Source organism: Maniola jurtina, chromosome 13, assembly GCF_905333055.1.
Source record: "Maniola jurtina chromosome 13, ilManJurt1.1, whole genome shotgun sequence".
In the NCBI taxonomy this organism is placed as follows: domain Eukaryota; kingdom Metazoa; phylum Arthropoda; class Insecta; order Lepidoptera; family Nymphalidae; genus Maniola; species Maniola jurtina.
Window position 1 is genome coordinate 6901689 of NC_060041.1, and position 1103451 is coordinate 8005139.

General features: G+C 36.2%; 70 protein-coding genes, 6 long non-coding RNA genes, 1 other non-coding gene and 1 pseudogene across 125 annotated transcripts; 32 read left to right on the top strand and 46 right to left on the bottom strand.

The window, feature by feature from the left end:
* Window positions 1-234: 234 nt before the first annotated feature.
* On the bottom strand, window positions 235-7650 carry LOC123871446. The gene is made up of 6 exons (XM_045915276.1): window positions 7496-7650; window positions 6621-6655; window positions 5033-5317; window positions 2719-2890; window positions 2001-2181; window positions 235-655 (listed from the first exon to the last, which is right to left on the bottom strand). The coding sequence occupies exons 1-6, from the start codon at window positions 7547-7549 to the stop codon at window positions 396-398; spliced, it is 987 nt and encodes a 328-aa protein (XP_045771232.1). The 5' UTR covers window positions 7550-7650; the 3' UTR covers window positions 235-395.
* A 103-nt stretch (window positions 7651-7753) lies between these two features.
* On the top strand, window positions 7754-14487 carry LOC123871445. Of its 4 annotated transcripts, none has more exons than XM_045915272.1 (6): window positions 7754-7998; window positions 8658-8778; window positions 11876-12082; window positions 12594-12830; window positions 13103-13392; window positions 13895-14487. In XM_045915272.1, exons 2-6 carry the CDS (start codon window positions 8738-8740, stop codon window positions 14296-14298), a joined length of 1179 nt encoding a protein of 392 aa, XP_045771228.1. In that variant the 5' UTR covers window positions 7754-7998; window positions 8658-8737; the 3' UTR covers window positions 14299-14487. The 4 variants fall into 4 exon arrangements, with proteins under 4 accessions (XP_045771228.1, XP_045771229.1, XP_045771230.1 ...); XM_045915273.1 differs by having other exon boundaries at window positions 7754-7977; XM_045915274.1 differs by lacking the exon at window positions 7754-7998 and adding an exon at window positions 8004-8063.
* Window positions 14488-14884: 397 nt separating this feature from the next.
* LOC123871461 lies at window positions 14885-16870 on the top strand. Of its 2 annotated transcripts, none has more exons than XM_045915302.1 (3): window positions 14885-14898; window positions 15731-15845; window positions 16603-16870. In XM_045915302.1, the coding sequence occupies exons 1-3, from the start codon at window positions 14886-14888 to the stop codon at window positions 16811-16813; spliced, it is 339 nt and encodes a 112-aa protein (XP_045771258.1). In that variant the 5' UTR covers window position 14885; the 3' UTR covers window positions 16814-16870. The 2 variants fall into 2 exon arrangements, 1 of the variants encoding a protein (XP_045771258.1); XR_006797268.1 differs by lacking the exon at window positions 14885-14898 and adding an exon at window positions 14932-15157.
* Window positions 16355-16528, top strand: LOC123871469. The gene is made up of 2 exons (XR_006797273.1): window positions 16355-16405; window positions 16436-16528. It is a non-coding gene; the product is annotated as an uncharacterized LOC123871469 (long non-coding RNA).
* Window positions 16871-17490: 620 nt separating the features above from the next.
* On the bottom strand, window positions 17491-21055 carry LOC123870989. The gene is made up of 6 exons (XM_045914506.1): window positions 20929-21055; window positions 19950-20094; window positions 19376-19519; window positions 18874-19053; window positions 18548-18657; window positions 17491-18018 (listed from the first exon to the last, which is right to left on the bottom strand). The coding sequence occupies exons 1-6, from the start codon at window positions 21007-21009 to the stop codon at window positions 17764-17766; spliced, it is 915 nt and encodes a 304-aa protein (XP_045770462.1). The 5' UTR covers window positions 21010-21055; the 3' UTR covers window positions 17491-17763.
* Window positions 21056-28521: 7466 nt separating this feature from the next.
* LOC123870990 lies at window positions 28522-30828 on the bottom strand. Its single transcript, XM_045914507.1, has 3 exons — window positions 30823-30828; window positions 30102-30186; window positions 28522-28911 (listed from the first exon to the last, which is right to left on the bottom strand). Exons 1-3 carry the CDS (start codon window positions 30826-30828, stop codon window positions 28565-28567), a joined length of 438 nt encoding a protein of 145 aa, XP_045770463.1. The 3' UTR covers window positions 28522-28564.
* A 930-nt stretch (window positions 30829-31758) lies between these two features.
* Window positions 31759-34061, top strand: LOC123871459 (general odorant-binding protein 84a). The gene is made up of 4 exons (XM_045915299.1): window positions 31759-32023; window positions 32425-32486; window positions 32949-33096; window positions 33855-34061. The coding sequence occupies exons 1-4, from the start codon at window positions 31801-31803 to the stop codon at window positions 33938-33940; spliced, it is 519 nt and encodes a 172-aa protein (XP_045771255.1). The 5' UTR covers window positions 31759-31800; the 3' UTR covers window positions 33941-34061.
* A 478-nt stretch (window positions 34062-34539) lies between these two features.
* Window positions 34540-38079, bottom strand: LOC123871448 (zinc metalloproteinase nas-14-like). Its single transcript, XM_045915278.1, has 7 exons — window positions 37857-38079; window positions 37103-37270; window positions 36876-37022; window positions 36089-36244; window positions 35328-35461; window positions 34887-34972; window positions 34540-34708 (listed from the first exon to the last, which is right to left on the bottom strand). The coding sequence occupies exons 1-7, from the start codon at window positions 38044-38046 to the stop codon at window positions 34618-34620; spliced, it is 972 nt and encodes a 323-aa protein (XP_045771234.1). The 5' UTR covers window positions 38047-38079; the 3' UTR covers window positions 34540-34617.
* Window positions 38080-44438: 6359 nt separating this feature from the next.
* LOC123871436 (max-binding protein MNT-like) lies at window positions 44439-91217 on the bottom strand. Of its 5 annotated transcripts, XM_045915245.1 has the most exons (13): window positions 84730-84836; window positions 74907-75457; window positions 63039-63258; window positions 61514-61751; window positions 60910-61045; window positions 60156-60223; window positions 59240-59356; window positions 58446-58517; window positions 57728-57805; window positions 57025-57127; window positions 56766-56834; window positions 48264-48352; window positions 44439-47961 (listed from the first exon to the last, which is right to left on the bottom strand). In XM_045915245.1, the coding sequence occupies exons 2-13, from the start codon at window positions 75304-75306 to the stop codon at window positions 47806-47808; spliced, it is 1746 nt and encodes a 581-aa protein (XP_045771201.1). In that variant the 5' UTR covers window positions 75307-75457; window positions 84730-84836; the 3' UTR covers window positions 44439-47805. The 5 variants fall into 5 exon arrangements, with proteins under 5 accessions (XP_045771201.1, XP_045771204.1, XP_045771202.1 ...); XM_045915248.1 differs by lacking the exons at window positions 74907-75457; window positions 84730-84836 and adding an exon at window positions 90749-91217; XM_045915246.1 differs by lacking the exon at window positions 84730-84836 and having other exon boundaries at window positions 48264-48349; window positions 74907-76657.
* A 2186-nt stretch (window positions 91218-93403) lies between these two features.
* On the bottom strand, window positions 93404-111314 carry LOC123871442 (phosphorylase b kinase gamma catalytic chain, skeletal muscle/heart isoform). Of its 2 annotated transcripts, XM_045915262.1 has the most exons (12): window positions 110909-111313; window positions 109842-110017; window positions 108575-108707; window positions 104003-104154; window positions 102055-102145; window positions 101189-101218; window positions 100401-100507; window positions 99660-99757; window positions 98061-98144; window positions 95994-96155; window positions 95122-95312; window positions 93404-94491 (listed from the first exon to the last, which is right to left on the bottom strand). In XM_045915262.1, exons 1-11 carry the CDS (start codon window positions 110998-111000, stop codon window positions 95178-95180), a joined length of 1260 nt encoding a protein of 419 aa, XP_045771218.1. In that variant the 5' UTR covers window positions 111001-111313; the 3' UTR covers window positions 93404-94491; window positions 95122-95177. The 2 variants fall into 2 exon arrangements, with proteins under 2 accessions (XP_045771218.1, XP_045771219.1); XM_045915263.1 differs by lacking the exon at window positions 98061-98144 and having other exon boundaries at window positions 110909-111314.
* A 5305-nt stretch (window positions 111315-116619) lies between these two features.
* On the top strand, window positions 116620-183379 carry LOC123870800 (myotubularin-related protein 3). Of its 6 annotated transcripts, none has more exons than XM_045914246.1 (21): window positions 124691-124952; window positions 138235-138590; window positions 149150-149323; window positions 151689-151864; window positions 169260-169455; window positions 170583-170722; window positions 171623-171800; window positions 172243-172439; window positions 172821-173013; window positions 173524-173709; window positions 174119-174289; window positions 174495-174624; window positions 174892-174994; window positions 175263-175410; window positions 176111-176386; window positions 176766-177072; window positions 177579-177746; window positions 178096-178316; window positions 178480-178575; window positions 179033-179247; window positions 179701-183379. In XM_045914246.1, the coding sequence occupies exons 2-21, from the start codon at window positions 138447-138449 to the stop codon at window positions 179798-179800; spliced, it is 3519 nt and encodes a 1172-aa protein (XP_045770202.1). In that variant the 5' UTR covers window positions 124691-124952; window positions 138235-138446; the 3' UTR covers window positions 179801-183379. The 6 variants fall into 6 exon arrangements, with proteins under 6 accessions (XP_045770204.1, XP_045770202.1, XP_045770201.1 ...); XM_045914245.1 differs by having other exon boundaries at window positions 124691-124914; XM_045914243.1 differs by having other exon boundaries at window positions 124691-124895.
* Window positions 183380-187430: 4051 nt separating this feature from the next.
* Window positions 187431-194828, bottom strand: LOC123870818 (WSCD family member AAEL009094). Its single transcript, XM_045914272.1, has 5 exons — window positions 194460-194828; window positions 193617-193792; window positions 192030-192117; window positions 191295-191464; window positions 187431-189807 (listed from the first exon to the last, which is right to left on the bottom strand). The coding sequence occupies exons 1-5, from the start codon at window positions 194731-194733 to the stop codon at window positions 189616-189618; spliced, it is 900 nt and encodes a 299-aa protein (XP_045770228.1). The 5' UTR covers window positions 194734-194828; the 3' UTR covers window positions 187431-189615.
* Window positions 194829-198926: 4098 nt separating this feature from the next.
* LOC123870804 (CCR4-NOT transcription complex subunit 10) lies at window positions 198927-202902 on the bottom strand. Its single transcript, XM_045914257.1, has 3 exons — window positions 202898-202902; window positions 202709-202716; window positions 198927-200675 (listed from the first exon to the last, which is right to left on the bottom strand). Exon 3 carries the CDS (start codon window positions 200647-200649, stop codon window positions 198943-198945), a length of 1707 nt encoding a protein of 568 aa, XP_045770213.1. The 5' UTR covers window positions 200650-200675; window positions 202709-202716; window positions 202898-202902; the 3' UTR covers window positions 198927-198942.
* Window positions 201831-225444, bottom strand: LOC123870991. The gene is made up of 15 exons (XM_045914508.1): window positions 225302-225444; window positions 224258-224502; window positions 218597-222173; window positions 212027-212105; window positions 211114-211241; window positions 209055-209100; window positions 208345-208483; window positions 207890-208046; window positions 207120-207280; window positions 205952-206075; window positions 204594-204707; window positions 204119-204266; window positions 203656-203735; window positions 203006-203295; window positions 201831-202044 (listed from the first exon to the last, which is right to left on the bottom strand). Exons 1-15 carry the CDS (start codon window positions 225404-225406, stop codon window positions 201936-201938), a joined length of 5502 nt encoding a protein of 1833 aa, XP_045770464.1. The 5' UTR covers window positions 225407-225444; the 3' UTR covers window positions 201831-201935.
* Window positions 225445-229782: 4338 nt separating this feature from the next.
* LOC123870817 (cyclin-dependent kinase 1) lies at window positions 229783-236261 on the top strand. Of its 2 annotated transcripts, XM_045914271.1 has the most exons (8): window positions 229785-229900; window positions 229991-230214; window positions 231022-231166; window positions 231983-232120; window positions 232958-233067; window positions 233404-233517; window positions 234248-234350; window positions 234804-236261. In XM_045914271.1, the coding sequence occupies exons 2-8, from the start codon at window positions 230066-230068 to the stop codon at window positions 234951-234953; spliced, it is 909 nt and encodes a 302-aa protein (XP_045770227.1). In that variant the 5' UTR covers window positions 229785-229900; window positions 229991-230065; the 3' UTR covers window positions 234954-236261. The 2 variants fall into 2 exon arrangements, with proteins under 2 accessions (XP_045770226.1, XP_045770227.1); XM_045914270.1 differs by having other exon boundaries at window positions 229783-230214.
* A 330-nt stretch (window positions 236262-236591) lies between these two features.
* LOC123870803 (zinc finger protein 852-like) lies at window positions 236592-250155 on the bottom strand. Of its 5 annotated transcripts, none has more exons than XM_045914256.1 (14): window positions 250086-250155; window positions 246946-247098; window positions 246289-246456; window positions 245480-245731; window positions 244755-245030; window positions 242878-243067; window positions 241893-242070; window positions 241130-241323; window positions 240084-240433; window positions 239535-239750; window positions 239032-239103; window positions 238508-238573; window positions 238128-238211; window positions 236592-237427 (listed from the first exon to the last, which is right to left on the bottom strand). In XM_045914256.1, the coding sequence occupies exons 1-14, from the start codon at window positions 250119-250121 to the stop codon at window positions 237305-237307; spliced, it is 2358 nt and encodes a 785-aa protein (XP_045770212.1). In that variant the 5' UTR covers window positions 250122-250155; the 3' UTR covers window positions 236592-237304. The 5 variants fall into 5 exon arrangements, with proteins under 5 accessions (XP_045770212.1, XP_045770211.1, XP_045770209.1 ...); XM_045914255.1 differs by lacking the exon at window positions 250086-250155 and adding an exon at window positions 248863-249269 and having other exon boundaries at window positions 239535-239729; XM_045914253.1 differs by lacking the exon at window positions 250086-250155 and adding an exon at window positions 248863-249269 and having other exon boundaries at window positions 239535-239747.
* Window positions 243120-244563, top strand: LOC123870813 (dnaJ homolog subfamily B member 13-like). Its single transcript, XM_045914267.1, has one exon. The coding sequence runs from the start codon at window positions 243481-243483 to the stop codon at window positions 244495-244497; it is 1017 nt and encodes a 338-aa protein (XP_045770223.1). The 5' UTR covers window positions 243120-243480; the 3' UTR covers window positions 244498-244563.
* A 402-nt stretch (window positions 250156-250557) lies between the features above and the next one.
* Window positions 250558-253321, top strand: LOC123870812 (solute carrier family 35 member G1). Its single transcript, XM_045914266.1, has 2 exons — window positions 250558-250741; window positions 250858-253321. The coding sequence occupies exon 2, from the start codon at window positions 250864-250866 to the stop codon at window positions 251902-251904; it is 1041 nt and encodes a 346-aa protein (XP_045770222.1). The 5' UTR covers window positions 250558-250741; window positions 250858-250863; the 3' UTR covers window positions 251905-253321.
* Window positions 253322-254422: 1101 nt separating this feature from the next.
* On the top strand, window positions 254423-256767 carry LOC123870827 (mediator of RNA polymerase II transcription subunit 21). Its single transcript, XM_045914289.1, has 3 exons — window positions 254423-254631; window positions 255264-255542; window positions 256158-256767. Exons 1-3 carry the CDS (start codon window positions 254590-254592, stop codon window positions 256281-256283), a joined length of 447 nt encoding a protein of 148 aa, XP_045770245.1. The 5' UTR covers window positions 254423-254589; the 3' UTR covers window positions 256284-256767.
* A 3990-nt stretch (window positions 256768-260757) lies between these two features.
* LOC123870808 lies at window positions 260758-333705 on the top strand. Its single transcript, XM_045914260.1, has 3 exons — window positions 260758-261058; window positions 316684-317639; window positions 332220-333705. The coding sequence occupies exons 2-3, from the start codon at window positions 316691-316693 to the stop codon at window positions 332813-332815; spliced, it is 1545 nt and encodes a 514-aa protein (XP_045770216.1). The 5' UTR covers window positions 260758-261058; window positions 316684-316690; the 3' UTR covers window positions 332816-333705.
* On the bottom strand, window positions 326375-328938 carry LOC123870807 (UDP-glycosyltransferase UGT5-like). Its single transcript, XM_045914259.1, has 4 exons — window positions 327898-328938; window positions 327362-327584; window positions 326984-327203; window positions 326375-326819 (listed from the first exon to the last, which is right to left on the bottom strand). Exons 1-4 carry the CDS (start codon window positions 328729-328731, stop codon window positions 326534-326536), a joined length of 1563 nt encoding a protein of 520 aa, XP_045770215.1. The 5' UTR covers window positions 328732-328938; the 3' UTR covers window positions 326375-326533.
* LOC123870829 lies at window positions 331507-356558 on the bottom strand. Its single transcript, XR_006797155.1, has 3 exons — window positions 356507-356558; window positions 351098-351115; window positions 331507-331683 (listed from the first exon to the last, which is right to left on the bottom strand). It is a non-coding gene; the product is annotated as an uncharacterized LOC123870829 (long non-coding RNA).
* On the top strand, window positions 338871-342334 carry LOC123870825 (protein D3-like). Its single transcript, XM_045914286.1, has 5 exons — window positions 338871-338954; window positions 339718-339800; window positions 340865-340988; window positions 341466-341679; window positions 342185-342334. Exons 2-5 carry the CDS (start codon window positions 339723-339725, stop codon window positions 342321-342323), a joined length of 555 nt encoding a protein of 184 aa, XP_045770242.1. The 5' UTR covers window positions 338871-338954; window positions 339718-339722; the 3' UTR covers window positions 342324-342334.
* Window positions 343111-347689, bottom strand: LOC123870820 (protein D1-like). Of its 2 annotated transcripts, none has more exons than XM_045914278.1 (6): window positions 347595-347689; window positions 346724-346873; window positions 345920-346040; window positions 345125-345329; window positions 344152-344266; window positions 343111-343358 (listed from the first exon to the last, which is right to left on the bottom strand). In XM_045914278.1, the coding sequence occupies exons 2-6, from the start codon at window positions 346865-346867 to the stop codon at window positions 343293-343295; spliced, it is 651 nt and encodes a 216-aa protein (XP_045770234.1). In that variant the 5' UTR covers window positions 346868-346873; window positions 347595-347689; the 3' UTR covers window positions 343111-343292. The 2 variants fall into 2 exon arrangements, with proteins under 2 accessions (XP_045770234.1, XP_045770233.1); XM_045914277.1 differs by having other exon boundaries at window positions 347591-347654.
* Window positions 352071-356095, bottom strand: LOC123870824 (phosphatidylethanolamine-binding protein homolog F40A3.3-like). The gene is made up of 5 exons (XM_045914285.1): window positions 355946-356095; window positions 354219-354311; window positions 353408-353531; window positions 352931-353144; window positions 352071-352276 (listed from the first exon to the last, which is right to left on the bottom strand). The coding sequence occupies exons 2-5, from the start codon at window positions 354297-354299 to the stop codon at window positions 352138-352140; spliced, it is 558 nt and encodes a 185-aa protein (XP_045770241.1). The 5' UTR covers window positions 354300-354311; window positions 355946-356095; the 3' UTR covers window positions 352071-352137.
* Window positions 356559-356672: 114 nt separating the features above from the next.
* On the bottom strand, window positions 356673-369569 carry LOC123870821 (phosphatidylethanolamine-binding protein homolog F40A3.3-like). 5 transcript variants are annotated; one of them, XM_045914282.1, is made up of 5 exons: window positions 369433-369569; window positions 360896-360992; window positions 359205-359328; window positions 358586-358799; window positions 356673-357636 (listed from the first exon to the last, which is right to left on the bottom strand). In XM_045914282.1, the coding sequence occupies exons 2-5, from the start codon at window positions 360974-360976 to the stop codon at window positions 357498-357500; spliced, it is 558 nt and encodes a 185-aa protein (XP_045770238.1). In that variant the 5' UTR covers window positions 360977-360992; window positions 369433-369569; the 3' UTR covers window positions 356673-357497. The 5 variants fall into 5 exon arrangements, with proteins under 5 accessions (XP_045770238.1, XP_045770236.1, XP_045770237.1 ...); XM_045914280.1 differs by having other exon boundaries at window positions 360896-361010; XM_045914281.1 differs by lacking the exon at window positions 369433-369569 and adding an exon at window positions 367690-367712 and having other exon boundaries at window positions 360896-361010.
* A 1118-nt stretch (window positions 369570-370687) lies between these two features.
* On the top strand, window positions 370688-377006 carry LOC123870810 (histone deacetylase 3). Its single transcript, XM_045914263.1, has 7 exons — window positions 370688-371182; window positions 371627-371815; window positions 372245-372519; window positions 372710-372897; window positions 373612-373752; window positions 374129-374238; window positions 374611-377006. The coding sequence occupies exons 1-7, from the start codon at window positions 370942-370944 to the stop codon at window positions 374769-374771; spliced, it is 1305 nt and encodes a 434-aa protein (XP_045770219.1). The 5' UTR covers window positions 370688-370941; the 3' UTR covers window positions 374772-377006.
* Window positions 377007-378176: 1170 nt separating this feature from the next.
* LOC123870809 lies at window positions 378177-380256 on the bottom strand. The gene is made up of 2 exons (XM_045914261.1): window positions 379781-380256; window positions 378177-379544 (listed from the first exon to the last, which is right to left on the bottom strand). Exons 1-2 carry the CDS (start codon window positions 379957-379959, stop codon window positions 378272-378274), a joined length of 1452 nt encoding a protein of 483 aa, XP_045770217.1. The 5' UTR covers window positions 379960-380256; the 3' UTR covers window positions 378177-378271.
* A 4349-nt stretch (window positions 380257-384605) lies between these two features.
* On the bottom strand, window positions 384606-635378 carry LOC123870799. 2 transcript variants are annotated; one of them, XM_045914241.1, is made up of 29 exons: window positions 635035-635378; window positions 483077-483416; window positions 429727-429887; window positions 422843-422893; window positions 419682-419823; window positions 418932-419129; window positions 413056-413163; window positions 412261-412401; window positions 410185-410337; window positions 408862-408992; window positions 407057-407131; window positions 395836-395989; window positions 395077-395238; window positions 394357-394456; window positions 393709-393847; window positions 392525-392703; window positions 392083-392159; window positions 391630-391776; window positions 391386-391490; window positions 389420-391292; window positions 389241-389340; window positions 388910-389141; window positions 388434-388831; window positions 388164-388354; window positions 387915-388050; window positions 387296-387423; window positions 386931-387061; window positions 386470-386643; window positions 384606-385665 (listed from the first exon to the last, which is right to left on the bottom strand). In XM_045914241.1, the coding sequence occupies exons 2-29, from the start codon at window positions 483212-483214 to the stop codon at window positions 385519-385521; spliced, it is 5871 nt and encodes a 1956-aa protein (XP_045770197.1). In that variant the 5' UTR covers window positions 483215-483416; window positions 635035-635378; the 3' UTR covers window positions 384606-385518. The 2 variants fall into 2 exon arrangements, with proteins under 2 accessions (XP_045770197.1, XP_045770198.1); XM_045914242.1 differs by lacking the exons at window positions 407057-407131; window positions 422843-422893.
* Window positions 502932-507458, top strand: LOC123870819. Of its 3 annotated transcripts, XM_045914273.1 has the most exons (7): window positions 502932-502946; window positions 505147-505181; window positions 505273-505450; window positions 505611-505739; window positions 506229-506396; window positions 506495-506595; window positions 506896-507458. In XM_045914273.1, the coding sequence occupies exons 2-7, from the start codon at window positions 505150-505152 to the stop codon at window positions 506969-506971; spliced, it is 684 nt and encodes a 227-aa protein (XP_045770229.1). In that variant the 5' UTR covers window positions 502932-502946; window positions 505147-505149; the 3' UTR covers window positions 506972-507458. The 3 variants fall into 3 exon arrangements, with proteins under 3 accessions (XP_045770229.1, XP_045770231.1, XP_045770232.1); XM_045914275.1 differs by lacking the exon at window positions 502932-502946 and having other exon boundaries at window positions 505082-505181; window positions 506229-506375; XM_045914276.1 differs by lacking the exons at window positions 502932-502946; window positions 506229-506396 and having other exon boundaries at window positions 505082-505181.
* Window positions 635379-637720: 2342 nt separating the features above from the next.
* LOC123870811 (SWI/SNF-related matrix-associated actin-dependent regulator of chromatin subfamily B member 1-A) lies at window positions 637721-643474 on the bottom strand. 2 transcript variants are annotated; one of them, XM_045914265.1, is made up of 9 exons: window positions 643305-643472; window positions 643069-643214; window positions 642323-642513; window positions 641454-641616; window positions 640475-640622; window positions 639899-640110; window positions 639253-639429; window positions 638990-639128; window positions 637721-638197 (listed from the first exon to the last, which is right to left on the bottom strand). In XM_045914265.1, the coding sequence occupies exons 2-9, from the start codon at window positions 643147-643149 to the stop codon at window positions 638106-638108; spliced, it is 1203 nt and encodes a 400-aa protein (XP_045770221.1). In that variant the 5' UTR covers window positions 643150-643214; window positions 643305-643472; the 3' UTR covers window positions 637721-638105. The 2 variants fall into 2 exon arrangements, with proteins under 2 accessions (XP_045770221.1, XP_045770220.1); XM_045914264.1 differs by having other exon boundaries at window positions 643069-643474.
* Window positions 641743-642142, bottom strand: LOC123870831. Its single transcript, XR_006797157.1, has 2 exons — window positions 641975-642142; window positions 641743-641908 (listed from the first exon to the last, which is right to left on the bottom strand). It is a non-coding gene; the product is annotated as an uncharacterized LOC123870831 (long non-coding RNA).
* A 1099-nt stretch (window positions 643475-644573) lies between the features above and the next one.
* Window positions 644574-654707, top strand: LOC123870814 (putative tricarboxylate transport protein, mitochondrial). The gene is made up of 5 exons (XM_045914268.1): window positions 644574-644871; window positions 648936-649062; window positions 652321-652544; window positions 652982-653146; window positions 654257-654707. The coding sequence occupies exons 1-5, from the start codon at window positions 644673-644675 to the stop codon at window positions 654493-654495; spliced, it is 954 nt and encodes a 317-aa protein (XP_045770224.1). The 5' UTR covers window positions 644574-644672; the 3' UTR covers window positions 654496-654707.
* Window positions 654708-658465: 3758 nt separating this feature from the next.
* LOC123870830 lies at window positions 658466-664077 on the top strand. The gene is made up of 3 exons (XR_006797156.1): window positions 658466-658595; window positions 661941-661943; window positions 664066-664077. It is a non-coding gene; the product is annotated as an uncharacterized LOC123870830 (long non-coding RNA).
* On the bottom strand, window positions 658595-663249 carry LOC123870815 (aldo-keto reductase AKR2E4-like). Its single transcript, XM_045914269.1, has 8 exons — window positions 663025-663249; window positions 662336-662519; window positions 661503-661676; window positions 660597-660713; window positions 660115-660282; window positions 659600-659803; window positions 659103-659333; window positions 658595-658759 (listed from the first exon to the last, which is right to left on the bottom strand). The coding sequence occupies exons 2-7, from the start codon at window positions 662408-662410 to the stop codon at window positions 659154-659156; spliced, it is 918 nt and encodes a 305-aa protein (XP_045770225.1). The 5' UTR covers window positions 662411-662519; window positions 663025-663249; the 3' UTR covers window positions 658595-658759; window positions 659103-659153.
* Window positions 664078-664456: 379 nt separating the features above from the next.
* On the top strand, window positions 664457-665272 carry LOC123870823 (ribonuclease P protein subunit p29). Its single transcript, XM_045914284.1, has one exon. The coding sequence runs from the start codon at window positions 664571-664573 to the stop codon at window positions 665201-665203; it is 633 nt and encodes a 210-aa protein (XP_045770240.1). The 5' UTR covers window positions 664457-664570; the 3' UTR covers window positions 665204-665272.
* Window positions 665273-665947: 675 nt separating this feature from the next.
* Window positions 665948-673008, bottom strand: LOC123870805 (asparagine--tRNA ligase, cytoplasmic). Its single transcript, XM_045914258.1, has 10 exons — window positions 672821-673008; window positions 671709-672056; window positions 670889-671109; window positions 670286-670404; window positions 669440-669613; window positions 668810-668938; window positions 668197-668341; window positions 667741-667845; window positions 667047-667257; window positions 665948-666216 (listed from the first exon to the last, which is right to left on the bottom strand). The coding sequence occupies exons 1-10, from the start codon at window positions 672846-672848 to the stop codon at window positions 666032-666034; spliced, it is 1665 nt and encodes a 554-aa protein (XP_045770214.1). The 5' UTR covers window positions 672849-673008; the 3' UTR covers window positions 665948-666031.
* Window positions 673009-674173: 1165 nt separating this feature from the next.
* Window positions 674174-676227, bottom strand: LOC123870826 (peritrophin-1-like). Its single transcript, XM_045914288.1, has 2 exons — window positions 676097-676227; window positions 674174-674751 (listed from the first exon to the last, which is right to left on the bottom strand). Exons 1-2 carry the CDS (start codon window positions 676104-676106, stop codon window positions 674219-674221), a joined length of 543 nt encoding a protein of 180 aa, XP_045770244.1. The 5' UTR covers window positions 676107-676227; the 3' UTR covers window positions 674174-674218.
* Window positions 676228-680340: 4113 nt separating this feature from the next.
* On the top strand, window positions 680341-684107 carry LOC123870828. Its single transcript, XM_045914290.1, has 6 exons — window positions 680341-680487; window positions 681194-681292; window positions 682004-682198; window positions 682522-682622; window positions 683067-683231; window positions 683977-684107. Exons 1-6 carry the CDS (start codon window positions 680349-680351, stop codon window positions 684022-684024), a joined length of 747 nt encoding a protein of 248 aa, XP_045770246.1. The 5' UTR covers window positions 680341-680348; the 3' UTR covers window positions 684025-684107.
* A 462-nt stretch (window positions 684108-684569) lies between these two features.
* LOC123870802 (glutamate receptor ionotropic, kainate 2-like) lies at window positions 684570-692915 on the bottom strand. Its single transcript, XM_045914249.1, has 16 exons — window positions 692727-692915; window positions 692346-692441; window positions 691976-692119; window positions 691168-691277; window positions 690438-690594; window positions 690094-690302; window positions 689743-689928; window positions 689321-689473; window positions 688781-689218; window positions 688425-688648; window positions 688007-688144; window positions 687582-687780; window positions 686305-686536; window positions 685937-686049; window positions 685264-685422; window positions 684570-684759 (listed from the first exon to the last, which is right to left on the bottom strand). The coding sequence occupies exons 1-16, from the start codon at window positions 692731-692733 to the stop codon at window positions 684577-684579; spliced, it is 2748 nt and encodes a 915-aa protein (XP_045770205.1). The 5' UTR covers window positions 692734-692915; the 3' UTR covers window positions 684570-684576.
* Window positions 692916-693416: 501 nt separating this feature from the next.
* On the bottom strand, window positions 693417-697383 carry LOC123871122 (apolipoprotein D-like). Its single transcript, XM_045914724.1, has 6 exons — window positions 697176-697383; window positions 696222-696376; window positions 695890-695957; window positions 695279-695433; window positions 694481-694655; window positions 693417-693872 (listed from the first exon to the last, which is right to left on the bottom strand). The coding sequence occupies exons 1-6, from the start codon at window positions 697290-697292 to the stop codon at window positions 693739-693741; spliced, it is 804 nt and encodes a 267-aa protein (XP_045770680.1). The 5' UTR covers window positions 697293-697383; the 3' UTR covers window positions 693417-693738.
* A 3977-nt stretch (window positions 697384-701360) lies between these two features.
* On the top strand, window positions 701361-707617 carry LOC123871123 (farnesol dehydrogenase-like). 4 transcript variants are annotated; one of them, XM_045914727.1, is made up of 7 exons: window positions 701361-701576; window positions 703092-703225; window positions 704468-704633; window positions 705383-705524; window positions 705900-706029; window positions 706703-706828; window positions 707425-707617. In XM_045914727.1, the coding sequence occupies exons 2-7, from the start codon at window positions 703094-703096 to the stop codon at window positions 707467-707469; spliced, it is 741 nt and encodes a 246-aa protein (XP_045770683.1). In that variant the 5' UTR covers window positions 701361-701576; window positions 703092-703093; the 3' UTR covers window positions 707470-707617. The 4 variants fall into 4 exon arrangements, with proteins under 4 accessions (XP_045770683.1, XP_045770685.1, XP_045770682.1 ...); XM_045914729.1 differs by having other exon boundaries at window positions 701372-701576; window positions 703077-703225; XM_045914726.1 differs by having other exon boundaries at window positions 701373-701576; window positions 703089-703225.
* A 398-nt stretch (window positions 707618-708015) lies between these two features.
* Window positions 708016-716858, bottom strand: LOC123871117. Of its 4 annotated transcripts, XM_045914717.1 has the most exons (10): window positions 716532-716858; window positions 715157-715255; window positions 714311-714436; window positions 710985-711200; window positions 709605-709970; window positions 709376-709441; window positions 709223-709285; window positions 708988-709068; window positions 708840-708899; window positions 708016-708407 (listed from the first exon to the last, which is right to left on the bottom strand). In XM_045914717.1, the coding sequence occupies exons 3-10, from the start codon at window positions 714419-714421 to the stop codon at window positions 708246-708248; spliced, it is 1125 nt and encodes a 374-aa protein (XP_045770673.1). In that variant the 5' UTR covers window positions 714422-714436; window positions 715157-715255; window positions 716532-716858; the 3' UTR covers window positions 708016-708245. The 4 variants fall into 4 exon arrangements, with proteins under 4 accessions (XP_045770673.1, XP_045770671.1, XP_045770672.1 ...); XM_045914715.1 differs by lacking the exons at window positions 715157-715255; window positions 716532-716858 and adding an exon at window positions 714647-714692; XM_045914716.1 differs by lacking the exon at window positions 715157-715255 and having other exon boundaries at window positions 708017-708407.
* Window positions 713702-728573, bottom strand: LOC123871120 (zinc finger protein 568-like). Of its 3 annotated transcripts, XR_006797216.1 has the most exons (11): window positions 728410-728573; window positions 727635-727760; window positions 726972-727104; window positions 726059-726153; window positions 725535-725624; window positions 724811-724929; window positions 724254-724399; window positions 723394-723551; window positions 722832-722879; window positions 720996-722419; window positions 713702-713712 (listed from the first exon to the last, which is right to left on the bottom strand). XR_006797216.1 is itself a non-coding variant. In XM_045914722.1 (10 exons), exons 1-10 carry the CDS (start codon window positions 728443-728445, stop codon window positions 722354-722356), a joined length of 1008 nt encoding a protein of 335 aa, XP_045770678.1. In that variant the 5' UTR covers window positions 728446-728573; the 3' UTR covers window positions 720035-722353. The 3 variants fall into 3 exon arrangements, 2 of the variants coding, with proteins under 2 accessions (XP_045770678.1, XP_045770677.1); XM_045914722.1 differs by lacking the exon at window positions 713702-713712 and having other exon boundaries at window positions 720035-722419; window positions 726972-727095; XM_045914721.1 differs by lacking the exon at window positions 713702-713712 and having other exon boundaries at window positions 720035-722419.
* Window positions 728574-730202: 1629 nt separating this feature from the next.
* LOC123871127 (5'-AMP-activated protein kinase catalytic subunit alpha-2) lies at window positions 730203-738810 on the top strand. Its single transcript, XM_045914733.1, has 7 exons — window positions 730203-730710; window positions 731120-731425; window positions 731886-732185; window positions 733977-734179; window positions 735607-735729; window positions 736352-736471; window positions 736823-738810. Exons 1-7 carry the CDS (start codon window positions 730456-730458, stop codon window positions 737082-737084), a joined length of 1569 nt encoding a protein of 522 aa, XP_045770689.1. The 5' UTR covers window positions 730203-730455; the 3' UTR covers window positions 737085-738810.
* Window positions 738811-741845: 3035 nt separating this feature from the next.
* Window positions 741846-746722, bottom strand: LOC123871119 (polymerase delta-interacting protein 2). Of its 2 annotated transcripts, XM_045914719.1 has the most exons (7): window positions 746545-746722; window positions 746192-746471; window positions 745452-745496; window positions 744227-744404; window positions 743213-743376; window positions 742662-742867; window positions 741846-742143 (listed from the first exon to the last, which is right to left on the bottom strand). In XM_045914719.1, the coding sequence occupies exons 1-7, from the start codon at window positions 746631-746633 to the stop codon at window positions 742026-742028; spliced, it is 1080 nt and encodes a 359-aa protein (XP_045770675.1). In that variant the 5' UTR covers window positions 746634-746722; the 3' UTR covers window positions 741846-742025. The 2 variants fall into 2 exon arrangements, with proteins under 2 accessions (XP_045770675.1, XP_045770676.1); XM_045914720.1 differs by lacking the exon at window positions 745452-745496.
* A 385-nt stretch (window positions 746723-747107) lies between these two features.
* Window positions 747108-749638, top strand: LOC123871116 (short-chain specific acyl-CoA dehydrogenase, mitochondrial). The gene is made up of 5 exons (XM_045914714.1): window positions 747108-747251; window positions 747559-747939; window positions 748015-748430; window positions 748560-748802; window positions 749268-749638. Exons 1-5 carry the CDS (start codon window positions 747215-747217, stop codon window positions 749409-749411), a joined length of 1221 nt encoding a protein of 406 aa, XP_045770670.1. The 5' UTR covers window positions 747108-747214; the 3' UTR covers window positions 749412-749638.
* A 55-nt stretch (window positions 749639-749693) lies between these two features.
* LOC123871125 (actin-related protein 2/3 complex subunit 3) lies at window positions 749694-751918 on the bottom strand. The gene is made up of 5 exons (XM_045914731.1): window positions 751747-751918; window positions 751420-751593; window positions 750636-750828; window positions 750349-750410; window positions 749694-749954 (listed from the first exon to the last, which is right to left on the bottom strand). Exons 1-5 carry the CDS (start codon window positions 751750-751752, stop codon window positions 749859-749861), a joined length of 531 nt encoding a protein of 176 aa, XP_045770687.1. The 5' UTR covers window positions 751753-751918; the 3' UTR covers window positions 749694-749858.
* Window positions 751919-752317: 399 nt separating this feature from the next.
* Window positions 752318-753175, top strand: LOC123871126 (coiled-coil domain-containing protein 86). The gene is made up of 2 exons (XM_045914732.1): window positions 752318-752619; window positions 752859-753175. The coding sequence occupies exons 1-2, from the start codon at window positions 752459-752461 to the stop codon at window positions 753157-753159; spliced, it is 462 nt and encodes a 153-aa protein (XP_045770688.1). The 5' UTR covers window positions 752318-752458; the 3' UTR covers window positions 753160-753175.
* A 1455-nt stretch (window positions 753176-754630) lies between these two features.
* On the bottom strand, window positions 754631-767054 carry LOC123871115 (signal peptide peptidase-like 3). 2 transcript variants are annotated; one of them, XM_045914713.1, is made up of 10 exons: window positions 766857-767054; window positions 765008-765137; window positions 762968-763122; window positions 762570-762689; window positions 762304-762486; window positions 762011-762173; window positions 761387-761523; window positions 760865-760980; window positions 760263-760421; window positions 754631-759201 (listed from the first exon to the last, which is right to left on the bottom strand). In XM_045914713.1, the coding sequence occupies exons 2-10, from the start codon at window positions 765076-765078 to the stop codon at window positions 759127-759129; spliced, it is 1179 nt and encodes a 392-aa protein (XP_045770669.1). In that variant the 5' UTR covers window positions 765079-765137; window positions 766857-767054; the 3' UTR covers window positions 754631-759126. The 2 variants fall into 2 exon arrangements, 1 of the variants encoding a protein (XP_045770669.1); XR_006797214.1 differs by having other exon boundaries at window positions 759120-759201; window positions 759789-760421.
* A 1029-nt stretch (window positions 767055-768083) lies between these two features.
* LOC123871121 lies at window positions 768084-775623 on the bottom strand. The gene is made up of 7 exons (XM_045914723.1): window positions 775499-775623; window positions 772943-773081; window positions 771604-771757; window positions 771222-771329; window positions 770302-770449; window positions 769379-769595; window positions 768084-768822 (listed from the first exon to the last, which is right to left on the bottom strand). Exons 2-7 carry the CDS (start codon window positions 773061-773063, stop codon window positions 768668-768670), a joined length of 903 nt encoding a protein of 300 aa, XP_045770679.1. The 5' UTR covers window positions 773064-773081; window positions 775499-775623; the 3' UTR covers window positions 768084-768667.
* A 924-nt stretch (window positions 775624-776547) lies between these two features.
* LOC123871124 (cuticle protein 16.8) lies at window positions 776548-793092 on the top strand. Its single transcript, XM_045914730.1, has 4 exons — window positions 776548-776723; window positions 790113-790302; window positions 790836-791036; window positions 791727-793092. The coding sequence occupies exons 2-4, from the start codon at window positions 790113-790115 to the stop codon at window positions 791903-791905; spliced, it is 570 nt and encodes a 189-aa protein (XP_045770686.1). The 5' UTR covers window positions 776548-776723; the 3' UTR covers window positions 791906-793092.
* Window positions 793093-794025: 933 nt separating this feature from the next.
* On the bottom strand, window positions 794026-796079 carry LOC123870711. Its single transcript, XR_006797130.1, has 3 exons — window positions 795690-796079; window positions 794818-794920; window positions 794026-794122 (listed from the first exon to the last, which is right to left on the bottom strand). It is a non-coding gene; the product is annotated as an uncharacterized LOC123870711 (long non-coding RNA).
* Window positions 796080-796990: 911 nt separating this feature from the next.
* On the bottom strand, window positions 796991-807771 carry LOC123870958 (clavesin-1-like). Of its 4 annotated transcripts, none has more exons than XM_045914474.1 (8): window positions 807716-807771; window positions 807389-807479; window positions 805362-805500; window positions 803398-803551; window positions 802033-802191; window positions 801382-801475; window positions 798339-798555; window positions 796991-797741 (listed from the first exon to the last, which is right to left on the bottom strand). In XM_045914474.1, the coding sequence occupies exons 3-8, from the start codon at window positions 805492-805494 to the stop codon at window positions 797587-797589; spliced, it is 912 nt and encodes a 303-aa protein (XP_045770430.1). In that variant the 5' UTR covers window positions 805495-805500; window positions 807389-807479; window positions 807716-807771; the 3' UTR covers window positions 796991-797586. The 4 variants fall into 4 exon arrangements, with proteins under 4 accessions (XP_045770430.1, XP_045770429.1, XP_045770432.1 ...); XM_045914473.1 differs by having other exon boundaries at window positions 807389-807440; window positions 807696-807757; XM_045914476.1 differs by having other exon boundaries at window positions 807699-807735.
* Window positions 807772-810811: 3040 nt separating this feature from the next.
* Window positions 810812-810884, bottom strand: Trnav-cac. The gene has a single exon. It is a non-coding gene; the product is annotated as a tRNA-Val (tRNA).
* Window positions 810885-821190: 10306 nt separating this feature from the next.
* LOC123871100 (glucose dehydrogenase [FAD, quinone]) lies at window positions 821191-874747 on the top strand. The gene is made up of 11 exons (XM_045914673.1): window positions 821191-821312; window positions 867966-868115; window positions 870273-870393; window positions 870635-870780; window positions 871174-871432; window positions 871635-871896; window positions 872375-872610; window positions 872860-873103; window positions 873595-873859; window positions 873988-874128; window positions 874548-874747. Exons 2-11 carry the CDS (start codon window positions 867966-867968, stop codon window positions 874635-874637), a joined length of 1914 nt encoding a protein of 637 aa, XP_045770629.1. The 5' UTR covers window positions 821191-821312; the 3' UTR covers window positions 874638-874747.
* Window positions 824821-827715, top strand: LOC123871103 (protein ALP1-like). Of its 2 annotated transcripts, XM_045914678.1 has the most exons (3): window positions 824821-825276; window positions 826603-826817; window positions 827082-827715. In XM_045914678.1, exons 1-3 carry the CDS (start codon window positions 824978-824980, stop codon window positions 827489-827491), a joined length of 924 nt encoding a protein of 307 aa, XP_045770634.1. In that variant the 5' UTR covers window positions 824821-824977; the 3' UTR covers window positions 827492-827715. The 2 variants fall into 2 exon arrangements, with proteins under 2 accessions (XP_045770634.1, XP_045770633.1); XM_045914677.1 differs by having other exon boundaries at window positions 826603-827715.
* On the bottom strand, window positions 825473-828362 carry LOC123871104. The gene is made up of 2 exons (XM_045914679.1): window positions 828027-828362; window positions 825473-826231 (listed from the first exon to the last, which is right to left on the bottom strand). Exons 1-2 carry the CDS (start codon window positions 828292-828294, stop codon window positions 825552-825554), a joined length of 948 nt encoding a protein of 315 aa, XP_045770635.1. The 5' UTR covers window positions 828295-828362; the 3' UTR covers window positions 825473-825551.
* LOC123871494 lies at window positions 841488-841608 on the bottom strand (annotated as a pseudogene).
* Window positions 874748-875369: 622 nt separating the features above from the next.
* On the bottom strand, window positions 875370-884631 carry LOC123871099 (microprocessor complex subunit DGCR8-like). Of its 2 annotated transcripts, none has more exons than XM_045914671.1 (11): window positions 884377-884631; window positions 882293-882554; window positions 882013-882141; window positions 881630-881772; window positions 880426-881186; window positions 879845-879960; window positions 879332-879454; window positions 878808-878992; window positions 876892-877029; window positions 876265-876384; window positions 875370-876006 (listed from the first exon to the last, which is right to left on the bottom strand). In XM_045914671.1, exons 2-11 carry the CDS (start codon window positions 882540-882542, stop codon window positions 875725-875727), a joined length of 2247 nt encoding a protein of 748 aa, XP_045770627.1. In that variant the 5' UTR covers window positions 882543-882554; window positions 884377-884631; the 3' UTR covers window positions 875370-875724. The 2 variants fall into 2 exon arrangements, with proteins under 2 accessions (XP_045770627.1, XP_045770626.1); XM_045914670.1 differs by having other exon boundaries at window positions 884347-884631.
* Window positions 884632-886496: 1865 nt separating this feature from the next.
* LOC123871102 (BRCA1-associated protein) lies at window positions 886497-892611 on the bottom strand. Its single transcript, XM_045914676.1, has 11 exons — window positions 892129-892611; window positions 891593-891830; window positions 891181-891345; window positions 890811-890986; window positions 890395-890565; window positions 889983-890085; window positions 889498-889589; window positions 889163-889349; window positions 888421-888570; window positions 887774-887891; window positions 886497-887178 (listed from the first exon to the last, which is right to left on the bottom strand). The coding sequence occupies exons 1-11, from the start codon at window positions 892205-892207 to the stop codon at window positions 887026-887028; spliced, it is 1632 nt and encodes a 543-aa protein (XP_045770632.1). The 5' UTR covers window positions 892208-892611; the 3' UTR covers window positions 886497-887025.
* A 935-nt stretch (window positions 892612-893546) lies between these two features.
* On the top strand, window positions 893547-903237 carry LOC123870992 (protein unc-45 homolog B). Its single transcript, XM_045914509.1, has 2 exons — window positions 893547-896529; window positions 899730-903237. The coding sequence occupies exons 1-2, from the start codon at window positions 893730-893732 to the stop codon at window positions 902366-902368; spliced, it is 5439 nt and encodes a 1812-aa protein (XP_045770465.1). The 5' UTR covers window positions 893547-893729; the 3' UTR covers window positions 902369-903237.
* Window positions 903238-907102: 3865 nt separating this feature from the next.
* On the bottom strand, window positions 907103-913321 carry LOC123871101 (apoptosis-inducing factor 3). 2 transcript variants are annotated; one of them, XM_045914674.1, is made up of 5 exons: window positions 913310-913321; window positions 912825-912861; window positions 912505-912597; window positions 911480-911814; window positions 907103-909339 (listed from the first exon to the last, which is right to left on the bottom strand). In XM_045914674.1, the coding sequence occupies exons 3-5, from the start codon at window positions 912569-912571 to the stop codon at window positions 908041-908043; spliced, it is 1701 nt and encodes a 566-aa protein (XP_045770630.1). In that variant the 5' UTR covers window positions 912572-912597; window positions 912825-912861; window positions 913310-913321; the 3' UTR covers window positions 907103-908040. The 2 variants fall into 2 exon arrangements, with proteins under 2 accessions (XP_045770630.1, XP_045770631.1); XM_045914675.1 differs by lacking the exons at window positions 912825-912861; window positions 913310-913321 and adding an exon at window positions 912666-912813.
* Window positions 913322-913348: 27 nt separating this feature from the next.
* On the top strand, window positions 913349-928101 carry LOC123871098 (oxysterol-binding protein 1). Its single transcript, XM_045914669.1, has 14 exons — window positions 913349-913644; window positions 914484-914672; window positions 914882-915155; window positions 915668-915836; window positions 918640-918761; window positions 919729-919806; window positions 920150-920260; window positions 920921-921032; window positions 922113-922299; window positions 923311-923398; window positions 924724-924897; window positions 925584-925772; window positions 926206-926348; window positions 926750-928101. Exons 1-14 carry the CDS (start codon window positions 913502-913504, stop codon window positions 927099-927101), a joined length of 2331 nt encoding a protein of 776 aa, XP_045770625.1. The 5' UTR covers window positions 913349-913501; the 3' UTR covers window positions 927102-928101.
* Window positions 928102-947227: 19126 nt separating this feature from the next.
* On the bottom strand, window positions 947228-969451 carry LOC123871405 (serine/arginine repetitive matrix protein 1-like). 3 transcript variants are annotated; one of them, XM_045915184.1, is made up of 11 exons: window positions 969038-969451; window positions 956567-956677; window positions 955870-955986; window positions 955300-955438; window positions 954766-954934; window positions 954264-954375; window positions 952528-952632; window positions 950983-951120; window positions 949409-949477; window positions 948112-949231; window positions 947228-947698 (listed from the first exon to the last, which is right to left on the bottom strand). In XM_045915184.1, exons 1-11 carry the CDS (start codon window positions 969197-969199, stop codon window positions 947628-947630), a joined length of 2313 nt encoding a protein of 770 aa, XP_045771140.1. In that variant the 5' UTR covers window positions 969200-969451; the 3' UTR covers window positions 947228-947627. The 3 variants fall into 3 exon arrangements, with proteins under 3 accessions (XP_045771140.1, XP_045771142.1, XP_045771143.1); XM_045915186.1 differs by lacking the exon at window positions 950983-951120; XM_045915187.1 differs by lacking the exons at window positions 949409-949477; window positions 950983-951120 and having other exon boundaries at window positions 948112-949198.
* Window positions 969452-972581: 3130 nt separating this feature from the next.
* LOC123871407 (cell cycle checkpoint protein RAD1) lies at window positions 972582-977486 on the top strand. 2 transcript variants are annotated; one of them, XM_045915189.1, is made up of 8 exons: window positions 972582-972906; window positions 972993-973130; window positions 973691-973861; window positions 974413-974550; window positions 975289-975392; window positions 975659-975890; window positions 976462-976593; window positions 977286-977486. In XM_045915189.1, exons 3-8 carry the CDS (start codon window positions 973769-973771, stop codon window positions 977397-977399), a joined length of 813 nt encoding a protein of 270 aa, XP_045771145.1. In that variant the 5' UTR covers window positions 972582-972906; window positions 972993-973130; window positions 973691-973768; the 3' UTR covers window positions 977400-977486. The 2 variants fall into 2 exon arrangements, with proteins under 2 accessions (XP_045771145.1, XP_045771146.1); XM_045915190.1 differs by lacking the exons at window positions 972582-972906; window positions 972993-973130 and adding an exon at window positions 973134-973268.
* A 2788-nt stretch (window positions 977487-980274) lies between these two features.
* Window positions 980275-989592, top strand: LOC123871408. The gene is made up of 3 exons (XR_006797267.1): window positions 980275-980340; window positions 983158-983161; window positions 989581-989592. It is a non-coding gene; the product is annotated as an uncharacterized LOC123871408 (long non-coding RNA).
* LOC123871406 (SH2B adapter protein 2) lies at window positions 980998-995248 on the bottom strand. Its single transcript, XM_045915188.1, has 5 exons — window positions 994387-995248; window positions 993233-993464; window positions 992586-992779; window positions 991894-992082; window positions 980998-981226 (listed from the first exon to the last, which is right to left on the bottom strand). The coding sequence occupies exons 1-5, from the start codon at window positions 995116-995118 to the stop codon at window positions 981074-981076; spliced, it is 1500 nt and encodes a 499-aa protein (XP_045771144.1). The 5' UTR covers window positions 995119-995248; the 3' UTR covers window positions 980998-981073.
* A 28-nt stretch (window positions 995249-995276) lies between these two features.
* Window positions 995277-1001141, bottom strand: LOC123870993. The gene is made up of 2 exons (XM_045914510.1): window positions 999495-1001141; window positions 995277-995282 (listed from the first exon to the last, which is right to left on the bottom strand). The coding sequence occupies exons 1-2, from the start codon at window positions 1000368-1000370 to the stop codon at window positions 995277-995279; spliced, it is 882 nt and encodes a 293-aa protein (XP_045770466.1). The 5' UTR covers window positions 1000371-1001141.
* Window positions 1001142-1011557: 10416 nt separating this feature from the next.
* LOC123870642 (T-box transcription factor TBX1-like) lies at window positions 1011558-1038823 on the top strand. The gene is made up of 9 exons (XM_045913986.1): window positions 1011558-1011719; window positions 1032393-1032511; window positions 1032662-1032778; window positions 1033222-1033463; window positions 1033966-1034122; window positions 1034395-1034550; window positions 1035480-1035547; window positions 1037797-1037937; window positions 1038292-1038823. Exons 1-9 carry the CDS (start codon window positions 1011668-1011670, stop codon window positions 1038347-1038349), a joined length of 1110 nt encoding a protein of 369 aa, XP_045769942.1. The 5' UTR covers window positions 1011558-1011667; the 3' UTR covers window positions 1038350-1038823.
* Window positions 1038824-1038845: 22 nt separating this feature from the next.
* Window positions 1038846-1043159, bottom strand: LOC123870638 (uncharacterized protein K02A2.6-like). Its single transcript, XM_045913983.1, has one exon. It carries the CDS (start codon window positions 1043001-1043003, stop codon window positions 1038978-1038980), a length of 4026 nt encoding a protein of 1341 aa, XP_045769939.1. The 5' UTR covers window positions 1043004-1043159; the 3' UTR covers window positions 1038846-1038977.
* Window positions 1043160-1044160: 1001 nt separating this feature from the next.
* On the bottom strand, window positions 1044161-1045839 carry LOC123870640. Its single transcript, XM_045913985.1, has 2 exons — window positions 1045695-1045839; window positions 1044161-1045616 (listed from the first exon to the last, which is right to left on the bottom strand). Exons 1-2 carry the CDS (start codon window positions 1045731-1045733, stop codon window positions 1044447-1044449), a joined length of 1209 nt encoding a protein of 402 aa, XP_045769941.1. The 5' UTR covers window positions 1045734-1045839; the 3' UTR covers window positions 1044161-1044446.
* Window positions 1045840-1046390: 551 nt separating this feature from the next.
* Window positions 1046391-1049470, bottom strand: LOC123870645 (extensin-like). The gene is made up of 3 exons (XM_045913990.1): window positions 1049312-1049470; window positions 1048837-1048888; window positions 1046391-1047066 (listed from the first exon to the last, which is right to left on the bottom strand). The coding sequence occupies exons 1-3, from the start codon at window positions 1049393-1049395 to the stop codon at window positions 1046528-1046530; spliced, it is 675 nt and encodes a 224-aa protein (XP_045769946.1). The 5' UTR covers window positions 1049396-1049470; the 3' UTR covers window positions 1046391-1046527.
* Window positions 1049471-1050723: 1253 nt separating this feature from the next.
* LOC123870639 lies at window positions 1050724-1057874 on the bottom strand. Its single transcript, XM_045913984.1, has 8 exons — window positions 1057571-1057874; window positions 1055344-1055546; window positions 1054449-1054585; window positions 1054008-1054169; window positions 1053082-1053272; window positions 1052165-1052379; window positions 1051656-1051859; window positions 1050724-1051042 (listed from the first exon to the last, which is right to left on the bottom strand). The coding sequence occupies exons 1-8, from the start codon at window positions 1057653-1057655 to the stop codon at window positions 1050764-1050766; spliced, it is 1476 nt and encodes a 491-aa protein (XP_045769940.1). The 5' UTR covers window positions 1057656-1057874; the 3' UTR covers window positions 1050724-1050763.
* Window positions 1055447-1061951, top strand: LOC123870643 (protein PELPK1-like). Its single transcript, XM_045913987.1, has 3 exons — window positions 1055447-1055475; window positions 1060439-1060586; window positions 1061258-1061951. Exons 1-3 carry the CDS (start codon window positions 1055462-1055464, stop codon window positions 1061915-1061917), a joined length of 822 nt encoding a protein of 273 aa, XP_045769943.1. The 5' UTR covers window positions 1055447-1055461; the 3' UTR covers window positions 1061918-1061951.
* Window positions 1058027-1059193, bottom strand: LOC123870644 (leucine-rich repeat extensin-like protein 3). Its single transcript, XM_045913988.1, has 4 exons — window positions 1059035-1059193; window positions 1058899-1058948; window positions 1058779-1058810; window positions 1058027-1058696 (listed from the first exon to the last, which is right to left on the bottom strand). The coding sequence occupies exons 1-4, from the start codon at window positions 1059125-1059127 to the stop codon at window positions 1058074-1058076; spliced, it is 798 nt and encodes a 265-aa protein (XP_045769944.1). The 5' UTR covers window positions 1059128-1059193; the 3' UTR covers window positions 1058027-1058073.
* A 4293-nt stretch (window positions 1061952-1066244) lies between the features above and the next one.
* Window positions 1066245-1067920, top strand: LOC123870646. Its single transcript, XM_045913991.1, has 3 exons — window positions 1066245-1066378; window positions 1067122-1067184; window positions 1067337-1067920. The coding sequence occupies exons 1-3, from the start codon at window positions 1066343-1066345 to the stop codon at window positions 1067832-1067834; spliced, it is 597 nt and encodes a 198-aa protein (XP_045769947.1). The 5' UTR covers window positions 1066245-1066342; the 3' UTR covers window positions 1067835-1067920.
* A 2131-nt stretch (window positions 1067921-1070051) lies between these two features.
* On the top strand, window positions 1070052-1099925 carry LOC123871198 (fatty acid synthase-like). 2 transcript variants are annotated; one of them, XM_045914838.1, is made up of 40 exons: window positions 1070052-1070126; window positions 1070657-1070808; window positions 1072476-1072668; window positions 1073522-1073642; window positions 1075374-1075577; window positions 1076389-1076505; window positions 1076812-1076990; window positions 1078977-1079119; window positions 1079658-1079861; window positions 1080188-1080374; window positions 1080831-1080993; window positions 1082162-1082331; window positions 1082615-1082766; window positions 1083410-1083593; window positions 1084985-1085133; window positions 1085556-1085740; window positions 1087124-1087243; window positions 1087579-1087688; window positions 1087927-1088117; window positions 1088891-1089048; window positions 1089208-1089465; window positions 1089543-1089660; window positions 1089821-1090072; window positions 1090162-1090593; window positions 1091086-1091241; window positions 1091353-1091471; window positions 1092245-1092395; window positions 1093315-1093486; window positions 1093561-1093673; window positions 1094526-1094690; window positions 1095398-1095573; window positions 1095872-1096021; window positions 1096393-1096596; window positions 1096745-1096847; window positions 1096956-1097112; window positions 1097429-1097579; window positions 1097836-1097983; window positions 1098093-1098269; window positions 1098681-1098783; window positions 1099226-1099925. In XM_045914838.1, the coding sequence occupies exons 2-40, from the start codon at window positions 1070662-1070664 to the stop codon at window positions 1099801-1099803; spliced, it is 6960 nt and encodes a 2319-aa protein (XP_045770794.1). In that variant the 5' UTR covers window positions 1070052-1070126; window positions 1070657-1070661; the 3' UTR covers window positions 1099804-1099925. The 2 variants fall into 2 exon arrangements, with proteins under 2 accessions (XP_045770794.1, XP_045770795.1); XM_045914839.1 differs by having other exon boundaries at window positions 1096956-1097106.
* Window positions 1099926-1103451: the final 3526 nt, after the last annotated feature.

Genomic DNA, 1103451 nt, shown 5'->3' on the forward strand with positions numbered 1-1103451 from the left:
AGGCGCGTGCAGGTGAGGTTGACGTTTGGATCGGTTAAGATGTTGGTTACCGTTCATCCCTTGCCCCCCAACGGGAAGTACCCTATAGGTTTCTTGACAGACACGACGGACAGACAGACAGACAACAAAGTGATCCTATAAGGGTTCCGTTTTTCCTTTTAAGGTACGGAACCCTAATAAATCAGGAAATAATTACCTATTATATTATATAAGGTAGGTAACAAAAAATCATAACTTCGAAGTGTATTGATTTATTGCCCAAGGTTAGAAAACAACAATTAGCGTTCATAGTTTATATCTACTTAATAGAGAATTTTATTGGCTTTGTGGCATTAGTAGGTTTGCGCCTAAAAAGTAACTTTTACAAAAAGTTGATAAGAATGTTAGCTCAATTTTTATATAAAAGGCTCTATGTAAGAGTCAGAATTCATGAAGAATTTCTTAAAATTTTGATCAGTTTTTAGAAATTCAAAGTTTTCGATAGTTTTATTAGAAAGATGCCATGCTACAATGAGTTTACAAGAGCCGTCTTTTTCCGTGCAATATTCGAGGGGTAGTAGGATCGATTTATTGTCCTTTGGAGGATAGTATGTATACTCAGATAGAACCCTCACTCCGCAATCCAGAACGTTGTCAGTCAGACTTCTTGTGACTCCTGAGGAAAAAATATCAATTAATTAGGTTTCACCTAAAGAATATGGAATACTAGAGGATGCCCGCGACTTCGTCCGCTTGGGTTTAGGTTTTTAAAGATCCCTTGGGAACTGTTTGATTTTCCGGGATAAAAAGTTGCCTATGTCAATTACAGGGACGCAAGCTACCTCGGTACCAAATTTTTGGGAATCCCGTGGGAACTTTTTGATTTTCAGCGATAAAAGTAGCCTATGTCCGTCCTCGGGATATACTATAAGCTAACTGTGTACCTTTCGTCAGAATCGGTTAAACTGTAGGGCCGTGAAAAGGTAGCAGAAAGACAGACACACTTTCGCATTTAAAATATTAGTATGGATAACCTTGGCGTCTGCCAAGCTGCACTTGGCCAGCGTGGTAGACTATGGTCAAAACCCTTCTCGCTCTGAGAGGAGACCCGAGCTCTGTAGCGAGCCGACGATGGGCGATGATGAACCTTTAAGAGCACGGGGAAAAAGTTCTCATTGACGCCACTTCCGAAACTAATTTCCATCGATTGTAATTACTAGGTAATTACTTATTATAAAAAATATCATGAACAAACTTAATACTTATATAATATAATATTAGAGGATCAATTTATAAATTACAACCGTCTGCTTCTGATGCTGATCAAGCTTAACTGTTCTTCCAGACGAGTGCGTCTTGAAATGAACATAGACAAAATACAAGTCATATTTACCGAACAGGTTTATCTCAAGACCCGTCAGATCACCGTCGGACATGCCAGCATTGAAGTTCTTCAAGAATATGATTACCACGGCCAGATAATTAGATTCGGTAGAAACAACTTTGATAAGGAAACTGTCAGGACTGGGCTGGGCAGCATTTCCAAAGCTAAGTCAGATAAACTTGGTTGTGAGACGGCCCTAAGTATGTTTTACCTGGCGTTAAAGCGGAAACGTGGACACTGATAGTTGGGCTCGTACACAAATTAAAAGTCACTCATTATGGAGTATGAAGCAAACTATATTGGGTATCTCTCTCAAGGATATAATCTGGAACGAGAAAAATTCGCTGAAGAACAAAAGCGACCGACATAGTTAGTTCAAAGGAAGTTAGCGAGCTGAAGTGTCAATGGGCAGGTCATGTCTGTCACAGAACCGGGGCAGACGCGTTCTGAAGTGGAGACCTCGCACCGCTAAGTGTATGATGACCTCCAGCCCGCTGGACCGATGACCTGAAGAAGGTGGTCGGAAGAGGTTGTACGAGGAAGACGGAGAACCGTGTTTGGTGGCGCGCTCTTAAAAAAACCTACACATAGCTGTGGACGCATACCTACAGGTTTATAGATTGAAGGGCGCACCTACCATTTTTACAAGTTTCATCAACGACTTTTTTCGTTACAGACATAAAATTCTCTAAAGTGTTGTTGAAAGATTCTCTCAAGCAAAGGTAGTCGTCTTCATGATACGTTGATCGCCGGGTCGTAGGTATAGTCTGGTATTTGATGATGGAGTTAAAAACGCAAGGATCTCGTCTTGATGTAATCTGTAAAGACCGGTTTAAATCGTTTTATCATGTAGGTAAGTATTTAAGTAGGTATGAGTAGAGCTTATGAAATGATAGGTATCTACAGTTATCTATTATGATAAGTTAACTACCTACTATATTAATAATGTGATTATAGGAGTGCGAAACTTGTATTATGGTGCTAACTAGTATTACCTGTTAGTTACAAATGTCGTCACGTCACCTTCTTCAGCATCTTCCACAAAACCTAGTTGTACCTACCTTCCTAATATGAATCAATTTCTAGAAATAAAATGTAGACGTATTCAAAGTATTTTTTTAAATATAATATAATATAGTAGAATATAGCATCTAATTTTTAGAAGATTTAATTTTTAAAAGACTTTTTAGGAGTCAAAAGATCGCTTAGTGTTGTATTGACCACACTAAGCAATCTTTGACTCCTCACGTTGTTTACGACAATTCTGCTATTGAGCAGAATTATCGTAAACAATTTTATTATATAGAAGGGGTAGGTACTTTTACTTTTTCTGTAACTGTTACCACAGCTGTTACCTCCTGTCCAATACACCTCGGGGCGGAGAATAGTTCCGTGAAGATGTTGTATGAGGTCTGACTAGCTGGGTATTGTACCAAGCCGTTACAGAGAGTCCAAAATCCGTCACGTATAAGATAGGTTCGAGAAGGATGCCCCAGAGTTAAAACTGTTAATGTTGTTACTCCAGACCTAAAAAATAAGTGTTCGACTTTACACGCAGAGGCAGAAAATAAATTACAGTTATTATGTATTTAATTATTGAAGATAAACATGAAGTTACAACTACCTGTAACCTGTTTTAAATTGGCCTAGGCGCCATCTCCACGGACGAGAGAATCGCAACGAGTAACTAGGTACTTCCTACTAATAATATTTATACTTAATTATTATTATAATTTAATCCTAATAATAATATTTATTCTATAATAAATAATTAATAATCGGATAATCTCCACAGTACAACAATCAATCCGCCACGAAACCGCCACGGATCGCCGCGTGACGTGACCGCAACGCCTCGTTGCGCCTCTCAACTGTGCTGGAAGAGTCGCGTAACGGGGCGATTACGAGTCCGTGATGTTATAATCGTCTCGTCTACTAGTCACTCGTATCGTAGTCGTATCGCCGCGATGGTCTATTTACAAACCTCATACAAAGCCGGGCACATGCCTCAACGTTGTCAAATAAATACTTACCTACTAAATATTGTAAGAAGAATCCAACTTCAGATGCTTGACCGGCCCCAGCCCAACATCATTGTAATAGATTTCAACATCGAAGATACGGTCGGGGATCGAGACGGTGGAATGGAAAGACAATAATCGTGACGACACCACGTGTATTCGTAAGACACACTCGACGACAATCGAGCTCCTAACCACCGTTCCACGCAGTGGAAGCAACAAGCGCGTCCTACACAAGTGTCTCCAGATGGAAAACCCACGCTGAATCACTGTAGACTCGCATGTAATATTATGTCGAGCAAATCGTAAGATTGATAATAAAATCGTTGGCTATGGCTGCATCTTCAGGATTGAACCAACCCTACAATTTGCCAAAAAGTTAGCGCTAAGTATCTAATTTTTTTTGTTCGAATAATATCGTTATAGTGTTATTTTAATGTTTTTTCAGACATATTTTACCTAGTAGAATAAGAATTTGTGATTTACAGCTTTAGTTCGACTGTTTTGTTTTTCGAATGGCTTTTTTGGGTTTAAAATCATCATTGCATAAAGGCTATCGTACCAACACAATGGTGCAAATCAAATATAACATTACTGTAGAAGCAAGGGAATCCTCTGGACATAGGCAACTATAGGCCCATCAACCTACTATTTACAATTTATAATCTCTTCTCATCAATCCTTTTGAGTAGATAAGTTAGAGACAAGGAGAAGAGTTCACAATTGAAAAAGGCGTAAGACAAGGAGACCCGCTTTCTTCCAAGCTATTCATAGCTGTTCTTGAGGACATCTTCAAGGACCTTGATTGTAAAACTAAAGGAATATGGGTGTTACATAAAAGGCTAACACATTTGAGGTTTGCGGACGACATAGCTATTATAGACCTGGAGGAAATGATAGAGAGCTTAGACTCAGAAAGTCAAAAAGTTGGTCTACAGATGAATAGGTACTTCCAAAACTACAAACTTCAAACAGTCACAAGAAAACAATCATTAAAAAAAAATTAGAAGAAAAGTCGATAGAGGATGTGGACAGCTATGTGTACTTAAGTATACTGGCCTCTTTTGAAGCAAACACTAACGAAAATGAAGTGGACAGAAGAATTAACATTTATTGTAGAAGTACTGGGCACAAAAAGAAATTCTAAAAGAACAAAAATGGGAATAGGCAGGACTTACTTAACAACAAAATGACATGGCCCGATAGGCAAAAGGAGAGTGGGAAGACAGAGAAAATGGGAGGATGACATCATCAACATAGCCGGAAAGAAATGGATGGATGTTGATAACAGAGAAACATCGAAAAGATGGAGGAAGTTGTTACCCGCAGAGGCCACACTAAACGAATTAAAACACATTGTAAAAAATAAATAAATAAACTAGCAGTGTGTGGAAAATAAAGCTTTAATAAATACTATAGAGAAAGGGCCTATGAAGACCAGAGCCTCGTTAATTTATAAAAGCTGAAAGTTTATCTGCGCATTGTCCCCAACTCAGGGAGGAACGATCAGCGACTATGAAGCTTGGATAGTGGCTTTGGCAGATATCAGGTAACAAAGACGTAACGTATAAAGTCTGAAAGACTGTAGGTAAGTACTTCGTATCGATAGTAATTTTTCTTTGCTATGAAATATAAATATTTACATTACCTTCCGTTCGTTATAGCTTCCTTCAGTAAACGTTCCTGAGTTTCTATTTCCTTGATTTGCTTCTTTAAAGTTTCAGTTAGCGCTTCGGCAATTTTTAAAGTTTCATCTAGCTTTATTTTTAGACCTTTAGAACCTGCATCTCCACTTGATGGCTCAAAGATATTATTTTTAGTATATACGTCATGTGAATCTAGATACGGATTTAAAGGCACGACTTCAGAATCATGGTCTTCTGGGACAAATTTTGAAGTTCGGTTCCTAGTATTCTGTCTCAATATGTCCGTGCTGAAAGTTGAATTTAAAATTCGAAATTTCATACTTACGAAATATGGATCCGCAATAAATTCTTACTATCCATACTAATAAATTATGCGAAATAGAATATAATAGAATTATGTGAAAGTGTGTCTGTCTGTCTGGTACCTAAAGTTCACGGCTCATCCGCTTAACATATTTGGACGGTAGGCAGAGGTACATAGATATTATTGATTCCGTCCCAGAGGATGCTTTTTATCCCGGAAAATCAAAGAATTAAAACGAGATTTTTTAAAAACTTAAATCCGCACAGACAAGTCGTGGGCATCCTACAATTATGAACTGTTCAGGGAATTTTTATAAAACCTTAGGTAATCCACGCGTACGATGTAGGTACGCGTACCTACATCGTACGCGTGGCTACATATGTATATAATATATTTCATTTTATTATTTCAACGATATAAACGGAAATAAGAATAAAGTCGTTTAGAAATTCTACCTAGTTATTTTTGTATTTATAAGGATGTAAAAATATTGGTAAAGAAATCAGAAGTAATCAAGTAAGTAGGTAACAGGTAGGCACTAGGTATTGTTGTGTCATATTGTGTGCAGTTAAATATTAAACCTTAATGTTCAGAAATCAGAAAATTTAGGCCTCATTCGTACAAGAGCTTTTTAACGTCCGTTAAAAAAGCGTTTCAAATAGAACAAATGCATTCCCAAGTATCTGTTCACACGTCAACGCTTTTTTAACGCGCACTTTGTACGTTCAGCGCAACGCCGGGTTTTAACGTAACGCTTTTTTAACGCTGTGCGAATTAGGGCTTAAAAATACCTACGTGCCTGGGACAAAGATCAAAAATTAGTATAGTAGTGAACCGTCCCCAAACCCATCCTTGATGTCAAAAAATTTCCCATTCACTCTATAATACTGGTCATTGATAATAATATATAAGGTCATAATTGGACTAGTGATAGACATTTTTGACCACCCTGTATACTGGATCATTAGGAAGTAAGCAAAGCAAAGTATCGTAAAAGTCCTCTACTCTGAAAGGCCTTTTTGGACATTTTTGGTTTTTCGCTAAGACGGTACCTAAGTATAACTTGGAAACTATTGGCTCTACACGTATCATTTTTATACCAAAAAGTTTCATTTTCGACTGTTCTTGACAAGGCTTATAATTATTTTTATAGGTGATGAGTACGACACGGTGATGGTAATTTAATTGGACATATACAATTAGGTACCTACCTACATAGAAAAGAAAAGTTCAATAAGATAATCAATATTTTAAAAGATACTTGATGTAATAAAATAATCACTTACTATTGATATTCTAACGGAGCCAGCCATTCGGAAACCTAAAAAAACCCCGTATTTAAGTAATTTTAAATAAATTAAATGTAAAATATATTTTTTCCAAAAGTAATGATTGGCTAAACAGCGCAGGTCCTTTTTTCCTTCGGAAGTACGGAGCTCTAAAAAGAAATGTCAATAATTTTTAGAGTTCCGTACCTCAAAAAGAAAAAAGGGACCCGTAGTCTGTTTTGTTGTCTGTCTGTCGTGTCTGTCAAAAAAACCTATAGGGTAGGTAGGTATGTACTTCCCGTTGAATCACGAAAGGCAGTAGCACAAGTTAAGGAACAAGTGTAAATTAAAAATTTATAACACCCCCGACAAGTGAAGGTTACAGTAACTGGAAAAGAGCTGATAACTTTCAAACGGCTGAACCGTTTTTTTTGGATTATAGCTAAGAACACTCTCGATCAAGCCACCTTTCAAACAAAAAAACTAAATTAAAATCGGTTCATTAGTTTAGGCGCTACGATGCCACAGACAGATACACAGATACACACGTCAAACTTATAACACCCCTCTTTTTGGGTCGAGGGTTAAAAAATCCGAAAACCGTGAATTTGTGGTAACATCACAAAAAAAAATTATATGTGTTCATAAACAAATACTTAATTACTTATTTCAATTTTCAAACGAAGATAACTAACTAGGTACATTACCAAGTGGGGTATCATAATGAAAGGGCTTTAAAAGCAGGGGTTGACTTGAGTCAACAAAAAAAGTTTTAAAAATAGGTGGGTAGGTAAATAGATAGCCTACTCAGGAGTTAATTTAGGTTCATTCCATTGAAAAAGTAATTATAAGTCATTCATATTATAGTTCATTCATATTTTGTAAGTACTTACCCAATCACAGAGAATACCCTTTATTAAAACTCCCACTAAAAATATAAAATTCATATTCAAAACTCTAATATTAAAGGTCGAGCAACTAATTACCGTTTGAACTTTGAATTCATTCAATTTGCGAGTTAACAATGAACAGATTAGTAAACCTTTAAACCAATTGTTTACAATCCATTGATAAGTAGCCATTTAATAGGTTTTCGTTCCTATTGTTTTACGTTTTTCGGCTTTTTTTTTTAAATTTTAAATGCAGCAGGCCACTGTCGACTATATGATATTATAGCAGGCGCAATTATTTATTTAATCCTAAGAAATTAGTTCCCAAAGCTCTTTTACCGCTGCTTTGGAAGTCATCTTTAAGGTTTTGGATTGGAGCGGACTTGGAACGGCGAGTACAGAACATTCGATTAGTCGATGACATACTTAATCGTTATCAAGGCCTTAATATAATACTCAATAACCTGAGCAGAGCTTGTTAACAGGTAAAAAAGCCTAAAATGAAGGTGAGTAAAGGAGGAAATTAACTATTGAACGCGGCTGGCGAACGCGGATGACAGCTGCGTACATGGTAGGAACATTGAACTGTGCTAATTAGGTATTATTGCACATATTAAGTCGCAGACGTAACCTTGAGCATTCGCACATCCGAGAGATATCTCACAAGCCGTGTCCCAAACGACTGTGCACTACTATGACTATATCTGTCGCGGCTGTCAGCCGCGGCCTACGGACCACAGATTATTATGGGTATTCGGACGCGCCCTAGTGTTTGTTTCCGTCTTCATGTGTAATGCTTATCCCGCCCTACCCAGTAATCGTTGGGAGCTCTGCAAGCCCCCTGGACATCGTCTTAGTCTAAAGTGCTTGTCAATACATATATAACATGCCCAAACACAATTGAGTTACGTTCAATGCAAAGAAGTTGACGAGTTCCTACTTATGGCCATCTCCTGACTCCATCATAATACTATCTCCGTGGTACCATATTTATTGCATTGCCATCAAAGTTACTGAGTATTCTAAATTTCAGCTCAATCGATTGTGAGTGAGGTCTGGTCTAAAATTCTGATGTATGATTTGACCACGTATTTGACATGACAAGTTATTTAAGTTTGTAGTAAAACGAAAAAAATGGTAAATGTAGTCGTTTCGTTTGTTGCAGCCGAAAAGTTTGTCGAGAATTTGTTAAGCGGAGACGCCCACCGACTACCTTCAGACCCCGTAAAAGTTGAAGATTTAGAGATGAAATTACCAGAATGGTTCGACGAAAAGAAGTACAATCAGTAAGTTTTAATATAAATAACTCCTAAATCTTCAATTATTGTTTAGATACTATATGATGGCTGATGGGAAATGGGCTTCGTCCGCGTAGTTTTCTAAGGCTTTTAACAATCCCGTGAGAATTTTTGATTTTCCAAGATATAAAGTTGCCTATCCCTCGTAGCCCGTCCCCGAGATGCAAGGTATCCCTGTACCAAATTTCGTAAAAACATTTAAACGGATAATTCTTTGAAAATTCCATGGGATCACGACGATTTAGGAATGCAATTTCTTACATCATCAGGGTTGAGGGTTTGAGTCCTCGAGTTGAACGATCAAGTCTTTACTTGGTAGCAGAGGCGGCCTCAGCCATTGCGAGGCTCCGGGCGGCAGGTCTTGCGAGGCCCTAGTTTGTTCTTCGTGAAAAGTATGTGATGCGAAAGTAGGTCTGTTTGTTTGTTTAGGTATTTTTCATGTTTGAGGAGAAATGCTAAAGTTATACAAATAAATAGAGTTTAAAAATATTTTACATTAAAAGATTTACAAAATTAACAAATACAGAGATGATAAATTTTAAAATTGATATAAGTGGCTTTTCCGAAGACTAAAATCTAAATTAAAGCGCAATAATCTAACGAATGATAAGACGAAAGACCCACGTAGATTTACCTGCTTTCTTTTGATACCTCGTTTCCTTTTTGAACTACCTGACTCAATTTTTCTGCCGGCATCACGATCACGCGAACTCATTTCGTGAATCTTGTTTTGTTTCGCACAAACAGTCAGAAATAATTTTTAAGTATCACACAGTTTTTCTTACTTTTACCTTACTCAATACTTCATATACTTTAATTTACACATTTCCAGCTCACTCAATACTAGAACGTAATCTTGGATACTTAGAATAAAACTGTAACTTGACGATTTCTGTACATTTGATATATTTTGAAAATTTTAATCGCAGAAAGTATTATTATCGATATAGATCCCAAAACAATTTTTTTTAGAATTTTTGTCTGTCTGTCTATCTGTCAGTCTATCTGTCTGTACGCGCATCATGCGAAAACTACTGAACGGATTTAAATGAAAGGTGCACTGAAAGTGCTCCGGGTTAATATATAGGGTAGTTTTCATTCCAAAAAAATTAAGGATTCTTCGAGATACAGGATCAAACTTTTTATCGATTTTACTCAATAACTCCGTCAAATTTAAACCAATTTTCACAATTCTTTTTTTTACAAAGGTATAGTACTGTCAGGTTGGTACCATGTAAGGTTGGTGAAGATCTGATGAACAGTTTCGGAAATAGAGGCTGGAACTCCTCAACGGGTAACAGCATAACGATCGCGATCAGTATAATAGCTTAGTAGAAAGTAGACTCTTAGTCATAACTAGTAGACCTGCCCCGGCTTCGCACGGGGAGTCTACCTGTTCCATAATACCACCCATATTTTGTCTATGGAATAGATAGGCTCCCTGTGCGAAGCTGGGGCCGGTCAACTAGTATTCAATAAAATTGAAAGATATGTAGCGAGCGCAACTTTTTTGTTTAATACAGATAAAAAAGAGAAATATAAACGAGCTCAGCCATAACAAAATTTTATGTTTCAAAGCACCTCACTCTACTTTTCTCATGTTTTTTATCCCGGAAAGACAGAGTTCCTAGGGGGATTTTCAAAAACTTACCATGTGGATTAAGTTCCGGGTATCAAATAATATACAATAAAAGCGCGAGCGAAGCGAGCGCGAAATTTTTGATATATTATTTACAAAAAAACCATATTAATATTAGCCAAAGTCCTTTTCAGGGCCCATCTTCTTAGCTAAAATTTGGTATAATTCAGAGATAGCTTGCGCACAGATACTTTATCCCGAATTTCCACGACGTTTTTTAAAACCCGAATCGATGGGAACGAAGTTTCGGGCATCAACTAATACAATACAAAAGCGCGAGCGAAGCGAGCGCAAAATTTTCGATATATTTAAATAAGAGAATGGTAAATTCGAGCCTTCAGGTCCAAAATGTTGAATTCCTAAAATGTTGAATTCTTAAAATGTTGAATTTGTTGTGTGAATGTTGAAATATTTGATTTATCGTGCAAAATGTCAGAAAAAAATACCCGAGTATGGAACCCTCGCCTCGGTGCGCGAGTCCGACTCACAATTGGCCGGTTTTTTTTTTTGTGAATTACGTATAAGCCTATGCGAATTAAAAGCTTACTTTTAAGATTCAACATTTAATTTTGGGAATTCAAATTCAACATTTTGCGAATCCAACATTTTGGGATTTAACATTTAGCAACTCCGAAATTCAACATTTTGCAAATTCAACATTTTAAGCCTGAAGGAATTCGAGAATTAGTCTATTTTAAGCTTTCTTTGTCTGGGAGTTTGAACCCCCAAAACCTTACCAGTAACAATTTTGTAACTCATACTACAAGCAAAATAATTCTAAGGTGACAAGAACTGACGAACGAAATAAAATACGGGGATTGCCCGAGCGATGAATTAGTTAACTAACTTTATTTTAACTTACCGTTATTTAATAACCTTAATAAGTAATTAAAGATCAGAATCAAAAGTTTTAATTAAAAAATATGTTTAAAAATGTATATTTTTTATAATTTGCTGGGGTTGTTGCGCGAGGCCCCTTCAAGAGCGAGGCCCCGGGCGATTGCCCCGTTCGCCACCCCCTAAGACCGCCACTGCTTGGTAGATACCTCGAATATCAAATTATTACCGACAGTTTCTAAATCCCATCAGTTTTGGGATCAGGTCGCCTACAGCATCAGAATTGAGAAGTTTGAATCCAAATTTTATGGGACAATGTTGCAAAGTTTCTCTATCGATTAAAAAATACGCTTGAAAGTCGGTTAAAAAAGTAGCCTATTTTACTCTCTCCACTTGTAGGTTAATTCTTTACAGGTTTGGAACCCTCGTAGCTTATTAATAATCACCTTTAAGTAGGTAGATATTACTATATTATAAAAATGAAATATTAAGTTTAAAAGACGCATTCGAAGAATTCAATTTTTTATTACAATTAACTTTACTTATAATGTTAATACCTATAGTAGTTAGGTGTATTCGTTAAGCGACTAAATTAATTGAATTTTTCAGGGGTCGTCGTTTCTACCGAGATTTTTTTTTCATGATGTCAGCTTCAATGATTGTTGGGGTGCTAGCAGTGTTCTCTATTCCGTCAATACTGAACGTTCTCGTTGGCAGTCGCCGCTCCAGCTCCGCTTACACAGCGTATAAGCGATACTTCTCCACACACCAACACGTGAATACCTGGTTTGACCATGAGCTGAAGCCTGATTCAGTGTAAGAATACCTAACATGTCAATAACATTTGACATGTTAGGTGTAATATCGCCGTTCCTACTCTTGAGATTTTAAGAATTAAAAAATTTCGTGGGTTCCGACTTCCGGATAAAAGTAGCCTATGTCACTCTCATACATATACACACTCAGGTCTAAAACTACATGAAAAAAATGACGCCGATCCATCAAAAGCTCAAAGCTTTTAGTAAAAGTTTCCCCAAATAGCATCAAGCTGTTGTGCGTTTTTAACTGATTCCAAAAAAGGAGGAGGTTTTCAATTCGTCGGAATCTTTTTTTTTATGTAACTATGTTCCCCGATTATTCAAAGACCCCTGGACCGATTTGGAAATTTTTTCATTCTTAACAGACTAGTGCCGATTTTATAATGACCCGTGTAAAACATTTTTTAATGAGAAAGTTCCGTGTGAGTTAACTCCCTTTCGGTCGGTCCGCTTGCTTGTATTCAGATTCGACTGTAATTATACTTACCTATAAAAACTATAATTCCCAGAGCCTGGCGATCACTCTACGTGGTCAGGACTCGCCACATTCAAGCAGGACGCGTTGCCAGATTAAAGGGAACAGGCATTATTTCCCAACGCGATGTGGCTCTTACCCTTTTTGGTTTTATAGGATTTGCCTTTCTTAAACCAGACAAGTTCAGTATTAGACAACTGAAAGAAGGCGATTGGGACGCGTACAACCATTGTTGGAAAGTTATTGGACACATGATTGGATTGGAGGACAGGTGGGTTACTACATTTAACTAGCTGATGCCCGCAACTTTGTCCACGTGGATTCAGGTTTTAAAAATCACGTGCGAACTCTTTGATGTTTCGGAATAAAACTTATGAGCCTTTAGTCATGAACATAGTCTTTCTCCAAATCTTTAACTGTATACATGCAAAAAATCTCACTGACCCGTTGCTCCGTTGCGAATGATTAGAAGATAAACAAACAAACACGCTTTCGCATTTACAATAGTTAGAATGATACAACAAACGTTATTGTTTTTTTTAGATATAACATTTGCCGAGACACCTACGAAGAAACTCGCCAAGTGTGTCAAATACTTCAGGACAGAGTATTCACGCCCTGTTTAGAGAACGTTCCAGAATATTTTGAGCATATGTCTCGTGTTATGTTAGAAGGTGTTAGTATTGTCTTGACGGACTTGGAGACTTCGTCCATGATGTATGCATTGATGTGTATAGCTGAGGTGCCTGGATATATCAATTCGGAACGAGATAGAATAGATTTCCAAACCAAGTTAAGGAAGCATCAAGTAAATGGACAACACCGCGATGACGGTAATTTCGGCAAAATTTTAATTAAGTAGGTATAAAAAGTACATAGGGTATCTATACTAGATGATGCCCGCAATTTCATTCGGGTGGATTTAGGTTTTTGAAAATCCCTCTTTGATTTTCTGGAATATATTATAATAATAGCCTATATCGAGATGCAAGCTATTTCTGTTATGTACCAAGAAGATAATGGCCGCTAGTTCGTTCACGCGGATTTAACTCTGTAATTTTCCGAGACAAAAAGCATGACTTCTTTGCACCTTTCGGGTTTATACAGTTCGGCCATGAAAAGCTAGCAGACAGATAGACAAACACAAATTTTCGCGTTTATAATATTAGTGTGGATGTTAGTATAGATATAGTATGAATCTAACTCAGTGCAAGCACTATAGCAGCATCGAATATATTAATCTTAGGAGTTCTTCTGCACAGAATGTAGTCCTCATAATAAATCCATGTGTAACGTAGGTAGTAGGTATTGAATATAATAATCTCTTTCTTTCAGGCGTGATGTCAACTATATTAGTACAAGAATGCGCAATAGAAGGAGTACTGAAAAAGCCACCACGTATGCTTTATATTCGCGACTACGAATGCATGGACGATATCCCAGCATATAGACAGCTACCTTTACTTGGAAAATATAAATTGGCATTCAACGAAATGGCAGTTGCATTTTACGCAACTAATATAGGAAGAAATATCTTTAACTGGCATTTAAAATGGGCAGTATTTGTCGCGTCTTACATACCGTATCGTGCTTTATGGCACTTTGGTTTGAAGAATGTTTTTGTAAATATTTTCAAAGAAAGCCCAACCGACAGGTCTACTCCTAAGCCAAATTCAGAGTATTATAAGCCACAGCTACCTCAGCCTTTTTATAAAGTGATATTATCTTTTTTGTGGTGAAAGGCTTAATTATTATTAAGTAGGTATAGTGTACCTAAATGAGATTCTTTACACATATTCTTGTGCTTCAATTAGGTATGTTTTATGTGTTATAGTGTACACTTCTGTAGACTTACTTAGCTTATAGCTACTAAATTAATATCTGTAGGTATTATACGTAATTAATAAAGGTTTAGCGTGAAATTCTGTTTTGTATTGTTTTATTGATTTCTGCTCCGCGTTCATTTTGCGAAACTCAAACATCTGGACAAAGTTTCAAAAAATATGGCACCAATTTACAATTTTATATTACAATTTTTGACTGGTTACTACTAAAATAGAGTCTTTAAAAAATCAACACGATAAATTATATTATTAATCACCGCGTATAATTGCGCTGATAGAGTTGATCCGATTATTTTTATTTTTGTCAGTTATTATCAGTGATAATTGATATTTCTACTTATGTGGGTGATATGTTTTATTAAAGACTGACCTATTTAATTGAGTAATGTTTGGTGCCCACCGAGAAGGTAATGGACTATGCTTGTATGTCGATCTGCTTAGTAAATAATTTCCTATTAGAATAAAATTCCTAAAATATTACAATGAATTTAAATGGTAAGTATCTTCCTGATGTTATAAGGTAGGTACGTAAAGTACTAGAGTGTTTAATTCTAAGTAGATATTATTTATCTTATCATTTATATTCTTAAAATACTAATTATCTCTCATGTACTGAAAGACTGACTATAAACGTGTTGTGAACCTACCCTATCCCTACTTCAAATTTCTCAATTTTAACTGAGTTTCTCAATTTAAAGATGTGAATTTGGATGGTATTGTACCTATCTATTTTCCTGATATTAAACTCGTTAAGGTAGTATTTGTATCTTGGTCTGATTAATCGTATATACCTATAGTTTATCTACCCTATTATATCCCCCCTTCACATAATAGGTACCCATTAATGTTGTGACTACCTGAGGTCTAGTTCTTTCTCAATTTGATAAATAGGTACAAAATTGGTCAAGTGCGAGTCGAACTCGCACACGAACTGTTCCGTACCATCGCACAAGAAATAACACTTTTTAAATCTTTTAAATGTTCACGGTGGCTATTTAAAAATTTTTTATTCTTTGTTGTTACAGTGTCAATAAAATATACATTCTGTGAAAATTTCAACTCCCTGCCTATTTACGGTTTACGAGATACAGCCTGCTGAGTGCTGACAGGCAAACAAACCCACGGAGGGACGGACGGACGGACAGAGTACCAAATAGGGTCCCGTTGGCCTTCGGGTACGGAACCCTAAAATTACCACCCAAATACAATTCTCCGAACACTTAGTTGAACATTTTGAATGAAAATTAAGTACTGACCTATTAAGTAGCATGTTAAAGTGTCTACCTAATTTTTGTGTTACATTATAATAATTACTTATTAATTTCAGTGGACGAATACATAAATGGCCTGTTTTCAAAAGAAGCCCTTGAACAGCCTTGTGATGAAAAATTACCTGAGGGAATGAGAATGCCTGCATGGTTTGACGAGAAACAATATAATAAGTAAAGGTGGTCTGTGGTATAGGCACATTATACTTACCTACTCACAGAGACATTTGTTTGGTCCGAGTCATTCTTATCATGACATAATCAGGACTAGAAATATACCTAACTTACATAAATTAAATGATTATTATTTACGGTATCGCGCAAAGTCAAAGGTTATCGTTTATTGAGACCCAGTTACAAGATTCATTGCTATCATCGTAAGTACCCACTACCTACTATCAACTAATTCTAAGTCTATGACGCTATCTATGCAAATAGCCATCCAATTTTCGGTCAAGGGCTTCGCTTTATTTTATTATATAAACTAGATGATGCCCGCGACTTCGTCCGCGTGGATTTAGGTTTTTAAAAATCCCGTAGGAACTTTTTGATTTTCCGGGATAAAAAGTGGCCTATGTCCTCCCCTGAGATGTAAGCTCTATACCCATCAAAATCGGTTAAACTGTTGGGCCGTGAAAAGCTAGCAGACAGACAGACAACTTCGCTTAGTATGCAAGTATGGATATAGATGATTCCAGCTATACTCACGTGTTTAGTCGACGTAAGTTCGACTAGTTTTGAACCCATCCGGGGAGAGGGTTGAGACTCAACCGCGACGTGTTGCGAGCTGAGTCCCTGTGAAAAAGGCTCCCGGATGGGTTCGAATATAGTCAGGCTTACGTCGCCTAAACAAGTGAGTATAAAGCCGGATTCATCTATATTTATAATGGAAATCACTCACGAGAGTTTAATGATGTTTTACGCATTTCAGAGCACGTCGCTTCTACTGGGAACAATGTTTTCAGTTCACCTTGTCCATGATACTGGGTCTCGTAGCAGTCTTCGCCGTGCCTTCGATCCTGCAAGTGCTCATTAGCTCCCGTCCCTCAAACTCTACTTTCACAGCGTACAGAAGATACGTATCCACGCTACTGCACACTGTTTCTTGGTTCGAACATGATTTGGAACCTGGGAGTGTGTAAGTTATCGGGGAAAATTTGTCAATCACAGATTACCGGAATAACAGGCTTTCAATAACATGACTGTATTTTTAATTTAATCTTGATCTAAATAGCTGAAATGTCTACGTAATTAATTTAATACCCATAGAAAAGTAGTTTGTAAATAAAGAAAGAAATGTTTCTAATAAAAGACCAATATCTATATTTTTATCAAAAATATTATTTATTCTATAATATTATACATATTACACAAAACTATCATAGTAACTATTTTCATCGTCATTTATTTAGCTTTAAAATTAAATTGTGTTACTATTAAAAAAAATGTAGTAACTGCACCAGCTATCTGGAATTATAAAGGATTATAATAATAAAATTTCAAAAAAAAAACAATATCCTAGGTAAGTAATCTAGCTACTGATTGAAGTGATTTGCTCACAGAGTGACCAAAAAATATCTAACTTAAGTTTCAGTCAAAACAGAACATCAAAATTTTGGATGGTTTATAGTATTAAGGTTGGTAATACCTACTTGATCACTTCTCATTCTGAGAGAGAAGTCGTGATCAGTAGGTTAGTAATGAACCGGCGATGGGTTGAAAAGATGATGGTAATTGATCATACTGGGGGTCGTGTGGCCCAGTTGTAACAGCGCATATCAAATGATCATGCTGGTTAAACAAGGTGATCCCTCTTGGAAACTGGATTTGCAACCGACGGTGCAGGTCCAACCTTTCAACTTCGCCTCGGAGAACATGTAGCTGTCGGTCTCTGTTATTATCACTGACAGTTGATAATAATAACTGTTAAACCTTTTAAAATCTCGTCCTCTGTATGCGGAAGGATATATGGGAACCCACTATCTACTATCCTGAGAAAAGACCAACCACTATGTGATTATTGAACAATGTATATAATATGATATTGAATATTGAATAATGAATAATCAAAATTGTAAAGCAGGCACGACTCTCAGCGATGAGAAATAGGTGCAGAGAAATTCTTGATCATGTTTGTTTTTGATTTAAAAAAATTAATGTTACACACCGTAGCCAATAAAGGTCTGCCAAACGTGACTATTCCAATGGGAGTAAAGGAAGGTATTTCTAACGAGAGAGTATTGCTGGAAAGTTCCCTTCGTACAGGACTCAGGAAAGACTGCTGCTCTACTCTTTCTCTTCTGCTGCGGCAAAGCAGTCGACTCAGCAGATATTTAGTGTTTTTCATCTGAAATAGGTAATGCTAAAGTTTATCATCAACATGCCACAAAATAATTTTGTTTCTTCCAAGTCATATTGAATTATATTATCGATGCAAATTAATTTTGGGTGCAGGAGAGTCCTCAGTCTGCCTGTGTTGGGGATAATACGCACTACGCAGAGATACTGTCAGCTTAAAATACTGAAGGTCTGGCCCTTGCGGGCTCTCTCTCTATTATGTTAAATGCCTGGTTAAAAAACCTTCTGTTTATTAAGCTATTACACTGATCGCGAGAACTTTACTCACTTTAAGGAGTACGTTCTCTATCTTCGAAGATATTTATCAAACCATCACCAAATTTTTATGGGACTACCTCTATAAGTATGACCTACCAACAAAAAATAATCATAAAAATCGATTCATAATTGGCGGAGTAACCACGTAACAAACATACAAGAAAAACGACAAGAATCCGTCTACACTGCTATAGATTATACCTAGGTGGGTTATGAGTAGGTATGTTTTTCATCATATCGTCACCCGATACGGAACTTACCTCTTCATGCAACTGATGACAAGGTTCAATCATCACTATCAGTTTAGAACTGTGCCATATCAGCCATAATGCCTGACTGATCACTTGTAAAACTGATTCAAGTGAAATATCTGGAAGGCAAGAAATAATATTTATTTCAGGATTTTACGAAAAATATTTTTTACTCCTAGTTCTAAGATTTTAAAACATCTTTGACGAGAGGTCTGTGGGGTGTATAGGAATATACCTACATGTAATTTTTCCGGTTCAGTCAAAAATCAAAACACGCTTATATTCGGAAAAAAATATGAAATAGATTCAGATCAGATCAGATTAAAAAGTCTTACCTGAGAACAGCAAATTTAATAGTAAATAGTACACTGTCACGAAAATGTACAAGACCAGTCCACAGATCAGCAGGAATAATAAAATGCCTTCAGATTGATTTACAAGATCCAGTATATTACAAATCGATAAGAAATACTTGACTATCTCTAATTCCTTGTTGATCAGATTCGATTGTTGCTCTAAATAATGTGATTAAAAAAGAAATATTATAATACCTAATCATTGAAATGCGTAAAATACATATAATTCTCTCACAGCATCGTATTCTTTTACTTAGCTTAGGGTTGTGAGCCTTTTTATAAACCACATAATAAGTTTTCCGGGTACAGTTACTTAGTAGGTAGTGACCCAAAATTTTTCAACATTGCAGTCTCTAGGGCCTGACTCCGAGCGACTGATTTACTACCGAGGGAGTAGGAACAACCTTTATTAGCTTGCTGCTTACTACAGTCTACATCAAATGATAAGTCATTATACGAATAACTAGGAACGGTAACTTACTCTTTTTCAATTGTCGGCCTATGTTATAATTGATGGCTTTCGTCGCTGAATATACAGTGATAAACAGAATAGCATCCTGCGTTATTAAAAATATCACTAAAGTGGTTTCAAAGTAATAGGCGTACATACGAATTAATGCCATTGCTGAAACATAAGCAGAGAAAGATGAAAAGTTCTGCCTGACAATGAACGACTGCGAGTTTCAGTAAAAAGATGATTTTTGAATTTGAAAGACTTCAACACGTCCAGCGTTTCTGCAACATCAATATCTCTCCCGGAAGTGAGATTCTGGAAGACTATAAAAATATTCATCTATCTCAACGTCTTTATTTTGCAAAGTGCCTCTCACTGCAAGTTTGAGAATAGATGGAAGTCTGAGGGTGTTAAAGTCAGTAGAATAGAGGGGATGCCTTAGTAAATCGTAACCCAAATCCCGCAGTTTCACCTGGTTTCCCCATCGCCAACGCACCCATGTGGGTGCGTTGTCTTTGTGAATAACTGAATATGCACCTTTACAATTAGGTACTTGAAGCGGTTTTAAATAAAAGTAGTTAATAAATTATAAAGTTCTTACATTTTTTCCCACAATTTCTTACAATGAATATAACCGAGTTAAACAGCAACAGTGCATAGCCATTAAAAATAGCGCCCAGCAAGCCAACCCTAACTTTCCAAGGTCTGGGCTCGAAATGTCCATCATATTCCGTTTTCGCATTTACCTTAAAAGGGAAAATATATTAGGTATTTTAACTTTTTAAGGCTTCGCACGGGTGGGTTACCGCATTCTGTGAACATTTGAAATATTCTGAATGATATTAATTTCAAACTGGCTCTAAGTAGATATACCTATGTAGTTCGTAAATAAGGACTTCTTACGCGCCATTTTAAGTCTATGGGTCAACTGTATGAACTGAAATGTCATAAAATCATAACCCTTCCTTTCGGCTTTGCCGTAGTCGGGTAAAAAGTAGGTACCATAGAGATAGTACCTATTGTACGGTTCATGGTACGGTTTACCTTTAAAATAAGGACCAAGCTCGTACTTTTGACATGACAAGTTGTGAGTTGACACATAATAATAGTTAAAATGGCGCGTGAGAACTCATTTTTTACGCATTATATATCGATAGCAAGACTTCCTTCAATTAAAATACCTATACTTATTTCATGTGCAATGCCGCGATTACACTTGTAAGTTTTACTCACGTAAGTAATTTTTGACGTGACAACGTCTTATAATTCGATAGAGCCGGCTGCACGCATGAAAAAACATGACTCATGCGGCGTTACCTCGCTCTGAGGCGTTCCATGTAAGGCTTGAAGTGCAAGCGAGAGCGCGAAACGAGCGACAAAGAAGCACAATCGGCCTTTGTTGTCACGTTCAATTATCGTCAGTAAACCGACTTTACAGACAACCAATTTTTTTTTTAAATGTTATCAGTCTATACTCCTAGAAACTATTTATGAGTGACGTAATTGGTAAAGTCGTAAGTTAATAACGTAAGCTACTTATGTGAGAAAAACTATACTGATATGATCTATACTCCTCTAACCTCTTGTACTAGTGTCAGTATCCGAAAGAAGCGCCTCATCCTGCGCTGTCCAGCATACACTCCTAGACTTGTTACGCTCATTGTCAAAACAACATCGGTGAAAAACAAGACAATCGATGACTTCGAATCCAACGATAGTGATTTTGTGATTTGTACGAATGTGAGATCCGACAAAAATATTGAAAATAAAGAAAGACCTAAAAAAAATTAAGTTATAATATTAATAATAATTAAGTTATAATATTAATAATAATAAACTAGATGATGCCCGCGACAAAACCTCGTGGGAACTCTTTGCTTTTCCGGGGTAAAAAGTTACCTACTTTATGTCAATTTCTCAGACGCAAGCTACCTCTGTTTTTTTCGGTATAAAAAGTAGCCTAGGTATGTCCGTGCCTGGCATGTAAGCTAACTCTGTAGTCTGTACCCCTTGAAATCGGCTAAACTATTGAGCAGTAGAAAGCTAGCAATTAGTAGCAGTTTCAATGAGGTTTGGGTGAGGTTTTGGTTTCGCTTAGGTTTGGGTAAGATTTTGGTGAGAATTAGGTGAGGTTTCGATGAGGTTTCGGTAAGGTTTCAGTGAGGTTTAGGTTTGGGAGAGGTTTTAGTGAGGTTTTAGTGCGGTTTGGGTAAGGGTTCAGTGCGCTTTCGGTGAGGTGTGGGTTAGGTTTTGGTTTAGTTTCGGTCAGGTTTCGGTGAGATTTTATAAGGTTTCGGTTAGGTTAGGGTAGGTTTTGGTTTGGTATGGATTTAGCAAGTAATAATGCTTATTATTACAGATGTGGATTTCGGTCAAGATTTCGGTGAATGCGTTGCAAGTACCTACTGCTTGACAACTTTATAAATAAGTCAGAAATATTTTTGGTGCCCATAAAAAATGAGTTCTCACGCGCCATTTTAACTTTATATGTAATATTATATCATGTCAAAAGTACGATTTTAGTCCTTATTTTAAAGGTGAATCGTACTTTTGACATGATAGTTGAGTCATAGAATTAAAATGGCACGTGAGAAATCATTTTGTATGGACTATAATATGTGTGACAGTTTTTCTAATGGTCAAGGATGAGCATTTGATTGAGATGAAGCTAGTAGTAATATTAAATCGCGCTTCAGTTTCACATATTTTGAGAGCATATTAAGTGTCCATGCTATTGGGTCAGCTTTTACGCCTTATTACTGGTATAGATTAGTATGGAAAAACAGTAGGTAAGTACATGAACTGCGTTTTCCTAATTCTTATAAGGTTTACTGGATATATGTTAATTAAAACCTTAAGATAATCTGGTAGAAGTACTTCAAATACGACTTACGCAATAAAGTAAGTGCTACACCACTAATGATCGCAGCTGTACGGGATATGGTGACTCTAAAAGTACCGCTGCGGATCCGCTCGAAGTGAAGCGGCGCGAAGCCGGCAAAGCGCGACACACGCAGAGCAATCGCAATGGCACCGCTGACGACGCATTCGTCTTCCTTCCTTGCTTTCCGATCCATTATATCTATCCTATTCCATAAATATATACAGGATGGTGAATGAAGCCCTGATAGCCCTGTGGTTAAGATGTCCGTTTCCTACTCGGGAGGTCGGAGGTTCGATCCCGGGTACGCGCCTCTAACTTTTCTGAATTATATGCGTTTCAAGCAATTAAATATCATTTGATTTAACGGTGAAGGAAAACATCGTGGGTCTGAGAGTTCTCCAAAATCATTTCAAAGGTGTGTGAAGTGTGTCAATCCGCACTCGGCCAGCGTGCCGGGTTATGGCCTAAGCCAAAAAACAGAGCTTTTATCAAGATTAAATACTTAGACAAATTAAGAATAAAAGATATAATTAAAGTTTAGGAGCCCTAAATGGAAAATATTTAAAGATTATTTTTACTTTAGTGCTTTTAAATACGTAATTAGGTAGTTAGGTACTAAAAATGTAAAAATTATGTCTTAAATTACTAAGCAGGTGCAACAAATTAACGTTTTTTCTGCTCGATGCAAAACTCAAAAATTTGTCCTTTTTTGTTCGAGGTTTTTTTAGCCCATTTGATAGCGTTTTTCCTCCGCTGCAAGAGACGTTTTATCGATCGTTGTCTCCTTATATTATTAAAAAATAGACTTACTACTTAGAAGATATTATGAAGTTCTGTATATTCAGTACCTATTGTCCAAGATTGTTTGATTTCCCAGTCCAGCTTGTTCTTAACCTATTCGAAATCGTACAGGACTTGTATTGATATTTGGACACCTACATGCATTAGGAACGGTAATCGACAAATAAATGGTATTTATGTAAATACCATAGATATCTATGGTAAATACAGTAGGTAAATATTAAGCATACATTTATGAAATATCAGATTAAAACATTATTAACATTAGAATAATATACAGACGTACAACTTTGTAATTTCAACTGCGTGTTCAATATTATAACAATGCGCCTCTCGTGCCTCTGCAGCAGTGCGTCGTCAATGTTTGCGGACGCCCGTGTGGATAATTCTACGCAATCAGCGATGCGCAGGCTGATAAGTAGTACTAACACTCTCCTCAGCGCATTGGCCATGAAGCTGAACAGTCCCCTCTGGAAGTGCTGGGGTGGTGCGCACATGCCAGGAGACTCCCTCGGGCATTGTAGTATTAGGATTAGTTTTAATTTAATAGGATTAGTGTTAAGTTAAGCTACAAATAATTAGTATAAACATAGGTTAAGTAGGTAATTGTTGTTGAACTAACACATAATAATATAAAAGTTTATTTATTGTTTTATTTTGTTTTGAAGATAATAAAATATTCTGTAATTTTTTTTATTTCTACTAAGGAAAAGACTACAACTGTACAAATCGGAAAACCTGTGCAGGTGGTTCAATCATAACTGAGAATTAATCAGGGCCCTCCCTTGAAATTACGCCATTAAGAGTGTTGAACCGGTATGAGCTATTTTTAAGCTATTTTGCCCCCCTATATTTTATTAAACACTGCATTTATGTAAAACATTTATATACTACTTTGTAGAATATTTCCTGTTTTATTGAATTGACAGACAACATTTTGCAATTTATTCATAGTTTATCTTTTATTGCCTAAAATACCAAAAGACTATTACTGAATTTTGGATTTCGTGTCATCTTTGACGTTCACTACATCAAAAGTTACTTGGTAGATTCTCACAAAGAATTATATTTACCAAAGAAAAGGTCCTGAACTAATAAGATGACAGAACCAAATCTTTCGTTTGGCATTTTTTACATTATAAAAATTCAAACAAAAAAGTCATAATTTCGTAAAACTACAGACACATAAAACTGTCATTTAGGTGGGTTATTTATCTTCATTTATAAATAAAACTAAGTACTCATTAAAGAAGAACATATTGGCAATATATACAGAAAAAAAATCTAAATTTAATTAATATTTTTTTCCAAAAAATAATCTTGAAACACACTACAAAACCGTGCAACGAGCAATAGTAAATTGAACTAGGAAATCAGTACCGGCCGAGGCCTCTCCGAGAACGGACGTAACGCTTGTTTGCTTAGCAATTGTTATCGGATTATTTATGATTTACCTGAAATTGTAGTGCGACTATCACTTCTCAATACTAGGTATTTTTAATACTCGCTATTTTTTCTTAAAGATAGATAAAAACTTTTTGTATGTTTTTAAATTGTGTTTATATGATGCTGTAAGGAATTGCATTCCTAAATCTTGGTGATCCCTCGGGATTTTTAAAGGATCATCCGTTTAGATGTTTTTACGTGGTACAAAAATGCGTTGCATCCCGGGGACGTGCTATTACGGATAGGCTACTTTTGTCCTGGAAAATCAAAAGTTCCCACGGGATTTTTAGAAACCTAAATCCACGCGGGCGAAGCTGCGGGCATCAGCTAGTTAATAAATAAGTATTGCTTCGAGCAAATAGCTGCATTGGTATTTATTGTTCCCTTTCATTGAAAGGGAACAATTTAATTTTCAAAATTTGAAAAGATTGTAAAACGCGATTTCGGTAGAGAATAGATTAATGCCTATCAGAGCAGTGGCATTGATCTATATTTTTAATAATTTCTAAAAATTAAATTTTTAACTGTTTAAATTTTACATGGGTTTCACATTTATTTCAAAAGCTTTCATAAATTTGTAAAACTCAATACTCAAGGTTTCATTATACTGTTTGTGATAAGGAAAACCATGTTTTTTAAATAAACAGAAAGTTGAAATTTGTAAAATTAGTTATTGACTAGAATTATAACTTTTCAGAATTAAATATTCTTAAAGGCTTATAGTTTTACAGTTATTACCGGCTGACAATGCTATATGCCAATACCCTTGCTATTTGTCCTAGTTGCTAAATAAAATTTTGATGATTCATCGTCCTTTTATGGCATTAGCGCGGTTTCTTGTATTCCATTATGATTTCTTTTTTTTGCATTTGCATAATAGCATTAGTTTATTGTCTTTTACAGCATTAGTACGGTATTTTGTATTTAGATTTTGGTTGTATACATTGTACACTCTAGCATAACACCTGAAACAATAGGATAATTACTATCATTTGCACGTGGTCATCCCTCGTGGATCTTTATGATGGTTTTATTTTTGAATAAAACAATTCTTTATCCAACTAAGGGAGAACTGAGTTTTCGGCAGCTATGTATAGTACGTGACAGGTCGAGATGGCAATCGAGGTATGAGGCGGGGGACGTTCTGCACACCCGCACGTCACCCGGGCTATCCCGCACCGGATTAGCCCAGGGATTGTGTGGGTGTGCGGGGCGTCCCTACCTTGATTGCCATCACAACCTGTCACGTGTTGTGTTGCGTGTTTGTTTGTTTATCGACTCATCAATTCACTTATTACTGCCAAACTGCACATTAAATTTTGATAAATGAGATCTCTCTTTGGCTTAGCTTTACCATTCCGTATGTTAGAGGCTATATTGTCATATGTCATAAAAATTTCCGATATGTCATAAAAGAACTTATCATAATCAAAACGAATGTAAGAGATATAACCTACAAAACCCAAAAAGTATATCGAAATTGGTATTACCTACACAAGACATGAAAAAGAAATGTATATCAAGAAAAAATAAACTTGAAATAGATGGATCGAGTTCGATATCAAATCATAGCAGTTACTATGAAAATTTCGAATACATGTATATAATGATTTATACATATTCAAATACTAGCCGATGCCCGCGACTTCGCCCGCGTGGATTTAGGTTTTTTGAAATCCCGTGGGAACTCTTTGATTTTCCGGGATAAAAAGTAGCCTATGTGCTAATCCAGGATATTATCTATCTCCATTCTAAATTTCAGCCAAATCCGTCCAGTAGTTTTTGCGTGAAGGAGTTACAAACATACACACACACACACACACACACACACACACATACAAACTTTCGTGTGATAAATCAATCATCTGCGGTGAAGTCTTTAAAAGTAGTTGGTGGGTTTTTGTACTTTCAGTTTTGAACTTTATCTTATTTTGTTTTTGTATCCCTAGCTGACTCGCGTAGCAGTGCACTTATTTTTGATGAATAAATACCTACTCAAGTGTAACATCTGCATTTTTGTACCTGTTAATCCCTTTCATTGTACTGTCCATTGTTTTGCGCTTACGGTAAGTACGATTTAGTACTAACAATAAAATTTGAAAAGATTGTAAAGGACCATAAATAAGAAAAATTGCTCAATGTCTTTACCTATGAGTATTAGTAGCATTGCATTATATTTTCGATAATATTGCAAATTAAATATTTAAGACTGTTTAAATTTTAGACGGATTTCACATTTATTTTACCAGCCTTTATAAATATATATGTGAAAATTAATATAGTAGGTGTAATTATTTATACTGTGCATGATAAGGGAACCATATTTTCGTAAATATGTATAAGGAAAGTTGAATTTTGTATAATTTCTTGACTCTCTTATACTTACACAAGTATATAAAAGATTAGTATTAAGTACTGACTACAATTATAAGTTTTATTCACTCGTACTTAATCTATAAAGACAATACACTGTTTTAAAAAACATCACTGTTTTAAAAAAAAACAACAAACTAACACCACATACTTAAAAATATTGAAAAAATAATCCGTTTGAAAATCGTCTAGGATCAAAACGGTTTGTTATAAACTAAACTGAACTCGGTACGTCCGTTCACGGAAACAAACAAAGAACCTCGGGTAAATACCTAAACTTGCCAAGCAGGCTCATGCGTTAACGCTCTTAAACGATAGTAGTGTACTCGTACCTACGAGAAGTATTATAATAACGATCGCTAAATTTAACAAAACCTTGCATTGCAAACGTTTTCTACGCCATACAATCGCAATATCAAAAATCATCGTGCAAAACAAACGTTTTGCTATGTATGTTCTTAAATTAGTAGTTTGTCAAATTAATTATTGTCAAAGAAGTTACCTACCTTTAGACAATTTTAACTTCATTAAGTTACCTACGGTTCCAAACAGTTGAGAAAACAACAGAATACATTTTAAACTTTACTGTTATAGGTACATCGTAACACAGCAGTCAAAACAGACATTTTCCTACTTAGGCACTACGAATTGTTAGTACCATTCTGGGGCTCATCTGCCCCGTCATGATTTTTAGCAGTCATCGGCCGTATTATAGCTTGGAATGTTCCTATCATCATGTGAGCATCCTGCGATTCAGAAGTGTCTCTCTTTATTTTCTTGAAGCCGTCTCTATCTAATTGGGAAGCCACGAGATCCGTGTTGGTTCCCCTTTCAGGTTCAATATTAAACGCAGCTGAATATTCAAGATCCTTGACGCCAAAACTGGCTTTGTTATTATTTGTTCCTTCATTCAAAACATCGCTAACATAGTTATTTTTGTTATAAAGATGAGATGAGCCTTCCATAAATTTGGAGTTTAGAGTCGGTAGATTTATTTCCTCATATTTTGCTTGAAGTCGATATTCAGGATTAACATTTAAGCCGTACAATTTACTACAAAGACAAATTAGCAGGAAAATGAACAATAAATAAGACATCTTTCTTTGAAACTACGATGGTGAATGTAGCACCATTTCAAACATAAACATGCCAACACTAATGTCGATTTTATCACTTTAGTCTTTGCCTACCTTTGTTATCAGTTGTATTGAATTTTAATAAATTATGTTTTTTTCACAGAAATAATGTACTGTAACCCTTTTTCATAAAGATACGTAAAATATTTATGAAGTATAAGTTAGTATAAGATATAATTTTTAATTTTATCTTAAAACAAAATTCATACGTTCTTACATTTTTCTTAACATTCTTTTTGAAAAGCTCACCACCAATACGGTCAACTACTTTTACAAATAATAATAAAAAATATGCATAACAAATAAATGTTATAGGTATAGGTACCTACCCAAATCCTAGATTTTGTAAAAAAGTGATTGTCTAGTTACAATACTAGGCTATATTTATACTGTTAAAGATAGAAAAAGTAATATCTTTCACATGGAAAAAATTTAAGTACCTAACCAATATTTTTTAATCCGTAACTTAAAAGGAAAAAGGTACATCGGGACATTCTCAAATTGAAATACAAAATTATTTTGCAGTAGTTTTCTTAAGCAGTTTATGAGCAGTTTACGTTAATTATTATATTATGTTCATATTTGTTTTCTCTTAGCGTTGAGCTCTTCTAATTTTTTTTGAACTTTTATTACTTGCTTCATTACATCTTCTGCTGTAACTCTAGCGACTGGTGCGATGCGCACGTAAATGTCTCTTGCTTTCACGTGGCTTTTAATTCTGTCTTCATTATTTTCTTTATCGGCATGGTGAGAAGATTCAATGTGATCTACATCATCTTTTGTAATTGAAACGTCATTTTTTTCTGAATTGTCAAGTCTGTACTCCGTTATATTTATCAGGTATTCTAGAATACTTGGTACTTTTTTAAGAACATCAATGTATTCACGACCTATTTCCTTTAGTTCAACTGCGTCTTCGCCATCTGTAAAAGATAACATATTAGAACATGTATCAATTTATTTCCTATTATAATAGGCTTCTCAGGCTCTACCAAGGAAAAACAATTTTATTGAAGTAACTTATCTACAACAAAAAGATGCCTAGCTAAACTCGGTCGTGCTCAGGTATTGTGAAGAAGTAGGTACAATTATAATATACCAAAAAATGCAAATATGCTCTTTCCCACCTTGACAATAAATGTGGACTAAACTTAGCAAAATTGGAAATAGTACTGTTTTCTTCATCATTTTGAAGAATTATAACTAGGCACAATTTACTAACTCAATAAGTCTAACAAATTGGCTCTAAGTCGGTTTCACTAAAATTCCTGCTTAAGTAGATAAGATTACCTACTTAGTAATTATAGTGCTAGTTAAGTAGGTAGTACTTAGTAGGTGGTATGTTCGTTCCATAACCCTTTAATACTATGCGTTTAACAATGTTAGGTTAGTGTTCATGACGCAAAATACGTATAGGTGTTAACTGTTAAGGACGAGGGGAACAACATGGTCAGTGGTCACAAAATGTTTACAAAGATTTAATATCGTAAATACCATTTATTTGAGGTTTCTCTGTAAATGTCTATTACTCGTTGTAATGTTACACTTGACATATTAGGTATCCGCAAAAATTTAAACTCATCAAAATCAGATGAACTTAGGTGGGTAACCAGGATTCTTTGCTGATTTATGTATAAAATAATTTCGTTATACATACTTCTAAAGTTCATTAAAAAAATGTAATTATTATCACACTATCACACTAATATTATAAAGGCGAAAGTTTATATGTGTGTGTGTGTGTGTGTGTGTGTGTGTGTATGTTTGTTACTCCTTCACGCAAAAACTAGTGGACGGATTTGGCTGAAATTTGGAATGGAGATAGATAATATCCTGGATTAGCACATAGGCTACTTTTTATCCCGGAAAATCAAAGAGTTCCCACGGGATTTCAAAAAACCTAAATCCACGCGGGCGAAGTCGCGGGCATCGGCTAGTATTTACATATACGGACCTTCTAGTATCTCGGACATATATCTATGCTTAGTACTTTATAACTTCAGATACCTATCAAAAAAATAACCAAAGAATAAGCTGAAAAGAAAGGATTAAAAAACGGAAATAACGTTATCGTAGAAGCCATAGGAAATAATGCTACGGTATCGCTAATTACCTCGCTTATCTTTTGCCTCAAATGCTTCAGGTTTTATGTTCCTTGTCACGTTTTTGCCTAACCTTAGATATAGGTACCTAGGTACCTATTTATTGGGAAATAATATTATGTGTGGGTAAGCAGGTTTCGGATCATAATTCATTGTTAATCAACCACCACCTTCACAAACATCTTCAACAATGTAGATCGATCGTCTAAAAGCTACGAGGGTTCCGAACGTGCCGTGACTGTGAGAAGAAGCCCACACTAAATTCAGCCGGATCTTTCTTGAAAAATGGAAAGGGAATAATAAACTGTAAAAAAATATATATACTTAGGTACAGTTAAAAATGATGATGATCTAGAAATTAATCAGGTAATAAGTTTCTATAAAGAACTAGGGATCACACTTCACACTAATATTATAAAGGGGAAAGTTAGTGTGTATGTGTGTATGTTTGTGTGTGCGTATGTTTGTTACTCTTTCATGCAAAAACTACGGAACAGTTGGGCTGAAATTTAGAATGGAGATAGATTATACCCTGGATTAGCACATAGGCACATCCACGCGAAAGAAGTCGCGGGCATCAGCTAGTTAGTAATAATAGTATAATTTGATAATCATGAAAGAGTCTGATTGTTATCATGCACAAGGGAGCTCAACTACATAATCATTCATCATACATGCACTATTTATCTTCTGTATAATGGCTAACTGTAAGTTAATAACTATCAAGTTTGCCTTCATCATTCAAATAATTTTCGTTAAATGGTTAATGCCGTAGGGGTTTTCAACATTTACATATTAGTGATGGAAAATGTCTATGGTAGAATGTGGGTAATGAGTAGGTACCTATAATTAACTTAATAAAATTACCCTAGGGCAGTAGGTAAGTTAGTAATTAAAAGAAAATAAAGAATCAAAAGAACTCTCAGAACTGCATTCATTAACGAAAATAGTACCTACCCGTAGTGTGTATTATTGTTCTAGCTACCTACTAGGTAGCGTAAAACTAACTAGGTAGATGTACCTAAGCAAAAGTCTATATAAGTATCTATCTATTTGTTTGTAATCGATAAACTCTATAACTACAGGACTGATTTTAATTATTATTATTTTACCATTTGTACTTTGTCCAGAACTAATATAGGCTATATAATATAGAGTGCAGTTAGAATGCTAATAAAAAACCGGCCAAGTGCGAGTCAGACTCGCGCACTGAGGGTTACGTACTCGGGTATTTTTTCCAACATTTTGCACGATAAATCAAAAACTATTGTGCATAAAAATCAATAAAAATCTGTTTTAGAATGTACAGGTATAGCCCTTTCATATGATACCCCACTTGGTATTATCTTACTTTGAAAATTGAACCATTTTTTTTTTTTAAATGATGTGACCTCAAATTCACGGTTTTCAGATTTATTCCCGTACTTGTGCTATAAGACCTACCTACCTGCCAAATTTCATGGTTCTAGGTCAACGGGAAGAACCCTATAGGTTTCTTGAAGGACGGACGGACGGACGGACGGACGGTACCCTGGTTTTTTCGTTCTGTATGGTACGAATACCTATTGATTTACTTTGTACTTTGATGTACTTTAAGCTAATAAATGGTTTCAAAACACAATGCATTGAAAAGTAGAATGCTACACATCTGCCAATTCAAGCAGCCAATATAAAAACCGACGTAGTTGCAAGATTTAATAGATTTCAAGAATGAATCAGATAATGAATTTGTTTTACGCCATAGCTTTCGCGTTTATAACTTTTTCAGTAACGGAATGTACGGAGGCAAAAGATAAATCAAACAGCAAAGACATGGCTTTAGGGCTAGAGACGACAACGGTATCTACGTCAATAGAAGAAAGGGATAATATTGAGGAATTTAATCTAATAGAAGTTATGGTGGAATGCAATGATTCATTTCGTGTTGAAATGTGTAAGTACATTGTTTATCGAATATATGATATTTTTTAGTATAATTTGTTTGCCTAACTTTCTCCAGTGGTCACTATTACTATATTAACGAATAGTTGAAAATAAAGTGCAAATCACAGAGGCTTGATAGCACTACTTACCCTTACGTTGTGGAAATTGTGATATTGTGAAAGGGTGATAATAAAAAGAATACCTGATTGAGTTTCTTGTGGAACCTTCACAGATCAGGGTGAGAGAGTGGAACCCAAGTTTTAAGTTTACATTATTAATTTATTATTAGTATTTTTATCGATTATTATCTTACATAAAATTCAATAATTGACAGTCAAAAAATGAACAATGGTAGCTTGTGTTGTGTACCTCAAAATACCAGCAGTTATGTAAAGAAATTGTTTTTTACAGCATATCTTGAGAGCTTTAATAAAAGTGGAAGCCTACCAGATGAAACTGACAAAACACCCAAGGTAGGTATGATTTTTTTTTAATTATCGTCTCACACAATGGATATCTAAGAAGTTCTGATCCTTGGTGAAAAACTCAAAAAAGAAAATGCTTGAAATAAAAAATTATTAGTTAGAAAAAAAAACTGATGACGTGCGATTCAGATTCGCATATAAAAGGTTCCGTATAGGTTTTCACGCGGTCCTTGATAGACAGACAGACATACAAGTGATCCTATTAGGGTTCCTTTTTCTCTGGAGATAAGGAAGTCTAAAAAAACCCGAGTGTTCAGAAGCCTCTACTACTCTACTCTCTACTCTATTTCATGCGCTACTAAAGAGTGCTGCAGGTGTTGACATGTTTAACAATCAACATTTTGTAGTTTTGGTTAATTGAGTTAGTTAATTAACTCTCCTGGATTTTTCTGCGCAGTCTGGTTTCTATTTATTTCATAATTATTATTTTTATATCCTACAAAATATTAGTGTTATATGCGCTGCGTTTTGGAGAAAGCTGGCATTGCCTCACCTGCGAGCCAGTTCAATGTGAAGCGCACTGCAGAAATATTTCCGCAGCTCAGGGATGTACCCGAAGAGGATATTATCAAAATGGCGACCGAATGTACTGATAGACGTAAGTTTTTGATGATAATAAGTATAATTTGTAAATATTAGTTGATGTTTTTTCACTATCATGCAATTCTACTACTAACACCGACAAATTAATTTCTATATTATGCACGGGTGCGCTTACCTCTTCTACCATTCGGAATAGAAAGTAAATTCTACTGAGAGTATAGAAACTTGAGTAGTCATAAAATATTCGAAGCCTGAATATAAGGTCGGTGGTTTGAGGGGCAGAATAAAATCTAAAATACAAACCACTACTACCATTAGGTTTGGACTATTTTATAGGTAGGTCAAAACTATTGTTACCTGGAATTGGAATAAGATGGTATGAATTTGTAGTTGATGCTTTTATTGCCATCGTAAAGGTCATCTTTGTACTATGGTGGTCACTCGCGGCGGCTTGCACTGAACGCGCTTGTTCACACTCCGCACTTCTCACTATGCCACTTTCTTCTTCTTCTCTTCTTTTCTTCTTGTTCTGTTCTTTTGCTTCGCTCTGCCAAAACTGTGATCTTGGCCGCGTATGATCCGGCGCACTTATATAACCATAGAAGACCGAAACCCGAAAGACTGCTTAGAATCGAAATAGCATGTTCAATTTTTTATTTCGCTTGTCAATACCTAATTATAGGTATACAGTTTGAAAAATTGAGATTCACATGACAACATTGATATAGAATTAGTAGGTACTTAGATAAAGTTTGTACTAATACTACTAATACAATTATATTGAATGTAGTTAATGTTGTTTCTCTTTTTCAGCTGAAACTTGTAAATGTGAAAGATCGTACCAATATCTGAAGTGTTTGATGGAGGCGGTCATTGAAAAATATGATCTTGAAAGATAAAATGCGTGTTTACTACATCTTCTGTACCGTATACAACAAACTGACCAATTGTGCTGCTCATAGGAAAAACATTTTGTTTATTAATAGAAATAATATTCTATTAATAATATATATAATTATGTTTTGTTTAATAATAGAAGTCTATTTATAGAAATAATAAAGCAATTTTTGAAAATCTCCAATTTTTTTCTTCCTTACTCAGAGTTCAGACAAGCCGTAGGTGAAGTCCTAGATCATGAGGAAATTAATTTTCCCATAGTATTTTTTTTTTGTGATCCATATATACTTACTTACTAATATTTTATATGCGAATGTCTATTCTGTTCTATCTGTTACTTACCGTTTCACTGCTCATCCGTTTATCCTATTATGATGAAACGTACAGAGATAGCTTGCATTTCAGATATACTACTACTTTGTTACGGAAAATTAAAGTGTCTCCAGGGGGGTTTTTAAGGAATCTAAGTATATCCATGCAGACGAAGTTGCGGGCATTATCTTATTTAGATACAATTAAATTAAAACACAATGTACTTTAAAAAACTTATTTAATTAACTATGTCATGTTTAATTTATATACTGACTAATAGTAAAAGTAAACTACCTACTTAATATAATTATATTATACAGACTAGGTTACAGAGCAAAGACATCAATGTAAAAAATATAAGAGGTTTTTAAACCATGATCGATCTTCGTGACTTAGATCCGAAAAAATTATGCCATATTTGGCCAACCCATCCAGATGAAGTTGTAGATGTAGGCTCTCTGAAAATATCAAAATTCATATTTAATTAAATAAGGTAAATTTCAAATTCTATTATTGTTATGTTTGCCAGGGTTATTGTGTTGTTTAATTGATGTTTTTTTCTAAAATTTGAATTGGTCTGTATATTTTTATACTTTTACGACTTAGCCAACTCCTACAAATTAGTGTACAACTTACTCTTTTTTACAATTATACATGTTGTTAAGTTTTTTTACGTCCCCACGGCTGAGTCCCTCTCGCTGACCAAGTTTTACGTCTTTAATCTGCAACAAAAGAGTGTAATTTGACTTAGGTACGTAACTAGCACGTATTACTACTGTGTAATATTAGATACTTAGATACTGATTAATTTGTGTTAAAGTGGCAACCATAATAATTATCAAGCTTATAATAATTTAGTGCGCGTGGAAACTAAGGGGTAGTATGGGTTTAATAACCCGAAAGGAGATGTATCTATTCGTACTCCTTTAAAAAGGTTGAAGGTAATTTGGTATTGATAATAATAATAAGAGGCATTCTACAAAACCATAGAACAAAACTCTAAGGTATTTTCACAAATCTAGGAAGTTATCAACTGACAAGCGACATGACTAAGCCAAAGATTCGTCGATAAATTACCTTGGGAACAATGGTCTTCTGCGAATTTTTAGAGAAAGCATACTCAGAATAATGCATTACGCTGTTGTAATCATAGGATACCCCGTAGTCATCTGTGCGCTTAGAATCTGCCTTCTTGAAATTATTTTCTGCACCTGAAAAGGTTTTTTAACAATTTTATATTGGCTGTTGATATTGACAGTCAAAGCTCCGCGGGAATAAAATAGATAATAGTACTTATGTTTCCATTGCTGCAGCTTTGACTGTAATTGGTTCTTAGGCAAACTTTTATGGGGCAGAGCAATCTTCTATCGTGCGCGCGTGTACATCGATCCGAGCTAATACGCTAACAAAGAGTGCGTGAAAGAGAACACAGTTCGCATCGTTGCGTGGTAGAAAGACAAATACGAGCAAACAATTCCATTCTATTCCATCAGCCTGTATGCGTCCACAGCTGGACATAGGCCTTTCCAAGATCGCGCCACCAAACACGGTCCTCCGCCTTCCTCATCCACCCGCTCCCCGCCACCTTCTTCAGGTCATCGGTCAAAACAATATTGTGCAAAAATTCACTCTTCATGTACGGAAAGGTACGAAGCTATCTGTATATAATATCAGCGCTATTGATCTTGATCTTATATTCCTAACTAAACTAATGTCGATCGATAGACTGCACTGCTAGACGGAGGACAGGACTGCTATTCAGGAGTCATTTGTCCTTCCTTCTTAACGGGATCGTGAGGTTCTAATATTTGTAAATTATTACAGTGACAAAAATTTACCGGATTTGATGTTGCCATATTGTATGGTGACAAAGTCGTCCCTCTCCGGTCGACTTTGCTCGTGCAAAAATCCGACAGCATGCAGAAACTCATGCAGTACAGTGCCCTTCTTACTCACACAGCCTGGCGCTTGCAGGTTTAACTCTTGACGCCCACCTAAAGTGTAGTTAGTACAGTTTATTGGTTTCCAAAAATGAAATCAGTTGACTAATGTTACATGGAAGCCGGGTTTGCATTCAGCTGATCACAAGTTAATTTTTTACATTGATTGGTTGTAACCTAACACGTTGGTTGTAACCTATTTTTTGATTGAGTTTCTTGCCCACTCTTCTAGAGTCTGTTCCGAAACGTTGGCGTTGCGTTGGTAGGTAGATTTTTTACCGATCATAAACGCCTAAGTGAAGTAACTACAATGAGTTTAGATTTATACAACTGCCTACTTAATAAGTTACGGTAATATCGAAACATATTACCTAACTGTATATCTTTACCAACCTAGAGTTTCCTTTAATTATGTGTGTACATGTAAAATATAGTTAACCATTCTAATCTGCAGTATTCCCACAATGCTAAAAATGGATATTCAAGTATATTCAAGGCGTAGATTGTGTGGCGTGGACACATTGCCTCACTCATTTGGCGGTTTTCCTGATGAGTGATGCAGCAATGTCCATGGGCAGACAAATATAACATAAGATATAAAAAGCAAGAATTGATGGAGCGACTAGCGAACTGACTGTTTCAGATTTAGTATTTTCTTTAAACACTTTCTTTAGTACACACTTACCAAGCCGCCCTACACTGGACCAACAGCCCGTGTTAGTGTTCGTTACGTAAATGTAATCTGTTTGCCCGCTGTAAGGCACGAAGCGGAGACAGGTAAGCCGATGGTAGTCCGCTATGGCTTTCATGATCATGTCACGCTGGTCTTTGCCTGGAAACAAGATCATTCTTGTTTAACGTCATACATGAAAACATACTAATGTACTTATGTACACTAAGTGTTCAACTTACTGAATGATCCTGCAATTTTGTATGGTACAATGCCATCTGGCCATCTTGATGTTTGTTCACGAACACCGTTCTTCGCAAATTGCGGCATTAGAATATCACCTTCCGCATATCCTCCCATTTCCTCGGGATTCATGAGCGACGACTCTGTCCATTGCGCAACCGTGTCACCTAAAAGACAAGTCGTAATAAAAAAAACACGACTACCCTACCAAAAACGAACTAAAAAGTTAAAAAAAACACATTTGAAAATGTCGCCACTCGCCATACAGATTTTTAGGGTTCCGTACCTCAAAAGGAAAAACGGAACCCTTAAAGGATCACTTTGTTGACTGTCTGTCTGTATGACCGTCGTGTCTGTCAAGAAACCTATAGGGTACTTCCCGTTGACCTAGAATCATTTTGGCAGGTAGGTAAGTCTTATAGCACAAGTACAGGAATTAATCTGAAAACCGCGAATTTGTAGTCACATCATCTAAAAAAAAAAATGTTTCAATTTTCAAAGTAAGATAACTATACCAAGTGGGGTATCATATGAAAGGACTTTACCTGTACATTCAAAAACAGATTTTTATTTATTTTTATGCATAATAGTTTATGCAAAATGTTGGAAAAAATACTCGAGTATGGAACCCTCAGTGCGCGAGTCTGACTGGTACTTGGCCGTTTTTTTTGCAACAAACATTGTTTTACAGAAAAGGAAGTAGGCATTTTTTCAGACCATGATACAGAACTAAAAAAGGAAATTGAATCTCACCACTTTCATTTTTCGGAGTTCCGAATGCCTCTGGTCCCAAACTAGATATATCTATAACAGAATCATCACCATCGATGCTGTTTTCTAAGAGAGCATCCACAATTATTACGTCCGAATCATCATCGTTTACTGGAAGTGTATTGAATCCAGAAAACAAGACTAAGTTTATTAATAGAAACAACATTTCCATCTTATGTTTTTAAACTCCCAATTTTCTTGAAAGGCTGCTAAGACTATCAAAGTTGGAAAAGGTATGGTGAAAATTCGTAGTTCACCGAATATATACAAAAGCATAGTGTACACAGACCATCTACAGTTCGTTACTCCTTTGTGATAAAGGATTTAAGTACGAAGGAAATAAAATAAAAACACCACGATAAGGAGTGTGTTAAAGTTTGTTTTATTAATGACAATACAAGCTAATTAGGATTATTTAACTATGTAGTTTTCCGGATGTTAACTTTATCACAGTTTCCGTATTTTATATAAATTACGTCTTGCATGTCAAATCCACTCTAATATACGTAACGTGTTTTTCAACAGATATGTATAAGCTACACGCCTTTACTAGTTTACCCTTCTTTCTTTCCCTTTAGATTAAGCCGCCTGTTCCGAATAGTATCACTAACATATGAATCTATATAAAGTAACTAATCTTTAAACCTAAAAGAAAATTCATACCTACTTATAGGATACTTATATATATAGGAAGATGAGTACTTACGTACCTACTAGGTACGTTGGCAGTTGGCAAGTCCAAATTGCCCGACGACACATCACAAGCACGGGAAATTGGGGAACATTTCCCAGAGGCGTAGCTACCGGCTACGAGTGTGGAATGTAGCTGCGTAGCATTTTACTACTTTCAGGGTTCCGTACCTCAAAAGGAAAAAGGAACCCTTATAGGATTATTACTTTTACCCTTATTTGCTTTTAAACTTTGTTGTCTGTCTGTCCGTATTTTTGTCTGAGTGTTCGCGCATTAAGCTGTAAACTTAGTTACAACGGGATTTTTAAAAACAGTAAATCCACATGAAGTCGCGGCCTCATACACTAGGTACACTCTGGTAATAGTTTTAATGCGGAAGTATCTGTTTTACAGTTACCTTTTCAAGGCTCAACCGCCTTGAAGAAAGGCACAGTGGCAGGCTTGTCAAAAAGTACCCGAGGGGTTTTTATCAGATTCTAAGTAGTTGATTTCGATCCCTTTTGCAGATAAATGATGTTAACCTGGAATTTAGGATGTGTCGCTTTATACCCCATATCCCTAATCGGTTTCTAGTTTCTACACAGCATCGTACTATGATGCTGAATCGCTTGCCGGTGCGGCTTTACTGGTAGGATCTAAACCATAGCTCGTGCTAGAGAATCATAGCCATGGTCGAAGTCCCCCACCAGATCAGACCAGAGACAAGCCCCAGGACTTTCCACTTATACTATAAAGCGACAGAGTTCATCACGCAATTAGGGAGGTTGTCATCCTTGACAACCTCCCTAATTGCGTGATGAACTCTGTCGTGCGTGATGAAGGTGGGCATCAGTAACGAGTAAGCTGTTAACATTTTTTTGACTTTAATAAAATTAGTAACAGATATGTAGGTACCTAAATGGTTTAATTGCAGGTTCGTATTTTGCCTAATACCTACGCTGCTAGCCAGGAAGAACCCTTTGGCTATAATGCTAGGCTAAGTAGGTACTTTTTGTCTCGGGAAAGAGGTTCTACGACTTTTACGCGATTTAAAAACCTACATTCACGTTAGCGAAATCGCTAAAGTTACAGAAATAAAAGCAGCTCATCTCCCCTTTAATTAGGTTTCTATCGAAATATCTACTCGGTATTAATCCATTATATCTAAGAGTAAGTAAATAAGGAAAAATATTGCATCACGTTCGGAAATGTTTTTAATTTTTATCGTAATATCATGTCGACCTAAATGTTACCGGATGCTGTCGCTACCGGTGTACATAACCTTCAGACTTCAACGTAAATCATTTTATTTATTTGTCTTATGCATGAACGCAGAACAGACAATACTTACTTAATAGTGGCAGGTTAGTAGTAGGTACATACTTAATTGCTTGTTTATAGCTAGGTGCCTATCTCATGGACGGCCTATCTACATATATGTACCTAAATACCATTTAGACGCACAATGCCAAGAACAAAAAATCCCAAAATTGAAGTCATCATGTTCAACTCATCGCAGACCCACTACTAAGCACAGGTGTCCTCTAATATAATGTGAAGGGGCTAGAGTTAGACCAATGAAAAACTACTTACGCATAATATCTAACAAGCTTAGTGCCAAAATCGAAATGCTTGAATACCTAGTATAGGTAGTACCCTACCAGCCAGCTAGGTCTGTTGCTATGTGCCTAATTCATTGAAATAAATTAATGTCCCTAGAGTAGAGATCGTTGACCTAATTCGATTAATAGTTTCCATTTTCAAGTAGTGAGGGTGGTGTAGAACATTATTGCTGTTCTTTCGTATAATCGTAAATAATTGATCTATCATTAGATAAACAGAAATAGGGGACCCGTATTTTTGGAATATTTAATAGAATCTTCTTACTGTAGATATTTAGGTAATGCTAGGTTTAAGTCGAGTGATTAAGAAAAACGTCCAAATTAAATATATAACTTCGTGTATTTCTAACACATTAGAACTTTATACACTACAATATTTACATGAGCATTCGCTTCACAATATTACAATTAAAATAGATTTCTCTCTTACTTTAAAATATTTATACAATTTTCATACCTACACTATTAATATTAGGCAAAGTGACAAATCACTTCCACAGCTAAGATAAATCGTATATTGTTATAAATTATTTTTACAAATATATATTATGCCGCGTACAGACTAAATGCAAGCGTAGGCGAATTGTGGGCGTGCCGATTGATACCGAACGTTCGCTCGCCCCGCTGTTGTAGAATCAGCGAACGTGAACGAATTTTAGGGGAGACCGAGGAGGTTTGTGACAGTTGTTACGTATAACAATTTTTTGAAGTATTTAGTTTTGTAATGATGAGCTTTAGTGCGCGATACGTATTGATTTCATCATCATCATCATTATCATCATCAACCCATCGCCAACATACTGTAAAGCACTGGTCTCCTCCACTGGTGAATAAGAAGGGTTAGGCCCAAGTCTGCCACGCTGGCCCAGTGCGGATTGGTAGACTACATTGATTGATTTACAGGATATCAAAGTACCTATTGATCAAAAACTTTCTGCGATTTTTTGACACAAACTTAAAATTACAATATTTAAAAAAAAAGCATTTGCTCTCCTCGCTGATTCTACAACAGCGAACGCGAGCGGGCGTTCGGTTTCCATCGGCCACGTCTACAATTCGGCTTCGCTTATCTTCACTGTTCGATCTGTACATGGCTTTAAACTGAATACTGGAGCGAATTCAGAGAACTTATTGATATTTAATGGGTTAACTTTTAAGAATGGAAATACCCAATTGGAAATGATACGATTCGGGGCGATGAGATTTAGTTCTGCGTTACATTCGACCAATCTAAGTAGAATAATTTGTTTTTGTATCTTCGTACATATAATGTGATTTTGGCTGGGCAGTGGGCAATAAACATACACATTGTGATTTTTACAAAAAATAAACTTTGACAGTTGACAAGGATTAAGAGTAATTTGGGGTGCTATTGAAGTTCAATTTAAAAAAAAATTACATGGAATTAAAAAAAAATTAGACTGAGTGTATAAACGAATAGCATTTTGTCGACGACGGCAGCAGTCACCTGTTGTCAACAAAGTATCGCTCGTTTGTGAGCCATTTATTATAGTGCGCGACAGGTTGAGATGGCAATCGGGGTATGAGGCGTGGGGACACCGGGCACACTCGCACGTCACCCGCAGCGGGTTAGCGCGGGGCTGTGCGGGTGTACGGGGCGTCCCCACCCCGGTTGCCATCTCAACCTGTCACGCATAGACCTGTTTGACGAATCTAGGAGCGACGAAGCTTCAGTTATTGTAAAAATTTTAATAAGATATGGACTTTTTTCACAGTACCAATGATTGTATTCAAGCATTTATAAATACAGCTTTTTTAATACAATTGCTCAAAAAGTGGCGTATTGCAGGGACGTAAAGCGTTCGGGATGTGGGCTATTACATACTCGTGCTTTTTCTTTACCTTTCCCGCACTCGTGCTTTTTCTTTCCCAACTGTCAAAATATTAAAAAGAAAAACCAACCATGAAGTTTTTACTAAAAAAATTCATAGAAGTTTTTATGATTCATGCAAATACGTATTTCTAATAAGAAGCTACTAATTTGTTTCAATATCAGATTTAATGATTTGATTGAATGAGTTTGGTTAGGTTTCATTTCATTTCATCTCATTAAATTTCATTTTCATTTCATATCAATAAAAAACTTCTACTGAAGACTTGGCTGTATGGGCATAGTTCCCTTTGAAGAAAAAAAAAAACTCTGCTTTCTACGGTTGGCGCCATTTTTCAGAAATTTTCTTTGCTAGTTTAGTTGTTGGTTGCCTAAAATGAGTAATTTCGACCCTAGTTTTTTTATATCTATTAACAATAAAGTTGTTTTAAATTAAATTAAATAAGTTAGTTGAGTTTATTGTGTTTTTACTATTTTATTAAATTGCTTCATTTTTTCGCAACTGTATTAAAAATAGTCGTTCAGTACACGTGCGGAACCGTCATTGCAACTCGTTCCGACTGTCAACCCTCGCCTTCAGCTACGCCTCGGCTCGGGTAGACATTTGTCGGAACTCTTTGCAATGACAGCCTTTCCGCACTTGTAATGAAATATACTATTCTGCAATGGAAGCCATGAGAATTCCTTTTTGTAAAAAAACGTTTTTTCACTGTTTACAATAATATCGGTTCTGGGAAAATTTGAATTATAATTTTGCTGTGAGATTTCGCTCGAATGTTCTAATTCAATTTAAAACAAGTATTCATCTGCAATGAATCACAATCACGAGGAAGGATAAGACCAGTCGGATCTTATCAGAAATTGATAGAAAAAAATTCTGACTAGTGCCGTAAAGGCTGATCTACACTTGCGCATGCCCATGAACTGTATATGCAACGCGTATCGTAAAAACATAATATGGGCGTGTCCACGAGTCGTTTGCGAGTCGCATGCTTCACGCACAAGTCACGGGATGCATTCGTGTTTTTGGGAGTGAGACAGATTTTTTTTCTAGCGGACATTAACTGATAATGCGGGCGGCTTAAAATTCTATCCATTCAAAATTATAGGCATGCTATAAGGACAACTCGCGGCTAGATTCAACGCAGACAAAATTTAAAGCTGCCTAGCTCCATACCGAACATTCGAATAGCAAGTCTAGTACTTAGTCGTGTCAGCGCTTACGATGAGCGTGAAAAGAAAACCAGCTAAAGATCATAATAAGTTTCTCAGTTCTTATTCTTAGCGAGAATAATTCCCTTGCACGGGTTTCGTAACTCCCGAGTAAAGAATATGCTCGCTTGAGCCGCATTTTCACTAGTCGATCTAGGTACGTTCTACCTTGACTTGAGCAGTTTAACGAAGACGTAATAGAAAACTTATTTGCACGTTTTGTTGAAATCGCAATCGAAATCAGCATAGACAAAAACATAGCCGAATAAATGAGTCAACAGGAATTAAATTAATTTGTGAATTAATTATAATTGATGCAAGAAATTATGCAAATTCTAAAAAGGCGAAAAGCTTTTCAACTTTAGTCGATTAAAACTAAAGTCAATCGACTTGGTCGAAGTATAGGTGATACACAGACGATTAGTTATCAGTTGAACGATCAATCGTTCTATACCCAGGTCGATCCGTGAAAACGCGGCTTTAGCAATACACGGAAATCTGATACCTATTCAATTTATTATCCTAATGAATGCTGTCAGCTGCTTTTTTCCACTTTCTAAGACCTACTTATCACAAAAAATATTCCTTCACACATAGATAAGCCACATTTTCATTATTAAAATAAGAATCCATTATACGCTCTATTTATCTATAAACACGCGATTATTAGAAATTGACAACACCTAAAGACGTTTTTTGTACAGAGTTTCGAGTTCTACAGTATCTAACTTCACACATCACAGATATTATATAGAAAAAATAAACTTTATCTTGTTAATCTATACATAACAAGTACCGATTCAGCTTAATTCTAAATATTCACAATTACAAATGTTAACCCATTCCATTTTGTGTTTATCTGTTGTAAAACGGTATGAAACATAATCTTCCGCGGTTCTTGATACAAAGCTAAAAAGGTGACTAATACTATAATATAAAACATGTCCTTGATAATAGAAAATTTTTTTTACAAATTAAAATATTGTGTAATAAATAATATTAAACATATTTTATAGTCTTACTAATAAATGTATACACTTTTATATACCTGATTTAAATAAAAATTCGTTTCTGTAAATTTTACGCTTCTGCGCAACGAGTGAAGGAGTAGCTTTTTTTTAACTTAAGCATATAAACCGCGAGTAGGTACACTTTTATTAGTAAGGGTCTTAATAAATTTATTTTAGGAATCAAACGATTTCGGAAAAGATATTTACTCAGGCTTTTACTCAAAAAAAATTACACACTGCTTATACACAGGCATGCCTTATAAACATCTAATGTATGACAGAAAGATGTTGAAGCGTTCAGTGTGTAAATTACTATTAGTAAAGGCCTAAATGTAATATACACCTTCGAATCCGCTCCAAACTATATTAATTAAGCTTTGCAGTTAGGTATATAAATTTTGCTTATTTTACTGGCTCTAAATAAATAAATATAATTTAAATAATATTTTTTTACATTCGTATCATTACAGTTCTGTACAAATCACATGGAATTAATTTGTTTGTAGAAAAATATAAAGTAAATTTTACCTACGCTAGCGTAACAGATTGGCCGGACGATATAAACAGACACCCCATTTGTCACTTTGCTATCACTGTCTTTGTTTTATCTACCACAATGAAACATTTGCACGTAAGCAGGGCACTCACCTAGCCGTGTAGCATTTAAGGTATCTGTTACTGTATCAACTTAGCCTCGACAGCTGAACGGTTGAGGAGCGGACTGAATTCCGAAAGGTCAGCGGTTCAAACCCCACCCGTTGCCCTATTGTCGTACCCACTCCTGGCACAAACATTACGCTTAATTGGAGGGGAAAGGGGGAGTATTAGTCATGATGAGCATGGCTAATATTCTTTTTTTTAAACTATCAAGTTAGTACGTAGACACGAGCCCGCTTCGAGCCGCTCGCACGTGGTGCGCAGTAAGTTCGCAATGACCCGTCGAGTTGCAGTATCAGTGCGAACCCACTTGCAGGTTGATACAGTATCAGATACGTTACTTGCTACACGGCTAGGTGAGTACCCTGCTTAAATAGCAAGCGCCTGCTTCTCACACCCCCCGGCATTTTGTTACCATGATCCTTTGAGAGACTAGATCAGGAGCCTAATACACGTTTGGACAAAATGTTGGACCATTTGAGTCTTCTCCATACACACGTACTTTACTGATGTTTACTTAAACTAAGCCATTAAGATAAGATATATCTTTTTATCATCTAAGCCCGAAAACAATAAATGAATTTATTTTAAATATGACCCTTGAAACATCACTTGGACACATTGTCCCATTGCACTAGTCCATCGTGTACTAGACCCTTCAGGTTTTTTGGCTGTCCAAAACTCATATATCCGAGAAATATGATTAGGGCGTTTGTTACATTTTGTGCAATACTTTTAGAACATAGAAGTTTCTCATATATGCGCGTTCTTACTTTACAACACTTGTGAATCTCATATTTGATTTTATTGCTAAAGCTCATACGAGTAAAACGGACGAGAATTTAACAATAGAAAACTGTTCTAAAAGCGTTTCTGCGTGGTGAAGCCACATTTACATTTAACTTTTGGGTGACTACAAAAATCTTTAAAGTCAGTGGCATATTAAAATGTGGCTGATTCTCTTGTACAAAATCTCTAAATTTAACTAAAATGATAGGATAGCACTATAGATTTAGGTCTGTCAATTTAGTTTAGTTGAGATTTGTGTACAAGAGAATTTGACATATTGTCTGTCAAAAAAGATTGTGACGCGCACTGAAAGGCACTCTGTACTCTACTCATACATTTTGTACTAGACCTTCCCAGATTCAGAATTTTGCCAGATCAGACGTACGCTGCTGATGTTCGCAAAGCGAATGCCCCAGAAAATTTCCAAACAGACAATTTCTAATACTAATAATATGCGGCCGGCCTAAGACTTGATTTTTAATTTTGGTGATTGGCTGAATTTATAGTATTCTTGATGCATCTGTACATTTTAGCTAATATTGTGAGAGCGACTAATCAGAAGTTATCACTTTGTAGCAAAACCAATCATAACTTTGTAGATCAAATCAATTACAATACCGTCGTCCAAAACCTATATGCAAATGGCTCTAGGTGTCATAAACACGTAGTTCGTGTCACGACAGCAACATGGTAGAGAGGTGTTAATGTAGCCACAAAAATACATTAAAGACGACATTTGCGCATAGCTCAAAACTTCCCTTAAGATAAATTCAACATCGAATTATTGCTTGTTAAATTGGGCAGTGAACATAGGTTACCAACAGGCGACAACCGTTTCAGAACATACGAGCAAGTGACCGCGCACTGACGCAAATGCATTTCTCTCCTCTTTCAAACACGTATAATGTATACACGTGTTTATTTAAAACAAACAACATAAATTAAAATATAATGTGTCATAAATAATAAATAGTCTTTAGATCAAATAAAATATTTGTGTACAAAAAGTCTAACTGACCAAGATTTTGGGTGTTATTAACAATTAGTTTGCCTAAGGTTCAGCGCTAACAAAACCGCACATGACGCCCGCATGGTCGAGCACTTTACCGACGAATAAATAATTAAATATCGTCTTTATCCACTTCAAATAGACTCTAATTTTGAATTCCGTGGAGTTGTTTCTTGGTGTTGCCAGAGATTCCCTCAAAGGTATGGTAAAGGGTAAGTTTATACTAAACTGTTACTTAAAAGTACACTATTTTTTACAAGATTGCACAACACGAAGGACTGTTATGTGTTTTGATTAAATACAAAAAAAAAACAAAGAATGCTCCTGTTATTTTCTGTTGGTGACAGTTTTCCACTTTTGGGTATTTCGTCCTATTTTAGAGCGAAACAACTAATACTAGGCACGGCTTAGGACTTTTTTTTAATGATGACAGGGATTGGGTTTGGGGTAAAAATAAACTTCAGCTGGTAACCCTGTTTTTTTATACCAATCAACCCACCCAATGTATAAAATAAAAACTGTCAGAATTCCACGAAATTAAAAATCAGGCTTTAGTTAATACTATGAAATATAGGGTTACTCGAGCATGCTCGCGGATAACCGGAAGATATGGTGCTCGAGTACGGCCAGGTACTAATCTAGCAGTAATTGTTAAAAGTAAAATAAATCAGCTCAAATATATCATATACACCACGTTAACATCAAAGTCTAAAATATGTATTGCATTATGTAGTATGTAATATCGCCAGTTTTGTGATAATATCAAAAACAAGCTGTGACAGTTGTATACAAAACTTATAAAAGACTTCTCGGCTTGTCTCTATATTTTGTTATCAAAAGAAAGAGACAATATGTCTTAAAGAATACGTAAGTTAATCATTTAACATGTTTTTCCAAGTTTCATCAAAATACAGGTATCAAAACTTATTTGTTGGTGTAAACATGACGTTAGTTATTAAAACCGCAAGATTTGTCTCCTGGCCTTGTGTTTTGTCTAGACTTGTCCCTGGCCACAGGCTCCTAGTAACTTCGAGTTGTTTATAACACCATTGTATGTGTGGACAGTTAGTCTGAGTCCATTTATAGTCTCGCTCACAGCACGGGCTCCGGTCACGTGTGTTCGTGCGGGTGGGGCTGGTGCGGCTGGTGCGGCTCGTGCGCGCTGGACACCACGACTACGGGCTTGACGATGGTGGTCGCGCTGAGGTACTGCGCGCTCACCGTCAGCGGCGCCACGGTGCCTTTCACCATCTGCGTCTCCACCATCTGACAAAGCCATTCAAACAATCATTTTGCTAGAATAATGGAGTAACGTATCGTTATCGCTAGCCGTACCCGGCACGCGGGTACAGCTAACGATAACTAAAACTAAAAAAAAAAAACTAAAATGGACAAACAGTTAATTAGTATTTTCGATTAAAAGTAAGATAACTATACCAAGTGGGGTATCATATGAAAGGGCGTACACATTCCAAAACAGATTTTTTTTCAGACTTTTTGCAGTCATACGCCTCGTGAACAGTACTCCAGTACTGTTTTGCGCGCACTATACAGAAAAATAATAATACCTTATGTGTGAGTGTGTGCGTTTGCAACAAGTGCGCCGCCGGCTGCGACACCACGATCGGCGTCAGTCCACTGACTACCACGCTGCCTTCTGAAACAACACACATCTATATACTATGGCTGCAACTATTTTGCTCAGTCTGTAACTCTGTCTCTACCCTATCCGCGAAGGTTTTTTTAAAACTTCAGATACAAGTTATCTCTTGACTGCAATCTCACCTGGTAGTAAGTGATGATGCAGTCTAAGATGGAAGCGGGCTAACTTGGAAGAGATATGGCAGTTTTTATTAAACTCATAGCCCTTTGGTTTCTACACGGCATCGTACTGGAACGCTAAATCGCTGGGCGCCACGGCTTTGCCAGTAGGGTGGTAACTAGCCACGGCCAAAGCCTCCTACCAGACGAAACGTTATGTACTTGTACAAAGCAACGCCTATTCTATACAACATAGTTTGCCTACTACCAACATAGCCGCTGGGATAGCTTAGCTAAATTCTTTCCGCGGATAGAGTATAGGCCTATCTATTCACTATCTCAGTGGCTATATTAGTAGTTTACTATGGAAAGTGTTGACACTATGTGGCATGACAATATGTGGTTCCTTAAGAGGAAAACCATCTCGAATGACTTAGACGATTTCACCTTCAAACTAGCAATTTTGACATGTCATGACCCTCTATTGACAATTAATCAAGCAGACATTTCAATCTGCGAAATTTACGCGGACTTTTAGTATTTTGACGTAGGAGGGTAAAAGATCCAGTACATGAACGAATAAGGATTACCCTGACTTTCACCTAAAATTAAGATATATGAGAATTGTTCTATATATAATTTTTATTTTTTGTGTATCTGTACACAGTATATCAAAAAATCAAATAAAATGCGTGGTATTAATTATTATAAATTATTTTATTTAACAAAAGGATAAATTGCCAGTAAATGAACTGGAAATTTCAGTGAATGAACGAACTCTATCTAGTGCATAAACTCTCGATTCCTATTAATAAATTCTTAAGTATATTTTCGGCTTGGAATTTAAAAAAAAATGTCAGATTTTCAGTTTTTGACTTATTATATATTTTTTTCTACATTTTGCGCGATAAATCAAAAACTCTTTTACATAATAATAATAAATAAAACCTGTTTTAGAATGTATAATAGAGCCCTTTCATATGATATTATCCCCTTTGGTATAGTTATCTTAGTTTGAAAGTCACCTAAATTTTCTGGAAAACAGTCCAAATGACTACAGAGAAAATGAAACTTAACGCCCTTGTTGCATCCAAGTCGCTGGAAGTGCAACATCAGCTACTGAATGTGTTAAGAGTAGTGAGAATAATATACCGTAACACAAGTGTCTGATGTTATCAGATTTGTTCCTTTGAGCCGAGAAGCCACATGTTCTGATGCTTTTTAGACAATCTAAGATCTCTCATTAAGTGATCCAAATAATTTTGATTGAATAGTCTAAGTTGAGATGTAAAAAAGTCACTACATCGTCACTACCTTCTGAAAGTTCTTGAAATGGTAGATTAGAGGTACTGGGTTGGGGCTGAGGTACAGATTTATCACCAGAAGTCAGAATCGTTCAAATTGCAGACTGCAAGTTACAATAGAGCCGCTTGGAACAATTTTTTTGCTGTTTCTTCTGGTAATATTCACAACGCAGAAATAATAATCATCATGGTGTTTAGATGGTTCGCGCCAAATAATAAATTTTTTTTTAGTAAAAGTAGTTAACTATTCTTATTTGCTCATAAACGCAACGAGGAAATACAGCTTCCACATATCAAAATTGGAGTCCAGGCCTTGCTGTTAGCTGCTAATGGGTTCTCAAAGTAGCCCGAGTATGCTTGTTTTACTGGGCACAAAAGGAAAGAATGAAAGGAGCTTACCCAGTACATCTTAAAAGATCCGTTATAGATACATGCATCCTGCCATGCCTTACCTATGCCAGCCAAACATGGGTCCAGACAAAGAATATAAAAAGAAATAGTAACTTGCTAAAGGGCGATGGCAAGTTGCATAAATTAAGCAAAAAATATTCAAAGTGAGAATTGAAGACATAAGAAAAAAGACAAAGCCTACAGACACCTTGAGACATGCCCTAAAACTGCAATGCAAATGGTCATATTGTATCGATTTTTACAGATGAAAGAAGGACAGGTAGGTAGACCGAAGACGCGTTGGTCTAATGCTATTGTGCAAATCGCGAGAGAAAATTAGCTTGATAGTACCAAAGACAGAGAGAAATGGGGATACCCAAGAGGGATCCATATCCATACCATATCCAATCCATATCCATATAGTCGGTTTTATTTTTCTTTTGAAAATTTTTTATTTCAAAATTTTTAGTGGCCCCACTGTACTATAATAATATGCCATGCCCAGCTAAAACCCTACTGTTTACTAAGCAATTACACTGCTCGCGAGCAATTTGCTCTTATCCATTGAGGAGTTCTGTTCTCCATCTCAGAAGATATTCATCAGAACTTCATCAAATTTATATGGGACCACCTGCAAAGTATACCTAGCTTTTCAAAAAAAAATAATTTCCAAATCGGTCCAGGCGTCTTTGAGCAATCGGTGAACATACATTAAAAAAAAATTGAATTTGCTCTTATCCATTGAGGAGTTCTGTTCTCCATCTTCAAAGATATTCATCAGATCTTTACCAAATTTATATGGGACCACTTGCAAAGTATACCCTATCAAACAAAAAAAAAAATCCAAATCAGTCCAGGCGTCTTTGAGTAATCGGGGAACATACATAAAAAAAAAGATACCGACGAATTCAGAACCTCTTCCTTTTTTTAAAGTCGGTTAAAAATATACTAAGATTTACTAACATGGTGTTATACCACAGAGTAGCAAACAGAGGCAAAGCTTCTAAGAAGCGAGCAAATTTTATAACTATTTTGGTAGGGTTGGCACTGGAGGATACAATTTAATTAACAATAGTTATTTGTTCAACAAGATGGTAAAGTTTGTTTTTGTTGTGATTGCCTAGTTTAAATATCGATCAATAGATCTAAATATCGATTTTAACGAAATCAGTCAATTTAGAAAGAATTATAAATGGTGCCAACTTTTTTAAATTTTGGTTACAGTTTCCTATTTTGTGATCCCAGGGAGCTCTAAATATCGATTTTGAACGAAATCGGTCAATTAACAAAGAATTTCAAAATGGCGTCGACTTTTTTAAATTTTGGTAACAGTTTCTTATTTTGTGATCCCAGGGAGCTCTAAATATCGATTTTGAACGAAATCGGTCAATTAACAAAGCATTTCAAAATGGCGTCGACTTTTTTAAATTTTGGTAACAGTTTCTTATTTCGTGATCCCAGGGAGCTCTAAATATCGATTTTGAACGAAATCGGTCAATTAACAAAGAATTTCAAAATGGCGTCGACTTTTTTAAATTTTGGTAACAGTTTCTTATTTTGTGATCCCAGGGAGCTCTAAATATCGATTTTGAACGAAATCGGTCAATTAACAAATAATTTCAAAATGGCGTCGACTTTTTAAATTTTGGTAACAGTTTCTTATTTCGTGATCCCAGGGAGCTCTAAATATCGATTTTGAACGAAATCGGTCAATTAACAAAGAATTTCAAAATGGCGTCGACTTTTTTAAATTTTGGTAACAGTTTCTTATTTTGTGATCCCAGGGAGCTCTAAATATCGATTTTGAACGAAATCGGTCAATTAACAAAGAATTTCAAAATGGCCTCAACTTTTTTAAATTTTGGTAACAGTTTCTTATTTTGTGATTGCAGGGAGCTCTAAATATCGATTTTGAACGAAATCGGTCAATTAACAAAGAATTTCAAAATGGCGTCGACTTTTTTAAATTTTGGTAACAGTTTCTTATTTCGTGATCCCAGGGAGCTCTAAATATCGATTTTGAACGAAATCGGTCAAATAACAAAGAATTTCAAAATGGCGTCGACTTTTTAAATTTTGGTAACAGTTTCTTATTTTGTGATTGCAGGGAGCTCTAAATATCGATTTTGAACGAAATCGGTCAATTAACAAAGAATTTCAAAATGGCGTCGACTTTTTTAAATTTTGGTAACAGTTTCTTATTTCGTGATCCCAGGGAGCTCTAAATATCGATTATGAACGAAATCGGTCAAATAACAAAGAATTTCAAAATGGCGTCGACTTTTTAAATTTTGGTAACAGTTTCTTATTTTGTGATCCCAGGGAGCTCTAAATATCGATTTTGAACGAAATCGGTCAATTAACAAAGAATTTCAAAATGGCGTCGACTTTTTTAAATTTAAGTAACAGTTTCTTATTTTGTGATTGCAGGGAGCTCTAAATATCGATTTTGAACGAAATCGGTCAATTAACAAAGAATTTCAAAATGGCGTCGACTTTTTTAAATTTTGGTAACAGTTTCTTATTTCGTGATCCCAGGGAGCTCTAAATATCGATTTTGAACGAAATCGGTCAATTAACAAAGAATTTCAAAATGGCGTCGACTTTTTTAAATTTTGGTAACAGTTTCTTATTTCGTGATCCCAGGGAGCTATAAATATCGATTTTGAACGAAATCGGTCAATTAACAAAGAATTTCAAAATGGCGTCGACTTTTTTAAATTTTGGTAACAGTTTCTTATTTTGTGATCCCAGGGAGCTCTAAATATCGATTTTGAACGAAATCGGTCAATTAACAAAGAATTTCAAAATGGCGTCGATTTTTTTAAATTTTGGTAACAATTTCCTGTTTTGTGATCCTAGGGATCCTCAGATATTGATTTTGAACAAAATCTATGACAGTTCAAGAAAATAGATTTTAAACACTATTTAAATTATTATCATTAACATTAAATTAAATGAAAACACGACGCGCGACGTGTACTGCAGCCCCTGAACTTGAGCACAGGCCGAGCCGGTATAAACCGATTTCTCTCCGTACGCGACGTAGCGCCTGTGCTCACGCACACACGCGCCTCAAGCTTGTAGTAGTGTACCTATCGTAGCGCGCTTGTATGAAGCTTTGACTCTGTTCGCTACTCATGTGGTTATACAACGAAATACCACACTCACAAACACTCGTACAAACATACATCACACTAACACACACACATGGACGCACACACACTTTTGAACGGTTTGAACGGAACACGGTTTTGAAATTGAAATTGAAAAAAGTGTAAGAATTTGTAAGAAAATATTTAAAAAAGGTATATCAGCCGGTTTTTTATTCCAGCTCTTAATACATGTAAAAACGTCCAATCTGTTCATTTACTCGAGCCTTTACCCTAGTACCTAATTATATCGACCGCCCCATATCAAAACAAAGTAAATGTCATTTTTCCGAAAATCGTTTTATGTCATAAGCCTAACTTTCATAGTATGTCCCGTTGTATTGTAAGGACACCCACATTAAAGTAAAATTAAAAGCTAGTAAGTCGCTTTGACCATTTTAAAACATAGTAAGTCTTTGAACTGGCTAGGTTTTTATAGATTAATGCGCCTTACTAAGTTTTTAAAAGGAATTAGATTAAATAAAATAAATATCACCCATTATCTAAATACCATGTCAAAACAGTAAATACTTAATAATGCATTAAAACTTAAAAGTAAGATAGGAAAAGTCAATGACCTCTACATGTCAACTGTTAAAATATGGTTTGCAAGGGAAATACTTTGCATACTTGCATAATGTTTTTAGGGTTCCATATCTCAAAAGGAAACACGGGACCCTTATAGGATCACTTTGTTGTCTGTCTTTCTGTCCGTCTGTCCGTCTGTCGTGTCTGTCAAGAAAACCGATAGTGTATTTCCCGTTAACCTAGAATTATGGGCAGGTAGATAGGTCTCAACTCTCATAGCCCAAGTAAAGGAATAAATCCGAGAACAAATTTCGTGATTCTAGATCAACGGGAAGTACTGTATAGGTTTTCTTGACGGACGGACGGACAAATGGACAGACAACAAAGTGATCCTTTAAGAGCTCCGTTTTTCATTTTGAGGTACGGAACCCTAAAAAAGAAAGTGATGCACATCTAATGAATAAATGTGTAGGCCAGTCTTCACACTAAAATATTTAAACCCCTTTAATTTAAAAACTGTCATAGCCTAGTGGTTAGAACGTCCGCCTCCTAATCGAAGGTCGGGGGTTCGATCCTGGAATCACGCACTACTAACTTTTCAGTTATGTGCGTTTTAAGCAATTTAATATTGTATATCAAATCTTTGAAAAGAGCAACCGCCGAGTTTCTTGTTGAAGACTACGGCCTAAACTTCTCTTGAATTTAAACCACTTACTAGGTTTTGATCTGAGAAAGAAATTTGACATTAATTGACAAAATTGAGAGACCTAAGCTTGTATAAGAACACAGAAGTGTCATAATTCGTGTTCACTTTGCCTAACGTCTCTCAGAGAGCAGAGAGAGATTTAAACTGTTTCTTATAATCACTGGCCATATTTCAAATGCGAAAGTGTGTTTGTTGGTTTAATATTCAATCACGCTGCAACGGAGCAACCAGTCGACGTGGTTTTTTGCATGGATACATTTAAAGACCTTGAGAGTGACATCTCTCTCCGCATCGTATTCTTTATTGCTGAGGGTTGTGACCTCTTTCCATTATTCCTACATCTAATGGTAGGTTTTCTTGGGATAATAATGCAGTGGGTTCAAAGAGCCTACGGAACTCGACTAGAAAAACGAGATTTTGACACTTAGGTTTAACGGTTATGAATTAGTTATTAATATCAGTGATAAAATTGATTAGGGCTGTCAGGTAAAATGACATTTATCTCGGAAAATCAAAGAGTGTCCACGAGATTTTTTTCCAAGTTTGCGCTACTAACTACATATATTATGAAGAGGAAAGGTTTGTTTGTTTGTTATCGATAAACTCTGAAACTACTGAACTACTTGCACTAAAGACATAATCATCAACATCAACCGACAGACGTCCACAGTGAACATAAGTCTTTAATAGGGTCTTCCACATGCTACGGGTTTGCGCCGCCTGAATCTTTGCGCTTGCGCTTGACGACAATCATGCTTTAAAGAAAGCAATGATGAGGTCAAAGTTGGAGCACGCTTACCTAGAAGATGCCTATTCACTCTTGGCTTGCAGGTATCTAAGGTATATATGGCAGGAAACACGGCCGCCGAAATGGCGTTCCAACCTTTAGGCTCTCCCCATTGCCCGCAGCATGAATCTGAGCTTTCTTATGAGACCCATGGTTATATTATGTACATATAATATCTCATAAGAAAGCTCTAACACACAATCCAGCTAAGTAAGTCCAATTTCGAAAAAAGCTAGCTAGCCGACAAATCTAACTCAGGCAGCCTTCGGGAACCTTCGAGATGTCTCTGTCCAAAATTCCTCAATGCTTGAAGAACAGTCTTTGAATAGTGCATATTGTCAGTGATGAAATATGGATCCGAAATATAGGTCTTTTTTTGTACACAGGAAATGCCTGACGCATACCCCTCCGTCATGTGGGGCTTGCACCAAACTTGCACTACTACGAAATCCATTTCGGAACACGGCACCCGGAACGAGGCGCGCTATCTCCTAACATAGGTATAATACCTATTTAGAACACTTACTATCTGTCATCATAATCTATGACAACCTCCGAGTATTTACCTGGTAAAACCGTAACTTTAGAATAAAATTTAGTATATAAGCAGGCTTCATTTAGAAATGAAAAAATCCCTATTTTATTTTTCAACGATTATAAACACAACTTTCATTCAAAAATAATAAGCTTAAATTCATTTTAAATAATATTTTGCGACGAAATGACGCGCACAGTCCTTCCGCCATGACAGTCCAGTGGACACTGAATTCCATAGAGCGCCTGCAAGAAAATAAATAGCACAGGAAGTTTTTTGGTTAGTTTTAGATTATTTAAGAAACGAAAAACATTTAGTATAAAACTAACAGTTAAAATTGATTGCTAAACCTAAACATATCATTTTCTGGAGGTTGGCTTCAAAGTATCAAGATGTTAAAGAAAACTTTTACAGAACAAGTTGCGAACAGCAATGTTTTCAACTTGGTTTTTTTTTTTATTGGGATAATGTATACTAAATAAAAAGAGGCCCTTATAATCTTCACAAACTGAAGTTTTTAATTGCATGTATTTAATAGCTGTTAATGCTTTAGAAAAATAAACAATTTACTTCAAAGTACAGCATTTTTGCGATTTGTCAAATAGCAATTACCTTAACCATAAGCTTTTGCTATAATCCATTAGAACAGTCAAATCTGTATGGTGCAACATGCGATATGAACCGCCCATATCGTATGTTGCACGTTGCACCATACAGGTTTTTTGTGTCTAACCCAAAAAAAGGTTCAAGCGCAATTCATAGACGTTTACTGGAAGCTAAGTTATTGGGAATAATCTCTCGTAAAGTCTGTGATACTATTTCACACACTTGTGTTTTAATAATCTCTATTATTCAACAGTTTCATAAACTACCGTTTGAAAATTTACTCAAAAGCGATCGAACGAACCTGTGGATACCGGCGGAGGCGTCACCACGCCATTTTCTTTCACTATCCTATTACTATCTGTAGTTACACCTGCAAGAAGAATGATATTTATACAAAATACTATATTAATGTGTTTTATTCCTATTAGGTATTTTATATATGTAATGTAGGTATCAATATTTGTTTGTCGGTTTGTTCTTCAATAACGCCGCAACGGAGCAACGAATGATCGTAATCTTTTTGTATTGGTATAGTTAAAGAGCTAAAGTATGCTACTCACCATTGGTGTGAATGGATGGCGCTTGCAGCACGCGCAGCCCCGCGCCCGTCGACAGCAGCTGCAGCGCCGCGCCGCCCACCACCAGCCCGCCGCTACTCACTACCTGGAGACAACATAATACGGAATGTTCACTATCGTGATTAACACTCACAGCCCCAATAGGAAGTGTATAATATGTCGCAGCGAAATGCATAAGCCGTTAGTTAGCCAACTCCCTTAGTGATATGGCTAACGCCCTGGAGATGTTAAAACGACAACTCAATAAGACTATTTCAATAAACAAATCTGCTGCGACATACTTATAGACATAATATTATGGTAATTAAGAAAAGAAAATATCTTGCCTCTAGTGAAATTATTAGCTTTTAAAATGTGCACTTCACGCGCCTCTGATACTACACATGCAGGAATAGTAAGCAATACGAATACGCATCACTGCCATGCAAAACCACACAGACCGTCTCTCTACACACGTCTCACGCCGACACCGGAGCACTCTCAGAATTTTGGGTTGAGTTGAAAATGATTCAAAATCACTTTTAAATTGATGACATCCCGACTAGCTCTCATAATTAAGGGCCCCGATTGAGTTTGAACCAAAACTAGTCGGGCTTACATCGATTTAAATGAGAACCCTAAAATCAAGGGCAGAATAATAAAATTATAGTGTATACCAAAGATACAATCTGTTACATTTACTCACTTGTGACAAAGGAAGATGAATTTGCGCAGGGTGTACCAGGTTATTTAATGTAGTAGTTACTCCATTTTCTTGCCCATTCTGGAATCAATCAAAATATATTTTTCGGAGTTTTAATTAAATTGTTTTTTGTTTTTAACCGACTTCAAAAACAAGAGAAGGTTCTCAATTCTGTTTTGGTAGTATGTTTGTTATGCGATTTCTCCGCTTATCATGAACCAATTTTGATAATTCTTTTTTTTGTTTGGTAGGTGATACTTCAGACCATTTTAGTTTGTTGAAGATCAGATTAATATATTCAAGGATGTAGGATGAACTCCTCAATGGATAAGTAAATTGCTCGCGATCAGTTTAGTAAACAGGGGGGTTTTAACCAGGTATAGCATATTTTAATACAGTGGGGCCACTAAAAATTGCAAAAAATTTCAAACAAAACCGACTTCAATAACCACAAACAATAATAAATGAAAAATAATTTAATTTATTACCGAATATATTATTGTGTATACAAGAGTTAATATAGTTCTATAATAACATTTTTTGGAGTCGGTGCCAATGTGAAGTCACCAACAATATGAAGTAACGGTTCATGCGGTTCATTTTTCGATGCGTGCCTTTTGCTTTGGCTAAAGCTTCGGCCTATTTTGGTCGAAGCCGCTTTAGCTGAAGGTGGCCGAAGCCGAAATTCGGTTTTACACTATTTGATTTTAATTAGATTTACCTGAGCTTCGGCCGGCGCTATAGTTGTGAGGGTGAGCGTGTTATGCCTCGTGCCGTATGATGTCCTTACGACCTATGATGTAAATACATAAGTACTAAATATTTTGTTTATGAAAATTTTCGAATCAAGAAAATACGTTCCAATTTGTCACGTTTCTTTATCACAGTCAATTTTATTTACAAACAATTATTTACTTTATTATAAGGTAGAGGCTATCACATTAAAAAGAAAAATCCTATTGGGCCTAAAAAGCTGAAATGTTGCTGAGAGGTTCCCTTATATATTACCGTAAAATTGTAAATATCGTTAGATTATTTATAAATCTATCTCGCGTTATTGTAAACGTCGAAAGATTGTGAACCACAACATAAGTTCTGCATATAATTTAACGCATTATTTTCCATTAGATATTACCCAATAGAATCTTTCTGCGGCCGGGCACAAGAATATTTTTGTTCTAACCTAATCTAGCTTTAGATCTTGGCAAACAAAGTATTGATTTGTAAACAGTATGTTACAGTCACAATCTTTCGACAATTTACAATCTCGCGAGATCGATTATAATCTAACGGTTTACAATTTTATGGACACATTGACACGGAACAGTAAGGCCGGATTGTCCTAAATTCCCACAGGATAGGGAATAATAAGGATGTATACTTTCACCAAGTGAAGCTGCGGGTGTTCACTAGTACTTTATATCGGGTTTACAGGACCCCGGTATAAACCATGTAGAGGTTAAACCCAAGATTAACCTGAGATCTAATTTGTGCCGTGTTACTAGGCGTCCATACCTGCGAGGTGGTGGGTGTGATCTGTATCGGCAGTGTACGCAACTTCGTGCTGAGGTTGATGGTTCGGGGCGGTGATGACTCCATTTGAGCTGCGGAGCGCGGCGGCGATGAGATAATCTGTAGCCGGACAAATTATAAAATGGCGTTACATAAATATTACATGGTAATTTTAGATAATATTTAAGTATCCACAATATCTGTTTCCAGCCCATCAAAATAAGGGCGCAAATATTCATATACAATCCTATTCATTCTTGTCTTAATACCCATACCCAATACCCATAATGCACAAGTATGTTTGTTTTTTCGGTTTGTAAGTTTCATTCAATCAAGCCACAACAAAGCAACGGATTGACATGATTTTTTGCCTGGATATAGGTAACTATAGTCTATTTTTTAATCCCAGTGACTAAACTTTTTTGTTTCATATACACATTTGACAAGAATTCCTACAAATATTTATCGGTAAGTTTCAATTAGCACCACATCACTATTGAAGATTCGTAAAAAATAGACAAGACACGAAATGTCATTTTAGTCTCCGGGATTAAAAAATAGACTATAAACTAAACTATAACTTTTTATCCCGGTAAACCAAAGAGTTCCATCGGAATCTTCAAACCCACGCAAATGACATCGCGGGCATCATTTAGTTGAATACTTCAGTGCAATCAACGAACTTCCGTACAATCAACGAAATAAATAAATTACTATTAAATAAATATATTACATAAATATACATTATGTGTTACGATAGTTAATTTTTCAAAAGTGACTGTTAAAATTATTTGAGGGAAGAGACTCCTGTGTAACACAGTTTTTATTTCCTAAAGAGGCAGGGCCCAACATTTGTAAAATTGGTAAAGATTATTTTATTATTTATTATTACTAATAAAAAATACCTAAAATAACTTACACTTATGGGCAGTCCTAAAATCTGTCCATTCACATTTTCATCTCGATCCTTATCCTCAGAAGCAGCGTCTAGAAAGATGAAAATATACTTATTTTTACCATCTCAAGTGAATCAGCTCCAATAGTAACAAAAATCCAAATTAAAAAAGCATAATCTTCGTTTCGATAGTTAGTTTGCTAAGTACATATTATAATAATATGGTTTGGAAAGAATTTTTAGATTGGTGTAATTACAGACATTTTTTTAAAACACGTCTATCAAATCGAAGCTACCTAACAATTATTTTTTATCTATTGATGAATTTCAAGTTGCGTTGGAGCAACCGACCGAGCTTTCAGTTGTTCACAAGATATGTAGTGTGTATTTAACTTCGTATGATTTTTTAAGAGCGACTGCTGAGTTTCTTGCGGGCTCTTCAATATCAGTGTAGAGTCACAGACTAGCATAAAGAGAGCTACTTCTTCTTCCTCGTAACACTCTTGGCAAAGCGGTCGTGGTCATTACGAAATGACGTTTTTGTGGTCAGATGCTATACGCCTCACGAGCATTCGCCACTATATTCGCACACGACACACTTCGCCCTGCTGGCCGACAGTCTGGTACACTCAGCGGTTGTTTCAACTGTTTGTTGACTAGAGCTACAATGAAAACAAATTTTGATTTTTTTGAACATTCTTCTTTGTGCAAGTATCGAATTAACTCTCAGCAAGTACTAGGATGATATAGTGTGTGAAGAGTCACACGAATTACGCACCGATGCTGCGGGGACGGATCGTGGTACGCACGGACACTTCTCTCTTCAACGCGGCCAGCCGTTGTTGCGCCGCGATCTTCTCTCGCGCCAACCGCTCCATTTCGTGCTCGCATTCACGCTCCTTTCGACGAAGTACCTAGACAAAGTACACACACGTTAAGTACGCCTTTTGTGTTCGTAGATGGTACACACTGAGAACGTCATCGATTGCGGGTCGGTCCATTTGACATGCTGCAATCGATGATAACTCAAGTAAGGTTCCGAACCCAAACGGTACCAACGAGACCTTATGACTAAGCTTCCGTTGTCCGGTGTCCGCCCGTGTCTGTCAGCGGGTTGTATCTTATGAACTGTAATAGGTAAGTAGAGTTGAAATATTCACAGATTATGTATTTCTATTGCCGCTAACAATGCCTTACCTTTTAACATTTCACTTATTTCTTCTACGATGGTTCATGGTATGGAACCCTTTATGTGCGAGTGTAACACGCATTTGACCGGTTTTATTTTCAATGTTCAGGCGCTTTTTTCCGCTTCCGGCTAACGTCATTAACAACTTGGTTATGTTTCCAACATTGTTATACACATTTTTCAGAAGACTTACCTGTATATACCGGATGGCCGAGCCGAGTATGGACAGGTTGGAGGTCTTCTTGTCGTCGGGCGTGGCGGGCAGCTGCCGCTTGAGCAGTTCGAAGCACTCCTTGAGGTGCGCTCGCCGGTTCTTCTCCAGCTTGTTGTGCACCTCGCGCGTGCCGGCGCGCGGCGCACTGCCGCTGCCGTTGCTGCTGCTACCGCTGCCATTGCTGCTCACTGACGGCGGTGATGGGATTTGCGGAAGCCTGCGTGCGAAACATTCACATCTACATAACTGCTCGAATAGAGACGAAGAGAGAAAAAAATACGCACGCACGCAAGCACGCACTCACGCACACACACGCACACACGCACACACACACAGGCTAGCATACTTATGGTCATCATTAAAAACATCTGATTAAAAAATAACGTAATTAAATCAGAGGGTCCGCATAAAATAAAGATGAATGACAAAGTCGGCGGGCTAGACCGTGATCAGTTAAAGTATAAACTAACAAATGCTTTTGAATCGTCACTGACTCTCCCAATGTGGACAGGTTTGAAATGTCCTAAGAATAATAATGGAACATGAGTCATGACAAAAAGGAAAAATATTATTTATATTTATCGTACAATTTTCACATTTCGTACAGTAGTGTAAGTAAAAATATACCGTGTTACGCTTTAGGTGTGAGGTCGCCCTTATAATTCAGACTAGGTAGGTACTAGGTACATTTGTGAATTTTATAGTAGTGTCCAGGTCACTACTCAGGATTAACAAGTATGGCCACCAAAATATTTATTTATTTGAATAATTATTAAAAAAATATATAACGCGAATGGGACGACCTACAAGGACAAAATTACTGATTCAATTTGTGCCCCGCTTACATTTAATTTCGCGCACCTATCTCATATCTGATTCGAAAATGCAGAATCAGAAAACGAGAAATTGTGTCACCAAGATGCAGAGTCGGTAACTAATAAATTATGTAGGTATGTAGGTTACGGTTGCATACGATGGTTGACTGACAAAAAACACTGACGTTGTGAATAAGACAGGCTAACTTGCACAAGGGCTGTTAAACCAATTAAAAGTTATAAACTGTGTTCAATGAGTCAAACTAACATACGGTGGTACAGACGGAAACGTTTAAGTGCGGAAACCAGCCCAGAGAGAAGAAGAAGAAGAACATACGGTGGTCTCTCTAAACTTTATCAAAATGAGGCTGACCATTAATTCTGACTCAAGTTAGGTAAAAAACCGGTCAAGTACGAATGGAGCCACACTCTTCTATCTAGACTTCCTTAAAAGAGTTTTGCCAATTTTCAAAACTAGCGGCGGTCATCTTGAAAATAATTCGGTTTTGGTAGGTAGTTTTGTTTTGCCTCTGAAATAACTAAAAGCCACCTTTCATTAGACCTTTTGCTAGTTGTATTTTGTGAGTTGTGGTAGACAGTGCCACAGTGAGCAAGAAAAATACGTTGAATCGTTCTCGCCGATCCCCAGCTGTTTCAAGCCTCCAATGTACCAGGAGTGCATAACTCACCCGTGACTAATATTTGTATTACGCGGCCTGGAATGTTCTTGTACGAAGTCGGAGGAGGGGGCGATGGGGGTGACGGAGGCGACGGAGGCGAGGACTGGTTCGAGCGGCGCGGCTGCAGAAGGCGTCACCGACACCGGCGAGGTCGGCCGCACCACGCCGTTGCTGCGCGTCACTGACACTCCTGTCAGCCGCACCGACACCGGCGACTTCGGTTCCTCCTCTGTAAATAAAGGGCCACGTCAGAGACTAATCTCAAAAACAGCCAGTGGACGAGGGTCAGTCAGCTTGTCAAATCTGTGTCAATTACTCGTCGGCGCTTGCAGTATGTGGCGGTAAAGTACCAGGCGAGCATGTCGAAGTAGGAGCTCAATTTGAGAAGCGAGAGGTCATTACAAAAGTGAACGTGACAAAGATACGGTCGTGGTCTGGCCTTTTGATATCTTTTGAATAAAATGAACCTTATACCTGACACGTAAAGAATGCTTTTCTTTGCAACCGCTATAAAGTTCGTGGCATTGATGTGGAAAGCAATGTTCGAGGAGTGGATGTAAAGAACGAGATAGAAAATAAGGGGCGTGGCTTATACAACTGCGTCAAAACAAAGTGTGATCTGGCACGTGGGTCGAGTGTTTTTCACATCAACGGCTGCCGGTTAGCTGCGCCAAAAATCAGCTGCTTGTTTAACTGGCTATAATAGTTCTAGTGAAGATACGGTTCCACAAGCGCTCGATTTGTTACGAGATTACACGTTACGCGCTAATCTGAAACTACTTATGCAAAAGAGTCATTGACACTGTGAAGTGCAAATAATATAATACATAAGGGTAGGTAAAGGTTAGGTAGATAAGTTTGCGAGTGTTACTAATTAACCAGTAATTTTAAGAGAAATTAAAAATTATTTATTACTAGAGGATATCCGCGACTTCGTCCGCGTGGAATTAGGTTTTCAAAGATCCCATGGGAACTGTTTGATTTTACGGGACAAAAAGTTGCCTATGTCAATTACATGGACGCAAGCTACCTTTGTACCAAATTTCATACAAATCGGTCAAGCGGATGAGTCTTTAGGAATCCTGTGGAAACTCCTTGATTTTCCGGAATAAAAAGTAGGTAGCCTATGTCCGTCCCCGGGATATAAGCTAACTCGACCTAATTTCGACAGAATCGGTTTAACTGTTGGGCCGTGAAAAGGTAGCAGACAGACAGACAGACAGACAGACACACTTTCGCATTTATAATATTAAGTATGGATAAATAAATAAAGTCAAATGCTGGATACAAGAGCCGAAAAAGTGTGAACAGGTGGACGGCTCAGTAGAAAAGACCAAATGGCAGACCGAAAAAGCTTTGGGTGGAATGCGTAGAAGAAGACCTGCGGAGAATGGTTAGTGGTCAAACGAGAAGGCAGACGATACTTTATTGGGAGAAGACTGTGAAGGAGACCAGGACCCACAAAAGTTGGTAGTGACGCGGGATGACGATGATGAATACATGCAGTCACTTGTACATTTAAATAACAACGTGATATTAATTTCTTATTAAACAGTTTTTAGGTGTCTATGCTTTGAGAGGGGTCTCTCTAAAGCACTCTCTGGTGACGTTTGACAATGGCGATAACTATGTAATAATTGAGAAATTAAATAAAAGCATAATAAATCGTTTAAACTGAGTTTACATTTAACAGTATGTAGTTAATCATTACACACAGTTCATAAAAATTTACAGGCATCTTATTTTTGGTGTAAAACCACAAGAAATTACTTTTACCATGACAGTACGCGCAACGGCAGTGACGCGTGACGTAAAATCCAACGCAACTTGGTCCGCGCCTTTAGTCTCTAGAGTGAAAGAAACAAACACTACAGACACAATATCTACAGATGATACAAAATCAAGAGTATCTGGTTCACAAGCTTAAGATACTATTATGTCTTCATACGTGTAGATGTAGAGACAACTAGGGAATCCCCAGATGTAGAGACAACTGGGGAATCCCCGAAAGGACAGATTCATAGTTTATAGGTAGGTACAATGTTTGGAGTTCAATGATGATATAATAACTATAATATGATCTACAGTTCATGAAAGATCATAGGCCACGGCCTAAGAATACAGTATCCCTGTTGCATTAGGAATAAAGAGTTAGGACTAGCTGTGGAACCAGATATTTATACGGGCCATATCGCTAACTTCCTCTATCGAGTGAAAAAATCATTCATTACGAGTCCAGAAATCAAGAAGAAATCGGTGCACATGTTAGGCTCAAAGAACGAAAACGTTTATTGAGCGAAAAAACTGCTCACCACGATGCGTTCAAATTCAAAATATTTTAATCCAATTAGACTTTTACAAGTAGGTACTTTTGAATCTACCACTGGTTCGGAATGCCTTTTCTACCGAGAAGAACCAGCAAGAAATTCGGCAATTGCTCTTTTCAAAGATTTGGTATAACAATATAATTAATTAATTGTAATTTCCTCAAAACATTCACATCGCAAAAATTCGTCGACGCCTAAAACGCGTTGTGGCAATCGCAGAACGGCCAAATAGCGTGGCTATTATTATTTTGTACAAGAAAATTCAGTGCTGCTAGCCATGCTAGCTGTCTGTCTCAGGCACCAGGCTTACCAGGCTAGCATGTCTATTGAGGTGGAAACAAAACGGGGGTTAACTCGTGCGTCATTCTTTTCTCTTCGAGCATTTGCAATTTGAGTGCTATTGGCATTTCTGGAACTACTTGGGACGAAACTTATAAATGTACAATAAGTAACTGACATTTTTAAAGAAAACGGGGGTCTTTGTTTGCTTTAATCCTGCAACATGCCAGCAATTTATTAGAAGGTTATATCTACCTATTGACGCAATTGCAGAAAAATCATGAAATCATGAAAACTATTGAGACTTGTCGCTTGCTGTCATTGCGGTCTTACTATCTACAGCTTGCGGTTTGCAGTCTGCGGTCGTCTTCGGAATCGTACTTTAATACAATTAGTACTGGCCTCAAAAGTCGACAATGCGGTAGCATATTACAGAGTTCTCCTCTTTCTAATAATTGCATAAGGCTGCATTCTCCGAAAAACCATCTTCCAGAATTTTCCTTTTATACGATTACAATATAATTTAGCGCTTGACTGCGATCTCAGTTCTCACTTAGTTGCTAAGTAATGCTAATGATGCAGTCTAAGATGGAAAGAGTTAATCTGGGGTATAGTAGGATCTTACCGGGCACGGCATCGTACCGGAACGCTAAGTCACTTGGCGGCACGACTTTGCAATTTAGAAATTGTAAATTACCAAACTGCCCCTGCCGAGAATCAAGCATGGGACCTCGCACAAGATACAGATCGTTAGCAGACATACAAAAATTAAAATAACTACTGTTAAATTTCACGCAGAAGGTTTTATAATATAAACACAATGAAGTAAGTAAGCCCGGCCGGGCGAAGCCGGGGCGGGTCATCCAGTTATCTATATATCTGTTTACGTCACTACGTCGTAATGGACTCGAGTAAAAGAGAGCGACAGAATTTCCTCCTCCGCCGAGAGGGGCTACGAGTTACCTACGAGCTACGGAGTAACGGAGGCAGTCTCGGCGACCTAGTGCGACAGCATGCGCAAATAGTACTAGGCAATTATAAGTGTGAAGAAGTTAATAAATTAACTAAGCATTATCTTTTGTAGATAGTAGTCGGGCGGTTACAAGTAACAACGCCGATCTGCACAGATATTCCACTGTTTTCAGTTTTCGTTCTCGTACCTAGTCATCACATGTGTTACATATAACATTATCTACTTAGCATCTTTACTTCATAAAAAATAAGGTACCTACCTACCTATATTTTGAAGTAAAGCCTCATTATCTGGTAAGGATTGATTACCTACCATATGAAAACTTTATGAAAAAAATATCTATGTGACGGAAGCAACTGTAACGGAAATGACGTCACGCCTCCGCGCCGGTTTAGACGGTTGCTTTTACTTTAACACTTTTCAATGAATTTTGATTTTAAATGGTTTAATCCACGACGGAACGGAGACCATAATCCTTACTTACGTATCAACTCTGTTGTAAATTATGTTCTTCAGTAGGTACTAGGTAGGTACCTACCTACCTATGCAAAGTAACTAAGTTAAAAAATAAATTGAAAAGTTTATTTCAAATAGGTACCTACTTAATAACTAGTTAATTGATAACTGAAAACTGACAAAACTGTTCCTGTTTTCTACTCTAAGAGTGGGTAAGTATTTAAATCTTGTATCAATAAGGGTGTTTGTCTTGGAAAATCCAATTTCCATAAGTCGTTAAATGAATCCGATGAAGAAGAAATAGGTAAATAGTCTGCTATAATATCATAAGCAGCTGGATACCGGATAGGTACCTACCTACCTAACTACATAGTTCAAAACAAATAAAATCATCCACGCACAAGAAGCTAATGCGGCGGCGAGGGAGGCAGGTCAGACAGGCCGTACCGTACACAAAATCATTAGTGGAGGGGGAGATTGGCACGTGACATACAGACAGTTGTACGCGTTCGACCACGTTCACTAGTATTGAGTTGAAATCTCGCACTGGGTTAGGTATTAAATATCTAATATTCCTATCCTATCTTCGGAGAATATTAACGCTTTTTCGTCAATTGATTAATTATATCTTCTATGAAGGTGAATACATTTTTTCCAAAACATCTTTGAAGAACAAAACGATCTCTTTTGGACATGAAAATGAAACTATATAACTTTAATTAGCTGTTATCAGATTTATCGCACAAATTAATTCAACGACCGATTAATAATTAAATGGTGGCCTTGTTGTCACATTTATCAATTACTTATTCCTAATTCATTATCAAATAATACCTATAAGAAAACACAAACTTTATAATACTATACAGTTATAATAATATAATCGTACTTATAGATTAACTTGCCAATAATATTTTTATCGCAATGTCAACAACCTCGCGTTTTGCGCTTTACATTCTATGACGTAACTCCAAGCAACACGTGTAAGCATTATCTTCAATATTTTACGTTTGTGTTGGAGAATAGCTGCTAACTCGCTACTGACCTAACTATGGCACCTGTAGTCGATTTTTTTATCCCAGAGACCAAAATGACAACTAGAAATGTCTAACTTGAATATAATGGCCATACAGCATGGCTATTCTGTATCTTTGAAAGTTTTCGTTAGACACTGAGTCCAGTTAGAAATCCATGAAATTTAGGTCACGTGTTTTTCTATTCCGTATCGAATGCGTGGCTAACTAATTACGAGTATCTAACACTTGGCAGTTGGCCAACATTAACATAGTAGCGTATTTTATCGACTTTATATGGCCAAATTAAATATCTCTGCCTGACAGGTAGCGTAGTAGAAATGTAAGACTTTTTAAATTGTACGACTTCGACTAGTTTTTAATTATTATCTATGGACATTTGACATTGACATTACATCAGTTTGAACTTTGACTTGAATTTAAACGGTTTTGTGTTTTGCATAGATTAGTGTTTTGTAGTACCTAACTTTGAATTATGACTATAGAATGACTATAGAATTACAGTATTCTTGAGTGCTTTTATTGTGTACCTACCTAATTATTCCTTCAGCACACAATTTGAACGAAATCATGAAGCATATTTTGTCTATTTAGATGCCTCCAAGAAGAAAAGTCTCTGTGCGCCAATTCGAACTCTTGGTCGAGTTTGCAGAGTCCCATCGCGATATTGCGATGGGTCATCTCATTGGATCAAACATGGTTGGGACATCGTATTGAAGATAGATGTCCCCATTGGGCGCTGATATGTACCCGTGGCATAAAAATGCAGAGCTGCTAGGATCTGCAATAAATATAAAATCCAATTTTTGTGTTAAATTAATCTCAATATTTTCTTCCTCAATATAAATATCAGAATTTTATTTTTATTTGTTATTTTATTTTGTACCAGAAAGTTGTAACAATTAAGAGACAAAGAAAGTAAAAGTGGACAGGGAAGCACTCTATAAGAGATCTCTACCAGTGACCCTTGGCAGTGCGAGAGGTTGTAAAGGGAGTAGAATAGGTACAAAGATAAAAATAGGTACTTTAGTACCTATATGAGACACCTTTAGTTCAATGCGAATAGCTGTCCTTCGTCGAGCGGCTTGGAGGTGAGGCCTGAGTTCCTCTAACACCAGCTGGTAGCCAGCCTTGCTCAAACGAAAGTTCGCAATGAACTCTGTTTCTGGCAGCTCCATTGGGTTATACATATCGCGCAGCCTGCGCCTGTGGACCCGTATCGCCTTTTGTTGGCGCTGCTCTTCAGCATGCCCCATCAATACGGCACGAGCCATATTTTTTTAAAATTATTATCTACTAGATGATGCCCGCGACTTCATCCGCGTGGATTTAAGTTTTTTGAAATCCCGTGGGAACTCTTTGATTATCCGGGATAAAAAGTAGCCCATGTGCTAATCCTGGATATTATCTATCTCCATTCCAAATTTCAGCCAAATCCGGCCAGTAGTTTTTGCGTGAAGGAGTAGTTTTTGCGTGAAGGAGTAGTTTTTGCGTGAAGGAGTAACAAACACACACACACACACACACGCACACACACACACACACACGCACACACACGCACACACATACAAACTTTCACCTTTATAATATTAGTGTGACAACATTAACATAACCACAAAATATAGTACCTACTTGCTTACAAAATAACAATAATTTAACTCCGACGAACCAACCTTACTTTATATTACTTACCTTTTTACAACTAATAGGTAAGTACCTAGGTACTAGGTATCAATTTTTTATTATAATGTATTTTTCTGAAAAACCGAGCGGAATTCAGCCGATTTGTAATTAATAAAAATCCTTCGAAATTAAAACATCTCTACATTCGTTGAGATTGCTAAAAAATTATTACCTCTATAAAACGGACGGATAATAGTGGCGAGTCGCAAAACACTGGTCCCGACTAGTTGTTAAAACGATCGTAGCCACCTAATAAAGTTTTTAACTACAAACTGTCATTTTTGCTTAGTGAATAGAGTTTTAAAAACTATCGATACGAAAACATACGTGAAAAAGCATTTCCGGTTTCTATTCCATCCCATTAATAGCTATGATCGAGAGTCACTGTCTATGACGTCATCTTGGTTAAAAACTGACGTTAGCGAATAGAAAATTTGAGTTTGACATTTAATTATTAGAAATTTTCACGAAATTAGTGTGCCACTGAGATACAGCATAACCCTGCTGAACAAAAATAGTGTTGGCCTCATGGTAAATAATGAGTAAAATAAGCCACGAAATGTGTAAATCTTCGAGATAAAAAGTAGCAATAATCACATATTATTTGAAAGACTTAAAGAATAAAGTAAATAACAAAAACCACAAAAAATAATTCACCTAAGAAATTTTTCAATAGTATGTAAAACTCATAAATTGAGAATCAGCCCATACTTAATTCATTTGAATCGGAATTATTTTCAACACATTTTGTTGTCTCATACATATATTATCGATATCGGTTAATATTTATTCGTAAGTATCGATTGCACCACATCACTATCAAAGAGCCGTAAAAAACAGGCAACACACAAAACGTCATTTTTGTCCCCGGGATTAATAATAATTAATAGATATAGATACCCGGTACCTACAGCAAAATGAAAAAGTCTACTACACAAAAAAGAGACTTCAAAGGCATTAAATAATTTTCAAATTGATATCAAGTTTCAAACCAATTTACTCTAAACCGATAATTAATTAATAAAAAATCTTAGCTTGTACAGATAGATTTTGAAGTCAGTACCAATTCCCTATCCATACTAACAAAACAAGTGCAAAGTCGAGGGCAGACTGCAGAGGGTAAAGGCAGGAAGGAGCTTGCGAAAAAAAATTTGTGAGGATCAGTGACTACAGATACTAATCCCTACATCGCTTGCTGTTAGCTGGAATGTGGCTGGTGATTGTTCAGGATACTGAATTCGGGCACGCATTGCCTTGAATGAAGCATGTTCACACGCATCGAGCGTTTACGTCGATAAAGCTAGGCTACCTACCTAAATAAACATAAAAATAGGTAAAACAAAAGTCACCTCAAAGTCGTTTTTAAAATGGCTGATATAATTATTATGGAAATGTAATGACGTCAATGCTATTCTTATTTCGATCTGGGATTAAACTACCTACAAGTTTTTATGTCTCGATAAAATAATGTAATCAATTTGCTGTCGCATTGCAAAATGTTTAACAGTTTTATACTCAACTTCGTAGACTTTGCACAAATTAGTTTTCTAAATAATATATGCAAGGGGTTGTGCAAGATGCAGGTCACCTAAAAATTGAAATTTTTGAGCAATTTGACATGTACTACTGTAGTTTACTGTTTACCAGTACAAAGGCAGAAATGGCTCGGATTTCGTCATTCTGCTAGGTAGGTATATGTAGGTAGTCGAATCACGATGTCCTGTTCGCCCTCAATGCATTTAGTTTGGTAAATGAAATTATATGGTTCGTTTGTTTGAATATGGGTTGACAAGGTGTGTACAATACAGAGTTGAGTCAACACATCCAGTCAGGAAACCCTGACATACAAGTTTTTGACAATTTAGGTAGTTAAGTAATAATAATAATTAGTAATTAGTCATGATTTATAAGTACCGACAATAATAAAAGTATTGTCTTAGCTAAATGCTAACTTGAAGAGATCAGGTTATGACAGTATCAAGATCAGGCATTGCAGGCATCGGAAAAAAACGCTAGATGCATGTTTGTCATATTACCTAGTACCTACAGTACAACGAAACCGGCGCACCATGTATTTTAAAATGATGCCATTTATTTTTGCAAAATGAGAAATAGAGATATAAGATTGGTAGCATATGATGTGTAAGAAACGCAGTGCTTAAAATAGTTGAAAAGGCAGAGAATTGGATGGTAGTCGAAAGCGGCATAAAATATTATGTACCTAATCAAGGAAAAGGAGGAAAACGAAAAAGACAAAAAGTCGTGAAGAAAGACAATAGTGTTCCCGTGTTGTAGACCAAAAAGCAGATACACGACCAAAGGGTGGTGGACCATTTCGCTGGTAAGAGTCCAGCACTGCCTCTTTGTGTCCATGAAGATTTCCCCTACTATCTATACTAATAAATAAAATTGGAGTGTCTGTCTGTAATTTCGAAATAACTACCTCATATTAAGCTCATATGGTTATTTGAACGATACCAACACTGAATCACACGTTTTTAAAATTTTTGTCTGTCTGTCTGTCTGTCTGTCTGTCTGTCTGTCTGTCTGTTTGAAAAGGCTAATCTTCGGAACGGCTGGACCGATTTTGACGGGGTTTTCACAGACAAGTAGAGGATTGATCAAGGAGTAAAATAGGCTACTTTTTTAACCGACTTTCAAAAAGGGAGTTGTGTTTTTCTTCCTATGTACACCGAAATCTCCGAGATTTCTGAACCGATTTGCGTAATTTTTTTTTTAATCGATAGAGGAACTTTGTGACAACTTTCCCACGGGATTTCAGACCCTAAATCCACGCGGGCGAAGCTGCGGGCATCAGCTAGTATAAAATATTTACTGCGTAAACATAAGGATCAAACCATGGAAGATCATGATTCATAATATGATGTATTCGAACAATCAACATATGTCGCAGTCAAAACTTGTTTACAATAGCAGAGTGAACTAAAGATGAACTATTAGAATAGTATACCTTTTGCCTGTGATATAGAAGTCAGCAAAAAACGAATTCTAGAAACAAAATTGATGCCTAATTTTTGTCTTGCATATGAGACTACCTATTTATTTACCTACGCATGACTGCACAATAATTACATTACCTACATGTTAGTTCTGTATTCAACACATTCGTCATTATAGCTGTTAAATTAAAGTCTCATATTAAATGTAAAATGAACATGACTGTGTGACGCTACACAAATGTAAAACTGATAAGATAACGGCTATGAAAACAAACGTGATTTTTAGGAATAAGCTAACCTGATAGCTTGTTACTGAGTGTGCAGGATTTATCAAATCAGTCTGCGAATATAATATTTAAAGGCAAAATGCTAACGATCCTGATTAATTAACAAAAAAGGTGATGTACAAAAAAGGGTAGGTAATGCCATGATAATGTGGAATTGCTATCCCTGACATAATGCTCCTTGTGAAGAAAGCAAGAACTAAAGTTTTGTTTTAGTTTATAATTAAGAGATTGTGCACTACATTTGCACAACAGAATTAACCACATTGTACCAGTTATGTACATTGAAGAAACTCGAATAAATGAAATTACCTTTCCAAATTACATTAATGAAGACGAAAGTAATGGGTCTGTTGATATTAAAAGAACTAAGTTCACTGACGTAATTGAAACCTAAGAACGATAAAGATTAAGTGGTCGTGGGTGCATGTCTTGGGAGCAATGACCTTCGGAGCTGAATAGACCCAGAGTGGTATAAAATAAGAATAGAGGAATACAAGTGAACGCAGTCTACGGTACTTCCAGAACGACAGATCAAGAAAATAAAGACACCCGCGAATGTGTTTGTAATGTAACTAGATTCGGCCTCTGCATGCCCATAAGAGCAAGTTAAGCTTTATTATCACTAACATCTGATAATAACGATAAAACCTATTAGAGTCATGAGCAATGAAGAATACAATGCAACCGATGCTGATTACAAGTTGCCACAGAGATTCAATTTGGTTATAAATCTCGAATGTCAGCAAAAACTGTTGAATAAAATTGATAGGCAGATTACCTACGACACAAAAGTAATAAAATAAATTCGCTGGAACATTGCAAATAAAAGGTTTATAATGATGTAACCAACATACATAGTACATACTTTTGAATACCATAAATCTAATAAAGATGTGACGCATTTGCGTTTGATCGTAGGTAGGCATAGGCATTGCGTAACGCTTGCAAGTGCTAAGTACTTATTATAATTTGTAATAGGCAAACTGCGTAAGTCTTCATCCACCTGGCCACATGAATGACGGCACATTAGCACTGATTACTGATTAATAATACAATAACTTCGGGTAGGTGGTTCATCACGCCATGTGTGTGGGTTCCACACGCATCCTCGCACATCATATTTTGTGATAGGTAAAATCAATTTTTAAAGATTTAGAATGGAGATAGATTATACCCTGGATTAGCACATAGGCTACTCTTTATCCCGGAAAATCAAAGAGTCCCCACAGGATTTTTAAAAAACCTACATCCACGCGAACGAAGTCGTGTGCATCAGCTAGTACTGAATATTATAAATTCGGAGTTGTCAGTCTGTCCATCTGTTTGCTACGTTTTTGCGGCCAATCGAGGTACAGAGGTTTTTTGCATTCCAGGGACGGACATAGGTTACTTTTTATTCCGGAAAAGATTTTCCACAGGGTTTTTAAAACCTAACTCCACGTGGAGTCCCGGGCAATACATATTTCGTACAGCGAAGTTATCGCTGGATTTTATCCTCAATTACTTTGGCTTTGTGGTGCTCTACTCATTGTGAGAGGAGAATCATGCCCAGTATAGTGAACCGGCGATGGGTGACATGATAATGAAGTGATACTTCATATTTACTACTATAATTACGGAAGAAATGAAGGTTACTTTGAGTAAATAAGCAGGAAGTAATTATGTATAAATTAATTGTAGTTGATTGAACAACATGAATTATTAAAGATTGATTTGAGTCTGACGGTCTATTCATAACAATTTACCGTAACACTGTAGATTATAAATCTAGCATAAAAAATAACATTTAACCTTAGTTACGACAAAAACACTTACAAATTGCTATCTCCTCACGTATACTTGATAGAATAGAAATATAGCTAATTCGTAACAACTCACCCAAGTACTCTTTGATCCACTTCTTTTTTGGAGGCCGCGCAACCTTTTGAGTGTCCTCTTCCTTGATAGGGCTTCGAGTATTCGAAGTAGAGGGTTCTTCAACCTCGGGGACACAAGGCGCAGAGGATACAGAAGCTACCAACGACTGAGGGTACCCATAGCCATTTATAGAGTAGCAGTTGGGCTGAAACTGTTGGTATGTCTTGAGCACGATCGGAATTGGCTCCACTATGCTGCCGTATTCTGTCTCCCTGGTATTAATCGCAATGGTGTGGAGCGTGTCCGAGTAGAAAGCGTCGCCAGGCGCACTCATCGCTCCAAAAATTTCCGGTTTTGCACCACGTTGTTGATAATTTGTAGTGACCAAATTCACCTCGGTGGATTCCATGAGTATACCCATTCTATGTTCAGTCACAGATTTTGTTAAAGTCTTACTTCACTAGTCCTTATTAACATAGTTATGTTTGACATATTTTATTCTTTAAAAGTTAACTTCACTTTTAACTAACTCACTTTAGAACTTACAACTTTATTTAATTTGTAGACACTACCTAAGAAAGATAAATATAATTTTAATTGGGTGCGTTTGCCACGGTGTATTCATTTTTTCCCCCTAACAATACAGAGCGTTATTGTTTAAAAACTTCTTGATTTGGTATTCATGCACTTATGGCTTCCATAATGAAATGACTTACTTACTTTACGTAGTTTTTACGTAACGGCTTGCCAAGAAAACCGTACAAAAAGTTGGCAAAATTCTAAACAAAGTTTTTCTCGTTTTTTTGTGTCAGACTGACGTAGTTATTGTTTTTATGGCTTTTGGAACAATGTTACAAATCTATACAATTCACAGAGATCGATTGTTCGAGAAAATGTAAAAAAAAATACAACTTTTTAAAGAAGCTCATATTTTTTTACTTTTCGTCTGTTATCATAAAACAGCAGTAAAATAAAATGTTAGGCAGGTCTTCTTGGGGCAGAACTAACTTAACTACCAATATACTACCTAGAAGACGTGCACACTGTGCATGTAGGTATCTGTCTACTTTTCATCTAGAATGATACAGCCGGAACTACTAAATGTAAAAAGGTGCGAGTGAGAAAGCAGAACACATACTACAGAAAATGTGTAGTTCGATAACGTCACGACCGCGATGTGCTCAACAAGTGAGGAGGGCGGCCTACACGGCAGCATGGCTACGGGCACGTGTACTATCCCCTCTCTTCACTCATTGCCAACGCGCAGCGTATCAACTTTCAACCTCTTCCATTGCCGTGTAACTCTGGTACGCGGGGCAACTAAATTGGCAGACATTATTACTTACCACAAACACCCAGCCAGACCTTTTTACCCCACAAAAACTCATTAATTCGATACCGCTTTTTACCCCTGTAAGTTTCTTGTGATAAATAATAATATTATGACCTTAATAATGTTTTAATAGATATAGTTAGGTACACAGATTAAGAGCTCAAATAAATAAAATGATAATTATGCTACAAGTAAAACGTATTTACTTTTAGCATTGTATAATGTAAGTACCCAGTTACTACTAGATCTGCCCGGCATCGCTCAGATGGAACTTGAGAAAAAAAAGGGTTTAAAAAGCCTAACGTCGATCCTAGCCTAACGAAATTACAACATTTTTACAACCTCTGAAGTCTGAACCACTAAAAACTAGAAATGAATAAAGTTACTTACAGAATTTCATTTCAAAGCTAGTGCAGTGAAAATAACCCACTTCTGGCTGTCCGAATTTGATAACCTTTTTTTTGTCAACGTGTGGCGAGTTACGTTTTTGTTATTATTAGGTATTCTAAAGGTCAGCTACTTGAGGTTAATACCTATAGCTTTGTTGTCAATTAAGAAAACTCATTAATTTTATCAAATAAAAACCAATAGCTCAAGTCATACGAATATTCTTTGAAACATGAATGGATATTGGATGATGAACTGATGATAAATACAATCCTAATATCAAAGTCAATGGTAGTGGGGAGTACCTAATAGAATAGAATTATAATATACGGGAACTACGGGAACCGGATAAACCCACACACGCACACACTTATCCGCACGCACATACCAAATCCAGTAGGTAAAAAAATGACTTAAGTAATTCACTCGTTGACGTACAGTTATGTACCATGTATGTACCTATTTATTAGTCAGAGCAATAGTAGATAGGTACACGTGCCAGTACAAGGCAACAATATGCGAAACGTTCAACAAACAATACGCCTGCTATCCGCGTGGGTCACTCGTACAACGATGACAATCTTATCTTTGTTTGTGTAAGTAGATTGTATGTAAAAAAAGGCAATATAAGTATCGTTTGCGACAGGTCGAGATGGCAATCGGGGTATGAGGTGAGTCGTGCAGGGGGGGACGTCCAGCACACCCGCGCTGTCATAGGTTTAGTGTTACACGAGTACGTATCGACCGCATTAATCGATTTCGTCGATGCTTGTATTTTTATGTATTGAAAATATATGACTTCAGTTGGCTGTTCGTCACATGTAAAAGTAAAATAATAAAATCAATCATCTATTCTCAAACACGTGAACTAACCTGGAAAGTATTTGAATATTATGACATTGAATGGAAAATATATTTTTTTTTATAAATACACTGAATATGGCTATGTTTTCACTGGCATGGCATATCGAAAAGAAGTCTACATATTATGTCCAGACTAAAAAGATTCAAAACAGCTGTAGTCCACATGAACCGTTAAAATCACTTACACAATTCAAATCAAGTGTTTGTAACGGCCGGTTCACACATGTCTCCGTTTTACTGTTCCGTTTTATCGTGTACGTTTTTTTCTACGATGGCGTATGTAGTTGTATGAGCGACTTCACACATGGCACAGGATTCTGTATACAGTAAAAAATATCGTTCCGTAAAAAAATGACATTCCGTTTTGTCATCGAATACTGGACGGACGGAACGGAAATATACAGATACGTAGAATTTTAACGGATAGATACTATGTGCGTGGCGGGCGGTATGTGCGGGGTGTAGGCGGTGGTATACTGCGAGTTTTCTGTTCACACATCGCATCCAGTAATGACGGATCCGTTGAACGTTATACGGTGCCTATGTGTGAACAGAGCATAAATTTATGACGTATCCGTTAAAAACGTACCAGTAAAACGGACTCCCATGTGTGAACGGGCCGTTACGATGTCAGTACAAGTTCATTTGATTTTAATTGTGATGAATAAAATATTTCTTTAAAAAAGTTGATAATAATAATTTAACTCGCATTTTGTTGCGTGCCAAATAAATTATTGATACCGAATACTCAGTATGTGATATCAGTCACTATAAAATTGCTGTCTCGACCTGTCGCGAACAATAGGTACATTAATTGTCTACTCTGATGGTGGTGTATGGACTTTATTAGCGCCGCTGCGGTAGCTCAACCACCAGCCAATGCGTAGAACACCGTGGGATTCTAGTACACAACCTGTGACAATCCTATGAGGATTATTTCCCTACGAAAAATAAAAGTGGTCTAGTGAAAACTGAAACATAATATTATTATGTTTTATTATCACATCTTTATGTTTGTTACATTAAATTGCCGATGCTTGACCATGCAAAGTGTTTGATTTTATCTGGGACGTTGCTGTGAATGCATTTTTAAACAGGTAGTTACTAGTTAGGTATTGTGTTACATATCAGACATGTACTTAGGTACAGCTCTACTTACCTATTGATTTATCGATTGAATTGAATTACATCGCTAATTATTACGTAAATTAAAATATTTTAGAAATTAATATAAGAATTGTAGACATTTATGAACTTTTTTTTTTATTCACTATAAGTAAGCGCTTTACCACAATCACACCTGATGGAAAGTGATGATGTGGTCTAAGATGGGACGCGTTTACCTAGAAGATGCCTATTCATTCTTGTTTTAAAGATACCCGGATTGTAATTTATCTCGTGAAACAATTATATTAATTTTGTGGTGCTGTACCGTATTTCGAAAAGGTCCTTACGGGATTTAAAAAAAGAAACCAAATCCACGTGGACTATAATTCGCGAAAATTGTTAGATAAGGACTATAATTTTAAAATATGAATAGAATAATATCCTCTTAGGTAAGTTATAGGTAGGTACTTATAACGCGCAGAACGGCATTACGTAACATATGGGTATACGATACGACACATGTGCTTGTAACTTTGTGTTATGTAACAGATTCCTCTCGATTATGATTTTACCCACTCGATATGTTGGTAATATGTATAAGTTATTTATGTTACATATTCGCATGGCTACTGTAACCCCCCGTCCACACACTGCTCTACTCGCGCAATTAATCGCGTCGCATCGCCGCCGCGCCGCACTAGATAGTATAGTGCGTTTCATCGGATAGTACCTATGGCGTTATTTTGGCTCCCCTGTCTGTTGGGTGGTCATTAGCACCATATTGGCATGAGAAGACGCAGATTTTGTTTATTTTCATTTGATTTTCATTTCATTCATTCAGGAAAATCAAATGAAAATAAACAAAATCTGCGTCTTCTTATGCAAATATGGTGCCAATGACTTGGACAGACAGGGGAGCCAACATAACGCCATAGGTACTATTCGATGAAACGCACTATAGGTCGCTACTCGCTTGCCTTTCCAACGCGATGAACGTCGAAACTGTGGCAGCGTGCGCGCTTTTGCATACTTACCGACAAAATAGGGAGCGATGGACGGGGGTTAATTTAACGGCCAAATAGAATAAAGACGGCAGTGTGACGCATTTATACAGCATTGGATTACGGATAATACCTACATAACATAAGGGATAAAGGTAGCACCGGTGCTAAGAAAATTTATGAAAAGGTGTTGAATGTTGATGAGGTCTGGGATGGAAAGCCTTCGTCCGTTTCCGGGATACAAAGTATCAAATCAAATCAAATCATTTTTATTCAAGTAAACTTTTACAAGTGCTTTCGAATCGTCAAAATAATCTACCACTGGTTCGGAATGCTGCTCCTACCGAGAAGAACCAGCAAGAAACTCGGCGGTTGCTCTTTTCAAATGTACAATTTACATTAATATGCCATACTGTATACAAGCAATTGCAGCGCCGTGTATTGCTATCTATGAGGTCTGAATAGTAACAAAGATTTAAAAAGATGGGCCGTGAAATAGTTACAGATAGATAGACAGACATTGTCTCGCAATTATAATATAGGTAGGTACGTAAAGTAGAAATATATATAGATTTTTTTGTAAAATTTTGTAAGGTAAAGTATTTTCTCATGAGAGGGTTCGGTTAGGGGCTCATCAATGAACCGAAGGTTCCGTACCTTGGAAGGATACTGCAAGAACTCTTCTACAGTTTACAACTATGAATTACCGAGTTCCAGATATGTCTTACCAACGAATACAACTTACGAACTCATCAAAATGTGTTCTGTATAGAAGTCATCTTGACGAGCTCTAATACAGAAATTGAGTCTACGAGTTCATAATTTGTTGAAAAATGTACCTACTTGATAATTTTTTTTTTTCAATTCGGTGAGTTCTGAGAGAGTGAGGTTAAAAATATCTATATCTACCTACCTACCTACTAGCCTAGTGGTTAAGACGTCCGCCTCCTATTCGGGAGGTTGGGGGTTCAATCCCGGGCACGCACCTCTAACTTTTCAGTCATGTGCATTTTATGCAATTAAATATCACTTGATTTTAACGGTGAAGGAAAACATCGTGAGGAAACATGCATGCTTGAGAGTTCTTCGTAATGTTCTCAAAGGTGTGTGAAGTCTGCCAAGTCCCAATCCGCACTTGGCCTGCATAGTGGACTACGGCAAAACCCTTAGACCCGTGCTCAGTAGTGAGCCGGAAATGGGTTGATCATGACACCTACCTACTACTCATATAACATTGCTTTATAAGCATAAACAACATGATTAATACCAGGAACGATTATTCCATTATATAAGAGTAAAATGTGGTTGCAATACGTCGCTATTGTAACAAAACTAATTAAAATGACAATTATACAACGTTTTCTCGCACGGCCATTATCCAGTAGAATATTCGAAATTATCTCTACATACTACATAGTATAAAACAAAGTCGCTTCCCCCGTCTGTCCCTCTGTACATTTAGAAATTTTAAACCACGCAACGGATTTTAATGCGGTTTTCATCAATAGATAAGAGTGACTCAAGAGGAAGGTTTATAGGTACGTTACGTAGGTATAGTTTAATATTGTTTTTAACCCCCGACCCGAAAAGAGGGGTGGTATAAGTTTGAGGTGTGTATCTGTGTATCTGTCTGTGGCATCGTAGCTCCTAAACTAATGAACCGATTTTTAGTTTTTTTTTGTTTGAAAGGTGGCTTGTTCGAGAGTGTTCTTAGCTATAATCCACGAAAATCGGTTCAGCCGTTTGAAAGTTATCAGCTCTTTTCTAGTTACGGTAACCTTCACTTGTCGAGGGTGTTATACCTAAATTTTTAACTGATGTGTTAATTTATACAAGGAACCAAATGTTCAATTTACTATAATCCGCCTAACCAGTCAAATCTGTATGGTGCAACATGCAGCATGCGATATGCACCGCCCGCCCTCCCACTGCTAAACATGCAGGAAAAGTCAGCCACCAAGCAAGTAATACGTACCACCATGCAGCATCACACAAATTGCTTACTTGGTGATGGTTTTTCCTGCATGTTTAGCAGTGGGAGGGCGGGCGGTGCATATCGCATGCTGCATGTTGCATCATACAGATTTGTCTGGTATAGCGAATTACAGAAAATTGAGCTTTTAATTCCTTGTAGGTATATTATAATGGACTTCAAAGTAACGCCTGCTTCTAAACAACAACATTTGAATTAATTTATTGAAATATAACGACAATTGCTCAAGATGTCGGAAGAAATGATTGATAGACTACAGGCCCATGTTTAAAAATGGGTGGGTCATATGAACCACCAGGTGACGTATACAGGACGATATAAGAGCATAAAATAATAAGTTTCAGCACTATGCCGTCACTTGTAAGCTGTCCAACAGAGTGCTGGTGAGAATTGAAAAGTGCAGGTAGAGTGAGTACATTTTGGTCATATATTTTTGTACGGCATTTTTACCATCGATAGATCCATGAAAAATAATAAGAAAGCGCGAAGTGCCGTAAAAAAATGGTGCGCCACAAAGTCAGTAAATGTTTTGATTTTCTGACAATTTCCGGGGTAAATTTGGTCATTTAATTCTGTACGGCACTAGTTTCATACTGTTTCAATACAGCCTCTAATCCATTATTCCGCAACGCCGTACAAAAATCATGCGACAAGGGGAAAAAATTGAGGGTAGCAACCCCCTCTCTTTCCGTGGTCCGGGGGGTGATTTGACAAAGTACGGCTTTGGTTCCAAAACATTATCTAGCACTCAAAAGTACTATTAAAAATAATGCCGTAAAAAAATTAGTGTTCATTTGAATGTGTATCAATAATTATCTTAATTTCATGGTATACTTAATTTTTAAAGCTGTAAAATCATTTGACTCTGTACGGCAACTTTTTTTTTAACATGATAGTGTAAAATACTATTGTTATATAGTATTGCCGTTCAAAAGAAACTGTTCTAAAAAAAATTATAGATAAATACAAAAACTGAAATTTTTCAAATTATTGCAAAAGTTTAAATATTCATAGATTAATAAAATATACCAATTTTCTACGCTTTTCCCTTGTTTTAAATAGTATTAAGATAAATAAATTAGGAAAAAATTATGCCGTACATTTTAATGCAGACCATATCTTTTAGGCTGATGAAAATGACGCTACCATTTTAAGGGTGTAGTACTTTATGGCCATCTGATACTGTACGGCATTAACATATTTTTGAAGAGAACAATTGATAATATGATAAAATCACTATGCCGTCTAACTGAAGTGAACGGGTGTGTATATAATATCCACATCCCCTACAAACCTTTGGACCAACGAAAATGTACGGCATGTAAAAAAATATTATCTATGCATAAAACACTTTCAAAATAAATTAATTTTATGTTGTTTCAAATCACCCCCCGGACCACGGAAAGAGAGGGGGTTGCTACCCTCAATTTTTTCCCCTTGTCGCATGATTTTTGTACGGCGTTGCGGAATAATGGATTAGAGGCTGTATTGAAACAGTATGAAACTAGTGCCGTACAGAATTAAATGACCAAATTTACCCCGGAAATTGTCAGAAAATCAAAACATTTACTGACTTTGTGGCGCACCATGTTTTTACGGCACTGCGCGCTTTCTTATTATTTTTCATGGATCTATCGATGGTAAAAATGCCGTACAAAAATATATGACCAAAATGTACTCACTCTACCTGCACTTTTCAATTCTCACCAGCACTCTGTTGGACAGCTTACAAGTGACGGCATAGTGCTGAAACTTATTATTTTATGCTCTTATATCGTCCTGTATACGTCACCTGGTGGTTCATATGACCCACCCATTTTTAAACATGGGCCTGTAGTCTATGATTGATTGATTGAGAAATTTAAATCATGCTCAACACGCCAATAGTGATCGATTTAAGGCCAATTCACACCAAGCACGTACACGTGACACGTGCGTAGTTACGCGCGTAAACCCCTAACGCATCGGGGGTTACGCATACGTCCACGCTTTACGCAAGCGGTGTGCCATGTTTCATTCAGTTCCATTAATTACAACGCAATGGTATGCGCTACGTTTACGCTTACGCAGCCTATGTGAACGAGCTATTATTGACGACTTTAGCTGGACTATCCTCCTTAATGTGTAATCACCGTGATTTAAAAATCAAAACCAGTTGCGAATACCTACCGCACGTGAAAATTGATATTCTACGAACATAGGCTGTTACTTGATATGAATGGTCCATCGGAAAATCTGAATTACATAAATGTTGTTACGCTCAAAACATTGCACAATATCTAACAATCAATTACGTAATCCCTTGTTCAGGAACCCTATGCAGGATTAATTGACGTTCATGAACCAAGTTTCATAATTTTTTGGGTTCTGTTCCTCAAAAACAAAAACGGAACCCTTATAGGATCACTTTGTAGTCTGTCTGTCTCGACGTTAAGTATCTTAAGTTGAAGAATAGATGAGAGTAATTATTAGGTAGGTAGTGTACGCGTGGAGTATTTTTATAGGCTCAATATCAGCTGATCTGCGGGACCTATTCGTCCTTGGACTGCTCAATATAAATTCACTGTATGGAATCATTGAAATACTCGTAGGTACTTATTAAGTAGGTGGATATGAACGTGAAGATCACTGAATGTTGAAGATAAAATTCTATAGTTAATATACAGTATAATAATAAAATAAAATAATTATTGTCCATAGCACTTCAAATTCCTTTATAGGTACAGGTTTTAACATTAAGTATTGAGAAAACTGAGAATAAAGTCTACTTCAAGAAAATAAAATTTGTTAGGACGCCAAAAACAGATAAATTCAGGGGATAGGTGGGTATGTAAACAATGCCCCCTCAAGGAATCAGTATTGATGATGAATGACAAAACCACAACGATAAAGAAATACAATATTGTATGCCCAGCACTACAGTCTAGAGTCTAGACGCCTAAGAACAATCGAGACAACCGTCCGACTTTCGCGAATTCAAGTAAGATTAATAACATTGTTCCGAAAGAAAGCATGATAATTTAAGTAATGCTTCATGTTACGTTTAATTACAAAGTTATCCAATCTACCAATAGTGAGGTTGAAGTGATTGAAGCATTAACGCTTTTTAATGTGCAATTTAAAGTAAAATATTCGCACAGACAAATAAAAATGTATTACCTGAATGATAAAATTGATAGTAATGATGCCTACAAATTATACATATTATTAGGATGGATCTTAAAATCCAGTATTGTCAAATGCGTATAGTTATTCTGGAATGTGTGAAGTCCAGACAATGCTAGCGCCGTAGGGGAGAGGGGGGGAGGGCTCCAGCGATTGCCACTTGCTAATTGTCGGCTGCAGCGGACGCGCACGTGGGGCGCGGCGCGCAGGTGCCGCCGACCTCGCGCTATCTCGTCTCGCCGCGCGCCGAGGTCGCGATGATAACGAACGCTATTTTCGTCCGCAACCGCCGGCCCGTGTTCGTGACCGTCGCAAACGCACCCGCGGAACCACCACAAACTCCCGAAATGGCAAAGCGCAAGCGAGCGACCGGAGCCGCGAGGACCACTGTATCGGAGCGAGTGATCAGGGAAAGCCGTGGCCCGGAGCCGACGAACTCTGTTCGACGACTAAACGGACCGATCGCGGAGTGCCAGAGCGCGACGCGTCTCGGAGGTACGAAGCGGGAGGAGTGCGACCTCCGAGCCCCGCGCCCCCCAGCCGCACTGGACGAAATCGCGAGGGGGAGGGCTGCGGCTGAGGGGCGAGAGGCGCGCACGCGGTCGAGCGCAACGCTCGCCGCTGCACTGTCTCAGCATTTTACATAACGCTGCACGGTCGGCGTCGAGCACGACACGCGGCGCGCCGTATTCGCTCGCCTCGAAACGAGGTCGCAACGACGGCGGCGGCCGCGCTACACCTACAGAATTCAAAGACGGCGGTCGATGATGAAACGGCATTAGTACTCCGATGACGCGTACGAAGAGTTAGTCGGTCACCGCCGGAGTCACTGAACCTCGACGGCGCAGCGGCGAATAAGGTGAATGGAACGTTGCAACCGAAACGGGCGACACGGTGCGAACGTACGAGTCCGCGGCCGCACGTCGCTTCCACTTGCGCGGCGCCGCTCGACTTTCTAAATAAAACACGCCAGGTTAGAAGAAAATATTATTATCGTGTAAACTGTAACACCACGAATTCAAACAACAATTTATCAAATATACAGAGCCAGATGATTTTTTATGAAATATACAGAATACCCACAACATGGTCCGTGTGGATTTAGGTTCTCTAAAAATCCAGTGTAAACTCTTCGCTTTTCCAGAATAAAACGTAGCTTATGGCCGCTTTGGGCCTATCTCTGTTATAAATGAATGAGCCCTGAGATGATAACAGAATAGAGACAAACAATTAATTGACATCACGTATTGCGACCGCAAGGTCCAACCACAAAGCAACACGAGTCACAATTAGAAATGATCTAATTTACCTTAATGTTACACGCTCTAATCTGACTAACAGGAGTTGTGTACCTTCTATCGAGTCTTAACGGCATGAGTAGGTACCTATACAAAAACATTTTCCTCTAAGAATACGATCACAATTCACACCCATATGTTAGTATCCAATACCCATAGTGGATACGCACAATACACGGAAATCAGCCCAGAGAGAAGAATGAAGACCCATAGTTGATGATAGTGATTTTCATCATCAACTCATCGTGAATTCTGAACGAGGTTATTCTCCCAGAGTGAGAAGGGTTTGGCCATAGTCCACCACGCTGGCCAAGTGTGGATTGGCAGACTTCACACACCTTTGAGAACATTATAGAAAACTCAACTCTTAGGCAAATGCAGATTTCCTCAGGATGTTTTCCTTCAAAGCAAATAACTTTTTCTCAAGAATAAAGATGTTTTTGATTGTTTGAGAGATTTTCTATAAGTATATAAAAACTGTCAAAGCTTCAAATTTATTTCTCAGATAAAAAGTATTGGACGATTGAGAAATCGGCTCTAAAACGCATAAAACTCGGAAAACTCGAGGTGCGTGCCTAATAGGAAACCTACTCATACGTGTCAACTATTAGGCTACCACTGATTCTTAATACTGATTTTGAGGAAGCAGATACAATCATAACAACGATCGATGATGAAGATAATCTTTGTTACCAAACCTAGTGGAGAAAAACTGCCCGAAGCTGAAGAAGACAAACGGTAAGCTTTGTGTGAAAAAGGAGACAAGGACTATGATTCGCAGTGCAAGTATGTAATAGGAACACATGAATAAGTGGGTGCAGGTACGGGTAAGGTCGCGCGGGGTGCGGGCGGAGGCGGTGCGAGGTGCGCGCATGCGTGCGACGTCTGACCTTGGCGCGGTGCATCGTGCCCTCCCCCCGAACAAACACCTCTCCCCTCTTCATACGCCTCTCGTAACCACACCTGCCGGTTAAGCAGGTTGGGATCCGACCTAGCATCATTCCTAGATTCTATTTTCGGACATGAACTTGGAAATCAGTCCTTCGGTTTGATCCGGATAGTAACAACAAAGATTATCAATATAATCAAAGACTTAACAGTTATTTCTTTCAAAACTATCAACTAGCCGCCCAAATCAAGCATAATATAACGAGAAAGTTGAACTGAGGATCGTTGAACTGAAGTACTTATAGGTACGAGTAGGTACATGTGAATAATACATACGAACGCAAGTCTCGATTCGATAGTCGTAAATTGTCACATCTACAATTTTAATAACTAGTATTCATGCGAGGCGATGGAAGCCACGACCGTGATCATTATTTGTTGATGAATTTTTTTTTTAAATCTTGTGGAAACTCTTTGATGTTCAGGAATAAAAAGTTGCCATGTCCGTCTCTGGGATGCAAGCTATTATCTGTACGAAAGATCAAAATCAGTGAAACACAGTTACATCCACAAAAGTGATATCTCCGTTAAAAGGCATTAGAAGATCATAATATTGTAATAGAAAAAAATAGGTTTAGGGCGAAAATATTAAAATTTCGGGCATTCATAGAATCAGCCGAAGCGCATTTTTGAGATTCGTGAGACTACTTTGTTTTTTGCAACCCTAAGCATACAGCAGCAAGTTTATATGAATCATCTTGTCCATTGAATTAAATGTACAGGACGGCTTTGCACAAAACTCGTGTTAATATGACACTGACACTGGTCATTGGCAAGTTATTAGTAAGCAATACCGAGTTGCATTGCAATCTCATCTAGGTACCTACTTTTGTTTGTAATGGCCAATGCAGCAGTGCGTGGTACAGAGAAATCGTTAATCTTGATAGACTTTACATGTATAAAATATGTGTTTGATTATTTATTGGTCAACATGGACTCACGTATAAAAGCCAGTTTTGAGGAATTACCAAACAGGGCGGACAACAGTGATCGGTTGATTCAAAACGTGTTCGTCACCCTGTCAGTCTGTCAATCAGCTGACAAAAAGTATCCGAACTCTTGGCACGCAGCATTGAGCATTAGATTAATACATTTAAATGGCGATCATACTTGCGATGTTCCTTTTAATTTGAAAATTACAACAAAGTACTTAATCTACTTTATCCCTTTATTTGTATTTCATTATGCATAATCCATTTCCAAAGAGGATCTCGGCCTTTGTACTTAGAACTTTAACGTATGCCTGTACAAGGACAGGAATATCTACTGAAAAGTACTGAGTGCATGAAAATTTTACAATTTCGGTATTGCAGCGGTACCTGAAATAGAACATTCAACTTAACGTTTTCCAATGGTAATTTGTATTCATGATCTGGTTACGAGTCAGGATCCATTAGAATGACACAATTATAGTGTTACAAGCGTTATTCGCGATATTTATATATTATGCGATACTGTGCGATATTTTAATATTGTTTTGATACTTACAAAGTTACCGTTAACAAAACTAACAAAATAAACCAAGACCTCAGAATACATAATAGTACAGACCTGAATTGTAATCAAATGCGAAACAAGGATGAACATATCAACATTGTAACAAAGCATGAATAAATCACTGGGTACAGATTGGGTACATTTCGGAAAGTAGGTACTCGCGGCGCATAGTCGGATGGCGAGGTCGCCCGATCCCTTTCACCATTCTGATCGGCCGGTACTAGTGACGACCTTACTCGAGCCTTGGTGATAAGATTCACGGAGCCTCCGTTGGGCCGTCGCGTCGTGTATTGCATTTTTAATTACCATATGGTCAAATCATTTATTGTTCTGGTAATACCTTTGTCATCATGTTCAATTAAGTGGCTTGAAAAGGCACAGCACAGACAAAGGAGTAGTAGAGAAATTGAAGAGAGGCATTTGATGTTAACTTTCGTTCAGTACAGTCTAGATTAGATTAGACACAAGAGCGGGCAGTTCCTTTAAGTTTAGAGGATTTGCTGGAAAGGATTGCTGGCCTATTGAAAATTAGTTTGCCCACGTGGAAGAAGTACTACCGTGAATTATACGACATTTTATCAGATCTATGGCCGCTACATACTTAAAATCAGGACATGTTTCAAAGTAACCTTCCAAAATAAATGAAAAAAATCTTTTAAACAGGCAATCACGAACTGAGTGAGAGAAAACAAGACACTTTATTCTTTGGAACAAGAGAGACCAGGGCATAGGTGATAGAGTACCGTTGTTTGGAAATTAAAATGGGCGATTTCTTATTACACCTAATTATAGAATTTTGTGCCATTCTATGAGTTCTTTACATTTCTTATCCCGAAAAGTAATAGTTTCTTCTAATAGTTTCTTCGGGATACGGAATAAAAATTATTTTTGTCAATGTTACTCCCTAACTCCGTCGCAGATCTTGTTTTTTATTGTATGTTTTTTTTTATTCAGATATAAGTTAGCCCTTGACTGCAATCTCACCTGGGGGTAAGTTCATTAAATCCATAAGAAAATCATAGTATTTTGGTTTCTACACGGCATCGTATCGGGACGCCTACATCGCTTGGCGGCACGGCTGTGGCGGTAGGGTGATACTCTCCTTCTTCAATTCATCAGACTCCCAATGAGTCCCATTGGGAAATCTCCAGATCCCCAGCTTGCCTCATTTCAATTAGTATTTTTTTATATTGTAGGAATTGAATTATTGTATGGTCTATATTTTAATTCTGATATTATATGAATAAAACATTCACCGAAATAAGTTTTTAAAGCTCTATTATTATAAAACACAAAGGACGCTTTGTTCACATGATAAAAAATACCAGGCGCATTATACTATTTGTGCCTTTATCAGCTGCGATAATGCATCTAGAACATGAGTTCATCGCCTATGTAATGTAGGTAGGTAGGTTTACATATTGTACGAGAACGTGCAAAGATTGCGTAAGTACCTTAATAGAAAAGTGGAAATTCAAGGTAAATAACATCAATTAGGAATAAGAAAGAAATAGCATTTGTGTGAAGAAGGCAGTCACAGGATGCGTGTGCACATCGCGAGCCGGTCCGCCGCGCCCCTGCCGCGTTGCATCGCCCCTCCCCCGCGACACGCGTCGATCAGCTGACCGCTGGCAGCCGCGCCGCGTTCCCGCTGCGACGCCGCGCTCCACTGCCCGTCGCGTTCCTCTTTCGCGCGCTCTGCGCCTAATGCGTGCAGCAGTGTATGCATAGTGCATACAAGCGCTCAACAGATGAGTTTCAACTCGACAAACTATCACTTGACGCAAATATAGTGTAGGTGTTCTTGTCGGAGACTGACGATTTACACGCGCAATATATTTTCTCGTGCGAGTTACTGTCGTCATCTTAAATTCTTCGCTAAGGACGGGGGAGCACTAGTAAAAGGCGAAGTGAAACATACAAAATGCAGTTCATAGCGGTAGAGGCGAGAATCGCACGCGCACGCTACTCGACGAGTGTCAAGTTAGCCACGCAACGGGGCGATTGTCACTCGCGCCGGGATAATCTAAGCACAATCGCGAGTCGCCGAAAAGGTAACCCGAGCGGGGTCAACGGCTCCGTCGCCACACCATATCACCGTATGGCATAATTCTAGTTTCGGGCGAACGGCTGTAGTAATCGGCGAATTTCGGGCTTCCTTTGTTTACGTGGGGCGGGGCGGACCGCGGCTGCGTGGCGCTCAAGGTCAAGAGCGGCGGGCGTCGGCTCGCCGCGGGGCGCCGCCACGGCCCGGGCGCGTCGCCACTTACCGGCCTGGAGGCGCCGCTCCTGCAGCTCGATGAAGCGCGCCGCCTCGAGCAGCGTGTCGAGGAGGCTCATGTCGGGAGCGGCACGGCCGCGCGCGGTACGAGCGCGCCCGCTGTCACGCCGCGACTGCCACGCGCTCGCGGCGCTCACGTGGCCGAGCGCCGCCGCGCCAATGGCGGAGCGGCGCGCGCATCACGTGGCCGGGCCGGCGCGCCAATGGCCGCGCGGCGATCGATGCCAGTGCAGCCGGTGGCGCGGCGGCGGGCGGCGGCCGAGGCTGGGGCGCCAAGGGAGCGGTGACGCGGCGCTTTGTTTATTGGCGGCGGCGCGGGGCGCGGGCGCGCAGCACGTGCGGATCGTTCCGCCGACTTTCACTTCATCGGCGATGGTGCGCGCAGAATAAAAAGTTGACATTTTTTATTTTCACTTAACATCCTCGCCGATGCGTAACTGTAAACGTATAAGTATGCATAGCTATAATGAAATATCTTTTACTAAAAATTACTATATATTATTTTTAATACTGACAGCTATGCTTGCCCGAAGGAAAGCTTATTTAATATGGAAAGAATGAGTATTTAAAAAAGAGAAAAATAGGAGATAAATGGAACGGCAACAAGGGGATTGTACAGTTTATTGCAACAGCGTATCTACAATTCCCGCCCGATTATCAAAATAACAAGGAAACTTTTCCACTATTTCGTAAAAAAGGGAAGTCTGCAAATACCTACTGACTTTTCCTCTTAGTAAGTAGGTACCTACTGCTGACAACAGAATCGCTTTGTCTTTGTAAAATCGTCTTCTCATCTGTAAATCATCTTTGTTCGATCCGTATTTGATGAATTTTTTGACGTAAAAAACGGATTATTACGAAAAGTAATATGAATGACTGCACAAACGCCCTTACGGTGAAGGAAAACATTGTGAGGAAACCTAAATGCCCGAGTTCTCCATAACGTTCTTAAAGATGTGCGACATCTGCCAATTCCCATTTAGCCAGCATGGTAGACTAGGTCTAAGAGAAACCATTCTCATTTTGAGAGATCTGTACTCAGTAGTGAGCGGGCGATTGGTTGATGATTATAATAATGAAATCTATATCCTACTAATATTACAAACCTTATCGGTTTTTTTGATGATTGAGTGATTAATGCTTCAAACGGTGAAAGAAACCATCGTGAAGAAACCAGCATGCCTGACAGCTCTCCACAATGTTTTCATAGGTGTGTACATTCTGCCAATTCATACGAAGCCAGCGTTTTTATTCAGAGAGACTTGTTCTCAGTAGTGAGCCAGCCATGATAATTATGGAATATATGTAGGTAGGTACATATATATGCGATTTAGATGTGATACTATATAATATTATTTTACTCATTTTGTACTTACCTACTGATACAACTAGTCTACGTAATGCAAAAAAATACGACTTACCAGTACATCGTCAATATCCTATTTTTCTACTAACAAAATAGGTTCTTTATTTTGTACTTACGTAGTATATAATTCATGAGTCCAGACATCCTACAACAAGACTAATCACTTCACTATTAATCTTTGCGATCATTTTTCGTAGGATTTTCTCTTCACAATATGTATTCTTTTTTCAGCGTTTCAAGAGTAGAAAATCATCGCCGACCTGTGAAATGTGTGGGTCTATATTTGATAAAACGAATATTATTATAGCTAGCCAGTCAGGAAAAGGCTAGGTACCAACTTATTTTATTTTTAAGTTTCCATAGTTCCCACGCTTGTGTACAATAATCTATTTTTTAACCGACTTCCTTATTTATACTTATGCATTTTTTTCTTTTTTTTTAGAATATTAGACATGCTAAATCGTGATTAATATTCCCTTTTCCCCTCCAACTAAATGTAAAACTTGTGCTAGGAGTCGGTGCGACAATAGTTCATTGGGTGGGGTTGGAACCGCGCGACCTTTAGGAATTCAGTCCGCTCCTCAACCGTTGTGCTATTGAGGCTCTATTTATGTTCTATTATTATATCTGTTCTTAGGGTTCCGTATCTCCCATAGAAAAAGACGAACCCTTGTCTGTCCATCTGTCTAGGCCCATCAAGCAAATCAAAACCGAGGTTACTAGGAAAGTTGGTCAACGGAAAGTAACCTAAGGTTACTACTACTAAGGTTACCAAGAATCATGAACCGTAAATTTGTAGTTAGGCATATCACAAAAAAGTGGTTTTTCATATACGACTGGTACAGAACTCTTTGTGTGCGAGGCCGACGAGGCTGGTACACTTCCTACCTTGCTGCTCCATCATCAACATCCATTGTTATTTGTCAAAATTGATTGGTATCTTTTGACAAATAGCGGGGGGGGGGGGGGGGGGGGGTAGAGTGGGTGAGGGCAGGGGTTGGTTGATCTGGCGATTGACAAATCAGTAAATTGTTTAAATCAAAACAAGTGTAAATTAAAAATTTATAACACCCCCGACAAGTGAAGATTACAGTTACTAGAAAAGAGCTGATAACTTTCAAACGGCTGAACCGATTTTCTTGGATTATAGCTAAGAACACTCTCGATCAAGCCACCTTTCAAACAAAAAAAAACTAAATTAAAATCGGTTCATTAGTTTAGGAGCTACGATGCCACAGACAGATACACACGTCAAACTTTATTAGAAAACGACACAACTTTAAAAACATATGTTTTTTATTAAATAAATAAATATTTAATATATTACATATTAGTACAAATTTCGCTATTATTGTAAGGTTCAATTAATTCTTTTCAATGTTAATATTGACAATGTTTAAAGAAATATTGTTGAAAAGCTATGCATCTTTCCTGAAACATTGAATAAATATATCCTTTGTTAACTAAGCAGTATCATAACATTTTAAGTGTAAACTCCTGTCTTTTTAATTAAATTACCTACTTTTTTATGTTTGCTTTCACTTTTTACCCGACTACGGCAAAGCCGAAAGGAAGGGTTATGATTTTATTCATCATAATACAATGAAATACAATGATGAATATGTATATTCAGTTAAGCAGTATTTTTAACAGATAGAATTGTAATACAGATTGTATATGTTAAACATTATATTAACAGACCCTTTGTTTATTTATTTGTATATTTAATTTTACAAAATTACTTTTGAGTTCAAATAGATCTCTCCACTTTACATTTTACAACCTACAACCTAAATATTTTCAAGGCAAGAGTGAATAGGCATCTACTAGACAACCGGGCTCCATGAGGTCTACGTAGACTACATTGCTTTTTATTAAGCATGATTGTGAAGCAAGCATATCTCGCGATAAAAAAACTGCGTAGAATATCGGTGAGATGATTTCACCTGAATATTTGGTGGTGTTCATTTAAAAATAGGTACGTTTAATTCAATAATACTAAAGAATATACATATTTTTATATTATAATTAATCTAAATTTAAAAATAAAACAATATACAAAACTACCGATACAACTACATAAAAATCTTTGTTCAGAACAACAATACAATAGTAAAGTTATTGCATTCTTGCATTTATTGCTAATTAGGAGATTGCTAACTACAATAATACTTACGTTATTAGATAAACGTAAGGCGTCCTCTCAGAGTAACACAATACATAATAATTATACAATAAGAGAGGACGCGATTAAATTAACTAGTACGGATACTATAAAATTTGCCTTTAGACTAACCTACGTCACACACACTTGCTCGGGCCGTCTGTATTGGCTCGTGTCTTCTATGATGCTGCCACCCAGACACCTAAAAAAAAAAACAGGATAAAGAAAAACAGCACTAAAACCCGACTACTACCCGCGAACTGTTGATAGTTAGCGATAGATATAGTAAAATTGATTTTCTGTCACTCGGTGTATTTTAACATTGTACTATATTTATGTTTATGAACTCATGAATTGTTTCCTCTTTCATTTGATATCCCATTCGATACAATAGCAAAATTAAAAAAAAAATGGAGATTTTTTGGATGTAACATCCGTTAGGTCAATTTTTGTCGTATAAAATGTAGCCTATGTCACCCTGATCTTCCTTTTGGCTTTGCCGTAATCGGGTAAAAAAGGAACGTTCATTTCTTGTTGCTTATTTAATAAGCAACAAATAATGATATAATGAAATGAAAACTTTAGGGGGGTTGGGCGCATTTGGTAAAAAATAAACCACTGTTATTTCATAGTTTTGAGCTATCTCTTCTGGCGGCAGTCCTCAGATCGAGAAAGAGAGGAGTTCATAAAATTTTAGGCCACAGCGCTGTGCGAATTGAATTGCACTTTAATACGTCGTCAGAAGAGTTGCTATTTATTTTAAACGACCTTCCGGAATGGGCCTTCTGTAACTGTAATAAATATGATGTGGTATATATAAGGCAGTAGTTACCGAGTGACTAGGAGAACAGAAGCAGCAAGAGATCGCCTGTAGTGCGGACACGTTGGCTATCGGCTCAGGTTGCTGACATAGAGACTCTTCAGCTCCGTCTTGGGCGTGTTCTCGAAAAGAGCCGCGCGGTTTTGTCCCTCGCCCTTTTTGACCCAGTGCCCATACACGCGGAATGCGCAACCATCGATGACCTGGAACGTACACGAGTTCATGCATATGAAATGGTCTCTTCATCATGATCAACCCATCGAGCCGACTCACTACCGAGCATGGGTCTCCTCTCAGAATAAGAAGAGTTTGGCTATAGTCCACCACGCTGGCCATGAGCGGATTTGCAAACTTCACACATATTGGAGAGCATTATGGAGAACTCTCAGGTATGCAGGTTTCCTCGCGATGTTTTTCTTTACCGTTAAAGCAAGTGTTATATTTTAATTTCTGAAAACGCACATAACTTGAAAAGTTAGCGCGTGCCCGGGATCGAAACGCCCGGTCTCCCGTATAGGAAGCGGACTTCTCAACCGCTAGGCTATCACGGCTTCTAGAAATGGACTCTTACAAGGAGTTTATTGGAAAACGCGGTAACGTGGTTTGACTCGCATTTGAATCAACCAATCGGGTTGATTGATGGGACGGAAATCTGTCAAAATTGGAGAGATCAGGTGACGGTTTTACGTGTTCTCTGAGACACGGGTTTGAAACAGCCCTAATTCCGGGCTAGTACTGAGAATTTTACTGACAGAAAAATCAAATACCTATTTCTTAGCTCGACCCGTAATCTAATCCAGGTCCTCGTCATCCCCAGTCAAACATGCCAACCAATAGACCAACGTGAATAATAAATAAGACCACAAACAAAATAATTTTCTCACCTTACGCAGCGCTCGCATAGCGTACGGATCCCGCAGTGCGTCGCACAGCGGTATGGCGCGCGCGGACGTGTGCGGCAGGTGACGCAGCCGCACCGCCGCGCGAACCGTCACCATGGCTAGCCTCAACTTGGCGCGCGCATTGAAGCCGCTTGCCTTTATTGCCTGCCAGTTAACGTTTCATTTATATCATCTATAGCAAAGCGAGTCTATCCCGAAATCCCAAACACAGATAAAACAGATAACTACGCATACAGTACTACCACTTTTATAAGTTACGCCGATGTGCGCAGAAATCTTATTTTTGAGTTGGAAAACGTCTCAGCCAATCATATCGCGCGTCCGTCCACTATTGGTTGTTAACTGCACGCCATGTTGTGTACGCGCTAGATAGCACGAATTTCTGTTGTTCTTATTTTACTAATTTGTTTGGTTTTAGCCGGCGTTAGGTTCCGCTTTTCTGCGCAAACGAAATTTCTGATGCGACTTTTAAAAGTAGTAAGTACTGTAACTCGTGCCAAAAAAGAAACCAATCGAAAACAGGTGGCATTTACACACTATACTTGTGTATAACTTTTCAACCCATCGCCGATCCGCTAGTCTCCTTTCAGAATGAGAAAGTTTTAAACTTTAGTCCACCACGCTGGCCAAGTGAGTATTGGCAGAATATGCACATTTTTGATAACATTATGGAGAACTCTCAGTCATGTATGTTTCCTCATAATATTTTCCTTCGCAGTTAAAGCATGTTATATATAATACCTTAAAACGCGCAAAATAATGCGTGCCCTTCCGGAAGTTCGGCGCAGTGGGCTATCAATCATCGCAACTAGGATATCGTCGTTGGACCTGTGTATAGTGTGCCGCCATTTCCAATTTATTTCTTCTTTAGCGAGAGTGCTTAGGTAATATAATTATCATAAAAATCACCGATAGATAGTTGATTAGTTGTTCCCAGAAACAAATTAATAACCAAGTACCCAAATAAAAAAGTTAATTTATTATGCACATTGAAAGGTTGTACCGATTATTTTAGGCGTGAACCTATTGAGAAACTAATTCCGCAATTTATTTTATTAGTAGAGATTTAGCAGATTGTGATGTAAACCAACTCAAATACAAGTTATCACAGAATCTTGCTCATAATATCAGCAATGACCTAAAAATTCAAAGTCAAATCATCGTAGCTCATTTTGATCTTCGACGATAGAAAGGAAGGACGTTAAAAAAAATTATTGCACCAAATTATATATTAAACACTCAAAAGAAATTTCGATATCAAGAAAACATGCACATGCTAGAAACATGCAGCTTAAAAGTCCCTAATGCAAGTGATATTTTAAATTGTAATGAGTAAGAAGTAATTTCAAAGGATATTTATGAGCATATAGAGCAATGCTCGCTTATGCTACTGAAATTATTGTAATACTAAAGTGGAAGTCATAGTCATAGTCATAGTCTAGCGCTGTTGAAAAACTGGTAGCTTTTATCTATGTATTGAAACTACAAAATAGCTGCACGAAATTATCTTTTACCGGTAAATAAAAATGTAATCCTGTTTATTTGGCCTTTAATCATCTAATTCCCACTTTCTTAAAAAATTACTTCAAGAAGTGGGAGGTTATTTATTTTCATAGCTGGCGAACAAAGCGGTGTTTTTAAAAGCCCACTTTTGACCAATTTTTTTTTTTCTTTTTAATCCGTACGTTTTTAAATACAAGTCATAACTCAGTTCCAAGCAACACGGCCTAAAACCGTGTTAAAGTGGAGTCCAAAGTTCGTGATTTCGATCGCTGAATACAATCTGGATTCATTTCCAAGCAAGACGGCCTAAAACTCTGATAAAATTCAGCCCGAACTTTGTGATTTCGCCTAAGAGGGTACAATAGAGTTTCAACAGCTTTCATTTAGTTTTTGCATTACCTGTAAAATATTTCACGCAATTACATACACCGTTTTATTCGTCAGCTCCTTTTGTTCTACTGGGTTCTTTGTAACAGAAAAGTGTGCTGTGTAACAATTGAATGCTGTGTGTGTTAGTATAAAAGGCACAAACTCCTAAATCATTACCATAGCCAACTCGTCGATCCTGGACATTTTGCGGCTGGCGCAGGAGTAAGACTTCTTCAGCGGTGTCATGTCCTGGTCCCATAGCTACCAGGGAACAATAATGTAGAAACATGCCATCAAAGCGAAAATTCGCAGTTACTTTTGAAATCTCATATTATAACCCCGCCAACTTGACAACATATAATACAGGGAGAGACGTCATAAAGTACACATACGAAATAGGGTGAAAGCAGATTTTATCGATGGAAAACACCATAACATATTATTCAAAAAAATGTTTTTAAATAGTACGAAAAAATTAAATTGTAATACATCGTCATTGTCTTACTTTATTTACAATCATTATTGTTTTTATTTTAACACAATACACCACTTGCTTAAAAAAAAAATCTTGCTGATAAAAAAATGTTAAATTCTGTGCAAAAAAGTATTTTTTATTAAGTTTTCCGTTTATGGAATTGGAGCTTACCCTGTTTTTATAATAAAATGTGCACTTTATGAACACTCACCCTGTATTTACATGTGCCTCTGCTAAACCACAAAAAATTTGCTATTTCATTTGTATACACCCGAATTAACACATTAAATACGAAATTATGGCAACACGGGTTTTATTAATCGTCAACAAGAACAGTTTCTTATCAAAAATAGCAACATTTGCTTGTACGAATAGTTCGCTTTGATGAAATGCTACATGCTAAACAAATCAATAGATCTTTACAAGTGTGATTCCTTTTTATTTGTTCATACGTTTTTTTCATTCAACTCGAAAAATTTAAAACAAAATTTTTATTCTAATATATAAAAACGCATAAATAAATAAAATTTCAAGCAAGTGCAAAAAGCTGTACCTACTAACGTGTCTTACACTATTTTGTAGTGTACGTAAATTATTTACTATCTAAGCATTATTCAGTTTCGCTGAAAATTAGATACAGCCATATTAAAGACGAAAAATATTAATAAGAAAACAAATGCTTTAAGATTTTTAAAGCCATATTAATGCAAAAGAAGTCACTATGAACCACTAATATTTAAGAATTTGAAAATTGAAACTCATTTTAATTTGTTTTTAATGATGTAACCACAAATTTGCGGTTTTCAGATTTATTCCTGAACTGGTGCTATCATGATTTTAGGTCAACGGGAAGTACCCTTTAGGGTTTCTTGACAGACACGACAGTCGGATGGACAGATGGACAGACAGACAGACAACAAAGTGATCCTATAAGTGTTCCGTTTTTCCTTTTGAGGTACGGTTGCTTGCGTGGTTAAAAATAATGACTTTTTAACTGTAGAGGCTTGCGCTTGACTGCAATCATACCAAACAGTGGTGATGATGCTGCCTAAGGAGCAGGCCTGCATAAAGACGTCTATTCACTCTGCTTTACATAATTGGCGGGGAAAACAGAAGCCGGAAGGGCATTCTATATTTTAGCAGTGCATATTAAAACGAAAAAGCGAACTACAGAAAATTTTACGCAAACAGCAAAGTGAAAGAATAATTATTTAAATAAAGTGAATAAATATAAGAGAGAAAAAATCTAATCAGCATATAGAAATTTACTAGGGCAGCACAAAAATGAAATAAAATCTCACCACTGTATTGAAGAAAGGATGCATCAATGCGTCATCGATTTCGATCCTTTCACTCGGATCGACGACAAGAAATCGTCTGATCAAGTTCTTAGGATCTTCTGCAAGTAAAAGGATTAGATAAATTTTATTATGAAAATATTACTATTTGTTTTTATAGCGGCAATACAAATACACAATCTGTAAACATTTGTACTCTCTACCTAATAAGATACAGCCCGCGGACAGACAGACAGCAGAGACTTAGTAAAAGAGTCCCTTTGGTTTACTTGCATCTGAATTTATTTATTTTAAACCGGTCAAGTGCGAGTCGGACTCGCGCTCCGAGGGTTCCGTACTCGGGTATTTTTTCCAACATTTAGCACGATAAATCAAAAACTATTATGCATAAAAATAAATAAAAATCTGTTTTAGAATGCACAGGTAAAGCCTTTTCATATGATACCCCACTTGGTATAGTTATCTTACTTTGAAAATTTATACACATTTTAAATTTTTTTAATGATGTAACCACAAATTCACGGCTTTTCGATTTATACCTTTAAATGTGCTACAAGACCTACCTACCTCCCAAATTTCATGATTCTAGGTCAACGGAAGTACACTATAGGTTTCATGACAGACACGACCGACCGACGGACGGACGGACGGACGGACGGACAGACAGACAGGCAGCAAAGTGATCCTATAAGAGTTCCATTTTTCCTTTTGAGGAACGTAACCCTAAAAATTTTAAAAACTAACCTGAAATATCGGCCCACTCGGGGCTGGTGAAAGAGTATTTTCCCTCCATAATGTTCCGCAGCATCACCATCTGCTTCCGATGCCAGAACGGTGGACAACCCACTAATCTGCACAACACGATTTTTTTTAACCCCCACGCATAAGAAGGGTTGTTTTAAGGTTTGCCCGCTTTCTCTGGCTGACTGTAGCATGGCAGTCAAAAAGATGGATCGATTTGAAGGTGGCTTATTCAAAGATATAGTATAGCCATACATTCTAATTTCTAAGGCCGAGATCTATAGAGTGTACTTTGACTTTGCGCAGACTTAAGCTTCAGTTAAAACGAGACAGTTTTATGTCAGCAGTATAACGCTCTCTCTTTTCTTCTTTCTGTCTTGAGTCAAAGCAAAATCACTTTGATTTCTCAGACAGCCTATAGATCTCAACCTAAATATTGGGAGAGATTTCCTTCATTTTTGATTAACACTTCTATCTATACTAATAATATTAATTGTTTGTGTGTTAACACAAAATATAAAGATGAAATCAAAGTTCGGAACCATTACATCAGAAGATACATATCCAACTTTAATTAAATCAGTTCTACAATTCTTTACAAATACTACAATTACCAAATATACCCAAGGCTATAAAAAAGCATACAATCGATTGTTTTGGTTTAAATACAAAACTCATTATAGTTTATCGACCAGGAAATTAGCATAACCGATAAGTCATAAGTGTTGTGTAATATGATGCTAATGCTATTAACTTATTTTAATACAGTCTAATGTATAAGTGGTACTTACAATGTGAACATAATAACTCCACATGCCCATCTGAAAAAAGAGATTTAATACTTTTTTGACTGATAGAAATAAACAAAATCGATTTTAAACCCATTTTTTTATTTTTATTTATGTAATACTAGATGATGCCCGCGACTTCATCTACGTGGATATAGATTTTTAAAAAAATCCCATGGGAACTCTTTGCTTTTCCGCGATAAAAAGTTGCCCATGTCAATTTGTGGGACGCTACCTCTGTACCTAATTTCATAAAAATCGGTTAAACAGATAGACCTTTAAGAATCTCGTGAGGATTCTTTGATTTTGCGGGATAAAAAGTAGCCTATGTCCTTCCCCAGGATGCAAGCTAATTCTGCACCAATTTTTAAGAAAATCGGTAACACTGTTGGGCCATGAAAAGCTAGCAGATAGATAGACAGACACACTTTCGCATTAATAATATTAGTATGGATGTTATGGATAGCTGTGCTGTCCATAAAAAAATTTCAAAAGAAAAATTAAACTGACTTATTTTTAATTTCACAATTTTTAGTGGTCCCACTGTACTTATAATATGATATGCCTAGTTACAACCCTACTGTTTACTAAGCTGTTACACTGATCGCGAGCAATTTACTCTTATCCATTGAGGAGTTCTGTTCTGCATCTCCAAAGATATTCATCAGATCTTCACCAAATTTATATGGGACTACTTGCAAACCCTTTCAAACGGGTAATCTGGTCTTTGAGTAATCTGGGAACATACATAAAAAATAATAAAATGGAAAAAAGATTCCGACGAATTGAGAACCTACTCCTTTTTTCAAACGCCTCGTGAATCAACCCTGCCTCTACTATTTAGTTAGAAATAAAAATAGAAAGCTTACACATCGACTTCCTTGCCATAACCAGGCGCATCTTCAAACATATTAGCTTTCAATGTTTCAGGTGCCAAGTATCCAGGAGTGCCACACAACTCTGAAATATCAAATGATCCTAACTTACAAATAAATAAATAAATAAATAACGGTTTATACTTCATTCGCTGGAATGTAAGTATAAATAGGGCTGTCATAAATTGAGTCACCTTACACATTCTACCAGGTCCTGATGTGCATAATGGTAGTGAATTTAATATTAAAATTATCATAAGTATAGATTATTCTGGTTCATTACATAACGAACTTATTCATGTTATTACTCCTTCCTATTACTAATGACCTCACAGTCAAGTATATCGTCCAATTTGTATGTTGGCTTTAAAGTTGAGGCTTCATGCAATCAACAGTTCAGGTGGTTAAGGTGGCTACAAACGTACTCGTAAGCTAGTAACTCGTAATAGTAACTGTAAGCATGACAAGTATGAACAATCATTTTGTGCAAGCATGCTTGAGCGTCTGAAAAATAACTTGTACAAGCAGCATGAAGAGTGATAGACTTTTCACTATACGGCATGAACACATTACGGCATTGTATTGCACAAGTTTGGTAAAATATGCCACACTTGTGCAAGTATGATTGTACGTGTGAATGCACAGTACACATTCACACGTACAATGTGTGTACAGGTTACAGGCTTGCGTAATCATACGCACGCACATTTGCACGTACGCATGAACTTTGCATGCATGCTCTCATTTTAACGAATAATATTTTCGTAATCTCCCTCTAGCATGATCGAACGCAAATGTGCAAAATAGAACTGAAAGCATATAGCCGGATTTCTCTATCCAAATTAGGTAAACCTTGAGACATTCCTCGTGGTATAATATCATCATTTTTAAGATTTATTATCACGATTTAATTAAAATATAATAATGTAGAGTTGTACGCTCTTTATAAAATGAATAATGTAAGGTATTAAATATAAACGGGTTGTGAATGAATGCAACAAGCCCGCAGTTGCGAGCAGCGGAGCATAGCGAGAGGTTTCACATTGTATGTTTATATAGGTACACTTCTCATTATTTCTTTAATCAAAAAATTACACTATTGCATTCAAATCTAAAATTACAGTCGGACCCTTGAACGTAGCTTGTAACTCAAATACATAAACGCGTCAATGCAGCAGTTTGGGCTACTTTATAAACCTATCACTTTATAAAGTAGCCCAAATGAGTTTTCGTAATCCTCTCTGTCTTTTCATACGTGTTCGCACGACCGAATTTCGTACAAAGACATGACAACCCCTAAAAATATTTCTTCGTACGAAATTCGGTCGTGCGAACACGAATGAAAAGACACAGATTACTCAATCTATCAAGTCCTAATAGAACCGCTCATACTAGAGTCAGTTAATCGTACGTACAACTAACTTGCATAAAGTGTGAGCGACTCCATAGTAATTGAAGAATCGGGATTGTACGTGTCTTTTCATAAATGATCGCACGACTGAATTTCATATGAAAATGTATTGAAAGTAAGCGTGGCTTTACGGTGACGTTCTCTTCACCTTCTATGGCGAGTTTGTTTACTAAGAAAAGACTGAGACTCTATTCAGCCAATGCCGATAAAATAAGGCCCACCTTAAAAAACCGGCCAAGCGAGTCAGACTCGCGCACCGAGGGTTTCGTACTTGGATATTTTTTCGACATTTTAGACGATAAATCAAAAACCATTAAGTATAAAAATAAATAAAATCGGTTTTTGACGAAAGTTAGTACAGAGATAGCTTGCATCCCATTTAAGTGCAGAAACCTGCCCAGGTAGAAGATAGAAAAAGCTTGCAACCCCGGAAAAAACATAGGCTTCTTTTTGAAGGGTTCCCACGGAATTTTTAAAAACTAAATTCACGCGGACTAAAGTCACGAGTATCATCTAGTAAAAATATCTTACCAAATAATTTCTCCCCTTCTTTGAGCATCTTGGCAAAACCGAAGTCCGTGATCTTCACATTGAGCTGATCATCTAACAAAATGTTCTCAGGCTTCAAATCACGATGTACTATGTTCTTGCGGTGTATGAACCGAACTCCCTCCAAAACTTGCCTGTAAACATACAATACGATTTTCAAACACACCTTACTGTTTTTAAAACTATTGTTTCTGTGTTTATTAATATCAAAGTAACAAAACTTTTTTTATTTAGCTAATTTTATTTAACTTTTTACAAATAAAATTCAAAACTAACTTTAGCCATTTATAAATATCAGATTTGCTTTTAGTTTTGCCAGAATTTTGTTTATCTTGATTTTTTTGATAGAAGGAAACACTGTGAGCCATTTTTAGTGAAAAATAAATTCTAATTCCAAGCTAACACTAGGATAGCATATCCATACAAGAGATAATCTGCAACTGATCCCTACAATGGTGTTCACATAATAGGTCTAAGAGGGCGTGAAGCTATGTTAACTGTAAGGAATTGTAACGTTCTTGTGAGGACATAAAAACAAGTTTACAACAATAAAAAACAGGAATTATTAAATTTTATCACTAACATTGGCAATTAAGAAGATTAGGGTCTCATCATATAATTAATTTAATAACAACCGACCTTCATTGCATTACACATTATTAAAACAAATATTATCAAATATCATCAAATATAGGCACACATAAAAAACAAGGAAATATTTTTTCCTGTAGGTATATATATATTATATATATTATCTATAACTAATAATATTACAAACTAGATGATGGCCGCGACGTTGTTCGCGTAAATTGCGGTTTCTTTTCTCAAATTCCGTGGGAATTCCTTGATTTTCCTGCATAAAAAGTAGCCTATCTATAAACTATATCTGTACCAAATAGATGATCCCTGGGATTTCATGAGAGTAGATTAAGGTTTTTAGAGATCCTGTGGTAACTCTTTAATTTTCCAGGACAAAAAGTCTATGTCCCACCCTGGGATGCAAAACTATCTCTGTGCCGAATTTCGGCAAAATCAGTTGAATGGGCAGTGAAAAGCTAGCAAACAGATAGACAGACATAATTTCGCATTTATAGTACCTATTAGTATTGATTCTTTTGATGGTTTGATGAGTGTAGGTAATCTCTGGAACTAATAATCCGATTAATAAACCGAACCATAGTAATGATTATTATCACAAATAGTAATAACACTTCTGTAATTGCCTCCCTGCATGCAGTTTATCATTGGTATACTTTTGACAGAGTGAACTACTTTTGGTGCAATGTAAATTACTTACATCAAAACCTACTTAAGTCTTTGATAAATAATTAATTACCCAAGATAATTGCACCCACATCGCGCGTATGTTAGTCATTCTCAGTCTTATGCCTCACTGAGCATTGGCTCAATAGTTATCAATTAATAGTAAATTTAAAACATTATCAATTGTCAAGTGCGTTCTCTAGAAAGAAAGCTATACGCGGAGGGTCTTTAATATTAACCCGCAACAATATCAATTATAAAGAACGGAAAGACATTGTTAATCTTTCATTGGAACGCACTATTGAGCTGTCCTGTGTTGAGCTGGAGCGCTATATTGTCGTCTGCGTGTACCGACCCCCCTCAGGTGACTTTGTTCTGTTTGAGGACGTTATGGAAGAGGCCTTGAGGCGGATATGTAGGTCATCAAAAAAGATATTAGTTTGTGGAGACTTCAATATTGATATTTTGCTTCACACTTCTTTTACTGACAGATTACTCAATTTATTTAAAAGCTTTAATTTACAGAAAATTTTCAATGAACCAACACGGATAACTGCAAATTCAGCCACTTGTATAGATAACATTTTCTGTGACTGTAAGATTGTCGCAAAATCGATCATGACGAATCTAAGATCCGATCACTGTGGACAAATGATATCTGTTCCCAGTGATAATCAAGACATAACAAAGTTAATAAAGTATAGGCCAGTAACCACTAAAAAGGTAGAGCAGTTCAAACTAAAGGTTTTAACTGCTTTACCTAAACTTGACTTTACTCAGGGTGGTCCGGATGAACACTATAATGCTTTTTTTGATCTCATAAACTCTCAATTTAATTCTACCTTTAAAATTGTAGAAAAAAAACTGTTTAAAAATCTTAAATTTAGTGACTGGGCTACTGTTGGCATCTATAAAAGTAGAAATAAGTTGTTCGACTTGTATGCAGAAAAACAATATAACTACACTCCCACATTTGTTGAATATGTAAAAAATTATTCAAAATTATTCAAAAAGGTTTGCATACAAGCAAAGTCACTCTGCATAAAGCAAAAAATTATTAATTCTGATAATAAAATTAAAGCAGCTTGGGATATCATCACGGATGAAACTGGGAAACAAAAAGTGCATAACAATAAATTGGAGCTAAAAATTAATAACCGTATTATTGACTCCAATATTGAAATTGCAAATACATTTGAGAATTTTTTCCAGAACATTCCAGTCATCACTACTAGTTCCCTTAGCTCTTCACCAACAGAAGCCTATGATCTTCTCAGGGCCAATGTCACTGAATGCGGTGTGTTGTTTAGGTTTGAATACGTTACTCCATATGACATTGTTAAAGTGTTCAAATCTTTACAAAGCAAAAAAACCGGAGATCTGTGGGGAATATCAGTAAAAATAATTAACAATATTATTGATATTATTGCGCCATATCTAGCCTTAATTTTTAATGAGTCTGTGGATACAGGCGCTTTTCCAGATCTCATGAAATGTAGTAAATTGATACCTCTTTTTAAATCGGGTAGCAAAAGTGACCCAAACAATTACAGGCCAATTTCAATTTTGCCAACACTGAGCAAGATATTTGAGAAAATCATGCTCAACCAACTGCTTCAGCATTTCAATTTTAATAAGCTACTCCATTCTGAACAGTATGGCTTCACTAAAGGTCGATCAACAACCGACGCGGCCGCAATGCTGTTAAAGCATATATTCAATGCGTGGGAGGGGTCACAGAATGCCATTGGTATTTTCTGTGATTTATCCAAGGCATTTGATTGCGTTGAGCACGAGACTCTTTTAGTTAAATTGAGCCACTATGGAATCAAAGACACTGCGCTTGGTCTCATTGCGTCCTATCTTAGTGATCGTATTCAAACAGTATGTGTGAATGATGTGAAGTCATCCGGATCAGCCTCACTAATGGGTGTTCCTCAAGGCTCTATTCTAGGTCCTTTCATGTTCTTAGTATACATAAACGATTTACCATATGTAGTCCAAAATATTTGCGATATCGTACTATTTGCTGACGATACGTCTTTGATTTTTAAAGTCGATAGAAATAAGGACAATTTTGACGATATAAATGGTGCCATATCTCAGGTAACTCACTGGTTTACTGTAAATAATCTACTTTTAAATGCAAAAAAAACTAAGTGTATTGAATTCGCACTGCCCAATACCAAGAACACAAGTAACATTAATTTAAGGATAAATAATGATATTTTGAAAATAGAAGAGACTACTACATTTTTGGGGATAACCTTAGATGCGAAGCTGCAATGGGGCACCCATATATCAACTCTTGCTGGCAAACTAAGCTCTGCTGCTTACGCGGTTAGAAAGATTCGACAATTAACTGACGTGGAGACCGCAAAGATAGTATATTTTGCTTATTTTCATAGTATTATGTCTTATGGAATCTTAATATGGGGTAGAGCGGCAGATATTGGGAGAATTTTTGTATTACAAAAAAGGGCAATACGCGCAATTTATAACTTAAAACCACGCGATTCACTTCGAGAAAAATTTAAGGAAATAGGTATCCTTACCGTAGCCTCTCAATATATTTACAACAACATAATTTTTGTAAGACAAAATATTCTTAGTTACAAGAAGGTTGGCGATCTACACAACAGGCTGACTAGACACCGTAACAGGCTTGCGACTCCTACGCTCCGTCTCAGGAAGGTCCAAAAGTCATTTGTGGGAATGGGTATAATCTTCTATAACAAAATTCCTCAGTCAATTTTGGACTTGCCTTTACACAGGTTCAAAAAATCTATTAAAAATATGCTCTTGAGAAAAGCATATTATACTATCGAAGATTATGTAAATGATAAAAAAGCGTGGATTTAAACTTCGATTCGCTCCAGCAATGCGCAGGACTTCAATTGCTTTTATACATGGCATAATATTGTATATCAAATCTTTGAAAAGAGCAACCGCCGAGTTTCTTGCTGGTTCTTCTCGGTAGGAAAGGCATTCCGAACCAGTGGTAGATGCTTTTGACGATTCGAAAGAACTTGTAAAAGTCTAATTGAATAAAAACATTTTGAATTTGAATTTGAATTTGAATTTAATTGACTTATACTTTAACTTTATCTGAATAAAGAAGTGTTTCAATACAACAGTTTAAAATATTTACATATTACTAGATCATGCCTATGTAGATAGGTGAATGAAAATGAATGAAATATGCTTTATTGTACACCATCATAAAAAAAAGCAAAAAAGTATAACAAAATTATTGTATTCAATATTAAACTACAAACTTAGTATTTTTACCTCATGATGTATCTTGTCTTTTTTTCTGAGAGTGTCACCACTGATGTCAGATAGTCAAACAGTTCACCATTTTTGCAAAGCTCAAACACCAAGAATATGAATGTTTCAGATTCAAAAACATCCTGTAGTTCAACTGAAAAAAAAAATCAAGTACCTATTTAAAAAAAATTACAGTATCAAGGAATTAATTTGTTGTTTTTTAGCATCATCTGAAGCTTTACCACCAAAACAACTGCTGTTGTCTCACTTACAATATTGTTTTTTTTGTTTAGATAGGCTTGCGCTTGAAGACAATCACGCCTGAGAAACACAGCAATTACGAGGTCTATATTAGAGCATGCTTGCCGAGAAGATGTCTATCACTCTTGCCTTAACAGTATTTGAGTTTTATTTGGCAGGAAATAAGTTGGTATGACACAATTTCATAATGAATTTAATTAGAGCAGGCTGTTTTTTGCACTGAGCCGTTTCAAATGATCTGGACGTATGTTTAATCCCAGATTACTTTCATTCAAATGACTTGTGAAAATGTTATGTAAAATGCATGAAAAACATCATCATTTTGTGTTTGCCATTTTTGTCATTATATCTATCTAATGAAGTCATGCTTTCACGACTTACCAACTAGTTAGCTTGTTGAGAGAAGAGTATAGATAACATAATGTTTGCATTGAAGTCTTATGTTTAAAAACATTAAAGCCTCAAGCTACTCGAGACTGGCGAAGTGCATTGTGCTGGCTTGGCACTACAAAAAGCCACCAAACAAGAAAAGAAGAAGAAGAAAAGCATTAAATGTCTCTTTACAATTTTTCTTATTGTGTTTTTACACACAGTTAAAGCAGACTGAAATCTGTATCTTTATCTCAATTTATTATTTCAGAATATTTAAACTTGTACTTTTCAAGTATTGAACACATTTAAATAAAAAGAAACTCTTATTATAGCAAAATAAAGTGAAATTAAGCTTGCAGTGGTGCAGTCTAAAAGTTAAACATAACTCTTTCCATCACATAATCTCTTATAATCTCTCTCTCTCTCATAAGAGACACAAGAGCCATCGAAGGGCCAGAGGTATAGTTCTCGGGTCATGTGACTAAGTGAACCACATACCTAATCAAACATGTGTAAAGACTGTCAATCTGAACTTGGCTAGCTGGTGTGACCTTGGCCAGCTGGTGGACTTGCCTGATCATTCCGAGAGGAGACCCATGATCAGTAGTGAGCTGGCAATGGGTTGAGATGATGAATGTTATAGCAACTCACTCACTAATATATGGATGTCCGGCCACCATTCTCAGTATATTTATTTCTTGTTTAGTTGCCTCCCGCATTGTGTGTGTGTCCACACCATCTTGTGACTCCTGGCTGAGATCAATAATTTTTGCAGCATATTCCTTTCCTGTTTCTTTTTCTACACACCTTCTGACAGTGGAGCTTATGCCCCTAAAATTAAAACAATATTGATTTTCTTTGGCTCTTTTTAATTTTTTTTATGTTTGTCTGGTGGTTTGTTGGTTTATCCTTCAATCACATTGCAATGGAGCAACAGATTGATATGATTTTCTGCACAGGTATAGTTAAAGACCTCAAGAGTGAGATATGCTACGTCTTATCCTGGATAATCAGAGTTATCACTGGATTTTTAAAAACCTACAAATGATGTCACAGGCCTCCACATGTATAATATAATTATTTAGTAGATGCTCGAGACTTCCACAATGTGGATTTAATTTCTTTAAACCTTGTTAGAGCTCCTTGATTTCGCAGAATAAAGAGGCAGATGTTACTTTCCAGATGATTTATATTAAATCCATGCAAAAAATCATGTCAATCAGTTGTAGGGTAATTGGAGGACAAAACGATTGGAGGACTTAAAAAAAGTGAAATGTTATGGCTGGTTCCTAGCCCGACCAGCTTAAAGCTGAATCAGCTGAATAGTGGTACATTGTTAAAGGCACAGATTTAAAGTAAATATTTACTGAGAAATACACAACAATGTAAGATGTGAGATAGAATTGAAATTATATCATCAATGTAAATAAATATAATTTTCTTTAATTTTAGAATTATAGATTGTGATTAACTGAATTACTACCTATTCTGTTGACTAAATCAAGGTTACTGAAACTTTACAAGGCAAGTATCTATATTAAGTAAGTAGTAAATTTTAAGAAACAAAATATGCTATGCAAATAAATTATGCTCTAATTACTTCGCAAAGGAAGCAGTTTTGGCAACAGCGCAAATCACAGATCCACTTTTTGTAGGTACCCAATTATTATCGTTCTGTACGAAGCTTTTGATGACACAAATAAAACCTGATGAGTTACGTACCTTCCGATTATTTCTTTTGGCTCATACTTAGCGTAGAATTCCTTTGCTGCGTCTTTATCAGGCAAATTGTCGTCTTCCTCTTCCTTTGCCATAATTATTTCGTTGGCGTTTATTTTATTTTTATAAACTTTAGTTTAGTAGGTATCAATTATTCGTTATATTCACAATGACGAAAGGTTAATAATGGTTACAAACATCTGTCAAATTAACTGCAGAGTTCTAACAAATATTTTTAATATGTACTAATTCTAAATCATATATTATATTTTTACTTTTATTTCAATTTTGAAGGATTAGTGATTACATACTCTTTGGATTAAATAAGTAATATTCCACAATAATTATAAGTAAGAATTTAGGTCACAAAACTCACTATCTCACTATACACTATACTATTTTCACATCATTAAATAACAAAGTTTTTTTTACTGGTTTTACGGCTCTGGATTCCAGCCCATTAAAAAAGTTCCCAATCTGTGCCACAGATTAGTTCTTAGGGATGCTGCTGTAAGCAATCATAATATACCTACTCTGTGTCGGACTTCGTCTGTGGTGGCGTTTGCTGGCGCGCGTGTTATGCCTTTTTGGAGTGTTTTTTTGTTAGAAGTGGCCGGTTTTTGTGTTCTGCTGGTGTTTATTGGTGGTGGAACTGACTGGGAAGCGCTCTAAACATTGGCTAATCAGTGTAAAGCCAGACGAGAGAGAGAGTACTCTGTGTCTCTGCGCCAGTTTGCCACAGGCCATGAAGCGGCTTTCACTTCCAATACTTCCTTCACAGATTAGGTACTAGACTTACTTGAAACAAATAACTATCGCTATTCCATTTCGCCTAACCGAATAAAGCGAGAGATCGGATCCCTAGTGTCGTGCAGTCTCTTACTCTTGTTCTACGGTCGAAGCGGCATTGCGACTTGTTGTAGCTGTATGGCTAGTATAAGATTTCACAGTTTTTAAAATACTAAACTCGAAAACGAGTTTTTTCATACATCTACAGCCAGCGACACAGGCGGAAACATTACGAACTAAAGTTGATCGAGCAAATGCGAGTATATCTTTTACTTTACCATACCAAATACCACATTAATACGTCACCATCGAGAATGGCAGCCGTTTTCGTCGACACGAATACCAATACCACATGAATACCAGCAAATCCGAAGCACGAGTTCATCGTTTGACACCAATTTGACACGCTAAAACTAGTAAATGACGTCATTTTCGCGTAAGTTTACGAGTCGGTGGTCGAATTGTAACTCACCAAAAAATACTCAGTGAGAGAAGCTTGAGAGCAGTGATAAATAAACAAAATGATGAAATTTTATAAGTCCCTGGGCCTTAATTTGCCCACGGGAGGCGAGGAGAATGATCAAGCAGACTGTGAAAGCTAACCGTCGTGGTTGTGTAACTAAATTTGACTCAGCGGCGTTATTTGTGATGTACATAGTGCATCCGTCAAAGTAAGGTTCTAACATAGCCCAAACCACCAGCAAGTTGAAGTGGCAATGAACAATCCATGCCTGTCGTATTGGGCGGAGATTGGGTACAAGCACAGCGTACCTCAGGAACCTACCTAAGTGTAGTGTGGGATACCGTGTCATTGACTGGCGATATTACAGAGTAACGTTAAGTGACTGGATGAGGGCACAGGAAGCCTCAAGGCTGGGTGTGGTGAACCTCTTTGAAAAACCCTACATTTAGAAGTACCTAGACGACAGACGTCCGTAGACTGAAATGATAAAAGTGCATCTCGAACGATCCATTTTGGGCAGCGATAGCCATCGGCTCGCAGAATGCATTTAATAATGCTAAATGATAAATGCTAATGGTAGAATAATTGTAATGTTAGAAGATCGACCACAAAGAGTACCTACCATATCACCCTCACCATTGAGGCTAAGTTAAGAAAGTCTATGCACAATAGGTAGGTACGCTACCTACCTATATCTACATAATATTATTATTCTAAGCCTTATAGTAGGTACATAATACGTGTGACTCCAAGTATAAGCAGGTAGGTACTTAGGTGTTACTCTGTTTTTTCAATTCCTGAGTGATAGATTCATTAGTACTTGTCTCTTTATCAGAATATTTAGTTCTATTCTATTTAAATTTCTTCATTGCAGCTGTTTTTACCATCATTTACTTACCTGGAACATTTTGCCATGATTGGATTCACTTATAGAAAGTAGGTACTACCTATCATAAAATTAATCTATTAAAATTCCACCAGAATAGTTACCTAGGTAGGTACTTGTGCAAAGCCATAGTGAGTTGGCTTGTTGCACAGCTGGGTAGTTGTTTAAAAGTATTCACCTAGGTAGGTACCTAAACACTCAGTACATGTTCTTCAAACTTATTACCTCACAGAGGTGAAGTAGGTAGGTATACTTATACAATTGCAAACAGTACCTATAACACCTACCATTCCTTGCATTCATTGATGATGAGCCACGCCAGCTTGCATCCACTCAGACAAGCAAGTACCTACCTACCTAACATGGCATAAGCGTAGCATAAGTTAGTGAAATGTTGTGTTAAATGAACCTCCCTATGTAATTTTATGTAGCTTATATTAAATATTTTCTGAATCAATTTTTTTTTCAGGTTGCAGATCACCAGTATTATTACCAGATTATGATGCCTGCCTCCCTGATCCCAAGTACCTACCTAACTCAATTCAAGACTAACCCGAGGTCATCAATCTTGTAGAATACCTATACATATATTAAGAACTGTTTATGTAGGTGCTGAAATACATCTTATGTAATTTAATTATACAGGTGTATGGTACCTACTTATTTATGCACCTATTGGTACCTAATACCTAGGTATCTAAAAGTATCTAGGTATTAATATTATTTCAGGTGTGAGGTATAGATCTTTAAGTAATAGTCATTAAATCTTTATTGTTTTAATTTGTTTTATTTCATTTTAAAAATAAAAGTTCTTAGGGTTTAGATAAGTAACCATTTGCATAGTTAAAAGGTATCCTGGAATTTGCCTGCCTGGATAGCCTGAAATCTATGTTCAAAACTAAATTAAAGCGACAGGTTTCAATGCTAGGTATTCCTTTTGTAATGCTCCCTGCACTACGGAAAAGGACAGCACTAGATTTAGAACCTGTCATTCTAGTTTAAAGATTGCGTCTCACCCCAAGTCCCAACTGCTTGTGAAAGTCTCATCTAAATTGGTTCTATCAATTCAAAGATTAGCACACCAAATTGATTACTTATAGCTTAACGATTACTACAGTAACATAGACTTAAATTTTGTTTATTTGTATGGCTCAATATTTTGAAACATGCCGCCTCGATAGGACGTAAGTGGGGGTGGGATGGGCAAGAGGGAGGGGAGGGTAAGTCAATCCCTCTCCTTCCCAGATGGATTATTTTATTGAATTTTTTAATTTTGATAAAATTGATATTGGTAAAACTTTTACCCTCGATAGGGTGAGGAGAAAAGGGGTAGGGGGTATTCAAGAAGTGGTTATAAAAAAATAACAATGAAGACTGGCATGCCTGCCACAGCTCTCTAACCTAACCAATTACTCATTCAATATATCAAATCTTTGAAATGAGCAACCGTCGAGTTTCTTGCTGGTTCTAGCTATAAAAAACAATTTATTTAATTTTAAATTTTTATATTATTACAAAATTGTACAGGAGTGTTACTGCACTGACAGCTTATGGGAGCTTATTCTGTAGAGTGTAGTCTTAATGCAGGAACACCACAATGCAGTCTTCTAGCAAAGTGGATTAGGCACTAATCCACAGGCTTTCAAGCTCGGGTTTCACTGAAAAAGGAATTATTGATCTTTAATTTTCTAAATTGCTAATTAGACAATTAGGTAATATTCTTCTTATTTTACTATTTATCTACTAAGATAGATAGTAGTCTTAGTGTTATTTATAATATTTAATAACTACATGATGCCCTTTTAAGTTTTAAAAATCCAGTGCTAACTCTTTGATTTCCAGGATACCTAGTCTATGTAGTCCAGTATGACACCAAATACTCCATACCAAATAAATGATAATAATGACAACTTAATTTGCACGGATTTATCCCATAGGAACTGTTTTATTTTCTGTAATAAAACATCAGCAATGTCCATCTCCACGAAGAAGATCCGCCATACAAGAACTTTGTACCTTTCGTCAAAATTGGTTGAACAGGTGGGCTGTAAAAAGCTAGCAGACAGACAAACAGATACACTTTATTCTGACATACAGCTTAAACTCAATGTCCTGATTCTGCATATTTGTAAGTTACTAAGCATAAATATTTAAAAATTTATAACAGCCCTGACAAGTGAAGGTTACAAGTAACTAGAAAAGAGCTAATAAGTTTCAATTGGCTGAATATAACTAGATATTTAAGTAGGTACAAAATAATAATGAAGTTATGATTTCACTATAGGTGGCTAGATACTCTTGAAACCTGACCACTTGCTTGCCTAATTCAAATCTAGGTATGTAGATAGTTATATCTCTAGTCTTTTCCAGTTACTGTAACCTTTACTTGTCGGGGGTGTTATAAATTTTTAATTTGCACTTGTGATTTCTCTATAGGTTGGGTCACTACTCACTTCCCTTATCCAAAACAAGAGATTGGTATGTATTGATATTATGTACCTATTAAGTACATACTAATCTAGTTACTAAGTGCTATTATTCTAAAAAAAACCTATGTAGACGTGATATCAAGAGAGTAAACGTACATATAAAGCTGACATACGATATTATTACTCATTGCATTTTATTTAAATAGTGCCTACACACCTAAATACAATATATATTATAATCACTAGTTCTTGAATAACTATTTAAATGAACTTCTGTATATTAAAATCCTTTCATTCAGTTTGCTTTTATTTATTTTCACTTTAACAGACAACAGAACGGTAACTTTTTTTAATCTGACGAAAATTTGGCTTTGGATACCAGTGTTTTAGTGATTTCAGAGTGAATATAGATGAATTACCATAGACAAACATACCATAGAGTGTGGCGGTGGGTGTCGCTTGACTGTCACTGTCACGCTGTTAATCATCTGTCAATAGCGTCAAAAAACGAAATAATATATGCCAAATTAGACAAAATGGCAGCGTATATCTGTCCCACTTTTTTGTGAATGTGTAAGTGAGACAAAAGTTGGACCTACGTTTCCACATGTTAGTATCGTCGTTCTGTCGAAAACGGACAGTTAGGACTAGCTCGTACTACGAAATAATACGTTAACCTTGGCAGTCAGGAGTAGTCGATACTATTAACCATGTATGCGGTGTTCAATGTTGTACTAACGGTACTGATCGCGAGTATTCAGTAACATAATGTACTCTGGGCTGTGGATTTCGCCATAATGTGTTCAGTGTCCTTTTTTTCCTCTCTCTTCTGGCTTTACAAAGATTAGCCAATGTCAAGTTTATAGTTATTTGTAACAAGTTAGTTAAACTATACAAGTATGGACCCCGTCTGTGCCGGCACTCACCGACATACGCACGCAGTTTTAACAAAAAAAAAAAAAACACTCCAAAAAGGCAGAGCACGCCCGCCAGCTAACACCGACACAGACGAAATCCGTTCAGTGTCAAAAACACTAAATAATCAAAATCCATAGAGATAGTCAAAATCACTGTCATTGCACATTGGATTATACTCTATGCTACAACAGCTGTTTTTGTCTATGCGTTTCTGTCATTACTCATTAGTTTTCTCTTTCGCTCTTAGAGAATTGATAACTCTTTTTTCAAGTCTAATTTGTGCTATGTTTTCTCCTTGTTCCGTCCGTTTGTGTTGCTTTTATGGTGATAAGAAATTACTTTTATCAAGTTTCAGTGTTTATTCCACATCAGACTGAATCTAGGTGTCTGGATTTCGGTGTTGAGAGCAAGTTTCAGGGGATTAAAAGCAGGTAAGTGCCTATTGCGTATGATAACTTGACCTCACTATGTGACAGGACTGTGCTCCAATAAAAACATCTTTATCAACCTTGAGCTACGAAAAATATAATAAAACATATTGTTTTATAATTTCGTTGTATTGTTTCATGAGTTAGCGAGTTAATATTGATTAATTTCAAAAATAGACAACAAGCAATTTTGGGTGGGTTTAGTTCCAAGTCCAATATGTTCTTGTTAATTGCCCAATATGTCTGGTCTTTCAAACTCAAAGTTCAAGTACAAAACAAAGCGTCTCACGATATGGAAATAATTATGTTAAAAACACTAAACGATATACACACGTTCATTGGTGGGGATGCAAGACAGCAACTGGTTGCCTATTCAATACACTATAAATACAGTGTTTACTTAAATATAACTTTTGTAAGTTTCAATCAAAGTTTTAATATGATTATTTGTCTAATAATACTTATAAGAACTATTGACAGACTGATTCAACAGATTGATTGTTGTTAAGAGGGCTCTCTCCATCACTCATTTCATACAATCGTAGTTCCAATTTCATTTGAATATTAAGCAACCAAAGTCCATGAAATTTTGCAGACATACTCTAGAGACTAATATCTGTGTCTGTGGTTTTCCAGATTTCTGTTAAAATGTTCGGTTTCAAAGTTACGCACTCTTAAAAAATTTCATACAAATCTTTGAGCCCCTGTAATTTTAAAACTACATATTTTTAGAAAATCTAAAACACCACAGACACAGATATTAGTTTCTAGAATATGTCTGCAAAATTTCATGGAACTTGGTTGCTTAATATTCAAATGAAATTGGAACTACGATTGTATGAAACGAGTGACGGAGAGAGCCCTGTTAAAGGGAAATAGAGGGGTCACATTAGTCCATTTCAGTTGCTTTAGTCTTTCATAGTTAGAAGGCTACTTGTTAGTGGATTGGGTTTTTTTAACAAACATTTGTAATGTTTAAACTTAAATTTTATTTGTTTACATGGTGACTAGGCATTTAAGTATTGTTGTATTTCAGTATTGCTTGTAAACCAGGGATCTGGTTGAAAAGATTATCTCCCAAAGCTTAGATTACACTCACCGAAGACTTATCAAGTGTATTCTCCTGCCTGACGCAGGTTTGCCTGGCTTGGGAATTATATTACTTTTGATACCTTACATTTCATTATGACAGCTTACCTTGGCCTGAATGATGGCTGAAAAGTTGCTCACAAGTCACTTTGCAATGATATATTTTATGTCACTGACATATTTTACATACCTGTTTCCTTATTGTACTTACTTACAGGAACCAAAAAACGAAAAAGAATAATCTAAAATCAAAACAATTGTCAATTTAGGACAAAGTGAGCAAGCTTGTACAATTGAATATTTTTTTATATAAATACTGTGTCTCCTTCAAAATAATGGTATACTTCATAAGAAGTTAGTCATAAGTTTTACAGAAAAAGAAAATTAAAATAATCTACACCTGTGTATTATCTACTATGATATGCACAGCCAATAAATTCGAAATGGTGTCTTGGTAAATTTAAACAATTGATTAAAACCAGACTTTTTGTTATGCTTCATTAAAGTGAGGATAAGTGGAAACTACTCTATAGCTATACCTATTGTTTAGTTCGGTAAACTATAGGTATAGCATATAATGTGGCTAATTCCTTTGTACACATTCACACATTCTCAAAACTAAAGTGACATGTCTAAAAGTATTGCTATCCTGTTCATATTGCTCACTGCAGAAAAAGTTAGCACTAAGCATTTTTTTCGTCAACTTTCTCTACTTTAACTAAGTACTTATCTACTTAATTGCATACGGAATCCATCTTGTACAAATATACCTACATAATATAGTTTCCACTTCTCTTATGATTGAGAGGATGCATAATATTGGCAGCAGACCCAACACAAAAAGGCAGCTACAGTAGGTACAGTATGATGAACCAAACCAAATCTCTAACTATTGATTGCCTAGTTACAGCTATAGCTACACATGATAATTCTACATCTAGACACCCCCTGATGGGCCTGTATTTAGTACCCGCCAGGAAATATTGCACTTCATACTTTAGAAAGAGATTTCGGCTTTGTAGAGGGTTGTCTCTGTCACTCATTCCTGTGTGCCATTTCGTCTCGGTCTCAACAATAGAGACAACGCGCCATGTACTGTCTTAAGAACTAATTCCGTTTCCCAGTGGTGTTTTGGCGCACTGGTTTCAATCATTTTATTTATAGTGTATGCCTCGATAATAAAGCTGCAACTACCTATTCAATCACTGCTTACTGTATCGGAAAATCTAAGAGTTTCCATAGGATTTTTAAAAACCTAAATCCACACCGTAAAAATCGCGGGCATCACTTATTTGTTACAAACATCGACAAAAAAACTAGGTTTGCGTCCACCAGTGTAAGCGACTATGGATGGGTGCATTCCTAGCTTCCTCGCTGACTCTACATGGATAGCTTTGCATATGTATGTATGTATGTGTGTATGTTTGTATCCAGATTCTGTGTGTTCTACCGTAGCGCTTATGAATGAGGTGTCAATCGATTTGTCGTAAAGGTCCGGGTGACGTAGGCTATATTTTATACGAAAAAAATTGACCCAATGGATATTACATGAAAAAGTGGGAGGTCTCCAAATTTTTTTTTGCTATTGCATCGAGTGGGGTGTCAAATGAAAGAGAAGAAAATTCTGAGTTCATAAATATAAATGTACTACAACATTAAAATATACCAAGCAACAGAAAAACAATTTTACTATAAAATTTCAGCGGAGGACGGACAGACAGACAGATAGCAGAGTGACATTAATAGGGTTCTGTTTTTACCCTTCGGGTACGGAACCCTGAAAGCCGCAACTTCTAGGAACTAATTCGTGAGCATTATCAACCTACCTAGCTAGAAATAATGTTATGTAATTTAGTCATTTGGGCCTTGAACTGAACAAAAACCGTTCATTCAATATTTATTCACGCAACATTTTTTATGTTATCTTGTGTCCAGACGACTTTCAGATAGACAATTCTTTATTGGCTATTAAGCGCGACGAAGCCGACTTCGTCCTTGTCAAGGACGAAAAGGCGCTATCGTGGGGTATCTGCGAGAATAATATGTATAAAGCATTACAATTACACAATCAGGGCAGGGATAGGTATCTAGATCTTAGTGTAAATATTAAAACATCCATATTTAATATTATAAATGCCAAAGTAAGCCAGTATATCTGTCTGCTATCTTTTCACGGCCCCTCACGATATTTTGGCAAGGACATAACCTACTTTCGGCCCCGGAAAATCAGAGTTCCCATGGCTTTTTTAAAGGGAATATTTTATTTGATCCTCTAAAATACTAATTGGTCTATTACAAATGAGGGAAAAATTTCAAAGAAAGAAACTCAATCTATACTTACTAATAAATAAAATTGGAGTGTCTGTCTGTAATTTCGAAATAACTACCTCATATTAAGCTCATATGGTTATTTGAACGATACCATAACTGAATCACACGTTTTTAAAATTTTTGTCTGTCTGTCTGTCTGACTGTCTGTCTGTCTGTCTGTCTGTCTGTCTGTCTGTTTGAAAAGGCTAATCTTTGGAACGGCTGATCCGATTTTGACGGGACTTTCACAGGCAAGTAGAGGATTGACCAGGGCGTAAAATAGGCTACTTTTTTAACCGACTTTTAAAAAGGGAGTTGTGTTTTTCTACCTATGTACACCGAAATCTCCGAGATTTCTGAACCGATTTGCGTCATTTCTTTTTTAATCGATAGAGGAACTTTGCGACATTGTTTCATAAAAAATTTGGAGTCCAACTCCTCAATCCTGATGCTGCAGGGGATCTGACCAATCCACGCGGGCGAAGCTGCGGGCATCAGCTAGTCATTAATAAAAACCGGCCAAGTGCGAGTTAAACTCGCGCATCGAGTGCTCCTTACTATAGAAGAAGTAAATCGGTAAGAATGCCTTTTGTTGACGTCAGGTTTATTATTAACAGGGCTCTCTCCGTCACTTACTCCATACAATCGTAGTCCCAATTTCATTTGAATATTAAGCAACCAAAGTTCATGAAATGCAGACATATTTTAGAAACTAATATCTGTGCCTGTGCTGTTTTACATTTTTCTAAAAATATGTAGTTAAAATTACAGGGGCTCAAAGGTTTGAATGTGAATTTTTGAAACCGAATATTTTAACGGAAATCTGGAAAACCACAGGCATAGATATTAGTTCCCGGAACGTTTCTACAAAATTCCATTGAGTACGTATGATTGGTTAATATTCCAATGAGAGACGAACTACGTTTGTATGGTGCGAGTGACGGAGAGACCCCTCTTAAGTATTGTACCTACTGCGTGTTTCCATAAAATAAATAAATAAAATTATTTAGGTATGTATATCAAACAACAAACACCCAAGCAGATCAGCTAGTATTTAATAAATAATAATGTAAAGTGTAATCTTTATAATTATTATTATTTCGTCTTTGATCATGCGATACGTGAAGTAACCACACGGGGAAAACCGCGGGCAAGACCTTGGTGTGCCTTGGTCGCTATTTTCAGACCGCTTATCACAATTATAAAGGTCAACGACATTGCTGCTGCTGTATCGATGTTCATGTTTAGTTGAAAATTCAAATTACAATGAAAATATTCAATACAATAAACAGAATATACCTCTCTGAGTGCACATACTTAACCTAGTTCATGGCAAATGCACAAAACAACTTGTTTGACATTTTTTGACCATTAATTATTATTATTATTTATTAATATTAAAATACTATTTAACACTAGTTGACCTTTGCACAGGTGGGAAAAATATATGTAAATATACAATTTGCTATAAGTATATCAAACCTTCCTCCTGAAAGGATAACCCAAATCGAATTGCACTAAGGAGATGCCTTGCAAATCAACCATCGCTAAGATTTTGGAATAGAATAGGACCATAAAACAACTTTTTGTCTCATTTTGCTTTCCAGATGTGTCTTCCTTGCGTCTGTTTTTGGATCTAAAAATCTAAATGAAAAAAAAATCTAGATAACTAAGTATTTATTTTATTTTCATCGGAGATGATAATGTTTATTGTTGATAAAGGCGCCACTATATATTAGTCGGCGTATGTTACATACGTACCTTGTATGTCTGCGGTATTGTTGATAATAAATCATATTTGGCCTTGATAAAAACACTCGTAGGTACTTGTGGCGCCACAGCCACCGATATCTTTTACAGTAATATAATATCTATATAGGAACATTTATTTATTTATCTATTGCATTATACTTTTACCGTACCGTCCTTCCAAGATAGACTTGACAACTCTGGCTTATTATTTATAGTATTATTATAGTCACAAATTCATTATATTACCAACATTATTATCTTTAGTGAGGATAATAGTTGAGTTTAGGAGCTGTCAAGATCATCTTCATCAGCAATATCGCGTCCAAAATCCAAACTAAGAAACGGAATTCGTGTCCGCCATATTGTGAGGTCCTACCTACCTAGAAATATGTTTTGAGTCAATATATATTTAATAATATATTTTTAGTATATTTTCAATGGATTTTGTAGGACAAATCGATGGATTTTGATACAAAATCTACTGTTATTGAAAATAATATATATTACATAGGTACCTACTTACTTTCTTTAAAAAAAATTATAATATCTAACTAGGATGTTACAATTTGGCAGAAAAGATTTCATAACTATGTATTTATTAATTGGGGTTTTTTTTTTCCTAATTCACTTCTGTTTTAAAAAAAGGTAGGAGGCATGAAAATCAGCAATATCTATTGTTAGGTTCTTTGAAGTTTCCCTTGGTCTTTGTACTCGTAACTCTCCGTCTATCAATTATTAAGTATTTATTATTAGGCAAAGAACTACAAGTGCTCTGAACGGTGGCGTCTAGGCGGCATTCCGTGTGGAAGCCATACAATTCAGCTGGAATACAATCCTCAGAACCATATTGCTTTAAGTCTTGAATATTTCGTGACCATGACTCGGTTTTAAGTTTTAACATGTTTTAGTTCCTCGATTGCCCGTTATACCTGACCATTTCTGCCATCATCATTTTGAAGAATAAAGCTTCATTTCTTCCTTATTAATTAGTGACAAATTCGATTTCGTTTTAAGGACAAAATGTGTGGTAGACCTTAAGCCAGTAATAGTTTATTGCTATAAACTACTATTGGCTTAAGGTACCAAATATGTATTTTGTCCTAAAAACGAAATCGAATCGTGTTATTTCAATATTCTTTTAATTATGAAGATATCAGGAAATGTTAAACATTATGCATTATATTGTAACTTTGTAAGTTGTTGACATCGGACGTACTCACCTAAATGCTTAATATTATTATAATTTAGTGAAATTAAAGAAATATTATCAGATGATGATATTTTAAGTACCATTTACTATATACAACACCTACATGGAATAATAATATTCAAAGCAATATTTTTTCTTTATCGGAATGCAGTTAAACTTTTCTCTGATATGCGTAGGAGTAGGTACAACGCTCTCTAGCACAGCAATTATTATACTGAACCCTGTCTTGCATTACTACTTAATTGTAATTAATTGTACCAGTATTTCTGGTTCTTTTTAATGTGAGAAGGTAACCAAGTTTTAGCTTCTACGTGGTTTAACACTAAATGTTCAAAGAATAATCAAATAAGTATCTTTTAGGATTGTTTAAGAGCTAGGTCTTATATATTTTTGCAATCCTCAAAGATTTTGAAACTTTACAGAGTTTAGAATTTATAGATCGAAAAAAGACGATTTTTTTAAAATCTTCGATTAAAGATTTCGAGTAGAAAATTGAATTTTCGTATAGAAAATTCGTGTTTATCCGTGAAATACCTACTTATGCGTTCGCTCATCGTTCATCCGATTGAATAAGTACTTTGTACAGTATTTGTTGGCTCTTGCGGGAAGATTTTTGATAAAATAGATGGAGCCGGGCATTAACTAGTAAGGGCTAATTCGCACGAGAGCTTTTTTTAATTTTAAATTTTAGTTAAAAAAGCGTTCAAATAGAACAAATGCATTCCCAAGTATCTGTTCACACGACAACGCTTTTTTAACGCGTACAACGTTACTCGTAATATCCGCAAACACCGGGTTTTAACGCAACGCGCGGTTTAAAACGCTCGTGCGAATTAGGGCTAATTTAGATGATACATGATACGTACCCACTATTTATAATTTTTTGTAATCCTTTTATCTATTAAGGTTAGTTTGTAGTTTGTACACATCTGTTTATCTTGGCTAATCTATTGCTATCGTTTTGTTGTGCCTATAGGTATATATAAACTTTAATTACCTATGTATTTTATTATTTACAATCGATTAACTTCAAATTTGGTTTTTTAATGTATATCTAATAGATTATTATTTATTAATCATTTAAATATAGTAAGTACCTAATAATATTTTGATATTATAAGATAAGTACCTAATTAAAATAAATCATTTATTCATTTGAATAACACAAATTGAAAGATGTAGGCATTTCATACAATTTATTGTTAATGTCATGAGAAAATAATAATGTTAATTATTATTATTAATGCCAGTTAGTTTTTTTGTGATAAAGAAATATAAGATATTACTTAGATACATTCATTTATGTAATGTAATGAGTACAATGAGTACGTACGCACGCGCTTACGTTGCATAAATTCACGATGGGTTGCCCCTAGAGTTCTACGTGGTTCTACTCTATAGTAAGTGAAGACTGCTGTGCTGCATGAAGCGCGGCCGGCGGCATAGACGCCTCGGGCTCCCCGGCCCCCGCTCGCCGCCATGCCCCCCCTCCCCCCATACACATTCGTCTTTCGTGCTTCCAGTTGCTTCGCAGCTGCCGCGAGCGTTTGTCGCATTATCCATGCGACACCGCTTTTTATCTGTTATAATATGGATATACATCACATCCGCGCTCTTGTCCATATTCAGTTTACATATTTGTGGTTTTGCGAAGTGTTCGACAAGTATAAATGGATTATATTATAAAGTGCCGCAGGAAACGTTTAAATCTGTAAGGTCCGCATTGGAATTTATCGTACGGCTAGCCGAGCGTTCCGACGTGTTTGGCACATGGTTTCATAAAATTGTGGTGGCAGAAATAATGGAATTAATTTGCAATTACTCTTTTGTGATTTATGAATAGAGATACATGATTATTTCTTACTTGATCCCAAGTATTTTGTGCAACTAGTAAATCGTCGTGAACAGTATAGGGTACTCGTGGCGTCCACGTTACATTGTGGCGCGCTTTCATTTTAGAAGCCTTATCTACCTACCTGTAGTAGTTAAAATAATAACCGATGTTATGAAATTAATTTCCAATAATGAAGATGGAACTAAAAAGCGTATACGGCAGATAATTATGTTTATAAATAAAACGAAACTCAAACATTTGATTTTGCCTGTTAAGTTGGGTGATGTAGTCCGTGCAAGTTTAGTTGTAATTTAGTATGATAAAGCGTGAACATTGCTTTGTTCAAAGTACAATTTGGTCCGAGGTCACCGGCTCCACAAAACGTTGCCTAATCACTCAATGAATCGTTTTTTCTTAACAGCTGTTTACAACATGGCATGTCATTCTACATTTAAGACAGCATCAAACGAATTTAAATTTCTACAGTTGTACCTATTAATTTGATGAAGCTTATCTCCAGTCCATACCGGCAAATCATACTGCCATCCGGCAGTGCTCGCGTCAGTGTGTGTGAAATGTTTGACAGTGTGCTGAATCAGCAACGTGGCTACAATCTACATTATACCTACTAATACTATAATAGTAGGTACTTACTACCAAAGGGTCCGTAGGCGTGGCCAGACACATTCTCTCTGCGTTTACTTCCTAGAACTTAACCATTGAGAGAAATCAGGTTTCTTATACCACTTGTACTATTGAGGAAATAGCTTTACTAAAACGTGGTATATTTGCAAGTCTTTAATTAAATGCCAAATCATTTGGACACATTATTATTATTGTATAATTTTAAATGTGCTCACCTTTATCATACACGTTAGAATTAATTAAATCATTAGTGACTGAATTCTATACATATATCGCATATTTTAATTTTTTTGAGACATACCCATACATTATTTCCGATGGTATATCGGATATTTCATTATATTAAGTACCTACCTTTTGTATATAAAAATTACAGTGTTTGAGATTAAAAATAATAAATAATAACCAGTCTTAAATCGTCTCAATGAAATTAAAATAATGATTAATCCCCAAAACTTAAACAAAGCCATTTGGACAAAAGAAATCTAAATTGTAGTTTTTGTCGTGTAGCGTGGCGTGTAAACGCCGTTTCTAAATATCATCAATGAATAATATGAATATAATACCTGTCATATCCACATAAATATCATTAATTCTTATTATATCATTATTTAATTATTATTTTATAATTATATCATTAATATTGATATATATGTATATCTTGATAAATATCATGGTATATTATATTCGCAGATAACATATTATATTAGCGAACCCAGACTAATAGCAAAATAAATACCTAAGTAGATATGTAACTTATCACAATTAAGTTATATTTATTTTTAGATTATATAGTAGGTAATTAATAGAAAATAGAAAATTCTTTCTTTCCACTTAAGCTGAGACGAGTGGAGTAGGACAGAGACGTGTGGCTTCGACCAAACTCGAAGTTTTAATTTACGATTTTGACACATTAGAACCTCCAAATTTTTTCATACACATGATGTTATATACAATATTATATCATATATCGGATACATATTATGTTGATATTTATTATAAGCTAGCTGATGCCCACGACTTCGCATAAATAGGTACAGGTTTTTAAAAATCCCGTGGGAACTCATTGGTTGTCCTGTTTTAAAAAGTACCAATGTGTTAATCCAGGGTATAATCTACCTCTATTCCGAATTTCAGCCAAAACCGTCCAGTATTTTTTGCGTAAAAAAGTAACAAACATACACACAAACACACAAACTTTTGCCTTTATAATACTAATATTAGTAATAATACCTAATATTAGTGTGACACCGAATTTTTACGAGCTTTGTTTATTGTAATATAAAGCATATATATCCCTAGCAGATAATTGATGTCGCATTAGGGAAAGGTTATGCAACGGGAGAAAGCCACGTGGCGCAATCGAGTGCAGCGCGCATGTCCATACGACGCGACGGATTCATTTCCATATAGATTCATTAGACTGCCCTAAAAATTATAGTATCACTCACACATTCACTTAATAGTCAAGATAAAGACAATTAAAAACTGTACTTATAAAAAAATTAAGTTTCAAGTCAGTTAAGTCTCATTTCAATGTACTACGGATGAAAATCTCTTCATAATATTATCGAATTTATTAATAGTCAAATCAAATATGTTTCTTTTCAATTGCTAAAGTGCATACTTATTAAGTTTTTTTGCTGTAAGGTACCATGTTATTAGAGGGCTTGTCTGCCACGTGGTGAAACTTCACTTGTGCGCAAGTCCACGCGTCACAGCTGTGAACTTGGAAAATCGTTACCACCTATCACGTCACGTGGTCAGCTTTTAATTTCACTACTTATTATATTTACTACTATTTACAATATTATTAAAGGCACATATCACACTTCACATCACACTACCACACTTCACATCACCACACTTCACATCACACTCACACTTCACACTATAAAAAGTGTGTATGTTTGTTACGCTTTCACGCGAAAACTACTGAACGGATTTGGGGAATGGAGATAGATAATATCCTGGATTAGCATAAAGGCTACTTTTTATCCCGGAAAATCAAAGAGTTCCCACGGGATTTCGAAAAACCTAAATCCACGCGGACGAATTCACGGGCATCAGCTAGTGATAAATATAAAACAACGCGTACAGACTTTTGTATGACCAAATAAGGAAGATAACATAACTTATCTAATCATAGCTACAGAGACCCGGTGAGGTAGGTACTAGTACTTATTACACATATTAAAAGAGTCTTGATATCAAATCAAAAATGCTGCATATAATAAATAAATGAAATAAAATAGTTTTATTTCGAGCAGCGAGTCATATGAAATAAATAATCACAAATGAACTTAAGAGGATCATTGTCAACGATCCCCCGTCGATTTCCTACGTATGATATTATTGTTCTCATCTCTATCTGCCCTGGTTCGTGTATTCTCGGTTCCTAGATCGGTGCATTTGTGATAACCAATTCTAATTGCTGTGATTGGCTGAATTTACCATGTTCTTGCTGCGACAGTGAGTTTGAGCCACTAGCGGAACAATGTTAGCCGGTCAGAAATGATTGCAATTAGTCAACCTGTATGACGTCCGTGTTCTGTTTTTGATTACAAAAAAGAAAAAATTGTTGTTGCAATCATCAATTTTAGCAAATAGTGAAAGAGAGTCGACCAATCAGAGGTCACAACTACCGTCACACTTTCTGTGAAACTATGGCAGTAGGCTTACCGAGTAATGAAAACAATTTTTCATTCTGTAATGTCATGTGGCAAGTAGGGTTGCCACCTGCCTCTTTTTGATTTACAGGCTACCACCATCAAAAATACGGGGTTTAAATTTGAAGAAATTTAAAAATTTGAAGTATTTGAAGAAATAGGCGGTGGTTCTCTCTGAAATGCATGGAAAGCCTATTTAGATATTTCAGTTTATTTGTAAGTTTTGTATTTTTTCTCTGTATGTTGCCGTGTCTTGATTGGTGAACTGTGTTTGCAATGTGATTTTAAATAAAAGATTTATTTATTTAAATAGCTTTTAAAAACTCTAGTTTTGTAAAGCAAAATGTTATACATTTCATGCATACAATCTTTGCATTTTAACTTAAATTTACATTTAACTTGTAATTCCACCTTCACAGTATCAATACTATGGCCGTAGCCAGGAATCGATTTCGGGAGAGGTTTTATCAGGGCCGGAACTGAATCCTGTCATGAGGAAAAAAACATTCGCTCAACTTTATGGGCTAATTACCTGGTTAGTGGAATTTCGCCTTTCAATTTGACAGTGAGATAAAATACAACAATAAAAAAGCGCGAGCGCAGTGAGCGTAAGTGTTTTTGGTTCAATTACAGAAAGAATTAAAGTGAAAGGGAAACGAGTTTAGCCATAGCAAGATTTTATTTTTAAAGCTCCCTATCCATACTAATATTACAAATACGACAGTATATCTATTTGCCTATCTATTTGTTACCCTTTCACGGCCCATCTTCTTTACCAAAATTTTGGTACTTACTATTCAGAGGTAACTTGCATCCCAGACATAAACTTTTTAGCCCGGAAAATCCCCCACGGAATTTTTAAAACTCTAAATTCATGCAAACGAAATTGCGGGGCTTACACCAAGTAATACAAATTCAAAGCGCGAGTGAAGTGAGCGCGAAATGTTTGATATATTTCCAAAAAAAAATTGGTAAGCAAATGCAAGAAATAGTGTAAGTATTATTTTAGGCTTAGGTTTTTGACGGCTTCCCAGGCGCAGTCGCCATTTCTAAATTTCTGGTCTGGTGGGAGGCTTCGGTCATGGCTAGTTATATGGTTAGTATGGCCCTAACGGCCAAGAAATTAGACTGCATCATCACTTACCACTAGAAAAGATTAAAGTCACGGGCTAACTTGTATAAAAAAAGGCTAACATCCTCAAACCAAGCCCCGCCGCCTTGGCTACGACCATGATCAATATCGAGTGGGTTTCGGCTACGCATTGCCGCAAAAGGAAAATATTCTTTCTACTGGACATAACGTCAGTGTTCGGTTTCGCCAGCCAAGTGCGAGTCAGACTCACGCACCGAGGGTTCCGATTCGGGTATTTTTTTCGACATTTTACACGAGAAATCAAAAACTGTTATGCATTAAAAAAAATATGCATAAAAATAAATAAAAATCTGTTTTAGAATGAACAGGTAAAGCCCTTTCATATGATAACCCACTTGATATATGTAGTTATCTTACTTTGAAAATTGAAAATACTAATATTTGTTCATGAACACATGACAGACGGAAAGACAGACAGACTGATAGACAACGAAGTGATCCTATAGGAGTTTTTTTTGCTTTTGAGTTACGGAACCCTAAAAATATTTAGTTTTATTTGCCCCGTATTTTATTTTCATAATTACCGGTTTCTCTATCCTGACATACGGGGTAACCAGTAAAATACGGGGCCTCTGGCAACCCTATTCGGAAAACACTGTCACATTCAAGTTAATGTCAAATATTTTGTTTTCAATTACAGAAAGCTGCATCAATCATTATTACAATATTTTCTTTGTTGTTATTGGCTGAATTTTTGAGTTTCAGCCAATAAACAGACTGTTTGCCAATTAAACGTCATAACAATATAAATGCCAGAAAGTTTAACCAAATAAAACAAACTTAATGAGAACCTAGTGAGAATGCAAACGGCACACAATTTATAATACATATTATGTTAGTCGTATATAATAGATATTATAGTAGTCGTTCACTTTGGTAATAGTCAGATTGTCATCAGTAAAATTGATATTGGTCGATGTATCGTAAATTATTGTTTCGGTGACAAATATTTTTATTATCTATTTATCTTTGAACAGAATGGAATAGAATGAAATGGAATGGAATACAATGATAAATTTTTATTCCTGTAAACTTTTAGGTAAACTTCAAAGTGTTTTTGGATGGTCAGAAAAATTTACCACTGGTTCGGAATGCCGTTCCTACGTTTTCTAGGGTTTCGTACCTCAAAATGAAAAACGGAACTCTTATAGGATCACTTTGTTGTCTATCTCTCTGTCTGTCGTGTGTGTCAAGAAAACCTCTAGGGTACTTCCCGTTGACTCAAAACCATGAAATTTGGCAGGTAACCTAACTGCGTAATTTTGGGTAGTTTTTTTAATCGATAAAGAAAGTTTGCGACATTGTTCAATAAAAAATTTGGATTCCAACTCCTCAATCCTGATGTTGCAGGGGACCTGACTACTAAAGCTAATGGGATTTAAAAAGTGTCGATTATTAATTGATATTGAAGGTATCTATACCAAGTAAACACTTTGTCGTTGACCTCAACATTGCATTCCTAAATCCTGGTGATCCCTCGGGATTTGAAAAGGATAATCCGTTTAAATATTCTTACGTGATACAGAAACAAGTTGCATCCCGGGGACGGGCTATTACGGAGAGGCAACTTTTGTTCTGGGAAATGAAAGGATCGGGATTTTTAAAAACCTAAATCCACGCGAGCGAAGCTGCGGGCATTAGCTAGTTGTAAATATGTTTAGAAGCTACTATAAGATAATAGATAAGGTACTTATTTCCTTATATTTTTAATGTATGGCAGCGCGCGGTTTTAAATTATAAATTGCACGTCCTGTCCTTTTCTGTAATACATTTTTTTCTCAATATCTACCGCTTTATCTCATAGCAAGAGTCTGTAAGACATAATACAGTGAAAATAGTCAAAATATACAATTTTTGCAGTTTCCACGTCAGTACCTGTCGAATTTTTCTAACAGTGTAAGCAGCAGAGCTGAGTTTACCATCAAGTGTTGATATGTGGGTGTTCCATAGAAGCTTTGCATCTAACATTATACCGAGAAACACGGGGTTCTCCTTTATTTTCAACATATGATTATTTATCAATGAATTTATGTCATTTAAGGTCCTGGTATTGGGCAGTGTGAATTCAACACACTTAGATTTCTTTGCATTTGGAAGTAAATTGTTAGCAATAAATCAGAGAGTGACCTGTGATATGGCATTACATATAGTATACATTGTCAAAAATTATAATATTAAAGCTGTGCGTATTGCGTGAGGAATAGGTTGCAAGAGAGTTGCAACTTGCAGGGTTTGATGCATACGCTATTGCCAGCAAACATGAGACATATTTTTATCTACAGGCAACGTCTGAGTAGGTAACGCATACGTCTAACGCAAGTTGAAATGTATTTAGTTAGACCTATCGACAAGTTTGGAGTCGGGTGCAGTCTAAATGTGGCCCGTGTGTTTAGACTGTCCGTTTCTGTCAGTTTCACGTGTCGTCCCCCGCACTTCACCACCCCGCTTGCACAAATCGAGACAGCACGAAATTTTCAAGATTTCTGGGTGTAATTTCTGGTTTTCGTAGTTCCCACATAATTATAACAATATAAAATATATAACGATAATTTTTTTACTACATAATATTCATTAAATTTTCTAGGTCTGTGGTTTTTCCAAATTTCATTAAATTGCTTCGTTGTCTAGAAAAACGAGCACAAAGTTGGGCCTTTTTTTAAAGAAAAATACAAATCTTTGAGCCCCTGTAATTTTAAAACTACATATTTTTAGAAAAATCTAAAACACCACAGACACAGATATTAGTTTCTAGACTATGTCTGCAAAATTTCATGGACTTTGGTTGCTTAATATTCAAATGAAATGGGAACTACGATTGTATGGAGTAAGTGACGGAGAGAGCTCTGTTAATAGAGTATAATCAAAGCTAAAAACAATATGGGTTGTCAAATTAAGGCTATCTGTATAAAGTTACAAATATGTACCGCCAATATGTAACGTAAAACTCACACTCAGGGTCTAGACAGCGTCTGACGTGTTTTACACTTTGTAACGCCTCTTATTTAGTATCCAATGATAGACTTTTTGCTATATCGGTCATCAAGGAATTTCCTCGTGTATTGCGAATCTATGCCAAGGCGACTTTCACTGCCAAAGCATTTGATTTAGTCGTTGAGTCAAGATTAAACTAATGCCCTTGTACTAAAGATAAAACAACGTTTAAAAATTACAATAAAAACCTCCGTTGATATGAACTAATGTTGCAAAAGTATGCTCAGAGAAACGGTTACATCCATAACACTAAAGAAAACACAATTACCTAGTATGGTGATTATGATTTTATACTGTCTTGCTAAGTCATACCTTGACGACCTTGTATGAATCTGCATGGAATGCGTTTTGTATGCTTATCGATATTGAACTGTTATGTTCCAGCACTTCCAGCCTTCTTGTTCTTTCCATAAAAAAATCACTTTTGAATTATTTCTTTTCTTCTTCAACTATTCATAATAGCTGAGATTATTGATATTGGGCTTTCATATAGATTTTTATGGACCAAGAAGTTACGGAGTAAAGTTCTCATGTTTTCCATTCAACTTACAGTAAAGTTAATTTGTCATAGTGCCAAATATAAAATGAGAAATAGATATATTTCGCGTGTTTTCCAATGTTAGTTTACCATGTGTACGCCTTGCATTTATAAGTGGTCGTTGTTTTCATATTGTTTGACCAATACCACAGCCAATACTATACAAAAAACCCTACAACTCACAAGGTTGAAGGTTATACTCATGAGTATTGACACCTGTTCACGGGAATAGCTCGCATAACTTGTTTATCAAGACTGACGAAGCATTGTATCGCTATTGGCCGTTGGTAATCGATGGATTACAATGCGAAAATTGCACTTAACCGTGACAGCACAGCACATACCAACTATAACTATTTCCACCTATTCTTGTTTTTCTTATCCGTTTACGTGGGTTGCTATAATCATATAATTAGCAAAGTATCTTGCAAGCTACGTATATAGCTTTTTGTGATCCTTCGTTGTGGTTACATGGCTTTATAACACAGATTATTTTACTCACTTTCCCTAACCTACTAAGATATGATTCTAAAAGGAATATCTGAGGGTTTAATATAGTTAATGTGGCAAGTTTGTTGAATACAATCTTTAAATTAAAAGGACATCATCCCTCCTGATCAGCCTATAGAAAAGTATAGCATTAGACCTGTCAATTTCCTTTAGAGATCGTGTGCAACAGATCACATCAACTTGTTTTCGATGACGAAAACAAAAAGGCCACACACATAATATTAAGCGCTTTATCGATAGCAAGGTCGTACGCCTTCCACGCGGAAATCCGGTCTCATTCCATTATAAATATTTTATTGTTTCTCCTGTTTAGTCTCTGTAAATTCAGTGAAAGTATATTTAACTTGATGAATTTTATACTGTTATATATTTTAGTAACAAAATAAATATCTCTTAACAATGCTATGTTGTAAGTTGTAATAATGTACTATATCAACCTGGTTTTCATTTAGTCCAGTTTCTGTTTATTTACTAATTGATCCTATAAAGTTCATTCGAAATCATGTTACAACTTTCAAATCAAGCGATATCATCAGTTATTGACAAAGTGCGCATTTCACACGTCGATTACACTAACCCTAAACGATTGATCAAAGGTTCAATCAATTTGTTCACTAGAGAAACATACATAAGGTCGCTTAGCAAGGAATCGTGCAGGGATTCATTGCATCATCAGTCTCTAATAGCACAAAATTTAGTTTGATTGGCATTGAATTGCATCGCATCGTGTTTTTCAACACGTTTGTGGTATCACAAAAAATAAACCTTGGCTTACTCTCTATCATCCTTATTTTTAAGCTCCGCTCTCGGTCAATTATAATTGCTTGCATGATAAACTTCTCGAAACGGCCTTCCTTAGATGACATGTACTATGTAAATTCAAACTTGAATGTCCGCTTCCTAGTTATCTCAATGCATGTAAATAGTAAATACTCAGCTTTTAAATCGACACAGTAAATTATATGTTCTTTTAGATGTGTCATTATTAAACTAAACGTTACAGTTTTCTCGGTGTAGTTAGCATTGCAATTTTATACTTGTGAAAGATATTAGATGTCGACCCGGAAACTGTCGAGCGAACTGGAATAACTATGTAGTTCGACCAGTTTACTAACAAAACTAACCGCAACAGATACACTGCATTTTGACTAACAATTTCTAAAACAGACTCAATTGTTTTCCTAACGTAGGTATGACATTCATTCGTGTGTATGAGCTGGTGTGAAGGAATGTTCGTTGACAGTAGTTGGTAACATGAGATTGGTGAATGGCGACGTTGACTGGACCGTTCACAACTTGCGGTCCGTGTGAAACGCGAGCCCTTTGCTGTCTAGTTTCTCAGTTTCATTTTGATTCATATATTACTAATACTACTCGTAAGAAGCTGACCTGTCCGGCTTCGCTCAAATTGAATTTTTGAAAATCGGTGACGGGAGGAATTTCTTCAGTTTCGATCGAAAACCCAAATATCAATTTTTAATGGATATAACTTGAATTTACCTACCTACTTTCCTGTTAGCCTTAGAGGTAGAATTTCTAGCCTTAGAGGTAGAATTTCCAAAAATCCTTTCTTGGTAAGCGCTTACGTTGTCATAAATTCCGAACCTCAGCGGTTTAGGCTGCGCGATGGCCGTGCGTTGTTAAATCAGTCAGTCACAAGTGTAAATTAAAAATTTATAACACCCCCGACAAAGTATTTGAGTTTTCCAAAACATCATTTTCAAATAAATAATTATGTATCTAGGCAACGTCTATCTTGACAGCTTGACATTTGTCAATTGACATAATATTATGAACCTAACGGATATCTAACCTTCTTTTCTACAAGAAAACTAGAAAAGAGCTGATAACTCTTAAACGGCTGAACCATTTTTTTTGGATTATAGCTAAGAACACTCTCGATCAAGCCACCTTTCAAACAAAAAAAAGTAAATTAAAATCGGTTCATTCGTTTAGGCGCTACGATGCCACAGACAGATACACAGATACACAGATACACAGACACACAGATACACAGATACACAGATACACACGTCAAACTTATAACTCCCCTCTTTTTGGGTCGGGGGTTAAAAATAAGACGTTTTATAGGTAAATGTAGAATAGTATTCTGTTGTTTCTGTAAGTATTAATACAAGAAAGGTTTTTCAACGAAGTAATTTTATTCAAGTTCGATAACCTCTCAATTATCAACTCAAATAATAATTACGAACAAGTTGCAGTCATCTAACACTGTGATATAACAAAGGATTTGCATTCGCATATCATCATGCTTGATATAATATATAATCATCTGCAGCGTTACTAGTTACTAGTTTTATCGTAAATGAGTTTTTTACACTTATTTTTATAAGCTTTCTCTATTAATACATAATTTACCGTGCACTTAGTGATATCTTACATTATTAGATAACATTAACTAGGAATATATTTAAATAAATTATACTGAGCTATAAGTTATAACTGAGTGATAATAGCAATTGCGATTACGAGGGTATTGTAAAAGAAGGTTTACGTAAATGTTACTGTAAACTGTACAAGCTTGCGTGTACATCTAAAGGACGTGTGTATTGTATTTACTGTTGCAAAACACGTCAATAGTGGTTGTGCAAATGATACTTCATACAAGAACTGCACAAACCTAGAGAACACAAAAAACTGACCAAGTGCGAGTCAGACTTGCGCATCGAGGGTTCCGTACTCGGGTATTTTTTCCGACATTTTGCACGATAAATAAAAGACAAATACGACAAAACAAAGAAATGCATAAAAATAAATAAAAATTGTTCTAGAATATTAGCCCTTTCATATGATACCCCACTTGTTATACTTATTTTATTTTGAAAATTGAAAATTATTTAAATGTGTTCATGAACAAGTAATTATTTATTTGTTCATGAACACATTTAATTTTTTTGTGATATAACCACAAATTCACTGTTTTCGGTTTTTTTTTCTTTACTTGTGCTATAAGACCTACCTTCCTGCTAAATTTCATTATTCTAGGTCAACGGGAAGTACCCTATAGGTTTTCTTGACAAACACGACAGGCGGACAGACAGACAACAAAGTGATCCTATAAGGGTTCCGTTTTTCTTTTTGAGGTATAGAACCCTAAAAACTGGCTTGAAGGACCAAAGTTCTTGTGGAAAATGCCGAAACTTGATCATATAAAAATAACAAGTTTTTCTATTCGTACAAAATTGTAATTTCGTTGTTTTGCGAAGCGTCGGGCGTTGTTGACCGCATTCCTAGTTGTCGTCAGACGTTGAATGTGGAGCGAGTATCCGTTGAACACCTACTAGAATCGCGATATTATATTATCTCTTCCTGCATATTGCTTTCCTAGTACTACTACTCCCTGTACTGGCAGAGTGAGCTGGAGTGAGAAAACTCTCGGTTTGATCCTGCGTCGATTAGGCAATGGCGACGTGAAATCAAAGAAAAATAGAGCTACCTGCGTCAAATGTGTACTGACTTTGACGCTTGCCAGAGACGGCGCAGTCTCGACTTTTTGCTAGAAGTTACCTAAATATTGTGAACTGTGGTACTGCCTGCTCTATGTCCGACGACTGCCACTCCACTTTCTTTGTGTTTTTACTATGCTATTTCTTCAACCTAATAAAAAGAAATGCGCACTGAACGCAATCAAATTGAACTTATCAAATTGATCATTAAGTACCTATCACACTAATATTTATTATAATTATAAAAATTATAAAAATTAATAATATTAAAATTATTGATATTAAAATTATTATAAGCTGATTCATTCATATCAAGTTAACTTTTTGCTTAAATTTAAACAATAATATAATTTATGAGTGCTATTTATAAAGTCGCTAACTTGATTCAAATGCTTCGGAATTGAACAACTTAAAAAGTAATTTTTAACATTATCATATTATTATCAGTTACATGAATCATTGTTCTGTTTGAATTGAAAAGGCCGAAACATTTAATATTATCATAAATTCAAAAATTTCAAATGAATATTTAATGAAGTATATTATTTAAAATTTAATACTCACAAATTTTTCTTCAATACACAGCATGCCTAACTGTAAACAAAGAAGGGCTTTTGACCTTGTGAATTTCTGGCCAGTATTAGAATAATTATAATTGTAATCGATCAAACACAGTCAAAATTAGTTTGGCGTCTACTTGTAAACTTAGATTATAGTTTGAATTTTCGTCAATACACAGCATGCCTAACAGTAGGAAGAAAGGCTTTTGACCTTGGGAATTCCTTGCTAGTATACTATATTAATTGTAATTAATCAAACACGGTCAAAATTAGTTTGGAGTCTACTAATGAACTTAGACTAGTTTGGTATCCACTTTTATAGTTTGTTTTCGAACATCCCAATCCCATTTGTTGTAAATAAATTAATCACTTTGATGTGTCTGTTTCGGATCATCCACTCCTGCATTACACTGAGGGCCCGATCCGACATCCGGAGGTGAACGACCTGTTTTGTTGGATGTATTATGTTCTTGATAACAATAACATAATGTGGGCATTAATTGTTATTTGATAGATTATCCGTTATATACAGATTATATGAATAAATTGTATAGATTATAATATTATGATTTGCGTGAAATTTCTGCCACCACCAATTTGGAAACCAAAAAAAGATTGAAACCCCCGAACACGTCAGAGCTCTGCATTTATAATATCAATTACAACAATTATTCCTACCTACTTTTAGAAGTCAACAGTGTGATCAAATTGCGGTGCAAATGTGATAATATTCTAGTGTAGTGACTACTTATTTATATAAATTATATACAGTTATCCATTGAAAGATGGAACGTTACAGAACGGGCATGTTTCGATTGTGTGCTTTCTGGTTTAGTAAGTTGAACTAGTGAGTAGTGATATAGGTCGGGTTCGGTTAGACGCTAGTTTCATTGACGGAGTATGCTGATCAATACGTACCTGGACACGGAGGATTTCGTGCACCTGTACTATCCAGAAGATGAGCCGCCGGCTGCACAAGGATGCGGCGCGGGCGCACGCCTCGCTTCCAAGTACCCACGACCACCGTCGCCTGAATTTCAACAGGTAATTTCATTGATATATCATGACTGCAAGGACCTGTGAAATTGCAGAGACCAGATCACAAATAAAAAAAATCGGTCAAGGACGAGTCGGACTCGCACAGAAGGGGTTCTTATCTTACCACTGTAAAAGATACAGCACTGTTTAATTTTTAATTTTCATGGCGGAAAATTTCTGATAAGATGTTTATCATATAGTACCTACCTAGTGTATAGAAAGTAAATAATAATACTTTTTATCTAGGTATGACCTTGATAAAAGATGGCAGCCTTAAAACGGCAGGTCTCTTTTGCGGCCATTATCGGCGGAAGTGATGTACGAAAGTTAACTTCCGTCCGAAAAGAAGTTTTACCTCAAAAATTTTAAATTAAATGTAAAGCATAAATTATATTTTGCCAGTCAGAGTGGAAACGGCGAAACCAGTTTTGCATATCAAACAAAAAAGTGTTTACGGATGGATACTCAAGACAAAAAAAAATCTTGTACCGATGCTATTTACGTACATACCTATTGAATTAAACATCACATAACGCGGCAACTTCTACACCACAATATATTTATTCCTGAACACCTTAGAATGTTTTGTGGCTAAAGATAAATACTGATAAACAGATTAAAATCAATTATTATTATCATAAATGTTTCTATTATTAGCGACTATCAATAATCACTACTAGCTGATGCCCGCGACTTCGTTCGCATGTATAAATCCACGCGGTTTTTTTAGGGTGCCGTGCCTCAAAAGGAAAAACTTCGGAAGTCTTTGTTTGGGACCTGCAATATAAATTCATCAGTTTCTGAATTAACGAACTAACGAATTAACTTTTTTGGAAATCTGTTGAGATTCCCGCGGAAACTCTGATTTTTCAGGAGTGGCTTACGTTCGTTCAAAGGATACAGCCTTTGTCCATCTTCGAACGTAAGCTGGTGCTGTGCCAAATTTTGCCAAGATCCAGTATTTTGCCAGTGATTGAGTCGTGAAAACGAAATTTCGCATTTATAATATTAGTCTGGATAAGTAATAACGTAATTAATTTAGATTATTAGGTAACATGGTTAGGCCGTCCGCCTCCTAATCGAAGGTCGGGGGTTCAATCCTGGGCACGCACCTCTAACTTTTCGGAGTTATGTGCGTTTTAATAAATATATCACTTGCTTTAACGGTGAAGAAAAACATGTAAGGAAACCTGCATACCTGAGAGTTCTCTATCATGTTTTCAAAGGTGTCTGCCTATCCGCACTTGGTCACCGTCCAAAACCCTTCTCACTTTGAGAGGGGACCCGTGCTCTATAGTGAGCCGGCAATAGGTTGATAACGATCATGATGAATGAGGGCAAGGTCTATCACAGATCATACAAGAAAAATATTCCAATAATTCCATACAGATGAGATATAACAAAAAGAGAAAGCGTATAATCCCTGTACATGAACAGGAGCTATAAATTTTTATTTACCCCTGACGCATTCATTTCACTTCATTATTGTTAATTTTGAAACAATTGAGACTAATGGGGGAGCTTGGGTTACAGCACAAAGTAATCTCAGGGACATGACTCAGTCATTTCTGTTGGATACAAATCATCGAATAGGTAGGTACTCTTTTCGTGGCAAATTAAGAATATCCTGAGGCCTAGTAAATCTAAATTTAAACTAACCTGACAAACAAAGACGACTCTATTCCTTGGCAAATAATTAATATATAATCCAGCGTCATATTTTTAGAATTCCATACCAAAATGACAAAACGGACCACAACCTGCCCGTTTTAAATAGAAATCTTACATTCAAGGTTCTGTCAACAACACGTAACAATTTTTGTATCTATAAAAGGTACTTCCCTAGTAAACTATACCTTGCATTAATTATAACAATTTTTTTTTCTTTAGATTTTATTGATTAGGATTTAGATTGTCATTGGTTAGGATGTATGTATTTAAAATGCCGCGGGAACTCTTTGATTTTCCGGGTTAAAATGTCCGTCGTCAAAATCGTTTTAGCAGATGTGCGTGAAAAAGTAAAAAGATAGACACTTGCGTTTATAATATTTGTAGACAGATAACCAATTTTTTGCAGAGCCAGAATGTTTAATTTTATCAAACAAGAACTTGCTAGATCTAACTTAAAACATCGTTTATATAAGCAAGTAATTCCCATTCATATAATTTGGAGCTGTCGTCGAGGTATTGTGGCAGTTGGCATAGAAAATATTTAGTTTAATTTCTCATTGTAGCCAGTTTCACTACGAATGACGCGGACGTTACGAAAGCAGCGAGGCTTCGTTGCAATATCGTTTCCGTGTTTGGGCAACCTCTTACTTAAACCCCGTGACCGTCCTTGCTTAGCATCATAGATGCTGAACATCACAGCTGGTTGTTTGCAAGATTTCCTATGCGATATGTTTTTTACCCGACTACGGCAAATCCAAAAAGAAGGGTTATGATTTTAACAGTCTATGTATGTATGTATGTATGTATTTTGACTATATAGGCGTGCGCTTGACTGCAAGCATATAAAATACCTTCAAACTTCAAGGCAAGAGTGGAATAAGCGTTTAGGAAAACGCACTCTAACCTAGTCCTCTTCAATGCTTTTTAATAGGCATGATTGTCATCAATCGGAAGCCTATCTCAGAGTATAAAAAAATAATTAATTAGTGATGACGCAGCCTAAAGTGGAGCGCGGCCTGCCTACAAGATGCGTATTCACTGTTCCTTTGAAAGTACATACTTGCCAATATTATAGCTATCGGGAAAACGGAACCCGGAAGGGTACTCCATATTCCACCAGGGCGTATTAGAAACGAGGAAGCAAATCATACGCAGGTTCCTTACTATTTTATTGTTACACTAAGTAGGTAAGTACTATGTACTTGACCATAATCAATATCGAATTCGAAAAAGTATTGTTTCAAGAAACTGGCTAGATAAAAATATTGTGTAAATACTGGCAACTAGATACCTATTATTTCATCATGAATTTTAAAATGAATAGAGAATTGAAAATTTTATTTATTTCGTTATAATGAATAGAATAGAAACAATAGAATTTTGAATATATTAAGTAACGCTAAGTAGAAACATCATGCTGCATAGATCATTAACACCATTATTTATTTAAATTGGATCATGCTATTGTAAGTAAGTACAAGGCACAAGCCAATACTGTAATAAAATTGTGCTCTTTATAATATTGAGTGATGATGCCGGGCGACATCGTCAGCGTGGATTGCGGTTTTGAAAAACCCCTCGGGAATAACGTGTCAGTCAGTCAGCTCTTCCTTTTGAGTATAGAGACTATTGATGAAGTGAACTTATGCTATTGATATTATCAACACGCACCAATTGCATCATAACTAATAAATAATTACATATTAGATTCAATGAAGAAACTCAATGAATTAATTTTTGACGTCCGTACGATTCAAAACAACTAAAAACGGTGTAGTTACTTACTACTTTTTACTTACAAATTATTTTTATTCATTTAGACTTTTACAAGTACTTTTGAATCGTCAAAAGCATCTAGCACTGGTTCGGAATGTCCGTCCTACCGAGAAGAACCAGCAAGAAACTCGGTGGTTGCTCTTTTCATAGATGTGATATACAATATTATGCCACGTATAAAAGTAATTGAAATCCCGCGCATTGCTGGAGCGAGCTACAGGTCAAATCCACGCTCTTTTATCATTTACATAATCTTCGATTGTATAATATTATGCTTTTCTCAGGAGCATAATTTTAATAGATTTTTTAAACTTGTGTGAAGGCAAATCCAAAATTGATTGCGAAATTTTGTTATACAAAAGATTAACCCATTCCCACAAATGACTTTCGGACCTTTCTGAAGCGGAATGTAGGAGTCGCAAGCCTGTTACGTGTCTAGTTAATCTATCTTTATCGAAACTTGCATCAAAATCTATATCTATAGATATACCGGTCAAGCGCGAGTCAGGCCTCGCTCGTTTCGGGTTCCGTACATAATTATGAACATCTTATTGTGGGTGTATGAAATAATAATTGTTTTCCGGGCTAGAATGTCGCAATAAACAGTGAAACTCATCAACAGAGATAGGTACTCATCTTAATATTAAAGGAGGCATAACCAATCAAACCATCATCGGTAGTCATAACATTTTAGTTGGAGCATGTTTTCATAACTTTAAATTCCAGTAGCGTGTGAGTCAATTTGTAATTAATGGCAGCGCCTCGGAAGCTTCTTTGGTAACTAGTTGACTTTTTAACGCCACCAATAACAGTTGAGGTGGAATGAACCGTAGGAATTTTAATAGTAACTGTTCAGAGTAATATGATATGCTTTAAATGTTACAGTTCGCAGTTGGTATCATTATAATGTTGTGTTCTTATTTCGTCAATTTGTGAATTATTGTGACCGGCCGCGGCGCCTTAATGGCGCTTAGCTCTGGTTTTCTACGAGTAGGATAGCGATGCCGTCATTTAGCGGCATGTGTGATATGACGTAATCGCTAGAGAAAGCATTTTTTGACATTGAACATTACGGAGTCAAAATTAGCACTCTATGAAACCACGCCATCAAGTTTCAAATTGATAGACGTTGTAGTGACGTCATTCGCCGCTAGCAGCGGCTGTGTGGGGCGGCATGCACCGATATCCTAGGATTGTTTGAAATTAAATTAGATACTGGTGGGCCAGTTTGTCGGCAAGCTGGCGCTCCTCAATAATTAACTTCTTAACAAGTAATAACTTTTGTCGTTGGAAAGAATTAGGTACCTACTTGATGTAAATTATGGTAAGTTAAACTAGATAAAGCTCGCGACGACGTCGCGCTTCGTCCGCATGGTTTTGTTTTTTTGTAAATCTCAAGGGAACTCTTCGGTTTACTTTGATAAAAAGTAGCCTATACATATTCCTATACAAATTCCAGTGGGAGCTCTTTGATTTTCTGGTACATAAGGTAGCCTATTTCCATCTCTGGGATGAAAGCTATCTCTGTACCTTTCGTCAAAATCGGTAAAATAGAAAAGCTAGACATACAACAAACAGTCAGACACGCACTTACGCAATTAAAATGTTAATATGAATGTCTTACGAGTAGGAAGGAATTGAGTTATTAACTATTTCCGACTGAGATTTCTATGTTTGGTCATACGATTTACTGATGCAATGAAAGCGTGCCTCACCTTTTGCTTCTTTCCATGTTTGGTGCGCAAGCGCAGTCCTGCTCTGCTTGGTGTGAGTAGGTGTAACGAGTAACGACTTTCGGTTCATGCTATACAATCTGGTTTTTGTTATTATTGATGATCATCTACACGGAAATAAATGATTCTGATGATGATCCTGCAGAAGTATAAACTTTGTTGCAACTTGCATTGCAGACTGCAACACAGATCGGATCTAGGCAGAATCGCCATGCATTATTGCACCTAATTTAATTTATTGAAAATAATTCTTGTTGCTCATTAAAAAGATATCCTACTTTACTTACTAAAATATTGTAGGTGAGTCTCATTAATATAATACCTACTTAATTTTTTTAAGTATTCTATCTACAGTAGGTAATAGCAGTAGCTAAAACCAATAATTAAAATTTAATAAAGGGAGTAAGTATTCATTTTATAATAAATGTAGGTAGTTAAATAAAAATAACATTTTGAATCAAAATATGCACGATATTCAAAGACCTTGAAGTTTAAACATTATGGGATTGTCTGAAGAAATAAAGTGGATATAAGACATTAAGATGCAGTCTAAAATCTGGCACAATATACATTCCAATGCAACGATATTACAAGACAAAGTGAAAATTGAAAGCTTGGTCCCATAGTTGAAATTGTTGTACTTTTAACACATTAATATATTTTATTCGGATTCCCCATCTTAATAGCTGTTCGAAGTTCTTAAGTATGGGTTGCCTGAAAGAGATCATCACTGTTGTGATAAGGTTGCCCATTGTTTTAAAATGTCTCTCGTATTTTTATTCTTTGTACTATTATGGTTAGCAATAAAGATGTTCAAATAAATGAACAAATAAATATTTTCACTACGACTCTATAAGAAACACCAAAGCCCATGAGTTCGTGACTCACCGCCACGTAACTATAAGTTCGATAGCACGGCCAGTCGGAGGCGCCTTGTGTTACTTACGTCATTATTATGGAATGATACGTCTATTAAACTGATGTTAGTAGGTAGGTATAGGTACACAGAAAAGATATGGGGGCCTCCTCATAAACGTGTGATAAGGTATAAAGATATATGTATTTGGAGTGCTCAATTTACCTGTTAGAGTTAATAATGAAGTAGAATTCCAAATAATGTGGCTAAATCTGTTAGGTACACATTCTTTAAACTAAACTGATAGGTCCTAAATCTAGTGCTGTCCTTTTCCACAGAGAGCATTATGAAAAAATAGCTATAGATTTAGAGCTGTCAAACAGAGAATTATTATTGGCCACATTATTGTATTTCGGGTGGTTATTCTAAGATTGAATTATAGTATGTAGTTACTTCGCGTTTCATAAAATCGACCTATTCAGTATTCTACCACTTCGAATGTTTTGATACATTTCGGTTATAATTACTGAATGTGAACACACTGTTTAGGTATCTTTAACCAAAGGTAAACATACTGTAGTACGAGTAACATGAGTATCACTACTCAAGGTGTTTTTGCGGTTTTGTACACAGCAATTTTATTTTTGTTATGGTATGAAGTTTTGCGGAATTATAATTTATCATCATCAAATACTTAAATGCTAATAAAGATAATTTGTCTTAAAAAATTGTTTTTAGGGTTCCGTACCTCAAAGGGTCTGTCTGTCCGTCTGTCGTGTCTGTCAAGAAAACCTTCAGGTACCTACTTCCCGTTGATCTAGAATCATGTTTATCATTTCATATCATATGAAAGGGCTTTGCCTGTACATTCTAAAACATATCGTAATAGTTTTTGGTTTGCATCGTGGAAAATGTCGGACAAAATACCCGATTACGGTACCCTCGGTGCGCGAGTCTGACTCGCACTTGGCTGGTTTTTAGGTTTTTGTAAGGATTTTTTCGCGCTTGTTGTTGAATTTAAATGAACTCTTCCGTAATCCTGCTCTTTGTTATGCATTTCCTTTATCTCACCGGCGGCGCGGCAATGATATGCAGATTTTGAGCCTTGCCTGATGAGTAAACATTTTATTTATAGTATTTTGGTTAGATATATCTTTCGACTGCCCTTGCATATAAAGACGAGGCTTTTTCTGGACAATGTCAAGAGTCCAACTGCATGCATGACAAACTAATTTTCACCTTCTAAAATATTCATCATTCCTTTGTTTGCTATTTATTCAAATAATGATAAATGATAAAGTAATAGTGAAACTAGTCGGGCTTACGTCGACTAAATACGTGAGTGTAGCCGTAACAATCTATACTTATTATAGTGAATACTGAATCTTTGCATATTATTATACGTGGATTTTATTTATTTAAAAGAATGAATACCTTTTTTCCGCTTGTAAAAATGAAGTAACGCATCCCGCATAAAAGCGGGTTTGTGGGACTCACTGGCAATGCTACCTTCTACAGCATACCCACTGAAAACCCAGCAGTACCGTCCGCGTCAAGTACCTACGTCTTATCAGACGTCTCAGGATCCCGAGTATCGTACCTAATTAAAGATTTGTAAGACAAAAGTAGCAAGCGTGTTAGAAATGAGCATTCGTTACCCCCGCGTCTGTCAAAAATAGACTGAGACAACTTCAGATTGTATAAAAGGGAGAGTGTGATGCAAAAGGATTATTTTATTAGAATTACTGCTAATATTATATTCGTAACTGTTCAATGAATAGATAACCTAGGTACAATACACCTGCAAGTATTTTATCATTAGGTGTGGGAACGGAACCATTTGACCATTTTATAACTGCCGTACAAGAAGTTTGAGCTTCTTCTAGATGCTACGACTGTAAGAGATCGATGGTAACTACTACTGCATATTGGATATAAATGCTCAGGCAATTATAGCCAGTGTGCGCTTACGTCTAATGTCGGTCACTGTTGTACTAAACTATTAAATTTGAACTACATGACCTTCCTTATCTATACTCATCATAACACCAGTACCTATAGTATTGCTATAAATACGACTAACATATAATTTAAACAATGTTTTCCAACCAAAACATTGCTAGTTCGCAAACCTTGCCATGACCTTTATCGTTTATCATCTCTTTATCGTACTTAACATTCTTGTTTTTCCTTTACGCTGCATCTGCGAGGTTGTCTTCATTATAAAGCGTGACTGGCTTATTAAACTAGTGTTCATAGCTCCCTTGAACTATAAAAAAAAATTGAAAATAAGAAAATGCCTTCTAACTGTCAATTTTTTTTAATTACATAAACAAAAAAGATTTTTTTTTCAGAATTAAAAATGTTTACATTAATCATTTCATATATTTTTATCATTTTTAATTTAAAATCTTTAATAGCCAAGTAAAGTAGCAAAGTGTAAGTAGACTGCAGACATAGTTATTGTTAATGATAAAACTATGAAATAATAATCACAAATATTTATACCCACTACATAATATTATCTATTTTATCTACAATCAATAATTACTGTTTATGTGTAATAGTCGAATGGACTTTACCTCGTTAAAGCTATTTATACACAATGCTTACAGCTGTTATGAGTTGAGCTGTTATGACTAAAGGAATGTACTACATGAACCTTTGAAACAGTCTTCCTGGTTATGTTTTCTTGTATAAAATCGTCTGAATACTAAAAAAAAAAACCATTCATTCAAGTTGAAAATTCATATAAATTAATCCGCTTATCGTGAGCTTATGAGACGTTTATTCGTCGTGCGCTCCAATTTGAATATGAATTTGGCTCTCATTTGAATAGCAACCAAACAAACTTCATTAAATATTGTAGATAGTAAATTCGTTCTAGGAGCTATGTATACTATAATAATATCTGTAAGTTGATTTGCAAACTTATAAAGGACTAGGGTTCCAAATGCGCCTTTGTAAAGAGCGCACAGACACACGGAGAGACCGATACACAAAAATTAGAACACAATGTACGTTGCAAAGTTAATACTACTACGTTGGCACCTTGAGAGTTAACCTAGCCATAGATAGTAGTTGACAGGCATAGACCTGTCAGAACGAGAGCGGTGAAGTGACGCGACGACGTTCCAGTTTACGTTACATATCTATATAATAATAAAATAATGTTTAAAATAAAATAATTAAGATTTATTTATTGTCCCTGGTTTTCCTGATTTCCATTAAAATACATACCGTTACAATCCCTCTCAAGAATTTAGATACAAATCTTTAAACCCGTGAAGGTAATTTTAGAAAGAGTTATTTTTACGGAAAACCACAGACTTACGTTTACTAGTTTCTAGGACGTGTCTACAAAATTACTTCGACTCTCATTAGTTAATATTCATATGAGAACCAGACAACATTTGTATGGAACGAGTGACGGAAAGTCCTCTGTTAATGTACCTACCTACTCGTACAATCCAATTGATAGTTATCGGAACGTACTCAACCAAATGCTTGTAACTGCTACTGATATTATGTAGATATTTATACATAGTTCACATCCTTTCTTTTTAGATAACTTTAAAATCCTTTAAGGAATTGGGTCCCCAAATATTTGGTTGAGAATGGACTTAAGTAAGTGAGACAGCAGTAGTTAATTATAGATCTCTGCGTTCTCTGTCTATTTGTATTTGAGCCCTTTATCAGACAAATATGGGTAATGGTTCAATGAACAGTTTTAGTTGCACATTTCCTTGTTTGAGGATCAAACGTGTTCCGTGCAAGGATAGATTTAAAAATTTTGGCCTGCCTCGACGCCATCTGCGGATGGACTGTGATTTTCATTTTTATCTTTTTTGAGTTTAGTGTTGTTTGAAGTTTACAAAATGTAAGAATGAGGAAAGTGACTGGCATCAATAGATCCCAATTTCTTTTTGGAGTTTATTTTTCAATATCAAAAATTTTTCATTGGCAAATTATTTTGACGATTCAAAAGCACTTGTAAAAGTCTACTTGAATAAAAGTCTATTCTATTTATTTATTGTTTAATGTAAACTCGTTAGTCAATGAACACTTTAAACTTTGGTTCCAGCTATTATGTGATTTCACTTTTTTTACTTTATCTTTTCTTGTCGGAGCGGTTGTGACTTGTCACAGTTAATTAATTAATGTAGCAATTGTACACAACCTCTAAATTAAAAAGGAACCAAATGTATAGATAGCTATCCTTTTTATAATGCATCCTGCATAAAAGAATAGTACTAGATTTAGACCTAACAATTCCATTTAGTTCAGAGATTGTGTTTTACAGAATTACCCACAATGTACCTACCTATCTTTTTATTGGGAGTAAGTTATCATACCTACCTCATTATTAAAAGTAGATATATATACTTGTATAACTGTTTCAGTTACGTTATTCATACCCATTCTACCATGTCTATCAGTCGTAAGAATATGATCTCAGTTGTCTACCGAACTTCGCCAATAATAAATGAAGGAATAAAGTAATATTACCATTTGTTGTTTGGCTACAGGTGGCAGTGACGTCGAGCGACATGAGCGAGCGCGAGCGGTACCGCACGCCGCCGCAGCCCGAGCCTCCACCGCATCGCGTGCGCGCCTCCGACCTCTACCCGCGCCTGCGCACGCACTACGATGAACCTGGACTCGATGCCGGGTTCTCGCCTATATGCGGTGAATTTATACAGGTGAGCCATGCCAGGCCATTCTCGAACCCTATGCATATCCAAACTAAGAGAGAGAAATCCTGTCCGCAATGTTGTGACGACCTAGCTTTTTTTTTCCTTAATATAAAGCTCCATTATAATATAATGGTAGCTTTATTGTTACTACGATCTAGCTAGAAATATATTTTGATTCGATTTCATCCCACATTTATTGAAAATTTATGAAAAATAATTTTTATCGATATTTATTGACACAATTTCGCTTTCGTTTGGATGCGTTAAATTCGCAATTCCAGCATCGAAGGCGTTCTTATAGGCGGCCTTCTCTGTATGCTTACATGCATATGCATTATGCTGTATGCTTAAATGCATATATTTTCTGTATGCGTCGTATTCCTCATTTGTAATACATTTTAATTATAATGATAGAATTTTCTTGGGGTAGTTTTTTTAAAGCAAAATTTACACATTTTAATTCATTGCCTAAAACAGGTAGGTAGGTACTTTACAGACTTGGTTTATAACTAATATATTCGGACACTTTAAATGATTAAATAAAATAACCCTGCTATTGATTAGCGAATTATTCAATCGTAATCACTAGTTAAAGCTATTAAATATCGTACAGATATCGCGTCGTGTGATGCTAAAGGTCTCAGGTTCGAATGCAGCAGGTTGAACGAACCCTTAGGTTTTAATCGTTTGTACGTTCAAATGCTATTGAAATTGCAAGTTCATTGAAAGCGTCACACCCTTTATCTCTATTCAGTAGAATACAGCCGCCTTTACGGTAACCTTTGATGCAGTTGTAAGCGTGAGTAGCATTCCTTTTATTGGTTGGAATTTAAGGTTTTATTTTTATGCATAAAAGAACAGTTAGAGTACTACTACTAACTACAAGAATAGTTAGTAGCGAATTTCGCAACGGGTAGTATTTTATAGCAATGGCTCTAAAAGACATTATTTATTTTTATTATTATATATTCTATATTTGTATGTTTATAATTTGTATCCTGGAGACAAAGACTACCTTTTATCCCGGAAAATCAAAGAGCTCCACAAGGAATTTTAAAAACCTAAAACCACACAGACGAAACTTAAAACTCAAACTCAAATCATTTATTTAAAGTAGTTGTACTCATTTTGATGGACAGAATTGTTAGTATTGAAAGATGATATAGTGGTGATTCATCATCATCATCATCATCAGCCTGTGGACGTCCACTGTTGGACATAGGCCTTCCCTATAGAGCGCCACCACACCCGGTCCTCAGCCTTCCTCATCCAGCCACTTCCCGCCAGCCGCTTTATATCGTCGGTCCATCGTGCTGGAGGGCGTCCTACACTACGCTTGCTTAAGCGCGGTCTCCACTCAAGGACTTTCCGGCTCCAACGGCCATCGCCTCTACGACAGGCATGGCCTGCCCACTGCCACTTCAGCTTGCTAATAGTTTGGGCTATGTCAGTGACCTTGGTTCTCTCCTTGGATCTCCTCATTTCGGATCTTATCCCTCAGTGAAACTCCTAACATAGCCCTCTCCATAGCTCGCTGAGCGACTTTGAATTTGTGAACAAGGCCATTTGTAGTGGTGATTAATAAATATTAATTAATTACGTAAACTTAAAACTAAAGCTACGAGGGTTCCAAACGCGCCCTGGTCTGAGATGAAGTCACAAGCATCATCTAGTAATTAATAATACCTTCTTACATTTAATTGGAAAAAGGAGATTTGTGTGTCATTATCGCGTTGCCATACAATGCACAATTTCAATAAAATATTAAATCATTGACCAATTAAGATATTAAAACTATTAGCTCAACTATTTCAGATAATAAACTGGATTTTATTGTTGGCATGTAGTTATGTATCTAAAATCTAAATTATACATAGTGAATATACCTACATACTAAATGTTACAATAATTTCAGTGCTAGGCTCGCATTTATTCCTTATAGCTAATGCTAGAGTCGATTTAGAATTCGGCATAGCGAACTTTAAAGACTAGTTTAAAACAACTATAATTTAAAATATTCTCGTAGCCACTCTAAATACATATTTTATTTTTAAATTTGACGATTCAAAAGTACTTGTAAAAGTCTAATTGAATCAAATAATTTGAATTTGAAATAAAATTTATTTTTGACGGATGCTTTTCAGGTACTTTGTTAAGACCAACTAAGAATTTGGTTGTAGATATCTTCAGAAGGTCTTTTATCTCACTCTGAGAAGAGATCCGTTCTCAGTAGTGGGCCGGCAAAGGGTTGATCATAAATCTTCATAAACCGGCCCTTTTTCAACTTTCATAGTTATAAATATTGTTTTCTAAATCTTTCTGAAACTATATACATACCAAGTTTCATAACAATAAGGCGCTCTTTCCACAGTGGGTGGGCCGAACGGCCGATGGCGGCACAATCGCGATGTCCAACTACAGGCTTCACTTGCAACCCCGTCGGAGAAGCGGCCCCGGCGCTTCAGTACCCCTGCGGCTGATAGACGCCCCGGAGATCCGCGACCTACTCTGCCTTATCATATTATGTAAACACGGCCGTCAACTCAAGTAAGTTCCTGCATCATTGCTGAAAAATGTCTTAAGCCTTGATTAGACAATGCGAGACGCAACGTATTTAATGAGGCTCCTATAGTAGAATTTCCAAATTAAACAAAGCCAACTGACGTTTTCTAAATTGCCAGTTTTTTCACGCGACTAATTTCTAGTTTATTCATAGTGAGCTTAAGCTATCTTAGCTTAGTTTCGTCATATCTTAGCTGTTGGTCTGCAACCGGCTTGCAAGATGCGTAACTAAATTAGTGTTGCATTCTAGGACAGTTATATTTGGGCTATTAACAATGTTATTATTCGGTGTTCGTATGTTTCTAGCTGGTTTCTGGCATTATTAGGTAGAGTCGGTAGCGATTGTAGCTAAAGCGCATATTTACCAAAGTAGCAGGTACAAGTTGGTTAATTAAATGTATCTGGTTCTTATATTGGCAACAGAAACCCTGTATCTTAAATTAAATTGGGACCATTGACTGATAAATATAAAAAGTCGCAGAGTCGCAGAATAAAGAAAGTAGGTACTTTACATATACGTAGGTAAATTTTCCTTCGGCGATAACATTATGATAAGTTGACTTTGAACTGCTTTCATTACATATTTTTGTTGCTATCGTAGATAATTAGGTTTTTTTCTATTGTTATTAAGGAGAGCAATTATTGTAATAGGCCACTTTTGTCAGTTGTCAAGAATATTAAGTATATTCTAGGAAAAATTACTATCGGCGGGCATAATCTTCAAACCTTGGTTCAGTTTCTAAAAACAACTTTCTAGCAGTCAGAGACTGCCCGGAAAAATGTTTTAATACGGGATATCAATTCAAGCGGATGAAGCAGCGAGCAAAAGTTAGTCATTAATAACATAATTAATTATTATGAATTTATTAATATGCATTAAGTTATTTTTATAACAGTATAATATTTAATTAGCATTGGACAAACAATATACAAGTAGGTAAAGTTGTATGCGATTACAAAGCTGTTACACAAGAGAAGAAAACGGTCTGTCCACATCTATACTAATAAATAAAATTGGAGTGTCTGTCTGTAATTTCGAAATAACTACCTCATATTAAGCTCATATGGTTATTTGAACGATACCATAACTGAATCACACGTTTTTAAAATTTTTGTCTGTCTGTCTGTCTGTCTGTCTGTCTGTCTGTCTGTCTGTCTGTTTGAAAAGGCTAATCTTTGGAACGGCTGAACCGATTTTGACGGGACTTTCACAGGCAAGTAGAGGATTGACCAGGGCGTAAAATAGGCTACTTTTTTAACCGACTTTTAAAAAGGGAGTTGTGTTTTTCTACCTATGTACACCGAAATCTCCGAGATTTCTGAACCGATTTGCGTCATTTCTTTTTTAATCGATAGAGGAACTTTGCGACATTGTTTCATAAAAAATTTGGATTCCAACTCCTCAATCCTGATGCTGCAGGGGATCTGACCAATCCACGCGGGCGAAGCTGCGGGCATCAGCTAGTATTGAAATAAAAATTAAATAAACAGGCGTTGCAATGCCTTGTTTAAACTTTAAGCAAGTTGTTTCCAAGTCTCTCTTTTCTGTTTACTTTCAATGTTTTATGAGCATAATATGTGTTTATCATGACTCATCGTCAACTATTATTATCAATATTTATTTTTGTTAATAACTGTAAAGATTATATAATTTTTATTCCTTTGAAGACTAAGGGGAAGTGTTATGTATTTCATCACTAATGTGACGAAAGAAGCAATCGTCTTGAGCTTTGTATTTTTTTTTTCGATCAACCATGGGTCAACCTGGTAAGGAAAAGATAGGCTCTTTTCTTGGCTCCGTGAACTTGGCACCCGACTTCAAAAATTGTAAAATTTTTTTATGCGTATCGATAGCCTTTCGTATGTAGTTGATTGTAGTGACACGTTTTTCGTTTGTAGTAATTTCAAAAAAAAATTATAACGAAAAAAAAAATGGTCATCCCCCGAAATTTGAAATTCAAGATTTTTCCAATTGATTCTCATAGATAAACGTTAGTAGTGGATTGTAGTGGAATTCTTTTCTCAAAAAGTTAAATAGAAAAAAAATAAAAAAAAAAAACATTTTTTTGTTTTCTTCTGGGCATAAGTCCCGTTTTAAGGGTTCTACGGTTACTACAAACGAAAGGATAGATAGAGGAAGGTTGCTAGAGGTTTGTAGTGAACGAATTTTTGTTTGTAGTTACAAAAAAACCTGTCTTCCATAGGTTTATTTGCAAAATCTGGTTTTTTCGTTCCCTTCTGGGCATAAGTCCCGTTTTAAGGCTTCTATGGTTACTACAAACGAATGGATAGACAGAGCAAGGTTGCTAGAGGTTTGTAGTGAACGAATTTTTGTTTGTAGTTACAAAAAAACCTGTCTTCCATAGGTTTATTTGCAAAATCTGGTTTTTTCGTTCCCTTCTGGGCATAAGTCCCATTTTAAGGCTTCTATGGTTACTACAAACGAAAGGATAGATAGAGGAAGGTTGCTAGAGGTTTGTAGTGAACGAATTTTTCTTTGTAGTTACAAAAAAACCTGTCTTCCATAGGTTTATTTGCAAAATCTGGTTTTTTCGTTCCCTTCTGGGCATAAGTCCCGTTTTAAGGCTTCTATGGTTACTACAAACGAAAGGATAGATAGAAGAAGGTTGCTAGAGGTTTGTAGTGAAAGAATTTTTGTTTGTAGTTACAAAAAAACCTGCTTTCCAGAGGTTTATTTGCAAAATCTGGTTTTTTCAATCTTTTTTGTCCACAAGTCCCGTGTTAAGGCTTCTATGGTTACTACAAACGGAAGGATACACAGAGCAAGGTTACTAGAGGTTTGTAGTGAACGAATTTTTGTTTGTAGTTACAAAAAAACCTGTCTTCCAGAGGTTTGTTTACAAAATCTGGTTTTTTCGTTCCCTTCTGGGCATAAGTCCTGTTTCGAGGGTTCTATGGTTACTACAAACGAATAGATAGACAGAGCAAGGTTGCTAGAGGTTTGTAGTGAACGAATTTTTGTTTGTAGTTACAAAAAAACCTGTCTTCCATAGGTTTATTTGCAAAAATCTGGTTTTTTCGTTCCCTTCTGGGCATAAGTCCCGTTTTAAGGCTTCTACGGTTACTACAAACGAAAGGATAGATAGAAGAAGGTTGCTAGAGGTTTGTAGTGAAAGAATTTTTGTTTGTAGTTACAAAAAAACCTGCTTTCCAGAGGTTTATTTGCAAAATCTGGTTTTTTCAATCTTTTTTGTCCACAAGTCCCGTGTTCAGGCTTCTATGGTTACTACAAACGGAAGGATAGACAGAGCAAGGTTACTAGAGGTTTGTAGTGAACGAATTTTTGTTTGTAGTTACAAAAAAACCTGTCTTCCAGCGGTTTGTTTACAAAATCTGGTTTTTTCATTCCCTTCTGGGCAAAAGTCCGGCTTCTATGGTTACTACAAACGAATGGATAGACAGAGCAAGGTTGCTAGAGGTTTGTAGTGAACGAATTCTTGTTTGTAGTTACAAATAAACCTGTCTTCCATAGGTTTATTTGCAAAATCTGGTTTTTTCGTTCCCTTCTGGGCATAAGTCCCGTTTTAGGGCTTCCATGGTTACTACAAACGAAAGAATAGATAGAAGAAGGTTGCTAGAGGTTTGTAGTGAAAGAATTTTTGTTTGTAGTTACAAAAAAACCTGCTTTCCAGAGGTTTATTTGCAAAATCTGGTTTTTTCAATCTTTTTTGTCCACAAGTCCCGTGTTAAGGCTTCTATGGTTACTACAAACGGAAGGATAGACAGAACAAGGTTACTAGAGGTTTGTAGTGAACTAATTTTTGTTTGTAGTTACAAAAAAACCTGTCTTCCAGAGGTTTGTTTACAAAATCTGGTTTTTTCGTTCCCTTCTGGGCATAAGTCCTGTTTCGAGGGTTCTATGGTTACTACAAACGAATGGATAGACAGAGCAAGGTTGCTAGAGGTTTGTAGTGAACGAACTTTTGTTTGTAGTTGCAAAAAAAACTGTCTTCCATAGGTTTATTTGCAAAATCTGGTTTTTTCGTTCCCTTCTGGGCATAAGTCCCGTTTTAAGGCTTCTATGGTTACTACAAACGAAAGGATAGATAGAAGAAGGTTGCTAGAGGTTTGTAGTGAAAGAATTTTTGTTTGTAGTTACAAAAAAACCTGCTTTCCAGAGGTTTATTTGCAAAATCTGGTTTTTTCAATCTTTTTTGTCCACAAGTCCCGTGTTAAGGCTTCTATGGTTACTACAAACGGAAGGATAGACAGAGCAAGGTTACTAGAGGTTTGTAGTGAACGAATTTTTGTTTGTAGTTACAAAAAAACCTATCTTCCAGAGGTTTGTTTACAAAATCTGGTTTTTTCGTTCCCTTCTGGGCATAAGTCCTGTTTCGAGGGTTCCATGGTTACTACAAACGAATGGATTGACAGAGCAAGGTTGCTAGTGGTTTGTAGTGAACGAATTTTTGTTTGTAGTTACAAAAAAACCTGTCTTCCAGAGGTTTGTTTACAAAATCTGGTTTTTTCGTTCCCTTCTGGGCATAAGTCCTGTTTCGAGGGTTCTATGGTTACTACAAACGAATGGATAGACAGAGCAAGGTTGCTAGAGGTTTGTAGTGAACGAACTTTTGTTTGTAGTTGCAAAAAAAACTGTCTTCCATAGGTTTATTTGCAAAATCTGGTTTTTTCGTTCCCTTCTGGGCATAAGTCCTGTTTCAAGGGTTCTATGGTTACTACAAACGAATGGCTAGACAGAGCAAGGTTGCTAGAGGTTTGTAGTGAACGAATTTTTGTTTGTAGTTACAAAAAAACCTGTCTTCCATAGGTTTATTTGCAAAATCTGGTTTTTTCGTTCCCTTCTGGGCATAAGTCCCGTTTTAAGGCTTCTATGGTTACTACAAACGAAAGGATAGATAGAAGAAGGTTGCTAGAGGTTTGTAGTGAAAGAATTTTTGTTTGTAGTTACAAAAAAACCTGCTTTCCAGAGGTTTATTTGCAAAATCTGGTTTTTTCAATCTTTTTTGTCCACAAGTCCCGTGTTAAGGCTTCTATGGTTACTACAAACGGAAGGATAGACAGAGCAAGGTTACTAGAGGTTTGTAGTGAACGAATTTTTGTTTGTAGTTACAAAAAAACCTGTCTTCCATAGGTTTATTTGCAAAATCTGGTTTTTTCGTTCCCTTCTGGGCATAAGTCCTGTTTCGAGGGTTCTATGGTTACTACAAACGAATGGATAGACAGAGCAAGGTTGCTAGAGGTTTGTAGTGAACGAATTTTTGTTTGTAGTTACAAAAAAACCTGTCTTCCATAGGTTTATTTGCAAAATCTGGTTTTTTCGTTCCCTTCTGGGCATAAGTCCCATTTTAAGGCTTCTATGGTTACTACAAACGAAAGGATAGATAGAGGAAGGTTGCTAGAGGTTTGTAGTGAACGAATTTTTCTTTGTAGTTACAAAAAAACCTGTCTTCCATAGGTTTATTTGCAAAATCTGGTTTTTTCGTTCCCTTCTGGGCATAAGTCCTGTTTCGAGGGTTCTATGGTTACTACAAACGAAAGGATAGACAGAGCAAGGTTACTAGAGGTTTGTAGTGAACGAATTTTTGTTTGTAGTTACAAAAAAACCTGTCTTCCAGCGGTTTGTTTACAAAATCTGGTTTTTTCATTCCCTTCTGGGCAAAAGTCCCGTTTTAAGGCTTCTATGGTTACTACAAACGAATGGATAGACAGAGCAAGGTTGCTAGAGGTTTGTAGTGAACGAATTCTTGTTTGTAGTTACAAATAAACCTGTCTTCCATAGGTTTATTTGCAAAATCTGGTTTTTTCGTTCCCTTCTGGGCATAAGTCCCGTTTTAGGGCTTCCATGGTTACTACAAACGAAAGAATAGATAGAAGAAGGTTGCTAGAGGTATGTAGTGAAAGAATTTTTGTTTGTAGTTACAAAAAAACCTGCTTTCCAGAGGTTTATTTGCAAAATCTGGTTTTTTCAATCTTTTTTGTCCACAAGTCCCGTGTTAAGGCTTCTATGGTTACTACAAACGGAAGGATAGACAGAACAAGGTTACTAGAGGTTTGTAGTGAACTAATTTTTGTTTGTAGTTACAAAAAAACCTGTCTTCCAGAGGTTTGTTTACAAAATCTGGTTTTTTCGTTCCCTTCTGGGCATAAGTCCTGTTTCGAGGGTTCTATCGTTACTACAAACGAATGGATAGACAGAGCAAGGTTGCTAGAGGTTTGTAGTGAACGAATTCTTGTTTGTAGTTACAAATAAACCTGTCTTCCATAGGTTTATTTGCAAAATCTGGTTTTTTCGTTCCCTTCTGGGCATAAGTCCCGTTTTAGGGCTTCTATGGTTACTACAAACGAAAGAATAGATAGAAGAAGGTTGCTAGAGGTTTGTAGTGAAAGAATTTTTGTTTTTAGTTACAAAAAAACCTGCTTTCCAGAGGTTTATTTGCAAAATCTGGTTTTTTCAATCTTTTTTGTCCACAAGTCCCGTGTTAAGGCTTCTATGGTTACTACAAACGGAAGGATAGACAGAGCAAGATTACTAGAGGTTTGTAGTGAACGAATTTTTGTTTGTAGTTACAAAAAAACCTGTCTTCCAGAGGTTTGTTTACAAAATCTGGTTTTTTCGTTCCCTTCTGGGCATAAGTCCTGTTTCGAGGGTTCTATGGTTACTACAAACGAATAGATAGACAGAGCAAGGTTGCTAGAGGTTTGTAGTGAACGAATTTTTGTTTGTAGTTACAAAAAAACCTGTCTTCCATAGGTTTATTTGCAAAATCTGGTTTTTTCGTTCCCTTCTGGGCAAAAGTCCCGTTTTAAGGCTTCTACGGTTACTACAAACGAAAGGATAGATAGAAGAAGGTTGCTAGAGGTTTGTAGTGAAAGAATTTTTGTTTGTAGTTACAAAAAAACCTGCTTTCCAGAGGTATATTTGCAAAATCTGGGTTTTTCAATCTTTTTTGTCCACAAGTCCCGTGTTAAGGCTTCTATGGTTACTACAAACGGAAGGATAAACAGAGCAAGGTTACTAGAGGTTTGTAGTGAAAGAATTTTTGTTTGTAGTTACAAAAAAACCTGCTTTCCAGAGGTTTATTTGCAAAATCTGGTTTTTTCAATCTTTTTTGTCCACAAGTCCCATGTTAAGGCTTCTATGGTTACTACAAACGGAAGGATAAACAGAGCAAGGTTACTAGAGGTTTGTAGTGAACGAATTTTTGTTTGTAGTTACAAAAAAACCTGTCTTCCATAGGTTTATTTGCAAAATCTGGTTTTTTCGTTCCCTTCTGGGCATAAGTCCCGTTTTAGGGCTTCCATGGTTACTACAAACGAAAGAATAGATAGAAGAAGGTTGCTAGAGGTTTGTAGTGAAAGAATTTTTGTTTGTAGTTACAAAAAAACCTGCTTTCCAGAGGTTTATTTGCAAAATCTGGTTTTTTCAATCTTTTTTGTCCACAAGTCCCGTGTTAAGGCTTCTATGGTTACTACAAACGGAAGGATAGACAGAACAAGGTTACTAGAGGTTTGTAGTGAACGAATTTTTGTTTGTAGTTGCAAAAAAAACTGTCTTCCATAGGTTTATTTGCAAAATCTGGTTTTTTCGTTCCCTTCTGGGCATAAGTCCCGTTTTAAGGCTTCTATGGTTACTACAAACGGAAGGATAGACAGAACAAGGTTACTAGAGGTTTGTAGTGAACTAATTTTTGTTTGTAGTTACAAAAAAACCTGTCTTCCAGAGGTTTGTTTACAAAATCTGGTTTTTTCGTTCCCTTCTGGGCATAAGTCCTGTTTCGAGGGTTCTATGGTTACTACAAACGAATGGATAGACAGAGCAAGGTTGCTAGAGGTTTGTAGTGAACGAACTTTTGTTTGTAGTTGCAAAAAAAACTGTCTTCCATAGGTTTATTTGCAAAATCTGGTTTTTTCGTTCCCTTCTGGGCATAAGTCCCGTTTTAAGGCTTCTATGGTTACTACAAACGAAAGGATAGATAGAAGAAGGTTGCTAGAGGTTTGTAGTGAAAGAATTTTTGTTTGTAGTTACAAAAAAACCTGCTTTCCAGAGGTTTATTTGCAAAATCTGGTTTTTTCAATCTTTTTTGTCCACAAGTCCCGTGTTAAGGCTTCTATGGTTACTACAAACGGAAGGATAGACAGAGCAAGGTTACTAGAGGTTTGTAGTGAACGAATTTTTGTTTGTAGTTACAAAAAAACCTATCTTCCAGAGGTTTGTTTACAAAATCTGGTTTTTTCGTTCCCTTCTGGGCATAAGTCCTGTTTCGAGGGTTCCATGGTTACTACAAACGAATGGATTGACAGAGCAAGGTTGCTAGTGGTTTGTAGTGAACGAATTTTTGTTTGTAGTTACAAAAAAACCTGTCTTCCAGAGGTTTGTTTACAAAATCTGGTTTTTTCGTTCCCTTCTGGGCATAAGTCCTGTTTCGAGGGTTCTATGGTTACTACAAACGAATGGATAGACAGAGCAAGGTTGCTAGAGGTTTGTAGTGAACGAACTTTTGTTTGTAGTTGCAAAAAAAACTGTCTTCCATAGGTTTATTTGCAAAATCTGGTTTTTTCGTTCCCTTCTGGGCATAAGTCCTGTTTCAAGGGTTCTATGGTTACTACAAACGAATGGCTAGACAGAGCAAGGTTGCTAGAGGTTTGTAGTGAACGAATTTTTGTTTGTAGTTACAAAAAAACCTGTCTTCCATAGGTTTATTTGCAAAATCTGGTTTTTTCGTTCCCTTCTGGGCATAAGTCCCGTTTTAAGGCTTCTATGGTTACTACAAACGAAAGGATAGATAGAAGAAGGTTGCTAGAGGTTTGTAGTGAAAGAATTTTTGTTTGTAGTTACAAAAAAACCTGCTTTCCAGAGGTTTATTTGCAAAATCTGGTTTTTTCAATCTTTTTTGTCCACAAGTCCCGTGTTAAGGCTTCTATGGTTACTACAAACGGAAGGATAGACAGAGCAAGGTTACTAGAGGTTTGTAGTGAACGAATTTTTGTTTGTAGTTACAAAAAAACCTGTCTTCCATAGGTTTATTTGCAAAATCTGGTTTTTTCGTTCCCTTCTGGGCATAAGTCCTGTTTCGAGGGTTCTATGGTTACTACAAACGAATGGATAGACAGAGCAAGGTTGCTAGAGGTTTGTAGTGAACGAATTTTTGTTTGTAGTTACAAAAAAACCTGTCTTCCATAGGTTTATTTGCAAAATCTGGTTTTTTCGTTCCCTTCTGGGCATAAGTCCCATTTTAAGGCTTCTATGGTTACTACAAACGAAAGGATAGATAGAGGAAGGTTGCTAGAGGTTTGTAGTGAACGAATTTTTCTTTGTAGTTACAAAAAAACCTGTCTTCCATAGGTTTATTTGCAAAATCTGGTTTTTTCGTTCCCTTCTGGGCATAAGTCCTGTTTCGAGGGTTCTATGGTTACTACAAACGAAAGGATAGACAGAGCAAGGTTACTAGAGGTTTGTAGTGAACGAATTTTTGTTTGTAGTTACAAAAAAACCTGTCTTCCAGCGGTTTGTTTACAAAATCTGGTTTTTTCATTCCCTTCTGGGCAAAAGTCCCGTTTTAAGGCTTCTATGGTTACTACAAACGAATGGATAGACAGAGCAAGGTTGCTAGAGGTTTGTAGTGAACGAATTCTTGTTTGTAGTTACAAATAAACCTGTCTTCCATAGGTTTATTTGCAAAATCTGGTTTTTTCGTTCCCTTCTGGGCATAAGTCCTGTTTCGAGGGTTCTATGGTTACTACAAACGAAAGGATAGACAGAGCAAGGTTACTAGAGGTTTGTAGTGAACGAATTTTTGTTTGTAGTTACAAAAAAACCTGTCTTCCAGCGGTTTGTTTACAAAATCTGGTTTTTTCATTCCCTTCTGGGCAAAAGTCCCGTTTTAAGGCTTCTATGGTTACTACAAACGGAAGGATAGACAGAACAAGGTTACTAGAGGTTTGTAGTGAACTAATTTTTGTTTGTAGTTACAAAAAAACCTGTCTTCCAGAGGTTTGTTTACAAAATCTGGTTTTTTCGTTCCCTTCTGGGCATAAGTCCTGTTTCGAGGGTTCTATCGTTACTACAAACGAATGGATAGACAGAGCAAGGTTGCTAGAGGTTTGTAGTGAACGAATTCTTGTTTGTAGTTACAAATAAACCTGTCTTCCATAGGTTTATTTGCAAAATCTGGTTTTTTCGTTCCCTTCTGGGCATAAGTCCCGTTTTAGGGCTTCTATGGTTACTACAAACGAAAGAATAGATAGAAGAAGGTTGCTAGAGGTTTGTAGTGAAAGAATTTTTGTTTTTAGTTACAAAAAAACCTGCTTTCCAGAGGTTTATTTGCAAAATCTGGTTTTTTCAATCTTTTTTGTCCACAAGTCCCGTGTTAAGGCTTCTATGGTTACTACAAACGGAAGGATAGACAGAGCAAGATTACTAGAGGTTTGTAGTGAACGAATTTTTGTTTGTAGTTACAAAAAAACCTGTCTTCCAGAGGTTTGTTTACAAAATCTGGTTTTTTCGTTCCCTTCTGGGCATAAGTCCTGTTTCGAGGGTTCTATGGTTACTACAAACGAATAGATAGACAGAGCAAGGTTGCTAGAGGTTTGTAGTGAACGAATTTTTGTTTGTAGTTACAAAAAAACCTGTCTTCCATAGGTTTATTTGCAAAATCTGGTTTTTTCGTTCCCTTCTGGGCAAAAGTCCCGTTTTAAGGCTTCTACGGTTACTACAAACGAAAGGATAGATAGAAGAAGGTTGCTAGAGGTTTGTAGTGAAAGAATTTTTGTTTGTAGTTACAAAAAAACCTGCTTTCCAGAGGTTTATTTGCAAAATCTGGGTTTTTCAATCTTTTTTGTCCACAAGTCCCGTGTTAAGGCTTCTATGGTTACTACAAACGGAAGGATAAACAGAGCAAGGTTACTAGAGGTTTGTAGTGAAAGAATTTTTGTTTGTAGTTACAAAAAAACCTGCTTTCCAGAGGTTTATTTGCAAAATCTGGTTTTTTCAATCTTTTTTGTCCACAAGTCCCGTGTTAAGGCTTCTATGGTTACTACAAACGGAAGGATAAACAGAGCAAGGTTACTAGAGGTTTGTAGTGAACGAATTTTTGTTTGTAGTTACAAAAAAACCTGTCTTCCATAGGTTTATTTGCAAAATCTGGTTTTTTCGTTCCCTTCTGGGCATAAGTCCCGTTTTAGGGCTTCCATGGTTACTACAAACGAAAGAATAGATAGAAGAAGGTTGCTAGAGGTTTGTAGTGAAAGAATTTTTGTTTGTAGTTACAAAAAAACCTGCTTTCCAGAGGTTTATTTGCAAAATCTGGTTTTTTCAATCTTTTTTGTCCACAAGTCCCGTGTTAAGGCTTCTATGGTTACTACAAACGGAAGGATAGACAGAACAAGGTTACTAGAGGTTTGTAGTGAACGAATTTTTGTTTGTAGTTGCAAAAAAAACTGTCTTCCATAGGTTTATTTGCAAAATCTGGTTTTTTCGTTCCCTTCTGGGCATAAGTCCCGTTTTAAGGCTTCTATGGTTACTACAAACGAAAGGATAGATAGAAGAAGGTTGCTAGAGGTTTGTAGTGAAAGAATTTTTGTTTGTAGTTACAAAAAAACCTGCTTTCCAGAGGTTTATTTGCAAAATCTGGTTTTTTCAATCTTTTTTGTCCACAAGTCCCGTGTTAAGGCTTCTATGGTTACTACAAACGGAAGGATAGACAGAGCAAGGTAACTACTAGAGGTTTGTAGTGAACGAATTTTTGTTTGTAGTTACAAAAAAACCTATCTTCCAGAGGTTTGTTTACAAAATCTGGTTTTTTCGTTCCCTTCTGGGCATAAGTCCTGTTTCGAGGGTTCTATGGTTACTACAAACGAATGGATAGACAGAGCAAGGTTGCTAGTGGTTTGTAGTGAACGAATTTTTGTTTGTAGTTACAAAAAAACCTGTCTTCCAGAGGTTTGTTTACAAAATCTGGTTTTTTCGTTCCCTTCTGGGCATAAGTCCTGTTTCGAGGGTTCTATGGTTACTACAAACGAATGGATAGACAGAGCAAGGTTGCTAGAGGTTTGTAGTGAACGAACTATTGTTTGTAGTTACAAAAAAACCTGTCTTCCAAAGGTTTATTTGCAAAATCTGGTTTTTTCGTTCCCTTCTGGGCATAAGTCTCGTTTTAAGGCTTCTATGGTTACTACAAACGAAAGGATAGATAGAAGAAGGTTGCTAGAGGTTTGTAGTGAAAGAATTTTTGTTTGTAATTACAAAAAAACCTGCTTTCCAGAGGTTTATTTGCAAAATCTGGTTTTTTCAATCTTTTTTGTCCACAAGTCCCGTGTTAAGGTTTCTATGGTTACTACAAACGGAAGGATAGACAGAGCAAGGTTACTAGAGGTTTGTAGTGAACGAATTTTTGTTTGTAGTTACAAAAAAACCTGTCTTCCAGAGGTTTGTTTACACAATCTGGTTTTTTCGTTCCCTTCTGGGCATAAGTTCTGTTTCGAGGGTTCTATGGTTACTACAAACGAATGGATACACTTTGACTACATACCTCTAGCAACCTTGCTCTGTCTATCCATTCGTTTGTTGTAACCAAAGAACCCTCGAAACAGGACTTATGCCCAGAAGGGAACGAAAAAACCAGATTTTGCAAATAAACCTATGGAAGACAGGTTTTTTTGAAACTACAAACAAAAATGCGTTCACTACAAACCTCTAGCAACCTTGCTCTGTCTATCCATTCGTTTGTAGTAACGATAGAACCCTCGAAACAGGACTTATGCCCAGAAGGGAACGAAAAAACCAGATTTTGTAAACAAACCTCTGGAAGACAGGTTTTTTTGTAACTACAAACAAAAATTCGTTCACTACAAACCTCTAGTAACCTTGCTCTGTCTATCCTTCCGTTTGTAGTAACCATAGAAGCCTTAACACGGGACTTGTGGACAAAAAAGTTTAAAAAAACCAGATTTTGCAAATAAACCTCTGGAAAGCAGGTTTTTTTGTAACTACAAACAAAAATTCTTTCACTACAAACCTCTAGCAACCTTCTTCTATCTATCCTTTGGTTTGTAGTAACCATAGAAGCCTTAAAACGGGACTTATGCCCACAAGAGAACGAAAAAACCAGATTTTGCAAATAAACCTTTGGAAGACAGGTTTTTTTGTAACTACAAACAAAAATTCGTTCACTACAAACCTCTAGCAACCTTGCTCTGTCTATCTATTCGTTTGTAGTAACCGTAGAACCCTCGAAACAGGACTTATGCCCAGAAGGGAACGAAAAATCAGATTTTGTAAACAAACCTCTGGAAGACAGGTTTTTTTGTAACTACAAACAAAAATTCATTCACTACAAACCTCTAGTAACCTTGCTCTGTGTATCCTTCCGTTTGTAGTAACCATAGAAGCCTTAACACGGGACTTGTGGACAAAAAAGATTGAAAAAACCAGATTTTGCAAATAAACCTCTGGAAAGCAGGTTTTTTTGTAACTACAAACAAAAATTCTTTCACTACAAACCTCTAGCAACCTTCTTCTATCTATCCTTTCGTTTGTAGTAACCATAGAAGCCTTAAAACGGGACTTATGCCCAGAAGGGAACGAAAAAACCAGATTTTGCAAATAAACCTATGGAAGACAGGTTTTTTTAAAACTACAAACAAAAATTCGTTCACTACAAACCTCTAGCAACCTTGCTCTGTCTATCCATTCGTTTGTAGTAACCGTAGAACCCTTGAAACAGGACTTATGCCCAGAAGGGAACGAAAAAACCAGATTTTGTAAACAAACCTCTGGAAGACAGGTTTTTTTGTAACTACAAACAAAAATTCGTTCACTACAAACCTCTAGTAACCTTGCTCTGTCTATCCTTCCGTTTGTAGTAACCATAGAAGCCTTAACACGGGACTTGTGGACAAAAAAGATTGAAAAAACCAGATTTTGCAAATAAACCTCTGAAAAGCAGGTTTTTTTGTAACTACAAACAAAAATTATTTCACTACAAACCTCTAGCAATCTTCTTCTATCTATTCTTGCGTTTGTAGTAACCATAGAAGCCTTAAAACGGGACTTATGCCCAGAAGGGAATGAAAAAACCAGATTTTGCAAATAAACCTCTGGAAGACAGGTTTTTTTGTAACTACAAACAAAAATTCGTTCACTACAAACCTCTAGTAACCTTGCTCTGTCTATCCTTCCGTTTGTAGTAACCATAGAAGCCTTAACACGGGACTTGTGGACAAAAAAGATTGAAAAAACCAGATTTTGCAAATAAACCTCTGGAAAGCAGGTTTTTTTGTAACTACAAACAAAAATTCTTTCACTACAAACTTCTAGCAACCTTCTTCTATCTATCCTTTGGTTTGTAGTAACCATAGAAGCCTTAAAACGGGACTTATGCCCAGAAGAGAACGAAAAAACCAGATTTTGCAAATAAACCTTTGGAAGACAGGTTTTTTTGTAACTACAAACAAAAATTCGTTCACTACAAACCTCTAGCAACCTTGCTCTGTCTATCTATTCGTTTGTAGTAACCATAGAACCCTCGAAACAGGACTTATGCCCAGAAGGGAACGAAAAATCAGATTTTGTAAACAAACCTCTGGAAGACAGGTTTTTTTGTAACTACAAACAAAAATTCGTTCACTACAAACCTCTAGTAACCTTGCTCTGTGTATCCTTCCGTTTGTAGTAACCATAGAAGCCTTAACACGGGACTTGTGGACAAAATGATTGAAAAAACCAGATTTTGCAAATAAACCTCTGGAAAGCAGGTTTTTTTGTAACTACAAACAAAAATTCTTTCACTACAAACCTCTAGCAACCTTCTTCTATCTATCCTTTCGTTTGTAGTAACCATAGAAGCCTTAAAACGGGACTTATGCCCAGAAGGGAACGAAAAAACCAGATTTTGCAAATAAACCTATGGAAGACAGGTTTTTTTAAAACTACAAACAAAAATTCGTTCACTACAAACCTCTAGCAACCTTGCTCTGTCTATCCATTCGTTTGTAGTAACCGTAGAACCCTTGAAACAGGACTTATGCCCAGAAGGGAACGAAAAAACCAGATTTTGTAAACAAACCTCTGGAAGACAGGTTTTTTTGTAACTACAAACAAAAATTTGTTCACTACAAACCTCTAGTAACCTTGCTCTGTCTATTCTTCCGTTTGTGTAGTAACCATAGAAGCCTTAACACGGGACTTGTGGACAAAAAAGATTGAAAAAACCAGATTTTGCAAATAAACCTCTGGAAAGCAGGTTTTTTTGTAACTACAAACAAAAATTATTTCACTACAAACCTCTAGCAACCTTCTTCTATCTATTCTTTCGTTTGTAGTAACCATAGAAGCCTTAAAACGGGACTTATGCCCAGAAGGGAATGAAAAAACCAGATTTTGCAAATAAACCTCTGGAAGACAGGTTTTTTTGTAACTACAAACAAAAATTCGTTCACTACAAACCTCTAGTAACCTTGCTCTGTCTATCCTTCCGTTTGTAGTAACCATAGAAGCCTTAACACGGGACTTGTGGACAAAAAAGATTGAAAAAACCAGATTTTGCAAATAAACCTCTGGAAAGCAGGTTTTTTTGTAACTACAAACAAAAATTCTTTCACTACAAACCTCTAGCAACCTTCTTCTATCTATCCTTTGGTTTGTAGTAACCATAGAAGCCTTAAAACGGGACTTATGCCCAGAAGAGAACGAAAAAACCAGATTTTGCAAATAAACCTTTATAAGACAGGTTTTTTTGTAACTACAAACAAAAATTCGTTCACTACAAACCTCTAGCAACCTTGCTCTGTCTATCTATTCGTTTGTAGTAACCATAGAACCCTCGAAACAGGACTTATGCCCAGAAGGGAACGAAAAAACCAGATTTTGTAAACAAACCTCTGGAGGACAGGTTTTTTTGTAACTACAAACAAAAATTCGTTCACTACAAACCTCTAGTAACCTTGCTCTGTCTATCCTTCCGTTTATAGTAACCATAGAAGCCTTAACACGGGACTTGTGGACAAAAAAGATTGAAAAAACCAGATTTTGCAAATAAACCTCTGGAAAGCAGGTTTTTTTGTAACTACAAACAAAAATTCTTTCACTACAAACCTCTAGCAACCTTCTTCTATCTATCCTTTCGTTTGTAGTAACCATAGAAGCCTTAAAACGGGACTTATGCCCAGAAGGGAACGAAAAAACCAGATTTTGCAAATAAACCTATGGAAGACAGGTTTTTTTGTAACTACAAACAAAAATTCGTTCACTACAAACCTCTAGCAACCTTGCTCTGTCTATCCATTCGTTTGTAGTAACCATAGAAGCCTTAAAACGGGACTTATGCCCAGAAGGGAACGAAAAAACCAGATTTTGCAAATAAACCTATGGAAGACAGGTTTTTTTGTAACTACAAACAAAAATTCGTTCACTACAAACCTCTAGCAACCTTCCTCTATCTATCCTTTCGTTTGTAGTAACCGTAGAACCCTTAAAACGGGACTTATTGCCCAGAAGAAAACAAAAAAATGTTTTTTATTTTTTTTCTATTTAACTTTTTGAGAAAAGAATTCCACTACAATCCACTACTAACGTTTATCTATGAGAATCAATTGGAAAAATCTTGAATTTCAAATTTCGGGGGATGACCATTTTTTTTTTCATTATAATTTTTTTTTGAAATTACTACAAACGAAAAACGTTTCACTACAATCAACTACATACGAAAGGCTATCGATACGCAAAAAAAAATTTTACAATTTTTGAAGTCGGGTGCCAAGTTCACGGAGCCTCTTTTCTTACCAGGTTGTGCCATAATACCCAAAGCGACGAAATAGAAATGCGAAACAAAATGAATCACAATTGCTGACACAAAATATGCAGTGACGCGATAAAATGTATACGATACGTATTTGTAAAAAGTATTCAGTTTTAGCAATTCAGCATTCAAGTGAGCATTTTCAATGCTTGTTGTGTCGCCAAAGTTTATTGACCGTGCTTACAAATCGCAAATCAAGACAATAAAATCTTTGCTGCTGTAGACAGTATTTTTGTTTGAATTTAAGTAAATAAAATCCATACTAAAAGGATCATCAGATGGTGAGATACACATTCACCACCAGAGGATCATTTTTGCACATGGTTGTTAATACAGTGTGTATCAAAAATGATACACATTGGCCACATTGCCCATTGAGTTCAAGGTGTTGTGTTCAGTGTATTCACTGTTCTTTCTTTTTATGTGGTCAATTTTTTTTAAATGTATTTGCTTGAAGTAAGTATTAGGAGTACTCATTCCAATTTTATCTATACATTCATGGTTCTCGGTTATTCCTTAATAAATAACAACAATAGAACAGTAAGATCCTCAATAAAGAAATAAAGAACAGTTCACAATCTTGTAACTTGATGTATTTTTTCCAGATGTACATTTAACACAGGCGAGCAATGCATAGAATGGTGGAGAAGACTGAACATGGCCTTAGTACCTATCAGCTCCCTGCAAGAGACCTTCGCCGCGGCGTACGCAGCCTGGGCCAAGGAGCAGCCCCCGACGTCCGTCCACAGAGCACTCATGCGGGCATCGCACGCGCCGCAACGAAGTTGGTTCGGACCTGAGGTGATTTTTAAAAAAATATATTCCTCTTTTCCTTCCAATCAAGCTTGTGCTAGGAGTAGTCCGATTTTGAACCGTTTGACGCTTAAGACTCAAAAGAAAGATAAAAAACCGAGCTTTTAAACTTATTAGCCAGAAATGAAATCAATTTAAGTTTTTGAAGAGTTCCTTATGACCTCCATACGGCTCCATAATGAGACACTTCCATCTAATTATAATATTGCATTGCCGTTGAAGTTAAATAATGTTCCCGATTTCAGCTTCATCTTCATAATACTTTTATGTAATAACTCGCGATACTTGTTTAAAAATAATACCAATGTATCACAAACTTACTCACACTTATCACCAAAGTAATGACATTATCATTAGGTCAAAGGTGCATCGCAACAAAGCACTGCCCGCTATGAATATATTTTATTTTTTATACTTAAGAATTATGTATTTATCTTAGTTTACTACACTTACATATTACAGATAAAATAATAGAATTTCACTTAATATTATAAATGTGAAAATGTGGCTGTTTGAAAGAATTTTTGTTACTTCTTTATGCCACAATCAGCGAACCGATTTGGCTGAAAGGAATGGAGATAGTAGCATATCTTATACCCTGAATTAACACATAGGCTTCAGTTTCCATCCATCCATCCATCCATCAGCCTGTATGCGTCCACTGCTGGACATAGGCCTTTCCAAGATCGCGCCACCAAACACGGTCCTCCGCCTTCCTCATCCACCCGCTCCCCGCCACCTTCTTCAGGTCATCGGTCCAGCGGGCAGGAGGTCGTCCCACACTGCGCTTACCGGTACGCGGTCTCCACTCCAGAACACGTCTGCCCCATCGGCCGTCGGTTCTGCGACAGACATGACCTGCCCATTGCCACTTCAGCTTGCTAATCCTTTGAGCTATGTCGGTCGCTTTTGTTCTTCTGCGAATTTCCTCGTTCCGGATTTTATCCCTGAGAGTAATACCCAACATAGCTCGCTCCATAGCGCGCTGAGCGACCTTTAGTTTGTGGACGAGGCCAACTGTCAGTGTCCACGTTTCTGCTCCATACGTCATCACAGGCTTCAGTTTATCCCAGAAAAATCAAATGAAAAACTAAATAAAACTTCTTTTCTTCCAGTTGGAGAGGCTCGGTTTCACCACTAAAGGCGCGTGGCGTGTGACGGCCGTAAATTCGGAGTACAAGTTATGTCCCTCCTACCCACCGCTGCTTATCGTGCCTGCTTCCATCTGCGACGAGGATCTAGACTCCGTCGCGAGGTAAGATATTTATATACTCCCCTAAGTACCACACTCGTGCCGATAGTGAAACTAATCGAAAAAGGTTATGTTAATCATTCATTCCCTCTCACTTATACATTATATGTATCTGAGTGAGATGGAATGATTAGCGTCGTAGGTTGCTTAATTTCGATTGGTTTTTTTTTGCTGGCACGAGTAATAACCTCACAGCAAGAGCTGGGTAATCTTATAGCCTGTCTCTGTGTATTGCTAATTGCTGAGAATAATCAGATTTTTAGTAAAATAAAGGTTATGTTGTGATAGTAATGCCATGGACTCCCAGATCCTCCCTGGCGCAGTGGTACGCGCTGTGGTCTTATTAGTGGGAGGTCCCGGGTTTGATTCCTGGCAGGGGTTCGGAATTTTATAATTTCTACTGGTCTATTCTGGTGGGAGGCTTCGGCCGTGGATAGTTACCACCCTACCGGTAAAGCCGTGCCGCCAAAAGATTTAGCGTTCCAACACAATGCCGTGCAGAACCAAAGGAGTATGGGTTTAATAAAAAACTGCCTAAAAAACTGATTGGGTTCAGGGGGCTAATTTGTATCAGATACAAATTATCTGAATAAAAGAATTTTAAAAAATCCTTCTGCATACAATTAATGCTTTAGATTAATAATATAATTAATCAATCTATATGGTGATCTGTCGCAAAGTTATTTAGCTATATTGTTATTTATCTATATTGTTATTTATCTATATTGTTATTTATCAAAAAATATATTATTCTCGGAGACGGACATAGTCTGTTATTTCTGCCGATGAAAAAAGAGAGAATCAAAGAGTTCCCACAGGATTTAAGAAAACCTATAACTACGCAAAAAATCATCTAGTAGTAAAGTAAAGGCTAGTTAATGTGAATAATTTGGTATGTGGCAGGTTCCGCGCAATGCGTCGCATCCCCGCCGTTGTGTGGCGGCACCGCGGCTCGGGCGCGGTGATCGCGCGCTCGTCGCAGCCCGAGGTGGGCTGGTTCGGCTGGCGCTCCGGCGAGGACGAGCGCCTGCTGGCCGCCTTCGTCTCCGCCTGCAACCAGGACCGACCCACTCCTAACAAAGTGAGATACACATTTACAGTCCCCGTAAAATCTTCTTGGCGGTTACGTGAAGTTCACTTTGTGGCTGAAGTCAAAAGAGAGCTATGCGCGAAATGTGGTGAGGTTTCATTATTTGCAAATGATATGTACCCATGTTCACTTAACCGCGAAAAAGATCGCGAATTCTATCACATCCCGCTATAGAGCGTTTTATAGGCATCAGCACAGCGATAGTGACTCCTTTTTTAACTCTCTTAATAAATATAGGCTTCAATTTAAAATCCAGTTTTTTTCACTTCAAAATTGTAAATATTCATATCATTGCATATGTCTGGCTACTTGAAGTGATCAAAAATCGAATTTTCTCAAAAGTATGTTTTATTTTCTTAAAATATGTTTTAGTCACTTTCATCATTTTTTGCCTGTAATATTCATATGATATAATTATTCTGTTTGATTGCAGCAACTCAAGCTGCTGATAGTAGACGCGCGCTCGTACGCATCGGCGGTGACGAACCGCGCGCGCGGCGGCGGCTGTGAGTGCGCGCAGTACTACCCGGCCGCGGACATCCAGTTCATGAGCCTGCCCAACATCCACCACGTGCGCAAGAGCTTCCAGCAGATGCGGGACCTCGCCGCCGAGCCGCCGGAGCAGCCCAAGTCAGTCCTGTGTTACTCTTTCCGGTCGCATTCAAGTTAGCCCTTGATTGCGATCTCACCTGGTGTTAACTGGTTAGTGATGATGCAATCTAAGATGCAAGCGAGCTAACTTAGAAGGTGTATGGTAGGTTCATTAAACTCATACCCCTGATCGGTTTGTACGCGGCATCGTACCGGAACGCTAAATCGCTTGGCGGCACGGCTTGTCGGTAGGATGGTAACTAGCCATGGCCGGAGCCTCCCACCAGACCAGACCAGATACCATCAGCTTTTATACAATTGTGTAAGAGAGCGCACTACGTTCGCTCGACTCCCTGAACAAAGTAGTGTTTATCACGGCTTTTATACAAATTAGTCCGTTCATTGAAGATTTTTGTCCAGCTGGCACAGCAACCTGGAGCGCACGTTGTGGCCGCAGTACGTGTGCGGCGTTTTACGCGCGGCGGTGGCGGTGGCGCGCGCGGCGCACGCGGGCCGGCCCGTGCTCGTGCACTGCTCGGACGGCTGGGACCGCACGCCGCAGCTCGTGGCCGCCGCGCAGCTCATCCTCGACCCCTACTACCGCACGCTGCAGGTAACCCTCAAACGTTTCTGATATGAACCGCTAAGGTGTGGAATGCCCTTCCCGCGTCCGTATTTCCTGCTACGTATGGCTTCAAGGCAAGTGTGAATAGGCATCTTCTAGGCAAGCGCGCTCCAACCTAGACCTCATCATTGCTCTTTATGAAGCATGATTGTTGCCAAGCGCAAGCCATCTCGCAATTTAAAAAAAGGCTGACATCTACTAGGTTCGCCGAGACGAGTCCAATCGAAACACAACAATTCATCACTTTATATATTATTTATTCAGTTGGCGGTCCAAACCTACCAACGTACTCCTAGCACAAGCTCTACACTTAGTCGTGGGAATATTAGTCTTGGTAAACATTCTTCAAAAATTTAAGTCTTGATTTCATGTACTTAGATTATAATGGGACATGTATTTAGATATAAAAATCCCTAAATAGATAAAGAAAAAAGTCTATGCGGATGAAGTCACAAGCAATCGTCTATCTATGAGTTTATAATATTTTATTTGTTCCAGGGTTTCCGCATACTCGTCGAAAGGGAGTGGCTCGACTTTGGGCACAAGTTTGCAGACCGGTGTGGCCACCAGTTCGGCGCGGAGGACCCCAACGAGCGCTCGCCCATCTTCCTGCAGTGGCTGCACGTCGTATACCAGATGATGGTGCAGTACCCGTGGAGCTTCGAGTTCAACGAGGCCTATCTGGTGAGGCTATTCACTATTTACTACAACCTAGGTATGAATATTGTAACTGAAGTTAAGTGAAATAATAATATAACCAAAAAAAAATGCTTAAAACACAATCATACCGGGCTTCAGCTAAACCCCTAAGTTATCCAGAACCTAAAAATTTAACGATAACTATTCGAAACTGAATATGGGCGAACCCATCCTGAACTCTAACGAGGCATACTTTATCAGGCTATTCACTACTAGTAATAAAAGTGTGAAGTGAAATTCAGATTTTTTGCTTAGCAACACCACATATTATAAGGGGACAGCGTGACATATCACAAGATGGCGGCGTTAGTTCCGATTTTTGCCACGCGCCAAAAGATCCATATCGCACTGTATTATCCTTTATAACTCACGTTGCGTAAATTTGTTGTTTTAGATAAAGCTGGCTACACACGTACACTCGTGCATGTTCGGCACGTTCCTGTGCAACACGAGCCGCGAGCGCGCCGAGTGCCGCGCGGCCGACACCACGGCGCAGGTGTGGCATCTGCTGCAGGCGCCCGCCTACCGGAACCACCTCTACTCGCCGCACTTGCAGCATGACCAGGTACAGTCAAAGGCTATAAGTCGTGTAGCACCTTAATGATCATATTCGCGTGGCACGGTTACGCACATGCGTTAGGTATGTGTGGCGTGCTTATAGAAAAAGGTCATAATCATAAGTGCGATAGGTTTTTGATGCAATAGTTACGCGGAATCGCTACTCGAATCCTGAGGCCGACCGTACACGCAACAATTTTTGTTTGCCGCAGGTGATATGGCCGGAGTGCAGCGTGCGCACGATGCAGGTGTGGTGGGGGCTGACGCGCGGCGAGCGCGAGCCCGCCGCGCGCGAACCGGCCGCCGCGCCGCCCGCGCCTGCGCCTTCGCCTCACCACAATGGTAAGTTAACTTGCTGTAACGTGTGTATTTCTATTAATTAGAGAGATACGCTTCATCTTTGTCCATTTCTAGCTTCCTTTCATGTTCGTGTTGCGCGGCTTTTTGGAAGTCAGTTAAAATATAACATTTATGAATTTATTTTTGTATTTATTTATTTTATGATTTATTACTTATCTACTGTTCAAATCTTTAAGTCAACAACAAAAAACGCACCAAATTAAGAACCTCCCCGTTTTGTAAGTCGATTAAAATATATATTTTTTTTAGGTTTAATGACGAAAACTAGATCCTGTGATAATCTGTTAGCTGAGGGAGAGAAACGCACAGCACAAAGACGATGTAGCGATCCCAGCCTGGCGCCTGATGTCATGTAAGTTTTATTCCTATAATAGTGATTCTCAATTTGTATCTTATAAATGGCAAATGATGATAGTATTAGATAGACAACTGTCCGCATAGATTTAGGTTTTAAAAATCTCGTGGGAACTATTTAATTTTCCGGGATAAACAGCAGCCTATGTCCGTCCCTGGAATGCAAGCAATTTCATCGAAATCGGTTAAGTGTATGGGCCATAAAACGATGATAGACAAACAGTCAGACATGCTAAAGAATTTCATGATATGTATGGATTACACAGGAAGCTGTCGCTGGCAGTGAATGGCACAAGCGCCGTGGACAGCGAGCGCGAGAGCGAGGCGAGCGTGCGCACAGAACCGCTGCGCTCCGCACTCACAGACAGCGGCGTGGACCAGCTACGTGCTGATACCGACACTGACACGGACCAGGTGTGTGTTGTGTGTGTGTGTGGGGCTACGTGTGTGTTGTGTGTGTATAGAATAGGAGGTTGGGCTCATTTGATCATGTGACTGGGAAAAATATACCTCCGACGGCACTCGCGTAATTCTTATCTTTTATCAGAGAGATAAAGAGATAAGAGTTAACACAAAGAAATAAGGGGTTTATTAAATTTTAGGTGCGTGTGTTTGCGTACGTGCGTGTATGTACGTGTGTGAGAAAACTCGATGACTTAAAGGAAGGATCTTTTCAAGGAAGTCCCACTCAATGATATTTTATACATATTCAGGAGATTTTTTTTTTTTCAAAATTTGAAGATACAATATAATTATGTAGTAGCGGTTACATGTTTCTTAATCTGTACCAAATCAATACATAGATTGACTGCACGGAACTAAAAAGGGTTTCTGGTTGTAGTATGGTACCCTACAAATAGAGGGTATATTTGAATACTACCTATCAATGCTAAGCTCAAAAACTAAACAACATTGCGCGACGGGGCTGCAATTGCTTGTATAGTATGGCATATTATTATAAATTTAACACTTGAAAAGAGCAACCGCCGAGTTTATCATTGGTTCACCGAACGGCATTCCGAACCAGTGGTAAATTATTTTGACGATTCAAAAGCACATGTAAAAGTTTACTTGAATTAAAATATATTCTATTAACACTATACACCGTTTTAAGGTCGACGGCCTACATCCTGACCACTTCGAGAACAATCGATTGCGGGACATCACCAGCAACTCGTCATCACTAGAACGCGAAATAGTGGCCGAGCCCACGGCCACGCTGGAAGAGGATAAGCCTGAAATTACTCCCATCGCTATGGGATCGAACCACGTGATAGTGAATGGGGAAGCCGATATCGCGGACAGTGTTCGAGTGGCGGACGTGGATACGCCTGAGGAACCGCCGGTTTTCGTATGCGACACTTACACTGATGTTATAGGCATGGCCGAGGTAAGTGTATGAAATTTTTGAGAAATTCAGCACAGATTTTCTTTTTTTATTTGTTCATGTTTACGTTTCCCATGTATCTAGTATCTACACAAATAACATTAGGTACAGATTGAGACCCTGTCCTCTAAAGCGACCTTAGGTCGATTCACTGAAATGCTAATGATAATACATAGTATATGTGTTGCAATAAGTATGATATGCATGTTCGAAAAATACCTCTATAATTTTTTATCAAAAAATTATATACAATAGTTTTGAAAATATAAAAAAAAAAACCACTGATACTTCATAGTTTTAGATATTCTCTTCTCTTGGCCATCCCTAGTGACTGCCAATTTTTATAATTGATAAACATTATAAATGTAAGCTAATCCCACAGGCAGCAAGAGAATCCGCAAGGACGCGAAACATAAGCATAACGTGGCGATCCATATCGGAGTCCAGTAACCAATCGTCCACGGGCTTCGACATCCCGGAGAACTCTCCCCAGAACCGCCTCGAACCTGCGACCCTTCGGCTGCAGGAGATCCCCGTAGACAACCACAACTCCACGGAGGGTGATGTGGTCAACCACAACGTTGTGAACGAACTGACGAACCACAACAGGGAAGTGAACCAAGTGAGCAATGGTGCTGTCAACGGCTTGGAAGATGTTGCTACCAAGTTCTTGGCAGTTGATTTGAATGGTGAGTTAGCCTTTATTTAACCTTGTAAAATATTCATCTAATATTGTCATGCAATTTATTATTATCATAAGTTCTATACACACGCTTGGTGTAGCAGATCTAAATATCTCGGAAGTATCTCGGGATATTACAAAAGTTTCAGTATGGTCAAGGTGCACCTGCATATGACAAATAATAATATACCCCAATCGCGGGTTGCAATGGTATTTAGCAGAGGGTAAAACTGTTCTGTTTTTATAATTTCTAAATATTACGGCATGTTTCGTAGTTTATAAACGTAAATGCCAAATAAGAATTTAGACACGAAACTGAACTGCCACTTCAACTGGCTAATTCGCTGAGCTATGTCGGTCACTCTGGTTCGTCTACGGAATTCCTTGTTACGAATTTTGTCCCTTGGAGAGATCCCCAACATAGCCCACTCCATAGCACGCTGAGAGACTGAACTTGTGGATAAGGCTCTGTTCTTACTTGATAATGTTACATTATAAATATTATTAACATAGGTGGTGCGTCGTCAAGCGGCGCCAGCTCAGAGAGCGAGGGTGAAGGCGCGGCGAGCTGCAGCACGCGCGTGGCGAGCCAGCTCACGCTGTGCCCCGCGTCGCCGCGCCGCGCGCCCTGCCAGGCGTGCCCGCACTGCACCTGCGTCTGCGCCAACGGGAACGGAAGCGGTAAGCCGTACTTTACACCAGAACAACATGTGCATAAGCAGTGAGTGAGGAAAACACTCTTGATAACCCTGGTATAGAGCTCAAAGGCGTGATCTCACCAGGCCCTGATCGCCCTCTTTGTAGGTAACTGTGTTGTTGTGTAGTTGATTATGACTGAGTGTCATTTCCAAGGTTTTCGGCATTCAGATAATAACATCCATTCTAAAATCTAAGATGGCTGTCGGATTTATTATTTTATTTTTTGAAGAATTCAATAAGAATCCGAACTCCCGACCCTCCCAATAAGAAGCCGACGTCCTATCGACTAGGGCCTAGGCGGTCACCACTTAATGAATCATATATTATTTAGGAGGTAGTGCAACGGAGCCGTCATCGTCCAGCAGCGCGTGCTGGTGTGGCGCGTGCGGCGCGGGCGCGCGGGGCGGCGAGGGCGGTGGCGAGGCGGGCGCGACGCGTGTGCGCTGCGTGTGCGGCGCGGGCGCGCGCACGCACGCCGACTCGCTGGACGGCCTGCCGCCCGCCGCCGACCCGCTGCAGGCACGCCTGCACCAGATCATACTCTACCAGAAGGTGAGTCCACACCAATAATACTCCACCACACGATACGTCGCGCTAGAGATTTTTTTAATAATTAAGTATTTCGATAAAAATAAGCGATGTACTCAAATGGAAACTTACTGCTCCTTTCAGAATAATTTTCTAAAGGTCTAATAAGTGTAAACTTATCCCATAGAAAGTGGTAGAAGATTTACGAGGACAGTTGCGTGAAGCACGCGAGGCGCTGCGCCGCGCGTCGCCCGCCCCGCCGCCGCTGCCCCCGCACGCACAGGTACGACTCGTGTGTAATCTTATGTTTGCCTGGTATAAATGTTACTTTTCTCCCACTTACTCGAAAATTGCTTTATTATTGAAAAAAACATTCTGCCCTTTTCCATCTATCAGAATCCATGTACCTATAGAACATTTATTTATCACGAGAGTCGCACCACAAGATATCACTTAGCACTCGCGCTTAGTAACTTCCCACCTGCTTCTCATCCATCAATACACTGCAGTAGCATGTGGCAGTGACGGTACTTAACTGCACGTAGCTTGCGTCTCGGCTCACTCCTATCCACACCAAATGACATATAGAATGTACAGTCATAGTAAGTCCTTTAGCACCTAATCAACGTACACAATGTGTGTGGCGTGTTTATAGAAAAACGTCATAAGTGCGACTGGTTTTTGATGCAATAGTTGCGCGAAATTGCTACTCGAATTCTGAGGTCGACCGTACGTTGCAGGCGGCGGGCAACACCAACGGGAACGGCACCGCTCGGCGCAGCCTGCGCAGCGGCAGCAGCAGCGGCGCGGCGAGCGGCAGCAGCAGTGGCAGCGCGTCCGAGGTGGAGGTGGGCGAGGAGGCGCGCGGCGTGCTGTGGCTGCCCGACAGCGCCGCGCCTCGCTGCCAGCACTGCCGCAATCAATTCTGGCTGGCGCGGCGCCGCCACCACTGCCGGTGAGACTCGTTACCCTTAGAGCCAATCAGCGACGGCGGCGCCTGATTCACCCCTACTTGGCTCGAATAGAATTTCTGAAAAGCGTTTCTTAATAAATTAGGGTCTACGTTGTATAGAAAACTTACTCAAGTTTCTAGACGGAGCGGTTTGATCTGTATGTTGCTTAGTCAGTTTCTCCTTTTGTATCACACTTCACACTAATATACTAATTATTATTATTATAAAGGTGAAAGTTTGTGTGTATGTTTGTTACTCTTTCACGCAAAAACTACTGAACGGATTTGCCTGAAATTCGGAATGGAGATAGATTATACCCTGGATTAACACATAGGCTACTATTTATTCCGGAAAATCAAAGAGTTCCTACGGTATTTTGAAAAACCTAAATCCACGCGGACGAAGTCGCGGGCTTCAGCGAGATAAAAATATACTCAATTGTATGTGTTTGGCAGGCGCTGCGGCGGCATCTTCTGCGGCTCGTGCTCGGAGATGAGCCCGTGGGGCGACATGGGCGCCGTGCGCGTGTGCCGCCGCTGCCGCGCGCTGCGGTGACCGCGCCTCGCGCCCTAGGCCCCTCGCACCTCTCGACTGCCCCGCTACACTTGCTACTACCGACCTTGCTCTCATTTTTTCACTTTCCTGTACGCAGATATCGCGCCAAACTTCTAGCACGTTCTGAGCCCCAATTGGAACTAAGCTAAGGTGTAGAATGCCCTTCGGCTTAGATATAACCTAAATATGTACCTTCAAGGCTCCAACATAGACCTCATCTTTGCTTTTTATTAAGCATGATTGCCGCTAAGCGCAAGCCAACCTTGCAATAAATTCGATTCAACGTGCTAGAAGTTTTGCGAGGCCTGTGAGTGTCCATTAATTGCGTCACACGATAAAATAACAGAGCGTTTCATACCCACTCCTAATTCACAACATAATACAACACCCGGCAGGAAAGAGATAATAATAATCGATAGCTGTCGACGACCACGGTGTCGTAGTGTTGTCTCTGGCCATATCTCTGTTGTGAGACTGACGAGTCATCAACAAAACACAATTTGTACTTAGATATGAGTGACAGAGACGACGCTCTACTAGCCGCCGATTGGTTTTTCGTAAAGGTCGTTTTGTTTTGTAATTATTCCTGCCGGGTTCTGCAATGTGTCTGTGGCGGGAAATAGAATTACAAAAATTAGAAATATGGCGTAATTAATGGATCATCTATGTTGATAATACTGACGATTGAGTTATATAAAGTGCAAAGTAAAAACTTATTAGGACTGTACTTGGTTAGTACTGGTGATAAATTTTTACTGGATATTAATTGTGCTGAATTGATTGATTAATTATTTATATTCAATATTCTTACTTGTCTCTAAAATAAAATTGACTTCATTGTTCTGGAAATAAAATTTAAGATCAAGGTTGTACAGAGATGTAAAATATTATTCCTTATAGAAAGTCCGTCAGCTATTTGAACTGTGTGTATAAGTTGCTATTTATTAAAAGTGTCTCAGCTTGAACTGTTAGGAAGCTATTCTAATGTTACAATTTAGCGCTAATACAAATAACTGTTAACTTAAAATGTCGGATTAAGCCAAGTGCGTACACTTTCGCCCTATTTTTCACTTTATACCTTTATTTTTCATCTAAAGTCATCTCCCATCATTGACTGAATTTTATTTTTCTTTAATTATTATTAATTATTTTGTATGAAAAAATTTTTTTAAACTAGAACAAAAGCTGTTTTTAAATTAACTCTAATTTAATCTTGCGCCTAAAAAAAGAAGCATATTTCATTATTGAAAAAGGTATGGCTTTAGTACACATTGTCTAAATGCCAATTTCATTCTTTAAAAATGGCGAATTGCGCCAAATGTTTATATAGAAAAGGCAAACGGAAAATATTCGAAAGGTGGTCGTTGAACTTTCACTAAGTTTACTGGCCCATTGTGGTAATTCAGCTGTACAAAACAAAATTGACAGGTCTTATCCTTTACGGTAGAGAGCATTGTGAAAGGGATAGCATTAGGCCTGTCATTTCAGTTTAGAGATTGTGTATAACAGAATTAGTCACATATGTACCTACTAGGCTCATCACAGTTTCCTATATTAAATGACTCTATTGACTACTAAAATTTGCGCACTTGGCTTTTGCTCTGCCAAAATTATACAGTGTAAGTTGATGAAAAATATTGTAAGATATTTTGAACCTGTTTTACATTCAATAAATAGAAACAATAAGTGTGGACTGACTTGGTGCCGCGAAGAGTGAATTAATTTTAACCAAATAACTTGCCAATTCTGTTGTACAAAATCTAAACTAAACTAAATTGACTTATCTAAATCTACTGCTATCCTTTTCCAAGAGGAGCATTATAAAGGGATGACAATACATTTAGACATGTCATATTAGTTTAGGGATTGTGTACAACACAGTTGGTTACACTGAAAAGTCCATTTGAATTCTAGCTCGTGTGTACTAGCAACAAAAAGTCCACATTTACAAGACATCAATTTAATTATACTAGTCAGCCTGCTTTGTTAAACGTGGCTTTTAATATTGTTTTGTTATTTTTTTTAAGAATGCGAATGTTTGATCAGATTTTTTTTCATAATATCATCACAGGTTACTCCAACTTTATAACTTACATATTCATATTTATCTATGTTATGTATTGAGAAATATATGATATAGTAATATAGGCAGCGGATAGCGGAATCTTGGAACGTAGTCTAGAAGGTTATGTGTGAAATTTTCATCCCTTATAATATAAAAAAATTGAGAAAGCTTTGACGATAATATGCATCTTATTTTCTTCTCAAATAAGGTCCATATTAAATCGCAATACATCTCTATTTCGATATGTTGGATCGGATGTTTATTTGAAACAAATGATAAAACAAAAATGAGACTGGTGTTGATATCGGTGAGTTTGTGATAGAAAAGGATAGAGAATGTTGTTAGGAAATGTCCATAGTGTGAAGTCTGATATTTTTTTTTTGTTCTAATGTCTTCGTTTACAGCACTACCATTTTTATAAGTCGTATCGGTAAAATTCGTTTGCGCAGAAAAATGCAACCTAACGCCGACTAAAACCGAATGTACACCAATGAAATACAGACCTTATTGCTTCACGTTAAGATTTTAAACACAAGAACAATAGACTCGCGCTATTTCGCTCCTAATTCGCGCGTACAAAACATGGCGCCGTAGGCAACAACCACGTCGCCGCTATGTATGGCTGAGATATTTTCGCGCCATCCAAAAATAAGATTTCTGCGCAGGTATATCGGCGTTACTTAAAAAAGTGGTAGTATTGTACTTAGTTTTTGAACGGCAGCCGTACTGTCGTAGCCACTATAGACTGAACTGTTAGATAATTCGTGGCTAGATACAATGACGGTACTCGCTGATAGAACTTTTACTCACGGTATCATTTTATTAATCGTATAACTACTACCATTATTTACTTGAAAATATATAAATCAAAAGTTTCGAAATACTACTAGCTTTACCGTGTGTAATCCGTCTGTACATTGTAAATTACTTTATTGATTCGACATCGAACTTGAAATGCAGCATTAAAAAGAAAATAGTAGGTAAGTATTTACACAGGAAATGGTACTACAAATGACGTATAAACTTTTTATTTGTTTCCTCGCACATTGTGTAAAAGATGTATGCCGCTGTAGAATCAAACCTGTTGACTATTTTCTAGTTAAAAAGTTCGCTGCTTAAAGTTTAGGAAGTGTCTAAATGTCGACAAGCGGTTGTTCTATAATAAAAAATATCCGGCCACAAGTTTTTTATTAGCTTTTAAAATTCGTTCATGACGCAACAATTAAGGTTCAATTTTTAATGGAAGTGTCCTATCCCCTAGAGTGTTTATGTAAAGCTCGAAACCAGAAGCTCGCAAAGAAGGTCCTGAATGAAGGGAGCCTACGAGGCCGAGCGGACTAGCGAAGCGAAGGTGGGCTGATTGAAGAGGCGACAGAGCGAGTCTTCTGGTGTAGCCGATCTAAAAAACCGGCCAAGTGCGAGTCAGACTCGCGGACCGAGGGTTCCGTATTCGGGTATTTTTTCCGACATTTTGCACGATAAATCAAAAACTATTATGCTTAAAAATAAATAAAAATCAGTTAGAATGTACAAGTAAAGCCCTTTTTATATGATACACCACTTGGTATAGTTATCTTATTTTGAAAATTAAAACACATTTTAATTTTTTTTTTTCTGTGATGTAACTACAAATTCACGATTTTCAGATTTATTCTTTTACTTGTTCTATAAGTCCTACCTACCTGCTAAATTTCATGATTCTAGGTCAACGGGAAGTACCCTATAGGTTTTCTTGACAGACACGATGGATGGACGGACAGACAGACAACAAAGTGATCCTATAAGGGTTCCGTTTTTCCTTTTGAGATACGGAGCCCTCAAAAACAGTCAACTTTCATTAAACTAGTAGCTTCTCTTGGGGCCTTATGATTTAATCAAACGTCGGTTTATGGTTGTCTAGACACTTCCTAAAGTTTATCGAATGCTCGACTTTATTAAGTCTATATTATTTGTATATTGAAGTTTGTGTTTCTATATACCTATTACCTACTTGCTTTGTATATTTAAACGCTAATGCCGTATTGTTAATATAAAATAAGACTATATCGAAATTAAATTCGAAAGGTTTCAATAATATAATATCACAAATTTTTGAGCTGTAGATTTTAGACATTAAGCATCGTTAAATTGCTATATGTATAACCGAATATCCGATTTACCCACGAATTAGTAATTACTACGAGTTTTATATTTTATTTGTGATATTGATGATAATTTTTATATGATAATAATATAAGAGTTTAAAACATGTTAATACACAATAAATTTATGGTGATTTAACAGTCGCGGTGCGTACTCGTTGATTTTATTTGATTATTGTTGATAACAATAATTTTGATAGGTGTATGCGAATAACATGGGATACTTGTAATAGCCTTTTGTAATATGATAAGCAATAAAATAAAATCCATGGCAATTTAAAAATAAACTGTGTCAAAATTCACTGTGAACTTAATTAAATGTGGTATAATCAGTAATAGTTTGAAATAATTGGTCTTTATCGGAAATCGTGCAACATGCAGCAGTCCTTTTATCTGAAAAGAATTAAGATTTCCTAACGTCTGTAATTAAGGGTTCGAATGTGTTAATCGTTTTGACATCAATCTGTGAATTTATTTTCTTTTTGCACAAAATAAACTTCATATTCTTCACTTTATGTATCTTATACTTACATTGTTTTAATTCGATTTTTTGTTGATTTATTATATCATAAATTGATGTCTAGACGATTTTTTTGTAAAGTGGACTGATGATGAGTCAGGAGTGTTTTGTTTGTCAGCAGGAATTGTTATAATTGCATATATTTTATACAGAATGAAGCTCGGAGTAACTTTAATTTCTTTGTCAAAGTGCAAACTTGTTTGTGACCAATGGATGACATAATGTGAAATAAAGCATATTTAGTTTTGGGACGTATTTTATTTGATTTCCTTTTGTTCATTACTCACTTATCTTGTATCTTCAAAGCACACATAATATGGAGCCTTTAGCATCAGCAATTGGCGATTTGGTCGCTTTTCGGATAGGACTAGAAGTTACATTTGAACTTCAAATCAAATAAGTTCATGAGACCCAGAGCGACTGCAATTCTTTTTTTCGAAAGTTATCATTAACATCCATAGAAATAGAGCGACTACATATTGTTAGCTTCGCACATATTCAAATGCCACGCAACTGTGATTCCAAGCTCAAACTCTGTTGAGGCCGCTTCAATACTTGGACATACTTTTTGCAATGAAATCACGATACGACGAATAAAACCTAACACCAGAAGGCCTAAGACGCTGGGTAAATCGCATCGCTTACGCGTTTCTTTCAGAAAATGTCTGCGGCTAACTAAGGAAAACTAAAGTACTCTACTACCACACAAAATACTAGAATTTGACTACACGTGCTGTCCAGTGGAGGCCTACAAGTGTATTACCGGTATTGAGTATCTATACTAATAAATAAAATTGGTGTCTGTCTGTAATTTCGAAATAACTACCTCATATTAAGCTCATGGTTATTTGAACGATACCATAACGGAATCACGTTTTTAAAATTTTTGTCTGTCCTTTTGAAAAAGCTAATCTTTGGAACGGCCGAACCGATTTTGACGGGATTTTCACAGACAAGTAAAGAATTGGCCAGGGAGTAACATAGGCTACTTTATAAACCGACTTTCAAAAAGGGAGTTGTGTTTTTCTACCTATGTACACCAGTTCTCCGAGATTTCTGAACCGATTCGCGTAATTTTTTTTTTAATCGATAGAGGAACTTTGTGACATTGTTTCATAAAAAAATTGGATTCCAACTCCTCAATCCTGATGCTGCGGGGGATCTCACCATCAATACTGATGGGATTTAGAAACTGTCGGTTATAAATTGATTGATATTGAAGGTATCTGTACCAAGTAAAGACTTTGTCGTTGACCTCGAGGACCCAACTCCTCAACTCTGATGCTGTAAGGAATTGCATTCCTAAATCCTGGTGATCCCTCGGGATTTTTAAAGGATCATCCGTTTAAATGTTTTTACGTGGTACAGAAATACGTTGCATCCCGGGGATGGGCTATTACGGACAGGCTACTTTTGTCCTGGGAAATCAAAAGTTCCCACTGGATTTCAGATCCTAAATCCATGCGGGCGAAGCTGCGGGCATTATAAATAAATAACTAATATTACAAAGAAAACAAAAACACTTAGTTTTATTAACATTAATTTTTAATTTTCTTGGATAATAGTAAATAGTATCCAGTAAAAATATTTTATACATAGAATAGGAACACGTAAATAAGGATATACCTATTTCAGTTCTAGCGAAGTGTCCACTAGCAATGAGGTACCATCTCGACGGACGAGAGAATCGCCGAGCCACCAAATTCCATACAACGCTTATAGGCCAATCTCCACAGGGCGTTACTATCGCCGACGATAGATAGTTGGTCGGACTCGTCGAGATTCCCTCGCCTGTGGAGATGCGCCTAAAATATTATAGCTCTGACAAGGCACTTACAATGTTGTGTCAAAACCAGAGCTGAAACTGTTTTATTAAAAAATAGCTAATAAACATTAAAAAAAAATACATTTTTAAACTTTTTTCCAACCCCTAGTTAAAACTAGGTTAACTATTAAAAAACTTCTATGTTGTGTAGCTATAGCAGACTTTAGCAAGTTTTATTGTTTGTGGACACTGCTGCTGAAATTGCATGTATAAATTCTCTTAGGCCCTGTGCAAAAGAGGGACAATCCTCACAAGTATTTTTTTGGCCAGAGTGGAAATTAAGACTGGGAGTATAACTATGAAAGTACTATAAAAGTTGTAAAGTAGGTACCTGTTAGTTATTTCGGTAGTCACAATGATTACCTTATGTTTATACAATACCTATAGTATTTTTGTTCTGTTCTTGATTTTTATTCATATGATCCAAACTAATATTATAAATGCGAAAGTATGTCTGGCTTTCTGTATGTCTTTAACCGGCTTTGATGAAATTTGGTACAGAATTAGCTTACATCCCAGAGACGGAAAGGCTGCTTTTTATCCCAGAAAATTTCACGGGATTCTTAAAGGCCCACCCGTCAGATCCATTGAATCAATTTTAATGAAATTTGTTAAGAAATAGTTGCATACCAGAGTCTGGCATAAGCTCCTTTTTATCCCGGATAATCGAAGAGTTCCCACGGGATTCTAAAAACCTAATACCACGCGGACGAATTCACGTGTATCTTCTAGTGTAACTAAGTATAAACAACAATTAATACTTAATAATTGCTCAATTATTGCATTAACAAATAACAAACAACTGTATCGCATTAACTAATAATAAAGTTTCAGTCGTTGCATACATTTGATAAGATTGACTAGTAGGTAACTAATTAAAAGCGTAACAAAGTTATAAAATAAAAAGTGTACAAATTTTTAAATTTTAACAATTAGGAACTTACTTATAATAAATAAATAACCAATATGCTCTCAAATAAACTATGTACATAATATATTAATACTGCTTTTATAAATAAACAGTCGACATTAAAATATTATTAGGTACTTATAACATTTGTACATTCTTTTATGAATAAAATGATATTTTGTGAGATAAGTACTTAAAGAAGTAATAAATAAATAAGTTCATGGCTTACACATAATAATTTTTTTTAAATAATTCGCACATAGCACAAACCTTAAGTCTATGTCCAGAAAGGGTGAAACCTCTCGCCTTGTTAATATTATGTGCCTACCTATAGTGCATAAGTAATCAAATCTGAAGTTGTGACATGGCGATTTGTGCAGATCATAGACTAAGGCTGAGATCTATAGAGCACACTTTGACTTTGCTCAGACTTAAGACACTGTTAGAACGAGACAGCGTTATACCGCTGGCATAAATCTGTCTCGTTTTAACTGAAACTCAAGTCGAAGTAAAGTCTAAATGCGCTCTATAGATTTCAACCTTAGTATTAAAAACACAAGCCCAGCTGAGGTCTTTTTTTGTAAATGCGCAATCGTACAACTCGTGTTCATATTGAAATTGCAGGATTCACGCGTCCTTTCTGAACATAGCCTTACAAAAAATAAAAGAATTGTACATAAATAAAATTAGTTCATATTTTAATGCTATAATCACAGTATAAAATAGGCATGTTTTAGAGTTAATGATAAATCTTAGAAGACTATAAAATAATAATTTGAATAATAGGTATGAAATCAGGCAGGTATTTAGGTACACCCCCATTAATGTTAAAAATACAAAAGAAACTCTGTTTGCCTGTTTGCAACCTTTTTCATGGCGCAACTGCTGAACACATCTTGAAGATATTTGGTACAAAGATAGCTTGCATCTTATAGAGGAACATATCATACTTTTTATTACAGAAAATCATAGAGTTCTCCTGGATTTTTAACTGACTTCCAAAAAGGCGAAGAGTCTCAACTTAAGTTTTTTTTCTGAGATTTCTGGACTGAATTGCGTGATTTTATTACTCGATACGAGGAAGTTTTCGAGATGGTTCCGTTAAAAATTCCGGTTCCAATTCTTCAAATCTGATACTAAAGGGGTACTGCCCGTTGTGGGGATTCACTGAACTTTACGCTTTAACTCCTCAGTTCTGAGGATATAGCACTAAGCTTTGGGGATTCCAGAACTGTCTATGGTGAGTTGATGTTGTGAGTATAATATCATAGACCTCCAGGTGCCAAATTTTCAATCCGGATGCTGCAGGCTTTAGACACCACACCAAACAATTCATTTTTACCATGCATTCATTTCTAAGTTTGTTCAACAAATAGCGATTAAAATTATGTTTACGACCTAGGACATTGTATAGTAACTTCGAGTAGTAGGTAAATTCGGTTTTAATATTTTCGTTCAAATAAATCGTAAAGAATAAATTTGAAGCAGAACTTGAACAGAAGTTCTTTAAATGTTGCAACTCAAGTACTTTGAAATATATTTTCAATAAAATATGTACAGTACAGTATAGTATATTTCATTACATATACAATATAACTGTACATGTACATATAATGGTGTCTATTTGGTTGTATACAAACTATAAAATGACAGCTCTTAGAGTAATTTATCCTTTTACGAAATGTGCACGGGATAGCACTACATTTAGACTGTCACTTTTATTTTATTTGGTTCATTTACGGTCACTTACACTAATACAAAAATAACACTTATTCTAAAAAAATATTGCTTGGTAAATGAATTGACCACTTACAAGCAAACACACTACCAAGATTTCTTAAGAAATTTACTATTATTTAGGAATTGCGTACAACCAAATAAGCACCAATGTTCACAGGTATCCATTTATTTTGTGACTAGAAACATATTATTATTATAGTACAAGTCGATCGGCAAACAGCACATTCTTACAATACTTATTTTTATGTTTACGTAAAAAGTGAGCCATTTGGTTCAGAAGAGACATTTTTTTAAAACGCACGCGTACGTTGATTATGTCAAAAATCTTCCCGCAAGTACTCACAACAACTGCACAAATTTTCATAACATAATCGAGTACTAAAGGAACGCATAATGGACAAGAATCTAAAGATTTCATGGCAGGGCTCAAACTAAGTTATCATTTTTAGTTTTAAAAAAATCCCAGCAAAAAAATTGCAGTATTTCTAGACCCGTTAATAATAATAGACTAGGTAAGGTACAACAATGTAACATTTAAAAAATAACTCTTCCGAACAAGATATTATCTTACGTAGAGCACTTCACAACCTATACACATTAACATAACTAAATAACTAAGGTATTCGTCGGTAGTGTGAAGTGTAATTTTTATGTTTGTTTTTATATTCTGTAATCAGTTGTAGTATTCTATATCGTACTTTGTTAATAACCGTGTACATTTCGGGCGAGAACGGTTCAAAGTTTTTATATTTCTTTTTACGCTTATAAATGCCTTCCCGGTTGGCCACCGCGCAACTCATGTCCTCCTGTCAATGTGAAAAATATTTTAAGATAAATATGTATATACATACACCTGATACAATAGAAAACATATTTTAGTAGTAATCGCTAAGGATACTTTTGGCATCGGCGATCAGCGATTTTGCGACTGCATCGATGCTGCATCGCGTTGACGACTTGCTGAATTCAATTGATTGGAATTGCGCATTTTCGCGTTCCAAATTGCGGATTGCTGAAGCTAAAAGTATGGTATAAGGCCTTACAAAAAGGAAGAGATGACATTTCTTCTGCCTGCAGAATCTTCATCATCATGATCAACCCATCGCCAGCCCACCATAGGCCATAGTCTGCCATGCTGGCCCAGTGCGGATTGGCAGACAATGTTTTACAATTTTTTACAAATGTGCATATTTGTAAAAAATAACCCTGATCTCTTCACCAGACATGGAGATGCACTTGGAAAAGCAACGAGACACAAAGACAGATTGATATACCCTGATATAAAATTATGCTTATTCCAAAATAATTCGTATTGCATGGCAATAAGCATATTTAATCAGCTTCCTTCCAACGTCAAAGTTATGCCATTAACTACATTAAAATCATTTTTAAATAAGTGGCTATTAGAGAAATGCTTCTATTCGATTAAGGAATACTTGAATCCTTATAAATAATAGCACCTATGATTTTTCGATATCTCTAGTTTTTATTTTTATTTTGTTTGTTTAATTATTTTTAAAATATGTGTAAAAAACAAAATATATTCTGACATTAAGCACTACCTAACAGACAAGCATATTTTGAGTTGTTAATAATAATTGATATGTTTTTTATGGTTTTTATAATGTTGACATTTTTTGATCTTTATTTAACTATTATTTTATACTTTGCTTGTGTAAAGTCTATGTATGTCTTTCTTTACTTAATATTTTAGTCTTGACTTTATTTGTATTTAATTTAATTGAATTTAAGATAATATTCAAACACCAGTTATAGTGGTAAAATGTATAAGGCTCATCAGACATTATTCCAACATATTGTACCTACATTTTATTGAATAAATCATTGAATTTGAATTTGAATTTGAATGTTATTATCTATACTAATCCACACTAATATAATAAATGCGAAAGTGTGTCTGTCTGCTAGCTTTTCACGGCCCAACAGCTGAACCGATTTTAATTATTTGGTAGTTAGCTTACATCCCAAGAAAGGACATAGGCTACTTTTTATCCCAGAAAATCATAGAATTCTCACGGGATTCTTAAAGACCCATCCGTTTAAACGATTTACATGAAATTTGGCACAGAGATAGCTTGCATCCCGGAAATTTACATAGACAACCTTTTATCCCCGAAAATCACAGAGTTCCCACAGGATTTCTAAAAACCTAAATCCAGGCAAACTAAGTCGCGGGCATCAACTAGACTTATACATTATGAATCGTATCTCATTTTTTTTTTAGTATTGTGATAAATTAGAAAAACTAAAAAAAATGAATATTCTTACAAACCTCAGAGACAGTATGGTTCAGGAAACTCAGAATCCCTAGCAGCGTGTTTCTAGTGTCGCGAACGAGCAGTTCATAGAACACCACGTGTATGGGTCCCAGGAACTTGGAGAGCCACTGGTGGTGCAACGACTCCCACACTGATAACTGGCTGAACACATACGTCGACCATTCTGGAAACAAATCACACTTACATACTGTCAACAGATCTTCTGAATCCTGCAATTGTATTACTGAAATTCTTTATTCATACAATATTTCTTTTTCTTGTATATTTTGCTAGAAAACTAGCATCCAAAATTTTAGGCAGGCAACATATACAATATACCCACCCAATATACCCGCTGGACCAATGACTTGAACAAGGTGACGGGGATATTATTATTAATTATCACGCACAACAGACGGAAACGTTTAAGTGCGGAAACCAGCCCAGAGAGAAGAAGAAGAAGAAGAAGGTGACGGGGAGAGGGTGGATGAGGAAGGCAGAGGACCGTGTTTGGTGGCACGCTCTTGGAAAGGCCTATGTCCAGCTGTGTTTACAAACTTCATATGATTACTTTTTACTTTTTAGTTAATCAATTTTAGTAAATAGCTTTCATCTAGGCCTGGTGCCACTGAGCCAATTTTAGTAAATTTGAAATTGAAGTGCTGTTGGATTTTGTAGCATGTTAAACTGATTCTAAATGACGTGGTCTTGCGTTTAGAATTGTGCTGTAAATTAATTAAAATACACACCAGATTTTTTCTGCTCATGTGACTTTCGTTTGAAGGCAGATTTTGGAGCGGTGCCAATGTGGCCTTTATGTAGTCTATTGAAGTCTGCCTGAAATACAATATTCAGGCAAATTAATAGTGTTTTACACTGTTTTTATTTTGGTAATTGTTGTTGGTAAAATTGACATTTTGCATGCTTAGTATCAAAGTGACCCTAGAATTCAAAATGAGTCTTAGGCTGAGATCTACAGACTTGCTCAGATTTAACAGGGCACCTTCTAGGTAAACGCGTCCCATCTTAGACCACATCATCACTTTCCATCAGGTGTGTTTGTGGTCAAGCGCTTACCTATAGTGAATAAAAAAAAAAGCTTAAGTCGGAGCAAAGGCATAATACGCTCTATACATCTCAGCCCAGCTAAGATCTGTTTTTATACAGTCCACACTCATATGCCTCATGTTCTGGTTGGAATGCTTGTTTTGCATACTCTATGTATAGTTGTATACAACTAACATCTTGGGGCATATATGTTCAAACTAGCTGACGCCTGCGAATTCCTCCGCGTGGATTTCGGGTTTCTCGAAATCCTGTGGGAACTCTTTGATTTTCCGGGATAAAAAGTAGCCTATGTGCTAATCCAGGTTATTATCTATCTCCATTCTGAATTCCAGCCGAATCCGTCCAGTAGTTTTTGCGTGAAGGAGTAACAAACATACACACAAACTTTCGTCTTTATAATATTAAGTGTGATAACCAGTGAAGCCATATTTTACAAAACGTTTTCTCTGATTGGGTAAAATACATTTTTTTTAATTCGGTCACTATATTACTGGGCATGTGATTTATTTAATAGAGTAAGGTAAGTAACGTAAGTACATAACTATGTATTCAACAAAACTTTCTGACAATCAATATTGGACATCAAAATAAAACCAAACATTGTGCAAACACTTATTATAAATAAAAAAAAAACAAAAACAATAATTACCATCACATAGTCAGTGAGCGTAGAAGCATTATTACATTGTTAAAGCGTCAACACAGAACAGTGAATCCTTGATGCTAATGACTAGAATTGAACAAAAATTGTCATATATTAACAACATAAAAGGTAACTTGTAAATAAGCAAAATATATAAACAACAAATTACAAAATGCATAAATGATGATACTGTAAGTACCACTTCACATGAATGATAAAAAAATTATAAAAATAAACAAGCACTATAAACATTAAGAATGGCAATAGCCTAGTATAGTTGAGACGTCAGCTTTCTGGAGGTATGGGGGTTCGATTCCGCGCACGCATCTCTAACTTTCCGGACTTATGTGCGTTTTTAGCAATTAAATATCACTTTCTTGAACAGTGAAGGAAAACATCGTGAGGAAACCTGCATGTCTGAGAGCTCTACATAGTGTTCTCAAAGGTGTGTGGAGTTTGCCGATCCGCACTCGGCCAGCACGGCAGACTACAGCCTAAACCTGTGCTCAGTAGTGGGCCAGTCTGCTAAGTACCACCAATATATAATAAATTGGCGTGTGAGACGTAAATAATTGAAAGAGGCATTGAAATGCATGCTGTACATTATAGAAATAAAACAACTTACCAAAATAGCATCTCTAGGGTTTCTGATAAGAAGAATAGCAGATTTGAACTTATCAGGTTCCAATGGAGGGGCTTCATGAGTTTTGACAACAAGTACTGAGCCATCTGTCACATTTTCAGCTGGAAAACCATGCATGCGGAGACCATAATCCATATAAATAGATCCAGTCATTATCCCTGAAAGTATTGTCTCAAATAATAAATTGAAGTAACCTCTTTAGACATGAAATATGTTGAGAGGATGCTAAATGTTTAATTTACTTAACTTATGTATCTTATTAATTTACTTAAAATATGCCAGTGAGATTGCCTTCATGGATATAGGATTTTTAAAATCCCGAGAGGGAAAAAAAGAAAAGTGCTATTGTCTCTGGTGCCCACAGGTTTGACAAAGAAATATGAAGTGGAGGCGATCACAATGGATCGGAGACAGTTGAAGTGATACAGGGAATTTTTGAACCTGCATGCCCCAAAGCAGAAGGAGAAGAAGGGATAAAAGCAGCCTACGTGTTAATTCAGGGTATAAGTTATTTCCAGCAAATTGGTTTAGTCATTGTGGCGTGAAGGAGTATCAAACATCATAACTTTCACATTTGTAATATTAGTAAAAAAAATACTATAAAGAAGTTGCTACAATAGTGTAGGTGGAAACCATTAAAATTCTTTTAATGGTTTCGTATTAATAGTCTTGCATAGCTGGTACATCTCAAACAAACTTTTGAAAATAGTATTATAATATATTTTTAAAGTAGTATTATTTCTAGTGTTTATCCATTACCTTGGCCTCAAAAAGAGACCTAATCAGTTCTGTATAACTTGAGTTAACTGAACAGTTCTACTGTACCTGTAACCTGCTGTAGAAGGTACCGGAGCCAAGTGTTTCCACTCCCTGGATATGACACAAGGGCTACTACGTGGGAGGAGGGTGGATGCCGCAATCTCAAGTCTTTACACCAGTTTACCCTCGGTATCTCACGTAAACCCAAATGACTGTAGCCCATATTGCTACCATAATAACTCCTACCGCCATGTAAGGGGCGTAACATAAAAATAATTAACGAAAAATAAACCATTACTACAATCACAGCGAGCAGAAATGTTGATCGTCTATTCATCATTTGAGAACAATTATTTCACACTTTTCCTATTCTAAAATAAAAGTTATTAAACAGAAGTTTCTATCTTTTATTCATAACCTACTTATTTTGTTTTGGTTTCGTTTACAAAGAGTTTTTTTTTTTCTTTAAATCTGGCTTTACTCTGATTAGCCAATGTCAAGTTTGTGATATTTTCAAGTTATTGAATTTATACAAGTATGGACTCCGTCTATGCCGGCGCCCACCGACATACGCGCGGCGCCCAGTGTTGCCAGTGGTAGATAGTCAATTGTAACACGAGACATCTCAAAATGTAACATTTTCACGAGAAAAGTAACATTTCCTTATTTTTCGTGGAAAATAAAAGTAATAAGGTACACAGGTTAATATGGCACTTTATTATACAAAAATTTAAACAGTTTTCTTGTCCCATTAGTTAAACTTAAAAAGAATCATAATAATAATTGTTGATTGAATAAATTGACTGCTGATCCTGAAAAAGAAAAACAAATCAATATGTAAAATAATAATATACCAACGGATTTAGAAATGTCTTTGAATAGCTATAACTTATTTTGTTAATCAATTTATAATACAAGTGTAAATTAAAAATTTTATATCACCCCAACAAGTGAAGGTTACATTAACTAGAAAAGAGCTGATAACTTTCAAACGGCTGAACCGATTTTCTTTGATTATAGCTAAGAACACTCTCCATCAAGCCACCTTTCAAACAAAAAAACTTAATCAAAATCGGTTCATTAGTTTGAGAGCTACGATGCCATACACAGATACACACGTCAAACTTATAACACTCCTCTTTTTGGATCGGGGGTTAAAAAGATTAAAATCGTCTTATATTGGGCGATCTGGCAACACAGGACTGTTTGAGTTTGAGAGGCTACGCACTAGGTGGACTTTGTCTGTGTAGCGTTTGATGGCGCGCGTGTGGTGCCTTTTTGGAGCGTTTTTTTTTTGTTAAAAGTGGCTGGTTTTGTGTTTCACTGGCGTTTTTGGTGCTAGAACCATGCTGGAACTAACTTGGAAGCGCTCTAAAGGGGCGCCGTGCGTATGTCGGCGAGCGCCGGCACAGACGAAGTCCTTACTTATATAGTTTTCCTAACTTGAAAATATCTACAAACTTGACATTGGCTAATCTTTGTAAAGCCAGACGAGAGAATAAAAAAAAAACGCGCGTAATTTTCTTCACTGCGTACCTACCTAGTGCGTTTTTTTTATTCTCTCGTCTGGCTTTACACTGATTAGCCAATGTCAAGTTTGTAGTTATTTACAAGTTAGGAAAACTATATGTATAAGAATGGACTTCGTCTGTACCGGCGCCCGCCAACATACACGCGGCGCCCCTTTAGAGTGCTTCCCAGTCAGTTCCTTGGTCAGTTCCACCACCAATAAACACTAGCAGAACACAAAAACCGGCCACTTCTAACAAAAAAACACTCCAAAAAGTCACAACACGCGCGCCAGCAAACGCCACCACAGACGAAGTCCACGAATAACTTTATTAGCCAAAACAAGGTTGAGTCACAGAGAAAAACAAACAAAACACTTTTTTAATCACAGAGTAATTACAAAACAAAATGAACTTAGGCCAATAACTTAGAGAAAGTGAAATAAACTAACAAATGGGCCAATTACGACAAACGATAACTGTTTTGGATGCGTTCCGTTTCACGATTATTTTTGGTTTGCTGGGAAAAATTTGAATATTTTTATGAAGTCCTAAAAGTAACGTAAAGTAACATTTTGAGTCGTGTAACATGGAGGAAACATGAGGGGGTCAAAAGTAACGTAAAATGTTACAAAAGTAACATTCTGGCAACGCTCGGCGCCCCTTTAGAGCGCTTCACAGTCAATTCCACCCAGAGATGTGCTACCTAAACATGATTGTGCACTTCAGATTTAATTCCCTGCAAAAATAAACTCTGTTGCATTAGCATAAAGTCCAATTTCTAATACAATTATGCTAAGCGGAAAAACGAGCCGAGCGAGAGGTCTATAAATTGGATTGTGTCACTGTCTAATGGATTGCAAGCATAAAAAAATATTTTCTATGGTACGAATTATGATGTAGCTCACAAAGTTCTTATTCATTGTTTATTTAATTTCAAACAACAAGATTACTTTCTTTTGTTTTCGCAGTAATCTTCATACCGCTATCTTTATTTTATAATGTCATTAAAATATCATTTAGTTTAAAAAGTATTATAAATATTTTTTTAAATTAATAGGATGACAACACTTGATGTCAAGCAAAACAATATGGCGAACATTCTGTCCTATACTATACAGAAGTAGTAAGGTAACCATAATTTGATTGTTTAATGGAAGTGTTTTTTTCTGTTTATCGATAGATTTCTCAAAAATGAAGACTTAAGGCAAAAATGGATCGCTGTCGTTCCAGGAAATATCACCAAATATTCGGCAGTTTGCGGAATGCATTTTAAAGCGGAAGATTTTGCTACGGCTTCGTGTGCACTGAATTTTTTTTAAAAAGAAACGCTGTACCATCAATTTTCCCAAAAGTATGCCTTGCTTACGAACTTCCTAAAACTGTTTAGGACCTAAACACATGTACCAGATTATACAAAATAATTTTACTTACCTATATTATAGGTACCCATACTTAACATGACTGGTACTTTTTCGCAGAACAAAAAAAAATTGAATTTCTCTACTTTTATAACTACAGCGCGGCAGACTATGGCCTAAACCTTTATCATTCTGAGAAGAGACCCGTGCTCAGTAGTGGGCGGCGATGGGTTATCATGATGATTTATCCTCTCCTATTCTCATATAATCCGTCAAATGTCTTACATTATCAAATCGTGTTGTCACCCTAATAGAAAGGGACACACTCCAATTTAGCGCTATCTCAATAGGCTCGTTTTTGGTGTCTCAGTGCACAATCTAGTTTAGGTAGCATGTCTCTGGTTCCACCACAAAAAACACCAACTAATACAAAAACCAGCCACTCTTAACAAAAAAAAACACTCCAAACAAGCACAGCACGCGCGCCAGCAAACGCCATCACAGACGAAGTCCTTACAAAGAGTATGTAATCACTATTTCTTTATTTGTTTTTTTTTTAATTACTAGGCTTTTGCTCTATGCTTTGTGGCTCTGGATTATGCCCCTCGTGAATCTATTTATATAGAGCAGTCGTAAATTATTATCATAAAGTAAATTATTATGATCCACATAAGAAGCAAATCCTATTCTATAACCATACATAATACTCTAATCCTATAACTCGGTCAAGCTAAGTTTGCACCAGTTTGCACCTCGTTGGAATGCGGCGCCTCTCCCTCCACCTCCTCGCGGTCGTCTTGTCACGTCGTAGTTACAGTTCGCAATTCGCATACCGTACAATATAATAAAGAGTATATTGTCATCACTACAATATAATGTAGGTAGGTCAAAACTTAGCTTGAACGAGTAGTAAAGTAAATAATATGTTCCTTGATCCTAGTGGTGTGGGCTGTGGCTAAAACATGCATGCCTCCTATGTGGGAGGTCGGGGGTTAGATCTATATTGACAGATATACACTAACATTTAGTTCCGAGTAGGTACGCTTACATCTGCTATCAGCGCTAAAACCCGAGGCGATTATCAAGTTACTTCCAAAATAGTCGGCAATAGCAATTCACAGACTAGGTACTTTTTACATTAGCAAGTCCAGCGTACTTATATTAGTAGATAAAGATCAGTGCTTGGGTTCTTGCAACTTGCACAATATGCTTGCAACTACCCCTCGCCGTTTATTTTTGCTAAAGTCCTATAACTAGGTACTCGTAGGTTCATTAAATATATGTATATCCTGTGCCTATAACTAAAAAGCCGTTAAATGTGAAAAGCATTTTTAAATTATCGACAAAAACATAGGCATTCTCCAAAAGTATTGTAGGTAACTATTTCTAAAAAATAATACTACGCAGGACCAATATTTTTAGGTACCTACCTAGTTTGGTCACAGTTTTCATAGATCGTAAAACTGTGATTTGGTCCTACATAGCTCTTTTTTAGGAACATCGTTTTTGAAAATTCCCGTATTTTTTGTTGATAACTCAAAAAATTTAACGTCAATTTTATATGATGGTAATATAAAATTATATTTTTTTTCTCTTCTATGTAAATAGGTATGGGTTTTAAATAAATTAAAATGAAGTAATGATACATATTATTCAAAACTATGTAAATCAATATTTTATTTAAATTGTGGTGTTATTAGATGTACGTATTTTCCGTAAAATTGTGTGGCAATTTTCAATGTTCCCTGTACAAATCTCTAAGTACATTTGAAGAGGCAAAACCCGTGGTGAATTGATTTGCAGCAAAATTTTTCTTGCTGTTAGTAAATCTCCTCTCAATATATGGCATACAGCTGCCTTTGCCCAAACAGAAACAGCAATCATATCTCTCATTTGATAAGGCAGAACTGACACCAAATCATGAATCATAGGCGGATGCAAGTGGTCCACTGCATCAGAAATTTTGTCAAGGTTTATTAATGCTTCTGCAGCATAAATATGAGCCCATGCTTTTTGACCATTTGTTGAATCAGACTGAGCCAACAGCTCATTAGCACTCATAAGAGCTGATAGTGGGTCTTGTAATTGCAAGAATATATAACTCTGAAGAACTAGGATTGAATTCTTCAAATCACATCTCTGTTTCCAATTGATGGGTGGACCAGGTGGAGATTGTATGAAACTTGTGGACGTACTTGATGATGGTTCTTGATCAGGAAGCAATGTTATTGCATTTTTCAAGCAGAGTGCTGCAAATTCTAATGACAGTGAGGGTATTGCAAATGAGTCACCAGATACAGGATATTTTTCCTTATTTTCTTTTGTCAGCAATATTTTTGTATGTGGCCCACTTCCTAACTTTTTGACTGTAAATGGCTGTGCTTCTTCACGACAACATTTCTTTACACAGCATTCAGCAAGCCTTAGCCAAATCCGGGGATTATTAGGGTAGTGCCGAGCAGCTTCCACTAAGCACTCAAATGCACCTTCAGAATTATTGGCAGCAAGTAAGGCCAGTCCCAAATTATAAACATAGAGTGGCCTATCCTTACACACTATTAACATGTCACTATCATCATTGTCCATAGCTTTAAAATGTTCTTTTACAGCATGCTGAAAATATTTAGATGCCAAATATGGTTTCTTTATAGATAGATATATAACGCCAAGATTGTTATTAATAGCTGCCCATATGTCTTCTCCTTGAGTTTTTAGATCATAGTTATACTTCATTGTCCTGTACTCGCCGAGTGTGTTAGCAGCATCTATGATTTCTCCATTAAGGTACTTCTGTTGAGCTACAATAAACACATTTTCAATCGAGTCTGGTTTTAACTTGATCTTAAATCCCAAATAAAGTTGTGCCCTTGAAATAAGTCTTTCATATAAGCCACTAACCTCAGTATCCGATTTCAACGAATCACCATAAGTTTTAGCTATTTCAAGTGTTTTTTCATATGTGCGCCTACATAATGTAGCTTCTAGTAGCAGCAGTATAATTTGGTTATGCAATTTTACATCTTTTATATTCTTACAAGTCAATAGTTTTTCTAGAATAACTGTACATTGATAGTAATACCTGGAGTGATATAGTACCACTGCATAGTTGTATAACAAACATGGCATGCTCAGATCTTTGGTGTCGACGTCTGTAAAGTTAACATTTGATATATGAGCGATGGCTTTTTTGAATTGATCTATATTCTTGAGATCACTAGCCGCAAATTCCACTACAGCCTTGTTGTGCTGAACTCTTCTCAGTAACGTGTTGTTGTTGCATATAATACTTTCTAAATCGCTAAGATTTTGCAATGCCGATGTGAAGTCTTTCTTTAAATAGTTTTGAAAAGCCAGAACTGCTAATTCTTCTTTAGAATTCGCCATCATTAATTTATTTAATTGTTTGTTATAAAACTTTATTTTACACTTATTATTTTACTATTATTCCTCCGTGATCTCCACCGACCAGAAACAAAAGGTGATCTCCGTGATTATTTTTTTTAAACTGGTTTTACGTCTCTGGGTTCTAGCCTTTTTAAGCCTTTAGGCTCCAAATACACCGTCCGGTTTTTCTCTCCGGCTTGCCAGCAATGTTGCCAACTTAGGGCGTTTTTCCCTCAAAAGGGGGTGGGATTTTTTCAGGGGTGATATTTTGTTTTTATTTTTGAAATAAGAAAAATGAAGGTATAAAAATTTGAGCTTGGAGTATATTTAATTTAGCCAATCGTATTTTTTGTTGACGTAGCTGCTTAGCGACATCTATGCATATTATTATTGTTTTACTTCATATAGGGTTTCTGTTTTTTAATTTTGAATTTTAATTTAATTTTAATAAATTTAATTTTAATTTCAATTTCATGCTTTTCAAACTTTATGTTTATCTAGTAGGTAGCACTTGTGTTGAGCAGTCGTTTACGTATCTAAACAGCTAATTTCATGTTTGATTCTGAGTGTTCATATGCTTCAAAAACGATTTATTAGATATGCGAAATTGTACGTGTTTAGGTTCAACAGTTTCTGAGATAGCAGGGGGTCAAAATAGCTTAAAATGGTTCGTGTACACTAATTCTCTGTGAATAGTGAATACATTACGCACTAGTGTGCCAGGGCGTCGCGTCGTCACTTTATTCGAATTTGGCTTTATGTACTTATTAGAATTTGTCTGGATATTAATGTAGGTATGCATTGGTCAGATAGTGATGACCGGTCTTATTATTCTAAGAGGAAAACTAGAAAAGAGCTGATAATCTTCAAACAGTTGAACCGAGTTTCTTGGATTATACCTAGCTAAGAACACTCTCGATCAAGCCACTTTTCAAACAAAAAAAATATCTAAATGAGTTCGTTCGTTTAGGAGCTACGATGCCACGGACAGATATACAAGTATTTAAACATACAGCTATACACGGATACACACATCAAACTTATAACACCCCTTTTTTTGTCGTGGATTAAAAATAGAATTTTGTTCCCGCTAGCCACTAGTTACTGCCAATGTTCATTTTTCGAATTGGTATGATGAAAAAATAATAATTGGTTTTTAGAAACCACAATGAAACACATTATACAATTCCAATAGAATATTTTTATTACTTACTAACATAAACTATTCATTTAGGTACTCGTAGCTTCACTTTCACTATAAAAATAACTACTACAAACATCAATAAAAATTATTTAGTCTGCGTATGAGGAAATTCCACAGTGGTAATAGAGTGGGCTTCCAAAAGTAAGATCGCGTGCTGCTTTCCATTTTGCAAGCTGATTGTTTGTTCACTGCCGCTGTAAATAAATGAAATGAATAGAATTTTATATATAGTCTCCTATAAAGCTGCAATCGATTCGCTGATGAAAACTATGCATCCAGATGTTAACGATAAATCTCAGAATATTCTACAGTAGGTATCTAGTATCTACTTAGTAGGTACCTACCTACTTACAAAAAAACTGAATTTAAATTTAAGCCCGTAAAGCCACACATTTTATTTATCTGACCCCTAGTAAGAGTTTCCAGTTTTCGAATTCGAATCGTAACGGATTCGAATCGATAATTATTATCATACGTCATGCTATCGTTATCACAACCAGTATTTCTAGCAAAAACGAACCTACTATACGTACGCATGTAAACGCGACAGGTCGAGATAGCAATCGGGGTAGCGACACCCCCCCGCCCCCGCGCTAATCCGGTGCGGGATACCGCGGGTGACGTTTTTTTTTTATTCACGGGTGCGGGTTTGTGGGGCGTCCCCCCGTCTCATACCCCGATTTCCGTCACTACATAGGAGTCGTGTCGTCGTCTAAAGTGAGATCGAGTGATTAACGCTGGTATTTTCTTTTAATTTCTTTATTGATATAATATACCCTTGCCCTTTATTGGTAACCTAGGTACTCGATATAAAAATAAAGGATGATTTTATCGAAACTGACGGAAACTAACAAAGTTTTGGTAAACTCAATTGTAAACAGGGACAAAGTCAACAAGTTAGATTCGAAACAAAACTTGTCAACGGTAAAGTTGATGACAGACATATTAATATTATGTAAAATTGTTTCTTATCGTAATACCTATTCACGGCTTCTGCTACGCCGTACGCGGAACTTGCTCGCAGCGAACGGCTCAGCTCACTTGTACTACTTACTAAATAGGTACGAATTCTAACATTGTACATAACATATTAAGTACATTACGTTTAAATAATATTATAATTTATAAGTCATTCGCCAATTTTGTTGTACTCACCCGTTGTAAATAATAGCGACAATAGTATTCCTCGGCGTTAGAAAGGCGATTTTGTGTAAGCTCAACGAAAGAAAAGGATGCTTTTCTGTTATTCCAATTCTCACGGAATCGCGAGGAACGAATTTTGAGAAATGCGCCATCGCATAGAACATCGGCTGCTTGACGAACTCCTGGCGGTCTTTGTCCACAATGACTGGGGAATCGACGTAGTTACCTGCCCAGTTCGGTCCCCCTTTCTTGTCTAAACACAGGTTCCAGTCAATCCAACCCACTAAATTGAAATTTAAGTCCTAAAATAAAAGAAAATATTTCAAAAATAAAATGTGCAATGCTATTTACAATGTTTACAGCTGCCACTCCTTTTTAACACTGACAATTATTTATAGAGATAGGAGAATACATTTTCATCCCTTTAGAAGCTTTGATTCCGGTAAAAGAATTGGTTTGCACCTTTTCTCTGTGCAATTCAATATGGATTTCATTGTACTCAGAACAATTACGTGGAATATTTATAAGTAACTAACTAGGTACTTTGTAACTACATATTTTGTCTATGGAATAGGTAAACTCCCCGTGCGAAACTGGAGCGGGTCAAATTCGACCAATACTTTCGGTACCCTAAATACCCATTACCCCTCTCATGAACTTACCTGAAGTATATCTATTATGTACGATTTTGCTCTATCCCATGATCCTAATAAAACTTTCTGTGTCTCCCAAGGAAAACTACCTGTAAATTGTAAAGCAATAAATTATATTTACCTACTTTTTACGTAAGTAACTAGGTACTTTATTGTTACTTATACCTACTACGTATAACAGAATTCAATCTAAGATGTACCTACTCGTACATAGTCAAGGTAATAATTAAAAGGTCTCTTACGAGTAGGTACTTGGTATTCTAGGACCCTTTTATTATGTCCAATGCTATCCAAACCTATGACGATTTAAAGAGATCGATTATAACAATATTTAATGTTATAGTCACATTTAATTTGCGAAAGGATAAAAGAGGAGAGGACGACCAACGGGTGGATGGATTGCGTGAAAGAGGATATATTGATAGGTACATATAATTTTTATGATTTCGTTTGATATATTTTACCCCTATACCTTCACAAGCTTCAGTTGCCAAAATGAATTTTTCTGGATGTGTTAAAGTCACCGTATCAAATATTTCAGGGCCAATAAATTTGTCTGTATAATAATGCACTGCAAGGCCATCTATATACTCCAAAGCCTTAGGATGGTAAGTGTACAGCTGAAACAGGTGAATATTTTAATTTTACCACAAAACATATAAGTGTTCAACATTATTAATATTATACTCGTACTTAAATACATATGTAGGTACCTATCTAATGTATAATACATTTTATAACATTTAAAATTTTATAGGGACTAGTTATAAAATTTCTTGTACCGACAAACAATTTTTAATATACCTACTTTTTGCTATGGAATAAATACTTAAATATTTTATATAGCAAATGTACTTACTTAGTAACATTTCGTAATACATGTTATATTAAATCTGCCTGTATGTTATCTTTTACGAGTTTTGATTAGAAAAAAAGTTTTTACTTACTAAATTAAACCAATAGGGTATTGTTAGTCTTTGGTCGTCGCCAGTAATTATTTTAACATTTTTAAACGTAGAGTTGCGTATTGTTGGACCTAGGTTTTGCTCAATCCATTTTCCCTGTAATTGTTCATGTACATTTAAAAAATCATGCATGCATAGAGTGGAAAGTACAGATTACATAATAGTACAGAGTAAAGTAGGTACCTACCTACTCGAGTCTTACTTGGACTTCTGTAGCTTGGAAAGAAACAAAATTTGCCTACCTATAAGTAGGTAAGTCTCAAAAACAAATCTCCCTTTTTTGGGACCGCAAAACTGAGTTTGTTTTAAAGATTTACTGTTGATTTCTAAACAAAATTATTTAGAGACTTTATTTTACATTTATTTTTAGTTTCATTTCTCTTGTACCGAATAATGAATAAGGTAATTCTTTTCGTAAACTACGGAGAGCAAACTCGTCCTAGGAAATTTATGTAATTCATTCACATTTTGAACAGTGCATTGAAAAATAAGAAAGTTCAAAAATAAAACTCGGCTACTACCCAGGTCTGTACTCTTTGAAATACCCCCAAGGAGAAACGGTTTATAAATACATATTGAACGGTAGGTACTGTAATTTTAGAACTATACAGGTGTAACCAGAACGCTAGCAAAAACAAAGACAGATGATAGTACTGATGATTACTGATAAGATACCATAAAAGAAACTACGATTATTTTTTAAATAGAGGTCAACGAACTTTCCGTAAATAGGTCACTCGAAGTCAATGCTGCGTCGTACAAAACTACAACATAAAGGCAAAGTTTACACGAGTTTACAAGTTTTTACGAACTTTCCGTAAATAGGTCACTCGAAGTCAATGCTGCGTCGTAGGTGGGGCATGGAGTTTTGCACACTATACAATGCGCGTTTGAAAAATACTAAATCACTAAAACTACAACATAAAGGTTATCGGCATTGGATTGTGTTAAGGTAGTATAATAATAACGCTAAGTTTTTCCTAGCGTTCTGGTTACACCCTGTATAATGTGACCTTTCATGTGATACCAAATTATCCTAATCCCAATAATATTATGAATGTGAAAGTATGGATGTTTGTATGTTTGTTACTCAATCACGCAAAAACTACTGGAGGGATTTGGCTGAAATTTCAAATAGAGATAGATTATACCCTGGATTAATACCTACATAGGCTACTTTTTTCCCGGAAAATTAAAGAGTTCTCGCGGGATTTTGAAAAATGTAAATCCACGCAGACTAAGTCGCGGGCATCAGCTAGTATAGGTATAATGTAGATTTTTCGTGATGTAGTTTCGTTTATTTTTTTGTTTGGCGTGCGATATCACAGTAAGTTAGGTACCATTTCTTGCACAGTCCACCCAAGAGAGTTGAAGTTTGCAAGGCCAAAGATACCATTAATAGGTTCATTGGTTGTTGTGATCCCCCAGATGGGCACACCTGCCGCATTGTACATCTCCAAAAATCTGAAAATGAAATATTGAAAATGTTTACAAGGTGTAACCAGAACGCTGGCAAAAACTTAGGGTTATTATTATACTACCTTACACAATCCAATGTCAATAACCATTTGCCTTATCTTGTAGTTTTTCTGATTCGATATTTTCCAAACCCGCAATGCATAGCGTGCCAAAACTCGGGTCTATTTCCCACTTATGACTCGGCATTGACTCCGAGTGGCCTATTTACGTAATATTCGTTGACCTCTAGCATCATTAAAAAAAATTACTTTTAAAAAAGAAAGAACTTTTATTTATTTATTTATTCGCATTTTTTGTGGCACCTTATCGGTAATCAACAGTATTATCACCTGTCTTCATTTTTGCTAGCGTTCTGGTATATAATCATATTGTATATTATGATTCGGTAACTGAAGGGTTAATTTTTAGTATTTTTGTCTTTATTTGAAATATTCATAACTTGATTATATTTATTTTTTGTTCCAGAGATTACCCCCTACAAACAAACTAACTACCATTCCTCTTTATGTAATAGAGTAGAGTGTAGATGTAGATTTATCAGACACTAATATTTTTTTTGTTTTTTTTTTTTTTTAAAAAAAGAACATTAGCCATTTGAATCATGACTAACATTCCCCTTTCCCCTCCAACTAAGCGTAAAACTTGTGCTAGGAGTGGGTACGACAATAACGCAACAGGTGGGGTTTGAACCGCCGACCTTTCGGATTTCAGTCCGCTCCTATAACCCTTGAGCTATTGAGGCTTCAATTATATTATATGATATTATATTATATTAATAATATTGGAAGTGGGAACTAAATAAAAACTAAATAAATGTTGGGCCCACCGGCCCAGCTACATCCCTACAATGTTTCTTGCGATAACGGACATTAGTCGTAACAGACGACTTTACTTAGCATAAAAACATATCGCTTCCTATTTTTGACACTTTTCTACTTAACTAATAAGTATACAGTTGTTGCAAGATATTTACAACATAATTACTTTGGTGCTAAACCTACGAATTAGTATTTCAGATTAAATTCTTACTTTAAATGGTAATCAGCGTAGGTTTGGTAGTATTCCGGCTTGAGTTGACTGAAACCGCTATAGTTATGGTTGGTTTTCATCCACGGTGGAGGGGACCAGGTCGTAGCAACAATGTGTACAGGTGTCTTTGCCACTTTGAAGATTGATTTGAACAAGGGAATCTGCAATTAGTATAATTTACTTAAATATTATTGGCACAGATTTTATTGATTTCTAAAGTTGATCGCACTGCAATAAGAACATGTTGGAGTGCATATTTCAATACTGAAAATTGGAACGAGGTGAGGAACGCGATCTTTTATGACTCGCGCGGACGCAATTAGGTTATTTCCTATCTTTTCTTTTTAAAATATTTAATGTTCTATTTAATATTGATCATATTTATTAAAGCATTCCCCTTTTCCCTCCAACTAAGCTTTGTGTATGGCTAATAAAAGCAAATGGGTACATTAGAATGATTAGATCTTGGTCAATATATTAAGTCTGTATGTGCGTGTTATTTAACGGATTAACACGTAATGTATTGATTAACTTTGTTATAAAAGCTGCCGGCACGAATCCGTGTCGGTAATAAATAAATAATCATTTATTGTTTCAATAAATACATCCAATTTGGTTGTGCCACTGATGCCCGTGGTACAAGGCCACTAACATGCAAGTGAGCAGCTATATCTACTGAGATTGTAAAACAAAGAATATAATAAAATAGCTCAACTAAGCTCTGCTACTGCACTTCATAAGGGTCCGTGGAGTAGTAGGAGTTTGCTTACTTTGTAATGTATATCCTCTGGTGAGAATGTGAAATTAGTGAGCCATACGTCATCCAAGGGCAGTTCATTGTAGGCATAGGGGCGGACCGAAAAGTCAGAGCCCCCAATAGGCGTCCGCACCATGTTGTATTCCAAACCATTCTCGCTGAAGTAGGACCTACGACAATAACATTGCCCGTAAAGCAAAAAATTAATCAAAAACATTAATATTAAATCTTCAGTGTGCAAATTCAAAACAAAGACGAAATTAAAATTTTTAATCACAGCCCCGACACTCCATACAAGCTACCCGATTAAATTATCATATTATCTATCACTACTGCCGGAACGACGGCCTATATCCGCACATGCCTTGCGTGTGTTAAAGCTCATGGGCCTGAGGCATAGGCTGAGGTCTGAGCAAATAGTTATTATTCTGGGATTTAAAGAGATGTAAAAGTGTAAAATAATGTTACTTGACTAGGTAATCCTGCAGCTCTGGAGAGAGGCTTCTCCAATTTATAGCAGCTGAATCAGTTACAGAACCACCGAAGCCCTCAATACGCTGATATTGTTTTGATGGATCCAAATATAGAGTTCTTTTTGAAGACGTCACTGCAATAGTGAAAATATATCACAGGAATTCACAATAATGCATTATAATTGTGAAAAAAGTGTGTTTGTCTGTCTGTTATCTTTTCATGTTGAAGAAATCTTGACAAAAACTGCAACAAGGTACCTACCTAGCTTGTAACCTGGAGATGGGTATATTATTATGATACTTTTTTGAAAAATCAAAGAGTTGCCGCGGAGAAAACCGAAATCTACGTAGACGAAGTTGCGGATATTTACGTATAGGTTACTCGTACCTACTGTTTGTTTGTTGGTGTACTAGTGAAGTGCTTTGATATGTTACCTCACTCGGTATAGTTATCTTACTTTGAAATTTCATATCCCCGATTTCCCCCTCTTTTTAATTAAACTAAAAATAATTTACATACTTTTTTTAATGATGTTGGTCCATTATTATACCTATATAATTACTTCAAATTTAATGTCGATAGCTTTAATAGTTACTGAAATAATCGACTGTGACAGACAGACGGACGGAGAATGTACCTATAGGCTATTTCCATTTTTACTGAACTCTACAAAAGATTTAAGTTGCGACTTTTTAAATACGTACGGTTGCCACCCCAACGCCCAACACTTTTTTTAAAACGTAGTCCACTCTGAAAAAGATAAAGTTTAAACTAATAGTTGGTTTAAGGGTGCTAGCATAAAGAACAGTTTCTGGTACCGACAGGTTGGTGCGGGCACTCACTACCGATAGGTGCGGGTAAAATAGCCCCATATTGTCTTTGATATCATGAGCTCTTACATAAAGAGACACGTAACTAGTTTATGTTTTTTTTTAATTTACAGACTAGCGCTTGGCTGCAATCAGACCTGCTAGCAAGTGATGATACGAACTAAGAGGCAGCGCGCTTGCCTAGAAGTTGCCTATTCACTCTTGATTTGAAGGTACCCATATTAAAAGTGGAAGGGAAAACAATATAAGGCTATTTTACCCGCACCGAGCGGTAGGTATCTACTGACCCGGACCGACCTGTCGGTACCGGACACCTGCTTCTTTATGCTAGCACCATGCCACATGCTCTACTCATGTGCTAGCACCGTTATGTGGTACGGACCACGGTGGATAAACCGGTTATATATAACTTAATTACCAGCTACAGTTACAGTTAATCGCTTCCCCATATTATAAGTGCGAAGGTGTGTTTGTTTGTTGGTTTGTCTTTCAATCACGTCGCAACGGACAGATTGACGTGATTTTTGCATGGGTATAGTTAAAAGCCTGGAGAGTGACATTAGCCACTTTTTTCCGGATTTTTAAAAACATAAATCCACGCGAACAAAGTCATGGGCATCAGCTATTAATTAGTATTTCACTTCAATATTTATAACATTCATAAGTTAAAACACTTAACCTGAACAAAGCGCAATTTTAATTAAACAATTAGATGAGCAATTGGGCTTAGTTCGTGAACGATTGATGATATTGAAAGCAATTACCTATTATGAGTATCTATAGACCGTGAAATCCATGTTAAGGTAAAATTGTTGAGTGAATTTTCCTGTAAGTGTATTCTAAATTCAATATATTTAGGTAGTAACTTCTTACGGACCTAGTAACTATCTAAAATTACACGAATATTTTGCGATTGAATGAAGATCCCCTTATTGCATTAGGAGCATAATAATAAGCCTATGATTATGAAATAGTAAATACCTATAGCAGTAGGTACTTACCTAAGTTTTTTAAAAGCTCAACCACCTGCCTACTTAGTTTTTATTGCTTTCGAAATTCGCCATCGAAATACAGTACCTATATTCTAGCTCATATTTTACTCCGAAATATGCATAGAATATACATAGGTAGTATCGAAAATTCGAGACTCACTCTAGATGTGCAAACTCATACTGGAGGTACAGTTGGGTCTACCCCTAGAAAGAGTTAGCACGTTTCGAAATCTTTGATATCGCTGTCTCAATAATTTGCGGTGTGGACCGAAAAGTATGAGAAGACATAAGTAGCGAAACGTTCGTTTTGCTTCGATCGCAATGTGGCCCTTTACCCGTTTCCGCTACGAACTGAGACATCGAATTTCGTTTTCAAAAACTATGAAAACTTGTACCAACGATCAAAATGGGCAATGTTGTAAGAGGATATAGGCTAATTTATTTAGGTACCTAACTACTACCTACTTATACTACAAAAATCTGTCCTTTTGGGAAAAAACCGGCCAAGTGCGAGTTAGACTCGCGCACTGAGGGTTCCGTACTCGGATATTTTTTCCAACATTTTGCACGATAAATCAAAAACTAAATTATGCATAAAAATAAATAAAAATCTGTTTTAGAATGTAGGTAAGGCCTTTTTATATTATACCCCACTTGGTATAGTTATCTTACTTTGAAAATTGAAACACATTTTAATTTTTTTTTACATGATATAACCACAAATTTGCGCTTTTCAGATTTATTCCTCTATTTGTACTATAAAACCTACCTACCTGTCAAATTTCATGATTCTAGGTCAACAGGAAGTATCCTATAGGTTTCTTGACAGACACGACGGACAGACAGACAGACAACAAAGTGATCCTATAAGGGTTCCGTTTTTCCTTTTGAGGTACGGAACCCTAAAAATTGAATCATCATCATAGGATTTAAAAACCAACCTGAGACGAAGTGTAGACATTGAACGTGCCGTACGCAGGATGAGTTCTGATGACGTCATCGCAATAGGTTGAATTGCACACACACACCACCGATTGATTTTCTATAGGCCTTATCGCACATGGCTTGTCTATGAGGAAAAGGTTAGTAATAACATAAACATGGGTGCTTAAGCTCATAAGAAGCAAGTATAGTACGCGACAGGTCGAGGTGGCAATAGGAGTGAGTACACCCCGCACACCCGACTGAGCTGGCCCGGTGCGGGATGCGCGGGTGACGTGCGGTGCGGGTGTGCGGAGCATCCGCCGCCCCATAATCTGATTACCATCTCGATCTGTCGCGTACTATAGGTAGGAGGTATTTATTTATTTATCTAAGTAGAGTCTGCACAGGCATGTAAGTAAAATATTTTCACTATTGAAAAGAGTTTATAAAGAATTACTAGGTAACTACTAATATGAGAATTGACAATTTGGGGTACTTTGGTCAGAGCTCTAACAACGTACAAAATCTCAAAAACCGGACAAGTGCGAGTCGGGTCTCACTCTTTTAGAGGTCCGTAGTTACTTGTGAAAAAATATTTTGGGTGTATGAAAGATTTAATTTCTGAGTCCATCGCTACAAACCTTAAAAGAAATAATCCATACATATACCGAAATTTCATGTTCTGAACTAGATCTGTTTTTGAGATAGACCACGTAATAAAATGGTCTAAATATGAATAGAAATATGTACCTACATAATAATAATAGAGAAAGGTTAACAACTAGCAATAATATTATTAAGGGTCTACTTAATAAAAAATCATAACTCTTTATAGTTGGTGTAAGGTGGTAAAGCACATAAAAAAGTCGATATTCCTACATAACTTACCTACTTACTGACTGCTAAAAACATTTAGTATGACCTACTTACCCGCACAAAGGAATTTAGTATGCGTAAATAATGTAAAAAATAACGCAAAAATCTTCATGACTGATACAATATGTATCATCTAAATGAACTTAACCCGTCAACTGAGCATCGTAATTTGTAGGCATCGACCAATAAGAGCCGTGAAACCGTAGCTGTGTTTACACTCAATTGAAGCTTATCGCGACTCAGAAATCTCTATTTTTAGGGTTCCGTACCAAAAAGACCTTATTAATGCTTATTACTAAGTTTCCGCTGCTCGTCCGCCCTTCCGTCCGTCCATCCATGTGTCTGTCATCGAGATGCATCTCGTGAACCGTAATAATTAGAGAGTTAAAACTTTCACAGTGTATATTTCTAAATTGCCGTTATAACAAAAATTATAAAAAATCGAAATTGGCCGTCATGAAATAAAAAAATATTTAAAAAATTGGTTGTCTGTAAAGTCGGTTTACTGACGATAGTTGAACGTGACAACAAAGCTTACATGGAACGCCTCAGAGCGAGGTAACGCCGCATGAGTCATGTTTTTTCGTGCGTGCAGCCGGCTCTATCGATTTATAAGACGTTGTCACGTCAAAAGTATTATTTTCTTATAAGTACAATGCTACGGAATCCTTCGCGTGCCAATTCGATTAGCATTTGACCGATTCTTATCAGATATTTTACTTATGGTCCAGTGAAAAAAATTTAATAAACAAGTTAGAACATAGCGCCCAATCAGGTGATTCAGGACAATTTTATAACGTTAGAGTTACCTATCTTGAGTAGATAAGTACCTACGTGCCTACCTTTAAGGACGTATTTGCACACTTGTATAGATTTTCGGTACGCTTTGTGGCTAAAATATACTAAGTAAATTGGAACTACAGATTGCTAAAAATAGATTGGTCCTTTATCTCCAGAGATCGAGTAATTTTTTGATAAAATCATTAATTTTGACACTATAAGAACGATTTTCCTTCACCTCTTCCACGCAGAATTAACGATTTAGGGTCAAGTTTAGGTACATTTTTCTCAGTTTACGTACGGATTTTATTCTTCTAATAAATATTTTCCGTTAGCACATAATGTGCACCTCAAAATATAGGATTATTATATTAATAATAGTATAAAAATAAATAAAAACATCGTGTATAAATTTTTCACGTATTTTGCTTCAACCGCAAACCTTAATACAGTGCACTAAGGGTTATTTTGATATTGGGCAGGCAATGGTATGATTTCAACATTATATCAGTCAGCGGCCAGCCGCCTTCGTGGGTGGTCTCTGCGTCGGTTGCTATAATTTTTTGATGTGGAAAAGATCGCTGTACGAACACAAAATAGTTCGACAAAACCCTAACTGATATTTATAGGTACTTATTCCGTGATTGTGCTGATATTTTGGCAAGGTAAGATAATAATGATAATATTATGTACCTATTATCACATTTTATCGTTAGCTGGATTTTTTTCTTGAGCATGATAGTGATCTGATAGTGAACTTCGAAGGCTGCGACAGGAACTTGAAGACTAGAAGAACTAGATGTGTCCAGTTTGGGCTCGTTTTCTTAGTCATGACGAGATCTTACCTCCGGATTTGTGGAGTGACCTGATGGTATACCTCGAAAGTTACTATTGGAACTCGGAGACGAATAGAGCTAGGTGTTTCGAGTTTGGGCTCATTTTCTTAGTCATGATGAGATCTTACCTCCGGATTTGTGGAGTGACCTGATGGTATACCTCGGAAGTCACTATTGGAACTCGGAGACGAATAGAGCTAGGTGTTTCGAGTTTGGGCTCATTTTCTTAGACATGATGAGATCTTACCTCCGGATTTGTGGAGTGACCTGATGGTATACCTCGGAAGTCACTATTGGAACTCGGAGACGAATAGAGCTAGGTGTTTCGAGTTTGGGCTCATTTTCTTAGTCATGATGAGATCTTACCTCCGGATTTGTGGAGTGACCTGATGGTATACCTCGGAAGTCACTATTGGAACTCGGAGACGAATAGAGCTAGGTGTTTCGAGTTTGGGCTCATTTTCTTAGTCATGATGAGATCTTACCTCCGGATTTGTGGAGTGACCTGATGGTATACTTTGGAAGTCACTATTGGAACTCTGAGACGAATAGAGCTAGGTGTTTCGAGTTTGGGCTCATTTTCTTAGTCATGATGAGATCTTACCTCCGGATTTGTGAAGTGACCTGATGGTATACCTCGGAAGTCACTATTGGAACTCGGAGACGAATAGAGCTAGCTGTTTCGAGTTCGGGCTCATTTTCTTAGTCATGATGAGATCTTACCTCCAGATTTGTGGAGTGACCTGATGGTATACCTCTGAAATCACTATTGGAAGTCGGAGACGAATAGAGCTAGGTGTTTCGAGTTTGGGCTCATTTTCTTAGTCATGATGAGATCTTACCTCCGGATTTGTGGAGTGACCTGATGGTATACCTCGGAAGTCACTATTGGAACTCGGAGACGAATAGAGCTAGGTGTTTCGAGTTTGGGCTCATTTTCTTAGTAATGATGAGATCTTACCTCCGGATTTGTGGAGTGACCTGATGGTATACCTCGGAAGTCACTATTGGAACTCGGAGACGAATAGAGCTAGGTGTTTCGAGTTTGGGCTCATTTTCTTAGTCATGAAGAGATCTTACCTCCGGATTTGTGGAGTGACCTGATGGTACACCTCGGAAGTCACTATTGGAACTCGGAGACGAATAGAGCTAGGTGTTTCGAGTTTGGGCTCATTTTCTTAGTCATGATGAGATGTTACCTCCGGATTCGTGAAGTGACCTGATGGTATACCTCGGATGTCACTATTGGAACTAGGAGACGAATAAAGCTAGCTGTTTCGAGTTCGGGCTCATTTTCTTAGTCATGATGAGATCTTACCTCCGGATTTGTGGAGTGACCTGATGGTATACCTCGGAAGTCACTATTGAAACTTACAAAACGAGCTCAAACTCATAACATCTAACTCTACTCGACTCGAAAGTCCAATAGTGGCTTTTGAAGTATACCTTCAGAGTACTCCAACAAGTTTCAAGGTATAATCTCGTCATAACTAACAAAACGAGCCCAAACTCGAAACACCTAGCTCTATTCGTCTCCGAGTTCCAATAGTGACTTCCGAGGTATACCATCAGGTCACTCCACAAATCCGGAGGTAAGATCTCATCATGACTAAGAAAATGAGCTCAAACTCGAAAAACCTAGCTCTATTCGTCTCCGAGTTCCAATAGTGGCTTCCGAGGTATACCATCAGGTCACTCCACAAATCCGGAGGTAAGATCTCATAATGACTAAGAAAATGAGCCCAAACTCGAAACACCTAGCTCTATTCGTCTCCGAGTTCCAATAGTGACTTCCGATGATACCATCAGGTCACTCCACAAATCCGGAGGTAAGATCTCATCATGACTAAGAAAATGAGTCCAAACTCGAAACACCTAGCTCTATTCGTCTTCGAGTTCCAATAGTGACTTCCAAAGTATACCATCAGGTCACTCCACAAATCCGGAGGTAAGATCTCATCATGACTAAGAAAATGAGCCCAAACTCGAAACACCTAGCTCTATTCATCTCCGAGTTCCAATAGTGACTTCCGAGGTATACCATCAGGTCACTCCACAAATCCGGAGGTAAGATCTCATCATGACTAATAAAATGAGCCCAAACTCGAAACACCTAGCTCTATTCGTCTCCGAGTTCCAATAGTGACTTTCGAGGTATACCATCAGGTCACTCCACAAATCCGGAGGTAAGATCTCATCATGACTAAGAAAATGAGCCCAAACTCGAAACACCTAGCTCTATTCGTCTCCGAGTTCCAATAGTGACTTCCGAGGTATACCATCAGGTCACTCCACAAATCCGGAGGTAAGATCTCATCATGACTAAGAAAATGAGCCCAAACTCGAAACACCTAGCTCTATTCGTCTCCGAGTTCCAATAGTGACTTCCGAGGTATACCATCAGGTCACTCCACAAATCCGGAGGTAAGATCTCTTCATGACTAAGAAAATGAGCCCAAACTCGAAACACCTAGCTCTATTCGTCTCCGAGTTCCAATAGTGACTTCCGATGATACCATCAGGTCACTCCACAAATCCGGAGGTAAGATCTCATCATGACTAAGAAAATGAGTCCAAACTCGAAACACCTAGCTCTATTCGTCTCCGAGTTCCAATAGTGACTTCCAAAGTATACCATCAGGTCACTCCACAAATCCGGAGGTAAGGTCTCATCATGACTAAGAAAATGAGCCCAAACTCGAAACACCTAGCTCTATTCGTCTCCGAGTTCCAATAGTGACTTCCGAGGTATACCATCAGGTCACTCCAGAAATCCGGAGGTAAGATCTCATCATGACTAAGAAAATGAGCCCAAACTCGAAACACCTAGCTCTATTCGTCTCCGAGTTCCAATAGTGACTTCCGAGGTATACCATCAGGTCACTCCACAAATCCGGAGGTAAGATCTCATCATGACTAAGAAAATGAGCCCAAACTCGAAACACCTAGCTCTATTCGTCTCCGAGTTCCAATAGTGACTTCCGAGGTATACCATCAGGTCACTCCACAAATCCGGAGGTAAGATCTCATCATGACTAAGAAAATGAGCCCAAACTCGAAACACCTAGCTCTATTCGTCTCTGAGTTCCAGTAGTAGGTTCCAAAGTATGCAATTTCATCAAGTCGGGAGGTAATGTAATGCTATCCTTCTCAGATTATTTTAGTCATAGTAGGAGCTCATAATTTCATAAGCATGGAAATGTTGTTCATTGCCAAGAAGTCATGGTGAAATATTTCATCATCAGACCCTTAGTCTGTAGGCACTGTTCTACTTACTGTATTATTGTCAAGATACATATTTAAAAAAAAAACTGTTAAAAAAATAGATGACCAAATATAAAATAAAATAAAAATATCAAAGTATCAAAATCAAGTCGATTCACTCATTTTGACGCAGCTGTGTGCGTGTGGGCAGTGTACTTATGTAGTAGTGCAATTTTGATACCTATTCATTTTGCAAAGACGTCCTTAATGCAAGAGGGAACTGTGAAATAGGCATCTTCTAGAATCTAGACAAGTGAACTCCAGCCTAGATCTCATCATTGCTTTCCAATTGTCTAGTCCGAGCCGATTTAGTTTAATAACAAAAGAAAGTACTAGCATGTGGGTAGTACAATAATTGTGAGTAAATAAATATGTAGTTATAATTACAGCCAATAATTCTACTATACTATATTGATTATTGGTTTTACTTAGATATAAATTACAAATACTTGCATGTGTGATGGACGGTCTTATCCATTTGAATCATTATAATAGTTTAGATATTCATAGTATTATTATCATAGTCTTCATAATTTATTATTATGAAAAGTAATTTAAAAACACAATCGTGAGTACAACTGCAAAATTAAATTTAACGACATTTCAGTCGACACTCGACGCTGACTCAATTACTTTAAATCGATTTACTCGATTGCTCGTGTCGTATATTGTCGCATCTAAATAGTATATTTCATTACAAGTGCGGAAAGGCTGTCATTGCAAAGAGTTCCGACAAATGTCTACCCGAGCCGAGGCGTAGCTGAAGGCGAGGGTTGACAGTTGGAACGAGTTGCAATGACGGTTCCGCACGTGTACTGAACGACTATTTTTAATACAGTTGCGAAAAAATGAAGCAATTTAATAAAATAATAAAAACACAATAAACTCAACTAACTTAATTTAATTTAATTTAAAACAACTTTATTGTTAATAGATATAAAAAACTAGGGTCGAAATTACTCATTTTAGGCAACCAACAACTAAACTCGCAAAGAAAATTTCTGAAAAATGGCGCCAACCGTAGAATATAAGCAGAGTTTTTTTTTTCTTCACCCATTCTGGTAGGCAAAGGGAACTATGCCCATACAGCCAAGTCTTCAGTAGAAGTTTTTTATTGATATGAAATGAAAATGACATTTAATGAGATGAAATGAAATGAAACCTAACCAAACTCATTCAATCAAATCATTAAATCTGATATTGAAACAAATTAGTAGCTCCTTTTTAGAAATATACGTATTTGCATGAATCATAAAAACTTCTATGAATTTTTTTAGTAAAAACTTCATGGTTGGTTTTTCTTTTTAATATTTTGACAGTTGGGAAAGAAAAAGCACGAGTGCGGGAAAGGTAAAAAAAAAGCACGATTATGTAATAGCCCACATCCCGAACGCTATACGTCCCTGCAATACGCCACTTTTTGAGCAACTGTATTAAAAAAATACTTTCTTTATATATCTGGATATTGTAATAAAACAACTAGCTATATTTTTGATTCTCATTGGTAAAAGTATTAAGGATAACAAGTAAGAATGACGCAATAAAATTACTTAAACAAGAACAAAATAATTCTTTATTTATTTAAACTTATGCATTATGCATACAAGACAGTCTCATTTAATTATTATTTACAACTCAATAACTTATTATGTTTATAAACTAGACGTAACTATATTATGTACAAATAAATCTACATTCTCTCGCAATAGAACTCCTATTGGGTTTCCTTCCCACTTAAGTTTTATAAGTATGCACCTGTTGAATCTAAAATATCTTGCATACAAACCATTTTGCATTTGAATGATTGATTATTATTTTTTGATCTTTCTTCTACAAAAGCAGTTGCAGATATACTTGTATCAATATTATTAGAAGCGGATTGAGTTGCATCATTTTCGTTTTGTCTAGATGATAGCACTTTATTATTCCTCGTCGTACCGTCACTTGTGATTCCAGTTGCAAGAGGTCTTCTTAATTTTGAGAATAACATAGCCTTTCTTTTATTTGCTTCTGATACATCTACGGGGCGTCTATCGTCATAATTTATACTCTCGTCATACAATCTTTCTGATTCTTCGAGAGAAGGGACCTCTTGTGATATTGTTTCAGGAATTACTGCTCTCGACAGAGAAATTTCGCTTGCTAAAACCTTTGGCTCATTGGATTTTAATTCCGAACGCAAAGTTGGTTTCTTATTATCTTCCAAACTTTTCGAGAATTTGGGAAATTTTGCTAAATCAACTACAGAACTAGACCTAGGAGAATCCATTTGAAGTGTGGGCTTAAACCTTGATTTTAATAGGTCGGGACGTATTGATGTCGTAGCAAAAGATATTGTTACTTTATTTTCCTTCAGTGGTTTTAATTTCATATGACTTTTTAGTGGCTGTTTTGCAGTTAAAATACTTTTAGGAGGGTTAATAGCGATATGCGCTTTTTTAGAACTCAAATCGTTTTGATGTGGTAAAATACCTAATTTTTCCTTAATGTTAGATCTAAGGATATTAGCTTTATTTGATCTGGATGCTAAATCAGTAGATTCCTTTTTGTTCGTTTCAGTGCTTGGTATATTTTTTGATAGTAGTGTATTTTTCATAGTGGGCGATTTCGTTTTGACAGGCATTGCTGCAGTATTCTTACTTGATATGTCGTGAGATTCAGCTCTATTTTTCAACCTGCTTGGAGTCCATAATAATCGAGACCCGTCAGTTGATGTTCGTGAAGATAATGAACTAAGTCTTCTATTGAGGTCAGAGTGAAAAGCTTGTACTTTATCATTAAAATCATCATGAGTTTTTCGAAAATTTCCAAATAAATGATCAGGATTTATTAGGGACTTGCCCAACAAATTATTCTTATTGATATTAAATGGTTCTCCACGGGCCATATCTAAGGTATTTCGAAAAGTTTTTAAAGCGTTATTTGTGTGAGATTTAAAACTCTCAGCAAGACTTGGAGTTATAGAAGAAAATGTGTCTTGGAGCACCTTTGGTGTTTCTATAGTTTTTAACACAGGATTTAATCCATTTTCAAAATTATTCCTAACTATGTTTCTTAAATTAGTAGTTTGAGGTATTTTTTGCGATGCGAAGCCCAATACATCTGCTTCATCACTTGAATATGGAAAAGTTGGCAGCAATGAGTTGAAATCTAAAGATTTTGGACTTGCTACTTTAGCTATGTTTGAACTTAAATTAGAATCTGAGTTAAATTTAGGTCCATTACCTCTGAAAATTTTTTTTGACTCTTCCATATTCTTACCAATACTAGATCTAAATAATGGTTGAGTATCAAAAAATGCCGATTCACTATCATCGTTTGTAAATCGGTCTGCACCTAGAGCCCTAAAACTATTCAAAAAATCTTTAATACCCTCAATGGGCTTGACACTATCTTCAGGTTGTACAATAAAGTCCCTTTGTAACAATCCCGATCTGGGTGGATCCGCATCTTGCTGATATATGCGATTCAAAACTGAATTACTAGGTTGAGCAGACATTTCACTATCCTCATTTTTCGTGATACTAGAATCAGAGTTCTTTGGTATAATATTGTTACTACATATATTTCCTTCAATTTCATTACTTTTACCATTTAAATTATGGCCTTTCAGCCTTAAATTTGATTTCTCATTTTTTAAGTTTATTATATTGTTATTATCGTTCAAAGAAGTCGGTGCAGTGATCATATCATCAATATAAGCCACTTTTTCAACTTCTGCAGGTTTATTTTCCAATTCTTCAACTAACTTTTCCTTGATATTAGGCGTCGTCGAAGTTTTAGAGTTATCCTTTAAGGAGCTGAGTTCAAGTAATGAATCTGACATCTCTTGCAAATCTTGGGTACTCAAACTTTTTTCGTCACCTGTATTTATTACAGTGTTTGCATTATCTTGTGGTTGTTCTACAGAAGAAGCGCGTATTTTACTTAGAGGTTCAGTGCCTGTTTGAAATGGTGAGTTTAAGGGTTCATTAGCAATAACTAGCTGTAAAGCATCTTGTACATTGTATCTTAATTTTTCCTGAATTTTTTCATTTGCTTTTTTAAAACTTTCTAGCGTTCTAAACATGTCTGCTTTAATATTTGGCAAAGCATGAATTGTTGATTCAACCATATCTTTTTCTGCAGAAGTTGAAGCTAAAGATTCTTGATCTTTTACACCTTTTGAAGTCATGGGATAAGCATTCCTTATTTTGCTCTCATCTTCAGTGGTAGATATAAATTCTGTACTGGCAACTGTATCTGGTAAATTTGTGACTATATTTCTATTGATACTTGGTTCAGATTTCATATCGTTTATATTTTCTGTATGTTCTGTAGTATTCTCAGTTTCAGAGTCATTAGTTTGTACATCTTCAACGTTAGAGTCTTCTGTTATTACTTCTGAGACATCTTCCACATTCTTGGGAAAGCTATTTTGTTTGGTTTCAGATTCTAAGGCACTAGGAATGAAATTGTTAGTGTCAGGATCAATTTCTTGCATAACAACATTCGGGTTTTCTATAATTCCTAGGCTTTCAACTTCAATTACTTTCGAAGAACTTGGAACTATATCAAAATCTTCCGAACCCTCTTTACTGGCGGATAAATTTGGCTCACTAAAAGTTTCTGTACAGTCAGTGTTTTGAAGTATGTCTCCAGCTAACATTTTCTGTTTCTTTGCGCTATCACCAAATGATGCTGTAGGATTATTCTTAAAATCAGGCACCTCATCCGGTTCCATATCTATTTTTTTTATGCCTGCAGCATTTCTTGCAAAAGGTTCATTAAGATTATTTGGCGACTCCGATTTTTCATCTATTAATGGCCTATTTTCGGATAAGACACGATCTCTAATATTATTTTTTAAATAATATTTTTGCAGAATACTTGGTGAAGTTAGAAAATCTCTGTTATCAGTGTTCGAAAATGGTTTTAAATTTAACAAATTTAATCTAGTTTTCATATTTTCCAAAATATTATTTCGTGGAGTCAAAATGTGCTTCAGTAAATTCGTTGAAGGCTGTAGTCGTAAATGTTCATCGTTGTTATTTGTACTTAAAGGAGGGAGGACATAAGTGCTTGTTTGCATTTCTGTAGCCTCTGATATAATGTCACCGTTGTTATCGTCATTAGGGCTTACAATAATGTTGACTACATCTTTTGGTTCAGTTTTTGGCAGTTCTGGGTCCATAAATTGTAATGCGCTTCTTGCAGCATCCCTGACCAATGCTTCCTGATACTCTTGATCTGTAACTTCTCGTAAAGTTTCTAAAACTGATGATGCAAGGTCTACCTCTGGATTCAAAAGAGGTTTTGGCTCTTCTTTTCTCGACACTGGTCTGTAAGAATTGATACTTAATTAATAGGTAGGTATACAAGTATATTTTAAACAGAGGGATGGATAAGGATATTTTAAAGATAGGGAGGTACCTGATATGAACCTAAGTAGACCTAAGTGTAGTAACCGTATTAGCTTTGTTTAATGGTGACTAAAGGTTAAACTGAGTGATTTTATAATTTTTAGTGCACCAAAACCAAATATGTAACACCAAGGTATTTACGAAAAAAATATGAAGTAGATCAAAAGTCATTAAATACCTATAATAACCACCAAATAAACTTTGAAACTCCATAAGAACATACCTATTTTATCCAAAAATATAATCGTAAATATAAAAACCAAAACATTATCCCTATATTAATTTTAATTGTATCGGTAGACAACCTATGACCAAAAATTACCGCTTTTATTAGTACTACTACCTAACCTACCTAAACAAACCACTATGTTTAGCAATAATTTAGGTAGTTTGTTTAGTAATAATAGGTACGGCCGCCTTTGCACCCCTTTGTATGGTTTTTTTTCTGTTTCTTGTATTGTTTTCCTTTATATAATATACGTGTGTATAATAAAGATTACTACAACTAGTATTACTTCTTGATGTTTGCCATAAAATAACGGCAATTCTTGGTAAAATACTAAAATACAATGTAATAAGGTGCCCTTGGCACCCTTGGGGCACAGAACCCGAATAACATCATTCTAATTTCTTAAAAAATAAAATAGGTAGTCAAAAAAATAACTACCTACTTAGTTAAAAAGAATTTAAACAATTTAGGTATATGTACTATCCACGCAATTACTCATGGAAGCTATTAATAAAAAATACATTGTGATCATCGCAAACATTTTAGTAGCGGCGCGCTAAGGACAAAGTAACCATAAACTAATTTAGATAATTTGCAAACAAACATATGTCACCGGTATGCACAAGCAAAAAACTATTGTAAATCTTCGCAGTATAGTTCAAAATTCAATTAACTATGTCACTAAAAAATTGCAAACAATCGAAATATGTTACGAAACCGACAGGAAGGCAACAACGAATTCCTGACCAGTGTTATTTATGTACTTAGTACGAAATGCATAGAGCTCACCAACGTTGATAAAATTCGAGAGCCGAAACGAAATAATGTCGAAGAAAAATGTAGCTAGTTACAGTCCTTGGTTCAAAGTAAAAGAAAGTACCTACCACCGATTTTAAATTCATTTCCGCTTGCAGTGCTGACATTGAAACAAGGCGGTTGTAGTCTATTTTAGTTAAACGCTGAATATTATCAACATCGGTGAAATCTTATATAAGCCTATAGTCATTGTTTTATTATTTACCTAACATTTAGAGTTAGATTTATTCATTTATTGCATGATTGTAAGTATAGGAAAGATGTTACATAAATTATTAAGTAGGTAGGTTTTGGTACCTTACAAAAAAAAATGCGAGAAAATATTGTTTAAGTAGGTATATGTACTCTCAAAATTATTTCTGACTGAGATAAGTAGGTAGGTATTTTTGTAAGGTAGGTAGGTATCAGATCTTTGACAAGAGTAACTGCCGAGGTTCTTCTAAGTAAGAAAGGTATTCAGTAACATTGTAGCGGAAAAAAGATGCTAAGCGCCAGAACTTTTAGGGTTCCGTACCTCAAAAGTAAAAACGGAACCCTTATAGGATCACTTTGTTGTCTGTCTGTCCGTCGTGTCTATCAACCTATAGGGTTACTTCGCGTTGACCTAGAATCATGAAATTTGGTTGGTAGGTAGGTCTTATAGCACAAGTACAGGAATAAATCTGAAAACCTCGAATTTGTGGTTACATCATTTAAAAAAAATTAAAATGTGTTTCAATTTTTAAAATAAGATAAATTACCTATACCAAGTGGGGTATCATATGAAAGGGCTTTACCTGTACATCCTAAAACAGATTTTTATTTATTTTTATGTATAATAGTTTTTGATTTATCGTGCAAAATGTTGGAAAAAATATCCGATTACGGAACCCTCAGTGCGCGAGTCTGACTCGCACTTGACCGGTTTTTTTAGATTAGCCGTATTCAGAATCGCGAAGGTATGGGAGTAAGTTTTTACCTTATATTTGGTTGAGCTGCTCTGAATACAGGACGGAAGATGGATGAAGCGCCTTCAGAGTCCGAGGTCATCTTGCATGGACAGCTGGTATCATCTGTTGCTGATATTGAATTTATAAGAGGACCCGCAGAGCTCTGATCTTGAAATGCATCTTGCCCTGGACACGGACAGCATTCGCCAAAATTCAACTGCCTGGTTGCACGTGTATTTTCAGTTTTTTCATTCACCTCTGGTTCTGATGATATCTGTAAAAAATATGGTTCAAAATCATATTTGGTAGGTTGCCAAGTTGTATTTTAATTTTTACTTCTCAAAACTCAAAATAAAATAATTGTCTGTTTGAGTTTTGAAATAATAGCCTTGCTATAATAATAACCTTGGGCGACCAAACTGCTCTAGACTCAAGAAGTACTAACTCTGACTAATTTCACTCAGAAGTCAGAACTAATTTATTTTATTTGTGACTGAAGTTAGCTACACTGCCAGCGGTCTCTCCGTCTTTAATTTATCCAAGCGTGAAGCGTCACTCGCTCCCTATTTGAAAGTTGAAACCATGTTGAAACATAGTTTGGTTCTCATTAAGAAGGGTCTCTCCGTCACTCGCTTCATACAAACGTAGTTCCAATTTCATTTGAATATTAAGCAACCAAAGTCCATGAAATTTTGCAGACATTTCTAGAAACTAATATCTATGTCTGTGGTTTTCCAGATTTCTGTTAAAATATTCGGTTTCAAAGTTACGCGGTCTTATAAATTTACATACAAATCTTTGAGCCCCTGTAATTTGAATACTACATATTTTTAGAAAAATCTAAAACACCATAGACACATATTAGTTTCTAGAATATGTCTACAAAATTTCATGGACTTTGGTTGCTTAATATTCAAATGAAATTGGAACTACGATTGAATGAAGCGAGTGACGGAGAGAGCCCTTTTAAGGTTCCACTATTTAGCATTCATTGGCCGGCAATGTAATTTTTATATAATAAATAATATCAAGTTACTACATAATATATCACAGGTATTTCTAAAAATCCTTACCAAATTCCGTTGCGTCAACAACGACAACACAAGAAAGCGAGTCAACATTTTACTAGTTTCATTTCCACCGGCAAGAACTCTAAATGAACCCAAGTAGTTCACCATCACGCTTATTAATATACAAGTTAGTACTTAATCTCCTCTTGATCTGCATATCTACTCATACTGATAGTGGACACTGGTTCAGTGCACGCATTGCACACCGTAACAATAAGTACGTGACCTAAAGACGTGCTGATCTCTGTATTTGAATATTATAATCTATCAACTAGACTTGGTATCAAACGATTATTATCACACAAATCCACCAGAACAAACTCGACGCACGTTTCGCTCCGACACCGGAGCATCCGGAGGAGATGTAGACCTTACAGTGCTTGGTGGCTGGCTTTTCCTGCATGCTTAGCAGTGGGAGGGCGGGTGGTGCATATGGCCTGCTGTTGTACCACAGATTTGCTTCTTTTAGTGGATTATAACAATATAAACTTTTGATTCTTTGTATATCATGGACTTCCGCAAAGTAACGCCTGCTTCTAAACAATGATTAGGTAATTATATTATCATTTATTTTTTTACGGGTTTCAAAAAGGTTATCTAGTATGTATATTGAAACTATGCTCCTTATCGCTCGTTGCGTGCTTGACCGCCAGGGAGTCATCATCTCCGGCTCACTACTGAGCACGGGTCTCTTCTCAGGATGAGAAGGGTTTGGGATATCTGTCGGTTTGGCCATAGTTCACCTCGCTGGCCAAGTGCGGATTGGCAGATTTCACACACCTTGAAAAACTCACTTTGGAGGACCCTTATGGTGTGCAGGTTACCTCGCGATGTTTTGCTTCACCGTTAAAGCAAGTGATATTTAATTGCTTAAAACTTTATTTTTTATTTTTATTCAGATACAAGTTAGCTCTTGACTGCAATCTCACCTGATGGTAAGTGATGAACGAAGATGCAGTCTAGGATAGAAGCGGGCTAACAGAAGGGGTATGGTAGTTTTCATTAAGCCCATAGTGCTTTGGTTTCTACACGGCATCGGACCGGAACGCTTAATCGCTTGGCGGCACAGCTTTGCTAGTACGGTGATAACTAGCCACGGCCGAAGCATCTCATCTTTATAAATTATAAAATTCAAAACCCCTACCGGGAATCGAACCCGGGACCTCTCACCATTTTCGTTAACGAAAATGGTGAGAGGTCCCGGGTTCGATTCGTGTCGCGTGCACCGTTTCGTGCACGATGCGATATATTCACTACCTCACTACCACGGTAATATTACAGATAATATTACCGTGTCACTACCCTTATAATAAAGGCGAAAGCGTTTATGTTAGTTGGTTTGTCCTTCAATCACGTCACAACAGAGCAACGGACGACGTGATTTTTCGCAAGTGTGTAGTTAAGATCTGGAGATGAGATAGGCTACATTTTATCTCGGAAAATCAAAAAGTTCCCACGGGATTTTAAAAATATCCAGACAGACGAATTCGCAGGCTTCAGCTAATTTGAAAATAACTGTAGAAAAATCGAAATCTCAATCAAATGCAAAATTTCAGCTAGAAAGACATTGATGAGTCTTAGTTATAATTATTATTTATAATGTTTAATTTTATTACATTTTAATCCATATAAAGTTACCGTACTTTTGAAATGACAGTTGACCCATAAAGTTAAAAAGGCGCGTGAGAAGTCATTTCATTTTGTACGAACTATCTTCACTTTTGAATAGGTAGGTACGTCTCGTAGAGATTTTACAAGGTACATCCATACATTTACTCTTTGTACATGTTCACAAAATCTAACCCTTAGATGAAGGATTATATGGATAGGCACTAAGTTCGAAATGCGTGTCAATTATTTATGTGTGCGCACGTCATTTTGTCACTGTGTGCACCATCTAGAGTTGGGACGGCGAATTTGGGTATATCGATATTACATCAAAATTAATTTTCTATGTTACTACGACTGACCACGTGCAATATATACTCCATACTAATATTATAAATACGAAAGTGTATCTCAGTCTGTCTGTTAGCTTTTCACGGCCCAGCAGCTTAACCGATTTTAATGAAAGGTACAGAGTTACCTTGGGAGCGGACATAGGCTACTTTTATCAAAGAGTTCCCATGGGATTCTTAAGGCCCATCCGTTATACCGATTTATATGAAATTTGATACATAAGTAGCTTACGTCCTGGAAATTGACGTAAGCAACTTTTTACCCCAGAAAATTAAAGATTTCCCATGGGATTTTTAAAACCCTATAAATTCACGCGGACGGTTATTATATATTCAGTAAAAACAAGAGTAAAATGAAACACTTTTCAAATAATTCAAATCAATTTATTAGTATTATTACTATAATAAAACGTAGGCATGTTTTATATTATGTTACTTTTTGTGGGGAAAGTTTCTGACAGTATTGAATATTAATTATTCACAATCTTCTGTAAAACATACTTACTTATAATGTTATATCTACACTCAGACTTTAAGAAAAGTGAGTAATGTTATACATATGTAGTACCTTTAGCAGGCAGCAGCTGATACTTATAAATTGGCCGTTTCTCAGAAAATAAGTACATAAATACAGTCTGGCGCTTCCGGGATCTTGCTCTATTATAAAATAAAAAGCCAAGTAAAAGTCAAGAATTCTAGGTCAACAAAATTATAGAGAGCTGGACGTAGAAAACTGACCGAGGAAAATGCTCAAAACCTTCGTTTTTGTTTCATTATTAGCCAGCTCTCGAAGTTTGTTTCATTCGTCCTTTATAACCTGAAATTAAATGAATTAATGTATGTCTTGCTGTTACCTAGTCAAAAATGCATAATTCTTTATGATGATAGTAAAATTTAAAAAAATATCAGTAAAACAATTAGGTAATTTTTAATTTTAGAAATTATTTAAACTCACTTGTACCTCAAACCTTAAAATTAAGTATATATTATAACATAATATCTACTAAGTTTTTTTTTTCCATAATAATTACTGTCTCTCTTTGCTGTACCTATTCTACTCCCTTTACAACCTCTCGCACTGCCAAGGGTCACTGGTAGAGATCTCTTATAGACATAAGTGCTTCCCTGTCCACTTTATACAAATATACTTGTACAAATAAAAAAATTAATACATTAATTAATTGTTGGTGTCTTTTTTGTTTAACTATTGTCAAATAAAGAAAAGTGTAACATTACTACATATTTATTTGTAGATAAGTACCTACATACAATTTGAAAGAGCTTAGTGCTTACTGGTTGATGGTACTATTGAGGATATCTTTCAAATATAGTTGGTATTGCATCTGATTTCAATTTATTTATTTTTAAACCAGAAACATGACAAGACTCTTCCAAATGTTTGGAGCATAGACGAGAATATACCTTTCACTTCCAGATTTTCGTTTTATTGTCCAAATCCACGCAGTTCTAATTTCAGGACATTTTGGAAATCTACAAAAGTAAGCAAATGTTATTTATACGATAAAAGACAAATTTGATTTTATCGATAAAGTGTGTACACATCACTACAAATGATGCCTAAAATAATTCATAAATTAAAATTAAATTGCGCTGTAAAACGTGATTTTTGTCAGTATTACACGAGATAATTACACTTATAACATGTAAATCTTTAATTTTTAGCGATTTTCGGAATAAAAGTCGCGGTTGGTATCGATGAAATGGTTATTAAAGACTTATTTATGAAAAGGCAATTCAGGAACTTGGACGCCTTCTTTCTTATATCTGGAGGCACAAAACACAGCGTCACACATTTGGTTTTTAGTTTTTAACTTAATTTTAACCCAGACTTTTGTGATTTTTTAAATTTTATAAAAACGCTGCATCAAATCCCAATGTTTTGTCTCCAAATGCTGACAACTACTGTCACCAGTTACACATACAGTGCGTTGTTGCCAGACTTATATGAGCTATCGCTTTTACCCGAACGGAGGTTCCGTGAAATAGACCGAGATAACAATATCTAGTTGACAAATGGATGTACAAGAGCGGCAACAACCTATGACTACCTCTATTGTTTATATACTATCTCTATGATCTAACCGTAATCACCGTAAGTACGTACCTAGGTCTGTATTGTATCACCGTTATGTGCATCCATGGTGCATCCCGTACTCATAACATCATAAATAATATTATTCATTCAATATAAGTGCTCTGTGGTGCCCCACATGTGAACTTTGAAGCAGTGCTGCCACTTTTAACAATTTCACCCTATTTTAGGGTGAATCTATTAATAGTAGGTACGGCTTGGGACGTTTTTTAAGTTGACATATTGAAATATTATGTACTAATATCTCCTCAAAGTGCCAATAGATTTATTTTTACTATTAGTGCTGTATTATTATATGTACGCAATTGATTTAGGGCATGAATCTTCATTTTTAAAACAAAAATTGGGTAATTTCTGAAGAAACTAGGGTAAAAAGGTAAAAATGTAAGTAGTAACACTGCTTTGAAGTTGTCAGATAGCAATTTTTTTGAGCTTTGAGCAATTTGAAAAAGTCGGTTGAATTCGTTGCTAATTATTGCACTGTAATTGCATTATAAATCGCTAATTTGTAAATTGTATTGCATTTTGGGTGTATCTGAAAAACTCGTGATATTCTGCTCTGGTTTATCTTAAGTTAACCTTGAATACAGTTAAAATAATCAAGGTTTTTCCGATTAACAGCAAACCCCGTATGCGTGGTAATCCGAAGTTTATTTAAAAACGTCTGCCAAATCAAGCAAAATTCCGCCCTACACGATGGACGACTTCGTCAAAATTGAAAAAATTGGGGAAGGGACGTATGGAGTGGTGTACAAGGGTAAAAACAAACAAACTGGGCAGTTTGTTGCCATGAAAAAAATCAGGTTGGATTCTGAAGACGAAGGAATACCGTCAACTGCTATACGGTACGTAAATTCTGCATCACCACAATCTTATTGTTATTGTTGATATTATGCTTTTGTAAACCACATAAACTTGATGTATTCTATGCATAACCTCACTTATAAGTTAGGTAGTATGGTTAGAATTAAATGATAGATCCATTGTTACGAGTCTTCGCCCTTTTACTTTAATTACATAGTAGTAGGAGGTTTCTTGGACACTGTTTGATTAAAAGAGCTTAACCTAAATTTTTTCAACTAAGAAAGTGGCTTGCAGGGTAATAATAACTTGTGTATTTAATCTTTAGTCTGCACAAACAACCAGGTTGCAACTTCAGATTGGTCTACACACTTTTAACTTATATGTGTGTGAGTGATCATATTATATACAAGAGTAAATGTTGAAGGAATACATCGTGAAGAAACCTGCATGTCTGGGAGATCTCCATAATTCACACTTGGTCAGAGTGTTAGACTACTGCTAAACCCTCATTGTTAGAGAGACCTGTTTTAAGCAATCATATTATATATTTTGTAAATGGTGAAGGAATACATCATGAGGAAACCTGCGTGTCTGGGAGATCTCCATAATTCACACTTGGACAGAGTGGTGGACTACCTTTCTTATTCTTAGAGGAGACCTGTGCTCAGTAGTGAGGGCGATGTGTTGACCATGATCATGATTGGTACTTATTGCTTAAAACGCACATAACTCCAAAAATTCTCCCGAATAGGAGGCCAATGCCTTAACTACTAGGCTATCACTGCTGTTTTCAGCTATGTGTTTAAGCTCTTATATCATCATCATAGTTTGGAATTCTGTGTTTGCAGCGAGATCTCATTGCTGAAAGAATTGGATCACCCAAACATTGTAAAATTAGAAGATGTGTTGATGGAAGAGGCTCGTCTTTACCTCATTTTTGAATTCCTTTCTATGGATTTGAAGAAATACATGGACTCTCTTGGTTCAGGCAAGGTATGAATTTGTTTATTTAGCACCTCAGTATATCGACTGTGAACTGACAACTGGTACTATCTCAATTTAAAAAAATCTATCTATTTAAAAAAAAGGATGAAGGAAAAACTTTTGATTGTATATACCTGTCAGTGTAGGTGTAGCTAGCTTGCTTCTGAATGTGGTTTTTAAATTTTGAGTCACAGCTAGGTAACTCTTTAACTGTGATATTGCAGAGTATGAAATTTTACTAAGTATTTGTCAAAAGTTTGAGATAAACATGTTGCCAGTTATGATGTACACACTGGTACAGGATGAACAATCAATATGCACTGGTATAGGACATGAGAACACATAGAATGTACCCACACTAACTTTAATTTTTAGGGTTCTGTACCTCAAAAGAAAAAACGGAACCCTTATAAGATCACTTTTTTCTGTCTGTCTGTCTGTCTCTACGTCCGTCCATCAAGTCGGTCAAGAAAACCTATAGGGTACTTCCCGTTGACCTAGAATCATGAAATTTGGCAAGTAGGTAGGTCTTATAGCACAAGTAAAGGAATAAATCTGAAACCTGTGAATTCATGGTTACATGAATAGAAAAAAAATAAGAAGAAAAATAATAAATCAAAGTAAGATAACTATACCAAGTGGGGTATCATATGAAAGGGCTATACTTGTGTATTCTAAAACAGATTTTTATTTATTTTTAAGCATAATAGTTTTTGATTTATAGTGCAAAATGTCAGAAAAAATACCAGAGTACGCAACCCTCAGTGCGCGAGTCTGACTCTGCCTTGGCCGGTTTTTCACATAAGAAGATTGTAATATTTTCAGTTCATGGAGCCCAGCTTAGTGAAGAGCTACCTGTATCAGATTAACAGCGCCATCTTGTACTGCCACAAGCGCCGCATCCTGCACCGCGACTTGAAACCACAGAACTTACTCATTGATAAGTCTTCTGGAATTATTAAGGTGAACACACACTTTTATTTGCTACTAGCTGATACCTGTGACTTCGTTCGCGTGGATGTAGGTTTTTTAAAATTCCCGTGGGAACTCTTTGATTTTCCGGGATAAAAAGTAGCCTATGTGCTAATCCAGGGTATATAATCTATCTCCATTCTAAATTTCAGCCCAATCCGTCTGGTAGTTTTTGCGTGAAGGAGTAACAAACACACACACGCACGCACGCACGCACGCACGCACGCACGCACGCACGCACGCACGCACGCACGCACGCACGCACGCACACACACACACACACACACACATACAAACTTTCTCCTTTATAATATTAGTGTGATATTAACAACCATTATACTCACTCTATTTGACACATTCTTCTCGTCTTGCTGATTTGGCAAATATGCAGGGCTCTTCAGACGCTGTATCTATTGTGATCGCCACTGTTTTCAGTAAGAACTGTAAAACAGTAGCAGTAGTGGGATCAGGATTGGGCAAGAGTCCAATACTGATTGACACCAGGAACAGAAGCAGCTCCAGCTTATTTGACACATTATGGAGTAAACTATTTATAAAAGTTTTAGAGAGAGCATAATAGAAAATTTGTGTAAAGGTAAGTGAAGTGATAGGGACTGCAGACAAGTTTGTTAATCATAGGAAATACTATAAACACATCATATTGTGCATGTTATAATTAGTATGTTTCTATTGTTGATTATTGTTAATTGAAGATTGTTTTGCCAAATATCCTTATTAGAAAAATATTTTCTTTTAATGATTTTTACTATGCCAGTTTGAAATCTGTACATAGATAAGTCTGTTTATTTATTAATAATTTGTACTCAGGTGGCAGACTTTGGCCTTGGCCGTGCATTTGGTGTGCCAGTGAGGGTCTACACCCATGAAGTGGTTACACTTTGGTATCGGGCCCCAGAAGTCCTTCTAGGGAGTCAACGGTAAATTCTTACATGACATTTACACAATTTTAAGAATTGAATTTTGTATTATATAATAGAAGATTATATTGCAATCACAATACATATTGTTACTATGTAGATGATGCCTGCGAATGAATCTTTCTGAAAATTCCATGGGAACTCTTTGATTTTCTGAGATAAAAAGTAGCTTAAGTCACTCTCCAAGTGCAAGTTATCTCTGTACCAAATTTTCTCATAATTAATCGGCTAAAGACACACTTTCGCATTTATAATATTAGTATGGATGTTAAATATTAAAATCAAAATCGCTATTTTTTTATTACATAAATTACATAGGTATAAAAATTATTACAGCTACTCCTGTCCAGTTGACATCTGGGCGATTGGGTGCATATTCGCTGAGATGTCTTCTAAGAAGCCACTATTCCAAGGAGATTCAGAAATTGATCAACTGTTTCGCATATTCAGGTAGATATTTAATGTCTGAAGTTTAAACATTCTGGCAATTTCTTCAGTGAGTAGTGTTACAGGATCTGGTTTTTTAAAACAGCTAGGCTGGTTTTCGTCAAACCACTACCATTCTAATCTTGATGGGAATTTAGCAATTGCATAGGTGTCACCAAAAGAGCAGCTTCTTAAGCGCAATGCTCACCGACAGAAGTGGAGCAGTGGCGTGGATTCTTGATAACAAATCTTAAGCTTTATTTACTTACTAGCTGATGCCTGCGACTTAATCTGCGTAGATTTTCAAAAATCATCCTTGATTTTCCGGGACAAACAGTAGCCTATGTCACTCTGGAGGTCTCTAACTATATCCATGTATAAAATGAGATCAATCCGTTGCTCCGTTGCGGCGTGATTGAAAGGACAAACAAACACACTTTCTTATTTATTATATGGGTAGTGATAACGGCGGTAGCGTACGGGCGCTTCATGCGTCTTCTCGAGTCCCTGTTTTATTTTCAGTATACCCTACACTTTCTAAAAGGAGAACCGTGCACAGTAGTAGGCCGGCGAAGGGATGATGATCAATTATATGATGATGACCAATTACATTTTACAATCATAATATATCAAAGTACATAAAGCTTAAGTTGTTATTAAAAATACTTGACTTCACACCATTTACGTTTTCTAGTGTTAGGGTTAGTTGTAGTTGTGAATTCAAAAAGTTTTAATATGTCATTTGTCGTTCCAGGATGCTGAGAACCCCTACTGAAGAGATCTGGCCGGGAGTCTCCTCTCTTCCCGACTACAAGCCCACATTCCCTAACTGGACCACTTTAAATTTGCATAATCATGTAAGTTATAGTGCGCAGAAACTAAATAATACAACCGTGAACGCGAGGCGTATGACTGTGCATTGTACAAAAATAGATCTCAACTGGGCTTGTGTATTTAATCCTTAGGCTGCGATCTATACGCACTCTGACTTTGCTCAGACTTAACATACTGTTAAAACGAGACAGCGTTATACCGCTGGCATAAATCTGTCTCGTTTTAACTGAAACACAAGTCAAAGCGCGCCCTATAAATTTCAATCTTAGTCTATGACTTGCGCAAACCTCCATGTTGCAACTTTAGATTGGATTTTTTGTTTTGCGATTAAAATGTAGGTCAAATTAAAAGCTGACTAACAACAGTAATTTCATCACTGCTGCTGGTGAGATTGCAGTTAAGGGCTAACTTTTATCTGAATAAAAAAAAGCATTTTGTACCTGAAAGGTAATATCAAGTATTCATATGTGTTATAGGTGCAAAATCTGGAAGAGAGGGGCGTGGACCTTCTGCAGAAGATGCTGGTGTACGACCCCATGTGCCGCATCAGCGCGCGCGACGTGCCCCAGCACGGTTACTTCGCCGACGTCAAGCTGCCGCCCGGCCTCGGCTCGCACTCGCACTGACTGCGATGAGGCGCCCACCGTGCCAAGACTGCCTCGTGCTGTGCCCTTACAACCAATGCTAGTTACAACTAAAATGATCATACTTTCCGAGTGTAGTGTGCTGTTATTGTGTTATGTGTCCACCGCAGTGCTGTGGTCGAGACGCCTCGTCGACACTTTGGGTAGTCAGCTTCACACTGTGCCAAGACTGCCTTACACTGTGAAGGCTGTCTCACACTGTGTAAAAGCTGTCTCACACTGTGTAAAGGCTGTCTCACACTGATAAGGCTGTCTCACACTGTAACACTGTGCCAAAACTGCTTTAAGGTCACTGCATACGTAACGTGTTTATCTCGTCCCGGACGGGACGGGAGGGTTTCTCAAACTACTATTAGATAACTAGAAAACGAAAAGGACGGGACGTTCCAGTTGTCCAATAGTAGTACAAAAAATCCTCCCATCCCGTCCGGGACGAGAAAAATCACGTTACGTATGCAGTTACCTTTACACTGTGCCACACACTGTGATAAGGCTGTCTCACACTGTGCCAAGACTGCCCCACACTGTGCCCTTATAACTAATGCTAGTTCCAAAAAAATACTTCAAAAAATTATTAGATCTCAGCTCATATCTTACAAAGAGTGCAGTGTAGTGTGTTTGAGAAATAAAAGCGTGCAGGTTAATTACAAAGACAAAACTACCTCATTTCACACTATGTCAAGACTGCTACACACTGTGCTTTTACGACTCAGGCTCAAAGTAGCGCGAGTCCTTTGAGTCTCCATATGTTTTCACTATTATAATACTAGTTTCAACCATATTTAAGTAAATAAAACTGAATGTTATTATTAAAAAGTTTTCAACAACCTGACTGCAGATTGCACTGCATCAGATCTGGTATTTATAAAAGTGAAACAAGGATGGCTCTTTTTAAATAAATTATAATTGAATAATTTTATCATAATATGTGTACTCTGTCATTTTAAAAATCTTTCACCATATGCGAACAAAGGAAAAAATAATGGTCATTTTGTATGGCACTTTGGTTTGTATCTTCCAGTGTCCTTGATGTTCATTTTGGTGATAAAATAATTATTGATTATTTTAATTAATTAATGTGTAAAATAAAATGTGATCTTAATCAATTGAGACATTTTTACCCGACTGCAGCAAAGCCAAAAGGAAGGGTTATGATTTTAACAGTCTATGTTTGTGTGTATCCAGAGTCTGTGTGTTCCACCGTAGCGCCTAAACTACTGGGTCGATTTTGGTGAATGATGTGTCAATTGATTCGTCGCAAAGGTCCGGGCGACAGGCTATATTTTACACTACTATATTTAAGACGATTGTAGTCAGGCTTTAGTTTTCAACTTTATCTTGTATTTACTCGAATAGTGTCCTCATATTTAAACACAACATAAAAAGAAAAGTTGAAAGAGGATATAAAACACTATGTTAGAGCAAGACTTAAAAAACTAGACTGAAAAGATTCTCTTATTTGTATTATTGTTTCAGCATGACTATTACAATTGACATTTAGTTTAATTTTAATTTGATTTATTCCATTAATTGATTATGTTTTTCGTAATATTATAAGTAATTAATTAAAAAGAATACATAATTAAGAGTAGTTTTATTCTCGTGAATGAAACAAACCAGTATAAAAGATATTTATTTCATCATAGTAAAGTTGATGAACAAGGATTTCTTGTATTTAAACTTTTTACAACAGTGCAAATGTCTACCAATTCCAGTTTAAGAAATTAGCTCTAGTATCGACTAATGTGTCAGAATAAGTCGATACTACAGCTAATTTCTTAACCTGGATCCTTTCAAGTAAAGATTTTTATATAAACATGTGAGGATGATACTGCCACTGTCGCTATTGAAAATGCCATAAGCCTACGTTGTCGTATTAGTTTAAAAATGCGAAAAACCAACATAAATTTGAATTTCGCGGGCAGGCCCGTCTCATGCCCCTTAAGAAAGTATTAGAAATGGTTTCAAAAATGAATACCTACCCAATATTTCCAATGTGACTAATTCTGTTGAACATAATCTCTAAACTAGAATTTGTTCATACACTCGGGAAATAAATCCACTTTTGTAATAAATTAATTATAATTAAATACATATACTAATTAATTTATTACAAATATTATAATTAAATTTAATTAATTTATTACAAAAGTGGGTCAATTGCAGGAACAAACTTTTTTAACTTTTGCCCTGTAGGTTACAATACATAATATTTCATTTCACACTTAATAAAATAATAGTCAAAGATAATAACGAATTTTTTAATTACGAGCATCTCATAAGAACCTTTTGCTGAATAGTTACAGTTAGGAGATGTGTGCAGTTCCTAGGAGCTAGTGGTGTATGGTGTAGAGCGCGGGGTGGGTCGCCGTGGGCTGCTGCAGGATGATGCGGTGCACGCCGCCCAGCTCCGTGCCCACCTGCCCCAGCCCCGACACCACTGCGCCCGGCTGCAACTGTAACACAAGTTTTGTTACTTTACATAGGCGCCAGTGCTTATTTATTACAATCTCCATTGTGATTGGCTGAATGTATATTTCTTGTAGCAACAATGCATTGCCCGGAGTACAGCGGCTCGATTGCGGTAGAATAACAGCTACAATAACGATCGCAATCGTCTCGGATTGGTTGGCACTCGCTCACTATTGGCTATTGGCAGCAGGGGTGGACAAAATCAATTCTTTGTTTAAAACAAGGCTAACCCTGGTCAGGAGTCTGCCAAGACACGCATACTATCTGCAACTAAACGACAAGTATAGGGGAAGAAATGTAAGAAAGAAGTTATTTTTTGAAAAAATGTTAATGTTGATGTTGTTAAAAGAGATTGATACTTGTATTATACTCTTTCCACGGAGAGAAGTTAGTATAGGGCCCTCTATAACTTAATCCCATACCAATGACAAAGACGGACCAACAACTAACGAAAGACAATGACACAAACGGACCTATGTTTTCCGTCTATTAGAAAGCCTATGTTTTGAAAAAACATTCGAAATTCAATTCAATCGAAAACAGATTCATTTGTGATTGGCTGCTCACTCAAAATGGTAAACGCCTACTGATTTTATTGTCTTTGTCATTTGTATGGGTTACGTAACAGAGAGAGCCCTATTCTAACTTCTCTCCGTGGATAGGGTATACTTTGTAGAAAGGTACCTGCAGTATGTTGGGCAACATGGTCTGGCAAGACGACGTAGCCACATGGAGCTGTTCCTGTTGAACTTGCTGCATCCCCACCGCCTGAGAAACACAGTTTTATTATACAGATCCCCACCGCGCTGAGTTCGTGTTTGTTCTGGCTAATCTCAGAAACGATTGTCCGAATTTTCATACGGTTTTCGACAATAGAAGCGAAAGGTGACGGCAAAGCCATGTCGCCAAGAGTTCTAGTGTTGCGTAGGTTCAATAAAAAACTGGGATACCCCTTCCAGGTTAGCCCGCTTCCATCTTAGACTGCATCATCACTTACCATCGAGTGCGATAGCAGTCAAGGGTCAACTTGTATCTGAATAAAAAAAAAGAGTCTAAATACTTACATGTATTTGTATGGGCTGGTGCTGAGGGTGTATCTGTATCGTCTGCACCTGCAGTTGCGGCTGCTGCTGATCACAATATAGGAAGTTAGACATGTTGCAACGAGGTATAAAAGCAGCAAATGTGGACGACTTATTTATTGAGCCTAGCTTACGACCACAACTTGGCCCGCGTAGATTTAGTTTTTTTTTTAAATCCCATGTGAACTCTGCTTTTTCGGGATAGAAACTTTCCGAAACGCAAGCTATCTCTGTACCGAATTTCATATAAATCAATTAAACGGATGTGCATTTAAGAATACCGTGGGAACTCTTTGATTTTCCGGATAAAAAGTAGCCTATAGTCCCCGGGATGTAAGCTAAGTCTGTACCCTGTATCAAAACCGGCTGTTGGGCGGTGAAAAGCTAGCAGACAGACAGACAGACGTTCCCATTTATAATATCAGTATGGAAATATGGATAGGTAGAGATGGTTTTCAAATATTAAGATCTTGATTCTTTCCTTGCTAACTTATAATATCAATTACCGTATTGATGTGTTGATGCGTCTGTTGTAGCTGCAGCGATTGTATTGATGATACTGATGGATATTGTTGTCCCTGAAATTAAAAAAAAAAAAACTTTGTACCTACATTTTTAAGGGTAGCTAAAAATTAAGTGTACCTACTTATGGATAAAATTCCATTTATAATAATATGTATTACTGCATTATGTCTTCATTATATCTATCTATGTAAATGAAGCAAGCAAGAAGCAAGGTCGAGATAGAAAGAGTTTTAATGGTGATTCAATAGTTTGAGCTTATCGATTCTCTCTCTCTAGTCGTTCCTTCATTTCCTAAGATCGTGGTCCTGATGTTATTGCAACCTCGTGCGGATTAATTGCTTCCATCGGCTTCTATCGGAGACTAGTCTTGCAACAGTGTGGCACTTGGAGTCCCTCAGCTTACAAAGAATACAATTACAAAGAAACAAATCTTCTATCTTTATAATGTTACTTAAGTATAGATGTATAGGTAGAATGTTGGTACCTGTACTCCTGAAACAGTGATGCCATGCTGCGCGTGTATGGGCACGGCGAGCTGCTGCATGCTGCCCACCTGCAGCACCTGCTGCTGCAGTTGCTGCACCTGCGGCTGCACTTGCAATTGCTGCTGCTGTTGTTGCTGCTGCTGCTGCTGCTGCTGTTGTTGTTGTTGCTGCTGCTGCTGCTGCTGTTGTTGTTGCTGAAGCTCTTGTTGTTGTTGCTAAAAATATGTTTCATTGTAGTAAATGCAGATTGTACTTAGTAGCAGGTATGTATTGTGATTTGAAGTAAAAACTTCTTTAGGCGCGCTTTAATTATGTGGTGCGCGTTTGATATGCGCATTCGATATTATATATTCGTATCTATTGTTTTTATGTTTTTAAATTTTTGGTACAATTAATTTGAAAATATAAAAAAACCCCCTTCTGTTATTTCATAGTTTCAAGTTTTCACTTCAGTCGGCATTCTAACTTCCAATCTTTTTACAGATATAGGTAGAGAAAGAGATAGAAAAAAGAGGAGATTATAGTCACCCGATGTGTGCTCTACTCACTTTAAAAGCGTACAACTTCTCCGAGCCGTCGGGACTGAACACACACATCTGCACGTGGCTCAGCATGTGTTTCTTCAGGCTGTGCAAGTATGTGTAACTCTTCACACAGAGACCGCATTTGAACTTCTTTTGCCCACTTTCCTGTACTTGTACAGCTGTATTATCTTTTTCGTCTTCTGCGTCCTGACTTTCGTCGTTTTTATCCGCTTTTGGATCGTTCTTTTCTAGCATCTGTGTCGCTTCGCTGTCGAAGTTAGCCTCCGTGTTGTCGTTTGTTGAATCGTCGTTATCTTTTTTGTCTGATGCGTGCGTCTTTAAGTGTTTCTTGTATGCGCTGCTTTCTATAAAGCCTGTTAATGAAATTAAGTCAAAGTCAAAACCGGTTTTTATACAAAATAAGTAGATAGGTAGATTTTTTAACTGTGTTAAAAATGTGTAGATTTAAATTTGTCCGTGACCGAGACTTCGTCCGCGTGGTTTTAGTTTTTTAAACTCCCGTTGAAACTCTTTCATTTTTCGGGATAAAAATAGCTTATACTACCACTCTCCATCTCTATAATTACATCCATGCAAAAAAATCGCGTCGATGCGTTGCTCCGTTGCAGCTTGATTGAAAGACAAACCAGCTAACAAACACACTTTCCCATTTATGATATGCGTAGTGAGGTAGTGATTGATGTAATGGTGATAATAATGTAACAAAAGCCACGGGGGTTCTAAACGCGCCCTGGTTTAAGAAGAAGCCCACAACAAACTTGAGTGTTCGGTGACTGTCAAATTGTCAACCTTTTGAAGGATCTTGATTTTTGTCATTTTGGCGCTGATAGCAGCAGTGAACGTACTTGGAATTAAATGTTAATACTGAAACACAGCCAACATAGAGTGAACGCGAAGATAATTTGATACAAAATGTAAATTTTAATACGAAATACGCCCGACGGGGAGCGTTGAATCGGCACAAAAATAACTGACATTTTGTGCGGCACTTGTCTTCTAGCGTACTTGTTTATATTCATTTCAGTGGTACTCAGAAAAGTACTACTCACCCTTCCCACAAACGTCACACATGTACTTCTTTTCTCCGGTATGAGAGCGCCTGTGCACTGCAAGGTACGATGCCGAGCTGAACCGTTGCGGGCATAGTTCACAACCAAACAGTTTCTCGCCCGTGTGTTTGCTTGAATGCACGCGCAGTTCCGCGCGGGATGTGCAACCTTTGAAGCAAATTGGGCACATGAATCTGCAAGAAAATAGCCACGGTTAGCGGTTAGTCTTTTGTGGCAATAGTACCTATAATAAATTATGTTACGCCACATGATTGGTCTATCCAGTCTCCGTTAATTGAGTGCATGAAGTATTTCTTTTGGCTTTAATTGCAGGGCCGTAGGAATTGTCAGACAAACTCACGCATAAAATATCCTGGGTTTCGGCACCGATGACGACCTATGAGTTATCAGCAAAAAGTCGGCCATGCAGTTTCACAGCGCCGACTACTGGACGAAATGAGTCAATTGGATGGTTACTGTTGTGCTATTCAGTTGACCATCACGTCTCTACACTCTTGTATTCTGCCAAGTACTCACTTCTTTTATTTTTAATATTTTTATGGTGTTTTTACCTACACTTCAAGACATTACACTACTAGGCGGCATTAACAGTCGCTTCAGTACTGAGTGAACGTACATTTCACTCACTAGCAGTAAGCGATACTGTGGCTTAGTGGTCAGAGCGTTGGGCGCGAACCCAGAAGACGCAGGTTCAAATCCTGCCGGTTTTGCAATTTTTGATATGTATTTAATAATTACTCACTTCTTGTGTCCGGTGTGGGTGAGCATATGGTTGTTCCTGGCGGAGGAGGTGGTGAAGCGCGCAGTGCACGCCTTGCACGCGTACGGCTTCTCGCCCGTGTGCGTGCGCCGGTGGTAGATCAGCGCGGACTGCTGCGCGAACTTGCGCTCGCAGAACTGGCACTCAAACGGACGTTCGCCTGACACAAACGGGGATTATTTTTAGTACTTATAAAATTGGCTTAAAGTATCAGTTCAAAGCTGCATTTATATTTTATCTCCTAATAGAAGATGCCCGCGGCTTCGCCCGCGTGGATTTCGGTTTGTTAAAATACCATAGGAACTCTTTGATTTTCCGGGATAAAAAGTAGCCTATGTGCTAATCCAGGATATTATCTATCTCCATTCCAAATTTCAGCCAAATCCATTCAGTAGTTATTGCGTGAAAGAGTAACAGAGTACAGTAGTAAGAGTTTGTATGTGTGTGTGTGTGTGCGTGTAACATACACACATACAAACTTTCGCTTTTATAATATTAGTGTGATGTTTACCCACCTAGGTAACACAATAAATAGTGCACGCGTATCGACAAACCCACTGCTTATCAGAAGTGTTTAGATTATTTTATTTATTTATTATATAGGCGCACGCTTCATCACCATCACACCTAATAGGAAGTGATGAAGTGGCCTATGATAGGACGCGAAGATCTCCACTATTGGAGCGGTTGCAGTAGCTATGTGCTATGCACATAGTTTCTGATTAGTCCATAATGTGCCAGGTTGAGCAGATTGGATACAATTGGTTTTGAATAAGTTATAAAAGACTCAAGATAAGTTTAGTTAGTTATATAAGACGGCCTGATTGATTCCCGTTGCGGTGGGTCAGTGAGTCAAGATTGAGTTTGAGCCCTAAAATACTATTTGTTATGAATTACTTATTAATTTAGGAATAGAAAGCATGATAACTTTCAATTGGCGGTAGAAAGGAAAAATTATAATTTATACCTGTATGAACTCTCATATGAGCATTCAGCTTGGAAACTTCATAAAATGCCTTGTTGCACATGTTGCAAACGTGGTTCTTTATGCCGCGGTGTTTCTTCATATGCTGGCACAGTGTCGAGTGGCGGCGGAAGGTTTTGTTACATTCAGAACATTTTAGCGGTTTTTCTCCAGTGTGCAAACGAAAATGAACCTAAAATATTAGAATTTTAATTGATTACAAAACAAGTTGGAACATAGTAGGCAATAAAGTAACTATGTGTTTTTGCGGGTGTGTATGTGTAGGTATGTGTCTGCCTGCTGGAACCCTGCTAAAGCTCAATCATTCTTTGAGCCATAAATAAGCCAGAATAATTACCTATGGTGTATTCCATGAATTCTCAAGACTAGGTAATTATGAGTTCAATCGATCAATAAAACCTACTTTATCATAACAAGACAAGTTGGCTGAAAATTTTGTGAGACCGTAATTTACATGGTTAGGTACCTATGTCAGAATTTAGAAATGAAAGGATTTGACAGTTATTTGACAGAACATCAATATCTTGCTTGCATCTCATCAATTCAAAATTATTATTTAAAGACCATTAAAGACAAAGTAAAAAAATGGGGTTTGATTATTATGGAATATTAGGTGTCAAACGTTCTTGCGACCAGATTGAAATAAAAAAGGCATACCGTCGACTCGCACTCAAGTACAACCCTGAAAGATTCAACGATGATGAGGCTATGAAAAGAATTTTCGCCCTGATCGCTGAAGCCTACGAAGTTCTAGTCGACAACAAGAACCGAGCAGTATACGACCAGTATGGCGAAGAAGGACTAAAACGTGGGGTTCCGGGACCTCAAGAATATATTCAGCCCTATACATATCACGGTGATCCATTGAGAACTTATCACGAGTTTTTTGGAACCAAAAACCCATACGCCGATCTATTGGATTACTACGAGAACCCACTACCGATGTTCGAATCCCCTCTAGGAAAAGGCTACAAAGAAAAGGATCCAACGATTATTCGACCTCTTGCCTTAACGCTCGAAGAAGTTTACAAAGGATGTTTGAAGAAGATGAAAATTCAGCGTTTAGTTTTTACCGACGAGACTTGTTCGGAGCTAAAGCTACGAGAGAAAGTGCTGTCTATACCTATCAAACCTGGGATTTATCAGAACACCGAAATCAAGTTTAAAGAAGAAGGTGACCAAGGCCCTACCAGAATACCGGCCGATGTTATATTTATAACTGAGGACAGACCACACGAAAACTTTGTGAGGTCAGGATTTAGCGATCTCGTAATGATTCGAACTGTTACCTTGCAAGAGGCTTTATGTGGTATAACAGTAGCATTCACAACTATAGATGGTAGAACTATGCGAATTAAAATAACTGATGTAATCACGCCGACTTATGAACATGTGGTTGAAGATGAAGGCCTCCCGGTACCAGCGTGTCCGAAAAGGGCAAAAGGGAACCTCATTATAAGGTTCAATATAACCTTTCCAATATATTTATCGAAACGAACCAAAAAAGCTTTTGAATCAGCCTTTAGGGTAAAAGATGAAGAAGATGAAAGGTTTGAAAAGTTACCTTGCGGAACTTTGTCGACGTCTTCTATTTATAACTGAATGAAAAATCACCCCATAATTTGTGATTCTTTTTAGCGCCATATTAAATATATTATTTCAGATAAACTTTTTTTAACCATGCTAATCATGACTAATAATCCCCTTTCCCCTCCAACTAAGCGTAAAGCTAGGAGTAGGTACGACAATAATGAACGGGTGGGGTTTGAACTGCCGACCTTTCGGAATTCAGTTTGCTCCTCAACCGTTGAGCTATTGAGGCTCCAAATGATTATGATGATGATGATATACCAACTCACCTTTAAGTCAGTGGGGTTGTAGAAGCTCTTGGAGCAAATAGCGCACACATACGGTCTTTCGCCCCTGTGTCGCGCCATGTGCGATCTCAGCGCGTATCCGCTAAAGAACCTTTTCTCGCACACCGTACACTGGTGGGTCTTTTGTTCGAAATGTGTCTGCCGGTGTCGGTAGAGCAGGGTTTTTGTCGGAAACGTGCGTTGGCATACTGAGCACGTAGGTTGTTTCGGTGGACGCTGTTCGTGGGTACGCATATGCATCTTCAGCATACCGGGTCCCTAAAATTACAAATGTATTCTCAAGCAGATCTTGAAAGATTAACATTTGAAGGCATTTTATCAACATTTTTTCACTATTATACCTGTTAGATGTCATTACAACTAATCTCCACGATTTATTCTCACCTTGAAGTCTTTAGTGCCCCCGTAGATCGTAAAATTGTGCTAGTGCAACCGAAATCGATTTCTAATCATAGCCGAGCGACGGTTTATTAACACTAAGAGATTCAGTTCAAGATTGGCTAAAACGCTCTACGCTGCGTCTCTTCTATAGCGTTTTCGCGCTTTCGTTATCTTATTCACGTTCAGCCGTTCAATTTCAGCGCTTACTATCCTAACTAGTAATTTGTGACTTCGGCCAATATTTCGGCCCATTTTGGCCGAATCCGAAGGTTTGGAAGAATAGGTATTCTAATTTGCTAAAATTGAAAATTTTAAAAGAAACGTACCTTAAAAGTTCTTTCGCAAATCGGACATTTAGGTGGTTTCTTGCAGTTCGCCTTAATCCAGTTGGAATGGGAGCGCATATGCAGTTTCAGCCACCTTGCATGCTTGAATTCCTTATGGCAAAGGTTGCACACGTGGCGTCCGGGCGACACGGATGACGTCGCTTGAAAGACCACCATTTGTAGCAGATTCTCGTCATCCGAGTTGAGTCCTCCTTCATCGGTCTTTCGTGCGTTTTCTGTGTTGGGATTCATCTAAAATTAAAATTTGATTTTCAAGCGGATTTGGTTCGGAAAGCCACGAAAATATAAGAGACGAGTGTACAAAATAATATTGAAATGAAGATACAATTTGTTATACACCTACCTACTACACAGTAATTTAAAAAAAAACATAAAAGTGAGAAAACTGTACAGACGGCTAAGAAGCGATCTTTTGCAGCAATGGCAAAATGTCAACATTTCTGGGGCAAAATTGAATTCAGGAGTGGTCCCAACTCTCAACCCTACTTTAGGAATGAAGAAAATAATTTTCTTTATCTTCGATTTCTAGTGTTTAGCTAAGTGTGATGAATTGATAGTTCTGCTTGCCCACCTAAATACCTAAGGGTGTGATAGAGCACTGTGTCTTGAACATGGTCTTAAACAGAGTCTGAACCAAATTTGAAAAAATACGGTTAATATTTAATACTCGTACAACGAGTACGAGTTTAGAAGTTTTTTTTTGGATTCGGATCGGTAAGGACCGTAAGTTTTAATTAACATTAATGGATTCTTTTGTGTTCATGTACCTCTAAAATTATATACATTACCTTATCAACATCAAAATCATCTTTCTGCAGTATTTCTTGCGTGAGAGGTTGATCCGATGTGTTATCCGTGAAGAATCCATCTAGGAGTTGGCTTGTACTGTTACTGCTCAAAGTGGGAACCTCAATAAATTGGATTGCTCTGTACACTGAATGTAAGTTTTTGTCTTTCTGAGAAAAATGAAAACAAAACTGTAAGTAGGTAAGTTCAATTAAAATGTTAGTACCCCCAAGGCCCATGTTAATAGCCTAGTGGTTAAGATGTCGGCCTTCTATTCGGGGGGTCGGGGGTTCGGTTCGGCTCACACTTAACTTTTTGGAGTTAAATTTTAAACATCATTTGCTTTAACAGTGAAGGAAAAACATCTCTAGGAAACATGCATGTCTTAGAGTTTCCCATAATGTCCTCAAAGGAGTGTGAAGTTTGCCAATCCGCACTCGGCCAGCGTGGTGGACTATAGCCAAACCTTTGTCTTCTAAACCCGTGCTCAGTAATGAGCCGCTGACTCACGACTGAGCACGACACCTTGCTCAAAGTTACAAAACATAGAAGACAAATAATTGCTACGGCTACGCCAATAGAGGACGGCCGCGCGTTATAACTGGCTGATCGCGCAGGTCACATGGTGTAACTTATAAAAGTGTCAGTAAGTACTTTACCTCCATATTCAAGGCCTCTTCGGCCATTGCCTTCGCCTGTTCGCGAAGTGTGGCATCATTTCTCTCCACTAATGTCTTGAAAGCGTGGCAGCGAGAGATCTGGTGCACGCATTGCAGGCACAGCTGGGACGGCAAACCATCGCCGACTGCTACCTAGAAGAGAAACGAAAACAAAGAGTACATATTATAGTGCCCGGCGAACAAGTTGGACCTGAATAGGTGTAATGGGAGAAAGTTGGTGAATCTGGCAAGCGGAACTCGACGTATCAACCAATCGCGTTCACCCGCGCCGACTGGTCGACCAATCACGTGCACCCGCCACTCGCCAACCAATCGCGTTAAAGCTCAAGTTGTTTACCGGTCACTGTACGAACCTATGTCATGTCGTAGAAGTACAACTTATGAGTTAATAATATGCACAATATTGAGAGAAGCATCAGGATTTGAAGAGTTGGGACTAGGTATTCGATAATGAAGCCTATGCTCGGTATTTACAATATTATGTCACCATGAACAGTTTCTGAATCTGTACGGTATAGGAGTGACCACTATCCACGGCTTAGTTCAGTATCTTGCAGCATCAGGATTGAGGAGTTGGGACCCTAAGTCAAAGATGTACCTAGTCTATGCTTGGTAGCCTGAATCACTATAGTTTAGGAGTGCTGTATCATGCATCATCAGAGTGTAGAAGTTGAAACATGGAGTGCAATCATGAAGTCATTTGAAACTCTTTGACCTTGGTCCCTTCAGACCTTGAATCCCTTTGATGTTGTCCCTCCTTACCTTGAATATCTCTGACCTTGGTCCCTCAGACTTTGAACCCGTTTGACCTTGAATATTACTGACCTTGGTCCCCACTAACCTTGTTCCCATCTGACCTTAGTCAACTCTGATCTTGAGCCTCTATCACCTCGGTCCACTCAGACCTTGAACCCCTCTGACGTTGGTCCCCTTTGAATTACGAGCAAGCGAAGAATAGTATTTAAAAGTTGTGACCAAAACAGACGAACATTTTTGAAATTTTCCTACATTGTTTATTGAGATGTTCTAGCTTGGAAAAGAAATACATATTTCATACACCCAAAAGATGATGTTCATTATTATGTGCGGAACCTTAAACGAGCGAGGCCGGACTCGACCTTGACCGGTTTTTAGGGTTACGTACCTCAAAAGGAAAAAACTGAACCCTTATAGGATCACTTTGTTGTCTGTCTGTCTGTCTGTCTGTCTGTCTGTCTGTCCGCCCGTCCCTCCGTCCGTCGTGTGACGTGTCTGTCAAGAAAACCATAGGGTACTTCTCGGTGACTCATGTCAATCATGAAATTGGGCAGGTAGGCAGGTCTTATAGCACAAGTAAAGGAATAAATCTGAAAACCGTGAATTTGTAGTTACATCACAGAAAAAAAATATTAAAATGTGTTACCAAGTGGGGTATCATATGAAAGGGCTTTACTTGTACGTTCTAAAACAGGTTTTTATTTATTTTTAAGCAAAGTAGTTTTTGATTTATCGTGCAAAATGTTGGAAAAATACCCGAGTACGGAACCCTCGTTGCGTGAGTCTGACTCGCACTTGGCCAGTTTTTTATTGTATGACATTTAACCACTTTCCTGCATTCTAAAATGTTACTTTTCAGACCATCTCATTTACTCATACGTTAAACAACCTTGATAAAAAAAAGGATAGCTAGATATTAGACAACCTTGATACAGAAAAGGATGGCAAGATATTTCACAATGAAATTCCTAGAATACGCAGCCCCCGAAATCTTTTTAATGACTATCCCATGACGTCTTCTAAACAAAGATGACTCGATGGGTCGACGGATGCCATCACTTCTGCCTTATGGTCATAGTTATGAGTGAGAAAGAGACCACATCACTATCCAAAAATAATTTTATCAACATGTCATCTCACCTGCACTTTTGATATTCCCATTAACATCGTCGCAGTGAGCTGCTCAAATAAAGGTCGCATGTCCTTCTTTATTTGCAAACAAGCGCGACATATTTTCTCAAAATTATATTTCTGCGTTTTAGTTACGGCAGCCATTTTGAAGGGCAGCTATCGAGCTGTTTTTGTCCTTGTTATGCAGCAATCATTAAAATAATATTTTAAAACTAATCTTATGTTATTAAAAACACATATTTAGCATATTATGTTTGTTAATTTTAAGTCGAGGCTCAAAATTACCATTTGTGAACGCACAATTTAACAAACAACTTCATTTTCCGCGAAACCACGTAAAACACACGTACGCAAGAAAGACAGACATAGCTTTATACGAAATCGTCAGTCGTCACTTCTGCTGGCGAACAGGCGACGGGCGTATTGGGAAGGGGAATTCAATTCACATAAGTAAGAGCGAGACAGATATAACTACCTAAACATAACATTTTGAGTAAAAATACAAACTTTATCAAATTCAAAATAAAATCGGCAGAGATCCAATAATACCAGCGATATGTAACATTACCATAAATATTACGCATTTCAGCGAATTAGATTTAATGGAGTAGGTATTAAACATTGATTTTATTTATCGTTTCATTTTCCGCGTCGTCTATAATAAGTTAGGTGAAATGCAAAATATTTGAAAGAGTGCAGTTTTTTGAGGAAAAGGGACATCTACATACGTATTTATCAGTTTTCTAAATTAAGCTATATTTTATTTGTAAGTAGTAAAATTTTATCTGTACAATAGGAACTTTTTTTATTTTTATTCAAGTAGGTACCTAGGTATTAAACTTTTGTGCACTTCGTAAGTCGTAACAGGCATAGATTCTGTGTGGTAGTCATGGTGGTAGAAGGAAAGTGTGCATTATTTTTTGTATGAAAATATTGTGCAATCGATATTCATAAAGTCCACTATCGTCCATCTCTTTTCTTCTACGCTTGCGAGGAGGTGAGATAAAAGAGATAGCTGGTTGTTTGAACTTTGACAAATGATGAAAAAAGTTCTTTCAAAAAAGGAAGGATGACATTTCTTTCTTTCTTTCGGCTAGATAGTATTCTATTTACTTATGTTACTGTAGGTACATGTTAGTTACTACATATATCATGAATGATGAAATAGTTATTTTCTAAATAGGAGCCGATTGGAGCTGCCAAATTGAAAACTGAAATACCTGTCTACTTACCGCTGAATTAGCTGAATGATTGACGAACGACTGCATGTATGAAGTCAAGCAACAAGTAAAAGTATGAAATATCAAAATAGTTATATCGGGTGTGAATAACTCATACGAAAGTTGACTTATAGCATAAAATATGTTAAGTCAATATAAATTATTTTTTTCCAAAATTGCGGCCACGTATAAAATCTGCACTAATCAATAGCTGGCATTGTATGAGACAACCCCCCTTTTTTTACTAAGAATTATTATTTCCAACGGATCCATAGTAAAATCTTAGTGATAAAAAAGTACTCTGTGATTGTCTTTGTCTGTGACAACTGTCAAAATAAGTATAAAAGAGCTAGAATCCAGAGCCGTAATTTGTAAAGTTACATAGAATCTGTTAACTTGGTGATGACTGATAACATAGTCTTTGGCGAAAAAAAAACTGTCAAAATCTTAATAACTACGAAATACTGACGAATAAATACTCGTCAAAATATGAAAATAATTCTTGAAAGCAAAGTATTTTGATAAATTTTTCGAAAGTACATTAAATTAGTAGGTACCTAACCCTGTAAATAAAATGAAGCCATGAAATCTTAATAACAATATCACATTCGGGCCTAACAATCTAATATTATTATCTACATTAATTGATTGTCAATATATTATTCACGGTACGAGTTTTATACTAATAATTTGAGTTAATTAGTGAAGTACAATTATTTATTTTGAATACAGCAGTTTAAATTTGAATTCCTTTATAAATGCTATATGCTGGGTGTCATTTCAGTGAGCTATGTCCGAGCTTTTAGAACTGCAACATCTTGTAGCTGATCTCTCTGTTGGAAGTGGTGATGAAACAATTCCTAACCTGCTGGAGAACAAGAGGCCGCTTATCAAAAGATGTCCTTACCTCGGGTTACTACTAGCTACACTTTCATCACTATTTTTCTCACTATGCTCTGTTATTGTCAAGAGTCTGGTAAATATAGACCCAATGCAATTAGCAATGTTTCGCTTTATAGGAGTCTTATTGCCTACTTTACCAATTGTTATATACACAGAGCAACCTATATTCCCTGAAGGCAAACGTATTCTACTAGTATTACGATCAATTGTAGGAACAGTGGGGCTAATGTTAAGTTTTTATGCCTTCCGAAATATGCCTCTAGCTGACGCCTCTGTAATTGTATTTTCAGTGCCAGTATTTGTGGCTCTCTTTGCTAGGGTTTTCTTGAAAGAACCTTGTGGAATTTGGAATACAGTTTCAATTGTATTAACTTTAGTTGGTGTAATATTAATCACACATCCACCTTTTATATTTGGTGAAAGTGAATCTGTCGGCAATCCAAACTATAATAGTTTGAGAGGTGCTATTGCTGCATTTGTGTCAACAATATTTGGAGCAAATGCTTATGTATTGCTTAGAGTCCTCAAAGGTTTACATTTTTCTGTAATCATGACAAACTTTGGTGCTATAGCCATTGTGCAAACATTGTTTTATTCTTTTGTTTTTGGTGTTCTTTGTATGCCAAACTGTGGAACTGAGAGATTTTTAGTTGTATGTTTAGCTATATTTAGTTATTTGGGACAAATTCTGTTGACAATGTCTCTACAAATGGAACAGGCAGGACCTGTAGCAATAGCTCGTTCCGCAGATATAGTATTTGCCTTCCTATGGCAAGTAATGTTCTTTGATGAAATACCAAGTAAGTATTCAGTATGTGGGGCTGTGTTAGTACTGAGTTCTGTGTTACTTGTAGGCTTACGAAAATGGGCATTAGCTTTGCCAGAAGATTCACAGTTGAGGGGTAAGCTTGGAGTGCTAGCACAGTAATTGATGATTTTTTCTGGTAAATTTTTACTGTTATAATCTGTGATCACTGTTTCTACTTACCAAGATTACTTATATTTGCCACCTTTCTAGTGTATTGCAAAAATATATGTAATGTTGGAACCACAAAGCTTTGTAACCTATAGTTCCAGTGTGCAGAATACTAGTTTCCTAATAATATTTTGGTGGGCCACTAGAATTTATTGCTATGTATTTATATTTTTGTATTATTGAAAGTAATATTTATTGTAAATTATAGAAAGCTAATAACTTGAAGATAATATGTAATTATGTATTTACAAACTCTGAAAGAGTTGAATAGTTATTTTCTGCATACAATAGAAACAGTTTCTAGCTGACCTTGCACTACAATTAGCAATAATATTTTAACTGACTAAAATAAGCCATCACTCATCAGCAATAGTCAACAAGTAAAACCATTTTTATTTTTGTTATTTAATCATGTTCTACTCTCGCTAGTTACACTTGACTGCAGATAGTTGAAGATGTAAATTTTTAAAATGTAAATAATTTTAAGCATTATGTACTTATCTTCAAAGACTGTCCTAACTCCTATGAATCTGCTGCACCTAATGTTAACTGTTGTATTGTACTTGTTTGCTGTGTTATGTTATGTTCCCATTAACCTAAGATTATATTTTTGTTGACTAATTGCTATTCTATTCTAGATTTAGGTAAGGTAATTATGATGTTATTCACATATTATCTTTGTAAGTTTGTATTACTATTGTAAACTATTCTAGTCAAAAGTATTTTAAAGTTAATATGTAAATTAAAGTCAGCCCATAATCATTCAAATTTAATATCTTTATTTAGATCATAATTTATTACAAAAATGTTCTGTCATTTTTGTGTGTTTATGTAGTGCAATATTTATAGCTTATATTATAGTCATAAACTCTGTAACATTCTGTGTAGATTATAAAGTTGTTAATGTAGCTTATGCTTATGCATAGAGGATAACTTGTAGTGTCCAATGTCCGATTAAACCTTTTTGTTTTGGCTGAAGTCGAAGGTTTCTAGCTATCTAAATTCAATCAACTGCTTTTAAAATTACTTTTAATTAAGTATTATAACTGACATTATTTTAAAATACTAACTGCTCCCTATATTTATGATAAGTTTAACATGACAAATAGTCAACATAAACTAAAAAAAAACCATTGACTTTTAGCCAAGCTTGAACTGAATTTCTTAGAGTTATTAAACTTTCGGCTTCACCCAAAGATTGTGGCAATAGCTGATTAATTGGCTTCGGCTTTGGATCTACAGTCGGACACTATTGCTTCGATACAAAAAATAATATTATCATGTTTGGCTTTGTATCAGATACGGATTGGCCACTCAACAGTATATTTTTTTCGATTTTAAGTCAAAACCAGAAACTAAGCACTTAAGTTGCTAAAATGACCAGAAAGATAATTTTATGTAATAATTAAGTCTTATGGGTTGAAAATACCTAGTCAATATAAATAAGGCAGAAATTTAATGAGCGCCAAATACCTCCTTAGTTATTTCTGTAACAGTTGGTGTCACGTAAAAATGCGACGGGTCTGCCCGCAGAATTCAAATTTTATTTGGTTTTTCGCAATTTGTGAACTAATACGACAAAGTACGCTTATGGCATTCTATTTGCGACAATAACAGTATCATCCCCACCTATTTATATAAAAATCTTTACTTGAAAGGGTCCAGTTTAAGAAATTAGCTCTAGTATCGACTGTAACTCACAAATTAGTCGATACTAGAGCTAATTTCTTAAACTGGACCTTATCAAGTAAAGATTTTTATATAAAAACGTGGAAATGATACTGCCATTGTTGCAATTAGAATGCCTACTAAAATCTACAAAACTGGTTGACTGTGAAAGCTAGCAGACAGAAAGACACCACTTTCGCATTTAATACCTGAACTGAGTGTGATCTAGTCAAAGGTGATACCTAAATAGTAATGTGAAACTTGAAATTTTTATTTCTCAAACAATTTTATTGGTCACTGAAAGAATATTTTAGTTTTTACAACTGGAATATTATGTATTTATCTAAGTAGGTAGGTACCTATACCTAGGTAGTATAAAACAACATTATGATTATATTACATTTAAATACCTAGTGTTTTGATTTTATTCTTAACATATTTTAAATATTATAGACTACGAAATATCTGCCCCTGGCGTGCCCTGGCTATCATATTGTGTTATGTCTAACTGATCCACCCGGCCTCCTCAGGTTATACCTGTAGTATGTAATGCACAATATATAGCCTATTAAAATTGGTTTAGTAGTTTCAAAGTTTATCGATTATAAACTATGTTGGATCAAATTATTTTTATACTTAAAATTTAAATCTCGCGGGTTTTGAGCCATAGAAATCAATAGATCTATAGAGCACTCCCTGTCAGCCAGCATTACAGTTATATACTCTTTGTTACAGTGATTACATACTCTTTGGTTGTTGGTTACATTCTCTTTTGGCAGCCATAAATAGTGATCTGTATTCTGTGGCCAGCTGTTTGTCAGTTGTCTTTGTTTTGTTTATGCTGTCGATTGTAGAATGTTACACTTTTTACTACTTTAATTATTATTATTAAGAATCACAGATCATTAAACAAATTCAGAATTTATAAATTACATTACATCGGCTTCTCAAAGAACTATCAATTTAACAATGGCGGATAGGCTAACGCAGTTACAGGATACCATTAATCAGGTATGTACAGAAGATTAGGTACCCGATTTGCATGGGCACTACAAGGGGCACTATTTCAATTTTCATTTGATGTTAGTAATATTACCGGGATCGACGGCGTAACATGCTCTCATAGGACGAAAAAGTAACTGATTGATCCGACTGGTCCGAATTCAGCGGACCAGTCAGACCATTCAGTTAGGTACTGATTTGGCTTAATGCTACTGACTCAGAGTAATCGACTTACATGCACTTTTACAACTAGACCAACATGGCTCATGGATAACTTGAGTTCCAGTTGGACGTGCAAAACATGCGGCAGACAGCGGGCGCCAGCTGATCACCTTATACACCATATACCATGATAATCTTGTTTTGCAAATGATCCAACAAACATTCTAACTCATTCAACTCTCGGGCACGCACCTCTAACTTTACAGAGTTATATGCAGTTTAAACAAATTAATATCAGAGCTTTAACAGTGAAGGAAAACATTGCTAGGAAACCTACACGTCTGAGGGTCCCCCCATAATGTTTCCAAACAGTTGTGTGAAGTTTGTCAATCTGCACTAGGCCTGAGTGACAATGAGTGAGGCTTAACTCTTGTTGCTCAGGCTGGCAATGACCTGATCATGATTATTTGCTTTTTCAGCAAGCCGAGCATTTCTGCAACAGCATAGGTATTTTACAACAATTTTCAATACCTAGTAAGTTCCCTGGGTTTGAGAGAAGCGGGTCGCAGACACCACAGCAACAGCAGAACCAGGAGGACTATGCTTTGCTATTCGCTACATTGATTTCCCGCTGTGCCAAGGACATTGACACACTTATAGAGTCGTTGCCTAGTGAAGAAAGTTCTACTGAACTTCAGGTGCAGAGTTTGAGACGATTGGAGGCTGAGAATAAGGAAGCTGCTGAGCAATTAGAGGAAGTGAGTGTGTACCCGTTTTACTAAAACACTTTCAGTACAAAATCAACATAATTTCTTTGTGTAGGCTTGATAGCTCTAAGTATTAAGCTCTATCAGTTAGAACTAAATACTATTGATTGACGATTATTATTCCATCAAAGTTTATCCAATTTTGATGGAATTCTATACAGAGATAGTCATCCCGGGGATATCAATCATGGGTTTTCACAAGATTTTTAAAAAGGTCAGTTCAAAAATCAAAGTTCCCATGGGAATAAAATAAAATATAAACCCATGAATTCGAACAGACTAAATTACAATCACTATCTGAATAACTTCGTAAAGTTAGATGTATGTGCCCAGGATCGAACCCCTGACCTCCGATTAGGAGGCAGACGTCCTAACTCTTAAGCACTAGGCTATTACAGCTTACTAGTTTATAACACACCTTGTGAATACTTGAACAGCCCTAACTCTGCAAAGGAAGCATGCTTGCCTGGGATTAAATCCTGGACCCCTAAGCTATTACTGCTCTTTTCTGTCATCATCTAGTTTGTGTTAAATAAATTACGCTTGGATGGTAGATTTTGGTGGAGATTAGTTTCTGCAAAGTAAAATTTGCTTTTTGACTTTTAGGTTGTGCGTCAAGGAGAAATACTCTTGGAGAAGATACAAGGAGCCCTTAGTGATATTGCACAGAGTCAGCTTGATATGCAGAATCCTGCCCTAATTCTAAATAAGGATGTGAAACCTCAGTTATAGGATATGAGAAGATCCAGTATGTGGGGCAATGGCAGACATGATGCTTTTAGCATCAGCGATCGGCGTTTTAGTTGCTTTTCGGAAGCTCGATTCCGCGTTTGAATGCTCTACTCCAAGACACATACAATCCCAAGTTCTAGCGATCAAGTCGATTTTTGGAAGGTCGATGCTATGCTACGCCCGAACACTAAAACGCGCGATTTAGTGTAAATTCAGTGATCGCAACAAGTCGTTAAAAGCAGCATTTAAACAATCGCTAAAACTCGCGAATTTAATACACTGATCAAATGCAGAAAGTCGTTAAAACGTTGCAAAATGACGCAAAATCGCCGATCCTTTATTCTAATAGTATCTTGTCTGCTGTGGCCCTTATCGCTTGTGATACACTTATATTATTAACTAGCTGACGCCCGCGACTTCGTCCGCGTGGATTTAGGTTTTTCGAAATCCCGTGGGAACTCTTTGGTTTTCCGGGATAAAAAGTAGCCTATGTGCTAATCCAGGATATTATCTGTCTCCATTTCGAATTTCAGCCAAATCCGTCCAGTAGTTTTTGCGTGAAGGAGTAACAAACACACACACACACACATACAAACTTTCGCCTTTATAATATTAGTGTGATAAGTAATATTAATGTAATAATTAAGTTATACTTGCAGCGAATTGCATTTTGTGGACATAAAACTTTAAAACTTTACTTTAACAATTTAATAGTAATATATCTGATCACTTTAAATTTTGTTTATTTTAGTTGAGGTTGAGGTATGTTGATTCTGCAACCATTGCAATTTCGTCATATTACAAACAACAGTAAGTACTTATTACAAAAAAATAACAAAACCGAAGATCCTCACGCACAATTACACAACTTTCAGATTGTGTAATGTGAGTTGTGACAGATGACTTTATAATAATGTATTTATAATAATAATAGGCTACCTACACTTATAGTATAAAGGTACTAACGCATTTTGTACCTTTGTACCCAGTAAGGTCTTTGTTTATACCCTGTTGCCTGTGGCGTCACTCAAGAGCGCTTTGCTCCAAACAAACTGATATAAACTACTATGATGCCCGCGACGTCGCGTAGATTTAGGTTTTTTTAAATCCCGTAGGAACTCTTTGATTCTCCGGGATAAAAAGTAGACTATGTCAATTTTCGGGACGCATGCTTTATTTTTCCACATTTTACACTGACCGGTAAAACGGATGGGTCTTTAAGAATCCGGAGGGAATTTTTTGATTTTCCGGTATAATAAGTAGGTAACCTATGGCCCCTCCCCAGGATGTAATCTAACTCTGTACCAAACAAAATCGGCTAAACATTTGGTTCGTGAAAAGCTAGCAGACAAACAGACAGACAGACACACTTTCGCATTTATAATATTAAGTATGGAAAGTATTACCACGCCGCGTTGCGCAGTGCCGCGTTTATGATAGATGTGCGAAGAACATAGCTCATTGAATCTTTTTACATGAGCTAACTAATTTTACAAAATACGGATAGTTTAAGTGTTAAGTTATTTATAAAATTATCAGTTTGGTATTACTCATGGATTAAAGTTTTTTTTTTGTAATTTGATTGTTTTTTTTTTTAATTTCAACCCTGGGAAAATTTCCGAATCGTTCCACCAGACCAGCCCCCCGATTGTCTAAGAAAAACGTATTCATCGTAATCGTAATGGGTAGCAAATTGTGCCTCTTGATTGGCTGTGAAAAAATGAGAACAAGGAGTTCAACCAATCAAGGAGCAGAATTTGCTGTTGATTACGATTATGAATACGTTTTTCTTACACAATCGGGGGGCAGATCACAAGTGACTAAGCTGTCCGAGCTTGGAATCGAACTCAGGACCTATGTTATGCTACAGCGCATAATATAAGAGGTCGTCATTTAACTGTGGAAAGAGTTAAATTAAAAGTTACCCTCCTTGAATGACCCAATGCCTTAATTACTATTAATAGATAATACATTGTAATGAATGCGATGCTGACGACCGACATGGCGACGTCCTGCTCAGTTATCATGGATATCTATTTATTTAGGGCTTGGATGAACAATGCGCGACTCTAAAGAAAATCTCCATTGCTCGTAGATGAACTCATTAGGTACCTAGCCACTAAAGTCCACCCAGCGCGGCGTTAGGATTATAAAGTTTTTTTAAAATTCAGATACAAGTTAGCCCTTGATTGCAATCTCACCTGCTGGTAAGTGATGATGTAGTTGGTTTATACTCGGCATCGTACAAGAACGCTAAATCGCGTTGCGGCATGGCTTACGGTATAAGTTGGTAACTTGGTTGGTAACTAGCTACGGCCGAATCTTCCCACCAGACCAGACCATGTGGCACATAAATTAACCGTTTGTTGTAACTTTGTCATAAATAAAGTCATTGATTTTGACTAACTAAGATAACATAAATTGTTATAAAATTGTAACTGAACGGTTTTTGTGATCAACTCTAAGTATCTATTACGGTTCACGAGATACAGCCCTTTGACAGACAGACAGACGGACAGCGTAGTAATAGGATCCCATTGGCAATCTTTGGAACCCTAAAAACGGATTATACTACCGTGTTCAGGAGTGGACACCATACCTATACCGATAAGCGCAGTGTAGGACGACCTCCAGCCCGCTAGACCGATGACCCGAAGAAAGTGGCGGGGAGCGGGTGAATGAGGAAGGATCATGTTTGGTGGCGCGCTCTTAAAAAGACATATGTCCAGCTGTGGACGCATACAGGCTGATGGATTGGCTTGGATAATGGATTACTATGCAGTTTCCATCGCGCTTTGTGTATCCAAGGCCTTAAGATGCGGCACACCTGCATTCAGCAATTCCGGGTCATCCGGAAAACCGGCTACTATGACATTACCTGCGACTCTGTGGATATTCGATTTGAGACCTTTAAATGGTCACCTTAAGGTTGCAATGAAAGAAAGGTACCTTAGTTGTGGTACTACATTCACGTTCCTTTGAAAATATAGAATTGTTTGCGCGATATGTACCTAACATTTAAAAACCTTTTTGTAACAAACTAGATATACCCTGCCTGCGACTTCGCCCGTGTAATTTAGCGAGTGGGAACTTTTTGTCTTTTCGGGATAAAAAGCCTTCGGGATGGAAACTCTATCTGTATTCTCTATCCATAAAAATCTGTTAAATGAACAGAATATCCCTAATAAGCATCCCGTGGAAACTCTTTCATTTTCCGGGATAAAAACCCGGAAAATTCCAATGTCCATCCCCGGGATGTAAACTCTGTACCGAACATCAAAATCGGTTACAAGGATGGGCTGTGAAAAGCTAGCAGACAGACATAATATTAATATGGATATAGACTTTGGTGTAGAGTAAATATGAGAGTCGATAAATAGTAATAGGGTAAGATCATTAATATTACGAGTTAGTTTTCCCTAAAGCTTACATACTTTTAACAATAAATAGCTGGATCTTTAACTGGTTTTCTTACACAACAGTTTTTTTTAAAGCAGCGGAACAGTCCCGAATCGTGATAGTTAATTGGTTAAAACTTAAAATGCAAAGATATTATGACTTCTAGACTTCTCATGGAAAAGTATCTATCCACTTAAGTAGCACCTATTCGTTTGAAAAATTATTTCCTTAGGTACGCGTTTTCTGTAACAGATCAATATCGTAAGGAAAACAGGTAGCCTGTGAATGCCTAACTCAGGAGAAAATCTTCGGTCAGTATATTACCATCGAAGATTTTCTCCTGAGTTGACCTAAGTATATAGTCGCTATGGTGCAAAATTGAGGGCTTTAACATGATTTTTAGGGTTCCGTACCTCAAAAGGAAAAACGGAACCCTTATAGGATCACTTTGTTGTCTGTCTGTCCGTTCGTATCTGTCAGGAAAACCTATAGGTAGGGTACTTCCCTGACCTAGAATCATGAAATTTGACAGGTAGGTAGGTCGTATAGCACAAGTAAAGGAATGAATCCGAAAACCGTGAATTTGTGGTTACATCACAGAAAAAAATAATTAAAATGTGTTTCAATTTTCACAGTAAGATAACTATGCCAAGTGGGGTATCATATGAAAGGGCTTTACTTGTACATTCTAAAACAGATTTTCATTTATTTTTAAGCACAATAGTTTTTGATTTATCGTGCAAAATGTTGGAAAAAATACCTGAGTACGGAACCCTCGGTGCGCGGAAAACCGGCCAAGTGCGAGTCTGACTCGCACTTGGCCGATTTTCTTTTTAATTACAGGTGCCTATGGAATAAATTAATATTTTCTTATTAACTAAAGTAAAGACATGTTTTACTTTTAAGTCAATATTTCTCAAGTAGAATAGGACCAAATCCACTGCACTTTTCTCACTTTTCTAACAGTCTTATCAAAGACGAAGTTTCGCAAACCATGCTTTAATGCTTAGATCTATGCAACCCAGCCTCTCGCCGGCTCGCCGCGCCTTCATACATACCTGTAGTTGATAACCAACCTTCTTACCGTGAACACGCAGCGCCGAAAGCGAAACCGCAGTCCGCATCGAAAAGACTTGTTTACGTCAGAGACTCGAAATTGTTTACAAAAGTATACAACTTCTATTCCATCGTTTCAATAATTAACTTTATTAACAGTGGACTGTGTACAGACTGGAGATTGTGTTTGTGATTGATTTGAGACGATTAATTTCACGATCGAGTGTAATTTTCTTGATTGAAGCGGAGAAGTGAATGTGAAAACTTGAAAACGCCCGGAAGGACGGGTCTGCTCTCCCTCGCCCGTATTTCCGCAACAGGTATGCAGTTGACCAGATTAGAAATGTTACATAGTAACTTATTATAATAAAATACATAATTTATGTAAGTGTATAATATAACACGAATTAATATTTTACATTATTAGGTAGATATAAGTAGTAAAACTTTTTCTGAACTCGAAATGAATTTACTTGCGAAAACTTCCTAAGGAAACACGGTACCTACTTGAAGTCAAGTAATAATATCTAGGCGATATATTATTATTTCTCACTAGAGGATGCCCGCGACTTCGTCCGTGTGGATTTAGGTTTTTAAAGATCCCTTTACTTAACTTTTATCCCGGAAATTCAAACAGTTCCCTGTTTGATTTTCCGGGATAAAAGTTGCCTATGTCAATTACAGGGACGCAAGCTACCTCGGAAGTAAACATACAAATCGGTTAAGTGGATGGGTCTTTAGGAATCCCGCGGGAACTCTTTGATATTCCGGGATAAAAAGTAGTCTATATCCATCCCCGGGATATAAGCTAACTTTGTACCAAATTTCGTCAGAATCGGTTAAATTGTTGGGCCGTGAAAAGGTAGCAGACAGACAGACAGACAGACACACTTTCGCAATTATAATATTAGTATGGATTTATCTATGTAAGTAGGTAGGTACGTCTAGAATATCGTGATAAAGACTTAATTCCTATAAATTATATATCATACCCATTTGCATATTTGAGACTTGAGAGCAAGTAAAAGTAACATTAATTAACGTAATTAGGTAGATGCAATTATGAACTTACACACTTGTATAAATTAATTAGTTGTACTACTTAAACATAGTACGTGTGTACCTACTTACCTACTGTACATACGTGAAAAGATCTTAGACAATTAGTCAGAGTTCAAACATAAACCTACATAGGTACTAGGTAGGTACAGTTTAATATCTTTGCAATTAACACAATTTACTTCGACGTGCAACGTGAAAGTCCCATCAAAATCTATACTAATAAATAAAATTGAAGTGACTATTTGTTTCAACGGGCTAATCTTGGGAATGGCTGAACCTATTTTGACGGGACTTTTACAGACAAGTGGAGGATTAACCAAAGAGTAACATATGCTACTTTTAACCGTCTTAAAAAATGGACGAGTTGTGTTTTTCTACCTATGCACTGATATCTCCGAGATTTCTGAACCGATTTGCGTATTTTATTTTCTTAATCGATAGAGGAACTGTTGACATTGTTCCATAAAAAATTTGGATTCCAACTCCTCAATCCTGATGCTGCAGGGGATCTGACCAATCCACGCGGGCGAAACTGCGGGCATCATCTAGTCTTTAATACAGATCAACTATTGGTTTGCACTTTGCACTATTCTCTAAAAAAGATTTTTCTCAAAGAGAGAAAAGATCTTTGGATTTTTTAATCAAAAACTTTTTCAATGCCATTAACCTGGCTTTAGTTTAAAATGTACCTGCGTAAGATGACGAAAATAATTGTTTATCACACAAAACAATTTTATTTCAATAAAATTAAGCTTTTTTAAGTTAAATAATTAAAGGATATGTTGTGGTCTGTGAGATCCTGATTGAATAAATAATAGGTATAATTTTCGAGTTTGACTTGTCAATACATATCTAATTTACGACTTCACCTATTCAATAAGATTTCTTTAGTATCTAGATAGTAGGTACCTAGGTACTCATATAGGCGATAATGATATTAGCTTGGTATAGAATGCCTAGGTATATTAAAATAACAGCTATCTACTTCAGCTATTTATCAAGTTTAAGTTTCTATTAAGTCGATAGAAATCAGTTTCGAAGAAAGTTGATTTATCCATGGAGTCAGCAGGTTGCGAGATGTTTGCGACATTCCTTTTATACGTTATGTTTAGTAAAATATACTCTACGACATCTGCGGTACCTAATTCTTCGGTCTCCTATTCGGGAAGTCCAGCGTTCGATTCCGGGCACGCATCTCTATCTTGTCGAAGTTATATTATGTGCGTTTAAAAAAATTAAATATCGCTAGCTTTAACGGTGAAGGAAAACATCGTGAGGAAACCTACATTGCCTGAGAGTTCTCCATGATGTTCTCAAAAAGTGTGTGAAGCCTGATATCCGCACTTGGCCAGCGTGGTAGTCTATGGCCTAAACCTTTCTCAGTCTGAGGAGAGACCCGTGCTCAGTAGTGGGCCGCTGATGGGTTGATGATGATGAACCATTTCAGGCTGCTATGAAATGCTCAAATGTTTGGTACAGAGGTCCAAGCGTCTCGAATGACGCTGAGTGTTGAAAAGAAGTGTTCGCTCCGAGAAGACGATACTCATATGGGTACTAATAATATGAATGCGAAAGCGTGTCTGTCTGTTTGTTTGTCTCCTAGATTTTCACGCGCGCGGCCCATCCATTTAACCGATTTTACGAGGCATAGAAGTAGCTTGCATCCCTGAGAAAAACAGGCTACTTTACATAACCGATAAAAAAGCCGTGTCGGCCTGTCATTCCGAAGGTCAGGTGTTCGATTCTGGGCACGCACCTCTTGCTTTTAGGAGTTATGTGCGTTTTAGGCATTTAAATATCACTTGCTTTAACGGTAAAAGAAAACATTGCAAAGAAACCTGCATGCATGAGAGTTCTCCATATTGTTCTCAAATGTATGTGAAGTCTGCGAAGTCTGCCAATCCGCCCTTATAGCCAGCGTGGTGAACTAGGGCCAAACCCTTCTCCTTCTGAGAGGAGATCCGTTCTCAGTAGTGAGCCGGCAATGGGTTGATGATAATAATGATCATAAACCACAAATAGATCGTAAAATTGAAATATTAATTACTTACAATTTATTTAATACGATATTAAATAACCGGCAGAATATTGTGTTTGCCCTAAACAGTTAAATGCGGTCAATGATAATAAAATGCAGTTTATTAGAAGCCAATTGCCATTTTCATATCTATTAGTGGTGCAGTAGGTACAGGTATTGTAATTATGAATTTAGTCTTAATAAAGTTAAACAGCACTAAAACCCAACTACTACCCGCGAACTGCCGATAGATAGCGATAGATATAGTAAAATTGATTTTCGGAATATGTTTTGGAATATTGAATTCGGAATTGTTTTGTTCGGAATAGTACTTACGTGTATAATAAATGGACACTGTACGGCTCTATAGGTATAATATTCCCTTTGGACGCTGTGACGAAAGCTCTGAATTTCGATTTCGACATATTATTATTCTACTTACTTTAAATTATTTATATACTTATGTCTGAGGTTAGCTGGAAAAGTCAAAAGAGTGGCACCCAGAGCCGGTTTCGACAAATCATCACTTTCTCGAAGCCAATGACGGGTTTTTTTTAGTTTGCTTATGCATAACCTTTGCAAACTTTATGGATTTCATTTTGATGTTGCATTGCATTAGTTTGCAGATTTTAAGTTTACTATTCTAAAGTAAATATCTACGTAAGTATACTTAATATAATGATAATGTAATATAATGAGTAGTTAAAGACCACCGAATTAAAAATAATGTAAAGAGAAGCTAGTTATTGTACTTATAAAAAAATCAAATGTTACTTCACACTTTAGTAGCTCTTTCACGCGACTTCGTCTTTTTTAAATATTTATCTGTTTATCAAAATCCAGAATTTATCCTTTGACCGCTACGCAAATAGCCTACGCCGCTAGGCCACGGATTTTTCTTATGTGCCACGGCTTCCCTGTCTTCATAATATTATATCACTGGTATAAACAGTGCCGAGATATTACAGTCGCATAGACCGACTGAGTAGATAAGTACATGCAATTTCAGCCGGGAAAAGTCTCACTTAATTAAATAGTACTCGTTTTAAAAAGTAATTGCGATGTTCTAGCTCGGAAAAGAAATATTTCATACACTCAAAATATTATGATGTCATAATTATGTACGGAACTCTAAAAGGGTACCACTCGTTCTTGACCGAAAATTTTTAATGTCCTGTTTATGTTTGCTAAATACACATGCTATAACTGAAACTACAAATCTAAAAAACCGGTCAAGTGCGAGTCACGCCTCACTCTTCTTCATTGTTGTTGAAATATAGTACATGGTACATAATATACCGAAATTTCATATTCCTAACCAGGTTCTCTTCACAAAAATGGTCTAAAATTGACAACCTTGACGCTCCCCCCCATTTCCTTTTTTTTTAAGATAAAAAATCATATTTAATAAATACATTATCATAATCTGAGCTCAATGAGCTCTTAACTTATGCTACCCAACATGCTAGGATAAGAATTTTTTTTCCTAGCTCCCTTGAAAAATAATTAAATTGAATTTCTAATTCAATATTTGGTTTTGGTCAACTTTCTCCACCAAATACCAAAATTTCAGATTTGTAACTCATTAATTCGTCAACGAGCTATATAAGAGACCTGTGACACGCGTACAGACACTGACAGACAGACAGACAGCAGAGTGACATGAACAGGGCTCCGTTTTTACTCTTTGAGCACGTAACCCTAAGAATCTGTTTCTGCATTCAAATCCCATGAGCTTTTTAAAGATTTTTGAGAAAGATTTTTATTCCTAATCATACACAAGATCATTAAAAGTCAGTGGACGTGAGGTTTGTGTTCTGTATATTGCCTTCATTATCATATTTTAAAGGCCGTTATGTTTTTTTATGAATTAATTTGGTCTTTACTTAAATTCGAATTAAAGAACGTGCATGTACCTACCTACCATAATTAAGAATAGGTATAATACGAGTTTATGATCATTATTATTTTGTGTAGTTATTTAACTGTATACAAACAAGGAAAATAATGTAAGCGAATAGATGGAGTCAAGCACATGCAGTAAGGAAACGCAATAAGCTTTTAGGTAGGTTTTTGAGTTGGAATAATATTTTTGATGCTTCTTATTAGCTTACACAACACAAAATACAAAACAAGTTGCTCCGCCTCGACTTTTCTCGGATAGAATTTCTGAAATATTTTCTTAGTGGGTCAACAACAATAATATCATACGTAGGTAATCGACGGGGGATTGTCAAATCGTCTTCTCTTAACCCAGGCAACGATTTTTTAAGCACGCTCGAAGGTGTCAAAAAATTTTCAAAAGAAAAATAAAACCGACTTCAAAAACCACAAACACTAAAAAGTAAAAAATAACTTTTATTTAGCTACACATGTAATGTACCTAGGTATGAAGTCGAGCGAGCATATTAAAACAAAATTAGAAATCCAAGAGTGAAGCTCGCCCGACTTCATACCTAGGTACATTACATGTGTAGCTAAATAAAAGTTATTTTTTACTTTTTAGTGTTTGTGGTTTTTGAAGTCGGTTTTATTTTTCTTTTGAAAATTTTTTATTTCACAATTTTTAGTGGCCCCACTGTACTATAATATGCTATGCCCAGTTAAAACCCTACTGTTTACTAAGCTATTGCACTGATCGCGAGCAATTTGCTCCTATCTATTGAGGAGTTCTGTTCTCCATCTCCGAAGATATTCATCAGATCTTCACCAAATTTATATGGGACCACCTGCACAGTATACCCTTTCAAACAAAAAAAAAATTTTCCAAATCGGTCCAGGGGTCTTTGAGTAATCGGGAAACATACATAAAAAAAAATAAATAAAAAAAAAAAAAGATTCCGACGAATTGAGAACCTCCTCCTTTTTTGGAAGTCGGTTAAAGATGCGTAAACCCCACGCTAATATCTAGTACGTAGTTTCGCATCGTGAAGAGTAGATATAACGTAGTGATTACATACTCTTTGGTGAAGAGTATAATAATATTATGTCACACATAAGCCTACGAATTTGTCTTCTTTTTTTAAAAATACATATAATAAAATGGTGTAGCTACTACAAAATCGTAAATTTTTAAATGTAGGGGTTTATGCTTGCGAGTTGCGACATACTCGTAAAATACTTTTGCGACTCCGCCGCTCCGCCTCAAGAAAGTCCAGAAGTCGTTTGTGAGGATGAGTTGTTTTTATTATAATAAAATTCGAGCAACCGCCGAGTTTCTTGCTGATTTTGCATCCTGAACCACTGCAGTGGAAGAAGTTTATTTGAATAATAATAATAAAATTATCTATTCCCATCTAGATTTACCTACATATTTTCTACTACTAGCATAATGTTAAAACTAGACCACATTATATGAACAAAAAAATATTATGGGTGTTGGTTACCAGTTAATATCTGGCCATGTACGCTAGTCAAGTTAATAATGAACTTAGATTTCTTACAGGACCTCGACCTAGTCGAATAATTTTTCCATGTAAGCTTATTTTCATTCGCGTACCTATAGCAATTTTTTTATACTTAGTTATACTTTATGAAGCTGTGTATTTTAAAACTAGCTGACCTGCCCCGGTTTTGCTATTGAAATTGCTTACAGTGCTTTAACCGTGTGGTTCACGTTATATAATGTAGGTGGGTACATGCAATGCAAAAAAGGTTTTTGAAATTTCGAAGTGAGGTCTACTTTGAACTATGTAAGCTACGTATCTACATGTAAATTCTCAAGTTTAAAGACCCAGGGGTTTGCTGTGCGTTGAATATGATTTTGTCAGTTTTTACTTTTGCTAGTACTTACCTACCTGTCTATTAGATTTGTTACAATCAGTTTTTTAATGAAAATGTCTGGTTATAATAATATATTTTTATTTAGGTATTATAAATTGTAAAACTTATCTCGTTTAATCACCTTTTTTGGTAACTTGACAATTTTTTATTCGCGTGATCTTGAATATCAAGAGGTTTTAGAGACCACATAGGTATTTAAAAGCTCGCTTATCACATTATTTGCTGTTATTTGAAGGCCTCTGTTTATATGATGATGTCATAATTATTATTCATAAGTAGGTATACATCAGTCACATGTACCGTAACGATATATTACTGGTTTTACGATTAAGCATCTACTTACTTAAATATCTACAATAACATAGCAATTAAGTAAGAAAAAAAAAACTAATCAACAACGAGAATTTTAATGCTCATAATATTATAATTTTTGAATCGCGTATAATATGCGAAATAAATCCAATTGAGACTTAAGTAGGTATCAAACAATAAGTGACATGATGATTTATTACCTAACTAGAGGATGCCCGCGGCTTCGCCCGCATGGATTTCGTTTTTTTTTTTAATCCCGTAGGATCCTCTTTGATTTCTGGGATAAAAAGTAGGCTATGTCCTTCCCCGTGATGTATCCCAAGTCTGTACCAAATTTCATTGAAATCGGTTCGGCGGTTGGGCCGTGAAAACGTAGCAGACAGACAGACAGACAGACTTTCGCATTTATAATATTAGTATGGATTAGTATGGATGGATAGATAGATGGATAGTATGGATAGGTACCTATTCACCAAATGTATTATAGAACCGTAAGCAATTTCACCCTCACCACCTGGGTGCTTGGTTCGACCACCCGTTGTGCCAGATCCTTTTTTTCCACGCACATGCAAACTGTGGAATCAACTCCCTTCTGCGGTGTTTCCATTAGATTGCAACATAGGGTTACTCAAGAGCCGCTAACGAATTCCTGAAAGGCCTGCAACGCATTGGCGTTTCCTCTGGTACTGCAAATGTGCATGGGCGGCGGTAATCACTTAACATCAGGTGACGTTTGCTCGCTGTTTTTATTAAAAAAAAACTCCGGATAAGCAAACCTTATATCATTGCATTTAAGGGCCGATGCGTACCTACCATCGGAGTAGAGTAGAGCCGAGTACCTAGGTATTATGATAAAAATTAAACTCAGCTTATTTGCCATAATATGATGAATTGGAATAATGACAATAAAAAAAACCAGGTGGTTGAAAAGTCATCCTGTAGGTATCTAAGTATAATAATATTAAAAGTCATCTAAATTATATTTATTAGCACGTTTTCTCTTAGATTAACTTTTTCTTATTTTGTACCTATTAGCATAACTAGCCGGTCTAGCCACATTGGTTAGTAAAATTAATATTCACAGGAACAAATGATCAAAATTTTCGATTCGAGAGTCTTCCAACGTCTCTTTCGCGAATTTTAACCAACGCAACGCAACGACCTGCCAGCTGGTCGGTTAGGATATTTGCATAATTGACATTCTTTGGGTCGATTTCGATTAATTTATATTTGGAGATGTTATTTTATTACGTCAGATATTTGATTTTTCTGACACGGCCATAGTAATATGTGGTATGGTTCGCCCTGTAAGATAGCCGTAGGTACTACCTAATACCTATTCGTACGGAAATGCAAACTCTATCTATCGCTGTATTGTATTGTAATAGCTGTATTGTGGCATCTATTTTACACAATCTCCAAACTAAACGACAATTTCAAAACTAAATGATTTTTACACAAACTATCAGCCCCTGATAAACTCCCTCGGGCGTACCGCACGTAATTTCCAAAAATCGTGAAGGCTACACGCACCTACCTTTTTCTTTATTTTTAACCCAAATTCTAAATAACAATTTTCATACCTACTTATCTTGAAAAATTACCGACATATTACATACAAACTTTTACCCCCTACTAAACCTCACCTGGGGTAGAATATCCATAAAGTGGGTGCCTATGTCAGAAAAGAAACTTAGTTACAAGTTTATAACCCCAGTGCGTTGGATAGATCGCAGTCACCAGTCAGTCAGGCCAGTTATTTTTGCTCGACTTCCCAATAAATTAGTGTAATGTTTTCAGTGTTCATGTATGTATGAATATGTATGTATGTGAGTTTCTTGATTTCATCATAACTTTTAAATGATTGAAGAGTTACGGATGTACGGGGTATCGTTAGAATCCTTACCTCATCTCAAGTGACTGACTATAAATTTTTTGAAAAAAATTCAATATGGCGACTGTTGGCACCATTTTCTAACGTAAAAAAAAACTAAGTAGGTACTATTTAGTTCGTTTTTTGGCAAGGCAGTCATGTTTATTCTATACTTTTTTTGATTACGACTTGTTATATGCACCTACTTATAGAAAAAGATTATACCTACTATGTACCTATAGAAAAATATATACTTAGATCACAAAAAAAGATAAACACAAACCGGCTAATGTAAAAGATGTTGAAAATGCCATTTCGTATTGCTCCTTTCTTGATACTGCACACCAACAATTTTTAAATTCATATTTTTTCGTTAATTTGATCTTGCGGTTTGCCTTGACATTTAACTCGTGTCCGATATGGGCGTGGATCTTCTTAAATATATATACTTGCAAAAGCCAATATTAAAATGTCGATAATTCCTTCGCACAGGTAGAAATAATCTACCTAACTTAGTACATTTTGGCGTCTCAATGTTTGTACGATTAGATGATGGCTGCGACTTCGTCTGCGTGGAATTAGTTTTTCAAAAATCTCTACGGAACTCTTTGATTTTTTTGGATAAAAAGTAACCCTTCTCTATATCCGGGATACAAACTGTCTCTGTACAAATTTCGTCAAAATCGGTTAAGCAAATGGGCCGTTCTACGGACACAGGATAAAGGAATAATTAGTATGACACAATAACTACCTACTTAGGTAAAGGTAGGTATTTGACAAAAAAGCTTGGATTTGACTCGCTCCAGCAATACACGGCGCTGCAATTGCTTGTATACAGTATGGCATATTATTGTAAATTGAATATGTACTTGAAAAGAGCAACCGCCGAGTTTTTTGCTAGTTCTTCTCGGTAGGAACGGCATTCCGAACCAGTGGTAGATTTTTTTGACGATTCAAAAGCACTTATAAAAGTTTAATTGAATAAAAACATTTTGAATTTTTTTTTTTAATTTACGCATTTTTATTCATTTATTTATTTATTTATTTATTTATTTCATTGCTGTCATGTACTAATAACTATATAACTTAAAGCTAGATAAGTATAGTTACATGACGCCCTGTCAGGGCATCGCAATTTACAATATATTAATTACATTTATTATACACAATCATTATTCAATCATTATAAATTAAGATTAATTTAATGTTACATAATTATTAAATTAGTAACGCTAAATAAATTAAATAAATAGTTTCTATTTGTAGGTATGTCATGTAGTGAGTAATAGGTATGTCAAATTAAAACTAAGTTTACAGATTCAAGAACAAACAGTACATAATTTATCGTGGAATTGAGGTCATTTTTAATATTACAAGTAAATTAATAAGTAGGCATCGATGTAAGTAGGTAAAGCACTATACAGAAACGATAAAAACAAGCCAAGTTTGGGATCGATTAAAGTAGGTACTTGAAACATTGAATTCAAGTTAAAATAAGCAGGAAAGTTCAAGGTGCGTTTACCAAATGGGGCAATAAAAAATAATAATTCGCGCGAATGTTTCTTTCCAGCACATGTTCAATTTTCTAGATAGGGTTGCTTTGTGTGAAATGGCTGCTATCATGAAAACAGTCGATATAATAACGAACGCAAAGGTATATTTTAGGCTTGATTGCGCTGCAGTAACAGCTATAATATCACGATCGCAATCACCTTTGATTGGTTGACGCTTGCTCACTATTGGCTACAATGCACTGTTGCAACGAGAATACCACAAATTCAAGCAATCACAACAATTTTTTTGAGATTGTATACATTATGATTGATCTATGAGTACCTATTATATCTGAATTTGTTTGATGATATCACATTTATCACATTAATAATTATTTTCATGGTAGATAATTATTTTGTTATGCTAAGATATTTTTATATGTGCTAATACATAATAAGTACGTATTATATTTTAGTAAATAACTAAGGAGCATCATTGGAAATAATAAATAAACGCGTATAAAAAGGCGTTGCAATGGATCTTTACTATTTATTCAAATTTTTGTACATTAATTTTTCTAGATTAAGATTTCTAGACTTGATAAAAAAATTGTTGTCCCTGTATGGCCGTGGAAAGTACTTAGGTACTTATTTTTAGAATCTACAGAAATGCGTGCGAATTCACAATATCTACTAGTCTTGAAACAAATGCTAGAATAGAAGCTCTTGCGTGCTACAAACTATTTCGTGCTTGAGCTATAAACGATAGGTAGTTTGCTAAAGTGTTATCCGTGCCTTCAAACTTTGCTTAGTATCGTCGAAGAAATCGGTGCCAAATAGGCAATCATATAAACAAATTTAAATGAAACTCACAACTTTTCGACTTCCATTTTATTGTTATTATAACAATTTGTTTCTAGACACAATATAAATTAGTATTTTATAATTGTTGCTATATTATTCATATTTTGACCTGTATACCTATTTATTCTTAATTTTAATTATAAATATTGTGTACATTCATATTATATTTTACGTATAGTTATTAATTTTATATACACTTTGCTTAGTCTTTTTGCTTTATATCTATAGCTACGCCTCATAATCATGAAGTTTTTTGATTGAAAAATAGGTATGCTCCTGAAAAAAGCATAATAATCGGAGATTATGAAGATGATAAAAGAGAGCGATGAGATAAGATCTACTATTATTAGGTACATGGCTTATGTACCTACTCGTAATACTGCAACTTGAACATTTGGAAGGAGCAACCGCCGAGTTTCTTGCTGTTTTTTTCGGTAGGTAGGACATTCCAAACCAGTGGTAGATTCAATAACGATTCAAAAACAAGTTTATAAATGTTTATCTCAATAAAAAATCTTTCTATTTCTATTAAATCACAACTCTAATTATTAACGTTTTTCGAAGCAAAATATGTGCTTATTTATTTTACTTAGGCACAGTAGATACTGGACAAATTAAAGCGCTTTTTAAATGGCATATTTGAAGCCAAATGGGAAATAGGTAGACGCATACCGCCACATTTAAAATCTAGCCAATATCCGTTTCGTTTAAATAGTAACTTTACTAGTTTTTGTTTCGATCAGGTTTCGATAATTGTAAAAACAACTGACTGAATAGGTGATAAACGAAGTTATGATAACTTACAGTAATGTTATGAATAGCTTGGTAATATGTGTTAGCTTGACAAACAGTAAATAATAAGCAATTGAAGATAATAAACTATTAGATACACTTACATAAGATATTAGTTTATATCCTCATGTTTCACTTAGGTATATTACTGTTACATAATAAGCAGCTATTCGTTACAATATTAAACCATACCTATATGACTGATTCGACTAACTAAATAATAATTGTATGTTATTGTAATATTGCTGTATAGAACATAGGTATACCTTATATACCTGCAATATGCGATCGCCATCTCGGTATGTGGTAAGCTTTTAACACAGTAAGAAGTAGGTGATGATGACTTTCCGTATAGTTGCAAACTGGTATACATAAAGATAAGCATTGCATATGGTCCATGCTGTGAATACTAAGTACAATTTGTCATTTAAATTATTTCAACATATTTAATTGGGTGCGTAAACATGTGCGGAAAAGTCTAAATTCTAAACGATTGCTAAACTGTGTACAGATTGGCGCGATGCTTTGCCGAATAAGTAAGCAGTTTGAGCAACTTACTGACATTTTAGAATCGATGTCAAATAAATATACTTGTCGAGCGATGTCGAAATAGGGTACCTACTCGTACATACTAAATTAATTTTGTTTAAAGTGTAATTAAAGTTAAAGCGTGGACTTCGTCTGTGGTGGCGTTTGCTGGCGCGCGTGTTGTGACTTTTTGGAGTGTTTTTTTTTGTTAAAACTGACTGGAAAGCGCTCTAAGGGGGTGCCGTGTGTATGTCGGCGAGCGCCGGCACAGACGGGGTCCATACTTGTATAGTTTAGCTAACTAGTTACAAATAACTACAAACTTGACATTGGCTAATCATTGTAAAAGCCTGACGAGAGAGAAAAAAAAGTTAAAGCGTTTAAGTGTAACAAATAAAATAGATACCTTATAGGTATTACTTACATCAAAAGAGTTATTAAATTAATTGAACATTTGAAATAAAATCATTAAGTAAATAATAATTATATTATAGCTAGATTTTTATATTATGTAACCCCAATTAAAACCATTGTAATATTAACATAGGAACATGTTAAGACTAATTCTAGTAGCGTCGTAAAAGTTCACTTCTTGAGATATTTGGCAATCATTTATATTATAACAGGATAGTATTCTCGCTTATATAAACGTTAATTGTGTTACGCATTAAAACCGGACAAATATAATTATTTTTCCGGTTAATAAATCTGGAAATTAAGATCATTTGCGGAATAGATGATATTTTTATTTATATTTCTGCTTTCACTTTTTCGGTTGGGCTCCAAGACCACGCCTATTTAATACTATGATCTAATTAAATAACTTATATCTCTAACCGACTTCCAAAAAGGAGATGGATCCGGTCCGTATTTTTTTTATTATAGGCTTACTTTCAATCTATTAGGGTGAGTCCACACCTAATCCATTCACCGATCCTAGCCTCTCTGTTCACACTGCACTGTATGGTAATTTGCAAAACTTGTGCCATATCTGGTGATCACATTGGCTTATGTGTGGATCACATTACAAGTTTAAGTAATCACGAGTAATTAAGAACCAAGTTCGCGGCAAAGATAGCGAAGGAAATTGGGTCGGGAAATATATGGATGCGGCCCGATTCTTATATCTTTCGATCTCGAAATAGTACGCACGGGATTCGTTTCTGCGGTTTGTCAAAAATCACAGGATTCAAGGAATGGTAAAGAAATATCATATTTTCTCGTTCCCATTATAATAAAATTAAGTACATAGGTTATATCGCATACTCAAGTTAATGGACTATAAAAGGGACAATAAAATGACTGATATTATCTATATCACGGCGAAGAACCACGAAGCAAATAAAAAGTTATATAGGTAGGTAGAATACAAGTAACAGACTATATAGGGTGGAAACGATTTAAACTGTGCGTGCAGGAAATTATTTTTTAGATAGGTACTTACCCAAAAATTTTAATTGAAAATACGTAGACTTTGCACAAAACATATGATTTTTTAATTTTTGGCTGAAAATCACCAAGGTTGCAATTGACAAGTTCCAGTTTGGTTTTTACGATAAAACTTCTTAGATGCTATGATTATGAAAATTAGCTAAAATTCTCGCTAAGCTTATGTATGATCTAAATTATTTTATATGAACTTAGTTACAAACACAAATATTTTTGTACTGTTTTTAAAGAAATTCACGCTGAAAATAGTCATTTCAGGAACGTTTTTTATATTACACACTTATGTAGTTCTAATACATGGCGTTGTCACTAGAGCGATTGTTACTTTTGGACGCGTTCTCGAAATGACATTGAAATTTTCTCTTAATAAATGCTTTTGAAATATATTTACTTCTTACCATTTATTTGGTGGTGAAGCGAATCCACCTTGGTGATTGTGAATCTTCTACGCTACCATACTTTCACTATAGATTCTGTGTATTATTTTTTTGATTATTTGTTTTCCTATTAACACTTGTAGATTTGTTCATTCATTATAAATAGTAAAAAAATATATATACTGAAACACGGATTGTTTTAACTCGTTCCTAGAAAATGTATATTCCCCTTGGAATAATAGTTAAAAAGAAACAGAACAGGAAAACACGTGCTTGAAATTATAACGTGATTGTGTTCGACAGATCTCGTAGATTGCGTAATTTCAATACTCTGTCTAGTATACACTAGAATCAAGTGTTATTTTATTTCAGTTATCTTTTATACCTATTAAAAAAACATTTATTTATTTATTTATTTGTACCAGAAAGTTGTAACAATAAAAATAAAAAGAAAGAAAAAGTGGACAAGGCAAGCACTTATCTCTACAAGAGATCTCTACCAGTGACCTTTGGCAGATCTAAAGGTTGTAAAGGAGTAGAATAGGTACAGCAAAGATAGACATTATTTATGAAAAAAAAGCTTAGTAGTAACGTCTTGGTTTATTAATAATTTAAACTAAATTAATATTGCATTATTAAGTTTTTGTATTCTCGAGACACCGTTGTTTCTACAACTAGGTAGATTTTGATTAGCTTTTTGTATATTATTGAGTGAAAATAATCACTTGCGTTACCACCCTGTATAATTTTATACTATCCACACATGATTATGAAGGTCGAAATAAACTAGTAATGTCATAAACATCACCCGTTCATAGCCGTGAAATTTGGGGCGAAAATCTAGTTTTTTTTCATGGAACGTGCTCGGTCACCGTTATTTACCCTACAATGGGGGAATTAGCGTTGCTTGTTATGATTTGTCACGGCTGTGAACTAATAGCTGATAGGTAATTTTTGTTTTATTGGCTATTGTTTTTTTGTTCTTATCTATCTGAGAACAGATTTCTTTGTGAAAAATCAGGAAAAATGAAGTTGACTCTATTGTACCTAGACGAAGATTTTTTATATGTAATTATTTTTTATATAAAAATTGGGTCACCTGATGTTAAGCGATTACCACAACCCATGGCACCAGACAAACTGCCAATGCGTTGCCGGCTTTTCAGGAAATTAGATTCACATTCCTTTAGTCCCACTCCTTACGTTTACTTATATTTGAAACATTCTTCTCATCAGAATTTTTATGGAGGACTAGAGTTTTTAAAGATCCCGTGGGAACTGTTTGATTTTCCGGGATAAAAAGTAGCCTACGTCCGTCCCCGGGATATAAGCTAACCGTGTACCAAACGTCAGAATCGGTTACCTAAATTGTTGGGCCGTGAAAAGGTAGCAGACAGACAGACACACTTTCGGATTTATAATATTAGTATGGATTTACTTATATGTACTTTGTAATACCTGACGTAATTCAAGATGCAGTATTAAAGTACCTATAACTTTGACGTAATTGGTATTCGATACTAAATGATTGTCGTCATAATAATATTAAACTTAGTTGTTATTTTCATTGAAAAACACTTGTTTTTTATGTTACTTTTATGTGTTATTAATATTATGAGTAGGCAAGAAGTTACTGCAAAACCTATTTTGAAAAATTATAAGTACTTAGGTACTTACTGTACATTTTGTAACCTATCTAAGAGTGCAGTGGGGCTTTGGCGTGCTAATTATGTATAAGTTTGCCGCTTCCATGAATTAACGAAATAAACTTGGCCAGTCGGTTATTATTGGAGTGCACAGACATATTACTTACCTATAATATACTCGTACCTTATCTATATCGATCTTGAAATGAAAACTTCTATAGACGCGTTTTGGCGATTTTGGGTTGGGTGGGATGAAATTTTCATTTTTGATGCTACTAAACAGTTAACTGAAAATCCATAGAAAAAACTACTTACTGTTATTTTATAGCTTTTAGTTTTCACTTCCACTTTCCATACTGACTGACAATTTTTTTATTGAAAACGGGTTCGCGCTTCTGTCTTCACTTTTTTTCAGTGAACGAAAATTACAAAATGCTTTAATTTAATATACCTTAGTGAACCTACCTTGTTATTTTATTAACGCATTCCATAGGTACCGAGTCGCATTGCACTATGTAAGGTCAACTGCAGGCGAATGAATTATTTAACGAGACGTTCTAATTCTTAACCAAACACAATCAGACAGCACTTAACAGTTAACATGTTAACGTTTTGTGAGTGCGTTAGAAACTATATACTTACCTACTCTACCTACAACCTAGGTATTTATTTCCCAAATAGAATAGAAATAATCTTTAACAAGTGCTTTATTATTCATTGGTCAAAAAAAATTACCACTCATTTTAATTCAGAATGTCGTTCCTACCGAGAAGAATCAGCAAGAAACTCGGTGAATGCTCGTTTCAAATATTCAATTTCCAATAATAATAAGTAAGTTACCTATTATTAATTATTATGCCATGACGTTGCATATATGCAATTGCAGCCCCGTGCATTGCTGGAGCGAGTTAAATCCACGCTTAGATGCTTAGATATTACAATTTACAATAGACATAAACAAGATGTTCTTACGAGTAATCTCAACACTCTTGGAATATATAGCCCAATCAAGTTAGCTCAAAAAATAGGACAAGTTCTATTTTTTGGTAGTCAAGGTTACAATAATTCGCATAGACCTAAATATTGGTACTTACAAATGCACACCATTTAAATAAATCAATTGTGAAAAACTACATTTGCAAAAAAATTTTTTTTTTTTTTTGCATTTTCCAGCTAAACGGTAATTTATCATAAAATAGATCAGATAAGAATTGTAGATCATGCAATTATATAATTATATATTGGCAAAAAATATGTGCTTATATTTTTACACATAGAGAAGATACCAAGCAAGAATGTACGTTTTACGTGTACCTAGGTACTTTTATATCTAAGTAGCGTTACGCACGAAACGAATGATTAGCCGGAATAATTATGTCTAAATAGACATTATTAATGAATTAGACACGAATATACATGAAGGAACAATGGCCGATGAGAATCTTAATAAGGAATTCCTTCGATATTCCCATGCTTTTCCAACTATACAGTACACATTACACTTATGTAGTTTCTTAAATACTTTTACGCTAAACTCGCCTTTATTTCTTTCTCTTATTGAGCTAAAAAGGCTAGGTATTAATTTTATGTTGTTGATTGTACAAAAGAGTCAATTATTAAGGCAAAAATTTACATAAACATGGATTTATTATGCATTTTTTTGTTGTTGTAATAACAGTTATTACATGCGCGGAGGCGGCATGTTCTAAAAAACCGGCCAAGTGCGAGTCAGACTCGTGCGCCGAGGGTTCCGTACTCGGGTATTTTTCCGACATTTTGTACGATAAATCAAAAAGTGTTATGCATAAAAATAGATAAAAATCTGTTCTAGAATGTACAGGTAAAACCCTTTCATAATATGATACCCCATTTGGTATAGTTATCGTTCTTTGAAAATTGAAAATAATTTATTATTTATTCATGAACACATTTTATTATTTTTGTGATGTAAGCACAAATTCACGGTTTTCGAATTTTTTCCTTTACTTGTGTTATTAGACCTACCTCCCTGCCAAATTTCATGATTCTAGGTCAACGGGAAGTACCCTATAGGTTTTCTTGACAGACACGACAGACGGACAGACAGACAATAAACAAAGTGATCATAAGGGTTCCGTTTTTTCTTTTGAGGTACAGAACCCTATACAGGAGACTTTTTGCTATCAGTACAGGAAGTGGCTTCTGTGAATCGCCTGCTGTAATAAGATCCATATTTTTATTTTTTTCCGAGTATCTATTTTTAAATCAGATTAGATAAATGATTGACTTTTTAGCGCTACATTAATGTTAAAGGTGTTAAGAAAAGTATTTTTTTTTCATTTATAAACGGCGAATCACTAAGTTTAGAAATTAATGAACGATCTATGTATTAAGTATAGACAAATGCGCATTGCTATTTTGTTATTAAAACAAAAATTTTGTTATTAAAACAAAATAGCAATAGAGAAGAGAAAAGATGAAGAGAATATTTTGTCTACATAAAACTACTACTACTTACCTACTAGTAACACTAGTAGTACTAATTCACTTAAATGTTATATTTGCAAACTTTTTCAACATTACAATATTATAAGAATCTGAGCGTGATTATTGTGTGAATAAAATATTGGCCACTAATTAATCTTATTAATAAGAAGACTTTCGCCGCCCCTGTTACGCGCTGTTGTTATTATGCAACAGTCTGTGCGTCTGTGTGAAGCGACTCGGAACATGTGGCTGCTATATCTAGGTACATCACATCTCACTGATGTAAAACACGACTACTACCCGCAAACTGCCGATAGACAGCGATAGACATAGTATACAAATATAAATTAAAAATTTATGACACGCCCGACAAAACGTGAAGGTTACAGAAACTAGAAAAGACCTGATAACTTTCAAACGGCTGAACTGATTTTCTTGGATTATAGCTAAGAACACTTTCCATCAAGCCACCTCTCAAACAAAAAAAACTAAATTAAAATCCGTTCATTAGTTTAGGAGCTACAATGCCACAGACAGATACACAGATACACACGTCAAACTTATTTACACGACCCTCTTTTTGGGTCATTGTTCATGGAACATTATACTATATTTATATTTCTTATGAAATCAGAATTCTTTCCTCTTTCATTTGATATTCCACTCGATACAATAGCAAAAAAAAATTTTTGGAGACCTCTCCTTTTTTGGATGTAAGTATACCACCCGTCAGATCGATTTTTTTCGTAAAAAGCCTATGTCACCAGGACGATAATAACGAATCGATTGACATCTCATCAAAATCGGCTGAGTATTTTAGGCGCTTCCGTGGAGCACACAAATAAAAACCTACATACATACATAGACTGCTAAAATCATAACCCTTCCTTTTGGTTTTGCCGTAGTCGAGTACCAACTGATGCAGTTTCATAGGTGAATCGTTTGACATGATACGTCTACGTTTAGAAAATATCCAAAATTTTCTTTTTCCGTTTCATATAATATAGGCTAAATACATGTAAGTTAGTTTTCCTTAACTGACTTAAATAAAAACATATTCTATTCTGTTCTAATAAAATATGTTTATCTTTTAAGCTAAGCGCAAGGGTCATCGCATATTTAATTAAAGATCCAAAAATTCAAAGGCGTGCCATCCGATTCCCATGAAGGATTGCGCAGTAAAATCCGCTTGACCAAACATCATCAATAAATTGGGCAGCTATTGAGATTCGGCTATTCAGTTTGTCCATAGTGAATTTGCATAAATAAAATCAACCTTTGAATAACGTTTGAATCTGATGACAACCTCGTAACAAAAGCGACCTAACCCATTCTTTTATCAAAATAGTTCTACGTTTTCATTTAGGTTTCAAAGCCTTTCAGATATCGTATACCTACCTTTTTTTTTTTTCTCTCTCGTCTGGCTTTACAAAGATTAGCTAATGTCAAGTTTGTAGTTACTTGTAACAAGTTAGTTAAATTAGACAAGTATGGACCCCGTCTGTGCCGGCGCTCGTTCCAGTCAGTTTTAACAAAAAAAAAAAAAACACTCCAAAAAGACAGAGCACGCCCGCCAGCCAACACCAACACAGACGAAGTCCTATACCTACCTACTTGCTTTGTTTAAATTCTGATTTTGATTTTAAATTCACGGAGCCAGTCAGTGTTACAAATTCTTTTTTGAGCCATTGCGTTAATTTTATTCAAAGTTTTTTGTCATTTTTTTATTCAACAAGTTAGCTCTTGACAACGATTTCACTTGGTGGTATTAAAAAGTCTAAGATGGAATTGGACTAACCTGTGATATTATTAGCCTGGTAAGGGTAAAAACTATCTAGGTGACGAAGTTTTAAAACCAGCATTAATTGTTTGAATATCTGTTATTTTGACAAAAAAACAGTGTTTTCATCCTGTATAGCTACTTACATACCTAAAATTAAAATGTACCTATGAAGTATTAGGTATTAAGTACATCTTTAAAAAATAAGATTGTTAGTTACGTTCAACTGGTAGAATTGCCCATATAAGTCCCTACCTAAGTATATGCTTGTCTAATTATGTATAGGACTGCGGTAGTCATAAAATCTCGTCGGTCTACAGTCGTCTAGAGTCTTTGCAACCTTTAACTAAGAATAAACATGTCGCATACGTGACGTTCTTAGCAATTAGGCTCAAATAAACGTTGGGTAGGTATATGAGTAAATAAATGCTAACTGGGCTAATAGTGTTTACCATGCATGGTTGAAAACGAAATCTACGATATTTGCTTGCGCTTCACCACAATCCGTAAGCTATTGGTTCCAGTGGCGTACACAGAGTTTGAAGCCAGGATATGCCATAGGATAGGTGCCTATAATCTTTATTTTGATAAAAAATTCAAGGTACCTAACCTATCTTCATAAAAAAAAAGACAAAAAATATATAAAGTAAATCATGGCATTGTCAAGCAAAGTTCCTGGCCCTCAAAAACTCAAGACTCAAGTGCTAGACGGATTTTCACATGAAGGGTTCCGCACCTTCATAGAAGAAATAATACTTTTTATTTTATTTTTAAATTTCATGGAGGCTATTTTGAAATTTTTAAGAAATAGTACACTCTGTTACTGACTTGACTGCCGCTAATTTCACGTCAGCGTCGTGTGCTCGATGCTGCTGAAATCGCTGGCATTTTCTGTAAGTATGTAGCAAAGCTGTGTAGTATCGATAACAAGTAATAACCTTAACAAATTTTTAACTAAAACATTTCTATCTGTCTGTCTGTCTGTCTATCTGTGTGTTTGTCCGCCTGCTATTTAAAAAAACTAGTTATACCTACCTCTACATATTCTAAAAAATCTTTTGAAAACCTCATGAATATGAAATTAATTTTTGAATACCTAACTCCTCAAGTGGGATATCGTTAAATAGTACCTATTATTTGAAAAATCATAATGAGGTTTCTTGAACATTTTTTCAAGAGTCTTATCTACTCGTATGCTCGTATGTTGCGATGTCGAAATAATATTCTAACAACTTGAAACTTTCAAACTTATTTACCAAATGTCACGTAGTCTACGATTATTATGTATGCCCACAGATTGTAGTATTTCCATCCATTGTATTTACATGTACCTATCTACTGCGGGCTACGAGGTACATGTACAATGGTTTCGAATTATTCAGCCTTCGAAGATAAGTTTTGTTTCCAAAGTAGGTGAACGATGTTTCACGTCGTTTTACGACGGGTCAACAGGTTTTAGTGTTTTCATACGATGTATTGTATGTTAGCTTCTGGACAGACGGGTACAGAATGGTACATTATACCTATCAATCCAACAGTTGTATAATTTACATCATTTATTGTAATAACTCATAGTTCATTATGAAAGTTTAAAGTTGGCATCCATGACATCGATAACAATAATTAATTATTATAGGCTTAATGGAATTTAGGTGACCGGTCATTTTAATGAAAGTGACATTAAAATTGGCAGTTCTTGCATGAAGAGTTTATACAAGAAACTTCTAGGGAAGGTCCTGATGTTAAGACCTTAAGGTTAAAATATGCGTGCGCAGCTCTTACGCCTTTTAAAGCTCAGTTCCAATGTGCGATCAACTTAATAAAATAATCCCTATTCGTAAATAACAATGGTGAAATTTGATTACTGGCTGATAGACACTGTACGGTCTGCCTTACTAGCACATAGTAAGTACATGAATTACAGTTCGCACATACTGTTACATCACTTTGTCCAGTCTGTTTGTTTTTGTTTGTTAATAACATCATTTCGACAATCTAACATTAACTTAAAGGTAATCTTCCGAATCAAATAAATTTAAAGAAAAAATATCAGTTAAAATCAGTAACTTACATAAATATTTGAGTGTTTTTCTTCCAAATCAGTAACTTACATAAATATTTGAGTGTTTTTCTTCCTTTCTATGTCAAGTATTCAATAAACTAATGTTCTAAACTAGTTTGAGTCTTATTAGGTCTAAGTAAGTAAATCTGCATATTACTCAGAGACGTAGTAAATGAAGTAAAGACACAGTGTGAATACGAAGACTTTTTTTTTCAAAGTTTTTCAATCAGTTAGAATATAGGAAATACTCTTAAAGGCAAAAGTATGTTAACGTGTTAAAACGGGCGCAGATTGCAGAAACGGCACGACTTGATAGTCTGGACTAGGTACCTACCTACTGACAAGTCTGTTGTGCATCCGCTTGCAGGTTTTTTTGGATTTATCTACAAGAAATCCAATAGGTACTCTTTTATGAAACAAGACACTACTAAATAAATACATAGTATTGGCGTCACTCAGAAAAGCAGGTATTATTTAAATATTTTTATCGAATTATTGGAATGTCCTCTCCAAAACCAACACAAAAAAAACACAAGTTTAATGTGCAAGGTTATCCGAGAGTTTTAATCTAAACAAACTAATGCCAAAATAAATAATTTAATTAGAGCGTGATTGCTATCACAACATCTAATTATCCAGTTCACAACCCAAATACCGAAAATATGCGATATCGCTCCGAATCTCAGAAGGAGACTGAACTAAAACCTTCGAAACACCCGTATTTATGCAAGTTCAATCTTGTTGGCCTCCTAGCAACAGATTGTATGACATCGAATGAGCAAAATATCGATTTTATCAAACTACCTGCATTAGGTAAATTAATAATTTTATATTATTTTTGACAACTCAAATCAATTTTTAAAAATAACCTTACAGTTCGGCCGTCCTGAATTTAACACGTCCTCGTGTTTCTAATCAATCTTGTCATGTCAGTCGCGGGCTTCCTTGCCCTAAGTCAAATCCAAATCATGGGCTATCCTGCCCTCCGTCAAATCATTAAAACCTACCCTTGAACTGCCGAACTCTCAGTTTTAATATCAAGTCAACAATAAATCCAAACGACTAACTTCTCATTCGATGTATACAAAATCTGAACCACTTATTGCAAATTACTTTCCACTTCACAAAAGACTAAATTCTTAAAAAAACTAAAAATTTTAATCACCAAATCAAACTCAATAAAAATTTTAATCAAATGTGGGTTGTTTACAAAAAGATACCAAAACGAAATTAAGACAACGTGAGACACATCCCACTTCTGAATTATTGGCGTCACTCAGAAAAGCAGGTATTATTTAAATATTTTTATCGAATTATTGGAATGTCCTCTCCAAAACCAACACAAAAAAAACACAAGTTTAATGTGCAAGGTTATCCGAGAGTTTTAATCTAAACAAACTAATGCCAAAATAAATAATTTAATTAGAGCGTGATTGCTATCACAACATCTAATTATCCAGTTCACAACCCAAATACCGAAAATATGCGATATCGCTCCGAATCTCAGAAGGAGACTGAACTAAAACCTTCGAAACACCCGTATTTATGCAAGTTCAATCTTGTTGGCCTCCTAGCAACAGATTGTATGACATCGAATGAGCAAAATATCGATTTTATCAAACTACCTGCATTAGGTAAATTAATAATTTTATATTATTTTTGACAACTCAAATCAATTTTTAAAAATAACCTTACAATAGTCAAAGACGTAGGCAAAACTAAAACGGTCTCCAATATTTACATCCAAATCTTTGAGCTGGTGTAACTTTTAAAATGCTTTTATAAATTTTTACAGAAATTTCACAAACCGCAGACACTGATATTTATTTCTAGAACATATTTACTTTAATTGAGTTTGATTGGCTACTTACTATTCAAATGAGAATCAAACTACGCTTGTATGAAAAGCGCTATGGGGAGCGCGCATTGATTAGGGTATGTTTGTCAAACATGTTCGATGACGAGTTTCGAGTTCGACGAAGATGTTATCTATTGGGTCTGTTGAATTGGACCAGAAAGTTTTAATAAGGTATAAACTGCAAATTCTATAGGTAGGTACTTAATTTATAGAAATCCGGTCAATTATCGAGTTACCAAGTAGTCTCATAACCGTGTGGGAGAGGCGTTAATGCCAGTGAATTAATGACGTTTTCACATCTGTTTAAACATATTTTTAACTCATTGTAAAATCATCCGTCTGCGTTAAAAATAACTGCTGTATAAATAGACGTCAATTTGCGTACTTAATTCATACTTATTGTACTACAAGTGTAAATTAAAAATTTATAACACCCCCGACAATTGTAGGTTACAGTAACTACAAAAGAGCTGATAATTTTCAAACGGCTGAACCGATTTTCTTGGATTATAGATATTGTAGGGAGTTCCACACGCCACGGTCTTGCGCCGCCTGAATCCAGCGGCTTCGTGCGACTCGCCTGATGTCGTCCGTCCACCTACTTAGTGAAGGTTCTTCCAACGCTGCGCTTTCCGGTGCAAGGTCGCCATTCCAGCACCTTGGGACCGCAACGACAATCGGTTTTTCGAAGTATGTGTCCTGCCTATTTAGTTTGGTTATAAGAGGTTATCTTCAAATAGATAAAACCGATTTCAAAACTTTTTTCACTGATATATACAGTATAGCTCTCACTATTCCCTAGTGCAGCTATACTCTAAGTGTGTTCCGCGGAACCCGAGGGTTCCGCGTTACCTCTGTAGGGGTTCCGCAAGAATTTAGAAAAAAAATCAAAACACCTCTCTCTGGTCGAACGTTTTGACTCCGCGGCCGCACGTAGGTATATTTATTTAGGTATTTATTTATTTGTATTTGTAGAAACATGTGTTACCTAGAATAGCTGGTACAATATCTCATAAGTTTGGTATCAACATTTACAATTTACAACCAATTGATGAAAAATAAAAAACAGTTTCATACCTCCCATTAGTTAGATTTTTTCTTTTTTAATAGAATATATTCTATTATTGTATTTGCCATGTGGTTAAAGTAAGTAATAATTAGTACCTAACGTTTACATTGTACTTTTATTATGCTTGTTAAAAAAGAATACACTTTTAAAAACTATTGTTTTATTGTAGGGTTCCATCAAGTAGTTTGCTTCCCAAAAGGGTTCCGTCACCAAAAAAGTTTGAGAACCACTGCCCTAGTGCTATATAGGCAATACAATAAAAGACAAAGTCGCAGGCAAAACCTAGTGTTAAATATATATGTAGATAAGTATTTAAAGAGGTTCATAACAACCACTACCAGCAACCACATAACACTTGGTTAATATCAGATACACGACGCTGCGATCATGTAATACCTATCTACATGTAGGTACCTAGTACCTACTGACAATTACGATATATCTACCTATTGTGAAAATATGTGAAAGATCATTTCTGATAGCTAATAGAGTCGTTTTTTTTACATAATTTTCTGTGTTTGCGTAATTCGCGTTGCGTGTTGTAGGTACATAATTGCTTGTTTAATTAGTTATATTGCATATTGGCATCTTTACATATTGCATGCGATAATTTTCTCTTCAACTTTTAGTTTTGTTTGAGTTATTTCGTTACTGGTCTTTAATTTAATCCGCAATCTGCACTAAGTATTATAAACTAGAGACGATGCCCGGGAATTCAAATGCGTGGATTTAGTTTTTTAAAATCGCATGGGAGCTCATTGATTTTCCGGGAAAATAAAATCGAGTGGAAGTCGGTCTTATTCACCTTTTAATTTCCAATTCCCGGTTTTGGGATTTTTCCTTTTCGATACTTGTGCTATAAGATATTGCTACCTGCTTTTCATGATTATAGGTCAACAAAAATTAGGTACGTACAGAACGTAGCCTTTGAACAGAAAGTGCAGAAAGGTTTAGTTTCCCTTGACGGAGCTTGATCTCAGTTGACTGGTTTTTAGAAAATTCCCACGTTTTTTGGCGATAACTCCAAAACTACTTTTTGTAGTTGACTGTTTTTGATAAATAGGACGGCAGTATTATAATGTTTCACACTTTGACGACCGATTAATAGGTGTTACATGCGTGTAACGACACCTGCACAGCTATAACAGCCTGCAAGTGTTCGGTGTGTGGCCTCAGCAAGGTAAAAGGGAGCGCGCGCAACCACGGACTAACCATTTGTCTGGAATGCGGTCAGCTGGTGCAAACATGTTTTTAGTAACCCATACAGATACACTTTATCCTACCTGATAGACGAATAAATTGCCTATAGCACGCATTAGGATTAATCTCTGAGCTCTGGAAGTGCATAAAACTTTGGAATATAAACTTTTTCATTCCACTAAACTTTTAGTGCTAGGTAGTCATTTATTGCCATCTTCTAAACGGAATGTAAAGTATTGCATGAAAGATAGGAGAAGGGAAGAAGGGTTTTAGTTCAGTTTAGTGTTGGTTTGATATAATGAATAGAATGTTTCATAGTTGATTGTGTCAATGACGACGAGTACCTACCTATACTTTACAGAATAACAAATAGTGATATTCGTCGCGTGCCAGTAATTAATTGCGTATTATTTCCACGGCTCCAGTTTTCATCATTGTGTTGTGTTCTCATGCGGAGAAAGCTGGTGCATTGGTGATTCGCAGAAACATAGGACAAACCCATAGTGTTGTACAACTAGAAAATTATTGTCGATAAAAACGATCATCATCAGTCAGTCAGTCATGATCGTTTTTCATTGACCTTACTTAAGAGGAGTTTATTTGTAGTACGTTCCAAACAAACATAGTTTGGTTCTCATTTGAATATACCTATCTACCAATCAAACTCAGTGTTTTGTAGACACCATTTAGAAATTAATGTAGGTACGTATCTGTATCCTTTGTAATTATGATAGGTACGTATCTGAACTGTGCTTTTCAAGATTTCTGTAAAAATGTGTAGCTTAAAAGTTACATGTAAATCGAAACCCACCAAAAACATTTCATGTAAAAAGTTAGCCAAGACTCACAAGTTCATAATGTTTTCACTGTTAAAAAGTTATGAGATCTCTAGTAGAGCCAAGCCCCTAGCTGAGCTTAGATTTGTGCTGGCCATGGGACCTATCCCAAGTCCAAAGTAATATAGCTCTTAAATGTTCTTGACTATATCACATTTATAACAATAAATAACAAATCACTCTACTTACAAGCTCTGATTCTACAAACCCTACATCTTGGTAAAAAAAAAGACGGCTTGGCCGTTTAATAACTTTTAACGTTTAATATGTTATGTCATGTAATAGTTTTACGAACATTAAACGGCCAAGCCGTACTTTTTTACCAAGATATAGGGTTTGTAGAATCAGTGCTTGTAAGTAGAGTGATTTGTTATTTATTGTTATAAATGTGATATAGTCAAGAACATTTAAGAGCTATATTACTTTGGACTTGGGATAGGTCCCATGGCCAGCACAAATCTAAGCTCAGCTAGGGGCTTGGCTCTACTAGAGATCTCATAACTTTTTAACAGTGAAAACATTATGAACTTGTGAGTCTTGGCTAACTTTTTACATGAAATGTTTTTGGTGGGATTTCATTTCTTTTTGGCAGGTGCCCTAAATTTTTTTTGGATCTATTTCTTGTAGGTACATCATTTTCATGGCCCACTCTCTATCGTTACCTCTTTTTTTAAAAGCTTTTATTCAACTTGCAATGTACTCGTATGTAAGTATATTTGTTCGGGTGGAATCTTGCAACTCAATTTTGAAGCAGATATACCAAATTTCAGTCTTTTAGGACTTCAGGAAACACAGAGATACTTGGTACGTTTGATAAATCTGCCACGGACATCTTATCCTGTAAACTTTAGTATTCGAGCAACAGATTTTACAGATATGCATCTCATATACGAGGGGATGAAGGGGGACCCGATTTCTTAATTTATCTGTTGTTCATAATTCTTGAAATACCTACTTAATGCCAAATTTCAGTCTTCTAGGACTTCAGAAAGTACCCTAGAATTTGTGACTAGAGGTTTTGAATGTCGATAAATCTGAAACTATAAAAGCTAGACAATTGATACTCAGTACGTTTAATAAATCTGCCAAGGACATCTTATCCTGAAAATATCAGCATTCTACCGACAGAATTTACAGATTTGCTTTTCCCATAAGAGTCGTAGAGGGGGGGCATTGCCAATTTCTTAATTTTCCTGTAGTTTGTATGCAATTTCTAGTCTACATACCAAATTTCAGCCTTCTAGGACTTAGGACTTCTGGAAGTACCCTAGAATTACAGACTAGAAGTTTTGACTGCCAATAAATCTGAAACTATATAAGCTAGACAATTGATACTCAGTGCATTTAATAAATCTGCCAAGGACATCTTATCCTGAAAATATCAGCATTCTAGCGATAGAATTTACAGATTTGCTTTTCTCATAAGAGGCGTAGAAGGGGGGCATTGCCAATTTCTTAATTTTCCTGTAGTTTGTATGCAATTTCTAGTCTACATACCAAATTTCAGCCTTCTAGGACTTCGGGAAGTACCCTAGAATTACAGACTAGAAGTTTTGACTGTCAATAAATCTGAAACTATAAAAGCTAGACAATTGATACTCAATGCGTTTAATCAATTTGCCAAGGACATCTTATCCTGAAAATATCAGCATTCTACCGACAGAATTTACAGATTTGCTTTTCCCATAAGAGTCGTAGAGGGGGGGCATTGCCAATTTCTTAATTTTCCTGTAGTTTGTATGCAATTTCTAGTCTACATACCAAATTTCAGTCTTCTAGGACTTCTGGAAGTACCCTAGAATTACAGACTATGAATAGTGATGATCATCAGTGAGGGACGAAAACGGCGTATTTTAGGTATCAATAAATCTGTAACCATAAAAGCTAGATATTTGATACTTAGTATATTTGGTACATTTGCTGAGGACACCTTATACTGAAATTTTCAGCTTTCTAGCGTCATCCAGACCGAAGTTATGACGGGTCGAAAATACGGCGAAACACTTCGAGAAAAAGGTACTACGTAGCGCCCCGGCCGCCGTTTGGCTCGTCTTGGCGGGGGCACTGCCGTGCCCCCTGATACGTTAAGGTACTACGTAGCGCCCCGGCCGCCGTTTGGCTCGTCTTGGCGGGGGCACTGCCGTGTCCCCTGATACGTTTGATTGGAGAGTGTTAGTGAAACTTTTCTTCTTAACTTTTGAATATATACAAAGGATATTTCTAAAATTATAATTTTTTTTTGAAGATCTACTGTCACTAAACTAGGTAGAAAACCTGTGTCTTAGGCGATAGTGCTCACCTTTAATAATTGAAACATTTGAAACATTGAACTTATCTTTCTTTGTTTGTTTTCAGGTAAGACGCTTGACGCTTTTTGTGGTCGCTCATAAGACTAAAGAATAGATTTCATAATAGGTAAGATAAAACGACGACCTTAAGAAGAAGATAGCGGAAAGTGGGTGGATGAGGAAAGCGGAGGATCGTGTGTGGTGGCGCGCCCTTGGGAAGTCCTATGCCCCGCTGTGGACGCAAACAGGCTAATTGATTGAAGACAAAACTACTCTGATCATTATTAGAGCCTACTTGTACAGTTGTGCGTCTATCTAAGTCATCAAATGAGATCTTGATGCACCTGCTAAGCTCTTTTACTAATAGTAAAAAAATAGTAAGTAGTTTACAAAGAACAGGGGGTAGCAGGGAGTAGAAGAATTCCTATGCAGTTAGTTATCATTACTAAAATAACCGAACAAAAAATTAAATAGTAAGTTGACAAACAAGTAGGTATTTGTATACTTACCCATGTATTATCGGTATATGTGTATGATATTCTACGAGAAATATAATAGGAGTGGCTATGTTCGTTATTAGTTTAGTGCATTACTTATACGTAATGGACAAATGACAATAATTTTTGTATGGGCTAAATTGTAGAAAATTTCACTTTTAAATGAAAAATATTTTTAAATAATTAGGTATAATAGGTATAATATAAAAGTGATGAAAAACGCATGTGACGTAGACCATTGTAGTATGCGTGTGTAATTAGTTAACCTAAGCAAACCCCTGTTGACTATAGAAAGCCGATTCAGCATTTTCCTTTGATAAACAAAATGTAATCATGATATTGTTGGATTTATGTTTGTAATTGTGTAAATAACTAATGGTATAGGTAAGCCAATAAGTTATTACGAGATACCATAGAACTACACTACTCTATGAAACAGTACTTAGTTTAAATCTTATCTTCACCCGTGTGAAGCCGAGGCGGGTGTCAGTGTGATTATTTTGTTATGTTTAGTGGATAATAAATCTCAAAAACAAAATCGTCCAGACCCAAGAGTTGATCGTGGAACACATGGCACTCGTCTAATAAACAAATAAAAAGTCTAACAGCTTTCTCTCGTATAGACGAAACCTGTTCACGACAGGTTTATAGCGATTCCTATATATTCGTAAATGTATATGTGACATACGTTTAGATAATCATCAAAGATCAGCTTTGTTACTTTAGATTTTTAAGTGAACACGCTTTGTGTTATCTAACCTAAATTTTTTAAGATAGATTTAAGCTTGTCTTACCTGATTGTGATGTTAGCGACTGCTTAGGCATTGATTCTACTACTAGATGTCTAGAGTTCTGCGTCGTTCACTGTAGGTACTAAATGCAGTCTTAGATGAGCAATCCGTAGGTATAGGTGTCCGTAATACCTAGGTATCCGTAATCGCCTTCTTCGCGGCATCTACCAGAAACTATTCGCTTGGTAGCATGGCTTTGCTAGAAGGGTAGTTCGAGTATGTGGTAACAAGCCACGGCCGAAGCCTCTTACCAGACCAGACAAGAATCAATTTAGAAAATACAACTTCCCAAATTGACCCTGCCGGAAACTGCATTCGAAATCTTCCATTCATAACACCACCAGTCACAGAATATAAATAATGTTGCTACAGAATTTACCGCTATACGATAGGGTGTTTATAGAAACTGTTAAACGAATTAACTGTCATATCTTTCATCAAATCGGCTCAGTAGTTTAGGGTGGTTTAGGCGCTACGGTGGAACACACATACTTACAAAGATAGGTACATACATAGATTATATTTTATAGATAGACTGCTAATATTACCCTTCCTTTTGGCTTTGTCGTAGCTACAAACAAGCGTAGGTAGGTACTTAGTTTGTTTCGCATTAATTGAAAATTCAGTGAAATTTTATCTTTTGCTAAAAGTAGTTTTCCAGATTTCTGTAAGAATGTGTAATTTTAAAGTTTCGAGATTCAAAGATTTGCATACAAATGTAACTAAACTAGCCCGCGAAACTAAAAGGAGGACAGTGCATTATAAAATATTTTCAACAATAATTAAAGAGACAAAGTAAATGTAAAAGTAATCTTACATAATCAATGTGTCCGTTATCGCGAAACGCTATTTTGCCTCTTAGAGAGAGAGCCAGTGCGTGCGAGACCTTCGTTATTTTATAATTAGCTGAAAGTTTCTCTGCGTACTATCCCCAACACAGGGAGGAACGATCAGCGATTATGAAGTTTGGATCAGGGTGACTTTGAGAGATCACATGTTTAACACCTTATGAAAAGCCTTATGTCGTAAAGTTTAAATGTTTAAGGGTGTCTGGCAGGGGGTTGCCACGATACTAAAGTGTCTGGCAATGCATGACGTGATTTCTTATACTATTTCGAAGAACATGTAAATAAATTACACTTTATACTTTGACGTAAGATTTTTTACACCTTCTTTTACCTGTTATCCCCCAAAGCCATCGTGATCCAAAATTCATAGTCGCTGATCGTTTTTCCCTGTACTGGGGACAATTATACGCAGATTTTTTTTTAGCTTTTATAAAATAGTAAAGATCTTGTCCTCGCGGGCTCTTAGTCCATGTCGTTGTTTGATTTTTTACTTTCATTTGATAATTAAGTTTGACCAGACGTAACTAGTCTCGGAGCACTAGATCAATACATGTTATAAGTTTACTAGTTATAGAGATAAGCAATGTTATTATATAACTTGATGTAAACAAAATGGACCGTTCATGAAAGCTATTCGAAGGCCCGCGGAAGCTTAGTAGGAAATTATTTCTATGATAGAGTCACAATTTTAACGGGTGCACCGTGGTGCTAAAAAGCAGTGATTGTGTATTTTTATTAGTGACCACTTAGCTGTAGCTTTCAAACTACTGTGAGTATGGCGACTACTAGGATAGAGAGAGTACTACAGAAGTAGAAGTAGTTACAATATGTTGGCATTCTTCTTCACTCAACTTTTTGACTCAACATGGTCAAGACGTCCGCCTCCTATTCGGGAAGTCGGGGGTTCGATCCCGGGCACGCACTTTTCGGAGTTATGGTTATGGAGTTAAATGTCACTTGTGACGGTGAAGGAAAACATCGTAAGGAAACCTGCATGCCTGAGAGTTCTCCATAATATTCTCAAAAGTCTGTGAAATCCGCCAATCCGCAATTGGTCAGCCTTTTCATTCTTAGAGGAGACCTGTGCACCAGTAGTGACATGTAGTGAGCAGGCGATGGGTTGATCATTATGAATGGTGCTAAATCGTTTATATTCGTTCGAACATCTCATGAAAGATATAGCTATAGTATGTATTGTTATAGATATTTAAAAAAATGCATGCGTGACAAACCACTATAACGAAAGTCGTAGAATGTGTTTACACAAAGAGTTTGTAAGGCCCATCTTTACCTTGAAAATGTAGCTTTTGTATAAATCGAACACCACATAAAGTTACTTAGTAAGGTAGTACTACTATACCTAGTAGGTGGGTTATTTTGCTAGCATTTCGATTTTAAAATATTACGTTATTAATTTTGAACTTTATCAGATTCATTCACAGTTTTTCGCTAAGTCGGTTATCGCCTATATCTAATGCAAATGTAACTCAACAAATACAACTCAAAATGTAACTCAATCAAAGAGCAACACTAAATTAATCATTTTTTCAGTAACAATATCGAATCCTCTTATTAGAAGGCACGAGGAAGGTACTTACTTGATTATAGTAAAACTAGCTTATGTGCACGATTTCATCCGCGTAAATTACGCAAATTTTAAAGCTCTATTTTACCCCCTTAGGGGTTGAATTTTCAAAAATCCTTTATTAGCGATGTCTACGTCATAAGGGCTATCTGCATAACCATCCCGCTCCGGCCAGTAGTTTGAGCTGTGCGTTGGTAGATCAGTTAGTCAGTCGCGATTTTCCTTTTATACCTACTTATAGGTATTTAAGAACTAGGTACTTCATTTTTAATAGGTAGGTAGTTAGGTGCTAGATAGGTATCAAATATTTGTTGGCTAGTCCATACTTAGTACGTTCAAATAGCTAGAGCTTTACTGAAAATAGGTTTTAATGTGTTGACGGCTTTGAAATTAGCTTTTAGCGGAAATTTCCCATACACCGACCTTTCGCACGCGATTTCAAACTGCACTGTTGTATAACGTTAGACGTGAAGTAACTAAATAACTATGGATAAGTTCTTAGAAATTTATTTCCAAAGGCTTTGGCTGGGTTATCTGAATTACACTAGGTAACATACCAGCTTTTGAATTTCGCGAAATTGATTATCGCGCGTGACTGCGATTTTTACTGTCTCGCATTGTTTCGGTCACGATTTATGAGCTCCTGTTGTAAGTATATTATACTAGATTATACCCGCGAATTCGTTCATGTGGATATAGGCTTTTAAAAATCCCGTGAGATCTTTTTGATTTTCTGGGATAAAAATTAGCCTATGCCCTGTCCCGGGATACAAGCTGTCTCTTTACCAAACATCAAAATTGATTAAACAGATGGGCTATGAACAGCTAGCAGACGAACAGACAGATAAACACACTTTCGTATTCATAATATTATAATAATATCGAAGTATGGATTATACTATTAGTTTTTTTATTTATTTACAAAGTTGCCTAAAGAAAGAAGTTTTTGTAAACAATAAAAATTATTAGCATTCATCACTGTTGCATCAGTTTGGAGTAGGTCGGGAATCTCGATATTTATTATGATCACGTGGTGCGTGTGCAAAAGCTACAGTTACTATCCAAGTTTATGGTACATACATAAGGCATTTAATTGAGTTATGGAGCAGCATCTGGCTTGAGATCTAATAAACATACTCACTTTGACCTTTCTAGTTTGAGTTATTTACAAGTGTAAATTAAAAATGTATTACACCCCCGACAAGTGACGGTTACAGTAACTAGAAAAGAGCTGATAACTTTCAAACGGCTGAACCGATTTTCTTGGATTATGTATAGCTAAGAACACTCTCGATCTTACCTTTCAAAACAAAAAAAAAAACTAAATTAAAATCGGTTCATTAGTTTAAGAGCTGCGATGCCACAGACAGATACACACGTCAAACTTATAACACCCCTCTTTTTGGGTCGGGGTTAAAAACTGAGACACTAGCAGCTAGCTGTACTGGATTGCGGTAGCCGAGCAATCTTAAGATAGAGTAGTGATCATTTTGTTCTATAGGTGGTACGTATTTTGACTGCATTGTTAAATGTAAAAGTTCTATTAAAAGTAACTTTAGTGGAATGTTTAACTGCAGTGCGGTTGTAATAAATAAAAGTGCCTAGCTATTTACAGTTAAATACAATTAATATTGGCATTTACTTGTGCAGTTGGTTTAATGTAATTTTATAGGCTTTTCGAAGACCTTTATAATATTTCGATATTATTTCAGCATAGAAGAAGAGACCACCAATTTTTTTTGCTAAATTAATATATTCTTTCACTATGGTAATTACGTTAATTACTATAGTGAAAGACTTAATTTACTTACAAATAACAATCTATTAGTAGACACTCTGTCATATATGTTTATATTTTTGACTTTAAAGGGTTCCCCGGAATTTAATTTATATTATAAAATTTCTATGTAACTTCCATTAGAATCGGAAAATGTAGCTAAATATGAAATAAATAAAGTTTAAAAGCTCATTTTTATTACTGAGCTTTTGTAAACAAGAGTAAAGTTACATGTTTACACGACTCAAGCATTACCTCGTAAGACAAACGATCAAAGGTGGCTGAAGATTCGCGTCCTTTCACTTTCCAGCTGCTACTGCAGTTCCATTATACTCCGACTTTTTACTTTTCCTGATATAGCTAGGCATTTTACGCATATGCGAAACTTCTAGATCCGAAGTCATGCGATCGAGAAGTTCGCTAGTGTCGAAAATCGATAGCGCACTTCTCGATAAGAAATCGATCTAGTGCGTAATTCCTCATAGAATTAGTACCTATAGTACTATGGCTCCTTTGGATTCAGTATTTTCCGGTTCAAATCGGATGCAGTGCGTAAAGAGCCTTAGGAGATAGCAGGTAGGTACTTTTTTCAACACATAAGATCTTCAGAGTTTCATGATTACAGTCTATTTAGAACGAACTTAGTTTATCGGCTCCGGTTCCGCTCGGTTGTAATTTTTGGGAATTCTTCATTGGCGGGGGGCCAAATTATAGTGATAATAGATATAGGTACTTAAGTACATGCAAAATTTAAAATTTCTAGGCCCAACAGTTTTTTGTTTCGCTTTTTACATAGATATACATAGGTATAGAAGATTTCCATTAGCACAAAGAGAACCTACAATAGATCCAATTAGATCGGTGGTTATCATTCACCGTTAGACACTAAGTTAGCGAATCAGCATGCTGATTGCTGGCATAAACAATCGTCTGTCAATGGAGACACCCGCAGTCGATGGTTGCAGGCTGACCCGCATGGTAGTTCCGCAACTTTTTGCCGGCGGCTTCGTTGAAATGAAAGCTGTTGCGAGTCGCTTGTATTTACCACGCGTAAATTACTTCCTCACTTTATACGGAACTTTAGTGCACTTCATTTTGAGTTTTATGACGTCAGTCGCGCCCATATTACGAAATTTTGATGGTTTGCAATAATAGCTCCTCAATTATGTATTTTTATGGTTAAAATTCATGGAAGGTAGGTAAGTAAAATATTATGTACTTAATCCTTGTAGCTGAGTTAGCAAGAGGGATAAAATAACGATGTTATCGTTAGAATACTTATCAGAAAGGATATCTTTTTTATGCTTAAGATGGGGGATTTCCTCTTAAGATATCCGATGTACTAGGAAAAACATCGGGTTAAATGTAGGATTTTTACTGGATAGGATATTGGAATGTAAACAAATATCGTCTCATCCTAGACTGAACTTCTGTGTTTAGCAATAACAATAAGTAGCAGAAGTCGATGTCTGTGTTTGCAACTTTGAAACACTGTCGAACAAAACATCGTACCTACACGTGATTTAAACAAATATTGGTTTCTTTTTATATTGATTTTGTTTTTGAATCTTTTACTATTTTGTACAGTGTTTGTGACAACCCTGCTGCCAATCTGCACTTGGGCAGCGTGGTTGGCTAAAGCCTGCCCATTCTGAGAGGCTCCTCACGTTTATTAGTGGGCCGGAGATCGGTTGAGATGGTAATGATGATGAATGTACCTACTTGAATATTGTGACATCTGCCCTGTGCTAGTTTACTTGTACAAACACAGTCGAAGTCGGTACAGTGACGTTGTCTTGTTGCGATACGCCCATCGCATGTCACGACGGTCATTCAACGCGAATCGTGGTTACGTGCCTTCGATTTATTCACGTAACTATTGATGTATTACGATCGGTTAAATGTCATTCTTATACCTACCTCAATACTTCGACGAAATAAGGAGTGCGATCTAAGTGCGACTGAATCTAAAAGGCCATAGATTCAAACCTCGAAAGTTGCCCTTAAGTAGGTATTTACTAATACTTTAATATTTCTTCATCTTCATCATTATGATCAAATCGCCAGTCCACTACTGAGCACGGGTCTCGTCTCAGAATGAGAAGGGATTAGGCCGTAGTCTGCCACAATGGCCCAGTTTTCAAAGGTACATGAAGTCCGTCAATGCGGATTGGCAGACTTCACACACCTTTGAAAACATTATGGAGAACTCTCAGGCATGCAGGCTTCCTTACGATGTTTTCCTTCACCGATAAAGCAAGTGATATTTAAGTAATTGCTTAAAACGCAAATAACTCAGAAAAGTTTAAATTAAGTTAAATAAAATCTAAAACCTCATCGAGAGAGACCAGCGCGGCAAGTTATTGTAAAGTCCGGTCCGATAGAATTGATCCAAAACATAAACAAATACACGTAGGTAACTTCCTTAACACTTTTCCCGATTTATTTTTATACCTGTTGTTGCTGGAAGCATTGCCCCTTTGAATGGCCAAACTAATTACTTGTCCAAGGTAGCTGCCAGCTTTTGGGTCCTTTGGCCGACTCGGTATTCGATAATCCTTTTCGAAATTTCCTCAAAGTGAGCTCGAGCCCCCGGGCCCCATGGCCTCGAAGCAGGAGTCTCCACGCCAAAAGGCACAAAGGATTTTATTCTACAATGTATTATCAAGGTCCCTTGACAATAGGACAAAATATGGTAACTCCACGCACACCTGCCGTCTGTTAACCGAGACCGGACTGACATGGGAATATAACTTTCATTGTGAAAGTAATCGATTATTTACTAATTAAGTTATGTAAGCTCTCGTGTGGTCAATCACTCATGGGAACTTATTAAAACGTAATGCTATTAACCAAAGGTATTTATAGAGGAGACGTATTTTTTTTTATAACAAGCTAAAGTTCAAAACAAGATGAGTGTCTTAAAAACGCTTACATATAATCATTTATTATATTAAATGTAATAATTATTTATTTTTCTGCCGCTTGGTATATTTTAATTTGATTTTAATAATTTCATATTTATGTACTCTGAATTTTCTTAGTTTTCATTTGGAATCCTATATCAACAGTAAAAAAATATTTAGCCCCTCTTTGTTGAATGTTACCATCCGTCATATTGATTAACCCCCCAACCCAAAAGAGGGGTGTTATAAGTTTGACGTGTGTATGTATGTAGATTTTAATTTAGTTTTTTTTGTTTGAAAGGTGGCTTGATCGAGGGTGTTCTTAGCTATAATCGAAGAAAATCGGTTCAGCCGTTTGAAAGTTATCAGCTCTTTTCTAGTTTTTCTATAGAGGTTTTGCGTCGGGGGTTTTAAAGTTTGAGTTATAGTATACCTATGCTACTTACACACTTAAAATTAAATCTCTAAGTATTTATTTTAATATACCTATAGACTTTTTTATATTTTGTCCGTTTGGATTTTCAATAGGTACCAGTACAAGTAGGTACATCGTTCTAACTCAACGATAATAATAATTTGGGATTAGGCAATGTCTTATAGTAATCATTTATTATATAAATAGGTACTCATGTAATAAAAATTAATTTTCAGTCGTTAGCAAATGTTTATCTTACAAAATAATTATTTAAACCAAGCCAACTGGCCTTTCATTTTTTATTCAACCGTATGGGAAATCAGGCAACTATGAAATATACGGAAAATGATAATTAGAAAGATCGTAATTAAAATAGTAGAGTTGAGATGAGATCATTGTAATTGTAATTCAATGTAGGCCGAAGAATAGGACTGCCGTGGTTATGCAAGATCTCATTTAAAAAAAACTTAGTCTGTCTGTCTGTTTGTGAGCTACTTATTACGAATTCACCCATTCGTTCACGATTGAACTAAAACTTTGTATATTTGCTTTACTAGAATATGAACAAGATAAAGATATAGATAACACTATACCTATTTCTCTTTTCAAAATACCACTGGAAGAACAGGTAGGTACCTACCTAATCGTTTTTTGTGTGAGTTTTTATATGTACCTATTATAGATATATTTTTGGAATCTATTTCATTTCATAAAAACTTTATTAGGAACATAAAATACGATAGGTAGTTACTACAGCTTATTTTGCTGTCTTATTTTTTTTTAGTCTAGTGTTGAAGATTAGAAATATAGGTACCTACTGTAAAAACCAAAATTTGTGTACGCAATCAAATTCTCAACCCACTTATTGATTTCCGATAAATCAATTACAATATAAAACAAAATTATACTATTTTATTTTATTATTATATATAAACGCAAAGTTTTTGAAATAATGGTGTTACTAGTCTCTTGCAAAATATTATATCAACACAACATTGCGTTGGCTTACATCTACCGGTCGTTACTATCTATTACGGCTAAATAATATACAATTAAATAAAAGATCTCCAATAATATTGTCGATTATCGTCAAGTCTCGATCGTTATGCGTGATTTATCTAATGTCTGGCTATCGTCACGTATATGATTGTTGTGTTGTGACATCCGATTCGAGATTTTAGTACGCACGTCCCCATGTATAATTTTTTTTCATCTGTTGCATTGTTTACAATACAAACAACAATTTAATACTCTTTTGAAGGGTTCTAGATAATTTGTGGTATTCGTATTTTTCGGCTGCAGTTACAATCGTCGGTAATATTTTTGGATTCTGGTAAGTCACATGACAACCTGTGTATAATGTACCTACTGCTACAACCGATGATATACGAAACTTCCAGATAGGCAAAGCTTATAGCAAAGTATTTTAAAAAGTGAAAAATTCATAAGTGAAAAGTTGTGTTAGTGATTCAAACGTGTAGTGACACAGACTATAATTATAGATATCCATAATGACGCGGGTTTTATGCACCTTTTGACACCTACGAGCGTGTTTCAAAAATGGCGACCAGTTACCAGGGGTGCCTACAACCAACAACACACCACCAAGGGTCCTAAAAGCCAGCCATACCTACTGTGCTTACCTATTTCTTGACTCGCCAGCTCGCCAGTGATTGTTGAAGACACATAAACGTAAAAGTCGAAGTCGCGGGCATCAGCTAGTATGAAAAAAAAGAACAAGTTTTTTTAATTTTTAATTTGGCTTCAGAGTTTTGCAAGCCTGTGTAGGTATCTACCTAATTGTGTAGTTTTGGATCAGAGATGTAACCCTGAAAAGTCACTGAAAATATACAAAGGTACAGAGACACTTTCGCGTACCTAACCAAAGTCTTAGGCACTTGACGTAATTTGCGATGGTCTTAAAATATAATGCGATTTTAAACAATAGGAAGTTCACACGTTTGTATGCTTTAATATTTTTGCAATTAAAATATTTAAAAAAAATTCGAAAGCGCTTTCATTATTATATAAGAAGTTACTCAAACAGAGTAACAGAGAAGTTTCACATAGACATGATATTTCTGGCTTTATCTCTGCAATTAAAACATCAAGAACTCCTAATCCATACTTCCATACACATATTAAAAATGCGAAAGTATGTCCTCCTATGTACTAGCTTTTCACGGCCCATCCGTTTAACTGATTTTTATGTTAGTACAGACTATAGAGCAGAGTTAGGCAGCTTAGGTACATATTGGCGAATGACATATATTTGTCTTGGAAAATGACACCTCGCAAAGTTATATTCCTCAGACTTTATCTATAAGCTAATTCCACGTGGACAGAACCGCCGGTATCATTTATTTGGGATAGCTTACGTCCCGTACTAATCCCGGAAAAACGACGAAGTGTTCCCTTGGGATTAAATAAAACCTAAATCCACGCGAACAAAATAAAGGGCATCATTAAAGCGACTTTCTGCAGAATATAGTAGAAAATAATGTGTTTCTTTATTTGTGCAGTCCGATGAGATATTATCGTTTATTTTTAAAACACAATCAACCTTTATTTGACCTTAATGACAAATTATGATGTATACGCTAAGGCAAAATGATTGGCTGTTGTCATTTTAACCTTGAGCATTGACGCATTGAGCATCACCAATACAATAAGATATTAATTAGCATCTGCCTAACAGCATGCATGCTAGAGGCATGAAAGCACTGTCTCCGTAAAACTCCTTATAAAACCTAGACGCACTTAAGTATATGGGTATATCCTGTGCAATTTTGGTCTACTGATAAATTCGCCCAACTTCGATTTATCTTTTGTAGTTATCATTGCATCTACATTTGGCATAGTCTTTGTTTCAATTATTGTTTTGCAAACCATAATAACGTCTTATCCGATTGGTCTTTGAGTGACAATAAGACACCCCTTAGATGGCTTGCTTGGTAGGTATGTTCAGTCTGCCTAGAATATAAAATAAGTTTAATAATGATAATGGTTATATTATCTACATCAAACGAAATCACAAGATAACATCAAACGAAAGTGAACTATAGTAAAAAGTAATCAAACTTTCGTTTTCGTTAATTGTGCTTATAACCGGCAGGTATCTGGTTACCAGGCGATAAGTTTAATGTGTTATTCTCTAGTTGGTTGGTAGCTAAAGAAGTAATTTACTGTGATAATGAACATGGGGATAAAGAAAAAGCATTTTAAAAATATGTTTTTATACTAGTATCCTAGTACTATCTACTTGATGAAGCCCGCGTATTTGTCGATGTGGGTTTAGGTTTTTTTGGAAACTTTCTGCTCTTCCAAAATAAAAAGTAGCCTAAGTATATCCGTTTCCGGGATGCAGCTATCTCTGTACTAAATAAATGATGCTCCCGGATTCGTCCACGTGGATTTAGGTTTTGTAAAAATCCCGTGGGAATTCGTTGACTTATCGCGGCAAAAATTGTTCCATGTCCCTTTCCGGGATGCAAGCTATCTCTGTATAATCCCAAATAATTCTTGCAGACCCCTAATTATTATAATGAATAACATCATTACCTTGACCAATTTGCTGGTCTTGGGAGGCAAACAATCAATCACACTGCAAGTACAAATCCTAAACAATGCAGATTTTTTGTTACGTATCATCTCTATTGTTCTGTTGTCTTGGGGATCATCAAGAAAATTAGTTTTCTAAATTATTGAAAGGTGAAATTAATAAGCCTTTCAACTCGAAGGTACCTAATCAACATTATTGTTATCAACAATTGGTATTTTTTCTTGTCCAACATAAATGAAATGAAAAAAATGAAAATCATGTGATGTTAATCCAAGGTATAACCTATTTCCATTCTAAATTTCAGCCAAATCTGTCCAGGTTTCTGCGTGAAAGAGTAATAAACATATCTACACACAAACTTTCCCTTTAGAATAAGTGTGATGTGATGAAGATTGGCTGCAGTTTTTCATTAAAATACATCTAAGAACCTATTTTTCATAAAATATCAAAAATGCACGTAAATAAATAATCCCACTATAGACTTTTTTATGAGCATAGTGCTCATAAAAAAATCTATAGTGGGATCTAACGCCTAATAGGTACCTTCAGACTTCAGTATTATATAGACAAGCCACGAATGTCTCACGAAACTGTTAAAGGTCAATGACTTACTCGTATTACGCGTGAAATATTAACAGAGGCATTACATAACGTAATGTGCTATCCAAAGCTAACAAAAACCCCACAGGTGTAGAGTGTAGACCGTACGCACCGGTGGGAACGGACCACACAGGTGATATGCATACATCAATTTGCGCATGCTTTGACATTTCCTGTATTCTTGACGCTGATTTTCCGTTAGATGTCCCTGGAAAACGATTTAGGCGGAAAAGGCGTTTCTTCACCCGTTTGCGGACCGTAATATCGGTGTACAATATGCCATTAGGGGACGGGATAATATCATAAATTCTGAGATAATGCGGTAGCCATTTGCTTGTGGCTTATTCAGGATACCTACTGTAGCGATTTACCTATACGTTTTGATCTCAGAAAAAAAACTTTGAAAAAAGAAAATACAGTTCACAGGATAGACGTAGAATAAACTGCCCGATAGTGGTCCGATGGATAGTTTTTTTATTATTAGTAGGTACCTACCTACCGCAACTGAGCATTACTAGGCGTTTTTCTATTCCTTCCTGTGGGAACTCAGGGATGACACCTATCCAATTTTTAAAGAATAAGATAGTATCGAAATACTATAAATAAATTTCACCCAAATCATTAGAGCGGTATTGAGAAATCAATTACAAGTAAGTTTATTATATAGCACACCAATTTACACTTTCTCCGTTTAGGATTTTTAGTATATAAAGTAAAATAGTAGGTATAAAAATAATTTTAACGGATGCCGGTTGCTGAGTAGAGAAAACTTACCAACTATAGATAAGTACCTACTTACCTTTCAAAAGATGAAGCTTTTTTGGACTTCATTAGAGCTTCAATACAATTGATCGAGCTGGAAACTATGGGAGAGAATTTAGAAGATGGAAGAATCATGCAGAACAGCTAGACATAAATTGCAGCGTTGGCAGGCCCCCATAGAATTGAATAGACTACATCCAAAGAGTCACAGGGTACCGCTGGGAACAAGACCTGCCGGTCTGGAGTGTACAATTTCTTTCTATATGTCACATTTTTTTTGTGTGATAGCCCTTCAATCGTGCCGCAAAGGAGCAACGGATTGATGTGGTATTTGTATGGATAAAGTTAAAGACCTGGAGGGTGACATATGGGTCTCTGTTGCCTTAATAAAGAACTCATTTGTGTATTTAAGTATTTATTTATAGGCGTAAAGTGTTCCCACGGGATTTCTAAAGACCTAAATACATGCGGACGAAATCACGGGCATCAGTAATTAGTGATGACTGATGAATAAAGTATAGAGACCTATCAAGGCATTAGAGATAGCTTCAAGTTGGAGTTTCAACACGGGTTACATGTAGGTAACAGAATATACCTAACATTTAAGCAGCGTGGGAGAGTATCTCGTACGACGATGAAACATGTTGCTCCCAGACTTTCCCGATTATCTAGGAGTTAACATGGAAGTAACACGATATTACGGAACTTGACTTGGTTTCAGCTGACCTTTCTTGTTTGTAAAGTAGAATCCAATAAATTCTGTGTCGGATTTTTAAGCTACATATTTCGTGTAACTTTATTTTTAACCCCTGACCCAAAAAGAGGGGTGTTATAAGTTTGACGTGTGTATCTGTGTATCTATCTGTGGCATCGTAGCGTCTAAACGAATGAACCGATTTTAATTTAGTTTTTTTTGTTTGAACGGTGGCTTGATCAAGAGTGTTCTTAGCTATAATCCAAGAAAATCCATTCAGTTATCAGCTCTTTTCTAGTTACTGTAACCTTCACTTGTCGGGGGTGTTATAAATTTTTAATTTACACTTGTGAGAATATTTTTATGTTTTTTTAAAAAGATATATAATTATTTCCATCGAATATTTATTTAAATACTTTATACTTATTTTCAAGATTTCTTTCAGTCAGTTTCTTTCTATCAGTTGGCAGATAATAATTGGATCGATTATTTCTTCAAAAATGCCATCCTTTTCTGTTTAAAATATTGCGGATATAATGTCCTAATTTAGTCCTATTGATTTATCTACAAAAAGCCGATATTATTTACTTTGTGTCAGTATATCGGAAGTCAGAACAAGGAATGTTGATATCAGCTTAATAAGATGATTTGTATGTACCCGTATAATTGATATGCTAAGTAGATGTCAAGGTGAAAGGATTTTGTTTAGCGGCGAGCTGGTTCAGATTGGCATCGCTCCAGTCAGAAGCATGTTAAAGGGTCAAGTTCATTCATTGCCTTGCAAAGCCTCTTTGCCTAGAAACTACATTAAAATATCAATGTTCTGTTTAAACCTACAAGCAGCGTAAGATCTTACGCTTTATCTTCAGCGTAAGTACCGCGGCCATATTTTGCGACATGATAGGTACCGCCTGTTGCAGATAATTATAATGGGTACAAGTGTAAATTAAAAATTTATAACACCCCCGACAAGTGAAGGTTACAGTAACTAGAAAAGAGCTGATAACTGAATGGATCTTCTTGGATTATAGCTAAGAATACTCTCGATCAAGCCACCTTTCAAACAAAAAAAAAACTAAATTAAAATCGGTTCATTAGTTTAGGAGCTACGACGCCACAGACAGATACACACGTCAAACTTATAACATCCCTCGTTTTGGGTTGGGGGTTAAAAACAGCTGCAAAAAGAGAGGTGAGAAGAAATAAGAAGCAATGGCTTCGTATAACATAAGGGAGTGGATTGGCATAAAAACGGTCGGGGAACTATTCCGCCTAGCCATGGACAAGGAGAAGCTTAAACAACTGACTACTGACCTTCAGTAATGGAGAGGCACGTAAAGAAGAAGATGTTTAAACCTTCCTATATTTATTTATTCTTCCTCTTATCTAGCTTCCTCTTATCTTCCTCCTGTATCTAAGCTCTGCCACTCTATCATAAACCGAAAGACGTCCACTTCTGGACTTAGGTCTCTTGTAGAGGCTTTCACATGCCACGGTCTTGCGACACCTGAATCCAGTGGCTCCTTGCGACCCGTTTGATATTGTCTCTCTTATCATATCATGAGGTTGACATTCCAACACCTTGAGACCCCAACGATTATCAGTTCTTTGAACTACGTGCCTCGCTCATTGCCATTTCAGCTTCGCAACTCTTTAAGCTAGGACTGTTATTATGTTTCTATTACGGATCTCCTAATTTCTCTCTACTTTTATTTATATCTCGCTATTCCCTCATACTCCCTTTCATAGAGCGAATACTCTACTTTTATTAGATGACCGGATGAAAGAATTCAAAATCTTTAAATCTTGATATCCAGACAACATGTAAGAACAATTCATACTAATATTATAAATGCTAAAGCGTGTCTTTCTGTCAGTCTGTCTGCTAGTTTTCACGGGTCAACAGTTTGACCGATTTTGGTGGGTATAGGCTAACTGCCTACATTCCGGGGACGGACATAGGCTACTTGTTATCACGGAAAATTATACAGTTCCCACGGGATTCAAAAAACACTAAATCCACGCGGACAAAGTCGCGGGCATCGTCTAGTAAACAATAAGTATTCAATTTCTGAGAACAAAATTTCTTCAAAAATGATGCCTGCTTCAAAAACTTACCTTATCATAATGAGGATATGCTCAATAAATTGCTCACGTCGCGTCTGTAGATTATAATCCGTGGAGTTTATGTAAACGTTGCTCATTGTAGCGACACATGGATACTTTTACTTCTTCGGTTTTGAGAAAGTAATGGGTGATAACTGATAACTGTATGGACATGCACGACAGTCGCTACGTGATCTTGATAAATACGTTAGAATAGATAAACATTGTGTATGTTGCAGACAATTTAGAGCCTCGATAGCTCAACGGTTGAGGAGCGGATCGAATTCCGAAAGGTCAGCGGTTCAAACCCCACCCGTTGCACTATTGTCGTACCTACTCCTAGCACAAGCTTTACGCTTAATTGGAGGGGAAAGGAGAGTATTAGTCTCGATTATCATGGCTAATATTCTTTATTTGAAAAAAAAAAAACAAAAACAAAAGCAATGGCTTAAAATCTGCATTAAATAAAATGTCAGTAATCTTAATGAATAATGATTAAGCAAAACCGGCAAAATACAGGAGTCTATCACATGGAACGCACGGATACTGGAGATGTTTTAGTTAAAACAATTTAACTCCGTCTACCTACAAAAATGCACGGACCAAATTTTGTAACTTTGATTATTTTCGCGGAAATCTGGCAAACCACAGATGCAGATATTATTAATTTGTATAATATTATTTGATTGCTTTGGATATATTCAAATTGGAATCAAACTCCATTTGTATAGAAAGCAGGCCGGATACACTTCGGTCTACAAGAAATTATGAAATCATTTTTCAGAATCTAGAAATTATAATTATCTACCTAATACGTTCATCGTGAGAATGAGGCATTCTATAATGTTTTCAATATCACATAGCATGCGACATAATATGTTAGGTACCTATACCTTCACAAATGGTGGGCAGTTGGGTAGACAGTTTCTAAATTAGCACGTTGAAAAACATGTTCGAACGTTATTATTTGCTATTTACTATCAATATTGTAACATATCCGTGAACGTGAACTGTGGAATGGCACCTACCTAACTGAGGTGGCTTTAAGTGCATATAAACTGCTGTCTGTGCTGTTGTGTCGTGGTGTGCCGATTAATATTAATTGTAGCTTATCTTGATTACCATCGCACCAGAGCCCATCTACCAGTTAAAATAACAGCAGTGCATTGTAAGCAATTTTTCATATAAAATTGTACTCCGTCGCATCACGATTTATGAATGATGAAGAATCCATTAGATTTGTATTTAATAAGGAGCATTTGGCTCGGTACAACCGACTTTTCAATATTCTTGGCATATTCGTGGCACAATTTTACACGAGTATCTGACTGTTGGGTACTCTACCTTAGTAATTTTAACTGATGTTGGGTATATTTTTAAAAACAACGATTTTAACTGTACCGATCTACAATTTTCGGTCAAAAATAGAAGCTAAGTAATTTCAAAACAGTTTTCACGGATAAAGATATAAATGTCTTACCAGGATGTGTATTTCTAATTAACATTTCAAAAGTCGACAAATAAATATTTTTGCATTAGAATGCATGTCATTGACCTTGATCTTCGTGATGTATGACAATCACTTAGAAATCACATAAATATTCATAAAATAGTATTATAAACGGTAAAATATCGTGTCTGCAAAAATACGACGTCACGAAATTTTGCCTGATAGAGCAAAGGTGAAAACGCTCGCATAAAGTCATTCTGCCACCTATCTGCCTACATAATATTATTATATTATGTTCGCATAAACTTCGCAAAATGTAAATAATACAATATCACTATTATTTTGCTGCTTTAAATTAAATATTAATTAACAATTAATAGAATATTATCATCCAAAAATATCTAAGTAACTAGGTATATCTTCAGCTGACAGTGCTTCAATGCAATAGAAATAGAAATCTCAACAAAGTTATGATTATTATGTTATAACCATCGATGGTTATAACTTTATACGCATAGGTTGGTACTATTCTGCCATTTTGAAATTCAAATTGAATAAGTTTTTATCTCAAGTAAACACATAATTTCTCTTGCTAGCCATCGCATATTATTTCTCAACGACGAATATTATTCATGAAAATAGATCTCCACAATTATCTTATGTGTAAGAAAATAGAGTTTATTACAGTTTCGTCTAGCGGCAAACGTATGTTTGCGGTTACACAATGTGTATTGTGTGTATATTCACATATTATGGCCAAAGTCCCAGAGATAGTCGTGAAAGTTAAGATTCAAGATTCACCCATTAGAGTCTGAGAGCAATTAGTTTGTTTAACTTGGTAAAAATAAAATGTCCTATGTTGTTGGTTTTTCCTATAGACCAACGTTAAAGATAAATTTCAAACCCCTATTTTGCTCCCTCAGGGGTTGAATTTTCAAAAATTCTTTCTTAGCAGATGTCTATGTCATAATAGTTAGTCAGTCAATCAGTCATTTTTTCTTTTATATATTTAGTTTTTGTCACTAAAATGAAAGTAAGGTGCACATAGGTAACAAGTGTAAATCAAAAATTTATGACACCCCCGACGATCCAAAGTATTTGAGTTTTCCAAAACATCATTTGCAAATAAATAATTATGTATTTAGGCAACGTCCATCTTGACAGCTTGACATTTGTCTATTGACATAATATTATGAACCTAACGGTTATCTAACCTTCTTTTTTACAAGAAAACTAGAAAAGAGCTGATAACTCTTAAACGGCTGAACCAATTTTTTTAGATTATAGCTAAGAACACTCTCGATCAAGCCACCTTTTAAACAAAAAAAACTAAATTAAAATCGGTTCATTCGTTTAGGCGCTACGATGCCACAGACAGATACACAGATACACAGATACACAGATACACAGATACACAGATACACAGATACACAGACACACAGATACACAGATACACATGTCAAACTTATAACACCCCTCTTTTTGGGTCGGGGGTTAAAAAGAAAGATGAAAGACTAAATTAATACTAAATCAATAAATCTATCTAATACTTACCTACCTAATATTTTGATTTAGAATATTCTACATTCTAATAAAGTCTTGATGTGTGGCGGTCACTAATTATGTACCTTGTAATCATGGGCGACAGCCTTTATTACCGGATTATGATAATTAATAAGATAATCATTTAATATTATTTTTATTTATACGTAGCAGGCGTAAGATTGAAAATTTTTATTTGATTTGTTACAGCTTTTCTTTTTAGAATTACAATTTTTCTTAGTAAGCTAGCATTGTAAGCAACAATAGTGCAACAACGCTTTCTTGCAGCTTTTCACACGACATCGAGATATGTCGCACTGATTGTGCTCGGACTCTGCGAGTTCTTCATCATTTATCAGTCTGCGGACTTTTATTTGTTGAACATGGCCTTCCTGGTGAACGCCATCCCACCTTGTCCTTTCTCATCCATCCGCTTTCCTCCATTTTCCCCCTCTCTGTACATACGTCGTCCTGGAGGCCCAAGGCTACGCATAAACGAAGCTGAAATACGAAGTCCTAGAATGAAGACCGCGGACGTTCTGGATCTTATCCTTCAGGGAAACAGCCTAGCTCGCTGAGCGAGCTTTTAAGTTCTGTCAATTTATACGGAATCTTGACACCTATCCGTCCCTTGTTAGTTTGTCATGAATCATCTTTTCGTATGACATGAGTCTGAGATCATATCAAGATCATATCACAGTTAATAAATAAAACATAATATACTCAAGGTGGACCTACAGTGTCCATATAAAGACTTATGTGTGACAGATGCCAAGGCGATTCGGCGTATATGTACATGTAGCCTTTATACACAAACTCGGAAGTGATCTATAAGAACAAAAACAACTTCCACTTTCGTTTCGCCATTGACCTAGTAATTATTTATTTCTCAGTTTATACAGGTTTTTTGCAGCCGTTTCCTTTCAAAAGTGAATAAAATATATCATTATCAACCGATAGACGTTGCTGTCTCTTTTAGGGACTTTCACACGCCACGGTCTTGCGCCGCCTGAATGCAGCGGCTCCCTGCTCGTTTGATGTCGTCTCTTCCCATAGTGAGCTGCCTTCCAATGCTGCGCTTTTCGATGTGAGGCCACCTTCTTAGCATCTCTGGACCCCGACATCTATCGGTTTACGAACTATGTGCCCTGCCCATTGCCACTACAGCTTTGCAACCCGTTGAGCTACTCGTATGTCGGGTACTCTGGTGCTCCTACGGATCTCCTAAATTCTGTTTAAATCACTTAGAGAAACTCCAAGCATATAGCTCACTCTCCATCACCCAATGAGAACTCTAAGCGTTCTTATGAGGACCTTATCTTATTACAATAAAATATAATCATTTTTATAATTAAGTAGGTACCTACGTTAATGAAAGGAGAAGTTGATAACTAATTAAAATAAGTTCTACGAATTGAATCGGATGTGATGTACAACCTACTTGTTATCTTATTAAGATATGAAATTCTCTACACGTCTACTTAAGTTTAGTCGTGTGTTAGTCATGTAGCACCTAGTTACAAGGTATACTTAAGTATTATTTATTTCATTAATTAAATTACGTCAAGGCCAAGGAAGAAAACGAGATATTTGCGAGACCGAGAAAAGAGTTGCAAAAACTAACTAAACATAATAAAAGATGTGATCAATTATCATTATTTTATAAAATATAAGAAAATTCTGTTGTCCTGATTGAACGAAACGAAAATAGATTTTTAGGTAGGTAAGTAGTTTTACCGAGGCGAACTTTTTAAAGTTGCTTTTTCAAGTACGGCGTAGGTAAGTTGTAGGTATAAATCTTTTAGACTTGTCACATATGTAATTATCGTGATGCCCCCTTTCTATTTAAAGATTTAAGAGAGCACAAACTAGAGTATAATTATGTGAAAAACTATTGTGGTGTCGACTAAATGTCTTTGAGAACTAGTGATTGTACTGATGATAAGTCGTTGAGACAATTGTTTTTACGTATCTTTGAATGCAGTTAGTGGTTAAAGCATTTCTTTCTCTGTGATTTTGCTGTAGCTGTTAGTTTAACCATACCGATAATCCATATTACTTATATTATACTCGTAAATGCGGAAAAGTGTCTGTTTGTCCGCTAGCTTTCCACGGTCCATCTGTTTAACAGTTTTTGACGAAAGGTGCATCCCAGGGAGAAATATAAGGGCTAATTTGTATCCCGGAAAATCTAAGAGTAAAAAAAGAACCAGCGACTTTATATTAATCATTTGAGTTCTTAAATGATTAATATAAAGTTGCTGGCATCATAAAGCCACTGATAATTAAATAAATAAATAAATAAACATTAACCCGAATATACGTTATAAAATCGCATCTTCAACGTTTCACTCTGGGGTATTTAATATTATACTAATAGACAAAATCCATTTTCCGTTTACGCTAATAGCAAAGTTTTACGATGTCTAATAATATTAAAATCAGCTTTCAAATCAAATTGTATGGAAAAGACGCTTGCTCAAGAAATCCTACTTACGTATTATGTACAATCTAATCTTGATGCTCTCTTTGTCTAAGCGGAAAACCGATTTGGTCTAAATACCTAATGGTCACTAAAAGTTAAAAATATGAATACTAGTTTTGTACACCTATGAATATAAATACCTACTGATAACCCATCACACTAATATTATAAAGGTGAAAGTTTGTATGTGTGTGTGTGTGTGTGTGTGTGTGTGTGTGTATGTTTGTTACTCCTTCACGCAAAAACTACTGGACGGATTTGGCTGAAATTTGGAATGGAGATAGATAATATCCTGGATTAGCACATAGGCTACTTTTTATCCCGGAAAATCAAAGAGTTCCCACGGGATTTCAAAAAACCTAAATCCACCCGGGCGAAGTCGCGGGCATCGGCTAGTTAGGAATATTATCTTCATGCAGCATTCGTAAGCGTCCATTAGTAAAGTTTATAGCCTTGTTCTTCCCCAGGTTCAAGCTATATCTCTGTACCAAACGTCAAAATCGGTCAAACGGGTTGACCGTGAAAAGTTAGCAGACAGACAGATCATACACTTTCGCATTTATAATATCAGCATGGATATAATAGATATGCAGTCAGATGGAACAAACTACATATTTGAGAACCTAATTCTTTAGCTTTCTTTCATGCAGACATTGCGGTTTGTTTAATTATGTAATATTTGTGTGAGGCTGATGGTTATTACACACTGAAGATTCATGCAAGACTTAGGTGAAAGTTGTTAGCACATAACTACACTATTAATAAAGAAAAGAGTACCTAAGGCGGTTCAAGCTCACTGTGTAATGTGACTCAGTAAGTTGCCACACGTTTTCGTATTTCCGGATATGTCCTCAATTTTTAATTTTTCAACATACATAGGTACACCTAAGCATCATTGGTAGGCAGATATATTGAGATTTGAAGAAATTCATTATCATCATCGTCCCCTCACCGGCCCACTACTGAACACGGGTCTTCTATCAAAATGAATAGGGTTTCGGTCACAGTCCACCACGCTCGCCATGTGTGGATTGGCAGTTTCACACACCTTTGAGAACATAACGGAAAACTCTCAGGCATACAGGTTTCCTCACGATTTTTTCCTTCACCGTTAAAGTAAGTTACATTTTTAATTGCTAAAAGCACACATAAGACCGCGATTACAACTGTAAATTTTACTCACGTAATAGCTTGCGTAATTAATTGACGATAAATTTACTATCGTAAGTGTTTACATTAGTGAATTTGCTAACCATGCAAGCTACTTACGTTAGTAAAACTTATAGATGTATCCGCGGCCTTATGTGCGTTTCTAGCAATTAAAAATTTAACTTACTTTAACGGTGAAGGAAAAGGCCTAACTCTGAAAGTTAGTGGTGCGTGCCCGGGATCGAACCATGTCTGAAATAAATGCTTGCTTATTTAACGGATTAATCCTAATTAACGTACTCAATATGGATACCCTAAATTCACCTCACCCAGTTTACGCATTCGGAAACGAACTAGATATTATGTTGAATGTTTTTATTAATCGAATAATCACATCCGGAACTGTCCATATCAAAGACGGAGGGCGGAAATCGAATAAATCATGATTTCTAGTTTCTTTTTGCTATAAATACAATATTTACGTGTTATTATTTATATGTCATAACTTGTTGGAATACTATGTAACATGCTTACAAGTTCGTTGCTGTTAACTGTTTTCTAATTTTCTTATTTATTGTTACAACAAGCATTATACAAGTGTAATAACTAAAGACATCTTTATTTCACTGGTAATTACGATACTTTTCAACCTGCTCATCGCTAGACGTTTACGTAAAAGATTTTTGTATTGATCATGACACAAAATTGCATAATAAACTTACTATTTTAGCAATTAAAGTATCGAGAGTGATATAAATTAAAAGTCTTTCATAATAAGGATTTAATTCCTAAAAATCAAACATGGCACTAATTCCATTTAAGATGGATTGAAGACTTTCTTTTTGATTATGTTCGTTTTAAATAAATTATTACACCGCTGCTACTTATCACTTAAACTAGCGCATATAAAAAGTAGTTGATGATAACAAACCAATGCTGGGAAACTCATTCTTTCTTCTCACGCCTGACAATCTATTGTTCATCCATAGTATAGAGCTGCATGCTTTCTAACTTATACTCTGCAGCTACCTCGAATGCTACCATATTCGCATGCGATATCTAGACTGTGCTTTGACTTGAAAACGAGACAGAATTATGCCGTGACATAACTTTGTCTCGTTATAGACTCAGGCTGAGATCTATATAGCGCACTTTGACTGTGCTCAGACTTAAGACACGGTTAAAACGAGACAGCGTTATACCGCTGGCATATAAATCTGTCTCGTTTTAACTGAAACTTAATTCTAAGCAGAGTCAAAGTGCGCTCTTGGTAAAAGGGCGGGAAAGTGCTTACTTAGCTTTCGCTAACTTATTAATAACTACAAACCTGACATTGGCTAATCTGTGTAAAGTCAGAAGAGAAGAAAAAAAAAGTGCGGTCTATTGATCTCAGCCTCTCACTCACTCTTCTTCGTCATTATTAATCGTCGCCCGCTCCATAATGGCTCAGCTATTGGCACTGCCGCTGGCGTCACACGGTTCTCATTTGTTATGAGAGCAAGAAGTATTCATGTTGCTTACGTACGCCGTTGTCCTTGTCCCGCTCAATTGCCTTCGTTCATACTTCATACCTCGATCCTACCGTTACCATCACCACACACAAATCATGAGCGGACAGACCGGTGTGCCCCTCACCGGTAGTAGTAATAGGTAGGTAATTAAATCAGTTCACTTGTAATGAGTGTCGGAGATGTGCTATGATGTCAGCCTAAAGCATTCTACTTACGACACTGCAGCAGGGCCGATTTAGGAGGCAACAAGTGTAAATTAAAAATTTATCACACCCCGACAAGTGAAGGTTACAGTAACTAGAAAAGAACTGATAATTTTCAAACGGCTGAACCAATTTTCTTGGATTATAGCTAAGAACACTCTCGGTCAAGCCACCTTTGAAACAAAAAAAAAAAACTAAATTAAAATTGGTTCATTAGTTTAGGAGCTACGATGCCACAGACAGATACACAGATACACACGTCTAGCTTATAACACCCTTCTTTTTGGGTCGGGGGTTAATTAGATTGAAGCAATCTAGGGGGGTCCCTTACTCCCTACACATGGGTCTGCCGCTCAGTGCGTGATATCGGATGCATATCTGCTCCTGCCAGCCGATCTAGGAGGCAATCTAGGATCCGACCTAGAATGATCCTACACACTACATGTTAAGGAGGCAATCCAGGATCCTCCCCACTTTTTTACCCTAAATCGGACCTGCCGCAGTGTCGTTTGTAGACTGCTTAGGTGAATCTCGATTAGTTTCAAATCGATCATTAAAATTAACTAAGTTAGGACGAATTATTATTATTAATGGACCAATAATACCTATTCTAAAGTTAACCGACTTGTAAGTTACCTATATCAGCTAAAATGTATACAAATATTGTAAAATGAATACCCAACATAATACTTATACGTACCTACATGCGGTTAGAGTGTTCATTACTAAGAAAAGAAAGTTTATCTTTAACTAAATACATCCGATATGCAGTAAAATTGTATTTATTGATGTCTTTAACCCTGATACTAGATTAGCCAACTCTAAAACAAATCATCCACAAGCCAATAAACATTAAATTTCAAACACGTCTGCTTATGTCTTCTTTGACCTGTTGTTATCTTCATCTACTAAATCAACCAAGAAATCTGTTGTTTGGAATATCGTATACATATTAAAAATATTCGTGATATTATAATCTTAATACGTTTGCATTTAATTGCCAATCGGTAGTATGGTCGTAAGCATTAGGCAGATAGGGGAAAGCGAGAGTCTCATGAATGCAGTCGATTATAAATTATTATTAACAAGTTACCGTTGAGAATCGATAAAATAGAAATTTATGAAGTTAAGCGTACAAACTCAGGTCATTTAAATAATTTTAATAGATACCTCGAGAAATGCCCATTCTAACAATTATTATTTAGTATTTGAGATAAATATTATACATTAAACTTCTCACCTTAATTTATTTTAAACAATGGTAATATTAAAATACAATTTAAATACTTATATTTTTTCTTTTACAGGTATATAATGACTGTGAAGAAAGGAAGTCGAAGCGGAGGTTTAGCATCAATAATTATCCGACAAAAGCTCCACAATCCTAACCAGCAGTTAGATATAGGAAGCGTGAGCAAGCCTTCTGTACACAATTACAACATCGTCGTCGGATTCAACGAGAAAGACCAACTACAATTAATAACAAAAGATGAAAGTAATGAAGATGATACACAAAAACTCATCAAAGATACAAAGACTGGCAAGCACGAAAACATCTACATAGACGATATTGCCGACTGTGCTAATATTGATAACTATCCAAATTGTGAAAACACACTAGTCTTTTACATAAATAAAAGTCCAAACAAAGAAGCGATCGCTCTGAGGTTTAAAAACGAGCAAGATTTCAAGAGAATATATTTTACGTACAAATATTTCAAAATGCGAAATAGATTAACGAGAAATTCGACTGCTTACTCTAGCAACGATACATTATTTTCTAAAAAGAAAAATGCCGACCCGTACAGAATAAACAGTATCGATGATTATAACCAATATGATAAGCCACGTCCTGATTTCGACTTGATGCAAACTACTGATAACGATGGGGTAACTCATTTATCAGTACATCAAAAAAGTGCGCGTTTCGACCAACCGTTGAGTCTGATAGGGCTACGAAATGAAAGGGAGGCGGGTGAAATAGACAGTGTGATTTACACTGATATTGAAATACCAAGTAAACCTGAAAAGAAGCGGCTGTTCCATAAAAAAGCTAAAGCCCCGCCACCACCTCTATTACCAATTAATAAAGAAACTCCAAAAGTACTTAAAGGAGAGTTTGTAAGGGTAAACGTAGAAAGATCGCCGGATGTAATACCGAAGGAAAATAAGCAAAACAAAGTACCCGATATACTAATGTTTAAAGATAATAAATCAAAAAAGTCAAGTCCGAACAGCAACTTGTGGGCGGTCAGCAATAAAGGTAAGGAAATTTTCTTTATTTTTGTTAAGTCAGTTTCCTGGATGCAAGCTACCTTTGTACCACATTTCAAATAAAATCGGTTAAACGGGTGGGTCTTTAAGAATCCCGTGGAAACTCTTTGATTTTCCGGGATAAAAAGTAGCCTGTCCTTTCCCGGGGTGTAAGCTAACTCTGTATCTTTCATCAAAATCGGTCAAACTGTTGGGTCGTGAAAAGGTAACAGACAGACAGGCAGATTGTAGGGCGATATCGGTAATAAGGAAACAATTTACTAGCAAAGTTAGTTATATAATGCAAGGCGATGAATTACATGCAATTTGTGAAACTATCATCCGGCATATTTTACCTAACTATAATAATATTTTTAGGGTTCCGTACCTTAAAAGGAAAAAGGAACCATCATAGGATCACTTCGTTGTCTGTCTGCCTGCTTGTCTGTCAAGAAACCTATAGGGTACTTCCCATTGACGCAGGTAGGTATTCGAAGATCTTATAGCACATGTAAGGGAAAAAATCCTAACACCGTGAATTTTTAGCTACATCACAAAAAAAAAAATGTGTTCATGAACAAATAGGTAATTAGTAGACTTGCAACGAATAGTATATTCGGCCGTATACCGAATACCGAATATTCGGCGAGGCCCCTGACCGAATAGCCGAATATTAGGCAAAAGTATTTGGCCGGATTTTAGCGCCAAAAACTTGTACAGACGTGATTGTTTCGCGCTCCTTTGTTTTGTTCTAATGTACTCATCGCTCTGAAGTTGGGATGGTCTACGAGAAAAAAAGAAGTGAACTACTTCCTAAAAATGCAGAAAAGTTAGTCTTTCTGCACCATAACCTTCCCCTTCTAAATTTTGATTATGAAAATAATTCAAATGCATAGAAAAATTCTTAATTTGTTTAATACAGAAAATGATTAAATTATGTACCTGTTTTATGTACCAATGACTACTTAATAAATGATTATAAAAGAAATGAGAACCTTACCCTTCTAAATTTTGATTACCACAATAATTCAAATACATAGAATCCTCCATTTTTCCAATTCAGAAGATGATTATGTACCTGTGTTATGCACCAATGACTACTTAAATGATTATAACAGAAATGAAAATATGAATTTATACTTTATATATTTTTCATTTTACCAATTATTTCTCTACGACAAAATATATTATTTAAGTATTCGGTATTCGGCCGAATAATATGTAGATATTCGGTATTCGGCCGAATATAATAAAAGCAGCCGAATAGGCCGAATACCGAATAGTAACCGAATATTCGTTCCAAGTCTAGTAATTAGTATTTTCAACTTTTAACGTACGATTACTATACCCAGTGGGGTTATCATATGAAAGGGCTTTACATTCTAAAGCAGATTTTTTATTTTTTTCTATGCATGTTATTGATTTATCGTGAAAAATGTCGAAAAAATACAACTGTAGAACCCTAGGTGCGCGAGTCTACCCTCGCACTTGGCCTGTTTTTAGCTAATTATTATTATTAAAGTTAACCTTGACATCATTTGATTACTTATCAAAACACTTTACAAGAAAAATATTCAAAGAGGCAATTCTATTGTACACTTATCTCTAAACTGAAATAAATTGACTGTCCTAAATCTATTGCTATCTTTCTCGATAGGGAGCATTATGAAATAAACAGCAATACATTTATTATTTTAGTTTACAGATTGTAAACAACAATTACTATCTTATCAAAAAACTTCTTAGATGCAATGAAAAGAAAATTTACCTTACACAGGAAACAATAAACTAATGATTGTTTTCCTAAGAGAGCAGTTGAAATGAATATCGCATAATTGATGATAATCTAAGTAATCATGGGTTTGCCGCAACTAAGCGGAAGAAAACTATAAACTTAACCACAACAGGGGTTTGCTGACGATCACATAATAAATACATGCAACTTGTTTTGGTCCAATGTTACAACGTGGGGACCAAGGGGCGGACCAACAAATTCCTGAAAGGCCGGCAACGCATCGGGGGTACCTCTGGTGCTGCAAATGTTCATGGGCGGCGGTAATCACTGATCCGACTGCTTGCTATTGTATTGTAAAAAAAAGCTAATTTAATCTCCTTAATATATGGGTAGAAATTTGAATTGGAATTATATTATTAAACGGATAACCAATGATCGGTAATGGATCGAAATAGGTAGAGTATGAGTACCTAAAGTTGGATAGAAGACATCAAAGTTGAAACGACCTAAGTACTCGTAATACCTATACTAGTAGGTATGATTTTTTTTATGTTGAAACGCGCAATCTTGAAAACTGTGTAACTGCCTATCTAATATGAGTTATCGAAGTGAGTAGAGAAATTTTAGGGTCAATGATCTACATATTCAAGTAAGTCGTTACAATAGTGCAAAACTTCTGTAACGCCACACCGCCTCAGCCAATCGCAACGCGCCAACGCCAACCAGACTATCCGAGTCAAGCCGAGCCAAACGCCGGCCAATCATAGCCTAGCGGCCATTGAACGCCAACGCCAGCGCCATTGACAGCCGAACGCCACTCAGCAACAACTGCCGAATGCCTTCGGTGGGGATAACGCCATATAAAGCCATGCGAGCTCATTTTTAGGATTATTATTGTATCGTACGCATTATAAGCTGAAATACTGCCGGTTTGTGTAAATAAATGTAATAAGTGTGTAATAAATGTGTAATAAGTAAATAAGTGTATTAGTAACAAATATATGAGAGTAATTATTAGTGTGTTGAGTGAAGTGATAAAATAAATTAGTGCGATTATACTGATTTGCTCTTTTTATTTAAACCCACTGTTTCATCTCAGAAGTGGGATTAATAAAGAAAGTTATGATGCATAATCGCGCCAATTAACGATTCGGCAAATACATGCCGGCTACTTTGTTCCTCCGCAAGAGGGAAACGAATCACCGTGTAAAAATCAAGCGACAATGAAGATCGTCCACTTCTGGGGCCCGGAAGGTCCTTAGAAGAGTTTTGAACCGGAGGTACATTCATCTGCAGCGTGCATGGTTTCTACGCCCGATGGCAACCTACCCTCAACTTCTACGCGTAATAACTGAGGTATGATCCATCCATTATTCCATTTCAAATTTTAATCCCGTTTTTAATGATATTGATGCATAGTGTAATGGGGTTGATCGTGTTTGTAACCTCTACTGATGAGATGACCGTGAAAGGTTAATATTGCTAACACCCGGTTTGAGGTTATGAAAGTAGTATTAGGGCACGCGGGTTATGATAGGTGGTCATTATACGCTCGCGGATAGAGTGAATGGTTTGAGTGATAGCTGAAGCTAAAAATATAACTATAATTTGTGGCATATCTGACCGTCAAATAAAGATTTAGGTTTAAAGACGTATTCTCATAAAAAAAGGTCATTTACATGAGAAAATAAAGTTTACAATATTCGCCATTTAATGAATTACTCATTCAGCGCATTTGCTGAAGTAATTCGCATTACTCATAATGTGAGCAGCTAATTATTCAGTTTTAAATGGATTGAATGAGTGTACATTTTTTTTAAATTGTTCTAGTTTTGGGTAAGGCAAGGTAGCTAGCTCGACGAGTTTTAGTTTTAATTTTTGTGAATGTGATATTCGTGTGTATTGTTTTATTTACAGTTTTCCTAACAAAAATACACGTGCTGTATATATATAACTGATGAAATAAAGGCGGTAAATACTAATGCTAAAATTTCAACCAATTTATTTAGTCAACTTTTTATCGAATTAGGTAAAAACCCGCTCAACCATCCACTTTTCACGTTGCATCTCGCCGAGATACCCGCAATTTGAATTCGCAGTTTAATTCTAGAGTGCTACCGGTACGAAAAAGTTAACAAGTAATTCAATAAGTTAAATAGTAAAAAAATAAAAACTCCCGACTGCTGTTTGCGCTGCATATTTTTTCGGCTCTTACATTAAATCGTATGCAATCCACCACATTGATTGTTTAAAGAATTTTATGTATCCATTGACACACACGCCATCAAGACGAATGACGTATCATTTATCAAAATCGGTTAAAGTTGTTGAGAGGTTATAAACTGACACAAATACATACTGATTAAACACCTAATCCCTACTTTTGCAGCAATTAATTAAAAAAAAAAATCTAGTATATCGGATGGTAACAATAGTTCTCAGACTACCCGCAAATTTCAACCAGAAGTTTTTAAGAAACAAGCTTTGACGCTATTAGTGTTTTTATTTGCACAAGGCTCAGTCATAGTATAAGGTTCTATAAACCTTTAAGGTTATTTTTTTTCGCGTCGTCAGTGATATTCCCGCTGCAGTCATACAGACAACACGGGGTACGTGTGGGGTACCTATAAATTATTTTTGAGGGTACAATAATATCATTTACGTCAGAATCGGTTGATGAACACTTTCAGTGTGCTCAAACTCAGTTTTGCATATAGCATGGCGATCGCAATTTGAATGTAAAATCGAATTATTTTATGATGTTCACTTTTGAGTTTCTTGTGAAATTGATTTTCATGTGGTTATATGATTGTTATGTAATATGAATATAGATCTTCATAATTGGGGCAGACGTACTTTATGAATCGACTGGGAGCTACTTGTAGTCAAACAATAATATTGTGCTTATCTTTCTTTTCTCGGAATTTTTGGTGAGTTCGTGAAGTGCAAACGTCATCGCCTACGATGGTCACCACTGATGCTTTGCTGTGCGCTGTGTGCCTGATGCCGAGCGCGTCACTGCGAGGCACCTCATCGTGGCGCGCTAACGATGCAGGGTTGCAGCCAATGGGTATCTATAAGCCGCCGCATTGTCGCCTATTTGGGGTCACATAAGCGCTGTTAAGCGTTTATGCTGTATGGTATGACTGTTCTTTTATTTTTACTAAAAGTTAGTGTTTATGAAGTCTGTACGTGTTGTAACTTGTAGTTTAAATCACATTCTTTGAATGATTGAGAGCATAGTAAGTAGATCTTACTCACGGCTTTGGGACTGTCTCGTATAATATACAAGCCAGTGGCACAGCGTATGAGTAAATACAAATAGGTAGTGTAATGTAGGCAGAATCGGGCACTTGGAGGAAACGTAATAATAATTATTACCAGTTAGACATCCTTATGATTTTGATAATGCTTTTGTCATTTTAGAAAAAAAGTAGTGCTTGTAGGCAGCATGTACGTTACGTACTTTTGCCAACAAGCTTTCAATCGAGTCAATTTTATCATTCTACCTTTAGATTGTCGGTCCAATCATAATGTAAGTAGAAAGTTCAAGTGGCACTTTTAATTATAGCCATGATTTAGCTTTGTGCCGTTCATTGTTAGTCAGGTGGACCGGACGTACCGTAAGAATTTTCACTAAGCCGACTAGACTGACATTTTACATAATATCTTGAGTTCAGTTGGTGTTAGTATGCCTGCCTGGTTATGTAGCTTACATAGTAGGGAATAGGAATGGAATAGAAAACTGTTATTTAACTGATGATCCTGTATTACCTAAATTCAATCGTGAACTGTTTTCGGAATTACATAGATGCCGAAGTGAAGACAGTAGCCAAGTCTTACTTTCTGCAGCCAAGTCTTACTTTCTGCAGCCAAGTCTTACTTTCTGCAGCCAAGTCTTACTTTCTGCAGCCAAGTCTTACTTTCTGCAGCCAAGTCTTACTTTCTGCCGCCAAGTCTTACTTTCTGCCGCCAAGTCTTACTTTCTGCCGCCAAGTCTTACTTTCTGCCGCCAAGTCTTAGGTACTTTCTGCCGCCAAGTCTTACTTTCTGCCGCCAAATCTTACTTTCTGCCGCCAAGTCTTACTTTCTGCAGCCAGGTCTTACTTTCTGCAGCCAAGTCTTACTTTATGCAGCCAGGTCTTAATTTCTGTAGTGAGGTCTTACTTTCTAGAGCCAGGTCTTACTTTCGGTAGCCAAGTTTTACTTTCGGTAGCCAAGTTTTACTTTCGGTAGCCAAGTTTTACTTTCGGTAGCCAAGTTTTACTTTCGGTAGCCAAGTTTTACTTTCGGTAGCCAAGTTTTATTTTCGGTAGCCAAGTTTTACTTTCGATAGCCAAGTTTTACTTTCGGTAGCCAATTTTTACTTTCGAAAGCCAAGTTTTACTTTCGATAGGAGTACTTTCATCTCGTTGCTCGTTGAGAGATCTCCCTGCAAGGATTTAAGTGAGATTCCTTTTCAAGTCAGAGTAATAGCATTCACAGCTTCACGAGAAGCTATTCACTTCCTTTCTACAAGCCAGTCTGTTGACGGTTTTTCTTTCAAAAATGTCTCTAAAGTAAAACGTGGAAAAATAGTACAACTGAAAAACGATAATAATTTATAAATTAAATAATGTTCTTTTGTTTCGTCTTGGTTTTAAAGTAGATAAGATTGCAGTTTAGATCACAGACCAATAGCATTGGATTAGAATTTTGTAGAATTCATACTGACCACATTTTGTAAAACCATTTTGTAAGACAGCGAAAGGATATCGCTCATCAGTAGTATAGGTACAATTTGATTATTACAGATGCTTTTGCAAAATCTGTTACTAGCCGAAAACGATCAGTTTCGTAGAATATTATACATAATTTGGCTTATTTAAACATCCTAGCAAACTTATAAAGTGACTATAAGAATGCTTTTACTAGTAGACATTTTAGAGTTTTCGAGTGTCGACTGATTAATAGTTAGGTATGTTTTGACCTCCATGATACTACCACGAGCCAAGTGCCTAGTCAAGCCAAGCCAAGCACTAACCAAACCATGTTAAACGCGTTGTGCCACAGGCCCTAGTGAGACTGCGAATAAAATGATTGGACAAACTGCTTACTTGATATTATTTGGACTACTGACAATACTCTCAAAGAATGTGCTATCCATAATTTGGTATTTACCTAGGTCACGATGCCATGTTGCTATTAATTTAAATTAGTAAACTCGGGGAGGTTATGGGTAACAAGGCAAATGCTTGGTAAAGGATAGCAAGCGATAGGATAAAGCTAACTAGATAATGTAACTGACAAAATTAATATTTCATTTAATTATAACAAAGGAATTTAGTTATTTAGTGGCAAGTTCCCACAAGCATTGCGACAAAAGTAAACACTGATAGCATTTACTCAGGTTCATTTTCGTAACCAAGCTGGTAGGCATTAAGAGAACCCGCAGTGTTAAGGGATTTCGAGGCTACAAAGCTTGTACATGCCTGAGCAGACTCTTTAAAGCCATATCACAGCACCTACGGTTCTTATATCCAACAGTGCTAACTGTTCCGATAAATAACTTGAAACCGAAGACCTTATTGAGCTATTGCCTACCAGAAAGCTAACCAAGCATTTTCCCATTGCGGGAGCAATTCATTGTTTCAGGACGGCCGAATGTAACGCCACACCGCCTCAGCCAATCGCAACGCGCCAACGCCAACCAGACTATCCGAGTCAAGCCGAGCCAAACGCCGGCCAATCATAGCCTAGCGGCCATTGAACGCCAACGCCAGCGCCATTGACAGCCGAACGCCACTCAGCAACAACTGCCGAATGCCTTCGGTGGGGATAACGCCATATAAAGCCATGCGAGCTCATTTTTAGGATTATTATTGTATCGTACGCATTATAAGCTGAAATACTGCCGGTTTGTGTAAATAAATGTAATAAGTGTGTAATAAATGTGTAATAAGTAAATAAGTGTATTAGTAACAAATATATGAGAGTAATTATTAGTGTGTTGAGTGAAGTGATAAAATAAATTAGTGCGATTATACTGATTTGCTCTTTTTATTTAAACCCACTGTTTCACTTCATTTATATTCTTAGTTTGACTCATTATATTATAGCTACCTACTCAAATTTTGAAAAAAAAAATTGCGTGCCTCTCGATTTTCAAAAGTGTACGATTTTAGTACGACCACGTTGACTTACAGAAATTAAATTTTAAAATGCCTAATTTTTACAAGTACCTACCTCCTTAATTTAAAAAGTTTAAAAAAACCGACTGCGGTTTGCACTGCATCTGTTTCAGTACGCACATCAAAAGTGAACGCATACTTTGCCGGCATATTATTGTAAATTGAATATGTACTTGAAAAAAGCAACCGCCGAGTTTCTTGCTGTTTCTTCTCGGTAGGAACGGCATTCCGAACCAATGGTAGATTATTTTGACGATTCAAAAGCACTTGTAAAAGTTTAATTGAATAAAAATATTTGAATTTTGATTTTATGTGACAATCGCACCATAAAGATGAATTTAATTATTACCTATCATATTTTATCAAAATCGGTCGAGGAGCCCTTCTTTTGGGATTCATCGTAACTGGGTAAAACCGACTTTTCGAAAACAATATACCTACTTAACCATTAAAAGCTAGTTCTAATGTTGCTATGTTATTCACAACTACTGCTTTTAAAGTAATTAAGATAAGAAAAAGGAAATAATAATAAAACACCAAGGTGGGGTAAGCAATTATACAACATTTTTTTGCAAGTCAAGATATGATGAATTGATTTATTTCCACTTAAATCATAATCATTTAAAGATCAATATCACATAATCTAATCTAAGGAATATTGCCTACTTATTTAGTATCCATAATTGTAATACAAAAAAATTATTCTAATTAATGACATCAAAAATGTGAATGAGAAATGAAGAAACCATGTAAAAAATAATGTAACATTGACAATTATAACTACCTACCTAAAATTTCAACACACAAAATATATATTTTACATATAATAATATACAGCTTCAAGTTTCATTTTCACAGACAGACAGATAAATAATTTTTGCAACAGTAAACTTTTATGAACTATAGTGCACATAGAAGAGTTAATTGCTGACGCCCGACATACGAGTATTTCCAAAGCATGCACTATTACTACCATAATGCAAGTTTGATCACAGAGTTCTAATGTTCCTTTAATTTGATGTTAATTTTATACAAATTGAATATGAATTTAAAAACTGATTTCACGGTCCAAAACAGTGCTGTTATGATTGTTATTAGAATGCTCATCACTATTAGTACCAGTTTAACTTCATAGTATTCGAACCAGGACATGTGAGCCGCTGGTGCCCTTAGGTGACTTCCACCATACTTAATGATATGCTCCGTCCACCACACTGCATGGTCCAAAGGTTTTATCGGGCGTTCTCTCATGACTGCCCTTAGTCTTATCATGTTGTTCTTGAAACTGAAATAGAATATTGTTCTTTTATTAATTGAACTTTTGGATCGTAATGAGAAGAAATAGGAAGCTTTTACTTTACGATATCAAATGTGATAAAACATTTTTGTCACTTAAAAAGAACTTATGTAAAGCCAACTCAAATAAAACTTAATTTGAATATGCATTACCTCTTATCCAGAATTACTCTGTTGACCGTTTCCTTGAATTCTTTCTCGGTCAGTGTCATTATATCTAGTTGCAAGCCTATCCCGTGATGGACATACTTCTGGATATTATACCATTGGTCACCTGACATTGGAATACCAATTACAGGTACAGCAGCATTAATAGCTTCGTCCGTTGATTGCAAACCTCCTTGGGTTATAAATAATTTGACTTTGGGATGTTCTGAAACAAATAGCAAAACAGCATGGGTTTAACTTGATGAAATATGTAAGTGTTAAGCTAAGTAAAATTTTTAAGTTATTGGCAACTTGCCTTGGATGAAAAACCAGCAAAGGCAAAATGAAAATTGAAAAATCAATCATAAGTAAATAATAACTTACTTAGAAGATCTGATTGAGGCAACCAATTAGATAATTTTATGTTCTTTGACTGGCCTGGGAGAAAATCTTTATCATATTTCCATAAAATATCATAAGGCAGTTGAGAGAAAACTTTTGTCATAATTTCAATTTTTTCTGGAGGAAGCTGAGATGGCAAAACATTGGTGCCGAAGCTAACATATATAACGCCGTGCTTCGAAGAATTTAAATAGTCCTCAAGGTCCTGTAAAAACATACAACATGAATAAATAAGAGGTGAACAATTAAAACTTTATCACATATTTCTTTTGATCTTATGGTCAAAAGAAATGGTTTTTATGGCAATACATATTCAACTCGTAAAGACGTCAAAACTCAAAACATATGCAAAGGAAATCGCAAAGTACTTGATATTTTAGAAAAACATAATATTGCTTTATCACTCTTAAAACATAGTGTTCTTATTTTCTTATTATAAAATTTTATTCTTTGTTTGAGAAAAATGAGAAACAATACGTAGGTATTACGTAGGCATATAAACAAAAACACTCTTTTACCTTGGGAAGATCTTTTTCCTGTGGTTGATGTATGCCGCCGATATAAATAATGTTTGGAGGAACGGGACGATTATCTGCCCAAATCGGATGTTCATTAAGAAACATCATGACAATTCTCTTAGCTAATATTTCAAAACCGGGAACATTGTCACCAAAATTCTTCCTAATTATACTTAGATCAAAATCTTCAGCACTTGAAATCAAGTAATCTAACACGACATTGTTAAAAATCTCTATCCCCTTTTCAAGTAGAGATAAATTATATAATTTTTGTCGTCCGGGTGATGGATACAACAGCGGATGCACAGGTGCACCTAACGCAGCATATTGAGCTGGAACTGCTCCCAGAGAGCTAATTAATATAACCGGTGCCTCAAATTTTTCAACTAGCCCCAGGAGCGGGCGATTACAGGATTCGAGCAGCATTACATCGAAATAGCTTTTGTCTTTGCTTAAAATCTCCTGTACACCGGGTGTTGCTAGTTGTGCATCGAAGATAAGTGCAAATTTTTTGAACATCAATATCACTTCCTGCACGAAATCTTCTTTGACCCCTCTGTGGTAGATAAATATTTCTTCCCAATTTTGGTATGATACGTCATGGACATCGATTTCTGTCAGATTTGCTGGAGCGTTAAATTTTGAAAATGCTGGATTAGGAGTGACAACGGTGACTTCATGGCCGCGTGCAGCCAATGCTTGTGTAAGGGGACGAAAAACCACTTGGTGGCTTATTGATGGTGTAGCCACGTATACTAATATCCGTGCACATCTGAATACAGGGAACGCTAACACGAATAACGTAAAAATAATAGCCCTATTAGTTATTGTCATGTTGATACTGAATGCGTATACCAATGTACTCAGTGCTGAATGCACAACTGGTGATATTAGGTGATACTGATAGGTGGTGATAGTGTATCAGGTATACATACACTAATCAATAGTGCATTATCTATTCAACAGGCCGATTCAGAACACTTCGATAACATAATTGTCGATCGATTCGGTAAGATTTATCGTGCATAATGTCGGGAAAAATACCCGAGTACGGAACTCTCGGTGCGCGAGTCTGACTAGCACTTGGCCGGTTTTTTTCATCGTCACGTATCAAGTCCCAGAATCCTCAGAGGGCCTCCTAGTTGGGTAATACTTGCACGAACCACACACTAATCATTTGAATAAACACAAATTGTTTGACTCGCCGGGTCACGTGTGTTTGTGATGCGATCTGAAATCAATGTGGTCTCGAGAACCTGACAAACTAATTAGCATAGCGAGGTACCTACCTACTGTTTGCTAGATTGCTCTATCGTAAATTTGTTTTAACACTAAATACTACCACCTTTTGACATGTAGATGTAAAGCTACTAGATACTCGAGTATGAATTATTATGATCAGTCCTTCTCTACCCATCACACTAATATCAATGTCGAACCGCATGTCCCGGGTTCAATTCTTGGCAGGGGTTTGGATATTTATAATTTCTAAATTTCTGGTCTGGTGGGAGGCTTCGGCCTTATCAGCCTAACGGCAAAGCCGTGTCGCCAAGTGGTTTTAATAAAAACTGCTTGACCTTCCAGATTAGCCCGCTTCCATCTTAGACTGCATCATCACTTACCACCAGGTGAGAAACCAGTCAAGGACTGTATCTGAATAAAAAAATAAAAAAATTATGAAGACGAAAATTTGTTTGTATGTTTGTTATTCTTTACGTTGGACGGATTTGGCTGTTTGTAATGGAGATAGATTATAACCCTGGATTAACTCATAGGCTACGTAAATCAAATAATGCCTAAGAAATTTTTGAAAAACCTACATCCACGCGAACGAAGTCGCGGGTATAAGCTAATAATGTGTACTTATTATAAATAAATATATTATAAATGTGAAAATGTGTTTGTTTGTTAGTAACTTTGTCCCGCAACACGGCTCGGCGGTTGATTAATGTAACCTACCTACATTTAACTTAAAATAACTCAGTTAATTTAATTTAAATAAATACCGCTACAAACACATGGTAGTGGCCCCTATTTTGTTTCGTGTAGGTATATAAGTATAACTTTTCTTCTCAGTGGATTTCAGTGCAGTTTTACTCATTGTTTCGGACAAAATAATTTACTGAATAGCCTAACCCTGTAACCTGTACAAAGTCGGGGCAGGTAGCTAGTTTACTTAGGTATTAAAGTGTATGTTATGTTAACCGGTTGGTGCCTTAAGCATATCATTACTGTAACATTACCCCACATGACCTCAGTGGGTAACAAGATATCTGTGACACAATCCAACCATGAAGGGCGGGTTCGATTCCCGCGCAGTTCACTTTGCAGTTGCACCTATCGGTACTCGTATATTTGCTTCCTGTTGTAATTCAATGAGCAATATCTGTGTCAATGAACATTACAATATTGTTAGGTGTACTTGTAATTAGGTAACAAAACGGAACCTAAAATTCCTATTAGTAGGCAATAAATAGATACATATACTAACTGATCTGCCCCGGCTTCGCTCGGGTGGAATTTTTGAAAATCGGCGATGGGGTTGAATTTAAAAAATTCTGAAACACGCACCTCTTCATTGTTGCCCAAAAACTCACATACCTAATTTCATCATAGATATAACTGGAAAAAGTACGGGGAATTTCTAAAAACTCCGAAATACGTATGTCTCAGTTTTAACTAAAAGCTCAAATACTCTTGGAGCTTAAAAAAATCTTATCTCTAAGTCAACGCCGCAGACATGGATTTACATTTACATCGCTCTGGTCAGTAGGTATAGGGTAATTTTTGTTGACCTAGAATCATGAAATTAGGCAAGAAGCCAAATGTTATAGTTTAAAGGAAAATCCGATAATCGTTATTCTGTAGTTACCTACTTATCAGATTTGTTCACAAATCAATTACACGTATCCTTCCAAGCAACGGAACACTCGGTACGCGAGTACGATTCGCACTTGGCTGGCTTTTTAAACAGGTAACCTAGGTATTAAGAAAAGATACTTAAATCATAAAATACATGCTACGGTGACCCCGAATATAGCGCCATCGCATCGCCTGCACACGAAGAATTACGATATGAACTTAGCCTCGCCATTTCGCCGAAAGGTCCAAGTCTTGCATGAATTAAGAAATAATTTTATAAATTGTCGAGTAGGTAATTCTAATATTCTGCATGACGTCTCTGTAATTTAAGACGTTAGAGACCCACAATAGTGCAGGTATAGTGCATAGGTACATTTTGAGATCTCACTCGGCATTTTGGCTCTATTTGACAACTGTCATGTTAAAAGTATGATTCTAGTCCTTATTATTTAAAAAAAAGATTCCGACGAATTGAGAACTTCCTCCTTTTTTCGAAGTCGGTTAAAAAGGTGAATGACACTTGTCCACATAGACCCAAAATGGCGAATGAGATCTAAAAATGTACACATATAGGTACACACCAGAGAGAATTTAGACTCCGAGGCTCTAGGTGTAACATTTAGTTACTAACTGTACGAAAATAAGTCACGTTAGATTGAAAACTTACATTCATAGCTCAATAGGTACCTGCGAGTAAATATGTCAGTTTACTATTTTTTTTATTTTTTTTTATTTTTTACAATTTTTAGTGGTCCCACTGTATTAATATATGCTTTGCCTGATTAAAAACACACTGTTTACTAAGCTATTACACTGATCGCGAGCAATTAAGTCTTATTCATTGAGGAATTCTGTTCTCCATCTCCGAAGATATTCACCAGATCTTCATCAAACTAAAATGGGCCACCTCTGAAGTATGATCTACTAAAAAAAAGAATTATCAAAATCGGTTCACACTTTTCGAATTGAGAACCTCCTCCTTTTTTTGAAGTCGGTTAATAACAAAACAATATTGACCTGTATTGAAGGTTTTGACATTTTCCTGCAATTGTAGCCTTGCACAAACTTCTAGGTCAGATAAATACTTAGATGCTAAATTGTCGATTTGTATGGATAGGAGCACGGAAGACATCGTGGACCGACTTAACAAGATGGGTTGACATCTGATGTAACTTGGTAGGTACGTGTATTTAATTTCGGTTAAGTTTTGATAAACAAATAATTATTACGTACCTACACCATAAAAACCGGCCAAGTGCGTCAGTTTTGCCCACACAGGGTTCCGTAGCTTGGACATTAAATAGGTTATTTGCTTAAATATACAATTTCAAAAACAGCAATGTACTTTACAGACAAACTTAGCTAAGCGATCACAAATAAAAGGCGTTTGCTTTTTGTTTTCATAATTTGTGTGGTGTGTATATTTTGTTATCTCTAAACCCATATTTTTTTATTTTCAGTGAACAGCGGCTATGAATCGGATAGAGAAGAATGGGGTAGCAGTCGGTCACAATTCTCCACGAGAGCCTTCGACAGCCTCGCGCGTCCTACCAAAATAGCGATGGCACTCACACTCAAAAAACCCCAAAGACTTGAACCAGCGCCGCAATATTTTCGCCTGACGAGTGAAACCAAGCCAAAACTCACCCCGCTGCCCTTCAGACCAAACAACTTCCTCCAAAGACCACCAAGATTACCTCGTCCCAATACAGATATCACGAGAAACCTAAGCACAGACCACAGAAAGTATGCATCGCTACAACATCTAGAAATCCCAATGAAACTTAGTGAACCCAAAAAGCAAAACGAGAAGAAAACTAATTATACAAATATCTCGAATAGAATAACAGGTTTGACGAATAAATTAAGAGATTTAGGTAATGGCAACACTATTGGCAGGTTCAAAGCACAATCTCACGGGGACGTAGCGAATTTAAAACCAGTATTGAAGGTGAATATGCATGACGGATCTAAACGATCTGTTGTAAGGACTTGCAGTGCTGAACCACCAAAGAAAGTTACGTTTAGTGCCTTCGCTACGGTCCAAGTAGTTTAGGATTAAAAGGTGGCATTTTTTTACTTCATACATTATTAGCTTGTGGATGGCCACTGTTGGATATAGGTCTTCCCTAATGAGAACCACCACAGCCGTTCCATCCAACTACCTCCCGCCAACCTTTTTATATTCTTCCTTTTTTGCCTTCTACGCGCTCTCCACTCTGGGACTTTTTGGCTCCAACAGCCAAGCATGGCCTGCCCACTGCCACTTCAACTTGGTAACGGATTGGGCTATGTGAATGATGTTGGTTCTCTCTCATTGCGGATCTTATTCCTCAGGGAGACTCCTAACATAGCCCTCGCCATAACTGAGCGACTTAGAATTTTTGGACGAGGCCGTTTGTCACTACACCCACATTTCAGCACCATACTTGAGCACGCGATGGGCCTTGATACACTGCCTAGTTACTTTCATATATATTTTCTAAATATGGATTTATTTACAAGATTACTCTATTCTTTGGCTGATTTTATTACCACTATTATACATAATTAGCTATAATTAGTGTCCGCGATAAGATTTTACATATCTAAGGATTTATTATCTGCAAAGTTCCATTGATCTTCCATAGTTCATTGCAAACAAGAAAGATTAATGCGAAAGAAAAAAGGAAGAGGAATCGCATTTTATTTATTTTATTTCCTAACGATTTTAAATTTTAAGTGAAGAAACGGGCCGGGATTTTGTTAATATTGTATTTAAAAAATATATGGCATTGGAAAAGTGTGATTACATTCTAAATATTAGTTCAAAGCAGAGGTTTGTCTACAGATTACTTAACTTTAACTATTAAGTTAAGGTTAAGTAGGTAATATTGTGTCTGTGTATAATTACTACGGAAATTAACTTTCGGGATAACGCGTCATAATTTGATACCTATCTCTAATTAAAAAAAATTCGAAAGAAAAATAAAACCGGCTTCAAAAACCACAAACACTAAAAAGTAAAACTTATTTTTTACTTTTTAGTGTTTGTGGTTTTTGAAGTCGGTTTAATTTTTCTTTTGAAAATTTTTACATAATATTATCATAATCGACTCTAATCTCTATGTCTTAATATCCACAGTGTACAAATTACAGACAACGTTTATTACTTTATTAATGTTGATAATAATTTGCAGGCATTTCTTTCAGGTATTAGTAGATACTAAATATAATGATAAGAATTTAATTTTATATTAGAGATTCTGATGATTAAAGAATTATTATTCATAATATTTTGTTGTACTTTCGCGAGACAAAGCCCGGATCTTAGCTTCCCATCGACGGCCCACTACTAAGAACAGGTCTCCTCTCAGAATAAGTAGAGTTTAGGTCATAGTTCACCACGCTGGCAAAGTGCGGATTGAAAAATTTCACACGCCTTGAGAAAATTGAAGAGAACTTTCAGGCATGGCGATTTTTCCTTCATCGTAAAAGTAAGTGATATTTAATTGCTCAACACGCACAAAGCTCCAAAAAATTAAGGTGCGTGTCCAGGATAAAACTCCCGAACAGTCAACCTCTTACCAACTAGGCTATCACCACTACACTTAGGTAAATTATGAGATTATTACAACAAATATTATTTACTAGCTGTGCCCGCGAATTCGTTCGCGTGGAATACTCTGTACGTTAAAAATGTTCGCCGTGATTCTTTAAATTGACATAACTTTTTTATTTATGAACCGATTGACATGAAATAAACACTAAATGTTAAGTAAAGCTTACTACAATATATTAGTGAAAACCGTATCTAAATCGAATAAGCCGTTTCTGATATTAGCGTGCACAAACACACAGAGAAACACAAAAAAAAAAAATACAATTTCGGGTTCGGCATCGATATAATAACAACCCCTGCTACTTTTTTTTATATATTTCCATTGTACAGACACCACTTTTCTACAATTTTATTATATGTATATAGATTATCATTCGTGTCATTGATAACACGAATGATAATAAATAATTTGTAATGAATATATTATTTGGGCTGCATATCAAATTGCATACCGAGAAGTGTGAGACCCACTCACGAAGTTTAAAGTTAATTTATAATTTAAAACTTCTGGGTCCACCACTAATAGGATCGATCGCTTTTTTTCATAGCTCATCTTAACTGTAGTAGAAAAGAGTTCAACGAGCTAAAGTCGCAAAATCAAGTGAATGATTTTCGCCCACATTCCTAGACTTGGCGATATACACACTACGGCATATTATTGTTAATTATTTTGTACCATTGATTTTAGAAGCACCCTGTTATTCTGAGTTATGTACCTATCCGTGGTGGAAAGGCAGTCTTTTGTTCATAATACCTATGTATATTTAGCCCTAATTCGCACGAGTGTTAAAAAAGCGTTGCGTTAAAACACGGTGTTGCGCTGAAAATACAAAGTGCGCGTTAAAAAAGCGTTGACGTGTGAACAGATACTTGGCAATGCATTTGTTCTACTTGAACACTTTTTTAACGGACGTTAAAAAAGCTCTCGTGCGAATGAGGCCTTAGCTAAATTTTTAGGTACAATAATATTATAGAATGCATTTGTAGTTTGCAGGAAAATTTTATTGTTTTAAATGTGCAATCGGTTTTTTTAAAATATTAATAAATGTGTGGACACACTATACTACGCTACAATTAATAACAAAAGTTCGTCAACGCCATGCCAATATCATGTATTGTTATGCAATGTATTTACGTCAATATTGTGACCAATTATTATTATTTTTCATGGGTATTTTTTTATTTATGTATTGTACTCTGACTAAACAATTTTTTAATGATAATTAAAAACTACTTAGGTGTGTATAATATTATTTGAAGTTTTCTAAATTCTGAGCTTAAATAATGGGTAGGCACTGGCAGATATTCTTTTAAAATCACACAATGGCATAACATACAACAAAGGTCAATAGGTATTTATATCTCAGATGATTGTTATCTTATATAAATTATTATATTATATTTAAATTATTATTAGATGCCCCAAAGACTGGAATGGAAGTTGAAATGCCACCAATCTTTTATAGATTGTTGTCGGTCAGTTTCGGATATATATAACCTAAATAAAATAATACTTAAATATTTATTTTATTACACAAAAATAAAAAATATATTTAATTCATATAAATCTGGCTAATAATTTACTAAATACTTACGTATTTCATTAACAATGATATCTAAATATTTAAAATCTATCGGAAGAAATTAATAATAAATTTATCCGTAAATTGTCGATAAGTTACTTAGCAACATTGTTATTTGTCAAAAATTTTATGGTACTTACTTGAAAGATACTTGATCCTTGTCCTTTTCGATAAAATATACAGCTACGTTGCTTAAGTAACTTATCAAGAGATTACAGATTATTATCAATTTTGGCCATAATATTTATGTACAATCGATTTATTAAATAAATGATTTATTATATAAAAAAATAAGTTATGGGTCATTAATAATTGTACCTATCTATCTGGAATAAAGGTTATTTTTAAGGTAAGCTGCGAAAATACAAGTGGAGCAATATTCATGTGAATCGTATCTCACTAATAAATTAATAATATTCAATCTAAACTTTAATTATAATAAAATTGCCGCAATAAAGTTCTGAAAGGTTACCTTAATATTGTAGTCTGTTGTTGTTGTAATATTTAACTAAGTAATATTTAGCAAGAAACAGTTAAAAATTATTTTGCTATAATCCGCCAACAGCAAATTAATTATAGCAAAATAATTTTTAACTGTTTCTTGCTAAACATGAACTTCCGCAAAGTAACGCCTGATTCTATCCAATAAGTTATATTTTGTTATATTATTTATTTATTATTTATATAATATATTATTATTTACCTACCTACTTCTTGTTTCATTTATTCTTTTCGAATAAGTATTATGTATTGCAGGAAGTTTCAAATAAAATATAATGCATAAATGTCATATGTCTAGGGGCCCTTTATAGAGTTAGATGTAATATTTTAGAAATTTTGTATTTTCTAAAATAATTGAGTTTTTATTTCATAAGCTTTGTATGATTAAACTCTCGGTTCCTAGTCGTACTATTCTTTAAATATTTAAATCCAATAGTAATATATAAATATCACTTTTTTGATTATAATAAGTACACAAATATTATATTTTGTATTAAATGGGATATTATGTCCACAATGGTGGCAATTTTATTTTGTCTCGACCTTGTACATATAGAATTCTCACATTACATCAAAGTATTATCCATAAATGTACTTCCATGTAAATGTACCCATTAATTGTGTAAAATGTACCCATGGGTGCGTTTTACACAAGAACAAGACCGTTACATTTGGTCTTGGTTAGACCTTGATTCATCAAAAATAATTAATTTGTACCTAAAAATAAATTTTTCTTCTTTATTTTTTAAAATACTTAGTTGTATATTCTATTTACAGACAAGTAACATAAGTGAGTGAATAAAGATTGTACCAAACATAACTTTACCACACGACAGACCAGGGGGTACCGGTCTCAGTTTTCATAAGTATATTTCATCTTGTACAATAATATCCATGTATCTAATGTAAGTATATAGTTATGTTAGATTCCAAAATACCTATGTATATTAAAAGTTAAAACGTAAAATTAAGGAAGGCCATACCATAAAATGACGAATATTTACTCCATTATGGCCATACTAATATCGCTCGTGGGTGAAATTAATTGTAAAACCTTGATAATAAAAATTTTGATGTGTAAATTAAATTTGATAATAAGCCTAGTTCTGAGACTTGTTAGCTGTTGTAAAAATGAATAGGAAGATATTTTAAATGTACCTACTTAATTTATAGTGTAGATCTTCTAGCATAGGTGTATAATATTTACCTAGTGTTATTTTGTTGTTGTTTTCTATATTCTTGTTTTTAAAATCAATAAAATTGTTTGTCTTGAAATATTTACTTACAATTATTTATATCTCCTAGTATACCTACCCATAACCAAAATTAATATTCGATTAGATGCGAAAGTTTAAATAGTAGGTAGGTACCACCCATATCTACCACCTACCAGGTTTAGGTTACATAATAATTACAATAAAACATTTTTAGGTTTCTTGCTGGTTCTTCTCGGTGGGACCGGCATTCCGAACCAGTGGTAGATTTTTTTGATTCCAAACGCACTTGTAAAAGTCTAATTGAATAAAAACACTTTGAAATTGAATTTGAATTTGAATTTAAGGGCGAATAGATACCTACAGCAAAAGTTTTTTTTTAATAGATGTGACCAAATATTGCTATTTTTATGGATATTTTAGGGTCTCGAATTCTAATAAAGCAGATTTTTTAAATGGCACCTATCTACTTGATGGTATTCATGTAGATTTACAAATGTAGGAATGAATATCTTTTTTATCCCGTTACAAGTTCACGCTTGACTATGGTCTCACCTGATTAATGATGATGCAGTCTAAGATGGAAATAGGTTAACTTGGAAAAGTTGGAAAGTATATTAAACTCGTACCTCTTATTGGTCTATCTGTCTGTCTGTCTGTCCGTCCGTCGTGTCTGTCAAGAAAACCTATAGGGTACTTGACCTAGAATTATAAAAATTAGCAGGTAGTTAGGTCTTATAGCATAAGTAAAGGAATAAATCCGAAAACCGTAAATTTGTGGTTACACCATTAAAAAAAATTAAAATGTGTTTTCAAAGTAAGATAACTATACCAAGTGAGGTATCATAAATGAAAGGGCTTTTACCTGTACATTCTAAAACAGATTTTATTTATATTTATGCATAATAGTTTTTGATTTACCGTGCAAAATGTCGAAAAATTACCCGAGTACGTAACCCTCGGTGCGCGAGTCCGACTCGCACTTGGCCGGTTTAGGTTTATTATATAGGTATTCAGTAATGAAATCTGATTGCGATCGCATAATATAGATGCACCTATTTAATATTATGTAGGTAGGTACGTAAGATATATATTTTATCACAAAATGCAGTATTATATAACGAGTTATCTTAGCAAAACAATGTACTCGTAAATGAAAATCGTTATCGACGTAGGAATAATATAAGCAAAATAAGTAGGTATTGTTTTTTATCGTTGCAGTTTTGCGAATGGTCAGTACATAGGCTAGTCATACGTAGCTGTTAACAATTTGAGTACAGTCGTCTCATTGCCAAGGTAAGTTTTTATCTTGTTTATTATTATTAGATATTTAGGTAGGTCCTAGGTATTATTTTTGGATTATATTATTAAAAAATCCGTCAGATAATAAAATAAATTTACGAATAAAAGGTCTATAACTATTTGAACATACTTATCTACTACATGACTTAGTAAGTAAGTCTATTTATAGTTAACAAAAAATAAATTTTAATTTTTTTTATATGGAAAGTTGCTAGTTAAATTTTTGATAAAACATCATAAAAGAACATACACACACACACACCCAAACATTGCACTTCCATAGTCGTGTAGAAAACTAATTATAAAATTGAGACCAACGAATAAAATCTACCATCACAAGTGTAAATTAAAAATTTATTACACCCCCGACAAGTGAAGGTTACAGTAACTAGAAAAGAGCTGAAAACTTTCAAACGGCTGAACCGATTTTCTTGGATTATAGCCTAAGAACACTCTCCATCAAGCCACCTTTCAAAAAAAAAAAAAACTAAATTAAAATCGGTTCATTAGTTTAGGAGCTACGATGCCACAGACAAATACACAGATACACACGTCAAACTTATAACACCTCTCTTTTTGGGTCGGGGGTTAAAAACCGTGAGTGAAAGCAGTGGGTAGTTGTAGACAGTAACTGTCTACGAACAGACCCTTGTTTTTTTTTTTTTGGTATATTGGTGGGAACAATAACCAGAATCTTAGAGTCAGAAAGCTTATTACCTACTTTTTATAGCTTTCTTACCAACTCAAATTGTTACAGTCACCATGTCGACGTCAAGTGCCTTCAAGTCCAGTAAAATTGTACCCGATGTAGTAGATTCACCACCCAAAGACATCATAGAGGTAACGTAACTTTACACGATTTATGGAATGCTACATAATATAAGAAAATGACTTTCTTGACCTATCCTAACCGTATTTGAAAGCGGTGGAAAAATTGATAAGATTGATAAATTAGTGTGCCTCTAGCGAATTGCACATCAATGGCGCTTTTCTACCCGAGATGAGTCCTGCATCCATATAATGCCGGAACGAGTTACCTATACATAAATCCTTTTTAATAATCCCTACGAATTTGCATCTTTCTGACTCAAAAAATATTTAAATAGATATAAATTGGTATAAGTGGTACCTAATTGTTATAAATTGGTAGGTTCTGACGCATTGTCTAAGGGTCGATTTCACCAATGTAAAATAAGTCTTATCTGAGAATAAATTTAATATTTAGCAGGGTTTCAATACAAAAACTGTCAATACGCCCAATTTATTCCTCGGTTAAACGTCACTCGACGTTGGTGAAATCGGCACTAAGCATAATAATATTAAGTTAACAATCGCATATCTATATTACTTTAACTTGGCTAAGAATTAACACTCATATGATGAAATTATGCTTACTTCGATGTATTGCCAAAAAATTTGCATGGCTAGGCAAATTGTGTCTAGTCCTGAGCGTATTAAAAATATCAATATCAACTCATCGCCAACTCACTACGGAAAACGGGTCTCCTCTTAGAATGAGAAGGGTTTGGCCATAGGTAGTTAGTTTACTACGCTGGCCAAGTGTTGGCAGACTTCATACATTTTTGAGAACATCATTGCATGTGCATTTTAATAAGAAAGTTAATATCACTTGTTTTAACGGTGAAGGAAAACATCGTGAGGAAACCTGCATACCTGCGAGTTCTCCATAATGTTCTCAAAGGTATGTGAAGTCTGCCAAATCCCACTGGGCCAACGCGGTAAACTATGGTCTAAACCGAGACCCGTTCTCAGTAGTGGGCCGGTAATGGGTTGATTATGATATATATGAACGTAAATTGACAAATTCATACCCAACCTTGGTCGTGAGACCAACATAGGCACTAAGCCCCGAAGCTCATTCAAATAGATTTCCATAATTTCAGCTTAGTTATCCAAGTGGAGCGAAAGTCGAACTTGGCAACGAGCTCACGCCGACCCAAGTCAAAGATCAACCCACAGTATCTTACACTGCTGACCCCGACTCATTCTATACACTTATCTTTACTGGTGAGTAAAAGACTTAAAACACATTTACGCTTGAATTTTTTATTATAAGAGGACGATTTAGACAACATTTAGGTATCATATTCAATCCTTTTGCAAGATGACACAATAATATGTTGTCTGAATGACCCTCGAGCCCTTATTTTGAACACGGCCGATGATTTTCAAACCTTTCATGACTTTCAAATCATACAGAACAGCATTTTCGCATAAATTAATATTATGAGGAATTAGGAATGCCTTGGAGCAGGTTTGTAGATTTTTCTTAAAAAATTATGGACGGCTGCCCTTTCGGAATTCAGTTCGTTAACTATTTAGGCATTAATTTAATTATTTATGCTAACTACGATTGCTTGTGATGTGCTTCTTGCGGTGGATAAGTACATAAAATTATTATCTCTGAGCAATTTATAACACAGCGTGTTTTACATAGACTAGCAGGAGCTGTCATAGCTTTTTTCAAAATTTCCTCTTGTTTAGATCCGGACAATTATGACGGTCCCGAGCTCGTGTACCGCGAGTGGCACCACTGGCTCGTGGCCAACATTCCCGGGAACAACGTGACGAAGGGCGAGGTTCTGTCCGGGTACATCGGCTCCGGCCCCCCAGAGGGCACGGGCATCCACCGCTATGTCTACATACTGTTCAAGCAGCCGAAGAAACTGAGTTTCGATGAAAAGAAGCTTGATAATAAGTAAGTTTTTTACACGACTTGAAAGAAGCCTCAACAGATTTTTTGAAGCTACTAAACGAGACGTTTGGGATGAGGACTTAAATGGAAATCGAACGGACGTGACTTCCCACTGGCTGGGTAGCGCGCATTGTTGCTCACGCGAGTGAGTTCAATCCAGTTCGCTTCTGTCGGGGCCCTGACGATAATATCTCACGGTTAAAAACAAAATAGACATGGTCTTGGCTGTAGCCTGCAACTCTTTTTTGTTGATTTGTCCTTCAATCACGTCGAAACAGATCATTATTACACATCGGTATTTTTTGCGTGGACCTGGAGAGTGACCTTAGAGCTACTTTCAACCTTGGAATATCAAGGCGTTCTCACGGGTTTCTAAAAACTAAGTAAAACAGGTTGCAAATTTTATAAAATGCCATTTTCTCTGTGGTATTAAACTATCAAACTGTAAATCGTCAATAAATAAAGACTTTATTTATTTAATACTAATGCAGTATTGGATTTTGTTCAGGTCGATCGACGGCCGCGCCGCCTTCTCCACAAAGAAGTTCGCCGAGAAATACAACTTGGGGGCACCGGTTGCTGGCAACTTCTACCGCGCACAATTCGACGACTATGTACCACAATTGTATAAGAGCTTGGGAGCCTAAATCATATATTACTTAAATAAAAATTAATAAAATATAATAAAGTGTTTTCATCCCATCTATTCGAAAAGGACGACTTGGTTTCCCTTTAAGTGCACCCAAAGGTGGTGTTTTAAATAGTTGAAAATATTCAACTACCAGCAATAAAGGCTATAATAAAAAACGGATGAGCGCTTGGATAAAAACTTCACTACCGAACCAGTGGTAGATGCTTTTCACGATTCAAAAGAACTTGTAAAAGTCTAATTGAATAAAAATATTTTGAAATTTGAATTTTGACTATTTATTTATAGGCCCATACCTACATATTTTTTTTTTTTTACTTTTTAGAGGTTTTGTGTCGAGGGTTAGAATTTGGCTGGATACTAATACATAAAGGTGCCCACGCACTCGAACTGAACTGCAGCGGAACTGCGCGTCGCGGCAGCGCCCCGCACGATATTCTCTCCAGCCACGACGCGCGGCAGTAACGCGCTACGCGCGCTACGCTTTAATGTTGTATTGGCCGGATAATAACGACCGATATAATAAGAAAAAAAAGCTGATAATCGTCAGACGGCTGAATAGATTTTCTTGCACTATAGCTAAGAACACTCTCGATCAAGCCACCTTTATAAGTTATAACTAGAAAAAAAAAACTAAATCAAAATTGGTTCATTCGTTAAGGAGCTACGATGCTACGGACAGATACACAAACACATAGATACACAGACACACAGAAACACAGATACACACGTCAAACTTATAACACCAAACTTTTTGGGTCGGGGGTTAATAAAACAATGTATAAAACGCTTCTTTATATACTTATTATATTCTTTAATAAAAATGCAATTAACAAATAATTAAATAAAAGAACAGTTACAGGAGGTACATTTAACAGTTTGAAAAAGTAAACCCTCATACCTCAACAGAATTCTGTTAGGTACCTAGTACTGCAGTAGTCTGGTATGTAGTATAATAAGTACCTACTTATTTAAATATACTAGGCTTCTTAGCCAAAATCGTGGCCTGAAGTTCATATAGCTCTTGAAGTGCCTGGAAAAATATAAACATTATTGAGTAGGTACTAGATAATGCCCGCGACTTCGTCTGCGTGGATTTAGGTTTCTTAAAAATCCTGTGGGAACTCTTTGATTTACCGCTATAAAAAGTAGCCTATGTTCATCGTCCGTCCCTAGGGTTTAACTTGTAAGCTTGTAGTTACTCTGTAATTTTCATCAAAATCGCTTAAGTGGATGGCCGGAAGCTAGCAGAGATTGCTATAAGCAATGAGGCCGCCTTTGCACACAATTCTATATTGTGTTCCTTTACATGTGTTTTTGTGTGCAATAAAGTCTTCTATCTATCTATCTAGCAGATATTATGGGCAGATACATTTTCGAATGTATATTAAGCATTAAGTAGGTATAAGTATAATAAGTATTATGCATAATTAGTACTTATTATAATAGAACGAGGGAATAGAAAGTCAGCGATCGATTCTCTTTCATCGTCAAGGAATTTTATCTCAGGTACACGTTTCTTAAGCGAGAAAATAGTCGATAGCTAGTCGCTTCTTCCTCGGCGGCAGCACAACTGCCGTTACTATACTCTATCCACGGAAAGGAGTTAGTATAAGACTTTCTCTGTTACGTTATCCCATACAAACGACAGAGACAGCACTATACTAACTTCTATTAAGAGCAAAGTGTGAGCCAATTGGCTCACACTTTAATTTACACTTTAATTTGGTTGGTAATGATTGCAATTCTACGATATACGAAATATTACGACCACTACGACTTTGTAGCTGTCAGTTTTCGGTTGTCAAAATAGATTAGGCACTTACCTCGGGAATAATCTGTAAATAGGATTCGCGCATAAAGTTTCCAGCTATTGGATCGCCTAGATTAAACTTCGCGGCAAATTTGGTGTAAGAGAATTGCGGCCGACTGAGAATAGGACTGAAACAAGCAAAGTTAAACTTGAAACACACATGAGAACGAGTGCAAGGGGCTTCACCAGTTGCTTTAAAAGTTTCCCTAACCAGCGCTCAACCTACAGAATATATCTAAACCTATTGATATATATCCAATACATGCTAGGACTTCGTCTGTGGTGGCGTTTGCTGGCGCGCGTGTTGTGACTTTTTGGAGTGTTTTTTTTGTTAAAACTGACTGGAAAGCGCTCTAAGGGGGTGCCGTGCGTATGTCGGCGAGCGCCGGCACAGACGGGGTCCATACTTGTATAGTTTAGCTAACTTGTTACAAATAACTACAAACTTGACATTGGCTAATCATTGTAAAAGCCAGACGATAGAGAAAAAAAAATACATGCTAATTAAGTTAACAGCTTCAAAATATAGTACCTATGCAGTTAAGTAAATAGTTTAGGAATTACGTGCGGGGAATTCAATATGTGAAGCATTTTGGGGCTCGTTAAATCGTAAACTACAGTTTTTAATGGTTACAGAATACGCAATGATTTTAAACATTTTTTTTCAAAATTAAAATACACCTACCTACTACGTCTACGTCTGTGTTGCGGTAACAAGTTTCAACTTTACATCTATAAAAGTTTATTTTTAAAATGGCTCTGAGTATGAACGAACAGACAGACGCACATACAGTTACACGAAACTACTATGGGTTTCTCGTATTCAAATTAAATTGGAACTACGTTTGTATGGAGCGAGTGACGGAGAGACCCCTCTTAATGGAACTCTAAAAAGGATGCGTAATAAATTGCAATCCTACGGTAGGATTGCAATTTATCATAAGATAAAAATACAATAGCATAAAATTTGTGCATAACGTACGAACCTCAGATTTGGAAGTTGACTTGGATCTATTGGTCCATTTTGCTTGAAGAGAAGGAAAATGTATGGAAACCCATCAGGGTAGGGTACTGGAGGGAAGTATGTTGAAAACGCTACCCCCTTGCTGATGTCTTGACCGGGAATGTTCGCAACACCCCAATGGATCAATTGTGTTAAAGGTGGCACAAAGGAAGGTGGTAAGTCTGGCCCTGTAGAATGTAAAACACATCTCTTAATTCACATCATCTGACCCGCCTAGCTTTCCTCGTGTAACAAGATAAAGTTCCAAACTAAAACCGACAAAGCGCTGATTTTTTTAAATTCAGGTACAAGTTAGCCCTTGACTGCAATTTCAAGTGGTAAATGATGATAAGATGGAAGCGGGCTAATCCGGAAGGGGTATGGCAATTAACAATGTATAATTTCATTAAAATCACAATTATTTTTCGCTTGATATATTTTAATATTATACTACTATCTAATATACGCGTGGATTACACAAATTTCAAACTCTCTTATGGGTTGAATTTTTAAATTTCCTTGCACGTCATAATAGTTATCTGCATGCCATTTTTAATCCGAATCCTCCAGTACTTTGAGTTGGGCGTTGATAGATCAGTCAGTCAATCATTCAGCTTTATATAATGTTTAGATGAATGAGGAAAAACTAAATCATTAGTGTTTCCGAACCATCCACTGCTATACTTGCTCTCTACCAAAAGTACTATTTACCTATCTACTCTGTAGCCAACCTACAGGATATAAATTGGTTTGAAAATAATTGTAGAGTTAAGTTTACCGAAAAATAAAAGCGTGTAAAGATCGGCATCATTTGCTTCGTAGGACACCTCCGGTTGGTTCAACGTCGTCAGTGGTTCTACCGTAGTTCCTAGATATATCGATCTGTCTAAGTACTTCACCTGCGAAGCCATACCAAATACATTATTAAGTCTTGCTCACTGAACTGCGTGCGTCTGTGCGCCTGCACGGGTCTGCAATCTGCATCGAGCATTCACTCGACTATATGAGTAGGTATACGAGTACAGTGATCTAAGTTCAAATGTTATGTAATTATATGATATTTTATTAACCCCCGACTCAAAAAGAGGGGTGTTATAAGTTTGACGTGTGTATCTGTGTGTCTGTGTATCTGTGTATCTGTCTGTGGCATCGTAGCGCCTAAACGAATGAACCGATTTTAATTTACTTTTTTTTGTTTGAAAGGTGGCTTGATCGAGAGTGTTCTTAGCTATAATCCAAAAAAATTGGTTCAGCCGTTTAAAAGTTATCAGCTCTTTTCTAGTTTTCTTGTAGAAAAGAAGGTTAGATAACCCTTAGGTTCATATTATGTCTATTGACAAATGTCAAGCTGTCGAGATGGACGTTGCCTAGATACATAATTATTTATTTGAAAATGATGTTTTGGAAAACTTAGATACTTTGGATCGTAGGCGTGGAATAGTCCAAAGAGTATGTAATCACTATGGAATAGTCTAAGAAAATAGGTTCAGCCGTTTGAAAGTTATCAGCTCTTTTCTAGTTACTGTAACCTTCACTTGTCGGGGGTGTTTTAAATTTTTAATTTACACTTGTAGATACTCACTGTAATAAGATCGGTCGGTGGCTTAACTACAATGTTACGCACTATTTTGTCATTCATAAAAGCCTGAGCAACTGCGGATTCTGCGGAAACCGCAAATAAACCAGCCTCTACTAGCAAAATCGTCAAGCAAATGACAAAATACATGGTGAACTGTAACAAAAAAAAACCTGGTCAAATGCAAGTCGAACTTGTGCACTAGGGTTTATCCGTACCTACCATCGTTCAAGATATAACATTTTTTTTTTAATTTTTACTGCTGCCACTTTGAATTTTTTTATTATTTGTTGTTATGGCGGAAATAAACATTCTGTGAATATTTCAACTCTCACCTATTTGGTACGAACTGTACCTAATAGACAGAGGGTTGAGATCAACCTGCTGACAGACAGACGGACGCAAGGACTGGCGGAAAGTGGAATCTTAGTAATCTAATAGAGTCCTGTTGACACCCCTTCGGGTAGGTACGACACCGTAAGAAGTTGATACCAAATAAATCACTGGACCTCACCTCTTATTACAAGGGCAGGACCCAAAAATTTAACCATACGAAATTGTGTGCCATATGGCACCGCTAGGCTATAATGGATTAAAACACACGGCTTTCCACTCATTTCAACTGAGAAAACCACTTAAAAGTGCCGTAGTTATTCTCTGCCCGTTAGTAATGTCCGTCTCGGATGCAAGCTACCTACTCTCCGTACTCTGTAGACATGTTACGTACCCGTCGAAATGTGGATAGTCCGTGAAAACGCAAAAGACGGATGAAATTGAAAGCAGACGCACTTTCGTATTTACAATATTAAGCACTTAGGTACCTATGAAGTATGGATTATAATTAATAATAATAATTATTATTAAAATAGATACCTACCTAATTTTCCACCGTTCCAACAACCACGTCTAAGATATGCCGAAAAGCGAAAACGAGTGCTTAGTGCATTAACTCCATTTCAGAGCATCGTGTTTTACTGTATAGTAATTAAAGCGGTTATCAGTAATCGTGACAAGGGAGAAATTAATGGCTCACAACTATTATTATCTTTTGACTATGGCTTCTAGTAGGTACCTTTTTTTTTTTTTTTTTTAAATTATATAGACTAGCGCTTAGCTGTAATCAGACCTGCTAGCAAGTGATGATGCAGCCTAAGATGGAGCGCGCTTGCCTAGAAGTTGCCTATTCACTCTTGACTTGAAAGTACCCATATTATAGGTGGAAGGGAAAACTGACGCCGGAAGGGCGTTCCATATCCTAGCGGTTCGATTAGGAAAGAGGAAGCAAATCGTTTCGTACGTATTCGAGGAATTTCGACTACGTACGGATGCAGACCTTGACGATGCCTGGCAGTATCATCCTCACAGGTTTATATAAAAATCTTTACTTGAAAGGGTCCAGTTTAAGAAATTAGCTCTAGTATCGACTAATATGTCAGAATTAGTCGATACTACATACGATAGAGCTAGTTTCTTAAACTGGACCCTTTCAAGTAAAGATTTTTATATAAACCTGTGAGGATGATACTGCCATTGTCGCAATTAAAATACCACAAGCCTACGTTGTTGTATTAGTTTACAAATTAAATTTGAATTTTGCGGGTTGGCCCGTCGCTTGCACCTTCTGTTTGAAGTTTCAGTTAAAACGAGACAGATTTAATGGTATAACGCTGTCTCGTTTCAACAGTGTCTTAAGTCGAGCAAGGATAAAGCGCACTCTATAGGTACTTACCTGAGCAGACGTTCGCCTTTCCTGTTATAAAGTTACCGATTATTTTAAATGTAGGCTTACTTTACCATATTAATATACTTAGATTGTTTGTACAGGTGCCCATTTATACACTACTAGCTGACGCCCGCGACTTCGTCCGCGTGGATTTATGTTTTTCGAAATCCCGTGGGAACTCTTTGATTTTCTGGGAAAAAAGTAGCCTATGTGCTAATCCATCTCAATCCGAATCTATCTCCATTCCGAATTTCAGCCAAAAACTTTCGCTTTTATAATATTAGTGTGATGTAGTACGTAGCTACCTAACTAAAGAACTCGCGTCTCGCCCCGACTTCGTACAGGCTACGGAAGGTAATGTGTTATACTAATCTATTAGAATCTTTACTAATAAATAAAATTGGAGTGTCTGTCTGTAATTTCGAAATAACTACCTCATATTAAGCTCATATGGTTATTTGAAGGATACCAACACTGAATCACATGTTTTTAAAATTTTTGTCTGTCTGTCTGTTTGAAAAGGCTAATCTTCGGAACGGCTTTTTTTGAACCGATTTTGACGGGGTTTTCGCAGACAAGTAGAGGATTGACCAGGGAGTAACATAGGGTACTTTTTTAACCGATTTTCAAAAAGGGAGTTGTGTTTTTCTACCTATGTACAGCGAAATCACCGAGATTTCTGAACCGATTTGCGTAATTTTTTTTTAATCGATAGAGGAACTTGGCGACATTGTTTCATAAAAAATTTGGAGTCCAACTCCTCAATCCTGATGCTGCAGGGGATCTGACCAATCCACGCGGGCGAAGCTGCGGGCATCAGCTAGTACATAATATAAACCTTTCTTCCTAGTAAAAAAGATAATAATGAAACCCGTACTTACCAGATACAAAAAACTGTTTTTAATTTCTAGATAAGTTAAGTAGGTTATAATATCGAGCTTGCTCGCATTAAATTTTTCCAAGGAAGGTAGATATTTATTCTACAGAAATCTCCTATTACATTTTTTTAAATAATTAGTTAGGTATAATGTATGGAAAATTTGTTTGATTATTATTATTATCAAATAATGCTGAAACAGTTTTATGTAGGTAGATATGTCTCATGCAAACATCGTTAATTTTCCACGGTAGGTCATTGCTAATTCTATAGTTTACCTAAGTATTTACTTACCTACTTAATAACATACCTATCTATCATACGTATTATGGTAATAATTCATAGTCAAATACTTTTTGTAAAGTAGACACCTATACATATATTTATTTTCAGGGTTCCGTACCAAAATGGTACAAAGGATTCCTTAAGTAGGTACCTAAGTAGTAACTAAGTAAACCCGTCTGCCCGTCCGTTCGGCACACATGCTTATTTCCGTAACTATACTAATGCAATCAATATAAGAATTGGTACCAAGTCTAAATATAGGTATACAGGTGATTGGCTGATTTATCAACGTACAGCTCAAACTACACTGGCATGCAGCTGATAGGTAAACATGCGTTTAAAGGTTGTTAGAAAATTCACTGCTACCTTTTCACGGCCCAACAGTTTAACCGATTCAGACGACATTTGGCAATCCCTGTAATTGACATAGGCAACTTTTTATCCCGAAAAATCAAATAGTTCCCACGGGATCCTTAAAAACCTAAATCCACGCGGACAAAGTCGCGGGCATCCTCTAGTCAAATATATACCTATATTTCCCAACTACGGAACCCACAGTGAGCGAATCTGATCTATCAGTCGGTTATTTATCTTCCGTTCATGTGTTGAAGGCCATACTTTTATCATGGTTTGATGTTCAACCTAGATTCCCATGGTTAGTATGGATTAAAAAAAGGCAACCTAATATGGTTGGATTGGAAATAAAAAAATCATTTGATACAAAATTCGAATAAATGACAGATGAGGATATACTTGTTCATACCTGGCAACCACATACCTAGTTGCGCATAGGAGATAGTAGGCACCATTTTTTTTTTAAATCCTTGAGGTATATTATTCTCTCGGGTTGATGCTCCCCTTTCATAAATAACTAATCAGGGAAATTGTTTTTGACCCCTGACCCAAAAAGAGAGGTGTTATAAGTTTAACGTGTGTATATGTGTGTTTGTGTGTCTGTCTGTGGCATCGCAGCTCCTAAATGAATGAACCGATTTTGATTTTTGTTTGAAAGCTGGCTTGATCGAGTGTTCTTAGCTATAATCCGTTCGGATTATCAGATCTTGTCTAGTTTTCTTAATAAACCGCTTATTATTATCATCCGACCAATACATATTAGTATCCAGCCAAATTCTAATATCGGGGACGAGTTAGCATGGTACTGCGTAATCTGCTTAGGTAGGTATATATAACACGATATGTTTTTTTTTCTCTCTCGTCTGGCTTTACAATTAGCCAATGTCAAGTTTGCAGTTATTTGCAACAAGTTAGTTAATAAACTATACAAGTGTGGACCCCGTCTGTGCCGGCGCTCGCCGACACACGCACGACACCCCCATAGAGCGCTTCCCAGTCAGTTTTAACAAAAAAAAAAAAAAACACTCCGAAAAAGGCAGAGCACGCCTGCCAGCTAACACAAACACAGACGAAGTCCACGATATGTATATATTACACGATCTATTTCAAGCTATTTTCGACCTCCTGATAAGGCAGAAACCTTAGACTAATAAAGAAACTATTGAACCAAAACACGTACAATTTGCATATCTAATAGACCATTTTTGAACACTTAGGTACTTATAATCTAAAATTTCATGAAATTAGGTAAACGGCTGTTCAACTCAAGTGTTTACTGACTAGTTACACCTACTATAATTAAAGTAAAATTTAAAAAACCTCTAAAAAGTTAAAAATAATAGGTATGTATTGGCCCTTTAAGTTTAACATAATTAATTATTTATTAATTAACATAACTAAATAGTAAAACTTTACATTATTATGTCGCGTCGGGGGACCGCTAAGTAAATAAGTAAAATACTAGAATGCCTAAAAATGATAAAGTAGTTACAAGTATTTATGATGTTGTAAAAAGAATCATGATCAACCCATTTCCGCCCCACTATTGAGTACAGGTCTCCTTATCAGAATGAGAAGGGTTTAGGCCATAGTCTGCCACGCTGGCCCAATGCGGATTGGCAAACTTCACATACCACTGACAACATGGAGAACTCTCAGGCATGCAGGTTTCCTCACGATGTTTTCCTTCACCGTTAAAGCAAGTGATATTTAATTGCTTAAAACGCACATAACTGAAGAGTTAGTGGTGCGTGCCGGGGATCGAACCCCGACCTCCGATTAGGAGGCGGACGTTCTAACCACTAAGCTATCACAGCTTACAGCTGTAAAAAGAATAGTCGCGGTCTAATTACCAATAAGTATATTAAACTACCATGACTTCTTTTACACCAAAAACCGCGGATTTTCAACGGATTTATAGCAACTTAAGGTTTTTATTCCTTGGATCCTCGAATGAAATTTTTATTTTTGTGAGAGGGAGCACTTTAAAACAACCAATTTTTTATGTAAGTAATTTTATTCAACTTAAGTATAATAACAATAATCTAACAAGTTTTTAACAACATTTCTTAATTCACTACACATATTTTAAAAATTATAATAAATGCGAAAGTGTGTTTGTTTATTGATTTGTACACGCTGCAACGCAGCAACACAACGCAATTTTTTGCCTGAATATATTTACATCCCAACCTGCTTGTATAGGATGGGCACGTAGTCATCGTACTCAGCCTGGTAGAAGTTCCCGGCGATGGGGTCGCCCAGGTTGTACTTCTTGGCGAACTTTGCAATGGAGAACCCTCCGCGTTTTTCGGCAGAGCTGAAAGAATTAGTATCGGCATATAAAATACATAAGCGATTATCCTCGAACGCACAGTGTAGGTTCCATCAATCAGATCACGTCAATTTACAATGCGTTCGAGCGCATTGTGAGACCTCATAATAATATGATTGTGAATACGGCCGTCAGTTAGCGGATGGAGCGCAAGCCCAGCACCTGCGGGGCATCGCGCCATACCATCGGCGTTCGCCGGACAAGATAGGTCTGCCACGTGGCCTGACTACCTGACTTGACACCATTGCTTCCCCGCCGCTGGCTGACGGGCGCTCGCCGGAACATCGTCGGTGGGTTCGACCTCGCCGAGCGGCGGGCGTTAGCCTCATGGACATACCACGCCGCCGCAGTAGCCGATCGCTCGCGAACACCGCGGGCTCGATCGCACTGCCGTGCGGTCATCACCGGACATGACAATCCGGATTTGACACCCCGACCAGTGGTACAACCCCATGCCCCGCCCGCCGTCGCAGGCGGCGTAGCCACCACTGAAGAGGGCCATTGCCCTGAACAATCACCCCGGGACCCCACAGGGTCCGCGTGGACGACCTCGAGACGAGTTAGTCAACTTTCCGTCATAAAGCTCATTGCTAAAGGTCGGGAAATTTTCCTTTCCACTGGCTCAGCTGTAATACATACTTGTTGGGGAGGCGTGGCTCGTCGAAGTCAATCTTCCCGGGCTGCTTGTAGACCAGGTACACGTAGCGGTGCAGGCCGGTGCCGGGCGGCGGGCCGGAGCCGATGTAGGCGGAGAGCGTGTCGCCCACCTCTACTTCGTTCCCGAGGATGTTACAGACCAGCCAGTGGTGGGATTCTCGGAAGGTTGGCTCCTTGCGGGATGGCGCATCCGGGTCTGGAAAAAAAACAGCCAACGCCTTGTTTTTGTAAGTCGGTTAAAAATATAAGGTAAGGTAGGCATATTCAGTGGTGGAGACGAAACGGTATTCTTCAAAGAGTTTCAACATGGCGATCCCTCGTGGAGCTACCTATATTAGGTATAACTAGCGCCATACCTTTATTTATGGAACCTAGAAATTATACTCATACTTTCGAATCTATTATGCTGTAGGTAGGCCTACCTAGTACCTACCTAGTGTTATAAATTACTTAGCTTACCAGTCATCACCAATGTGTAAAAGGTGTTGGGGTCTGCTAGCCAACTAACTCTTGGGGCATCCTTCACTTGAGTTGGCGTAAGCACGTTTCCATTATTGACTTCCGCGCCGTTATTAAATTTCACCTGCAACAATCAACAAGTTTCGGCACTTCTTAGGTAGACTCCAGGCTGTACCGTTTGGAAATACTATATGCGATTTACTAATGTGATAGGTATGACCGAAAAAGTGCAGCCCGAAAAAATCCTACGATATCCTGCCTGTCACCAAAAGAAATGAATGCGCAAAATTTTACGCAGCGTACTGACTCAAGAAGTTTTAAGTATTTTAGCTTTACTTACCTAATTTAAATTTTTTTAAACACCACTTTTTTAAAACATACTTTTTTCGACAAAGAGATCAACAAGAAAGACTGACAAACAGGAACGCAAGTTAATGTTGCATTTACCATCCAGTTCTAATCTACTTATTTTTAAAATTTCAACTTTCAAGCCTCTAGCTCATCGGGAAGTTAGTTCAGATTCAGATAGATACAAGTTAGCCCTTTACTGCAATCTCACCTGGTGGTAAGTGATATGCAGTTTAAGATGGAATCGGGCTAACTCCGAGGGGGTAGCTATGGCAGTTTTTATTAAACCCATACATACCCCTTTGGTTTCTACACGGCATCGTACCGAAACGCTTAATCGCTTGGCGGCACGGATTTGCCGGTAGGGTGGTAACTAGCGACGGCTAAAGTCTCCCACCAGACATATTGCAAGACTTGCGCCGAACAGACGAACAGATCAACAAGAAAAAGATGTTCATCTCACCGTGACTGAAGCCTGTGGCGCCCTCGGGATGACATCAGGAACCACACCGTTCGCCTCGAAGGATTTCGCAACCGACGACATGGCTCAAGCACACTAAAATTTAATTCAATTTATTTTCACGAAAAGCTTACAATTTGAAAACTTCTCAAATGCTAGACAAAAATTTGATTATTTAAACACTCGTAACTACTATGGTAGCTAAGTATCTTGTGTTACGTGTGTCGTCATCTTCCTCCGAACCAATATACGATGTTTCTAGCTTATTATAATATACAGTGAAAACCTTATATAACAACATAATGACGTCATTCATAACGCTTATAATGGCCAAAGTGTGTGTCCCAGCTATTTGTTACAGCTACTGCATTTTTAACCGACTGCGGCAAAACCAAAAGGAAGGGTTATGATTTTTTCGACCTTTCAATGTTGTTATAACAGATTTTGACTGTAGATCATAATTACCTTCAATTTATTTACTTACTACCTAGTAGGTATCTAGTTAATAATAATAATTCATTAATAGCAATTTTGTACATTATTATTAAAACCTGACGAGAAATATAAAAAAAACTTGCTCGGAGTGCGCCACTATTATGGTCTATGATCACTAAGATGGTTATTTATAAGTAGGTATTTAGGTAAATAATTAGTTCCACGGGTTTTCCTCAATATGGCGAGGTATTTTATTTTTCTGGTCAGGCGCTGTTAATTTGTTAATAGTTCATCATCATGATCAACCCATCATCGCCGGCCCACTACTGAGTACGGATCTCCTCTCAGAATGAGAAGGATTTAGGCCGTAATCCATCACGCTAGTCAAGTGCGCATTGCCAAACTTCACACACCTTTCAGAACATTATGGAAAACTCTCAGGCATGCCGGTTTCCTCACGATGCTTTCCTTCACCGTTTAAGCAAGTGATATTTTAATTTTTTTAAACGCACATAGCCCGTAAAAGTTACGAGGCAAGTGTATTATCTATGGTAAGAGGTGCGTGCCTGGGATCGAGCCCCCGACCTCCTGAATAAGAGGCGGACGTCTTAACCACTAGGCTGTCCCGGCTCATTTTAGTTATCCATTCCTAATATTATAATTGCGAACGTGTGTCTGTCTGTCTGGTAGCTTTTTCCAGCCCAACAGTTTAACTGATTTTGATGATATTTGGTACAGAGTTAGCTTACACCCCTGGGGAAGGACATAGGCTACATTTTATCCCGGAAAATCAAAGAGTTCCCGCGGATATCCGTTCAACCAATTTATATGGGCACTAGACGTAGTTAAGATGCGTTCCGGAAATTGCCACAGGCAACTTTTTATTCCGGAAAAGCAGAGTTCCCACGGGATTTTTATAAAAACATAAATCCACGTAGACGAAGTCGCGGGCATCCGCTAGTTAGATATATAAGTATAATTTTTTCCATTATAAAATAATCAAGATGCATGTTAAAAGGTAATTACTATGTTGTATTAAACTATGTTACTATGTTGTATTAAACTATGTTACTATGTTGTCGGAACAGCGTGTTTAGGTGGCTTGTGATGTGTAATATTTAGTGTGTTTGTTATTGCAGTTATGTGACTTTTTATTACAAACAAATAACAGTGATGGATGATACGAATATCACCATTACGTAACGTGTTGATTATTGTTGAAATCTACATCTAAAACCCATTCTACAGTTCAAAATTGTTAATTTTAAGTTCTCTTACAAAAATAAAGAACTTACCTCACTTTCGGCTACTGAAAACTGGAACTTTTATTGGAACGCTTACCTAGGTAGGTATCTATAACATTAGTACCCAATTCTACAGCTAAATAAAGATACCTAATCACTTATCAGTTGCATACCTACCTACACTCACTGTACTGAGGCCCGTGGCAGATTCATCGGATAGCACCAGATAGGGCTGAAGGTCAAATAACTTTGTTTATTTTTAATAAATCAGTACAGTAATCACGGGTAACATTGTAAACGTGTCAATTATTGTGAGTTGATGGCTGGGAAAAAGAAATTTAAAAAAACCGCCTTCAATAACCACAAACACTAAAACTTTGTGGTTATTGAAGTCAAGGTTTTCTTGATTTTTTTTAAATTCATAATTTCTAGCGGCCCCATTGTATTAAAATATGCTATACCTTAAAAACCTACTGTTTACCAAGGTATCAAGGTACTCGCACCGATCGCGAGCAATTTACTCCTATCCATTGAGGAGTTCTGTTCTTCTTGGTGAAGATATTCATCAGATCTTCACCAAACTAAAATGACCTATGAAACAAAAAAAAAAACTATCAAAATCGGTTCATATTTGGCGGAGTAATCGCGTAACAAATATACAAAACATAGTCGAATAGAGGACCTCCTCCTTTTTTATGAAGTCGGTTAGTTAGTAATAATGGTATTGTAATCTCAAATGAAGTTTTTGTTTGTATGGGATCAATAAAATCAAAGCCTGGATTTTTCAAAATGTAATTTTATTCACCGTAGATACTGTTAATACCAGTAACAAGTTTTCAATAACATTTCTTAAATCACTAATCATAATAACTAATATAATAAATGTGTTTGTTTGTTGATTTGTCCTTAAATTATACCGCAACACAGCAACGTGACGTCATTTTTTGTATGTATACAGTTGAAGACCGGGATACTAATAATATTTCGGAAAATCAAAAGTTCTCAGTGCATTTTATAAAATTTAAATGCACACGGACGAAGTCGCGAATTTATTTTCATTGCAATCTTTCATTGTTGTTATAATCTCTAATCTCTCTAATGGGTATAATAAATCTTTTATAACAAAATTCCACAATTTTGTGCTTGCCTTTACAAAAGTTCAAAAAATCTATGAAAATGGTCCTGTAAAAAGCATATTATACAATTGAAGATTATATAAATGATAAAAGAGCGTGGATTTGACCTGCAGCTCGCTCCAGCAACGCGCGGGACATCAATTACTTTTATACATGTTATAATATTGTATAGGTATCAAATCTTTTAAAAGAGTTGCTAGTTTGCGCTGAGTTTCTTGCTGGTTCTTCTCGGTAGGAAAGGCATTCCGAACCAGTGGTAGATGCATTTGACGATTCAAAAGTACTTGTAAAAGTCTAATCGAATAAAAAATATATTTAAAAAAAACCAATGATTAAGTCTGTGTTGGAGCACGCTTGCCTAGAAGATGCCTATTCACTATTGCGTTGAACGTACCTATATAGGTTATACGTGGCAGAAAGCACGAACTAAATGGGAATATAATCGCCTGAACTGTATAATATTATGTTTAGGCTCCAAGCTGCTTGTAGAGTGTGGGCACGTAGTCATCGTACTCAGCCTGGTAGAAGTTCCCGGCGATGGGGTCGCCCAGGTTGTACTTCTTGGCGAATTTTGCAATGGAGAACCCTCCGCGCTTGTCACCGGAACTGAAAGAATCATGAAAAAAAAATCATTTAGGACAACTAGTGTCTCTTATGCTACGTCTAAAACATTATCACTGGTTCGGAATGCAGCTTCTACTGAGAAGAGCCAGTAAGAAACTAACAGTTTGCTCTTTTCAAATCGTTATAAGTTATAATATGTAACAAAACAACTATGACACAATTTGTAGAAAGAACAATTTTAAGAACAAATAAATTATTTAGTAATGCCGTCCTGTGGGCAACTGACAACTCAGTCAGTTTTTTCATGCAACTTTGTCACTTCAACAACGGTATATAATATACATTGGCAACTATTCATACTACCCATACCAATTGTTCAGGATAGGTGTCGAACAAGCTCGAATAACAACTAATGATGTTTAAAGCATTTCATTACTACTGTACAGAATTGAGAATAAGTAACATGGTGGACGCACACACGGCTGCGCGTAGCTGTCTATCTGGCCGCATTTTGAATGTTGGGGTTCTCATTTTAACACTTTATACGCGTCACGTCACTCGACACATATATCTAGGTATACACACATCCTAGCGGCGCGAACACCAATATTATGCGAGAGTGTATCAGTCTGTCACCTTTTTCACGGCCTTCCCAATTTTGATGTTTGGCACAGAGATACCTAGCTTGCATCACAGATACTACTTACTTTTTGTACTAGAAAAATAAAATGTTCAAAGTAATGACTTTGACAAATAGAGAAAGAGAGAGAGGGGTTTTTTCGCTTGATGAGGATATACATATGTTCATATAACAAATATTATCAAAACATTAAGCAATGTTTACGAATTTGTCCAACTCCCTCCACATAGGTACATAGGCGTTTGTAGTTCGCGCGGCTAAATGAGCATATATTAAGTGAGCCATCTTTCCGACGTATATTCATTGCTGAGGATCGTGATCCCTTTCCACTATCTCAGCTATAACACATACTTGTTGGGGAGGCGTGGCTCGTCGAAGTCAATCTTCCCGGGCTGCTTGTAGACCAGGTACACGTAGCGGTGCAGGCCGGTGCCGGGCGGCGGGCCGGAGCCGATGTAGGCGGAGAGCGTGTCGCCCACCTCTACTTCGTTCCCGAGGATGTTGCAGACCAGCCAGTGGTGCCATTCGCGGAAGGTTGGCTCCTTGCGGGACGGCGCATCCGGGTCTATAAAAAAAAAAAAAAATACGCGCCGAATTGAGAACTCCTCTTGTTTGGAAGTTGGTTAGAAATATAAGGTTATTTTAGGCACATTCAGTGGTGGAGACGAAACATTCAAATAATTTCGTAGACTTCGTTTTAAATTGACTTTGCAACTAGGCATTGTAAGGTCTACATCTCCTGAGGATGCTCCGGTGTCGGGGCGAAACGTGCGTGAGTGGTTTTCGGATTTGTGCGGTGCTGCGTGTGGCTTGCTTGGTGGCTGGCTTTTCCTGCATGTTTATCAGTGGAAGGGCGGGCGATGCTTGTCGCATGCTTTATGTTGCACCATACAGATTTCTTTGGTTTAGCGGATTATTGCAAATTAAGCTTTTGGTTCCTTGTAAATTATGTAGTCATAAATTAGCTTACCAGTCATCGCCAATGTGTAAAAGGTGTTGGGGTCTGCGAGCCAGCTAACTCTTGGGACATCCTTCACTTGAGTTGGTGTAAGCACGTTTCCATTATTAACTTCAGCACCGCTCTTAAATTTAACCTGCAAAAATTTTGAATTGTCACAATCCTGTTTTTAAACATACTGTAAGCAAAAATCTTTACTACCATTTGGAAATTCTTTATGCGATTCTCTAATGGGATATGACTACTGACATCTACTAATAAAAGTACAGTGGATGTGCGATTGTTGAGCTGTTTTGGAAGCAACTTAATTTTAGCCATTTTGCCAACTAAATAACTATGATGCGACATTTTTCAACATAGTGTCAACACAAAGATGATTACATCCGTGAGTTACCTACCTAATAATAATAAAATTGAGGAAGGTGACTGCATAATACTTCATGGTCGTCATTTTCCAATTAATGAGCATGACATTGTACTCATAGTAGGATCAAAATAAGACAGACTGTTGGTTTCTATTATGAAGTTACACAAAAGAATAATAGAGGAAGAGAATAAAATATACGTGTTGGCTTAAATTGGTATGTCTACATTACAAAAAGAAACACTAATTAAGATAACACAGGATAGGATTAGGGTTCTGTGTTTTTAACTAATTTAACATTTAAAACTTCAAATAATAAAAAATTAACATTTAAATTAAAATACATTTTTTACAGTTCAGGAGGGCCATGATTTCAATAGCTACTAGAACACAAAGCCGTGAAGCCAGGCTGCAATGTATAGACTTCAACTAGACAAAAAACGGAGATAAGATTTGTGTATTCATGTGTGTATTTAACTAGTCTATGATCTATGCAAACCGCCATGTTACTACTTCAGATTGAACTATTTCTTTTGTGTAGGTACACTATTACTACCCGACTGCGGCAAAGCCAAAAGGAAGGGTTATGATTTTAGTAGTCTATGTATGTATGTGTGTATGTTTGTATCCAGATTCTGTGTGTTCCACCCTAGCGCCTAAACTACTGGGCCGATTTTGATGAATGAGATGTCAATCGATTCATCGTAAAGGTCCGGGTGACATAGGCTACATTTTATACGAAAAAAATGACCCGGATATTACACGAAAAAATGAAGGTATCCAAATTTTTTTTTGCTATTGTATCGAGTGGGGTGTCAAATGAAAGAGGAGAAAATTCTGATTTCATAAATATAAATGTACTACAACATTAAAATATACCAAGCGACAGAAAAACGACGATCGCAGTCGGGTTTAAGTTTCAACTTTATCTTGTACTTCAATGGAAAAAAATATTTAAGGCATTATTGATTATTTTGCTATTTTTTATATGACGTTGCGCGTGAATAAAATGTGTTATAGACTAAATAATTATGTAATTTTTCAATTATGAAATCAGGATTAAAAGATGGTTAGATAAAATAGTTACATAAATGGAAATATTTGGCTATCACCAGATAAAGCCTAAATGTAGTAGGAATTGATTAAATTAAAGGTATAAAGATACATGAAATTAAGTTAAAAGAAGGTTATTATTAAACCCAGATTGTCATTTCAGATGCCGTAGGGTAGGTGTACAAACATATTTTATGTAAGTACATCAAAAAACTGTTATTTATTCATTTTATTTAATTTCACCATAAGTTTTTAAGTTAAAGATTAAAAAATATGTTCATCTCACCGTGACAGAAGCCTGTGGCGCTTTCGAGACGACGTCGGGTACCACGCCGTTGGCTTCGAAGGATCTCGCAACCGACGACATGGCTCGAGCAAGCACCCTAAAATTGACCATAGCGCTGTGGGACAGTAACAAAACAATTGCAAATCTAAAAATATACCCCATTTTTATTATCTAAATAATCTTAAATATTAATACAATAAAACAAGCTGAAAAACTACTGCAGTTTGCGTAGAGAATGGCCAGTCGGCGAATGAAAACAGAATTATTGTAACAAGTACAAGGTAGGTTTCGCTTTGTTGAATAATTGCATCCCCTACACTATTGCTAACAAGTCGACCGTACAATCATACAGTTAAAATGAAATCAATACTATTTTTATCATTGAAGGGTATAATCTCGATTTTAGTTGAGATAAACATGCATGGTATCTATGTTTATAAACATAATAAACACTAGAAATATGACATAGCTAACTCAGGTGTAATATATGGGAGAAATGTGCAAGTCACCAAATGCCTGCCATGACTTACACCATAAACATACTATTCCTATCAAGCACAGAGCGAATGTCTACATAAATTGGTACTAATTATGTAATTAGACATGACTTAGGGTAACTGACATCTGTTCAACACATCTTCGAGAAGTTTTAACATAAGGAACTGTATGGAGGCTGGATGAGTATGTAGTCTCCATATAGCTGCATATTAAGCATGATTGTCGTCAAGCGCATGCCTATCTAGCAATGAAAAAAAAAATACTGCAGACCGCGCTGCTTCCGGCGCGAGTTATTGCGTCGCTCTATGAAGTTCATATTATAGTTCTTTGTAGATGCTATATATTGTTCAGTGTGTAACCTGATGTGCTGCTCTAGACGTTTGTTGTCTGCCACCCTTTAGCGGCTTTAGTCATTGATATATATGTAGATCTGTTTGTCTAGGGCTTTAGTAGAACATAAGTGTGGCATAACACAAGCTGAGCCTACTAATTATGTAAAGTGACATGATACAGCAAAATACAAAGTAAAAACTTGCTGCTAGTTATATCGCACAGCTCCACGTATAGCGCTGACTCATGATGCAGCTTCAAGACACGAGCGGTGGAGTCAGCGATTTCGCAACCGCGACCCAAATTCTAGTTTTCTTTAAAAACGGCAATAAAATAAATTTCATTCTATCACCTACATCGCGTAGCGATAGTTTCCAAATTCTGTTAGTTACATCGCGTAGCTATAGAATAAGTTCTAATTGTAAATTAGTTTTAATTTTTATAATTTAATTAAAAGTAATAAAGCAAATAGTTTTTTTTGGGCCCCTCGGCTGTGACTTCCTTCACTGGCGCAGTCTTAAAGGGGTAGGATATTCAAGAAGAAGCACGTCGTGTCGTGACCACTTCCTCAAGATCCTACAGAAGAACCTACAAGCACGAGCCGAGGAGAATCCGAAAATCGATTCAAGCCCAGAGGAAATGTTTATGTAAGTACATAGAACTGCCTGTGTCCTTACTCCCCCTATTTCATAATTTCCCACGATTTTCCATCCTAGGAAATCGAACCCAGGAGGGCCTGCATCGAGTAGGACCTCCCGTAGATTTAATTTAGATATAAATAGGTTAGAGTCGATAAGGGAAGCGACCATGGCGAGTCACGACCCCGACACTATACTTAAGGCCGTACGCGTAGTTCCCGAATTCGACGGGAACCCGCACGTTCTACCTAGATTTATAAGTATTTGTGATCAGTTAGTGAGTCACTACATAGGAACCGAACCCGGGTCCGAACTCACTAACCTAAGTCTAATCAATTGTATCCTCAACAAGGTCACCGGTCCGGCGGCGAGGTTCATAAATTCAAATGGTATCTCAGACAACTGGATAGGAATTAGGACAGCCCTAATTAATAACTTCTCCGATCAACGCGACGAGACCGCGCTTTACAATGATTTAGCTTTAGCGACACAAGGGAATAGTACTCCACAAGAGTACTATGAACGATGCCAGACATTATTTAGTACCATTATGACCTACGTAGTACTTCATGAGACACTTCCCTCAACGGTAGAGGCGAAACGCGCTCTTTATAAAAAGTTAACTATGCAGGCTTACGTACGCGGATTAAAAGAGCCTCTCGGCTCCCGGATTCGCTGCATGCGTCCTGACAGTATCGAAAAAGCCCTAGAATTCGTACAAGAAGAATTGAATGCTACCTATATGCAAAGTAGGAATGAATCATTTAACGACAGAAAACACGCGACACCGAAGCCGCTTACCGCGAACCCTATGGTGTTCCCATCACCAATACCAAAAGCATTCCATTCTTCTCCATTTGTGCCTCCAATGCAGAAGCAGGTTCCCCTGCAGCCACAACAGCAGCAACCGCTGCCTTGGAGACAAAACCAGGTAGGTCAGCCGAATCAACATCATCCGACTCGCACGCAACAAATGTTCCGTGCGCCGCCACCTAATTATAACCCTAAGAGTAATTTATTTAGACTTCCCCCTAGGAACCAAAATCAGTTCCAAAAGCCCATGAGTGGAGTTGTTAATTATACACCTAAACAACTACCACCCACGAACTTTTATAACCGTGGATTTACGCCACAGTTAAACAACTATCCCCGGGAAACGAACGTCCATGAGTTTAATTTCCATGAAAACTACTACGACGACTACCCTGACTATTATTTCGACCCAGAACCATACGACAATTACGCTACATACACCGACGATCCCGACAATTACGGTGACGTTGACCCCGATAATAACCCATACTATGACGCAACCAACGAGATTCCACATCCAGAATCTGACGAAAAACCTTCGACGAGTAAATCCCAGTCGGATTTTCAAAAAGCCCCCAAATTAAAAAGACCAAAATAGAGCTCAACATGCAAACGCAAAGACAGCTTCCATATATTCAAATTAACAACCCCCCTATTAAATTACTCATCGATACAGGTGCTAACCAGTCCTTTATAAGCCCGGAAGCTGTGGAGCTATATTTTCCCCATATTTCGCCAAATTATGACCCATTTGAAGTAACTAATGTGCATGCGACGACCCGTAGCGACTATTCGATTACAATACCGACCTTCACAGAGTTCAACGACATGACCGATATGAAATTCTTTATATACAGATTTCATAATTACTTTGACGGACTCATAGGGTTAGATCTACTTGAACAGTGGGCAGCTAAAATAGACCTTAAAGACAGACTACTATACACAGAAAATGCCGTAAACCCTATTCAAATGTATAATTCGCGTAATGTGAATTATTATGAAGACGTGATACCTGCGAACTCATCAAAACTACTCCGATTACCTATTAATAGTCAAGACGGCGATGTTTTAATTTCCGAGCAGGTAATATCAAATTGCGTTATACCTAGTTGCTTAACAGCTGTTAGAAACAATCGAGGAATATTAGAGGTCTTTAACCCAACTCCGCATGACGTTATTTTCTCCATGGATAGGACGATTACTACCGAAATTTATAATTTAGAGACGTTCCAAAAAGTTAATCTATCATCCCGCGCGAAAGAAGTTCTATCGCGACTTCGTACCGAGCACTTGAATCCGGAAGAACGTGCTAATTTAGAGATCTTATGTTCTAGGTATGCCGATATATTCTATATCGAAGGCGAAGCGTTAACGTTCACCAACAAGATTAAGCATCGCATTAGAACTAGTGACGAAATCCCAGTACATGGCAAAAACTATCGTTATCCCTTTGTTCATAGACAGGAGGTTAGGGACCAGATTAAAAAGATGTTAGATCAAGGAATAATACGACCCTCGGAATCCGCATGGAGCTCACCTATTTGGGTCGTTCCCAAAAAGGCAGACGCCTCTGGTAAAACAAAATGGCGGTTAGTCGTAGACTTTAGGAAATTAAATGAAAAAACCTTAGACGATAAATACCCCATCCCGAACATTACGGACGTACTCGACAAACTTGGTAACTGCCAATACTTCACTACTTTAGACCTTGCTAGTGGGTTTTATCAGGTAGAGATGCACCCCGAGGATATCCCTAAAACCGCGTTCAATGTCGAACACGGACACTACGAATTTTTACGAATGCCGATGGGATTAAAAAACTCACCATCGACTTTCCAGCGCGTAATGGATAACGTCCTTAAGGAATTACAAAATACCGTGTGCTTAGTCTATCTAGATGACATAATTGTTTTTAGTACATCCCTGCAGGAACACCTAGTTAACCTAGAAAAAGTATTTAAAAAATTAAGGGAATCAAACTTTAAGATCCAGATGGATAAATCGGAATTTTTAAAATTAGAGACAGCTTACTTAGGCCACATTATCTCTAGGGAAGGTATCAAGCCTAACCCCGACAAAATTCGAGTTATAGAAAACTACCCAATTCCAAAAACGACCAAGGAAATAAAACAGTTTTTAGGTCTATTAGGTTACTATAGAAAATTTATCCCTGACTTTGCTCGACTGACTAAGCCCCTCACACAATGTTTGAAAAAGGGAAATAAAATCACTATGAACTCTGAGTACGTAAATTGTTTTGAAAAATGTAAAAATCTTTTAACCAATGACCCCATATTGCAGTACCCAGACTTTAGTAAAGACTTCATTCTCACGACTGACGCGTCTAACGTCGCTATCGGTGCAATACTTTCCCAAGGCCCCGTAGGGTCCGACAAGCCTATTTGTTATGCCTCGAGAACTTTAAATGATTCCGAATTAAATTATAGTACCATCGAGAAGGAATTGTTAGCTATCGTATGGGCAACAAAATATTTCCGCCCCTATTTATTTGGTCGAAAATTCAAAATTATAACCGACCATAAACCCTTACAGTGGGTTATGAGCATGAAGGAACCCAACTCACGACTAATTCGTTGGAAACTCAGACTAAGCGAGTACAATTTTACTGTAGTATATAAAAAGGGTAAAGCAAATACCAACGCCGACGCCCTGTCGCGAATACAAGTCCATAACGAGGAGACTAGCTCCATTATAGCAAATCCATCGGTAGACCATATTTCAATAGGTTCATCCACAGAAACTGCTCATACCAGTAGGGAAAACCCGATCCTGGAAGTACCTATGACTGACGAACCACCCAACAAGTTTCACAGACAATTACATTTGACAGTCATAAGAAACCCTTCTACAATCCAGCAGAAATTAGGTCCACGATACATCCAGGACAAAGTCCTAGCCGACCTTCCGATCCACATCTATATATCTAAAAAAATAAAACATAGAATTAAACGAATTCCTAAATTATTACAGTATACTTTTCATCCGAACGACCCTCCTAACGTTCAAATGACAGTGACTCAGACAGTAAAACCTGAGACCGTGTAAAATGACACCCACGTTTTATGTGAACAATTTCAAATCGATTAAAACATCTTTACGGCAAGTTGGACAACATGTTGATCCAGCTGACAATTCTAGAGTCAAATCGTTCAAAAAAGAGGTCTCATAGACGGAGTAGGATCCTTAATAAGGAGCATTTCGGGTTTTAACCTTTAGATTAGAATAGTTATAGGGAATTATAAAGGCAGTTAGTATTACTGTGGTAAATGAATAGTTATAGTTTTAAAATGCCTATATAGTATCGGTAGAGTCCTTTGATTTATATAAGCTAGCTGTATTCCCAAATAGAAACATGCAGGCTCTCTTTCCGCCCTCTCCTTACATCCTATCCAACAGGCATATGTTCTTGTACATAGAGGCTGAATGCCCGAAGTACAATCACCAATTACCTCTGCGAAAAGAAGAGTCATCAGCTTCGAACATCATCGGACTGCACCCAGAATCAATTTCAAAATCAAACTTTGGACCACACCGGCGGTATTGCGACTACAACCCCCTCCTAAGAAACCATGGAAGAATTGAAGAAGATGAACAACACTATATCCTATCATTGTCACACCCTACGCAAATTCACACCTTATGTAATGGAGAAGATAAAGCTGCGGGTCAACCCCTTAAAATCGTGAACATCAACTTCGAGAAGAAACTACAACAGACAAGCCTTGATCACAGAAGTATGAAGTCGATCGACCTAAGAAACCTACATTCTATTCAGACTAAAGTCATGCTCCAGCCAACATTGCACTTGGAACAAGAATCTACAACGATTTATCATACGACGATACCATTCTACGTCATACTATCAAGTACACTTGCACTCATCTGTGGTATCATATTATTTCGACGATATAAAAGCAGCTCCGCAATCAAGTCTGGAATAAATATCAATCCGAAAAAGGATCACCAAGAAGATGAAGACCCCAGCCGACTTCGAGAGCAGCTCCCAGCAACATTTTGTCACAGCGTTCTCAAATAGTTGCTGATCTCAGGGTGGAGGAGTTATATCGCACAGCTCCACGTATAGCGCTGACTCATGATGCAGCTTCAAGACACGAGCGGTGGAGTCAGCGATTTCGCAACCGCGACCCAAATTCTAGTTTTCTTTAAAAACGGCAATAAAATAAATTTCATTCTATCACCTACATCGCGTAGCGATAGTTTCCAAATTCTGTTAGTTACATCGCGTAGCTATAGAATAAGTTCTAATTGTAAATTAGTTTTAATTTTTATAATTTAATTAAAAGTAATAAAGCAAATAGTTTTTTTTGGGCCCCTCGGCTGTGACTTCCTTCACTTGCTGGTAAACATTTCTAAATAACCTACCTAAAGCCATAATACATTTGAGCGTGCAGTTAGTGTTTAAGCAGTAGGTATGACTTAAGTCAGTGACAACCATAATACAATAAAATACACACACACACACACACTCACACCCTTTGCTGCCAACTCGACGCTAGACGACAGGGAAGAACACCGCCTACCAGCTTGCGGTGTCAAAGTTTGCTGTGTGACATATACTTCACACAGAGCATTGCTGTGTGCACTTAATAATTTCTTTCGTGATACCAATAAAGCTAGTGGGTCGGACGATATTCCTGTGATTGTGCTCAAAACATGTTCTCCAGAGATAACACCGGCCTTAACACATCTATTTCGGCAGTCTAACTTCTCCAGCACTGTTGCATCTTTGTGTAAGACTGCCCTAGTTCACCCTATTTCAAAGAAAGGCAACTAACCCGCAGGCCTATCGCGATTACCTCTGCACTGTCCAAAGTTATGGAGCAAATTTTATCAACACCCAGCTGCTGGGATATTTTGAAGAGTATCAGCTAGGGTTTCCGATTTCTCGAGGTTTTTTAGTTCTCGGGTGTCAAGACTTCTCGAGCCTGATTTCTCGGGTCTTCTCGGGTTGTCGAGAAAAAATAAAATACGTCTAAATTTTTGTTTAATTAATAAAAAGAGTCTTTAATTTAACTGTGTTTATTTTACATGAAAAAAATCAACATAATTTTTAACAAAAAAAACAAGTTCTCAATAAAAAATCAGCTCAAAACAAAATTGCTAACTAAAAACAATCATACTTCTTCTCCTTATCATAAGTAATCTCATCTCACTAATCTGTAATAAAAAACAAAATCTCTGTTAACAATCAGCTTAAAACAAACATCTTAACTAAAAACAATCATACTTCTTCTTATTATAACTAATCTCACTAATCTTTAATAAAAAAAAACAAAATCTCTGTTAACAATCAGCTTAAAACAAACATCTTAACTAAAAACAATCATAATTTTTCTCATCATAACTAAAGATCACTCACTAATCTCACTATGTGGGTGGTATGGTATCACAATTTTTGGCAGTTTTAATGTAATTAAATAAGAGATTAAGGCAAAAACAAAGGATACCGACAGACACGAGCCGTGCTGTCAAAGGATGCCGCTGCCGCCTCGCATTTACAAAGAAAGCTAAGCGTAAAAATGTTTATTTAAACTTCTCGATGTCTCGACTTTTCTCGAGCTGAATTTCCCGGGTACGAGACCGACCGATTTCCCGGGAATTCCCGGGACGAGAATTCCCGGGAACAAACCCTAGTATCAGCTGATCAGTGATAAATACGGGTTTCACCACGACCGATCTGGTAGTGATTTTCTTGTAAACCTCACGCACCGCTGGGCAATGATTGACGGCAAGGAGGGCGGTAAGCCTTGATTTCGGAAAAGCCTTTTATCGGGTTTTACATGGGGAATTGTTATCAAAACTACCATTCTATTTATCTGTTAATTGGATCAATATAAGTGCTGTAAAATTTTAACAAGGGTTTCAAGACCACTCGCCCCTGCTCCCTTCATGAACCCTTAAATCAATTTGATGTTCAATCTTTCTATAGCAACCCTCATTTAGTATTAAGTATATCTGAATATTGTCTTGAATATTGTATGATAATTTGATAAATAGCAAGCTATTAGAGCGAGAATCAAATATTATTTAGAAACATCTGGAATCATCGAGCCTACGGACTATAGTGCTGTAGTATAATTCGGTACTACGAATTTACCATTACGTAATGTGTTGATTGCAGTAGTTGAAATCTACATCAAGCCTTTTCATAGGTCCGGTTTGTTTTCTAGGTTATGTTACAAAAATAATAAAATATTTTAAAAAGGAACTTACCTCGCGTTTGGCTACTGAAAACTGGAACTCTAATTGGAACGCTTAAATATTAATACGCAATACCACTAGATAAAGTTAATTTAATCTTCTATTGAATCATTTGATTTCAATTCAATAAAAAAAATTAAAATATGCCAAATGCCGGTTTAGAAACGTCAGCTGAAGGTTCTGTGTATACTGTATACAAAGACTACAATATTATACTAGACTGTATAGATAGAGTTGCCACAAGGTTGCCACAATCTCAATAATTGTTGTGATTGGCTGAATTTAAAGGTATTCATGTTGCAACCATGCATTGTAACCAATAGTGAGTAAGCATCGCATCAACAGTCATCGACCAATCAAAGGTAAAGGCAGTCAAACTACCATGGATACAATGTTACCACTGTAACACAACGTACGACAAGGATCTTTTGGCACGTGGCCAAAATCGGAACTAACGCCGCCATCTTGTCAAGTGTCATGCTGTCCCTTGTATGTAGGTAGTGTTGCTAAGTAAAAAATTTAAAATTCACTTTTTTTTTTAAATATTAGGGCCATTTCATATTCATTATCATCATGATAATATACTCTGAATAGATATCTACAGTATAAATGTGTCTGCATCTCATAACTATATTTCGCACTACATGAATATAATATTTGAGCAGATAAGCATGATATATTGCAAGTCCATGGCTGATCAATAGTTTTTCTAGTTTTTTCTCGCTGTGGAAACAGGGATGGCTTTCCCAATTTTCCATTCAGTTTAAAGTAGATAAAACTTGGTCGGTTTTCAACATTGACATTTTTAACATATTCTCTAAAATTGAGGAGATTTTTACTTGCTGGCATCCTTTGCTCTACAACTACGCGCCCTTGTCCAATGCCTTTCAAGTGCCAAAGATCCTTGTTCTATGGTGCCTATGCTTTGGTTTGAGTTTTGTTTTAGACGAGATGGAAAAAAAAAGTTATGTTTTCTTTTTTTTTTTTCTCTCGTCTGGTTTTACAAAGATAAGCCAATGTTAAGTTTGTAGTTATTTGTAACAACTTAGTTAAACTATACAAGTATGGACCCTGTCTGTGCCGGCGCTCGCCGACATACGCACGGCACCCCCAGCGCTTTCCAGTCAGTTTTAACAAAAAAAAAACACTCCAAAAAGGCAGAACATGCCGGCCAGCTAACACCAACACAGACGAAGTCCAAAAGTTTTGTTTGACACTTGACAGTTGTGAGTCACATTCCGGATTCGTGGGCTGTGGTCACAACTGTCAAGTGTCAAACTTGTGACTTATCTAGGTTGACCGAAATAAAATGCAAAAAATTAAATTTGTTATTGTTCAAATTAGTTTTAAATCAAGTTATAAATTAAATTAATAATTATGAGTTTACTATTGAATAACTAAATGTTCTGATTCATTACAAGACATGTTAGGTGACATACAATTAACAAAACGTTTAATAGTTATCGCTTTAATTCTTGGCATTATTTTGGTTTTGAAAGAGTACGTGTTTGTTTTGCCGCAATGACTCAACACAGGGTTGCATATTTTTACAACCCGGACGTGGGTAACTTTCACTATGGTCCTGGGCACCCAATGAAACCGCACAGGTTGTCTGTTACCCATAGCTTGGTGCTAAACTATGGACTTCACAAGAAGATGCAGATATACAGGCCTTACAGAGCAAGCGCGCATGATATGTGCAGATTTCACAGTGAAGATTATATAGAGTTCCTTCAAAATGTCACTCCTCAGAATATACAGAGTAAGTGCAGATGCTATCAGCTAAAATGTTATTGGATTTGCGAATAGTACCTACTGTGCTTTCCTACAGAACAGGAAGTCCAGGTTGAAGAATCAAAAGTGCAGTAGCCCCCGCCAAGCCAATCACCCACTATTCAGGTTAAAGGACAGTATTCTTTTTTCTTTGGCAAAGCCAAAGGAAGGGTTATGATTTTAGCAGTCTATGTATGTATGTATGTGAGATGTACTGAGTACAAGTTATACCAAGTACTGAGTTTTACTCGGTTTTACTTGCACCAAACAGACTACTCGGCTGAGTTACTCTTACTTGAACTATGTTATTTCACAGTAAAACTAAAACTTTAAATTGTATCCGTGCGAAGCTGGGGCAAGTCACTAATCTTCAATATACCTGTTAAAAGTTTTTTCTAACCAATTTTGTAATACTCATTTGTGTTTGTTTTAGCCTATTCAAAAGATCTACTCCACTACAATGTAGGGGATGATTGCCCTGTTTTCGAAGGCCTATTTGACTTTTGTTCAATGTACACAGGGGCTTCCTTAGAGGGTGCTATGAAATTGAATAATAATGCATGTGACATTGCCATCAATTGGTCTGGAGGGTTACATCATGCTAAGAAGTTTGAACCATCAGGTTTGTTTTATTTTTAAACCAGCTGATGCCCACAGGTTTGTCCGCGTGGATTTAGGTTTTCAATAATCCTGTGGAACTCTTTGATTTTCCTCGTTGCCTATATCACTCTCCAGATTTTTATACCCTTGCAAAAAATCATGTCTATCCGTTGCTTTGTTGCAATGTAATTGAAGCACAAACCAACACACAAACTCACTTTCGCATTTGGCTAGTGATTACTTTTATAATATTTTACTTCTAAGTTTTAAGTTTATAGGAAGCGATTAGAAATTTAGTTTCTTAACTATGGACAAAAATTTTACACAGGATTTTTAAAAACCTATATCCACGTAAACAAATTCACGGGCATCAGCTAGTATTGTAATATAATTATTAATTACTTAACCACAAAAAACTAGAAAATGTATCAAATAAAATTTTAATTTTCAGGGTTTTGTTACGTAAATGACATAGTGATTGCAATATTGGAACTTTTAAAATACCATCCGAGAGTGTTATACATAGATATCGATGTGCATCACGGGGATGGTGTTCAGGAAGCGTTCTATTTGACGGATAGAGTAATGACTGTGAGCTTCCACAAGTATGGAAATTACTTTTTCCCTGGCACTGGAGATATGTATGAGATTGGTGCTGAAAGTGGGAGGTACTTTTCTGTTAATGTACCACTGAAAGAGGGGATCGATGATCAGAGTTACGTGCAGGTAAGGGCCCATTTACATTCATCAGTTTACAGTTAAATTATGACTTGAATGAAATTGTATTTTTCTAAAAAATTATATGAAATGTGCATAAATACTCGTATCATACCCTGTAGATTGGTTCGAAAGTTAAAGTTCCCATACAGTATTACAAAAATTTTAAAACATTCCCAATACTCTTTTTTCCGTGTAGGTATTCAAACCGGTGATATCAAATGTCATGGAGTTCTACAGACCGACAGCTATTGTCCTGCAGTGTGGTGCTGACTCCTTGGCGGGTGATAGGCTGGGATGCTTTTCACTATCGACGCGTGGTCACGGAGAATGCGTGAAGTTTGTGAAGAATCTTAATGTACCTACACTTGTGGTTGGAGGAGGAGGGTGAGAATATAATCTTTTTGAATAGCTGTAAATTGTTATCTTTAGGCCTTCTCACTGTAAACAAACTATCATCTACCAAAACTTATAGCCTCAATAGCTCAACGGTTGAGGAGCGGACTGAATTCCGAAAGGTTGGCGGTTCAAACCCCACTGCACTATGGTCCTTCCCACTCCTGGCACAAGCTTTACGCTTAATTGGAGGGCAAACAAGAGTATAAGTCATGATTAGCAGGGCTAATATTCTTTTCAAATTTAAAAAAAACTTAGTACCTAGTCCTAGTACTTAGTAGTAGACCTAGTAGTCCAATCTTGACTTTTCATTCAAAAATAGATCTCAGTCAGGCTTGTGTATTTATTCCTTACCTTCCTCCGCTCCGCTCCTTCCTTCCTTCGCTCCGGCTACACGCATCGTCTTGCCTGCACAGTTAAAAATGCACAGACAAGACCAAGAACTGCGCAGTCCAATTTTTAGCAAGTCTACGATTGCCATGATTTATCATGCCACGCTTTTGAAACTGCGCGGGATACCGTGCCGTACGCACGCATTGAACTGCGCAAACTGGCTTGTGCAGATAAGCTCATAGGTAAAACGGAGCGTGTAGCCGGAGCTTTAGTCCTATGTCTTGCGCAAACAACCATGTTGCAACTTCAGATTGGTCTACTTATTTTATGTGCACTATACCAATTTTATAACTCTAATATTCCTGCTTTAAGATACACGCTGCGGAATGTCGCTCGATGCTGGACATTTGAGACATCGCTTTTGGTGGATGAGAACATTTCAAATGAGCTGCCTTATACAGAATATCTTGAATTTTTCGCTCCCGACTTCCAGTTACATCCAGAAATTAGCAGGTATTGTATTATTATTTTTATTTTAGAGATAAGATAAGGAGACATGGAAAACAACCGCTGCAGCCCTAAGTTCAAGTTGTTTGCTGGGCAATGTACATGAAATATATAATTCAAAATATTTTTATTCAATTATACTTTTACAAGTTCTTTTGAATCGTCAAAAGCATCTACCACTGGTTCGGAATGCCTTTCCTACCGAGAAAAACCAGCAAGAAACTCGGCGGTTGCTCTTTTCAAAGATTTGATTGACAATATTATGCCATGTATAATAATAATAATTATGCCATGTATAATTAATAAAAATATATAGCAGAATAAAATCTGTATAGTTATGCTTGATTTATAAATTATACATAATTACTGGTTTACATTTCAGTACATCAAACGCTAACAGCAAACAGTACTTAGAGGCTATAACGAAACATGTATACGACAATCTGAAGATGTGTCAACATTCGCCTGCTGTTCAAATGACACATATACCAGGTACATTTATTTTCTTTCTATCACATTCTAGTGTTTCGTAAAGATAGGTTTGCAATTTCTTCACTTGCTAAAATAACGCGTTAGAACTTGCTTTATGGGCCATAAGATTGCCCCACTGGCTGAAAGTGTTAAATATAAAGTGTTATATAACATATCAAACATCGTTACCGTTTTACACCATAAAACGTTGTGCAGAACGAAAGTCTGTGTGGGAGTGAATATAACATATAAACGATTGCGGCAAAAAGTAACACGTGAGAAAAGTTTATCATGTTATATTACATTATATGTTGTTACATTGTATGTTATATTATGTGTTGTGACTTGTGAGCGTGATTAAATGCTTTACAATAATATCTTTTCTCTATACAGGTGACTTTTTACCTGAAGAATACAGAATAAAGGAGGAACAAGATCCTGATATCCGCATAAGCCAAGAAGAAGCAGACAAAATGGTAGACGCTAAGAACGAATTCTATGATGATGAAAAAGATAATGATAAGGAAACAGTGATAGAGGCCAAGGAGCCATAGCATACGGAGGATGCGGCTCAGAAGACAGCCACTTGACATGAACTTGCTTATAAAAAATATAAGAAAAAGTTTGTATTTTGAACACAGTGAATCTTTGCATTGATGTGAAAATGACAGTGACTGAAACAATGCTTTTAGATGCAAAAGTGGCTCCAGACTATATGGTATAACATGTTATAAAACATTGTTTACATGCTTTTGTATGTAGTTGTGGGTACTTAAGTTATGTCACATTGTTATTGTGTCCTCATGTGAACTGAACTGAACAAGGTTAGTCGTAGACAAGTTATATAACATTGTTATGTAACATGTCTGTCCCGGTATTGAAGAAAATATAGATAGATATTACTTTAAAAATTATTAATAGCTCAAGCAAGCATCGAAATCAAACATGGCATCAAACTCCATCTGTTGCACTATTGTTGCGAATGAATTTAACAATCTATAGTTTTGCTCAGTGTGCCTCCTTGAAAGAGGTTTTTACGTCCTATTACTTATTCAATAGCATTTTAGATTGGATCACCACTTGAGTGAGATACCATCAAATGGGGTTGTGTTCAAGTTAAAAACTGAAATTGTCAAAGAAAATAATGATTTCAATAAATAAAAAAACAAAAACTCTATATAGATCTCAGAAGTCATACTTATGAATTAAGATAATTTTATTGATCATGTATCTATCCAGCCGTCATTCTAAGTGAGTTTGATTAATTATGGTTAGACCTCCACTAAAGACCTCTCACAGGTTCGAAACTACGTCGGATATACGCCGACGCAAGGCACCACTCACGATCTTAAAAATCCCAAAAAGGCAAAATATTGATTGTGAATTTTGACTTTCCTGACTGCTTTTCTCTTTTCCTTTTCGAGGAAGATTTGAATATGAAAATAATGTACAAATAGAATTACTTATTATTATTAGTTTAAAATATATAAAACTGAGTAAGTATACTTATAATTAAAAAATTCAAATCAGTTTTGACTAAATATTTTAAACACGTAAAAATCATTATTTATTATGCCTATGGTTTCATCCCATATAGGTACATCTATACATATTTAAGGATGAAATCTAAAGTTCCTAACAATGCTTGTTTAAAGTTTAAATTATGTAATAAATCTGTTCTCAATTTATCTTTTGAAATTTGAAACATAGGTGAAATTTTACTATAGACACTTATTATAACTGCGAAAGTACACCGAGTGCGTTAAAATGCATGCATGGGTCTGCCCGTGTCATGCACCTTAACGGCAAGTTGTTCTATGTTGTGCATAGTCTTCTCAGAAAACTAAATTTCAATGAAGTAGTCACAATATTGTGTTGAAGAACACTTGTTTTGTAAATAGATATGGTCATGAAATACTGATTTTATTTTTGTAATTTTATAATTTAAGCCTGTGAATAGTAGGTAATAATTTTATTATTTGTATTACTATAAGAGTCATCATGTCAATCAATGTCTAAATCTAAATAATATAATATGACGAGCAACTGTTTAGTCTATGGACATATTCCTACGTCAGCCATTCGCCAGTTTTTGATCTTCACTTCACTTCACTTTATATCGAACTGCACTACTTTGGATTCCGATTACCCTTGCAATGAAGATCTGGTTAGACACCTGGATGAAGAAATAAAAACGAAAACGAAAAACTGGCGAATGGCTGACGTAGGAATATGTCCTTTGTCCATAGACAAAACAGTTATTCCTCATATCATATCATTAATTGACATGACCTAAGAAAAAGAATCTAAAGCCTTCTGCCTTTCGCGGCGAGCTATGCATTCAGAGACATCTATGATAATTTTATGGAACATTCGCTGGAAAGTTCCTCATTTATTTATAAGGAAGTCGCCGTGTCCATGCGCACTGAGTCGCCGCAAGTCTGCGCGTATCATAGGTGCGTATAGAACTATGACAGATTCTAACGGTCGCCGTCGACAGAGTTGCCGGGCAACCAGTCGACCGTGTGTAATGGGTCTAAGTAGGTAATAGATATCTAGATGAAGTTATTTTTTATCTTGAATACATTATGCAAGATAAAAGAAACAAGTGATCGTTTGGCAAGCATAAAGGCACAAACCATTGTCCAGCCTAGTTTCGGCGTTAGTTTATTAGACTGTAAGCAATGTTATGAACCTATTGATCCCCATTTGAAAATCTACTTGGCAAAATCATGAAATAATATTATTACTTAATAGTTATTATTTAATAAAAAATAATAATTATAATTTTTAGTGTTTTTATTTGTAAGCTGGAACCATAATGCTAAATAATTAAGTATAACGTAGAATAATATAGTTAGAAATATTTTGACTCTATGCATGGTTTTACAGGTGACGTTATGATAAAAAAAGCTGGTAAAGCGCGCGTCGGGCTCGCACACGAAGGGTTCCGTAACATCGTACAAGATATATCTAACACCTTTATCTATAGTTCGTTCGCGAATGCAGTGAGTCATCAGTGCAACTACAGCGTAAAGGTGTATTCACAGTGATGTTACTATTCAAACAAATTACATTTTTAAAGATTAAGTTTAATGAATTTAACAAAACACTTAAAGTTAAAAATCAAAATTAAGTCATTAATATTTTAATAACTATCACTAGTATCCTCGTTAGTATTTATGATAAAAGAATTTTCTTGCTATGCCTTCAACTGGTCACTGTGAACTTGACCTTGTAATTTGAAAAGATTTGATTGGTTAGGGGGCGGGGCTAGGCTGGCGAACAATGATGAATCACTGCATTCTTAACGCGAACGAACTATAGAACTCTACAAGATAATAACGGTAATTTTTTTCGTGAGCACATTTAAATTTTTTTTGTATGATATAACCACAAAATCACGGTTTTCGGATTCATTCCTTTACTTGTGCTAGAAGACCTGCCTTTCATAATTCTAGGTCAACGGGAAGTACCTACCCTATAGGTTTTCTTGACAGACAGCAAAGTGATCCTTTATGGGTTCCTTTTTAGGTACGTTACCCTAAAAACTGGTCAAGTGCGAGTCGGACTCGCACCAAAGGGTTCCGTATCAGCGCACGATATAACTTTTATGTGTAACTAGCAAGTTAATGACGGACAGCGGCGCCATCTACATGTGATTGAAGCTATCTAATTATTATTATTTGTTCATGAACACAATTTTTTTTTTTTGTGATGTAACCACACTTTTCCTTTACTTGTGCTATAAGACCTACCTACCTGCTGCCTTTCATCTAGGTCAATGGGAAGTACCCTATAGGTTTTGATTCCCTTTTCATGACAGATATTACGGACAGACAGACAACGAAGTGATGCTATAAGGGTTCCTTTTTTCCTAATGAATAAAGTTGAATACTCAACATGATTGGTGGTAAAAAAATTGCTGTGGGGGTAGTGCATGTAAAATAAAAGTACAATTAATTATATATTAAGTATTACTTTATTAAAAATAATAATAATATCACTGTTATTAAAATTAGGTAGTACAAGAGTTACATAATCAGGAAGTAACTTAATAACCACCAAATCTTAAATCAAGATTGTTCTGATGGATATACTGTAGAATTTGTATTACGTCATTAGCCACTAGGTCTACCGTTAAATTCGTTAGCTTATCGCACGAATGTATAATTTCTGTTACCACATCCTTGGAAACCTCTAGAGTGATATCCAACCATAAGTTGCTGATGTTACTCAAATAACCCTTCTTTAATACGTGTAGTAATAATTCATCCACAACCAATTTGGTCTGGTATTTTAAAACAAGTTTTGACAATTTTTTTGTAGATTCCAGGAAAAATAACACAATGTCTTCTAGTTTAAAATTTTCATTGCCTAATGTTAAACTCTGTAATTCAGAGAAAATGCTATCTGGTCTCCTGAAGAAACGTGGAATATACAAATTATTAGACTGTGTCATGAGACAGAGACTGACGAGGTTAGGGCAGCAAAGGCCTATGTGCACAACAGCATCAATGTTAACAGATTGGTCTATATCCCAAAGCGAAAAATGAGTCAAATATTTACCTTGAACTTGTAAAAGTCTTTGCAATGATTCAGTATACGAGAAAAATGACATGTTTAACACACTTAACCTAAGATCGCTAGCTGTGATTTCTTCTATGATTGACTCTTTATCATTAGTCGACAAATGTGTGACAGATAGTTCCTTCAAACGGGGGCAAATTTTAATCAACTTCCGAATACCTTCTGCTGAAGCAAAATGGCAATTGGCTTTCCTGAGGCTCAGAGGGCCGATACCTACTTCTGCACCTATCAATGTGGAACCGATGTCGCAAGACTCAATATTTAGTTCTTCAAGATAAGGAAGCTCTCGTAGTAACATAATGATACCAGATTGTGTGACACATCTACCAACTCGATTAGCTTTTTCATTTCTCGGTGGATCCATGGACAGTATGCGCAACTGCTTAAGATTTCTTAAACAGCATAAACCAACATCAGAAACATTCCTGATTAATACAGAAGCATTTATTGCTGACTTACAAACATCCACCCTAGAAACAATATTGAGCTCTTCAAGCAGAAGACACTGACTGGCAATTATTTGAAGGATTTCATCAGTACAAATAAATTTCAAGTCGAGGACAACTAAACTACTAAACCAAGGGACTGTTTTGATCCAGAAGTGTTGTGATATGCAATTATCAACATAAACTTTGCGAAAGATAGTCATCTTGGGATGTATCAGGACATGGAGTTGAATACGAGGGTCACCACGGTATCTGCAATATATTCTTTCTAAACAGAGTGCATCAAATATCCTGAAACAAAAATATTACAGTTAATCAATAAAACTTGTAAACTTTCAATAATTGTTAATGATGTTTGTCAATATCAATCGACATCTATAATGAAAACAATGTAACAATTTTTGATAAGAAACAATTTAACAATTTTTGATTGAGAATTGGTGCAGAGAAAAATTGGTGTTGTTATATGGTATAGTAAGTATGTGCAATATGAGCGTCTATTTCTATTTCGAGTCTTTGTTACATACCTGGCTGGTAATGTAGCCATCAAGAAACATTTCAAGTCATATATTTTTTGCTTCTTACACTCTTTAAATTCAACCTCTGGATACATTTTTTCGATCGCATAACAACTTTCATTTATCAAGCTAAGGGAATTTTTTATACATAATTGATACAAACTAATAGGCTGTTTACGAGGCGACATTATTGATTATTCAAAGTAAAAGCTAAAACAGCTAGGTAATTAAGAAAATAGGTAATTAGGTATTTTATTAATTTAAGTGATAATAAATGGGAAAAATATTAAAAACGAGCTACAAACAAGTAAGTTTTTATGAAGTAGATTGTAAGAATTTATCAAATATTGACTTCAATTTTTAAACTAAAACTGACTATTGAGCGAATAGTGAATACATTTTCTCTTTTTTTGTGTTTTTTACAACAAATGAAACAAAGTGAAAATATAAAAATCGTTTCGTTTCGTTTGACAGCTGTTTGACAAAACAAAAGTCAACACTAACAGTCAGCTATATGACCATCGCAAAAATAGAAAATCTACCATAACATTTCAGTAGAGATGGGTAACATTAGTGGAATAGCGGGGTTTTATGTTACAATTTAAATAATAATTTTGCGTAAACATGGTACTCGTATGTTTTGATGAATTAAATGTTCTTGGAGTTTATTTATAAAACCAAATTAATAAGAAAAGTTAGATACATGTATTATACGTGGATTTATTAAATCGGAGTGCCTCACTGCGATGCTAATTTTCTGAATAGAGTTTTTATGTGGTTTTTCCTATAACTTCGAAGGCGATAGAATGCCTTGTTCTAGTCCCTTGTTGTACAATCTGCTATTTTTACTCCTCATGCTCGTAAATTACTTTATGCCTACTGGATGTTAGCGGATACAACTGCATTTTTATGCTCTAGTGCAACTTATAGTGCCTGAGTCTGGTGTCAACTGTGTCTCTTGTTATTCTAGTTCTAGGCTACTTATACTTTCTGCAAAGGGTACGTAATCAACCTTGAATCTGTAGCAGCAGGCAATTATCGATTAATTTGGTGGCAAAAAATGTAACTAGTAGTTAGTCGTCCTACTTTGCTTCGCGTAGTAGATAAGCTTTCGGATAAAAATATGGTTTGTTTTATGCCCCTGTTGTACAATCTACTATTGGTAGTTATTACATTAATTGATCCTAAATATCACAGTTCACAATAATCTAATATTATAAAGGCGAAAAATTGTATGTATGTATGTGTGTATGTATGTTTGTTACTTGTTCACGCAAAAACTACTGGACGGATTTGGCTGAAATTTGAAATGGAGATAGATTATACCCTGGATTAACACATAGGCTACTTTTTATCCCGGAAAAACTATCACGTAAACGAAGTCGCGGGCATCAGCTAGTAAATAATATAAATATCGAACTTTGACCTTCTTTGCGTGGTTCATTGTGATTTAAAAACATGGTAAAATATAATAATACATCTTTACAATGGATGTAGTCTTTAATAATTGGTATTATAATATCTTTATCATTAACAAGAATAATTACATCTAATAAATACATAAATAACATGGTAATAAATTTATATACATCGATAGATTTTACACAATAAGGTAGGTATTAATATTATTATACTATTTAGCTATTTAATATGCTTCATAATATAAAGCTTTCTCACTGAATTAGATTATTAATAATAATAATTAAAAGATTAATTTAATAACTAAATTTAGGTTTTAACTTATTAATCTACCTACACTAAAATAAAGAATAGGTACTTAGCCATATTATATTACAATTATTTTGCGCTAGTAATAATATAATACCAACCTATATAGTAAAACTCGTAAAACTACAGTCAGCACTCGTTCAACTCATATAGGTAACACAGACTTTTTGGTGTTCGCCAGTCCGTCCAATTTTGTCAAGGCCCTTTTTCTGAAAAACGGCTTGAGGTATCAAGTTAAAGTTTGATTTAAACTGAATACAAGATAATTAGTGTAGGTAAATATAAACAAGTTTAATTCAATACAAAGTTATACCAGGTTATACAGCTAAAAATTGTATTTTGATACAAAATGCGTCATCAAAACCACCAGAGAATTACTTCCCATGGAGCTAGGGCGCGTGAAAGTAAAGGTCTCGGCACACATATGGGATCGGAAAGGGATCGTTACCGTATCGCCTCGAGCCGTTCAGAATGATTTGTATTAAACTCCCTACTGCAACGCACACTAATCGGAATCAATATAACGTAATCGCCTCGCCTCGGAACAGGCTCCGAACTTGCAATTCCCGCGCTTACGGCTCATCGTCCCCGCGCTTACGTCTCTCCGTACCCGAGCTCACATCTCTTCGTTTTTTCTTGCTATTTTCTTTTTTCTCTTCATCAAGTGCTATGGCTATCATAGCCAACTCACGTATTGTAAACCAAGACATAACCGTGCGCTACACTTAACGTTTGGATTCAAACTGATCTGGTGCCAACCAGTCGGGCGATTCAGAACACTCGATTCTGTAAGTTACCGTTCGATAAGATGTACTTTGCATTGAAAAATACACCTTATCGAACGACAACTTACCGAATCGAGTGTTCTGAATCGCCCGGCAGGTCAGCCAGCGGGCGGCGAGGCGTAAGCGCGGTGTCTTACGCTTTCGTTACGTGCATACGGTAGGTTGACGCCTGGTTGACAGCGAGGCGAAAGGCGTTACGGTTACGATCCCTTTCCGATCCCATATGTGTGCCGAGACCTTTAATCTTGTTCCACAATGAAAGAACAAAACCGGTCAAGTGCAAGTTGGACCTCGCTCTTTTAGGGTTCCGTATATGATTATAAGTAAAGTATAGCTACGTAATTACGTAGCTATAATTTCGTATGTAATTTCATAATAATGTAGGTATGTATGAAGATGAAATATTTCGTTACCGAGCTAGAACATCGCAATAAACCGTGAAAGAAAAACTCAAAAAATGTTCGTTTTGTTCAGAGCTTACCTACTATGTATTTAAAAAATCGCATTTCCCAACGGAAAAAAAGGTAACGTGATAGATTTCGCTAGATTTCAGAAGTGTATCGTAGCGTATTTAGTACCTAATATAAACTGGTTAGGTACGGTACATGGTTCAAATCGCACTAACCAATTGAATTTTGCTTTTTCTTTAAAAAAAAGATTAAGTATTAATTATGTACGTCACTCAATATTTCATACAGTAAAGAAGATTTTAAAACACCAACGAAAATTACAAATCAATGATATTTATGGATTTTAATTGTGTTTTAATTTTCAAGTTATGCATATGCAACCTACCTATGCATCCCTTCAATCCTACGAGAATGTTGATAGTGGTGGATAGTAGAGGCAAGTGGTTAGGTTAGGACTTCAGCCTTCTATTCGTGTGGGGCTGAAGCTCGAACACGCATCACTTTTTAAATTAAGACGTAGGTATGTGCGTTTCAAACAATTAATTTTATCATTTGCTTTGACGGTGAAACATCGTGAAAAAACCAGCAGGCTTGAGAGCTCCATATTGTTTTCAAAGGTGTGTGTAGCCTGCTAGTTCGCACTTGGCCTCAGTTAAATAATAGCAAATGATCAATATTTTGATGGCGTCCTTATTCGAGCTATGCGTTTGTCTGAGAAAAATAATTTTTGGGAAAAGTAAAGTACTGACCCGATTTTGATGAATGAGGTGTCATTAAAAGGCGCCTACCTACCAAGCGACGAAAAATAAATTTTATTAAATTTTAGCGTTCGTCTTGCGTGTTTAGTCGGGATTCAGTTAAACTTTGTCTTGTTAGTAATTCGAATGAGCTCTATTTTACAGCTGTTGGTTTTATTGTAAACTATGTGCCGTGTTAAGAAGCTATACTTACCTAAGCTAAGCTGCTATGTTCGAATGGAAGGATAGGGATAATCGTTTAGGTTCTGATTTCAACAGACACGCGGCAGGTTGAAATGTTAAAGGGTACGTCCCGCACACCCGCACAACCCCCGCGCTAACCCGATGCGGGCAAGCGCGGTTGACGTGTGGGTATGCGGGGCGTCCCCCCAACTCACACCCCGATTGCTATCTCAACCTGTCGCAGACTGTACCTAGGTAGGTACAGTTAGCAACAAAGCGAGGTTTGCAGCCGCCAGTACAAGCGACTATGGACGGGTGCAAACGTAGGTTTGTGTGCTGACTGTGCATTATTATTACAATACTTAATTAAAATGGCACCACTAATTATGTATCTACCTAGATCTGTACAAAAATGTTTTACAATTCTGTGGAGATAGGCCATACCAAATGAATAACAAATGAATGAAATTCTGGTACGATAATTTCTGTTCGTGTATCGTACCTACCTACTTCATTGCAACTTGCAACTGACAATAGACTAAAATATATCTATTTTATTAATAAGTAGATACCTACCTATTTATCTACTACATATAATAATTAATTTCTCTCTAGGTACAATCTAAGAATAACTTTATCAAGTCTAAATCTCTAGTAGGTACTTACGTACGTACCTACTCTATTTTTATATATATCTATGTATAATTTAAATTTTTTTCTTTATACCTAATAGGTATCTGATCGCTAAATACAATAGTATTTTTGGCACTAGGTTGTTTTTTAGATATTAATTCAATTTTATACCTACTTAACAATAAATAATATAAACTACCTATTATATTATTAAGGTAATATTTCTTTAATTACTTAATTATTCTTAGCTATATTATAGAATGGACATTACTATTTATCACATCTAACTATTTATTTAAATCGTATTGTAATTTGTAATACTTTATTATTCTGATTTATCTAATAATACCTACTATTCAAATCATTGTGCTTCATTTTATGAAAGTTTAGACTACCTACCTTTAATCAAAAATTAAAAATAATGATTAAGTAGTTAATAAAGTACCTAGCTACGTATAGGTAAATAATATATTTTGATGTTTCTACAAAATTGTATATTATGTATAAAGTACCTAATCTTTGATCTGTTATTTCTTACATTTTATATAATAAATAGATAATAGGTAGGTATATTAATTTATCAACTATTGTTAAGGACTAAATTCAGTTTTATATTAGGTATCACTGGCCCACTTTGACACTAAGTTTATTCAAATATTTGACAAATAAATAAACATAGTATAAATATCTTTCATTATCCGCCATTTATAAGCAATATTATACTTTCAGTTATTATTTTTTCGAAGCAAAGTAGAGAAAAAATGTTTACACTAAACTTAAGTTTACCTTACTTATGTAAGGTGTTTGTGCATTTTAAATACTTATTACGATAAAACATTTTTTATTCAGATGACTACCTAGGTAGGTAGGTATGCTATAGATAAGTTATAATAATTATAATAAGTATGATAAGTTACAATAATACAGAGACATTACAATGAGAAATAAATTACTACTAAATGAATATTATCATTCACAATGACAATAATTATGACTAATTGACCGCCAACATCAAGTCTTCTTACAATATCATCTTCAACTACCGACCCACTAGGTTTACAATGCTTATCTAATCCATTCCTTGGATCGGAATCCACATTAAAATGTCTAAAATCAACTTTTTGTCTTCTATTACAAATACTAACGCTTGGACCAGATTTTTTATTTTCTACGTTTACATTTTCATGATTATTTACAATGTCATTTTTACAGTGCATTTTGGTGTCTTCTTTTGTAATTTCAGTCCATAGTGGGTCTTGCATCGAAGCGGATCAGAGCTTTTTATGAGAATCGCTACTTGAACTCTTAAGAGAGCCATATCGCCTATTACCGGAGATTGTAGATGGAGTATCACGGTCCAAACTCGCTGCTCGCAAAATGAGGCCTCTTGATGGTAGTAAAGATGAACCAGGTATTGTCTAGAAAAATACGACATGATTATAGACAATATATTATACCACATAACATAGCATGCACCTATTGTTATCGAGCTCACTATATTCTTTTGGTAATTAGTACATAGAATTTGCACAATATTTAGAGGTTTTATTGGAATATTTAGAAGTAGAATGTGAAAATGTAAAGAGTTTGGTAAAAATATAATTAGACTCTGTTTCAACTATTTCAAACAAAGACACTCAATTATAAATTGTTAGTAGAATACGTTCTGTAAAAAGTGTGGTAGATGCCATCACACTTTACTTCATAATAAAAATAGCCTATAATATTATGTCCGTCTCCAGGGTGCAAGCTATTTCTGAACCTTTCGGTAAAAACCTTTCGGTTCGCGAATGGGTTACGATTAGAAATAGTAATAAACAGAGAGATTGCGACTGATGATGCCCGCTATTTCGTCCGCGTGGATTTAGGGTTTTTTTTAAATCCCGTTGGAGCTCTTTGATTTTACGGGATAAAAAGTTGCTTTTGATAGTTTCCGGGATACAAGCTACCTCTGTAGGTATCAAGTGTCATATAAATTGGTTGAACGGATGGGCCTTTACGAATCCCGTCGGTACTCTTTGATTTTCCGGGACAAAAGTAGCCTATGTCCTTTCCCGGGATGTAAGCTAACTCTGTACCAAACATCAAAATCTGTTAAACTGTTGGGTAGTGAAAAGCTAGCAGACAGACAACAGATAGAGACACTTTCGCATTTATGAGTATGGATTAGTAGATTTGGATATGAGTTGCCTCAAAAGCCCAAGAAAGTTGAGTAAATGAACCTGTTCTCCAACGGATCCACCGCGATGACCCCGTCTCCCGGTGTCCGTGAAGGAGGTCTCGAGCGATCGGTGTGAGGTGTCGCTCGCCTGTGATAGTAGCTGAGTAGTAGAACTCGAATCCTCCATATTGGAGAGGTCGTCAGGACTGTCTTCACGCTGTGGGGTATCGGATTCCTGAACACCAAGCATTTTTGAAGACTATTGAAAACAGCTAAAGCTTAATTAGCACTTTGTTGCATCCATCTTTTAGCAGACTTGTTTCTCTACACATTTAAAAGGAACAAAATAGATTTTTTTTATGTGCGATTCCAGTGGGTAGCTAAGTAGCAAAAACTGCGTAGAAATTTCTAAAACTACCTGTCATATCTATCTACCTAATTGCTAAGTAATACACCGATGCACCTAGTTATGTAAGAAGACGTTTTATGGATTTGCTGTTCAATTAAATTTAATTTCTATACCTCCTCTAAGTCTCTCAGGGTTGAAGGGTAATGATGTCTTCTGCTGTCCTCTCTTTCCTTCTCTCGCTCTCTCTTTTCTAATTCATCGGCCAGCATCATGACTTCCCAATCACTTCCACTGCCAGCAAACGCTAAAAATTTGTTAAATCATTATGAAAGAATTTCCTAAAAATAATTTTTAAGGTAGGTATATTTTTAGGCACTCAACGTAAGCTGGCTAGTTTTCTGATGTCAGAAGAGATGTGCATTCCTGGTTCGTTGGATGCAGGCTAGCATCCACAGATTCCTGGGCATGATACTATCAAGACTATGATGATAATGATAGTAATTATGTAAACCACTTACGATTAATCTTATATACATACCTCTGATGGGCGATTCATACCCATAGCTAGAGAAACTTCGCCTCTGTTTGGAGTTGTTGTCGATAAACTCTTCGAACACTGGCGTACGCGGTACGCACTCAGAGTCGCTACTTGACGAAGTTGATGTACTAGAAATAGTCAAAAAATTGCGTGTAATATACAATTATGATAAGGCGAGTCAGCATCAGTAGGCAGATAAAGAGGAAAAAAAATTATGAGTATCCAAAGTAGTACTTACAGAAAAGCGATAATGATAAAGTAACAAAAAAGAATAAGGTTGGCTGCGTATCGATAAATACCATTCCTATGGCGATGAAATTCATGTATATGTAACTAGCTGACGCCCGCGACTTCGTCTGCGTGGATTTAGGTTTTTGGAATCCCGTGGGAACTCTTTGATTTTCCGGGATAAAAAGTACTCTATGTGCTAATCCAGGATATTATCTATCTCCATTCTGAATTTCAACCAAATCCGTCTAGTGGTTTTTGCGTGAAGGAGTAACAAACATACACACACACACACACACACACACACACACACACACACACACACACACACACACACACACACACACACACACACATACAAACTTTCACCTTTATAATATTAGTGTGATACCTTTCACTCCAACTGAGATCACTGCCCATATCTAGCACCACATCATTGCAATTTGTAGTCTTCGGAGTAGCACCACGGTTGTAACCGAAGAAAGATCCTAAACTAAACTTGCGTTGTTGTCTGTGTGATTTTTGTTCTGTAATCAGTCAGTATTAATTAGTTCATGGATTACTAGATATAACTATATTAGCAGGCTCGAGGCAGGTTGGTGTAAAATAATGCATTTAGTAGGCGTTTCATTGTACTAACTTATGTCTTTTCTTCCCGTATGATGCATCCCTGTGTCTACAGACAAAGTCTTCTTTATTTTACTCCTAGTGCTATCAAGATGTGTGCCAAAGAAATGAAAGGGATGTATTCCTCGTCTACTTGTACGGAGACTTGACTGTTCTGGGCTTAGGAGCGAACGGTCTTCGGAAGTAGTATGCGGCGATAACGGCCTGAAATAGAAATATAATTTGTGAAAATAACGAAAAGCAAGTTTTCAGCAGGATTTATTTCGGATACGTATTTTTTTACCTTGTCAAATCTTGCAATTCTAATGTCTCTTGGTTACTTTGATCATCCCATGATTTTCTAAGTTTCAATTTTTCGGCTCGTTTTCTCGAATACGTTCCAGCTTTCCCGTCTAAATTCAAATCTAATCGTTTTGATTTGCTTACACTCCAGTCTTCTTTACTAGATGTTTTACTTGCTCTGTTTGATAAAGAATCAGCTAAACTCTGCAGTTCTGAATAGGAAAGTTTAGACAGTTCTATTCCTTCAGTAATTTCTGTAAGTGTTTCTTCTGTCAATTCTTCGCCAGCGGCTGATTCCTCGGGTACTTTTGGTGAAATTTCTTGTTCTACCGATTTAGGATCTTCATCAGTTCCTTCTGGCGGCGATGTCGTAAACACAGTATCTAGAGAGTCTCCTCTCTAAAACATAGCACAATGTTAAACGTAACCTCATAATTTTTTTAGAATAAATTATTACCTAAAAATCAAAGTTTTTACCATAAATCCTTCATCAACGCCAGACATATTATCATCACTTCCTGAGCTAGTATTTATTGACTGCTGTTGCTTTATTATTTTACTCCCATTTAACTGTTGCACATCTGATTCTAATATTTCTGTACTCGATGGTACAGTTCGAAGACCGAGTCGTTCAAGTTCTTGTATACGCTTTTGAAGCTGACTAATTATTTCATCACGTTTGCGAACTTCATTTTCTAAACTGTTAAACCTACAGAGGAATTATTCTTGTTATTTCTATGTCAAAATTTATTACATTATTTAAGTACCTACTGTAATATATAATAAGTGTGAATCGTTTGCAATCTACCTTTCCTGAAATTTTCCTTGAACTTCGTGCAAATGCCCCTGTATTACTTGTTTGATTCCAAGAAGCACTTCTCCGAAATATTCTTGCTCTTCTATTGAACCTGGAAAAATAAATTGATCTATTTATACATAAATATACATTTGTTTAAATAAATTATTAAACATAAAAACATCATTTACCTCTTAATAATTTTCTTTGGTTAGCTACCGCTGATATTATTGTTATTTTGGATTTTTCCGATGGTACTCGAATATCTTCTGGTCGCAATGATTTATAGTCATAAGATGGTTCGACGTTTTCTTGTCGAAGAATTTCCGTGTTTGAAAGTGGGTTCGTATTACTAAGTTGATTTTGAAGAGTTGGAGGAGTTTCTTTAGTATCTGATATAGTTATTTCAGGAGGCGATGGTTGTGGTAATGAAGAAATTAAAGGACTAGTGATAGTAAATACTTCATCAGTATCATCTATCGGTATACTGGAAGGTGGCGAAGGTAACGTATGCCGGTGAAATGTGACACTTTTCGCAAATTTCGAGTGTCTTGCAGCATATCCTTCTAAGGTTGGCGCACGAATTAATTTTCTTAGTTCATTACTTTTTTCGGGACTCTCCGTGGGAGTAACATCTTCAGACAATTTTTTTAAAATTGATTTCAGTGTGCGTCTCTCAAGGGTTTCATTCGACTCGTGACTTTCTATTGAATCCGTAGATTTCCGTTTGAATTTTCTTTTATCCATTGTACTACCTTCGGAATGACTTCTCGTAAGCGTATCAGATAGTAAATCTTCTGAAGAACCAGCACAGTCAAGACTTGAACTTCTGATTTTGATAACTTTTTCAAGTTCTGCTAACTTTTGCCTTTCATTTAGAATTTTCAGCTTTTTTACAAATGGCAATCCACCATACTCTGGCGATAGATCATCTATAGATCTATATTTTTTATCTTTTGATAGTAACTCAGTACCTATAGTAGAAGCTATTCGATCAACTGACCTAGTAACACAACTTGCCTTCGGTGACATCGTCAATAAATCTAAAGATTTCTGTTGGACGGATTCCACATGGCAAACCGGAGATTTGTCCTCCTTGTCATTATCACTTTGAACCACTGTGTTATTATTGTCTATCTTAACAAGTTCTCCTGTATTAATTATAGGCACACAAATGTTTACGTTTGATTCTAAACTAGGAAGTTCGATGACAGCCGACGGAGGTTCGACTGCATTTTCTAATTCAACTTTTTCCTCAATAGATTTGCTATGACTTTTTGATTCCCCTAATATTGCAGCTTTTTTAAGTTTATTCCAAGGTTTTTTGTTTTTTGATTCCTCTTGAGATTCTTTGGTTTGCAGAGGAGTTATTTCAATGGCACTTTTTTCGAATGCTAACGGTTTACATTTATCTGTTGCAGAAGTGTCATTTTCTATTGCAGAAGTTCCACTTTGCAGTAGTTTTAATTTATCTCGAAAAGTTGATCCCATAGATTTGGCAGGTGATTTGATTTTACTTACGACAGAGTGGGGTATTGATATTGTATTTCCTTCAGTTTTTGGAGTTGGCTCAACAAAAGCGGCAGGTTTTTCGCTGATATCCTTGTTAAGGGGCTGGCACACTGCTGTGCCATCACTTTGCACTTGTAGAATTTTGTCTCTAAAACTAACTTTAGGCTTAGATGCTCCATCGCTCGATCCCGATGAATTTTTCCTAGACATTTTTGTGGTTGGACTTTGAAGTTTACCGGGTGAACTAGATTCTGATCCTTTTCGTAACGGACTTAAATTTTTTACAGTTGGACTCAAAGGGCTTTTTATTGAGCTAGGACTGATTGTTTCTGAGCTGGATGGTTGGTTACTGGTAGTAGGTGTTAATTGATTCTTATCTCTTTCCTCTTTCGCTTTGAGGAGCAGTAATCTTTGCAACAAAGGAAGACCTGCACCAATAATCTCTGGTTCTATGTCTGGTGCAGAACTTGTAGAAGGAGTTGGATGCGACGGTGGAGGGGAAATTACTGATGATGTCGAGTGTCTTTGTTTCGCTACTTTTTCTTCACGATCCTGAAATGTTTTAAAGTTTTTATTAATTTACAAGTTTAGTGAGGGTGTTCAAATAATCTATGACTAATCTACATTATAATATTGTATATGCACCTGTTTCTCTTTAAGTAACTTTAGACGAGATAGTAATGGCAGTCCAGCTCCTATCGGGGAAATAATTTTTTCAGGTTCTTTGATTCCTGTTGTTTCACCATTATCCTAAATTGAAATGACAGTGAATAAGTTACAACAATTTTTAATGTCTTTTATACTGAAAATATCTAACTGACTAACTAGTTTGGTCTTAGATGGTTCTCAAGTTAACTAGAATCAAACGATCAATATAGCAAATACTCACATCCGCATTTTGATGTTGTGAATCGTCGCTTTCTACTCTCGGCATACGCCGTAATTTGTGTTCGCTGCTTGTTAGTGAATGCAGTTCTAACGATTCTCCTGATCGACGCCCTACTCGCGATCTACTGCGTATTGCGTTTCGGATACCCTGTTTGAAAATAATTTTATGTAAAAATTTTGTACAAATTTTTAAAACTCGAAAAATATTCATTTTTTGAATTTTTCCACTATTGATGTTATAAGTGCGAAAATGTGTCTTCTCCTCTGTATTTCCGTCTTATGTTACCTTTTCATAGTGCATCTGCTTAGACAAAATTTTGTTAAAAGGTAGTTTTATCTACCTAAGCTACATTTGATTCCAGAAAATCAGTTCCCACGGAATTTTTAAAAACGTGATTCCACGGGGACAACGTCGCAAGCATTATAATTAGTATAGTATTTAAAAAAAACTAGCCTTCACATCAGTCTTAAGCTTGTGGACTATTCGTTTGGAAGTGCTGTCTTCACCACCTTTATCAGGACTTCCTTCGCCTATAAAAAAGAAACAATGTTATGATACCAGACCAAAGAAATTTGTTGAGAGTGGTTTATCATCTTATTTTTTCTGTATCTTTGATAATTAAAAAGGCAACCATGATATTATTATCTATTAGGGCATTCCACGAAGACTGTGTTGGACCTACTCAAGGTATAAAATTTCTAAATCGTGTGCGAACTGAGGAAGCACTTCTCGTAAAATAAGAAAATTGGGGGGAAAAAATGAAAAAAAAACGGCCAGAAAGACAGACAGACAACAAAGTAAGGGTTCCGTTTTTCTTTTTGAGGTACGGAACCCTAAAAATGGAATAAAATTCATTTGCAGGAAACATTTTGTATAGGTATTGAAGTGCACTCACCCGTCGCTTTACTCTTGACTTTTTGCCTGGACATACTCTTCGCCTCCTGCAATCGTTTTCTGCCTAGTGTTTGTAATATGTCTTGAGCTTCAGGATAGTCCTTCATAGCAGCTAAAACGTCTTCTCTCGAAAGTGAGAAGAGTTCGGAATAACCAACTGACCTTACATCTGCTGTGCGTCTAAGAGAAGGAATAAATTATTACTGGTACATGTTTCAAATATTTTTACAACCGATTCGGGTAAAGTTATTATGGAAATATTATGGGCACTGATAGATGTTTAGTCCGTATTAGATATGTTACCATCAAGAACTTAATAACCGTGATATTTTCGATCTTGTAATCTAAAGCTATGGGATTTATAGCAAAATACCACATAACATAAAAAACTACGTGAAGGTATGTCGATAACCATAAAATCTTTACGCGCAAAGTAAAATAATAAATGTGTATAGTGCGCGACAAGTCGAGATGGCAACCGGAGCGTTGTGGGAACGCCCCACACACCCCCCGCGCGTCATATCCCGATTGCCATCTCAACCAGTCGCGTACTATGGCTACTTCAATATACATATCTTTTAATTTTTTTACAATTAATTTGTTTTTTAAACTCTAATAAAAGTTTTTTATGGTCAATATTTGCCAACCTTTTGAATAAATATCTTAAGATTAACCGGGGTTAAAACTGGTTCAAATATATTTTTTCAAAAGGTGCGATTTTTGTGACGCCGAGTGTATTATTATTTATGTTGATTCCGATACAAGTAACGTATAGATCGTAGATACCTCCCACGTATTTGTTGTATCTACAAAACTAATTTTTCAATAAAGCGTTCTAAAATGACGAAGCGATGTTATACGTCGGCGTCGTCCTATTTAAAAAAAAATACAATTCAGTACTTTGAAAAAGTGTATAGCATTTTTTTTTAATTTTACCGGCATAAAATAAATGAAAATAAGTATGTTCATACTACGTAGTTATTTTAAAACCGTCCCTGTGGCTTACCACAACTTACGTGGCAGATATATGTAGATTGTATTATTAATAATATTAATCTGCAATGATTTCACGGTGTACATTTCTTATCCTGCTATAAATGTCGGTATTTAATTATTATTAGTATAGTATTTACACATACTTATACGTACACATAAGGTGCGTAGATAACTAGTTATAAAACTCACTTGTTTAGGCCATCGAGGTTCAGTATGCCAATTTCACCAAAAAAATCACCCGCTTTCATTGTAGTTAAAACCCGGCCGGTCTCTGATATGACCTCCAAAATACCATCGGCTATTATAAACATCTCTCGGGCTACTTCACCTGAAAGCAATGACAAAATTCCATCAACTATGTGTTTATTTAACATCAGGTGACTCGCCTGCTCGTTTGCTCGCAATTTTTAGATTGTAATAATAATTTACCTTTATTAATAAAAAAATATTTACACTTATTCAAAATTAATATTAAATCGTCCTGCTAGATACTCGTAGGTACTCGTTGGTACCTACTTACATCACATTCGCCTTATATTTTAAACGTGGAATCACAATTTGTTCATGTGCCACAAGATCACACTCCCTACACTCTATACAAGCGAACCTATTACATACTACTACCGAAACACCGGCCTGCTCGCCCAATTTGTGTGTGCGTGGGTAACGGCAGGGCTGAGGTCCTAGTGAATCGAGCGGGACAAAGACTACTACTATACGAGTTCTCACATGCGTACATGTTTACATTTCTACAACCGTGATCACACGTATGAAGATCAGTCTAGAAGAAGTGGCTCCTATTACCCACCACAATATTTTTCGTATTTTTATTATTACCTTTTCTGCATATCGAATCTCCCGGCGTAAAAATGTAGGCTTTCATTTTCAGAACCAAGTCGTGAAGAAACTCGGGTTGACACTCTTGGAAAATTGTTACCTAAAACATAAGATAAATCCATACTAATAACATTATAAATGTAAAAGTGAGTCTGTCTGTCTGTCTATCTGTCTGTCTGCTACCGTTTCACGGCCCAGCTGTTGAACCGATTCTGACGAAATTTATATCCCGGGGACGGACATAGGCTACTTTTATCCCGGAAAATCAAAAAGTTCCCACGGGATTCCGAAAGACCCATTCGCTCAACCGATTTGTATGAAATTTGGTACCGAGGTATAGCTTGCGTCCATGTTATTGACATAGACAACCAAACAGTTCCCACGGAATTTTCAAAAACCTAAATACACGCGGACGAAGTCGCGGGCATCCTCTAGTTTTTATATAACTAGGTGGAGTCCGCTTTCCTACATTTTGCCGCCCACTTTGCCCGGCCTTGAGCATCCAATTGATTGATTGGCTCTCAGATCTGCGCCCACGACGTCCAACCAGCGCTTTCTTGGGCGGCTTCGGAAACTTTGTGGTTTCCCTGCTATATACCCGTATCTACCATTTCAAACGGAACTCTTGCAACTTACCACCATATAATTTAGATTTGATAAATGATCCGCATTACTTAAAAATAATAAGCAAGTTAAACTTGTTACTTTTAAATAACACACCTTTTTCAATACACTCAGGTTGACATGCAGAGCAAGTTCAGTCTTGAGTTTATCAGGCAAGAGACCAAGGGCAGTATTGATGTCACCGCCGCCTTGGATTCTTCCTCGAGACCATGAATAATCGTACCATCGAAGGACGCGCCTCTTCATACCACCTGGAACCTGCATAATTTTTTGTAGAAATAAATTTAGTATGTTGAATATCTTAATGTATTTATTTCTCCATCATAATATTATAGTCGATCACGTTCTTTGTACTTGTTGTAACGTGGTTAGTTACATCATTACATGTTTCTGGTAGTGATTGCCAATTCAACTAACTAATTAGTAGATGCTATAATTGCAATAGCTGTACTTTCTGTATAGATTGTACCTATATCAAATCATTCATTCATTTGAGTCTTCTTGTAATAAGTAGTGTCTTATGTTTATATAATAAAACTTTACCAGACGGTAAAGTCAAGTGAAGCTGCTACTCTCCTTTGTGAAGTGAAAAATACAGAAAAGATGCCTATAAGTAGATACTTGGAACATAAAGACATTTCGTATTTCTTTCAAGAATTTTCCTCGAAGCTACAGATCTTATACACTGCGCTCAAGTAACTTAGAATGTAATTTGTATTAACTTACTCGTAGAATGTAATTTTTATTTGCATCTAGAAAGAGAAAAATACAAAAAAAGAAACAAAAAGATAGATTTGCCGTAATTTCGTAAATTATAAACATTGGGAATCTCCGGGAGTAGGGGAGCGGATTTACCTTATGATGTCTCATGTATGTTTTCGCGCCGTCCAAAAGCCTTTCAAACTCAAGCCTGTTTGCGTTTCTATTGGTGATGACATTGCCAACTTGCCCCACTATAGTAGCAAAGATGAACACCCCAATTAAGTAACTAACGATTGTGAATATATACCTGTAAAAGAAATTCAAAGTCAATCACAAGGATCGAACTCCACTCATGTTTTATCCGAGTAAATGTGTAGGCATAAGTACAGTTATAATATCTATTAGGTATCAAAACATAGGTATTTAAATGGATCAATATATATACAAGAATGGATGAATCTCAGTAAAAAAGTAAAAAAAAAAAACAAAAAGTGCAAAGTTTTCGAACAGTTGCAGCAAAAACATGTCAAAAGTAATAAAGAAAAAAAAGCAGCAAATATTACCGAATGGCGGTTTCAAACAATGAAGGCTGTTCGAAAACTTTCAAATAATCCCCGTAAACTATCAATCGATGGAAAAAAAACGCAAAAGGAACAAATAATTAAAAAACAATCTCATGACAAAGGAAAAGTTTTACTCATAACAATTGTTGTTAGGTACCGGAAGTTTTGTCGCTGCGAAGCGAACAGCCCCCAAATTTTCGCCGCCGCCATTTTAAGTTTAATAGATAACACGTCAAAATGGCTGTTTTCCTCCAAAGAGTTTTCACAAACAATAGCCGTATTAGCAGTGCTTGTGTTGTTTGAAGATTAAATTATTCCTACTGCGATAAAAATATTAAGGTAAGTAGTAAATTGAAGAGTTCACGACAAGATTGCGTTAGCGCGGTGCAAGAAATCTTTGTCTTCACGCATTTACTTACTTGCCATTTTGAAAGCCAGAGCCTGTGCACAGACGTTTATACTAATAAATATATTCACAGATTTAGCAAGCTTAATATTTGTGAAGGTGCAATAAAGAGTAGCTAGGTATGTATTTTTATAAATAAACTTACCTTAGAGCTGCCTTTATAATAAGTTCTGTATTAAAGTAAAATTCTACAAATGACAATAATTATTCCGTTTGTTCTGCTTATCAAAGTATGTATGTTTTTCTGCTATTCTTTCACGGGCCATCCGTTTAACCGATTTTGACAAAATTTGGTACAGAGAGATAGCTTGCACCCCAGAGACAGACGTGGGCTTTTTATCCCGGGAAATCAAAAGTTCCCACGGGATAAAAAACCGATATCCATGTCGTTGTGGGCATTACCTGTTTAGTACCGACTACAGAGATAGCTTGCATCCTGGAGATGGACATAGACTAGTCTTTATCCCGGAAAATTAAAGAATTTCCACGGGATTTTCAAAAACACGTGAACGTCTCGAAAATCATCAAGTAATAAATAAACAACACAAGCACTGCTATAGATCTTTAAAACAAATTTTAAAATTCAAAAATTGTTCGGTCAAGTTAAGAGCAAATAATCACAAACCTACTTGTAATTTAAACCGAAAACAATTGGTCAAATAATGTTATTAATTTCAAGTCTTGTAATTTTTTGGTAGATACAAATTTAAAATTGACAAATTTAAGAGCAGAAAATAACCTAAAATCTTAGAAGATATTGTGTTCCTCTTTTTAACCATCGAACCACAGGTTATCATGAAACAGGAGAATAATAACTCCACAGGGGAATACAATAACAAGGGAATCCTGAATTCACATCTTCACGCGGGCATAATTTGTACCTACCTACAGCAATTAGATATGGCTAGCCTTAAGTTTTTAATGGTACATTTGCAAAAAAAGTATCTTAAATAACTTTTTGATTTTATTTTTCCCAAGAGGGCCAGCGATTTCTGGAAATAGCTACGCAAATTAAATATTTATTCTAAAAAAATTTATGAGGTATCAAAAAATTTTGTGAGTTTGTGTATGAGTACCTACTAGTTAAATATTTAGGTATTTCATTTAGTTGTAACTCAGTCTAGCACTTATAGGTTTGTACAACTCCGTGGAATAGAGCCACTATGGCATTTGTGGCTGTTTTTCATAAAAGCTTTACGACCGCATTTTCCGATCAAAACGGACGTAACTGCACTTAATATGTTATATTGCCCCGATAGAAACGATTCAGTTCCGTGGAATAAAGTCCTGAGGGACAATTTTAATGCTTGCAATTGAAGCCCAATAAACTCATTTATTAATAACCCAATCTAACCTAGTAGTTTATCTAATTAGATTATAATCTATACTTTATAAGTAGTTGTAGAAAATATCTGTAATAATGTAATATTTATCTCATGTTAAAATAATGTTAATCCTTATCGTATGTTTTTGAAAATAAAGGCTATTTTTATCTTATTTTATACTATTTTATTTTATAATAACCCAAAACCCTTTACCAACATTGTAAACTACATAACATAATATGTTCAAGTATTAAAATAAAATACAAAAATGCTCTTCCTGAAAAGTAGATAGGACTTTTGTAACAGTGTCGTTATTCGTAGGATACGACCATTGATTTTGAAAGAGCCACCCTTACGACGATATGTAGGTATCAAATTAATATCGATAATAATTTAATTGTTCAACCGGAGTGAAGTCGGGGCAGGTAGCTAGTAATGTATAAAAATCGCCACCTAAACGAAGCACACGACCAGCTAGGTGATATTAGCCACCGAGGTTGGTTGGTTCTACATTGCTGCAACACTGGGTGATATCAAAATATTTTTTCATAGAAAACCTTCAGTGGATTCAAAAATGAGCTCAGTGGCTATCAATCAGTGTCAGAAACTGAGTTAGTGAATCACTTGGGTTGGAAAAAAAAACAATTGGAAAAATATGTTAATTTTCTTTAAAACCAACAAGCTTAAAACTTTTAATATATAAAAACATGTTTAAAATATATGTTACGGAATTATTAGTTTAAGTTATTATTAGTTTAGTTTATTTTATTTATTTATTTATTATTAAGTGGAAAAGCGAAATGTAATTCCACACAGTCCATCTAATACGTTCACAATATTCCTTGTAGACCTACAACTTTATTATCCTCATTCTTTTAGACCATCACGACTTTATTTGGTACAGAATGATCCCTATATGGCTGCACTACTAGCAGATTTCATCACCCCAGAAGGTTTTTTATGTCGAGGATAGCTTTGGCCTTGCCCGCGCTCTCACTTTATTTAAGAGGAGTGTATTCGGAGTGCGTTTCATACCAATGAGTTTATTTCCCAATCAAAAATCATACAACTTTGGCAAATTTATAGATAGTTATAGACTTTAGTTAACTTTAAAAGTTACTAGATGATGCCCGCGACTTCGTCCGCGTGGATTTAGGTTTTTCAAAATCCCGTGGGAACTCTTTGATTTTCCGGGATAAAAAGTAGCCTATGTGCTAATCCTGGATATTATCAATCTCCATTCTGAATTTCAGCCAAATTCGTCCAGTAGTTTTTGCGTGAGTAACAAACATACAAACATACACACACACATACACACAAACTTTCGCCATTATGATATTAGTGTGAAGTGTGAAGTGTGATCTAGAGATTCAGGGCTCAGAATGTGATAATAGAAGAGGAACCGTTGTTACCTACAATAAATGGAAAAAGCCATAATATGGGAATAGGTGTAGCTTCGAGCAATCATGAGAGAAGAGCTCGACGATGCACGTACGTTGTCGTTATTGCAAATATTTGCGCTAGTACCTTGACTTGGATATCATATTGACTTTCTCAGGAATACGACTCGCTAGCTCCGTTAACAGTATTATAATTATTATGGTACCTACGAATAGGACTTTTACTAAAAATATTCTAGAGAATACAATCCATACTTCCATACTAATATTATAAATGCAAAAGTGTGTCTGTCTGTCTAGCTGTCTGTCTGTCTGTCTGCTACCTTTACACGGCCCAACAGTTTAACCGATTTTGACGAAATTTGGTACAGAGTTAGCTTATATCCCGGGGACGGACATTTTATCCCGGAAAATCAAAGAGTTCCCACCGGATTCGTAAAGACCCATCCGCTCAACCGATTTGTATGAAAGGTACCGAGGTAGCTTGCGTCCATGTTATTGATATAGAAAACTTTTTATACCGGAAAACCAAACAGTTCCCACTGGATCTTCAAAAACCTAAATCCACAAGGACGAAGTCGCGGGCATTCTCTAGTGACAAATAAAGTATATTATGTAATTTGAAAAAGATTCTCGGGCAGCCTTATATTACGATTTTTAAGGCTTTTTCTTCCAGATTTCGTTCCATTTTCGTAAAAGTAATACGGATAATGGAATCTGAGGTCTCTATCATTACTCTTCCAGAATAAACAGTTAATAAAGCGTCACTTTTATAAAAGCTTCAATTCAATATCCTTTTAAAAGAGATAAGCTCAAACACATTATAGAACCGCATTTGTAGATTTTGCTTTTAACAGCTTGTTTGATATCCGGATACCATAAAAATAGTATGTTATTATCTCATAAACATTTATCTTATTACCTACGTGAATTATTCGTGGAAGTATCTATTTTCATTCAAGAGAAGTATCTACTGCGCGCTTCTAGGTGTTTTTCATACTTTACAGTTTCGATGTCATTTGAATACTAAGAAATCAAACTCAATGTAATTTTGTAGACAGCGGCGTGAGCATCTTGAAACAAAATCGTTGGCTAAAAGATTAAGTACGTATATTTTTGAACCCAAGTAACTTTGAAACTACCTGCACATTTTACGGAAATCTGACAAACCACAGACCTGATTTGATTCTAGAGCCTCTACAGAATTTTATTGAGTTTGATTGGTTAGTATTCAAATGAGAACAAGACTACCTTTGTATGGAAAGTGCTGGGGAGTGCGAAGGAACCCTAGTTCCTTCTCTTAAGTAGATTCTAAAATTCAAAATTCAAAACTCAAAATACAAAATATTTTTATTCAATAAAAGTTCAATAAAATTCTAAGTAGGTTATCCGAATCATGATCCCGTATTGAGAAAATATTTATGGTATTGACAGTGTCGCAAAAATTTGTATCTTTATAGCGTTAGTAGCTTGCAATGGAAGGCTGACTTAACGTTGTACCTAGAGAAAATTAAATAAACCGATCACTTTGTAGTCGACGCAGCTTCAAAGTAAACTTAATATAGAAACAATTTAATTTCCTTTGCTCAATAATCGGAAATTAGAAGATTGAAAATCAAATCCATATTAAAAAGGGTAATTTTTTATTCCAACAGGTAAAAAAATCTTATCAGGCTGAAATGGGCTGAATTATAATTGTCACAATCGAAATTTGGAAATGGAACCATTCAATAACTTGCTCCCTCTGCGACGTAATTTTATTGAAGGTAATCCTACCCTTAATTACATGATCAATTAAGTCAAGGTAAACAATTAACGAATATCTTGACAAGTTGCATTGAAATAATTGGTTTGCATTCATCATAAAAGTTACATTACTTGAGCATTGTATTATAATATTATTTTGGTTTAAATATGTACTTTGCGTTTTGAAAAGTGTAACTACTGAGTTTCTGACCGGCATTCCTCAGTAAAATCTGCTTTTCCAACTGGTGGAATACTCCTGACTTATCATAAGTGGCACAAATTGTGCAACTTGAAATGACATTTCATTTCATGTCTTAATGGTGGGAGTTTTCTTGGAAATATTAGGTATTATTAAATAGATTGGGGCTCAGAAATCCTCTCACATCTAATTTCTTTGCAATCGTCTCGTAATGTAGGTCTGTGATATTGATAGCTAACGAACTCCATGTATTATTTTACTGGTATTCATTTTCTCATAGCTTACCTACTACTTTATTTAGTTAGCAAAAAGAATGGCAATTTTTGCGTCCTATTTAAGTTGCGCCAATGATAACGATAATGTCAAAATTTACATAATGACAAAACACAAATCAGTATTTACGAGTACCTAAACATTCGTAGAATGCCCAATTGAGCTGAGTAGGTACCATTAAGAGAAGTTTCCCTAGCCAGCTCCCCAGCGCTCTATTCAAGTTAAATCTTTGATCTCGTGTTTTTAGAAAAATCTGAAACACATAGGTAGGTATATTAATTTCTAGAACGTGTCTACAAAACCTTATTGAGCTTGATTGGCCAATATTCAAATGAGAAACAAATAACATTTCCTCATTTCACCAAAGGTTGCCTGGAGGAGATTGCTCTGAGCAATAAGCCCGCCTTTGCATACAATTGTTTTTAGTTTTAGTTTCTTTGTTTTGTCTTGGTTATTTCATGTTTTGTGTGCAATAAAATTTTCTATCTATCTATCTACGTTTGTTTGGAGCGCGCAGTGAATAAACTCCTCTTAAAGTGCTATCAAATCAAAACATGGTTGCCCAGTGGCTTAATCATTATTAATTTTACTGAGGCTATAAAGTAAAAGTGGATTTCTTATAGCTTTTACCGAGACGATATTTTATAGGTGTCGAGAGGAGCATCCTGGCCGTAACTTACAGATATAAGACCGGACAATTTTTACACTTTCACCCACGTTATTTATAGTAGCCTTTTACAGGGGCGTATTATATTATAGTACACCTTGCGAACATGGTCACTTCCAAAATGCATGCACTGTGTACCTATACTGTATACCTATTGTGTTATCAGTTATCACGTAAAAACTTCGCTCCAATCGGCTGAAAACTTGAAACATCAACGACCGCACGATGACTAGGCCGTGGGGTGGACTCTATTGTTTTGTGAAAATATGCGAACACAACTTTAAGAGGAGTCTCTCCATCACTCGCTTCATACAAACGTAGTTCCAATTTCATTTGAAGCTCGGTTTCAAAGTTACGCGGTCTTAAAAATTTACATACAGCCCCTGTAATTTTAAAACTACATATTTTTAGAAAAATCTAAAACACCACAGACACAGATATTAGTTTCTAGATTATGTCTGCAAACATGGACTTTGGTTGCTTAATATTCAAATGAAATTGGAACTACGATTGTATGAAGCGAGTGACGGAGAGAGCCCTGTTAAATAATCTCTGAATATCTTCTAAAATAATGCGTCACCCAAAATTTTTCATTCCTTAGATATCCTCACGATATTTTGTTTTCGCGCTATAACAATAAATGGTATCCCTAATTTTACAAGTACTTCCCTACAATTTTGCAAAAAATGGCCATACGATTTAGTACAGATTTTGATAAAATATTTTGAAAAAAAGACCCGTGGTATTTTGACCTAAGACTGAGTTTATTTAGTTGTAATGTTTTATGGATGTGGTGTGGTACACAGTCGACGAAAATGATATTAATAATAATGTGACTCTCCGACTGACTGGCGCGCGCTACCGTCCAGACAGTTATATTATTTTGTTTACAAAACTTAGAATTTGTCTCATATAAAATTCTTTTTATATGAGATAAATTCTAAGTTTCGTACAAGAAGATTTATTAATGTTCAATGCAATATCTTGATACACTCGCACCTTACTTTTACACTTTAGCGACTTACTGGCCATAGAAGATTTTTATTCATAAGTATCTACCTAGCGATTTTATTTTCTACAGAACTAGTTTTTGAGTTTAAAAAAAATCGTCCCAGCTTCCATGGCATGCGTTGCATACATACTTTTTTTTGTTGACTCCCCCCCGGAAGCCAGGCAGCCAGCCAGCTGAAGGAGGGTATGCGGGATTCGCCGGCCGAGAGGCGACCGGAATACCCACTAAACCCCAGCGGCGCTACTGCGCGTCGCCTGGCGACTGGGTCACGGGAACGCCGAAGCAAACAACCGCGACCCAGCCAGCGACGTCTGCCGAGGCAGACCCTCCACCGGGGACCTGCTCGGTCCCCACCACCGCACCTCCGGGACGCACCTACGAAGTGCGTCCCCCGACCCTGGGACGCGCGCGTCGCCCGCGTCCCATCCTACGCTTCGTCCACTGTGCCCTCTGCTAGTCAGAGGGACACGCGGAGAAACCTCCCCCCCTGCCAGGTCTTTAGCCATAGCCAACAAAATCTCCGAAGAGAAAGTTGCATACATACTTAGTTAAAGTTATAAAAATAAAAAGTTACTTACTTCCTAAAGTGAAATAGTTCCATCCAAAGTTTGTTAGCAGGTTAATTATTCCACAAACTGATCAACTTAATAATTATATTTCTAGATTACGTAGGTACTCATATTACCTAAAATAAATATATTTTTAATGATATGAATTGATGCATTCAGAGCATTTATCTAAATAGTAATTTTATTGAATTAGGTAAGTGCTTGTGAATATATAAATCCAACGCGTGCCTAAACATTTCTTTCATGCTAGAACGTTTCGTAATAATATAATTAGTTCTATCATTTCTATCATTATAAATCAATGATTTCTATTAATTATTATAGCGGAATTGCTTTATGATCCGTGCATAAAGTCTGTGGGAAAAAGAGAACAACATTTAAGATTTATGGAACCTCTATATAAAAGGGTTGCGTGTTACACAGTATTTTGCGCTAGGAGAGATATTTTCCTTTATTTATTCCATATTTTTTAAATAATGTCAGTAGTTCCTGTATCGTAATTCGTAACACAGATTATTTCGCGCTTAATTGCCCGTAAAGGTTTTGTTAAGGAATATTCTATATAATGTAGATATCCACGTGCATATTATATCTCGTGGAACACAGAATTAATAAATAATACTTGTATCAATTTTTCTATAAAACGGAGTTGATCAGATAACATTTTAGCTTGTAACTTTTGGTTTATAGATGAGCATTGTTGTTTTAGATTACTTGGTGGTTGTCTTTATATAAGTAAATCTTTTAAAGGAAAATAATATACTTGCTCTTCATAAAGGTGCGTACTTATTGGCTCAGAGTATTCGCTTGTAAATAATGGGACAGCAGATTCGAGCGTTACGTCATAATATCAGTGAGTATACAATATACATACTTAGTTACGTCACATGCCAAGCATTACATAGGATGTTATGATATAACTTCGAACATTGCTGTAGTGAGTGCTACAAAAGGGAATGTTCCTCCGGTCAGTCGACACCGCATTATTGCATTGTCGCAATGCACTCGAAACCGAATTCAAAATTGTTACATTACCATCTAAATGCTCCTGGTAAGTACCTACGCATCTTTAAAAAGGGAAATATTATAGGTATCTATATTCATATACTTACTTTTATAATTTTATTTTAACTAATGCACAAAACGTAAATATACGAGCATACCGATACGGCTCAAGTCACTAAGGCGACCTTAGATTTAGTTCAACGAATCAAAATGCGGCTTAGAAAGGCTTATCGGGAAATGTGAAAAGGAAAATCCATGATCAAGCCAAGTCGGGACTTTCCGTTCTGATATGATCAATTCAATCTCCCCGAATACAAATTACGACTGAAAATGGAATTTGAATATTAATTAAAACGCTCTACAAATTTTGTAAATCTGGAACTGTGATTCTATTTCTAAGTTTAGATCCGACTACGTTTGTGGTGGCGTATGCTGGCGCGTGTGTTGGGACTTTTTGGAGTGTTTTTTTGTGAGAAGTGGCCGGTTTTTGTGTTCTGCTGGTGTTTTTTGGTGGTGGAACTGACTGGGAAGCGCTCTAAAGGGGCGCCGCGCGTATGTCGGCGGGCGCCGGCACAGACGAAGTCTATACTTATAGGTACATATAGTTTCCCTAACTTGTAAATAACTACAAACTTGACATTGGCTAATCAGTGTAAAGCCTTGGACGAATAAATACTCTGTAAAGCCAGACGAGAGAAAAAAAAAAGTTTAGATCCAGGTAACAACCAGAATCATCGTAATTTTGTAAATCTATACTGGTTGGTTTAACGAATAAACAAATGCAACTGTTATTAATTTATTATTCTAAATATATAAAAGGAAAAGCTGACTGACTGATCTATGGATCATGTGGACGGGGCATGGCACAGTTGAAAGTTATCGCAAATGAGCAAAACCACCCTTCGACCAAATATAAGCGCTTATAACATATTGTGTGGTTTCGCTGAGTTAGTAAATACCTTTGGGATAAATACGGTATGAGTGCTGTCTACAAAATAGACTGCTTATTGTACTAGTATTAACGTCCATTGTTAGTCGAATTAAGCCTTTGTAAATGTGAATGGGCTTTCTAGTGATGTGACCTATATGAAAAAAATATAATGGGTACCAATCTCAATACCTACCTTTTTCACCTTTTGAGGTATTATAATGTCAATTGTCAGTACCTTCCTATTAAATATTTATATTAAAGTGATTCCCTCATTATCTTGGTTTATTCCGCATAAAATTATTAGATACCTATGCTTACTTTGGTAGGCCTTTATAAAAATTACACTAGATTTCTCAGATTTTTTGAAATAGAGACCACTGAGCGTATTTTCTGAAAAATGTTTCCACAATCAGTCAAAATTATATTTGCATGAATTAAACTTGATTATTATTGTTTAATTCATCCAAGAAATTGTATTATGAATAAACTAATAATTACGAACTGGGCGATACGGTAATATGACATGTCACATTGCAAAATAAATATTCTAGAATATGTAGAATATCCTTAATTTTTTTTGCGATGCGACATGTCATTCATACATTATTATATCAATTTTGACTTGGTTGTGGAATGAAACCATGGACTTAGAGTAGCTAAATACCACACCTGTCGATCTAGGCGTTGCCGAATTTTGGTCTACGAGTAAATACCTAAGAGAGGTACAGCGAAGGGCGAATTACGACTTTCTTACATAGTATTTAGCGAATAGATATAACTACCATAAGGTTGACACTCGCAAAAATTGTTCGTTGCGATCCATGGTTACAGCACTAGTTAGCAAGTTAGTTATACCATCTATTGTTGGTTAAATTAAGCCTTTATAAGCACTTAATAGTTATTTCTGAATTAAGTAGGTACCTATTTAGGAATATTGTAGCTTAGGAAACTGTCCTATGAATATTTATTCCATTGTTAATATTGGAAGTAAGCTTAGTTTAGGTTGAGTTATATAAACGTTAGTTATTTCCAAGAACATGCTTGAGGTTAATGAATTAGTTGCTAGCAATATAAGCTGTCGTCTATCGGTATTTAGTGGTCCGATGGTAAAATTGTAAAAGAGAAATAACGTTTCAATAAGGTTTCTTAAATACACTTTGTTTTAAAAAACGTATGTAAATCAGAATTTACCAACTGAATTTCAGATAGTTTACACCTAAGCTATTGTTTATTTATCTAAGACATGATCTGACCAATTGCAAGCTGTTTCTAACATACCCCCGGTTTGATCTGAACTGAAGAAGTCGCGACTTGAGTCCCCGACGCGGCAAAAATTTGGGACCTCCATGAGTGCTAGTAAATATAATACATAATTATATATACACGACGGTTAGTGATACCACATACACTCCTTATAATATTAGTTATACTTAAGTATTATTTTATTAGTTAATATTTTATTTCGAATATTAGTTTTTCTATTATTAAATTAGCAACTGGTTATAGTTAAAAGTAACAGTACTAAAGTATGGTTAATAATGCTAAATCGATTGTTTACAAATCTTAAAACATGATTGATTAGTCTTAAAATAATGCTATCTAGTTTTTAATCTTTTAGTTTAATTTGGAGTCTGAATTAAACCACCTAATTAATCTCCAGACCACTGTCTATCTACAATAAAAACAGGTAAGTATCAAAATAAACAGTAAAAATTCAACAAATTTGTTCAGAATATATGATAAAACAAGTATATTTCAGAAAGTTCTATAAGAGAGCTCTGTCAATTTCCAACTAACAACTTTCGAGTAAAAATACTTATTAAGTTTTTTAGAGAATCAATTCGATAAATATTCTTTATTAGAAGTAGCTAGATATAAGTCGGCTTGGTAAACAAGATATTACCATTCCCCGAAAAGCTTAGTTCGCAAAGATAATATATTATTTATGTAGGCATTCTTATATTAGCAGAATAAATCTTGCAGAGCCGTATTTCGTGTAAGCTTCATGTTGATTAGCATATTTGTTACTCTTACTTGAGCAAGCTTTGAATTTAATTCATAATGAAAACCTTATTACAAATTCAATGTACGAACACGTCAAATGTGTGCAAAGTTTCAGAATAATACATTTTATTTCGAACGAGTAATGACTTTCTAACTTTTTAGATTACTGTCGGAAATGGATGTCTACAATGTTGATTAGTCTGATATATTATTCTCGTACGTAAAGCAATAATAGTAATATTTCCTAGCTTCAATGTTTTATTGTTTTTATACTTTTTTTTCTAATTTCTAATCACCTAAATCATTAGTTTCAGTTCGATCAAGGCTTAAATTTTATTTTATAAATTTTTATTTAATTGTTTTTAAGAATGATGAAGTTTACATTTGTTTTAGCGAGTCATTAATCTACTTTTAACAGCTTTATAGAGTTACTTGAATTAAAACTTCTAGGAATTACGTAAGATACGTTTCCGTCGCACGTTTGTGTATCCAAGCGTTTAATTTAATTTTCTCAACTTTCTCGTTCTACAAACTCAACAGTCAACACATAAGACTAATTTCACACGGCATTAACATCGCATGTTTTTTTCAATCTTAGCGGAAACGATGTGGCACATAGGTAGGTACACTGTGTATAGAACCAATAAAAAAGTTTTATTTCTATTTTGTTTTGGTTACAATAACACATCTTTCTTTCTGTCGTTTCCTTGATAAGCTTTTTTATCGTCATAGGTTAAACCTACTTACGGAACGGTTCTACCAATGTTTCCACTTTTAAGGATTTCGCCGTTCTTTAGGTTGAAACGGCTATTAGGTAGATAGGCACGGCTTAGGACATCTTTTATTTTGTCAGGTTTTTAGGGTAGGTAAAATCGAACTTCAGTTTGTAATTTAGGGCCAAATTCTTTAGAAACTAGAGTAAAACCAAAATTGTAAGCGAAAACGCTTAGTTTTACACTCCATGTATGCGCTACTACGTATTCCGTTAGATTTATCCTGCACAAAAACGTGCGGTGTTAATGCCGTGTGAACGCAGTCTAACTTTTCAAGACATTAAATTGATTCATGCAACTACTTACTCAGCGTTCGTTTCAGGCGTCGGTAAATCCCCGATTGTGGTTAGCGTTAATGTTGACCAATAGAGGGATCCGAGATACTTCCGGGTCAGAGTTGCGTAGTCACCCGGCCGGTGGGGATATGCCCAGTCACCCTGAATTAATTGTGATATTAGTAATGAAAGTATATACAACTTTAGTACATAATACATACCTACCTATAGTATAATATAGTAAAGCAGTCTTTCAATGAGGGGTGTGCGTCGTTGATACCTATTTAATAATGTGTAATGAATGCAAACTTCATACTATCTACGGTCTATTGATTTGCTACCGTAAATTATTGTCGAGTAAATAAAATAAAATAAAATAAAATAAGAAACATGAAATCGCGGTAAGTAATAGAAAAATGTTTTTTTACTTTGTAGTGGCTTTGTAAGTCAGTTTTTTGAAAAGAATTTTTCTGATTTTAACTATCTTTACTAAGGTTGTTAGTTAGAGGTAAGAATACCAAGCCAAGCTAGTAATTTTCTCAAACATTGTACCTACATCTTTCCATAAAAACAAAGTGTGAAGTGTGAACCAAAGTTTACTCAATGACTTTTGTTGACGCGCCAATCTCTTGTTTTACGTCGCGCGTCGTTTTGATGTGGCAATTTATAAGTACAAACCTTGGCTTGTTATTTCTTTGGCTTTTCAGAAAATTAACTAGCTACCACCTTTGGTGTTTAGTTCCAAATAAAATATCATAAGAGTCCTTTTGAGTATTTATGGAACATTAACAGCTACCCACGATTTCGTCTGTGCAAAGCCAGGCTTCAAAGGTAGGTGTGTTTTAAAACCACAAACACCCAATTCATTCAACTTCATTCACTTTTATTACTCGTAGATATAATAAGGACAAAAGCTAATATTATTATTAAACTCCAGATAGTTAAAGCTCCTAAATTAGTTTTTAAATAAAAAGTGAAGATAAATTCATGCGCTTATGTGTGTCACACATAATAATATTATGCACGATCGTAGCAGCATCGACTATATTGGCGTGGTGTTTACCTTTGGATAAAATGAAACCTACGAGCATGCTTCAAAACATATGATAATATCCATAACATTTTTTAATTTTTATTTTTTTATTTTTATATACGTGACATTTTATTTATGTATATGTAATCACTTTGCAGCGCCCTGACGGGGCTTCATGTTGTAATATTATAATTATTTTTTTCTATTATGATGTAAAACATGAATGCAAATAAATAAAGAATAAAGAATAACATGGCGGCCCATTAGATACAAGCTTAAAGTTGTCGTTAGGATAAGGAAGTTAATGAAATTCTCACTTACCTGAAATCCTTCAGCTTCAGATAGCAGGAAGTAAAAGCAACCAAACCAATGTGCTAATATCAGTAGAATGTGAATGAGATTGATCACCCGCCAGAAGTTGGGGTACACCGTCCTGGATTCCACCATGTAGTAACAGCTGACTGCTCTGTAAACCTGTGGACGTAATAATTATTGGTTTCGTAGATAGAGCAGTTTCAGATAGAGTTTTTTTTCGTGAAAGCAAGTGATATTTCTTTATTTTTTTTATTTTTTTATCAATATAACTCTTATAGATATTTACATAGATTCTTAACACCCTTAAGTCTTGTCGACTTGTCTAGGTCGAGCATAATAGAAGAAACTAAAATCCAAGTGTGAAGCTCGCCTGACTTAATACATACATTACACGTGTAGAAACAAACATTATTTTTTACTTTTTAGTGTTTGTGGTTTTTGAAGTCGGTTTTATTTTTCTTTTGAAATTTTTTTATTTCAAAATTTTTAGTGGCCCACTGTACTATAATATGTTATGCCAAGTTAAAACGCTACTGTTTACTAAGCTATTACACTGATCGCGAGCAATTTGCTCTTATCCATTGAGGAGTTCTGTTCTCCATCTCCGAAGATATTCATCAAATCTTCACCAAATTTATATAGGACCACCTGCAATGTAATACCCTTTTACACAATATACCCTTTTACACAAAACCTTTTAAACAAAAAAATACCCTTTTAAACAAAAAAAATCCAAATCGGTCCAGGCGTTTTTGAGTAAACATAAATAAAAAATAAAATTAAAAAATAAAAGATTCCGACGAACTGAGAGCCTCCTCCTTTTTTGAAGTCGGTTAACAAAGACAAAGTGCGCTCATAAGTATAGATTTCAACCTCAGAGCAACCTTGCCTACACTGCAATGATTATTACGGATTTTTACACGACATAATATGTACACCTGTAGACGTTGAAGTGCGAGAACCCAACGTAATTACTCATATGAATATTCATGACAAGCTCAAGATATTTAGAGCTCTGAAGCAGCATCACATGAATTAATTGATGTAAATTTAGTACATTAATTGATATGGGCGTGGAATTTGGTTTATTGTCTTCGTCGTTATTGCTAAAATGTACAACTACGTCTTAATAAAATAATAATTATAATATATTCCCAAGAAATGTATTTATCTGTCTGTTTGCTAAAAGATGGCAGGTACAAATAATTTAAATTGCCATTTTCTAAACAATCAAACGAATCATATATCACAATTTCCGAAAGTGCCAACTACTTTGAAAGCTTTCAAATCATAATCAAGCCAACTGAGCTTTCATCGAAAATTCAATATTAGAAACAGAAAAGATTTGATTATTTGTTTGTTAACTCAAAAACTACTGAACCGATTTTAAAAATTATTTAACCTTAGAGATCCAAATTAGAGATCTCTACGAAAATTTTACTGTCTCATAATAAGACTTTTGAAAAAAACTTATAAATGAACAAAATACCAAAACCAAATTTATTGAAAGCATTTAATATCTTCATTTGCTAGATATACCTATTAAAATTACAACTCATCAAGGAAGGCTTAACTTTACGAGCTAAAATTTTATACGATACTTGAACGAATAAAAACTTTGACTATAAATATCACGAAGCGTTTTTGTTATAGAAATTGCTGCAAAGAAACTAATGGTAAACTGAGGAGCTGGCAAACAGAACGGTGTAAGTAGTTAGGTACACTTCTGATCAATTTTTTTTTAATATTTGATCTGAACGTTTTTGGTCCACTAAATACAAATCTAAACTTATTTCCAAGCAAAAGAGCCTAAACCTGTACTGAAATTGAGTTCAAAGTTCATGATTTTGTTCATTGAATACAAATTCGCACTCATTTCCAAGCAAAACGGCTTAAAACTATGCTAAAGTTGCGTGATTTTGATCAATAACGCTATAATTACAGTAAGGTTTCAATAGCTTTCATTCAGTTTTCGTTCTTACTGTAAAATTTTATCTCATGCAATTAAAACGTTTTGTTTACCAGTTCCTTAAATATAAAAAGAAAAAGTATTCCTTAATTATATTAAAGTGGTTTAGTTACCTTAAGAAATCTTGGGAAACGTATGATAGGGTTGGTTCCAATCTTCAGCTGCAGGAGGTCCAGAGGTGTTAACGATGCAATGTCCAGGAGAAAAGCTCTTGACCTTAGGTAATGTTTGGCAAGTTTCTTGGAATCATAAACCTGAGGATATAAAAACATTGAAAAAAATTGGTTGTGTGTAAAGTCGGTTTACTGACGATAGTTGAACGTGACAACAAAGGCCGATTGTGCTTCTTTGTCGCTCGTTCCGCGCTCTCGCTTGTACTTCAAGCCTTACATGAAACGCCTCAGAGCGAGGTAACGCCGCATGAGTCATGTTTTTTCGTGCGTGCAGCCGGCTCTATCGAATTATAAGACGTTGTCACGTCAAAAGGGACGAATCATAAGATTCATGATACATGTTTGTGTGAACACGGTTTTACAGTGGCAAGCGCCTAAAACTGCCCCAAAGGCCAGTGCCAGGTATTATTAAGTGTTCTATTCTAGATTCTAGTGGTTATACCGAGAATTCAAAAATCATGAAACTACTCAAGTAGTTCTACATTGCCATATTTAGGGGAGGTAGAGGAGTTAATTACAAACATTCAGCTTTTTTAAAATATCACCTATTTTGAGTGGTGAATGAATAAGCATAATATTATGGCAAAACCCATGTTTTTTATCGGAGTTAGCTCGAGTCGTTTTGAAACAGCTTAGTTTCATTAGTTAGTGAGCATTTTCAAATACCTCAAATGTTTCCACGCCCGTTCGGATCACGTATTTTTTTATGGTAATAAACTCTTCAGATCAGCTTACCATGAGCCCTTGTTCTAAGTATCCAGTCCGAAGTTGTACTACGAGATCCAATGCAAACACCACATCTCCAATACCATCACAAGTCAACCAGAAGTAGTGGCACATGATCTGTGGATAGGACAAATAATATTGGTTTATCTCCATAGAGGCAAAGAACGAACATTTTAAATAGACAAAATATAAAACAAAAATATTTAATATATTTATTAAAACAAAAAATATATATTATTTAAAGATCATAAAATACCGGGCATTTCGGGAAATAAAATCAACTAAAAGTTAAATTTGATTTTGTTTTTTTGAAGAACTTAATGCTACGTACCCACTAGCAATAACTTGCAGAAATCTGATCTTGCAAGTGACTTGCACTGTGTAAATATCTACGACAAGTCAATTTCTGCAAGTTTTTCCATTGGAAATCAAATTCCGCAAATTATTGCAGAATGACATATACTTATAGAAGTTTTATCCCTAGTGGATATATGTAGTTAATTTTAAAGATTTAACTTTGACTTATAAAAATGTCTAGATTTAACTATTTGTAATAAGGTGACGTAAATATAAAAACATGTTGGTATTTGATATAAAAACGCGATAGATATATCTCGTGAAAACGGAAAGCTTTGGTTTTTGTGGTTAGTGGAAATTCCTTTGATAAAGTCCTGACCGGAAACCTGTCATCGATAAAAAATAGGTAGAACGAAGATCGCTTGGAAGATAAAAGAATCTTTTTGTACGCGGGTAAAGAAAATGAACATGGGGTAACTTTTTATCTAATCCTCAGGGCATTTCTGTACATATTTTTGTTGTTTATGATCTTTCACTGCCAAAGAGTTCTTGTAGAGTTCAGCGTTCAGTTTTATATAAATGACTTATGTTTGACCTCATCTAGGTTGGGCAACTATGATTGTATGTATGTAATTGCAAGTGTATGCAGAATGCGAATTCTGTTGACGGTTCGATCGATATCTATGTAATTTTACTGCTAAGTAGAATGTAATTTATATCCGTTTATTATATTATAGGTACTTCTTTTTTTCTTCACTACACCAACCTCTTGGCATGCAATCTACCTATCTCCTTCCTATAGGTTAACTTGGAAGGATCATTAGTAGTGATAAAACCGCCTTGATCATAACTTTATAAATATTCTGTGATGAATTTGAGTATTTTATATTTTATTGTGGGATAAACTGTCATAGCCTAGTTGCTAAAACCTCGGCCTCCTATTCAGCAGGTCAGGGGTTCGATCCCGGGCACGCACTTTTAACTTTTCGGAGTTATGTGCGTTTAAAGCAATGCAAGCGAAGGAAAACATCGTGAGAAAACCTGCATGCCTGAATTTTCCATAGTGTTTTCAAAGGTGAGTGAAGTTTGCCTATACGCACTTGGATAGCATTAGTAGACTATGGTAAAACCCTTCATATTCGGAGAGGAGACCCGTGCTTAGTAGTGAGCCTGCATGGGTTGATCATGATGATGATAATATTCAACTGTGTGTGATAAGTCGTTTTAATTTTAACTCACTTATTAAACTTGGTGTGTTCTTTCTAGTATTGGTTTGTTAAAAGATTACGTGAGCACATTCGCAAAGTGTTAGACAGCTTCTAGTAAGTGAATATAAGTGTAAGGAAGTTTATGTGATAAAAGAGGATATCCAAACATCCTTTTGACCCACGAAAAGTTACTCAATTGGATATATACGAGAAATTGGTAAATTCAATTACTAAATACTGCGTAGCGCCGCTACAAATGTGTTAACGCTACGAGGGTCTACGTTTCTTCGTAACCGGCTACATAAAGTCCACGTTTTATATTTTCCTTTCTCGTGTCATAAAACGTTGTTTTACTTTTTTTTTGATAAATTTTTGGGTGGTTTCGATCGACAATATTAATAAAGTAAACATGAAATGTTAAAATATTGGGAATTTATTTTATTAGATCAGACATTTGTAATTTTATTTTATCACTGAACGATGAAATTAGTATGTGAGTGTTAACGTGTCTGTTGAACTTGGTTTTATCTTTTCAACTTTGTTGAAATTCTATGCAAAAATTGACCCCACGACTACAGAGTACCTTTATTTATTTTTAAAGCTTTTTCTATTTAAAGTTGCTATAATATCGCATCTGGTTTTTTTAAAACCTGAATTTCTTTTGTTCGCAACGTTACATACTTTTCTTTAAAATAATAATGATTATTAGTAATAATATTATGAACAAACGCAATTCACGCTTTTCTTTAATAATTCAGCATTATATTTTCTTTGTTATTTAATTAATTTTGTGCAATTATAGTTCCAGGCGTGAGTAGTTATAATGTAAGTTAGTTTAATTGTGATATTCTCAGCGTTCATTTGTGGGAATACAGAACAATTAAGAGTACCTATATTGTTGTTCACGTCTACATGAAATGTGAACTTTGCCTCATTATTTTTAATAATAATTTACGTAAAACCTCAAAGGTGTTGAGGGCGATAAAGTAACATTTTTTTTGTCCGTGTAAAATATTCAAAATAATTCATATCTACACAAGTATGGTATACCTATCATATATCACCTATAATATTTTCTTAAATGGTCTTATTAAGTTATCATAATAATTCAGGTTAAAGTAACAATTATGATTTTTATAATATTAGGTAAAATTACCATCCATAAAATAAAAACATTTTTATTCAATGAAACTTTTACAAGTACTTTTGAATCGTCAAATGCATCTTTATATAATCACTTAGATTTTTTAACCCCTGACCCAAAAAGAGGGGTGGTATAAGTTTGACGTGTGTATGTGTGTATCTGTGTATCTGTCTGTGGCATCGTAACTCCTAAACTAATGAACGGATTTTAATTTAGTTTTTTTTTTGTTTGAAAGGTGACTTGATCGAGAGTGTTCTTAGCTATAATCCAAGAAAATCGGCTCAGCCGTTTGAAAGTTATCAGCTCTTTTCTAGTTGCTGTAAGCTTCACTTTTCGGGAGTGTTATAAATTTTTAATTTACACTTGTCGGATAAACAGTACCCTGTCACTCTTCAAGTCTTTAACTACATGCTAAAATTATGTCGATCCATTGCTACGTTGCGGCATAGACGGATAAACCAACAAATAAACACACTTTTGCATTTACAAGGGTAGTGATTATTTACTTTGTGGACCACTGCGGGGGTCAATACCACAAAAAAAAAAAACAGGGAACGGATGCCTCACTTAATGATACAGTCTCGGGTTCCCAACGAGGTCACTCCACCGCCAGAGTTTATTCATTTTTTATTCACCCCAATATCTATTTGAAAACACATTTTAGACCCGAAAAGGCCTCCAAACTCTGAGTACCTACCTAAGGAGTGTTACGGAAGTTGTTAAATCGGAGCCGAATTCGGAAACGTAGATATTAGACAATACGAGGTACCTATTACCTAACATAGCCTAAGATCTTCTCAGTGATAATTAATAGTCTACGATCAATCTACCTTAGTTTGTGTATCAACAAACCCATCACAGCAGTGTAAATAGAGCCATTGCCTTTGCGGTTTCTCAATCTGTGGTTATCGAGTCGTATGAAGCCTTCGAGCATCGTGGAGCAGAACTTACTTTGAATGTAGTTTGACGGCAAAATGTTATCCTATATCTGGAATGAGAATCCTGTTAAATGCTTTAGTTATTTAAACTATATAACTTTCACAGTAGGTACTGGTCTATACTTCACACTAATAGGTATTATAAAGGCGAAAGTCTGTGTGTATGTATACTATGTGTGTACGAGTATGTGAGTGTGTATGTTTGTTACTCCTTCACGCAAAAACTATTGAATAGATTTGGCTGAAATTTATAATGGAGATAGATAATATCCTAGATTAGCACATAGGCTACTTTTTATCCAGGAAAATCAAAGAGTTAAAAGTATAAAGAGGTAAAAGTTTAAGTTTGTTTATAGGAAGTACACTCTGGAACTACTGAACCGATTTTGAAAGTTCTTTAACCAGTTTCTACTGGTTAAAGAATTTTCAAAATCGGTTTCTGCTTTGGTTGTGGCTTTCTAGCCACATTACACCTGAGTGACATAGGCTATATTTTATTTTCAAAAAAATTAGAGATCCCTACGAAAATTGTCTGCAAATATCTCTTTAAAGTTTGTTGGGATATTCGGTTTTTTCAAAGATTAGTCCAGACCAACAAACTGACAAACAGTTAAACAAATATACTTTATTCAATTTCTTTTAAGCTTTTTAATTTGTTTAAAAAAAATATATTTATTTATTTAGATCTAACAGACATGCGCGATGTATTCTTTACAGATATTGTGGTTTAGTGCTTCCGAAGTTCTAGTAGTAACGAACTCTTTATTAAGCTGTAACAGCCAGATCCTTGAGTCATTATTTGCAGTGAACTGTTGTTAAATGTTGTTTACTATTAGAGTTCATTGACAAATTCTGTTCAAGAATGGTTCAGGATAATTAGATTAGTCGGAGCGTACAAATAGAACCATAAAATAACTACGATAAACTCACATTGATCAATACTTTATTAAGGTTTTCCCATACCATTATTTTATAGTAACAAACTGACTAGTTTTAGCTTGGTTCAGATTGGCAATGGACTTAGGTACTTATTGGGACATCAAACCTTCCTCCAAATAATTTTATTTATATTCACAATCTATTAAACCTATTATATTCAAAAATATCGAAATGTGATCGAAAATCACATTTGAATGGTCTAAAAGTTTTTTAAATGTATATGTACAGTATGTGTACCTAATATACTCAATGTTCCGGTTTGCAACTTTTTTATAGCTGCTATTTTTAAACGACTTTTATAGGTGACCGATAATGCGAATGTCGAATAAAATATAACAATTTGAGAGGATCACAAACAAAATTCATACACTATCATTGCCACAACGCTCAAAGGTTTATTGCGACTTTGAAAAAGAAACTTTCTAGACAAACAAATACCCATAAGTACATCCGAATACCTACCTCCTACATACCTAGTTTCGTAGTAAACATAATATTGGATCAATAAAAGCAGAGTAATACGTTTCTTTCTTTTCAATTAATTATTTCATTCACCTGTAGACGGCGTTTGATCAGTTTATTCAGCAAGTCTTTATTTTCTCTTTTGTCGAACTGCGGACATAAATCGTTCCACAATATATCTATACCTAATACGTACTACTTAAAAATTTACGTAGAAAAATGTATAGAAGAGAATACACGTTTTAGAAAGTAAAACGTATATTCTCTGTGAACTTACAGATGGTACTCAGAAGAAAAATGAAAGTAAAAAGTAATAGGCAGTATAATGAAGGTCTCAGTAGGGAAAACTTTCTTTTGATGAAATTGTTGATCCATGGGAAATGCCAAGTGTTTGAGTCTTAGAATTCCTTTTATATTTTTTCTAGAAACCTTTCTAGCCTTTTCTATTTTTTTGATACAGATTACATAACACGTCAAAGAAGAATAGAAATAAATCGGATATCTTTATTGTTTTCATATTCACTAATTTTTCGTATTCAAATATCGCGCTTAGTATTTAAAAAGAAGTCGTTATCATCAACAGCCAACATGTATCCACTGTTGGACGTAGTAGCGTCAACGTTGCCTATACTTCCATATCTTTCGCATCCAATCAATGCCTGCCAATTTCTGGATATCATACTATACTGTACTCCGTATGCCGAGACGGGGCCCAATTAGAAATCCTTTTACCAATCAATAAAAATATACTTAAAATACTGCTTAATAAAAATATGTAGGTACTAAATTGTTTCCCCTTTTGATCGAGTGTTTTACTTTATTCTTTGTGATATAAATTGGTAGATTTCGATTTAAATTTTGTATGATAAAATTGTAGCAATAAGAAATGTAAATTACCTGTAATTCGGGGAAGCTTTGTCTCACGATGAGGGTCCAAAGGTTGTACAGAACGCAAATGGTGATAACCCAGAGCCAGTAGAAGTAGAAATTCTCATCTGGGTTGACAACAGTACGAGGCACTCGAACTTTCCGTCGCCTCTGACGGTTGCTTGCTCTATGCTCCCCTGTTGCCCCTTCTGAACCGGTATCTTCTACCTGAAGAAAAAATATATTGAGTTACCTATCTGAGTATTTTTAAAAGTAACTTTGATTTCAATATGATGCAATTTTTATTATTTTATGTTTTTTATCCCCCAACCCAAAAAGTAGGGTGTTATAAGTTTGACGTGTGTATCTGTCTGTGGCATCATAGCTCCTAAACTTATGAACCGATTTTAATTTAGTTTTTTTGCTTGAAAGGTGGCTTGATCGAGAATGTTCTTAGAGCTATAATCCAAGAAAATCGGTTCAGCCGTTTGAAAGTTATAAGCTCTTTTCTAGTTTTCTTATTAGACCGGTTATTACTATCCGACCAATACAAATAATTAGTGTCCAGCCAAATTCTAATAAAAATGTGTCGGGGATCACAATTCGTTAATAGTGAAAAATTTGAAGCGAGCTTTATATGTTTAAGTTTTGTTTTTACTATTATTGCAATTAAGCTTTAGGATCTTTTACATTCTATAATTTTAATTAATATAATTTGAAAAATGGGGGATGTCTAAATACGTAATTAGGTAATTGCTTATAATTTGTATTGGTTCTCACTGTTTCCTGAGTCTCTGGTATTTGTCGCGTGGAAAACCGTTTAAGGAAGGAATCTTCTCTCTTCAAGGGCGGCTTCTTTTGGATCGCAGAACTCAACTGCACCGTCGTCCGTAGCTTCATCCATCGTTGGTTCGACTTTGTTCTGAATAAGGTCACCGCAACAAAATTAATCAAAACTATACTCACGAAACAGAAAGTCTAAACTTTTTCAATGTTATCGTAACTTGGCTACCTTATAAATCATTTGAAGAACTTTACTCATTGTTTGGAAAAGGGTTCACAGAAAAAGTTACAATATAAATTAAGAATTAACTTTTTGAAGAAGCCACAAATAAAAATCTTTATTCATCAATGTCTTAACAGACACCACGTCTGTGTGAGAGTAATGGATGAATAAAGTTTGTTATTCAGATTTATATCCGTTTGGTGATATATTGCATGCACCAAGCTCGATATGCTTTCAAGATTTTTCATTGCTTCATAAAATATTATTCAAAACGGTAGTTTATAAAAGTGGTAATAGATGATGTGGCTTGCAAGTAAATAAAGGTTTTATCGATACTGTCAATTATCTGTATGAAATATGAATAATCCAAAAGTATTATTTGGTCTCGCCTTGAGAATGCTTCACCAAACAGAGTATAAAGTATAGGTATAAGATTAGCAAGTGTCAGTTTGTTTTCATATTTGTTTAAGTGTAATTTATCTTTGTTTATTTTGCGTGCACAAAAATAAACACATAATATTCTACCTTTATTAACATGCGGCATTGCAGTAGTAAAACAAAATTTAAGTCCACGCAGAAAAGTATTAGTCTGTACAGTGAAATCATTGAGCTCCTAAAACGAGAGATCTAAAACTAAATACTAAATTGATTCTAAAATCAGGATCTCTAAGACTTACAAATCTATTATTAATATATACTAAATATAATAAATATGAAACGACCAGGATGCATGAAATTAAACAAACAGTAAATTAGACTTAGATTAATTTCCCAAGAGACAGTGTGAGTAGAGAAAGTAGAATTATTCATAGTAAAACTAGTTTATAGACACAATAATCACAATAAGAACACAATAACCAGTCATAAAGTACCATTCTCGAAATCCTAAACACAGAGGAAATAGCACATTAGTTTGAAATGATAAACAAACACTCAATAAATACAGTTGGACAACGATGCGGGTTACCGTTGTCTTCAATCTCATCGAACCTCTTAATTTTCCTGAGTGCCTGGTAGTATGCCATGACAGCTTGGACGTGTCTCCATTTATGGCCTGGTTTGTCTGACTTAGATCCTGGTCTCTCTGAGTCCTGGACGGACTTGTGAGAGCTTGACGAGCTCGATGCAATGATCGGTCGCCTATAAAGGGATGTCTGTGTTACACGGAGGCAGTTGTGTGGTGTCGGTGGGCAGTGGTCGCGTTGTAATGAGCTTCACACCACGAAATATCGAGAAAATTCAAAAAATACACCACAAGTTTTTAATTACCATAAAAAATTTAAGGGTGAATACAGGAAAAGTTTATTGTTTTTTATATTAAAGTCTGTTTTGTTTTTAAATGTTATGAACTAGATGATTCCCGCGATTTCGTTCGCGTGGATTTAGGTTTTTCATAATCCCGTGGGTACTTCTTGATTTTTCAGGATAAAAAGCGTATGTCCTTCCCAGGGATGAAAGCTATCTCAGTACCAAATTTCGTTAAGATGGGTTAAGCGCATGAGCCGTGAAAATTTAGCAGACAGACAAACAGACAGATAGGCCGACAGATAAACGACAGACAGACACACAATAATATATCAATAATAATAAATGTGTGGACACACTATACTTATTCTACGAATAACGAAATATCATGTCAGCGCCACGCGTCATAATATGATAATCATTTTTTTACGGTATGAAATTAAAAACTTGTGGTGTACAAATAAATAAAAAAATTGTGACGAAATCACAATTCTTAAATCGAATCTGATTTCATGTAAACTCGTTTTGATGGTATAAGTAAATTTTAACTGGACTATAATATTAATTAAAATAAAAAAAACGTGACGTGAAATTTTACTCGATAAAATACCTAGGTGCGAAACTCAACTTTTCAACTTGGTTTCAATGTAAGACGTCACGGAAATAAAAATGATCATGCAGAATATAATAATACAAAATATCAGCCTTACTAATTTAACCTTTGGGACTATTTCTATCGTACGTGATGCGCTGTAGCATAGTGTTATCCACATGAGCTGTGCAGGTCGTGTTCTAATTAATTAAAATAAATGACTATGCATAACGCACATTGACTCTTGTGAGCACCAATTACGTAACTGTTGTTCGAGAAACATTGGTACAGTTATCAAATTGTAATCGTAAAATTGTCATTTAAGCAACGATCTCCAATAACTCTTAGAAGTAGACTTTGTTGCGACTGCGACGTAAGGCTGAGATCTATAGAGCGGACTTTGACTTTGCTCGTGACTTAAGATTCAGTTAAAACGAGACAAATATATGAGTTTCACATAAATCTGTCTCGTTTTAACTCAAACTAAAGTCTGAGCAAAGTCAAAGTACGCTCTATAGATCTAAGACCGTAAAACGCTGCACTTTGTAGGCGACAGCTATGCACAGCTTTAGTAGTATAGAGTATTTGAGGTGAGCGACTACGCGCAACACTTGCTTATACGATGTTGCAACACATAGGCTGAGATTTATAGAGCATACTTTGGCTGTGCTCAGACTTACCTAAACAGTTAAAAGGAGACAGGTTTATGCCAACGATATAACGCTGTCTCGTTTTAACAATGTCTTAAGTCAACCTTAGGCTGAGATCTATAGAGCGTTCTTTGACTTTGCTCAGGCTTAAGACATTGTTAAAACGAGACAGCGTTAAACTCCTGGTATAAATCTGTCTCGTTTTAACTGAAACCAAGTCAAGTGCGCTCTATGGATTTCAACCCTAGTGTCATAAGACGCCGTCACGATTCGCGGTCGCATACTACAAAGTCTATCTTAATAGGGTATTTCATCGAGATCAAAGCTTATTGGCTACTTGAGACCTTGAAAGCTATACCAATAAAATCACGTACGTAATCGACGTTTACGTGCTTCGCTATCGATAAGCATTTGTAAAGCGATTGATGCCTTTTCCTTGGGCACTTACATATCTTCAGGGGCCTCATTAGCAGAGAATGGTGACAACTTGTTCAACAACCTATATCGGGAAAACGGACTGTTTAATTGTGCTGTATATACAGATGCTATATTGCCATAGTTTGCTCAGAATATTATCTATAAAATACAATAAACATTTTGCCTCAGATATTCTCGTATTATATTTCCCTGATATTGAATAATCGAAGGTTAGACGCACGCCTAACCTTCGATTATTCGATGTCGATGGCGGAAATTTTGCTGAATCAGTTTTATTTTTAAGAATAGGTAATGATTTTATTCAATTAATCATGTTTTATTCAACCTTATACCGGTGACTTCATCCGCGTAGACTACACAAATTTCAAACCCCTATTTTACCCTCTTAGGGGTTGAATTTCAAAAAATGCTTTCTTAATGTATGTCAATGTCAAATAAGCCTTTCAGCCAATCCGTCCTGTGCTGGATTAAGTCAGTTAGCTTTCCTTTTATATTATATTTAAATTAAATAAGAATTCGATGTGACAGAAATATAATATTTTTAAATCTTAAATAAGTATTTTATAAAAAGAACCTTACTGACTGACTGATCTATCAACGCACAGCTCAAGCCTCAAGCTACTGAACGGCATGTAGCTATGCTTTTATGATGTAGACATTCGCAAAGAAACGAAAATTCAATCCCTATGGGGGTAAAATAGGGGTTTGAAATTAGTGTAATCCACGCGGTACGTAAACTAGTCAAATTAAATAGGATTTTTTTTATTACAAGTTTAAAAACACAAATCATAATAGGTAGAGTAGAACATCCTTTGATACGATGATATACCACCATGTAATAACAATTGCACACCGATCGATCCTATTTAACTGCTTGGCCGAAAGCGATTTGCAATTCTGACGTAGCGTAACGGGGACGATGCTGACTCAGCGGGATTTTCTGAGAAATAGGAGTCTGCTAATGACAAACGTAGGGAGAGGGTACATAATATTATTATGATAAATCACTTATTTAAATTTGATAATTATAGATCATAAAATAATCTACAAAAATTATCTTATACTTTTTTTTCTAAGAATCATCATTCATGAGATATCGCGATTCTAAAGGTTGAAGGAGTTACAAGCCTGTCAGGTGGACGCTAAGCTTTAACAGGGCTCTCTCATACAATCGTAGTTCCAATTTCATTTGAAAATTAAGCAACCAAAGTCCATGAAATTTTGCAGACATATTCTAGAAACTAATATCTGTGTCTGTGGTGTTTTAGATTTTTCTAAAAATATGTCGTTTTAAAATTACAGGGGCTCCAAGATTTGTATGAAAATTTTTAAGACCGCGTAACTTTGAAACCGAATATTTTAACAGAAATCTGGAAAACCACAGACACAGATATTAGTTTCTAGAATATGTCTGCAAAATTTCATGGACTTGGGTTGCTTAGTATTCAAATGAAATTGGAACTACGATTGTATGAAACGAGTGGAAACGTGTGACGGAGAGAGCCCTCTTAATGCCCATTCAAATTGATTATGAATCGAAGCGAATATTTAAAATTTTAGTCGTAGCATAATAACATCTCCGCAACGTGGCACATGTCCTTCCCATCCTCACCTATGGTGCTGAAACGTGGTCACTGACAAATGTCTTGTTCACAAATTCAAACTTGCTCAGCGAGCTATGGAGAGGGCTATGTTAGGAGTTTCCCTGAGAGATAAAATCCGAAATGAGGAGATTCGCAGAAGAACCAAGGTGGACACTGACATAGCCCAAACTATTAGCAAGCTGAAGTGGCAGTGGGCAGGCCATGCCTGTCGTAGAGGCGATGGCCGTTGGAGCCGGAAAGTCCTTGAGTGGAGACCGCGCTTAAGCAAGCGTAGTGTGGGAGCCCTCCAGCACGATGGACCGACGATATAAAGCGGCTGGCGGGAAGTGGCTGGATGAGGAAGGCTGAGGACCGGGTGTGGTGGCGCTCTATAGGGAAGGCCTATGTCCAACAGTGAACGTCCACAGGCTGATGATGATGATGATGATGAACGTGGCACAAACAACCGCGAAAAAAAGATGCGTGTTTTATTTTGTTAGTAATTTTAAATCGATCTTTCGTGCTGTAAGTATAGTGTTACTGCACCTGATTTTCTTCTACGGTAACTAGTAGTAATTAGGCAATTAAGTCACACACCGCTCACACACGGGGGATGGTCATTATATAAATTTCCCTTCCGAGTCCAAAATGTACGGCAGGATCGTGTTCGTAATACTAATTTGGTAAGTTCTTTCTTGAGTTTTTACAGATTCCTCTTACAGCTTTGCTTTATTTTTATAACGAATCCAGTCCAAAATTACAAATTAGAACCTTGAACTCCTTTTATAGTTCAACTCATGTCTGATTTGATTGACTTATCGACATATTTGAGGTTATGATTAATCCATGGTTAATCGGTTACAGTATTAACAGAATAGGCTTCGCCGTAAATATCTCTCGTGTCAATGTCAGTAGCTGCCCTTATTACTAGAATAAAATAAATCGATAGACTGAATGGGGTTGTTCTGTAAAATATTATGTCTCAAAGCGAAAATTTTACTTCATATTACTTCTAGTGTTTGATTTATTCGTATGTTATACCTAGTACTATATGTACGTAATAATAATTCTAGGGACAGTTGAATTCGAAACAGTAGTTATGGAAAGAAATAACGACTCTGCAGTTACGGCTAACCAATTGAAATAATTTAATTTCACGATAAAACAGATGACAAAATTCACGATTAAAGAGATCATAATTTAAAATAAATAACTATGCTGGATAGAAGCAGGAATTACTTTGCGGAAATCCATATCCATAATACGCAAGGAACCACAAGCTTAACCAAAGGTTGCCTGGTGGAGATTGCTCTGAACAATAAGGCTGCCTTTGCATACAATTAATTTTAGATTTTAGTTTATTTGTTTTGTCTTGGTTATTTCATGTATTGTATACAATAAAGTTTTCTATCTATCTAACTATTTGTTTTAATTCGCTATAATCCTCTAAAACAGACAAATCTGTATGGTAGAGCGTATAGGATGCGATATGCATCACCCGGCCTTCCACTACTAAAGAAGCAAGAAAAGCAACGAATTGGAAATACACGAACTCCATAACTATTGCAGACATTAACCCGCAATTGGTGGTCTACATCTCCTGAGGGTGCTGCGGTATCAGAGCGAAACGTACATTAAGTGTTCTACAAGATTCGTGTGGTGTTGTGTTGGTGGTTGGTTGGTTGTATTGCTTGATTTTCCTGCTTCTTTAGTAGTGGGAGGGTGGGCGGTGCACATCGCATCCTGCACGTTGTACCTCACCAACAGATTTGCCTGTGTGATTAATGTAACTACTGTTTATGCACCAGTAAAACAAAGCTAATTACGTTGCCACACCTGGCTGAAATTCGAATTCTAATTCTAGATTCAATTTTGCTAAAAGCTTGTTTGATTCCTGTATTCAAAGTCTATACAGACTATTGTTTGTTTTGCTTCTGTATTGACCATACAAATACTGGTAGGTTCAGATATTCGGAACATACACGGTATATTCTAGGATATTGGCTACAATACCTTCCTACACTTCCATTTGGTCAACCAGTTTGCACCTTTTAACAGGGCTCTCTCCGTCACTCGCTTCATACAGACGCGAGACCCCTCTTAATGAATTGAACATGATAAGTTTGACAGGTAACGGAGTTACCTGTCAAACTTATCGTGTGCAACTTATCGGCGGAGTGGCCGATGTTGTTTTTTTAGGGTTTCGTGTCCAAAGGGTAAAAACGGAGCCCTTTTAATATAATTTCTGCTGTCTGTCTATATACGTATCTGTCTATCTGTCTGTTTGTCTGTCTGCCTGTCTGTCTGTCTGTCTGCATCTATGTCTGTCTGTCCATCCGTCCGTCCGTCCGTCGCTCCCCCCGTCCGTCCGTACGTCCGTCCGTCCGCCTGTCTGTCTGAAATTTTGGTAGTTGGTGTACAACTTTGATCCAAACCGAATATCGAACTAGAAATTTAATTAAATTATTTGTCAGAATTTGAAAACACTCCTATTGATCTTTTTGTGATATTTATGGCTAAAGACGTGAATGAACCGGCACCGTGAATTAAAGAAACCTTACAAATGGCATTTTTCCCCTCTATTGAACTATGTAGTAGGTATATACGTTATGTAAGCATAATACTGATTGGAAAAAGGTAATATGTTACTGTTTCTGCTCGTTCAATAAACAATATCTTTCCTGAAAGTTTCCTTCTAGGAATAATAGGTACTTTGAAGGTTAAATTGTTTCACTTGATCTTACCTACAGGCTGTTTTACTTTTGTATGATACAAATTGGTCGATCTGTTAGAATTTATCATTTTATTTCAATTATATTAAAGCTAATTGCAAATCTCATAGAAATTAGTAAAGATCAATTTAGTATCTCTTCCAACAAGGCTATGCGGTAAACTTATTTCAAGTTAAACAACGTTATAACTTTAAGCACCGCTCCTATTAAATTAACGAGCACTCCGCGAATTTCCATTACCCTTTTGATCTCTTCCAAATCTCGTTTGCATAGTGATGCTTAAATAAAACAAATCATGGTGTTCTAATTTTAGAAACAAAAACTTTGTATCTTGTAAATTATTTTTATATAATTTGTCGCCCTTTTACTTTATTGAGGGCTAGGTGTGCTCTGAAAAGCTGTGTTGAACGTCAATCGTCTATGTGTCGATGAATGATTTGCTTTTTTATTTTTAACCCCCACACCCAAAAAGCGGGATTGTTATAAGTTTGACGTGTATATCTGTATATCTATCTGTCTGTGGCATCGTAGCTCCTAAACTAATGAACCGATTTTAATTTAGTTTTTTTTTTGTTTGAAAGGTGGCTTGAACGAGAGTGTTCTTAGCTATAATTCAAGAAAATCGGTTCAGCCGTTTGAAAGTTATCAGCTCTTTTCTAGTTACTGTAACCTTCACTCTTCGGGGGTGTTATAAATTTTTAATTTACACTTGTTTTAATACATCTCTTCATTCTTCAGCTATATTTCGATTATTTCTATAATATTAAACAATGCACCTACTAGCTCTTGTTGAGATTTTCGTTCATTGGTTTAGGAACAAGCCTATTTTTTACCTACATTATGGGTTTATTTTGTAATTTTCATTTGTTTGTGTGTATAAAGAAGTAAACTCGTTTAAAATAATTGTTACTGGAGGCGAATGCGAAGGCGAATGCGAAAATTATCGTCTGCCGAGAGCACAAGCTTGTTTGTCACAGCGCTCAATTCGTCCATATGTTACACCCGGTTTCCTCTCGCATTTCGGCTAAACAACATGTGACGCGGAACGATAGGCGTTAATAAAATTGTAATGGAAGCATTGAGTTACCAGAGAGTTCTGAGTATCAAATAGGAAGTTAAATTCGATCGCAATAGTTCCAATTCGCAAATTCTGCACAGTTGCGAAAATTACCACTGACAGGGAATGATAGAAATAGCTGATGCATGAGAAACTGAAACTTTGCCTGGACCACAATCGTTAGCGATGAAGAAACGACCAGAGAGACAGAAAGAGCAAAAAAGCATTGATAGTTTCATTGCTAGAACCAAACACGCTTTGTAATTATGTAGGTTTAAGTTGAGTTAATTGTGATCAATATGGCAATATGGAACCAGTTTTAGAAGAGGCATTATAAAATGTCATATCGGCCCATCCCAAATCGATTAGATAATCGATTTAGATGATTGTTAGTCAGATATACACCTATATGTTTACATCTAATACACAAGACTTTGCAGAAACTTGAAGAAATTGTGTAGGTGCCTAAATGTGTATATTAAAAAGTGTTTTAATACAACCTATGTCCACAAAACTGTAACTATGTGTAGACGTATACAAAAAATATTATGACTTTGAGTTTTGAAAGCATTAGGTATATTTCGATGTTCGAAAGTATACAATCCAAGCTTTGCTAACTTGAATTTTATTTTATATCTGGTATTAGACTAGGTAGGTAGTTCTAGTGTGCATGATTTTTATTAGATCAGAAAATATAGCTAAGAGTGAGCTATTCAAACCCTATTTCAGAGTTTTATGCACTGTATTATCTTATGTGCGCCAATACCTACAAAATACGTTGGAGACTCATCAAATCCTATAAAAATAAGCAGGAAAGTAGGTACAAGCATCTCATTGTTCCTTGAAGAAGATCAGCGAAGTGCATAATATTATACATATACACTATGTATATTCGCATCTATTGTTCAGTTTTAGGGAGAGGGTACTATAATCACATAAAATTATAATACTTACCTTCAACAAAGAAAATGATTTCCGTAAATTCAGTTCTTTCAAATGCAAAACTGTAGTTGGAATATTCATTGCTCTTAACATGCAAATTATCTCTTTTTAGAACCACAGAAATACCGAAAACAGAAATTATCTCTTACTTTTTAAAATCTTTACAAATCTAGATCATTTACAATTATTTAATTATCATCTTAGTTATATTATAAAACATCTTGATATTGAAAATGATAGGTCGTACTATAAATACTTGGTGTAATTCTATGTACCTTCTAAAAATAATAGTAAGTATAGTATTATAATTCATGATTTTAATTTTTGCTTATCTTTCAATTAGACCGCGATTACACCTGTAAGTTTTACTCACGTAAGTAGCTTACGTAATTAAATTACAACTTTACAAATGTAAACACTTTTTAAGGAAATTTTCGTTAAGAAATTTGTTGTAAATGAATTACGTAAGCTATTTACGCGAGTAAAACTTATCGGTGTAATCGCGGGCCTAGGTATGACGATTAGGAGTAAGTTGAAAGTTCTATTAGGTTAGGTACTTGTTTTATTTACAAGAGCTTACCTTTGTCCAGGGCTTTTGCTTTCATTGCTTGTTGCATTGTTACTAGAGTCATCGTCTTCTTCCCTGGAGGTAGCCGCCGACAAACCTCTTGAGGATCCTGCGTTGGGATCACTGCCATCGTTTTCATCCCCGTCTGGTGTTCTAGTAGTGCCTTCTTCTGCCTGAAACAAATAAGGAAATCTTTATCGTAGTCGTATAACTTAAAATGTACTGGTAGATTTTACGACTGCTTACGATATTACGTTACGTTGTACGTTTTTGTCTATCATCTTCTCTTAACAGGGCTCTCTCCGTCACTTACTCCATACAATCGTAGTTCGAATATTATGCAACCAAAGTCTATTGCAGACATATTATTCTAGAAACTAATATCTGTGCCTGAGGTGTTTTAGATTTTTCTAAAAATATGTAGTTTTAAAATTACAGGGGCTCAAAGATTTGTATGTGAATTTTTGAGACCGCGTAACTTTAAAACCGAATATTTTAACAGAAATCTGGAAAACCACAGGCATAGATATTAGTTTCTAGAATATGTCTGCAAAATTTCATGGACTTTGGTTGCTTAGTATTCAAATGAAATTGGAACTAAGTTTGTATGGAGCGAGTGACGGAGAGACCCCTCTTAAAAATAGTACATAGAGAAATTAACAAAATGATTGAGAACCTACTCTTGTAAACTTTCTTTTGAAATGCAAAAGGTATTCAAATTATTCTGTTTACAAATCACAAAAATATAAAAAGCATGACTGCCTTGACCAAAACGAATTAAAAGGTAAAAAAATTCTATATATACAGGGTGTTTGGTGATAAGCATATGATGTCGACACGTACCCATGCTACTTTGATCTGATAAATACAATGCTGAAGTACAATGACGAAATAAAATTATAAAAATTTCCATACAAAATTTTAAAAAAAAATTATGTCAAAATTTTCATGACTATAACGTGCCCTACCTCACTGAGATCGTTGGTCATCTTTAGATAGGCCAAGGCCAACGATCTCAGTGAGTTAGGGCACGTTAGGGCCATGAAAACTTGGACATAAAAAAATTAAAATTTTGAATGGAAATTTTTATAATTTTATTTCGTCATTTTACTTCAGCACTGTATTTATCAGATCAAAGTAGCATGGGTACGTGTCGTCAGTATACTAATTACCTACCAAACACCCTGTATAATGACTCTAACGATATGTTCTCATACATATCCAAATCTCTTCAGGCATCATCATCATTATTTACAAAGTTATGGTGGGTTAAAACAACTCAGATACATCCATTGCGTTAATAAGTAAACATATACACTCCTTTTGTGATACTTGTTGGCGTGACTTGCTTACCTGTATTCTTATAAGTGGGATTCGTTCTTCCATGTTACAAGAAAACATTGCGTGTTTAATATATTATGTAGTTAATGGGAACGGTCGTAATTCTTTCTCGTTTATTTTGTTTTTACACTTTACAGGACTTTACAGTATCATATGAATGACATTAAAAATTGAGCTGATGTTAGATATGATCGAAAGGGTTATAAGTAGGCTGTAGCGTTAATACGGCTCGGAAAATATCAATTTTAGTAATTATTATGAATATAATCCTAGATATAATACCTACACCTAAATACCTATCTAAATAGGGTAAGCAATAAAATTATACCTACTTGTCTTCAATACAGGGACCGATTCGACTTCGAACCGGGGACTCAATCGAGACCGATTTTTAACAACAAAAAAAGACCACTGTTATTTCATAGTTTTAACTTCTGTTGGTATTCCCCACTGACTGTAATTTTTTTAAAGTTTTTTTAAATACCAGCTTTAAGGAAACGCTGGATCTCTTCAAATAATTTACGCGTAGGCAACTATTTTCATTAAAAATTCTCTCAAGTTTTGTTTCATTTCATATTCATCACAATTCCCAGTAAAACTGTCACAACGGAAATATTGCAATATTTTTTGCCTCCACCGGGACGGGAAGCTGGGATTCCACGTAATCCAATTCGATATCTCGTTTGAAGTTAAATGGCCTTTGCTATGTTCCGACGTGTTGACAGATTTCAAACCGTCATTCATTTCGGTTAAAACACGTGCATTTTATGGATTTTTCGTATTATTTTAACAAGCTCCGATGCAGCAGCCCAAACACAATCAGTGCGGCAGCAATTTCTCGCGGTTTATTAACCGACTTGAAAAAGAGGTTAGTATTCGACCCGTATGTATGTATTTATTTATGTCCACGATTATCTCAAAGACGTCTGTCTGATGAACAAATTTTGATTATTTATTCACTATGTAGTTTACATATTAATTTAAGGAAAGTTTAAGTCTATCATTCTTATAAACGAAATAATACGCATAAATGTACACTTAATAATATGCCACCAATTTTTTTTTTTTTTTAATAAAAATAGCGAGCAATTTTTCAAACCTAGTGCCTGACTTTGGAAAAATGTTTTTTAGCTCCGTGCACTACGGTTTAGAAATTAGAAATTCTCATGCCAGGAAAAAGAAGGCTATAATTTTCTTCTAGAGCTCTTTGTAAGATTTCTCACTCTGCCTCGTTTCATACTAAATGTCGTCAGTCATGTCATATTAGCTAGTTTGAAAAACTACAAAACCTCTGGATGCTTTGTACAATCGCTGCAAAACGGCAGAACATTTTTAAAGACGACGTTGAGACTTTGAGACATGAGAAGCAATTGTTTTGTTTGACGATAAGTACCTATTAGGTACACAAAACCAGTAATTTGTTAAAGTTTTACAAGTATTATATTTGTATCTTTAATTTTAGAAAACTGCCTTCAAAGGAAATTATTAGTACTACTTGTAAGAAGGGTACATTTTTTTATTATATTAAAGATCGAGTGAGCAAGATCCGAGTCGAGCTCGGTGGTATCTTTTTGGGGAATTCTAAGCTTTATTTAATACTCAAAGGATTTTGTACGCACTTATGGTCTAAGTAGCTCAGGTTACGTTTTATCTTCGACTTATCTAACGTTAACGGGGCTCTCTCCGTCACTTACTCCATACAATCATAGTCCCAATTTCATTTGAATATTAAGCAACCAAAGTCCATAAAATTTTGTAGACATATTCTAGAAACTATTATCTGTGCCTGTGGTGTTTTAGATTTTTCTAAAAATATGTAGTTTTAAAATTACACGGGCTCAAAGATTTGTATGTGAATTTTTAAGACCGCTTGACTTTGAAACCGAATATTGTAACTGAAATCTGGAAAACCACAGGCATACTGATATTACTTTCCGGAACGTTTCTACAAAATTCCATTCAGTATGATTGGTTAGTATTCCAATGAGAGACGAACTACGTTTGTATGGAGCGAGTGACGGAGAGACCCCTCTTAAATTTTTATATTTATTTTCTCTATGTATAATGCCAGTTGGCAGGCATTTTATGTGTTGTGTGTGTAGAACTGTCTGAGGGATTTCGGGATTGTCTTGTATTATTTTTAACCCCCGACCCAAAAAGAGGGGTGTTATAAGTTTGACGTGTGTATCTGTGTATCTGTGTGTCTGTGTATCTGTGTGTCTGTGTATCTGTGTATCTGTGTATCTGTGTATCTGTGTATCTGTGTATCTGTCTGTGGCACCGTAGCGCCTAAACTAATGAACCGATTTTAATTTAGTTTTTTTTGTTTGAAAGGTGGCTTGATCGAGAGTGTTCTTAGCTATAATCCAAGAAAATTGGTTCAGCCGTTTGAAAGTTATCAGCTCTTTTCTAGTTACTGTAACCTTCACTTGTCGGGGGTGTTATAAATTTTTAATTTACACTTGTTAGAAAAAACATCTCGTAACTAAAGCAAATTGAAAGGTTAGCATTGTGTTTGACATGATATCAATTACCACGTCTGTTCAATATGTTTTGTTCAGTACGTAATATACTATGCTGCTATATAAGTAGTAGGTAGTTACTATTTTTATTTTTATTTTACTACTTTCAAAACTACTTTTTTAATACATTATAAGATAGCTAAATTATTTTTCAAATCAAATCAAACTTTTCTTAATTTAACGCGCTTAGAATTTTTGGATATTCTACCCGAATTTCCAAAAAAATATTTCTAAGTGAGAGCTTAGTACGGTATAAAATGAACCTTCTGACACAATTTCAAGTTTTTAATTCCAGCGGTGTAAGCTGTGACAAGTATTTTTACGTAAAACTTGAATCTAGAATTCTCTTCAATGTAACTATTTTCGATCTTTTAATGATACTTTCTGACGTAGGTATATTCTAAGACAAGATGTTACAAGAAAAGACCTCATTTTCTCAAACAACGAACCTAGTTGACGCTGCGAAAGTGCAAGAAGCGGAAAATAAATCTGCCCTTGTTTCAAAGCACTCAAACATCATCAACATTTCTGAAGAAGAAACGTATTTTGAACTAGAGTTGTTTCTAATATCTTATACGTAGTATGATTGATATAAGTTGTGCCAAAGTCATTTAAGTGCCTGCATATTATATTTTACATACTATGTTATACTAGTTTATGCCCTCGACTTCGTCCGAGTGGACTAGACACAATTCAAACCCCTAATTAGAGGTGTTTTCAAAAATACTTTCTTGGCGGATGTCTACGTCATATTAGTTATCTGCATGCCAAATAGCAGGCTCCGTCCAGTAAGTAGTTTGAGTAGATAAGTAAGTTGATAGATCACTCAGTCAGTCACCTTTTCCTTTTATATATTTTATTAACCCCCGACCCAAAAAGAGGGGTGTTATAAGTTTGACGTGTGTATCTGTGTATCTCTCTCTCTGTGGCATCGTAGCTCCTCGACGAATGAACCGATTTTAATTTAGTTTTTTTTTTGTTTGAAAGCTGCCTTGATCGAGAGTGTTCTTTGATATAATCAAAGAAAATCGGTTCAGCCGTTTGAAAGTTATCAGCTCTTTTCAAGTTTTCTTATAGAGGTTTTTGTGTCAGGGATTTTTTAAATTTTAAGTTATAGATTGTAGATTTAGAGTTTAAGAGTTCTCTATATTTTTCTCAAAGGTGAATGAAGTCTGTCAATCCTCACTTAGCTGCGTGATAGACTTTAGCTAAGCTCTTTTCATTCTGTGAGGAGACCAGTTCTCAGTAGTGAGCCGGCGATGGGTTGATTAGGAAAACGATGTGATTATACTAGTACAGATAAACATCCCAACATATCTATTGTTTGTTGTTTGTTTTTTGGAATGGAAAAAGACGATATTACATTTTCAAGTGACGGATTTCTTTCAATATTAAAGCGCATTTTCGTGGACGGATTTTCGTGTATCTAAGAAACAACAATATACATATTCAGCAGCACATTGCTCTAAGGAAAGGGTAGGTATACCTACCCTAAAAGGAAAAAGGTAAAGGACAGAAAATTCAGGACAAGAAATAAACATTCCAACTACCTACATGCCCTCATTCAACCCATATGAAATCTTGCCATCAATTCCTGTCAATTTCATTTCGACATGTTAAGCCAAGCCAAGATTAGACGTTAATATAATTTACACCATTAAACCGTTTACCTAAAGTTCAAAGTTGCCTGCTTAGTGACATTTGACTCGATCTAATATCGACCGTGTCAATCCGTGATAAATTTAGAATACGTTTAGAAGTCGGGGAGAAGTATAATAAAATTATGTAGATAGCGATAGTGCAGTGGTTTGTATATTGATCTATCTTAGAAGAAAATCAAATAGATACTTTAGGAGAACTTTACTTTAGGAAAACAAGAGATGACTATCCTCATAGCTTGACAAGAAGTTAACAAAGGGTGCAATTCTCGTGACATAAGTAATATCTAACAGTACCTAAAGCAACCTCTGTTAAAAAAAGTTTACCGAAATCTCGTTCAAGATTTAACGGAGTTTATAAAAAAAAATCATTCCCTATCCCCAACTATACTTATTGTTTTACAGGATTTTTCTATAACGTAGGCTTCAAAACTTCATTGAATTTGAGTGGTGAGGTTAATATTTAAATGATAACCTTAGTATGCATTTCCATGGAAAGCGCTGGGAAGCGCTAGGGTTAGTTTTATGCTTGCCTTTGCGTTACGAAAAAAGTTTAGCCACGTCAAAATAGCGTAGATGGGAATTTAATGCACAGGATTCTCATGCATAGCAAAATATTATGAAGTATGCCTTAATTTAATATTAATCACTTTCGTAATTAATATGTAGTTGCAAACTTTTCCCACATGACTTGCAAGTTTGCTATTACTTGAGTAATGGGAAAGAGCGGTTTTCGAGTAGACGTTGACAGGCGTTTGTTTTCTTGTACATAGTTTACAAGAAACAAAGTAAAGAACACACTAAACTTTGTAAAAATCTACTTTGTAACAAAAAAACGTGTAAATCCACCGTCACACGTGGCTTGGTATACGCTTACTTACGATTATGGACCTATTCCTTAGCCCTTACGATATGTGGGGCACGGGTATTCGATTATATTGAGCGTAGATACTTATGTGCAAAGTTTTTATTAAGCCATCTTATCTTTTAAACTGCCACATCCCTTCCAGGTTAGCCCTTTCATCTTAGACTGCATCATCACTTACCACCACGTAAGATTACAGGCAAGGGCTAACTTGTATCTGAGTAACAAAAAAATAAGAATAAAAAAACATTTAAGAGAATTTAAAAAAACAAAGCTTCAAGCGGAAGAAGTCGCAAGCGAAATCTAGTGGTTAATACATAATACAATAGGCCCTTTTAAAACCATTAAGCATCCGTAAGCATTGAAATGTCTGCAGCAGACGCTAAAATATAATCGATAGGCTCAGAATCCCGTTTTAAATCCGACCCAGTTTTGCCGGCAGCAGACCTACCCACTTCCTAAAGCGGTCAGATAGAGAAAAGTCGCTGAAAAACGTTTGCGATTTCAAGTTCAGTTCAAGTATAGAAATAGAAGAATAACAAGTGTAAATTAAAAATTTATAACACCCCCGACGATCCAAAGTTTTTGAGTTTTCCAAAACATCATTTTCAAATAAATAATTATGTATTTAGGCAACGTCCATCTTGACAGCTTGACATAATATTAAGAACCTAACTGTTATCTAACCTTCTTTTCAACAAGAAAACTAGAAAAGAGCTGATAACTCTTAAACGGCTGAACCAATTTTTTGGATTATAGCTAAGAACACTCGATCAAGCCACCTTTCAAACAAAAAAAACTAAATTAAAATCGGTTCATTCGTTTAGGCGCTACGATGCCACAGACAGATACACAGATACACAGATACACAGATACACAGACACACAGATACACAGATACACACGTCAAACTTATAACACCCCTCTTTTTGGGTCGGGGGTTAAAAATGAATAATATTGACTAGGTACACAGCTGTGGACTCTAGCCGTGCGTACTTGCGAAGCTACAAATCATGGTTGAGAGTACTTATCTCACATTCGAGGGATGAATATTTCGGTACTGGAGTGTTCTGAATATGGAATCTAAATTGGTTACACTTGTAGGGAACTGGCCTATTTTTGTAGATTTTTAAAAATATATTAATGTTAAGGTTAATAGAGTAAAATTTTTTTGAGGGGCCATGATTATGAGAGATTGCAAAATGTTATATTTTGAGTCTACCATCTATTTAAAAGTAAAATGTTTTTTCTATTTACGAGGATTCTTCTTCGGTTGAATAAGTTCTTACTATCTGTACATACCAGTTCGGCTAAGTGATAATAAATCGGTTTTTGTATGAAAATGAACATTATGAAGTTCAAAAACTGAAACCGGACTACTATTCTTAAAATACCATCACAGTTATTTAAGAGTGATTTATGAGAGAAATGATGAACCAAGAAACATAAATTGCTAAGCTTATTACCCTCACGTAGTCGGGTAAAAAGTAGTTTTGTATTACGTGTTCGTGTGTTCACGCATCTTTCATCCGATTGAGTTGAAACTTTGTACAATTGTCGGCACTTGAGTAAAGGTTTCTGTCATAGTATGTGGCGTGTTACTTGCGTGTCGCATTGCAATTTGCAATCCATGTTGAGCTGAAGCTAACCTGAAATAAATTGCTCCCTCACAAACCAGATAAAATATTAAGATATACAGATTAAAATAATAAATAACGAACATATCACATCCTGTCACCTGAGCCGAGAATCTCATCAGAATATTATCTGTTATTCAAGACACATTTTGAGAAAATCTTCCAATTTCGAATACCTAAGCAATGCGCAATGTAGGCGTCAAAGAAATTGCGTTTTTATTATACCACAATAAGGGTTATTTTTCCGTTCCGCGTTTCCTTAATAACAGACACCTTTATAGCCTTTAGGCGTGAATGAGTAATAAGTGTTATTCATTTTTGTAGCTGTTGGGTACCTTTATTTCTCTTCAACGAGTGAGTAAGTACGTCTTGAGAACAAAAATTTCATGCCCTGTACCTACCTATAGGTACGAGTTGATACCTACCTAGGTGCAAAGGATGTTTTATATTCTTGTTAAGTACCTATATCATCAAATCTCAGGGGGTTGCCGCTATACTGTCTGGCATGTCAATGCATGACGTGATTTCTAATACTATTTTGAAGACAAGTGTAAATTAAAAATTTATAACACCCCCGACAAGTGAAGGTTACAGTAACTAGAAAAGAACTGATAACTTTCAAACGGCTCAATCGATTTTCTTGGATTATAGTAGGGATATTATGGATATATAATTTCGGATCCGGATATGGATATGGATATTGGTAAAAAATAATATCGGTTTCGGTTACGGTTATGGATATTAAATTATTTCGGATTATCCGATAGTTTCGGTTACGGATATTAATTTTTTAAGGAACTGTAAAATGTGAAATGATGAAGGTGTCGCATTCCAGCGGAGTGCACAGTTAATCCGTACGAGTGTAGTATTTAGTTAGACTCCGCCCTATCCGAAACTATCTAAAACTTTTATTACGGATTCAGTTTCGGTTACGGATATTTTTTTATTTCGGATATCCGATAGTTTCGGTTACGGATATTGATATCCATAACAACACTAGATTATAGCTAAGAACACTCTCGATCAAGCCACCTTTCAAACAAAAAAAACTAAATTAAAATCGGTTCATTAGTTTAGGCGCTACGGTGCCACAGACAGATACACAGATACACACATCAAACTTATAACACCCCTCTTTTTGGGTCGGGGGTTAAAAAAAATTAGACTTTATACTGTGACGTAAGATTGTTAACAACATTGTAACGTGTTATCAAACTTCAGATAAACTTTCAGCTTTTATAAAATAACTAAGGTCTGGCCCACGCGGGCTCTCTGTATATATGAGCTTTGCATCTACAAGTTTTCCGTGATTTGATAGTATTATTATTCTAGGTACACTTTATTTGTGTCACCACAAGAAGGATTACAGTAAAAGAGCAAAAAACACAGACAGAAGGAGGATACAAATCTATTTTATACTTATGTAGATCTTTTAAAACTCTACGTGGGTAGGTAATACTTGAACACGGTAATAATACCATTACCGTGACTTGAAGTTTTAGTAGATACCTAAATATTCTACTTTGAATATATTATGCATGTTGAAGTATTCTATTTCAATCAAACTGTGTCGCTTACGATCGAATACTAGGATATGAGAACGTTAAAACTACATAAACTTTATCCATTTAAGTGAGAAAGTTTATAGGTCCCGTAAAGTTAGTAAGTAGGTACCTAACTGAGAGTTTATTAAGTACCTATTATACTTTTAAAATGTCTCTATATTGGATTTTAGTAACGAACTTCAGCAGGAAAAAGAATTTTTTCTTAACATATTATTATATTTGACTAATAAAATTATCTTCAATGGACGTACGTACTCAGAAGTGCCTGATGTCGAATCGCGAACGCGATCCATTGATTAAAAGAAGAAAGAATATAATAATTATTATGAGAAGGTTTAAAATACATCTTTCTATAGTAAGAGACAGTCATATTTAGATACTAGCTGACGCCCGCGACTTCGTCCGTGTGGATTTAGGTTTTTCGAAATCCCGTGGGAACTCTTTGGTTTTCCGGGATAAAAAGTAGCCTATGTGCTAATCCAGGATATTATCTATCTCCATTCCGAATTTCAGCCAAATCCGTCCAGTAGTTTTTGCATGAAGGAGTAACAAACATACACACACACACACACACACACACTCACACACACACACTCACACACACACACTCACACACATACAAACTTTCGCTTTATAATATTAGTGTGATATCTACCTACGTTTGTTAAGGTTTCTTAGATGTATTATTTATAGTTGAGTTATGTTAAGCTGATTGCACATCTAACAGTAGGTTCGCGTAACGCGAGTGCTTAAAAGTGACGTACTTATACCAGTGTTTCTTCAAATGATATGCTTACCTACTTGCTTAGGTCAGTACTTAGTTATGACGACTGTAATCCAATTCAGTTGTTTTAAGGTTTCAAGACATTGTCCGACGACTATGACATAAATAAAAAAATATACTATGTTATTGTTACGCTAACATCTGCACAGTTTTTATAACGAAAGAAATGCAAATGTAATTAAAAATTTAAATCACCCCCGACAGACGAAGGTTACGATAACATTTCATGGTAAAATCGAGGAATAAGACAAGTGGATAATATGTCATGGTAAAGATCGAGGCATAAGACAAGTGCAAATGATATAAATAACAGCTGGATGACTGATCCCCACACTGGCTAAGAAAATAGCTGATAATCCTCAAACGGTTGAATGGATTTTCATCAAACATATAATATAAATTTTATTTATTAGTATAGATAACAACAAAATAATCATCTCGATTAAACGTGTGAAATTCGAATAAAAGAAACCGCATTCAAATCCGATTAAGTGCTACCACACAACAGACAGACATACAGTCACACATATACACAGGTCATAGACACTCATAATATTATACTATGTATGTTGCATACTGGTATAGCTACCCGTAACGTATTCGAAAAGTAATAACAACAACTGTCAGCAACAAGAGACCCCAAAATAGATTTTTTTACGGATATTTTACAAAACTCAATGTTCGAGAACTGTTTGGAACTTAGAATAGAAAATATTTGTGCCACATAATCACAGGCAGTTTTCGTACCTACTCTTCGAACACAGCTTCGAGCGTAAACTAGGAGCTTGTAGGTACAGTTTTTCGATCTTTCGTATGAGGAAATAAACAACTTTTATTCAGAGTTTTATGTTCCAGATAATATATATGATATAATACCTTATAATAATAAATAAATAAATAAATATATTGTAGAGCTGGCTCATTTTCGACACTGACATACCAGAGGAGGGTGGAATCGGTAGAATGTAGAGTGCTTTCGACAACCTTTTGATCTCAGATGTTTTTGACATAATAATTGAGAAAAATAAAGAAAACCGGACAGTTTTGTGATTAGGATTTTGAATCGTAAAATGAATACTTATGTTCAATTTCTCCATACATTATATGTAGTATGTACATATATTATGTAAATACACCACTGATTTTTAATTACCATGAAAACTGGTTCGGTCAGAATTCGATACTTAACACGCTTATAAATTCAAAAGTTTAATCACAATAAGAGTAGAAACTAGAAGCTCATCGGGAAGTTAATTTAAAATCGATTTCAATATTTGTACCAAACAGACAAACCGAGAAGGAAGTGAGTTAATAAAAACGTGTTTTAAAAAAAGAATAATCTTTAGTAACATTATCAAATTAAATTAAAAGAAAAATATAAATGCACATTTAATACAATAAGCTTTTCTTGTATTCGCCCTTAAATGTTCAAGGTAGCTAATTAAAAAGTAGAGATATATTTAAAACACCAAGACAAAAAAAATTACTTCCAAATAATACAGTGCAGCAAATCTAGCAAATGCTAAAACATCGAATATCGAGCCTTTTATGTAAACTTTAAAGTAAAATTAAAGTTTTGAAGAACATGCTCTATTATAAAACTTGTCCTGTTAGCGGTTGGCAGTTGGTTGCGTAATTATGGATAACACAGTGAAAGAAAACTTTTGCTTTCGTACTCGGACACCACCATCAACATTATGATCAACCCATTGCAAGCCCACTTCTAAGCACGGGTCTCCTTTTAGAATGAGAAGAGTTTATGCCATAGTCCGCCACGTTGGCCCAACCTAGTGCGGATTAGCAGACGTAGCTCACTTTTGAGAGCATTACAGAGAACTCTCAAGCATGTAGGTTTCCTCACGATGTTTTCCTTTAGCATTAAAGTCCCAAAAAGTTAGAGGTGCGTGCTACCACCGTGCGTGCTAACCCCCAACTACTCGAACGGGGTGGTAACCAATCATAAACATCAAAAAACATTCGAAATTCAATTAGAAAACAAATGTAAATTAAAAATTTATAACACCCCCGACGATCCAAAGTATTTGAGTTTTCCAAAACATCATTTTCAAATAAATAATTATGTATTTAGGCAACGTCCATCTTGACAGCTTGACATTTGTCTATTGACATAATATTATGAACCTAACGGTTATCTAACCTTCTTTTCTACAAGAAAACTAGAAAAGAGCTGATAACTCTTAAACGGCTGAACCAATTTTTTTAGATTATAGCTAAGAACACTCTCGATCAAGCCACCTTTCAAACAAAAAAAACTAAATTAAAATCGGTTCATTCGTTTAGGCGCTACGATGCCACAGACAGATACACAGATACACAGATACACAGACACACAGATACACAGATACACAGACACACAGATACACAGATACACACGTCAAACTTATAACACCCCTCTTTTTGGGTCGGGGGTTAACAATTGTGATTGCTTGGTACCTCAAAATGATTAGCACCCACTGAGATTTTTGTCTCTATCATTTGTATGGGATTACGTTATAGAAAGAGCACTATTTACTACTTCTTTCCGCTGAAAGGGTATACCTAGTCGGAGATCTGGCAACGTCGCGTGCGCTGATTGGTTTTTGGAACCGAATTCAGCGATAATAGAGGGTAGCTTTAAAAAACAAATCTATGAGTAAATTAACAATAAAATAAATCGAATGCTCATCCAATTGCAATTTACCCTCCAGTAATTGTCTAAAAGCATCTAAACATTGGCCCCAAACTCAATTAGTGCCGAACGGTGCCAACGTAAACATGTCTACGAAAGAAATTACTTCTAAAGCTTTTGTTGTATCTACAGTCTACACAGTAAGACGTGTTTGAGATATAAGACTTTTCTCTAAGAAATAATCACCAAGACGTACTGCGTACTGCTATTGCTTGAAATAATAATATTTTTTCACTTTTCTTCCATGTCACTACACTAATTGAACCTTTTTCTCAGTCTTAGGCAAGACCAGAAAACATCATCAAATATTGCTGTCAAAAATTGGTCCTAGAGAATGTTGTTTTCATACTTTTCGTAGTAGGTATGTACTTGAAATTAATTGGCAACCCCGTCTTTTCATTAAGCTTCTATCGCAAAAAAACAATGTCAATGGCAATTATGTATTTCGGCGGAGAACTTCGTTCCGTTTCCCTGAAAATTCTGTTATGATACCTCGAAACTGTTTTGCTAGGCATAATGTTAATACAAAGGTCAATTCAAATTAGGTATAGACTTTACACAACTAACAACTAGGTTTCGTTGTTTTAAACTTTCAAATCCGATTTGAATAACGTGACTTACATACATACCTACTGTTTAATCACTCGCTCTACCTATTTTCTAGCTTATAATGAGCTTTCAATAAAATTTTCAGTATCCGCAGGGGTGACTCTTTCAAAATCAATGGTATCTGCTGTCTTAGCGAGCAATCCTTGGTTAATAATAATAATTAATCTAAATTTATTTATTAAAGAAAGATTTAACACAACGCGATTAAAAAACGATCAAATGTGAGTCGGACTTGCACACGAAGGGTTCCGCACCATCATACAAAAAATCTCAAACGCAAATTAATACCGGATTACGCTTTTAGTACAGGCTACCTTACTAATCTATCATTCGGATATTATATTTTCTGCCAGCAATGTTTTTCTTTAAATACCAGGTTATTAATGATGCTGGGGAGTTTTCGTCTTGATGGCTTGCAATAAACATGATTAAATGGTTAAGTACAATTGCTTAATGTTCACAATTAATTAATTTTATTACTCTTCAAGTATTAAAAACAGAAAAAATGACAAATTCTCGATTTCTGTAAGAACAGCTTCTAAATATATAAAAGGAAAGGTAACTGACTGACTGATCTATCAACACACAGCATCGGGCCGTTTATAATTTATTATGACGTAGACATCGGCTAAGAAAGGTTTTTGAAAATTCAACCCCTAGGGTAAAATAGGGGTTTAGTTAGTAGTCAGTTAGGAACTGGGCGGTCCCAAGAATTTGTAAGGCGCAATTCTGCTTCTGAGAGAATAATGACCTTAAAAATCTCTTCTATGAAGACTTGATTGTATTTTATAATACGAATAGATCATCAAAATCAAACGAGAGGCCTTATTTTATATGTCATCCATGATATATTTATTTTAAATGTATTCAATAGTTATTTATTTTACGGAATTTGTTTATTATAAATTACAACTTACGATTTTAACGAACCTACGATCATGTACGGTCGTACAATGCACGACCGTACATGATTGCGTATTGCATTAGGTAGTTGGTAGATACTTACCTATACTTTTTATTATATATAAAACGTAACTAACTTGATATGACTCATATTGAGGGTTTCCAGTTTATAGTCTGTTTTCTCCAGGACAGTTGAATTTGTTCGTAGCTTTTTAATTAAAGTTTAAAATGTGTTATTACTTATTAGTCTACGAATAACAAGTTATTCTATTTTTGACGTGACAACCAAGGTGACAACGTCTTATAATTCGATAGAGCCGGCTGCACGCACGAAAAAACATGACTCATGCGGCGTTACCTCGCTCTGAGGCGTTCCATGTGAGGCTTGAAGTGCAAGCGAGAGCGCGGAACGAGCGACAAAGAAGCACAATCAGCCTTTGTTGTCACGTTCAACTATCGTCAGCAAACCGACTTTACAGACAACCAATTTTTTTTTTGTTGAAATATATTAGAATAAAACTTATAAAACTTAAAACTAGCCTTATCTAATTACTGTACAAGTCATGCCCGCGTGGAATGGTGCCAAGAATTATTTATTATTACTTAAACCTAGTTATTCGTAGGTTAAAAAAGTCATGCAATTTTCCTTCTAAGTGGACTCCTCTGCAAATTAATGATTTTTAAAGTCCCAAAATCAAATTTTAGAGCATTTAAAACTTGATGAATTAAACCAAACTTACTGACGATATTTTAAATATTTATTATGCTAAGGTAATCCTAAGATTAGCTCTAAAATTTGATTTTGGGACTTTAAAAATTATTAATTTGCAGAGGAGACCACTTAGAAGGACAATTGTATGACTGTAATCTTAGGATTACCTTATTTATAAATGTTTGTTCCGGTTCGCAGCAATCATTTCAAGTTCCCATTAATTTAAAATCTGATTTTCGGTCTTATCACGGACACCAGAGATATTTTTCCTACAATTTTATCTTTATCCATTTTGCTATTCGATTGTTTGGTCACACTATGAAAAATTATTAATTGCTGATCTTATAAGGCCGTGACCAAAATACTCCTTTCACCTACAAACGGTAGTATCTGACAGTTCAGCTTATTTGGTGATGTCGGACCGTTATGGATATGACAAGGTCATGTGGCATTTGACCGCTTTTTAAACGCATTTTAATTACCTTGTAGGGCCTAAGCACTATATCAAGCGTCGACTTAGCGTTATCTAGCGTTGCATTACCTATAACAAGAACTTGTTTTTAAATTGATCTTCTTTTTTCTAAACGCGTGTATAAAAATGCATACTTACACCAACGGATGAAGCGTTTCTTTCTCCTAACGCGGCTTTAAACGTATACTTGATTCAAAGCTTGCGACAGATTTTTTAATTGTTTCTATTGAATCGTAGAGAATGTGAAGCAACGGATTGATGACCACATGTTGCACAGGTAAATTTAAAGACCTGAAGATAGGCATAAGCTAGTTTTTGTCTCGGAAAAATCAAAGAGTTCCGTTTAAAAACATAAATCCATGCGACTAACGGCCAAAATTAATGCTCAATCTATCTTTAACTTGTCGATAAGTTACTTAGCAACGCTGTTATTTGTCAAAAAGACTTTTGACGAATATAAATAACGAAACAACTTATCGAAAGATTACAGATAGATTGATTAATTATCTATTGCGGCCGTAAGTCATGAGCATCAGCTAAGTAGTCACACTATATATATATAATATTATAAAGGAGAAAGTTTGTATGTGTGTGTGTGTGTGTGTGTGTGTGTGTTTGTGTGTGTGTGTGTGTGTGTGTGTTTGTTACTCCTTCACGCAAAAACTACTGGACGGATTGGGCTGAAATTTAGAATGGCAATAGATTATACCCTGGATTAGCACATAGGCTACTTTTTATCCAGGAAAATCAAAGAGTTCCCACGGGAATTTTAAAAAACCTACATCCACGCGAACGAAGTCGCGGGTATCAGCTAGTAGATAATAATAGAAACATTGTAGCTTCACTCTTCTTATATTTGATGACCCTATTAGAAATATGAATGCTCTCCATTTATCGGTATTCGATACAAATACATATAAATTAAGTAGTTGAGAGAGAGAGGAAAAACAGAAAAGAATTCGTGCGGAAGTTTCAAGGCTGGTCGTAAACAGTGTAGGGAAACCTTATAATAAACAATCTTTGGAGTACCTACCCACTTGCAACTAGTTGAACAAGATGTATTCCTACTTAGATTGATTTCAAATGGAAAAGAGGCAGTAGGCTTATTTACATGGCTTCTGACTAGAGATGGACCATTTGATATTTCACAATGTGAAAAACAACGTGAAAAGCCTTTTTAACCCCCGACCCAAAAAGAGGGGTGTTATAAGTTTGACGTGTGTATCTGTATATCTGTGTATCTGTCTGTGGCATCGTAGACTAGCTCCTAAGCTGATGAACCGATTTTAGTTTAGTTTTTTTTGTTTAAAAGGTGGCTTGATCGAGAGTGCTTTTAGCTATAATTCAAGAAAATCGGTTCAGCCGTTTGAAAGTTATCAGCTCTTTTCTAGTTACTGTTACCTTCACTTGAAGGGTGTTATTTTTAAATTTACACTTTTTAGCACGTCTTGCTATGTTACTTAAAATAATTTGTAAATATTCACGCAGCAAAATCGCACTAAGTTTGAAATTATTACATATTTTATTTATAACTTATTATTAAATTTACGTGAGCTAAGGAGCGCGCGAGCGAGATTACTCGCATCCCTGCATGTTAGAAAGGGAAAAACATGTAGTTCAATTATTATTATTGTAGCATGCAAACATTTGCTACGTTTCACGAAAAGACTTTCTTAGACCACATCATCATTTTCCATCAGACGTGATTGTGGTCAAGCGCTTGCCTATAGTGAAAAAAAGCAAATTTTTTATCTTACAACCATGAGTGCGAAAACTAACTTTGTGTGGAAACCAACTTGCGTAATCAGCGCTATTGATCTTGATAATTCCTACGATTGTGCGAAAATTGAAAATCACTTTCCGTGAAAAATCGCATGTGAAATCATTGGGAAGAAAAAGAATAGTTTCACCTAATGAAAATTAATGCCCATCACTACTTCTGATTTCTGTAGCGTAATCACTATGATTAGAGATTTTCTTGCCTTGAGTGTAAGTTTCTTAACCTTCCTCATAAAGGCGAGGCTAGGTATTCATTCGGTTAAACATATTATTTTTAACCCCCGACCCAAAAAGAGGGGTGTTATAAGTTTGACGTGTGTATCTGTGTATCTGTCTGTGGTATCGTAGCTCCTAAACGAATAGACCGATTTTAATTTAGTTTTTTTTTGTTTGAAATGTGGCTTGATCGAGAGTGTTCTTAGCTATAATCGAAGAAAATCGGTTCTGCCGTTTGAAAGTTATCAGCTTTTTTCTAGTTTTCTTATAGAGGTTTTAGTGGCGGGGATTTTTTTTAAGTTATTTTATTGTACGTATGTAACTGTGATGTAGAGTGTTTAATGTCGTTTATTTTATGCATGTTATTGGATATACCTGTAGAGCGCGACAGGTTGAGATGGCAACCGGGGTGGGGATGCCCCGCCGCAGAGCCCCCGCGCTAACCCGCTGCGGGTGAGCGCGGGTAACGTGCGGGTGTGCGGGGCGTCCCCACCCCGGTTGCCATCTCAACCTGTCGCGTATTATAGGTATCTTTTAAGTAGCACTGATAAATAAAAGAATCGAAAGCTATAGTCGCTTCCTCTTCGGCGGTGGGACAAGTGCCTTAAGTACTTAGACATTATACCTATGAATATGTAATACGGTCTATATTATAATGAAGTACCCCGTATTCGGGTTCACTATCTGTGAACCTTTAAACTTTAAAGGTTCAACAACGAATTTATAAAGCGAGTAGGTACCTACTGTAAAGTTTAAAGGGATACAGAGAGATAGTAAAAGCCAAAACAAATATTAGAGAAAGAGTTGGTGAGTTTGGTAATAGGAAAGATATTTATTATATATTATTTGTGATTCTGTGTTATAAAATCGAAAATTATGTAAATGATAAAAAAGCATGGATTTGACTCGCTCCAGTAATGCGCGGGGCTGCAATTGCTTGTAAAGTATATTTTTGTAAATTGAAGAATTAAAAAGAGCAACCGTCGAGTTTCTTGCTGGTTCTTCTCGGTAGGAACGGCATTCCGAACCAGCAGTAAATTATTTTGACGATTCAAAAGCACTTCAAAAGTCTACTTGAATAAAAATCTATTCTATTCTATACCTACCTGCCAAAAATGTAAATAAAAAATATAGTGAATATGTTTTAGTCAAACATAGCTAACATCTAGATTAAACAGGCTAACAAATAAAAAAGAACCATATTTAAATTGGTCCACACTTTAAGCTCTACAATAAATTGTTGATCGTAGGCTACGATGCCACAGACAGACAAAGCAATTTCACTTAAATATTACACTCCTCTTTTTGTGTCGAAGCGCGAAAGAGATAATTTGATGTAATTAAAATTAGTACAGTACTGATTTGATGAAATTTAGCCCGCATCAATAGAAAAGCAATATTAAGTAAAAAGAAGTTGAGAGAAATACGTTAGAGAAGCACTCTAGAAAAAAGCAATTTTTTGCATGAAAAGGGTTTCAGTTGAGTGCAGCGTTTTTCTTTGAATAGACATCTTTATTCCCATTTCTGAATAATTCACAAGTTTTAGTCGAGAAAAAGGGTTGTGAAAAGCCAAGCGAAGCCAAGATTATTTCACACCACACGAAGTGAATTTATACTGCATAAAAGTTCGACTGTTTTCTTTATATTTGAAATGAGTGTAAATGAATGAAATAAATAAAATGACTATTATTATTTATCCATGGCGAAATTTTTACGGTCATCTAGCAAGAATAAAAGAGATAGGCAGATATATTTTAACATTAAGGGTCAGTTGCACCATGGGCTGTTATCGTTAAAGTTAAAGTTTGGCTATCAAGAATAACCATATTGTGTACCAGAAATCAAGGTTCTTTAATTTTTTACCAAACTTTAGAACGAAAGAAAAAAATCTTTAGGTTCTTGAGGCATGCAGCATGTTATAGTGCAGTACTAGAATAAACAAAATTTACAATGATTCAAGATTTTCCAACCTAATAAACATTGTACAATCTTGAAGACTTCTTACTCGGATTGTGTTAGGACATCAAATCCCTCAGGCATTTATACCTCTATGGCGCACATATTCTGAGATACAAGGTGATATTTCACATAATAATATAACCTTGTTTATGGAGATAAGAAAAATTTAAGATAGTAATCTTTATTAGTAAATTTTTGGTGATCAAACTTAATAACGTTAACGCATAGATATAGTATAAAGTTAACGGAAACCGCTCATCGTACAACTGGCACTTAAAGTTACTCGTACCAAAGTAACGATAGTAGACAATCCATTGCTTAGTTTTGGTCTCCTCAATCCTATGTGAAATAGACTAATATCTACCTAGATAAAATAGGCTACATACCTATAGGTACAATCAGAACATGCTCATTGCTCTACGCATGCTCTTAATACAGGTTTAAACTATTAAACCGTTAACAGTTAAACTCGTGTTTCCAATTTGCAGGGAAGGTATTTTTATGATAATCTAATAAAAGTAAGTGTTAAATGCTGGATGTAATAGTTATGGGTGATATGATGAGCAATGACGAAAATCATTTTTGAATTAAAAGCTAGGAGTTTTTGCTCGTGTAAACATGCTTCAATACCGAATACACAGTAGCTATTATAAAACTAATAAGACAAGAAAATAGAATGAATAAAAAGGTGTTTTGTTATTAATTCATGCGATGCTTGCAATATGTAAAAACCTGTAAACATGCTCATCCCAATTTGCGTTTTACACATCAAATCTTACCACGGACGGCAACCGAATAACTTTTTTTTTGGTTGCCATTAAAATAATTGGCAACTTATAAAAATTTCATCATTCCCTTTTTGAATCACTGTCACTTTGGCACATCGATCGACATTTACTTTAGGAAAGGTTGGCACACATGTGATTTTTTGCGCGAAATTTGGCGGTACAGTTTGAAGGTGAAGGGACGGTATGCCTCGTGCGAAGGAAATACTGCCTCCCTTCGCGACTGACGAAGTACTGAAAGGTTGGAACAGACGCGACGTCTAGCGTCGTAAATTATTGGAACTGGAAGCCTTAGTTTTCGTTGGAAAACATTTGTTTTTATGTACATAAGTTCATATATTTCTTTGGTTTTTATGTACTTATTTAATTTTCAGTTATAGGTTACTGCCTAGGTAAAAGTGTATTTTGTTTTGTGGATAAAACTTATTTCAGTATTCAGAGAATTAACGATAATTATAGAGGCCATTTAGAACTTCTCTTTATAGCTTTACTCCTAATACAGTATTCTGTAAATTAATTATTTATTCTATTCAATGAAAAAATTGAAAGAGAAACCTTAGAGAAACACTAAAAGATTTCTTTGAACTTCTGGCTGTTCCAAATTGCACATTGAGGCTTCAATAAATTATGTTGAAACTTGAAGTGTAGGTGTGTGAATATTTTGTACTTAGGGTCCTAATAGCAGAAAAATTAGTAATTATATTTGTCATCATCATCATCATTGCCAACCGATGGTTGTCCACACTCCACAGCATGTCTTTTGTAGGGACTTCCATGTTCATGCGCCTGTTTAATTAGTACTACTAGGTACATAATATATTAATCCTACGTATTATAATATTCCATACTATACTTACAGTATTATAATAGCTCAACGATCAAGGAACGGACTGAAATCCGAAAGGTCAATGGCTCCCCCATCCGTTCTACATAACATTAATATTGTCATACCTACACCTAGCACAAGCTCGCGTAGTAGGGCGGGAAGATATGAAAAAGAGGAATTGTTATATAATGTGGTTTATGCTCGTATTTGTTTTTTTAAGGCACAGAGCGTTCCCAGTTTCCACCTACCATAGAGCCAGCCGCTGTGTTACATAGTTTACTGCTTACACATACCTATTCAACTTTTCGTTCACATTGGAACCAGCAATACTAGGTTATACTATATAGGCTACAATAATTAGGTCACACGTAGTATCTCTTGGGCATCTGCGGCCGATATTTATTACTAGCTGTTGCCCATGAATTCGCCAGCTTCAATTTAGGTTTTTAAAAATCCCAAGGGAACTCTTTAATTTTTCCGTATAAAAAGAGGCCTTTTAACCTAGAGGTTACTCTCCAGGTCTTTAAGTATTTTTTTAAAAAAGAAAAACAATCTTAATTTTCAATAATAATGTTCACAAAAACTTTGACCACTAGCTACCAAAAAAGCTGTGTCATGGGAACCATTGCCTTCCCTAATGCTTATCACACACTGGCTTTTATAATATGGGTACTAATATTACACAACTATGCGTCACAAACGCAGACCGGTTACGCAGCGTGTTGTCAGTATAGTGTGAAGGAAAAATACAATCTGACTTCACGTTCAGACTGGGGTCATAGCGAACCGTTGCCGGCTGACACTACGTTAGGTATGGAACTCTCTAGGCTTTACTTGTATAACAAAAACTTTTGATAACAATAATATGGTGCTAAGATCCGCGTAGTATAAGTACATCTTTATCTCTGGCAGTTACTAATAGCCAGCCATGATGATGCAAATTATGCAGGACACGAAATCTAGTTTACTCGCTGAAGCATTTCTCGTTCAAAGCTCTAAAGCTCATTCTCCTTTAGACATACTGAGTACTTAAAGCTAAATACTTAACTAAAATTAATAACCAAGAAATCAAACTTGAATGTACACTAACCGCATTTATCCAAATAGTAGGTCCTGGCTCCGGGTAGGAAACGGCTAAATGATTTTTCGTAACCAAATGACCCGTAATTTTCTAATATCAAGCGATTTTGAAAATAGTTACTTTTATTTTTATTTTTAAAGGACGGTTTTTCAAAATAATTGGATCCTACTCTTTGCCAGGAAAGGCATATTGGGGCATAAAATTTTAAATAGCGTGCGATTAAAAAGAGTAGTAGTAAGATTTCTCCAGCTGCATTCATTTCGAAGACAATGGAGCTGCTTTAGCAGGAAGTAGGCAGGAAGGGAAACTTGCTCTTGAAACGTTGTCAACCCCGCTTTTGTTCAACAACTCCAATTTCCACTTCCAATCGGTTTGCCGATAGAGATGACAATGATAGTTACCCGTTATACCATTGTGCAACTGACAGATGTCGATGAAGAATCGTGTTAGGGCCAGCGCAGACCGAGCGCGCCAAGTGACGCCGAATGGACCGAAGTGTGGCTAGTGAAAGCGAGTAAAGTAGAATCGCAGCTAGCATGACGGGAAAGAGGCGATAATACACGGCTAATTCCCATAATATTATGGGCGAGAATCAGTCAGTTTCTCGCGCGATGCGCTACTACGTCTTGAGAGCGGTCAGTTCAACTATATTATGTCAAAACAAATTAGCTAATTTTAAGTAAGCCACTACTTCTCATCTGTGCCGTCTGTGAGCGTTGAGCTTTATAATCGCTGTAGCACGAAAGCTGATAGCTTGTAAGAACCTGCACTCTTTTGCGGTAGGTTGAGTCCATGGTAGGCTCATAACTTTTGCCTTTTTTCTGGAGTTGCTTGGTAACTCGGTTCGTTATAATCGGCTAACATTTATAATCTAAGTTAACTCATTAAATTAATACTGGTGATTTTAATGCTAGAAGAAATTCTCTAAGGTCTCTCTATTGTTCTCTACAATTTATTTTGAATCTCATTAAAGTCTCATTTTCTTATGCATATACCCACTTACTTATAATGTTTATTATTACTAGCTGACCCGCCTGACCTGACAAACGTTGTAATGTCCAAATTTCAATGAAATCGCGATAACCTTGTTTTGTTTACGTAATGGCGGAGTGGCGCCCTCTTGAATTAGTTTTACGTAATGGTCCCTACTCTCCCGATTTATTTTTCCTGATAATTTTCCCATGACCATAAACAAACAAAAAAAGATTTCGCATATCCATCGTTTCAATCGTGAGCTATGGATCTTGAGCTCATACAAAAGTCCCATAGAAAAAAGGGCGTTCAGTTTTTCCAGACTTTAAAAAAATTCCGGGAAACTTTTCCAATTTATCTTTCCTTAAAACCTAATTCGGACTATCATGAACATTTTGAAATAAAAAAAAGCCAATTCGGTCTACATTACTCGAGTGATAGGCATTTTTAGGGTTACGTAACAAAATGGTAAAAATGGAACCCTTATGGTGTGACTTTCTCCGTCCGTCCGTCCGTCTGTTACAGCTGATTTTATTCATATAGGTAGATTAACATAAAATGTTAAAGCGTTCAATTAATTAATTAATAAAAACAAAACGTGTTTATTTCACTCTCCCATCGAATAAATCAATCCCATTGATATTTTAATTAACAATTAATCAATGTCGGTTTCTGTTTGCACATCCCCCTTTCAACGCCTCTTTGTTCCCCTTCACCACTCTGAGCCACCGCAAACACCCATAACAAACAGAATAATAAAGAAAAATAATGCTTTCTGTTCCCGCGTAGTAAACGCCAATAGTCCAATATATCCTTACTAAAATATGTTCGAGAACAATGATAATGATAGTCCAGTCAATAAGGCTTTAGCCTTACCATTTTGAGTTGATAAGATTAAGTTTTTATAATTCTTGCTACCTTTTGCAAACTTTTCTGATGGCTGACAGCTCTGACTTTTTAAACCGTTATTGTGGAGATACCTAGCTACGAAATTTTTCGCGTTGGTTTCATCTTATCAACTTAAAAAGATAAGGTAAAAGCTTCATTGACTGGACTAAAATTAACATTTCCTATCCTTTTATCACCTCTATTCTATATTTCTATATTTTTTATTTCTTCTTTTACTAAATGTGTAGATTTAGAAAAGAAGAAATAGGATAATGCTACCTGCCTTTCATGATTCTTGGTCAACGGGAAGTTCCTTATAGGTTTTGATTTCCTTGATGGGTCTTGATAGACACGACAAACAGGCAGACAGACAGACAGAGATCGAAGTGATTCTATAAGGGTTCCTTTTTTCTCTAGAGATCGGTACCCTAAAAATGATTAATCTATTTGGCTATTAATTATAATAAAAAGGATATAAAAAATTAAGCAATCTATTTCGATCGTTCGAAAACTATTTTTTTAAATACAGATTAAAGTGTTTACTTACGAGTACGTGAGTACTTTTGCTACACTTCGTTTCAATTTTATGGAGAGAAGCTGGGATATCAATAAAAATATACCTAAAAATATTCTTACTGGAATACAAATAATATGAGGGAGAGATGAATAGTCCCAAGAATTTTACAAGATGATAAGAAAATAGTTGAAGTGGATAGGTAGTCATGATATTGGGTGATATTGGTTGAAAATTGGAATCAACAAACAAAAATAGCTGTAGATGCCCTTTACTATTTACAAGTACCTACTTATTCTATCCAATAGGGCGAAGTAAATTATCCCAAATTGGCTTACCTACCTGAGTCAGGTACTTTTTGAATTGAACGAAGTTATATGAGTATGAGTAGGTACGTACACGTAAGGACAATGAATCGATATTCAAATCATCATTCTAAACTGCCGGCAGCAAAAAAAATAAAATTATCGGAGTGTATTCATTGCTCCTCTCCATAATGTTTTCTAAGTTATTTGAAGTTTGCTAATCCGCACTGGGCCAGCATGGTAGACTAAGCACTCTAAACGCTTGTTATTCTGAGAGGAGACCAGTGCTTAGTAGTGGGCCAGCGATCATGATGATAATGATTATGATTCAGTGCTATTCAGTACTGTAGGCGCGGAAAATTACTGATACAAACAAAATCGACCGTGTCACGTCAGTTGAAAAGCTCTCTAGTATGAGTGGAAGGTAATTGAATCTGTATAACAAGCTTGTCCAGTTGACGCACGACGTCACAACACAGTCGGAATTAATCCTTTCCAAAACGAATCGAATTGCTAAATCGGTGGAGATGGCCAAATTGTTGTGACAGTCGAAGTACTGAATCCGTATAATACAATAAGTGGCAAAACCGTGACTAGGGTGACTGTACCCTCTGATAAGAGGCTATATTGTAGCATGACTGAAAGTTTCTGACCTATTCTATGTAGGTGGGCTGTGGTATATTTAAGGACTAGAAGCTAGAGCCAGGAAACAGTAAAAAAGACTCATCCCGGAATCAGAGATGGGCATTAATGCTACTTTGAAATCATTTTTATTTGGTGAAATCGGTGAAATATAATTTTTCTTCACAGCCTATTTTTCGCTTGTGATTTTTCAATTTTCTAACTTTAACAGCTAATGATCAGTGTCAATAGCGCTGATATTTTATTGTAAAACTTCTTCTATCCTCTACTCAAAATCAAGTCAGGTGGACTCGCGGCCACGCTGCTTAGTCTACCTGGACTGGATTAGAGCTAACTATTCGTTGTTGGTCTTCACTGAACTCTGACCAGAGGCTTTAGTGCTGCAGTGTGACTTTTCAAGTTAACGTTAATTTATTTTGCTAATGTGACATTATGACATGAGTGTGACTCACTGACTAACACTGTTGAGGCACACCTGGCATAATATTATAATAGTGGAGTCAATAAAGCAGTAAAATAGCCAATCTTAGGAAGTCCTCAGAAACAGCTCCGATTTTGATGATTTTTTTTTTAAATTATAGTTTTATCAGAAACGTTTCTGATTTTAAATAATATATATAAAATTATAATTAAAAAAAAAAAAACATCAAAATCGGAGCTGTTTCTGAGGACTTCCGACGAAAATGCTTCGTTTACTCCACTATAATGGCGTGGTTTTCGCACACACACGCATAGCGCCGCGCAGTAAGTAGTCAGTGCGAAAAAGCGACAGCGAAAAAAATGTAGACGAAACCACGGACCAATTCACTTGTTTGAAAACTCTCCCCGGAGAGATTCTCAAGAGGTTCCAGCACCTCCCGTTAGGTGGCGTTGAAATATTATTGCGATCTTATCTCATACTGCCATTATCCAAGGAGCTCTCTAGAGAAAAAGGTTTTATTTCTATTTCCGTATCGGTCGAGCATTTCCCAATAAACATGTTTCGAACGTGTTATTCAAGCCCATTCCTTGGAGGATTCTTTTGTAGAAGCAGTATTCACTTTATCTAAAAATGCTTGACAAAGAAAATAATAAAATAGGTAGGCAAGTATATTATCTACTTTACTACGATGAAGATTTTATTATAGCTTTTTGAACTAGGAGGATGAAATTCTTTAATATGTAGTAAGGCTCTGTGGTAAGGCTACTCCCTAAGGTACAATACTATATCTGATCTAATGAACAATATTTAAATTAGGATATGCACGCGACTTCGACCAATAAATTAGGGTTATTTAATATTCCACGGGACAAACGCAGAATCTCTTTGATTTTCTGAGATAAAAAATCCATATCCGGGATGCAAGCTACCTATCTCTATGCCATCAAAATCTAATAAACGGATGGACAGTGAAAAAGTTACAGACAGATAGGTTTACAGATATAGACAGACAGGCAGACAGATACACTTTCGCATTATAATTTTAGTATGAATTAATACTAGAACTATTTTCAGTTATTTGGCTCAATGAGGCATGCGAAAAAGCGAGTTGTGAAGAAACTGAAATATTTTTTCCTGGAGGAATCGTGGACAAGGTTGAGCTAGTTTGGTTAGAATAAATAGGCAGTACAACTAATTAGCTATATGGTAGGTACAAACCTAGGTATTTCTAGACTAAACTAAGTTGAAAAACAGCAAGGAGTACGTAAGTATATTATATACTTAGTAGGCGCAATCTCCATAGACGAGGGAATCGAGGTGATAGTCTCACCGAGCCACCGAATTCGATACAACTCTTACAGGCCAATCTCCACAGTTCGATACTATCGCCGACGATAGTTGGCCGGACCTGTTGCGATTTCCTCGCCCGTGGAGATGGCGCCTTAGTAATAAGTAATAAGTCTCGGATTAAAACGCGGCTATAGTCTCGCCGTGCCACCAAAATCTAATAGGCAAAATCTCTAATAGGTCAATCTCTACAGGGCGATACTATCGCCGACGATAATAGGTCGGACTCGTTGCGATTTCTTCGCTCGTGGAGATGGTGCCTTATAGTAAACTACAGGAAATATTTTATGATTCATAAAACCATGCATAAATTTTGATACGAGAACCTATAGAGGCTATAAGCAGGTTTTTAGGCTGTTTAAAATATCAGGGGGCACGGCAGTGCCCCCGCCAAGACGAGCCAAACGGCGGCCGGGGCGCTACGTACCTTTTTCTCGAAGTGTTTCGCCGTATTTTCGACCCGTCATAACTTCGGTCTGGATGACGCTAGAAAGCTGAAATTTTCAGTATAAGGTGTCCTCAGCAAATTTACCAAATATACCAAGTATCAAATATCTAGCTTTTATGGTTACAGATTTATTGATACCTAAAATACGCCGATTTCGTCCCTCACTGATGATCATCAAAACCTCTAAGGTACTTCCCGAAGTCCTAGAAGACTGAAATTTGGTATGTAGACTAGAAATTGACTACAAACTACAGGAAAATTAAGAAATTGGAAATGCCCCCCCTCTACGCCTCTTATGGGTGAAGCAAATCTGTAAATTCTGTCGCTAGAATGCTGATATTTTCAGGATAAGATGTCCTTGGCAGATTTATTAAACGCATTGAGTATCAATTGTCTAGCTTTTATAGTTTCAGATTTATTGACAGTCAAAACTTCTAGTCTGTAATTCTAGGGTACTTCCCGAAGTCCTAGGAGACTGAAATTTGGTATGTACACTAGAAATTGCATACAAACTACAGGAAAATTAAGAAATTCAAAATTTTCCCCCTCCACTCCCACGTAGGGGGGAAGCAAATTATTTGTAAAGTCTATCGCTAGAATGCTGATATTTTCAGGATAATATGTCCTTGACAGACTTATCAAACGTACCAAGTATCAATTGTCTACCTGTTATGGTTTCAGATTTATTGCCATTCAAAACCCCTCTAGTCAAAAGTTCTAAAGTACTTCCCTAAGTCCTAGAAGACTCAAATTTGGTATGTAGGCTAGGGATTTCATTCAAACAACAGAAAAATAAACTTTTCCCAGTCTGTACATTTAAAAAATGTGTTTCCTGAAGTCCTAAAAGACTGAAATTTGATATGTCTGCTTTAAAATTGAGTTGCAAGATTCCACCCAAACCAACATAGTTACATACATTGCAAGTGGAATAAAAGCTTTTAAAAAAAGAGGTAACGATAGAGACCGGGCCATGAAAATGATGTAGGTACCTACAAAAAATAGATCCAAAAAAAAATCTAGGGCACCTGCCAAAAAGAAATGAAATCCCACCAAAAACATTTCATGTAAAATGTTGCCAAGACTCACAAGTTCATAATGCTTTCAATGTTAAAAAGTTATGAGATCTCTAGTAGAGCCAAGCCCCTAGCTGAGCTTAGAATTGCGCTGCCCATGGGACCTATCCCAAGTCCAAAGTATATAGCTCTTAAATGCTCTTGAGTATATCACATTTATAACAATAAAAAACAAATAACTCTACTTACAAGCTCTGATTTTACAAACCCAAAATCTTGGTTAAAAAAGTACGGCTTGGCCGTTTAATGTTCGTAAAACTATTACATGACATAACATATTATATTAAGGTCATAAGGAATAGTTTGTTCGACAATTACTAATTTGTATTATACTTCATGATTGTCGCACAAGCTATTCCGGGCTTAAATGTCATATCAGATAAAAGTACCACGAACATTAAACGGCCAAGCCGTCCTTTTTTAACCAAGATTTAGGGTTTGTAAAATCAGAGCTTGTAAGTAGAGTTATTTGTTCTTTATTGTTATAAATGTGATATACTCAAGAGCATTTAAGAGCTATATACTTTGGACTTGGGATAGGTCCCATGGGCAGCGCAATTCTAAGCTCAGCTAGGGGCTTGGCTCTACTAGAGATCTCATAACTTTTTAACAGTGAAAGCATTATGAACTTGTGAGTCTTGGCAACATTTTACATGAAATGTTTTTGGTGGGTAGGTATTTTTAGCGCGAATAAAAAAGCTTTTATGACAACATTTGAAGCAACACCATTTCATAAAGATTATTTTTACTCGCACCATTCTAGTGAATATTAAAATTGTAGTAGGCAAAGAAATATGAAAGACTAGCCGATGCCCGCGACTTCGCCCGCGTGGATTTAGATTTTTCGAAATCCCGTGGGAACTCTTTGATTTTCCGGGATAAAAAGTAGCCTATGTGCTAATCCAGGATATTATCTATCTCCTTTCTAAATTTCAGCCAAATCCGTCCCGTATTAGTGTGATTTAACTTGCCTTTATTATGTATGTATTTATTATGTACTAAGTCATCGCATGTACAATAACAAAAGTTTGTTTACAAACAGTCTAAGGTCTATGAATAATACATTATTTTACCTCACCCTACATAAATAATATAGATCAGAATAGGTAGGTACACTGTATCCTATTGCTGGGCAAAAATATATTTAAATTTATCTTTATATATGACGAAGAATCTCACAATGAGAACTGTACGTCCTGGTTAAAATGTAAACACAACCCTTCATAAAACATAGTTCTATATTATCATTAATTTAAAGTAAATAAAGCTTAGTTTCAATTGTTATTGTTATTAACATAGCCACCGCAGCTCGGCTCTGACAGTGTGCGTTGCGCCTAATTATTATTTCACATAGATCGTAGGTTAAAAATATATTCGTACTAAAAAGAAGTATTTTAAATGAGCAAAAACTCTTTCTTCAGGAAATCACTTAAATGTGTTACACTTTAATGAATCCAGAAGGATTGAAGTAAATTAACATGACCATAAGTAACATCCTTGGTGGATCCCTTGTTTATTCACTTTGTGGAAACCAATAAATTTTCATTATGATATTTAAAAGCTTTATAGAAATATCTATGATACCCAATATGTAGGTACGTATCACACTTATATAATATTATAAAGGCGAAAGTTTGTATGTGTGTGTGTGTGTGTGTGTGTGTGTGTGTGTGTGTGTGTGTGTGTGTGTGTATGTTTGTTACTCCTTCACGCCAAAACTACTGGGCGGATTGGGCTGAAATTTAGAATGGAGATAGATTATACTCTGGATTAGCACATAGGCTACTTTCTATCCCGGAAAATCAAAGAGTTCCCACGGGATTTTTAAAAAACTACATCCAAGCGAACGAAGTCGCGGGCATGAGCTAGTTAGTTATATAGATCATCTTACATCAGTATATAACTCAAAATTTAAAAAAAAAACCCCCGACACAAAAACCTCTATAAGAAAACTATAAAAGAGCTGATAACTTTCAAAAGGCTGAACCGATTTTCTTGGATTATAGCTAAGAACATTCTCGATCGAGCCACCTTACAAACAAAAAATAAAACTAAATTAAAATCGGTTTATTCGTTTAGGAGCTACGATGCCACAGACAGATACACAGACACAGAGATACAGAGATACACACGTCAAACGTATAACACCCTTTTAGGTTGGGGGTTAAAAACTGACGTAAGCTCGATGAAGGTATTGATGTTTTTTTCCCCCAAAGAGAATGTTAAATATTAAATTTTGGATTTAGGCTGAATATGTTTAACATTCTGAGAGCGTTGAAGCTGGCCTTCCAACCCTGTCAAAGGGATTCGTTAAACCATGTTATGGTAAAATATCCTGTGTGCGTACAATTTAATATGAAAAGTTTTTATGTTCACTTTTCTCCAAAAATAAATTGAAGTGCATTATACCATGTTATGACCGTATATATAGCATGTAACATCATAATATAATGGTACATCATACAAGTGTAAATTAAAAATTTATAACACCCCCGACAAGTGAAGCTTACAGTAAAAGAGCTGATAACTTTCAAACGGCTGAACCGATTTTCTTGGATTATAGCTAAGAACACTCTCGATCAAGCCACCTTTAAAAAAAAACTAAATTGAAATCGGTTCATTAGTTTACGAGCTACGATGCCACAGACAGATACACACGTTAAACTTATAACACCCTTCTTTCTGGGTCGGGGGTTAATAAAAGATTTGTCCTGACTGACTGACGAGCGACTGACTGACGACTGTCTGATCTACATAATATATCAACGCACAGCAAATAAGAACATATTACCTGTACCGCTAGTGAATTTGAATAGGGGATGAAGATTTATAGGTATGAAAGTTCAACGTTTTTCAAGTTTAAACATCAATTATACTGCTGTCGGTTTGAAACAAAGAAATATTATGTATTTCATGATTTTGGAAAATTCCATTCCTTCACCGACTTTCAAAAATTACACTCGAGCGAAACAGGAGTGGGCCAGTTAGTTTTTAGTGTAAAGTCAAAAGTTGTATTTCTACGAAGCCGCTTGAAGAAAAAACTTATTACGACTAAAATAACTTACTTTGAAATCACACTAATATTATAAAAGAGAAAGTTTGTATGTGTGTGTGTGTGTGTGTATGTTTGTTACTCCTTCACGCAAAAACTACTGGATGGATCTGGCTGAAATTTGGAATGGAGATAGATAATATCCAGGATTAGCACATAGGCATAGACTTTTTATCCGGGAAAATCAAAGAGTCCCCATGGGATTTCGAAAAACCTAAATCCACGCGGACGAAGTCGCGGGCATCATCTAGTTGTGTATAAAGACGAATGCACCCATAGGCATTGTACTTTATTGCCTATTTAATAGAATTAAAATTAATGGTTCATTATTTTTAATTAATGATAATTTGATTGATTGAATAATTAAAACGTAGAGTTGGTTATAGCACGCGGCGAAAGGCTTTTTATTTTCATACGAACCTTTTTACCTGCCTAGTAATGGAACCAATATTTCCGACTGAAATGAAACAAGTCGAATGGAAAATTCCATACATTTTTAGAAGCCTTACGTCATTTAAGATGCTTTATATTTTTAATTAATAATTCTATTACTTACTTGAATAATTAAACGTAGTTGTTTATAACATGTGGCGAAAAGCTATTTATTTTCATACGAACCTTTTACCTGCCTAGTAGGTAATTAAACCAATATTTCCTATGTGAAATGAAACACGTTGGATATAAAATTTCATTTATTTTTAGAAGCGTTCCCTGTTATTCTCATGGAAATTTGTTGAGTTCCGGAATAAATTGGTCCCAATTTTTTAAACACCTTTATTGCGACGCCGCTAATATACCATTTACGAACATATACCAAACAGACGCGTCTCTTATTTAAGGAACATAGCGACTGCCTTCGGCTTCGCTCCCGTTAGAATTTCAAAAAATTAAAATTTGGCCTTATTCCTTGTATACATTATAAAGGGAACTGCTGTGACAAATTTCAGTTTTCTAGGTCTAAGAATATGGTCTGGGTGTTGTTGAGTCAGTCAATAAGTGAGTCATCTTTCTCGACTTTTCTTTTTATGTATTTAGAAGTACGATATTTAGGAATTTCAATGGGCTTTTAGATTTCTTATTTATAATGCTTATATAGCTGATTACAATACAAATTGATGTATCCGACATCAATGAGCTTAGTTATTGACTGAGGATGAGTGAACTTAGGTTATAACTGAGAATCAGCACCAAAAGGGGTTGAAAGAGCGCACTTAGCTTTGCTTAGACCTAAGTTTCAGTCAAAACGAGACAGATTTATGCCAGCGGTATAACTCTGTCTCGTTTTAACAAGACAAAATGCGCTCTACCTTTAGATCTCAGCCTGAAGTTGCCTCCAAAATACGGAAATATAATATTACATCTAACAGTGTGAACAGTGACATTTAAAAGTAGGTTGAGCGATATTTATATTATATTATTTATATTCCGTAGTTTGAAAGCTACTTTAGACTTGAATATCTACGGCTACAAATTGATAAATATTGTCGTCTTTAAATCACAAATTACAATCAATCACACGAGCTAAACTTTATTAATTAAATTAGTTGAAAATTTCGTCAATCTGCTATACCAACTTAGTTAATGGATAGTTGAAAGATCAAAGTGTGGTTTTAGTGTGAAATTAATGGTTTCTCACTTCACGTCGGCATCCCGCATCATGCTTAGGGTGTGGATCTTGCGGCGTTGAGTTCGTAAATTAATTAACAAGTTGGGAATTATTGTTTGCGATCGTGTTTTGTGTAGTTGACATAAGCTGTGAGACATAATGCTTGACAATAGCGACTCGAAAAGGCAACAGAAAAACTGACGCAACCGGCGCGGCGGACTAAGGTCACATTTTACTTTGCTACTTGCCGTTGATGCTTGGGGCAACATAAAACTAAACAAGGCCCCCGTTATCTTTTATATTTTTTGCGGAATTGACTCCTAGAGGGAGCCATGGAGTCAGTCAAAATCTTTTATTCAAAATGGGTACACTGTAGCTACAATTTTTTAATGTCAATAGTTAAGGAAGAAAATGAAAATTTAATAATAAATTGTAATGATTTAATCAAGCAATATAAACACGAGCGAAGAGAGCGTGAAAATTTTCCCTTTAATTATATAGAAAGAGTCATATTGTAATTATAACTTTCACTCTGTGGTCGTTAATTTAGTATGGGCCTCCAAGCTCATAGCATGGGGAGGTCCAAACTTACTCTTATTTTTCTTAACATATTTGGAATTTCAATAAAGGACTTCTCAAGGTTTGGAGGTCTCCTAGAGTTAGACGCGAAGCTCGCGGTGGACACCCTCCGCCCCATCCTTAGTCCGCCACTGGGCTGACAAGACACTGATCGCGTGATTGCAACGATAGCACATGAGTAGATTTGCTAATGGTTCACGGATGCAGCTCCTAAAAAATTTTTGTAAGAAGGATCTGTACGAAGTACGTCACATTTCAGTGCGGCATGGCAGCAATGCGGCCCCGTAGTACGAACTACGAACACCATCACTATAGTTTGTGAGCCGCTTTGAATTCAATGTAGTCGCGAGTCACTGCCATGGCTTTATACCTGATAGGGCTTTATACTTGAATGGCGTACTTCGTCGGTTATAAAGAAACGATACAAACTGCAGTGCTAATTGCTATTCCCTAAACGCACAGCCTCGATTTTAACGCCAATGCAGAGTCAAAGTGAAACAGATAAAATAAAATGTTTCTTTATGTCAGTACTATATTAGTTGCAAATATAAAAGAAAAAAAAGAAAATATGACGCACAACTTTTAGCTAATTTAAATCTAAATGAAGAAAAGTCTTGACTTATAGCCCAAACACTTGAACCTAGAAAGCTGAAATTTTCCGAAGGTTACCTTAACAAAACGATTAAAAGACTACCAGTTTACCTAGGAAATCCCTACAGCAGTCCTTTGGCCTGTCTATCGGTAGTCGATTAATTAAATATATCAAGTTTATCCAAAGCTTATTGGGGGAGAATGATTACGAGGTATGAAAATACTTACTTATAAGAAAAACACATCGTATTACAGTGGGGAGGCCTAAATAGTAAATATATGCTACACTTGGCACGTAGCTACTGAGTCGATCACATGGAAGTATTGGCAATGAAAGGCTGTTTAACGCCTAGTAGATTCCAAACACATGATGGGGGAATACAAAAAAATGTTTGTTTCATTACATTAGGTACTAAGTTTAGAATACCGTCTATTCAGAACAAAGTCTTACATAAGCAACATATAAATTCAATTATATTAACAAAACATTATTTTATTAATATAAAATGTCTCACGGCTGAACTCCCATGGTACCTACTCGGAGTAGGTAAACCTGAGTATGTAAGTAGTTTCAAACCATCAGAGGCTCCATTGGCACCGCGTCACCGGATTTTTTTTTCAATAAAAAGGACCCCAGGTGAATTCGTAACTAGTCGGGTAGGTCTACTTCGACTTCAGCTGTCAGACATGCATAATATGGGTATACCTCACAATAGTTTAAATGCTAATTTTTTGTTTAATTAAAGGTTTTGACGAACAATTATCTATATCCTTTATTCTTAGGATGAGTAATGCACTCTTCACGTTCTGTTGTGAACATAAAAAAAAATTACAGTAAAAACACCTATTAGATTAGATATTTTGGGAAAAAAGTACCTATAGTAGAGAAATACTCGTAAGGCCAATTTATACTTCAAATTGTGTTTACAAATTCGTCACAGTATCTTCGTCTTACGTAATCACATTCGCTCTTTCGACGACTGTGTCTCATTCTGATGATTCGACTCTCAACTCTTATGTAGTAATAATAAAATCCAAATTCCTTTAATCCTTTTCATAAATTGCATCATGGCACGAAATCCAATTGCGAATTTAATAATGAGCCACAAATGCGGCCGATGGCAGCTGCTACGAAAAACGTAGAACCTAAATAACTTCTCTTTAGCTACAAGTGTAAATTAAAAATTTATAACACCCCCGACAAGTGGAGGTTACAGTAACTAGAAAAGAGCTGATAACTTTCAAACGGCTGAACCGATTTTCCTGAATTATAGCTAAGATCACTCTCAACTAAGCCACCCTTCAAACAAAAAAAACAGTTCATTATTTTAGGAGCTACGATGCCACAGACAGATACACAGATACACAGACACACAGATACACATGTCAAACTTATAACAATCCTCTTTTTGGGTCGGGGGTAAATAAAATGGACCACTAAAATAGAGTCTCCGTTCTAGAGATACAGATGGCTCTTTGCTTTTAATAGAAATAGAAAGATGCTTTATTCGAATAAACTTTTACAAGTTCTAATCTAATTAAAATAAGTTCCTCTACACTTAAACTTCCAAACGATAATAATATACCTACCTATTATTGCTTTGTTACAAGTTTTGAATATTACCTCCTTGGTGCTGCTGTGGTAATACCTAAAGGTACTGAGTTCGATTCCGAGCAGCGCCAGTTTGAAAATACGTAAAAGTACCCGTTAAAATCAGTTAAGTCTTTTAGAAGAAGAAACAATTTAGTTTGAAGAATACCCAGGCCAGGAAACGATTGTTTAATTTTTGATAACAAGCAATAATATTGTGACAAATATGTTTAGTAGGTAACTGTAATACTGTACTGTTTTGAGTTTAAAAAGCTGCTATTTCAAAATCACAGACTCACACTCGCAACACTTTTTGTTTGAGTAGACATTTTCATGTATAAATATTTACTTAGGAAGTATCTAGGTAGTAGATACTGCCGGTCTAAGATTAAGCGCAGCTGCCTAGAAAATACCCATTCAGTTTCGCCTTAAAGATATTTTGTGAATAGACTTTGAAAATTGTAGCTGAACGAAGCACTGCATTAAAGACTGAATGCAAGCTCAACTGTACCTCAATACACTGTAGATTATCTCTATAGACTCACAGAGTAATCAAGTAGATACTAAGATGTATTTTTGTAACTCCCCGTCTGCGCCAGAAGGAGGTCTTCTTAACTTCTTTAGAAATACCTACTTATAATCACACTTCACATCACACTATATAATATTATAAAGGAGAAAGTTTGTATGTGTGTGTGTGTGTGTGTGTATGTTTGTTACTCCTTCACGCAAAAACTACTGGACGGATTGGGCTGAAATTTAGAATGGAGATAGATTATACCCTGGATTAGCACATAGGCTACTTTTTATCCCGTAAAATCAAAGAGTTCCACACGGGAATTTTAAAAACCTACATCCACGCGAACGAAGTCGCGGGTATCAGCTAGTATTAGATAAAGAAATCATTTTAGGTCAATAACCTTTTACAAGTGCTTTTGCATCGTCAAGACATCTACCACTGGTTCGAACTATCCTACTGCGAAGAACCAGCAAGAAACTCGGAGGTTGCTCTGGAATGCTTTGCTTGAAATTCTCAAAAATCTGGGTAGTTATACCGTATACCACGTATATTGCGGTCCCGCGCATTGCTGGAGCAAGCTGTAGACTCCACGCTTTTTTAAACAAGTTTTTAAATGTGATCTTAGACTGCTTTTAATAGAAAGATGCAAACTGTGGAATCAACTCCCATCGGTGGTGTTCCAACACACACATATCCTGAAATGCCAGCAACGGATCGGCGGTACCTCTGGTGCTGCAAATGTTTATGGGCGGCGGTAATCACTTAACATCATGTGACCCGCCTGCTCGTTTGCTGGCTATTTTATTATAAAAGAAAAGAAGTGTTTTAAACTTGTGTTAAAGCAAGTCTTAAATTGATTATAGAATTTTATTCAAATAGATTGCACTCATTCCGATTTTTTTGAGGTGGCACAGAAGTCGCGAACATATTACAATATTACAATTTCTCGTTTGCGTATCGGGTACTTCGCCGATTTTTTTGTAACTGAAAATGTTTTGTCGTACAAAAAATTTATTGTTGTAAATATATTGAGAAGCTACTGTAAGAATGCCTATTTCCTTCTCTCGAAAGGAATTTAATCATAAATGTACATTGATCTGGTTGTTAACTTCGGATCTCTGCATATCTGATTTGATCTCGTGAGATAATCCGAGCATAGCTCTCTCTTTTGATTGCCTCTGAGCTCTCTTATCAATCCCATAGCTATAGTTATGTATACCGTTTTGTTCACGCGCTCCTCATTTCTCAATCCTATTTGAAGAAAACAGACTCGACTGGTTGGAAAAATAATTGGATATAGTTCTGTCAGATACTTAATATAGTGCATCAGTATTCTTGGCACCATTCCACGCGGGCATGATTTGTATAGTAATTAGATAAGGCTAGCTTTAAGTTTTATGGTAATATTTTCAATAATATTATAAAGGAGAAAGTTTGTATGTGTGTGTATGTGTGTGTGTGTGTGTGTGTGTATGTTTGTTACTCCTTCACGCAAAAACTACTGGACGGATTGGGTTAAGAATGGAGATAGATTATACCCTGGATTAGCACATAGGCTACTTTTGATCCCGGAAAATCAAAGAGTTCCCACGGGAATTTTAAAAAACCTACATCCACGGCATCAGTTAGTAATTATATAAAATAAAAAAAATAGTACATTACTTCAGCAATCAGAATAATAATATCTTATTAAATCAGTATGGACAGTACCTATCTCCCGCCTATGCGTAGGTACTTTACCTATAATCTAATGACGGCAACGCACGGAATGTTACGTGCTAGACTGGAATTATATCCCTTATTGATTTGTCAATTGTCACTATAACAATAAACACTTATCACCACTCCCCTGTATGCTATTTTGAAGTGATTTCAATTAGGAGGAGGTTAGTAATAATTCAACTCATATATGTAATATGTATGTATTCGTATGAAGATATGTATTAGTATTTCACCAATGTTCACGCATAACTTTTTATTGGGAGAACCAATTAGAACAATTCTTTTTTTAGGGTTTCGTTCCAAAACGGTAAAAAGGAAACCCTATCATGCGACCTATAATTTCCGTCACTCTGTTTATTTTCTAATTACTAATGCTATCGGCAGGAAATTTTGAACAGTTTTGAATAATGCCCAATTGAAAATGATAGAATTTAAAGATATTATTTTTATTGTGAAATGGGCCGAAACAGAGGGATTGAAATTTCAAGTAGAGGTTACTATGTATAAATCAAGTGGGACATCATAACTTCATAATATAAAAGGACAGCCTCACAATTTTTGACATGTTTACGGCAAAAAATATGTAAATTAATATGTAGGTTATGCTTTCAAGGTTTCAAGGGCCATATAAATTCGTTGAAAGTTTGTTGAAAATCTTTGGAGTTGGAGATTGAAACTTTTAACATATTATCTACAGCGAAACATTGCTTTTAAATGAGTAGGCAATTCATTTTTCATGCATAGTTTTCTCTCCAAAACCTATAAGACTTATAGAACGCAAATTACTAAACATGTCTGAAAATCTAAAATGTACAAAATGGATACTTCCCTATAAAGTGTGCTTGATGATTTCTTTGTACCCTACTACATAATTATTATATTTCTCTACGATATCTTAAATAATTACACTTAAATAATATAATAAATTATGAACCAATTACGAGGATAATAACCTGTATGAAATGGCTTTTTCATAAACGCAAAATTGTGTCCCTACCCTAAAAACCTTTATAATAAAACGCCTATAACATAAAAAGTGAGAGAGTAGGTACCAACAAAACAAATATATGGTCCTTCAAAAGGTTTTTACAGACTAATAATTCATAACTAATTTATTACATACTTATAATGTAACAAGTGTAAGTTAAAAATTTATAACACCCCCGACAAGTGAAGGTTACAGTAACTAGAAAAGAGCCTGATATCTTTCAAACGGCTGAACCGATTTTCTTGGACTATAGCTAAAAACACTCTTGATCAAGCCACCTTTCAAACAAAAAAAAACTAAATTGAAATAAGTTCATTAGTTTAGGAGCTACGATGCCACAGACAGATACACAGATACACACTTCAAACTTATAACACCCCTCTTTGTGGGTCGGGGGTTAAAAAGCAAATATGCGTTAACAGTACTATAATTATTATTAATTTAAATTGATTATTTATTATTAGTTGTGGTTTAATACAGAATAAAGAATTTAAAAGAAAAGCAAAAGTTGATAAAGGTACAGGACATGGAAAATAATATTATTATGAAAAGGATTAATTTTGAGCGCAAAATCGGATTATAAGATTAAAATAATTATCTCTGCGGCGTATTTCAAAAGCGATAGCAAATTCAGACCTGTGGAATCCTCGCTAACATAATATTTTATTTAAAGAGAAACATTCACTACATAATATTATTTTACTTTATAAGACGCATTGAGAGTCAAACGTCTGTGGCGTTTGCAATGCGTGCTACGTGATATTGAATTGTTTCTTTATTATGTTGATAGTAAATTTAAAAAAACTTAGTGTTATAATTAGTCAAATTACATCATCATCATCATCATGATCAGCTCATCGCTGGCCCATAACTGAGTACGGGTCTTTTCTCAAATGAGAAGGGTTTAGGATCTAGTCCGCCACGGTGCGCGCTGGCCAAGAGCGGATTGGCAGACTTCACCCACTTTTGAGAATATTATGGAGAACTCTCTGGCGTGCAGGTTTCTTCACGATTTTATCCTTCACCGTTAAAGCAAGTGATATTTACATGCTTAAAGCCTGATTAAAACTCACATAACTCCGAAAAGTTAGAAGTGAGTACCCGGAATCGAGCCCCCGACCTCTCAAGTAGGAGGCATCCGTCTTTACCACTAAGCTACCACGGCTCGGCTAGACAATTTAAAGGCACTGATATTCCTTATTTTTACAAAAAAAAAAAACATCAATCGAACTCGTCAGTTTTAGTTTTTAGTTAGTTTTAAGAAGATTCCAGTTTCCTATCATTGATGGTATTTTCAAGAAAAATTGGTTACGAAACGTTATACTCCCAAAAAACAAGATTATCATAATATATATTCAATCGATTTCATCTTGGATGTTTCTGCAAGCAATTGTAATTTTAATAAAACTTGTCGCTTATAACTTCGACCAAAAGTGTTCGACACATTAGCACAGGGTTATAACATTAAGGATCATTTCCTCATGAAGTTTTCGTTTACCCTTATAGCAAGTTTAATTGCTTAAAACGGCACATCATTCCGAAAAGTTTAAGGTGCGTGCCCGGAATTGAATTACGGACCAACCGAGTAGTACGCCGACCTCTTAACCACTGGGCTAACACCATTTTCGTATTAATTATGTATTTCTTTTGGATATTTATAAACTACAAACACGCATTTAAATGATGCTCCCATTAAATACATTCTATTATGCCTCGCTTCTGTGTAAAATTAGAAGTAGTTATGTAGGCATTCAAATCCTTTGCTATGAGAGATCCAATTTTTGTACGTTTAAGAGGGGTCTCTCCGTCACTCGCTTCATACAAACGTAGTTCCAATTTCATTTGAATATTAAGCAACGAAAGTCCATGAAATGCAGACATATTCTAGAAACTTATATCTATGTTTGTGGTTTTCCAGATTTCTGTTAAAGTATTCAATTTCAAAGTTACGCGGTCTTAAAAATTTACATACAAATTTTTGAGCCCCTGTAATTTTAAAACTACATATTTTTAGAAAAATCTAAAACACCACAGACACTGATATTAGTTTCTAGAATATGTCTGCAAAATTTCATGGACTTTGGTTGCTTAATATTCAAATGAAATTGGAACTACGATTGTATGAAGCGAGTGACGGAGAGAGCCCTGTTAAAGGCAGGTGGCTCAGATTTGCATTTAGAATCCTCGCAAGACCAATTTCGCCGGCATTGAAGTGGTAATTTTAATAAATTACATTGAAGATCGCCGAGTCCTTCGACACCTTTTTTTTCGCTATTGAATAGAATTATCAAATGAAAAAACGTAGATTTTTCAAGCGTTTCACAGGAACTCTTTTATATTTTAATGATTTCTACTTCAGAGTTTGTCTGGATTCAAGGTAATGTTACAAAATAAATTTTTAAGTAAGCAAATAGATGATAATAACGTATGGGTATGTGATGCTACTTTATCCTGCTTTTCCCTAAGCCATCGGCTGATCTTTAGATTACCCAAGCCTGTAAGTGGTTTAGTTTAGATGCATTTGACGATTCAAAAGTATCTGTAAAAGTTTAATTGAATAAAAATATTTTGATTTTGAATATTTATACAGTGGTATACTTAATTCAGAGCAGAATCTGCTTTCCCAACCCGTTGTAGAGTTATAGATGTAGGTAGGCTATAATATGAGACACTAGTCATACATCAATTATTATTATTAGTCATAGTCACTTGAAGAAATTAAATTTTGATTTTTTTTTGACTTTTGCCGCCAGGGGACTGCTAATGTAAACGCTCGGATTACAGTAAATTCTAAAATTTTTCACTAAAATCTAAGATAAAGTTAGTCTAAATGGTGAAAATCCAAACTTTTCTGCTGAGCTTTCAGTTGCCAACAAGATACTAACAGTTGTCCTGGGATTTATTGTAGTTGGAGCTTTTACAATAACAAACAACAATTGGGTTTCTTATTTATTAAATAATTTCTCAATATTCACTTTTTTCGGAAGGGCACTCAACGAAAGACAAGTAGGTACTCTTCCTTTATAAAGGGACGAAACACTTTATGAGTTATGACACTCAAACCACTTTATAGACACCAATATTTTGTTTCAACTTCCGAGTACAAAGTACCAAATAGGTACGAATTATACCTATTATGTGCCATACAATGTGAATACGTAAGTATAATATCACGTATATTGTTATTGATCATAGCTCAAAGTTGTAAATTCTACGATATAATTATAAGGGCATGGACACTCCGGAACTGACAGCTATTTAACTATACCTACTATTGCTATAAACTTGCTAAGTCCTTAAGTTGCTCCGATAATATAGAAGCATGTTGCAGTGAAGACACTGTGTTTATTATGCACATAATAGTGTGATATCTACTAACTGCAGAACGTTCAGTTAAAGCTTAGGGTAAAATATAGGTTAAACCTGAAACATACACAGCGCTGCAATATAATATTGTAGTGGCAGTAATAGCCTAGTACCGGTAAGCGCAGTGTAGGACGACCTCCAGCCCGCTGGACCGATGACCTGAAGAAGGTGGCGGGGAGCGGGTGGATGAGGAAGGCGGAGGACCGTGTTTGCTGGCGCGCTCTTGGAAAGGCTTATGTCCAGCAGTGGACGCTTACAGGCTGATGGATGGATGGATGAATAGCCTATAGTGTTTAAGATATCCGCCTCCTATTCAAGTCAGGGGTTCGATCCCGGGCAAGCACTCTAACTTTTCCGAGTTATGTGCGTTTTAAGTAATCCAATATTACTAGCTATAACGGTGAAGGAAAAACCTCGGGAGGAAACCTGCATGCCTGAGAGTTCTCCATAATGCTCTCAAAGGTGTGTGAAGTCTGCTAATCCATACATGGGGTACTTTTTTATGTCGGAAAATCAAAGAGCGAGATTAAAAAACCTCTATCCATACGGACGAAGTCGCGAGCATTATTTAATAGTAAATTATGTATATAACTAACTAAATATTTCTAATATATTATATATTATAATCTCGAGATAGTCTGACTTTAACGTTAGACAGTAAAACTATAATTTATGCTCACAAAGGATACCTATCTGAGGTTTCCATCCCTCAAATCAGGCTTGAAATACTCTATAAACTCTTGATAATATCATAAATAGGCACCTACCTTCATGAATATTCGATGAGAAGATATTTATTAGTCCTCGGGCTATATTAAAAATTCAATAACTTAGAGCCATTCTCAGAACATCTCGTGTGAATATAAAAAGAAACAATAAGGCGGGTTACGAGTATTATTGATGTATAGGCTATGCTTTATATTTACATTTTTGAGACATAAAGGAGTTTTAGGATGTAGGTAACTTGGATAGTAAGCCTAAGTCCTTAGTATCAGTTTTACAGTAAAGACTCATATCATCACGTTAGTCCTTTGCTATGGGAAATATTATAGTCGCAAAATCAAAACTGGAATCTGAACGCAAGGCGTATAACTACGCCTTTTACAAAAACAGATCAATAAACCCATATAATATGTATAACTTATCCATAACCATACTAATTCCATATATGCGAACAAACTAAGTCTGTGTTTGTCTGTTGCCTTTTCACGGCCAATCTACATAACCGATTTTGATATGGTACAGAGATAGCTTGCATCCCAGAGATAGACAGATGCGGAGATTTATTGCAGAAAATCAATGGGATTCAAAAAAACTTAAAACCACGCGGAATAATCTCGGGCATGCAGTAAATAATATTTATTATTATTATTTATATAACTTACTCTCACGCCCGGTTACAAAATAGATATATATACAAGCCAAAGAGAATATAATATACTTACATACATAAAAATAAATAAACCTACATATACATTTACATAAATACATAATATTTGTACCGGGCGGAGGATTACACCCCGGCAGAGGAGACCAAACGGCCGGGGGTCAGGGCAGCGGCGGACTATCCTAGCCGAGTCTAGCAAGACCGCTTTTTGCATCCTGGCTGCGAGCGAACTGCCACGGAACCCCAGTCGCCTCAGATGGTGAGCGAGGCTGACTGGGATCAACCCGTTTGCAGATATGATGATTGGGATGATTTCGGTGGACTCCACATGCCACATGTCGGAAACCTCGTGAGCCAGATCAAGATACTTGCGTTTTTTCTCCGTCTCAGCTCTCACGAGGTTCTCGTCATATGGAATGGTGATGTCCACCAAAAACACCCTTATTATTATTTAATATTATTATTATTTACAACCGATAGTATTGAATCTTACTGGTAAAGTATTTGGACAAACAATTACCATTACATTTGGGTCGAAAATAAAATGTTTGACCTCAGCACAAGTGTCAGCCATTTTAGTCATTAAAATGTCATGAACAGCGTCCACTTCGTCCCATCTCGAGTTGATAATAACAGAAGGGTTTACGATCGGAACATATGTGCCAGATGCTTTATGAGTCGTTATGTGAAGGATCGAAAGTGATATTGGTTTAGACAGCCAGACAGGACAGAAAATAATAAATATTTTCCCATTATTTCTGTTTAGTATCGTCTTTGGATCAACCAATAGATGTCCTCCTTTACAAGTTTACAGTCTCTACTCTCTTGCGAGGATCAGCAGAATAGAGTATCGGTCTTGTTCAGCAGTTCATCGGCTACCAGCGACTCCCTTGAGATGTTCCGTCCATCTTTTGTGGAGTTTCCCAACCGTGACTTTGCGGTACGGATTCAAGCACCTATCCCTAAGTTTATGTTTATAGAACTATGATAATGATAATGATGATACGGATTATACTAAAATAGAAATAACTCAAAATTTAAAAAAAACCCCGACACAAAAACCTCTATAAGAAAACTAGAAAAGAGCTGATAACTTTAAAAGGGCTGAACAGATTTTCTTTGATTATTATAGCTAAGAAAACTCTCGATCAAGCCACCTTTCAAACAAAAAAAAATTAAGTAAATTAAAAAAGGTTCATTCATTTAGGAGATACGATGCCACAGACAGATACACACACGTCAAACTTATAACCCCCCTCTTTTTGGGTCGAGGGTAAAAAAAGTATACAATAGGATAGAGCAATAGGATTGAAATAACAAATTTAAATAAAATCACCTTTTGTATTCTACTTTTTCTTCTTTTCTTTAGGTCTTTCTTCATGCTTTGCTGTGTGTTGTCACTGTGATGTACTTGAAATAAGGAGTAATTGTATTTCAGTCGATTAATAATACAGTCCTTACCCTGAAAGGCTATGCACTAATGAAAAATGCAGACATGTCCTATTTATTTACCTAATTGCATTGCATGCACACGTACCTACCTACCTAAAATCACGTAAGTAATAATCGCTAGCATAAATTAAACGAAACATTTTGAAGTCAATCAATCTGAAAATGCACATATTTATTACTAGAAAATTCACGCGACTTCGTCCGCGTGGATTTAGGTTTTTTAAGGTCCCGTGGGATCTGTTTGATTTCCCGGGATAAAAAGTTGCCTATATCAATTACAGGAACGCAAGCTAATTTCATACAAATCGGTTAAACGGATGGGTTTTTCGGAATCCCATTGGAACTCTTTGATTTTCCGGGATAATAAATAGCCTATGTTTGTCCCCGAGATATAAGCTAACCCTGTACCAAATTTCATCAAAATCAGTTTAACTTTTGGGCCGTGAAAAGGTAGCAGAGAGTCAGACAGACACAGTTTCGCATTTATAATATTAGTATAATATTACGTGCTAAAAAAACATTTTCTTTTCCACTCTTGACACATTGACTCCACTCTTGTTTCTTCCTCCACTGATGTAATTGCCCAATTCTTCAGGTCATGGAGGCGAGAGAGTACACGGATAGCTGCACATATTCCTTCGCCTACATAACCCGAAGAGCTGAGCACTGGTATCCCGCAGTTCTTCTTAATACAGCTCGGCAGCTTTGCTTCTTAATTCCTAAGTAGACGTTCATAATCACAAACATAATCATTTATTATTGTTCTGATAAAGTTACAGCAGGATAATAATCATTAGATTGAGCCTCTGGTGCTTAAATATCCTCTTACAAACTTTCTACAGTAGGTACATGAGATGAAAAAAATGAATAAAATGATAATAAATACTATATAAAATGATAATACATGTAATAAAATGATAATACATTTAATCTTTTTGCATCTTTTCCATCTTTATGATACCCATATATAGCAATACCATAAAGATTAAAGTTGTATCGCGTTTAGGACCACGACAGCATAAGAACTACAATTTGGTTTGGCATTTAGCCAAGCTGGATAACCGGACAGGAATAACAGTCCAGTTTTGTAGAACTATATAACCGCTTATTTTGTTTAACTCAATTTATGTAACAGATTCGTCTGAAATAGCACAATTTGTACTTTTAAATAGCATGTAACAACTTATTTTTTGTTAAATCTATTAATACTATAAATGTGAAAGTGTGTCTGTCTGTTAGCTTACGCCCCTACGGTTTAACTAATTTTGATGAAATTTGGTACAGAGTTAGCTTACTTCCCGGAGACGAACATAGGCTACTTTTTAACCTGGAAAATTAAAAAGTCCCCACGGAATTTTTAAAAACCTGAAACTACGCAGACGATGTCGCAGTCATCATCTAGTGTTGTTATAATCCTTTCTAAAACAACCTTGTGACTTGATAGTCACTCTTTTGATCACTCTGCTTTTGACTATAAACAGATCGGGTTTCAAATAAACAAGGTGCTCAAATCAATCTTAAGATATCTACTGGAATCAATTTACTGAAATCAATAGGCAGAGAACATCTTCTTTAAGCGCAATTGGGTAATTAGGCTGAACGCACATTGACTACTATTGCCTGAGCGTTAGCCGATCCAGCAGCCATAGCGTCTAACAAGTTATTTAAAAATCAGTTTTCACAAATCCTCAGATCTGCTGTTTATTAAATGAAATGGAAACTTGGATACATACTTAAAACCTGAAAACATTACACTCTTTTTTGGACAGCCGTGTAAAAAACAAACAGAAACTTGTCAGGGCAGCTATGAAATGTGTGAATGCGGAAGCCTACGCTTCTAAAAATCAACCATTACTGTTGCTAAAAGTAGAGATTGCCAATGTACGCCTGGCCATAATGAAAAATAAATAAAGGGCGATTTTACGATGGGACGGGGAAAATTCTGAAAATAACTTTATTTATATTGCATTATCTTTGAAAATCGTCTGGCAATAAATTATAGAAAATCTTCAAACTTTGACGCCTTCAGCACTTGAACTTAAGAAATCCCATCTTAAATTTAATGAATCTCCATCTCACAAGAGGCGCTTGTTGAAATAAATTTTTACATCTTATTTTACTTGATCAATGATTTGCAAACTTCATTTATTAAGGTAATAAGGGGTGCGTATAAATGTAGCAATAACTCCGTAATAACGCCGTACTATTCGGAAAATATATTGATACCAAGTTATTGAAATTATACGAATCAGTAGTGAAGCGTCGCTCGGAGACACGGCTGCTTGCCGTCGGTGTCCACACAAAATCTAACTGGAGATTAAATTAATTTAAATCACAAGAACCCCTTGGAGTCTCGTGATGAAATAGTTTAATTTCCATTTTTATTTAATTTCCTTCGAATAATCCAGCCCAAACATTAAAAATTTATAACACCCCCGACAAGTGAAGGTTACAGTAACAAGAAAAGAGCTGATAACTTTCAAACGGCTGAACCGATTTTCTTGGATTATTATAGCTAAGAACACGCTCGATAAAGCCACCTTTCAAACAAAAAAACTAAATTAAAATCGGTTCATTAGTTTAGGAGCTACGATGCCACAGACAGATACACAGATACACATGTCAAACTTATAACACCCTTCTTTTTGGGTCAGGGGTTAAAAACTAGTTGACACACCCCGGCTTCGCTCAAACGGAAGTTTTGAAAATCGTTCTTAGTGAAGGCGTATGACTTCGTTCGCCTGTCATTATAATTTATAACGCATATAGCATCGGGGTAATGTAGCTGTCTGTCAGTGAAAGAATTTTCAGAATCGTATAGTTAGTTCCGGAGATTACCCCCTACATCCAAACTTACAAACTTTAGGTACCTATTTATGATATTAATATACCTACCTAGATCTAGATTATACAAACCTATGCTTTTACACGCACAAATGTGATTGAACACTTCAGTAGAAAATGATCACTCTGAAACATCGATATAGAGTCTCCCTGAAATGAATTTTTCCTTTCGATTTCAATTCAGCGATCTCTCGTTTATAGGTTCAACTAGATGAGATAGCTTGGATAAGAGATTTGCGTAAATAATTTAACCTTTACGCCTGAGCGCCTGGAGCCTTTGGGATTCTTGCCTTTCTAAACAAATCGTTTAAACAGCATAATTTTGTTTACTGAAACCTTAACACCAGTGGACAATTGAAAGACAGTGATAACTTTAATAGAATTACTCGTAATACTTGGGAAAATAATATCTATGATAAGTAGATATAATAAGTAGATACTAGATAGGTATATCTAGTTATTATATGTTTATAAGAGATATAACTCGTAGTTCGAACTTGTACTATTGCACTAAATTGTCTATAAATATCACTACTCCATCATGTATTTACCTACCTAGTATATGAATACTGAATGAATTTCATATGAATGAAAAATAATTAAATATATAAAAACAACCCACTCCAAGGGTGATAAATGAGTGTGTTATACTTACTCGTCTGCTAGGTATTCATGTAGTATTAATATATTAAGTCTTTACGTTTTAGAAGTCTATTTTTTGCTTACCTATTACGATTTACAATCAATTAAATGTTGCTGTTTCTCGCTTATGTATATTATAATTCATTTAAAAAAGGATCTAATCCCCTTAGGGCATAGAGAAGGAAAAATAACAGGAAATAATTATAACCTACTCTCATCTACGGCATAATTAAAATTCCACATAATAAGTTTAACAAGAATCCGTGGGGAACCGTTTTCTATTATCTTGTTTGCCCCCTCGTTAGTACTCGTTATAGTAACTAGACTAAGCGATGAGCAGAAAGTTCAAGCGAGATTGCCGCAGCGTTAAAATATTATAGTAGATGGTCTACTGGTGCGAGTCACACTCGCGCACCGAGGGTTCCGTACTCGGGTAATTTTTCCGACATTTTGCACGATGAATCCAAAACTATTATACATAAAAATAAATGAAAATCTGTTTTAGAATATACAAGTAAAGCCCTTTCATATTATGATACCCCACTTAGTAGTTATCTTACTTTGAAAATTGAAAAACATTTTAATTTTTAGGGTTCCGTACCTCAAAAGGAAAAACGGAACCCTTATAGGATCACTTTCTTGTCTGTCTGTTTATCTGTCCGTGTGTCTGTCCGTCCGTTGTGTCTGTCAAGAAAATCTGTAGGGTACATCCCGTTGACCTAGAGTTATGAGGCAGGTAGGTAGCTCTTATAGCACAAGTAAAGGAATAAATCTGAAAACCGTGAATTTGTGATTACAACACAGAAAAAAAAATTAAAACGTGTTTCAATTTTCAAAGTAAGATAACTATACCGTATGAAAGGTTGTTCATTCTAAAACAGATTTTTATTTATTTTTAACCAAAATAGTTTTTGATTTATCGTGCAAAATGTTGAAAAAAAATACCCGAGTACGGAACCCTCGGTGCGCGAGTCTGACTCGTACTTGGCCGGTTTATTTGTACGAAATGAAATTATTAACGATTTAAATTCAGTGATTTTGCTTTGTTCTTAGGTATCAGCAAGTGCATTCCAATCCAACTTAGACCTCATCATTACTTTTCACCACGCGTCAATAATTTGTTGAAGGTATAGTTAATTTGTCTACAAATTGATGACATAAAACATGATATGATATGATATATATGATGATATATAAAGCGAATGACGAAAACAGTAGTGATTTAGAAATTTCTTAACAATTGTTATCTAGTGTTTTAGATTTTTCTAAAAATATGTAGAGTAATATATGTAGAGTATGTAAATTTTTAAGACCGCGTAACTTTGAAACCGAATACTTTAACAGAAATCTGGAAAACCACAGACATAGATATTAGTTTCTAGAATATGTCTGCAAAATTTCATGAACTTTGGTCGCTTAATATTCAAATGAAATTGGAACTACGTTTGTATGAAGCGAGTGACGGAGAGACCCCTCTTAAATCCACATAAGTAGTAGGTAATGCTTTCTACACTACATAAATTGAAATAAATTATTCATTTTTTTACATTTACATTACACCTTCATAATCGTAAACTTTCTTTCTCAGAATTACTTAGGTGTATATTATACATATAAAATAGAGCCTGTACTAGTCTGTAAGGTAAAAAAGCGATTTCCCTTGGCTCCAACTCTGTAGCTATATGTAAATAAGCTTTATGCTTTAACAATTTCCAGTCCAAAGTTATATTTAAAAACGGGATCAAAAACAAAAAAAAATCCAAACAGCAGGGGATGAGATAAACTTTTCTACTAAATGGGTAATTTAGGTTATTTGAAACGAACACTGTATGAGAAAATTCAATAAGGTCAACGAATACGTACCTAGAAAATAAATGGAGACCTAAATTCGGAGTAGTGTTTCATAAATCTCGATGGACAGCGACCTATCGGAGTCGTGAAAGGATGAAAGCTCAAGATATTGCACGGTATATTGGACATGGAATTGCGCAGCCGATTGGAACAGCGTTCATAATATAAGTTATTACTTTTACGGAAGATAATGTGGCTAATGTAACAAATAGCGGAGAGAACGTTTTTCATCTTCGAACGAACTTTACCTTTAAGACAGGTATGTATACGTAATAGATGTGATAGCTTAGTGGTTAGAACCTCCTAATCGCACGTCAGAGGTTCGATCCAGAACACGCACCTCTAATTTTTCTGAGCTATGTGCGTTTTAAGCAATTAAATATTACTTGCTTTAACGGTGAAGGAAAACATCGTCAGGAACATGCATGCCTGAGAGTTCTCCATAGTGTTCTCAAAGGTGTGTGAAGTCTGCCAATCGCACTCGACGGGCGTGGTAGACTATGGCCAAAAACCTTCTCATTCTGAGAGGAGACCCGTGCTCTGTAATGAGCTGGCGATGAATTGATCATGGTGATGATGAATACCAAAATTAAAATATTATAACACAACTAAGTGTAACCCATTATTCTAATAATGTAATCTCTAGGTTATATAAAAAAACACCTCACTACCATTCCAAAATAGCTGAATGTTAAATGAAACTGAAAAGAAAATTCTACAGACAAACTGTAGTAATCAGTTTTGTAGGTAATAAAATAGTTCAAGAATACAAAAGGAGACTTGTTATTACTTTTGTCAAAAGTCCGATAGACTCGTATCAACGTCCAGAATTGCAATATAGCAGTAAATTCAATACAACGACCGGATAAGTATACTCGTATTATATCTTAAAACAAACGGCGTGCAAAACTCGGGGGTTACATAAAACCCACTAGACGGCGATCTATTGAATAGTGGAAGTTGGAAAATCTCAAGACACTGCTCGGTATATTGGGCAAGGCCATCGGATCGGAACGCGGCGTGCACAACTTATGCCTTTAGTATGGAAATTATATTGAAGTACGACTGAAGGAGCGGCATTTTGCCTGCTGAATTTTCTTCCATACCTACCTATCCTATTACCTATAAAGTGGTGATAGTATTTCATAAGTTTTGCTGACTCCAAACAGATTTAGATGCTTACGTTCGTTTTTCTATTAATTATATATTTTGAATTAGGTACGACTAAAGGAGAGTCATATTGCCTGCAAAATTTTCTTTCATACCTAACTATTTTTTTATTTCTGAGAGATAATCAGATTGCATAAGTTTTGTTGATTCCCAACAAATCTAAATACTTCTAAGCTCTTCTATTAATTATTATGTTTAAAATTATCATTACACATAATATCACATTTCATTGTCAAGTAAAAGAAAACGCAAAGCTTATATAAGCTATTTTCGTTTATTATTACAAGCACAAAACATAATCTTTTCTAATTGGGTATATTTTTTGAACAATTTTTTGTGATTATAATAATAAGAAAAACAGTCGTCCCGCCGCAACTTTCCATGTCTATGATTTATGTGCTTGGTATGAATTAAATAAAGAATACGTACCTAAGTTTTCTGTTCCCTATAACTAACATAATAGACCTGTGGTCTTTTAATGAAGGAAATACACCATTTTGTACCACTAATGATCAAAAAAAATCTGCTTGATTTAAAAACAGTTTTATTTTTAAGAAACAAACAAAAAAGGGTGAATCACGAAAAAAATATAACAATATCGAAATCTCAAATTATTGTAGAATTAAATTAATGTATATTAAAAATTATTATATATTATTAAAACTAGCTTTACTTAATAATGTATCATGATCGCGTGAAACAGTGCTAAGAATGAGTGACATCTTCGCGAAAAAAAAAGTATGACATTGACATTTCTGACATTCCAAATATAGACGTGCCCTTCTTAGTTAAAATGCATAGTAGGTACATACTTATTTCTAAGGCTCCGGCTCCGTCTAGCCTACACAAGCCAGTTTGTGCAGTTAAGTGCGAGTGGATGGCAAGACAGTATCCCGCGCAGTTCCAAATGCTACTAAGGATTAGACTGCACCTGTGCAGTTTTAACTACGCTGGCAAGACGGAGCGTGTAGCCGGACCTTAAGACATACCTGTGGTGTAAATGCCGTCGGGTGTAGAGGATTACTGGAGGGTGCTGCTGTGCTTCCATAGTGCTGCTGGTACGACGAAGTGAGGATCTTCTTGTGCGCCGCCGCGTGGGCGCGGTACGCACTCACACTAAGTTTCATCACTAAAGTACACTAAAAACACTACAAATAGACAGTTTTATGATAGAAAATTTAATGCTGCACTACACTTTATGGTGTCAGATACATTTTTTTTTTGTCTCTATTGAAGGGTTTTTCAGGAATTTATTTACTAATTTTTATCTTATTCTCACTTTTTGTTTCATAAACCTGTTATTTTAAATGGTGTCTCGACGTTTCAATTCTGAAACAAAAAACAAAATACCATTAGTGTCGACTGTGAGTACTGTTTAAAAGGATAAACTGACAGACATGAAATCCTGGGTCGGAAAAACTTGAAATTTTTGCATGTAAGTATTTAAGTCTTAATAACGTAAGCGCCCCACTAAGACAAGATATTCAGAAATACCTCACAGCTAGGTACCTATGAATAGAACATAAAAAAGAATTTGCAAAAGACTCTCGAATATGTGCTTTGACTTCATTTTACCTTCACTGATTTAAAAAAAAATATATTAGCTATGCTAATCATGACTAATACTCTCCTTTCCCCTCCAATTAAGCGTAAAGCTTGTGCCAGAAGTGGGTACGGCAATAGTGCAACGGGTGGGGTTTGAACCGCGCGCCGACCTTGCGGGATTAAGTCCGCTCATTAACCGTTGAGCTATCGATTTCCTTCACCATTAAAGCAAGTGATACTTAATTTACTTAAAACGCACATAACTCCGAAAAGTTAGATGTGCGTGACCCGGATCGAACCCCGTATCCCCCAACTAGAAGGCCGACGTCTTAACCATTAAGCTATAACCGCTTTCTATTCTGCATATTATTATCTAATACAGTGATTCAATTACTCTTTGATGCATAAATATAATATTAATTTCAATGCAATATACATCACGTTGAACATGTAATTGCTTTTAAATCTTGCCTACGACTTTGAAATTGAATCTCCAAAGTAAATATTATTTCAAAATTGAAATACATTTCGAGAGCTTCTTAACACTCTGAAACTTAGTGCGTTTTACAGTATTTATCGATAAAATGACAATTCAAAAATCCAATATTTTTACACGGGATTTTTAAATTTACACTTTGAATCAATTTTTTTTAATTCCATGTAGAAAGGTGCCAGTTATGATTATGTCAAGACTACCACCGGTTCAGAAAGCAAATTCTATTGAGGACAAGAAACTCAGAAGTTGCTCTTATTTTAAAAAAATGTTGCAATACATATTATAACATTTTTATTTTTATAAAATACATAAGCAATTGAGATAGTCATACCTATTCATCATAGATTTTTTTATGGCCGTTACTTTAAGTTTTGCTTTTAGAAAGCAAACGGCTTGAGAGATAAATCACTCTAAATGTTAAAAGAATGGTAGAACAAAAAAATAAAGAAATGAAATAAATTAAATACTGAGAAATACGTCTTAAAACAAAATTTCTTTGAGCCTATCCATAAACAAACAATAAATTAGCTTAAGTTTTTAAAATTGCGTTAGGGTCGGTCATAAATTTGATAAAGCCGTCAATTTTAACTTAGAAATCTTTGTAAGTGTAATAAACAATGCCATATATTGCAACCAGATTGCGCGAAAGTAAAAAAACACCATGGGAACATGAGAAATAATTGTGAAGCCAAAATCGGACCATTCAGGAACACCGAGGTGTGTCAAAAGGCGGAACTTTGAAACACCATTTCTTCTGTCCACCAATAAAAATTCAGGGGTGCGCAGGAGACGATCAAAAGACGAATCAGATGCTCTCGTGTGTTTTTCTGTTACAGGAAGAGGGAGAAAGTCGAAAGGTAGAGAAGGGAGACGATATTAGCAAAAGGACAGTCGTCGAGAAGGATGCATTCGGGCCCTCAGCCTTCGAGACTCATCACTCTATTCGAGATTATTTCGACATTAATTTCGATATTCAAAATTAAAGTTTTGAGAAAAGAAAAATTGTAAAATTGAAATAATAATTTTAGTATTGTTAAAATTAGTAACTAGTAAAATTTGATAGTGTAAAATCTTAATTAATCAGTGTGTGTTTTGAGCCGACAGCAGCTGGTATTGGGTGATGTATTATATTTTGTATTATTTTGACTAGATTATTTTGAAATCAGCTCCACAACCCTAGTTAATTAAATTAATTGATTGATTTAATTAGAAATGAATCCAGATAATGCATTACACACTTTGTATTTTATATGACGGAAATCGGGGACCCACAACTTGGTTTTAGCAGAGGTGGGTTCTAGAAATTTTGTTTGTAATGATTTACATAATCCTTAAATTATGAATACGAGGCTATAAAAATCGTATCTATACTCTAGACCGCACAATGAGTTAACTCCACGTTTGAACATAAAATTAAACTACTTAAACCAAAGTGTTTAAATGAGACGAAATAATTAACTGCGGAGCTGGGATCTGAATATATCTAGATTGATTGTATAAAACTGTGTAATGTGTGTCCTTAAAATTTACTTTATTATAGAAGTAAGAATTGTGGATAATATCTCTATTGATTATGTGGGCATGTGTGTATTTTAGATAAAATGATGTACATAATATTATATAAAGCCGAAAGGGTTTTTTTGTTTGAATATTTGCTTTTCCCTTTCAATAATTAGTATGGCTTAGGAAGCAAATGTTCGGCCGGGAATTAATTAATGTAATAAAGTTACTTAATTTCCAGTCTAAATAATAAATTCAGTTTCTCTTCTTTTTTTCTAAATACTCAACTGTATGAGTAAATAAACAATTATTTACCAGAAATAAATGCACTTGGGTATAACTATCATCTTTTATTTGCTATATTTAGATACATTTTCCTAGACATTTAATAATGGAGATTCAATTTGTTTGGAGGCTAGACTATCGTATTGTAATATTAACAAAGCCAAAGATACAAAGAAACCATGTATCGAACTAACTTGAGCTCCAATATTAAGATTTTCTCATATGACCTATTTACCAATCACAATTTCCTATTATTAAGTAAAAATTAGGTTAGGTTTTTTTTTTCAGCAGTGCACCTATTTATAATACTAGCTCTTATTCAGCATTAAATAGGGATTAGAATTGAATTAGCAGTCTAATGCAGTCTGATGGAATGACTCTTGTCGTTACAATTATTGATTTGGTAGAAAAATCACTCAATAGCTAAAATAAGGTGGTGTACTAATAAACTACTAGCTACCGCGGTATCAACATAGTCTTCATCAACATGGACAGCTTTCACCGGCTCACTACTGAGCGCGGACTTCATAGAGAACTCTCAGACTTGTAGTTTTCCTCACGATGTTATTCTCTGCACTAAACAAGTGATGTTTTAAATTAATTGTAATGTATACAACTACGAAAGATTTAGGAATAGTTGCCAAAGTTTCGAACCCTGACCTTCTAGTAGATAGAGAAATGACTTAACCACGGTGCCATCGCGGTTAATAATCATTTCAAGAAATGTACGAGAGGCAGCGAGCATCGATGGCTGCGAGCGGACAAAAAAAAAGGGCAGGTATAAACCTTTTTTTTTGTGTGTCATTGTTACGCCGAGGTTTTGGGAGATCGAGCGACGACACTGTATTCTGGTAAAACCTAGGGACATTCGAAAGCATAATTCGGGAGAATTATTAATTTGATATCCATGACTTATAAAGTCGGATTTAATTAAAAAAAAGGCACACGGTCGATTAGGTGGCTCCTGGCGGCAGAGTTCCGGCACACCAATACACGCCATGTCTTATAAGCAGCGACTTCCCGACCTCTAAATTGGCCAATTTAGACATAATATAACAAATGAATATATATACCAAAATATACCATGGTAAGGGGCGAGCCCAGAGCTCATTGAAAAGAACCTAGGTTTCCGTACCTAGGCAATTGAAAACGCTTCGCAGCGAAACAAGGGAAGTTGACTGCAGCCCCAATAAAAATGTTTAAATGCCGAATACCGGCGCAGGGATCCCCCCGTGCTAGAAGGAGCTCTGGTCAGTAGAAGATGGCCGAATCGGCATATACATGTATCAACCGACCTTTCATTCAAGCCAGAACGTATAAATTAAACTGTTTTTTTTTCCTCCTCAGGTTTTTCTCTTGAGAGAGTAGAATGAGTCAAAATAATAATTCTATAAGATAAAGTTCTTCTTTTAAACCGCGAAAGTCTGGTAGTTTGATTGGGGACGTCTACATTGTCCACCCGACGTATTGTGCCTGCCATATACTTGGCATTACGTGTATTAACATATAACTCCAAATGCTAAAGGTGTCCCTGAGTTTAGCCGTTTTATTTATAATAATTTCCTCATTATAGCCAATCACCAAATATTAAACAGAGACGATCCACGTACCATCACAGAAATATGATGCCGAGTGACCAGGGATCTATGTACGTATTCGAAATAACGATATGACTAGATTTACATTAACATAAAAATAACACAACGTAGAAATTGTGATTGGGTATTTGAGAGAGAAAAATTTATAAACTTACATTACTATTTATAAATTATAAGTTTTAAGGACACACTGCATGTTGTTTTATATATATATGTTGTACATTTACATTTATTTATGTATAGGGGGAGCAGGAGCAGAAATAAGCTATGTGTCTTATAAATGTACAATTTACAGGTTTTCAGAGAGGATATTACAAAGACCGAGTTATTTATCCCGTGCTTATTTCTTAGACTTAACAAATTTTGCTTAAAGTCTGGGAATTCATATAATCAAAGCACTTCGCGCATGTGGTTGCAAATTATAGCAGTATTGCACTATTATTCTAATTACAACTTTGCATATTACTAAATTTTACACGGAAAGTAAAAAATTAAAAATATTTAAGATAGTACCAAAGTTGGTAAAAGAAATAGGGTCAAATTGAAAAAAAAAAAGATGTCTTCAGGTAGGAAGGGACGTAGAGCAAAGCAAGTAGGTGCGGGGCAAAGCGATGTTAGTACCGTAGAATCGAGCGAGCAAACAACGACCTTAGGGAATGCTACATTAGAGTTGATTTTGAAAAAAATCACCGAGTTCGAAGCAAAATTACAACAGTTAAATTCAAATACCGGTTCAAATGAAATTGCGAGCGTTTCTTCACACGAGTCGAACGGGATTAATGAAAATGAAAAATCTGATAGGCAGGGGTCAAATCTTGAAACCGCGAGCACAAGTACATTATCTGAGACCCGGAATTTATATGTTGTACAGCCGTCAGTAACTAAACCAAATTTCGACGGAAAACCATTCACTAACCCCATCGTTTTTCTAAAACGATTAAAGAAATATATAAGGGCGGTAAATGGATTAGATCGCGAAATAGATATAGCGTTAGGTTGCATCTCGGGGCATGCTCGGAAGGTTATGGACTTGTATTCGAAGGGCTGGACTACGTTCGCTGACTTCGAGATTGATTTTAGACGAAATTATTGGACCGAACAAATTCAGGAATCTATAAGATATAAATTGATTAATGCGGTATATTCAAGCGATTCGGGAATGTCGATGTCCGAACATTTTGCTGAGCAAGCAGAATCAATGCAGTCATTAACTATTGCGTTTAGTGAGAGAGATTTGGTCAATTCTATTATGCGACATTATGCTATAGATATACAACGATTATGGTTTACTAGAACAGAGGAAGTTAACATCATGAACGGAGCGAAATTTCTTCGAAACATAGAGCAAAATATTGTTGAAAAACCCAGGCAATTTACGAGAGGTACTGTTAGTAATAATTACAGAGGTAGACGATACAATGAGTCACCATCGAGACGACCTATTGTAGCAACAATGTCAACAAGAAGTTGGAGAGCTAGGGGAAATTCGACGAGGGGACGCGGCTATCGTGGTCGATTAGGTTCTAGGGTTAACTTTAACAGGCCTACGGTATCCGAATCTAAACAAATTAGGCCGGCTATCACGTTCGTGAAAGAGGGCGAGAATCTTACTGTGTCTAAGAATGTGGGGGAGGGTTCATCAAAAAACTAGAATGCCCAACACAAACGAGGTCAAGTCAGTTAGTCTTGTGTGGCACGGGCGTCAGAAAGACCTCAGATCACGAAGAGACAGGTGTAGTCTATAGAATCTTAATTAATAGTGGATGGAAGCCAGGACAGAGTTTGGGGACCGGAGATAAGGGACTTAAACGGTTGTTAAGAGGCGGCGTTGATTATAACGAGTATAGTAGTCAATTTGAAATTAGGAGTATAGGAATCTTATTGGAAAACCAGTTTGAAAATGTAACAGAGTGTAATGAGTTAGGCGTGACTTGTGAAACTTGTATGAGGAGAGGTTTGAATGTGTACACAATGTATCATGAATTAGATGAACAAACCGATGTGAGTGTTGATTATTCTTTACCTAGGTTACCTGAAGTATGTGTTAGATTGTATGGAAGAAGTATGAGTGCACTCATAGATACGGGAAGTCAGATTAGTGGAATAACTAGGGAATTGTACGACTCTATTCTAAGAGAACATGGGACATTGCCAGAGATCGCTATTCCAGCAATTCAAATACAAGGCGCGTTTGGATCGCGAAGTGAAAGCACAAATCGGTTAGTGCTAATAGAGTTTCAGTTAGGTAGTACTTTAGTTGAAGCACCTGTACTAGTTATGCGACGTCTTCCTAGGTCATTGATACTAGGATACGATTGGTTAGAGCGGGTAAAAGGAATAGTGAACTGTAATGGTGAACACACTTTGACTATTGAACATATGGGCGTTAGGTCTTGTGTTAGGCTGAATTCGGACTGCAAAATCGAAAGGTTAGGGGGAGAGACGAACGCAGCCACGATTAATTTAATATTAAATCAAAACTCTAGGCCAGTGGAACAAAGTGTATCAGACATGAATTTAGATAATGAGAAATTTAAGGGATTAAAATTAGATGACGCGAACTTAAGTAATGAACAAAAGGAATTATTACTACCTGTGTTAAACAAACACTGTAAGGTATTTACGGAAGGTTTAGGTTTGACAAACAAGTACGTACACGTTATTGAGCTATTAGACGAAACACCTTTTGTAAAACACAGTTATCCGGTACCTTTGGCGTATAGAGAACAGGTAAAAACCGAATTAGAAGAGTTAGAAAAACTAGGCGTGATCAGACAGGAAGCGACCCCTTACTGTAGTCCTCTCACTTTCACTAAGAAGCGAGATGGGTCAATAAGACTCTTATTGGACGCACGAGAGTTGAATAAGAAAATGGTAGGTGACGCGGGCGCGCCTCCACTCACATCTGAGATTTTACAATCCTTTCATGGAGTAAATTATATCAGTTTAATTGATTTGAATAATGCCTATTTTCAAATACCTTTGCATAAAGATTCTAGGAAGTATACTGGGTTCTCGTTCATGGGGAAGACGTATACTTATAATGTTTTACCTCAAGGTTTAAAGACTTCTGTAGCAGGGTTCTCGAGAGCAATGGATTATATCCTAGTAGGAGTACGAGAGTTTTGCGTAAACTATTTAGACGACATAGTCATATTCACTACCGGGGACATAAGGTTACACTTAGAACATTTAGATCGAGTGTTAGATAAATTAGAAACCGCAGGTTTAACTGGAAGGTTAGAGAAGTGTCGGTTCTTATGTGTAGAGGTAAAGTTGTTAGGACACATAGTAAATACTAACGGGGTACGTATGGATCCTGAACGGGTTAAAGCCATATTAGACTTCCCTATACCTCGGACTATAAAACAATTACGAGGATTTCTGGGATTAATAAATTATTTCAGAAGATTTATTTCAAAATATAGCGAAGAGGTTAAACCACTGTGTGACCTATTAAAACAAAATACGAAATGGTCATGGACAGAGGAAATTAACGATTGTTTTGAAAGGGTCAAGAAATTGTTTATAGACACGATACTTCTTGTACACCCAGATCCTAAGGGAACTTATTATTTACAAACCGATAGCAGTAATTTGGGGGTTTCGGGTTATGTCTATCAATTGAATGAAGCTGGTGAAGAACAAATATTAGGGTTCTGTAGTAAAGCATTGACAGAGACAGAACGCAAATGGACAGTTACTGAACAAGAACTATGGGCCATCATTTTCAGTTTGTCAAAGTTTGAAACATATTTGAGAGGAGCGAATTTAGTCATTAGGACTGATCATAAAAGTCTGATTTTCTTGCAGACGTGCAAACTATTGAGTGCTAGGATGATACGTTGGGTACATTATATAGGGCGATTTAATTACACAGTCGAACATGTGAAAGGTAAACTAAACATTGTAGCAGACGTATTGTCTCGACACTTAAAGGGGACCACTGATGTATTAACTAACAAGGCCACGGGGCCTGAAATGAATCTATTTAAAAACATCATTAGGACGATTAGTGCGGGAGCGATGGAGAGAGATAGGTAGTTATCAAAGTCGCGACAAGACTGTTAGTGAGATAATTAGACGCGTGCAAACAGCAGACACTTCTGAATCAAAGTACTACGTGCTTAAAGAAGGGATTCTTTATAGAAGAGACATAAAAGGGGATATCTTAAGGTTATATGTTCCCGAGAACATACTAAGGGATTTGATAGTTAGCATACATGAAGAAGTAGGTCATTTCGGGCGATACAAGGTTTATGCTCTGATGAAACGTCAATATTATTTCCCAAATATGTCTCGTATAATAGGTCGTGTTGTAAGAGCTTGCGAGGCATGTCAGAAGTCAAAACATGCTTTGGAAACGCACACGGGGCCGATAAAAACTGTAATAGCGAAGGAAATAGGAGAGAGAGTTTTTTGCGATATTTTTGGACCTTTACCGGCAGGACGATTGGGTTTTAAATACATATTCGTAATGCAAGATGCTTATAGTAAGTTAATCAGACTATACCCACTACGCCAGGCTAGTGGGAAGGCTACTTTAACTTGTGTAAAAAAGTTTCATAAGCAGGTCACAATTAAGACATTATGTTCAGACAGAGGCGCGAACTTTACTTCAAAAGTTTTCGAGTTAGGTATTCGCCAACTAGGTATCGAATTAACGCACACATCTGTTAGAAATCCGCGGCCAAATTCGACAGAGAGGGTTAATAAAGAGTTAGGTAGATTATTCAGGACGTATTGCGACAAATCACATCGATCATGGGTAGATCTATTATCGGATATAGAAGATTGTTACAATCAGGTAATACATACTACAACTGGATATTCGCCAAACGAGATTATATATGGAAAACGTACTCTGCTATCGACTGATTTCAACACTGACTCATCGGTGAGGGCAGACTTACAAGGTGAACCGTTAGAACAGATTCGACAACAGGCACGACAAAACATAGATAAGGCGGCCGAAAGTAGGCAATTACATTATAACAAAAATCATAAGTTAATACAATTCGAAATTGGAGATTTAGTGAAACTTAAGACTTTTACGAAGTCAGATGCGGATAAAAAGTTGACAAAAAAATTCATGCGCTTATATGAAGGACCGTACATAATAGGGGCAGTTCCATATAATAATGTATATACATTAATAGACGTTCATACTGATAAAGTTAAGGGTAACTACAATGCCATTCATTTGTTTAGGTACTATGTAGATAACTAGAAAGATAGGTAAAACCAGAGTATTGAAAGGAACAGAAAACAGGTAGTTTGGGGTACACTAAACAAAGAGATACCTGAGTTAAGTAGTTATGGTCATGCCCGAGGGGATAATAGATAGGCGTGGGAGGTTTAATACTAACGTTCTAATACAGATAAGGAGAAAAATAGATTTTGAAACAACTAGCACAGCTGCAGGGACAAAAGGGGGATTACTACGTGTATTAAAAATCTATTTTGGGGGAGTGTGAGATAGTCATACCTATTCATCATAGATTTTTTTATGGCCGTTACTTTAAGTTTTGCTTTTAGAAAGCAAACGGCTTGAGAGATAAATCACTCTAAATGTTAAAAGAATGGTAGAACAAAAAAATAAAGAAATGAAATAAATTAAATACTGAGAAATACGTCTTAAAACAAAATTTCTTTGAGCCTATCCATAAACAAACAATAAATTAGCTTAAGTTTTTAAAATTGCGTTAGGGTCGGTCATAAATTTGATAAAGCCGTCAATTTTAACTTAGAAATCTTTGTAAGTGTAATAAACAATGCCATATATTGCAACCAGATTGCGCGAAAGTAAAAAAACACCATGGGAACATGAGAAATAATTGTGAAGCCAAAATCGGACCATTCAGGAACACCGAGGTGTGTCAAAAGGCGGAACTTTGAAACACCATTTCTTCTGTCCACCAATAAAAATTCAGGGGTGCGCAGGAGACGATCAAAAGACGAATCAGATGCTCTCGTGTGTTTTTCTGTTACAGGAAGAGGGAGAAAGTCGAAAGGTAGAGAAGGGAGACGATATTAGCAAAAGGACAGTCGTCGAGAAGGATGCATTCGGGCCCTCAGCCTTCGAGACTCATCACTCTATTCGAGATTATTTCGACATTAATTTCGATATTCAAAATTAAAGTTTTGAGAAAAGAAAAATTGTAAAATTGAAATAATAATTTTAGTATTGTTAAAATTAGTAACTAGTAAAATTTGATAGTGTAAAATCTTAATTAATCAGTGTGTGTTTTGAGCCGACAGCAGCTGGTATTGGGTGATTTATATTTTGTATTATTTTGACTAGATTATTTTGAAATCAGCTCCACAACCCTAGTTAATTAAATTAATTGATTGATTTAATTAGAAATGAATCCAGATAATGCATTACACACTTTGTATTTTATATGACGGAAATCGGGGACCCACAACTTGGTTTTAGCAGAGGTGGGTTCTAGAAATTTTGTTTGTAATGATTTACATAATCCTTAAATTATGAATACGAGGCTATAAAAATCGTATCTATACTCTAGACCGCACAATGAGTTAACTCCACGTTTGAACATAAAATTAAACTACTTAAACCAAAGTGTTTAAATGAGACGAAATAATTAACTGCGGAGCTGGGATCTGAATATATCTAGATTGATTGTATAAAACTGTGTAATGTGTGTCCTTAAAATTTACTTTATTATAGAAGTAAGAATTGTGGATAATATCTCTATTGATTATGTGGGCATGTGTGTATTTTAGATAAAATGATGTACATAATATTATATAAAGCCGAAAGGGTTTTTTTGTTTGAATATTTGCTTTTCCCTTTCAATAATTAGTATGGCTTAGGAAGCAAATGTTCGGCCGGGAATTAATTAATGTAATAAAGTTACTTAATTTCCAGTCTAAATAATAAATTCAGTTTCTCTTCTTTTTTTCTAAATACTCAACTGTATGAGTAAATAAACAATTATTTACCAGAAATAAATGCACTTGGGTATAACTATCATCTTTTATTTGCTATATTTAGATACATTTTCCTAGACATTTAATAATGGAGATTCAATTTGTTTGGAGGCTAGACTATCGTATTGTAATATTAACAAAGCCAAAGATACAAAGAAACCATGTATCGAACTAACTTGAGCTCCAATATTAAGATTTTCTCATATGACCTATTTACCAATCACAATTTCCTATTATTAAGTAAAAATTAGGTTAGGTTTTTTTTTTCAGCAGTGCACCTATTTATAATACTAGCTCTTATTCAGCATTAAATAGGGATTAGAATTGAATTAGCAGTCTAATGCAGTCTGATGGAATGACTCTTGTCGTTACAATTATTGATTTGGTAGAAAAATCACTCAATAGCTAAAATAAGGTGGTGTACTAATAAACTACTAGCTACCGCGGTATCAACATAGTCTTCATCAACATGGACAGCTTTCACCGGCTCACTACTGAGCGCGGACTTCATAGAGAACTCTCAGACTTGTAGTTTTCCTCACGATGTTATTCTCTGCACTAAACAAGTGATGTTTTAAATTAATTGTAATGTATACAACTACGAAAGATTTAGGAATAGTTGCCAAAGTTTCGAACCCTGACCTTCTAGTAGATAGAGAAATGACTTAACCACGGTGCCATCGCGGTTAATAATCATTTCAAGAAATGTACGAGAGGCAGCGAGCATCGATGGCTGCGAGCGGACAAAAAAAAAGGGCAGGTATAAACCTTTTTTTTTGTGTGTCATTGTTACGCCGAGGTTTTGGGAGATCGAGCGACGACACTGTATTCTGGTAAAACCTAGGGACATTCGAAAGCATAATTCGGGAGAATTATTAATTTGATATCCATGACTTATAAAGTCGGATTTAATTAAAAAAAAGGCACACGGTCGATTAGGTGGCTCCTGGCGGCAGAGTTCCGGCACACCAATACACGCCATGTCTTATAAGCAGCGACTTCCCGACCTCTAAATTGGCCAATTTAGACATAATATAACAAATGAATATATATACCAAAATATACCATGGTAAGGGGCGAGCCCAGAGCTCATTGAAAAGAACCTAGGTTTCCGTACCTAGGCAATTGAAAACGCTTCGCAGCGAAACAAGGGAAGTTGACTGCAGCCCCAATAAAAATGTTTAAATGCCGAATACCGGCGCAGGGATCCCCCCGTGCTAGAAGGAGCTCTGGTCAGTAGAAGATGGCCGAATCGGCATATACATGTATCAACCGACCTTTCATTCAAGCCAGAACGTATAAATTAAACTGTTTTTTTTTCCTCCTCAGGTTTTTCTCTTGAGAGAGTAGAATGAGTCAAAATAATAATTCTATAAGATAAAGTTCTTCTTTTAAACCGCGAAAGTCTGGTAGTTTGATTGGGGACGTCTACATTGTCCACCCGACGTATTGTGCCTGCCATATACTTGGCATTACGTGTATTAACATATAACTCCAAATGCTAAAGGTGTCCCTGAGTTTAGCCGTTTTATTTATAATAATTTCCTCATTATAGCCAATCACCAAATATTAAACAGAGACGATCCACGTACCATCACACAATGTAACTGTAATATTACACTACCTTGTGGGCTCTTGAAGTCAAAGCCAACCATTTCCATGCAACCATGTTACTAAGAAATTCGTCAATTATATAATAACCGCGACTTAACAAAAAATGTTTTAACACAGTATTTTTAAGCTATGGCAAATCTGAAAACGTTTTCAAAATCATGTTAAAAAAGAGAACCTACAGTCATATAATCATTTAAGAGATTTACGCCTGAGCTTTTGAAGCTCCCACAGGCCACTGCCTATTGTAATAAAGTAAATTATAGTAAAGTTTATAATTTATATAACATAAATCCATAGCAGTATTTCATAGCGATTATCCATATAATAATGATTAAAAAATTAAGATTCACGATCGTCCGCTACATTAGTTGGTCAGAACTTAGCTAAAGCCTCCATAAATCCTTTTTAATGGTTATTTACGTTCTCCTTTAGCTGAGATCGGATGTCCTCGAATCACAGCTATTACTGCACAAGCAATTTTTTATCTAGTATACCTACTATATTTTACAAAAGAAAGGTATTATATTATATTAATTGTTAGTATTTATATTTTCGTCATTTTTCATTCTATTATGAATATATTTAAGGACGCGCGTAGTTAAAAAATGGGCAGAGTACATAATTCGAAAAACCGATAGACGTTGGGGTCCAAAGGTGCTAGAATGGCGACCTCGCACTGAAAAGTGCATCGTTGGAAGACCCCCTACACGGTGGACAGACAAGATCAAACGAGTCGCAGGGAGCTGTTGGATTCAGGCGGTGCAATACCTTGGATGTAGAAGATCTTACAACTTGTAGGCTACAAGAGACCTAAACATAGGTCTCTTGTAGCCTGCTGAACACAGCAGTGCCATCTATCGGCACACAATAGCAAAAATAATTTTTGGAGACCCTCACTTTCTTGATGTAACATCCGTTAGGTCAATTTTTTTCGTATAAAATGTAGCCGGTATAAAATGTATGTCACCCAGACCTTTATGACGAATCAATTGACACTTCAGCAATCAAAATCGGCCCAGTAGTTTAGGCGCTACGGTGGAACACACAGAATCTGGATACATACATACATAGACTGCTAAAATCATAACCCTTCCTTGTGGTTTTGCCGCAGTCGGTTAAAAAGAACAAGAATCTCAGGGGGAGCTATAATTATTCAAGAAACAATATAAAGAAGATAAGGTATACAGACACCTGCTACAGCATACAATAATACTCATAAGCATAAAGTATCATAAGCATAAGTAATCTACGACGGATAATAACGACTTCATTTGACACGATAACACTTGCAGTAATAAACTATTTATCGATATGATCGAAGGTGCAACACTAGACTGAACGGCGCCGTCATGTCGAGAGTGAACGCCTGACGATTCAGGAGGACCGAGTCAACATAGCGGCACAATTTTATTGACCTTTTTTTATATAAGACTTACGATAATATTTTTTTAAACAATTTTATTTAGCTTCACTTTTGTGAAAAGCTTCCCGCAACTTCATCCGAAATTTTATAAAGATCATAATATTGAAATTTCATAACACTTTCTATCTATCTATCTATCTATCTATTAGTGTTTTATCTATCTATCTGTATGTATGTAGATATGTCAGTCACTTTGACCTTTTATATTATGTATACTAGTAACCGGCTTCGCTCACATAAGAATTTTGAAAAATTCGACCTTATTCCTTATCTTATTTAGGAAACTTCTCTGCTTTTCAGCTTTCTGGGTTGGAAGGGCTTGGAAGAGCTGAGCGTTAAAGAGTCAGTTTTTTCAAATAGCGTGTGAAGATATCAAAGATCTCATCAAGCCAGCGCGTTAGATCCTCCGAAGCGAACTGAGACGTGTTTCGATACTTGGCGGTGTCATATTAACGCAACGAGAGGTGCGATCACTGCGAAGCGTGAAGTCAGAGATGCGAAAAGTAATCCTGCATCGCATTATTATTTACTTGATAATACCCAAGAATTCTCCTATGTAGATTTAAGTTTCTAAGAATTCCGTGGGAACTCTTTGATTTTCTTAGACAAAAATAGCCTATGTTCTTCCTCAGAATACAGGCTGTCTTTGTACCGAAATTCGTTGAAATTGGGTAAAAGGAAGAGTCGTGAAAAGCTTGCCGGCACACAGACACACTTTCGTTTTCATAATATGGATAATTAAGCTGGGTCCGTTTAAAGATCTTTAGTAGATCCGGTTAAAGATTATATTTTGACTATAGGCCGGGGTAAATACCCCATCGGGGCACAAAACTATAATTATGGAAGGTATACCTAGTAGAATATATACCTATCAGAAATTCGCAGAATTTCGAAGTCAATGATAAGGATTTACGTGTTCCATCCAATAGCTGGATATATTTTTGATATAGAAACATTGCTCCATTTTTATTCAAACTATTATAACGTACGTATACGTTCCATTGTTAGCTACACCCTAGTCGCTTATTGCAACGCAACGATGCAAAGAACTTTGCCCGCGTAGCACTCTCGTAGCAGATGCCTACGGTTTGATCTGTGAGATCTAAACATAATATTATGCACTGCAGAGTGGAGGAGTCTTTTAAATAACAAATGTAACAACTTTATTTACTTTGGCATACGGTTTAAATTAGATTTAAAATTAAATGAAAACAAAACGCGGGGAAGGTCGTCTTCTTTTGTAATGAAGTAAAATTTAATGCCCCAATAATATCTCAGCGGTCAGAAAGTGTATTGAACTCTGAAGTTCAAAATTTCGTCAGCTCATACCCCACTTTTGCACTATAACTATATCTACTCCTAGCAGAAACTGTACACTTAATTAAAGAAGAGAAGTATGTGTATATAAAGTTCATGGCTAAATTGTTAAAAAAAGTACTTAAACCTACAGAAGTAGTGGACTTACACGAGGTCAATTACCGACTCCAATGCAAGACTGCTAAATTTACTTTTCAGTAGTTTTTGGGACCTTTGAATTCGCAAGTAGGTTTACTAATATGCTTTCTATTGAAAACATTTATACAGTGTACACACGGTAGAAGTGAAACCTTCAAGAAAACTAATAAATACTAGATACTTCAAACAGCTAACTATAAACTTTGAGAGAATAAGATGAATGCTATCTGAAGTAGGCTAGTTGTAGGGTTTATTTATTATTTATAATAATGTTTCCAAGTTTGAATATTACGTTACATTTTAATGTAGGTACTTAAATTACATTAGGTACAGTAAAAGCTCCAAGTTTTCAATTTCATCAAATGACACGAGAGGCGTATGGTATACAGCATGAAATACAAGTGTAAATTAAAAATTTATAACACCCCCGACAAGTGAAGGTTACAGTATCTAGAAAAGAGCTGATAACTTTCAAACGGCTGAACCGATTTTCTTGGATTATAGCTAAGAACACTCTCGATCAAGCCACCTTTCAAACAAAAAAAACTAAATTAAAATCGGTTCATTCGTTTAGGCGCTACGACGCCACAAAGAGATACACAGATACACACGTCAAACTTATAACACCCCTCTTTTTGGGTCGGGGGTTAAAAATAGTAAACACTGTATAATGTATTCTATCTCTATCTCTCTTTAGTGTCGCTTTTTCGTTTCATCGAGTTTTACATCACAAATCACAATCGCACTAAAGAAGTTTTCACTTCAAAAATGTTGAGTTTAGATCCTGAAACTCAAATAACTGCATAATATTGCTCACTTCGGTTTTTCGAGCAGTTTCATAACTGAAACTTAAACGAAACTTGCGCTCTCAGAGAAACATATGCAAATATAACCTTCCTTCGCATGGCAAGCTATTGTTTGATCGTCGTTGTTCACGTTTTGAGGGCGGAACGTTGTGAAGGAGTCAAGATGTATTGTTTCTTGTAAAATATTAAAAGTAGCCCGTTTTATTCACGTCGAAGAAAATGTTTTTCTTTCGATCTTTTATTTACCTACTTAAGTCATTCAGATTCATATCACTGTTGCTAAGTAAGTGTAAATTTTGGTCTCATGGGCAGGCTTCGGCCGAGGCTAGTTGCTACCAGTCAACAGCAAAAGCTGTGCCGCTAAGCGATTTAGCGTTGCGGCACGATGCCGTGTAGAAAGCGATAGATAAACCCGTTTAATGAAACTTCCATACTTACCTACCCCTTTCAAGTTGGCTCGTTTCCATCTGATACTGCATCATCACTTACCACCAGGTGAGATCACAGTCAAGGGCTAATTCCGGCGTGTTCACTTAAACCAGTGGATCAGCTAATAGTGATGTGGATTGGTATTTTAATCTCGCGCTTATATGAGCTAATAAACACATAGCTACCCTAGTGTACAGATATACATACATACCCTACCCTACATAGATGCGTGTGAGACAAAAGGTGATCGTGGACGCGCATATACAATAGAGCTTTTATGCGCAAAAAAATGCCCACCTAAAACCGCTCTTAAAGCGAACAACAGCCACATATCCAGCAGCAGCAGTAAAAATAACTTCATGCCAGTATCAACTCTGCTGATGCCATAAGTATTTCTTCGATGCACCTGATATGGCTGAATCTTGCTGCAGCCGTCCCGTCGGCATATGTGGGTCTTTTATCGTGTTTTAAACTTTTCAAAGTTTCGATTCAGTGAGATGAAGTGCAGTGGAAAGCGAATACAAACACTTTGGCGTAAAAGTTTTAATTACAGACATCTTAAGCGCCTTTAGCAACACTAAACAAAACAGACGAACAGGTTTATACCTAATTATCTTTTTGAACAGTTTTATATAGATTCAGTGTCTTAGGTACTATGTATATTTGATTAAAATCTTGCGAACGTATTTTTCAATTAAATAATAAAGAAATATTATTAATTTTATCAAACCGTGACTTCATCCGCATGGACTTCACAAATTGCGAACCCCTATTTTATCCCCAGGCGTTGAATTTTCAGATATCCTTTTTCAGCGGATGTCTAGTATCTACGCCATAATAGCTTCTTCTTCTTCTTCTCTCTGAGCTGGTTTCCGTACTTAAACGTTTCCGTCTGTTGTGCGTGCGTTGCCCCTCCCCGCCGAAGTCTTCACTCCAGCCATCCAAGCTCGCTCCAGAAGCCAAGTAGACCGCCCAGGTTGCCGAGGGCTTCATGAAGTGAGGTTGGGGATCCCAGATGGCGTTCTCGATGTTCTGCCACGCTTGCACACTCCAGGAGGAGCCATAATAGCTATTTGCATGCCTTTCGACCCGTACCGTCTAGTAGTTATAGCTTTGTGTTGATAGACCAGTCAGTCAGTTAGTCAGTCACCTTTTTTTTATATATTTAGACTATAGAACCGATTCCTATGAAACAGGTACATATATACAATTCAAATCTGTACTACTTTTTAAACTGGCTGATCTTATTTGTCATGCATGCAATCATCTTTAGTATAGGTACCTAATAATTAGCTAATTTTAGATTTTTCCAATATCTGAATGCAAGACTAGCAATTGTTTAATGGGCTACAATAAATTACCAACTCGTACTAATTTGCTCCTCGTGCAATTCGCTTTGTGGTCGATTCCCATTAATGGAAATAGAAACGATTAAAGGAATAATCGATTTTAGTTACTAGTTCTTTACGCGTGTTGAGAAACGAATTATCTAGCTAAAAATATAAAAGGACTGACTGACACCCCTTATGCATAATTTAGCAATACATTTTCTTCTTTCTTTTTTTAGGGTTCCGTACCTCAAAAGGAAAAACGGAACCCTTATAGGATCACTTTGTTGTCTGTCTATCTGTCCGTCCGTCCGTCCGTCGTGTCTGTCAAGAAAACCTATAGGGTACTTCCCGTTGACCTGGAATCATGAAATTTGGTAGATAGTTAGGTCTTAGAGTAGGTAGGTAGTAAAGGAATAAAACCGAAAACCGTAAATTTCTGGTCACATCATAAAAAAAAAATTAAAAAGTGTTTAAATTTTCAAAGTAAGAAAACTATACCAAGTGGGGTATCATATAAAAGTGCTTTACCTGTACATTATAAAACAGATTTTTATTTATTTTTATCCATAATAGTTTTTGCTTTATCGTGCAAAATGTCGGAAAAAATACCCGAGTACGGACTACGGAACCCTCAGTGCGCGAGTCTGATTCGCACTTGGCCGGTTTTTTAAAACGAGAAACAACTGTTTTATGTTGAATATTTTATGAAATAAAACTCAAATATAATATTGAAAGCTTCATCCTCGCGGATTTACTTACTCTTATCTTTTTGTGAATTAGAATGTGTCGTGCACAGGTTGACGTCTATGTCGTTTAAGAAACAGTTAGAATAGAATAGAATAGATTTTTATTCAAATAAACTTTTACAAGTGATTTTGAATCGTCAAATAATTTACCACTGGTTCGGAATGCCGTTCCTACCGAGAAGAACCAGCAAGAAACTCGGCGGTTGCTCTTTTCAATTGTTCAATTTACAATAATATTTCATACTATACCTACAAGCAATTATAGCCCCGCGCATTGCTGGAAGCAAATCCATGCTTTTTTATCATTTACGTAATCTTCGATTGTGTAATATGCTTTTGCCAGGAGCATACTTTTAATGGATTTTTTAAACTTTTGTAAAGGCAAGTCTAATATTGACTGTGAATGTTGAATTTTATTATAAAATATTACACCCATTCCCACAAAATGACTTTCCCACTTTTTTGAGGCGGAGCGTAGGAGTTGCGACAACATGAACCTAATTTAAAATTATTTTTTTGCTAAATTAAAAACTAGTTTCTGTGAAGTTGATATCCTTTTATTTTTAACAAAAACTGATACATGTATGTATATAGTGAGCTTTTTGATTTTTCAATGTCAGAAGTAACAATGGTCCCGCATTATTTATGTTGCTCCAGTTTTATTCAAATTTTAATCACCGCGACCAAGCCGCGATATGACAGTGTTGGCTTATGTTTTTACGTACATTATGTATGCAAAAAAATCAGCACTGCCACCACCACACTCAAAATATGAGTTGCTACAATGAAAAATATTTATTACTGTTACGCTACATTATGCCTAAGTATCATAGCGGTAACAAGTTTATATTTTAGTACATGCTAGCCGATGCCCGCGACTTCGTCCGCGTGGATATAGGTTTTTCGAAATCGCGTAGGAACTCTTTGATTTTCCGGGATAAAAAGTAGCCTATGTGCTAATCCAGGATAATATCTTTTTCCATTCTAAATTTCAGCCAAATCCGTTCAGTAGTTTTTGCGTGAAGGAGTAACAAACATACACACACACACACACACACACACACACACACACACACACACACACACACACATACAAACTTTCGCCTTTATAATATTAAGTGTGAAGTGTGATATCCCCTAATACAATTATTTTATGGACTAGTTGATGCCGGCGATTTCATCCGCGTAGATACCTGTTTTAAAAAATCCCGCAAAAACCATGAATTTCTACGGGATAACCAATAGCATGTATCAATTCAAAGTATAACCGATCTCCATTCCAAATTTCAGCCTTTACCTTTATGTTTCTTACATAAACTGTTAATTTTAAATCCTTTTAATTCTAAGTTTTATCGCACGACTTATCCGTCTTGCCACATGAGACTTAAATTATGTAAAAAAATAACATGTACCTACAGCTGGTGTACAGCTGTTGGTGGTTCTAATAAAATAAAATAAATAAATAAATCTGTTCAATAGTTTTTGCGTGAAATAGTAACAAACACATAATAAGTATTATATTTGTGTGACTAGATGATGCCTGTGACTTTGTTCGCTTTGATAAAGGTTTTTAAAAATCTTCTGGAAACTCTAATTTTCCGGGTAAATAAAAAGTAGTCTATGTTCGTTTTCAGAATGCAGACTATCTGTATACTAAGTAGACGATGCCCGCAACATTGTCCATGTATCTTTAGGTTTTAAAAATTCTTTCCTACCTAACCTACTTTTCGAAACCTAAAGTAGCATGACCTTATCCAGCAGGGCTAACATGCGGCCGACGAGATATCTCGCGACGAGATAGTCGATGTCGACTGTTTTCTCGTTTGCACTAACATGGTCGACACGAGAGACAAAGTCGTCGAAGACTTGTTGACTTCAAGACAAATATTATTGTAATGTTGACATGACAAGATATTGTAATGTTGCAACACCGATTTTTTTTTCTCTCTCTTCTGACTTTACAAAGATTAGCCAATGTCAAGTTTCTAGTTATTTAAAAGTTAGGGAACTATATAAGTATGGACTTCGCATGGAACTAATAAGTACTTCTAGTACTTATTAGTTCCATGACGTCCAGACGTCAAAACGGTCAAATTGACATAAACGTCATTTTTAAACACAGACTATTTTTTTTCTTTCTTTAAATCTGGCTTTACCGTGATTAGCCAATGTCAAGTTTGTGATATTTTCAAGTTATTGAATTTATACAAGTATGGACTTTGTCTGTACCAGCGCTCGCCGACATAAGCGCGGCGCCCCTTTAGAGTGCTTCCCAATCAGTTTCACCACCAAAAAACTCCAGTGAAACACAAAAACCGGCCATTTTTAACAAAAAAACACTCCAAAAAGGCACCGCACGCGCACCAGCTAACGGCACCACAGACGCAACTCTGATTTCGTTCATTCATTTTTTTATCTAAAACCTATAGTCTGTGTTTTTGACTTCGTCTGCGATGGCGTTTGCTGGCGCGCGTGCTGTGCTTGTTTGGAGTGTTTTTTTTTTTGTTAAGAGTGGCTGGTTTTTGTGTTGGTTGGTGTTTTTTGGTGGTGGAACTGACTGGGAGGCGCTCTAAAGGGGCGCCGCGCGTATGTTGGCGGGCGCCGGCGCAGACGGAGTCCATACTTGTATAAATTCAATAACTTGAAAATATCACAAACTTGACATTGGCTAATCACGGTAAAGCCAGATTTAAAGAAAGAAAAAAAAAATAGTCTGTGTTTAAAAATGACGTTTATGTCAATTTGACCGTTTTGACGTCTCTTGAATTTGTTATTTTGGACGTTGGCGGTTTTCCGTTTTAACTTTTATTGCAATTTGCAGCATAGTCAATCCGAAACAACAAAAATTTCCGTTTTATGTTAATTGGTCTGTGTTGAATGTTTGGCAATATGGAAAATAATAAGAAGTTGTAAGTAAATTATTTTGATGATATGGATATTATTAAGTGTACCTACTTAATATGGAGTCAAACATGAATTAAATAAACCACTATGTTTCAGTGTTGGAAGCAACAAGGCACAAATTGCGTATTTGTGCCAGTATATGGCGGGGCACCCAGAATTCGCAGCTGGGGATTATAGGACGCCTTTAGGGGCATCCTATAATCCCCAGTGGGAGTCACTGAAGCGCGCTCTAGACGAGCTTGGCCCACAAAGATCGGTGGAGCAATGGAAAATTGTAAGTTGAAGTACCTGTTTTCATTTGCATCAGTTACTAATGGAATTCACTGGAAAGAGGTTCAAAAGTTATGTTGAACATAAATATTAATTCATATACTATAGCAATTTCCTTAAGATATACATAGAAGCGCATTAATTTGACAACTTTTTGTTTCAAGTGTTGGCGAGACCAGAAACGCAAGGCCCGAGATGAGGGTCCTCCAATCTCAGACAATACAGTGCATGTTCTGAATGCAACTAGCCAGGAGATGGCAGTGGGTTGTGGTCCTGAGGAGTCACCAATTGGTGTAAGAAATATACATATTACATATATCTTGATCAACCCCATCGTCGGCCCACTACTGAGTCTCTTAGTAGATTGAGAAGGGTCTAGACTCTAGGCCATATTCCACCACGCTGGCTCAGTGCGGATTGGCAGACTTCACACGCCTTTGAGAACATGGAAAACTCTCAGGCATGCAGGTGTCCTCACCATGTTTTCCTTCATAGTAAAGTGATATTTAAATTGCTTAAAAAACTCATAACTTTGAAAAGTTGAGGTGCATGCCCACGATCAAACCCACAACCTCAGCCCGAGTCCCAAATATGTAGGAGGCAGACTTGTTAACCGCTAGACTACTATGGCTATGCGCATTGCTGGCTCTAAATCTATTTCTAGTCATTTATTTTTTCAACCTTGAAATAATTATTTGTTAGCATAGCTAAATACTAAAAGTTAGAATTTACACTCGAGTACCTATTGTATTTAACTGTGTTTACTTTCCTCTTTCTTTTAGTTCAGTCAGGAAACCACAACTCCACTGTCAGCTCTACGCCAGTTGCAAGCAGAGCATGCACAAGAACCATTCCCCAGCACCTCGGGCATACCAAAAAAGAGAACTCGAAAACTATTGCCTCCTGACCGATTTTTGGCAGCTCAATTGGAGAGCAATAAGAGAGCAAGAGTAAGATAATCCTTAGAATGGGCAGATGGATTCTGCCTTTATATCCATAGTTTGTTGATGGTGTAACTGCAGTCTATTGTGTATTTGTTTGGTTTTAGGCAGCGAATGCTTTACGTCGAGAAGCGAACGATTTAAGACGTGAAGCGAACGATTTAAGACGTGAAGCGCTCATCACAGCTCAAAAGCACCTTGCTATCTTGTAAGCATTAATGTATAATTGTAATTATAAGGGATATTTAATAATTTCACTCAAGTTTCATGTTTTTAACTAAAAGTGCAATATTTTTAAATCAATTCTAACTTTGCTCAGACTCAAAATTGAGTTAAAACGAGACAGATTTATGTGAGAGCTGAGATCTGTCTCGTTTTAACTCTGTTTTAAGTCTAAGCTAAGTCACAGTGCTCTATAGATCTCATCTTTAGAAAATAGTTTCTTTCGCCCCAATAATGAAGTATCTAAGTGTTTGTGTACTTTATAACATTGTTTATCTTGTTATAGGATTGCAAAAGACAAAAAGAAGAATCCGTCCGTCCCCGCTCCCCTCCCCCCTCCCCCCAACCGTAGACAGACATAAAGCGAGCTGCAGGAAGGGTGTTCTGATGCGGCATCATTGATGACTGATAGCCAACCTTAGAATCCTTTGCTGCCTCGGAATTCAATACCAACTGTTCCGACAATCCACAGTTGGCCAGCGTGGTGGACTATGGCTAAAAGCCTTCTCATTCTGAAAAAATTACGTCTGTTGCGGCGTGATTGAAGGATGACTAATCAAGTAGAAGAATTGCATCATCTTAAATTATTCTACTTGATTAGTCCATCAACTATAGTATTAAAAATAATAATGTTTTGTATTTAGAACGACATTTTATGTTAAAGATGTTATTTAAGATTTTTTAAATATTTTTAGTGACAAGTGCAAGCTTACAACAGTTATTAGTTAGCATTAACAGGGCTCTCTTCGTCACTTACTCCATACAATCGTAGTCCCAATTTCATTTGAATATTAAGCAAAGTCCATGAAATTTTGCAGACTTATTCTAGAAACTAATATCTGTGCCTGTGGTGTTTTAGATTTTTCTAAAAGTATGTAATTTTAAAATTACAGAGGCTCAAAGATTTGTATGTGAATTTTTAAGACCGCGTAACTTTGAAACCGAATATTTTAACGGAAATCTGGAAAACCACAGTTATAGATATTAGCTCCCGGAACGTATCTACAAAATTCCATTGAGTATGATTGGCTAGTATTCCAATGAGAGACGAAATACGTTTGTATCGAGCGAGTGACGGAGAGACCCCTCTTAAGTGTAAAAACTGGATGCAAACTATCTCGTCTTATCGGTTGAATGGATGAGCCGTAAAAAGCTAGCAGACAGATAGCTAGACAGACACACTTTATAATATTAAAATATGGATAGTTCGCCTTCTTCGGATCGAGAATTTTCAGATTTGGATTGGATTTGGGTCGAATGCAGTGCCTAAAGAGCTTAAAGGTTCCTTGTTTTATTACGAAATCCTAAAAACTTGTCAAAGCAAACGGACCTAGATTCTGAGGCGTATCGATGGCATCAGAGCATTTCCCTGCGGCATCATGTCGATGTATTGGATATTCAATTCCTCTTGTAAAGGAATCGACATCGGCAATATACTCAGTCTAAGTGCACTCTCAGTTCCGATTTGTGCGAAAACTAGATCTAAAGGAAGGCACTATTACTGTTGTTTCGAGAGTATCTACTTGTTTTAGAGTGATGACATTTATATTTACCTCACAAATCGTACGTGCCTACTACTACTACCTATTCGTTGAACAATTTGATTTCATTGTACCTACCTAAACGAACGTGTTAACGTAGATAAACTAGCTATAGTTCATATACATTATACGTCAAATACAATTCAAATTCATTTTTTTAATAGTCCATCCATAATAATATTATAAATACAAAAGTGTCTGTCTGTCTGTCTGTCTGCTACCTATTCACGACCCAACAGTTTAACCGATTCTGACGAAATTTGGTACAGGGTCAACTTATATCCCAGGGACGGATATAGGCTACTTTTTATCCCGGAAAATCAAAGAGTTCCCACGGGATTCCTAAAGACCCATCCGCTTAACCGATTTGCATGAAATTTGGTACCGAGGTAGCTTGCGTCCCTGTAATTGACATTGGCAACTTTTTATCCCGGAAAATCAAACAGTTCCCACGGGATCTTTAAAAACCTAAATCCACGCGGACTAAGTCGCCTATCCTTTAGTCTTACTATAATTTTCTTAGAATATAAAATAAATTTTAATAATCAATTTCTTTTTGGAATCTACTACAGGGTACCTATATATGTATTTCCCAATAGGTAGAGAAGTCTCAAACATTGGGTCATCATGATTTCATCTGGCTCTGTATTGCGCATTAATAAATGGAATAATTTAGTAAAAACAATTGGATGCAGTAATAATAGACTGAACTGCAGAGCATTTAGGGATTACAATTTGGACGTAGTCCAGACTAGTGTCTGACTGACTGCCTAGTGCCTACGTAGTATTTAATCCTTGCCTTTTAAACGTTGATTTGTTTGTAACCTTTATAATGAAAATTACAATTTATTTATACGGTTTGTAACATCTTAAAAGTAATTTTTGTCACATTATGGATTACAAAACTTATTATTCACCAAACGCGAGTTCAAAATAAAAGTAAAGTGACAACTGCATAAATCCAAACATATAAATTTAAAAGGTTTCATTCAGCGAAGGGCTTAACAAATTATGTAACTATAATAAGTTAGAAAACAGAAGTAATGGGTAAAGATTCCGTGAGGAAGTGACGGGAGATTGAGATCTTTATATTCTATTCTAGACAGTTATCGGTAGCATTTAGCATTTGTCGATACATGCAACGCTTGTTTTTTTTTGTTTGTTGCGCTAACTCTCTTTCCAAACCCGTCGCGTCCTCCAATAGCGCATGGGTTTGGAAACGCAAACTGTTCTTACAAACACTTGTTCAAGGTCGCTGGCGCAAGACCGATGCAGGGGCATGTGGAAGCCCCTATAAGAGATCTAGGTACGTCCAGCAGTAGACGTTTATCGGTTGACGATGACGATGATAAAGAGATATAGCGCCATCTTAACATAAATGAATATATAAGTATGTCGTACCCAAACAATAGCTAGTTTGAGTAGGTACGTCGTAAAATAGAATGTTCTATCGCTTAAAGCTTCGGTGACGGAAATGAAAACCCACATGGACTCAGGTGTTCAATCTGAAATCTGGATGGATTTCCCTTGCATACTAATCAGGGAGCATATTGTGCCTTCGGCATTAATCAGAGAAAACACGCCGGTAAGGCCTTGTTTTGCATATTCGTGTAATACATTGCCGGATTGAAATGATTAATTTTAGTTAATCGAAGCTATATAATGTTAACATGCTAATATTGCTAATATGCATCACCTCTCTCGAACAAAGTAATCATAGATAGCTGATAATTCGTTGTTTTAATGCTTGTTAAATATATTTAGCTACCAAACCATTATTCCAGTTTTCCCCTCCTTTATTGTGGTTATTAATGTAACTATTAATAACCACAATAAAGGTGAAAATTACCGGTATTTTTTGTAATGTTACCAAAGTACCGTTAGTTAACTTTATTAAAAAGTATCGATAAAAACCGTAACGTTGTAGATAATTGACTATAACGTTACAACATATCGGTATGCCACTAATAATATTTGACGTAAACTTTTTAACGTAACATAATGAAATATATTGGTAATTTTATCGTTAAAAATTTTGTAACGGTAACTTTTCCTGGTCGTTGTCCTGCAGTACCGCCGTTGTTTTGTCAGCTATGACGATTGCAACCACCTCTGATTGACTAGCACTCTCACTATTGGCTAAAGTGCTGCACCAAGATTTCCAAACTCAGTATATTCCATTAGCCTGTATGCGTCTACTGCTGGACGTTTTTATAAGAGCGGGCCACCAAACACGATTTTCCACCTTCCTCATCCACTCACCTTCCGCCACCTTCTTCAGGTCATTAATTCAGTCCATTTCAACAAATCGAAATTATATCTTTGTATAATTATGACAATTTTAGTGCTAGTTAAATGGGTTATTTTCTAAACTCAGAAGATTTTTGGGATGGACTATTATTATTTATTCGTCGTCGGTCGTCTGCAGCAGTTCTTAAATAACTATGTCCGTAAACTCTTATCTCCCAAGTCATTAAATCTTCGCGATTAAATTAGTATGGACTTAAGTTGTAAACTCGTTACACCTCGCAGCTTGAAATAATTTATTACCTACTGTTGCAAAACTTTAAGGTTTAATCTCGTAAAGTGGCACTCCATAGAGGCAAAAAGTGATTGTGCATAATGAGTTAAACTTCAATATTGTCTTACCAACAAGAATATGTTTTTAAATCACGGAATCGGGAGACCGCTTATATAAATAGTAAGCGAAAGAGCATGCGAAGGCAAACAAGCGTTTACTTGCTGCCGCTCATGTACTTATATAATAAGTATGTGCAGTACCTACCAGAAGCCGAGTTTTCCGATGCATAGGAAGCAAAGTTGGGAAATAGCCAATTTTTCACAAAAAACGCATCATTATGGTTTGGATTAAGAACATATTTAAAACTTTAAGTTTTTAATTTAATATTTTTTTAGTTTTACTTTAGATTTAAGTTTATTTTATAAAATTATTTATCAGTCATTACTATACCTAATTATGTGAATAAAGATATTATAGATTGATTGTTCTATGTTATTTTATTTGAAACATCATTTATTTAAAACAATGTCAACCCTGATACGGAGTTTGTATGTCTGACCCTGAGCGACCGTTAATAAAGACATCAGAATCCTGGTCCGGTCCGGTATTATATCCCGGGCACGCACCTCTTACCTTTCAGAACCTATATGCGTTTTATGCAATCAAATATCACTTGGTTTAACGAGGAAGGAAAACATCGTGATAAAACCTGCAAGCCTGAGAGTTCTCAATAATGTTCTCAAAGGTATAGCTAGGAAGTCTGAAAATCGTGACGGAGACCCGTGCTCCGTAGTGGGCCGGTGATGGGGTGTGCATGATGATGATGATGTATATGTAAATGATATGATAACGTAGATTTCCACAAAAAATATTATGAAAAATTCCAATTTTGAGTAATAACGATCAAAACCAAATCAAAAAAATAGAAAATTAACTATGCAAACAGAAAACAGTTTGGATGCTGTCCAAATTTTAATTCCAATCATTCTGCGAGTCTGCCAGCAATAAAATTTCTGAACTTTTGTTCAGAAGCCACAAACTCGAGGCTAGACAATGTAATATTATAATTTATAACACATTCTGGCCTCAGCTACAGAAAATAAGAATAAATATTATGAGCGTACTTATGTACATATATTCAAAGACTTATTTACATAAGAATGAAGCAATGGAAAATGTTCTTGCAATGTGCAAGAAAGTTGCAAATAATGTAGGTATTCATAAAATAGTAACATCAAATTTTTCAGTTTTCATTACTTGGTTATCTGTATTCATTAAAAAATAGACAGTAATAAGTGTTTGCCTTTGTCTACAACCATTAGCAAACTAGTAATTAAAAGTAGCTAGACTTCACACACCTTTGAGAACATAATAGGGAACTTTCAGGCATGCAGGATTCCTCACGATGTTTTTTTCCACGTTAAAGAAACGTCTGATCATGATGATAATGATGACTATGTCATGTCAGAAATGTCATTGCGTAATTATTGTCGAAAAAATATTTAGATTTCCTTTCGCTGAATTTCTTGCTGGTTCTTCTCGATAGAAAAGGCATTCCGAACCAGAGGTATACCTATGCATTGGACGATTCAAAAGTAGGTAGGTGCCTACTTGTAAAAGTTTAAGTGAATAAAAATATTTCGAATTTTGATACCTAATGTATTAACGTTAATGATGATCAAATATTAAGTTGATAATATGCCTAGGTATAATTTAGTATACCTAACTAACCTCTAAAAAGAAGTTGGTAGCAAAGTCGTCCATCATTGAAGATTGACGTATCACCTCGGTACTTAGTTACTTTAAGGCATGTCTTAGACTAGATTTTTTATGTAACACGAGATTCCCAATCAACTATACGTATATTCTCGAACTAATTATATACCTAAAAGTAGTTTTATTTGCCAACACAAATAAGTAGGTAAATAATATTTGCTTCAACTTCAAATAGTAGTTACCCTTATGAAGCCCTAATAGAACAGTTAAGGGAGTTTGATTAAATTGCAGATTGAAACCCTACTAGTTAAACTGTACCTAATACCAACTCCCTAGTGCAAGTTTTGAAAGTAAAACGGGTATAACAACAAATTAAAAAGTTGACTAACAGGACTTCATCTACGTCAAAGACGTAACGCGCGCAATGTAAGCTTCAATGCTGAAATCTGTTGAGCATTGAAGCTTTGACCCCAAAAGTTATCATTAAATAGGTATTCTGTGCTTCTACTTAAAAATTTGTTCAGTCATGTGACCTTTTTACTTTAAATTGCATAGGTAGATGAAAAGGGTTAGCGAAAAGCTGCTTTAGAATCGACTAATCTTCATTAAGGCCATCACGAAGTAGGTGACCTTAAGCTGATGTTATAATTGCTGTAACAATTTTAACAATCAATCACGCGTAAAAATTTTTGATTTACGAGGGGGGGGAATGTAACGTTTAAAATAATTATTATCAAAGTGGTGCCGTTGACTTTGGAATCTCTAGCTATAACATATAGAATCTGCTGCTATTACTATCAAGCTTAGTGGTTATAGAGCAAGCTGAATTAGGTGATTGTTGACACCTATCCTCAAAAAGAAAATCCGGAACGAAGAAATCAGTAGAAAAGTGACCAAATTCTCACTCAAAATAAGTTAAAGTGGCAGTGGGGCATGTCTTTCGCAGAAATGACAGCTACGGGTGCTGAGTGCTGACGTGGTCTGGAGTGTAGACTGGTAATAAGTAGTAAACGACCTCAAGCTGTGCGGTAAATGGATGGATACTGGACAAGGAAGGCGGAGGAACGTGTGTGGTGGCGCGCTCTCTTGAAGAGGCCTAGACCAGCAGTTAAAGCACGCAACTTCATAGTTCAAGCACATTTTTTGACTTATCCAACCATAAAAGAATTAGCATTCTATAAAGTCCATACGTAAATTCGTATTTTTATCAGCTGTACTGAAATATTTTATTCATTTTTGTGAATAAAATAAGTTTTGTAAAAATGATGAACAAAACCGCTAGTAAAAAGAGAGTGAACAAAAAACAGGACGAGAGCTGTTAAACAAATAAAAACAAAAGTTGTTTGATTTGCATATTTTATTTGGGAAATAAAATATACGACGAAATTCAATCACACTATATCACACTAATATCACACTAATATTATAAAGGCGAAAGTTTGTATGTGTGTGTGTGTGTGTATGTTTGTTACTCCTTCACGCAAAAACTACTGAACGGATTGGGCTGAAATTTAGAATGGAGATAGGTTATACTCTGGATTAGCACATAGGCTACTTTTTATCCCGGAAAATCAAAGAGTTCCCACGGGATTTTTAAAAAACTACATCCACGCGAACGAAGTCGCGGGCATCAGCTAGTATTATAAAAGCGAAAGTTTGTATGTGTGTGTGTGTGTATGTTTGTTACTCCTTCACGCAAAAACTACTGGACGGATTTGGCTGAAATTCGGAATGGAGATAGATAGTATCCTGGATTAGCACATAGGCTACTTTTTATCCCGGAAAATCAAAGAGTTCCCACGGGATTTCGAAAACCTAAATCCACGCGGGCGAAGCCGCAGGCATCGGCTAGTCTTCAATATTTTATAAAAGCTGAAAGTTTCTTTGCGCATTGTCCTCAACTCCCCAACACAGGAAGGGTCCTACCTGTGCTGGGGAGTATCAGCTAACACTGTACCTTTCATTTAAATCCTTTCAGTAGTTTTCGCGTGACAGACAGATAGACAAAAATTCCAAAACAAAACATTTTTGGGGTCTATATCGAATTCGATAATAATGTTTTCAATGATTAAAATTTTCAAAATATATTAAATGTACGAAAATCGTCCAATTACAGTTTTATGTAAATAAATATTATGTGTTGTCAGATATCAATCTAGGGCTCTGTTACAGCTGTACAAGAAGGCCTTACGCAAGTAAGTGGTTATATAATGTGGCCTTACGGAGTGACATATTCCAAACGGAAAAAAACTCCTTAAAATAAAGAGTTTAAAAAAAAAGTAAGATTATGTTTTGATAAAGAGTACTTATGTATTACTAACTACTATGTAGTCACTTCGATCATTGTTACCACTAAGGGTATCAATTCCAAAAATTCAAATAAGTCTGTTAACATCGCACTATATGCGAAGTGTAATACTAGCTAACAAGTTAAATTTTACATATATTTCCCTTAAAATTGCTGATTAGTATCGCGATGTCATGGTGTGCAGCGCCACCTGTTGGCAGCTTTGTGAAGTGGCGATATATCTACAGGTGTTCAAAAAGTCGTAGATCAAACGAAATAAGCAGATAGAGGAGGTCATTTCTAGCAAAAAAAAATTCTACAGCATGGCCGTATTTAAATTGCCCTAAGAGTTATGAATATTTTTGGGTTTTTTAACAAAATACCAGATTCTCTTACAATTAGACTAATTAAAAAAATATTAGATAAAAACAATAAAACAAACGATGCTGTGTCATTACTAGATAATGTATCAGCACTACAAACCTTCTATTGAGGCTCTGGCTACCAAATTACAAGAGCAATTAATTTTTTTCCAAAACTTTTAAAGCGTTACCAAAAATTAAATGTCACTTTAAAAGCGCACTGTGAAAAAAAATGTACTACGGAAAAGTGACCCTGTATCAGAAAAACTTGCTGATTTAATGCCAATTTAAATGAGGTATAACACATGACTCTTTGTTTCGTAATTCTGGTATTATAATCGTTTTTTCATATCAAGGTGCAAATTTCAGTAGATTAGTTTAATTCAAAATAATAATTTTGAGGATTATCATGCTGCTAGTTAAACTGCTAGTTTTTTGTACGTTGGAATGCTTGAAACATCACTGTGCTTGTTACACTTAAAATTTGTGAAAAGAACAGAAACTCTTCACTAACACGACGTGCCAGAACTACCCAGAACTGTAAACGGCCAAGCCGTACTTTTTTTACCAAGATATAGGGTTTGTAGAATCAGAGCTTGTAAGTAGAGTGATTTGTTATTTATTGTTATAAATGTGATATAATCAAGAACATTTAAGAGCTATATCACTTTGGACTTGGGATAGGTCCCATGGCCAGCACAAATCTAAGCTCAGCTAGGGGCTTGGCTCTACTAGAGATCTCATAACTTTTTAACAGTGAAAACATTATGAACTTGTGAGTCTTGGCTACCTTTTTACATGAAATGTTTTTGGTGGGATTTCATTTCTTTTTGGCAGGTGCCCTAGATTTTTTTTGGATCTATTTCTTGTAGGTACATCATTTTCATGGCCCACTCTTTATCGTTACCTCTTTTTTTAAAAGCTTTTATTCAACTTGCAATGTACTCGTATGTAAATATGTTTGTTCGGGTGGAATTTTGCAACTCAATTTTGAAGCAGATATACCAAACTTCAGTCTTTTAAGACTTCAGGAAACACAGATACTTGGTACGTTTGATAAATCTGCCACGGACATCTTATCTTGAAAACTTTAGTATTCGAGCAACAGATTTTACAGATATGCATCTCATATACGAGGGGATGAAGGGGGACCCGATTTCTTAATTTATCTGTTGTTCATAATTCTTGAAATTCCTGCTTAGTGCCAAATTTCAGTCTTCTAGGACTTCAGAAAGTACCCTAGAATTACAGACTAGAAGTTTTGACTGTCAATAAATCTGAAACTATAAAAGCTAGACAATTGATACTCAATGCGTTTAATAAATCTGCCAAGGACATCTTATTCTGAAAATATCAGCATTCTAGCGACAGAATTTACAGATTTGTTTTCCCCATAAGAGGCGTAGAGGGAGGGAAATTTCCAATTTCTTAATTTTCCTGTAGTTTGTATGCAATTTCTAGTCTACATACCAAATTTCAGTCTTCTAGGACTTACCTTAGAGGTTTTGATGATCATCAGTGAGGGACGAAATCGGCGTATTTTAGGTATCAATAAATCAGTAACCATAAAAGCTAGATATTTGATATTTAGTATATTTGGTAAATTTGCTAAGGACACCTTATACTGAAAATTTCAGCTTTCTAGCGTCATCCAGACCGAAGTTATGACGGGTCGAAAATACGGCGAAACACTTCGAGAAAAAGGTACGTAGCGCCCCGGCCGCCGTTTGGCTCGTCTTGGCGGAGGCACTGCCGTGCCCCCTGATAGCAGTTCATTTATTAATTAATCAATAATTAATCATCAATAATTCTCCAGTTACAGTTTAATTATCATAAGTTAAAATTAATTAAGAATATATATTTCTCTGGTATTTCAATTTTCGATAGAGGTAATAAAAATTAAAAACAAAATTACCACCACGAAAATTAATAAAAAATTAAAAAGTGTTGGTACGAAACTCTTCCTGAGCGAGCTCGACTTTCACTGACTGATTTTACATGTTTCCACATTTAAATGTTTTAAATGTTGGTGAAAACCGCATTTAAATCCACATCGAGTTTTAGGAGTAGTAAGCGAGCACAGGGACAAATTCACGAACGATTAGAGACTTTGTTTTGGTCTACTAAGTATAACTATTTATTCCAGTGCCTAACAATCAAATTTATGAAATAATGAATTTGTGGAATAATGAATGGAATATGAATTTATGGAATGAAAACGATTGTTATAACTTTGGAAGTCAGACAATTTGTTTCATAACAGAATAAGAGCCTGTGAGGGCCAGATATTCAGATCAAAAGACAAATCAGACATACAAAAATTACAAAACAAAATAATTTTGGGGTCTATATCGATAATAATGTTTTCAATGATTAAAATTTTCAAAATATATTAAATGTATGGAAATCGTCCTGTTACAGTTCTATTATAAATGTAGATTATGTGCCTATCAACAAGTAAATTATTTGATACCAGTAAGGGTATCAATTCCAAAAAAATTCTGTCAGTTGACATCGTAGATAGTTAGTTGTTATCTGTGACTCGAAGTAATACCAGTTCACGGGTTTTGGAATATGAATTTATGGAATGAAAACGATTGTTATAACTTTGGAAGTCAGACAATTTGTTTCATAACAAAGTAAGAGCCCGAGGGTCAGATCTTCAATATTTTATAAAAGCTGAAAATTTCTTTGTGCATTGTAGTTTTCGCGTGACAGACAGACATACAAAAATAAAAAATTTCAAAATATATTAAATGTATGGAAATCGTCCTGTTACAGTTCTATCATAAATGTAGATTATGTGCCTATCATCAAGTAAATTATTTGATAGTTGATACCAGTAAGGGTATCAATTCCAAAAATTTAATTTTGTCAACTGACATGTGGTTCTGAATCTACGACTCGAAAATATACTGGTCTACGGGTTTTTAACTTTTTACATATACCTACCTTAAAATTACTCACTAGTATCACGATGTCATAGTGTGCAGCGCCACCTGTTGGCAGCTTTGTGCAGTGAGAGTATATCTATATAGATAGCACGACGTCTATTGACTCCTGCCACAAGTGTAGGCTCTGCGAAATTGCAACGCAATCAGACAGTTGGAACTAGTCGAAAAAACCGGCCAAGTGCGAATCAGACTCGCGCACTGAGGGTTCCGTACTTGGGTATTTTTTTCGTCATTTTGCTCGATAAATCAAAAACTATTATGCATAAGAATTAAAATCAGTTTTAGAATATACAGGTAAAGCCCTTTCATATGATACCCCACTTGGAATATTTATCTTACTTTGAAAATTTAAACACATTTTAATTTTTTTTTAAATGATCTAACCACAAATTCACGGTTTTCGGATTTATTCCTTTACTAGTGCTTATAAGATCTATCTACCTGCCAAATTTCATGATTCTAGGTTAACGGGAAGTTCCCTATAGATTTCTTGACAGACACGACGGACAGACAGACAGACAGACAACAAAGTGATCCTATAAGGGTTCCGTTTTTCCTTTTGAGGTACGTAACCCTAAAAATCAGTTAGGTACGTACCTATACCAATTTCACCGAAATGGCAATATACGAACGAGTAGGTACGCACAAATCTGTGGCACGAGTCAACTTAATAAATAGCTTTTGAAAAGGAGAGGATTCTCTAATCAATGCGTATTTTTCTTTTACGAACCTAAGGTACATCAATTTTTCCAAGATTTCTGGATCGATATCCGCATGAATCTTTTTTTATTCGACCATGAAACTCTTGGAATCGGCCCGTTAATATATCATTACTTTAGATACTGTAGTAGAGAAGTTTTATACCCAACTTCAACAACATAAGTATTAGTTATATCGAAGATATAGTAGCAGGATAGGTACTTATAATAATTATTTATGTACTTACCTATTAAAATCCTATTAATAAAGCACTAATTGTTTACACTGTTTTAAACTTAGTTCTAAAAGATATAGTCCCCTTTTTAAAAATAAAGGCTTTTGAAACAAAAAGTTATTCCTGCTTCTAGACTAAGTAAATAATATAGCAATTTAGCAAGAAACAGTTAAAAATTATTTTGCTATAATCCGCCAACAGTATATAAAAACCATACTTGTTGAGCTTTTTTTAAGGCAATATTAGATGCTCGACTGTGAGTGTTGGTATTTAGACTGATATAATTTGGAATGACGTTTAGATGTTTGCATTGTTGATTGAACCAAATGTTTTGAACCGCGACACGATGTAATTTAATTAATTTGATGTAAAGCCTAGCCTGTACGGTCAAGCTCACCGATTTTAAAATAGCAATTCATTTATTGGTAATTATTTAAGATTTTATAATAAGCTCCCAGAAGACATATTGGTAATATCTCTCAACAAATTCAAGTTTTCACAGTTAATTGATAAGGAAGCTTGGGAATGAGTTGGCTTAATAACTTTAATAGTTTTAATAAGTTAAAGTAATACATAGTATAATTGTGAAATGGTGAAAAAAGAATACTCGGCTTCTTTTCAGACCAGGGCGCGTTTGAAATCCTTCAAGGATTTCAAACGTGCTTTAGTTTTATGTTGACGTACCTAATTAATTTGTTATCAACATCAGATCATTATCTTATGAATCTACAATTGACAATCAAAAAAGTGTGTTCAATGGTACACAATTGAATGAATGCTTTGAGTTAATTTGAGTACATTACTAATCTAGTAGGTAATAGAGCTAATTGTTTCCACTCCTTTTCAGTATTCGGTTAATATTTCATGCTTAAAACCTTAACATTCATGTTCTTCACACTGCCTACACTGTTCATTAAATCTTCACAAAACTTACATGTTATCAACCTGACAGTACAACTTTTGAAATCGGTTCTTTGACCGAGTTATGGAGTAAAATCGACAATTTGATCCCGTATCCCGAAGAATCCCTAATCTTTTTCGGGATAAATACTACCCTATACGATTAACCCGGAATATCAGCTACCACTGTAACTTTCATTCAAATCCGTTCAGTAATTTCGCGTGATGCGCAGACAGACACAAAAATTCAAAAAAAAAATTGTTTTAAGGTCTTTATGGAAACGAAAACGAAATATACAATTTACAATTACAATTTAATTATAAGTATAATTTAAGTACTTATCATTATGTATAAATGATGTATAATTATATTATTGATACCAGTAAGGACTAAGGGTATCAATTTCAAAAATTCCACTTACTATCTGTCATCGAATAAAATTCGAACAGTATACCAGCTACGAGTTAAATTTGATAATATACCTACATTAAAATTGTTGAATAGTATCGCGATGTCATAGTTTGGCAGCGCCACCTGTTGACAGCTTTATGCAGTAGCAGTATGAAGTTGCGGGTGGTCGCTAGTGATTATTAGGGTTCTGTACACCCGACGGGACCCTATTCTAACACTCCGCTGTCTGACCAGCCCTCCGTCTGTCTGTCAGCGGGGTGTATCTCGTGAACCATAACAGATAGAGACCCTGAAAATTTCACAGAATATGTATTTCTCTGGTATTTCAATTTTAGATAGAGGTAATAAAAATTACTAACAAAATTACCACCACGAAAATTAATAAAAAATTAAAAAGTGTTATTTTTTGTACGATGGTACGAAACTCTTCCTGAGCGAGCTCGACTCTCACTGACTGATTTTACATGTTTAATGATCACTTTCCACATTAAATGTTTTAAATGTTTGTGAAAACCGCATTTAAATCCACATCGAGTTTTAGGAGTAGTAAGCGAGCACAGGGACAAATTCACGAACGTTTTGAGACTTTGTTTTGTAGATACTATTATGTATAACTATTTATTCCAGTGCCTGTGGCCGTATTTTGAAGAATAATGGGCGGTCTAACTTTACCGCGTAATAATGTCCAGTGGGACTTTATTAGGCAGTTTTATAGCAGAATAAGCCCACCATTTTTTGGCGAGTGATATTTAAAGTGAAACATTTTATTCGCCTACAAAATACCACAATGACACAAGAGATAATATGTAGATTTCACTGACTTGCAGTATTTTGCTCTTTAGACAGGAAGTAACTAGGTAGGTAGTAGGTACTACTATTTTAATAAAGCTACTTAAAAGTACATATTTAGATAAATATTATTTACAAGTACAATTAAGTACAAGTGAAATCTGCCGTGTAACTAAACAGAGAATATCATTGTTATCTGTTTCACAAAGTGAAACATTGAACACTTTTGTAAATTTACTAATAGTTGTTAAAATGCACGAGAAAGTGCAAGGAAAACCCTTCGCTTTTTTAAATGAAAATATTAGTCACGGCTTCCAGTCAGGTATGTCCATGCGTTTCGTAAAATGTATGTAACAAGATTAAATACAAAAAAATATAAAAGTTCAATTACTTATAGCGCACTCGTAGCCTGAAGTATGCATACAAAAATAATTAAGGTTTGCTGATGGAACTTTCAGTATGCTTGATAAAATCGTAAGTAGGTAGGTAGTAGTATATTCCTTCCATAATATACTACAAGCTGCGCTTTGCCCTTCGATTAACGAGTGTGGAAAAGCCGTTCTTTTGATCCTTTTACTCGGTCTGCTACTAATATCACTTTCTATACCATTATTATGTCGCACCTCTTTTCATAATATACCAAACAAGAATAAGACATAAATAATAATAATAATATTAATATTATTAATACCTAATAATAATAATATTATATAATAATAATACCTTATAATAATAATAATATTAATTATAATTAATATTATATAATAATAATAATATTAATATTATTATTATTATTAAGACATAAATAGGTAAATAATTTTGTTAACTTGCCGATTTTCATCCGCGCGGATTTCGGTGTTTTGAAATCACGTGGGAACTCTTTTGATTTTCTGACATAAAAAGTAAACTATGGTTTTTGAATTAAACTACAGATTTTTTTACTATATCCATGCACAAAATCATGTCATTAACCGTTCGCTCCGTTGCCGCGTGATTGAAAGACAATAACAAACAAACACACATTTATAATATTATGGGTAGTGAAGTCAATTTTAAATATTCATTACTAGAGGATGTCCGCGACTTCGTCCACGTGGATTTAGGCTTTTAAAGATCCCGTGGGAACTGTTTGATTTTCCGGGATAAAATGCCTATGCCAATTACAGGGATGCAAGATACCTCGGTACCAAATTTCATACAAATCGGTTAAGCGGATGGGTTCTTAGGAATCCCGTGGGAACTCTTTTATTTTCCGGGATAAAAAGTAACCTATCTCCGTCCCCGGGATATAAGCTAACCTTGTACCAAATTTCGTCAGAATCGATTAAACTGCTAAGCCGTGAAAAGGTAGCAGACAGACAGACAAACTTTCGCAAGTATGGATTACTAGCTATTACCCGCGGCTTCGCCCGCGTGACTCAAGGTTTTAATAACAATTGAGGTTTGTTACAATATTTTTTGGTGCAATGCCTAAGTTATTTTATCTTGTGTTATAGCATGCTAGTAGTGTTGAATTGGGGATTCTGTATCAAAATTGGTGGGGATTTTGGATCACTCTCGCTACGCTCGCTCGCTTCGCTCGCCGTGATCCAAAATCGCCACCAATTTTGATACAGAATTCCCCAATTCTAAACTACTGTCCTCAACAACACATTAAATAAATGGAGTGTAGCTAAATCCAAGCAAAAATTAATCAACTATCCGTATTTTGAACAAACTATTCACATGGTTTAAGAACGAAATATTCATTCTATTTGCACGAGCAAATATGTTGATAAAACTAGATAGGTACTAAGAAACCTTGAATTTTAAAATTACTCTTCAAATGTAATATTTTTACAACATGAAAAACAACTATTTGGCTATAACAACCTACACCAAATATTGTGTTTTCAATACGAGTATAATCAGTAAATTAAATAAAAGAAGCAGGTATATGGAAATTAAACAAGCATATTTAATCATCTAAAACTTTATTATTCATACACCACTTTTTTAAACAAGTTACATTTTTCAGCGCACAGATGGTCGGATGATAAACACAACTATATATGTCAGAATGTGAATTATACAACTCATACAATGTTAATAAACGAGGACATCCTTTATCTTCTAAATTATGTACGTTAGGATTACTTAATATATCTTTTAACCATAACTGCTTTTCAAGGCCTTTACAATAAATATCATTATTTTTTAAAATATCTATTAGATGGTATTTATAGGTCTCGTAAGGCACGATTCCCTCGCTCCATAATATTTTTCTATTCTTTTCAATCCATTTAACTTGTTTCTTTTCTGTGTCTGTTAGCCATTCATAGGGATATGGTGGTTTTATTAACAAAACTTGAACTCGATCACTATACACTATAGCAATCTCTTTAGGCAGAAAGTAATTTTGATCATTTTTAAAACCTTGAACGTCCACAATAATTTTCATGATAGTTTTCGAACAATGTTACTCAGCGGCCTATACTCCACAAGACGATCGTTTATGATTAAACAGTAAGCGCTGGTATTGCTTGGAATTTCCTGAGACGTTTCTATTTCCAGACGAACATCAACTGGACCAGTTTTTAAATTTTCATTTTGTCTGGAACAATCTATGACAAATAAAGGCGCTATTTCTTTAAATGTATGAAGATCAAGCAGTGGATCAATAGGAAGGTTGTAAAACGACTGACGAAACTTGGTGTACATGTCGTATAATATACTGTATTTATTTTCCTCAAACTTGAGATTTAAAGCATCATACGGATAATAGTGGGAATTCAGGAATAATGTGACATTGGTTAATGTACAATGATCGAATATTGTGCTGTCTCTGTTTTTAACATTTTTTCTATTAGTTTGCAAACCAAATATAACATATCGAGGTTTTTCTAATTGAGAAGCAGTCTTTAACGCCCATGAATGTTTGGTAGTTTTTGGCAATAATGGATATTCATACAAATCCCAATTTCTAAATGCTATTTGTACGGGATTATCTTTTTCTAATTTCCTTAAAAGTATTAATCTTTGCTGATCTGATACTTTAATATGTGGTACTCGCCATTGGATTCTCTGTATATCAATGTCTACAATATCATCGCTACCCATGACAACACTATTTATGTTAGTACTACCTCTGTTAAGTATGAGTTCATGTTTACAGTTTATTATTATTTTATTGTAGTCTTCAGCAAAACCTAAAATCTTATTTAAGGGTATCAAAGCATTAAAATTTCCATTTTGATTTTTAAATCCGTCTATATTCCAACCCCAAGCAGCAGCCGCTTTACTGTCACCGCTATTCATTGAAATGAAAGATTTTATGGTTGTAGTTATTCCAGCATTTCTAATACGATCGATTTCAACACCATTCATTTCGTATCGGATATCTTGAAAAAGAAATGCAATTGCATTATTACTGAAGTCAACACTTTTCTTTTGAACTTTGCCAGCTTGATCTTTATGAGTCACCGAAACTTTTCCTTCAATGTAAATGGAACTGGCTGATGGTAACACGTAAATATCTTGCTGGTGAATAGGTATCCGAATTTCATCATTTTCATTGAAACTGTTATTGTATGGATTATATGTATGAACCTCATAACTCTCGATAGAGTTATCGAATTCAGGTAATTCGTTGATCTGAAGGAGGCTCATACTTTGAAGCCGAGGGCTTTAAGAAATTGTTTATTACTCTGATGAATTTTTTTATATACTCTAACACGTCTTCTTTGTTTTACACTTTCCTTGGTAATAACTTTCTTAATAGTTGGGTTATACTCTTTATAATAATTACTTTTGTTAAATACGATCATTTTGACTTTTTCAAATGAAGACACAAAACAATAGTTTCGCCCTTAAAATTTATATTATTGCCTTCCAAATCCAAAATTTTTATTGTTATTGATGAAATTATCTTTCTTTTGACCGGAAAATATATCACATTACTTGGAGATTCTATAAATCTATGACCTGGAGGAATGTTTGGCACAAACTCATAAATAATATGTGAAGGAGAACCGTTAGTGTACGAACTCTGTACAAGATCACATTCGATCCTTATGACAGACAGTGGTAGAATGTTAACGGATTCTGTAGATTCATGCCATTTATTTGCTTTTAGTTTTTCGTTAGAAAAACCTAGCATAGGTCCAATACTATTTTCTGAATTAAAGTTTATAGTTTCAGTACAGTACAAAGAGCATGTCATTGTATTGATGTTAGATTTTATTTGTAATTCACAATTTTCAACTCTTTCTTTTAGGTATTCATACAAATCTTGTAAATCGTAAGCACCTGGTTGAATAAGAATTCTTTTTTTCTCTTCTCCATATTCAAACACATTATTATTATAGTCTACATTTGGAATTGAATTAAATGCAGAAAAATATACTAAGCCACACTCATATTCGTCTTCCAAAATAAGAGGAGGGGCGTAAAATGATTCTAGAATAGATTTTTCACCCACGATCGTGAGTGTAATAGACATGATGGTTAAATGAGCTTACATATTTTTGTATCATCTATTTATTTTCAATTTTTATTCCAAAAATTAATAAGAAATTTGATACATAGATGGCCACAGTTATAAGAATTAGATCCTTGATAATTGTCATAATTATAATTAATATTCGCTCCCACATATTTTACAAATTCTTTAGGCGGTTTCAAATTACCATAACTATCAAAGTATTCAATGTAATTATTTATTTTTGCATAGGCTACCCAATGAGTTCCAGGATTTTGAGAGCTATCTAAGTTGATGATACCACACTCTTTTTTAAAAGGATATTTTGGAAGTTCATTTCTCATAAATACACCTCTGAAATAAGGAATATTTTTTGAAATTTTTAGAATATCCAAGTTACTTAGAGCACGATTAGGTAGCCGCCGAATCAGTTTTTTTCCTTTGCTGTGTATATTCCCAAACCATTACCATAGGGCTTTATAAATAATCCTTTTCCGATACACAATGTTTCCATCTTCTCGTTATGTCTCTTTAGTTCTTGAAATTTTTTTTTCATTAAATTAATAGCATTGACTGCTTTCACTATACTAGCAGTACCACCCGCTAAGCTGCCCGCGGCAGACAATCCTGCAAATATGGGGACTAGTGGCAAAACCCCACCTGTCTTTGGTATGGGTATTATACGCGGTACATTAACTGAAGATGTCGCTGCTAATTCCTTAGCAGCAGCAAGAGCTAATTCGATTGCAGCTTTTTTGCATTTAGGTTTCAATTTATGGATATGTTTTTTCGCGCGAGATACAATATCCTTAAAGCTTTTCTTAAAACCAGCACCAGAATTACTTGTTTTCAAATTGTTAGATTTTCTTCTCAAAGTCATTTTACGCTTGGATGGTTGTTTCTCCATTTTTAATAAAAGAGAACTCTGCTCAGTATCGTAGATAATAAGAGACTGAAAGTTGTTAACATAAAATGTGTTTATAAAAGATTTAGTTTATCTATCCAACTGTTTTCACTAGGCGGCAGACCTAACCATTTGACATATAATTTATTTCCTTTTGTTTTTAAAACCTTTTCAATAAGATATATATCAGGATGTTTTGTTTTTTGTAATTCTTCAGTATAGAATGATCCTAAAATAGGTCGCTGTCTTGCATCTTTTAGAAGGTAAGTAATTGGATGAGTGTTTTGAACTTGAGCTATATTAAAAATTTCAGTTGACCAGTTGGGAGTATATCCTTTGTCAAAAGTTCCTTTGTATTTGCTTATTCTTACATAATCTCCAATTTTGAATTTTGAACGTTTCTGCGATGGTGCTGATAATTGTAGTAGTCTGTATCTTTTTAGTATATTTTGTTTATTCTTTTCATTAACTTTATCTGGAGCTGTACCAATTGTTCTGTGAAATGTGGAGTTATATTTTTTCATGATGTGCTCGAGGGTTCCATCATTCCATTTGTAATTCCCTTGCAAGCTAAATTGCTTGTACATTTTAGTTTTCAACGTTCTTATAAATCTTTCTACTATTGACGCCTTTTTAGTGGAATAAGTGGAATAATGATTTATACCGTATTTTTGTAATAATTTTTTGAAACAACTATTATAAAATTCTGTTCCTAAATCAGTTTGTAGATTTTTGGGAACACGACCTTTTTCTAGTAACTTACTAAATGCTTCAGTCACAGTTTCTTTATTTTTAAGTTTAAGCGGATATGCCCATGCATACTTTGAAAAAGCATCGATGACTGTTAAAATATATTTATATTGTGAATTATCTTTTGAGAATGATTGCATATCAACTAAATCGGCCTGCCATACATCATCAATGTCTTTAAGTATAACATGTCTTCGAGGAAAATTTTTCCTAACATTTTTATGTATTTCATTTACTACACTATCTTTGCTCATTTTTTGAATTTACGACTTACACCTTCTATATTCCTTTTTAGACTATTTATTTCTGATTTTAACTGCAACAATGTTTCCTCTACTGTTTTTAATCGTATATAGAGCCCATCTAAGAATTTGTCAACATATAGTTTAGTAGCACAGTCGTTTGGGTCAATGGGTGTACCAACATGTTTGATGATTTTATGTTGAGCATCAAAGATATTTTCTAAGGCAGAGCTATCCATTTTCAGTTTCTTGTGTACATGATGACCAAACTTGTTGACATTCATGTTCAACAGTGTTTATAGAACTAAGCAAAAATGTAACCAGGTTTTATTTTTATATACTTATTTTATTATACCAGCTTCTTTAAGTTCTTCAATTATTGATATAATCTCATTGTCATGACTAGTGTTGCCAGCATCTTTTGAAGCAATTAAAATTTTCAATCTATCTACTAACTCATTCGGATCATCCCAGTATATGAAATCTGTATTTTTTTTCAAAGTTTTAAGAGTTGGCATAAAACCACCTTGTTTTTTTTCTTTTAATTCACTATCAGTAAAGAGAGGTTTCACAATTTTAGTATATTTTGTCCCTTTATCGCCTTTAATCTGATTCGTAGGGTTATAATCTCTCCTATGTGCACTAGTATTGCATAAAATATCTTTATATACTAATTTATCTTGATCAGATACAATCTTTACATCTGGTTTACTCTGAAATAATAATTCTGCCAAACCTGGGGTTACTTCATAGGATCTATTTCCTATTTTAGCCATCATATTTTTGCTATGAGCATCACCATCTGAAAATGTTACTTTTGTATTTCCAATCATTAAATTACTATTTTCATTACGTACACCAAAAGGTACATTCAAATTATAGATTTCATTGCTTTTTTCAGGCGTTGGAGATGGAGTATAGAATTCTTCGATTTCTTCAAAATTTTGGGTAGAAGTTATTGGTTTTGGTGTTACATAATTTTTATCATCATTTTCTATGTTTTTAATTTTATCAGAAGTTGAAGGTGAACATGTATCTGGTAAATCATGGTGACTATTGTTTTTATTTTCTTTTTTTTGCAATACTATGGATTCTAATGGATCCGTTATGGATTTAAAAAGTTTGCGCCTTTTTAGTTCTAAATCATCTTCTTCTTCACGCATTTGTTTTGCTTTCTTTTTGATGGTTTCAATTGATTTAATTAATTGTTTCTTTACAACGGCTTCCATTTTTAAATTAAATATGGGTAGGTATTCTTACCAGTGCTCTCATTTGACTGACTAAATTTGTGTCTCGTATGTGGTATATAATTGTAAAATTGTTAGTCGAATTTCACGAATATGTCAAATGTTTTTCTGTACCGACCGTTATTTAGTTCGCAATCTTTGTTGATTGATAAAAACATAAACGGATCTTTCCAAATACTTGCACACAATTGTTTAAAGACATGCCAGCTCATATCAGAATTAACATGTTCCTTATATATATGTTTTAAGTTTATATCATCTTGCTTGAAAATAATTAAAAAGTTAACATTGTCACGTATTAATTGCTTAGGAATTTTTGAATATGTTTGGGTCAAGTAAAAGCAATCAATTTGTTTGTGTCTGCCCATCGAAAAATAATTTCGAATATTAACTTGATTTTCACAAGTCACGTCGTCAAAAATGAAAATAGAATTTCTTAAGGCTTCAGTTGGCGAAATAACTTCTTCACTATTTTTGAACATAATAAATTTAACATCTGGAGTATTTTGAAAAACTTTTTGTAGGAAACAATATTTAGATTGAAAAGTGGACTTTGAGTAAATATAAACATTTTGGAATTTAAGTCCATTTTCGTGCAATAATAAGTTTATCATAATATTTGTTTTCCCACAGTTGGAGGGTCCGCAAATTATGCATCGAATTATGTTTGGTAGAAGTTTACTATGTCGGCTAAAGCATGGTGGTGGTGTTTCAACATCTATATAATTTATTTTTAATGATTCAGCCTGTTTTATCAACTTCATATTACTGATTGATGATAATTTTAAAAATGCAACTTATTAAATAACTTCATATTATTGCTAGTTGATTTAAATTTTAAGGTATTGCTTGTAGGTATCACATTCGTGTTTCACTTCGCACTTGTCTAGCGCACTATTATTTGTCGATGATTATATTAAAATGTAGGTATACATTTTAATTTAAACCTTGTGATAATAGTATGAAATTGAAATTCGTAAGAACTTAATACTAAACAGGTTCTAACATGTCGCTAGAGATTGCATAATGCGGACGAATGTCATACAAGTATATACAATTGTTTTGAAAACTTGACTCCATAGATTTGTTACTAAACAATTTTCATTCCCAGATCTTCTCACGCAAGGAACTCACTCGCTTCTGGTTAGTGAAAAAAATTACTTATATAATATTTTGACTGTATTCTTTTCTATTTTAGAATTTGTTTATTGATATTTTTATAAATGTTGTTTTATTGTTATATTTATAAAATTTTGTATTTTGTTACAGCATCATGTCGGACTTTTATTTCACGGATGACGAAAGAAACACAAGTATGAATAATCCATTTTATGGAGCTCAAGACTTGGATGCTATTTTAGAAAGAGAAGAAGAGAATAGATTGAAAGCTTTACGTGAGCAAAAAAATAATGAAACACTTGAAAATAACACCAGTTTGAAAACCATAAAAAAGAAAAATAAATTGTCTTTAAAAAAGAAGCTTCCAAAAATAGATCATGTGATTTCACCAGCTCCAGATTCATCTTTTGTTATACGGAAAAATAAAGCAAAGGGAAGCCACATTATAAAAATTGAAATACTTGAAATTGATAGTAAAGAACAGGAGAACAGTGCAAAGACTAATTTGAGTGTACAGTACATAGTGAGTGATAATTATGACAATATGATGGATGCTACAGAAGATTTAATTAATAGGATTATACAAAAGCTAAGTGTGCCTGAATAGTTAAATTTAATATTATTTTATTGTTATTTTGCGATTGTAAAAATAAAAAGCATAAATGAGTTCTAATTAAAGTATAAAGTATATTTTATATTTTCATATCATGCAAGTAAGTTGTAGTCCGAATATTTTCCATTAAGTAGTAAGTTTTTATAATACGTTAATCTTATGTTAAGTACTAAGTTTATGAAGTAATGTAAATAATTGGTTGAATTAATAAAGGGAATATAAAATATGTTGTGATTTTATTTGAAATAAAACACTGTGGTAAACTTAATCAAATTTATTAAATGCTAAATTACCATTAAAACTAATATTAAAATTAGACACATAAAAATTTGTAAAATACATAGGTACTTAGCATAATATTTTTACTAAAGAATCGTGCTGTAATGCCCCCAAGGCAAAGTTTTAAAATCATTTTCCATTATTTGCCTTTTATTATCATCACTATTTAATACTAATTTATTAATTTTCTGAGTAAAAACCTGATGATTTTTTGATCGTATGACAAACATATCATCTCTTATATTTTCATTGCAAAATAAGGCTTTCTTATATTTCTCAAAGTTTAATTTTTTTGTCACAGGCTTCGTGATACCCTTTGCTTTACTGATAGTTTTTTTCTCAGAAAGTAAACAATATAATTTTGCGCGTAAACCAACAAATTTAGAAATGATTTCTCCTCCCATTTCGTCTTTAAAATATCCAGGTATTTTCATATTAGCTTTCGGCATATTAAAAATATTATCATCTTCAAAATTGCTAGTATCAAAATAATGAATGTTATCTTTCATATCTTCATAAAAATCATCAGTTTTTACAAGATATAGTAAACTATCAGTATCCGTATAACATAACTGAACATTATTTCCATAGATTCTTTTTATGACCGAATAATGAAAATGATACAAATGCGTTTTCGACAGTTCAAGAATCGTGAATCCAATATATATTGGTCGATCTAAGACAATTTTTGTTTTTTTCAATTGAATAGCTACTAAGTTTTCAGAAAAAATTGATAAACTGTGAAAATGTGGTGCACTAATATATTTTTCCGCTCCATTCAATTTATTAGTATTATTTGTAGTATCTCTCCAAACGTTTACTAGTTTTACGTCAACCTGCTTCCTTTTGTTTTCTATCGTTTTTCCAAAAATAGAATTATTCTGCTTTTTAAAAAAGTCTTTCTCAAAATCAGACTTGGCATTTTGTCTGAGACTTGTGTTTAAAAAAATATAAGGCTCTAAAAAGTTGTCCTGATAAAAAGATAGCACTCTGTATATTTTTAAAAGCAATAAACCATTCTTTAAGCATTCTTGCAAGTGCATATAATGAATAACAAAACGATGTTTATTATATAAATTTGCCACCAATTTTTTGCTTTGATTTTGAGCAGGAGAATATTTTTCCGCAGCAAATGGTAGGTCTGAATGAGCATCATGAATATTATCCGGATAACATAAATCTACCTCGAGAATATATCCACACTGACTTTTTTTAGAAATGTTCCTTACATCAAAATTTTTAATTTCATTTTCATTTAAAAATTTAAAGTCACGCATTGGCATTTTTTGCATCATAGCAAAACCGTAAAGGTTGACACAGTCTAAATAAATTAAGTACGTACTTGACTCATTTTTATTGTAGGATGGTAAATATTTATTGTTTGCTTCAGCATATCTCAATGAACACTGGGCTAAACCACCTCGAATACCTTTTTCTAACATCTGATACATATCCACATCAGAAATCAAATCAAGCTCAACTTTAGTATATAACAACATTGCGTCCCAACTTAAAGATGGAGATGATACATAATAGCAGGGGTCTAAATTATAATAGTCTAAACTCATATTTCTGAACTTTTCAAAAACGTCGCATAGTAATAAGACATCGCATTGTAAGTATAAATCTGTATACTCTCCTAAGTTTTTTATACCAAAAGTTTTCCATATTTTTAAAGCGTGTTCGTAATCCTCAATGGAAATATTTTCACCTGTGAGTTTATTAAAAAAAATCGAATGTTTTGGTAACTTTGTTTCATTATATTTCTCCCATGCATCCATATAATCATAACAATAGACACCCTTTTTACAGGCCAAATTTAATAAGTGTTCATCCTTAATAAATACACGCATATGCTGAAAATCATTCGGATGAAGACTCTTTGCCAGTTTATCCAAACCCGAACTCAAAAAATTAAATGAATCGATAAACTTCAGTTGAGCAGCATTTGTTTTATCAATAGGTAAAAATTTTGTGAATGATATATATTTTTCTTTAGATTTTGGTATCAAGCTCGTTTTTCCGGTAATTTCTGATAATTCTTTAATAAATAAGTGGCAATCATAACCACTCAAGTTATGAAAAATGATCGGTATAAACGTACATTTTTTTGCATTTATGTTACAAGTGTTGTGAGCAGGGCCTCGGTATTTACCTGTAAAATGGTCATGATCCTTTACTATTATATCATATTTTTTAAACATTGTTTTACAGATGCAGCAAATTTTTGCTTCATTATATGAAGTCAACTCTTCGGTAGTAAGAGGAAACATTGGATTATTTGTATTTAAAATACCGTGCAATCTTTTTACATCTCGCGTAATGCTTTCAACAAATTTTTTACCACAGTTTGGTCCGCGATAGCTTACAAAGTCATTAAGCTCAGGTTTAGAATGGCAACATATGTAATAAGCGAAACAAGATGGTTCATGTGTTTGTATATCTTCAGTATAAAGAGATTTATTTTCGTTTGAATATTTACAAAGCAAGCTCTCAAAATCGCCATATATCACGATAGGAATTCTTTGAGTTCTCTCATAGTTTGAAAAATGCAACTTACTACCATCTTCTGGAAGTACAGTTTGTCTTTTAGCACAATCGTGATTGTGTAGTTTTTGTTCATTTGCGAAATATAAAAAACATTCATCACATAAAAATATTTTAGACTTGTGTTTTGTTAATTGCCTTCGCACAAGTCGGCCAAAGTCTTTAATCAAACAGTAATGGGCTTTGTCATTTTTAGTAATATATAATAAATTAACATGGGTAAGTTTTCGAGCTAAAGTCACATACAAAGGACCTGTAACTGTATTATTGGCTTCTAACCCATAAACATTTACACTAATAGTTGGATTGTTCTTCTCAAAGGTTTTAATATCTTCAATTCCCGGAGGAAATGTCATATTTCTTATGTCAAAAAGCAATGAATAATGAGGATATGATGAAACTCTATTGGAATTAAGTTTTGTAGGATACATTTTAGCAGCAATGCACCATAAAAAGCAACAATCATCGAAATTATGAATATTTAGACATGATTTTGTATTTCTTATATGTGATGGTAATGCCAAATATGATCCACCTTTCAGAGGATTATATTTATTAATATTTATCTCCAAATGACTGATAGAATCAATTGTCCAACCAGATTCTGACTGTTCGAATTCTGCGCATTTGCAAGTTAACTTTTGAGCACATTGTAATAAAAAATTATCAATATCAGTACTTTGGACTATAATACCATATTTAGTACTGAAAGATTTAATAGACTTTTCAAAATTTTTTGGTAAAATATACGAAACAAATAACTCGAAATTTACTTTAATGGCAGTGTGTTTCTTTAGAGATATATTTATGATCTCGCGTGTGGTTTTAAATATTTGTGAAAAAAAACTCTCTGGAACTAAAGTTGTAGAGGTCGGATTTACTTTGTAACTGATTATTCTGTTTCTAAAAGCCGTTTTTATAATTTGCACATTCTCATATCTAGATTGAAATAAACTATTAGATTTATGAGTATTTGTTCTGTTATGTGACGATATAGATGTTTTAACATAAAGGTTACACTCTTTGCAGAAAAACATTTTCAATTTCATAGAATTGCTTATCTTGTTTATCTATTTAGTATCTAGTTTCTCAGTTCTGGTTTTAATATTCTGCGTATAAAAAATCGGTAAGGAAATACAGCTAAATAATAAATCAAGCTATTGGCTAATAAACAGTAAACAGTTATTAATAGAATGGAAGTAATGCGATGTTTCGATATCAACATTCAAACATGTCAAGTATCTAGTTTGTATGGTTCTAGTTTCTCAGTTCTAGATTTTAAATTTTGGATAGTTATGAGATGACTGTATTAAAATAAAGTAATCTAGTTATTTTCAGACAATGTGCAGACTTAGTAAGAGTATAAGGGCTGTAAGTATCACGTTATTAATATCCCAACTTCAAATCTTTCGATATGAACATTTAGACATTTTTATTTAATTTTATATGGTTCTAGTTTCATATGGTTCTAGTTTTTATGTTTCTAGTTTCATATGGTCTAGGCTTTGTATGGTCTAGGTTTTGTATGGTCTAGGCTTTGTATGATCTAGGCTTTGTATGGTCTAGGCTTTGTATGGTTTAGGCTTTGTAATTTCTGTAAAAAAAACACGTTAATTTAATTTTATATGGTTCTAGTTTCATATGGTTCTAGTTTTTATATTTCTAGTTTCATATGGTCTAGGCTTTGTATGGTCTAGGTTTTGTATGGTCTAGGCTTTGTATGATCTAGGCTTTGTATGGTCTAGGCTTTGTATGGTTTAGGCTTTGTAATTTCTGTAAAAAAAACACGTTAAAAAATATTTACAGGCACAAACATAAAGATAGTAATTTAATTGTCATACTTATTATATACAATATGTTGCAGATGAAATATTTTTTGAATTTATTTATGAAAATAATTTCTAAGATTTACAAAATTTAATTTACAAAATTTATCTTAGAAATTATTTTCATTTGCAGGGTATAAAATGGGCTGAATATTTTTTAGTTCAGCCTTACTATCATCAATTAATTTGGTGAGGGACTTCCATACCACCGAATTTAAATCAGTTGCAAGTTTTAGTGTGCAGATGGCATGCTTCCAACGCTCATTGTTCGCGAGTTTCTCCACTTCTTCAGAGTTGTAGACGCGCAGCTCGAAGTAGTAGCTGCCTTTCTTCGATGGGTCTGATTGGGATGTATACCCCGACGCAACGCGCCGACTGAGAAAACTTCTCAATTTCGCAGCGCGCACTGGCTTGCTAGTAGATTCATCCTGAAATTGAAAAATATTCAATTTAGTATCATCTGCGATAATTTCAACTCTCTACCTATTATGGTTCATGAGATAAAGCCCGCTGACAGACAGACGTCCGGGCGGACAGCGGTAGCTTAGTAATAGGATCCCACTGGTACCCTTCGGATATGATCCCTAACAAAATAATAACTTTAACAAACTATATTCATAAATTTATATACAGACCAATTGCCTAACAACATTCTTATTGGGAAGTCTTTTAAAAGCTTTAATCCAATAAAATATAAATAAGACAACTCACCTCAGATTCGGTAATAAACCTCCTCCGCTTAACAGATGGACTCGTAGGTGTATTTGGAGACGTTTCGGGTTCAGATTCCGATCCGCTCGATTCGAACGGATTCTTCGGAGCAGAAGAAGTCACCTCCTTTTTCTTGATCGTCTTCTTCCGCTTCACCTCACGTTTCTTCTTAAGAGACTTCGATGTTGATGGGGGCTGCACCAAAGCGATGGGGTCTTCGTCTTCGTCAAATGGATTGATGAAAGATGAAGAGGCCCTGAAAAACAATTTAAGTAACTATCAACATGAAAACTCCAAATAAAAATTCAATAGGTACCTAGTTGCTTAATTCAAAAATAAACATATAAAATAAAAATACTTACATACTTTATTTCGACTGTTGTTGTCGTCGTATCCAAAACTCGGAAAGAAAGGAATGGTGACGCTTAGGATCGACCTATTTATACGCTCGAATTCTAAAACCTCTTTCATAATAAACGAAATGGATTGAAATAAATTAGATTTAAACATTTGCGCATGTAACTTTAAACACTAAATCATCACAACATAAAACTTATATTTGCGAAAGTAATCAGACTAGATTTATACATTCGTATGAACACTGTCTTACGTATAAATTATTGCCGCATCAGCTATAGGTGTTCGATTTTGAAGCATGGAAGACGCTGTTGTTTATAGTTACGCAGTGAATTGAGATCTAACCGTAAAAGGAATGGTATGCGTCGGACTCGCGATAGTTAAAATGTTAAAAGGTTATACATTTTACTACTTTCCATAGGTAGGTATAAAATTTGTGAAAGGTCTAATAATATTTGCTCCTATTTGATGCTTCAATCTTCTTCCTTGCGAATTTGATTTAAAACTTGAGTGGAAATCCTTTAATTTTCGACGTCAAAAAATATCCTGGATCCGTCTCCAAGATGTGAATTGTCTGTGTATCAAATTTCGGCAAGATTCAGCCGTTAGTCTTTAGTTTAGACAGACGCCTTTTTGCATCACTAATCATACTTATTATAAATGCTAAAGTGTGTCTGTTTGTTTGTTTATTGGTTCGTCCTTCAATCACGTCGCAACGGAGCAACGAATCGACATGATTTTTCGTGGGTATAGTAAAAGAACTGGAGAGATATAGACAACTTTTTATCTCGGAAAATCATAGAGTTCCCGCAGGATTTAAAAACCTAAATCCATGCAGATGAAGTCGTGGGGGCATCAGTGAATTTATTATATTAGTACGCATTGTACGTATTTTTTTCGTCCATTAATCTCTATTTATCAAAGTATTTATAACAATCGAAATATATTTAAATAGCGGGAAATGTGTCTAAATTCATCATTAAAGAATTAATTTTCGATAAATAATAATGTATGATAAGCTTGCACACCTTACTAGAAATCTGCTATAATATATTTTTACTAATAAATCTTTATCCAAAATTCATTGTTTGTAGATCAGAATGGAGTTAATATATCCTAAATATCCTCGCTATGCAACTCAAATCGCAAGATTGCGAAGTTTTGATACCTGGCCTCAAGATTTAAATCAAAAACCTCAAGAAATGGCTGATGCTGGTTTTTTTTATACAGGAGATAGTGATCGCGTGATTTGTTACTTTTGTGATGGCAGGCTCAAAGACTGGGGCATCGAAGATCATCCATGGTCGGAGCACGCACGCTGGTTTCCGTCCTGTCCCTATGTTTTACTTGTGAAGGGTGAAACATACCTACAAAGTGATAGCAAAGATGTTTGTGGTGCATCAAAAGTATCTGAACAATTTGTAAATAACAATATAATAAGTTCTTTTGCAGACAGAAACATATTATGTGTTGAAAATATTAAAGAAACACTTTGCTGCAAAATTTGTCTTGTAGAAGAAGTAGCTGCGTGTTATATACCATGTGGTCATGCTATAACGTGTACTAAATGTGCTTTATCGTTGGATAAAATGTTATGTCCGATATGTGGAAAAGCAATCGTTAATGTAATACGAATATATTTCTGATGAGCTATAAACATTTAAAGAGTCTACCTTTATCCAACCTATTATAAGTATGCGCAAGCCTCGAATCAATCGATCGAAATTCATACTAATGAATACAGCAATGCCGGATCAAGCAGAAACACGATCAATATACAAAAATAATTTGAGCGCAACAAATCAAATGGTTAACTATGCGAGAGCAAACTTTTAGACGTAAAATTATCATGCATATGGGCTCGTTCGCATTTCTTATGAATGCCGCAGTCTCGTCGAACTCATCGTATTATATCATCCACTGTGCGGTGCGGGCGTATGATATAGGATCCGCAATAACTAGTCATTGAGGATTTTGTCTCACTGTTGATAGTGATTAATTGTTGCTTGGATTTAGGAATACTCCATTTATTTAATGTGTTGTTGTGGACAGTAGCCTACATTGGGGATCCTGTATCAAAATTCATGGGGATTTTGTATCACGGTGAGCGTAGCGAACGAGCGTTAGCGAGAGTGATCCAAAATCCCCATGGATTTTGATACAGGATCCCCAATTCAACACTACTCATGCTATCCTGCGGGAACTAAGTATTTGTTTTTTTTTTTTGAAAAGAAAAGTAGTCTATATTACTTGCTAGGTCTTCAACTATGTCTGTGCAAAAAATTCCGTCAATCCGTAGCTCTGTTACGGAATTATTGAACGACAAATGTGTGAAAGATAGCGTGCTATCCCGAGGGAACTATATATTTTTTCGGATAAAAAGTAGCCTATATCACTCGTTAGGTCTTCCATTATGTCTATGCAAAAAATGTCGTCAATCCGTAGCTCTGTTGCAGCGTTATTGAACGACAAATGCGTGAAAGATAGCGTGCTTTCCCGCGGGAACTGTTTGTTTTTTTCGGGAAAAAAGTAGCCTATATTACTTGTTAGGTCTTCAATTATGTCTATGCAAAAAATGTCGTCAATCCGTAGCTCTGTTGCGGCGTTATTGAAGGATAAATGCGTGAAAGATAGAGTGCTATCCCGCGGGAACTGTTTGTTTTTCCGGGATAAAAAGTAGCCTATGTCCTTCCCCGGAAAATATCCTACGTCGGTACCAAATTTCATTAAAATCGGTTCAGCGGTTTAGCCGTGAAAGCGTAGCAGACAGACAGACAGACAGACAGACAGACAGACAGACAGACAGACAGACACACTTTCGCATTTATAATATTAGTATGGATGAGATGGGTGCGTTTTTTGGCGCTTGTATAAGATCATGGAGTCTGAGTTAGGTCTCAGTCTCTATATTTTAATCAATGACTCAGTGATTCTAGCCTAAAACATTTCCGAAAGTTGTTCAACGGGTGTCATATTACAAGTTGTTGTAATGGAAAAACGAGTTTTAAAATAGACTGGGAACAATTTTCCAAATTAAATTTAAATTGTTTCATGAAAAGAATGGCTTAATAAAATGGCTTTTCAGTATAATAAAGTAGATACTAGATACCCATTACCGTATTATGAGTCATTTAAGCATGAAATATTAAGCGTTTAAAACAGATAAAATGAAAGCGACTAAGGTAAACGAGTGGAAACGATTACCTACGTACTCAAATTCAAACGTTAAACATTTGTTCAATTAGGTACCATTGAACACACTTTTTGATTGTCAATTGTAGAATCCGTAAGATAATGACGTGATGTTGATAATAAAATTAATGACGTCAAATTAAAACTTAAGCTATGATGATTTCAAACACGCCCTGGTTTGAGAAGAAGCCGGGTATTCTTTTTTCAACATTTCACAATATTACTTTAATTTTGTTAAAACTATTAAAGCTATTATGGCAACTCATTCCCAAGCTTTCTTAGTTAATTATTTATTTTTGTTTTTGTTTCAAAAGTCTTTCTCGTTAAAAAGGGCACTATAGCTTTTATAACTGAGTTCAAAACAGTGTAAACAAGTGCTCTTTTAATAGGATTTTAATAGGTAAGTAGGTAATTTTTATAAGTACATATTCTACTGCTATATCTTCGGCATAACTAATAATTATGTTGTTGAAGTTGGGTATACAACTTCTCTTCTACTATCTAAAGTAATTGAATATTAACGGGCCGATTCCAAGAGTTTCATGGTCAAATAAAAATGATTCATGCATATATCGATCCAGAAATCTTGGAAAAATCGATATACCTTATAGGTCCGTAAAAGAAAATGCGCATCTAGAGAAACCTCTCCAGTTAAAAGCTATTTATTAATTTGACTCGTGCCATAGACTTGTTGTGTATCTAGGTACTCGTATAATGCCGTTCTGTGTGCCTAGTGGGAGATTTTTAACCTATTATTGAAACAGCGCCATCTTCTTGTCACTAGATGGCGCTGTTTTACGCAACCGAATAGGTTAAAAATCTCCCACTAGGCACACTGGTGAAATTGGTATAGGTATGAATTTATGAATGAGTGAATATACTTTCTTTCAGTTGGGTACGTACCTAACTGATTTTTTGACTAGTTCTGTCTGATTGCGTTGAAATTTTGCAGACACGTTTGGCACACAATTAATTATATACACACATACTTCACAATTCACATACTCTGCGTTCTCTGCTAATCTCCATTTACTCCATTTAGATTGGCTGCCGTGGCGAAAATGTTAGCTGAACGTTATAAGGTAATCTCTCGGTCTGCTGCAAGACCAAAAAAAAAAAGATTCCGACGAATTGAGAACCTACTCCTTTTTTCGAAGTCGGTTATTAAAAAAATTCTACCCACGACCGAACGGAGACGGTATACTTATGTGTTTGGTAATAGAAGTTGTGTGTGTGTATGTTTGTGTGCTGTTTACAAATTTGAGGATTTTAATGTGTTTTTTTACATTAAATATACGTATCACTTCTGGGAAGATTCATAGATATTATTTTTTACGGTAGTGACCCTGCAATTGAGTTTTTGTTGCTTCTTGAAAGTAAACGAAACAGTAACGCAAACATTTTAAATGAATTCTGCTACTCATAGGAGTCAATAGACGTCAAAGCTGGCAACAGGTGGCGCTGCAAACTACGACGTCGCGATGCTAGTCAGCAATTTTAATGTAGTATATATAAAATTTAACCCGTAGGTCAGTGTGCAAGTCGAATTTTATTCGACGTAGTTGACAGACTTATATGAATTTTTGGGATTGATACCCTTTTTGGTATCAATATATTGCTTATAGATAAGTACTTAAATTATACTTAATAATAAATCTGTAACTGGACGATTTCTGTACATATAATATATTTTGGAAATACTACCATTCATGTATGCAATGCATGCTTCTAATTAAGTAATCGGCCAAGTGCGAGCCAGACTCGCGCAACGAGTGGTCCGTACTCGGGTATTTTTTTTTTAACATTTTGCACGATAACTCAAAAACTATTATGCTTAAAAATAAATAAAAATCTGTTTTAGAATGAAGAGCCATTGAAATGCAGAAGCAAGTGAAAAAAAGCCATTTCGTATGATAATATCCCACTTGGTATAGTTTTCTTACTTTGAAAATTGAAACACATTTTAATTATTTTTTCTGTGATGTAACCACAAATTCAAGGGTTTCGGATTTACTCCTTTACTTGTTCTATAAGACCTACCTACCTGCCAAATTTCATAATTCTAGGTCAAGGGAAGTACCCTATAGGTCTCTTGACAGATACGACGGACGGACGGATGGATGGACGGACGGACGGACGGAAGGACGGACGGACGGACGGACGGAAGGACGGACGGACGGAAGGACAGACAGGCAGACAAACAGACAGATATATAGACAGACAGACAACAAAATGATCCTATAAGGATTCCGTTTTTCCTTTACGGAACCCTAAAAAGATAAAATTAAATATGTATTAAAGGGTCACATAAACTATTACAATTTAAACACAATCTGTTTTAGGTTACCAATGTAAATATTTAATTAACTGTACAGATGGACGGTATTAAATAAACAATGTCCAACATAAATTATTCTGAAATTAAAATCCAGCATACAAATAATACTATCCATAATTTGCAGGCGCAAAGCCATTTTACCTCGAACAATGTTCTCATAGGTGTGAATTCTGCCAATCCGCACCGGGCCAGCGCGGCGCCGCAGCGTAGCGTTCTTATGGCCTTCTCCTTCTGTGAGGAGACCCGTGCCTGATATTAAGCCGACGATGTTTTGATCATGATTAAGTGGTATTATTGAAACATTTTATTACAAAGTATTTACCCAACAATTTCATAACTTACCTAACTACAATTTTTGTCGCCATAATATAATGTAGAATATACAAATGTACCTATTATGTGAATAGTATTCACATAATAGGTACATGGTAATCACTGGTTTGGAATGCCTTTCCCATAAATGGACAATTGGCGAAAGTATTAGATTTTCAAATGGCTAGGACGTATAGTGTCAAAAAGGCATGGAATAAAAACGATTTCATACTGGTATATTTGTTACATAAGTAGGCATCAATGCTTACGAGGTGTAATTTTGGAGCTATTAATATTCTGAACTCTCTACAAGATTGTATTGAGCTTGCCAAACACGTTTCCATTGTTGGTTTGCTCCGAAAGCCGGATATAGTTACGTCAGTTCACATATTATGTTCGATATAAAGCACCTCTATTTCAGCTAAGATTTAGCTGGCTGCATGCATGTATAAGTTCGCGACAGGTCGACATAGAAGAACTATACACGAATCCCTGTAATCACTTACTACAATGGAAACATCATGAGTTTCGCGTTTGTACGCCCACCGCAGACCGACATCTATGTATAGATCGGGACCTATTCTAAAAATATTGTTTTGAAGCGAGCGCGATATTTTTTCCACAACTGTCGGAAAAATTAATTCCTTTGTTCCATTGTAACTTCTAAAAGCTGGAACAGATTTGGATGTAGGTACCTATGGGGTATCGTTAGAATCATTCTATCATTTGGAGTGACACATTTAAAAAAAAATTATAGCCAGTGTCTATTAAATTTACTTGTAGATATTTATGAAGAATAGAAAAAATTGTATTATAACTAAAGCGATTTAGAACCATAAACAGTACCAATCTTGTAATAATTTGATAATAATAATGTAAATAATGTTAATAATACGTTTATGGTTAGGTATAATTGACAATTATATTTTTTTTTTAATGCGAGTGAAACTGAGTCAATTTTTTTTTATAATGTACTCAGAAATGCGGGCCATTTCTGAGTACATTAGGGCCCCCTCTTTGTGTTTTGTTTTGTTTTTTGTTCTGCTATATTTTTCATTTATTACTGAGGTAAACGATATAATATCTACTAGGAATACGAGATCATTGTAATCATACTATAACGAGGTGCATCCCAAAATTTGCAGTACAGGCACAGCCATGCTTGTATCTACCTACTCCCCTCATTACGGCGATTATTTTCACAAAAGTAAATGGGCTAAGAGTCAGCGAGGGCCAGACCTTCGTTAGTTTATAAAAGGTGAATGTATCTCTTTGTATTGTTCCCAACACAGGGAGGAAGAATCAGCATTCATGATGGCTTTGGAAGGTAAGTAACAGGTAATAAAGGTGTAAAAAATCTTACGTTATAGTATAAGTTCAAATTTTTTTATATGTCTTCGAATAGTATTAGAAGTCACGTCAAGCATTGCACTGTCGTGGCAGTTTAATAAATTGTTAAAGTTTATTGGCGTCTGGCAGAGGGTTGCCACGATACTACGAAAAAAATTTATAAAAATTAGACTTTATACTATGACGTAGCTGTTATCTCCCAAAGCAACCACAATGCAAACTTCATAGTCATTGATGGTTCCTCCCTACGTTGAGGACAATAGGTACGCCGAGAAACTTTCAGCTTTTATAAAATAACGAAGGTCTGGCACGCGCTGGCTCTCTTTTTAAAACTTTGTGTCTCGTTAAGTCGACTTTACAAAGGTAAAGATGTAGAGCAAAAGCTTTTGAGTTTTGGCGTTATTATCTCGGGAACTGCTCATGGGAGTATGGAGTATGTAACAACTAGCACATCACGTACAACCAAAGGCCGTAAGTCGTTTAGCACCTTAATGATCATATTCGCGTGGCAGCAACGCACATGCGTTAGGTGTGTGTGGCATGTTTATAGAAAAAGGTCATAAGTGCGACATGTTTTTGATGATACTCGAATTCTGAAGCCGACCGTACCTATTTAATTGCTAGGTATTTGTTAAATAACAGCAACATTATTTTTATCGAATAGCGAAAAAATGAGCAAATCGATCACCTCATATAAAATTAATGACTATCTCCCTCCATGAATGTCTGCAGCACTAGAGGAACTTATATGCTCCGGGAATGGGCGATAGTATGTATGTATGTAGGTATCTATATACTTTATTACACCACAAAAACAAATGGCAGGTTACTAGAAAAGAAAAAAAAACTTAAAATATAGACACAAAAAGGCGGTCTTATCGCTAAATAGCGATCTCTTCCAGACAACCGCTAGGGAGAAAACGAACAAAAAGACAGCGGGAGGTGATGTATTTAATTATACCTAGTGTTATATATAGATAGTGTTGGCCTATTAGGTATTTTTTACATTTTCTGAATATTGATTCCGTAAATAAATAAATACCATAGGAACTTTTGTCGAGTTCAAGGATTTTTTTCCAACCCTTGAATGGCTCATATCGTAGTTTTGAGGCAACACCGCCTGACTTACGAGTATATATGTACTAATCTGAAGTTTAATAAATGTGCAATTTATATTCGAACCGTGGTAAAGTTTTAATCCCAAATTATAACTTTAGATGGGTTTTTTTTTTGTTAAAAATACCTCTAACGTTCTCTACTTGACTGGAATCTTGCCTTTTATTCATAGGTATACAGTAATTGTCATAGAATGACCAAGCACTTCCTCTTGGACTACTATATCTATTTACACAGCTATTTTTTATCAAATTAAACTAGAATGTAGTTCAATTTAGTTTTAGTGGAAGACGTGTATTTTGTGTTATTTTAGTTATGTTAACTGTTTAGTTTATTTTCAATAGATGATGCCCGCAAATTCGTACGCGTGAATTTAGGTTTTTGTTAATTCCTGGAGGATATTTTTGATTTCCCAGAGCAAAAAGGAGCATGCCCGTCCCCGGGATATAAGCTGTCTCCTGTACTTTTAGTCAAAATCGGAACAGACAGACAGAGCGATAGCCACACTTTTGGATTTATAATTATTGCATTTATAATATTAGTATGTAAGTATCAAAAAGTTACGAATTTTTTGGTGATTTTTTAAAACTCCAAATTGTAATTTTTTAATCTATTTGAAATTAATGCGCTGTTTGGTTACATAAATAATAAAAACACAAGTAATGTCTTGTACGTTAGTGAAACTTGATATTTTATTTTACGACTTTTTAGGCAAGAACCTACCCCTTTGTTTCATATCTATATGTTTACCTTACACTATTATTATAATCGCACGTGGAGGGTGGATGAGCCGTCTCGCCGGGCCGAAGCGGCGCCAGCCTGCCTATACTATCGTTATTTATTTAATGGAAAACTTTAAGGGGAGGAGAGATAGTAGACATTTTAATTAATAGCTTTTGTTCGGCTTAACCATAACACACAGCAGTATTGAGGACTGCGTCACCAAAAAATCTCTATCACTACAACTTAAAACGATATCGAATAATAAGCAAAATGTCTGTCAGTGATTTCGAAATGACTCCAATATTACGAACGGATTTTTAAAATTTAAAAACATATTGTAAAAACCACCACAAATGCAAACCACAGAATATGGCAAAAAACCCAAACCGCAGCACAACGAAGCGAATTCTAAAATTTTATATGACACATACATAATATTGACAACGTGGTTGACTAAGGTGATTTTTGCCTGATTTTTTGAAACAAGTAAACATCGATCTTAAAAATATTGATGCATGAGATTTTTTTTTATAAAATCTACTGTTTATTAAGCAATAATGCCCTCCAAAGTTTGTAGCAACGAGCATGGCTATAAAAGCCTACCTTATATATTATTGCGATGGGTCGGCGGTTTCGGTCTCTCTAGTCGTTAACTGAAAGTTAGTCAGTTCGTCTGACTCTATTTATTCACACTTTCAATATTAGTGTCTTAAATTAGAAATTTATGGGGGTGACATAGTCATCATGGACTAAATAAACCCCCCCAAAAAAAAAACAAAAAAAAAGCATATTTTATCTATAATTCTATATATAACAGAGCGCATGGGCACCTACTTACGGATATTTTGTCCACATAAATATGGCACTTTCCTCCTGGCACTGAAAAGGGATTTCCTCTAACATGATTAATGACATTTCTTTCATAAATCGAGCCTTGGAAAGATATGCCCTTCGTAAAAAAGTGATAGCATTGCGACGGGTTATTTATCAAAAATATTTAGTATTACTATTGGTATTAATTTATTTATTTTCAGTAAGTTTAGTTTCAATAATCGAAAACTGAAATCAGTTCCTGTAGGACCTTTATCATATAAATCAGTTAAGTACACCTAATTGTGGTATATACTATAATGAGTCAAAATAAGTTATTAGAACTTGCAACTACCCTGCAACATCTTGAGCTTTTATCGTTTTGAAATTGTTGATTTCCCGGAATTAAAGTAACCTATTTCTGCACCAAACGCTAAAATTGCTTAAACGGTCGAAGTTAACAAACATACAGACACACTTTCGCATTTACAATATTAGTATGGAGAATGTAAATAGATATTTACCACTGCTATTTAGATTTAAACACTTCTTTTCATCCACTTCGTTAAATTTTAAGTCAATGAACAGATTCTGGCCTTAAGGGGACGGTATATTCCAGGTATAATTTCAAATCTAGAGATGGCGATACACATTGTATCGGCATCTCTCTTAGACGCCCCTGAACCGGTTGCGCATCGCCACAGTGTAGATTATTATTTTCACATCGCTCCTGCATTTAATCATTACGTCACCCCACTTCAGTGTTTACGATGGAGTAAAAAGTCAAGTTATGTATAAGTTTAAAATTCAAAGTTATAGTGATAAAAAATATTTATTATGAAATAATTAAAAATTTATTTAAAAAAATTAATCTGTAGGTATCATCAGAATCGATTACATTCGACTTCGCTGGGTTACTTTATTGTAATATATAACATTGCGTATCTATAAAAAATATGTGTACAAGTTAAATATTGTTTTATATACTACTAGAGGATCCCTGCGGCTTCGCCTGCGTTGATTTCGGTTTTTTTGAATCCCGTAGGAACTCTTCATTTTCCGGGATAAAAAGTAGCCTATGTCCTTCTCCGGGATGTATCCCAAGTCTGTACCAAATTTCATTAAAATCGGTTCAGTGGTTGGGCCGTGAAAACGTAGCAGACAGACAGACACACTTTCGCATTTATAATATTAGTATGGATTTTAATGCACACTGTTGCCAAGTTACTATCATTAGTTAGTAAACAGTCACTGATAAAAAAAAAAACAACAATATTATAATGTACTTTTATTGTTTTGTCAACAACGAGAAATAATGAATGAGATCTATTTACAATCATGCTAATAGGTGTCTTTTTCAACCTGTATGCTTATTATAGTAGGAGATTTAACATTTCACCAACTTTCATAGAATGAGATCACACACACACAGTAACATTAAATTAAAATGGGCCTAAATAACCTTGACTTAAGGTCCTAAATTCAATTACACCGATTTTAATTTCTGGTTCTGTCTGACTGGCTATACATGAATGGATTAATTTGAGCTATAAAACAAGGCGGTTAAGGTCTATTTTACGTTAACGTTCTCATTATAAACCCCTATCTGCCAGTTTTGGTCATTACTGTGGTGACCATTACATTTGGCCTTGAAAGAAGATACTTCACATGGATAAAAGATTATAGCATGGACAAGTCCAAGTTTCTGAAATTTTCACTTATTGATAATGATAATACTGTCATTCCTAATTACTTACATTTATAGGTAAATCTTATATTTTCTATATCTTATTGCTATTATAGATGCTGAGATTATAGAAATTACACTCAACTGAAATTCAATGAAAATATAGTTAGCACGGACATTACACAAGTAACTATTTATTGCATTTCACTAATTACCGAGATCGTAAAATCCTATTTTTTCATATTATCAAAACGTTTACAGTAAAAAAATATCACACGCGCTAGGCGTGCAAAAACACCTGAAAGAGATTATATGCACCTGCAGCCATAACAGGACAACATTATAATATATTTCGTGTTGTATAAAAAGCTGTTTTGTTTATAATCCTTGTTTTTGTTTATTCAATATGGTTACAGTCAAACCGGCCCGCTCGGAGCTAATAGCCATAAAAGTTAACTAATTAGGTGAAATATTCCAAAAGAGCATAAGTAGGTATGTACACATTCAATACGCTAACTTAACTGTTTACGTTAAGGTTCAAAGTCAAAGCGCTGGAGAAATGTTTTTATATGATACTGAACAAAGTCAAGACAGAGATTAAAATATTTTATAGCTTTTTTGTAATATTCAGATTCGGGCCATTGATTCAAATAAATTTGTAGTAATTATTTTCTCTAATTCAGAAGCTGAGCTCTTTTTCTGGATGCCTATCATTAGGCATCCAGAAAAAGAGGTCATTACCTTTTCGCTAAAAGACAATTTTACGTTGACTGACATGAAAGCAAAGTGCCTAGTAAGCCAATAGACAATTCAGCTAGATGACATCAAAGCAGATTACCCAGTCAGCAGAGAGTCAACTTAGCTGTACGCCATAAAAACAGAATGCACAAGTAGCAAAACGTCTGGAATTGTGAATAGTCTGTATGATTAGAACACCTCATTAGCCAGACGTCAAATTACATAGTTGGATGACATAAACGCTGAATGAGATAGTATCTAAAACGTCTGGAAAAGTAAATAGTCTAAATGGTCTGTTGCTTGCTCCTTTTTTAATTTTTAACCAACTTCCAAAAAAGGGTGGTTCTCAATTCAGCCTGTTTTTTTACCCCATTGCGGCAAAGCCTAAAGGAAGAGTTGTTATAGAGATTTTAGCAGTCTGTATATGTATGTGTGTGTGTTTGTATCCAGATTCTGTGTGTTCCACCGTAGCGCCGAAACTACTGGGCTGATTTTGATGAATGAGGTGTAAATCCGGGTAACATAGGCTACATTTTATACGAAAAAAATTGACCTAACGGATGTAATATGAAAAAAAGTGGGGGTGAAAAGGTACTACCACTAACTAACAATTGTGCCAGGACTGGTCCTGATGGGATTTTGAAGTTTGAAAAGGTGCAGTTGGTTCTCTATATAACGTAGACCCGCACTAAGACAGGATTTTGAGAAATTTGATCTGTAAATTGACCAAATTATCATACAACAATACTACTTCTCACGAACCTATAAAAGCTACGAACAAACGATTTCAGTAGTTACATTTTATTACTGTTCTTACCTTTCGATTCAAAACAAGAAAAATTGATACACTGATTTGGCATTCCAAAACGAAGCAACTCTCGTCCTAATAACAATTTAATGTATACTTTAAGAATAACTGCATAAGGTAAGTTTTACAACGAATATTTTAACATCGATATTTTAATGTTAGTATACGTGAGTGAGAACACAAAAGCCACAAAGATCCTTTGTATTGACAAAGGCAAACACAATAGGATCTTTCATTTCTTGTAAATTGAACTAGTTTTATGAGAAAAAGTATTAAGTACGTATGAAATTTTGTTTTGCACATTTTCAACTTTTAAGCTGTGACAATAAGGTCTAAGTTGAAGGAATATTTAATAGTATGATTATTTTTTGATCTATAAAACATTTATGACACTGCAATTTTTAGTCAAACTTATTATTGACTACTTAGTGACGTATATACATAAAAAAACCAGCCAAGTGCGAGTCAGACTCGCGCACCAAGTTTCCGTATCCGTACTCAGGTATTTTTCCGACATTTTGCAAGATAAATCAAAAACTATTATGCTTAAAAATAAATTAAAATCAGTTTTAGAATGTTCAGGTAAAACCCTTTTATATGATACCCCACTTGGTATAGTTATCTTACTTTGAAAATTGAAACACATTGTTTTTTAATGAACCCATAAATTCATGGTTTTTGCCAAATTTCATGATTCTAGGTCAACGGGAAGTACCCTATAGGTTTTCCTGACAGACACAACACACACGGACAAAACAGACTGACAGGCGGACAGATAGACAGACATACAGTTAGATAGACAGACAAACAGACAGCAAATTGATCCTATAAGCGTTCCGCTTTTCTTTTTGAGGTACGGAACCCTAATAAATGATATCATTGCATAGCAAGTGAAGAAACTAAAAATTATAACACCTTGGATAAACATCTCGGACTTGAAAGTGGATGTCATTTTCATAATAATCATGATCATCATCATCATCATTAGAGCCCGTGGATGTCCACTGTTGGACATGGGCCTTCCCTAAAGAGCGCCAGCCGCTTTATATCATCAGTCCATCGTGCTGGAGGACGTCCTACACTACGCTTGCTTATACGCGGTCTCCTCTCATCCTATTTTCATAATAATTAGTACTTTCCCCTAAAAACCTTTAAATTGATATCAATAAAGTTTTTTTTCCATCTTATCTTCTAATACTTATGCATTTTACAAGTTTGGTTTTTGATCTTTGAGCTACCGGGATAGAGCACTCAGATTAATTAATTTTTATTTTCAAATTATAAGTCCTGGTCTATAATGACCTAATATTAGCTTCACTACACTGCAATGTACTGTTTACTGCATTCTTTTTAAAATAATTACTTTTTTAATGTAATAAATGCACAATATAAACTTATCTTAAAATCTAGAAAAATCCTAAATAAAAATACTTTATAACATAGTACTGAATTTACTACTCTATGGCATTCTGTACAATTACAGTATGACAAAATGCTTATGAAACCCGAAACAGGTCCTGCCGCGCTGAGGCGACGGGTATGACTGACAAGATAACGTAATTACGGCCCATAAGACTCAACAATAGGGTCGAAAATTCTTTGTACTCGCTCTGTACGCGATTTGAAGAGAATAAGCGAGGAAGCGTGAAATCAAATAATTTAGAATATAATTTGAAATATAGCACTTACTGTGAAATGATCGGACCGAATTATTTATTTGATTGTTTTACACCTATGGTGAAAGTTACGTCTTTAAGAGCTTTGTCATTAAAGAGAAAAACCCAAAAGTCTAAGGTTTTAGACCAAACTTCTGATTTTTTTTCTATCGAGGAAAGTTTGTCCAATCATGTTTTAATCGGACCAAATCCAAGGGGATATAATGAAAAATATTATATATTAATTTCAAATTTTTCGATCCATGCGTTCCTAACTTAATTCCATTTTAGTAAACTTTAGTATCGACGAAAACGGAGACCGCCGCGTTAATTTAACATTTTCGGATCAGCTCCTTGACAAACCTTAATTATTGGTTAACAAACGCAATTAAAGAGAGGTTTGCGCCCTATCTTAATTAAGCAGCCGGTTCGTCGGTGAACGACTCATTTACCAAAACGTTTCTTAAGCTTACCTCACACCTGTTCACAGTATTGAAATATATATTGCTTACGATATTGGCACCTTCTGGCCTCTGGGTTATGCTTAAAGTGATCGCATTCGAAAGAAAGGCCCGCAAGACCCATAGGAGCATAAGAGCCACCACACATTTTCAATAGACCGTACTCAATCAGAATGAATTGCTTCAATCCAAATTTTCTGACTTCTACTTATGGCATCAGCACTTTTACGGCTGTAACACCTCTGATCATTTTCTTAACCTAAAGCTCCATTATATAATGGCAGGTTTATTGCTACTACTTACCCAAATTCTATAAGCCTATTGGCTAATAACTAATATTATTCGATTAATTTCTAAGTCTAATTTACGGTGCAATAACTGTCCTCAGATTAATCATGATGATTAAACTAAGCTTCTGATCATAATGATCATATTATATGACACTAGCTGATGACCACGACTGTGTCCGCGTAGATTTAGTTTTTAAAATCCCGATTTTCCGAAACAAAAATTGCCTATGTCCATCCCTGGGATGCAAACTATCTCTGTACTTACTTTTCGTCAAAATTGGTTTACGGATGGGCCACGAAAAGCTGGCAGACAGACAGACAAACACACTTTAGCAATAATAATGTTATGACTCATGTAGTAGGTAAGTATAGATTTGCTCTTGAAAACAAAGTTATTTTTCCAAACTATTTTACGTATTACCCTAAACCTTATAGTAGAGGGTGTTATACTATAGATACATAAATGCACCCGCCTATAATGCCTTCAAGATAGTTGACCGGAAATACAGACGCCTGAACTTGAAAAGGCATTCCACGTCTAGCGGTCCGCATAAGAAATGAAGCAAAGAGCTCCGTGCGCTAATGTTGGAAGTGGTTGGAATGCTAATCAGTAAAGTAATTAAATCCTTAACGTGCTTTGTGGAAAAACGAGTTTTTATAGTTCTTGGACGTGAAAAGATAACAAACAAACAGACAGACACACTTTCACATTTGTAATATTCGTATGGATTAGTGTCTTAGAAACGGCTCTGACGATTTGGATTGAATTTTGTATTTAAGTAATCTTTTATTCTTTTAGAATTTATATGATAAGTGCCATATTTTCCTGGAAAACTTCAAAACGCCAAGCGAAATTCGGTCGCACCCAAATGTATTAACTCTTTCTTTGTACCCCTAGATTAAAACTCTTCAAAACTGTTTCAACTCAAAAATCTCGTCTTTTGATATAACCTCGTTTTTTGAAACTGTACGGCCATAAAACTGTTGGAACTATGCTTTAATATTCAAAACACAATAATTCCTTATTGATTTTTTTAAGAATTTAAAATCTTCTATAGATCACAAAAAAGTCTGTTGTTCTGAAAAAAGTCCTTTTGAGTTGAAACAGTTTTGATATAGGGGTATATATGCCTAGGATACTGAAACTGATATCAATTGAATAATACTGTTTCGCAGTTCATCTGTTAGCTTGCAGCTTCATGTTACAGTTGGCAATTATCGCTGTAGGTAATCCTATTTTACGGTCGATACAACCTCATGTTATTTCCGCTCACAAACCTACTCTCGTAATATGCGGATAGAGTTCGAGTTCTATTGGAAAAATGTTATTGAGTTGATTGGAAATAATAACACCTATAATTAGTCTACATCTATTAATAGTATTCATCATTCCTGAAGGTCGAGACACCTTCTATTAATCAAGTACTTAATGGTGAGGTTTTCTTGGGAGAATTATTAATGGAGTTTAGATGTACACCAAGATTCTTCCACGCACGTTTGGGGAAAGACGTATGTTTTTATGTGAATGATGATGAATGACAATGATTTTATGTACCTACCTATAAATGTTGAAAATTAAACCGGACAAACGATGCGCAAACGCATGGGCAAGAAGGAATTTTTGGGAAATTCCATCCCGAAGGAGATTAAATAGGACGTTGAAAGTTTGTTTGGAAGTCCGTAATTTTTCAAGTTATATGAAAATTCGTTTTAGGGCTTTTGGTTAAAAATGAAGAAATACGTTTTTCAGGATTTTTAAAATCCCACCCCCAAGGAGGTTAAATAGAGAAGGTATTTATGAAATCTATGAAAATTGGTATTTGGGCTTTCGGGTAAAGAAGTAAGTAGGTACGTACGTGTTTCAGAATTTTTTTGAAATTCCAGCAGATTTTTAAAAATTCCACTCGAGCGAAGCCGGAGTGGGCAGCTAGTTTTTACAATATCATGTATGGAAACGGTCTTGGTACTAAAATGGGTACAAAATGATTAATGAATATACTATTTGGCAGCCCATCAATGCCGTCAGCTTGCAGCTTCGTGTTACTGAACTTGGCAATTATGGCTGTAATCCTATCTTAAACGGTCGATACACCCCGTGCCATTTCCAACCACAAACTGACCCACGTAATATGCAGCTACAGATCGAGTTTTATTGGAAAAGTTTACTATCGTGATAATAATATAAGAACTTATAAATTAGATGAGACCCGCGACTTCGGTGGACTTAGTTTTTTTTTAATCTCGTGAGAACTCTTTGAATTTTCCGGGATAAAAAATAGTCTATGTCACTTTCCAAGTATTTAACTGTAACCATGCAAAAATCACGTCAATCCGTTGCTTTGTTGTGCTCTGATTGAAGGACAAAACAAGAAACCAACAAACAAATACACTTTTTGGGTAAATAGTGTTATATGATTCAATTTTTATCAAAAGCTACTAGACTGATATTGAAGTAGATTTTTACTTTACATAGATCTTTACGTAGATAGATCAACTCAGAGAAGAGTGCAAGATAATACATTTTAGGGTTATAGGCCTCCAGGAAGTGGTGCATGTCCTCAAGATGCAGAAGCTTTAGAAGGAAGCCGTTTTCTTTTCGGTGTATTACGTTCTGTAAGTTATAGGCCATTAGAGAGCAGAGCAGTCGTAACTCGTAGGTTTAATTTTTCGTTTGTTATAGTTTTGTTGATTAGTGTTCAATAGTGAGTAATGGCTTTGCAGTTTTTAATTTTTTTTTAATTTATAGACTAGCGCTAGGCTACAATCAGATCTGCTGGCAAGTGATCATGCTGCTTAATATAATAAACTAGCTGACGCCCGCGACTTCGTCCGCGTGGATTTAGGTTTTTCAAAATCCCGTGGGAACTCTTTGGTTTTCCGGGATAAAAAGTAGCCTATGTGCTAATCCAGGATATTATCTATCTCCATTCCGAATTTCAGCCAAATCCATCCAGTAGTTTTTGCGTGAAGGAGTAACAAACATACACACACACACATATAAACTTTCGCCTTTATAATATAAAAAGTGTGAAGTGTGAGTAGTCCCTATGTATAAGCGACGAATGAAATAGATATACAATAACTGGCTTTATGCAGATATGAAACATGTATGTAGGTTGCACTGCCTACGGAATGAGCTAGTGTTAATCCGTTTATCTCATTGTGCGTTAATCCTGAAAGCGCTTAATTCGGTACAAGGTTTCCTGTTCCAATTCAATCTGTTCTGTCAGCTTTACAATTCGGTTTCTCAAGTACTAATGCTGAAAAAACCTTATGCAAAGACAACACGTGACGGTAGTGTAGTGTGGTAGAGCATTACTGAATGCATGACTAGCACGCGTCACGATGGTGATAGTTAGTGCAGGCTCCAATGCTCATCATTCCTTCATTCATTGATTGGCTTTGCAGACCGTGAACTGTTGTGTGATTTGTGTGCCTTTGGCTATATAAAAATACATGTTGCTGCGCGCGCTGTCTTGCCATTCTAGTCTGTGTGCTAGATTTTAGATACACTTTTTACTTTGGGTAATAATAGGCTTTTGACTAGGCAATAATTTCTAGATCTGGAATAAGTTTACACTTATGTAATAGGGATGAATATTACAAATATAATCATACATTACACACATAGACTGCTAAAATTTGTTTTGGCTTAGCCGTAGTCGGGTAAAATGATACACTTTTGTAAAAACGATATATCCTGGGATTATAATGCGGTGGGTTCCAAAGTCTTCTATCCACAGAATCAAACAACAACATATTTTTGTCAACTAAGTACTATGAAGTACAAAAAGTAGAAAAATAAAACTGCACTTAACAGTCAAAAGCATGAACAGACTGTCGTCACAAATCCGATTCGGTTTAAACTTTTCTCATTTGAACCACAATTGTCTGGATCCCTTTGTGACAAACATATAGGAGGATTTGAAATTAGTTTTTATGAGTTTACATACAAAGTATTCAACTTTTAATAGAAAGGTTGTTGTTATTATCTTAATAATACGCTCTTGCATTTTACTGACTTCCAATTTTTTTTATTCCGATACAAGTTAGCCCTTGACTTCAATTTCACCTGATGATAAGTCATGATGCAGTATAAAATGGAAGCGGGCTAACCTGGAAGAAGTATGGCAGTTTTCATTAAACCCATACCCCTTTGGTTCCTACACGGCATCGTACCGGAACGCTGAATCGCTTGGCGGCACGGCTTTGCTGGTAGGGTTTTAGCTAGCCACGCCGTAGCTTCTCACCAGACCCAGATACAGAAAATTTAGAAATTTATTATGTATTATAGAAGCAGGCGTTATTTTGCGGAAGTCCATGATATACAAGGAACCAAAAACTTAATTTGCTTAATCCGCCAAACCAACGAAATCTGTATGGTACGCAGCACCACACAAATTCCAACACTACTCGACGCGCATTTCGCCCCGACACCGGAGCATCCTCAGGAGATGTAGACCTTACAATGTCTAATTGCAAAGAATTTTAAATTACAATTTAAAAGTTAATTTTTAACTAATTTAAATTTAAAAACTAATAATTTAAAATTAATTTTTAAATTAATTACAAAATTTCAAAGTTCTTCTGCCGGGAATCGAACCCGTGAGCTCCCACTAATAAGACCACAGTGCTCACCACTGCGCTAGAGAGGTTGTGAAAAAACTTAATCATGAAAACACAATACTTTGGACATAAATCCAAAGACGACTATATCCTATCACATGCCATTAGGAAGTGCCATGTTCACCTTTTATCTCCATCATCAGGTTCTTGTCATTCTAATTTTGAAAGCAAAGCAAATATGTAAGTCCAAATTCTATCTCACCTCCACCATCAGACACGCATGATGGCGGTAAGGCAAATTCAAATCATTGTTCAAGGTGGGAACTGTACACATCTTGATTGTCAATTGTGGTAGTTCCACAATAAGGTAATAATGTACCTAACGGCAATAATTAATAGCATAAACTTTAAGCTAAATCTACGAGTTAGTAGTTAGTTACAACGAAACCACGCGTATAACAAACTTAATTGGACAATAATTGGAAGCAGGTAGCCAGAAAACCAGATACCAATTTCGAGAAATGACAATATACAAACAAGAGAAACTAATAAAAAAGGTTTTATAAATAAAGCGATCCTAGCAAAGATACATAACTACTTTATCCTCGTTAGGATTGCCACAGGTGCAGAGTGTGTATACCTATTTGTATTTATAGTTTCAAACTAGAAGTTAGAGCTTTTGATCTATAACTTCAACCTGCGGCCGGATGCCTGTTTGTTGTTACTTGAGACATCTGGTTCATTTGCAACTATAACTAGGCTAGGTCTTTGGCTAGCTAGCATGAGACGGGTTTAATAAATCTGACCGTTAAAGTAGTTAAAGCAACTAAATTGGCTCGGTTTTGTCTAAGCATTAACATCATGTATTTATTTATACGTACATGAAAATCTTACTTTCGATTCTCTTCATTTAATAGTGAAATACTAAGATCCATCCTGCACTTTTTGAGGTTTTTGAGGTAAAAGTTTTCAGTCAGACGCTGGCTTATTTCATACTGTCATGGCTAATACACTGCTACACTACTGTGTGAAGGTAGCTATTGGGCGAGTATAAGGAATAATTATAACTACTAATAAACTAACAATACTAACTTAGCAATTAAGGAAAAATTGTTACTAACATACTAATAATCTGTGGATGGAAACGTCTGAAATTAACGTTTATTTTATTCTCTCATTTATTTATTTTTCCCATTTTATCCTATTTTTAAACAACAAATAATAAAATAACAAAAACAACAGAAAAAATAACAGAAACACAGAAAAAATAACAGAAACAACAGAAAAAATAACAGAAACACAGAAAAAATAACAGAAACAACAGAAAAAATAACAGAAACACAGAAAAAATAACAGAAACATAGAAAAAATAACAGAAACACAGAAAAAATAACAGAAATAACAAAAAATAAAATAACATCAACAACAAAACCAATAAATAACAGTAACAAAAGAGAAATAAAATAACATAAACAACAAAAAACTAAAGTAACAGAAAAAAAAACGTTTATTTATTATTATTTAATGCAACATAGGGCAAATGCCAAAACGCGCAGAATAAACGAACAAACAACAAATTTCTACCAATCACCGTAAAGACTGATGAGTCAAGTCCATGTGATAATATTTTCTACAGCAAAATTCACGACAATTCTGGTTATTGCAATACCAATATAATCGACATCATACTAACGCAGTCATAAAGACACTTAAGTCCTTTCATGAGCCATTTCAGCTCAGTATTAAAATACAAACAAATAAGTAATCTAAAACTTCCTTGCAACGTCACGTCTGTGTACCATCTGCGTGCCCAGGAAAATCCATAGTAAAGTTAGACTGACATTGTATTGAGATTAATAACAGAATTTTGTGATTTTGTTGAACTTTTGATTCTCCTACGATTTTCGTCGTGGGCGTTATCGTTGTCTCAACCGACATAATTGCGTCCATTACTGGATATAGATTCGTTTCTGCATAGATTTCTTCCACTATCTTGTTCATTTTATTTCCAGTGGCTTCCAGCATCTCGTATTTGAGTTATCAGCATCTACAGAACAAAATGTAGCAAAGTCAACCTTTAAATGAATTGAAAATTTACTCAGTCAGGTACTCATCCCATTACCGACGAATAACGAGAAACGAGTCGAGCTAAAACTTAGAATAGAGTTGGCGAGTAACGAGAAGCGAGTGTGTAGTTGGGATAGTTTTATCGCTGAGTTATGAGTGAGTTGGCCAATTACTCGCGTCGGCCTCTCGCTAGGCAACTGAGACATGCCTACTTACATTTATTTTTTGCGCAAGCTACGCGAATATTTTGAGTGCTAAGCGCTTTGAGTGTCACTGAGCGAGTACCTTTTCTTCGTAACCTCTTGTCGCTGCGACAGACTAGTCGAGAAAGAGTTCTCTCCGACAGTGTGCATAGTCAGCTATCATCTTTAATATTAATAATTATATTTATCTCTTTTATTGACACGGAATCATGCACAGGCTATTATCGTTTCTTGTGCGAGAAAATAGTCGTTGGCTAGTCGCTTCCGGCTAAGTGCATATCTAGTATTCTCTACATAATCTTTTTTTAATTTCAACCTGTCATTTTAGTTTAATTTTTAAATTATGTAAAACAGAATTTGCTAAAATGTCCCTTTCCTAATTTCAAATCCTTTATTCAAAAAATCTCACACACAAATCCAATAAAACAATCATAAAACTCTACCTCACCAAGGAACAAGCCAATTACAAGCTATCTCAGCTAATAACATTCTAGGTGAATGATGAGATTAAATTGAGCTCAATTACGTCGACGAAGTAATACTATCAAGTTTGAAAGTTTTACAATAAATGGTTAAAACGGTTGTTACGAGTACTTACTAAAATAACACTTAATTGCAAGAGAAATAAAATCCGTCATTTATCCAAAGTACCTACTACTATAGATGAATTTTTCGATAGTCAGTTATTGGAGTTTAATAACTAAATTGACGTAATGGTGATAAATTAGCTATGGATGTTAGCTTAAAACTAAAGCTACGAGGGTTCTAAACATGTTCTGGTCTGAGAAGAAAGGTTTTCAAATCTCTACGCACCAGTTAACCTGGTTTATGAGAAAAGATTTCTTTTATTTATTCCTCCCACCTTCAATATTAGACAGGTAGGTAATTAAAATTCATCTTGGGTATCAATAGTCCTAGGTATAATAATTTGTAGAGCTTTTTTGTATTTATTATTACACTAGAGGATGCCCGCGATTTCGTCCGTGTGGATGTAGGTTTTTGAAGATCCCGTGAGAACTGTTTGGTTTTCCGGGATAAAAAGTTGTCTATGTCAATAACATGGGCGCAAGCTAACTCGGTACCAAACATACTAATCAGTTGAGCGGATGGGTCTTTAGGAATATCGTGGGAATTCTTTGAATTTCCGGGAAAAAAAGTAGCCTATGCCCGTTCTCGGGATATAAGCAAACTCTGTACCAAATTTCGTCAGAATCAGTTAAACTGTTTGGCCGTGAAAAGGTAGCAGACAGACAGACAGACACACTTTCGCATTTATAATATTAGTATGGATTGGGTGAACAAGGCCCCTTTTCACTTATGTCGAAGGGCATGTTAACAAAGTCGTCTAACCGGGATTTCACTGTCTCTATACGCAAAATAAACTTTCAAGTATACTTCAACAACACAAAAGAGGCCTGGCTTGATCGATGGCCCCCAAAGTTTTTGTAAACAAATTATCAACCCAACCCTCAAAATTTGTATAGTGAGGTTGTGCAAAATAAAACTCGTACTTACGTAAACGGAATCGAAATTTTATGAGAAGCCGTAGACATTTTGGCAGAGCAGTCCTTTTATCAAAATAAAAATATAACAGCCAACCAGTTCCAATGTAAAACCTCTACCTATTACAAGATTTGCGTCCATCCGACCGGGATAATCAATAAGTTTCTTTTGACCTTTTGTAGGGTTCCGAGTTGAACAAAAAGGAACCCTAATAGTTTCGTGTAATCTGTCTGTGTGTCACAGCCATTTAAAAAATAAACTGTAAGTATTACAAAATCGTAAGCATAGTAGTTATAACAAGTGTAAATTAAAAATTTATAACACCCCCGACAAGTGAAGGTTACAGTAATTAGAAAAGAGCTGATAACTTTCCGGCTGAACCGATTTTCTTGGATTATAGCTAAAAACACTCTCGATCGAGCCATCTTTCAAACAAAAAGGTGTAAGGTATTTTGAGCTTATTCAATGTACATTTAAACTATTTAGTGTAGTTTACATTGCTTATGTAAAATATTTGCACGCCATTACATGGCAAGTGTAGTGACACTAAAATAAATTGTAAAATCTATGCTAACCTACATTTGAGCAAATAAATGATGATTTGATTTGATTTGATTTTGAAAAAAAAAAAAAAAACAAACTAAAATCGGTTCATTAGTTTAGGAGCTACGATGCCACAGACGCATACACAGATACAAACGTCAAACTTCCTTCCTTCGTCCCCCTTCCTTTTTTGGCCGGAGGTTAAAAACCTGTTACCGCAATACAGATGCACATTAAAATTTTGAAAAAATAAATTTTCAAGGTAGAAAAGAACTAGTCAAAAAAATTTAGTTGATCCCCGCGAGTGATATAATTTGTACAAACTTTAAAATCATTATGACGTTTCATAAACAGGTTTTGGAAAAAAACTACCGTTTACGAACTAATTACCAGAATATAATTTATGTATTCCAATTTCTGCTGTAACGGTTCTTGTTTGGAGTATACACTGTACAGTACAGTCTGTATGAAAACGAACTTAGGTAGTATTACACCGCAGCTTTCCGTCAAAAGAAAAAAACAATACCTCTATTTAACTTGAGATGGCGACATAAATGTGCTAGCTACGCGCAAAGGAATACCAACAAAAATGTTCACAATTCACATACTTACCTTTCTCAATCCGTAAAAGCACTTTTCTCAAACTCATGAAGGTGTTCAAACGCTTTGAGAAACCTCTTATATAATGTACCTATTATATGTAAGAGCATAGCTTAAACGAAACGAAAGGTCAAAATGGTAATACCGATGGCTTTTTATATCTGTGTATTAAAATGTGTATTAGATATACATAATAATGCATTAATATTATCTACTTTTAGTTCATATCTAGTAATATAATATTAACTTTATTATTCGCTACGATCTATCACTTTGCTTTTTCGTGCTAAGTTTATAATTGTTATTATTAAAAAAAAAGTTTAGTTTCTTTTTTCTTCCGTTACTTTAGTTTTCTGTTGTTTCTGCTATTTTATTTCTCTTTTGTTGCTGTTATGTATTTATTTTGTTTTTTCTGTTATTTAATTTTTTGTTGTTTCTGTAATTTTTTCTGTTGCTTTTATTATTATATTGTTTGTTGTTTCTGTTATTTTATTTTTGTTATTTCTGTTATTTTAGTTTTGTTAACATTTTTTAAAGATAGGGTAAAATTAAAAATAAATAAATGGGAGTTAGTAAAATTATTATCTTGAATTTATTCGCAAAATGAGTTGACACGTTAAATACAAAAGGTTTATATCTTAATCTGAAAAAGATTAATGAAAGTTAAACAAAGTATCAAGGTTTTCGTAATTAGTAAGCTGAAGAGATAAGTAAAATTTTCACGAGTTTCATTTGGAGTAAAATGAGAAGCAAGGAAAAGGGGCTTACTTAACGAGTTTATGTGGGGTAGTTATAAAAGATATCATTCATTACACTAGCGGCACGCTATGATGGCCGGTTTGACACATTACAATAGTGATGTGGAATGTCAATTTATTCTCGAACAAAAAACAATTAAGTTTTGTTTTTGTACCTGATTAAATAGGTTTAATAAAACAAAAATGTATATGTTTATTTAATTTATTTGAACGAACTGAATATTTGAACGAAAATGAATATACATACTTTATATGCACACAAGAAACATATGAATACAAAAGATACCAAAAAAGGTGCCACAAAAGGCCATAATTAATCAGATTCGTCCATACTACTATTTTCACTGTCGTCACTGCTATCATCACATACATTAATAATTATATGTTCGTTTTCTATAATATTATCTATTTTCACATCTCTTTCATAATCTTCCCTTATTAATTTAACAGTTCTATTCACAACCTTTTCCCAGTCTCCTTTAGTCACATGTTCACAAGCTTCTTCTAATAATTTTAGCATTTTTTTTGTGGTAAATGGGGGTTCTGTATTGTGTCTTGCAGCATATCCCTTAATTTGAGCCCACACCAACTCAATCGCATTATACTCACAATGGTAAGGCGGTAACCGTATAACTCTGTGCCCATGTTCTAATGCTATTTCGTCAATGACGTATCGGATCTTGGTTGGTTTGTTTTCTTTTAAAAGACGTACTAATTCCGCTTTTAACATATTCATGTTTGCATCTACGCCATTTTTACGAAGCCATGCGACGATATCAGCTTTCTTTTGGGATTGGGCAGGTGGCTTGTCAATTTGCATCGAGTGGTATGGGGCGTTGTCCATAATTATAATAGATGGTTCAGGGAGGCTACACAACATTGAGGTAAACCATTCAGTAAACTTTTCTCCATTCATGTCTTCATGATAGTCTCCAGTGGTTTTTGACGCAAAAGCCATGAGAGAACCTTCGACAAACCCGTTGATGGTTCCGGCGTGACAAATTATAAGTCGCGATCCTTTTCCTACAGGAATTTTGGAAGTAGATGCTGCTGTGTCATCGTTCCAAGAACGGCCTAAAGTATGGTTAGCATTAAGCCATGTTTCATCCAAGAACACAACATTTTGCCAATTTTTGATTTCTTTCACTTGCCGTAAAAAAGTATACCTTGCCATCGCTATATCAAATCTTTCCATCAATATTTTGCGTTTGTTACATTTTTTGTATCGAAATCCAATGGTCTTCAAAATCTTCGTTAAAGAACTTTCCCCACCGAAGAATAATCCAGCTTCCTTCAGTGAATGCACCAACTTTTTTCTTGTTGGATACTCCTTCTGTAAATAGTAGCCGTAAACATGTCTTCGGATAGCATCGGCATCAAAGCTATCGATGCCTACGACTGGTTTTGCTCGTTTTCTCTTTTTTGGTGTGTGAAGTTTATTTTCTTCTGTGCCAGTCTCGCCATATTTTTTTTTAGTTATCCGTCTAACAGTTCGTTGTCCAATATTAAGCGCATCAGCTACGCGTTCAACCACTGACGTTATAGGTAAAATTGGCCCTCCATTTTGAGCTTCACGATCGAAATAGTTACGAAGGCGTATTACGAACTCACGTGTCTGACTATTTAGAACAGTTCTCTGCGTACGTTCGGTCATATCGACGAAATCCACAACAAAGGGCTTGAACAGAGTCCAAATTAACGAGCAAGGGTCAACAGTAATGCAGTATCAATATTTGAAATCCAAAGCCAGGTCAAAACTATATCACAATCGCATTGCACTGACAGTTTATACTTTTCGAAGCAACGTCAATTCGAAACTGCTTTGTTTTGCATTGAGCATTGACGCGAGTTTGCCGGAGGTAGTAGTTGTGCTAGCCAGCGATCCTATGTGACGATCGTATTAGATTCCATTTTTAAAAATTTATTGATATTTTTTTGCGATTTCAGAGGTTTGTCCACATAGTGAAAATTGTTCATATTCACAAGTACATTCACCCCTTAAATGGTGCAAACTGATTTTTCTACACTTGTATACATTTAAGAAATCAATTTAATAAATAAATTTTGAGTCCTAAACCTAAAACTACATTCGATAAAATTTATGAATCTCTGCACATCACTATCGTCAATAAAGTAATACAATTATTTCCTTCAAAGTCGTTATCAATTAATACGGAACTTCATGAGCGGACAAACGTCAAACCGGCCATCATAGCGTGCCGCTAGTTTAGCACTTGTCAAATAAATAAACAAATTAAAATCAAACGTTTTTTTTAAATTAAACTTTTACAAGTACTTTTGAATTGTCAAATGCATCTACCACTTGTTTGGTATGGCTTTCTTACCAAGCAGAACCAGCAAGAAACTCAGTGGTTGCTCTTTTTAACCGATTTCAAATAAATGAGGAGGTTCTCAATTCGACAGTCTGTACAGTTAGTTAAAGATTTCATAAATATTTAAGCACATTGACATTATCATTATTAATTGTAATTTCGTTAAACATCAAATTTTATTTTATCATAGACCGTTAAACTTTAAGTAAAAAGCTATAGGTATATTTTTAAAAATATCTCACAAATATATTGGTTAAACTCTTATTTCAAAGCATCTTACGGGCCGTCTGCATCATTTAAAATGTATCCCAAACAAAAACATTTCATGTGAAAAATAAGAGTCAGTTCCTATAAAGTTTCGGCCATTAAAAGTAGTGATATCAAAAATTATGGCCAGTTCTTTGCTAGACTCGGTAAATGGAACCATACAGTTTTATATTATGGTGTATCTTCTTCGACCACCTTCAAGCTGTCATCGCATTCATAGGGATCCTGTTAAAATGTGTTTAAATAATTTATGTCTTAATATTAACACCACAATTTGAAGCTCATTTGGATTGGCAATGGTTTTCTTGTTTTCAGCTTGACAACATTTTTGTACCTACTCCTTTCAATTTTGCCAAGAAAACCATTGCCAGTTCCAAATGAGCTTCAAATTGTAGTGTTAATATTAAGACATAAATTATTTAAACACATTTTAACAGGATCCCTATGAATGCGATGACAGCTTGAAGGTGGTCGAAGAAGATACACCATAATATAAAACTGTATGGTTCCATTTACCGAGTCTAGCAAAGAACTGGCCATAATTTTTGATATCACTACTTTTAATGGCCGAAACTTTATAGGAACTGACTCTTATTTTTCACATGAAATGTTTTTGTTTGGGATCTCACTTCTTTTTTCTAAGTATTTCAATTAATGCAATAAGTATAATCCGCACTGGGCCAGCGTGGCAGACTACGGCCTAAATCCTTCTCATTCTGAGAGGAGACCAGCTGTACTCAGTAGTAGGCCGGCGATGGGTTGTGTTCAATGACGTCATAAGACCGTGTTATAGGCATGAACGTATTATATGTTATGGCAACTTTTATCGCGTCCTCAATCGTTCTTAACGCCAATAGTGACACATAATAGAACTAACTTTTGTGTTAAAATTTTGAATAATCTAAACTATATTTGACCGAGATTAGCAAGGTTGATTGAAACCTCCAAACTCGGCCACCCATCCATTTTCTGAGTTGGGTCAAGGTTGCTTATCCACATATAATAAAAATAGAGAAAGCTTTTGAAAATTGGATGAAGTCGCGGGATAAGCTAGTACTTAGTAGGTACCTACATAGTGTAACAAATTGATCTAAAACTTACAATTTAAACTGACTATTTTGGTCCATATCTCTTATACTACTGATCCGGTTTTGATGATACTTTCACAGTTCCATAAGTTGAAAGATACTTAATCCAATTATTATAAAAGAATTATTGCAATTCGATGCACAGTTTCGGAGAAATTCATAGACAAACATACAAACACACACACACACACACACACACACACACACACACACACACACACACACACACACACACATGCTTATGAAGTTTGGCACCTCTGCTTAGAAGCCTAATAATAAATAATGGCGCCTACCTCTATCTAGGACCAGAGGCGTATTATTACTTGCCTACTTTAATTTTATTAGAACCAATGACCAGTTAAGATTGACCCCTTACGAGAAATCTTAAAACGCCTATCTTCCTAAATAGTGCACCGATTTCGATGAAACAAAAACTAAATACAGTTCCAAATAAAGTGAAATACGATTTTTAAGACAAAATTAGAATCTGTTACATATAATTTGTGTTATGTAGGCACAGACAAATTTTCGCATATCTTTAAATTGGTCGGTGTTTTATGCAACTTTTCGACATTTTTCGATTTTTTCCTTTGTTTACATACTAAGACTCATAGTTGTACCAAATTTCAACTTTCCACGTACACGGGAAGTGCGTCATAATTTTGGTCAGTCAGTGAGTAGGTCTAGGTCTTAATTTTTGCAATTTTCAGACCTCTGTATCTAAGAAATGGTTAAACGTAAAAATTTGAAACTTATAATTTATCGTTAAATCCACGAGCTTAGCTTATATTTCAAATTTCGTAAGATTATCATCACGCGAACCAGAGTTATGAGGGGGGTCAAAACAGCGCGAAATGTTTCGTGTAAATATACTTACTGCGCGCTTAGGCCGGAACTGCCTGACGCACTCCGTGCGTCTCGATGAAGTTTCAAGTTGACTTCATGAAACTCGCGAAGTTTCAGAAGCAAAGACTTTCACTAAGACGGAAACTCTTTTATTATTTTCTGCCCTGAAAAGTTTGTTTTTCAAGTGAATACGAAGTGTATATTAGTTCAACTTTGAAAATGTGATATTCCACTACTATTTTTCTTTTTGAAGAGCGTTTTGTACTTATAGTGAGCGTCAGGTTGATATGGCAACCGGGATGGGGACGTTGTACATACCTGTACAGCCCCCGCGCTAGCCCGCTGCGGGTGAGTGCGTGTGTGCGCGACGTACCCCGATAGCCATCTGAACGTGTCACATATCGACACCTCCCACGTAAGTTGTTGTATCCCCAAAACTACAACTTTTCAGTAGAGCGTTTTAAAGATATAAATTGAAATTAAAGCTCCATTTTTCAATATATTTTTGCGAAATTCGGTATTTAGTTATAGTTTACAGTACTTTAACATATTCTGAAAGATAATTTATAGAAATACTTCACATTTCTGAGATTTTGTTCATACAACATTTTACGGCGTGTTTCATCTTTGTAAAATGTTGTATAAGATACTTACAACAAATTACGCTGGAAAAAACGGATAGAGTGTCATCGTATGTGTTAAATACAACAGTGTACTTCGTTTAAAATTTAAAAAAAATGTAGTATGTGTAGTCCGATTCATCATTTCCAACCAATGGATGTCCACTACTGGACATAGGTCTCTTGTAGGGACTTCTATATGCCACGGTCTTGCACCACCTGAATCCAGTGGCTCCTTGTGACTCGTTTGATGTCGTCTGTGCACCTAGTGGGAGTCTGTCAACGCTGCGCCTTACAGTGCGACTTGGGACCTCAACGTCTATGGGTCCTTCGAATTATGTGCCCCGGCCATTTACACTTCAGCTTCGCAACCCATTTATGCCGGTTACTCTGATTTTCCTACCGATATCCACATTCCAGATTCGATCACGTAGAGAAACTTCAAATATAGCTCTCTAATTGCCCGCTTAGTGACTGAACTTTCTTATGAATTCCATTATAATATGTGACCATATTATCTCGGATCCATAATATGTCATCACTGGTAACACGCACTGTTCGAAGACTAATTTAGTTTCCGTACGGTGCCGCTGAGTCGGATTCGTTGGCTGACCTGTTTCTTGAAATTGCACTTACCTACCTGGTCCAGGTTCACACTTTTCTATAATTTTGAGTGCAGAGCCCTCAACGATTACTGGGTGGGCCGAGACATAAGAATTAGATATAATTTTCGTCTTACTCATGTTCATTTTCAGGCCCATTTGTTGTGACACTTTGCAAAGGTCATTGAGCTGTAAATGTAGAAACTCTTGGAAACCTAATGAGGTTTCCCAGAGTTTCTGCGATAGTAACTATGTCATCGACAAATCGAAGGTGAATTTCTTTTGATGTTAATGTCAAGTTCATTCCGATCCAAGCTTAAAGATAAGGACGTCTTCCAAAGCAGCTGTAAAGAGTTTCAGAGAATTACGTCTCAATGTGCACTCTGTCACTGCAATTGGACTGGCCTAGTCTGGTCATATATGTCGACTGACATGGTGTTTTCGTACAGGATTCTATTTCAGCATTTGTATGAACAGGCAGTTGTTTCAGCATCTCAATAGCGACCTTAATACAGCCCCAGTTTCCACCAAATCAAAAACTTTCTCATAGTTTACAAACGCTTAGGAAAGAGGCAGATTATTATAATAACCTTCAGTTATATTATGCATAACATGTCACAGCTTATGAATGTGGCCTATAGTGCTTAAGATTTTTCAGAATCAAGCTTGTTAGGGATGCTGAAAGTCATCGAACTTATTATTGTGACGATTCATAATGACTTACGATAACAACAGCTTATAGACATGGCTTAGCAGCGAGATGAGTCTATGACTCTTCTTGAGTAATGTTTGTAACTTTGTAATTTCGTTATGCAATGAACTAGATTAATTTGAATATAAGATTCACTAACCTTTTGTTGCCCACATTGCAACAAATAAACCATTACTTATTATTTATTACGGCATTATCGCCATGACGGGATTGAAAATCCCGTCATGGCGATTAGAAAATCGCTGAAAGACCTTAAGTACTAGTTTGCCACCCGCTTTCAGGAATTCTGCTGTGATTCTGATATCACCGAGCGAATTTTTATCCTTGAGTTGTTTGAGAGCCATACTTATCTCGTATAAACTGGCATCTGGGATATCTTGGGTATAGTATCCCGTCAATTTAGCTCTGGGATCTTTAGCCAAATCTTCAACAAGTCGTTGTATTGTAGTGTATTACTGTCCTTAGAACTTCTCCACTTATTTCAAGAGCTCAAGTTTAGCTGAAATGAGGTGTTGTCAGTTTTTTGTCGTATCAGCAGGCCCTGTTTAGTAGACAGATCTTTCGTGAATACTTTTGAGTTCCTGTTCCGCTCTATGGTACCTTTAAAACGAAATTAAAGATCCATAAGTCACGTGTTTGTACAATAGAGATCTGCCAGTAAGTAGGTGCATCTGCTGAAGACTACAGTATCATTTCTGGCCTTTTTCTGGCCATGAGCTTTAAAATCATAAAAATATTTGTTGTTTTTGGACGATAAGCCGTAAAGAAATTGGACTCCACCACCTGGCAGGTTCTACCAACCTATTTATTGGAAAGGTAGGCTCTGAAATAATATATTGTAGTAGTGATTTTTTTGTTAATTATATGGTAACCTAGTGGTATGATGAGCCGATTTGTTATTTCATTGATATCATAGGTTTACGTCGCCATCAAACTAAATTTTAACATAGTTTTATTGTATACAATGTCGTATGTAAGAAAAAAAACAATGTCATAGCAACGTAAAATATTGCATGTAATCATACAACAAAATTTTGAGATATAAATTCCGAAGTAAAATGTTGTATGTATCACTTAACACAAAATTTATTATAATTCTGCAACGTAAACGGTTGTATGTCATCATACAATACTGTTTTTGGGTGTCCTCAACGACGTAAATTGTTGTATGTAATCTATACAATAGTTTAGCTTGGCATCACTATTAAATTACTAAAATACGATAATGAAATAAAAAAATGCAAACACAACCGTGACATATCAGTGTCTTGAGTTACAAACATTTCATTTGAAGTCCGGCGTGATCTGTTGTATCTGTTACATACGAGGCGCAAACGTGCGACTTCACCCCACATAAAACGTTGTAAAGGTCGATATGACATTTTACGTCGTCCTCGTTTGAAAAATACAACATTATACGCCTCATAAGTACTTTAAAAAACAACATTTTTAGGATTTTTTTAATTGAACATATAAAATAGATAAAAATAGACATTGTTATGTAAAAAACGCAAAATGGCAATTTTGTGGCTTACAACAACTTACGTGGGAGGTGTCGATATTAGGTATACACATTTTCGGCTACATTTTAATATTCTGAATTCCGCAGTCTCCTGACCTAATGATTAGTCAGTGAATCAGCCAAGATAAATGAGAATTTTACTTATTTGACTAAACTTCGGTCATCTACTTTTGTAAGTTTTTTTATTCCATTACAAGTTAGCCTTTGACTGTGATCTCACCTGTCGGTAAGTGATTATGCACTCTTAGATGGAAGCGGACTAACTTGAAAGAGGTGTGGCGGTTTAATTAAATCCACACCACATATCTATTTCTACCATCGATGTATAATTTCTACACGGTATCGTGCCGGAACGCTAAATCACTCGGTGGCACAGCTTTCGCGGTAGCAATGACATAAGCCTCCTACCAGACCAGGACCAGAGGCAATTTAGAAATTGTAAATTACCCCTGTGTGGTATTGAACCCGGGATCCCGATTAGAGAAGAGAAGGGTTTAGTCTCCAAACACTTCTCATCCCAAGAGGAGAGATCGGCTCAATAGTGGGCCTACGATGGGCTTATCATGATGAAATTGGTTAAACTGTACAAAATTAACTTGCAGATATTTGAGCAAATTAACATATAGATGAAAATATTTTTACTCATGGTTATTCTACTGATTACATGTGGTTACATTAATAGAGTCCATCAGTGTTTCAGGAATGTTTGGTATAGGCTAGCTAAGATATTGAAATAAAGATTTATCGGATAGAAGATTATAAGCAAATACAATACTAAGCATCCAATATATTGTAATGTTGACACAAACCTGATATCACAATTTGCAAATATCATTCGGCTTACAAAGTACTTGCACAGTATAAAAAGAGACACGGTAGACCGATGCCTTTGATCTCGTGGTAAATGAGGACCACCGCGACGTTTCAACATAGTCAGTTATAAGTAAAATAGTCAGTTTATAAGTACATCAATCAGTTTTATTTTTCATTATCATATGTACAAAACATCACAGTAGTTGTTTAGTATCTAACCACTTTCCCGCAAGGTTGTTATTATATAATAATTAGTGATGCAAATTATTTACACTCGATAACAGATAACGGTTCGATGCTCGCCAGTCACCAGGAAGTGACCTCGTTTGCAACTTCCGGGAAGGCAGCCAATATTCAGTTAAATCAATTCGAATCGGTCATGAAATGGGTCCAATGAGTTGTTAATTAATATGTTGTAAAATTGTATGAACGATTTATTAATTAATTGAAAATTCAAGCTTTCTTTGAAGCATACTACTTATTACGTTTTTACTACAAGTGTAAATTAAAAATTTATAACACTCCCGACAAGTGAAGGTTACAGTAACTAGAAAAGAGCTGATAACTTTCAAACGGCTGAACCGATTTTCTTGAATTATAGCTAAGAACACTTTCGATCAAGCCACCTTTCAAACAAAAAAAAAACAAAATTAAAATCGGTTCATTACTGGTTGTATCTATCTGTGGCATCGTAGCTCCTAAACGGAGCTACGATGCCACAGACAGATACACAGATACACACATCCTTCTTTTTGGGTCAGGGGTTAAAAATGAACGTGAAATACACGTGACTTACTATACTGATAATAATTATTTTTATTGTTATTTGGATCTGTGGCGTGCCATATGAGTATCAGCTTAAATTTTTAAGTGACTGAACTGTACAACAGGTTTACGTCTGCCGATAATTTTCTTACCAGACAGAGATAATTATTTATTTAAACGTGGGCAGTTGAAATAGACCTAAGATTGATCACGATTGAAATTAATTTGAAACTGTTACTGATTTTTTTTTATTCAGATAGCCCTTGTCTGCAATCTCACCTGGTGGTAAGTAATGAGGCAGTCTAAGATGGAGGTGGGCTACCTAGAAGGGGTATGGTAATTTTTACTAAACCCATGATCCTTTGGTTTCTACACAGCATAGTACCGGAACTCTAAATCGCTTCACAGCACGGTTTTGCCAATATGATGGTAACTATCCACGGCCGAAGCAATCTACCAGACCAGACCAGAGAAAATTAAGATATCATAAAATTCAAATTTACTCTGCCGGGAATCGAACCCGGGACCCTCAGACTACAGCGTGCACCACTGCACCAGGAAGCTCGTCGTTTATAAAGATAGTGTTACCAAGCAATATTGATAGTAATATTGGTTGAACCCAACAAAGGAAACAATAAAAGTTGCCATAAACAACGCAATCCAAAATTGCACAAACACTATTTCACCCTTGCTCGGCGTTTAGTAGGTATATTGCACGCGCGAGACGCAAATTGAACGGATACGACCATGTAATTTTATTTGCCCAGCGGTTCGTTCTCATAAGCGTTGGAATATATAAACGTAAAACCAGTAGCTTTATCAGTAGAAGAGCCCAGGTACGATTCCCAGTGAGGGCAAATTGGGAATTGTATTGTATAGTTTGTGAATTAGGATAAACTGCCGCTCCATCCAGTTTACAGCTCCTACCAATCAGCTTGCAGCAGCGCAGTGAGCGTTGTTTTGAACTAAACTAACTAACTATGTAGGTATACAACAGGTATATATGTAGATAAACAACTGATAAAAGTCACAATGACTACTAACAAGTGTAAATTAAAAATTTATAACACCCCCGACAAGTGAAGGTTACAGTAACTAGCAAAAAGCTGATAACTTTCAAACGGCTGAACCGATTTTCTTGGATGATAGCTTAGAACACTCTCGATCAAGCCACCTTTCAAACAAAAAAAACAAAATTAAAATCGGTTCATTCGTTTAGGCGCTATGATGCCACAGACAGATACACAGATACACAGATACACACGTCAAACTTATAGCACCCCTCTTTCTGGGTCGGTTGGTCGGGGGTTAAAAATATATAGGTGAGGCTGGAGTCGCCCATTAACAAGAGAGGTGCTAACGGCGGTAGCGGCGTGATAGGCTGCAACGTTTTTTTCTACCACTTTCCGCACTGCGCTATAAGTTAGTGATTAGCCTAGGCGTTAGCAAAAAATCACGAGCAGACCATTAGCGAGCTTCATCGTATCGGGCGCCCTTAATTCGAATAAAAAATAACAATAAGCTCAGTGCGTTAATATTATCTCGTAGCAATCGACGTAGCATCCATGTAGCACGTAGCAAGCCCCCATGATGTAGCACATAGACCGCGAGTGTTAGCAAATAAAGCCAAAGTATGGTCTAGTTTTAGTTGTTTTGGCAAAGCAACATTGATCCATTTTTTAACTTTTTTAGTGATAAACTTTAAAGATTTGGATTTGTCCTTCTTCCATGCCGATGAGCATGACCCAGTCCCTTAGAAGATCCAACGTTCAACAATAATGAAAACGATGCATAGACTTATATTTTATTTACTACTATTATACTTTATATTTTAATATTATAAATGTGAAAGTGTGTCTATCTGTCTGTCTGTCTGCTACCTTTTCATGGCCCAACAGTTTAACCGATTCTGACGAAATTTGGTACAGGGTTAGCTTATACCCCGAGGACGGACATAGGCTACTTTTTATCCCGGAAAATCCAAGAGTTCCCACGGGATTCCCAAAAACCTATCCGCTTAATCGATTTGTATGAAATTTGGTACCGAGGTAGCTTGCGTCCCTGTAATTTACATACGCAACTCTTTATCCCGCAAAATCAATCAGTTCCCACGGGATCTTTAAAAACCTAAATCCACGCGGACGAAGTCGCGGGCATCCTCGAGTTTATTAATATTTTCTGTACATTTCAGCACTCTACACAAAATCATATCCATACGGTTCAGTTAAGTGTTCAGGATATGACCTCGATATGGGCACCAGCGTCAAAGCCGATATTCCGTTAAATTCATTTTCGTTCGAACTACATTGACTGTCTTCCGAGACAAGAGTTTTGTTGGTCGAAAGTAGAGACTATTCAATTTAAGATCCGATAACAAGGTTTAACTGAATTGTTCAATATCTAAGTTTTACTGTCAACAGACAGCTATAAAAGTAGGTAAATGCACAAATATTTTCAAATAGATGATGTTTAAGACTTTAGTATAGATTTACATTTTAAAAATTTTGTAGAAACTCTTTGATTTTCCGGGATAAAAAGTAATCCAATGTCAGTCTCCGAGATGCAAGCCATTTTTTTTAAAGAATATTAGCCATTTTAACCATGACCCTCCAATTAAGCGTAAAGTAAACCGATTTTAATTTAGATTTTTTTTGTTTGAAAGGTGGCTTGATCGAGTGTTCTTAGCTATAATCCAAAAAAAAAAACGGTTCAGCCGTTTGAAAGTTAGCTCTTTTCTAGTTACTGTAACCTTCACTTGTGGGGGTTTTATAAATTTTTAATTAACACTTATCGTAAGTTATCGATTTACCGAAAAATGTACATCAAATGTTAATGATAATGACACACAAACATAATATGTGAATTTTATACAAACTCCCTCACTAAGCGAGCGTTTTGACGTTTGATAAAGACACTGATTTTTAACCCCCGACCCAAAAAGAGGGGTGTTATAAGTTTGACGTGTGTATCTGTGTATCTGTGTATCTGTCTGTGGCATCGTAGCTCCTAAACTAATGAACCGATATTAATTTAGTTTTTTTTTGTTTGAAAGGTGGCTTGATCGAGAGTGTTCATAACTATAATTCAAGAAAATTGGTTCAGCCGTTTGAAAGTTATCAGCTCTTTTCTAGTTGTACTGTAACCTTCACTTGTCGGGGGTGTTATAAATTTTTAATTTACACTTGTACTAGTAGTCATCATCCCCATTGCTTTACACTATAGTCACAGAGGAATAGTAATGTATCTGCTATATAGGTATGCTTTACAGCCTTTACACCCGACGATTGAGCATACGTTAAGTTTGTTTGTTTGTTTGAAAAATGTCTTTATTATCAAATATATACACAGTTTATGTCCCGGTAACACACACAGGATAAACACAAAATAATAAATCTAACACAGTTTGACAGGCTATACACGCCCCTTTCAAACTTACCAATATCATAGTTAACACTCCATTCACATCATAAATACATCACAATAGGTTAAAATACTAAATATGCAAACCTTAGTACACAGTTAACACTTCTACACATATTTTATTACATTTAAAGCTCTAAATTCTAAATTATCATAAATACAAAACATAGTTAACTTTACTAATCACTAAGGAAGTAACATAGGCAACTCCTTTACATTTTGAAATAATTCAGATCCCGTCGCGCCGCAGCCGCGTAACTAGCTCATGAATAGGGAATTAAATGACCTATTTGCTACGGTACCTACTCTAATCTACGTTATTATCTAACATAATCTGATTAAGATTACACAGATTATAGTTTTAAGAGGAACAAATAAAAATAAATTAAAAACATGTTCAACAAGTGTAAATTAAAAATTTATAAAATCCCCGATAAGTGAAGGTTACAGTAACTAGAAAAGATTTGATAACTTTCAAACGGCTGAACCGATTTTCTTGGATTATGAACACTCTCGATCAAGCCACCTTTCAAACAAAAAAAAAACTAAATTGAAATGGGTTCATTAGTTCATGAGCTACCATTGTAGCTCATAAACTAATGAACACAGACAGATACACAGATACACACTTCAAACTTATAACACTTTTTGGGTTGGGGGTTAAAAAGCTAAACATCTATACGTCGCAAACATAATAATTCTTTTCCGATTCTTCCATTGTATTTTTTTAAAACCTATATCGATACGGGTGAAATTGTAGTAATAAGCTAGTATTATAACTATAAATATTATAACTGGCCACCAAAATTCGATCAAAAGGCACCTTAAGGAGAAAGAAAGAGGAGAAGAACAAGAAGAAAGAAAGAAAGGAGGAAAAATTATCAAAACTTTGTCAAGACTAAGACTATAGATTTTATAACAACTCATTATGATTTCGAGCTCTATTATATATTGCAGTTTGCAATAAATTACTAATGAATTACATTAATACATAAATCCCACAGTAAATTGTATTACTTTACCAGACCATTGTTCTCGACAATGTGCTAAATTTATGTTAACTTCAAAGGTTTCGATGTTGTTCAGAATGGTTTATTGTACAGATCTTTTGAGAAAGCATGGAACGTATTTCAATGGGTATGGTGAAGACCTTTAATACGGAAGAATGATACCAAAGTGTTACTTTATTATCTTTTGTTACTAATATATAATTTCACCGCGTTTAATAGCCTCATAGGGTGACAGAAGGGCTGGCTCATTTTTTGCGCAACGGATCAGCCTGGCTGTCCAGCGCGGAAATGCAGCCAGTATTCTTGGCACCATTCCACGCGGGCTTGATTTGTATAGTAATTAGATAAGGCTAGCTTTAAGTTTTATTGTAATATTTAAAAAATATATATATATATAATTATAATACAGTGGTTTTTTTTCTCCTCTGCTTTTTTAAAGAAAAGTCTTGATTTTCGACAGTTACCATAAGGTAGTGGTACATTATAATGAACTAGCTGATACCCGCGACTTCGTTCGCGTAGATGTAGGTTTTTTAAAATTCCCGTGGGAACTCTTTGATTTTCCGGGATAAAAAGTGGCCTGTGTGCTAATCCAGGGTATAATCTATTGCCATTCTAAATTTCAGCCCAATCCGTCCAGTAGTTTTTGCGTGAAGGAGTAACAAACATACACACACACACACACACACACACACACACATACAAACTTTCTCCTTTATAATATTAGTGTTATATTTTTCATTCATTCATTCATTATTCTGCGTGAATCACGTAAAATTCACTGGAATGATTGAGACTTCAAAATACCGCTGGACTCAAATTTCACACGGACAAAGGCTAGTTAGTTTAGAACGAAGTGAGCGGTCACCGCTTTGTCAGAGTTTAGTGTTCACGTGTAGGAACGTTTATATCTTCGTGTTGTTCTAAGTAATTATTGTGTGAAATACATTGAAATCCACTAGAAGTTTTAAAATATAAGTGAAGCGAGACATAGACAAAGACGAATTGCAAATTATTTTAGATAATAGGTATTCGATGATGTCGCCCGGGTGGGTTTAGATTCTCTTTAATTTTCCGGGATATAAAGTAAAAGTTCTTTATCCGTTTCCATGACGCAAGCTATCTCTCTCTGTATCAAACAAGTATCAAATAAATGATACCTGCAACTTCAGTATGGATTTTAAAAATCCCAAGGGAATTCTTTGATTTTCCGAGACAAATAACAGATGTGAAGTGTAAAAAAATTGGTCAAAATTGGTTATACGGATGAACAATAAAGAGCTGGCAGGCAGACCGACAGACTGACAGATACACTTTGGCATTTATTTATAATATCAAGTATTGATATGGATTAGAGCCTGCCAATTTTATTACCATTTAATTGATGCCAGTCTGCATCCAGAGCCAATTAAGATATTACATTATTTAGGATAGCTAAATATTTTTTGTAGTATATTTACTCAGACGAGCCATCCCAAGCAAAAAAACTGACTTGACGCTTGGACACGCTCATCCAATAAAATCCGTATCGTATAAATGTCATCCACTAGTGATGTAACGTAGATAGTTTTGGATGAATCCATGTTCAATGGAAGTCGCCTCTTTCTTATGTTAGGTATTTTGGTGTATTATTAGTAGATGCTTAGTGTATTATTTTGTTGTTTGAATACTATATGGTACATAGTATACCAAAATTTCATTTTCCTAACTAATTTAGTTTTTGAGATAGCCTCCACCACAAAAATGGTCTAAAACTGACAACTTTGAAGGCCCTCCATTTCCTTATTTTTTAATATGGAAAAAAACGTAAATTCACGTGAACCAAGTCGCGGGAATAAACTAGTTGAATATACTTCTTCGTTAACTTTATCTTTCCCTCCGTTCTTACAACAAATAGCATTGCTCTGCTTCTTGTAGTATTATGAAACAATGTGCCTACACCAATATTTATAGCTTTTAGTCGCTGATTCAGTATCTCGCCGCGGATAGTAAAAATTGTTTCCAAAGTTTACACTTGAATAAACTTACCAGACTAGTTTTAAAGTCTTTAACGATCACAATAAACTTGATATGCTTAACTAAGCACAGCTCTTTGCTAAAAACTTCGGGAGTCGGACGGGAAGCTTCGTAACATCTCTAAACCCAACCCCAACCATTAATCTCCGCTTGATATATCCTTAAAGGAAAAAGATATCCGCTCGCAGGCACAATGTACGAGTATGTCTGCCATTGACCTCTATTAATACAAATACGCTGGACCTGCGACTGCCGACCTGTTTTTAAGCAACTTGATTTTCCCCATTTTATCATGACAGCGTACTTGAAACTAAACAACAGTAGAAATGCTGTAGGTCAATATAATAATTGTATGAGTATAACATAGTATCAACATGATGACCAGGACAGCGATTACGGTAGAATGACAGCTACAATGTCACGACCGCAATCACATCTGATTGTTTAACGTGCGCTCACTATTGGCTACAATGAATTGTTGCAACAAGAATGGCATAAACTCAGCCAATCACAACAATTGCGATTGTAATCATGATTGATGCCGGTTTTTCGGAATCAACCTACAGTTAACACAAAGTGTCAATTACTCGTATCTTACCGATACACTCGGTGAAACGCTTCGAATTCACACCATTCCATTTTGAATGGCACACGTCTTCTAGCGTACTTGATTGCCCATTTCAGTGATGTCTGCGTCGAGAACCTTTTAAGAATCTCAAGGTCTATTTGTAACTTTCAGATCCACGCCTGACGCCGCAACAATGTCACCACCGTCTACCACCATTATTGTTTCTTTATCTAAAGGAAGTGTGACTCCGAAGTGACCAATAAAAGATCTGACTTTGATTTGTTTTCGTTTTATTGTTTCAAGGCATAGGTAGTGGAGAGATAAATCGATACCTGACTTATATTTAGATCTAGAACAACAAATAATAGAATAATAGGTGTAATACGTTTGTATGGAGAAGCGCGTAAGAAGTGTAACCTTCAGAGAGTGTATTTAGGTAATTGGTGAATGGTTTCTGCTCAAACTTGGCTCGGATCGCTTTTGATATATTTCCTTGTTGTTCTTATCCTTCTCATTCATTATCTAACCTTCTCTGCTTATTTAAGCACTTAGGGTAAATAAAACCATGTCTAACTTTCACGAAACTTTAGGAATTATTATTCGAAAATTGAATATCTTTATTTTATGTTAGCCAAGTTGTAACTTAAGGCCCATTAGTTTGGAAAAAGTTCTACTTAAGAGGAGCTAAAAACTAACTCTTTTCAATACCAAAAAATACAGTTTATAGCAGTAAGTATTTACTTTTACGGTAAAAATGAAACCATGAAATTGTCCATATTATTTGTGATAATAAATATGAATAAATTGACAAAGGTTTAAAAGCTATTTCACTATATTGTGGCCAGCTGAATGCATGCCGATTACTTCTATGTTTGCCGTTAAGGAATGTATCAATAATTGTTTGTACGAGTATAAATAACAACCTCGACTTAATAAATTATTTTAATCCCTGTAATATTCTTTTGAAATCATGTTACAAAAGTAAAACTCAACCTCACAAAATATTTCTGTATCTACAAATATTTGTGTATTTCCCCACAAAATATGACAGGATTTAGGTACGTACTAGTTTATGGCGGATTCTAGTCAGTCTATTATATGTATCTCCTTTATTGTAAGTGTTAAATGAATATGCCGGCTGTAGCTTCATATAAATCTACTTGATTGTTATAAATGTAATAGTATCCTTAACTATTGTCCTTGAATTATCCCAGATGAATTCTTTTTCGTAGATTGAGTCCTTGATTATAACACCGCCTAGATCGCTGTGGTTGACATAGATCGATAGTGCTTCCAGCATCCAGTGAGGTTTTCAGACAAACATCAGTCAACGGCCGGATTATTGGCGTATAACAAACGCCGAGGGCGGATCATTCTCGAAAAGTAAAAGTTTTTATGTCTGTTCGACAACACTTGTGTCGGCGCAAATATTATTTTTATTATTGATAAGGTCGTGATATAACATTGAGTTTTCAGAAATAATATCAAACTTTTATAAAGAAAGATAAATTCCTCAGTGCTTGAAGATCAAAGTTTCCGACAAGAGCGTTTTCCCACTGCAATCCGAGATATGATCGCTAACTATGCGTCATAAGAAAGATAATATAGAAGAGATATATAGATTTCTCTAGATAGATTTCTCTATAATATATATATAATATAGAGAAATAAGAAAGTCAGACGCTGGAGGCAGCTATGCTTGGAGTTTCTCTACATGATCAAATCAGAAATGAGAAGATCCGTTGGAGAACCAGATTAACCGACACAACTCAACGGGTTGCGAAGCTGACGTGACAATTACTTACTTGAAATTGACATAATTTGAAAAACCAATAGACGTCGGGTCTTGAAGTCTTGGTTTGGGGTCGTAGAAGATGCTTGAACGGCAACTTCGTCACAGGATCACCACGCAAAGAAGCGCAGCGTCAGAAGACCTCCACTTGGTGGACAGCCAACACCAAACAAGTCGTAGGGACAGTAGGGAGCCGCTGGATTCAGGTGGTTTCAAGAGACCTATGTCCAGCAGTGGACGGCTATCGGTTGATAATAATGATGATGATGAAAGAAACGCAATTCAATGTAACTTTCCCTCCTACTAAAGTACCGAGCTTGTCAATAAAATCTATAATAGGTATGGAAAACACGTCCGCTTTGAGACTTCTAAGAAAGCTTTCAAAGCTTTTATAAAACTCAATTGAATTTAAATGTTCGCTGGCAATTTGCAGAAGTTGACTTGCTGCGAGTATTTTGTACAATGCAAGTGACGTGCAAGTGACTTGCGAGAGCTAACTTTTGCAACTTTTATAATGGATCGTTTGAGAGATTACTCAGTGCTCAGTACAGAGAGGATGAAAAACTACATAAGAACTACTTGAAAATCGAAATCAACTTGTTTTTTTTTTGATGATACACAAAAGTTGATGTTATCCCAACAGTGATATCTACTCTCTTCTTGTATCGCCAATCCACACCGTAATCATCCGTCTTTATCAACAATCAGTAATCACTGACCGCTGGTTAAAATTTATACTTGGATCGTGCGTCGGATTCTGAAACTTTCTATTTTTAACCGCCGACCCAAAAAGAGGGGTGTTATAAGTTTGACGTGTCTATCTGTGTATCTGTCTGTGGCATCGTGGCTCCTAAACTAATGAACCGATTTTAATTTAGTTTTTTTTTTGTTTGAAAGGTGTCTTGATCGAGAGTGTTCTTAGCTATAATCCAAGAAAATCAGTTCAGCCGTTTGAAAGTTATCAGCTCTTTTCTAGTTACTGTAACCTTCACTTGTCGAGGGTGTTATAAATTTTTTATTTACACTTGTTACCGTAAACTAATTGAAGGATTACCTACTGAATATTTCAAAAGGTCCGCGTGTGTTGTTGTGGGTTAGTTAAAATCACGGCCGGCAAATCTTAAAACTCCCCTGGAATTTCGGGTGTCCTTTGTAGTTAATTGGGGTTTCTTTTGAGATACCCTATTCTTTCAGACCTTCAGAAAAATTTTGGTAAACAAGATGTACATACCTACTAGTAGTAAAAGTAGGTGATATGATGTAACGAATCTTACTAAAATAGTGTAAGGTTACTTTTAAAAATTGATTTGAATTGTCAACAATAATATAAAATTATTAATTTATCTAATGCAGGTAGTTTGATAAAATCGATATTTGCCTCATTCGATATCATACAATCTGTTACTAGGAGACTGACAAGATTGAACTTGCATAAATACGGGTGTTTTGAACGTTTTAGTTTAGTCTCCTTCTGAGATTCGGAGCGATATCGCATATTTTCGGTATTTGGATTGTGAACTGAATAATTAGATGTTGTGATAGCAATCACGCTCTAATTAAATTATTTATTTTGGCATTAGTTTGTTTAGATAAAAACTCTCGGATAACCTTACACATTAAACTTGTGTTTTTTTGTGTTGGTTTTGGAGAGGATATTCCAATAATTCGATAAAAATATTTAAATAATACCTGCTTTTCTGAGTGACGCCAATAATAGGAGTAAATATGTGCATCTTCAAATCTTTTTTTTAATTAAAATTCAAATTGAAACTGGTCCGGACTACTTTGTTTATTCTTAAAATGTTCAAAAAGTATATAGGCATATTAAGATGTTTAAAAATCCCGTGGGAATTCTTTGAGTACCTGTGATTTAAAAAATTACAATGAAATGAAATCCGGTCCTTAACCATATTATGGGTTTACCCATATATGTACATATATATATATATATATATATATATATATATATACATATATGTCGTAGAGTCAATATTAAAAAGAGGTTTTAATGTCATAGACTCCGTGAAAAGTAACATTACGTGAAGAACGCAGCCATATTTGTTTAGCTGTCATTGTGAGAGTTGGATTTTGATCGGCACGCGTTGCTGTGTTCAGAATTCACTCTCGCATTTTATTATCAGAATATTAGCGTAGCGATTGGCGATTCATTCGGATTCTTGTTCTGGCTTCGGTGCGAGTAGGTTCTCAGTAGATACGGTGTGTGAGTGTCGTACTGTAACTGTAGGTTTTAGAATAGTGGTTACCTAAAGTGGTACTGGTGGTTGAACGAGTTGTTATTGTGGTGATTAGGTTAGATGGTTGGTTTGGGACCGGTGTAGGCGTGGAAGGAGCCGGTTTAGGTAGGTTAGGTTAGGTTTACCTAGTTACGCTGGTAGTTGTGACATGCAGTAAGTGAGAGTTATCATGGTGGTAGTCGAAGGTAGTTCAATATCACTTGATAGTCCAAGAATATCGTTAGTACGCCCACGAAAGCTCGGTTAATCTAAAGGTTGCTATCCTAACGTATCCGCTTAGTTATTATCCAGGTTTACTAGTGGTTAGATCATGCTTCAATCTTAATAATCATTAGAAGCGCCTACAAAGTAATAAAAAAGTGAAAAATATGCCCACGATAACCTGATAACACCCTCGGCCCTCCGTTATATATATATATATATATATATATTAATAATATATATATATATATATATTATATATATATATATATATATATATATATATATATATATATATATATAAAATCACGTCAATCCGTTTTATAAAGAGGTAGTGATTTTTGTATACCAGAGCAATCACTGTTTACAATTTCGAAAAACTAACATTGTTTTTTTTTACACTATCAAACTGACCAGCATTCTGATTCGCTAACTCAGTGTTCAACGATGACTGATAGCCACCGAGCTCATAATATTTTGACATTTGTTGGTTCTACATTGCTGCTTCACTGAGTAATATCAAAATGATATTTCGTAGAAAACTTTCAATGTATTAAAAATGAATAAAACCGCTTATTGAAATCACTCACAAACCGGGAGAGTTCTACAAAATAACGAACATTACTGAAATTATTCAGCAACCTTAAACGATCACATTCCCATTTTAAGAGAACTTTAAGCGAAATTAAAATATTTCATTTGAAAACGGATCATAAATCAGCTTGTCGTTTACAGGCAGATTTAGAGATCTTTGTTCTAAAAATTTATCATCGCTGTTGGTACGTGCAATTTGGGTCTTGAGTATATACTTGAGTATATAAGGGCCTGTTAGAAAACCGTCAGTTAAACTTTATCTAACGTCTTTACCTTATTACTGTTTTTAGGAAACGTAAAAAGGAAAAACGGAATCCTTATAGGGTCACTTTGTTCGCAATGTAGTCGCGAGAAAAAGCTAGTCAATAATAATAATAATCTATTTAAACTTAAAAATATATAATATAATTCACCGTTTGCGAAATAATATGTTTAAATCAATTTTTTTAAACCGCACACATTTGTAAGTACGTACTCCACTTGAATTCAATTTGTAAGGAAAATAAACAAACCCGAAACATTAAAATTTCTCTCAAACAGCTAAATATTCATGAGGAATTGCTGTGAAACCACTTTACACTAATAGGTATATATTTTGCTTAGAAATACCCATATATTTGCATTAATTAAAAACTTCAGTCTGAAATGGCAAGGGTCAGCGAAGCGAAAATGCAATTCAAGTCGAAACTACTGGAATCACTGATATTCAACGTATCTAACCTATTTTTAAGTATCATAAAGAGATACAAGTATCGACACTTATTACACTTTAAATATTTAAAGCTTTTTCATATAATTTTTAGCTTTGGGCCACAAACCACTTTATTGAATGTGAACAAATAATTAAAAAATGAATGCCCTAGTAAATAAGTCTGTTCAATTAACATGTTTCTCTTATTTTATTATGCAGCCAATAAAGAATGTAATATCTATAGATATCTGCCCGGCTGGCATGGCCAGTAGATAAAAATTATATCCCCGATTATATCCACTGATTTCTATGACATCAGTGGATATAATCGGGGGATATAATTTTTATCTACTGCTCGTGCTAGCCGGGCTGGATGTATAACTAGCAATCACCGCGGTTTCAATCGTAAAAATATAAATATTATTCTTTGTACAGTGGGAATTCCTTGTCTACATTGTAAAGGGAATCTCTGAGCGAAATTTCAGCTTTCTAGTTCCAATAGCTTGGGCTGGATATTGATGAGTCGGAGTGAGTCAGAACATTTTTTTTTTATGTTTAGTTGTGTAGAAGTGGAGAAAGAAAAATGCTGACCTTATAATTTTGTCAATGGCAACATTTAGCAAGAAATCCTTGCTATTATTCGGGCACAATACTTAATACACTTTTTTGTCGGATCGGAAATGAAGCCCGAAATCCTCTGTTATTGGATGTCCATAGGCGGAATATTTTCTATAAGCCCCATTAGAAAAGCAAACATCTGTAAAAACACCCTAAATGGCTTTCAACTTCTTTATTTGTGAGCCATTTTGCTCGTTATTTGTGAGAGGACGCTGAGAAAGATGGATTGCGCTGCTTAAGGCTAGGACAGGGATAAAATGGTGGAATTTAGAGTTGGATTTGTCCCAAAATTACCTCAATTTGATAACGTTTTAGGGAAGTAACTTCTGCTTGCGGCTTTACCGCTTTTAACCGTGGTGATAGCCCAGTAGTTAAGGAGTTGGCCTTCTATTCGTGAGGTTAGGGGTTCGATCCTGGACATGTTCCTCCGATTTTTCGAAGTTATACGTTTATTGCTTGTTTTAATGGTGAAGGAAAACATCATGAGGAAACCTGCATTGTTCTCAAAGGTGTATGAAATCTGCTAATCCACACCGGCGACAGCCGTACAAACATTCAGTGATAGAGTATAGCCTTAGCTCTTCTCAATCTGGGAGAAATAGTGCTCAGTAAACGCCCGACGATGGGTTCATCATGATGACGATGATGATGATGATGAAAACGAGAAAATTCTAAATTAATATGTAACAGCTGTTGGCAATTTCAATAAATGAAATTAAATGAAACTATGTATTTGTATAAGCTTTACAAGTAGCAATGCAAGTAGAGCTTTTTCAACGATCGCCAAAAAAAATTAAGTGAGTACTTTGCCTAATCCTACTCTAAAAATAGTCTAACCTACCCTAGTCTGGTATTTGTGCTCACCAAATTGTAACTTAAATAAGGTTGAAAAAAGAAAACGGTCAACTACAATTTAGTGTAACACTTAGTTCCAACTCACACGAAATTCCGAAAAACTAATAAACCTGAAATATCCCATGACCCTCTCTGTAGGCATGCAGACAAGATGAGTAGCCCCACATTACAGCTCGACGTAAGAATTTTATTATCGGACACCCCGAAGTTTAGTAAGTAATAAGGTTACTTATTTTGATTTCAGTCAAGAAATGTAACGGCCTGCGCAGACGAGGGGCTGTTATCCGCCGAAGACAAAAGTCCTTCGTCATGTACTTCAGTTTTTGCCGTACTATTAGTCCAACGCAATAAAATCAAGAGTAAATTAAAAATTTATAACACCCCCCACAAGTGAAGGTTACAGTAACTAGAAAAACCGATTTTCTTAGATTATAGCTAAGAACACTCTCGATCAAACCGCCTTTCAAACCAAAAAAACTAAATCAAAAACCGGTTCATTCGTTTAGGAGCTACGATGCCACAGACAGATACACACGTCAAACTTATAACACCCCTCTTTTTGGGTCGGGGGTTAAAAATCTATTTACAACTGACACTCATTGATTAGTAACGAACTAAAAACTCATACACTATCGATATAGCTAGTAGAAGCATTACTTAACCTATACATTACACTTAAAACAAACTACTGTAAACCTAAAAATAAATCATCCTGTAACACAGAATTAAATTATTCTTCTTCTTTCTTACACAAAGTGAAATGAGTGGGGTTTCTTTGTTGTCATATTAAACTCAATTCGCATCGCAACGCATTTCGCATAGTAACGCATTTTTAGCTTCTGCTTATAACGGTTTTTAGAGCGTAAAGGTTCTTTTAAACCGGAGCAACAATATGCGACAATGTTGCTACAAATCAAAACATTTATTTTAAGCAGCATTTGTGGCAATCTACTTTACGCCGAGACACTCTACCGACGATTCTTGCTACATTTCAAATGGTATTCAAACATACAGCGTTGCATGCATCCATGTCACACTGTGATATTATGTTCTAGCGTAACACACTTGGGATTGTAGATATTGCGATCTTTTCGTAATTCAAAGAGGGCTCTCTCCGTTACTCGTTTCATACAATCGTAGTTCCAATTTCATTTGAATATTAAGCAACCAAAGTCCATGAAATTTCGCAGACATATTCTAGAAACTAATATCTATGTCTGTGGTTTTCCAGATTTCTGTTAAAATATTCGGTTTCAAAGTTACGCGGTCTTAAAAAATTTCATACAAATCTTTGAGCCCCTGTAATTTTAAAACTACATATTTTTAGAAAAATCTAAAACACCACAGACACAGATATTAGTTTCTAGAATATGTCTGCAAAATTTCATGGACATTGGTTGCTTAGTATTCAAATGAATTTGGAACTACGATTGTATGAAACGAGTGACGGAGAGAGCCCTGTTAAATACGTGCTAGAATATTACGCAGACTTTAGTTAAATACTGACAACACGCTACGTCAAAGAAGGTAGGTACAAGATACGCGTAGCATGTTTATTATTAAAGTAATATGTGGTGAACATACGACGAAGAATCCTCACCGAATACTAATGTGATCTCACAATATTCGTCTAGAATATGAATCATCGAAATGGATAGGTATATTGCTTGAGTATAATATTTCCCTGAAAACTTTATTTCTCGAATATTTAAGGCGTTTTCCCCATTGTTGAGGGTACCTATTCATATGATGGTGGTTTTTCTCGGGGAAGAAATGGAAGTGTACTGTCCTTTTCCCGTCCATACTAAATGATAGATTCATGATTTAGGGTATCCGATAGCGGCGGAATTTTAGCTAGCCAAATTTTGGAATCATCGATGCGAATATATACCTACTTGACAACTTGATAGCACTAATACAATAAATACAAAAAGTATTTTAATTACTAACCCCCGACCCAAAAAGAGGGGTGATATAAGTTTGACGTGTGTATCTGTCTGTGGCATAGTAGCTCCTAAATTAATGAACCGATTTTAATTAAGATTTTTGTTTGAAAGGTGGTTTGATCGAAAGTGTCATTAGCTATAATCTAAGAAAATCGGCTCAGCTGTTTGAAAGTTATCAGCTCTTTTCTAGTTACTGTAACTTTCACTTATCGGGGGTGTTATAAATTTTTAATTTACACTTGTTTCTAAAAGCTCTTCATTTTTTCTCTTATCTTTATTTTTTATTGCAGGTTTATAGGAAGTTATAAGTGGCAGGAAACACGGACGCCGGAAGGGCGTTCCAAACCTTAGCGGTTCGTACAGAAACGTTGTGCCAAGTGTTTCATGCGCATAGATTGGATGTCAACCACATAAGGATGATGATAAGTATTTCTTGGCTGTTACTGGTCTATAACTGAACTTGGTTACCCCATACACTTTACCCGTAGTGTTTGACTAACTCTCACGAGTGTCAGCCTAATTGAGCGCTATCCTTTGTCAGCCTGCGTAAATATTTGGCTTTGTGAATGTGATCAACTCGGATCCGGACAAAATAGTGGGTTGAGTCATATAGTTAAGGTGAATTTTAATGATGTCTCTAGATCTACTCGTATTGATTTATATCAATAAGCTTCGACAAACACATCTATTATCATATCATATCATCTATCATCATAGTCCGCGACAGGTTGAGATGACAATCGTGTATGAGGCGGGGGACGCCCCGTTCACCCGCCCGTCACCCGCGCTCTCCCACATCGTGTTAGCGGGGTGTTCTCTCCCCAATTGCCATTTCAACCTGACGCGTGCTATAACTCGCAACATCAACGTATCCAACGCGCCTCCTATGTGCTTATAAGCCCCTGCCGGTGTGCTTTGTGTTTGTATGCTTTATACAGTTCCTTGTCATATTACGATCGTCAACCTGTACACGCGCATTTAGTGTGATGTCCTTCCGTCACGTGTCGCTGTTGTCGCACTTAGTGTCTGGCTTATCTTATTTTACCTACTAAACGAATTTGTCTCACCGATATGTTTAACCACAAAACTACTAAAAGGAGTTGGTAAAACCACTCAGGTAAAACCGTAACTGAGTACTAGTTGTAAATAAAACGGCACAAAAGAAGTAAATGCAGCAAAACAACAAGATGTTTAAAAAAATACAATGTTTACGAAATGCATCCAAAAATAGATTTTTAGGCCCTGTTAGGCTGCCAGCTTTTCACGGCTCATCCGTTTAACCGATTTTGATGAGTAAAAAGATAGCTTGCATCCTAGGGACGGATATAGGGTACTTTTTGTACGGGAAAATCAAAGATTTTCCACGGGATTTTTAAAACCTAAATCTACCTGGACGACGACGTGAGCATCATGTTTTTGCTACAGAGATAAATTCCATCCTGGAGAACTGATTAAGGCTACTTTATATCCTGGAAAATCAAAGAATTACCACAGGATTTTGAAAACCTAAATCGAAGCGGCTGAAGTTGCGTGCATTTGATAGTACTGATCTTGTTTATTCTAATATCCATAATATAGTTTATATTATATTTCTACAAAGTCAACTTGTATGAGAAAAGTTGAATTAAAAAATTGCAATAGCAGCGATGAAGCCGCGTGAATGTTATCATCCTATGTAAATTACCTGCATATTATTATGATTACTATGTATTTCTGTGTGTCCAATAATTATGTGTGTGACTAAATAACGTCACACACACTAGAGACTTTATTTAAACCTGATACAACTAACTCCTGAAAGGTCGGTAACGCGTTGGCGGTTCCTCTGGTGCTTCAAATGTTCATAGAGGGCGGTAATCACTTAACATCAGCTGACCCACCTACTTTTAGGTTAGCTATTTTTATTTTATAAGCTATTACTATATTTTATAAAGAACTGCATCATCACTTATCATCAGGTGTAATCGCAGTCAAGAGCAAGTCTCTCAGTACGCCTCCATGCGAATAAATTTTTGCTTCTAATTAAAAATTGAATTCTTTTTTTTAACTTCTTGGCTTTAAATTAGATAAATAATACCTACCTTATTTTCTGTTGATTGATTGGGTTGGGACGAGGAGGCGTAAAAGAGTTTCCCGTCTATTATCACAGGTAGGTATCTTTCTTTTACGCCTTTTGTTGAGGAGCCATTGTTGAGCCCCTAAAGCCTTCAGCTTAATGAAATAGTTCCGTGCCTTATCGTCTATCATTGGTGATAGGTTTGTTACTAATTTAAGGTACGTCCCTGAATTATCATGAATAGACGAGCGGGCGAGCGGGCGAGCGAAAATGTGAAGCTAAAAATGTAAAAATTTTTCGGCAGCAATTTTCATAATTATGGCCTTTTTCCTTGTCTACATTACAAAGGTAATCTCCGTGCACTATTTCAGATTTCTAGGTTCATGTGGAAATAGGATAAGTCATTCAGTGAGTGAGTTAGTGAGTTTTATTTTTATATATATTATTTTTTTATGAACCGTTTTTAAAAGTTTATTGCTACTCAGGTATTCATAAATGCACCTACTATTTAGAGGAACCTCTTTTAACATGAAATTGTACCTTAATTAATTAGTTTGTTTGTTTATTGAGATGAAACTTTTGCTATTCCAAAGAATATAATATTATATTCGTAGTCAGACTTCACTACTGCTCCAACTTTGATCAAAAGTAACATACTAAAAGTTGACATACCAACTAGGGATTGCAATCCAGCGGCATTTTCAATCCAGCTGGATTTTTGCTGGATCAAAGCAAATCCAGCTGGATCCAGCGCAGATCCAGCATCAATCGATTTTTCAAAGAAATGCATTTTTTTAAATGTTTTAACTTTAATAACCAATTCCCTACATTTGTTTGTAGTTATAATATGAGATCCTCACCTATTAAAATTGCGTTTTATATGAAAAAAAGAAAATAAAAATGAAGTTAGATAATATGTATTTAATCAATCAAAGTATGTATCATTCACTTTCGCCATTTTAATTATAAATCAATAAATAATGATTTCATTAAAGTCTTTGGACTGAATCGAAATAGTTTTGTTTTCTTGCAAGAAATTGTCTAAATTCCGCAAAAAGTGTTTGTTGGAGCAAGTTGTTGTAGTTTGGGAGTATGGTGAGTGTTTCCAATCACAGCTCCTTAATTTAGAGACCATCTGACGTGAAGTATGAGGTCTAGCGTTATCCTGTAGCAGCAGTGGGCTAGAGCAATTGACTAGTCTCAGTTGTTTAACGCCTAGCTTTTCCATCGTGGTTTGCAATTGTTGACAATAGAGATCTGTCGTAATCGTCTGCCCATATCTTAGGAAGCTGTAGTGTATGATACCAGCCAAACTGGTCCACCAAACGCTCACTAATAGCTTTTTATTCATTTAGGTACCTATTTTACTAACTTTGTAGGGCTCTCAGTCTCTCAGTCTTACTAATTTTCGAAATAAAGCTTATTTGTTTATTTGTTATTTTAAGAAACACCTACAACATGTTCACAAAACACTTAAAAATAAAGTAAGTATTCATATTCGATGTGACACACCATTTACAGGTATACATACTCGTATCTCTTGTAGGACAAACTACATAGTGTGTTTTTTTAACTGGGACAGCATGGGCAAATCCAAAACCATAGGAGATACAGGGAAACTGTCTGAGAAAACCTTCGCTCTTTCTTTGTGAAAACAATTATTTAGTTAAATAAAGTTGCGTAGCCTATCCCAATTACCATGCATAAAATCTTAATAGAAGTTCAACTTATAATATAAATTCAAACTTGAGAAACCTATCAATAACGTTACAGTTTTCTTTTACTTTTCTGAAAGACATTCTATGGTTTTTGCGCAAAAAGAAAGTTAGTTACTTGTTTTTTAGCTGATTGTGGATCCGCACCGCTGGATCCAGCGTCAGATGCTGGATCCAGCAAGCTCCAAAAACGTGCTGGATCCAGCTGGATTGCTGGATTGCGGATCCAGCATTGCAATCCCTAATACCAACCAATCAAAGAACTTGTATTATACCTATATGTATTTCCTAGATTTTTCCGTCTGTTTGCTGCAGTCTATACTCTCCTGAGAATTTTGGCGTGAGCTAATGAAATATGTCTAGAGTTTGTCTTAGGGGATCTGTGTGGAATTACATCTAGTATTTGCTTGTCCCATATCATTGAGAACGGGAGAGTAGGTGGTGCAAAAAATCTTTGTGTAACTAATCATTTTTGTCAGTGCCAACCTCTGCTGATATTCTCATTGTCAATATTCCTTTGATGCAGTCGGATTTCACTGCTAGCGTCACATACCTACGAAACGAAAATTGACTGTTCTTTTTGGTGTTTTATCTATCTTCTGGTCCTTCCTATTATCTGACCGCAATTTGCTACTAAGCCATCAAATCAAGAAATTGTGTCCAACACCTATCATGAAATCAGTGAAGAGTTACCATCTACCGAATATTTTGGACTAACTCGATTATCCCTTTTGGTGTTTTATTTATCTTCTGTTTTCTGCTGCTCTAGAAATATGATTACTCTCTGTCTACACCTACAGTAGGCTTTACGACATTACTATCACTAAACGAATGCCATCATAAAATCTTATAGTATTTTTATTCAAATAACTATAATGTAAGTTGAGAAATGGCGACTCTTATTTATGTAAAAATAGCTACCTACTTCCTTCTTAAGGTGGCCGATTCACACCACGTGACACGTGCGTAGTGACGCATATAAATCCCCAACACACCGGGTAACGCAAACGTCCACGCTTTATGCAAGCGGTGTGCCATGTTTCATACAGTTCCATACATTACAACGCAATGGTACGCGCTACGTCTACGCTTACGCAGCCTGTGTGAACGAGCTATTAACATTCTTATTTATTCTGTGTCATAGATTATGTATGCTGATGACTAGCAATTTCCATGATTACCAACTGTTAGTCTGAAGCATAAAAAACTATATTAAGTACATAGAGTAAGAAAGCTTCGACCTACAATTTCTCAGTTTATTCTGTATCAGTCGATAGTAATCTTGGCCTATTGTAAGTGTGTGTAATTAGAGTTCTGAATACAAAGATAAAAAAATATACACCCTATGAGTAAATTTTTTTGTTATTAACGGGCATTAATAGTCCTGCATCTGAACTATATCTGGTCGCGTCGGATTACCATCCCTCCGAACTATAAGAGTGAGGTAATACAGAGTGCATTTTTGTTTGCGTAAACACGTGCACTATCTCTTGCGTAGTCGGCGAGTCTCCGTTGAAATTCGGTCAAAGGAACTTTATATTTGTATTATTACATTTTCTTTTTAAGGGTAGTGATGACAATAACACACCATCACAGCCCTAGGAAGAGTTTTGTTTCTATTTATAGAAACATAATCCACCATAACAAATTACTGTGTGACATAATTTTTTTCAGCCTTAACAAAAAGTCGCATAAAGACCGACACGTACAGACAGATTGGAGGGGAAGCAAGTGAAGCCAAGTCGTTTCAATAACAAATTATATTCAGCTTTAAGTTCTTTGACATAGGTTGAAATTTATATACTCATGGATGCAGGAATTATATTAGTTGCTAATAAGAACTTATTATTTCTTTGGATATACTTAATGAAAACAAAACACTGAAAACGCGCGCCACACCTAAGGACGCATGGGTGCGCCGTGACAGTTATGTCAAAGTTAATAATAAGGCTTATAGGTAAGTCTTCAGCGTTTTGTTTTTATTAAGTATATCCATAGAAATAATAAGTTCTTATTAGCAACTAGTATAATTCCTACATCCATGAGTTTGAATAGTTATCCCGCACGCCGCACCTCAGCTATGCCGGTGCGCGTTGCGCTTAGCAGATCGTTATATAAATCAAAAAAAATGAACCTTATTTGTTGTTTTCGACGAGAGTTAAAGTTTTAGTCGTCTTAATTACTTGTTTGCAAAAAGAAAGGTTAATTGAAGAAATTTTCGGGATAAGAATTTGCGGAAACCGAAAAATGAAAGGAGCAGAAGTTAGCGAATTTTTTCTTGGACGGGTAATTAATGAACTCCCGTAATGGAAGATCTCGTCGCTAACGAGACCGACGAGTGAATATTAAAAAGGAATAGTTACTCATTGAATCTTGAATTCGTCTAAATTTTTCCGTTTAGAATTTATCGCGGCATATGCCAGTTGGGTTAAGATCCACAGTATTTGTTTGTGGCCAAAATTAATAAATAATACTTAATCTTAACTTAATACAGGCAGATTATCTGTAATATATATGTATAAGTTAGCAACCTTGTTATATGTCAATAAGTGTAAATTAAAAATTTATAACACCCCCGACAAGTGAAGGTTACAGTAACTAGAAAAGAGCTGATAACTTTCAAACGGCTGAACCGATTTTCTTGGATTATTAGATAAGAACACTCTCGATCAAGTCACCTTTCAAACAAAAAAAAACTAAATTAAAATCGGTTCATTAGTTTAGGAGCTACGATGCCACAGACAGATACACACGTCAAACTTATAACACCCCTCTTTTTGGGTCGGGGGTTAAAAACGACTACCTATATATTATGTACCTCAACTATGCTGGTGCGTGTTGCGCTTATTTTGATGATTGAAATTTTGAGTGGAAGTTAGATGCAAATAAACCAGTATAGGCTTAAGAAGACATCCCATCAGCAAAAATGAAAACTTATTTTAGTAAATCATGATCTTTCAACTTAAAAGAGATTAAAAACGGTCTCTTGAAAAAATAAATCTTTTCTTAAGAAGATTTAATTTAAGCTTAGATAATTTCATTAAAAACAAATTGTTTTATCTCAAACAAGTGAAACAAGGAAGAAACACAGAAAGAAAAACTTGCTGTGAAATTATAAATAGCTTGAGTTTTTTATTTCTTGAGAACAGAGATAATGATAAGATGACAAGGAAAGCGAGAATTCACGCATCTTGGTGGTAGCGGAGCAATATTTTAATAAACAAGCTGACCATAAAACTTAACGTAATGCGTTTTCATCATTATGATGAAATTCAAAAACATTGGCGATCATATAATCTAATTCTTCAACGTAATTTCCTAATCGTGATAATTTTATGTTTAGATAGGTACCCAAAACATTAAATACAACACATGGATTTCAAAGTCAAACTTTTTTAAGAGAACTAATCACAGTGCTCTGCCGAGTGCTTTCAAAGAGAAACAAACGTTGTTTGGTTCTCGTTTGAATAATTTTAACGGTAATCATTTGAATACTAACCAATCAAAGTTTTAAAATAACTCACATACAACTCTTCAAATATTTGAGCCGGTGTAACATTGAAACTACACATTTTTATGGAAATCTGACAAAATACGGATACAGATAGCGTGTCTACCATTGAGTTTGATTGGTTAATATTCGAATGAGAACAAAACTACGTTTGTATGGAAAGAGTTGAGAAGCGCTTCTCAAGTCGATTCAGAAACGAAAAAGCTTTCTCAGCACCATGACATGCTCAAGGAGACCTCTCTTGAATTTCATTTGCATTTAAAAGGCATAGTGGCCTATAAAAAGGCCTTGGATATTCTACTTAATGAAGCTCGAACTATATAAATAACTTGGCTTTATGTCAAATTCGGTGTAATCTGTTCGATAAAAGTGTATTTTTTTCCATGTTTAAAATCTGCTACAAATTGGGCGCAATTTAAGTTAATCTTCTTTCTTATCCATACTAATCTATACTAATATTATGAATGCGAAAGTGTGTCTGTCAGCCTGCTAGCTTTTCAGGGCTCAACAGTTTAATCGATTGTGATGAAATTTGGTACAGAATTAGCTTAAGTAAGTACATAGGAAGAACATACTCGTAGGTTACTTTATATCCCCGAAAATCAAAGAGTTCCCACGGGATTCTTAAAGGCCCATCCGCTTAACCGATTTATATGGTATAGTGATAGCTTGAATCCCGGAAATTGACATAGGCATCTTTTTATCCCGCGAAATCAAAGAGTTCCCACGGGATTGTTGAAAACCTATATCCACGCGGACAAAGTCGCGGGCATCATCCAGTACAACATATTTATCAAATCCGCCTGTCTATCCATCTAATAAGTTATTTAATTAGCACGGACTTAATTGAAGGAGCGAGCATGTTTGATTGATATCTTATATTTTATGCACCTATTAAATTGATAAATAAATATCGGTTGTAAAGCTTTGTTATAGATCTACAGAGATGTACTTAATATTATAATTTATCCTCATGCAAAGCATCTTCCAAATTATTTAAATAATTTTCCAATTTAATGTAATGGGGCGAAACGAGCTCTCGGAGCCTACTTATGTAAATAGACACTTTTTCCGACCGCATATCTGTCTGAAGCCTTTGTTTGACCTCTGAAACAATGAACAATTTTAAAACAAACAAAAATACAATTCAAACCATCTGCAGATACTCATATTCCAAATAAAAACTATTTTATTTATTTAGTAGATTTGACTGCCCGCGACTTCGCCTTCGAGATTTAGTTTTTTAATCCCCTGTGAACTTTTTGATTTTTAGGGATAATAATGATGACTCTTTGATTTTTGGATATAATTGAGTAGCCTATACCTACTCATCTCCAGATGAAAGCTATCTCTGTATCAATTATTAAGCTTTTTAAAAATACTGTGGGAACTCCTTGATTTTTCATGATAAAAAGTAGCTTGTGTCCGTTCCCTGGATGTAGAATATCTTTAATACCAAACGGTATATTATATAGCTTCAATAGCTCAACGGTTATAGGAGTGGACTGAACTCCGAAAGGTCGGCGGTTCAAACCCCAGCCGTTGCACTATTGTCGTACCCACTCCTAGCACAAGCTTTACGCTTAGTTGGAGGGGAAAGGGGAATGTTAGTCATGATTAAAATGGCTAATATTCTTTAAAAAAAAAACTTTAATTTTGTAATGTGAAAGTTTGGATGTTTGGATGTTTGACGCTCCTTTCCACCACAATGACTGAATTAATTTGGCTAAACTTATGCCCTTAATTATCACATACCTTACTTCTTTCAGGAAAACGCCATTTTTAAAATAACCTTTATCCACGCGGACGAAGTCGTGGACATCAAAATTATACCTACTCGTAGTTTAGAATAATACAGACAGAAAAGTAGGTAGGTAGCTACTGTTTAAAATTGAAAGCCTACAATATTCAGCCTAGTGGCTAGCTCGGCCTAATTAGTCGGCCGCAGACCGTTACTAACGACCGCAGTCTCAAACCTATTTAGCTATGTAGGTTTCAAGCTTAATTTTTTTTTGTCAATTAGATCGGTGACACGAATGACCAAAATGCATGCTATATATTAGATAAATGGATATACTCTCTATGCATAAATGTTGCACTTAAATCCACACAACCCATACTTAATCCATACTAATATTATAAAAGTGAAAGTGTGTCTGTCTATCTGTCTGTCTATGAGACGGACAAACAGACAGAAAGACAACAAAGTGATCCTATAAAGGTTCCATTTTTCCTTTTGAGTTACGGAACCCTAAAAATTGGAAAACATTCAGTAGTTTTCATTCACAGTTTTCTCCATCAAAACTAGGTATATCACAATAACAAATATTGTCCAAAATAAACGTAATATTATTGTTTAAGACTTGGCCCAGTCACACTCCTTTCACAATCATTGAAAATGTTAGAATATGCGAGGGAGAAGAACACTTCGCTATTCACAGCGCCTTATGTATGAGATAAAATTATGTATGTACATTAGTAGTAGTAGAAAATAGACCTTAAAATACTTAAATAATAACTTAGTTAAACATTTCTTGTAAGTTCTTCTCGGTAGGACCCTTGCGAAGTTCTTCAATTATTATTATACTTATATTTTATAGCTTTACTAAATTATTTTAGTGAATTATTATTTATTCGATTCAAAGAAATTTTCCTTTCAACCTTTTTACTTTGTAAATAACAATAATTTCGCTTTTAGATTCAAATAAATAAAACGCCCACTTTAAGTAAGTATGTGGGCGTGATACCTACTTGAACTTTGAGTTCGCAAGTTTAGTATGAGAATTCGAACTTCAAAATACTTACATAAGCGTTAAATTAAAATGGACCTTAACAGTCCTGTTTTAGAGCTCAAGTTCATCCATCCTCCTAAAAATATGGAACTTGGGAAATTAAAATCGGTGACGCCACTTAAATGTTGACTTTAAATCAAGCAGTCTTTAGCTCCTTTTACTCTGATGTTTTGGAGCTCGAATTCTACCTTAAGAAATCTCATACTAACCACATTAAACAAGGTCCTGAGCATACCTTGAAAGGTTCCCGTATTATGTATTCCGAGGAGCAAGTCAAAAACTTTTTGAAGAGTCGTAAGTATATCAATATTTAATTTACACTTCCGTACAAAAATAATATCTAACGAATTACAAATATGGTTAAAACCGATTCTGGGCTTGGCTTTTCGTTTTACATATCTAGATATGTAATCTAAGTTTAATTAATTCATATACGAAGAGTCAGAGAGCCAATCGCATTATTATCGAAAGAAAACCACCTATCATTATCTGATTAATAAAAAAAAAGACACCACCCTCAGCAATGAAGAATATGACGCAGAGAGAGAGAGAAAAAGAGAAAGATACTAATTCAATGCAGAATGCTTTCTTTTGAATTTTACCGTGTACCTATACTTATGGAAGATAGAAATTCAGAAAAATGGGTCATACATGATATTACGTTAAGTTTTCACACCACTCTCAAACGCTGAAAAAGAAAAGCTGTCGTCGTGACGTTGCAATCCTAGGATATAAAATACGATTTTAGAACAATTTGTAGTATTGTACAAGAGAATACCTTTGTATGCTAGTACAATAATACTTTTGTGAAAATAACGATTCAGAAAATTTAGTTTACATTTTGCACCTACGCGGAAGTAATAATAAATAAAACGGATACTAAAGGTGAGCTGGTTAAGTATTCAGGTTAGATGAATAAAAAATTTCTACCTCTCTAGGGGTACAATTACATATTATGTATATACCGATAATAATAAATTATATAATTTATTAAAGATATTATAATAAATTAATTTATTTATTTATTACAGATATTATAACAAATTATAATATCTGTATTTTCTAATTTTCGTGGCTTACAAATTAGAAATTATAGTAAAAAAAATATAGACACCAACCAAAGCTTCGCGTAAATTGATCTTTTTCCGTTTTTTATAAATATAAACTACAACGAAAAATAAACCTGTACAAGCCAATCAAATATCTCTTCTAAAAAGTCAGTCTATAAGTCTATAATCATAATTATTTTTCAGGTACAAGAACAGTTCATATAAAAGTAGAGACAAAATCATAAGATTATACTCGTAGGTATGAAAACAGTTTTTCTCTTCGGTAACCTGGCAAACTTACATAAAGTAGATAGATACTATAAATTAACTTCAACGAGGATTCTTAATCTAGATAAGCCTTATTGGTTATAAGTCAAAGAAAATATCCACAAAGAAAAATAACTCCTTTTCCTTTACTGCGTATAGAATTATAACGCGGCGCAGTTTTATAGAAATCAAAGAGATTAATCAAGTTGGACGGCTGAATCATAGTGGCATCATATTTCCTTTTATACCTCATAAATAGTATTTTCTCATCAACCATAAGATTTCGTCGTAACGGGTATTAACTTAATGGTAGTTTTTTTCACGTCTATGATCTTTGTGATATAATATTACCTATGTAAAACAGGTTTGCTATTGCTATACGAAGGTTCCTATAGCTTTTATGCCACCATTTATTTACATGGGGTTTTTATTTTCATATATTATATGCCAGATATTTATATAGTAGTAACATTAACTCATGCCTGTGACTACATCCGCGTGGATTTAGATTTTTAAAAATGCCGTAGAAACTCTTTAATTTTCCGGGATAAAAAGAATGGGGAATAAGTCCAGGTTTTTAGCTATATCCATTATCCAAGCAAAAAATCACTTCAGCCTGTTTCTACGTTGCAACGTGATTGGAGGACAAACCGCATTTATAATATGGGTACTTGTTACTAAAATCCTGAATAGCATTTTAGACAAACAAGCCCTGTATAATTTGTGATATAAAGGCGTGTTGCCTGGTAAAAGACTCATAAAAAAATATTTATAGCTCATAATGAGCAAAGGTTAGTAAAAAGTTGAGTCTTGTTAACTAACGACTATTTGCGGAGCTGTATCAGAGCTCATCAATCAACATTAGGATCAAAAAATGAACGCGAAGCGTAGAGCTACGTAAAACTGTTTAAATAGTAATATAAAGGAAATAGTAATAGTAATATCAAGGAAGAGAATAGTAATATTAATATCAAGGAAAGTGTGTGATCAGGCTATACAGAAAACAAGAATAAAAAAGTCGATTGGTATTTCTGCTGGCAGCGACTGACTATTGTTCTCTTTGTCACTAACTGCCTGAAACTGGTCAGAGGCATGCCTTAAATCCCAAAAGCGGGTTTTTTTTAAATTACAACTTTTTTTACCTGTTGCTATTTAAAATTGCTAGTTGCTAAGCAAAATTTTTACTCCTTTATTATCTGTTATTTCCCAAAGCCACTATGATCCAAACTTCATAGTCGCTAATCGTTTCTCCCTGTACTAGGTACAATACGCAGAGGAACTTTAAGCTTTTATAAAATAACGAAGGTTATTTTATAAGCGCTAGCTCTTAGTCCATAAGTACAGGGTACAGATCACTCACCAATGATCCCTTTTATCCACGCTTCCCATTTATCTCTCCATAAAATATCACTAACGGAAGTTGACATCCGCTACGACACGTAAGCCCGCATCAGGATTTTTTTAGGATTTAAGGTTACAAGGTTTATTATCTGGAAAGGTTAGAGATTTACTGACAAATTCATAAAATAAGGTCAGTATCTATCTAAGGCGACATTCTACACTACTAAATACATAGTGTGAAATATGAAGTCCTGTTTTATTGTCTGTTATGTACCTTTGTATGGACCCACGTTAAAATTTTACTTGGGGTCGATTCACATTAGCAGCGAATCGAAGCGAATTTTATACAAAGCAATATACGTGCGAACATATTCACGCATTTTTTTAATTTCTCGGTAGGTGTTTCAGGTGGAGATAAAATATGTTAATGAGCTTTGCAAAATTTAGAAAAAAATTGGTCGTCTGTAAAGTCGGTTTACTGACGATAGTTGAACGTGACAACAAAGGCCGATTGTGCTTCTTTGTCGCTCGTTCCGCGCTCTCGCTTGCACTTCAAGCCTTACATGGAACGCCTCAGAGCGAGGTCACGAGATGAGTCATGTTTTTTCGTGCGTGCAGCCGGCTCTATCGAATTATAAGACGTTGTCACGTCAAAAATTAGCTTCGATTCGCTGCTAATGTGAATCGACCCTTAAATTAATCTCATATGTAAATTCCTGTCGCAATCCTGCAATCATTCCGTTCATTTCTTTCAATTATTTTCGCGTCCACCATTTATCTCTCTTTATTATATCATTGAGTTATAAGTATATTGTATTGTAGATAATTTAACTAATTTTTATATGTTTTCTTCGGAACAATATTGAACTACTCTACTACTCTCCCTCTCTTTCTCTCTCACACACCAATAAAATAGAATATATTTGTGTCCAACAACAAAATCTACCTAGTTAATTAACCATGCGTGTGTTAAATTGCATATCTTGTTTCAGTAGTATGCACTGCATCCGATCTGAATTCGTGAACGTAGTCATAGAACTACTTGTATGGTAGTTTACCCATTAGCTCCGACTTCTGTCATCCGAGTTCTTCCCGTCATCCATGAAAATATCTCGGATGTGCCTCGGATTCAAATCGGATGTATGACGTAGATATGCCAAAGATGTCCACTAAATAGCTTGGATTTGGATCAGAGAGATCGGATAAGTGCGTAAGCAATATCCGAGTTTTTTATTTATCAGTATTTTCACGGATTCGTATCGGATGAGTGCGTAAACGCTCTTAGAGCGTATAAAAATTCATACGACCGCTTATGATGATTACCTTGTGCTCTAGTTTCGTTTCATAAAGCGAAAGAAAAATTATACACGGCTTCACTACTAAAGGTCCCGTCGAGCTTGTGAAGACTTTCTGAATATAAAAGTGTTAGCAATAAAACCGCCTTTGCACCCTTTTGTATAGTTACTTCTGTGTTTCGTATTATTTTCTGAATATATGTGTTTGTGTGTGTATGTGTGTGTATGATAAAAGATTTCTAAATAAATAACATGACTGTTTAAGGTATATGTATTTTTTATTGTTATTTTTATTAGTTGTTTAAGTTGTTATTCTAATGTGATCATTTAAGAATTTAAACATGAGGGTCATACGCGCTTCTCCATGCAAACTTATTTAGTCAATTATTTTATTATTATTAAATATTTGGTCTAGATCTACAACTAAGCCGATCATTGATTTATTTCTTCATGATTTATGCCCGATAATAATAAATATCCTAAAATCATGTTTATTTTGAAAGTTATTACCTTGAAATGAGGCAAATTCATGCGTAAATAAACCACGTCAATAACAACAAAATTGCAAAACTAACGACTTGCAAAGTAAACTTTAAGCATTTCTGATATGTTAAGTTTGTTAATAAATATTGATTAGTTTCAAATAATAAATGGAATAGCAAACATCGATTTGAATAGTTAAAACTTCTTAAGTAGGTATGTCGTATCTAAAAATCAAGATTGGGGCAGCATGCGCTCAGACTCGACTTAGAGCGATCGCAGAAGTACTCTTAATTCAGGTTTCTATAATTCTTATCGTCTTGTTAATTGAACCAGAGTCTATTTTGATTTTTGAAGGAAAGCTTCTCAATCTGCTTTTGGGCATCTGAATCGCAAAAAGTGAAAGGAAACAAAGGAATGTGATAATAAAACGCACTCATTGCCCACGATATTTTACTGCTCTTTTATGTTTTTACTTTTGACGTAGCTACGTTACGTAGTAGAACGCTACGGGACGTGCTACGCTCGTAGGGTTTAAGTTTATGTGCTACGGCTAGGCTACGGCGTAGAATTTTTGTGACTGAAAAAAGTTGCCACTTCTAAATTAAAATAATGGTCTCAGCTACGAATTTTATGTAGCAAACCCATAATTATTAGAAATACAAAATGTGTATCGGCCTGTCTGATAGCTTTTCGCGTTAAATCCGTTTAACCGATTTTGTTTTTGATAAAATTTAGTACAGAGTTAGCTAAAGTAACCTATGTTTATCCCAGAGATTTTACTTTTCATCCCGGAAAATCAAAGTGCCCACGAGATTCTAAAAGGCCCATAAGGCCAAGGACGATTTTTATGTTTGGTACAAAATAGCTTGATTTATAAGAGTCCAACGGAATTTTTAAGAATTTTAATCCACGCAGAAGTTATGTTCGTAAAACAAAAATAAAGTCGTGATCTTCTTATTTCATTAATTAACTAATGACGATTTATCCAATTTGTAAGCTTACTTAAAAGTTTTGGGTATAATAGAGTTTTATTTTTGTAATAGCTCGTACAAATTACATTGCAAAATCAACGTGCTGCTACTGTCGGGTTAAACTATAATGTCTATGAAATGGTCCAAATCCCGAATTCAGATAGTTCTGTCCGTAGCGTGTCCCGCATTATCATTTCTAGATTACGGGTCATTTCCCTTCGTGGAATAATTCCAGGTAGAAATTTCTTGGAATAAACCTGATTTGGTATTTACAATTTATCACGTACTCGGAATGCGAAAACCTGCAATTTTGATATTTCAAAATTGTAAGTTATATTATTGCATATTATTCGTATATCTTAGAATCCAACAGGATTCTGGGATTACAAGTTTAGGGTGAAGGATCTGAGCCCAGCAGTTATTACTTTATTTGTACCCCCCAAGTAAGGGTAAAAATAATGTAACGACTGCTGGACTTACGCCAAAAAGCTATGAGTTTAACAGTCGTTTTTCTCTCCGGTTCATTGAGTCTTCGTTGTTTTTTATCACGGAGAAGTAAAGAGTTCCCACGGGATTTTTGAAAATCCTTAATCGCAGTTATGTAGGCTATTCGATAAAATATTCCGAATCCGTATTTTGATACACAATTTATACAAGGCATTACAGGAACACACCCGTCGTTGGCGTCGCTCTCATAAAAAATAAATAACCCTTATTTATTATTTATGAGATTCGGAGAGTTTAGATAATGTCGCGTATACAAGGAGGACTGACGAAAGGTTTTCGTTTACCCAACCTTTCTCACGCGTGTAGACCCAAAAAGCAATTTTCAACAATAGTCTAAACTGGGCCTCCACGAAATTCCTATACATGCTCGACACGTATTTTATTTATACATGACGAAGTTAAATGTTAAGTGTGCACATTTTACACGGTAAACAGTGCGTGTTGCCAGTGGTGCGTATGGATCGGAGACCTAGGTTGCTAACAATAGGCCGCATGAGAAAGCTATAAGTCACTCAGTAGGCGATGGAGAGAGCTATGCTTAGAATTTCTTTACATAATCAGACTAAAAATGAAGAGATCCTTAGAAAGACCAAAGTAACCGACATAGGTCAATGGGCTGCAAAACTAAAGTGGCAATGGGCAGGATACATTGTTTGAATAACTCATAGACGTTGGGGTCTCAAGGTGGTAGAATGGCAACTTCGCACCAGAAAGCACAGTACTGGCAGACCCCCTAGGCTGACTTAATAATATTGGCGTCACTCAGAAAAGCAGGTATTATTTAAATATTTTTATCGAATTATTGGAATGTCCACTCCAAAACCAACACAAAAAAACACCAGTTTAATGTGCAAGGTTATCCGAGAGTTTTAATCTAAACAAACTAATGCCAAAATAAATAATTTAATTAGAGCGTGATTGCTATCACAACATCTAATTATCCAGTTCACAACCCAAATACCGAAAATATGCGATATCGCTCCGAATCTCAGAAGGAGACTAAACTAAAACCTTCGAAACACCCGTATTTATGCAAGTTCAATCTTGTTGGCCTCCTAGTAACAGATTGTATGACATCGAATGAGCCAAATATCGATTTTACCAAACTACCTTCATCAGCTAAATGTAATCAACTTTTTAAAAATAACCTTACAATAATATGACATCAGTAATATAACATAGTAGTACATTTATATTTATGAACTCAGAATTTTCTCTTCTTTCATTTGACATCCCACTAGATACAATAGCAAAAGAAAATTTTTGGAGACCCCACTTTTTTTCGTGTACCTAACATCCTTTACGACGAATCGATTGACACCTCATTCATCAAAATCGGCCCAGTAGTTTAGGCGCTACAATGGAACACACAGAACATACATACCCACATACATACATACATACGAGTACATAGACTACTAAAATCATAACCCTTCCTTTTGGCTTTGCCGCAGTCGGGTAAAAAACTGGTCTAACTCAACACAACCACTAACTCGAATTATAATAAAAGTGAGTAAGTAGCTGTAGGTATAACAACTTGCATAAAAATACGATTTTATATACGCACTTCAGAGTCGGAGCGATACAAATAAAACAATTTATCAACAAGATGACTTCTGTTATAAAATATTTTCGCGACAAAACTTCGAATGGAATGTTATAGACCCGGTGAAAAATGTTTCTTTTCGACGCGCGATCATAGCGGACATGATGACGGCTCGCTTGACAGATGACGGGTAGGATTGCTTACGTAATTTTGACTGACAAAATATTTTGAGACCAAAGATTTTTTACCCAACGACGGAGTGGGTACAGTGGACCAAGGTAAAGGTAATCTTCTCTTTATAGGCGTATTTCTCATTGCTGAGGGTGGTGACCACTTTCTATTACCTAATCATATAATTGTAGGAGTTAGTTATAAAGTCAACCGGGACAGATTTATGTCACAGACATTTTGCCTCGTTTTAACTGTTTCAAGTCTGAAAAAAGCCAAACTACGCTCTGTTGACCTTATCAACTTAAGTGTGAATAGGTGCTGAAATTAAGACGTATGATAAGGTAGTATTAATAAATAATAACTTTTCTTTATTCTTATCAGAGAAAAAAGCAAGGCAGATGATACCAACAGTGAAACAATCTCGCAAATAAAATAAGTATTTGCACTTTTTGGCAAAAATCTACGGAACTGATAAACCTAAAACATTCCATTATCTTGGAAGGCATGCAGAGAAGATGAGTGGCCTCCAATTACAACCCGGCGCGGAAATTTTATCGTTTCGCTCCCATAATTGAGTAATAAACTTACGCCTTCACTACCAAGTATTCCTAATATCTATTCATTATGTACTAACAAAAGCTTCCTCATTGATAGGTACCTATCAATGAGGAAGCTATAGATGCATCAGAAAGATGTTGTAAGTACTTACAACATCTTTCTGATGCATCTATAAGGAAATATGAGCTTAACATTAATAAATTAAACACTTATCAGTGTTCCCTACCCGAAGGGTCCCAACAGGACCTTCTTACTAGCCTCTGCTGTTCATCCGTCTGTTTGTCAGAGGGCTGGATCTCAAGTACCATAATAGTTAAAGAGATAGAGTTTTCACTGATTGTGTATTTCTACTACCCCTATAACAACCCTATAAAAACCAAGATAGCGAATTTCAAAATGGCTGCTATGAAAATTTAAAAATTAACAAGTGCATAGACATATCTGTACAATTGTACGGAACCCTTCGTGTGGAATCCAACTTGACCGGTTTCAGAACCATCATTCCACTTAAGCTTTTTTTAAATGTTAAACTAAAACTTAAAATCCAATCTTATAAGTTTATTAACTAAACAATAAATGCTCCGTGAATGGTCCATTTCTGCGCTAACCAACCAGTGTGTTGCTGTGCGCAAAACATTAACTAGACCTCTTAACTTAATTTTTCCTGACTTCAAGTTAACGTTGGCCAAAATGTTTAACAAGTAAGGTTCAGATAAGTATTTTTAAGTTTCAGGGATTAACTAAAGCTAAAAGAATACTACACCTACATTTTAAATTAACTATTGGTTAAATTGACCATTGAGGTCAAAATCTATTTTAAGCAATTAATTTATATAATGGTATCTAATTTCACGACCGCATATAAAATTTTAATGGTGATCGACATCATTAAAATCGGCAGTCAATTTAGTTATTTGTGAAGTAGATACACCAGAGTATGAATACGTAATGTCCTTTGATCGAATCTTTGTAAATATGAGACTTAAATATGGGCGCTTTGTGGAACTGCCCTCTTGTGGGTTCTGTAAACAGAACACTAAGTGCCGTTATGTGAGTGTTGAACAGGATTTTCGATATATTATATCTACTTTGTAGCAGCGTTCTTGAAATAAAGTGGTGTAACAGTCAACCAAGAATACGGTTTAACTCAACGTATGTTACAAATGGATGATAATAATATTATGAATGTTTTGGTGATAGTTCTATACGTTTATTATAAATGCGAAAGTGTGTCTACATAGGCTACTTTTTATATTATCTTATCTTATCTCTATAATATTATCTTTCTCTTTTACTCTTGTTACAAAGTTCTACGTCGTATGATAAAGAGAGCAATTGACAAACAGGGCAATTGACTTTTACAATTATTAGGTACATAACAATTTAGAGGTGTATGAGTATGACAAGACAACTACACTAATTATTGACAGTGCCTACTTTGTAAACCTTCGACTTTTGATAACGTCACTTTTTACCACTTCATTCAAGATAATAATATCTACATATATTTTTAATATAGATATTTTATAATATGGCATATCTATACATATAATAAAATTGTAGAAACGTGGTGTCTGTACAATGGAAATATATAAAAAAAAGTAGCAGGAGTTGTTATTATATCGATGCCGAACCTGAAATTGTAATTAATTTTTTTTTGTCTGTTTGTCTGTTTGTCTGTGTGTTTGTGCACGCTAATATCAGAAACGGCTTATTCGATTTAGATACGGCTTTCACTAATATATTGTAGTAAGCTTCACTTTAACACTAACATTTAGTGTTTATTTCATGTCAATCGGTTCATAAATAAAAAAGTTATGTCAATTTAAAGAATCACGCTGCCCGAAAAGTCACTATTCCACGCGAACGAAGTCGCGGGCACAGCTAGTTATGAAATAAGATCTTGGTCTAACGGCTAACCTTAACCTATCGCCTATGATGAAACTATCAAGTAAATTCATGCTCATACATACTCCTTTGGGAGCATGCCAGGATGAGGTAATAGCGAAGTAAGCCCTATCGGTTTTTACATAAAAAATCTATATTATGTGCGAATATTGATGAGCCTATATTCAACCTCTGATATCGATTTCCTTATATATCGCCTCTGTACTTCATAAGATTCTTTTATCTAACTTTTGGAATATCCAAATATTCGATTTATTCTCTTTGTGCGACTCGACTCATGTTTGGTACTTTTAATAAAGTTATTCTATCTTTTCGAGCAAATATGAAATGAAAATTCGTTGGAATTGGATTAGGAATCCAGATGTAATTTTGAAGTGACGATATCTGTTGCTGCGTCTGGAAAAAGTTAATAAACTTACATTTTATTTAAATGAGCAGAATGTTAAGTATGGCATAAAAGCCTTAATTATTTATATTATGCGACTTTGCGGTATGTCACAGAACTGCAGAAAAATATTAATTTACTAGGCTAGCTATACCTATAGGTTAGCTATAAAAGCCCTTGAAATATCAGATTTAAAAAATACCAACTGAAAAACTATACTTTTCCTTATGCATACAAACAGGTACATTAACAAATTCCAATTTGCTCAATGAGAAAAACACCTTCATCTTGGATGTAAGCTAATTTCGTTATGGTCTGGAAAAATATCGTAAACGACTCCCGACGCCAATGATATGGTATCTATCAGCCTAAATAGAACCGATAAGGCACGGAACTATTTCATTACGTTCAATGGACATCCGATGAAGACAGAAATATCGCCATATGAATCTGCATCATTATCCAGACCTTATAATTACTGTGCGGCATTTAATATGTATACCAGTACTCAGTAGTAGGCCGGCGATGGGTTGAGATGCTGGTGAAGAGGATAAGCAACAATCTTGGATAATTAATTACAAGATAGATCGATATTATTTTATTTTCGAGCGTAGGTATATGTACAGTATGCCTAATTATACTTAAATGTCTTTGGAGTTTGAAAATAAAGATAAAAAAAAACACTGGGCCAATATTGGAGTAATCAGTAGAACGTACTGCTTTATATTCGTACGGAGATGAATGTATAGAAATACTGAAATTATTCAAACTTTGTAAGAAAGAAAGAAACTGTTTGTTCTTGTTTGTCGATTTTACAGGTAAGGAGTTTATTTATCATCCATAAGAACAACATAAAATGCAGGTAGGTACATTTCGTTGTTGTATACGTAAAATCAAATTACAAGCCAGGCTATTGTGTTCAAACCTATAAAAGCGAGAAAATAATGGTAACCACTATCGAAAATGCAAATACAATGTTCAAGCACTGTGTAGAATTGAGATGCATTCCGTATTCTGCCTCCATTTACTTTAACGTTGTCGTGCGATTCGTCAAGATAAGGGTGCACATCTTACAATATTACTTCGGACCCTAAAGACTAGGATAAAAATACCTTTTCACAAAAAATCTAAGAACCTAATGTAAAGAACATTAGAAACTGATCCTGTGAAGTGTATAACGTAAACAATCATGAATGTTACTTTTATACATCTTGGTAATTTTAGTATTTGGAAAGGAAATCTGATATGAATTGAATTGGTTAGATTTCACGTTCAAAACTGTTGTATGGATAGATTAAGTCTAATGAATATGAATCCTGCAGAATTTCATTAAGTAAAAATACCTATATCCTATCCTACTTCCAACTTCCTACTATATTATAAACGCGAAAGTTTGTATGAATGTATGGGTGTTTGTTATTCTTTCACGCAAAAACTACAGAACGCATTTGGCTGAAATTTAGAATGGAGATAGATTATACCTACCCTGGATCAACACATAGGCTACTTTTTATTCCGGAAAATTAATGAGTTCCCACGGGACTTTTAAAAACCTATATCCGCAAGAACAAAGTCGCGGGCATCAGCTAGTTAATAATTAAATCTAGTATCAAAACTAGGCGAGGTTAATAAAAATAACAAGTGATATTTTCCAGCGTTGCAAGTTTCTAAGAATTCACTATCAGGTTTCGTTTAACAGACGTTATTTTACAATATTAGAAGGTCCTACTGCATTTGCAATCATGGAAGCCCTGTCCTACTTCGAAGTGAGAACGGGGTGGCTTTACGAGACACGTATATACATTTGTTTTTGGACTACTTTGTTTCTGTCTCATCACGTCGTTTTCGGATTTAGGATTTTTATATAACAAGTAGGTCTTGTACAACAAATGTTTTACGACAAGTCAACTAGTATACACTGTCTGTTCAAAAAGTACCCGGAATTTTCGTTTTTTCAAAAAAATATTTATTTATTCGTCTACATCAATGTGGTCCCCTGCAAAGTAGTCCCCCCCAGATATAATACACTTATGCCAGCGTTTTTTCCAATCTTCGAAGCACTCTGGGTATTCACTTTTTGGTATGTCCTTGAGCACTCTCAGCGATTCGACCTTTATTTCTTCAATCGAGGAAAAATGCCGTCCTTTCATGGGTCTCTTCAACTTTGGCAACAGGAAAAAGTCACACGGAGCCATATCTGGTGAATATGGAGGTTGTTTTTTGGCCAAAAAATTACGAACATGCAAGGACGAGTGAGAACGATCAGTGAGTTTTGGAATGAATTTTGCTGCCACTCGTTTCATGCCCAAAACATTAAAAAAAAATGTTATGACTTGAGCCAATTGATATGCCAACTTCATCAGCAACTTCTCTAATTGTGATTCGGCGATCATTCATGACCATTTTTTCCACTTTTTTCACATTTTCATCGATTTTATTGACGTGCTGGGTCGACCGGAGCGTTCGTCATCTTCAACGTCTTCGCGGCCATCTTGGAAACGCTTATACCACTCGTAAACACTTGTTTTTTTCATAGCAGACTCACCTTAGGCTTTTTGTAACAGTTCACACACTTTGTTACACTTTATTTCCTTTTTTACGCAAAATTTAATACAAATTCTTCGACTCTTCCATTGTTTAAACAAGCAAAAATCGCCGAGCTTGTAAGATTTTCGGTTAATAGAATGGGCTTAAATGATGACTAATAAAAGTTATCATCTGTCTTTTATTTAAACTTGTAGGTAGCTATGATTTTGTCAGGTAAAGCCTAAATGTTAAATCATTTAACAATTAAAATCAAGCAAAGCAACTACTGTATTATTTAGTAAAAGTAAGAATCCTAAACTGTTTTCTAAAATTAAATAAGTTAAAAACCTAATCTATACTTTCACTTCAATAGATAAAGTTAATTAATTACCAAGAGAGGGTAGGTAGTAAACACATAAGTAAAACAAACCAAGCTGAATATTTAATATTTATTTATAATAATGTTTATTCAGATATCTTTCTCACTTTAATCTTTATAGATCTATCTGTATTTTATTGTATTGTTCAGCATAGATCTATTTATTTAAAGATGACTCTACCGCCCGTTTCGCAAAGGTGTTTTCGTCGTGGAGAAGAAAGGGCAAAGAAACTCCACGACACACGTCTTTTAAAAACCATTACAACATTCAATACATAGTACTAAAACATATTTAACAATCAGTTATAACCAGCAAATAGTTATCAATTATATCAATTATCAATAAAATATAAGAATACTTAACTTTGGTATAACCTGCCGCCCTTGTTTGCTCTGGCATCAAGAACTTCCCCGTTTGTACCAGATTGACTTACTATTTGAATTATATCACAAGACTAACACAAGAATGTCGTAGACTGAATTAGTACACCAGAATGACGTAGACTGAATTATTCCACAAGAATGACCCCCCTCCGTCGAGGTAAGGTACTTTTATAGACACTGCCATCGCAAACAAGGCGGGAATCCATTGTGACGTCCATCTTAATATTTATTTGAAGGTTGGTACAATGTACCAACCTAACACAATATTTAATTTAACATAATTATATCATCAGCAACACATATTTATGGTTTACATATTGTTAATTTGACAATAATAATTAATTACATAATAAATCGATGGTTTACATATTATTTCACATAATAACTATTGACAACTGTATACCAAATCCAGCGGTATTATGTCAACCCTAGTATAGTGACAGTATTTAATTCACAATTAATAATTAATGACATGTATTGATAATTAACATCATAATATTTTAGATATTCTCTTATTCCTTATTTTACATAATAACTATTGACTACTGTATGATAAATGTTAAATCCAGTAGTATCATGTCAATCTTAGTATATTGACAGTATTTATTTTACAATAAATTAACTAGTGATACGTATTGATAATTTGAATCTTAATATTTTACATATTGTCATATTCCTAGATACCAAATTAAACTATGATGAATAATAAAAGACATTATAACAATATCATACTCTTGTTTGATGGCAGCACATTGACAGTGAAAATTGTCGCGGAATAATAACGTTTCCGTTCCAAATATAATAACCAATATGTAGTTCAGTCTCTAAGTTTACGATTGGATCAATTATAACATAATAAATATAGGCATAAATTTATCTTGATCTGACACGGCCAGACTGACAAGTACTTCGCTCTCGAAGTACATAGGGGAAAGAAAGGAAAAGAAAAGAAAAATGCCTAGCTAAAAGCTAAAAAGAAAATATCTGTAAGCTACCAAAAATATATCTGTAGGCTACAAAAAAAAATATCTGTAAGCTACAAAAAAAAAAAAAATTCTGTGAGCTAATAGCTAACCTATTAGTTAGAGACCTCCCTCTCAGTCCTCTCACCTGCTGTGCGTGAAGATCTAGACCGAGTGGGTCAATAACTCAGCAGACTACTGCCTCCGGCCTTTATTGCAAAATACCTATTCCCGCTGAGTGGAACATAACGGTAGAGCAACAGGGCGGTCATCAGCAGCCTAAATAAACTACTTAACTATCTGCCCCCCATAAATATTATGGGCTTGTACCAGAGACAATTACTAGATCACAGTACTAGTATTTGTCAGGTTCAAGACGTCTAACATTATCAAACCAAAAACTTCTTTAGAAAAAAAAGAAATATTAAGAGAAGTTAAGAATTAGTACTGATAATGATTAGTACAAGCAGAACTAACTAACACCTACCTAACAATCTGCCCCCCATAAAAATATGGGCTTGTACCAGAGACAATTACTAGATCACAGTACTAGCATTTGTCAAGTTCAAGACGTCTAACATTACCAGACTAAAAACTTCTTAAAAAAAAGTATTAATAGAAGTTAAGAATTAGTACTGGTAATGATTAGTACAAGCAGAACTAACACCTACCTACCTAACGATCTGCCCCCCATAAAGATATGGGCTTGTACCAAAGACAAGTACTAGATCACAGTACTAGTATTTGTCAAGTTCAAGACGTCTAACATTACCAGACTAAAAACTTCTTAAAAAAAAGTATTAATAGAAGTTAAGAATTAGTACTGGCAATGATTAGTACAAGCAGAACTAACACCTACCTACCTAACGATCTGCCCCCCATAAAGATATGGACTTGTACCAGAGACAAGTACTAGATCACAGTACTAGTATTTGTCAAGTTCAAGACGTCTAACATTACCAGACTAAAAACTTCTTAAAAAAAAAAATGTATTAATAGAAGTTAAGAATTAGTAGTGGTAATGATTAGTACAAGCAGAACTAACACCTACCTACCTAACGATCTGCCCCCCATAAAGATATGGGCTTGTACCAGAGACAAGTACTAGATCACAGTACTAGTATTTGTCAAGTTCAAGACGTCTAACATTACCAGACTAAAAACTTCTTAAAAAAAAATGTATTAATAGAAGTTAAGAATTAGTACTGGTAATGATTAGTACAAGCAGAACTAACACCTACCTACCTAACGATCTGCCCCCCATAAAGATATGGGCTTGTACCAGAGACAAGTACTAGATCACAGTACTAGTATTTGTCAAGTTCAAGACGTCTAACATTACCAGACTAAAAACTTCTTAAAAAAAAAGTATTAATAGAAGTTAAGAATTAGTACTGGTAATGATTAGTACAAGCAGAACTAACTAACCTAATTTTCTATTTGTCCTTGTCTCATTTGGGATTATTAATCTTTTGACCGTTTGACCATTTGACACTAAAAGATTTTTTTTTTTTTTTTTTTTTGCTTTTTTTTTTTGTTTTTCTTCTTTGTTTTTCTTCTTTGTTTTTCTTCTTTCTGTCATATAAAGTATAAATAATTAGCATATTATATCTCTTATTCGGCCATTCTGATAAGTACTTCGCTCTCGAAGTACATAGAAAAATAGAACATTGTAGCCAGTGAAAGTAAATCAACTGCGGTAGCAAAATACCGACATGAAAAAAATATATATAAAATGATGTCATTCGTAACAAAGTACCAACGTATATAAAATAGATTATATATAAATACGATTGTGTTATTCGTAACACAATTAATATTCAAAGATTCAATGTCAATGTTACTGCCATGAAAACTAAGATAGCTAGACGTCAGACCGAAATTGGATTATTATAGAATTTGTTTTATTTGTTGTTATAAAACATTGTGCCTATCTTTTGTTATGTGAATAAACATCGTCTTTATTTTATGTTATTGTATGTGATTTCTGCCTTCCTTCCTCTTTCAAAACAACTAGAGAAAACAAAAATTATAAAATGTTATAATGTAGTTGTTCCTAGAATAAAATGGATGTATTACTATTAGTAGGAAGACTTATTAAAATTAGGTATCTATATTCTATATACTTGATTGGTTTGCTAAATATAGAAACAGTAAGGATATTTTATTAGTAAGATTAAAAATCAAACTATATTTAAAGGAAATAATTTTTAAGCAAAGTTGTTTGAAAAGAGACAAATGAAAATACTCGAGTGACAAAAAAATACGTAAATTGTTTTAAGAGAGAAAAGAAAGTGAAGATAAAATAGTTCTTTTTTAATGCTTAGGTTATGTAAATCATAATTTAGAAAATACACACAGCCTTCAGACTTTTAGCTGAAGTAAATGGATATGATAATATTCTTGAAAGCAAATCTATTGTTTTGTTGTTATTTTTGCTTTGATAGAGTATTATAATTTTGTGATTATTTCACAAATACATTTTATATAAATCGCTCGGCCAATCTGACGCCTAACTAGATTTACCATTATCTAAATAAAATTATCTTAATCTAGATTTGTCTTATTAACTAAAATTTTTGTAACCACCCTCACTAAAAAAAAATAAACACTAGAACTTAGCTGTAGCATTGAATTTCACCAATGGAGAAACGTTTTAACTAGCGGTGCCAAACTAGCATCAAGGCCACTGACGACAGGGTTGTCCATCGTTCTCTGGCCTTCGGATTACCAGCACCAAGTGCCGTTGACGACAGGCAGAAGCCTGTCGCTTCGAGGAGAGGCCGCATCCACGATTACTGAAAGCATTTGAAAAGTATTAGTATTAAGACAAGATCTTATCGAATCCCACTTCTGATGTAAGATTTTCGGTTAATAGAATGGGCTTAAATGATGACTAATAAAAGTTATCATCTGTCTTTTATTTAAACTTGTAGGTAGCTATGATTTTGTCAGGTAAAGCCTAAATGTTAAATCATTTAACAATTAAAATCAAGCAAAGCAACTACTGTATTATTTAGTAAAAGTAAGAATCCTAAACTGTTTTCTAAAATTAAATAAGTTAAAAACCTAATCTATACTTTCACTTCAATAGATAAAGTTAATTAATTACCAAGAGAGGGTAGGTAGTAAACACATAAGTAAAACAAACCAAGCTGAATATTTAATATTTATTTATAATAATGTTTATTCAGATATCTTTCTCACTTTAATCTTTATAGATCTATCTGTATTTTATTGTATTGTTCAGCATAGATCTATTTATTTAAAGATGACTCTACCGCCCGTTTCGCAAAGGTGTTTTCGTCGTGGAGAAGAAAGGGCAAAGAAACTCCACGACACACGTCTTTTAAAAACCATTACAACATTCAATACATAGTACTAAAACATATTTAACAATCAGTTATAACCAGCAAATAGTTATCAATTATATCAATTATCAATAAAATATAAGAATACTTAACTTTGGTATAACCTGCCGCCCTTGTTTGCTCTGGCATCAAGAACTTCCCCGTTTGTACCAGATTGACTTACTATTTGAATTATATCACAAGACTAACACAAGAATGTCGTAGACTGAATTAGTACACCAGAATGACGTAGACTGAATTATTCCACAAGAATGACCCCCCTCCGTCGAGGTAAGGTACTTTTATAGACACTGCCATCGCAAACAAGGCGGGAATCCATTGTGACGTCCATCTTAATATTTATTTGAAGGTTGGTACAATGTACCAACCTAACACAATATTTAATTTAACATAATTATATCATCAGCAACACATATTTATGGTTTACATATTGTTAATTTGACAATAATAATTAATTACATAATAAATCGATGGTTTACATATTATTTCACATAATAACTATTGACAACTGTATACCAAATCCAGCGGTATTATGTCAACCCTAGTATAGTGACAGTATTTAATTCACAATTAATAATTAATGACATGTATTGATAATTAACATCATAATATTTTAGATATTCTCTTATTCCTTATTTTACATAATAACTATTGACTACTGTATGATAAATGTTAAATCCAGTAGTATCATGTCAATCTTAGTATATTGACAGTATTTATTTTACAATAAATTAACTAGTGATACGTATTGATAATTTGAATCTTAATATTTTACATATTGTCATATTCCTAGATACCAAATTAAACTATGATGAATAATAAAAGACATTATAACAATATCATACTCTTGTTTGATGGCAGCACATTGACAGTGAAAATTGTCGCGGAATAATAACGTTTCCGTTCCAAATATAATAACCAATATGTAGTTCAGTCTCTAAGTTTACGATTGGATCAATTATAACATAATAAATATAGGCATAAATTTATCTTGATCTGACAAGCTCATAAAAACACGTCGAACCTTAGCGACTACCACAGACAAAGTTAACAGTGAATGTAGCTGAAAATTTTATCATACTTTTGGGGCATGTATATCAACACAATAAAAAAAAATGTTGACAATCGGACTCTCCAGACCCGCGAAATTTAAAAATTCCGGGTACTTTTTGAACAGCCCTCGTATATCTACTTACTTAGAAAGTTTCATTTATACTTTTTATTTAATGCATTGCTTATTATTGTATATTCTTATTTTTATACCTGGATACCTACTGTTAGTTCTAACTCATTTCTTGAAACATTTTAAGTCCTTCAGAAAGGTATTTTTTTAAATAGCTTAGGATGGGCCTACAGATAATCACTTCGTGGTCAATTGATAGATTCTGTTGGTATCTGTAGAGATCCAAGCTGTCACGATAGAGGAACACACAACTCTGAACCTCTGCCCTGACCATTAGCTGTGAGGTTGACATCGAAATATTTTTAGGGTTCCGTAACTCAAAAGAAAAAGAAATCCTTATATGTAACCAATATTGTCTGTCTATTTTTCTGTTTGTCTGTCGTGTCTGTCAAGACCCGTCAAGGGAATTAAAACGTATCCTATGGTACTTCCCGTTGACCTAGAATCATGACATTTGGTAGGCAGCAATGTCTTATAGCACAGGTAATGGGAAAAATCCGAAAACCGCAAATCGTTTGTTGTTGTTATTTCTTGTGTTACGGTGATACGGAACTCTTCGTGAGCGGGTACGACTCGCGACCGGTTTTATTCCTTAAAAGACCTGCATTTGACTGCAAGAACTCTTTTAGGTGTAGATAATTGATAATGTAGCCTAGTAGATCGCACTTACCTAGAAGTTATACTATAAATGGTATTTAAGTTACATTAAGTAGAACGGAAAACGGAAGCCAGAACTGCATTCATATTGAACTTCCTTCCGTTTTCCCTAGCGGTTTTCAGAAACAGAGAGCCTGCACCGATAAGTAGGTACGGTACACACTTAGAATCTTAAAATATTAGCTAAAAAGCAATAAACAGAGTCGGTAAGGAAAAATATACCACTATTTTTATGGTCTGTTTATTTATCAACAGGACGTGCCTGCAGAGCGTTGTTTACTATCCTCTGAAACTGGTAGGTACCTATACAGACTTAGTAAATAGGCACGATTGGTTTATAATATTTATCATCAACATCATTATCATCAGCCTGTGGACGTCCACCGCTGGACATAGGCCTTTCCAAGAGCGCGCCACCAAACACGGTCCTCCGCCTTCCTTATCCACCCGCTCCCCGTCGCCTTCTTCAGGTCATTCAATCATACTTTTTCTGAGTGATGCTTATAGTGTGTACTTTTAACATAGGTACACAATACACGTCCTACATTACTCTATCCCACACGTTCTGATTCTCAGAAAATAAGTAAATCTGGGGGTCCTGGATCTTATATATAATTTAATTTCAGTACAACTGACAGGTGAAAGTTAACAAGACACAATCTTATCTTGAAAGTTTAAAGTGACGTTTGCCTTAAGGGAGCTTTAGGGCCTTCGTCAGCAATAGGACTACAAAGCTAAATGTTGGGCTACATTTTTCGCTTATTTGGCGCGCTCAAATTGAAGAATTAATTTCAACCCCAGGGCGATCAGCCTCGACTTGAGGCAAACTCAAGTCAAGGACTCATACTGAGACTTCTCAAATGAACACGAAACTTTTAGTATCACTAACATGGATTCATAGTCAAGATAGGGACTTCTTTAGGGGACCATTCTGACGACATGTGTTATATTCAACCTTAATGCATTGCATAAAGGTTGAATATGACACATGTCGTAAAGTGTAAGTTTTTTTTTTCTTTTTGTTTTTTAATAAAAAATAGCGAGCAAATCAGCAAGTGGGTCACCTGATGTTAAGTGATTACCGCCGCCCATGAACATTTGCAGCACCAGAGATACCGCTGATGCGTGCCGACTTTTCAGGAATTTGTTGGTCCGCCCTTTGAATAACCCCATGTTGTAATCTACAGCTACAATTTGCTTATATATCAAAATATATTTCGATGTAGGTATTAATCATAACAGGTATTTTAAATGAGACATAATTTTAATTAACCATTATTTTATAGAGTTCCGTTAAATAAATAGCCTATTTGCTTTCGCAAATAAGTACCTGTCGTATTATTTTATGCATCAAAATAGTATTTTCGTTATTAGCATAAGCATATTTTGTTTTAAGCTGCATCGTTAAATAACTATATGAAATTATTAATTTTTAGGGTTCCGTCCCTCAAAAGGAAAAATGGAACCCTTATAGAATCAGTTTGTTGTCTGTCTGTCTGTCCGTCTGTCCGTCGTGTCTGTCAAGAAAACCAATATGGTCTCGTTGACATAGAATCATATTTAGCAGGTAGGTAGCTCTTATAGCACAAGTAAGGGAAAAAATCCGAAAACCGTGAATTTTGGTTACATCATTAAAAAAAATTTAATTAAAATTATTAATTAATAAAATTTAAAAGTAAGATAACTATACCAAGTGGGGTATCATATGAAAAGGCTCTACCTGCACATTCTAAAAAAGAGTTTTATTTATACGGCATTCCGAACCAGTGGTAAATTATTTGACGATTCAAAAGCACTTGTAAAAGTCTATTTGAATAAAAATCTTTTGTATTCTATTCTATTTATTTTACGCATAGTTTTTGATTTATTATTAAAGTTAAATAATCGATGAAGCGCAATTAACAACTGGATTTCTAGCTGTTTCAACAACAATGATCATGTCAACAGACCAGCTAATCGGAAACGCAATCGACAGTCATTAATCTCCGTCCGTATCAGGGTTGACAAACGGAATATAAAACGAAGAGTGAAACACAAAACTAAACCGCTTCGTCCACAAGATAGGTACTTATACAGGTCGCACATAATATGTGACTAGCCACGTTAGCTCTGTTTATAACGCAAGGCATTTAAGTAGTAGGTTTGATTCCGATAAAAAAACTGGCACGCGCTTAATTTTCTCAGTGCAACTCAATACGGGTTTCATTGTATTCACAACACTCCACGAGGAATTTATAAAGAATGTAGATTGTAATATTATGTAGGTATAGAATAGAATTGATTTTTATTCAAATATTCAAATAAACTTTTACAAGTGCTTTTGAATCGTCAAATATTTTACCACTGGTTCGGAATGCCGTTCCTACCGAGAAGAACCAGCAAGAAATTCGGCGGCTGCTCTTTTCAATTGTTCCAATAATATTCCATACTATACAAGCAATTGCTGATATGTCACATTTTGTTCATCTAATAGGTAGGCTTCCCGTGCGAAGCAGGGGCGGGCCAACTAGTATAATATAAGATAGATTAATCAAGTAGAAATAATCTTGGCTTATTGTTTTATCTCTAGCGATGCCTTGGAGACTTCTTACTGATTAAGAACTAGATTTAGTTCCTAGCGCTATCACCCCAGAATATTTCTTCTCTACGAGTTGGATGGGTGGGAATCGAGAGTTTAATTTTTTTTTCCAGTGAACAATTGATTGAGTGATTTCGACAATATTTTCAAAGGTGTGTGAAGTTTGCCAATTTGCACTGTCAGCGTGGTGGATTAGGGCCAGAACCCTTCTCACTCTGAGTCTCCTTGTGCTAGAAATAGATATCGGATAGAATTTTAACATTCCATTTATTCCTTGAAAAAGATTCGGTACATATTATGATATTTAATTAATTCTTAAATTTTTCAAGTATCCAAAATGGGAATATATATTCTTGGGTACTTATTTTACTTCTGTAAAACATATAAAATTATACTTCTATAACGACTAGGTACTACAATTCCAAACAATATGACCGCTCTTTACGAGATCGCACTATTTATTGAGGCTTTTCCTAATATTTAGGGTAATCGTGAGCTTTGACGCTTTTAGAAGACTTCGTCTCATTATTATTTTTAAAAAGGATATTAGCCATAAACATGATGAATAATATTCCCCTTTTCCCTCCAACTAAGCGTAAAGCTTGTGCTAGGAGTGAGTAACATAAATGTGCAACGAGTGGTATTTGAACTGGTGACCTGAAGCTCAATATTATTTCAATCCGCTACTTTTTTATATCCGCTACTTTGTCCGCCTAGATAATATAGGTTTTTAAGTGAAAACTTCTTTAATTACCGTAGTGATTTTAAACTCAATGAAACAAAAAGCGACAGTAGGTACTTAAAAAGAGACAAACATTTACCTATTTGTGTATCTTTCAGTGTTTCCTATTATTTCTATTCATATCTTAGCTATCCTATCTTTGCTAAAATTAAAAACTTGGAGTCTTTAAACTTGCCTACTCCTGATCTGTCTTTCGTCTTATTCTCTCGAAGTTTAATTTTCTGTAGGTTTCACTTGTCACATGTGTGAACTGCACACATTTTTCCTTTGCTTTTCCGGGATAAGAGCCAGCCAAATCGATTCAGTCAATGGGGCGTGATATAACATATACCTACCTAGGTATGTTACTAGGTACCGATCATGCAAGTAATTAAATTCTTTGGAAGTTTAATACAAGTTTATAACTGCTACTAAAGTTACGCTCAAGTTCTTGAGGGGGAGTCTAAAGCGAATTTCGAGTTAAAGAAGTTGTGTGGTCTACTTTAAGTTTAATAATTTATTTTTTATAAATTACAAAGTTGCACTCTTAGCTTGCGATTCAATCAAACTTAAGTCATCTTCGATATTTACGTACCTATACCACAGAGAGGATAGTACGAGTAGGTATGTTATTATTACCTACAGTTTCATAAGAGAAGTACATTTGGAACTTTGAATAATATTCATAAAGATTCTTTTTTTAACCCCCGGCCCAAAAAGAGGGGTGTAATAAGTTTGACGTGTGTATCTGTGTATCTGTTTATCTGTGTATCTGTCTGTGGCGTCGTAGCTCCTAAACTAATGAACCGATTTTAATTTAGTTTTTTTTTTGTTTGAAAGGTGGCTTGATCGAGTGTCCAAAAAAATCGGTCCAGCCGTTTGAAAGTTATCAGCTCTTTTCTAGTTACTGTAACCTTCACTTGTCGGGGGTGTTATAAATTTTTAATTTACACTTGTTTTGTTAACACGATGTAGGTACACTAGTGTCTAGTGTATGTATGTATAAAGATAAAGATATATAAGGCAAATACCTGTAAATTGCACTTTCGCACTAAATCTCTGAGCTGATTCTTTGAACAATTTACGAGCGAGCCCTGGTTCTCAGAATTTTCCGATACAGAAAACAGTGAGCAGTATTTAGTGTTAAAATGGACCTTTCATGTAAGAGCCAAGAGCTTTTGAGCTTTTTAGCTTGAGGGCAACTGAAATTTGAACATGAAATTTCGAGTAGGTACCTACGTAGTGAGTACGTATAGGCCACAGGTCGATATGGCAATCAAGGTATGAGGCGAGGGATCGACGCCCCGCACACCCGCTCTTCGTACGCGTGGATATAGGTCTTTGAAAAACTTATATCCACATGTACGAAGTCATGGGCAGCAGCTAGTATATTTATATTCAGGGCACGATGGCCTCATAAAGTAACTGTAAACAAACCAATGAAGATCACGTTTTACGATGTTACTTTATGACATCGATAATCTCGGCAATCGCATCGCGTTGTACAAATTGTGAGATCCATCGTCTAAGCAATTTCACCGCCGAACTTTGTAATCATACTTCACTATCAACCACGGGCTTGGAGTGGCTAGACACCGCACCCGTCCGATCAATCGTACCGAAACACGTACAAAGAGCATTTGAACCAATCGCATGTTAGATTTAAATTGTACTACACACTTAAATCGATTTCTAGAATTTAAGGCCGATTCACATCAATTGCGTACACATGACACGTGCGTAGTGACGCGCGTAACCCCCTAATATACCGGGTTACGCATACGTCCACGCTTTACGCAAGCGGTGTGCCATGTTTACGCAACCTATGTGAACGAGCTATTACTGACTAATGACGCCATGAGCAATTTTCAACTCATACCTGTAACTTTTCGGAGTCAGATACTTATAGATACTTACCTTTATCATTTCAAGCAATCACACATCAATTCCTTTAACGTTGAAGGGAACCTCGTGAGGAAATCTGCATGCTTAAGAGTTCTCCATAATGTCCATCTCAACTGAACTGAATTCTCATTCTCAAAGCCCTTGGTCAGTAATAGGCTGACGGTGGGTTGAGAGTTTGAAGTGGTGATGCATTAGAACGAATCGAATAAAACAAACAATTTGGAATTACAGAGAAAAATATAATGAAATCTCCAAAGAAAAACACATATAAATAACTCTTCGCAGAACACCGGAAGTAAGTGCCGACTGGCGACTTCGCTTTCAGAATAATTGAATAGTATCTAGTTGTTAATACTTAAGTACATTAATTATAGTGTGCTACTATTTATAGCAGCATTACTTACCTAAGCTTAGTTTCTGCCTAAATATCGCTAGTACATAGTTCAATTCTTCTATTTTATGGACTAAAAGATGATTAGGATGCTCCAATGATGCTTTAATAATACTTAGATACCATAGAATGCGCAGTGTCGCAAAATACCGACATTCATGATTCATTCAACTATACCCGAAAGTTACAAGAACAAGGAAGTACCTAAGTACTTACCTACTTAGATAATGTACATATTATTACGTTTGTACTTCAAAATGTTGATTATAGTTTCATTATTGCCTATAGTTTCAAACTTCGTCTTTGTAATTATTATAATAAGAGGGAGCTTATTTGACGCCGGATGCTGCGGTCTGGTGCTCCAATGTCGGTGTTTATACATCTATATGCACCGAATCCATACTAGTATAATAAAATCGGAAGTGTGTTTGTCTGCCTTCTGCTAGCTGTTCATCGTCCATCCGTTCAACTAATTTTGACGAAATTCGGTGCAGCTGCAGAGATCTTGCGTCCCGGGGACGCTTTTAAAAAACACTTAAATCCAAATGAACAGAATTGCGGGCGTCATCTACTTGGTTAAAAGATAGGACCCTGGAGATGGACATAGACTGCCTACTTTCATCCCAGATAATCAAGGAGAATCAATCATCTAGTTCTAATTAAAAATCATCATAAGTTCTGTGGATATAATATAGGTATAGAATTCTAATAAAATGTGCTTCCCTGTCCACTTTTTCTTTCTTTTTTTGTCTTTATTGTTACAAATTTCTGGTACAAAAATAAATATAAATAACAAATACCACCATTAAGTAAATCTTGATTTCCTTTAAATCTCAATCAATCCTCAACAATCAAATAGTTCAAGACACGTGTAAGCAGCTATATTACAACTTCCTGTAAACTTTGTATATATCCAAGTGAAGTAATATTATTGTTCCAAGTTTCGAGGCTCTAAGGAACTCCGCCTGTAACTATAACATTAATTTCATCCCCTCAATCTTATGACTCGGGCAGCGGACTCGATATAATTTTGCCGGAGAGTTATTGGGCTGCCTCACTAAATTACCTACTAAAACTAGGAAATATCGTCGACTCTGTCTTCAAAGGTCACCCTTTCTAATCATAGCTTATAATCATGATTCCTTCTCTTCTCTTTTCAATCGTATTTGTAAGACAGTAACAACCCGCGAAGTTGTACGAACCCCACAAAGAATAGATGGTCGCACATGATTTAGAATTCTAGACTAGGCCACAACGTAGTTTATTCATTTCATTCAATTCTTTATAGAATTACTTAACAAAAAATGCGCATTTTCTGACACCGAACATTTTAAATTTATTTAATAGGTACTCTATTTTAGTAAATAGTCTAAAGAATCTAAGATAATAATATACCTTTTTATGTAATAAAAATCAACAAAGAGAAGCTACTACCTCGTCAACTAATACTCCGAAATAAAAGTATTATAATACTGAATAGTATTATTTTGAAAATAAATAAAACCTGAAAAAAATCACTAATTGAGTCCACAACCTGTGACACTCTGTGACTCACATAATATAACTAGCTGATGCCCGCAGCTTCGCCCGCGTGGATTGGTCAGATCCCCTGCAGCATCAGGATTGAGGAGTTGGACTCCAAATTTTTTATGAAACAATGTCGCAAAGTTCCTCTATCGATTAAAAAAGAAATGACGCAAATCGGTTCAGAAATCTCGGAGATTTCGGTGTACATAGGTAGAAAAACACAACTCCCTTTTTGAAAGTCGGTTAAAAAAGTAGCCTATTTTACGCCCTGGTCAATCCTCTACTTGCCTGTGAAAGTCCCGTCAAAATCGGTTCAGCCGTTCCAAAGATTAGCCTTTTCAAACAGACAGACAGACAGACAGACAGACAGACAAAAATTTTAAAAACGTGTGATTCAGTTATGGTATCGTTCAAATAACCATATGAGCTTAATATGAGATAGTTATTTCGAAATTACAGACAGACACTCCAATTTTATTTATTAGTATAGATAGATCCGCTGAGCTCATCCGGCACAAAGCTAGAGTGTGAAGTTTTTTTTTCTTGATTGCAGCGTTGTGTGAACGAAATCTTCAGATTTTATGAAGGTTTTTTAATTGCCAGTTACAGTTACCTGTACAAGATGGGATATGTCCTTGCCCAACAAGTAATTGGTTAGAAAACAATTAATGTACGAGTTTATGGGGAGCAATAAAGAAGAACATCTCTATGTTTACGACAGCTCCGATTAGGAATAAGATTGGATCGTCGTTTCATTACCGATGCCTTTTTATTGTGAAGGAAAAGGTAATTTTATAAAACTTCGACACTAAAAATTAAGAAGAAACCTAGAAAATGATGACTCATTTAATATATGTTATAATACTAATACCCATAGATACACACAACAGGAAATGTTCAGACTGTAACTTATAATTAGGTACTATCTGAAGATTATCCAAAAAAAACTAAAATGGTTGCTAACCATTGCGAGTAGGTACGTAGTATAAATGTGACCCAAAGGTTTGTCATTTTAAGCCTTCACTTTACATAGACGTATGTGTAACGTAGGTATCTAATTTTAACCTAAATAATAAGCATAAGTAATAATTGTTTCACCTCAAAAATTGAGTTATAGTGCATTCGCTTGTGATGCTAATAAGCAAACAGCTACCTACTACTTACATAACATGGCCATTGCCCATTAGCTATAAGACAGAATCGTTTTTACTAAATATGGCTTAACTAAATTGTAGTATCTATAAAAGATCAACGCTTACACAGTTTTTTCTATTCGTTCTGAAACTTAGCTACAATATCATATTATCTTAACATTTAACGCAAGTTAAAGGAAGATTTAAATCGTCCATGCATTTTCATTTCGGAAACAGCTTCAATACGTACACCATAATCCCACTTAGATTGAAGTTTGAGCTGCTAAGTAGATACTTAAATTCCCACTCAAAGCTATTTTAAGCGAAACAATCTCAGTAAAGCTGTGATAAAAGCGAGATTTCTAAATAAAACTGGTATAACTTACGTGTTTAGAATTTTATTATTAAGACGGTCACCGTCTTCGTGTAAAATATTAAACGAAGTTTCGTTTATGCTTTAGTTTAGTGCAAGGGTTAGAAGGAAAGGTTGGCGGTTCAAACCTAACCACATGTCGTATATACTCGTGGCTGTCAAAATAAATACAATTTCAAAACAGTTGTTAAAGTGATTAAAGTAAAAGGCCAAAGACAGGCAGCGGGCATTGTTATTTGTGAAAACATTCCAAGAGTTGAACTTTATGAAATAAACAAATTTTTCAGAAAGGTATTATGTTTTTTATTACGAAAACAAAGATTTTCACAAATAAACGCGATTTAGCTTTGTCAATGTTTTAAAACAACGTAACTATTGTATGATAGAAAAATGTTTAGCAGAAAAATATTTATGTTCAACTACCTGAAGCTTTAAAACTTATTGTGCTCATAAAACTGCACTGTAGACTATTTTATAATCGACTCGTCAATCGCTTGTGTCACCACAAAACATAGAGATTAAAAGCCCTCTTCTTAATAGAAATAAGTGGCTTTTATTTATGCAGAAGCGAGCCTTTACTGTTAATGAGAGAATTTGTGGTTTATTCGACCTTCTTTAATAGCACCATTTCTACTTATTTGGATGGCCTTACATTAATAATACTAGCATTCATATTTTCATATATTAAGAACCTGTAGGTTCAGTTTCGTTCAGTCTGTCTGTCTGTCCGTCTGTATGTCACATGTATTAAAAAACTATTAACTAGAAAGTAGCAAAGTTATAGGCTATAGCACGGCTATATAAACCTATTACCGCTAGACAGATATAGGTATTATTTAATATTTTAGTAGTACTTATGACTTAGGTAGTCATGAAAATTAGAATCAATTTTTTCCCACCCTTTACTTATTCAATAGGCACCAAGTGATAGGTACTTCATTGAAAAAGTGATTTAAAATTACTAAGTATATGTTATAAGATTTCTAAAAGATTATCGAAAAACAATCGTACCATGTTCACCTTCTGTTTACGAAATACCTAGTGACAAATAAAATGGCAGCTTTCTTCCAAAAAATTTAAAATGGTCTAGACAAAACTTTATGTATCTATTCACATTCTAAGCACTAGCCAATGACTAGCCAGTGAAAAATGTCGTCGTGCTGAATTCATGATGTGTTAACTTTCAAATCACACTATTGACTCTCACGTTCGTGTTTTGTCTTGCGAATTGCAATCAACACTTTTTTCACGTCGAATATAATATACGAGTTTGTTCACAAATACAGTGACACAGTATTGTCATCGTCACAACACAATCTATAAACGTGGACATGGGTAAAGCGAACTGTTACATAGGTCTGTCGTAATAGTACTTTATTATAGCTCAAACAAAAACAAATTATTATACTTAGTAAAAAGAAGCACTAAAAACTAAATTTAGTAGCTCATAAATTTAAAAGGAAACCTTACATCTGCTGTATGTTTTTCAACTTAACGAAATTTCGTACACGTGCAACTTAACACTATAAGAACAAAATAAGTTTCAGTGAAGTTAAGAACAGCAGCCAGACGGGGCGCTGGGCCGCGTCGGTGAGGTGCAAATACTTAAAAGATTTCCTGTAAAATCGAAACTGTGTTGACAAACTGAAGAGAGTAACTTTGTAGTTTGTACCTATGTATGTTTAATTCTTTTTCCGAGACCAACTTCTAAAGCGCATTGCATTACCTATGACTCTTAATAGACCCAATTCATCATCATGATCATTATCAACCGATAGACTCCACAGCTGGAAATAGGTCTCTTATAGAGATTTCCACACGCCACGGTCTTGCGCCACTTGAATCCAGCGGTTTTCGGCGACTCATTTGATAACGTCTGTCCACTTAGTAGGTGCAAAGCTGCGCTTTCCGGGGCAAGGTCACCTTGGGACCCCAACGTCTACTTACCGATTTTTCGAACTGACTACCTCGGCTTCGCAACCCGTTGAGCTATGTTGGTTACAAGGAACCAAAAGCTTAATTTGCTATAATCCGCCAAACCAACGAAATCTGTATGGTACGCACCACACAAGTTCCAACACCACTCGACGCGCGTTTCGCCCCGACACCGGAGCATCCTCAGGAGACAATAAATAGACCTAGGATTGCAATTAGACATTGTAAGGTCTACATCTAATTAAGCTTTTGGTTCCTTGTAGGTATATCATGGACTTCCGCATACTATGTTGGTTACTCTGGTTCTCCTGCGGATCTTCTCATTACTGATTTCATCACGTAGAGAAACTCCACGCGTAGACCCAACTAGTAGGCACCTACGCAATAACTTACTTATTCACGCCCCTGTAATAGAGGATGTTGACATGGCCGCAAAAGGCAGCTTCTGCTGAGGTTATAATATCAGCTTTTCTTTGGCACGTCTAATTCAATGGAAACCCTGCTGCGGATGACATCCGCATTTTTCAGTAGCGGAAAATCGCGTCTCTTTATCAACTTTGTGCGCTGCTGATTTATGAATGCTACTTGTAGAGAAAATGAAGAAGTCTTTTTTTCTGCTCGTTTTTAGTAGAATTTTATACATATATTATATACCCTAAATAAAAAAATTGTTAAAAAGTTAAGATTCAAACTGTAGAAAACCCAAAAAAAAAATTGGAACGTGTAAAGCAATAAAAGTGTCCTAAGACTGTGTTAACTTCAAACAGAAGCGTTTGTACCCACGAGAAAATTGATCGTCGGTAGCGTCGTCGCGTCGATGCGCGTAGTAGGTAGGTATGCACCTACGCTTCAATTTGAAGCAGCCTATCACGTGATATCATTTTAATATTGGTTGGAAGGTAGAGCCACCTAAAATCTATAATATTTATACGGAAAATCGGACTAACTGGCGGACTAACTGACTGACTAACTGATCTATCAACGCTTAACTCATAACTCTGGACGAATCGGGCTGAAATTTGGCATGCAGATAGTTACTATGACGTAGACCTCCGCTAGGAGAGTATTTTTGAAAATTCAACCCCTAAAGGGATAAAGCAGGGGTTTCAAATTTGTGTAAAGCGAGATTAATTATAAAAATTAAATCCACATTTTACATTTTGCAAAATATGAGGTTGAAGACGTTGAAGAATACAATATTGTTACTGATACACTGATTGCTGATATTGACAGTTTCATATCTATATTGTAACCATTGTAACCTATATGATGCCTATAATATTATGTAATTTTGTCATCTAAATACTCACATATAAAACATTTTTGTAATTCAATTTAAAAGTATTCTTGACATTTAAAAGAGGTTAAAAATCAATCATTCCTAGTTCCGTCTTCGGAAAAATTCACTTTCAACAACATATTGAAGCATTAGCGCGATTTCGTGAGATTCGCGGGAAATTGTTGCTTAAATTATTTATTTTACAATTGCCTTGTAGACTGATACGTTCTACGAAAGCTCTACGTATTCGTAGAGCTAGTATCTACACTGTCTACAACTGTGCACAAAATTAACTATTAGGTAGGTAAATGAATTTGGAATTTACTTATTAGAAGCTGCAACACAAAATCATACTAGATATTTAAAATATGTCTTTAACCCACTAAAAAGGATTAAGAGTTCGACCCGTATGAGGGCATAACATATTTTATAGTATGTAATGTATGTAACTATGCATTTGATCCTACTACGTTATCTGAACTACTATAATAAAAAGTTGCGTGGATATACGCAACTTTTTATTTTAGTAGTTTATATTGTACTATCGTCTTACTGACGTAACTTACCACTACTTCGATCAATTCTTTCCATTTTATTAGGTAGGACCACCCTAAAGGTATAATGCCTTTAGGCTAAAGGCATAATGCCTTTAGGCTGGTCCCATATTATGTTGGTAAAGATCTCTGGAGATACACGACAAAACTCGTCGATGCTAATCATCTGTAGTAAAAAAATCTTATCTTTCAAGAAGAATAAGTGGAGTAAAAATATCAATTGATGAATTGTTATGCAGCAATACATAGGCTCACTCAAAATCTTTCCGTGTTTCAAATGATCAAAGGTATCAGCCGTTATTCAACGACCATATATAATATGATGTGCCAATATAGTGCCAATAATGTTTTCAGTCAAGTGAAAAGTGCTGACGTGCCGTCATTCACATAAGGGTTGACTTCTTATCGATGCTTTGTATCTGCTCTAATAAGGGATGAAAATATGCTGACTTACGTAGTTTTCTGCGAGGTAGTATCACACTAATACTATGAAGGCGAAAGTTTGTATGTATGTGTGTATGTTTGTTACTCCTTCACGGAAAAACTACTGGACTGACAATAATTTTGTCGTTTTAATTTTTTTATTTTAAGAAGAAGTCAACATAAATAGCCGAAATGGATAGACTAGCCACAGCTCTAAAACCACTAAAATTTCACCGTGTATCTAGATTATGATTTTATTAGCATAAGTACGTTTATGAGTCCCTAATACTTGAAATATACTCCCATTTATTCATTTAACAAACTCTCCGAGGCACGGAGAACAGACCACATTATGTTCCTCCTGTAAGATCATGACCTTCAGCAATGAGCTATGAGCAATATGCAACGCAGAGAGAGAAATAATAAAAGAAAATAAAGTTATGCTAATATCTGGTTAAAATTGTAAAGTTATTCATAAGTAACTTTAACAAAGTTACACCACAAATTAATAATGTATTTTGGTAAGATAAACTAGGTTGGAAGCTCTCGACTGCCCGCATAATTTTGGCGAGTGCATACTAAAAAACTTTTGCGTTACAGCAGGTTTTCACTTTTATCTCCAAAACCAGATCTTCTCGCTAAAAACAGTACAACTTACATAATATTATATGTATTATCGCTATCCATAGATCGTGAATAAAATATGATCGCTTCATAAAATGACTCATTTTCAAAAAAAACGTACTTTATGTTGGTAGATAGGTTATCAATTTCCGCAATAAAATTTTTGGAGTATTTGTCCAAAAATTTGGACACGAAAATTCAAGAAGAATTGTTACTTCCTTCATTCATGGCAAATTCTAAATTCTAAATTCATCAAATAGTAGTAATGATATTAGGAATCATAATATATCTCATATATGTATTATGATTTTAGCTACACAACAACACAATAACATAACAACAAAACAAAACAACAAAATAAGAAAAAAAACGTCAAAAATACTCATAGCACGTGTGCAGACTCTAGGTCTAGAGCATATTATATAAGTAATAATAATGGTACTTATTGCCTACTTCTTTTGTATCCTAATACAGTTGAAATCAACTTTCACTAAACGACATTTTTGTCCAACTACAACTTTGCCAATACATCCAAGATTAACTTTCAAATGTTTGTTACATGAGAACAGTTCTTCTAAATGAAAAAAGTTATACTTATTATAAAAGTTTTAAATTGTAAGTTCAATGACTAGATATTTAGTACGGATAAGTTTCTAACTCATGCTCAGAAATCCACCTTTATGCTCACACTAGATAGGTAGATAGTACATATTATTGAACCTGGAATTTAGGTGCATGCAATCAAGAGATGTATTCACAAGAAAATAGACGGTTATTTGTAGTATACAAACCATGCTTGAGTTCTGCGTTTATGGCACTGAACTGCTTTGCATGCTCATTCTGATCGAACCAAACCGAATGTGAACATGGAACGCGCGATAACATGACCGCCTCTGTCTATGAAATCAACCTTGTGGTTTCTTCCGTGCCCCGGAGAGCATGTTACACCTTTTCCGGATAAGTAAATATTATTATCACTAACAAACGTACCTATGCGGAAGGATCTAGAGACCCAACTCATCACTACCCATATTACAAAATAAACGAAAGTTTGTTTGTCCTTGAATCAAGCCGCACCTGAGGAATGTATTGACTTGATTTTTTCATTGATATAGTTAAAGATCTGGAGAGTGCCATAGGTTTTTTTTTATCCCGGAAAATCAAAAAGTTCTCACATCCAAAAATTTGGGATTTTCCTAGAAAATCCCCTACCGTAATGTATCGTAGTGGCAAAACCCTCAGCAATGAGGAATACGACACAGGTTTTAGTTACGCAACCAAAACAGTGAATGCCTACTGTTGAACAGAAAAAATCTTGGAACTGAATGTAATAATTACGTAACAATAAATAAATCCTCTCGTACATGAGGGATTAAGGCCCGAGCAGAGGTTTTAATAGGCTTTCGCTTCAGTAAATTGGATGTCTGTCAAATATTTTTACCGCTTAGGTAAAGTACCTAGGTACTTACTTACCAGTTAGCAACGTTTATGTTTTACACCACTAAAAGATAGAGATAAGACTGTAGGTGCCTCGAAGGTACAATACAATTTTGCGGCCTTATTGCTTCTTATTACGTACTCGATGAATGGCCGCCCCTATGGCCGCCACTTTGCCCGCGTGATTTAGAATAATATTAAAAATCCCGTGGGTCTGTGTGCGCAAGAGTAGGTAGGTATAACATTTTTTCATTCCCTGAAAATCATGAACATATGCACACCGTGACTTGTACAACATACACGCAAACTGCTCGCAAACCAATCGTGATCACGTCTAAAATCCAGAGAGATCCATAGAGCGCACTTTGACTTTGCTGACACTGTTAAAATGAGACAGCGCTATACTGCTGACATAAAACCGTCTCGTTTTAACTGAAGCTTAACAGGGCTCTCTCCGTCACTCGTTTCCACTCGTTTCATACAATCGTAGTTCCAATTTCATTTGAATATTAAGCAACCAAAGTCAATGAAATTTTGCAGACATATTCTAGAAACTAATATCTGTGTCTGTGGTGTTTTAGATTTTTCTAAAAATGTGTAGTTTAAAAATTAAAGGGGCTCAAAGATTTGTATGGAAATTTTTAAGACCGCGTAACTTTGAAACCGAATATTATAACAGAAATCTGGAAAACCACAGACATAGATATTAGTTTCTAGAATATGTCTGCAAAATTTCATGGACTTTGGTTGCTTAATATTCAAATGAAATTGGAACTACGATTGTATGAAACGAGTGGAAACGTGTGACGGAGAGAGCCCTCTTCCCAGTACGCTCTATAAATCTCAGCCTTAGTCTCGTGCCGGTTCTGCTCGGTAGAATTTACTTTCCGGACCAGTAATATTCTTGACTGATCATACCTAAGTGCCATAAGTTGGCCGGTAGACCAATGGAAGGGTTAATGAAAAGTATTTATTTCATGTATGAAATCAATATACTTACTTACCTATTTCATTTCATATTTTTAATTTCAGAATAATATTGCAATCACACCTTTGCATCTCGGAAAAATCTATTATTATTTATCAATCAGCGTCAAGCTAATTTTTTGGAAAAGGCTGCTGATGTTTTCAATAGTATCAAATTATCTGACTTTAGTTGGCATAGGTATTACAGCTGAAACCCTAGGAATATCGATATAGGTATTTCCCTAATAAGGCTCGATTTAAACATCAAATAACGCAGCCGTCTCGTAGGATTATCATAAGTATAGACTTACCTACATGATATATCTTTTAAGTTGACATATAATTTTCCTGTTCACTTTTAGGTAATCACAAAGTCATAATGAAACACTCTTTATGATATAAGGCAGCTTTCAAATATTAAGTAACAGTTCAGTATTTTGGTCCTAATCTGTGACGAAGATAACTCACAAGTGGGCTATGTCACACGGCGATAGGATTAGAAATATGAGAACCGACAGTCGAGGTATGAGTATAATCCCCAAGAGATCATCATGTAATTGCGGTTCAGAATTACCTGCATGAAACATACGGATGTTTGTAAGCCTGAAATCTATTACATACCTATAGAATCAGCGCGTAATTATGTAGGTACAGTAGAATACTTCTTTTAATTAAGAATTTAATTAAGAATAGCCAGGCTGGTTAAAGAATAACTAAAGTCTGTTAAATTTTAACGAACTAACTAGCGAATATAGTTTGAATCTATAATTCTCTTCTGCCTTTCCCAAAGAATGCCAACGGGGCTCTATTACTAATCTACCGCTCTCCATCTGTCCATTCGTCTGACCGTCTGTCAGTGGACTCTATCTCATAAACCGTAATAGGTAGAGAGTTGATATAGATAGTCAATTACCACTTCACCAACATTAATATAGTAAAATTATCAAAGTGGCCATCATGAAAATTAAAAAAATTGAAAAGTACATACTAGTGTTATATCTCGTACGACGTTACGGAACCCTTCGTGTGCGAGTCTGACTCGCACTTGACAGTTTTTTTTTAAACAGTAAAATTTATACCAGACGAAAATAATTTTAGTTGCTGGGGATATTATATTTTGGCGGATATTAGCAAATTAAGCCTGTAGTTTCTTGTAGGTAGGTAGGTATATCATGGAAATCTGCAAAGTATCGCTGCTTCTATCTAAGAGATATCGAATAGTCATAGTAGTACCTATTAAATTAGTATTAGTATTAGAGTATCTTTTTTAATAGATAAAATTGCAAAGCTATGCCATATTATGAAGATATTTTATTAACTACATGGTTTTATTTCGCAGTGAAGTGTCGCATAAATTCCAAAAAGGAGTAATATTGAAATACCTAAGCTAAAGTAAATGCCGAAAAAACCTAAGAAAAGGAGAAAAAAAAGCTGACGGATACAATAAAAGTGACCGTCAGCTTCACAAGCGCTATGGGATGGATAATAAAGGATTCTACGATCCTCGATAGGTCAACGGTAAAATGGCGGACTGAAATCCGCAAGGTCATAAGTTCGAACTCAGCGATCGGACATCTTTCCTATTTTTTTCAATAGGTAGGTATAATTTTAATCATTTTTAATGAATCATATTCTGTCTAATAGTTAAGTATTTGAAACTTTATGCAGTGCTTAAAGCTAAGTGTAAGTAGGTACCTACTTTCATATTTTTCATGGGTATTCATTTTTCATATTTTACTCAGAAAGTATCGTAACCACATTACGCTTTGTAAGTTTATAAAGCAATCCTTATTTAATTACTCTACTTAAATGCGAAATTAAATAAAGTTTAAACTTACCATAAGATGACACAGCAATAATCTATCCCTTCACATAATATTATGAACTTAGTTAGTAAAATGAATGGATAAGTAAGTATCGAATACTTTTACAAATCACAACACTTTAAAAAGTAAATAAATATAATAATTAATTAAAAGGTCACTTAAATAAAAGTCATAATTCTATTTAGCGCACAAATTATTTACATAACACTTTTATATATGGATGAAATTTTTAGGGTAGTTTAATTAGGTTTTTGAGGTCTACTTTTAGTTCATGTTATTACGCAATTTTTGCGGCGGCACCAGATTTGAATTTTCCTCATGGCGGGAGAGGATCGCGAGGCAGCACTCTCCCTCAGTCCGCTCGGAACACTTTATCGCACTGAATGGTTGCAAAATCTGATATAGTGATGTTACAACGTTGTCGATGTTTATTATTATCTGATTTCACAATCAAAAGATAAATTATCACACAAAAAGCTTTTCAAGGAAATCATCTAAATCGCACTGCTGTTAACAGGGCTCTCTCCGTCAGTTACTCCATACAATCGTAGTCCTAATTTCATTTGAATATTAAGCAACCAAAGTCCATGAAATTTTGCAGACATATTCTAGAAACTATTATATCTGTGCCTGTGGTGTTTTAGATTTTTCTAAAAATATGTAGTTTTAAAATTACAGGGGCTCAAAGTTTTGTATGTGAATTTTTAAGATGGCGTAACTTTGAAACCGAATATTTTAACGGAAATCTGGATAACCACAGGCATAGATATTAGTTCCCGGAACGTTTCTACAAAATTCCATTGAGTATGATTGGTTAGTATTCCAATGAGAGACGAACTACGTTTGTAGGGAGCGAGTGACGGAGAGACCCCTCTTACAGTGTCCTTTAGCGTTGCAGCTCAACGCCTGTGGGCACACAATATGACGTCTTGGAAGATTTCAGAACATTTATTTGTCGCTATATCTTCTAGCAGCGTTGGACGATCCCTCACTAGATGGGCATACGTCATCAACGAGTAGCAGGGAGCCGCTGGATCCAGGCGGCGCAAGACCGCGATTGTGGAAATCCCTATAATAGACCTATGTCCAGCAGTAGGTACTCTATCGGATGATGATGATAATGATGATATCTTCTAGGTAGATACCAAGGTATTTTAACGTTTATGAAAACTTATTACTCCGTGATAAATAGATGATAAGAATTATAGGTTGTAGAGGCATTTTACAAGCAAAGCTAAAAGCTCAATCACTATCAGTAGCTTAGTTATCCAGCAGAATTACTACTTCTAACTATAGGTAATCCTACTAATTTTATAAACGCGAAAGTTTGTATGTATGGATATTGGTATGGATGGATATTTGTTACTTTTTTACGCAAAAACTTCTGGACGGTTTTGGCTGCTTAGAATGGAGATATATTATACCCTGGATTAACACATAGGCTACTTTTTATTCCGGAAAATCCATGAGTTCCCACGGGATTTTAAAAACCTATATCCAGGGGAATAAAGTCGCGGGCATCAGCTAGTATATAACTTAAACTATTGTGAGCTTTATAAGTAGTACTTGTCTGAATAATTACAAAACTTTTGAAATAGTTTCTCATTTTTCATTTACGGAATATCGACAACCTCCAGCACGTTTCTTGCTTATCACATCTCACTTGCAGAGAGGACCGCACTGGTTTAGTTTGCACATGCGCAGATCATGTTTTTCTGGATTCGAAACTTGAACGTCTTAACGTCTAGCCGAGCCTAATAAATCTAGTGAGGGGAGACTATTTGCCTTCTTCCTAACTGTTTTGTTAAGGAAAACATGGTCGTAATAGCCCTACACGATCGTGTCACCCAGTTTACAACGGAAAATTGCTCACTTAGCCACTTAATTACTTTCCTACGATGAGATACGGATTGGAAAATCAGTGCGTCTGATTCGACAGGCTCTCCTCTCCTCTTCTCCTCCTCTTGTTATAAATAGATTCATCATCATTGTCAACCGATAGACGTCCACTGGACATAGTTAGATCATTCATCATTGTAAAGACTTCCAGTTTCAACAAGACGCTGAATCTTGCGGCTCCCATAATAATATAACATAATCACGGCCGTAGCCAGGGGGAGGTTTTGGAGGTTCAAACCCCTCCCAAAATCCCAGACGAAGACTAAAGACGAATAATAGACTACTTCTCGAATTTACGGATCTTGTTTGTAAATTTATAAAAAAATTACATTGTGCTAGAAGATGCCCGCGACTTCGTCCGCGTGGATTTAGGTTTTTAAAGATCCCGTAGGAACTGTTTGATTTTCCAGGATAAAAAGTTACGGTCTATGTCAATTACAGGGACGCAAGCTACCTTGGTACCAAATTTCATACCAATCGCTTAAGCGGATGGGTTTTTGGGAATCCCGTGGGAACTCTTTGATTTTCCGGGATAAAAAGTAGCCGGCGAATTCTAATTTATATTTTTTTAGTTCAGGTTGGATGGTCGAAACGATTCCGAGTAGATAGTATATCCTAGGGTGGCCGTTTTATGGTGGATAAACGGAATAGGCCGCCAAGGCTATCAAAACGAAGTACGGTTTCAATTTTCACCAGCCAACTTCGATCGAAATACTTATACCTTGATAATACACCTATTGGTTCTTATTGAAAATCTGGATTCAGGCAATAACGAGGGATTAAAAATGAAACAATAAGATAAATTACGAAATCTTTATTTTCGTTACATCAGCAATAAATGCGTTTAGGTACCTAAAGAAAAAAACTACATACCTACCACTTTATTCAAGTCGATGACTATAATATAAAACTTAATTACAACTTAAGCATTTCAAAATCATTATACATAATTAATTAGACTTAGTTCAAACCATCCCTACAATATGAAAAAATAGGAATGTCTAATGAAAATGTTGCAACTTCAGATTGGGCTCTTTTGGTACCCGGTAAAGACAGATTGACCATTTTGTAATATTTCATACCAAATTAAACAATGCAAAAATCCTTCACCAGGGATCGCCCCGGCCCCAAATGTTTAACTGGTGCATTAGTGTTGATGAAGTGGTTATGTTAGCGTTGGCTGATTATATCTTTTTCCTCCTCTTTTCGGGCGTGGACTGGAAGAGAGCTTCGTCCGCCCGGATCAAACGGTTCACGGCGCGACTCAACGATACATCTGCCATCAAAAAATATGTATAAGAAATAAACACTTTTTCTTTCTTTCTTCTTTCTACGTCTTCTTCCCATAGTCATAACACAAAAGAGCGAAACTAATAAATAATTCTAATCAATCTATCTGTAACCTGTCGATAAGTTACTAAGGTCCAGTTGCATTAAGGCAAAGTTGGTCCAGGCGGATAACCGTAAGCAATTTCACCCTCACCACCTATAGAACGCGACAGGTCAAGATGGCAATCGGGTGGAGACACAGCCCCCGTGCTAACCCGGTGTGGGATAGCACGGGTGACGTGCGGGTGTGCAAGGCGTCTCCCTGCGTCATACTCCGATTGCCATCTCAACCTGTCACATACTATAGGTGCCTGGTTTACTTCAACCACCCGTTGTGCAAGATCTTATATTGCGAACAGCGGAACTAACTCCCTTCCCATTAGATTTCAACATGGGGCCATTCAATTGGTGATTCAACAAATTCCTGGAAAGCACAACACATTTGCGGTTCCTGGGGTGCTAGAAATGTTCATGAGTGGCGGTAATCACTTATCATCAGGTGACCCGCCTGCTCGTTTTCTCACTATTTATATTTAAAAAAAACCGTAAGTTATCGTCAATGACTTAAAAATTATTATATATGGTGATACTTTGTAATTAATTTTAACATCTTTATAAACCTGCATTTACAGCAAATAAATGATTGATTGAATGGCTATCTATCTACTACTATCTAGACTAAAGACATCTATTCTATTCTATCTCTAGTAAGAACTGGCCGTGATAAAGGACTACCGACCGGGAGTAGTGTTGGCAAGGCGCCGCATGCGTCTGGTGTTGCGGTCCTGGTCTCGGATCTTCTTCTCCATCTCGGCGTTGGTGAGCGTCTCGAGGTAAGGAGCCCACTGCTCCGCATCGGACGGCTGGCGGTATGGCGTCTACAAATAAAGTTTTCAAATCTTAATCTTTAAGCGTTTAAATTACTATCGTGAGTGGTTACCATTATAAATATGGCGGGCATCAACTAGTATTTAAATTAGTTAAATAAATTTCGACAATTACCTCAACAACAGGCAGAGGAGCTTCACTGAAAGCAAAGGTGCGCTGATGCCAGCTGAGTTGTCCCCTCACGCTGTAAGCAATGCCCGTAACAAACTCTCCTCCCAAACCTAGCTCAGCACACAGTCTCATAGCAAACTGTTCCGGATTGTTCTCCTTTTCCGACATATCCCATTCCACCTAGAATTTGAAAATAAGTACATACTTTTATTTACTGAAATTCTTGCTTCTCACTTGTACCTCTTACTAATTTCACAAGTTTGTTTTTTTTGTAAGTGAAATTAGAGAGATTAGCTGGAAGTTGTAACTGTTAAGTATTTGTATACTACCGTCCTATATCTGAATAAATTTCAACTGCAAAAGGAAATTTTTAAAACTAATATTTCTAAAAAAGAATGCTACATAAGACCAAGATTTTAAATAATTTATAGTTTGCTCCCACATAGCAAACTTTTTTAGAAACAAGTTCTTCAACAGATAATTTGGTAGAACTGTAAAAGTCTTAAATCTTCTTCTTCCTGACCTTATCCCACAATCGGCACATCATGTCTTCTTTTTCCACTGTCTTCTGTCATCTGCCAACGTATCGGCCTCTCCTCTTTTTTCCTTCCACGTGCTTATTTAACATTCTAACATTCTGTATAATTACCTGATCAACAAGTGAAGTATTCCCAACATGTATATTCAACTTGATGATAACCCTCTGGTCAGACTGCTCCTCCAAGATGGGTGGCGGTTCACTGGGATAAGCCTCAATTTGCTGACGGATAGAACTTGCTATAGCCGGTATGAATGTGCTTGTGTTGAGTTCAAGATCATCGCATAATACTTCTGCAAACTGCTCCGGTGTTATGATTGACTCTGAAATAATATCGTTTTTGGTTGGTCCAGAAGATTCAAAGCAAATTGGCTGTGACAGGTGGATAGACAAAGACACGAGTGATCCTTTTTAAGATTATATACCTCAAAAGGAAAAAATTTAATTAAATATTTGTTAGTTAGCAATGTCTTAAGCACCAGTAAAGGAAAACATTCAAAAACAGTGAATTTGTGGTTACATCACAAAACTCAAGAGTTGTGTTCCAGATCAAATAATTAGTTTACTAAATCACATCAAGATGGCGCTGTTCGTCATTAACTTACAAATTTTGACTACAGTGGTTTGAAATTTTTTTTCATTTGGACATACAACAATCTAAATAGAAAGATAATAAACAAACTTTACCATTCTTGTTCCATGTGAATGTATCTCTCAGTTTCTGGCCCTCAATCTCCATATCCAACCTGATGGGCACAAGTATCTGCTTCTGAGACGCATTCTCCAGCATCGCCGTCATATCTGTATCATCGAAGCAGAGAGGAAAAGTGCGCACCTAAAACAAAATTATCATCTGTCTTTATAATTCCCATATATCCCATGTGTTGTTTCGTCAGCCTTAATAATAATGATTACTAATTGCATACTAGATACTTCATACTATAGTTGTTGTTATAATAAGACCTCAATCCTTGGTTATAGTAGTAAGTGTATGATAAGCCTTAGCTGCATCAGGATTGAGAAGTTGGAATCCAATATTTTTATGGAACAATATCGCAAAGTTCCTCTATCGATTAAAAAAAATGACGCAAATCAGTTCAGAAATCTCGGAGATATCAGTGTACATAGGTAGAAAAACACAACTCCTCCATTTTTGAAAGTTGGTTAAAAAAGTAGCCTATGTTACTCTTTGGTTAATCTACTTTTCTGTGAATGTCCCATTACAATAGGTTCAGCAATTTCGAAGATTAGCCCGTTCAAATGGACTGACAGACGGATAGACAAAAATTTTAAAAACGTGTGATTCAGTTATGTTACAATTTAAATAACCATATGAGCTTAATATGAGGTAGTCATTTCGAAATTACAGACAGACACTTCGATTTTTTTAATTGGTAGAATAGATGCGAAAGTGCATCTATCATCTGTTAGCTTTTCACAGTTCATCAGTTTAACCTATTTTAAGAGTTCCCAGAGGGTTTTAAACAGATTGACATCAAAGAAAATGCAGGCAACATCTATTTGATATAGAGATAGCTTACATCCCAGTGACAGACCGAAATATACGCGGATGAAGTCGCGGGCATCATATAGTGTAGATACATGTATTATACACATTACACATATTAAATAAATACAGTATATTATAAGTATATATTATTAAAACCTTTTTATTATGAACTCTGGTCCTGCTAATAGGTGTGGCCTGTGGAACTGCATCTAAGTGAGATGAGTTTGGCATAACAGGCATCCATGATGGATTGTGTGGCTTCTTACTCTTGCTCTCTCGAGGAGTTGCCATCTCTTGACTGACGGATATAGCTTTGTATCTAAGTAACAAAAAACTGGTGAAATGCAAGTCAGATTCGAACACGAAGGATTCCAAACCATTGTATGAGAAATAATGTTAATGTAATTTTTCATGTTATCTAATGGCAGCCATTTTGTAATATTTATTATTTGTTGTTATAGCAGCGATAGAAATTACACATTCTGTGGAAATTTCAACTTTCTACCTATTATGGTTCAAGAGATACAGCCTGCTGACAGACAGACGGACGGATGGACAAGCAGCAGAGACTGAGTAATAGGGTCTCATTTTCACCCTTCGGATACAGAACCCTAAAAATTAATTATTTAAATATTCTGTAAATAATTAAAACAGATTTAAATATATAGGTAAAGTACACTTTAAATATTGTTTTCCAAATGCTGTTTATCTACGCAATGAGGCACAAAATAAAACTGAAGCACTAAAAAATATTGTTTAGTAACAATAACAAACTGCTCTCTTGACAGCTGGAGACAATCATTTGACAAGTTTTGAAATGAAAATATTACAAAATAGAATGTGAGAGTTAGTATATAGAGTTTCTAAACTTTTCGTGAGCCAAATGTCAATTTGCAACATTCTAAATTCAAAAGTTCACTGAATGAGTAATATTGTCATTTTTTTTTAAATTGCCTTGGGTAACTTTAAAAATTTCCACATGGATAAAGTTAAATTAATTAGTTTTTCATCTGTCTTCAACATACTTCTCATCGTTTCCTTCAATGATGTCCTCAACTTCAGCTGCCTTCAGTAAAGACACGGAGCTGGTCAGAACATGAGGGCCAAGGCCATTATCCACTAAGCGTTTCCTCTCTTCATTTGTGAGAGTCCTCCTGACCATGCCAGGGTACTTCTTGTAAAGTGACCCACGGAACAAACGCAGATAATTTCCAACCTGAAAAATGGGTAATTGCTTATTCAGTATTTTATGAGTACTTGGACAGTTCTTATGTTTTTACGAGTGTATAGGTATTATGTATTACCATGAAGGATAAGATTCAACATTATCTTGTATGTATTCAAACTCTCAGTTTTGAAAAGTGGTTTTTAGTTACATATCTGTTTTTAGTCTATGATGGTTGATGGAAGAAAAAGGAGAAAGCAAGTAGATGACAGATACCAAAAAGGAAAAATGGATAGTGGGAAAATTCAAATAACCTTAATATTGGGCTTATTATTTACACTTGAGGGAGTATGCAGCAATCCTGTACAAATCAGATATTTTTGATGTGAGGATTTGGGATGAATGGCTGCTTCTTACTGCTCATAAAAATCACAAGTTCCAACAGGAAATTGGTAAATTGGAAACTTGTACCTATTAATTTACATAGTATAGTGTTGTGTAGCGTTGTGGCACTTTTTATGGCTAATATGAATTCAAACAATAAAGAAATTCGGTTGGAAACTTTGAGAAAAATAGTCTTGAACTTTTTTTTAAAAAAATTCTTACCTCAGATCCAACACAGTAGAAATCTCCGCCCTCTTCAATTTGAAAACTTATCGGCTTATCGCCGTAAGTTCTTAACGCCATGATTTTGCTGTTGTTTAGTTCTCCTTGAATAACATTAACCTCTGATGTATCGAACCACTATCGAACTTTGAGAAAGGACTTAAATTGAACTGTTTTAAAATAATTTATGTTGTTACAACCTTAACATCAAACATCACAATAAATACATAAGGTACCTTTAAGAGTTTTAGATAATATCTAACTGCCAAACGCCTTTTTTTTTGAATACCTAAAATAATAAATAATGATACAAACACCGACCAGAAAAATACAACAGGAATTAATTGCAAAGAGAATAATGAAATCATTAATCACTAGTCTACGTTTTGGGATCTGTGTATAACAATTAACCACAGAGTACATTGAATATACAACGATACAACGTAACGTAGTGATTCCATACTCTTTGTCTGTGTTTGGGTTGTCGCTGTGACGCCTTCAAATAGTCGCCAGATGTCGCCAGATCTGGCCAGACCAAGAAAAAATTATAAGACCTTAAAAGTCGCTGAAAAGCAATAAGTACAAAACAAATGACGATGAAAAAATCAAACTCAAACAACTATCGAGTCAGTTGGGGTCTCTATATCTATACAAATACCTTTAAATATCGAACATCAAGACAATGACTTGTAGAAGAAGGACAGCCTCATTCTCAGAGGTACAAGTTTATGACCGTGATCTCCATTCCTTGGATAAAAAAAATTCAAGGAAGACACTTCAAAAGTCGCTAAATATTTTTGTCGCTAAAAAGTCGCTATAGTGCGTTTCATCGAATAGTACGGCGTTATGTTGGCTCCCCTGTCTGTCCAAGTCATTGGCACCATATTTGCATAAGAAGACGCAGATTTTGTTTATTTTCATTTGATTTTCCTGAATGAATGAAATGAAAATAAACAAAATCTGCGTCTTCTCATACCAATATGGTGCCAATGACCACCCAACAGACAGGGGAGCCAACATAACGCCATAGGCACTATTCGATGAAACGCACTAATTAACATAGTTGAAATGTTGCCAGATCGTAGCCAGATCTGGCCAGATCTAGGATCTAGCGACCAACTAGCGACAAGTATAAATTGGCAGCACTGCTTGTAATATGCCTTTTTTCAACTGGCTTTTTAGCTAAGGGTTCTAGCACTTTTGAACCTGGGAAAAAATGCCAAACAGACACCACAGAATACCTTTGTCTCCAATTCATAGAAGCCAATAATTGAGAATTGAATTGTGTGAACCATGAACGTAAAATTATGAATAAGCAAGCCTAAAAGCCACACACAAAGAACAACAATGTTACCCGTTTATTCAATGTGTACTTTGCTGAGGTAGGTAGGTACTTCCTTTATAATACGTCCGGGTACCTTCGAGACAGGAATGAATGTTTTGTAATACCAGCTTGTACATTCCATTTCATTCCAATCAGTTGGTAAAACTTAGAAGGTTCAAGGTTCATTACTTCATTCCCATTCAGTTGGTAGAAATTATTTGAGCAGATAGCCTGTCGCGTGCCGTAGTCGTTAATTAACGACAAGTGCGTTAAGTTTACAATGTCTTCAAGACCAGGAAACTTTAAAAACCCTTTTTCTAGACCATGGATGACGGAAACTGGTGCAGCGGCCGCGGCAGGTGGCCCAGGGTCTATCGGTTTGAAAGGAGTGGTTGCCGGCGGCATAACTGGTGGCATTGAAATTTGTATAACATTTCCAACCGAATACGTAAAAACACAGCTTCAATTAGACGAAAAAGGTCTGTATACAATATTTTATTCAAACTTTCACTCATATTTTTTCATCTCAAGTTTTCGGGCTATAACCAAAGATCGAGCACATCTGTAAGTGGAAAAACATGAAGTATATTGTATTCTCTAATTAGAATCATATTCCATGACTTCCACGAGTATCGTCTTCGAGGTCGAAACTGTAATATAGAACTACCTTGATTATTACGTAGGTTGATATTCAAACTTGTTGAATAAAATATATTGTGTTAAAACAATTAATATAGAATGAGGTTAACCTATCGGACACGGCCCATTTTAGTATGTACTTACCTATGTTTTTTACTTATTATTTTATTTGTGGTTCTATTTTGTATTGATTTATATAGATTTGTCTTTAGCCATGACTTTTATGAAATAAAAATATAAATAAATAAAGTTTCTTAAATCAATGTTGTTGACTGAATATTTCATTAGATAGGCAAGTATTCCGCAGTATAAACATTACCTAACTTCTTTCTGTTTTGACTTCAACATTATCAAATTTTCAAAATAAGAAAGAACAGAAATTGCATTTACATACCTATTATTTACTTAAATAAAATAAAAAACATATTGATATTAGATTAAAACATCTATCAAGCCCATCAAAGTGTGGACTTTGACTTATTTGATTATTTAAATTATTAGGAATAGGTATATTCTTACTGATTGCTTACTAATCTTAGATTTAAATGCTGTTACTAAGTAAGTATGTAGATTGTAGACTCTCTCTAATTTAAGTATTTACTTGTTGTGGTGAGTCCAATGTTTTATACCATATAAATTATTGTGTACAAAATTTGTTCTCACTTCTCACTGATGATTAATAAGATGAAAGATACAAACACACATAAGAATAAAAGAGAGAGCGCTCTATATATTACAAAATATGATCTAAGTGTAGTAATTTTATTCACTTTAAATGCATAGGTAGGTATGTAATGTATCTTCTTTTTATTTAACATATCATTGGTTGAGTCTAATTCATTTGAATGCCTCTATTGATATTAACTCCCAAGTGTCTACAATCTCGTTGTTGGATGTTGTAAGGTAACTAAAATAGAAAAATATACTTATGAGTTACCTAGGACAATGGTATTAAAGAAAAATGCCCATTTTCGGCCAATAACCAAAGATATTTTAAAAAGTGGAGACAAATTTTTATGTGTGTGACATAAAATATGCTTAGCGACAGACTAAATCCCTCATTTTCATTTTTTCCTGTGACACATAAGTAATATATGCATGAAAAAAATCTATAATTTATAATTTAATGTACAGAATTAGGTATGATAATAATTGACAATTCTATAGAATAAACTTAAATCTAATTTGAAACTTATTTTTTTTATTAAATTGAAGACTAAAAATAAATTAAATTCAGAGTCAAAGTCAAAATCATTTCTTCAAAGTAGGTATGTATGGTATAAATGGTATATATGGTATAAAGGGTACTCCTTTTGATGGTCGGAATTGTTAAATTAAATCTAAAACCTCCACTGCAGCGAGGCATTGTACCCAAGATGCTGGCAGGCATTACCTCTTTGGATGGCCATACTAATTCTTTGCCCAAGGTAACTGCCAGCTTGGGTCCCAGTTGACTTGGTAACCCTTTTCGAAATTTCCTCAAAAAGAGCTCGGGACCCAATTGTAATTGTTGACATAATATATAATATGTACATTATTGTAATCAATATGTTTTAATCAGTTTATAAGAACAAGTTTTAATACATATACTTTACTTATATTTTTCACTGAGATATTTCTAAAATATTTTTGGTTTGGTCTATTTTTTAAAGAATATAGTATATTTTAATATAATATGCTTTGCGATAGACCAACGGCCGTATTCACAATCATTACTATGTCTCACAGTGCGCTCGAACGCATAGTGTACGTTCCACCAAACAGATCATTGTAAATTGACGTGATACAGTGATCTGATTGGTGGAACCTACACTGTGCGTTCGAGCGCACTATGAAACCTCATAGTAACGTTTGTGAATACGGGTGTAAATCCCTGATTTTCTCTTTTTCCTGTGGCATATGAGTATGTATATGTTGTTGTAACTAATATGACATTTAGAACGATTTTACAGGTGGATAGCCTTGTAATTTTTTGTAAGTAGGTACCTACTTTAATTAGAACAGTGATTATATTCTCTTTGACTTCAATAAAATCCCACCAAAAACATTTCATATAAAGGTTGCCATCAATAGAATCTTACTGACTTGCAATTGCATGTTATACTGCTCATTTACAATTCCTTAATTATTTATTAGTAAGTAACTACTTACTTGTGAAACAAACTGGAATGTTATTAGTCAATTTATTGAAATGGGTCTAATTAGATTCTTGTTGTATTAGCAGGAACCTACCTTATAGTATACTTAAAACTATATAAACAACATACTTAAACAAAATTTAATAATGCATACTTACTTACTTTGATCTATTTAAAAAAAAAAACATTTCATCATTTTACAAAACAAACACCATTCTAGGTAAAAATAATAATAATAGGTATCGATATACTATTAAGATTACACCACTTTAGAGTCATGCACATACATTAAAAATATAATATGTTATCTTCCTTATCATTAAATCTACACTAATACCTAATAAAGGTACTTGAAGTTTGTAAGTATGGATGTAGAGAGGTTTTTTTTTAAAAACTGGTAATTTTTCTAATTTGATATTTGGTTTTTGGTCAACGTTATACACCAAATATAAGTTAATTCCTACCTAATATCTAATAGGTTTGTAACTCAATTCGTCAATGAGCTAGAGACGTGAGACGCGATATAGCTGTCTATCTGACAGACAGACAGCAGACTGAAATTAATAGGGCTCAGTTTTTTTGCATTTTGGGAACGGAACCCTAAAAAATGCGTGTCCCTTTCTACGATCAATGAAAATGTTTATCCAAGGTTGTTTTGTGAAATCTTAAAATTTCAAAATAGCGCTCTAAAATAATCCGATTTCGAAATAGGTCTCATAGTAAAGCAACATTTTTATCACTCACTGAATGTAAATATGTTTTCGTGCCAACATCTTCACAAATATTGCATCATAGGTAGTAGATTTCAAATCTGGAATCTGGAGATCCAAATCAGAAAGATGTAGTATGTAGGTGTCTTTTGAATTTGGATCTTCAGATTTTTCAAAAAAATAATCAAAATTTATCTATTTCAAAAAGTCATACATCTTTAACTTACACAATTTATTTATTTATTTAATAATAACAAATAATACTTATTTGCACACAAAATATACAATATGATGATATGCACACAACTATTTAAACAAATACTGTGTTAAACAAATAGTGCACACACATATACCATTTTCCAACCTAGATAGCTGTTTTCTTTTGATGATGAAGTTATGACGAAAACTCAGGCACTTGATCGATCGACCTAACACTTGATGTATTTTAGATATAAAGAACTAGCCAAATGTAGCCTATGTTAGTCAGACTCGCGCATCGAGGGTTCCGTAGTCGGGTATTTTTTTGCGACATTTTTCACGATAAATCAAAAACTCGATTTACGTTTTTAGAAATCCTGTAAGAACTCTTTAATTTACCAGGACCAAAAGTGGCCTAATGTCCTTTCTAGGGAGGCAAGCCAAGCTAACGCTATATGTATAATATTTCATCGACATCGGTTAAACGGATGGACCGTTAAAAGCTAGCAGACAGACAAACACGCTTTCACATTTATAATATTAGTTGGTATGGATTACACAGCCATATAAAGTCCCATGAGGGTATCGACCTCAGTAAGAGGTCTAAAATCTTGACCTAGAAAGTATTTAATCGTATTAAATAAAGTTTTATTCTTATATAATATTACTTTGTAAAACAACGTAACAAATATTATGTAAGTAGATAGGTACACAAAATTCGCTTCTGTTTACATCCGAATATAAATAGACTTTTTAAAATAAAATAGCTATCTAGATTCCAGAGGCAAGTACTAAAGTACTAACTACAATATTAATTGGAAACTTCTTAGGTAATTAATATGGTACATTTAATTTCAGGCGGCACAAAAAAGTATTCGGGAATCTTCGACTGCGTGAGAAAAACCGTCAAAGGACATGGCTTCTTGGGGTTGTACAGAGGTCTTAGCGTATTGCTATACGGCTCAATACCAAAATCTGCTGTTAGGTAAGTTGCTGAATAAATACACTAGTACTAGAGTTTAAATAAAATTAACTTTTAATATGAGGCAACAAAGTGCAATTTAACTCGCACAACACTACAGCCTAAAATTTAACAAAGGCCTCTCTTTCTATCGGGTAAACTCTCTATATCTCCCTCTCTCCCTTATGAGATCGAACGTGATTGGGAGTGCTGTAGGTAAATATCTTGGGTAACGTGATCAAGTAAGCCCGCTACTCGATTTCGGATTTTATCCCTCAAGGAAACTCCTAAGATAGCCTGTATTGGGGTACCCGAATGGTCTTAGAACTTATAGAGATGTATATTCTTAGTACTTCACGAATAGATACTGGACATTGCCCGTTTATTTATACGGGTACTAAGTATAAGTCCAAATTCTATAAGCAATCGAAATACTGGCCAGCGACCAAGTAGGTATAATCGCAGCATACGTAAGAAGTACGAAGATACAATATTACTTTTCATCGTCATGGTATCAGCAACTCAGCCAGTGTATAACATCTAGATTTCATGATTTATCATGAGGTTAGCACTCGCAAACATTCGCTTAGAGTTCAGCGAGTGGCGGCGATAAGCATTCAATGACATTCCGGACGATCGTTAGCCCAGATACCTACTTCATTTCAGTTGCTTAGGTACATACATAGCTATGTACCGCCCGAGAAAAATATACTTTTGTAATAATTACTTACTTGCTTTTGACTGATATAACAGAAGAGAGCGCACTTTGACTTTGCTTTATACTAATCAAATTTTATAGATATCCATACTAATATCCATACTTTTTAATATTATAAATGTGAAAGTGTGTCTGTCTGTCTGCTAGCTTTTCACGGCCCAACAGATTAACCGATTTTGATGAAAGGTACCTAGGTACCTAGTTAGCTTACATCTCGGAGACGGACATAGGCTACTTTTTAACCCGGAAAATCAGAGTTTCCACGGGATACTTAAAGGTCCATCTGTTTAACCGGTTTACGTGTAGGTACTAGGTATATGAAATTTGCTGTAGAGGTAGCTTGCGTCCCGGAAACTGGCATAGGCAACTTTTTATCCCGGAAAAGCAGAGTTCCCACGTGATTTAAAAAAATAAATCTAAATCCACGCAGACGAGGTCGCGGACATCGTCTAGTATAAATAATAATAGTATAAATCTGTCTCGTTTTATAATAAACTGCAATCGATTACATGACTTCATGGTACCTCAAGTCGCGCGCAATTCTCCCGCGCTCTCAACGTGAGCACGCATCAAGACTCAAGAGTGGATTTGACTCGCTCCAGGAATGCGCTGGGACTGTAATTACTTAATATCCTAAAATATATAAAAGGAAAAGGTGACTGTCTGACTGGTCTATAAACACACAGATCAAACTCATCATTATAGTTATCTTCTATCTAATATGAGAATAATGAATGTTATCGCTCACGCCATAATGTTAAGTAATGACTCTACATTATTTATTAATCATTACGGCAATCGGCATTCTATACTTTACTTTTTTTTAAATTTTTTATTTTTTTATTAATGAAAATATTAGAATAAAACTTAAAGCTAGCCTTATCTAATTACTATACAAATCAAGCCCGCGTGGAATGGTGCCAAGAATACTGGCTGCATTTATACTTTTCTTAATTGGAATTACCTACTTGATGTATTTGTGATGCTCGATTGGTAAAATGACAGCTACAATGTCACGATCGCAATCACACCGATTGATTGTTGCTCGCGCACTATTGGCTACCAAACCATTTTAGCCAATCACTACAATTGAGATAGTAATGGTGATTGATGCAGTTTTTCCGCAATCGAACAGCTGGTTGCGGTACTTTGATGTGTTGCTGGTTGTATAACTATTTCTTCCGATTATGTACTGCATATATTTATTAGATTAGATAAGATTAGAACTTATTTAACCCAAAAACTAATTAATCAGATTTTGTAATTATAAGAAGATAATATTTTCTTAGACACATTGATTTTATAAGTGTGAAGGAAGATCCAGGCTTCGATTCCCGTCAGGGTCAAATTAGGTTTCGGTTGTGGCTAGATTTTGTGGCTAGGCAATTTAGTAGGATGCCGACAAGATTATGGTACTTTTAATTTATATGGTGGCCATTTAGATTTTTTTATTATTTGTTGTTAGCTATAGCGGCAATAGAAATACGCACTGAAAATTTCAACTAGGGTTCATAAGATACAGGTAACAGACGGACGGAAAGAAGGAACGGACGGACTGCGGAGGCCTTAGTTATATGGTCCCGTTGGCACCCTTCGGATCGGAACCCTAAAAATACCAGATTAGGTACTATAATAAATTACATTACCTAGGAACTTCTATGTAGTAGACATGGATCGCCTTCTATTAATTAGTGCCCTGTGGAATTTTCCGACGACTTCCAATTTCATATACCTACCTAGTCTTATGTAATTTGACCTCCTCCACTTGAATCTATGGCTTCGTACTTTGTACTTACTCTTTCGTACAAGCTGAGCTGACGAAATACAGTCAAGGTAACAGGAACAATAATGTGTTTTTTGTAACATAATATAATGTCCTATTTAAATATACATATTAATTATTATGGTTATACCCAAGTAAAGGAAAATTCTTCCTGTTATTTTACCGCATTTGCCTTATTCTATCAATTATTATTATTATTATTAAATGAAAAATACAATAATGGTATCAAAAATACAAACAAATACAAAAAATGAAAACAGCATACCCTTTCCAAGTTAGTCTTTTTCCATCTTAGACTGCATCATCACTTACTATTACGTGAAATCTTACTTTGAGAACGTGAGAACTTATCGGCATAAAAATAACGACCAAGTAAATCGGATTCACACTGAAGATTTCAACTCTAGCTTTTACGGTTCATGAGTTACGGCCCGCTTTATTTTATTTTTTTGGAAATGCCTAACGCATACCCTTCCGTCAGGGGAAACGGAGAGGTTATGTGGGGCTTGTACCCACTAAAACCTATGTTTGTTCCTCAACGGACTGGCGGTTGCGCGGGTATCACTAAGGTAGTATTCGCCGCACTCCCGCCAGGTCTTGATCCGCCGCCAAGTGGACGGGTCCCATCGCTAGGCTGGCTGCTACCAGCTCCGTCTCAGAAGCCTGACAGACAGACGGACAGATAGCGGAGGCGTAGTTATAGGGTCCTGACTCTTCATGGCACTTTTCGGATAGGTTACATTAAAATAACAAAGTAAAAAATCTTTTTTGTCCGTTCCAGATTTGGTGTATTCGAGCAAGCAAAACTATACATGGTAACAGAGAACGGAACATTAACGACCACCGGTAAACTCGCCTGTGGGTTGGCGGCGGGGGTGGCTGAAGCAGTGTTCGCTGTGACGCCCATGGAAACCGTGAAGGTCAAGTTTATTAACGACATGCGTATGGAGAAGCCGCGGTTTAGGGGGTTCTTCCATGGAGTCCGGACCATTGTTAGGGAAGAAGGTATGATATTGTAGATAACGGGATACATACCACGAGATAGCGGCCTGCCTGGCGCAGTGGTAAGCGCTGTCGTCTTATTAGTTGGAGGTCCCAGGTTCGATTCCTGGCAGGTGTTTGGAATTTCATAATTTCTAAATTTCAGATCTGGTCTGGTGGGAGGCTTCGGCCGTGGCTAGTTACCACCCTACCAGCAATGCCGTATCGCCAAGCGATTTAGCGTTCCGGTACTATATATACCGTGTAGAAACCAAAAGAGATGGTTTTAATGAAAACTAACCCCTTCCAGGTCCGTTTCCATCTTAGACTGCATCATCACTTACCACCAGGTGAGATTGCAGTCAAGGGTTGACTTGTATCTGAATAAAATAAAGTTTCGAGCTAGTTAAGTGATGGGTCTATGCAACTGTGTATCATCATTACTATGTTCCTAATTTCAGGTATCGGTGGAGTGTACAAAGGCGTAACCGCAACCATCATGAAGCAAGGCAGCAACCAAGCGATCAGGTTCTTCGTGATGGAGTCACTTCGGGACTGGTACAAAGGCGGCGACAGGGATAAACCGGTGCCGAAGTACATCGTTGGATTATTCGGTGGCGTTGCTGGTAAGTCTACCATTTTTAGGGTTGCGTACCTCAAAAGGAAAAACGGAACCCTTATAGATCACTTTGTTGTCTGTCTATCTGTCAAGAAACCTATAGGGTACTTCCCGGTGACCTAGAATCATGAAATTTGGTAGGTAGGTAGGTTTTATAGCACAAGTACAGGAATAAATCTGAAAACCGCGGATTTGTCGTTACATCATTTAAAAAAAATTAAAATGTGTTTCAATTTTCAAAGTAAGATAACTATACCAAGTGGGGTATCATATGAAAGGGCTTTACGTATACTTTCTAAAACAGAATTTTATATATTTTTATGTATAACAGTTTTTGATTTATCATGCAAAATGTTGGAAAAATACCCGAGTACGGAACCCTCAGTGCGCGAGTCTGACTCTCACGTAGCTGGTTTTTTTAAAAAAAGAATATTAGCATTCTAAACATGACTAATATTCCCCTTTCTCCTCTAAGTAAGCATAAAGCTTGTGCTAGGAGTAGGTACGACAATAGTGCAACGGGTGGGGTTTGAACCGCCGACCTTTCGGAATCCATTCCGCTCCTCAACCATTGAGCCATTGAGGCTCTAAATGGTATTAACTATGGCAACATTACAGAATACTTAATAGTACATTCCAGTTTTGTCTGCTAATCCCTATTTAGCCAGCATGGTGAACTATAGTCTAAACCCAGACTAGACCTCAGAGACACATATAATCATTCTATAAAGATTTTTAAATAAATAGCTACTCTACGACACAATAAAGTGCAATTCAGCTCACACAATGCTCCTGCCTAAAGTTAAATAAAATCTCCTTTTAGGTAAAAGGAGAGACTTCCATTCAAACATCATGAGGAAACCTACATGCCTCGTACTTCTCCATAATGTTCTCAAAAGTATGTGCAATCTGCATATCCACATTTGGCCAAAAGCGTGGTGAACTATGGCCTAAACACTTCTAATTCTCAGAAGAGAGCCATGCTTAGTAACTATGTACCAGCAAACTTGGTCTTTGAACTGACCCTTGGCACATTCCAGATACTTTGGAATATACCTACACAATATTTTTGACAAGTCTTCAATTAAAAATTCCATAACAATTTTTTTTATTCTAGGTGCGGCCTCAGTATTCGGCAACACACCGATAGACGTAGTCAAAACCCGTATGCAAGGTTTGGAAGCCGCCAAATACAAGAGCACATGGGACTGTTTCTTCAAGACCTGGAAACACGAAGGACCCCTGGCCTTCTACAAAGGTACCGTACCACGCCTCAGCAGAGTAGTCTTCGACGTTGCTATTACCTTCACTATATACGATAGTATTATGGACATGTTTAACTACGTTTGGAAGTAAAAGTGTTGCCACGCTTTGTATCAAAATGTACCATAGTGGTAGAAAATTTCTCATAATTAAATGTTTATTACGCCGTATACTCACCGCTTATGCTGTAACACTTTTAACGTGTAAAAATTTCAGTTGCTACTCGGTCGCCATCTGTCATTTTATACAAAAAACTGTCATGTCGACAGCGAAATTGACAGAAAATGACAGCTTATTTTTTTAAATATTGGATAGAATCAGGCGTTACTTTGCGGAAGTTCATGTTTAGCAAGAAACAGTTAAAAATTATTTTGCTATAATCCGCCAACAGGATAAATCTGTATGGTCAAACATGCAGTTACAAGTAGATTTATCCTGTTGGCGGATTATAGCAAAATAATTTTTAACTGTTTCTTGCTAAGCTTATTTTTTTATATGGTACAGATAACAGCTCGCGCGAATCGCTAAATGGCAAAAAGTTATAGAGATAATATCTGTACTAAATAGCATTTTAAATATTGTAGCTAATTTCTCTTGCACACATTCTTTAAACTAAATTGACAGGTCTAATCTAGTACTATCCTTTGCGTGGAGCATTATGATAGAGATAGAAATACATATATCTAAACCTGTCATTTTAGAGATTGTGTACAACAGAATTAGCCACATTTTGACATTTTACCAAATGTAAAACGGCCAAATGACAAAAATCACTTAAGAAGCTCTTAAATGCTAGTGCACGTTCAAAGTATTCGGCGGTTATACTAGTTTTTATAGTAAAAGCGGATCACTTTTTACTGCCATACTTATTATTGTTATTGGACTGTTTGTAAAATATGATACAAATCAAGTTTTATAATATTATTGATATATGACTATGATTATTTGAGTACCAAGAAGTTTTTATAGTTGCCATAGTTTTGTTAACAATATTCTACCATGTAAAAACTTGTAGTTTTATATATTTATACTATTTTTTTATTGAAGACGAAAGTAATGTTCCGTACGTACCACTACTAGATAATATTATTATGATTGTAGACTTTAACACTTTGTTGTGAAAAAATACACGTTTAACGGTTAAGTGGTCGACGAAAACTATTAGCTATAATTAAGTAAGCAAATAAGGCATTGTTGCCAATTCTGTTGTTCACAGTCTCTAAACTAAATTGGTATCCCATTTGTAATGGTCCCTGCAGAAAGGGGTAGCACTAAACCTGTCAATTTAAAGATGGTGTTACAACAGAATGAGTCGCACTATTCCCCAAATCTGTAAAATATGAAAAACAATAGATTCTTTTAAATATGACGACTAACGAAACTTCCACAAAATTATTATAAAGGAATCAGAATGCATAAATGTGAATTACACATATAATTTTATGTGACTAATGAGTATGTTATGTAAGTCATAGATCAGTCCTATCCCGCGATAGACTCTAAAATTGTTATTATTATATTCGCTGGATATAACAAGCGATATTTAGACTGCATTTCCACTGAAGCGGAGCGGAGCAGAGACGTTAAAGAGACCAATCAAATTATGAGATTACAAATAGATATGAGAATTACGTCATCGATCAATAATCTTCATGTCTCCCCTCCGCTTTGCTTCAGTGGAAAAAGTACCTACCTTTACAGTTTATTCCATGAACAAAGACCGCTGGGCAACAATGATGTATCGGCGCTTGTATAAGTATATCCATGTACTGCTCTTTACAGCCCGCGAAACGTAAGGTTATCTGCATTTTGGATGAACTCTTATTATGCGGCATTATAGACGCTCTCATTTCATACCGCCAAGTAGATCGATAAATCGCTTACTGCACAGGTACAAAGTCAGCGGTCTTTTTGCGTGAAACGAACTGTTTATCAATGTAATCGAATTTCAATGTGATCCATATCCATTGATTCCAACTATATTGTTAGGATTTTTACATATTAAGGTTTTGTTATATTAGTTGTTGGGCACCACATAGGGTGAACGTTAAAATAAAGTAATCATTTTAGATATTTTTATGTACAAATACATGGGTGATAGTTTAAAATTCACATTATATTTGGATATATTTTTATAGCACTTACACAATAGGAGCTTACTCTTTGTGTTATGAATGTGTTATATTTTATTATTTTAAGTACATTTTATAATATTACGGCCCGGTTTCCACCTAGGCAGAGCGGAGAGAAGATGTGTTTAGTCGACCAAACAGATTTTTAAAAGAAGAAGTGAATAATTATCTCACGTAATCTATTAAAATCTGATTGATCAACTGAACACATCTCCTCTCCGCCCCGCTTAAGTGGAAACTAGCCCTTATTCTATTTTTGAATGGCTTTTGTTTATTGCAAGGTCTTAATTTATTTCCATTATTTGCATTTTCATATTATATTTTCAGAAAGCATTTAATGAACTGTTTATATTTTGATAGATTGAAATTCCATATTTTATTTTTGATAATAGATGACTGATAACTGATAACCTGTAGCATTGAAAATATGTACATATTTGAAGCAGTATAAAAATATTCTTTTTTATATGTTCGTTGTACTCGTTAGCTTATTTATATTATTTAAGTGACAACAAGTGTAAATTATACAATACAACTATAATCTAATCAAAAAGAAAGAGCTGCATGCCCTTAGTTCAATATTTTCATGCACCAAACGAGCTCTGTGCATCAGTTACTGTTCCAATAGAATAATACCAATTCTATAGCTCTGACTTCATTCCAGCTGCCCTAGCACCAATGTTTGACCTTTACAATGTGACAATCGCCATCACGTCTGATTGGCTGGCAATGTATCTAATTCAGTTGTATACAATTTTTAAATGAAACTAAATTGACAGGTCTTTAGTAGGTTTATTGCTAGGTCTTTATACTCTCGCCCGTGGAGATGGCGCCTTAGTGTGGACGCGTCATAACATGTTGAATGTAGTATAGAAGCAGGCGTTATTTTGCGGAAATCCATGACATACAAGGAACCAAAAGCTTAATTTGCTATAATCCGCCAAACCAAAAAAATCTATATGGTGCAACATGCAGCATGCGACATGCACCGCCCGCCCTTCCACTGACAAACATGCAGGAAAAGCCAGCCACCAGCCACACGCACCACCACCACGCAGCACCACACACATCCCGGGTCGCATGCTGCAAGTTGCACCATATAGATATCTTTGGTTTGGCGGATTATAGCTAATTAAGCTTTTGGTTCCTTGTATAATATGTATATGGATTTACAAAATATTATTTTAGAATAATAATCATTTCTTAATTTTGTTGTTAAGTCAAAACCAGCAGCCTCGAAGTAGCTTTTAAGTGTTTCACCAAAAACTATAAGGCGTGTTTTATTTTTTATTTTTAAGTGACTATATGTATTTTTTATTAGTGAGCTGCCTTCAAATAGAAGCGCATCATACAAGCTATCTCTTGTACCAAACATCAACACCGGTTAAAGGGGCAAAAGAAATCAGATGTATAATATTATTTTAGTATAGATTTGAAAAATTATGCGCGTTTTTGATGCGAGCCTCAAAGGCGCAATTAAATTAGATCAATTTGCGTGTACAAGAATATTTTATAAATAAATCATTATGGTATTTAATTAATTTATGTTTAATTTTGGATATAGAATAAGTATGATGTACCTCTAAAAATGATACTGCGTTGTTTAAATAATTTACTTTGATTTTACATTCGTATTTTTATGTTCTTGATATTATATCTTGGGTCATTCCGAATATTAGGTATATTCTCTATGATATGAGTAGGTACCTACTTTTCAATAATTATGTTTCAATAATTTAAAATAGATTTTATTTTTATGTTTTTGGTAAAATAGATTTTTGTGAACAGCAAAACATTGTTTTATTTATCAGGACCAGGCCCCAACGCTACTAATCTGCTATAGTTGTATGGAATATGGATCGAAAAAAAAAACATCCGATTAAGTTGTTTAACAAAACTTTATTAGGTATCGTATCTACCAAATAAAATTGGCATTTTCATTTTATAAAAGGTATTTAAAATAATTGATTTAACATTCTTTATAATCACTATTTCTTTGTCTCATTTACAAAGCGTCCAAATAGAACAAATGTATTCCTAAGCATATGTTTACACGTCAACGTTTACCTTGGGAATACATTTGTTCTATCTGGACGCTTTTTTAACGGACGTTAAAAAGCTCTCGTGTAAATGAGGCCTTATTCTAAGACAGACGTGGAAATATTTTTTTTTTTACATTGATTTGTGTGATCTAAACTACCTACTGGGTTGTGATACTGCAATACATATTCATTCCACAATCAATTTTAGACTTGCCTTTACACAAGTTTAAAAAATCTATTAAAAGTATGCTCCTGAAAAAAGCTTATTATACAATCGAAGATTATGTAAATGACAAAAAAGCTTGGATTTGATGCGCTCCAGCAATACACGGCGCTGCAATTGCTTGTATACAGTATGGCATATTATTGTAAATTGTACATTTGAAAAGAGCAACCGCCGAGTTTCTTGCTGGTTCTTCTCGGTAGGAACAGCATTCCGAACCAGTGGTAGATTATTTTGACGATTCAAAAGCACTTGTAAAAGTTTAATTGAATAAAAATAATTTGAATTTGAATTTGAATTTGAATATGATGTACTCATCTACATCATATGTATTATATACATATGATATATTCACTAAAATGGATAATATGTATATTTTACAAAACTTGTCCCCGGCACGCATCGGTGGTTTATATTATAGCCGTCGACCGTCGCCATTTCCTCATCAGTCAACTCGAAGTCGAAGACGTTTAAATTCTCTTCAATCCGCGATTTTGTAAAGGATTTTGGTATTACTGGAATCTCACGCTGGATCTAAAAAAAATATATTAAGAATGTGATAAGTGTATCAAATAATTCGTAAACTCAAAGGCTGGACAGATACAAAACGCGACGACAGAACAATTAACGATTACGATACGATATTTAATATCCAAAGAACTGTACAATAAGTGCTTCTGCAGAGGGCAACCATAGTGAATGTTGTAGGTAGGTGTTTTAACTTAGTTAAAAAAAATGAACGTTCTCAGTTCTAAGTGGTTTTTTTTTTACGGAAAAGCACTTGTGGTTAACAAACTTACCAAATATCTCAAAGCTATTTGCGCCCGAGTCTTGCCATACTTCTTAGCTATTTCTCCTAATTTTGGATCAGTTTTAATGGCATCTTTTCCTACAAACTCCGGCCTGGCTTCCGATATAAGGCCCAGTGGTGTGTACGCTACAGGTATTACAGAGAGCTTCCTACAAAGATTTACAAGCTGATGCTGGGTTAGCGTTGGATTTATCTGAAAAATATTTGTGGATAAAGTATGTGTGAACTTAAACTACACAACAAAAAAAATTTTTGACAAGCTTAATTTGTCATAGTCCGCCAAAACACAAATCTGCATGGTACAACGTCCAACATGCGATATGCGCCACCCACCCTTCCACTACAAAAAATGCAGGAAAAGCAAGCAACCAAACACAATTGCAAAGTAGGTAGTGTAAGTAAAATTTAAAGCATAACTGAGTAGGTTCCTGCGGTGTTAAAGCAGTGCAGTCCCCACCCCGATTGCCATGTCGACCTGTCGCTTCCTAGGTACTTTTAACTTACCTCTATTTGGTTGACAACAGGTTTAATTACAGCATTATCATATAATTCCTGAATTTGTTTCTCATTAAAATTAGAAACGCCTATAGACTTTGCAAGGCCCAGCTTTACAGTTTCCTCCATACCTTTCCATGTTTCCAGGTAGCTAATTGCTGTATCTACGCCATTTGCCTGCAAAAGTTAAAATAAAAACGTACCTTAGCATAAACATGACCATACCTAAATTAATAATAAGGCCTCATTCGCACGAGAGCTTTTTTAACGCCCGTCGCTTGACACACTTGAGATAACCCTTTACCGACCGAGAGTAAAAAAGATAGTTCTCCACACATAACGTGACAATTTAGAAGGTAACTATGCGATAGATACCTATAGGTACCTACCTACGCTTTAGATAAGTACATCTTACTACTTTTTACATAAGCATAATATAATTAATAAATTTTAAACCAAGTAAGACAAGTACTTTTCATTATTATACGTACATTTACAGAAATGGGCCAATGTATTAAATACAAGTCGATGTAGTCCAATTTCATTTTCCTTAGCGATTCTTTCAGAGTTTCAACTACAGCATCTTGGGCATGATTGTCATTCCAGAGCTGAAAAAAAAAAACCATTAAAAAATGTAAAAAATATTTGCTAGCATCACAAAATTAGAATATTACAGTACAGTTCACTCTATTACAGTCCATGAGTGCTGGTTATACCCAGTGGTTAAAACGTCGACCTCTCATTTGTCAGTCGAGGGTTCCGGGAATCAATGCCGGGCACGCAACTCTCGGAGACGTATCTCAGGGGTTTACTTGGCAATGGATGGCCTACAACACTTTAAAAATATTAAGCTCATTTCTCACTTGGGGATATAAATTCATAGAAATTATAACTATAAACTAACTATGCCTACCTATGGGATATAAATTAAATTAGACATTCAAGGTTATATAATAATTCGCATCGAGGTAAATATTGGTACGAATGTTGGGAACACCAATATAAATTAACTGAGAAAAGTTCCCATTGATCCCAGATTTGCAAAAAATATATATTCAAGGTCAAAGTTCGCAAAAATGGGATTTTTGCATTTTTCAGCTAAATGTTAAGTTTTATCATAAAATAGGCTAGACAAAAATTGTAGATCATATAATTATCTACAAAAATTGTTCTGACACTTATTTCCCATTCCAGTCACCGTTCGTGAGATATCGCGATTCTAAGATTTGAAGGAAAACTTTGAGGCGCGTTCAGTATGACGCGGACGTCAATCGTCATGCCCATTCTTATTAGGATTTCTGTGGTCATGCCGTGAAGATCCTGTCACGCCAATGACTTCTATCGCGCTTGGAGCCTTCCAAAGCCTTTAAACAAAACTAAGTGAACCATTTACTTACCTTATTAGTTACAAATAAATCCTCCCTTTTCACAAGCCCTTCATTAATTTTGTTTGCAATTCCTTCACCAACTTCTACTTCATTTTTGTACGATGATGCCGTGTCTATATGCCTATAACCCAGCTCTATGGCCCATTCCACGGCTTGCCGGAACTGCCCTGGTTCCGCCTTGCGCTAAAGTGCAATTAAAATATCAATAAACCGGTGTTAAGGACTGGGAATCCATATAAATATAGGGTGGGTAGGTACATTTTATCCTGGAAAATCAACCTATGCGTCCTGGAGATTGATACGGGCTACTTTTATCCCGGAAAATCAAAGAGTTCCTATAGGATTTTAAAAACTTAAATACACGCGGACGAAATCGTATCCAGAAGTTATATCCATCCAAAGAATGCAAGCTATCTCTCTACCCATCAAAATCTTTTGATCGGATAGGCTGTGAAAATCTAAGTTCTAACAGACAGACAAAGGAACAGACACGCTTTCGCATTTATAAAATTACTACGTAGATGATGCCCACGACTTCGCGTTTAGGTTTTTCAAAGAGTTCTCACAGGATTTGAGAACTCTGATTTTCTGGGATAAAAAGTAGCCTGACTATGTGTTAATCCAGGATATAGTCTATCTCCGTTCCAAATTTCAGCTAAATTCGACCAGTAGTTTTTGCGTGAAAGAGTAACAAATGGTAACAAACATACACACACACACGCATACATTCACACTTCTTCCACCTTTATAATAAGTGTGAAGTGTGATGTCATAATAGGTAAGTAGGTACCTATCAATGGGGGTGCCTAATTAAAAATGTAAAAGGGAGATGATCTACTTACCGCATAGGTTCCCAATCCCACCATAGGCATCTCATGACCATTATTGAATTTAACATTTTTTACTTTCGAAAACATGATTAATTTTCTACAGATGAATTGTTAAGTATAGGGCTTTTGGATTTCGCTAATCCAAGAGCTTTTTAAAACAGGCAAGTACAGGTAGGTATAAAGAATTTAAAATAACCTGAAATGTTAGGTACTTATTATTACCTACCTAGTACCTACTTTAGTAGGTACAGTCTCAAAATTAGTCAAACTATGGTAGGTAATCTGGTAGATAGGTGAATACTACTTAAATCTACAAAAATAAAAAGTACCTAGGTAGTAAATAAGTACCTAGTTACCTATATATTATTATCTTGTTTATAAATTAGTCATGAACCAGCCAGGTACCTACTTAGATATAGGTAATAATAACAAAATTATGATTTCGAATCTATTTTGAATAAAAATAATATGAAATTCTCAAATATTCCCGAAATAGGTACCGAAGTAGATACCTATCTACTGAAGGTCGATACAAAGTTATTAACTAAGTTACTAACTTAGATAATACCTACACTAGTAAAAAATTGTCAGTCTGTTTTTCCGAACTAATCTTCGAAAGGGCGGATTTTAACAGTGGACTCCAACTGGTATAGTACTTTCCAAGGAGTGATCTGTTTTGTTTTTATCACACGGTTACGTACCTACCTACATAGTAAGTACATATCACAAAATCCTAATTTATTGCCACATACATAGTAAGAAACACACATCACAACTCGGAGTCGGAAGTGTGGAAGAAGGTACCTACAACTTCGACTTACTGCTGATCGTGGCATGGAAAGCTAACACAGCATTGATAAAATCAAAATCGAAATCTGAGGCAACTACTAACTAATGACTACCTACGGTTATCACTTATCAATAACCAATAAAGTGACCAGTGACATAAAGATAGCAAAATTCTTAATAATAATAATATCTTGATCATAAGCTGACTACACACGTGCAGTTATAACTGATGATGAGTGATGACAATTTTTACTCAATTGAACAGTCGACGAGCTGTTCAGTTAACATTTAACTAACTAGTACATAATATTTTATTGCAAAACTGTTAGTAACTGAGAACTGAATTAAACCAAAGAAGGAAGTTCAAGGCATCAAGTTACCAATATTATCTGTAGGTACATATGTACTGAATGGTCAGTTGATGGTCAGATACAGTCAGATAAAGCCTAAAAGCTGCACGTCTATAGCAGCCTTATGGAGCACCACAGATTAAAATCAAATAAAAAAAATTGTGATGGTGACAACTGACAGCAATAACTGTAGGTAATGAACTAGGTATTGTCTTTTGTACAGTGCGACAAGGATCTTTTGGCGCGTGGCCAAAATCGGAACTAACGCCGCCATCTTGTGAAGTGTCACGCTGTCCTCTTCGAAATGGTGTTGCTGAGTAAAAAATTTGAATTTCACTGTTTTTTTTTTAAATATTAGATCTATTCTATTACATATACCTACATAACTCCACGATATATAAATATAACATAACTGTGTCTACATTTTATAGCTATATTCTCACTAAGCTGTATTTGAGCAGACAAACATGATAGATTGGAAGTCCATGGCCTATCAATGGTTTTTATTATTTTTCCCCTATGTCAAAACAGGGACAGCTTTCTCAATTTCTCATTTAGGTAAAATTAATACAGTAAATCACACTAATATTATAAAGGAGAAAGTTTGTATGTGTGTGTGTGTATGTGTGTGTGTGTGTGTGTGTGTATGTTTGTTACTCCTTCACGCAAAAACTACTGGACGGATTGGGCTGAAATTTAGAATGGAGATAGATTATACCCTGGATTAGCACATAGGCTACTTTTTATCCCGGAAAATCAAAGAGTTCCCACGGGAATTTAAAAAACCTTCATCCACGCGAACGAAGTCGCGGGCATCGGCTAGTACTTAATAAATTAAAACTTACTCGATTTTCAATATATTCCTGAAAATTTAGGAAATTTTAAATGCTTGTAGTTTTTGCTCTACAACTACGCCACCCTGTCAATCCTGTCATTGTCATTCAAATTCTTGTCAAAAACTCAAACCTGAGTGTACATAAACAATACCTACAATTTTTTTTCTGCGGTCATTTCATGTGCATTTGATCGCTGTTTTTATTTTATTGTTTTTATTTTTCAAAATCTTAATTATAATTATAGACTTACAAATCACCTCATATCAAGAAATATGTCATCTCTCGAAACGATCAAAGATGAAGCTTCGGTTTCAGTTATAAAGTTCCTGAAAGCGAATGTCCCAAAGAGTGACCATGATAAAATAGAAAATGAGTTGAAGAAAGACTTTTTACTAGCTAAAAAAAGAAGTAAAGAGCAAAAGGTGAAACAGAAACGAAAAAAGTCTCATATCCTAACAAGGAAAGAGAAGAAAACCCTTGGTTTTTATACTATTCCAAGAAACAGTATTAAGTATAGTGATGTGATGCCTTTAAATCACATTTGGTCTGATTATATCAGTCAAATTACAGAGTTAGACAAGTTTACACCAGATAGTGCTAGCAAAGGTTGGGAACAGTTTACACAAACTATATATAAAGCCGATTTTCATGGCAGTATGATACAAGTTGTGCGTTCAAAGTGTCCTAGCTATGTTGGTAAAAAAGGTATATGTATTATGGACACAAAAAACACCTTTAAGATTGTATCAATAAACAATCAAGTGACTACATTACCTAAGAAAGACTGTGTTTTTGAAATGTATGTAAGAGATATAAAAATATGTGTTTTCGGTAAACATTTGTGTGTTAGACCTGCAGAGCGATCAACTAAGAAAGTGAAGAGCTGTTTGCATCCTGACTTATAAATAAACTTCATTAAGTAAATAACTTTAAGTGTAGCACATAACTCTCAGGGTTTACCTAATATCATATATCAGGGTTGGATCTTATAATAGATTAAATTGACAAATCACAGAGCTCTTGCATCATCACACCCTCCACTATAACCCGTGCGCATTAACATGGCACCTGGCTCGAACATAATCCCTCCTCCCACTTCCAAGCGCGATGTCCCGCTCTCGCCGTGCCGCCGCGCCGTGCGAGACCAGTAGCGGCACGGCGAGAGCGGGGCATCGCGCGGGGAAGTGGGAGGAGGGATTATGTTCGAGCCAGGTGCCATGTTAATGCGCACGGGTTGTACCACAGGACCTAAACCTTAACCTACTCACTTATGTGTTGTGCCTGTTATATTGTATTTAAATGAAAAGATGTTTTGATTAAAATACAAGATAGAGTTGTAGTAATGGGATTTATTCAAAATAAACAATAATTATTTAGTATACATGTAGTTTATGTTAAATATACAGTTGATTCATCCTATGGCTCAGTATTTGAGCAGTTGCTGCATGCAACTAAAATATCTGACTTTTGCTTACAGACCTTGAAGAACTGAAATCATGAATATTATGCCATCTGCCTAGCTACTGTAAAATTTGAATTATTACATAAAAACGAACATATATCAACTAATATTTCCTTAAATTAATTTATAACAACTTGTATGATGAAATGCAGCTGTAAATGCTTAGATCTGAATAAAAATAATAATCTACAAACAAAAAGTATATTTTCATCTCAGCAAAATTATAAAAAATAAATAAAGAAACAAAAGATTCTTAAGAAGTTTATTCACTTTAAGGAGTACACCGCTCCAAGAAACGTGGGTAGAGACACACTTCACGAATGTGGTATCTATCTAGAAGCCAGCAAAGGAATCGTTCCAAGCCAAGTCCATATCCACCATGAGGCACGGAACCAAATTTACGTTGATCAGTATACCAGTAGTATGGAGTAGGGTCAATTCCCTCGCGCTTGTATCCTGTAAAAGAGTTTGGTATCTTGTTAAAATGTTCCCTTAAACAATATGTAAATAATAATAAAAGAATATAGCTAAAGATCTAGAAATGTCCCAGATACAGAATTGTAGATAAATAGATTTATATAGATAAGAACCGGTCAAGTGCGAGTCTGACCTCGCCCTTTTAGGGTTCCATAAATAATTATGAATATCATATTTTAGGTTTGAAAAGAATATTTATTTTTCGCACTAGAACATCATTATAAACTGTCAAGCATTTTTATACATGCAAAGAGAATTTACTAACATGATTTGAGAGATTCATAAGTGTAATAAACAAAGCGAAAGTAGAATGTGCAATGTGAGAAAGATGTCTGAACATGTACTGTATTTTCCCACAGCACGGAAGCAAGAGGTTGACTGATGAACTAATAGTGCAGTCTTAGTATTGGACTAACAAACCTCACGGTTGTTTCTTACTTGGTACCAGCAAATCCTACTTAATATTATAAATGCGAAAGTTTGTATGGATGGATGTTTGTTACTCTTTCACTCAAAAACTACTGGACGGATTTGGTTAAAATTTGGAATGGGGATAGATTATACCCTGGATTAACACATAGGCTACTTTTTATCCCAGAAAACCAATGAGTTCCCATGGAATTTTTAAAACCTATATCCACGGGAATGAAGTGGACATCAGCTAGTAGGTAGATAAATCACCCACTACCAGTGTCAAGATCAGTTTTTTACATGACAATGTATAATCGCATTCTAATTATTACTATGCCTTTATTCAGTTGGGATGTTCTTATTTATTAGGTTAGAAGAGCGTTTGTGATCAAAGTTACCTTCCAACAGTTCTTCGTGATCCCATATCCTCATGGATCCACCGACAATTTCCCCAACGCCCGGCATCAGCACATCAACGGACTCGGTAAGGCGCCGGTCCTCGGGGCAGCGCGGCATATAAAACGACTTGATCTCTGCTGGAAACTTGCACAACAGAATTGGAACTCCAATTGCATCTGTCATCTTCCGTTCAGGGCCTTCCGGAATATCCTAAGATGTAACGTGTTTTAATGTTTAATGAAACAAAGAAAGATAATATTCAGGGACTACTAAAATTGTACAATAATTGTCTTGGTAGAAATTAGTTATTATTTCATACTAACAAGAGATTTTTCATCACAAAACTAATATTATAAATGCGACTCCTCATATGTTTAACTGATTTTTGACAAAAGGTACAAAAATAACTTCGATCCCAGGGATGGACATAAGTTACTTTTTATTCTGGAAAATTATAAAGTTCCAACAGGATTTTTCAGAAATATAAATCCACATGGATGAAATCATAGGCATCATATATTTGGTTGGAGATAGTTTACACCTTGGGATGAATATAGGTTACTTTTTATCCCAAAAATGCAAAGAATTCCTACAAGGTTTTCAAAAACCTAAATCCATGTGGATGAAATCCTGGGGATCATCCAGCTATGATGATGATGATAATCATTATGATCTTGCAAATTGCAAACTTACATCTCCAAATTCATAGAAAGATCCATCATCTTTCGTGATGTTGTTTTCTCTCAGGTATTCAATGGCCTCGATGTAGGTCATCCGCTTGAATGGCTTTTGTGGTGGCTGTCAAAATAGTAGAAATGATAAAATTGTTCATTCAGACGATAGCACTTTATAACAACAGTAATAATATATTTTAGACTGGAACCAAAAACTTCGAAAGAATAAAATTATCAGGAAGGGAAGGGAAAGCGCACAGTGAAATTTCACAGCGCGATTTTTCAACAATTCTTACATAGTAATTATATGAAGCCGTCCGCGCGTATTTTATTCACCAGTTCGTGCGGTTTACAATTTCCATGTGTCAGAATTTTGCGGGTAAAATTACGCGGTGAAAATTCGCTGTGCAGGCTTACCCTAGGCCCTATCCCTTTAGATAAGCTGGAATATTGTAGCACTCTTAAAAGTTGTTACCTTAAACTTAGGGTTCAGTTCATACACAAGATGGCCTTCAGGCGAAGCCAGCACCCTGTCCACTACATCCACCACCATGTCCTCGATTCTGTCCAGCAACTCCTCGAATGTGATGAAAGCAAATTCTCCTTCCACGTGGCTGTACCTGATATATAAAAACATCGGTCAAGTGCGAGCCGCTCGCATACGAAAGATTCCGTATTATCGTACAAGAAATAACTTTTTAATTTTCTTTAAAATTTCAAAGCGGATTGGAAGGCAAGAAGACATGATTTTATTAAAACAGCTGTTTTTTTTTATTATTTGAATACGAAAATTTCCGAATATTTGCAAGCCCTAATAGAAATACACAATCAGCTCTCTATTACGGTTCACGAGTTACAGCCCGCTGACGGACGGACAGAAGAGTCTTAGTAATAAGGTCTATCAATTAGCATCCATCATGTACGGAACCCTAACGAGCTACAGTGCGCGCTTGGGATCGAACCCTCGAACTCCCCAATAAGAAGCGGACGTTTTAACCCTAGGCTATCATGGCTCTCGTACAAGACAGACTTTCGCATTAATAATATTAGCACGGACATATGTACATATAACATTAGGGTATACTCACTCAGCAAGATGCCTCCTAGTTCGCGACTGCTCCGCGCGATACGACTGCGCGATGCAGTACACATCCCCGAGCGCTGCCAGGCAGGTCTCAAGGTACAACTGCGAGCTCTGGGTGAGGTACGCTTGTTCTCTGTTCATAAATGGAATACCAAGTTTAATGATTTTCTAACAGGTCTAAGCCAAAATGCACAAGCAAGTCTCTCCACAAGTCACTGGTTGTAAAAAATGTAATGTCAAATGAGGTATGGGTTTAATATATGCCTTCCAAGTTCATTCGCTTCCACCTTTTTTTGTGTGGAGGAGGAAAATCCTTATGGATACCGTCTGGCATGCCCGACTCCACTGCAGGTGTTTCAGTGACCTACAGACTAAAAACCACCTCCTCTTCGACGTCTCCATTCACGGCTTCCCGGTATTGCACAAAGCATTGCATCAGGAAGGCATCTGTTTTTTAGTGTCTTTGTCTCACCCATTCATCATCTCGCGTTTTTATGATGTGTTTGATATATGATAAACTTAGCGTACTTTTCCCGTTCTTCCTCCTCCGCTGCCAACTTAGATTGCATCATCTCTTACCACCAGGTGAGATCACAGACGAAGGTTAATTTGCAACATAATCAAAAGATCTTACCCAAAGAAGTCAAACTTGAATAGAGTAGAGCCTCCCTCGCACTGAGTCTGTACGAGCGTCGGTGGCTGCACCTCTGTGTAGTGACGAGATGCGAAGTGTTCCCGGAAGGCCTGAGTGACGACTGCACGCATCCTCAGAACCTTCGTAGTGTTCTCGCCGCGAATCATTATGTGCCTGGAATACAATAACAACTTACTATCGAATCTAGACTCAAATCTATATGACTTGGCTCAGGCGTAGTTAAAACTAAACAGATAATATATACCTATTCTTTTTCTGGCATAAAATCCAGATTTTATGCCAGAAAAAGCCAGTGTTTATAGGTATATTTATTATATAAAACTGTCTCATTTTATCTTTAAGTAAAATCTGACCAAAGTCAATATTTGCACTAACCAGTGTAAAGATCTCAGCCTAGTGTATTTCGAAAATTCTGTCTAATTTTGTATGACTCTATAATTTTACAAGCTATTGCTTCTACCCCGGATCATCGTTGTATAACCGGGGTGCCGGTAGTAGATACCATAATTTTGTAAAAATCGGGTAAACAGATGGATCGTCAAGAGTTAGCAGACAGAAAGACAAACACACTCCTGCATTTATAATATTAGTATAATATGGATATTAAATTATTATATTTATAATATTAGTATAATATGGATATTAAAGCTTTTATATAAGATTTTTTTTTTCTGAAATTTCAGGTTTAAGAGAGAAAATAAATAACAGATAGGAGTAGGAATACTGTTGTTTGCCGCGCGGGACGAACAGTTAAGAGCGATTTTCGACTTTACGCAGGATGTTCGAAAAATAACGAGAACAACTTAGTAATTTTTCGTTGCCTACCTGTTATCCAACTGGACGTCGGGAAGAGCATCTTCGTTCAGAATGGCGTCCGCACCGCCGGGTGGGGCCAATCCGATGAGCTCCCAGTAATCTACTGTCAGCTCATGCCCACCTGGTGCCTTGGAATTGACAATACAAATTCAACTTGATTAAAAATGCACACAAAGAATCAAACCTTAATTTGCTATAATCTGCTAAAAAAGGCCAATCTGTATGGTACAACATGCAGCACCACACAAATCTACCAGAACACACTCGATGCACTAAAAAACTATATATTTCAAAAAAAAATCAAAATTCAAAATGTTTTTATTCAATTAAACTTTTACAAGTGCTTTTGAATCGTCAAAAATATCTACCACTGGTTCGGAATGCCGTTCCTACTGAGAAGAACCAGCAAGAAACAATATAATTTTATTACATAGGTATCTATAGTGTTTTCCTACTCTTTAAGGTTTCTTAATTTATTTTAGCGATCTATGGCATTCGTGGCAAGATATCAAGAGACGCAAAGTTCGAATTCTACTGGTAAATGGTTAATTTTTGATATGAATTTTAAAAAAATGTTTCAGCTCAATACCTACTGTTTCTTAAGATACTTACGATTTTTCCCTCAGGCACAACTTCAAGCTTTCCATACAAAATAACAGATGATTCCGTGGAGAGTACCAGTGCATTGTACGTTTGGCAGAGAATGCCATGTAGAACACACTGCAGATAGCCAGTACCGTCTCGTAATGTTAGAAACGCTAGAGCTTTGCCTTGACGCCGCAGCCTGTGCACCCAACCGCGTACACATATCCTTTCACCACGGTTTTCGCCAGCTTAAATATTAAAGGGAAAAGTGTGTCAGAAAGTTAAAAAAAAAATGTAGAAAAAATCTTATAAAAGGAAAAATAATTCAATTATATGCACAAATAGGTTTTCAGTTGGGTAAGTTGGTGTATATTCCTAAAAGTTTTGTTGACATAACTTTCAGGTTGTATAAATTCACCGTAAACTAAGATCTCGAAAACAATTATGTTATTAGATTAGAATTCTTTATATCTAATGTTTTATTTTTGGGAAATAAACTCTATTTAAACCTAAAAATATTGCTACTGTAATAGACCATACGTTTACGGTTTGGTCTGTTCTTCAAATCTTATAAAACACATGTGCATGACACATTCCTGCAGTCTTGTTGCATCAAGATGATGCTACAAGCTATCTATAAAATACCTATACTTAAATGTATAACTATCATCTAATTTCCTACAACTGTTCCAAATTAAACAAAAACAGAGTAATATCATAAATCTGAATTGATTATATGCCAGTGTTACTTATTATATTAAATATGATTATAGCATAAAGGTTTTTTAACAATAATTTGTGCTATGAAAAAAAGACTTAAGTAAAATCAATTCAATTTTCAACTTACCACCCAATATCTTTACAGTCTTAGCTTTGGGTAGAGAGGGATCCTGTTCTAAGACAATCTTTTTTGCTTCTTCTAAGTTCTGCACTCTCTTTTCATCTTTCTCCTCCTCCCCCTTGGCTTTATCAGCAGCTTTGTAGTTTTCCCTCACCCAGATTTTCTGAATCTTCTTCAACTGAGATTTAGCAGCTACATCATAAACTTTGCTATCGTCTTTGGAATCAACGTATATGGTTGGGAATGGTTCCTTGCCTGCATGACGCATAGCTTGTAAAATAGTTTTAAAAGGTTTTTCTGATGATCCATCTCCAGTCTCATCACTCCCATTTTTTTCAGATGTGTACAGCTCTTCTATAAAAAGAGATTTTTTTAAGCATTCAAGTGCTTTTTAATTGTGAAGTGAAGCTACCACAGCTTAAGAATGCCATTTCTACTGCGACAAATCAATAAGAAACTAGGCAGTTACTCTTTTTATATATTTAATAATTTATAATATTATGCAGTAATTGCATTTCTGCATATCGCTGGAGCGAGCTAGTAGTTAAATCTACACTGATTATTATCATTTATATCCTTATAATCTTAGACATTTATAATAAAACACTGTAGATAGACAACACTTGTTAAATTAATTGAAGAATACTGTTCAAATCTTATTAAATTAACAAGCTTTTTAACTATACTAGAGTGGATGTCCAAAGGTTTTAAGGGAAATAATTAGGTGTGGGTATAAACTATAAAGGATACATAAGGTTTGCAGTGTATCTGCTCAGACAAGACCCACAACAAGATATAAGAAGCTAGTCATCTTGGTCATGAAAATATAACATTATGAATGAAGCCTTTACAATCTGTCGTAAAAAGAGAAGGGGGAATTCGAGGAATTTGAAAAACAGCTGGGTCCCTCAATACGCAAGCGTATTGCCAATTGCGTCAAATAAGCTGTATTCGTATTTTAATAATTTATGAAGAAACAAAATTAACATTCAACTTTTGATTGTGCTCAAACTTTGGATGAAGATGTTAATTACTCGGTTGTAAATTAATTATCATATAAATTATAAAATCTAAATCGATATAAAAAAAGACTAGGTTAGTAAAAATATCTTACTCACCTATGGAGAGCTTTTCGATGTCTGGCATTGTTAACAATTACACTACAGTACTTAAAAATTCACTACGAAATAATAATGATTACGATAATCAATAATGTATTAAATAAAGGGCACTAATCTTCTGCCCACGATTTAGGAAATTATAAAAAGCCGATGAGTGATACCGACACGCCGACAGTAAACTTTGACAGTTGACACTTGGCAGCTGTGAGCTGTTAGTTGACACTTGACGTTGACAGTAGGCTTGTTAAAAAAAATATCGTTAGGTCGATATTTTATTTGGCGATTTATACACTTTTTCGATGTATCGATATAAAATATCAAGTATCGAAAATAATATAAAATAAAAACCTTTTTTTTCCATTATGTAGTATCGTTAGTATGGTAGTAATAAATACTGCTGTTGCCACTAATCTAAACCATGTAGTATGTACCTACTTATTTAGAGTGGTAAAAAAGTACGTCATCCATGGGCGATAGCCCAGGGCGCCGTAGCTAGAGTTGAATTTAAGGTGCATGACACGGGTCTGCCCGCGAAATTCAATTTGGCTTTTTTTTTTGCAAAAAATTCACAAGTTTATATAAAAATCTTTATTTGAATTAAAATGCCATAAGCCTACTTTGTCGTATACAAATTGCGAAAAACCAAATTAAATTTGAATTTCGCGGGCAGACCTGTGTCATGTACCTTAAGGTACCTACTAAGGCAGCGGTGGTCATAGGTACCTACCTACCTACTTACTACCTATAACCACCGCTTTGGGCCGGAGCACCCCAAGTACCAACTCCTTCCATTTGATCGGATCCAAAGGCGGGCTGTTCGACTTGTGGACGATCCTAACTTGCTCGTTGAAAAGCCTGGAGCACCGCAAAGATGTAAACACTCTTTGCGTGTTCTATCGCCTTTATAATAGAGAGTGCTCTAATGAGCTGTTTGACTTCAATCCATCTTCCTGCGGTGCGGATGTAGAAAATTTCACCCTCACCACCTGGGTGCCTGGTACACTTTTACTGTCCGTTGCACCAGATCCTTTTTTCCACGCACTTGCTGTGGATACTGTGGAATCACTCTCATCGGCGGTGTTCCCACTAGATTACAACATGGGGTTACTCAAGGGGCGGACCAAGAAATTCCTAAAGGCCGACAACGCATTGGCGGTTCTTCTAGTGCTGCAAATGTTCATGGGCGGCGGTAATCACTTAACATCAAGTGACGCGCTGCTTGTTAGCTCGCTACTTTTTACTAAAAAAAAAAAATATGCTTGCTCTCGTTATCTAGGTACCTACGATAAATAAAACAATTTTATTTTAAAGGTTAACACTTTCGTTTATTGAACAAAATATACTTAGTTAGTTAGTATAATTTTTTTTCCAAAAGTTGAAAGGAAGCTTAGTTCTTCATTTTTCTGGCATTTCTGGGCTTTCATTTTCTTTTGCCTTCAATCGTTCTCCACAGTCGACCTTGCTCTCATAATCGCAAAGCTGGGACTCGGTGTTAAATAGAAGGGGATCAGGGCATTCGATTTCAATCGGTACTCCAAGGGCACACATGTATAACCGGTTACAATATTCATGCGGGACTAGCAATCCATCAGAGCCGGTACGAGCGCAGATAGTGGCTGGATCAGCATCTCCAGATTCAGTGATTGGGTTTGTTGTGTCTGGGGCATTCGTTGATACTCTGTTTTCGCACTGCACTTGGTTTGGCCAGTCACATACATTTTCATTCATGTTGAACATCAGTTTATCTGGGCATTTAAATTCGATCCGCTCACCATTAGAACATTTGTAAAATTTATTGCAATCTTCGTGGGGCATGATTTTATAAACCTGGTTATTTACAGGACACCCGTTTTCAAACAGTTCTATTTCAGCGCTTTCCCCGTCGCCTAAAGCTATGGCGACTACGCTGAACAGAATAACGCTTGCAACTGAAAAAAAATGAAACAAAGATTTAGATTAGAAAAAATGTTTGGTTAGCGGACAATGAATCGCCAAATACGCATGTAGTTTATGAATAATTGCATAAATTGTATCGCTAATGCCTATATAGTTTACTAGCTGACGCCCGCGACTTCGTTCGCGTGGATTTAGGTTTTTCGAAATCCCGTGGGAACTCTTTGGTTTTCTGGGATAAAAAGCCTATATGCTAATCCAGGATATTATCTATCTCCATTCCGAATTTCAGCCAAATCCGTTCAGTAGTTTTTGCGTGAAGGAGTAATAAACATACACACACACACACACACACACACACACACACACACGAAAACAACACATACAAACTTTCGCCCTTATAATATTAGTGTGATGTGATAGTGTGATAGTAGGAGATGACTGGATAGACTGGAAGGATAGGTAAGTATTTCATAGTGCACGGAACAGCTTTCATAATAAAATGCTAACTAGCTAGCCGTGACCGAAACATAACTAAAGACTAAAGACTAATGACTAAAGTAAAGGTAGAGCCAATTTAAACTTCACAGCCACCGTAAATCTAACCCGGGAGCTCTGAATAACAAGGTCCCATGGCGCATTCCTCTTCAATCTTCAAAATTTTTATCGATTTATCAGGTATCTATCTAGATACACGGGTAGTGACAAGGGAATAAAGTGAAAATATTTTCTGAGAAAAATAAAGTATACCACTGCGATTAACAAGTACTACTCGTAAGTAGGTAGTATAATATGGCTGTATAGGATCGTATTGTTGATCATCTATCTAGGGTCTACTATCTTGGATTTGAAAACGGATTTTCATAATTATAAATAGGTAGGTTTATCACCCCAATAGCTTTGAAAATGTCTTCTGACGATTGACCTGATGTCCACGATTTTAGATTTGAAATTACCTAGTCATTTTTAGGTTTCCCTGCCTCAAAAAAAAGGAACTCTTATAGGATTACTTCGTTCTCTGTCTGTCTATCGTGTCTGTCAAGAAACCTATAGAGTACTTCCCGTTGACCTAGAATCATGAAATTTTGCAGATAGCCTGGTCTTATAGCACAAGTATAAAGGGAAAAATCTGAAAACCACGAATTTGTGGTTCCATAAAAAAATTAAAGGTTTATGTTGCGGAAATAATTAGTTTACTAAATCAAATCAAGATGGCGCTGTACGGCATTAACTTGCGTTAGATATATCTTACTGGTTTGAGATAGACCGTACGATAGTGCAGACACCCCGAAAAACATTGTAAACACAGAATACCAAAATAACTTCAAAATTACTCTCACATTTTTTCAAATAAAAATAATTATAAATAAGAATCTTTACCTTTTATCATTTTGATCGTTTTCACTTCTCTATGAGTACCTACTTAATGGACCAAGCAAAAAAATTGCAAAGTATTTATATACTGTTCGAAGAACATGTAGATAGATAGGTAGGTACCTATTACCAACCTACCTATCAGTTTGTCATATACCTAATATCTAAAGGTACAAGGTAGGTATTAGATAAAAAAACATAAAAGTTAATCGAAAACTTGTATTACATTAGATACTTAGTACTTTAAAACGTTAAACTAGTTCTTAGATTAAATTTGTAACATACTATGTACGTCTTGTCTTTTCTATGTAAACGCATGACTAAGGTAGGTATATGTAAAATAAAATGATAAATACTTAGATAAAGTAGAGTTTATTCTAATTAATAAAAATTTAGATAGATACAGTTTTTACATCCTCCAACTAAGTATGCGTCATTGATGATCATTCTTAAAATCCACCAAAGTAATAGGACATCTACCTATATAAATTCACTCGATTAAATAATAGCAGATAAGACTAAGATTAAAATTTAGTAGATCAATGCTATTTGGCTCTTTTCAGAATCAGCTATGAAGAGCGATTCACTCAGAGAATGACTGCAAAAGTTGATACGCATTTATATACGCAAGTATATAATAATACTAAGTAGGTATGTTCCTACTTTCCACACAGGAATTGAAATATGTCATTTAAATATATCTACCACCGAACCCGTGGTAGATATTTAAATTATATTGGTCCAAGTACCCACTGCCACCAGAAGTTCCTTATTTATCTGAGAAACAAAATGTGTGGGATAGAGTAGGTAGAGCTTGTCTAACCTAGTGCTAGTGTGTAACTACGCATGTTTGCTAGCTAGATATCAATAATGCTAAATGCACGTAAAAACATTACTCACTTTTCTTAAATCTGAGTACTGATTTTTATGTATATTTCCTGAGTATTATAATAATAAAAAAACCGGCCAAGTGCGAGACAGACTCGCGCACCGAGGGTTCCGTACTCGTGTATTTTTTCCGACATTTTGCACGATAAATCAAAAACTATTATCATGAGTGCAGTCACGGGTGTCTGCTAACTCAGTTTTAGGTTCAATAAAGTAAACATCGGTAAATATTTTTCCTTTGTTTGTTGGACATGTAATTATTACTACATTAGGGCAGTGACGGACTAAAGAGTCGGTCGATGGTCCGTCTTGGGCTTCGGGTTTAGGAGGCCTCCAAAAGAGTTGAAATCATTTTACTGAAATGATTTTTGCGGATTGGCAGACTTCACACACCGTGAGGCCATTATGGAGAACTCTCAGGCACGCAGGTTTCGATGTTTTTAATACAACCATGATATTTGATAGCTCAAAACGCACATTACTCCGAAAAGTTGAAAATGTGTGGCCGGGATCAAACCCCCGACCTCCCAAAGAACCGATGTCTTAACCACTAGGCTATCACGGTTCTGACGGTATAACCAGGGTGGCGGGAAGTACCTATCTGTATGAGGAATGCTGAGGAACGGATGTGGTAGCGCAAGAAAGAAAGAGGTAGAGGAAACAATGAAAGAGGGCTTCATTGATTTACCGCCACGGACTTCTAACGGACATAATCCGTCGCTGCATTAGATACATACATTTATAGCATCTGTATAATCACAGTTTTACGATCTATATAATTAATCCATTTATTATTATAGTCTGGGCAGGTTGTGTATCCACATATAGGTATTAAATAAGTAGGTATGTTCGGACTTCGAATCGCATTATTTCCCTGGGATACCTAATCAATAAATAATAAAAAAACTAGATAAAGGTCGGAAAGTATTTATTTGCCGTACAATATAGTCGTTTCTGTCAAATTATAATTAAATCATTTACAATTTCGTATAGGTAGCTATAACTAACTAGTTACCCTAGGAAGAAAATATTATATTGGAAAAATATTCGTACTTATTAACAAAAAGGGCAATAGGTGCGCGCAATTTATAATTTAAAAAAAACCACACGATTTCCTTTGAGAGAAATTCAAGGAAATACAACAGGGCTCACAATATATTTACAATAAATATAGAAATATTCTTAGTTACCAGAAAATTGGTGATCTGCATAATAGGCAAACTATACGCTCCGCCCACAGAAATCCATGGCTCCGCCTCAGTGGTAGATGCATTTGACGTTTCAAAAGTTCTTGTAAAAGTTTTATTGAATAAAAAATGTTTTCTTTTATTTTAAGTACTTTTACCTACCCACTCAAATAGTTAATTTCCAGTTTTCTTTACAGTATACTACTAGTATAACCCTATAAATAAGGTATCTTATTATACCTATGAAATACGTTTTTCAGGCAGAATAGTGTGCAATGTATAGTATTCATCCTTAGACTCTAGTATATTTTAGAGACGTAGTATAAGAGATACTAGTTATTCTACAAATAAATTGTGGTTTTAGAAAATGGCGATCATCAAAGAAAAATGGCCAGTAGACAAGGCATTGTTGTCCGTGTTATGGATGTCACGGCTGTACGGCATCGTGCCACTACGCTTCAAGTCCACGCGTACCACCACGGTTGCATACATTTCACGTCCTTTCTACTATCTCGGAATCCTGTTTACAACTGTGATGAGTCAGTATTAATACTACCTACCCTCAACTCGCAAGCATCAATATAGGCTCGCTGAACTTTGAGCGATAAAACGTGTGAATATGAGTGACACCTACTTGCTGCACGTTCACTCGCTGACATACATACATACATACATAAACTGCTAAAATCATAACCCTTCCTTTCAGCTTTGCCGTAGTCCGGTAAAAAGTCAACCGGTTTCAATAGCACTGAAATGAAAAGTATTCACTTCATGGTTTAGGAGTTTAGTATCTTGCAGCGTCTGGATTGAGGAATTGGAACCTGGAGTTCAAGTTGTAGTCTGTGCTTGGTTTTTAATAATATTAGGACATCAACAGTTGCTGAATCTAGATTTACGAGTGCTGCACCCTATATCATCAGGGTCGAGAAAACAGGACTCTAAGTCCTATTCAATCATGAAGTCGTTGCTTGGATACAATATCAGTTCACTAAGCCAAAGCCACCATATGATCCATACTTCATAGTCGCTGATCATTCCTCCCTGTGTTGTTGGCAATGCGCATAGAAACTTTCAGCTTTTATAAAGTAATGAAGGTCTGGCTCTCACGGTCTCTTAGTCTATGAGCTGATCGATTAATAATTATTAACATTATCCTCTACAACCGGATTCAACTACAGACTGATCTTTAATTCTGTTACAGATTTGATTATCATAGCAGCTTTAATATTGCAGCCAGAAGTTGTAGCAGGCCCAACTCCTGATCCAAAAGTTTCGAGAAATAGTAATCGTTTATTGGCCATTGTCAATATTATTATCTCTGTGGCAGCAACGTGCTATTCTGCTTTTTACAGTGCGTTCAAAATGAAGAGATACTTGCAATTTACTTCAGAAATAAATAAGGTAGTAATAGGTATCTATACTAATAAATAAAATTGAAGTGTCTGTCTGTAATCTATACTAATAAATAAAATTGAGGTGTCTGTCTGTAATTTCCAAATAACCACCTCAAGCTCATATAAGCTTCCTTTCAGAATAAGAAGGGCTCACCGTTTAGGCTGGCCACTACCCTGGCCAAGTGTGGATTGACAGACTTCACAGACTGCCATTATATTATGTACCTATAGGTAGAACTTGTTACATGTTAGGTTCCCTCATAATGATTTCCTTAACCGTGAAAGCAAGTGGTAAGGAACCTTTATCGTGTGCAAGTCCGATACGCAACTGACCGATCATTTTTTCAGTACACCTGTAATAGCTCCTCAATACTTACTGATGACTTATTAATTAATAATTAATTTTCAGCTTAAAAATACCCTCAATTATAGCTATACATCAGGACCAAAACTATGGCATGCCAATTTTCTATTAATTTTATTTGTGATTGAATTCTGGATGATGCCACTGGTGGACCAATGGCAAAACGGCGAATGTATGCTAATATTCTCTTAACATATTGTTTTTGTTTGTTTTGCGTATCTAGGTATCACAGTTACTTAAATGCACCTAAAAAGAGCTACCTAGATTAAAAAGATTTTCTAAATCAAAGAATTGTGAGCAAAACCATTGACAAACTGATTGAAACTGCATCAATGGCACATGCATTGTAATTTGGCACTGATAGTCTCGGGGGACCTTAATAAACTAAACAAAATAATTATGTTTTAGTGTTTCTGATCATTGTCATGATAGCAAATGTAACCGTCTACGGCTCGTTGGGTATAATGACACTGCACTTCGTGCTTGTAACGCTGCATATCAACTCCTCCTTTGAAGTTATCAACAAATGTCTTGCGGATATTCTCTCTGAGATAAGTCGTGAAAGTTAGTTTATTTTGTTACTAGCTGACGCCCGCGAATTCGTCCGCGTGGATTTAGGTTTTTCGAAATCCCGTGGGAACTCTTTGGTTTTCCGGGATAAAAAGTAGCTTATGTGCTAATCCAGGATATTATCTATCTCCATTCCGAATTTCAGCCAAATCCGTCTAGTAGTTTTTGCGTGAAGGAGTAACAAACATACATACACACATACATACATACAATTTTTCGCCTTTATAATATTAAGTGTGATTTATAGGATGTAACCAGAACGCTAGCAAAAAATTAGCGTTGTTATTATTCTATTTTAACAACAATCCAAATCCAAACACTATTTGCTTTATCATGTAGTTTTAGTGATTTAGTATTTTTCAAATCCGCATTTTATAGGGTGCAAAACTCGGGTCAATGCCGCACCTACGACGCGACATTGATTATATTTACGGAACGTTCGTTGACCTCTAGCGTCAGTCAGATGTTTAATTCAGTATCTTATCAATAATCATCAGTATTATCACCTGTCTTCGTTTTTGCTAGCGTTCTGGTTACACCTTGTTTGTAATTCCAATTTTTCACTCCTACAAACATGGGTACTGATTTCTAAGTAACAACGTTGTTTATGCGATTCGTTTTGTAGGAAGAGTTATGTAGAGAGTTAGTTATGATATGCAGACAATTATATCGTAACCTTACTTATATTTTTGCTTTACAGCGTCCAATCATAATCCAAACAGAAATGAAATAAGTCTTTCATACATTCCAATAACTTCGATCAACAAGGCTATAGACTTACTTGGCAATATGGAAAGAGGTAAAAATTAAGTACATGATTCTATCTTGAAGATTTTATGTTTTGTAACAAGTTTGTACTTGTGAAAATTTTTCATTTGATTCTTTGATTCTTTGATCGTGGATTGCAGATTATTATTAATGATGACTTTCACACAATAAATATTTTGGTAAGTCATCCCACGAAACAAGTTTCACAATACACTACTACTTTTATGTCGAGACTAACTAAGATCTATTAGAATCATAATCCGTAGATTTTCTACATGCAATTGAACAGATCAATTATAAGGATTATTATATGATTATGGATTATTAGAAGATGCCTCTTGTTTTGAAGGTATTTGTTACACTTGGCAGGAAACACAATCCTCGACCAAAATATTCGGCCGAAATTAATCAATCTATCAATCCGATAATTAATCTATCTGAAATCTGCTTGATAAGTTACTTAGCCATGTTGCTAGGTATTTGTCAAAAAATACCATACCTACAATTTTTGACAGTACTTTTATCAATATTGCTATCGATCGACTACGGATACGATTTCCGCTAAATAGAAGAAGCAGCTCTTGATAATATTATAATGTGGCTATACTTATCATCAACAATAGGTACCTATAGATCACGACAGGTCGACATGGCAATCGGGGTATCAGGCGGAGGGACGCCCCTCACACCCGCACTTCAACCTACCTATGTTGAATACATTTTTTGCATTTTCGTGTTGTAGATATAAAAATGACACCAAGGATGAAATTGGCACGACAAATCAGTGCACTATCAAACGGTTTCGTTCGAACATGCGAAGTGATGAGAGACCTAAACGATACTGAAAACATCTTCCTGCTCGTCCACGTCGTGGTCATCACTATGTACTTAGTAATCACTTTAAATAATCTCATACAAGCAGCGTGCTGTATTACAGGTACGCACCCCGGGCGCTTGAGTTTTTTAAACCCTGAACTCAACTGGCATCTGTTGATGAAATTTCGCTACCTACGTAGATAACTTGTATCCCAGGGGCGAATGTAGGTAACTTTTTGTTCCAGAAAAACAAAGAGTTCCCACTGGATTCGGAATAAAACTTTATCGCGGGCAGACAAAGTCGCGGGTTTCATCTAGTATACCTACTATTACTGATTAGGATATTATGTCCCATCCTATGTATTCTATTTTTTGTCTCTTTCTTCCTTCTTGCTATGATACAGGAATGACTAATGTACCTAAGCGTTTTATCGATGTTTTTAGACCTCAAATATGTGTTAATCGCGACAGAGTGTGTCTGGTTTGCCTGCCACACCTTGAGAATTGTACTGATCGTGCAGCCCTGCCATCGTATCCAAGAAGAGGTATCTAAGTAAATGTTTATTTTGTTACCTAGGTTATATGTATACATACCTACACTTTGGTGTTGCGTGAAAAAGTCTGGACGCCCATTGGCTACTATCCTTATTATAGCGATCGCCTCTTTTCAGCAGCTAAACCACAGAATACTTATTTTATAGTAGCTTTCTCTCTTGGTAACGGTTTTTTATTCGCAGGCTTCCATCGAGATTACTATCTAATCATCATTATTATTTCAAAAAAAAAACCGACGAATTGAGAACCTCCTCTTTTTTTGGAAGTCGGTTATAATCGGAATCTTGATGTGGGGGCCTGTCGCAATACCAACAAATTCCATGTGATTAATGGAAAGGGTTATATAAGTCATGATTCCCCCCAGCAATCAAATATAAGACACGGAGAAGATATTCTTAAGTATACACCTACTTACCTACTCGTATTAATTGCAGTTATCACAAACAAAGATGCTGGTTGCCCGCATAATGTGCGAGGTGATTCATGAGGCTGATCCACTTTTTGACGAGATGGATAATTTCTTCAAGCTGTTACATCTCAATGACGTTTCTATCTCAGTGATGGGAATTTTCTCTCTTGGAAGATCGACAATATCGACAGTAAGTATTCAGAGTTTTTTTATTATCGAGAGATGACTTAGTTTTATGTTACCAAGATTCCACGAACCCGTTCCAAATTATCCGTGTGTATGTGATAACTTCAGGCAAGTTATTATTGGCATGGTTTACAACCATCATCTTAGTTTTACTGCGATTAATCCGAACTCTAGACTGACACGTTCCAATTTGATGAGTAGCTCTTCCATATGACGAGCACCAGTCGCAAACAAGGTGGTATCGTCGGCTTAGCGCAGATTTGATATCTTGTAGCCTACAAAGCAACACCAGACTATCGGCCAGCAGGAAGAAGTGGCGAATGCTTGTGAGGCGTATAACGTCATCTGCCTCCAAAAACGTCACTTCGTGATGACCACGACCGCTCTGCCAAGAGTGTTACGACGAAGATGTGATACCTTGCTTGGTGTTAATATTTTTACAATAGATAGCTAAATACTTACGTAATAAAGAAAAATAAATAATGCGTCGAAAAAGAGCTGAGAAAAATGGGTACCTAGGTAAATACAGACTGGAGGAGGCAGAGGATTGCAATACATGGACTATGCAGAAGGGCCAAAGCCTAGGACCTACAAAGAGTTCTACTAGTGCCTCAGGATGAATAGATAGGTAATAATATAAATAATTAAGTTATCAATTGGCTACTGCGCATGTAATACAATGTACTACATATCTATTAGATTATAATCTACTAAATGTCTATTTTAAATTACAAAATATTGTGTTGCAGATTATTGGTGGTGCTACGACTCTATACGTAGTTCTATTGGAACTTTAAAATCATTCTGTTACTTTTAACTTCAGTTGGTAGTATGAGTTCCTAAGTAAATTAAAATATATTATTTTTCAATTAAGTACCTATTTCTGTTATCAATAAATATAACCTACCTACCTTAATACTGAATTAAATAAAAGCAATTAATCCAATCTAATCCATGTTATTTATTTTAATCATAAAATGCCTATCACAAAACTATCAAATGCGTTGAAACATAATATGCAATTATGCATAGAACGGTATCAAAATCGATTCAGTGCTTTTTAAAACACAACACACCTCTGAATAGAAAATAGAAACAAACGGAGCTTGCGGAGAAGTTTCTGACATAGTAGCTAGTACCTACCATCAATGTAGGAGTCGCGCAAGTCGTTCATGCAAAGTGGCATGCCTTGTCAAAAATAATAACTTCTGAAATAAGTACATAGAAATATCAGTGTATTTTTTTTATTTCTTTTATCATCTTAAACAATTTTTTATATTGTACGGTCATTCAATACATTATACCTATATATATATATTTTTTGAATAGTCATTGCTCACAAACAATGACTATTTATTAAATACGTCAAGATGAAAGAGATCTACGGCTGATCTTAGCACTGATGATGCTCTTGAAGCTATATTTGAACCGGATGCAGATGACGAGGATCGGTCGTGGTGAACGGGTTTCTCCGTTTCCCAAAAACTTAAAGCGAACGTCAGTTCTGCCCAAAAAGCCTCCGAAGGTGTCATCTAAAAACAACTTGAAAAATTAATAACCTAATAAAATCTTATTAAAAGTGGTAGCTATCGAGTAAAAAGGTCTTGATCTCCTTGACCTTAAATTATTTTATGAAATCATCGTAGGTAGTACCTGTATAAAAAAAATCGGTCAAGTGCAAATCGGACTCGTGCCATCATCGTACAAAAAAGGTAAACACTTTTATGTACACTGCAAGTTAATGACGGACTGCGCCATCTACATGTGATTTAATAAATTAATTATTTCGTCAACACATTTTTTTTGTGGTGTAACCACAAATTCACGGTTTTCGGTTTGTTTCCTTTACTTGTGCTATAAAACCTACCCACCTGCTTTTCATGATTCTAGGTCAACGGGAAGTAGGTACCCCATAGGTTTTCTTGACAGACACGACGGACAGATAGACAGACAGAAAATAAAGTGCTCCTATAAGGTTTCCTTTTTCCTTTTGAGGCACAGATCCCTAAAAACTGAGGGAAAAGAAAAGCACTAACCTTTTGTTCAACAGCCACATCTCTGACATGCCACAGAAACTCTAGACCACCCATAGCCGCTGCCATCCCGCACCCTATCCCCAATACAACAAACACACCACCAACATTATCCACACCCAATTCGCCAGCACTGGCTCCTTCGTCACTAGCTTCTTCTGACTAAAAAACAAAATTGAGGTACACAAATATTAAAAAATCCAGCTTCAAAATAAACTCATGTAAGGAAAATTAAACGTAAAATAATTGAGACACATAAGTAAGTAAATATTAGTAAGTATATAAACTGTAAAAGACAAAATAATGCCAATCAAATACCAATGTGGAGTCACAAAAAATATGAAAAGTAAACGGTTCGTGTGGCTAACAATTGGCACCGGCTCTAAAAATTGTCATTATAGAACAACATTAACTCTTGTATATATTTAATACTAGCTGATGCCCGCGACTTCGTTCGCGTGAATGTAGGTTTTTAAAATTCCCGTGGGAACTCTTTGATTTTCCGGGATAAAAAGTAGCCTATGTGCTAATCCAGGGTATAATCTATCTCCATTCTAAATTTCAGCCCAATCCGTCCAGTAGTTTTTGCGTGAAGGAGTAACAAACATACACACACACACACACACACACTTTCGCCTTTATAATATTAGTGTGATGAAGAATTTTAGCTACTTACAAAACACGATTCTTCTGGCGGTACTTTCCACCAACGATTTTTGAGTTCAACCAGTTTCCCACTTTCAGCTAACTTCAATACTGCATTGTCAACTGCTGTACGATATGAAGATGCTGAAATAAAATTGTAGTAGATATATTAATTTTAGTTATAGTCTTCTGAGATAACCAGATCAGAGAGCCCTTGACTGCAATCTCACCTGGTGGTAAGTGATGATGTAGTCTAAGATAGAAGCAGGCTAACCTGGAAGCGGTATGACAGGCATTGTATAATATTATTAATCATACAAGATAAAAAGGTAGCTAAACTTTAGCTTAGCAAACTCTAGCTTTAGCTGCATTTTTTGGGGTTAAGACAGTAATACTTACAAAATGGCATAGCAATCCCGAATCCTTTAGAGTCAAGTAGGCCACCGACTTGCATTAACTCGCAATTTCTTTCCAGTTGATATTCGATTGCGGCAGACTCCATCAGATATGCATAGGATCTTTTGCTTTTTAATACTCTTTCAACACCCTCATCATTATTTTTAACAAATACTGATGGCCTGGCAGACTCCATAGCTGCCCACATTTTTTGATAAGTAGAAACATTTGAACGCTATAATTCAGTGCAAATTATTTAGGGTCCATTCAAACCATATTCAATGTACTTTTAATTTGCTGATCTGTTTTAAACTGTAGCTAAGCTATGTATTAATGCTTGTAGGTACTTATACGATGTTTTTTAACCGACTTTCAAAAAAGGAGGAGGTTCTCAATTCGTCGGAATCTTTTTTTTTTTAATGTATGTTTCCCGATTACTCAAAGACCCCTGGACCGATTTGGATTTTTTTTTTGTTTGAAAGGGTATACTGTGCAGGTGGTTCCATATAAATTTGGTGAAGATCTGATGAATATCTTCGGAGATGCAGAACAGAACTCCTCAATGGATAAGACCAAATTGCTCGCGATCAGTGTAATAGCTTAGTAAACAGTAGGGTTTTAACTGGGCATAGCATATTATAGTACAGTGGGGCCACTAAACATTGTGAAATAAAAAAGTTGGGCGAGCTTCACTCTTGGATTTCTAATATTGTTCGCTCGACTAACGACTTCATACCTAGGCACATTACAAGTGTAGCTAAATAAAAGTTATTTTTTACTTTTTAGTGTTTGTGGTTTTGAAGTCGGTTTTATTTTTCTTTTGAAAATTTTTATGTTGATAGAAACAATGGTTTTATACCGAACTAATTACTATCTAATTTATTTATTGGAGCTATTGCTCCAATAAAGTAGTTCATCGTTGTACACCCACCGGATTATCGTTCAGTGCAAGTTATTGATGTACTGAAGGATATGATCCCGTTGTTGCATCAAACTCACAATTTAGATTCTTTCGTGATGCCTGTATGTATATTATGCATATTATGTTTGTAACGTGAGAGTACAAATCCATACTAATATTTTAAATGCAAAATTGTACCCATCCCTGTAACTGATATTGACGAAATTTGGTACAGAGTTGCATCCTAGAGATAGATACAGTTAGGCTACTTTTATCCCGTCTAAAAATCAAAGAGTTCCTACGGGGTTTTTAAGAACCTTAAACAACTCGGATGAAATCGCTAGTATAATCTAAATAGTTTTACAATAAAATAACGCACCCTAAAAAACGAAGATGTAGAACCTCCTTCCACCGTTCCATACTTAATTTTGGTCTGAGCAGCTAAATCTTCTACGCTTTTAATCGAGTCATCCATAGCAGCATTGGTAAGAAAAGCTGCTAGATTGGCAGTGTAGGACGAACACATTATAAGTGCAAAGAACCACCACATTCCACATACCCATCTCGTAGAATAGCCCCTGTGATATAATAAATAGGTTATATCATTAGTAGATCGATATCGTAGATATTAGTTCGATTCCACAGTCAATAATTATTATCTGAAGTTTATGACGATTTGGATCTCTAATAATAATAATCTGTAGACTAAAGAAGACTATAACAAATATTATACGCCTTGTTTTATTTTTTGATCATTCATTGTTAAAAGGGGGCAGGATTTGAATGCAATAATTAATGCTTTACTTTGGCAAAATATCAGATCCTTGTGTCATGATTGATCCCATAGTCAACCAACAACAGTTTTTGATATGCCATATATTTTCAAGTTCTTCTGGAGATTTGTCACAAGGATGAGGATTCTCCCAATCATTCGGCGCTAATCTGTAAATAAAATTGCTTAGCTTGACAATCTCAATATGGTAATATATGGTATCTACCAATATATAATATGGTAATATATGATATCTACCAATATATAATATGGCAATATGGTAGATGGTATTTGTACACTGATCATTATCAGCTTCTATTAATAAGTATCTTTAAACAAAAAAAGGACCATCAAATATGTGGCATGGAAACTCATGTAGGTAGAGGTTTATCGTAGAGGTTTTGTTGAACTTAGCTATAGGCAGTTTATATTTTATAATACGAACATCACCTAGCTAAAATGTGTAAGAAAAGTGAAACCATCAAATAAGCTGCTGCCATGTAAATCCAAACGTCAACCGAAAATGGTTTCAGGAATGAAAAAAGTTCTGTTTCCGGTGGTGTTGGTTTTGAATAAAGAATACTGATTCCCAGCGTCATAAACGGAGTCGTGAAGTCTACTGCAGCTCTCCGTTCGTAGGTTATGGTCAAATCACAAAGTGCTAAGTCGGCTCTCTGCAAAAGCATATCGGAGTTTAAAACTAATTCATTATTCTCCACTGTGTTGTAAAAGCAGACTAATGAAGATATAGTCGTAAGTACAGCATATTCAACTCAACGATAATAACTTATGTAAGATAGACATACCCTTTCTACAAGATAACCTATCAGACCATCCCATTTCCTTGTTTCTTTATCATAAGACCCGTAACGATTTCCTGGCACAATTTCGAACTCGTAATTGAGGTGCAGTGTTTCTTTTAAAATTTCGTGTATAAGATCCTTTGAGTAACCCTCATAACGATCATTACCAACTAACACTTCACCCTCTTTAGGCTTTTTTTCAACAAGATACGGAGCTCCTATGCGAGAAACAACTCTAAATGTTTTGTTTTGCCATTTTTCCGCTAAAAGATCCGATACTTCACTAGGGGTGCGAGCATATTTGAAACCCTCTTCTGCATTCCATTGAGCAATTATATTAAAACCACTGTTAGAAAGTTCCATTACTTCAACATTGAAATTTGTTCTTTCTCCGGTTGTATTATCGACTTTTATCTGTCCGGTTATACCAGTTATTGGATTCTACGAAAAAATTGTACGATAAAGTAAAATCATAATAATTAAGATCACTTATAAATAAAAAAATGTGGCGATGCGGAAAATTGCTGCAGACATAGTAGGTACCGTGAGCAAATGGTTATTAAATTCTTCTCCAATCTCCCATTGAGCATCTGACCCACATTCAATCGACTGGGCCTCTATTTTGAATTCATCTGGTGCACTTTCCACTGCATCTGTAATTAATCTTGCTGCATCACTTGCAAGAGCTGCCTCTACCTATAAAGAGATTTTTTTTAAATATCGATGGCTAAAAACTGTTAGAAGTTTGCTTAAGAAAATTACTGTCGAGCGAAAATACTAGTACAATTTAGAAGTACAATAGTACCTACTCAAGTAGGTAAAGTAGGTAACTTCCTGTGTGAAACTGGAGACACATATTATTTGCATGATCTTGGACTTTTAAATAAAGTTTAAAGACATCATAGTTTATACGATTTTGTTAGATATTGTCTATTATATCAAACAAAACTTTAGTTCAAACTTACCGTTATTTCGTGTGTTTGACTAGGAATTTTTATATCAGGTGATGTCCTCGCTTTCCAATCAGCGAGATAAGATCTTGTCCTTGAATCGGAATGATCAAATATCCTTAAACATGTGACATTGGATAATCCCGATCTCAGCTCTTGCAGATCCAAAGTATGCGCGTCCAGGGATATGAGAACGTAACTCTAATTTAAATAAATAATGGATTAGCTGTCCGATGAGTAGGTTATTTAATTACACTTTGTAAAATCATAATGATTTATCTGTTTTAAAATTAAACATATCCATAACATACTTAATTATGTAACGATCAAATAGACAAATTAGAAAGTCGACAATTTATTTCTCACCATATAATCCTCAAAGAATTTCACTTCGTTAGCTTGTCGCAAATAATCCAGGACTCTATCGGATGGGCAATCAATGATTATTCGGGATTCACCATAGGCCTTTAAAGCCTTCAACAATTGCCGATTGTCTTCACCCGGCTTCAACCGACGCGCGACCCACCTGTGGCTTGGATCAGCGTGTTTTAAGATCTCTTGTAACCTTATGAGTCCTAGAAAATATTATTTCTCGTAGGTATCACTAAAATTAGCGTTATCTGCAGTTTTTTCCTCGTGTCTATAGTCAAAAATTGTTCGTGTTTAATTTTATTATGACATTTTACACCTCAAGTTAGTTGAAATCTCACCATGATCGTCATCGTAGAGCAGCGTGTATCTGTTCCAGTCACTATCCTTAATAAACAAGGCAACGGCCTTGGACAGAGCAATTGCTTCCGGATACAAGTTTATACTGGGGGGAGTCGGGCGCTCTAGTCCTCGAACTTGAGGTGGTCGCCACACCGCCTTAAAAATATTATTACTTGAACAGAGAAATCAACAAGCTTTAAGCATTTTCTTATAAGTTAAATGTATAAAAAGTTTTTGGCTAATCAACAAGTATATTAAAATCGACTCATTAAATGAACACATATTAATTAGTTCTGACTTGAGTACCCTGCCTATAAGAGCGCTTCCATTCCCAGCGCTACATCTCCTTCATTGTAGGTACCTACTCTTGTCACTGTGTTTTTTGAAAACTAGCTAGTCTTCATGACTATCCAACCATGACTAACCATGAAAACAAAGCAAATGAGTTAAAATTTGACTGTCATAATCAAGTGCCATCAGCGAGTTCCAATATCTTGCTTGAACCTCCATTATAAGAGATGCTTCAGACTACCGCACATTTATGTAAAGTAAAATCAGTTACTATATAATACTAATATATAATACAGTTACATGAAATATTGAAGATAAAAAAGCCATTTAAAGACATGGTATCTGCCTCAACGTTGTTTTAAAGTACCTAGCAAAGACGAAGTCTTTAAAAAAACCGAAATAATTATTGAAAAATGCTACTGTAAGTATAGGCCTTACTTGAATATGAGGTACTCTTGCAGCCCGACATCGAGCTTCAACTGCCGAAGTTGAAACAATATCGGTAGGTCCATAAATTGCTATAACACCGTTTGCCAGCAATTCGCACGCTATAAAAGAAGACAGAGGTTTTTTGAAGGCAGAATGGGTGTCATTTGTAATTTACAACGGCTCTTGTGAAGCCTTTCATTAGGCAACCTTTCCAGTAAAGATGCTATGCTGTATGTCTGTCTGTCTGTCCATCACAAAAAAAATGTGTTTCAATTTTTAAAGTAAGATAACTATACCAAGTGGGGTATCATATGAATGTGCTTTACCTGTACATTCTAAAACAGATTTTTATTTATTTTTATGCATAGTTATTGATTTATCGTATAATATGTCGGAAATAACACCCGAGTACGGAACCCTCAGTGCGCGAGTCTGACTCGCACTTGGCCAGTTTTAGTGCTCCATAGCTTAGCATTGGTGACTGGAAACGGGCTATGGATGAGAGCTATGGATGCAGGAGTAGGTAGCCCCCGTGCTCTCCATATCGTTGATGCATCGCTTAGCTCCAGTCCCACATCTACCTCGCACAACTGCCTCACGGCGGCGCTTCTTCATAGCACATCTTAACCGCTTCGCTACACTGCTTAGTGAGTGAAAACAGCTACATAGTTTCGTAGCTTAGATTTGACCGCCTCACAACATAACTGCATTTCTGATGGTAAAGCAATGTCAAGTAGCCCAAGAAATCTTACCGAACTTTAGAATTTAAAAGAAAGAACTAAGTAAGTATAAGAAAAATATTTCTTTATAATCTTACCAGCTCTAGATGCTGCAAAGCTGTCTCCATAAGGAGCATACACAATTTTCATGGCAAAATTATAATGCTCACTTTCCATCGATGCTCGCGCAAGAGCAGATGCAAATGCTATTTCAGTTACAGTGTTCGGTGGTAATATTACACCTGAAAGGTTATAAAGTAATTGTTTTCTTTAACACAACCTGTTGTGGAAAATTAATACTGTAGCATGTAAACTCCAGGCAAATTGGGAAAACTTAGGTATAGGTAACTAAATAGAACGGATGTTTGTATTGTGATATTATAAAGCACTGTAACTAACTACACCACCAAAATACCACAATACACTTTTCGGTTAGTATTTAAAAATAAAAGAAACAAAAAAACTTACCGATATTCATAGGTGTTTTGAGAGATTCAAAATTTCGAAATGCACACGTTACCATTCCAAACAACATTAATGTCGGCAAGAGCATCATATTTAAACCTGAAATATTGAACGTTACGGTACTATTATCGGTGGATAGGTATAATTGGGTAGCTATATTTTCAAAAAGTTTCATTCTCAAATGCTATGTGTTTCGAGTAGGTACCTATAATATTTTTGCCACAAACTATTTGTGCAAAACATCGAAACCAACCATAATATATGTTCAGAGAATTTGAAAATATTCTCTTGATTACCTGCCACTTGCATTTATACAGTAGGTAAATGTTCATCATATAAAATCACGTCAACAAAATGTTTCTGAAACACTTATCCTATTCTCACCTTGCATTTTCAAAAAGCACCGCCCGGTAGCGGTGCCTCTTAGCCCTTATATAGCAAAATTACTCTACCAAGTAGTAGTGTATCAACATTGTGCGTTTACGCAGTTTACGTTACAAACATCGCTCCACTATATTTCAATACTTTTACACTACAGCAGGTGCAAGATTTGAGATCAGATAGAGACTGGGTCAACTGTTGGCGATCGTGGCCAAACCGTCTGCCGCGCTTGACGTGAGCATTAACGATGCCAAAATTTATTTAACACTTATAAATAAACTGCAACTGCAATCAAATAAAACCGATATACCTAGGTCCTCAGAATACAGAACAAACTGCTCTGTATTCTAAGGCTAGGTCGAATTAGGATAAAAACAAAATCTGTACAGGTATTGGTAATCGGTATTGGTATAACTTATTTTTTCTTGCCTTAATGGATATGATCTTTTAATAGGTTCATCATGGCCAAGCATTTGGCTGAGTCCAAACTGATACAAAAGATTGTACCTAGCTCTTTTATTAGTGACAGTTGCACTAGTTAAATCGATATCGATAATTTTCGGGTTTCTAATAAAATATTTATCATCATCATTATCATCCACTGGCGCTGGCTCACTACTAAGCACGGATCTCCTCGTTGTCTACCACGTGGGCTTAGTGTAGATTAGCAGGCATTAAATAATACAACTATGGTTTATTATAATTTAAAATAGTTTATTGATAAATAGTATTCAAACCTATTTTAATCAAATTTAATATCATTTTATATTATCGACTCACATGGTTTATGTTTTTGCTAGACTAGGTATAATATGTATCATAACAGCTATTGTTATTGTTACAAAAAATAAATGCTTTCAGATCATGAAATTTGATTTGGCACTAATGTTTCAGTACTCTACGCAAATACTACATTTGTTGAGTATTGAGTAAGGTAGGTTTAACATGAAACTGCTTAAACTTCAGTCAATTACAACCTCTCACAGCAATGTCTATAAGGCTGACCTCCTAACTCCTAAGGTAACCATTCAGCATCGTCATTTAAATTGCGAATAGGCTTGGAAGGCGATTCGGTAAGGTCTTCCTTGCTGCTGGCAACTTTGTGGTACACCTTCTTGCCTGCATCCACTACGTACTCAACACCATCCGCTGAAATTATAAATTGACATTATACACCTATTAAGCTCCAATAGGAGGTCTTAAAATTAATTCAGAAATGTTTGCACTTGGCATCTCTACTAGATCACTGGAATGTAGTTTACAATTATTTTTTGGTAACAACACCACCGCCGACTTGAAGTTCTACTAAATAAAACAATCCATACTTATATTATTATAAATGCAAAAGTGTCTGTCTGTCTGTCTGCTACCTTTTCACGGCCCAACAATTTAACCGATTCTGACGTAAGGTACAGGATTAGCTTATATCCCAGGGACGGACATAGGCTACTTTTTATCCCGGAAAATCAAAGAGTTCCCACGGGATTCCTAAAAACACTTTGTATGAAATTTGGTACCGAGGTAGCTTTAATTGACATGATATAGGCATTTTATCCCGGAAAATCAAACAGTTCCCACGGGATCTTTAAAAACATAATCCAATCTTTACCAAACCTGTACCAAATTTCGTCAGCCGTGAAAAGGTTGTAGATGGAGAGACACACTTTCGCATTTATAATATTAGTATGGATTTAATCAATTGCGAATTATTATACCAAAGATTATGTGTGTGTTGTTGTTGAATATCTAAAACTTACCAATAACCCCACCAGTCTTTCTGACCGCTTCGCCGATATTGTGTGTAGAGAAAGTATGAGGATCGATGTTGATATTCACTCCTTCTGTGCCATTGGGATGTTTGGGACAATCGCTTTGCGATATGATGGAGAGGTCGTACGGGTCTACTCCGAACGATGCTAGTTTTGTACGCATCTGGAAGTAAAGAAACAATGTCAAGATTAACGTCAAAGGTTTTTGCCATATCAATCTTTGTTGGTAACTGAATCACGCCAATACTATTGCGCATATTCTAATATTATTATTTTATTTTTAGTTGCGAGAGAAGAAACGTGCCGAACATGGCACGGATACAAGTAGGTACCTATCTTCCGTAATAACTAATAAGGCGTTAACAGTTATAAACAAAAGATGTGTGATGGCTTTTCAATACAGTGCAGCGGTGTTTGAAAAAAAAATATTCAAAGAACCAATTCTCTAAGTACCGTCGTTATTTGTACTTAAATATTATAAAGGTTTTCTTTTAATATACCTACAGACTAGCGCTCGGCTGCTATCAAACCTGTTGGCAAGTGATGATGCAGACTATCCTCTGTGGCGCATTTCTCAAAGATGCCTATTCACTCTTGACTTGAAAGTACCCATATTTAAAGCGGAAGGGAAATTTGATGCCGGACGGACGTTCCATATCCTAGCGGTTTAAATTTAGGCCAGGAGGCAAATCGCTTCCAACGTGATGATGGAGATAAAAAAATCGATTGGTAAACATCATCAGTCAAATTATTTCAAGCACTTGATACTTCGCCGTAATATCTTACCTTATCGAGGTACATCTTATCAAGTTCCTTCGTTCTGGATAGAATGGTAGCAGAGCGACGGTGGGCAATATTAGTCATTTTTTGACAAGTAAACACCGCAGCGTAGGTGTTGTAATCAGTCGCCAATACTGTGTAGCTCGCAGACCCAGCTACACCTGAAAAATTTCAATAGGAACTTAGTATGTAACGACAATTTAGTCCAATTTAAAAAAATGGCTAAGTGTGAATCAGTAGTAGTATCAGCGAGAGTAAAAAGGCTGATCAGAAAAACTGTGCTACTTAGTTAGTAGGTAATTACTGAAATAAGCAAGACGTGTAATGGACGGACAGACGAACGGAAAAAGTCGCACCATAAGGTCTCTTTTTTACGGTTTTGGTACTGAACCCAAAAAAGGCTATATACATAGGTAGGCATACCATTCTGGTTTCACTGAGAAGGCTCGTGCCCGTGTGGTAGGTTGCGATGGGATTCCAGTTGGCGTAAAAATTAAGGAGTTCAAATTCGCTATCGCCTATCACCCTCCTTCAACCCGTATCCTACAAGCCTTCTCAGTCAAGCGGTGCACCTATACCTATTTAGGTATACACCTTTAGTTAAAAAAAACACTTACTTAGCGGGAATCGTACTTTCATCCGGGCGGGAACTGCTGGGTCAGGAACAGTTAAAATTCCAGTATATCTGTCGATAAGTTCCAATATAATTAAGAATGGCAGAAACTTAATTTTTTTAAGAGTTTCATTCGATTTCTTGGAGAATTCATTTGCAACTAAAGCAAATTACATAAATATATGTTATTTTCAAGCTAATCATCGAAATACATAGTGTTCTTGAAATTTTTATGTTATCCCGAGAGAATTATAAATATTTTCCTGTTATAAGATTAATTAGCTGATGTTTTTAACAGATCAGTTTGCATTGTAATTTATGTTAAACATTTTTTACCGATAATCATGTTCCAAAGGCGTCAATCCCAAAAGAAAGTGTTGGGACACCTGTTCTAATTCATATTGACCGGGCTCGTCAGTTCTGCTGAAGTTATATGTGATGCAGTGAGATGCTGTAGACGTCTTCTGGATGACGTACCAGACTCCCAGCAACTAAAATAACAGTAGGATTCTCTGAATAAATATATTTACTTACTAATTCATCATTTTGTTTAAGTATATTATTGTTTAGTGTGAATCAGAGTTTACTGTTATCAGAGTCAATGACACGGTCAAGACCTTTGTTGACTGACTTTACAGTTTACATCAGTAACTCGTCTCGCAGGATATCGGTCATTTAGTTTATCCGCTGATCGGTTCAAAAAATATGTTTACAAATAATGACCAGACTACTTATTCAACCTATAGCAAATATAATTACATACTTCCTCAATGCGAAGCAAATTAACGTCAGGTCATTATGGGTTTTTATACATATGTAAATAATTTGTACATATGTAAATAATCATATTTACTTGACGTAGCTAATTTACAATACGATATTTGCTTCTATAAGTATGTCTTTGTAATTTTTGTTTAATTTAGGTGACCCAGACCACACTGTAGTTAAAATAATATGAAAGTATTTAGGTAGGTACCTACTTACTTTCAACTAAACATATTTAGTGATTTATGTAAGAGCATCATATTAATAAATTCATATAGGTAGATCCTCATAGAAATACATGAGCCCTTATCAGTTACTGATAAACTTTAACCTAAGAAATACGCACTACCTATTGCTGCATACCCAAGAAATACTATAAACTTAGAAAAATTTAAATGACAAAAATATATATATAAATAATGTAATATTAAAGAATCAGTTAGAATTAAATATTTTGAAATACTGCTTAATTTATGATAAGAAGCTAATTATGTAGGTAAGCAAAAAAAAACATCAATGTTTTACCTGGTTCATATCAAATCCTGGCATTGGATCTACTATAGGACATGCCCCTAAGTGATATGTATGTGAGAAAACACTGGCACATATTGCTAACAACACCAAAATTGTGAGACGAGACATTTTAAAGACTTCTACTTATATGAATACAAGAAAATCACAGCGTCTGTCGCCACCAGCACTTAACGTACGACTAACTAGTTAGACGACTCGGAGACAATTTTATGTAATTTGAACTTCCTTGCTCCTCCAAAGCCATCACAATATTTTAAGTGAGTAATCGGTTTCTGAGAATAGAGAAGTATTATAAACAGTTCTTAAGAAAAACTACGAAAACATGATATTGTATTATTGACCTCTATCAAAATTATTACTGATGAAATACTTGGAATAACAGCTGTATTGTGGTGGTTCCAGAGAAGTCCTAAATATAAGAATAGGTAACGTCTCGTTTTCTTTAGGTAGGACCTACTTATTTATCTAGGCACTCAAATATTATTATTGCAAAGTGTGGAAAGGATCGTAAGTATGTAATAGGTAATAGGTACCTACCTAGTTACCCAAATATCAATTTCCAGGGAAACGTCGTGAAGAAATAATATAAAGGTTGTAGTAGTACCTAGGATTTTTCCATATCTCCCGTAGAATTTGCTAAATCATAGGCAATCCTAATATCCTAGTGACTGCAATATTTTTTTCTGTCCATATTTTAACTGTCTTAAACTGAATCAAAGACTACCTAGTCTTAATTATTTTCTATTTCATACTAAATATCTCTTGTTACAAATATTCTACTGGGATATTCATAGTCCCACCCTATATTATTATCTCACAGTGAATCTTTGTTACGATTGTTATCATTGACAATATGTCTTCCGGTCTTTATGTATCACGAAGACACATTAATCATCAAACTTTTATGTTCATCTTTTATTTGTTTCAATAAAGACATCATACGTACCTATTTGCTTTTGTGTTTTATATCTTTGTACCTACTTACCTACTAGGTATGCACCATATCTGATGCTAACATTAAATAAAAGGTTTTTAAAAGATTCATTTAGATTTTAGAGGAATGTTTGTTTTTAAATGGGCCCGGTTGAAATTTGTTTTTAGTTAGGTAAATCCGTAAGTACATGAAACTTTTATCAATAGACATCAATGACGAATGACGATACTTTGGTCACGGTCTGGTGTGTGTGAGTCATAATGAAACATGCTTCAATGTGCTCCAATGCAGTAGTAGGTACATGTACAAAGATTACTACGTGAGCCGTGACTCATTCAAGACTTCATAACCACATACCTACCAGTTCAGTTAAAAGCAAACGTTGCGGTTAGTTTTATTTCGAGAGAAATTTTATTACTTATTCGAACTTCGGCTAAGAACCTACGTTATATTATATTAGCCCAGTAATTTGGTCGTCAAAAAGGGGCTTATCTGGAAAGTTTTCAGAAGGTTATGCAAATTGGTGGTTTTATAGATTTCTATGTGCTCTTTCCGAATTTTATTTTGCCACCTCGTACCTTTGCCGCTCGCGCCGCCATCTTGGAAAAATGGCGCCCAAAAACAGTTTTTTCACGATAACTTCTTTCCCACACATTTTACGATAAAAATGGCTATGTGACAATTAAACTAGAGACAATTTCCTACAATTTGTGTAGTCACCTTTTTTTGTAGACTCAATAGTTTCAGCGCCACAAAGCACACTCTAACACTCGTTTTGGCTAAATAACTCATTTCCACACCACCATGTGGTAGAGTGAGTGGCGTGATTTTTTTTTATGGTATCTCCAGGAGACGGTAGTCACCTTCAATTTAAGCCATCAGTTCGTCCAGAGAATACTAACACTCTTCAGAATTCTGCTCGAGATAAGAGTAAATATACTGCATCGCAGTTTCGATCTCACGTGCATATGAGCCTTTTTTTTGGGTTTTAAACCCAAAAGATGCCCATGGGACCTTATTACTAAGCCTCCGCTGTCATCCGTTTGCGAGCTATATCTCGTGAACCGTAATAAGTAGAGTTGTGAAAAAATAAACAAAATCATACCTATTTGTTATTTCTTGTACGATGGTACAGAACACTTGAGTGCGTATCCGACTCACACTTGATCGATTTTTTAAATCAACATCATTCGTAGGCTCAACCTTAGAAGGTAATCTATAAAGTCTACGTACCACCTATTTAGTGAGTAATTGGACATAATACATGCAATTTAAAAACTAAAAAAAACAGCAGGTAAAATTAGAAAATAAGACGTTCTTATAGCCGCAATGGTAAGTAAATTGACGTAGGTGATATCTGACGTATGGAGGGGCTAAGTAGATATATTTTTTGGTTAAAATGTATGGTAGCTATTCCGTCGATGAGAAAACGTATACAAACGGACACTGATGTAGAAAAGAACGAACCGTTTCAATTATATTACAAAGGGACAAGCAAAAGGGATTAATGATAGCTGTAATGAAAATGCTGACTAATATACAATGTAACATTCCTATAAAGTGAAACTATATAGGTATGTCTATAAAACTTAGTCCAAAGTTCTCCATTGACACAATGAAAACCAATGCAGCAGTAGGTATTCGACGTCACAAATCACAATGCAGGGTTCAATTTCAGGCGCAGTCATAATATCTTGCCGACCACGTAAGAATGTTCAGCGAAATCGACTATACCAAGAACTCCAAAAAACTGTGCACCCATTTACTTAAGAGGGGTCTCTCCGTCACTCGCTTCATACAAACGTAGTTCCAATTTCATTTGAATATTAAGCAACCAAAGTCCATGAAATTTTGCAGACATATTCTAGAAACTAATATCTATGTTTGTGGTTTTCCAGATTTCTGTTAAAATATTCAATTTCAAAGTTACGCGGTCTTAAAAATTTACATACAAATCTTTGAGCCCCTGTAATTTTAAAACTACATATTTTTAGAAAAATCTAAAACAGCACAGACACAGATATTAGTTTCTAGAATATGTCTGCAAAATTTCATGGACTTTGGTTGCTTAATATTCAAATGAAATTGGAACTACGTTTGTATGAAGCGAGTGACGGAGAGAGCCCTGTTAAAATTAGAGAAAATAAATTAACATTTACAGTACCCGGGAGCAGGTACAAGTACCTAGTATGTGAAAAAGCCAAAGCAAGTAGGTGCCTAGTATTATTAAATAGCTCTTACTTTACTACAATACATCAATCGCCTGGCTGAAAAAAATACCTTTCTTAAATTACCTACCTTAAACGTTTAAAATCAGACTATCAATTGTAGCAAATTGAGATAAATGTGACCATACATTTTGTTCTTTATTAGTAGCAGGTTCGATTTTCCAAAAACAAAAGGTAATTAATTAATATCTGTTTATATGTAATACCATATTGTTATCACACTGAGATATTTTATCATGAAATATTTTTAACGATCCTGCTAGTCTATAGGAGCAAATGATTGTATGGACGCAATTTCTTGCGCTATAAATTGGAAACCTACTAATTGTAGAACTCTATTGTTGTATGTAGGTATAATATTATTCTACCCTTTCATACTTCTACCTAGTTAGCTTTTATTTTGACTTAGGCACGAATTATTAGTAGTTAGTACCTAATGCACCACTGGGCAAGTGGCTGATGAGCGTTTTGCAAAGATATTTATTACTATAATGTTAATAATAATTAATCTTGTTTTTATCATTGCAGGTACTGAGTGTATGTATATTGTATATCGTGGACAGGACCGCAATATACAAAGTTTAGTGCGATAGGTATGAAATAATTTTACGGGAAGACACTTTATTTTATCAGTTCAACCATTGAGTTCAACGCTCCGCTGGAACAGCGACGATTATCCAGTACATATTTACTTTCTTTATTATACAATAGAATAGAATAGAAATATTTCTATTCAAATAAACTTTCACAAGTACTTTTGAATCCTCAAATGCATCTACCACTGGTTTGGAATGCTTTTCTTACCGAGAGAAACCAGCAAGAAACTCAGCGGTTGCTCTTTTTAAAAGATTATTTATTTTTAGAAGAGAGTGGTAAATTATTTTGACGATTCAAAAGCACTTGTATAAGTTTATTTGAATAAAAATATACATATTTACTAATTCTTTTCTATTCTATTTTATTTGGTTTTTAAATGCAAATATAGACAAACGTCATTTATTAGCTTACAAAAGTGGTTATCGAAGTTGCAGACAAGACAAATAGCAGTAGTGAATGTGATACCTATGAATGAGCGTGTACCTTGCTCCCCACTAAACTAAGAAGTGAAATCAGTTTTAAGAACTTTCAATATTAATACATTTAGAGAGTTTGAGCAAAGTGGTTGATTGTGGAAAAAGTGAAAACGCTGATTTTATTTAAATTTTTTTGATCATTAAATAATAACGAAAGGTAAGTAATCCTAATATCCTAATAATATTATAAATGTGAAAGTGTGGATGTTTGGATGTAAGATGTTTGGATGTTTGTTACTCAATCACGCAAAAACTACTGGACTGGCTGAAAGTTTGCTGGAATGGAGATAGATTCGGAAAATCAAAGAGTTCCCGCGGGATTTTGAAATTTAAAAATGTAAATCCACGCGGACGAAGGCGCGGGCTTCAGCTAGTTTTACTATAAATAGGCTACGTTTTAAGGAATATGTAAAAATGAAATGAGATCTTGTAACATACCTACCTATTGATGTTAATTCTGTTTTTGCATTTCATAAAAAGATAAGATTTTTTAAGATTATGAAACACGCTCCTTAAGTTTCCCCTAAATAAAACAAAAACATAGGAAAGCAAGTAGTTCTTCACACTAATATTATAAAGGAGAAAGTTTGTATGTGTGTGTGTATGTTTGTTGCTCCTTCACGCAAAAACTACTGGACGGATTGGGCTGAAATTTAGAATGGATAGATGAAATAGATTATACCCTGGATTAGCACATAGGCTACTTTTTATCCCGGAAAATGAAAGAGTTCCCACGGGAATTTTACAAAACCTACATCCACGCGAACGAAGTCGCGGGTATCAGCTAGTAGTTAATAATTTTCAATTATTATCTGATTCCTTAGAAACGAATACTGTATATACATATACATATACCTAGATATCTTTATACCTAACTAGTACCTACATGTTTTAATATTGCAAGTAGATTTTTAAAAAACATTTTAAGTAACTTTTTTGGTATCATGCTTTAATGAATTTAATATTATGTTTTTCTTATCGCGTACCCACCTTAAAATCTCTCAATAACAGTAAAAATATACGAAATATCACAGGTTCATTGAACCCATTTTGACGGGCGTCGCATATTTTAAGCGGTTTTTAAAAATAGTATGTAAGCCTCAATGTTAATGCATTTTAATCGTAAAGTCCGAAAAAAACCAGATAAAGGTACTTAAGTAGATATTATTAAGTTACCTTATTGAAACAGAATAAAACACGTTTTGTTTTAATATCCCCAACTGTAGAGATCCATAATTCCATACCAATTTACAGGTCTTCATAATTTATTAGGTAAAATCTCATAATACTTAATATTCTTACCTGATGATAGAGTTTTACGTACGCACCTTTTTAGCACAAGTACAGCTGGAATAAATATAAAAACCGCGAATTTGGTGTTACATTATTAAAAAAATAATTAAAATGTGTTTCAATTTTCAAAATAAGTTAACTATACCAAGTGGGGTATCATTATGAAAGGGCTTTACCTGTAGGTACATCCTAAAATAGATTTTTATTTATTTTTATGCATAATAGTTTTTGATTTATCGCGAAAAATGTTGGAAGAATACCCGAGTACGGAACCCTCAGTGCGCGAGTCTGACTCGCACTTGGCCAGTTTTTTGATAGTGGTCAGATTTAGTTGCTCATTTTGCTTCTATTGACTGGTTATTAATCATTTATTCAGCAGATATGGAACGTTGGTCGAACAAAGTAGCAGTAGTAACTGGGGCTAGTTCTGGGATCGGCGCATCCCTAAGCGTGCGTCTAGCAGACCATGGAATGGTCGTTGTCGGGCTGGCTCGCAGGGCACACTTAGTTGATGTAAGTGAATCGTTTTAAGCAGATATGGAACGTTGGTTGACCAAAGTAGCGGTAGTAACTGAGGCTACTTCTGGTATCAGCGCATCCCTAAGCGTGCATCTAGTAGACCGTGGAATAATCGTTGTCGGACTGGCTTGCAGGGCGTTCCCAGTTGATGTAAGTAATCACTAAGCAGATATGGAATGTTGGTCAAACAAAGTAGCGGTAATAACTGCGGCTAGTTCTGGTATCGGCGCATCCCTAAGCGTGCTTCTAGTAGACCATGCAATGAGCGTTGTCGGACTGGCTCGCAGGGCGCACCCAGTTGATGTAAGTAAATCGTTTTAAGCAGATATCGAACGTTGGTCGAACAAAGTAGTATTATAAATTATTTATTAATTTAATTATTTGCTTACCTTGAGTAGAGTAAAACAACGCAGGTACCTATATGTACCTATAGGTAAGGCTTCTAGTACCGACATGCTCAATACTTATCCTTAATCGTATCGCAATCCATATATTATGGATGATGGACAATCCTAGATACCTCTTCTACCAAAGGCCCCAAAAGACTTAAAAGGCCCCCCCGGCTATTTGTAGTACATATTATGATACACCTAGGCCTAGGTAATTTAGGTGTTTAGGTTTTTGAGGGGAAAGATGTAACATGAGTTAGATAGTAAAAAAAGATGATTCTGTAATTTGTCATTTATTTTATAAAAAGAGACACAAAAAAAAGGATTCGTCCTAAGTGTTAAACGATACACGGTTTTTTTTTTGATGAACAGTTCCATTATAATGATTTAAGACTACATGCTCAATAAATATCACGATCCAAATAGGTATCGCGATAAATATTGCTCGTACTGTGATGTAAGCCTAAGAACTGAGAATTTGTACTTCCGTGTAAACCTACGTAAAGTTGAAAGGAATGCACAATTGAATGGCGTAGTTGCAACTACAGCTACAATATTTACGTATAATACAGATAATAATTCTTCAATAACATAAGCAAGATTAAAAATAGGTAACTAGATGACGTCTGCGACTTCGATAGATGTATTTATGTTTTTAAAATAAATACATATAATGTATCCCGTTGAAAATGATTTACTAAGATAAAAGTAGTCTATGACACTCTCGGATTAATATTCATGACATCCATGCTAAAAAGCTCGTCCATCCGTTACTCCGTTGCAGCCTGATTGATGGACAAACGAACACACTTTCGCAATGTATTAATAGTAGCTCCTAATTTTTCAGAAACTAAATTCAGAAGTAAATGGAACGGGCAAAATTGTCTCCCGAAAATGTGACATCTCTAAAGTAGACGAAATAGAGGCAGCTTTTGAATGGGTGGAGAACAAATTCGGTGGTACGGATGTCCTGGTCAACAATGCTGGAACGTTTGCACCGGGGAAGATAACAGGTGATTATATAATCTTTTTAAAAAAAAAAGAATAGTAGCCATGCTAATCATGAGTAATACTCCCCTTTCCCCTCCAATTAAGCGTAAAGCTTGTGCCAGGAGTGGGTACGACAATAGTGCGACGGGTGGGGTTTGAACCGCTGACCTTTCGGAATTCAGTCCGCTCCTCAACCGTTGAGCTATCGAGGCTCTTTTACCTGTAATCTCAATTAAAGGCTACCTACTATAGGTTCTAAAATTATTCCTGGTAATAGTTTTAAAGCATGGGTTATACAGAAGTGGTTATATCGGAACCGAATTCGAAACCGCAGTTTTTAATTTGGTTATATCGGAACCGGAACCGAAATCGGAACCGGAATCGGAGGCGGGGGCAGAAGAGAGATATGTTAAGGGCAGGTCTAAGAAAATTAAACTATACACATTATTCGTCAGTTATATTCTTAATATCAGTTCAAAAATAATACAGGTAGGTGTATACTTGGGTGTTGAAAATAAAAACAATCGAATCGCAAATTGAATCTAAAACCTAACCTATCGAATCTGATCGAATCTAAAACAGTACCTATCTACTAGTAGTGAAGTTAAGCAGCATCAGCATATTATTCAATCTCCGATATAACTTCCGGTTAGAATTATTTATCGGAACCGAAGTCGGAATCGAAGGTGCGAAATTAATCGGAAGTTACGATCTTTTGGAATCGGAATCGAACCTACTTAGCATCCCTATTTTAAAGATACGTATATTTCAGATGCAACTGATGGTAAAGTGAGTGACGATGCCATACTACTTACAATCGACGTTAACTATAAAGGATTAATCATGTGCACTAGACAAGCAGTGGCGTCGATGAAAAAGCGCAATTTTGACGGTCACATAATAAATATTAATAGGTAACTTGATTATAATAATTTTTTATCCTTTTAAGGTACGAACAACGGAAGCCTCGATGCGCGAGTCTGACTCGCACTTGTCTGGTTTTTAACCCCCGACCCAAAAAGAGGGGTGTTATAAGTTTGATGTGTGTATCTGTGTATCTGTCTGTGGCATCGTAGCTCCTAAGATAATAAACCGATTTTTATTTAGTTATTTTTGTTTGAAAGGTGGCTTAATCGAGAGTGTTCTTAGCTATAATCCAAGAAAATTGATTCAGCCGTTTGAAAGTTATCAGCTCTTTTCTAGTTACTGTAACCTTCACTTGTCGGGGATGTTATCAATTTTTAATTTACACTTGTGTCCATTTTTATTACGATTTCGTTGTGTTCCAGCGTGGCCGGTCACTACATACCTTTCCACTCGGACTTCAACATATATTCGAGCACGAAGCACGCCGTCACCGCTTTCACCGCCGCGCTTCTCAACGAGATGGCTGACGCTAAGAGAAAAATTAAAGTAACGGTAAAGAGTTACTTACCAGTTTTTATTCAGCTACATCTTTTTATATTTCGTTTTATTTTTTAATTTTGTTTATTAAACACACATTACAGATAATCACAATAATACAGCCATGAAAAAAAACCAGCCAAGTGCGAGTCGGACTCGCGCACCGAGGGTTCCGTACTCGGGTATTTTTTCGACATTTTGCATGATAAATCAAAAGTAAAAAAATAAATAAAAATCTGTTTTAGAATGTACCAGTAAAGCCCATTCATAATATGATACCCCACTTGGTAGGTATAGTTATCTTACTTTGAAAATTGAAACAAATTTAAAAAAATTTTAATGATGTAACCACAAATTCGCGGTTTTCAGATTTATTCCTGTACTTGTGCTATAAGACCTACCTACCTACTAAATATCATGATTCTAGGTCAACGGAAAGTACCCTATAGCCTATAGGGTTCTTCCCTATAGGCTATAGGTACTTTTAGGGTAGGGTTTTAGGGTCGGGACACGACGGACGGATGGACGAACGGACGGACAGACAGACAGACAGACATCAAAGTGATCCTATAAGGGTTCAGTTTTTCCTTTTGAGGTAAGGAACCCTAAAAATACCTATCAGACGACAAGTTTCGAACTCAGTAATTACAAAATAATCTATATAACAGTTGTATTGTCCTTATTTCAGAGCGTTTCTCCAGGACTGGTGCGTACTGAAATGACCATCGGACATAGCGCTGATCAGCCAATTTTAGAGCCTGGCGAAGTGGCCGATACTATTTTATACGTCCTTTCTACACCTCCAAATGTTAATGTAAGTGGTGAACTATGTACTCGTACCTCAACCATTACTTATTTATGCCTGTCCATAAAAATTACCTACAATAATAAAATTAACGTACGTAAGCACTAACTAAAAAAAACAACGAATAATGGGTATTATATTGTAAGGTTTTCAAAAGATGTGAATCATAGGATTGACTCAACAAAGATCCGTTTCTACTATGTATATAAAAAAACCGGTGAAGTGCGAGTCGGACTCACACACGAAGGGTCCCGTACCATCCAATCGACCCGTACCGTGAATTTTTGATGTAACCACAAAAAAATACACATAGTTTTCGGATTTTTTCCTTTACTTGTTCTTTACGACAGTGCTACCTACCCAATTTCATGATTCTAGGTCAACAGGGAGTGTCCGATAGGATTTGGTCGCTTTGACCGCTCTTGACAGATAAGAAAGACAGACAGACAGATAAAGAAGTGATCCTGTAAGGTTTCTTTTTTTACTCTGGAGATTTGGAACCCTAAAAGTTAAAACCAATGAGAAACATAATATACTTATGAATAACAATTATTTCATAAGCCTCAGCAAAATTTTCTTTATACCAATTCACTTTCACATTGCAGATCAGCGAACTCGAAGTCCTATCGACGGCAGAGAAAAAATTATAAAACGCACAAACGTACTTATTTGGTATTTTTTATTATTACTACTATGGCATACTGAATAAAATTATTTAAATTAACCGGATGAAGCAGAGAAGACACCGGATGAAGCAGAGAAGACAGAGGACGAGGACGATGATGAGGCAATGCCCAGGAGAGAAGTTCCGAATTGAAACAATGCCCGTAAGATGTCAAGCTTCAGAGTCCAAAAAGGTGACGGGCCTTCCTCTTCTGTTGTCGTTTGTTGACCCTATAAAATAAATACATATTAATCTACAGTGACTTTGTTTTGTTTATTTTTAACCCCCGACCCAAAAAGAGGGATGTTATACACATAAACACATATCGGGGTGGGGACGCCCCGCACACCCTGTACCTAGTGTAGGATAGCGGGGGTGAGGTGCGGGTGTGCGGCGTGTCCCCCTGCCTCATACCCTGATTGCCATCTCAAGCTGTGGCGTACTATACTTACGTATACATACTAGAATAGAAAAATTGAATTTGTGTATTATTATAGACAGGATATAAAGATTAGGCATAATAAGTAGTGCCGATGACAATAAAAATTCTGAAATAGGCTTAGAAATGATAAATATATACGATTAAAATAAAATTATAAATAAACAGGCATGTACCTTCACAAAATTGATTATTTAATAGGCAAATAATTTATTTTTCAATAAAAAATTACAAACTATAATAAAAAAAACGTAATAAGGTTTTTATTTATTTTTGGAGTATTTGGTATCCACTTTTTTGCAGTATTTCTAAATCTTCATCATTCAATGCAATAGATTGTTCTGAACGTGTCGTCTCATGGGGTAGGACCCTGAACTGCCTTTCGACATGTCTCCAAGAAGACCCATTAGGAAGCTTGCAAAGAATCCAGCTGAGTCTTTAGTTTCCATGTTATTTTCTTCTGAGTCCGCGTCAGGATCACCTCCCTGAAATTTTACATGATTATAAATTGGAGGCATATGTTTTTTTAATATGTATTCAGTAATGCGTGCATTTGAATTCCCTACCAACATTAAATGAAGCCAGAGAAGAAAAAAAATAAGAACTCGAATATACTCGATGTAATAGGTTTGTACTGTATAATATTAATGTTATTACTTAATAATTAATTATCATTCATAAGATATTTAAATAATTAATTAATTACAATATTGTACTAATAATAATTTATTATTAGTAGGTACTATAATAATCAATTTATTATTAGATCGTGCTTCATTTTAATTTTATTATCATCGTTTTGAATGAAGCAAGGTAATAAATATGTTTTCAAATATATAATAGTAAAAAAACGACACGAAATATAAGTACTTAAATTATTTTTCATAATAATAATACGTTATTAACTTATTACTTACAGCACTTGTGCCTTTCACTAATTTCCTTAAAAATTTACCAAAAAAGGCACCGTTGTTTTTCTGAAATCAATATAAATTATTTTAATCAACCATAGGTATAAATTCATTTTTATTTTTATCGTAGAATTTAATTAAGATAAATACGCACCGCGCCTCCACCTGTGATTGTATCTAATGACGTAAGCAGATAGCTTGCTAATATTTCACCTGGATTTTCTTCACCTTCGGACTGTAAATTATATATTTTTTGATTAGGTGTTATTTCATTTCCAAGATATATTTTATTTTTCAGATAAATCTCTTTACTTAATATACTACTAAATTATTAATAAATAAAATATAAGTTCTATATATGCAAAAATTTCAAAAATCAAAACACATACCAATAATCCAACAAAGAGGCCAATTCCAGATGCAATCAGAGCATTAAGATCGATACCATCACCCTAAAAAGTAAAAATATTTTATAGGTACATTCAAATTCCTCATAATAAAAATATTGATTTTTTTTTAAACATTGGGATACGAGTACTTACGCTCAGATTTGCAATAATTCCGCTTACTGTCGCAAGTAATGATCCCAAATCAGATTGTCCGTCCTCCTAAAACAATAATAATTAATTACAGACATGAAAACACCCCCATAGCAAGAACAAGAATAATTATGTAGGTAACTTTAGGTAAGCTAATTTTTATGATAGTCATTTTAAATTAATTATTCTGACATATTTTGGGTGAGTCAAAATAAAAAAAATGTCAACTTACTCCTCCACTGAGACCAGCAAGAAGACCCAAAAGGCCACCACCCTCGCCGTCTCCCCCTCCCGGTGGTTCATCATAATCTTCGTCGTCGATATCAATAGAATTCTCATCTGACTCATTTCTTTCTTCATCGTTTTCCAAACTTTCTTCTTCGGTGTTATTATCATTATCAGATTCATTCGATTCGCTTTTGGAATTTTCTATTTCAATATTAGCAGTACTTTTATTCAATTCTTTTAAAATTGGAGGTGGTTTTAAGTCAGCTATATAATCGTTATCGATTTCATTATTACTCACGCCATTTCTTCGAATAATAATCTTAGGCTTACTGCTTTTAACGATTGCTTTTAAATACTTCTGTATTGGCCCCTAAAAATAGCATAATATGTTTATAAATAAATAGTGAAATAGTAAATCATAAATTATGTAAAATTATGGTAAAATCTAAAAAAATTAATATATTTTTGAAAATTATTTCGTAATTTTCCTTGAAGTGTACCTAAGGCAAAAACATTATTATTATAAATAGATGGTGACTTACCTTTCGCGATATTGAATAATATGTGCAAATAGATAGGTTTCCCGCAAAAGTCAACGCACACACTCCAAGTCCTTGTTAATAAAAATAAATGTGCTCTGGAAAATCTGCACAAATTGTCACACAAAAACTCAACACGTAACGCTGTTGTTTCAAATATAAATTAATGAAATAATTCCTCTTGTTAGTGAAAAACTAAACGTCGACACCAGTGCAAAAATATTCAGTGATAAAAAATACGCACACATGTTGTTCGAGCCAAGCAATACCATATTCGATATCACTTATATATCAAATATTAGTGATATCGAATACGGTATCACTAATAATATATCGGATCGATATCCTCATCATAATATGTATTATACAACATATGACATGTAATATATTAGTGATATTTTAGTGTTATAATAATGAAAACACGCACACACATAGTATAAAAAGTATCAGTGATTTTTTATAAGATAAAATCAGTAAAACACGTACACACAAACAAACGTGCATATCAAAAGCAACAAATAATCAGACAATAAAGAGAGTTTAACTTTTTTCAGCAAATAACTTAAAAATTACAAAGAAAAAATTTTCAAAAGAAAAATAAAACCAACTTCAAAAACCACAGACACATTGAGGAGTTCTGTTCTCCATCTCCGAAGATATTCATCAGATCTTCACCAAATTTATGTAGGACCACCTGTAAAGTAGGTATACCCTTTCTGACAAAAAAAAAATCCAAATCGATCCAGGCGTCTTTGAGTAATCGGGGAACGTACATAAAAAAAAAATCAGACGAATTGAGAACCTCCTCCTTTTTAGAAGTCGTTTAAAAATATGATTAAACTTACACTTGAACTGCTTGATCCTGGAAGAAAAGATGTAACTAAGCTAAGCAAGCTGAACAAGTTGCTGCCACCGCCCCCGGATGAGTCGCTTTGCGGGTAGGAGGGGAAGTCATCGTCGTTATCATCATCGTCATTGAAAGGCACTGGTGCAGGCTGATCAAAGTCTACTTCGTTATTTACATCTTTGTCATCGGTAGCATTTGGCGTTGAATCTCCATTCTGAAATCATTTAATTTAAGATTTTAAGTAAGTACAACTAGATAATGCCCGAAACTTTTTTGGCGTGGATACCAATAGGTTTTTAAAAATCTCGTAGGAACTTTTTAATTTTCCAGGATAAAATGAAACCTATGTGTTAATCCACGATATAACTTATCTCTATTCTAAATTTCCACCAAACCCGTCCAGTAGTTTTTGCGTGAAAGAGTAACAAACATACACACATACACACAAACTTTCGCGGTTCGCCTTTATAATATTAGTGTAATAATCAAGCTGTTACAACTTTTATTAGTATTTACTTACGCGTATACCTAAATAAATTCTTAGGCTATCATTTTATCACATTTATTTTTAGGGTACGGAAAAAGGAACCTTTAAAGGATTACTTTGTTTTCTGTCTGTCTGTCCGTCCGTCGTGTCTGTCAAGAAAACCTAACGGCTACTTCCCGTTGACCTAGAATTATGGAATTTAGCATGAAGGTAGGTCTATGTACATGTTAAGGAAAAAATCCGAAAATCGTGAATATGTATGATACCTCTGCATCATAAAGAAAAAATTAAAATGTGTTTATGAAAAAATCTATTTACTAAATCACATATTATAATAATACCTAGGTGGTGCAGTCCATATTATTGCAGTGTTCTACATAAAAGTGTTGAAAGTGTTGAAATTGTGTTTGTTCGTTCGTTTGTCCTTCAATTAGGCCTGTCTCAATTTTAAAGTAGGTATAATAATAAGACCTGTCGTTTTCTGAAAGCCGATGATGTCAAGGCTTGCGGTGTGCGGACATCCGGTGATATTTTTTTAATAAATAATAATTATAGGTACAGCAGAGCCTTTTGACCCGACTGCGGCAAAGGAAGGGTTATGATTTTAGCAGTCTATGTATGTATGTATGTGTGTATGTTTGTATCCAGATTCTGTGTATTCCAACATAGCGCCTAAACTACTGGGCCAATTTTGATGAATGAGGTGTCAATCGATTCATCGTAAAGGTCCAGGTGACACAGGCTATATTTTATACCAAAAAATTGACCTGACGGATGTTACATGAAAAAAAGTGGGGGTCTCTAACATTTTTTTTTGTTTCTCATAAGGAGAGAATCTCATAAAGACAGATTCTCAAGACGACAGAAATGGTTGGTACACCCACAATTTATTTACCTAATACTAGCAAGAAAGTATAACATAACAAGTGTAAATTAAAAATTTATAACACCCCCGACGATCCAAAGTATTTGAGTTTTCCAAAACATCATTTTCAAATAAATAATTATATATTTAGGCAACGTCCATCTTGACAGCTTGACATTTGTCTATTGACATAATATTATGAACCTAACGGTTATCTAACCTTCTTTTCTACAAGAAAACTAGAAAAGAGCTCATAACTCTTAAACGGCTGAACCAATTTTTTTAGATTATAGCTAAGAACACTCTCGATCAAGCCACCTTTCAAACAAAAAAAAAACTAAATTAAAATCAGTTCATTCGTTTAGGCGCTACGATGCCACAGATACACAGATACACAGATACACAGATACACAGACACACAGATACACAGATACACACGTCAAACTTATAACACCCCTCTTTTTGGGTCGGGGGTTAATAAAAGATACCAAACAATTAATTAGGTACCTATTAAGTACCTACCTCAAATAAAAAATGCTAAGAATGTGTTACCATTCTGGCAATAGTTAAATGAGATTATGTATGTGGAGTTTTTTCAAGGTTTAAGAGCTGTCTTAGACGTCTTTTTATCAGAAGTCACAGCAAGTTATTTTTTTTTGTTTCTGACGCAGTTTCACAAAAAGTGTTTGCGGATTAAAGGTCACCTTTTACAAAAATTAAAAACGAATTAAATGCGATAGGTAGTTGTTTTAAAGTAGGCATCTAAGTAGTTTAAATTTTTAAAAAACTGTTCAACTGGTATCATCATCATCATCGCTATGATCAACCCGTATACCGTGACTATACCGTGGACACACAGAAAGTGGGGGGATTGAGAAAGCTCAATTTTTTTTTTTTGAAGCATTATTGAAAACGTAAACGCGAGCGAAGTCAGCGCGGATTTTTTTCTTAAATCTTACAGAAACATTGCAATACTCATTCTGAATAATGATAAGAAATCTAATGATCCCTGCGTAAATAATGTAAATTCATTGCTTGCCTCATCGAGTATGTCAAATAATGTACAAATCTTCTGCGTCAAAAATGTAACAAACCAAAGTGGCAAAAAAAGGACTTATAACAAAAAGTCAGGTTGGATTGGACAACTTTAAATGTTCTAGAAGTTTATTTTTATTTTATTTTTGTGGTCCAAGATAACACATCCTACATTGCAGGGCGCTTACATATCAAATGAAAAAATAGAATAGTCTTGTCTTTACCCGAATTCATTTTAAAATAAGTACCTAAACAAAATATTGGACAAATAAACAAGTGAGAGACCCAGACACTTTTTTAAAGGTGTCTAGGCCTTCTCACTAGGCATATTTTGTAACACTCAAGAGCAATATGACTCAATCTTTGTGGCATGATTCATGATGCACTTGCTCTTCAAAATAATTCATCACCAGTAAACTTTTGTTGAAGAATCTTAAAGTTTATTATGTTACCTTGTAAAACTTTCTCTTTATACAAGTTAAACGATGATAGATTGAGCGAACTTGGTATTTCCATAAAAGGGTTAATGAGTGCTTAAAAGTAGGTAAAAGTTCTTCAAAAGTACCTACCTTATTATTTTATTGATAGCGGAATAAAGGACACCTCAATTGCATCAGTTTCTCTATTAATGAATAGAGATTTATTTATTCCATTACTTAGTCTTTGACTGCGATCAGGACCAATTAGGGAATTTATAATGTCCAAATAGTGTCTGGTCTGATTTTGTGAGAGGCTTTAGCCGTGGTTAGTTACTGCCCTACCGGCAAAACCGTGCCAACAAGCGATATAACGTTCCGGTACAATGTCGCGTAGAAATTGATACTTGATACTAAGGGGTTGGATTTAATAAAACTGCCATACCCCTTTCAAGTTAGCCCGCTTTCAGATGGAAGCTGGCTAACTTGGTATGATGCAAATAATATGTAAAGCAACTTACTGATGAATCAGATGATTGTCTCCTACTTCTTGAAACACTTGTTGGAAGACAGAACGCACTGGCCAGTAGAGAGAAAGCCAATATACCACCAATGCAGCTTTGCCGACCCATGACGTTTACTGGCACCTATAAAATATCAATTACCTAATAAAAACATTACTGCATTCAATATATAACTTTGTTAATGACTTCATTACTTTGGAATGTGAATTTGAACTTGCTTAATTAGACGTTCCAAAAATTCGAATTCAACTAAGTAGGTACCTAGGTAGGTAATTATAATTACTAAAAGATATAATAACTATATTATGGTCGGTACAGTAGGTAAGTTATTACGTTCATATACGATCCAAGATGTTACTCTATCAGATATCACACGGTTATTGGTCAAGTAGTGATAGCTGCAAGGAATATCTTATAACAACAATGTTTCCGTTCCATAATATACAGTAGGCTTCCTTTTTTTGCACTTTTGGTTATATAGGTAGGTACCAGCTTTGCTTTAAGCTTTTTAGAGGAAATTCTCAAAATTATTAATGAGTCAAAGAGAGAATCTACCGTAACTAGGTACCTATACGTTGATATGTAAGTCAGTCAATTTGTCCTTTTGTAAAATACTAGCTTTGCCATCACTTCACCCACGGTACATGTGTAATTTATTGCTTATGTTACTTCTGGATAAAGTATCTTTCTAATGGTGAAATAATTATTAAAATCGATTCAGTAGTTCAGAGTTTATCGATTACAAACAAACAAATCTTTCCTCTTATATATAAGTAGATAGTTATAATAAATTATAATAGTTATAATATAAGTAGATAGTTTTTAAAGCAGGTAAGTAGGTACCTAGTTTGCGACAGGTCGACATGACAATCGGGGTGGAGACGTCCCGCACACCCGCACATCACCCGCGCTATCCCGCACCGCGTTAGCGAGTTTTTATCCCTTGAAAACAAACCGATCCGATGAGCTTAGTAGAAAACCTAAACCGAACCGAACCGATACGAACGAAGTCACTGAGGTAAGTACATGATAAAAAAATATTAAAAATACACGGCCTGTATATGTGGGCGTTTTGGACGAAGGTCCTTGATTATCCATACTACGGAAGTTACAGTTGCGCCACTCGACTTGCCAAACCGACTTGTCGTTTTCCGTCCAACAAATTACTAACTATCAAATAACCCATCCCTTTGAACTATGGCTAGACGCTTATTTCCTATACTTGTAATACAAACCGTCTGACCAATCTATAAGTAGATACTTACGAGTAAAAGACTGACTGACTGATGAACGCCCAGCCTAAACTGCTGGGGCTAGAAACTTGAAATTTTGATAATACTAGGTAAATTCCTTTTAATAAGTATGATGTACCCAAGCGCTTACTGAGAACTTAGAAATCCCTAAAGGGGTGGAATTTCCAAACCCCATCATTTTAGGGTTCCATAACTAGAGGATAAAAACAGAGCCCTATTTAACGTCACTCTGCTGTCTGTTTGTCCGCGTGTCACAGGTATCTAGCTCGTATACTAAATGAGTTACAAACCTGAAATTTTCATATTTCGTTCATTAAGGTTCTACACCTAAAACCAAATTTTGAATTAGAAATTCAATTTAATTATTTTTCAAGGGGGCTCCCCAGACATGGATAAAGGAACCGAAAAAACTAGATGTTTCAGGATTTTTAAAAATTCCACCGCCTCATTGATTTTCAAAAATTTGCTTTGGGTTTTGCTAGTAAAGAGTTAAACAAGTTAATCACTTAAGAAGTTTTGAGAGTTTTTGTATGGAAAATCTGTCCGAATCCTAGCTTCGGTCTACCTTACCATAAAATTACATTTTGTTTACGGAAATGGTTTAGTAGCAGCACAGATGGCTTGCATCTCGAACACTTAAAATATTTTCCATACCGGAAAGACATTATAGGTTCCTACGGAAGATTTGAAAGCCTAAATGCACGTAAACGAAGTTAAGGGTAAAATAGATTAGGTGGCATTTAGCAAATAATTTTATAAAAATACCAATTCAAGCTTTTACGTTCTCGAATCGCTAATTATAGGTAGTAGGGGTATTACGAGTGCTTAGTCGGCATCTTACTCCAGCATCTCACCTATTTTTTTATGGCAACACTGGGAAAATAAATATAATGCTTCCAAACCTTTCCTAATACTAGTTTGGAAAGAAGGGTCCAAGTTCAAAGTCACTCCACTTAACTACTTACCTTGTTTTAGATATTTAAGATGTAATCACAGCACTTCACAAAAATTGTATCGCAATGTTTAGATATCAATAACCCTCTTTATCTTGCACTTTGAACTATTTAGGTATTAAAAACTGTTAACTATAATTATTAAGAGTTCAATACAATATGTAACGCAGTGAACGAACCTACAAGCAATAACACGAAAGTAAATCGAGTTAAGGTTTTCTTAGGTCGTATCAAGTGCTCAAGGTCTGAATCCGAAGTGGTTTTAAATATAGCAAAATGTGTGTATTTTTTTAATGCTTGCGTAAGAAACAAGTAAATTCGACTTTTTTCTCCAGTTTGTTGTCACTTGTCACTTACCTTTGCTTGTAGTACCTACCTAACTACCTACCTTATTTATTTACAACTAAAATTAATAAATAATAATAAATCCACCTATCTGTAGGTATGTTATCTTTTGATACGTTTGATTGCAGGCAGGCGTTTGGAATTTTATAATTTCTTGGTCTGGTTTGGTAGGAGGCATCGGCCGTGGCTAGTTACCACCATAGTGCTGTGCCGTCAAGCGATTTAGCGTTACGGTACGATACCTTGTAGAAACCAAACCAAAGGAGTAACCAAAGGAGTATGAAAACTGTCATAACCCTTCCCGGTGAGCCCGTGTCCATCTAAGACTGCCTCGTCACTTACCACCAGGTGTGATTGTAGTCAAGGGTTAACTTGTATCTCAATAAAATTAAAAAAAGTTGCTTCCAGCAACATTGTTCTTTCTCAAAAAATACCTAGCTTACCATATTTTATTGACGAATAACAAAGTAACGGCTGAAGTTAATTAGTTATGGCATGTAGGTAATTAAACAGACTTCTATTTAATAGCATTATTCGCTCTAAAAATTTACATTGTCTTCTAAATTACCTATCTACTTAGTCAGTACGTCTAAAAAATACCTATTATTTTAGCCACTATAATATTTATATATATACGTTCGTTATAAAACTCAGCAGGTTAGTCATTTTTTGTGGCCACTAAAATAGTAGGTAAATAGTCAATCTACGCGCAATCTCTCGGCGAGTTACCTAAGCACTAAGCTAAGTTGTTAGGAATAATCAAAAAAACCGGTCAAGTGCGAGTCGGACCTCGCACTTTTAGGGTTCTGTACATAATTATGAACATCGTATTTTCGGTGTACTTATGAAATATTTCTTTTCCAAGCTAGAACATCGCAATAAACCGTGAAAGAAAACCCAAAAAATGTTCGTTTGTTTTGGCACAGCTTGCAAACTATTTTATTAATCGTTGTATAAATAAAATTCACTGAAGGTACCTGAAACTTGTCGGGCTTACATCGACTTAATACGCGAGTATAGCCGTTACATTCTGTATAAACTGAAGGTAGGTAGGTACCTATTTTATTATTCAAACAATGAATCAAGAATCCAATTGTTATACCCACTGATTTCCGTGGTTACGCCTATAAAGGGATATAGAAAAAAACACCTTCGAACCACTATTCCCTATTCTTTCTGCTCAGTATCAACGTGAGATCTATGTCACCTACTCACACGACTATTCATTTTGTATCAATGACATTGAAGATAGAGAACTTGTCGTATGCAAGTTGTGTTGATTGAAAAAACTGGTCAAGTGCGAGTCGGACTCGCTTATGAATGGTTCCGTGCCATCGTACCAGATATTTTATGTGCAACACAGCAAGTTAATTATAACAGCGCTACCTATGTGATTCAGTACATTATTTTTTTCGTGAACACATTTTAATTTTTTTTGTGATGTAACCATAAATTCTCTGTTTTCGGATTTATCCCTTTACTTGTGCTAGTCACCTATCTAGCAAATTTCATGTTTGTAGGTCGACGCGAAATACCCTATAGGTTTTCTTGACATACGACGGACGGACGGACGGGCAGACAGACAACAAAGTGATCCTATAAGGGTTCCTTTTTCCTTTTAAGGTACGGGACCTTAAAAAAACAACAAATATAATTGAAAATTGTATATTTTATTAAGATAAGTGTATGTTAATAGAAAAATCTCCGCCACACATCTTAACAAGGCTAGAAATATTGAAATTGTCGTCTATTATACAACTACTTACAACGCTTTATATCCATCGAATAACTAAACCGATACTGTGACACTCATAGGAACATTTGCACCTTATACTTAATGCTACAAGCCAGCTATCATTACATTAAGGCTTTCTTAACGGTTAAAGTCTCCACCACAGAGGTGCATTATAACGGTTGACATTACCGTGATGCGTTTTATTACGATTTGTTTTTAGTAGGTGTTGGTACCTACATATTGGTGTTTTGTATGAAGTCCCTAGCTAGAACGGGATAACATCCACGCGTTCGCTTGCGTCTCTAATACCTAGCAAACGCCTCTAGGCTTCGCCACTTGTGTGTTTGTACAATTTTGTTCGAGTATTTTCAAATGAATTGGAATAAAAACAACACTAGTTTTTATTAATTTGATATGCGAGCGTGATACACCCAGAGACCACAAGAAATGAAATTAATAAACTTCAAGATCTTAAGTTATTCAAACTTTTCCAAGATGACTTTCTGTTTCTGTCGCAGGAGACGCAATATTTTGTTCTAAACATGTTTCATTAGTTTGAATAATGTTAGATTTTTGACGCAAGAGAGAAAGGAGCTTTGTTTCGGCACGTGCGTGCGATCACACATGCCTCCCAATGGATTCTACAGGCAGTAGTCGGTTACGCGACGGTGTAGGGTGGGCAGGCGCCTGTAGGAGTCCCAGCACACGGAAATATCGGAAAGACATGGCATGCATCATCGCAATAATGCATGCGATAATATCGATTGTTATAACGCACCTGTGTGGTGGAGCCTCCCAACGTCACGAATGAAAGATGGCAACTTTCACTATCACGCTTTTCATACATTTCATAATCAAGCATTTAAATGAGAGTAGAGTATTTAGGGTGACCAGATTTTACAGGATCAAATTACCTATACTAGAGGTACCTATCATTCAGTGGCGTGCACAGGTTTAAAGCCAGGCTAGGCACTAAAGTATGAACTTATGTTCTGACAGGTCATAATGGAAAATAAGTATTGATTTATTACAATTAGGGTAGGCAGTACTTTTATACCTCTATGAGCTGCACGCCACTGCTTTCATCTAAGGCTGAGATTATAGAGCGCACTTTGACTTTGCTCGGACTTAGGATTGAGTTAAAATGAGACAGATTTATGTGAGAGATATACATCTGTCTCGTTTTAACTCTGTCTTAGGTCTAAGCAAAGTCAGAGTGTGCTCTATAGATCTCACCCTAAATGCAACTGGCTCTTATCTAACGGTATAGGTATATTTTTATTGATGCCACGAGATTTTTATTCCCTGCATTACAATCAGATTCTACATTTAAAATTATATTATTATCAGAGGGACTAATAAAATTAATATAAATCCTGCAGCATATTATTGAATAAAAATTAAGAATAAATAAAAATCTAGTATCAAATTCAAAACCAAGTGAAAATGACATTTTTCGCAAAGGAGTTATATTTTTAAACTCAAAGAAATAAATTAACAAGTTGATCGCACACCTCAGCAGCTGCGGCGGAGAGGTTACGTATTAATAAAAAGGTCGTTAGTTTTTCACTCCAGTTTGATAAAATAATATCATTGGATCATTGATTGATATCAATTTTATTATTATAAGCATAGATTAATTATTATCATCATATTACGATGATGATATACGATGGCGATGACATTGACCAGCTGCCCTACCGCCGTAATTTGTTAGTTACAGGTAGTGCATCGCAACCACTTCTGACTGGCTGACTTTAAGGTTTGTTCGTTTTACACAATCTCCAAACTAAGCTGACAGGCCTACATCCAGTGCTATCCTTTTCTGAAGCATGGTGACAGTGTTTCCACTTTTAGGGATTTAGGGAAACGACTACTTTTAGGTACGGCTTAGGGTATTTTATGTTGACAGGGATTTAGGGTAATTTGGGGTAAAAACTTGGGAGAGTAGAAGGTAATAGGTACACTCGGAAAACAGAATAAAAAACAATTCATTCTAGATTGCAGAATAATAGCGTATTTTTATGGATATACCAACTAATTAATTATGCGTTACTGAGACGTTACTTAGGTTACTTTGAAAATGATAACCAAAAATCTTTTCGTCACAAGATTTAAGATTTAAGGTCGTGAAATGAACGCGAGCTATTTAAATAAAAAAATAGGGTAACTTAGGCCTAGATCTAGAAACTCAAAAGCAGAACACTGCATTGTCTAGCAATACCAAAAGGGATAGCAATAAATTTAGACTTGTCATTGTCAAAATATTATAACAAATGAAATTGTAGCATTGCGATAATCACAACATTCTCAGGGCTAGCACCAAATTGGGACTATCACATTACAACAATCTTGAGAGATCCAATCAGAGGAGACTACGATCAACACACTGATACGTATGATGATATTCAAACATAAAATTTGTAGTTTCAAACTAAACATAGAAACTATCTTTTACATAAATAATACTTTTTCGAGACCATCACACAGGTTTTAAAGCCGACTAAATTCTAAACCTTATCATAGTAGCCTTAAGGTTCAAATTAAGAACAATTTTCTTGTGATTTCATGAGATCACAACAGCTTACTGTCAGAGTTTTAGATAAAATTATTCCAATCTTAAACGGATTGCAGATAGTTTCGGAGTCCAGCTCAAATCAATTAAAATATAATATATTATGTAACATACTATTATTATATACCTACTTAATAAAATATACAGTGAAAATTGAATATAAGTAGGCATATTGATCATTTGTTTCGACGAGTTTTTTTTTTTACTTTGTATAGGTAAGTAATTAAAAAATGAATATTATCGAATTACCAATCAGTAGATATACAAAAATATTCTAATAAAAAAGAAATATAGGTATACAAATTAACTTTTTTTATTCATATTTACATAATAACATTACTTTGTATAATATAATAATATGTACTTTTCTTTTATACTTACACGCAACAGGGGATATATTCTGTGAATATGTTTTTACGTGGGTATTGTGCATAATAATTAAAATGTTCAGATGATAAAACTTTCATAATTTAAGTAATATTAGATAAAACGAGAAGATAATGTCATTAAAAAGGGTCTATTTTCTGGGACTATGCCAACCATTATGCATAATCAGGTCAATGAATGAGTCCACTTTCTTCAAAAACTTTATTTTTCAACTTTATCACTTTCTTTCTGTGTCAACTTCCTGAGAGTCATCTAATTTTGACCTCTTAGGACGAGGTGACTGATCAATGACTATTCATCTAGGCATAGGTAATAATTATATCAGTTTACACTTTACTCCAATACCCAAAAATTAAGTAGGACCTAAGTATATTAATTGTTTTTACGTGAAAACCCGCAGAAAATAACTCGAATTTCTATGCTTTCGTATTGTTTACATTTTATAAAACAAAACATAACTGACTACTTTATAATCCTTTAAGTTTCGAATAACCAATATTATATATTTTATTGCCTGTTACTTATTTCATCTACGTATATATTTTAGATTTTCTTTACAACTTATGAATAGTTAAAAGTAAATTGCACTTACAATATTTATAGTACTTATCTTAAAATTAATTAATTAAAATATTCTCGAATATTCTTAAACATACCTAAATATATCATATTGATATCCATCTAAGTACATAATATAGTGGTTCTTCATTAAGTTCCTAAACTTTGTGAAATAATGGAAACTATGTTTAAACTGTTATTCTATCATAGAATGTCTGCTTTATATAACTTTTATCACTGAAACAGACTCTGCACTTTTAGCTTGGGCAAATATTGTGGCTCTTCTTTAATTATTTTTACCTGTAAAGTAGTAATTTTATATTAGCTATAGTAAAGTAATAATATATGTATATTCGAAAATTTTACCACCACGCCAAGTAATTTTGCTTAGTTCATCGGAAGAAAAATTATTAGATTTCACGTGGCAAACGTGTTCAATTATTATTACCATCGTCTAACTCTGCTGCAGTAAAACTTTTTTATTGAATTCCGCTAGAGAAGTGCTCAGCTTCGCCTCATACTCCAATAATACTAAGCCATCAATTTCCTTAGTTCCGGTATATTTTTATTTTATATTTCAGTAATGTATTTATTATCCTGTCCTGTGTATTTATGAATGATAATTCAGCAAAATTATATATTTATGGTGTGAATTTTACAGAGGTCAGTAAAACCTTAAATTATTAAAAGCACATAATGAAAATCAGCTTACTTCTTCATATTCTTGGTGTGCTGAGACGTCCAGAGGGTCTTTTAAAATCTGTAACAAACAAAATTGCTTTTAACAACTCCCTAGGACAGAACTTGCCAATAAGATTTTACATAATATTAAAAAACCGGTCAAGTGCGAGTCGTACTCGCTCACACATACCTTTGTACAAGATAGTGTAACACTGAAGTGTGTAACACTGCAAGTTAATGACGGACTGCGCCATCTATATGTGATTTTAGCAAATTAATTTTTTCGGGAACGGGATTTGACGATTTCCGGATATTTTTCTTTACTTATGATATAAGACCAACTTACCTGCCAAATTTCATGATTCTAGGTCAAAGGGAAGTACCGTATAGGTTTTTCTTGACAGACACGACAGACAGACAGACCCTAGACGGACAACGAAGTGATCTTATCCCTATATCCTTTTTTCTTTTTGTGGTACGAACCCCTAAACAATGATCACTGCACGCCGCACGACGAGAAGACGACGACACGCCTCACTCTGCAAGACACCCCGAAGCTTAGAACAACTACGCGGCCGGTCCCGCCGTCTTACCTTGGGCGGTCGGCCGCGCCTCGGCGGGTGGAGGTGCGCGTCGTGGCGCGTGTTGGCGAGCACGCGCAGCTGGTGCGCGCGCAGCAGGTGCTCCGTGTGCTCGCGCGGCGACGACAGCCGCACGCCGCACGACGAGAACACGCACGACACGCCCCACTCTGCAACACCAAACAAGCTCGCTAAACAAGAGGAAAATCGTGGCTTAGTTGGGTCTACAACACACGATCCACCGCGCTGCGGTTGCGCGATCCAAAGCCGCAGTCGGTATGGACGTTCCGCGCGCGATCCATGCGCACATATTGGAGCGCGCTCCTTGCTAAGGCGACTGTCTGATCCAGCGTCGATCGACTGAAGCTTGAGGGCGCGGCGCGCCGGGATCACAAGTTTCCTGGGGGCCTATCGGCTAAAAATATATCAATCATTAAAGGACAGCATCAATGTCAAAACATGGTTTTTGGCCAATCCCATTGACTAAATACCTTGTTTTGACATTGATGCTGTCCTTTAATGATTGATACATTTTTAGCCGATAGGGGGGCCGAAGTCGGATCTGAAGAGTCAACAAAGATCGGATCAACAAAGTGTAAATTCTGCCACTTGCCCAGCATGGGGGACTATGGCCAAACTTTTCGCATTCCAACAGGAGCCCCACGCTCAGTAGTGAGGCGGCGATAGGTTGATGATGATAATCTAAGGTTGAAATCTAAAGAGCGCATTTTGACTTTGCTTATACTTAAGTTTCAGTTAAAACGAGACAGATTTATGCCAGCGATATAACGCTGTCTCGTTTTTACAGTGTCTTAAGTCTGAGCAAAGTCAACGTGGGCTCTATAGATCTCAGCCTAAGAGTGTTAACTTACTATGCTCTTCGACTTGGGTTTTCTCTTTGACGGAGTGCTGCGCGACGTGGTCCTGCAGCAGCTTCTCGCTGGGCAGCGTGGCGGCGCATAGCTTGCACGTGTGCCGCACGCTGCGCGCGGTGTTCTTGATGTAGTGCGCCTCCCGCCTGGTGAACATTTCAATACGACGTTTTTTTTCAATAAATAATCAATTGTATGAAGTGTGAGAAAAATTTTCCCCTCACTAGCTCAAGAAGGTCGTCTTTGCTGTCTAAAGCCTGTGAGCAAAAGTCGTTTTTGCTCACTCAGTGTTGTCTCAAGAAAAGTTCATCAAGGCACCCTTTTTGAACTAGTGAGGTGGAAAAGTTGTATGTATCACACAATAGAAAAGTTTTTGTTTCTTGTGCCTTTGAATCCCTCGGTACATTCAGGATTCTAACTTAGAATCCTTCGCCCGCTCAGGGTTGAAACTAGGCATTCGCAATATAAATGAACTTTGCTATCTTGTTGAACAAATAACTATTCCCCCATTTGTACTTTCACAATTCTTTCAGACTGAATTTGCATAGACAGATTACCTGTGCATGTACATATGATTTCGTTGAGAGAAGCGTTCTCCGCAGACAGTGCAGTCGTAATTGGGCTCCATAGGTCGTCCGCTTATATGCCTTTTACGATGTTGATTTAGATTCGTCACCTGGAAACAATTGGATGAATGAATGTTTGCTTTATTGTTCACCAATACAATTAATGAGAACAGGTGAAAATGAGAATTAATGAAAACACTGGTCAAGTTAGAGTCGGTCTCGCACACGAAGGGTTCCGTACCACCGTACAAGAAAAAATAAAATAATAAAAATATTTTATTTCAGACAATAATTAAATGTCCATAATTAGTTCTATACAAATTAAATTACGTAAATTAAAATGTAATAATTAAAATTAAATTATAAATTTAGCACTTGCAACACTGCAAGTTAATACAGACTGCTCCATCTATGTGTGATGTAGTAAATTATTTTTTTTGTGAACAAATTTTTTTGTTTTTTTTAAAACTCGGCCTCGAGGCCCGTACCCCGATAAACGTTAGTTTGTCGAGAAGACACCACAACAAATTTTTTGCGCTATAAGAGCTACCTAATCTGCTTTTCATGATTCTAGGTCAACAGGAAGTACCCTATAGGTTTTCTTGACAGATTTGACAAATGGACAGACAGACAGAAAACAAAGTGATCCTATAAGGGTTCCGTTTTTCCTATTGAGGTACAGAACCCTAAAAACTATTATATTCAGCTATCTCACCTGCGCATAGGCCTTATCACAACCGGGCTCCGGACAAGCAAAAGGCCGCTCACCAGTGTGAAGACGTACATGATTATTCAAGTTTGTGACCTGAAAGCCAATACATTACTCAAACTAAAACAATACTAATAAGATATAACAAATCAATATGTTCAAAGGCGTTAAAACTATATCATATCCATACAAATATCATAAGTGCAAAAGTTCCAATGATTTGATTTGTATGTCTGTCTGCTAAATTTTCACGGTCCGGCTTGTTTTAGCTGAAAGTTGGACATATAGCTTGCATTCCAGGAAAGGACTTAGGCTATTTTTTGTTACGGAAACTCAAATTCATGGGATTCCTAAAAAGCAGTTTTTTTTTGCAATCAATCTTATTCCACTTAACTTCAGCGCACTTAATTCGCGCGACAAGAACGACATAAGCATATTGCCTACATGTTTCAACAAGGTTTATGTTTTCAAGGTTCAACATGTTTAACTTCAAAAAACTTATTTAAAATAGGTTATAGATATGTTGTTACCTGTGTAAAAGCTTTTCCACACTCTTGGCATTTGTATGGTCGCTCATTGGTGTGAATGCGGAGATGTGCCCGCAAGTTGTTTGATTGAGAAAACGCTGTCAATAATAATTCATGAGATTATCTAAAGAAGAATGACTTTACTGTATCCAATCCAAAATATAGATAGAAAACACAGACACAAATAAACACAAGAAAAAAAAGTGCATGATGCAGAGGTGGTCTTAAGGTCATAGCTCATTACAGCCTTCTGGCACCGAACTTCACTGCCTCGTCTCGTGCGGTTAATATTTTTATATGGACTTCTATGGACATACGCTAGTGAGCGTCAGCGGATAGCCTCACTCGCGAGCTGTCCACGCGCAGATGGCTCGTCTGCTCGTCGTCTGCCTGCTGTTGACTGATCAATGACAACGCACGGGTTCTGAGTGATCCGCACGCTGCCCGCGAGTGATTCACGCTACGTGCCAACCTACATAGTGCCAATCGCTGACAAACTAATCGAAAATTTGTGGACCACGCGATGTCCACTCGTGGACCACGCGATGTATACTCGTTGACCACACAACATTCACTTGTTGACCACGCGAGGTGATAACGCGGCGTTCCACCCGTGGACCACCAGTCCACAACGAGTGGTCGCTGAAAGAGTGGTGCTGGATGGATGCCGGGTGGTTCTAATGAATCGGCTATGATCATAATTTAGGCCTTATTTTAGAGATGCTACAGGATCATCCCCATTGATTAGAAACTGGGAGCATGCTAATAAGAAGAGATAGATATTAAATATTAATAAGCACAGTTGACACCACATCATGCTGTATTTTATTAGAACTTCATCATGATATATATTTGTGAATGAAGTGAACAGGTGTCAAACTGTGCCTGTTATTTGAATAGGCTTAAAGCACAGTACCTTTATTGCAGTAGGTGCATACAAAACGTCTCTCTGCACGGTGATTGCGCATATGGTTCTGCAACTGCATGCTCTTGTTGAAATATTTGTTGCAGATCTCACAGTACAGCCCAGACTCCGACTCCTGCAAGTCCTGTAACAATTGCTATCAATGTTCTTCACAAATACAGTAAATACAGTAAAAATTCTACAGTAAATATTTAGGTAGGTAAGAAATATTTTGCTGAGTCTGTTGCCATTTCAAAAGTCAGTTTTCATTACCATATCAAGTCTAAAATACTTAAAATTATCACTCTGCATAACGTTTTTGTAGATTTCCAAAGTAATGTAGAGTTTCTCTGTGTCTAGAGCTTATCTAGGAGAAAAATTGTAAGTTAACAATTACTAGCAATTAGAAAATGCACTTTATCTGCCTCAATTTAGGGTTTTTTTTTAAATACCAGTGGAACTCTTTGATTTTCCAGGGTAAAAAGTATCCTCCTAAGTAAGTAAAGTATGTCCTATCTTCAAGGATGCAAGCTATCATTGTACTAAACAAATGACGCCTGCGGCTTCATCCACATGGATTTAGGTTTTTAAGAATTCTGTGATGCACCGGCAAAACTATGCCCCTATAATGTGTTACAGTTATTTAATAGATGTGAAATAAAATGAGTGTGTTACCTCATCTTTTAGTGCAGACTGTTCCTCTGTTTCTTCCTGATTGTTGTCACCAATTGTAACTTCAGGGACTAGGGGTTGGCATTTGAAACAAGCATAGACCCCATCCTTACCAGTTTCAAATAATTGCTGACGGACAAAAAACTTCAATAATATGTATATACCTATATCAAATCATCAAACTTTATTTATAGATGGCTGTTAAAAGAAAACTAGACTAATAAAATATATTTGAAATTTAAAAAGAAACATTTTTTATAAACATTCTTGCAAAATATTTTACATACGTTTAATTTATTGTGGAGGACCTACTAGATGACTAACGGAGCCGGTGTTCGCGTATTACCTATTAATTTCGAACACTATTGAAAAAAAACTGTAAGTACCAATTTATAAAAGTATTACGATGAGATATTGAAACAGAAAGCTAGCATTCGAATCGGTAGGTACTGGCTAACAGAAAAAAACACAAATGTTTTTTATACGGCGCAGAGCCAGACAGTAAAAAAAACAGACCGACGTCGAGGGAAGTAAAAAAAATAACGCGGGCAGGTTTCGAATGCAGGTTTTTTTATTACAACTGCAAGAAGGTGCTACATTTTTTAACACTGTAGTGGGATAGAACTCAAAATTGATCAATTAGAACACTTTTAGGCTTTAACTTTGTAAAATTTCAACATCTAGCGTTATTTTTGTAACAATCTCACTAAAGAAAACAAAAAAATATTGACCGTAAAATACAAAACAACCATTTAAACCAACACCAAAAGATACTTACGTCTGCAGAATTTAGGCAGATTCCACATTTATCCATTGTTTATACACAGCTTTTCAAATTTAAATGAAAACAAGAGTATTTCTGTAAATATCCAGTATTTTTCTCATTATACGACAGCTCGTCAGTACTCAGTAAAAGACAGGTAGAAGGAAGCGGGGTGGGGCACAGTGGGGTAGGCACACAGACTATTAAACACAGACCAATAACATATAGGATTAAACTAGTACAGAAAGTCTACGTCAAAAGTTCTCTGTGAGGTAGCCAACCCAACATTTAAAGAGAAGAACCCAACCAACATACAATTCGACAAGGATTTTTTGGCATTTGGATGACGTTGACAGCCCTGGGCGTAGTTACAGCACAAAGGCTGCCAGCGAAATAAAATCTTCTCAAGTTTAGGGAATATCTTGAAAATGTCAATGTTGAAAATCTAGTAAGTTTTACCTAATTTTAACTGAAAGAGAAATAATTAGGAAAGTTGTCCTTGTTTGTACATCGATAAAAAATCAAAAACAATTAGTAGGCCAGAGGCTTACAACCTATCATGTTTACCTGCTCAGATAATAGATTTATCTTTTGCTAAATATAAATGCAAATACATTTATGCTGTATCTATTATCAGGATATATCGTGATGTTATGATTTGGAATGGCTTGAATATTAAAAATGATGAATTTCAGATTTTTTACTTAGCAACACCACGTACAAGGGGACAGCGTGACACTTAACAAGATGGCGATATTAGTTCCGATTTTGGTCACGCGCCAAAAAAACCCCCTATGGGCCGGTCGATGGTTTGCGCTTGACAGCTTCAGCACGTCAATCATAATCACCTCTGGTGGTGTATGAAGCCTGTGATTGGTTAATCGGTGGCCAACACTATTCCGCTATTGGGTAAAATGCAATAACACAGCAGCAATTGAGTTTGTAATGTTATGATCATAACTTTTGCAATCAAACTAGACCTGCCGTTTCAATGATTTCAGTTTTCACCAATTTGAGTGCAAAGTTGACAGCCATGAATCTTCAGGTTTCAGCATATTCATTACATTAGGATAGGTAACTTTGGCCTCATTTATACGAGAGCTTTTTGACGAACGTTAAAAAAGCTCTCGTGTAAATGAGGCCTTAATATCTTCAATATAGGAACCTACCCAGTGCGAAAGCATATTGAGAGTCGTAGTTGTGACAGTATCAATTACAAATCTTTTATTCGCATTGAATTCAATTGATATCAAACATTATGACGGTGCAGTTCCTGACACTCAAGTTCAAAATTTATTAACTAGCTCATAAAAATTCTTCCAACTATTGTATACTTTTATTTCTGGTGTGTAAGATATTTGAATTGATTTGAATGAAATGGAAATAGGTAGTGCGACTCTTGCGACTAGCCACAAAATTCTGCAGCATTAAATCCATTACACTGTGATTTTAAACTGTTTTAAACTACCTTAATAGACTTTAAAAAGCTCGAACCCAGAGCCGTAAAACCAGTTACAAAAAAAATCTTACATTGTCATTCACTTAGTGATGCACTGATTCGTCTATCATAGTCATATCATAGTAATCGATCATAATCGATTGTCCAAAATTGTAATCAATCCGATTACTAATCGATTCTGGTCGATCATTTAAGTCCTTTCAAAAATTTGCACCACAAATGCAGGTTTTTTTGGCATCTGCTAAGCTAAGCATAAAATTATTGTACAAAAGATCATATTTTGATCGGTATTAAAACCGATCGCAACCGATCATTTTCATAATCGATTTTTAATAATCGATTTAGTTTGAAAATCCTTATACTTTCAATCTGCGTGATAAGAAAATTACTATTTTTAACTCTTGAGTCTTGTATTTTTCTCATTGTTTACATAATATTTGTTTTCTATGAATTAGTATAATGATACAAAATAGTAAAGGTTAAAGGAATTAACTATTAAGCCATTTATAAACTTTTCTTATATTTGACATGTGATTTGAAAGTGCTAACATTTTAATTCAACTAATCCTTGAACTTGGCAAATTTTTTATTAAAAATTAATTATGTCTGATAAGCCAGTGGTAGCCAGTGGCAATCAGCCTATAGTGAAGATAGGTCACTACACATTAGGGGCTACTCTAGGAGTTGGAACGTTCGGAAAAGTCAAGATAGGAGAGCATCAATTGACCAAGCATAAGGTCGCTGTGAAAATTCTTAACAGACAGAAGATCAAATCACTCGATGTCGTTGGAAAGATCAGACGTGAAATACAAAATCTCAAGCTCTTTAGACATCCCCATATTATTAAATTGTATCAGGTAAGACTAAATACTAAATAAAATATAAATACTTAACCATATTTTATTTCAAGTAATCTAAGACTTATTACATTTTAACAATGAATTGAATTTTCGTGAACTGGGTTTAGCATCAGATCAAATCCTGCAGCTACTTAAATAACGATAAATATCAAGCCAAATCGAGCCTACTAGTTATTTTGCCCAGGGCTCCATTGATGCTGCTGTAGCCGACTGGCTATTCATTTTTTTTTAATTAGTGTAGTTTTTTCCAAAAAAACTTATTTAAATTGTGTTCTACGTGTTCACGAAAAATTTAATTCACTAAATCACATATAGTTAGCGCAGCCCATTATTAACTTGCAGAGTGCGACTTAAATGTGCTAGGTATATCTTGTACGACGGTATGGACCGATTTTATCTATTACAGGTGATTTCAACCCCAACAGACATATTCATGATTATGGAATATGTATCTGGAGGTGAACTCTTTGACTACATTGTAAAACGGGGCAAACTTCAAGAGCATGAAGCCAGGCGCTTTTTCCAACAAATCATATCCGGTGTTGACTATTGCCACCGACACATGATAGTGCACCGAGACCTGAAACCTGAGAATCTGTTGCTGGATCACAATATGCATGTCAAAATTGCCGATTTTGGTTTGTCTAATATGATGATGGATGGAGAATTTCTAAGGACATCTTGCGGTTCACCCAACTATGCTGCACCTGAGGTAAGGTCTAGATAAAATAGGATTTTTAGGGTTCCATATCTCAAAAGGAAAGACGGAACCCTTATAGGATCACTTTGTTGTCTGTCTGTAGTCTGTCAAGAAAACCTATAGGGTACTACTTCCCGTTGACCAAGAATCAAGAAATTTGGCAGGTAGGTAGTCTTATAGCACCAATAAAGGAAAAATCCGAAAACAGTGAAATTGCCACAATTTTTTTTTGATCAAAAATAAAAATAAAATGTGTTCACAAAAATATTTAATTCACTAAATCACATATAGATGGCGCAGACTGTTATTAACTTGCACAGTTGTACATAAAGGTGTTAGATATATCTTGTATGATGGTACAGAATCATTAGTATGCGAGTCTGACTAGCACTTGACCAGTTTTTTATTTAAGTTTTAGAAACATTAGTATGTAAATTATAGCATTAACAGTAATACCTTTAATCCTTTTTAGGTTATTTCAGGAAAATTATATGCTGGCCCTGAAGTGGATGTGTGGTCCTGTGGTGTGATTCTCTACGCCCTGCTATGTGGAACTCTGCCCTTCGATGATGAACATGTGCCTACACTGTTCAGAAAAATCAAATCGGGGATATTCCCAATACCAGAATACCTGAACAAGAGTGTAGTCAGTCTTCTGTGCAACATGCTTCAAGTGGACCCAATGAAAAGAGCTACTATAGAAGATGTTAAAAAACATGAATGGTTTCAAAAAGATTTGCCGGGATATTTGTTCCCGTCGCCAGTGGAACAGGTGGTAATTTCAATTATTGAGTTCTACTAACTGTGCTGAAAAGTTTTGAGGTTAACAGTGGTAACTAACATTTTATTTATTCTTGAATGAAAAAGCCCAAGGGAGATGTTGTGTATTGACTGAACTGGCAATATGTCTTATCTCAAGTTTTTGACCATTTCACCGTATGCTATTTCATACCGTGCAGTGTTACAATTCAAGACAGAACTATTTTATTTGGCATCAAAGTTTAAAACTCAAAATTTGGTACAAATCTGTCAAGTGTGAATCAGACTCGTCTGTCGTGTCTATCAAGAAAACCTATAGGGTACTTCCCGAACCGATTACGGAACCCTCGGTGCGCGAGTCTGACTCGTACTTGGCCGGTTTTTTTTTTTTAATTTTTATGGTAACCATTTAGTTTGAAATTTTCATTAATTGTTGTTTTGTTGCTGTAGCGGCAATAGTATCATAAAATTCAACTTTCATTCTGTGAAAATTTCAACTCTTATCTATTATTAATAGTTCACGAGATACAGCCCGCTGACTTTATCAGCGATGGACAGACAGCTGAGGCTTAGTAATAGGGTCTTGTTGGCACCCTTCTGGTATAGACCCTAAAAAGCATCACACTAGTGAGGTTTCACCTATACATGCAGGCATATACAAATTACAATAACTGTTTAGCTAAAGGAGACAATTTTTTTTTTCTTCACCCTGTAAAGTTGTTGAAATTGAGATAGTACCAGTTGCTTGTTCAAGATATTTTAGATGGTTATTGGTTTTTAGTTACATATATCTTGCTTGCTGAGGTTATGATTCAATATTTGCATTGTTTTATCCAATTTTATTTAGTTGCTTGGTTAAGATTAGTGACTTTCTTTTGAGCTGTTATTTGAATATTTGTTTGCATGATTTAGGTACGTATTTTGTTTCTTGGACTATAAAAGAAAGTGCATGTACGTAATTTGTTCAAAGACTGTTTGATTTGGTAATTGATTAGGTAACACTTCTAACTTAGCAGTATTGCGTTATGTGGTCCAGTTTTTGATAGGCTCTTTACTTTGCCAATTTTGAACTGTAATAGGTCTTTTTTTGTATTCGAATCTAGCTATCCTATTGTAAGAAAGAGTCTGTCACACTTATTTTAGTAGCATTGAATTGAAATATACCTACTTCTAGCTAAGTTGTCACAAAATGGCAAATACGATATTCTTAGTTTTGATGCGTTATAATAATTACTATAAAGTTATATGGTATTTCTGTAATATCTGAAAAAATATGTACATACTGAAGTAATCTCATCTGTTGTATTACAAAACCTCAGTGAGTATTGAGAGGCTATGGCATGTCTTACTTTGCGTGTCTTTAATGCCTGTAGGACAATCACAAACTAAGTATTTGAAGTTTTAAATTCATACATCTAAATATTTTAGCACAAAATGATTATTTTTCACTTTCCATAATGGATTGAGGCTGTAGCCTTTTTACCCGATTGCGGCAAATCCAAAAGGAAGGGTTATGATTTTTTTAAATACTTTTTTTTATGCCTACCAAATAGCAGTAGAGTTCCCTTATTATAAAACAATACATGACAATAAAATGATAACTGATCACGCGGTGTCATTCGTTTGACGAACGTCTGCGCTAGAGAAATGTTAGCATGTAGGGGGTTCTTATTGGAGCAGTTGCAGATTTATGGGACATAGCAGATGCGCAGATTAAAAAACAATAAGTGCATCGTTGACAAATTATCATGGGCACCTTGATTTTTGTGTTCAAAAGGTGTTAAAACTATATTGCTAATGGCAGGACAGCAGTGTTATCGACACGGAGGCCATTGCGGAGGTGTGCGACAAGTTCGGCGTGCGCGAGCACGAGGTGCACAACGCGCTGCTGAGCGGCGACCCGCACGACCAGCTCGCCATCGCGTACCACCTCGTCATAGACAACAAGAGGATCGCCGACGAGGCCGCCAAGGCTGAGATCAAAGACTTCTATGTGGCAAGTGAGTAGTAGTGCAACAATGGAGGTGTGCCATGGGTGCTGAGCGGCGACCCGCACGACCAGCTCGCCATCGCGTACCACCTCGTCATAGACAACAAGAGGATCGCCGACGAGGCCGCCAAGGCTGAGATCAAAGACTTCTATGTGGCAAGTGAGTAGTAGTGCAACAATGGAGGTCTGCGATGGGTGCTGAGCGGCGACCCGCGCGACCAGCTCGCCATCGCGTGCCACCTCGTCATAGACAACAAGAGGATCGCCGACGAGGCCGCCAAGGCTAAGATCAAAGACTTCTATGTGGCAAGTGAGTAGTAGTGCAACAATGGAGGTGTGCCATGGGTGCTGAGCGGCAACCCGCGCGACCAGCTCGCCATCGCGTGCCACCTCGTCATAGACAACAAGAGGATCGCCGACGAGGCCGCCAAGGCTGAGATCAAAGACTTCTATGTGGCAAGTGAGTAGTAGTGCAACAATGGAGGTCTGCGATGGGTGCTGAGCGGCGACCCGCGCGACCAGCTCGCCATCGCGTGCCACCTCGTCATAGACAACAAGAGGATCGCCGACGAGGCCGCCAAGGCTAAGATCAAAGACTTCTATGTGGCAAGTGAGTAGTAGTGCAACAATGGAGGTGTGCCATGGGTGCTGAGCGGCGACCCGCGCGACCAGCTCGCCATCGCGTGCCACCTCGTCATAGACAACAAGAGGATCGCCGACGAGGCCGCCAAGGCTAAGATCAAAGACTTCTATGTGGCAAGTGAGTAGTAGTGCAACAATGGAGGTGTGCCATGGGTGCTGAGCGGCGACCCGCGCGACCAGCTCGCCATCGCGTGCCACCTCGTCATAGACAACAAGAGGATCGCCGACGAGGCCGCCAAGGCTAAGATCAAAGACTTCTATGTGGCAAGTGAGTAGTAGTGCAACAATGGAGGTGTGCCATGGGTGCTGAGCGGCGACCCGCGCGACCAGCTCGCCATCGCGTACCACCTCGTCATAGACAACAAGAGGATCGCCGACGAGGCCGCCAAGGCTGAGATCAAAGACTTCTATGTGGCAAGTGAGTAGTAGTGCAACAATGGAGGTGTGCCATGGGTGCTGAGCGGCGACCCGCACGACCAGCTCCCATATAAATTTGGTGAAGATCTGATGAATATCTTCGGAGATGGAGAACAGAACTCCTCAATGAATAAGAGCAAATTGCTCACGATCAGTGTAATAGCTTAGTAAACAGTAGGGTTTTTGTTTAGCTACACGTGTAATGTACCTAGGTATGAAGTCGGGCGAGCTTCACACTTGGATTTCTAATTTTGTTTTATTATGCTCGCTCGACATTACACGTGTAGCTAAACAAAAATTATTTTTTAATATTTAGTGTTTGTGGTTTTTGAAGTCGGTTTTATTTTTCTTTTGAAATTTTTGTATATTCGCACTCTGCAGGCAGTTCCCCGCCGGCGATCACCGAGAGCGGCCGGCCGCACCCGGAGCGCATCGCGCCGCTTCGCGACAAGTCCGCGCCGGCCGCGCAGCCCGCACAGGACAAGCAGAAGGGCACGCCAGTTAAACGGTCAGTAATGCCAGTCACCCAGAACAAAACCAACTTCCTTCGGCGGTGTTCCCATTGGATTTCCTATGGGGCGGATCAACAAATTCTTTTCGTTTTTAAATAAAAAATAGCGAGCAGACGGGTCACCTGATGTTAAGTGATTACCGCCGTCCATGAACATTTGCAGCACCAGAGGTACCGCCGATGCGTTGCTGGCTTTAGAAGAATTTGTTGGTCAGGCCCTTGAATAAAAAGCTGGCAACAATGGTTCGGTTGTTCCTCTGTCGCTGCAAATGTTCATGAGCGATAAATCACTTAACATTAGGTGACTCATTTGCACGCTGTTTTTATTTAAAAAAAATAAGCTAACCTCAGATACGTTACTTTACATTACAACTCTTGCAGAACTATATATACATTTATAGCTATATTAACTATATATACATATATATATATAGATGGATGAATCCAGCGGCTCCCAGCGACGTTTGTTTCTGTCCACATACTTATGAAGGGAGATCTGTTTACGAAAACAGATTTCATGCTTGTGTATTTATTCCTTAGTCTATGACCTATCTTCAAATTGTACTACTTGTTTAGCGAATTTGCTAACCCTGTACTTACTTTTGTTTTACCTTCGCAGGGCCAAATGGCACTTAGGCATCAGGTCCCAGAGCAAGCCGAACGATATAATGCTGGAGGTATTCCGAGCTATGAAAGTGCTGGACTACGAGTGGAAAGTGATCAACCCGTACCACGTTAGGTATTAATGATGTACTTCATTTTCAGTAAAATTAAATAAGAATAATGGGAACACTTGTAACATGACACCCGTTGCCACGCGTGTTGAGTGAAATCAAATCGCAATATTTGCTAGAGGTTTCATTCCAAATTCCAATATTATATTACTCAATACAACACCCATGGTTTTACTGTAACTTTATACCTATAAAGTAATATTAGTAGTAGATTATCTGATCTTTATATCAGTCCCCCCCCCCCCCCCCCTCTCGACGTCCAGATCGTATTCAACACCTCACACGCGTGGCGAAGAGACGGATTGCGTGTTAGAAAATGTTTCTGGCACTGTTCTTTCAACAAGTTTCACTTCCAGAGTCCGGACTTTGAACAAGATGACCCAGAAACACGTCAAAATGTCGCTCCAGTTGTATCAAGTTGACTACAAGTCATATCTCCTCGACTTTAAGTCGCTCTCGGGGGAAAAGGAGGAACCAGACGACGAGATGGGCTGCCCGAGCCCCCTGGTGTCCCCCCTCCCACCACCGCCGCCCGCGGCTCCCAACCAGCCGCAGGGCCACCACACGATGGAGTTCTTCGAAATGTGCGCCGCATTGATTATACAGCTCGCTCGATAATTGCAGTTAAGAAATCAAATTTTTCCTATCCTTTTCCTGTCGCACTTAAGCTGAAGTCTATAGAGCGCACTTAAGCTGAGATCTATAGAGCGTACTTTGACTTTGCTCAGACATTAGCTTAATTCGCACGAGCGTTAAAAAAGCGTTGTGTTAAAAACCGGCGTTGCGCTGAAAATACAAAGTGCGCGTTAAAAAAGCGTTGACGTGCGAATAGATACTTGGGAATGCATTTGTATTTGTTATTGTTGGTGGTATTGTACAAATAGTTCAAATAGTAGTAATAGGGTTCAAAACAAATGCATTCCCAAGTATCTGTTCACACGTCAACGCTTTTTACGCGCACTTTGTATTTTCATCGCAACGCCGGTTTTTAACGCTCGTGCGAATTAGGGCTTAAAGCTGTTAAAACGAGGCAGCGTTATAATGCTCACATCGATCTGTCTCGTTTTAAGTCTGAGCAAAGTCAAAGTACGCTCTATAGATTTGAACCTTCGGCTGAATAGAGTACATTTAGATTTTGCACAGACTTAAGTCAAAGTTAAAACGAGACAGATCGATGTGAGTGTTATATAATGTTGTCTCGTTTTAACAGTGTCTTAAGTCTGAGTAAAGTTAAAATAAGCTCTATAAATTAAGTTAAGGACTCAAAAAAAGGTACTTTGCTGATAGTAAAATCTTCCTACATTTTGCCTGCCTTGAATGCACATAAATTAGATGAATAGGTATATATTTTGATCTTCCATATTTCAATAAAATTGTTGCATATTGCAAAACACATTTTACTAGAAATTGATGTGATATCTCACAATCGCTAAGTTTGCTGAAATTTCAGCGTCGCGTCGCCTTAAATTGATAAAGTATACAGTGTGTTTTTAATAACTGGGGCAGAATGGGGAAATCGAAAACCATACGCGATACAGGGAAACTGTCTGAGGAAACAACAGATCTTTTTTTGTTGAAACAATTTTGGCGTAGTCGATTTTATGGTCAAGCGTGAGTTGTCCATTAAAAAAAAAAAAAAAAAACTGACTAAATTTTTTAACACTAATCGACTTGGTATTATCTAAGAAGCATTTCATTGTATCAGAAGAAAAGTCGAGACGGCAGAAGTTGGTAGTTTTCATAGAATAATAGAATGCAATGTCATAAAAATCATTTGCACAAAAAATGATCTAATGTTTCCTAGTAGCTATTCTTCTATGGTTTTGGATTTGTCCATACTGTCCCAGTTTAAAAAAACACACTGTACATTTCTGAACACCTACTTAAGTGTCATTTTTTACTGCTGTACTTTTGTTCATTTATACTAGAGTTTCTCCAATGTTTATAATAATATGTATGTATATAGGAATTCCCCATAATTAAATTATTGTATTGTATTCTTGAAAATATTTTGTAAATTAGAGAAATAAAAAATTAAAATAATCGTAATATTTATTTTGATTAAGATAAGTAAGGTTTGTGTTTTTGACTAATATTATAATGCAGGCTTTGGCTAGTTTTTTTTCTTATGAAAAAGTTATTTATGTGCTAAATTAAAATCGTTATTCTAGTATTGTATAGGAAATAGATTAATAAATAAATAACTATTGTAAATAGATCTTTCGGGATCGATACATAAGTGCTGTTTGTGTAATCAAAGAAATATAAAGTGCCTTTTGTATCGTAAGAACAATATGGGTGTAGTGTGCACCTTCATTAGGTATACACTGCTAATACTGAAACAGTAGTTATTTTCATCTTACCTATACGAAAAACGAACATTGGCATTGGCAAAAAAACAAAACACATACAAAAACGAACGCAGACCAACCAGCAGAGAGAAAGTTCAAACTGCCATTAAACAAATGTAAATTAAAAATTTATAACACCCCCGACAAGTGAAGGTTACAGTAACTAGAAAATAGCTGATAACTTTCTAACGGCTGAACCGATTTTCTTGGATTATAGCTAAGAACACTTTCGATCAAGCCACCTTTCAAACAAAAAAACTAAATTAAAATCGGTTCATTAGTTTAGGAGCTACGATGCCACAGACAGATACACAGATACACACATCAAACTTATAACACCCCTCTTTTTTAGGTGGGGGGTTAAAAACAAAATAGAATTTTTATCTGCTGGCCTCTAATTCCAATGTTCTTTTTCGAATAGCTAGGTATGATGAAACAATTCCACGCGTTTGTAGATAAAACTGTAAAAATATTATGTTACTTAGGTACCCACCTCCTTTGCTTATAATTGGTTTTATGCCCTTGTGCCAATTCATATTTCAGGATTAATTAATTTAAATTAACCAGTATTAATTGATTGTTTTTGTTTAAGCCATTATAAATGAAAATATAAAACGTTCTAGCATTGCATAGTTGTTTTATTGCCTTCATCTCAGTCCGTTTCCAACTTGAAATATCTACCTAAAGCCTCATTTGCACGAGCTTTTTTAACGGACGTTAAAAAGCTCTTGTGCAAATCAATACGTCAACGCTTTTTTACATGTGAACAGATATTTGTGAATACATTTGTTCTATTTGGACGCTTTTATAACGGACGTTAAAAAAGCTCTCGTTTAAATAAGGCCTATGTATGTATGTATGTTGTAAGACCTATGGCCTATGTAATGGACCTACAGAAAAAAGAATCAGCTTAATTATAGGTAAGTACTATTTTAAGGGCCGGCGTACATATGGAGCGCAGCGTAGAGCATTTTTCACACTCAAAGTATTGTCGACATTGTCCTCATTGAAATAAAATCAATCTAAAATCAATTGTGCATCCGTGCGGATACTCTCGCATCCGCGCGCAGTCCCACGCGTGCTCGCGCATTCTCTGGTACAAATTCGCGTAATGTGTCACGCGATTAGAAAACTTGGCGGGCATGCTCTGCGCTGCGCTTCGCCATATGTGCGCCGGCCCTATCCCTCAATGAAGATACTTGATGTTCATAAATAAAACAACAAAGAACAGAATACTGTAATTTATTAAAGATCTATTCGTTACAATAACTAAGGAATTTCTGTACAGCCTAAAAGATCAACTAAGGCTACATTCGTAATAAATAGTCCTCCACTATTGGATAATTAAAAATAATGACTTCGGCGTATTGGTTTCCAACCGTTGCGTGCTGAGAATAATATTTTTAGGCGACGCAACATGAGTACTCACTACATCACGTATCTATTGTTCTGCCTCCTATACCTACATACATGATGAAAACATGCAATCCTTATTGGCTGACATCTTTGCACTTTAATTTAGTGATTGAAAAATCAGCAATCAAAGATTACATCACATTCTTGTCCCAGAATAAAGGGACTATAGAATTATTTAAACAAATACCTACCGTTGTTCATAAAACTTTCGCAAAAAATATTTATGCTCTTGTTGCGCGACCTATGATCACATCTTAATGAATGACTTATGATAAAGTATAATAAATTGATGTCATGTTATATTACATTTTCGACGGGTGCCTATTATTATCACCCAGCCAATTCGTGTCTGATTTTTTGACAGCATAGTGATTAGTAGTGGGAGAGAACATGCTATTTCAATCCGTAGCTCGTTCACACAGGCTGCGTAAGCGTTGCGCGTACCAGTACGTTTTAATGTATGAAACATGGCACACCGCTTGCGTGATGCGTAACCCGATGTGTTAGGGGTTCACGGGCGTCACTACGCACGTGTCACGTGTACGCAACTGGTGTGAATCGGCCTTTACGAGCGGAACATACTTAAGAGGGACATGCGCGATATATTGATGACACAAATAATGTTAACATTTTATTAACATTATTTGTGTCATCAATATTTAATTACAGATTTTTTCGGAAAATTAATAAATATTTTTAAACAATTTAAAGATACTAATTTGAATGCTAGTAAATAAAATATGCTATCACATTATTGGTTTGCAATTTTGTAGTTTCTTATATTTTAGTTCATTTACGTACTAATTTCCTTCAAAATTAACCCTAAAATAGAGATAACCAAAGAAATTGTAGACTAGTTTCAGATTTAAGACATAGAAACGATTGTATCTAAAATCTTAACAAAAATCATTTGAATAAATAAGCTCATCAAATATGTTTAAGGTTGAAATCTATAGAGTGCACTTTGACTTTCTTTAGACTTAAATTTGAGTTAAAACGAGACAGATTTATGGCAGCCGTATAACGCTGTCTCGTTTTAACAGCATCCTAAAGTTGATTTCAAACTACGGAATATAACATAATATATAAATATCACTCACCCTACTTTTAAATGTCACTGTTAGATGTAATAATATTACATCCAAGTGCGAACAGTGACATTTAAAAGTAGGGTGAGCGATATTTATAAATAATATTATATTTCCGTAGTTTGAAGGCAACTTTAATCTGAGCAAAGTCAAGTGCACTCTTTAGATCTCAGCCTATACCTACTTTACACTTTTTGAACTGTCAAAAAAACTGATCACTCTTTGGCTTTACAAAAATACTTTTATTCATTGAAACTAATTATTCAGGCAATTTAAAATCCTACTGATATAATATCGATAGTAATTATCTTGGTATTTCTTCACAAATGACTTTACGCGCAAACAATTTTTGTAATATATGTATTAATATTCAAGTACTAATAGGTACGTACGGCTTCTCTCTCAAATTAAAAATGTATCTTAAAGAAGTTGTGAGTGTCTCGTGACACACCTGCGTAAATTTGCGTCGCTGAAAATTCAGCTGAATACGCTTTTTAAGTTACCTATCACACATTTATTGAATGTACGTAATGTTCGGGCCAACATCGATGCCAATACCAGAGTACTACGGCCAACAATTTAGAAATCGAACTTTCAGCGACGAAAATGCAGGTATGTCAAGACACTTATAAGAGGAGCAAAACCGCGTCTTATAGCATTTGAACAGGGTAATAGATTATAGCGATGTACGATGATCCGGTGGGCTACGCGGCGGTGGTGGGTGCAACAGGGGTGCCCTCGTCGGGTTTGCTCTCAAGGGAGAACGGCGGGATGCGACAGTCGAAGGTATAGCCATCTTCGCGCTCCATTCTGAACGTTCCCCTGTAACCGACCAAAACGATTTGCTGTATTAAAAAAAACGTGCAATTATTTTGCAGTTCGCGCACCGAAAGTTCCGTACTCGGGTATTTTTTCCGACATTTTACACGATAAATTAAAAACTATGATGCATAAAAATAAATAAAAATCTGTTTTAGAGTGTATAGGTATAGCCTTTTCATATGATACCCCATTTCGTATAGTTAACTTTGAAAATTGAAACACATTTTATTTTTTTTTCAATGATGTAACCACAAATTCACGGTTTTTACATTTATTCTTTTACTTGTGCTATAAAACCTAACTACCTGCCAAATTTCATGATTCTAGGTGACAAAACAAAAACAACAAAATGATCCTACAAGGATTCCGGTTTTTCTTTTGAGGTACCCTAAAAATCTATTGTGACTAAAAGCTTACGAACTTCGGTTTTTTCCTTTTGTTTGCCCGATCGGTCAGTGCCGCTCGCGCAACTGCACGGCTGGCGAGTCCTCGTTCACCACGGCACAGGAAGGGCTTACCACATGTGTCCGCTGGGCGCCTGCAGGCTCACGTGGCTGCTGTACTGGAAGGCGGGCGCGTGGCGCGCCAGCAGCGGCTCCTGCCCCACCACGCCCCGCCCGCGCACCGTCTCCAGCGTGCCGCTCAGCGAGAAGATCCGCCAGTGCCGCTCGCGCAACTGCACGGCTTGCGAGCCCAAGTTTTCTAAGCGGATGCAATATCGCCACTGAAAATTGAAATACGTAAGTGTGTCATGTACCTGTTGACATGGCATGGCTCTTATACGCCCAAACCAGCTGATTCCCGCAAGTTTCTAGTCTAGTCCGCGTAGAAAATTTGTGGCAGGATTCTTAAAAAAACCTCAATTTTTAGGGTTCCGTGCCTCAAAACGGAACCCTTATATTAAAAAGCAGCCTATGTCACTCTCCAGACCTTCAACCAGATCCATGCCAAAATCACGTCAATCCGTTGCTTTGTTGCGGGTAGATTAAAGGACAAACCAACAAATAAATTAACATACACTTTCCCATGTATAATATGGGTACTGATTCTCATTAACATTTTTACTTACCCAGTAAACAGCAGAGTTCTGCGACTCTCGACTGCCCATGTAGAACGGTATGACGGTGACCCGGACTCCCTCTGTGGTCTCGCGATGAACATCGCTTAGTTCTAGCCATGGGTGATTCTTCTTTTGCCATGCTCGTAGAGTTTCTTGCGCTATAAATGGTGGATCTGAAATGATTGACAACAATCTTGTCGTTCTAGGAAATGCTCACATTTCATATTCTTTTCTGTACTAGAAAATTACATGATAATATATAAAATGTTGCTGCAATTTTTTTTTTTCAAAACGTAAAGAAACCACAACAAACGCATTCCACCGATTTTTGTCAAAGGCCGTCTTAAAACAGTCAGAAGTGGTTTCCGATTTTGCACTGCTTCAACGCACGCCTCACAGTTCACTCATATCATTCTCTCCTTCAAAAATCGGACAGGGCGGCGAGAGTTATTCTTTACTCCGATTTTGTATATCCATTAAAGTAGCAAGGGTAAAATCGTCGACTTATAACAAAAACCGGCCAAGTGCGAGTCAGGCTCGCGCACAGAGGGTTCCATACTTGGGTTTTTTTTTCTGACATTTTGCACGATAAATCAAAAACTACGATGCATAAAATAAATAAAAATTTGTTTTAGAATGTACAGGTAGATACCCTTTCATATGATACCCCACTTGGTATAGCTATCTTACTTTGATTTATACAAAGATTTTTTTTGTGATGTAACCACAAATTCACGATTTTCGGATTTATTCCTTTACATGTGCTATAAGACCTACCTACCTACCTGCCAAATTTCATGATCCTAGGTCAACGGGAAGTACCCTATAGATTTCCTTAACAGATACGGCAGACGGACAGACAGACAGACAACAAAGTGATCCTATAAGGGTTCCATTTTTCCTTTTGAGGTACGGAACCCTAAAAATCGGATCAGGACAGCGAAAGTTAAGTCATTCTTTACTCCGATTTCAGATTTTTCCAAAGGTAAAATCGTTGACTTATAAAAAATAATGCTATGATACCTTTATCAGGGTTGTGCATAAGAAATTTATCAAATAGCTCGTGCTGTAGTGGAACACGCTCTACAGAAGTGTACGGGATAATGTCGTCGTGCGCCACATAGTCCAAGCCGGGTATAGCGTACAGACTGCGGCTGGATTCCTGGTTGCCGAGAAACGTTACAGCCTCGGTCTGCGCGCGCTGCAACATTACATTGAAGTAAAAACGTAAAACATCAAATAATTGCAGACATTGTAAGTATGTATGTAGAATTTTATTAATTATTGGTAACTAGTAGCCTCCTGCATGCACTTGTACTACCTAGAGTTTCATTATTTAACATTTCTGATTCCCAAATTAAAATTCTACGTTGAACACAATCTGAGCATTATCTTTGAAAAAGTTGTTACCTATAGAATACAAATAAAAACACTGTATAATAATTATTGATTAAACATGCAATATACCATCAGCCTCAGAAATCGAGTAGCAATTCTGCATCGAAAACCAGTTGCACTTATCTTTTTCTATAAACACGCCCACACACACCTCACGCATGTGCATAACCGTGCCACGCGAATAATATGAACATTAAGGTGCTAAACGTCTTACAGCCTTTGACTGTACATTACAAGCTATCAAGTTAAAATGTTTTTATGAATTTGTGTTTGCAAAGCATTAAAGGAACCAAACCAAATTAAGGTGAATCATCACTACTGCTCTAAATAATGTTTAGCTCTCAAATCTTTTTAATGACTTCAAGACTCAAGTACTTATTGTGTTTATTAAGCGCAATAAGTAATTCTAATTTTGCATTATCATGTGTCTACAGAAGCATAGGTACATTTAAGATAATTCAACACCTATTCTGGTGCAAGACTGACTAGACTTGTTAGTGTTTGAATAAACTCTTGTAGGGGGTAGACAAGACGGTATTTACAAACAACCCAGTATATTTTTTCATTTAGGGTCACAAATTTTCTTTTTCATAACAACAATTTTTCTTAAATCACCTTTTAAAAATAATTACCTATAATAATAGCAGGTAGGAGCTTCTATAACCTCTATCTTATTAAAATAAACATTAATAAATTCATTACAAAAACTTAAACAAGGTTTAAACTGATGTTAAACACATATTTATATGGGTTAATAATGTTTGAATAAACCATGCCAAAAGTTTTTATGGTATGCCAGTTAGTTTTTATTATTCACAACCATACATTCATTTCAAACATGTTATTATACCTTTTTCTTCCATTCGGGTCTCATATCGATGTGTGTTTGAACAGTCAAAAATAAAATCATCTTAATTAAATTTAAATACCATTGATAATTATTTTATTTATGACACTTTATGTATATTGAATTTAAAAATCTAGTAAAAAACATATTTAAAGTAAAGTAGTAGCTGACCCGCCCTTTCTCAATGGAATCTTTGAAAATCTCTCAATAGTGGTGTACTTATCTTATAGAGAGAACCTACATGCAAACTCTCTAGTTTCTAGAGATTATTGATATGTCAGTCAGTCAGTTTCTCCCATTATAAGTTTAGAAACTATTTAAACAAATCTGGAAAATCAAGCAAATAGATAATATTTAAATAGGGAAGCAAAAAGCAATATTTGTGGTACAAAAAAGTAATATAATTAATTTTATACCTATAACTGACTAAATCAATATAATTTAACGCTGTTATGATATTTAGATTTAGCTTGGGGCATAACTTTAAAGTTTAAACATAACAAGCCTTATATCTAAAGGCAACTAGCCACCAATAACACTGTGATACATTTAAGTAAAATTAATAAACGTTCATAACAAAACAAAAATTTCAAGTTTACTTTCTACATTAGTCTAACTAGTTGAAACATTGACAAAATATGTGACACTACTCAGTAGTGACTACTGTACTTAACCAAAAATAGGCAGCGTTTATATATTATCAGTCACTTGCCAAGGTAATCATGTAATAATAAAATACTTACTATATAAGGTGCATCTCTTGTATCAATCAGTACTTGGTAAAAAGTATGGGTTCTTCCCTTGACTTCTTTGCCCACATTTGAGAGAGAATCTCTACTTGTATCAGTGGTATCCGCAGACTCCATGGTCTCCTTTTTATTGGTGGCATCTCTGTCGTAGACTCTTGCTAGCCATGGGAATAATATAACACCTCTATAACCGAATACCTTATGCAAAATGAGCTGTCCGGTTTCATACTTGCCTGTTGCTTTAGGTGCTTCTAATTTACCAACTTCAGCCAGTCTAAAAAACAGGAGAACAGGAATTATTTATTCTTAGGTTATGTACGTAATAGAATAATTATAAAATTACTTACCGTGTATAATGGGCTACATGAGTTAATATTATCCGTGACGCTGTTAATCTTAAAGGATTTGTAGGTACAAGTCTTAAGATAATCTCCATTTTAACATTGTAAATTAGATTTTTTTCGTAGCACTTTTGTTTTTAATTTTTGTTTGACAATGACAAATTATCTACTTATCACTAAATTGACATTGACTTTGACATCAAGAGACATCAAGGTATTTCGTTGTCTTTGGCACTGCTCACTGCTCACCCAGAACAATTCATTTTTTATAGGGATGTTCATATACAAAAGAATCGATATTTTCATAATCATTCACTAGTAAGTAGCGGCAGGTAGCAAAAGGAAACAATCTGAAAACCGTGAATTTGAAAAAAGAGTTGTGTTCCCGACTAAAAAGTTTACTTTTCAAGACACCGCGCCACTGTGATGAGCCGCGCCGTAGCACGATATAAGTTATTCGTAATCAACGTGATCGACTTGTGTCCAAAGTATACTCGATAAATACTTATCGAATATCGAGTGTAATGAATCTATCCTATCCACATTCGTGATTCGATTCGAGACAGATTCAATCTTTAATCTGTGGTACCTACGAACTACAAAACAAAGGTCCAAAGGTTTTTTATATATTTTTCTATAGATTCAAGATTTTAAATTTTTTAATATAATTTTTAAAATGTTAAGTTTACTGTGTAGAACAGCTAATAAGCTTGGTAAGTAGGAATACAAGTCTAATTTCTCTCATCTCTTAGATAGTAATTTTGTTAACAATAAAGTTGTTTAAATAAATAAATAGTAATAATTCTGTCTGTTTATTTTCGCGCGTATAACTCATAAACCACCAAACTAATTGAGACGAAACTCGTGCAGCTCAAAAGTATCATGTCTTAAATATTATTCTAACTTTGATCAAAACTAGCCCACACTACAGATTGCGAAACTGAGCACAACAGCCTGTTACCTTACTTATATTATTCGATAAATGAAGCACAACTATTAATTTAATTTCGTTCCCTTCAGGTCCAACAAAACCACATTCAAGATGCATAGCCTCTCTTTCGGCCCTTCCTGAAACATATCAGATGTTGTACAAAACCTGCAGAGATTTTGCAGAGCAAGAACTCAAACCGAATGCTGCTAATTTTGACCGAAATCACTTATATCCTGGCGATGCTATTAAGAAAATGGGTGAACTTGGTTTAATGGCAATAGCTACACCAGAACAGTTTGGAGGAACAGGACTTGACTATTTAGCTTACGCGATAGCGTTAGAGGAAATATCTAGAGGCTGTGCATCTGCTGGGGTCATTATGTCAGTAAATAATTCTCTTTACTTAGGGCCCGTGAACCACTGGGGTACTGACAAACAAAAGAAAGAGTTTGTCACACCTTTTTGCACTGGTAAGTACAGGCAATGAAACTAGTTTTAGGAGCTTGTAGCTTTTCAATTTAAAATTTTATTAATGCACCTTTCAGGGGACCAAGTTGGATGTTTTGCTCTCTCTGAGCCAGGGAATGGATCAGATGCTGGCGCCGCATCTACAACCGCTAAAACAAGTGGTGACAAATGGGTTCTTAATGGTACCAAATGTTGGATAACTAATGGTTACGAGAGCAAAGCTTCTGTCGTGTTTGCCACTACAGACAAAAACCTAAAACACAAGGGCATCTCTGCATTCATTGTACCTAAACCTATAAATGGGTTGGAATTGGGTAAGAAAGAAGATAAATTAGGTATCAGAGGATCATCTACCTGTTCCCTCATATTCGAGGACTGCGAGATTCCGAAAGAGAATATCTTGGGTGAGCCTGGATTAGGGTTTAAAATTGCTATGATGACGTTAGATGCAGGTAGAATTGGTATTGCATCACAAGCATTAGGCATAGCACAGGTAAAAAAGAAATCAATGAAAAATATATTACTATTTTAAATAAGTTAAGCATGCTTTTGTGTTTGAATTTTTCAATTACTTACTATTTTTATGCCAAAATAGAGAATATAATATCTTTTTTTTTTCTAGGCATCATTAGATGTGTCTGTAGAATATGCTTCCAAAAGGATGGCATTTGGCAAGCCAATCATGAAGCTACAAGCGATACAAAACAAGTTGGCAGATATGGCTATGCGGCTGGAGTCAGCTAGGCTTCTAACATGGCGCGCAGCTTGGCTCAAAGACAACAAAAAACCTTTCACCAAGGAGGCAGCTATGGCTAAACTAGCAGCATCAGAGGCAGCAACATTTTTATCACATCAATGTATACAGGTAGATATAAGAACATTTCATACTAGATAATGCATACGACTTGGTGGTTTTAGATTTCTAAAATCCTGTGGGAACTATTTTTTTTAAATCCCATAGGAATTCTTTAATTTTCTGGGATAAAAAGTAGCCTATGTCCTTCCCTGGGATGTATCCCAAGTCTGTACCAAATTTCATTAAAATCAGTTCAGCGGTTGGGCCATGAAAACGTAGCAGACACAGACAAACAGACACACACTTTCGCATTTATAATATTAGTATGGAAGTATGGATACAGTAATTCTAATATAGTGTAGATGAGGGAATAGGGACTGTTGTCCATGGAGGACTAAAGTCCATTATCTTGTAGTAGTGTCATGTCATGCTATTCTTAAGTGATCCATTTTTGTCCTCAGTCCTTGGTGGACATCAGTCTGTAATCTGTGCAGGCCCTTACTTAATATATAAAATTGTTTCTTTAAATTGTAGATTCTTGGTGGTATGGGCTATGTATCAGACATGCCTGCAGAGAGACACTACAGGGATGCTAGAATTACCGAGATCTATGAAGGTACTTCAGAAATTCAGAGATTAGTAATTGCCGGACAAATTATCAAAGAATATGGCGTATAATGAATAATAGCTATCATGTTTTACAATATAGACTGATTTTATATTAAAAAATATTTAAAAAGTGTGTTCAGCACAAAATATTGTATAGAAATGTACAATTCTTATGTAAGATAAATGAATTAATGTAAGTTCTTTACTCATATTATGGTTTGTATTGTATTGTATTTTTGATATAAGTATTATTTGATTAAAGTTATTCATGTATTGATGCTACAGAAAATGTTATTAGAAAAATGATTATACAAGTACAAATGGATAATAATTCACAAATTAAACAATGTGTAGTTTGAAATGTGCATATATTTAAAAATAACACTACAGATAAACACAACATTTTATATCTTTTATATGAATTACCTGAGATAATTATAATTGGTGTTTTAAAACCAATGTTATCAATAATATATTATGTAAAATAAATGCTATAAATACAGAAGAGTGATTTATTTACTGGCCAGGGCCTGACAGAGACTTGTCCATAAATTTCCTTTTAGCGAAACACAGCCACCACTTGCTGGGCTTGCCATCTTCTGTGGCAAATACCTACAAAAAAAATCAGATTACAGCAATGACATTTAAAAATCTTCAAATCAAAGTAACTATGCATTGCAGTGCACTGTATGTTGGGAACTTTAAAATCATTGTGGTGTCTGTGATGCTCAGTCAAATTGTATAACACATCTAAACTACGAAAGGGAAATCATGTCTGCCATATTGTAAGTTCTATAGAAATATTTAATTCAAAATATTATTTTCAATTGATTTTGTAGGACAAAATTTATTGTGTACTTATTATTTAATTAATATAATACTTATTAATCATTTATTGCACTGTGAATGCTCTAAAATTTTAGTTGTGATCAGAATCAGCACCATTGTGTATCTTTGACTCGTTCCTCAAGCAGCACCATTAGAATCATGATAAATCAAGTATTACCTTTTCACAAACTCTATTACCCGTTTCATGTCTTAGCTGTTGTAAGTATTGCCTCATCAAATCTGAAAGCCCAAGAATATTCAAATGAATGATTAATTTATTTTTGAATGAATGATTAATTTAATCCTTCAGGTCCAATCCTTCACATTACATACAGTTCTCAGAGATTATATAAATCAAACTTTAGAAAAAGATAAATAATTTGCATCGTTAGTAACGGTCTGCAGCTGACTAATTAGGCCGAGTAACAGTACAAAATTTAAAGAAAAATAAACAGGAAATGATACCTGCTTCTTGGGGACTCGGTTTGGCATAGACAGAATTCAAAGGGAATCCTGGCTCACCCGGAATGTCAAACTTTGATATTGCTAACATGTACATCTCTTGCTGTCCTTGGTTCTTGTTTGAGCATTTTTGCAGCCTTTTTAAACATTCCGAAATGTACAACGTTAAGTAAATAAGTACTCTATCAGCATCAGACTGAAACCAAAAAATATTTTATATACACAAGTGATTTCATAATTATTCAGTAAAAAATATTTATTACATGTAGACCTGAGTATTTCATATTAATTTGAACTTGATATCTCCACATATTGTACCTGTACTGTACTGTACTTGTGCTATAAGACCTACCTACCTACCAAATTTCATAATTCTAGGCCAACAGGCAGTACCCTATAGGTTTCTTGACAAACACAACGGACACAGACAGACAGACAACAAAGTGATCCTATAAGGGTTCCGTTTTTCCTTTTGAGGTACGGAACCCTAAAAATATCTATGTAGCACTATGCTACAGCACTATAATTAGTATTCACTCTAAATTGAGAGAGATGGAGGGATAGTAGAGTAGTGCTTGTAATCCAAGAAATTTATTGGCGTACAGTTTGTCTCTATCGAATTTGAGTATAAAATATAATAGTTACTTACTTTTAATAACAGTGCATATCATGCTAATATCATATTCATGGAATGCACACAGGAAAACAATCATTATATTCTGGTATATGACATAGGTATTGATTGTTTTGATGTTTATGAATATTGGTTTATAAAAATGTTACATACCTTAATTTCATAGAACCTGAAGAAAACATTAGCTTTAAAGTAATTTAAAGCCTCATCAATAATGTCTAATTCAATCTTCGGGCTTGTAGGCGCTGGGCCTCTGAAAGTAGTACGAATAGGCAATAGAGCCAAATTGCCTATTGACTGAGTGTATTCTAAAGTTGAATGATAAGCCTGAAATTACTGAAGCTTTAGGATATGTATATACGTAGTCATTAACCAATATAAAAGTCAATTAGTCATCAGAGGACATGTCGGATGGCCATACACATCTTGATTGATAAGAAAATAAAATAGTAAATACTATGGAATTAGTTATGTACTTACTGGCATTGTTATTAATACCCAATTTTATTCAATATGTTGATAATATAGCACCTAGCAGGTTATATCAAATTCCCTTTTGTAAAAGTAGATATTCGGTAACCTGCAGCCTGCCTACAATCAAAACACAACTTGCCACAACTTTTGGAAAGTTTTTAGGTTTTAGCTCTGTGATTTTCAGGTTTTGACCATTTTTGACAGTTGACAGCTCTCAGCCCACAGACCACTAAAACAAAGAGGTTCGCAGACCATGATTCCAGTCGATAGCTGGCTCTGTCTATGAGGTTCCTCTACTCTGTGGTTTTAAATTGAAACCAATGAATAAAATATTCACTGTGGATTTTGAATGATTGATTTGATATGTTTCGGAATTTTGGAATATAGTGTGCATCATCGATTTTAGAATCGCTTAGTTTTGCTTATTCTGAGGTGTGCATGCTATGGCTAGTAATGTAGTAGATAGTCTATGGCTATGGGCACAGAGTACATTTTTTTAATAACTGGTTTTACGGTTCTGGGTTCTAGTCCTTTTTGGTATTGAAACCATAGAGTAGGATGTATACTGAAACCACAGAGTACTTTTCACCGATACAAGCATCCAGAATTTGGGTTACTTAAGTTTAAAAATTAAAATACGATTGTACATTAAGAGCTTTGTTTATTTGGAGCTTTTTATCATCTTCGGTGGATATATATTATTCTGCAAATATTAAAAATGCCTGCAGACAGTAATGAGGCGGTTATCGAAGTCGAAAGCTCATCACCACATGTTCAAGTGTCAAGCAAATCAAGTGAAGTTATTGACGACACTAAAAGAAAAGATCATTTGCGAGGAATACCCAAATCAGGGCGCTTTTGGAAAACTAAGAAAAACAGGTACCTAATCTTTTATTTCATTTAATCCATAACCTAGGTTATTTTAATGAAGTGTCTATTAGTCGTCGGACCCATCGGAATCCCAATGGATAAGATCACTAGACAATCCATATTATGTTAATGTGTCTGCCTGTTAACTTTCCACGACCCATCCAATTAACTTCCATCTATCCACTACTGTGTATTACATAAAAAAAACTGGAGAAATAAAATATTTACCTTTGTGAATCTTTAAACAGGTTTTCTTCTATAGTAAAAACAAAAGGAATTAAACCAGATTTCCAGAGGAAGACAGCTCTACGTTTAGAATTAAAAAGAACAAAGGAGTTATCTAAACAAATTCAAGAGCAGATGAAGGAAAAAGAGCAGGTTAGAAAGGAAAGACGACGAGAGAATTTGAAACGTACAGAAGAAAATAAGAAAAAGTCAGAAATTGTCCAAGTTATTACTAACACTGCGAAACTGAGGAGGATGAAGAAGAAACAATTAAGGTTTATTGAGAAAAGAGACACTAACAAAGAAATAAAAGCAGTAAAATAAAAAAAATACTTAACTTGTACTTTTTTCAAAAACCACTGAAAGAGTAGCCTTAACCTGAGAAATGCCACATCATGAAGCAAAAGTGAGGCCATTATTTGTCCGTTTACGGCCAAAATCCATATACAATATTATTAATCCGAAAGTGTCTGTCTGCTAGCTTTTCACCGTTTCATGGTCTAACAGTTTAACTGATTTTGATGATATATGGTACAGAGTTAGCTTACCTCTCGGGGACATTCATAAACTACTTTTATCCCAGAAAATCAAAGAATTCCCATGGGATTCCTAAAGGCCTATAAGTTTAATTGATTCATAGGTACAATGGTCGCTTGCGTTCCAGAAATTGACATAATTTAACTTTTTATTCCCAATAAATCAGTTCCCTAAAAACCTAAATCCACACAAAGTTGCATGCATAGGACGAAGTCGCATACATAAAATCAGTCTTATCTGTAATCTGTTGATTAGCTTGAGTTAACAATGTCATTAACAAATATTATTAAGTAATATAATATAGGTAAATTATATTAATAATAAATTAAGATTACAGATGATGTTACAAATAGAATAAATAGGTTGATTATTATTATTTAATGGCCGAAATTAATAATAATTAGATAGATTGTAGATAAGTTATTAAGCAGAATTCTTGGGCAGAATTATTATTTGTCAAAAAATACCATACCATGTGTGTGACAAAATAAAACATTGTGAAGTAACTTTTCAACAGGTTACAAGATAGAATTTGATTATAATTTTTGGTTGTTGGTGGTTAGGGTAACAGAAACAGTGGGGAGTGATGTGCTTAGTCAACCAATCTGTGAGACAACATGATCATTTTATCACATTGCCTTTATTATATACTAGCTGATGCCCGCAGCTTCGCCCGCGTGGATTGGTCAGATCCCCTGCAGCATCAGGATTGAGGAGTTGGACTCCAAATTTTTTATGAAACAATGTCGCAAAGTTCCTCTATCAATTAAAAAAGAAATGACGCAAATCGGTTCAGAAATCTCGGAGATTTCGGTGTACATAGGTAGAAAAACACAACTCCCTTTTTGAAAGTCGGTTAAAAAAGTAGCCTATGTTACGCCCTGGTCAATCCTCTACTTGCCTGTGAAAGTCCCGTCAAAATCGGTTCAGCCGTTCCAAAGATTAGCCTTTTCAAACAGACAGACAGACAGACAAAAATTTTAAAAACGTGTGATTCAGTTATGGTATCGTTCAAATAACCATATGAGCTTAATATGAGGTAGTTATTTCGAAATTACAGACAGACACTCCAATTTTATTTATTAGTATAGATAATCTTTGATCTTCGGAACATCATTGCTTTACTTCATTTTGACACCCTGTCTCTCACTCAAAGAAGCATCTGTCTGAAATGTATTTAATGAAGATGTCAACTTTTGCAGTCATAATGCAAAGTAATGTAGATTTGACAAGAGGATTATTAAATAAAATTAACACATTCATCTAATATTTTTATTAAGTATTGTTAGTAAATTTTCACACATACATATAAAAATATTAAATGCATTTTCCTAGTTTTAGGTAAGTAGAATGTCATGTGTGGGCAATATTTACATTCTTACATGTGATGAGACAGATATAGCTTACTTGTGTTACATCAATTTTACAAGTTAGTTATATGTACAAAAATGAAAAACGGTCAAGTGCGAGTCAGTCTCGCCTACCAAAAGTTCCGTAGCTTGAAAAGAAATGTGAATTAATAGTTATTTGATTAAATTGGATCCAGTTATGCCAAAATGTATCAAGCCACATTATATTGATTTTGAGAAAATAGTGTTATAAGTTTTGCTCATTGTTCAAAAAGTTTGTCTAGTTGTTTAAGATTTTCTATTATTTCACATTTTTCATTCATAAGACTTCAAAAGAGGCTTCAAAATTAAAAAATAAGTTTAAGTTCCTACCTATCTTAAATTTTGGAAGTAAAGCCTTTTTATATGCACTGACTGGAACCCTACTTTGAAATTGCGGCCCCATTTTTATTTGACAATCTTTTTTAATTATTTCATCAGCAATAAGTTTGGACGAGTTTTATTTAAAATAATCCGAAATTGACAGCATTAGTAGTTACTGAAATAAGCAGGTGTGATAGACGAGCAGACTAAGTCGCACCATAAGGCTTCCTTTTTACAAAAACATTCATTATTGATTATTTATTTACCAAAATACGAATACAAAATCATTGGCAAAAGAAATCATTTTAGAGATATCATAAACATATTTTTGTTTCGGTTCTGTGCCTAGGTCTGATCATGAAATATGTTTTTTCTTTGCTTAGAAATTTTAATAACTTTTGGAGTTATGAGCCGCAACATGACAATTTCGTTGATCTTATTTACCAACTTGGTTATCTTCAATACATAACCGAAGGTATAGCTATTCCTTAAAAGGCTATAAAAATCTGCTGCGCTTTATATAGCAAACAAGCTGCCGGTAGATTTAAGACCACATCTCAAAGGGTCAGGCTATAGCACAGAATCGAAATAAACCAATGTAAGGGAATAAAATGGAATTTTCAGGCCTTGGCTCCTAATTACTTGCCAGCTGATGGGTACTGAACTGAGAAGGGGGATCGCTCAAGATCTCCCCCAGGCAGTCTTATGCAGCACGAGGAAGAGACAGCATGTAGTTAGTTGATGAGGGAATGGGATAGGGTTATAAGGTACCACCCACTTCATGACCGTAATTATACGATAGGTAATCTCAAAAGGTAGACCTACTACAGCAAGACCTGAAACATCAAATTTTCTTCCCCTCATGGGAAAAACTGGTCAGTTAAATGAGCTTAAAATGTACTTTTCTAATGCACAATAAAGTCAACCAGTTCACTCAAGATCAGTAAAGTTATCCTTACCACACATCTTAAAATTGTTACACTGAAAATTAATCAAAAACATTCTAGTTTAAGAAGCCTCAATATACAATATCATCACGACCATTACAAAACAATACTGCTGTTCACTATATCACTTTCACACAATAAACTTCATAATTAGATAGGTACTAAAATGTAAAAATAAGAGAAGTATAAAAATTTACAAAAAGAAAATAAAAAATCACGACTACTGAAACACTTAATTTTTAATAATTAAGTAGGTATTATACATAATTTATAAAGTAACATTTTTTAGTTAAATTCCATCAAATACTTTACAACATTTCTTGCTGTTTCATTTTTATAACATTTGATTAGTCTAAATTCTAGTTCAGACTAATATTTTTCTATAATACTTTTTAACAGATAGAAAACTTTGTTTTTAACATCAGTCTAAGGCAGTGATAACAAAATTTGTTCATATTATTACAAGAATAAATCTTAGATTCTAAGGGATCTATTACTTTGTATGAAGATAAAAAGATTTTTAAGTAATAAATAATTAATTATTCTCATTATGACAGGCATGCTGAATATTTACCATTATTTGAGTTATTTTTCAATAAAATTATTTGAATGGTTCCTTTTATCCACAAATTAATTCTCTAAAGATACTTACTATACAAGAAGTTACATGTTCTTGTAAATTAGATGCCTAATACAGAGAATGCTGTGTAAGTAACGTAAAAACATGATTTTTTGAAAATTATATTCGAGTCTGCATAGATGAAAAGAGATTCAAAATAGATATATTTTTAAATTAAAGGTGTTCCTTAAAAATAATTATTTTTGTTATTTTATCCAGAAAAGCGATTTATTAAATTTATTCATCTTTAACCCTGAAATAGTAAATTATTTTTTAATTCCTATAAATTAATCTCAATAATATAGTATTTGTTGAGATACTTAATGAGTAAACAAAATAAAACCCATTGCAAAAAAATGGGCGGTTCTCTGATGAAGTTCTGATTACACAAGAAATTGTGTATCCTGAACAAAAGTAAAGAGGAGTATGGTATTTTCTCTGAAGAAGCTCTGCTTTCACTATGTGAAAGGCCAAGACCAAGAGAACGCTATGCAAATACTGTGTTCTGAAGAAATCACTTCTTATGGTAGGGGCTCATACAGTTCATTTGTATAGGCGCCAGTTTTTTTGCAATGGTGTGTATCATGGTCGATTGAAAAAATATAACTATGCACTCTTTGAATCGAAAATCGCAACTTGAAAAAATACTTTTTAAAATTATTATTATAACAAAATCAAACCAACTAACCTATAAATAAAAGTGCATCTTTAATAAATATTGTTTGTTATCATTTCTTAGGTCATAAAATATATAATAAGAATGAGATAAATAATAATAACAAATCAGTACCAGTATAGATTTCGTGCATTGAATTAAAACCAATTACGCACAGTCGACAGTGCGTAATGGCTCTAAAAATCATACTAGAAGTTAGTAATATCGATTAAGTTCCTTTCTGAAATGATTTCATAATATTAACTTTATGTAACTGATTGTACATTACAGCCGATGCCATAACAATTTATGTCCAATTTTTTTTTAATTTCCTTTTTCTGCATCCGTTTTCTTATAGTGCGCGCAAAAAAGTAGTGGAATCTGAACATGAGGCGTACAAGGGCTTGTGTATTTTACCGTAGTCTAGACCTGCGCCAACCGCCATGTTTCAACTTCAGATTGGACTACTTGTTTTGCGCATACTCTACCTAAGAAAAAATGATTAGGTATAAGTACGCAACAGGTTGAGATAGATGGAAATCGGGATATGAGTCGTGTAGACGCCCCGCACACCCACACGTCGCCCGCGCTCACCCGCACGTCTCGCCCGCGCACACCCGCAGCTGTTAGCGCGGAAGCTGTGCGGGTGTGCGGGGCGTCGGAAGCCCGGTTTTTTTTTGTTTAAATCTCGATTTTTGGGAGTTTTTTCCATCTGGAAAATGCCACTCCGTAAGGCCACATTATATTATACTTAACCACTTATTTAAGGCCTTCTTGTACAGCCGTAACAGTGCCCTAGCCTCATCCGACAGAGGTTGGGATAGGGCACCGTTACAGCCGCCGACCTGGCGAAGAATGGGAAATCTATTGCAGATCTCCCATCTCTCCGCCTCGTTCCGCACACATTCCACTAATAAATGGTGTACGTCCTCCGGTAAGCCCGGTTGCCATCCTAACCTGTCGCGCACTTATAGATTGGCAAGTATATACCTTGGTTGTGCATGGAATATGGATACTTTGAATGGTAAATACAGTCAACTCTTAATAGCAGAAATAACTTTATGAAAAACATCTATGATAATGACAAATAAATGTACAGAGTTTTCAGTTCAAAGATACTTTGAAACATCTTCAAGTTTCTTACGACAAAATTGAACATAATTATTATCCGTTGAAACCACTTAAATAGACGTATTATACAAGTACGCAGGAGGAAGTGGGCCATGCAAAATGACAGTTATTTTTTATGCCTATTTGAAGCTTCCACCAAGCGTACCGGGATGGGAATTAAATTTGGCTCTTATCGTCAAGTGGTCTTCGTGTTAACACTATGTTTTATCACTAAACATTTAGTTCCGCGTACGCTCGCATGACGTTCACTACCACTATCAGCATCAAAATAATGAAAATCAAGTTGCTTCAAAAACAAGTCGGCAATCGCAGGTCCAGCGTGCTTGTATTAGTGGAGGTCAGTGGTTGTAACATTTATTTAAACGAAAGTAAAATAAATAAATATCAATTGAGTCAATATAGTAGGTATTTTCAAGTAATGTAAACTTCATAAAATATTTAATAACAAAACGTGCGTGCTATCCCTCCTCCAGTACGCAAATAGAACGCATCTTTCACAATACTCTTCTAATCTCACGCCTAGAAATTTAATATCCTTACTCTTCTAAAGTTCCAATCTACAGTTTGTTTTATTTTACAATTTGATTTTATCTAAAATACGCATTATAAAATAGGTAGTATCTAAAGAAGATGTACTAACTGGAGATGTCCAGGCTTCAGTAGCGTTGTCCGTAAGCCGCGCACACGCAGTCACACGTCAAAGTCTGCGCCCAGCTTGCCGGCCGGCGGAATGAAGGGCTCGCTCCACATTCTCCTGAGATCGCCCTGGTCAAATTGATAAGCGTTTACAGATCGCGTCTACGCAGAAAAGAGTCTTACGCAACACTACTAGAGTAAGGATGGTATGTTATCACCTACCAGAGGTTCGACGAAGCCATCTAGACAGGAACCTATCGAAAAAGGGTGACGATAGACCACGAGATCAAAGGCGCCGGACTACTATGTCTCCTCATACGGTGCTATTACTACGCAAAGAAACTATACTCGCTCTCCAGGAAATAGCCCAGCAGCGAGCAGTGGAAGTACGTCAGCCGTTACCTTGACGTACGCCATGGTGAGCAGCGGCAGCAGCGTGAAGGGCACGAGGTAGAGCAGCGCGGGCTGTGCCGCCTTGAACACCTCGGCCGACACCGTCGCCGTCAGCAGCCCCAGGAAATAGCCCAGCAGCGAGCAGTGGAAGTACGTCAGCCGTTACCTTGACGTACGCTATGGTGAGCAGCGGCAGCAGCGTGAAGGGCACGAGGTAGAGCAGCGCGGGCTGTGCCGCCTTGAACACCTCGGCCGACACCGTCGCCGTCAGCAGCCCCAGGAAATAGCCCAGCAGCGAGCAGTGGAAGTACGTCAGCCGTTACCTTGACGTACGCCATGGTGAGCAGCGGCAGCAGCGTGAAGGGCACGAGGTAGAGCAGCGCGGGCTGCGCCGCCTTGAACACCTCGGCCGACACCGTCGCCGTCAGCAGCCCCAGGAAATAGCCCAGCAGCGAGCAGTGGAAGTACGTCAGCCGTTACCTTGACGTACGCCATGGTGAGCAGCGGCAGCAGCGTGAAGGGCACGAGGTAGAGCAGCGCGGGCTGCGCCGCCTTGAACACCTCGGCCGACACCGTCGCCGTCAGCAGCCCCAGGAAATAGCCCAGCAGCGAGCAGTGGAGGAAGTACGTCAGCCGTTACCTTGACGTACGCCATGGTGAGCAGCGGCAGCAGCGTGAAGGGCACGAGGTAGAGCAGCGCGGGCTGCGCCGCCTTGAACACCTCGGCCGACACCGTCGCCGTCAGCAGCCCCAGGAAATAGCCCAGCAGCGAGCAGTGGAAGTACGTCAGCCGTTACCTTGACGTACGCCATGGTGAGCAGCGGCAGCAGCGTGAAGGGCACGAGGTAGAGCAGCGCGGGCTGCGCCGCCTTGAACACCTCGGCCGACACCGTCGCCGTCAGCAGCCCCAGGAAATAGCCCAGCAGCGAGCAGTGAAAGTACGTCAGCCGGGAACCCTAGGCATATACAAAGTAGATCATAACTTTCAAAACTGGTAGTAGGGTTTTTGTCAAATGACTAAGAGGATGAAAGCCGCAGGAATGATCTTGTATGGGAGCAGGTGATGTGCATTTGACTGTAACAATAGGAATATTTTCCTTTGGACTATTGTCATTTGTTATGTTTGGGGTTCTTATGTGTTTACTACTGCATGTGTATATACAGAGTACTATACACTGTACAGGGCCAAGTAGCGGAAACTTAGTTTGCGCGATTCAGGTTTCATGGGGATAGATTAAAGATACCTGTGGCGATATTTAGCTTGTCAGTTGTAAGTTACTTCGACGCAGACCCGCAGCGCGTAATAGCTGTTATCCTTCGTCCATCCTTTTGTATGTAGACACCGTGGTAACCTAGTGTAAATAATTAAAAGGACAGTATAGATAAATAATAATCTTACCATAGATCTTGGTCCAGGTACTTGACCCATTTGGCAAACGAGATTCGCCTTCTTGTAGGCGTCATATCGCAACACGAAACACAGTAATAAACCCGGCATCACTATGTCTCCGAGACCTAAAAGAATAAAAACATTGTATCAGTGAAAAAGTAACTGTTGCATAAAACAGCTCTTTTCAATATTCAATAGGATTCAAATAACAACATTTGGCCATAGATAAAAACATACGTACAAGGTTTTGTATAAATGTCATACTCTAGTTATTTAAGTTTTGCTGTAAATGCGCAATGAAATAGTATGCCCATTGGAAGCATGAAGATACTTAGTATTTTTATAGTGCCACCAGACACTTGCGACAAACAATATACAGCAAGCATCAGCAAAACCGTGTTTAGCTTGCCTGCCAATCGGATCGAACGGTAAGCGCTCCCAAGTGTTGGCAAGCATATGCACTATGCACCCGTCTACACGCTTGCCATTTGCTGTTTTCGAAAGCGTTGGCGGTACCATTGTAACACTAACCGAGCATAGAAAAGTGTCCTTGATGGTGCATGGAAGGGAACACGAGCTTCGCGGGCAGAGACAGTTTGGGCGCGTCCCGCATGGCGCCGCCGAGCTGGAGCCGCCGCGCCACTACGTTCATTGGGTTCTCAGCTGGTCTGGAGATACAATTTTATATCCCATGATTCCGTAATAGATGGCAAAGCCGTACCGCAAACCGATTTAACGTCCGGTACGTGCCGTGATGCCCAATCAGGGACATGGGTTGAATGAAACTGCTATAGCCCTTCCAAGTCGGACCGCTTCCATCTTAGGCTGAGATCGTGCTTCAACTTTGCTTAGACTTAAGTTTCGGTTAAAACGGGATAGATTTATGTCGCCGATATAACGCAGTCTCGTTTTAACAGTCTTAAGTCTGAGCAAAGTCAAAGTACCCTCTATAGACCTCGGCCTTAGACTGCATCATCACTTATGATCAGGTGAGATCGCAGTCAGGGGCTAACTTGTATCAGAATAATAATAAAAACAAATTTTGAGAGCATGACACTGGACGAATCTTTAATAACAATGAGTCCAGTACCTATTATTCATCCTGATCACAATCCCTGAATTAATATACGAACAATGTCCACAAGTTTCACTGACCTGGTAGCAACCTTAACCATGACGTTGGTGGTGAAGATGTAGGAAGAGAAGAACACCCAGAACACGTCGTACAGCAGCAGGCCGGTCAGCAGCAGCGTGGACACCTTCAGCGACGGCAGGCGGATCAGCGCGATGAACGTTACGCACAGCCCCATGCCCATCGCTGCGGGACAAGGGAAACTGTGAGTTGCGAAGGTAGAGGTAGCACGACATTAGTGACAACGCGCTCAGCGAGGCCACTCCGTCGCCAGCCACATACTGGCCCAGTGGTGTCAAGAGGCACAAATACATACCATCCATAAGTAGCCAGTGCCCTGTGAGCACCCACACGGCGACTATGGCGGCGGCCAGCAGCGCGGCGGCAAGTTCGGGCGCGGTGTAGCGGCCGCACAGCGCACTCCGCGAGGCCACTCCGCCGCCCGCCACATACTGGCACAGTGGCGTCAAGAGGAACGCTAGCGCTGCACACGCTATTACTGGTAAACAATATAAACAATTATAAATTTATTACTGTATTAATAAGGGTATTTCACCTGCAATCTAAATCGGGGCAACTTACTTGCAGTGCATATGGCGACTAGCGTCTGCATCGAGTCGAAGAAGAAGAACATGATAAGCAGCGCCACAGACGAGCCCAGAGGGAAGCACAACGCCTGCATTGTGCTTAGCGTTTGTACATCTGCAAATATCATAGTAATCTTTACAAATGAACTGAGTAAGTAGGCTTTGAAGGAAATTCTTCTAACGCTTCTAGGAACCCAACGTCATTTTCTATGATCAGAAACACTACATGGTAGCCTGTTTCTGGTCACAATTTTTTTTATCTGATTTAAGGTGGGTTTTCGAGCCGAGCGTCTGTCGCGACGTAGCTGACACCTCGACTCGAAAGTCAAGCTTAACATGTTAGACGTGGCGTCGGGACTAGTGGCCTATCAAATGTTTCCAGCCTCAACTCACTACTGTTACACGACGAGCTGGTGGTCGACTTCCCGCCACCGAGCAGGCTGGCCTCTCTTTCCTTCTCTGCTCTCTCCCGTGCCTCGCGCTCCATGTTGAGGGAACGGAAGCTGCCGTAGACTATCAGCAGCATAGAAATAAGGCATGCTGACACTCTGAAAATAATTTTTATTATGGTTAAGATTTTAGCAGTCAAGTGTTTTTATGTCATAACCCTGTTACATCAATATTTAGTATCTTTCACCTTTTATTAGCAATAAGATCAGTTTTTTTTTGTCATTTAGCTGTTAAATTAAAATAATATATACCTACAAACTTTTCTTTTTGGAAACAACACAAAGAGAATTTAAATTTTAATCTCTATTTCCTAAAATTACTAAGGAAAACTACAGAGTCAATATTTATAGATGCGATTAATCATCATCATACAACGTGTAAAATGTTTTCTTCTATTAGCTATGAATGTTGTATAGTTTACATAGGTTCCATAATAGAGGTCATCTAGTACGTAAAGTAAGTGTATGTAATACTGATATCTAAATATTTGAAGCGAACAAGATAACATCCTTGTTCTATTAATTTAGGTTACAAACTACAGTAGACATGAGATAGTTAGTAGATATCAAGAAATATTATTTGCTTAGTCAACAGTGTCAGAATTATATTTTTATTAATTAGCTCATGCCCGCAATACGTTCACACGTATTTAGGTTTTTACCTGACTGCGGCAAAGCCAAAAGGAAGGGTTAAGATTTTAGCAGTCTATGTATGTAGTATATTACATGAAAAAAATTGGGGGTATCAAAAATTTTTTTTACTATTGTATCGAGTGGGGTGTCAAATGAAAGAGGAAAATATTTTGAGTTCTTAAATATAAATGTAGTACATTAAAATATACCAAGCAACAGAAAAACAATTTTACTATAACATTTCAGCGTTTATTTTGGATTTACTGAAAATCCTTGCTTGCTTGGCTTCGTGTTATAGAGAAAACCAAATGAAATATCCAAGTTTCTTGACTCAGCAGTTTGAGTTGTAGTTTAGAGTCCGTATATTTCTCATTTTATAGCTATATCTATATTAAATAGATGTAGTTTTGACTTTTCTTTTTATATGATGGCAATACTTGATTTAGGTTCTCCTTTTTAAGGGTTCTGTTCCTAAAGGCTAAAAACAGAGCCTTATAAATGTCACTACTGTCTCTCTGTCTGGGCTTTACACTAGGAATTTAGACACTTCAAGATTGGCCTGAAACTGGTCAGGAAGAAACAAAAAAAGTCGAAAGTTTTAGCTTTGGACTAGGTGCTCTGGGCATTTCGAATCCCCTAGGCCAATCGCTAGGTGACGGCAGGCATTTCCGCATTTATAACACATAGATAAATCGCCTACTGCACAGGTACACGGTCAGCGGTACGTGAAACGAACTGTACTTCTAGTTACTACTTAAGTTAATGACTGGCGACAAATAATTTCATTGTTCTGAGTACTATGTTTTGTGCCGTTATAAAACACAATATAGGTATTATTGTCCTAATTAATTCCTTCCAACGAGAAACGATTGTGTTAGTCAGTGACCAGTGTCATTGAACTGATGTAACTACTGTTTACTTCACCTTTTCATAGAATATGTTTACTTAGGTGAAATCAACTAAATAGACCTTTCAAAAAAAAAGGTCAAGTGCGAATCGGACTCGCACACATCGGGTCCCGTACAAGAAATAACACTTTATTTTTTTTGTGATGTAACCACAAATTCACGGTTTTCGGATTTTTCCCTATACTTGTGCTATAAGACTGCTACCTTCCAAACATGACTCTAGGTCAAATGAAAGTGCCCTATAGGCCTTGACGGGACTTGAAAGACACAACAGACAGATAGACAACGAAGTGATCTTCTAAGGGATCCTTTTGTTCTGGAGATACGCAACCTTAAAAATAACACTTACTACTCTTTCTATTGATGATAACATTCTGATAATCAAAAGTTTGTTATATAGATACACAGAATATTATAGTCATGATTCTATAATATTTACTTACTTAGAAGAGTCCATAATTGAGTAGGCCCATTTGTACTCCTGATATTCCATATTAGCTCCCACCTGTGCCATCTCAGAAACTCTGCGAGCCCTGCCAGCTATACTTCACCAGACCAAAATTTTGGAGCTCACTAAAAAAACTATTATATCAATGACTTGTATTTGATTTTTTATACGTATTTTGTAACACTGATCAGAATTGTACATGGTAATGGTACTATGTGAGTAGCCTTTATACAAATGCCAACAACAACTGTGCAAAGTTTCAACTCAATCAGATGAACAATGTGTGAACACATAGATAATGAACGAATACAAACATATATTTGACACATCTATATTATTAGAAGATTTGTGATTACAATTTTTAACTTTGATAAAGTTTTAATTTTTTACAAATCTTACAATTCAAATATTTTGTTTGATGAATATAATAATGTTCACACTCAAATATTAGTTTTCAATTAGTTACAGACCAATCAAAGACTTGTGATGCATGATATTCAAACACATGAAAAGCAAGTGATGTACTTCATAACAAGTTGATATGATGATCTTAAATAATAATAATATTTGGTATAAGTGTGAGAAATAAATCTTTAGCTATAATATCATGATGTTCCTAACAATACTAAATTAAACCCAAATCCCACACAATATAAAACAAAGTTTTAATAGTTGCTTTGTAACATCCATAACTCACACTGCTAGCAAATATCCCAATGTGGATGGAAATAGCAATTTACAGCCCAGTAACATTCTAAGGACGAGGCAAATCTGAGTACTTCCAAAGTATTTTATACTAAACAGGCTGGCTGAGGCTGTTGTTATTTGGGCTGAGATTTGTCTAGTCTAGTACTTTTCTCTCATTTGTGAGGAAATTATAAATAAAAGAATATTGGAAGTCTTGATTTTCAGGGATAAAAAGTAGCTTACATCTGACTCCAGGATGCCAGCTATTTCTGTACAAAACACATGATGTCTGCAACTTATTGTGTGAGGATTTAGGGTTTTAAAAATCCTGTGGAAACTATTTGGATTTCTGGTATAAAAAGTAGCTTATGTCCTTTTCTGATATGCAAACTTTCTATAGTAAATTTCATCAAAATCAGTTAAATGGAGTTACCTGAAGCTAGCAGACAAACAGGCAGACACACTTTCGCATTTACAACATTAATATGGATATTAACAACAACTCATTGGTACAGAGATAGCTTGCATCCCCGGGACTGATATAGACTATATTTATTCTCAGAAAATCCAAGATACCACAAGATTTAAAAAATTTAAATGCACATGGCCAAGCAGTGGGGGATCATTTGTATATGAACTGAACATAAGTATTTAAATTAATCTGTTTTATGTGTTAGACATGTGTAGTTATTTATAGCAATTTTTGTTTATTTTATTAGATTTATACAGAATTCCAGTAAACATAGAATTGTTATACAAAATAGGAAATACCTACTCATTTTACTGTATTAAATTCTTCAAGTCACTTTTGAGAATTGATGGTAAAAGTAGCTACTTAGGCAGCAAGAAGCATTCTGCATTATCTACTTGATTGGACTTTTTTGGCTGATAAAATTTTAGACTGATCTTATAACAAAAGTAAGATATTTCAAATTAAGTAGAGCACGAACAAAAAGAACAAATTGAAGTGAAAGGAAACGACTGTACTTAGTTTGATATTACGAAAAAAAGCCCGTGTACAGAAATAAAGTTACACTGAACGAATTTATACCAATGTATCTGATACATATAAGGACTGAATAAATCTAGGTATGTATTAAGTATTAATTAGACGCTTTCTTAACTATCACGGAACAATTCACAACAATAATACTAACCAAGGACGGAAGCCGCCCCTAATTTTGAACACTTTTAGCCCCTTGTTTCCATGTTTAACTTCTTTTTGATTATTGAGATTCTCCTTACATTAGTAAATACTCTTAGAAATAAATATTTATAATAAATATTCTAGGTTTAATTTACATTTGATTTGTCGATCGACATCACAGAGTACATTAAAAATATCGACATTCGACAGCCATCATATCACAGACATGAGACAGCCACAGCCATTTAGCATAGACCAGGAAATTAAATCCTATATGTTATTGGTCTGTGGCCATTTAGCCAGATTACCTAGGTAGGTATAGGACTTCGTTTGTGATGGCGTTTGCTGGCGCGCGTGCTATGCTTGTTTGGAGTGTTTTTTTTGTTAAGAGTGGCTGGTTTTTGTGTTAGTTGCTGTTTTTTGGTGGTGGAACTGACTGGGAAGCGCTCTAAAGGGGCGCCGCGCGTATGTCGGCGGGCGCCAGCGCAGACGGAGTCCATACTTGTATAAATTCAATAACTTGAAAATATCACAAACTTTGACATTGGGTAATCAGAGTAAAGCCAGATTTAAAGAAAAAAAAAAGGTAGGTATATCTGTTTGTCGCAAGCATGTGGTGCCGCTATAAGACCACACCTAAATCCTGATTGGATTACTGGTCTGTGATCCTAATACAATAGAAATGGGTAACATTGTTATATAAGCGGGGGTTTCTAGGATGAAATTCAAAGTCAAAGTCAAAATCATTTATTCAAAGTAGGTACATTTGTACAATTAAAAAATAGTTTTGCGTAAAAAAATACAAAAAGTTGGCTAACTTTGTAAATATTAAAAACTATAAAAATTTGAAATAGGTAGGTATTAATTCTTTTCCGAAGTAGAACGTTGCAATAAACCGTGAGAGATAACCATGTTTGTTTTTTTTTGTCACAGCTTACAAACTATTTTATAAATCGTTGTTTTTAGTACCTATTTGTTGTTTAAATATGGTTTAGGTAAATACACTTTATAATATGGTACATAACATACCGAAACATATTTCTGACTAGTTTAGTTTTTGAGATAGCTCCCGTTACAAAAATGGTGTAAAATTAACAACTGACGGGACGGGACGAGTAAATGTTAGGGTAAAAAAACATTTTTTTGTCGGCTCCAATTTCATGTAAATATATGAGCCTCCCTAAAAATAATTTAATTGAATTTCTAAAATAATTAACAATTTAATTAAAATATTTGGTTTTGGGTCAACGTTTTATACTAAATACCAAAATTGCAGGTTTGTAAGTTATTTAATCTACAAGCTAGAGAACTGTGGCACGCGACAGGCAGACGGATAGGCAGACCGACTGACAGACAGACGGACAGATAGAGGGAAGAGTGGCATTAATAGAGCTCCAATTTTATCCCTTGAGTACGGAACCCTAAAACCACAAATTAAATAAAGAAAAAAAAAGTGTTCTAACATAGGTAATTATTATTTAATTTAATATTTTATTTGGCAGTGTGGCAAATTCGCGAGGCTTTTCTTTGTGCGGCACTCGATGGCACTTGGTGTAGCTACTGCAGACTGCAGACTTTTATAGAATCATATTATGCATTTTTATCGTATGTATTTTTGCCTCGATCGAGGCCGAGGGTCGTGGCGTGTCCAATGTCTATACCGATCGCATTGTCGCACAAAGGAATCGCGACGCTGCCTTGTGTTGTGAGTCTTAGCTAATCGACTAATTTCGGTAACAAAGTACATAGTAAGGTACATACCCTACTATATGATACTTAAATTATTACATCATTTAGGTATTATCTACATCTTAATATTAATTAGTCTATATCCAATTTTTTGAAAGAGCCTTCTATGCCGCCGAAAATGTCCGTGATGGTTTTAGGTTTCCCCGGTCTTAATGACTCTACTACACGTTTCTTGTTTTCATTGACGAAGAACTCCTTATTGGATAGTAATAGGTCAATGGATTCATCTAGAATAAATAAGAAAATGTATAATTTAAACCTATAGCTTTAGTTATCTTAAATTATATCAGTCTACAATTAAGTAAGTAAACATAATTATACTATGTTACATTTTATGAAAACCTTATTTATGGTTGGGACATTATGGTATTCCGGGAAAAAGGAAGATAACGCTATATCCGAGTCGGAGACACAAACTATTTCTGTACCTACCAAATAGACGATGTCCGCGACTTCATCCACGTGGATTTAGATCTTTTAAAATCCCGTGGGAATTCTTGGATTTTTCGGGACCAAGCTCCGTTACGTTTGAAACCAGTTAAAAGGATGGGCTGCAAAATGTTAGCAGACAAACAGACAGAGACAATTGCGCATTAATAACATTAGAATAGATTAAATATTTCTTACAATCGGAATGAAATGTTTCAGTGTAATTTTAAGCAGATTTAGATTATTGTCACGTCCTAATGTTTGTAACACAAAATCTTCACATTGTACACGAGTGAGATTAATTGGTAAGTTTAAACCACGGTCCTTTCTATGAAATAATTATTTGTAACTCACTTTTAGCTTCCTTATAGGACTTAAATTTTCCCCCAGCTTCCTTCGGCAAAGCTTCAATAGGAATGATTTTTTCAATAGAACTCGCTCCGGCGCTATGGACGCAGACCATGTTCATCAACTCCTTTTTTATAAAGGACTTCAAGATCATCATCAGCCTGTCTACGAACGGTGGTGCGTTCAAAAAGTGTACACCCATTAATCTTATTAATATTGCTTCCTGTAATAAAGCAATTGAAATTAATTAATTATAACAAGGTAAAAGATTTCTGACCTTCAACCTGCACAGTGGGTGATATATCGATCTGCATATTTGGCGTCTTGTTAAAGGCCTTTGGGCTTTGACGCAGTGGGTGATTTATCAATGTATGGATGGCTAAGAGCTCGTTCACACAGGCTGCGTAGACATGGCATACCGCTTACGTGGTGTGAACGTTCGCGTAGACGTAATGCGTGCAGTTATGTCTACGGATTCACGCGCGTCACTACGCACGTGTCACGTACGTACGTGCTGCATTCGCAATGGGTGTGAATCGGCCTTAAAGTTTCCATAAAATGATCAGAAGAGATAAAATGAAGAGACTGAGCTCAGTCAGAGGCCGCGGTCGCGTATCACAGTTCATTTCTCGCAACCGAAGTGTAGTACTTTACTCGGTCATAAAACCCACATTATCCTCGAATTTTAAATAATATAAGATCTTTTGTGTCACCAACTGAAGCTTGTCATTACATGGTCATGACCATGAGCTGCTATGTACCAGGAGAGTATAAGAGCATAAGGAAGGTAGGCTCAGGCAGTATAGAAGTTTCGAAACGTCTCGAATAAAATGGCTAGTTTTATGCTCTTGTTGTACAATCTACTATTTTTTTACACGAGATCTAAAATGAAAGCGTGGCATAGGGGCGAAATACTCGTAGTATTTTACCTGCAAAAAATATATCAACTGTTGCACAGTTTGCAAATCAAGCTTGGTGATGTGTCCCAATGTGACGCCGTTCAGATCGATCAGTATCAAATATCCTGGGGCAGTGCCGTCTCTATACTGCGTCACATCCATGAGCATTAGAGCTGTTCTGAAAAATATTAGAAACAGGGATTTTATCTCTCACTGTACTTGTATTTCTCATTGGTGCTTTCAGATAATGATATATAATAATGTAATATTGAAACCCGAGCTCGGTGAAAATGCAAAGCCATTGGGTCCAGGGCCTGTTCTCTTCACCTACGCTTGTGTCGGATTGCCGTTACTTTGAACTATGAGAGTGAGGGAACAGAGAGTGCAACTCTGTCTTTTGTGTTTGTCTGAGGGGAGGCTTCTGCCGTGGCTAGTTATACCACCACATTCATTCAGCATTCTGTCGCTACAAGAGTACGGTTTACCCAAACCGTGAGGAAGGAGAAAGTTTTTATGTTAATTTACTTGAATGTAGTAGGTACAGGGCGTAATTAGAAAGCTAACAAAAATTTTGCGCTGTTACCTAACTTACAATACCTAAACACGACCCAATAGGTATCAGTAACTATTTGTCTCAAGTGTACTTGCAATTTTAGTGATTTAGTATTTTTCAAACCCGCAAGGTAGGTATAGCAAGTAAACGGTATCAATGCCACACCTACGACACAACATTGACCCCGTGATACCTATCTACGCAACATTTGTTGACCTGTATTATAATTGTCAGTCAGATGTTTTGAATTGCGAACTTTTATAAATATAGGTTTTTTAATATTTATTTCATGTTCTTTGTGTCATTAGTTTTTATTAGCGTTCTCACACCCTGTACAGACTTACGCTATCATGGCATATGTATTGTTGTAGAAGAAATGAACAATTCAAAAGCTTACCGTATAACGTCGGTAAAAACAAAGTTTTTCGTATCATGGTCCATGAGTGCGTTGTAAATGACTCTATAATTCTTGCCAATCGATGGAACTTCTAGCGGGAATGCACATCTGCGATAAAAATTAGACATGTACAGATATTTAAGTTTGTCATAATAAATATCACAGTTCTGAAAATGTGTCGGTAACGTTTTTACGGCTCAACCGTTGAGCAGATTTTGATGAACCATCGTACCTATACAGATAGCTTGTCTGGAGAAGATACTGGATACATTTTATCTCGGAAAAGCAAAAGATGTACGGAAGGATGTTTTTTTAAAAAAAACCTCACTTCACGCAGTCGCGTGCAAATGCTACATTAAAAAACAAATTTATAGGTACTCACACAACATCCAAAGTCTTGATAACAGTTTCATCGACAATTCGGTTATGGAATATATTGGTGAATAGCGTACGAAGAGTGAAATTTATGTCTAAAACTTGTTTTGCCACTGCCGAGCTTTTGAAACTGCAATAGTATGCCAGAAGCAAGTCATAATCTGAAATAAGAACAACCATATTATACGTAACTTATTGTGATAAGAAAGATCAGAGTCACTCATGGAGACAGCTATTGTTGAACTAGGTAGATATCTTCGAAGTGATCAAATAGAAAATGAGGAGATCCGTAGAAGAACCAGAGTATCTGACCTAGCTCAAAGAGTCGCACGTCCAATGGACACAAAGCTCAAGAGTACCGATGGTTGCTCGCTGGGGTTTCAAGGTGTTGTTGTAGCGACTCCGCAATCGAAACCGAAATGTTGATAGAACCGCCACTAAGTCAATGGTGATATCAAATAAATCACAGGGAGCTGCTGGACCAAAATGGTACAATACGATGGAGTGAGAAAACTGGAAGTCCCTTAAAGAGACTTATATAATAATATCCAGCAGTGTAAGATGAAAATCCATCGGTTGCAAAGACGAAGCGACGTATAAAGTGGAATCAAATCCTCATTTTGGTGGTGTCATTGTTACACTCGTTTACGCTGCTTTATTCATGCATTGACGGTTCTTCCGGTGCGGTGGAGCAAATGTTAATTACTAACCAAGTGACTCGACTGCTATTCACAAAAAATATAGGAAACTAGCTGATGCCCGCGACTTCGTTCGCGTGGATAAAGGTTTTATATAAATCCCGTAGGAACTCTTTAATTTTCCGGAATTAAAGGTAGCCTATGTTCTTTTCCATGTCAAAGGCTACATGCATGCCACATCCAAATCCAGCAATTGCGTGATTGAGTAACAAACATCCAAACATCCACATTTTCACATTTATAATATTAGTAGGATTAGGATTTAAGGTGCCCACGCACTTGAACTGAAATGCGCGTCGCGGCAGCGCCCCGCACGATATTCTCTCCAGCCGCGACGCGTGTACCGCGTAGCGCGTCACTGCCGCGCGTCGCGGCTGGAGAGAATATCGTGCGGGGCGCTGCCGCGACGCGCAGTTCAGCTGCAGTTCAGTTCGAGTGCGTGGGCACCTTTTTAGGGGTAATATGTTGTCCGCGCATTGCATAGTGCAGTGCGAATGGAACCTAATGATATAGTTAACCGATATATACCCAGGCAAGTCTATCTACCTAGTACTTCGATAAAGAATTAATATTTTCTAGATATCGATGATCTAGTAGGTGCATCGCTGCGTGCATGAACATTTTACATAGATTGTCCGTAGGACTTACCTGTAATATATTTTTCAGGTAGATGAGGCTGTGTCTTCAGCCACTGTCGTAGATCGGCGATGTCCGAGAGCTTGATTCCCGTCTTTTTACACTCTTCCTCAATTGATATCATCTCTACCATGTTTATCACGAGTGATATCTGGAATGTGAAAGCAGTAGGTTAAGTACCTTAAATTAATGGCAAATTAGTAATTACGCAAGCAAGGTCGCAAATTTTTCAGCACTGGAAATGCAGAATGATATCATCGCATTTATTTGTTGGATTAAAAATTTGAGATCAAGAAAACTCCATGAAAGTGTGAAAAATTTCACGCGAAAACTTTTCTCCTCTGCTGTACCTAATGTTTCCTGCCACGTAGGTACCTATTTATTTATAAGTAAGTAGTATTATATCTATCATTAAAAAAAACTTGTAGTGCTTATTGCGAAGATATGCACATAGTATTATAATAATTATTGTTCTCATTTGCTTATTAGGGTTCAGTAGTAAAACAAGAACCCATATATTTTCGTCCAGGCCGTCTGTCCGTCTGTCTGCGTGTCATAGACTACCTACATACAATCATTTTAAAAATAAACTGCAAGATCAGTACCTAAGGTAAAAGATACACAGAGCCATGTTTAAATTTTGAAATAAATAATTATGCAATTATTTCCTGAACACGACTCAAAAAAAAATTATGAGTTTGTTGTTAAAATTATTATGAGTTTTCTTAGACAGTTCTTGGAAAAACTACCGCCAAAGTTTTTAGCAACTTGCATGGCTACGGAACTCTACCTATACCTACGTGTTCTGTTGGGCACCTTGTTTTTATGAGTTATATATCTTACTAGCTTATGCCCACGACTATGTTCGCGTGGACTACACAAACAACCCCCTATTTTGCCCACTTTGGGGCAAAATTTTCGAAAATCCTTTCTTTGGAGATGTCTACGTCATAATTAATAGCGTAGTTTAAGCTGCGCGTTAATAATAGATCTGTCAGTCAATCAATCACCTCTTCCTTTTATAAACTTAGAAGAAGAGACTAATGAATGGGTAATAGACTAAATAACCAAAATAATTTAATGAACAAAGTTGACACAAAACACATTTTAGATTGTAAATTGGTATTAACTATCTGAACTTTAAATAATAAGAATTTTTTAACACTACCAATGAGACGAATTGAATTAGGTACCTACTTTGTAGAATATTAAGTAGGTAGGTATGATAATTTCCACCATTTTTTTAGCTGGTTGACGTAGCTTGTTTTTAAGTTATACATATATTTTACAGATCAAGTTAATTAGATACTTATATCTAATTAGTTAAGCCTCAAATCTCAATACCACAACGATTAGGAAGTCATCGTTAAAATCACAGGTAAGTACCATGTTCTATCCTCGTTCAATGAGGTTTCTAATAAAATAGTAGCACTAGTAGGTCGGTAATGGCATACCAGCAAAATAAACCGTGTTTGGTTTCGTTATCTTTGAATAACGATGCGTTGCTCCGTGTATCTACTATTAAAAACATAAGTTGAAAAATGTCACCCTGGTTTACTAATGGTCCAAATATTATAAGCCTCACAAGCAACTATGTAACTCGGTCGTGCTAAGTTTGCACCTCACTGGAAAGCGGCGACTCTCCCATTTTACATTGACGTAGGTAGCCCTAAAGTAGCCCCATTTTTCCTTGATTTTACATCACCATAGCCTAATATTTGACATTACATCGATTCAGAATCAAACAAAGAATTCCCTTACTCTAGTGTACTCTGACCTTGGTTATTTCGAAAAATCCGGCCTTTATAATGTAATGTATACAAAAAAATCGTAATGTAATTTCAGGAAGTGTAATATTTTTTTGTTTTGTTTTTTTTTTTAAAAAAAAAGAACATTAGCCATGTTAAATGACTAATATTCCCCTTTCCTCTCCAACTAAGCGTCAGGCTTGTGCTAGGAGTAGGTACGACAATAGTGCAACGGGCGGGGTTTGAACCATCGACCTTTCGGTTTTCAGTCCACTCCTTTACCAGTTGAGCTATTGAGGCTCTCACTACTAATATAGACAAGAGTCCATAATAATTCATTATTCCTTGTCTCGTTATAAAGGGATCCTCTGTGCAAAACTTCAGCTTATAGGTCTTATAAACAAACCAGCTGGTAGGAGTATAGGTACATCGCGATTCGCGACCAAAGATTAATCGTTTCGCTTGAGTGGTGAAAGTTGGCATCAAATACAGCGTTTAAAAGTCACGCGTCGTACCATCCAAAATGTATCGAAACATAAAAGTAGGGTTAAACATTTTCTCTTATTAAGACCTTTCATTAGAGATGTCCAGTTCTCTATTAATCTACCCTTATCATCATCAATTGTTAATAACTAGATACATACTTAATACCTAAGTATATTATGTTTTGTCCCATAAGTAGGTTCTTATTATGTTTAGAAATGTTTCGTGTAAAACGAACGTTTAGTTTTGTTCTGTTTTCTGAGTTAACTCACTTCTAAACCTTTTTAAGTAACTACGTCTACTGTTCGTGTTCTTATACAAAAAAAGCCTTACTCACATTTATTTATCTACTCCGAATTTGATGTTTACATAAACACTCACTATGTAAACGTCCAGTAAGAATCACAATCACAACAAAAATGAGAGATTGGACTGGTCGTATGGAGTGTTTTTGGCGGCTTACTAAAAACCGGTATAGGGGAAAAATCCAAAATCATACGCTAATAAGATTTTAGCACCAGATAAAAATATTGAGTTTAACTCAAGTAGGTAAGTGTAGAAATATATAAAGTAAACAACTAGTTTCATCATCATTAAAGCACCGCCGGCGCACTACTGAGCACAAGTCTCCTCTCAGAATGAGAAAGGTTTGATCATAGTTTACGACGCTAGTCAAGTCCGTATTAGCAGACTTCACACAATTTTGAGAACATTGTGGAGAACTCCCAGGTATGCAAAAAAAACAGACAGAATTTTATTCAAGGAACCAAAAGCTTAATTCGCTATAATCCGCCAAACCAAATAAATCTGTATGGTGCAACATGCAGCATACGACATGCACAGCCCGCCCTCCCACTGATAAACATGGAGGAAAAGCCAGCCAGCAAGCAAGCCATACGCACCACCATCACGCAGCACCAAACAAATCCCAAAACCACTCGACGCACGTTTCGCCCCGACACCGGAGCATCCTCAGGAGATGTAGACCTTGTTTTCCTAATTGCAAAGAATTTTATTCTCTAGTGGGTCAAGAATAATAATTAATTATAATAATATTATAGCAAATCAAACTTCTCGAGCTATCTGTAATATTTTCAAAAGGAGTTACAACTTTTTATATAAATGTTACAAATAATTTTGTGCTATAAATTGCATTGCTGAGATTTATTTAAAAAAGCAGAATAAAAAAGTTTATCATAGGCATATTGCTGCATTATCTTAGGCTGGGCTAGTAATCTAAGTCTTCAAATCGGTTCTAGCAACTAGGTCTTTAAGTCTTCTTGCCTCGTAAAACTGTGACATTGCTAAGTTTTATTCGAGTCTGATATATTGCTTTACGACGATTGAGTAGCAAATAGGATTATCTATACTCAGAATTCAATAAGGAAAAACCTTCTAATAACCAGATAAACCAGAAGATCTAATAAAATAATATAATCAGTCGAATAGATCACATTCACTCTTTCGTTCGCAATATTTTCAACAGACGTTCACTCGTTCATGACCGAATTACCTTCAGTTTGCAGTGACGCTCGCTCGTGCTTACTGTCTTCAGATTCAAGGTGAGTTATTAAATTATTTTATTAGGTTCGTAAAATATATCAGTTTTATTTAAACTTACTGTTTGGATTGTGTTAATGGAATTTGGAATAGGTAGTCTATTTATAGGTGAGTAATACATTTGATGTGATCTTATCTACAATTTTATGACAAGTTGCATTATTTGTGCACAGGTCTAATTGGGTAAATTCGAGTTCAAATCTTGCTATTGCACCCAGGATAGGCACATTGCCATTATCAGTTGAGTAACCGCATTGGCATTACATTTATTTCATTAAAATTTTCGGAATATAGGTATAAAGTATAAAAGTGTATAGAAACCGATATTTTTAATCTCTTTGAGACGGAAGATTTATTGCGTGATACAAATTTTTCGCGCCTTTTCCTAGATATTAAATAATATTGTTGCATAAACAGTTACGACTATGTTTTATATACCTACCTGTCCTCCGTAGTAGAGCATATTATGTATGTAAATCTAGTAATATTACAAGATTTACAAAAATCATAACCCTTCCTTTCGGCTTTGCCGTAGTCGGGTAAAAAATCATCTGTATCACTAGAATCCAGACTTCATTTTAGGCAGTTAGGTAGGTAGATAGGTATCTACAATAAAAACGCATGAGTGGATTTAGTTCAAAACCAGATGTGTAAAATGCATGTTTTTATTGAAAATGTAACTTTAATATTAATCTTAGTTATAGGTTACCCGCAGATTAATTTATTTGATTTATTCCGGGTTGATTATTTTCGTAAAAAATGGACCAGCCCTTCTATCATTATCACAGCACTAGAAAAGAAAATTAACCGCAGTTATAATAATTTGTAAATAGAAAAGCTACTTATACACTCATCATCATTAAAATATTAACGGGAAAGTAGGTAATTATTACTATCGCATCTGCAAGCATTTCAATAATAATAATTAAAAATTGATTTTTAGCTAGATTACGATCTCCTTGTAGCTCCTATTATCTATTTAATAATAGGTAGTTAGGTAGGTATCGATCCAGCTCAGTGATCGATTAAATCGATATGTATTCACTTGGTCTTTGAGTCGCAAATGTTAGGTATAAAAAATTACTATATTTTTCGGCGAAATATTTTATTCCGGTTCTTTACCAAGGCTATTTGCGGAGCAGCAAATTGATATTTTCATCTATTTAACATTTTAAGTTGGTTATTAATGACTAGTTTTTACCCGCGACTTCATCCGCATGATATTGGGGACAATGTACTCCGCAATGTCTCCCCAACTCCTCTATCTATCAGTGCAAGAATTTTCAACTTTTTTTTTGGTTCTGGAGATTACCCCCTACATATTATAAACTAATACACCAACTTTTACCTCTTTATAATGTTAGTAAAGGTAATGAGTAACTTAACCATGTTACATGGCTATGACTTAATAAAGATAATATCAGTGCGATTATGAAAGAGATACTTACAGAAGATTATACTTATTAATAAGTAAGTAGGTACCTACTACCGCCTACTACTAGGAGATTTTTAAAACAAAACATGGCTATTATTAGGTATCTTTATTTTTAACCCCCGACCCAAAAAGAGGGGTGTTATAAGATTGACGTGTGTATCTGTGGTTATCTGAAAGGTGGTTGGTTGAGGTTGATCGAGAGTGTTCTTAGCTATAATCCAAGAAAATTGGTTCAGCCGTTTGAAAGTTATCAGCTCTTTTCTAGTTATTACTGTCACCTTCACCTGTCGGGGGTGTTATAAATTTTTAATTTACACTTGTAACTCTAAACTTCCGCCGAGATTTCTGCGTGAGGTTTTTGTGATAAATATATTGAGTTTGAGCTATGGAAAATCCAATCCAAGACATGACGGAAATCTCGGCGAACAAAATTGTGATAAATACTTGTATCGAGTTTGGTATCTCTATGCCACGCGAAACGCTGACAAAGCCAACGACACCTCATTCCAAAATCTAATGAGCAATTTGGCAATTATACGGGAACCAATGAACAGTCAAACATTACAACATAAACCGCTATATAAGTAAACCAAATAAATTTTATTTTTACCCGACTGCGAAAGGGTTTTGTATGGTTATGTGTTAAGTAGGTACCTACCCATACTTTCCGGATGATTTGAAAAATCTTTCACGGCGAGTTTTCCAGGTAGAGATCATTAATCTATCTTTTTGGGTAGGTACATATCTATACTTAAATATACTTTTAAGTAGTCCACAATATACCTACCTACTTGTAGATTTGCTCAATAATATTTAGCATCATTATGCATCGGTAAAAAAATATTATTAATGCCTTGGTATATTCGGACAAAAGAAAGAAGTTCTGTAAAATAAAAAAACTATATATGCCAAAGCTTTGTTTCTTGGTACCTATGAGCCGAGAGGTGATATCGACAAAATTGAATATTATTATTTTCCTCAGGATTTATAGCACTAAAAGAATTTAGGTATTGAATTTGCATCTATTATTACGAAATGTAGGTACAATCTTGATTTGTCTTTCAGCCAACTCAGATAGAGCCGAATCCAAATACGTGTTCAGCTTTTTAAAAGGCACGCGAACAGAATATTTAGAAGAATTACCTAAAGGCACACATTTATGTTATATCTGTGCTAGGTACATAATAAACCTAGCCTATTTATATCGGTACCTCTTGTACCTCTTATATTTTATGTCTTCAAAAATGTTAGATAGTTTATAGGTGAAAATAAAAGTAATAAGTACTTAGTTGTTAACGACAGATAATACTATTTTTAACTCCCGACCCAAAAGGAGGGGTGTTATAAGTTTGACGTGTGTATCTGTGTATCTGTCTGTGGCATTGTAGCTCCTAAACTAATGAAAGGATTTTAATTTAGTTTTTTGTTTGAAAGGTGGCTTGTTCGAGAGTGTTCTTAGCTATAATCCAAGAAAATCGGTTCAGCCGTTTGAAAGTTATCCGCTCTTTTCAAGTTACTGTAACCTTCACTTGTTGGGGGTGTTATAAATTTTTAATTTACACTTGTTTTATAATAATAACACGTAAAACTTCAGCGCATGTACCTACCTATCCCACTATCGTTCTTTTGTTAGCATACATAGTAAGTAAGTATAATGTTTGTAGATATTATTGGTTCACCTTCTCCCTGGTGGTCCTTATATTATCTAGTACGCTTAACTTAATCGAACTGATAAACATCAACTAAGTCGTGCGTTTTGCGTAGCTAATATGGCATTAAGTACCTATCACTTTATTTATTTATAAAAACACCCTACCAAAATAGCATGAAAACAGGAAGCATTGGGAGGAGGTTTATAATAACTGTATTCATATGTTGTTTTTACAAAGGGTGTCATTTTGAGATATACGAAATTAGTTTGACTTTGAAGAATGATAGTAAAATTTAATATTGATTATATAACCTACTATTATGAGGAAAGGTTAGGTATAAAGTAAAATCGTGAGTAGCCTTAAAAGTTGCAAAGTCAAAAAAATTGCAAACAACGATATTTTAAACCACTATAATCTATAATAATAGGTACCTATAAGAAATTCTACTATACGCAAGGTTAGGTTTTTACACAAGAGAATCAGTCGAGGACCTACCTACCTATACTTATGTGTTCTTTATGTTCCAATATTAAGGTCATCTCGGAACGACCAAGGAACCTTCAAAATATAATAAGCCTGAGTATTAGAAAATAGATTATTAGCGATATTAAAGGTATTTTAGTATTGCCAATACCATCTAATACTTTATGTTCTCGGCAACTTTCATCTAGGCTAGGCCAAATGGGTGCGAGTCAGTTTAATAACCTTAACTTGTTTGTAACTATTAGCAAAGATCTAGATTCAGAATCATAATATACAACCTACACTTTATTATAGCGTTTAAAATCAAAAAATAATCCTTGTTAATTTTACAAAAAATAGCCTCCTTAGGAAGTAAAACCTCTGTTCCAAAAATACTGAAATACGTAGGTACCTAACCTAGGTGTTTCAGTATTTTTGGAAATACCATCTTACCATTAGGTATTTTCAAAAAATTCACTCGACGAAGCCGGGGCGTTTCAGCTAGTGGGTAATAAGTAGGTTTGTCCGTCCGTATGTATAGATAAGTTTAAATTTACTGTTTTTTGTGGTTTTGACTACGAGATGGTTACGAGCTTAGCCTACTCAACTGTGTTTGTTTGTCGACACATAATTGCTAAACTACTCATTGGCTAATAGATAATCTGAACACTTTTAATGTAAACTGAAATCAGATCTTGACTTTGAAAAGTTATATTAATAAATAATTATGGTAATTCAGAATGACTGCCGTTTTGGGTTAATTCTCTGGATCTGACATTAGACACCGTATCCGAGGTCACGCAAAATTGTGTCAAAATATCTAAACTGATATTTGATACTGTATCTATAGTAGGCTCGTGACTATTGACCGAGCGATGCAAGGTCTCCGAGTGTACTACTTCGGTGATTTTTTGCTGAAAGTTGCAAGATGGTGCGACCACACTGGGCGCCTTCATAAGCGATCTTGAAACGTACCTACTCAAAAATGCGCCCCCTTTATATAATATTTTTTGAAAAAATTCGCTTACGCTTTGCTTGCGATTATAATACGAATATATGATAACTATACACTTATAATGCTATGAAAAAAAACAGAGGTCTAAGTTATGAAGGTACCTATAATATTATGGAAGTGCAAAAAAATGTAAAAAAAATTGGTGGCCTGGGAAGCGCCAAAATGGAATCTCGAAAGAAACTGACCCGAGAAGGCCCTTGATTTTGGTATGATAGTAAATAATGTACCAAATATTTTTTTTTTATTGAAGATGTTGTATATCTAACAATGCTGCGTGCATTAGTTCAAATACAAGGCCACCAATAAAACAATCTTTCATAGTTCAAATAGTGATGTGAAAATGTGTTGTGAGCCATGACGTTGAGTAATGCGTGAAGCAATGTTGTGGCGCAACACTACTCGTATACATTGTGATGTGCACTTTCATTTGATTTTACATGATCTAGATTTTCAGCAGAAAAGTTTATTCTGTTTACAATCGAATCAAGTAACTAGGTAACATACCGCATTCTGCCCTAAGTGCTTAGCGCATACCACTCCGGTGCTTTTCATTTATGTATTAGGAATTAGGATTCCGTACCTCAAAAAGAAAAACGGAACCCTTATAGGATCACTTTGTTGTCTGTCTGTCTGTCCATTCGTCCGTCTGTCGTATCTGCCAAGAAAACCTATAATACATATATAATATACTTCCCGGATCCCGTTGATCGGTAGGTAAGTAGATCTTATAGCACAAGTAAAGGAAAAAAATCCGAAAACTATATCGATATTTATGTTATATTATAGTAATATATAAAATCATATTGGATGATGCCCGCGACTTTATCTGCGTGGGTATAGATTTTCAAAAGTCCCCCGCCGGGGACGACATTCTGGAATAAAACGTAGCTTATGTATGTTACGCCGATGTTTCACAACTAGTCAAATCAGTATCTTTTATGAAACGTAAACACACGCGCTGAGTATGCGAGCCTCTATGAAACACTGGCATGTGACGTCACAATGATTTGACGAGCTTTTTTTTAGTTTAATCGATATTTTAGAATGGTTGTTACACTTAAAACTAACAAAAGAGGTGGATTTTACGTGTTTCGGAAGACCCTCATTTAATAATTCCTAAGAAATAATTTATTTTTGACATAAGCAAATACCGTATACAGAGTGCACCTAAGCTACGAGTAACGAGACTAATCTCCATTCTGAATAGCCTAATCAGTTTAGTCATTGTGGTTTGCAGGAAAACATCCAAACTTTCATATTTAAATAAATAATTTAAGGATGTTTTGTGTATAGTAGAGTAGGTTCAGTAGTAGGTGTAGTATAAGCATTTGGATGTGCGGAATTATACTTCTTATTTGGCATGGTCTCATTGTTAAGTTGGGCCATCTTTGCTTGTGAAGGACAAATACCTAGTTAAGTTCTGAAGGGGATCATAGTTAAGCGCCAACTTAGCAAACAAATGATTCATCACATTTCTAGTAGGCGGCAAAGTAACATCTTCCGTAAATAAGCAGCCTTATGACGGTATTTGACTATGTAAACAAATCGTACCAACACTGTCCAACATGCTTGATAATTACATGAGAATTTTTCATTGAACAGAACAATTACGCGCCTTTTTTATACTAAAGTTACAAAAATAGTGGAAAACCATGGTATCATATGAGATTATGCATGGAATTATACCCAATTCCAATGTGAATGAAAGTCACAAACGTCTGCATCTAGTACCTATTATACATAATATAAATTAGTGTATATTTTAATGGATTTTTAGAAACCAATCATATTCCTAAATCTTTTAATGTGTTTTATCTTTGATCGTGTTGCAGTAAAATGTGTAAGTTAAAATCTATACCAATTAATCTATACTTACTCGACAATGAGATCAAAAGAGTTTAAATGTAAGTAATGTAGTCTATAAATGTAAGTAGGTACCTATATAAAAGGTTGAACCATTACAAAACAAAACCTGCGAAATCAAGGCATTGAGATAGTGATGCTGATTCTGATGTATATTTCTGAATATGAGTAGCTCGGTGTGAATTGATTTTGTGCGAGTCCTATGTAATTTTCAAATAAGTATTTGTCAATCAATGGGCAATGAAACTGCCAAACATTGAAATATACCAGATGGCACAAATTATACACGACTTGTCGCGGTGGGCGGAATAATAGGTGTCGAACTCCTTCGTGTACCCACTAGTCTTTAGGTACTAAATTATACGATGATTAATCTGAATATGACAAAGGCATAGATAGCACTGTTTTTTAAAATGATCTATCTATTAAATAATAGAAGTTTGTAATTCATATTGTAGTTATTTTATCCATTTTTACTCAACATTCTTGATTTGCAACATTTTGAACCAGAATATAAAATAGATACCTTTCTACGTAAGACTTTTCTTTTATGGCCTATGGCATGTATTTTCAAAAACAGCTAAGAGTTACATAATATTCATTTGATTTTTGGGGTTTTCTCCTCTCCTATATACTTAATTACATTTGAAAACATTGCTTTTTGCATTATTTTCAAATAGGAGATTTAATGTTGAAACAATGCGTCTCAAACGCTACGCTATATTAGCAACGTATACCTGTATGAATAATTATGATATTGAGAATTCATTCACAGGCAGTTTCATTGCAGTATTAGACAGTATAAGTACAACAGCAATTGGAAACCCCAAGGCAACATTTCTAAATAAATTGTAACTTTATTTTTACGCAACTTGTAATATCTATAGTCGCTTATATCCGTTAGGGACGCATGTTGAAAGTGCCGCGAAAGGCTAAACGCATTTTTCAATTGTCAGAATCAAGAGTTGCAGTCGGTCTCTTTAGTGATTGATTGGTCAATTCGGTCGTATCTAAAAAAGCTGACAGCGACGTCAGCAGATGTATAGTCGCTGATGTGACCGTACCACTATTCACGCATTTCTACAATGCGCCCGATGCGGCGGACGTTACCTACCTGTATTTTCCGTACTGAAAAACTCACTTTTTGCGGCCATAATGACTCTTACGCCTTTTGACGACTATTAGGTACGTCTTTGGACGATATTTTATAGAATGTATTGATATTATTAGCTCTAGATGATACAACAATCTTTATTTCATCATCAGTAGAGTCTTTGTAATCTTTGTTTGTTTTGTTACTCAATTAGAGCAATGCTCGAAGTAGGTTTTGTCGTTCTTTATCGAGTCGTTTATAGACAAGTAAGCTTTCTGTTACACTTTCAAATTTTCATTTCATAAATGTTATTTGAAATGATCAAAAAATTCAATACCTGAAAATATAAGATATCACAGACTCTGATATAATATGGAGAGTGTATGAGTTTGATGGTTTTCGTTAAAAATCATGAAGAATAAGAAGAAATAGTTGCGTTCATAGTTGGTATCTTGTACCTTATATACTAGGTCTGTGTCTTGTACAAGAAATGACTGGTTATTTGGTTGTTCTTATACCTACCATGACATTTAGTTATATTGTAAACGCTTGACTCGTAGGTAAATTCGTACTTACTACCTTCATCACTCACTCACCTAAGTAAATGGATACAGTCTGATGCTAGTGCGATGACTCAGGTTGTTCACTCTGATTTAAGTATAGCAGCATATTTAACTTAAAGAAGTACTTAATTGAAGTTTCCTGAAATGCCACTTATCAGGGTTCCGTATTTTAATTAATTAATTACTGACTCAATGAAATATAATTAACAAATAGAACATTGACTGGCTCGTACGTCCAGACTCTATAATTAAATATCTCCTATAATGCTCCTATAGTGATTAACAATTATTATTTAAGTTCGAAACCACAGGCTACGGCACTACAGGTTCGAACGCTGCGCATACTGTACCCTGAAAAAACTCTAATGCCTAGGCCATAGGGGCTCTAAGAACCAAGAAAATTGTGATTTTTTCATTTTATTTATTCAGATAAATCAATACAGATCATCATTTCGTCAATAAGCTATCGATTGTATTATTGTTTCTAACAAGTATCTGGTAGTAGGTATGTTTCGATATAGTAAAGGTCATTTGGAGGTAACTCGCGCTAATTCAACTAAAGTGCATTCAAAAAGCTGTGTTACCTCATTCCTTTCTGATAAGGTAAGGTATTAAATGGTATTAATTCCCCCCGCAGGTAGCTACCTACTTAGGTTTTAGGAATTCTGCGGCATGAGATTAGTCTGGAAGTCCCACACTTATGTTTAATCCAGATATAGAGCTCATTCCTTGATAAGAATATACGAGTTGGTGTATTAATAACTTACAAAGTACAAAATATGTTTGCTTAAATTACTTACATTTTTAACCCCCGACCCCAAAAAGAGGGGTGTTATAAGTTTGACTTGTATATCTGTGTATCTGTCTGTGGCATCGTAGCCTATAAACTAATGAACTGATTTTAATTTAGGTTTTTTGTTTGAAAGGTGGCTTGATCGAGAGTGTTCTTAGCTATAATCCAAGAAAATCGGTTTGAAAGTTGTTAGCTCTTTTCTAAGTAGTTACTGTAACCTTCACTGGTACCTCTAAAAGTACCAACCTACTTCTGATAAGACGAAATATTAGTCGACTAGCGTTTACCCGCGACTTCGTCCACTGGATACGATTTACAGCCTCTAGCACTCGGGGATAAGGTAACTATTTATTACTCAAAGATTTTTTGAATCAGGTCATTAGTTTCGGAGATTACCCCCCAACATTCAAACGAACAAATCTCTACAAATAATGCAGATATGCAGCTAAAACACTATAGACTATTGTCCTTCCTTCTTGGCGCCATACTCTGATAAAAAGTGGAGCAATTCGTAACCGAATCCACTCGATGTCGGTCAAGAGTAGCCGAGGAAAGTGACAGTGGCCGGTCAAGGTGATCACTACCAGATCTGTTATGTCAAATTGCATATACTTTCGCACTTTGGAAATTTAAATGGTAGACACCTATTTGCGCGGGTGTATCATTGCTTCATTGACTAGTTATGATCAAATATATGATTAAATATTTTGAACACTTCATGATGAAAAACAAATTCCGCTCTTTTTGGATATCCAGCCTACCGCAGAAACTATTTTTTTTTTTGTTATCAAAAAAACCTAAATTGGAGAATCCACGTTTGAGTGGTTAGCACAACGCGTCCTGAACTGAACAGTTCTTCTCAGTTTGGAGTTTGAGCCTTTTTCTATACCTACCTACCTACAAATAGTTATAGTACCTTTGTAAAAATTTGTAAACGCTCAACTGTTTTGTAGTACTTAGTATAAAGGAGCTTTAGCTTACTGCTACAAAAAATATTAGGAAGATCATGAAATCAATGCAATAGTTTTGCCGAACACTATTTAAATGTTCCAATTAGTGGCGTGCACAGGTTTAAAGCCAGGGTAAGCATTAAGGTATGAACTTATTTTCTGGCAGGTCATAATAGAAAATAAGTGTTGATTTACTACAACTTGGGTAGGCAGTACTTTTATAATTCTATGAGCTGCACGCCACTGGTTCCAATAGATACCTACAAGAGCTCTAGCCATGAAAAAACAAATAGCTATTGATGCACAATAAACAAAAGACCAACTGATTAATATCACATAATTATACAAAAATAATTTAAATCGTGATTCTTATGTGGCGTCGCAAACAAACAGAATAATATTATGATGTCAGCATGAGGCAAAACCGGCCATAAATAAATCCGATAAACGGACACGGATGCGCAATTTTATGTTTACGTAAATAGTATGGAATAATAAAATAATATACGATAGAAATTCCCAAAGACATAAATCCCGTATGGAGTAGGTATATACCTACCTATAGTGAAATTTGTATATACGTAGGTATATACAAATTAATCTAGTAACTTTATAGCTTATTGTTGGAGAGGAAAGAGTAACATTATAGTTATGTTTACATAACTATAATACAAAAAGATAGGAACAACTATATTATATAAAATAATGTAGACACTAGACAGATATAATAAATAATGAGCTAGAAAAGCGAAACACTACAAAAGTCTGTATAGTAATATTTTTTAATTGGTGCCTTAAAATAAAATTACGAAATGTATTTTTAGTGGGGAAAAATTCTAACATGTTATCAGCAGTTATAGTAGTACTAAGGAACAATAGTTTACAAAATGATAGAACAGAATCGAACTATTATAAAGAATAGGAAAATGAAGGTTCCCGTACATAAAATAATTACGTAAAAAACGTTGCAACATGTTATAGTATAGCTTCTAGATTGAGGGATTAAATCAAACAGGTACTTACATAATGTGAAATTGGGCCTTATAGTATTAATAAAAGTATCATTAGTAAAAACAACTAAAACAATGAAAATAATTGTAAAAAAAATTACAAATTTCTTTGCCCTAAGAGCCCTTTCACACTAGAGTTTATTCAGCGTCGACGAAGGTATGCGCAGCGTTCGAAGTTTCGAACCCATAGTGGCTTCGAACTTAATAATATATTATTATAGAGTCAAAACGTGCGAGTCGATGTTCTATTTGACTCATTTGATTGAGTCAGTTATTCCTGCTCTTTTCTTTTTGTCACAACCAACTCTATTAAATCAAATCAAATCAAACAAAAACTTAACACCGAATAGGCGATAGAAGCTTATTGGATCCAAGCATACTTATTGGATTCCTGCACATTACATTAAAATATTTAAATAGTATACGTTAACGTCCGTTAAATTTTATTGCATCTACAACATTTTGATGTAGATCCGGAGATAAACTAGCAATTACTTTATAGTCGTGAACTTATGTTTGAACCTATTGATTACTATAAATCAAGTGTGACCATGAATACCTACAGAATAGCAGAGACTCCGACGCATATGCTAAGCTATAACACTTATGTACTTTAAATAAATAGAAAAGCTGAATAAACAAACCGGTCAAGTGCGAGTCAGACTCGCGCACCGAGGGTTCCGGGTAATTTTGCACGATAAATCAAAAACTAGTAGGCATAAAAATAAATAAAAATCTGTTTTAGAATATACAGGTAAAGAAAGCCCTTTCATATAATACTCCACTTGGTATAGTTATCTTACTTTGAAAATTGAAACACATTTTAATTTTTTTTAAATGATATAACCACAAATTCGCAGTTTTCGGATTTATTCCTTTACTTGTGCTACAAGACCTATCTACCTGCCAAATTTTATGATTCTAGGTCAACGGGAAGTACCCTATAAGTTTTCTTGACAGACACGACTGACGGACGGACGGACAGATAGACAAACAGACAGACAACAAAGTGATCCTATAAAGATTCCGTTTTTCCTTTTGTACGGTACGGAACCCTAAAAACCGGTCAAGTGTAAGTCTGACTCGCACACGAAGGATCTATATTCTATACCATCGTACAAGATATACCTAACACTTACTAGAATAAGTGCTTTACTAAAATTGACTTGACAGACACGAGAGACAGACAGACAGACAACAAAATGTTCCTATAAGGTTATTTTTCCTTTTGAGGTACAGAATCCTATGTTTCCCAGGGACGGACATAGTCTAGTTTTTGTCCGAAAAATTAAAGAGTTCCCACGGGATTTTTTAAAAACCTAAGTCCTAAGTAGTAAGTAATTTAAAGGATTATTATAAATTACGCCCAAGCAAAATCGGGACGATTCAGCTAGTTTTACTGTATAGTTATGATACAAGTGACGTTTCCAGAGGATGGCTATTGGTGTGTTTGTGTACAATTAAGAAAAAGAAGTATTTTTAGCGATTCCAGTATTATTAAAAATAATACCTAATTAGGTATCTTATTTTTGTCTTATTTCCCTATGCCGTCAAAAAGCATGCACATAGTGCGTGTGACGCAACCGACCGTAAAGGTCGTGCGAACAAGTTTGAAGCACCATCTACATTCCTTTGATCTTGCTTAATGAGGCAACTTATAACATCTTTTATTATTAAATTAGGTTTATTTTTAATGATTTGTGATGTTTGTCTGCACACTACACCAGTAAAACATTGTAGGACATCTTACAAATATAGATGAAAATCATGTAATATTATATACATATTATATTATAGGTATAATTAAATACATAGTTGCCCTATATCCAGTTTGAAGACAACCTTGTATCTAGCAAGAAACAGTTAAAAATTATTTTGCTATAATCCGCCAACAGGATAAATCTGTATGGTCAAACATGCAGTTACAAGCTAAGCACCGCTTACCTCCCCAACCAAGCAATAAAGCCAAGTTCCCAAGCAAGCACTGCCACCACCATTCACATGCAACACCACACAAGACTTTTCCACTACTCTCGACGCACGTTTCACCCCGACACCGGAGCATCCTCAGGAGATGCTGTATTGTCAAGTACAGAGCTTGACAATACAGCATTGTAAAGTCGAAATCTCCTGAGGATGCTCCTAGGTAAAAACAAGTAAATAGGTAGTTACTAAACTTTACAGTTTTATTTTACCCACAATATCAACAGAATAATCAACGGATCCATATAATTTACTCACTATATCAAATCTACCGAAATTCGTTATTTTTGAAACAATCAGATACCTAAGGACAAAGAAACGAGTAAATATAACTAATTATTTCGTATGAAATGTATTAACTGAAAAAAATAAATAATAAATAATAAAATGAAGATACAGCCTAGACAGAGATTGCCTATCCATTCACGTTAAAGTTCCTTGGAAAAACGGAATTCGAAACGGTATTCCAAATCTTAGCGATGCTTAATTATAGAAACGAGGAAGTAAAGTACCTACGCATCCGTGAAATGTTTAGCCATGTAATGTTTCATATATTATATTCCCTTTTCCAGATGCTGGTTACAGTGCTGCTCGTCATATCGAGCGTGGCGCTCTCCAGCTGCGATGTCGCCCACCTGGAGGAGATAACCACGGAGCCTCCGCCGCCAAGGCCATACGCCTTCTCCTATACTGCTGGCAGATTTCCTGGCCACACAGACAGACAGCACGCGGAGGTTAGCGATGGCAGTGGAGTTGTCAGAGGTACGTACAATTTTATCAAAGCAGAGGAACTATTTATACCCGCAATCGTTTCTTCAATATAATTATTTCCAATTATAACGCGTACTTATGTATATACTTGGACTGTACTCACATACCAGTAAATCTAGTTAACAGGAGGACGTCATGGTGGCAAGTCACCCTTGCCATTGAATGGCCAAAAGGCCATGAGTGTACTAAATTATTATCCTCTGAGATATATATGTTAATAGAGCTTTGGGTACAGTTCTTGGATGAACTGTGTTTAAATCATCCAAGGTACAGACTGTATGTTGTGCATAAATACAACAACCGATCAAATCGATAGTAAATCCGAGGCGTTGATGATGATTCTAGCTCGCTTTTTGTTGAACGTACCTGTCTTACCAATTTATTGAGGTACGATATAAAAGACTTGAAGTTGAAATATCCCACTTAGTTATCTCATTTAACTTTAAAATCTAGATTTTTTTGTTAATCTAGATTGCTTTAATTACATCAAAGTATTCCTTAACATCTCATTGTATCAATTTCAGGAACTTTCTCCTACGTAGACCCTCGTCATAAAGTTCGCACGGTTGATTACGTGGCTGACAAGGATGGCTTCCACCCGATCCTCAGCGATGTGCCCCCTGAACACCCGACGGACTCTGAGTCAGTGGCTAGAGCCAAGGACAGACACTTCCAACTCTACGCCAAGATTGCTGAGGACCATGCCCAGCACCCTTTTCCTGACGGTGAGAATTTATTATGCTTTACTATAGCTCAAAACCTCAACGTGTTAGGGAGGGAAGGGTCTTACGATATAGATCGTAAAACTGTGATAAGACCCTTCCCCTTCGCAATACAAGACTTACTTATATTCCATCGGTGTCTTGCTGGTCAACCTATTCTTATCGTATGCTTTGTCGGAAAAGATGGCGGTGGAATGTCGAGTCGCACAGCATTGCGCTGGGTCAAGTTCCTAGTATATTTAAATGCAGATTTTATTGCTTGATTAGGAATTTTTCGTAATCCGGCAAAAATTACTATGCAAGAAGTAAGGACTCTGCACTCTGCAGTGTACATATGCGTTAAAGAGAATGTATGCATCTGGCAAAGCTAAGCCCGAAAAAACAATCAAAATAAACATGGAGCTTCTCAAGTGGCGCATATTTCTATATTTTTTTGATAATTCTAGCTATGATAATTTTCTCGTTCAGTCGTTGTAATATGCAACTTTCCTTAGCTCTCCTATTCTTACTTCTCTATAAATTCTTCCATTCCTAATCCTTTCCATTTATGTAATTATTCCTTATTGATAGTTTTTATTTTCATTTTTTCAGTTTATTTGTTGTACCTTTGAAATGTAGAGTAGTTTAGAGCCGTAGAATGGAAACACATTCTTTATTCATTTTACTAAAGCATTTTCATCGTTCAATTCACAGAAAATTTAGTACCGAGGCAGTCGGAAGCAGTAAAAGCTGCAGCGGCGAAACACGCGCAACTATTCAAAGTGATAGCTGAACAACACGCGAGGATCGCCGCCGAGCGAGAGCTGCTGCAACAGGAGGAAGAGGAAAAGCTACATCTTCAGGAACTGCAGGAACTTGGACACGAACAATAATTGTTGACGTTGAACTTTTAGGCGCAACGCATACTGGCTGAGCGGAGTGGGGCCGAAGCGCTGTGTCTTGATAACAACTCAAACTCACTCGTGTTTTGCTATCTTCGCGGAAGATCAGCGTTGTGTCCTACCAGATACAGCATACGCTGAGTGAATACCATTCTGGGTAGTCAATCAGTAATCTCAAGTAGTCATTTAAATAAGTAGCTAGTTAAATATTACTAAACAATGAAACAAATTTTATTTAAGCCAACCAGTTCTAATCTAATTTAAATCTGTAACCCTGAGTTTCAAACTAGGAGGCAAAAAAGTGGACCTTGAATATATTTTATTTATTTAATGTTTGTACCCCAAATAAACCTTTCTTCTTTTTTTCAAACTAAACTTTATTTTCATTAATATTACAGCGGTGTGCCAAAGTGCGCTGCAGGTCGTCCCTGTTCTGCTTTTAGCATACCACTTTCAACCGCAAATTAAAGCACTTAAAGCTGAGTTTAGGTTGTTATCAGAAAGACTCGGCTCGACTCCACTCCGTCTGTATGCGTTGATCCTGGCCGGCGGAATTGACAGGACGGCATGGCAAGAGATTTTTAGGGCATACTTCCAAATAAGAATAAACCGATCAAGACAAATTAACAAAGAAACAACGTGGATAGGTACGGCATCTATTTTTTTGAGATGCACTTAGATTAAGGATTCCAAGATTCTAAAGACCAATCCAAAGGAAAGGAGAAAGAATTCATCAGTAGCGTTTGGGCTACCTCTACAAGCTTTGTCTTTTCATGCCTCTGAGAATTTCTACCATGCCTGCAGGATACCGAAGGACGCTATGCACGCTTACGACTATGAATCGTATTGATTGCCATGCTGTCTCGCCAGCGGCCTACCAGCCAGTGACCTACCTAAGTACATATTATATTGTAAAATGCATAGTCCTTAAATAATATCCTTCTGTTTATTGGCGATACAAAGGTCATAGGGAATTATATCAGTTATGAAACCATTAGTATCGCTGCGCCTATGTAGGTAGGTACTAGGTACATCATAATATTTTGTTTTTTATAATGCATGGACAATAAGATCCAAAATTTTTAGGTAGTAGATTCTAGTACTTACCTAGATTGTAAATTACGGTGAATAGCAGTAAAACGTGATAATCGAGATAGTAAACTAAGAATGTTATATTTTTAAAAGGAAATGGTAAAGATTACCTAAATATCTATTTATACTTAATTTATCTGTGTTTGTAAATAATAATTTGATAAATATTTTAATAAACTAATACTTAATAAATAATATGTATTCCAGTTCACGATTCCTATTATCTACGTATAATTAACAATATTTTTATGCGAGAACTTTGTCTCCGTTCTATGATCTTGATCACTTTAGTACATTTCACTATAATCTAAAGATTTTGACTACCTACCTTACCTAAGGTAGATAAGGCGCTGTTACACTTGGTCGTTTATCCGGATGCGTGGAATGCTAGCTAACGACCAAAGTGTGAGAATAATGAACAATGAATGTCGTGTGGATATTATTACGTTTTTCAAATTTAAACGTCATTATGTAGGTTTATGTATATGTGAATATTTTTTTTTTATCTGAGAACAACCCAGTTTTGTATTTTTCTAATATTTTACAGTTGCCATATTGAAATAAATACATATTTTTATACTTTAATATAAATAACGTTTTTCTTTTGATTTTATTTTTAAGTTTACATAGACCGGACTATTTTGCCGTTTGCTTTTCAGATTAATGGTATTCGTATAAAATTAGAGCCTCGATAGCTCAACGCTTGAGGAGCGGACTGAATTCCAAAAGATCGGCGGTTCAAACCCCACCCGTTGCACTATTGGCTTACACTCCTGGCACAAGCTTTACGCTTAATTGGAGGGGGAAAGGGGAGTGTTAGTTATGATTAGCATGGCTAATATTCTTTTATAAAATATAAAAATAAAAAATTATAAGACCCGCATTGACTCACACGTAACGCTTGTTTCAATGCATGTTCCGTTCGAATCACGAGTTGGTCACATCGGATACATCGAAGTATGGCCGAAGCCAGACCTCTAGTGAAAAAGTATAAATCGGATGAAATGATAAAAATAGTATTCATAATGCACAAGTTTATTGAATATTGATAAATATGACGCGCCGATGTCGTATTTTTCCACAATTTGCTGTAGTTACACTTCTAGCCGGTGCTGTCTGCAAAAAAATCGACATCATCACTAGCGTTCTGTACCATTGACAAGTCGTGGATTCTTCATGAATCACACTAATATCACACGTAATATTATAAAGGCTAAAGTTTCTGTGAATGTGTGTATGTTTGTTACTCTTTTATGCAAAAACTACCGGACGGATTTGGCTGAAAAGAATGAAGATAGATTATAGTACCTTGGATTAACACATAAGCTACTTTTTATCCCGGAAAATTTAAGAGATCTTCGGGATTAAAAAAAAACCTATATCCACGCGAACGAAGTCACGGGTATCAGCTAGTCGTTTATATAATTATGATTTTTCTGAATACTTAAAGAGAGCAATTGCTAGAAAAATTATTGTCTCCAAAAATTGAAACTGTGGTAGGTATTACACTATCTACGTTAGAATCTACATCCGAACCAGTGGTAGTCACAGACGGAGACAGCTGTAATTTTCCTACATAAAATAAATGAATAATTTTTTTTAGGTAATATGCACTGTTCTTGTATTTATGGGGTTATGCGGTGGTGTATGGCACATGAATGATCTGTATCAAGAAAGAAACTGCATCTGCAACTTTGTACTATTATGTGTTCTGTCATTGCTTGCTGACGAAGGCGAAGATGCGTATTGCCATATATCTCGGTCTCACAGTCTGTTTGATAAGTGTGTGTTATCAGGAATTAGGTACTTACTAGTCGGAGCTGGTGGGGGTGGTGGTGGACCACCAGACCAGTTGCACCCGGCGCGGCCGTGATCGTGATCCTTTATGCCTGCCTTTGCAGTACTCATACCACCCTTCAGATAGAAAATTTTATTACTTATAATTTATATACATAACACTATAACACTTAAAACTAATAATATTGTAAAGGCGTAAGTTTGTGTGTATGTGTGTGGGTATGTTTGTTACTCTTTCACACAAAAACGACTGGACGGATTTGGCTGAAATTTGGAATTGAGATAGATTACTCCCTGGATTAATAAGCTACTTTTTATCCCGGAATAGGATTTTTAAAACCTAGCTATACCACGGGAACGAAGTCGCGGGCATCAGCTGGTAAGTACATTATGTTAGAAACTAACTGAAGGCATAGTAACTATGTTACATAATATGCCTTTTTCAAAAAAGCCGAGGTAGGCTAGTAGTTAAGACGTCCACATTCTATTTAGGAGGTCGGGGGGTTCGATCCCGGGCAACTTTTTGGAGTTAGAGGTGTGTGCGTTTTTAACAAACAATTTGCTTTAAATCTGCTTGTCTGAGAGTTCTCCTTAATGTTCTCAAGGGTGTTTAAAGTCTGCTAATCCGCTCTTGGCCAGCGTGGTGGACCATAACCAAACCATTCTCATTCTGAGAGGACACCCGAGGTAGGTACGTACCTTCTGCGTACCTATAGCTTACCTACGGGTCAGATGGCAATCGTTCCGTGTATTATTCCATTAGAATTAGGTAGATAAAGCCTGACCAAGGTAAATTGCAAATAGAAAATCTAAATACTATAGGTATTATCTTGGTTTTGTGAAAATGTTGTTCAAGTGTATCTTCAATAAAAATAATTAAACTTACCACAACTGCTAATGCAATGGCCATAATTGCCAACAAGATTGCAAAAAACTTCATTTTGTAGGAATATCACAAAAATCTATGTATTATAATCCAAACTTCGACCGTTGTGAGCTTATATAGACCAGATAGAAAATAAACACCACATGTATATTAGTCAAAATACAGTAAAAAAAATTCTTACAAATATCTACCTTACATCCTATGTTGCAAACGCTACAATTGCTTGTACTTATTTGAGCAATAGAAAAGTTTAGATGCATTGTACTATACAATGGACTATTTAATGATTTTGTATTATAATATTCAGAGCGATCATTTTTTAAGGCGACAGAGCGTTGATAAACGCTTTGTTTATTATTCCTAAACTTAGTAATTTGCGAAAATTATTTTATATGACTTTTGCTAGAATTTTTATGACATCATATTTGTAGAGAGAAGACCGCAGGCGCATGCCAAACCGGTCAAGTGCGAATCAGACTCGCGCACTGAGGGTTCCGTACTTGGGTATTATTTTCCAACTTTTGCACGATAAATCAAAAACTATCATATATAATTAAAAAAAAAACTGCTTTAGAATGTACAGGTAAAGCCCTATCATATGATACCCCACTTGGTATAGTTATCTCACGTTGAAAATTGAAACACATTTTAATTTTTTTTAATGATGTAACCACAAATTCGCGGTTTTCAGATTTATTCCTGTACTTGTGCTATAAAACCTACCTACCTACCAAATTTCTTGATTCTAAGTCAACGGGAAGTACCCTATAGGTTACTTGACAAACACGACGGATGGATGGACGGACGGACGGACAGACAGACAGACGACAAAGTGATCCTATAAGGGTTCCGTTTTTCCTTTTGAGGTACGGAACCCTAAAAACTGAAATTTTCTCTTCGTTTTGTCGCCAGCACAGGGAAGGACGATCAGCGACGATCAGTTTGGATCATGGTGACTTTTGTAAACCTCTTCAAGACACCCTTAAAGTCTCTCCCTGTGTTTGGGACAATAGCAGCTCGAAACGTTCAGCTTTTATAAAATAACGATGGTCTGGCACGCGCTGGCTCCTAGTCCATTACGAGTAGGTATTCAAATAAATAAAATTAAAAAACCATAATAATATACAGGGCTACACGGTAAGTCGACCTAGTTCCCTGAAATAAAAATAGATAAGAACAGCTAGAAAATCTGGTTCAATCTAAAGTCTAAACATGGAGAGATAAATGGCCTCTTAACTCTGCATTGCATGTTCTACATTCTCTACCGTTTTGTAAGGATTGCTGGATAAAAAATTAAAAAATACAATCAAATATTTCACTAAACATTTTATGTCGTCTTAATTTGAGCAAAACTTCCAGTGTGAATATGAAAATTATTACATTTTTTCATTATGCCTACCTAACTCCTAATCTCCTAATAATCCTAAATATAAGATAATTTTATTCATGTAATATCCCATTCCACTAATATTATGACTATGCGAAAATTTGTTTGTTTAAATGTTTGCCCTTCAATAAAGCTTCAGCGGGGCAACGGATTGATATGAGTTTTCCATGAATGTAGCTAGGTTTAGAGACTAGAGAGTGGAATAAACTACTTTTTATGCGGCACAGATACCGCTTCCATTTGCAATCATTTGCATGCTGACAGCATCCCCAGACTGCTTGGGAATGTAACAGACGGAGAGACCGACGGACGGACGGACGGACGGATGGACGGACGGATGGATGGACGGACAGAAAAACAGACAGACGCTACAATTGCTACACACTCTAGAAATACTTAATAATAAATTAGTAGTATGGAAGTATGGATTCTTTCATGAATGAATATAAATTTATTGCGTGAAATCAGTAGCCCCACATGGATTCAATATAAATACACTATATAACCCCATTAATCTATATCTAATTTCTTAAAACTGCCCTGGATGCTGAATAAATCTTCAATTGTAGTTTTTTTGCCATCCGGTCGTAAAGACTCATTCACTCGACGCTTGTTTTCTTCGATGTAAAACGACTTATTGTCTTGTAACCAATGGATCAAGTCATCTGAAAAATATTTAAAAAAATCTGAGTAAACATTTGAGTAGGTAGGACCTATTATATCTTTCTTAATATTCTTCTGTGTATGAACGCAAAGAGCATTTTAAATAGATAGAATAGAATAGCAATGTTTTTATTCAAAGTAAAACTATTTTTCAATCGTAAAATGGCAAGGAAATGCATGTCGACTGGTACGGAATGCCAAGAATCAGCAAGAATCTCGGCGGCTGCTCTTTCCAGAGTTTCAATTTACAATAATCAGCACTGTATAAAAGTAATTCAAGTAGTAATTCGCATTGCTGTAACGAGCTGCATCCACGGTTCTTTATTATATTTAGATAATCTTCGAGTGTGTATAATGCTTTTTCAGGAGCCTGGAGCATACTTTGAATTTTTAAACTATTGTAAACTGGTAAATAAAACTGATTGTGGAATTTTATTATAAAAATTTAGTTACAGTCATTTCCACAAGGCACAAACTTGACTTTTATATATAGATTTTTACGTGCTTAGGTTTTACGTGCAAAGTAGAATATTGACAATGTTTTAAAGTAACAAAGCTTGGACAGTTTCTTTTAAAAATATATTCGTGTTTGATTTTACCTCCTATATCTTTTTTACTCTTATAATCTCCTCCTAAATCTTTCGGAAAAGCTTTCTTTGGTATATACTTATACAGCTCTTGCGACCCCGTCTCATGTATGTGTATCATATCCAACAGCGATTTTTTCATGAATGGCTTCAGTAACATCATTAATTTGTCCATAAATGATGGCGCGTTTATAAAATGCACCTCTTTCAGTCTCACCAACATACATTCCTGGAAAATTGTTTTTTAAAATCAAATTCTATAAGCCAGAATTCCAGCTATTGCTAAAACTGTCTAGAAATTAAAGATATTTTGACTTCCAATCAACTAAATGTAGGTATTTGCTCAAAGCGTCTAAGCGTATATTACGGAAAGCGAAACTGGAACATGATTCTGGCATCCAATATATTTACCATTTACGAACTAGCTTACATCTATAACTTGAGTAAACTTCAAAGCAACAGTAAATTGACAACATATTATTATAGGTTAGCGCGTTCTATCCAGACTTCATTGATGTAGGTATTGATTTGTTTTTTTTCCCATTACAAGATTAATTTCACTAATATTCAGGCTGATGTTTTAAACTCAAACTCAAACTCAAATTATTTTTATTCAATTAAACTTTTACAAGTGCTTTTGAATCGTCAAAATAATCTACCACTGGTTCGGAATGCTGTTCCTACCGAGAAGAACCAGCAAGAAACTCGGCGGTTGCTCTTTTCAAATGTACAATTTACAATAATATGCCATACTGTATACAAGCAATTGCAGCGCCGTGTATTGCTGGAGCGCATCAAATCCAAGCTTTTTTGTCATTTACATAATCTTCGATTGTATAATAAGCTTTTTTCAGGAGCATACTTTTAATAGATTTTTTAAACTTGTGTAAAGGCAAGTCTAAAATTGATTGTGGAATTTTATTATAAAATATTACACTCATTCCCACAAACGATTTTCCAACTTTCCTGAGGCGGAGCGTAGGATATGCGAGCCTATCACGGTTTCTAGTTTGCCGGTCGTGGAAATCACCGATTTTTTTGTAACTATGAATGTTTTGTCGTACAAAAATTATGTTAGCGTAAATATATTGAGAAGCTACTGTAAGAATACCTATTTCCTTAAATTTCTCTCGTAGGGAATCGCGCGGTTTTAAATTATAGATTGCGCGTATTGCCCTTTTTTGTAAAACGAAAATTTTTCCAATATCTGCCGCTTTACCCCATAGCAAGATTCCGTAAGACATAATACTGTGAAAATAGGCAAAATATACAATTTTTGCAGTTTCCACATCAGTTATCTGTCGAATCTTTCTAACAGCGTAAGCAGCAGAGCTGAGTTTACCAGCAAGTGTTGTTATATGGGCGTTCCATTGAAGCTTTGCATCTAAAGTTATCCCCAGGAACACGGTAGTTTCTTCTACTTTCAACATATCATTATTTACCATTAAATTAAAATCATTTGCCGTCTTAGTATTGGGCAATGCGAATTCGACACACTTAGTTTTCTTTGCATTTAAAAGCAAATTATTAACAGTAAACCAATGAGTAACCTGCGATATGGTTCTATTTACATCGTCAAAATTATTATAATTTCTATCGACTTTAAAAATCAATGACGTATCATCAGCAAATAGTACAATATCGCAAGTATTTTGGACGAAATATGGTAAATCGTTTATATATACCAAAAACATGAAGGGACCTAAGATAGAGCCTTGTGGAACACCCATTAGTGAGGCTGATCCGGATGACTTCACATCATTTACACATACAGTTTGTATACGATCACTGAGGTAGGACGCAATGAGACTAAGCGCAGAGTCTTTGATTCCATAGTGGTTCAATTTAGCCAAGAGAGTCTCATGCGCAACGCAATCGAATGCTTTAGACAAATCACAGAAAATTCCAATAGCATTCTGTGAGTTCTCCCATGCATCGAATATATGCTTTAAAAGCATTGCGCCCGCATCGATTGTTGATCGACCTTTAGTAAAACCATACTGCTCCGAATGAAGTAATTTATTCAGATTAAAGTGCTGGATCAGTTGGTTGAGCATAATTTTTTCAAATATCTTGCTAAAAGTCGGTAAAATTGAGATTGGCCTGTAATTATTTGGGTCAGTTTTACTACCCGATTTAAAAAGAGGAATTAATTTACTGTATTTCATAAGATCTGGAAAGGATCCTGAATCTACGGACTCATTAAAGATTAGAGCAAGATATGGAGCAACAATATCAATAATATTGCTGATTACTTTTACTGAAATTCCCCATAGGTCTCCTGTTTTTTTGTACTGTAGCGATTTGAATACTTTAACAATATCATATGGGGTAACGTGTTCAAATTTAAATAATACACTGCACTCAGAAACATTGCTCCTTAGAAGAGTGTAGGCTTCCGCTGGCGACGAGTTAAGGGAACTGGTAGTGGTAACTGGAATGTTTCGAAAAAAGTCCTCAAATACGTTTGCTATTTCTAAGTCGGAGTCAGTAATATGGTTGTTAATTTTAAGTTCCAATTTATTATTTTCCACTTTACGTTTCCCAGTTTCATCTGTGATGATATCCCAAGCTGCTTTGATTTTATTATCAGAATTAATAATTTTCTGTTTTATGTAAATTGACTTAGCTTGTATGCAAACATTTCTAAATAATTTTGAATAATTTCTTACATACTGAACAAATGTTGGAGTATAATTATATTGCTTTTCTGCATACAAGTCAAACAGCTTGTTCCTACTTTTATAAATGCCAGCAGTAGCCCACTCACTAAATTTAAGATTTTTAAACAATCTTTTTTCTATGACTTTAAAAATACAATTAAATTGGGAGTTTATACAGTTAAAAAAAGCTTTATAGAGTTCATCCGGACCACCCTGTGTAAGGTCAATTGTAGGTAAAGTAGATAAAATATTGAGTTTGAATTGCCTTACTTTTTTGGTGGTGACTGGCCTATACTTTATAACTTTTGTTATATTTTGTTGAGCTTTTGACTTCTGTACTCTACTATACTATATTTTTAGTACATAATATGTATTTATTTGTATTTCTTTACCTGGAGAAAGTATAGCGTTTGCCGTAGAGTCATTATGTCCAACTTAGCAATGTGTGCTAAGGTTGCTTGGTTCATATCAATTATTATGACAAACCTGAAAAATAAAGTAAATAATTGGATAACGCAAAACAGAGTGAAACTATTTTTCTGGATAGAGGCCGACGTTACGTAGCAAAATATATACAACTAGTTTCATCATCATTAACCAATCGCGGCTCACTACTGAGCACTAGTTTCCTCCCAGAATGAGAAGGGTTTGATCGTAGTTTACGACGCTAATCAAGTGTGGATTAGCAGACTTCACACACCTTTGAGGACAATGTGGAGAACAATGCAGGTCATCAGGTCAGGTTTCTTCACCGTTAAAGCAAGTAGGTAATATTTAATTGCTTAAGACGAACCTCATTCCGAAAAGTTAGAGGGTGGTTAGAGGTACCAAACCGCCGACCTCCTGGTAGCAGACCGACGCGCGATGTTTTAACCACTAGGCTATCGCCACTTAGGTACTTAAAGAACAGACTTATTTTGCTGTAAGCCTCGCACTCTCAGAACATGTTGACTCTACAAAGACCAAAGTCAATTTAGCTAATCAAAGGACAAATTGTCGACTGCCTTTTGTCCTTAGTAATAAAAAAAAGGTAGAAAAAGTACCCAGGCCATGTCCCTTCAGCATATTGCCACAAGTCTATCACCATCATAGTGGTTCGTATGACGTCCGGGAAGTTGAACAGCCGAGCATCAGGGTCGAGGATACCGCAGAACACCGCGCGATAGCCTTTCACAGTAGGCATAGGTAGAGGAGCAAGTAAGCTGGAATAAAAATTACAAATAACTATTAGAATAGGTAGGTATAGCGGATCCGCTTGGCTTCGCTCGGGTGAAATTTGTTATACCTACATTGATATACCTACTTATAAATACTAAGTATTTAAGTTTTATTGTAAATTTTTTGATTTAAATAACTTTTTTTAAAAAATATGGCCTATCTTCATCTCGAATACTGTACTTTTCAAATGGTGAAAGAATTTTCATAAGCTAGAGCTTTCTTTTCGTTTACAAATTGCGAAAAACCAAATTAAATTTGAATTTCGCGGGCAGACCCTTTAGTATTCGTAACTATTATTTCTTTATCTAAATTCTAAACACATTGTGTTTGGATAAAGACAGACTGGCTTCCCATAGCACAGGATGTCGTCGTCTGGAGGCCAAGAGCTTAGCTAGGCACTGGTTTTTTACCATTTTGTATAACTACCTATTCTTATGATTCATTCCATTGTTTATTCTTAACATTTTTTGTATAATTAATTATATAATTACATATATTGTTGTAATATGCACGTTTGTAATAAAACTACTGTAGTGTACTTGAAAGTTTTTTCATGGATTAATACTTGTAATACTCAACACTTACCCTAAAATGCTCTAAAACAACGTCAATGGAATATTATGTAAATTATTTTTTATTCCGGTTTGGATAGATAAACACAAGTATTTGAGTATTTCGAGCCCTAAGGTGGCTGTTTTAGGGTGGATAAATGGATAAATGGTGAATGTTTTCACTCTTGTGATAACATCAATAAATAAGAATGTAGAAAATAAAAGCAAATGCCAACTATTATGCGTTGGCATTTGCTTTTATTTTCTATTTTTGGTAAAGTCTGTTCGTTATCAAATATCGAAAAATCAAATATTCATTGCAAATTGCAATGTAACTCGAAAAATTGCATTAGGGATTCGGTCTATATCTTATTCAGGGTGCCGAGCTAATAGAGGGTGCTGTCTCTTAAACAATTGTATGGAAATAAAAAGGACGCACTATAATCTGTTTTTTTTTTACAGACTAGCGTTTGGCTGAAATCAGACCTGCTAGCAAGTCATGATGTAGCCTAAGATGAAGCGCGCTTGCCTAGAAGAAAAGTGCCTCGTGATTTGATTGGTCAGTGGGTGTGACCATTCCCTAAAAATGTAAGGGTGCGTTTATATTGCTCACTACGACGCAATTATAGTCGGACTTACGTAGTGTTCATAGTACTAATAATCCGTTGGTCGACATCTCGATCTTTAAACAATGCCGTGAAGAGAGTACGAAGCGTGTAGTGCAGATCCAGCACTTGCTTGGTGACTTGCACACTATTGTCACAGCTGTGGAAAGCGATGATGAGGTCTAAATCTGAAATAAGCAAATAAACATGATAAAAAAGTTACACGAGTATGCTTATAACGGTCACATAAATAATAATTTAATAAGACTGCGTAACAGAATAGTCATACTAAGTACCTAGGTAAGTACTCTTTCCTACCATTATAATAATAACTACCTTTGTGTGGCAACTCACAGGAAAAACGTAGAATTTCGCTCTTTACGAACTTGTATGTTGACAAACGAAAAACAAATTGAAACAGGTATACCTAAGTAAACACAAGTGTAAATTAAAAATTTATAACACCCCCGACAAGTGAAGGTTACAGTAACTAGAAAATAGCTGATAACTTTCAAACGGCTGAACCGATTTTCTTGGATTATAGCTAAGAACACTCTCGATCAAGCCACCTTTCAAACAAAAAAAAAACTAAATTAAAATCTGTTCATTCGTTTAGGCGCTACGATGCCACAGACAGATACACAGATACACACGTCAAACTTATAACACCCCTCTTTTTGGGTCGGGGGTTAAAAATTAGTACTCGTCATTAAGGTTTATGATATATATTTACTATAGGTAGGTACCTACTACAATTTGTTATCATAACTTTAGTGACACGCCTTGACTAAGACCTTGCGTAATAATAATACAAAGCTTAATTTAGGTTGTTATCAAAAAAGACGTCGCGCTTCGGCGCCTAAGGTCAATCAGGAGTCAGGACCTGCCCAAAGTCCTGCCTTCTCCGGAAATATGCGTTCTTTCGACCATGAATTTTCTCATATTTCTCATTGTTTATAACAATCATAGGCAACCCATCGGCCTTCCCATTATAAATCTAAAACAATTTGAATTTAAAATAATCGAAAGCAAAAAACTGTTTATTAATATTTTTTTCATTAAATTATATTTATAACAAAATGTTTAATGTTAAATTTTGACCAGTAATTGGCTACATTTTATCATACTTAATTACCAATTAAAATGTGCAAAGATAGGTGCTTATAATTATTGTAAATATTCCACACGTTTCTAAAAATAAAAATAAATATCAATTATACAGGTTTATTTTTCGGCCACCTATAAAAGTAGATGTTGTTGTAAAGGTTACATAAAAATATTCGTGATCATCCAAATCGTGGTAGTTATGACATTTTTTTTTAAACATCCTAATTTATGAAAACGCAAGTTCGTCTGCGATATCGCGATATTTCACTAGCCGCGTAAGGTGTGTCGCTGACCGGCAGCGTGCCGGCAGCAGAGTTGAGTGGAGCGTGTGCTTGTTTCCTTTTTTATAACATTTCAAACTTAGGTACAGTCCGACAAGGCTCTTTTGGTGCGTGGCCAAAATCGGAACTAAAGCCATCATCTAGAGAAGTACCCAATATGTTCATAGTTCGCTGTGTCGGCATAAAGCAACAACTGCGCCCTCACTCAAGTACCAAAAGAGCCTTGTCGGACTGTAGGTAGGTAGATCTTTTTACTTTGGCCATATAGACCACCACAGAGTCAGACCATAAATTCTCTGTGACTTTTCTAAAGCAGCGGTTGCGGCCCTTTTATTATTATTTTTAACTCTCCTTTTATTTTTATTTTTAACCGACTTCAAAACTGTATATTGCATAATATATCGGATATTATCGGTATTATACATAATGTATTAATTATGTATACATAATATATTCGGTAATAAATTAAATTATTTTTTACTTTTTAGTGTTTGTGGTTATTGGTTATTGAAGTCGGTTTATTGACGTCAGGCCCTATTTGGTGTGATTGCAGATCCTATGCATTCGAGCATTAGCTAGTTAAATAATAATGATTAAACTGTGCAGTTACCAGTTAACAACTCTCCAGGCAGGTGTGGTTGAGTCTTTAGCCATTCTTTAATTTTTTGGATGTCGTCCTGCAAAATGTCCGGGTTTTTCTCATACTCCTTCTCTATCAGAAATGGTTGGACCGCACCAAGCATTTTAATCTGAAAAATACATAATTTCGCTTGTAGAAAATTGGAAAATTGTATGGACAATTAACTCAAGACGTTTTCCCATCGATACGAAATTACAAAAGATACACACAGTGAACGTTTCAAAAGTTACATACATTTAATATATTTATTTTTTTAAATTTTAACCGTGAATTTGTCCACGTTGACTTAGCTTAAAATCTCGCAGGAGCTCCTTGATTTTAGGGAATAAAAAGTAACCTTATGTCTCTCGTCAGAATGCAAATTATTGTACCAGTCGCCAAAATTAGTTAAAGAAGGGTCGTGAAGAGGTAATGGACATACCCATGCGCATAAATAATGATAATATTAGAAATACATGCCATCCCGTTTCACTTAAAAATTATATGCTCTGTATTATGTTATTAGGGTCGATTGGCGTTTAATTATCTAGTGATTAGTGAGAATAGACAATTAAGAGCGACATAGTTAAAAATGATTATGCACGGTAACAACATCATTAGCTAGCAAACGTTTGAGCGAATACGATCTTTTCCAGAATACATGTAATAATACTAGTGACCCAACCCGCCTGGCTTTGCACGTGTAGCACACAGAATCCACAGATTTCATTTCACCTCAAAAGGAAAAAAAATCTGTCTGTCTGTTTGTCTGTCAGGAACATTTTTTCAGGATCACGTGGAGAGACGTTAAGTTAAAATTAATATGTAGATCAATCGGAGCTGTAACAACATCAAGTTAAGTCAATCCCTTGGAAATAAATCAAAATCTTCTTAAATCACAAAAGCCAAGAAGCAAGGTCTCACAGCATATGTAAAGGAAAAAATCTGGAATTAAGTTGATTTGTAGTTGTATATCATCATTTTACTCCGCTCCACCGCTGGTGTGCATTACATCTAAGTCACGCTTAGATCATTATAGTCATACACCAATTTACACCCGAAAAACATACCCGAGTACGGAACCTTCGGTGCGCGAGTCTGACTCGCACTTGGCCGGTTTTTATTAAATAATTTAAATTAAAGAGCGTTATTTCTTGTACGATAGTACGGAACCCTTCGAGTGTGCGGGTCCGTCTCACACTTGGCCAATTTTTATTCATAAAATACCATAGTGATTACTGGACTTCAGAAATTTTCAGATTTCACAATCACATGCGCATTTTTCGAAGTAATTCTTAGTTATTATTAGTTCAATAACCCAGATGGCTAAATATCTTTTAACCTTCAGGTTTACGTCACTTAGGAGGAAAAATAAAAATTAATGTACAAAATATAAGTAATTAAGACTATTTCCTCAAAATAAGTTTGATCTCGTATTACGAGTAGACGTAATACAGGATAAGCGATCAGTGCGGCGATAAATCAAATTGTACCTACTGGAGGTGGTCTGGCTCACATTATTTTAAATGCGCCGCATTTACGTCATAATATAATTTTTGTTCAAATGAATAAAAAATATTTCACAAAAATATATCTGCGAATACATACAAACATTATAAGTCTATCCAAGTATAAGTTGTTATTACTCTTTCGGCATTCTTAATTCAATAAATTACAATTGATTTTAATAACTTTTATTTTAGCTATAGAATGTAACGGTAATTGGTCGATGTAAGTCCTACTTATGTATTTAGCGTTAGCAAAATTATTAAATTAAATGTATTTAATTAATTAGGACAACTTGTGCCACTTAATATGATATTATATTATGACTCTATCACCGATTCGGTAAGCAGATTCGAACTTGGAGAAAAGAAAAGCATTCGAGGATTTTCAAGAAATCTCACATGCTGTAGGTATAGCAATCGAACCAGTATTTTATGAAATAAATAATAATTTTGAACTAAATACTCCAAAGAAACTAACTAGCCTGTAAATAATTTTCAATTCTTACCAACCTTTGTTTTGTAAAAAATAAAAGTCGCGTCTCCTTTTATGATTAGGATTTCACTTGAAAATATTACAAAAAAATAATATTTTTTGTCAAAGCTGGAATTAAAAATTAAATAATTCAAAAAACGTAAAATTAAATCCTACAATAAATATTCTTGAAAGAAAAAATCCAATAGAACTATCCGCACGGTATTTTACGTTATAGAATTAGGTATGTAAGTAAATTATATTATAATTATATTATATTATAATTATATTATATTATAATTTAATTATAAGTATAAATAATACGTAAAGTTTAACTAAATGTACTATGTATATATTCCACGAACAATGCGTGCGGCTAGATAAATAATCGCGGTGACACTAAAGAATTTTTAGCATTTGTTTTAGAACTAGTGTCTTCAACTTCAAGTACGAATGCTAACAAGGATAATCGTCCGGTCACACTTGGTTTGGAGCATGCCCCCGATGCCACCCAATGCGACAAGTTGCTTGTTGACTCAAATCAAATCGTACTTAATAGGTCTACCATAAGACACACCACAAATATCCTATATATCCTATATATCCTACATATAGCATGGCCTCAGATAATTTATAGTGCGTTTTGTATTTATCTATGTAGATGACCTACTGTAGCTATAGAAACACCTCTGTTATACTTTTATTTATTAGGTACCGGGGTACCTAAATGTAACTAGACCTATAAAAATAATTGTTATTATGTCTAAAGAGGAAAATAAATTAAACTGGTCAAGTGCCAGTCAGCACTCGCTCTTTTAGGGTTCCGCACATAATTATGAACATCATATTTTAGCTAGAACATCGCAACTAACCCCGAAAGAAAACCCCGAATGGGTACTTTGTCATAGCTTACAAACTATTTTATAAATTGTTGTTTTCAGTATGTGTTGTTTAAGTAAAGTATATCCAAATAATCCTAAGGAAACTTCAGTTTCTTTAAATAAAGAAATTACGGCTGGGGGCGGTCCATCCTGAGCCTTTGGTAAAGACGAACTCCAAACCTTAAAAGTTTCTTTAGTGAAATCCCAAATATTTGTTCAGTAACTAAGAGCAAGTTTAGAAGAGTTAGAAGGCCGCCATAACAATTTAAACTTTTGAACGCTCGCTTCACTCACGCCTTATATAGTAGGTCTGTACCTATTTATGTTCGTTTTCAAGTCTATTGCCTGTCCATACTCAATGACACTGAGTGTAATTTTTTCTCGTTGAAAACGTTACTTCCACGTTGATATGAAGATATCTAATGACGACGTTTGTTCTTCCAAAGTCAAACTAAATGACTGATCTACCCTTTCAGTTATGTACCTATTCACCTCTGATTTGGCAGATTTACGCCAATACACGTGTTAGGTTAGGTAAGGTTATTACACTAGGGGGTACCAGCCAGGTAGCCTCCCCGTGTGCCTGAGTGTTGCGGGTACAGCAGCGCTTGGGCTGGTGTGCCCTGGTAACATGGTTAACGATTTCTCTTCGTGGGATATGGCTAGCCATGGCTAATTGACCTGGCAGGGGGATAGTTAACGATTTCTCTTCGTGGGATATGGCTAGCCATGGCTAATTGACCTGGCAGGGGGGAAGTGTTGTCCGCGCGTCTCTCTGAGTGTCCCGAGCAGAGGGCGCAGTAGACGCACCCATGGGGCATAGCCCCAGGAGTGGAACGTGTGGCTGTGTTGGGTGGTCAGTGATGAGGCTTCATCACCGGCGGGCGGCGGGGTCGTCCATCGTTCACATTATGGTCCTCGGGTTGGTTGGCGTGCCTCTAACGGTGTTTCGGGGCACGTAGTGTCCCAGTGGTGGGTTTGCTGAGACGGACATCCGCTGGCGGAGTAACGAGGTTTTGTCAGTCCCTTGTGCTCCGTCCTCAGCGGTGGGATGGTAACATATATATCACTAACCACTGTGGTCCCTTGTGGCCGGTGGTATCCATAATGGATGAAAAAGAAACGCTATTACACAGAACCTCTGGTTTACTTAATATTATCAGGTACATGACGAATGATGATGCATAATATTTTTGTAAAGAATTGTGGAAAATCATGTATTTCTAGTCATAAAAAAGTTCAACGTCGCCATAAGCAATTATTTAACCTTAAATGTACGTATTTATACATTTACTATTATACTTTAAACATGGACCTAGAAAAAGTTTAATAGGTAGATAACTATCCTAGACTATAATATAAATAGCGGTTATTATATAGCCTTGGTTTCGTAACGAGGTAACTTTAATTCATTGCTTTAGACACGCAATTATTGTGATAATTCAGAAGACGACACACTCAGTTCAGAAGAAAAAGCGGAACCCTTATAGGATCATTTTGTTGTCTGTCTGTCTTTCTATTTGTCCATCTGTCCATCGTGTCTGTCAAGAGAACCTATAGGGTACTTCCTGTTGACTCATGTGACATGTGGTAGGTCATAGACAAATAAAGGAAAAATCCGAAAACCATGAATTTATGGTTACATCACAAAAATATTTTACGAAAAAAATAACTTACTAAATCGATAATTAACTAACTAAATTATCGAAATAACTTATTATAGATAGCGCAGTGTAGTGTTCTACATAATAAAGTTAGGTATATCTTTCACGGTGGTACCTACGGAACCCTTCATATGCGAGTCCGACTTGCACTTGACTGATTTTTTACTAACTCGGGTGCAATTTTTCAAAATCCTTCATTATTCCTCAGAAAACCTATAATATTAGAAGATAGAATGGGCTAGGTGAACTATGTTCACCATTTCGCTAAATAGATGGGTGGGTGACTTTTTAGGTTTGCAGGAGATTTTGTGCATTTTGTCGGCGAATAGAATAGAATTTTTTTATTCAAATAAACTATTTCTCTTGAAAAGGCCCATAATATGTCCAGAGACATGTATACAGACTGATGGACTGGATTGGATTAAAACTTTTACAAGTGCTTTTGAATCGTCAAAAATATCTACCACTGTACTGGTTCGGAAATCGGAATGCATGGTGTACTAATGCATTGGTTACCTATATTATGTTGAATCCATTTTACTGCCCTAGTAGATACTACCTGATAACTCTGTTTCCAATCAAGATGTCAGAATGAATGAACGAGCTGGCCAGCTGTTTTAGTATTGAGGCCATTGGTTACAAACGTAGACGGGTTGAGTCGCCGTTGGTATCGATGGCTTAAAAAGTTAAAACAATTATAAAGATAACGCCAGCAAGAAAAATCATTGCAAAATTACCTGATACTGTATTTAAAATTTACATTTAGAAAGGCGTTAAAACATACAATATTGAAAGGTCTTCTTTTGCGTAGGTACTGAACTTTCTTATTTGGCATTAAAAAGTTAGTTCTAATTTCAAGAATCATAACTTTTGTTAAAAAAATAACATTAAAATAATGTAAATAAGTAAAAAGAAATGTTTCCGCCCGGGATCGAACCGGGGACCTTGTGCGTGTGAAGCACACGTGATAACCGCTACACTACGGAAACGTGACTGTTGATGGCAAATTTTCAATACGCAATTTGTAACATAAATCATTCTAATATTATGTATTTTTATATCTGATGTTGTTTATGTATATTATGACATTTTTACTACAAATAACTCTAGTAATAACAGTAGGGCTTATTGTGCCTTGTAGTCGTCATTATAGTATAGGATTTTTAACACGTTTGAAAAATATAATTGGTAAAAGGCAGTATTTTTGGCACCCATCCTTTCTGCTCACTAACAATTTAAAAAATCTCATTTTAGACGCCAATACCTTTCTGTGGAAATAACAAGAAAACGGAAAAGTAAAATAATTTAATAAAAGTATTTACTTATTAAATTAATTTCAATAAAAACACCCAGAGGATTTCTTGACACAATAAGAGAAAGAGAGAAAGACGTCACAGACGGCAACCATTGGACTTAGTTTTATTTTAAACCGATTGAACCAATTGTGAATAATTATGGTTTTGTGTGTTTATGCTGTGTATTGCTTGATTTTTCTAGTGAGAGAGCGGCCGATGCACATCGCATTCGGCGCGCTGTGCTCACACAGATTTGTCTGTTGGCGGATTATAGCGCATTAACCTGGTGGCGAGTTAAGAAGCTGTGATAGCTTAGTGGTTAGAACGTCCGGCTCCTAATCGGAAGTCGGGGGTTCGATACCGGCCACGCACCTTTAGCAGTTATGTGTGTTTTAGGCAATTAAATATCACTTGCTTTAACGGTGAAGGAAAACATCGTTAGGAAACCTGCATGCCTGAGAGTTATCCATGTTCTAAAAGGTGTGCGAAGTCTTCCAATCCGCATTGGGCCAGCGCGCAGCGTGGCAGACTATGGTCTGAACCCTTCTCACTTTGAGAAGAGACCCATGCTCAGTAGTGGGCTGGCAATGGGTTGATCACGACAAGCTGGTGGTTCCTTATTTAGGTATTGTCGTAAAGTACAATCTGAAACGCGCCCGGCTTTAATTGTACGTCAATTCGCAAACGCTAATCCAATTAAAAACGAAAGTGACGAGCCGTGGGAAGCGGGGCGCCGCGTCTGGGATGCTCGTGCCCGACCACTGCTGCATCGTGGTTCGTGGCGTAACATTTAACTGTATTGCGATTGTGACTCATACCTACGGGTCATCTCATACAATCACTAATACCGGCAAACGTAAAGCACCTACTAAAGTACTACCACAGGTACTGCTAATCAGAGTACCTGCAAATATGAAATGATAGGTTGGTACCTACTTTAAACTATCAAAATAAATTAATAATAGAACAATAGTTGGATGCTTAGGTACCTATCGTTCGTAGACAAGAAAACAATCCAGAGATTAATATTAAAAACACATTGTATTTCTCGTTAAAGGATTACGTCATTAAGAGATTAGCTCTTTAAGTAGTTAGCTCATTAAGAGATTAGCTCATTAAAAAATTAGCTCATTAAGAGATTAGATCATTGAGAGATTAGCTCATTAGTAGATTAGATCATTCAATTATTAGGTCAATAAGAGAGTAAGTAATTAACTCATTAAGTAATTAACTCATTAAGAGATTAGCTCTTTAGTAAATGAGCTCATTAAGGGATTACGTCATTAAGAGATAAGCTCGTTAAGTAATCAGCTCATTAAGAGATTAGCTCATTAGTAAATTGGATCGTTAAGTAATTAGCTCATGAAGAGATTAGCTCATTAAGAGGTTAGCTCATTAGTAAATTAATTCATTAAGTTATTAGATAATTAAGAGATTAGCTCGTTAAATAATTAGCTCATTAAGAGATTAGCTCATTAGTAAACTAGCTAATTAAGGCATGAGGTCATTAAAAGATTAGGGCATTGAGTGATTAGCTCATTAGTTAATTTGCTCATTAAGGGATTAGGTTATTAACAGATTAGCTTATTAAGTAATTAGCTCATTAAGAGATTATCTCATTAAGTAATTAAGAGATAAGCTCTTTAATAATAATCATAATACTTTAAACTATCAAAATAAATTAATAATAATAGATCAATAGTTGGATGCTTCGGTAGGTACCTATCGTTTGTAGACAAGAAAACAATCCAGAGATTATTATTAAAAACACATTGTATTTCTCGTTAAGGGTCATTAAGAGATTAGCTCTTTAAGTGATCAGCTCATTAAGAGATTAGATCATTAAAAAATTAGCTCATTAAGAGATTAGATCATTGAGAGATTAGCTCATTAGTAGATTAGATCATTCAATTATTAGGTCAATAAGAGAGTAAGTAATTAACTCATTAAGTAATTAACTCATTAAGAGATTAGCTCTTTAGTAAATGAGCTCATTAAGGGATTACGTCATTAAGAGATAAGCTCGTTAAGTAATCAGCTCATTAAGAGATTAGCTCATTAGTAAATTGGATCGTTAAGTAATTAGCTCATGAAGAGATTAGCTCATTAAGAGGTTAGCTCATTAGTAAATTAATTCATTAAGTTATTAGATAATTAAGAGATTAGCTCGTTAAATAATTAGCTCATTAAGAGATTAGCTCATTAGTAAACTAGCTAATTAAGGCATGAGGTCATTAAAAGATTAGGGCATTGAGTGATTAGCTCATTAGTTAATTTGCTCATTAAGGGATTAGGTTATTAACGGCGGTCTCCGTTTTCGTCGATACTAAACTTTACTAAAATGGAATTAAGTTAGGAACGCATGGATCGAAAAATTTGAAATTAATATATAATATTTTTCATTATATCCCCTTGGATTTGGTCCGATTAAAACATGATTGGACAAACTTTCCTCGATAGAAAAAAAATCAGAAGTTTGGTCTAAAACCTTAGACTTTTGGGTTTTTCTCTTTAATGACAAAGCTCTTAAAGACGTAACTTTCACCATAGGTGTAAAACAATCAAATAAATAATTCGGTCCGATCATTTCACAGTAAGTGCTATATTTCAAATTATATTCTAAATTATTTGATTTCACGCTTCCTCGCTTATTCTCTTCAAATCGCGTACAGAGCGAGTACAAAGAATTTTCGACCCTATTGTTGAGTATTATGGGCCGTAATTACGTTATCTTGTCAGTCATACCCGTCGCCTCAGCGCGGCAGGACCTGTTTCGGGTTTCATAAGCATTTTGTCATACTGTAATTGTACAGAATGCCATAGAGTAGTAAATTCAGTACTATGTTATAAAGTATTTTTATTTAGGATTTTTCTAGATTTTAAGATAAGTTTATATTGTGCATTTATTACATTAAAAAAGTAATTATTTTAAAAAGAATGCAGTAAACAGTACATTGCAGTGTAGTGAAGCTAATATTAGGTCATTATAGACCAGGACTTATAATTTGAAAATAAAAATTAATTAATCTGAGTGCTCTATCCCGGTAGCTCAAAGATCAAAAACCAAACTTGTAAAATGCATAAGTATTAGAAGATAAGATGGAAAAAAAACTTTATTGATATCAATTTAAAGGTTTTTAGGGGAAAGTACTAATTATTATGAAAATAGGATGAGAGGAGACCGCGTATAAGCAAGCGTAGTGTAGGACGTCCTCCAGCACGATGGACTGATGATATAAAGCGGCTGGCGCTCTTTAGGGAAGGCCCATGTCCAACAGTGGACATCCACGGGCTCATAATGATGATGATGATGATCATGATTATTATGAAAATGACATCCACTTTCAAGTCCGAGATGTTTATCCAAGGTGTTATAATTTTTAGTTTCTTCACTTGCTATGCAATGATATCATTTATTAGGGTTCCGTACCTCAAAAAGAAAAGCGGAACGCTTATAGGATCAATTTGCTGTCTGTTTGTCTGTCTATCTAACTGTATGTCTGTCTATCTGTCCGCCTGTCAGTCTGTTTTGTCCGTGTGTGTTGTGTCTGTCAGGAAAACCTATAGGGTACTTCCCGTTGACCTAGAATCATGAAATTTGGCAAAAACCATGAATTTATGGGTTCATTAAAAAACAATGTGTTTCAATTTTCAAAGTAAGATAACTATACCAAGTGGGGTATCATATAAAAGGGTTTTACCTGAACATTCTAAAACTGATTTTAATTTATTTTTAAGCATAAGTTTAAGTTTTTGATTTATCTTGCAAAATGTCGGAAAAATACCTGAGTACGGATACGGAAACTTGGTGCGCGAGTCTGACTCGCACTTGGCTGGTTTTTTTATGTATATACGTCACTAAGTAGTCAATAATAAGTTTGATCAAAAATTGCAGTGTCATAAATGTTTTATAGATCAAAAAAATAATCATACTATTAAATATTCCTTCAACTTAGACCTTATTGTCACAGCTTAAAAGTTGAAAATGTGCAAAACAAAATTTCATACGTACTTAATACTTTTTCTCATAAAACTAGTTCAATTTACAAGAAATGAAAGATCCTATTGTGTTTGCCTTTGTCAATACAAAGGATCTTTGTGGCTTTTGTGTTCTCACTCACGTATACTAACATTAAAATATCGATGTTAAAATATTCGTTGTAAAACTTACCTTATGCAGTTATTCTTAAAGTATACATTAAATTGTTATTAGGACGAGAGTTGCTTCGTTTTGGAATGCCAAATCAGTGTATCAATTTTTCTTGTTTTGAATCGAAAGGTAAGAACAGTAATAAAATGTAACTACTGAAATCGTTTGTTCGTAGCTTTTATAGGTTCGTGAGAAGTAGTATTGTTGTATGATAATTTGGTCAATTTACAGATCAAATTTCTCAAAATCCTGTCTTAGTGCGGGTCTACGTAATATAGAGAACCAACTGCACCTTTTCAAACTTCAAAATCCCATCAGGACCAGTCCTGGCACAATTGTTAGTTAGTGGTAGTACCTTTTCACCCCCACTTTTTTTCATATTACATCCGTTAGGTCAATTTTTTTCGTATAAAATGTAGCCTATGTTACCCGGATTTACACCTCATTCATCAAAATCAGCCCAGTAGTTTCGGCGCTACGGTGGAACACACAGAATCTGGATACAAACACACACACATACATATACAGACTGCTAAAATCATAACTCTTCCTTTAGGCTTTGCCGCAATGGGGTAAAAAAACAGGCTGAATTGAGAACCACCTTCTTTTTGGAAGTTGGTTAAAAATTAAAAAAGGAGCAAGCAACAGACCATTTAGACTATTTACTTTTCCAGACGTTTTAGATACTATCTCATTCAGCGTTTATGTCATCCAACTATGTAATTTGACGTTTGGCTAATGAGGTGTTCTAATCATACAGACTATTCACAATTCCAGACGTTTTGCTACTTGTGCATTCTGTTTTTATGGCGTACAGCTAAGTTGACTCTCTGCTGACTGGGTAATCTGCTTTGATGTCATCTAGCTGAATTATCTATTGGCTTACTAGGCACTTTGCTTTCATGTCAGTCAACGTAAAATTGTCTTTTAGCGAAAAGGTAATGACCTCTTTTTCTGGATGCCTAATGATAGGCATCCAGAAAAAGAGCTCAGCTTCTGAATTAGAGAAAATAATTACTACAAATTTAAAATTTGAATCAATGGCCCGAATCTGAATATAACAAAAAAGCTATAAAATATTTTAATCTCTGTCTTGACTTTGTTCAGTATCATATAAAAACATTTCTCCAGCGCTTTGACTTTGAACCTTAACGTAAACAGTTAAGTTAGCGTATTGAATGTGTACATACCTACTTATGCTCTTTTGGAATATTTCACCTAATTAGTTAACTTTTATGGCTATTAGCTCCGAGCGGGCCGGTTTGACTGTAACCATATTGAATAAACAAAAACAAGGATTATAAACAAAACAGCTTTTTATACAACACGAAATATATTATAATGTTATCCTGTTATGGCTGCAGGTGCATATAATCTCTTTCAGGTGTTTTTGCACGCCTAGCGCGTGTGATATTTTTTTACTGTAAACGTTTTGATAATATGAAAAAATAGGATTTTACGATCTCGGTAATTAGTGAAATGCAATAAATAGTTACTTGTGTAATGTCCGTGCTAACTATATTTTCATTGAATTTCAGTTGAGTGTAATTTCTATAATCTCAGCATCTATAATAGCAATAAGATATAGAAAATATAAGATTTACCTATAAATGTAAGTAATTAGGAATGACAGTATTATCATTATCAATAAGTGAAAATTTCAGAAACTTGGACTTGTCCATGCTATAATCTTTTATCCATGTGACGTATCTTCTTTCAAGGCCAAATGTAATGGTCACCACAGTAATGACCAAAACTGGCAGATAGGGGTTTATAATGAGAACGTTAACGTAAAATAGACCTTAACCGCCTTATTTTATAGCTCAAATTAATCCATTCATGTATAGCCAGTCAGACAGAACCAGAAATTAAAATCGGTGTAATTGAATTTAGGACCTTAAGTCAAGGTTATTTAGGCCCATTTTAATTTAATGTTACTGTGTGTGTGTGATCTCATTCTATGAAAGTTGGTGAAATGTTAAATCTCCTACTATAATAAGCATACAGGTTGAAAAAGACACCTATTAGCATGATTGTAAATAGATCTCATTCATTATTTCTCGTTGTTGACAAAAAAATAAAAGTACATTATAATATTGTTTTTTTTTTTTATCAGTGACTGTTTACTAACTAATGATAGTAACTTGGCAACAGTGTGCATTAAAATCCATACTAATATTATAAATGCGAAAGTGTGTCTGTCTGTCTGCTACGTTTTCACGGCCCAACCACTGAACCGATTTTAATGAAATTTGGTACAGACTTGGGATACATCCCGGAGAAGGACATAGGCTACTTTTTATCCCGGAAAAATGAAGAGTTCCTACGGGATTCAAAAAAACCGAAATCAACGCAGGCGAAGCCGCAGGGATCCTCTAGTAGTATATAAAACAATATTTAACTTGTACAAATATTTTTTATAGATACGCAATGTTATATATTACAATAAAGTAACCCAGCGAAGTCGAATGTAATCGATTCTGATGATACCTACAGATTAATTTTTTTAAATAAATTTTTAATTATTTCATAATAAATATTTTTTATCACTATAACTTTGAATTTTAAACTTATACATAACTTGACTTTTTACTCCATCGTAAACACTGAAGTCGGGTGACGTAATGATTAAATGCAGGAGCGATGTGAAAATAATAATCTACACTGTGGCGATGCGCAACCGGTTCAGGGGCGTCTAAGAGAGATGCCGATACAATGTGTATCGCCATCTCTAGATTTGAAATTATACCTGGAATATACCGTCCCCTTAACAGATTAGCTTATTAAGTAATTAGCTCATTAAGAGATTATCTCATTAAGTAATTAAGAGATAAGCTCTTTAATAATAATCATAATACTTTAAACTATCAAAATAAATTAATAATAATAGATCAATAGTTGGATGCTTCGGTAGGTACCTATCGTTTGTAGACAAGAAAACAATCCAGAGATTATTATTAAAAACACATTGTATTTCTCGTTAAGGGTCATTAAGAGATTAGCTCTTTAAGTGATCAGCTCATTAAGAGATTAGATCATTAAGCCGTAAGGTTTTGAATTAGTTAGTGCATTAAGAGATTAGATTATTAAGTGGTAAGGTGATTATATAATTAGCTTAATAAGAGATTAGCTCATTAAAGGATTAGATCATTAAGAGATTCACTCGTTAAGTAATTAGCTCACTATGGGATTAGCTCATTAGGAATTAGCTCATTAAAGGATTAGGTCATTAAGGGACTAACTCGTTAAATAATTAGCTTACTAAGGGATTAGCTCATTAAAGGATTAGGTCATTAACAGATTAGATCATTAAGTAATTAGCTCATTTACTATTAGTTTATTAAGAGATAAGCTCATTAATTAATTAGCTCTTTAAGAAATTACCTCATTAAGGAATTAGGGCATTACATGCGTGATCAAATATTAAAACTTTTCGCCTTTTCGTTTTTCTTCGCTAAATGTAACTGCTAAATTACTCAACATAACAGTCAAAGCCCCTGAAGAAAAACATTAAATATGAAATTAAAACGGAGCAAAAATTTTCTTTGAGAAATTATAATATTAATACAGCTACATATAACTGCCCAATCAATTCACAGTAGACTCTTAATGACTGCTTTTCGTAATTATTACTCAGTTCACTTAACTAATGGTTTTAACATTTAGGTGAGATTGAACTACTTAGGTATCCTACCTTTAATGTCAGGGCTAGCAATACATATTATCAAGTTAATCCCAGTCGAATTTCATGTATAGTATATGATGAAACAAGTATCTTATCTACGTCGGCACACTCTACAGACTGTGCTGATTACAATTAAGTGCTTGGGTTGTAAATAATAATTACTTACGTTTTAGGGTTCCCTGCCTCAAAAGAAATAAAAAAACCGGCCAAGTGCGAGTCAGACTCGCGCACCGAGGGTTCCGTACCTACTCGGATATTTTTCTGACATTTTGCACGATAAATCAAAAACAATTATGCTTGAAAATAAACAAAAATCTGTTTTAGAATGTACCTACCAGTAATGCGCTTTCATATGATACCCCACTTGATATAGTTGTCTTACTTTGAAAATTGAAACACATTTTTTTTTTGTGATGTAACCACAAATTTACGGTTTTCGGATTTATCCTGTTACCCTACTAATTTAATTGGGTACTTATAGGTACATTTTATTGCAATCGCTACTAACATAGGTGCGTCCACATATTATGTCCTATGTGACGCAATTCAGTGGAAAGTTGCTCTGCACTTATCAATGTATCTTAAACTTTACTATAAGCCTTTTAACATTACTACTAAGCTGATATTTTATATTCACTTATGTTAGAACAGTCCGTAATTTTATGTAGTGCTTTACTCTACATACGTTGTAACTTTTATTGATCGCTTTCAACGCTGAAGCAGCGACGAAATGGATGAACTTTTTGAATGCGCATTCAACGACGAATATTTCGTTTTTAAAAATTAAAATGCTATTTAAAAAATATGATAAAAAGAGAGGAAACGCATAAAAAATATATAAATGTATAACTAGAAATAAAATTACGCGCAAAAAAAAAAATAGGCGTAGTGGTGACGGTAGTGGCCAAGTCAATTTTTGTATAAAATCCAAATAAAATCACTCAGCAGCTTTACGTGAACACTTACATACACTTACTGCTATATAGGTATATCTTCACTACGCCAGCGAGTTGGTGTGAACACGCGCTATTCCTTGTCGACAGCTCGACGCGCGTTGATGTCTTTTCCATAACATTATTTTGAACCTAGTAGGTATTGAGTCGATTAAATGGTGGGCGATGGCTTATTGATAAAAATTTATATTTAGTAATGTTAATTGGGTTATTTTAATTCTCATATTAATTGTATTTTAAATTTTAACTAGCATATTATTGTATCTACAACAAATTGTATTTGCCCTGACAGGGTCTCATGTATATAATATATTATGTAGCTTTAAGTACCCACCATCATGAAAGCAAAGAAAATACATGAAAAAAAAGAAATGAATGAACAACAACATACGCAATTACCTACAGAGACAGCTAAGTCACTACCCTCCCGTATAAGGGTAACTTTGCAAACTCATGGAGCATGCATAAAGTGTAACAGGTTATCTATCTAATATTATAAAGAGATTTTTTTTAATTTGTAGTTTTGTATGTAGGGGGTAATCTCCAAAACTAATGATTTGATTCTGAAAATACTACTTTCATGAATAGATATGTATATTTACATTATCCCCGAGTGCTATAGGCTATAAATTTTTCATTAATAGATATGTACATTATCCCCGAGTGCTATGCTATAAATTATATTTCGCAGAATAGGTAGCGGGCAAAAGCTACTTTTATGCTAATATTACAATCATGAAAAATTTGTTAGTTTATGAGTTATAATGTAGGAAATCTTCGGTAGTAATGATCTGATTCTGAACAGTATATTTTTTGGTTGCCTGGAAGAGATCGCTAGATAGCGACAAGGCCGCCCAATTTTCCCTAACTGCTTATACCTTTAATGTGTTGTTCTTTGTAGTGATATTGTGGTTTAAAATAAAAGAAGGTATATTCATACATTCTTCCACCAATAGAGAGCTATATTATCTCAGTGCTACAGGCTGGTATACATTATATGTATGTATTGAATGAACGATGTGGTGGGCAAAGCCTAGTTATATTATAGTACCTCCGCCACTAAAAACCACGCTGGTCATCATTATATCATACTCGTGTTTTAATCAAACCGAGCTAAATCTAGCAATCTTTCATTCAGCTCTGAAAAATAAGATTACATAAAGATGTATTTACTATTTCCCGCCGCCGGCGCAGAGCCGCAGTCTGTGGCCAGGGCGCGCGGGAACCGCACGCGAACTTATTTTGGACGTTGCGTGTGAATTTGGAACTTTCAGTTTCATCGTTAACCTAAACTTTGAATTTTTTTGTATGTGCCTGTGATTTTATTCGATAAGGTATGATTTTATTTTTTAACTAGCTTATCCGCGTGGACTATACAAATTCCAAATCCCTATTTTACCACTTTAGTGGGGTTGAATTTTCGAAAATTCTTTCTTAGCAAATGCCTACGTCCTATAGCTATTTGCATGCCAAGTTTCAGCCCGATCCATCCAGAACTATCCAGAAGTTTAGTTCTGTGCTTTGATAGATCAGTCAGTCAGCTTTTCCATTTATATATTTAGATTTACTATATAAAAATTTCATCATCATCATCTCAACCCATCACCGGCCCACTACTGAGCACTACTCACAGGATGAGAAGGGTTTAGGCCATAGTCTTCCACGCTGGCCCAGTGCAGATTGGTGAACACACCTTCGAGAACATTATGGGAAACTCAGGCATGGTTGCGGGATGCATGCATGTTTCTTCATAATGGTTTCTTTCACCGTTAAAGATGTGTTCAACCCATACTCAGTTTCTGATCTCACTCAAATGTTATTTCCTAACATAAAGCAAACACAAAATAAGTGCTCCAATTATATTTTAATGACATCAAAATCGAAATCGCAAAGGTCTGAGGAAGAACGCGTTAACCTCGAACCATAGCGCTCCTTTCAATTTTTCTCTCTATTCACCTTTGTACGAATCTGCTAAAGCAAAACTATAGTCCATACATAAATGAAAATCTTCATTCAAAAATACTACTTAAGTCAATATAAAAAGAACCAAAACCGCTTGACCGTAGTAACAGACCTTTCGTAAAATACCATGTAGGTATGCTATGTAGGTATTTACTAACGTCTAACATTATAGTAAGTAATTAGAACTCTAACATCGACCATAAAATTGCTTTATCACCCTTAAAAATAGTTGTTTGTACATCATAAATAATTAAAAGGTCTATTTATATAATATTCTGAGCTTTCAGCCGTATTGAAATTTACTGGAAGTTCTTGTCAATGGTCGACTACTATCATATATTTAATTATGTTTATATACCCTTATTTTATGGAAGACATATTTTTGTAAAATTAGAAATATATCCTACCTACCATATTAAATGTCTTACCCAAGCTTTGACATTTGGAATTCAATGATACTATAATTTTTAAAATGTGAAAATTGCGGATCAAAAACCGCAATACAAAGAGTCATAGAGAAGAAAGGAAGAAGAAACTGCAAAAGAGCTTGCCTTTCGGTCACTTTTACATGGCTCAATCGCTGAACCAATATTGACGGACATAGAGATAGCTTGGCACCTGAAAACGCATATACAGGATATTTTCAATCCAAGAAAATCTATTTCCCACAAGAATTTTTGAAAACAGAAATAGTTTATATACATCTACTACAAACATTAGTCACGAATCAAAATTACTCTGACCCCTGATCCTACGTTAGTGAACCCAGACAATAAAATTGTGCAATTACCATTGTAACATCAAGAGCATCTGGGTTAATCTATTATAACATCAACATCAGTCACTAAAAAGTATAATGTGTCTAAACTCTTTGTAAGGTGATCGCACACGGTCGTGAAACACCCGCAGGAGGTGCGAGAGCCGTCAAAGCAACAGCTACAACTGAACAACTCGTCATATAATAACAAGTGTAAATTAAAAATTTTCAACACCCCCGACAAATCATTTTCAAATAAATAATTATGTATATCTAGGCAACGTCCATTTTGACAGCTTGACATTTGTCAATTGACACTTGAATATTATGAACCTAACGGTTATCTAACCTTCTTTTCTACAAGAAAACTAGAAAATAGCTGATAACTCTTAAACGGCTAAACCAATTTTTTTTGGATTATAGCTAAGAACACTCTCGATCAAGCCACCTTTCAAACAAAAAAAAGTAAATTGAAATCGGTTCATTCGTTTAGGCGCTACGATGCCACAGACAGATACACAGATACACAGATACACAGACACACAGATACACAGATACACACGTCAAACTTATAACACTCCTCTTTTTGGGTCGGGGGTTAAAAACGACTGGACATACGAAATGTAGAGTAACCTAAGAGTAACTCAATAGCAGTTGTCTGTCACTTATTATGTTTCTTTGAAATGAAACTCTTGACCTTATTAATGTTGTTAGTTATGTTTCATCTGACTTCAAGCGTCTATTACAAAATATATTATACTTAATTCACAAAAAATCACGGGATTCCGACAGAACTTTAAAAAACAATTACATATATTACTCTGCTTAGACTACCTTTAACCCGCCCCGGTATATTTCTAAACCATCCTCCTGAAACCATGATGAAAAATATTGTAATATCGTATTGAAATCCATTGAGGAGTCAAAACCAAATAGTTACACCGACTTATTACACATAAATTGTGCTTGAGAAGGAAATCGAGCCACTGAAGTAGACTTCATAAAGTTATTAATTGAAAGATTAAAACTCTAAAGTAAAGATACATTTCCCACGCACTCAATTACAAATCTAAAATCACTTGCTTCATTGTCATTGCGACTGTAGCCAAAAAAACCATGGCGCAGTGTTATAAATCCTAAACAGACATTAAAATAGGTGCTAACGATGGGAAAATGTGCTATTAATCATTTGCTGTAAAGACAAGAGTATTGTGAAAAGCTTTTGCTAGTAGGTATAATTATCACGTTTCGGTTCTAATTACTAGATTTTCTAAACACTGTCTGGGGGAAGACTTCAGCTGTAGGTGTCTATTTAGCTCCTTACAAGTAAAGACTTTCGGCAAGCGAAGAAACTGATTCCAATTTCCAGCACAAGGTAACATGGCATCGTGCTGGAACGATAATACGCTTGGAGGATACGCTTAGAGGATAATTTTAGCCGGCTGAGATTGTTCTGGGCTCTTCTCAGACTTGGGCGCGTTTGAAACCCTCATAGTTTTAAGTTTTCGCAATTAATTATTATTTATCACCACTATATCATCTTTCAAATCTAACAAATCGGACAAACATAAGATTACATATACCTATTTTGAATAAATGATTTTGATTTGATTTGATTTTGGAGTATTTAGGTTCTAAGATGCAATGAAAAAACAAGAGGTCTGATAAAACTTCATAGCTTGTTCCAATTGAGTCAGCTTTCATTTTCGACTAGGTATACATCGTCACTTACCACCAAGTCAATTCATTACGGTTTGAAGAATTCTTTCTTTAACAGTTTACTAAATTTCGTAGCCCACGAATGATACAATTTAAATCGATTTAATTATATTTATTTAGAAACTATAAGTATTTACTCAAGTTATTAAAGGGTAAATAAAACATGTACTAGAACACTAGACGCAAACCAATTTTTCTAGAGTGACCGTGACAAATTTTAATTGAATCACGATTGCAATATTATTATAAGAAATGAGGCGGGACTCAGGATCATTTAGAACTGCGGAAGTTCATGTTGGTTTTGAAGAAATCTTTGTTTAGTAGAAATTGTGACATTGGTGATAAACTGTCCATAACTTCTAAACCAAACTAAACTGCCAGATCTAGTAATGTACTAGCTATTTAAGGGCCGAAACACATAACGCAAACTGCTTATTTTTGCGGCGCCGCAACGCCAAAATCGGCAGTTGCGTTGCCGCGTTGCGGCGTCGCGAAACAGGGCATTATGGTAGGGCAACCATTTTCTCGTGATTTTTGAGTGTGGATAGACGTCTCTCTGCGATGGATCGTAATAAACTTATTGCTTATTTGTTATTAAGAAGACATTATTCTATCTTAAAAATACGGCAAAGAAGATACTGGATACATCCATTAAGTAAGGGTATGAATCCAAATGGCGAGTTCTTTTCTAAAAAATACGAAGCATTAAAGATAGACGAAAAAAAATTTGTTGCCTACTTTAGAATGAGTATATCATCATTTGAAGAGCTATTAAGCGAGTTATCAAAATATATACAGAAGAAAAAAAATAAAGGAAGAAAACCAGTTACTGCTTTGGAAATGCTGGGCTTAACTTTAAGGTAAAACAAATAGGTTTCTTATTTTTTTTTATTGATGTTTATGGCACTCGGAATCAAATGTTTAGTTTTATTTGTACCCCTGGCTTTATACACCTGTGGTACTAGCGGGGTGTCGATAAAAATTTTGCATCACTAGTGTTCATGGTTTGGGGGTACCTAGTGGTACAAAGCCAGGTTCAAATGAAACAAGACAGAATCAAATTAAGCTTTTTGCATTATACAATTTTCTTACTTTAAGAATACTTTAATAGGCCTTAAAAAATGTAATGATCAATTTAAGAAAAATCAAACTCCTCATCTTGTGAAACATAGGAAGTAGCTGACGTTTCGTCCAGTAAAAATGGTGAATTTATTGGACGTTGTTGGTTTGATGATGAGGTAGTCCTCTGTTCAGTAATCGAACTTCCAGGAGTAGAAGTGTGGTAGCCACTCTGAACCGTATTATCGTATCTCATAGTTGAATATCCTTGATTGTAACCCTGATGCTGATATTCTTGATTATAGCCGTGATGTGTATTTTGATGAATTGAAGGTTGAAGAATGTCGGTTAATATTTGAAGCACCCGACTTTGAAATATCAATGTTTGATTCTCATTTAACGATTGTAGAGATGGTAAAATCCCCTTGAAAAAATGCAAATGTCTATTCTCCGGTGTTTTTAATATTGCCAATAAATCTTCTTCAATATCATCCTTATCATCTGCCTTTCGTTTTCGTGGTTGACTTTTATAACGAGGCAATGCCGTTATTTCATTCTCAATATCTCCTTCCGCTACGCATAAACTGGAATCAGTTGCATTTTGTGAAACCTTTTTCAAAAACTGTAATTGTTTATTCAAGTGATATTCTTTAATTTTTGCAGCTCCAGCTCCTGATCGATTGGCATCTTTTAGTTTTTTTTGATATTTAGCAAAATTATCTTTTATGGCCTTCCACTTCTTGACTAAATCATTACCTGCAACAAAAAACTTCACAAGTGAAAAATAGTAATAAAGACTAAAATTCCCTAGATTCCATTTATACTACATATAAAATTTGATATAACTTTCATAAGTACTTTCGGTCCATCCAATTTCATATAAATGGCTGGCCGCCGAAAAAGAATAATTTTCTGCTTTTTCTTGACTTAGGCAAGTTAAAAACTGATTGACTTTGCCTAGAACAACCATAATGTAAAATATTTATTGAGTACTTCTTTGAAAAACTACCTGTCTATCTTTGAAAATCTATTCCTTTAGCAACACTATTACCTGCGCGGTTTGAGTTTGATTATACCTACATTTGTATTATTTTATTATTTGCCTACTAATTATTATTTCATTTTAGATTTCTAGCAACCGGCAGTGACTTTAAAACCATGCATACGAATTACTTCCGAGGAGCAAGTACAATAGCAAAAATTGTAAGGACAGTTTGTCGCGCCATATGGAAACATCTATCAAGTCAAAATATACCTCCTATAACAAAACAGGTTCTAGAAGATGTCGCTATTGAGTTTGACAAGAAAGCAAATTTTCCTAACTGCATAGGAGCTCTTGATGGTAAACATGTCCGTATTACATGTCCTGCGCACAGTGGATCACTGTTTTACAATTATAAGGGCTATAATTCAATAGTTTTATTAGCTCTTGTAGATTCTAGATATAGATTCATTTTTGTCGATATAGGAGCGTATGGCAAGGAAAGTGACTCCACCGTTTTCCAGAACTCTAAACTTTATGATTTGATTATGACACGCAAATTACCTATTCCTGTACCAAAGCCTTTACCAGGTTCTCAAAATGAAACTCCATTTGTTTTTGTAGGAGATGAAGCATTCTCAATTTCGAATAACGTCATGCGCCCTTACTCAGGAAAACATTTGTCGGTACAACAAAGAGTTTACAATTATCGACTGAGTCGTGCCCGAAGATATGTCGAGTGCGCTTTTGGCATCCTAGCCAATAAATGGCGCATATTTCATCGATCTATGAATGTGCAATACGAATTTGCGACAGACATTATCAAGGCATGTTGTGTAATGCACAACTTTGTTTTGAATCGAGATGGAGTACAAGCGACCGATGACATTATCTTTGATGATTCTGATCTGCAAATGTTGCATTTGCCCACAGCAAATGAAAATAATTTAAGCCCACATCTAATACGGAATGATTTTTGTAATTACTTTTCCAGTGATGTTGGCGCCCTAAGTTGGCAATTAAACAAAATATGAATGTTCGTATACCTACTCAGTTCAAAATACAAATAATACCTTAATACATTTGATTCAAACTATTTAACATGTTGTGAACAAACATAAAAAAAGCATATATACGGTCGAACTGAGTAACCTCTTCCTTTTTTGAAGTCGGTTAAAAATGTGTATTTTATTTCTTTTCTTTCATTATTAATTATTTCACTGTTAAAATTTTCAATAAATGTGATTTACTTTTGTAAGATGTTTTATTTCTTATCTATGTACTTTTGAATAGTTTTGAATCAAGTGTCCACTCTACGACTATAAATGTTACTCTATGCACAAGAAACGTTTGAAGTGCAACCATTAAAATTATAGCTATCTCTTTCAATTGCGTTTTATTTCATATCTTTTGGTTTGCTAATCAGTAAAACTTGCAAATGTGTGCAGTTTTGGATTGCTGGGAGGTAATGATTTAAACACAGGAACAGATTTAAAACGTAAATTACTATGAACGTAACTTATCTTTAGTTTAAAATATCATTGCCTAAGACTATATGTTACTACTTACCCAGTTTTGATTTTTCGGTTGAGTTTTTTTCCTTGTAATCAACATAAACGATCTCACAAATGCTTTTCCATGCTTCTTGTTTTATAAATTTGTCTTTATAGGTTTCGTCACTAGTATCCCACAAACAACGGTGTTCCTGAACCGAAGATATAAACAGATCGACGTCAACGTCAGACATTTTAATTTTAAAACTGCTTCTCGGTTGACACGTGTTGTTTGCAAGAGTGTTAGAAACAAACTGCATCCTTGTCAACAAGTATGACGTCATAACGCTGGAATTCACGTCGTGCGTTGCGGCGCCGCACCGCTATAGCGCACTGCCGATTTCAGCGGCGCGGCGCCGCAACGCGCTTATGTGTTTCGGCCCTAAAAGATATGTTGTTTAAAGATTCTTAAACTTATGCCACATAGTTACACACATACACATAAATTGTAAATATAATATAATAATATAATTGTAAATGTAAGTATATCATTACTTTAGAAACAAAGGCCACTTTTTAGCAAATCCAAAATCAACGCTACCAATTCAGGACCACGTTTTCACTAAACTGCTTTAATAATAAAATATAATGTGTTCTTATATTAAGTATATTACTAGCGTAGCCCGCGGCTTCGCTGCCGTGGAAATTTCAAAAAAATCCTTGTATACCTACATTATAAAAGGCCAGCCTTTTGCACAGAATCTCTGTGCAAAATTAGGGCTGGTCGTTAATGTACAAATACCTGTATCAGCAAATAAATAAATTGATTGATTGATTGATTGATAATGAGTCAGTAAGTGAGCTAGGAAGTGAGCTAGAAAACTTTTTATGATATTTGGATAATATGTGTCGAACTTTTGTTCATACAGTCCTAACAGTTCCATCAATTAGATTTACCAACGATTAAATCGATCTCTTGACCTAAAAATTTATTTAAGGACAAAAATATATAGAGACTTTTCCATTTTGATATAATTATTACCTTAGGCCTTCCCTTCTTAAAGTTATTTCAAAATCTATTAAATATTTCTGTCGTATTAATTAAAAATTAATATAATTGTTCAAAACTGTACAGGAAATCCGGTTCACCAACAAAATTACAAATCAAAGTAGGTAAACTTGTAATTTTTGTTGCATTAGATAACGTAAGTAACTAACATTTTTCAGATTTTTTTTGTTGATACGGATACCTTTCCGACGGAATTGAAACAGTATCACAAAATCTAACGAGATTCTATCACTGGCTTTTCCTTTCAAACGCATTTTTGCAATATCTTCTAAGGTTTTTCCCTTGGCTCATTTCTTAAACATTTAAGTCTTACATCCTTAGCTCTTACCGTTCCACATATAGAGGCGATAATTGAATATAATATGTCAAGCCCATACTGAATGTAGAGTTTTTGTCAACGTATCAGTACATCACGGTGCAACGATTTTCTCACACATAATATTTAATCCATTTATTTATGCTTCCAAGGAAGTATCACCCTAGATGTAGCAGAGCTAAGACCTATATTGGCTTGCAAGTTTTTCAAGAGTTTGCCTTATATTTTTTCGCTTACGTTCGTGCACTACGGTTTTACGAAATTCACGCAAAAACCATGTACATGTAGTACCTATTGCAGGTTCTGTCTAGGACGTACCTACCTACTTAATGTGTTTTAAATATTTACTAATAGTAATGTGAAGTCGATACGATCGTAAAGTTATGAGTTTCCCTGAAACTTTAGGTATCTGCTTGAACTCTTGACAATCCTATTACAAAAGATCTATTGTTTCTCTTATTTCAAAACCCAAACGTGTGTATACGCCATTGTTGCGTGTGTAATTGATCCTAATTAACACAGATGTCACACCTAGATTAAAAATACTTGAAAAATTACTTATGCGCTAGACATCTAATGCATGTATGTATATTGTCCGTTGTTCATTCCTCAAGATTCTTGAGGTTTAAAGCTTTAATACCTTAACTGACTTATAGTGAGTCAAGTAATAGATATACCCATTATAGATTTATTTTAATAGGTCACTTACATTACAAAATATGTATTACAATGATACTTATCTGTTGTCTCTCAAGACAGGATTTTGGTCTAGCTATTAAAAGTCTGTAGATCACAATCAACTATATATAGGTAGGTATACCTATTATTTGGTAAAATAATTTTAATCAATAATCATTCACACCACATCTGGTTCTACCAGGAAGTTTTATTGTTATCAAAATATTATAACCAAATGCCTGAATTTGTCCTTGCTTTGTGCAAACTACTCTAAATTTCTTTTAACAACAAAGACATTCAGATTTTTTTATTTCAAAAATTCTTCTAAATGTTATCCAAATCCACGATAGTCCCTTAATGTATTCTTTACTAGAAATTAGGTGAATTACCGTTCAAAACTAAGATTAATGACATAACAGTCTATTTTGTATAATAACTCATTAGTTCTCAAAATTGCACTGCCCGAAACAAATTGCAATAATCAAGATTGCTTACATCACATTCAAAACATTGAACTCTAAAGAAATGCGTATTATCGAGAAAATATTTTTTATAACAAAATACTCAAGCTTGAAGCCTTTGAGGTTCCTCTTTTATGCTAAACCTGTGTATATCCTGATTGCTTTATAGCAATTAGCAAGAGTAATAATTTAGGATTTAAGAGAAACGGCATCAATCTAAGTACCTACTTACTACTACTATCCTACTAATACGACTACTTACCTACTTCTATTATTGTGAATGCTAAAATGTGCTCGTTTGTTCTTCAATCATGAAGCAATAGATCGACGTTATATTTTTCATGCAAGCTACTTTTTATCCCTGAAAATTAAAGAGTTCCCACGGGATCTTCAAAAATACCTTAATCGTCGCGAACGAAGTCGTGGGTTATTAACTAGTACCTAATTACTTATTATAAAAATGACCATGAGGAATTTGGTGCCAAGAATACAGGCTGAATTTCCACGCCAAAACAGCCAGGCATTTAGGCTTTAGAGCCTTAGAATTCAGGCTTTAGAGGCTGACTTGCATGATGTGCCTAGTTATGAGTAGCTAGGCACTTCATGCAAGTCAGCCTAAATAACGGACTTTCAAAAAGGTAGGTTTAGGTATTTTGATTAAACAAAAAAGCTTTTAAAACAGATCAAAACCAAAGATGCCAAAAGTACGTCCGGAGATTGCAACTCCTTGACATTACACGAACATCTTACGTTCACTCGAACTTGGAGCTCTTAGGGTTGTCAATTTTAACCTATTTTTACCCGACTACAGCAAAGCTAAAAGGAAGAGTTATGACTTAGCAGTCTATATATGTATGTATGAATTGACGTTGGTATTGTTCCACTGTAGCAAATAAATTACTAAACCGACAAACAAACTTTTGATGAATAATGATGTTCCGGGCGACATAAGCTACCTCGACCAGAATCTTTGGCAACCATATATACCTAATTAAAGCTATGCCAACGAAACCCTTTGAATGTTGTTATAGAAATTTCTTGCAATATTTTGTGCAGCTTAAATCTAATACATAGGTAGGTATATATAACAAGTGTAAATTAAAAATTTTCAACACCCCCGACAAGTGAAGGTTACAGTAACTAGAAAAGAGCTGATAACTTTCAAACGGCTGAACCGATTTTCTTGGACTATTCCGCGCCTACGATCCAAAGTATCTGAGTTTTCCAAAACATCATTTTTAAATAAATAATTATGTATATCTAGGCAACGTCCATCTTGACAACTTGACATTTGTCAATTGACACTTGAATATTATGAACCTAAGGGTTATCTAAACTTCTTTTCTACAAGAAAACTAGAAAAGAGCTGATAACTTTTAAACGGCTGAACCAATTTTTTTGGATTATAGCTAACACTCTCGATCAAGCCACCTTTCAAACAAAAAAAAAGTAAATTAAAATCGGTTCATTCGTTTAGGCGCTACGATGCCACAGACAGATACATAGATACACAGACACACAGATACACAGATACACACGTCAAACTTATAACACCCCTCTTTTTGGGTCGGGGGTTAAAAAGAAATTTTCAATTCAGTGATTGAGTCATCAATGCCTAGCCCTTATCCTTGGACCTTAAAAGTAAATTTAGTACCTACAGATGTTCTCTTCAATTAAGACCAGGAATATATTCATATATTTTTCAAAATTTCCACGGGAGCGAAGCCGCGAACATCACTAGTGATTTCGTCTACTATAATAGAGTTCAACGCGCTTGCAGCTCTACAGTTTTGATTACCTAAAATCCAATAACTTTTTCGGCTCGACCCGGGGCTCGAACTTAGGACCTCATGAACTGCAACCAAATAAGCTAACTATGTCAAACACATTAAGTAATATGTGCAAATTACCAGTAGGTACGTAATAATATATTGTACAAGGACCGCAGTCCGCATCAGCTACGAATTACGCGAGTAATGGACCTAAATCACCTTAACGAATGCGGTTGCAGCTAGTGAAAATTATGATTTAGCTGTTAACTCTACGGAAAGTATAATCTTTTAATAAACAATTATAATAGAGTCCATTTAAATTAAAAGTCAAAATAATATAATATTCAATTTGATCATATTAATCATTTTTTTAAAATATATTTGATGATTAAACGAACTTACCTTAAGTGAAGTTCTATCATAATTATACGAAGGCTTCGTCTGAAGAGATTAGGATACTTGTAGTAGCACGAACCGTGTGGCCATTTCATACACTAAGTTGAGAAATACAAAAAACAAGATAAATACTTTTTTCGTAGGTACCATAGACTATACTTCTCATAGTGACAGCACTGATCGTCATTTTCATTTAGTTTAGAGAGCTTCTTTTTTTTTTTTTTTTACTAATTCATACACGGGTGTCTGAAAGGAAAGAAAGGGTGGGAGGGAGCTAATCTCTTCAGACGAAGCCTTCGTATAATTATGATAGAACTTCACTTAAGGTAAGTTCGTTTAATCATCAATTATACTTCGCTTCGTCTTCGAGATTAGGATACTTGTAGATCTTTAGAGATATGACATTTGTAAAAAAAAATATCATAATAGATATATTCATATAATCAATTTAATCAATTATATCAATATAACAAAACGTAACAGCTTAATCTTAAGCAATAAAGAGTAAATCAAAGAATTAAATTAACTCATATTATTATTTCCAAAGAAAATAAAAATGCATTTTAAATGTATTAAGAATTGAGATTTAAAATTGAGATTTAAAATTGATATTGCAAAATCATTGCTATTATCAGTTACCTCAACTCTTTGATAAAAAACGTGCGAATGACAAAACTGACCAACGCGCAGTTTTGCGTATTAAATCAATATTAATGGTATTTTCATATGCAGTAGAAGTGGAGGCATGCCTCGTTGAATAAGCTGTAAACATATTAGCTGTAAATATATTAGTGCATATTGCACTTTTATTCAAAACTTCCTTTATCCAACGACTGATTGATTGTGAACAAACTGGTTTATATGGACTTTTTAATCTGATAAACAGTTGATCATTGTTTCTTACAGAAATTGTCCAATTGACATACACTAATAAGGCCTCTGTCGGGTATATTTCTGGTTTTTTTTTTTTTTTTTGAAAAAAGGTACTTATAATTAAGGAGGGTTGAAAAAGAGCCAGCGCGTGAAGTTTTAATCAAATCTGGTATTTTTATAATAATTCTGTCATCAGCTTTAATTTCAATATTCTGCATATTAATTTTACTTCGTTACAAGATCTAGTAATGTTACAATTTTTTTTGTTAGTTTTTCCATACTAATCTCATCATTGGGGTACCAGCTTTCCAAAAAATTGAATACAATTGAAGGATTCCAAGTAACATTATATTTTTGCAAAGATGGGCGTAGCCGGTAGAAGCCCTTAAACAATCTAGTTAACCTATCATCTGTGCTTATCTTTGTGTTTACAATTAAAGATAAAGCAGATCTATAACTGTTTAAAGTACTATGCTGAATTCCTTTATGAAACATTTCAGTTAAGAAAGTAATTACATGGGTAACTGCAGCTTCATAAGGATCAATATTGTGATTGTTACAAAAAATTAACCATTTTTTAAATACAACACCATATTGTTTAACAGAAGTGTCTGATATTGACGCACTCATGATGTCTAATACACTTTGTGGGACCCCTCTTCGTGAAAAAACGCTGTGCGGATAACTTCGCGGCTACTAACGTGACTTTGTGTTGCGATTGGCTGTTAGGAACAGATAATAACACGTCTGTATTGGTTCCAAGTATTAACATATCATTACATTTTTTTTTAAAGTGGGAACCACGGTTAAGTAGGCCAGAGGGGAATAACTACTATGCCTTCAGCTTTATCTAAAACTAGTGTTTTGCTCGGTGCGCGAGCTGCTAAAGCAGCTCGCGTGACGTGGTTATGTTAACTTTATTATATTTAACCAAATTTATTTATTAAAGATACACAATTCACCACAAAAACCCACAAAACGACACCCATATCGATTTTTTTCTTAAAAAATGCATGTTCGCCATCTTGGATTTCAAAATAAATGTCGTTACCAAAATCAGCACCCTGGAAAACTCTGAAAACGACATCCATATTATTTTTTGTAGATTAGGATTATAATTTAGTAGGGTGCGTGGGTGCGCGGACCACTAAAGTGGTCCGCGAGCATGCAGAGTTTATTCCACCGAGTAGACCTTCGGACCCTGATCATCTTTTGCCAAGAAACCACTCTTCCATCTTTTATAGCCTCCGAGATAGACATCGACGAAATTTATACGGCAGCCATCTTGTTTTTCCAAAATTTTCCACTTTTCCTATTAATCGTTTACTACATTCTTCAAAGATTGCGAGTTTCAACGAAATCGGTTGGAAAACAAAAGAGTTGCAAAAATCACGTCGGCCGCCATCTTGTTTTTCTGAAATGTCATAATTTTCCCTTACTCATATCGCACATCCGAACATATCTCCCATACATCAATGTATCGTTTTCCGTCTCTTTCTAGGAGAATGAGACATTCATAATCGCCATACAAAATGTATGGAAAAATAAATTCCGCCATTTTGAATTTTTTTTCTATTCATCGAGTAGACCTTCGGATCCTGATCACCTTTTGCCAAGAAACCACACTTCCATCTTTTATACCCTCCGAGCTGGACACCGGTGAAATTTGTATGGCGGCCATCTTTTCTTCGCCATTTTGAATTTTTTTTCAGCTTTTTGGCAATTGGATGACGTCATGAATGACATTTGCTCGAGCACCCCCCACCTATCTTCAATACCTTAAGCGGGCCCTTCACCCGTCTCCGATATCCTCAATCATCAGCTCTCTCCATAATTTTGGCTTACTAAGTTTTTATTTTCTATACGACACTATGAGTGGAAAAAAAAATTTTCATACAAAATTTTACAGGAGTTTCTTAGTTGAAAATCTCGAAAATCTCCCCAAAAGTGGCAACACCGGTTGCATATCTCCATACTGCCAGCCGAGATACACAATCGAGTCATACATATTGACTTTCCAAAATGTTGCCAACTGCCTCAAAAACGTGATCAAAATTTCGAAAAATTAAAAAAAATACAAAATGGCCACCAACTCGTTTCACAGAAAGATTTTACACGGTTTCATAATTTTCCTATTAACTACAGGATATACCGCTCCCGATGACGTTTCAATCTTTCCTCTCGCTCGCACCCACGCGAAAGGGGATACCGTGAAAAAGACCATGCCAAAAATCACTTTTTCTTTGATAAATTCCAGTGTTGCCAGTCTTCGGTGACAAAAATACCCAAATGTCATTTGTACGAGCAAAACATATAATCGCTCATACTCGGATTTAGCTAAAAGTGCGTATTTCGATTTTTTACAATTTCCCGAAAATCTTGAAATTTCCCTAAAAATGGGGTAATTTTTTCCCACCGATCTATACCTCGAATCTATACGTACAACCGCTTCATAGAAGCCGAATCACTCCGATGTTGCCAACTTTGAGATATTTAACTTTTAAAATTGCGTTTTTTCGTACCTCCAACATAACGGCCGCCATGACAGCCGCCATCTTGAATTTTTAATAACCACTCCCGTTCTGTCAAAATACAGGACAATCGTGGGCGAAACACGAAGAAATCATTATCCTCAACTACCCCGTTTGGGATCTGTGGCACCACGGTTCGGGGTCGAAAAATCAAAATTTTGAAAACGCTACGGCTCGGCCGCCATCTTGATTTTCAGATTTTTTCTACATTTCCCATTAATCGTTTCCTACTTTCTTCAAAGTTTGCAAAATTCAACGAAATCGGTTGAAAAACAACGGAGCTGCAAAAATCACCTCGGCCGCCATCTTGTTTTTCTGAAATGTCATAATTTTTCCCCAGAGGGTTCCCGAAACCAAACACAATTCCCCTACATCATTATATCATTTTCCGTCTCTTTCTAGGAGAACAATTATGTCAATGAGTGAGTGGTAATCGAGCTATATATAGTATAACTAGTTTTTGCTCGGTGCGCGAGCTGCTAAAGCAGCTCACGTGACGTGGTAAGGTTAACTTTATTATATAAAACCAAATTGATTTATTAAGATACATAATTCACCCCGAAAAACCCCATAAAATGACAGGCATTTCTATTTATTGTAGAAAATGTAAGTCCGCCATCTTGGATTTGAAAATAAATGTCATTTTCAAAATCAGCACCCTGGAAAACCCTGAAAACGATATCCATATTATTTTTTTGTAAATTAGGATAATAATTTAGTAGAGTGCGTGGGTGCGCGGACCACTAAAGTGGTCCGCGAGCATGCAGAGTTTGTTTCACCGAGTAGACCTTCGGACCCTGATCATCTTTTGCCAAGAAACCACTCTTCCATCTTTTATAGCCTCCGAGATAGACACCGACGAAATTTGTACGGCGGCCATCTTGTTTTTCCAAAAAAATCCACTTTTTCTATCAATCGTTTACTACTTTCTTCAAAGATTGTGAGTTTCAACGAAATCGGTTGGAAAACAAAAGAGTTGCAAAAATCACGTCGGTCGCCATCTTGTTTTTCTGAAATGTCATAATTTTTCCCTGCTTGCTTTCACCAGCCAAACACATCTGTCCTACATTATTGTATCGTTTTCCGTCTCTTTCAAGGAGAATGAGACATTCAATATTCGCCATACATTTTCTATGGGGAAAAAAAATCCGCCATTTTGAATTTTTTTTCTATTCATCGAGTAGGCCTTCGGACCTTGATCATCTCTTGCCAAGAAACCACACTTCCATCTTTTATACCCTCCGAGCTGGACACCGGCGAAATTTGTATGGCGGCCATCTTTTCTTCGCCATTTTGAATTTTTTTCCAGCTTTTTGGCAATTGGATGACGTCATGAATGACATTTGCTCGAGCACCCCCCACCTATCTTCAATACCTTAAGCGGGCCCTTCACCCGTTTCCGATATCCTCAATCACCAGCTCTCTCCATAATTTTGGCTTACTAAGTTTTTGTTTTGTATCTGACACCATCAGTGAAAAAAAAAATTTTCATACAAAATTTTACAGGAGTTTCTTAGTTGAAAATCTCGAAAATCTCCCCAAAAGTGGCAACACCGGTTGCATATCTCCATACTGCCAGCCGAGATACACAATCGATTCATACATATTGACTTTCCAAAATGTTGCCAACTGCCTCAAAAACGTGATCAAAATTTCGAAAAATTCAAAAAATTACAAAATGGCCGCCAACTCGTTTTGCAGAAATAAATTACATCGTTGTGCAACTTTCCCATTAACTACAGGATATACCGCTCCCGATGACGTTTCAATCTTTCATCTCGCTCGCACCCACGCGAAATGATCGTCCCTGAAAAAAGACAATGTCGAAAATCACTTTTGCTTCGATAAATTCCAGTGTTGCCAGTTCTCGGCGACGGAAATACCTAAATGTCATTTGCACGAGCAAAACACGTAATCGCTCATACTCGAATTTTGCTAAAAGTGCGTATTTCGATTTTTTACAATTTCCCGAAAATCTTGAAATTTCCCCAAAAAATGGGGTAATTTTTTTCCTTCAATCTATACCTCGAAACTATACGTACAATCGCTTCATAGAAGCCGAATCGCTCCGATGTTGCAAACTTTGAGATATTCGAATTTTAAAATTGCGTTTTTTCGTACCTCTAACATAATGGCCGCCACAACAGCCGCCATCTTGAATTTTTAAAAACCATTCCCATTCCGTCAAAATTCAGGATAATCGTAGACGAAACCAGAAAAAAATTATTAGTTTCAATTTCCCGTTTCGGATCTGTGGCGCCGCGGTTCGAGGTCGAAAAATCAAAAATTTTAAAACGCTACGGCTCGGCCGCCATTTTGTTTTTCCAATTTTTTCCATATTTTCTGTTAACCATTTACTACATTATTTAATAGTTGCGAGTTTGAACGGAGTCCCTTAAAAAACAAAGGAGCTGCAAAAATCTTGACGGCCGCCATCTTGTTTTTCTGAAATGTCATAATTTTTCCCCAGAGGGTTCCCGAATCCAAACACAACTCCCCCACATCATTATATCATTTTCCGTCTCTTTCTAGGAGAACAATTATGTCAATGAGTGAGTCAGTGAGTCAGTGAGTGGTAATCGAGCTATATATAGTATAATTATCTTACGAATCATTTTCAAAATTACGGATATTGATGGGAAAGCATAAAAATTTAGTTTTTTCCAATTCAACGTAAAGGAAATTTACTGCTATTGCTCCTGGGTCTCCATGCCAAGAATTATATGCATCGCATTTCTTATTTAGCCTAGTAGCAAATAAATCTATAGCTGGTCTACCAAAGTGTTCTACAATTCTACTGAAGGCATGGACAGTTAGTTCCCACTCGATATCGGGGTGCAATCGTCGCGATTCTGCGTCCGCTAATTCATTATCTTGTGAAGAGATGTAAGATGCATAGACAAAAATGTTTTGTCCTCGCACCAATTCCATAATTTCTTGTTAATATCAGTGAGATGAGGAAATCGCACGCCACCCATTTTGTTGACATACGAAGTTGTATTGTCGATGCGAAGAAGTATCTAACAATTATTTCGACTCTTTGCGAAGACCTTTAAACCGAAATATGCTGCCAATATTTCTAAGTACATGTGCATACATGTACAGTACATGTGCATATTTTTCTCATCTTCACTCCATTTACCATTAGCTTTATCCTTACCACATGCTGCCCCTCATCCTGTTTTACTGGCATCGGAAAAGATTTCTAAACAGTAGGAATCTTCTCTAATAGGTTTAACTGACCTTACAATATGTGTCAGCCACCATTCCAAATCTTTTGCTAAATGTTGAGGAATAGTCATATGACTGTCATAGTCCTCAGTCTTTTCTAGAGCTAGATATTTACATCGTTCGATATTCTTGGTGTAATAACCAACCATATTGAACGGCGGGGCAAGATGAGGAAAGGAGACCTGCTAAACGAGTAAACTGTCGAATTGTACATCGCTTTAATTTTATAAATTTCAATGTTTCTTGTTTTATTAACATCCTCTTTTCATTAGTGAGAGCGATATGAAAATTTCTGGTGTCAATTATAAATCCTAAATATTTACATCTAGTTTTAGGTACAAACGAAATTTTCTCATAGTTAATTATGAAACCTAATGACTCTAAGATATCGATTGTATGAGTTACATTCTGTTAACAAGCGTGAAATGAGTCAGCAATTATACATATATCATCCAAGTAAATGGATGAAATATATCCCAAAGACCGAAGTAAGGATATTACTGGTTTCATTAACTTTGTAAAAACTAAAGGAGCTGTGTTCAATCCGAATGGGAGGACGTTAATTCGTATGTTTTATTGTTACATATGAAACGTAATTTTTTTTTTTTTTTTTTTTTTAATTTTTCATTTATAGGTAATAAAAAATAAGCATCCTTTAAATCTAGCGTACATAAGAACGAATTTCTCGAAATTAATTTTAAAGTTGCTCGTAAGTCCTCCATTTTAAAGTGATTCGTGGATATAAATTTATTAAATGATTTAAGATTTAGAATAAACCCCTTTTTGCCATTCGGCTTAGGTACAAGAAAAATACTTGAAACATATTGCATATTACATGGTATGCATTCAGATATTGCACCGGAATTTAACAATTCATTAATGACACTTTCAAATTCGTTAATTTCTTCCTGAGAAAAAAATTCTAGAGGACGATTTAAATTCCTGTTTCGCGGTTGTGAAAAAAGGAATTTTATAACCATTTTTAATCCACGATAAAATGACGGCGTCATTAGTAATGAGGCACCATCTGTCATAAAAAGCGGCTAGTCTACCAGCGTTGTGTCGTACCTCGACTACCGGCGTGTCTGAGTGCGCGCGGCGGCGGCCGATGCACTCGAGCCCGCGGCGGCGGCGGCGGTGGCGGCGGTGGCGGCGGCGGCGGAGCTTGATACTTGCGAGGCTGTTGCGCTGCAGGCGCTGACCTCCTTGCTGCTCCCGACTGCCTCGCCAGCGGAAGCGGAGCTTTCCCGTTTAAATACCGATATTGATTATGTTGCGACGACACAGTCTTCATTTCTGTTCCTGATTTATGTATTACTTTTGCTGCTTTTAGTGTATCGGCTAATTTTTCGCCAAAGAGAAAACTGACAATTTCAGTGGAGTATAAAAGATCCTTAATCTCTTTTTTAACAGTAGCAGTTACAAAACTTCGGCGAGACATAGACTCGACAAATTGGGAGTCACATAAGAGTTTGGTTGCGTCTAATAAAAGTTTAATGACGTCAGTCTCTTTACTTTGATTTGTAAACATTTTTGTCAAAGCTTGACTTATACAAGTTATAGCAATTGCTTGTTGGTTCTGTTTAACTTCAATAGCTTTCTCCTTTTTATCGAACACCTCAGACAGTGCAGCCTTTATTTCTGCGTTTAATTGGGGAGATTCAATCTTGAGGCAGTTTCCTGGTGGAAAATATTTTTCAAGGAGGAAGGATTTGGCAGACCCGTGGTCGCAATATATTCCCAACGAACAGCTAGTTCAGTTTGTATTGGAGAACTGTATTTTTTATTTTTAGAAGGGGTTTCACCTAATAAATCCAGTATCCAGTATCCAGTAGTTGTTATCCAAAATAATCAGTTGATATTACAGCTGATGTTGAGGGTAAATCGGAAATAATACCCATAATTGGATGATCCAGTTCCACTGGGGACGATTGATTCCTCGTATGCTATCGATGATAACGGCCACGTCTTCTGACATATTTGGTTGATTGTTTACAAATCAGATGATTATTTTAAATCAATTATTAAGCTTGTAACGAAGACACAGGCTCACAACCTGTGCTCAACGATATTGATGTGAAGGTATTATCCTTAAGAGATAAACTCATCACTTTTTTGTAGTAATTAATACAAAGGAAATAGTCTAAATAACTATCCTCAATGTATATTGACGTGAAGGTAACACTCTCTATCGAAGTGTACTCAACACATAATAATATTACTCACGGTGTTCCCAGGCGGTCACCCATCCAAGTATTGACCGCGCCTGATGTTGCTTAACTTCGGTGATCGGATGAAAACCGGTGTATTCAACATGGTATGGACGTTGGCTCTCCCTTATTTTCATACCTACAAATCGATGAGCTTACCTTCTTGTAATGACAACGGCGGATTAGAATTGTCCGAAGATGAATCCGATATTTTTCGAGCACGTTTTTGTATCTTTTTTTCCAGTTTCTTTATTTTTCGCAGAAGATACTCATCACTACTTTTATTTTTGCGTTTAGGCATTATTAATACTCAAATTCACTACGACTTTTAAGAATATCATGTTGAACGGCCAGGCACTAGAACGCGAATGAAAATGACGATCAGTGCTGTCACTATGAGAAGTATCAATCAATCAATCAATCAATCAATTTATTTATTTGCTGATACAGGTATTACAGGTGTAATTATAAAAATAGTCCAGCTGTATCACGCCAAGCTGGCATGCAAATACATTAATTCAAAATAGTGAATAAACAAATTAAATTAAAAGTAAAATTTTCGAAATTAAAAGTTAAATGATGTTATACAATAAAAGGAATTTACAATTCTGAATACTTAATATATTAAAAAAAAAAAAAAAAAAAAATAATAATAATAATAATAATAATATTACAGGTCTTAAAAATATTACAAGATTACATAATAAAACAAAAAAGTCATCTTAGATATTCATCAACACTATAAAAGGTATTCTTAGTTAAATATTCAAATAATTTCTTTTTAAGGCCTTGTATTTTATTTACGTTTACAAGTTCTCTTATTTCCAAAGGTAATTTATTTACAATTTTTACTGCCATAACGTTAAAACTATTACTGATGAGAGCGGTTCTATGTGACGGGAATCTTAATTTATGTTTTTGTCTTTTATTATCAAATTCTGTAAACATATTTTTATTATTCGCTACAAACAAAATAATTTCATAGATATATAATGATGGTACAGTTAATAAACGAAGTTTTTGGAAGTAAGGAATGCAGCTATCTGTCTGGGATAATCTACATATAACTCTCACGCACCTTTTTTGGGCCAGTAACACTCTTTTTATGCCAGATCCATTGCCCCAAAATATTATACCATATCTTAATACAGAGGCTACATGACCATGATAAGCTGTCATTAGTACTTCAGGGCTTACTTTTTTCGCTAAAATGTTCAAACAGTACGCTGCTTGATTGACTCTTTTACAAACATATTCGATGTGTGTTTTCCATGTCAAATTTGAATCGATTTGTAGTCCTAAGAAATTTGTTGTCTCAGTATTATCAATTTTGTTGTCCCTATGGTTAATATTTATGTGATGTTTTTCCTTTTTGTTCCTTATATTTTGGAATGTCATTAATTTAGTTTTACTAAAATTCAATGTCAGTTTATTCGATGTCAGCCATTGTGTTATATTACTTATACTATTATTTATTATGAATTTATGGTCATTTATTGTTTTGTTAATGTATATAACGGTACAGTCATCTGCAAATAGAACCATGGGGTTATCAGTTGATCTTGGCATATCATTTATATAAATTAAAAAGAGAAGAGGTCCTAGTATACTACCTTGTGGAACTCCTTGTGTAAGCAGTTTAGGTTGTGATAGGTATTTCTTTTCTGTTTTACTTTTTTCGCATATTCTATCAATTTGTGTTACTTGACTTCTGTTACTAAGATAGCTTTTTATAAGACTCAGCGCGTTACCTCTAATACCAAACGAGTTAAGTTTGTCTATCAATATATAATGATCCACGAAGTCAAAGGCCTTTGTAAGATCCATATATAATGCTGATACAATTGATTTATCATCAACACCTTTCCCGATTTTCTGGAGGAAGTGGAAGATTGCTAAGTTTATGTTTTTTTTCTTTCTAAATCCAAACTGTTGTTCTGCTAGCATATCGTGTTTCTCTAAGTAGGAGTATAAGCTGTTATAGATTAGTTTCTCAAATATTTTTGAAAATATTGAGATAAGCGCTATAGGTCTATAAAACGCCATATTTTCTTTGTTTTCTTTTTTGAATATGGGTTTGACAATCGATCTCTTTAGTTTTTCAGGAAAGACACCTTCTACAAAACATAAGTTGACTAAATGTGAAAATATTGGGGAGATTATGTTAGCAACTTCTTTGACAACTTTAGTATAGATATCATCATAACCCGTGCTTTTAGTATTCTTTAGGCCTTTTATAACAGTAGCGACATCAGTAGGGATTACAGGTCTGAGAAAGAATGAATTGGGACTGTTAGTGCTTAGGGTAAGACGATAATTCCCGTTATAGTTAGAAGAGAACGAGTAATGTGCAAAATACTCATTAAAGGCTTCTGCTATTTCAGCTGGTTCTGTAATTACTTTGTCGTCAATTTTTATCTGTCGAATATTTTCTTTTGGTAGATTGGTTTTGCTGCGATTTACAACATTCCATATTGCCTTTGATTTATTTTTACTGTTTTTAATATAGTAATCATTTCGCGACTTTTGTGTTAAATTTATTATTTTATTTAATCGTTTAGAGTATATTTTGAAAGATAATTTAGTATTAGTATTTTTAGGTTCTAACCTGTAAGACCATAAGAGTTTTCTCTTTTTTATGCAACATTGTTTTATACCTCTAGATATCCATAGGGGTTTTTTATTAACGAGCACTTTTGTGCGTACGATGGGAAAACAGAGATTATAAAACAACAAAAATATATCATAGAATTCATCAAAAGCTTCATTTGGATTTCCGCGGTCCTCTATTTCAGAGTAATTTAAAGCTAGAAGTGCCGACTTAAATTTTTGTATATTTTCTTTACTGTAGTCACGTTTTTGAACATACCAATATTTTAAATTCGTACTTTTTTTGACAGGGCATTTTAGTAACTGAGCGGTGTGATCTGATATTGCGAAATCGATTATTTCTACTTTACTATTATGTACATTATGTATAATGTTGTCTATGCAAGTCCCGCTGGTTAATCTAGTTGGCTGTCGGATTGATATTTTAAGGTTATGGCTAGTCAGTATATCTTCAAATGTTTGAGATCTATAGTTCTTCTTCAGGTAATCTATGTTAGTATAGTCTATGGTACCTACGAAAAAAGTATTTATCTTGTTTTTTGTATTTCTCAACTTAGTGTATGAAATGGCCACACGGTTCGTGCTACTACAAGTATCCTAATCTCGAAGACGAAGCGAAGTATAATTCATGATTATCAAACGTCCATGGTAGAAATAGGTCCCAATGTACTTCCCCCCACCGCGATCTTGCACCGCCTGAATCTATAGTAGCTCCCTGCGATCCGTTTGATGTAGTATGTCCACCTAATAGGGTTTTATTATTAACATAATATTTAATTATTTAAGTAAGAAGATATCTATTTTTAATTTAAACCAATTCAATATTTAGCAAAATCAAATCGTTATTCGTGCATTCACACCTTATAGAATTCGAATTTGCGGAAAATAAATTAGGTACACGTTCAATACACGTACTCGTACGACGATGTAAGATGTAGATGCGAGTTTAAAGTTATTTTTATGTAACCAAGGTATTTTACAGGTTCATATTAAATATTTTCTAGTTTCCTTCGAGTATTAGGTACTCATAAACGCCACAGTAATTAGGTCCACACGTAATTGCGGCAAATTACCTACCTGACGATACCACTTCACCAACGGCTGCTGCGGTCAAAGAGCGTGATAACTTTTTATCTGAAGAAGCAATGAAATTGTCTTTTATTATCGCATCTAGTTTTTTAGATAAAAATCAATCAATTCACCATGCTTTTATTTTACGTAATAAAACAAAGCAATGTTACTCAATTTGTCTTTTGGTAAAGTATTTATTTTTAATAGTGATAACTTACCAAAATAATGTACCTATCTCAGTCTATGTACATCGGTCTCGGTGGATGTAGTAAGTATTTAAAATGTCTTTGTCGGTTTGTCTCGGATAGAGTCTTGATCCATCCATATGGATTATGGATGGATCAAGACTTACATCATCATATACAAGATATACTTCCATCATATTATTTTAAATACAATATTGTGTCTGTCTGTTTGTCTGCTAGCTTTTCACGGTCCATCCGCTTAACTAGTTTTGACGAAATTTGAGTTTCATGAGATTTTTAAAACGCCTAAATCCACGCTGACGAAGTTATCTCAAAAATATATACTTTATTAAAAACAAAGTTCTCTTGACTCCTACACACTTTACCAACTGGTAAAAGGTGACGAAAATACCTACATAGTGTTAAAAGAACATTGGGTTCGTTCCCGTGATCTACTTCGCACGGTGCTGAGATAACATTCGTAATTTGTATTGTTTTATATTACTGAGTCAAAAATTACGTGAGTTACGATTTCGGTATGAACATAATAATTTTTAACGAATTAAAAAAAAAAAACGAAAAGAGACGTTAAATTCACTGCGCATTTTTTTTTCTAACATGACTTACGAGTATGGACACCGATTTTTGGACCGATTTGGATGATTTTTCTTTTATGCAATCAATGAACTCTTCCATCACTTAAATATTTTTTTGGTTCGGTACATTAATCTAGCAAATCAATTAATTACAATTAAAATAAACAAAACCAATTTTTAAACCATTTACTTTTTATTATCAAGTACTCATAAAGAAAAGGTCTAGATTAGCTACTATTTTCTTGAGTCCATGGGCATATAATCATACACACTGAGGTCGGTTGGTTCTTTGCTGCTTCACAAGTTTAAGAACATTACGGAGAACTCTGAGACATGCAAGTTTCCTCGCGATGTTTTCATTCACTAATAAAGCAATGATGTTTTATTGTTTAAAAAACGCACATATCTCTTAAAGTTAGTGGTACATGCCCAGCATCGAGCCCACGACCTCGAATAGGAGTCGACGACAAATAGGAGGCTGACGTCTTACCCTATCGCCTAGTAGGTTACAACATACTATTATAGGTATAGCTATAGGCAACTCTTATTAGTACAGCAATGTTCATATACTTAGCCTTTTTCCTTAAAACTACACCATGTTACCAGTTGCAGTATGTACCTATGTGCGAATTGCATAATATCCCGACATGAAATGAACTTATCTAACCATAAGGCGTTGTACCTTAATCTAAAAATCTTCCAGGGTCTGTGCGTCAGATAAGAATGTTTCCACAACCACGTTTTAAAAATAACAATGAAACATGCCATAATGCAAAATGGTTCTCATAAAAGAGATCTGCCTTTTGTAAAATGCCTCATAAGCAGCGAGATGCATTTTAGAGATCCCGCAACTAATGGAATTTGCGACCCTTCATAATATGGTCCCTTCGATTTGTTATATGTCAATTTTGATTTTTTTCATTTTTTAATCCAGATACAAGTTAGCCCTTGACTGGAATCTCGCCTGGTGGTAAGTGATGACGCAGTCTAAGATGGAAGCGGGCTAATCTGGAAGGGGGTATGGCAGTTTTTATTAAACCTATACCCCTTTGGTTTCTACACGGCATCGTACCGGAACGTTAAATCGCTTGGCGGCTTGGCTCATTAAAGTATAGCAGCCTTCCTAGGCTATTGACAAGCTATGAATCAAAAAAGATTATTTTTATTGAACCTATCAGGTCATTTGTTTCATTATATTATACCTGACGGAGTGAGAGGGTGTTATCAGGTTATCGTGGGCATATTTTCACTTTTTATTACTTTGTAGGCGCTTCTAATGATTATTAAGATTGAAGCATGATCTAGCCACTAGTAAACCTGGATAATAACTAACCGGATACGTCAGGATAGCAACCTTTAGATTAACCGAGCTTTCGTGGGCGTACTAACGATATTCTTGGACTATCAAGTGATATTGAACTACCTTCGACTACAACCATGATAACTCTCACTTACTGCATGTCACAACTACCAGCGTAACTAGGTAAACCTAACCTAACCTACCTAGACCGGCTCCTCCACCCCTACACCGGTCCCAAACCGACCATCTAACCTAATCACCACAATATCAACTCGTCTAACCAACAGTACCACTTTAGGTAACCACAATTCTACAGTACGACAGACTATGCCTACTGAGAAGTGTCCTCGGCAACAACCGGACGAATAATGCCCCGCTACGCACAGCGTGTCTGATTTTATAGTCCAACGACGACAGTGGGGAGATGACGTAATGCTCAGTGAGCAAAGTGTTGACAGCTAAAAGTCGGTACCGCCGACATACCAAAACTTACAATAACAACAACAATTAGTCATGTCTAAATCGACTCTGAGGGTATTTTAGTACTTGATGAACAAAGTAATGTTTAACTTTTGATTTGAATAGTTTGATTATTAGTAACTATTAACGCGTTCGCGCCGACACGGCCATACTGACAGGCGGTGCGCGCTCTGCACCTGCCTAGCGATTGATGTTGATTCTGAAACTAAAATACATTCTCTTCTGAGTTTGGTATCTGTCAGCATCAAATGATGCTTAGTTATATTTGTAGTAAACCAGCACATCTTCAATGTTTCTGGTTTTTGAGCTTATTTAGTAACAAGTAAAATCTCGTTAGTATTTGTGTGTGTGTGTGCGTGTGCGCGCGTGTGTGTGTGTGTGTGTGTGTGTGCGTGCGTGTGTGAGTATGTGTGTGTGTGTGTTTCGTGGATAACTCGTGGATAGAACTCGTGGATTTCTCGTAGATAAACTAGTGGATTTCTCGTAGATAAACTCGTGGATTTCTCGTGGATTGTCTCGTAGATAAACTCGTGGATTTCTCGTAGATAAACTCGTGGATTTCTCGTAGATAAACTCGTGGATTTCTCGTGGATTGTCTCGTAGATAAACTCGTGGATTTCTCGTAGATAAACTCGTGGATTTCTCGTGGATTGTCTCGTAGATAAACTCGTGGATTTCTTGCAGATAAACTCGTGGGTTGTCTCGTAGATAAACTCGTGGATCGAACTTGTGTCTGTGTGTGCGTGTGTGTGTGTGTGTGTGTGTGTGTGTGTGTGTGTGTGTGTGCGTCTGTGTGTGTGTGGCTCGTGTAAAAGAGTCTCGTAGATAAACTCGTGGATTTCTCGTGGATTGTCTCGTAGATAAACTCGTGGATTTCTCGTGGATTGTCTCGTAGATAAACTCGTGGATTTCTCGTGGATTGTCTCGTAGATAAACTCGTGGATTTCTCGCAGATAAACTCGTGGATTGTCTCGTAGATAAACTCGTGGATAGAACTTGTGTGTGTGTCTGTGTGTGTGTGTGTGTGTGTGCGTCTGTGTGTGTGTGGCTCGTGTAAAAGAGTCTCGTAGATAAACTCGTGGATTTCTCGTGGATTGTCTCGTAGATAAACTCGTGGATTTCTCGTAGATAAACTCGTGGATTTCTCGTAGATAAACTCGTGGATTGTCTCGTAGATAAACTCGTGGATAGAACTTGTGTGTGTGTGTGTGTGTGTGTGCGTGTGTGTGTGTGTGTGTGTGTGTGTGTGTCTGTGTGTGTGTGGCTCGTGTAAAAGAGAAAACTTGCTATAATCAAAGGCTCGGCTTTTCCTGATTAACTTTTAGTAAAAGAGTTCATTACGTAACAAAGTACAACGCTAGTGCTAAACAACAAGTTCATTGTTGACATCGTACTGCTACAGCTACAATACGAAATTTTCTTTAATTCTATACAGCATGGTTGGATAAGAAATCAACTCTATCTCATTAGTGAAGACCATCCCAATAGTGAATAGTATCACGTGTCTTAGTCAGTAAAAGTGTCGTTACTATCACCTATATCGAGCAATAGTAACTCATACCACCTAAACCAAGTGACGAATGACGATAAACTAGTCGTTACTGTCACCTAAATCGAGCAATAGTAAGTAATGCTACCTAAATCGAGGTACGATAAACTTGTCGTTACTATCACCTAAATCGGGTGACGATAACTATACGCAAGGTTTTGGATAATTGGGTTTTAGAATATGGTAACTCGGCGTTTTTATTCCGTCTCATTTTCCATGGTTGCTTCTTGAGTGAGTTGTTCCAGCGACTCTTCTCGAGAAGTGGATGATCCGGGATCCGTGTATACGTCTTCTGGCGCCGACACGGTTTCTTGACTACCAGGTTTACTTCATTTCGAGGTTCGATGACAAGGTGGTTTTGCGGCGGCATATCTGATGATCGACCTGGTGGATCAGCGGTCGATCCCACTTCTGATGACGGAGTGAGAGGGTGTTATCAGGTTATCGTGGGCATATTTTCACTTTTTATTACTTTGTAGGCGCTTCTAATGATTATTAAGATTGAAGCATGATCTAGCCACTAGTAAACCTGGATAATAACTAACCGGATACGTCAGGATAGCAACCTTTAGGTTAACCGAGCTTTCGTGGGCGTACTAACGATATTCTTGGACTATCAAGTGATATTGAACTACCTTCGACTACAACCATGATAACTCTCACTTACTGCATGTCACAACTACCAGCGTAACTAGGTAAACCTAACCTAACCTACCTAGACCGGCTCCTCCACCCCTACACCGGTCCCAAACCGACCATCTAACCTAATCACCACAATATCAACTCGTCTAACCAACAGTACCACTTTAGGTAACCACAATTCTACAGTACGACAGACTATGCCTACTGAGAAGTGTCCTCGGCAACAACCGGACGAATAATGCCCCGCTACGCACAGCGTGTCTGATTTTATAGTCCAACGACGACAGTGGGGAGATGACGTAATGCTCAGTGAGCAAAGTGTTGACAGCTAAAAGTCGGTACCGCCGACATACCAAAACTTACAATAACAACAACAATTAGTCATGTCTAAATCGACTCTGAGGGTATTTTAGTACTTGATGAACAAAGTAATGTTTAACTTTTGATTTGAATAGTTTGATTATTAGTAACTATTAACGCGTTCGCGCCGACATACCATATTCTAGCAAATAAACACTTCTTATTCTTATTCTTATTCTTAACAGACAGGGAATTCAATTCTTATAAAATAGGGACAAGAACTAGGTATGTCAGCAATGTCAGGGGTTAAGCCCAGAACAACTTTTCTCTCACGACAACCCGGTGCGACCGTATGAGTCACGAGCTTAATGCAACTTACTTTTAACACCAGATCATAGAGCGCACGACATTATCAGTTAAACCCAAGTACCTACTATGCATACAAGTGTAACCAAAACGCTAGCAAAAACAAAGACAGGTGATAGTACTGATGATTACGGATTTAAGATCGAATCACAAAAAAATAAAATAGAAAAATCCTGTTTTTTTAAAGTTATATATACATATATTACAAATAAAACATCTGACTGACGCTAGAGGTCAACGAACGTTCCACAAATAGGTCACTCAAAGGCAATGCCATGTCGTAAGTGAGCCATTGACCCGAGTTTTGCACGCTATACAATGCGGGTTTGAAAAATACTAAGAAACTACAAGATAAGACAAATGGTTATTGTGTTAAGGTAGTATAAAAATAACGCTAAGTTTTTGCCAGCTATCTGGGTACATCCTGTATGTAACATTGCTACGGGCAACTGTAGTACTTATTAATAGCTGTTGTCGGACCCGAAATGGACAATATTATAAAGTAAAAGCTTTCGCTGCATTTCCAGGTTGCAGCGCTTAGACTTATTCAAAAGTGGTGACGGAGACATGGCGCCGATGCATATTCATACTACAAATACTATAAATGCGAAAGTGTGTCTGTCTGCCTGTCTGTCTGCTAGCTTTTCACGGCTCAACAGTTTAAACGGTTTCCATGAAATTTGGTGCAGAGTTAGCTTACATCTCTGGAAGGGACATAGGCCAATTTTTTTAAACTACGGGATTCTTAAAGGCCCATCTGTTTAACCGATTTATATTTTTAGTACAGAGGTAACTTGCGTCCCAGAAATTGAGATAGGCAACTATTTATCCCAGAAAATCATAGAGTTCCCATGGAATTTTTAAAAACCTAAATCCACGCGGATGCAGTCGCGGGCATCATCTGGTCTACCATAAATGTACGTGCTCTAATGTTTCGCGGTTCACACACCCGTTTTGGCCGTAGCTGCATTTCCGCATGGTGCCGGTTTGACTGCATCTTTTAACCATATTACGCATGTATGCGGACTGTTTATATCATTACATCTTACTGTTACTTCCGCATCGCTTAAAATTAAAAACATATATAAAAATACATGTAAACTGTAAACATAAAAAAGAAAGAAATCTTCGCATTCAGTTTCCTGGTGGTTCAATTCAATTTAAAAAGTGAAATATGGTTAGTAGACACATACATAGGCACAATATAAAACGGAGATATTATTCAACTCAAGGAAAAATTACCCCTAGTATATAATGAGTGCAAACGTGGTAGTGGAAACGTGGAATCTACAAAATAATGCAATAAAATTTGTAGGTATAATTAACTAACACAATATTTGTATGCCACTACGGCTAATGTGTTGAACTTTGTAATCATATATATTCATCATCTTTTGGTACACACATTATGCAAATAAATAATTTCTAAGTGGACTGTCTGTCTGTCTGTCTTTCTTTTGCTAGCTCACCGTTCACGGCCCATCCGTTCAACTGATTTTGACATTCGTTACTGAGTTAACAGGGCTCTCTCCGTCACTCGTTTCATACAATCGTAGTTCCAATTTCATTTGAATATTAAGCAACCAAAGTCCATGAAAGTTTGCAGACATATTCTAGAAACTAATATCTGTGTCTGTGGTGTTTTAGATTTTTCTAAAAATATGTAGTTTTAAAATTACAGGGGTTCAAAGATTTGTATGAAAATTTTTAAGACCACGTAACTTTGAAACCGAATATTTTAACAGAAATCTGGAAAACCACAGATATAGATATTAGTTTCTAGAATATGTCTGCAAAATTTCATGGACTTTGGTTGCTTAATATTCAAATGAAATTGGAACTACGATTGTATGAAACGAGTGACGGAGAGAGCCCTCTTAACTTACATCTGGGGCCGGACATATTATAGGCTTTCTTGCCCTGCCCTTGAAAATCAAAGAGCTTAATAGGGGATTTTTAAATAACTTAAATCTGCGTGAATGACGTCTACCTTGCAATCCGGATATTAATATTCGCAACTCTTATCCCAAAAAACCAAAAAATTCCCAAAGAAGTTGTAAAAACCTAAGTCCACGCAGACGAAATGGACATGATCAACCAATGAAATCAATCCTGGCTATGACCTTGTATGAGTACTCGTAAGTATATCGTTAATCTGCTTGGATTGAGCAATCGTCCGATAAAGCTCGAGTGCAAATAATTTAAAGTGATTACGCGAAAGTTGACCTACTGTAGCTGTATTACACCGGCCTGAGGCCAAATACCCACTCGTTTATAATTTTCATAATCTTAATATGCGTTTTGAACAGCAAGATTTTATTATCAGGCCTTCTTATCCACGTATCGCCAACCATGGTAGGTACCTATATAATATCTTAATAATTGTAAACGTAATATTCAAAGTTGCTTTCATGTTTCTGGAAAATTCAAATATTTAATTATTCATTTTAGATTTTGTAAATATGTAGTTTAGCGGAATAATAGGTGTTTATTTTGTCACTACTCACTGCATACTTATAATATTAACCCTCGACCCAAAAAGAGGGGTGTTATAAGTTTGACGTGTGTATCTGTGTATCCGATTTTAAATAAGTTTTTTTTTTGTTTGAAAGGTCAAGCCGATCGAGAGTGTTCTTAGCTATAATTGAAGAAAATCGGTTCAGCCGTGTGAAAGCTCTTTTCTCGTTTTCTTATAGAGCTTTTTGTGTCGGGGATTTTTAAATTTTAAGTTAGTAATTTTATAGGTAGCTGTAGATGAAATAACAATAGAGGCCAATATGACCTACCTAATTGCCTAATTAGTACAGACCTAAGCTCCTGTGAACTAACTGTAAACTTTGAATATAGTGAACTCGTAAGTAGGTATGACAATTGATAAGTCTTGGAGTTTGATTTCTAGAAAATAGTATTTAGTTTATTGTGTGTGGTTGTATGAAACATATCAGTACTTACTCAGTAGATATGTTTCATACAAAATAATAGCGTAGAATGAATGTTACTCGAATAATGTGGATCTAACTTCACTTACAGGCAGGTTCATTTGATTATAAAATGAACGAAATACTCGGGCCCGTCCCGGCGTCAACTGAATCAACTAGGCTAGCTAGGCTACATAAATGTAGCTTAGACACTTAATAGTCCCTCTCAGAAACCAACACTAGGCATAATTATTATATTAAAGAGATTAATTAGGTTAATATCTTTGATTTAAGATTAATAAATAACATGACTGCAAAACATTTGAGCAATTGCACCTCAATTATCGTTAGCAATAAAACGTACAACTCTAGTTTCGTTGCGTTAGAAATTAAACTGGTTTTTAATTAGAAACAGATAATCTGATAATTTAGAACTGATTCAAAAGATTGTTGAGACAAACATGATCGCAGAATCGCATCCTATTCCTATGAAAATCGCTTTCAATAGACACAGATAGTCCTGCCGGCTCTACATTTCAAACATCTGCGGAGTTCAGAATTATTTTATAAAATCCTTCCTATTACCCTAAGTTTATGAAGTATTTACACTGAATTGTGTAGTCCGGGAGATGACGATTGTTCCCATCTTGAAATATAAGTAGTTGATAGGACTGCCCGGTGGGAAATGTTACAGACGTGTGGTAGGTAATATTGAAAAATATGCGTTGAATAAATTGAAACTTTTTTTGAAGTCGTTTAAAAAGTGACATAAAATAGCTCGGCTTGATGTAGGCTAACAGAAAGATAAAAAGACAGACACACTTACGCATTTACAATATTAGTAGATGGTTGGATTTCATCTCACTTTATTTTTTCATTTATGATTTAAGTATCTTTAAAGGTGCTTTTACTGCATTTTACTATCATCATCAATATCATCATCAACAAACATTTTTTTAAAGATATCTATCTTAACTATTTATCTAGACTAAAGCCCTGATAGCCCCCAGATAATTATTATTATTATATTTATTGAGTAGAGCTTATCGATCAGCGAAACTTATTGCATTAGGTACTGATAACAATCTAATCGAACTGGGGTGTTTATTTTTCTTTATCTGTAGGTAATTATTAACGGACAAAGTCTCATTGAAAGCTTTTATGATGTAGTTTTATCAATCTATAATATTAATTTGAAGGTTGCAGTGTCCCTAGATTTACTAGAAGTTTATAATACAGACCTTGTGCCTTTTTCATGTACTTATATACTGATAGCTTAGACAAATTGATATTAATTATTATCATTTCTTTAATAATTCCTTCAAAGGAGATGGGTGAGTCTGTTGCAATTTTCAAAAAATTGGTTGTCTGTAAAGTCGGTTTACTGACGATAATTGAACGTGACAACAAAGGCCGATTGTGCTTCTTTGTCGCTCGTTCCGCGCTCTCGCTTGCACTTCAAGCCTTACATGGAACGCCTCAGAGCAAGGTAACGCCGCATGAGTCATGTTTTTTCGTGCGTGCAGCCGGCTCTATCGAATTATAAGACGTTGTCACGTCAAAAAGCTCTGAGGAAACAATTTATACCACAGTAGGTATACCTAAGTTGAACTGGACTGCAGTAGCTTATGGCGTTGCGTATTCCAATAAATAACTACATAAATAAAGATTTAAAAAAGAGAATAGCATGAATTATTTAAGGACGTATTTGCACACTTGTATAGATTTTCGGTACGCTTTGTGGCTAAAATATACTAAGTAAATTGGAACTACAGATTGCTAAAAATAGATTGGTCCTTTATCTCCAGAGATCGAGTAATTTTTTGAAAAAATCATTAATTTTGATACTATAAGAACGATTTTCCTTCACCTCTTCCACGCAGAATTAACGATTTAGGGTCAAGTTTAGGTACATTTTTCTCAGTTTACGTACGGATTTTATTCTTCTAATAAATATTTTCCGTTAGCACATAATGTGCACCTCAAAAAATAGGATTATTATATTAATAATAGTATAAAAATAAATAAAAACATCGTGTATAAATTTTTCACGTATTTTGCTTCAACCGCAAACCTTAATACAGTGCACTAAGGGTTATTTTGATATTGGGCAGCCAATGGTATGATTTCAAAATTATATCAGTCAGCGGCCAGCCGCCTTCGTGGGTGGTCTCTGCGTCGGTTGCTATAATTTTTTGATGTGGAAAAGATCGCTGTACGAACACAAAATAGTTCGACAAAACCCTAACTGATATTTATAGGTACTTATTCCGTGATTGTGCTGATATTTTGGCAAGGTAAGATAATAATGATAATATTATGTACCTATTATCACATTTTATCGTTAGCTGGATTTTTTTCTTGAGCATGATAGTGATCTGATAGTGAACTTCGAAGGCTGCGACAGGAACTTGAAGACTAGAAGAACTAGATGTGTCCAGTTTGGGCTCGTTTTCTTAGTCATGACGAGATCTTACCTCCGGATTTGTGGAGTGACCTGATGGTATACCTCGAAAGTCACTATTGGAACTCGGAGACGAATAGAGCTAGGTGTTTCGAGTTTGGGCTCATTTTCTTAGTCATGATGAGATCTTACCTCCGGATTTGTGGAGTGACCTGATGGTATACTTTGGAAGTCACTATTGGAACTCGGAGACGAATAGAGCTAGGTGTTTCGAGTTTGGGCTCATTTTCTTAGACATGATGAGATCTTACCTCCGGATTTGTGGAGTGACCTGATGGTATACCTCGGAAGTCACTATTGGAACTCGGAGACGAATAGAGCTAGGTGTTTCGAGTTTGGGCTCATTTTCTTAGTCATGATGAGATCTTACCTCCGGATTTGTGAAGTGACCTGATGGTATACCTCGGAAGTCACTATTGGAACTCGGAGACGAATAGAGCTAGGTGTTTCGAGTTTGGGCTCATTTTCTTAGTAATGATGAGATCTTACCTCCGGATTTGTGGAGTGACCTGATGGTATACCTCGGAAGTCACTATTGGAACTCGGAGACGAATAGAGCTAGGTGTTTCGAGTTTGGGCTCATTTTCTTAGTCATGATGAGATCTTACCTCCGGATTTGTGGAGTGACCTGATGGTATACCTCGGAAGTCACTATTGGAACTCGGAGACGAATAGAGCTAGGTGTTTCGAGTTTGGGCTCATTTTCTTAGTCATGATGAGATCTTACCTCCGGATTTGTGGAGTGACCTGATGGTATACCTCGGAAGTCACTATTGGAACTCGGAGACGAATAGAGCTAGGTGTTTCGAGTTTGGGCTCATTTTCTTAGTCATGATGAGATCTTACCTCCGGATTTGTGGAGTGACCTGATGGTATACCTCGGAAGTCACTATTGGAACTCGGAGACGAATAGAGCTAGGTGTTTCGAGTTTGGGCTCATTTTCTTAGACATGATGAGATCTTACCTCCGGATTTGTGGAGTGACCTGATGGTACACCTCGGAAGTCACTATTGGAACTCGGAGACGAATAGAGCTAGGTGTTTCGAGTTTGGGCTCATTTTCTTAGTCATGATGAGATCTTACCTCCGGATTTGTGGAGTGACCTGATGGTATACCTCGGAAGTCACTATTGGAACTCGGAGACGAATAGAGCTAGGTGTTTCGAGTTGGGGCTCATTTTCTTAGTCATGATGAGATCTTACCTCCGGATTTGTGGAGTGACCTGATGGTATACCTCGGAAGTCACTATTGGAACTCGGAGACGAATAGAGCTAGGTGTTTCGAGTTTGGGCTCATTTTCTTAGTAATGATGAGATCTTACCTCCGGATTTGTGGAGTGACCTGATAGTATACCTCGGAAGTCACTATTGGAACTCGGAGACGAATAGAGCTAGGTGTTTCGAGTTTGGGCTCATTTTCTTAGTCATGATGAGATCTTACCTCCGGATTTGTGGAGTGACCTGATGGTATACCTCGGAAGTCACTATTGGAACTCGGAGACGAATAGAGCTAGGTGTTTCGAGTTTGGGCTCATTTTCTTAGTCATGATAAGATCTTACCTCCGGATTTGTGGAGTGACCTGATGGTATACCTCGGAAGTCACTATTGGAACTCGGAGACGAATAGAGCTAGCTGTTTCAAGTTCGGGCTCATTTTGTTAGTCATGATGAGATATTACCTCCGGATTTGTGGAGTGACCTGATGGTACACCTCGGAAGTCACTATTGGAACTCGGAGACGAATAGAGCTAGGTGTTTCGAGTTTGGGCTCATTTTCTTAGTAATGATGAGATCTTACCTCCGGATTTGTGGAGTGACCTGATGGTATACCTTGGAAGTCACTATTGGAACTCGGAGACGAATAGAGCTAGGTGTTTCGAGTTTGGGCTCGTTTTCTTAGTCATGATGAGATCTTACCTCCGGATTTGTGGAGTGACCTGATGGTATACCTCGGAAGTCACTATTGGAACTCGGAGACGAATAGAGCTGGGTGTTTCGAGTTTGGGCTCATTTTCTTAGTCATGATAAGATCTTACCTCCGGATTTGTGGAGTGACCTGATGGTATACCTCGGAAGTCACTATTGGAACTCGGAGACGAATAGAGCTAGCTGTTTCGAGTTCGGGCTCATTTTGTTAGTCATGATGAGATATTACCTCCGGATTTGTGGAGTGACCTGATGGTACACCTCGGAAGTCACTATTGGAACTCGGAGACGAATAGAGCTAGGTGTTTCGAGTTTGGGCTCATTTTCTTAGTCATGATGAGATCTTACCTCCGGATTTGTGGAGTGACCTGATGGTATACCTCGGAAGTCACTATTGGAACTCGGAGACGAATAGAGCTAGGTGTTTCGAGTTTGGGCTCATTTTCTTAGTCATGATGAGATGTTACCTCCGGATTTGTGAAGTGACCTGATGGTATACCTCGGAAGTCACTATTGGAACTCGGAGACGAATAGAGCTAGCTGTTTCGAGTTTGGGCTCATTTTCTTAGTCATGATGAGATGTTACCTCTGGATTCGTGAAGTGACCTGATGGTATACCTCGGATGTCACTATTGGAACTCGGAGACGAATAGAGCTAGCTGTTTCGAGTTTGGGCTCATTTTCTTAGTCATGATGAGATGTTACCTCCGGATTCGTGAAGTGACCTGATGGTATACCTCGGATGTCACTATTGGAACTCGGAGACGAATAAAGCTAGCTGTTTCGAGTTCGGGCTCATTTTCTTAGTCATGATGAGATCTTACCTCCGGATTTGTGGAGTGACCTGATGGTATACCTCGGAAGTCACTATTGGAACTTACAAAACGAGCTCAAACTCATAACATCTAACTCTACTCGACTCGAAAGTCCAATAGTGGCTTTTGAAGTATACCTTCAGAGCACTCCAACAAGTTTCAAGGTGTAATCTCGTCATAACTAACAAAACGAGCCCAAACTCGAAACACCTAGCTCTATTCGTCTCCGAGTTCCAATAGTGACTTCCAAGGTATACCATCAGGTCACTCCACAAATCCGGAGGTAAGATCTCATCATGACTAAGAAAATGAGCTCAAACTCGAAAAACCTAGCTCTATACGTCTCCGAGTTCCAATAGTGGCTTCCGAGGTATACCATCAGGTCACTCCACAAATCCGGAGGTAAGATCTCATCATGACTAAGAAAATGAGTCCAAACTCGAAACACCCAGCTCTATTCGTCTTCGAGTTCCAATAGTGACTTCCAAAGTATACCATCAGGTCACTCCACAAATCCGGAGGTAAGATCTCATCATGACTAAGAAAATGAGCCCAAACTCGAAACACCTAGCTCTATTCGTCTCCGAGTTCCAATAGTGACTTCCGAGGTATACCATCAGGTCACTTCACAAATCCGGAGGTAACATCTCATCATGACTAAGAAAATGAGCCCAAATTCGAAACACCTAGCTCTATTCGTCTCCGAGTTCCAATAGTGACTTCCGAGGTATACCATCAGGTCACTCCACAAATCCGGAGGTAAGATCTCATCATGACTAAGAAAATGAGCCCAAACTCGAAACACCTAGCTCTATTCGTCTCCGAGTTCCAATAGTGACTTCCGAAGTGTACCATCAGGTCACTCCACAAATCCGGAGGTAATATCTCATCATGACTAACAAAATGAGCCCGAACTCGAAACAGCTAGCTCTATTCGTCTCCGAGTTCCAATAGTGACTTCCGAGGTATACCATCAGGTCACTCCACAAATCCGGAGGTAAGATCTCATCATGACTAAGAAAATGAGCCCAAACTCGAAACACCTAGCTCTATTCGTCTCCGAGTTCCAATAGTGACTTCCGAGGTATACCATCAGGTCACTTCACAAATCCGGAGGTAAGATCTCATCATGACTAAGAAAATGAGCCCAAACTCGAAACACCTAGCTCTATTCGTCTCCGAGTTCCAATAGTGACTTCCAAGGTATACCATCAGGTCACTCCACAAATCCGGAGGTAAGATCTCATCATTACTAAGAAAATGAGCCCAAACTCGAAACACCTAGCTCTATTCGTCTCCGAGTTCCAATAGTGACTTCCGAGGTATACCATCAGGTCACTCCACAAATCCGGAGGTAAGATCTCATCATGACTAAGAAAATGAGCCCAAACTCGAAACACCTAGCTCTATTCGTCTCCGAGTTCTAATAGTGACTTCCGATGATATCATCAGGTCACTCCACAAATCCGGAGGTAAGATCTCATCATGACTAAGAAAATGAGTCCAAACTCGAAACACCTAGCTCTATTCGTCTTCGAGTTCCAATAGTGACTTCCAAAGTATACCATCAGGTCACTCCACAAATCCGGAGGTAAGATCTCATCATGACTAAGAAAATGAGCCCAAACTCGAAACACCTAGCTCTATTCGTCTCCGAGTTCCAATAGTGACTTCCGAGGTATACCATCAGGTCACTTCACAAATCCGGAGGTAACATCTCATCATGACTAAGAAAATGAGCCCAAACTCGAAACACCTAGCTCTATTCGTCTCCGAGTTCCAATAGTGACTTCCGAGGTATACCATCAGGTCACTCCACAAATCCGGAGGTAAGATCTCATCATGACTAAGAAAATGAGCCCAAACTCGAAACACCTAGCTCTATTCGTCTCCGAGTTCCAATAGTGACTTCCGAGGTGTACCATCAGGTCACTCCACAAATCCGGAGGTAATATCTCATCATGACTAACAAAATGAGCCCGAACTCGAAACAGCTAGCTCTATTCGTCTCCGAGTTCCAATAGTGACTTCCGAGGTATACCATCAGGTCACTCCACAAATCCGGAGGTAAGATCTCATCATGACTAAGAAAATGAGCCCAAACTCGAAATGAAGGGTTATCGATAAATAAAAGGAAATATGCTGATCGACGGAGATTTAATTTATAAGGAACACTTTAGATAAACAGACACGGGAGAGCGAGTCGTCAAAAGCTGAGAGATTGAGAACAGAGATCGCAAGAGCGACAGATTGCCTAATAACATTTTTTTAGTACCGATTTACGGCTCTGGCTACAAGCCTTTTTACTTATTCGCCTACAGATAAAATATGTTTAGTTTACATTTTACATTTATAACCAACACTCTCCCTTAAACTAAACCTAATTACATTCCTTCAAACTAAGACTACTAACAAATTTAGTAAATTTAGATGTACAAAGACCTTTAGTTAATATGTCTGCTATCATATCATCAGTGGGACAATACTTTATACTTAAGATACCTTCATTCACAACTTGTCGTATAAAGTGGTGTCGCACATCTATATGCTTAGTTCTAGAATGAAATAGCGAATTATTACACAATTTCTGAGCTGATTGATTATCATTATACATCACAATATCAATAACTTTACTACCAAGACATTCAGTTAGAAAAGTACGAACAAACAATGATTCTTTGCAAGCATCAGATAAGGCCATATATTCCGCCTCTGTGCTACTGAGAGCAACAGTTCTTTGTTTACGACTTTCCCAGGAAACAACATTAGAACCAATTTTAAATACGTACCCTGTATAAGATCTTCTATCAATCGTATTACCTGCCCAGTCTGCATCCACAAAAGAAGTGACCTTTAAACCACTCTTTTTGAAAATTAGGCAATAGTCAAGCGTACCTTTCAAGTAGCGTAAGACACGCTTGGCTGCCTTCCAGTGTACCTCACCATGACAGTTGTTGAACTGGCTCAGCACGCTGACCACATGCGCTATATCAGGGCGCGTGCATACTGCAACATACATCAAGCAACCAATTAAATTCCTATAGTCATATTTACCTGACTCTCCCTCAATTTTGTCAAGCTTTAATCCGGTTTCCATTGGTGTCTTGACAGGTTTGCAGTTTTCCATTTTAAATTTTTGTAAAATATTCTTTATGTAAGAACTCTGATCAATAGTTATTGTTCCATCTTGTCTACAAATATGCATACCTAGTATGTGATTAACGGGACCAAAATCTTTCATTTCAAATTCTTCCATGAGTTTTTGTTTTAAACTGTCTTTGTCTTCCTTAGAACAGGATGAAAAGATCAAAATATCATCAACATACAATGTTATTATTATCAAATTACCTTTGATACTCTTGACATAAACACAAGGTTCAGAACTTAGTTTCTTGAAGTTCAATTTTTGTGTTAGAACATTGTTTATCTTCTCATACCATGACTTAGCGGCTTGCTTAAGTCCGTATATTGCTTTATTTAATTTATATACCATATTTTCTTTACCTTTTATTTTAAAATTCTCTGGTTGTTCCATGAACACATTTTCTTGTAAATCACCATTCAAGAAAGCTGTGGTCACGTCCATATGGTCTATATCCATATTATATTCAGCTGCAAGTGCTAAAAGCATCCTTATGGTAGAATATCTTACCACAGGCGAAAACGTTTCGTGATAGTCGATTCCATACTTCTGTGTGTAACCTTTTGCCACCAGACGAGCCTTGTAACGCAGAACCTCTCCATTCAGTCCCTTTTTCTTCTTAAAGACCCACTTGCATTGAACTGCTTTCTGGTTCTTTGGTTTCTCGACCAGCGTCCAACATTTGTTTTTACAAAAAGATTGATACTCATCTGCCATAGCCTTCTTCCATTGCTCAGCTTCATCACCACTCAGCGCCTCGTGCACGGTGGCAGGCTCGTCACTGTCGACGCCCTGTCTCGCGCAGCTCAGGTTGGCGAACTCGGTCATGTCTGAATCATAGCTGTCAGACTCTGCCATCTCAAACGTTGAGCTTCCTGGAACATATGTTGGATCGGACGGGTCATCTGTTTCCATGAATGTTTCAGAGAGACTTTGATCAGAATCTTCCAATGAAAACATAGTTTGTCTACGATGATTGTTCCGAGCCCTCTTGAATGCCTCCGACCTGTCATCAGACTTCCTACTCTCATTTTCATTAGGTGATTCTGACAAATTGGAATAGACATCATTCTGAGGATAAATAACAACATTTTGTTGTTCAAAATTTTCATCATTTGACAAGTTGTTTTGAAAATTTTCCTCTATGAACCTTACATTTCTTGCTTTTATGATTTTTGTAGGATTCGCAGGATCAATTAGCCTATATCCTTTACTATATTCACAGTATCCTACAAAAATTAACTTCTTACTTCTTTTATCAAGCTTCTTACAGTTTGCTATATGATTAAAAGCTTGACAGCCAAAGACACGTAAGTGACTTACATTTATTTTCTTGTTGCTCCACTTTTCTTCAGGAGTCGCTCCCATCACGGCCTTGGTTGGACTTCTGTTCTTTAGGTATACTGCTGTGTTGACAGCCTCCGCCCAATATCTCTGGTCCAAGCCAGCATCTAAGAGCATACACCGAGCCTTTTCCATTATGGTTCGGTTTGCTCGTTCGGCCACACCGTTCTGCTGTGGAGAATGGGGTACAGTAGTTTGATGCTGTATTCCACTAGCTTTCAGGAACCTCTGAAATTCATTATTCACATATTCACCTCCTCCGTCACTTCTTAAAACTTTAATCTTAGCACCAGTCTGATTTTCTACAAGAGCTTTGAAATCTTTGAAATACTGAAAAGCTTCATTTTTATATTGTAGGAAATAAACAAAAGTTTTTCTTGAAAAGTCATCAATCAGCGTCATAAAGTACTTGGCTCCACCGAAGGACTTCTGCAAGGGTCCACACAAGTCAGTGTGTATGAGCCCTAGGACCTCCTTTGCCCTGCTATATGATTTTGATGGAAAGGGTGTCCTTGTTTGCTTACCTTCTATACATGCAATACAAGTTTTATAATTGCTATCATTATAATTAATGCCAATTACCATACCTTTTTTCATTAAATTCATACTGCGAGAATTTAAGTGTCCGAGACGCTTGTGCCAGGTCTCTTGTGAGACGCTGGAGGCTGAAAGTTGGCTATCCAAACCATCAGCTCCAGTTCCACTTAGTGCCACGTTGTCAGCGTTAAATGGGTGATTTATCTGTGAACAGTCTACAAAATTATCCCTATCTACCCCTAGAGGTGACATAACAGCGTTATCTGATGCAACATTACATACATTTTTGTTAATTAAGGTATCAAGTACATAAATACCATTAGTTTGTGTTGCAGTTGCAACTACGTTATTTTTATGAACAATTTTGCAGATTTTTTCATTAAAATGTACCTCAAATCCTTTCTTGGTCATTGCGCTAACAGATAATAGGTTAGTTGACAATTTAGGTACAAAGAATACATTTTCTATTTTCTTAATACAATTTTGCATCTGTACTTTGACATTGCCATACCCCGACGCAAACACTTTTTCACCATTCGCAACACACACTTCGATTGGACTCTTAGACACATAATCTAACATCACTGATTGATTATTGCACATATGATTAGTGCATCCACTATCTACGCACCAAACATCACTTTGAAGTTTCACGGAGAGTGCTGTGACAAGAGACTTATCTGTGCTCTTTTCCGATTCCTTACACTTGCCTTTCTCTGTTTTCTTCTTATTTAATGGACAATCCCGGGAAAAATGGTTAGGCTTTTTACAACGGAAACATTTAAATACCTTCTTAGTAGCCAATGCAGCAGCTGACCCACCATTATTTTCATCCCTACGCAGGTTTTCTTGAAGCAATTTTCCTTTGACTATATCACTGCAAAGTTTGACATTTGAGTTTTCTAATGCCATTATGAGAGGATCATAGTCTGCTGAAAGTCCACTCAGCATGATGACAGCTACGAAGTCGTCTTCAAGCCCCGATCCAATCTCCGTTAATTGTTGAGAGATCTCGGTAATTTTGTTGATGTACGCCTCCATGCTTTCGCTCTCGTTTAATTTTACAGCAAACAGTGTGCGTAATAATCCTAATCTACGACACAAACCTTTGTCTTCATAGGCCTTTTGTAGATTCCGCCACGCCTCGTACGCCGTTGTTGCATTTCGAATATGTGGAATTGCTGCCGGTTGTACTGATAACGAAATCCGAGCCAACGCCTTGAGTTGTCTTTTCATGTCCTTTTCCCCATCGTCTCTTTCGATGCAATCCCATAACTCCTCATGGATAAGCAACATCCTCATGTGGAATTTCCAGGAACTGTAGTTTTCTATTCCTTTTAATTTTTCTATAGAAATATGCATGGATGACGCCATTGTTTCCTTTCCACAGTCGTATGCGCAGCCGTGCGCCGCCACAAATAAAGTTAATTTTCAGCAGCACTCGCGTCACTGGGACGCATAACCTGAAGGGTTATCGATAAATAAAAGGAAATATGCTGATCGACGGAGATTTAATTTATAAGGAACACTTTAGATAAACAGACACGGGAGAGCGAGTCGTCAAAAGCTGAGAGATTGAGAACAGAGATCGCAAGAGCGACAGATTGCCTAATAACATTTTTTTAGTACCGATTTACGGCTCTGGCTACAAGCCTTTTTACTTATTCGCCTACAGATAAAATATGTTTAGTTTACATTTTACATTTATAACCAACACGAAACACCTAGCTCTATTCGTCTCCGAGTTCCAATAGTGACTTCCGAGGTATACCATCAGGTCACTTCACAAATCCGGAGGTAAGATCTCATCATGACTAAGAAAATGAGCCCAAACTCGAAACACCTAGCTCTATTCGTCTCCGAGTTCCAATAGTGACTTCCAAGGTATACCATCAGGTCACTCCACAAATCCGGAGGTAAGATCTCATCATTACTAAGAAAATGAGCCCAAACTCGAAACACCTAGCTCTATTCGTCTCCGAGTTCCAATAGTGACTTCCGAGGTGTACCATCAGGTCACTCCACAAATCCGGAGGTAATATCTCATCATGACTAACAAAATGAGCCCGAACTCGAAACAGCTAGCTCTATTCGTCTCCGAGTTCCAATAGTGACTTCCGAGGTATACCATCAGGTCACTCCACAAATCCGGAGGTAAGATCTTATCATGACTAAGAAAATGAGCCCAAACTCGAAACACCTAGCTCTATTCGTCTCCGAGTTCCAATAGTGACTTCCGAGGTATACCATCAGGTCACTCCACAAATCCGGAGGTAAGATCTCATCATGACTAAGAAAATGAGCCCAAACTCGAAACACCTAGCTCTATTCGTCTCCGAGTTCCAATAGTGACTTCCGAGGTATACCATCAGGTCACTCCACAAATCCGGAGGTAAGATCTCATCATTACTAAGAAAATGAGCCCAAACTCGAAACACCTAGCTCTATTCGTCTCCGAGTTCCAATAGTGACTTCCGAGGTGTACCATCAGGTCACTCCACAAATCCGGAGGTAAGATCTCATCATGACTAAGAAAATGAGCCCCAACTCGAAACACCTAGCTCTATTCGTCTCCGAGTTCCAATAGTGACTTCCGAGGTATACCATCAGGTCACTCCACAAATCCGGAGGTAAGATCTCATCATTACTAAGAAAATGAGCCCAAACTCGAAACACCTAGCTCTATTCGTCTCCGAGTTCCAATAGTGACTTCCGAGGTATACCATCAGGTCACTCCACAAATCCGGAGGTAAGATCTCATCATGACTAAGAAAATGAGCCCAAACTCGAAACACCTAGCTCTATTCGTCTCCGAGTTCCAATAGTGACTTCCGAGGTATACCATCAGGTCACTCCACAAATCCGGAGGTAAGATCTCATCGTGACTAAGAAAATGAGCCCAAACTCGAAACACCTAGCTCTATTCGTCTCCGAGTTCCAATAGTAACTTCCGAGGTATACCATCAGGTCACTCCACAAATCCGGAGGTAAGATCTCATCATGACTAAGAAAATGAGCCCAAACTCGAAACACCTAGCTCTATTCGTCTCCGAGTTCCAATAGTGACTTCCGAGGTATACCATCAGGTCACTCCACAAATCCGGAGGTAAGATCTCATCATGACTAAGAAAATGAGCCCAAACTCGAAACACCTAGCTCTATTCGTCTCTGAGTTCCAGTAGTAGGTTCCAAAGTATGCAATTTCATCAAGTCGGGAGGTAATGTAATGCTATCCTTCTCAGATTATTTTAGTCATAGTAGGAGCTCATAATTTCATAAGCATGGAAATGTTGTTCATTGCCAAGAAGTCATGGTGAAATATTTCATCATCAGACCCTTAGTCTGTAGGCACTGTTCTACTTACTGTATTATTGTCAAGATACATATTTTAAAAAAAAAACTGTTAAAAAAAAATAGATGACCAAATATAAAATAAAATAAAAATATCAAAGTATCAAAATCAAGTCGATTCACTCATTTTGACGCAGCTGTGTGCGTGTGGGCAGTGTACTTATGTAGTAGTGCAATTTTGATACCTATTCATTTTGCAAAGACGTCCTTAACGAGTTTTATTTTTTATTCGTAGGGTAGCAATCGTATTTTCAGTTAGCACATGGAGTTGATATTCTACTTAGATGTTTACCTCAGCCCCTCGCCCGGGGCAAAGTTTCCCAATATGAAAGTACTCGAACATAAACCGCCTCGAGATGACAGGTCATATATTTTAATAGTTTCTAATATTATGTATCACAAGGACAGAGGTTAACTTGTTTTTTTATTGAACTGCTTTTGCAACTTGCATGTCAATAAAATATTTAGGTACGTTATTTTCACTTTTTACCTACAACTTTTTGTAGATACCGTAGATACATTTTACGTTGCCTGAATTGAAAAGTTCGAAGACAGTCATAACATTTGCCTGATTCTGCCTATATATATTATATACCATAGTGAGTCTCGTATTTTGTTGAAGAAAGTAGGTAGTTAGGTGACGTTAAAATAAAAGGACGAAAAAAGATAAGCCAATTTTAATTAAGCATTACGCTTAATTGATTGGTTTTCTTTTTGGCTACTTGCTTATGGAAGTTTATAAAAATGTCGGTCATATGGGTATGGTGCTAGCACTCTATTTGTATTTCTACACGCGCCCGACTTCAGCGTTTTGGGGATTAGCTTTTAAGCAATAAAGTGTTTAAATGAAATAAATAAGTAAATAAATCATTGTGGTTCCAGATGGCGATAACCTGCGACTGTCCCATGGCGCAGCCGGGGCCGACGCTGGCCGCCACGTGTGGAGGCGGTGCCTTCATGCTTTTCATGGGCCTGCTGGAGGTGTTCCTAAGAAGCCAATGCGACTTGGAAGATCCTTGTGGAAGAGCACAGGTAACATAGGTGTCTATAAACACAAAAGAGACACTAACCAATTGGGTTATCAACGTGAACTCAAACCAGTTCTAAAAACTTATAAATGTGAATGAATTTTCCTAGCGTAAATCCACATTAAGAAAAGTTTATACGGAATTTTAAAATCTCTATTCACACGGAAATAGCAAAACAGAGTTGATTTAGCATATAAGAAAATTCATCTTGTTGTAAATGGGAATAATTTAAAATTAGCACGCCAATAGATTTGTTCCTAGCCGATGGCAACAACTTCAGAAAAAACTAGGACTTCGCCTTCTCTTTTCGGATCAATGCCACGCTTAATGGTTTGACGCTATCATCCACCGCAAAAGTAGATACACGTTACGTAGGTATATCCTAAATTATTGATCACTCCGGGTCACGGCAGTCACTGAGTCAAATCAACCGCAAATCTTCGCCGCCAGCGTTTTGTTGCGACGTGCCTCGGAAACTGCGGTGCTTTGAAATGACACGTAACATAATAGGGCTGTGGAGTAAGGACTAATAGCATTGCAAAAATACAATCAATCAATCAGCCTGTTTGCGTCCACTGCTGGACATAGCCCTTCCTAAGAGCGCGCCACCACACACGATCCTCCGCCTTCCTCATCCACCCACTTCCAGCTATTTTCTTAAGGTCATCTGTCCAGCGAGTCGGAGGTCGTCCCATACTGCACTTGCTGATACGTCTCCACTCCAGAACTCTGCGGCAGACGTGGCCTGCCCACTGCCACTTCAGCTGTGCTGATTTGTAAAAATACAATCCCTTAAGGAAATATTGTACATCGAATTTTAGAAAGAGATTTCAGCTTCGCAGAGCGTTGTCTCTGTCACTCATACCTATGTGACGTTTCGTCGGTCTCAACGACGTCAACAACCCTCTACGAAACCGTTAGCTTTTTTTCTAAAGTTCGATGTCCAATATATCCTGCCGGGAACTAAACCTAAGTAGTGAGGTTTTGACGACCTACCTGGCGCAGTGGTAAGTGGCTTATTAGTGGGAAGTCTCGGGTTCGATTCCCAGCAGGCGTTTGGAATTTAACAATTTCTGGTCTGGTCTGGCTTCAGCCATGGAGTTACCACCCTACCATCAAAGCCGTTCCGCTAAGTGATTTAGTGCTCCTGTATTCCGTAATAAGATGAGAATTTCTTAGGCAGCCCTGATGATCTATTACGTTCGCAGTACTGCACGCCGAGCCTACGGCATAGCAATGAGACAACTTTATCTTTTGTTCCGAATCTCTTCCGTAATTGGCGTTGTTATGTAAAATTCGCGATGTTTATTTTGGCTCGGATACTAGATCAACCGATTACGATGTGGCCCAGAAACTTTTTATCCGATCGTGATTCTCCTATAAGTGCACGATACGGCGATTAACAAATTGACGAATCCACCATTTTTTTTTTGAGCTTTTTGTTTAGATTTCACAAAACTGATACATTTCACGATACAATTCTTACTACAACCTTTCATACTATTGTGTGAAATTTTGATGCTCATGAATGAAAATACGTAATTAAATCTCAGTAACACAGTAATTCATCGCATTCTTACGTTAACATATTTTTATCTTCAGTTATTGTTATACAATTACAGGGAAGTGGGTTGACGGAAATAAAATTAGAAGATGAAATACTTGATAATAAGCTTTCATTTAGTTTTAGACCCAACTAAGAAGCAATTAATTTAATTAAGACCTTGACAACCTTGAGAGTTGAGACTGAGCTCTCGAAATACGAATCGCTGATTCGTATCTTTCAGCGCGGTTAAAAAACCTTTAACTTTTAAAATAGATTGACCTACTCTGCCTACTGCAAAGTCGACAGTTATTAAATTTTTTAAGTTTTAATACATTGAAAACAAGCCAATCAGGCGCCTCTGCCAGTCGTTATATAAGTCGCAGAGAACCGCTAGATTCAGGGGACCGTGGCGTGTGGAAGCCCCTATAATAGATCTATGTCCAGCGGAGCAAGTCTAACAGTTGATAATGATGATCATGTTATGATAATGATGATATAGCAGGCAAAACCTGGAGAAGGAAGGCCAGAAATAAATGGAAAGGGAGAGGAGGTCTTTAGAGGATAGTGGTGGAAATCTGAACTACTAAAGACTTAGGTTTATATTATTGTTCACAGTTCCGTCGTCACATGGACTCAGTGTACGACTTTATAGTCGTCGGAGGCGGGTCAGCTGGTTCCGTCGTAGCAGCGCGATTGTCTGAAGTGCCAGAGTGGAGAGTGCTCCTACTGGAAGCTGGTAAAATTCTACTTTAAAATATCTAATATGAAATCTAAAGTCCGAACTCTTTGATTCTCTGGGACAAAAATAACGTAACGTAACGAAATACATAATAATAGTATGAATATAGTCTACACTATTTTACAGCCCACCTTTTCAGCAAGGGTTCTGCGATTGGAAACTGAAAATTACAATTTCCACGTAACTTTTTACTAAATTAACATTAAAATAATTAAAAATTTGTACACATTCTTTCAAGGTTTCGACGAGCCTACAGGCGCCCAAGTGCCTTCCATGTTCCTGAACTTCATAGGGTCGAGTATAGACTGGGGATACAAAACTGAGCCGGAACCGGCGGCTTGCCTTGGTGAAAAAGATAAAAAATGCTACTGGCCTAGAGGAAAGGTAACCTTAACATCCGTACCGAAAGTAGTACCTAAGAGATTATGCTATCTAATGAAATCACTCTACCTGAAAGGGATATAAGTAGATATAATTATATTTTCTACGTACAGATATCCTACCGTACAGCTAATATTCCTACCTATTTATCACTTGGCAGTACAGACGTTCGACTTTGCCGATAAGATTCTAGCTATAAATGAGACGAAAACGTCTTTCCACTGATTTCGTTAATCGAATCCAGGCTTTGCGATTGACTGCTTGAAAGTCTACCTGGCATACTAAGCCAAGCAATTGAGCTGTCAAAACGTTCCTCAGTATATAAATAAAAATGTAGTAATTGAAAAATCGGACCTTAGTAAAAGTTTCATTATTACCATTTTATTTTCTGATCAGGTACTGGGTGGTACCTCAGTAATGAATGGCATGATGTACATGCGAGGATCCCGCAAGGACTATGACGGTTGGGCTGCAGCGGGCAACGAAGGATGGGCGTACGAAGACGTGCTACCATACTTCCTCAAGTCTGAAGATAACAAGCAGGTCGAGGAGATGGACAGGGGCTACCACGCCACTGGTGGACCTTTGACAGTATCGCAGTTCCCGTATCATCCTCCTTTGAGTTACAGTCTTATTAAAGCTGGGGAGGAATTAGGTATGTCCTTTTTTTTATTGCACGATAGTGCAATATAATCTAGTTTGAATTAGGTATAAATCAAATCATGTTTATACTTCTAAGACTTCCAAGGATATTTTATTTACTGAATAAATAAAAAGGCACCCAGATACCTACCGCTATCATAGAGCATAATATTATACAAACCAAACACTGACAAAAATATATTTCTATTTGACAGGATATAAAGTCGTGGACTTAAACGGCGAGCATCACACCGGCTTCTCCATAGCTCAGACGACCAATCGTAACGGATCCCGTCTAAGCGTCGCCCGAGCATTCCTCCGCCCAGCCAAGAACCGCCCCAACTTGCACGTGATGCTGAACGCCACAGTCACTAAGGTGCTGATCAACCAGACCACCAGGCAAGCTTACGCGGTAGAAGTGAGGAACAGTTTTGGCGGCACCGAAGTTATATTTGCCAACAATGAAATTATCGTAAGGTATGACGATGTTCTTAATCAGTACTCTCTGATTAGCAGTATTTTCTACAGTCAAAAACATCCTTCAAAGTTCAAATTCAAACACGCCACACACCATACGAAGTAGGAACCCACACAGTATTCGATCGATTGGATTATTGACTGTTGCGTGTGTGACACGCAGCGTGGCATCCTGCTCAGAAAATTCTTTAGCTGCCGCTGTGTTCAAATTAGTGCGTAGACTCTGATAACCGTATCAGTTTATGTAGGTTATCACGTGCTTATCCGATTTAGGTTTTACAAAGATCCCGTGGAAACCCAATATCGTGTCTTAGTGCGGGTCTTACGGTATATTATAAGGAAACTGCAATCTACATGCAAAATTTCAAGTTTCTAGATCCACCAGGCTAGGATGTACGTTTCCTGTGAGTCTTTCATAATAGGTACTATTTTACATGAATAGATACTTACATTACTATAACAATTGAAATGTTTCCAGTGCCGGTGCAGTAGCGTCTCCTCAAATTCTTCAACTGAGCGGTATAGGCGACCCTGAAGTCTTGTCCCGCGCGGGGGTTAAAGTGGTCCACAAACTGCCAGCTGTGGGCCGCAACTTGCACAACCATGTGGCCCACTTTCTCAACTTCCACGTTAACGATAACAATACGGCACCTCTTAACTGGGCCACTGCCATGGAGTATTTGCTGTTCAGAGATGGACTTATGTCGGGAACTGGTGTGTATTCATTCGTTTTTAAGCTAGATATAGTCTGTTAACCCACACTTACCAAACATCTCTACCCAACTTTGAGAATATTATGTAGAACTCTCAGGCATGCAGGTTTCCTCAGGATGTGTTTACTTTAAACGCACCTAACTCCGAAAATCTGAAGGCCCGGGATAGAAACCCGCAACCTCTAATTGGAGGCCAATCCGTCACTGCTTTTTTCGCGAAACGTGATCCTATGTTGAGTATCATTTCCAGGTATATCTGAAGTAACAGCACTCATCAACACCAAGTATTCAGACCCAGCAGAAGACAACCCTGATATTCAGATGTTTTTCGGCGGCTTCCTGGCAGACTGTGCAAAGACGGGCATGGTGGGAGAGAAACTAGGAGACGGGTCTCGCAGTGTGCAGATGTTCCCCGCTGTTTTGCATCCCAAGAGCAGAGGCAGACTTGAGATAGGCAGCGCCGATCCATTTGCCTATCCCAAAATCTATGCCAAGTAAGTTTACCACGCCTAGATTTAATTTTAAGTAGGTGCGTCTTATAGTGAGGATATGGTAATTGTAACAGGTATCTGTCGATTGTAAGTATTGGTTAAATAAAGTTGTTCCGTTAACTGAATGGATTGCAATTTTGGAGGTCTTCATTTGACTTTTTTCCATGTTTTATTTCTGTCGGTATTTAGAGGCTGAGATGAACCTCGCATTTAAAGTCGTTTAAGCAGGTACTCATATTTAAAGTGCCCCGATAAAAGAGGTGTGAATTGAGATCGTCACGTATGTATGTGCGATCAACATAAGTAGGCATGTGTTTCTACTTTTTAGCCCCACAGCCACCTGAGCCGAAATCAACGCAATCTGTTCGCATCTTCAGTAGGTACCATGTAGGTACCTATAGTTTGTCTGTCGTACCTTGACGGCTCTTATACCCTATTACTACGTCTTGAGCATACGCTATACGCATTTTCATAAAATGAAATTTTATTTACAGTTACCTAACTCACCCGGACGACGTCAAAACACTAGTCGAGGGTATCAAATTCGCGATAAAACTGTCAGAAACGAAAGCTCTCAAGAAATATGGAATGAAACTGGACAAAACACCAGTAAAAGGATGCGAAAAGATCAAGTTTGGATGTGACGCGTACTGGGAGTGCGCGGTGCGGATGCAGACCGCGCCTGAGAACCATCAGGCTGGCTCCTGCAAAATGGGGCCAAGGGGCGATCCTACCGCTGTAGTGGATAATCTGCTACAGGTCAGTGAAAACATTCTCTTCTACTTTTTAAATAGGTAGATAATAGGTACCTACATTACTACTACGCCAAGAAAGTTGTGAAAATTGTCATCATCATTATTATTACTAACCTAGAGATATTATACCAGGTGCAAGGCATCGACAGACTACGCGTGGCAGACGCCAGTATTATGCCGGCGGTAACTTCGGGTAACACCAACGCCCCTACTATAATGATCGGGGAGCGCGCCGCTGATTTCATCAAAAGACGATGGCTAGGAGCAACCAATGTGAGTCAAACTGCCCAAAACTAGTCTAAGCTCATATCACATTACCAGAGTGAACTAGCATTCCTGTGTATGTTGGCACGACGATCGATCAAAAATTGACATTTCATTTTACATCGACGATCGCCTCTGGTCCAAGAGCCCTTGAAAACCAGACCTACGTCATACACAAAGGCTGACATTTTTGTCTGCAAGGGAGGTAAGAAGATTTGGCTACTACGAAATCTGATTCACGATGGATTTCACTTAGTAAATGTCAGGTAGGCAACTAGTAAAGGTTCATAAAATTGCTGCGCAAAAACTTCAGTGTTAGTTCTACGGGTCTGCCTATCTGTTAAAGCCACCGAAAGTCCGGGTTCATATTAGCTAAATGTTCTTAACTGTAGTTTAAATTAATTATAATAAATGTTCTCTCTTTTCAGGCACCCTACCCAGTGAGTAGCGACGGTGGAGTCTCAAATTTGTTATCAGTAAGCGAAAGCCGGTATCCAGGATGGCAACTCTGGGGCTAATTGAACCCACATACCCACCTATATAACTAACTGCAGGATCGATCATTTGACTATTCATAAAATTATGCTGGTAGTAAAATAGCGCTATATCCAATATAGGTAGATATCGAGAATGGCTACCCAGCACGGAAGCCGCGCATCCAGTTGGCGTCAGGACTGATCGCTACTTTCCTACGCGTGAAGCGAAAGGTTGACAGACGAACCATCATCGTCATAGGACGGTCATCCCAACATCTGCCTTGCTAGACCACAAACCTTCGCAAACCTATCGATAACTGTGCACTTACTAACTGCAAGAATCAAGGTCGGAGTAATTTTTAGCCGACATACACCAAAAATATATGGCGCATGGCAGCAGTGCGGAAGCGGCATTGCATTGAAAATTCGTATGGATTCGGTTTCTTCTATTGAAGTGGGCCCTACGTATAGTTCGAAATATATAAAATTCCATGCAATTAACCCTAGATGTTTTTCTAACTATCTAGGGTTAACTAGATGTTTTCGTCCATTAGCCAGCCAAACTGTTCATTATTTTTCTCGGCATGACAACTTGTCAAATGTGACCTGCGTATGTACAAATTTTTAAGTATCTTCTTAGGTTTATTAATGGTACAACTTTAGTTGATGCTAGTAAAATATCATAGAATGTACATAGGTAATTAAATGTTTATTGTAATAGTTCCGCGTTTTTAGGAGATTAAGGTATATTTATAAATAAAAATAATTTGTAAATACATGTCTACATGTTGTTTATTTTATCCCATTTAACAAGTTTTATGATACCACGAACGCAAGAGTTCAGTGATTTAAACAATCAACAAAAAAAAACAAGTATCTATTGTTGATAGTAATTCAAAAGTGTTTTCGTCTCTTGTCTTCTTTGGCCATGTCTTCTTAACTAAATTAAATTTTATATTTTTTTGCAAAAACTAAAACCTTAACTAAAGCTATGTAAGTAAAAATATAACTGGTGAAAACCAGTAAAAGTTGGTGGACTTTTGAATCCCCTCTCAACTTCTCAGAAACAAACTTAAAAACTTTTCTCCTTTATAATAATATTAGAGATAAGGATTAGAGTTATATCCATTTAGAGGTCAACGTTGTTCAAGTTGGATCCCGAGTGTGTCGGGAGATCCTCGGTAAACATCAAGGTGCCTATCGGGACGACGGACTCATCTCTCTCCCGCAGTTTCCTCATCTCGTTCCGCAGTTTCTCCAGCACTGCGTAGTTGGGCTCGTTGTGGCGAGCTTTGTCTTGGAGCAGGGTTATTTGTTGTTCTTCCTGCTTCTTCTCCTTGCAGCTTTTTACAGATTTGGAGCCGTAGAGACGAAGGAGGGAGCCCCAAGATCGGACGTGAGGGTGCAACGCCTGCAGACATTATAAAAATCAAAGTTATTTTTAATTCACTGAAAAGCTTTGCTTCTGTTGCTCTGTTGCGGCGTGATTGAAGGACAAACCAACAACCAGTATGGGTTTAATGAAAACTGTTATACCCCTTCCAGGTCAGCCCGCTTTCATCTTAGACTGTATCATCACACCACCAGCAGTGATTGCAGTCAAGGGCTAACTTGTATCTGAATAAAATAACACACTTCCGCATTTATAATGTAGATAGTGATACTGTACCTGCAAAATAACCTGCGAAGCGCGCTGCTTGGCCATCTTCTTGTTCTTGCAGACGACAGTAGCGCTGTGCTTGCCAACCTTCATCGTCAGCTCGATCTCTTGGCACGCGATCTTTTTCATCTATTGTTTAAAAATAAAACAAGTTATGATCTCTAACATATCTCTCTCTCTCCCTCCAATGGACTATGGGTATTTGTTGGCTTGAAATGGTTAAGGAGATATTCCTTGAAAACCCCATGCTCACGGGTGCATTAGGAACATAGGCTACATTTTATATTCAAAAAATAAAATAAAAATTTCTAATAAGCTACCCGTGCGAAGCCGGTACGGGTCGCTAGTAAACTGTGTAAGAAAACATATGTATGTGAAAAATAAGAACTTCATGGCACACTTTACTTGATAATAATTTCAAATGTCTTTAGTTTGTGCTCCAAAAGTCGATTTGCAATTTTTAATTTGCCGTTTTTGATAAAGAAATCTTGTATCTCAAGCAAAATTCATTCACACGACCTCTCTCGGGTGAGGTGCGGTGAGAGGGAAAGGGTGAAAACTTCACTATTTTAGGCTCCACCCATCAACGAGCTATCGCTTCGATGAAGCGGGCTCTTACAAACTCTGTGGCCTTACCTCAGTATGGATATGGCGGTCGCTGGCGCCGAAGTTCCTCAACAGGCAGGTGCGCAGGATGGCGTGCGGCGACGGCTCGCACGTGGCCGCGCAGAACTCGGCGATGCGCGGGTCTTCGATACCCACGTAGTCAAAAAACTGACAAACAATCCACACATGAATTGCGGTATTTGGTAGCATTTTAACTCTAAAGGTCCGGCTACACGCTCCGTCTTGCCTGTGCAGGCAAGAACTGCGTATAGGCGAGGAGCCACCAATCCTGAAAGCTCCGTGATCACGGATTCTAATATTTTTAATAAAAAATAAAACTTCACGTTTAGACGAACAAGATTTGCTTGGTCGGCGTGGATTTGATTTGCCGGAAATATTTTAATTAAATTTTTTATTATTTTTTCCATAATTTTTTCCGTCATCACGGATTTTGATGAAACTTATATAGAATTTTGTGAAATATTATATTTAACAAAAAAATATCCGGCCGACCAATGATTTTTAGCCGGAAAGGTCACGCATACCTATTTCAATGGTGTGATAAGGGGTAAAATTTATCCATTATCACGGAAACCTTTTTTTTTTTTTAATTCATGCGTTTGAATGTAAAATTTATAATTATCTTGGTATGCGTGCTCACAAACTGCCGAAAGTATCGCGCATACCAAATTTTATTGTGTGAGTGAGGATCATACTGTTATAGATTTTACTTACTTGATGACATTTCTTTTAGAGTCTTTCTTCTACCTCGGTCTCTTCCTTAAGTTTTTAACTATTTATTATACAAATTAATATGGAAAAGAGGAAATTCAGGAAAATTTTTATTTGGGTTGATTATACAATAAATAAAGGTTGATACAAAAAATATGTTCAATTCAAGTTTATTAATCAATAATCATCTACATCATTATCATATTAAAATATCAAAAGATGTACAAATATTAGACGGTTTGACAATTTTAAAATAATTATAAATCCAAAAAAAATGTTTTTTTGTAAATATTCAACAGTGAATTTTGTTAAATTAATAAATATATTTAGAATGCTGATGCGTAGTAAGCTATACAAAATAACGACACTTTTGACAGGTAGGAAAACAGCAGACTGAAATGTCGAAATGATCTGAACCCCCAAAATGCTGTAGGGCAACGTAGGTATGCTGTGACCTTTTCGGAGTAAGAGAGAAAGACCTATGAAATTTTAACATAAATTCGATGTTACTCTTATCTCAATTACTCTTGGAGCAGTCTTATGGACTTGAAAAGAAACCGGAGTAAGAGAGTTAACACTATGCAGCCCTGTCGTAAAACAACCTCACTTTACGGTATTGTGTATCTTTGAGGCAGGTAAATGTTAAATTCGTAGAGAATAGAAAGGGACGAACTCATGCAAGGTTTCAACTTAAACCAAAAATCTGCCTTACTCACTCTTTACAGAAATATAGAAACCGTTAAAAAGCGGAGAGTTAAAATTTGGTATGCGCGATACTTTCGGCAGTTTGTGAGCACGCATACCAAGATAATTATAAATTTTACATTCAAACGCATGAATTAAAAAAAAAAAAAAAAGGTTTCCGTGATAATGGATAAATTTTACCCCTTATCACACCATTGAAATAGGTATGCGTGACCTTTCCGGCTAAAAATCATTGGTCGGCCGGATATTTTTTTGTTAAATATAATATTTCACAAAATTCTATATAAGTTTCATCAAAATCCGTGATGACGGAAAAAAATTATGGAAAATTTAATAATAAAAAATTTAATTAAAATATTTCCGGCAAATAAAATCCACGCCGACCAAGCAAATCTTGTTCGTCTAAACGTGAACTTTTATTTTTTTTTAAAAATATTAGAATCCGTGTCACGGAGCTTTCAGGATTGGTGGCTCCCGGACTAGTAGTATTACTATAATATCACACTTACGGTGAAGTCTGCGTCAGCCTTTTTATCCGCGGCGGAGTCCATGTGCTGGCGCATCTCCGGTATGAGGATCTGTATGGAGGCGCGCGCGGCGGCGTACTTGGCCTGCCGCTTGCTGGAGCCGTGTCCCACGCCGTATTGCATGCCACCTATGTACACCGTCGCTTGATACGGAGTTGATGCATTTTCTGGAATATAGAGATTAATTACATCAGCGAAGCGGACCTCCTGTCTTTATCTCAATTATGACTTTTTGTCACAAGCAATATTTTTAGGGGGGTATAAAATCATATCCTAAAATAACAAATACTAAAAATATAGGCCAAGGACAAATATAGCAAAAATGGTCAGGAAAAGTGGTTAGGATATTTCAATTCTATATATTAATTTAATACCCGCGTCAGATATGGCGCGAACATTGCAGTGGACCTCTGCACACATTTTTTCGCTAGCTTTGCCCTTAGACTAAGGAAAATTTTGACACGAGATCTAAGTTAGCAGCGAACCACAAGTTTCCAATAGATTACCAAGCTGTTTGTATTCGTAGACGGGCTGCTTCTGCAGCGCTCGGCAGACATACTCGTGGAACACGGAGAGGTAACTCCCTCCGTTCACGTTCATCACCCAGTCACGCTTTGCACCTTTCCCGCCTGTATCACGCAAACCGATAATTTTTTAAATATTTTCATATCATTAATAGTATACTTTTAACTATTATCATAGTGTGAACACACGAAAAATATTTAATTATGTATTTAAAACTTTAATCAGGTTAGGACTTAAAAGGCCAAAACGCATTTATGCGGCGCTGTCCGACGCGATGCGGCGCGGCAAATGTATGTAGGCAGCTAAGCGCCACGTCACCAATTTGACGCGCTTTCAGAACATATATGCTGTAGTTACACATCAGAATAGATCTCAAGCTAAAGCTTCATTTAAGTACACCAAGCAACCAAACAGCAGTGCAATATTGCGGCATGCCACAGACAAGACTAGAACCATAACAACAAAATACATGTTACTCTACTAATGAACATTACCGTTATCCTGGCCTGAATTTTGCACAGGAATCGTGATGAGTTTTGTCCCTTCAGGCAGAGTCGGGTATTGCAGTGTTTTCTTAGCCTTTTCATATTTACGACGATCAGCCCAACGACTAAAATTTTTACAAAAATGTTGTACACATGAATAGCGATGATAGCCTAGTGGTTAAATCATAGGCCCCTAACTTATTGGAGTTATGTGTTATAAGTGCTTGAGAGTTCTCCATAAAATTCTCAAAGGAGTGTTAAGTCTCCCAATCTGCCCCTGGCCAGTAAGGTGAACTTTGACCAAAACCCTCCTCATTATGGAAAGAGACCTGTACTCAGTAGTGAGCTGGCATTGGGTTGACATATTAATGATGATGATGAAGATAACACATGAAAAATTATGGTAATTCAATGGTCTTTTAAAAGGTATCATAATGAACTATTTTTATCATATGGTTGAATATTTTATACTCATATGAGACTAAAAATCTGAATGTTAGCTGCTTTAGCATAGCATAGTTTTAGCATGATGCACGCACGTAGAAACAAGGACAAAACTAATTCAAATATAACAGTAGAGATAAACATACCTAAATTGCATAATGTTAACGGTTTTGAATTTAAATAGGCTTTTGCAGTAGTCATTAAACTGTTCAGGTGACAAATTCTGCGTTTCCCAACTTTTGTTCACAGACTCAACCCGCGGCGCTGGCATGATTTCGCCGCTCGGCAAAATAACTGGCCGTCTGTCAAGAGGTATCTCAATATCTGCAGAATCATCACACATCTTTTCTTGTTGATCTGGTTCTTTATTATTCTCTTTTATTGTACCCTCCACTGTAACTTCTTCAGATGTTTTGGCTCCTCCTTCATTACTTACAGTATTCAACACACTTTCATCTATAGGTGCTATAGAATCAGCTAAAATATTTTCAGCATTTTCATTTGCGATTTCACTATCAATAATGGAATCGTCAGCTATCGGAAGTTTCTTTATCTCATTATCGTTTACTTCCACCGAAAGATTTTCTTCATTAATCTTTTCATTTTTTTCTCCATTTTGGATGTTATCAGTGTCAGGTTTTCTTTCCTGACTAAACGGACATTTACCCTGAATATTTTTACTAGTACTTGAACTAGCATTCAAAGTAGCTTGTTGATCAATAAAGGAGAAAATCTTTTTATTTTGGTTGCTCTTAAGATTATTTTCTATATTTTGATCAGCTGCTTTTTTCGATAGATTTTTAATTTGTTGTTCCACTTTACGGTCTATTTCCTTTTGTTTTTCTTCCTCTTCTAATGCGCGTCGGTATGCCAAGCAGGGTATTGCGCTGATAGGAATGTCGTGTCTCTAAAAACCATTTACGTTCATTCAATCATTCACATTCACACAAATCATAATAATTAACATCTGGCTACTCATCAGGAAGACTGTTTATAACTGCCTATTATAAATACATATAGGCCCAATATAGACCCAACAATATTATTACATAGGTATTCATATAAAGTACAGTTTAAACGGAAAGCATAAATAAGTTATACCCCACCGCTGACATAATTCAAGTGAATTTAGGATATCTTCTAGAAAGAACTTGTTTTTCCACAATAAGAAGTAATGTATGATACTCTTTAACTATTTCAACTGTACCCATACAAACACCATGTGGTGGTCCACATGGTTTTTGTATGGGCACACAGTGGTTCCAATGCTGTATGAAAGGAGGGCAAACCAACAACCACATGTTTGTATTTTTATTAAATTAGGATTACATAAAATGATTACCAACTCACCCTGATATTTCCTTTTCCAAGGAAATATGGTTTGGATAGTGTAACTACACGCGAACTCTTATGCAAGTATATGGGCATGCCACTGTGGTGCCTCACCATCATCCAGTCTAATGGTAGTACTTCGAATTGATTGACACCCTTTTCTGCAACAGAAAAAGTTTGTTAGTTAAAATCAAAAAAAGTCAACAAAGTTACTTAGTAACAGTAATGTCCAAAATAATGCTTTTGATAATACATGTGCTAGTTCCCCCACTTTATGTCTTGGTAACAATCACCACATTTTTGAAATGGTCTACAAGGTTAAAATTATGATAAAATTCACTAAGAAAAAAATTGAAGTGGTAGTTTCTTTTACACCAATTACAAGTTTTAAAGCAATTTACCTTCAAGCACAATTTTTGAACGTGTAATGTACGGCTTTTGTTTAGGCTTCGGTCCCACTTTAAAGTCATCTGGAAGATTCTCCTCTAACATTTTTTCAATTTCCTCATCTGGCAAACCTTCTGATTTATCTAAAATTTTATTTACTTTTAATTATTCCTATAATTTGTCAAAACGTATAATTTAAACAATCCATAGTTCATTAGTAATATGTATTTCTTAAGTGAAACACTAGACAAACTAAGATTTTATGAAAACAAATAGGGGTTTATACATAAATACCATCAGAACTATCAGAGTCTTCAACATTGCTGTCTTCCTCATTAGACTTCACCTCATCCAAGACTTTGAACTCTCTTAGTTTCTGCATGTCTTCTGAACTGACATTGTTGTAGTCTGTGTCATTCCTATCTTTAATAACTTCTGTATCAGCTCCAATATCATCTTTGAAGTCTGTTTCTGAATGACTATTTTCATCACCAAACTTTTGTTTCTTTGTTGGTGGAGGTACTGCTTCAATTTCTTCATTCATTTTATCAATACCCTTAAATTAAATGTAACAAAAATTTGGTGACACAGATTAACTGTATCAAAAAGTATACCACTACCCATATCGCGCAAAATCAAAGAGTCCCAACAAGAGTTTATAAAACCTAAATCCATACTTCCATCCACACTTAATATTATAAATGCGAAAGTGTGTCTGTCTGTCTGCTACCTTTTCATGGCCCAACAGTTTAACTGATTTGGATGAAATCTAGTAAAGAGTTAGCTTACATCCTGGGGTTGAACATAGGCTACTTTTAATTCTGGAAAATCAAAGAGTTTCCATAGGATTCTTAAAGGCTCATCTATTTGTCTGATTTATATGTTTGGTATAGAGATAGTTTGCATCCCGGAAATTGACATAGGCAACTTTTTGTCCCGGAAAATCAAAGAGTTCCTACAGGATTTAAAAAACCTAAATGCATGCAGATGAAGTCGCAAGCATCATCTAGTATATCTAGAATAATATAAATAAAAGTCCATAATTCTAGAGACTTATAATAATAACTTGGTACAGTACTAGCACTTTAATAAATTACGCCGATGTACCTGCGCAGAAATCTTATTTTTGAATGTCGCAAAAATATCTCAGCCAGACATAACGCGCATCCGTCCGCTATTGGTTTTTACGTACGCGCCATGATTTGTACGCGCGGATTATGAGCTAGATAGCAGGAGTCTCTGTTCTTTTGCTTAAAATCTTAATGTCAAGCAATAAGAAATGTTATGTACCTATTTCATTGGTACATAACATTGTAAACATTGTGGTAAATTGGTGGTTCAGTTTTAGCCGGCGGCGTTAGTTTGTGCTGATAAGATGTGTAAAAGTGGTAGGCCTGTATGGTGTTTGTTTAATGTCCATGTTCAACAAGACTGAAAGCATGTCAAACTATAACAAGTGAACAGCTAACAATGTTGACTGGAAGAGTGTTGTGAGTTGAGTTGTTGGCATTGTGCTGCAATGCTGACACTTCTAATCATGCTTTCAAATTGGTTTTGTGACATGAGGAAAGTTGAAAGTTATAAGTGAGCCCCTTTGGCAAGGTGAATTATAGGAGGTATCCGAAACTAATGAATAATGAGACAATTCTTAAAATTTTTGCACGGACAGATATAGTGCACAACAGGGTGAGTGTGGGTGAAGTGCGGGTGTGCGGGGTCTCCACCCGCCTCATACCAAGATTGCCATCTCAACCTGTCGCATACTATAGCTAAATTTATACCTCCCGAGTGTTATACACTACAAATTAATTCACGCGGACATAATCTCAGAAAAAGGTAGTCTTTAATACAGTTGATTTGCAGAGAACTTTCATAGTATGAGACTTTAAAAATAAACAGTTTAATTTACTAGTTAGTAAATTAAACTATAACGCAAGATTATCCACAAATAACGATAGCATAAAAACCCAAAGAAAGCAAACATTTGGACTTTTTCCATCGTCAGCTGCAGACTTTCGCTGTTGTAACTCGATAATAGTCATCGTAAGTACAAATAAAGCGATGAAAAATACGGAGCTGCGAGAGACCTACTCTAAAGGGATTACAGAGTTAAATCTCTTGCGAACCCGTTATAAAAGAACCGTTGTCCACTTTGGCCGCATGAACATGTCTCAAGTTGGATCCTGAAAGAATACACGTCAAATACACGCAGTTGCCTAAAAGTACATATTATGGTAATATTTATGTAAAAGTTTTATGGTTTTATACACATCGATAAATGTGGCAAATTATACGCAGTTCAAGAAGACCAGTTTACAAAGGAGTAAGGACAAATTTCATCTCCTCACCTATTTCACGTCTAATGGTATACCTCCTACTTGAATTTGTGAATTGAAACTTGTGGCGAAGCAAACAAGATGCGTGTCTCCACCAGCATGCAGTCAGCACCAGCACCCAGCAACTATCGAATATCGATCGCTAGATGAACGACGACCTACTTTAAGGTTGGAATGGCACGTGAATTATAATCCAAAATATATAGGAAATGGAGAAAGAAATGCAACCAAGAAATATAAATTCAGAGCAATTCAAAAGAAATTCAGAATAATTCTCTAGGTTGACAAAGATATTTTTTTTTTAATTTATTTAACGGCCCTGGATATCACTCTTTTAAAACGTCTTTGGAGTCACAGACACAGACAGACACAAATACAGTGCTGTCAACACTTTAAAAGCAAATTTGTCGCGGTTTGTGGCTATATATTTTTTAATCAAACTTTATTTCATTTTATAAAAACATCAAGAAACTGACTTGACATTTCATGGATAAATATATTTTTAACAGACACTTTTTAAAAGTTGCTAGAAAGGCGCTAAAAGTGAAAAACAAAATCACGCGCGTCTTTGAAATGCTGTCAAATCTAGCGGCTAAGTCAATAAATTGGCAACACTGCACACATATCTACCGGGGAAACAATAAAGTACATAATCTATGGGGGAAACTATAGTGCGTTTGTGCGTTTCAACAAATGGTACCTATGGCGTTATGTTGGCACCCCTGTCTGTTGGGTGGTCATACTCATTGGCACCATATTGGCATGAGAAGACGCAGATTTTGTTTATTTTCATTTGATTTTCATTTCATTCATTCAGGAAAATCTAATGAAAATAAACAAAATCTGCGTCTTCAGCAAATATGGTGCCAATGACTTGGACAGACAGGGGAGCCAACATAACGCCATAGGTACTATTCGTTGAAACACACTTTATAATGGGCCACCAGAGCACATCTCTGTGGGCCACAGGCACATCCACAGAGTACATTACAGGTACGTCGACAATAATTTATCCACCCCAGGCGAAATTCCGCCTAGAACCTAGAAGATCAATACCGGGGTAACGCGAATAGAAAGAGACAGCGGTTTTGTAGAGCGTTGTCTGTCGTGAGACCGACAAAACGTCAAATAGGTATGAGTAACAGAGATAACGCTCTACGAACCCGAAATCTCCTTCTGAAGGTCGATGTATAATATTTCCTACCAGCTACTGTACGTCTATGTTCGCCCTATTTTAAATCCCTGTCTACATAAAAAGATCTCACATGCTTTAAAAATGCTTTTGTGGATTAGTAAAATAGTAGCTTACGAAATTTTATTTTGCCGGACAGCTCGTGAAGTTCCAGTGAATAGAACAAGCGCGTAGAATGTCATAATACGTCTTATCTGCAATATTATGGTCTCTCTATAATATATTGTAGTTAGGTATTAGGATAGCTAGAATTAAAACCACAAAATTATTATTATTTATTTATTTTTGAAATTGTACTACAAAGTAAAATTTAATAATTTATTTTACTTAGTAACTAAACACCTTTATATTTACATATTTTTTTTTAAATAAATCTAAATTTACAATACAAAAAAAAGTTCAGTAGATTATACAGATTAAAGATGGCCACTGGCCCGACTGACGCTGGTTGCAGACCAAGAACTAAGCTAAGTTTTGTTTAGCCTAGCTCTCAAAGCTGTGTTAATTTTTAATGGTATGCACACCACAAAGTATGTGAACTAACTGGAATATGTGAAGCTAAGTTAGCTGTGTATGCGGATCCCTTTCGAGTCAGACATCCCTTTGCAATTCCACTCACAAGACAGACTTGGCTTTCACTTAGTTGTTTATGTGTTTCTAGTTTATATATCTAAGCTATCATAGCTTAACTTCGATATAGTTTAGCTTTTTCAATGTACAGACTAGCGTTTGGCTGCAATCAAACCAGCTGGAAAGTGATGACGCAGCCTAAGATAGAGCACGCTCGCCTAGAAGATGCCTATTCACTCTTGACTTACCCACTTACTTACTTGAGTCACCCATATTAAAAGTGGAGGAGCAAAATTAATGCTGGGAGGGCGTTTCGTATCCTAGCGGCCCGAATTAGAAACGTGGAGGCAAATCGCTACGTACGTGTCCGTGAAATTTTGACAATGTACGGATGCAGATCTTGACGATGCCTTGCGGTACGATAGTAGAAAATTAGAAAGGTGAAGGAGGAACCAGGTCAAAAAGTTCTTGGGCACACTCTGAAGTATTATACTCTGTAAAATACCAGTAGACACTAGACAGGCTACAGGACAGATGTTGATCTGCAACCGAATTTAAACTTTGAAAGTTTAGAAACTAATTTTTAATTAGATGACTACTTATGGAGATACCAGAATCAACAGAATCAATCATTGAGCGAGGCAACTCGATAAAATTTTAACTGCGGCGTTTTTTGGAACCATGACCGCTCTGGCTCTGGTGTGTACTGATTGACCAATCAGCTATCGATTAGTTCGCGCGAACAAGTGGTCCAGTTTGTATACGGGGCGTATTTGATCTTTAGTCCATGATCTGCGCATACCGCCATGTTGCACTACTTGTTTTGCGCGCACTATAACAATTTGTCAAAAAAAATAAAAAAGAGATCAGGAATATCTATCGAAAATTATCAGTTTGAACCGGCCCCAACATAAAGGCGAGTGTTCACTCTATCGTCGCTTGCGGCGCGGTTTAACAGGCGCTTGCACGGTGACGCTGGCCGAAGCTATCTCGTCTTGCGAAGCTCCTTCCACCTTCTCCAGCTGTCCTCGCGCTTCCACGAAGAACATCACATCGCGCAGTTGCTCTTTCAGCTCCGCCACCTGGTGAAGAGATTTTTTTATATTCTCCATGTACAAAAGGTTTGCTACCTGTTAAATTTTCAATAGTGATAGTTTACCAGTTAACCTGTATAAATATGGACCGTCCGTTCGTCAGGGTCATGCCCGGCATGAGCTAGATGACATTAAAACTGCATAACTTGCTATGCCTTTTTCGATTAACAATTTACGGCATGCGCGTCTCCTTGTTGTATGCTGATGGTCCGTGCGTGCTATACAAGGTGTAAGCAGAACGCTAAGGTTATTAATACTGATTAAACAAATCTAATGCCAATAACCATTTGCCTTATCTTGTAGTTATAGTGATTTACTATTTTTCAAACTCGCAAATGTATAGCGTGCAAAACTCGAGTGAATGCCCCATCTACGACGCAACATTGGCTCTGAGTGGCCTATTTACATAACGTTCGAAGACCTCTAGCGTCAGTCAGATGTTTTATTTGCAATATATGTTTTGAAGAATACAGGAGTTTTCTTTTTCGCGTTTATTTATGGTGCCTTATGTGATCATCAGTAGGTACTATCACCTGTCTTCGTTTTTGCTAGCGTTTTGGTTGTATAACACAAAAATAATCACCTCTGCAAGGAAAGCCTCCTCGCGTTGCTGCGCGCGCTCCTGCCACTGCTTGTGCGACGCTGCTAGCGCCGTCGCCAGCCCGCGCTCCTCCGACGCCTCACTCTGCAGAGACGACACCCTGTCGAGTGTCGACGCATGTTACAATACGCATTATATCAGCGTCCTTAATTATTATTGGCACTGAGAAGTTCCGGCGAGACCGACAAATGGCAGTATATCATTTCAAACTGGCTACACTGGGTAAATGCGATGAACCCTAAAAAGCGTGTTGTCTTTATTCCAATTCATTTTAAAATACCCAAACAAAATATTTGACAAACACACAAGTGAGAGAGCCTATTGATGTTTGTAATGTTCGAGAGTAATGACGAGTTATATTAACGACTAGCTGATGCCCGCGATTTGGTCCGCGTCGATTTAGGTTTTCCGTGGGAACTGTTTGATTTTTCGGGATAAAAAGTAGCCTATTTGTATATGCTTATTCAGGATATTATCTATCTCCATTCCAAATTTTAGCCAAATTCGCTTGACCTTGTTACTCCTTCACGCAAACACACAAACTATCGCCTTTATAATATTAGTGTGATAATCATTCCCTTCCCCGCGTTCGAGTCCACAAATTCATTGCAGGAAGTAATAGTACTGACTTGGTAGTGAGATGGTGCAGCTTGCGCTCGAGCTGCTTGTTCTCCCGCTCCAGCGCGGCGACCCGCTGCCGCAGCGCCGCCGCTTCCGCTTCGGCGCTCGACGCGCGCTCCTCTGCAGCACTGTGCAAGGTCGTGTGATCCGACTCTAGCCTGAAAATACCGATATCTATCAAAATTCTTATCCGGTCAAAATTACTTTTAATTTCAAGACAGTCAGAAGTATCTTTTTTGACTAGACGTTGGTCTAAAATAGTACTTATGTATATAAATGTATATAAAGTGCCTCAAGTCTACTCTCAGGCGAAAATAGCCAGTGTCCATCCAGCCATACTGAAAAATTCGTTGTTTGGTGCCTCTAATCCATTTACTTTAGAGTTAGATGAATCTACCTCGGTGAGATCAAAATCGTACGCAAAAACTGCCATAGAAAAAATATATATAATTACTGCAAACTCTGCGAGCAGGGGTGTGCACCGTGATCTTGCAGGGCCGCCTTCAAATTTGCCGCAAAGTGCCGCGCAGAGGCAGCGAGACTGCAGCGCTACGGGCGCACTGCTTTGTAAATCCATATCCGTAGAAAGTTGGGAACCGATCCAGGGATATGGGTTTAATAAAACTGCCATACCTCTTCTAGGTACGCCGCTACCACCTTAGACTGCATCGTCGCTAACCAGCAAATGAGATTGCAGTCAAATTCTAACTTATCATCAAATAAAATAGGCTTCAAAAATATTGTACAAACTCAGAAATTTTCTCTTCATAGTACATCCTCTGGCTGTCGAGCTGTTGTGTCAGTATGTATGTGAACTCCAACTGCGCCGAGTCTAGTTTCTCCCCGCCGCACGCCGCGTCCGCAGCCAAACCCCCTTCAGCGGCCACCAGCTTACCATCCGCCTTGTTTTGCACCAAACGGTGAACGAAATTGTCCCCTGCAAGTGAATGTCTCTTTGTATGAAAACGCGTATTAAGAGACTCACTGATTTAGTGCAGAGTGATCTTTGCAGAGTGAGCCTTCTGTACCTGTAAGTTATACTATGAAGTATTCAAGGCTATTAGGCCCATTTTTTAATTATTTACCTGCATAATCCCAAACTCTATTGGATCCCAATTGTAAAGCGTAAGTGTGATTTGAAGCTAGAAAGTGTTTAGCTGCGTGACCCTTTTCATATCTGAAATACAATAAAGTCATTGAACAAAACTCTGGTTTGACTTATATTAGCTGTCTTTTATTTTCATTTTATTACACTAAGTAATGATAATTCTTATCTTTATCTCATTTTATCTTTTTTTCATGACTAGCTGATGCTCTGACTTCGTTCGCGTGGATTTCCAAAATCCCGCCAAGTCGCGGGCATTATCTAGTCTCTTCATACGTCTCTTCCGCTTGCAGCTTCGTGCGGTCGGCGAGCTGTAAGCGCGACGTCGCCTAGCTGAATCAACGTACCGGAGCTGCTGATCCGCTTACATTAGGTTGATGCCTGGTTGACGGCGAGTCGATAGGGTGACGTTCCCTTTCTGAGTTGATATGTGTGCTGTGACCATCGAAGGTTGATATTACCTACCTGCCGCAGCCAACGTGTCCACAGATGAGACAGATCCACAGAGAGCCCGCCTCCAAACCCTCCGCTATCCCCGTGGCTTCTCTAGACTCATCGCCTTCGCCCTCTGTACAGACATCAACACTATAAACTCCATTATTAAGGGTTCATTACAAACTTAAGGGAGCTATTAATTAAACAATAGAATAGAATCTTTGTTCATAGCAAAAACACAAACATAAATTAAACTCAGATACTGTACAGTTGTTATGATGGGGATGTTCGCGATAAAGCGAGGTGTTTATAAAATTTTAATTTAAAAATTGCCTCCTAACAAGAGTCATTATTTATTTATTTAATCATCCTTGTTGAGTGATCCTTCTGTACCTACGTCAAAGGTACTATTATTTATTCTGCGGTACTATGATGTACATACCTGTGGCGTCGCTCTCGCACTGCAAACAGAGCGCATGTTCCCTGGGCTCGGGCGTCTGCGCGCAGCGGCACACGGGGCAGCGCGCGTCACGCCAGCGCACCAGACACTCCGCGTGGAACGCGTGCGCGCACTGCACGCTCAGAACGCCCGCCACACTCTCGTCCATACGCTCTGCAAAAAATTGGCTGCTTAAAACAGACAAAGCGGGTGTACAAGGGCATCTCAGTCGACCGATTGTATGAAGTATCTCTTAAGACTGTTATGGTGGGTAATTTCTCAATATCAGAGGGAGAGTTGCCGCGTAGCGCCCATTCCACGTGCAATAGCCACGCCATGTCACACAGCGCCTGAGGCTCCAAGCTGCTGTATGGGACTCCAAGGAATGTCGCCTGGAACTCCCAGGTTAAATACGATACCTAGACAGACAGGGCAGGTGGGCAGTTCAGTGTGAGAAGCAGGCGGGCTTCCGTGTCGCGCCCACTCCACGCGCGAAACCCATGCCATGTGGCACAGCGCCTGAGGCTCCAAGCTACTGTACGGGACGCCAGAGAAAGCCGCGTGGAACTCGCGGGCTGACTGACATGTGCGGAATCTGCAGAGCATATTATACAAAACATATAATTAATTAGAGAACTAATCTCATCATGACATGACAAATTATTCCCCTTCCTTGAAAAAGGGGAAGAGAAATTAAGAGCAGATATATAGGTTTCTGAAAGATTAACTATAACATACTCTGGATCCAAACAAAAGGGTGGACAGATATGTAAAATCACAATAACTTACGTAAGCAATGCCATATAATGGTCTGGTGAACCATCTCTCAAAACTCTCACATGTGAGATGTCATTTTGACAGGCAGCAGCAAATGCCAACAGATCAGCTGCGCCTAGAGCACCTGGCACGGAAAGTAGGCACAGTGTTTTGGCCTCTTCTGCTTCTTTCAACTCACTGTAACAACAGATATTACTAATATAAAAAAAACATTCTTTGTTAATATAATCAAACTACTTAATATTACAAATGTGAATGTTTGCATAGATGTTCCTTCATACCACAAAAAATAACAGTGCCAATACAATAAATTTTCTTTTTTTTTTTTTAAATGACTTGTGTAATATAAGTATATAATTTTTTATTCACATTTATTCAAGCAGAACTAAACACAATTTTAAAATAAGTAGACACAATAACTTACTTTTCTTTATATAAATGAAGGACCCCTTTAGTGACTTCAACTAATGGGTTTCCACAGAAAAAACTTATTGACTCGCTATCCTCTGAAATACTGGTCTCTGGAGGTGACCGGCGAGAACTAGTCGGCAGGATGCCAGTATCAGTGTTTGGGCCCATAAGTACACTGGCATATGTCTCCACTGTGATTGTCTTGGAGTCTCGCTCACCCCTATCTCTTTTCTTCTGGTCTTTGGCAGATTCTGAACAGAATAAATAATCACAAAATTGAATGTTTATTCTTCTTGCTCTATATAGAAATAAAATTGCTAAGTAATACAAATTATGAGGGCAAAGGATAAATATCTTTAACTAAGATGTATAATTCATTTTTTTTAATGGGAAATAAGTTTAATTTTTTTAGTAAAAGACATTATGTATCATGGTTATTAAAATAATTTGCATTGGTCCTTCTTGCAACACAAAATCGATCAGTAAACTTCCCAAATTATTATTTTCACAAGTACTATAAGTTAATACTAATTTGTCACTTTAACACACCTATTTCAGCTGGAGTATCGCCCATTTCGGGTAGTTCTTCATCAATTTCAATACGTAGAACACACAAAGACACAGACATTTAAACAATAATATTATTGATCAAAATTTACAAAAGAAACATTTGTTTAACATTATCCGTTGCAGCTAAAGATATATCAAATATCACTATTTCCTTAGATCCTTAGATCAGATGTAGGTAGACACTTATACATGTACCAAAATGTTTAAAAAATTCTAAATCATCAGTATTGCAAAACCTTTGTGTACCAGACACCAGTTGATCAGTTTGTGATCACTTCCACTGATCAGTTGTTTCATATCTTTATCTGTTCAGATTGGTTCAGATATTTCATCGAATAAAGTACTGGCAAAATATAGTTTAGTTTTTGATGGTTCCTTTTAAAACTGCAATTTTTGATGGCGATTTTGTGAATTGTGATGATTTTACTAACACTAATTATTTGACAGTCAAGTGTTGACTAATTTTTTTTTTTTTTTTTGATTTGAACCAAAGAGTATGTAATCACTAATTTGAACCACAATTTTTTTTTTAAATTTTATACGGCCCTGGATATCACTCCTTTACGCCTAAGCTACAACATGGCTACAGCACAACTGACCAGAAAAAAGGTTTTGAAACCGTAGAGCACAGATGTGCAAAAGAGTATGTAATCTGTGTATGTAATCATAATTATTTTATGGCCAGTAACCGTAGAGGAAAATGCTTTTTCTCAACCGGCTCTACGGCTCTGGGTTTTAGCCCATAGATTATCTACTTGTTTTAGCCCTAATCGAGCCTTGTTTTAGTGTTTTTTTTTAATCGGGTGTTTGGTTTTATTTAACGGGCATTAGACGGGCCTGCCGTCTGATGCCCCTTAAATTCAAATCGACTAATTTGTGAGATATTCGATACTAGAATTAATTTCTTAAACTGGACCCTTTCAAGTAAAGATTTTTATGTAAACCTGTGAAGATGATACTGCCATTGTCGCAATTAAAATATCATTAGCCTACGTTGTCGTATTAGTTTACAAATTGCGAAAACCATCTCTAATTTGAATTTCACGGGCAGGCCCGTCTCATGCCTCTTAAGGGCCTCTTTCTCTTCTTGAGTCCACCAAAGCTAAGATCCTCAAACTACAGCATAAGTTTGATAACGTTCCCGGGAACATTTTTGTTAAAATTCTTCATTTTTTGGGAACAGAAAAACATTTCCACCAAACAGTGGAATTATGGTTACCTTACTGCTTGACTTGCGAAATAAGGATTGTTTCATCGCCTTATTTTTCAGGCCGTTTTAGAAGCAAATCTTTCCATTAGAACCACAGAGTACTTTGTAAATTAGAACCTAGAGCCATAAAACCAGCTAAAAAAAAATCATATGTCAATGTCAATTATTGTCATCATGTCATTCTCAACGTCATTATTACTTCAAAATGTTGTTCTTGAGGTTGAGTTTTACAAAAATAAATGTTCTATTTTAGTATTTTGTGAGATGTACGAGAACTTACCAGAAAACTCAGCGAACCAAGTATATAAAAGCAGCGCCGATTAAGAACCGTCCAATTTAATATTGAGTTAGTATCGTATATCCGAAAATAATGATAGACCAAACGGAAGCAGAAAGTTTTAAGAATAAAGGCAATGAAGCCTTTAAGTCTGAGAACTATGAAGAAGCCATATCCCTATATAGTAAGGCTATCAATTTAGCTCAGAAGGACACACGTGAATATGCTACATATTTAAAGAATCGTGCAGCAGCATACCTTAAGATAAAAGAATACAACAACGTGATTAAAGATTGTGATGAAGCTTTAACAATTATCCCTGAAGATCCAAAAGCGTTATTCCGACGTTCTCAAGCATTAGAAAACCTAGAGAGATTTGAAGAGGCATATAGGGATGCTAAGACCATATTCACCGTTGATCCTGGTAATAAAGCCATCCAACCAGTACTATCGAGATTGTATGCAATTGTTCAAGAAAAAGTCAAGAAAGCAGCTCAAACTACTTCTAAGGTAGAGCAGATGTTTAAGCTTGCATTTGAAATGAGTGAAGACACAGAAAAACGTGAAAAGGCCATGGTTAACCTACTTGTATTAGCTAAGGAAAACACAGGTGCAGAAGTAATGATGAAAAGTGGGGTTGTTAGTAAAATACAGCAGCTTGTTAAGGTGGAGAAAAATATGGAGATATATGTGAATGCTGTAAGGGTGATCGGCCAACTCTGTAAAAGAAGTGTCGATAGAACAAAAGAAATCATAAAGGTAGTTGGAATCCCTTGGTTTTTAGAAATCATTGATAGTGAAAATGAAGCAAGAGTTAACGCTGCTCAATATTGCTTGCAAGTTATTTTGAATACATTTTCAGGCATGGATACCAAGAAGGATACTAAGCCTGATCCTACACTATGTGAGCAATACAAGAGTGAAATCGATACACTTCTAACATGTTTGACATATTCAATTACCAATAGAGTTATTACAGGTTTAGCTAGAGATGCTATTATAGAACTGATCATGAGAAACTGCCACTATAGTACTCTTAATTGGGCTGAAAGATTTGTAGAGATTAGAGGACTACAACGTTTGCTCGAGGTTTGCAGTGAATTGGAAGAATACAAATATGAATCTGCGATGAATATCACTGCATCATCTAGAACAGTAGCAGCAGCCTGTATGGCCCGAATATATGAGAATATGTACTATGAGCAAGCAAGAGAAAAGTTCCATAGTCAAGTTGATGATTTTGTTAAGGATAAGTTGTTGACCCCTGATTTGGAATCAAAAGTTAGAGTGACCGTCGCTATAACATCACTGTTACGTGGACCTCTTGATGTAGGAAACTATATTATTTCAAAAGAAGGTATTATGGAGATGATATTAGTAATGGCCCAAACAGATGATCCTTTACAGCAGAAAGTTGCCTGTGAATGCTTGATTGCTGCAGCTTCCAAAAAGGATAAAGCCAGAGCTATTATTAACAAAGGTGTTGATATTTTAAAGAGCTTGTATGCGAGCAAAAATGATGCAGTAAGAGTTAGAGCATTAGTTGGTCTGTGTAAGATTGGAAGCTTTGGAGGAGACGATGCATCTATTCGGCCATTTGCTGATGGCTCAACAAAGAAATTGGCTGAAGCTTGTATAAAATTTTTGGTAAATCCAGCTAAAGATAAAGATATGAGGAAATGGGCAGCAGAAGGTCTCTCTTATCTCACTCTAGATGCTGATGTTAAAGAGAAGTTGGTTGATAATCAACTAGCTATCCAGGCCCTTATTGAACTAGCAAAGTCTGGTGACCAGTCTTGCTTGTATGGTGTAGTCACCACATTAGTTAATTTGTGTAATGCTTATGAAAAACAGGAAATGATGCCAGAAATGTTGGAACTTGCCAAATTTGCAAAACATCATATCCCAGAGCAGCATGAATTAGATGATCCAGACTTTGTAAACAAAAGACTGACAATCCTTTGTAAAGCTGGAGTGACAACTGGATTGGTTGCATTGGCCAAAACAGAAAGTCCCAATTCTCGGGAGCTGATTGCTAGAGTTTTTAATGCAATATGCAGCTTACAAGACTTGAGGGGTATTGTAGTGCAACAGGGTGGTGCAAAAGTTCTTATTCCTTTAGCACTGGAAGGGACTAACAATGGAAAGAAACAAGCTACACAAGCTTTGGCGCGAATTGGCATTACAATTAATCCTGAAGTGGCATTCCCAGGTCAAAGAAACCTAGAAGTTGTACGACCTTTGGTAGCTTTGCTGCATCCTGATTGCACTGCTTTGGAAAACTTTGAAGCTCTGATGGCGCTTTGTAATTTAGCAGGCATGAATGACACTACAAGAAACAGAATATTAAAAGAAGGTGGTTTAGCAAAAATTGAACATTACTTGTATGAAGACCATGTAATGCTGACGAGAGCTGCAGCACAGTGTATATGTAATTTAGTTCAATCTGATGAGGTTGTAAAAGCCTTTGAAAGCAATAATGATAAAACAAAATATTTGTATTTGCTCTGCCAGGAAGAGGATGTTGATACAGTCTTGGCTGTGGCTGGTGCCTTATGTGTCCTAACCTCTATCAGTAAAGCTTGTTGTAGAAAGTTACTTGATCTCAATTCATGGCTTGAATCATTGAGATGCTTATTAGCAAATCCAAATAATGAAATTCAGTACAGAGGTGTTTACATGCTTTATAATATAATAAACGGTGACAGAGACACAGCTGCAAAAATATTTGAAACTGATGTAATGGAAATATTAATGGCTCTGACTAAACTGGATAATCCTGAACAAAAGAGAGTTAAAGAATATGCAGAAAAATGCTTAGTAGCCGCTGAAAATTTAGGAGTCATTAGAAAGCCAGATGATGGAGTGCCTAGTGGATCTATTCAGGAAGAATAACTTAACTAAAACTAGCATATAAATGGATTATCTACTAAGATTTGCAAACAAAGTGTTTTATAGTATTATTAATGTGAGATTTTTCTAGTAGGAGAATGAAAACTGTATTTATAGATTTTTGGATGTATGTAGTTAAAAAAGGTGTTTTTTATAATTTTATTTTATATTTGTTTTTGTAAGTGTTTAAATGTAATTTATACTTATGTTTTAGTAAAATGTTTACTAATAAAATCATATATTAAATTATCATCAAGTACCTATAGTTGTTTTTATTTTTCTCTTGAGAAAATTAAATATTTGAGATATACTTAAATAAATAAATAAATAAATAAATTCAGCAAAACTCAAATATAGTTTTTTTTCAAGAATTAACTTTTGCTATTTCTTGAAATCCATCCATACTAGGTAATATAAACGCCGAAAGTGTGTCTGTCTGCTAGCTTTTCACAGTCCAACTGCACATACTCATAGATAGATGAACCATCTCTAATTAGTCTAGACTTGGGCGTAACTTGGTATTTTTCGTATTTTGTTCTAATAGGGTCTTGCCCATAGAAATAAATATAGTGGTGGCGCTCCAAAATCGATGGTCTTGACATTGTCAGTCATAACTGGGTCCTATCTTGGCCGTAACTTTGTAGTGACCTAGTTTTGACCTTGGCTATGATTTACGATCGTGATTCGCGACTAATTTTTAGGGTTCTAACGGGCACCTTTAGACTCCACTGTCCGTCCGTCTCTCTGTCAACGGGCTATATCTCGTGAACCGTAATAGCTAGACTAACAAAATAACCGCCATAAAAATTAAAATGCGTTATTTCTTGTATCAGGATGGCACGGAACCCTCGCACTTGACCAAATTGTTGTGATCCTCGCGGTACCGAGAGCATCCTCGCGTCTAGTCTCTTCGACATTGTTCAACATTCACGTGACGTACTTACTGACTGATTTATTACTGAGTGCGGGTCTACTCAAAAATGAGAAGGGTTTCCCTAAAGTCCAGCACGCTGGCCAAGTGCAGATCGGTAGACTTCGGAACATTATGGAGAATATTAGTATTGCATACCTATACCTATGCAGGTTTCTTCACGATGCGATGTTTTCTTTCATTGTTATAGCAAGTGATATTTAATTGCTTAAAACGCATAGATATGCTCCGAAAAGTGGGAGGAACGTGCCCCACTAGGCCCCGTAAAGACATTTCATCATTTAATTTTTATTTTACTACCCGACTGCGGCAAATCCAAAAACCGGTCCGGTTATGATTTTAGCAGTCTATGTATTTATGTATGTGTGTGTGTGTATGTTTGTATCCAGATTCTTTGTGTTCCACCGTAGCGACTAAACTACTGGGCCGATTTTGATGAATGAGGTGTCAATTGATTCGTCGTAAAGGTCCGGGTGACATAGGCTACATTGTATACGAAAAAAATGATCTAACGGATGTTACATCTAAAAAGTGGGGAATCTCTAAATTTTTTTTTGCTATTGTATCGAGTGGGATGTCCAATGAAAAAGGAGAAAATTCTGAGTTCATTCATAAATATAAATGTTAAAATATACCAAGTGGCAGAAAAACAATTTTACTACCTATAATATTTTAGCGTTTATTAAGACGATCGCAGTCGGGTTTTAGTTTTCAACTTTATCTAATATCTTGTTGAGACTGCAATCTCACCTGATGGTAAATGACGATGCAGTCTAAGATGGAAGCGGGCTAACCTGGAAGGCGGTATGGCACACCCCTTTGGTTTCTACTTTGTACACGGCATCGAATCGGAACGCTAAATTACTTGGCGGCACTTTGCCGGTAGGATGGCAACTAACCACGGCTGAAGTTGCCCAGCAGACGGTCGAAGAAAATTTAGAGTTGTAAAATTCCAAATTTTCCTGCCGGGAATCGAACCCGTTACGTAGATAAGTAGGTTAGTCAGGTAAGTAGGTACCTATTAAAATACGTTCAACTAAGTAGTAGGCACCTACTTTGTAGATGGGGTACTAGGGCTGTAACGGAATTAATTTATTATAATTGGGTAATCTACTCTACTCTACTCTACTCTGAGTACTGACGAACTGAATTTTTGAATAATAGCGCTTTTTTTAGTTCAGTCTTCCCATTATGGAATACCGCGTCCTTTCCCCTCTGAGGACTCTCCCATTCCCCTCTATTTAAGCAACGGTCTTTTCCATGTCGATTTCGATCCAGAATATTACATTTACTTTTGAAGTCGTACTATAGAATTATCGGACAGAAATTATAATTAAATTAAAATTTTAATTTAAAAATAATACTTTCGGTGCTTAAACATTTTTTTAAATCACAATTTCGTATATTTTATGTTGAAAGGCATGAGAATTGTGTTCTATCGACAGAAAATGACACAGTAAAAGACCTTTTAGATTGACAGCTTGATTTGGTTTGGTTTCCGCTGTGCTATTGTGCTATTTTTTTGGTTTTTCGTTAAATATCTCAAGAAAATGTCTATATCTACAGCTACAGGTACCAAAACTGATTAATTACTCGCTCATATAATTTAAATTTTGTCTTGTTCCAATATAATTATCATCAAACATGATGGAACTATGTTTTCGGAGTAATGCCATGGAATCCCATATGGCGGTCCTTACTCCACATGATTTAATGACGCTACGTAACGAAAAAAATACATTTGTTTGATGGGTTCAACTTAGGAACCAATAATTTTCTCCTAGTCTGCCCTAATTTATAGGTTAATTCGTAGTTCAGATTACGTTAGGTTAATTTTATATTCTACTTTTTTTTTTGCTTTTTGGCGTCTGCAGAGTGCTGACGCCGGACATGGAGAACTTTTGAACGTACATTCGCTCCAAAAAAACCTGCAAAATTTAACTTTCATTTTGTTTACATGAATAGGTATAGTTCAGAATGATGATACTTAAATCATCTGAATCAATTAAAAAAGTGGTACTTATATATTATTTTCTAAATTCCTTATTCTGTTGTTATTCCTTAAGATAGGTAATATATATATATGATCACTCATCACTGAAAAATAACAATATAGATTATAACACAAGTTTATGCTTGTTTCATAATTTTAAAAATTGGAAATTGGAATTGGATTGGAAATTTTAGCATCCAATGTGTATTAAATCCTTCAAATTAAGGAAAATTTAGAGTAAGTTAATTTTGTAAGCATTTTGTTTTTAATTTTATAGATGAACGCACAGAGGGTGATGATGATACCTCACAGGGCAGCCAACCCAAGGATGACAGCAGTGATTCAGAGAATGAAATCGAGAATGAAATTCAAAACCAAAATGGTGTTTCCATTGGAAGAGACAGCCCTGAAATCCATGAAATAACCAGCGATGAAGAAGATTGTGTAGTGACGAATGATGATGACAGTTCAAACTCTAGTTCTGACTCTAATGATAGCTCTGAAGGATCACAGCAAAGCAATAAAGATCGTGATAAAGAAAAAGACGAACAACCATTAGAAAATGGGGGCGAGGAATCTGATGTGGAGGAAGTTTTGATTGATGACCCTCTAAATCAATCTCATAGTAAGACTAAGCCGATAGTTATCAATGATACAAAAAGCCTCTCAGAATCAACAACAAAACAAACAGAATCCAGCAATGATGAAGAAAATAAAGAGCCCACAGTTGTTATTATTGACACTAATTCAATTTTATCAGGTAAAGGGTCCACCCCGGTTCAAAGTAAAACATCTTCAAGCACAATGGATGCACAGAACTTGTGTCAAAGTATTGCTGCTAGAGGCACAACTATCACACCTATCAGTTGTAAGTCCACTCCTGTACGAAATATTCAAAACAATGCACCAGCTGCACAGCCCAATATATTGCCCTCTTTAACAGATGACATGTTTGTTGTTGAAGCACCTTCATTCATTGTTCCTTACGTTTATGAAAAGCCATCAGTCAAACCATTCAGGGAGTTTGTAGATAAACTAGGCAAAGAACTTGAAGAATTAAAAATAAAAGAGGAGCAAGAAAAATTAGAAAAAGAGAAAGCAGAAAAAGAAAGAAAAGAAAAGCTAAAACAAGAGAAAATTGAGAGAGGTGAAGAAGTTGAAGAGGAAGTTAATAGTGAAGAGGAGAGTAAGAAAAAGGCTGCCGAGGAAGCAGCAAAAGACAAGAAGTTGGAGAAGAAACAACGAAGGAAGCGCAGAACTGAAGAAGATGATGATTCCTGGGATGGGGAATCTTCCAGTGAGTCAGAGGAAGAAGGCCTCAGTGATTGTGATATGGTTGTAATTAAAGAAAAAGAAGAAGAGATAAAAGACCCATTAAATATGATTGTTAAGGGAATCAAGGGTAAAACCGACAGTTACTTTGATTGTTCACTAGGCCAATTTTTCATAAACATTGGACTCAACTTGGTGCAGGAATATGTTCAAAATGATTTATTGAAAACACAAAATAGAAAGCTTTACAAGGAAAAGAAGTCAGGGCGCAGCACTAAAGCCACTGAAACCGCAATTGCGTCTCTGAATCAGAATTTGGCATACAGTAAGAAACTCAATGCACCATATGCTCTAGAGCAAAAGCGGTGTGATTTCTGTAGCTTCAAAACTGAATCTATTTTAGTTATGTCACATCATTTAGAAGCACCTCATATGAAAAATAACATCTACAAATGTAATACATGTCCATTTGAGATACGAAGTCCACATGACATTTTGTACCACATGGAGGCTGAGCACAATATAAGGGGCAGACTAGAACGAGCACCTGCCTATCAGCAGTGTCCTAGTTGTCATTTTGAGGATAATAGCAAAACTAAGCTGGCACGCCATCTTATCGCTTGCGCCAAAAAGTTTAAGCCAGAATTCAACCTTGGGCCGCCCCTTGAATGGGAGCCACCAGCAAAAATACCAAAGTTATCCAGAGCTCGTAACAATATTGTAGGACCATATCAAACAAGTTACAATCGGTCACAAGTTGGAATGGGTCCACTTGGACGGCCACCTCTAAACATGTCGACTCCTGTCATACCAAATATGCCTGTTTTAGGGCGCCCTCGAGGTCGTCCTCCCCTCGCGGGGCCTGCGCGCACCCCAGTCTCCGGCGTGCCCATAATTCGGAGCGGAGTTATGATCATGCACAACAATCCTCCTAGTGGGACCACAATTTCTAATTACCCAATATTACCGAATAATCAAGGAAATCAATCAGCTACACCTAAGATATCGATTACACCCTTACCACGCGCGCCACAGCCGTCTTCATCAAATACTGCTCCCAATTCCAAGGCTACATTTGTAATATGTGAAATTTGTGATGGGTATATTAAAGATTTGGAACAACTGCGAAATCACATGCAATGGATACACAAGGTGAAGATCCATCCCAAAATGATTTATAACAGACCTCCACTTAACTGTCAAAAGTGCCAATTTAGGTTCTTCACAGATCAGGGTCTTGAAAGGCACTTGTTGGGCTCGCATGGTTTGGTTACGAGTTCTATGCAAGAAGCTGCGAACAAGGGCAAGGATGCGGGTAGATGTCCTGTATGTGGGAGAGTTTACCAGTGGAAGTTGCTCAATCATGTTTCTAGAGACCATAATATGACTCTGAAGCCTGCCCATCTCTCCTACAAATGTACAGTGTGCACTGCAACATTTGGAATGTACAAGCAGTTTGAGAATCATGTTTATTCCGCTCACAGTGTAGTGGCCAAGCGTGTAATAGACAAGAAGACTACAGCCCCACCGCCTAAGAACACAGACACAGATCCATTGCTCAAGCCATTAAAAATAAGTGATGAGATCACTATCATACCTCAACCTGCTAAATCATCAGTGACCATAACTGCTAAGGGTAAATAACATTAGAACCTGGAAGTGTGAAAACTGAGTTATAGCCCATAATATTTTTTGCCTGACATAATATGTCAGTGGTGCACTTCCATGATTTCAGGTAGTATTGTGTAAATAAACATAAGCTATGTAACACCATTCATAAAAGGATATTGTGACTATGTTCATTAAACAAGCAAACATGTTATTTTTTTTAAAAAGAAGAGTTAGTAGAATAAGGTGTAAATTCAGTGTATAAATCCAATATAATCTTGAAAATGTTTTTGTAATCCTTCCATGTTTTAGATTCATTTTGTCGTGTGATTGTGACTTGTGTGATGTGATTTGCAATGTCACAAATTTCAAAAGATAAGATCTGCATCTTGACTGTAATTATTATTAATTGGTGAAAGTTATGAATGTGCCCCTGTGCAAAATAGACAATTATAGTTTCCAGTAATCATTGTTAAGTAATTTATTTGCAACCATTCTTGTATAATCTGTGACAACTATATTATTGTCTGCCTGTTTTATTTTAATAATACTTATATCATCTGAATTAATTTCAGAAAATGTATTACAAAAATAAAATTAGGTAGCCATAATTAATGATTAATGTAAATCAAATATGTAGTAACGAGTAAGGTGTTAGTAATAGGATAATAATAATTATACTGTAGGATTAATTATAAGTGCATAGAATTATTGTCAATTCAATCTCCTAATCCATCAATTCCCTACCAAAGTGCTTGCATTTTGGATACCTACCATTTTTTTGCATATTATTACATCTGTCTTATTTATTTTATCATCATGCTAGACTGGAGTGTTGATTTGGTAAAAGTTTACTAAATTGTTAAAGTACTTACAGAATATAAATGATGTATTTTTTGTATGTATAATAAAAAACAGACCATTGGAAGCTGATTGATATCTCATTTTGAAAACTATTATTTTTTACTTCATTGTACTCTAATTTAAAAATCACGTTCGTAAAAATATAACTGATTTGTATTTAATATGCAGAATGTTCATTTTTTGTTCGACTTTAAATAAATGATACTTTTTTGATTACTTTCAAAGTTTACCTACTCTTAAGTTTACTATCCCTTTAATATAATTTCTTTAGAAATTTTATTTTCAAGGAAGCTACTTACAAACATAATTTTATTATAAACTAGCTGATGCCGCAGCTTCGTCGGCGTGGATTTAGGTTTTTAGAAATCCCGTGGGAACTTTTGATTTCCCAGGACAAAAGTAGCCTATCCGTAATAGTCCGTCCCCGGATGCAACGTGTTTCTGTACCACATAAAAAGCATTTGAATGGATGATTCTTTAAAAATCCCGAGGGATCACAAGAATTTAGGAATGCAATTCCATACAGCATCAGGGTTGAGGAGTTGGGTCCTCGAGGTCAACGACAAAGTCTACTTGGTATAGATACCTCCAATAACAATTTACAGCGGACAGTCTATAAATCCCATCAGTTTTAGTGATCAGGTCCCCTGCAGCATCAGGATTGAAGAGTTGGAATCTAAATTTTTTTTATGGGATACTGTCGAAAAGTTTCTCTATCGATTAAAAAAAAATAAGTCGAATCGGTTCAGAAATCTCGGAAATATTGGTGTATATAGGTAGAAAAACACAACTCCTTTTTTGAAGGTCGGTTAAAAAAGTAGCCTATGCTACAGACAAGTAGAGGATTAACCAATAATCCTCTACTTGTTTGTGAAAGTCCCATCAAAATAACTTCAGCCATTCCGAAAAAAAATTTAAAAACATGTGTTTCAGTCATGGTACCTACCGTTCAAATAACTATACGAGCTTAGCGGCATGAGACGGGTCTGCCCGCGAAATACTTTAATTTGGTCTTTCGCAATTTGTAAACTAATACGACAAAGTAGGCTTATGGCAATTTAATTGCGCCAATGGCAGTATCATCCTCACAGGTCCATATAAAAATCTTTACTTGAAACGGTCCAGTTTAAGAAATTAGTTATAGTATCGACTAATTTGTGAGTAACTCATGTCAAACTCATTATTTTGACTAATTTCTTGAACTGAACACTTTCAAGTAAAGATTTTTATGTAATCCTGTGGAGATGATACTACCATTGTCGGAATTAGGATGCCATAAGCCTACTTTTTCGTATTAATTTACAAATTGTGAAAAACCAAATTTAATTTGAATTTCGCGGGCAGACCCATCTCTTGGAACTAGTTATTTCGAAATTACAGACAGAGACTTCAACTTTATAGTTTTCATTACCTATGACCTACTGGTTAAACTAGCTGATGGCCGCGACTTTGTTACGTTCTCAAAATACTTTCCTTGATTTATTTATGCTTGAGCCAAGCATTTTGACCGTTTACAATCTTCAAGCATTTACGTGATTTATGCGATTTTATATTTTTGGTGATTTTTGGTTGACGCAACATACACACATACACTGTTCGAGACTCGAGTTGAGGTGTCTATCCTTTTGATTTGTATGAATAAGATCAAAGTGTTCAAGGAAGATTGTAGCATTTAGGTAAGTACTTTACATTGGACTTTCTCGGTATTTCGGAGCAATAAAAATATTGTTTCGAGCTCGCTAATAGGTAAGGTTCCCTGGATCTTCCCTGGACATTCTCTCTGGACCACAAGCCGTAAAGCAAGTTGAAAAAATGATCTAAACCGCGATTCGAGGTAACATACTCTTTGGTTGTAATTTCATACATCATAGAGATCAGGCATCCAGAGCCGTAAAACCACATTTAAAAAACGTAGTGATCACCATGTGATTACATATGAATATCTCTTTGACAGTAAAAAAAATTAAAAAAAACGGACATGGAACCCTAGGTTGTGATATTACTGGATTTCACGTTTTGTTTTTTTAATATAAGAGGCTGAAACTTAAATAATTGTTTTTGTTTAATTGGCGTTTTGTATATTCCAAAAAATGAAGTTAACTTTATGTTTATTTCGTCGTAATCGGCTTCCAAATGGTAATATATTCCGAGGAAAAGATCGTCTGGTTAGAAAAGTGGAGCCCAAACACCTTCGTAAACTGGAACAAGATTTTGCTATCGAAGAGCAAAATATGTTTTATTTGCGACATCCATACCTCACAGAGGTACCTATGCTAATTTTATATTATGTTTATTACAGTGATATATTATATAGGTAATAGTTATGTACCTACACAAAAATCTAGATCCTCTAGGAAGGCCCACAAAAAAAATCACTATCATACCTATTTTGGGCTAATACCTACCTTGACACTAAATATTACAATTCAGGTATCAAAATCAGCCTTTTATATTCTGGTTCTTTTCAGGAAGAAAGTCATGGACATGCAAAGGCATTAGGTAAACACGAAGCTAGAAAGAAGCGATTTCAGGAAACTAGCAATAGAATGTTCAAAGAGGATGTCACTTTATATGAGCGGCTACAGCATCTGCGTGTAAAAGAAGGTTGGGATTGATGAACAACATCATGATTGTAATTCTATATACTTAATTCTGTTTATTTAATTGTAGTAAATCAATATATTGTAATAAAAGTTTAGTGTGTTATGTAAACACCAATTTTTCTCTCACTATTCACTGCCTCCACTCATGGTTATGGTAGTAGATAGACATTGATAAAATTAATTTGGTAGTAGTATCTATATGAGGGTTGGAGAGGATGGTTAAAATATTGCATGGTACTGTATACTAGGGATGTTATGGATATATAATTTCGGATCCGGATATGGATATGGATATTGGTAAAAAATAATATCGGTTTCGGTTACAGTTATGGATATTAAATTATTTCGGATTATCCGATAGTTTTGGTTACGGATATTAATTTTTTAAGGAACTGTAAAATGTGAACTGATGAAGGTGTCGGATTCCAGCGGAGTGCACACAGTTAATTCGTACGAGTGTAGTATTTAGTTAGACTCCGCCCTATCCGAAACTATCCAAAACTTTTATTACGGATTCAATTACGGTTATGGATATTTTTTTATTTCGGATATCCAATAGTTTCGGTTACGGATATGGATATCCAGAACAACACTACTGTATACAATACTGTTTTGGGCTCTATAATATCAAATATCTATAAAAATGAATCCTTATTTTCCTTGGTCACACCATAACTTGAGAACGACTGCACCAAATTGGATAATTATTTAATGTTGTATTTGTTAGGACAAGGTTTATAACGTGAAACATTTTTTTTTTTTGGAAAATCCACGGGAAAAGACAGTTCCCGCAGGAAGCCTACAAAGTTACCGGCAAACAACTAATTATTATTATCAGTAATATTAAATGCGTTCTCTGATTAAAATTTTCAAAACATATTAGTCATCCAGGTACCTACGGTTTACTATTATAAATAAGTTTTAAAGAAGTACCTAGGTATTACAGATTTCTAAAAACTAGAGATTTCCTGTTATTATTTATCTAAACCTCTATGCATTCTGAAAGTTTTAGATTTTTCACTTTGCAAACGTTAGAGATAAGGGGGGATGGTAATTTTTCACCATAAGGCAAACACTAAGGGGGCTTCAAATAAATCAGGTTTTAGAAAGTGACCTTGAAATAATAACACAACTCATAAATTTGTTGTATTATTTGTTTTATCATTTTTATGATAAATAAGATACTCTAAAAAATGCCATAAAAGTTAAATTTTTATTCAACCAATTAAACCTTACAATTATAGATAAATTATCACATTAATATTATAGATTAGTTTCTTATATAATTGATTAAGTTTTTTTTAAAATTGTGGCTAATTAGTTTAATTGTTAGTGCCAATATAGTTCAAAAAGCCATAGTTTGCATACAAATGCTATTGGCATGTTTTATAAAATGCTGGTCTGCCTGTATGCTTGATTCCAGGAACCAACAAGTATTACAATATTATGTAGAAAATATTCTTTCCTGTAGGTAATATAGTTTTTGAACTGAACAGGTTCATTGGTTCTAATATATTTGTAGTTTGTACTAACAGTCACAGAAAGTTTTCCAAGCTCAACATTTCATTTGGAATGACCCTTGCAAAGTTTTATATTCCACACCACATTTCCAATTTTAAGTAAACTTAATCCAATAATTTTGGCTGATTTGTAAAATACAAACCTGATACTGTCTGATGCTGATACAAAAAATGACAAAATTTCAGAATTATTTCTATTGATTATTTGGCGATTGAAAATCGGTCTTAATAATAATCAAAGTAAATAAATCAGTAAACATCAAAAAAAATAAATCTGTAAAGAAAATTGATTGCAATTTTCACAATTTTTTTTTTATCTTAAATCATATTATATTTTTCCCTTCATTCGTATGATTAAATTCTATGATCTTACATTTGCTGTATTTCTACAACTTTTAAAATAATTTAGGATCTGGTTATGTGACCTATTTGTATGGGTCAGAGTTTACAAGCGATAAAGAAATTAACTTAAAATTATTTCAAGAGGACTAGGTATCTCTAAATTATAGTGCCAATGCATAATAATATTTTTCTTTTAAGTACTTATTACTATGTTACACAGCAAAGTTTGCAGCACATACATACATACATCTTATAGCTTAAATAAGATTTTATATATTTATTTGCATATTTGCATTTAATGAAAATATAGAGATTACATTAATACTGGTATAATAATATATTATGCTTTGTGATTTTGTAGGCATTTGTGATTTGGTAACTAATTTATATTTTTTATCCAAGCAAAAGGATCATCTTTCAGATCCTTTTTGTAAAGTGTTTTCCCCTGATAAAGTAGTTCTGCAAATTGTGATACAACAGGATCTCTCATACATGATGCTACAGAAATCACTTTCTCCGACTCATTGAAGAAAAATATGACAAACTTTAATGATGAGATATCTCCTTCAATTTGGAAACTTGCTGGTTTACCACATCCAGCATAGCGGATAGACTTCCCAAATACCATCGTCCAGAAAAACGGTACAGTTCTAAGGGCTGTTTCTTTCTTTAAAATATTCTTAGCTGCAATTTGCCCATGATATTGTGCTAAGCCTATGTGTCCAATAGACATTGGTTCATTATCAAGGGCGAAAACTGGAGCAAAAGCTATATCGCCGCCGGCGTACACGTTTTTGATGTTTGTTTCCAGCTTATCATTGACGGTAACCGCACCATTCGGTTTCATGGCAATGCCGCTATCTTTGAGAAATTCAGTGTAAAATGTGGTTCCCACACCCAAAATTAACATATCAGCGGGAAGTGTCGTGCCATTGGTTAATTGTACTGATTGAATGACACCATTCTCACCATTGCATTTGGCAATTGTGGTTTCAAAATAGAATGACACTCCATTGTCCTGAAATAATTTTTGAAGGCTCTGGCCTATTTCTTTTCCGAATATGTGTCCCAGCGGCGCAACATCTTTCCCCACAACAGTCATCGACTTGGCTTTCGAGACGCACGACGATGCAGTTTCCAAACCAATAAAACTTAAACCCAAGACAACAACATCTTTATCTTTTTCTTTGCCCAATGTTTTGAGTATGTTCATAGAGTCATCGAAGTCTCTAACTGTAAATATATTTTTCAAGTCTATGCCTGGTATATCAGGAACACGAGGTTTCGAGCCAGTAGCAAGATATAAGGAGCTGTATGATAGTTTAGAGCCATTGCTTAATTCGACAGATTTGTTATCTGCATTAACTTTTGTCACTTCGACACCATTCAAAATTTGTATATTTGCATCTTGATAATATTGCTGAGATCTAGCTTGCAGTTTCTCTATGTCTGTCGCTGTGCCGATCTTGGACACCTTTATTCTATCGTATGGTAAGTAGTTCTCTTTAGCGACTACAGTAATACGGCCTGTAAAACCTTCGCTCCGTAATGTTTCAGCGCAAGTTGCGCCGGACGGCCCGCCGCCAACGATCACGACAGATGACTCATCAAGAGATGACGACATTCCCATATCTTTTATTCGTTTGTTAGACTTCAGGTCACTAAGTTTAGCTTTAACCTGAAAATGAAAAAAATAAATATCTTTAAGTGACTTTCCGGTTTTGGCAGTAACAATGATATGTTAAATAACTAAGTAAGTAAGTAGGTAGGTATATCGAACAAAACCGGTGTAACTTTTTTATCGTTGGAAATAAGCATTACGCCGCGGGGAGTGGGCAATTTTGAAGTATGTAGGACGTAGGTAATTCATTTTTAACCCCCGACCTAAAAAGAGGGGTGTTATAAGTTTGACGTGTGTATCTGTGTATCTGTCTGTGGCATCGTAGCTCCTAAACTAATGAACCGATTTTAATTTAGTTTTTTTTTTTGTTTGAAAGGTGGCTTGATCGAGAGTTTTCTAAGCTATAATCCAAGAAAATCGGTTCAGCTGTTTGAAAGTTATCAGCTCTTTTCTAGTTATTGTAACCTTCACTTGTCGGGGGTGTTATAAATTTTTAATTAACACTTGTCCATTACTATGCTGCGGGCTGCGGCCTCGCAACACGACGTCTAAGGTGCAAGGCCCATCGACGGAGTGGGGCTCCTTTGTTTTTAACTGACTTCCAAAAAGGAGGAGGTTTTTTCTCTATTCGCGATTGTATGTTTGTTACACGATTGATTACTCCGCCAAATATGACCGTTTTTAGGGTTCCGTACCTCAAAAGGAAAAACGGAACCCTTATAGGATCACTTTGTTGTCTGTCTGTCTGTCTGTCGTGTCTGTCAAGAAACCTATGGGGTACTTCCCGTTGACCAAGAATCATGTTTGGCAGGTAGGTAGGTCTTATAGCACAAGAACAGGAACAAATCTGAAAACCGCGAATTTGTGGTTACATCATTAAAAAAAATGTGTTTCAATTTTTAAAGTAAGATAACTATACCAAGTGGGGTATCATATGAAAGGACTTTACCTGTAGATTCTAAAACAGATTTTTATTTATTTTTATGTATAATAGTTTTTGAGTTGTCGTGCAAAATGTTGGAAAAAATACCCGAGTACAGAACCCTCAGACTTGCACTCGGCCGGTTTTTTTTGATATTTTTTATTGTTTGGTAGGTCATACTTCCGAGGTGGTCCCATTTTAGTTTGGTGAAGATCTGATGCCTATCTTCGGAGATAGAGAACAGAACTTCTCAATGAATAAGAGTAAATTGCTCGCGATCGGTTTAATAGCATAGAAAATAGTAGTATTGCAGCTATAGCATACTAGCTGTTACCCGCGACTTCGTTCGCGTGGATGTAGTTTTTTAAAATTCCCGTGGGAACTCTTTGATTTTCCGGGATAAAAAGCCTATGTGCTAATCCAGGGTATAATCTATCTCCATTCTAAATTTCAGCCCAATCCGTCCAGTAGTTTTTGCGTGACGGAGTAACAAACATACACACACACACACACACATACAAACTTTCTCCTTTATAATATTAGTGTGAAGTGTGATTTTATACCCTGAATTTTTAAAAAGTTTTCGCGGACTTCTTTTAAACTATAGGTTTTAGACGGAAAACAGAAAAGATACGCGTTAATATGGATGGGTACGGCAGTTTAATGAAAGCAAAACGAACAGTTATTATTATTAAAAAGTAGCATCATTCCATATTCATGCTAAGGTGGTTCAACTTTGCCAAAAATTACGAGTCTATCTCCGATTTTTAACATTGGTTTTATTAGAAAAAGTTGTAACCCAGAAATGAACCTTCTGTCGTAAAGTAGTAGGTAAGTACCTATTAATAGTCAAGGACGAAAAATAGGTATGATCACATACATACATTACTCACTGGCAGCTTATTAGTCACATATATACCAATAATTACATTATGTAAGTTTGTTAAGGCATTAAAAAGATTGCCTTTATCAGAGAAGCAAAATGATTGAAGTTATTAATTAATAGTTATTATGAATGCGAAAGGTTTTTGTTGGTTGTCCTTTAATCACGCAAACAGATCGACGTGAATTTTTTGCATGGATATAGTTAAAAACCTGGAGAATGCCAAAGGCTACGTTTATCATCACCGATCATAGTTCCCATGGGATTTTTAAAACCTAAATACACACAGTCGAAGTCGCGGCCATTAGCTAGAATAATAATAATATATAATAATAAATATAGAATAATAATAATATATAATAATAAATAGTAATATAGAATGGCCTATTTACCTTTACTTCACCCTTTTCAGAGACAGTGACTTGATAGCATGGTAGGGAATCAAAACCAGGAAAGTCTTCAATATCTCCTGTTTTTAAATTGAAGCAGGCTCCATGCCAGGGGCATCTTATTCTGCCATCTCCCAAGGCTCCAGACACCAATGGGGCTCCATAATGGGTACACTTTGTACCTACAGCACTAAATTCTCCCTTCTGTTTGATGACTAGCACTTTCCCTTCTTCGCCTACATCAAACACCTTCATCTCATTTTCTTGAAGGTCATTCACTTTACATACCACAGACTCCACATATTGGCATGTAGAATCAGTACGTGATATTGTGCCACCTAGTAAAAAATAACAGTCATTTTTAAAAATTTCTAAAAATTGCATAATGTGTAGCATCCAGATTGAAGAGTAAGAACCTTATAATAATATAATAATGATAAAGTCAATGCTTGGTACCAACAATATCAATTCACAAATCCCCACAGCAGTTAAGTCCCATTTGTTATATAGAATTTGATGTCATCGGACAAAATGAGACAATTTTATCCTAATTTGTTCCATAGAACAATTGAGATTTTTCTTTCATTAATAATTGTTCTATAGAACAAAGTAAACAAAAAAATTTGTCTAGATATTCAGACTCTTCAACATTTTATCATGCTGTCCACTAGAAAAGATTACTTCTATGATGCTAATATAAACACTAAAATAAAACAATAGTTAAGTCCAATTATACACTCAAAGTTATTATTCAGATTGCCTATTCACACCAAAAAAGCCAAATTGGAGTTTCGGTTTTGGGCTAGGAAATTAGGCACTCATTCCAAGCATTTTATGAACATTATTCATATATACTTTGTTGGTAATACATCATACAAAAACCATTGCACCAGTTTAGACTTTTTACAAGTTCCAAACAGCAGTAACTTCAAGTTCAAAGCGGCACTCTAATCCAAGAATTGGGAATATAAATATCTATAGATCTACATACAAATGTTTCTAAGTAAGTACCTCTTGGCTATACTCACGGTTTTCAGATTCATTTTTTGCTGGTCCACAATTTGGTGAATAGGACCTTGAGTATGAGCTTCCCATTTTGTAAGGAGAAAAGATCTGATGACCTAGTTCCAAAGAAACAAGAAATTGATTATAGTGAAAACAACAGCTGAAATTTTATTTAAATAAATACCTATCAAAGTGATTTAGGATAACTACGAGTGTCGACAGTGGTTTTGACACTCGAAAAGCTAATTTATTATATACTACAAAGTGTATAATAACTTTTGAGTTTGAATCTACGAGTGCAACTAACAAAATGTTTTAGAAGCAATAATTTAGAATGGATCACCTTGAACAACCCGCCGTACAATTTTTACAACTGAAACCATAACTACCACAGACTAATAGAGGAGCACTACCGCACCTACCTACCAAAGACTACCTACTTACTTTTTATATCACTGGGCTGGGTTCTAGGTTCTATGAGTTCTAGCAAGCCAAAGAGTATATACCTGATTACTACGATATAACTATTTTTTTTTTCTCGTCTGGCTTTACAAAGATTAGCCAATGTCAAGTTTGTAGTTTGTTAGATTTGTAACAATTTAGTTAAACTATATAAGTATGGACCCCATCTGTGCCGGCGCTCGCCGACATACCCACGGCACCCCCTTAGAGCGCTTTCCAGTCAGTTTTAACAAAAAAAAAAACACTCCAAAAAGTCACAACACGCGCACCAGCAAACGCTACCACAGACGAAGTCCCCGATATAACTATGGAGTGTCGAGCTTAATCCGGTAATATAGATATAGGTAGGTACTCTATGGTAATTACCACAGACCAATAACATGTAATCACTCCGCACCACCGAACGCGACCGAACGTGGCCCGGCCAAAGATGAAAAAGAGTTTAATGTTCCTTGGTGTATGTACTATGTAATCATAATCACTAATCACTACGTTGGCTCGGCCTTGTCGGTGTGATATGTTTTTTCCATCTTCGTAAACTAAATTTTTTAAGTAAAAATGTCCGACGCAATTGTGCCCAAGGGTCAACCTGCTCCCGGAGAACCCGAAAAAAAGGGGTGGTTGTTCAAGTGGACGAATTATCTTAAAGGATATCAGCGAAGATGGTTCGTGTTGTCAAATGGATTATTATCATATTACAGGTAAAATCTTACATAGGTATTAAATTATAAACTATTTTAGAGTTTATTTGTAAATAACTCGATCTCTGCAGAAATACTTGCTGTTCAGCAATATCTTTAATTATAACTTAGCATTTGATTGTTATTTGAGTACCAAATCGTAATTTTCGTTAGTTGATTTTATCTTTTCTACTTAATCAGTTACTATTTTTTACACGCTGTAGATCTGTACGAATAATATATTAGATACTGTTGAATTATGTCAATATATGACAAATCTAGATCAACAAAAAGTGGATAATCATCTCTAACAATTTGTGAAATACCTATGTTTACATTTGGTGTATGTAGGAGACATATAAATTGTTACCTCCAATCCTATTAATTTCATCCCTTTTCAACTCATTAATCTCTATGTAACTGTCTGGTGCCTGTAAGCTATACCCTTGTGCTCACTTATACGACTCCTATCTGCCTATGTTAATATATGGGGTTATATGTATTTGCCAAAGCTGACTCTATCTGACCCATTCGTCCCCATCAACCACCGCTGCCACGGCTGTTAGAGGGCATGGGTCTCCTTTCAGAATGAGAAGTGCAGAATAGCAGACTTCACACCTTTTGAGAACATTATGGAGAACTCTTAGATGTACAAGTTTCCTCACAATGTTTTCCTTCACACTTAAATCAAGTAAGGGTTTAGCTTTTTAAATGGTACATCAATTACACAAAAATAAATATTTACTTTTTTACTAAGCTACGGAACCATCAGTGGGTGAGTCAGACTCACACTCGCACCGATTTTTAACACATTTTTGAAACTGTGTTTGCTAGTTAAAGGCATACATTTTACATTTCAGGAACCAAGCAGAGATGTCTCATACGTGTCGTGGCACTATATCACTGCTCGGTGCTTTGATTCACACAGCAGACTCTTGCACATTTGTCATCAGCAATGGTGGCACACAGACTTTCCACATCCGCGCCCATGATGAGGTGGAGCGACAGAGCTGGGTCACAGCACTCGAACTAGCAAAGGCCAAAGCCATGTAAGTGAAAAATATTTACTAATCAAGTACTAAGATAATGTCAACCTTGTACCTTTTTAACTGACTTCCAAAAAGGAGATGGTTCTTAATTCGGCCTGTTTTTTTTAATGTGTACACCAATTTTTTCAAGGTTTCTGGACGGATTTGCAATTTTTTTTTAACTATGTATTTTTTTAAATTATTAAGTAATCTGTTTATATTTCATACAGTCGGGCGCAGGAGTCAGATGATGATGAAGACCAGATGTCCACAGGACCCACAAATGTGGGAGGGACAGATGGTGAGACAGAAGATGCAGGTGGGATAGCCCGAGAGTTGGCAGCTCGGTTTCACGACTTGCGAACTTGCTCCGAGCTGGTCGCGCGACATGGGGCAGCACTGCAGCGCTCTCTTGTGGACTTAGAGATACCTCCCACCGATACTACAAAACAAGTCTCTGAACGTGCTACTCTCTTTAGGATATCTTGTAATGCAATGATGAATGTAAGTTTTAGTATTATATTGCAACTGGTTTTATTATGTGATGTATATTATCTAGACCCAAGAAACACCTTCATACATTTACCTGCCCTTTAGTTACAAAGCTACCTGTGTCACATTAAGCATATATACTATTAACATTGGTTATTATTTTTAAAAACGAAAAATAGCCTTATAATCAAAAGATAATATGTCCAGAGACATTTAAGGATATGAATGTCAATGTATGTTTCTTGTATACAAAGTTAAAGTAAGTTAAGTAACAATTGTAGTCTACAAAGTATCAAACTCAACCAATTATTTACTGTCCATAAAACAATTAGTTACATTGTTGAGTGTTGGCCCTTGTTTTCTCGTAAAGTCTATTTTTCTATATTAACCCAACATTATTTTGAAGAGCAATGCTAAGTGTCTGCTAGAAAATATGAACCGTTTGACACTCACAGCTCACTTGTCAGCCTCCAAAAAGATTGAATGTAATTCTATAATAATAATAATTCATTTCTGTTAACTAGGCTTGCTCAGAGTTTATGAGCGCAGCGGCAGCTTCCAGTGCGCGTATGAGCCGGGCCTTGCAGCACGAACGCGAACAGAAGATGCGGCTACAAGAGGTGGTGGAACAACTGGCGCGGCAACACGACAATCTGGAGAAAACCGTCACCGCTAGAAGCACGCCGCACTCAGGTAATTACTTTATTGGTTTGTTTTTACTTTTTATTAATTAGGCTATGTAGTTTATTGATTAACAATTCATCATTCATTATAGTTTATATAAACCACTCTTGTTTGAGAGATTTGCAATTGAACACGAACGAATTCCAGCACAATGCAGAATCAATATTCATTAATTAAATAGAAGTACTGTACCTAGAAAAGATTCTGAAACAGTTAGCTTATTGCCAACGTTATGACACCCAATGTTTTAATACTCGCACTTGGCCGGTTTTTTACGGCGCGCGGCGTTCTGGTAGTGAAACGCGCGTGAAAGAGAATGTTCAATTTTTTGAAATTCATACAGATACCACATAAGGCCTCATTTGAATGAGAGCTTTTTTAACGTCCGTTAAAAAAGCGTTCAAATAGAACAAATGCATTCCCAACTATCTGTTCACACGTCAACGCTTTTTTAACGCTCGTGCAAATTAGGGCTAAGTATTTTGAACAGTAAGAACTATCTGTTGAGGAAACGTTTGTGCAGAACAGATCGAAAAAAAAGACAAAGGAGTTTTATTATGAAATTCAGTACAACATTATATATCATTCCTTTGGATGATATTATGGTTGTTGACATTGGGTGTTTTAATGTTGGCAAAAAGCTAACTGTTTCAAAATCTTTTAAGTATAGAAGATTTAAAGCATGGGCGTAGATAAAAGAAACATCAAGTGTCATTTTCCGTAGTATTGCATCATGCATTGCAGTTGCAGATTTCTAAAAATGCTACAAAAACCGCTCAAATGGTGTCAGTCGGACTCACACATGAAGGGTTTTGTACCTTAGTAAAATTTTTTTTATTTACATGGCGCCGCTGACAGATGGACGGACGGACAGGCAGCAGAGGCTTCGTAATAGGGTCCCCTTGGCTTCCTTCTGATACGGAAGCCTGTAAATCGTTTTAGTCTTTCGTTATACCTACCTGTAAATAGTTTTTCAACGTTAAAAATTAGTTTATTGACAGACTAAGTTTTCTTGATTTTTCCCTTTGGGCGACTCCTGTGTTATTCTTCTGTGGTTCAATCGCAGAATTGAATTGGTGTGCATGATATTTGAATTGAATTGATTTGAATGGAATGGATATAGTGAGACTAGTCAAGAAATTTACTGCAGCATTGAATTCATAACACTGCAATTTTAAACTACCAGGCCTAAAAAGGTTAGAACCCAGAGCCGTAAAACCAGATAATTAAAAATAATAATTGAAGGCTGTCAAGTTAGAATCCAAAGCCGTGAACCCATAAAAAAAAAGAAAAATTGACGCATGACTCGTGACGGGCTACGGCTAATTTTTAATTAATTTTATTGGGCGATTTTTATTGTTAAATCAGATTTGTTTGTAGTGCACTAAATTAGAAGTGTGATAAAATAAAGTGAAATTAAAAAAATGTGTGTCGGAAAATAAATACACATTTGGTTTTGGTACGTAATACCGCAATCGCTTATTGTTTCGGAGGTCGTATTTTTACAATTTTATTTTTTGGCTGTCTCAAGGTTGAAGGTTGTGTACGATTACAATAAAATTTCATTACTTAATTGGTACAATGGGCAAGTTGCTTTTTTATTTACCTAATTATCGTTCGCCTGGTATTTAGAAAAACAGTGATGTGTGGCTACAGTCATAAGTACCTATATATTAGTGAAATACGTGTTTCGTGATCTTGGCCTTGTGTATCTAGTGGTTTGCAAAAAATTAGCACTGATTGCTTGTTTTGCAATGACGGGTACATAATTCTTCAATATGGTATTCACTGTGGGCGGTAAGTGAAAACAAATGCTGCAAGACGATTTATGTTAGTTTTAGAAGATGCTGACATAATTTTTTTGCAAATCATAAATTGTCACACTTCTACACTGGAATTGGTACTGATTGCAATCTCTCAATTTACAGGCAACAGCAAGTTTTACTGACTTACCAGAAATACTTATCTGTAGCATATTGATCTTCTTAGGAATTATATTTACAAAACATTTTTCGTGTTACAGAACAGCTTAAAATCACATACCTACCTAGACATGTCAATGGACAAGACAATCTACCAAAAATGTAACTAAAATTCATATTGTAGGTATTGACTGAATAAAAGGTTAATAATAATCTTTTTTATTTGTTAAATATAAAAAAAAAAAACATAAAAATGTTATCCTCATTGTAGGAGTGAAAATATTTTACCTCATTTAAAAGGAAATGTCAGCAGTGTTCCATTGGTGTGTAAATTACCTGTATCAAATACTGTATCCAGCACAGACTGTTCAAAGTGAAGTACCCACCACTCTTAATCATTTATGTACCACTTTTGATCATTTATATTTTTTCAAGTATTCATCCATTGTTCATTATTCAATGTTAGCTACTGCTTCTAAATCACTGTTAAATGCTTGTGATAATATACATTTTCGAAGTAAAACTACTTTAGATGTGACTCGAGAGTAACTCAAATCTTTTTTCAGATGGAAGTAATGCAAACCCTATTTACAGATGACAGATTTATGTCAGCAGTATACCTCTGTCTCTTTTTAACATTGTCTTAAGATGATGCCTATAACTTCATCCGTGTTGATTTAGCTTTTCCAAAAATTTCATTGGAGCTCTTTAATTTTTCAGGATAAAAAGTAGCCTATATCCATCTTCAGGATGCAAACTATCTCTGTACCAAATAGATGATGCCCGTGATTTCATCTATGTGGAGTTAGATTTAAGACTTTATGGTATTTTATGGAGTGTACATGTTTCGAGTGTCATATTTTTAATATTTATGTTTATTTTGTAATCAGGCGGGAATGGTTCGGGGCAAGGAAACGAAACAGAGGATGAGGAACATGAGTTCTTTGACGCCATGGAAGAAGGAGTCTCCTCTGCTATGGAGGACAAGACTTCATTCGTAATTAAAGTGCCTGTGAGTTTACACTTGATATATGTCATCATATTAGCTAATGCCCTTGATGTTTTCAGCGGAATTCATGTATTGTTTACTTGTGACATTAACACTGGAATTCTTAGTCAAGATAGGAGCTTCTTTAGGGGCCTTTCAGATGACATGTGTCATATTCAACCTTTATGCAATGCGTTAAGGTTGTATATGATACATGTCGTCTGAATTCCAGTATAAGATATTTTCAGATAATTGTCAAAGCAGGGGAATTAAGTAAAGGAAGTAAGAAAACTATAGTATATTGGAGCATATTATGACAAAAAGTTAACCATATTTATTTTATTTTCTATTATTTATTATAGTAAAATACAATAAATTAAAAGTGAGAGTGACTGAATGTTTTCTTAAAGAGAAAAATCATCAAACAGAGGTCAAAATAGCTATAATTTTGGAAAATTATAGTTACCCTTTTTTTAGATGAGCATATTTTTTAAGAGCTCAGTTTAGTTTTAATTTTAGTAATATAGTAAAAAGAGTACAATTTTCGAAAAAAGCTATTTTGATCTCCTACCGAGGAGGATTTTTCTCCTAAGGAAAAAAAATTATTTTTACTTTTAATTTATTGTAGCCATAATTTATATCTTGTATTTATTAAAATAATAAAAAATATATAAATAATAATATACATATGTAGGTAAGTTGTTTTGTCATATTGCGAGCAACCCTTTCTTTTGTCAAGATTGGTTTTGTGATTGAAAAGGTAACCAACACACAATTTTGTCACCTTTATAACTTGGATAGGCTTTGGCTTCAAAACTGAACAGGTACTTTCACATTACCTATGTATTAATAAGCTAATTTGTATTCTGTTCATTAGGCACATTGAGTCAGCCTTGGTCTTATGTTGCATTACAAATTATTATGGTTAGGACTTTGGTGGAATCTAAATTATTAATTTGTAAGTTGTTGAAATGGGTTTTATGTTTTACAGGTAAATAGAAAAAATAAAGTGAAAAGCGGCGAAAGTTCAGATGAGTCAGAAGGTGAAACTGTGACTGAAACTCAACAGGTTTGCTTATTTTCTGATGACTTCTAGGCAAGCGCGCTCCATCTTAGGCTGCATCATCGCTTGCTAGCAGGTCTGATTGCAGCCAAGCGCTAGTAATTTAAAAAAAAAAAAACTTTCTCAAAATTCAATAATTGAGGAGCTGGTGAACAAAACGGTAATTGCACTTCTAATCAAAATACTTTTTTCTTTTTTGGCTAACAATACAAACTTGAACTCATTTTCAAACAAAACAGCTAAAACTGTGCTAAAACTGAGTTTGTGATTTCAATCATAAAGGTACAATAATTACAGTAAAAGTTTTGCTTCTTAAAATAAATTTTAAACTATAAATATGGTTATTTAGGTGATATTCGTGGAAGATAAGGAAAGGGCAGAAAGCGCGATGGGCGGAGCCGAGACAGCCACGGCTAGCAAGCTAACTGACAACAAAGAGAAACAGGAAATTATGATATGGGTGAGTGAGACTATCTTCTATCGTACTCGTAATATGAAAGGGTAAATTGACACGCTGCACTGATTTCTACTTTTAAACATTACCACTAGAATTAGGTTTAATCTGGAAAAACGAAGACTTCTTACGGGATTCTTCAAAAACTTAAATCTACGCGCTGGAAGTCGAGTCCTCGGCATCATCTATACTTGTTTTCCTTAGCTGACAAGATAAACAAACAAATCGCAGAAACCACGGAGAAATGCGTAAGTGACGCGATTCGCCCGGCGTTTTAGATCTTCTGGAGTTTTAGGGTTTTCACTTGTATTGTGATTTGATAGTCAGTTCGCGATAACAAGGTCCTATGGGCCGCTTATAGTGTGCCTCTCACGCATTTCAGCGAGAAGCTACTGGGTTACCTTTAAGGAAAAATATGTTATAGTATACAACAAAAATGGATATTAAGTTGCCTTCAAACTATGGAAATATAATATAATATATAATTATCTTACTCACTCTATCTCTCTCTCTCTCTTTCACTTAGATGTAATATAATATTATTACATCTAAGTGTGAACATTGACATTTAAAAGTAGGGTGAGCGATATTTATATATTTTATTATATTCCGTAGTTTGTAATCAGCTTTATAATAATTTATAAGGCATATTGCACACTGTTGTAGCCTCACGCGTCGGAAGCCACGAGTATGGTGGACGGGCACCCGCGGCGGACGCGTGTCCCCGACAAGCCCAACTACCCGCTCTCACTCTGGTCCATTATGAAGAACTGCATTGGTAAGCGCACAAGCTGTCTAGGTTTGGGTAGGATTTTACACAGTTATTTTAGTTGCTTGATCATCAACCTTGTTAGGTTACATTTCTTACCTTCTTTTACATTTCTTGTTAGGTTAGATTTATCTCTCCATTATCTATGCCCCAAACAAAAAATATAGTAAAATTATATTGATTTTGAAAGCTATGACCCAACGTTGTTCATTGTCGCATCTCAGTCTTTCTTAATTATAGAGACACTTTATACATGTGTTTTTCAGCACTTTTACACACAACACTTTCACTTGTCATTGTGCAACTCCAAAGGTTTAGTTATTTTTTTAGTATCACGAAAGTTATGGTTCGGTTTTACTACTATTATGAAACACAGTGTGATTTATTTATTTTGAGGTAGTTTTTTGTTTGATAATAATTTATTTAAATAACCATGGATTACAAAACATTAGGAGGATAGTCTCGTGAAATAGTCTATAATGTTTTTTACTATTTCATGCATAACAATAATAACAGTAAGGCCTCATTCGCACGAGAGCTTTTTTAACGTCTGTTAAACAAGTGTGCGATTTAGGGCTTATGGTACAATTTTTTTTTATGAAGGATTTAAAATTATCTACAATGACAAAAATGTATTATTAATACTTATTTTAAAACGATATTCGCGGCACTCAGCGCGCCGAAAACAAGCTTGGGCGCAACCTGGTTAAAATTATATACATATATCCATTTCTTTAGTGTTAGGAATCTTTGTGGACTACTCTGACCATTTCCAAATTTAGTTAAGTATTCTATGCTGCCAAATCCACTCAGGCGAAGGCACCAGGCATTTTATTACATTTCAATAAAACGAAGAGCTCTTTCAACACTTCCATGTAATTCAGGTTCACACCACAGAGAGAGAGAGGCAAAATACATTTTTGACAGATCAAATAGATTAGATAGATAACAAAAGTTTAGTGATGTGAAAATACTAAACATTTAGAACACGCTGTATGACAAAATGTGTTTGTGTGAGTACTGTGAACGTGCCAGCTGTTGTTAACCGAGCTGTACCAGTAAGGTACTATAAAGTATTCTGTGGTACAGGTAAAGAGTTGTCGAAGATCCCGATCCCGGTGAACTTCAGCGAGCCGCTGTCCATGCTGCAGCGGCTCACGGAGGACTACGAGTACTCCGCCATCCTCGACCAGGCGGCGCAGTTCTCCGACCCCGCGCAGCAGCTGGCCTACGTGGCCGCCTTCACCGTCTCCTCCTACGCCACAACGGCCTGCAGGTATGTTTCATGAAATGATTCAAGTTCAATGAAACAGTCATTTTATGACAGAAACTAGACGATGCCCGCAGCTTCGCCCGCGTGGATTGGCCAGATGCAGCAGGATTGCTGCATCAGGACGGAGGAGTTGGAACCCAAATTTTTTATGGAACAATGTCGCAAAGTTTCTTTATCGATAAAAAAAAAATCACGCAAATTGGTTTAGAAATCTCGAAGATATCATTATACATTGGTAGAAAAACACAACTGCTCCATTTTTCAAAGTCGGTTAAAAAGTAGCCTATGTTACTCCTTGGTTAATCCTCTACTTGTCTGTGAAAGTCCCATCAAAATAGGTTTAGCCATTTGAGTCGCGTCCATCTCTGGTAAACTAGCCACGGCCGAATCCTTCCACCAGACCAGACCAGAGGAAATTTAGAAATTGTTAAATACCAAATTTCCCCTGCCGGGAATCGAACCCGGGAACTGCCAATGATAAGACCACAGCACTCACCACTGTGCCAGGCAGGTCATCAAAAAGGTAGCAGACAGACAGTCATACATTCATATTTATAATATAAGTATGGATTTAGACCGTAATAATGTGCAGTGATTGTCTCAATGAAGAGATCAATCGAGCTTCACAAATAGCTCGCTCGTTACACCGGGTCACGTCCTCACTTGCCGCTTTGACCTGCGAGTCAGACTGTTTTAGTGACAGACAAACATGAATAATAATTAATTACTCAATCATGTCTCTATATATTTTATTTTTGCAGTTTGTCTCTATAAATACATTTAGTTTGTTTCCTACAGGATTTAAAGTAAGATAACTACATCAAGTGGGGGTACCATATGAAAGGGCTTAACCTATACATTCTGAAACAGATTTTTATTTATTTTTATGCATAATAGTTTTTCATTTATCGTGAAAAATTGCCTGCGAACGGAACCATCGTTGCGCGAGCCTGACTCGCACTTGGCCGGATTTTTACCACCATCTAGTTAACAGTTAGTTGTGTATTGTTCCAGAACAACGAAACCATTCAATCCACTGCTGGGCGAGACATACGAGTGTGACCGCATGGCTGACCTCGGCTGGCGAGCCATCTCTGAACAGGTAACGTCGTTAACTTTTCTTCTTCTTTTTTTTCTTTATTCAACATACTAAAAGAAATAAGCATCACACGTCGATTTTACAATTAATATTGAAGTCGGGCGATCATAAAGAGACACTAATTGTGTAGAATCAAAAAAATATTATCCTTGTTTATCTTTATCTGGCTTCGGAAGTCTGCTTTTAGATATCCATATAATTTGAATTTTCACACACACTAACCCCAACATACCTATCTATGGGTCCTAATTTCTTCATGGCTCTGCTTTTTCCTGTCCGTTCCTCGCCTTTCTATTTCCTTTCAGCACATGCCATCTTGGCATTCATTGGTTTGCCACCCTGTCCTAAATCGATTTTCAGTTTCGCGCTTAAGTAACGTTGGCCATACATCATCAAGTTTATTGAACGCCGTAAACTTGATCATGTATTTTTTTTAATTATAAATTGCGAGCAAACGAGCAGGTGGGTCACCTGATGTAAAGTAATCACCGCCGCACATGAACATTTGCAGCACCAGAGGTACCACCGATGCGTTACCGGACTTTCAGGAATTGGTCCGCCCCTTGAATAACCCCATGTTGTAATTTAGTGGGAACACCGCCGATGAGAGTTGATTCCACAGTTTGCATATGTGCCTGGAAAAAAGGATCTGGCACAACGGGTGGTCGATGTGCACCAGGTGGTGCAGGTGGCAGGAAGGTGGTGAGGGTGAAATCGCTTGCGGTGGCGTGCGGTGCGATTGTAGAAAAAGGAGGGTGGAATGAGGTCCAACAGCTTTTCAAGGGACTCCCCCATTATAAAGGCAATAAAACACGCAAAGAGAGCTTACATCTCTGCGGTGATCCAAGCTTTTCAACAAGCCAGTTAGTTAGGTATGGCCAGCATAAGCGCAAATTAATATTAGTCTTTTGGTACAAGATTGATTGTGTAGTTGGTTCTAATTCTGTTGTACACAATCTCTAAATTAAATTGACAGATCTAAATCTAACGCTGTCTTTTTTAAAGGAGCGTTATGAATGGGATAGCAATACATTTAAATGTGTCATTTTAATTTAGTGTAGAGATCGTATGCAATATATATTAGCCCCAATATTAACTTTATTTCGAAAAGTTTTTTGAGAAATGTGGCCAAATCCGTTGAACACAATCTCTAATCTAAACTAAAATGACACGTCTAAATTCAATGCTATCCCTTTCATAATGTTGCCTGCGGAATAGGATAGCACTAGATTTAAACCTGTCGACTTAGTTTAGAGGTTGTGTACAAGAGAATCAGCCACATTGTATCGCCAAAAGGTGCGAAATTCAAATAGTTGTGTGTGGCGTAGGTGTCGCACCACCCGCCGATGGTGGCGCAGTTCTGCGAGGGCGCGGCGGGCTGGCAGTGCTGGCAGGAGTTCACCATGACCACCAAGTTCCGCGGCAAGTACCTGCAGGTCATCCCGCTGGGCGGCGCCTTCGCGGCCTTCCCCTCCTCCGGCAACAAGTACACCTGGAGGAAGGTAGGTACACTGCTGAACTACACCTCAAAAAGCCGGATCGCATTACAGCGGCGCTGCGCAAAGCGACAAAAAATTATTTATGGAGTATGTCGCACTAGAGCAGCGCTGCACAGCGCGTCACTGTGCGTCGCGGTCATTCACTATAACTTATCCTCTGCCGTCATGTTGGCACTATTGCTTTGTTTGCTATATTCTTTAGAACTTAGGGTTTACAAGAAGTGTGATTTTCAGTTATCTATAGTGCTTTACCACCAGAGATACGTTTTATGCTACATTGCTATGGATGTGTGCGAGATCCACCAATCATTTTCATTGCTCCATATAGCATAGCATTAGTGGAAACAGGTTCAACGAAGCTATGTTTTTTATATAGAGGGATGCCTGCTATGGATGAGAGCTTCGGATGCGCGATTGGTATATCCAGGTGCGTCTGACGCCACGCCCCGCGCTCTTCCTGCCGTCATGTATCGCTTAGCTCGGGCCCCGCATCTACCTCGCACAGTTACCTCGCGGCGGATCATCTTCATACCACTTCTTAGCCGCCTCGCTACACCTTTTAGAATTAGTGGTCACAGTGTATCGTAGCTTAGCTTTAAAGGGACAGTTAATACATATAAAGCCAAAATGGCGAATAAGATCTCAAAATGTAGCCATTATATTATTGTGATTTGTGTGTTCGCGTACAGGTGACGACGACAGTGCATAACATCATCGTGGGCAAGCTGTGGGTGGACAACCACGGCGACATGGACATAACGGGCGAGGCGGGCCCGGCCGCCGGCTACGTGGCGCACCTCAAGTACCTGCCCTACGGCTACTTCAGCAAGGACACGCAGCGCAAGGTCACCGGCGTCATCAAGGACCCGCAGGGCGTGGTATGACACCTAAGACTGTGCTTTGTGGCGTCGCACGGGTATGACCCCTGTCGGTCTCTACGGCGCATGCGGTGCGCATATGTAGGATGACGAAGCAGCGCACGCGCCTCTAGCGGATCTCGATATGATACAACTTGTGAAAGAAATTGGACCTACTCACGCAAACCAGAACCACTGTGGATAAATAAAACTCAAATCTCAAGATTGTAAACAATTGTAGATAGTAACTTAGTGCTATTTTATTCATATTTCAAAATAGTGTTTTCATGGTAGTCATGTTTGTTGAGTTATTAAAAGAACTTTCTGTTGCCCGTGAGTTCGGTTGCATGGATTTGTGGACTGTCAAAACTCTTTGATTTTTCGGGATAAAAAGTAGTCTATTATAACTGTACTCGCTGCACATAACTGAGTGAGCGGTGCGTGTGGGTTGCAGCCGCGGTACGTGCTGCAGGGGCACTGGGACAGCCGCGTGGAGGTGGCGGCCGTGACGTCCGCGTCGCCCGACAACACCGTGTGCAAGACCGGCAAGTTCGTGCTCGCCTGGCAGCGCGTGCCCGCGCCGCCCGACTCCGACAAGTACGTGCCGGGTTTTCATTTGTGTTATATATATCTTACGGCAGGATTTATGCGATTAGCAGGAGTATGCCTGACTAGTTTCGAACCAGTCCAGGGCCTTTTTCAAAGAGCCTCTGCTCCTGACGCGGCGCGAAGGAAACTGCGAGCGCGTCGTAGGCCGCTCAGCACTCTCTCACTCAGGAAGGGGGAAGAGGTGGTGACTCCACATCATCTCTCGACGGTTCCTGTAGATCTTCATGGATGCGCAATTGAATAGGCGGTCGACGTCTTAACTGCCACCACTTAATAGGCACAATATAACGAAAAGTAGGTACGTCAAATGTTTATGACGTCGTATTTCAAACAAGCTCCTACATTAAGCGCGGCCATCAACATCCGTACTGACGAGCGGCGTGTTCTAGGTGGTACAATTTCACGCTGCTGGCGGCGCAGCTCAACGAGCCGGAGCCGGGCGTGGCGCCCACGGACTCGCGGCTGCGGCCTGACCAGCGCCTCATGGAGGAGGGGCTGTGGGACGAGGCCAACGCCGAGAAGCTGCGCCTTGAGGAGAAGCAGCGCGCCGCACGCCGCGGCCTCGAGGCGGCGGCCGAAGACGCGGCGGCGCGCGGCGTGGCGCCGCCCGCGCCCCCCGCGCCGCTGTGGTTCACGCGCCAGGCGGCGCCCGGCCAGCCGCACCTGCGGCACCTCTACAGCCACCGCTACTGGGACGCCAAGCGCGACCAGGACTGGGCCGCCTGCCCCGACATCTTCTAGCGCCGTGCGGACGAGTGCCCACGCGGTGTGGAAGTTTCTGATACAAAACGACTTTATATTATGTAGGTATGCAGTGCAATAAAACAGTTTTGTTTATGATTCAAATCGAAGCCGATATATAGCTATGGACAGCTACTGTGATTTTACATGACTATTTATATAATAATAACTACACAAGTCTTGTGCTGAAATATTTTCCTATTTGTCAACTGTTGAGTTTACGTCGACTATGTATTATATTAAACGAACTTACCGTTCCGCTCACTAAGCACTGAAGCTAAATCGATAAAATATATGAGTCACCATTGCCCTTCGCTAAGTTTTAGATGCGTAACCGCCGCGCGATTCCTCGCGGCGTCGATCTAAAACATCAATTTTAGCTTATTCCTAAGAAGCGAAGGAAGGAACCTTATTCAGTTTTATTTTTTTGAAGTGTTAAATCAAAAGTCGAAAATGGTTGAACTTGAGTGACGGTGTGTGTGAGTTAAGTTATTATTGAGTCTCATAAACTTGTACATACTAATCGTTAACACTATGCGAAATAATGTATGTTTTTATTCACTTTGAATTATTTTAACGCTCATTCCATTTACTTTGTATATTCTATCATCTGGTTTCTGTATATTTTCTGCTGAATATGTAGAGGTTGTATTTAATATATATTTAAATGTGTTGAAATATGCGGAGAGCATAAGGAAATTTGATTTTGGTTATAAGACAACACAATCCTACGGAATCGATGGCGCCAAATCGCGGCACCATTTTTTATCAGCTTTAACATAGCGTTCTTTACTTTGACAATAGAATTGAATCAAGTTGAATTGCTTTGCCAAAGTAAATAAGTCTGATATTGAGAACGCTGCTCTACTTCTACTCTGTGAATGTGCGTTGCGCTTAAGTTTTACACGGTAAAACTCGAGTCACATAATTTAGACAAATTGTAAAACGCAATGTATATAGTATTTTTGACAATGACGAACGATGAGACAAAACCCCTTTTGAAACTGTGAATCGCTGAGCAAATAGTAATCTGCATGATATACGAATAGCAGAGGCATACAGAAATGTTTGAAACAAGCAAAATATATTGAAAATATTTAAAAATCAAAATATATTTCTACCTAAGATGTCACAACATGTGGGAAACTTTTCCCGTTTGTTAGTTCGAACGCATTATTATTTAACAGTGTTTTTTCTAATTATTAACAGAATATTAGTATAATGTGACAACGAAATTCATTTATCGGCATACTACAGTAAATATATTTATCGGCATACTACAGTAAATATATTTACATTTTTATATGACAAAGCTCTTGTTACTATATAATAGTAATTTGGGAAAACAGGAGAATACATAATGTTATGATAGTTCTCTTGAGACATTTACTGTCCGAAAACCTCAAAAATGAAACTGTAAAAATATGAAGTTCAAGATTACACCTGTAACTTCATCCATGTGGATTTAGGTTTTTAAAATTCCCATGGGAACTTTTTCAGGGGTAATAAGTAGCATAATATGTATTTAGTCTCCAGGACTATAGCTTATCTTTGTAGCAAACTTCAAAATCGATTCAACAGATAGGCCATGAAAAAGTAACAGACATGCACTTTTGCATTCATAATATTAGTGCAGATTAACACAATTATTTACCTGCATACTGTATTTAACTCAAAAGATGAGATAAAAGTTGTAACAAAGAAAATTTTTCACCACCCAATAGGTGAAAAATTTAAAATAAAATTTATTTAAAAAAAACAAAACAATAGAATTAATTCCTTACTTTTACTTCCAGCTGACAAAATATATATATATAAAATGGATATAGGGAAAGCCTTCGGGCGCCAGCCAGCTGGATAGAAATCTCCACAGATAGACTTGCCGAGGCCTGGACTTTTAATCGCAAGTCAGAGATTCGGTCCACCTAGCCGTGCTCTCTATTCCGGGACGCCAAATGTCCTCAAGAAATAAATATTGGTGAATAAAAATCAAAGAATTTAAAATTTATTATTAAAAATTAATTTATTAAATTTCTAAAGTTTTATACAAATTTTATTTATTAAAGAGGGAAAAAAAATATGACAATTTATAATAGGTATCGCCCCTTTGTTCTTGTCTTAATTTTATATGTCATATATATAGATACAATGATCAAAAATAAACAAACTTATAGTACCTGGGCCACATGGCCACACACTAGGTTATAAAAAAATAAAGTCCAAATTATCACAAAATTTGTTAAAATAGAGAATAAGCTAGGCACATGTCGAATATCTAACTAATTCCACAGGCCGAAAACTGCATTCCATCACACCAATTCCGGGATGGAATCCGATATAAAACGTAACATGTACGATCCAAAATGAAATTTACGGGAAAATCCTCATGATAAATGCTCAAATGAGGCGTTAAATGATAACAATCTAGGATCAACGATCTAGGATCAACGATCTAGAGACGAAAATCTAGGATCAACGATCTAGAGACGAAAATCTAGGATCAACGGCTGTAACAAGGAAATGTTAGGTTAAAATTTTCATTCATTTTCTTGTTGGAAAATTCAATGTTCTAATGGCGAAATTGGGTAGAAAAATGAACACTTACCGCTAAAAGCGCCGTGTCCTACCACTCTATAGCCCTCTGGCCCATAAATATGTATTATACTTATTTAGTTTAACTTTCACATTTTTAAAAATTAATAATTGACGAGCAAATGTTTGCGTGTCTATGTAGGAAGAAAAGTGAACCTTCAAAATGGCCACCGAAAGATGCCAACTTCATTCGGTAAACGAGCTGTCAAAAATGTTACTAGTTTTTTTTTTCCAATATGAAAGAAGGTTTGACAGATCGTTGAATTACATTCCCAAACGTCACGCCTTAGAAACGTCATGGTGAAGTTTGGGACACTGACATATGACATATAAAAAGGTCTACAAACAGATTTCAGGTTATGTTAATAAAAAAATATGCGATCTAAATAAGGAATGTAACGGGACCGCTAAGGTACACGTTACAATTTCCCCTTTCTAGAGAAAAGAAAAAAAAACTTTTTTTTTCTTTACCCTAAACAATTCTATAAGACAAAACAAAGGGAACTACCAAACAAAAGGAAAGTTAAATATCTAAATTTATGTAAGCCAAAACAACCAAATAATCATTAATAAATACAGATTGAGAAGCAATCCATTAAAACAAAATTCCTAAACTAGATTTGCATAGTATTGGTATACTACTGTCCAAGACACTAGCATCAACGCTGTGAAATGGCAAACCAAACTAGCGAAGAAGGGAAGAAAACTTTCTAAAGAGTGTGTGATTAGGATTGGTATACTACTGACCAAGACACTAAGCATCAACGCCGTGAAATGGCAAACCAACCTAACACAACATAAGCCAAAATAAAAAGAGAGTCTAGAGTTAGTATGCAACTGATCAATCCACTGAGGCACCCTCGCCGCGTATTGACGAACTAACCTAGCTAAGGGGTTTTCGGAATGGTATGCAACCGAACAAAGCACTCAGGCACCCTCGCCGCGCATTGTCGAACCATCCAAAATAAAGATGCGCTACAAAAGAGCAACACCTAAAACATCGTCCTGCCTAAAGCAAGGACCTAGCGAACATGTCCACATGTGTGAGACAAGGCCAAGGATGAGTACTAAAGACCCACATAGAAAAAAATATATACATCTACTTGCCCGATAAAACAGACACAAGCAGGAGGATAACATGGAGCATGTGCCAACCATGATCCCACAAAAGATCTGTACATATTTACAAAACTACCTGACTGACTATAGCAGAACAAGCAGGAGGATAATACGGGGCATGTGCTAAACCGTAATCCCTTAAAAGAAAACTATACATATTTACAACAAAATACGGTGCAAACAAAGGCAAAACCGCAACCAAAAATGAGTTCTTCAAGAGCCTGGTAAAACGAAGCAACTGCATAACCGCTACCAAAAGATCTCTTATAAACAGAACTATAAAATCAAAAATATACAATATATACAAAAAGGAGAGGTAATGCGGAGCAACTGCATAGCCGCAACCTACAAATCGGTAGGACTGACAAAGGAGCCAAAAATCCTACACAAAATAATAATGAGTCCTTATTGTGTTAGCTTCTGCTAGATTCTTTTCCTGTTAAAATTAATTTTAAGTTTTAATTTTGTCAAATTTTAAGAATATCTTTTATATGGTATCTACCTGTACTATTTTTTCCAAATCTTTTAATAAATATACATTATCTGAAATTTTCTTTATTATTTTACATTTAACAAATTTAGGGGCTAATTTTGCGGAAAAGAAAGAAGCAGCATTGGATTGCACAAAGTTGCGCCTCCAAACTGTGTCTCCAACACAATAAGAAATGCTTTTTCTTCCTTCATTGTAGTATTTGGCATTTCGTCTATATGACTTGGCCAGATTACTAACAGTTTTATCAAAAATATTACTCAAAGTAAGAAGTGCGTCCGAATAATCTGAACGACTACCAATAGTTAACTCTGAAGGGTCAGAGATAGAATAAAATTTATGTAAGGATCCATCAAGGAAAACTTCCCTACCAAACATAAGAAAATTAGGTGTGTATCCTGTAACTAAATTAATAGTGCCATTAATAGCTGCCTGAACATGGGGTAAATATTTAGACCACGTTCTATGGTCACTTTCAACATAGCATGCTAAGCAAGTCTCAATAGTTTTGTTAAAGCGTTCTACTGGATTATTCTGAGGGGTATATAAAGTGTTATAAAATACTTTTGGAATATTATATTCTTTAGCAAAATTCAAATTTATTTAAGTTATTTGCAAGTCTAGAATCTTTTAATCTTTGATATTTATTTATCTAAAATGCTGAATGAATTTAAAATCTTTTGAAAGTAAAATAATAATATCATCTAGGTAACAGGACTTCGTTATCAAAATCTGGTCCAAACAAACGATCAGAAAGTCTGTGTAATTCGACGGTGCATTTGTCATACCAAATAACATCCTAACGAATACAAATAGACCACGACCTGGGACTACAAACGCTGTCTATTCTCTAGAAGATTCTTCTAACAAAATTTGGAAAAAGCCTAAAAAAAATAGATAAAATTAAGTAAAATAGATTTTCCATCGTCGTGCACCTATCATTTTCAAGAGAAAACTGGTCACAGCGACACCTATCAAGTTTTTGGCTCCGTTTCTTACAAAGAAATGGCCTTTTTAGGTAAAAGGTAGCATTTTCACTAGTAACACATAAATAATAGTAGTATAAAAACCTCAAAATAAACTACGCTTATTAACTATGCGAGCACACTTAAATTAGCTATGCTAAAACAAACATCTTAGTATCTAGGCATACAATAAAAAAAATAAGTTACAAGAATACAATACACCTTAAAATATTACAAAAAATACAAATTAAGACAAGAACGAGAACAATTAAAATATTTATTCACTAATACTATGAGAATCAACACAACTAGGTTCCCAAATAAAAATCAGTCCCTGTTCGGGCGCCAATTGTAACAAAGAAAATTTTTCACCACCCAATAGGTGAAAAATTTAAAATAAAATTTATTTAAAAAAAACAAAACAATAGAATTAATTCCTTACTTTTACTTCCAGCTGACAAAATATATATATATAAAATGGATATAGGGAAAGCCTTCGGGCGCCAGCCAGCTGGATAGAAATCTCCACAGATAGACTTGCCGAGGCCTGGACTTTTAATCGCAAGTCAGAGATTCGGTCCACCTAGCCGTGCTCTCTATTCCGGGACGCCAAATGTCCTCAAGAAATAAATATTGGTGAATAAAAATCAAAGAATTTAAAATTTATTATTAAAAATTAATTTATTAAATTTCTAAAGTTTTATACAAATTTTATTTATTAAAGAGGGAAAAAAAATATGACAATTTATAATAGGTATCGCCCCTTTGTTCTTGTCTTAATTTTATATGTCATATATATAGATACAATGATCAAAAATAAACAAACTTATAGTACCTGGGCCACATGGCCACACACTAGGTTATAAAAAAATAAAGTCCAAATTATCACAAAATTTGTTAAAATAGAGAATAAGCTAGGCACATGTCGAATATCTAACTAATTCCACAGGCCGAAAACTGCATTCCATCACACCAATTCCGGGATGGAATCCGATATAAAACGTAACATGTACGATCCAAAATGAAATTTACGGGAAAATCCTCATGATAAATGCTCAAATGAGGCGTTAAATGATAACAATCTAGGATCAACGATCTAGGATCAACGATCTAGAGACGAAAATCTAGGATCAACGATCTAGAGACGAAAATCTAGGATCAACGGCTGTAACAAGGAAATGTTAGGTTAAAATTTTCATTCATTTTCTTGTTGGAAAATTCAATGTTCTAATGGCGAAATTGGGTAGAAAAATGAACACTTACCGCTAAAAGCGCCGTGTCCTACCACTCTATAGCCCTCTGGCCCATAAATATGTATTATACTTATTTAGTTTAACTTTCACATTTTTAAAAATTAATAATTGACGAGCAAATGTTTGCGTGTCTATGTAGGAAGAAAAGTGAACCTTCAAAATGGCCACCGAAAGATGCCAACTTCATTCGGTAAACGAGCTGTCAAAAATGTTACTAGTTTTTTTTTTCCAATATGAAAGAAGGTTTGACAGATCGTTGAATTACATTCCCAAACGTCACGCCTTAGAAACGTCATGGTGAAGTTTGGGACACTGACATATGACATATAAAAAGGTCTACAAACAGATTTCAGGTTATGTTAATAAAAAAATATGCGATCTAAATAAGGAATGTAACGGGACCGCTAAGGTACACGTTACAAAGTATAACAAGGTGCTATTTGTTTTTAAATAGCTCCTTTTCATGCTTCCATTTTAGATTTTATGATGGCAAATGAAATAATGGGCACGGAAAGCTATTTAGAACCGATATAATTAGAAACAATATGAATAAATATAATCAATCAAATAAGTAGGCGTATTTTGTAATCTCCGCCTTCTAGTACGAGTTTATATCGTTTTTTTTCGATAAAATATTCGATGTCGGAAACCTCCAAATTAGATCTACCACCCGCGCCATACCGATATATTTCTGAAAAACTGCATAATTTGTAGAACTAATACCAACTTGACTTATAAAAAAATACCTGTAGGTCGTACATTTTATTCCTACATAGTATCGGAAGTCTACCTAAATAATCTACAAAATAATATATGCACGTACAATCTCGCACTAGAGATATGTACGAAAGATAACAATAATAATTATTAAATTGTATAATTGTTATTAAATACAACACAATAGAACTTTTTCAATTGAGTTCATTGGCTAGTTTGTTTGGTTTCGTAATTCGATAACATTGTAGTGTTCGTAAGTGTTGCGTTATTAGTTAAAATAAAAGGTGATTATAACAGATTTAAAATAAAAATTGTTTTAAGAGTTTGGTTGCAATTAATCATCATCATCATCATCATCATCATCGCAAGCAAGCTTTGGCTGTAACTGTTGTCCAGGTTAGTTCTGTAACAAATTTTGTAAAGATTAAAATGAACTAAATAAGGGAAATCTTCGGACTATTGGTGATACAATGCTGGTACTATAACATGAGACCTAGCAATGTGACCGCGACGTTACTGTGCGTAAAAATCCATACTATAATATTATAAAAATGCGAAAGTGTGTCTGTCTGTCTGCTACCTTTTCACGGCCCAACAGTTTAACCGATTCTGAAGAAATTTGGTACAGGGTTGGCTTATATCCCGAGGATGGACATTGGCTACTTTTTATCCCAAAAAACCAGAGTTCCCACGGAATCTCTAAAAACCTAAATCCACGCGGATGAAGTCGCGGGCATGCTCTAGTACATATTAAATGGAATGAAAGTAGTCCAAATTCGCAGCACCATAAGATAGGTCTCATCATATAGTGCACGCACAGTAATTCAGTTGTACACAATCTACGATTTTACAATTTGTCTGAGCAAAAGGATAGCACTATTATTATTTAGTCGAGAGATTTGTGTACACTAGAATTAGCACCACAGTATTCATTGTCCAGTATTTTCGGACGAATAACTGCATACTACAATCGATGCGTCAATTTTTAACAACTACCCACGTTATATACCTACTTCGTGAAGCAAATCTCGAATATCTTGAACTGTTTTTGTTTATGCGTCAGTTTTTTTTTAAATTATTTATTCCTCACAAATAGATTTCTTATTTCGTAGTAGTGAAAAAGTTCAACTTTATCCAGGGTTTTAGAATTGACGCGTCGACTCGACCTTGAGCCTAAAGATACCCAGAAGTAGTTCTAGTTATTGGAAAGTATATAGTTGTTACTTTTCCTTTGATAAATAATCACTTATTTATGTGACAGTTCCAAGACATAATAAAAATTGCTCTTGCGTAAACTTTGTAGAAGATAGTTACGTTTAGTGGCGAAAGATTAATAAGTAGTATAACATCTTCTATTGTCAGCACGTTGAGTTAGTTCTTTCGCCATTAAACCTCCACTATCTGTAATGCCTTAACGTAAGAGCAATGGTTTATCATAACTTCATAAGTGTTAAAATGGACTCAAGTTTATATCAAAGTATATTCGTATTCCAAGACAAATTATACTGTTGATATCAACTTGCAGTGGTTTAGAGTATTTTGTAAGATCTACTACAAATTGTACATTTTCAAGTGAATGTAAGATAATTTGTTAATATTTTATTATTAATAGAAAATATTTGAATACAAAGCCATAATCTCTGTATCATGTTGATTGAAAAAAATAAAATTTCTCACTAAAATTTTGTTTTATTAACCTTACAAGTTAAAAACTATAACCCGACTACGGAAAAATGATTCAATTTGAACCTGACTTGGTAGTAAAATAAACTAAAAATAAAGAAACAAGATAGGTGCTTAGTGCTGTCATCGTCTTGAGTAGGGATGGTACGGAGCTTCGGTTCCGGTTCCGTTAAGTCGGAACTTCCGATTACTATTATACTTTCGGTTCCGACTCCGGCTCCGACATTTTTTAATCGGAGGTGTGAATCGGAGGTCGAAGCATAGATAGCGGGCGAGTGCGGCGGCGTGTGCCGACCGACTGTTATGATTCGCCAGGTTCATACGCGTCGCGCGGGGAATCGCCCCTCCCCCGACCCGCGCACTCAATTGTCAATTATTTTTTCACTTGTTAACGCACACGACAGCACGACACGTTCATTGGTTAAATAGATATTTGTTTTGATTTTTGCGGCTTATTATCAATGAAAGTCATCTGTTTTGGTGTTGGACAATGAAACCTAAATCAAGTTGTATTTGGAACTACTTCATTCAAGTTAATTCGGATTCGGCAAAGTGTAAACTGTGTATGAAGACGTATTCAAGAAAGGGAGGTACGACAACGTCTTTAAAAAGCCATTTGAAGTCTGTCCATGCCACTGAATATGAAGAATTAATAAAGTTAGAAACTGAAAAAAAAAATACTGTAAGTGTACAGCCTTCGACTTCGACGCCCTAAATATCATTATCATAAAACATAAAACTTTTATGTTACAACTGAAACTTAAAATAAAAAAAATACTACATAATGTTTTATTTGTCCTTAAATAATAATTCTCTCTCATGTCACCCTGCTTCCGATTCCGATTCCGACTGCGGTTCCGATTCCGAGAAAGCAAATTTAAAAACTCCGATTCCGGCTTCGGTTCCGATAAAACTGCTTCCGTTACATCCCTAGTCTTGAGTAAGATTCAATACGAATGCCGTGGTCGTGCGTTGTCGACAGCGTATTTCTTATCCTTGATTGACGGCATTCCCAATGATTCTATTTGTCTACCAAATTAGAATATTTTCTTTTTGCTGTCCTATGGAGCTGTGCTCTGCTATGCTATGGAGTATGGGGCAGTCTTGGGGTGATTGAAACAGCCAGTAATTTCAACATTTTTATTAAGAAAACGGAAACAGTGAAAAAGTACTGTAAATAGCAGTTGGTTACATAATTGCTTATTTAAACAAATCATTTACAGTTAAACGCTGCTATATTTTTACTCTGTTATCAAAAGATAAATTTAATATTTAGCTAAGGCTGCTTGCGAATTGAAGTGTTATACGGATGTTGCTTCAATCGAAAGCAAGCCTTATCTGGATACAAACGACTTTTTAGAATTCCGTAGTAAAATAAGATATCCATAGTTTCTTCTAGTCCGTCAGACCGTTTCACAGCCATTTTAAAAAGAAGCTATTAAGCTTAGAGCTGTTAAGTTGAATTATTATTTTTTATAATTTCTAATTGAATATAGTATGAAGTTATCAACAAAATTAGACCAATAACGAGCTAGTCGACTAAGATGATGAGTAGTTGGACTTGGAATAAACTGTTTAGTGAGAGAAAAATTCACACAAAAAACAACTTTGTTTCTGATTTTTATTAAGTACTTTTGATTTACGGTAAGACGGTTGTTTATAAGCATGACTACGGAACACGCACTAGATCAGTTTTTAATCTTAAGCTGGGTATTTATCTATTTACTACGTGCGCAAACCCGTTCCGCGATCATTCTTGAAGTATTGTAATACAAAAAATAGGGAAGTTTCAGCTGTTACAAGAAAATATGTACTTTGGTAGTGTGTATTCCTGCCAAACGACGAACGTTCCCTTCTCTGTTTTTGAGGGGCGCGCTACTGTTTTGCCGACATACGGCCGAAATTAATAATCAATGTATCTGTAATCTGTCGATAAGTTACTTAGCAATGTTGTTATTCGTCAAGTCTTTTTGATGAATAAAAGCGTTGCTAAGTAACTTATCAGTTTTTGACAAGTTAAAGATAGATCGAGCATTAATTTTGGCCGTTAGTGGATACCCAGCTTATATAGTTTCAATATTCAATCTGTAATCGGTCGATAAGTTATTTAGCAAGATTATAATTTGTCAAAAAAGAACTTACAGTACCCGGCAGGAAGTATTGTACATCGACTTAGGGAAGAGATACCTAGATAGCGGTTTCGTAGAGCGTTGCCTCTGTCTTTGAGACCGACAAAACGTCACATAGGTATGAGTGACAAATACAACGCTCTTCAAAGCCGAAATCTCTTTCTAAAGGTCGATGTACAATATTTCCTGCCAGCTGCTACTGTACAACTTTTGACAAGAAACGTTGTTTAGCAAGTTATCACGGCTAGGATTGAATATTCAAACTGAACGTAAAGATCATAAAGATTACCTTATTAGATTCATTTTAATTACAACAAAATTATTATTTATTTTTAACAAACTAATGATGAAGATTAAAGTAAAAACATTTATAAAACTTTGAAACAGAATAAAAATGTAGACCGCTGAGTTAGAAGAAAAGCAGATAAATATACTTTATATAATTACACATTGTGATACACCACGATTGCCTCGATTTCCGAATAAGAAATCCTTTATTAGTTATTCGATAGGTACTACTAATATCAATCATCATCTATCTGTAATTCAATATAGGTATAATTGAAAAATGAGTACTCACGCGCCATTTTAATTTTAATAAGTGTCAAATTTAGTCCTTATTTTAAAGGCGAACCGTACTTTTCATGACATTTGACTTATAGAGTCAAACTGGCGCGTGAGAAGTCATTTTCTACGGACTACATAACTTTTGACAAATGACCATGGAGCTAAATAAGTTACAGATAAATTGATTATCAATTTTGGCCGTTATATAAATAAACAAGTATCTGCAGTTTAATACACAAACACTACGCAATCGCAAGACTCGAAAACTGATAAAATTAAGTAGCTGCTTAGTATAATTTAGCTCTGCTATGCCCATAATATGAAATATTAATGGTACCTGGCGATTATACCTACTTAGCTCATGGTTTCGACTACCCATCTTGACCGAATGCCAGTAAATAAAATTATATTCAGAAATTGAGACAATTGTATATAAATTATGTTTCTGCAATAATTTATTTATACATTTACACTTTGCCAATATTTTCTAAGCATTATCATTTCAGTTCTTAGGAACCGAACCACTTACGTCAAAAGAATGTAATGCTCATTCACACCTAAATACTATTTAATATTCTCACAAGTAAACTATTTAGATCTCGAGGCATTTGCATAAAAAATATTTCAATAAATATAATGAATAATAATATTGCAGCTATTATTAGATAGTAGTACACAATGGCTTATGAAGCTCAGGCAAAAAGCCCAAAGAGCACACTCCTTGTTCATTTCACTAGACACTGCAAGAGTGAGGGCACTCCACCCTCAATGCTACAGAATACTGGCGTTTTACTTATTCTCTTTAAGGTGGATGGGACGGGTCTGCCCACGAAATTCAAATTTTATATGGTTTTTCGCAATTTTTAAACCAATACGACAAAGTAGGCTTATGGCATTTTATTTGCGACGATAACAGTATCATCCTCACCTATTTATATAAAAATCTTTACTTGAAAGGGTCCAGTTTAAGAAATTAGCTCTAGTATCGACTGTAACTCACAAATTAGTCGATACTAAAGCTAAGTTCTTAAACTGGACCTTATCAAGTAAAGATTTTTATATAAATAGGTGGGGATGATACTGTTATTGTCGCAAACAGAATGCCATAAGTCTACTTTGTGGTATTAGTTTACAAATTGCGAAAAACCAAATAAAATTTGAATTTCGCGGGCAGGCCCATCGCTTGCCCCTTAAACCGTGTAAGCTAACCAAGTCTGAAAACCAGTACATTTCTACAATCATCTTACAAAGACACGCTATCACTGTACGAATAATCTTAAACACACAAAGGGCTGATTTTTCAGTCGTTAGATAATATAACTCAGGAGTAAAGGCAGATTTCTCAAACTAAAACTGCCAAAACTAAACTTATTCCCTAGTTAAAAATATATTTGAATGTTGAAAAGTCAACGCTTTTGTGACTTGCAGCTATCCAAGTAGCATATCGGGTGGTGGCTCCTCAGATCAAATCCATTGTAATTAGCTCAGACCTTTTTATCTCTAACCTCTAAAACGCACTAAAACAACAAAACCCAAAATATGTTTGCACATCTATTTACATTTTTTACAAGAAAACGAAATAAATAATATTTCTATACTTTTGATATGAGCGTTTTTTTTTTACATTACGTAGACTTGATTATTGACTAATTTTATACCGAATTTATGGTGGAAAACCAAAGGTGTTTTAATTTTTATATATATAATCGTGTGGTGAAAGCACAAAGTGAGACTGCGCCGTCTTTTGACGGCGCGAGTTAAAATCTTTTTTTTATTTTTCTGTATCGCCCTTACTTAGTGTTTTGTGAATTCTGACGTCTCATTCACTAAAATCAACCTCAATCTACACATGAATACATAACTATATGACAATTTTGGTAACACAATCTGTATGTACAACCGATCTGCAGACGTCAGAACTCACAATGCACAAATGGAGTGCTCAGTTCCTCAAGCTTACGAGTTATAATTCTATAACTAGCCTGTTTAATGAAATATACCAATTCCCTAAAATTTAATTAATTAAGTTTTATATAGTGTTTACATTTTAACAATAAAAACCACAAACGTATAAAATATATTTTTCAACTAAACAAGACAGCCAAAAGCGAATTCAGAAAGAAATATTTTTTTAAAGAATGTTAAAATAACTTTGTAACAGTTTTGTAAACACATATTTATAAAACAGCCTTTTCTGGGTATGAATTTCCATAACGTACAAAACTATATTACTACTAGCATATTTTAATATCTATGATTTACACAATAATCTTTGACACCAAGTACCAACAACAATTTCGTTAATAAGAAATATGATTGAGTACTATCTGTTTTAACTGTGAAGTCGGTCGGCAATATCACTCGGTTACCGACCTGCGTATCCGCATACCTTTCTGTCGCTATTAGCTGAAATGCATTGTTGCATTAAAAATACTAATAATTCAGTCAATCACAGGAATTAAGATTGTAATAATAATTGATGCAGATTTTTCAGAACCGACCTGCTGGAGTTGCACGTGCAATGCGTCCGCAGCAGAATGTCAGTTTGGCAATGGCTTTCACAGTTGAAACGGATAATACATGACACACATTAGCTTCAGAGCGTTTACACACTATCCTATCCAGTCGGTAGCGGCCGCCAATACTATTGAGCTAAGCAACAACGCCAGACATAATACACCCTATTTTAGCGTTAAAATAACTCAAAAACCTGTGAGACCACAAACTTGCGAAAAGTGCTCTAATTTCACTTGCAATTTAAGCAAGTGAATTCAGAGACGCGTAAGAAACAAGAAACGCATAAAAAGTTTGTACTATTTTTGCGTTATTTAAGAATGCCCTGCCGAATTTTCCAATATCTCGGCTCTGTCGTACCTGTAGTTTGCAATATCTTATACCAAATAAGATATTGCGATTCACAGGTATGATGGATATGCTATTACTGATAAGATAGGGTGAAAACTATCTTAACATTACAATCAAATAAATAATACATGCGTAACCAGTTTTGGTGAGCAAACCAGTCACTGCACTGAAAGACAGGTGAAGGTATTTTCATATTTACATTGACCGCAAACATATAATGTATAGTTAAAAGGCTTACTGTGGTAAGTATATTAATATTATGACAATATTACATTAAATACTAACCATACAATCTTAAAAAGACATTAACTATTTATAAGCAATCAATAATGCTATGCTCACAAAAATACAGCTCTGTTTTCTTTTATCTGGACTAGCATTGGGTCTTACACATTCATCCAAGAGTGCCAGTCGGGCAGCTGACTTACAAGATTTAGGTAAGTCGCAAACATGTTAGTGTGTTGTAGTATCGCAATCTGGCGCTAAGATCGACCAATAAGAGCGCATGTGCACATCGCCGTATAGGCTAAGTAGCACGTGCAACTGGACACCAAAATGCTCAAGCAGTTTTCATTGATATAGAACTAAAAATAGCGTGCAAGAGAAAATCCACAAGGATTTGATTGGTGAAGGATTGCGCGCTATTTTGAACTCTATTATAATTGTGATATAGTTTTCAATCAATAAAAACTGCTCGAGAATTTGCTGCTGTGTGCGCTGACCGTAAAATGTGCGAATGTTCGCTTTCACACCACACACAGCACACCACAACGCAGTAATATATTTGCACCTTAAGGCGAAGATATTAAGCTATAAGATGCATTGGGCTAATTAGATTGTACACAAATCTCTGAATACCCACTGCTCTCTGTCACAAGTCCCCTCCAAACTAGGATGGCGCTACTTTTAGATAAGTCAGTAAAGTTTTTTCAGAGGTTTGTGTGAAACCAGATTAGCACCCTGATGCTCTAATAAACACTTTAGCTTTTTTGTAGAGTCCTCAGTGTACCACTATGAATATAAGTACCATTACACAATTATGTAGATTGAAGAATTAAAACAAGAGGGCCTGCATTTAAAATACAGTAACTTTAACTAGCTAAATAAAGTAGATACCTAGAATTTTTACCTACATTGGAGTTATTTGCAAGCAAATCAGTCACACACTTACAAAATATGTAGCTATCGCACGCACAGAGGCGTTTCCTGATATGATTATTTTGCATATGGAACTCAACTGGAAGCCCGGCCTATATCTCAATTTTCACTTGATTGTGGTTGAAACGTTTTTGAGAAAATACCTGCGTCTGGTTTTATGAGCCCCCGGCAGTGTATTTTAATAAGAAACAGACGGTAGGACGTCTTCATATTCAAGAGAACAGTTTAAAAGAATTCGAGTATCCTTTGAATCACGCAATAAAATCCACTTTTATGGACCGATAAATAATAATAATTATTATAAAAAAAATGATTTCTTTTGTGAGAACATCACAGAGTATCATTATAACAAGTATAACGTTTTGTGGTCTCTACTGTACCTCGAAAAGTCGGAATATACTCATCAATTAATGTTCCAGTTAATTAGGGTAATTTAGTACTTGACATAGTAATATTCGCTTAGCAGCTTGCAGGTTTTCGCATTACAAATTGGTATTTTTTTTTATTTATCATTATATTTGGAAGACAAGAATGTAGTTACGGATTTAAATTGCATTGACGGCTTTAAATGCAGGTCTTTGACATATTGGTCGAAGCCTCTAGATGCAAGTCTTTAAAAGTATTATACTTAGTTATTATAAAATAATATCATCTCTTCACACACGCAGATTTGATGTTAACACAATTTTGATTGTACACACAGCCTGTTATAACTTTATTCTTGTTTTGGTGCGATTAATAAGAATTTAAACATTAATATAAATAATATTAACACAAGTTTAAAGATAATGGATGGATTTACAAGGGCACACCGCATCTGTTTGAGATTCGCAAACTTACAAGTCGAATTTTCAGTGCAGATTTTAAACTCCGCGACTTTTAAAGTTTCAGTTGCTTCCGGGTAACCACTGATACTCCAAAAAGAGATATATTTTACGTTAACTATGTTCAAAGGTAAACTCGTGGGATTTAAATGCAAGAATCTCAAATCTTTTTCTAGTCTTTCGTTTATTGTGGATACAAACAACAACCATTTAAACATTGGACACCATTGTCACGATTTGTCGTATTTAATGAATTTACTTCGTTATATTTTATATCTTTACGATTTCATATCATCTCAAATAATTTTATTTAGCATTTTTGTATCAATACACAAATACAATTTAAAAATTTAATTCACCCCCAACCTAAAATAAGGAAATCAAATAAATATTAATTGTATGACTGAGATCTCTACATAAGCCGAGAATCCTCCAATGGCTTAACAAAGCATCAAACATAGTTAAGAACCATCTTAGACGCTTTCGAATTAAAAAAAAAAACACGCATTCGAATCGGTCTTTCGTTTGAGCGCTACTATGCCACAAACACACATACAATTGGTCTTTATAACATCACTTAACATCACTTAAACATATAGACCCTCTTTTCTGCGTCGGGGGTTAAAAAAATATACAGGTGATACGTGAGAACAATACTTTTGATCAAAAGCGTTCGCGAATGCGAAGTGCATTCGTATTTCGTACATACGAGCAGCGCCTAATACACAACACAAATAAATGTATCAAATATAAGAGACAATTGACACTTCAACCAATTTATTATTAATGTTAAGAACAGTATTATAGTTGTCATAAAATAATAGGCCCATATTGATGTTTTTCATTCATAGTTATTACTGACTTTGCATAAACATACTCAAATCTTAATTGGAAAGTCGGATACTTTTGGTAAAATAAGTATGAAGTTATATAATAAATAAGAGAGATAGTAACAATTAATTTATCCTGCACAAAACAATGCACTAAGGGCATGTTTATTTTACACTGTTATCAGTTGATATATGTAGTCATAGAGCTGTGACGACTTAAAACCATTCTGAACCCACCAAAACCAATCTACGTTCCAATAATAGAAACTTTGGACTATCAATGATAATATATATATATATTATTTATAATACAATAAATTAAAATTGAAAAATCAAATATGGGGGATAGCTCAAGCGTTTATTAGTACCCCCATAAAATGAATGAACATTTCTATTATGAAATCATTTGTTTCTTTTCCTACAGTTCTGCCCTTATAAATACAATATTCTTTAAATCAATTCTCGATGTTAAAACTAGAACGTAATAATCTAAATGATTCCATAATATTGTATCAACTTGTCGTAAACATAGTTTTCTTTGGTTATCGATTTTAGTTACATCTCTAGAGTCTCTCTCTATAAGGATATTATTTGTCAAAATGGACCAATTATTTTGTGACAACTATATGAAAACATAAGCTGGCTGATTGCAAAAATAATAACATAAAATATCAACTATATTAGTGTACAAACCTTGTTAAATATAATTCATAAAATCATGTAAAACAACTTTATTCATTTTGCATTATACAACCTAACCAACAGAAAACAAGTACAGTATAGTGCATACCTACATTTTGAGAACGTACTCGCCATATTTGCTGTATGTGACAACTGTCATGTAAACAGGTGCTCGATTGCGGTAGAATGACAGCTATAATGTCATGATCGCAGTCACCTCTTATTGGTTGATGCTCGCTTACTATTGGCTACAATGCATTGTTGCAACAACAATACCGTAAATTCAGCCAATGACAACAATTGCGATTGTAATAATGATTGATGCAGGTTTTCGGGAATCGACCGGTTGTACGATTGTGTCCTTAATCTAAAGGCTAGTTCGGACTACATTAGTATTTTGGTCGAGTAACAGGTAATTTAGTAGCTAAAATGTTAGCTACTCGACTAAAATCGTTTGCACTTTGTTCAAGTAGAGTTCACAAGTGAACGCTACCCTCCCGAAAAAATAGAATTAAATGGATCGACTTGACTTAATAATTTACTAATCTACATGACTAAATTTTTGGTGTTCAAACCATTTAGTAACTAAATTACTTGTTGCTTGACTAAAATACTAATGTAGTCCAAATGTTTGTCATGACAGTTGACCCAGAGTAAGTATAGCGAATGCGTTCTCAAAATTCATGCGTTATGCTAGAATTAATTTTTGACATAATATTAGGACACTTTCACACTGCCAGTTATAACTTATGTAATGTAATGTTTACTTTATGTACAGTGTAAAACAGTATGACTTAAAAATTACATAACAAATTAAATACAAGTAGCTAATAGTTAGAGAGAATCTATAATCGTGAATAAGTAACAAACTCAAGCACAAACATTAACAGAAACAAAACATTCTGTGCCCTTTACACTCAGTTCCACTAACAGAATACTTGGTAGCTAATCTGGAAAAAATCGTACATAATTTTCATACATTTTTTTTTACATTAATGCTATAATAATTTGTTAGCACCTCCACATTTGGACAATACAGTCATCCATACTACTAACCTCTCTCGGCTCAGCAGGATTTATTTGAAGAATTGTTGGAATCTAGCCTTTTTATGAAAAGGCTAGATTCAAACAAAAATTCTAAAAAGGAACCCCTACTTTGTTGTCTGTCTATCTGTCTGTCAAGAAAGCCTATAGAGTACTTAAAAAAACGTTTTATCTTATCTTATTTTCTGTAGACCTAGAATCATGAAACTAGGCAGGTAGGTAGGACTTATAATGCAGTGGATTTATTGTGTTTTACATGGAAAGTAGAAACTATGGGGCAGCAGCACTAGCATGAATTTTAATATCAGCAAAACAAATGGCTAATTCCAGTGTACACATTCTCTAGGTAAACTAAAATGATCTATTGCTATCCCTTTCATAATGTCGCTCGCGGAAAAGGACAGCACTACATTAAACCAGTCAATTTAGTTTAGTGATTATGTACAAGAGAATCGGACACAATGTTGCTATTTCTATTGTGTATCATCTCTAAATTAAAATGACAGTTCTAAAAACACTATCCTATTCTGCAGGAAGCATTGTAAAAGGGATAGCAACATATTTAGTAGTCATTTTAGTTTAGTTTAGAGATTATGTACAACATAATAGCCACAATGAATATGTATTTCTTTTGTACTTTCTATTATGTAATTGAACTGATTTAAAGTATCATGGTAAGAATATTGGGATTTGTTAAAGCTATGTACGCCCTCTGGCGGCTCTAGCGGACTTTGTATAAATCCTTTCTTTTACTGAACCGAGAGCTCTGTAGACACTGCATCCAAGTCGCCAGTTACGAGGCAGGCAAAGAGGCAGACCAGAAGGCCTATTCTATATCTTAGTGGCTATGAAAAGTTGTACACTATAAAAAGTGCCTAACAAATAACAGGCAAACTTCTAATTTGTTATGTTAGACTAACCTTTGTTACCAAGTACCAAACAAACCACTGAATGTTAGATATCAATCGTTTAGTATACGTCTTAGTTCAATTTGAGAGAATTTTGAATTACGTCGATATTCTTGCAAGCCAGCGAATTTTTTGCCTTTTCTAGTATAACTAAGTTACAAAGCCTCTGGGATAAGGAATAGGCCTTCCGGTGTAACTCTTGAACAAGAGCCAATAGTAGCTCGATTGACTGCTCTCCCTCATTCTCCTGCCTCTATATGAAATAGGCGAATAAAATAATAATTATAATAAAAGCCATAAATCATTGTAAATTACTTTTTTTTCAGATTGCTAAAATTTTCATAATAGGAATTAAATGCTCTAGACCATCTATCTTATATACAAAGCTTAAAAGAAATCGATTTTAGTATTAACGCTATAGTCTCATTTTATATTTATTGGGTCGAAGAAATGGGACTTTGCTTTCCGTAGTGTTCCCGAAGACGGCGGCCGCGAGCGCCGCGCGATCACACCTTCACGTTAGTCGAGTTACGCACGATACACTCACTATCGTCGTAGGAGTTCGTCACTTGATTGCTTACACCGACGTGGTAAGTTATAAGTTATGTAACTCAACAAAACTAGCTCACTTATATAGTATTCGAATAATTCACTTTATAACAGCTTTGGGCGTATGTATCGACATCGTCAGTAGCGGCAGTCTAGTTGTCGCGCGCCGCGCACTCGCTGAAGTAGTGCGCCTTGCCGCCGCCGCGCATCACATCCTCCCATGCTGGAAAATAAATTTTATTGATTGTAAATTCATCTGGTTTCTTTTTTAGACTTAGCATTTTCTCACCTAGACGGGGTCCGCCTATCTGTAACTTCATCTAGGTATATCTTAGGTATATATTCAAATGGCGATAAATAAATAATTTCTAATAACAAATGCCAAAAATGACAATTTTTGAAGTAAATATTTATCAACAAAAATATAGTTACTCAGACTTTCGTTTTAGTGGTTTCAAACATTTCATATTTTATATAATCTAGGTGTAAATATATTTGTGTGACTGACTAAACGTTTGTCTCAGTATGTTCGATTAGTTTCAAACCTGTCTGGGGCCTTTATTCAATCGGCTTCTGCAGGCAACATAGCTACGTGGGTCATAATTATTTTCGTTATTCAGGACACGGAATACGCACCGGTGCCCACGTAGTCGACGATCTGGGTGAGCATGCGCGCGGGCGGCGGCGGCGGCGGCACGTAGCGCAGCGCCGCGCAGCCAGCGCGCACGGCCACGGCGCGCTCCAGCAGGTCGCAGCGCGCGCCCAGCAGCTGCTCGTTGACGTCGAAGCCGAACGTGACGCCATCCAGCTCGCGTGCCGCGCCCGCGCCCGCCGCCAGCAGCACGACGGGCGGCCGCCGGTCCGCTACCACGTCGGGCGCGGGCGGCTCCTTGCGCACGGCCGGCTTGTCGCGGCGCCGCGCCGCCAGCGCCGGGTACTCGTCACCGGGGGCGGCGGCGGCGGGCGCGGCCGTCCGCTCGTCGCTCTCCGCGTAGAAGTTGCACGACTCAATGAGGTCGGGGAAGTTGTGGCGCGTGCGCGCGATGTCGGCGTAGGACGCGCAGGCGGGCGGCGGCACCGCGGGCGCGGGCGGCGGCGGCGAGTGCGCGCAGTCCGTGTCGTCGTTGGAGTCGTTGCTGCGCTCGGAGGCGGGCGCGGATGCAGGCGCGCGCGCTGGCGACGGCGCGCGCGTGCGGCGCGGCGGCGAGGGCGCGCGCTCGGTCTCGTCGGCGCGGCGGCGCGGCTTACGCTTCTTGGTGACGGTCTGGAAGTCAGCCAGCTCGGGCGGCGCGTCGGGCTCGAGAAGCGCGCGCGCGTCGGCGCCCCAGGAGCGGCGCTCGGGCTTGGCGGGCGCGGACTCGCGCGGCTTGTCGGTGAGGTCCTCGAGCTTGGTGCGCGAGAGCTCCTCGAGCGAGGAGGCGCGCTTGGGCTTGGCGTCCTTGTCCTTGCGGCGCTCGGTGGAGCGCTTCTTGGCCGCCTTGTCGTCGCCGTCGTCCTTGTGCTTGGCGCGCAACTTGGGCGCGCGCGGTGCCTCCGCGTTGGACTCGATGAAGCGCAACACTTCGTTGATGTCTTTGTTGCCCTGGTAGCCGTCTATCTGATGCGATTTGATGACGGTCTCGTTTTTGGACGACTTCTTTCTCCTCGGTTTCTTGTGTTGACCGGAGCCCGAGAGGGGCGAACCGAATCCTTGTACCGCGTTGCCGTTTTCATCGAGAGATTTCTGTAAACGGTAGTGCACAGTGAGAATAGGAACCTGAATAGGAAGGAAAAAATAGATGTTAGAATTTTTAGAACACAGCGTAGATCACACAGCGGTGTTATTGCGAATGATCGATGCGATCGTAGCTATTAGAGCGCGAGTGAGGTGATAGTGTCGTGGGGTCGGCGCGAAGCGAGCCAGTATGGGTGCGGTGTGGGTGCGCGGGCCTACCTTGTACTCGTCGGCGGCGGCGGGGCGCGACAGCGGCAGCCCGTTGAAGCTCGCCGCCGCACCGCGAGGCTGCGCCGCGGGCGACACACAGACCATTAGTTTCATTTTGAAATTAATAATTAAAAAATTTATAATGTACTGTTTAGTCACACCATTTGCAATTTTAAATATTGTAGTAATCACAGGGTCCCGAAATGTTTCAACTTTTGCAAAATTTATGAGTGTGGACTCTGGAATCTGGATGGACATAGGTATAATAAAATTTTAAGTTGTCTAATAAAAATTAGTAAGTAATTAGTAAATTTATTTAATCTAAAAAAAAGAAAACTGTTTTTGAAACTTGTGTGTTTTAAAAGGGTTGATATCATCTGTACAAACTGCAATGTAAGTTTTTTCTTGAATGCATCTGTTAATTGTTTCCTTGTAAATGAGAGAAAAGTACTATATCAGTCTCGACGAAAATAGTGATTAACAACCTCGTCCTTTTGAAATTACTTCGGAAGTATTCAGTTTCGCGTTGTCCTTCCCATATTACTCAGCCATAAATTGCTTTATTTCTGACCTGGACAGTAATGTACTATTTCTCCTAATTGCTCGGAAATTGTTTCATAATTTAAAAAAAAAAAAAACCCCGTATTTTTATATACGAAGGCCAGCAATTTCCAAAACAACAATATTAGAAATTACCAGACAGTTTCATACTGGTATTGAGATACTTTAAATGCACACTAACATGAATAAGGTATTTTAAATTCTGTTTAACACTGGTTTTATACAAGTTTTAAATTGTTTAAAATAATAAAAATGAGTACTTACTTCATCGTAAGAAAAAATATCTATAATATATTATTATCATTGACTAACTGTACAAATTACAATATAACTTTTTTTGAAATAATTTTGTTCAATGTTACCTCGCAAAAGGTCGTAGCTCATATGCCCGACACCATCCCCACACAACACCTGCACAGCTCCGCCTCAAATCGAAGTCGCCGCTAGTTCTCCACGCGCCGACAGCTAGCAAAAAGCTCGCTGTCCACGCTATCATGGCTAGCAGTAAACTCGCTGCCTACGCGCGATTGATGAAGACTCGTGTAGTCGTACATTCCTAGCAACTTTCGTGATTCAGTCCCGATTGGAATCACGTTTTCGTTATCTCTCGATCTACATGCCGCGAACTGGCGACCATTTGCTACGCGTTGTTTGCAATTGTATGTTGTCATTGTAAAATGTTTGTACAGAGCACGACTTTAAGCCCATATTTGAATGTTTTTTCTTTTACCGTGCGTGAGCGGTGTCGTGTAAGTGAGCTACGATCTTAAGTCTCGGCGGAAATAGCAATTAACAGCCTCGTTTAGTTCAGAAGTACTCAGCTTCGCACCCCTTCCAATATTACTCAGCCGTAAATTGCTTTATTTCCAGCCTGGGTAATTACTATTAGGTAATTCCTAAAAGTACATTACTAAAGTCGATAATTCCTTGGGATCGTCGTTTGTGGACAGATCAGTCCCGTTGTATAGAAGCTTCAGAGTCGGTGCACAGTGGGAACAAATGAATGGCTCGTGGAGCGGTACCTGTCGTTCGGGTGAGGCGGGGTGTGCGAGCGCCGCGGCGGGCGCGCCGGGCGCGAGCGGCGGCGGCGAGGGCGGGCGCGCGCAGGCTCCGTCCATGAGGCACGCCACGGCGCGGTAACTCGAGACCAGCTGCAGCGGCTGCGCACATCAGCACTTTGGTGTTGGTGATCATCACCCGCGAGCACCGACACCAAAATACCACCACCACACTCACCCACCCTTCACCCTCTAACTGGGTAACATCGATAAAAATTTGCTTCGTGATGCTGCATGTGGCGCAATGACTTCCAACCGAGACATGTTTACATTACATGGCATGACATGCGTTCTCGCTTATAGAGCATAGAAATAATTAAAGTTTCCCAATTTCTCTTTCAGTTAAAATTAGATTAAACTTACTCGATTTTCAACATTGACATTTTCAACATATTCCCTTGAGAAAATTTTATTTGCTGGCAATGGCAGCCTTTGTCCTACAACTACGCCCCTATTGTCAATGTCATTCAAGTGTCAAAAGATTCTTGTCGGACTGTACAAGGTGGAACATGTTTTAGTTAGCAGTCTTCACTTTAGACGCGTATGTAACATTTATCTACCTCTTTTTATACACATAGTACAGATTGTTATGTGGTATGAATATTATAGTCGCACACTATTTTACTCGGGCGTTGGACGCTCCAGCTGTGCACGGAAATATGTCCATTATGACTTATGTGTGACGACAATAAAATACGAAGCAGCACAATTTCCTGATAACCTATTGATAGCAACGCTTGCGTTAAATGTGACCAAAGCAATAATTTTCATCAAATCGTGCACGACGCAAATTTTTATTGATGTTGACCAGAAGTTAACCGTCATAAATTTTTTTGAGAGGTGAAAGGTACACGAAGAACTAACAGCAATGAAGTTTAGCCGATGAAGAAATAAAATGATGAAAAAGGAAAGAAAAACTACATGAAACAAAAAACAGTGAAACTGAAACTCAGAAATTGTTAGATAAGCTTATTAATTTAGAAGCAAATTAGGACAGTTAGCGATAGCAGAGAATGGCTAAGAATAATTTTTTTACAAAAATAACCCACTAGATAAATTTATAGTTGATTTTAAAAAATCCTAGCAATAGGAATCTTTACGTTTTCCATTAATCGCCAAAAATTGTATTCAATTCAACATAAATATATGAACATAAAATTATGTTGCATAAATATATGAACATAAAATTATGTTGCATAAATATAATGGTAAGTATGTGTAGAGTGAGAGGCAGTGTATGTGTTTTTTATAGTAATAAGCATGGTATAAATACATTTATAATATTTTTTATAATTATAAATATAATATAATAATTATATTTCTATAGGACAAAATTGGTGATAAATGTGTATATATGCTCAAAAATATTAACATACGAATGCAAGAAATAGATACAATATTTCCTCGCTAAGATTATCTGAAATTAACAATATTGCAAATGGTGTGACAATAGTAGGGTGATTTTAGGACGTACGACCGCACTACGAACGCGTCGAATAACTCATGTACCTTGGGATCGACCGCGACCGCCGATTGGGAAGTAGAAGAAGTCGTGTTGCAACTGGTCACAACCTCTGGTGTTGTGATGCAACTAAAGGGTATGGCGGAATCCACCTGCAAAATAAAACAACCATTATTTAAATACGGACCAAAATAATTGTTGTTTACAGACAATACTAAATTATTACCTCTTTATCCTTGAAAGAAGACAATTTCTTTCTTATACAATCTGTTTTTTCTGGACTGTCACTATAGAGTAGCATTCTAAGGGCGTTTTTGTTCAAGCCTTCTTTTTTCGCAACAACACTAGCTTGTGGTTGTTTAGGCTTTTTTTTGTTCTTTTTAATTGGTTTATTTTCATTGCAATCTAGGTCTGCGTTAGTAGAGTTAACTTCACTAACAATTTCTTTCACTTTAGGTGATGGTTTATTTTTTTTATAAGGGTCTTTAAGAAAGCTTTTAGGGAATGTTAGAAGGATGTAAGCGTCGTTTGGAAGTTCAGTCGCCACCGATGGGATGGTGCAGTTCGAGATGGTAACATCATGTTTCGATGCATAAATAGAGTCATTTCTTTCAATGGTCGTTTTTGCTTCTAATTTTTGATAATTTATTTTACAGGCAGGTTCTTCTGCATTTGATGAAGATGATATTTTGACAATATCTGTGTTTGTATTGCAATTGTCATCATTGTTATTTATTTCCAGTTTTTTTATAAGTTTTTTTTGGTGTGCAACATATTCAGTAAAAGAATTTGAGTTGTCTACAGTTTCACTATGTACAGGAATATCGACCAGTTCAAAATCAGTTTTTGTCTTTGAAGTTTCAACTGAATCTGACTTCTTAAGAATTTCAACATTTAAACTACTATGTTTTTGGGCGACTTTAGAAGGCAAGATAATTTTATCAACATCGCAAGGTGTAGACTCCTTCTTGATATCACTGTGTTCGGCAGTTTTTTTCAAATCAAATACTCGATTGACTTCATCCACTTTAGTTGACTCTTTGTCTTTTACTGAATTTTCGGTATTTTTCTGCAATTCTTTGATAGGTTTTCGAACATCCTTGCATATGTCATTAGTGGTGCACAAGGGCCTGCCTATAGTTAAACTTCTAAAATTTCTCGGAGTTTCTATTCTCTTCTTAGGTGCTACTAAATCATTTCCTATTTTTTTTCTATACTTTCTTTTTACATGAATATCACTTTCGTTATCATTAAAAATAACTTTGTTATCTATAGAGGTACACTTTAACCATAAACTTTCATCATTATTGCTATTTATTTTATTGTTCTTGCAAATTTCCATACTCCTAACTACAATATCGTTATAACTAATAGGATCTGCGGTAAGGGCAGGTGTTATTTTTTGGATATTATTATCAAAAATATTTATATCACTCCCTACAGATAAGCTATTATCCATAGATGTTACACCACATTGTCTCGCAAAATTGTTCACATTTTCATAGCTCATGGATGCTCTATAAGAATAACGATCCAAGCCTTCGTACCAATTATTGACCGTGTTGACCCACATCGCATTACTCCGTTCTTCGGGTTCGCTGGGGTCAGAGTTCGGGAGGCGTGGTCTGGTCGCGGCGGTCGGGCCGCGCGGTCTGAGGCGCGGGGCACCACCGCCTGCCCGGGCCGCGTGGGAGACGCGCAGCGCGCTCATGAGGCGGGACTGGCTGGAGCCGGGGCGGGGCGCGGAGATGGGTGGGCGGGGGGCGGGGGACGCGGTACGCACCTGGTTGGAGGCGGTGGTGGTGGTGACCGCGCGGCCCGAGCACACGCTGCCGCTGCCGATCTCGAGAGTAGCGCGCGCCGTGTACGTCATCGGGAACATCGGCTTATTTCTTCTGCAAACAATTTTCCCTTTTTACGTACAAGCTAAAGTTCAAACTAAAACCCAACTACTTCTCTCAAAAACGAAGTTTAGATTTTGACTTATTTCAATTTTTATGGGAGATAATTTATGTGTTTCTTATATATCCGAATACGATAAAATCCGAAACGATTCTAAGGATTAGCAAGCAGGTGTGGCCAGCCATATCTAACGTGGTCTGACCAGATGGGTGAAGATTGCGTACCGGTAAGCATAGCGCTGGGCGATCTCCAGTCCGCTGGGCCGATGATCTGAATGAAGATGGCGGAATGTGGACGGATGAAGAAGGCTTCGTTCGGTGGCTCGATTTTGAAAAGGCCTATATCGATACAGGCAGATTGTTGGATCAGCCTAAGATGTGTACCTGGAGAGCACGTCCAGCTCCTGCGCGGGCGGCGGCGGCTGTTGCGGCGGGCTGGCGTCGCCCGTGGACACTCGGCGCTCGGCCAGCGGCGGCGGGTTTACGCAGCGCACCGTGGCCAGGTAGCCGCCTCGCGCCACGCCCACGCCCGTCTCCTCGCCCAGCAGGAACGCTGCGTAGCACAAAACTCCTTTTTTCACTTTCCCTTTTGACGACCTGTCTATCAAACTTTCTCGAGTCCGGTCCTTTGGGCGTGGCTCGTTACTGGCAATATCAAACCGCCTAACAATTTAGTGCTCTAGTACAATGCAAATGTAAAGTTTAGTTCGACTGTTTTCCTGTTCGAAAAAATGATTTTTTTTTATTCGATATTTTTATATTGTAAAAAACTCACGTTGTGCAGTCTAATAATTCTGTTTCAACATTAGACCTCGATCATTTGCGTTAGTTAATCGTCGAGAGAAAATCCGTTGAATTTACATTTACATTCCGTAAAGCTAGACTGTAGAGCTAAGGTGGCTAAGGCGTTATACGCACAGGTGTCGACGCCGGAGGGCAGGCTGCCGCCGTGCAGCGCGCGCGCGGACACGGTGCCGGCGGGCGGCGCGGGCGCGTGCGCCGCGTGCGCGCGCCCCCGCCGCGGCGCCGCCTCGCCCGCCATCGCCGCTACGAGGTCCTGCCACCACAACATTCATTACAACTACATCGTAAGTATAATTTTGAAATTTCACTTTGAAATCTCTTTTCTTCTCTGAAACTTCATTTTGAAATCTCACTCGCCATTATAACTCTATGTGCCAACTGTCATGTCAAGAGTACGATTTTTTTACTTTTCACATCTGTAAAAAACGATAGAATGAGACATCCTGCAGATGAAATCGGGGCCGCACCGACGCGGGACCCGTAAGTGAATGTAAACAATAATAAATGAAAATCTGGCGCCCACGCACTTTCGGAGTTCATTATGTTGATAAGAAATAGATGCGCGGCGGCGCTTCAGCGCTATTGCACTCCACCTGTGGGCATTGTGCCTTACTTTTGGACATATCAATTTAGTTTAGCATAGATATTGCGTGCAACTGAATTAGAACCATTGTCCTCCCTCACTTGTAGACTAGAGTGGTGTTCCCGGCGCGCGCGACCGCGCCTCGTGTTCCTGCCCGCGCCCACCCGGGCCGCCGCCTCGCACGCCTGCTCGTCCTGCTCAACTTCTTCCAATAATTCCTGCAATTACATTAAATACTGTTTATCAAAATTTTTTTTTTTTACTTTTTACAACAGCGTTACAGTTAATATAATGACAGTAACTTTCTAACAGTAGCTTTTTAGTAAAGTAGTAGCACTAGGTGATTCACAACATGCGTGCGTGCGTGCGTGTGCGTGTGTGTGTATGTGTGTGTGGATGTGTAATTATTATATAATAATTATATAAATTATAGTATTAATAATGGTAGATGATAGCCCAGTGGTTAAGACCTCGGCCTCCTCGGAATCGAACCTTTCTAAGGTTCGATTCCGAGAACGCTGCACTAACTTTCGGAGTTAAGCGCGTTTTAAGCAATTAAACATATCACTTGCTTTAACGGTGAAGGGAAATTCGTACGAAAACCAGCATGCCTGAGAGTTCTCCATAATAATCTCAAAGGTGTGCGAAGCCTGCCAATCTGCACTTGGCCAGCGTGGTGGATTCATTACAAGAGGAGACCCGCATTCAATAGTGGGCAGGCTATGGGTTGATGACGATGATGAATATTAAAAATGAGAAAGTCTGTCTGACTATCTGCTAACTTTTATGTCCACGAACCTTAAAAAGACTACTTTTGCCCTCGCGGTCTTTTGGGCATTTGTACGTGATAGCCTCATCGAGCAAAGCGCGCAGTTGCCCGTCGTCGAGAGTCTCCACGTGTTTATTGTTCTGAAACAAAATATTACCAAGTTATTCAAATTGGCCTTTATATTATACTGGATTATGCGCGCGACTTCGTCCGCGTGGACAACTCAACTTCCAAACACCTATTTTTCCCCTTTGGGGTTAAATTTTCCACAAATCCTTTCTTAGCGGATGTCTATTTCATAACTTCATAATAGTTATATATGCATGCCAAATTTCAGCTCAATCCATGTTGTAGTCTGAACTGTGCTTTGATAAATATGTCAGTTAGTTAGTTACCTTTTCGTTTTATATATTTAGATGGCACTAGCTTATGCACGCGACTTCGTCCGCGTTGACTACACTTACGAATCCCTATAATATTTTACCCCTAAAACTCTGCATGCCAAATTTCAGCCCAGTAGTTTGAGATCAGTCAATCAGTCGGTCAGTCAGTCAGTCAGCTTTTCCTTTTATACATTTAGATGAAAATGCTATGAGTAGCTGCTGCTGCTGGAATATCTCAGTCGAACACACTTTAAATGCCTATTGTCAAAAATAGAATTATTAATCTATGTATCTTATATTATAAATGCGAAACTGTCTGTCTGTGTTTTCACATCGCATCTTTTCAATCGATTTTGAAAGACTTTGGTAAATGGATAGCTTCCATTAAGGAAACATAGTTATAAGTTAATTTTTACTTAACTTTACTTAACTTATTTTAATTTTAACTCCTAAAATGAGCTCCCACAAGATTTTTAAAACCTAAATCCACGTGGGCATCATCTAGTCTAGTGTATTAAATGCGAAAGTGTGTGTTCTATTTGTCTATTACCTTCTCATGGCCTATTAGCTTAACTGATTTTGTCGAAAGGCACAGAGATAGCTTGTATTCCGGAGCCACACATAGGCTACTTTATCCTGGAAATCAAAAGTGCCAGCAAGATTTTCGAAAACCACGATTTTCGAATTCCACGCGGACAATGTCGCGGGTATCCTATAGTTAATAGTATCTTAATAAATCCATAATGGGGAATACAATTCCTAATTTATAAGCATATAACATATCATAGAGGCGAAATCACTGAATAGTCCAAAGTCCTCTGAAGAAACCATCCACATGATAAATACCTTTTCTTTATTAAAAAAATGTTTGCCATAAGACATCAGACAATATGAATCCCAGGTACGTGATACATGCGGGATCTCATCATTCACTACACTTATTTATTAATGACTTGTGGTGTGCCAACAGAGACACTCATCCAGTAAAGTCCTGGTCGAACATAACGTGCATCGGCAGTTGCACACTGCCTGTTCTTCTGACTGAATTTGGGCTACTGCAGCCAATTACGTAAATACTGCAGCCAACGACGTAAAATACCTCTTTCACACATTACGTTACACCTCCGCCCGAGTTACGTAGAATGTACGTGACTCAGCGTGTAATTCTGCCAACGTCCTTACTCCGGGATGCAACTGAGAATTTCTTGACAGAAACAAACAACAAGTCATGATTCACAGATGAATAAGCAGGCTACTAGACTAATGAGGTAGTCAGTTAAGAAACTGTACAAAGCAGTTCACACTGCGGTGCAATAGCAGTAACGCGGTCCTTTCGTGCGACTCCGCAGTGAACGCCTTCGTACAGTTCTGCAAATTGCAACATGAAGGAATCTCTGTGGCGCCGCGTCTCAAATCTCTGACGTATCGCGTTGTGTGTGACCTGGGTTTAATATATTCCGCAGATTCATGGAGACGGTACGATAAGCAGTTAATTAATGCTTATGTAGTTACTTCATTACGTCGAAAACAAAAATTAATAACTTAAGCAGGTAGATTGCGAAACTCTATATTAGGTAGTTAGGTAGCTATTGTATTTTTGATTTTACATTTTAGGTCAAAGCCCCGACTCATAGAACAAAGTGAGCTAATGCGGTAAATAACTCACACTGCGGTATGATGCTATACGTAACAGTTTTATTCCATTTGGGAATCCAACAATCACGTACCTACTAATGTTTAACTAGCTTGTATTCGTGGGTGGCTTTGCCTACAGTCAATGATATACATAGGTACATACAATAAATAAGGCCCTTATTGTAATCACACTAATAATATAAAAGCGAAAGTTTGATTGTATGTGGGTGAGAGAGTGTGTGTGTGTGTGTGTGTGTGTGTGTGTGTGTGTGTGTGTGTGTGTGTGTGTGTGTGTGTGTTACTCTTTCACGCAAAAACTACTTGACGAATTTCGCTGAAATTTGGAATGCAAATAGGTTATAACTTGATTACACATAGGCTACTACTTGTTTTTACACAAGATTTGAAATCCTATATCCACGCGAAAGTCGCGGACATCAGCTAGTGTATGGATAAAAATAGAAGAGTCACTAGTTGGGGGGTAGTCATTAAGTTAATATTATAGTTCATTATAGCTTTGTCATCTTGTCAGTTGAATCATTGAAACTGTCGACCCAAATTGATCAGGACTTTCGCATGTAGATAGAGAAGATACTAGTAGGTATATAGTAGATACATATATTTATATTGGGAAAAATAAAGGGGTTTTAAAACCTAATGCCATAAAGTCGCAGCCAAAAGATTTTTTTTTAAATTTATAGACTAGCGCTTGGCTACAATCAGACCTGCTAGCAAGTGATGATGCAATGCAGCTTAAGGACGTTTGTGCACTCATTAGTATTCCTATTTTGACGAATCCGTCGAAATAGGAATACTAAGGTAATGTACGGAAATATCTCCATAGCACTAGTCCGATTTCTGATGCAAATCCAAGCTATACAGTGGACATCTTTGACATATCTACGTTATAATATGTGCGATTTGAATCCGAGGCACACCCGATATTTTCACGGATGACGAAAGTCGCATCTAGTGCGTAAGCTACCATACAAATAGTTCTATGACTACTTAGGAACGTATCTTCACGGATTCAGATCGGATGACTGCGTAACTGCCCTTAGTTGGAGCGCGCTTGTCTAGAAGTTGCCTATTCAATCTTGACTTCAAGGTTTCCTTTTATACTATCAAAAGTGCAGGGAAAAACTGATGCTGGTAAGGCGTTCCATATTTCTATAGGCTAGTTAGTCAAAACGACTTCCAAAACCATTGACTTGTTCTTCAATAAATATGGCAAATGTTAACTCTGTTATAATGACGATAACAAACAGTTACGTAATTTAATTATGGCGAATGGAATTAGCTGTAGGTAGTGCGATATCAGCTATCACAATTCAATATCAGTGACAACGTAGCGACAAGGTCAGCGTAACATTAACATCCTTCAAGCTCTAAGTTCGGTTTCCTCAGGTTAGCACCGTATTGTAGGCAGCATGGTCGAGGCCACACATGTATTCATTTCCATGGTGTCGCTGGCTGGATATGGTAGCATTCGGATCTTGGCAGTGCGACTGGCAGCGACGACCGTAGTCGCGGCGCACTGCTGCATAGGGACTTGTATGCAGAGCTTTCCAATGTAGTCTGTATTCGCAAGTGTAGCCGACTGGGGGACGTGGCTTGCTTTATTATTTTTGAACATATTGAGAAAACATAGTTATGGCCAACGATTTCTACAAACTAGGAACAGGCCGCCATATTTTAAAGAATACTCGTGTAGGTGTCGTTTTACCCAAAGGTGCGTAAACATCGCGCCACTATATGTAGTTGTTCCACTACATGCATGCGTGTCACACACAAGCGTAATTTGCTTCACTTTTTAAATAACGAATGTATGAGCTTTGCTTATCTGGAGTTTTATAATTTTTAGGATTCTGTATCACCAAACAAAAAAGGAACTATTTATTATAGGATCACTTCGTTGTCTGTCGGTCTATCAAGACCCGACAAGGACAATCAAATCAAAACCTATAAGGCACTTTCCGTAGACCTAGAATCATGATTTGGTAGGTAGCAATGTCTTACAGCTCGAAGGCAAGATTCGAAAACCATGAGATTATCGTAAAATCACAAAAAAAGGGTTATTTGTCGTACGATGCTACGGAACCCTTAGTGTGCGAGTCAGACTCGCACATGAAGGGTTTTTGGTTATAGCTCAAACGTATTAATCAATAAGGAATTGGGTCAAAGGTTCAGTGACTACAGAAAATGTTAAAAACCAATGTTTGCTGCAGACGCGTAACTAATTCCGTAATTATGTTCCGGTCGATTGGATGCTGAATCATTTAACTCAAGGACCCACGCGTAGGTTCGCGCAAAAAATTCATCCTAACTGCCGTCATGACAGTGTTTTGATGAGATCTAAGGAATAAATAATAACAGCTCTGAAAAGCCGTTAGCTAGAAAAAAAATTTGGGTTATTGACAATAAATGTGATAATTTTTGGATAGTCTGAGCTAAGTACTAGACGGACAGACCAATATGGCCAAACTATAAGGGTTCCTTGTTTCCTACGGAATCCTTAAAACTGAAGTAAATGAGCACAAGGACGAATTTTGTCACATAATCCTTTTTCTTTTCATATGATAGTGTTTTTTACCTACATACCTACCTAGACCTACACTTAAAACTTTCTACAATATTATTTTCATGCCTACATCATCACGAAACCGGCAGATGATTAGAACCTCTCGCGTTTTCGTCTCTCTGGGTATTGCGCCCGGTGCGCCTTTGATCACTAGACCACGGTTCACTTATCGCCAGTGCCGAAATTTCAGATATATATTTTAATCAGCCAGTCTAAGACCTTCTCGGGGAAACCACCTTCCTTTTTTGAAAACTGTATAAAAATTAAAAACCCCTTAAAATAAAAAACTCGGCGATGGTACTTTGTTATGTAGTGATAGTTATGTTGACGAGCGCTCAAGGCAATTAGGCAGAGGTAAATGATGAGATAAAGCGGCGTATCATCGATCTCCCGACTCCCGGATGTCCTCGCTCGCTCCTGGCTCGACCGTGACCTTTGCAATCGCCTGTGACCCACCCCCATAGTAACATGACGTCAGATATTCAGGAAAATGAGAGCCTTGAGTTTTCACTTTGTTGTTAGTATCTTTGTAAACAATACAAATTGAATATTTTTACACGACTACGCGATGGTACGCGACGTAGAATATTCTGTTCATCAGTCTATGTAGTGTTTTGTGTTTGTTTCTTTGAGGCGCTTAGAGATTAAACGTGTGGGCCGATTTTGATGATTCTTATATCAATAGATTTGTCTTAATCTTCCAAGTTTTTTTTTTTTCGCGCGCGACATGCGTGCGTACGGACGTGTTTCAGTACGAATTGAGTAAAATTATAAAAAATGAGTACCACATGCAATGGATGCAGTGCTATGATTTATGACATATTGTATATGGAGTGTGCACAAGAAAAATGTAAGAAAATTTACCACCTCAAGTGCTTGGCTTTATCAAAAAAGCAGTTCGAGGAGTTCACGGAGGAGGACAAAGCAAATTGGAGATGTCCCGAGTGCATGCGAGCTGTCCCAAAAGGGAATAACTCTGATACTCCGGTCCGAGGAAGCTTCATGAATAAGACGTTTACTCCGAGCAGCTGCTACGTCAACACGGAGCGTGGGAATCGTATCGTTCTGGAGGAAACAAGGATTGACACGGAAGATAAGCTGCTCGAAGAGCTGCGGGAGTTCCGTTGGGAAATGAAATCTCAGCTAGAAGAGCAGAAGAAAGAATATAAGCTACTCCTAGATAAATATAATACAGTGGAAGTTGAGTTGCGGGAGATTAAAAAGTTTATGAAGGTAGTTTTGGAAAAAGTTAACGCAGTGGATTTATTAGAAGCTACAGTTAAAGGTTATTTAGGAAGGGAGGAATGTGTCGAGACTGCTCCTAGTACGGAACGGGAGGCTAGTAAGGAACAATCGCAAGTACGTAAAGAGCCAGTGCTATCTTTTGTAAACGCCGTTAAACAGCAGGTAGTTGAAAAAAAGTGTATGGCCACGAAACAAGCGTGGGAAGTAATTGAAGGTGAGAGAACTCAGAATATCAGTATGGAAAAAAGCACCAAAAATCCCAGGATGATTGAAGAGGAAGAGAAAAACACAGAAAAAAATGGAACTTGGACAGTAGTTAATAGAAGGAGAAGTAGATATCCCAATACCGAAGTAAAAAAGGGAGGAAGTATGCAGAATACTGAAATAAGAGGGATGGAAAAGAAAAAATTTTTACACGTTTGGCGGCTCCAGAAGGACACCACTGTAGAAAATTTGGAAAAATTTATTAAAGATATAGTGAAGGAAGTACCGTTCAAAATTGACAAAATAAAACATAAAACAGAGCGAGATTATGCCTCATTTATTATAGGGTTGCCAGAGAGCAAATATGACCAATTGTGTCAGCCAGACGTTTGGCCGGTTAACGTGGAATTTTGTGAATGGGTGTGGTTTCGTAGGACAGCCAACCACCCAAGATCAGAAGCCAAAAAGCCAGAATAATATTATTGAAATATTTTACCAAAATGTAAGAGGGCTTCGAACAAAATTGGAGGACTTTATAGCGTCGATTTCGGCTTCTAGTGCAGATTTGTTTGCAATCACGGAAACAGGTTGCAACAAATCTATTTACGATGCAGAGATAATTCCGCCTGGTTACACTATTATAAGGTGTGACCGAGCGGATGGACGTAAGCAGGGCGGCGCGTTTCTCGTGGCCACACCGCACTTCGAACTGCGGCGAGTACACAGTGACGTCAACATCGACGCTCATTCTTTCGAACTAGTTTGTGCGAGTGTCTATAGGCGCGAACGATTCATGTTTTTATTATGTACAGTTTACATACCGCCTAGCGCTAGGGATACGGAATATATGGTATTGTTTAGTATTATAGAGGAATACTGTAGAAAATTTAGTGAAGTAATAGTTGTAGGAGATTTTAACCTATACTCGTGTTCTACGGCTATCAATAATTATTTTGAGTACTTTCAAACCTATTGTGAGTTCATTCAGAGTAACAAAGTAGGTAATTGTAATGGCAGGTATCTGGACTTAGTTTTAAGTTCGCTTTCGACGGGTGGGACGGTGAGCGTGCGCGCGGCGGCGGCGCCGCTCGTGCCGGTGGACGCGCATCACCCGCCTCTCGAGATTGCGGTCGCCTTGCGCTCGCGTCGGCGGACTGACGCGTGTCCACCTGACGCGACCATACCTACGAGTATATCTCCAGCCCCTACAGGTTGGAATTTCTATAAGGCTGATTTCCCATCGTTATATTCGGCTATTGCGGCGGTAGACTGGTCTGTATTGTATGACTTAGATTTGGACGAAAGCTTGAACCGTTTTTATGACATTTTTACATCTATTATCGATAACAACGTTCCGAAAAAAAAGCGAAGTCCGGTAACATCGAGGTACATTTACCCCGAATGGTACACGGTTGAAATAATTCGCAACATAGAAATGAAGGCGAAACTTCACCGGCGGTATAAGGCGAGTAAGTCCAGGGATGATTACGAAGCGTTCGCTCAGTGTAGGGCGAAGGTCAAAGCAATGATAGATTTTGCCCAGCCAGGTTTGGGGCGCCAGCCAGGTAACCTCCCAGTGTGCCTGGATGCTGCTGGTCCCTTTTGGATGCGTCCGAGGGGAAGAGCAGTGTTCGGGCCGGTGCGCCCCGGTAACATGGCTAATAATTTCTCTTCGGAGATATTGTTGGCTATGGCTAATGACCTGGCAGGGGGGGAGGTTTCTCCGCGTGTCCCTCTGACTAGCAGAGGGCACAGTGGATGAAGCGGAGGATGGGACGCGGGCGACGTGCGCGTCCCAAGGTCGGGGGACGCACTTCGTTGGTGCGTCCCGGAGGTGCGTCGATGGGGACCGAGCAGGTCCCCGGTGGAGGGTCTGCCTTGGCAGACGTCGCTGGCTGGGTCGCGGTTGTTTGCTTCGGCCGTTCCCGTGACCCAGTCGCCAGGCGACGCGCAGTAGCGCCGCTGGGGTTTAGTGGGTATTCCGGTCGCCTCTCGGCCGGCGAGTCCCACATACCCTCCCTCCGGGGGGGATGCGTAAATGCATTCCCCAGCGTAAAAAAAAAAAAAAAAAAAAAAAAAAACCGACACTACAGGCATCGAGTTCAGAACCAGCTATTAAAGGATCCGATGTCGTTCTGGAACTACGCCAAATCTAAAAGAAGTAGTAGGGGTCCGCAAAAAATTTTAAAGAACGGGGTATTGTTGACTGACGAGCAATGCGCTGTAGAGTTCGGCAAGTATTTTCATTCAGTCTATAGTTCAGAACGAGCCGAATTGAATGTTAACGCAGCCGTAGCAGCAGCTGGTGGAGAGAACGGAGCGGCGCGGGTGCACATAGATGGATTGACCTTAGATGAGGTAAAACAGGCACTTAAAAAACTGAAGCCCAAGAAATCAGCGGGGCCGGATGGCATACCACCTTATGTTTTTAAAGACTGTCGATCTGTCCTGGCCGAGCCGTTACTTCACATATACAATCAGTGTCTGAAGGCAGCTGTGTTTCCCGAGAGGTGGAAAGTGACACGAGTCGTTCCAGTACCGAAAGGTGGAGGGGGAACACAAGTGGAGGGGTACAGGCCAGTGGCAGTGTTGTCGGCTCCGGCGAAAGTATTAGAATCGGCCATTCACAGCAGTATTTACACTCAGGTTAGCGCGCAACTATCCGACTCTCAGCATGGATTTCGTTCTTCGAGAAGCACTACCAGCAACCTCCTCGGCTATATGTCTCATATAGTTCCAGCAGTTGATGGTGGGGCCCAGGCTGATGTAGCATACTTCGATTTTCGAAAAGCCTTTGATTTAGTCGATAACGATGTATTGCTCAAAAAGTTAGCATCAGTCGGGTTCACTCCACATTTACTTAACTTTTTTGCGAGTTATATGAGAGATAGGCAGCAATATGTGGAATATAAAGGCCGCAAGTCCGAACGGTATTTCACAAGGTCTGGTGTCAGTCAGGGCAGCAACCTAGGACCCTTGCAGTTTATTTTAATGATAAACGATCTGCCGCAGGTGGTCCAGGATGCTAAATGCTTGTTGTTTGCGGACGATCTCAAGCTCTCTCTGGCTGTACATGGCGAACATGACTGTGTGAAGCTGCAGCAGGATATAGACAGAGTAGTGACATGGAGCCAGGATAACCTTTTACAGTTTAATAGCTCCAAATGTTCAATCATCACTTTCTCTAAGTTACGGGCCCCTATTTGTTATAATTATAATATGGATGGGACACCAATGCTGAGAGTTTCAGAAGTCAAAGACTTAGGAGTCAGGTTAAATGCTGAGCTTTCGTTTCGTGATCATATTATTCAATGTTGTAAGAAAGCTTACAGAAATCTGGGTTTCTTGCTTCGTACCGTTGGTGGTTTCACTAACATAAGGGCTATTACTGCATTATACAATGCGTTGGTAAGGAGTCAACTGGAAAGTAATGCAGTCGTTTGGGCTCCACATGAAGCTAAGTATAGCCTTATGTTAGAGCGGGTGCAGAACAAATTTGTCAGGTTCTTGTACATGAGGCTTTATGGGGTTTACCCATTCTACCCATTGATGTACCCTACGCTATTTGTTCTGGGCATGGTCGGGTACAATGAGATAAGGTCTAGAAGGGAACTCGCGCTTGTTCTATATATTTTTAAAATAATAAGAGGCAAGTTATTTAATGCGGACGTATTAGGACAGGTGAGCCTTAGAGTGCCGGACCGGTACGTGTGGCGGAGGCGCAGGCCGCCGCTGCTGGCGCTGCCGCAAGGGCGCACCAATTTGCTGAACAAGGCGCCGCTGGCGCGCGCTCTTGGTACTCTTAACGTCGTGGCGGAGCGGATCGACCTGTTTTGTTGTACTCGGAGTGAACTCACAAGGGTGGCAATGTGGACTATTTGTTACGATAGGAATACTCTTTAACTTAGCTATCGCATTAGGTTAGCCTGTAATGATAGTTTTAAGTGGTGGTGAAAATAAATAAATAAATAAATAAATAAATAAATAAAAGTGTTATAAAGACATTAAAATTATGGAAATCTGGCCAAGTGCGAGTCAGACTCGCGCACCAACGATTCCGTACTTGGGTATCTTTTTTGACATTTTGCATGATAAATCAGAAACTATTGTGCATAAAAATCTGTCTAAAGGTAATAAAATCTGTTTTACAATGGAACCCTAATAAAATACTCAATTATTTTATTTTAATGTAATCTTGTAATTTTTCTGCTTTATTGATATATTGTACAAATAGTACTCCTAATAGGGACTATCTCCTTTTATCAAGAACTATTAAGTAAAGGTTATTCAAGATATACTCACGTATTTAGTCAATGTAAGCCCAACTAGTAGTTTAACACTAAGATCTATTAAGTTGATGGGATGTGATAATATAAAAGGCAGACTTATAGACACTTTCACATTTATAATATACTAGACTTTTCATTGAAATAAGTGCAGTGGTTTAACTGAGAAAACAAATTGCACTTTTGTGTTCATCCTATTAAAGCATTGATTGAATCTGATACTTATAGTATAGGTAACAGCATTGATGACTGTGTAAAGAGTGTAGGTAAAAATACATATATTGGTGCAAAGCTACAGAGAAACAAACTAATCTGATAGTACTAAAAATAGTATCATGTTTTTCACAAAAGTCTTTGGGATGCAAAGATTGCATGAACTTGAGTGGTGATAGCCTAGTGGTTCTTCTTCTCTCTCTGGGCTGGTTTCCGCACTTAAACATTTCTGCCTAGTGGTTAAGCCTCATATACAGAAGGTCAGGGGTTTGAAATCGGGCATGCATCTCGGACTTATTGGAGCTAGGAGCATTATAAGCATTTAAATATCAATTGCTTTAATGATGAACGAAACATTATGAGAAATCCTGCATGCCTGAAAGTTTTCCACAATGTATTCAAAGGATTTTGAAGTCTGTCAATCTGCACTTGGTCAGAGTGGTTGACAACAGCCAATCCTTCTCATTCTGAGAGGAGACCTATACTCAGTAGTGAACCGCCAATAGGTTTTTGAAGATGAGCCAATAACAATATTAGCCTATAACACCTGCAATCAATAATGAGAGCAGTAACTGAATTGAATAGAAATATGCTTTATTGTTCGCCATCATAAAAAGAAAGACAAAAGTAAAACACTGCACATCAAAAATATTAGTACAATTTGGTGGCGGCCTATCACTTTGAAGTACTCCTGCCAGGCAACCACGATACAGAGGATATAATAGTGAGAAAGGGTAAAATGGTGTACGTAAGTTAACATGGAAACAAGAAACTGCTATATTCCATGCTAACTGTTATGTTCTATTGAAAAGCTGCAAAACAATTACAGCATAGTAATTGTTAACACTAAATTTCCTCATCAAGTTAGCAAAGATAAGATAAGATAAATTATATTTTGCTCGACAACAAATATAACTTAAACATAATAAGATATATTGACTTAATTCAGTTATAATAACAAAACATTACTATGCACCTGTGTTCCAAACTAGTAAAAACTGTGTCTCAGTACAATATTTACCTTTTTCAAAACCCTTATTCTACAGGAAATTAAAACAAAATTACTAAACTATATAAAAAGGCAAAATAACACCCAACTCCTTACTTTAAACTCTTATCCAGTCAAAATTACTTTTGACTGCAAAAAACTCTATAGTCAAATACACTTTTAACTATAGAGGTTAGTAAAAAGTTGTGTTGACTGAAACCTTCCTGGAGTATATCATCATTATATTCATAAAAATAATGCATATAAGATTAGATCAAATGTGGCCCAGAATGATATAAGAAAACCCATACTCTACGTAGCCTTATCAGACCTACAACTTTTTTCGAAAGCTTCCAAAGGAAGTCATGAATGAAGCAAGCCTATGAGGCCAAGTGGAGCGAAAGTAAGGTGGTGAGCGAAGCAACCCAGAATATCTACAGTAAAACGAAGAAATAAAGCTGAATGAAGGTGCGATAAAATGAGTCTTCTGGTGTAGTCCACTATAGGAGAAGGGCACTTAGAACCACTATAGGAGTATGATAGATAAGACTATGTGGAGCTGAAGGGCTTATATTTAAAGTTATTCTTAACCACTTCAGTTAAAAGCACTATTAACCAATATTTTTAGTCAATAATACTTTTGATCAACTTCTATAGTCAAAAGTACTTACCTCACTGTTTTTGTACTTCTAAAGTAGTTTTGACCAAACAATTCTTGCCGTAACATATACATATACTCAACTAAGTTTCAAATATCAAAAATACACGAGTGTATTTTTGACATTTCCTTCGCCATTTTCGCTAGTCAAAGAAAACTTATTTCGTAAAAGAACAGTATTTCTCATAATTTTGATTTACTAGCTCTTAAATAAATAAATTACAGCTTTAATTATTGTTATATAGTGAGTAACTAAGCATTCATTAAATACCGCTGGTGGAATAAATAAAAGAAAAGGTAGACTCACCTCTACATCAAAGTTGGCCCCTGTGGTTGTAATTTTGTGTTCCGTATTTGCAGATTGATCCTTTACGTGGTTGTACACTAATTTTGAATCTTCGACAGAATTACTTGTTATGCTTTTATCCGGGGCTTTCGGTTCCTTATCATACTCCGGTGGAGGAGCCATCTTGAAGGAAGAGTAGACAGATGACACAAGTCTTATGACTTTTGCACACTGAATTGACTGTCTACCTCTTTCTAATAAAAATATTAAACAATTTACGTTTTAGACCATTTTGCTAGAATTCATCTGCATTATACTTATAGTTCTAAAAACCCACAAAAACGAACACATCATTTTCGACATATTCCTGACATTTTCCACAATTCAAATTCACACAACTCACAAAATATTTCTTCGAAAAATATGGTGACGGACACAGACTAACAGACGATAACCAAAGAGTATATAACGATAACCACAGATTAAATAAAATAAACACAGAGTACAAATAAAAACCAAACAAGTGCGAGTTGTTGCGAGTCAGGCGGCAGGCGTCGCTCTTTTAGGGTTCCGTATATGTGTTTTGGTCACAGCTTACCAACTACTTTAAAAATTGTTGATTTCACTATTATTTTGTTGTTTGAATACACTGTACCTATGTGACCAACCAATCACAATGAGCCTATGTTTTCCGTACTACCTTTTTTTTTTTTTTTTTTTTCTTTAAATCTGGCTTTACTCTGATTAGCCAATGTCAAGTTTGTGATATTTTCAAGTTATTAAATTTATACAAGTATGGACTCCGTCTGCGCCGGCGCCCGCCGACATACGCGCGGCGCCCCTTTAGAGCGCTTCTCAGTCAGTTCCACCACCAAAAAACACCAACTAACACAAAAACCAGCCTCTCTTAACAAAAAAAACACTCCAAACAAGCACAGCACGCGCGCCAGCAAACGCCATCACAGACGAAGTCCCCGTACTACCTTGTTTCCGTGGATAGAGTAGTACGAAAAACAGGTTCGTTTGTGATTGGTTGGCATAGAGATATATCATTGATCCCAAAGACCTTACACTACTAACTAGACTGTGCACCATGGCGAAAAAGTCGGTCCGCATGAAAGGGCTCCCGTTGGTAGTGTGTCCCTTTCTAATTAGGTGACCATGATAAAACAGAACACAGGACATATTGTTTTGTATACTCGGACTTTTAACTAGATGCAGTAAAATGACATTTCGTCTTTTACTAAACTCCAATAAATCTCCTTTTTTACACCTAAATAACTGAAAATATTGTGTACGCATGTACTCGCTACACTGAGTCTATCTGTTTCTCACACAATATTAGGTTAGGTGAAATAGCAAGCAGGTTACACCGTTACCCACGTGCGCCGGCAACTTCGGTCGAGCTTATTGCGTACTCATAAGGGTCAGAAGTACTTTTTTCTTCTCTGTACAATAAGCCGTAGACATACCGTTAATTTGACAACAACCTTACTAACTTTTCACTCCGTATTGAGTCCGTACAAAAAAGCTACATAATATTATTATTAAATGATTGATATGTCAAATGAACGTCATGCATATTCTAGACGAAAAAAAAGACTAAAATTCCAATAATTATTTAATGATTTGTTTTTATACATTGCATTTTCCTAATATAACCAGGAATAAAGTCGTCACATTTAAAATGCGCACTGCAAATAACAGACGATTTTGAGATTTTTCCAGGCACTGCATTTCCCCACATCAATTTCTGACTTTCATTCTTCGGAAACCTACAATACAAGAAATATGATGAGTAACATAGATTAAGTTTCTGTTACTAACAAAACTTCGAGTCAACTTAAGTTAACATAACATAGTGTAACCTTGTTATGTAGGTACCTACCCAAAGGTGTATGCAGAGGTGAATATCACCCACATTACACCAGCTATGTTTAGGACCCGTAAGTAATAGTGGGCAAGTCAAGAGCTTCGCCGTTCGTCGGACAGTATTTCCAACTTCGAACTAAGATTTTTCTATATTAAAAACTAGCTGCCCGACCCAGCTTCGCCCGGGAATTTCGAATAATATTTTTTATAAAACCATCTCCTGATACTAACAAACACAATAAAAAATGAAATATCCAATTTGGTGCCGTCGATCGGAAGCTATTCGCGTACAAACATTTCATTCATTGATTCATTTTTATTATAATAGTAGATTATTAGTATAAATCTCCAATTTAAGTTAGTCGGGACGTATCTGCCTACTTCTACGAAACTAGAAAAATCTTTGATCCACATAATTCATGGTTAACCTAAAGAATATGATTGTTGTTTTTACTTACCTGTGGAAAGAAAAGCTGCTACCAGGATAAAACTCATTTTTGCACCTGTCACACAACTTGAATTCACCATTTTTCATGAAAAACAAACAGGTTTATTATGAAAATGTACACAATCGCAAATCGAAGTACGAAAAACAACCAAGTAAACAAACCACCATATTGCATTTAGTATTACCAGTCCCAAACATTTAAGTACTACTTTTACTCAGTATTATTGGATTATTTTCTAAATACAACGAGATAATTATTATTCATATAAACTGTAGAAATATTAAAATTGAGTTTCAAAGTTTATGGATTGTTCGTTTTGGTAAATCATAAAAATACTAAATATAAAATTTTCTACCATTACTACCAAACCCAATAAATTAGTTGAGCTGGCAAGACGTTAGACAAGGACACACTACCCCCGGAAGCCTTCTCACCAGGACCGCTTTTAGATAGCTACCGATCATAATGGAAATAGCTACCCTAAGTTAATGTAATAGATCTCATTTTAGCCTAACAAAAATTTTTGGTACACAGTCTAGTTAGTAAATGTAAGGTCTTTGATTGATCCATGATTGGTTGGTCATTCAAAATAAGTACACCAACTAACTTTTGTGTTTAGTTAGTTATGTTGTTTTTGTTTTTGTCATTTGTATGGGGTACGTAACAGAGAGAGCCTTCTCTCCGATGGTAGTGTATAGCAGCCTCCCTGAAAAATAATACTAGATTTCTTATTTTAACTAACTTTCTTTAAATTAGACTGCAGAGTAAATTATTAGAGCACCCTTTGGCTACGTAGCCCTATGCTAAAAATAACCATAACCTTTTTCTAATTAACTCTGAACTATAGCCCCTTTGGGCCAAATTAACGGAGCCGCTTCATGCTAGTGACAAACAACTTACAGTGAGCAAGGCAAGCATCGGCCAATACCACAGAGTACTTTTTATATTTTTATACGTATGTATACGATAAGCGTTAGCAAAAAGCAAACACCCGTCCACCTCAGACTAAGTATACATAAGGCCGTTCACACAGTTGCCAGTGCTTGTTGTATGTTGTTGGCCACAAGCATGAAGCGCATCCATAACGAGCCAACAACCACAAAATCATGGACTATTCTTAGACTATTCTAGTGTTAGAAACTGTATTATTTTATCTATCGATAGTTCTAAGTTCGATACAATCGATAGTATTTGCCTTAAGGCGTCAATAGTATTCCTTGTTTTGCGCTATCGATACTAATATAGGTAGTATTGCCACGTGGCAATACTATCGATAGTTTGTAGTAACTATCGGTTTTGCTTTAACTATCGATAGTCTATCGATATTGGACTATCGATAGGCAACTCTAATTTGTCATTGTTGATTGTGCGCTGCGCGGGAAATGGGAATATTCAATATTTGGGAAGCCTTGTTATTGTTTATTTTAATAATTAATTAATCTTAATTTCTTTTATTTAATGTTGACGAATATTTTATAATGAACCATAGTTTTCCCTGTATGAAATTAGTTGCAGACACAGTTTTTGAATTCCTGGAAAAGAGTATTCAAAATTCAACCACTAATAACTGTTAGTCATACCATTCTTTAAAATAAAAATATTTAGCCATTGATTGCGACTCGAGACTTAATTTAATACAGTAAATAAAACTGCAGTTTCAGACGAAGATTTATTGACACTACATTCAGTATATGGATCCGTTTTTCAACGCGCTTTAGACGTTTTGGAAAAACACCCATCAGTTGAAACTTACTCCACTGCCAAGAAGGGTAGAGTATTGATAGAAATTAAAGGTGAGAATGATCGATGCTACAGAATCTTTCCACGTTTGAATTATTGCCCTTGTCTTGCGTTTAGACATCAGGTTATTGAGAAAAGATGCCAGATCACTTGCAAGCACGTTTTAGTTGGAAGAATTGCAAGTATTTTAGGTAAGTATTTATTTGTACATAACTAGCTTATTAGCTCAGCTCAGTTGCCCACAAGATGGTGTAGTGAATTGCTACCAAGATAATATTTTAATTTTTTTATGATTTGAAAGAGTGACTGTTGAGTTTCTAGCAGGCTCTTCTCAGTAGAATCTACATTTTGAGCCGGTGTGTTGTAGATTTGCAGATGTAATAAAAAAAACACCAGGTGTTCGACATGAAATACATGTCGAACATAGCCAGAGTAAAAATAAATGGCTTGCAGCAATTGCCAACTCGTTCCTTACTACCCCACATCTGTTGTGCAGTGATGTCTAGGTACTGATTACCATACAATAACAGGGTCTGATCATCAGCAATAAAAAACTCAACAAAGACCCTAACAGTTAGTCCCTTGAATATACTTAAATGTTATTATTTTGCAGGTAAAACCGTGGACAGGGAGGTGACACATGAACAATACCTGATGTTGATACAGTCTATGTTTGATATTGAATGACAATATGACTGAGGGTACTTCTCAGTATTATTTCACTGCTTCCATGGATTCTGGGAAATCTTTGTACAGCTTATTAAAAGCCATTCAATTCCAAGAGGTATGGTTGTGTATTTTATTTATTAACTTGATGATGCCCGCAGCTTCGCTGGAGTGGATTTTAGTTCTTAAACATTTTGTGGGAACTTTTGATTTTCCAGAACAAAAATTTGCCTATCTGTAGTAGCTTGTCACAGGGATGCAAAGTGTTTCTGTACCTTTCATAAAAACATTTAAATGGATGATTTTTAAAACTCCATGTTTTCACCACAATTTAGGAATGCAATTCCTTACAGGATTAGGGTTGAGCCTTTGAGGAGTTGGGTCCTTGAGTTTGAGGATAAAGATTTTTCTTGGTAGGTAAATACCTCCAATATCAATTATTTATCTGTAACAGAAAGTCCCACCAGTTTTGGTGGACTTGCACTTGAAGGGTTCTGTACCCTTCTCTATTCATTATTTCATATAGTAAATAATATGATTGTCACTTAGTAACTCTTTATATTTAAGAAGGTGATAACTGATAAGTACTTAGAGAGGTTTCTGTATTGCCACTTGCTTTTAACATTTGAGTTTGACTTTCAATAAAAAAATCTTTGTTAATGTTTGCAGTGTGCAGTGTTTTGTGCAATGTCCGAGGGGCTCAAACTGACAGTGGAGGAGGGTAAATGTGTGCAGGCCTCCGCTTATGTTCCTGCTGACAACTTCTCTGAGTACCACGTCAGAGATGACGTTGATGTCATGTTTAAAGTAAGAAATCCATCATCATGATCAACCTATCGCCGGCTCACTACAGAGTACGCGTTTCCTCTCAGAGTGAGAAGGGATTTGGCCATATTCTATCATGCTGACCAAGTGTGAATTGGGTGACTTCACACACCTTTTGAGATCATTATGGAGAACTCACAGGTATGCAAGTTTCTTCACGATGTTTTCTTTCACCATTCAAGCAATTACTTAAAACTTGATATTTAATTACTTGAAACGCACATAAATCGGAAAAGTTAGAGGTGTGTGCCTGGGATCTAACCCCAGACCTCCGATTAGGAGGATCTAACCACTAAGCTATCACAGTTTCTACTAGGCTACTACAGCTTATTTCCATACTTATTTAATATTATAAATGCTAAAGTGTGCCTGTCTGCTAGCTTTTCTTGACCATATCCAAAAATATTTTACTGCAGAAACACTCTATTTATTGCCGAAAAATTGAAAATATATGGCGTTTTACGCCTTGTGACGTAACTTTAAGTTAAAAATTTGGAAAAATCTAAATTTTTGAATATTTTTTTTTGAATAATGAATTCTAGCCTTATAAACTACCGCTATACAAAACATCTAGGTTCTACCTACTATCGATCGATCGACGATGGTTTGGATGAATAGGACCCTTATAATTTTTTTGATTTAGGTAGATAGATTTAGATTAAGTGGTGGTTAATATGGTAAAAGTTAATTATCAATAAAACACAAGGCAATTTTTTTCAGATAAGCATAGCTGTACTCACTGAGTGCCTCAACATATTTGGTGCTAGTGAAGAGTCTAGTTTAAAAATGTATTATAGGAGTGAGGGATCCCCATTATTACTTGTGTAAGTAAATTTTTGACTTTTTCCAGTATAGAAATCTCCTTAGCACACTAATTTATTGGTTGAATGTTAAGATAGTTTGAAGACCAAATAAAATAAATTTATTTGTTGTTATAACAGCAATAGAAATACACATTTGGTGAAAAATTTTAACTCTACCTATTATGGTTCACGAGATATAGCCCACTGACAGACGGACGGAAGGACAGGCAGTGGAGGCCACAGGCTGTAGCTGTAATTATATTATTAAAGTAAGTAAATTAAATTAGTTTGCAGCCTCAATCAGTGACCAACGTGATGACAGACTGTGAGATCTCCACACAAACAGCAGACTCTGTTCTGGAGCTCCGAGACGAGGACGCAACCGAGGTCGCCAAGCTAGTGCTGAAGGCCAACGCCTTCCTCGGCCTGCTGGCGGACCTGGAGCGCTCCTGTGACGTCATCGAGCTGAACCTCTCGCCGGACCATCCCAACGTTAGCATCGTTACCTATGGAATGCAGGTGAATCCTTATTTACCCGCAAACAGCGGACTCTGTAGAGCTTAGAGACGAGGTACCTTTCATAAAAACTTTCAACTCCCATAAGGCGGTTACCCCTTCAGGGTGGAATTTCAAAAAATCCTGTTTGTATCTGTTATAAAAGGAACCTTCTGCTGAAATTTCAAAGTTCTCAATACAGGTTTCTAACCACAGTGGTTTAGGCTCGCGTTGATATATCAGTCAGTGAGGTAGTCAATCACGTTTTTTAATCGATACTCCCAAAATGGAGCAGATCCTCGATTCGGCGGTTTTTAAAAATATGTACAGATACATAGAAGATCCTCTAACTTTTTCGAGGTTTTGTGCGTTTGAATTAACTAAATATTATTGACTTTAATGGTGAAGGAAAACATCCTGAGGAAACCTGCATCCTGAGACTTCCCCATAATGTTCTCGAACGTGTGTAAAGTGCCAATCCATACAAACCTTTCTCATTCTGAGAGAAGACGCGTGCTCAGTAGTGAGCCGGCGATGGAATGATGATGATGAAGATGAGATAGAAAATTATAGACGTGTTTACTGTGTAACCCAGGACAGGTCCTGTATCGAAGTGCCGAAGTCGTCGGACATGATGCAGAGCTTCAGTTGCTCGACGGCGGTCACGCTCAAGTACCAGTTGCCGCACATCAGACTTATCATGAAAGCTCTGGCCATATCCTCGAAGGTCAGCCTACCTTGAGTTATAAAAATACCCTCTCCTTCGTCGCATACCGCATTGCTAAGAATCTTGACCACCAAGATCGTCGGTGTGCTCACAGCATAAAGGTCACTGCACACTTAACGTGTTTTTTTCGTCCCGGACGGGACGGGAGGTTTTCTTGAACTACTATTGGACAACTGAAACGTCCCGTTCCGTTCATTTTATAGTTATCCAATAGTAGTTTGAGAAACCCTCCCGTTACGCATGCAGTGACCTTTAGTGATAGCTGAGTTCAGGGTTCAGACACGTAGAGTGGTTAATAAATTGTAATATTATGCTTCCTAATGGAGGCGGATGTTTTAACCACTAGGCTATCAGGTCGGGGGTTCGATCCAGGGCACACACTTACTTACTTTTCGGAGTTATGAGCTTTTTAAGTAATTAACTATAGTCACTTGCTTGAACGGCGAAGGAAAACATCGTGAGGAAACCTACAGGAAACACCTGTGAGTAATGTTCTCAAAGGTGTGTGAAGTCTGCCAATTCGCACTTGGCTAGCGTGGTAGAATATAGTCAAATTCGTTCTCATTCTGAGAGTAGACTCGTGCTCTGTAGTGAGCCGGCGATGGGTTGATCATGATGATAATGATGTTATATTTTCTTTGGACACCCTTTAGTATAAATACAAAATAATGTGTCTATACAATTTTTTTAAGATGGTGCTAAGGTGCAGCTCAAACGGACTATTGCTTCTGCAATTGAAGTTAGAAAAGGATGATCAACGGCAAATGTTTTCAGAATTCCATATTGTGCCTTTACTAGACGATTAATTAAACTATAATAAAATAAAACTCGTACTATGTGATTTAAATATAACAACCATCGCCGTATTTGAAATACAAAAATTGTTCCTCTTATCTTTTACTTGTTTTATTTTTGTAGGTTTAAAAATTCACACTTCAGTAAATCACTAAGCGTAAAGCGACTAAAGTCACTACTAATATTATAAATGTGAAGGTTTGTAGTTTAATGGGGTGTCCTTCAATTTTGTAAGTAATTTGACGTACTTTTTTAGTTAAATCGATAATTTAAAATGGTTAGCAAACTTAAAACTAACAGTGGATGTGGATTTTACGAATTTTGGAAGACCCTCTTCTTTAATAATTACCAAGATTTTTTCTATTTTTTTTTTGAAATAAGCATCATCCCAATTTCGGATTCAGACCTGAGGCAGTGCGTGAAGAAGCAATATCTGCTTTCGTCGTACATCAAAATTAACGTGGCGAAAATTTTGTACATAATAATTGCAAGGGGTTCAAATAAAACGAAATATTGTGCAAAATATATTAGTCTATATTTTAATATGTATACCAAATATTACATGCATCTTAGATACGGAATGTTAATTCATTTACCATTAGACAACGAAAATAACACTTACTATAGGCGCAAACGCATTAGGCTTCCTGTACATGAAGCCGGAGCCGCTGTCATTTTGTGTACTCGGTATTTCCACAAAATCAAATCCCGGAAATGCCGTGGCGCTCGAAGCGCGCTCCATTGGTCGAAAGTGACATCGACTTATGCTGCGGCATACCCCACAGTGCTTATGCGTTTGCATTTTTAGTATGCTGATATATACTAAATTCAAAAACATTGACTAATTATGGGTTTGCATGTAATCCATGCTACTATTATAACTGCGAAAGTTTGTCTGTCTGCTATCTCTTCACGGTCCATCCCTTTAACCGATTTAGACAAAATTTGGTACAGATACAGCTTAGAATCTCAGGGACGGACATAGGCTAGTTTTGCCCTCGAAAATCGAAGAGTTTCCATGGTATTTTATAAACCCAAGTCCAAAATGACACTATATGGTGTAGAGATAGCTTGCATCCCGGAGACAAAGCTACTTTTTGTCCCGGAAAATCAGTGTTCCCATTAAGCCTTAAGGATTTTTAGAAAACTAAATCCACATGGGCATCATTTAGTGACTAATAATGAAAAAATAATGTTTCATATTTTGAAGATTTACAATAAAAGCTTAACATTTATGATAACTCCTCCAAGAATTCAAAGGATATTTTTAATAGATATATTAATAGATATTCAATTCCAACAACATTTTATTCTATATTTTTACATTCAAAACGATTTCATATCGTTTATTGGTTTGATCTAATACTACCCTAATATTAGTCTTTAAGTCAGTTCAGAATTATCATTTCATATTTCCTATATCTTAATACTTTAAGCATGTAATTCTTATTGGTTTCGGAAATGGCTGTAACGATTTGGATGAAATTTTGTAATCAGAAAATATTTTTCTTTACAAATTTATCTAGATAGGTATCATCCATGAGAAAATGCGTTTTCTCTTTAAAAAAAACTCTAAAAAACGGTGATTATAAAACTTAAGTTTTGAGAGGCCCTTCTGACTTGGTTAAATCAATTTGCTTTAATATATTTACTATACTGAAATCGAGTCAGCATGAAAATGTTATATTCGTTTTACAGCTATTTCCTTTCTCCTATTATACCTACTGGCAGTTATTATTTGTTTTGTAATGTCTAAGTTTATTATAAGTAAATAGCTATTGCCCGGCATGCATTGCAATACGACTGCGCCTATTGAACGTTGATTGTACTACTTAATGTTTTTAAATCTATGCCAGTCGCCTTCCCAAACACTGCACAAAGTTTCATCGCAATCGGATGAATGGTATAGGAACGCCTTCGGGATAAAGAAACATTTATTTTTTATATAAATAAAACTTTAACAAAAAAAAAAAAACAAAACCAAAACAAAACCGGGAAAATACGAGTCAGACTCGCGTACTGAGGGTTCCATAACCGTTCGAAAACTGTGAATTTGAGGTTACATCACCAAAAAAAAAATTAAACGTGTTCACAAAAAAAAACACTAAATCACATATTATTATAGATGGCGCAGTCGGTCATTAACTTGCAGTGTTACATAAAAGTGTCAGGTATATCTTGTACGATGGTACGGAACCTTTTGTGTGGTAGTCCGTCTCGCACTTGATTGATTTTTTATTGAAACATTAGCTATTGTCTTTGCTTGTTTCTACAAAGTTAGGAAAACGCGAAATGGCTGGGTGGAATGGGAATCTCTTATTAGAAACCTTAGGTATATTATCAACTCTCAGTATTTCAGCCCCAAAGTATTTCGCCGATATTAATCGACATTTTTGTTCACCAGTCTTCCCAAGCATGAATAAATATTTCACCTACTTAAATTAAAAGTTTAAGGTTGACTTGCACCAATCATTTTAATGTGTTTTTTATCCCTGTCATTTTCTAGTCCACCTTTGAATAAACTGACAACCATTACAAAATTTAACTAAACCAGTTTAAGCAGCTTGGTGCAAGTGGGCCTATATAAAGGTTCTGTACAGGAAAAAGATTGCTAAGTATACAGTCCAAACCGACGCGACGTACAACGAGAAATTAAGTATGAAAATCGGCAAAGCCATTTTTCACTTTACTGAGTATCCTAGACTGATATAGCTATATTGATCCTAATACAACATTTATACAAATTGCATATTGCACACAAAATATAAATAACATCGTTAAGGTGGATCCACACCTGCGCACGCGCACGAGCCGTGCACACAACGCGAATCGAACACCTGTGGATCACTATATCTCACTAGTCTACTACTACTACTACACTAGTCACAAACGTGTGCACGCCGTGACTTGTACAACATGCACGCGAACAGATCGCAAACCACTCGTGATCACGTCTACATTATTTTCTTGATGCGCGTTCTATGCACAGTTCGTGCGCGTGCGTAGGTGTCATCAGCCTTCAGACTTAACTACCGGCCATTGCACATTATAACTACAAAATTCGGCTTACAAAAAAGTATTGAAATTTAAGCTTTATATTTTAGAAAAGTTGCATTGCAATTTCATGTTACATGAATAAAAGCTTCCATTTTCAATGCTTTTTTAAACGTGGTATTAAGTGCGACAGCCCCAGCCAACCAGTTTTTCAGTACTAAGTTCCTGCACATTTTTGGCATAATATAGCAACAGCACACGCATCGGCAGTACGGATACAATGATCGGGTCACGCAAATCCTCCATCCTAATATTATAAATGCGAAAGTGTGTCTGTCTGTCTGCTACGCTTTCACGGCTCAACCGCTGAACCGATTTTAATGAAATTTTCCACAGACTTAGTATACATTCCGGGGAAGGATATAGGCTACTTTTTATCCCAGAAAAACAAACAGTTGCCGCGGGATTCCTAAAGACTCATCCGCTTGACCGATTTGTATGAAATTTGGTATCGAGGTAGCTTGCGTCCCTGTAATTGACATAGGCAACTTTTTATCCCGAAAAATCAATCAGTTCCCACGGGATCTTGAAAAACAGTCCACGCGGACGAAGTTGCGGGCATCCTCTAGTTATACATATCTGGACAAGGCCTTATGTTCAAACTTAAAACTTACATGTGGATTTAAACAGTTTACGCCCCACGCTCAGTGGTGGATGGCCGCATATTGCACAGCACGTACTGGTTGTCGACTGCGCGTATGTCGTGGTGCGCCCCGCTGGCCACTAGCAGCGCCTCTAGCTCCGCGAGGCGCATGCGCACGTCGCTCCCGTGGGAAACACCCAACTGTGGACAAATGCATAGGGTGCTGTAATTACTAGTTATTTATATAAATCTATGCATGTATACTTGACTAATACTGTTCAGCACTAATTTTAATTACCATACAAATAATTTGCTTAGAATTCATGATTAAAACTTAAATCGCGATTGCACATTTTAAACAGTAAGCGTATCCATTCGCTCTTATATTTTTATGCTAATAAAAAGTAGTCATACACAGTTCTAAATATACAACTGATGGAGGTACTAGTACTAGGTAACTTAAGATTTCTTACTTGTACTAATAAATAAAAGGATTGTATCATATTTTGGTATTTTTAGAATTCATCAAAAACAAGAGTATAGTGAACTAAAGTGTATACCTAACGAGAATTCAGTTAAATAGTGGCTCCAGATTATTGTGATAAATAGGGACGATGGCTAAGTATTCAAATTAGCAACTTTTTATCAAACGTCAAAACACTCGCTTAGGGTGCTTGTATGAAATACATAGTTCTGACGTCATAAAGCATTTGACGTAATTTAACGTACTTTTTTAGTTAAATCGGTAATTTAAAATGGTTAGTAAACTTTAAACTAGTAATAATTGTGGATTTTACGAATTTTGAAAGACCCTCTGTTTAATAATAACTAAGAAATAATTTATTTTGTGACATAGGCATCATCCCCATTATTAAATTAAAAGCAAAGAACACAGTCAACTTACCTGTGAAGGTGAATACATATTACAAACAGCAAACACAGGCATGAAACTAAAATCAGCAAAATAAAAAACGAAGCCATCCAGCAAAATAAGATTTAATAATAAAAATATGTACAACCACGAAATATGATTAAAGCTCCAAAAATGAGTACTTTTGTACAATATATTAACAAACAAATATTAATGTTAATGTTTAAAACATATATTAAATTCTACGTTGTTAATTTAGTAATAAAAACAACATCCAATTTAAAGTAAATCTCATTAGAAAATTTCAGAAAAAATATAAAGCTAGAGCTCTGGTTGGCAATAAACCACTTTCATACTGGGTTTGTTTAAAACATCTTTTTAATGTAAAGCTACAATTATTATATAAAATCAGAAATTACACCTCCCTTAAAATATTATACCTAGTACAAGTTTTTTACATCCTAATTCATGATAAAAAAAACTGTTCATAAATAAAATGCATATTCAGGAATCATTTGGGGAAAAATTTAATCTACCTACGTCATTTCATGATTTTCATCTTTACATTATGGTTTTCTAAATAGGTTCACATTACAAACTACTATACAAATATAATATTTAACTGTAAAAGCGATGTAGTTAGTTTGATCAATATTATGCTTAATTTGTACCTTCATACACTTTAACTTATAATTAATTATTATTATTAATTATAGAACCCTATTTACGAGTGAACACAACTTCGAGTTTTAAAGTCTTGGCATATAGGTATTATGAATAATATTATCATTTCATACCAAATTATGGTGATTTCCTAGAAAAACTTACAAGTAGTGTTTAAACAGAAACCACCTATACAGAGATTATTATTAAACAAATATTGCCGCTATTAACACAAAAGCAAAAGAGACTATATACAAAAGCTTAGAAAACAATGAACAAAGATGGATTAGCAACAAAAACCTGAGAAACAAACTACAGTAGATGTTTTGTGTGATGAACTGATGAGCGGGGAAATATACTGGATTTAAAATCAAGCTAATTTCTCAAGAAACTAGCAATCTATGTGTATATGCCTAGTACACCCATGACAAACAGAAACAAATTATTGTTACAACTTTGTCGTAAATAACCATTGTTAACTTTTGTCTATTCATCAATTTAACAAAACAAAGAAAAATTATGCCTTTATGAATATGTTATTTGAAATTGAAATTGTACTCTCAGTATAAAACACACTGGCTGGTGTGCAAATAATAAGTTTTGTTCTAAATTCGTAGCCTGAAAAAAGGTCTTAAATTTTCTATTTTCGCCTGATACATCATTAATTTTTAATTTAAGATTAATTTGTTTCATGTTATACAAAAATTAGTACAAAGGAAAGCTTGTAAATGACGGCCTTTTGGCATACAATAACAATATGCAGCTAAAATGTTCTCAAACCAGAGTGATTAATGTAGTTAACTCTTAGTATTAGTATCTCTGATAACTCGCAAAACTTCAGCACGCAAAGATTCAAATGCAAATTATGTGGGTCTGCATGTATTAGAATAGGGGTCTTTTGCGTTCAACCCCAAGAATCCTCAAGGGCAATTCGTAGATGTTTATTGAAAACTAAGTTATCAGGAAGTATCACTGGTAATGAAGTAAAACAGCACCAACCCGTTGCTGGACTAAATGCAAAACGAATGCTGGGCATTAGCTAGTTTTAAATAATAGTTATTGAATTTGAATTTATTATTATTTAAGCCACATGACTACAACATTATGATGTCAGCAATTAACTTCTACAGAGTCATTGCAAATAGCATCAACAATAATAATAAACAGTAACAAAATTGTGTTGTGTGTTAAGAGGAAAACCTATGCGAATGACATTGACGATTTCCCCTTCAAACTAGCAATTTTGACATGTCATGACCCTCTATTGACAATTAATCAAGCAGACATTTCAATCTGCGAAATTTACGCGGACTTTTAGTATTTTGACGTAGGAGGGTAAAAGATCCAGTACATGAACGAATAAGGACTACCCTGACTTTGACCTAAAATTAAGATATACATGTATGAGAATCGTTCTATATATAATTTTTATATTTTTTTTTATCTGTGTCTATACACAGTAGGTATACACTCTTAAATTATTTAAATATCAAAAACGCAAAAAAATGCGTGGTATTAATTATTATAAATTATTTTATTTAACAAAAGGATAAATTGCCAGTAAATGAACTGGGAATTTCAGTGAATGAACGAACTCTATCTAGTGCATAAACTCTCGATTCCTATTAATAAATTCTTAAGTATATTTTCGCCTTGGAATTTTAAAAAAAATGTCAGATTTTCAGTTTTTGACTTATTGTATATTTTTTTCTACATTTTGCGCGATAAATCAAAAACTATTTTACATAATAATAATAAATAAAACCTGTTTTAGAAGACTGCAAGTTACAATAGAGCCGCTTGGAACAATTTTTTTTGCTGTTTCTTCTGGTAATATTCACAATGCAGAAATAATAATCATCATGGTGTTTAGATGGTTTGCGCCAAATTATAAAATTTTTTTTTAGTAAAAGTAGTTAACTATTCTTATTTGCTCATAAACGCAACGAGGAAATACAGCTTCCACATATAAAAATTTGAGTCCAGGCCTTGCTGTTAGCTGCTAATGGGTTCTCAAAGTAGCCCGAGTATGCTTGTTTTACTGGGCACAAAAGGAAAGAATGAAAGGAGCTTACCCAGTACATCTTAAAAGATCCGTTATAGATACATGCATCCTGCCATGCCTTACCTATGCCAGCCAAACATGGGTCCAGACAAAGAATATAAAAAGAAATAGTGACTTGCTAAAGGGCGATGGCAAGGTGCATAAATTAAGCAAAAAATATTCAAAGTGAGAATTGAAGACATAAGAAAAAAGACAAAGCCTACAGACACCTTGAGACATGCCCTAAAACTGAAATGCAAATGGTCATATTGTATCGATTTTTACAGATGAAAGAAAGACAGGTAGGTAGACCGAAGACGCGTTGGTCTAATGCTATTGTGCAAATCGCGAGAGAAAATTAGCTTGATAGTACCAAAGACAGAGAGAAATGGGGATACCCAAGAGGGATCCATATCCAAGAAAGCAGAATACCAGAATAAATATAAAAAAAATTCAAAAGAAAAATAAAACCGACTTCAAAATCACAAACACTAAAAAGTAAAAAATAATTTAAGTTATTGTGGTTTTTGAAGTCGGTTTTATTTTTATTTTGAAAATTTTTTATTTCAAAATTTTTAGTGGCCCCACTGTACTATAATAATATGCCATGCCCAGCTAAAACCCTACTGTTTACTAAGCAATTACACTGATCGCGAGCAATTTGCTCTTATCCATTGAGGAGTTCTGTTCTCCATCTCAGAAGATATTCATCAGAACTTCATCAAATTTATATGGGACCACCTGCAAAGTATACCTAGCTTTTCAAAAAAAAAAAAAATCCAGATCGGTCCAGGCGTCTTTGAGCAATCGGTGAACATACATTAAAAAAAAAATTGAATTTGCTCTTATCCATTGAGGAGTTCTGTTCTCCATCTTCAAAGATATTCATCAGATCTTTACCAAATTTATATGGGACCACTTGCAAAGTATACCCTATCAAACAAAAAAAAAATCCAAATCGGTCCAGGCGTCTTTGAGTAATCGGGGAACATACATAAAAAAAAAGATACCAACGAATTCAGAACCTCTTCCTTTTTTTAAAGTCGGTTAAAAATATACTAAGATTTACTAACATGGTGTTATACCATAGAGTAGCAAACAGAGGCAAAGCTTCTAAGAAGCGAGCAAAATTTATAACTATTTTGGTAGGGCTGGCACTGGAGGATACAATTTAATTAACAATAGTTATTTGTTCAACAAGATGGTAAAGTTTGTTTTTGTTGTGATTGCCTAGTTTAAATATCGATCTTTAAATATCGATCGATAGATCTAAATATCGATTTTGAACGAAATCAGTCAATTTAGAAAGAATTATAAATGGTGCCAACTTTTTTAAATTTTGGTTACAGGTTCCTATTTTGTGATCCCAGGGAGCTCTAAATATCGATTTTGAACAAAATCGGTCAATTAACAAAGAATTTCAAAATGGCGTCGACTTTTTTAAATTTTGGTAACAGTTTCTTATTTTGTGATCCCAGGGAGCTCTAAATATCGATTTTGAACGAAATCGGTCAATTAACAAAGAATTTCAAAATGGCGTCGACTTTTTTAAATTTTGGTAACAGTTTCTTATTTTGTGATCGCAGGGAGCTCTAAATATCGATTTTGAACGAAATCGGTCAATTAACAAAGAATTTCAAAATGGCGTCGACTTTTTTAAATTTTGGTAACAGTTTCTTATTTCGTGATCCCAGGGAGCTCTAAATATCGATTTTGAACGAAATCGGTCAATTAACAAAGAATTTCAAAATGGCGTCGACTTTTTTAAATTTTGGTAACAGTTTCTTATTTCGTGATCCCAGGGAGCTCTAAATATCGATTTTGAACGAAATCGGTCAATTAACAAAGAATTTCAAAATGGCGTCGACTTTTTTAAATTTTGGTAACAGTTTCTTATTTCGTGATCCCAGGGAGCTCTAAATATCGATTTTGAACGAAATCGGTCAATTTACAAAGAATTTCAAAATGGCGTCGACTTTTTTAAATTTTGGTAACAGTTTCTTATTTCGTGATCCCAGGGAGCTCTAAATATCGATTTTGAACGAAATCGGTCAATTTACAAAGAATTTCAAAATGGCGTCGACTTTTTTAAATTTTGGTAACAGTTTCTTATTTCGTGATCCCAGGGAGCTCTAAATATCGATTTTGAACGAAATCGGTCAATTTACAAAGAATTTCAAAATGGCGTCGACTTTTTTAAATTTTGGTAACAGTTTCTTATTTTGTGATCCCAGGGAGCTCTAAATATCGATTTTGAACGAAATCGGTCAATTAACAAAGAATTTCAAAATGGCGTCGACTTTTTTAAATTTTGGTAACAGTTTCTTATTTCGTGATCCCAGGGAGCTCTAAATATCGATTTTGAACGAAATCGGTCAATTTACAAAGAATTTCAAAATGGCGTCGACTTTTTTAAATTTTGGTAACAGTTTCTTATTTCGTGATCCCAGGGAGCTCTAAATATCGATTTTGAACGAAATCGGTCAATTAACAAAGAATTTCAAAATGGCGTCGACTTTTTTAAATTTTGGTAACAGTTTCTTATTTCGTGATCCCAGGGAGCTCTAAATATCGATTTTGAACGAAATCGGTCAATTTACTAAGAATTTCAAAATGGCGTCGACTTTTTTAAATTTTGGTAACAGTTTCTTATTTTGTGATCCCAGGGAGCTCTAAATATCGATTTTGAACGAAATCGGTCAATTAACAAAGAATTACAAAATGGCGTCGATTTTTTTAAATTTGGTAACAATATCCTGTTTTGTGATCCTAGGGATCCTCAGATATTGATTTTGAACAAAATCTATGACAGTTCAAGAAAATAGATTTTAAACACTATTTAAATTATTATCATTAACATTAAATTAAATGAAAACACGACGCGCGACGTGTACTGCAGCCCCTGAGCTTGAGCACAGGCCGAGCCGGTATAAACCGATTTCTCTCCGTACGCGACGTAGCGCCTGTGCTCACGCACACACGCGCCTCAAGCTTGTAGTAGTGTACCTATCGTAGCGCGCTTGTATGAAGCTTTGACTCTGTTCGCTACACATGTGGTTATACAACGCAATACCACACTAACAAACACTCGTACAAACATACAGACAAGTATATACTCACACACACTCACACACACACATGGACGCACGCACACGCACTTTTGAACGGTTTGAACGGAACACGGTTTTGAAATTGAAATTGAAAAAAGTGTAAGAATTTGTAAGAAAATATTTAAAAAAGGTATATCAGCCGGTTTTTTATTCCAGCTCTTAATACATGTAAAAACGTCCAATCTGTTCATTTACTTGAGCCTTTACCCTAGTACCTAATTATATCGACCGCCCCATATCAAAACAAAGTAAATGTCATTTTTCCGAAAATCGTTTTATGTCATAAGCCTAACTTTCATAGTATGTCCCGTTGTATTGTAAGGACACCCACATTAAAGTAAAATTAAAAGCTAGTAAGTCGCTTTGACCATTTTAAAACATAGTAAGTCTATGAACTGGCTAGGTTTTTTATAGATTAATGCGCCTTACTAAGTTTTTCAAAGGAATTAGATAAAATAAAATAAATATCACCCATTATCTAAATACCATGTCAAAACAGTAAATACTTAATGATGCATTAAAACTTAAAAGTAAGATAGGAAAAGTCAATGACCTCTACATGTCAACTGTTAAATATGGCTTGCAAGGGAAATACTTTGCATACTTACATAATGTTTTTAAGGTTCCATATCTCAAAAGGAAACACGGGACCCTTATAGGATCACTTTGTTGTCTGTCTTTCTGTCCGTCTGTCCGTCTGTCGTGTCTGTCAAGAAAACCGATAGGGTATTTCCCGTTAACCTAGAATTATGGGCAGGTAGATAGGTCTCAACTCTCATAGCCCAAGTAAAGGAATAAATCCGAGAACAAATTTCGTGATTCTAGATCAACGGGAAGTACTGTATAGGTTTTCTTGACGGACGGACGGACAAATGGACAGACAACGAAGTGATCCTTTAAGAGCTCCGTTTTTCATTTTGAGGTACGGAACCCTAAAAAAGAAAGTGATGCACATCTAATGAATAAATGTGTAGGCCAGTCTTCACACTAAAATATTTAAACCCCTTTAATTTAAAAACTGTCATAGCCTAGTGGTTAGAACGTCCGCCTCCTAATCGAAGGTCGGGGGTTCGATCCTGGAATCACGCACTACTAACTTTTCAGTTATGTGCGTTTTAAGCAATTTAATATTGTATATCAAATCTTTGAAAAGAGCAACCGCCGAGTTTCTTGTTGAAGACTACGGCCTAAACTTCTCTTGAATTTAAACCACTTACTAGGTTTTGATCTGAGAAAGAAATTTGACATTAATTGACAAAATTGAGAGACCTAAGCTTGTATAAGAACACAGAAGTGTCATAATTCGTGTTCACTTTGCCTAACGTCTCTCGGAGAGCAGAGAGAGATTTAAACTGTTTCTTATAATCACTGGCCATATTTCAAATGCGAAAGTGTGTTTGTTGGTTTAATATTCAATCACGCTGCAACGGAGCAACCAGTCGACGTGGTTTTTTGCATGGATACATTTAAAGACCTTGAGAGTGACATCTCTCTCCGCATCGTATTCTTTATTGCTGAGGGTTGTGACCTCTTTCCATTATTCCTACATCTAATGGTAGGTTTTCTTGGGATAATAATGCGGTGGGTTCAAAGAGCCTACGGAACTCGACTAGAAAAACGAGATTTTGACTCTTAGTTTTAACGGTTATGAATTAGTTATTATTATCAGTGATAAAATTGATTAGGGCTGCCAGGTAAAATGACATTTATCTCGGAAAATCAAAGAGTTTCCACGAGATTTTTTCCAAGTTTGCGCTACTAAGTACATATATTATGAAGAGGAAAGGTTTGTTTGTTTGTTATCGATAAACTCTGAAACTACTGAACTACTTGCACTAAAGACATAATCATCAACATCAACCGACAGACGTCCACAGTGAACATAGGTCTTTAATAGGGTCTTCCACATGCTACGGGTTTGCGCCGCCTGAATCTTTGCGCTTGCGCTTGACGACAATCATGCTTTAAAGAAAGCAATGATGAGGTCCAAGTTGGAGCACGCTTACCTGGAAGATGCCTATTCACTCTTGGCTTGCAGGTATCTATGGTATATATGGCAGGAAACACGGCCGCCGAAATGGCGTTCCAACCTTTAGGCTCTCCCCATTGCCCGCAGCATGAATCTGAGCTTCCTTATGATGGTTATATTATGTACATATAATATCTCATAAGAAATCTCTAACACACAATCCAGCTAAGTAAGTCCAATTTCGAAAAAAGCTAGCTAGCCGACAAATCTAACTCAGGCAGCCTTCGGGAACCTTCGAGATGTCTCTGTCCAAAATTCCTCAATGCTTGAAGAACAGTCTTTGAATAGTGCATATTGTCAGTGATGAAATATGGATCCGAAATATAGGTCTTTTTTTTGTACACAGGAAATGCCTGACGCATACCCCTCCGTCATGTGGGGCTTGCACCAAACTTGCACTACTACGAAATCCATTTCGGAACACGGCACCCGGAACGAGGCGCGCTATCTCCTAACATAGGTATAATACCTATTTAGAACACTTACTATCTGTCATCATAATCTATGACAACCTCCGAGTATTTACCTGGTAAAACCGTAACTTTAGAATAAAATTTAGTATATAAGCAGGCTTCATTTAGAAATGAAAAAATCCCTATTTTATTTTTCAACGATTATAAACACAACTTTCATTCAAAAATAATAAGCTTATATTCATTTTAAATAATATTTTGCGACGAAATGACGCGCACAGTCCTTCCGCCATGACAGTCCAGTGGACACTGAATTCCATAGAGCGCCTGCAAGAAAATAAATAGCACAGGAAGTTTTTTGGTTAGTTTTAGATTATTTAAGAAACGAAAAACATTTAGTATAAAACTAACAGTTAAAATTGATTGCTAAACCTAAACATATCATTTTCTGGAGGTTGGCTTCAAAGTATCAAGATGTTAAAGAAAACTTTTACAGAACAAGTTGCGAACAGCAATGTTTTCAACTTGGTTTTTTTTTATTATTGGGATAATGTATACTAAATTAAAAAAGGCCCTTATAATCTTCACAAACTGAAGTTTTTAATTGCATGTATTTAATAGCTGTTAATGCTTTAGAAAAATAAACAATTTACTTCAAAGTACAGCATTTTTGCGATTTGTCAAATAGCAATTACCTTAACAAAATTTTATAAAAATTAAAAGTTAGACTCGGTGGGATATTAAGCCTCAACATAATCACATTTAAAATAGTTTGTTAGTTTCATGCTTTGTGTAATTAACTATTAATTTGGTTGAATTTATGGTCTGGTCTAATCAAAATGTTATTAGACCAACTACTGTAAAATGTGCATAGAACACAATTTTTGTCTCATCTCATTGTGTCCATGTAAATGGATGTAATGTGCTAATTTCATTCTGGTACCAAACGTTTATTTTACAAAGATAGTTTGATGTCTGAATCAGCAGTTTTCCTATTTCATAGATCCCAAATGGATGAACTATTTCATTGTTTTTCTTTGAAGTCCTTAGAACAGAGACTGTTTTAATTGATTCTATCGAGCACAACAACAGAGACTTTTAATCAATGTATAGTGTCTATGAGCATGGTCATAAGGGAGAGATAATAGAAAAAGTTTACACGATATAAAGAGAAGGGTGTGTTCAATTTAAGACAGCAGCACTGTGCGAGCTGAATTGCACTTGATTGCATAGCATCAAGGGTCGCTATTTATTTAAACGTTATCGGAGTGATCCTTCAGACCTGGAAGGTACTGTTAAGGGGCATGAGACGGGTCTGCCTGCGAAATTCAAAATTTAATTTGGTTTTTCGCAATTCGTAAACTAATACGACAACGTAGGCTTATAGCATTTTAATTGCGCCAATGGCAGTATCATCAGCACAGGTTTATATAAAATCTTTACTTGAAAGGGTCCAGTTTAAGAAATTAGCTCTAGTATCGACTAATTTGTGAGTTATAGTCGATACTAGAGCTAATTTCTTAAGCTAGACCCTTTCAAGTAAAGATTTTTATATGAACCTGTGAGGATGATACTGCCATTGGCGCAATTAAAATGCTATAAGCCTACGTTGTCATATTAGTTTATAAATTGCGAAAACCCAAATTAAATTTGAATTTCGCGGGCAGACCCGTCGCATCCAGCTAAGTAGAGTGTGCTGCTAGACACTTGGGCGTGGGGGTCACAGGCGACGGCTCACTTGCGGGCGCGCGGCGTCGTGGCACACCACGTACTCGGTGAGCGTGACGTCGGCGGCGCCGCCCGACTCCAGCGGGATGGGGTGCGCGCGGAAGTGCTCCAGCATGTCGTGCACGTTGGGGAACCACAGGTGCTGCACGCGGCACTGCCCCGCCTCGCTCAGCGTCATGCGCAGGTGCTTCGCGCGCCCCTGCACACATTAACGTCATCATTTCAGGCCAATATTCTTAGTTACAAGGGTTCACAAAGTATTCTTAACCAGTGGTAGATACTTGTGACGATTCAAAAGTACTTGTAAAACTCTAATTGAATAAAAATATTTTGAATTTGAATTTAAATCAAGGTTATTTAAGGCCATTTTACTCTTGACATTATGGTCCTTTGACAATCGAGTTCTATCAATGTTAGTGAGAAGTTAAACTCTCATACTAAGCACACTCAAGTCTAAACTGGTTTCTTAATTTTTTCTGTATTAACCATAATCTTGATGTTTTTGGTCGACTGTATTACATAAGTCTGAACTTCCACGCACAACAGATGGAAACATTTAAGTGCAGAAACCAGCCCAGAGAGAAGGAAAGAAGGAAAACTGTACACAGTTTGCACAGCTTTCATTCAGTATTTTGCTCCTACCATCATGTCAAGCAATTACACTGCTTTGTTCGCGAGCTCCTCAATAGATAGTGGTGTTACCTGAAAATTGAAGGTGAGCACATATTCCCCCCGCCTCGTCTCGCTCTGGCGCACCAGGTAGCAACCGTGCGCGTTGGCGCCGCCCGCCAGCACGCAGGCCGCGGCCGCCGCGCGCGCCAGCGTGCCGTGGAACCACGGCCACTCCGCCAGCGACAGCCGCGGCGACGACTCGCACGCTTCCTCCGCTATTGAACCTGCACCGCCAACATTATTGCATCAATCAATGAATTATTGCAAAGTTACAGAGTGGTCTTGATATTTAATTGTTAATAGATTATATTCTTATCTGTAGGACACTTTATACAGCATTTTGTGAACAACGAATTTCCTAATAATTAAATTAAATAATTAAGATAATTAAAATTATGTTATGGGAATAAGATTGAGGTAAGCTTGTTACTAAGTTTCTATCTTCAAAAACTCTTGTTGAAGTTAGTTTTTGAGTTAAATGATATTTAAAGTCCTTATTAGCCAGTTCAAATAGTATGCAAGATGGAAACAAAAGATTAAACAAATTCTATCTGACTGTTAACAAACCTTCAATGTTATTTTGATTAGCAATGCTATAGTGATATTAAAGTCAAAGCTGCAATTCTCTACAATGTTTTACTACAGGATATTCATCACCTATTCAAAACTATTATTACCTAATTCAGCCTCATCTGGTGTGTCAGTTGTTAAGTCTGCATTGCTAGTACTGGGTGGCAGGTCCCTTCGAGGAGGCAGGTCGGGTGGTGCAGGTTCTGACAAGCCTGCCAAAGTGTCAGGAGGTGGTTGTGTGGTGGGTGGCGACCGCATACAGTATTTTATCGTGGCCAACCATGACTTCATGTCATCAACATCTGCTGCTTCTATTACATACTCCATATTGTTGTCTGCCTGGAAATACCAAAACATTCATGGTTACAAAAAATGAACCAAGTGCGAGTTGGAGTTGCACACAAAAGGTTCCATACCATCATACAAAAAAAAAATGCCACTTTTTGTGATGTAAGCACAAAATCAGTTTTTGGATTTTTTCCTTTACTTGTGTTATAAGACCTACCTATCTGCCAAATTTCATGATTCTAAATCAACAGGAAGTGCCCTACAGGTTTCTTAACAGTCAGTTGGGCAACTAAGTGATCCTATAAGGATTCCATTTTTCCTTTCTGAGGTTTGGAACCCTAAAAATGAGTGATCATATCATAAATACAAATAACAACTACAAACACACTAGAAATCAAAATAGACTTGTGACTCCTACTATGTGTTTAGGAAAGTCTGAAAGTTATCTGTGGGAATAAGTGAAACCTTTAAGGCTAAGCGTAAATGGACATGCAGGCAGCATAGGCACCACAGTGCAGCACATCGCTCTTTCTTGTAAACAATGGGTTATCATAGAAGAGAGACTAAAGCCCTGTGCTGTGCTGCTAGGCATGTGTCTCCATATACGCTTAGGCTTATAGTCAAATTCTGTAATTTTTGACTTGCCTTCAGACAAATGTTTCAGAGAATGCTCATTACAAAGAGCAATTATTATAAAATTGAAGATTGAACATATAATTTATAAATGATTAAAGTTTGAATTTGATTCACTCCAGATAAGCGCAATATTGCAATTACTTATTGATATGTAGAAGGCACAATATTGTAAGTTAAATTTTTAAAAGTAACTATCGAGCTTTTGCTGGTTCTTCTAAATAAGGGCATTCCTGATTATTTAGGTTTAGGGTATTATCTGCTACACTGTGCAGATTGGCACTTGACACACATTAGAAAATTATTATTCCAATAAGATATTTACTAGGATGTTACATACCTTCAACACAAATGTGTTTTCATGGTCTGGCATTTCTAATGCAGTAGTTTCTCGTGCTTCTGATATAAGGAAACAAAACACACCACTGCGAGGTTTTTGAGCTTTCGGAGGTGAATAAAACTCTAACATGTAACCACCAACAGTTTTCACTAAAGCCAGCCTACATCTCTCCCATTTCTGTGGACCACTCGGTTGCTCCAGGCTCTCGGGCGTCAAGTAATTTACAAGTCCTTCCTTCCGACATTCAACAACAATTTTTGCTAACTTTGTTTTATGTTTATTTAGATTTGACAGGTCCGCATCTTCCGCATGTTGTTTATGGAACAAGCCCTTGCCGCGACGTAAACCTTTGAAAGATAACCTTCTAAAGAAGGGTTTGTGTTGAGTTTTGGGCGAGTCAGTGTCTTCGGAATAATCGCTTTCATCGTGACCAGTGTGCGTGCCGTTTGGTAACTTGTGCTGAGCTTTTAGTTTACCGAACTCGAAATCGAAATGTTCCGAAAAATGTTCGACAAATTTCTTAAGGAGCTCTTTTTGTGAGACCGGCCGGACTGCTGGGTCACTAGCGTTGGCCTGTATGTACTGTAAGCACGCCTTGGCGAAGTCCTGAGCAGCGGTTTTGGCCTGACGCTCGCAGAGCTCGACCCATCCGTCGGGGTCGCCGTCGGACGGGCCGGCCATGGCGAGCAACTTCTTTATGAGCTCCACTTGTAACGAGTATTTAATACACATATAACATAAACACACTGCCTTGCTAAAATACTGAACAGGTATTATGTATCTTAACTATTTCTATTTTAATTTGCAATCAAAATAAAATTTGTGATGCTCTCAATATCTAGCGAAAACAACTTCACTTTTGTTGCCATGTGATAAAATTATATACTAAATCAAATCTAAAATAATTTATAATCGAGAATTTACGTATAAAGTCATAAACATGAAGTGATAATAATTTGCTTTTGTATAAAGTAAAATAAATAATTGTCTAAAAAGCATCCAGTTCAGGGTGGCTATTAGCAAAAATTCTTTCTTCAGAGCGTTAACCTCGAAAAAATCTATCTACAAATTCTATTACATACTCTTTGATTAAGGCCACCTATTGGTGGCTCACAGAAACATTATACGGACGGGTAAACGTATAAAAGCGGGGTTTTTTCAGATAATGTGAATGACCTATGGTAAAAACTAGAATTTTGTAGATAAAACCATAGACCTACGATTTTTCGCTAGATAAAACGTAAGATTTCAGACTTTTATCAGCATCGTAAATATCCATTCAAATTCAAATTCAAATTCAAAATGTTTTTATTCAATTAGACTTTTACAAGTTCTTTCGAATCGTCAAAAGCATCTACCACTGGTTCGGAATGCCTTTCCTACCGAGAAGAACCAGCAAGAAACTCGGCGGTTGCTCTTTTCAAAGATTTGATATACAATATTATGCCATGTATAAAAGCAATTGAAGTCCTGCGCATTGCTGGAGCGAATCGAAGTTCAAATCCACGCTTTTTTATCATTTACATAATCTTCGATAGTATAATATGCTTTTCTCAAGAGCATATTTTTAATAGATTTTTTGAACCTGTGTAAAGGCAAGTCCAAAATTGACTGAGGAATTTTGTTATAGAAGATTATACCCATTCCCACAAATGACTTTTGGACCTTCCTGAGACGGAGCGTAGGAGTCGCAAGCCTGTTACGGTGTCTAGTCAGCCTGTTGTGTAGATCGCCAACCTTCTTGTAACTAAGAATATTTTGTCTTACAAAAATTATGTTGTTGTAAATATATTGAGAGGCTACGGTAAGGATACCTATTTCCTTAAATTTTTCTCGAAGTGAATCGCGTGGTTTTAAGTTATAAATTGCGCGTATTGCCCTTTTTTGTAATACAAAAATTCTCCCAATATCTGCCGCTCTACCCCATATTAAGATTCCATAAGACATAATACTATGAAAATAAGCAAAATATACTATCTTTGCGGTCTCCACGTCAGTTAATTGTCGAATCTTTCTAACCGCGTAAGCAGCAGAGCTTAGTTTGCCAGCAAGAGTTGATATATGGGTGCCCCATTGCAGCTTCGCATCTAAGGTTATCCCCAAAAATGTAGTAGTCTCTTCTATTTTCAAAATATCATTATTTATCCTTAAATTAATGTTACTTGTGTTCTTGGTATTGGGCAGTGCGAATTCAATACACTTAGTTTTTTTTGCATTTAAAAGTAGATTATTTACAGTAAACCAGTGAGTTACCTGAGATATGGCACCATTTATATCGTCAAAATTGTCCTTATTTCTATCGACTTTAAAAATCAAAGACGTATCGTCAGCAAATAGTACGATATCGCAAATATTTTGGACTACATATGGTAAATCGTTTATGTATACTAAGAACATGAAAGGACCTAGAATAGAGCCTTGAGGAACACCCATTAGTGAGGCTGATCCGGATGACTTCACATCATTCACACATACTGTTTGAATACGATCACTAAGATAGGACGCAATGAGACCAAGCGCAGTGTCTTTGATTCCATAGTGGCTCAATTTAACTAAAAGAGTCTCGTGCTCAACGCAATCAAATGCCTTGGATAAATCACAGAAAATACCAATGGCATTCTGTGACCCCTCCCACGCATTGAATATATGCTTTAACAGCATTGCGGCCGCGTCGGTTGTTGATCGACCTTTAGTGAAGCCATACTGTTCAGAATGGAGTAGCTTATTAAAATTGAAATGCTGAAGCAGTTGGTTGAGCATGATTTTCTCAAATATCTTGCTCAGTGTTGGCAAAATTGAAATTGGCCTGTAATTGTTTGGGTCATTTTTGCTACCCGATTTAAAAAGTGGTATCAATTTACTACATTTCATGAGATCTGGAAAAGCGCCTGTATCCACAGACTCATTAAAAATTAAGGCTAGATATGGCGCAATAATATCAATAATATTGTTAATTATTTTTACTGATATTCCCCACAGATCTCCGGTTTTTTTGCTTTGTAAAGATTTGAACACTTTAACAATGTCATATGGAGTAACGTATTCAAACCTAAACAACACACCGCATTCAGTGACATTGGCCCTGAGAAGATCATAGGCTTCTGTTGGTGAAGAGCTAAGGGAACTAGTAGTGATGACTGGAATGTTCTGGAAAAAATTCTCAAATGTATTTGCAATTTCAATATTGGAGTCAATAATACGGTTATTAATTTTTAGCTCCAATTTATTGTTATGCACTTTTTGTTTCCCAGTTTCATCCGTGATGATATCCCAAGCTGCTTTAATTTTATTATCAGAATTAATAATTTTTTGCTTTATGCAGAGTGACTTTGCTTGTATGCAAACCTTTTTGAATAATTTTGAATAATTTTTTACATATTCAACAAATGTGGGAGTGTAGTTACATTGTTTTTCTGCATACAAGTCGAATAACTTATTTCTACTTTTATAGATGCCAACAGTAGCCCAGTCACTAAATTTAAGATTTTTAAACAGTTTTTTTTCTACAATTTTAAAGGTAGAATTAAATTGAGAGTTTATGAGATCAAAAAAAGCATTATAGTGTTCATCCGGACCACCCTGAGTAAAGTCAAGTTTAGGTAAAGCAGTTAAAACCTTTAGTTTGAACTGCTCTACCTTTTTAGTGGTTACTGGCCTATACTTTATTAACTTTGTTATGTCTTGATTATCACTGGGAACAGATATCATTTGTCCACAGTGATCGGATCTTAGATTCGTCATGATCGATTTTGCGACAATCTTACAGTCACAGAAAATGTTATCTATACAAGTGGCTGAATTTGCAGTTATCCGTGTTGGTTCATTGAAAATTTTCTGTAAATTAAAGCTTTTAAATAAATTGAGTAATCTGTCAGTAAAAGAAGTGTGAAGCAAAATATCAATATTGAAGTCTCCACAAACTAATATCTTTTTTGATGACCTACATATCCGCCTCAAGGCCTCTTCCATAACGTCCTCAAACAGAACAAAGTCACCTGAGGGGGGTCGGTACACGCAGACGACAATATAGCGCTCCAGCTCAACACAGGACAGCTCAATAGTGCGTTCCAATGAAAGATTAACAATGTCTTTCCGTTCTTTATAATTGATATTGTTGCGGGTTAATATTAAAGACCCTCCGCGTATAGCTTTCTTTCTAGAGAACGCACTTGACAATTGATAATGTTTTAAATTTACTATTAATTGATAACTATTGAGCCAATGCTCAGTGAGGCATAAGATGTCAATATCAAATTTTTTAATAAATAGTTCTATCTCATGTTCTTTGCCAGATAAGCCCTGAATATTTTGGTGTACAAGATTGATTTTACATAGCTTATCTGTTGTCGCACTACTTAGTTTAAAATCTTATTACTGTTTACAGTAGTGTCCATGCAACTATTTGTATCCAAACTATTATAATAGTTTGTATCCAACGTAAAAAAACTGGAATTAGTAGTATTACTAATTAGGTCTATATTATTAGTACAACATGTACCGTTTTCAAAAGAACTCAAGCTAAAAATAGCTGTGTCTTGTATATTACAAGCTACCAAGGTAGCTATTTGTTTCTTATAACTAAGGGGCAAGTACATTGTATCCTTTGTCAGTGAAAATTTTTTTATAAAATTATTCGTGTCTATTATGTGAATATAATCCCTATGGCCAAAACTTAAATTATTAATAAGCATGTTGAGTTTATAGACATACCTATTTTGTGCTGGGGTTAAAGTGCAAGAGTAAGGAAAAGTGCACAATATGAATTTACAACCCGTATTTTCTTGTAGGTCCAATAGGTATGCAAAACTTCTTAAAATTTGTTTTTTTGTTATTTGCATGCTGTCACCTATCAACAAGACAACTGTACTATATTTATCTAAACAGCAGCCTTTTACATTTTCAATTATATATTCATATGGTGCCCCTGGGTTACATATGTTGATCACTGTTTGATGTAATTTATTACTTATTAAATGACCAAAGTCTTTTCCCAATCCATCTGAAACAACAAATGTTTTCCGCTGAGGGCAATGTAACGAGGAACCATTGTTTTCACAGCCTTTTTGTTGTCCTATACACTGACTGTCCACTGGCATTTCGTCCGGAACCTTATTTGAGCACTCACATCTATTGATCAGAGAGTCAAGACGATCTATATTATAATTACTTAGGGCTAACAGCTCATCAGCGGCCAGTATATGCTCACCGACCTGTTTCTGTGACAGCTCGTACTGGGAAGTAACTGTTTTCAAGGAGTTTTCCAGTTTTAGAATCTCCTCATTAAGACTCCGAACGTCAGTTTCATATTGAACTCTCATCTCTTGCAGTGAGGAACAATATGTATTGAGCTTATTTAATAAATCTGAACGTTCTTTTCTAAGCCTAATGTTTTTATTACATAATTTCTGAAATTTTATTAATTTTTTCGTTTTTTTAATTAATTTACCAATTTTGATGTATTTTTTAATTTTTTTGTGACTATTTAAATGGATAGTTTCTGAATGTGGCTTATTATTAGCAGCACAAGGGCTGTCACAGGTCAGGTCAATTGTCAACACGGGTGCTGTTGAGGATGAAGCAAGCAGCTCATCATACAAGTTATTTGTTTTTTGTGTTTCACAACTTGCTATTTGTGACTGAAGGTCACAAATTAACTGTTGAGATTGGCTTAATTCATCCTCTAACATAGATATCTTTCCCAGAGCCTCTTCATAAGTTTGTATGCACTGATTGAACGACCCTACTGCCAACTGAAGTTGGTCGCGCTCCTCTGATAACAAAGTATGAGCGTTGTGCAGGTTTGCAAGTTCAGACTTTAACTGTGAGTTCCTAGCAATAATGATCCTCATCTCAGCTTCACTTTCATCTTGTTCCTTCAGTAGTTGGGTATTTAATTGTTTCAGTGATTTTATTTCGTGTAAAGCATTTTTCAGTTTCTGTTGTTCTTCAAGAGCGGCAGCTTTTCTGGTGAACATAGGAGCCATCTTGTACTATATACCTGAAACACACCAATAGATATATGTAAGTGAAGGAAATGGAAAGTGTTAGGAGTCTAGCAGAGAGAGGATGAGAGACAGCGAGATAACAAAAGTGAGATAAGTTAATAGACTAGGAAGAAAAGTTAAAATTAGTTTCCTGGTATGTTGACTAGGTTTATTACCTATATCATAAAATAAACTAAACAAGTAATAAGTAGGTACTTGATGCAAACACAAATAAAGAGGCCATAGGAAAATTTAGTCAGACTTACACTATGCCTAATAACTATTTATACCTAACTCAGGTGGACTATGTCGTACTGTAATCATTATGTGTACAGTGGAATGTTAGTTTTGTCTGAGGCAGTAGGTACAGACTGTACAGATCATTCTTCAACTTCACTTCCACTGTAAGTCAAGCAAAGTGAGAACAAGTTTTGCCTAAGTGTGTGGAGGGACGTGTCTCGAGATTCTCGAGTATGTACGAATACCTATCGTGTAGGGAGTGTTGGATTACTGAATAAGTTGTATAAAATAATAACAGATACTCCCCCGGTAAAAGTCCGTTATAGGTTATTGAATCACGTCACACCGCTCACAAGTCCGTCTCACTGGTGCTGGTTGGCAGTAGATCGGTATTGAAATTATGATTTATCACAAAATACACTTTGATTACAGTTGTTTTACAATAATTGTAGTCTTATTTAAATGTAAATTTACTTAAAATTGTAATTAAAATTAAACAGCTGATTTTCAGACATGTCAGCTTCAGTGTTGCCACCATTAAAAGAATAGGTACTCCTGATACACAGTCGAAGATTACCTAGATAATAATAAGTAAAAGATAAAACGCGGGACTGCAAATACTTTTATACATGCCATCTATTATATTTTGTAAATCGAATCTTTGAACAGAGCAACCGTTGAGTTGGAGTCCATATTGTGAAGTCAATGAAGGATTTTCGCCAGAAGTCCTCAGAAACAGCTTCGATTTTGATGTTTTTTTTTTATTTTTGTTTTTATATGTTATTTAAAATTAAAAAGGTTTTGAAGCAGGGAAATAATTTTTAATATTTTTAATCCATATGTATGATATTTATACATGAAGTCCAGTAAAACGTTACTTTAACTTTGAGAGGTTGTAGAGGAGGTCAAATGCTATAAAATGACCTCTTAACACTTATGGCACCTGGGGCAAAAAGGGTCCGTTTTGAAGTTATTGATCGTTTTCAGAAAAAATACGAATTGTTTATTTAAAAATTTATTTAAAAAAACTAAGATATAGTGCCAACTTTTTATTAAGTTTCTAAGTGGCAGACATCTTAATTAATAATTATGTGTACTAAAATAATAATAATCCTCATAGGTTCTCCAGTTAGGGTTCCGAAATTCTACGAGTTTCATAATTTCTACATTTTGCTTTTGCCTGTTTTACGGCTTTATTAGCTCCACTGCTATGAACTAGTTATTATATTATACCACTAGCTGATGCCCGCAGCTTCGCCCGCGTGGATTGGTCAGATCCCCTGCAGCATCAGGATTGAGGAGTTGGAATCCAAATTTTTTATGAAACAATGTCGCAAAGTTCCTCTATCGATAAAAAAAAAAAAATACGCAAATCGGTTCAGAAATCTCAAAGATTTCGGTGTACATAGGTAGAAAAACACAACTCCCTTTTTGAAAGTCGGTTAAAAAAGTAGCCTATGTTACACCCTGGTCAATCCTCTACTTGTCTGTGAAAATCCCGTCAAAATCGGTTCAGCCGTTCCAAAGATTAGCCTTTTCAAACAGACAGACAGACAAAAATTTTAAAAACGTGTGATTCAGTTAAGGTATCGTTCAAATAACCCTATGAGCTTAATATGAGGTAGTTATTTCGAAATTACAGACAGACACTCCAATTTTATTTATTAAAAAAGTATAGATTACCTTCTAGTGGTGCTTTTAAAATCAATGCCATTACCCATTAGGGAGTTCCTCTGCCCACCTTCCGTCTCCATCATCACAGTCTTGACATTGTATTTTTGGAACAGTATTTATGAAAACAAAACAAAGTTAATGAGTTCAAATTCGATTGCCCTGCACCCCTGTCATAAGTCATCATAGTTCCACCTCCCAACTTTATCATTAGATCGTCTACTGTGATCCAAACCACACGCGTCTGCCAAACAGCTCTATCCGACAATAGGAAAGAGCCGAAAAATCAATTAGGCACCAATTTCGACGGTAACACAACATCGATCATACGATATGAAGCAAATTATTAAAAAACCGGTCAAGTGCGAGTCAGACTCGCACACCGAGGATTCCGTGCTGTAACGAACCGCATAACTAATTTTGTTTGTTGAGGTTAACTGTTCAATATCAAAAAAAATATGCTAGTGAGAGCATTGGTTATATTTTTCCTGTAAAAAAGACATAAATTTCTAATGATCGTAATATAAATAAAAATCTGTATTAGAATGTGTACCTACTGGTAAAGCAGTTTCATATTACTAAAAATAATTTTCGATTTTTTTGATTCTAATGACGTCGGGCCATTAAAAATATATTATACCTACTACTAAGTATTCCAAACATGTCGATATCTTTATTGGTTACTGAAATAACGGACTATGACAGACGGACGGAGAAAGTAGCACAATAATGGTTCCATTTTTACCATTTTGTTACGTAACCCTAAAAACGTTAAATAGTTTATTGAACTTCATCTATAACACTATGTAAGTATATTGGGTATATTTTTAGAGTACGTAGACTGCTAAAGGACGCTCTATGCTTTCATCGTAGTCGGGGCTAATAAAAATAGTTCCGTTGAACCAGAAATATTGAGGACCACTCAAATGCGTCATCACTATTGGGAGGCCCTGGTGAAGGATCGTAAATCTGTAGGGCTGTTGCTTTTTAATGTATTAATTCATTAAATAGGTAAGGATTTTTAACCGCCGACCCAAAAAGAGGGCTATTATAAGTTTGACGTGTGTATCTGTGTAACTGTCTGTGGCATCGTAGATCCTAAACTAATGAACCGATTTTAATTTAGTTTTTTTTGTTTGAAAAGTGGCTTGATCGAGAGTGTTCTTAGCTATAATCCAAGAAAATCGGTTCAGCTGTTTGAAAGTTATCAGCTCTTTTCAAGTTACTGTAATCTTCACTTGTCGGGGGTGTAATAAATTTTTAATTTACACTCGTCCGTCATGCGTTGCAATACGCCACTTTGTATGAAGGATTTGCGTTCTTTTGTACCTACCTACTTTGATGGTAGAGAAAGAAGCCTTCTTACAAGTTTCAACAATCCTAGCTGTGGGAACCCTGAGCGTTCGTGTGTCAAATTTCCAATAATCTTATTTTGGCGCGCATCAGACGCATCGATGACGGAAATATGGGAGACATGCTGCGAACGACGCGCGCGCATCGCGGCCGTTCACCTGAACCGCGACGACGGCTTTATGGAGGTCCTATATCACTCTATATTTTGCACAGATAAAAATAATAAGCACCTTGACCAACTTATTTTGTTTTTACAAAGAGTAAAAACCGATAAACATTGTCGCACGCTTAATATAATTCACACTTATTACTCATTTTAAATAAGATTTACTTTAGAGTTAATTAGACCTTAATAAAAAATGTTTAGGGTTCCGTATTTTATACAGTTCGCAGTCATTCGCCACGTCTTCTGGTTGGACTACTTGTTTTGCGCACTCTATACAACTGAAATCTTGTGACGACATTTATGTCCAAATAAGTAAACACTGGAGTCCTAATTGCAAAACGCTTGTTGGGATTTGTCAAAAAACTATTTTTCTTAATTCGGTCTCTATAATATTATTAGCGTCTGCTGTGTCTTATAGTAACTTACCTAAGTTTAATTTGAGGCTGTAGTCTTATAAGTGAGATATCCCTGATTCTGGCAGGGGTATTACTAGGGGTAGGTGAAAATGCAAGTTAGGTAATTTCTAAATTATAATTGAATAATAATATCCTGACCGAATTTCGGCTACAGCGACCAAGCTTCACAGAGATAGTCATATGCGCAGGATATATCGTGTAGTGAACCTCACTGTCATAGCCCGATGGGACGGAAATCCGTCACGACAGGAGTGAGTGCAGGCGCAGGGCCGACGATTTGACGCGCTTTCCGAGACACAAGGGTGAAACACCTCCAACTTCCTAAATCGAGGCATAACTGAGAACTTCTTAACTGCATTATAGAAAACCTGGCCCACCCGGGATTCAAACCCAGCATCATTGTCATCCGCAGCTGAACGTCATGGTAATCACTAGACCAACGAGAAATAGGTACCTAGGTACTTAGTGGTAGGTAGGTAAGTAGAGCACAGACACATTTGACCATATCGGTCTAAACTGTATATAGTTAACACCAGTTTTCCTAAATCCATACAAATATTAGTATGTATTTTTATGAATACAAAAAAAAGTATGTCTATCTGTCTGACATTTTCACGGCCCGTCCGCTTAACTGATTCTGACGTTTGGTACAGAGATAGCTTGCATCTCAGGGACAGACACAGGCTACTTGTTGCTCTAGAAATTGCCACGGGGGTTTTTTTTAAAGCTAAATGCAAGTGGACGAAGTCGCAGACATTATCTATTTGATTCAGAGATAGCTTGCATAAAGACGGACATAGGTTACTTTTTAGGCCGGAAAATTAGAGAGTTCCCACGAGATTTTGACGTGACAACGTCTTATAATTCGATAGAGCGGGCTGCACGCACAAAAAAACATGACTCATGCGGCGTTACTTCGCTCTGAGGCGTTCCATGTAAGGCTTGAAGTGCAAGCGAGAGCGCGGAACGAGCGACAAAGAAGCACAATCGGCCTTTGTTGTCACGTTCAACTATCGTCAGTAAACCGACTTTACAGACAACCAATTTTTTTTAAACAAACCTATACCTAAATTCACGCTGACATACTCGTATCTACCTTACTTAGTTGCAAGCGTCGCGCCAGTTACTTTATAAGTGTAACTACCTACCTACAGTTACCATAACAAGCTTTGAGTATTCTCTATAAAATAAGCTCGATCTCTAGCATCAGTTTACGATCTCTTCAGAGTTCCAATAAACAAAGCTACTGTTTTGTTTGAAGTGAAAGTAAGTATAGACGTTTAGGGTGACCACCGTTCATAGTAACAATTCTAGTGTATACCTAGTATTACCTTACTCAGTAAATAAGTACCTACATGTTATTAACCCCCGACCCAAAAAGAGGGGTGTTATAAGTTTGACGTGTGTATCTGTGTATCTGTGTGTCTGTGTATCTGTGTATCTGTGTATCTGTGTATCTGTCTGTGGCATCGTAGCGCCTAAACGAATGAACCGATTTTAATTTAGTTTTTTTTGTTTGAAAGGTGGCTTGATCGAGAGTGTTCTTAGCTATAATCTAAAAAAATTGGTTCAGCCGTTTAAGAGTTATCAGCTCTTTTCTAGTTTTCTTGTAGAAAAGAAGGTTAGATAACCGTTAGGTTCATAATATTATGTCAATAGACAAAAATGTCAAGCTGTCAAGATGGACGTTGCCTAAATACATAATAATTATTTATTTGAAAATGATGTTTTGGAAAACTCAAATACTTTGGATCGTCGGGGGTGTTATAAATTTTTAATTTACACTTGTTTATTGTTGGTTTGCGCTAAGGGCTTTTGCCGGAAGGGCGTTCCACATTCTAATATTTCAATTTAGATATGAGCAATAAAAATCGCTTCGTAGGTAGGTAGATATTATTTAGTGTCCGCGAAATTTTAACTATTTAAGTAGGTAGGGTAAGTTAAAGTACGTAGGTCCCGTATATTCGAGACTTTGACGACGATGCGTTGCGGTGCGACAAGCAGTAGTGTAGAACTTAGGAAGGTAAAGGAGGAACCAGGTCAAGAAAAAAGACAGAAAGAGTGTTACCAAGATTTTTTTTCTTACGCTAATCGAAATATTATATCCTGTAGACCAGTGGTTGCTAACCTTTTCGATCTTGTCACCCCCGTGTCTTAGCTAGGGAAGCTGACCCCCTTATAGGGCATGAAATGCACTGGCGAGCTAGATTCGGTCTTAGGGTGAGATCTATAGAACGCACTTTGACTTAGCTCAGACTTAAGACACTGTCATAAATCTGTCTCGTTTTAACCGAAACTCAAGTCTAAGCAAAGTCAAAGTGCGCTTTATAGATTTCAACCTTACTGCTCTAATCTTTGTTATATATCACCAGTTTATTACCCCTGCAGAATACCAGTTTTACCCCTGCAGGGGTAATTACCCCCAGGCTAGGAACCGTGGCTGTAGACTAGTTACTCAATTGGGATCGACACCCTATCACTATACTTATTGTATACTAGCTGATGCCCGCAGCTTCGCCCGCGTGGATTTAGGTTTTTAGAAATCCCGTGGGAACTTTTGAGTTCCCAGGACAAAAGTAGTTTATCCGTACCGCGCGACAAAGTCTTTACTTGGTAAATATACCTTCAATATCAATTTATAACCGACGACAGTTTCTAAATCCCATCCACTTTGGTGATCAGATCCCCTGCAGCATCAGGATTGAGGAGTTGGAATCCAAATTTTTTATAGGGCAATGTCGCAAAGTTCCTCTATCGATTAAAAAAAAATTACGCAAATCGGTTCAGAAATCTCGGAGATTTCGGTATACATAGGTAGAAAAACACAACTCCTTTTTTAAAAGTCGGTTAAAAAAGTAGCCTATGTTACACCCTGATGAATCCTCTACTTGTCTGTGAAAGTCCCGTTAAAATCGGTTAAGCCGTTCCGAAGATTAGCCTTTTCAAACAGACAGACAGACAGACAGACAGACAGACAGACAGACAGACAGACAGACAGACAAAAATTTTAAAAACGTGTGATTCGGTTATGGTATCGTTCAAATAACCATATGAGCTTTATATGAGGCAGTTATTTCGAAATTACAGACAGACAGTCCAATTTTATTTATTAGTATGGACTACTATTAGATATTGTCTCAAAATGATGGTCACAGCTAGTGAACGTTTTTTTTGCATCCGGCGCGCGCTAGTGCCCGCTGACAGACAAATGCGCGGCAGGAAGATGGCGTCGTTAGCGCTGTCGTCGCCTGCGCATTGCGCCGCCAATGTAAATATAGGGACCTACCAGAGATTTTTCTTTACGGAAATGCACTTATAGAGCAACTGCGAACTTGGGCTGAGATCTATAGAGCGTACTTTCTTTGTCCGTCTGCGTAGTACGTACCTACCCCTAGCAAGGGACCCTTGATCTAAGGGCATTATAAACCAATTAACCGTTGTATAGAAGCAGGCGATACTTTGCGGAAGTCCATGATATACAAGAAACCAAAAGCTTAACTTCCTATAATCCGCTAAACCAGACAAATCTGTACCTATACTGCAACATACAGCATGCGATTTGCCGCAAGCAAGCAATATGCACCAGCACCACCACCACGCAGCACCACACAAATCACAAAACCTTTCAAAGTGGTGGCTGACTTTCCCTGCATGTTTATCAGTGGGACGGCGGGCGCTGCATATCGCATGCTGCATGTTGCACCGTAAGTACAGATTTGTCTGGTTTAGCGAGTTATAGCAAATTACGCTTTTGGTTCCTTGTAAACCGAGTTACCATTTACCTACTTACTTAAGTGTTTCATCAAGTGCAATAAAATTAAAAATTCGCCTAGCGGGTCCCTTTCTGTTTTCATGGGCAAATCGATTTCAAGTAGGTATACCTACCTACTTACATAATATTTTTCTTGTCAACTAACCCATCTGTAAAAAAATTGCGTTAATCTGTTTTAGTTTAAAAGTTATTAAAAAACTACAAGTAAACTGTTCAAATGTACCTAAGCTTATATGTAAGTATGAGGTATATCAAAAGTTTACTCTTTTTGCAAATAATGTCGTAAATTTTTTCCTTCCTTATAAACAAACTTAAATCATATTAATTTTCGCGCATTAAGATTTGAATTTTGATTAATTTTTTCTTAGTGAGTCCTACGTCAAAAACGGTTCTTAATAAGTTTATTTTCTAGGTAAGTAGGTAGGTACGTAGGAATCACGGATTAAAAACTATTAGCATGTGCCCGCACTGAATCGGTGAGTCATTAGCGGTCGATTTTTTTTTATCTTGAGCTTTTCGTTTTTCTTTTAACTGTCGTGGGTTGATCTCGCCGCGACACAAAAACCTACGCTCCGCCTCATCTATATTTATCTCTTTCTCGCCAGACTCATTTGTTACAAGAGTAACAGAGATTAAAAGCCACGCCCATTGCGTAGCTCTACAGCCAACGGAAATGAAATACCAAGATTTCGAAAGATCTTTGTTTAATCGAACATTTTCTACTAAGAGTTAGGTAAGCCAAATATAGGCAGGTATCACAAATACCTACTTAAATTATGTACCTACTCACTGTCACAATAGTTATATTATTTACTAGCCTTTTCACTCGATTTCTTCCAGGTGAAATTTATAACCTATGGCAATAGCACATTTAGAGCCTCAATAGCTCAACCGGTAAAGGAGTGGACTGAAAACCGAAAGGTCGACGGTTTAAACCCCGCCCGTTGCACTATTTGTCGTACCTACTCCTAGCACAAGCCTGACGCTTAGTTGGAGAGGAAAGGGGAATGTTAGTCATTTAACATGACTAATATTCTAACTTAGGTACCTACTTACCTATGTACCTATGTGAAAAAAATTCCAGAATCGTATCATTAGTTCCAAAGATTACCCCCTATACATCCCAACTTACAAACTTTACCTACCTTTTTATATTATTATAGCTAGACTAGCTGATCCGCCCCGGCTTCACTTGGCTGGAATTTTTGAAAATCGGTGAGGAGGTAGAATTCCCAAAAATCATGAAACACGTAGGTCGTAGGTACTTCTTCATTGTTGCCCGAAAACCCGAATATCTTTCATAGATACCTTGGAAAAATGACGGACTTTCATATAAACTTTCATTCCCGATTTAACCCCCTTGGGGGTGGAATTTCTAAAAACCATGAAATAAATATTTCTTTGTTGTAACTAAAAGCTCAAATACCAATTTTCATAGATGGACTTTCAAACAAACTTTCATACCCTACATTTTATCCCCTTTTGAGGTTGAATTTCTTAAAATCTGTTCTTAGTGGGTGCCTACGCTATATACAAGGAACCTAAGTAAGAACTGCCGAATTTTCATGATTCTAATCTAACCCTAGCGGTTTATAGGCTGTGCGTTGGTATAGCTATAGGTAAGTCAGTCAGACACACTTTCGCATTTATAATATTAGTATGGATACAGATAATAAATGTTTATGTACCTATGACTTTATGTGCTTATTGGTAAATTAATACAATGTCTATAGACATTTAAAAAATATGTAGGGTAGGTACTACCTACTACCATCTTTGGCTTCATAAAATAAACACATTGAATGTAGGGGCTTACTATAGCTGCCTAACATAACCATTTCATACGTGAAGAGGTAAGAAATTCAATGTGAATAGAGTTCAATCCATTCGGAAATATTCAAGTGGTTTGCAGTATTCCAATGTGGAACTCTAACAACAAGAACTACGAGTACTTCTGGACTCTGGTACAGAACTGTTCGTTTCACACGTCGTCGCTTCTTGTTTACACCAGTGTTGATAGATACGCCTGCAGTGAAATAAGTGTACCTACTGAGTTCATAAACTCAGGTGAACTGTTTTACTCGTAAAATAAACCTATAGGTAGGTAGCTATTATGTGAGTTCTTGAAGAGCAATGTGGCTTTTAACGTTGGTTTCTTGTTAATATCAAAGTAGGTATTAGTCATGTATTTGTTAGTAGAGTAGGTATGGATATGGTATTTTAAGATGGGTTGTAATGTAAGTAAAATTTATCGAAAGAAAAATGGACATAGGTTAGGTTAGGCCGATTTTGAGATTATTAATTAATTAATTAAATATAGAGATTATTAGATTATATTAAATATAAATTAATTCTATCGAGATCCTAGTCAATAAACAAAATCTATTCTATAGTCGTTATTTTACAAGGTACTGGAATGGCAAGGTAATGGAACCTCGCATAGGAAAGCGCAGCGTTGGTAGACTCCTCACTAGATGAACAGTCATGGCATCAAACAATTCACAGGAACCCGCTAGGTTCTATAAAGAACGTGGCGTGTGAAAGTCACTAAAAGAGACCAATGTCCAGCAGTGGACGTCTATCGGTTGATGACGACGACAAAGTCGATTTAAGTATATTAAAGCAAAGCGTATCATTAAAACCTAATATCTTAGAATGAATTTACGTAGCGCCTACCGTAGCGGGTCTACAATGACTCTCTGTTTGGCTACGCCACATGGCGAAGGTCCAAACTTTAGGCCTCATTATGTTTTTAATATAACTCGATATCTATGCACTTCTTGGGGAGGTTTTATGTTAGTAATAATTAAAAATAAAATCCATACTTCCATGCTAATATTATAAATGCGAAAGTGTGTCTGTCTGTCTGTCTGCTATCTTTTCACGGCCCAACAGTATAACCGATTCTGACGAAATGTAATACAGGGTCAGCTTATATCCCGGGTACGGATATAGGCTACTTTTTATCCCGGAAAATCAAAGAGTTCCCACGGGATTTCTAAAAACCCTTCCGTTTAACCGATTTGTATGTTTGGTACCTAGATAGCTTACATCCATGTAATTGGCATACGGGTTCCCACGGGATCTTTAAAAACCTAAATCCACGCGGACGATGTCGCGGGCATCCTCTAGTTTATTTATAAATCCGTAGGAATCTACTATTAGTCAGGTTTATCCGCGTTGGTACCTACCTAATTATAAATAGGTAAGTAGATACAAGTTTTTCCGTTGATTATCCCTTATCAACATTTATGTACTAAGTACGTGCTTGATTATGTGGTGATATTACTGTACCAATCCACTTTAGTGACATGACTGTAGATTCATTTTTTTTTTCTGTTAAAATTTGCGTTGTACATCACTATAGATATAAATTGGCAGCGAGTATTTTATGAAAGACACTCCTAACCCCGAGTTAAACGTCTCACTAAATTCTCTACTCAATATGTTATATCAGGTATAACAAATAGCCGCGTACATAATATTTGACATTAAAATAAATAAAGCGTTTCACAAAGCTCTCGCGATAGGGCGGTGGGCGGGAATGGGCGGCGTCGCTGAAACCGCGCGCCGACGACAGAAGCGTTCGCCTCGCGCCACTGGACGCGCGTTAGATTAACGTACAGAAAACTGATTTATAACGTCCCGTTGAAAAAATAATAAGCTGCTAGGAGATGTGATGGAGGGCCAGGACTGGCGCGACGACTGGCACCAGCCGCGCCAGATGGACGGTCAGTGTCACTTTTTTCACGCATGCCTTAAGTGTAGCAATCGTTTGGTCGAGTGAACCGTGTAAATAGCGATGTCTTTCAGTGATGAGTGATCTGGTAAATAACTTTTCATCTACTGGCCACTGAATAAGTTACTCTGCGGGCGATAGGTAGGTACTATTATGAGAATATTTATTGAATAAAATGATCATGTAATAAATTATGCAGTTCCTTTATTCGTACTTCAAAGTTTAAATTCCTACTTGTACGAGAACTTTTTAAAAATTTAACTAAGTAGGTATAAGTACTTGCAGATACCTACAGCAAGATAAAATAAGATAGTATTCACAAAGATACTGTTTAAGTACCTACAATATTTTAGACTATAAAAATTATACTTACACAATTTTTTTTTACCTTACCTTGCCCATTAGGTTAGGTTCTGTTCATACTATTATGTTATCTACCTCATCTCTCGTACAATTTTAAGATTTATTGTGGTCACATAAACTCAGAAATTATTTTCCTAAATCCTACACCTACTAAGTTCAATCAATTAAAATAAGTAGCTACTTATATAAAATTGATTATAAAACTGATGACTGAAAAAACTTGATTCGAGTACATGATTCATTCTATTGGCCGAGTCGTCCCATCTTCTGTTCGGTTCATTTATCTATCCGTCAACAAAGCCGCCCGAGCGCTCCTACTCGCTTGACGATTGACGCGCGATTCCAATACTCACTTTTTTCACAAAATAGGGATGTTATAGTATCGCTCTAATAACACATGATTAAAATACATATACTTACAATGAAATTTAGCCCCTGAAATTCCCCTCTGTATACATATCTTGGAATTTTATTATTTTAGAATTAGCTGAACCCGGTACATCTCACTAAAGTTTGACAGCAAGCAATGTGCACGAGCAATAAAGAATCACAATTACTTCTGATTGGCTAACAATCTCTCTTTATCTAACTAAGTGGAATGCACAGAAAGTTGCAGTAGCTTTTCAAGCAATTACAGCAACAACGAACACCGGTGTGTTTATATTTTGCGTTGTAAGGCTGTGCAGACTTACGACGTCTTGGATGAATTTAATTCATCCAAGTGCGTCGTAATTTCCCTGTGCTGTGTGCGCGCCCTGTGTCTCCGTATACCTACATACGCTTAGCCTTAGTAATATAGCTATATCTTATATGTCAGTAGGTAGGTAGGTACTTATACCACATAATATAATTATACCAACAACAGTTTTATCCCACTTAAATATCTATGCAGTTTCAGTTTAGTTAGTATTCTGTAAGTGTTGTTGACTGAAGGACTATAGAAGTTTTGACATTTTTTGAATTTGCAATATCTGTTAAAAAACCAAAAACAGTTTTTCATAAATAAATTTTCCTGGATTTTTATACCTCTACTCTTACGTTAAATCCAGCAGACTGCATTGTGATATCACAACTTCTGTATTCCCCATGGCACAAATTGTCTAAAAATTAGTACTTACTTCAAACATAATATCTTCTTCATGCCTTCTTCCTACTGATCAAATATTATCTGTCCCGTTATTTAAAAAACGAACTCTCGAGCCTCGACCAGCGATGCACAATTCTGCGCTAGCTTTGTTCATCAATCCATCAACGCGGAACGCAAGCGCAGCCGCGCGACGATTGACACGGAATTCCTTATTTTTATCATCAACAAATTCGCTGTATTTGTACCTCATCTAAGTATAGTCTGCTAGCTGATTTAGACCGCAACTTGGTTCACTTGGATTTAGGTTTTAAAAATCCAGTGAGAACTGTTTGATTTCCGGGATAAAAACTCAGATTTTTTTCTCTTTCATTTGACATCCCACTCGATACAACAGCAAAAAAAAAAATTTTGGAGACCCCCACTTTTTTCATGTAACATCCGTTAGGTCAATTGTTTTCGTATAAAGTGTAGCCTATGTCACCCGGACCTTTACGATGAATTGATTGATATCTCATTCATCAAAATCGGCCTAGTAGTTTAGGCGCTACGGTGGAACACACAGAATCTGGATACAAACATACATACATACCCACATACATACATATATAGACTGCTAAAATCATAACCCTTCCTTTTGGCTTTGCCGCAGTCTGTTAAAAAGGTTGGATACCTTACCTTCATTATTCAAACTTCCTACTACTGTATAGATACTAACATGTTAGTACAAAGGATCGAGTGCAGTTTATGCTTTGTGAATCCATGTAACTTATTAAACTGTGACATTCCACTTACCTACCGCAAACTGAGTAGGAATATTTTGGTAAATCATAATGTAAATCAATGTATTTAAAATACATTCTAATTACTAGGTAGGTACTAGAATGATACAGTGGAGAGGAATCCTGTAACCAGCGACATATACTTATTTTACCTACAGTACTGTAACAGCTTTGACGTAAAGAATTAGTAGAATTTAAATCATCATTTAGTAAAGTTCCCGAGTATTTGGAACGCTCACGGCCGCCGTCCGCTCGCCTAATTACCACAAAAAATGTCGCCCACCCTGCAACACATTAATCTACATTGGCATGTTATGCACACACTCGACTCCGCTTAAGATTCATGGCCTGAGAACGGGCTATTGGTATTTGTACACCAGTCGTAAAGATTTCAGGTACATACATGATATTATACATATCTATGGATATTAGGTATACACTCTGTTTCATAAGTAAATCCTCTGTCTGTTGTAATTACTTGTTGAAGCTTGAATGACTTAAATAGTGTAAGGTTACTTTTAAAAATTGATTTGAATTGTCAACAATAATATAAAATTATTAATTTATCTAATGCAGGTAGTTTGATAAAATCGATATTTGGCTCATTCGATGTCATACAATCTGTTGCTAGGAGGCCAACAAGATGGAACTTGCATAAATACGGGTGTTTTGAAGGTTTTAGTTGAGTCTCCTTCAGAGATTCGGGGCGATATCGCATATTTTCGGTATTTGGGTTGTGAACTGGATAATTAGATGTTGTGATAGCAATCACGCTCTAATTAAATTATTTATTTTGGCATTAGTTTGTTTAGATTAAAACTCTCGGGTAACCTTGCACATTAAACTTGTGTTTTTTTTGTGTTGGTTTCGGAGAGGACATTCCAATAATTCGATAAAAATATTTAAATAATACCTGCTTTTCTGAGTGACGCCAATAATTCAGAAGCGGGACGTGTCTCACGTTGTCTTAATTTCGCTTTGGTATCTTTTTGTAAACAACCCACATTTGATTAAAATTTTTATTGAGTTTGATTTGGTGATTAAAATTTTTAGTTTTTTTTTAATAATTTAGTCTTTTGTGAATTGGAAAGTAATTTGCAAAGAGTGGTTTAGATTTTGTATACATCGAATGAGAAGTTAGTCGTTTGGATTTATTGTTGACTTGATATTAAAACTGAGAGTTCGGCAGTTCATGGATAGGTTTTAATGATTTGACGGAGGGCAGGATAGCCCATGATTTGGATTTGACTTAGGGCAGGGAAGCCCGCGACTGACATGACAAGATTGATTAGAAACACGAGGACGTGTTAAATTCAGGACGGCCGAACTGTAAGGTTACTTTTAAAAATTGATTTGAATTGTCAACAATAATATAAAATTATTAATTTATCTAATGCAGGTAGTTTGATAAAATCGATATTTGGCTCATTCGATGTCATACAATCTGTTGCTAGGAGGCCAACAAGATGGAACTTGCATAAATACGGGTGTTTTGAAGGTTTTAGTTGAGTCTCCTTCAGAGATTCGGGGCGATATCGCATATTTTCGGTATTTGGGTTGTGAACTGGATAATTAGATGTTGTGATAGCAATCACGCTCTAATTAAATTATTTATTTTGGCATTAGTTTGTTTAGATTAAAACTCTCGGGTAACCTTGCACATTAAACTTGTGTTTTTTTTTGTGTTGGTTTCGGAGAGGACATTCCAATAATTCGATAAAAATATTTAAATAATACCTGCTTTTCTGAGTGACGCCAATAATAGGTTGAAGTAATACACTACCTAGATATCAATTTATTATTATAAAAATAAATAGGTAGGTGGTCGAAATGTAATTTTTAATTAAACTAGTTCCTCTAGTTGGCGAGTGGTTATCTACTTATAGTTATCATAAAAAAATATTTGAATATATTTTAATCATAAATTGAAAACTATGTTGGCCAACTAGTAAAACTAAAGAGCAATTATAACGGAATAAGTAATTCTTTAAAATAAACATAGGAATTGGATAAGAGAAATGTGGTAGGTAAACGTGGGTGGCTGTAAAATGACTAGGCGAAAAATAAAAATGTAATGTGGAGTCAATTTACTAATGAGATATTATGATCAGCTTACACTTTGAACATTTGTAGAAATGTTTATTAATTTTAATATTGTACCTACTTAATTACATAAAAAACTCACGATCTACGTAGTATTTTAAATTATTATTATGTATAAGTTTTGTTCGTCCATAGGTAGGTACCTAAACCTATATCTCGATGGATATAGAACGTTTTGGAGTTCCATAAATCAACCCTTACCGTTACCTATGAGGGGTTTCAGCACTCAAGACTATGTTTGACACGTGTGACTCAAGATAAAGCGAAGCAATAATTAATAATAGATATTCTGGCCATTAAATAGCTAGATAGGCAAGTTAAAAGCTGGTTAACAACGTTAGTAATCAACATTTTTACAGAAAAAAATCAAAAATGGCATAATATGCATAATGCAAAACCTATAGGTATATAAAAAGATTCTGAGCAATGCTGACGCATACAGAGTGGAGTGGAGCCGAATCTTTAACAATAACAATTTGAACTCAACTTTATGTACATATACATTACATTTGGAATTCTAGGTAGGTACTGAAAATATGTAAAACATAGTGGACTTATAACTGCTCACAGGACTTAGCTCGCCTGGGCGAATAAGTTAAGTATACAGCTACAGCTGTACTCATACGCATACTCAGAGCAAGGACGGCTTCCTTCTGGGAAAGACTAAGACACAGTACTAACTCCATCTTGTGTGCTGTTAACGAAGATCTGAGTAATCCTTTTTCTAAAAATTGGTCAAACCTGCATCGGTGCGACAACAACAGCTTTATTTAGATTAGTTTACACTATGTATATCTACATTAAGCTGTATATTATTTTGTGTTTATTCTTTTTCTTTATTGTTTGTTATGGGTTGTCTTGTGACTTATATTGCCTGAAAATAAAATTATTATTATATATTATTATTATTATTAAATAAAAAACCTAAATCCTAGGAAGTAAATGTCTTACTATCACACTTCACACTATCACACTAATATTATAAAGGCGAAAGTTTGTATGTGTGTGTGTGTGTGTGTATGTTTGTTACTCCTTCACGCAAAAACTACTGGACGGATTGGGCTGAAATTTAGAATGGAGATAGATTATACCCTGGATTAGCACATAGGCTACTTTTTATCCCGGAAAATCAAAGAGTTCCCACGGGAATTTTAAAAACCTACATCCATGCGAACGAAGTTGCGGGCATCAGCTAGTTAGTCTATTATAATAAGGCGACAACACAGCTGTAAAGTCAGCAGACATATTGCAGACCTCTTGTTCTTCTAGTGTTATCTTATCAGCGAATTTTGTAAAGTTCGTCGTTATATTATGGGTTGTCGTAAAAAAGTTTTCTTATTTTTTGTGCTTTGAAATAATGTTCACAGATTGTCAAAACTTTTTACATAAGTATGCTAAAACGTGCTTAAAATAACGTCGTATTTCGTGGTTTTAGAAATTAAAAAGTAAAAAAGTTTGTCGTCTGGTTAAATCGGTTGTAAAACTACAATCGATTTTAAACTATGCCTGCTTATTTAATATCCTAATACACTATAATGGGTTAATTAACATAGCTCATAGAGCGACAGAAAAAAAGAAATTCCAAGACTACAAAATAGGAGACTGTTATTAGGCACTTAGTACCTACTTACATATTTACAGGCATATCGTTTAATATAGGTACTTATCAGTTAGATTAAAGTTTAAGGGTGTCTGGCAGAGGGTTGCAAATCGTAGCAACCCTCTGCTCAGCAAGTATCGACTTGAAGTGTCTGGCAATACATGAAGTGATCTCTATTACTATTCCGTAGAAAATATAGAAAAATTAGATTTTAATACTTTGACGAAGAATTTTGTGCGTCTTTGTTACCTGTATCTGCCAAAGCCACCATGGCTCAAACTTCATAGTCGCTGATCGTTCCTCCATGTGTTGGGTTTGGGGACAATGCGCATAGAAACTTTCAGCTTAAACGAAAGCCTTGCCTTCACGAGCTTAATAGTAGTCCACAGCCATGTTCAAAATTCAAATCATGTAAAATAATTATATTAATTATTTATTAATCAGCCGTCCATTGTTAACAAACCCATATTCAAATTCTCACGCTTCCAACCAAAATACAAATAACTATTTAAAGTCACATTGAAACAAAAAACCCGGCGGCCGGACGAAAGCCAAATGAAAACAAACAATGGAAGCATAAATTAATAATAAAGCGTTTAGGGTTACCATAGTTTTTAATATAAAAATCGTAGATTAGAAGATTGAATGAACTAAATAATGTTGCATATTTTCTGCGTATAGTTGTCTAGATGATGCGGTGATGTAGTTGCAATTGGCGGCCGTGGTCGGAATTTGGTCAAGAGTGCTTTCATCATCAACATCAACCTCACTATAACCGAGCACGAGTCTCCTCCCAGAATGAGAAGTGCGGATGCACAAACTTCACACACCTTTGAGAACATTATGTAGAGAACTCTCAGGCATGCAGGTTTATATTAATTTCTTAAAACGCACATAACTTTGAAAAGATAAATGTGCTCGGGATCAAATCCCTGACCTCTCGAATAGGAGTTGGATGCAGGATATTTTAACTACTAGGCTATCGCCACTTTATTATATCGGCTTCCCACGGTGCGTGATATTGCGGGCGGAAACGGACCAGCCCGTACCAAAGTACCATGGGAAGAGTATAGTCCGTGGTAGCGCATACAAGTCGCGCGTCGTCGTCGTCATCCGTGCCTTGTGCGCGGTGTGCGGCTGTCCGTGGTCGCCGGACGTAATCCGCTGATTCACGCACCGTGGGAAGCCAGTATTACCTAGATATCATAATACAGACTAGCTGATGCCCGCAGCTTCGCCCGCGTGGATTAGTCAGATCCCCTGCAGCATCAGGATTGAGGAGTTGGACTCCAAATATTTTATGAAACAATGTCGCAAAGTTCCTCTATCGATTAAAAAAGAAATGACGCAAATCGGTTCAGAAATCTCGGAGATTTCGGTGTACATAGGTAGAAAAACACAACTCCCTTTTTGAAAGTCGGTTAAAAAAGTAGCCTATGTTACTCCCTGGTCGATTCTCTACTTGTCTGTGAAAATCCCGTCAAAATCGGTTCAGCCGTTCCCAAGATTAGCCTTTTCAAACAGACAGACAGACAGACAGACAGACAGACAAAAATTTTAAAAACGTGTGATTCAGTTATAGTATCGTTCAAATAACCATATGACCTTAATATGTGGTAGTTATTTCGAAATTACAGACAGACACTCCAATTTTATTTATTAGTATAGATAAGTACGTAGCTGGTATGGTAGCTAACTTAACTATTTGTAAACACCGTGTTGTTGGGTCAGAATTGAGATCATGTTTATAATCTAAAAACACGAAATTGTTTTCTAAAATGAAAATCATCAAAATATTTATACATCGATTTCAAAAAATATGTTTATTACTTGATTAATTATTTTCATATCTTTGTTCTTCCATTAAAACGTGAAGTAACAACACAAACACGCCATAAATTGGTTTAGAAATCTGTTTGTTTTTCCAACTATAGTTTTATCGAAATCGTTTCGTAAATTAAAATTGAAATGTGATCGAAATAAACTTGTCTTTATAGAATTTAATATGAAATGTATGGCGTGAAGGGTGCCCATAAATATTTTCCTTTATCATGGACTTTATTTTACCTATGTAGTTTACGCAACGAACAACAATATTAATTCGCTCCACCAAAACAGACAAATCTGTACCGTGCAGCATGCGATAGGCATCGCCCGCCCCCCCACATACACACAACCGTCACACAATACTACACAAAACATCTGAAACACAGTGCACGTTTCCCTCCGACACTGGATCATCTTCACGAGATGTAGACTCCACAATGCTAACACAATAATTGCGTATTGCGCAAAAACTGAGTAAACGCAATAACTGAGTATTACTCCTTCACGCAAAAACTACTGGACGGATTGGGCTGAAATTTAAAATGGAGATAGATTATACTCTGGATTAGCACATAGGCTACTTTTTATCCCGGAAAATCAAAGAGTTCCCACGGGAATTTCAAAAAACCTACATCCACGCGAACGAAGTCGCGGGCATCAGCTAGTTACCTATAGGTTTGAAATTGCTAACAATTAAATATATGAAAGATTTTCAGTGAACTTTAATAGATAGGTACCTTGGCTAACAGCGCTATGCCATACTGCAATCTTATGCTACATGCGCAAAGCAAAAGCAGGTCTTTATTTGATAGGTATTCTTCAATTCAAAATAAGTATCTACTTACTGATATTTATTCACTAAAATTATTCAACTTTCAGAAAATTACATGGGGAAAAATCAGGTAGATATTTAATCTATCTTCAGCAATACTTTTATCGTTATCCGATGTATTATAAAAAAATGGCCACCTGATGAGAAACAGTGCGTCTTCGAAGTGCCGCGATATTGCTAAGCAAAATAAACGTTTGGACGGTCGTAGGTTTATTATTCTAATATTTAATTTTGAATCCGTCTGCTCTGAGTGGCGGGAGAGCTTTGAAGTATCAGTTTTGAACGTTTGTTTCTTTGGCGCGCTTTGTTGATACCCCTTTGTAGAGTTTTCCACATTTTCGTGTACCTAACAGCGCATTGTCGCGTCGTGTCGGCTTGGTTTGTATCACTAGCCGATGCCCGCGACTTCGTCCGCGTAGATTTAGGGTTTTCAAAATCCCGTGGGAAATCTTTGATTTTCCGGGATAAAAAGTAACCTATGTGTTAATCCAGGATATTATCTATATCCATTCTAAATTTCAGCCAAATCCGTCTAGTAGTTTTTGCGTGAAGGAGTAACACACACACGCATACACACACTCACACACACACACACTCACACACACACACACACACACAAACTTTCGCCTTTATATATATCTTACACTTACACTTACATCTTACATTTACTGTAACGTAGGTATATCGATTATTTATAGCTGATATTTATCAATTAATAAATAAGTAGTTAATAGTTTATTACCCAACTGCGGCAAAGCAAAAGGAAGGGTTATAATTTTAGCAGTCTATGTGTATGTTTGTATCCAGATTCTGTGTGTTCCACCGTAGTGCCTAAACTACTAGGCTGATTTTGATGAATGAGGTGTCAATTGATACGTTGTAAAGGTCCGGGCGACATAGGTCAATTTTTTTTGCTACATCATCCAAAAAGTGGTGGTCTCCAAAAATTTTTGTTTGCTATTGGATTGAGTGGGATGTCAAATGAAAGAGGAGAAAATTCTGAATCATGAATACGTACAATAACATTAAACTATACCAAGCGACAGAAAAATATTTTTATTCTAATATTTCAGCGTTTATTCTGACGATCGCAGTCGTGTTTTAGTTTTCAAAATCTTGTTTATAATTCGGATCGGACAATATTATAGCGTAAGCAGCAAATTAAGAGGAATCACGTAACTTTGTAAATGATTGGGTTCACAGTAATCAGTAAAGTAAACAAACTCGGTTCACATGAGTATATATGCGGATTATAATATGCTTATATCAAACACATGGTGCATATAATTTTATTTTTTTAGGTTTACAAGACCGCTTAATGTAGGTATTTTAACGAACATTGATTTAGTATGTAACTATACTTATTTACGAACTGTTTCAATTTTTGATTGTGATTATTGTGATTATAGATTTAAGAAGATAGGTACGAACTAAGAATTTAGACAATTTAACTCGGCAATTGGTATAGTGTAGCACTTTTTTATTTTTATACTATCATCCTAATGTTGGTTAAGAAGATTTTATTACATTATATACTAATTAATTCATAGTTTAACAGTACTGTAATACCTACTAACGTAGAAAACGCCTGCTTGAAATTAAATATTATGATTATGTACGTAGTCTTTTAGTCATTTATTTATTCATGCATTCCAATATTATTACATAATGCATTCAACAATTATTATTATTATAGAATGTCTATACTGGAACTCCTTTGGGGCACAGCAATTTTAGCAGAAAGAGGCGCTATATTAATTTATTATTATCAAAGTGCCTAGTCGTTTTGATAAGAAATCTATTTTAAATGTGGTCAGGAATTTTATTACAGATTTTTATACACATCGAGTTTGCTGTGTATCTTTAGGTTGGAGCTTGGTATAAAGCATAATATTATGTTCGGAGTTCATAACGTCGCGGTACATTTTCCAATTTAGGGAAGTTTTGTGGTTGTCTACGGAAAACAACAAAACGGACAAAGGCTTATTCCAATATGTAAAATGTAAATGCATGGTATTAGCACAGGTAGACTTGTGATAATATTTCCTTCTTACGCAAAATAATTATATTCCTACATAATTATTTTGCGTAAGCAGGAAATAATGTAGGTAGATTTCTAATTTCTTAATTTAAGTGGGACCTTCATCATCTTCAACCCCTTGTTGGCTCACTACTGAGAACGGGTGTCCTCTTAGAACGACAAAAATATAATATGTATTTTACCCATACTAACCATAACGGAACAATGTGCTGCAATTTGTAAAATGTCCGGGTGGCATTCTGGCAGATTGATTTATGCCCCGGACAGGTCGTCACTTCCCGCCTCTCGTCATAACTCCACCGGCGGAGCACCAAACACTACCAAGTATGGAGAAGTGTTTCCTAATCCTAAGGCAGTCGTCAGACGCTAATTTGACTTCAAATCTATAAAGGGACCATGTTCAGATTACTCATAAAAAGTTTTGGACTAAATTAAAATTAAATTATCTAGAACATACCTGGATAATTTAGATTTTCAGTAACAATCTCTATAATCCAACTAATACAAATAGGAGTAATGCCAGATTGATATAACAGACGCGGACGTGTTAAATTAAACTATTTGCATAAACATTAAAATCACTCCTAACAAGTCAAGGTCACTATAATATTGCATTGTAGTCAGTATCAAGTCAATTAGACAAGTGCAAGTAAGTAATAGATATAGTTGAATAGATTTTCATCAAACATAACTAAAAACCATCTCAATTAAAAACTAAAAAAGGCTTTTACATAAAATAAACCATATTCATTCAAATCGGTTCATCTATTTGAGCGCTACGATGCCACAGAGAGACACACAACACACGTTAAACTTATATCCACATGGATGATAATAGCCCTCAGTTTGCATTGGGGGCTAATAATAAAATCATTACAATGAAGATGAGATCCAACTTATTTAGCGACTACCGAATCCCCACGGTTTCTTTGATAATTCAATCTTGAAGCCCTTTCCGTATTAACTTAGCCCTGTAATTAAGTGTTCCAAAAGTTATATTTTTACTGTGAGAGCGGAGAGGATTTATTCGTTTGACGTTTAGTGGAATTTGTTCCAATAAACAAAAATATTGGAATAAATAACTCTCGCACTTAGGTTACACTTATTTTAGAATTATGGCATAATTTTATTTAGAACCAAGAATCATTTTACGCAGTGACATAATTATTATTTGAAGATTTCAAAATGTGCGTAGGTGATGTCTGAATACCTAACCGTTTGGAACTGCAGTGTGGAGTTAAGTTTTACTGTAGTTATTTCCTACTGAAATCAGGAATTGATCTATTTTAAAAATATCATCTAAATAATTAATAAAACAAAAGAAAACAACTTAAATATCAAGTACAATGATATTAGTTAGTACCTACGTACGAAAGTAGCCAATACTTTCAAATGTTTACTACCCCAAATCCCATACGCATTAGAAGCTGGCCCGCTTTCATCTGCTGCATCATCAATTACCACCAGGTGATACTGCAGTCAAGGCCCAAGTGCTTATGAAATGAAATGAAATGAAATGAAATGATTCTTTATTTTGCGAAATGTGAGTAACAATGATGGTATATTGACAGGTCCTTGGTCCGTCACATTTTGCCATTTGTGTATGGCGTGCAAAATATATAGCTAGACTATTAAATATAATGACCCATAACTGACTATTAAATATACTGACTATATAATGACCCATGACAGTGAGATGTTAGAGTTACTGTATGTATCCATCCATCCATCCATGTATATTGTATATACTGTATGTATCGTACTTACCCAAGTAATGAAATTATTACTCACTTCCTATAAAATTGGCCTCACAAACAACTGGATTGGTTTAGACAGGACTATAATTACAGTTTAGCAATATTTTAAACTTTTTTTCGTTTTACTAAGGGGCTGGCTGCTGTAGAGGGCTATTTATTAAATTTTCATTTAAATTCTTGTATCCCTTTATAATATTTAAGTGAGCTCTATATTTCTTAAAATAACTGGCGAGTGCAGCGTAAGGGATCGGTTACAGTTAACGAGGCCTGAAACACAAATCACCATTAGTGCTCGCGACGGACCGTGAGCGATGCGCGAAAACACAATATAGGGAAGCTTCTAGTTACATACATTTTTACATTAGATACCTCCCCTCGTGATTATTGAGAGAGTCAGCGCGTGCCAGACCTTCGTTATTAACCGATTTCAAAAAAGGAGATTCTCAATTCGTCGGAATCTTCCCCGTCGGTATGTTCCCCGATTACTCAAAGACCCCTGAACCGATTTGGAAATCTTTTTTTTTGTTTAAAAGAGTTTACTGTGCAAATGGTCCCATATAAATTTGGTGCAGATCTGATGAATATCTTCTGAGATGGAGAACAGAACTCCTCAATGGATAAAAGCAAATTGCTCGCGATCAGTGTAACAGCTTATTAAACAGTAGGATTTTAACTGGGAATAGCATAATAAAGTACAGGCCACTAACCTAGGTATGAAGTCGGGCGAGCTTCACACTTGGATTTCTAATTTTGTTTTACTATATGCTCGCTCGACTTCATACCTAGGTACATTACACGTGTAGCTAAACAAAAAAATATTTTTTACTTTTTAGTGTTTGTGGTTTTTGAAGTCGGTTTTATTTTTCTTTTGAATTTTTTTTTATAAAAGCTGAAAGTTGCTCTGCGTATTGTCCCCTACACAGGGAGAAACGATCAGCGACTATGAAGATTGAATCATGGTGGCTTTGAAATATACAGGTAGATCAAGGTGTAAAAAATCTTACATCAAAGTATAAAGTCAATTTTTTTCACATAAAAACCTTCGGAATAGTAATAGAAATCACATCATGCATTGCCAGACTCTTCGGTGCTTTGAAACTTGGAATTCGTATTCTCCTAAGCCCTAACACAGAAGGAAGGTAATAAATACTATGTACTTAGCTATCTACTTACAAGGAACGCTCCCTATCAATTACATATTGATAAAGCTAATTACCACTGTTAAATAATTACCTACTTAAATAAAGTAGACATTATCACAGGCAGATCATAGGTTTCATCTAGATCGAACTTGTTGCAAGGTGAATAGCGATTGTCACAAAAATTAGCCTTCCGACTCGACATCGAACTGTCGCCGATGAGACTGCCACATTCATTTTAAAACTAATTGTAACTCATTTATCAAATCGGTGTCTCCTGGCTGAGATGTAGGCGTGAACAGTACAAATGGCTCGCCGGTAGACTGTTGAAAGAAGCAGAACTATCGATTGTGATTGCTGAATGAATGTTGCCAAATCTGTTATCATCATCATTATTATCATCCCATCGTCAGCCCGCTACTGAGCATGAGTTTCCTCTCAAAATGAGAAGGCTTTAGAAGTCCGCCACGCTGGCCCAGTGTGAATTGGCAGACTTCACACATCTCTGAGCACATTATGGAATACTCTCAGGCATGTTTTCCTGACTTTGACTCTCACAATGTTTTCCTTTACCGTTAAAGCAAATGGATATTATTAATTGCTTAAAAGCACATAATTTCAAAAAGTTAAAGGTGCGTGCTGGAGATAAAGCCATCAACCTCCCAAATCGGTGCCGACGTTTTAACCCCAAAGTTGTCACTGCAATTTTTGTTGGCAAGCCCACGACTACGTCCGCGTGGATTTAAGTTTTAAAAAACCTGTGGGAACTCTTCCATTTTTTGGGATAAAAGTAGCCTATGTCACTCTCCTGGATCTTTAAATAATATATCCATGCAAAAATCACGTCAATCCGTTGCTCCGTTTAGGCGTGATTGAAGGACAAACCGATAGACAAACACACCTTCGCATTTCCTATATAGGTAATGATTGTGAAGAGTAGATTGACATTAGTTTAATTGAGACAAAGTGTTCTGAATCGCCCGGCTGGTCTATATAAAAACGTTACGGTAAATCTACCTGCAGCTATTTGTTGAAGTCGGTTAAAAGAACCAAGCCGGCCAAGTCTTAAGCTCTTAATCTTATTGATCTATTACATAAGATCGAAACATCTGGCAGCCCTGAAGATATCGAGGAGTTAATCGCGAATATCGAAGCCGAGAATAGCCCGCGGTTGGCAGCATCAGTCAATCAGCGGTCAAAACATCGCAGGGAAGCGACAGGGACATCTACCGTGCATCCAGCGTTCCTAGAACATCTATGGATCTGAACTCGAAACAGGAAAGCGAAATTTGTGTAGCTACATTAGCTGCTGTTGTACTGATTACGCGTTTGTTTATTATGTCAGCAATTTCGTGCAACTGTTTAAATGGTAGAAAGATGCTGAGATGAATAGGTACATATAATGAAGAAAATAAAGATTTACGCTTTTGACCTCACCTACGCATTCAACCAAAATGTTTTATACATTTTGGTTGAATGCCTGCTTAATTTTTGGAAGAAACTTCTGCCATTTGAGTACATAATAAAATTGACGGAGGCGGTTATACCTACTATTGTTATTCAAACTTGGTCTTCGTCATCATCGTCGTTTCAATCAATAGACTTTCACTGCTGAATAAAAGTTTCTTGCAAGGATGATCACAAAGCACGAGCCATTTGTGTTGCGTCCAACAACTTTTTTTTTAAATAAAAATATAACCGCTGCTCATGAGCAGCACTAGAAGAACCGCCAATGCGTTGCCGCTTTTCAAACATTTATATACCCGCCCCTTGAATAACACTATGTTGAAACCTAGTGGGAACTACCGCCAAAGGGTTACAAAGGTTACACTGGATACATGTGCGTGGAAAAAACACAACACACACAACGGGTGGTCAAAGTGCACCAGGTACCCAGGTGGTGAGGGTAAAATTGCTTAAGGTCGCATGTGGTGCGGATGTTGAAAAGGTGACGCTTTCATCGTCCAACCCCGGAAAACTCCTTAAAATACTCGCTGCTATAAAAGTGAAAGAAAAATGATAAAACTTTCAGTATATTATAGCTTAGGAAGAGACCTCCGTATTTCTCATACTCAATCAAGGATTGGCGTAGGGCCTAGTTGCATAAATGCTCAAGATCATTCTGCAAGTCTAATGATAACAATTTGCAGTGTGATAAAAATAGTCGCTTATTCACTGGCATTTTCTCAGTGACGCGTGTCGATCGGCTTGTTAACGAGCAATGCTCGCGATGTTGACATCAAGGGTGATCAAAGTAAGACGCCGTGTTAATTTGTTAGCCTTTGCATTGTCTATTTGTTATTACCAGAGTTACTCGTATCCGTTGAGTGCTCAGAGTGGTAGGAGGTTCTTGGAAGGAGTACTCATTAATGTTTGTATTTCGGACTGTCTTCTTGATAAATGGGTGATTAAAGTTGATACTTGACCAGTTAGGCATCACTCATTGATAGTTAAATATTTTTTACTGTAGAAGTTGTACTTGTTTTTTTTTTGGTTTAATTTCAAGGATGCGGTTGCGATGGCTCGTCCAGTTCGATATTCAACTCACCTCAAAGTTCCATATGACAGAGTCTAAAGATTTATGCAGACACCTTGTATTTGGATTGTAAGTTAACTGCAAAGTTGCAGTTTGTGCTTTCGACACAACTGCTTCTGTATAGTACGCGCAAAACAAGTAGTCCAGTCTGAAGTTGCAGCATGGAGGTTTGGGCAGGTCAAACAAGCCCGGCTGAGCCGTGTGTTTGCATCAAACGCAATCATACACCTCGTGTTTAGACAATAAGGATTCAATGACTGTGTTTAGATTTGACTACCTTTTTATGTTTAGCCTATACGAATATTCATCTCAGCATATTTTCCATTCAGTTGCATTGTACGAAATTGCTGACATAAATTGAAGCGCAATTAGTAGAACAGCAGCTAATGTAGCAAAACAAATTTCGCTTTCTTGTTTTGCACTCATTTCTTGTCTTCTCAGGCTCCAAGAATTAAAATTAGGACATCAGTTTATGAAATTGGTGCTAATTGATGAAAAAGTTGTACACCGCTCCTGAAAAATTAATACCTGCCAAGCTTTTGGCTCATCCTTTTGTATGAGCTTAAAACACATAACTTAATTAGTTTTAGGAGTGCACTCTTTTCTTGTCTTCTTGGGCTCAAGGATTAAAATGCCGACTTCAATTTTATGTAGTGACAGTACCTATTATAAACCACTCCTTAAAAATTAAATGCTTGCCTAGCTTTTGGCCAATACTTCTGCCAGAGCTTAAATAAAGCACACAACTTGGTTGGTTTCAGAAGTTTGTAAGCCCAAATACAAACACAAATTAATTGTTGGTTTGTTTGGATGTAGCATTTTAATAAGGAATTTGTTTATATTTGTTCGGGTAATATGTATCGCATGAGGGTGCGTAAATCAAACGCGTCTCAGAAACTCAGAGCTGCACTACACATGTTGTTACACTGTAGGGTTGTCACCACTAAGTTTAACTTGTAGCACTACTAGTATTTATGAGTACACGGTTACACAAATTTCAAACTCCTATAAGGGTTGAATTTTCAAAACTCCTTTCTCAAAGGGTGTCTGCGTGATATTAATCTGCATGCCACAGCCTGATGCGTCCAGTAGTTTAGCTGTGCGATGATTTATCAGTCAGTCACGCACCTTTTCTTTTGTAAATTCAGACTATTCCATTGGAACGCCACTTGAACAGTGTTTCCCTCCTCTCTTCACTAAATATGCCCGACTCGACCCTCACTTTAGAGCTATTTTCTTGTATATCGGTAATTGATAGTATGTTCTTCATTCCTGCAGTTGTTAGGCAGAAAATGATGAGAATTACCTGAGACACTGATTAAGTAATTCTACAGGCATTTTTTTAGCAACGACCTATCGGTCGAAGGAGACCTGGTCAGCCCATCAACACCAGGAGGAGGTCCATTGAGGCAGACCTTAAAAGAGTGGGACTCTTGAAGACAGGGGGACATGGCAAATTATAGCAAATTAAGCTTGTGGTTCCTCGTATATCATGGACTTCCGCTAAGTAACGCCTGCTGTACGACTTCTTCTATTGCCTTGTATGTATAGACTTCTAAGTTGTCACCCCTAATGGCTGCAACCGGAGCGGCGCCCGAGCAGCTAGATTTATTGCGGTCAATCAATGCGGATTTATTGTTAAGGAAGCGTTCCCTCCTTTTGTTACAACAGATAATAATAGCACCACTATTATAATTGGACGCTCCACCACCTGAGTACCGGTTATATTCTTATTATGGTGACATTAACGTTTCTATTCATTTATTAATTGCTGCATTCGCGGAGTTGTTTTGCTTTTCTTGATAATTATTGCGCACTTCAGTTTGTACGCCAACAATTTCATACTTGTGTGTACTGTTTGTATTTTTGTTCAATGGACTTGTATTTTATTACTAGCTGATGCTCATGAATTCGTTCGCGTAGGTTTAGGCTTTCTATCTATTATTTGGGAAACTAGGTGGACAGACGACATCTAACGAGTCGCAGAAAGTGGCTTCAAGCGACGCAAGAATGTGACATGTGGATATCCCTACAAGACCTATTCCAGCAGTAGACGTCTATCGGTTGATAATAATGATGATGATGAAGATTCCCGTCTTCAGTATGCAAACTACCTTCGTGCCCGTCAAGATGATTCAGAAGTTGAACCATTAAAAGGTAACATTAACAGCCAGACAAACATGACATAGTGTGGATGTGGATGTACAGGTACAATTTTAATTTCCTGGAGACTATTAGGTAGGTACCTACATATTATGTGGAGGTATGAATAGTATTTAAAAGGTTTTTTAGGTAGATCTTATCACTCTGCACTGGTAGGTACAATTATTATTTTAGAATATCATTTAGAAAGCTTCTGGATTCGATTCCACTTTACTAACTTTTAACTCTAGGCAAGTAGTTTCTGTTTTTTCTCTTTTTATTTCCCCTTGATATACCTACTTAGATCAATTTATTTTCTTCTTCATTACAATAAAAATGTCGCCTACTAAAAAATTAACTAGATCCGGAGTCTCTGAGAAATCGACATTGTATCGATGCATTTGGCAAGAACACTGCCATTATGGCAATTAGAGTGGAACCAATGTGTCAAACACCACAATTTAGATGCGTAGCATTTTAATTTATAGGTGTAATAAAATAATTTGTCTATAAATCAGGCAATTCGGGATCGACATTAACTGCAGACTAAAAATAAGATATAAAATGCAATAATAATATAATTTACCTTTACAATGATCCAGGAGAAGCAAATAATTTATTTGTAGGAGACTATCTCTATAGTAGGAGATAGATTCTTAGTTCTTAATGTAGGAGAAGCTCGTCATATTATTGTTTGAAATACAATTTAGTGTGATAGGGAATTAATATAATAGGTCCATACTCCATACTCTACAAGTCTACACCATACTTATTTTAGAAAATATCTAGTAAGATTGTAAGAACCAAAAAGTGATTAAAGGCAATTGTTGTTATATTGATAATATTGTTCAATTATTTAATTTAATTGGGTCATCCAACAGGTTATATTAAAATCACACTAATATTATAAAGGAGAAAGTTTGTATGTGTGTGTGTGTGTGTATGTTTGTTACTCCTTCACGCAAGAACTACTGGACGGATTGGGCTGATAGATTATACCCTGGATTAGCACATAGGCTACTTTTTATCCCGGAAAATCAAAGAGTTCCCACGGGAATTTTAAAAAACCTACATCCACGCGAACGAAGTCTCGGGTATCAGCTAGTTACATAATAGGATTGATTATTAAAATTATAAACATTGGTATTCTGATTTATGCGTAAATTGTATTTAGAAATTGTAGACTCATTTAGATATAATATTAGATAGGTAGATACTAATTCATCTGATGCGACCAAGAATCAAAAATACAAATTCAAGTAAAAATAAAGCGAAGATCATTGTCGTTTCTACGTTAGTATACTTTTCATCACCCGTCTTATTTATAATACCATCTTGACGTCGCCCGATGAAATTATTGCGACCATTTCAGATGCGTTTTGAGTTTCCCGCCATTACACCAATTAGTTGAGTGAGATGTCCGCTGTTGGGTGGACGCTTTTGATTTTTATGGGACTGTTTATGTACTTTTTATTTCAAGTGGCTGTTTCGGGAGAACTACAGTGATATTGTGGAATACTTTGGAAAAGTAAGCATGATTATTTATTGATATTTTGGTGATAATATATGTGGTGGAGATACATAGCGTTTTTATACTTATTCTGTTTTTTAAACTGATACAACATTTATATTATTAAAATGTTAAAAAAACTTAGGTATATTCTCTCTTCTTTGTCGTTACATTCTTGGCAGAGCGGTCGTGGTCATCATGAAGTGACGTTTTGGGGGGCAGATGTTACACGCCTCACGCCTAGGTATATTATCAACTCGTTAAATTAAGAATTTAGAAAAAATTGCCACCTCGAAATCAGTTCTCAACTCCTAGTCCACACTCCGTCGGGTTTCTCAGAAGATATTTTCCGAAGTGATGATTAAGACATAAGTTTAATTGATCTACATGTTTTAGAAAGCAGCTAGATTTTTTTTTAATCTAAAGAAATAGTGTAAAAGAATGATAATTGTAAGATAATATAGCCGTGTATCGTAAACCACGTGGCGGCGGCGTTTCCAAATAACAATCTATGTCACAGAGGGTGTGACTTGATGAGAATAAAATCTCTCTAATCTAGGTTCCCAACAAGTCACACTGTTACAAGTTTGGGTGTCACTCATTGGGCATTCACCATTAGACGGCGGCAACCTGTTTGAATAACTGACCTTTAGGGAATCAATTTTTTTAATACTGGAATATCTGACTGTGCATACAGCCAACGCTATTATGCTTGTGTGTCGCGGCTTTACCCGCGTGGATTTAAATTTTTAAAAATCCCGTGGCAACTCTTTGATTTTCCGGGTTAAAAAGTATAGTAAGTACAGCGACTACGTCCATCCCGGGATGCAAGCTATCTCTGAACCAAATTTCGTCAAAATCGGTTTAACGGATGGACCGTAAAAGGCTAGCAGACAAATAGACACACTTTCATATTATTGATGTTATAATTATTAATCGTTTGTTGCAGGCGTGGTATCAGGACAATTTCCGCGCGGCGGTTTCCACTTGCACTCGTTAGCGGAACGAGTGAGCCGTGACCAGGATCAGCTCCCAGTGCTTCCCCCGCTGCACAATGCTGTACGAGACGTAAGTTCTATCACAGTTTTATGTAAAACTGTGGTTCCAATCCGTATCATTGGCGCTCCCTCACGTCCGACAATCGGTAACCAATTTTTTGAGAGAATGGAGAACCTCTTTCTTTTTGAAACCGCTCAGAATGTTGTATTTGTTCATTAGAGTGCAGTGTGTTCGCGGAGCACATACTCTCCGCTGCAAGCACTCAGTGAGAGCACCTGCCGCGACCACGGCGCGCAGTCTGCGCCTCCGCCGCCGCAACCACCGCCCAGGATGCAGGTACTCGTATGCAGATATCTGACGGTTTAGAAGTTCCAATCTTCCCATCAATGCTATCACATAAGTGCGAGGTCGAGGATGCATCACGAGCTATAGCTAAACCGACCGATAGGATTTGTTTATTTTCACTGTTGCTGTGGAAGGTTGTTCAAGGAGTTTAGCTATGAAATGCAGCCCAGTAATCAGCATTTTATTCAAACCAAATATTTAAAAATTCCATGGTAAATCTTTGATGTCGGTAAATCGGTTTAACGGATGAGCCGTGAAAAGGTAACAAAGACAGACAGACACATGTTTGCATTTATATCTGTTGATACGGTTTATTATTTGGGAGTTTCTATGCCACAAGCAAAAATTCCACGGGAGATACTTTTTGGGTTGAAAATTGACAATGACCATAACACAATCTAGAATCTAGATATTTACCAGTAGGTATCACACAGGTATCCAACCAAAACGTAACGCTGCATCCGGCAGTAGCTCGCTGCAGTGCGACCCTCGAGCTGGCCACATTGTGGCGAAGCTTCCACGAGCTCGGCACTGAGATGATAGTCACCAAGGCCGGGCGCAGGATGTTCCCTGCCCTGCAAGCGCGTTTGTCTGGTCTACTGCCCAACGCGGACTACTTGCTGTTGGTGGACTTCGTGCCTCTCGACGATAAGAGATACAGATATGCTTTTCACAGGTAATATGATTTGGCAAAGCTATTTTAAGTACCCCGTTTCAATAGGTTTTAAGCGATATAGAATATAACGACCCGCCCCGGAGCCCTTATTACAATTTTCATAGACATCTCTATTTTTTTTTTAAATAAAGTATAATCTATGTTACTCAGGAATAATTTAGCTTTCTAGTGGTGAAAGAGTTTTAAAAATCGGCTCAGTGGTTCCAGAGATTACCCTAAACTTACAAACTTTACCTGTTAATAATTTACTTTTTATTTTGTACATATCATTGTGACATTCGACATAAATATTATACTTATTCTATTGTGAATAAGTATCTACTTATCTGCTTCTATCTACTTTGCTGACTACTTTCACGGTTTCGTTAAGACCAATAATTTCAGATTTAAGGACTTAATTGCGGTTTACTCTGGGCTTGAGAAAGAATTAAATCTTTCAACCAAAAAAAATTTGGTAGTAAGAGGCTTAATTTTTTTTAATAGTGTTTATTATAATATGCAGTTCGAGCTGGGTAGTAGCGGGCAAGGCGGACCCGGTGTCGCCGCCGCGCATCCACGTCCACCCCGACTCGCCGGCCGCCGGCGCGCACTGGATGCGGCAACTCGTCTCCTTCGACAAGCTCAAACTGACCAACAACCAGCTCGACGACAACGGCCATGTAAGTCCAGATTCATTCATATTTTCAGGATATTCCTATCATTTAGGTACTTATAAAATAATATTCTATAGTTCTTTTGAAATCAATAGGTAATTGTATTGCGCGAATTGCAATTTGGACAGTTCTAACATCTACTTACTCAAGATCAATAGGTTTGATCGTGGATTCGCAAGGATATTTGCGTGAACTTTCCACTCGTAATGTCATCGTCTTAGCGGTCTGTTAAAACGACGTTTTATTTATTCTACTTTGTCTTTTTTGTGTCGAAACAGATAATCCTTAACTCTATGCATCGCTACCAGCCAAGGTTGCACGTGGTGTACCTTCCCGGGGAGGGGCAGAGCACTGCCCCGGGCACCGTCCCGTACCGGACGTTCATCTTCCCTGAGACCGGCTTCACTGCTGTTACAGCCTACCAGAACCACCGGGTAAGTTTGGGAAAACTACGGAAACCTTTTTTTGTTAAATTTCCATTTCAACAGCGTGTGCGTGTGCGTACGGAATGCGTGCACTGTTAGACATGGCTGTTCCTAAAACGGGTCACCAAACACAGTCCTCCGGTATCCTCATCCACCTGCTTCTCGCCACCTTCTTCAGGTTATCGGTCCAGCAGCAGGCTGACCGTCGCGTCGTCCTACACTACCCTTGCCGGTACGCTGTCTCCTCTCCAAAACACATCTGCCACGTCTGTTAAAAATACTCGTAATCTCAATTAACTATCGAAAGGTTATGGTGTTAGATTAGCCAGCCTATATGATTTTGATTGTACGTTTGAATTGTGTCCATGTGGTGTAATTCTCAAAATAGGTACTTAATAATTAGATGTTATTGGCTTTAGCACATAATCACTACCCATATTATAAATGCGAAAGTGTGTTTGCTTGTTGGTTTGTTCATCAATCACGTCGAAACACAGCAAGGGATCAACATGATTTTTGCATGGGTATATTAAAAAGACCTGCAAGAGAGTAACATAAGCTACTACTTTTTATATAATACGCTGTAGTAGGTATACTATAATACGTACGAAACCTAGATTTAGTAGGTACTTAGGTACGTATTGTTTGATGCTGATTTCACGTAACATTTTGTATGACTTCCAGTTTATGATCTTCAGGAAAATCTAACATTGCGGATGTTTTCTGCCAAGGCGAATACGAGTAGGTAGTTATATGACTAAATAGCAGAAAACAGTAGATCATCATGAAAAATGCGACAAATGAACTCAATTTGGTCTCAAATGCAAAGTTGGGTAGGCATACTTACTAGTAGTGTAGATTCTAAAAAAGCAATTCATGTAATTTATGAAAGAATAAACTTTTCTTAGTGATTATTTGAAATCCTATTTCTTTTGCAGATAACACAATTAAAAATAGCGAGCAACCCCTTCGCGAAAGGCTTCAGAGACTGCGATCCCGACGATTGGTAAGTCTTTCATTCAAATGGAATAAGTGCCTAAGTAATAGTAAGATTTAAGGAGCTTTATAAATATCACTAGATATAAGTCTGTAGGTAAGTAGGTATATGTGAAGAAATGCAATTTTGAACCGAAGTTTCATAACGGACCTTTGAACAGGGGAACAAGCCGCAACAAGTCGTAATTAAAAAATTGAAAACACGCCTGCCCTGCCAAAAAACGAGCTAAAAAGAAAATTTTCTCACATTTGAAAATAATACCATACAGCCGCCATAATTATTTATCTTTTTCAAAAAAATTATAGCCAATGTCACTCGTGACGATTATAACAATTCCCCATACATCCAAATCTGTTCAGGCATTTAGAAGTTATGGTAGAATAAAGAAACTCACGTACATGAAATTTGAAAACATTACACTGAATTTTTAGTCGTATAGAAAGAAAGTAATCGGTGTGTTGAAATTCACCTCACTACTGGCTGGGTGGGTTTTTCATTGAAATTCACCTCACTGCGTGGGCAGCTTCACTTCTGTCGGGTATATCACACGACACCTCACTACTTTGTTTATATATTATGTATATTATATTCTCAAATTAGATTGCACAAAATGATATAATTTGATTAAATATTGTAGAATATTTCAGCAATTTAAAATGAAGTCTAATATTTTCGGCGTTCAAAGATGGTTCAAAAGCATAAAAATGACAATAAATTAAACACATATTTTTTTTATTAAAAAATAAAATAATAAGCAGTATGTAAGTACCTATACAGATGTAACGTATATTGGCGGGAAACACGGCACGTCCGCTATAACTGTCACACGTAACTCTTTAGTCTATGGCCGAGTCGTAAAAGTAAATTGTCACCGGCTGCTGAAATGGAGCCGAACGTCTGAAGCGGTGGTACACATAAAATATAATCATTTGCGTTTACTTGATTCATAGTCCATGTTGTGACACGGATGACTGTGAAAAATGTGGTTTCGTTTACTTAGCCATTAATATTTCGGGGTGGAAATGTCACCGATTCGGAAGTCTGATTTAAATTAGTATCATTAATTCGTTAGGCGAAGGGTCTACAGAAAGTCTTGATCACTGATAAATTAATATATTCAAACACCTCTCACATACTTAAATAGGTTAAGGCTGGTTCATAATATACAGAATTGTTTACATTGAGGTAGATTTACAGCTTTCCCAGTGACTGCATTGGTTCATTTCCCCAGTACCTACTGTACATCAGTGGTTAGGAGTGGTCTGTTCTTAGGTAAACTGGCCTGAAATATATTTACCTTTACACGTTGTGTTGTATTGTTTATCATCTGTTTTCTGGTCAATAAGGGGAATACTACTACCCACGCCGTAATAATTTTGTCAAAGATTAACTTCTGGGAAGTAATGGGAGTAAGTCCCCATCAGGCACTAGATATTTTAAAGGAACAAGGCAGTTTGAACATTACCTACTTTGTTTGTGATGATAATTTGTATGTAATGAATTGATCATTTTGTGGTGAACACCAACTGTGGTCAATCTGTTTCCTGACTGACTCTTCACTCTACCAAACAAAAATAAAAAAGAGGATGGGGGAAAAAGGGTTGGTTTTGCCGATGTTAAGTATCAATCCCTGAGTCGATCACTTTAAATTCAGACATAGGTACTCGTAGTAGGCTCTCTCTAATCTTTGCGATGTAACAGGTCTTACAATTTTATACTTTTATTTTTTCTCATAAAAAGTTTCGTTTCTTAATGAAAACGTTAAGTATCCAAACAGCTCTACGTAGTAATCCATGTGTGAGTCCGAAATCCTATAATAAACAAATGATTCATTAATCAAGCGAACATTCGCCATGTGGACAAACAGGGCCCGAGTGAGACAAAAAATGTTACGATGCCTTGACTTCCCGGTAAAATCGATTAATATCCCGGATAATATATGACACCATTTGTCGTTGCTTGTCAAAATAAAGTATTAACGGTATTAACGCGTAATTCGACTCCGCCTAGTAGGCGTAAGATAACACAACCGCGTTTACCTACTCTTTTTACAAGATTAAATGCGTGAGTTTTTTGTAGGTTTCATTATTCTAATCCGTAACTTTTGACACCTAATTTTTTAATTTATTTAATAAAAACGAACGAAGAATTTAGACACGGCTAGTTTACAACATTACCAGCAGCTCTAGTGCAATCGGTACCTACCATCAGGTTTTACAAGAACATCCTGCTTCAAGAAATAAAATATTTTTTCACAGCCCCCCGGAACAAAGCTCACAACGCAGCACCCCGCGGCGCCGAGATCCAGCACCAGTGGAGCCCTACCCGCTAGCGCAGCCCTACGCGGGAGACCCTAGCGCGAGCGGCCCTCTTTACGCCGCGCACGCGCATACAGTTCGGTGAGATTTTTATTGATGTAGTGTTACTTACCGTTAAATTCATAACCGGTCAAAATTACTTTGAATTGAATAAAAATAAGAACTATTTTTGACTATAGAGGTTGGCCAAAAGTAGTTTTGATTGAAATTCCAGTCAAAACTCTTCGCGGGAATTAATTTTTTAGTCAAAAGTGTCTATTATATTAACCATATAATCTGTATAGTAAGTAGATTTTGCCCTGCGAATACCTTTTAATCATTAAATAAAAAAAAGAGAATACAGCAGATAACAGTAAATTGTTCTATATTTTATTAAAATTAGGAGTAGATATTTACTAGAAAATTCCCAATGATTAAAAACCGTTTCTTTTTCAGATACCAACCACACACTGGTCACAATAGTGCCTACACTGCATACTACGCGCATAGATAAAATTAATACTTAGTAAAGAAACTATAGATTAATGTGATATTGTAGTTTGTAAAGATAACAAAAATTATTTAATATTTATGCAGAGCCATAGCAGACAGTGCTTTTAGCATCAGCGATTGGTATTTTACGACTGCATTGATGCTGCAACTGCAGGTGGTACTTAATATTATGTGTGGAGAGGAGCGTTCATTCGCGGCATCGAGCTTATGAAAAGCAACTGAATTGCTGATCGCTGGTGCTAAAAGCATCTTGTCTACTATGGCCTTAAGGGCGCTTATGCTCTAGTTTGATCTGAACCTAGAAAATAAGGGTGAGAAAATTTGGAATGATTAAGGATGTCAACATTATTCAAGTACTTATTATCAGTTCACTCTCTCATTACGTACATATTATTATTTTAGCGTTTCATTATTCGTACCGTCTTGATATCGTTGGGGGTCTTTTGTTTGACGGCCTTCCTGGCGCTGTGGTCTTTGGAATGTAATGAAACAACGGCTGGATGCTAACTGACTATTTATTAAGAAATGCACAAGTACCTGCATTGTGCAACATTATTAGTTGCTACGAACACTACACTTTTCCCCCCTTTTTAAACCCAATAGAACATAGTTATCACATAGTTATTAAACTAGACCTTCTTCTTACGATGATACGCTCGCAAAGCTCTAGCGGACGCGCCTGGGGGCGGCGGTGTTGGAGAGTGCACATCTTCCAGCGCCTGCGTTGCACCCTCGCCCCCAGGCGACCCGACCGCGTCTTCGAATGTAACGTCGGCATCGCTATCCACCGCTACTCTTTCATCATCCTTCTCTCCCTTCTGCTCCGCTTCCTGCCCGAGGGTGCTAGTTCGCGCGAGAGAATAACGATTTTTTTTATTTACTTTAATTACCTGATCTCGATGCCTACGCCATTCTACCCCCTTTCCCATATCCATTTTATAAGACACCGGTCCCGTCTGACTTACTACTACTCCTTCTGTCCATTTATTCCCTTTAGAGGAGTAATCTCGCGCCATAATTGTATCTCCTATACCCACTTGTCTCTGCATTCCCCCTTTCTGATTAATCTGGCGCTCTTGTGCCGAGCGCACGACCAAAGATACGTCGGGACGCAATGCGTCCAGTCGCCCCCGCAATCGCCGGCCTAGCATCAGTACTGCAGGGGACACACCGGTCGTGGCGTGTTCACAGTTTCTATATTGAAATAAAAATTTATTTAGGGCAACTGACACATTTTCTTTGACAAATAAAGCGCGTTTGATTACTTTTTTAACGGTTTTCACCATATTTTCAGCCGCACCGTTACCCTGCGGTCGATACGGTGCCGTCGTTACACTCTTAATACCGTTATTAGCACAGAAATTCTTAAAATCTAAGGCGCTGAAAGGCGGGCCGTTGTCAGTTACGAGCTGGGCGGGCTGACCAAATCTAGCAAATAATGTCTGAAAGGCCAAAATCGTTGACTCCGCATCCGTACGTGTCATACTGATCACTTCTACCCACTTTGAATGAGCATCTAAGACGATCAAATATTTCTTACCTGCACATTCCGCAAAATCGGCGTGCACGCGTTGCCACGGGCAAAGTGGGTACTCCCAGGGATGAAGTGTGGCGCGGGGTGGGGAGTCGCGGACTATCCGACACGCTTCACATTCTCGACACAAGTCCTCGATATCGCGATCTAAACTAGGCCAATAGACATAGCTACGAGACACATTTTTCATTTTATTAATGCCCAGATGGCCTTCATGTATTTCCTTTAACACGCCTTTACGCAATGATGGCGGAACTATAATTCGATATTTATAAATTAAACAACCCAGTTCTAAAACTATCTCATTTCGCCTCGCAAAATAAGCTTTTTCCTCCTCGCCGCCCGCTACTGACGACGGCCAACCAAACATCACAAAGCCGACTATTTTACTTAATAAGGGGTCTTTCTTTGTCTCCTTACTAACGTCTTTAAAACTAATCGGCAAGTTCTCTTCGATAAGTTGAACATAGCTTACGCACTCCGAAGGGGTCGCCCGTCGGCACGGCAATGGCAGGCGGGACAAAGCATCGGCCGGGCCGTTGTCCGAGGAACGCACGAACTCCACCGTGAAGTCATACGCCGACAAGCGCGCAGCCCACCGCTGCAAACGGCTGGCGGCCGTCTGGGGGATTCCACATTTCTTTCCGAAAATGAAGCTTAAGGGCTGGTGGTCTGTGCGCAATATAAACTGTCTACCGAATATATACTGGTGATGTTTTGTAATGCCAAAGAAAATAGCTAGTGCCTCTTTATCAAGTTGGCTATAATTTTTTTCGGAATTATTTAATGTTCGCGAAACATAGCTAACAGGGCGTTCACTGCCGTCCGGATAACGGTGCGCGAGCACAGCGCCCAAGCCATACGCGCTGCTGTCCACGGACAGTACCAACGGCCGACCCTCTTCATAGTGAGCTAACACCTTATCACCCAACAGTGCGCTCTTGGCCCCCGAAAACGCGGCCTCGCAACGTGCATTCCATTTCCAAGTTACATCCTTTTTCAGTAACGCGTGTAACGGAAATAATAATGTACTGAGGTTCGGTATAAATTTCCCATAGTAGTTCAATAATCCAAGAAAACTTTTTAATTGTGTCACGTTTTCGGGGCGTGGTGCGTCGTGTATAGCTTCTATTTTATTCGGATCAGGGTGCAACCCTGATTTATCGATAATGAAGCCTAAATACTTCACACTAGGTTTCAGAAAACTACATTTACTTAACTTAACAGTAAAACCCATCGACCGCAACCGTTCAAGTACCGCTCGTAAATTGGCTAGGTGTGTTTGTCTGTTTGAGCCCGTCACACAAATGTCGTCTAAAAATACTACCGTTCCAGGAATCCCTCGTAATGTTTCCTCCATTAATTTTTGGAATTTTTCAGGAATGCATGATAACCCGAATGGCGTGCGGCGGTATACGAAAGTACCTATATGCGTGGTAATAGCGGTATAGGCTTGCGAGTCCTCGGATAACATAACCTGTTGATATGAATGCTTTAAGTCTATTTTCGAAAACTCTTCCCCCCCACTCAATGAAGCAAGTAGTTCCTCAATTCGAGGCAAAGGATAAAAATCACGTTTTAATTTCGGGTTAATTGTGACTTTATAGTCTCCGCATATTCGTATTTCACCGCACGCTTTTACAACCGGTACGATCGGCGTGCCGTACTCCGAGTGGTCAACGCGGTACATGTACCCCTCGCGCTCGAGTCGCTCGAGCTCGGCCTGCACCCGGCCGCGCAGCGCGAGCGGCACCGGTCTAGCTTTCACATACACGGGTTCCTGGTCCGTGAGCTGTAATTGAATGGTCTTCTTACAAGTGCCTAACGTATCCGTAAATACTTCTGGAAATTCCGCGGTTAACCGGTCCACAAATCGATCGTCGGCTATCTCTTTTAATGTGATTTGTCTAACGTCTAAAGCTCGAAGCCAATCTCGGCCCAGCAAAGGTCGAGAACCGTTTTGTATTACACATAATGTCAAGTTAGGTACACGCACTTCCCCAACCGTGACATCTACATGCACATACCCCAACGACTCGATCTGTGTACCCGAATAACAACGTAATATTAAATTATCGGAGATTAGTTTTTTATGAGAAAAAAGTTTATAAAAAAGTTGATCACTAATCGCCGAAATACGACTACCCGTATCAATTTCACATTCCAAAAGATGCTCGTCTATTTGCACTTTAAGAAAATATGGTCCGTTACCTTTGGCTGCCAGTTCGAGGTTAAAGAAGTCGTCTTCCTCCGAGACACTTCCATCCAGCACATAATTATTACGCACATTAGACTCGTAATTACGCACTTCATCACACATTATTTTTAGGTGCCCGCGGCGGAGGCACTTATCACAATTAAATTGCACATATTTGCACTTGTTTGCTCGATGCGGCTTTCCGCACCGCCAGCACCGCACAGCCGCACCCGACTCCGCCGGTCCCGACGCGCCGCGGCCGCCGCGCTCGCCGCGCCCGCCGCGCTCGCCGCGCCCGCCAGCCGCGCTCGACGGCGCGCGCGCCGTGCCGCGCCGCCCGCTCGCATGATGCAGGCCCTCGCCTGCCTCGCCGCCTGCACTCGAGGTCGATGTCGAAGTCATCGTAGACCCGCTCACCTCCGCATGCTTTTCTGCAGCCTCCAACGCAAGAGCTAGCTCCACAGCCTCCTTGTATTTGATGTCTTTTTCGGCGAATATTCTAGACCGCATCAGTTCGTTTGCCAACCCTGATACGAACTGATCTCTTAAATTTTCCTCTAACATCGTTCCAAAATTGCAAGTTGTTGCCAGATATTTTAAGTTGTGTAGGTATTCCGTGAGGGACTCGCCTGGACGTTGACGACGTAAGCGAAAAACATGGCGCTCGGCTATTTCGGAACGTTTTGGCTCTAAGTGTTCCGAAACCAATTTCACTAATTCGTCGAAACTTTTCGATTCAGGATGCGCCGGCGAACATAAATCGCACATCAAAATGTACGTCGCTTCACCCACGATAGTAATTAACAACGGCACTTGTAATTCATCTTTCACTTCGTTTAAAAGAATATACTGCTTAACTCGCCTTATATACGCGGGCCACTGCTTGGAATTTAAGTCAAATGGTTCTAATTTACCTATAGGCATTGTATTTTTACAATATTCACTTTAAAACGCGTGGTAAATTATATAAAATACACAAACTCGTCGCCAGTGGAATGTAATGAAACAACGGCTGGATGCTAACTGACTATTTATTAAGAAATGCACAAGTACCTGCATTGTGCAACATTATTAGTTGCTACGAACACTACAGTCTTAAAAGTAGGAGGTTCTAGGTTCGATCCCTAGCAGGGGCAGTTTGGGACTTTGTATTTTCTAAATTGTCTCTGGTCTGGTCTGGTGGGAGACTTCGGCTGTGGCTAGTTACCACCCTACTAGCAAAGCCGTGCCGCTAAGCAATTTAGCATTCTGGTTCAATACCGTGTAGAAACCGGCCAAGGGTTTAATGTAACTACCCTATCCCTTCAGAGTTAGCCTGCTTTTATCTTAGACTGCAACGGCACTTACTTATATTATTTATAACTTTTATCAGAAAAAAAGAACTACGTAGCCGCGTTAGTGTGAAACTTGTTGAGTAAACTTAAACTCTTTTTCCGTGATGTATGATGATTGGTCATGATACTTACGTCACCTCAAGTTACCATGAATATTTTAGTGTTTGATTAATAGAGTCAATTTCCTACCTGCATATTTTGAAAACCAAAGAAATCAAAGAAATGTTTTATATTATTTTAATCCGAGATATTGTTATGTAGGTACCTATTTATTTATTAGAATCTTAAGGCAAAATAATCCTAAATTATAATGACGTGCCTTATTAAATTATAGGATTTAAATGAAAATAATTATATGTCAATAATTTTATTATACGTAGTAAGTAAGAAATTATAAAGCAGTTCCTACTTACTTATTAATATTTGGAAAAAGTGCCTTATTAGCTGTATCTTTGTAGGTGCTTACAACGATTACTACAATATTTTATTCAGTTATTAAATGGCATAAAAAGACATTATAATTTCTAATTTGCCCGGAGAATGGGACACCAAATAAATAAGGCATAAAATCGTTTGTGCAATGTTTATCCTAACTATGGTAATAATTTATGTAACCTTGTCACATTACCTATTTGTTTTATAAGTATACAGTGCCTATCCTGTATTTGCCTATACATAAAAATTTTGTGCGTTGGCGCTCATAACAAGAAGCACATTGTTGAAAAAGATGTATTTTAAAATAGTAACAGTTATTAAGTAGGTTATACATTTATTGTTGTATATAAATAACTTAGAATATTTACAGACGAGTATTTTTATGAGTGCCTACCAGTCAGTAATTAAGTGCCAAATTGTACCCAAAGATAAAATAAATGTAGATATTATTATTGTATAGTTATTTCTAAATAAACTTGTTTAATTTAAGGGATTTATTATCTAAATAAACAATATTTAAAACCTCTTTCACAAAGCATAATCACCATAAAAAATTGTATCTAATGTTATCACTTATAATATCCTATTTATTAACTCGTTACATTAGTAAAAAGTAGTATTGCATTTGTTGAGGTAAACTTTCAATGTGAGGTCTTCTAAAATGAGCTTTCTCGGAGATTGTATAACTCATAACATGGTTGACTGTAGACACATCAGGTTCTTCCTCGTGATTTATGTACACTTTAGAAGATACTGTTTCTTCAAATTCTTGAGCTACTAATTCCGAATCTGGTTGCACTGGTTCATCATTTGAAAAAAATATAGTAGTTGTGGCGGGTTCCATAGAACAATAATATTCTAGCGTTGAACCATCTGAAACGATGTCATAGAAACTTGGCCGCTGACTGACAGGTGCATCATAATACTGAGGAGCAGGAGCAGGGGGACACTCTATTTGTGATTCAATTGAACAGTTATCGTGATTGTAATCGGGTGCAACTGAATGGTCTGTAAGATTTTTCTCTTCAGGTATTTCGAAATCAAAAATATAATCAGTTGAATTGTACTGGTTATTCTCGTTTTCTTCAAAAGATTCATTCAATGTTTCGGAAGAATCAATCAGGATATTTTCAACTTTATCTATTTTTTCATTTGGCTCAGGAACATTCTGGGTTACATTCTTCAACTCGATAGCATCTTTAAAAATAGCAGACATTTCTTTAGCTTGTTCGTTTGCAGCCAAAGCGAGATAAGAAAGTGTATCTGGATCTGGAGTAAAATTGATTCCATATTTATCAGCGATTTCTTGAGCACTCATCATTTTTTCAATTGCGATATTCTGGTATTCGTTATTAGACTTGATGTGCCTCAATAATCTCATGACTAGCTGTGAACTATCCATGGGTGTTTCAACCGATCTTTTTTTTCTGAGATTGTTGTCAGTTTCATCATTACTGGTACAAGATATCGCGTCTGAGAGAAGATTAGCCATTTCACTCTGTATGGACGTTGCTATTTGGTTGACAATTTCTTTAATATCTTCGAGTTTTTCTTCAGGTGACTTATTTGAACTCGTGGCTTGAGTCATTAAAGTAGCAGAGGATGTCGGAAAAACTGTATTACTTGATCCAATGAACGCGTCCATCCAGTTAAAGGGTCCTGTTTGAAATTCTTTTGTCATAATATCATCAACGACGGATGTATTGAAGTCCTCCCGAGATTCGATTGAATTACCGCCATTTTCTAAAATTGATTCTGTTAGAGAGTTCTGTGGATAAATTGTGCATTAGTTAAAAATCGATTCAGATATAGTTTTACAAAAACGTTAATTATTTAATATACTTACCTGAATCAATAAAGCTACAATCAAGTACAGAGCTGCCATGTTGGATTGTATTGTAAGTCACAAATGTAACATATTTTATATATAAGTTATCACTGTTGGGCAATCGTTTTAATAATTACGATGAAATATAATATATATTTCTCACACTGATATGGTCTTGGTAATATCGAATTGAGTAAATGATCATTATTAGGTAAAAGGTGGTATACTCCAATGGGCAGGGTATGGTGGTAAGAACAAGTCTTTGATTACAACAATGAATTTGTAGGATATGCGATCTGAAGTTTCTGCCATTGCAGTCTATATAATATTATGTTTGAGAAGTTGAAAAGAAAGCAAAGATGGCTTGGTAGTCAAGACGTTGGCATCCAATTCGGGTGGTCAGAGGTTCAATTCCCGCCACTTTTAACTTTCTGAGATATGACTGTTATAAGCAATTAAATATCACTTGCTTTACAACGGTGAAGGAAAACATCGTGAAGAAACCTGCATGCCTGAGAGTTTTCCATAAAGTTCTCAAAGGTGTGGGAAGTTTGCTAATTTACACTTGGCCAGCGTGGTGGACTATGGCTTCAGCCTTTATCATTCTGAGGGGTTGAGATAAATTAATAAATGTTCTTTTATTTGACCATGATGATGATATGGAGAAGTAGTATTACGATGATCTACACAAATAGGAATAAAGGAGACACAATAAAACATTGCTTATTTATTTCTTATTATTCATGAAATAATTAAATATTTATAAATAGAGTAACATACAATACCAGTACTTTCACATTAAATGAAAATGCGTTACAAATCTATAATTTAAAACATGGATTTTAAATTGGTCATAAATAGTAGGGCGGTGAAGGTATTTCGGAAGATTTGTGATATAGTGGTGGTAATGGATACGGGATTGGTTGGGGAGGGTAAGCTGGAGGAGGTGGTTGATAAGGAGGATACGAGGGCATTTTTGTATACACAGGATATTCAGGATAAAGATAAGACGACGGATAGGGAAGAGGTTGATAGGGCGAGGGAACAGAAGGATATTGCGGTGAAGGATACTGTGTGTAAGGGAGACGGTCATAATAATTAGACCAAGGAGACGGTACATCCATCGAACCGGGGTGTGCTAGTTCAAATGTTTGAGTAATTGGACTTTTAAATGGTTTCACACTTGGCTCTGCGGGGGCTGGTGGTAGAAAAGTTACAGGTTGTTGTGGATACTGCGTTGGGGACATGTATACAACTTGTGGTATTGGTATAGGATAAGGAGGATAGGGATAGTATGCGTTGTATGGAAATCTTGTTTGATCCGCAGCTGCTGCAGGTGAATTGGCTGGAGCGGGCGGCGTCGTGTTCGTTTCTGCTTTGGCTGTTGTTGCTAAAATTGGAGAGAAAACGTTTTTATAAAGCACTTAAATACCGGGGGTTTTTAAGCTGTGATAGCCTAGTGGTTAGCACGTCCGCCTCCTAATCGGAGATCAGGAGTTCGATCCCGGGCACGCACCACTAACTTTTCAGTTATGTGCATTTTAAGCGATTAAATATCACTTGCTTTAACGGTGAAGGAAAGCATCGTTAGGAAACCTGCATGCCTGAGAGTTCTCCATGTTCTCAAAGGTGTGTGAAGTCTGCCAATCCGGCCTAAACCTGAGATGAGACCCGTACTCAGTAGTGGGACGGAAATGGGTTGATCATGATGATGAACTTAAATACCGACTTATATATTTCCATGGAGTAAAGACTTTTAAAGGGATTTGTCATGAGTTTAATCTAATTTTGTTTAAAGTTAAGAGGGGTTATTACATAGACGCTCCAAACAAACGTAACTAGTTTAGCGTTGCGTTTTAGAAATTAATATCTGAGTCGGTTCTTTGCCAGATTTCCGATTCACAGATTTGTATGTAAATCTTCGAGTTTGTGTAAGTTTAAAACAAAATATTTGAACATTTTATTGTAAAAATAACGTTTCTCACTCGTTATTTCCGAAGTTTTCAAAGCAAAAATCTAAAATAACTAGAGTTGATAAACAATTAGGTATGTAGGTAAATATTAAAGAAATATTAAAACAAAATCCCTAACTGGCATAGTTTTTTAGAAAACTGTACAAACAAACTTGCGGTTATGGGGTATCCCAAATAAAAAGGATGCAATTACCAAATACCTATTTATTTATATGTTCATTTCCAAGCTACGGTACTCTCGGTGGACGAGTCTGACTCGCACTTGGCTGGGGTTTTTTATTAACTTTGCATATTCCATGTCGTTTTATTTAAATACGTGTTAGTATGTTGTGATACAAAATTCTCAGAGCAATTAGTTAATTGTCTTGATATATATTTTGGTGTCAGCTAAAACAGTTTAATAAGGGCGTTTTTGCATAAGCTACCTACCGCACGACACGATAAACAGCGGTGACGACTCCAAGCGTCATATTATGGACCGTCTTATTCAACGGGACCGCAAAGTACGACGCACGTTTTGCAAACGATTTTTAGGCTAGGCATGCCTCTATGTTGATACGAGTTTTTTGCGGTGACGATATAGCGGCTGTACGAAACAAGTATGAACTTGCTGAAGGCTCACGTTCTATCTCTCTTTTATAAGTGGATGAATCCAATACTTTTTGCATTTTCTTCTATTTCATAAGTAAAACAGGATTGCAGGAAATTGCCGGCGATTGATATGATGAGCGTGCGAATTACAACAAGCTGCCACTGCCGTGCAGTTGCAATATCACTTTTGAAAATGAAACACACGAAATTCACGTGATTTTGACGGCCTCTCTGGTGCAATGGTCTCTGTGGTCTTATTAGTGGGAGGTTCCAGGTTTGGAATTTTTATAATTTCTACATTTCTGCAAAGCTGTACATCTTAACGAATTAGCGTTCATGTACGATGCCGTGTAGAAACCAAAGGAGTATGTGTTTAATGAAAACTGCCAAATCCCTTTCAGGTTAACCCACTTCTATCTTAGACTGCATAATCACTTACCATCAGATGAAATTGCAGTCAAGGGCTAACTTGTATCTGAGTAAAAAAATGTGCAGTGTGTTACATGTGTTGCGTATATTGACCGCAAATCGTGTCGTGCGGTGGCTCGTGCAAGAACACCCTAATGCTTAGTAATCCACTTATTTTGTTTACTTACGTGTGTAAAGCGAGCTTAGCATCTGATTCATACGTTCAGTAAGTGAAGCCAGCTAAAACAAAATGAGCATTATTTACTGTGAAAAAAATATCTAAACAATAACATTAACGCTATCCATACTAGTATTGTCTGTCTGTCTGTCAGCTAGCTTTTCACGGCTCATCCGTTTAATCGATGTCGACGTTTGGTACAGAGACAGCTTGCATCCCTCGGTACCTTTCCTATAAATCGGTTTAACGGATGGGTCTTTAGGAATCCCATGGGAACCCTTTGATTTTCCGGGATAAAAATAAGCTTATGTCCATCCGCGGGATATAAAGCTAATTCTATGCCTTTCGTCAGAATTGGTTAAGCTGATGGACCGTAAAAAGGTAGCAGACAGACAGACATATAGACAGACAGACACACTTTCGCACTTATAATATTATAATATATAATATATAATATGGAGTATGGATTTACATAATAATAATACCTGTGATTTATGTAACTCCTGACAAGTAGGCGTTGCATAACTGACTCCGATTGCACTAATTAGTATGATTACAAACGTATGCATTTTTACAAGTTCACTGGTCTATGGTCTTGCGTATACATTACTTAACTATTTATTTCTATCTTGTTTCTTCATACTTATATTTAAATAAAATAATTTCTGTTTACTTTTGTAGCTACGTGATTTTGATAAGTCAGCGATTATATGTTTCGATAAGCTTTTTCTTGATAAAGGCTGTAATTGATGCGTGAGAATAATGAATTTTAAGTGATATCTAGGTAGGTACGTTTTCTAGACTGTTGAATTTACATGAGGCCATCGATGATAAGGAATATTGGATAGACAAAGACGTTACTTTGCAGAAGTCTTTGATGCACAAGGAACAACTGTTACAATCAACAAACTGTATATTTTTACTCGACTGCGGCAAAGCCAAAAGCAAGGGTTATGATTCTAGCAGTCTATGTATGTATGTATGTGACACGCACCTTTCCGAACCAAGTTTGCTTATAGCTTGTAAACAATTAATATTGTCTAAGTTTACTTACTTTAACGGTGGAGTACAACATCGTCAACGAACCTGCATGCTTGGGAGTTCTCCATAATGTTTTCTGGTGTGTGAAGTCTGCCAAAACCCGTGCTCAGCAGTGTATGTATGGTGCACGTTGTACCATACAGATTTATCTCGTTCTACTCATATTACAACAAAATACAATAAAATGGTACCGGTTTTCATTATTATTCCATATCTACTGATTCCATACATAATATTATAAATGCGAAAGGGTGTCTATCTGTCAGTCTGTCTCATATCTGTCTGCTAGCTTTTCACGGCCCATCCGCTTACCCGCTTTGACAAAATTTGATACTTAGGTACTGCTACTATTTTCTGCTACAAAAATTATACCATAGGTACTTAGGGATAATTTATGTGGCAGAAAATTAGGGTCCTCACGGTATTTTTAAAAGAAATCTAAACCCACGTGGACGAAGTTGAGAGACTTATAAGACCAAATAAATAATGTAGTATAGAAGAAGGCGTCATTTTGATGATGATCCATGATATACAAGGAACCAAAGGCTTATTTTGCTATAATCCTATGCTATGTTTATTGTTATTTAATAATATTTTTCTGATAAAATTATATTTATCAAGTTCAAAAATGTTTTGAATAAAGCATTATGAGGTGACTAAAGATTAATTCAACAACGAAGCAAGATTCTTATTTCTACTCGTATACTAGAGAGTTTCAAGGTCATATTTAAAAATAAAAACTCTCTAGGTTTTTATTTTATTTGAAAATAAGAACTCTCTAGGTTTTTATTTTATTTGAAAATAAAAACTCTCTAGATTTTTATTTTATTTGAAAATAAAAACTCTCTAGGTTTTTATTTTCAAATATGACCTTGACTCATTTACACGTAAATTCGCTACACAGATGTCATCCTCCATTTCCATTTAGCAATCAAGATTTCAATTCCCAGTAACATAAGAGAAGCTACTGCTCCGGCTAAGGTAAGTATCAATACTGGAGCTACATCGTCGATATTGACTCTTTCAGCGAGGAGAGCCGCGCGGCAAGGAGGTGGTTTCAGGCGAAGGCGGGTTACCCAACACTTTGCTAAGCCTGTCTCATGCAGCCAAGCCCCTGCTATCCTGAATGTGGACGTCCATTGACCGTTTTTTGTTGCTGTTACCCAGGTCAATACCTAATGAAAGAAAGTGCTTATAGAGAAATGTAGAGGTTTGTTGATTTTTACTATAGCGAAGTTTCAAATGTATCGGATTTAAATGATAGTGATATTGACTATTTTCTTCTGAACTGAGCCGTGCAAATTGCTTAATTAAAATTATTCGTTGGTTTAACTATTCTGATTGCAACCAAGCGCTAGTTATAAATGAAACCTTTGTGAACCTATATCTACTGTAAATAAATGATTGATCGATTGATTGAAAAAAAAATGGCTTTTGTTGAAAAAAATTCTAAAAGAACTCTTTCGTCTTCCGTTTTCTCTGCCAATTAAAACATTCAAAAGAAGACTATAGATAGGCACTTTCTAAGCAAGCCTTTAGTAGGTATCATCACATGTTATAGCGTGATAGCAGACAAGCACATGCCTATTTTGTTAAAAAAAAGTCTATATTAATCTTATCAACAGCCCAAAAAATCCATACTGTCCAAAAATTACTATGCGATAATGTGTATTTTGTTGGTTTGTCCTTTTATGCAGCACGGATCGATAAAATTTTATGAATCATCATCATCATCGTCAACCGATAGACGTCAACTGCTGGACATAGGTTCTTGTGGGGACTACCTACCTCTGGAATGGTATCAATATATTGCAGCTTGCAGATTTGTTCATCAGTAAAGCTTCTCAAATGTGGAAAAAGCTGGTTGTATTCCGTATGAAAAGCCGTCTGACCCCCTTGTAGCATTCTCACCCCAGTGTAGATTTCCTGATAGAACCTTGACGTCAATTTCTTCTTTTTTAAATATTCCAAGTCGTCCCACTTAGTTTGTACCTGAAAAATAAATAAAATCTGTATTTTCTACTATTGAAAAGAGAGCTAACCAACCGAAAAAAATTGGTAAGTTCGGGCCACGACATCTCGGCTAAAGGAAGGAAGAACCTGTTTTACCATTTTGGTACGGAAACCTAAAAAAACTGTTATATAAGAACTTTTAGATTCTGTCTGTTGCCTGACGTCTAAATAACTAATTAGTGATTTTAATTCTCTAAAAAATTTGCTAAAGTCCTTTTATGTTTATCTTTTTCATTTATTTTGTTTACATTCTTGAGAAGGTTACTATTTATATGCGAACCTACATCAAACATCAAATATCGTATGTAGTCGTAGTCCTCCGATGCGATTGCGTACTTCGAGTCTCCCAAAGCTCTCAGGGAGTCCGGCCCACCTCTACCAGCACTCATAAGTGCGGAAACGATGGCGGAGGTATAATAGGCGTGGATCAGCATCGCCGATATAGACAACACCAGGAATGACCAACGACCCGATACACCTTCTGGTACGGCGCTGGCATCTGTCAATAGATTCATCAAACTCCTCATCACAAAAAGCTCATTGGTATCAACTGTCACAGAATCAAACCCCTCCATCTAGTGGAGAGAACCACAGAGACACCTCAAAAAAATTGCTCCACTTTATGCAGATAAAATTTATATTGGTATAAAATCAATTTTTTTTTCAATTCTGTAGCGGCCATTTAGGGTTCTCATTGTAATGAAGCCAGTAAGCAGGCAGGTATTAAGAAATCATTTTTTATTTTCGCTACAAAGATGGGCAAATTTATATTATCTGCCTCTATCTAAATCTTTAGTTTTTTAAAAGCATGGATTCGGAAGAATCGATTGAGGTATCAAGGTATTGCTACAAGACAGGCGATGCCTGTCGCGTTGTCTAATGGTCGATCAAATTAAATAATAAATCAACGGTTTTATTAGTATCGCAGACATATCAACTCGGAAACCGATCAGCATCGTCTCAACTCGAACCATTCACTATTCTTTTCACGAAACTCCCTGCTGCAGTTCTTAGTGATCAATTTTTGTACTCAACAGACTTATAGTCCCTCCTCTGCACAGACCGAAAGATGATCTCTTGGTCACTGAGCTAGCAAAGAAAGTCAGAAATGATACCATACCTAATATTGGCTAGCCATTATTCTGCTTCATCATCATGATGTATCTATCGCCCTACAGAATAAAAGGAATAGTCTGCTTACCTTGCTGCAAATACGTGGCAAGAGCAGCGATGTATGCCCCCTCTTTCTCCATTGGTTGTTTGGCTGTGATTCTTTGCGCTAGGGCCAGAACGATGAAGAGGCTCAAGGTGCACCACCAGACGTTGATGGTAAACGGTTTCAGGAACATATTGCTGCTGCTCTCGCGTTCGGCGAGGTATGTGAATCCAACACTATATTTGAAGGAATATAACATCTGCCTAAACTGAAATTGATCTAGCTGGGGCAGAGACCCACCTTGCTAGATCAATCGTATTGCTTACTATCTTCGACCAAAATTTTTGCTATGTATATTTACTCTATTAACTATCTTATAGGTACGTATCTCGTAATATTTGTAAAGTACGATATATTTGTAAAATACGATGTATTCGTAAAACTGTGATGTAGGTGAAAATCTGAAAATCTACGACTCTCCCTAGATGATACAGGATTTATACTCTTACATACAGACAGGTGTTTTGTTTTTCTTTATTGACTATCTTATAGCTGTATGTACCTATCTCGTAAGTAATTAGGTATTATAAAATGTACTTAGCTAAAATGTACGACTCCCCGTACATGATATACCTACGATATATTCTTATTTTACCCCTTACGTTTACGAGTACATAAGTGTTTTGTACGTGAAATAATAGTCAGGTATATTAATGAATAAATAATCATTGGTTCTGTTGATTGTGGCTAATGACTATGTACCTACCTAAACCAACAAAAGCATCAAAAGCCGATTTGACGAAGTTCGGTTGTAAGTATTTCTAGGATCGACCAAGAAAGAAGGTTTTGCTTTCGAGTTTAGACGAAGTCCATTCAATATACATGTAGATTGCCTAGCCCTAGACAAATCGAGATGTGACGGTGATTCTTATTTGAGCAACAACCAGGCTATAACATAGTTAAATATTTACTTGAAAGGCCAAATAGGCATAGTGTAGTCTAGCTTTCGAAAACGCTCTGGCATCATTCGAAGTGCACCTCCGCCAAGGTCTGAGGAGCCATATCGTAACATCAACATCATACTACTATTGTTCACCTCTGTTCCCCAGAGCATCGTAGGGACCAGTACATCACTGTAAACAATAAGACATAATAAGTGACCGATGCTAAAAAACTGGTCAGCTGTGAGTCGGACTCGTAAACGAAGTGTTCCGTCCCATCGTACAAAAAATAACATTTTTTTTGTGAGCACAAATTCATGGTTTTCGGATTTTTTCCTTTACTTATGAGATCTACCTTCCTGCCCATGATTCTAGGTCAACGGGAAGTACCTTATGGTACATGACCTTTTTTTTCAAGTCTTAAAAAGCTACATGCATTTAAATAAAAATTAAAATCGCAAACATACTTACGAAGCGTTCAGCCATTGGATCATAAGCGTCGAGCTGATGTAGCCAGTACGCACCCCTATATCTCGATGAGCCATTGTCATATCCAACAAGTATTCTTTGAACGTTCCATTATACCGACCATCAGAATATAGACCCATCTAGTAGAATATAAGGTAATCGTTAAGCTGTCAACGAAGCTAGGTAAAACCTGCATCAATTATTATTATAATCGCAATTGTTGTGATTGGTAGAATTTATGGTATTCTTTTTTTTTTTTTTATTCACTATAGGTAAGCACTTGACCACAATCACACCTGATGGAAAGTGATGATGTGGTCTAAGATGGGACGCGCTTACCTAGAAGGTGCCTATTCACTCTTGTTTTAAAGATACCCGGATTGTAATTGGTAGGAAACACAGATCGCGGGAGAGTATTCCAAACCTTAGCCATGCGTATGAGGAATGAAGACGCAAAACGTTTCGTGCGTGTAGATGGAATGTCGACGACATTAGGATGGAAACTCGCCCGACAACGATTCTTGTTGCAACAGTGCATTGTAGTCAATAGTGAGGGTGATTGCGATCGCGACATTGTAGCTGTCAATCTACTGCAATCGAGCTTAGTTGTTTTGACACTGCGCTCTTCCACAGTTGGACTTTCAACGTCATCCACGTGAGCAGATCATGCGCAAGGGTTTAGGAACCCACCACATTATCATCCCAAGGGAACTGTGCCACTATGTCATTTATGGAAAGTAGTTCGTATCCTTCGTTCCTTCAACAATATGAATACGATTATAAAGAAAGAATTATTCCAGAATTTATCCAAAGGTTTTCTAGCAATGATTTCATCGTGCTTTCGTTATACATATTCACGCTCAACATATTATGTGATTAAAATTGACTATTCACGTACTGGAGTAGCGATTCTTATTGGGTAATGTTCAAGATTCTGTCGCCTCAAGATTCTGTTGCGCTCAAACAAAACTTGTAGACCTCCACGAATAGTCCAGACCGCCCAGGGGTGCAGGGAAATGCTGACGTTTGGGTGAATATAGACGTCATTAATATTGTAAACAAGGTCAGTGATGTTTGCAAGATTACCTTGGCTTGTATTATCTGTGACAAACCGAAAAAAATTCTTTACTCGCATGAGAGTTGAACATTGAGTAGCAAATGTACGTACCTAGCAAGCCCTTTTACATTTCAAAACCTATATTATAAATGCGCAAGTGTATCTCTCTATTTCTGAGTGTCTTTTATTTGGGAGGTCGTGGGTTCGATTCTGGGCAGGCACCTCTCTAACTTTCCTTAGTTACTCGCGTTTTAAGAAAATATCAAGGATAACATCGTGAAGAAACTAGCGGAATGCCTGAGATTTTTCCATAATGCTCTCAAAGGTGTGTGAAGTCTGCCAATCCGCACTTGGCCAGCGTGGTGGGCCAAAACCTTCTGATACTAAGAGAAGACCCGTGCTCTGTAGTGAGCCGGCGTTGAGTTGATCATGACGATGATGATCTCTGTCTGCTAGTTATTGAGGTCCATCCGTTTAGTCGATTTTGACCAAATTTGGTTCAGTGATAGCTTGCATCCCGGGTATCTTACCTATGCGGGGGATGGGAAATCAAAATGCTCCCAAGGGATTCTAGGTAGAGTTTGTATTTGTGCACCCATTGATCTTATGCACTATAATACTCCTGCTTAGTTTATTATATTTGTTGCTATTGACTACCATGTATAATTATTATTATTTTCAGCATATATTAAACTGATTACCATTGTCATAGTTCTCTGAATTATTCTAACCTTGATTGATCAGCAGAACGTCAGCATCATAACGGAGAGTGTCAAAGTTATTCGGCAAATTGTTAGCAACTACCACCCACTTGTACCAGCCACTGAAATATTCCGGTTTCATCTGCAGTAAAGAGAGCATACTTAACAATATGATAAGGAAACCTATTGCAATACTTAATTAATTGGTCTTCGCGTACCAATACTAATTAAAATTAGTCTAAGCTACAACATTATGATTTAACTTGGGAAGACAAAGAATTTTCCTCTAAATTTTTATTCAAAATAATTTTTCATCTCTTTGTCGTAACTCTTGGCAGAGCGGTCGTGGTCATCACGAAGCAACGTCGTTGAGGGCAGATGTTATACGCCTCACGAGCATTCGCCACTTTTCCCTGCTGGACGGCCTGGTACACTCGTGCGAGGGACCGCCCACAGCAGATTAATTTGGTCGGTCCATCGCATGGGCCCTCTGGTGCCCTCCACCTTGCCCTGCACGACGATGGAGTTACTCTCACGCCGGGAGACGTGTCTAAAGAATTTCAATATGCGACTCTGTAGTGTACTAACGCCGAAAGTCGTTGTTTGATGTAATTCAAAATAATAACGATTACTTTAGAGTTTTTTTTTTTTACCATTTACCTTGTATATTGAATGATTGGTCGGAATATACAACACTCCTTGAAGTTTATGTAAATACACTTGTTCGAGAGCTGCAGGGTCACATGAGAAAGTCGCAAGAAATCCATACTTGAAGAGTTCTCGAGAAAATATCATTTTGTCTACAAAATGCAAATATACTAAGTATTTGAATATAATGAAAATGTAAGTAAGTCAATTATAATAATAATAAATATATACAATAATTAATGAATTGACTGATGCGCAATTTTTCCCAAAAAGAACGAAGCAGTGCCGCACCATGAGTCTTAGGCTCACTGTAGTCATACTAAAGTAACCACTTACTATAAGGTGACCTATAAGTGAATACAGTGCAAGCATAGAAAATTTTCAGCATTGCTTCTAGACAATGGAGGATCATTACTTTCTGAAGCCTGAGGCGCCTGACCTGGCGGCCAGGTCGGCCAGCTAACTCAGTGTGTAACACTGAATGATAGCCACCAAGCTCATTTCTTAATCCATTGCAGGTTTTCTACTATTGATCCTAGCTACTTATTAAAAATTACAACGTGGGCGAAACGAATGCAAAATTTAATAGAAAACAACGATTCCGTCAAGAAATATATATAGGTACAAGCGCGAAAAATTATTCTTCAATTTTCAGAATAATTAACGGAATGAAGGTCGTCTTACGCCTGGAAATATGTGTCTAATAAGTACATTCTTACCATGAGATGACCAACATGCTAAAACTATGATACTACCGACCATCTTATATTTAAATAACTCGGCTATGGCTTGAACTAACATCATCACCACAAAATACTAAAGTTGCACTTGGAGACTGCATTTATATGGAGCAAGGTTATTAAGAATGTATCAAATAATATATCGTTAGAGCTATAAGTCGTCAAATTGCTTTCGTATAGGTACTAAGCAGACAGGCAATTTCAGGTTGCATTTTACATGAATTGCATTCGACGTAACATTCTAAATGACTACCTTCTGCGACTCTACGTAATGATAGGGGAATCTTTGGGCTACTGAAAATTAATATAATTTTCAGTAGTCCAAAGAAGAATGTACAAAAAGTCATAATTATTTTAATTTGTAAAGTTTTATTTTTTAAACTAATAAAAAATTAATTTAGACAATGTTAAAAGTAATAATAACAATAACAATAATTACGAATAAATATAATTTAATAAATACTTTTTAAAGAAAATTACAATTAATATTGACACCCACAACGGGGAAGTAATTCTAGAGGCTTAGGTTCTAGAGTAATAGGGATTGGCGCTGGTACCATAAATGCGTTCATAGGCAGCCCTGGTGGTGGTAGCTGGCACGGTGGAGGAGGTGCCGGAGGAACCAACGATATCACAATAGGTGCAGGAGCGGGCGGAGGAACGCAAAATGGTGCTGGAGCGGGTGCTGGCAGGAACATAGGTGGTGGTGGAGGCGCAGGGATAACTAGAGGCGCAGGTGCTGGGGCTGGATACATTAAAGGAGCTGGTGGAGGTGCAGGGAAACAAAATTGTTGTGGCGGAGGAGCGGGCAGGCAAATCGGCGCTGGAGGAGGAGCGGGAAGGCAAAGTGGTGCTGGAGCTGGAGCAGGGAAGCAAAATGATGCTGTCGGCATCAGTGGAGGTAGCATTAAAGGAGCAGGGGGTAGACAAGGTGGCGCAGGCGCAGGGGCAGATAAAATTATTGGTGGTAGACACGGCGGTGGTAGACATGGCGGTGGCGGACACGGAGGGGGCGCTGCCGGCATCAGAACTATGGTGGCAGGCGGTGGTGGAGCCTTTTTGGCGAGACATTCACATTTATCGCACATTTTCTTTTCTTTCTTTTCTGTAAATAAAAAGGAACAAATAAATTATTAACTGCCTATCAGACAGAGTAGCAATAGGTAAAATAATAATATACGACATACCGAGCTTAGCTTCCAGTAAAGGTTTCAATAACCTGAAACATGATTTAAAAATTCAGGTCTAAAAATCATTTTACCATAATATAACATATTGTTATTTGGATTATTATATGCGTTACTTACGTAGATAATACACATTTTTTACATTCTTTCATTTCCTTTAATGCCTCCAACTGTAAAAATATTATCGTATAAGTATGAAAAGTTTAAAAATTCTACTTTTAATATTATTAAAAAATTAACATCAACCCTTACGCACCAAACATAATCCCTTTTCTTCGCAAGCTATTACAACATTTGATGTGAACATCATTACACAGAGGGTGGACCAAAAAATCTGTTCGCCCCCCATTTTCACTTTCTGTAAATATCAAGTGTGTTAGAAATATTTAGTTGTTAGCTATATACCTAAGCATTTTATAGTGCATTTTACATAATATAAGTACTACGTGATTGTGGTTCAAAGATAACTTTACCTTTGATATATTTTGTAAGCTTTGTTTGATAAGATCATACGTGGTGATAAATGATTTTTTTAATTGAAATTGAGTAATCCAGTCGAATCGATATCTTATGTAATTGTCAACCTAAAAAAAATTAAATGAAATGTATCATGAAATATATCCATAATCTTGATTTCAAGATTTTCAATTTATAATTAATAAAATAGCGTACCTTTTAAAATGTGTATATAGTAACTAGATGATGTCCGCGAGTTCGTCTATAATAAGGCGGTATCAGTTTTTGAAAAATCCTTTGAGAATTCTCCGAATTTTCCGGGATAAAAGTTGCCTGTATCGATGAAAGAGACGCAAGCTACCTCTGTACCAAATCATATAAATCGGTTAAGCAGATGGGCCTCTAAGAGTCCCGTGGGAACTATTTGATTTTCCGGGATAAAAGTAGCCTATGTCCATCCCCGGGATGTAACTCTGTACTAAATTTTATCAAAATCGGTTAAACTGTTGGGCCGTGAAAAGCTAGCAGACATTCAGACAGACACAATTTCGCATTTATAATATATCAAGTAGGTATGGATTTGGCTATTCCCTTGGGAAAAATGATAATCTTTCGAAAAGCGCATACCTTTTGGTATAATCATGTATGCTGACTTCCTAATTACGAATATCATAACGAAAATTGGCGTAAACGCCATTTTGAGTACATGAAAAACGAAGGAGAACCTCTTTTCGTTCGGGCTGCATAATCGCGTATTCCTGACTGATTTAGACTATCTATTTAATAGGCGTGTGTATAGCGGAAATCAGGAACTGTGGGGCGTCACTCCCACATTTTTAAGAACTTTTTTTTTTTGATATTTTTTGCGCTAATTTTCGTTATGATATTCGTGATTGGGAGGTCAAAATACGTTACTTCCACGTTATACCAAATTTCAGATTCATCGGCGGTATGAGCTTTTCGAAATTTTACATACCTACGTAACTCCTTTTTTGGCTCACACTCAAAATTTCTTCTGAAATAGGTAGATATCTTATATTGTACCTAACTCCCAAGAATGATACCCTAAAAGTCAAAATTAGAATAGTGTAGGAACTTATTCTTGTAGGTGATTTAGATCATTTAACTAATTGCGTATAAACTGGTGGTAAATTATAATAAGATTAGTATTTAATACTTGCATAACGTGTTTAATCTTATTCAGATCTGGAGATAACAGCCTGAGAACAATTATAACAAAAAAAGACCAGTCGATCCACAGCCATGGTTCAATAAATATGGCTAAAAATTCTACGATGGCATATAAAATTCAAAGTACCATTATTTATGGATTTGCTGGGCTTCTGATTTTAGTGAGTAGTTTACTATATCGAGTAGTAGGTATACCAAGTTTAAAATTATATCAAAATTAGTGCATTGGGTGTTATGGTGATATCAGACGGTTCATATTTTGTTCATTTGTGTCTTCCGTTCGGCTTATCTCACTCGAAAATGTGTCTAAGCACAAAATGAATCAAAGTGACAAAAAATGAAGCAATTACTCGAGTGAACATTTACTGCAAATGAACCGTCTGTTGTTACCTTTACAGGCTAGATGTTTTATGCACTTTACCTGAACTTGGTTTCATAAAATAGCTAATAATATTTATTATAGGTACCTTAGTTAAGTTGGTGATAAAGCGGTGATAGCTCAGTTATGACGGTTAAGACGTCGGTCTTCTATTCGGGAGGTCGAAGGTTCGAGTCCATTCCTATTTGGTCTAAACCCATCTCATTTTGAGAGTACCCGTGCTCAGTAGTGGGCGGGAGATAGTTTGATCAAGTAAACTTACTTGAGTTTTAGTTAAGTTTCAATTTGGTCGTAATTTATTCCTGTTATTACACCACAAATGCATACTTAGGTGTACTTATATTATTTTTATTTCTTAGATATAAATATATATATCTAAGAAATAATATAAACCACTTCGTTGCTCAAATCAAATATTGTAATTGAAACAGCATTTTTATGTTTTTTTTCCAGATACACGTTTCAAATGGCCTCAATTTAGGGCTAATATCTGGCGATCTCAAGCGTACTGCGAATCCTATAAATATTAGGAAGATTTCGCATCACTCCCCAGTGACTATAAACTTAAATTCCGGAATGCCAAAACTACCAGCTGTATTCCCACCTGTATTAACAACAAAATTATCTAAAATACCTTCGCCGACAAAAGCAAAGAGAAGAAGATCTCTTAAAACTAAGCCCCTTCGTTTACATAAATTACCAAAATTACCTAAGTTGCCTAAGTTGCGAAGAATACCAAAAATACCCAAGATACCCAAAATTCCAAAGATACCTAAAATTCCAAAAATACCTAGATTACCTCTTTTACCCTTAATACCTCCATTATTACCACCTTTTATACCAAAATTACCATTTTTACCTTTGTTGCCAATCTTACCTCCATTACCCCTTTTACCTCCAATATTACCTAGAATTCCCAAACTGCTAAAGCTTATTCGAATTCCTATCCTAGGAAAAAGCGGATTAAAAGCTTTAGGGTCGGAAATAACACCAATCAGAGTTCCTGCTCCAAATTTAAAAAGACATGTTTTAGAAAAGCTTTTAAAGCTAAAAAAGGATGGATCACTTACGACGTCTGAGTTTATACGATTTAAGAAACTTCTGTTGTTGTAATAAATTATAAAGTAAGAAAATGCTTTTTTATTTTTTGCCCCGCTTTTTAGGGTTCCCTAGTAAAACAAGTCTCGTCCAGTCCGTCTGTCTGTCCATCTGGATCACAGTAATTTTATCCAGAAACTAATAAAGCTGTGAAGCTATTTGGCACGCTATTATTATAGACATTCAAATTAAAAAAAGGTTATTTCCTTCTGAACGTGAAAAACGATAGTCAAGTCAAAATATTTTTTGGCTCTAGACTACCGCGATATGGTCGATCAACTTAATGGATTTGGAACAATATAGGTAGTGAAAATTTTCATACAAAAATAACTTTGTATCTGATTTTATTCTTGTCATTGATATACTTACGGTAAGAGTGTTTTTTATGTAATACTATGAAATCCTTTAACTATGTTATGCGTGTTCTGACACTTGATTTTTTTTACAATCCATACTAATTTTATAAATGCGAAAGTGTGTATTATCTACCTGTCTGTCTGTTACGTTTTTCCTGCCAATCCGTTTAACCAATTTTGGCGTTTGGTAGGGACTCGAGACATGGCTTACATCCCGGAGAAGGACGTAGACTTCTTAACGCAGGAGATCAAAGAGTTCCCACTGGGATTTTATTAAAGGCCCATCCGTTTAATTATTTGGATGAAAGTTAAGGAGAGCTTGTATCCCGTAGATGGACATAGGCTACTATTATCCTAGAAAGTCATAGAGTTCCCACGGAATTAAAAAAAAATCTAAGTCTACGCGGACGAAGTCGCGGCCATAACAGATACTTAGACTTTCATTATGATATTAGTATGGGTATAGATAGACGATGAGAGAATCTGTAGGTAGGTATAACACCCATAAAATTCATCATTAACAGTAGAACCTACATACTTGTGATGAATTTTTGGATGTTGATGACCGTAGTTATCATGGTCAAAGCAAGAAGTAATTATGTTTTTTGTTTAAAATAAAATAACATAAGTGTAAGTATCATAAATAATGTATTTATTTACATTCATCATAAATAAGTGCTTAAGCTAGATACAATAATGTTAATTGATGATATTTGAATGTAGTACCAGGCTGGGTGTTCATAATACATTTACATGGATCGTCGATATTCTATAATCAATCTATCTGTAGGTAATCTGTCAATAGATACCATTTTTAGGGTTCTGTTCCTCAAAAGGAAAAACGGAACCCTTATAGGGTCACTTTGCTGTCTGTCTGTCCGTCCATTCGTCGTGTCAAGAAAACCTATAGGATACTTCCCGTTGACCTAGAATCATGAAATTTGGCAGGCAGGTAGGTCTCATAGCACAAGTAAAGGAATAAACCCGAAAACCGTGAATTTGTGGTTACGTCATTAAAAAAAATTAAAATGTGTTTAAATTTTCAAAGTGAGATAAATATATCAAGTGCGGTATCATATGAAAAGGCTTTACCTGTACATTCTAAAACAGATTTTTATTTCTTCTTATGCAAAATAGTTTTTGATTTATCGAGCAAAATGTCGAAAAAAATACCCGAGTACGGAACCCTCGGTGCGCGAGTCCGACTCGCACATGGCCGGTTTTAACCACATAACAACAACACAGATAGGATTGAATATTATGGGTTTGGTTGTTAATTGCATAAGCGATTGATCGCGCAAGAGTCTCTACATGCATACAAAAATTTTCACACTGCTCAGATAGCTTGAACCGATCGATTTACGTTATAAACCAAAATTATATGAAAACGCACATTGCAAACATTATTACTACTTATTAAATTACTAAATAAATATATTTTAAACTACAATAAACACAATATTAATCTAAGTAGTCTCTCTTATTTCTGATTTTGTCTGCCACAGAATTGACAGCGCGGACCACTGCGTCTTTGAACTTGGTGAAATATTGCATGAGAGGCCACGCGAACGGCCTGTCGTCTGCCTTGCACGTGAAGCAGTGGTCAGACAAGAGGGGCTTTAGCAGTGATCTCTTCGTCACTACGCTGCTCTGAAACAAAAATAGATTATTTACAACCCATCCATACTTTAATATTATAAATGCGAAATTATGTCTATCTGTCTAGCTTTTCTCGGCTCATCCATTTAATTTCGACGAAACTTGGTTTCGATGAAACTTGATACAGGCACACATACACCGAGACATTTTCTTCGTTCCCATGAGATTCTTAAAAACCCATCCGTTTAATCGATTCTAATAAAACTTAGTAGGTACAGAGATAACTTGCATCTCAGAGACTGACACATTCTGCTTTTTATTCCGGAAAATCAAAGAGTTCCTAAGGGATTTAAAAAAAACTAAATTCACGTGGACGAAGTCGCGGGAATCATAGTGCACGACAAAAATTAAAACAATCCAACTAAAACTCGTCTATAATTCGAAACGATAAGATTTAAAAACTAAAAATATAATTCATATGAATGACCAGTGTATATTTTTTTAACACGAAAATTAATTTTACATTTTACAGCTTCACATCCTGAAACTTGCATGTTTATGAGGAAGTAGATGTTGAGGTTGAGTTGAGGTTTCATGAGTTATTTAGCTGTATTATGAATTCTTATACAAATTCTACATATACGTAGATACAGTAGTAGTAACAATAAAACTTTATCACCCGAAACAACATTTCAAGAATAAAATGTAAGCAAATGCCTACTGAACAATGGAAAAATTGTGGAAAAATTTAAAACTAGACGATCCTCCTAAGAAAGTTATTCAATGTGTTAATTTTTGATTTTTTTTAGCTATTTTTTAATTAATCGTGAATTGTTCCATGTTGTTAGATAGATAGAAAATAATTCCAAAGTGTAGGTAATTTAGAGGCTTCTTTAGTAGATTTAAATAGTTCCAGCTCAAGAATATTTAGGGAAATGCAAAGATCTCGATTTTGGAATGGTTATTTCCATGTTATTTCATTAAGGTGTTACAATACAATTGGTTTAGATGATTAAGCGAAAGTTTACATTCATTACTGTAAACATTTCGGAGAACAACAGTTGCAGTTGACATTGCCCTGGTTGTCAAACATTGTGTCTTTGTTTACTTCTGAAAATCGAATGATAAAGGTCTGGGCATACGATACCACGATAATCCACTTTTACACAAGTCAATCAGAGATACACCAATGAATGACTAAAATTAATAATCAATACTATCTGTAATTTGTCATTAAGTTACAGTATTTTGACAGCTATAACGTCTATATCGACGTTATAGCTATATCGATAGATTACGGATAGATTAATTATTAATTTCGACCAGTATTTGTAGTCTTTCTAGCCATAGAAAATTCTTCAAATATTTTGATTCAACAGGCATAACGCGTGTTTTTACTTCCTAGCGACATTAAAAGTAGGAAAAACATATCAAACCTCGGCAACGGACACAGCAACCAGCACCACGCAGGCCCAAGTTAAATGTTTCCTTAAATTCATTTTCAAAGTAATACTTAGTTAAAAGATATAACAACAAGCTACCAGCATAGCACCCGCTGACAAACCACTGCATTTTCCAAGTAAATTATACGAGTACATATACACCACTCAGCACATCGGATGCTATCACGTAAGATAGATAAGCTACTACTAACTTTAAGTAATCTTAGTATTTTAACCTTGGTAATTTATAAGTAGGGTCGCACTCCTAGAGAACTTTCATAGATTCGTCCACCTTTCGGCGTTCGGGTTTTCTGCCAAGTATATTATTAATATACTAGAGGATCCCCGCGACTTCGTCCGCGTGGATTTAGGCTTTTAAAGATCCCGTGAGAACTGTTTGATTTTCTGGGATAAAAAGTTGCCTATGTCAATTACAGGCACGCAAGCTACCTCGGTACCTTTCAATAAACTTGTAATATTAACACAGCTAGAGATACTTCGTACAGTCAGTCGACGGAGATGGAGTAGGTAACCCTGCGGGGTAGTACCACAATACCTAGGGGCGACCCGGTGGAGGCATTAGGTATAGCGAAAGGCAGAAGTTGGTAGAGCGAACTAATTAATTTGCTGTCATTCGGGTATATCAAGTAGGCGCTGACCGTATAGGCGACTCGTCCGTCTGTCGTCCGTCGAAAATTATTAGAACCCATGTATCGACTTGGGTCACATTGCTAAAGTTCTAGCTCTTCTACTCTTGCGCGTTTCGTATCTTCTGTCTTACTCATCACCGAGCACAAATTAACGTAACAAATAACGTAACATGATATGAACGTAACAAATCTTTCATTGTATGTAAATTGTCAGTCAGTAGATTCTTGGTCCGAATTTGATCAATCAACAAATGGAAACCCTAACTTAATTATATGTGTTATGAATCAACATTAATCGTGTCTTGCTGATGCTGCTATTTCCGACGAATTGGACGTGACTGTTCGCATTTTGATGAATGCCAGTAAAAATGTCGCGGTCTCAATACGGATAACATGTGTCAGTTGGTGGCGATTCTTTCACTAGTGGTGGTTGGTATTAATTGCTCCCAAAATTAATGGTGCTTCGGTGACCTTGACGGAGACGAGCAAGGCATCGAACAAGTGACAGTAGTTAATCACCCGTTATCATATTGCGATATTTATATGAGTGCAAACATTGAATATTTAGAGACAGTTTAAAGTTATTATTTGTTAAAACCATATCGATGCTTAGGCAGTGATAGCAGGAGACCTACATACCAATTCTAGTGAAAATTTTATTTCAACGCATCACGATTTGATAAAAAATGCCAGTCAGAAGGAATTGCTGACAGTTTTTTTTTTGCATTTTCAAATTAATTGTAGTATCTGAAATCAAAACTTCGTAATTTGTAAATTAAAACTATTACCTAACATTACTATAGCTTTACATTTATCGGCAAACCGAGCCATATTAACGTTAGATAGTTTAACATGTAACATTAGCATGTCGTTGATGCGACTATGAAATCTTTACCTATCCCAAAATCGCCCAACGTGCCTAAAGAAATTTTCACTTAAAAATATAAAGGCATTTTACTACACTACGTCTAGAATACTCTTCGATGCTTTTTTTTATTCATAAGATTTTTCTAATAATTACTTTGGTCGAGTAAATTAATTAAAGCCAAAGTTGCTTCTGGTCTGCAATCAATTATTCAATGTCAATATCTGCCTCATATAAAATCATCTCTGAGCAATTTCAGTTACAATTGTTTTATTTATTCTACCGGGATTCATTGCATTGTTTTCAGTTGGCACTTGCTGCATGTGTTCCTCCACCACTACGAGTGACGATTGATTGTTCTTCCGGAGAGGTAAGGCCGACTTCTTATTAATTAATTTCATAACTTGGAAATAAGCTTTGTAACAATGTAAGTTGTAACGTACGAATAGAAAACAAACTGTACTAGGCAAGCATAATAAATAAGGTACCTATTTAATTGAGTTTCTATTAATTTCATTTCAGGATTCCCAGTACCTGCCAAAATACAGGTCTGCTGAGTTTTCGAGAAGCAATTCACGCTTCGATATCAACTCGTTTTGCGATTTGATTCACCGCGCAATCCCGGAAGCGGTCAAGAATGGAAAGTTCGTAACTGGACAAGAAGATGACCAAGTTGGTCACAGCGACACAGTGGCCCCCGTAATGGCTGCTCCACCGAGAGGTTTTATTCCTCCAGGATTCCCGAAATTAAGGCCTTCAAGACTAGGTACACCAAAGTTAGATGTGCCAAAGCTAAGACCGATGCTACACGGCCTGAAAGCACCAAAAATAGGACCAGCAAAGTCATTTAGGCGATTAAGGTATGAAGAAGAAGAGTCGAGCGCGGAACGAATGGCGAGATTCAAAAAAGGCGTTCAGAAGATGTTGCAAGTGGTCAAAGTTATTGGTAAAATTGATCAGTACCTATCAGAAAGAACAAGGATCATTGTGGATAAATTGACAAAGACATTTGCAGATTGATTACGTATTTTGAGATGAATTCAACTTATATGTAATATAATGATGTTACTTTTAACTGCTTTTAAATTTATGTGACAGTTCAGATATTGTTTTTTCTATTTCAATCTATTAATGACAAGTTAGCACTTGACTGCGCGCGCACCTGCTGCGTGATGTTTCGCTAACTGAATGATAGCCATTGAGCCACCGAGCACATTTGCCATTGGCGGGTTACATTTGATTTGATTAATTGAAAAAAGTATTTTAATATTACTCAATGAGGCACAATATTAAAATAATTTTTGATTGGAAACCTTGAATGGATTAAAATTAAATGTCAAATGAGCTAGGTGGCTATCATTCACTGTTGAACACTGAGTTAGCAGATCATCCCGCAGGTAATAAGTGACGATGCGGTCTAAGATGGAAGCGGACTAATTTGTAAAGAGTATGGCTGTTTTCTATGAAATCCATACCCCTTATCGCCGGTTTCCATTCGGCATCGTCCCGGAACGCTAAATCGCTCGGCAATACGGCTTTGCCGGTAACTAGCCATGTAAGATTTGACAAGACAACAATTAAGACAATTTAGAAATTAAAAATTCCCTAATTGCCTCTGCTCGGAATCGAACTAGGGGTCTCCCACTGAAAAGACTACAGCGCTCACTACTGCGCCAGGGGGGTCGTCAAATCGTAGAAATATCTTTCTATTATTTTTACAATTCCAGAGACTTTATAAAACAATGCGAATTGCGAGGTACTTCCAGCGAGTTAAGTATCAACAAGGTTTCAAATAAGTGCTTCAAAAGTGGCCCGAAATATAAAACCATTGAACTTATTTCAAATTAGTCAAATTTTTTGACTTATTGCTTAGGTCTTAAGTCTCATTTTAGACAAAATATTTTTGTTCTCATTTTAAACAATTTCCTTTCCAAATGAAGGTACTACTTAGTTACTAATAGGATCCTGTTGGAACCCTTCGGTACGGAACCCTAAAAAGTATTACAAATTTGCCTCCTTTGCCCTTAGATTAATTCTTACTGTCGTTAGAATTCATTAAAAGTCAAGGTTAATATTTATTGTATGTAAATCAACAATTAAAAAGTATTACATAGTTGCATCCTACTATACTACATCTTATGTATGACAAACTTTACGTCCGTCACATAGACCTATAATGCGTCATTATTCGAGCTAGGTAAGGTCGTATTATTTCAGTCATAACTCGTCGTAAGACAAGGAACAAAAACAAGGATAAGTAGGTACATCCATTCCGTCTGTCTGTTTGTCTGGCTGTTACACCGTCACTGTCATTTTATTAAAAAAAATACTTGTTGCTAAAGCTGTGAGTGATTTGAGAAGATTTTGATCTTATTCCACTTTACCTTTTCTACAACCGCACTGCACGCCACCGAAAGCAATGCCTCCCTCACCAACTGGGTGCCTGGTGTACTACAACTACCCGCCGTGCTAGATTTTTATTCCATGCCAATACAAACTATGGAAACAACTCCCTTCGGCGATGTTCCTACTAGATATTCACATGGGCTTGTACAGTATTTCGCGATAGTTAATATAAGAAAAGATGTGAGCCAACAAACTTCACAAAACCTCTTGAAGTATTTATGACCAACTCAGGGATTGAATTTTCAAAAATCTAGCGGATACCTACATCACGATAGCTATCTGCATGCCTCAGCCCATCCAGTAGTTTGAACGGTGCGTTAATAAATCAATCAGTCAGTCAGTCAATGAATCAGCCAGTCACCTTTTCCTTTAAAAACCTATTTAAGAGGTATATCTAGGTATTACTAGATGATGCCCGCGAACTCATCCCCGTGTATCTAGGATAAAAGTATAATAGTTTACGAGTATGTGCGTCCCCCGGATGCAAGCTACTGTACTAAGTAGATAATGCCCGCAAATTCATCTATAGAGATTCATTTATGAAAATCCCGTGAGAACTCTTGGATTTTCTAGAAACAAAAGTAGCCTAGTGTGTATGTCCTTCCCAGAGATAACACTGTCATCAATTCATCAAAATTTGTCGAAAGGAAAGCCGTGAAAAGCTAGCAGAGAGACAAAATAGACGCAAATACACTTGCGCATTTAAATATTAGTAAGGTATGGATTAGTATGGATATGATGGATGTAATTATTCAAACCACTTAAAAATGCTAATGGTATACAATAGAACAAACTTAAAAGAAAAACAAGATATATAAGCAAAAAAAGAAAGAAATGCAGTTAGTGTGCTTTTGGTAACACAAGATATCCAGTTTTTGTAATATTTTGGAATTAAAAGTAAACTAGGTAAGTCAGATTTTTTAAAATTAGTATCTTGTAACTTTGGGCACACACATAGCTTAGTTACTATAATCATCTTACATAGTCGTACACGAGACTGCTTTAGCAGACATGACTACTCCGAGCAGTCAGCAGCATGGCGAGATTCTGTCGTGTGGTCGAGCAGTTCACGGCCAGCTTCACACGGGTAGCTAGACTGCTTCAAGCTGCGACTGCACAGTGAACTACAATTTTCTATTTGCATACATTCATGGAACCGCTCGAGCAGCGTCTGCTCCGGGTGGTCAGCAGCACGACGAAATTTCATCGTGCGGTCAAGCTTAGTTGCCGGGCATAAACTGACTTCTCCATTATGCTATCAATCCTCCTCTCAAAATATTGCAGGTAGACAAAAAATAACCCTGTAGGGTACGTACATAGGTATATTATGTAATTTGATTGTAAAAATAAAAATTAGAACCCTTTTATATTTCGGTTAAGCTCTGTGTTATTTATAACTATGATACTGACACCGATTTAATATTATAATCTTACAGATGATATGGCACCAACTCCAAAAAACTTATTATTAAAAGAGGAGAGAACCGCTAATGATGGATGCGATGATACAGTCGTAATATCTGGAATGGCGGGCATATTTCCAGATTCCAATAGTGTGAAGGACCTATCAGATATTCTGTATAACAAGGTAAAACCTAACGGTGAATATGGGCGACGAAAACCTAATCAAAAAGAACTTCTTGCAGAACTTTGCAAAAAGATTCAAGATTTGCTTGAAATGCAGGCAAATTTTGTTTAATAGGGTATTGTCGCACTAAATTAAAAAAAAATTGAATTGGATCCCACTGCCACCAGTCTAAGAGTTTAGACTTCTACAAAATAACACAATGCGATGGCTTCGCTTATAGCCACACACAAAAGTTTATATAATGCATCCTTCAACTTATTCCATAAGACGAATTCTACTGCGTAAGCTTCCCCAAGTAGAGAAGTTAAGTAAGAAGTTCTTAAATAAATAATCTAAGATTCTACCTACATTTAATGTAAATGTACCATTTAATTCCAGACTTCGAACACAAGAACACCTACGTGTTAAGAACTTAACAAGTGTAAATTAAAAATTTATAACACCCCCGACAAGTAAAGGTTACAGTAACTAGAAAAGAGCTGCTAACTTTCAAACGGCTGAACTGATTTTCTAGGATTATAGCTATCCAAAGTATCTGAGTTCATCATCTACATTTTCAAATAAATAATTAGGTATCTAGGCAACGTCCATCTCGACAGCTTGACATTTGTCAATTGACATAATATTATGAACCTAACGGTTAGTTAACCTTCTTTTCTACAAGAAAACTAGAAAAGAGCTGATAACTTTTAAATGGCTGAACCAATTTTTTTGGATTATAGCTAAGAACACTCTCGATCAAGCCACCTTTCAAACAAAAAAAACTAAATTAAAATCGGTTCATTCGTTTAGGCGCTACGATGCCACAGATAGATACACAGATACACAGACACACAGATACACAGATACACACGTCAAACTTATAACACCCCTCTTTTTGGGTCGGGGGTTAAAAATAAAAGCACAGAATACTTAGTAGTATAATACCTCTAGATAGAAAACTCACTTTACAAATAGTCCAGTCATTTGGTAGTTTTACCTGAAAAGTTTTCCGGAAGTTTCAAAAATTGGTGGTTTTATAGATTTCAACGTGCTCTATCCGAATTTTCATTTTGCCACCTCTTTGCCGCTCGCACCGCCCGCGCCGGCCGTCTTGGAAAAATAGCGCCCAAAACAGTTTTGTAACACTTTCCAGTTAACCCCCTTTTTGAGCACCAAATGACTGTACTAAAAGACTTTTATATAAATAGCGACTCTACTGAAGATGCAATTGTTTATGTATTATTAATCTAAGTATAATATGTATGCCATTATACTTAACAGCGAAGTTGAAAATAAAAATTAGCTCGCACAGCGCCGAGAAACCTTTCTCTCTTTCTATTTTGCAAACTCTCTCTCTCCTAAGAGATAAGTGTCGTAAAGGGACGCGTGACCATCGACATTAAAATTTCTCGGGTTAAGACGTGACCAAGTGAGGCCGGCATGCGGGGTGATTCGCTAACTCAGTATTCAACGCTAAATGATAGCCGTCAAGCTCATTTGATATTGGCTGATTCTACACTGCTGCTTATTGAGTGCTATTAAAATAATTTTTCGTATAAAACCTTTAATGGATTAAAAATAAATGGCAAATGAGCTCCGCGACTATAATTCCGTATTGAGTTATCGAATTACCCCTCTGATACCTAAAAACATGAATGATCAAATAACCTGTGTTATGTCCATAGATAAACCCAGTAAACAACGAGAACAGCCGCTGGAATTATGACCACCCCGAAGTAGCACAGTACACGGGCAAAGTGCCTGGAATTAATTTATTCGATGCGCAGTTCTTCAAAGTGTTCTACCATCTTGCCGATAACATGGAACCGATGACCCGCAAGTTGTTAGAAAAGACATTTGAAGCTATTTATGATGCTGGTGAGATTATTTTATTTGCTGGTCAACGAGATGCATGAGAATTTCGTTAGTGCAGAACTTCGTTAACAGTATGAGACTGTCCAGCGATTTTTATTCTCGTCCTGTTGGAAATTGCTGGCGTGCGGACAGAAAAAAACCGATTGACGTTTTTAGGGTCCGTACCTCAAAAGGAAAAACGGAACTCTTATAGGATTACTTTGTTGTTTGTCTTTCTGTCTATCTGTCTGAGTGTCCGTCTATCATGTCTATCAAGAAAGTTTATAGGTTACTTCCTTCCCGTTGACCTAGAATCATGTTTGGGAGGTAGGTAGGTCTTATAGCTAGCACAAGTAATGGAAAAAATTCGAATACCGTGAATTTGTGGTTACATTACAAAAAAAAAACTAGAATGTGTAATTAATATTTTCAATGCCAAGTAGGGTACAATATGAACGGTTTTCTTTCCCTGTACATTCTAAAACAGATTTTTATATATTTTTATGCGTAATAGTTTTTGATTTACCGTGCAAAACGTCGGACAATCGACCTGCCGCTTAACATTTTGCGTCTTTGTTGTTCTATGTCTAGGCGTTGAGTACAGATACAGATCTTTTGATCTTAATTAAAATTGTGTTCTCTTTCGTCCTCGCACTTTCAACCGGCTCCGTTTGAGTCTATAGTTCAGTTGGGTAAGTAAAATTAACACCTTTAAATTGCAACTATTGTTCTAACTTTAAGTAAATGCCAACCAAAATCGTGGGCAGCACCGACACTTGCTGACATCTCTGCGGCTCTTGCGGGACGCCTCTTCGGGCGGGAGCTTTGAGTTATTTGTATTTAACTAACGAATTATGTTTTCTACGCCTACCTACAGGTATGTGCCCGGAAGAGCTTTCTGGAAAGAAAGTTGGTGTCTACATCGGTAACGAAAATTCTGCAACTGAACAAGTTATCTGTGAATGGAATGAGGCAAAGTGTGGAATCTCTTTATTAGGGTTTGTATAAGTTGTAATTAATAAACTATTGTCATCGTCATTATCATTGTAAATATCCATAATGCAGACGCGTCCATAATTTTGAGGGCACGATTCATACAACACAATACAATGCAATTCTTTATTTGCATAATGTGTATAAGTAGGTACATAAGGTATTAAATCTAAGAAACATAGTTCAGCTACTGTACGCCGACATGGCTACATTAGCCATGTCGGCGTACAAATATAGTAGACAGATGAGATTACTATGTATAAAAAAATATATCCCAAGGAATCATAAAATTAAACTTAGTTATGACTATATAATAATATACTATATTTTTCATTCTGGAAAAAAAACAATTCTAAAATATGTCAAAACCAAGCGAATATAGGCACTGTAATGAAATTTGTTAACAAGTGTAAATTAAAAATTTATAACACCCCCGACGAGTGAAGGTTACAGTAACTAGAAAAGACCTGATAACTTTCAAACGGCTGAACCGATTTTCTTGGACTATTCCGCGCCTACAGCGCCTACGATCCAAAGTATCTGAGTTTTCTAAAACATCATTTTCAAATAAATAATTATGTATCAAGGCAACGTCCCTCTTGACAGCTTGACATTTGTCAATTGACATAATATTATGAACCTAACGGTTATCTAACCTTCTTTTCTACAAGAAAACTAGAAAAGAGCTGATAACTCTTAAACGGCTGAACCAATTTTTTTGGATTATAGCTAAGAACACTTTCGATCAAGCCACCTTTCAAACAAAAAAAAAAGTAAATTAAAATCGGTTCATTCGTTTAGGCGCTACGATGCCACAGACAGATACACAGATACAAAGATACACACGTCAAACTTATAACACCCCTCTTTTTGGGTCGGAGGTTAAAAAAGGATGACAAACAATACAATGCTTTTTATCATATTGGAAAAATTCTTCTAAGGAGTATTTTTTTTTCCCCTTGGAACCATTTCTTAAGTTTAAATGAAAATTGTCTTATTGTGAGTGTTTTTATGTGAGATGGTAATTTATTAAAAATAATTCTCTTCCCTCTCCAACATCCACATGCTCATCCCACTTCTTATCTAGTCACAATAAACTGAAGTAACTAACTAAATTTTCAATTATTAAAAGGAACTCACCAATTGCTCTTTTTATTGGTTTTTAGGGTTCCGTACCTCAAAAGGAAAAACGGAACCCTTATAGGATCACTTTGTGGTCTGTCTGTCTGTCTAGCTGTCCGTCCGTCCGTCCATCCGTCGTATCTGTCAAGAAAACCTATAGGGTACTTGACCTAGAATCATGAAATATGGCAGGTAGGCAGGTTTTATAGCACAAGTAAAGGAATGAATCTGAAAACCATTTTGTGGTTATATCATTTAAAAAACATTAAAATGTGTTTAAATTTTCAAAGTAAGATAACTATACCAAGTGGAGTATCATATGACAGGGCTTTACCCGTACATTCTAAAACAGATTTTCATTTATTTTTGTGCACAATAGTTTTTGATTTACCATGCAAAATGTCGGAAAAAATACCCAAGTACGGGACCCTCAGTGCGCGAGTCTGACTCGCACTTGGCCGGTTTTTTAGTTACAAGTTCGATTCAAACGCACTTGTAAAAGTTTTATTTGAATAAACTTGTTCTATTCCTATTGTATTCCCATCAACTGTGTTCGACAACTTGGCCAACACAGATGCAGATAAGTACTTAATTAAATTATTCTTTTCTGACAGGGTTTCTAAAACAATGTATGCCAACCGCATCTCCTATTGGTTAAATGTGAAGGGTCCGTCTTTGGCCATCAATGAGTCCGGCTGCAGTTCCATCAAAGCTATAGAGCAAGGTTACCTCGCCATCAAACACGGCGAGTGTGAAGCTGCCATCGTCGGAGGATCATCACTTTGCTTGCATCCTCAGTCAACCATACATTATGGAAGGTACTTCTAATTTTATCTTTAAATAACGTTAAATAGGATTAAAAGATCTCCCACGTTGCCAGAATGTTGCGAATATCACATTGCTACAAGCGCAATAGCCGTGATCGGCTGAATGTATGGTGTAAATTTTATGGTTTTATTGCTATACAGAAGTGCATTTTGTCATAAGTGCAATAGTATCATAGCTAGCCAATCAGAGGTGATTGCAATCGCCACATTTTAACTATCAAACTATCAGAGCAGTAGACTTTCCGTAGCTGGTTTAAATCATGATTGTATTGTTTAAATACATATTATGTAACTAGAGGATGCCCGCGGCTTCATCCGCGTGGATTTCGGTTTTTTTTCAAATCCCGTAGGAACTCTTCAATTTTCCGGGATAAGAAGTAGCCTATGTCCTCCATGATGTATCCCTAGTCTGTACCAAATTTCATTAAAATCAGTTCAGTGGTTGGGCCGTGAAAACGTAGCAGACAGACAGACAGAAAGACAGATAGACAGACTCACTTTTGCATTTATAATATTAGTATGGAAGTATGGATTTCCTTAGGAGTATGTAGATACACTTAATTATTTAATTAATTACTGGCAGTAAGCGATGCCGTAGCTTAGTGGTTAGAGCGTCGGGCGCGAACCCAGAAGGCGCACGTTCGATTCCTGCCGGTTTTGCAATTTTTGATATGTATTTAAAAATTATTTAGATGGTTATCGATGATTAATTACGTATCATTATCATCAAATAAAATTAATAATCTTACTTTAATCATCGTTAATACTCAATGGTTCACAATGAAAAATTCTTATCTTTTAGAGCAACGAAGATAAGTATGGATGGTAAAACGAAATCCTTTGATACTGAAGCTGGTGGCTGCGCTATATCTGAGGCAATTGGTATTCTATTCCTTCAAAAAGCTAAAAATGCTTTAAGGTACGTCATGCGAAAAAAATAGGTTTATACCTATTATTATTAAGGATGTCATATCATAAGGTTAACAATTAACAAATAAACTAATTTATTTCATTTCAATTCAATAATTTTTACTACGAAGTCTCATAGGCTCACATGGCATCCAAATTCCAACCGCGTAGTGTAGGTTCCACTATCAGATTTTTGAATAATAAAGTGCCAAGCCCATTTTTTTCAGTTTCTTCATTTCTTGCAGTTTTTTCATTTCATTCAGTTCTTCCTTTTTAGGAATGAATGTGATACAGGTGTTATGCAATCTTATTTCAGAGTTTATGCCGACGTTGTACATGTGAAAAATGAATTTATTTCACTTCCTCGAGATAAAGCAGGTCCAAGATTTGGTTTTTATCGAGATCCAGAAAACATGGCCAACTTTATAAGACAGTTTTATGACGAAGCGAAAGTACTGCCACAAGCTATTGAATATGTAGAAGCCTTTGGTTCAGGTATGAGCCGACCTAGTAAAACCATTTAGATCCAAACAAACAAACAAAAAAATACTTATTTAAAATGTATAGGTACTTATACCACAGGAGTAGCTTATACTTCCTTGATAAGGAAGTAGGACGAAATGAAATACATATGCTAATAAAAAAACAAAATAGTGTATCTACTGCAAATGAATGTGAAGTTTAGTTTAGTGACCACAAACCACATATATTAGTGGCGCCCCCAGAGCAAGTTTTTTATATTTCTGGTAAAGCTTTACATTACTTATTTTTGGTTTACTACATTTTGTTTATGTATACAACTTCTGAAGGCAGAGACCAATGACTTTCTAAGCAAGGACATCGCACTGGCGCGCATAACAAGGGACCAAGTAAGTGTGCTTATACTCGGTGTAAGCACACTTTCTTCATTAGTCGCATGTTGACTGCAAAGCTGTCAAGACGCCTAAATGCGCGATCAAAAAGTGCCAAAATAATACGTTAACGACGCAAAAAAGAGATGGTGTGACTTACCACCGGTAAGTTAATTTTATTTACGTAAGATAACATGCGAAAAAGTGTGAAATATTTAGTAAAACCATTGAAAACACTAGAAATATCTAAAATTATTTACAATGTTCCCATTCCTTTCTCTCACGCACATCGGAAAGAGACAGATGGAAGGGCGCGTCACGAATGTCGGAAAAACAAAACTGTGGAGTAGCTTTTTTTTGTTCAATGTAAAATCTATTGGCCATTACTGTATCACATTTATTTTATTACTAGCTGTGCCCGCGACTTCGTTCGCGTGGAATAGCTCTCAGCGCGCTTTATATAGCCACGGACGCTCAGGCGCGAGGCGTGTATCTGTACGTTAAAAATGTTCGCCGTGATTCTTTAAATTGACATAACTTTTTTATTTATGAACCGATTGACATGAAATAAACACTAAATGTTAAGTGAAGCTTACTACAATATATTAGTGACAACCGTATCTAAATCGAATAAGCCGTTTCTGATATTAGCGTGCACAAACACACAGACAAACAGACAAAAAAAAAATTAATTACAATTTCGGGTTCGGCATCGATAAAAAAAAGTAGCAGGGGTTGTTATTATTAACAACCCCTGCTACTTTTTTTTATATATTTCCATTGTACAGACACCACTTTTCTACAATTTTATTATATGTATAGATAGATCTTTTGACGACCTCCAGTGCGCAGTGGTAACGCGGTGGATTTGTATGACGAGGGTCCCGGGTTCGATTCCCGGCTGGGCCGATTGAGATTTTCTTAATTGGTTTAGGTTGGCTGGTGGGAGGCCTTTGGCCATCTTGATTCAAGGCCCATCTTGAATCCGCCATTTTGGTTTTATTTTTCAGCTCCCTGTCAATTGGATGAAGTTCTGAGTGACATTTGTTCGAGCACCCCCCACCTATCTTCAATACCCTGGCCGTGCTCCTCACCGAAATCCTCAATCATCAGCTCTATCCATATTTTTCCTCCGAATCATTTTTTGTCCTCTATACGAAACCATCGGTAAAAAAAAAACATACAAAATTTTACAGAAGAGGTGATCAAATGAGTCAGTCAGTCAGTCAGTCAGTCAGTGAATCAGCACGAGCAGAATAGTATATAGTATAGATATAGTATAATAGTTTCATATTTACAAAAACGAAAAATCTCTCAAAGAAATAACAAAAATTAATAGTGCTACACTACTCCATTCCATTTTTTGTTCAAGTTTGCTTCTAAAATCACCTTATTCAGCTTCGAGTGCAATAATCGATTTACATTGCGGCTTAATCACTGAGGTTAGTTTACAGGACTTGAATGTTAGCGGGAATGTATAAATGGAGCAGTTGAAGCTACATAAGGTGAATTTAGAAACGTGTGCCATGTTTGGGCTCTTGTGTTGTATGCCACGATGTGTCCATGCTTAGAAAGTCATTGGCAGAGACAATATAAAAATACATTTATCTTAGTAATTAATTACTTACAGCTGAACCGGAAGCTGATAAAGCAGAACTAAAGGCATTTGAAACAGTTTACTGTACCAACAGAAGTGATCCTCTTTTAGTGGGCAGTGTTATGTCAAACATTGGATATGCCGAAGCTTCATCGGGGATAGCAGCGATCACCAAGGTGAACAGAAACGCTATGATTTGTATATAAAAATCTTTACTTGAAAGTGCTCAGTTGCTTGTGTCGACTAATAAAGTGTGAATAACTCACGCCAAACTCATTATTTTGACTAATTTCAAAAACTGAACACTTTTAAGTAAAGATTTTTTATATAAACCTGTAAAGATGATACTGCCATTATATTTATTTTAATGGCGCAATTGGAATGCCAAAAGCCTACTTTGTCGTATTAGTTTACAAATCGCGAAAAACCAAATTAAAAATGTAATTTCGCGGTTAGACCCGTTTAGTGCGCCTGAAGTACCTACTTTCTATGCGCGCTCCGGATATCACGTTAAGTCATCGATACCGATTATTATTATCACTTAAACCTGATAATATGATCGTTGAACCTAAATCGAAATTGCTATGTAGGTACTCGTCGAGTCGTATGCAAAGTCATCTACGAGCATAATAATTGTCCTGGGGAAACCTTCTACGATAAGTAAAATACGAAGCAGAGCAAGTTATACTTAAAGAGCAATTTGTTTTTCAATAGGTCCTTTTAGGGTATCACCATGGACAGCTCGCGGGCAATTTGCACTGTGATTCGCCAAGACAAGATATAGATGCTTTGCGTAATGGCCGTATGCGCATTGTTACCGATCATCAGACTTTTGGACGGACATACACTGCTGTCAATAATATCTCTCTGACTGGAAGTAATGCTCATGTCCTGTTAAATGGCCATTACAAACCTAAGGTAAACCTAACCCAATATTGTACCAATGATCGATGTAGTATTACAAATGATAAGTACTAGCTTATTATTCTATGCGAATACTATATGATACATGCTACTTCGTCCGCGTGTATATAGGCTTGTTAATTTTGTTTTAATTTGGATTTCTTAACAAATAATAATCTACGGTAAAAACCTACGGTACTGTAGGGTACGGTAATATCAACGGTAAAAAAATATTCATAGTACACAAAATTTTAAGCATCCCGAAACCACATAATCAAAACTGTATTATAATGATGATATTATGTATTGTTAAAGTTAACCTGACCCAACATTTCTTTAAGGATACTTCAAGGTATAAGGCAAATTTCCCGCAATTGGTTACTCTATCAGGCAGGCAAGAATCATCTGTTGAGAAGATAATTCAGGATTTGAAATCTCGTCCTATTGATCCAGAGGAATTGGCCTTACTCCGTAATATTCACAAAACCAGAATTTCTGGTCATTTAGGAAGAGGATTTATTCTTCTTGGTGAGTGTTTTTATAGAAATACATTTCATCTAATATTAAGTATGATAAAAGTATTAAATGTATAATATAATGTTGTTTAATTTTTAAATGTGCCTAATGCCGTATAAGTGCAGGCTTATAGACATGTGACCGATATACCTAAGTATCAAAACGAAACTGAAATCCGATTTCACAAAGCATTTTTATCACGGAAATCTTCGTCATCGCGGAAATAGGATAGGGGTAGGTACGACGAACACGACGGATTAGGCATTTAGGCACTTGTAGACTTTAGGCCTCATAACTAGTTAGGCAGAAGCCAAAGTTTTAGGTTTTGAATAAAGCGCTCCGGGCATTCCTGAGGTTGCTTAGTTCAATGGCAATGTACCGGCATTTCGGCTTCGGACTTTAACATAATAGAATACGAGTACCTATAGTTGGAGTTGAGTTCTAAATATTTTTAATGGTTATTTTAAGATACAAGTGAAAATAACGAAACTGTATGTCTACATGAAAAGTTAAACTACTACGACGATGCCAAGCGACCTCTGTGGTTCGTATACAGCGGAATGGGCTCCCAGTGGACTGGTATGGGAGCTCAGCTCATGAGGATTCCTGTGTTTGCTGCGGCCATTGAGAGGTTTGTGAACAATTTTCCACGTTTGTCTTCAAGTGATACTTAATTGCTTAAAATGCACATAATTCCGAAAATTTCGAGCCTGAAATCAAACCCCGGACCCTCCGCCAAGGAGAAACATTGGGCAGTAGACTACCACCGCTTTTTTGATTCATTAAAATATATGGTAGTAATAATATGTTGACGGTTATAAAACATAGTGCTGAAGGAAATTTTAGATCTGCCATTGTATAAAATTTCAAAATTGCAAATGTGTAAAACATTTTATATTTATTTAGTAGTAGTAGTCTATTTTACAGTTATATGTTATACCTACTTAACTAGGACCTCATTTGGACGCTGCCGCACCAACCCGTGCTTTCGCGATTCGTTTTTGTCTGGAAGAGATCGCTTTAGCGAGATCTAAGACAACCTTTGCACGCTACAGCTATTATGGTACGTTTACACGCTTGCCAAGGCTCGACAAGCATCCACAAGCACAAGCGTGTAAAGAGGCCGTTTGGCTTGGCTTGCGTGAACTTGCGGGCGCTTGTATCCGATCGGGACTAGTGTCGGTTTTTTGACACAAATCAAAGGACGTTTGCGGCAAGCGCTTGCGACGTGTTTACACGTTGGCGCGCGTTTATTAGCCGCTGTGATTTCGTGACGAACGCACGTCTAGTTTTCTATTCAAAACGAGTGGCTGGTCGAACGAAGAGAGATTTGATTGCTTGTATTTGAAATTAAAGTAAGTTAAACCGAACGTAATAGCCGATATAAGTTCAGTGTCCGCCATGCTTGGATGTCCGTAGCACACTGACGCATTCGCAAGCATGTAAACGACTTCCAAATACCAAGCGACATTTGTGAACGCTTGGGGCTTGTGGATGCTTGTCGAGCCTTGGCAAGCGTGTAAACGTACCTTTAGATCCTTGTATGTTAGTCGATATGTTTACTATGAGTGCAATAAAGTATAAATAAAAAAGGAAAATAAACATTTTTATATTGAGGTATTGATGAAATAATGAACTGATGAATATCTAAAAAAACAAACACGACAGTAGAGCGCGCTACATGGTCTTCATAATAGCCGTAATTGTATAAACTATGTTGACTACTTTGTTTACTCCTGTGCGCAAGTCAATGCTGGTAATTTATTGAAATTCCAATAATCTTTCGCCTAAAATAACAGATGTCGGCGTGTCTTGGAACCCAAAGGAGTGGACATTGTGCACATAATCACATCTACAGACGAAACAATCTTTGACAATATTCTCAACTCTTTCGTCGGAATCGCTGCTATTCAAATTGGACTAACGGAAGTTTTACATGAACTCAAAATCTTTCCCGACATGATTATTGGTAAAATATTTTTTCTTAACTAATTTTCCTAGTAGTTTTCAGTAGAAATAGCGAGGTGTTTGAATTATTTTAACAGGCTCCACATTCGTCTTAATTTGCCAGCAAGTTTAATCGCAGCCAAGTGCTATACCTACTCACTAGTCTACTATTACAACTTTAAACAAAAACTCGTAAGTACCTATGAGTTAGCTTTAACTATTGTATCCTGTTGTTGTTGTTAAAATAAGCAGGAAAAGAAAAGAAAAAGAGAAATTTTGTTCAAAAATAACTCCTTTATTCACAGGACACAGTGTGGGTGAGCTAGGCTGCGCATACGCAGACGGGTGCTTTACCGCGGAGGAAATGATACTGTCTGCATACAGCCGCGGTCTGGTCTCCGTGCAGACGCCTTTCATACGTGGATCTATGGCTGCTGTCGGAGTTGGCTACCAACAGGTATCTACATATTTTAACCGACTTGAAAAAAACAATGATTCTAGGTACACTCTGTTTAAGATTTGAATAAAATGTGGCCAATATCATTTTTCGGGTTTACAACTACTTACTCGTATATCTATGCAAAAAATCACGTCAATCTGATGCTTCGTTGCGACGTGATTGAAGGACAAACCAACAAATAAACAAACTTTCGCATTTATATTTTATGGGTAGTGATGCACATGCAGAAATCGTCCAGTTACAGTCATAATAAGTATAGGTACGAACACGCTGCGCGATAGCATATTTTAAAAATGAAAATACAAATTAGTGTCTATATCAATCCCTAAATATCTGTATTACGCACTTTTTCCAAACATGACCGTAATACGGTTGTCTCGTGCTATCAGACATAGTTGCTGAGTGAGCGGTGAGTTAAATAAACCTGTATCAATTTTCACTGCGTTTCTGACGCTAGAAGTGGCTTAATTATGTAAATTTAAAATCATCAAATCAGCTTAACTGATCCTTAGAGAGAAGTTATTTGGGCTTTCCATAATTTATTATTCTTTTGTATATTATCGTAGTAATTACAAGCATCTGTGCTATTTAGCGATGGCCGAGCTAAATGCTAACATGAGCGTTGATTGAATTGTTACAGATATCTAAATTGTGTCCACCAGAGATCGAAGTAGCTTGCCACAATGGTCCTAACTCCAGCACAATATCTGGACCCGCTGATATTATGAAAGGATTCGTGGCTCAGCTAACTGCGAAAGGAATCTTCGCTAAAGAAGTACCGTGCTCCAACATTGCATATCACTCGCGATACATAGCTAATGCAGGTACCTATACCAATTAGGTAGGCCGAGGTCACAAAAGTCAGGTAGGTAATATGGCTATAAAACCTACCCGAGAAATAGTGACCCCGACTGCGCATCCGAAAAGCGACAGAGATCGCTAGAAAAAGTAAAGTTTTATTCATTACCAGAATAGTTTAGGTATTGGAGTGAATATTGGATCGAAGCTTTAATTTTTTTACTAAGCTTTGCCTCCTACCACAGGTGTTCTTTGAGTAATTCTGGCGGGAGAGAGGAGGATGTAAACATGCCTGCCGTCCCACCTCCTTTCAAAACAAGTGTAAATTAAAAATTTATAACACCCCCGACAAGTGAAGGATACATACAGTAACTAGAACAAGTGTAAATTAAAAATTTATAACACCCCCGACAAGTGAAGGCATCTTGACAGCTTGACATAAATTTGTCAATTGACATAATATTAAGAACCTAACGGTTATCTAACCTTCTTTTCTACAAGAAAACTAGAAAAGAGCTGATAACTCTTAAACGGCTGAACCAATTTTTTTGGATTATAGCTAAGAACACTCTCGATCAAGCCACCTTTCAAACAAAAAAAAGTAAATTAAAATCGGTTCATTCGTTTAGGCGCTACGATGCCACAGACAGATACACAGATACACAGATACACAGACACACAGATACACACGTCAAACTTATAACACCCCTCTTTTTGGGTCGGGGGTTAAAAAAGCTGATAACTTTCAAACGTCTGAACCGATTTTCTTGGATGATAGCTAAGAACACTCTCGATCAAGCCACCTTTCAAACAAAAAAAACTAAATTAAAATCGGTTCATTAGTTTAGGAGCTACGATGCCACAGACAGATACATAGATACACACGTCAAACTTATAACACCCCTCTTTTTGTGTCGGGGGTTGAAAACTGTAAGTTTAGCTAGGGCTAGCTAGTTTCAAATTTTCCAATAGTTACTGGACGCTAGACTAAAACGGATCTTATAATACTACAGAGAAACATTTTGGGCTTTCTTTCGCGTACAATAAAATAAAGAAGTGTTTTTAATCGGTTACTTCGGATGCCTCTCAATAGATTTTTTTAGTAAAAATAGCGAGCAAACGAGCTGGCGGAGAAGATAAGGATTTCAACATTACCCAAAAGAGTGCAGTTATGAGTAACCTCATTCGTAATAGAAAAACGATTGAGTCACCCAGCAGTCTACAGTAAGTACTTTTTTTAATGTTTTCTGGAGTAGATATGCTTAGAATTACTCAAAGAACATCTGTAGTGAAAGCAAAGCTTAGTAAACAATGGAAGGCCACGCGCTCTTTACCGAAAAACCTTTCTACTAAGGTGAATTATCCCGTTCTGCAGAATTTTTAGGTGCCAAGTTTAGATATATTCAACTGTCCATAGGTCCAGGCCTGCTCAAGTATTTGAGTGAAGTGATCAAATTACCCAAAGCACGCAGTAAACGCTGGCTTTCTACATCAGTGCCAGAAGAAATGTGGGATGACCCGATTGCCAAATATTCATCGGCAGAATATCACACGAACAATTTGCTTGTTAGTATTTTTACTCACGGAATTAAAACTATATAGGTACATGTATATATGTTTGGTGTATATATATATATTACATAGGCACGTGATGTTTATATATTACTGTATTTATATATTTATTTTATGCAATAAGTACCTATAATGTGTGTTCAATTGTCTATGTACTCATGTGCTTATTAATTTTACTATTTGCACCATCCCGCGCTCTGTTCAGTTAAATCCTTTCGCCAATGGTTGCCTGTAAGACATTGCTTTAGCAGCAAGGCCGCCTTTGTACCCTTTTGTATAGTATCTTTAGTATCTTGCATTGTCTTTCCGTACATAATATGTGTGTGCCAAAAAAATTTTTAAATAAAACAACTAAAACTTCCTCATAAATGCTATTTGAAGAAATTAAGGTTAAAAAGTTAAAACTTTTATTGCAGAATGCAGTACTTTTCGAAGAGACATTAAGACACATCCCATCAAATGCAGTGTTGGTGGAGATAGCTCCGCACGGTCTCCTGCAGGCTATCCTCAAGCGGGCTTTGCCTGAATCCTGCAGACATGTGCCACTGACAAGACGTGGACACCCCGACAATGCACAGTTTCTATTAGAAGCAATTGGAGAGTAAGATGTTTTTTTTTATTAATTGGTCAACTAGCAGTTGCCCCTAAACTTGACCGCGTAGAATTTCTTATTTCCTATGAGGTTAAGTTTTCCCGCTTTAAAACATATTGCCAAAAGGCCAGCCCCTAGTGAAACCCACGACTTCATACCGTAATAGACCTGTAGAGCTCGCAATTTACATACTTAATGTAGGTACTAAGAGCCCGTGAGGGTCAGACCTTCGTTATTTAACGATCTTCCTGCCGCAGTGGTAAGCGCTGTGGTGTTATTAGTGGGAGATCCCGGGTTCGATTTCCAGCAGGAGTTTGAAATTTTATAATTTCTTAATCTCTGGTCTGGTCTGTTGGGAAACTTCGGTCGTGGCCAGTTACCACCTTGCTGGTAAAGCCGTGCCATCAAGCGATTTAGCGTTCCGGTACGATGCCGTGTAGAAACTTCAAAGGGGTATGGGTTTAATATAAACTGCCATACCCCTTCCAGGTTAGCCCGCTTCTATCTTAGACTGCATCATCCCTTACCACCAAGTGAAATTGCAGTTAAGGGCCAACTTGTATTTTACCCCCCTAGCCGTGAATTTTCGTAAAATATTTTCTTAGCTGATGCCTATGTCCTAAAAGAAACGTAGAAATTGTAGTTTTAGAGATTTCATGATGAATCAGTTTAATCTCTCTTTTTACCCGACTGCGGCAAAGCCAAAGGGAAGGGTTATGATTTTAGCAGTCTATGTATGTATGTATGTATGTACGAGTATGTATGTATGTTTGTATCCAGATCCTGCGTGTTTCACCGTAGTGCCTAAACTACTGGGCTGATTTTGATGAATGAGGTGTCAGTTGATTCGTTGTAAAGTTCCGGGTGACATAGGCTATATTTTATACGAAAAAATTGACCTAACGGATATTACATCAAAAAAATTGGAGGTCTCCAAAAATTTTTTTTGCTATTGTATCGAGTGGGATGTCAAATGAAAGAGGAGAAAATTCTGAGCTCGTGAATATAAATGCGCAACAACATTAAAATAAACCAAGCGACAGAAAAACAATTTTACTCTAATATTCAGCGTTTAAGCGATCGCAGTGGGGTTCTAGCTTTCAACTTTATCTTGTGCGTATTAGATATATGGATTAAGTAGGTGGATTGACTTATTCCAAAATAGTTGACACCAGCTGCAGAATTCGAAGTAATAGGATGATGTAGTCCAGCTTCAGTACTGGTGGAAGAACATTTGTGTTCTTATAAACTTATAAACTTGTCGTTACGGGATCGGGTACCCGTTTCCTTTATCTCTATTCATAAGAAAAATTTCTAATTCTATTTGCTTAGCAGTAAAATTCAGATTTCAGACTTTCCTTAATAGTGTTCAATTCATATGTGTATTTTTAGTCTCTACATGGCGGGGTATAGCGCACATGTGCAGGCGCTTTACCCGAAAGTAGAATTTCCAGTTTCCACTGGAACACCGATGCTATCACATTTAGTAGAATGGGCACATAATGAAAAATGGTAAGTCTTTTAATGTTAAAGAATACTATGTCAATTTTGTTTATTTTTAACCCCCGACCCAAAAGAGGGATGTTATAAGTTAGATGTGTGTATCTATGTATCTGTGTATTTGTCTGTGGCATCGTAGCTCCTAAACTAATGAAGTGATTTAAATTTTGTTTTTTTTTTTGTTTGAAAGGTGACTTGATCGAGAGTGTTCTTAGCTATAATCCAAGAAAATCGGTTCCACCGTTTGAAAGTGATCAGCTCTTTTCTAGTTAACCTTCACTCGTCGGGATGTTATAAATTTTTAATTTACACTTGTATTAGTATTTACTGGAGAAAATTTGTTTCAGGGGTGCGATTTATTATGACAATGCGGATAGAAAAGTATCAGCATGTTGCACGCATGTCCTATCTGTCCACGACGACGATCATCGTTATTTGACAGGACATGTGGTAAGAGGTAATACCAATTTTGTAAGACTTTTACCTTCTATGCATCTTCCTAACCCTTTTTACTACAACTAATCATACCATAATAAACTATTAAGTTACTATTTTATTAAGTTCATTAATTTTGAATATTATACATTAGGTATAGCTTCAAGTTTTAAGGTAAATATATAATTGGTTGGACGTTGGAATACAATGTGACTAATTTTTGTAATATCACGGTTAATCCTGAATCTTTTTTACTATAGGAAAAAATACGTACCCTTTTGCTGCTACCCTTGTAGCAGTTTGGGATACACTAGCTATGATCCTAGGATTGCCAAAGAAGCAATTCTCAGTCCAGTTCCGCGACGTACACCTGCACTCGCAGCCCGCGCTGCACGACCAGACACAATTGCGACTGACCGTAGCAATACATAGAGGGAACGGTCGCTTTGAGGTAATTCACCAATATCTTCTACCACAGTTCAAATAATAATCTGAGTAGTTTCTGTTGGCACAAGCCATTGCAGAGACCGACGCAGTTGTGGTAACTAAACGAATAGTTAACTAATAAAAACCAAGTTTTACGACAAGTCGATACAAACTTTGAGAGATTACAATCGTTTACCCCTCCCTCATTAACTACTTGGTAGAAAATTCAACATTTACCTAAATTATATATAATGCATTAATTTTAAGACCGGACTCGCCATATTTGCTCTATGTGTCAACTGACACGTCAAAAGTAGGATATATTAGTGAAACATACTTTTGACATAGGACTTGACTTAATAGGACCTAAGTTTTGGACGACACGTATTTAAAAACGAATTTTCATAAACAAAAAAATTCAAAAAAAATGAAACAAATATTAAAAAGATTCACACAAAATCACAAATACTAAAAAGTAAAAAATAATTTAATTTATTACTGAATATACTATCCATACCATACTAAATATATATATCCTTTGTTGTCTGACAAAATAAAGATTATTATTATTATCATACAAGAGTTAATGTAGTTCTACAATAACATATTTTGGAGCCGGTGCTAATTAGCCGCACGAACCGTGCACTCTTCATATCATTGTTTGTAACTCCACATTGGCACCTCATGGGCACCGGCTATCATGACATCTAAAGACTCAGTAAACATGGCGCGTGCGTTCTCAAAATGTATGCATTATAGAATCATCCGTAGTTTTATAAAACCGTCTCGAACTTTTAGGTTATGGACGACAATATTAAAGTCGTAACAGGTTTTGTTATTGATGAATTAGACAAAAAGATAAAATCCTTCAAAGAAGAAGTCAAGTTTGAGGACGTTATGGAATTACAATCAAATGATATATACCAATTATTGAATGCTAGGGACTATAATTATTGGTAAGTTTTAAGCAATAATTACAGCTGCCCGGATAAAATTTGTTATTGTTAACAGTAAAGTGGCATCTAGCCTAGGTTTATTTGAAATCACACAAAAACAATTTTAACCTGGATTAACTATGATATTTTTTCCTTAAAAATATTATTGAAATATTTCAGGAATGACTTCCGTAGTATTTATAATGCTAACACGACATTTACAAAAGCTCATCTATTGTGGAAAGACAATTGGGTTACATTTATTGATGGGATGATCCAACTCAATGCACTTAGGCGATTTCATGAAAGTGTTTCACAGCCTTACTTTATTAGAAAAATTGAAATTGACGTAAATGATCATATTACCTTAAATAAAACCTTGATAGATAACCATATTACAATACCAGTGAACGTATCTGATGTCACCCAAAGCACCAGGTATGTAATTCAAACTACGTTTACACTTCGCAATATTTAAAGATTTTATGGTTAACTTATGAATATTACTTGTTTAGATGTGCAGGCGTCAGCATTGAGAATTTGAAATTTTACGACCTACCGTCGACGAATAGGGAACGAATCGCATTAAAAACATCAAAATTTGTCCCCCACAACTCCACTAACGGTATCAATGTGAGTACAGTGTCTTATACACAGATATTAATGTGACCGTTTATATTTTTATAAATAATACTCGGACAATATTCGTCATATAGGTATTATCACGTCTTAGTAAGAAGTTCTATAATATTGATAAAAGGTACAAAGACTTACACATATATACTATTTTCAGGAAGTTACTGCGATGAATGTAATTATGCAAATACTTGCAGAAAATTTAAATAAATGTAATATTAATGCTGTTGAAGTAATCGAATACAAAGGTCAGACAAAATTTAAAAAAATTCTAAATTACACTTATGATATACCTGAACTAAATATTAACGTATTACAAATTTGTCGAGACGATTTAACCAAAAAGTCTGAAGATTTTTTTGAAGACATTGATGCACTAATGGTGACGAATTTAGCTGCTGATGATAATGTAAGTTTACTGAAATAGTACGTAGTTAGTAGGCTTATAACGTGAAAATATTATTATGCTTTTAACAAAATTTACTTGTTTTCTAATAGATGTGTCAAGTCCTTCATCGCGTACTCAAACGAGATACTTTCCTGATTAATCAAGAGGAAAGTATTGATTTGCCGATCACTCGTCCGTCACTACTTTACCGCAGTGTGTGTGCCCACACGATTGGGTCGTCACGTCTGGAACTTGATATATGGCGCCCTTCTGATATCACTGTTGGAACGAGTGTTGTTACTATGTTTTCTCAAGCTGACCTCACCCAACTTCAAGCTCAATTATCCACATTGCCTCCAAGACATAAACTTATTATACTAACGTTGGATCCTCCACCTCCTGGATTGAAAGATCTTATTAAAGAGTGGAGAAATAAAGATAATCGTAAAATTCATCTTTTAATTAATAAACATAAAGTATTTGACGAACAATGCCTGAATCAAATGCCGTTTATAGATTTGGCTACAAATATTTTTGAAAACGTATGTACGAGTATTATTGTAAAATTTTTACATTTTGGTTTATTACGAACGTTAAATTAAATATAGATATCGTGACCACAGCGTAGAATAGTCCATTTTACCGTAAAAGCGTCAGACTATTTCATGAATAATGGTGGCATTTCATGATATAGCGGACTAATAAGTACTGGCCATTGTCGATTTGGCAACCAACGTTTTTCCATATCAAAACTGTAGAATGCCCATAAAAGATTTTATAAATAATGCACAAGATTAAGTCGAATGTGGTTCAGAACAAAATTGGAGCACATCTACCTTACAAATATAGCCTTGCGTTAACTGGCCATATCAATAAACATTCTTTCATCATTGATCGAGCCAAGACACATCATGATGTAGACAATGGATAATGTAGTATTTCACGACATGCCAATATTTTATGAAATGGTTGATTATTTTATGATATCATCTATTCTACGATCTGGCCACGATATAGACTAATTACTGTTTTAGGGCATCTGGGGTGGAGAGTATTGTTTTCCAATTCAAAAAAAAATAACTATCGGCCAAGACATGTCGTTGGAATGGACGCGGTTAGGTGATATAGATTCTTTGCATTGGACAAAAGCAACCAAAGCCAGCAACAGCCATCCAGGCATTCCTGTGAAGGTACGTTGTACGTTTTTAAAAAACAATCCGTCTGAGTTGTTTTTCTTTAATCCTTCTGAGGTAGCTTATGTTATTTAAGTTAGTAACATCTCTTAATTCATATCATTTCAGGTTCAATACGTAGGATTAAATGATGTGTATGTGAAAAATGTATTAGGAAATGCTTTACGTAATTACGGTACTGATAACAAGACATGGGTCGAATATGACTTCAGTGGTACTACGGAAAGGTATAATAATACTTTTTAATTGTTACTTAATTAAAAAACCCAGACAAGTGCGAGTCAGACTCGCGCACCGAGGGTTTCGTACTCGGGTATTTTTTATTTAATGTCATTGTTTTTGGTTAATATTAATATTTCTAATTAAGACTATTATGCATAAATTAAATAAAATCTGTTTTAGAATGTACAGGCAATGCCCTTTTATATGATAGCCCCTTGGTATAGTTGTCTTACTTTGAAAACTGAAACATATTCTAATCTATTTTAATGATGTAACCACACGGTTTTATTCCTTTACTTGTGCTTTAAAACCTACTTACCTGCCAAATTTCATGATTCTAGGTCAACTGGGAGTACCCTATAGGTTTTCAGGATTCTCCATAATATTTAAAAATTAGATCCACAGTTTAGGCTGTTTTAATGTGGGCATAGTTTTCCGAGATGAAAAGTAGGTAGCTTATCGTAAGAAGTATCACGAAAGAAATTATCATGCCTGAAAATTATAATAAAGCAGATGATGCCCGCGACTTCATCTGCGTGGATTGAGGGGTTTTAAGAATCCCTGGGAACTCTTTGCTTTTCCGGGATAACAATTGTCATATACCATATATTTCTCAGTTCGTGGCTTCGATTTTCGACAGGCAATTGGCCGTTTTTTTTTGTCATACACCATGTGTTTTTCAGTGCGCGACCTTTTAATTTAAATAGATTTTTTTCTGTTTTAATTTTCACAGAGCGTATTACAGTTGCATAAATCTATGTATTTCATTTATTTTTAGCCAAGCCCGCGTGATGGGTATTGCTTATGGACAGTCCATCAGCACCAGTGTAAAAGCGAATCCGGAATTATTGTGGCCCGTGCCCGAGCATTGGACTCTGGAGGACGCTGCTACTGTTCCTCTAGCTTATTGCCTGGCATTTTACTGTCTTGTAATTATATTATCTTTATTTGCATGTAATTAGTATGTCATTTAAAAAATATCATTTTTTAACACAGAAACAGGCACGCACGTACACGTACACAAGCACACACAGCAACACACACACAGAATCAAACACACAACATTTTTTGTTCCTTATTAATTTCAAATTCAACCATATAGTATATTAGGTATGGCTCGTATGGAATACTGACCAATATACCTAACTAGTTATTACCATAACAAGTTATAGTAGATATGAACTATGGATGAGAATACTAACTCGTAATTTAATTACTGTTTGTGACTGGATAGTCCCTCAACCCTTCTCCATTCTGACATGACGTATTTTTAACCCCCGACCCAAAAAGAGGGGTGTTATAAGTTTGACGTGTGTATCTGTGTGTCTGTGTATCTGTGTATCTGTCTGTGGCATCGTAGCGCTTAAACGAATGAACCGATTTTAATTTAGTTTTTTTTGTTTGAAAGGTGGCTTGATCGAGAGTGTTCTTAGCTATAATCCAAAAAAATTGGTTCAGCCGTTTAGGAGTTATCAGCTCTTTTCTGGTTTTCTTGTAGAAAAAAAAGTTAGATAACCGTTAGGTTCATAATATGATGTCAATTGACAAATGTCAAGCTGTCAAGATGGACGTTGACTGAATACTTGGATGAAGGATTATATACTATCTCTATGCCTGAATACATAATTATTTATTTGAAAATGATGTTTTGGAAAACTCAGATACTTTAGATAGTAGGCGCGGAATAGTCCAAGAAAATCAGTTCAGCCGCAAGTTCAGCCGTTTGAAAGTTATCAGGTCTTTTCGGTCTTTTCTAGTTACTGTAACCTTCACTTGTCGGGGGTGTTATAAATTTTTAATTTACACTTGTTACGATAAATTTAGTAAATATTATTATTATCTTCAAAGTGCTTCCGAAGTCGGCTATACCATGGTAACAGTATTCTCGTGCATGGAGGCGCCGGAGCTCTGGGTCAAGCGGTCATATCTATTGCGCTGGCGTTTGGATGTGATATTTACACTACAGTCAGTAATATCAAGAAGAAACAGTTTTTACTAAAGTTGTTCCCAGAACTAAAAGGTATATTATCGACCATTACATGTATGAATAACAATACAGTGAAGAAGAATTTTATATTATAACTATTCTTTCAGAGGATCATATTGGTAATTCCCGGGATAGCTCTTTTAGAGATATGGTTCTAGAAGGTACCAGAGGAAAAGGTTGCCATATAGTCATCAGTTCCGTTACGGCAGACCTACGAACCGTAAGTCATAAAAATAAATATAGGTAATCTATAAAATACGTAAGTCGTAACCTTTCCTACAGCTTGTTAGCCCATGTTATACCTTTACCCGAAACATCAAACCCTTCTTCACTTTCTCAGTACCGTCGCATTTCAATCCTCCCCATTAATTCCATAATTTTAGATTTTTTTTTAAACAACTTTTCTCTTACCGCTTTCAACGTAACCTTTTAAGTCCAATACCAATCTGTTTCCCGTTCTTACACAGACAACTCTCGACTTCAGTTTTGTTGTGCTACTCGGCTTTACCGGCTTGCTTTATTTATACCCGTAAACCTTTTCCATCGCAGTCAGAGTCTATACTGATTGAGATTACTCTGACTGGGCCGATATTTCTGCCGGTGTACGACAAGGGGGTATACTATCTCCTCTGCTATCTTCTGTTTTTATAAACGAAATCACTAAAAAAAGTTTTCTCACTACCATCTCTATGGAGAATGACCTTGCTGCTGCAGTGGAAGAACTTAATATTATGGATTTTGTTAAAATAAGTTTTAAGTATTACAATAATATAGTTAAGACCTACAAGAGCCACATGGTCGCATTAGCCGACCCAACTCTCTAAATAAGATTGAAAAAATTGAAAAAAAAAGAACTAGGCAAGATATATGCGTGGCCTTTTCCTACCAAATTGCAGACTATGGTAATAGGGAAAAGCCAATTTCGTAATCTGTGGGCGGTTCCACAATAAATAAAATAAAATAAATGGGATTTTAATGATGCATGGACGGAAAACAATGAATCAAGCTTTCAATAACACTTGAATAGCACTTAAATTAGCTTGATTATTTATGTAGACCGTATAACTTGCAGGCTTCACGCGAGTGTTGCTCAGCTTTCGGATTTGTTGTCGACACATCAGTAATAATGGATAACGAAGAAGACAACTTTGAAATGTTTTACTTAACCAAATCTAGGTCTTATTGCACGCAGCGGTTTTCCACGTTATTCGAACCTCAAAACGCAAAAGATTTAAATGTAAGTATTTATTATTGTAAACTAGAGGATGCCCGCGGCTTCGCCCGCGTGGATATTGGTATTTTTAAATCCCGTAGGAACTCTTTGATTTTCCGAAATAAAAAGTAGCCTATGTCCTTCCCCGGGATGTATCCCAAGTCTGTACCAAACATTAAAATCAGAATAAGAATAAGAATAAGAAGTGTTTATTTGCTAGAATATGGTATAATATACGAGTACATTGGTCTTAAATATTATGTGGAATCTCATATTCTGCCAAGCATGGCAGAATATGAGATTCAGTTCAGTGATTGGGCCGTGAAAACGTAGCAGACATACAGACACACTTTCGCATTTATAATATTAGTATGGATGAGTAGCGGATTTCTATGCAATAAGTGATTGTAAGTTATTAATCTAAGAACGGTGCTGACATATCCCATTTTTATTACCTATTATATTATTTTATTATTATATTATAAGTACCTATTAGATAAAAAAAAGCAGCTTTTTCAGTAAACCGTTGCAATCTATTGCTACCTTCAGCTTCTTTAACTGGCTTCTTAGATTATTTCGACTATGATTTAAAAGTTTGTTTCTCTGTTTAGCCAACTTCTGAAAAATATACAACGGTGCTCACGTAGAAATTTACAAATAAACAAACACTCGCTTGCTTAATTTATTGATAAAGATTATTAGCTTCTAATAAACTTAATATAAAATATCAGAAGCTGCAACTAATGGTGAGCGAAGGAATCGCGCGTGGCTACGTCCGACCGCTAACACGCGTGGTGTACCCGGCTGCCGAGGCGGCACGCGCGGTGCGCTTGCAAGCCGGCAGCAAGCATTACGGCAGAGTGCTGCTTCACGTGCAAGATGATACATTGTACTGCACCGACACTAAGTATGCACTACTTACAAGCTATGTTTTAGCTTCGACTGTGATTTCGTATTATTGTAATGGAATCTAACCTCTAACATTTACTTACTTCTATCTTAATTAATACTACTACAGTTCCACTTTGAAAGGACAAATGCTTTAGATTAATTCTAAAGAACGTTGGAAACAAAACAAATGTGAGTCGTCCAGCAACGGATTTTGTTCTTTTGAGCACATGAGATTCTGAGATATTATATTTTAAAGAAACTTTGAAACTAGACTAATTGTAATGACACAATTCAGTTGAATTTATCTGTTTCAGAATAAATTGCTCTGCTGATAGATTGCAGCTTCTGTTGTTAGACGATGAGGTTTTGGGAATACGATTGGCCGACAGGCTGATAAGCCGCGGTGCTAAAGAACTTGTACTGCATTGTCTCAGTAAGACAAACAGCATATTGTTTAAACTTAGGTAAAGATCTTATACTATTATTATGGGCTCGCGCAAATACGTCTTGTTTGAACGGTAGGTTGAACGGTAGGAACTTGTTTTCGTTCTAGTAGGTTGGTAAAGAGGTTAGGTTGGTACATTTTTTTACTAATTATTATTTTTATTACTATTCTAAATCGTTAAGGCTGCTTATAATTCTAAATCATTATATCCAAACCTGCCAGCCTGTCAATAGTGATTAGATTTGTGTGCGAAAATTTATTTTGGGAAGGTTGGGAAGCCATTATCCCGGAAGTGGAAATCAGCTTCAAACCTCATGAAAATTGGATGACGATTAGCTAAAAGTTAAGAGTAACTAAATTTTGCATGGATTTCCATGTTTTAATTTTCAGGTCCTGGGAGAAACTAGGCGTTCATTGTTCAGTGTTATACGGAAATGCTTGGAGTAAAAACATTTTTGACTTATTGAACAAAAAGAGCATTGACGAAGTTGAAGGAATATATTGCGTTTTAGATTCAAATACGCAAAGTGAAAATATTTTACAAAGCTTGGAAATTTTAAATTCTTCTATTCGAACATCGAGCAGTGCTCTAAGGTATAAACACGTTTTCGTTTTTTTTGTTTTTTAATAATCCTCTGGTACTGCAAATGTTCATTGGTGGCGGTAATCACTTAACATCAGGTGACCCGGCTGCTCATTTACTCGCTATTTATTTACATTATAATAATGTATATAATTGCAGGTATTTCGCAGTAATTGATTTTAGAAAAGATGTAAGTGAGCGAATAAACCTCACAGAACCTCATGCAGTATTTACGATTATCAAATTACCGCCATGGATAGAAGTAAGTAGAAAAGACCGGCAAAAAAATTATGATACCTATTAACCAAACATTCGGTTTTTATAGTGAAGTAAGTACCTCACTTACTTACAATTTTTTTATTTGAAACAGATTGGAAAAAAAATTGATAGAGGCTTTATTTCAATAAATAATGCTGTTGATGCTATTGAAAAAGCGTTATGCTCACAGCAACGCTATGTAGAAGTGCATCGCACGCGAAATTCTAGTTGCAACATATTACAAGAAGTGGCTGAAGTAGCAGGTAAAAGTATAGTAGTTTTTTTTTCATTATGTTATTCGCATGTATGTATTATATATATTGTTAACCGGTATAAGTTTGGACTTGATAATAGACTTTTACATAAATTGTAAAGAAAATCATTTTTATTATTATGACCACGTAGTACGTCTACGTTATAGTGGCGCTGATACTACTACTTAAAAACTACTAAAGTAGTGTCTAAATCTCAATTAATAAAAGCCATGTTTTTAATTTTGCCGATGCTAGGTAGTAGGTACTTCTAATTTGTCTCGTAATATAAATAAATATTATTAATACTACTGACTGTTAAATTGTTTTGTAGATATAGTAATACCGCATGATGTTTCACAAGAAATAACTCTGAAAGACTTGGGAATGAATGTTGCAAAATCACATATTATTCGGACTAGTTTGTATGAAGATTACAATATATTACTAGACGAGAATATAATACCATTGTTAACAATCAAAAAGTAAGCATTAATTGAATTAATACATCTATTTTATTTAAAAAAGATTAATAAAGTCGTATGTTAATTTTATTAATCATTTAATTTTATCGTACAAGATTGTATAAACATGAGCATACCTGTATGGAATAATATAAAAGGAAAAGATTGCCACTAATATTATTTATGAAGAAGGATTTATATATATCTGTAATACTTGATCAAAACTTACGAAACTATACAGATAAGACAATAATCGTAGCATCCAAAAATTTTACAGAATACGAGAATTAGAAGATGGAATGTTATGGAAAGATTTACCTGAAACAAAAGATTTAACAACATTCTTCTCATACGTTGAACAAGATGCTGTCGTAGCAACCACGGACATAGTAATATTGCCAACATTAACTACAAGTGCTAATTTGGTAAGCAACTTTACTAATGCTATGTTTATTGAATGTAGCTAAAACTACAATAAAAATTTAAGTAACGGTATTAAATTAATGAAGGATAAAAATAAAATAAATGTTTCAGAGAGCTGATGAATGCTACGTTAGACAAACGTTCATGTGCATAGTACCGGGCGTAGAAGGGTTACACCTGCGATTCAGTGAATTTAGTAAGCGGCTCAAGTTACCCGCACTCGTACTGCAGCCAGGCGTCGACAGACCTCATGAGACTATTCAAGATATAGCGCAAAGATACATTAAGGTAGTTGGATACTGTTAGTAATTAATAGTAAGTTAGTAGGAGACGTAACTACTGGTTTCAGTTCGGTAAAAAAATGGTCCTATTCAATTCAATTCAATTCAAATTCGGGGTTAATTACAAAACATTTCACGAGATAGGTTTATAACCTATTTTTATAATATAACATAATACTTGTCTATGGAACAGGGCAGGTCAACTACTTTTAATAAAAAATAAAAAAATAAACTATAAAATACAGTAGAGTAAGACATTATCTAAATCATAAACCAAATTATTTGAGCCGTTTTCGAAAAATATATAATGAAATACGAGCAAAGGATTATTGTATAATTAATACGGTTTGAAACACAAGAATTGATCGTTTGAGGCGCAAGATGTATGCCAGTACTTATATTAAGATATATTTTTTAGATTCTACAAAAAAAGACTCAACTGAAGGGGCGATTTTATCTTCTTGGGTATGAAAGTGGAGTTTTGGTGGCGCTAGAAATGGCTGCAATTCTTGAAGACCATGGTAAATTAATTGTTTCATTAAAAATTATTCGTATTTATAAATTTTATAATGAATTGAAGTGGTACTGGGCGGGGCAGATCGTTTGAAAAACCGATGGACGTTGAGGTCCTGAGGTTCTAGAACGGTGACCTCGCACCGAAAAACGTAGCGTTGACAGGCCCTCACTAGGTGGACAGAGGACATCGGATGACAATGGTGCACATTGCACTATCATATCATGACAAATAACATAAATTCCTATTGTAAAACTGAAAAGATGATTATTTTATAATTATGTTATGTTATGATTATTATTCTTTCACAGTTTGTGTCAGGCATAATATTTTTCTAACTTAGATCAAAAATTCATAAATACAGCTTAGCACATATTAGTAGGCATAATATGAAGGAGATGCTAAATGCCAAAGGCAAGTGAAGTACTTATAAAAAAAATCATTTGCAGGGTTAACGGGGACAATATTCTGTATCGGTGGTTCACCAAAAGATGTTCAAGCTACATTTGAAGAAAAATTAGCTGATTTTGAAACAGAAGAATCATTGCAAACTGCAGTAATACGGCACATGTTTGCTTTGTTGATCAACGATGACAACTTGGAAGACCTGGATTGCGTGCTAAAGCGCAACTGTACTTGGACAGAAAAAATATATTTGTGTGTGCAGAAACTTCTGGGACGCTTTAACCACTCGATTCAGTATGTTCAAGAGTGTATTGAAGCGGCGTACGGGAGAATACTACAAGTACGACGCTATCAGTCAGACCCGCGTCCACTTCGTTCTCTCCTCATATCTATTCGACCATGGTCATCTGCGTCACATAAAGCTTCCTTACAAAATCACTCGCAACAACAAGTAGTGGAGTACGATTTGGAAACGCCTTTAGCTTTTACAACACAAGATTTACGTTGTGCTTCCATTGTGAACCGCCATCTGGACAACGATCTACTAAAAGATTTTGAAAAGAAGAACTTGTGCGAAACTTACATCATCAGTCCTGATATCTTCGCAACCATTGTTAATTAAATTAATAGAATAGCATTATAATATTTATTAATTATATCTACCCATTTTAATATTAAAACACCACAGTATTGTACTGTGACGATGTGATGTAAGGATGTAATAAAAATTGATGTGGTTATAGATTCATTCTTATTTTTGCTGTTATTGACAGCTGTTCCCAAAAAAATCCTTTTTAATCATAACCATCACCTCAAGTCAACATTATGGAGAACTGTCAGGTAGCAAGTTTCTTCACGATGGTTTCCGTCACCATTAAGAGGGGTCTCTCCGTCACTCGCTCCATACAAACGTAGTTCGTCTCTCATTGGAATACTAACCAATCATACTCAATGGAATTTTGTAGAAACGTTCCGGGAACTAATATCTATGCCTTTGGTTTTCCAGATTTCTGTTAAAATATTCGATTTCAAAGTTACGCGGTCTTAAAAATTCAAATACAAATCTTTGAGCCCCTGTACTTTTAAAACTACATATTTTTAGAAAAATCTAATACACCACAGGCACAGATATTAGTTTCTAGAATATGTCTGCAAAATTTTATGGACTTTGGTTGCTTAATTTTTAAATGAAATTGGAACTACGATTGTATGGAGTAAGTGACGGAGAGAGCCCTGTTAATGAAATTTTTTCCATGTTAAGATATGAATAAAAGCGCCTATTTTTTGAAATTTTGAATTTGGTATCAGGATTTTAAGATATATACCTAAGCGTAAATGAATATTATAATAGTAAACAGAAATTATCCTGTAACTGTTTCATTGTATTAGTAGATGCAAGGTATCTAGGTGTCGCTTACCATCGGCAAGCGGTAAGCGACCGACCATCGATGATATTATTATCTTATCGATAAACTAGTATTATAATTTTGTATCCTTTGCCCTTACGCTAAATAATACTGTCGCGTTAAAAATGCATGAAAAGTCAAGGTAATATTTTATTGTATGCAAATCAACAAACGAAAATTATTCACATAGTAACTTCACAAATTTAAAACCTATGCAAAAGAATGCACTTAAATTGTGTGGATCATGGATCGGGACAGGCAAGGTCTTGGACTCTTGTTGGGGAAATTTACATTTTGCCCGTCCGCCCGGCCTGTCTGTGTAACAGAGCCCGATTAATTCTAAAAACTAAGCATAATAATATAACCAATTCTCATATAATACGAGTATGCAAACCAAAGCAGAAAATGATATTAGAAGTTTAAAAAAAGATACCTGTTTTTTTCTGGGATTTAAGTATACTTTTTTATTTTGTTTTCCTCAGTAGCTTCTCGCTGAAAAGCGTAACAGGCGCACTACATAATAAATGAGGCCCACATGACCTTGTTACGCCGAACTGTCAATGAAATCATCACACCAGTGAAAACTTCAGAAGATCTAAAGCGCCGGGCAAATCGCTCCGCTTACACGTTTCTCCGAGAAAGTTTCTGCGATTTGTTTATCTTTTAAGCAAACTAAGGAAAACTAAAATTATACATCTATATACCTAATTCCCAGATATTATGTTTCAGTCATGTAGAATTTTTTATTTTCCTATTTAATTTCTTTTTAGGGTTCCGTACCTCAAAAAGTAAAACGGAACCCTTATAGGATCACTTTGTTGGCTGCCTGTTTGTCTGTCTGTCCGTTCGTCCATCGTGTTGGTCTAGATAACCTATAGGTTACTTCCCGTTGACCTAGAATCATGAAATTTGGCAGGTAGGTAGGTCTTATAGCACAAGTAAAGGAAAAAATCCGCAAACCGTGAATTTGTGGTTACATCACAAAGACAGAAATTAAAATGTGTAATTGTATTTTCAATGTAAGTGCAGTATTATATGAAAGGGCTTTACCTGTAGGTACGTTCTAAAACAGATTTTATTTTTATTTTTATGCGTAATATTTTTTGATTTATAGTGCAAAATGTCGGAAAAAATACCCGAGTAAGGAACCCTCGGTGCGCGAGTCTGACTCGCACTTGGCCGATTTTTTAGGATTCTGCAGTAAAATAAAGTAGTAGTCAGTTTGTCCGTCCGTCCGTGTGTAACAGCCATTTTACTCAAAAACTAGAACTGATAAATTATAAATTAGCAAAGTTATGAAAACCTACTTACTACATCTGTACAGACGTCTACATTTAAATGGTGAAATCCTGAACATGATAAGCGAGAGTCAAAAAAAATTATTATGCCCGCAACTTCGTCCGCGTGGACTACATAAATTTCAAATCTCTATTCTACCCACTCATGCGTTGAATTTTCAAAATCTGGAGGATATCTACGTCACGATAGGCATGCCTTAGCTTAATCCGTCCAGTAGTTTGAACTGTGCGTTAATAAATCTTTTCCTTTTATATAGGTACCTATTCAAGAGATATATCTAGGTACTTAATACTAAATGATGCCTGCGAACTCATCCCCGTGTATTCAGGATAAAAGTTGTTTATGTCCGTCCCCAGGATGCAAGCTACTGTAGGTACTAAGTAGATAATGCCCACAAATTCATCTATAGGGATTTATAAAATCCCGTGGGAACTCTTTAATTTTCTGGAACCAAAAGTAGCCTAGTATGTCCTTTCCCAAATATACCTATCTGTACGTAATTTCGTCAAAATCGGTCGAAAGGAAAGCCGTGAAAAGCTAGCAGAGAGACAGACAGACGCAAAGACACTTTCGCATTTATATTAGTAAGGTATGGATTAGTATGGATATGGATGTAATTATTCAAATCACTTAAAAAAATGCTAATGGAATACAATAGTACGAACTTAAAAGAAAACAACATAGGTATATAAAAAGCAAAAAAAAGAAATGCAGTTAGTATGCTTTTGGTAGCATAAGATATCCAGCTTTTTTACAGTTTCATTTTGGAATTAAAAATAAACTAGGTAAGTCAGTTTTTTTTAAATTAATAGCATCTTGTAACTTTGGGCGGCCACACGCATAGCTTAATAATTACTATAATCATTGTTACATTGTCTACTCGGTGCGGTCAGCAGCATGGCGAGATTCTGTCGTGCGGTCGAGCAGTTTACCGCAAGCTTCACACGGGCAGCTAGACTGCTTCAAGCTGCAACTGCATAGTGAATTTCAATACATACTCGTATATTGACTTCTCGAGTCGAGTCACTGCTCACGCGCAGTTACTCTCTCCGCCCGCATTCCTTCTCTACGTCCGTCGCTCGCGCCTCCTGCCCGCGACTGATCTAGCAGTTGAAACCGACTGCTGCAGCAGTTATCAATGGCAGCTTCAAGCTGTTGATTAATTAATGACTGCTCGCGCGTTCTGTGTAATTTGATCACTGGCAAACTGCTCGAGCTGCCTTTGTAGGAGCCTTGCCGGCCTAAGATAGACCTACACTGCCTGCCTCGGGCTGCTCGAGTGCTCTGATACAGTTATACCTCTTTATCAACTGCAGATGAATTATTAACTTCTCCAGCTGCTGAAAACAACTGCTCAAGCAATTAAACTCATCTTTATTAATCGACTGCCCAAAAAAGAAGTGTAATCTTTTCAGAGTTCATACTTATAATTATATGTTCCCATGTGAGCTCCTTTAGTTCACCATAACTCTAAATGCCTGATCAGATTTTGGATGTATAAAGTAAAAGTAAAATATTCTTTATTGTACACCAACAAGACAGTAATATATAAATAACATTATAGA

Excerpts from the sequence above, each read along its gene's own strand:
- LOC123871446 (XM_045915276.1), bottom strand. The coding sequence starts at position 7,549 with ATGAATTTTATATTTTTAGTGGGAGTTTTAATAAAGGGTATTCTCTGT. Across the intron at positions 5,318-6,620 it reads GCTCCGTTAGAATATCAATA|CACGGACATATTGAGACAGA; the intron begins GTAAGTGATTAT and ends TTCAACTTTCAG. Across the intron at positions 2,891-5,032 it reads GAAGCTATAACGAACGGAAG|GTCTGGAGTAACAACATTAA; the intron begins GTAATGTAAATA and ends CTTATTTTTTAG.
- LOC123871445 (XM_045915272.1), top strand. The coding sequence starts at position 8,738 with ATGAAATTACCAGAATGGTTCGACGAAAAGAAGTACAATCA. Across the intron at positions 8,779-11,875 it reads GACGAAAAGAAGTACAATCA|GGGTCGTCGTTTCTACCGAG; the intron begins GTAAGTTTTAAT and ends TGAATTTTTCAG. Across the intron at positions 12,831-13,102 it reads ATGATTGGATTGGAGGACAG|ATATAACATTTGCCGAGACA; the intron begins GTGGGTTACTAC and ends TGTTTTTTTTAG.
- LOC123871461 (XM_045915302.1), top strand. Across the intron at positions 15,846-16,602 it reads GACGAGAAACAATATAATAA|AGCACGTCGCTTCTACTGGG; the intron begins GTAAAGGTGGTC and ends TACGCATTTCAG.
- LOC123870989 (XM_045914506.1), bottom strand. The coding sequence starts at position 21,009 with ATGAGCGTAACAAGTCTAGGAGTGTATGCTGGACAGCGCAGGATGAGG. Across the intron at positions 19,054-19,375 it reads AGGCCGACAATTGAAAAAGA|AGCAACAATCGAATCTGATC; the intron begins GTAAGTTACCGT and ends CACATTATTTAG. Across the intron at positions 18,658-18,873 it reads ATTAAATTTGCTGTTCTCAG|ATATTTCACTTGAATCAGTT; the intron begins GTAAGACTTTTT and ends CTTGCCTTCCAG.
- LOC123870990 (XM_045914507.1), bottom strand. Across the intron at positions 28,912-30,101 it reads TGAGGCAAAAGATAAGCGAG|ATGGCGAAGACGCAGTTGAA; the intron begins GTAATTAGCGAT and ends TATCTTTTACAG.
- LOC123871459 (XM_045915299.1), top strand. The coding sequence starts at position 31,801 with ATGAATCAGATAATGAATTTGTTTTACGCCATAGCTTTCGCGTTTATA. Across the intron at positions 32,024-32,424 it reads TTCATTTCGTGTTGAAATGT|CATATCTTGAGAGCTTTAAT; the intron begins GTAAGTACATTG and ends TGTTTTTTACAG. Across the intron at positions 33,097-33,854 it reads GACCGAATGTACTGATAGAC|CTGAAACTTGTAAATGTGAA; the intron begins GTAAGTTTTTGA and ends TCTCTTTTTCAG.
- LOC123871448 (XM_045915278.1), bottom strand. The coding sequence starts at position 38,046 with ATGGAAATGTTGTTTCTATTAATAAACTTAGTCTTGTTTTCTGGATTC. Across the intron at positions 37,023-37,102 it reads CAAAATTGCAGGATCATTCA|GCAAAGACCAGCGTGACATG; the intron begins GTAAGTTGAACA and ends TCTTGTTTCCAG. Across the intron at positions 35,462-36,088 it reads ATATGGCAACATCAAATCCG|GTGCAGAAAATAATTTCAAG; the intron begins GTAAATTTTTGT and ends AAACCTTTTCAG.
- LOC123871436 (XM_045915245.1), bottom strand. The coding sequence starts at position 75,306 with ATGGGTATACTCATGGAATCCACCGAGGTGAATTTGGTCACTACAAAT. Across the intron at positions 59,357-60,155 it reads TTTTAGGACTGCCCATAAGT|ATTATCTCATCGCCGCCGCG; the intron begins GTAAGTTATTTT and ends GTCCGGCTACAG. Across the intron at positions 57,128-57,727 it reads TTCATCTTCCTTTGTCACAA|GTAGTGAGTAGCGGCGGGCT; the intron begins GTGAGTAAATGT and ends TGTTGTCTCCAG.
- LOC123871442 (XM_045915262.1), bottom strand. The coding sequence starts at position 111,000 with ATGGCAAAGGAAGAGGAAGACGACAATTTGCCTGATAAAGACGCAGCA. Across the intron at positions 102,146-104,002 it reads AGAAGGGGAGAAATTATTTG|AGTTGTGTGGCACTCCTGGA; the intron begins GTAAGATATTTT and ends TTGATATTTCAG. Across the intron at positions 99,758-100,400 it reads CGAGTGGGCCGATATTTCAG|AAGATCCTAAGAACTTGATC; the intron begins GTTAGTTTTTAA and ends TTTTACTTGCAG.
- LOC123870800 (XM_045914246.1), top strand. The coding sequence starts at position 138,447 with ATGCTGATCAATACGTACCTGGACACGGAGGATTTCGTGCACCTGTAC. Across the intron at positions 173,014-173,523 it reads CCTACTACCGCACGCTGCAG|GGTTTCCGCATACTCGTCGA; the intron begins GTAACCCTCAAA and ends TATTTGTTCCAG. Across the intron at positions 174,290-174,494 it reads CGCACTTGCAGCATGACCAG|GTGATATGGCCGGAGTGCAG; the intron begins GTACAGTCAAAG and ends TGTTTGCCGCAG.
- LOC123870818 (XM_045914272.1), bottom strand. The coding sequence starts at position 194,733 with ATGATGAATAGACGATCAACATTTCTGCTCGCTGTGATTGTAGTAATG. Across the intron at positions 192,118-193,616 it reads ACCCTAGAGATGCTATTTTG|GCAGACTTCAATAGACTACA; the intron begins GTAAGTTGTTTT and ends ATTGTATTTCAG. Across the intron at positions 189,808-191,294 it reads TGAACCATACTGTCTCTGAG|GAGGACATGAGTTGCGCGGT; the intron begins GTTTGTAAGAAT and ends TCACATTGACAG.
- LOC123870804 (XM_045914257.1), bottom strand. The coding sequence starts at position 200,649 with ATGATGGCGAATTCTAAAGAAGAATTAGCAGTTCTGGCTTTTCAAAAC.
- LOC123870991 (XM_045914508.1), bottom strand. The coding sequence starts at position 225,406 with ATGGTGAACTACTTGGGTTCATTTAGAGTTCTTGCCGGTGGAAATGAA. Across the intron at positions 208,047-208,344 it reads CTGCAGGATTACCTAGTCAA|GTCCTACTTCAGCGAGAATG; the intron begins GTAACATTATTT and ends TTATTGTCGTAG. Across the intron at positions 202,045-203,005 it reads GTCGCTATTATTTACAACGG|CGGCAGTGAACAAACAATCA; the intron begins GTGAGTACAACA and ends ATTTATTTACAG.
- LOC123870817 (XM_045914270.1), top strand. The coding sequence starts at position 230,066 with ATGGACGACTTCGTCAAAATTGAAAAAATTGGGGAAGGGACGTATGGA. Across the intron at positions 230,215-231,021 it reads ATACCGTCAACTGCTATACG|CGAGATCTCATTGCTGAAAG; the intron begins GTACGTAAATTC and ends CTGTGTTTGCAG. Across the intron at positions 234,351-234,803 it reads CTTTAAATTTGCATAATCAT|GTGCAAAATCTGGAAGAGAG; the intron begins GTAAGTTATAGT and ends TATGTGTTATAG.
- LOC123870813 (XM_045914267.1), top strand. The coding sequence starts at position 243,481 with ATGGGGTTTGATTATTATGGAATATTAGGTGTCAAACGTTCTTGCGAC.
- LOC123870803 (XM_045914251.1), bottom strand. The coding sequence starts at position 248,997 with ATGGCTGCCGTAACTAAAACGCAGAAATATAATTTTGAGAAAATATGT. Across the intron at positions 243,068-244,754 it reads ACAACCCCACTGACTTAAAG|GTTCATTTTCGTTTGCACAC; the intron begins GTGAGTTGGTAT and ends CTAATATTTTAG. Across the intron at positions 239,104-239,534 it reads TCACTGTTTCAGGAGTACAG|GGACAACAATATCCATCAGT; the intron begins GTACCAACATTC and ends TTTTAATTTCAG.
- LOC123870812 (XM_045914266.1), top strand. The coding sequence starts at position 250,864 with ATGTCCGAGCTTTTAGAACTGCAACATCTTGTAGCTGATCTCTCTGTT.
- LOC123870827 (XM_045914289.1), top strand. The coding sequence starts at position 254,590 with ATGGCGGATAGGCTAACGCAGTTACAGGATACCATTAATCAG. Across the intron at positions 254,632-255,263 it reads TACAGGATACCATTAATCAG|CAAGCCGAGCATTTCTGCAA; the intron begins GTATGTACAGAA and ends TTGCTTTTTCAG. Across the intron at positions 255,543-256,157 it reads CTGCTGAGCAATTAGAGGAA|GTTGTGCGTCAAGGAGAAAT; the intron begins GTGAGTGTGTAC and ends TTTGACTTTTAG.
- LOC123870808 (XM_045914260.1), top strand. The coding sequence starts at position 316,691 with ATGACTGTGAAGAAAGGAAGTCGAAGCGGAGGTTTAGCATCAATAATT. Across the intron at positions 317,640-332,219 it reads GTGGGCGGTCAGCAATAAAG|TGAACAGCGGCTATGAATCG; the intron begins GTAAGGAAATTT and ends TTTTATTTTCAG.
- LOC123870807 (XM_045914259.1), bottom strand. The coding sequence starts at position 328,731 with ATGACAATAACTAATAGGGCTATTATTTTTACGTTATTCGTGTTAGCG. Across the intron at positions 327,204-327,361 it reads GCCTCAATCAGATCTTCTAA|AACATCCCAAAGTCAAATTA; the intron begins GTAAGTTATTAT and ends TATTTGTTTCAG. Across the intron at positions 326,820-326,983 it reads AGAGTAATTCTGGATAAGAG|TTTCAAGAACAACATGATAA; the intron begins GTAATGCATATT and ends ATTCTATTTCAG.
- LOC123870825 (XM_045914286.1), top strand. The coding sequence starts at position 339,723 with ATGTCGACGTCAAGTGCCTTCAAGTCCAGTAAAATTGTACCCGATGTA. Across the intron at positions 339,801-340,864 it reads CACCCAAAGACATCATAGAG|CTTAGTTATCCAAGTGGAGC; the intron begins GTAACGTAACTT and ends CCATAATTTCAG. Across the intron at positions 341,680-342,184 it reads GAAAAGAAGCTTGATAATAA|GTCGATCGACGGCCGCGCCG; the intron begins GTAAGTTTTTTA and ends GATTTTGTTCAG.
- LOC123870820 (XM_045914278.1), bottom strand. The coding sequence starts at position 346,867 with ATGTATTTTGTCATTTGCTTGACGATTTTGCTAGTAGAGGCTGGTTTA. Across the intron at positions 346,041-346,723 it reads CACCGACCGATCTTATTACA|GTGAAGTACTTAGACAGATC; the intron begins GTGAGTATCTAC and ends ATGGCTTCGCAG. Across the intron at positions 343,359-344,151 it reads ATTTACAGATTATTCCCGAG|GCACTTCAAGAGCTATATGA; the intron begins GTAAGTGCCTAA and ends ATATTTTTCCAG.
- LOC123870824 (XM_045914285.1), bottom strand. The coding sequence starts at position 354,299 with ATGTCGTCGGTTGCGAAATCCTTCGAGGCGAACGGTGTGGTTCCTGAT. Across the intron at positions 353,532-354,218 it reads CGCCACAGGCTTCAGTCACG|GTGAAATTTAATAACGGCGC; the intron begins GTGAGATGAACA and ends TGATTGTTGCAG. Across the intron at positions 352,277-352,930 it reads GAGCCACGCCTCCCCAACAA|CTCTGCCGAAAAACGCGGAG; the intron begins GTATGTATTACA and ends TAATTCTTTCAG.
- LOC123870821 (XM_045914279.1), bottom strand. The coding sequence starts at position 361,057 with ATGGGGTATATTTTTAGATTTGCAATTGTTTTGTTACTGTCCCACAGC. Across the intron at positions 358,800-359,204 it reads TTACACATTGGCGATGACTG|ACCCGGATGCGCCGTCCCGC; the intron begins GTAAGCTAATTT and ends TTTTTTTTATAG. Across the intron at positions 357,637-358,585 it reads GAGCCACGCCTCCCCAACAA|TTCCGGTGACAAGCGCGGAG; the intron begins GTATGTGTTATA and ends TGATTCTTTCAG.
- LOC123870810 (XM_045914263.1), top strand. The coding sequence starts at position 370,942 with ATGACTCAACACAGGGTTGCATATTTTTACAACCCGGACGTGGGTAAC. Across the intron at positions 372,898-373,611 it reads CTTGTGGTTGGAGGAGGAGG|ATACACGCTGCGGAATGTCG; the intron begins GTGAGAATATAA and ends TCCTGCTTTAAG. Across the intron at positions 373,753-374,128 it reads TTACATCCAGAAATTAGCAG|TACATCAAACGCTAACAGCA; the intron begins GTATTGTATTAT and ends TTTACATTTCAG.
- LOC123870809 (XM_045914261.1), bottom strand. The coding sequence starts at position 379,959 with ATGTCGCCTCGTAAACAGCCTATTAGTTTGTATCAATTATGTATAAAA. Across the intron at positions 379,545-379,780 it reads ATGGCTACATTACCAGCCAG|GATATTTGATGCACTCTGTT; the intron begins GTATGTAACAAA and ends TTTTTGTTTCAG.
- LOC123870799 (XM_045914241.1), bottom strand. The coding sequence starts at position 483,214 with ATGAAACTTAGTGTGAGTGCGTACCGCGCCCACGCGGCGGCGCACAAG. Across the intron at positions 394,457-395,076 it reads ACCTGAGTGTATTGAAAAAG|GTAACAATTTTCCAAGAGTG; the intron begins GTGTGTTATTTA and ends CTTATGTTTTAG. Across the intron at positions 391,777-392,082 it reads AGCTTAAGACTGATGTGAAG|GGTATCCGAAACGCAATACG; the intron begins GCTAGTTTTTTT and ends ATTTTCAAACAG.
- LOC123870819 (XM_045914273.1), top strand. The coding sequence starts at position 505,150 with ATGTTTGGCAATATGGAAAATAATAAGAAGTT. Across the intron at positions 505,182-505,272 it reads ATGGAAAATAATAAGAAGTT|TGTTGGAAGCAACAAGGCAC; the intron begins GTAAGTAAATTA and ends ACTATGTTTCAG. Across the intron at positions 506,397-506,494 it reads AGAGCAATAAGAGAGCAAGA|GCAGCGAATGCTTTACGTCG; the intron begins GTAAGATAATCC and ends GTTTGGTTTTAG.
- LOC123870811 (XM_045914264.1), bottom strand. The coding sequence starts at position 643,149 with ATGGCGTTAAGAACTTACGGCGATAAGCCGATAAGTTTTCAAATTGAA. Across the intron at positions 642,514-643,068 it reads TCTACTGTGTTGGATCTGAG|GTTGGAAATTATCTGCGTTT; the intron begins GTAAGAATTTTT and ends CCCATTTTTCAG. Across the intron at positions 638,198-638,989 it reads CCTTGCCAACACTACTCCCG|ATGTATCGTTGAGTCGCGCC; the intron begins GTCGGTAGTCCT and ends TTTTGATGGCAG.
- LOC123870814 (XM_045914268.1), top strand. The coding sequence starts at position 644,673 with ATGTCTTCAAGACCAGGAAACTTTAAAAACCCTTTTTCTAGACCATGG. Across the intron at positions 644,872-648,935 it reads GCTTCAATTAGACGAAAAAG|GCGGCACAAAAAAGTATTCG; the intron begins GTCTGTATACAA and ends ATTTAATTTCAG. Across the intron at positions 652,545-652,981 it reads GACCATTGTTAGGGAAGAAG|GTATCGGTGGAGTGTACAAA; the intron begins GTATGATATTGT and ends TCCTAATTTCAG.
- LOC123870815 (XM_045914269.1), bottom strand. The coding sequence starts at position 662,410 with ATGTTTTCGAAAGTAAAAAATGTTAAATTCAATAATGGTCATGAGATG. Across the intron at positions 660,714-661,502 it reads ATTTATTTGTAACTAATAAG|CTCTGGAATGACAATCATGC; the intron begins GTAAGTAAATGG and ends TTTTTTTTTCAG. Across the intron at positions 659,804-660,114 it reads CTGTTGTCAACCAAATAGAG|ATAAATCCAACGCTAACCCA; the intron begins GTAAGTTAAAAG and ends AATATTTTTCAG.
- LOC123870823 (XM_045914284.1), top strand. The coding sequence starts at position 664,571 with ATGTCATCTCTCGAAACGATCAAAGATGAAGCTTCGGTTTCAGTTATA.
- LOC123870805 (XM_045914258.1), bottom strand. The coding sequence starts at position 672,848 with ATGCCAGACATCGAAAAGCTCTCCATAG. Across the intron at positions 668,342-668,809 it reads ACTAGGAGGCATCTTGCTGA|GTACAGCCACGTGGAAGGAG; the intron begins GTGAGTATACCC and ends TTTATATATCAG. Across the intron at positions 667,258-667,740 it reads CTTTCTATGAATTTGGAGAT|GATATTCCGGAAGGCCCTGA; the intron begins GTAAGTTTGCAA and ends GTTACATCTTAG.
- LOC123870828 (XM_045914290.1), top strand. The coding sequence starts at position 680,349 with ATGATAGCAAATGTAACCGTCTACGGCTCGTTGGGTATAATGACACTG. Across the intron at positions 680,488-681,193 it reads CTCTGAGATAAGTCGTGAAA|CGTCCAATCATAATCCAAAC; the intron begins GTTAGTTTATTT and ends TTTGCTTTACAG. Across the intron at positions 682,623-683,066 it reads GCCATCGTATCCAAGAAGAG|TTATCACAAACAAAGATGCT; the intron begins GTATCTAAGTAA and ends TATTAATTGCAG.
- LOC123870802 (XM_045914249.1), bottom strand. Across the intron at positions 689,474-689,742 it reads GTCAAACACACGAAATAACG|GTAGAGGCAGCTCTTGCAAG; the intron begins GTAAGTTTGAAC and ends ATCTCTTTATAG. Across the intron at positions 689,219-689,320 it reads TTAATAACCATTTGCTCACG|AATCCAATAACTGGTATAAC; the intron begins GTACCTACTATG and ends ATTTTTTCGTAG.
- LOC123871122 (XM_045914724.1), bottom strand. The coding sequence starts at position 697,292 with ATGTCTCGTCTCACAATTTTGGTGTTGTTAGCAATATGTGCCAGTGTT. Across the intron at positions 695,434-695,889 it reads GAAAGTACGATTCCCGCTAA|GTGTAGCTGGGTCTGCGAGC; the intron begins GTAAGTGTTTTT and ends GAAATTTTTCAG. Across the intron at positions 693,873-694,480 it reads AAAGACTGGTGGGGTTATTG|CGGATGGTGTTGAGTACGTA; the intron begins GTAAGTTTTAGA and ends TTATAATTTCAG.
- LOC123871123 (XM_045914727.1), top strand. The coding sequence starts at position 703,094 with ATGGAACGTTGGTCGAACAAAGTAGCAGTAGTAACTGGGGCTAGTTCT. Across the intron at positions 703,226-704,467 it reads GCAGGGCACACTTAGTTGAT|AAACTAAATTCAGAAGTAAA; the intron begins GTAAGTGAATCG and ends CTAATTTTTCAG. Across the intron at positions 706,030-706,702 it reads AGAGAAAAATTAAAGTAACG|AGCGTTTCTCCAGGACTGGT; the intron begins GTAAAGAGTTAC and ends TCCTTATTTCAG.
- LOC123871117 (XM_045914715.1), bottom strand. Across the intron at positions 709,971-710,984 it reads CAGGATCAAGCAGTTCAAGT|GGGCCAATACAGAAGTATTT; the intron begins GTAAGTTTAATC and ends TGCTATTTTTAG. Across the intron at positions 708,900-708,987 it reads CAATCACAGGTGGAGGCGCG|AAAAACAACGGTGCCTTTTT; the intron begins GTGCGTATTTAT and ends TATTGATTTCAG.
- LOC123871120 (XM_045914721.1), bottom strand. The coding sequence starts at position 728,445 with ATGGATAAATGTGGAATCTGCCTAAATTCTGCAGAC. Across the intron at positions 725,625-726,058 it reads GTGGAAAAGCTTTTACACAG|GTCACAAACTTGAATAATCA; the intron begins GTAACAACATAT and ends ATTGGCTTTCAG. Across the intron at positions 724,400-724,810 it reads AATCATATGTACATGCACAG|GCGGGAGGCGCACTACATCA; the intron begins GTAATCTGTCTA and ends AATGTTCACCAG.
- LOC123871127 (XM_045914733.1), top strand. The coding sequence starts at position 730,456 with ATGTCTGATAAGCCAGTGGTAGCCAGTGGCAATCAGCCTATAGTGAAG. Across the intron at positions 730,711-731,119 it reads ATATTATTAAATTGTATCAG|GTGATTTCAACCCCAACAGA; the intron begins GTAAGACTAAAT and ends TATCTATTACAG. Across the intron at positions 732,186-733,976 it reads TCCCGTCGCCAGTGGAACAG|GACAGCAGTGTTATCGACAC; the intron begins GTGGTAATTTCA and ends TGCTAATGGCAG.
- LOC123871119 (XM_045914719.1), bottom strand. The coding sequence starts at position 746,633 with ATGGAGATTATCTTAAGACTTGTACCTACAAATCCTTTAAGATTAACA. Across the intron at positions 745,497-746,191 it reads CAAGAGATGCACCTTATATA|ACTGTTCAAACACACATCGA; the intron begins GTAAGTATTTTA and ends ATTTTATTTTTG. Across the intron at positions 742,868-743,212 it reads AGAACTCTGCTGTTTACTGG|TGGCGATATTGCATCCGCTT; the intron begins GTAAGTAAAAAT and ends TTCAATTTTCAG.
- LOC123871116 (XM_045914714.1), top strand. The coding sequence starts at position 747,215 with ATGTTAAGTTTACTGTGTAGAACAGCTAATAAGCTTG. Across the intron at positions 747,252-747,558 it reads TAGAACAGCTAATAAGCTTG|GTCCAACAAAACCACATTCA; the intron begins GTAAGTAGGAAT and ends CGTTCCCTTCAG. Across the intron at positions 748,431-748,559 it reads AAGCATTAGGCATAGCACAG|GCATCATTAGATGTGTCTGT; the intron begins GTAAAAAAGAAA and ends TTTTTTTTCTAG.
- LOC123871125 (XM_045914731.1), bottom strand. Across the intron at positions 750,829-751,419 it reads TCAGGTTCTATGAAATTAAG|TCTGATGCTGATAGAGTACT; the intron begins GTATGTAACATT and ends TTTTGGTTTCAG. Across the intron at positions 749,955-750,348 it reads GTAATAGAGTTTGTGAAAAG|GTATTTGCCACAGAAGATGG; the intron begins GTAATACTTGAT and ends TTTTTTTTGTAG.
- LOC123871126 (XM_045914732.1), top strand. The coding sequence starts at position 752,459 with ATGCCTGCAGACAGTAATGAGGCGGTTATCGAAGTCGAAAGCTCATCA. Across the intron at positions 752,620-752,858 it reads TGGAAAACTAAGAAAAACAG|GTTTTCTTCTATAGTAAAAA; the intron begins GTACCTAATCTT and ends ATCTTTAAACAG.
- LOC123871115 (XM_045914713.1), bottom strand. The coding sequence starts at position 765,078 with ATGGCACAGGTGGGAGCTAATATGGAATATCAGGAGTACAAATGGGCC. Across the intron at positions 762,690-762,967 it reads CAGCTCGTCGTGTAACAGTA|ATGTACAAACGCTAAGCACA; the intron begins GTGAGTTGAGGC and ends TGATATTTGCAG. Across the intron at positions 760,981-761,386 it reads AGGACACTTTTCTATGCTCG|GTCTCGGAGACATAGTGATG; the intron begins GTTAGTGTTACA and ends TTATTCTTTTAG.
- LOC123871121 (XM_045914723.1), bottom strand. The coding sequence starts at position 773,063 with ATGGTAGAGATGATATCAATTGAGGAAGAGTGTAAAAAGACGGGAATC. Across the intron at positions 770,450-771,221 it reads GTTTTTACCGACGTTATACG|AACAGCTCTAATGCTCATGG; the intron begins GTAAGCTTTTGA and ends AATATTTTTCAG. Across the intron at positions 768,823-769,378 it reads GTCCTATAAGGAAGCTAAAA|ATGAATCCATTGACCTATTA; the intron begins GTGAGTTACAAA and ends TATTTATTCTAG.
- LOC123871124 (XM_045914730.1), top strand. The coding sequence starts at position 790,113 with ATGCTGGTTACAGTGCTGCTCGTCATATCGAGCGTGGCGCTCTCCAGC. Across the intron at positions 790,303-790,835 it reads TGGCAGTGGAGTTGTCAGAG|GAACTTTCTCCTACGTAGAC; the intron begins GTACGTACAATT and ends TATCAATTTCAG. Across the intron at positions 791,037-791,726 it reads CCAGCACCCTTTTCCTGACG|AAAATTTAGTACCGAGGCAG; the intron begins GTGAGAATTTAT and ends TTCAATTCACAG.
- LOC123870958 (XM_045914474.1), bottom strand. The coding sequence starts at position 805,494 with ATGCTTGGTGCGGTCCAACCATTTCTGATAGAGAAGGAGTATGAGAAA. Across the intron at positions 803,552-805,361 it reads GCCTGGAGAGTTGTTAACTG|ATTTAGACCTCATCATCGCT; the intron begins GTAACTGCACAG and ends TGCTTATTTCAG. Across the intron at positions 798,556-801,381 it reads AAACGCTATACTTTCTCCAG|GAATGTATGTTGGTGAGACT; the intron begins GTAAAGAAATAC and ends ACAATTTTCCAG.
- LOC123871103 (XM_045914677.1), top strand. The coding sequence starts at position 824,978 with ATGGATCGTAATAAACTTATTGCTTATTTGTTATTAAGAAGACATTAT. Across the intron at positions 825,277-826,602 it reads ATGCTGGGCTTAACTTTAAG|ATTTCTAGCAACCGGCAGTG; the intron begins GTAAAACAAATA and ends ATTTCATTTTAG.
- LOC123871104 (XM_045914679.1), bottom strand. The coding sequence starts at position 828,294 with ATGACGTCATACTTGTTGACAAGGATGCAGTTTGTTTCTAACACTCTT. Across the intron at positions 826,232-828,026 it reads AACCGAAAAATCAAAACTGG|GTAATGATTTAGTCAAGAAG; the intron begins GTAAGTAGTAAC and ends TTTTTGTTGCAG.
- LOC123871100 (XM_045914673.1), top strand. The coding sequence starts at position 867,966 with ATGGCGATAACCTGCGACTGTCCCATGGCGCAGCCGGGGCCGACGCTG. Across the intron at positions 871,433-871,634 it reads TAAAGCTGGGGAGGAATTAG|GATATAAAGTCGTGGACTTA; the intron begins GTATGTCCTTTT and ends TCTATTTGACAG. Across the intron at positions 873,104-873,594 it reads TATCCCAAAATCTATGCCAA|TTACCTAACTCACCCGGACG; the intron begins GTAAGTTTACCA and ends TTTTATTTACAG.
- LOC123871099 (XM_045914671.1), bottom strand. The coding sequence starts at position 882,542 with ATGAATGAAGAAATTGAAGCAGTACCTCCACCAACAAAGAAACAAAAG. Across the intron at positions 879,961-880,425 it reads GTTAACATTATGCAATTTAG|TCGTTGGGCTGATCGTCGTA; the intron begins GTATGTTTATCT and ends TAAAAATTTTAG. Across the intron at positions 876,385-876,891 it reads ACCGCCATATCCATACTGAG|ATGAAAAAGATCGCGTGCCA; the intron begins GTAAGGCCACAG and ends TTTAAACAATAG.
- LOC123871102 (XM_045914676.1), bottom strand. The coding sequence starts at position 892,207 with ATGTCTGTGTCTTTGTGTGTTCTACGTATTGAAATTGATGAAGAACTA. Across the intron at positions 890,086-890,394 it reads GTGCGAGAGCGACGCCACAG|AGGGCGAAGGCGATGAGTCT; the intron begins GTATGTACATCA and ends ATGTCTGTACAG. Across the intron at positions 887,892-888,420 it reads CTGCACCATCTCACTACCAA|GGTGTCGTCTCTGCAGAGTG; the intron begins GTCAGTACTATT and ends GACACTCGACAG.
- LOC123870992 (XM_045914509.1), top strand. The coding sequence starts at position 893,730 with ATGATAGACCAAACGGAAGCAGAAAGTTTTAAGAATAAAGGCAATGAA. Across the intron at positions 896,530-899,729 it reads TGGATCTATTCAGGAAGAAT|ATGAACGCACAGAGGGTGAT; the intron begins AACTTAACTAAA and ends TTAATTTTATAG.
- LOC123871101 (XM_045914674.1), bottom strand. The coding sequence starts at position 912,571 with ATGGGAAGCTCATACTCAAGGTCCTATTCACCAAATTGTGGACCAGCA. Across the intron at positions 911,815-912,504 it reads AAAAAATGAATCTGAAAACC|GTGGCACAATATCACGTACT; the intron begins GTGAGTATAGCC and ends ATTTTTTACTAG. Across the intron at positions 909,340-911,479 it reads CTGAAAAGGGTGAAGTAAAG|GTTAAAGCTAAACTTAGTGA; the intron begins GTAAATAGGCCA and ends TTTCATTTTCAG.
- LOC123871098 (XM_045914669.1), top strand. The coding sequence starts at position 913,502 with ATGTCCGACGCAATTGTGCCCAAGGGTCAACCTGCTCCCGGAGAACCC. Across the intron at positions 915,837-918,639 it reads TAGAAGCACGCCGCACTCAG|GCGGGAATGGTTCGGGGCAA; the intron begins GTAATTACTTTA and ends TTTTGTAATCAG. Across the intron at positions 923,399-924,723 it reads GGCGAGCCATCTCTGAACAG|GTGTCGCACCACCCGCCGAT; the intron begins GTAACGTCGTTA and ends TGTGTGGCGTAG.
- LOC123871405 (XM_045915184.1), bottom strand. The coding sequence starts at position 969,199 with ATGGCTCCTCCACCGGAGTATGATAAGGAACCGAAAGCCCCGGATAAA. Across the intron at positions 955,439-955,869 it reads AACACCACTCTAGTCTACAA|GACCTCGTAGCGGCGATGGC; the intron begins GTGAGGGAGGAC and ends TTGTGGTGGCAG. Across the intron at positions 951,121-952,527 it reads CGGTCGCGGTCGATCCCAAG|CCGCTGCAGCTGGTCTCGAG; the intron begins GTACATGAGTTA and ends TGATGTGCGCAG.
- LOC123871407 (XM_045915189.1), top strand. The coding sequence starts at position 973,769 with ATGACTGAGGGTACTTCTCAGTATTATTTCACTGCTTCCATGGATTCT. Across the intron at positions 973,862-974,412 it reads AAGCCATTCAATTCCAAGAG|TGTGCAGTGTTTTGTGCAAT; the intron begins GTATGGTTGTGT and ends TAATGTTTGCAG. Across the intron at positions 974,551-975,288 it reads ACGTTGATGTCATGTTTAAA|ATAAGCATAGCTGTACTCAC; the intron begins GTAAGAAATCCA and ends AATTTTTTTCAG.
- LOC123871406 (XM_045915188.1), bottom strand. The coding sequence starts at position 995,118 with ATGTGTATTAAATACTCGTTACAAGTGGAGCTCATAAAGAAGTTGCTC. Across the intron at positions 992,780-993,232 it reads ACCAGATGAGGCTGAATTAG|GTTCAATAGCGGAGGAAGCG; the intron begins GTAATAATAGTT and ends TTGGCGGTGCAG. Across the intron at positions 992,083-992,585 it reads TGCTCACCTTCAATTTTCAG|GGGCGCGCGAAGCACCTGCG; the intron begins GTAACACCACTA and ends TAATGTGTGCAG.
- LOC123870993 (XM_045914510.1), bottom strand. The coding sequence starts at position 1,000,370 with ATGGCTCCTATGTTCACCAGAAAAGCTGCCGCTCTTGAAGAACAACAG.
- LOC123870642 (XM_045913986.1), top strand. The coding sequence starts at position 1,011,668 with ATGGAGGGCCAGGACTGGCGCGACGACTGGCACCAGCCGCGCCAGATG. Across the intron at positions 1,032,779-1,033,221 it reads AACCACCGCCCAGGATGCAG|GTATCCAACCAAAACGTAAC; the intron begins GTACTCGTATGC and ends GGTATCACACAG. Across the intron at positions 1,037,938-1,038,291 it reads GCGCACGCGCATACAGTTCG|ATACCAACCACACACTGGTC; the intron begins GTGAGATTTTTA and ends TTTCTTTTTCAG.
- LOC123870638 (XM_045913983.1), bottom strand. The coding sequence starts at position 1,043,003 with ATGCCTATAGGTAAATTAGAACCATTTGACTTAAATTCCAAGCAGTGG.
- LOC123870640 (XM_045913985.1), bottom strand. The coding sequence starts at position 1,045,733 with ATGGCAGCTCTGTACTTGATTGTAGCTTTATTGATTCAG. Across the intron at positions 1,045,617-1,045,694 it reads TTGTAGCTTTATTGATTCAG|AACTCTCTAACAGAATCAAT; the intron begins GTAAGTATATTA and ends ATTTATCCACAG.
- LOC123870645 (XM_045913990.1), bottom strand. The coding sequence starts at position 1,049,395 with ATGCATACGTTTGTAATCATACTAATTAGTGCAATCGGAGTCAGTTAT. Across the intron at positions 1,048,889-1,049,311 it reads AGGAGTTACATAAATCACAG|CTGGCTTCACTTACTGAACG; the intron begins GTATTATTATTA and ends ATTTTGTTTTAG. Across the intron at positions 1,047,067-1,048,836 it reads GCTAAGCTCGCTTTACACAC|CAACAACAGCCAAAGCAGAA; the intron begins GTAAGTAAACAA and ends CTCCAATTTTAG.
- LOC123870643 (XM_045913987.1), top strand. Across the intron at positions 1,060,587-1,061,257 it reads TTGCTGGGCTTCTGATTTTA|ATACACGTTTCAAATGGCCT; the intron begins GTGAGTAGTTTA and ends TTTTTTTTCCAG.
- LOC123870639 (XM_045913984.1), bottom strand. The coding sequence starts at position 1,057,655 with ATGATGTTAGTTCAAGCCATAGCCGAGTTATTTAAATATAAGATGGTC. Across the intron at positions 1,055,547-1,057,570 it reads AGCATGTTGGTCATCTCATG|ATAATACAAGCCAAGGTAAT; the intron begins GTAAGAATGTAC and ends GGTTTGTCACAG. Across the intron at positions 1,051,043-1,051,655 it reads ATATTGATACCATTCCAGAG|GTATTGACCTGGGTAACAGC; the intron begins GTAGGTAGTCCC and ends TTCTTTCATTAG.
- LOC123870644 (XM_045913988.1), bottom strand. The coding sequence starts at position 1,059,127 with ATGGGGGGCGAACAGATTTTTTGGTCCACCCTCTGTGTAATGATGTTC. Across the intron at positions 1,058,949-1,059,034 it reads AAGAAAAGGGATTATGTTTG|TTGGAGGCATTAAAGGAAAT; the intron begins GTGCGTAAGGGT and ends ATATTTTTACAG. Across the intron at positions 1,058,811-1,058,898 it reads AAAAAATGTGTATTATCTAC|GTTATTGAAACCTTTACTGG; the intron begins GTAAGTAACGCA and ends ATCATGTTTCAG.
- LOC123870646 (XM_045913991.1), top strand. The coding sequence starts at position 1,066,343 with ATGTGTCAGTTGGTGGCGATTCTTTCACTAGTGGTG. Across the intron at positions 1,066,379-1,067,121 it reads CGATTCTTTCACTAGTGGTG|TTGGCACTTGCTGCATGTGT; the intron begins GTTGGTATTAAT and ends CATTGTTTTCAG. Across the intron at positions 1,067,185-1,067,336 it reads TTGATTGTTCTTCCGGAGAG|GATTCCCAGTACCTGCCAAA; the intron begins GTAAGGCCGACT and ends ATTTCATTTCAG.
- LOC123871198 (XM_045914838.1), top strand. The coding sequence starts at position 1,070,662 with ATGGCACCAACTCCAAAAAACTTATTATTAAAAGAGGAGAGAACCGCT. Across the intron at positions 1,082,767-1,083,409 it reads TCGGAGTTGGCTACCAACAG|ATATCTAAATTGTGTCCACC; the intron begins GTATCTACATAT and ends GAATTGTTACAG. Across the intron at positions 1,096,848-1,096,955 it reads AATTACCGCCATGGATAGAA|ATTGGAAAAAAAATTGATAG; the intron begins GTAAGTAGAAAA and ends TATTTGAAACAG.